This window comes from Mesoplodon mirus, assembly GCF_964341445.2.
Source record: "Mesoplodon mirus genome assembly, chromosome: 3".
In the NCBI taxonomy this organism is placed as follows: domain Eukaryota; kingdom Metazoa; phylum Chordata; class Mammalia; order Artiodactyla; family Ziphiidae; genus Mesoplodon; species Mesoplodon mirus.
The window spans coordinates 29,684,107-30,837,539 of record NC_138978.1 but is presented as its reverse complement, the minus strand read 5'-3'; the positions used below and the strand labels follow the sequence as shown (position 1 = coordinate 30,837,539).

Sequence of the window (1,153,433 nt, the reverse complement as noted above, 5' to 3'; positions counted from 1 at the left end):
AGCAGGATACAAAATTAATGCACAGAAATCTCTTGCATACCTATACACTAATGATGAAAAATCTGAAATAGAAATTAAGGGAACACTCCCATTTACCATTGCAACAAAAAGCATAAAATACCTAGGAATAAACCTACCTAAGGAGACAAAAGACCTGTATGCAGGAAATTAAAGACACTGATGAAAGTAATTAAAGGTGATACAAATAGATGGAGAGATATACCATGTTCTAGGATTGGAAGAATCAACATTGTGGAAATGACTCTACCTCCCAAAGTAATCTACAGATTCAATGCAATCCCTATCAAACTACCACTGGCATTTTTCACAGAAGTAAAACAAAAAATTTCACAATCTGTATGGAAACAAAAAAGACCCCGAATAGCCAAAGCAATCTTGAGAAAGAAAAACGGAGCTGGAGAAATCAGGCTCCTGGACTTCAGACTATACTACAAAGCTACAGAAATCAAGACAGTATGGTACTGGCACAAAAACAGAAATATAGATCAAGGGAACAGGATAGAAAGCCCAGAGGTAAACCCATGCACATATGGTCACCTTATCTTTGATAAAGGAGGCAAGAATATACAATGGAGAAAAGACAGCCTCTTCAATAAGTGGTGCTGGGAAAACTGGATGGCTACGTGTAAAAGAATGAAATTAGAACACTCCCTAACACCATACACAAAAATAAACTCAAAAGGATTGAAGACTTATATGTAAGGCCAGACACTATCAAACTCTTAGAGGAAAACTTAGGAAGAACACTCTTTGACATAAATCACAGCAAGATCCTTTTTGACCCACCTCCTAGAGAAATAGAAAGAAAAAGAAAAACAAACAAATGGGACCTAATGAAACTTAAAAGCTTTTGCACAGCAAAGGAAATCATAAATAAGATGAAAAGACAACCCTCAGAATGGGAGAAAATATTTGCAAATGAAGCAACTGACAAAGGATTAATCTCCAAAATGTACAAGCAGCTCACGCAGCTCAATATCAAAAAAACAAACAACCCAATCCAAAAATGGGCAGAAGACCTAAATAGACATTTTTACAGAAAAGATATACAGATTTCCAACAAACAAATGAAAGAATGGTCAACATCAATCATTAGAGAAATGCAAATCCAAACTACAATGAGATATCATCTCACACTGGTCAGAATGGCCATCATCAAAAAAATCTACAAACAATAAATGCTGGAGAGGGTGTGGAGAAAAGGAAACCCTCTTGCACTGTTGGTGGGAATGTAAATTGATACAGCCACTATGGAGAATAGTATTGAGGTTCCTTAAAAATCTAAAAATAGAACTACCATAGGACCCAGCAATCCCACTACCGGGCATATACCCTGAGAAAACCATAATTCAAAAGGAGTCATGTACCACAATGTTCATTGCAGCTCCATTTACAATAGCCAGGACATGGAAGCAACCTAAGTGTCCATCAACAGACAAATGGATAAAGAAGATGTGGCACGTATATACAATCGAATATTACTCAGCCATAAAAAGAAACGAAATTGAATTATTTGTAGTGAGGTGGATGGACCTAGAGTCTGTCATACAGAGTGAAGTAAGTCAGAAAGAGAAAAACAAATACCATATACTAACACACATATATGGAATCTAAAAAAAAAAAATGGTCATGAAGAACCTAGGGGCAAGACGGGAATAAAGACACAAACCTACTAGAGAATGGACTTGAGGACACGAGCATGTGGAAGGGTAAGCTGTGACAAAGTGAGAGAGTGGCATGGACATATATACACTACAAAATGTAAAATAGATAGCTATGGGAAGCAGCCACATAGTACAGGGAGATTAGCTCGGTGTGCTGTGACCACCTAGAGGGGTGGGATAGGGAGGGTGGGAGGGAGGGAGATGCAAAAGGGAAGAGATATAGGGATATATGTATATATGTAACTGATTCACTTTGTTATAAAGCAGAAACTAACACACCATTGTAAAGCAATTATACTCCAATAAAGATGTTAAAAAAAGATATAAAAGGATTACAAATTGGAAAAGAATTAAAACTGTCACTGTTTGCAGATGATATGACACTATACATAGAGAATACTAAAGATGCCACCAGAAAACTACTAGAGCTAATCAATGAATTTGGTAAAGTTGAAGGATACAAAAGTAATGCACAGAAATCTCTTGCATTCCTATACACTAATGATGAAAAATCTCAAAGAGAAATTAAGGACACACTCCCATTTACCATTGCAACAAAAAGAATAAAATACCCAGGAATAAACCTACCTAGGTAGACAAAAGACCTGTACGCAGAAAACTATAAAACACTGATGAAAGGAATTAAAGATGATACAGACAGATGGAGAGATATACCATGTTCTTGCATTGGAAGAATCAATACTGTGAAAATGTCTATACTAACCAAAGCAATCTACAGATTCAATGCAATCCCTATCAAATTACCCCTGGCATTTTTTACAGAACTAGAACAAAAAAACCTTAAAATTTGTATGGAGACACAAAAGACCCCAAATAGGCAAAGCGGTCTTGAGGGAAAAAAACGGAGCTGGAGGAATCAGGTTCCCGGACTTCAGACTATACTACAAAGCTACAATAATCAAGACAATATGGTACTGGCACAAAGACAGAAATATAGATCAGTGGAACAGGATAGAAAGCCCAGAGATAAACCCACACACCTATGGTCAACTAATCTATGACAAAGGAGGCAAGGATATACAATGGAGAAAAAACAGTCTCTTCAATAAGTGGTGCTGGGAAAACTGGACAGCTACGTGTAAAAGAATGAAATTAGAACACTCCCTAACACCATACACAAAAATAAACTCAAAATGGATTAGAGACCTAAATGTAAGACCAGACACTATAAAACTTTTAGAGGAAAACATAGGAAGAACACTCTTTGACATAAATCACAGCAAGATCTTTTTTGACCCACCTCCTAGAGTAATGGAAAGAAGAACAAAAATAAACAAATGGGACTTAATGAAACCTAAAGCCTTTTGCACAGCAAAGGAAACTATAAATGAGAAAAAGACAACCCTCAGAATGTGAGAAAATATTTGCAAACAAATCAATGGACAAATGATCAATCTCCAAAATATATAAACAGCTCATGCAGCTCAATATCAAAAAAAAACAACCCAATCAAAAAATGAGCAGAAGACATAAATAGCCACTTCTCCAAAGAAGACATACAGATGGCCGATAGGCACATGAAAAGCTGCTCAGCATTACTAATTATTAGAGAAGTGAAAATCAAAACTTCTATGAGGTATCACCTCACACCAGTTAGAATGGGCATCATCAGAAAATCTACAAACAACAAATGCTGGAGAGGGTGTGGAGAAAATGGAACCCTCTTGCACTGTTCGTGGAAATGTAAACTGATATAACCACTATGGAGAACAGTATGGATGTTCCTTAAAAAACTAAAAATAGAATTACCAAAGGACCCAGCAATCCTACTACTGGGCATATACCAAGAGAAAACCATAATTCAAAAAGACACATGCACCCCAATGTACATTGAAGCACTATTTATAATAGCCAGGTCAAGGAAGCAACCTAAATGCCCATTGACAGACGAATGGATAAAGAAGATGTGATACATATATACCATGGAATATTACTCAGCCATAAAAAGGAACGAAATGGGTCATTTGTAGAACATGGATGGACCTAGAGAGTGTCATACAGAGTGAAGTAAGTCAGAAAGAGAAAAACAAATATCGTATATTAACAAATATACGTGGAATCTAGAAAAATGGTACAGATGAACCAGTTTGCAAGGCAGAAATAGAGACACAGATGTAGAGAACAAATGTATGGACACCAAGGGGGGAAAGTGTGCATGGTGGTGGTGGTGGTATGAATTGGGATTGACATATATACACTAATATGTATAAAATAGATAACTAATAAGAACCTGCTATATAAAAAAAATAAATTTCAAAATAAATAAATAAATAAATTGGCCTTAAAGATGGGACAAACATCTCACAGTTAATATTTAAAACAGAGCTTTGTTAGACTGTACCCTGAAATGTGAAAGCAAAAATTATTAAAAGTAAGTTTATTTTATTGTAAACTTAACAAAATTGGATTTGCACATGATACTATCAGTCTGCTCTTTGAATGAACAGAGGAAACCAAGGGCTGACTTTTTTGGTGGAATTTTCCCCACAAAAGTATATGGTAGAATGAAATAACATTCTCAAATTCATGTTTGACTTTTGCAGCATGATCATAAAAGTGTTATTTTTTGCAAAAACTCTTTGAGCGCTTTATAAATTTTCTCCAGAGCCTCTCTTATTCCTTTGATATTCAAACCAATCCCTTTCAAAGTCTTCATGGTATCATCGTCCTTGCTGTTCTCCTCTCTTCAGCTGTTAACTGCTTTAACGCTCCCAAATACGCATTCGTCAAAGCCTTTGCACACGATGCCAGCAGTTCCTCAACTTCACCCTCATAGACTTTATGAAATCCTGCCGCTTTCCTCTGCAATATTTGAAGTTATACTTTGCAATCAGTTTGCATTGTATTCCCAGGGTATTGATCCTCGGTCAACCAGGGAAAGGTTGAGCATCAAAGATGTTGATAGGAGAGGAAGGCATAGACCCTAGTGTGCATGTGGGAGGAATATTAAGGAGAGAGGACTAATATTATATGTGGAGACCTTTGCTTCCCTAGGTAAACATGTAACTGTAGGAGTTCAGATAATGAATACCTGAATAAAGGCAAACCCTGTTCTAAACTCTTAAAGTGTTTCTCATATGGCCCTTTACAAAGAGAACCACGAAGTTAATGAAGCAGTAAACAATACGCGTTGTCACAGGTGTGCGGCAGAATTGGTGGCACATTCTATGTGGCTGTTTCTTGTAACCACCTCTCATAAAATTTGGGGCAGAACATCCAAACTCAGCTCAGTGGAGGTGATTCTGTGAGGGGCTGAGTTGATCTGACTCCACATGTGGTTTGCTTGTATTCATTATCTGTTGCTGTGTAACAAGTGACCCCAAACTTATCAGCTTAAAACAATAAACATTTATTATCTCATAATTTCTGTAGGTCAGAAATCCAGGAGCAGCTTATCTGTGAGTCAGCCAGGGCTGCAGTCATCTGAAGATTGTCTGTGTTTGGGGGATCTGTCTGAGCTCACTCATGTGTCTGTTGGCAGGAAGCTCCTATTCCTTGCTAGGTGGATCTTACCAAATGGTTTCTTATGACATGGCTTCCTCCAGAGCAAAAGGTTCAAGAGAGCAAGAGAGAGAAACTGATCAAGATAGAAGCCACATTGTTTTTATAACCTGATCTTGAAAGTGACATGCCATCATTTCTGCAGTATTCTATCAATCACCCTGGTACAATTTGGGGGTATAAATTCCAGGAGGTGGTGGTAACTGGGGGCAGCCTGGGAGACTGGATACAATGCTGTCCGTTGGTTGATTGGTTGTAAGGAAGAAGCAGTTTTACCGTAACAAAAGACTGGGAAGGGGCAAGAAATTGAGAGGAGGGGAAAAGGAGGGAACAGATAGAAACAACTTATGGGGTAACGGGTGTTGATACTGTGGCAGGGCTGCCCCATACAGTTATGCTGGTTGTGCACTGCACCACTTTAGGAGGTTCCATTTACATAGATCATCCAAAGCCCTGAGCGGAAGTGAGCACAGCCTCTTCCCTGCAGACGTTTGACATGGAAGGGGCTTCACCGTGGTGACCTCTTCATCATGCAGAAATGACACAAATGTCTCTGGAAGCTGGGTTTGTGGAAACCCATTCTCTGTGTAGACCAGGTGGGATGTGGCTGCTCAGGGGAGGGTGTCTAACAGGCACCTGTGAGCTCTTGGCTCTGGAATGACATTCCCTTCCTCTGCTGAAGGAACCAGTGGAGGTGGGTATTATGTGGGTGTCACAGGAGATCCTGGCTCCATTTAGGGATGGCAACATGACTTGCTAAGCAGGAACAGCAGTGAGGCAGACTGCTTTTTTTCTTCTTCTTAGTGTCTGCAATTCCATTTACACCTCTGTCAAAAACAAAGGTTGACTGGGACACGACGATTTTGGAATAAGCCCCAGAGTTTCATAGATAAGAAGTCAGAAAATATTAAGTTCTATTTCTGGAATCATTAATGACTTTCTGTGTTGCCCTGTGTTATGGGCTGAATTGTGCCCTCCCCCACCTCCAAAACCCATATATTGAAGTCCTAACTCCCCAGTACCTGAGAATGTGACTATATTTGGAGATAGGGTCTTTAAAGAGGTGATTAAGCTAAAACGAGGTCATTAGGGTGGGCCCAAATACAATACGGCTGGTGTCCTTATAAGAAGAGGAGATGAAGACACAGACACATATAGAAGGAAGACCATATGAAGACACAGGGAGAAGACGGTCATATATAAGCCGGTGAGAGAACCTCAGAAGGAACTAATCCTGCTGACACCTTGATCTTGGACTTCTAGCCTCCAGAACTGTGAGACAATAAATTTCTGTTGTTGAAGCCACCCTGTCTGTGGCACTTTGTTATGGCAGCCCCAGCAAACGAATATACCCTGGACAAGTCTTTTTCCTCTCTGTGTCCTGGTCTTGTAATGCTTAAATTGATAACTCCTTGTCTTTGGTGCTTGTATATAATGCATGTTACACATATGAATGCTGTTGACCCACATGGTGCTTTTGTGCAAATTAATAAAAGATACCTCTTCTTCTTGGCAGTTGCAATCCTGCATCAAGGTGCTTGGCTTGGTGACGGGAGTGTGGGCAAGATTTCAGTGCTCCATCATCCCTAGACTGGGTGTGCTTGTGCTGGGTACAGTCTGCATCTTTACATGGCAAGCCTGCCATGCAAGAAGCTCTGGATCCTCAGGATGCAGGGAGGGATGCCGGTTCTGGCTGGGGAAGCCAACCATGCAGCTCTTCTTAAGGGGAAAGGTTGAGATGACATCTCTTTCTCCTCATTGACCTTTCTTAGAGCAAACTCGGTGGAAAACTTCTGCAAATGATGCATTAAACTCTTAAATTTACAAGATACTTTGCAAGTCTACTGTACCTTAATAACGTAACACACCAAAAGATTGGAAAGAGCTTCTTTAAAACTTTATGAATTCACGGCTCTGTACTCACTCTCATTCTCATTCTCAACCACAGATACTTACAAACCCAGAAATTTACATATTCATATATAGAGAAATGCCACTTAGCTCTCTATATAAATACATTTTAATATCATTTTGAGGAAATTTGTAGGTCTGGCTACCTTGTCACAGTTTACTGAATATTTGGTTAGATGAAACTGGCTCTTCCTTGACAAATCTTCTCCTCCTAAGCCAAAAGCTCAGGAGATGTCATAATTCTCTTCCCATTACATAGTCTTCTCAAGGAAGCTCAGGAGAACTGGAGAAGCTGAGGAAATGGAGACAAGCAGACTGAACTTGGGCCTGGCTTGGCCACTGGTGTCTGGGGCAAGCTAAGGCCCATCTACAGTATCTGTAACACTGGTCCTGGGGCTTTCCCCAGAACCACAGGAGGCCACTCTGCATGTGCTGGGGAAGCAACAACCCTGGGAGCAGCCTTCAACCAATGGTGAATGTGGGTTTGTATGTAAAATCCCCTAGCTACTTTGCTGGGTGTGTGTGGATAATTTGAGGCATGTGCTTTATAGCATTTCCTGGAGTTTCCTTATGGGATTATGTTGCAGTCTCTCACTGGGGAAGTTGGCTTATTAATGCACACATTTTGGCTGCCTTCCTCTCTCTGGATGATTTCCTGTTTCCATATAGTGTTCCTGGTGCCCCCCAAACAAATTATTAGCACTTGAACCCTGTCTCAGGGTCTGCTTCTAGGGGAGCCTGAACTATATCCCCCTCCAGATTATAAAAGACTCTGCTTCAAACTTTGGATAGAGTCAGCTAATTGCTCAAAGAGCTTGGCCAGAATGGTTCCTGCCACTAGTTGGCTGCAATAGGGCACATCCTGAAACACATCCAGTATGTTTTACAACAATCCTATGGGGCCACTTATAAATTCTTGAGGTAGAGCAGTCAAGTTCAGGAAGTGGAGGGATGGAAAGGGAATCTGAAGCTATTGCATGCCTATTACATTCTAGATTCTTTATATACTTTAAAAAAACCTTTAATTTTGAGTGAACAGAAAAGTTGCAAAGATAAAACATTCTCTTAAGTTTCCTACCTCATTTACTTCTTGCAAAACCACAATATAGATAGATGAAGAAATATCGATATGCATATATGCATGGGTTGGTGCACATACCTATATTTCTTAGCACTGTCTCATGAGAGGGCCTAGAATCAATGACACCTCAGTAACCATGAGCACATGTAAGGCTCAGATCTTGGTCTCTAAACACCATTTTCCATTAAAAGGAACCGGGGGTCCTAGAAGAAGTGGTTGATTCCAGGAGTGAAGAATGGAAAATACAAGATGAGCTTAGAATATCTGGAGGCTTGTTGAAAGAAGATAGGAGCCAACTTGATGGAGCTCCCAATGGCTAAAGCTTGAGCAGCAAAAAAATAATGCTGGTATTTTAATTAAAAAAATAACAACCCTATGATATGGATATAATTATTCCCAGTTTATAAATCCCTGAGGTCCTGGAGAAGTCACGATTCAGATTCAGGTTCATATAATACCAAAGCTCCACTATACACACCTTCCCCATTGTAGCAAGGCAAATAGAATCTCTCAATGCATTAAAGCACTCACTTCTGCTTTGAGTTGAGCAACACTAACCTTCACCCAAATGAGAGTAGGTTCCATTTTCTTTCTCCACCTTTCCACCTTTCCAGCAAAACTTTAAGTCCTACAGGCCTCACACCAAATTTTCTCATTGAGTCAGTTTTGCTTACTCTGCTGGCTTAAATCAGAGGTCACTTGGCATGAGCATTACAATAAACTCCTTTTTCAAAATCTACTGATGCTCCAGGTGTTTTAGAGCAACTCTTCCATTCTGGTCCACAACTCAGATAAATTCTCTGGGGAATTCCGGCACATGGGAGGGAGTTAAAATAAGAACTAGAGACGGCGGGGCGGTGGGAATTTGACATCCCATTCTTAATCACCCTCTGTGCTTTGATGCCTTCCTTGATAGCATGGGTTCCAGATTCCTCATTTGTTCACATTTCCTGGGGGGCAGCGGTGAGGGCTGAGCACTCCACACTGCTACAAAAATAACGAAAGTGATAAATGGCCTCTAACAGCAAGGAAGGGAAGAAACGGCATCTTTTTTCCCTCTTTGCCTTGGCTGTAGATAAATTGCATCTGTCATGGCTGGGGCCATGGAGCTTTAACTGTGATGTAGTTGGGGTGGCTATCTGCCAGACCCTCCCTCCCCCTACAGCAAGGAAGCTGACCTGGCTGGCTAATTTTAAAAGAAATAAAAGGAAGCAGGGGCCCAGTCTGCCTAATAGTTAAAAACTCTGACTCTCCAGGTTCTCAAGACCTTTACCTCCATGTAGGAGCAGCTTCCTTCTTGAGAGCAGAGCCAACCTGTGTGTTCATGGAGCATCTGTCCTTTACTGCACCCGTGGCTGACCATTTAGATGGGTTGAATGCAGATGGGTCCTGAGGCAGAGGGATGTATAAAATGGCCTCTGACAGGCTCCTTACTACCTCAGGTTATTTAAAAAAACAGCTTTATTGAGGTATAATCAATGTACCCCAAACTGCACATATTTAATATATTCAATTTAAGTTTGGACATATGCCTACACCTGTGATACAATAACCACAATCAAGGTAATAACCACACCCATCACCTCCAAAAGTTTCCTTGTGTCCCTTTGCTTTTTTGTGTGATAAGAACAATTAACATGAGACCTACCCTTTTTATTTTTTAAGTGCACAATACCGTATTGTTAACTATGGGTACTATGTTATACAGCAAACCTCTAGAACTTCTTCATCTTGTATAACTGAAATGTTATACTCATTGAGCAACAAGTTCCCGTTTCTCCCTCCTCCCCCCCACCATCTAGCAACCATCAATCTATTTTCTGCTTTTGTAAGTTTGACTACTTTAGATTTCCCGTGCAAGTGGAATCATGTAATATTTGTCCTTCTGTGATTGATTTATTCCACTTAGCATAATGTCTTCAAGGTCCATTTATGTTATCACAAGTGATATGATTTCTTTCTTTTTTAAGCTTAAGTAATACTCCACTGGATGTGTATTTTCTTTAGCCATTTGTCTGGTGATGGACTTTTGGGTTGTTTCCATATCTTGGCTATTGCGTATAATGTGTCATTGAACATGGGAGTGCAAAGAAGCCATACAGATGACCAATAGGCACATGAAAAGGTGCTGAACATCACTATTCACCAGAGAAATGTAAATCAAAACCACAGTGAGATATCATTCACACTTGTTAGGATGGCTCTTTTAAAAAAATCAAAATATAATAAGCGTTGGCAAGGTTGTGGAGAAACTGGAACACTTGTGCACTGTTGGTGGGAATGCAAAATGCTACAGCAGCTATGAAAACAGTATGAAGGTTCCTCCCCATTAAAAATAGAAATGCCTTATGATCCAGCAATCCCAATTCTGAGTATATGTCCAAAAGAATTGATATCAGGATCTTGAAGAGATGTCTGCATGATGGTTTTTGAGTTCTGGCCCCAAATCAGTCTGTGATAAAGCTCTGTTGTGTCAGAACTGTAAAGGCAATTGGTGATGTCAATTGATTCTGCTTGTCATGATTTTAGTTAGGTCAAAACCTGGGAGTCACTCTAGCCTCCTCCCTCTTTACCATTCCATATATCCAACAGGATTCCGTATCTGGATGCTTCTATCTCCTTAACATCTGCCTGTGCCTCTTCTCTCCTCCCAGGGTCCCCGCCTTAGGGCAGCCACCTCCTCCCTGCCCTAATCTATGCAAGGGCTTCCTGGTGGTCCCCATGCCTCTACCCTTGTCTGCTCTAATCCATCCTCTAGACCGCAGCAACAGTGAGCACACATCTAGGTACAAATCTCCTCCAGTTAAAACACTTCCATAGCCCCCAGTGTCATGAAGATAAAATCCACATTCTGCTGCATAGCACACATAGTCTCGCATGATCTGGCCCCTGCTTATCTCTCCAGCCTGGTCTCTCCCTGGTTGATTCGCAGCAAATCCTGGGAATACCAAGTCTCCTTGTGAGGCCTTAAAAAAGACTTACTTTTTCTTGCCTTTAATGAGATGCACAAACGTGCTTCCGTCTTCTTCTCCTGAGTGACTCCTACTTATTGTCAGTGCCTCAGGTCCAAGGGCACCTCCTCTGGGAAGCCCTCCTAAGGTTAGATTAAGAGGCCTTCCTCTGCCATCACATGAAAAGCCTCCTTCTATTACCCATCTCGCAGTCTCACCAGACTCCTTGATAATAAGGCTCTTACTATCTTCCAGATACTGTTTTAGCACATGAGCTGAATAATCAAGTCCTTACACACACCCACTGTTTAGCATCTTCATTTTACAGATGATGAAGTTGAGGCACAGAACTGGTAAGTAACTTTTCTAAGGTTACGGAGCTTGTAAGTGACAAAACCAGGCTTGAACCTAGCCTATGGTTCTGACCACTAGGCTGTACCATGTGTACTTGCTTTCTCACAATTTTGCAGTTTTCCTTTGAGCAACTGGGCTGAGCGCCTGTGGCTATAATCAGTTTTGTGAGTTGCACCTGAACTGGGAGGATGATGGGAGGGAGGGGCCAATTATGCCCTGAGGGCAGGCTGCCTGTTTTTGTAAATAAAGTTTTATTAGAACACAGCCATGCCCATTCAATTACATATTGTGTATGGTGGCTGTGGTTCTACAATGGCAGAGCTTAGTTGTGAGAGACTTCTTGGCTTGCAACCCCTAAAATACGTACCATCTGGGCCCTTAAGAAGAGGCTGGCAGACCCCAGCCTCTTCTTAAAGCCTTTCAGACTCCAAAGCCTGTGCAACAATTTCCCAGACATGTCCCCTGCAGCCAGGTGCTGGGATAGATAATGCACAGTGGCAATGTACACATGGAAGGAGGTGGTCAGGGCCCCAGGAGGAGCTCTGTCAGCAGTATTGCAGTTTCTGTGTTTTCTCCTCCCCACTTGGTGTCTGGTGTCTTAGCTGAGGATGTTGGTCTACAGAGCTCACGGCCATGGCATCAGTCTCCATCCCTTCCTTAAGTTCCTCCTGGAACAACTGGTCAGCCTCCACTTGCCCCGTACCAGCTCACTTCCTCTAGGCAGGTGCCAAGAATTAAAGTTTGCATTTCCTCCAGCCGGCTTCCTGGCCTCCTCTCCCAGGGCCCCATCACTCCAGACTGGTCTCAGTGCCACAGATGGAGTTGATTATAAAAGTGCATCAATAGGGCTTCCCTGGTGGCGCAGTGGTTGAGAGTCTGCCTGCTGATGCAGGGGACACGGGTTCATGCCCCGGTCCGGGAAGATCCCACATGCCACAGAGCAGCTGGGCCTGTGAGCCATGGCCGCTGAGCCTGCGCATCCGGAGCCTGTGCTCCGCAACGGGAGAGGCCATAACAGTGAGAGGCCCGCGTACCGCAAAAAAAAAAAAAAAAAAAAAAAAAAGTGCGCATCAATAAATGGAGTTGGGGAAAAATAAACTTCCCAGCATGAAGAAGAGCTGTGTGTGTGTGTGTGTGTGTGTGTGTGTGTGTGTGTGTGTGTGTGTGTGTGTGTAGAGGGGATGCTGGAGGATGGACTGAGAGGAGGGCTTTTCAGAGAGGGAGAGAGGGCAAAGGCCCCAGGAAGGGAGGGTTTCATGGGGGCTGTCAGCAATAAGAGGGGTGATTTAAAATCAATTTCATGGCCAAGAAGAATCATTCTTGCCAGGGTGAAATATAATGTGAAATAGGAAAGAAAGGCGAGCTCGGGCCCTGCCATGATGTGCCTTGGGCCCTCCTGCTTATGAAGCAAATAACCTTCTCCATAGGCAGCCAGGCTGGCTCTGTTTCCATAGCAGGGGCAGTTGCTAGGCATAACCATCTCTAGTTGTCAGACTGGGGACATCAGGCTCAAGAGGGACAAGTGGCCCATGAGGGCTACCCTGGCTCTATACATGAATGATTTTAGCATCAAGCATCTTGGGTACCAAACACTGTGAACCTGCCCTTTGGTCTACAGTCATGATATGAAAATTTTTTTGGTAGAAAGTGACAGAAACTCAGTTTGATTTAGTCTAAGATCCAACTGGCTCTATTGACTCAAATGACCATATCTCAGGCCAAGCAGACAGGGGCAGAGTTGAGTGTCAGGCACTCACACGCTCCAGGACAAGACTTCTGTTTCTCTAAATGTCAACTGAATTCTCCCACATGGACTTTCTCCACCGGGCTGGGCTACCACAGGGACCATTGGCTACTCTTGGACTCACAAACCCAGGTTTCAACACTAGAGAGGAAAAGCCTCTATTCCCTTGGTTCTAATTTGAGAAATCCCAGGGAAGGGCTTTGATTGGCTGAGCAGAGACTCAAGGCCCAGGTCCCACTAAAACGAAATGGTTGAGGTTGGGGAGGATATGACCCCAAAAGAAGAGGGCATATGGTTCCCAGAAGAAAGAAGAGTCTGGACACACAAACAGTGATGTGTACCACAGTGTCTGAGCTCTTGCCTAAGTCCCTGGCCCACCCCAGCTCCCAGCAACCAAGTCCTCCCTTTGGATCTTGAAGGTGTTGTCTATACCTCCTGCCTCTGCTTCTCCACTTCTCATTTTCTCCTCTGCACCTTGCAGTCCAATTTCTGGTCCTTCCATGTCATGGAAAATCTCCCTTGAAGGTTATGATGAGCTGAATCATTAGACGAAGCCCTCTATCTCATCCCATTCTCTTGGCCTCCCTGCAGGATCTGTATGGTTATTTACCGCCTGTTCTCCCATCCTTCTTGTATCTGGGAAAGTGTGCTCTCCTGCTTCCACCTACCCTCTGACTACTCCTTCTCAGTTCCTTCTCTGGTCCTTCATAAGGCCATCCCATAATGAAGGGGTTTTCTCCAAGGGTGGAGAAACTTTTCTTCATCTCAGCATTCTCTTTTGGTAATTTCAATTAGTCTCAGAGCTACGTTAACAGAAGCCTAGTGAATAGAGAAAAGGAGGTGATATTCCTGTAGACAGACCCCACCTATGGTAATATCCTTGGTTCTAGGCAGCATAGTTTTTTTTTTACAACTTTATTGGAGTATAATTGCTTCACAATGGTGTGTTAGTTTCTACTTTATAACAAAGTGAATCAGTTATACATATACATATGTTCCCATATCCCTTCCCTCTTGTGTCTCCCTCCCTCCCACCCTCCCTATCCCTCCCCTCCAGTCGGTCACAAAGTACCGAGCTGATCTCCCTGTGCTATGTGGCTGCTTCCCACTATCTATCTACCTTACGTTTGGTAGTGTATATATGTTCATGCCTCTCTCTCACTTTTTCACAGCTTACCCTTCCCCCTCCCCATATCCTCAAGTCCATTCTCTAGTAGGTCTGTGTCTTTATTCCTGTTTTACCCCTAGGTTCTTCATGACAGTTTTTTTTTCTTTAATTCCATATATATGTGTTAGCATACTGTATTTGTCTTTCTCTTTCTGACTTACTTCACTCTGTATGACAGACTCTAGGTCTATCCACCTCATTACAAATAGCTCAATTTCGTTTCTTTTTATGGCTGAGTAATATTCCATTGTATATATGTGCCGCATAGTTTTAAAGGAACAGTGAAAAATTAGTACATGTTCAAGGGTCATAACCAAGGAGACTTGGTTATATGGGGTCATATGGGGAAAAATCACAGGGACTGGAAACATTTAACCTGGACAGAAGAGGCATGTTAGGGCTCAAGAGGGCTCTTCTAGAGAGCTGTCCATTTCATCATTCCAGTGGTGGGATGGGGGTAGGTCTCAGAGCAAGGCCAGAAAGGACAGGGTGGCCGATTTCCTCTCTGTGCCCCCAGGGCTAGCCCAGGCTTCAGCATGGGAATTAGGGCCTTGAATAGATGACTGGGCTATTCTGTGTGAGGGGGAACTCCCCCTCCTGGAAACATGCAAGTGGAGACTGGGCAGCCATGATTCGGGACATACGGGTGGGTGGGTGGGAGGCTTGACTCCCTGATACTTACAGGTCCTTCCAATTTCTAAATCACTGTGGCTCTCGGGCTCAGGAATGAGATTTTAAAAGAGGCTTGGGTCCTCTAAGTGAGCCACTCTTCCTCCTCTAGGTCACCTGGTTTCATCCTGTGGCCCTGGAGAGATGACGGTGCTCAACCCCATCCTCCAGCGAACCTCAGGGGGCCTTCCTTCTCTGTTTATTCAGTTGTTCAAGTAGTACTTATTCAGGACCTGCTATAGGCCAGGCAGTGCTCTAGGTGTAGAGACAGGTGGATATATTACTGTTACTACTATGACTACCAAGAACAGCAACACTTAATAGTGCCTATTACATGCCTAGAACATCAAGGCTACGTAAGTCAAACAAGGTCTCTGCCCTTATGGAGCTTATACTCTAGCAGAGGAGACAGGCAGTAGCAAGTCAAGATACTGTTATGGTGCTAAAGGTTACAATGAGAATAATATTGGGTTATAGGAGGAGCTGGAGCGTGGATTAGGGGGTGCAGAGGGGGGATCACTAGGAAGGGTGTTCAGGGAAGGCACCCCTGCCTGGAGGAGGTCTCTGTCTCTTCAGCCCACACCCCGGCCTGACAACTGCCCCTCTCACCCCCAGCTACTGGAAGAGCTCAGCCTGCTTTAGGAATGGACCAGACTCCCCACTGAGGACAATAAATAAGAAATTAGTTGAAAATGTCTATACATGCAGAAAACACACACAGGCATAATATCCAGAGAGCAAGATGGTTTTTATTTGACTTTTTCTTTGGTACCAGAAGGAGGTCTACGTAGGCCTGTGTATATTGGTTGGGGGAGGGGCTGTGCAAACCCCTGCAACTCACCCTAATTCTTTCCAATTTTTCACCCTCTCACTCACCTATTGGAGGGCACTTCTGAGCTCAGAGGGACTCTCTCTGGAGGATAGCCGTGCACAGTGCAATGGGTACAGAGGGGATGTGGGAGGTGGCACCCAGAGAACTACTGGCATCATCTTTCCACCTTTAAAATTCGAATTTATGGGCTTTGTCTCTTGAGCCCATGGTTTTCTCGTTGTGGAGCTTCCATTTTATTTGTGGCAATAAAAGTCAGCGGCAGTTGATGTGGCCCTCTGGAGTTGCAGGCAATAACCATTGTGGGCAATGCAGCCTGGAAGATAATCATAATAATAAGCAGCAAAAGAGGAGACAGCTCTTTGAAAGTGGTTGATGAATGGCTATAGACTCAATAACCCCTCTCCACACTTCCCACCACCATCACCAAACACACACACCTAGCTTCCCTGCAGCCCTGCAAGAATCCTAATAAAAAATGCAGCACACAGAGAGACTGGTACAAAGGAAGGAAGCTGAGGAAGTTTCCAGGGGTCCCACAACTGGAAGGCTAAAGTGGCCGCTGGGATGAGCCAGTGTCCCTGGAACAGGGAGAGAAGGAAGATGAGGTTTGCTGAGCCTCAGAAACATCTGAAACATCCCTGCTTCATAGTTGTGTGAGTGGCTTACGTGAGATAGCACATGTAAAGCATCTAGCATAGAGCCTGGCACGTAGTAGACTGTTAATAAATGATAGCTCCATAACCTCCCATCCCAAGGCTGAAGAGGGAACCAATGATGCTTTTTCAAGAGATGAAGAGGAGAAACCCAAGGGGAAGCACTTGGGTTAGATCTGGCCCCTTGAATGTGCCAGTTGAAAAGAATTGAAGGTGCCACCAAAGGCTAAGGGGATTGCTCCCATTCAAATGCCATCTCCTCCACTTCTGACCACTCCCTGCCCAGCTCAGTGCTCTCTGCTTCCTAGATCTTGGGCTTTCACTGTCTGTGTGCCTTCTGTCAGCCTTGCTCTATGCTTTCTCCTATGTTCTACACCCCCTGCCCTGCTATATGTGGAGTCTTGCTCACTATGATGTGACCAGACAGTCCATTTCTTTCTTTCAAGGAGAGAGGACCTAACATTTTTTAAGGCTTGTACCGTGTGCCGGATACTGTGTAAGTCGTATCAACATCATTATTTTTTCTAATCCATAAAACAACCCGACGAAGCAGGCATGGAGGTTTTCATGTTACAGAGGAGAAAACTTGGATTCTGGAAGGTTGACTGATTTTGTTGTGAGTGAGGGAGCGAGGGGTCTGGAACACAGTCTGCTCAGACCCCAGAGCCCATGGTACCGGGGATCCAGACAGTTTATGGTACCAGGTTGCCTTCAAAGGAGTCAGAGAGACCCGAGCTCAAATGGGCATTCAATTAACAGGCTGAGCTGAACCCACCTGTCCCCAGGAGATCCTGGGCACCCTTCCCACTGAGGACCCAGACTCTGGGAGCCTCTCGCTGGGAAAGCTCTGTAAAGAGCGTTTGGTGGACTCTGCCCATCTACCACCTCTGTTACCTCTGCTTGAATGTTTGCAAAGATGGGGAACTCACTCCTCCCAGCAGACTGCATACTATATAGTGCAGCGGTTCTCAAAGTATGGTGCATGCAACTTTGTATGGCAGCTTCAGCGTCACCTGGGGACCTCTTAGAAATATAAATTCTCAGGTACCACCCCAGAATCAGAATCAGAAACTTTAGGGGTGGGCCCAGCAACCATGCCTTCTGGGTGATTCTGATGTTCCTCAAGTTTGAAGCCCATTGGCTTAGTGGAAAGGAAAACGGCTTTGGGATCAGGGAGATTGGGGCTCCCAGCCCTGGTACCTCCCATTTGTGTGACTTTGGGCAAGTTAGCTGGGAGGACTTTGTCATAATTACTCACGTTTAGTGAGCCCTGTGGTAGACTGAATGACGCTCCCTTCACCATCAAAGACGTCCATGTGCCAATCCTCAGAACCCGTGAATATGCTACCTTATACAGCAAAAGGGACTTGGTGGATGTGATTAATTTAAGGATATTTAGTGGGGAGATTATCTGGGTGGGCACAATTTAATCACCTAAGTTCTCATAAGAAGAAGAGAGAAACATCTGAGAGAGGGGAAGGTAATATAATAACAGAAATGGAGACTGGAGTGATGGGGCATGAGGCAAGAAATAAAAACAGCCTCTAGGAGCTGGTGAGGAAGGCATGGATTCTCCCCTGGAGCCTCCAGGATGAAGCAGCCCTGCTGACACCTTGGTCTTAGCCTTGTAAGATTCATTTCATACTTCAGACCTCCGGAACAGCAAGAGAATAACTTTCTGTTGTTTTAATCCATGAAGAGTGATCAATTTTTTTTTTTTTTTTACAGAAGCAATGGGAAACTAATACAAGCACTTGCTAGGTGCCAGGCTCTGTTCAAAGTGCCTTAACTATAGAAACTTATCCATTATTTCTGTTCACTCATTTAATCCTCACAACAACCCTGTTCTGTGAGCACTGTTATTAAGCCCTTTTTGCAAATGAGAACACGCAGGCACAGAGAGGTTAAGTCACTTGCCCAAGATCATACAGCTAGTGAGCGGCAGAGCCTGGATTTGGTGCCTGTCTCTAAGTTTTATGTCACATGGTTGGATTCACCCTTTATCCTAGGAGGATTGCCTTTGCACATTTCACCTGTCTGCCCCTTCTCTATTCTCAGCAAAGCTTCAATGCTTCCTTGTGGCTGTTTTATTCTATCAGCAAAGCTCTGCCTGTTGCTGGGGCCAAATTGCCCAAGTCAAAGCCTTGATCTTCTTGAACTCTATTCTAATCATCTTCTCTCTGACCTGGAAGAAGCTTAGCTTTGGGGCCTTTCCCAGAGGCAGGGGCTCAGGCTGCAGAGCCCCCAGCTGAGTCCTTCCTGCATGTAGTAAAAAGAACTCCAGTTCTGCTAGGATGCTGAGCCTCCTAGCAGGCAAAACACAGAGGGCAGCCTCGGGAGAGCTGCCTGGAAGCTATGCCCAACCAGAATACCCTTCCTGGCCAGGTACCAGGGCTCTCTCTCAGGCTCCCATCCATCCCACAGCGAGAACTACATTCTGGCTCTTGTTGCAATGGATACACGTGTGTGAGCTGCATTTCTGCCAGAATTTGACACATGGGCAGAATTTTTGTAGCAAGCATATGGCTGGGAACCCTCAGATAACATGCTCAGTGGGGACCCATTTTGAACCAAGATTTCAAGTGAAAACATAAGTCTGCAAAGAAGTGAAGGCTGGGATAGGCACAGAAGAGCCCTTAGCCTCCAAATGTAGAACCTCCAGTGTGTGTGTGTCTAAGTGTGTGCAATGCATGCTTGACCATGTGTGTTGGAATATGTCTGTGTGACCACAGGTGAATTGCACAACTACCTGTGTATTGTGAGGTGTGTAAAATCTGAGGATTATGTGAACCTCTGAGTGGGTGAATGAATGGTTTTGGAGTGTGAGTGTGTGCATAGGTGTGTTTGAGTGTGTGCTGAGTATGCTTTCATGAGTGCAGGTGAGTGTGCGTCATGCATGAATAGTGGGGTAGAGTAAAAATACATGTTTCTGGGAGTGAGAACACATGTGTGCGCAGTGAGAGGATTTATGTGACTGTGCTTGCCCAGGTGTGAGCTTACGTGTGTGTGCAATGGTGGGAGTGAGCAGGGGCGTATTCCGCATCTCTGTGCTCTGTATCTCAGTGAATGGTCCTGATTAAACAGACTCAATGTTGTCTCTCCGGCTCCTGTTTGCAGAGTCTGGTGTTTTATGACCAAGCCTCCCGGGCACAATTTCAGTGATGCCCAAACAACAAGGCTTTTCAATAAAAGATCCTGATAGATGAGCCACAAGTTTCTTATATCCCACCTCCATGGTCGTGCAGCTGAATTTAGACCCTTAACTTGGCCAGAGTGCTCTCAGCAGCCCTCCCCCAGAGCTTTCCGGCCTGGGAAGCCACTGTGCACACCAGATCCAGGAAGGTTGCATATCTCAGCTGGTGCCTCCTGGCGAGCAAGGGAACATGGTCTATGTAGATTCCTTCTGGATTTGGTCACCAGGGACTGAGCCTGGGATCCTGCCCCTCCATCACCACTGTCTTGCTCTGCAACTTTTTGAAACACACTAAACCATTTTAGTGTGTTGCAAATAGGGTGGGCACAGCAAACAGGCCACATGTTCTCCAAAGGGGAGCATTTTCTCCATGCTGTAGATCTGATGGAGAGTTGGAGATTGAAGCTGAGGTGACTTTGAGAAATCCCAGGTGGAGAGTGTGAAGTAGAAGAAAGTGATGGAATGGAACAAGTGGTATGTGCCCACAGGAGCAGCTGGACGGCGATTGTTCCTCAAGCTGTGGTTGTAGCTTATAAAGTGCTTTCACATACATCATCAAATTTTATTCTCACAACAATCCTGGGAAGCAGCACTGTTCATGTTTTATAGGTGACAAATCCAAGACTCAGAGAGGTTAATTGTCTTGTCCAAGGCCACACAGCTTTGAACTGCTGGAGCAGGCTGGCAATTTGGAGGAATGACTCTGATTTGCATTGAACAGGTGAAGTCTGAGTAAGGTCTCAGCCTGAGGTAGCTTGTAAAAAGTCATTAGTAACTTGAGTTGCCATGTTCTTCCTCCGCAGACACATCCACAGTCAAGCCCTGGTCTTTTCCTTCTAGCATATGTTTTACCTGGTAATCTCTCCTTAGCCATGGTACTTTTGACTCCAATCAAGGGCAAACAAATCCAGACAAAAAGTCAAGTCAGGAGTTACTGATGGAATCGCTGCTGTGGGCCTGCTCTGTGCCAGGTATTGTGGTGTGATATAAAAGAAACAAAAATGTAGCCTTTGTTTATGATTTGCTACAGGTGGCAAGCCTCAAACACCTGTCACTTTCTTGCTGGGTGACAGTGGGTAAGTCATTTGCTCATTCACTCACTCTCTGACAGGGCCATCTGTTACTTTGGCTCTCCAGTGGCTACCTTTCCTTCATAACTACACCCCAGATTTCTTTGGGGAACTCACTCCTCCCTCCCCATATGGCACTCTCTGTGGTGCTTTATCCCCTGATACTCTGGATAGAGCGTTTGACTCAGACCTGGATAATCACAGCACTGTGTTTACAGGCCAGAGTGACTGGCCCGAGGATAGTCATGTGCCCCAGACAGAACCAATGAGATGTAAGGAGACTTGGATGGAACTGTCAGAAGTGGATACTCAATTTATGACTGGTGAAACATGAAAGAGTGGGAATCTGGGGCTGCATGAGCAGTTTGCCTCCAGATGGAGCCTGAGAAAGGAGCCAGTACATGGGGAGGGCCAGAGTCAGGCTGGAGACAGAGCTCAAGTCCTGGCATTGTTGAGCCTCTGAAACCAGCTATGCTGAACCTGAGCTGGCATATTCATTAGTGTGCAGACTAAGCTGCTGTAATAAAGAGGCTGACATATGCAATGGTGTCAACAAAATACATTCCCCTCTCAGGTCATAGCTGAGAGATAAGTGATCCAGGGATCCATCCTCAATTCATGGTTTCTCTCCCTAGGTCCAAGGCAGCTACTCCAGTATTTTGTCTTCTTACTCATTGGAGAGAGAAAGTGAGCAGGGGAACTTTAAAAAATGTTTAATTAGCTTTATTGAGGTATAAGTTACATCCAATAAAATTAACCTATTTTAAGCGTACAAATCTAAGACTTGACAAATGTATACTGTCATGTAACCACCACTACAATCAAGATATAGAACATTTCCACCCTGTACAGTCAATCCCATTCCCCAACCCCGGCCCCAAGTAATACCAACCTATTCTCTGTAACTATAGCTTTGTATTTTCCAGGATTTCATATCAGTGGAATCACACAATATGTATTATTTTTATCTGGCTTCTCTGATTTAACATAATACTTTTGAGACTCAGCCATATTATTGCATGTATCATTCATTGTTTGTCTCTTTTTATTTCTGAGTAATAGTCCATTATAAACATCTACCATAAGTTATTTTTCCTTTCACCAGTTGATAATCATTTGGGCCATTTCCAGTTTCTGACCGTTATGAATAAAGCTGCTATGAACACTTGAGTAGAAGTCTTTGTGTGGATATTTGCTTTCATTTTTCTTGGGTAAATACCTTGGAATGAATTTACTCTGTCATAAGTGTATGTTTAAGTTTGTAAGATACTGCCTTACTGTTTTCCAAAATGGCTGTACAATTTTGCATTTCCACCATCAATATATGAGTGTTCCAGTTGCCCCACGTTTTTGCCAGCACTTGATATTTTCAGTTTTTAAAAATTGTTATGATTTTTTTTAGCCAATCTAATAGGTATGTTGTGGGGTCTCATTGTGGTTTTAATTTTGATTTCCCTAGTAATTATATTGAGCATCTTTTCATGTTTTTGTTTGCTCTCTATATATCTTTGGTGTTCAAATCTTTTGCCATATACAAAAAATAAAGCTTCATCCATACTTCATATAATATATAAAAATTAACTCAAAAACGGGTCATATGGATTTTCAGTTTTTCTAGCACCATCTTTTGAAAAGACTATCCTGTCTCCATTGGATTTCCTTGGCACTTTTTTTGAGAATAAATTGATCGTATATTCAAGGTTTATTTCTGGATTCTCTTGTGTTCCATTGATCTACATGCCTATCTATTTACACACCATAGTTCTTGGTTAATGTAACTTTATAGTAAGTCTTGAAATCAGGTTGTATGAATCCTCCAACTCTGCTCTTCCTTTTTATTATTGCTTTGGCTATTCTGTTTCCTTTGCTTTTTCATGTAAATTTCAGAAAAAACTTGTAGATTTCTACAAAACTATGCTGGAATTGTAATTGAAATTGTGTTGGCTATGTTGATTAATTTGGGAGAATTAAAATTTTAATAATTGAAACTTCTAATCTATGAACATGGTATATCTCTCTATTTATTTGTCTTGTTTTTCTTCCATCAATATTTTGTAGTTTGCAGCATGCAGATTTTGCACATATTTTGTTAGATTTGTATTTAAATATTTTAGATTTTATGGTGCTATTATAAATGGTACTTTAAAAATAAATTTCCATTGTTGGTTACTACTATGTATTATAGAAATAAGATTGATTTTTGGTGTATTTTTCTTATATCTTTTAACCTTGCTATACTTGCTTATTAGTTCTAGTAGCTTTTTCTGGTAATTTTTTGGGAATTTTCTACATAAATAATCTGTGTAGAAACAGTTTTGTTTCTTCCTCTCTATTCTTTTTTTAAAAAAATTTATATCTATTTTTTTTTTTTTTGCTGTGTTGGGTCTTTGTTGCTGTGCATGAGCTATCTCTAGTAGCAAGCAGGGGCTACTCTTCATTGCAGTGTATGGGCTTCTCATTGTGGTGGCTCCTCTTGTTGTGGAGCACAGGCTCTAGGCACACGGGCTTCAGTAGTTGTGGCACGTGGGCTCAGTAGTTGTGGCTTGTGGGCTCTAGAGTGCAGGTTCAGTAGTTGTGGTGCATGGGCTTAGTTGCTCTGCAGCATGTGGGATCTTCCTGGACCAGGGATGAAACCCATGTCCCTGCATTGGCAAGTGGATTCTTAACTGCTGCACCACCAGGGAAGCCCCTTCCTCTCCTTTCCTTTATTTGTTTTCTTGTTTGTTGATTTTGCCTAATTGCACTAGCTAAATCTCCTGTACGAGGTTGAATAGAAATTGTGAGAATGACCATCCTTGCCCTGTCTCTAATCTGAGAGGAAAAGCATTTAATCTTTCAGTATTAAGTATAATGTTAGTTTTTGGTTTTTAATAGGTGCCCTTTCTCAGGTTGAGGTAGTTCTCTTTAATTCCTAGTTTGCTGAACATAAAAAAAAACAGGATGTGAAGTTAAATTTTGTTGAATGATTTTCTGAATCTACTGAAATAATCATAATGTTTCTTCCTTTGTCTGTTATATGATGAATTATATTGATTGACTATTAAACAAATCTTGCATTTCTGGGATAAACTTCACTTGGTCATGATGCTAAATGGATGATGATCCTTTTAAATATTGTTGAATTAGATTTGTTAATATATAAAGGATTTTTACATTTATAATTATAAGGGATATTCTATATTTCCTTTCTTGTAATATCTTTCTCAGATTTTGTTGTTAGGATAATGTTGGTCTCATAGAATAAGTTAGGAAGTGTTTCCCATTTTGTATTTTCCAAAGGAGCTAGTGTAGAATTAGTATTATTTCTTTATTAAATGTTTTGTAGAATCACCAGTAAAGGCATTTTGTCCTGGAGTTTTCTTTGTGGTGAAGTTTGTAATTACAAATTCAAATTATTAGATATAAGGCTTTTCAGGACACACATTTTCTCTTGAGTGTGCATTTGCAGTTTGTGTTATTCAAAGAATTTTTCCATTTCATCAAAGTTGTTGATCTATTGGCATAAAGTTGTTTGTAATGTTCTCTTATGCTTTAAATGTCTCTAATGTTTGTAGTAATACCTCTCTTTCATCTTTGATATTGGTATTTTTTGTATTCACTCCTTTTTCTTGATCATTATAGCCAAAGTTTATTAACTGTATTCTCTTTTAACCAAACAAATTTTAGTTTCATTGATTTTTCTCTATTTTTTTCTGTTTTATTTTTGTTTTTGGCTCTTCTCTTTTTTGTTCTTTTTCCTGATATCTTGAGGTAATGGCTTAGATTGTTGCTTTTAGACCTTTCTTATTTTCTAATATAAACATTTTTTAATATGAAAATTTCTCTATGCACTACTTTATCTGTATCCCACACTTTTTGATATATTATGTTTTTAAGTTCAAAATAATTTCTATTATCCTTTGTGATTTATTCTTTGACTGTGTGTTATTCAGATGTGTTGTTTAATTTCCAAGTAGTTGAGTTTTTACAGATATCTTTCTGTTATTGATTTTTAGTTTAATTTCAGTATGGTCAGATTCTGACCATTTTAAATTTATTATGAATTGCTTTGTGGCACAGAATGTGGTCTATATTTTGAATATTCGTTGTTCACTTGAAAAGAAAGTGCATGCAGCTGTTGAATGGAGTTTTCAATAAATGTCAACTAAATAAAAATTTTGATGGTGAGGTTAAAATCTTTATGCTTTTTATATGTGGTCTACTTATTCTTTCAATGACTCAAATTGGTGTGTTGACATCTCTGACTATAACTATGGATTTGTCTTTTTCTCCTTTCAGTTATATCTGTTTTGCATCATGTATATTGAAGCACCACCAATAGGTGCATGAACATTCAATATTATTATATTATCTTAATGACTTTGTCCCTTTATTACTATGAATTGTCACATTTTGTCCCTGGACTATTCATTGATCTATTTTTATCTTCTATTAATATAGCCACCCAAGCTTTATATTGATTAAAGTTTTCAGGGTCTAATTTTTTCCATCTTTAATTTCCAACCTATCTGTGTCTTTACAATTAAAGTGAGTTTGTCTCAGGCTGCATATCATTGGGTCTTACTTTTTTCCTTAAGCTGACAATTTCTGCTTTTAATTGGAGTGTTTAGGCCATTTAAGTTTAATATAATTGTCAGTATGGCTGGATTTAAACCTGCCATTTTACTGTTTGTTTTCTATACATCCCATCTATTTTTTGATCTCCTTTTCCCACCTGTTTTTAGATCAAATATTTTTTTATAATTCTATTTTATTTCCAATTTTGACTTATTAGTATATGCCTATGTTTTATTTCATTTTACCAATTGCTTTAAGAGTGTACATATTTACCTATCACAAGCTAACTTAAGGTATTATATCATTTCACATATAATGTAAGAACTCTTGGTTTTTGTGCACAGTTGTTATATATTCTATATGTGATATAAACCAGAAATTCATTTTTATTGTTTTTGCTTTAAACAGTCAATTATCTTGTAAAGTGATTAAAAAATAAAAATAATAAATGTTAAATAATAAAATAAGTATTTTATATTTAACTATATATTTACCATTTCTGGGCTCTCCATTCTTTTGTGTAGATCCAGATTTACTTCTTTTACTTTCCTTTTGTCTGAAGGGTTTTCTTTAGTATTTCTTGTAGTGCTCATAAGTTGATGAATTTTTATGCTGTGTATGTCTAAAAAAGTATTTGTTTTACCTTCATTTTTGGAAGCTATTTTCACTGAGTATAGTGACATATTCTTCAGCATGTTAAAGATGTTTTTCCACTATCCTGTAGCTTGCATTTTTCTGTTGAGAAGTCTGCTGTTATTCTTATCTTTGGTCCTACACACATAATGTCTTTTTTTCTCCCTGTAGCTGATTCTAAGATTTTCTCTTTCTCACTGGTTGTAAGCAATTTGATTATTCTGTACTTCAGTATTGTTTTCTTCATATTCCTTGGTGTTCATTGATCTTCTTTATCTATAGATTTTTGGTCAAATTTAGAAAAAAAGGCTATTATTTCCTCATATATCTTTTGCCCCCACCATTTTATTTTTTTTTACTGAGTCTAGAATGTTAGACGTTTGCTGTTATCTCAGATTACTAAGCTATTTTTTTCAGTCTTTTTTTTTTCTTTCTTTGCCTCATTTGAGACAGTTTTTACTGGTATATCTTCAAGTTCACTGATTTTTTTCTTCTGCCATCTAATTTGCTCTTAATCCTATTTATTTTATTTTTTATTTCAAATACTATATTTTTTATCTGTGGAAGTTCTGTTTGAGTCTTTTTATATCTTATATTTCTCTTTTTATGTGTATTTTTCCTTTACATCTCTGAGCACATGCTATTATAAGATTTATAATTTATAATAACCATTATGAGTTATAGTTACTTGTTATTTACATGCCTGGTAATTTTTGACTGGATTCTGGATGTTGGCTATACTGTACTCTTTTTTTTTTTTTCTTTTTTTTTTGCGGTATGCGGGCCTCTCACTGTTGTGGCCTCCCCCGTTGCGGAGCACAGGCTCCGGATGCGCAGGCCCAGCGGCCATGGCTCACGGGCCCAGCCGCTCCGCGGCATATGGGATCCTCCCAGACCGGGGCACGAACCCGTATCCCCTGCATCGGCAGGCGGACTCTCGACCACTGCGCCACCAGGGAGGCCCTATACTGTACTCTTGAGTGCTAGATTTTGTTATTTTCCTTTAAAGAATTTTAGATTTTTTCTGATGCAAATTTAAGTTATTGAGGATCTGTTAGATCTTTTTGTGGTTTGCTTTTAAGCTTTATTATTGAAAGTCCAGGATAGCTTTACTTGAGGACTAATTTAACCTCATAATGAAGGCCTGAAACTTCTGAGGATTCTACCCATGATTTCTCCATTCTGGCTTTGGGAATGTGAACTATTCCCAGGCCTGTGTGAGTTCTGGCCGTTCGTTGGCCTGTTGATTACTAGTGGTTCTTTCCTGGCCTTGAGGAATCTTATCCCATGGATTCCTAGGTTAGTATTCAGCCCCAAACTTAAAAGGACCCTTTGGCTGACGTCTGGAGCTCTCTCTGAGTGCAGCTTCCTCCTTTCTGGTACTCTGCCTTAAAAAGTTTGGCTGCTTCAGCTTCCCCAATCTTTGTTCTGTCTTCTCAACTCAGCAGGACCACTGATCTCATTCTGATTGCCCCTCACTGTGCTATATCCTGGAAAATGCTTCTAGACAGTAAGTAAATGCCACTATTATGCTAAGCTTGCTTATTTCCCTTCTCTCAGGGATCAGAATCCTGTGGTGTCTGTTGTCCAATGTCTTATAAAAGTTGTCTTATATATTTTGTCTGTTTTTCTAGTTGTCTATGGTGATAAAGTAATCTCTACACAAAAGAAGCATAAGTCCTCCAGGGAAAAAACGTTTAAGGGCCAGACTCAGAAGTAGCCCTTCTCACAAGACTCAGAATTTTCCCTTCTCCCTTTTATTATCATTTGATTGTCAGAACTTAGTCACACAGTAACACCTAGTTATAAGGAGAGCTGAGTAATGAAGTCTAGCTGGGTTGCCATGTGCCAAGCTGAAATTACATCACTATGGAGGAAGGGAGAACTGTATGTTGTTATTACTTTTGGCCTTTTCAGTTATGTGCATTAGTCTGGGTTTGAGTTTTCTTCCCTTGTAATTTAGAGTTCTGGCTGATTTGTTTAGTCAATAGACAAAGGGAAACATACGTTCAAAAATAAGGAGATAGTTGATTTTTACTTAACCTCTTCGAAACTTAGCTTTCCTGTCTGTAAAACTGAGCTATGCTCTTATTCATCTCTTCATTCTTTACCCTTAGGTTTAATAATTTCATGAATGATCAAGCCCTTTGTAAGCTGTTTAATACTACACAGCCATATATTATATTAAACAATTTTTTTCAAACAAAAGTTTAGTTTGTTTTTTCACCTATTATATACTTTTAAAACATCTGGTTCTTATTCCTATAGTTTATCTCAATTGTAATAAATATTTACTTGCACAATTATTTGTTTCCAGGTTGTATTCCCCAATAGAATGAAAGATGCACAGGACGCTCAGAGTTGCTATTTTTCTTTTTTCTTTCTTTTTTTTTTTTTTTGCGGTACGTGGGCCTCTCACTGTTGTGGCCTCTCCCGTTGCGGAGCACAGGCTCCGGACACGCAGGCTCAGGGACCATGGCTCATGGGCCCAGCCGCTCCGCGGCATGTGGGATCTTCCCGGACCGGGGCACGAACCAGTGTCCCATGCATTGGCAGGCGGACTCCCAACCACTGCGCCACCAGGGAAGCCCGCTATTTTTCTTGCTTATAGCTATATTCCCCAGCCCTTTGCACAGTGACTGGCATTTATTGAGTTCCTAAGAGTATTTTATTTTTTTAATTTTTTTAATTTTTTTAATTTTTTAATTTTTATTTTTTATTTTTTGCTTTATAACAAATTTAATCAGTTATACATATACATATGTTCCCATATCCCCTCCCTTTTGCGTCTCCCTCCCACCCTCCCTATCCCACCCCTCCAGGCGGTCACAAAGCACCGAGCTGATCTCCCTGTGCTATGCGGCTGCTTCCCACTAGCTATATACCTTACGTTTGGTAGTGTACATATGTCCATGCCACTCTCTCACTTTGTCACAGCTTACCCTTCCGCCTCCCCATATCCTCAAGTCCATTCTCTAGTAGGTCTGTGTCTTTATTCCTGTCTCACCCCTAGGTTCTTCATGACATTTTTTTTTCTTAAATTCCATATATATGTGTCAGCATACAGTATTTGTCTTTCTCTTTCTGACTTACTTCACTCTGTATGACAGACTCTAGGTCTATCCACCTCATTACAAATAACTCAATTTCATTTCTTTTTATGGCTGAGTAATATTCCATTGTATATATGTGCCACATCTTCTTTACCCATTCATCTGATGATGGACACTTAGGTTGTTTCCATCTCCGGGCTATTGTAAATAAGGCTGCTATGAACATTTTGGTACATGTCTCTTTTTGAATTATGGTTTTCTCAGGGTATATGCCCAGTAGTGGGATTGCTGGGTCCTATGGTAGTTCTATTTGTAGTTTTTTAAGGAACCTCCATACCATTCTCCATAGTGGCTGTACCAATTCACATTCCCACCAGCAGTGTAGGAGTGTTCCCTTTTTCCCACACCCTCTCCAGCATTTATTGTTTCTAGATTTTTTGATGATGGCCATTCTGACTGGTGTGAGATGATATCTCATTGTAGTTTTAATTTGCATTTCTCTAATGAGCAAAGATGTTGAGCATCCTTTCATGTGTTTGTTGGCAGTCTGTATATCTTCTGTGGAGAAATGTCTATTTAGGTCTTCTGCCCATTTTTGGATTGGGTTGTTTGTTTTTTTGTTATTGAGCTGCATGAGCTGCTTATAAATTTTGGAGATTAATCCTTTGTCAGTTGCTTCATTTACAAATATTTTCTCCCATTCTGAGGGTTGTCTTTTGGTCTTGTTTATGGTTTCCTTTGCTGTGCAAAAGCTTTTAAGTTTCATTAGGTCCCATGTGTTTATTTTTGTCTTTATTTCCATTTCTCTAGGAGGTGGGTCCAAAAGGATCTTGCTGTGATTTATGTCATAGAGTGTTCTGCCTATGTTTTCCTCTAAGAGTTTGATAGTGTCTGGCCTTACATTTAGGTCTTTAATCCATTTTGAGCTTATTTTTGTGTATGGTGTTAGGGAGTGATCTAATCTCATACTTTTACATGTCCCTATCCAGTTTTCCCAGCACCACTTATTGAAGAGACTGTCCTTTCTCCACTGTACATTCCTGCCTCCTTTATCAAAGATAAGGTGACCATATGTGAGTGGGTTTATCTCTGGGCTTTCTATCCTGTTCCCTTGATCTATATTTCTGTTTTTGTGCCAGTACCATACTGTCTTGATTACTGTAGCTTTGTAGTATAGTCTGAAGTCAGGGAGCCTGATTCCTCCAGCTCCATTTTTCGTTCTCAAGATTGCTTTGGCTATTCGGGGTCTTTTGTGTTTCCATACAAATTGTGAAATTTTTTGTTCTAGTTCTGTGAAAAATGCCAGTGGTAGTTTGATAGGGATTGCATTGAATCTGTAGATTGCTTTGGGTAGTAGAGTCATTTTCACAATGTTGATTCTTCCAATCCAAGAACATGGTACATCTCTCCATCTATTTGTATCATCTTTAATTTCTTTCATCAGTGTGTTATAATTTTCTGCATACAGGTCTTTTGTCTCCTTAGATATTTTATTCTTTTTGTTGCAATGGTAAATGGGAGTGTTTCCTTGATTTCACTTTCAGATTTTTCATCATCAGTATATAGGAATGCCAGAGATTTCTGTGCATTAATTTTGTATCCTGCAACTTTACCAAATTCATTGATTAGCTCTATTAGTTTTCTGGTAGCATCTTTAGGATTCTCTATGTATAGTATCATGTCATCTGCAAACAGTGACAGCTTTACTTCTTCTTTTCCGATTTGGATTCTTTTTATTTCCTTTTCTTCTCTGATTGCTGTGGATAAAACTTCCAAAACTATGTTGAATAAGAGTGGTGAGAGTGGGCAACCTTGTCTTGTTCCTGATCTTAGTGGAAATGGTTTCAGTTTTTCACCATTGAGGACGATGCTGGCTGTGGGTTTGTCATATATGGCCTTTATTATGTTGAGGAAATTTCCCTCTATGCCTACTTTCTGCAGGGTTTTTATCATAAATCGGTGTTGAATTTTGTCGAAAGCTTTCTCTGCATCTATTGAGATGATCATATGGTTTTTCTCCTTCAATTTGTTAATATGGTGTATCATGTTGATTGATTTGCGTATATTGAAGAATCCTTGCATTCCTGGAATAAACCCCACTTGATCATGGTGTATGATCCTTTTAATGTGCTGTTGGATTCTGTTTGCTAGTATTTTGTTGAGGATTTTTGCATCTATGTTCATCAGTGATATTGGCCTGTAGTTTTCTTTCTTTGTGACATCCTTGTCTGGTTTTGGTATCAAGGTGATGGTGGCCTCATAGAATGAGTTTGGGAGTGTTCCTCCCTCTGCTATATTTTGGAAGAGTTTCAGAAGGATAGGTGTTAGCTCTTCTCTAAATGCTTGATAGAATTGGCCTGTGAAGCCATCTGGTCCTGGGCTTTTGTTTGTTGGAAGATTTTTTATCACAGTTTCAATTTCAGTGCTTGTGATTGGTCTGTTCATATTTTCTATTTCTTCCTGATTCAGTCTTGGCAGGTTGTGCATTTCTAAGAATTTGTCCATTTCTTCCAGGTTGTCCATTTTATTGGCATAGAGTTGCTTGTAGTAATCTCTCATGATCTTTTGTATTTCTGCAGTGTCAGTTGTTACTTCTCCTTTTTCATTTCTAATTCTATTGATTTGAGTCTTCTCCCTTTTTTTCTTGATGAGTCTGGCTAATGGTTTATCAATTTTGTTTATCTTCTCAAAGAACCAGCTTTTAGTTTTATTGATCTTTGCTATCGTTTCCTTCATTTCTTTTTCATTTATTTGTGATCTGATTTTTATGATTTCTTTCCTTCTGCTAACTTTGGGATGTTTTTGTTCTTCTTTCTCTAATTGCTTTAGGTGCAAGGTTAGGTTGTTTATTCGAGATGTTTCCTGTTTCTTAAGGTGGGATTGTATTGCTATAAACTTCCCTCTTAGAACTGATTTTGCTGCATCCCATAGGTTTTGGATCGTCGTGTCTCCATTGTCATTTGTTTCTAGGTATTTTTTAATTTCCCCTTTGATTTCTTCAGTGATCACTTTGTTATTAAGTAGTGTATTGTTTAGCCTCCATGTGTTTGTATTTTTTATAGCTCTTTTCCTGTAATTGATATCTAGTCTCATAGCATTGTGGTCGGAAAAGATACTTGATACAATTTCAATTTTCTTAAATTTACCAAGGCTTGATTTGTGACCCAAGATATGATCTATCCTGGAGAATGTTCCATGAGCACTTGAGAAAAATGTGTATTCTGTTGTTTTTGGATGGAATGTCCTATAAATATCAATTAAGTCCATCTTGTTTAATGTATCATTTAAAGCTTGTGTTTCCTTATTTATTTTCATTTTGGATGATCTGTCCATTGGTGAAAGTGGGGTGTTAAAGTCCCCTACTATGATTGTGTTACTGTCGATTTCTCCTTTTATGGCTGTTAGTATTTGCCTTATGTATTGAGGTGCTCCTATGTTGGGTGCATAAATATTTAAAATTGTTATATCTTCTTCTTGGATCGATCCCTTGATCATTATGTAGTGTCCTTCTTTGTCTCTTCTAGTAGTCTTTATTTTAAAGTCTATTTTGTCTGATATGAGAATTGCTACTCCAGCTTTCTTTTGGTTTCCATTTGCATGGAATATCTTTTTCCATTCCCTTACTTTCAGTCTGTATGTGTCTCTAGGTCTGAAGTGGGTCTCTTGTAGACAGCATATAGATGGGTCTTGTTTTTGTATCCATTCAGCCACTCTGTGTCTTTTGGTGGGAGCATTTAGTCCATTTACATTTAAGGTAATTATTGATATGTATGTTCCTATTCCCATTTCCTTAATTGCTTTGGGTTCGTTATTGTAGGTATATTCCTTCTGTTGTGTTTCTTGCCTAGAGAAGTTCCTTTAGCATTTGTTGTAAAGCTGGTTTGGTGGTGCTGAACTCTCTCAGCTTTTGCTTGTCTGTAAAGGTTTTAATTTCTCCATCAAATCTGAATGAGATCCTTGCTGGGTAGAGTAATCTTGGTTGCAGTTTTCTCTCCTTCATCACTTTAATTATGTCCTGCCACTCCCTTCTGGCTTGTAGAGTTTCTGCTGAGAGATCAGCTGTTAACCTGATGGGGATTCCCTTGTGTGTTATTTGTTGTTTTTCCCTTGCTGCTTTTAATATGATTTCTTTGTGTTTAATTTTTGACAGTTTGATTAATATGTGTCTTGGCGTATTTCTCCTTGGATTTATTCTGTATGGGACTCTCTGTGCCTCCTGGACTTGATTAACTATTTCCTTTCCCATATTAGGGAAGTTTTCAACTCTAATCTCTTCAAATATTTTCTCAGTCCCTTTCTTTTTCTCTTCTTCTTCTGGAACCCCTATAATTCGAATGTTGGTGCGTTTAATGTTGTCCCAGAGGTCTCTGAGACTGTCCTCTGTTCTTTTCATTCTTTTTTCTTTATTTTGCTCTGCAGCAGTTATTTCCACTATTTTATCTTCCACCTCACTTATCCGTTCTTCTGCCTCAGTTATTCTGCTATTGATCCCATCTAGAGTATTTTTTATTTCATTGATTGTGTTTTTAATCGATGCTTGATTCATCTTTAGTTCTTCTAGGTCCTTGTTAACTGTTTCTTGCATTTTGTCTATTCTATTTCCAAGATTTTGGATCTGGGAAATAGAATCTTGGATCATCTTTACCATCATTATTCTGAATTCTTTTTCAGGTAGACTGCCTATTACCTCTTCATTTGTTAGGTCTGGTGGGTTTTTATCTTGCTCCTTCTCCTGCTGTGTGTTTTTCTGTCTTCTCATTTTGCTTATGTTACTGTGTTTGGGGTCTCCTTTTTGCAGGCTGCAGGTTCGTAGTTCCTGTTGTTTTTGGTGTCTGTCCCCAGTGGCTAAGGTTGGTTTAGTGGGTTGTGTAGGCTTCCTGGTGGAGGGGAATAGTGCCTGTGTTCTGGTGGGTGAGGCTGGATCTTGTCTTTCTGGTGGGCAGGTCCACGTCTGGTGGTGTGTTTTGGGGTGTCTGTGGACTTTTTATGATTTTAGGCAGCCTCTCTGCTAATGGGTGGCGTTGTGTTCCTGTCTTGCTAGTTGTTTGGCATAGGATGTCCAGCACTGTAGCTTGCTGGTCGTTGAGTGAAGCTGGGTGCTGGTGTTGAGATGGAGATCTCTGGAAGATTTTCGCCGTTTGATATTATGTGGAGCTGGGAGGTCTCTTGTGGACCAGTGTCCTGAAGTTGGCTCTCCCACCTCAGAGGCACAGCACTGACTCCTGGCTCCTCAATTTGGGATGATTTGTTGTCTATTCATGTATTCCACAGATGCAGGGTACATCAAGTTGATTGTGGAGCTTTAATCCGCTGCTTCTGAGGCTGCTGGGAGAGGTTTCCCTTTCTCTTCTTTGTTCTCACAGCTCCTGGGTCTCAGCTTTGGATTTGGCCCCGCCTCTGCATGTAGGTCGCCGGAGGGTGTCTGTTCTTCGCTCAGACAGGACAGGGTTAAAGGAGCAGCCTCTTCGGGGACTCTGGCTCACTCAGGCCGGGCGGGAGGGAGGGGCACGGAGTGCGGGGCGAGCCTGCAGCGGCAGAGGTCGGCGTGACGTTGCACCAGCCCGAGGCGCGCCGTGCGTTCTCCCAGGGAAGCCGCCCCTAGATCCCGGGACCCCGGCAGTGGCGGGCTGCACAGGCTCCCGGAAGGGCGGTGTGGACAGTGACCTGCGCTCGCACACAGGCTTCTTGGCGGCGGCAGCAGCAGCCCCAGCGTCCCACGCCCGTCACTGGGCTCCGCGCTTTCAGTCGTGACTCGCGCCCGTCTGTGGAGCCCCTTTAAGCAGCGCTCTTAATCCCCTCTCCTCGCGCACCAGGAAACCAAGAGGGAAGAAAAAGTCTCTTGCCTCTTCGGCAGCTCCAGAGTTTTCCCGGACTCCCTGCCGGCTAGCTGTGGCACATTAGCCCCTTCAGGCTGAGTTCTCGCCGCCAGCCCCAGTCCTCTCCCTGCGCTCTGACCGAAGCCCGAGCCTCAGCTTCCAGCGCTGCCTGCCCTGGCGGGCGAGCAGACAAGCCCCTCGGGCTGGTGAGTGCCGCTCGGCACCGATCCTCTGTGCGGGAATCTCTCCGCTTTGCCCTACCCAGGTATGTGGGGAGTTTCTTGCCTTTTGGGAGGTCTGGGGTCTTCTGCCAGCGTTCAGTAGGTGTTCTGTAGGAGTTGTTCCACGTGTAGCTGTATTTCTGGTGTATCCGTGGGGAGGACGGTGATCTCCGTGTCTTACTCTTCCGCTATCTTACCCGGAAGTCCTCCTAAGAGTATTTAAGTGAATGAGTGGCTACTATATAAGATGACACATCATTCTCTGACCTCTAGGGAGAACTCAGGCTCCTCTATTTTCCCTGCACCTCACCCAAAGAAAAGCCAGGATATTTAGTGGAAGAGGATGCTTGAGAGCCTGGGGTAGGGGGGCATATGGGCAGCTTTCCATGAAGGTACATAAAGATTAAGAGTAATTGCAAACATAGGGCATACATTATGGGTATATGACCTCCCTTTGGTTTGCTCTTTGAGTATTTATCTCCTGTGGATATGCTGCACTAAGATGGACCTGGAGCTGTGTCCTGATTAAAAATATGTGTCCATCCTGGGAAAGACTCCTTTTCCAGGACTTTGGAAGAAAGCTTTCTTTTCCGTGGGTCCACCTAAGTGATTAGACTGTGAGGACCACAGTCAAGATTAGGTTTCAAATATAGGATGTGAGGTGAATTTCAGAGTATGTCCTCTCTTTGAATTACCACTTTCTCCCTCTCTATCTCATATCTCCTATTTACAAAACCATCATTTGATCCCAATCTCCCCCAATTATACTCCATTTATCTGCTTCCTTTTACAGAAGGCTTCTTGAAGGAGTTGATTCTGACCACTGCCTCCATTCATCATTTTCCTTTCCTTTCAACCTACACTTCTCAGCATTCTGTCCCCACCACTCAACTGCAATGGCTCTTGTCAAGGCCATTAATAAAATTCACTGGTCACTATTTGTTCTTTCTATCTTGTCCTCTAAGCAACATTTAACACAGTTGATCCCTCTCATCTTTGAATCACTTTCTTCTGCTACCTTCCATGATACCATGATCTCCTTGATTGGTTCTTCATTTTTTATTTTGCTTTTAAATGTTGGAACATCATAGAGATATGCTTCTTCATTTCTCTATTTACATACTGTCTCTAGGTGGGCCCATCTAGTTCCAAGGTTTAAGTTTTATCTATATGCTGATGACCTATAAATCTTTACTTGTAGTACTGTACTTTCGCTGGAACTCCAAACTCCTATATCCAACAGCGTATATATCCAAATGGATGTCTAATAAAGGCATTTCAAACTAAAAGTTGCCCAAATAAAACTCATGTTTTTTACTAAAACTCTTCCTCTTCTTCCTTATCTTGAAAAATGGCAGTATATCCCTCAGTTGTTCATATCCCAAATTGAAGTGTTATCCTTAACTCTTTTCTTTTACCCCCCAATCCAACTAATAAGCAAGTTCTGCAGACTTTACCATTCATCTATTTCTCTCCATCTCCAGTATCTCCCATTGTTCAAGCCTCTTTCATTTCTTGCCTGGATCCTGCAAGCATCTCATAACTGGTCTCCTTGGTAGTCAGAATTAGATTTTTAAAACACACATTTGATCATGTCTGTCCCTCTTTTAAAAATCCTTTTACATCTTCCCATGGCATGAAAACAACATTTGACATTTTATCTTCTTTTCAAAATTTCATGTGATTTGAACTTTTCTTATCTTTCTGATAAGGAAGTCATCCTCACATGACTTGCCTCTCTCCTTTTCCACTGTGCTTTCACTGTACTGGTCTGATTTCTGTTCCTCAAACTTGACAAACTTGTTCCCAATCTGGGGCATTTGTATTATCTGTCCCCTCTGCCTGGAATGATTTCACCCCAATCTTATCATGACAGGTTTCCATCTTCCTTTCTTACTTTAGTCTAAATATCAACAACTTAGAGAGATCCATCAGCTATAAATTAGGCATCTGGTTTCTATCTCATCACTCTATTTTACCTCTCTACATAACATCTTTTTACTATCTGGTATAGATGTTGCTATTTTTTTTTTTCCTGGATGTTATCTTCTTCCCACTAGATTGTAAGTTTGAGAGTGGGGACATTATCTCTCATTTTCACTGCTATGTCTTCAGTACTTGGAATCACTCATGGCTGATAAGTGCCTGCTGAGTCTATTAGTGAAATCAGACCACTCATTTGTTTTAATACAGGTATCCGAAGTCTGATCTTATATAAGAAAAATGGCTTCTTATAGCAACCTTGGTCCAGCTGAACTTATTGGAAGGTCATAATGAGGTCCAGAGCCATTAATAAAGACCATTATTTTGGTGATTTCTGACTTTTGTTTGCCTCATTCACCAACCTATGGAAGCACTAGGTCTCTGATGGAAGATTTGGAACCTCATCTTAATAAACATCTGGCAGAGTCAGGAAGGTTTAGAGATCCTGGTTCCTTGTCATCACACTCCAACCCCTGAGAGTACTCACCTCTGTCAGAATTGACTACATTAATAGTGTTGGAAGTATGGTGGATAATCAGAGGAAGGAAATACTAGCTTAGCTTGTAGTTTTCATGGACTTTAGCTGGGCCATGGTAGGATTAGGATAGATAGATGCAAGAGGGAAGAGTGTTGACAAAGGTGTGGGAACGGGAAAAGTGGAGCATTTCTGTGGGAGAGTGACGAAACTTCTGAAATCCCTGAAAATACTGAATCAATTTTTTAAAGTTTTGGGTGCAGGATTTAGGAATGTGTGGTAAATTATTGAGCTATGTGCAACACTTGATTTCTTTTAACAGCCTCTAAAAATCAAAAACAACTCCTCCTCCTCCTCCTCCTCCTCCTGCTCCTCCTCCTCCTCCTCCTCCTCCTCCACATAAGGCATCCGTGGAACTGAAAGTTGCCTTCTAAAGTACTAAATGATAGAGAACTCACTCTCACACAAGGAAGGCCATTCTAATTTTAAAAGTCTTATTACTAGAAATATATTCCTTATACAGAGCACAAATTACGCTGAATTGGCTGTTTAATGGCCCTTGTTTTTCTCTCTAGAGCATCACAGAGTGAGCCTAAAATTCTCTCCCACCTGACAGTCAGTCAATAATGAACTGAATAATGTCCCTTCTCCAAATTCATATGTTGAAACCCTAACCCCAATATGAGTAGACTTGGAGATAGGGTATTTAAGGACATTCTTAACATTAAATAAGATCATAAAGGTAGGGTCCTAATCAGATAGGATTGGTCTTCTTATAAGAAGAGGAAGAGAAAAAGGCCTTTTGAGGACACAGCAAGAAGACGGCCATCTGCAAACCAAGGATAGGAGAAACCAAACCTGCTGGTACCGTTGTCTTGGACCTCTAGACTCCAGAACTGTGAGAAAATAAATTTCTGTTGTTTAAGCCACCCAGAATGTGGTATTTTGTTATGGCAGCTGAGCTGACTAAGACACAGTCTTTGTACACCTCAGGTAACAGTGAGATCTCTTTGTAGGCTTCTCTTATTCAAGCCAAGTGGCTCTAGTTTCTTCAGCTGCTCCTCACTGGAGAAGAAATGCCCTTTAGATGAAGGGCGCTGGCTAGAACAAAACATAATACCATGGTGGGCCCTGGCCACAGCAGTGGAACAATTGCCTCACTTGTTATACTGATATTATTTTCATAATAATACAGCTGAAGACTAATCTTTGGCAGCTCTTGACTCAGATTAACTTCCAAGATAACCCACTTTCTCATAAGTTTGGATGCTATTCTGTTGGCTTTGTGCGTTAAGTGCCTGACTTAACCTTGATCTGGTTAGATTTCATCAAGTTAGGTGATGTACCTAATTTTTCAAGTCACCCAAATACACTCATTGTCTGCCCCAACTGCTTATTGTCAGAAAATCAATGTCCTTCTTCAGACATTTCATAAAGGCGTTGAGTGGGAAGAGGTCAAGAACTGAAACTGTTATTGTGAATGATAATAATAACAACTTATATCTATATAGGATTTACATGTTATGGAGTTTTGGCCAGTTTAGGGATCCTGGAAAAATAGGAAATGAGTTTCATCTTTCATGACCTCTTCTTTATGAGTGGCTTAGTATGATGAAAAGGGACGGGAATCAGGAGCACTAATCTTAGCTTTGAAGTCATGTTACCTCTCTCAAATTTGATGTCTACCTATGAGTGAAGGAAAAAACTTGGTGGTCTCCAAGGTCACTATAGCTTCAATACTTTCTGGCCTGGATAGCCACACCACATAAAGTTTTTCTTCGTACAACAGATCTACAGAAATATAAAGACCTGCTTTATATAAAGTCCCTTTCAAGGCAAACATCACTGGTTCCTGTGTTTGGTAAATCCACAATGATTCCCAGGCTTTTCGCTGTATCTCCAAAGTATTCATAAAACTTCTCACTAGTTGGTCATTTGAAGAATTCATCTGTTCCCTCTTTTCTAAATCAACTACCTTTCTCCATCTGCAGCCATAAGCATCTCGCCTATTCTCCTTGATACCTCATAGAAAATGAATAGTGGTTTTGTGACTGCAACTGCTAGTCTTCCCAGGACTGTGGGGAGCAATTCCTCCAGCTGAATCTTTTTTGGCTTCGCAAGAGCAGCCAGGTGCTCTCTTGCTCCCTGTTCACCCATTGTGAGTGCTTTCTTCAGCTTTTTCATCTGCACACTTGATATTCATGTCTGCCATATCTTTATTCAAGGTGCCAATAAAAATGCATTATGTATGACTTGATCTGCTCAGAAAATGATCATGTTTTGTATATTTAGGGATGTAAGAGCTTATAAAGAAGTAAAAAAAATTGGGGGAAAATGTGTTATTTCTTGACAAATGAAACATCTTCAGAAAAATAATATTTTGCTTTCACTTCTCTCTACCAACCCCTCCTCACCCAAATCTCCACTTCTCAATCTAGAGTACTTAGTGCCTGAGGGGAAGGAGAAAGTGTTAAAGCTAGATAGGTGGTATACGGACAGGCAAAGTTGCCTGGAAAACCATACCAAAACATTCAGGTTAAATACAGTGGGACATAGCTAACCATGTGAGGTTTTTAAGCAGAAACATAAGGCAATGGTAGCATGATTTCTATTTGTCTTTAGATGGCTCTGATCAGACCAGGGGACTGCTTTCCTGAACTCCTGCAGACAAAGCATATGTACGAACTGGCACTTGTCATTTGTTTATTGAACAGCAGAAGTTTTAAAAGCAGGTTTTTCAAACCTGTGTGTGTATGTGTGTGTGTGATCTGTTAAAATACAGATTAATGGGACCCACCCCCAGAGTTTTTGTTTCAGTAGGTCTGAGGTAAGGCCTGGAAATTTGCATAGTTAACAAATTTCCAGGTGATGCTGATGCTGCTGGTCCAGGGACACTTGAAGAACTACTGCTTTAAAGAATCACAAATGGGTCTTCCCTTGAAATTTCTTTATTACTGAGATGCAGGCAGCAGCACTGGGTTCATGAAAGGTCACTGAGAATAACCACATCTTCTTTGCCCATGGTGGGACTCAGGGCTTCACCTTGACCTACAGCCAGACATTTCTTTTTCCTGGGGAGGGCTGCTTTCAATGAATGAGTTTTTATAGCCAAAACTAGTGGAATTTAATATTTTGATCAATCTACAGTAGACTGAGATTTCCCTTCTCAATTGAATTGACCAGTTCATAGATATAATTCTCATCATATCATTTCCATCTTCTTAAGATGTTGAAATTATCCTGGGAAGGATTTAGATTAGGTACCAAGAAGAATCTACTGGATAATAAAAACTGCAGAATGTGCTCAGAGGACACAAGAGAAGTTATGACATCTGGGCAAAAATTGGAAACAAATTAGATTTTCCTCAGTGTAGACTAAGTTAGGGTTTGGAATCAGAGAAAACATGGTTTGAATAATTTTTAGGTCTCTCTTTTTAGATAATTTGCCTTGGATAAGTCACTCAACCTGTCTGAGCTTTTTCAACTATATACATAAATAGAGATTATCAGGGCTTTGGTAAAGTTTAAGCACAATGAAGTGTATAACTTGTTTAGCACCTTGCCTTGCTCAGAGTAGATACTCAACTAATATTAAGAATCTCCCTTCTAATGTCTTCTCCTCCTTGTAATAGAGTCAGTTTTCATCGTTGGACACTATGATTATTTTGAAATATATTAGGAAGAAAAATGAACCAGGTTGGGAGGGGAGAGACATTTTCAGAGTCAGCATCATTTCTGCCGGTTTAGAGATTAAACTTTCTTAGTGGCTTGAGAAGGAATATCAGCGTGGTAAAGGATTTACTTACAGGCTGCAGAGAGAAATTGACTCTTCAGGGGGGCAGCTGGTTCAGTGCTGTGTGCTCCCACGAATCTGCTTCCTGCAGACAGAGAGGGGGCCAGCAGTAAGCATGGTGGGCTTCAGCACCTTGGACAGGGCACCAGAGGAACAGGTTTGTCAGCTGGGCACTCACTAGGCCTGGGTAATGATCCATAGCAGACTTGCTAATGGCCTTAGGGCTTCACATATTTCTGTAATTATTCCATCATTTGGAAGTTTTGAGTTTCTAATTATTAGGCATGAATTAAAATATTCTATGTAATTCAGTTCCCTCTAGGCTGAGAGCTAGTGGTGTCGGGTTCCTGTCGGGTTATCCTTCCTGTGAATGGTGGATGGTAGTAGTTACAGTCACCTTTCTCATCCTGTTTCTATGTATTTTACCTCCAGGACTTCCTCTTTGCCATCAGGTGCCTAAATCCTCACACCCATGTGCCCAGTGATAAATACCAGATGCTCCTCGTTCTAAGCTTAACCCCTTAGTCCAGGGTAAGAGTCTCAGCCCTGGCTGCATGCTAATATTATCTCAGGAACCCTTAAAATGCCAATGCAAAGCCCCACCCCAGAGAACATGATTTAATTGGTATTGAGTGAGGCATGAGCATCAGTATCTCTTTTTAAAAAATTTTCCATTATGGTTTATTACAGGATACTGAATATAGTTCCCTGTGCTATACAGTAGGACCTTATTGTTTGTCTATTTTATATATAGTAGTTTGTATCTGCTAATCCCAAACTCCGAATTTATCCCTTCCCCACTGCTTTTCCCCTTTGGTAACCATAAGTTTGTTTTCTATGTCTGTGAGTCTCTTTCTGTTTAGTAAATAAGTTCATTTGTAGCATATTTTAGATTCCACATATAAGTGATATCATATGGTATTTGTCTTTTTCTTTCTGATTTACTTCACTTAGTATGATGATCTCTAGGTCCATCCATGTTGCTGCAAATGACATTATTTCATCATTCTTTTTTATGGCTGAGTAATATTCCATTATATATATATGCCATATCTTCTTTATCCATTCATCTGTGGACGGACATTTAGGCTGCTTCCATGTCTTCGCCATTGTAAATAGTGTAAGCATCAGTATTTCTTAAATACTCCTTAGGTAATTCTAATGTACAACCAAGGGTTGAGAATCACTGGTCTGGAGATGGACCTTTCTATCTCCTAATGCCCCAACTCCTGCCCCTGGAGTTGATCTCAATTTCCTATGCATGCTTATGTTGGGACATAGACTGACTGAATCTCTAGCTTATTGATTTCTGGTATAGACATTGCTAAGCCCAGCATTGCAACCTCATTTCCCCCAAATTCAGTTGCCCTGGTTATCTCAAAAAGTATATCACAAAATTTAAACAAAATAATGTAAATATTGAGAATTGCATATGAAGATACTTAACATTAATATATGATTGGAAGACAAACAAAAGAAAAGATCTCAATTCTGGTGCAGCTGCCCTAGAGTTCGTTTAATGATGTTAAATGTGCACATGGCCCATGACCTGCCAATCTCAGTCTTGTGTATATACCCAGAAAACTTTAGGTACAGATTCACCTTGGAACATGGACAAAGATGTTCATAACAACATTGTTGGGGTGGCAGAGAGTTTTAGGCAACCAAGATACTTGTCACTAAAAAATTGATAAGCAAAATGTAGAGGATGCATTTTTGTAATATAGCATAGAAGTTAGAACAACAAAATGGGTATATACACAGCAACATGAGTTGAACTATAAACCAGAATGATGAAAGTAAAAAGAAACAGCATGAAATATGTAGCACACTGCTTCTTATATACATTTAAAACAAACTCATTCATGAAGCACTATTACAGATTTTTCATGGATACATTTATATCCAAGGGCATTTACCAAACACCATATAGTAAGTGCCTATGGGAAATGGGACTGGGGAGTGAGGGTGAAGGGGAAAAATAATGAAACAAAATTTAACAACAGCAGAACCCTAAACAAGCATATGCTGATGGTATGTGTTGTGAACTGAGGAGTATGATTAGCTTAGCCCTCTGCTCTTTCCAAAGGCAAAACAAGAGAGCAAAAGAGAGGGGGTGGCAGGGAGTGAGCCCTGACTGGTTTACAGTAGGAGCAGGAGAAGCTAGAGAGAAAAATGAGAACTTGGGAACCAGGAAAGGGAGCCAGGAACCTTCCCTGGGCTGGAAAGAAAAATCTGGCTTTATTGCTCCCTATAATGGATTTCAGGAGGAAATAAAAAGGCTTTCTAGGTTTGAAATAAAGGCATTTCAAATCGCTGAAGTAGAGGGGGAGCAATTTTAAGAGTCATGCTGAGAAATTGCACTTCTAGACCTGGAAGGGAGCTTTATGCTGCAGACTCATGGATGTTGCTGCTTCCCCCGGTGAGGGATGGGTTGTTCCTTCTAACACTGAGTTTCAGAACAAAGGAGTTTCCAGAAAAGGAATGATGTTCCCCCATTAATGACTGACCCTGTTTCATTTTCAGATGTCTCCAGATAGTGATCTAATCATTGAATCATCCAACGAAGATCCATACAATGAGCCTCTACCATGTACTGGGAAATGAGTGTGCAGAGAAGAGTGAGACCAATCCCTGGCTTAAGATGGAGCCCCTGTAGATGCTGAAAACATCCTTTACTTTGCTCTGAACACTGAGCTGGGGCTGTGCAGAATTTTTCTCCCTGAGAGTAGGGGATTATCTGCGTATAGAATTAGAAACCACAGTGATTCATTCACTGTCAATGCAAGGAACACATGCCTTAACAGGAAGCCTCTCCATCTGTGCCACTGATAAAGAATAATGAATATATTAATTAATACATTAAGGAATCATGTTTGAGCTTTTCTACTGGGAGCCTAAGAAGAACAATACAAATACCATCAACTTACAGTTGGGAACAACTTGTACATCTGATCAGACTTGTGTGACAGTGAGATCAGGTTCAGATGTAGGTGTGTTGGATTTTACAGTGGTGGGAATCATGGAGCTGTGACATCACATTTGAACCCCAAAGGTAGTGCAGAAAGCTGGTACCCTGCCTGGCCCCCGAAAGTCACACTGGAGTGGCTTTGAGAGCAATTATCCTGGTAGGGCAGCTCTTACTTTGCATTTAAGATTGTCCTCCTGAAAAGGTCATGTGTAAATCAAATTTAATAAATCAAATTCTACACTTCATACCTTGGGGAGGCTCTCTCTTCAAAAGAAGCTGTGAGTGAATCATCCCTTTTTAATAGAAGTAATCAGCTCTTCATTTATCCGATTTGTAAGGTAAGATTTTTATACATCAGATTTTCTTAAAGTGATCAGCAGAGTTTTTCTTTTGTCAGTGATAGAAAACTTAACACAGTATGGTAAGTGAAAAACAAGAGCAGACAAATGAATTATAAGCATACATAAGGAAAAGTTTAGGGGTGTAGTGGCTTTAGATAAGGCTGAATTCAGAACCCAAACAATGACAATAGGGTTTTGTTTTTTTTCCATCTCTTACATCTGTTTTCTCTTTGCTTTATTCTCAGGCTCTACCTGGGTGAAGCAGCTGCAGCATCTTATCTGCCAGGTTCAAGGCCAACAAGGAAGATTACTTGCTTCTTTTCCCAGTAGTCACAGAATTGGCTCTGATTGGGTCACCTGCCTATCCCTGAATGAGTAAGGAGTGAGGAACAGGTTAGCTTAGGCCTGGTCACACAAGGCACTACACAAACCACATGGACAGAGAATGGGGAAATGGCACTTCCCCGAAGAAAATCAGACAGTTGTCAGGAGAAGTGGGGAGCAATGTCAGGAAAGGGTGACATAAACTCAACTCTTCCCTCTCCCTCACCCTCATACCCAATCCATCACTAATCTTGTCTAGAAGTAGATCACAAGGGGTTATCTACACACACCTGCATCAGAATCTCCTAGGGTTCTTGTTAAAATGCAGGTTTTAGGGTCCTACTCCAGATGTAGGGAATTCTATTATCTTGGGGTGGATCTCAGAACCTGCAATTTTAGATCATTTCCCAGGCAATTAAAAAAAATGTACACTGACATTTAAGTACCACTTCCCAAAGCTGTTCCATCCTTCCGTCTCCACGGTAGCTGCCTTACTGCCTTAGCTCAGGACTTAACCGTTTCTCACCTGGACTATCCCACTTGCCTCCTTACGGGTCCTCCCTCTTTGATCTCTCCTTTGAAAGCCACAGTCCCCTTCCCCACTATGTCTGCTTGTGCTAAACTGCCACGATTTCCAAATTCTTACTCTGTTTAGCTCTCCAGCTTCCTGGCTTATGAGACCTCCTCACTTACCTTGGATCTCAGCCATTCTCATGCCCCCCTCATCCCTTCTCCAAACATTCCAGGTCCTTTCCCCACATTCAGCTTGACTGCACACGATCTTCCCTCTGCCTCTAACGCCATTCCCTTTTTCTTCACCTGGTGAACTCAAACCCCAGCATTAAGTACAGCTCAACTGATAACCTCCTATGTGAAGCCCCTCCATCCCTTCTCTCCACCCCCCCATCCTCCCTTAGAACCCTGTTTATATCTCTTCTACAGCTGAGATACAACACACTATGTGGGGCATAGGAATTTACATGTCTGTTGTTCCCTCTGGCCCTACAAAGCGGCTCAATAATATTTAGCAAGTGTTAAAAGCAAGTCTTTGGAGAAAGACAAACTGGGTTCTCATCCAGCTTGAGATATTTACAAGATGTGTGACTATGGGCAAGTCACCTCACTTTCCTGAGCCTTAGTTTCCTAATTTGTAAATGGGGATATTCATACCTCCTGCATAGGTATGTTGATGGGCTCAGTTGAGATAATGAACAGTAATCTCTTAGCATAGTGCCTGGCAACGTAATTAATGCCAATGAGTGCTAAATTTAAAAACTTAACCTTCAAGTCAAGGAAGCAAAAGTCCTCAATAGTACACTTAAATTCATATTTATATAATGCTAAGCAACTCTTTCTTAAAACCACATTACTTGAACTAATCCTGTGGTGTTGTGTGGGTCAAATCTGGAATGGTGCAGGTGGACTCAGGCCTTATAGACCATTTTCCTATGTCCCCTAGACCTTCACAAGCCTCTTTATCTTCTCCTGGACATTGGGCAGCTTTAAGTCCATCCCTCTGAAATAATCACTTTCATTCTGTGGAATGCTGACATGAGAGTAATGCAGCTCTCCACAGTGTGATTTCTCTGGACCATGGAAATATTTTGGCTCCTTGAGAATGAGGAAGGCTAAGGGTGTCTGGTGGTGGACAGCCAGTTCAGAAGTGACAGGCTTGAGCTTGCATAAATGAAAGCCATTTAAGCCTCCTGAAGTGACAAGATTGGTCCAGGAATCTGAATGAACTGATGGTAAGTGTGGAAGAGATAAGCATTTCATTTAAGTGAGCAGTGGGATGAATTTAAAAAAACTTAACCCCTTTTCTAGTGACTACTTCCTGCTTGTTTTATAATCTGCCTGAAATTGTCTTGCACTTGGCATGCAAGAGGATATGTAAAAGGGATCACAAACAGAAATTGGGAAAGCATAGACAGTTCAAGAAAAAATACTTGAAAATCCCTAATTATCTGCCATGCCCACTGCATGAGGAATATTTACATGCTGTATATTTGATGTATAGAAAGTACCCAGCACAGTGGCTGGATAGCTGTACTTTGTAGCTACTCACCAATGTTGATTTTCTCCTTTCCTTCCATCCATGGAGGTTAGTGGACAGGGAATGTGTGTGTGTGTGTGTGTGTGTGTGTGTGTGTGTTATGTGCACTTGCAAGAGGATGCAAGAAAATGACTTCTATGTCTTTGTGGGTTGCTCAAAATTTAGAGTATATATCACAGCACGAACCTGATTGTGTTTGTCTAGTTAACATGTTAGATACTATTCTAAATGCAGCCCTGCTCTAGGTTCAGGGAATATAAAGTTTAACAAGAAAACAGAGGACAAATCCTTGCCTTCAGGGAACTCATGATTAGAACATAAAAATAGACAAGTAAACAAACAAAACATTAGATTAGGTTCCCTTGAAGCCAGAGATTAAGTTTTATGCATCTTTGTTTCCTAGCACCTCTAGGTTGTTTCATGACCTTCATAGGCTTATGATACTGTTAGTTTTAGAGGCCTGCCTTATTTAAAATCAAATATATTATAATGTCACTGCCACATTAAATATAATTTTTATAGCCATGTAGGAGATGTGTTGAAAGGCAGTTAACAGGTTGACGTGAGGTTAGACTTTGTAGACTTTCAAGTACATGTTTGTTGATTTAATTTTGCAGTCTTTGTATTATGGAGATGATATTAATTATTTTCAGGTCTCAAATATTTCCATGAACACTTGAAAATCTCATGGGTCCTGGAAACTGCTCTGATAGTGTCTAATAGATTACACAGCCCTAGAAACTCCACACCATGTCTGGCACACAATGGGTTCTTTGTGAATATTTAATGAATGAATAAATAAATTAAGGAAATCAAATAATGAATAAATATCATGTGTTACAGAGTCCAGTTCCATGAAGCAAGGAACCTGTCTGGTAGCTGTGGGTTCCATTCTGGATCCTAGTTCTGTTCTCTTTGAAAGTGGAGGTCTTTGGTTGCTAAGGGATTATGATTGGGGCCAAATATCTCCTGCCAATCAGAAAATTAAAAAAGCCTGGTCCTAATAGGCTTTTAGCAAAAGGCATGGAATGGTCCACTATGCAGAGAGTGAAGTTAAGCATTGTAGAAGTAAGCAGATACTTTTGTCTTAGTTCAAAAATGACAGGGGCAGTAGCGTGGTGCAAAGTCAGAGAACCTGAAGCACACAGAGATAACAGTTAAGAGCATGAGCTTGGAGTTAGATTCCCTGGATTTGGATCCTGGCTCCAGTACTCCTGGTTGTGTGCCCTTGAAAATGACTTAACTTCTCTGGAGTTATTATTATCAACATCAGCTAAAAAAAGAAATAATATAGAACCTATTTCACAGGGTGGTGGTAAGAATTAAATGAATTGTGTGAAACACTGATCACAGTGCCTGACGTGGTAGGCATCCCTCAATTTTAACCATTGTTTTTATTTGTTCCAGGGTTGTCAAATGTTAGCAGGATGACCTTGGACAAATCTCTTAACTACTTAGAGCCTCTGGTTTCCTTTCTTTGGTACAGGCTGAGAAAAACCTTTCCTAATGAATCAAGGTCAGGTAGTTAAGACTGGATGAAGTCACGAGAAGTGGTACAGAGTTAGTGGTAGCACAGGGTGTTATAAGCTAAGAACTGGGAGTGACTTTTCTGCTTATATGTGTATAGATGTTGTGGTTGATGGGACATAACAGGAAGAAGAAGTTCTGGAGAATTCAGGGGAGGGCAGGTGTGTAAGTCAGAGCTCTTAGTTGCAAATGACAAAAACCAATCCTGGCTAGTTAAGCATAGAAGGAATCCAAGAGGGGATATTAGAAAGCTTGGAGAACTTCCAGGGGGGGGCCTAGAGACTGTGTATTCAGGAGAAACACCCAAAATCATACTGCAGAACTAGTTCAGTAGACATACCATGGCTGCCTAACTGGGCGTGGACATGGCAGCCCAAGACCAACTCTACTGATGCAGGACATTAGACATTACCATTAGACCCCCTGCTGTTGACATCTTTGGAAACTCGATGTTACTGCTGCTACTAGATTCCACATAGTACTCTATTCAACAAGTCACAAGTTTCTTACTCAATGCTCAGTGCAGATGTGTCTGATTGGTGAAGCCAAGGTCATATCCCTGTGTCCCAGCTGCAAGGAAGTTTGCAAAAATATGGCTTCTATTAGGGGATTTGGAAGATGAAGAGCTCTCCAAAGATAAGAAAAGTGTTCAAAGATCTAGTCAACCCAAATAAAGACACATGTCTATTATAGTATGACCCTTTGGCTGAGTTTCGCAGGAAGTTTAGAAGTGTCAGACTTAAAAGGTTTTGATAGGGTATGGTAAATACAGTGGGCAATATATTCAAAGGCCTGGTGAACTGGGGAAGCTGGCACAGATAGGTGATTTTAAATATTTAAGTCTGGCTAAGTGGAAGTCCTGTGGGTGCATGCATGAGTGTAAGTGTATGTATGGGTCTTTTCTCTGGCTGCTTTAAAATTTTTCTTTTTGGTTTTCACTATGATGTAATTAGGTATGTATATGTATTTTTAAAAATATTCATTCTATTTGGAGTTTGTTGAGATTTTTGGATCATCAGGTTGATTTCTTTAAATGAAATTTGAAAAAAAATTTTGTCATTACATATTTATATCTCTCTCTCCTCTCCTTCTAGGACTCCACTTACGTGCATGTTGCATCATTTTATATTAGCCCATGGATGACTGATGTTCTGTTCATCCTTTTTCTCTCTGTGTTTCCAGTTGGGTAATTTCTACTGATTGATTTTATATCTCTAAAATTTTTTTTAAAAAATTGAAGTATAGTTGATATACAATATTATATGTTACAGATGTACAGTACAGTGATTCACAATTTTTAAAGGTTATACTCTATTTGTAGTTATTATAAAATATTGGCTATATTCTCCGTGTTGTACAATATATCCTTGTAGCTTATTTTACACATAACTGTTTATACCTCTTAATCCACTACCCCTATATTGCCCTTCCTCCCTTCCCTCTCCCCACTGGTAACCATTATTTTGTTCTTTATGTCCATGAGTCTGCTTCTCTTTTGCTGTGTTCACTAGTTTGTTGTATTTTTTCTACTAGATTGATTTTAAGTTTACTGTTTCTTCTTTTGTACCCAATCTGTTGTTAAACTCATAATATTAACTTTTAATTTCAAATAAATATGCTTTCTACTGGATTATTTCAATTTTGGGGGATTTCAATTTCTTTCTGATTTTCTACTTCTCTTCATGCATTCTATTCATTTTTTTCCCTGAAAATTTCCTAATATATTTATAAAAGTTATTTAAAGTCCTTGATTTTTAATTTCAACATATTGGTCTTCTGTTAGTCTGCTCCTATTCGCGGTTTTCCTCTTGATTATTTATCACATTTTCCTGCTTTTTTTTTCACCTCTTGTCAAATTTAAAATTGTGTGCCAGATATTGCACAGAAAAACAGGGATACTGAAGTGTAAATTTTGTATGTATATGTACATATATATGCAAGTATGTATATATTTATTGCAGAGTACACAAATTTTTTCTCTGTCAGGTAAAATTCATATTTCACTAAGAATTGAATTGAGCTAGGGCTGGGATGCAAAATTAATTAGACTGAGTCCACTTCTTGTTTCAAATGGGACCATGGATATATATATTTTGCCTTTCATCTGGCTCCTTGACCTTCCAAGGGGTGGATCTATTTGATATTTCAGAATTTCACTGGAGATAGGGAGTGTTCTAATCTCATACTTTTACATGTACCTGTCCTTTTTCCCAGCACCACTTATTGAAGAGGCTGTCTTTTCTCCACTGTATATTCTTGCCTCCTTTATCAAAGATAAGGTGACCATATGTGTGTGGGTTTATCTCTGGGCTTTCTATCCTGTTCCCTTGATCTATATTTCTGTTTTTGTGCCAGTACCATACTGTCTTGATTACTGTAGCTTTGTAGTATACTCTGAAGTCAGGGAGCCTGATTCCTCCAGCTCCATTTTTCGTTCTCAAGATTGCTTTGGCTATTCGGGGTCTTTTGTGTTTCCATACAAATTGTGAAATTTTTTGTTCTAGTTCTGTGAAAAATGCCAGTGGTAGTTTGATAGGGATTGCATTGAATCTGTAGATTGCTTTGGGTAGTAGAGTCATTTTCACAATGTTGATTCTTCCAATCCAAGAACATGGTATGTCTCTCCATCTATTTGTATCATCTTTAATTTCTTTCATCAGTGTCTTATAATTTTCTGCATACAGGTCTTTTGTCTCTTTAGGTAGGTTTATGCCTAGATATTTTATTCTTTTTGTTGCAATGGTAAATGGGAGTGTTTTCTTGATTTCACTTTCAGATTTTTCATCATTTGTTTATAGGAATGCTAGAGATTTCTGTGTATTAATTTTGTATCCTGCTACTTTACCAAATTCATTGATTAGCTTTAGAAGTTTTCTGGTAGCATCTTTAGGATTCTCTATGTGTAGTATCATGTCATCTGCAAACAGTGACAGCTTTACTTCTTCTTTTCCGATTTGGATTCCTTTTATTTCTTTTTCTTCCCTGATTGCTGTGGATAAAACTTCCAAAACTATGTTGAATAATAGTGGTGAGAGTGGGCAACCTTGTCTTGTTCCTGATCTTAGTGGAAATGGTTTCACATTTTCACCATTGAGAACGACGTTGGCTGTGGGTTTGTCATATATGGCCTTTATTATGTTGAGGAAAGTTCCCTCTATGCTTACTTTCTGCGGGGTTTTTATCATAAGTGGGTGTTGAATTTTGTCGAAAGCTTTCTCTGCATCTATTGAGATGATCATATGGCTTTTCTCCTTAGAACACTCCCTGACACCATATAAAAAATAAGCTCAAAATGGATTAAAGACCTAAATGTAAGGCCAGACACTATCAAATTCTTAGAGGAAAACATAAGCAGAACACTCTATGACATAAATCACAGCAAGATCCTTTTTGACCCACCTCCTAGAGAAATGGAAATAAAAACAAAAATAAACAAATGGGACCTAATGAAACTTAAAAGCTTTTGCACAGCAAAGGAAATCATAAACAAGACCAAAAGACAACCCTCAGAATGGGAGAAAATATTTGCAAATGAAGCAACTGACAAAGGATGAATCTCCAAAATTTACAAGCAACTCATGCAGCTCAATAACAAAAAAACAAAAAACCCAATCCAAAAATGGGCAGAAGACCTAAATAGACATTTCTCCAAAGAAGATATACAGATTGCCAACAAACACATGAAAGAATGCTCAGCATCATTAATCATTAGAGAAATGCAAATCAAAACTACAATGAGATATCATCTCACACCGGTCAGAATGGCCATCATCAAAAAATCTACAAACAATAAATGCTGGAGAGGGTGTGGGGAAAAGGGAGCCCTCTTGCACTGTTGGTGGGAATGTAAATTGATACAGCCACTATGGAGAACACTATGGAGTTTCCTTAAAAATCTACAAATAGAACTACCATACGACCCAGCAATCCCACTACTGGGCATATACCCTGAGAAAACCATAATTCAAAAAGAGTCATGTACCAAAATGTTCATTGCAGCTCTATTTACAATAGCCAGGACATGGAAGCAACTTAAGTGTCCATCAACAGATGAATGGATAAAGAAGATGTGGCACATATATACAATGGAATATTACTCAGCCATAAGAAGAAACGAAATTGAGATATTTGTAGTGAGGTGGATGGACCTAGAGTCTGTCATACAGAGTGAAGTAATTCATAAAGAGAAAAACAAATACCGTATGCTAACACATATATATGGAATCTAAGAAAAAATAGTCATGAAGAACCTAGGGGTGAGACAGGAATAAAGACACAGACCTACTAGAGAATGGACTTGAGGATATGGGGAGGGGGAAGGGTAAGCTGTGACAAAGTGAGAGAGTGGCATGGACATATATACACTACCAAACCTAAGGTAGTTACTAGTGGGAAGCAGCCGCATAGCACAGGGAGATCAGCTCAGTGCTTTGTGACCACCTAGAGTGGTGGAATAGGGAGGGTGGGAGGGAGGGAGACGCAAGAGGGAAGAGATATGGGAACATATGTATATGTATAACTGATTCACTTTGTTATAAAGCAGAAACTAACACACCATTGTAAAGCAATTATACTCCAATAAAGATGTTAAATGAAGAAAAAAAAAAGAAAAAGAATTTCACTGGAGAGGGAGTTGAGCTGCAACTTCAAATAAATTTGGATCACATTTGGATTAAACTCCATCAGGTCCCCAAAGTTTAAGAACCACAAGGCTACAAAGGCTTCTACTTTCCAGCTGTGTTTCTTCAGCTGGATACTCAGCAAAATTCCCAAGTGGGACCAAGTAATTTATTTTTATGTTTGGGGCTCTTCCCAGATTCCAGTATTTTCTACGTTATCACACTTGGTTGATTTTTACTCATCCCTGAAAATTCTGTCTCTGGAAGACTTGATTCTCCATCCACTTACATTAAGACAAGGTCCATGCCTTCAGGTATGGAAACCACCATTACTTTCTGCTCACCTATAAAGGACTCATTCCTCCCTTGGAATTCAGTTCATCAAGGCTTTTTTGCAACTACTGCTCTTTGATAGTTTCATAGTCTATTTTTTGTTCATTTTTTTTCTTGTTGTTACCATGGAGTTCTAGATCTTTTACATACATTTACATACTAACCAGAAATAAAAATGACCTCCCCCTTTCCAGAGTGCCATTTTTCCTTGGTAGTACACTCTTTGGGTTTCTGCTTTGAGATGGAAGGGAGGCCTATGACTCTGGACACTTAGAGATCACTCCCTTCCCATCTATCAGTCACTGAGGAAAACCCTTCTCCTCTCCCAGGTGTTCCTGAAAAGGCTGTTGCTACCTTGGTGATAGATGCTGTGGATTAGGCTTGGAAGATGCCTAATCTCTCATTGATTTCAGAACATCCACTTTGTACACTTTCAGACACTTCCCCTTTATACCCAACAGATACATTTATATAAATTTATAATTCCTTCTTTTGTTATTGAGTTAATTATTAAATGCCCTATAGGAGTTTTCTATTTAAAGGAAGCTTGTAGTTAATCCTTTCATAAAATGAATAATGAGAGTAAGAGGTCACCTCCCACTCCTACACACCCATCTCCATTCCCACTGTTGACTATAACACTGGAGTCAGATAGGTCTGAAATCAAACCCTCTGCCAACCACCTCATACGTGTGTGGCCTCAACCTCTGTTTGCCTCAGTTTCATCATTCATTCAGGTTGTTCTTATTGCTCTAAATATTTTTCCTTTCCATCTTCCATGGTTAGAGTCTGCTACTCCACCTGATCTCAACTGAAATGTCACTTCCACAGGGAAAACTTCCTTGACCTCCTTGACTAGGTCAAATCTGCCTATTTTATATTCTTAGAGCCCAGGTACTTCTCACTTGTAGCACTTGCCACAACAATAACTTTATATTTATTTATGTGCTTATTTGTTTAGCATTTTCTCTCAGTCTAGAATACAAGTTCCATGAGGGCAGGGACCATGTATTCCCAGTGCCTAGTACAGTTCTTGGCAAAGAGTAGGTATTTGGGGAATGGATTCTAATATTAGGAGTAATGATGCTTTCCTCTACAAGGTTGTTGTGAGGGCTAAATTAGCCAATGCAAGTGTGTTTTAGTTTGGACCTCCCCCAAACAAGGACTTAGACACAAGAAATTTATTTGATCGTAGATCCCAACTAGGATGGTGAAGGAGTGAGAGAGTGAGACAATGGAGGGAGTAAAACCAGTGAAGGGTGAGTTTATGAGTGGGTTACCACTGTGGGTAATGTGAGCTCAGTAGAACATACCTTGGAATTTTCCAACCAAGGACAGATGAACCTGGGTTATTTATTCACCAACTCCTATGCCTCATTGTTTGAGGGTCACTCCTGGAACTTCACCTCCCAAGCACTCACTCTCCAGTCTCCAGAGAACATCCTTAGGCAGAAAAGTGTAGGAAGCCAGAAACTGTGTGTAAAGGAACTGTCTGCAGGTGACCTCCAGGGTGGGTGGGACAACTCCAGTGACCACTACTAAGGGAAAGCTCTCTGTGCAGTGCCAATGCAGAGTAAAGTTACTTCTACAAATTCTACCCCTCTCCCCATCTCCCATGGTTTCATTGGCCCTGGAAGAACTAGGCACAATTTCAGAGCTTATGCCAGGGCTTCAGAGTATGCCTGTTTTACTGTTGACCAAAGTAATCAAGACAGATGGACAAGTATAAAGCTCCCCTGAGTCCAAGCTCTACCCTACTATGGGGAAGCTCACCTCTCATGCTGACCTTGGGGACAGTTGGGGAACACAAGCAAAGTCACCTTGGTGTGAATTATCTGGAAGCACTGGGGTATTGATCCAACTCTTGCCTGCGATACAATTACATAGCTTGTAGCCAAGGCAAGACCTACTATTTACCCATGGCATCAGTTCTGCACCTAGTAGGTGTATAATTAATGCCTATTGAACAAACACTGAATCCACCCCAACTGAGGCCCAACCAGAAGCAGGACTATCACGGTAAAAATACACCAATATTTTAAAGGGTTAGTGGCAATAGGGATGATTTGTGACAATAAAAAACCTATTTCTTTGAGAGATGAGATGGGATGATCCTAATTCCCAGAATATGAAATTAAGGTTTCTTTATTTTCACAATGAGATGAGGAGTTCTAGAACATTCGTGCTGCCAAATTTTAGCTCTGATTTAAAACACGTTTATCACAAATTCTGGCTGAGCATAGCCTTTTTAGAATGTGGAGAGCTGATTCAGCCCTCCCTCCCAAAGAGGAGCAGATAAGTGAGAGAGGAGAGAGACAGAGGTAGAGGGACACAGAGACACAGAGAGAGAGAGAGAGAGCGAGAGGGAGGGATGGAGAGAGGGAGGGAGAGAGGTTTCTTTTCCTTAGCTTTGCAAGCACCAGTGTATCTTCATAACTACATGTATGTCTTCATTCATGGAGCACATGTGCTCCTCTTTTGACAAGAAAGAAAGGCAGGTTTCTTCTCTGGCTTGCTCTCTTTCTTTTGGTGTCACTTTTTTACCTCTGTGTGTCTCTGGTCCCTGCTTATCTCTTTTGGGTGCTTTTTTGGTCACAGTCTGTTTATCTGCCTGTCACCCTTTTTTCTGCTTCTCTTTCTCTGGCATTGTTTTTCTCTCCTCGCATGTCTTGACATCTGTCTTTCTGTCTCTTTCTGTAGTTTATTCGTCTCTCTACTTCCGTTCATCCTCTTCTTTCCTTTCCTTTCCTCCCCCCCCCCACTTCTTCTCTCTCTAATCACACACACATAGACAAACACACACACAATTCCTTAAAACAAAAATATATTAAATTTTATCAGAATGGAAGTGAAATATCCTTAATATGGCTCCCTCTTAAGAAAAATAAAACAAGGGGAGAAGAAAACTAAATTTTTCCTTTAGCCTTGCTTCCTCCTTCTGTGGCCCTGGGTGGAGCCCTATGAGGACCAGTAGACCTCTTGTCTGACCTTGACTGGCGATTTCTGTGCCTGAGTTTTTAGGGAGTCTCGCTCCATTCCTGGCTCTGGACCAAGCTGTCGGTGGTCCCAAAGGAGCCTCCCTGTGACCGGGTTCTGCTGGGTATGTCCTAGGAGTTTTCTCATGTGGATGAGACAGCCTAAGTCTCAGATCTAAGACTTATTGCCTCCACTCTGTTCTGCAGAGCCACAGCACAGATCAGAAGTTGGTTTGGGGCAAAAATACTGAGCTAACTAAGGTGTTTCTAATTAGTTGTGTTACCTCCACCTGCCATCCATTCTGCATTTAAGTCCAAGTTCTAACAGCAACTAGCAAGTGGTGGGCAAATTCCTTTACCCCTTGGTGCCTTGGTTTTCTCAACTGTAAAATGAGGATGATACTTCTGTTGAAGTGCTGTTTTTAGAATTTAATGAGGTGATGGAGGTAAGGCGCTTGGCAGAGTGCTTACAGTGAAACAACAGGTTCAATAAGGGACATAATACTGCACTGTCTACTGCACACATTCGTTTCAAGTGTTAAATGAAGGGACAATGGAGAAGGTGCTTTGAAAAAAGGACCAGGCATTACATAATGTTTACTCTTGTTATTAAGAAGATAATTTTAGTAGCTAGCATTTATTGAGCATTTACAATAACTCATTTGAATAGCCCTCTGAGGTAGGCATTATCTCTATTTTATGGATGAGGAAATGGAAGTACAGAGAGGTTAAATGACAACCAAGAAACACATAAAATATTAAAACTTATTTATTAAATGCCTACCATGTGCCAGGCACTGTACCAAGGCTCATATTTAATTTTCACAATTTCATGAGGTAGATTTATCTCCATTTTTTTTTTAAAGATGTGAATACTGAAGTTTAGAGAAGCTAAGTAATTTGCCCTAACTCATGTGGCCAGAGGCAGGGTCTATTAGACTGAAACTTGTTCTTGAAACTTCTCACCGTCCCATCTCAAAACTCCTGGAGGGTAAAGCTGGGCTCAAGTCCAAGTCTTTGGGACCGTGTTCTGTCCTTTGACACCATTTCCTATGGGACGAGCAGGGTGCATGTGAGGGAGGGGTTCATGGTGTCCAAGGCTGCAGGCAGCCTCGCCTCCAGGGCCTGAAGGAGGAAATACTGTACAAGCAGTTCTTGGTCTTTCTTTCATGCATTCTACCTCCTCTTCCTCTTGTTCCTTCTTTCTCTTCCTCTCCAGGTACCTCCCCTTATTCCTCCCCCATTCCTTTTTCTCCTCCCTTACACTTCTTCGCCTCCTCTGACTTCTTCCCTTCCTCTGACTTGTCCTTTCCCTTTCCTCTTGTATTCTCTCTCCCTTCCATCTCCCCTCCTGATCTCTCTCTACGCCCTTCCTTCTCCTTCATCACCTCTTTCATCTCCCCCACCCCTTCCCCACCTCCTCCTCCACCAACTAGATGCCTAAAGAGCAAAGCTGCCTGCTGTTGCCATGGGAACGCCTCAGCCTTGTTTCAGCCTTTTCCTGGCTCTCAGCTGGCCTAGGACCAATAAGAGAGACCTGATGGAGTGGCCCTAGGATTTCCTTCCTCTCCTCCTCACAGAGACCCCAGAACCCCCCTGAACTCCCCAAAGACCTGAGCCAGCTGTCCCTGGAAAGGCCAGGGGCAGAAACGCAAAGTGTTATCAAGAGCTCAAGGGCAGGGCTTCCCTGGTGGCGCAGTGGTTGAGAATCTGCCTGCCGATGCAGGGAACACGGGTTCGTGCCCCGGTCCGGGAGGATCCCACATGCCGCGGAGCGGCTGGGCCCGTGAGCCATGGCCGCTGAGCCTGCGCATCCGGAGCTCCGCAACAGGAGAGGCCACAACAGTGAGAGGCCCAAGTACTGCAAAAAAAAAAAAAAAAAAAAAAAAGAGCTCAAGGGCAGGCTTGAGAGTGAGATTGGGCAGAGGTCACCTTCACTAACACCACAAACCCCACCTTCCAAAGAGTCTGCTGAACACCTTCAGACACAATACATCAAAGCAAAGAGTTACTCCCAGCACCCAACTGTGCACAGGGATCTCCATAAACCTGACTTGGACTAGCCCCCAGCTAAGTATCAAGTTGTGATCAAAAACTTTATTTGCCGGGCATTTTGTCTTGGTGAAAGATGTCCTAGCCAGAATTTAGCGGATCTATGCTTGTGGCCACTCTTGCTGGGTATCTGGGAGCTTCACTCCTTACCTGTCACATGGAGAGTCCCATTCACCCTACGGGCCTCCAGGACAGTGTGGAAGCCCATCTACAGGTCTGTGTGGGCTTTCCTGGCTCCTCCCTCCAACCTCCCTGCAGGAAAGCCCTTTCTGTGGACTCACTCTTCTCCAGGGCTTGTTCTCCGCATCCGCTGGAGCGATCACTGCCTTTTCTCACGGGAAATTCAGAGGACCTTGGCCACTTTCTACTTCTTCCCTCATGCCCCTGAGTCCTCTGTGGCTTCATTATTTTTATCTTAATTTAGAGAACTTATTTATTTATTTATTTATTTATTTATTTACTGCGGTACGTGGGCCTCTCACTGCTGTGGCCTCTCCCGTTGCGGAGCACAGGCTCCGGACGCACAGGCTCAGCGGCCATGGCTCACGGGCCCAGCTGCTCCGCAGCATGTGGGATCTTCCTGGACCGGGGCACGAACCCGTGTCCCCTGCATCGGCAGGCAGACTCTCAACCACTGCGCCACCAGGGAAGCCCTAGAGAACATATTTAAATCACCAGTTATGTGCAAAAATGCAGCCGGCTGGTATAAAGCCCATCTTTACAACTAAATGGGTTAGTATTTAGTAAAACAGGGAGCTTGGAATCTCCCCTCCTTTGCCTATTCCATCAGAGTGGAGCTTGCCCAGTCTATCCCCCTACCCCGGGGACCATGTCTGAGTTAGCCGGTTCCTGCTATGACAACAAACTTCACTCTCTCTTGCCAAATCTCAATGGCGTATACGAGCAAACATTTATTTCCTGCTCACATTATATGAGGGCTGCTGGTCGCTGGTAGTTATGCTGGATTCTTCTGGGCTCTGCTGGGCTTGACTCAGCTGCCTGGTCCTCTTATTCTGGGATCCTGGCTGAAGGGGAAGCCCCCCATCTGTAGCATGCTGCTCTCATGGCCCAGGGCAGAAGCTCAAGGGAGGAAGAGGTAAACCAGCTAGCCCACAGAAAGGTTCTGCTCAGATGTGGGGTAAGTCAGATCTGCTGGCACATTAGTGGGCAAAGCAAGTCGTGTGGCTTAGCCTAAAGTCAAAGAGGAGGTAGGGCTGCCTACAGGGAAGCACCACAAGGACAGGGAGGAAACAGACAATTATGAACAAAGAATAGCAGCTACTACAATGTTTCAACAATCCCAGACTAGAGTTAGCCTGTTGCTTGGACCCTTCTCATATTATATTGAACTATTACCTGAAAGAAGAAGAGTATGTGCAAGTTCAGTGTCAGCCAGACGTGGGTTGAAACCTGAATTCCTCTGCTTACTGCTGTGTGACCTCAGGCCAGTTGGTTAACCTCTCTGAGCCTCAGTTTCTGCATCTGTCAAGTGAGGATAATAACATGGATTTCACATGGTTGTTATGGGGATTAAATGGGGTTATACAACACTTGGTACATGGTAGGCACTCAGCAGATCACAGCTGTTACCATTATTAGTACACAAAAGTGAATAAATTATTTTTCTTCAAAATAGATAACTGAGATATACCTAGATGTCTCTTGCTTTTTCCTAGTTACCCAGTCTGGATCATAGTCCTTGGCCAGGTGATGTTAGGGAACTATAGTAATGCTAATGCTAACTGTTGTGTGACATTTACTGAGGTACTGTCTAAAAGACGACAGAATTTAAGGGGCTTCCCTGGTGGCACAGTGGTTGAGAGTCCGCCTGCCGATGCAGGGGACGTGGATTCGTGCCCCGGTCCGGGAAGATCCCACATGCCGCGGAGCGGCTGGGCCAGTGAGCCATGGCCGCTGAGCCTGCGTGTCTGGAGCCTGTGCTCTGCAATGGGAGAGGCCACAACAGTGAGAGGCCCGCGTACTGCAAAAAAAAACCAAAAACACAAAAACCGACAGAATTTAAGCAAAAGGAAGCACAGGGAAGGAAGCTAGACAGGTGGATTGTCCATAGCCACATATGTGGCAGAGCCAGGATTTGAACCCAGGCAGCTCAACTGAAAAATCCATTCTCTTAACCATTGTGCTATTCTGTCTTTCAGCTTAGTTGGTAGCCAGTGATTAGACAGGGTAGTGGTGGGGTTAAAAGCTATGTGACTGTGGATGTGAAGCTAAGTCTAGTTTATTGGGCTGAAAGAAAATTTGTGGAATTATCTGGATTCAATATCTATTTGGATATAAAATAAAGAAACTGGGGGAGTGTTGGATGTTGGTGGGCAAGAGTAAGATACAGAATCTGTGGCACAGCCTCTAGTCAATTCAAGTGGAGTGTGATCCCAGGCAGGAGGTAAGGTGGATTTCCTGGAGTGGAGGGTATATCTCCATTTCTTTTCCATTCAGAAGCCCCAGGCCTTTCTCTCAAGCTAGACCAGCTGCCTTTTGGAAGGAAGGTCTTTGAGACTCCAGTGTCCGGCAGTACTGTGGTTATTTGGTCCAGTTCTGCACACCAAGGTAGTAAGATGAAAACTTCCCTGGGAAGTATCTCACTGCCCTTTCCAGGACAGGTGAGAACATTGTCATCCCAGTGGACCCATAGTGGCTTTGACATCTGCAACAAAAGGGGAGAGCTGGTAACACTGCCAGAGATACTCCAGCCAATGAAGTCATTCAGGACCTTCTCCTGTAATACCAAGAGCTGACCATCAACGTGCAGCCCTGGTAACTGATGATAAGCAGGACAGCAAACTTCTGCCTGAGTCTGGGCCTTTAATTTAGGTCAGTCCACACTCCCATGACCCACGGGACCTTTTAGAGGGTGCTCATCCCGGTCTTGCTGAAAGCGAATGTTCTTAATCCACTGGTGACAACTGCTTCTTGCTTCTTGCTCTGCATCTTTGTTTGCTCAGCTCCTGACCTTTTGATTTCAATTCCCAACCCTCACATTCACTTCTTAGATATAAGAAATGCTTGGACTTCGTTTGATTTGATTCATGGACATGGTTTTGGGATCACCTTCTGGACCCAGCACGAAGCATCACCTGCTTGGCCAGAGCCACTGGGCTGACTTGGCTCCTGCAGGCCAAACATAGCTCCACTCCGAGTCAGGTACCCTCATGGATTTCACCAAGGTTTTCTCTGGTCATTGATAACGTGGGGAACAGGGCCTGCACTTCATGCCAATCCATGTGGGAATAGCATTAGCTCAAATTCGTTCCTTTCAGAACCTGGACTCCTCATCTTTGATGTGTGCAAAGAGCACTGCTGTGACCACCCTCTCTTCCCACCTCCAGACTGGAGGAGGACTTGATTGGGAGGAATCACCTGCATATTTTCTGGGGAGGGTTATCTTTTTGCTCCTTGCTTGGTAAATCCAGTTGTCAAGAGTACAGTCCAGACCTGCTTCTCCTCTACCACCTGCTTAGCCCTTGAGTCAATGAGGACTCAGCCTGGAAAACCATCAGGAAACCTTTGTCCACTAGTCAGTAGGGCTTCAAATCGTCAGCTGCCCTTACATCTGGTGTACCCAGTGCACAGAGTTATTTAGCTCCCTGGGTGCCCGGGGGAACATCAGACTGCGGCTTCACTAGCCTGCCCCTTGAGTCTAACTGTCCTCTGTCCAGCTCCCTGATTCCTGATTTTACCTTGGGGCTGGTTGTTCAATCCCCTATGTCTGTATCTTACATACTCTATATCTTCCATCTCTCTGACCTGTATGTTACTTCTGCTAGCCTTCATACTTACTCGGATGGCCGTTTCAGATCTAAGACTTTGATTCTAGTCAGATGTCAGAAAATGTTGCCATCTAAGAAACCCATCCAGACCCCTTGGGCATGATATTACATGAGCCAGACTACCTCTGACTATATCTCCTGGATTTAATGGTTTGGGCTGCTAGCCTCTTCTTTAAGGGAGCCAACTATCTTGTCCTGGGTGGTTTCTCCAAGAAAAGTCTCAGCAAGCTTTCCTCTCCTCCCCATGGGCTTTTGGAACTCCTCATGGCCCTGCCAAGCTGTATAGTGACCTCATCTCCTTAGATGGGGCCTTTCTTGGACTATTAAATTGACAAACTTAACAAGAATGAGACATCAAGTTTTACTCATCAGATTGGCAAAAACGAACATGACTGACAATGCTTAGAAAGGATGAAGGGAAACAGATACTCTCGGACAGCATTTGTGGGAGGGAACCTTAGCATAACTCTTTACTTTTTTGGAGGGCAGCTTGAAAATATGTATCAAAATTTTGACCTCAACAATTTTCCCTCTACGAATTTATCAGGGAGCTAATTGGGCAAATTTTCAAAAACATATATGTGAGAGAGTGTTCCTTGCAATGATGTTACTGGTAGCAGAAAAAGATATGAGATTTGTTAAACATTTTATGTGACATCCGTATAAAGGAATACATTGCAGCTGCTAAACAGCTTGTTATAGAGCAACATGCATTGATATGGAAAGATGCCCACACCATATTGCTGAGTCAAGAAGTAATTTACACAATAGCTTGTCTAAGATAATCCCGGTAATGGATTTCAGGTATATATACACTTACTTCAGGAAGCTCCCAGTCTAGTGGGGATGGTGGACAGAAATACAAGAAAAGACAAGTAGGGGATTGCATGGTGTATATGTCATGAGAGAAATGCAAGAAGGAACATCTAAGGGGCCCAGAGAAGCCTTGCCAAACAGTGACAGCTAAGCTGGGAACTGAAGGATGGAGTGGAGGATGCAGAGACCCAAGTGGAGGTGTCCAGTAAATGGTTGGGTCTATGGGTCTCAAAACATAGCCATGACCTAGACTTTCTGCTCTAACCACAAGGTCACAGGTCACGAACCACAGAGGATGCAGAAAACATCATTGAATGAGTCCCATAGATGGGCCATTGGACGACAGGTAGACTAGGATAGGAGCATTGAACTTTGGTCCAACACCTGTTGTCTGAGGCAGAGGGAAGTTCTGCCTTCTCTAAATGACTTTTTAACTTCTCCTTCTCTCGCCTGCCCTGCTGTGCCCTACAGCAAAATGACACTTGGTCACACAATCTATTCCATAGTTAAACTTGCACTTTATTAAAATTGCTCTGAATAACTCTGGGGGGAAAATTGTATCTGTCTCCATTCATCTTCAATGGCTTTTACACCTCACTCGACACAACTGTCTCCTTTGATTAAATCTCCATTAGAGCTCTGTTCCATATTCAGCAGTTCTATAAGCCAATTAACCCACCTTTCCACAGGTTAGGACAAAGAGCGGTGCTTCTTCAGAGAGAGAGAGAGAGAAGAGCGAGGAAGGGAGGGAGGAAGAGTGAGATAGGAAAGAGAAACATATCTCCTTGCTAGAGCTACAGTTAATCAGTGTTTATCATCATGCTCTCTTTTCTCCACATTTAATCTAAAGGAAATGGCAGGGATGTTGCCAGCAAGTTGCAATGTCAGGGCTGGGAAGTTCAAGTTTGGCTGATCCATTACACCAGGCTCCGTAGAGGGGATGCCTATGTCCTGAACTGAGTGATGCTTGGGCGTGTTCATGTACCTCTCAGTCCCTTCCTCTCCTTGCTCTGTCAGAATTCCCAGGAGTGCTCACCCCTGACTCTGCCCAGATCTGCATGTTAAATGCCCAGTCTCCACTAGCGTGAGTCTAATCTAGTCTCATGGCCCTAGGCCTTGGGTCTGGAGGTGGCAGTGGGGGCTAGTTATCCACAGATCACCAAGTTGACTGCCTGCCCATGAACTGCCCCACCCTCATCCTTACCTTACTGGAGCAAAGTATAGGACTGGCTTCCATCTGGAGACTTGGCTAGTGCCCTAAGCCTCTTGAAGGACTGGAACTCCTACAAACTCTGATTTCCAGATTGGGTGTCAGGGATCCTATACCCTACCTGGTTCTACTAATTCCTTCCCCTGGAGGATAGACCTAGTTCTCTGCTCCTGGCCATGGGATACAGTTCTGCCCTGAAAAGACAACATCTGCCCACATTTTGGTATTGTCTGAAACTGGAGAATCCAGCTGACTCTCAGTGTCCCATTGACTGTATAAACACCACTTATTTGGGAGCTTAAATGCCTCAACAGACTGGATCCATGGCTAGGCTGAATGAAGTGGCTTTGAACAAGAATTCATGTCAGGTCTTGCACTGAGGCCAAATGCTCATGATTAAGGTGAGGAGACTCAGAGTCAAAAGACAAAGGTAGGATTGGAGGTCAATCCAAGCCTAGGATGAGAGAACAGTTGATTCAGACCTGAGTCTGTCCAGCTGCTTGGAATGGATCCACCAGCTCCAGGCTCTACCTACCTCACATCAGGGAAAATAGGAGAAGGATTCACCTAGCAGGCTGTCCAAAGCTCTCTGTCCTCTAGCAAGTGGCCTTCAGAAAACGCTTTCAGCTGTTTTGGTATAGAAACGAGGTTTTAAGGAAGCCAAGGACCTGAAGGGCGAATGGTAGCATCTGTTGCATCTCCCTGAGCCTTCCCAAAGGGATTGTGTAGAGGAGGCTGGCATGAGCATCTGGAGTCCTTCAGCCTAGTCCTGTGACCCCATGGTGAAAGCCTAACTATTGTTCTGGTCCTAGCCCAGCAGGGTCTGTCTGTTCTTCCAGGGCTGCCCAGCCTTTTCCCAGCCCTCCCTTAACTCATACAGACTTGCTGCGGAGGCGGGGGTCTGCTTTTCATCTGCTTGTCACCTCTGCTCTGTCCCCCAGGTTCTGTTCCCCTGCATCAGTGCTCTTAGACACTGAACTTGTCTGCAGTTGAGGACTTGTGCATGGTCCTTTCCTTGAGGCTTGGCATTTTTGTCCCTTCACTGGGATAGAACAGAGGAACCCCTTTTTCATTTCAGCTTTAGCTATTTCCTCCCTTGCAGACCTGATGGATTCTAAATATCACATGCCAGACCCCTATGGCTCAAGTCAATATCCTTCTGGGACAGTTCTGTCTGCTGAGGCTGCCCTTGAAACCAATGTGTTGAGAGGCAGCATTAGTATAAGTACAGCTTCTGGAATGAAGGAGGTGCCTTTCTCCATGCTGAACCTTCCTGTTGATTGGCTTTGCTGTCACATGTACCTAACTTTCTGCCTCAGCTCGATATAAACTTCTTATATATAACCATACCAGTAAAAATGTATATACAGCAAATATTACAGAATAAAAAAGGAGAAGAATAATAGATGAATATTTTTTATTATGTTGATGTAGCTTTTGAGAAAGGGAAAACAAATATCTACAGCATGCTGCAGTAATAAATAATAACATTACAGTTTTATTTTCCTGATTAATTTCTTAGTTCAAAGACAATTGACAATGAAAAGAAAAAGATGAATTTCAATTTTAAAGATATTATTCAAATGCAATACAGATGATGTAAAAATTGCACTCACCAAGCAAAAATTATTGCACCTTGCAGTTTTCACTCTGTTTCACTGTCCTAAATTTTAAATGCAAATAAAACTTCAAGTAGTCATATAGAATGTCAGAACTGAAGTAACTCTGTTTTTCGTCTTTACCATTTCTGTGCTTGTTTCTAAAAATTTACCATTTAAACACAGGGATATGTGGTACCTCAGGGCTTGAAGACAGGAACTGTGCTTGAAGAAAAACCTGGGATGAGTTCAAACCCTAAGAATTTACTCTTGAAATGAACACATGTAGCCAAATTTGTGTGTGTTGGAGGCCATTTGTATTACTGGGACTTCTCCAAATTAGTGCCCATGCAGAACACAAAGTTTATTAAAAGGTACGTAATAAAAATGTGCTAAATGGAATCTTATTACATATATATCATTATTATTAAAACTCAACAGTAACATAACAACTGTTTAGAACTTGACCAATAAAGACTTTGTCAAAGACGCATATTTGACCTCTTATGTTGTTTGGAATTGCTGGTGAATGGTGACAATAAAATGCAGACGGTTTAGTCAGTTTTATTACTTTTTTTTTTTTACTGTTTATGACTGGATTTTGCTGTTTTTTCTCACTGTAAGCAATGTTCCCTCTTACTGTCTGCACTTGGGGTGAACTGCCCACCAATACCACCCTCCATGTGCTCTGATTAGAGGGGGGGCCCCAATGGAGAGAAGAGTTCACTTCGGGCTCAGTGTAAGGAAGAGATTCCAACTGTCACAGCTCACCAAGATGGAGTGGGTGGCCTCAGGAGGCAGGAAATCTCCTGTCATGAAAGGTGCTCAGGCATAAGATGACCTGTAAGGTCTTTCCAACTTGGGGACTAAGTGACACCATGAGTCAGGAATGACAGAGTCTCCTTCAGTCCGTGGGAGTGTTGGGGACTTATCTGTGTCTGAGGCATGAGTAGCAACCATGTCTCGAATAGATACAACCCCAAATTCTAGAGTCACTCCACACCCACCCCCATGCACAAGCTTTGCTACTGTCAGTAACTGGCCACATTGCCCATGGGCAGAGACAGACAATTACTGACTCCTAGTCAGAGCAAAGTGGGACAGGCCAGAGCCCCTGCAGGACTGTCCTAAGGAAGATGGTGAGTGGAATGGCCTGGATGAGGCTTTCTTGCTGACTTAAGTCCTTCCCTCAGTCTGGAGCTCCTCCTCCCAGCCTCAGCCTTGGGAGGGCTGGTGAGAACCCTGCTATTTGTACCTCGGGGAATAAAGCAATTTTGGAGAAGGAGTGTCGACCCTAAATTCCTGTCACTGTTTAATCCCCCAGTGGGAGACTCCCATTATCTCTCTAGTACAAGGTACATTATTAATGGATTATGCTTTCAGCAGGTAAAGTTCATTTTTTAATGCTTTTAATGATTCCAACCTGGATTGTCTTTTCAGAGATAGTATTTTCAAGACTCTGGCTGTGAAATCAGCAGGCAGGCAATGGGTCACAACCAGGGGAGGCACCTGAATCTCTCTGCCTCATCCTGGGGAAACACACCCATCTATGTATTCACTGGGCAAGTATTTGCTGACCCTGCTCTGGGTCTCATGCAGCACTGGGCACTGGAAGTCCAGAGATGCGGGAGCTGCCTGTACACTCAAGGCATCAACAGCCTGCCCAGGGCAGTCAGACCTGCAGATAAACAAAGACCACAGTGTAGGCTGATAAATGAATGCACTGATGGAGATGTGGGAAAATGCTACAGGAGCTCAGTGGATTGGTTAAGTTGGCTTTATTCACTGAAGGAAATGAAAACAGATTCTGGATAGAGTCAGTGAAGGACACTGGGATATCTTTTGGAAATCAAGGAAGATCTCCATCACCAAGCTTATAGGACAGAGTCGCTCTGGAGAACTCAGCAAAGGGAGTTTAAGATCTCCTCTTTAGAGAGCTGAAAGGTATGGATTCTTTTCCAATGACCCCTCCCTCTTCCAATCCCCTGTCACTCAGTTAAAATTTCAAATCCCAAGAGAAGGAATCTGATTAGTCTAGCTTAACTCAGGGTTTATCCCTTTTATATTGGAGCAGTTCCCAGAGAAACTGCCAGCATTGTGAGTAAGGCAGCTGTCACAAGTAAAGAGAGAGTAACTAATGCTCTCTGCAGGATCAGAGAAGGCCACTGGAGATTCTGCCGTTAGCATTAAACCTTGCTGGACTGTTCCAGGAGAAAGAAATAGTATGTGCAAACTCCTGGAAGAATTAAACATCGTGGCAGATGTGTAGAATTTTGCATACCTCTATATTACAGGCGCTACCACAGCTCAGTGCTTAAGAGTATAGACTCTGAATCAAACTGCCTGGGTTTGCATCCTGTCTCAGCTAAGTACTAACTTTGAAACTTGGGTGAGTTGCTCAATCCTTTATGCCTCAGTTTCCTTAACTGTGATAGGATTTATCCCAGAGAATGGTGGTGGAGATTGAATGAATTAATCCATGTAAAAGATATGGATCAGGGTGTGGCCCACAGCAAGGGTTCACTAAATGTTAGTTATTATTCTCATGGATGGAACATTGAGTAGGAGAGGAGGGGGAAGTGAGGAAGGTCACTAATAGTTAGGACTTGATCCCTGTAGGCTAGTGGTCTCCAAAGCACCAGATGTTCCCTGGAGTGTGGGAAGAAAACAGCAGAACCTTGTTTTGTTTTGTTTTATTTCTCATGTTGAAAATGACAAAGAAACTAAGCTTTGCTAGTATTTAATAAATGGAATGACATTATTAATCTCCCTTATCGACTCATCAGACAGTTGTTTGGCTCCTGGGGTGCATGAGGTCTCCTGAGGAAGGAGTGGGAGTTCCCCCACGCTGAAGACTGTGAGGGCAGTGCCCTCACTCACGTTTCAGCTTGATGAACCATATAGCAGTTGACATGGACTGGCAGAGTATAATATCTTAAGTGGTAGAATCTTTCAATATTTTGTAGGGAGAAGGAGAGTGATCTTGTGCCACCCAGAGGGTCTCTTGCTGGCTCACTGAATTTAACAATGAGAGATATAATTTTCTTTTACAAAAAAACAAGTTTTCCAAATTTGCTGGCCTTTCCAGGGATGACAGGTAGCTGTTGCTACTAGATATTTTCAAAAAGTAAACATCTGTAAGCTGCCCTTTCAAGACAAAGGCAACATTTTTAACAATGAGTGAGAAAGGAACTGTTTTTGGAAAGAGGTTTCCACAAAAGAAAGAACATTTAAAAGTGGATGTTTGAAGTGTTTCCAGCATTACGTGATCTTATTGCCTAAAATATTGTCAGTGTGTCATTTACAAAAACTGTCATATCTGCGCTTTATAAAAACTTAGAAACAGAATTTTCTAAAGTGTTAAAAAATCTTCCAAATAAAGAATTCTAGAGGATTTTGAACACACTTGTTCAAAATATAAAAATGCCACGCCTTCTGATTTGTTTGCAGAAACAACTGATTGTCATGTGGAATATGGAAATCTGCCAGCCAAACGCCTACAGCATCCTCTGTATAATTGGTAGGTGAAATTGGAAAATGAGTCTGTTATATAGAAAGTGCAGCCAATAATGCACTTCTTCTGTTTTGATTGCCATGTCTTTGGGATGCCTGTCTTTCAGTTTGTCAAGTCACTAAACCCAAGTACAAAATAAACATACTTTCAACTTAAATGATTATATCAAAAAGTGCTAAAACTAAGATTTTGAAAAGCAACAAAGCACTTACAATGAACAAGTACATTGCTCTCATTATTCTATTTAGTGGTCCAAGATTTTTATTTATAAAGTATATTTTATAATTTAAAACTTTACATATTTTATCCTTGAAAATTTTCTTCTTGTGCAAAATTTCCACAATACATTAGCACACCATAGGTACATAACTTGTAAATAAATGAATAAATATATTTATGGTGCAGTTGCAGCTCAGTAACTCTTTACTGATGGGGTGTTGATCATGAAATTTGGAAACTCCTATAAACAATGGGACATCTTGAGGAAATTAACATATGAGGGTGACATGAACACATTTGTGTTTTAGAGAGGTGAGTTTGGCAGCGTGGTGAAGGATGATTAGAATCAGAGAGACTAAGGAGAAGGCTGCTTTGATAATTCTAGTGCAAGATGATGAAGGTCTGAACTAAGGATGAGAAAGTGGCAAGGGAGAAGGACCAAGATTTGGAATGGCCCTTCCCCATCAGCTTTGCCCGCCTAAGTCAAACATATTCCATTCATCAAATCTCATTTCCCATCAACTACCCCAGGAAGCCTTCCCTGACTTCCCCAAACTGGCTTGGGTACCTCTCCTCTGCGCTGCCATAATACCTGCCCTTTTTACAGTATAGCTCTAATCACACTGTTTTGCAACGGTCTCTTTACTTGTCTGTGTGCTACTCTGTCCACTATAGAAGGCAGAGAACTGGTGTTTGACTTTTACTTCTGACTCATAGCAGGCACTCTATCAATACTTTTTTTTTTTTTTTTTTTTTTTGCGGTATGCGGGCCTCTCACTGTTGTGGCCTCTCCCGTTGCGGAGCACAGGCTCCGGATGCGCAGGCCCAGCGGCCATGGCTCACGGGCCCAGCCGCTCCGCGGCATATGGGATCCTCCCAGACCGGGGCACGAACCCGTATCCCCTGCATCGGCAGGCGGACTCTCAACCACTGCGCCACCAGGGAGGCCCTATCAATACTTTTGAATAAACAATGTAGAATTTGACAGGGGTGATTGGAAAGAGAGTTTGGAAATATCTGAGATCAAATCCTTCAAAACAGAGAGGTTACCCTGGGCCCATGGATACTTTTTCTTTGCCTTCATAATGTTTTCAAAATTTTTTAATTAGCTGCTAACTTCATACATTAGGAGCTCCATGTTAATATCTGGATTTTAAATTTCTTTTGAAAAGTGAGAAGAGCAAGCAACTGGATCCATATTCCTCTATGGCAGCATCAGCTGGAGTTGGCAAGATGCTGCTTCCTGTAGCTCTGGCATGCATGCTCCAGTTCAAGCCAGCGCTCTTTTCAGTTACTTGCCTGGACCCATCAGGCATTTTTTTTTTTTTTTCGGTACGCGGGCCTCTCACTGTTGTGGCCTCTCCCGTTGCGGGGCACAGGCTCTGAACGCGCAGGCTCAGCGGCCCAGCCGCTCCGCGGCATGTGGGATCTTCCCGGACCGGGGCACGAACCCGGGTCCCCTGCATTGGCAGGCAGACTCTCAACCACTGCGCCACCAGGAAAGCCCCCACCAGGCATTTTAGTTGTTGATGTCTGCTTTAAAGAAGTGTGCATTTTAAAAGTGGCAATGCTTGATCCAAGAAAGAAAATTATTATATGGGGCATTTCAGGCACCAGTAGAAAAAGGGAACTTCTGGTCCCTAAAATTGCACTGTATAGATGATCACTTGTGGATCAGACAAATCCACTGATGTATACTCCTTGTTATTTGTAACTATCCCTACTTCTCATGAAACCTCTAAAGTATAAATTGCTTTCTCATAAAAAAAAGTACTTTTATCTAAATTCCTGGGAGGGGGAAGGGTAAGCTGTGACAAAGCGAAAGAGAGGAATGGACATATATTCAGTACCAAACGTAAGGTAGACAGATAGTGGGAAGCAGCCGCATAGCACAAGGAGATCAGCTCGGTGCTTTGTGACCGCCTGGAGGGGTGGGATGGGGAGGGGGGGAGGGAGGGAGACGCAGGAGGGAAGGGATGTGGGAACAGATGTATATGTATGACTGATTCACATTGTTATAAAGCAGAAACTAATAAAAAAATAAATAAATAAATTCCTTCTCTCTGTTAGAGTGAGCTGGTTACGCTTTGAATCCTCTAGTGGTGTTGGATCTCCCAACTCCAGGATTCCCTTGTTTCCACCTTAAAATCAAAGAAACAAGGTCAGAGAACAGAAGAATGTCTTCTTCATCATTCTCTGTCCCAGGGAAGTTGGTGATCCAGTCTGGGTTTTCCAGAGTAGATAGGTAGGTTTTTGTATATGAGATATAGGTTTATGTGTATGAGTACTTTCTTGAGGAATGTGATCCCAGAGAGCAGAAGTGAAGGACAGGGGAAGGGAAGCAAGGAAGGAGAGTGAGTCAATATAAGAATGCATTATTGGGGCTTCCCTGGTGGCGCAGTGGTTGAGAGTCCGCCTGTCGATGCAGGGGACACGGGTTCATGCCCCAGTCTGGGAAGTGTACTGCAAAAAAAAAAAAAAAAAAAAAAGAATGCATTATTAAGTTGACCATCATCATGGTTGATTGGTGGTTGATTCCGCAAGATCATCTACAAGCCTTTTTAGGACCATGTGTCCAGGGATAGAAAGAGGTAAGTACATCATTTTCTTGTCCCCCATTGATTGAAAGTTGGCCCTACAAGGAATTAACCCTGCTACACTTTTGGGTTGCACATGCATAAATGCTGAACACATTCCCATGATATCCCATAGTGCAGCATCAGCAGAGAACCCCTGGATGGGAGGCAAAAAGTACATGGTGTGGGCCTGAGGTAAGGCACTTTTTAGTTGCCCTGTGTAAAGCTGGTTAGGGTTCTGTGGGACAAATAGGATCTCTTATATGAATGACCCTATGGCAGACAGCAAGAGGGTCAATATAGTCCTAGCACAAGTGAATGTGTACTGTTGTCCTTCCCATGTAAAAGAAAATGGCATTTGATCATCCTTACTGATAAATATCCATAATAATTAATAGGACAAGTCAGTAATCATATACAAATACTAAGTAATGTGTTGATCTGCTCAGTAAAGATATCACAAGACAGCTGTGATTGGGGCAACCACCTGGTTAAGTTTACGGTAGTTCACTTTCATCTGCCCTGATCCATTTGATTTCTGTATGAGTCACAAATTAGAATTGCAGAGGGAAACACCTTTAAGTCTCTTATGGTGGCACTGATCTCTGTGATTCCTCTAAGAATGCAGGATGGCATCTGGTTTACTACTGTAGTTGGAAGCATGGGATAGCAGTTTTAGGGACTTCTGCTTAGCCCTTCTTACCATAATGCAGTTTTGTAGGCCAGAGGACCAATATGAGGGCTATTTCTACTGCGAAGTATATCTATTCCAATTATATACTTGGGGACTGTGGAAATAACAAAAAAGAAGGCTGGGTCCAGAATCCAGGACCCATTGGATGAGACAGACTCGAACTCCACTGATCACCTGCCTTCTATTGTCCCCCACTTTAACTGGAGGGCCAGATTGTGTTTCAGATCATGCATCAGTATCATCTCAATCTCCATATCCAAATAGTCATCTGAAGGTCTATTTTTCTCCTTTTTCTCAGGGCAGGTTCACTCTAACAAATAGCCATAAGTCTTTTGGGAAAGGATCAGGGGTATATTTCCTGTATATATGTGCAAAAGCATTGCATCATCCTCTTTTAAAGGGACCAAGCCTCTTCTTCAACTAATAGGTCCTGGATCCATGAACTAACTTAGATCTAGAAACTGAGCTAAGATGCTTGATTTTTCTGTGATAGTGTCTCATAGGAGACTTCTGTTCTCAAAGCTTTGGGTTTAAAAAATATTGTACAGGGCTTCCCTGGTGGCGCAGTGGTTGAGAGTCCGCCTGCCAATGCAGGGGACACGGGTTCGTGCCCGGGTCCAGGAAGGTCCCACATGCCGCGGAGCGGCTGGGCCCGTGAGCCATGGCCACTGAGCCTGTGTGTCCGAAGCCTGTGCTCTGCAACGGGAGAGGCCACAACAGTGAGAAGCCCACATACCGCAAAAAATATATATATATATTGTACAGATGAAGGCATATGTTGTTTGTCTGTTCATATATCTTGGCCCTAAAATACCTTGATTTATTAGGCATCAGCATAGATCCCTGTGGACATATTAGACATATTAATTGCCATTCTGGTCTTGCTGCTCATAATGGAATTACATTCATTTTGCTCTGATGGTTAAGTGTTGACCTTGGCCTCTGGTATGCTGGGATCTCATTATCCCTATTGATCCTAGGGGTCCAAGTTCCATGGCATTCTCTCTCACCATCCACCGGCTTAAGGAGGAAAACCACAGTATCTCCAAGATGATGACTCTATCCTTGCCCCATGCATTCCTTATTGCTTTACTGGAAAAAGTACCCTCTGGCACCCCCTGGAGAACCAGTGGTAGGTTCTCATTTGGCACATCATTCTAATATTCCTAAATCCCTGAACTTTCTGACTCCTTCCTTGATATGATACCAAGGGAAATCCACAATCTCCATCTCATTAACTGTAAGCTATGGTCGTGTCTAAGCTTCAAGTAGTCACCCCAGGAGACTCCTAGGACTGGCTCCATGCTTCCTTCCAGAATATTGAATCCCAAGTCACAGGTGACTTCCTCCAAGGTCAATAAATTCTCCCCTGTTCCACCCTGTATTCCAAATCCTCCTCCAGTCTAACATTTTTGAGATCCCCACATGTCCCCAAATTCCTGCTTATACATATAACCTGGACCCTGATATTTCCTCCAGGAGCAAGGTTTGCACTCACAGAAGCTGTGCTAAGATCTGACCCTAATTATTAGTCTGGAGGCAATGAGAGGTGGAAGGGGAAGATCTTGAGAAGGATAAGTTTATTTTGTAAGCACTTACCTTAGGCGAAGTTATTGGAAGTTACTGAAGTTTCTCCAGACTGGGAAGGCTGTTCTCCTGAGACAGAGGAAGGGGGATACTTCTGCCATCCTAGAGAGCGCAAGGGAATATGGGGGTTTAAGATATTCTCAGGTCTGTCCACTCAGGTGTCCCCATTTAACATCTCAAGTTTCCATTGCTTTTCCATCAGGGTTTCAGTTTCAACACAGGAGACATGTGCATTCAGTTTCCTTTGCAATGCTGTCACTCTTTCAACTAGATCTTGGACAGACTTTTGGCCCATGGTTATAGGCAATGAAAATCTCCTCAAAGCTTCTGGTTTTCACAGCATTGCTTGAATCTAAGTTTGATATCTTAAACTTTTAATTCTCTTATTTCAAGGTGTTCAATGCAGTTAACAAAAGGCCACCACTCTATAATCTGTGTAATTATTATTATCTTTATATAGTCAAGTGCTGCAGCCACCATAATCCAATCTCAGCTTCTAACTGGATTCTCATATCCATCAGCCTCAGGTGGAAGTCTTGGTCACTGTGATGCTACTAAACGTCAGAGGTCATCACCTGCCACTTACCACAAGCATGAGAGTCCTTATTGCAATGTGACTGGTGAGTGATCCAGCCCTAACACCCCATCCTGAAGGTCTGCATTCCAGGCCCCAGGGGAGACAACCATCTAAGCCTGGGACCCTTGAAAGCAGAGCCTGAGACAAAGACTTATGTACAAGTACTTTGTGGGGAACTGATCCCAGGGAACAGAAGTGGAGGACAGTGGAGCTTAAGGGAGTGGAGCAGGGTAGGAAAGGAGTCATTGTCTCGGCTACATCCATGAGCAACTGGATGCTTAATCCCACAAGACCATCTGAAAAACCCTCTGAAATGTGGCTCGAACAGTGTTCTGAGGAGTGGGAGGGAGACATTTATCTATGATTTCTGTCACCCATTGGTCAAAGTTTCCTCAAGGGGTGTTAACATCCCTGCACCTCCAGGTTGTGCACGTGAAGGGTGCTGAGCAAGTTCCCCACAGTATCCCACACCAAGGTGTCATAGAGAAGCTCAAAGGAGGCAGGTGAGAGGTGCACGGTGTGGCCTGATCAAGGCACTGCCATTTTGTATCTGCATAAAGCTGGCAGAAGCCTGTACCTCCTGATTGCAGGAGCAGGAGCTGGAATCAGAGACAAGGGAGGCCAGGAGGACCTGAAGTGGTGCATGAGGGTGTCTATTACAGTCAGCTTGGTAGAGACTTGCATAACTGAGCACCATCTAGGAATGATGGTGGTACATCAGGCAAGTAAGGGTTGTCTATCATCTTGAAAGGAAAGAGAAACATGCAGGAAACCTGTGGGCTACATGTGTGTGTGTGTACATGTGTGTGTGTGTACACATGTACCTGTGGCTGAGAGGTGACGGCAGATGCAGAAGGCTTTAAAAGTGCATTTGCCATGTGTCTGGAAACCCAATCAGAAAGATACCTACAGAGGGATGATCATTTTGAGAGTCCCATCTCCTAGAAGCAGGATCACCCGATTGAATTCCTTTAACCAGCACAGGGAGAACCAGTTCTTGTCTGCTGTTGTTTCAGCAGTTTTCCTCCTGCCCAAAGCAATTAATGATAGTTGAGAACAGAACCTGGCTGAGGAGGATGGACAGAAGGTGGTCAGATGTTGATGCTGAATTGTTGGAAATGCATTTCCTGGAAGGGTCTTTGTGAGTCATGAGATCTGTCTCCTTTTCTCCAATGTACAGATGTTCTGGAAGGGTAGTGGACCTCTGTTACATGCCAGATACAATGCTGGGCTCATGGTGGGGAGAATAGGGGTGAAGGTGATCAGACACAGCCTGATGGGGTGTGTAAGCCCTGGACTAAACATCAGAAGCATGTCTTGAGCTGGAATATACTCTTATTCTGGCTCAACCACCCATCCTTCATGGGGACTTAAGTACATCGTTCTCTAACTTGTGTTGGAGTTTTCTCATCTATAAAAGGAGGGCATTGGGCTGTGTTGATGTCTTTCTATTCTTTCTTCCAAGTGGCACCATGTGTCACAAATCCTCAATACTCACATAATAATAATAGTCAGAGGTCTACCCATTGTTGAGTGCTTCCTTTGTTTGAAGCAACATTAATAACACAGCGTTGCTCATTTAATAACACAGCAACCTTCAGAGAGGGAGAGTCTGTCATCTCTACTTTAACATGAGAAGCCTGAGACTTTGGTAAATTAAATAGCCCAAGATCAGTGTCTTACTCAGTTCGGGCTGCTATGACGATAGACTGGGTGGCTTAAACAATATACATTTATTTTTCTCAGTTCTGGAAGCTAGAAGTCCAAGATCAAGGTGCCAGCAAATCCACTGTCTGGTGAGGACTCTTGCTGGTGTTCAGGCTGCCTGTCTTCTCACTGTATCCTCACATGGTGGAGAGGGATCATCTCTCTTGGGTCTCTCACATAAGGACACAAATCCCATTCATGAGGGCTCCACCCTCACGACCTAATCACCTCCCAAAGCCCCCACCTCCGAATACCATCACACTGGGGATTAGGCTTCAACATACAAATTTTGGGGGGATTCAAACATTCAGTTCATAGCAGTCAGGAAGCTGGTAAGTAATACAAATAGAATTCTCCACCCTCAAGTTTGTTCTCAGAGGCTCAAACACTTTGACACTATGCCAGACTTCTGGGTCTGATCTTTGGAAGGTTACTCATGATGTAATAGGGCAGTTTCCCAGTCTTTAAAAATCCACTATCCCTTTTTGTTAGATGTGCAAATCACACACTGCCCCCCAGGGATTCTTATATATCCTAAAATGGAGTGCTGACTTGGTGAGAATCTCTGGGCCAAATCATCTCTACAGTCCATTTTAAAGCTAATAATCCAGTGAGAGAGTTCACATAAAACACACAGTCCGTGGCACATGGTAGGTACTTAATATCCGGCCTTTGCAGCTGCCTCACCAGCATCTATTTCTTCCCTCCTTCTTCTTAAAAGGACCCCACATCTCCCATTTGTCCATTTGGGATGGATTTAATGTACTCCCAGCTGAGGAGTGGGCCCTCGTTGGTTGAACCTAATACCATGATCTCATTCACATCTGCTCATCACATTCAAGACACAGTCATTCAAAAATGGATATGTGACCCAAATTGGTCTAATCAGAGAAAATCCCAGAATTTTGTTCAAAATCTTATATTTGCAATAGTAATGAATATTATGTATTACCAGGTATATTATAAAAGCTCTGAAGGAATGACCTGGAAAACATTGGTGGCACCATTTTACTCAGATGGAAGGCAATAAACCCACGAGGAAATAATATGAGTCTTGTAGACCAAATAGGAAAGATTGATTTCAGAGGGGAGAGGTCTTTCTCCTCCTCCCTCTGTATGTCTGCCTCTGCCTTCTGGCACTCCTGACAGCTGAGCCCCCTGGTCCCCTCACCTAAAGCTGCAGTCCCCATCTCTCCCAAAGGTCCCAGACCAGTCTGAGTTGAAGCAGGAAATATTTAAGAAACCTCAGCTCCTCCTCACTCCTGGGGGTGAGGGGTTGGGGTGGGGGGATAATGATCACTCTTATCACTCTTAAGCCACTTTCTAGTTTGACTCACAGCATTCATCCAAAGCCCCTGAAATGCTCTAGAGTCACAGATCACTTGCTCTGGAGATCCCAAGTTCTCTGCAATAGTTAACATGGCCCTCTATTGCTATGATGTCTAATTAGGCTTCAGTTTGGTGCCCCCTTGAAATAAGTTTCCAGGGGTTTTCCCAGTTCTCCAGGCCCTGAGAGAACAGAGACCTGACCTTGCCTGAGGCCCTGATCCTGAACTGTGTCCCGTGATTGCTACACAGGGACTAAGCCCTCTGAAGGGGGCTGCCCGAGTGGATGTCACCAAACCCTGCCCAATGTCCCTGGACACAGTGAACCATGACTGGACATTGCTGTTCCATGGAATGTTGTGTTTTCTCTCCTTTTCCATCTCTGTACCCCCAACACCTGTGGTTCCAGACTCCCCCACCCCACCCCAGGCCCTGCAGGATCTTACTGTGGACAAACACACATGCTTCCTTGTGGTGCTGAGTGATGGTGACAGGTATAACCTGCCTAGGATGCTGAGATGGGTGTGGGGTCCAGGCATTGAGGCCAGCACAGGGGGCTGGCACTGGAAGGATGAAGGCTTTTGAAAAGAAGTGATAAATGCTGGTTTGAGGAGCCGGGGTGGGTGGGTGGGAGTCGGTCTGAGCTGACAGCAATTTTTCTTGTTCCCCTGGCTTCCACATGACATTCTTGAAACATGGCCTGACACAGTGGCTGGTTGGCTCGAGTGCTTTATTATTTTTTTTATTCCCAATCAACAATTGTACTGCTTTTATTAGCAATCAGTACTCCGACAGGAGTGCTCACGGCAAGAAGCCTGGCGGTGAGTTGCAGGGGTGGGCTTTCAGACAGCGAGTGGGCTGAGATAGGGAGGAGGATAAGAAGCATCTTTCCATCTCAGGAGGCTGAAGAGAGCTGAGGCAGCCAAGGCTGCTATGTCAGGAAGCTGGCCAGGGACCTGGAGAGTGAGGTGGGGTTGGAGGGGCAGGCTCAGAATCAACCCCCTTCCCAGGTCGCAGAGTCTCAGGCCATCATGGCCTCAGTTCCCCCAATTTTCTGCAGCTGGGTGATGTTTCTAGAATGACTCCTATTCTCTTTCCTAGGAAGGATGAAGGAAAATGGACACATTCTGATCAGAGGCAACAAAATCCTGTTCATGTATTTGAAATGGACAAGCTAGAGGATGAACGGGACATACCCCCCCTTCCAGAGCTTGGGGCCCAGATTGTGGCCTAAATCCTCCATAGGTCTGTGAACTTTATTTTGTGGTTATAAACTGATCCTTAACTTGTTACAGCTGAGAACTGGAGTCTGAGCAGAAATTTAAATTCCTATTTTGCTACAGAGCAGTTAAAAGAATGAAATTGGGGTCAGGCCCACTTGTTCTGAATCCTGGCTTTGCCCCTCAGTAACTGGGTGGCCTTGCCCAAATAACTTAACTTCTCTGACCCTAAGCTTCTTTATTAGAAAAACGCGAGATAAAATGAGGCCTAGGAGGCAAGCTGCCAGAAGGGGCCTGTGTGTCTGTGCTTCAAAGATGGGCAGAGCTCAAGCCCCCCGCCCCACCACTTATTGGTGGTGTGACCTTGGGCAAGTCACCAAGTCACTTACTCTCTAGGCCTCAGTTTCCTCCTCTGTAAGATGGGGTTGAAAATAGTAGTACCTCCCTCCTAGGGTCCTTGTGGGGTTAAATGTCTGTGAAGCACTTAGTACAGAGGCTGATGCCTAGTAAACTCTGGGTTTAGCCAAGTTAGTCATCTCCTAACATTGTGCCTGGTGCACCGGGATATATGGCGGGTATAACAGCAGCCATGAATCATTGTCTCAGATGCTATTATCTAGGCTTGGCATCAGGAAGGGAGAGGCCAGATGTCCTCATTATAATGTTCTAGTGGCAAAAAAAAAGAAAAAAGAAAAGTTTGCCGCCCTTGCATAGAGCCTTATGTAAGTGACTGTTAGAAATGGGGTTCTTTTAGAAATGCAGATTCTCAGGCTCCACTCCAGACTTATGGAATCAGAATCTGCATTTTAGCGAGATACCCAGGTGACTGAGTGGACATTAACTCTTGCAAAACACTGAACTGGACACACTCAGAAGGAAGGATCAGACATGCCATTTTCCAGCACGTGCTATGAGATGGGGCCCTCTGTGAACTCCCACAGCACCTTCCATGCAGCATTTATCCCCCCTGTTAGACAGCCTGTTTACTTGACTGTCCCCGCTGTGAGCGGGCAATCTGGGGGCAAAATCTGTCTCAGTCACACTGAGAGATGGTAGAGGGCCGTGGGCTAAGTGCACCAGCTTTGGGGCCAGACTGCAGGGCTCCCATCCCGGCTCTGCCACTAACTAGCTGGGTGAGCTTGGGTAAGTAATTTGACTTCTCTGTGCCTCTGTTTCTTTATGCATAAAAAGTGGGAAAGTGTCTCACAGGGCGGTTGTGAAGATGAAAGGATTAATGAGTACCGGGTACGTGGTAAACCTTCACAAGGGTTAGCTCCTCTGCTGCTGTTGTCATTGTGTCCCTGGGACCAAGCCCAGGGCCAGGCACACAGTAGACGCTCAATAAACATTTATTGAATGAACGAATGAGCTCAGCTGGGTGCAGCTTAATGTGTTTCACACCCTTGACATTGGCAAGACTCTTTCAGATATCAGACATTGAACTCTGCTTCTGCTGTGTGACTTGAATTCCCTTGGAAAGATGAGCAATTGGGATCAGACTCTCAGTGTCCTCTAAAAAATAACCTGCTGAATGTGCAAGACCATGTTGGCTTCTGTCTTCAGGGCAGGTCAAGGGAAGAATAGCACTTTAAAAAATATGGTAGTTTTGGTGTAAGGAGGCAGCCCTTTAGAGCCAAGCAAGTATGATCCAGGAAAAACAAAGGCTGCTCATTTATATTTAAGGAGAAAGCAGAGGGCAAAGTTTTTTTTTTTTTTTTTTGCGGTACGCGGGCCTCCCACTGCTGCGGCCTCTCCCGCTGCGGAGCACAGGCTCCGGACGCGCAGGCTCAGCGGCCATGGCTCACGGGCCCAGCCGCTCCGCGGCATGCAGGATCCTCCCAGACCGGGGCACGAACCCGCATCCCCTGCATCGGCAGGCGGACTCCCAACCACTGCGCCACCAGGGAGGCCCGAGGGCAAAGTTTTGACCCAGCTTGAAAGTGTCCTCTTGCTCTTGAACAAGATATTGTGCTTTCAAAATTTTCTTTATCACCCAGGATCAATGGCTGGAGGCGGGAAATGAGAGGATCTCCATACTGAGTCCTTAGCTTCTGTTTCCACTTCCCCTTCTCCAAGTGATTGGAAACACAGATTCCCGTGCCCTCCCAGAAGCTCAGTCTCCAGGGACATAGCACACAGTGTGTCAGAAATGCTGGTGGTTGTTTGAGGCACCTCCTTTCCAGACAAAACACCGGCTGCAGAGGGATAGTGAAAGCATCTCAGTGCATGCACGTCTATGCTCTTGAATTGTCCTTGCAAGCTTGGACCCCTCTGTTCCTCCAAACCTGAGACAGTGGCGACCCTGGGCCCGGTTTTCTCAAGAACTTTGAGCTGAGGTTTCCTTGCTGTGTCCTCTACCTGGCTGGGAGAGCTTTGAGGGTAATTATCCCATCTCATTCAACACTGTGTTCCCAGAGCCCTGGATGGGGCTTGACACATAGTAGGTGTCAGTAAATGTTGATGTGAATTGAATTTAGCAAGGATCTGAGAGGAAGGGACACTTCTTGGAAAACATGTGGGAGACACTGAGGGGCAGGGATGGGAAGACAGGCTTCCAGAGTAACAGCAATAATAGTTACTGCTTCATGAGCATCTCCACATGCTAGCCTCTGAGCCAGGCCCATAACATGTATCACCCCTCATCCCCACTTTACAGATGAAGAAACTGAGGCCTCAGAGAAGTTAAGTAACTTGCTGGAGATCAAATAATTCAATACATGATGGAGTCAAAGAAATGTGTGGGTTTTTTTTCCATTTCCATCATTTACTGTGCTAAAATAATAATACTTAAACTGTAGACTAGAAATTAAAATCGAGGCAATCTGAGTTGAGAGGCAGAATCCCTGCATTTGAATGCCTGAGAGTCAGCTGTGCGTAGAAGGAACAGTCTTTTTGTTTGTTTGTTTGGGTTTTTTTTTTGCAGATCTCTAGTAAATGGGAGAAGCCGTGAGCAGGTGAACGTTAACTCATTGTGAGAACTTTCCAATAATGAAAGCAGGTCCACAATGGAATCAATGGATGTTATTAATAAACTTTAAAAAAACTGTGTTCCGGGCTTCCCTGGTGGCGCAGTGGTTGAGAGTCCGCCTGCCGATGCAGGGTACATGGGTTCGTGCCCCGGTCTGGGAGGATCCCACATGCCGCGGAGCGGCTGGGCCCGTGAGCCACGGCCACTGAGCCTGCGCGTCCGGAGCCTGTGCTCCACAACGGGAGAGGCCACAACAGTGAGAGGCCCGCGTACCGCAAAAAAAACAAAAAAACAAAAAAAAACAACTGTGTTCCAGGGAACTCTAGACTTATCATATCTCTGACAAATAAGTATGCAGGGTGGGGTGGAGAATTTTGCTATCAAATAGTTTGCAAAGCTGCAAACACCATTCCCTCTTGAAGATTCACGCATTAGCTTGATAAGTACTCAGAGCTATGTTCTGCAGAAGAAATGAGTGTTTGACTTTCTTGAATCCAGTGTTTCCAGCGTTTATTTGACAAGTGAGCGTTTTTTTTCAAGTAACGTTTTTAAACATTTCATGGAAATTACTGTTCCACTGAACACATGGGGGAAACTGCTGTAGAAGGTTGGCCTGGAATTTGACCTCTGTGTTCTTTCTTGCCCTGCTGTTGAGCAGCTATACTGTCGAGCTCAGTGACAGAAAAGCCCCACTTGGCTGATTTGTAATGATTTCCTAAATTGGGCAAATAGCCTCATTTGAATGGCCGAGGTGATAAGCTCGCTGGAGGAGAGGACGCCACAGGAAGTGCTGTGTGCCAGGTGGCACATGGGCACTTCATCCCCTTCCAGCAAGATGGTGCTGATAGCAATGTTTTCCTTGAGTGTTTGAATTTTTCATCCCACAATTATGTCTCAAGCTGCAGATAAAAGTCACATCCATGTTTCACTCAAGATAAACCAAACATAATAATAATAGAAAAGATTAATTCCTTGGGAAAAAATGGCCTTGGCTTAAAAAGAACTCAACACTTAAGCCTCGCAGAAGGGGATTTCTTCTAGACCACACTCCACGCTGTCATGAGGATATGTGTGCATTCTCTTTAGCACATACGTGTCCATGTGTGTGCTACAACATGCTCCTACTGACATACCCACACGTGTGACTGACAGAAGTCCACTTTTAAAGTTCCTAACCTTTAAGTACATGCCATCATTTGGGATTCACTGCAGTCTTTTCTCTCTGAAGTCTTCCATGACCACTCAGGCATCACTAACTTTTCTATGATCATCTTGGGGAGTGTATCAGTTAGCTATTAGCACATTCATGATGCATAACAACTCTCTCCCCACCCCAGGAAAAAACCCTCAATGGCAAATAACGATAAACATTTATGACCTGCAGCATCTCATGTCTACAGATCAGCTGGGGTTTGGCTGATGTAGGCTGAACTTTGCTGTTGGTTCAGATTTGCTTCACGTGTCTCTCATTCTTCTGGTGCCAGGAGGCTACATCTGGCACGTTCTTCAGGATAGGATTCCTCTTAAGGCCTAGACTTTGACTGATACACTGTTACATCCACCCATGTTCCATTGAGCAAAGCAAATTTCATGACCAAGCCCAAGATCTGTGGGGAGGAGAAGTGCATTTTTCCCATGGAGGTCAAGGGGAAGGGAGCCAATGTTTGAGGAACAACATGTGATATACCAGAGAGGGCTTTTAGCCATGTCCCTGATTTAAGTGCTGGGTCAGTTACTTCCATAGTCTTGGGAATTGTGTCTCTGTGTCTGCTAGAGGTGGTAGGTAACATTGGAGCTAAGTCTTGAAGAAGTAAAGTTTCCTCTGACAACTCTGGGTGCCCTATGTTCCTCAGAACAATACTGAAGGAAGGATGTAATAAGATGAAAAGTACATGGACAGCTTGGTAGACATAGCCATGCGTCCTGGCTCTGCTGCATGCAAGAAAGATGACCTAGAAAGTCCTTTATTGTCTCAGTGTTGGAGTTTATGAGTCATAATTAATCATACCTCTCTCTCCTGAAAGTTTTGGACCAACTTGGAATTATACATGGGAGTTTGGTGGGGATGAAAATATTGACTTTTTAACAGGCAAAGCTGAATTTGAGAACAGCTTGGACCTGAAACTGAAGTGGTTTACTCGATACCTGCCTCTACATTTGGACTCTGGAGCCCACCTGAGGGCAGTTCTGGGTCTTCATAGCAGACATTTAGCTAGTTGCATGGGGAATTATGGCCAGGAGAGAGACCACACCTGGGAGGGATGTTTACATATTAGGGAAACATGGACCAATGGGTATAGCCTTCTTGTCATATTAAAAATCATGCCATAAAGTAGGACTGATATTACATAGAAGGGGCTGTCACTGAGTCAGAAGGCACAGGCCACTCTATGCCACTTGCTACAGATGTACCATCAGGCCATTTCTATCATGCCTGGAACAGTTCTCTCTTGCTGCTAAGTCCAGATGGGGAACATCCTACCTCCATCCCAAATGCTAACCCCAGTTCACCCATTTCCAACAGAACAAAGTTACTTCTGTTTGGGTGAGTTCATCTGCATGTGCTCACCACCTCTTGAGATGGAGCCAATACAGGTCAGGAGACTTGACCTGCTGCTCTCTTACACTTCCCTCTCTCATCTTGGATGCTAGTTTGTTCTGCAATCAACCAGAAGTTAGAAATACAGCATGATGACCAATCAGAAATGAGAGAACATGTGGCTAGTCTGAGAGTAAACTCCCTTAGCTTATGAAAAACTGCACTTGCCTGGGAGCTTACACTAATTCCTCCAGGCCAAAACACTGAGTGAGGTGGAGCTTGAGGGAGATACTGGGGAAAGGAGTTTGTATTCATAAGGGCCATGGTGTCATTATTTACAGCAACATATTTGATCCTCCCAACCACCTCAGGTTTAGTTGTTAAGAACACAGACCCTGGAGGGAGCTTCCAGGCTTCTTCATATGCCAGTTGTATGGCCTTGGGAAAGTCTCTGTGTCCCAGTTTTCTCATCTGTAGAATGGTGATAAAGGAGGATATTAATGATACAACCACATAGTGTTGCTGTGAGGATAAAGTGACAGTACATGTGGTGAGCAGCCTCTGGTGTAATCCCCTCCTCTTAGATGTGGGCTGGACCTTGTGACTTGCTTCTAATGAGAGAATGTGGCAAAACTGATAGGCTGTCACTTCGAGATTAGGATAAAGAGACTATGACTTCCATCTTGCTTACCTTCTCTCACCTCTTGCTTGTTCTGATGGAAGCCAATTGTACACGGGAGCTGCCCAATAGAGAAGCTCACTTGTAAGGAATAGCCAGCTAGGAACAAGGTCCTCAGTCCAACAGGCCTTGAGAAGCTGAATCCTGCCAACAGACACCTGAGTGAGCTTGGAAGCAGATCCTTCTCCAATTGAGACTTGACATCTCTGCAAACCCATCTGACTACTGCAGCCCTGCCTGACACTTTAACTGTGGCCTGTGTGATATCTTAAATGGAAGACCCAGCTAACTCATGCTCCTATTCCTGACCCACAGAGACTATGAGATAATAAATATTGTGGTTTTAAGCCTCTAAGTTTTAGGGTAATTTGTTAGACAGCAATAGGTAACTAATATAATAATACAGGTACAATTCTTAGAACAGTACCTACTGCATAGTAAACCCTCAATAGATATTAACTATCTTTATTATTAATACCTCCATTTCACAGATAAGAATGAGGCTCAGAGAGTGGTGAATTGCCCAGAATTACACAATTAATATGTAGTAGAGTGGGGTCTCTAGCATTGTTCTGACGCAGGGGTCAATGCTCTGAAAGCATCACTATTTGGAAGACCTAGCTCCTGGGGGTCCCTAGCAGGAAAGATTGAAGAAGAGAAGGCAGGTTTCCATGGGAAAACTTGGAGAGAAGAAAACCCCCCTAAAGATGCAGAGGGTCTAGCCCAAGACTGGGAGAGCTAGGGCCAGCCCTTCAGGGGACTCTACATGGGGGAGAAGGACTAACTCCTGCACCCAGACTTAGCTAGGGGCTAGGCACATGGGAGACCCAACACATGGCTGACTCTATCCCAAGGGTTTGTAAGACCCTCTGGACGGAGGGCATGGGGATGATGAATCATCTTAGCCAGTTAGAAGATTGTCATTACCACTTGGGACAGCATGTTCTCTGACCACAGTGACTGCTGGGAACATCTGTGAGATCGCTCAGGATACACGAGAAGCAAACATGGGGAACCCATAGGGAGGCAGGCGGTGCAGCTGAGATTTGCGGGGATGAGTGACAGGAAGGGTGCAGGTTCAAGCTTTGCCACACAAAGAATCAGATACATGGAGGCACACAGACTGTATTAATACAAATATACTCCCACAGACAGAGCCACACTCACAGACATATCACAGATATTCACAAAGACGAAAATGTTAAGATAAATGCCCAGATGTTAGGGAGGAATATTTATATCCCACCACTCATGTTTCCATGGAGGGGAGGACATTTCTATTGCACCATCCAGAAGGGGAAAGTATGGAAGGAACTCTTCTAGCTTTTGTCCATCCCGTCACCTATTTCTCCCCAGAGGAGAAGTGACTTATCTGATTGGTGAGCTTGGGAGAAGAGCTGAACACGCTCAGCGTGGCCCCTCCTAGGGCTTCCCTGTCTTCTTCCCTGCCCACCTGCAGAAGGGAAACATTCTCACCAGTTCTCTGGGACTGGGTAACCTCCTAGGGTTGGCTTTGCCCCTCTGGGGAGTTGTCTGGTATGACCACTGCCGAATGGATAAGTCTGTCTAATGCAACGGTGAAGGAATGCAAACCCATTTGTTTACAGATCTAAAGCCACATTCTCCACTTGAGTTTACCTTGTAGACTTGACATTCTGATCTCCATCTTCTGTCTCCTGGGTCTTATTTCTCAGCTGGTTTCAAAATCAGCTTTCCCCAGTCCCAATACCAGACATTCCCAACGATAGAAAAAAAAAAAGAGACATGTTCCAAGATACAAACATGGGGACATAGATGAGAGGGTACATTTGCCCTCCTAAGTGAAGGGGCAATGTTAAGAAGAGCATTTCTTGACCCTGGCTGGGCATTAGAATCACCTGGGAAGATTTATAAACACTGCTGCCTGGGTCCCAACCCAGACAAACTGAATCAGAATCCCCCAGGGTAGGGTCATGGCAAAGGTAATTTTTAAAGCTCTCCAGTGATTTACGGTCAGTTGTCCCACCTCCCAACACTCAAAGGCTCACACATACTTTTGCCTCCATGGGGATCCTTAGTGTTTTCCATGTCGTAATCTGCCACAGACCCCTCTCTGACATCGTTTGCTCCAAGGTGCAGCTCCAAATTTCCCTCCCGTAGACATTCTGGAGATTCCGGGAGCAGCTAAGGGCTGTTTATCAAGCAGGTGGCTGCAATTGCCTGTGGCTGCTGCTATTCCAACCCTTGTTACTCCTCTGCTGGACCATGAGGGTTTTCTCACCACCTTCAAACAAAGGACTCCCCACCCCTGCCCCGGGGTTCCCAACCCACGAATGCTCAGGAAAACTTGGTCCTGTGATATTCTGACTCTTGCTTCTGCTCTGCTTCTCACTGTACCTCTGCCTTGCTGGCCTTCGGCAGTGCAGGTGCTCGGGATGCTGAGCAGAGAGTAGCCCCAGTGGCAGTGTTTCAGCAAACGCTGCTCTTCCTGCAGCCAATGGCACTTTTCTTGCAATGGATGGAGACCAGACTTCTCCTCCAGCAACAGAGAGGGCAAGGCCAGGCTGGTGGCTGCAAGATGGGGAGCTTTGCTGGTACTGGGCCTAGAGCTGCCCAGATTCCTTTTCTGCCTTTCTCTATGCATCAAAGCAAGCCATTGGCATTCCAACTGGGAGTCTGGCCTTCTCCATCTGCCCCTTGCTCTAGGCACAGACTTCTCAAATTTGTGTGCAGCAGAATCACCTTGAAGGCTCGTTAAAATACAGATTTCTGGATCCTACCTCCAGAGTTTCTGATTCAGTAGTTTGGGGGTAGGTCTGGGAATGTGCATTTCTGACAACTTCCCAGGTGAGGCTGAAGCTGCTGGTCCAGGGCCCTGTGCTAGGCTGCTTCTTCTCCCACTCTTGTGCCAGCTTGATGATTTTTTTTCCCCTGTCACCTGAGGAGCCAGGGCCCAGGAGGGAAGCACTTAGTAACTTCAACAGCAATGATGCTCATAATCAAGCTCCTCTTACTGACCTCTTATTATAAGCCAGACACTATGCTGAGTGCTTTATAGGCATTATCTTACCAAATCCTCCCAACCACACTATACAGAAGGCACTATTACTTCCCCCATTTTACATGCAGGGAAACTGAGTTTAGGTAACTGACCCAAGGTAACACAACATAGCATTATTAAGTAGTTGGGCTGGGACTGGAACCTAAGCCAATCACATTCTTAAAATATTCATTTATTGATTCATTCATTGATTCACTGATTCATTCATTCATTGATTCCTTCATTAATTCATATATAACAGATATGTTTAACAAAAATATAGTAAAGAGCTTCTGTGTTACTGGCACTGTTCTAAGTCCTAATGACATAGCAATGAACAAGGCAGAGCAGAGGGCTGCTCTCAAGGAGCTTAAGTTCGAGAGGGAGAGAGAGACAATAGCTAGTAAATTAAAAAATGCACACGAATTTTGGCCGGCTCTTCCTCTGTGGTCCACAAGGAGGGAGGAACTGACTCTGAGTGCAGTATGGGTTTGGGGAGGGGCTTCTGGTGGGGAAGCAGGCAGCGGGGGCTTCAATTCCCCCTTGATGCTCCCAGCTGAGGTTAGTGGGCAGGAGCCCCTGGTTCCCGGAAGCAGGGCAGAGCCTGGGGCAAGGCCAGCTTTGGGATTAGCATTTATCACCCTCACACCAACCCAAGTCCACCCTGCTCAGAGAGCACTCAGTTCCCTCCAGACTAAGGGATACTTTGTCCTTTGGTCAGCTGCAGCCCCAGTCATGGCAGTCTGGCTGGGTCTGGGTAAAGATCCTCTGATCCTCCCTGGGTATAGAGAAATGGCTATTGAGCCGCGTCACTGAGCTCGTTCACAGGTGGAGCAGGTGAGGGGGCCTGACTTGTAGCTTATTTTGGAAAGCAGCCATCAGCCTAATCTTTATACAACTTGTATCGAATACCCTTGCAGATGGCTTGCTGTACTGTCTCCTATTGGTTGCCCACACCATCATCACAGCCACCCTCTGACTCTCCCCATTACTCAATGATACGTGCCCTCAAGCTTACTGCACACTGTCAATTTAACTTAGCGTCAGGAGTCTGCTGCTCGGGGGCTCCCTGAAAGCACTGAATGGATCTTAAAAATCTTAATTTCTGCAGTACCCAGCGGAGCGCCTGACACTTAGATTTCAGTAACTGATGGATGGATGGATGGCAAGAGAGTGGGTCAGTGAATGCATGAGCTACTACTTACTCCCTGCCCCTCTGCCCCAGCTGTGCTGGCCCAGGCCTGCTCAGCTGCAGAAACACACAGGTTCAGCCTCCTGACTCAGCCAGGCTGCATGCGAGGAGTCCCGTCACACCAGCAGCGGGATCTGGGGCAAGCTCTGCTGCTCCCAGGGCAGTTGTCTGGAGGGGAAAGCAGTGGCTGGTCCTGAGTCCCCATGGACCCTGAGCCGCTGCTCCCCTCATTCATTGGGCTCCCTGCCCCCAGACAAGCCCTTTCTGTATGCTTGCATGCCTGCCTCAGTTTTCCAGTTGCCTGCCAGTCCCCTGCATGAACTGGAGCTTGCCTTGAATCCCTACCTGTGCTTTTAGGGTCCTCACCCTGCCTGGCTCCTTGCAGCTCCCCCACTCAGGGGCTGAACCTGCCCCCTGTCATTCCAGCTGCTGGCTGGACCCTCTGGAACCACAGTGTCCCTGCCCTCTATGCACCACATTGGATCCATCAGACATTAACAACTCCAGCCCAAGTCCGCCATACTCCTTGAGGTCCCAGCATTGGGACTGACCATCACCCTCTGCCTGCCAAGTCAGGCGCCTGAAATACCAGCCCCCCATGGTCCAGCTTCTCCCCTTTTGTCCGTGACTCACTGAGGCATCAGTCCGCCTGGGTATGGAGCCTACACTGGTCAGGATGTCCTGTTTCTCATCTTTAGTCTCATTCCTGAGTCACCCTCTGGGCCTGGGAGGGTCTGATGAGCATCTCCTTCCCTCTTCTGCTCAGTCTGGGTCAAGCCTGCTGCCCACTCCCTTGGCCCTCTAGCATCCTGGGGTCGTAAACCATCTTCTGCATCCCTTCCCTCTCCTCCTCACGGCAGCTTCTTTTTTGGCCGCACCGCGCAGCATGTAGGATCTTAGTTCCCCGACCAGGGATTGAACCCGTGCCCCCTGCAGTGGAAACGTGGAGTCTTAACCACTGAACCACCGGGGAATTCCCTTCAAGTCAGCTTCTGACCAGACCACCATGACCTCCCCACACTATTAGCCTTTTCAGACAAGAATATAATCTGCCAACATCTAATGCATTCTACTAATCTGCTCACAGGTGCCTTTGGCAATCCCAGTGAGAAAACTTGCTTTCAATATTTTAAGGAGCAACTAATGTGTTAGTTAACAGTTCAACTTCTGGTGTCAGACTGCTAGGGTTCAAATCCTGGCTCTGCCATTACTTTTCTAAGGCAAGGTAATAAACCTCTCTGGGGATTGGTTTCGGCACGTATAAAATAGGGATATAATGCTCTTAGGGCTTTTGTGAGAATAAAGTGAGTCAATATATCTAAAATGCTTCAAAGACGATCTAGTGCATAATAAGCCCTCCATAAATGTTAACTAGTATATTACGTACACTGATTGTGGCCAAGAACCGTTTATTCATTCACTCATTCAAGATACTGTTTTTAAGAACCTACTATGTATCAGGTCCTACAAAGCAGTCGAAGATGAATAAGAAATGTCTGGAGCTCCCAGTACAAAGGGAAGCAGGCTCAGAATGTTCAAAGGGTGAGTGTGGATGTGTGTAAGCAGGGTGAATTGGGGGCAGGCATACCAGCCACTCCCTGCCAAGGGCTCCACTCCCTGCCAAGGTTTTCTTCTAAGGGACACAAATGGTGATTTTCCCTCCCTGCTCTCACCCCTTCCAGCCCCAAACCTGAAAAGGGCTTTCTTTTATCTGCTTCTCGTCACCTTTGTTGAAGTTTCAGGTCTTAGAGGGTTTTTTGGTGTTTTTTCTCAGAACTTACTGGGAAAACTATGACCACCGTTTGTGTCTCTCTTCTGTTCCTGATTTAAGGCCAATCCCTTTGCAGCTTTGCCTTTCCCTGGCCATTTTTTCTGCTTCCTCAAGTCAGCTCACTTCTGTTTCCCTCTCATGGCACCCCGACCCCTGGATCCCTTCAATGGGCTGGTTCATCTCCAGGAGGGTTCCCAAAAGAGCTTTGGAAAGTTAGTCCAACCTTAGGGTTGATTCCAGTCACCCAGCAAAGCAGTCTAACTACCAATGATAAATTGCTACCTCCACTTATGGGGAAGATATGGGATGTTCTGCCACGCAAATAAGCAGACAGAAAGAAGATGTCTCCACAGAGAGCCCACCAACACTCAGGGACTTCATCATCCTGAGATGTCCCCGAGAGATACGACATCTGGTGGGAAATGGTGAAAGCCTGCAATCACCACACTTTCAGCAAATGAAGCCTGTGGTCAAGGGTAGACCACCCGTTTTAGAAGTTCCCTAGTGGGAAGAGGAGGAGAGTAAGGTGGGTTTTTTTTGTTTTGTTTTGTTTTTTTGGTTTTTTTTTCTGCGGTATGTGGGCCTCTCACTGTTGTGGCCTCTCCCGTTGCGGAGCACAGGCTCCGGATGTGCAGGCTCAGCGGCCATGGCTCACGGGCCTATCCGCTCCGCGGCATGTGGGACCTTCCCGGACCGGGGCACGAACCCGTGTCCCCTGCATCGGCAGGCGGACTCTCAACCACTGTGCCGCCAGGGAAGCCCGAAGGTGGTGTTTTAAAAAACAGATTGAATATGATTTTCTTTGTTTGGAGAGCTTGAGCCTGTCTGGAGACTGAGGGGCAGCGTCCAGAGGAGAGGAAGATGCTGAAGTTACATGAATGGGGTTGGGGGTGATCAAGGGATGAGCTTCCTCAGGACCCAGGGGGCACGTGCTCGAGGCCAGCTCTGGAGAGGGGAAGGGGGGGCAGGCCATCCCCCTAATAAGAAACCCTATTTATGGAGAACTCATCAGGCCCCAGACACCATGCTGAGAAGTTCACATAGATTGTGCCCTTTCATGCCTCCCACAGGCACTGTCATGTCCTCATTTTCCAAGTGAAAAAATCCAGTGTCAAGGAGGTTAAGTGACTCTCCTCAAGGACCCAAGGCTAAAACATGACACAGTTAGGACTTCAGAGTTTGTGTCCCCAGCACTGCTTTATACTTGTTTACACAATGTGCTTCTTACGTAAAAACAATAATCACTGCTTACATTATTCAGTACATACACTGTGCTAGACACTGTTTTTTTAAAAAAATTTTATTTATTTTTGGCTGTGTTGGGTCTTTGTTGCTGCGTGCGGGCTTTCTCTAAAAATAGAGAGCGGAGGGCTTCCCTAGTGGCACAGTGGTTGAGAGTCCGCCTGCCAATGCAGGGGACACGGGTTCGTGCCCCGGTCCGGGAAGATCCCACATGCCGCGGAGCGGCTAGGCCCGTGAGCCATGGCCGCTGAGCCTGCGTGTCCGGAGCCTGTGCTCCACAACGGGAGAGGCCACAACAGTGAGAGGCCTGCGTACCACAAAAAAAAAATAGAGAGCGGGGGGCTACTCTTCATTGCAGTGCGCGGACTTCTCATTGTGGTGGTTTCTCTTGTTGCGGAGCACCGGCTCTCGGTGTGCGGTCTTCAGTAGTTGTGGCGCGCGGTCTTCAGTAGTTGTGGCACGTGGGCTCAGTAGTTGTGGCTTGTGGGCTCTAGAGTGCAGGCTCAGTAGTTGTGGCACACAGGCTTAGTTAGCACCAGGGCTCAAACCGTGTTTCCTGCATTGGCAGGCGGATTCTTAACCACTGCGCCACCAGGGAAGTCCCTAGACACTGTTTTATATATGCTAACTCCTCAGATACTCCTTAGTAGCTCTATAAGGTAGAGGATACTACTGCTATCCCATTTTGCATACGAAGTGAATTACCTAAGGTCACACAGCTAGTAACAGGCAGAACCCATTCTTGATCCTGATGGACTGACCCCAGAGCCCAACACTGACCCATGCTTCACTCACTGCTCTTTTCTTTCAAAAAGAGAGACTAGTGTGATGATGGGAGCAGAGGTGGGGAGTTACCATCTAGTGGCCTCGGTGTTGCCTTGTAGATGGAGGTGAGAGAATCTGCTGGAGATGTGGGGTTGGGGATGTAGGCTAAGGGGGAATGGAGGTGGTAAGACTTCAACAGAGTGAAAGAGATATGGAGAACCCACCCTAGGAAATAAGAGCAGGGCTAAGGGACAAAACAAAGGGAGACCCAGTTGAAATTGCTCTGACAACTCTTACACCTTGAAGTTCCCTTCAAGCTCAGCCAAGATGATGCCCTGGACCTGAGCTGGAACTCATGTGGTCCTGAGTCTCAGACACTGAGAGCTGGTGAGCCTCCTGGAGGTCCCATGTTAACTTTGAGAGCATCTGATGGATAAAAGGGGCTCCACACCAAGAAGAGACATTCAGCTATGGACTGAATGTTTGCTCCCCCTCATTCATGTGCTGAAGTCCTAATTCCCAATGTGATGGTATTTGGAGGCAGGGCTTTTGGGGAGGTAATTAGGTCATGAGGATGGAGCCCACATGAATGGGATTAGTGCCCTTATGAGAAGATGACTCAAGAGGGATGATCTTTCCCACAATGAGAAGTCAGTAGTCTTCAAATAAGAAGAGGGCGGGCACTCACCAGAACCCCACCATCCTGACACCTTGATTTTGGACTTCCAGCCTTCAGAACTGTAAGAAATAAGTAATTATCATTTAAGCCACTCAGTCTGTGGTATTTGTTATAGCAGCCCAAGCTGACTAAGACAAGAACCCATGGAATACAGGAGGCTATTAGTTCAGGAGGGAAACCCCAAGAATGTGCCTTTGGTGGCATTAACAGTAGAGTGACTGAGGGGATGTTTATCTTGGCACCACTGACCACTGGTTACTTCCAGCCTCCGGGAACCACCTGTTAGAGCCTTCCTAAGGAGAAGAGTCCCAGGAGGGCTCCCTCATTTTTGAAACTGAATGCTTGCGGTGCTCAGTGTGAAACATTCATGATCTTTAAACTCTTAGGAGCAAGAACTGACCCCTCAGAAAAGGCCCAGAATTAGTCAGAGGACCATGGACCCACCTCCTATGTCCCACCCCAGTCTCTATCTTGGCTTTTTCTCCAGGGGCTGACCCCTGGCTCCTGGCCTTCACTGGTGTACCTCTTGGTCAGTCTCTCTCTCTCTCTCTTTTTCTCTCTGGTGATTTTCTCTCATTGGCCTTGGTGGCTCCATGACCCTGTTTCTGTTATCATGAACTGAACCTAGTTCAGGATGGGACACTTCTCACATGGGCCTGGTCCACCCATGCTGTGGCTCTGTACATGCTTTGCACTGGTCATTGCACTTGAAACTCACTCCCATCAGTGTTCAGTGTCCAAAGAGACCACAAGGCTGTGGGGCTCCAAGAGTGCCTTGGGCAAAGTTCGATCCAATAAGACACAGCCCGTGGACATGCTCTGTGGACAGACGTGGACAGATGCAAGGGCAGCGACCTTTCATTCATAGCTGTCCCTTCAGGTAAGAGCCTTGGGGGTCTTGCTGAGCTCTTGCCAGCTGCGAGGAGAGCAGAGCTCAGCTATATCCTTGAAAGGAATCTCAGATGTAATAGCCAGCGGAAGCCATGCTCAGGGATGCATCCGGAGAGCTCCGGGGAACTCATTAGAACATCATCTTGCTCTGATAAGTTGCTAGTTAAAAGTTCACCTGGAGGGGCTTGTATTGCACCCCACTAAGTATTCCTACCTCCTGCTAGGAGTGCACCTGGGGAAGGAAGGGTTGTCTAGAAGGTGTACATGGCTGAACCTTCTGAGTGTTAATTCAAGCCTCACGTAATTGTGCTCTTTGGACCTATGGAAACCCAACCCTATACTGACTGAGTGGCGATCAAGGGAATCACGTTTGGGCAGAATTAGAGGGCACACACTGTAACGAATAATCACAGTAATAAGAATAGTAACAGTAACAGTGGCATCTGTGCACCAGGTTCTGCACTGAGCACCGGCAGCAGGCTGAATAACAATTCCAAAGTATCCAGGTCCTAATCCCTGGAACCTATGAATGTCACCTCATATGGCAAAAGGTACTTTGCAGATGTGACTAAATTACGGATCATAAAATGAGCGTATCCTGGATTGTCTGGGTGAGGCTTATGTGTAATCACAAGCATAGGAAGACAGAGAGAGGTTTGGCACAGAAGAGAAGGAAATGTGACAACAGAAGCGGAGATTGGAGTGATGTGGCCACAAGCCAAGGAATGCTAATAGCCACCAGAAGCTGCAAGAGGTAAGGATTGGATTCTTCTCTGGAGCCTCCAGAAAGAACCAACCTTGCTGACCTCTTGATTTCAGCCCTGGAAGACTTGTTTCAGGCTTCTGGCCTCCAGGACTATAAGAGAATACATTTGTGTTGTTTTAAGACACTATGTTTGGGGTAATTAGTTACAGTAGCAATAGGAAACAAATGCAGCACCTTAGGTCATTTAATCCTCATCCATCTTATGAAGTAGGTGCTATTATGATCTCTATTTATGGATGAGGAGACTGTGGCTCAGAGGGGATGAGGGGCTCACTCAAGGGCACGGAGCTAGCAAGTAGCAGGAAATCAAACTCAAGTCTATCTCTTGAGCTCATGTTCTTCACCACAGGTCTCTATGACTTGTAGCTACAACTCAACATCAGCCACAGCAAATGTGGCAAGGAATCAGGCAGACTCTACAAGGCTGGGCTAAGAAATCATGTAGTCATGACTGAGGCTACTTAGTGGAGGGTCCTTGGGCATGCCACTGTCACAGGAGAAGTCCCCAGAAGGGAAGGAGGAGGAGGAGTTATGGGTGTCATAATCAAGATGTTGCAAGGGGTGGGGGAGAAGTGGGTGGGAGTTAGGTTCTGGGATAAACATGGTGCGAGCTTGGCCATGGGGAAGCAGAGGAAGTTGGGGGGCCAGGCAGAGTGAGGCGAGGGGTAGACATGCTGATCTGGAGTTTGCTACCCCTTAAAAGAGGTGCCAAACATAACAATCTCAGTGGCATCTCAGTTACAATTGAGCCAATGTTAAAGACATTATTCCCGGGTAGAGCCCACCACGGGTTGGGGTGGGCCTGTGTGTGACTGCAGCCCTCCAAGTCAGACAGGCACAGTGTTCCTCATCCAGAGGGGGCATTGCCTGGCCCCTGCCTGTGGAGCAAAGGAGGCAAGATGACAGGTCCAAGCACTTGGTAAGGGGAGGAATGGAGAATGGCTAGGTGAGGTGTCAGGACCTCAGCCATGTGTTATGGGGCTGGGAACAGGGCTCCAGTGGCAAGGGAACTGGTGCTGAGTTAACAAACCAAGGTTGAACCCAGGTGCTTGGGCTGAACAACCCCTGCAGGGGCTGGGGAAACTGTGACGCACTGGACAGGCAGATGCACGGGATTTTTCTCAGGCCACCGGACTCCGCCAGTGCCCAGCCAAGTTCAGCAGCAAGCTCAGCCTGCAAGGATGGGGCTGGAGCTGAGGTTCCTCGTGGGTTTCCAGCTGTGCTCAGGACCAGCTCAGAGGAGGCTGCTGAAAATGAGTAGGCAGGTGGAGGGCGGGGAGGAGACAGGCTGGCAGCAGGGTCCCTTCAGGGTGAACTCCTGGGTGTGACCATTCAGGAAGGTCCAGGGCACGGCTTCTCAGTGTGTGGTCCCCAGACCGGCAGCCTCAGCATCACTTGGGAATTTGATAACAAATGTAAATTCTCAGGCCCCACCCACATCCACTGAATCAGAAACTCTGGAGCTGCTGCCCCGCAACCTGTGTTTTAAAAAGCCCTCCAGGTGATTCTGGTACATGTTGAAGTTTAAGGACAATTGGCCTAGACCACCAACTAGGATATCATTGGTCCTCCTAGGAGGATTGGAGTCATAGCCCAATCCTTTGCATTTTCTTCTCTTCCCACCCCCATCTCCTACTGCACAAGTGGCAGATTTTCCAAGATGTTCACAGCTGTATCCAAAACAATCCTCTGTGTGAAAGGAGCCCTTTTTTTCTCCTTTCAGGGATGTGAATTCCTATCAGCAGATAAGTATCTCCTTTCACAGGGACTTTTGAATTATACAGACTGTGGGAGGAATTCAGAGGATCAGATATTAACTAGACCTTGAAATATATTTTTCCAAGTGGATGCATAGCCTTTATTTAAATAGAAAGCATTTCTGGCTAAATTTGGTGGCTCATTTGTAGGAAAACCAGCAAAAATCTGACTTCTGGGAGTCTTGATGATTTAAGCCATGTTAATATTAGCAGCTGGTTGAATCACAGGGAGAAAACTGACAGATTCATTCTCTTGGGGGCAGGGAGGAGAGGGAGCTCCCAGCTGAGCCAAGAATCCGCAAGTGCACGTCTGGGTGATTAATGGCCTCAGACCTTGGTGCCCTCTTTAGCAGTCCAGCCAGTGGCCTCAGGGAGGCCTGCAGCATTGGGCTTGTTTGTGTGAAGCAGCTCCAGAGGGTTGGGGACAGGAGGTAGTGGGGTGGGACTGTCAGAGAGGAAGCGTGGTGAAGGAAACCATCTCCATGTTCCCTCCCCAGCCCAGCCGCCAGCCTGCAGCCTTGTGCCATGAAAAAATGATGACTTGACTTCATTAAAGAAAGCCTTGTCATCTTTCCCCTACTGACGGCTTGAAAAGAGTGCTCTTGCCTGAGCAGAATGGGATTCCAGAGGCCACTGGGGGCATGGAAATCACAGACTGAACTTTCAGAAAGAAAAATCCTTCTGCTCATGTTAAGCAAATGCTGATTATGAAAATGAAGGGGGTAGGTGAAAATTTCCTCTGAATTTAGGCAGTTCTGGGGTATGTATAATAGCTAAATGAGCTTAAGTATGTCCAACCCAAGGGAATACCATGCTATCAGGTCCCTCCTCTGTTCTGGCCACTTAGTGGAGGTTCCTTGGGCATGGTCACTGTCACAAGAGAGACCCCCAGAAGAGAAGGAGGAAGAGCAGTTACAGGTGTCATAACCAGCAAATACTTGACTTCTGGCTGTCCTGGCATCTCAGCTTTCTGAAACCTGACCCTATCTAACCTGTTTTTGTCTGATTTTCCTCCAGCCCACATGGTTCAAGTCACTGATATCCATTGAGCATCTAAAAGGCCCTAGGGTGGGCACACTCCACATGTGATCCTTTGATGTCCTCTTTGAAGGTGGTATCATTACCTCCATTTTGCAGAAGCTGGGAGAGGAAGAAGAGAGGTCATTTATTCAAGGTGATCCAGTGATGGGGCCAGGTGTGGAGTCCAGTCCTGTGGGCCTGTAGGTCATTGAGACAAAAGGAAGCTTAGAGAGTTTCTGCCTTGCCCTGAACCCCAGAGAGATTCAGTGCCTTGCTGATGACCACTCAGCTGATTAGTGGGGGAGACCAAAACAGAACCCAGATCTCTGATGCATGTAGCCTGGTGATCTTCCCATTCATTCATTCATTCATTCATCAACTCAAAAATACTTTCTTATCTTAACTTTTAAAAAAATATTAATATATGTATATGGTTAAAAACAAATCAAATAATAACAAAAGGCTTATAATGAATAAGAGCAGTCCCTGACCTACCCTACAGTCTCCCCAGAGGAGATCATTTTAAACTCTTTTTGGTTTTTTTTGTATTGACTTTAATTTTGTATCTCTACATTTATGTCTATATTCTAGTTCTTGATTTGTGGAATGGGAGAATGTAGCTTTCTTAAAACAGCTCCCTCCCACCTCATCATCCCATTTAGACCTATTCTCATTTTTACTTCAATATGGGATCAGAGTCTACTGTAATTATATTTCCTTTCTTGAACAGATTTTGTTTTTCCTTGGAGTTAATAAGTGCCTAGTTATTTCACTTGCATAAATTTCTACATATGTGTCTTTAAAGTTTTCTTTTAAATCAATCAGACTGATCATCCTCCTAACATTAGTTTCACAAAAATTCCATTTTATGCTGTATTTTATCATTTCCCCCATTTTTATTCCTGGAGAAATCCATTGTAAAGAATTCTTTCCTCACTTCCGATTGTTCTGCTTAATCTGTAAACTTCTTGAACCACTCTCCCCAGGGAATTCTTTTGCCCCTGTCTTGGGTTGGAGCCACTCTTTCTTGATCCTTTGTCATCCTCTCTCTTGGATTACTCCTTAATTTTGCTGGAGCACACCTTCTAGTAGCTTTTTTTTTTTTTTTTGGCAGTATGCGGGCCTCTCACTGTTGTGGCCTCTCCCGTTGCGGAGCACAGGCTCCGGACGAGCAGGCTCAGTGGCCATGGCTCACGGGCCCAGCCGCTCCACGGCATGTGGGATCTTCCCGGACCGGGGCACGAATCCGTGTCCCCTGCATCGGCAGGCAGACTCTCAACCACTGCGCCACCAGGAAAGCCCTCTAGTAGCTTTTGAAAGAAAAATACATGAAAAGTAATTTTTTCTGAGTCCTTATGTCTGAAAATATTTTAATTTTATCCCCATACAATTTCTGTTTTGGCTGAATATAAATTTCAAGGCTAATAATATTTTATTTCAAAATGTCTCAGCATTCATTGCTTTGTTGTCTTCTAGCTTCCAGTTCTGTTCTTGGGAAGTTAAATGCCAATCCAATTATCTGTCTGTTGCACATAATATTATTTTTCTCCTCGGAATCTTTAGGATCTGTTCTTTATCCCTGGTGTTCTGAAAATTTATACAAGCCCTGAAGTAGAAGATGAAGTCTAGTCCCAGAAAATATTCTTAAATTCGTTCTCTGACAATTTCTTCCCCTCTCTTTTGCTCTGTTATTTATTTTCCTATTTGTCAGATGTTGGATTTCTTAGTTGGTTATCTAAGATTCTGGGATTTTCTTCCATATTTTCTACCTCTATCTTTTTGTTCTGCTTTCTAGTAGATTTCATTATCTTTATCCTCCAAATCTTTTATTACATTGTTTTATTTTTTCTCTCCTTATTTTCTAATAGTCCTTTCTTGTTCTCTTATTTTTCTTATTTTTTAATGAAACTTATTCTTCCTTAATGGAAGCATTATCTTCTCTTCCAGCTCTGAGTGGACTCATTCAATGTTATTTTCAAGTTTTCTCCTTAGTCCTGCGTTATCTCTATTTTCTTTTGTTCTTTTTCTTTTTCCTGTTTTGATATTGGTGTTTTATGTTGTTTATTTTATTCTTTCTGTGTTATGTTGGAGTCTTTTCTCAAGTGTCTAGTGACTCTTTGTTGCCCATTCATGAAATAGGCACTAAATAGATGATTGAAATCCCTGTATGGGGGCTAGGGCAGTAGGTTTCACTTTAGGGTGATCAGACACCAAACTGTTTCATTTGGAGAGTTTCAAATAGCAATGTGTGACATCTTCTCTTTGGGCCCATCCCACTGACCCAGAAAAGAACCTTTCAATCTCTTGCCTGACTGGCATAGTCCTGGCTTCTAAAAAGTTGAACATAAGGCAAGAGAGGGAGCCAGGGGCTATGACCTTTCCATGTGCAACTTAAAAAAATATTTTCTATGGAGGTATAATTTATGTATAGTAAAATGTAAAACTCAATTTTATGTTAAGTGAATTTTTATATATCTACCACCGTGAAAACTTCTTCCTGCCTCATTAATGTGCAGACTGTTAATACCTATTTTTGGTCTTATACTTGGGTCCCAGCTTCTCTTATACCTGATGTTCCTGAATCCTGATCCTGTACCATTTTCCTTCGCCAGAGGATAATCCTTGTCTACTGCAGGGTATAGCTGTAATTGACGGAGCCTTGAATTTTAGTGGCTTAAGCAACAATATTAACCCATATAACTGGAAGCTCCAAGGTAGGGGGAGCTCCAAGTGTGGTATGGATCAGTGGCTCAATGATGCCATCTCGGATACAGGGTTTTTCACGTTCTTCGCTTTTCTCTTTTCAACATCTGATTCAAATAAATTGGTTCCCTTCATCACCGTAATATTGTGCCAATAGGAATTAAGCTATGGCTTTACTACTCTAAGTGTGGTCCTTGGGCCAGCAGCATTAGTATCACCCAAAAGCTTGTCATAAATGCAGAATCCCAAGCCTTGTCCCAGACCTACTGATCAGAATCTGCATTGTAATAAGACCCCCCCAAGAGATTCATATGCACATGAAAATTTGAGAAGCACTGGGCTATATACACTTCCAGATTCATATTCAACTGAAGAAAGAGGGAGAAAACCTCTCTTCCTGTACTTTTCTTCTATCTGATTGGGTCAGTTGGGCCACGAGCCCCTGTCCTAGAGCCCATCCGAACTGTCATATGCTGACTGACTTGAACTGATCAAGTTTCATCCGCTTGATCTGGGGATCGTCAGGTCTTCCCCTAAGCACACACTCTATAGAAGAGGTGTTCATATTCTAACAAGGCATGGTTCTGCTGGGAAGGAGGGAGATGAGTGGAACTGAAGTGTGGGTGAACGGTCTACACAATCCACTAGAGAGTTTAGTCACGCCGTTTACTGACTTGCATCTCTGTTCGCAGCCCTGAGCTGCACTCCTGCGTGCCATAGTATCTAGTGCTTCCAGGTCCTGAACCCTTAAGTGTCTCTGGAGCTTAGAAAATCCGCTTTTTTTCTCCCTGATCTTGTCAGTATCCACCTCTGGAATGTGTAGCTTTCTCCCTGATAAAATAGTTACCACACCTCCCTTTCTGCTTTGCATCTTCTAAAAACGATTGAAAATCTGTTACTGTTTCTCTCCCTATTTTCTTTGTCCTTGAAAAAAATCTCCTTACTCTCATTTTAGTGGAGTCTGGGGAAGTAGAGGAGATGGACTTGGTGGTCAATTCACCATCTTCAACTGAAAGAATTCAACATGCATGTTGTTGATAGAGACACCATGACACAGCATCTCTTCCTGATTAAAATAAAAAAGGGAGAAAGTGTGTGTATTGGAAGGGGGTGGGATGTGAGGGTGGGGTGGAGAAAGCATAGAGAGAGACATAGAGAGAAAGAGAGAGAGAGAACCAGGAGAACAGGAGAAGGTCTGAAGCTTGCCTTGCAGGAAGTATGGGGTATTCCATGAGCAGAAGAGATAATATCCTTAAAATTGAAAGTCTAACTGTCTGGAGGGTTTGCCAAGCAATCAGGGCTGTCAGGTGCAGCTGGCCTGTGTGCTGATCTCTTCCCTATAAGAAGAAACCAGGCAGAGATTGGCATATTACCTAACCATAAACCAGCAGGGTCAGAATCAGAGTGAGGAAGGGGCATGGCTGAGAGTGGTGACCTGAGTACCTGGGCATGAGTCTGAGATGAAGCCAAATGGGCACTGCCCCAGGAGCCCCAAAATCACTGCCATTCAAGGCCAATGCTCACCTTTCTCCACATCCCTACCCTGCTTATCTCAAAACCACTACGCTCACAAGTTGCTTCACCAAAAAGGAATGTATAAATAAATTATCGTTATGCCATGTAAAGAGGAATATGTTTCATCTATTAAAGTGACAATGTCCATCTCTACTGATACAGAAAGTGACACACGATATATCATTGAGGTGGTGATGGGGAAGCAGACTTCAAAATGGCAGATCGAGCACATTTCTACTTTTGTCATGTGTCTATTTGTAACCAGGATGTCTCAGATGTCACCAGCCTGTGAGAACATATTTCAATAAATACCATAAAGTACAAAGGCTCCAAATCTTGGTGCTGCTTGAGTGTAGGAACAGAGCCTCCCTCAGAGGGTCGTCTGGTCATTTCTAAGAGTCCTCCAGGGCACTGTCTGCTCCCATTGTCCTGCTTCCACTCCTGAGCAAACGTCAGGATACAGGCTCTGTGTCCCATGATGTTCCAGAACTGGTGACCTTCTGCCAGCTGGAGCGGGCACCTCCAGGCTGGCTTTAAGAGGGTACCACAGCTCCCCTCTTCACCATCCTAACTCAAGCACCAAAGAGGCTCTTCCCTTGGGTACTTGGTTACTAGTACTGCCTTGTCACTAGATTTGGAGAGAACCAAAGGAAAGAACCACCTAGAGCAAAACTGACAAGTCCCATCCAAAAGAACTGCTTTTGGAGTTTCCAATCCCAGGTCCACTGCTGGGGCTCCCCTGGGGACCCCCACTGCCTTGCTGCCATCTCTATCAGTCTGGAGGCCAACACCTTCACCAGAAATCTTTTAGGATGTCTGGGTCTCTGAGGTCTGGTCCAATTGCCACAGGACCTGGTGAGAGACAGGTATTTCTCTTCTCGCCCTGAGGCTCACCTGCCCCAGCCTTGCTTGCTTTTCTGGGATCATCCTTTTCCTGGTCATGGCTGACGGCACACATGCTCATTTCTCCTTCAGTGAACTGAGGGGCCCTTTCTGATGGCCTCCAAGTGGACAAAGGCATCTAGTACAATAGTTCAATATCACTTCATTCCCCCAAAGCTGCAGGAGGGAGGTATTTGCTTAATGGTTTGTAACAAAAAGCCCATTCAAAGGGTTTTCCCAAAATAAACATTCTATTCCTAAGGTCGATATTAGTTTCTTTCACTTTCAGGACAAAACCTGTTTACATCAGAGCTTTAACCATCCACGTTAAAAACAAAAAACAAAAACCCCTTATGTCCAGAATTTTGGCTAGACATTTATTTATATCTGTGCATCTAGGTGTGGAAAATTTGCACAAAAATGTTAAAAACACTATTCTGTCACTTCAGAATAGTGGGATGAAGAGTAATTTTTCTTAATTTTCCCTTGATTTGTCTGCTTTTTCTATAATAAACATGTATTATTTGTGAAATATTTTAAGTTAAAAAAAAAGTTTATGAACCTCACTGTTCATGTTCCTTCAACCAGGTCCTTAATCAAGATGCTAAGTGCAGCTGGCATGGGCACTGCCTCTCATTGGCCACGTGCCCCTAAGAGAATCCATCACCCTTTACATTCCCCCAACAGACAACTTCACAGATAATTTCAGTCCATTATCATGTCCCAGCAAATGTGAATGCATTTGCAAAGAAGACTAGCATCAGCAGACACGTATTCTAAAATCTGAAGAGGAAAAGGACCTCTGGGATGGAAGCAGTACTCTGTGACAGTGCCCCAAGCTTGTCTCCCTGTCTCCCTGCCACCACGGTCCCGGGAAGAGCCACTATGGGTGTCCACCAAGCCCTAAGGAGAGGACCAACCCCAGGGAAGCCCAACTCAGGTAGGCTCAGGGCTATTATGACTTGGGAATCAAAGCAGAGGTGGCTCATATGCCGGGAACAGAGCTGGGCCTTGTCAGGTGTGACTCACAGGAAGCTGGAGGAAGTGTCCAGGACCGCAGAGCGACTCACAGGACCTGGGGCATCAGAAATAGAGCCCAGGTGGCCTCTGTGTAGTTGGGGGCTTCAGTCATGGGGTCAGAGGAAGAGGCTGGTGCTCAGAGGCTCATGCTGGGTCTCCCTCTCCCAGTCCCTTAGGGTGGGTGGCTCAGGAAGGTGTATCCTTGTGCTGTCACTGGTGCCTCAGGACCTTGACCCCTTGGGGTCTCACACCTGCAAAGAGGGCAGCTTCCCAAAGCCCAGTGCTGGTATCCAGAGAGGTGTGGATGGTCCCTGCCTGCCAGGCTGCCCCTGCTCCCCTGGGCTCTGTGAGGTGGGCAGAGTTGGTTGACATGGGATCAGCTCGGGACTGGGTCAGCCAGTATCCTCACCCTGGGCTTTCCATGCTGTCCAGCCCTGCCTTTGCCAAGTCATAGGTCATTGCTGGTCTCTCTCTCATCCTGCTTGTGTGCTTTTGGTTTGGGGCTCAAGTGTAAAAACTTTTGTGAATCCTTGTTAATCATCCTTGCACTAAATTCACTTCATCTATTGCTCATCTATTCCTTTTGGGTCCCCTGCAAGAGGGACCAGGGTGGGGTGATATGAACAAATGGGATAGCTACTACCATATGATACTAAAGGTAGATGGGTGCTGTCTCCTTGGAACAGGACCCCAGCACAGCCTGGGAGTGGATTCAATGTTCAGCCCCCAGAGGAGGGGCTGGAAGAGCTCAGGGTCCTGCCCATCAGGCTGGGGGCAGGGGTACAGGGCAAGGCTCCAGCCTCAGGAGAGAGGTGTAAACACTGGGCAGGACAGCAAAGGAGAAGCTGGTCCTAGAGATGCTCACGGGAGTGGTAGTTAAGGGAGGGGACATGACCAGGAGGTGTCTACGAGGTGAGGCCCATGCAAGAGCTTGAGGTCTGTCCAGCTTAGCGAGGCAGGAGTCCCCAGGGATTCTTGTGCCCAAGCATCAAGGTGTTAAGAGTGATTCCAGTCTCTACATCATGGGTGGGGATGGGGCTTCCAATATATTCTCAACCGTGGACCAGGCGGAGCTGAATTTGTTGAGCACTTACTATGTGCCAGACACTGTTCTAAGTGCTTCACATATACTAACTCATGTAAGCCCCCATCAGCCTCATGGGATAGGGAATGTTCTTACTCTCATTTAACAAATGAGGAAACAGGTGCAGAGATGGTGGACTTCCTGCCCCAAAGGACAGATGGTCCCATCTTGGTCCTCATAGTATCTCTCTCTCTCTCCTCACTTCCCTAGACCTGGAACTAATGCGGCTGGAATGGAACACCTTGGGGTGGCAGACACAGCTGATGCCCCACCCCAACCCCTGGCAGTCATCATTCTCTTCCCCGGGAACAGTTTTCCACTGCAAGCCCCTGCTCCCTCTAGCCAAAAACATTCTCTAGTCAGAGGATGCTTGGCCAGAGGGCAGGACTGCCCAGGAGTTAACACCCCTGGGAGCAGCCCTCAACCAGCCCCTGGAAAGGATTAGCAGATACATACCCAGCTCTTGGTCCTCAGGTGTGACAACTCTGAGGCATGTTCTACACAGTCACCAGAGGTTCCCCGCAGGGTGGAGGCCCAGTTGGCCACAAGGGAAATGCACTGGCTTCCTTCCCAGAGTGGGAAGTGTGACTTCCCACTCTTTTTATCTGTAATCACCTCCTGTGTAAACTCCTTGCTCTTACATCCTTGTCTCAGGGTGGAGTTCTGGGAGAACCCAGCGCCATCCATCTGCTGTTATTCAGCCTGCCCGTCAGGACTTCTCAGGTCACACCCATTGGAGTTGGCCTCTTTCTCTCCAGGTGAATTCTCTGGGGTGTGGAAGGATGGAGGAGGCACAGCTCCTGGGGACCTGTCTGCTCAGTTCCTGGGTTGAAAGGAACCATGGAACCTTCTGTCTCTCTCTGTCGGAGAGAGCTGCTGCTTTACTCCTCAAAGGACAGATGCAGAAGTATCCCCTGCTTCCCTTGTTTCTTAGAAATTCCAGTTCACGTCTGATGGAGGCTGTCTGTGAAAGATGTGGAAAGATGAGGGTGCAAAAGTTCTGCTCTGCTGTTAGGCAATTTGGGAACTGTGTGCCGCCCCTCTACTGTACGTAGCTCAGGGCTCAGAATGACGCAGCCCATGGGAACTGGGGTCAGTCCTCCTCTTCTGATTTTAATAGGAGCTGTGGAATCATAAAGCAGGAATTGCAGTGGGAATCAGATTTGCTCAGTTACTCCAAGCCTCAGGTTTCTCACCTTAAACGTGGGACTAATGACCCACCGTAGAGCTTTCTTTGGTGTAAGCGTGTGAACTTATCTGGCACACAGTGTGTGTGTTTGTTCCTGAGGTGATTAAACAAGGTGGTCAGTTTATTTCTGAGGTCATCACAGGAGCTCAGGGCCAGCTGGAGTTGGATGGGTTTGAAGCGTGTGAGAGGAGGGCTGTGAGACTGAGACAAATGCTGTTGAGAAGCTCCGTGGCTGCAGGCAGATCTCCCGCAAGTTAGTGATGGCAGTGCCCAGTGGAGTCACTCGCAGGGTTCTCACACTTTGCTGTGATTGTTATTTGCAAGGTCAAACCAACAGGGTAGCATCAGTGCATGTGTGTGTGTGTGTGTGTACCTGTGTGTGGGGGAGTGGGGTAGCGTGAGCCTGGCTGTGAGCTCCCACCCATGGATTGTCTGCTTCCTTAAACTCCCCTATCCCTCCTCTCCCCCAGAGAGTCCCTGGTGGCTCATACTTTCTCCTCAATGGCCATGGAGTTTTTCCCACTGCATCCTTTGAGTTTACGTGATACTTGACCCATCATGACCTTGAGCTGGTCCTCAGGCTTCTCTGCTCATCCCCTCTGACTGCCCATCTTGTGCTCAGTAGTGGGAGTGCCCCTTATGTTCCAACATTTCTACTGGATTTGAACTCATAGGTCCAGATCAGCCCTTTTCTTCAGGAACTTGGGGACATTCTGTTCAATTGGGGCTTGTCTGAGGACAGTCTGTGTAGTACCACACCAGATTCCAAATACTCTCTCCAAGTTTAGCCAGAAATAGCTAAATTTTATTTCATTTTATTTATTTTTAAAAACTTAAGTATAGTTGATTTACAATGTTGTGTTAATTTCTGGTGTATAGCAAAGTGATTCAGTTACACACAGACACAGACACACACACACACACACACATATTCTTTTTCATATTCTTTTCCATTATGGTTTATTACAGGATACTGAATAGAGTTTCCTGTGCTATACAATAAGACCTTGTTGTTTATGCATTTTATATATAATAGTTTGCATTTGCTAGTCCAAACTCCCAATCCAACCCTCCCCCACCCCCTCCCTCCTGGCAACCACAAGTCTGTTCTCTATGTCTGTGAGTCTCTTTCTGTTTTATAGATAAGTTCATTTTTGTCCTAGTTTATATTCCACATATAAGTGATATCATATGGAATTTTTCTTTCTCTTTCTGACTTGCTTTGCTTGGTGTAACAATCTCTAGGTCCATCCATGTTGTTGCAAATGGCATTATTTCATTCTTTTCTATGGCTGAGTAATATTCCATTGTATATATATACCCCATCTTCTTTATCCATTCATCTGTCAATGGACATTCAGGCTGTTTCCATGTCTTGCCTATTGTAAATGGCACTGCTGTGAACATAGGGGTGCATTAACTTTTTGAATTAGAGTTTCCTCCAGATACATGCCCAGGAGTGGGATTGCTAGATTATATGGCAACTCTATTTTCAGTTTTTTGAGGAACCTCCATACTGTTCTCCATAGTGAATGCACCAGTTTACATTCGGATCAACAGTATGAGAAGGTTCCTTTTTCTCCACACCCTCTCCAGCACTTGTTATTTGTAGACTTTTTAATCATGGCCATTCTGGCTGGTGTGAGGTGGTACCTCACTGTAGTTTTGATTTGCAAGAAATAACTAAATTTTAAATAGCTTCCTATTAAAATAAAAAGTACATATCCATTTGCAGATATACATTTCTAGGTCTGGTTAGTATTTGACCCTTGAAGTCTTATAGAAATCAAAGCCCCTATGAATGAAAATACTCTGTCCTGAGATTCCCAGCTCTGTACCTGGGAGGGTGACCTGTATGGACCACGAGGGTTTTTGCCTTCTAACTTCCACTTGGATCTGGTCAATGGGGAATGCCAGTAGGAGAGCCCAGGGGAGGAGAGAGGGAGTGGGTATTTTCCTCTGCTTCCCCCCTCATGGGGTCCTCATGACCTAGGTGACACCATGGAAGAAAACCACAGCTATTTTTGTCCCCAGATTCCTGCAAGTGTTCCCTCCCCTCATTCTTTCAGGCACAGGGTCCTGCACCATCCTTTATGGTGTCTTTACACCCTGCCCACCCCTTTATAAACTCTGCTCACTTGCCCAAGCTCGGTGTGGCACCTATTTCCTCCTGGGACCCCAACTGGTATGCGGAGCCCAGGTATTTTGACTGATGAACAATCTTAGTCACAGGACAAAACCTTGAGTCCCAGTGAGGACACTGTTTCTTCCAGAAGATTCTTTATAAAAAGATCACACCTCCTCTGCCCCCAGTGGCTGAGATGGTAAGAAAATTAGACCGTGGCTGCAATGTTAATGGGATTGTATCTTTGCCATTTCATGATCATTCAGTTCATGATCAATGTTCATCAATTTTTTCTTTATTTGTATTTTCTTCCTTATAGCTGCCAGTTTTCCGAGAAGGAATGTCCTAAGCCCTAGAACCCAGGAATAAGGGTGCACTTTTGGGCATTTTTATAACACTTAACAAAATGAATGGCTCTCTGTCAGTATTTTCAATTGATTTTATTTACTTTCTTGTATGTCTGTATGATAAACTCCTTCTTTCAAGATTTCTTTTCTTCTTTTTCTTTTTTTTTTAAACCAGAATTGCTGTGAGCTATCCCAAGGGCCCAGAATCTGGCAGGAGGTTTCTTGTGACATTGATATTTTTCTTTTTAAAATGTACCATTTCTTTTTAAAAATCAATAAACCCATTGTGATACCTTTACTAGAGATTAGATCCACTTTTCTCTCATAAATATTAGCTTTTATCTCAGGATACCTCAGAGGATATTTCAATGTTGTGAGGGACTTGGGTCTTGACGTACCCTGGTCTGCAGGTCTTGAAGAGTGCTGTTGGGTTTCCTGCTTTGAGATGGATGGTGATTTAGAACAGTGGGTCCTAGGCACCCTCTGTAGATTCTTGTGGGGCTGGGATGAAGTCTCACCTGACAGCAGCATCCTTTCCTGATACACTCCTGACTGTTCTGGGTTGGCTGATCCAGGCTCCAGGAGGTACTGCCCTCAGTGTAAACTGGGAGGGCCCCTTCCTAGAGCCCTCATGAGGCCACATACGGCAGCCTCCATCAAGGAGGAGGTAGGAGTCTCAGTTTCCCCATCTCCATATTGGGGCTAATGTTTCTACTTCATAGGTTGTACCTTAAAGAGGTAAGACTTGAAAATTGCTGAACACGTGGTCTGAGTTAATACTCATTGAATGTTTTCTATCGTTACTCTTGTCCCTGTGTTTTGAATGTAGAGCCTCAAGCTGACAAATTTCTATCAAGAAAAGAATTTGCCATGTGACATCGTAAAACAAAATTCTACATTGTCATTTTTCTGAATTCAAAAAATTTGAAAGCCCAACTTCTGGGGGGAATATGTTAATCTAAGTTGGCCAGCTGTTTTTCCTTAGAAAGGACTGTATTTACTCTGGTAATATGCCCTCCTGATTTTGTTGTTCAAACGTCCTTTCTTTCATGAAATGATAGCAATAGTAGATTTTAATTTAATTGCCAAAGTAAAATTTGCAAAGTCACCCTATTCTTTTTTTTTTTTTTTTTTTTGCGGTATGCGGACCTCTCACTGCTGTGGCCTCTCCCGTTGCGGAGCACAGGCTCTGGACGCGCAGGCTCAGCGGCCATGGCTCACGGGCCCAGCCGCTCCGCGGCATGTAGGATCTTCCCAGACCAGGGCACGAACCCGTGTCTCTTGCATCGGCAGGCGGACTCTCAGCCACTGCGCCACCAGGGAAGTCTGTCACCCTATTCTTAAACTCTTGTTTGGAAGGTGGAGGACTCTGGGCCTCAGTAGTTTTGCATGGAGGGTGGCAGTGAGGGAAAAGAAATGAGGAAACGCACAGGCTGCTGGATGTGGGTGGCTGTTCTCAGCGATAAGTATAAAAATCCCACAAAGCATTGAGCCAAGCCTCCTGCAACCTGGGCATAAGGGACATCCCAAACTGTTGTAGAATGTGCCTAACCACAGTGGGGAGGAGAACAGAAAGGAACCAGCATTACTGCATTCACTCATGCCACATGTATTTATTGAGCACTTACTACGTGCCAGCACTGTCCTAGGGCTACAGCAGTGAACATAACAGGCAAAGTCTCTGCCCTCATGAAGCTCACATTGTAGTGGGCCTGTCTGCCTGAAAGCTTTACAGTTTTATCCTCCAACAACCCCGGTGAGATGGGTTTGAGGCCTCCATTCTCAATGTGGGAAAACTGACATTGAGAGAAATTGAGTCACCCAGAACAACAGGAGCTCTGGTTTAGTGCCCTGGTCTGTCTCCAAAGCTGTGATCTTCCCAAGGAGCCAGGTTCCTCGCAGTGGTCACCGCTAGGGGCGCAGTCTGCCATCTGGACACATTCCTCTGTTGAGTATGGAGCTGAGCTGCATTAGGTACTATTTATTCCAGAGCTGCTGCGTCAGCAGAAGACATGGGCCCTAATAAGCGTATACTCCGTCCTTTAAACCAGTCTTGGGTAGCAGCAGAATGATGAAAAAATCCTGGCTCCACCCACAGATCTGTCATGGATAGCTGGGTGACCTTGAGGATGTCACTTACCCTCCTCATCTTTACTCTGGCCACCATAATATTACTCCCTGGCAGAGCTGTTCATAAAATAGCATATGTGGAAGCACTGAGCTCACTCTCTGACAAATATAGTTGCTCAATAAATATTAGTTGAATTGCAATCTGAAATATTGAGGCAGAGGCAGTGAACCTAATTCCTGAGCCTAGAGAACTCATCTGGCTCATCGATTTGCCTTTAAGAGGTTGATTTTATATGCCAGGGCACACATCAGGATGGTGCAGGGAACCCAATTTAGCAAGCTGGTTTTAGCTGATGTGGATGTGATCTGTGACTGAAATTAGGAGCGTCTGCACATGGGCTATTCAAAAGCTCTGTGAATGGGCAACTCAGAGTTCACACCTGTGGACTGTATGTATCTCAGTGCCGACCTCAGTGGCACTTCAGTGCCAGGTGGGCCTCTCCCACCCCTCCTTGAGGAATCGAGCACCTTCTTGTTTCTGTTGCCTCTGCCATACTTCGATGACAGCTTGATGCCCTCGCTGAACAGGGAGCTCAGTACCTTTAAAGACATTCCTATTTGGATCAAGGAGCAGGAGAAGCCCCCTCTGGCAATTTTCTCCAATGTCAGTGCGGATGGTGGTGGTCGAGCTGTGGGACTCCCAGCCAAGACAGTGGACATCATTGTCTTGATGCAAAAAATAGGTGGGGTTACCACTGGCTCAACCAGGTGTGGGCTAACGGATACTTTCTTTGGAAAGAAGGCTGAGCCCTCTTTCCCAACAGTGAAGCAGAGAGAAAACAGGCCCAGCCCTTCAGTTCTTCAGGCTGAGGAGAGAAGTGCCTCTTACGCAGAGCTTTGGAGCCGGGGAGCAGTGCCAGCATGGTGTCCCTGGAAGGAAGGGCTAAGGCTAGAGACAGGTGTCCAGATGAGTCAGCAAGCAAGCGTGTTGGAGGTGGGCGTCAGGAGCCGAGGGAAGGAGCTGAAATAAGAGAGTGGGCGAGGGTGCCCGAGGCGGCTCTACACCTGAACGTGGGCTGCATGGGAGGTGCCCATTCCCAGCTCCTGTCAGCCCCGGGTACCAGGTGGGGCAAAGGTCTGACCACTGACCTAGATGTGGGTCAGAGTGGGCATGGTGGTGACCCAGGCTGGAGGCGAGGCCCCTGAGCTCCTGCACTGAGGCCCCTAGATTCCTCCTGATGGAAATCAGGATGCAGTGTGGGAGTCAGTCTTCTCACGGGGGCTTGGCCAAGGGGACCCCAGGGAGGTGAAGACCTGACAGGTCAACAAGCACAGCGTAGGCTGAGGTCCTGTGAGTCGTGGGCCTGGTGCAGATGGGGTAATGTAAGACAGCTCAGAGCCCACTCTCTGGGCCTGGCTGGCAGCCACTGGCTCTGGCTCCTGGGCGGTCTCACCCTCAACACACCTCTTGTCTTCCAGTCTCAACTCGTGAACCCAAATGACTGAGTCTCATGCCGCCGGGCAGTGTGTCTTGATAGACTCTGACACACACACACAGCTGGTGGTTTGGGGAAAGTCTATGGCAAGAGAAGCAGAAGGGGGTGGCTGTCGGTAGACTCATCATTTGTCTCCTGATTGCAGCCGTGACAAAATCAGATCCCCTACCCTGGAGGACCCAGCAGGATCCTCACCCAGCCTGAAGCAATTACCCAGATTATTCAGGCAAAAGTCCCACAGTGCAGCTACTAAGATGGAGAAATTGCAAGTGGCAGCTTCCCATGAAAAATCCTACCTTCTCTATTTCAGTTGCTTATACAAAAAGACTCAAACCTGTCGTGTTAAAGCTACTTACGAAGTTGACCCAGCTGGGATCTCACTGTGCTCCCCTCAGGATTCTAGCCTTCCTGCCACTCCCAGGATGATTGCAGCATTGAGTGAAAACTGAACAGATTAGTAAATAGATTCCCATCTTTGTGCTATACAATAAGCAGCATTGAAGAGAACGCAGGAAAGGATTACTGGATAAAAAACCTAATCAATCCTACCAGAGGGGAAGGAGTCTCCACTATGATAGCAAAGGAGTGTCAGCAACCACCTGAGGAAGAGGAGTGGCTGGAACCACTGAAGTCCCCACTGGGAACTACTGGTCACCCCTCCATGAGCAGAGGTTTTTTTGGTTCCTGCTCCTCACTTTTCTGCAGAGCAGCAGACTCTGATGACCTGTTCCCAGCAGACAATGTCCTCGCTGACCTTGAGCCCACACTGACCCATTCTGGTTCCTGGGTGAGTCACATGGAAGCCCAGCAGGACCCAGTGGGGTTCCTGGGCACGGAAACCTTTCTGTGTCTTCGGTTTCTTTTTTTTCTTTTTTTTTTTTTGCGGTACGCGGGCCTCTCACTGTTGTGGCCTCTCCCGTTGCGGAGCACAGGCTCTGGACGCGCAGGCTCAGCGGCCACAGCTCACGGGCCCAGCCGCTCCGCGGCATGTGGGATCCTCCCGGACCAGGGCATGAACCCATGTCTCCTGCATCGGCAGGTAGACCCCCAACCACTGCGCCACCAGGGAAGCCCCTTTCCGTTTCTTGTTTGTAGGGAACAAACTCCAGCCTCCATGACCTTCCCTGAGTTCCAAAGGGCAGATTCTAACAGTTGCTGATCAGGGAAGGGAGGGGATGCAGAGACAAGGGAGGAGAAGCCAAGAAACAATGGTGCAGCCTTGGGGCAGGGTCCTGGTTCCGCCTCAAGGGATACACATGACAATATCTTTGAGCTCTTTACAGAACTAAAACCCCCAACAAATGGAAGATGTCAGCATCCTTCATTCCAGAGAAGACCACCTGAGGCCAGATTAAAGGAACCAGAGAAGTTTATCAAGAGATTACTTGAGACCAGATTAAAGGAGTGCAGGCCCTACACATACCCTAATCTTATCAGCAATCCCACGCTTGAGCCATTGCTATCAAACTCCTCACCCAATCCTCCCAGGTTGGGACACACACACAGGTTTTGAGGCAGGAGCCTGCTGTATCCCTCTTTGCCTGGCAATGCAATAAAGCTATTCTTTTTTACTTCACCCAAAACTCTGTCTCCAAGATCCAATTCAGCACCAGTGTACAGATCCCAAGTTTTCAGCATCACCACTAGCTAGAGAGGCCTGAATCAGGCTGTGTTTCTGGGCCTTGTATGCAGCACTTGCCCATGTGCCCACGTGCCCATGGAGCCACACTTTCTCCTGACCCTCAACCCAGCCTGTGTGCCTGGCTTGCACAACTGGCTTCTGCTTTGGGTTGCAGTAGATCACCCAGCACAGGTTAATTTTCTGTTTTGGATGAGGGAGGGGTATGCATTATTAGGGGACTTCTCTGGGTCCCTATCAAGCCCTAGCACAGTGGTATCATTACATTCCAAGCAGGTAGGAGGGGTGTTGGGCTTAAAAATCCATCCTAGGCACACAGAATCCTGGGCTATTGATAGTGTGACTAACTCTGGATCCACCTGCTTGTGGGGTTCTTACCCAGGCTGGGTTGGGTCAGGATGGGCTCTGCTCAGGGCCTGAGTGGTCAAAGCCTTCAGGGTTATCTGAGTCAAAGATAAAGTGGTGGGCAGGAAGAGCCAGACAAGAAGGGCTGCAGACCTGCCTGCTGATTATTCCAGGGTGACCCTGTGGGTTTAGCCAGCGTCAGCAACCCTTCCCGTCCCAGCCTGTGCCAACACTTACTTCATGTCATATCCTCATGACACGAAGGAGTCCTCCCAGACTCCTTCCTGCTTAGAACTCGACAGACTGCATTGGTTGAATTTATTTCCAGCCATCTTTTTGTTTGCTAATTCTGGAGGTATCCATTTTCTGGTACAAAAATCAAATCCTTTTATTAGTGTGATCAAATTTAACTCAATATGACAATCAGCAGCCCAGTGTAAGCGTTTCATCTCTCTAAGCCACGAGGTCTCATAAGACATTGATTTGGAAGCATGCCGTGTCTTTGGAGTCAGATGCTCAGCTGGAGCACGTGCACTGGACTCCCAGGAGACCTCCCCATGGGCGTGGTGGGCAGTGGACAAACAGGGAGGAGGATGCAGTGTCAGCAGCAATGAGGGGACACTGGGCTGGCGGGAACCGCTCCCCTGGTGCTCTCAGCAATGTGATCGCAGATCCTGGTCCCTGGCCACCAGCACTCACACCTGTTCGAGCCCTGAAGTTGGTGTCTCCGCCCATCTCTCTCTTTGTGTTTCAGAATTCAGCTTTTGCTTTGTTCTAGGCTTTGCACAGTCTTTCGGTTTTGATATTCTTTGGGGTTTCAGGTAAGAAATTCCATTTTCCTCTTGCATTCACCACAAGGTAAGAACTGCTCAGACACTTGTCACAGAGTTGCCAATAGCCCTCATGCTTATGTCTGTACATGGCGCTTCTGGGCCGTTAGAGTAGCAGAAAGTGCCCACACCTGGGAGTTGAATGAGCCTGACTCTGAAGCAAGGCTATGCCTCCTTATTGCCTTGGCAACTGGGCACACTCCCTGCTTCCTGTGGGCACTTGAGAAATGTCGTGCCTAAATGATGACCCCACTGTTTGGCTGTCCAGCATTCACTCTGGTGGGCAATGGGGCTAGGGAGGAAGGATCCTTGGTTTTCTTTATCTGACATAATGGACATCTTTTTTTTTTTTTAACATCTTCATTGGAGTATAACTGTTTTATAATTGTGTGTTAGTTTCTGCTTTATAACAAAGTGAATCAGTTATATATATACATATGTTCCCATATCTCTTTCCTGTTGCATCTCCCTCCCTCCCACCCTCCCTATCCCACCCCTCTAGGTGGTCAAAAAGCACTGAGCTGATCTCCCTGTGCTATGCGGCTGCTTCCCACTAGCTATTTATTTTACGTTTGGTAGTGTATATATGTCCATGCCACTCTCTCACTTTGTCACAGCTTACCCTTCCCCCTCCCCATATCCTCAAGTCCATTCCCTAGTAGGTCTGTGTCTTTATTCCTGTCTTACCCCTAGGTTCTTCATGACCTTTTTGACCCACCTCCTAGAGAAATGGAAATAAAAACAAGAATAAACAAATGGGACCTAATGAAACTTAAAAGCTTTTGCACAGCAAAGGAAACCATAAACAAGACCAAAAGACAACCCTCAGAATGGGAGAAAATATTTGCAAATGAAGCAACTGACAAAGGATTAATCTCCAAAATTTACAAGCAGCTCATGCAGCTCAATAACAAAAAATCAAAAAACCCAATCCAAAAATGGGCAGAAGACCTAAATAGACATTTCTCCAAAGAAGATATACAGACTGCCAACAAACACATGAAAGAATGCTCAACATTATTAATCATTAGAGAAATGCAAATCAAAACTACAATGAGATATCATCTCACACCGGTCAGAATGGCCATCATCAAAAAATCTAGAAACAATAAATGCTGGAGAGGGTGTGGAGAAAAGGGAACCCTCTTGCACTGTTGGTGGGAATGTAAATTGATACAGCCACTATGGAGAATAGTATGGAGGTTCCTTAAATAACTAAAAATAGAATTACCATATGACCCAGCAATCCCACTACTGGGCATATACCCTGAGAAAACCATAATTCAAAAAGAGTCATGTACCACAGTGTTCATTGCAGCTCTATTTACAATAGCCAGGACATGGAAGCAACCTAAGTGTCCATCAACAGATAAATGGATAAAGAAGATGTGACACATATATACAATGGAATATTACTCAGCCATAAAAAGAAACGAAATTGAGATATTTGTAGTGAGGTGGATGGACCTAGAGTCTGTCATACAGAGTGAAGTAAGTCAGAGGGAGAAAAACAAATACCGTATGCTAACACATATATATGGAATCTAAGAAAAAAAAAAGGACATCTTTTTTTTTTGTCTACTTATTTTTCCTTTTCCTCAACTGCTTCTTTTCACTTATCAATTACTATATAACAGATCCTCCCCAAACTTAGTGGCTTAAAATAACCATTTTGTATTATCACTCATGATTCTATGGGTTGACTGGGTTCTGCTCTGCGGTTCTTCTATTCATCTTGGTATTAGCTGGGCTGCGGTCATCTGGGGCTTGACTGGGCTGGGATGCCCAAGTGCTCACTCATATGGTGGTTGGTTGTGGCCAGAAGTTGGGGCTCATGGGGGCTGTTGAGCCAAGCCCCTCTGTTCTCCTCCACAGGCCTCTCTGTGTGGCTTAGGCTTCTCCTGGCATGGTGGCTGGGTTCTAGGAGGGAGCATTCCACGTGCACGAAAGCAGAAGTTGCAGATTTCTTAAGCCCAGCCTTGGTAGTAAAATAGCACCACATCTGCTATATTCTATTAGTCAAAATAGGTCACAAAGCAGCCCAGATTCAAGGGGAGGAGAAATAGCCTCCACCTCTCCATGGGAGGCATGCCAAAGGAGTTTTGACCCTTTGAGTCTGCAATACTTTCCTTTCAAAAACTGCCTGGTGGGGCTGCCAGTCGGAGCTCTAGCCCCGTGGCCAAAGAGACGGACAGCCGGCCCAGGCATGGACAATCAAATTTCCTTGTTAATACTCCCATACCCACATGCCCTGCCATGGCAGCTGGCCCAAGAATGGGAGTCACCTAGACTCCTTTCTTGGGATCTAATATATGGGCAATGGAAGAGACAAGTTTCCCCCTTTACTGTGGGGTTGGGTAGGTGGGATGGTGTAAGCCACTCTGTTTACAGCTAGAGTGCAGCTGCAAGCCACCATCATGAAAGCTCATCTGCCTAAGACAATAATGAAGCAAATGTTCAGAAAGTAGTAGTAGGAGAGAGAGAGGGAGAGGGAGAGAGAGAGAACGGGGATGATAAAGGGGAGAATGGCACTGATGATGACAGTGTAATTTGTTGAGACCTGGAAGTACCAGACTTCCAGTTACATAAAGCCAACAAATTCTCTATTTTGTTAAAGCTAGTTTGAATTAGTTTCTATCACCTGTGATCAAACAGAAGGACTCTGGCTAGAAGGAAGTTGCTCATTAAGGTTTGGTTTCTCATCTAGAACACAGTAGCAATTGCAGCTAGAATACATTGAGCTCCTATTGCAAACCAGGCACTGTGCTAGGATTGTATACTTTTCTTCATTTAACTCTCACAGGAACCCTGGAGGGTTCCTTCAAAATGAGTATTACTGTACCCATTTTATAGATAAGGATATGAAGCTTAGAGAGATTCAGGCCCCACTCAGCCAGGAAATGGTGTAGCCATGCTTCTAACTCTTTAGAACAACCAAGCCTCTGTCCCGTCCGCTACCGTGCATTGCCCCAGGTGAGGTATGCAGATCAGCCAGAGAAGGCCTGGTTAAAGTGAGGGTCAGCATGACTTTTGGACGAGCGTGCTAACAATACAAGGCGCTTATGACAAAAGGGGGTCCCTGGGTCCCTTCACATACTCCTTCTTCAGGGCATCTTCCTGGAATCACCAACTCACGGTCAACAGCAAGCAAAATCAGGCCATAGGTAATTCTAACATTTGAGGAGTGTCTTTCCCAAAGACATTTCAGATGGAGCTTCCGGTCCTAACAAACTCCAATTCTGAGGAAGGGGAGAGGGAATCAGTGGCGTGAGAGGCCTCCTGCCCTGGCTCCGGGGGGCGTGGGGAGCATTCCCAAGGTTCTGTACAAACCCCTGGGTCTCCTGCTCTGCATTCTCAGCCCTCCTGTGGGAGTTAGCTCCCATCTGTTGTTTGCAAGTCACTTTAACAATTGTCAACCAGATGGGAGTCTAACAAGGGAGCAAGCATAGCAGAGCAGATTAGGGCAGTTTGGGGACTGGACTGTTTGCCAAACGTAAAAACAACTCTTCCACCCCAATCCTAAACATTTGTTTCAATACCCATTACCCAGGGGCTCAGCTCAAGGCCAAGATGCTGCAGCTGGCAGATGTCTGGGTGAAAAGGAGAGGCATGCACTTGGCTCATATTTACTGAGCACCTACAATGCACCAAACCTGACCAACAGTGAACCCTTGATGCCACTTCCTGTATGAGGGGCTTATCCAAAAATCTCATCCCTAGGCTGCCTGACCTCTGGCCCTAGGCAGCAGTTCTGCAGAATTCTGTTGGCTTCCTGATGGAAACAGACTTGAGGCCCTAGTGAAATAAAGAACTCAGCACACACCAAGGCATGCAACCCACTTTCTCTTGTCCCTCTGCTCTGCCTGGGCCTCTCGCAGGCTGCATAGTTCGAGGTGGTTTTTAAAATGACACATGCCCATCCTGAGACCCCTAACACCTCACTGGTAGGGGAAGCTTCGGGCACTGGGAGTGATAGTCTTGTGGTAACTGTATATATAGCCTGGGTCTGCCTCCAGATTCTCTCGCTGCCCTTCAGAGTAACCTTCAGGGATGCATCCTCTGGAACCTGTGAAAACTCTTACTTGCCAAGAGATGTTAAAGTCTTTCTCACAGGACCCATCAGCAGTAACTGACCATGTGTCCTTTCCCCATGTGGGCAATGGGAGTAGGGACTGGTCTTCTCTTAAGATCAGCCTAGGCAGAGGAAAGGGCCCTTGACAGGCAGTTTGGGAAAGGAACTCTCAGACCTACTCTGCCCGTACAACTGGGTGGCTGGGGTGTTCCATACCTGCTGCCCAGCCCCTGCTGCCTGCCATAACCAGACACAGTTTTATCCAGCCCACCCAAGAGGATAGCTGAGAAGAACTCCTTTAGTAAGCAGGTTCTGGAATATCCAAGTGTCTGTGGTCAAGCCCATTCACTATTAAGCCGCAGCCTCCTAGACCAGGTGTGGCCGGGCTGCCCGTCAGGCCTTCTGGTAAGATCCCCGTGTGCTGCCTCCTATAGGAATGGGTCCCGGCACTTACCCAATGCAGACTGGGATGCCGGCCGCCTTCTGGATTCTGGTGGCCTCTCTGCTGGAGTTGGAGTCTGCTTTCAGGCCTTTCCTGTTACTCCCGGTACATGCTTAGCAAAATGGAGATGGTCTCTTAACCTACAGTAAGCCCAAACATTGCTCAGAACTCTGGAAGCCATCCATCATCTCTCTTCATCCCATTCTCTTTAAGCCAGAATCCTTAAAGCCAAGGCTGAACTTCACCTTCCCCCTGTCCCTGAACATGTGATCAGGAGGATCTCAGCCATCTCCACCCTCCTGACTCAGGTTCCCCTGCATCCTGAGCAGCTGTGCAGGAGCCCCCTCAATTCCTCAGCCACTTCACACACACCCCCGCCCAGCCCACACCTGCTCCAGCCTAGGGCTGGGTCATGTGTGCCAGTCAGGAAGGTGCATCAAACCTCAGGAGAATTGTTTTCTATTGGCCAAATCGTCTCTGGCACTTCCACTCGGGAGTCCCTGCACCACTGGGGTGGGGAGAGGGGCAGGCCAGGAAAGGAGGCCACGCAGGTAAGAGGGGGAGAGCCTGGGGCAGCGGGAGGGGAATAAGCCAAATGACCTCTCAGTGTGGGTTCGTTGAGCCCGGGAGGAAAGAAGGTCAAGCGGAGGTTGAGAGCAGCCGTGGTAGGGCTCCCCGGGGAGCTGGAGCGGCTTCATGTGGGGAGAGCAGCCGCCGTGGCAGAGAGATGCAGCGGGCAGCTAGGCAGGCTGGCTTTGCCCACGTAGAGAGGGGCTCACTCTCATCTGGGTGTTGGGGAACTTTCTCAAGCCAGCAGCCGTGCTAGGCTGCAGGGCCTCAGGGAGTGTTACTGCTGAAACACAAGCCTGCTTCAACTCCTTTGGCCTAAGCTCTCACAGGTACCAGAGGGAGACACGCCTGCAGGCCCCGTGGGAGTGGCTTTTTCTCCTGCATCTAGGACCATACAATCTGCCTAGTATGTAGCTGCCCCTGAGTTGCCCCCTCTGCAGCCCTGCCCTCCTGCTGGCCTCCTGCAGCCCTGTAGGGGTCCAGAGTTCCCTGGAGAGCCATGAGGCCTTCCTGATCTTTCTGCCGCCTCCCACCCCATCCCCGTTTTGTTGCCGCAGCCTTCTCTCCTTCCTGCTGGTTCATTCATCCTTCATTCACTCAACAAACGCAGCACATACATTCTAACTATGTGCTGAGGCTACAACATCGAACAGGTCGAATAAGGTCCCTGCCCTCATGTAGCTTGTTGACTGATTCGTAGCAGACAAGTAAACCAGTAGAAACATAAAGGGTATATACTCTGATAAGGAAAGCAAAGGGTGCTCTGGGAATGCCTAGCTGGGGCCTGCGTTAATTTCCTAGGACTGCTGTAACACACTGACACAATTTGGTGGTTTAAAACAACAGAAATTTATTCTCTTGTAGTTTTGGAGGCCAGAAGTCCAAAATCAAGGTGTTGGCTGGGCCATGCTCCCTGGCAAGGCTCTAAGGGAGGATCCTTCCTTGTGTCTTAGTTTCTGGTGGTTGCTGGTGATCCCCAGTGTTCCTTGGCTCTCAGCTACATCTCTGCGTCCGTGGTCACATGGCGTCCTCCCTGGGTGTCTGTATCCAAATTTCCTCTTTCTGATAAAGATACCCTGCTTTGGATCAGGACCTATCCTACTCTAGTATGCATTCTTTTTAACTTGATAACATCTACAAAGACTGTATTTCCAAATAAGATCATATTCGTAGGTACTGGGGATTTTTAAATTTTTATTTATTATTTATTTATTTATTTATTTATTTAATTTTTTTTTTGCGGTACACTGGCCTCTCACTGTTGTGGCCTCTCCCATTGCGGAGCACAGGCTCCGGACGCGCAGGCCCAGCAGCCATGGCTCACGGGCCCAGCCGCTCCGCAGCATGTGGGATCCTCCTGGACCGGGTCACGAACCCGTGTCCCCTGCATCGGCAGGTGGACTCTCAACCACTGCGCCACCAGGGAAGCCCAGTACTGGGGATTTTGGTACATTATCTTTTGGGGGGACACAGTTCAACTCAACAGCACCCTTAATATGCACTTGGATCATCAGGGCAGGCTTCCTAGAGGAAGTGAAATTAACCTTTGAAAGCAAGTAGGAATTAGCCAGGGAAAGAAGGAGGAGGGACAAATATGTGTGAGGTCTGGGCACAGGAGAGAGCTAAGAGCATCTGAGGCAATAAAGGGCATGCAGCCTTGCTGGCACATTGATTGGCAGTAGGATTAACATGGGATGGAACTAGACAGGGGCCAGATGGTGCCGGGCCCTGCATTGTCTGTTAAGGGGTTTGGATTCTATCCTCAGGTTAATGGGAAGACACTGAAAACTTTTATGGAAGAGACTGACATGGCCATATTTATATTATAGAAACATCATTCTTGCTCCACGGAGAAGTGATGGGAGAGCGGCAGCCTGGGGACCAGGAGACAAGTAAGGAAGCCTTTGTCATGGTTCAAGGTAAAGATGTTGGCTTAGGAAATGGAGTGAAGTGGGTGGAACGGGGAGATATTTATAAAGTGGAATCAAATGACTGTATGATAGAAGGGGGATGAAGGAGAGGGACAAACAAGGATTTCAGTAAGGCCTCTGACCCATCAGATTCCCAGATCACACCTCCCAGGGGAGCTTATGCAGAGAAGAAAGGGGTCCCCCACATAAGGAATGCACAAAGATGTTTCAGGCTTTGATGTAAAATGCACAGAGCATTTACACAGTATGGAGTGAAATGCCCAAAGGGCAAGGGTTCTGTCTTTCTTCAGAGAAAACTGTAGTCAGATTTCCACCGACTGGGAAACAAACAAACAAACACAAATCGTGACATTATTTGAAGGAAGCAAGATTAGAAAGGAGATGGCCCAGGGCAAGGGCCTTTACCACTGCGGCTGGGGGCGGGGAACCCTGCAGGGGCAGGTAGGGGTGAAGCAGGTTGTGGCAAAGGTTAAGAAGAAGGGGCTCTGGGCCTCCCTCTCAACTCATCTCTCTCAGATCTCTTGAGCTTACGACGTCTTCCCATCCCCCAACCCTGACCCCTCCCCGCCAATGCTCTGGGTGGATGATCTCCACGTTCCCTGCCCCCAGCTGGCCTGACCTGTCTGTTTCTGGACTGTAGCTTCCAGGTCTGCCCCGCTCCTGGGAAGGCTTCCACCAGGCCTCCCAACCTGGTTACGGGCGTTCCCTCCTGTCCCACGAGTGGCCCTGGCAGCTGCTGGTGTAGCCTCTCCCAACTGAAAGCAGCTGAGCAAGAAACATGGGACTGAAGTTACATTTTAGATTCTGAGAATTAGTGGGATTTGGGGACATTGGGTGAAAAACCCAAGAGAATAAGAGTTGCTATTTATAAAGCCAGGCACTGCGCTAAGTAATTCGTAAGCATCAACTCATTTGATCTCCATGACCTGGGTAGGATTATCTCCGTTTTACAGATGAGGTGGTTTGGAGAGTCAAGTGACTTGTCCACCGTCACACAACTTGCCCAAGGTTGCACGATTAGTGTGTGGCAAAGTCAAGATTGAGATCCAGGTCTGTCTGATTTTTTTTTTTTTTTTTTTTTTTTTTGCGGTACACGGGCCTCTCACTGCTGTGGCCTCTCCCGTTGGGGAGCACAGGCTCCAGATGCGCAGGCTCAGCGGCCATGGCTCACGGGCCCAGCCGCTCCGCGGCATCCTCCCAGACAGGGGCATGAACCCGTGTCCCCTGCATCGGCAGGTGGACTCTCAACCACTGCGCCACCAGGGAAGCCCAGGTCTGTCTGATTTTAAAGCCTGTGCCGATGACCCCCCCATTCCCTGCCTCCCGCACCTGAGTGTGACTGTCTCTCCCGGGGATCTTTATGGCACCTTGCCCTCCACAATCCCAACAGCCACAAGTGTGATGGTCCTACCCCCATTGGCAGGCTCACATGAAATTTAAAAAACCCCAGATCTCAGAAACAGAAATTATGTTAATCAGTGACTTCACATCATACTCATTATCTGTCTGTGCAAGGCCTTCCCTTGTTTTATGGGCTTTTTCCCACTTCATCCTCAGTCTTCACTTCTGCTCCTTTCCTCCCCTAGGTATTCACTTCAGTGTGTTTGATATATGGCCTCACATACTCATGCAGCCTTGTTAAAATCTAATGTTGTTTTGTGGTGTGTATGTGCTTTTAATTTACACTAATGGTATTGTGTTATAAATCTTGTTGTGTTTCTTACTTTTTTTCTCCCACCCTGTACTCTGTTTGTAAGATCTATTCCTGTTGCTCTTTACATAGCTAGTCCATTGCTTCAGATGCATCCACTGCCTTTTTCCTATCCTTTCTGCGAGGCTTCAGCTAACCAGACACGGCGCCAGGATGATCATCCTGGTACATGTGCCTCGTGAATCTGTTCAGGAATGTTTCAGGCTCTACACCCAGGAAAGGTTTGTGGATTGCTAGGTTATAGACTTTAAACAAACTGAGTTTCATTAAATATTTCCATAACACTTTCCAGAAAGCCTCTACCAAATAGCAAGGGTTCCCAGCTCTCTATTTTTTCTCCAGCACTTGGTTTCATACACTTTTCTAATGGTGTAACTCTCTTGAGATTGGTTGGCATCCAACAGAGGAAATTACATGGCCCTGGGGCTGAGCCAGTCCCCTACTTCAGGACGGCAGCTCCTCCTTGGCTCCTGGCTTTAAGACGTATCCACGCTCTGGCCCTGCCCCTCCCTACCCTGTGGCATCTGTGAATTCTCCCCATTCTCTGGCTGCCCCAACTTATCTGGCCTTGTTTAAGCAGAGTCACCCATCAGCACTGAGTAGAACTCAGAGGTAGGTGTACTGTTCTTGTGTCTGGGGATGTTCCCCGCCATATCACTTTTCATCTCAACCCTCCCTAAGTGGGCTACAAATGTAGCTCCTTCTTTATCTACAGTGTGTCCATCAGGGCCAGACCTACAGAGCCCTCAGCTTTCCTAGTTCCCTCAATTTCAGCTACTATCCCTTCCCACCTCCGCACCAGCCTACCGAGGTAGAAATCCCAGCATGCTCCCCTCCCTAAGACAGACAATTATTTACATGAGTGTCAGAGTAACCCGCTGAGAGCTTGTTTCGGGTTTTCACTGCTGTAGCAAGACATTTCCCTAAATTTCCCCAGGGGTGGGGAGGACTCATAGGAAGAAACAGTGCTCCCTCCCCGCCCCACACCATGCCCTGGCAAGCCTGGAACACTCTTCTGTGTTTCTCAGTTTGGCTTTTTCCCTGATTGGCCATCAAGCTCTGGTGTGGAGTAGAGAGGGAGGGTTAAGTCCTCTGTGTCTCAGAATTTGAAAAGGAGATGGTCTGATGTTGATAGTGCATTCTTTAGAACCAACTCAGACATCTATGAGGGAATCATGTATAAGAGGAAGAGAAAGCGAAAAAGCTGATCTTTAGGAAAAGAATAGATGAAGCAGAAGAACAGAGGAAAGCAGAGGTGAGAGCCTGAGGAATCTGAAAGCAGAATCAGAAATGGGTAGAGTCACTGCTTGACCCCTATATTGGTTGACGATTGTCCCAAATCGCTGCAGAATCTCAGTGTCAGATGACAAGTGTTCATTTCGCCCATGCATCTTTTGATCCATTGGGATTGGCGGATCTAGGCTGGGCTGGGGTGGTGGTGGCTCAGTCCCACATGGCTCGCATTTTCCTCCCAGAACTAATGGGCAGCCCAGCCATGCTGTCCTCGTGGCAATGGAAAAGCACGAGGCAAGCCCAATTCAAAGCTTTGGGTACAGGACGCTTGTTGTGATTTCATTGGCCAAAGCAAGTCACCTGGCAAAGGGCACAGAAATAAGGGAGAGGTGAGGATTTGGGGCCACTGATGCACTCTACCATCGACAATTTCCATTCCTCTAAGAGCCAGCTGTGCTCCCTTTTTTTAGTTTATTTGAATAGTTTTTTTTTTTTTCCTTACCATCAAATAATTCCCAGTCAAGATGAGACTTTAAGATATAGGTTAGGTGACCAGCTTGACTTCTCCTTTGCATCTTCTTTCTTATGGCGGAGGGCCTGAGGCCAGAAGACATACATCTTGATAAGGAGAAAGTGATGAATTTGAGCAGCCTGAGAGAAATGACCAAGGAAGGGTGGTTGCCCCTGGCAACTTGACCAAATCACCACATCCGAGGGGGTCTGCAGACTCTGCTCCTCCTGGCTAGAGCTGCTTTCAGTGAGATTGTCTGCAGAGCTAGAGGGCAGTGGGCACAGCAGTGGGGCTTCTGGGTGTGGTGGTTCTCAACATCAGTTATAGTGTCAGACAGGGAGTCTATATGGGCCAACGTGAACTAAAAGGAAACTTGTCTCAAGGAAGGTGGAGGGACTGGTGTGAAGTAGACCATGAGTTAGAAGCCAGCTGATCAAACTGGGAGTCAGCTTCAGGCCCCAGTCCAACAGACAGCTAGAGTGGGAGCCAGGCACCAGGCCCAGGCACAAGGGCAGTCACAGCAAAGGGAGGAGCATCAAGAAAGGATCTAGCTCTGAGCCCCCATAAGTACCAGATGCTTTGCCTACCCAGCCTTAAGAAATGAGACAGTATATGATTCCCAGTCATGGAGCAGCCCCTGATCTCCTTCCAGACCTGGCTCCCACTCTCCCAGGACCATGGGGTGGAGCCTTCATGTGTGTGTATGTATTTTGATCATGGTGCTTCAGTGAGCCTGGGACAGGTGGGTACTACTGAAGCAAGCATCCAGAGGCCTGGATATCCAGGAGAGAGCTTCCTCTCCCTTCTTCCCTTTCTCCCACCTTCTAGGAGGATGGAAGCAGTCTGGGCTGCCCCTGCTGCCTGGTAATGCTGCTGCAGAGTTACTGGTGATCCCAGGGATCCTATCCCTCACTTACAACAACAGCTCAGAAGCCAGATCCTTGGGACTTTTATGGGTGATGAGGATGTATGAACCAGAACAAGTTTGACTCCCTGACCCCCTATTGAACTGGCAACAGGAGAAGTGAAATCAATTCTGGTAACCTAAGCAGCAGGAGAAGGCAAGCAAGAGTAACAGGAAACTGTCAAGGTCATTTTCTCACCTGCACAACAGGGAAGAGGAGAAAAAATGAACCAATAACAACACAATGATTGTGTATTGATGCCTGCTATGTGGCAGGCCCTGGGCTGAATAATGGGATGCAAAAGCGCATGAGATATGGTTTCTGAACTAGTTCTGGTCTAGTTGACGTTGAAGGGACACACATGAAAACATGTGAACAAAACATGCAATGATGGGAGAAAAGACTGAGTGCTGTTGGAGTCTTGAGAAGGTAAGACCAGCCAGCTTGGACAGGGAGTACATGTCTGCCAGCACAAGCTGGGTTATGCTGCAACAACAAACAACCCCTATATCTTTTTTAAAAGAAAATTTTATTGAAGTTTAGTTGATTTACAATGTTGTGTTAATTTCTGCTCTACAACAAAATGATTCAGTTATGCATCTATAGATTCTTTTTCATATTCTTCTTCATTATGGTTTAGTCACAGGATATTGAATATAGTTCCCTGTGCTATACAGTAGGATCTTGGTGCTTATCCATCCTATATATAATAATTTGCATCTTCTAATCCCAAACTTCCAGTCCTTCCCTCCCCCACCCCCACCCCCTTGGCAACCACAAGTCTGTTCTCTATGTCTATGAGTCTGTTTCTGTTTTGTAGATAAGTTCATTTGTGTCATATTTTAGAGTCCTCATATAAGTGATATCATATGGTATTTGTCTTTCTCTTTCTGACTTACTTCACTTAGTATGATAATCTCTAGGTCCATCCATGTTGCTGCAAATGGCACTATTTCATTCTTTTTATGGCTGAGTAATACTCCATTGTATGTATATACCACATCTTCTTTATCCAGTCATCTGTCAAATGGACATTTAGGTTGTTTCCATGTCTTGGCTATTGTAAACAGTGCTGCTATGAACATAGTGGTGCATGAATTTTTTTCAAATTATAGTTTTTGTCTGGATATATGCCCAGGAGTGGGATTGCTGGATTATATGGCAGCTCTATTTTTAGTTTTTTTGAGGAACCTCCATACTGTTCTCTATAGTGACTGCACCAATTTACATTCCCACCAACAGTGTAGGAGGGTTCCCTTTTCTCCACACCTCCTCTAGCATTTATTATTTGTAGACTTTTTAATAATGGCCATTCTGACCAGTGTGAGGTGGTACCTCATTGTGGTTTTGATTTACATTTCTCTAATAATTAGTGATGATGAGCATCTTTTTGTTTGCCTATTGGCCATCTGTATGTCTTCTTTGGAAAAATGTCTATTTAGGTCTTCTGCCCATTTTTCCATTGGGTAAACAACCCCTATATCTTAGTGGTTTAAAACAAAGTTTTCCTTCTCCACTTTAGGTTAGCAGGGTTGTCATTACCATTCTTACTCTGGGATCCATGTTAACAGAGCAGCTGCTATCTGGAATGATGCTGGTTGCCATGCCACAGGGAGAGGAAGATGCTGGAGGGCTTCACACAGCAGGCAGATGCTCAGGTCCAGAATGCACATGTGTTATTCTTGCTTATGACCCATTGGCCAGAATTCATGACATGACCTCAAACACAAGAGGTCCGGAAATGCAATCCTATAATGTGACTGGTGTGTGGAAAAATGAAATATCTGATGAACGGCATTCATGACTGCCACAGAATGTTGGAAATACGTCACAGAGGAGGAGAACCTTGAGATGGGACTTGAAGAAAAAGGAGGCAATGAGGCAGAGAACAGAGAAGGATGTTCCAGGTTCACAGGCTTCCTGGAGACCTACAGATGTCAGGCACGCTCCAGGAAACCTGAGGACCTGGCAGAGTCAGAGCCCAGGGTGGTGGGCACTGGAGGCAGCTGAGGGTGAGGTGGCCTCCCTAGGAAGCTTCTTGTGAGGCTTGCTTGGAAGTTAGGAATTTATCCTGCAGCAACATGCCGGCAGCAGGCCCCTTTCAGCAGCACAGTGCTGGGGATGCTCAAAACGGAAATCTTCCGGAGGGTTTGGGCAGAGCTATATTGGGCACTCAGCTTCCCAGGCAAAGGCCTGCAGTCAGCTGGCCTCAGCCTTCATTGTCTTTGTTTCCCTGGATAATGTTTTTTATAACTCTGAAATATCCAGCACTTGCTTTTATTTTAAAGATTTAAAAAATCCGCTGTAGTGACTGGGGTGCAGTTAGACTGCCTGAGCTGGGATTCTTAGGATGAGTGAAATCATGATTTTGTTGGACTTTGGAGACCACATATATGAATGATATCATTGATGCCAAGAGTTTGGGGGCTCCCAGATGTATTGGAGGTTGTTCCCAGGGCCCCAGATAGGGCTGTACATCACAAGTCACCACAAGACAAGAGGGGGCGACGTGCCTTGATGAAAAGACTTCTGAGGACAAATGTCTCTGTAAAGTATGTACAGCTGTGTTTTCAAGTTGCCATCTCCCAACCCTCTAGATAATTCCCATCAACATAAAGGGAGGACGCTGGACGGGAGGGACCTGTGAAAGACATTGCAAAGTTGGAAGGGCTCAGCCTACAATACCTCTGTCAATGTGGCGTCCTTGGAGCCCTATTTGAAGCTTTGTGCTGAGACAAATGTGTGTTCACGGATGGCGCCCTCTGTTGGGGGAACCCTAATCATCCTCCCTGTCTCCTGCTCCCACAGAGAAGAGAGGACTTCATTCCTAGATCCCAGGAGGGGTAAGTATTGGAGAAAGCACTCACTCTTGGTTTCTCTCTGCGCTACATCGGCATGCTCCCTCTGGGAACTGTATCCTTTCTGTTGGTGAGCTTGACTCCCCCTGGCCATGCTGACTAGGGAACAGAGCTTCTGCATCACACAGCAGTGCCCATCTCTCTCTCCTCCCATGATCTGTCACACAGACACAGCCTGCCTCAAAGATAAGCAAGGAAAGCTAGGGTCCCCTCTCTTCTGCCTCCATGCCGTCAGCTCAGCACAGCAGGTCTACCCCTCAAGGAATGCCATCTTTCCTTCTGGAACCAGATGGAGAAGTCAGAGGGGTCCTATGATGGGGACCTGGCTATTTTCAATTCACAGGATAGGGAGATGGACGTTTCATGTTGACCTCAGGTCCAAGCCATCTTCTCCAATGCAGTTGCGACAAGAAAGCCCCAGATAAAGCTGACAACTGGCTCTCCATTTGGCAATTTGTGTCCCTTTTCTAGAATTCAGAGGGAGGAAGGTGGGCTGTCGGCACTTTTAATCACCAATATGCAGTTTAACAAGTTTCCTGAGGCCTGCGAGCCACAGGAGTCAGTCTTTTCTACATGGACCCTGGTGACACTGACCATGATTATGGTAAGAGGGTCTCAGGACTGAAGACAAGAAACATCAGATTTGTGCTTTAGAGTGGACCCTCTGTCAGGGTGTGAAGGATGGGTTGGAGGATGAGGGTTGGAGGCGGGAGCCTGGTTAGAAGACTATGGCAGTAATCGAAGTCAGAAGTGATGCCTGGAAAAAGTGTGTATCCATCAGCATTCAACAAGAAACAAAGAACCAGTAGGAGATATGTATGAAGAGATGCATTGTGAGGAACTTGCCTGTGTGATTGTGGAGGCTTCCTAGGCAAGTCCAGAACCCACAGAGCAGAGCATTGGGAAGGACTGGCTGAGCTCTCAGGCACGGGGTGAAGCTGCTGCCCACAGGTAGACTTTCTTCTTCCTCAGGGAAGCCTTGACTGCTCTTAAGGGCTTTCAACTGATTAAGCCAGGACCACCCAGATTATCCAGGCTAGTCTCTTACTTCTAGACAACTGATTATGGACTCGAATCACATCTACAAAATACCTTCAAACAACACCTCAATTAGTGTTTGATGGACTAACTGGGGACTGTAGTCTAGTCAAATTGACACATAAAACTGGCCATCCCCTAAGGGCTTTGTGTATTTTCCTTATACCAGAGACTGATGTTTTAGAAGACTCGCCAGAGAAGCTTGCACAGGCCTTTGGCTTGCCTTGTTTGTGGCCACAATACATAACAAGCTCTAGAACTGGCTTTTTATCAATTTCCACCTGAGGTAAGGAAGAGCCTGGCTGAGGGAGCATAAATGGCTGTTACGAATTTCCCCAGAAGTTCCAGTAGAAGGATTTATGTAGCCTCCAGGCAGAAGCCCCAAAGAACTGAGCTCAATGTTACTTCCAGTGTAACATGGGGATCCTGATACTTACTTCAGAGGGTGTTTTTGAGGATTAGATGAGTTGGCAATGACCTGTAAGCTGTAATGTTTTGTACAGATATATTGGAGTTTCTTTCTCATACAGACTATGAAACAGTTTATAAGTACCAGCCTCCAGTTCTAAATGTCTTCACTGATAAAACTGGTCTCCTCACCTATTACCAATCATCTGTAGCCGTGTTAAGATGCCAGATTCCAACAACATAACAGCAAAGTTCAACTTTGAAAGGCACAATGTTGTATTCTAGAAAGTTAAGTGAAACTACTTTAAGAAATGTGGGAGAAATGACATTGTGTGACTTGTTTTGTACATAATTTTGGAAAATGCTTACTTATCTTCTTACATCTAAATGAAATGTCGCTTCCTGGGTGAGGGCTGCCCTGAAGTCCCAGGCCTGGTTATGTGCTTCATCTGAGGATGACCCCGGTGATGGGCGTCCAAACATGGATGTGGTCGCTTGCTGCCTGCCTCTGCCACCCACCACCTACCCTTCACCTCCAGGCTTCACACTCATCCGACATCCATATTCCTGCCTGTTTGGAGCCCCACACCCTTTGGTGAAGGGTGTCTGGGAACCTGTTCCCATCATGCCTCATGTCTGTTGTCCCTGAGGAACTGAGCCCCTGGTACCCAGGGTGACATCGAACTGCGTCTCCTTCCCTCCTATGCGTGGTCTTTCATGTTTTAGGTACTGTGCAGAATGATTAACATAGATTATTTCAGTTATTCTTTAATACAGTACTGATAGCAACTGATGTGCTATTTATCTATGGCCTTCTATGTTTCAGGCACTTTTCTAAAAATTTGGCATATATTAATTTATGTAATCCTCATGATAACTCTACGAATAGGTACTAGTATCTCCATTGTACAGATGGTAAAACTGAGTTTAAAGGACTTGCTCAAAGTCATACAAATTGGTAAGTCACAGTCAAGTTCATCTGACATCACAGCTGGTGTTCTTTTTTTTTTTTTTTTTTTTTTTTTTTGCCGTACGCGGGCCTCTCACTGTTGTGGCCTCTCCCGTTGCGGAGCACAGGCTCCGGACGCGCAGGCTCAGCGGCCATGGCTCACGGGCCCAGCCGCTCCGCGGCACGTGGGACCCGGACCGGGGCATGAACCCGTGTCCCCTGCATTGGCAGGCAGACTCTCAACCACTGCGCCACCAGGGAAGCCCCACAGCTGGTGTTCTTAACCACTACTCTGTATTAATTCCATGAAAACAGCCTAGAAGTTCCTGTTTCTATTTCTGTTTCCTCTTTCTATTTTTGCCACCTTCAGCTCCCCAAACACATGCGTGTGCACGTGCACACACACACGCGCACACACACACACACCTCCAGACAAATACTCAGGCCCCTAAGATATAGATATTATTGTTAGTTTGGCTTCAGGGTAACTTAGACTTTGCAGTCTGGGCTCCTGAACCTCCTTATCTCCTGTTACCATCTTAGCCCCACTCTCCACTCCATCAGCCCTTCAGGAGCCACAGAATGTCAGTAACTCCTACAGCCAAGTCCACATGCCCTGTGATGGCCAGCCCAGGCTTCTTTCCCTCCTTTATACCACTGCTCTGTTTTTATCTGTCTCTGTCTCTTCCCTGGTCTGTGAACTCCTCTAGGGCAGAGATTGCATCTTATTCACCTTCTTTCTTCTCTTCAGATCCTGCCTCAAAGGAAGTAATGGAAAAGTGAGTAGATCTGTAGCTTTCATTGGAAAACCCCGTCTTTGGAGCAGGGTGGAAATAGGATTAGAGGGGGCTGGATGAACCGCCACAGCTTCTGGCTGAGTGGAGAGCAGCAGTCGCGTTTCCACTGAGAGCCAGAGGGGCTTAAGGGGCTGAAGAGTCACATTAGGACTCTGGCTCTGCCCAGAGCCAGGGAAGCGATGAAATGTTTCTGCCAGGGCACACCCCCTGCTTCTGTCCAAGTATCACTGTCCAGATTTCTCTGCCATTTGCATTTATTGAAATTCACTGTTCTTTCCAAGGAAAGAATGACAAAAATACAGACAGCACCACGTTACATAGGTTGGAGGAAGAAAACGAGGGAAGGAGAACCAAAAGGAGAAGGGAGAGGGGGCAAGAGGAAAGGAAAGAGGGGAGAGAGAAGATGGGGAAGCAGCAAACACAGGGAGGAGAGAATATTTCAGGACAGACTGAAGCTCCATGGCGTGGCTGTTCAAACCAACAATCACAGGTTAGTGGGTTCTAATCACATCTCCACCATCTGCCTCCAGAGCCTCAGTTTTGCCTCCTGTAAAATGGGCAGTAAGAAACTCCTCCTCCACCCCCACTCTATACTCTGCCATGAAGAAGGACTTAGGTATGATCTCAAGAATGTGATGATTCCCTCAGACCTCCCTCCTTTCCCAAGAATGTCACGGATCTTGTCAAGTTGCCAGATTCAAGAGCTTTGAACTGAGATGGAGGATACCCCCACCAGACTCCCAGGGAGCTGTGGAAGGCAGATCAGCTTCATGCTGCTCTTGGTTTGAGAAAGAATTGGAGCATAGCTCTTTGGAACTCACTTCCAAGGGGTCTGCATGAAAGGGTGAAGGTCTCCTGGCGGGAACAGCAGCTTTGAAAGAAAGCAGGGCTTGAGGGGATGCAACAGAGCATTTTGGTCTCTTAAAAATTATTGAGGAGCCCAAAGAAATTTTGTTTGCGTGTGTCGGGTGTATTGATATTTACCATGTTAGAAATTCAAACTGAGAATATTTTAAGACATGAGAACACACGAGTACACACTCCATCAGCCCTCAGAAGGGTGACATCATCAGACATTATGTGGACACTGGAGAACTCCACTGTACACTTCAGAGGGAGTGCCAGTGGGAAGGCAATTGACATCTTAGTGTGGTTAGGAAAAAAGTTTTGATCTCCCAGATACCCTGAAAAGGTCTCAGAACCCCCATCGGTCCCTGGACCACACTTGGAGAACCTTTGAACGGGGGCACGGAATGTTGTACATGATGGAATTCCTGCAGTAACTCCTCAAGCCCTCAGATAAGACGCTGAATGATGGAATCACAACCGCGGTTGGATTTCTTGAGGTACATCTACCAGTTAATGTGCAGACAAGTCAGAATGGTTCACCCGGCCAAAGGAGCAAAATCAGAGGAAGCCAGGAGGAAGCATAGTCGAGAAATTGTAGAAATCACGGGGAGGGCCCTGAGTCCACATGAGCTATGAAATTTGAAGGTTTGGATCCAATTTGCGTAAATCTGCCAGAAGCAGAAACGCCCCATGTATCATCTGGGTTCAAGCTTGTTGTGAGGTCAAAAATGTAACTTGGCTTGAAGACCTTGAACCCTAAGGCAGCACCTGTGCCCCCTGCCGTGAGGTCAGCGTCTGCCCTCAATCTTCTACCCGCTTCGCTTCCCCAGTGCTTGAGGAAACAGGAAGCTGCTGCAACCAAAATGAAACATCCAGGTTTTTTTTTTTTTAAACCTGAGGAATAGCTGCAATTTGCAAGGAGAGAGAATGCAACGAGCATACACTTGTCAGAATGGGAGAAGGTTCTCTGCGCCCCGTGTTGCTTCAGTTTTAAGACTGGACTGATTCCTGCAATTCCGTTGGCTTTTTGCCTCATCGAGAGCCAAGCCAGTACCATAAACGGGAAGTCAGTGAAGAGCATTTGTGGGTAGCATGGCCTGGCCCTTGAGCATCTGTCTCCAGGGAGGAGAGAGAGGACGTGAATGCCTGCTGTGCCTTTTTGCTCAGCACAAGGGAACTGAGGGTCCCAGCCCAGGGTCTCTCAGTCCCCTGGCCTAGCAGCACTTGATGTAATCTTTGTTTTCCCGGGTCACAGTGCTTCCTGAAAGACGGCAAGAAAATCAAGGCAGGTGGTAAATAATAACAGTGTTAGCTTGGTCATCTAGATGAGGCCCTGCGGGGAGAAGGGAGGTTACCCTTCCTTGGCAGGTTCCAGGATGGCCTGTAAAGTGTTTCTGCTGGGACCACTGTTCTCTGTGATGTGACATTTATCTGACCCTGCCCGGCCTTGGGGTTGCAACTTGGGGCTGCCCCCAAACCCACTGCTTCTCTGGTCACTGCTGCAGCCTCTTCCCAGGGGCTCTGCAGATCCTCGAGTCAGGCCAGATTCTCTGGCAGGGGCTGGGGGCAAGGATTGCCTGCCTTTCGGGCCCTAGTTTGTGTCCACAGTCCTGCTGGATCTCTTCCCTGGGCTCCATTAAAAGACGGAATCTGTGTGTTGAGCAAGCATGACCCGTGGATACGACTGAAGTATAATTTTATTTTTGCTCCCATTCGCCCTTTAAATTTATTCACTGCGGTCCATTTCTCCCTTGCCTGAGGATGAACTCTCTGTCTCAGGCAAGCCCCATAACTTTCTCCTGGCTTTTTGGTAATAAAATGATCTCTGAGGGCTTCCCTGGTGGCGCAGTGGTTGAGAGTCCACCTGCTGATGCAGGGGACACGGGTTCGTGCCCCGGTCCAGGAGGATCCCACATGCTGTGGAGCGGCTGGGCCCGTGAGCCATGGCCACTGAGCCTGCGCGTCCGGAGCCTGTGCTCCGCAACGGGAGAGGCCACAACAGTGAGAGGCCCGCGTACAGGAAAAAAAAAAAAAAAAAAAAAAAAAGACCTCTGGTCACTTTACACCACAAATACAGTCGCAATTCAGTAATTAAAATGGTCTAGTCCTAGATAATAAAAATTCTGAACTGGTTTCAATGCCAGCTTCCCCTCCCTGTCCCAGCCTGGCCCATGAAAGAGGTCTTCTGCCTCTGGAGAAGGGCAGGGTCTTTGTCCAGCTTCTGACCCAGAATTTCTCCTTCTCTTCCAGCTGAGCTGGGAATTTCTGAGGTTTCTAATCCTTGAGAGTTTGGCTCCAGGGGGAGGTGAGATTAGGGGAAGGGAATGGTTTTGGGGGGTGGGGGGAGCAGTCCAGCCTCATGTAGACCCCCTCAGTAGTCTCTGCCACACAGTATCAACTCACTGGGGCCCCTTTGCCTGGGTTTACATGGTCCCTTGGCAAAATTTGGACAGCTCCAGGCCAGCATACTTTGCTTAAGGGATGGGGCCCAGACATTTTGGGGAAGCCACCCTACCTCTCTCTTTAGACATGTGCCTTGGTGGCTTGACTTCATCCCAGCTCCACAGCGGGTCCTCTGGGCTTAGGTCAGTCAGCTTATTCTGTCCTTCTTGTCACAGGGACTGGCTATGGGCACATAGCCGATCCAAGCAGGGAGGGGAGAGGAGACACAGGCTGGGGATTCTGTTCTGGAAGACACAGTCTTGGTTCTGTGGGAATGGCCAAAGAGACCACCTCTCTCCTCCTGGACAGTAGCGTATGAGGCTGAAAGGGCTGGAGCTGTGATAACCATTTTGCTACCATAAGGTGAGAATGTGGTGCTGCCGGGGACCACAACAAGGGCCCTGAGGATGAAGCCGAGACTAGAGAAGGCATGTGCTTTGATCGTGAGAAACCAGGTGCTGGTGATGAGGTCAGCTTTCCCTAAAGCAGTAGTTCTCAATGAGGGGGTGAGTGTGGCCATCCCCTCCCCGCCCTCTTGGGCACATTTGGCAATGTCTGGAGGCATTTCTCATTCTCACAACTTGGAGTTTACTACTGGCATCTAGGGGTAGAGGCCAGGGATGCTGCTAAACATCCTGCCATGCACAGGACAGTGACCCACAACAAAGAATTATTTGGCCCAAAATGTCAGCAGTGCTTGTTGGTAATCAGCTGAGAAACCAAAGCCAAAGTCTGACGCCAAAACTGTATCTGGACTTTACAATTATATGAGCCAATGTGTTTCCTTTATTTTTTGAATCAGTTTGAGTTGGTTTTCTTGTGATTTGAAATGGAAAGAATCTTAACTGATAGTTTTCAAAACAATGCCACCTCTTCTTCCCTCCCCCGAGTGCCCTCCTGCATGCCTGTCCTCAGCCTTGCATCTTTCCTCCTAGGTGTATTGACAGACCTACTCCTCTGTCTCCTTGTTAGCACTTTTTAGAAATAGTGTCCTGCCCATTCCTGTGCCCCTGTCAAGAATCCCATCTCCTTCAGTCTTAAAGATACTTGGGTGAAAGCATTTACGATTTTGCTTAAAATTTTCAAGGTCACTCTTTAAAATTTTTATTATGAAATATTTCAGACCTACAAAATGAGTGAAATAATGAGTGCCCTCTTGTACTCAACTTCCACTTAATAAATAGGTCCCCTTCCCCAGAACCTTCCTCTCTTCCCCAAGAGAAACAACTATCCTCAATTTGGTGTTTACCTTCTCGTGCAGTGTTTTTGTATTGTGTCACCCAAACTATATATTCCTAAACAATATGTGTTTTTTTTTTGTTTGTTTGTTTTTTGCAGTACGCGGGCCTCTCACTGTTGTGGCCTCTCCCGTTGCGGAGCACAGGCTCCAGACACGCAGGCTCAGCGGCCATGGCTCACGGGCCCAGCTGCTCCGCGGCATGTGGGATCTTCCCGGACCGGGGCACGAACCCGAGTCCCCCACATTGGCAGGTGGACTCTCAACCACTGCGCCACCAGGGAAGCCCCTTTTTTAGTTTTTTATATGCACTTGTATAAATGATATTTTATGTATTCTCTTGTGACTTGTTTTCTTTGTTATGTGTCTCAGAATCCTCTAGGTTGTTTTAGGTAGCTTTGGGTCTTCCAGTTCTGTGTGATGTTCCATTGTGGGAATTTCTAAATCCATTTTCATGGAAAAACACTAATTTTTCACAAGTAGAATGGATGCTGCTCTGAAGATTCATGAGCCTGTGTCCTAGAGCACAGAGCCTCTAGTGGATTCCCCTAGGAGTGGAATTGCTGAGTTGTAGGGTATGTGCACTCTCAACTCTACTAGCTGTTGGTGTCAAAGGTCATTCGGATTTTACTTATGCTGAATACATTGTATAAATGTGTTGGAGGACACAAACATTTTTCTTGGCCTCCATCTCTCTTGATTACTCCCAAGATTCACAGAGTTTCTGTGTACAAAGTCTACATGAATAACTGTGGCAGAAAGATTAATGGCCCCCCAAAGACATCCACATTCTAATCTCTGCAACCTGTGAATATGTTACCTTATGTGACAAAAGGGACTTTGCAGATGTGATTAATGATTTTGAGATGATTACATTATCCTGGATTATCTGGATGGGCCTAATATAATCACAAGGGTCCTTATAAGAGAGAGGCAGGAGGGTCAGAGTCAGAGAATGGGGGTAGAGTGATGTGAGGGAGGGGCCATTAGCCAAGGAATGCAGGAGGCCCGTAGAAGCTGAAGAAGACAAAGAAACATTCCCCCATAGAGCCTTCAGAAGGAACACAGCCCTGCTGTTTTAGACTTCTGATCTCCAGAACTGTAAGATAATAATTAATGTTGTTTTAAGTCATCAAGTTTGTGGTAATTTGTTACAGCAGCAAATAGGAGACTAATACACAATACAAACTCAGAACAAAACTGAGACGGCAAAGCTGGTCTCCAGCGACCCCACATACCCACAACAGTGCCTGACTTATAATAGACATTTAACAAATGTCCTTCCCTCACTTTTCCCCTTCTCCCCACTTTCAGTCCATCCCTTGCTCAGTCTTAACATTAGGTTCTATCAAAAGGGAAACCTCCTAATACAGGTTCTAGTGTGAGAAAGTCTAAGAGATCCCTTAGGTGTTCTAACCACAGAAAATCGCATTTATGACATGTCAGGAACTGCCCACGGTGCTTTCACGTGGTAACTCATTTAAGCCTCCCAACAACCCAGGGAAGTAATGATAATAATAATAAACAATGACTTATCATTATTGAGACCTTATTGTTGGTTCTAGGCTGCATTCAAAGAATCAGTTTAACCATATACCTAGGCATGGTTGTCTCCTTTTTTGCTGAGGAGGAAACTGAGAAAGGCTAAGTGACTTGTCATGGAGCAGAGGTTTGTAACCCAGAACCATGTGACCTCAAAGTCTCTGATTCTTTTATGATGAATTCCTGAGAACATTGCTGTAAGACTTTCCCTTCAGAACACTAAGCTCTAATCCTTCTCCCCACTCCAGTCAATGCGACATGGCCCCTCATGAATCCTGTCCCCTCAAATCCCAGAGAAACGTGTGTTCTGTTTATCTATTATATTTGCTGAAAGAGGAACATGAACCTGCTATTACTAGCGTATGTCAATAGGATATCCCCAGACAAACACAGGTGTGACTGTAGAAGATCGAAGACCTCTTCTGCACTTCCATTCCCCTGCAAACCTTTCCTCTTCCATCTGCTGCTGCTGATTTTCTGGCTTGCCCCCTCTCCTATCAGGGGCAACTATCAGAGGGTACCTATAAGCAAACTCTGATGGGTTGCAATCAACATGTTCCTAAATACATGTGTGTGGCGTGTGTATGGTGTGAGTGTGCTTGTGCATGCACACATATAACTGCTTGATTCCTGTGTGAGCCCACGTCCGGTCTCTGGGTTTGACCCAAAGTGTCAAGCATGGAGATCACTGTAGTCTTCGGTCTACTGATGAAGCCTGGGGATAGGAATAGGGCTGTGCATGAATGAAGAAGCTTCAGTGGCCATTAAATTTTCCTGGCAGTGGCAGTTATGAGGGCCAGGAAAATATCCCATCTCTGATCAGGAAGTAAGTGGTCTTAAATGGCAACTTAGTTTCCCCCAAAGATATTAGTTGTATCCCCCAAATCCATTGTCCTCTCCCTGCAAACTTCATTGCCCCCTCCCACACATTCATTCTCTTCTTCTTCCTGAGCACATATGCCCTCAGAGACTATCTACCCACCCTCTCCTGCAGGTAAGTGTGATCACATGACTAAGTACAGGGTAATGGCATGTGAGCAGAAGTGATATGTGTAGGTTCTGGGTAACCTCCAGCGGAAGGCAAGTTACCTTTCCTGACTGTGGCTCTGTGTTTCCCTTCCTGAAATCGAGAATGCTGATGTGCCAGGGAACCTGGCCTCAGCAATACAAACCAGGGGAAAATCCCAGGGAATAGAAGAACAACAAGGTGGAAGGGGTCTGGGCTCCTGACTGACTTCATGGAGCAGAGCTGCCCATCAGGCTAGACTGTCTGGACTGTTATACGAGTGGGAAATAAACTTCTACTTTATTTCAGCCACTCTGTCTTGGGGTGTTTTTGTTAAAGAAGCTGAGTAGTTTTACCTTAATTAATATAACTACACTGTACACAACACCAAGAGAGTGATTACTCAGGCTTTACACTTGTAGAAAGATTAACGTTATTTAGGAGAATAAGCCTTGGTTTTTGACTGCATGGATTACAAACCGGATCATTCTCCCATCTCTACTGCTCTCTTGACTATAGAGTGAAATTGCATCTTAAGTTGGGGTTACTTTCTGAAGTTAGGGTATAAGGTAAAAAAATGATTAATATTTAAAATATGCTTTAATATTCTCAATAAGTCCAATGCAGTAGTTTTTTCTTCCAGCATTGAACCATGGCTGTGTCTTTGGTTGAGCTCTTGATGAGGACTGACGTTTAAGGACCTTATTTTGAAAAACATGTTTTGATATATGCTTAATTTTTCCTCTCCCATCCCAACTTTTTCTTTCTGGTGGCCAGTAGATAGAATTGAATTTACCCAAGTTTAACATGTATATGAAGCCATTTAGTATAAACACTGGTGGCCAGTAGCTTGGCTGTCAGGAAAGAAGTGGATTCTGAATGCCGGTGCCCAGTGAGCTCCCAATCCATCTGATCTGCTTCAGGTGCAGTCTTGCCTTGGGTTACGGAGCAGTGATTTAATGAGATTGCTTTGAGCAAAGACAGGCAGCCCCCAGAGTGACAGAGGAAGCAATTGCTTGCATAGGTAATTTTTTCTGTCTCCTTTCTCATCCTCTCCAACATCTATTCTAAGTATATACTAACCTACACTTAAAATTCCACAATGAAAAATCTCCTTTTTCTGACTTATTGCTTTAATAGATGCTTCAACACAAATCCTCAAAGTATTTTTCACTTTCATCATTTACATATCATTTTTGCAACCTCAGATTATTTATTAAATGTTCACTGTGGACATTTGGTAAAGAAAAAGTATTACCCATATTCCCATCACCTTGCCATAACAACTGTCTTCATTTTAGTGTAGTCCCTTTTAGTTTTTATCCAAATGGATACATTTTTCCTTATTTGTAATTATATCAAGAATACTATTTGATATCTGGTTTTTTAATTTAAAATTTATTATCAGAATCTTTCTATATAGTTACAGCTTTGTAATTATAATTTTAAGAATTTCACAAAAGCCTATTGAATTTATAAACTATATTTTACTTCACAGCTGCCACAACCTATAATGAAGATAATATCCACTTCTCAGAGTTGTTGAGAAAATTACATGGACATGTGGTGCTTAGCCCAATGTCTGGCATATCACAGGATTGGTGGAGAGCATTATTTTTGGACTCAGACTTCTTGCCTTGGAATCCCACCTTCACCTCTACCTAAGCAGTTTAACCCTTGAGAAGTTACTTACCCTCTCTGTGCCAGTTTCCTGAGCTATGAAAAGGAGATGATAGTAATCTTAGCTCATAGGTTTGTCATGAGAATTAAATAAGTAGGTACTACGTGTGTCAATTGTTGTTGTCATTGTTATTATTACGATTTTAATTCCTCTCCAGTACACTTGGTCTTGGCCAAAGTCTGAGAACCAATGTTTTCATGTAATTCAATTTCATGTCTTATTGCTTTATCTAAAACTCCCACCATAATGATAAATGATTATAAGGTTATCTGACATAATTTTTCTGTTGCTTATTTTAAAGTTGTGTTTTTAGAATTATCATTAAGTATTCAGTAGGGTTTTTGTATACAATGAATATTAATTTTTATATAAAAGTGGATATTTCTGTCCCTTTCTTTAAAATTCTTAACATAAGGTATAGCTGTTAGATTGTATCAAATGCTTTGTTTCACCCATTGAAATGATTGTGTTGTTTCTTGCTTAACTACTGAAGTGTTGAGCATTTGTTCTTACTAAGATCTGCTAGGTCAGGTTTCTTTCTCTTACAATTTAATTATTATCCTCTTCTTTTTTTTTTTTTTTTTTTTTTTGCGGTACGCGGGCTTCTCACCGCTGTGGCCTCTCCCTTTGCGGAGCACAGGCTCCGCGGCCACGGCTCTCGGGCCTAGCCGCTTCGCGGCATGTGGGATCTTCCCGGACCGGGGCACGAACCCATGTCCCCTGCATCGGCAGGTGGACTCTCAACCACTGCGCCACCAGGGAAGCCCTTATCCTCTTCTTTTTGATGTTCTTTGGGTTTTTGTTCTTGTTGTCATTTCCTACCTCTCTGCCCATAGCCTCCATACACACATTAAAGAGTAGGAAAGTTTTTTATTTTTTTAATTATTATTTTCTGGTTGTGCTGTGAGGCTTGTGGGATCTTAGTTCCCTAACCAGGGATCAAACCTGTACCCCCTGCAGTGAAAGCACAGAGTCCTAACCACTAGACTGCTAGGGAATTCCTGGGTAGAAAAGTTTAGATGAAGTTCCTCTGGGCACTGCAGCCAGTGAATGAAGAAGGGCCAAGTGGTGATTGAAAAGCACTCATTAATTTTTAAACATTGACATTGATAGACTAGCAACAGGTGAATATTTAAAAGAATGTAATGCATTTTGAGTGCTTATTTACTTAACATTTGAAAATTAAACTTAACACTTCAGTAATGTGTAATGTTAACTATTTCACTTATTTTAAACTTAAAAGGATTTCTTGTATGTGGTTCTGTGCTTGTTACAAGGGCAGATGTTTGACAGAATCACCTTATAGTCTTGGAAATCTGTGTTTAGTCACAGGCAACTCTGCATGACTCTCTCAAGAATTTTTTCCAGGATTCATGAAGTGTTGTATCTACTAGCAATATGATTGTTAATTGTGTTTACAATAAAATATGTGCATAAATAATAAAATAGACAATATTAATAACTATTCAGATCTTCTAGACCAGCATACATTATGCCAAGTATGGTTGATATAAATACATTTCCTTATTTTGCTGGAATAAATCATATATGCTTCTGCTATATTATTCTTTTAATGTAGGACTGATTTTACTCACTGATATTTTATTTCAATACTTCATATCTGTGTTCAAATATGATGTTGGCATAGATCTTGCTTTGTTGTCCCATTTTTAACAGACTTCAGGCTTTGTATCATACTGACCTCATAGACCTATATGGGCACCCTGAAATTCTTTTCTTTGTTTTAGAACAATTTATAGCACACAGAAATCATTTGTATTAGGAATAATTAGCAGCACATCTTTAAGGTCCTTGTAAATAATCTCTTATGTAAGCCTAATACTGTTTTCCACTTTTCTTTGCATGAAGTTTGGAATGCCATGTTTTTAAAGACATTTTCCCCTATTTTACTGAGCCTTCAAATTATCTGATAGTTTGGCATAATGTACCTTCATAATTTAAGAAATTATTTTATATTGGTTGTTATGTCAGATTCCTGATTTTAACATTGTTACTTTGAAGTTGTTTTGATTAGATTTACTAGTTTAGGTTTCTTTATTTTGTCATTTGCTTGTTTTCTCCTTTCTTTCTTCCTTTGGATTTCTGTTGCTATTACCCTTGGTGACAGTCTGGCTTGCCTGTATGACCCCACTTCCTTTCCTTAGTCATAGATATTTGGTTGATACAAGCATAGGTCTTCCAAAAGGTAGGGTTAACCATTAGATTCTTATTCACTATAAAATGCAATTAAGAGACCAAAAAACTGTGATTGGTAACTGTAGGGAGTGAAGCTGCAACATCAGAGTATGTATGAACCAATACTTTCACCAGCAAAGCCACATGCAAACTGAAATTAAGGGAAAGAAGAATACCAGTCTGAGCTATGGAGGCTGGTAGGGAAAAGAGATAAATATGCAGAGAGAAGCAGAGTCCAGGGACCATGTAACCCCAGGGAGAGGAAGATGGAGAATCTAGCTGCCTTTTGTCCTTCTAGTTCCCATGAGGTCTGACTATATTTCCTCACCATGAATTTCCATGAGGATCCTCCTCTATTTTCACATAAGTCCATTTTATCCTTAAGCTAAAGTTTGTTTCATGCAACCAAACAAGTCTTAAGATATTTCCTTTTCTTTTTAAGCTTAATGCTTATTTGACTTATTTGGCTTTTGTAAATAATAGAAGAATTTAAAATAATTTAAAGGCTAAAGTGAGGCAAATTCATTATTTCTCTCACTAATTATTATGAAATATTCAGGCCACCTGATTCTTTGATAATCTTTGCTTTGCCCATTTTCCCATATGCCTAGCAGCCAATACCATCCTGTATCCTACAGTTTATTCTCATAACAGTTGCCTTAAGTTTCTCCCAAGTAGATAAGGTACCAGATTCTCATTTCACTCTCCCTCCCAACACCCCACCCGAATTAAAAATCCAAATTAGTCAAAAATAAAATCCATGTCTCTGTGAATATATCTCTTACCTACAAGGGGGAAAAATTTTTATCAGTGGTTATCTGCAGTTTTCTTTTTCTTGTTTGTTCCTTCCTGTTTTCTTCAAACAATGAGAGTGCATTATTTTATAATCAGATAAATGCAATTATATGATACTAAAAAATGAACAATTGATTTTCTGAGTCTGACTTTGTGGTACTACAGAGGTTTTTATATATAGTGTTTTTATTTTTATTGATTTCCATATTTGTTATTAGTTGACCTAAATGCAATTTTGCAAAGGATTTTTTCACTTACAAGCTTTAAAAATGCTTTGAGTGTTTTAACTTATATTGCTAATAGAGCATTATTTACCTGACCACAAGCTTTGGAGGTAATAAGGTCACAACACTTTTTACCATCAACTCTGCATCTGCTCTCTTGACTGGTTCTGACTTGTCTTTCCCAGGCACTGGTAGAATATGTGGTTGATGTGGGTACATTTGCTCATTCATTGTTTTCAACAGTTATTTATGTGGGGTTTACAGGGTGCCTGGCACTGTTGTAGGGTCTGAGGATTCAAAAATGAGTAAAATGGGGCTTCCCTGGTGGTGCAGTGGTTGAGAGTCCACCTGCCGATTCAGGGGACACGGGTTCGTGCCCCGGTCCAGGAGGATCCCACATGCCGTGGAGCGGCTGGGCCCATGAACCATGGCCACTGAACCTGCGCATCCGAAGCCTGTGCTCCGCAACGGGAGAGGACACAACAGTGAGAGGCCCGCATACCACACACACAAAAAAAAGAGTAAAACACATAAAACCCATTTTCATGGAGTTTATTCTAATAGGGGAGACAAGAACATAAATCAGAGTATAACATGTAGAAATAAGAGCTACCCAGAAAAAACTTGCTTAACTGGGATATGATAAAAACTGGGTTTTTAGGAATGTATCTTTTCAGTGGCCATATTTACAAAGAGATCTGAAAATATGGGGAAATCACTCCAGGCAGCAGGGGCACAGGTGTGAATGTTCTAATGCAGAATGAGCTCAGATATTTGAGAAAGACAAAGAAGGTCAGTTTGGCTTCTTGCCTACTTCACTTGGGTAAGAAGTGTGGTAAAAGATGAGTCCAGAGAGGTGGGCATAAGACAGTTCATGAAGGTGCAGACCAGTGGAAGGAGTGTGGATTTTGGTTTAGGTTGGTTATGAAACCACTAGAGCATTTTAAGCAGGGAAGTGACATGATTTGTTTTATGTATTAAAAAGAGCTCCAGGACTTCTGCTATGGGCAGGTGGAATACATGCATTTTTTCCTATTCTTTCTACCAAGTACTACTAAAAACTCTGGACATTACATATTAAACAAATCTAAGAAAACTCTAAAAGGTGGAGAGAAATGAGGCTGGCTGGTGGGGCTCAGGACCTGAGGAATGACAATGGTGAGTTCCTTGTTTTAATTTTTTTAAATTTTGACTCATATATCCCTGATTTGAAGCTGAAGAAGCCAAGCAACTCATAAATGGGTCTGACAAAGATCAGGAAAGGGTCATGCTAGCAAGGCAGAAGACTTTTAGACAATAACCTCTCTATTCTAGCCAAACACTACAGAAAAAGTGTGGCCTCAACCAACACACACCAGCAAAGACCACGTGAAGAACTTAGACTTCCACCTTTTCCTGTCTGTAACAGGCACACCTACCCTTCTGCTCAGGAAGGTATTATTGAAGGCCACGTGGGGAGCAAGAACTCCCAACCCCTCCTGGCAATAATGAGGGACACACCCCTCTGGTGTTAATAGAGGTCAAGCTGGGAACCTGGACTTTTATCCCTACCTGACAGTAATGAGTTGGCCCCATCCCCCTTCCCCTGGAAAAGCTGTGTCAGAGGAAGCCAGCTAAAAGAAAAGATTTAAATAAGATCCATAACGTAATACCCATGTATTACGTAATACCCAATGTACAGGTTTCAATAGCAAATTATGTGTCATACCAAGAACTGAGAAAAGCTCAAACTAAATGAAAAAAAACAATCAATAGATGCTCACACTGACAGAGGTTAGAATCTGACAAAAATTTCAAAGCCACTATCATAAAAAAACACTTCAATGTGTGATTATGAACACACTTCAAACAAGTGAAAAACAAAGTTTCAGCAAAGAAATAGGAGATATAAAGTAAAACCAAGTGGAAATTTTAGAACCATAAAATACAATAACCAAAATTAAAAATTCATGATGGGCTCAAGAGAAGAATGGAAGGGACTAAGGAAAGAATCAGTGAAATGAAAGATACAACAATAGAAATTACCCGATCTGAACAACAGAGAGAAAATAGATGAAAACTAAATGAGCAGAGCCTCAAGGACCTGTGGGATTGTAGTATTCATGTCATCAAAATCCTGGAAGGAGTAGAGAAAGAGGGCAGGACTGAAAAGGTACTCAAAGAAACAATGGCTGAAATCTTCCCAAATTTGACAAAAGACATAAACATAAGAACTTGAACAAATCCCAAACAAGATAAATCCAAAACATCATAGTTAAAGTTCTAGAAACTAAGAAAAAAATTGAGAGCATTGAGAAAGAAATAACCTCTTATTTATAAGGAAAAAAATTAAATTATCCTGGATTTCTCAGCAGAAAACAGGGAGGCCAGAAAGAAGTGGCATAGCATTTTTTTCAGGTGCTGAAGAAAACAACCATCAACCCAGAATATCCAGTGAAACTACTCTGCAGGAATGAATGAGAAATTAAGACATATTCAAATGAAGGAAAACTATGAGAATTTGTCACGAGCAGACATACCTTTAAAAATGTCTAAAGGAGGTTTTGTAAATAGAAAAAAATAATAAAAGAAGGAACTTTGAAACATCTAGAAGGAAGAAAAAATATCATGGGCAAAAATATGGGTAAATACAATAGACTTATTTCCTCTTGAATGTCCAAAGTAATGTTTGACAGTTGAAGGAAAAAATTATAACACTGTCTGATTTATTAGAGGAAATATTTATATAGAGGAAATTTTTAAGAGGAAATATTATATAGAGGAAATTTAAAATTTATATAGAGGAAAATGTAAGATACTTTGTATACATTAGAGAAGGTAAAGAGATATAAAGGGAGGTAAGACTATACTTCATTTGAACTGGTAAAATGACACCAGTAGAATATATTATATAAATATAACACCTATAGCAACAACTAAAAAATCTTTTCAAAGAGATACACTTGAAAACAACATAAATAAATCAAAATAGAATTCTAGAAAAATGTTCAAATAATCAACAGGAAGATAGAAAAAAAGAATAATAGAAAAACAAAAAAGAAATAGAGAGCCAAGCACAAAATAACCAAAAATAATAATAATAAAATGGAAGACCTAAGCCCTAGTAGATCAACAATTATATTAAATGTAAATGGCTAAATATACCAATTAAAAAGGACAGATTGGCATGGTGTGTTAAAAAGTATCACCCAATTATATGCATCTACAAGAAACTAACTTCAGATATAATAATATAGGTAAGTTAGAAGTAAAAGACTGTAAAAGTATATATCATGCAAATTAATCAAAGGAAAGCAGGAGTAGCTATATTTATATCAGATAAAGTAGATTTAGAAAAAAGACAATTACCTAAGACAGAGAGGGACCTTATATAATGATAAAACAAGTCTTCATCCACTAAGAAAGCATAACAAATTCTAAATGTACATGCACAAAACAAGAGAACTGCAAGATATGTGAAGAAAAATTAATATAACTGGGAGGAGAAATAGACAAATCCACAGTTATAGCTGGCTTTTAACATTTCTCTCTCAATAATTGATAAAACAGCTAGACAACAGGAATATAGAAGAATTCAAAAATACTATCAAATACTAATTTGGGGCTTCCCTAGTGGCGCAGTGGTTGAGAGTCTGCCTGCCGATGCGGGGGACATGTGTTCGTGCCCCGGTCCTGGAAGATCCCACGTGCCGTGGAGCGGCTGGGCCTGTGAGCCATAGCTGCTGAGCCTGTGTGTCCGGAGCCTGTGCTCCGCAATGGGAGAGGCCAAAACAGTGAGAGGCAAAAAAAAAAAAAAGAAAAAACTTTCCCCCCAAGAAATCTTCAGGCCCAGATAATTTCATCAGAGACTCCTACCAATCATTTAAAGAATAATTAACACCAATTCTAAACAATCTCTTCCAGAAAATAGAAGAGGGAAGGAATACTTCTCAATTCATTTTATGAAGCTACTTGATAACTAGAGAAAAACAGCATAAAAAAGAAAATGTAGGCCAATATCCCTTATGAACATAGACACAAAAATCTTTAACAAAATAGTAGAAAAGTGCTTCCTTGGTGGCGTAGTGGTTGAGAGTCTACCTGCCGATGCAGGGGACACGGGTTCGAGCCCTGGTCCGGGAAGATCCCACATGCCACGGAGCAGCTGGGCCTGTGAGCCATGGCCACTGGGCCTGCTCATCCAGAGCCTGTGCTCCGCAACGGGAGAGGCCACAACAGTGAGAGGTCCACGTACCACAAAAAAAAAAAAAAAAAAAAAAAAAAATAGGAAATAGAATTTAGCAGTGCATAAAAAGAATTATACATTATGATTAGGTGGAGTTTATGATACAAAGCTAAACTAACACAGTATTGTGAAGCAATTATACTCCAATAAAGATCTATTAAAAATAAAAAAAACATCAAAAAAATAAATCAAAGTGATCTACCCATGCAATAGCATCAAGCATACAACATATCTGTAATGGTGGTTCCAAAAGGAGAGGAGAGAGAGAAAAGGGCATTATTTGAAGAAATGATGGTTAAAAAAAATTCCCATATGTAACAACAACAACAAAACACATTAATTAACATATTTAGGAGTTCTGCAAATCCCAAGTAGAATACAAATACAGAGAGGTAATATAATATACAAAATATGTCCAAATTAAGTACAAAGAGACCCACAGAGTACATTGTAGTCAAACTGTTTAAATCCAAACACAAGAGAAAAACTTGAAAGCAGCAAGAAAAAAATGACTCTTCACATGCAGGGGAACAACAGTAAGATTAACAACTGCCTTCTCATCTGAAACAATGAAGGCCAGAAAGTAGTGGAATGGCATATTCAAAGTGCTGAAAGAAAAAAAAATCGTTGATCAAGAATTCTATATCCCACAAAACTATTCTTCCAAAATGAAGGTGAAATAAAAATACTCTTATATATGCAAAGAATGAGAGCAGTATTATAAAATATAGTAAAGGAAAACCTTCAGACTGAAAGAAAATGACAGCAGACAGAAAAACACAAAGATATGGAGAGCACCAGAAATGGTAAATATGTGAGTTAATATAATAAAGTCTATAAATATTTTCTCATTTCTATTAATTTCTTTAAAAGAAATAAGATTGTATAAGGAAATAATTATAACACTGAATTGTTGGGTTGGAACATATATGGATGCAATATGTGTGACAGTAATGACACATAGAAATGGGCAGAGAATGGAGCCATATTGGAGCAAAATTTCTATATTTTACCAGAATCAGGCTAGTATTAATCTGAAGTAAACTGTGATAGATTAAAATGCATATTGTTGAGTTTTAAGAGTTCTTTGTATATTCTGGATAACAGTCCTTTATCAGGTATATGTTTTGTAAGTGTTTTCTCCCAGTCTGTGGCTTACCTTTTCATTCTTTTTATGTTATCTTCTGCAGAGCAGAAGTTTTTAATTTTAATGAAGTCCAATTTATCAATTTTTTTCTTTTGTGGGTTGTGCTTTTGGTGTTGTATATAAAAACCCATTTCCAATCCCAAGGTCGCCTAGATTTTCTCCTGTGTTATCCTATAAAAGTTTTATAGTTTCGCGTTTTACATTCAGGTCTATGATCCATCTTAAGTTAACTTTTATGAAAAGTATAAGGTCTGTGTCTAGATTCTTTCTTTTTTTCATGTGGATGACCAGTTTTTCCAGCACCATATTTTGAAAAGATTATCCTTCCTCTATTGAATTGCCTTTGCTACCGTGTCAAAGATCAGCTGGATATATTTGTGTGAGTCTACTTGTGGGCTCTCTACTCTGTTACATTGATATGTTTTGTCTATTCTATTGCCAGTATCACACTGTGTTAACTACTGTACTTTTTTAAAAATTGGAGTATAATTGTTTTACAATGTTGAGTTAGTTTCTGCCACACAGCAAAGTGAATCAGCCATATGCAAACACACATCTCCTCCCTGTTTTACCTCCCTCTCCACCTCCCCCATCCCAGCCAACTAGGCCATCACAAAGCACCGAGCTGAGCTCCCTGTGCTATACAGCAGGTTCCCACTAGTTATCTATTTTACACATGGTAGTGTATTTATGTCAAACCTAATCTCCCAATTCACTCCACCCTCCCCTTCCCCCTCTCTGTCTACACATCTGTTCTCTACATCTGCTTTTCTATTCCTGCCCTGCAAATAGGTTCATCTGTACCATTTTTCTAGATTCCACATATATGTGTTAATATACGATATTTGTTTTTCTCTTTCTGATTACTTCAATCTCTATGACATACTCTAGGTCCATCCACATCTCTACAAATGACCCAATTTCATGTCTTTTTATGGCTAATATTCCATTATATATTTGTATCACATCTTCTTTATCCATTCATCTGTCAATGACATTTAGGTGTCTTCATGTCCTGGCTATTGTAAATAGTGCTGCAATGAACATTGGGGTACATGTGTCTTTTTTTTTTTTTTTTTTTTTTTTTTTTTTTGCGGTATGCAGGCCTCTCACTGTTGTGGCCTCTCCCGTTGTGGAGCACTGGCTCCAGACGTGCAGGCTCAGTGGCCATGGCTCACGGGCCTAGCTGCTCCACGGCATGTGGGATCTTCCCAGACCAGGGCATGAACCCGTGTCCCCTGCATCGGCGGGCAGACTCTCAACCACTGCAACACCGGGGAAGCCCTACATGTGTCTTTTTGAATTACGGTTCTCTCTGGGTATATGCCCAGCAGTGGTATTGCTGGGTCATATGGTAGTTCTATTTTTAGTTTCTTAAGGAACCTCCATACTGTTCTCCACGGTGGCTGTATCAATTTACATTCCCACCAACAGTGCAAGAGGGTTCTCTTTTCTCTGCATCTTCTCCAGCATTTATTGTTTGTGGATTTTCTGATGATGGCCATTCTGACTGGTGTGAAGTGATACATCATTGTAGTTTTGATTTGCATTTCTCTAATAATTAGTGATGTTGAGCATCTTTTCATGTGCCTCTTGGCCATCTGTATGTATTCTTTGCTGAAATTTCTATTTAGGTCTTCTGCCCATTTTATGATTGGGTTGTTTGTTTTTTTGGTATTGAGCTGCATGAGCTGTTTGTATATTTTGGAGATTAATCCTCTGTTGAAAATATTTTCTCCCATTCTGAGGGTTGTCTTTTTGTCTTGTTTATGGTTTCCTTTGCTGTGCAAAAGCTTTTAAGTTTAATTAGGTCTCATTTGCTTATTTTTGTTTTTATTTTCATTACTCTAGGAGGTGGGTCATAAAAGATATTGTTATGATTTATGTCAAAGAGTGTTTTTTCCTATGTTTTCCTCTAAGAGTTTTATAGTGTCAGGTCTTACATTTAGGTCTTTAATCCATTTTGAGTTTATTTTTGTGAATGGTGTTAGGTAGTGTTCTACTCTCATTCTTTTACATGTAGTTGTCCAGTTTTCCAGCACCATTTATTGAAGAGGCTGTCTTGTCTCATTGTATATTTTTGCCTCCTTTGTCATAGATTAGGTGACCATAGCTGCATGGGTTTACCTCTGGGCTTTCTATCCTGTACCATTGATCTAGATTTCTGTTTTTGTGCCAGTACCATGCTGCGTTGATTACTGTAGCTTTGTAGTGTAGTCTGAATACAGAGAGCCTGATTCCTTGAGCTCTGTTTTTCTTTCTCAAGATTGCTTTGGCTATTCAGGGTCTTTTGTGTTTCCATACAAATTGTATAATTTTTTGTTCTAATTCTGTGAAAAATACCAGTGGTAATTTGATAGGGATTGCACTGAACTTGTAGATTGCTTTGTGTAGTATAGCCATTTTCGCAATATTGATTCTTCCAATCCAGTAACATGGTATTTCTCTCCATCTGTTTGTGTCATCTTTGATTTCTTTACTCAGTGTTTTATAGTTTTCTGAATACAGGTCTTTTGCCTCCTTAGGTAGGTTTATTCCTAGTTATTTTATTCTTTTTGTTGTGATGGTAAATGGGATTGTTTCCTTAATTTCTCTTTCTGATCTTTTTTGTTAGTGTATAGGAATGCAAGAGATTTCTGTGCATTAATTTTGTATTCTGCAACCTTACCAAATTCATTGATTAGTTCTAGTAGTTTTCTGGTGGCATCTTTAAGATTTTCTATGTATAGTATCATGTCATCTGCAAACAGTGACAGTTTTATTTCTTCTTTTCCAATTTTTATTCTTTTTATTTCTTTTTCTTCTCTGATTGCCATGGCTAGGACTTCCAAAACTATGTTGAATAAGAGTGGTGAGAGTGGACATTCTTGTCTTGTTCCTGGTCCTAGAGGAATTGCTTTCAGTTTTTCACCATTGAAAATGATGTTTGCTGTGGGTTTTTCATATATGGCCTTTATTATGTTGAGGTAGGTTCCCTATGTGCCTACTTTCTGGAGAGTTTTTGTCATGAATGGGTGTTGAATTTTGTGAAAAGCTTTTTCTGCATCTATTGAGATGATCATATGGTCATTATTCTTCAATTTGTTAATATGGTGTATCACAATGATTGTTTTGTGTATATTGAAGAATCCTTGCATTCCTGGGATAAATCCCACTTGATCAATCATGGAGTATGATCTTTTTAATGTATTGTTGGTTTCTGTTTGCTAGTATTTTGTTGAAAATTTTTGTGTCTATATTCATCGTGATATTAGTCTGTAGTTTTCTTTTTTTTGTAATATCTTTGTGTGGTTTTGGTATCAGGGGGATGGTGGATTTGTAGAATGAATTTGGTAGTGTTCTTCCCTCTGCAATTTTTTGGAAGAGTTTGAGAAGGATAGGTGTTAACTATTCTCTAAGTGTTTGATAGAATTCACCTGTGAAGCCATCAGGTCCTAGACTATTGTTTGTTGGAAGATTTTTAATTACAGTTTCAATTTCATTACCTGTGATTGGTCTGTTTATATTTTTAAATTCTTCCTTGTTCAGGCTTGGGAAATTGTACCTTTCCATGAATTTGTCCATTTCTTCCAGGTTGTCCATTTTATTGGCATATAGTTGCTTGTAGTAGTCTCTTATGATCCTTTGTATTTCTGCAGTGTCATTTGTAATCTCTCCTTCTTCATTTCGAATTTTATTGATTTGAGTCCTCCCTTTTTTTCTTGGTGAGTCTGGCTAAAGGTCTATCAACTTTGTTTATCTTCTCAAAGAACCAACTTTTAGTTTTATTGATCTTTGCTATTGTTTTCTTTGTTTCTATTTCATTTATTTCTGCTCTGATCTTTATGATTTCTTTCTTTCTACTAGCTTTGGGTTTCTTTGTTCTTCTCCTTCTAGTTGCTTTAGGTGTAAGGTTAGATTGTTTATTTGAGATTTTTCTTGTTTCTTAAGGTGAGTTTGACTTACTGTAAATGTCCCTCTTAGAACTGCTTTTGCTGTGTCCCATAGGTTTTGGATCATCTTGTTTTCAGTGTCATTTGTTTCTAGGTATTTTAAATTTTTTCTTCTTTGATTTCTTCAGTGATCTCTTGGTTATAAAGCAGAAACTAAAAAAAAAAAAAAAAAGAGACCAATGGACAGAAAAATCTCATTAAATAGAAAATTCTCACCTTCTTGTAAAAAAAAAAAAAAGAAAAAGAAAAAGAGGGAGAGGACTCAAATCAATAAAATTAGAAATGAAAAAGGAGAAGGTACAGTGGACACCACAGAAATACAAAGCATCATGAGAGATTACTCCAAGCAACTATATGCCAATAAAATGGACAATCTGGAAGAAATGGAAAAAAATAATAATAATAATAAAAAAAATAAACCACTCTTTTCACAATAAAAAAAAAAATCTCTTGGTTACTTAGCAACGCACTGTTTAGCCTCCACGTGTTTGTGTTTTTTACAGGTTTTTTCCGTAATTGATTTCTAGTCTCATAGTGTTGTGGTTGGAAAAGATGCTTGATACAATTTCAATTTTCTTAAATTTTCCAGTGCTTGATTTGGGACCCAAGATGTGACCTATTCTGGAGAACGTTCCATGTGCACTTGAGAAGAAAGTGTATTCTTCTTCATGTGGATGGAATGTCCTAGAAATATCAATTAAGTCTATCTTGTCTATTGTGTCATTTAAAGCTTGTGTTTCCTTATTTATTTTCTGCCTGAATGATCTGTCTATTGGTGTACGTGGGGTTTTAAAGTCCCCTACTGTTATTGTGTTACTGTCAATTTCCCCTTTTATGGCTGTTAGCAGTTGCCTTGTGTATTGAGGTGCTCCTATGTTGGGTGCATAAATATTAACAATTGTTACTGTACTTTTATAGTAAGTTTTGAATTTGGGTAGTTTAAGTCCTCTAACTTTGTTCTTCAGTACTGTGTTGATTATTCTGAGTCTTTTGCTTTTTCATATAAACTGTAGAATTAATTTGTTGATATTCAAAAGATAATATGCTGGGATTTTGAATGGGTTGGCAATGAATCTCTAGGTCAAGTTGGGAAGAACTGACATCTTCCTATCCATGAACATGGAGCATCTCTCCATTTATTTAACTCTTCATTGATTTCTTTTAGCAGAGTTTTGTAGTTTTCCTAATATAGTTCTTATACATGTTTTGTTGATTCATTTCCAAGCATTTCATTTTGGAAAGGTGCTAATGTTAGTGGTATTATATTTTAAATTTCAAATTCCAGTTGTGCATTGCTTACATTTATGAAAGCAATTGACTTAGGTATGTTAGCCTTGTATTCTTGCAACCTTTCTATTATTACTTGTTAGTTCCAGTTTTTGTTGAGTCTTTGGGATTTTCTACATAAATCTTTGGGATTTTTTCTATGAACAATGAAAGTTTTATTTCTTCTTTCCCAATCTGTATACATTTTACTTCCTTTTATTTCTTTATTTTATCAGCTAGGACTTCCAGTATAATGTTGGATAGGAGTGGTGAAAGAGAGGGAAATATTTGTCTTCTTTCTGATCTTAGGGGGATAATTTATTTTCTTACCATTAAATATGATATTAGCTGTAAAATTTTTATAGATGTTCTTTATCAAATTGAGGAAATTCCACTTTATTTCTAGCTTTTTGAGGGTTTTAATCATGAGTTATCATTGAATTTTGTTAAATGCCTTTTCTGCATCTATCTCTACGATCAAACAAATTTTCTCTAAGCCTGTCAGATTACTTTAATTTATTTTCATATGCAGAACCAGCCTTACATACCTGAAATAAGTCCCAGTTGGTTGTGTTGTGTAATTCTTTTTATACTTTTGAATTTGATTTCCTGGTGTTTTGTTGGGGATTTTGCCTCTATGTTCAAGAGATAAATGTCTTTGGTTCTTTAGCTGGTTTGTAGTTTTCTTTATCTGGTTTTAGTTTTAGGGTAATGCTGGTTTCATAGAATTAGTTGGGAAATGTATTCTCTGCCTGTGTTTTCTGGAGGAGTTTATAGAAGAATGGTATCATTTCTTCTTTAAATGTTTTGTAGAATTTACCAGCAAAACTATCTGGGCCTGATGCTTTCTATTTTGAAGGTTTTAATTAATCATTTAATTTCCTTAATAGATGTGGGTGTATTAAGGGCTTCTATTTCTTCTTGTGTGAATTTTGGTAGTTGATGTCTTTCAAAGAATTGGTCCATTTCATCTGAGTTATCAAATTTGTGGACATAGAGTTTTTATAATACTCATTTATTATTCTTTTAATGTTCAAGAGATCAGTACTGATGGCCCCTCTTTCATTTCTGATATGAGTAATTTGTATCTTCTCTCTTTTTTTCATGGTTAGCCTGGTTAGAGGTTTATCAATGTTATTAATCTTGTGAAAGAATCAGCTATTTTTTTGCCCATTGCTTTCCTGTTTTCACTTTTATTGATTTCTGCTCTAATTTTTATTATTATTTTTTCCTGCTTGCTTAAGGTTTATATTACTCTTCTTCCTCTAGTTTCCTGGAGTGGAAGCTTAGATGAAACTTAGATATTTATCCTTATGTAATATGCATATAATGCTGTAAATTTCCCTCTAAGCATGGATTTTGCTGCACTCTACAAATTTTGCTGTTATATTTTCAATTTAATTAGTTTATATTTTAAAATTTTCTCCTTTTTTTATAAACAACACCATGACTTATGAATTCTCCAGGTTTTCATCTGATCTGTCACAGTTAAGTGAATAACTTTGATGATGTCATTTACAAGAAGTGAAAGGAACAATAAATAAAGAAAAGTTGTCTTAATGTTCCTCTCCAATTAGGTAGGAAGAAATAAAATGTATTATCTAAACAAAATCAACTCAATATGCTCACTGGGGAATTACTCCCATCTTCAAATCAATTTCTCAACACCATTAAATATAATGAAAACTATTCTTAAAATCCCCGAGCAGGTCATAAAAGCAATAATTCATGAATGTTGGACAAATATCACATAAACTAGATTTTTCATGATTAACAGGCATTTGCATGGAGAGCAAAATTTTTCTCTTGAGTTTTCTATTTTGATCCATATGTTACTTAGTGTGCTGCTTAGTATCCAGATATTTTGAGATTTTCCAGCTCTCTTTCTGGTATTGATTTCTAGTTTAATTCCATTGTGATTTTGGAGCATACTATGTACGGTTTGTATTATTTTAAATTTGTTGAGGTATGGCCCAGAATGTTGTCTATGTTGGTGAGTGTTCCATGTGAGTTTGAGAAGAATATGTGTTCTGCTGTTGTTTGATTAAATATTCTATACATATCAATTAGAGTCAGTTGATGGTTCTGTTCAGTTCAACTATTTTTAACTGATTTTTCTGTCTATAAGATCTGTCAATTGCTGATAGAAGTGTGTTGAAGTCTTCAACTGTAATAGTGTCTTTGCCTATTTCTTCTTACACTTATATCAATTTTTGCCTTGTATACACTTTGTTGTTAGGCCATACACATTAAATATTGTTGTATCTTCTTGAAGATTGACCTCTTTATCACTAAGTAATGTCCTCCTCTTTATCCCTGGTAATTTTCCTTGTTCTGAAATCTGCTTGCCTGAAATTAATGTAGTTACTTCAGCTTTCTTTTGTTAACATCGCATATCTTTCTCTATCACTTTACATTTTTCCCCTGGCTTCTTTCAAGATTTTCTCTTTGCCTCTGATTTTTTTTTTTTTTTTTGCAGTTCTAATATGATATGAGACTCTGTGTGTGTGTGTGTGTGTGCGCGCGCGCATGTGTGCATTTGGTATTTATCCTATGTGTCATTCCCTGAGCTTCCTAGATCTGTGGTTTTCTGTCTGTTATTAATTTTGGAAGATTCTCAGTTATTACTTCAAACATTTCTTCTGTTCCTTTCACTTTTTCTTCTCCTTCTTAGATTCCCACTACCTATATGTTTCATGTTTTTTAATTGTCCCACAGTTCTTGGTATTCTGTTAAGTCTATTTCATTCTTTTTCTTCTTTCCATTTCAGTTTTGGAAGTTTCTATTGACCTCTCTTCAATTTCACTGATTCTTTCCTCAGCTATGTCCTGTCTATCAATAAGACTATCAAAGGCATTTTTTATTTCTGTTACAGAGTTTTTAATTTTTGGTATTTCCTTTTGATCTTAGAATTTCCATTTAACTGCTCATATTATCCATCTGTTCTTGCATGATATCCATTTTTTCCTTGAGAACCTTTAGCATATTAATCTTTTTTTAACATCTTTATTGGACTATAATTGCTCTACAATGGTGTGTTAGTTTCTGCTTTATAACAAAGTGAATCAGCCATACATATACATATATCCCCATATATCCTCCCTCTTGCATCTCCCTCCCACCCTCCCTATCCTACCCCTCTAGGTGGTCACAAAGCACCAAGCTGATCTCCCTGTGCTATGTGGCTGCTTCCCACTAGCTATCGATTTTACATTTGGTAGTGTATATATGTCCATGCCTCTCTCTCACTTCATCCCAGCTTACCCTTCCCCCTCTTCATGTCCTTAGCATATTAATCTTAGTTAAAATTTAAAATTCCTTGTCTGATGATTCAGAAGTCTCTATTATATCTGAGTCTAATTTTGATGCTTGCTTTATGTCTTCAGACTGATTTTTTTTTCTTGCTTTTTAGCATACTTTATAACTCTTTGTTGAGAGCTGGCCATTACATGTGGGTAATAGGAAATGAGGTAAATAAACCTTTAGTGTTGTCACTAAAGATTTATTTTATCTGGCTAGGAGTTTTACTCCTACTCTGTTTACTATTTGCTGTAGTTGTGGGTGATAATGCTTCAATTTTTCTAGTGTCCTTGTTTTTGTTTCCACAGTTCTCTTTGTGCTTCCCTAGAAACTTATTCTTAAATAGGGTTTGAAGCTGGCAGTTTTCTGCTATAGTCCTCTGTTTTTATGCAGGAGCTCTATCATGGTGGTGAGGTATGGGGGGAAGGGGAAGTATCTTATAATCCTGTGATTAAGTCACAGTCTCTTAGTGGCCTGTGTTCCAAGGCTGTGTCCTTCACAAGTGCTTCTCAGTACCCTCTCCACTCTTAGGCAAGACAAGAAGTGTAGAAGTACTGAAGTTGGGTATTTTCCTTCCTCCAGGTAGCTGAGGCTGTTAAAGTAGTTTCCCTTGAGGGAAGGTGAAAAATAAAAAGCTCTGGGCATATTTTAAAATGGTTACTTTCCACTCCACCTCCTAGAAGTGAGGCAGAGGATAAATGGGCCCCTGGCTGAGCAGCTGGAGTTTGTCCCCTGTAGACAGATACTCCAAGATGAAGATAATATCAGGAGCAAGGAGGAACTGAGCCCTGCCCAAATAAAAGGTAAATAGACTACACATTTCTCACTCTCAAGGTCAAGGAGACCTTCCCGACTACACATGTGCAGAAAGGCTCCTCGGGGGTCAAAAAGGGAGGGGGCACCACCCCATAGTTACTGATGTCAACCTACCCATAGGCCTCTTTACCAGAATCCATTTTGGCTAAGAGATGCGCATGCACACAGGGGAGGACCCTGAGATAAACCAAATACAGACTCAGAACCAGGCAAAGCAAGATGATTGGCCAAAGAAAACCCAGAAGAAATGCCCCTTATAAGTGATTTAAACTACCATGAGCACACGACTCTCTCTGAGCTCACCTGTGTGTGTCTATTCACACATGCTCTTTTCCTCCTCATGAACACTTCAGTTGTTTCACTACTTTCCGTCTCTTTGTGGAAATTCATTTCTACAAAACTGACGGGCCAGGGGCCTTGTCACTGGCCACTGTCCCCTCTGGTCTAGTGGCTGTGATTCAGTGCTCTCACTTCCATGGCTTGACTTCAATCTCTGGCTGGGGAACTGAGATCCTACTTTAAGACTCTGCAGGCCAAGGCCACCCGAAGTCAGAAGCAGAAGGGGATGTTTCTATGATCTTCACAGTGAGAACCTGGTGGGGCTCCTGGATTTAAAACACACAGATGTGTGGGAGCTCCCTAAGACTGGCCCCCAAGAGTATAAACTCTCAAACTAGATCCCACTAAGCCTCTAGGAGTGTATAAATCACATTTTTTCTACCCTTCCTTTGCTCCCACAATTTCCACTTCCAGTAAGTTGTGTTTTTCTTTATTTTCCTGTCTCTCCAGTTTTGAGGGGAGTCAGTTTGTCCTGTGATCTTAATTCTTTGATGGATTTAAGAGGAGTTGTTGATTTTCAGTTTTGTTAGCTTTCTTCTTGTTGTGAGAACATGAGTGGCAACCTCCAAACTCTTTACATGTTGGAGCGGAAAACAACATCCCTGGGTTGTTTTTTAAAGTTAAGTTTAAATGATTAAAAATAATATGTATATAGCCCATGAAAATCAAAAGGAAAATTTTAAAAAAATAGATAAAATTAGTTCTGATTCATTTAGTCAACAAGTGTTTATTGAGTGTCTACTAGGTTCCAGACTGTTCTAGGCACTGAGGAAACAATGGTTAATTAAAGATCACATTTATCCTCAAGGAACTAACATTTAAATGGGAGAGGTGCTGTGATGAATCAAATTACATTTATTTAAATTATAATTCCAGGTATTGCTAAGTGCTCTAAAGCAGAATTAGAGGATATAGAGAGAGGGTGGGTGGGTAGGGCCATGCTATTTGCAATTCATTGATCAAGAAAGGCCTTTTTGAAGGAGTAGTTTAAGCAGAGGTGTAGGGAAGTTTAGGCTATGAGTTTAAGCTCTTGAATTTTATTTTATTAACATCTTTATTGGAGTATAATTGCTTTACAATGTTGTGTTAGTTTCTGCCTTATAACAAAGTGAATCAGCTATATGTATACATATATCCCCACATCCCCTTCTTCTTGTGCCTCCCTCCCACCTTCCCTATCCCACCCCTCTCTGATGAACCTAGGAGCAGGACAGGAATAAAGACACAGATGTAGAGAATAGACTTGAGGACACGGGGAGGGGGAAGGGTAAGTTGGGACAAAGTGAGAGGGTAACATGGACATATATACACTACCAAATGTAAAATAGCAAGTGGGAAGCAGCTGCATAGCACAGGGAGATCAGCTCGGTGCTTTGAATTTTATTGATATTATAAGTATGATGGAAAGTCACTGAGGGTTTGTAGCAGACAGGATACATGACTTCACAAACATATTGAAAGAATCACCCCAGCTGCTGTGTGGAGAGCAGACTGAACGGGAGCACCAGTTAAAAGTTACTGCAGTCATCCACTCCAGAGCTGATGTTAATTTGGACCAGGCTGGTAGCCACAGGCGTGGTGAGTGTGGTCAAATATGGGATATATTTGGAAAGCTGAGCCAGTTGGAAAAATACAAAAGAAGAAAAAATTTTAAATACTTCTAATCTCTTCCTCCAGAATATCTATCTTGTTTTTTTTACATATATTTAATATTTTATTTGCTACTTTATCATATATTACAAATATTTTCTACATAAATAAATTCTATTCTAAAACATAATTTTAATAAATACATAGTTTTGATTGTGGAATGTACCAGAATTACTTCACCCATCCTCTACTTTAGGTTATTTTCAATTTTTCACTGTTTTAGAAACATCTATTATATATGTTTATTCTATTAGTTAAATGCACACATTCTTATTTCTTTAGGATACTTTCCTAGATGCAGGTGAAGGGTTTGCATGTTCTAAAGGACTTTAATATGCATTTATTAATCATTCTCCAAATTATTCTCTGCCCAGCAGTTTATTAATATCCTTTCCACAGCACTCTTATTAAGCATCATCTATCTACTCACCACAGAGCATTATCTTTGCATTTAATCTTTGCCAGGTTTCTAGGCAAACAATGTTATCTCATTGTTTTAATTGGCTATTCTTTGATGATAAGTGAGGTTGAACATTTTCTTGACTACATGGTTTGACTCTTCCCACGTCATTACTACGGTCACAGTTCACCTGTGCTGCCATGAAGGAGATACTAGTCCAGGGGGGCGGGGCATGTCTACTGCAAGTGAAGAACAATCTGTCTCACAAAATTGAAAAGTCCAGGGGTAGAAAAGTCATATCCAGGCCTAACTGGATTCAGGGCCCAGAGGATGTTGTCTGGGCTTTGTGTCTCACTGTCATCCTTAATTCTTCTTTCTACTGGGTTGTGTTTTTGATCTTAAGCTCCTAATGGTACCTCCATGGTGGCAGTCACTCCAGACCTTACTCCTATCAGTGTCAAATACACCTGGCAAATGCACCTGCCGTTGCCCAGAAATACAGCTGCCGATGCCCAGAAATCACACCCAAAGCCTCAGGCACCCCATTGGTTCTGAGGGCTGAGCTGCAGATCCCAAGCCAAGCCTGGGGAGTGTGGGGCTCTTGTTGGCTTGGGTTTGGGTCACACATTCTGTCCCTGGGACTAGGGGTAGGGTCAGCCTCTTTCAAAATGGACTGAGGAGGAGGAAAGCAGGGAGCTTCAACTGAACATTGAGACACCATTATCACTTTGGGGCAAAAATGGGAAACTTTCACCACCAATTTCCACCACAAAAGAAGTAAATAACCCTTCTCTCTCTCCACCCTCTCTGGTTCACTGAATTCATCAAGGACTCTTTTTCTAATATCTATGGCCCTTGGCTGGGCAGAGCTGAGAGTGGCTAGCCATTTCATCTTCAATGGAATGCCACATGGTACATATTTATTGATTACATACAATAGGCAAGAAATAGTAATAGTGCTGGAGAGGAATGGTGCCTCTTTCACTGAAAGAGGCAGAAACAAAGAACCATAATTCAAAGTAAAACTGAAGTGAAGGCTAAATGCAGATGAAATGACCCGAGGAGACTAGATAAATGGGTGGAGGAGTGCATCATCCTGGGAGGGCTCTTTGGATGCAGCACTTGAGCTGAGCCCTCAAGACTGAGCCGGTTTTCCATAGGTAGAGAGAATAATGGGGACACCCCAGAGCCCACAGCATACAATATATGGTTTCCAAACCCTTTCTTGCAGAGCTCTGTGCAAATGATGACTTGTAAATTACAGCGATTTAATTGCATCATTTATATTCCCTACAGATCCGAGGCAGATCTGATCTCAGCCTCTTTAAAGCAAACAGTACGGCCACATTTCTCCCTTATGGCAGATGCTAGTTCCTTCAATTATTTAAGCTCATTTGGACCCAATGCTATGGTTCAGCTGCCCAGACAGGTACTCAGGCCCATGCCTCAGGTCACCAGGGATGACAGGAAGGCAGGTCAGGCAGCACCGGGCTGGCCCCAGCTGTGTTCAGTCTGATTCTGATTGGGAAAGACTTGTTAGTACACAAACTTCCTAAGAGTTACCATTTTTAATTTCTCCTGAAATACTGGCAGGAGAAGGCCCTGTGGAAGAAAAATGAACCTTGAGAGATTATTCACTGACACAAGGTGCAGTCATGCTCACCACCAAGCCAGGTTGCCTGATCAAGGGCTGCTCTATCCAGTCTCTCTTCCAAATTCCCATCAATAACCCACTAACAATAATACATTGCTACATGACACCCTCACCATGCTATTGGGACTAAGCACCTGATGAGGTGTTTGCAATAAATTCCCCTCCTTTCCTTTCCTGTTCATATTTCGGAGTCCACAGATATTTATGGAGTTCCCACCTGGTGCCAGGTTCATGGTGAAAAAGACTGGGAGGGGTCCTCTCTATAGGGTACTCATATTCTATGGAGGGAAACAGACAAACAAAGGAAAATAAACTCACCATTTCAGACAGTGGGAACACTATGAAGGAAACAAAACGGGCTAATGTGATAGAAGGTGATGGGGGAAGGGGACTACCTCTTATTGAGTGGCCAAGGATGGCCTCTCTGGGGAGGTGACTTTTTTTTGTTTTTTTGCGGTACGCGGGCCTCTCACTATTGTGGCCTCTCCCGTTGCGGAGCACAGGCTCCAGACGCGCAGGCTCAGCGGCCATGGCTCACAGGCCCAGCCGCTCCCGGGCAAGTGGGATCCTCCCGGACCGGGGCACGAACCTGCGTCCCCTGCATCGGCAGGCGGACTCTCAGCCACTGCGCCACCAGGGAAGAAGCCCTGGGGAGGTGACTTTTGAGTCATAACTTGATGATTCTTCAGCTATGTGAAGAATCAGGGGAAGAACATTCCATAAAGAAGAGACAAGCCAAGACTGTGAGGGATGAAAGGAGGCCTGTGGGGTCAGGTTGTCATGAGCTGGGGGAAGGGTGGAGGCATCTAAATACATGCTGTCTCCTTCTCTGCTCTGTCCTTCTCCTTACCACCCCCCTTCTCCCTGTCCCCATCCCTTGCCCAAGCCTACAGGATTTCTCTCCGTCAGCTTCTCAGTCTGCACCTTCTAAACTCACAGACCTCTGGGAGTCCAGGATATTGTGTTTTTTGGAAAGTTTGGCTCTTGGCAAAGAGCCAGTTCTATTTCCATCTTGTGTGGAAAATATAGAATTACCGTGAATTATATTGAAAAATTAGATTCATTCACTGCTGTGATAATTTATCTCCCAATCTGTCTCAGAGAGTTAGCAGCTGGTGAGAAAATAAAATGTAATTTAGGCAAAAAAATAAAATCACTTTTAATCTATGTCTGTCGGGGGAGAGCCTATTAAGTGAGTTTACTCTTTGCCAATCAGGTGATTTTCTTTAGCACACCCTCAGATGAAACGTTGTGATGGAGACTAATGGGTAGCTTGCCCTCCTTGGATGGGCCCTGCTAACTGTGGATGAGAAGTCAGACCCCACTTAGAATTCAAAGCTTCCTAAGCTGGGCCTCCTCCCAGGTCTCATCTCCCTGAGAGCCCCATGGACTTGCTCCTGCTAACAGGACAGGCTTTACAGCATGGGTTTTCCATGACAGTTTCTGCCTTGAGAAAGGAGAAGAAACAGCCTCCAATTTTAAGCCTTATCAATTTAAGGTGTTTGAAATATTCCTCCCCGATTGGTAATCATGGCCATTTTTCTTCTACGGAGTGTTTGATTATGTGCCCTGGAATTGTCCTGACATCATTGCATGAGTCAGAACACTGAGCTAATCGTGCTCTGCCCAGAGTTGAGTCCAAAGTTCCCTGCCCCTGTGAGTCAGCCCCTCACATCAGCAGGTCCAGGCGAAGCCACTTGGGAACAGCAGGCTTTAGGCTGCACCTGCTTAGATGCTGACCAATGCCCCTCCCCGCTGCTTCCTGCAGTGTCCCAGCAGCATTCTCCCCCTCCTTGCCAGGGGTCCTGGCCTCCCTGAGCAGAGGTGCAGCCCGCCTGCTTCCTGGGAAATGGATTCCCTGGGTGGCAAGGCTGGAGGCGGGGGCGGGGGGAAGGGGAAGTGTGGCAGGCACTTGCTGCTTTCCATTCTCCCTAGATTAGAATCCTGCATCCTTGGGGAAACTGAGGCACAGGGGAGTGAGAATGTTCTGGACTGGAATCAGGAGACTAGGGATGACGTGGGGGTCTGCCAATTGCTTGTCATATGAGCTTGGGAGGAAATCTCTTCCTTTCTCTCGGCTGGAGCTGCCTCATCTATAAAGTGAGGATCCTGGGTGAGATGGGTATGTTTCCTCCAGCTTAGAGTTTATTAATCTATAAACTTGGAACGCAGGCTCCACCGAGGCCTGCCCAGCTCCACTCTGTGCATGCTGGGCAGAGCAGGGACCTCGCATCTGTGCTCAACCCTCCCTGGAGTCCTTGCTCAAAAGAGGATGTGTCAGGTGGCTTCAGGGAATGGACGGGGGCTCTCATTTAGGGAGTAGAGGGGAGCATCAATTTCTCACACGTGTACATCTGATGGGATGACCTGCTGTGTGTTGACAGTTGATATCCTCAAAGCGACCTGGAGACTGCTCTGCAGCTGCTGATGGGACCCTCCTGGGTGGGAACAGTGAGAGGGAGCCGGGGTATGGCGGCCCCTCCTAGTGTTCACCAGGTGTCACTCCAGGCAGAACTGTGCTTCATGAAGTTCCCCAAAGGTCTTGCTGACTTCTTGAACATGACCTCTGAGGTCAGGCAAAGAGAGAAAGTATTTGCTTTAGATTCAGTTTGAACTTGCAGGAAAGCCAGAGCTCTCATTAGAGATTCCACCTGCCCCACCTCCCTTCCTCCACCTCTGGTCAGGTTAAAATTACCAGGAGAATATAAACACAGGGAGGGCGTGCTCTGGTGCTCTAAAGTAAGCAAAGGTGATGGAAACGTATGTGGATGTTTGAAAGATAGAAGGCAGGCTGGCCCAGATGGAAGGAGGGTGGCCTCTCCCTGCAAAGGAATGGGCTACATCCATTCACACATTTAACAAATACCTACTATGTGCCAAGCATCGCTCTAGGTGTTGGGGACATGGAGGAGAGGACAGGAAAGACACATTCTCTGCTCTCATGAAGATTACATTCCAGTCTGGGGAGATAGGAACAAGATATTTCAGAGTAAGAACCGTTGTGGGACTCCATGGAGGGCGTGCATGTGTGGATGGGGGCAACAGGTTATCTCTACAGGGCGTCAGGAAAGCCTTTCAGGGGAGGGGAGCTTTGAGCTAAGACCTGAATGATAAGAAGGAGCCAGTTGTGAGAGAGCTCATGAGCAGATTCCCACCTGGTTCTGGCCTGGGAGCAGCCTGGCATGCTGGAGGAACAGGAAGAAGGGCAGAGTGGCTGCAGCGTGCACAGGGAGGGCTGGAATAGTGCAAAAGGAGGCCAGGAAGGCAAAAGGCGCAGATCATGGAGGGCCCTGCAGGCCATGGGGAGGAGTCTGGATTTCATGTGAAGAGTGCTGGGGACACATTGAAGGGTTCATGCAAAATAACATGAGCTGGTTTCTATTTTTAACAAAGCACGCAGTCTATGAAGAATGGACTTCGGTGCCCTCCTAAGTTAAAGAAAGAGATCCCGGCAGAACTCCACTCTTATCAGACCCTTCCCTTCGTCTCAAAGGGAAGGCCTGGAGGTGGGGGGTGGGCTTTGGGCATGTCAGGGACATGTATGGATTCAACCAGGGCTTGGAGAAGCATGCCAGGGGCACAGGGTCTCATGAGTGACATCAGTTCCTGATTGGGCCAGGGAAACAAGAGCCACTGCCCCAGTGCTTTGGGGCACCTCACCAGAAACAGCCAGGTCACCTCCTGGTGCTTAGGTCAAGAGTCCTAAAGCCCTTGCCTCCCTCCCTCTCTGCCTCCCTCTCTCCCTGCCCCAAACTGCTTGGTCTCTGATCGTCCATAACATTTACAATAAATCTGTTCTTTCTTCTTCTCCTTTTTGCCTGAACCCAACAGATAAAAAGAGGGGCCCATCCTGACCATCTCAGCCAGAACTAATTTCAACTTTCAATACCGAGTGAACTAACTTTGGCCCTGGGAGGGTGAAGGAACAGAAATAACCAGACACCGGGTAAAAAGTTAAAGTTCAAAAGACGGGGTCCATCTGCGACATCAGAGAACACATCTTCTTAAATAGTAAAATTATGGGAAGGAGCAGGAGATAATTTTAGACAACTTTTAATATTCCTCTCAACAAGATTCAGAATGTCATTGCATCTATGAATTTAAAGCAGAAAGTCAGCCATGAAAATATGAGGAGACGGCAAATTAGGACACACTAGGCTAGAAGACTGCAGGGTGAGGGTGAGGGGCCTTAGCTAAATACTGGCTTCGCACTTGCTGCTTCTGTGCTCACGGGCAAGTTCTAGAGCTCGTCAATTTCCTACAAAAAGGGGATTTAAAAGAGTTCTTCTTCCAGGAGGGTAGCATGGCTTAACCAAGATACCAGTGTATGATCAGTACTTAGTACAATGCCAGGCACTCAAGAAGCACCCAATATACATTATGCTTCTTGAGAACGTGCATGAAAATGAAATGTGGAAATCAAGTTTGGGAAATTCTCCCTGATTTCAAAAGAAAAAAAATAAAAAGTGAAAATAACAAGGCTTTAAAAAAAAGAGAGGCATAGGGCTTCCCTGGTGGCACAGTGGTTGAGAGTCCGCCTGCCGATGCAGGGGACACGGGTTTGTGCCCCGGTCTGGGAGGATCCCACATGCCGCGGAGTGGCTGGGTCTGTGAGCCATGGCTGCTGAGCCTGCGCGTCTGGAGCCTGTGCTCTGCAATGGGAGAGGCCACAACAGTGAGAGGCCCGCGTACTGCAAAAAAAAAAAAAGATGTTTCAGGGGTAAAAAAAAGGATATAAAGTTCAAATTCATCAGACAAGAAGAACAGAGAAAATTCATTTCCCGACACAACAACAACAAAAGCAGAACAAAGAAAATAATAAGTAAGCATAAAGACAAAAGCTTAAAATAACAGAAATAAAACTGCCTAGTGTTCATTGTGAAAACAGATGCGAATGAGCTAAGCTTCCTTGTCAAAATTAAGTCTCAATTAAATGACGAATTGAAATCCAACAAGTTTATATAACAGGAAAGTTAAAACCCTACTCTAGAACATAAAAGAAAGTGAATTAATGTCAAAATACACCATGTTCCTTGATAAGAAGTTTCAACATTTTAAAGATTTAATTTATTTCTAATTTACTCATAAATACAATTCTAGTAAATGTTCAAAGAGAATTTTTAAAACTTAGCAAAATGGTTTTTAAATCTGGAAGAATAAACATAGGAGAAATCAAAACAAAAATTGAAGCAGTGGAATAAAGAAGGCCCTTACTTTTAGACATTAAAATATATATTAAAGGTACATTAATAGAGGGAATATGGTATGGGTATAAAATGAAGGTATCACTGCAATATACTAGAATTCCCCAGAAAAGACCTGCATAAATAAGGCAGCATTTCATGCTATTGGGTAAAGAATAGATTATTCAGAACTTTGTGGTGAGGTAACTTGTTAATTATTGGAAATTAATAAAATTGTATCACTACGTTATAGCACATACCTAAATGAATACCAAATTGATTAAAATGTTAAATGTAAAAGATAAAACCATAAAACAACTAAAATAAAATAAAGATAAAACAAGGCTAAATATTTGCTTGATCTCTGGACAGAGAGGGATTTCTAGACCAAAAGGCACAAGAAGAAAAAAACACAACTGAAAAAAAGGTAGGGCTTGACTACATAAATATTAAATAATAATAATAACTTCTCTTTTTCAAACAATCCATAAATCAAGTTTAAAGGAGAATAAACAAAACTGGAAACTGATCTCTCTCTCTCTCTCTCTCTCTCTCTCTCTCTCTCTCACACACACACACACACACACACACACACACACACAAGGTTAAGGTCCTGACTATATAGAAATTAATAGCAATTAGAAAAAAAAAAAAGCACCTAACTGGAAAAACTGGGCAAAATGCACAAACTGATAAATTACCAATGAAGAAACACAAGTGGCCAATCAACATATGAAAAAATGTTCAACCTTATTAGTTAACAAAGATATTCAACATGACTGTTAAATTGCAATAGATTAAAACATACACAATTACCGAGTGCTGGAAAGGGTCCAAGAAACAGGCACTCTTATGCACCTATGGGTGGAGATGTTAGCAATATACATCAAAATCCTTAAAAATGTTCATAATCTTAGGTATATATATATCCCATTCCTAGGAATTTATTCTAGGGAAACTTTCAAGGATTTATACTAAGATTTACCTGCAAGGATGATCCTTACAGCATTTTAAAAGCTGGTCAAAATTGATGATAATACATCTAATATTTATACATTATTTCAGTTTATCCTCAAACAGCCATGTGAGGTCTATCCTGTTATTATCTCTATTTTAACAGATAAGGAGATAGAAGATCAAAACAACTCGAATGCCCAACAAAAGAGGATGGCTACACATGTCATGGAAAAAAAATAATGTGAATGTAGTAAAGTCATGCAAAATCATGTTTCTCAGAGGATATAAAGGGACATCACTAAGTGCTCACAGTACGTTTATAAACATGTGTGTGAACAGGGTACCAAATATGTGGCCACATGACTTTGGGAAAAAACATATAGAACATATGTATCTCCCTAGGAAAACAAGGATAGATGGTGAAAGAAAGAAACAGAGTGGGGGTGGGGAGGGTGGGGATGGGCAAGAGAGAGAGAGAAGGCTTGTAAACAGTGGTTTCACTATGTAGGTTATAGAATGATGATAATCTTAATTTTCTTTTTCTTATCATCCTTTGCTTCAAATTTTCTTCAACAAACACGCACTTCTGGAATAAAATAGAATGTTATTTAAGGGAAGGGGACAACAATCAATGTCATTTCAAAGGTCTTCTTTTGATTGTTTTCAGATTTAGAGCTGAACCCTAATGGTTTATCCAAGGTTGTTGGGGTCACTAAAGTTCACAAAGCTACCTGATCCTGTAAGAATAGGACTGATTTATTTACTTTGGAATAATTCCACCCTTTGGTCCACGGAGTCTCTGGCTTAAAAGACACTCCTTAGATCACTAAGTCCTCCTTCTGGCTAAGGGTTTTGTTCTAAGCCTGAAGTCCCTGTGTATTTTCCAGTAAATATATATGTACTGATGTTTGTGCTTGCATACTGACGTGTCTGCATGCTTTCAGCTCCATGCTGGCCCGGATGGAGTGACAAATTCTACTGCCCTGTTGCCTGAATTTCAACAAACTAAGCTCTCCACTTAATCAGAGGTCCCGATTAAGTCACTGCAGCAAGGTGATGAGGGCTGCAGAGTGAGGTCGTCAATGTAGAAGGGGGTGTTAGGGTGTCTGTCAAGTCTGGCTGGTTTCAGGAATGCAGCCACTATGGTGACCACAGGTAGATGGGTCACAGTTCTACCCAAGGCCAAGGCCTACAGGTGGGAGGTTTCCTTCCAGAAGGGCAGAGCTTATAAGAGGTGGGTTTTCACATCAGCGAAATAAGAAGCGGCCTTGGATGACAAGCTACTATATATAGAAAACCTTAAAGTCACCACCAAAAAACTATTAGAACTAATAAATGAATTCAGTAAAGTTGCAGGATACAAGATTAATATACAGAAATCTGTTGCTTTTCTATACACTAATAATAAACTATTAGAAAGAGGAAGCAAAAAACTATCCCATTTAAAATCTCATCGAAAAGAATAAAATACCTAGGAATGAATTAACCAAGGAAGTGAAAGACCTATACTCTGAAAACTATAAAACACTGATGAAGGAAACTGAAGATGATACGAAGAAATGGAAAGATATCTTGTGCTCTTGGATTGGAAGAACTAATATTGAAATGGCCATCACTGTAGAATGAGTAGAACTTTGAGTGAGCAAGAAGGGAAACTCATCCTAGGCACAGATAGGGAACAGTACAAGCAAAAGCAAAGAGGCACAAGAGAGCTCTGGAGCTAGAGTGCCAAGGCTGGATCCTGACTCTGCCGTTTACTAGCTGTGTGACCCCAGGTATGTTACTTAACCTCTCTGTGCCTCAGTCCCTTCATCTATAAAGGAGACAATAATACTAGTACTGACTTCATAGGATTGGAGTGGAGATTTAAAAAGTTAATATACATAACGTGCTTAGAAGAGGATCTGGCACAGAGTAAAGCTCTATAGATGTGCTAGCTGTTGTTACTATTATTGCTGCTACAGTTCTTGTTGTTATTGCTATCAACTCTGGATGGTTGTCCTGTGTGGACTCCATGAGGCTGCAGGTGGACGAGTTGTCAGATACGAGATTGCAAAGGGGAACTGGAGCCAGATTGGGAATGGCAGGCCCAGTTGGGATTTCAACCCTTTTCTTCTGTGGGTGAATTTTCGCAAGCAGAAGGCCTGCAGCTCAGTTAAGGGGATGCTTACACATGCCCATGCCCAGGACCCATGGAATGGAAGCTCTCTCAGAGCCTGAGTCCCAGGTTCAGCCCCTGCTCTGGCCATCTAGCAGGCTCAGCCTGTCCTCCAGAGATGAGGAGTCAACCTCACACGCCCCTATCTTGGTCACTAGGGCCTGAAGGAAAAGGCACAGATGGCTTCAAGACGGGAATGGGAGTGGTCACCCAGCAGGAGGAATTCTAGGCTATGGATGTGAAACCTAAAGGGAGGCATTGGTAAGAAGTGGCCTGGACGCCAGGGCCCCAGCCAGGTGGAGTTTAACATGGGCTCGGTCAGTGGGGGAGTGAATCACTTAAGGTGACGCCACCGAACGAGCAAGATGCCACTGAAAGCAGAAAACAACTGCTTCTCACACCTGCCCTTTCATTTATTTTTATTTATTTTTATTTTTTTATTTTTAACATCTTTATTGGAGTATAATTGTTTTACAATGGTGTGTTAGTTTCTGCTTTATAACAAAGTGAATCAGACAGTATGGTACTGGCACAAAAACAGAAAGATAGATCAATGGAACAGGATAGAAAGCCCAGAGATAAACCCACGCCCATATGGTCACCTTATCTTTGATAAAGGAGGCAAGAATATACAGTGGAGAAAAGGCAGCCTCTTCAATATGTGGTGCTGGGAAAACTGGACAGTTACATGTAAAAGAAGGAAATTAGAACACTCCCTAACACCATACACAAAAATAAGCTCAAAATGGATTAGAGACCTAAATGTAAGGCCAGAAGCTATCAAACTCTTAGAGGAAAACATAGGCAGAATGCTCTATGACATAAATCACAGCAAGATCCTTTTTGATCCACCTCCAAGAGAAATGGAAATAAAAACAAAAATAAACAAATGGGACCTTTTGCACGGTAAAGGAAACCATAAACAAGACCAAAAGAAAATCCTCAGAATGGGAGAAAATATTTGCAAATGAAGCAACTGACAAAGGATTAATCTCCAAAATTTACAAGCAGCTCATGCAGCTCAATAACACCTGCCTTTTTAATCTCCACTTTCCTACCTCTGCGGTGATCTCATAATCTGGGCTGGTCACACCTTTATAATAGATTCCTCTGGTCACTTTCAGGCACCCCAATTATCTCCATTTAGTCATTAAAGCACCCAGTCCAGTACAATAGTTAAAGCTCAAAGCTTCATTTAAAGTAAACACTCTTCCCTTTCCCCAGCTTGGGCTTCAGCAAAGTAGGGGAAAAAGCAAGAGGTTGTCTTCTCTTTTCCTCTCTTTGCACAACTCCTCTGCCTCATCCATCTCACCAGGCTGCCTTTGACTCCTCTGGGGATAAAGCAGGAAGAGGGAGAGAGAGTTGGGGCAGGCAAGGCCTTACTGGACTTGCTGTGATTGTTATGGATTCTCTTTGGGCTTGATTGATGTTCAGTGTAACTCAGGGACCCTTCTTGGCGACACTCTTCCTGGGTCCACTTGGCTCACAGGGACCCTGGCCTCCACCTCACTCTGCTCGGTTGGTGGATGTGTAGCAAGACCCAGTACAGCCTGGCCTGTCCCTGTCTCCTTCACCCAGTCAGCCAAGCCTTGACATCTTGCTTTATATTTCTCAGATGAGTGTCAGGCACCAGCTCTTGTCTTCCTCTATTTCCAAGGGGCACATATCAAACTCTCCAAGAGGTTCCCTCAAAGCCCCCTTCTCCACTTGGCTTAAGGTGGGGGGGACGTCCCTCTCCTCCTTGCCGGGTGTGGTGGATGCACAGTGCACTGACTGCCCTCTCCAATAAATTGCTCAAGCTCTCACCCTGCAATATTGCAAATTGGACCCTTTATACCTTTGACATGGATGATGAACTAACGTTCTCAAAGCTGGTTTCGGCCACTCCTTCCCATTTGTAAATCCCATATGGGTGGTCAAGTATGTCATCTGCCTCTTTTCCAGCCTGAGAGCTCAGGAAGGCCAGGGTTGTATCTATTCACAACTATTCACAACTCAGCTCCTCAAACTGCATTTACCATTTAATTGGTGTAGCAGGCAGAATAACAGACCGCCCCCACAAATGTCCATGTCTTAATTCTTGGAACCCATGAATATGTTAGGTTCCATGACAAAGAGGAATTAAAAGTCTCAGATGCAATTAAGATTGCTAATTCCTTATCAGCTGACCTTGAGAAGGGGAGATTACTGGACATTGTAATCCATGTATAATTACAAGAGTCCTTATAAGTGGAAGAGGGAGACAGAAGATCAGAATCAGAGAGAGATTTGGAGATGCAGCTGGCTTTGAAGATGGAAAGAGACCATAAGCCAAGGAATAAGGGTGGCCTCTAGAAGCTAGAAAAGGCAAGAAAATGGATTCTCCCCTAGAGCCTCCAGAAAGAAACACAGCCCTGCTGACTCTTGATTTTAGCCCAGTGAGACCCATTTAGGACTTCTGATCTCTTCTGAACATCTGTAAGATAATAAACTTCCATTGTTTTAAGCCACTAACTTTGTGGTGATTTGTTACAGCAGCAACAGGAAACTAATACAATCAGCACTCAATACAAACTGGTTGAATTGTAAGAGTACATTGAATTGGAAGGTTGCTTTACAGATGTGGGAGGAAGGACAAAAATCTGGCGGATTATTTCTTTCAGGCCCTGGTGAGTCTGTTGAACCATTCCTGGATGCTCCCTCTGCCCACCTCTGTAGGGACGGGTATTCAGGTCTGCCATGCTCTGAGGTACCCCCCATGGACAGTGCGAGGTTAACAATGCCAATTCCTGGTGTGCAAATTTCTCCCTTTCCAGTCTGCTTGCAGACCAATCTCTTCTGAAATTTTGTTGTTGTTTTTCAAAATTATAAATTAATATATGCACTTACTAAATGTTTTTCTTGAAATTCAGATGAGTATTATAACATGAAAATAGAAGTCCCCCCCGCCAACTCCCAACCCATCATTTCTGATCTTCAGAGATAAACTACTGTTATGTCTGTGGATCTTTTCAGACTTTTCCACACATAACCCAGCAGGCATTTACATATTCATTTGTGTACACACACATACATGAAGTATTTTAACACCAAATGAATCATACTGTAGACATTGTTCTACAGTTTGCTTTGTTCATGTAACAATATATATCTCGGTTCTCTTCTCCTATTGGTACATACAGATATACTTTGTTCTTTTTGAATGTTTGCATAGTGGTCCATTGTTTACCATAATTTCTATAACCACTGCCATCGTGATATTTATGTCTAGCTTGGTACAAAATATAACAGATTCTTTAATAGTTAATCAAGAAATCCACAAACAGTAAAATGCTAGAGAGGGTGTGGAGAGAAGGGAACCTTCCTACACTGTTGGTGGGGATGTAAGTTGGTACAGTCACTATGGAGAACCATATGGATGTTCCTTCAAAAACTAAAAATAGAGCTACCATACGACCCTGCAATCCCACTCCTGGGCATATATCCAGAGAAAAACATGATCTGAAAGGATCCAGGCACCCCAATATTCATTGCAACACGGTTTACAATAGCCAAGTCAAGGAAGCAACATAGATGTCCATCGACAGAGGAGTGGATAAAGAAAATGTGGTACATATATACAATGGAATATTATGCAGCCATTAAAAACAGAAAGAATGCCATTTGCAGCAACATGGATGGACCTAGAGATTGTCATATGAATGAAGTAAGTCAGACAGAGAAAGAGAAATATTGTTTATGTGAGGAATCTAAAAAGAAATGATACAAATGAACTTATTTACAAAACAGAAACAGACTGACAGACTTAGAGAATGAATTTATGGTTACGGGGTATGGAGGGGGGAAGGGGGGTGGAGGGATAGTTAGGGAGTTTGGGATTGACATGTATACACTGCTATATTTTAAATGGATAATCAACAAGGACCTACTGAATAGCACAGGGAACTCTGCTCAATGTTATGTGGTAGGCTGGATGGGAGGGGAGTTTGTGGTAGAACAGATACATGTATATGCATGCTTTGCTGTGCAACTGAAACAATCACAACATTGTTAATTGGCTATACTCCAATATAAAACAAAAAGTTAAAAAAATAGTTAATCATTTCTTCCAAGGCCACATACTCACAGGCATTTTATGACGTTCATAGGCCCTGAGCCTATGAAACTCATTTTTGGAATTTCTACCTCACATCACACCAAACATGTGTAAGTATGCCCACATTATATATCATATACTTTTTGTTGTAAAAAATTAAGAGGGGGGCTTCCCTGGTGGCGCAGTGGTTGAGAGTCCGCCTGCCGATGCAGGGGACACGGGTTCGTGCCCCGGTCCGGGAAGATCCCACATGCCGCGGAGCGGCTGGGCCCGTGAGCCATGGCCGCTAAGCCTGCGCGTCCGGAGCCTGCGCGTCCGGAGCCTGAGTGTCTGGAGCCTGTGCTCCACAACGGGAGAGGCCACAACAGTGACAGGCCCGCGTACTGCAAAAAAAAAAAAAAAAAAAAAAAAAAAAAAAAATTAAGAGGATTTTTTATGATTTTGCTTTTGAAATAATTTGGGTCTAACATTTAATTTATGGTTGACTACAATTTCTCAGCAATCATCATGCATAGTCAGGAATTCTTGTAAAGTGGGACGATTTAACCTGCAAATAGTTTGTAAATGTAATGACATTTTTATGAATATGAAATCTGACGATTAATGAATGTGAACTAATGCTGCACTTCACAAACATTTAAGCAAATGCCTATTAATTTTGATTATGCTGCTTTCTTTTTGTGTATTGAGGCCAGGAGTCGTCTTTTTCGGACCTCATATTTTTCTTAGGGCTTTGAGGAGATCGCAATTCCTAGAGACGGTGAATAGAGCACCCAAGGGGTAAAATAGCCCTGTACCCAGTGCCCCCTGGTCGATGCCTGCACTCACTCTTGAGGTGAGTGGGTGAGAGAGTTGGGTGTGCCTGGACACCAAGTTCACCAGGGTGCCCAAGATGGGTGTTTCACAAGGTGGTCTGAGGCAGCAGAGTGGGGCTTGGAACTGGAATGGGTCATAAGGAGGGACCAGAGTCACAGCTAAGGAGACAAGGGTCATAGCCCAGGGCTGGCCTTTTATAAAGGCAACAAGACTGGTCAGGAATTGGGTGCCCCCAAATTCCTTATCCACGTGTTCCAACACTGTCTATCTCTCAGGGGCTTGATTTTATTGTGGGGAACGTTTCCCTTATTTCTCTTCCAAAGGGTAGCCGAACCTTCAAGGTCTGGTGATCTTTAACTCTGCCTCTATGCTCTACCTACAGTAAAACCAGAGCAGACGATGGCTGCTTAAACAGAGCTGATGAATGGGTAAATGAGGGGTCTCCAACAGGAGGTAAATTTCCCCATCTGCCTTGCTACATGTGAAAACGTCATACTGATCAGAGCAGTAAGTGCTCAGGAGGGAAAGGCAACATAATGACAGAGATAATTTGGCATCTCATTTGATTTCCTCACACACAAAAAAAACATTAACAATTTTGAAAAGATTGACTTTCTCCATGGAAATTCCTCTCCAATGTAAGCACTTGCTCGATGATGGGCTATTATAAATGCTTATGATCATGAGGATGAAATTTCTATAGTGTCAGATGCTGTTATTACTTTGAATGAAATCACTGTGAGGACAATTTCAGGTCCCACAAACAGCTCTTAGCTTTAAGAAGTCCCTGTGGATCAGAATACAATTTCCATAGCTCAGTAACATAGGCAGCCAAGAAGCAGGGGCAGAGCCACATGGCAAGGAGGGAGGCCAAGGGCATGGGATGCCATGTGACCAAGAAACCCATCAACAGGACAAGGAGAAGGCTTGTAACCTTTGTCTCTTTGGTTATCCCACTGGGATAGGGAAAAGCTCACAGTTTCAGGCACACATGGTATTTCTGTAGTTTGGTCTTAACAGACTCTGTGGGATTTCCTGGAGGTCTCCTGCGAGGTCCATGTGTGCCCTAGATATTCTTTTTTTGGCCACCATCAATGTTCATCATCTTCCTCTCACCTGCTGTAGGTCACTGTGGAAATTACTTCTGCCACCAAGAGTAGCAAACATGTCCACACTTGCAGGGATGCTGAGGACATCAATATTGCAAGAGCTGCCAGGATGGCTGCCAATTCAAGATCATGGTTGATGCTGCCCTGTATCAAGGGTATCTACACTGATGTTTTCTCCTTGTGGAAGCGGATGCCTATTATACCTATTATATTTTTTTCTAAGTAAAAGAAATCTGACTTTTAGCTAGATGTATTCCCATTCGGCAGAAAGACTATATCTCCCAGCCTTCTTGCAGCTACATGTAACTGTGAAAGTAAGTTCTGACCAATAAGATTTAAGCAGAAATGCTGTGGGAGACTTCAGAGACTTCTCATTACAATGACGAAGGTATGAAGGTACTTCCCTTCCCCTTCTTCCTTATTTGGCCCAGAATGCAGCTGATGTGATTGTTGGAGCTCTAGCAGCCATGTTAAATCACGAGATGGCCTTAGAATGGAAACCACAGTCTGAAGATGATGGAGTCTTGCTTCCTAAAGGCCCCAGGAGCCACCACACCAGCTTGTTTATGCCAATTTCATTTTGGGTCTTTATGTTTTTGTTTTTTAAATAAAAGCCAAGCTAATTTTCTTCATATTTATTAAATAAGTTCTTAGAAAATGCAAATAGCTATTATCTACTATAATGTATTACATCATCTTCATTGAGTTTTTTTAAATTGAGATATAACTGACATGTAACATTGTGCTAGTTTGAAATGTACAACATAATGATTTGATATATGTGTATATTGTGAAACAATAAGTTTAGTTAAAATTCATCGCCACACATAGTTACAATTTTTTTCTTGGGATAGGAGCTTTTAAGATCTACTCTTTTAGCAACTATACAATACAGTATTGTTAGAGTTATCATGCTGTACATTACATCTCCAGGACTTATTTGTCTTGTAACTGGAAGTTTGTACCTTAAGAGGCCCTTTTCCCACCCCCGACCCCTGCCTCTGGCAACCACCAATTTGTTCTCTGTATCTATGAGTTCTTGGGTTTTTAATTTTTTTTTTTTTAGATTCCAAATATAAGTGAGGGCATACAGTATTTGTTTTTCTCTGTCTGACTTATTTCACTGGGTCTTTATGTTATATGCAGTCAAACCTTATGCTGATACATACCAGTTGCTGTAGAAACCCTGGTTCCAAAGCTTCTGGAAACCATATAGCAATAGTTCTCTGAGAGTTTTCTCACTGTCCATGGAAATCCTCTTACCCTGAACCCAGACTGGAGCTCATGGCAGCTGAGGGACATTGACTAATAGATGAAGCACTCTGCTAAGGTCTCCCTCTCCTGATATCTCCCCCTGACAACCCATCACAACATGTACCTCCACCCAATCTTTCCTGGGGTGACTCACTTCTCTATAGGCTCCTCTGCCTCCCATCAAAATAGACTCCTGGTCGACCAGCCCCAGGCAATGCCTCAATCCCAGGATGAATACCATTCATGATAAAGTCATGACTTCTACTATACTCTTTCCCCTGTAAAATGCATGTGCTCTCTGCCTCATTCCTGACCTTCCTTTGAGATGGCCTCCTTGAAAAGACTGAGAGATGGTTAGACTTCTTGTAGGCATGCTGGTCTTCTCCAGCTGGCACAGTGAAGAGTACGACTGTGTGTGGTATTTTTCTCTGTTGTCACCAGGCAGGTTTGTCCTTGGGTCAGACTTGTGCTTCTTGGTAGTAACTGTGAGAGTTAGATATTTGTTCCACAGGTAATTTCTCCCTGCTACCCCGACCTTCATGAGAGGTGTATAGTCCTCCACCCCACTGATGTTAAGCTTGGCCATGTGACTTGCTTTGACCAATGGAATATGGGCAGAAGTGACATTATATGAGGTCGAAGTCTTAAGACAAAATGTCTTAGGAAGTATCCCACACTCTGCTCACCCCTCAGAGAACATCCAACTTACAGTAAGAACATTCTGGGCTCCAGAATGAGACACATGGAAGAAGAATTCTCCAGCCAAACCATAGTCCGAATCAGAGACACCCCCCACCCCGGGCTATAGACCTGTGGGTTTGAAAATAAGTGAGTCCCATTTTAAGTTACTAGATTTTTGGGGTGGTTTTAATGTAGCATTATTTCAGTTAAAGCTAATACCTAAGAAGCCCCTCTTGTGCCTTACAGCATCTCTCAAGTCCTTGGTGGAAAAATCAATCTACTGGGCATGAACTCAGACCTATGAATATGGACAGACAGGGCCCCAGCCTCTCCTCTAGGAGGCTTTAACTCTTGATGTCTCTTTTTCCTGAAAACTAAAAGGGGTGGACTCAGACACCTGCCTGGAAGGGCCTCCTCCATCTGATCTGTGGCCAGCTCATTCCAAGCCCACTGCCCCCATGTTCTCTCACCAGCAGTAGATTCTTTTCAAACCACCTTCTAAAAGGGAGCCAGAGCTGTTGTCCTAGCTGTTCTTTAGAACATCTTAACTGACCATGTCTGCCCCATGTTTACAAGCCCTCAGCGGCTCTTTATAAGTATTTAGTGCAAGTTCCCATTTCGTAGCTGAAAGGACAAGGCCTTTCTTGATGTGGCTCCTGCCACGTCTGCCAGCTTCCCCTCCCCATCCCTCTGCCCCTGACTCTAGAGAGCACCAGGAGTTCCCTAAGGCATCTTGCTGCCCACACCAATGCGCATGCTTTCCACTGCTTGCATGACCTCCCCCACTCCCTGGGGTGTGACTGTCCAGGTGACAGTGATGTGATTGATGGGAAGAAGCCAACAGTCACAGGAAAAGGAAATGAGTTCCTTTAATTTAAAGTGAAGGATACAACTTACTACACAGAGCAGAAGATACAGCAGCAAGCGCAGTCCAAAGGGGCATTATTTAGGATCTAGTTTAACGGCAGTTACAGAGAGACCCAAATTCCTGATGCATCCTTCAAAACCCAGCTCAAGCCTCACCTCCTCAAGCCTTCCTTGGTCTTATTTTCCACCTGCTGCTCAAAACCTGGGTTCCTAAGGGACTTACCACACTATGGCACCATTGGTCTGTCCAGGTCCAAGAGCCAGTTTGGGAGCTTGGGGAGGGCAGGTAACCTGTCATGAGCTTTTTTATTCCCCAGACAGCACCTGGCACATTGTAGGTGCTCAATGCCTACTTGGTGGGCAACTGGGCTGCTTGGGTTGGAGTTGGGAAAGGTAGCAGCACACCTGGTTGATACATGCTACCTGGGTGATAGGGCCTTGCCATGGACTTGGAAGTGTGTCCTCGAAGCTGCCTTCCTGCCTCTGGGCTTGTGTCCAACACAATTCTCTACAGCACAGAGCTGGCGGTGTCACTCCACTTTTTAACACCTTCCAAGAGCCCCCATTGCTCTGAGGTTGAAGTCTAAGCCTTTCCAAATGGCCTCCAAAGGAAGAAGGTTGCCATATTTAGCAAATGAAAATACAGGACTCCCAGTAAAATTTGAATTTCAGGTAAACAACAAACACTTTGTTAGTGTAGGTATGTCCTGTGCAATATTTGAGACATACTTACGCTAACACCAAACTTCTTATTTATCTGAAATTCACACCGGGTGTCCTGAATTGTATCTGGCTGCCCTGTTTACAAAGCCCTCTACCGCTGGCCCTGTCTTCTTCTGCAGCCTCTGCTCTCAGTAAGCCTCTGCCCCAGGCCCCTGCAGTCCCTCCCTTCCTTCTTCTGTACTTGCTCCTGTGAAGATTAAATGAATTGATACACAAAAGGTGCTTCGAACAGTCTCTGTTCTAAGGGACTGATGTGGTCCATGGAAGGACACGTTGAATTTTCAATGTTATTACCCACCCTGTCAGGCATACCAGCCCCACGGCACCCTCACTGTCCCACTTTGCTAGGCTAATTCTTACCCATCCTAGAGCAAGGTGGTGACCTTGAGAAGTCTTTTCCAACCACCCCTCAGATGAGATGTTTGGGATATATGCTCCCAAGCACCCTGCACTTACCGTATTATAGCTCTTATCACCCTTTGTCATGATCTCTTAGTTGTCTGTTTCCCTACCAGACTGTAACATCTAGAGAGAAAGGGGTCATGTCTGCCTTATTCACCTCTTTTCCCTCTGTGCCCAGCACAGTGCCTGGAATCGGAGGTGGCACTCAGTACATCCTGAATGAATAAACAGCACCCTGAGACCCCTATATTACTCAGGAGCTGGTTTCCTAGATACTTTGATCTCTTTGTGGTCAAGGTGAAGAGAGTTTTTTTTTTTAATAAATTTTTATTTATTTATTTATTTATTTATTTATGGCTGCATTGGGTCTTCGTTGCTGCACACGGGCTTTTCTCTAGTTGCAGTGAGCTGGAGCTACTCTTCATTGTGGTGCGCGGGCTTCTCATTGTGGTGGCTTCTCTTGCTGCAGAGCACACGCTCTAGGTGCGTGGGCTTCAGTAGTTGTGGCTCGCGGGCTCAGTAGCTGTGGCTCGCGGGCTCTAGAGTGCAGGCTGGGTAGTTGTAGCACACAATCTCTGCTGCTGCGCGGCATGCGGGATCTTCCCAGACCAGGGCTCAAAGCAGTGTCCCCTGCGCTGGCAGGCGGATTCCTAAACACTGCGCCACCAGGGAAGTCCCAAGAGAGGTTGTCACGCTGTCTAGTTGCAGGTTCCCATTCCACTTGGGGTGCTCACTGCCAGTCCTGGTAGAGAGGAGGCAGAATAACAGAGTTCCCACTTCAGTTCTTCGTTCCTGCCTGCGAACCATATTTTCAAGTTACTTCTCTGCCCTGAATCCAGTGTGCTCATCTGAGATGTGAGGCCAGTAAAATCTGCCTGGATGGGACTGGGAGCAGAATTAACTCTGGTGATGTAGTGAGAGGCCCCAGAGCACAGCGGGCACTCAGGAAATGTTGGTTTTCTCTCCTTCCCTCCTCGAAGGCTCCCAGGGCTTCTTTCCTTCAGAACAAATAAAAAGTTTGGTAGCATGGGACCAATACCTTGTCAGTAGGCATAAAGCAATGTATTTTGGTTTCAGATCAGAACCAGGACACCCCACACTTTAAAGATGAGAGGGAAATATATGGAAGTAAGAGAGAGGTCACGTCCACGGACTTGAGAGAGAGAAAAAAGGGGCTGGAAGCAGCGGATCAATCATCCAGGTGAAAACTTAAAAGACGATTGATTTTCCTCCTTGATGTCCACGTTTCAAGGGCCTTGTTGGATTCCTCCTGGGAAATCAACTTTGAGGCTTGTCTGCCGCAGAAAGGCATTTCTTCTGAGCTCTTGTTTCCAGTGGCTCCCTGGGCTCCGGGCAGGGAGCAAACACCATAGTCCTTGGAGATGAGCAGCCTGACCTTGGGGCCAGCCCTTGCTCTTTCCGCATAGCTGAGAGGGTGTCCAGACTGCTGAGCCTGGACTGCCTGCATCTGGACTCATCCAGATGCCCTGGCTGTGCGGCCTTGGGTGAGCTCACTCACCTGTCTGACAATTGCCAGACATCATCCAGGAGACATGAGAGGGGGGTTCTTGAAGATCAGGGGTAAATGGACAGGATGAGAGTGAGCCTGATGATAGGAGTACATGTCCTTGGAACACGGAGTCAGAATGGGAGAGCCAGTGTTTCCAAGGGCAGAGTTCAAGGAGCAAGCAGGGTAAGAGGGGTGGAGGCAGGTATAGAGTGAGAAAGGCGTGGAGCCAGGTGAAGACATCCATGTTTGCTGGGAGCCTGGGTGGGCACGTGGAAGAGGGTCTGGAATGCCCAAGACCCAAATGTATCTGCGCCTGATCAAACTGGGCAAATCTGGTTTAAAAGACCGGGGTCAAAGTTGACTGCTGTGACTCTAATCCCGCAAGGATGGCATGAGGATTACACAGGGTAATGGATGAAAAGCTCTGTCACGGAGGGCTTGATAAATGGGCTGAGTCAGAAGAATATGAATCAGACAAAGGATAAAAAAATCAAATTGAAATGTCCCTCCCCTGCCTCAATGACCTGGGCCCTCAGCTGGACTCCTGGCCACCTCAGGGCTCCCACGACAAGTGTCGCCAAAGTTGATCTGCCCCAGGCAGCAACACAAGCAAAAGCCTTACCCATCCACAGCCCATTCAGCAGATGCTCTTTCTCTGGTTTCCTAAGGGAGCTAAGGCCCATGGACCAAATCTGGTCCAATGTTTATTTTTGTCAATAAAGTTTTATTGGGGCAGAGCCATGCTCGTTCATTGACGTACGGTCTGTGGCTGCTTTCATGACAAAACAGCAGAGCTGAGTCATTGCAGCAAACACCGTATGGCCCACAAAGCCAAAAGTATTTACTATTTGGCCCTTCACAGAAAATGTTTACCAGTCCCTGGATTAGATGCGTAAATGTTTATGGGTGAAACCAGACTTGAGTCTTCCTTTATGGCTCAGGTAACACCATCTTTTCCCAGAAGACTTCAGGAGACTGTAGCCTGGACTTTGTTGTTCAAATCAGAGGAATAAGGCAACAAGGAGAATTTCAGGGCCTGAAAGAGGGAACTATAGAGGAGGTGGAAGGATGGATGCTGGTCTGACAGAGACTTTCTAGCCTGCTCCCCAAGCGAGGAGCATCTGGGAAAATAAGCAAATGGAACATACAGGTTAAGAGCAGGCTGACCCAAGTTCAGTTCAGTTCTGCCTCTTCCTTGCTGTGTGACCCTGGGCAAGTTACTTAACCTCTTGGAGCCTCCATTTCATTTCCCATAAAAGAGTAAAGAGCAAGAATAATAACTCTCACAGGGAAAAATCTAGAGAGGTCGCACTCGTAAAGTATTTATCATGGAGCCTGGTATATGGGAAGGATTTATAAAATATCATTATTCTCATTACTATAAACAAGACTTAGGATGGACCTATGTCCCCTTCATTCCCAAGTTCCCAGAAGGAAACAATTTTTACGTGTTGGAAACATAATACAAATTTTCCTGGGTACAGGAAAACTGCTGCAGAAATTACAAAGCAGAGATCATCATTCTATAGATTCTGCAATAGTGTAAATATTAAAAACTGTCCACCATATGCCAAAATAAAAGTTACTTCCACTTCTTTGGTATCACTTCCCCCACCCCATTAAAAAACTGACCTATGAAAATTATTCAACCAAGTTCTCCCATCTTTCTGATGAGCACCAAGAGAGCTCCTTCAACTTCTCCTCCAGCCTCCATTCCAGCTCCAAGTGGAAGGCAAAGTTTTGTCCAGCCCACCCCGTTTGTACCAGAGTCTGACTGCTATTGAGAGTTCTTCCCAGGCCTGTTTCCTTTCCCGTGACACAGCCTTCATTCTCTGGGGTGGAGGCAGTTTCCAGGGCCTCTGAGTATGAGTGGAGGATACTGGGTCTCTGGGAAGACTAGTCTGGGGTCATCCTCTCTCTCTTACTCCCCAGTGGTATGTTGGCTAAACAACTCTCTGGGGAAAAGAAGAACTCTGATTAGTAGCATTTGCCGATTTCTGTGGTGTAAATACTCCCGCCATAGCCAATTTCAAGCTCCCAATGGCTTGCAAAATCCCTGAGCCAGTATGAACCAGCTCCAGTTTACCAGTGCCTCCATCCTACATGCCATACCTATCCTACCTATCCTTGTTCCCCAGCTCCAGATACCCTTTTGGAGGGCAACCCTTAGCTCTGCCTCTGGGGGACTCCCTCCTGGGCCTAGAGCCCCCAGTGAGTTCTCCCAAAGGGTCTGAGCCATTAGAGAGTATGAGTTCATCCAGGCTCTGCCCCTTACAGCACCTCTGCCTCGGAATGTGCAGGTTCATACTCCTCCTTACACCAGAACTAGCCTTCTCTGTGACCCACTAGGTGACATACCAGGTCACAAGCCAATCCCTTTCTTAAAGGTTCACCTGCCCCTCCCCATCTTTGACCCCACTCCATCATGACCTTCATTCAGACTTTACCATTTACCCCTAGACTTGGCTGCAGCCTTATCACTGGTCTCCACAGCCCCAGACATTCTCTCTCCAGTCCATTCTCCACAGAGCCACCGGAGCAATTTTTCTAAAACATAAATAAAATTTTATTTCCCTCCTGCTTAAAAAAAACAAAAAGAACAAAAAATTTTCCCTATCACCTATAGGGTAAAGCACGAATGCTTTTTGTTGTTAGTGTGGGATTTTTGATTTGTTTTGTTTGGGGATCATATTTGGATCTCAGGTACAAAGGGTCAAGTTTTCACACACCTTGTTCCACAGGACGCTAATGTCATGATCTTTACAAGACCCCTCTGATTTCATTTATTTTATGTGTATTCTCCTTTCTCACTACTCCTTTTATTATAGGCAACCACGCAAATGTATCTTATGTATATTCTTCGATTTGTATGTATCTTTGGAAAGTAAGGATTGTTTTAATCTCCATTAAACAGATCTCTGCTCAAGATCTGCCATGTTCCTTATCGCTTTACTCAGCACTGTGTTAACTCTTGTCCACTCTGTTGTGTGTGTGTCTGGTTCCATTGCTTCCACTGCTTTGCAAGAACAGCTGGATTACCTCTGACTCCCTCCCCACACATCATTCCACTATGAGTATTCCTGGCATATCCACTGTGGACTGGTGTGAGAATTGCTCTGCAGAATTGTGGAGTCATGGGACATGTGTTTCCTCAGTTGACTAAGTCCTGCCACGTTGCTCTCCAGTATAGCTGCACAATCCATATTCTAGCATCATCACCTCTCCAACCCCATCTCCTGCCGCCCCCCTCTCATCCTAAATTCTCGCCACCTGATGTACTCATTAATGCACTGAAAGTGAATGTTTTTGGCAACCAACCCCCTAGTTTTACAGATTAGGACACTTGGATCCAGATAGGAGACGTTAATGACTAAAGTTCACATAGCATAGAATGGCTTAACTAGGAGAGCCTGAGTCTCTTGATGATTCAAGACAATTTCACTTCACTCCACGGTCAAAATTTTCACCCATTTTTCAGGAGGGGAAAAGGGAGTTCCAGAATTATGAAGTCACAAACTCAAGGTTACATGGAAACTTAGAAGAAGAGGGAAAAATCATGGTGGTTTTGTTTGTGAAATCCTACTTACAAAATAAGCAAGAGCTCCACGGGGTTGTACTGGGCTCACTCCAAATCATGCAAAGCAGTGACAGCAGGGGCTCAGATGGCCCACCCCATTGTGTTCACCTGTCATCTGGCACCAGCCTCTGATGCCTGGATGATCGAATGGGTCTTTTATCAGTCTGATCTTCCTGAGGCTTCAGCTAGGGACAGTGCATTTAGAGTGAAGTTTGTTTCCATGTAATTGTCAATTATTCCAATGGATCAAAGCTGGTTTATATATATACACTGCCAAACATAAGGTAGATAGATAGTGGGAAGCAGCCGCAGAGCACAGGGAGATCAGCTCGGTGCTTTGTGACCGCCCGGAGGGGTGGGATGGGGAGGGTGGGAGGGAGGGAGATGAATGAGGGAAGGGATGTGGGAACAGATGTATATGTATGACTGATTCACTTTGTTATAAAGCAGAAACTAATAAAAAAAAAAGTCAGTTTAAGCTTATGAAATTGTTTGGGGGAAATAATAATGTAAAGAAGCAGGCTCTTTAATACATTTTAAATGAATTCATTTCATTTTTCATGGGGTTTTAATCTGCTGTCCCCCCTCCACCTTCAGGGCATCATTCCTAAACTGAGAAAAGGTTTGGGAGGGAGAGGATGGAGTGGAGAACAAAGCAATGCTGCGTCTGGCTTCCCCAGGGTTCTTCTTCAGTCAGACCAGTCCACAGGTGTCCCTAGAGAGTGGTTCCCACACTGAGTGTGGAAGGGAACTCCCCATTGGGACTCGGGATCACTGAGTGCCCATGGTCCGCAAGTCCAGACTGTATCACTTTCCAGCTTCTGCAGCAAGAACCAGGAATTTCCAGCTTCTGCAGCAAGAACCAGGAAAACAGTCTCCTCCAGTGCCTGTTCTTTATGCAAGAACAGTTCCCTCCTGCCTCCACTCTCTGCCTCCCCTTGGTTCCCCAAATCCACCCACAAGTTACAGGCAATTTAACAGGTAGATCTAATCTCACCAAGATTTCAAAGCCACCCAGTCAATGCATCCTAACTCTGCTTTTCTCTCCTGTCCTCGCCCTCTTCTTCCTCATCCTCCTCTTCCTCGTCCTCCTCCCAAGCTTCTCCACAGCAGAGACCTGCCAGAGGGATCAGAGGCTCTCTTCCATTTGGCTTTGGCGCCTTCCAATGGAACTCAGGATGGAAGAATGCAAAGTCTTCAGCATTTCTGATACAATGTAGAGAATGGCTAAGAGCATGGGCTCTGGAGGCAGGCAGCCTGGATTTTATGCTAACTGTGTGGACTTGAAAGTTACTTAACCTCTCTGTGCCTAGGCTCCTTGGGATAGCAAAATGGGAGTACTGATGTCAACCTACCTATTACAGGACCTACTTCATTGGCTTGTTTGTGAGATTTAAATGTTTTAATACCTTGTTAATATGCTAAGAACAATGCCTGGCTTACAGTAAGTGCAGTGTAAGTGTTTGCTAGAATGAGGATGATTGATGATAGTGACGTGAGCAGCTTCAGGAAGGGAAGAGAGATGGAAATTGGTTGAATTGATTATTTCTGGGTCATCTTTCCTTCATTGTCCTTGGAGCTGAGATTCTACGTATATGCAAAGGAGCCTCCAGGAGAACAGGACTAAGCTGACTGGAATGAAATCATTCCCCGGATCGAGGTCAGTGATAGGAGAAAGTTCTCGACATTCAGGAGGGTGGGACTCACCAGCAGATGACTACTGATACAACGTTGTTGCCAAGATGACTGGGCTTTTATCTTCTTAGGAAGGAGAATGAGCATCCTGCCACATGAGGTGTTCTAGCTTCTTGCTATTCAAAGTGTGGTCCAAGGATAAACAGCATGAGCTTCCCCCTGATATTTATCAATATGCAGAATCCCAGGTTTGTCCCAAATCTACTCAGTCAGAATCTGCATTTTAATAAGATCCCCAGGTGATTTCTATGCATATTACATCTTGAAAAGCACTCTTGCTGTCCAAATGCCAGGGAGTAGATTCAGTGGCCCTCCTCTGAGGTCCCACTGGACTGTACATGCCATGCAGGCAGGGACTGTGTCTGTTTTATTCTCCACTGTATCCTTAGCATTTGGCATCGTGCCTACCACATAGGGAGCATTTGTAAATATTTGACAGAGAGATGCATGAATGAATAACTGAATACGTGAACGAGGGAATGGATGACTGCTGGGTTCAGAAGCTCTGTTGCCTTGTTTGGGGTCCTCAGTGAATAGGGCTGGGATATCCCAGCAGGAAACAAATGGGTGAACCAGACAGATGCTTCCGCTGCCCAGATTGAGCGAGATTGGCTTGAGGGACTTAAAGACTTTCCGTTTCATGTAGCTGGGTAGAGCTGGGGCCTGCAGGGCCTGACCTTGTGTCTATCACACGTCCCTGCTCTCAGCCTCGAGTGTCCCTGACAAAGAAAGAAATCAGGTCAGTCTGACATGAATTGTTCTAAGTGTGCTTGTGCAGCCCGACAGTGCGCCTGAGTCCTCATCTGGGCACTCATCATCCAGCCCCTACAGACCCTGGAGGTGCTTTCCTGGGTGCAGACAATGACTTAAGAAACACACCCTCTCCAAGGCTTTGAAACTATAAATGACATTTGCCTGTTTCCAGACTTGCAGCCACTACCAGACTAGCACGATTCCTCAAAGATCAACAAATCATCGTTGGGCAATTGCCTTTGCAAGTATTTTTAAATACCCTAGCACATTATTCGTCCGGGCCAAGAGGCAAGGGACAAACATAGTAACTCGGTGTTTGATTGCAGTGACCTCTTCCTCCTCTTTTGGATGTCTTTTATCCCTACTAATATTTGCTCTAACCTTTACAAGTCTAAAGATTATGCTAAAGATCTGTCCAAAGGACTGGGGGCCGTGTGTGATAGCCCCAAGGCTTTTGAAGATCTGTGAGCAGCTCAGTGAGAACCCCGCTGTTGAGGGCTCTCTTTATCTCATTTCCTGCCAGCCCCTTCTCCTGTGATTACTCAACTATAGGAGAATCTTTAAGAACAGCGGCAGAGGGGAATGTGCTCAAGGTTTGATGTCAAAGAGACCAGGGTGTGGATCCCAGCCAGTGAGGGGGATGGGGAGAGCTCTGGAAACAGGGGATAGCAGCTTCCTGGGCACAAGGACATCCAGGTCCCCGCACACCCCTCCTCATACCTGTCCACCCTTCCCTTTTCCTCTCCCCTTCACTGCCTCGAAGCAAAACATTCCTGCTCCCCCTTTGCCTTGTGAGCTGGTAAGTGTGGTAGGCATGGCGGTTGCCTACTCCCAATATCCAGTCCCACCTCAGGCCTCCCCCCTTCCCAGTGGAGCCCTATTTTGTTGGATATCCACTTTTCTCATCTTGCCCTGAGCCTTGGGAGGAGCGGACACAGCCTTGGTGGTGCTTCCTGGTGAGTCTAAACCATTCTTGGTTATTCCTATTTGCACCACTGGTGACTAGACATCAATTCTGGACAGTAAATTGTGAGGAAAGCCTGCAGAGGAGCTTCTGGGAGGGATTTACTTGCTCTTGCAAGTAGACCCTCGGGAAAGAAAGTATTACCTTTTTCTCAACGTCAGCAGGTCTAGACGTTGAGACCTGGAAATGGCTACAGCTATGGGAAGAACGAGACTTAAGACAAAGCCAAGATATTTTTGGTGGCAGAGAGAAAATATAAAACAAGCCTTGGTCCTTAATGACATCTATGGGTCACTGAATTAATCAACCCGGGAGCTGCCCTACCTCTGGACTGGTTGTAACATGAGCTAATAAATCTTCCCATTGTCTGGAGTTGTTGAGTTGAGTTTGCTGCAGCCAAAAGTGAAAAAGCAAAATGCGTGATTAGATGTAGCCATCTCAGGAGGAGCTGTGGTGCTCCTGTCTCCTTTGTGGTGATTGATCTGAAGAGAAATCTGGACCTCAGTGTCCAGCTTTATGCCTCCTGTAAACATACACACCCACATGCTTCATGACACTCACACAGATATACGTTCCAACATCAGCCAAGAAATGGAAGCAATTATGTGAATATTCTTAAGAGAAGAACCTAGTTATGCTTAAAGCCTAGAGAACAAGGGCCTAGATTTGTTCAGATCAGGGAAATGCAGCACGACCAGGTGGGATTGGGTGAGAACAAGCCAATTAAATTGTGGCATTTATTAGTATCTTGTCCTTGAGCTTAGGGCCTAATTGGTGCAAGTTTTCTAGGAGAGGGCTTTGGCAACCATAATTCTGCTGTTAAAACTGAAACTCATAACTTTGATGCTAAATGGTCCCTCTCCTGTTCAGAGCTCATTATGTAATTCAAGAGATACACAATATCTGATGTATAAAGTTCTTCTAAGGAAGACAATGCCAAGCCTGTTCAGTTGAGCCCTGCCCATGCCAGCTTGCTGTGGTCCCAGGAGTCACCCTTGTGCCCACCCATTGTCTTCAACCAAGCAGAAGCTTGGGTCTTGCACCTGTCTCAAGAGATAGAGATTTGCATACAAGAAGTTCATCGTCCCGGAGTGGGGCATGAGGGTGTGGGGAGGTGGCTCTCAGGAGCACCCAGAAAGGGACGAATGAGAGAGACAGGGTTGGGCAGAGGGAGAGGTTGAGCTGAGATGTAGTAGTTTTGACAGCTCTTAGCAGATCCCACAGGGAGCTCTGGAACTCGGGTGGCCCTTCAGAGCTGCCCTGAATTAAGGTAAGGGGGCTGGGCCTTTGACCCTATTCATAGACTAAGGATGTGTGCTGTATATAACCTTGGGCAAGGCAGCACCCTTTGAAGGAAGGAGGGTAACTTCCAGGGAGGTAACTGGGGGGGCTGTCAACAGCCAACATTCTTGACCACTTCAGGAGTAAGGGCCTTAGTCCTGCAGGAGGGCTCTAGGTGGCACACTACAGCATCCACTACACACCTGATGTGGATATTGGAAAGTGCTGAGCAGAAATGCTCTCTTACTCTCTCTCTATTTCCAATACCGCCCCGAATGCACATTGTAGGCATTTTGTAAATATTGCTGGATAAATGATGATGGACATGCAGGACCAACTGAAGCAAAGATGAAAGCATCATGCTTCATTATCTCTTTTAAACTACTTCCCCATTCACAGAAATCACTGCTACCTCCAAATTGTCAGATATGGTTTAAATTGCATAGATCTGTTTCAAATAAGGGAAGAAAGGATGCCATGGGGCTGGGAGGGTTTGTTAACTACTTGGGAAAAAAAAAGTTAAAGCATTACTGCATAGCATACAACAAAATAAAATTCAGGTGGTTAAAGAGTTAAATCTAAAGGCATTATAAAAGAGTTAGAGGAACATTCTAGAGGAATGTTTATATAAACTTGGGGCTGGTTAGGCCTTTCTAGGTATCACTAAGCATTCAAGCATTTCTAAGCAAAAATGATAAAGGAAAAGATTGATGAATTCGATTACTTAAAAAGAAAATCTTCACTGTGTCCAAAAAAACCCACCATAAGCAAAATTAAAAGGCAAATGACACACTGAGGGAAATATAATAAATATATATTACAGACAAAAGGCTGATGTATATGAAGAGCTTTCAGAGTCAGAAAGGAAAAGATAAACACCCCCATAAAAATGGGCAATTGACATAAGTAGGCAATTCACTAAAGAAAAATTACAAATAAACATATGAGAAAACGTTCAGCCTCACTGGAAACAAAAGATATGCAAATTAAATCAACAATGAGTGTGGGAATTGGGCATTCTTGTACCCTGCCGGAGGGAGTGCAAGTTGGTGTAACCTTTTTAGAGGGCAATTTGGCAATATTTATCAAAAGTCTTAAAAACGTGCCTACAGATCTTTGACTCAACAGTTTTATTTCTAGGAATTTATCTAAATGATCGAAGCAAATACACCTGCAACTATTTATATATGGATAAATATATTCTATAAAGAATTATTTATATTGATGAAACCAGGAAATAATCTGCATATCCATAGGCAGTTGGTTAAATGATGGAATATCCATACTATGGGATGCTATGGAACCATTAAAACAACGTGATAGAAGAATATTTGCTGACATGTTTGTAATGTGTCACTAAGCGAAAAAAGCAGCCTACAGAACACTATAGATAACACCATAAATGTGTGTGTGTGTGTGTGTGTGTGTGTACCTAGAAACATTTATTTTCCAAATATTTACTTTTCATTTGACGGTAGATTACTGGTCTTTATTTGCCTTGTGTTTTTCTGTGTGCTGTCCAAATTTTCTGAATTAGCAAAGAACTACTTTTGCATTTAGAAAATAAAATGTCACAAACAAAATAATTGAATTTGGTAGAATTAGCAAGAATAATGTAATTGATAATATTAGGAGTATCAGGAATGGACCCCTAACTCCAATCTGGGTCAGACTCAGACCTGTCTCACTTCTGAAGTTGAGGACTGACAGCCAGAACGAAGCTCACCTGAGTTCCACAGAAGACACCCCGTGTGAAGGGATTGGTGGTATAAGACCATCTGCGGTTTGATTGCAGGGGTGATTCCTAAGCATCCCTGTGACCAGAACAGGCCTGGTGATGAGCTGAGTGAAGATATCAGTGAATCCATAATTAGTAAACCTGCCTTCTACCTCTTCCCTCTCATGAGAAGTTCACTGCACGTGAAAAGGAGAGCCCCATTCCTTGCTCCTGCAGGAGCCAGCAGGACGCTCTTGTCAAGATACCCTGATTCTGAGCAGAGGTTGTGGTCCTATGGAGGCCACCTTCCACCTTGGTTCTCTTCCCCATGCCTGTCCCCTCCATCCCACTCTTGCCTGATTCTCTCTCCAGGGACTTTCTGTCTGTCTCACTGTAGAGACAGTGGGCTGCTCTACACAAAGACATTGTGTGTTAACCTTGGACCCCAGGTACAGCTGTTTGAAACTCCCAAGGGCCCCCAGTACAGATTGTACCGACTCAGCTTTACTACTGGAATAGACGGTGAAACTGGAGCTAAGCTTGGGTGCGTGGGTGGCGGGGGGGAGGGGGTGGATGGGTGGATGGATGGATGAGTAGATGGATGGATGGATATTAGGTCTGTCTTAGATAAAAACAGGAAGTAGAAAAGGTAGAAATTGAGAAGTAGGATAAGCTGGGAGTGACTAGAAACACTGACAAGTGAGAACAGAGGGGTTCTCCATTCATTCTCACCTCCCCCGATGTGCATGCGTCAGCCCTCCCCTTTCTTCAGGAGTGAGTGACCCCACACCCTCAACACACAGCCCTGGGAGCTCTCACGGCCCTCATTTGTATCCACGAAGAAGCTGCCACTGTGTCATAACTGTCGACTTTCTTGTCTGCCTCCCCTTCTAGACAATGAATCCTCTGAAGGCAGTGACTTTGCTTCAGTCAGTTCTCTTTCAGCTGCAGGTTAGAGAAAGCCCAATCCAAACTGGATTGAGCACAGGGGAATTTGTCTCTTATAACTGTTAAGAATAAGGGCATAGGACTGGTTTCAGGTATAGTTTGGTTCTGGGGTTCAGGCGATTTCACCATAGAAGACCTGATTTCTCTCTCCATCTCTGTGCTTTTTTCTTCCAGGTTGGTTCCGTTCTCAAATAGACATTTCCCTTGTGGTCGCCAGAGGGCTGCAGCAGCTCCAGCAATCACATTCTCTCTGCTTCAAGCTCAGATGAGAAAATATCCTAGAAACCTCCCAAAAGTCTTATTTCACCCTCAGGTTCTGATGGGGACTTGGGCTCTTCCCTGATCCAATCACCATGGCCAAGCGAAGGCAGAGCATTCTCACTGGCTTAAGTTTAGACTAAGAAAGGGGTGGCTGCCCAGAGAGAAGCTGGGTATCTTACAAGAAGGGTGAGGATGCTGATTTGCACAGTGCTGATTGGCACTGCTCATGGAAGTGCCAGGTCCCACCACCTGACATGTAGTCACTATCAATACATGCTACTTCCATGACCCCATCCCAACAGAGAACACAATGTGAGTTTGTCACGGAAGCCCCCCAAAACTTCACTAGCCCAGCAGGGGCTCTGTGTCCATGAGTCCCATCCATCAGCCACTCCCCTGCATTTCCTGTGCCTCCTTCCTGAAGCCCTCAGCTTGTTATGCCTAAGCCACAGGCAGCTGTCAGCAGGTCAGCCCACCTCTCCTCATTCCAGACCACTGGGCCGGAAGTGTTTGGAATTGATGCAAACCTAGAAAAATGCAATTTGGGTTTTTCCCTCTTCTTCCCAGCATGGATTTTGCTCAGCCAGAAATAGTGGCCACTGACACTACTGCCCAGATCTGCGCAATAATAACGATCCCACTAGCAACGATAATAGTCACTGTTATTACCACTTCCACTTTAAGGGTCTACAGTGCACCAAGCCCTTTAAACATATCACTGCCTGTCTATACCGTAGCTTTGCAAGAATGTGCAATTGAGACCACCACAGTCTTTGCCCATCTCTAGGTACAAATGGGATCACTTTGCTAATAACTACTCAAATTTCAGACTTGTTGCCTCCATGTGCTGGGGCATAATCTCCCGCCCCCTTCAAATATTTCGGTGGGTTCCCATCTAATATGGGCTCATAGGCTCTGCCAAGCTCCATGGTCTCTGTGCTGCTGCTTACCTGTACCCAGGTCCTTGTCACTGAGCCACCAGGCACTGTCTTTCCTGCCACTGCATGGTGGCAAATTTGGGGAAGATGCCTCTCTCCTCCCCTCCACTCTATGCCACGTGCCGTTAGTGGGGCCCTAGAGCAGATCTGTTTGTGCCCTGATACACAATACAATTACTGAAATGGCTCCATCGGCACCCCACTCCCCATCACACAACCTTGACCACTGGACGCTGGTGTGAGACCGGTGGGGACTAAGCAGCGAGACAAGTACAAGTGATAGAAACCATGCTGAGCTCAAGAATCACACCTCCCAGCCCTGCCATCCTTTTCCTCTTTCTCCTTCTTCCCCTCTCTACCTCACGAACTCAACCTAAGACTGTTTTATTGGGTCGAATCCTGTATGTCTGATTCTCCTTTCTCAGGAGGGTTTCTCCTAACTGGCTGAGAGTACGCATTCAGTAACTGTATGTTGAATGGTTGGTTGGTTGAATGGATGAACTACTGCATCAGTTCTCATGCCAAATAGTTTCTGGTGAGCTCACTGCACATATATCTGGATTTCATTTAGACTCAATCTGCCATCCTTGTTAGTTAGACTGGTATGATTCTCCTCCATTTTACAAAAAACTGAGGCCCAGAGAAGTTAAATCACTGTTCTGAGTCACACAGCTAACAAATGGCAGAGCTGGGATTCAAACCCAGGCCTAACTGCTGCTCAAGTCCTTTCCTCTTTCCACTCCACTCTCAACACAGAAAGACATTGGATCTCTGGTTAAAGAGGTGCATGGCTCTACCTTGTGCAGGAACTACATCCCTGGGTGCCGCCTGTGGGGTAGGGCTTCCCAGACAATGCTGGCACTGCCTGGTTCTCCATCACGCCTCTAGATGTAACCAATCCAGGCTAAAGGTCCCCATGGACAGCCCACCCCAGCCGCTGGTTTGCCTGCCTGTCCTGGGGAAAAGGATGGCAGCTCCATCAGCTGAGCCTGATTCTTCCTGCTCATCAGCTACTCACACAGTTGCATCTCAGAGGCCAACTCTGTTCTGTGAGTCCTCCTGACCCCACTGGCTACCACATCTTTTCCCAACTCCCTCTGGCTCAGAGGAGCAGCAGTCCTGAGCAATGTCTCCAGAGCTTCCGGAGAAGATGGGTCAGCCCTTTGGGGTCAGTTCCACTAGTGGACCAGGAAACCTTTGGGGTCAGAGGTTCCCATCCCACTAGCAAAACAGAGTCATGCCTGTCACATGGGCTGAGATAGGTTTCATAAATCTCAAGCCACAGTCCCCTTGTCCTGGGCGTGTTCTCTGCCCCACTGACAGGCTTCTGACCCAGCCCCTGGTTTTCCCTTCCAACTCTTAACTCTCTCATCAAAGCAGCTTTGTTGGCTGGGGCCTTGTCTCCCATCCACTAAGATGCCTCCATGCCTCTCTCCAGATGGGCCTTGATCCCTGTGCTTTTAGCCTGTGATTTTAGCCTACAGGCTCCTATAGTGTATTCTCAGCCTGAGATGACCAGTGCCTTTTTCCTGCTTCTGGGGCCAACACTTTGGATATTGATTTTCACCCAGATCAGACAAAGTTCACTGGTTGAACTTTGGAGTTTGGACTGCTGGTCCCTCTCTCAAGCCTGAGTAGTCTTGGCCTTAAATCACTGCCTGGCAGAGTCCTCATCTGGACTTTTAAGTGGAGAGAGCTGAAAACCATGGAATTGATTTCCAGTGGGCTAGTTTGGAGATGTCCTGTTACAGTGGCATAGGTGGGGCTTCTGTAAACCTACAGATGCAGTTCTGTAGACTGGTGCCAGAAAATGCACAGTAGTAATACCAGACTAGCATCTGGACTCTGCCCTGCAAGAATCAATAAACGAGAATTGGAGATTAGTTTCACGAGATTGTACACATATGTGTGTGCCTGTGTGCATTTTAATAGAGGCATTTCTATCACTTTTGTTAATTATAACAAACATTTACTCAAATTTATTGTGTGCCAGGCACTGTGGTAAGCACTGATGCATTTGCATGAATTAACTGTTTTAATCCTTATCACTATAGGTGATAACCCTACAAGACAAGCACTATTGTTATCTTCATTTTATTTATGAAGAAACTAAAGCACAGAGAGATTGAGTAATATGCTCAAGATCACACAGCTGGTAAGAGGTGCAACTGGTATCTGAACCCAGTCTTTGTGAATCCCATTTACATTTGATTATTAAAGTCTCAAAGATACTTGTGACCCAACAAGGCTAAGGGACTTCACCCAAGGAAAAGAAGCCCAAAAAGTGGAAAAGAAGCTTGATTGGGTCAAAGTACAGGGCAAGGGAGCATTAGGGAAATTGGCCTCTACTACTGGCCAGCAGCACTCGCTCTCAGGACTCTGTATATGTTTTCATTTCCTCCTCATGAGAACCGTGTGGAGCAGCCTCACAATCCCCATTTTACAGATGAGTAAAGTGTGGCTCAATGAGACTCCATCATCTGCCCATGGACACTTACATACTAGCACATGGTGGTCCGAGTTTCAAACCCAAGCCCTTTTGAATCTCATCTGTGAGGGATGAATCTTCCTATCACGGACTTGCCCACCATGGACAGCGGCGGTGGTGTGAAAAGAGACCCTGTGCTTCTCTTCCATCTCATCCTGCCTGTCTGCTCTCCTCCCCCCGCCCTCCACCCCACCCCATCCACCACAACTATCCCTCTTCACTTGCTGAGGATTAAGTTAGGAAAACAAAAATGAAATGAACACCGTTCTGCTGTCCCATCCCTGGAGACGCCGACTTACAGAGGTCTGACGCTGTTGATGATGTTCTATCGATTTCCCCTCTAATTGCTGCAGCTAGATCTATATTCATTTTCTGTCTCAAACTTCCCTTTTGTTGGCTCAATCAGCTAAATGAAGGGTCCATTTCTCACTGCTCCTGTCCTGAAAAGCCAAAGAAGTTTCAGATGAAGATCTCTCTTCAGTGAGATAAGTCAGTGAGGTCAGCAGACCAGGGACAAAGAAATTGGTCGGAATTGGATGACCCCTTTTGAAGACTTGGCAAAGAACAAGACTGGAAACAGAAGGCTCAAGAGACAGACCCAGTTGGCAAGAAGCAGAAATGTTCCACATTGAATTCACAGATCAGGAATCCATTCATTCATTCAACACTTTTATTGAGACCCCATGGTAGGATCTAGAAATATTCAGGACACAGGCCCTGGCCTTATGAAGTTAAATGTGATTTGAGTGGACAGATATTAACCAATGGTCTCATAGATAAATAATTTTTACTGTGAAAAATGTCTAAGTCAACCTCAAGTCCAAGGAATGAATCTCAGGGAAGAAATCAGAATTGGTTCAAGGTAGACTCACCTTTCCCTTTGTTAACTCGGCAACCTTTTCTGATCCACTCAACTCAAGACATCCAATGAAGAGAGCAAAGTACTGAGGAGGATCTCCAATCTGGGCATGACTTGGTGCCTTTCTCCCAGAAGCTCACCACATAATGGAAAAGCCAGATACTGCAGCAATTGCACCTGCTTGCCTAGGACCTAGGGTGGGGAGTGGGATGCATGCAAAATCAACTCTCTTCCTTGATGATCTGCTTCTGGCTTTGGCCTTTTGGGTAAACCTGGCACTCCCCTTTGGTGTTTACTCCTGAATATTCTTTCCTTTCTCAAGAGCCATTTGAGACTGCTTAGTCCCCATTCTTGGAATCTGACTACACCTTATCTTTCCAGCTCAGCCCATTGTCATTTGCTGACTTACACCAGACCATTCTTTCCCCAACCCTTTAATAATCAGACCAGGTGAGTGTACAAGGTACTCTAGGGCATTAGTCAGGATAGACTAGGTTATGCTGCAATAACAAATAATGCCCAAATGTCAGTGGCTTAACACAACAAAAATTTGTTTCCTATTCATGCAAAGTCTGAAGCAGGTTCAGTGGCTCTCCAGAGCAATTCCCTTCTAAGCAGTGATTTGGGGATTTGGTGGGCTTCCACCTTTTGACTCTAGCATCTTAACACATGTTTGCTGAGGCAGGAGAGAGGGCTGGAGAGCCATTTGGGGTTTTTTCACTGCATGTTCCCTAAAGTGCCATACATTATTTCTGCTCACAGTCTTGACCAGAATTAGTCACATGGCACCACCTCATTTCAAAAATTCCCAGGAAGAAGAAAAGAACCTGATATTTATAAGTTCTAGTAATGTCTACCACAATGGTTCAGCCTCTGAAAAGAGGGTTTATTTACAGACATTCTTATCTGGGGCCCCAAATTTTCAACCCATCATAGCCCATCTTCTTATATCTTATCTTTATTCCTTTGATGCAAGCTTAATTCACAATCCATCTCTGTCTTCACTAGATATACTTCTCAGCCAGTAACTGGTAAGCTATGATTCAAGCTCATGACTGTCTCCAAAAGGAAAACTCACATCTTTTCCTGTACATTAGACTACCGCCATGGGAAATGTCCATGTCCTCAGTGCATTTCTGCTATTGTTGGGACAGAATATTGAGGCATACATTAAAGTTAGAATGGCTCAACAGCAGTAGTGAAGAGCTTAGTTTATGAAGTGAGGCACACATAGTTCAACGGTTGACTCTGCCGTTTGTTATTTGGGTGACCTTAATTAAATGGCTTAACCTCTAACTTGCACATCTGTAAAATGGGAATTGTAATAGTAACAATTCAGAGTAGTTTTGGTGCCAAATGCACTAATGTAGTTAGTAAAGGCTCAATAAACAGCAACTTCTATTAGTATTACTATAGATGTCTAGAAGTCAATATCTAATCAAGAGTTTGATAATGTGTTTCAGACTCAATGCGAGAGATGCTAGGAGAGGAGGAAGGGGGAAGCAGAAGCATTTGGAGATCTTAATTTTCTGCAAGCTCCAAATAAATTGCTGGGCAATTAAGCTGTCAAGAAAGCCATCCTTATCTCCAGGATAGCGAGAATATTTAAGCATGCACCTCAAGAGTAATGGGGCCTGGAGGCAGGGGTAGATAGATCTCTGAGTACAAGGAAAGGGTTAGGGGTATGCAGAGATAGCCTCTTTGTTCGGAAACCTTGAACTTGAACTGGCTCCTGTGTTGCTTGAATTAAATATTCGCCATGCTTGTAAAATGCACAGCATAGTCCCAGGCCTATAGTTGATGCTCAATAAATAATAATAATTATGTTGATTATAATTATGATTATTATGCTACCCCCAAAATTTGACACATTGATGTGGGAGACCATAAGAAGGCAGTTATCTCTGAAGAGACTTATTCTATGAATTGTTGTTTTCCACCTGCATCTTGTTAGAGCACTCTATTCAGAAGCAAAATCTCCCTTAAATAGTGTGAGTTTAAAACTAAAAAATGCACTGCTCCAGATCTTGAGGAGCTTATAGCCTAGAAAAGGAGTTGGATATGGTGCAATGGCAAGGTGTGTAGAACACCTTATCCTAGACTGTGCACATCACTAGCAGTATCTCCAGACCTCACAGTAGCCACTCAAGGTAGGTCTTATTCTCTTCAGATGAAGAGAGTTGAGCCTCCCTTTCTTAAGCCTTAAAATGGGTACAAGAAACTTCACTGATTGCTATGAAGATTAGACACAGCAACTATACAAAGCATGGGATAATTCCGGGCACAACGATGTTATGGAAGGTGATAGGTGAGTCTGCAGAGAATGACCAGAATGTGTCTATTTATTTGCTACCTGTACTAGGAAGGTATGTGGGAGGGGTGGGTGGTGACCCAGAAGTCTGATAGCTGGAGTACTGTATAGAAGCGGTGTGTCCAGTGAACTCATAGGCACTGGAGGAGGATGGGGAAATGAAGGAGAGAATGAGTGAGTAAATGGGTGGGAGGGAGGCAATATGAAATGTGCCAGTTCATCCCCAGGGAGATGAACCTCAGACCCTTCAGGGGTGTGAGTTGAAGCTGCTGCAGGGCTAGGGCCTGGTAGGGTATGGGACACCTTTCCCTGTTTCATACCTCCACAACCCCCAACCATGACCAAGATAATCCAAAATTTACATCCAGTTCCTAGCCTGAGATATAAGGACTGTCTGCAACTTTGGTTTCCTATGATTCCCTTAAGTCTCCTTCGTAACCAACCAGATCCAGAAGTCAGTGTGCCAGATATAAGCCTTAGGTGGGACAACTCCAAGTCTCCCCACAACCTACAACTTCCTCCTTCTGTATCATTTAAGGCTGTAAGACTAGGATCCTGCCTATCATTCCCGTGAGCAGAACTCTGGGACACAACACACTGAGTGTGAGCCAGTACCATCAGCTTCTCTGCACACGTTCTGCTACATGTGCACATCTCCTTCCTCTCTGCTCCCAAATATTTGACTCAAGGTGACATATTTATAGGATCACAGGAAGACCTTTGAAGGAATAACAGGAACATATGCTTCTCAGGGTTAGCTGGAGATAGCTACCTGTAGGATGGACTTTTTGGAAGCCCCTTCTTCCAAAATACTTCCTTTTGTCTGTTAAAGGTCTATAAATTCCACCATTGAGGATATTTTAATTTGAATTAAGAATCCTTTAAAGTGAAAATATTTCTAATAAGGGTAACACATTATCAAAGTTGAGGCAACCCTTAAAAGGGGGAGCTGCTTGATGAGGTGCCTATGGCAAAACCGAGTCAGAACGCGGGAGGGTGGAGAGAGAAAAGTCAGTTTAGCTTTCATAAGTCCAGAACCATGGAGAGTTCCTTCCCAGCTAGTAGCAATTTCAGGGAGATTTTTTCAGATCTGCTCCATCTCCTGCAGGCACCATTGCCTTCAGGCCATTGGACTCTCTGGAGAAGAGTTCTCTAACAGAGATATTAGACATTGAGGTCTTCATTCCTGAGAAAATGCAAAGGTCTCTCCTCTGGATAGAGTTAGAGATTGGCTTGGAGTTTGTGCTTGAGAGATCAGATTGGGACATGAGGACACAGAACCCCTCCCTTGATTTATCCTGATGATGATGTTGATGATGCTAGTGACGGTGGTGATGGAGATGGTAATAATATTGAGAGCTAACATTTATTGCATATTTACGATGTGCCAGGTACAGTTTTATGCACTTCACATGGATTAATTGACAAAACACTCAGAATAAGTCTAAGAGGTGGGGACTGTTATTATCCTTATTTTACAGATGAGGAAGCTGAAAACACAGGTTCAGGGCTTCCCTGTGCCACCGCATCACACAACTCCAAGGATGCCTCTCATTCTCACTTGGTCTATGCGAATGGTGCCCCCTGGAGGTATATCGGGCACAAACTGTACAGTCAGTCTGCAGAGAGGTTAATTAACTTACCCAAGTTTGCAAAGCTTAGAACCGAGGAAAAGTAGTTCTAGAGTTCCAGTTCTTAAGCACTGTACTTGATGAGACCCTCTTTATCAGAGACTTCAGGTAACTGTATGGTAGCTTGATGGATCAGTGGTATGTTAAAATTTTATTTTTAATCTTCATTTGTTACTAAAAGATGAGACATACTCTATTAGCAATTCAAAGCAATTCAAAGTCAAATTTTCCTCCCAACCCACTCCATCTTTATATTCTCCCTTGTGGGTGTCTCTGCTCCACACACTTCCATCAGTGCCCTACTGACAAGAGATAGGAAGGGAGAAGACAACGCTAGACTGACTTGATTATTATTTGGGGGGGGGCAGGTGTTGATACAGGAAGAGAAGACAATAAAGCTTGAATTTCAGAACAACTTTTTGGCACTCAGAATAGTTATCCCCCTGGATCTCTCCCATCTGGAGGGAGGAGATGCGGACTCCATTGTATACACAACTTCAGAATATATTTAAAAGAGTTTAAGAATGGGGCTTTCAGAGTCATTAAATATCACCATGACCTGGTCGACCCCTGCCAGGAGGACAAAGCAAGCATCAACATATTATATCAAGAGCATGATGGTTTCTGGTCTCATTTTATGGACTTTGAAGATTGTGTGGCACTTCTGAGAACTTCCATAACCATAACCATAGCAGCAACTGCAAAGACATTGCTAACCAAGGATCATTCAGCTTAGAACATTCCTCCTAATCTTATAAACATATGCATATTTTTCTTTCTTTCTTTATCAAAATGAGATCGTGTTATATTTTGTCCACAGTTTTTCTGCTCAACACAGTTACATATCATGTGTATATCCCACGTGTCAGCACAAAAAACCTACCACTTCTTTCTAATAAGGGTGTGGTTGTCCATTGTGCAGCTGCACTACAATTTTCTGTCAGACTCCTGTTGATGGATATTTAGATTATTTCCAATTTCTTTTATTTTATTGTTGCAAGCAATACTATTACAAGTGTTTTTACATACATCTTTTCACCTTGCACTAGTATTTTTCTATAAAGAGAAGTTGCTGTGTCAAAGGACATGCATTGGTTGGGTTTAATGATATAGTCAGATGGCATGAGAAACAAAAGAGATGTATTTTAATATGAGGGTGGAGGCATAGTGGCTTGAGAAATGGTCATGAGGAGCAAGGAGAATGCTGACCTGAGCTTTCATACCTTAGCAGAATGAGCAGCCTGGACTTGGGAAGATCTCAGAGGCAGCAGTGTCTTCTGGGGAGCGGCGGGCGGGGGGGGTGGGGGGGCGGGAATCTCATTCTCACTTAAGGCAGGAGGTGCAAAGAGTGTTCTGGGAAAAGTCTGAGCATATAGATAAATCTGTTTAGGAACCTGGCTGGGAAGGACTGGGAGAGTGGGAGTTATGAGGTTGGATCAGGCTTAAGGGAGAAGAAAGCAGTTTGGGAATGAGAGGGCAGAAGAAAACAGAGATAGGAGGTGAGAGAGGGTCTTTCATCTGTAAGGTGGACAGTCACAAATGACAAGGCTACAAGGAAGAGGAATCGTCTGTCTACAAGATTCAATGGATGTCAGGCAATAGTCCCTGAATGGTACCTAAGGTTTAATGACATTTGCAAAATTTGGATTTAACACAGGGTTTGTCTTAGGTCTGATGCCCTGGAAACAGAGCCTGAGCAATTTGGATGCATATGATTTGTTGAGGGAGGGCTCTTGAGGAAAACCTGTAAAGGAAGGAGGGATGCAGGATAGGACCACAAGGAGGCAGTGGGGACAGGGGAACAGAATTCTCTCATTCCCATGAACCTTGCCCCACAGTGGAACGGCAAGAATGACAGTGTGTGGAAAGACTCAGGTTTCTTCAGGTGAACAGCTTGCCAAGGCCTGGCTTGGGCACACATTAGAGAAGCACTTGTTTTGTGGAGGAGTGGTTGTTCTAAGAACCGAAGGGCTGATGCTGATGTGGAGCATCTAGACAGGCTATCATTGGGACAGGTCACTGCTTCAGGGCTGTGGAAGCAGATCCAAGAGCCCTATGGAGCCTAGAGAGTGTGCAGTGAACTGCAGACAAGGTACAGTTGGGCATTCCCTTTCCTGCCCTGCCCATGTTTTATATCACTGGAGTATCTCACACCTACTGATGCCCTTGCTCCATGGAGGTTAAATCCATGAGCACTGGAGTCAGACAGGCTGGTCATGCATTCAGACTCTGCCTCTTTCTAATTAAGTGAACTTAGGTGAATGCTCTTACCTCTCTGAGCCCCATTACTCTCATCTGAAACATGGATGAAATAGTAATCACATCATTGAGTACTTGTGCAAATAAGCTGATGACTACGAAGCACCAAGCACATAGTGGATGCTCAATAAATGCCAGTTGCATTTACAGTTGTATTTTAAAATCAGTATTATTGTCATGCCTAGAAGTGTCTATGCTGGCTCTCTTTTTGCCTATGGGCTTAAAAACAAACACCCCATAAAAGGGTTTCTCTCCCTCTATTCCTCTGGGAATCTTCCCAAGTTCTGCTTCCTGATTCTGCTGGTCCAACTTGCCTGTTCCTTATTTATGACTTATCACAAAAGATTTGCATTTTTATGATCCACCCGGAGTTGGAAGCAGATAGGACCAGATGGGACGGGGACTGAGCAGGTGGCTCTACTCTGGAGCTGACCTCCCAGAGAGGTTGCCATCCATCCTGTACGTAGTGTTCATAGGGGCATGGAGAGGTCAGGCTGGACTCCTACTGGCTCCTGTATAGCTTAGAAATGTGTACAGCTTCAATTAACAGAAAAATTGAATAAAGTTGTTTAAGCAAATAGGGAGATTTTTTTCTCACACCACAAGGAGCCTAGAGGTAGGAGGCTTCTGGAAATGGCTCGGCAGCTGAATGATGTCAGAGGCAGCATCTCTGAGATGCTCTTGGTCTTTGACATGCTCTTGGACTTTATTTTTGCATTTTGCTTCATGGTCACAAGATGGTTGCTACAGCTCTGGACATGGCACCCATGCTCAAGGCAGGAAGAAGAAGGAAGGGGGAAGAGGCAGAGACTGCTCTGATCCTGTCTTTCTCCCCTTTTAATCAGGGTAATAGAAGCCAGAAGCATTCCAAAGACTTCCATGCAGGCTCAATTGGCCAGTGTGTATGAAAAATGCACTCCTGTGTTTCTTCTTTAGTCTCGCCTACTGCCACACTTCACCTCTGGTCACCAAATATACTGTTATTTTTTTTTTCCATACATCAAGCAATTCTCCAACACCAGTTGGGTATCCTACAATTTAACTCAGTTCTGACACTATCCACCTGGAGATAGCATTAGATCCCACATGTTAATTGCTCAGCCCAAGACGGTCCTTCCCCACTTCAGATGTCAATCGCGAGTCCCAGGTTGTCGTCTGTACTTCTAACCAGCTAACTATGAATCAGGCTCCCCATGACCCCCTCCTTAGGTTTGGTAATTTGCTAGAATGGATCACAGAACTGAGGGAAACAGTTATTCACATTTACTGATTTATTATATAATAAAGGATATGATAAAGGATACAGATGAACAGGAAGATGAACAGATACATAGGGCAAGGCCTGGAAGTGTCCTGAGTGCAGGAGCTTCTGTCTCCTTGGAGTTGGGGTGCATTAACCTCCTAGCACATGGATGTGTTTGCCAACCTGGAAGCTCTCCAAACCCCAACACATTTGGAGTTTTTATGAAGGCTTCATCATATAGACATGATCAGTCATCAGCTTAATCTCTAGCCCTTCTCCCCATCCTAGAGGATGAGAGTCAACCATGACCTGGTCTTTCTGGTGACCAGCCCCCATCCTGAAGCTATCCAGGAGTCCATCAAGAGTCACCTCATTAGAACAAAAGACACTCTTATCACCCAGGAAATTCCAAGGGATTTAGGGACTCTGTCACAGGAAATGGGGGCAGAGGCCTATGTACATGTAATTTTGCAGCCCCAAAATGTCAAAAGTCTAGCTCTAATTGACAGGAAATCAAGGATTAATATTGTCATGTTTGGGTTAGAGACTAATCATGGCTCATCTCCAAAGACTAGACACATTGCTGATCTGAACAAAATAAGGAGTCAGTGGGCAAGGAAGAAAGAGGGAATGGATATTTAGTAGGCAATAAACAGAGTCTGCCCACCTTCACACCCAAGAAGGTCAACCACTGGGAGTATGGATGGCAGCAGAGGATCTATGGCCAACAAAGGGCTGCACCAAAAGTCCAGTGAGCAAGACAAATTCCATCACAGCTCTGCTTCAACAACCTTGAGCCATTTTGTACACCCAGCTCCCAGCATGCCTTCACTCCCTCCCCAGCTCCTGTGTCTCTTTGTTGGAGGGTGGCAGTGGGCTACAGGAGCTCACTTTGCCTATGCATACAGAGAGCCATGAGACTCCTTTGCCTCTGATAGGGACAACTCTGAAGTGTGACTTGGGTTGTCTTTGGAGCTCCCTTATGGAATTAAGGCCAAGTTACCCTATGTGGGATTTTGCTTGAGAGCACACATTGCCTGGCTTCTTCTTTCACTTGTCTCACTTCCCCATTCCCTAACTGGAAACCACTCAAAACAAATCGTTTTCACATGAATCTTTGGGGTCTTCTTATGGGGGACCAACCTTACATCCTACAGTGTGATTCAAGTAGTCTGTTTAGAGGAGTACTTGAGAAAAGACTGGGTCCTGGGAAGTTGCTGAGCAGTGCCTTGGGGCCACACTGAGCAGTGGCTGGGATTTAGGACAAGGCTCCAGCTCAGTGGTACCTATGGAGGAAAGAAGGAAATGGAGGCAAAAGCTTGAGTAGAGGGATAGGGACAGCATCGCAGGTACTAGGGTACTGTTGGGCTGCCCTGGGAGGACCAGGTTCTCATGGGCTCTCCAGCTCTCCAGAAAGAAGACTAATTCCAGGCCACACCTCCTGGTGGCTGAGGTGCCCAGTGCCCCTTTAGCCTGGGTCAGGAGATGCAGGGCTGGAGAGTGCTAAGTCTGTGGAACCAGATACCTGTCCCAGAGCTCTTGCTGGACAGTATGTACAAGAGGAGTGATGACACATGCCATCTCAGACTTCCCCTCATTTCAGAGGGCATCCCAGCCAGGAGGATCTCAACTGTCTTTTGGACAAGAGTTTTTCACACTGTGATCCTGAGCCCTTCTTCAGCCAGAGCAACTTTGTTTTCAGCACTGAGCTTCCTTATGAGATCATGTTTGGACAAAGGGTCCTGCAGATTAAGAATAAAGGTTGACTCTTGCACTGTTGGTGGGAATGTAAATTGATACAGCCACTATGGAGAACAGTATAGAGGTTCCTTGAAAAACTAAAAATAGAACTACCATACGACCCAGCAATCCCACTACTGGGCATATACCCTGAGAAAACCATAATTCAAAAAGAGTCATGTACCACAGTGTTCATTGCAGCTCTATTTATAATAGGGAGGACATGGAAGTGACCTAAGTGTCCATCCACAGATGAATGGATAAAGAAGATGTGGCACATATATACAATGGAATATTACTCAGCCATAAAAAGAAACAAAATTGAGTTATTTGTAATAAGGTGGATGGACTTGGAGTCTGTCATACAGAGTGAAATAAGTCAGAAAGAGAAAAACAAATGCCGTATGCTAATACATATATATGGAATCTAAAAAAAAAAAAAAAGTTGTTCTGAAGAACCTAGGGGCAGGACAGGAATACAGACATAGACGTAGAGAATGGACTTGAAGACACGGGGCGGGGGAAGGGTAAGCTGTGACAAAGTGAGAGAGTGGCATGGACATACATACACTACCAAACATAAAATAGATAGCTAGTGGGAAGCAGCCACATAGCACAGGGAGATCAGCTTGGTGCTTTGTGTCCACCTAGAGGGGTGGGATAGGGAGGGTGGGAGGGAGAGAGATGCAAGAGTGAAGAGATATGGGAGCATATGTATATGTATAACTGATTCACTTTGTTATAAAGCAGAAAGTAACACACCATTGTACAGCAATTATACTCCAATAAAGATGTTTTTTAAAAAAAGGTAATGATTAGGTTAAGAGGGTAGCAAAAAAAAAAGAAAAAAAGAATAAAGGTTAAAAATCTCCAGACAAGTCCATTTTGTCTTAATACTCTCAAATTTCCCCTGCACATGTGTTCCCAGCATTTGCCAACCTGATATGTGAAAGTCAAGATAACAATATTACTTTGAACCATGGCTCAAAGAGCTATAAATTCAGAGTGGGGACTGTTCTACAGAAGTGAGTAATCTTAGGTAACTGAGGTGGGATAACTGAGCAGTGAAGAGTGTGGGCTCTGGGTTCAAATCCTGAGTCCACTACCCACTAGCTGTTCTACTAAGGGACAAGGAACCAACCTCTCTGAACCTCTGTCTCCTCATCTATGAAGTGGTAATACATAAAACTCGTAAAATAAGACCCATACCTAATAGATATTTGTTTAATGAAATCTGTAAAGATTAGATGAGATGATGTCTGTAAAGCACTAGGCAGAGCGCCTTACACATAGTAAATACCGATGAGATCCAAAATATTTACCAGCTGATATGGCACTAGTGCCAATCAATCAGCATGTTGCACTGGCCAATCAGAGTAGATGCACTGACCCATCAGTGCAGATCCACTGTCCAAGAACGGATGACTGCCTGAACAGACTTACAAAACAACACCCTTGGGTTCTTCAGTGCAGATCCACTGTCCAAGAAGAATGGATGACTGCCTGAACAGACTTACAAAACAACACCCTTGGGTTCTTCAGAGCAGATCCACTGTCCAAGAAGAATGGATGACTGCCTGAACAGACTTACAAAACAACACCCTTGGGTTCTTCCTATAACTCTTACAGTGGTTTTATAAATTGTGACCAGCTAGCATGAACTCCTAAACAATATTACTTTGCCTCTTACTCTGGAAACTCTAAAATGCTCCAGTTAATATCTTTACTGTAGTCACTAAGGACAGACACCTGCTCTGCCGAGTGAGGGTGATTTTCTGCCTCCCCTTTTCCCTAATATAGGCTCCTAATGAAGATGGAGAGGAGGGATCTGAATCACGGAGTCTCAGTCTCAGGCATGCCCTTGGCTGAACCAGGGCAGAGAGAGGAAGATTGGCCATAGTCACATTCCCCCAGGGACCCTGTCAGTTCTCTGCTGGGAAACCGACATCTGGATTCAACATCTCACCAAGAACAGTGTGTTCTATCTTGTGGCTTTGCTCATGATTCAGAGTTCAGGGAGACAGAGTCTGAAGAAATGGGTTTTATTCATGGGTTTACTTTTGACTATACCAAAGCCCTGAGGGGGCAGATCCACCAGAAGGAGATAATTCTCAAAAAAAAAATAAATTGAGAAGGTGTTAGAAAAGGGTGATGAATGAGAGAGAGAGAGAGAGAGAGATTGTCAACTAAAGAAAGAGACATATGATTCACCCTTTAATGTTCATCTTCTAAGTCACGACAAAGCCTCAATTTGCCAACTCACTAGAAGCCTTATTAAATATACTGTACACAGTTCAACTTCATTTATTCCAGCAGTGGTGATCAGAAGAAGGTGGGGGAGGTGTCTGCCACCAAGATTTCCTAGTGGTGTCCAGATACTGCCAGTTCCAAGTGTGATTTTTTTTTTCACCTCCCTTTCCATTTGCGGCACTTTCACCCCTCATAGGTTTCTAATAGATGCCCTTTTGGTTTAAGTTAGCCCACAGACCTAAACTAAAAGGATTGTAAATAGCAGGTTACCTTTGTGCATATAAAATGTGACAAGATTAATGGATAGTCAGTGTACGTGTCACAGAGATGGCACAAAAAAGTAACAACAAAGTCGCTGTTTTGCCACAATCACACCATGTACCTTTTTACCTCTGTGCCTCAGTGAGTCTGCCAACACGGCTCTCTCCAAGCAAACATCCTCTCTCCTTGCAATAGCCATCTCCTGGGGTGGACATTAAGCCCATATGATGACCCCTCTTTAGGAAATGCCCTAGATTCAGTGTCTGGTTCTGAACTATCAGAGCTCAGTTTTCAGGTCCAGCTAAATAAACCAGGAATGGACCTGTGACTCAAGCTGGGCCAATCAGATTCTTCGAAGAATCTGAAATTTTGGACTAAGACACCCAGAGGCTAGGAGCTGGTGAAGGAGAGTTATATTCAGATCTGCTCTCTAGAAAGAAGGATCATAGATTCTTGCTGCCATGGTCTCCCAAACTTCTGGGTTCTTGCCACTTTTGAGATTTACTTGCTCATCTCTCCCTTGGATTCTTTGAAACGATCAGGACTCTTCCAATAACCCTCTTTTATTTTAACTAGCCAGTTCATTTTTGTTACTTGCAACCAAAATAACCTTATTCAACACACTCCTGATTCTCTCTCTGTTTCTTCAAGTCTACTGTGTCCCTTTTTCCATGAAGATGTGTCTGACTCGCCCTCCCCTGGCAGGAAAAATGTGTCCCCTTCCTCATCCGTGTTCCCATAATACTTGATGCTCACCCCTGCTGCAGCATTTTGTACACTATTATGTAATCTGCTGTGTATTTAGACCATGGGTTCCTCAAGGAAAGAAGCAGCCTTATTAATACTAGTGTCCTTAATGCTGATCTTAGTGCTTGCAACGTAATACGTGTTTATTAAACTCTTCTTGATGAACGGATTAAATGAAGAATTAGAGCTAAATTGGAGACAGGCTCCATGAAGGGTTATTGCTTTTTTTTGTGTGTAGGTGAATGTTGCAGACGAAGTTGGTGGCAAACCAGCTCTGTTCAACTTGCAGCTTCACCACAATGAACTCCACAAGCTGTCAAAATCCCTTTGTCCTGTTGGGATATCTGTTGCATGCTGATTGGAATGAAAGGCCATTAGATAGGGGGCTAATGTTTCCCTTGGTTGTACAGAGATTTCTTGTTTCCAGAGCACCTGACCTAGCAGACTTTCTGGCAATCCTATCGACCCCTGTCTGTCTGGAGTAAGTCCCCGAGGAGCAGGGAAGGATGCCTGGGAGGAGGGCCAACAGAGAGCATCAGAGAGCCTGGCCACGCTCTTCTCCTCATTCATGAGGGTTTGAATCTGACAGGCTTCAGAGAGACTCATGGCTCAGACTCTGAGCTGAAATTTCAAGACAACTGAAGCATGGATGAACATGAAACTCCTGGCAAAGTCAGGATTTCCAGAACAACTGATCCAATGAATGTAACTCTGACCCAAGCTGCACAAAGCAGGGCAAGAGTGGACAGATGAATCTTATGCTGATCGAAGTTCAAGCACTCAGGACACATGCCATCTGAAAAGTAAGGCCACAAGGCCAAAGCGTAGATTTCAATTGAACGGCAGCATCTGTAAGAAAAATGCAATCTGCCCCAAGGGGCTGTAGTTGTGCCATTTGGGCACTGGATTAGAAAGGTGGAAACTGCCTGGAAGGAAGAGTTCTCTAAACCAAGGACCCAGGCAAAGGAAGGTTGTTAATTATGATAAAATACTGGTGATATACAACAATAATAACAGCTAAGAAACCAGACACTGTCCTAAGTACTCTGTATGTGTTATTTCATTCAATCCTCATAATATACGTATGAGATCAATGCCTCTATTGTCCTAGTTTACAGAAATGAAAACAGCCCTGGACATTACATAACTTGTCTAAGCTCACACAGCTAACTGGCCAGAGGTGGGCTCAAGGGCTGATTCAGACAGCCTGATATGGGTGCCCTCACACAGAGCCTCCAGGCCAAAAATGCTCTTCAGACACCCTGGGCTCTTTCCTGCCTCAAGGACTTTGCATATGTTGTTGCTTCTGCCTGGGACACTCTCAATAACTGATAATAATAGTGTCACAAGATGGACATTTGTTCCAAGCCTCCATGTAGCAGATCTCAGATATCAGGTTGAATTGTGAGATAGGCCAGTCAGTAGAACCTTAAAAAGTGAAAAACAGCCGAGTAGTAGTCAAATAAATATTAAACTCTTCACCCTCGAGGAGGTCATAATAGCATTTGGAGAAAAGGGAATGGGGAAGAGGATATTCTGGAGAGAGAAAACTAAGGCATTGTGATTTTAATTTAGCCAAGGTTATCCAAGAAACAGAATTTGTTGTTATGTGGCCTGGGGCAAGCTAACGTTGACTTTCATTTTCCTTTTGTGGCAGTGACTAAACTACTGTTCATCAAAACCATTTCCTTTTTCTCCAGCCCACTTGGCTAGAGGCTCTCTCCCAGCATCCCTTGCAGCTAGGTGTGATATAAGTTGTGGCCAGTGGAATGAGAGTGGGCACATTTGCACTTCCCCTTTTTAAAAATCAATGTTTGGATGCTTATAAGAATGGTCCAAAAGAAAAAAGGAAATTGATACGAGGAAAATAGAGGCGATATTTTCAGGTTGACGGACATCCTTCAGAGGAAGGAGGGGATGAGATCCAGTGGCACAAGTGGTGGGAAGGTGGCCTAAGACACATGCGTGTGCAGGTCAACAGGAGGGCAGGTAGCACTTACGGGCAGACACAGGTATCAATCAGGCTGTTAGCTGAGGAGCTGGAAACCTGTGAAAGTTATCCTCTGAGAGTTTCCATTTTCTGAAGGAACTAGGAAGCAAGATTATAGCTAAAATTGAGGAGGAGGAGGAGGAGGAGGAAGGAAGTGTGAAACAGTTTCCTAGGATAGGGGGAAGCAACCCAAACCAGAAGCATGCAGGGTAATTACCAGGTTGCACTAAAGGCTTTTCTGAGGTTGGGAGACATAAGCTGAGAGAGAAAGAGCAATCAGCACGATGTGGGGTTTTCCTCCAGCCACATCCAGCCAGCTGTAAGGGTGCAGGCATGAAGCTGGGCAGGAAACTGGGTTTAACCCAAGCTGGTTAGGATGGATGCTTGTCACAGGGCAGCCACTTGTCTGAGAGAGAGCTCACCGATGCCACATTTGCCTTGTGTTGTTCCAAAAGCTTTCTTGTACTAGGATGCCTCTGTACTCTTGGAATTTTATGAACTTTAATTGTAGTAATAGAGCTTGTTAATGTTTACGAAGTTCTTCTCTGCCAGATGGCATCCTAAGCACTTTACATGGATGATCTTATTAAACTTCGTGACAACTTTATGAAGCAGGTGCTCTTATTATTCCCATTTTGCTGATAAAAATACTGAGACACACAGAGAGATTTAAAATATTTGCCCAAGGCCATGTAGGTAATAAATGGCAGAGTTGGAAGAGGCATCTCGGCAGTTACTACAAAGCCCAGAGTTTCCACCACTACTCTATACCACCCAAGCACCCGTAAACACCACAAAACCCTGGGCTTTGATGTAGATCTCAGTGCCTCACACGAAATCACAGATTTCATAAGGCTGGATACCAGATGGGGAAACGTATTCTAATATATTGCCTAATTTATAAAGGGCTCTGACTTCGCTCAAGTTCTGGAGGCATGCTTGTTTCACAGAGGCTTTCTAACCCAATTACGGGAGTTGGAAAAGGAAAAAATGATGGCTGGTAATTCGAAGCCAGCCTGCCTTAATTGTCAGCAAATGGAGGTGGGAGAAAGTTTGCCTCAATTCCTAAACTTCCTTGTAACTAACAATATTGTGACAACATCACATCCACACACGCCCACAAACGTTTGCATTTTGGCATTCCAAGGGCGGATGCCATATCCACCATGCTTCCTGGTGAGTAACCAGGGAAATGGACGTCTTGATCTACCCGGAGACTTTTGGGAAATGCCTCCGCTAAATGTTCTAAAAATCAGTATATTCTTCCCCTAAACTCTGTTCTCTTTGATTATCTTAATCCCCTGGTTCCCATGCCCCTTGAGCCCCCAGTCATTTTGCCATTTCAGCAGCTGTTCCCAGTCTTTCTCAGCTGCCAGAATCCAGCCACAGCTGCTTCACCAAGGTAATCCACCTTTACCGGTGCATGTTTGTTCCTGATGTGACAAATACCTTTTTGGTAAAAAGCATCCAGTCTTCTCTTGTGGTGGTGGTTGGAATTGTTAACTTTGCTTTCAGTAAATGCTTAAGAGGATAAACTGACTCACAAGCCTTCTCCAGGAGAAACTAGGTCAGTTAGTAAGAGAGAGACCTACTGGGGATGGTTCAGGGCCCAGGAAAGTACACAGAACCTGGGAGCAAAGTCAGCAGGGGATTTAGGTGAAATGGGGAGAGACAGTGCTGCCCAGAGTGGACCATTCATTTCCTGAGGGCCTGAGGGCTCTTCTGGTGAAATGATGGCTAATGGACATTCTTTTTTTTTTTTTTTTTTTTTTTTGTGGTACGCGGGCCTCTCCCTGTTGTGGCCTCTCCCGTTGCTGAGCACAGGCTCCGGATGCGCAGGCTCAGCAGCCATGGCTCATGGGCCCAGCCGCTCCGCGGCCTGCGGGATCTTCCCGATCCGGGGCACAATCCCGTGTCCCCTGCATTGGCAGGCAGACTATCCACCACTGCGCCACCAGGGAAGCCCTGGACATTCTTGATTTTTAAATAGCTCAGTCCCTCTACATAGGGTGGCAAGTGCCATCTCTGTTCCTTTCAGGTCTGTAGGGTTGGTAGTGCTGCTCTTGATTTGCAGTGAAGGCAGGGCAGGAAGCTGGAGCCCTCCTCCCCATATGTTCCAAGCCCTCCAGCCTCCATCCACTGCCATGGCCTGGGCTGCAAGCTTGGGCACCTGGGTGGGTCCAGTCCTTCTCCTTCCATTGCCAGGCTGTTTGGATGGGGAAGGGGCAGCCCCTGAGGACAGCCACCCCATCTCTCCCCCAGCACTAACTTCACGGGGACTGTTGGGACATTGCAAGGAGCAGGAAGAAGAAGAAGCAGCTATAGGTGCCCTCAAAAAGAAGCCCCACAGTGAGGGTCAGGCGTGGACTGCTGTAGCCCCTGAGGAGCTTCTGGGGAACACAACTTAGAGCCTCATGGAGGCACCAGCTTCATCATACCGGGTGCCCAGCAAAGGACCTGACATCAGGCTCAGAAACTCCCAGTGTCAAGTTCAAAGCCTGGCACATGGCAGTGGTTCTGCAGCCTGCCTTCATGGTGACCCAGAGCGGCTCTCCTGTTGCAGTTTTTTTAAAGTTTAGTTAAGTAACACATTGCATTGTAGAGCAATTAGAAAAACTAAAGTAAAAGGGGAAAAAAGTCTATATTCCCGCTACCTGAAGATAGACATATTAACACTTTTACCTTTCCACCAAGACTTCCATGTGTTTATCTACACATAAATATATTTCACTCAGATGGGTTTGTACTATATGTACTATTTTGTAACCTTCTTTTCCACTTGACAATACTTCATGTTCAGCTTTCAATGTCAGCACACCCAGTTCTATATCATTTTTAATGACTACACTGCAATCCTTTGGGTTAATATTCTAAAATTCATTTTACCAAGCCCCTGTTGTTGGCTATTTATGCTGCTTTCAATTTTTTTCCTGTTATAAACAAAGTTGCAGTGAATATTTTTGTACGTACAGCCTGCTCCCTTGAGGAACTCGCAGTATAAGAATTTGGGACAGGGATTGCATCTCTTCCGCATATGGCAGGGCAAAAATTGATTACTGTTGTTTTTAACCATAATACCGATAATAAAAGCTACTTCCGTTAAGCATTTGCTTCGTGCCAGGCATTGTGCTAAGGGCTTTACACCCCAGCTCTGCTAGGTTGGAATTATTAATACACTTATTTTTCAGAAAAGGAAATGGAAGTTCAAAAAGAGCACATGACTTGCCCAACGTCACACAGTAGGTGTGTGGCAGAGACAGAATTCAAACCTCAGTCTGAAGATTCCCAAGAACAAGCTCTAGGCTAAACACTAGATTTTCTCTTGACAGTTACTCAGAGCCCATGTTCCTGGATTTCAGCCTCATACCTCTTCCTTATCAGGTTCAAGCTGAGATAATGAAACAGCAATAACAGACCACTTAAGGCAGATTTTGTTTTCCTCCCTATATGCACACCTCTTTGTGATGTCCATTTGAAACGCCACCCTTTGAGAGTGGAACGTGTTTCCCTGACCCTGCAATCAGCACTGACCTCTGTGGTTTGCTTTAACCAATAGAACGGGGCAGGTGGGACATTGTACCAGTTCCAACCTTAGGTCTCAAGAGGCCCCTCATCTGGGAACCTGCCTCAGTCATGTGAACAAGCTCAGGCTAGCCTGTTGGAAGATGAGAGATATTTGACTCAGTGGCCCCACGTCCCCAGCCCACAGAACCTAGCAGTCTGGCAGGTGATCAGAGATGTAGCAGTCCAGCATAACCACCCACCACTCACAGCACTTAACGTTTTTTGTTTTTTGTTTGTTTATTTATTTTTGGCTGCGTTGGGTCTTCGTTGCTGTGTGCGGGATTTCTCTAGCTGCAGCGAGCCGGGGCTACTCTTTGTTGTGGTGCACGGGCTTCTCATTGCGGTGGCTTCTCTTATTGCAGAGCACGGGCTCTAGGCATGCAGGCTTCAGTAGTTGTGGCACATGGGCTCAGTAGTTGTGGCATGTGGGCTCTAGAGTGCAGGCTCAGTAGTTGTGGCTTGCGGGTTTAGTTGCTCTGAGGCATGTGGGATCTTCCTAGACCAGGAAACGAACCCATGTCCCCTGCATTGGCAGTTGGATTCTTAACCACTGCGCCACCAGGGAAGTCCCACTTAATGGTTTTTTTTTGTTTTGTTTTTGTTTTTTTTGCGGTATGCGGGCCTCTCACTGTTGTGGCCTCTCCCGTTGCGGAGCACAGGCTCCGGACGCGCAGGCTCCGGACGCACAGGCTCAGCGGCCATGGCCCACAGGCCCAGCCGCTCCGCGGCATGTGGGATCCTCCCGGACCGGGGCACGAACCCGTGTCCCCTGCATCGGCAGGCGGACTCCCAACCACTGCGCCACCAGGGAAGCCCTCCACTTAATGTTTTAAACCCACAGGTTTTGGGGTGGTTGTTACGTAACAAAAGCTAGTGGGTGCCTGGTTGGGTTCCGTGTGGTGGATGCAGTCTGGGAGACAGGGGCTCCAGTGGGGCTGTGAGCCAGGTGGCTGGGAAGGCTTCACAGAAGAGGTGACAGCTCACACATTGTGGGATGTACAATAAACAGCAAGGCCTCCTGAAACCGAACAGGGAGGTGGGCCTGCATGTACAATTAGATAAACCTCACCGCTGGGGCTGCGGGTTGCTGGAGACGTCTTCCCAGAGCCTGAACTAAGTAGAAACCTCGCTCTGGCCAAAAAGGCAGCTAGATGTCATTTACACACCGATGAGAAACAAAAGACACCTGGCAGATTCCCTGGCAGCCTCTCGTAGGTTTACCCTGAGGGCTGGAGTGGAGCAAAGTTGAATGTTGTTCTCCCTTTCAAATGGAGAATTGGAGTCCCAGTCTGGGGCCACAGGAAAATGTTGCTCTTTCTCCAGCTTCTCCTCCCCACCACCCCCCAACCCCGACTGGGGTGGCCCTGAGGTGTCCTGTGCCCTGGGAAGTCTTGAAGGAACAATTTGCCTGCATAGAGTGCAAAGTACTTTACAGTAACCCTCACGCACGGAATCCAGCAGGGCTGCTCTTAGCAGTGTCTTGATGAAAGCATTGAGCCAAATAATCTGCCCAGGTGAGCAATTCAGCAAGTCATTCATTCATTCATTCCATAAACTTTCCCAGTTGTTCTAAGATGCCCTGGAGAAGCTCACAGCCTAATATGGTGGGCAGACACCAGCAGAAGCCTGGGGTCCACAAAACCCTACCTTTTCTAGCCACCTCTTTCTTCTTTGCTTTCCCTTCTTGCTCAGTAAAGGCATCTATTTTTTCCTCTTTATTAAGGAAATGGTGATAATGGAATAAGATAGTATAAAATTATTAATATATTTTAAAATAGATATAAGGAGTGTTTGAGATTGAGTGACTTCCTTATATTTCTTCTCCCAAACCTTACTTATGATTTAATCAGGGTGGTGATACTCCAGCACCCTTTTGACCCAGGATGTCTCATTAGTTTTAAATGCAGCTCTTGAAGATTCTGATTCCTGTTTTAACTAAAACTAGGTGAGAAATCAGGAGGTCCTAAAGGTGGACCAGGTGGGGACCCAACCTGTGCTGGTTTGGTGATGGAAGCAGTGAACTCTGTTTTCCAGGATGGGAAGGAGCCTGGGGGGCTGGGATAGTGATAAGAGAAAGACAGATGAAGTGATGAAGTGGGGGTGTGTCTGGATGCTGAAACCCATGCACCTAGGTAGAGCTGAGGAACACAAGCAGAGTTGCCAGAGGCTGTGTTCTTGTAGGAAGCCAAGGTGTTAGGTTGGAGTCCTGAGGTCCTTGTTACCTGTATTGTGCCAGCATAATAACAGTAACAGTTTTTCATACCTAAAAGTACTTTTTAGCACTTATTTGTTAATGCCCTATTGTACTGGCTTTGTGGGAGGTGTTGGGGAGCTGAAGAGGATTCTGTCTCCAGGAATTCATGGGCTGTTGGGAGAGATAGGTCAGCAGACAAATTGTTGCATTCCAAGGTGATGACACTAATGGGGAGAAGCCTAGGATGTGCAGAGAGCAGAGGCAAAGGGCCTGGGTGGGAGGGCTTCATATATGAGTTGGATGAGCAGGAGTTTTCTGTTGATGATGAGGCATTTCAGAAGGAATAAGGAATGAATACACCAGAGTGTTGCAGGATGAAAAAGCAGAGAACACTCCAATGTCCCTGATTGTAGGATGAACAGAGTTCAGTGCGAAGCAGGCTGAAGTGAGGCAGGCAGAAGACAGACCGTGCAGGGATTTATGGGTCAGCTGGAGGAGCCTGGACTCCTTCCAGTGGAAAAATGGGGAGTCCTTGAAAGGCTCTGGCCAGAGAGTGATGTGATCAGAACTGTCTTTTGGAAAGAGTTCTTTGGTAGCTATGTGGGGGATGGTTTATAGATGGGGAAGACCAGGGCAGTTACACCGGCTAAGAGATGCTGCAGGAATCTTGGCAAAAGACGATGGTGGCAGTTGTGGTTGGAGAACATTAGTGCAGTGCTTATGTGCAAAAGCTCTGGAGTCAATCTCTGGGATTCAAAGCCTGCCTGGAATCCTTACCAGCTGTGTGATCCTGGACAAGTTACTTAACTTCTCTGCACATGATTTTCCTCATCCGTAAACTAAGGATAATAAAAGCAACTACCTCATAGTAGTTGTTCTATGAATGAAATGAGTTCATCCATATACAGCACTTGAACCACCCCTGGTACATTGCAAATGCTATAATTACTGATTATTCTCATGTAATCCGTTAGACCTGTGATGATTGCAGGTAGACAGTGAGCTAGAGGGTGAGCCTCAACTTGCTTCTACAGAGCTGGCTATGATGCTGCCATTCCCAGGGGCAAGAAATATGGGAATATTACAAAGTCTACTCCCCTACAGGAAGATGGAAGTGGTACCCAGTGCACAGAGTGAAGCTTCTCTCTGAGAACTACCGCGGATGCTGTCCCAGTTTTGTATAAGTAGACTAGATTCTTGCCCAAGACTAACAGCAATAATGGGAATCAGCAGAGACTGTTATACCTGCTTCTTTTTTCTAAGTCTCACAATAAGCTTGTAATACCGACAAGACAGGTATACTATTGTTTCCATTTTTACAGATGAAGAAACTGAAGTTCAGTGCCATTGCCAAGGAGAGATGGATAAAAAGGGAAAGACTCTCAAAGCCAGTACTCTTCCCATGACCCCAAGTGGCTCCCTTTTCCTTCCTCATAGGCTTCCCAAAGTCCATGTGATAGCACAGAGACGCACTGAAACTCCAAATGCTGATCTTCCTGTCTCCCAGGGGAAGGGGGATTTCTGAGTACCCCAGAAAGGGTGGAGCAGGAGGGTGCCCCCAGCTTAGTTTGAGTTTCCATAGAAGGAATTCAGCCCCTTGAAGCCCTTGCTACAAGCCTGCAGATCTCTGGTAACAGTGAGAGGAGAGAGGGAGAGATGTCATACTTAGCTGTGCTTCAGAGAGTGGCCCAAAGAAGAGCAGAGGGGGAGAGGGAGAATTATTCTTCTTCTCTAAGCTCTGTGTTCTAGATGCCAGACATTCATCATCTCATTGACTGCTCACATCCACTGTGAGGTCGTCAGTATCATTTCCATTTTTTATCTGAGGAGACTGAGAGCCAGAGAAGTGAGGTATCCAAATTCTTAATCATTCTGTTAAGGCAATCCTGTCTTTAGGTGAAGAAATAAGGAGGTGGGACCTTGTGTCAGGATAGTGTCCCCTCATTTTGGGTGTGTTTTCTTACCACCTGGGGAAGGTGATCTACCTTTTTTTTTTTTTTTTTTTTTTTTTTTGCGGTATGCGGGCCTCTCACTGTTGTGGCCTCCCCCGTTGCGGAGCACAGGCTCCGGATGCGCAGGCCCAGCGGCCACGGCTCACGGGCCCAGCCGCTCCGCGGCATATGGGATCCTCCCAGACCGGGGCACGAACCCGTATCCCCTGCATCGGCAGGCGGACTCTCAACCACTGCGCCACCAGGGAGGCCCTACCTTTTTAATTATTTCATTTATTTATTGTTTTTGCGGTGCGTGGGCCTCTCACTGTTGTGGCTTCTCCCATTGCGGAGCACAGGCTCCAGACGCAAAGGCTCAGCGGCCATGGCTCACGGGCCCAGCCGCTCCGTGGCATGTGGGATCTTCCCGGACCGGGGCACAAACCCGTGTCCCCTGCATCGGCAGGTGGATTCTCAACCACTGCGCCACCAGGGAAGCCCGGTGATCTACCTTTAATCACTGCTTTTGTGAGGACAACCAGGTGAATTAAGTACTGTTAGAGAAGCTAACAGTATGGAGTAGTAGGAGTGGGGAGAGGGGCTTGTTTTTTCCATCAGACTCAATGTGTATCTGTCTCTAGCCTGGAGGAACGTTTATATGAAACATATCAACAGCCAGGAAATGTGGTAAGTATTTTATATACATTATTTCATTGAACGCTTCAAGCACCCTTGTGAATTAGGTTCTATTATCATCCCATTTTCTTTTTTTTCTTTAATTGAAGTATAGTTAATTTACAATGTTTTGTTAGTTTCAACTATACAGCAAAGTGATTCAGTTATATATATGTACTTTTTCAGATTCTTTTCCATTATAGGCTATTACAAGATACTGAGTATCATTCCCTGTGCTATACAGTAAGTAGGTCCTTACTGTTTGCCTATCTTTTAAAAAAATTTTATTTATTTATTTATTTTTATACAGCAGGTTCTTATTAGTTATCTATTTTATACATATTAGTGTATACATGTCAATCCCAATCTCCCAATTCATCCCACCACCACTACCACCACCCCCAGCTTTCCCCCCTTGGTGTCCATATGTTTGTTCTCTACATCTGTGACTCTATTTCTGCCTTGCAAACCAGTTCATCTGTTTACCTATCTTATATATAGTAGTATGTATCTGTTCATCCCAAACTCCTAATGTATCTCTCCCTCCCACCCCCTTTGCAATCCCCTTTGGTAACCAAAAGTTTGTTTTCTATGCCTGTGAGTCTATTTCTGTTTTGTAAATAAGTTCATTTGTATCATTTTTTAAGATTCCACAAATAAGTGATATCATATGACATTTGTCTTTCTCTGACTTATGATAATGATAATCTCTAGGTCCATTCATGTTGCTGCAAAAAGCATTATTTCCTTCTTTTTCATGGCTGAGTAGTATTCCATTATATATATATACATGTCACGTCTTCTTTATCCATTCCTCTGTCAATGGACACTTAGGTTGCTTCCATATCTTGGCTATTGTAAATAGTGCTGCTATGAACATTGGGGTGCGTGTATCTTTTTGAATTAGAATTTTCTCTGGATATATGCCCAGAAATGGGATTGCTGAATCATATGGTAACTCTATTTTTAGTTTTTTAAGGACTTCCATACTGTTCTCCATAGTGGCTACACCAATTCCCACCAACAGTGTAAGAAGGTTCCCTTTTCTCCACACTCTCTCCAGCATTTGTTATTTGTAGACTTTTTTTTTTAATATGATTTTTTCTTTTTGGTCACTCGGCTTCTGGGATCTTAGTTCCCTGGCCAGGGATGGAACCCAGGGCACCAGCAGTGACAGCATTGAGTCCTAACGACTGGACTGCCAGGAAATTCCCTACAGACTTTTTAATGATGGCCATTCTGACTGGTGTGAGGTGATGCCTCGTTGTAATTTTGATCTGCATTCCTCAAATAATTAACAATATAATCATCTCTTTTTCTAGCTGAGAAACCTGAGGCCCAGAGAGGGGGAGTAACCCCTTGTTCTAGGATCATACAGCCATTAGTGGCAGAGCCCAGTCCATGTTCTTAACCATCGGTTTATGCTGTCTTCTGAAAGGAGAAGAGAATACCCCTGCTAGTTACAGGACAGGGTGGGCATGGCGCATAGACAATCTATGGCATGTGAGTCCACCTTGGAGGCTAGAGGGCAATCCCCGAAGTTAATCCCCTATATGACCTTAGAACAGGAGCTCTTAGCCTTAGGATCCATCCCTGAATGGGGTCCATAAGCTAAGAGCCTTGTATCATCCCCATAACCAGGCTGCACAGACAATTGCTTAATAGCTGGACAGTGACGGCGCACAGGCTAAGTGGTGTGAAAGACCTAAGATTCCGTCCTTACCTCCTATTAGCTCTTTGATACTTTGGTCCCAGATTCCTCAACTGTAAATCAGGGCCATACCAATATCTATTGTTTTGGTTACTATTGCTTTGTAACAAACTATCCCAAATGTATCAGTTTAAAACAATTGCCCATGAATTTGTGGGAAGGCAAGGTTGGGCAGATCTGTCTGGAGGCTCTCATATGATCAGTCAGATGTCATCTGGGGCTGCTGCTTTCTGAAGACTCAACAAAGCTGGACATCCAAGTTGCTCACTCCATGGCTGGCAATCAGTGCTGGCTGTCGGCTGCGAGCACAGCTGGGCCACTCCTTGGAGTGCTTACAAGTCCTCTCCAGCTTAACAGTTTTATGGTTGGACTCCTTACACTGCAATTCAGAACTCCAAAAGAGTCTCAGCTAACAGGGGAAACTGAACATCTTTCTAGGATAGAAGCTCAGAAATCATTCAGTCACTTCCACTGTATTCTATTGATTACAAGTGAGTCACAGGACTGCCACGTTCAAGGGCAGAGAATTAAACTCTGCCTCTGAATGCGGGAGTGGAAAGGGTCTAGAAGAACATATAAAACAGGAGATATTGTGGTAACCTTTGGAAAACCCAATCTGCCAGCCTTGTATTATGGTATTACACACTGATTAAATAAGGCATTTTGTGGAAAGCATTTAAGACAATGCTTGGCATAAAGTGTTCATAAAGGTTAGCTATTGTTATTAGATACAACACATTTGGGAGATGTCTCTCAACATATCAGGATGGTGGAAAGGGTTGAGGCAAGAATAAAAGGGGTTACTGGTGGTAAGATATTGGCAGCCATTAATTTGAAAGAATGACAGAAACAAGATTTCCTCAAGAGACAGAGTCACTTGACCATTTAGCAAAGGAATGGGGAGAGAAAAGGGAAGGATCTCTGGGAGAGTAAAGGAGTATCAGATTTGCACTGGCTGAAAGGCCTAAAGTCTTGGTCAGGGGAGGAGCAATCCAGGAGCCATGCAGGAAGGGGTGACAACATGCACAAGACTAACCAAGGCTGAGGGGAGTGGGAACAGCACATACTAGGCTATACGTGCTCGAGAAGAAGAGAAGTTTTAGGAGAAAAACAAAGCCTGGCATGGAGAACAACATGCAGTTCAAGGTAGTAGAGCTTGGTCCATGAAGGCTAGATCCTTTGGACCTGTGTCTGGGCTGGTCCAGAGGATGAGGAATTTAGCCTGCAAAGCTGTTCATTTCGGGGACAAGGGAGGGACTGGAGGTGTTTCCCCCTTTGCTTCCTACAACATTTCTCAACCTAGGCATTCCCAACAGGAGATGAAGTTGGCCATATCTGAATTTCCTGAGAAAATCTGAGAAAACACTTAATTATTTTACTATTGTTCTTACAATAAAATCCAAACTCCATAACTTAGCCTACCAAACCATGCATAGTTTGGCCTCTGCTGTTTCTACACTCATCTCGAACTTCTCTCTTCTACTCACTAGACTTCAGTTCCATTAAGCTTTCTTCAGGTGCTTAAGCACTACGATTTTTCTTGCCCAAGGGCCTTTGCACCTGCAGTTTCCTCTGCTTAGAATGGTCCCCCTCCTCCCTTTACATTACTGGCTCCTTTTCATTTTCTAGCTCTCAGCTGGAACATCACCTCTTCAAAGAGGGTTTTCCCAATCACCCGATCTAAACTGACTGCTCTTTTTTCTCCCTGTTGGTTCCCTTCATATCACTTATTGCAATTTTTGGATATTTATGTATTGGACCATTTCCTTATTTATTGTCTCCTTCCTACTATACTGTGAGCTATATAAGGACACATATAGCTGTTAATTTCACTCTATATACCCAGCACTTAGACAGATACCTGGTACTCAGTGTCTATTCGGTAAATATTAGTTGTGGGAAAGTCTGTAACCTCAGTGTGATTGAGTTAAGGGATATGGACTTTGTCTACCCTAAGGCCACAAAGCCAGGATAGGTTAGAACTTACTGGAATGTTGGGAGTGGTGGTAGCCATGACCCCTTAGGTAAGAACCTGTGGGATTGGGGGGCTGAAGAGGTTTTGTTCCTGAGGGTCAAGACCCGTTGAAGGTGGTTGTGTACAAAGTGATCTCCCTTCCTTAATGTGTTCCATTTGAGATGGTTTTCTAGGAAACATGTTTGTGTGTGTGTGCTGCCAATATTTTACCACCAGTAACCTCTGTTATTCTTGCTCCAACCCTTTCCACCATCCTGAATCTCAGTGTTTTCTGGTGTCAGAAGATGAAAACTGTATCACCCAATGTGCTGTTGCTACCAGAAACAAAGTCTAATTTATGGTCTGACACTTGAGATGGGCTCTGCTGGGGGCCTGCCGTCATCTGCACACTGTTTAGGCTGCTCTCCTTGGTCCTGAAACGAATTGTCTTTGCAACGTGTCCTTGCAGAAACCTGCATCTCAAAAGCCCTAAAAGAACACAAATTCACATGTACGTGCACATACACAGCCCTACAGACACTCATACATCATAAACTCATCCACACGTACTCTCATGATTAATGAGATGGCAAAACTCACTTGGTATGTATGCATTCAACTCCTGCTATATTTATTCCAAAAAACTAGGATGGTTTAGGTCTTTTTTTGGAAAGAAGAGGCAAGCATAGCTCCTGGGGTAGGCTGTTTGCAAATCCACAATTATTTCCCTTCTTGTGTCCATGCCTCTTGAAATGTGAATTTGCCCTTTTCTTTTCTAGAAGTAGAGTCTATTTCCTCATCCCAGGGATCCAGGCTGGCCTTATGAATTGCTTTAGCCAACAGAAAGGGATGGAAGTGAGATAACACCACTTCCATACATCTCAAGAAGCCTTGAATGCTCCCATTCTTTCTCTTGGAAACTTGCCCAGCTGCTTTGTGAACAAGCCCAGGCTTTCCTGCTGGAGAATAAAAGACTACACAGGGTAGAGATGAGCCATCCTAGCTGAGCCTTTTCTAGACAAGTCAGTCCCCATCAGACAGCAGATACGTGAGTGAACATTGCAGCAAGTGACCTGACCCAGCCCAGATCAGAAGAGTTGTCTAGCCCACTAATGGACTTATGAGTAGTAAATGATTGTTGTTTAAAGTCACTAAATTTGAGGTAGTTTGTTACCTTAAAATAGCTAACAGATGTACTTCCTTACATGAAGGACTAAATCTGAACTTTTCCTGTAATAATATGTCCTTAGAAGTCAGATGCCCATGTCAGATCCTGAAGCAATTCTACTGCTAATTCTAAAGCCTCAGAGGGATATGATCAAAAGAGCTTTGGAAGCAAGGAGACCAAAATCTTCATCCTGACTCTGCCACCAACTGACTGTGTGACCATGGGCAAGTCACTTGACATCTCTGGACCTTGATTCCTTTATCTATATATTAAAAAAAAGCAAGTTTAGCTATTTTTAGACCCTTCAGGCTCTGACACATTCTGTGCTCCCATGATTCTCAGCCTCTGTTACTTTCATCTATAAAGAAAGAAAATATAATTCACGGTTCTTTCTGTCTTGCAGGATAATCCAAAATGATGAAGTACTATTTCCTTGGTGGCACTTCTGCTTTCAGACACTTTCAAGAATTTGAATGTCTATGCAGCAGGAACAGACACTCTGAGATGCTGGCTTTGTGATAATTCATTGTGTTTTATCAACATATGTGAACACACAGATTTTTCAGCTAATATTAGAAGTTGAGATGGAACTGATGAATGTCCAGGCAATCTCCATCACATCTCCTAAAAGAAGTACAAGCATCCTACTAGAACACGCACCCTGGTCCTCTCTTCTTTTCTCTCAGGTTCCTTCTGGAGAAAGTTGCTTGGAGTTGTTTGCCTAGTTCTGACCACCCAGATATCAGTATAAATGTTGAGTGGGGTAAAATTATTCCTGTGCATAGTTCTGAATGAATTCTAATAATCTTAATAAAATTTGTTCCAGAAAAGGAATGTAGGCAGTGTCAGGTTAGAAACCAAAATCTGGAATCTGGCTTAAGATAGTGTCAGTGACTCAGGAAATAGCATCGTGGGTGGACTGCGGGATTGTGGAATCAGGATCAGGCATTTGCATGAGAGGACACCAAAATCAAGTCCATCAAAGAGCTATAAATCTAAAGTCCATGGGAAAATCAGAGTTAAGGACCATGCACCCACGATCAGCATCAATGCCAGCACACAGCAAAGGATAAAGCAAGCAGGGAATGTTCTGTGGCAAGTGTTTAAAGACAACATGAATAGTGTGTTGTTCAGGAATTGGGAGCTGCAAATCACAGAAAATCCCATCTAACATGAGTTAATCTGAATGGAAATTTAGTGGATCACAAAACTGAAAAGTTCATGTGTAGGATTGTTTTAAGGCATGGCTTTATGCAGTGACAGTGTCACCAGGACTCAATTTTCTCTGTCTCTTTGTTCAGCCCTGCTCTCCCCCATTGTTGTCTTTGACAGGTTCCTCCTTTACAGGCATAAGAAAGCTGCAGCTGCACTAGATCTTTCATCTACTGCAATCTAAATCCAGCAGGAAGAGAGAGCCTCTCTTTCAATAGTGTATACAAAGCCCTGGTTCTGACTGTCTTTGGTCCAGCTAGGCCATTTGATCATACTTGACCAATCCCAGGGCCTAAAGCCATACCATACACTAATTGGCTTAAGCTGATTAGAGCTTACCCTGAGAGCTGGCAGGGCTCAGCCCTTTCCAAACACTTAGAGAGGAGAAAGAGTAATTCCCCAAAGGAAATTCAAGATTCCTTTTTTTAAAAATCTGAAGATGGGTCAATAGATATGGGGGAACACCCCCAGGTGTTCACTATAAGCAGCTATGGGTAGAAATATGGAACAAGAATCAGAAGCCTTCCAGCCTGAAAGTTGAAAATTTCCTGAAAACGAAGAGTAAAAGCTGTTGCAAGCAGGCAAGGGACTAGATGATAAATATTAGTAAAATCAGTCAAATTATGGGTAGAGATGAAGGAAACAGGCTTTTGGGAGAACCTGTGGATTGGAAGGGCTCTGGTGTTATAGGAGTTCACGCCTTCTGGACATGGGATCCCGAAAAGGGATCTTCCAGCCAATTGGGTACTGTTGGATGATACATCTGAAACTTGGAAACCAGTCAAATGGAACTAAGGTTTCTGGGGACCATAGGACTCAGAAAGATAAGCTTCTCTGAAGAGAAACAGGTTAAATTTTTTTAAAAATCTAGACATATTTTAAGGCATATCAAGCAGAGCTCTGATTCTTTTGTACATTGTATATACCTCAAATGCAGGCTGCAGATGCAAAGGACGTCACTTTTTTTTTTTTTTTTTTTTTTTTTTTGCGGTACGCGGGCCTCTCACTGTTGTGGCCTCTCCCGTTGTGGAGCACAGGCTCCGGACGCGCAGGCTCAGCGGCCATGGCTCACGGGCCTAGCCGCTCCGCGGCATGTGGGATCTTCCCGGACCGGGGCACGAACCCGCATCCCCTGCATCGGCAGGTGGACTCTCAACCACTGCGCCACCAGGGAAGCCCTAGGAGGTCACTTTTAATGCTCAAATTCATAGCTCCAAGTTCCCACTTGCTGGATTACAACGTTTATAAAACATGATCATAGTCTTCTTTACAACTCTGTCATACTCTGTCTCCTGGGCTCAAAGCAGTTCTGCTTGTTCCTCGAGTCCATGATATGTCTCAACAAAACAATTCAATCAGCTGTTGGCTTTAGCCCTTCAACCAGTGAGGCTTAAACTTAGCATCTGGAACTAAGAGGAGTGGATATCATGGCATCTCTCCCCTCAGTTTTTTTCCATCTCTATCCTGCACATGGAGTCCAATAAACTGCCATCCTCCTCCCCTAGCTTCTCCATAGATACAAATAAATATAAGTGGGTGGTAATTCATTCACTCAACTAATACATATTGAATATATAATATGCTAGGGGCTCAAGTTTACAGTTTACTGGAGATGATAAAGAATAAAGAAATAAACACAAGTGTGTGTGTGTGTGTGCAACTAGTGATAAGTGCTATTAAAAACTAGATGAAAATTAATTGATGTCATTATCACATCAACAGGCTAAAGAAAAAAGTCATATCATATCAATAGATGCAGAAGAAACATTTGACAAAATCCAAAACCCGTTCATGATAAATACTCTTAGAAAACTATAGAGGGAAACTTCCTCAACTTGATAAAGAACATTTACAAAAAACCTACAGCTAACATCGTACTTAATGGTGAGAAACTAGATACTTTTCCACTAACATCAGGAACAAGCCAGAATGCCCCCTCTTACTGCTCATTTTCAGTATCATACTGGAAGTCCTATCTAATGCAGTTAGACAAAAGACAAAAATAAATTGTATACAGTTTGGAAAGGAAGATAAAAAAATTTGTTCACAGATGATATGATTTTCTATATAGAAAATACCAGAAAATCAACAACAACAAAAAACTCCTGTAACTAATAAGTAATTACAGCAAAGTTTCAGGCTACAAGGTTAACATACAAAAGTCAATTGCTTTTATATAGACAAGCAATGAAAAATTGGAATTTGAAATTAAAAACAGCATCATTTACATTATCACCAAAAAATGAAATACCTTGATATAAATCTAACAAAGTATGTACAAGATCTACATGAGGAATACTATAAAACTCTGGTAAAAGAAATAAAGGAAGATCTAAGTAAATGGAGAGATATTTACATACATGGAAAGGAAGACTCAATATTGTCAAGATGTCAGTTCTTCTCAACTTGATGTATAGATTCAACACAATGCCAATCAAAATCCCAGCAAATTATTTCATGTATATAGACAAACTGATTCCTAAGCTTATGTGGAGAGGCAAAAGACCTAAAATAGCTAACACAACATTGAAAGAGAAAAGTTGGAAGACTGACACTACCCTACTTCAAGTCTTAGTATAAAGCTATGATAAACGAGATGGTGTTGGTACTGGTGGAAGAATAGAAAACAGACCAATGGAACATAACAGAGAAACCAGAAATGAACCCATACAAATATAGCCTGGGGTGAAGGAGCAAAGGCAATACAATGGAGAAAAGATAGTTTCTTCAGCAGACAGTGCTGGATCAACAGGATACCCACATGCAAAAATATGAATCTAGGCACAGACCTTACACCTTTCACAAAAATTAACTCTAAATGGATTATAGATGTAAATGTAAAATGCAAATCTATAAAACTCCTAGAAGATAACATAGGAGGTTGTGACAAGTAAAAGGTGTATATTATAACTTCCAGGACAACCACTAAAAAATGTTGCAAGAAGACATAGATAAAAGCGAAGAGAGTAATCAAAATGGAATACTAAAAATATTTAATTAACCCAGAAGAAGACAGGAAATAGTATCAGGGGAACAAAAAAATGATGCTGGAAACATTGTATATGCTTAGACAAGAAAATGAACTTAAACCTAAGTCTCACACCTTAAACAAAAATTAACTCAAGCTGGATCATATACTTAAATGAATTCTGTAAAACTACAAAACTTTTAAAAAAAACATATGAGAAAATCCTTAGGAACTAGTGGCTAGGCAAAGAATTCTTAACACTTGACACTAAATGCATGATCTCTTAAAGGAAAAAACTGATGAATTGAATCTTATCAAAATTTAAAACTTTTGTTCTGTGAGAGGTCAGGTGAAAAATATGAAAATACAAAACTGGGAGAAAATATTTGAAAAACACATATCAAGCAAAGGACTAGTATTGGGAATACATAAAGAACTCTCAAAACTCAGCAGTCAGTAAAAAATTTCCAATTAGAAAATGAATGAAAGACATGAACAGATATTTCATCATAGAGGAAATACAGATGTAAAAGAAACAGGTGAAAAGATGTTGAACATCACTAGCTACCAAACAAATGCAAATTAAAACCACATGAGATATCACTGTATACCTATCAGAATTGCTAAAATTAAAAAAGAAATAATGGCAATGTCAAATGCTGGCAAGGAAGCAAAGATCGCTCATACATTGCTAAGAGGAATATAAAATAGTGCAGTCACTCTAGAAGACTGTATGGCAATTTATTTAATAACTAAACATGCAATTGCCATAAGACCCAGCAATTGTACTCTTTGGCATTTATACCAGAGAAATGACATTTTATGTTCACATAGAAAGCTATACATGGATGTTCATAGCAACTTTATTTGTAATAACCATAGACTGGAATTAGCCCAGATGTTCTTCAACAGGTGAATGGTTAAACTGTGCTACAAGCGTATCATGCAATACTACTCAGCAATAAAAAGGAACAAACTATTAATACATGCAACAGGTTGGTTGAATCTCCAGGGAATTATGCTGAGTGAAGAAAGCCAGTCACAAAAGTTTGCATACTATGATTCCATTTATATAACCCATTTGAAATGACTAAATTTTAGAAATGGAGGACAAATTTGTGGTGGCAAGGGCCTAGGAAGGGGAGGTGAGTAAAGTGGGAGGGAGGGAGGTGTGGTTATAAAAGGGCAACATGAGAAATCTTGTGGTGTTGGAGTTGTTCGATATCTTGACAGTGGTGTTGGATATAGAAACCTATACAGATGATAAAATTATATGGTGCTTAATAAACACACACACACACACAAGTAAAACTAGGGAAATCTGAATGAGATCGATGGATTGTGTCCAGGTCACTATCCTGTTTGTGATGTCACATTATAGTTTTGCAAAATACTACCACTGGGGAAAACTGAGCAAAAAGTGCAAGGAATATCTCTGTATTATTTCTTACAGCTGCATGTGAATCTATAATTATCTCAGTAAAAATTTCTATTAGAAAATCACATAGCAAATGGTAGACCTAAATCTAGCTTTATCGATAATTATGTTAAATATACATGAATTAAACATTTCAGTTAAAAGACAGAAACTTTTAGAATGGATTAAACAAAATCATGACCTAGCTATATGCTGTCTACAAGATACAAACTTCAAGTACAAAGACACAAATAGTTTTAAAGTTTTTTTTTAAAGAAAACAATTTCCTGTGCATAAACATATTTTTAAAAGGTGAAATGATGTTATAAAATATCAGACAAAATAGATTTTAAGACAAGGAGTATTACCAAAGATAAATAAAAACATTCTGTAGGATTAAAGTGTCACTCTTTTAGGAAAACATAACAAGCACGAACATACATGAATATAATAATAGAACTTCAAAATACAGGAAACAAAAATTCATAGAATTAAGGATAGAAATAGCAAAATACATAATCATAGAGCAAATACACACACATACACATACACACACACACACACACATATATAAAATCTGTAAAATTTTAAAGAAACTAGATGATACTGCCAAACATTTTGTCCTAATGTGACGGAAAACACATGATCTTGGGAGGCACATACAGTGTTCACCAAAATAGTTAATATGTTGGGCTATAAAACAAGTCTCCATAAAATTTTGAAATATTGAAATCTTACCAAGATTATTCTCAAACTCAAATTAGAAATAACTAATAATAAGATATCTAGAAAAGCCATACATACTTCCAAATTAATTAATACACTTCAAAATTACCCATAAGTCCAAGAAGAAATCATAAGAATAATTAGAAACTATTTCACAATGAATGATAATAAAAACCACATATGAAAATCTGTAGCATGCAGTTAAAGCAGTACTTAGAGGGAAACCCATAGCTTTAAGTGCTTATATTAAAAAGGTCAAAAATCAATTATATAAACTTACACCTTAAAAAGCTATAAAAGGGGTACCAGTTTGGGATAAGATTAAAATAGATTTAGCACCTCCACCATGCATTTCCCATGGAATGCAGTTATAAAACCTGGAGTAGCTATTTGAGTATTCTGAAAAGAAATTAGTAATGAGCAGATCGGTGAAGGGACAAGAATGCAAGGTACCACTGAACTGGTGGTGAGTTTACCTGACTTTTCACTCTTCCCAGTATCCCTTGACCTAATCTCAATGCAGTTCCCAAACCCAGAAATGAGCGGTGAGGTGCAGAAAAGAGAGCTCCAAGAGAATACCTCTAGTTCTGGCTCAAAGAGTGGGAAAGGGAACTTCTAATGCTCAGAATAGTGCAGAGAGCCCTGGTGTAGTCTCAGAGGATGAGCAAAATCCCATTGTTTTCTCTCCTTCACTCTCTCTCTCTCTCTCTCCTCACGTAGCTTGGCCTTGGATGCTGATGCAGTTACAGAGCATATGGTAGAGTAGGGTAACTAAAACTCCAACTTGCTGGACAGAGAACCAAAACGTAGTGCCCCAAATCATAGCGAGGGGGGAAATAAAGAAAGCAATTCCATAAAGTTGTTTTGAACTCCTGGGTTCACCCTCAAGCTGCACATGTATGATTCCAATCCTAATCAGCATATCAAAGAATTTGAGAATTAAACTAACAGACGGCCCAACATCCAGACCCAAGACTAGTGTCTAGGTGGCACACATGGGGGAAACATTAAAATAGCATGGTGAGTCTTTTGAAAGTTGAACTGTCATTGGAACAACAATCCACAGAAGGCCTGAACTTGAAGCCTCTTGCTAACCTGCTTGATTGCATGCTAAAACAACAATATCAACATCTGCATAGTATTTAAATAAGACTCAGAGTATCATAACATAATATTCAGAATGTCCAGAATACAGTCCAAAAATTACTTACCATACAATGAAACAGGAAAATCTTAACTTCCATGGTAAAAGACAATGAACAGGTCCCAACAACAAGATGGCAAGATGTTGGGATTATGACAAGGCTGTAAGTAGCTCTTACCAAAATGCTCCAACAGGCAATGTAAACAAATGGAAAAATAAAAAGTCTCAGCAAAAAAAAAAAAATTTGAACTGTGTTGAAAAACACAGTAACGGAAATGAATAACTCAATGGATGGACTCAATAGTAGAATGGAGAGGGCAGAGGAAAGAAGGAATTTGAGGATAGAGCAATAGAAATGACTTAATCCAAACAATAGGAGGAAAGAGCCTCAGGGACCTGTAGGACAATAACAAAGTGTCTAACATCTGATAATGCAACAACATACTCATCAGAACAGCACGAATTCAAAAGATTGACAACAAAATATCACTAAGGATGTGGAGCAACCAGAACTATCATATATTGCTAATGGGGATATAAAATAGTACATTTACTTTTATTTTTTATTTTTTTTTGCTTTATAACAAATTTAATCAGTTATACATATACATACGTTCCCATATCCCCTCCCTTTTGCGTCTCCCTCCCACCCTCCCTATCCCACCCCTCCAGGCGGTCACAAAGCACCGAGCTGATCTCCCTGTGCTATGCGGCTGCTTCCCACTAGCTATCTACCTTACGTTTCGTAGTGTATATATGTCCATGCCGCTCTTTCACTTTGTCACAGCTTACCCTTCCCCCTCCCCATATCCTCAAGTCCATTCTCTAGTAGGTCTGTGTCTTTATTCCTGTCTTACCCCTATGTTCTTCATGACATTTACATTTACTTTTGAAGAAGTTCCATCAGTTTTTTATAAAGTTAAGCCTAGAACTACCCTGTGACCTACTAATTCCAGTTCTAGGTATTTACCCAAAAGAAATAAAAGCAAATGTCCAATCAAAAAATTGTTCATGGCAATTTTATTCCTAATAACCAAAACCGGAAACAACTCAAATGTGTATCAGTATGAGAATGGGCTTTTAAAATTGTGATATATTCATACAATGCAATACTAATCAACAATAGAAAAGTATGTCATTGATACATACCACATGGTTAAATGTCACAGGTATTATGTTGAGCAAAAGAAGCCAGACACAACATTTTTCATATTTTATCACCTTATGTAAATGAAGTTCTAAAACACACAAAACCAATGGTGAAAAAATTCAGAACAGAGGTCTGCCTTTGGGCTGGGGGTGTGAATTGACTGGGAGAAGACACAAAGGAATTTTTTGATAGAGATGTGGATAGCAAAGATGTATCCATTTGTCAAAACTATACAGCTTATATTTGTGTCTTTTAATGTGTATATACATTTTATTTTTAAAGTAAGAACTATTTTTAAAAATATAGATAAAACATAAAATAAGAAGGAGCTGGCCACACATAGTGAGGGGGAGAATGTCCTTGACAGATAGAACAGCATCTGTAAAGCTTGATAGTAACAAAATGCTTGTTCTGTTTGAGAGGGTAGAAGGTCAGCAGGACTGGAAGTGTTGATGAGATAAGCATGGAATGAGAAAACCATTGAGCTAGATATGGTCCAGATCACTCAGGCCCAGTTAAGCCAGAATAAGCAGTGTACATTTTATTTAAAGTGTAATGGAAAGCTATTGGGGTTTTAAGCAGGGAAACATCATGGTCCAATGTTTACTTTTGCCATCGTGTGGGGAATAAATTGGAGCAGCCAAGAGCCAAACCAGTGAAACTAGGAGAGGCCAGTGCAGTTGTCTTGGCAAGAAGTGAAAGTGACTGGAACTAGGTGGTAGCAGCAGTAGAGGGAGTAAAGTATCTTGTTTCAAGCTATATTTAAGAGATGGAAATAATTGAACTTGATAATGGATTGGATAGGAAGGAAGAGATTAAGGGAGAGAGAGAAGCGAGGATGGCATCCAGATTTCTGACTTGAGAAATTGAGTAGAAGGTGGTGCCATTCGCAAAGGTGGGAAAGATTAGAAGTTCATGTGTGAGGAGAGACAGGAGCTTGAGGACATTTGGATACGTTAAATCTGAGAATCAAGTGGAGAGGTCATTGAGGTAGTTGGATACGCATGTGTGGAAGTCAGAGGTGAGTTTCATCTGGGGGTATGGATTAGGGAGTCATCAGCCTATGATGCCACTCAAAGCTCTGGAAATGGATGAGAGCGTAAGAGAGTGAAGAGAGAGCAAAGGTCCCAAGGAGTCCTGGGGAACACAGAGAAGTCCATATAGAAGTCCAACACACAGCAATTGGGCAGAGAAGGGGACACCTGTGAGAAGACTGAGAAGTGGCCAGAGGAATGAGAGAAAACCAGGAGACAGTGATGTCATGGAGAGTGTTTTGAGGAGAGGGGAGCAATCAACTGCGTCCAAAGAAGCTGAGAGGACTTTCCTGGTGATGCAGTGGTTGGGACTCTGCCTGCCAATGCAGGGGACACGGCTTCCATTCCCGGTCCAGGAAGATCCCACATGCCGCGGAGCAGCTAAGCCCGTGCGCCACAACTACTGAGCCTGCGCTCTAGAGCCCGCGAGCCACAGCTACTGAGTCCGAGTGCCACAACTACTGAAACCTGAGCGCCTAGAGCCCGTGCTCCGCAACAAGAGAAGCCACTGCAGTGAGAAGCCCGTGCATCGCAACGAAGAGTAGCCCCCGCTTGCTGCAACTAGAGAGAGCCCACGTGCAACAACGAAGACCTAACGCCGCTGAAAAAAAAATAAAATAAAAAAGTGTCTGCAGGATTTAGTAACAAGGAGGTTTCTGGTAACCTTGAGAAAATCAGTTACAGTTTGAGCAGGGGAAGCTAAATCCAGACTGCACTGAGTAAAATGAAACCTGGAAGATGAGTAAGTATAGTGTAGATGTGGTCCTCTCCTTCTAGAACTTTTGCCATGGAGGGAGCCAAGAGACTTGGGGTGTAGAAGGTTTTCGAGAGTGAAAGCATGATGTAGACTTTTTAGAGAGTGGTATTGCTGGCCACTGATGAGGGTGCTCCTACAGACAGGCTAATTTTCATGTACTTTCAGTATGATATTTCTTAGTGTAGGCCTCAGTGAAGAAAGGGGTCAAATTAAAAAATGATACAAAAAGAAGCTGATCAGCTTGGATGTGTGATGTATTTAACTTGCTTGGATGCAGGCATGGAGAAGACAAATGGTTGAGTTTATCCATAGGTGGAGTTTTTCAAAAGAGTATATGCAAAATGAAGAGAGGAGCAAGGGAGTTGAGGCTCTTTGCAAGGGCGTGGCTATAGCAAATAGACCCCAGAATCTCAGTGATAATAGAAGGCAAGTGATGACAAAGGAGAGCTGATGAGGGAGGGAAATTATGTGCATTAGGGGAGATGGGAATCAATGTGTATTTCAGAATGATTAGTGGGGGCACTTGAAAAAGTGAATATAAGGATAAGTTGTAGTCAGAGGGCAGGGTGCTGGAATTATAATTTTGGAGATATCAGTCCCATTTGGGGTGATATTTTGGAGTCCAGAGGAAAGCCTTGGACATCATTTTTGGAGTGGAAGAAAGTATCCTTGGAGATGAGGAGGTACAAAAACCCAAAAGATGGATGTATTACAGCAAGAAAAAGATAAACACATTCAGTCATTCTGACAATATTTGAAATTAAAGTCCTCGGTTTTTAGTTCTCTAAGTCTGTTATATTGTTTTAAGTAGAATGGTTTTAAATGTGTGTAATGAACAAAATCAAATGACTCCCATTTGTTTTTGAATTGCTAATGAGAATAAATTGTATATAAAATGTGAAAAAAAAAGATGGGCCTATTAGTTTTCTAGGACTGCCATAACAAAATACCATAAATTGTGTTACTTAGCAGAAATTTATTTTCTCAGCATTCTGGAGGCCAGAAGTCCAACATAATGGTTTGGTTTCTTCTAAGACCTCTCTTCTTGGCTTGTAGATGGCTGTCCTCTCAGTGTACTCAGAGAATGGTCCCTCAGTCTTATGTGTACCTAATCTCCTCTTCTTGTAAGGACACCAGTCATATTGGATTAGGACCTACCCACATATTCTCATTTTACCTTAATTACCTTGTTAAAGGCCCTATCTTGACAAAGATCCTCTCTTTGACTAAACTCTAGTCAGGATCTCTGAATTCTCTTCTCAAATATGTCCTGACTTTTGGATTTTCTTGTATTACCCAATTTTAGCAAGAATCCTGATAAGTCACTTTAACCAAAATCCCCTCAATATCTAATCAGACTTCCTCATCCTTCACCACACCCCTGCTGAGTCTGATCATCCTGGCCTGCCTTCAGTAAGAATTTTGTTAGGTCAGTTTGGCTAGAATCCCCCTTTACTCCGATGCTTCATCTTAGTATTATTCTATCTACTGACCCCCCTACCTGGCTCCTTGGCTATAAAATCCCCACTTTTCCTTATTGTATCCGGAGTTGAGCCCAGTCTCTCCTCTACTGCAGAACCCCAGTGGGGGAGTCCCTATACCTATTGCAATAGTCTCCTGAATAGTCTGCCTTGGTGTTCTTTAGCAAGGGTTGTGAATAAGTTTTTAACAGTCTTCAAATACAGCTGTATTCCAAGGTACTGGGGGTTAGGACTTCAACATGTGAACTTGAGGGGCACAATTCAACAATGGCAACAGGGTATTAGATGGGTTATTTATGTGGACCTTAGGGTACTCAGCAACTGAGACCTAAAGGAAACTAAAGAACCGCAGACTAAGTGTTCAGTGAATGGGGAATGACCAGGCCAGTGGTGGCAGCAATGGAGGTGTGTGTATGAGGGGAGCTGAGTCTCAAAGGAACAGCGGCTTTTGAAAAGAGAGAGGTGGTCGGGAAGCAGCCACAAGGAGTAAGGAGAATAACCAGGCCTCCCTCCCTGGTCCCGAGGCATTTGGAAATACAAACCTGAAGATGTTGTTTCCGTCTGAGAGGCTGTCTGAGCAGTGATATCGTCAGGGGACAGCCATGTTTTCACAAGGGCAAGAGGTGGCTAGGATACTGGGAGAGGAGGCTGAGGATCCAGGGGAGTTTGCCAACCAGAGCAGGAGTCTACATGAGTAGTGTCTGGGGCCCAGCCCTACAGCATCTGTGTGTGTGTGTGTGTGTGTGTGTGTGTGTGTGTGCAGTTCCATTTATTTCAAGACCACCATTCAGGCTTTCCCATCTCCAAAGCAATACTTCTCATTGTCTACTACCCTTGTGGGACATTTTCACCACTTTATATTTGTGACTGGAAGAACCACACTTACTCAATGGTAAGATTGGGCCACCTGTGAAATGGCAGGTGACTCTTCAATTGAACTTTCAAATTCATTTGTCAATTTGTTCCTGGTGAGTAGTACCCCCAAGAGTTCACACAGCCAGCTTTCTCTCCATTATTCCAAGGACAGCCTGAAGCTGAAGAATCATATCCTGGGATTTGGTGTCTCTGTTGGCCTTTCTCGTCAAAAGGATCCAATTAAAGTGCTAAGGGCTGAAATGCCTCTTTATTTCATTCACGTAAAACCAGGTGATTCCTCGCTTCAGATTTGTACATTAATGTTCAAAATACAAAGTCAGCTTGTGCGGTGGCTTAAACTAATCCAGCAAGATACATTTGGCCAAATAAGCTTGTGCAAATGCAGAAATTTGAGTTTTGAGCTGGAACATCTAAAGGACAGGATGTGCCTGCACATTTAATACGTTTTACTCAGTGGAATGAGCTGGCACTTTACTAAGATGATGCATTGCTGAAGGCTGTCTAGAAACAGAAAAATGAACCTGAGCCAGGGCAGGCTCCCTCGGCTTAAATAGACAGGAATCCAAAAACGAGGACCTAAAGGAAACGGGTTGAATTTGAATGATCTTAATCGCTAGGAGGAAAGAAAGCAGGACTTTTTTTAAAAAAAGAATTAGAATATGTGAGAATATCTGGGCATCTCATTTTAAATAACAATAAAATCATCATGTAAATAATTCTATGTTCATTCATTTAACTGTAATTTTCAAAAACCTATTTTGTCTCATGTCTAATGCTAGATGCTGGGGATATAAAAAAGGCAGGACTCCTCTCCCTAAGGATCTCCCAGTCTAGGGGGGAAGACAGACAGTCACAGATGGTATCAATGCCATTAAAAGATGGTCTAGACTAGATCCTGATTCCCAACCTGTAGACTCAGGAGCCTGGGGCAGAAGGCATTCAGATTTGCAAAGTTTTATTGCACTAGGCATTCTCTAGAAAAAAAAAAATCATTTCACATATGTACATGCTATTTTAAAGGAGAGTGGATAAAATTGTGATTAACAGAAAGAAAACTCATTTAAAAGATTTTCTGAACTCATGTTGCTTCTTGCCATTATGTATTTTCTCAATCAACGGATATTAAAATATAGCTACATTCAGGAATTCAGGAAATATTTTGAAGTTCAAAAACAGCTTAAAATAAGGAAGAACTGGTAACCACAGGTCTAGTCACCAGCATGGCATCACTGTCTCCCAGTGTAATCCCAGCCCACTGAGAGTGCAGGACTAGATGTTTCCTCTGATCCAAGGTTGACCCTCTGCCTGGGTTCCAGATTCTATGCCCCTCTCCTGCTTGGGAACCTCCCTCCACCAATTACCTCTCCTCTTTGATATTTTTACTCTCTCCCTCTCTACCAGATTTTTTCCTTTAGTCCATATAATGCTCAGTTCTATTCCGTCTTTACAAGAATATTCTCTCTATCATGTCAGCTCCACAGACACTTATTGGGTTTCGGTATCACCTTGCCTGGAATGTCAGGGAAAGACTCTCTGAGGATGTGGAAGTTGACCTCAGAATAATGAGGAGGCACTAGCCAGCAAATAGAGGAGCAGGGGCGTAGGGTGGGTGTTCTAAGCCTTTCACTTTATCTCCTAAACTATCTCTCAAAGCCATTTGCTTTTCTCCATCTCCAACTCCAGCTGGTCCAAGCTGTCATCACCTCCTGCCTGAATATTATAATGTCCTCATAACTGGTCTCACTGCAGTCCTTCTTGTCTCTTCTCTGTCTGGTCTCCACCCTGCAGACAGAATGGTCTTTTCAAACTGTGACTTCCCCAACTTCTTGCCGCCACCACCTCCAAGACCCCGGTGGTCCAGCCTCTGCCTAACTCTCCAGCCTCACGGAACGTCCCTCATTCCCTGACACCTTCCTCTCTAACCCACCTTGGCCTCGCAGCACCCCGTATTACTCTGTTCCCTCTCATCACCGGAACTTTTCACTGATTCCTTGGCCTGAACTCACTGGTAAGGAATTTCATTTCATTTTAAGAGCGATGAGAAATCTTTGAAGAGTTTTTAGGCAGAAAAGTGACTACATATGATCTGACATATTCCTAAAAGAGCACCCTGGCTATTGTGTGAACAAGGAATTTGTGGGGGCAATGGGTGAAGCAAAGAGACCAGTGGGAGGCTATTTCCGAGGTGCCGGTAAGAAATAATGGTGGCTTGGACCCAGGTGACAGCGGTATAGATGGCGAGAAATAGACACAGAGATAGATTGGGAATTGGAACCAGTGGAATTTGGTGATAGATTCAGTGGCAGAGAGTGAGAGAGATGAAGGACTGAAGACTGACTCCTAAGATTTTGACTTGAGCAATTGAGTAGGTGCTGGTTTCATTTACTGAAAGCCTGTGGAAGGGTCAGATATGGAGGCTTACCGTCCTATCTTTATTGATCACCTGCCCTTTCCAGCTCTTTATGGGATGTGAGTCATTAAAGTAATTGGGGTGTAGAGTGCTTGATGAGGAGCAAACTGAAAGATGTCAAAGTATGGAGAAGACTGAGGAGCATGGCCTATACAAAGCATTGTGAAATTCACTCCTTAGAGATGAACTTGAAGTGTTACCTTGCTGGGCCATAACACCAGCATTCATTCCTCTCTGTATACCAGCCCCTCCTATCTTTACTTCCTTCCCTATCCAGCATAGATACTATTTCTTATCACTTCAACCTCTCTTTTACCAATACTCTTGCCCCAGTGTTCCCCCAACTCAACTTCTGGCAAAACACTACCTTTGGATGAATCCAATTATCACTCATCTCTGGTTGCTAAGCACTGCTGGAAATCCATACAGACTGGTGGCACTCTAAACCCTTGGTGCCACTCCAAATTTATGGTCTCCGACTTCAGATGGACCCTCAGTGCTGCCTGGCAATCCTCTACTTCTCTTGCCAGTTCTCTCTTATTCTCCACAGTGGCCATTGCAGAGTTTAACCCTTTCTTAGACCCCACTTCCCCTTCTCTCTGAGCAGATGAATCCACTCCTACTTCACAGAGAATATACAAGCTATCAGAAAGTAGAACTACCTCAGTCTTCTTCTGTCAACTTTACTTCAGTCTAAAACTATTCTTTCTTATCTCTCTCTGGTTACAAAGCTCTCCTTCTGTATAAAAGTAATATTTCTGCTTGGATCTCATTCCCTTTTACTTTTCAGGAATCTTCTTTATTTATCCCTTCTATTCCCTATATTGTTCACCCACTCCCTTACCAGCTCCTTCCTAACTGCATTGAAACTTCTCAGGTTGCCCCCAACTTTAAAAATTTTTTAAAGAACCTAGCCTTCTCTCTTCCCCTATCTAGTTACTGCCAGATCCCTCTCCTATTTTCTTATTAAAACTTTCTGAAAATTTTGTCAACACTGTTTGTGTCTCCAATTCTTACTGAACAGTCTCCACAAACCATCATAGTCTTGCTTTCATCGTGAACCTGCCCTCATCATTGTCCTCTGTTTAAATGACCTCCGTTTGAAATCCTAGTGGTCATCTTTCAGTCATCATGCGCCTTGGATTCTTGGCAGTCTGATGCTGTTAACCACTTCTCCCTCCTAGAAACTCTCTCCTCCCCTTGGCACACTCTCCTGGTCTTCCCATGAACACTGAAGTTATCATTTAGTCTTCCTCTTCTTGACCTTGAATGACAGAGTTCTGTGCTGGGTTTCTTCTCTTTTTCTTGCTATACCTTAATATTGGATGCATTCTGTGGTAGATTATTTGCAAAGATGATCCCAATTTTCTACCTTTCCTTGTATTCTATGCTCTTTATAACTTTGCAACTCCTCCTATCAAGAAGTAGAGTTTATTTCTCTACCTCTTGAATTTGGACTGGCCTTGACTTACTTTGGCCCAGAGAATATGGCAAAGCAGTGGTGTACCAGATCCAAGCCTGGGCTAGCTACCTGGATGATAAGAGTCTATGGCTTAGTCACCTCAGCCAATAACCAACCAAGCAGCTGGTGAGTGAATTCCCCTGAGACCAACCAGACTCAGCCAACCTGCCAGCTGACTATGGACACATGAGCAAGCTCATTTGAGATCAGCCAAGCCTGTCCAAGATGACAGAATTTACAAACTCATGAACAATAATTCATCGTTGTTTCAAGCCACTAAGTTTGGGGATAATTTACTATGCAGCAAAAACTAACTTATATAGTTTCACTCCCTCTCATGCCTCAATGGTCATCTCTGTGTTGATCATTTTCTAGACTATGTCCCTAGCATAGATCTATCATCTTAAGGCCAGACTCACATCTATACTTGCCTACTAGATAATAGCATTTATCTAGGTTTTCGTATGGTCCAGCTGCAATGCTACACACATCTTTCTCTTTATCCTCTCAACCACCCTATGTGGTAGATTTTTCCATTACCCCATCTTACAAGTGAGAAAACCAAGGCAAGGAGAAGTTAGTGATGTGCCCATAATCACACAGCAGCAATTGGTGGATTTAGGATTTGAATCCATGTCTGTCAGACTCCAGAAGCCTATGACAGTCACCACTCTAGTGCCTTTCCTCACTACTTGTGGTTCCAAGTACGTGTCATATTCTCACATCTCTAACTTTACTGATGTTGACTCTTCTTCCTTACACATTCCCTCCTTCTGCTCTCCTTGGCTAACTCCTACTTATCCTTTACAACCCTGTTTGTATATTACCTCCTTAGAAAGTTTCTCTGACTTTCCCTTCTTCCTCCAGAATGGATTAGATGACCCTCCTCTCTGCCACCATAGCATCCCCTGCAAACTTCTACCTACTCACACTGCATTATATTGATGCTATGTCTCTCCATAGACTGTAAACTCCTTGAGGACTGGGATTCTAACCTCAGGAATGGGGTCAGTGGGTGCGAGTATCACCTCACCCAGTCAGGCACCATAAGCCAACATACACCAAAAGAATGTTGCTTAGATACTGCTATGACATTATGCAAAGTGAGATAAGTAGAACTGGAATACCTAAAACCGATAGAAATGCCAGCTACTCATACAGAAATGGAAATTTCAGTCCACTTGGCAATTTTTAAGGCAGTGTGTCTTAAAATGAACTTTTCACAGACAGGGAATTTGCAAGGCCACTCACCCTAAACTCTAATATGTGGGCTTGAAGAGAAAATGCCAGATTATAGGGTAATTGCTCTTTTTTAATTTCACTGCTCAACACTTTCTCATGAAAACAGACTCTAAAAGGTGCTGGAAATGAGAGATTTAAGGAATGGAACCCATCTCTCTGGCCATATCTCAGGCAATGCAAAATTCAAATGGCCCCAAAAGGACATTTCTCTTTTGACAGTGAAAGCAAACCCTCTCTAGATGGGCGGGGCTTCCCCATAGCCCCATCTCAGCAGTTGTTATCATCCAGCTGGGGAAGGGAAGGTGTCATATGGTACAGGGCCATCAACTCCACTTCAGCCATCTTTGATGTGATGAGACAGTGATGAAAAAAGCTGCCTTCAGGAGAGGAGAGTCTTTAGAGCACAAAATCCTGGGTCCTAAGAAGCGACCCGAGCAATTAAAAAAGCCATTACGAAGTGTGCAGGGTGTGAACAGTGATATGGTGATATAACAGGTCTAGAATACATTTTGCAAAGCTTCTCAAAGAAACGCCAAGTAATCTTTTGCCACCTACATTTTTACAGCCTTCTGTTAAAAGCCCTTGATTCTAAAACTAAGTGCATACCAGTGAGGGCTGTGGAGCCAGAGTGATCACGTGGGGCTATGGGCTAGTTTATCCCTGAGTTGGTAGTGTTTGCACTGTAATAATGGCGTGGTACTATTTTGGAATGTAAATACTGTTGTACATAAGTATGTATTGTTTTTCACCCAAAATCCATGGCTTCCTCTTCTCTTGGATACACAGGTAGACTACACTTTCCAGTCTCCCTTGCTACACTCTCCACCTCCACTCTCATAGGTGTGGCTATGAGACCAAGTTCTAGCCCTTGAAATATGAGAGGAGATGATGTATACCACTTCTAGTCTTGGCCCTTAGAAATTCCTATCCATCAGTTTTGTAAGATGAAACAGCTCTACAGATGAATGGTGGTGATGACGGGTACACAAAAATGTGAATGTACTGAATGCCACTGAACTATGTATTAAAAATGGTTAAAATAGTAGATTTTTAAATTTAATTTTTATTTTTTATTGGAATATAGTTGATTTACTATGTTGTCTTAGTTTCAGGTATACAGCAAAGTGATTCAGTTATATATATATACACATTTCCATTCTTCTTCAGATTCTTTTCCCATATAGGTTATTACAGAATATTGAGTAGAGTTCCCTGTGCTAAACAGTAGGTCTTTGTTGATTATCTATTTTATATAAAGTAGTGTGTATTTGTTAATCCCAAACTCCTAATTTATCCCCCCCCCCGACGTTTCCCCTTTGGTAACCATAAGTTTCTTTTAGAAGGCTGTGAATCTGTTTCTGTTATGTAAGTAAGTTCATTTGTATCTTTTTTTTTTTAGATTTCACATATAAGTGATATCATATGATATTTGTCTTTCTCTGTCTGACTTATTTCACTTAGTATGATAATCTCTATGTCTATCCATGTTGCTGTGAATGGCATTGTTTCATTCTTTTTTACAGCTGAGCAATATTCCATTGTATATATATACTACATCTTCTTCATCCATTCATCTGTTGATAGACATTTAAGTTGCTTCCATGTCTTGGCTATTGTAAATGGTGCTGCTACAGTAGATTTTACGTTATGCATATTTTATCATAATTTTAAATTTTTAAAAAAATTCTCATACATGCTCCATCACACTCTTGTTCCTTTCCTGGGAACTGGCTGAAATGGAGACAACTTCAGGGCATTCTTGGAAGCCATTGAAAATGTGGGAAATGACAGTCTCTTTAAGCACAGTTACAAGTACTAGACATAAATTTCTATTGTATTTGAGCCATTATTCACATTGGGGTCTGTATTAATTATCTATTACTGCATAACAAATTACCCCAAATTTAGTGTCTCAAAACAATGACATTGGGCTTCTCTGGTGGCGCAGTGGTTGAGAGTCTGCCTGCCGATGCAGGGGACACGGGTTCGTGCCCTGGTCTGGGAAGATCCCACATGCCACGGAGCGGCTGGGCCCATGAGCCATGGCCGCTGAGCCTGCGCGTCTGGAGCCTGTGCTCCGCAATGGGAGAGGCCACAACAGTGAGAGGCCTGCATACCGCAAAACAAACAAACAAACATACAAACAAACAATGACATTTATTATCTTACAAGTTCTGTGGGTCAGGAATCTATGTATAGCTTAACTGGATCTTCTACTTCAAAGTCACTTTCAGGCTGAGATCAAGGTGTCAGCCAGGGCTACAGTCAGCTTAAGCCTCAACTGGGGAAGGAAGTATCTGCTTCGAAGTTCACTCATGTGATTGTTGGCAGGATTTAGTTCCTCGAGGGCTATTGGCCAGAGGCAGCCCTCAGCTCCTGGCTATGTGGACCTCTCCATGGGGCAGCTCACAACATGGCGGCTTGCTTCATCAGAGCCAGCAAGCAAGAAGAGCCAGAGGGAGAGCGGGCAAGACAGAAATCACAATTCCTTGTAACCTAATCTCCAAAGTGACATCCCATCTTTTTGCTGCATTCTATTCATTAGAAGCAAGTCACTAGGTCCAGCCCACGCTCAGTCAGAGGGAATTACACAAGAATATGAAAGCCAGGAGATAGGGATCATTGGAAGCCATTTCAGAAGCTTCCTATCCCAGGGTCTCTTTGTTACAGCAGATAGCCTACCCTATTACCATAAGTCTAATGGAGCAATTTACATCTTTGGTGTTGCTGAGAATTTTGAACAATTCCGTTTGAACATTTTACCCCATACTTCCTGCCTATTCCTTGGAGTAGATGCAGAAGTGCCCAATATCACGTTTTTCATAACTGAATAGATGAGTGATGACATTTCAAAGAGGACTGAGTTCTCCTGGCATGATTCACATCAACTTCATGATGACAGCTGACCAAATCCAAGGCCAAATGGAGAATTAGTTTCTCCTGGTTGTCAGACGCTCTCTTTTTCCTTCCCCCAGTGACTAAAAACCATGACAGCAGAACCTTCCTCACAGTGGTAGCTGTGCCGCCATGTTCTCTGAAGGGTCTGACTAGTTCCTGATACTTTAGAAGGTGGAGAACAGCACCCTGGTCTGGCTTTCACAAACCCTGTATTGAGGAAGCGCTGGTCCGACAGCTGTCAGATGCAAAGATCCTCGCTATGTGTATAGCTCAACTTAATTGCTCTTCTGGCTAGGCCCCATTCTGCTCCAGAAGTTGTATCACAGCCCTGCTGGATTTGCTGCTTTCAGCCTCCTCTCATCACCTTAATTAAGCCAAAATAATAAGGCAGCATGTTAGACATGATGATCAAGTTTTAATTAGACTTTGATAAACCAATGTGAATTTGATCTCGTCAGGTGCAACATTTCTGACAAGCAGTGAGGCCAGTGAATCATGAGATGGTTTGGGTATAAATAGCAACGATAGTCTCAATCTCATCTGTGTGGAGGAAGGTCAGGGGTTGGGTGTGTATGTAGCCATCATAACCCTTTACATTTGAGGAAGACTTTATAGTGTGCGAAGTCCTTTCAGCTCATTGTTATGTGATTGTGTGAGCTGGGACTCATTTGGCAACAAGACATCCAGGCCCAGATGGGGAGAAGAAGGCAGAAGCTCACATTTAATCAATTTATAAGACATGCCAGAGACAGTGCTAGGAGCAGCATATATGGAGTAGAAGTCAGTGTCTCACCCGAAGTCTCAGGACTTAAGAAGTGTCAGAGCAGAACTCCCATCCAGGTCTGTTCATTTCCTTTATAGAACCCTCTTCAGCACTTCATGCAAATAATCTTCCAAAGCCATCCTGAAAGGCAACTAAACTAGAGCTGAAAATGCCCTTAGAGATAGATCCAAATCCCTTCATTGTACAGATGTGGAACTGGGGTTCAGGAAACAGAAGACATTCCCCCCTGTTAGACAATAATTTGGTGGCAGAACCAGATAAGAACTTAAGTCTGACACAGCCACTCTCTCTAATTCACTTAATTCAGTTTGATTCAACAAATATTTGTTGACCATCTACTCTATTCTGAGCACTGTTTTAGGGATGTATCAGTGAATTAAAAGAGATAAAGATCCATGCTCTAGTAGCTTTCCATTCTGAGAAGAGGGGAACAGAGAATGAACAATAGTTAAGTATATAGTATGTTAAGAGTGAATAAGTGCTATGGATAAAAACAAACAAACAAAAAGATAAAGCAGGATAAGCAGGATAGAGAGCTGTATAGATGGCTGAGCTTAATTTTAAAACATGACGGTTAGGGTAGGTCTTACTGAGACCGAGAAATCTTCCTAAAGGCAAAGGTTTCCATTCATTCATTCATCCATTGAGAAATTACTGAACACTCACTGTGTCCAGCCTTTTGATAGAGGTGGGCAGCCAGCCATCTCTCTTAGGGATCCCAAGAGCACCACTGTGGTCTGAGCTATTTTTTTTCTAACAAATGGCATTCCCCACGCTCATGACCAGCTAAGTGGCTGCAGTGCTACTGACCACTTCCATGTGGCACAGACCATCTAGATACAACATGAAAAGTATGATAGCCAGGCAGTGGTCAGGCATGGAAGTGATAAGGCATTCCCTGGTCATGCTTGGGGGCAGGCAACTTATCTGCAGGAGTCTTTCTCCCCTCCCACTACCTCACCACACATGGCAACCCTACAAATCTCCCTCTCTGGAAAATGTCCCACCTAATTTTTACCAACCTTCAGAATTTCCCCAGAGTAGCGCTATTCCCATGATCAAAGCCTTGTGTGAAACTCCCAGGGGTCAGTTAGTCACCCATGTAAGCTAAATGAATCTATGGACTCCTATGTCTATTCCAGTCTGCTAATTAGAGTCTACTGACCCCAGACCATTCATTTTCTCCCTCCTTCTAATTTGTTGAAACAGCATTCTAGAGATGAGTGGTCTCTGTCAGAGGCCTTCATATTACATTATGTGGGAGCAGTAATGCTGTGCGTTTGGATAGAATTTTAGGATTGACAAGGGCACTCTCACATCCATCATGTCATTTGAGCCCCATAAAAGTGCTGGGTCATTGCTCCCACTTTTTTTCAGATTAGGAAGCTCTTAGGAGTGAAAGATCTGTCCAACATCACACAGCCATTGAAACACAACTAAATGCCCAGGGCTCTTTCTAGAACTCCAAGCTGGCTGGCCTTGTGGATAACATCTGGTAACAGAACAGATGGATGAAGTAAGGTGATCCAGCCTCAAGTTAAGTATAAAAATAATAAAGATAGCAGCCTGAAACCCAGGAGCAGTACAGTATTCCCCAAACTTCAGTGCATACAAAAATCAGCTGAGGAACTTGCAAAAAGCAGATTCTGAATCTGTAGGTCTGGGGCAGAGCCTGAAATTCTGCATTTCTTTAAAACTCCCAGGTGATGCCAATACAGCTGGTCCTTGAGCTGAGCTTTGAATAGCAAGAGGATGATGCAAGTCGATATACCGAGTCATCTGATTGGAAGGCTCCCAGATCTCAGTTCTGCCCTTTACCAGCTGTGTGACTTTGGGTAAGTCTTCACCAAGCTCAAATTCAGGGTGGTTGTTGCTTTTTCTTTCCAAACTCAGCAACAGAGAAATGCCATGGTGGACACTCACATTTGTCCCTAACAAGACCTCAACTGACCAACTTCCTGAAACAATCAGGTAGGGTGAAACAAGATGCACCCTGCACAGAGGCACTGACACATGGTGGTGGGTGTCAATTGAAATCCAGCCCATCCTGAACTCACCATGCAGAGCCCCCTGCACAAGGCTACATCCTCCTAGACTTAGGGACATTATTTCTCTCATTTACACAAGGGCACCACATGGGCCAGTGGAGGTCTTGACCTTTCCACCATCCTGGACAACTGCTCTTAGTCTAATCGATCTGCCTTTTCAGGGTTCGATCTAGTGGCCAAGCTTCTCCTCTACACTTTTTCTTTTCATTCAGGTAATGACCTCTTTGACTCCTCTTCCAGGCCACTACTGATTCCCACCCCCATCCCTAGGTTTGTGGAGAGGCCATGTTCACTCATAACCATTTGTTCACTCAACAGCAAGTATTTATGTGATGTTCACTGTTTGCTAGGCATGGTCCCAAACACTAAGAATACAGTAGTGAACAAAATAAAGCTCTTATGGAGCTACCATTCTCAAAGGGAAGAGGCAATCCATAAATAATGTATAAGATAATGGCAGGCAGTAATGCGTGTAATGAGGAAACTAAGGCAGGAGGTGACATTTGAGCAGAAACCTGAAGGAGGTGAGGGAGTGAGCCTTGTGGAGTGATGGAGAAGTGCAATTTGGGTAGAGGGACGACCTCTGCAACAGGTCCTGGAGCAGCAGTGTGCTCAGTGTGGTCAAGGGAGATGCAAGAAGACCAGTGTGGCTGGAGCGGCATGTGTCAAAGGGAGCATCTAGACCACCTGGAGACCTTTGGGTTTTATTTCAAATGTGACAGGATAATGCTGGAGAGCTTTGTGTCATGGCCATTGTTGCTGTTACAGTTGTCCCCCCACCCTTTTGTTTCCCATTCAAGTATTTTAAGGGAGTTGGGGAACAGAATAATTCATTCAACAAACTCAACATATATATCTTGAGTCCCTACCATGTGCCAGGCACTGTTCTAGGCTTCAATCTAGGTCCTGGGAATATTAGCAGTGAGCACAATAGGCAAACTCCCCATCCTTGTGGGGCTTACATCGCTGTCAATGGGAAGATGAATCTCAGCTCTCTTCTTGCTGAGATCCACGTGGAGATGAGAGAGTGATTGCACTGCCTATCTCTCTTTGGATTTGCAAGTTGGGCTGGAGATGGAACAAGCCAGAAAGTTCTGAGGGACCCACTGCTATCTTCACACAGATGCTTTGTGTTGGTGACTCTTGTGGAAATCAAGAGCAAGAGGTTGATGTCATGTTGAGGGAGGTCAATGTGAAGCAGAGGGGAAGTGGAGCCCCAGGTAGGAAAAGCCTGTGGGGCTGAGCTTTGTGAGGGAGCTGGAATTGACCTTGGGAATGAATATAAACTTTGAGAATGCACATAAATTCTGGGGAAGAAAGGAAATGAGCTGGGAGGCTTGACCTTGCTCATATTTTACAGGCATGGACATAAGCATTCTGCCCGAATTGTACTTGCCCTTCAAAATCCAGCTTAAACAGCATCTCTTTTACAGGACCATCCTTAAAACCTTCATCACTTCTGCCTTTTAACAGATGCTTTGCCTTGCACCTAGCTCAGTACTTCCAGTGCCTGTCACAGAACCTGGCTCATAGCAGGCACTTAATAAATACTTGCCGGGTGAGTAAATAGATGGAAGGGTGGATGGATGGATGGATAGATGGATGGGTGGATGGATATACAGATGGATGGTATGATACCCTAACTTGTTGGCAGGTATACGCATGTGGCAGTGAGAGAGCCTCCAGGAAAGATCTGAAACTGATTAATTAATCTCCTTTTCTCCTATACCACCTAGACTGTGGCCTTGTACATAATAAGAGTCCGACAAATGTGTACTGAATGAAGGAAGATAAGCTTTGACCAGAAATATGAGTCCAAGGGTTCAGTTTTTCCCATGAAACTTTAATGCCAAAAAGGATTTCTGCATATAAATTCACCCTTCTCTGCTCACCTTTACATAATTCAAGGAGCATGTGTCTCCTTGGGGACTTCTTTGGACATTAACTTCTCTCCCAACAGTCCGAGGATTGAACAGTTGCACTGAAGCAATTACCATCGATTTGTCATTACGAGGGGAGTATGGGAGGAAGGGCATGGAGCCGAGAGACGGAGGTGCGGAAGAACCTGGGACAGAGGGACCCAGGGACCAAGAAACACAGGGCCTGCCTCTGTGGAGGCAGGCAGCTTGGAGAAGTCAGTGTCTGTGGAAGAACGGGAATGCCAGGCAAGGCCATTAACACATCCCAGAGGCATGGAAGCCTTTAAGCTGCTTCCTGGCACGTTTGTTTCTTTCCCCCTGAATGGTATCTAGCTCATGCCCCTCAACATCAGCTTGACAATCACACCTCAACTCGGCAAGTCAGAAAAGGGAAGAGGTCAGAGAGGTTGTCTTTGTTTTGCAGTGAAGACCCAGGAGATGATGAGGAAAAGCCTTGAGTTACTCTTTGAAGATGGGAGTCTCCTGGGAGCTGTCAGAGAAGTGAGAAATGGCTCAGGCAGGGTCTGCCGGCTCACCCACCCTCGGGTCCTGGAAACATCTGCACTGATGACTTGATAAGGAGAGGTGTCCTGATAAGGAGAGGTGTCTTGATAAGGATAGATCCAGATTGGAGATGACCAGGACTGCAGAGGAGCAGCTGGTAAGGACCCTCTGGGAGGAAAGGTAATAAAGGTCTCCTGCAGGGGCTCCGAATTCAGAAAAAGGAAGCTCTGAGAGAAAGAGGAGGAGTAATTCCCCTTCCCTGACTCTTCACTTAAAAGGAAATTCCCTCCAGTGGAGGTGGGATGGGAGAAGAAACCCGTTGGTCCCTTCTGCTTCACTGTGAATTAGTCATGCTCAACCCTCTCGAGAACAGAGACACCTGGAGAGGGAGAAGCAGGGAGCAAACGAACATTTAGCATCCATGCCACTCTGAGGCAGGCAACTGCACATACATTGCCTTGTCAAACCCTGACAACAGTTCTCTAAAACGAGTTCTCTGATTCCCATCTCTGGTGAGTTAAACTGTGGCCCCCAACCAGATATGTCCTGGAAACTGACATTGCGATCTTATTTGGAAAAAAATTCTTTGCAGGTGTAATTGAGTTGAGGATCTTGAGATGAGATCATGCTGGATTTTCAGATGGGCCCTAAATCCAATGCCAAGTGTCCTTATAAGAGACAGGGGAGAAGACACTGACTTAGTGGAGAAGGCCACATGATGATGAAGGCAGAGGTTGGAGTGATGTTGCCACAAGCCAAGGAATTCCTGGAGGCACTGGAAGCTGGAAGAGACAGTGAAGGATCCTTCCCTAGAACCTTCAGAGGGAGCGCAGCTATGCTGACACTTTGATTTCATGCTCCAGTCCCACCGAACTATGAGAGAATAAATTTTTGCTGTTTTCGGCCACTGAGTTTGTAGTAATTTGTACAGCGGCCATATTACACCATTTTATAGATGAGAAAAATGAGGCTCAGAGAGGGTGAGCAACTTCTCTAAGGACACCTGGCTCAGATGAGACAGATCTGGGTTATAGAACTCAGAGTGGAGCAAAAGGTTAGCATTTTCCAAAGAGCACCTGCCGAGATGCACCCAGAAAGGCCAGCTGAATAGAATTCCATAATCAAAAAGCTGGGAAACGCCCTGCTTTGGAGGTCCTCTCTGCTAGCGTGTGTGGTGAAACTCCACAAAACCTGCTTAACCTTCACTTCCTCAGCAAGACCTGTCCTCATGCTCTCAGCCCAGCAGTTTCTTCTCATAGCCCCTTCCCTGGGCTTCCTTCCTTTGCACTTACAATCACAGCCCGAGAAAATGTGTATTTGGAGTTATTTTTTAATTTTTATTTTATATTGGAATACAGTTGATTTACAATATTGTGGTAGTTTCAGGTGTATGGAAAAGTGATTCAGTTATACATATATCTATTCTTTTTCAGATTCTTTTCCCATATACATTATTACAGAGTATTGAGTAGAGTTCCCTGTGCTATTCAGTAGGTCCTTGTTGGTTATCTATTTTACATATAGTAAAGTGCATCTGTTAATCCCAGACTCCTAATTTATCCCTCCCCCACCCCGATATTTCCCCTTTGGTAACCATAAGTTTGTTTTCTAAGTCTGTGAATCTGTTTCTGTTTTGAAATACTTTCATTTGTATCATTTTTTTTAAGATTCCACATATAAGCGATATCATATGATATTTGCTTTTCTCTTTCTGACTTACTTTGCTTAGTATGATAACCTCTAGGTCCATCCACGTTGCTGCAAAGGGCATTATTTCATTATTTTCTATGGCTGAGTAATATTCCATTGTATATATGTACCACATCTTCTCTATCCATTCATCTGTCAATGGACATTTACATTGCTTCCGTGTCTTGGCTATTGTAAACAGTGCTGCAATGAACATTGGAGTTTGTCTTTTGTTTAATGTCTTTCTCCCCAGCTAGACCATAGCTCCATGAAAGGCAGAATGTGTCCAACTTCTTCTCCACAGCATTCCTGGCTCTGGGCCCAGCACTTGGTACATGGGAGGAACCCATTAATATCTGCTGAATGGATGATCAAGAAAAAATTATTTAACTTTATTTAATCCAAGGTTTTCCAAACTTATTTAACTGTTTTTTAATAGGTTTTAAAATTTTTTATTGGAGTATAGTTGATTTACAATTTTGTGTTAGCTTCAGGTGTACAGCAAAGTGTACAGCAAAAATTTAAAAATTTTTATTGGAGTATAGTTGATTTATAATTTTGTGTTAGCTTCAGGTGTACAGCAAAGTGAATCAGTTATATGTATACATATATCCACTCTTTTTTTTTTAGATTCTTTTCCCATATACACCATTACAGAGTATTGAGTAGAGTTCCCTGTGCTATACAGCAGGTTCTTATTATTATCTTTTACATATAGTAATGTGTATATGTCAATCCCAATCTGCCAATTTATCCCTCCCCCACCCCCTTATCCCCTGGTCAAAAACTTATTTAACCATAAAACCCTTCCCCCTATAGCACCTGAGAAAGTCAGGTTTGGAGAAAGGTGGGGGTTTCTGCCAACAAGTTGGGCTGATGACATTGTTTTCCCCTGAGGCCAGTTTGACTACAGACCTCCCTCTCCTCCTGGGCCAAAGGAGTCTGCTTCTCCTTGGGAAAAGGAGACAATCATGGGCCAATGTAAACCCAATGAACATACCTATGGGATTTGAAGAGTGAGGAGGAGCAGATGAACTGATTTAAAGTCTACCTGGAGAGGACACAGACCAGCCATGAGCAGGCCACACCAGCCCTCCGCTCTAAGCCTCCTCCAGTACCTCCACAGGGCTTACCGCAGGACGTGGGGCCAATCAGCTGGGGACACCATTCCCAGTCATCGAGATGCTGCACTTGAGCCACGTGGAAGTTGCTCCAACTCCATCTGAGGCCCTGAGGCAGAGCTGAGGCTCCAAGCCCACTGAGCCTCACTGACGCTCACACCATCATGGGTGGGCACTGACAGCAGGCTCCCAGGAAGGAACCCCGGGAAGCTGGACAAGCTGGTTGGGATTTGATGACTCAGAATCACAGAAATTTCTCTCTTTCTTTCTATGGAGCAGCAAGAGCAGAAAATTCTAAGAACTGTATGATGAGAGCAGTAGGCAGAATGAATGAGATTTCCTGGGAAAATAACATTAAAAAAATACTTTATCGAAAGTTCTCCAAACAATTAAGTGGACAAGTCATTACTGTCAACGATGCTTTATGAAGAAACATGATTGCAGAAATATAGACTTTTAAAACCACAATATTTAATTTATCAGAAGGAAACCTGAGGCTCGTGACAGATCAACACCCAGAATATCCATGGCCGTGTGGCTGACAGGGTCTTGGTGCTCCGGCCAGGTGTCAGGCCTGAGCCTTGGAGATGGGAGAGCCAAGTTCAGGACATTGAACCACAAGAGACCTCTCAGCCCAATGTAATATCAATTGGCAAGAGCTCTCCCAGAGATCTCTGTCTCAACGTTAAGACTCAGCTCCACTCAATGACCAGCAAGTGCCAGTGCTGGACACTCCATGCCAAACAACTAGCAAGAAAGGAATACAACCCCATCCATTAGCAGAGAGGCTGCTTAAAATCATACTAAGTTCACAGAAACCCCAAAACACACCACAGAATGCAGTCCTGCCAACCAGAAGGAAAAGATCCAGCCTCATCCACCAGTACACAGGCACGAGTCCCCTCCACCAGGAAGCCTACACAACCCAGTGAACCAACCTTACCCACTGGGGGCAGACACCAAAAACAACAGGAACTATGAACTTGTAGCCTGCAAAAAGGAGATCCCAAACACAGTAAATTAAGCAAAATGAGAAGACAGAGAAATATGCAGCAGATGAAGGAGCAAGGTAAAAACCCACCAGAACAAACAAATGAACAGGAAATAGGCAGTCTACCTGAAAAGGAATTCAGAGTAATGATAGTAAAGATGACCCAAAATCTTGGAAATAGAATGAAGAAAATACAAGAAACGTTTAACAAGGACCTAGAAGAACTAAAGAGCAAACAAACAATGATGAACACACAGTAAATGAAATTAAAAATTCTCTAGAAGGAGTCAATGGCAGAATAACTGAGGCAGAAGAATGGATAAGTGACCTGGAAGATAAAATAGTGGAAATAACTACCACAGAGCAGATAAAGAAAAAAAATGAAAAGAAATGAGGACAGTCTCAGACACTTCTGGGACAACATTAAACACACCAACATTCAAATTAAAGGGATCCAAGAAGAAGAAGAGGAAAAAAAGGGACTGAGAAAATATTTGAAGAGATTATAGTTGAAAACTTCCCTAATATGGGAAAAGAAATAGTCAGTCAAGTCCAGGAAGCACAGAGAATTCCATACAGGATAAATCCAAGGAGAAACACGCTAGGACACATATTAATCAAACTATCAAAACTAAATAAAAGAAAAAATATTGAGGGCCTCCCTGGTGGCGCAGTGGTTGAGAGTCCGCCTGCCGATGCAGGGGATACGGGTTCGTGCCCCGGTCTGGGAGGATCCCATATGCCGCGGAGCGGCTGGGCCCGTGAGCCATGGCCGCTGGGCCTGCGCATCCGGAGCCTGTGCTCCGCAACGGGGGAGGCCACAACAGTGAGAGGCCCGCATACCGCAAAAAAAAAAAAAAAAAAAAGAAAATTGAAATTGTATCAAGTATCTTTTCTGACCACAATGCTCTGAGAGTAGATATCAATTACAGGAAAAAATCTGTAAAAAATACAAACACATGGAGGCTAAACAATATGCTACTAAATAACGAAGAGATCACTGAAGAAATCAAAGAGGAAATAAAAAAATACCTATAAAAATGACAATGAAAACACGATGACCCAAAAACTATGGGATGCAGCAAAAACAGTTCTAAGAGGGAAGTTTATAGCAATACAATCCTACCTCAAGAAACAAGAAAAATCTCAAATAACCAACCTAACCTTACACCTAAAGAAATTAGAGAAAGAAGAATGAACAAACCCCCAAAGATAGCAGAAGGAAAGAAATCATAGAAATCAGATCGGAAATAAATGAAAAATAAATGAAGGACACAATGGCAAAGATCAATAAAACTAAAGCTGATTCTATGCGAAGATAAACAAAACTGATAAACATTAGCCAGACTCATCAAGAAAAAAAGGGAAAAGATTCAAATAAACAGAATTTGAAATGAAAAAGGAGAAGTAACAACTGACACTGCAGAAATACAAAGGATCATGAGAGATTACTATAAGCAATGATATGCCAATAAAATGGACAATCTGGAAGAAATGGACAAATTCTTAGAGGAGCACAACCTTCTGACACTGAACCAGGAAGAAATAGAAAATATAAACAGAACAATCACAAGTACTGAAATTGAAACTGTGATAAAAAATCTTCCAACAAACAAAATCCAGGACCAGATGGCTTCACAGGTAAATTCTATCAAACATTTAGAGAAGAGCTAACACCTATCCTTCTCAAACTCTTCCAAAATATAGCAGAGAGAGGAACACTCCCAAATTCATTCTACGCTGCCACAATCACCCTATAACAAAACCAGACAAAGATGTCACAAGAAAAGAAAACTACAGGCCAATGTCACTGATGAACATAGATACAAAGATCCTCAACAAAATACTAGCAAACAGAATCCAACAGCACATTAAAAGGATCATACACCATGATCAAGTGGGGTTTATTCCAGGAATGCAAGGATTCTTCAATATTCGCAAATCAATCAATGTGATACACCATATTAACAAATTGAAGGAGAAAAACCATATGATCATCTCAATAGATGACGGAAAAGCTTTTGACAAAATTCAGCACCATTTATGATAAAAACCCTCCTGAAATTATGCATAGAGGGAACAACATAATAAAAGCCATATATATGACAAACTCAAAGCCAACATCCTCAATGGTGAAAAACTGAAACCATTTCCACTAAGATCATGAACAAGACAAGGTTGCCCACTCTCACCACTGTTATTCAACATAGTTTTGGAAGTTTTAGCCACAACAATCAGAGAAGAAAAAGAAATAAAAGGAATCGAAATTGGAAAAGAAGAAAAACTGTCACTGTTGCAAACACACACACACACACACACACACACACATGCAAAGCTTTGGAATAATTTTAGAAAAAAAAGAAAAAAAACTGTCACTGTTTGCAGATGTCGTGATACTATACATAGAGAATCCTAAAGATGCTACCAGAAAACTACTAGAGCTAACCAATGAATTTGGTAAGTAGCAGGATACAAAATTAATGTACAGAAATCTCTGGCATTCCTATACACTAATGATGAAAAATCTGAAAGGGAAATTAAGGAAACACTCCCATTTACCACTGCAGAAAAAAGAATAAAATATCTAGGGATAAACCTACCTAAGGAGACAAAAGACCTCTATGAAGAAAACTATAAGACAGTGATGAAAGAAATTAAAGATGATACAAACAGATGGAGAGATATACCATGTTCTTGGATTGGAAGAATCAACATTGTGAAAATGACTACCCAAAGCAATCTACAGATTCAACGCAATCTCTATCAAACTACTAATGGCATTTTTCAGAGAACTAGAACAAAAAATTTCACATTTTGTATGGAAACACAAAAGACCCCAAAGAGCCAAAGCAATCTTGAGAAAGAAAAACAGAGCTGGAGGAATCAGGCTCCTGGACTTCAGACTATACTACAAAGCTACAGTAATCAAGACAGTATGGTGTTGGCACAAAAACAGAAATACAGATCAATGGAACAGGATAGAGAGCCCAGAGATAAACCCATGCACATATGTTCTTATCTTTGATAAAGGAGGCAAGAATATACAATGGAGAAAAGACAGCCTCTTCAATAAGTGGTGCTGGGAAAACTGGACAGCTACATGTAAAAGAATGAAATTAGAACACTCCCTAACACCATACACAAAAATAAACTCAGAATGGATTAAAGACCTAAATGTAAGGCCAGACACTATAAAACTCTTAGAGGAAAACATAGGAAGAACACTCTTTGACATAAATCACAGCAAGATCCTTTTTGACCCACCTCCTAGAGAAATGGAAATAAAAACAAAAATAAACAAATGGGACCTAGTGAAAACTTAAAAGCTTTTGCACAGCAAAGCTAACCATAAACAAGATGAAAAGACAACCCTGAGAATGGGAGAAAATATTTGCAAACGAAGCAACTGACAAAGGATTCATCTCCCAAATATACAAGCTGTTCATGCAGCTCAATATGGAAAAAACAAAAAAAACAATCCAAAAGTGGGCAGAAGACCTAAATAGACATTTCTCCAAAGAAGATATACAGATTCCCAATGAACACATGAAAGGATGCTCAGCATCAGTAATCATTAGAGAAATGCCAATCAAAACTACAGTGAGGCATCACCTCACACCAGTCAGAATGGCCATCATAAAAACTCTACAAACAACAAATGCTGGAGAGGATGTAGAGAAAAGGGAACCCTCTTGCTCTGTTGGTGGGAATGTAAATTGATACAACCACTATGGAGAACAGTATGGAGGTTCCTTAAAAAACTAAAAATAGAACTACCATACGACTCAGCAATCTCAGTCCTGGGCATATACCCTGAGAAACCATAATTCAAAAATTGTCATCTACCACAATGTTCATTGCAGCACTATTTACAATAACCAGGACGTGGAAGCAACCTAAGTGTCCATCCATAAATGAATGGATAAAGAAGATGTGGCACATATATGTAATAGAATATTACTCAGCCATAAGAAGAAACGAAATTAAGTTATTTGTAGTGAGGTGGATGGACCTAGAGTCTGTCATACAGAGTGAAGTCAGTCAGAAAGACAAAAACAAATACCATATATTAACGCATGTATGTGGAACCTAGAAAAATGGTACAGATGAACCGGTTTGCAGGGCAGAAGTTGAGACACAGATGTAGAGAACAAATGTATGGACACCAAGGAGGGAAAGCCGCGGGGGGGTGGGGATGGTTGTGTGATGAATTGGGCGATTGGGATTGACATGTATATATTGATGTGTATAAAATTGATGACTAATAAGAACATGCTCTTTAAAAAAAATAAATAAAATAAAATTCAAAAATTAAAAAAAAAAAAAAGGAGAAGAACAAATACCGTACGCTAACACATATATATGGATTCTAAAAAAAAAAAGAAAGAAAAATTTCTGAAGAACCTAGGGGCAGGACAGGAATAAAGACACAGACGTAGAGAATGGACTTGAGGACACAGGGAGGGGGAAGGGTAAGCTGGGACTAAGTGAGAGAGTGGCATTGACATATATACACTACCAAATGTAAAATAGGTAGCTAGTGGGAAGCAGCCGCATAGCACAGGGAGGTCAGCTCCGTTCTTTGTGACCACCTAGAGGGGTAGGATAGGGAGGGTGGGAGGGAGACGCAAGAGGGAGGGGATATGGGGATATATGTATACGTATAGCTGATTCACTTTGTTATACAGCAGAAACTAACACACTATTGTAAAGCAATTATACTCCAATAAAGATGTTAAAAAAATAAAAGGAAATTAAAAAAATAAAGTCTACATGGAGAAACAAACATGTGATACTAGGCAGAAAAATTCTGAAATTAAAAAAAAAAGAATAAATGAAAATGACAAGACTTAACCAGATGTTAAAAAAATAATAAAAATCGATAATACTTAAAAGCATTTGGGAGTAAGACAAGGCAGTCAAGTAAAGGAAAATAAAATCCAGATAAAAATCCAAGAAGACACAGGCATTTTGTATATAATGAATATGGTATTTCAAATCAGTTAGGCAAAAGGGATTATTCAACAAGGGGTGTTGAGAAAACCAGCTTGCCATCTGGAAAAAAAGTAAAATTGGATCTTGTCTTCACTTATCACATCCAAAAAATTCCAGATGGAGCAAGGATTTCTACATAAAAAAATAAACTCATAAAAATACTAGAAAGGAATGTGGAAGACTTTTTATGACTATGGAGTGGAGACAGCCTTTCTCAGTAAGACACAAACTCTGAACAGAAAAAGTAAAGAATGGATTCATTTGAATAGAAAAATAAAACTTTCAGAACTTCAAAAAATACTGTAAGTTAACTCAAAAATCAGCGAACAAACTGGGGAAAATATCTGCAACTCATATGACACACAAAGGCCGAATGACTTAATATATCAAAAGCTCTTGCAGATCAATAAGAAAATGGCAAATAACCCACCAGCAAAAAAATGGGCAAACCCAAACCAAAATAAAAACCAGAAACAGGCAACTCAGAGAAAAAAGGCCTGCAGGGGGTTAATGATATGTTTTAAATATGTTTGTAGCATTTTTCATAATGAAAGAAATGCAAATTTAAATGATAAATTATGTTTCATCTTTCAGATGGGCAAGATTCAGAAATCTGATAAGACACAATGGTAGCAGGAGGTGGGGAAACAGGTACTCTCATGCCTGTTGGTAGAAACTAAATTAGTGCAGGCTTTTGCTGGGGAATTTGGTGACATCTATCAAAATGAAAAGAGTGGGTCAGACGCTCAGTGGATGCAGATTCCTGATTCAGCAGTGGTTGGGCCGAACCTTGACCAGTTCCTCAGGGTCCCCAAGGCCACCTCTTCTCAGCTGCCTGCCAGGACCTCACATCCCCCTGAACCACCACAAGCACTGGGAGACCTCCCTCAACCCCAGACCAACCTGGAGCTCTGTGCCTCCTGAATCTACTGTCCATGGCTTACCACATTGACCAGTATGAAGTGGCTTTGGAGAACTCTGCCAAAGGTTTTCTTCTCAAATCCCATTAAGGGAGGAACATGCTTAGAAACCAAAAGCACTGCAGAAGCAACAAGGTGGCCATCCTCCTTCAGAACCAAGAAAGCAGCCCGTGGCAAATAAGAGTGGGACTTAATGCAGGGAAGTGTGCATTACACTTGAACAAGAGTGTGAATTTGTTGTTAAAAGGAATTGCACAGACCGGCTGTTGACCCAAATGATCCTCACTTTGTGAATTCTGAGGTCCATTACCTGATGTGTACTTGTTATCCATCAAAGAACGGGGTGAATATGGAACCAACTTCTCCACCATGTATAAGCTGTACCAAAACATCCTCCATGTTTTCTTTGAATATTTCCACTATTCCTTACAAAGGGAATCTTGTAGCTCTCCCCAAAGAAATACACATTTTAACCCAGCAACCTACCTTTTAGGAATTTATCTTTCAAGTATGCTGATACATGTATTATTATAGGCTTGGTAGTAATAGCAAAAGACAGAAATAATTTAAACATCAATCAATAGAGAACTAGTCAGATTATAGGCCATCATGCAATGGAAAATCAGGCAGTAATGAAAAAGGGTGAGACAGCCGATATAGATGAATCCACGATATATTAATTTTTTTAGAGCATGGTACTGAATGTTCCGTCATCAATGGGAATAGGAACATACATATCAATAATTACCTTAAATGTAAATGGACTAAATGCTCCCACCAAAAGACACAGATTGGCTGAATGGATACAAAAACAAGACCCATATATATGCTGTCTACAAGAGACCCACTTCAGACCTAGAGACACATACAGACTGAAAGTAAAGGGATGGAAAAAGCTATTCCATGCAAATGGAAACCAAAAGAAAGTTGGAGTAGGAATTCTCATAACAGACAAAATAGACTTTAAAATAAAGACTATTAGAAGAGACAAAGAAGGACACTACATAACGATCAAGGGATCAACCCAAGAAGAAGATATAACAATTGTAAATATTTATGCACCCAACATAGGAGCACCTCAATACATAAGGAAAATACTAACAGCCATAAAAGGGGAAATCGACAGTAACACATTCATAGTAGGGGACTTTTAACACCCCACTTTCACCAATGGACAGATCATCCAAAATGAAAATAAATAAGGAAACACAAGTTTTAAATGATACATTAAACAAGATGGACTTAATTGATATTCATAGGATATTCCATCCAAAAACAACAGAATACACATTTTTCTCAAGTGCTCATGGAACATTCTCCAGGATAGATCATATCTTGGGTCACAAATCAAGCTTTGGTAAATTTAAGAAAATTGAAATTGTATCAAGTATCTTTTCTGATCACAATGCTATGAGACTAGATATCAATTACAGGAAAAGATCTGTAAAAAATACAAACACATGGAGGCTAAACAACACTACTTAATAACGAATGGATCACTGAAGAAATCAAAGAGGAAATAAAAAAATACCTAGAAACAAATGACAATGGAGACACGACGACCCAAAACCTATGGGATGCAGCAAAAGCAGTTCTAAGAGGGAAGTTTATCAATACAATCCTACCTTAAGAAACAGTAAACATCTCGAATAAACAACCTAGTCTTGCACCTAAAGCAATTAGAGAAAGAAGAACAAAAAGACCCCAAAGTTAGCAGAAGGAAAGAAATCATAAAAATCAGGTCAGAAATAAATGAAAAAGAAATGGAGATGATAGCAAAGATCAATAAAACTAAAAGCTGGTTCTTTCAGAAGATAAACAAAATTGATAAACCATTAGCCACACTCATCAAGAAAAAAAGGGAGAAGACTCAAATCAATAGAATTAGAAATGAAAAAGGAGAAGTAACAACTGACACTGCAGAAATACAAAAGATCATGAGAGATTACTACCAGCAACTCTATGCCAATAAAATGGACAACCTGGAAGAAATGGACAAATTCTTAGAAATGCACAACCTGCCAAGACTGAATCAGGAAGAAATAGAAAATATGAACAGACCAATCACAAGCACTGAAATTGAAACTGTGATTAAAAATCTTCCAACAAACAAAATCCAGGACCAGATGGCTTCACAGGCGAATTCTATCAAACATTTAGAGAAGAACTAACACCTATCCTTCTCAAACTCTTCCAAAATATAGCAGAGGGAGGAACACTCCCAAACACATTCTATGAGGCCACCATCACCTTGATGTAAAAAAAATCTATATATGCATAGAATATATCTAGAAGAAAAATTGCCAGTACAAAAAGTATACAGTAAAATGGATCATTCTGTTCCACTGCAGACCAACCTCATCCTAACTCTAAAGAAGGAAAGAGCTATTCATCATCCAAAATCTGCTTGATCACCAGCCCCCGAGCAAGGATGGAGTGGGTCTGCATGCGGCCGGTGCAGTGGCCAGACCCCTAACTCAGAGCCTTGAGGCAGAAACCCATTCCCAGGATACGTGTCTTCATTACCAATTGCCCCTGACGTGTGGAGTACAGTCTGAACAGAATACCAAGCACAGCTCCTAGAGTCCTGAGTCGTACCTCCTGCATGAATGCTGACTCCTGGAGTATTTACGACTGCATCTGGAGTACCAGGCACTGCTTCCTGAAATGCTGGACTCTCCCCTCAGGTAAACTAGGTACCACACCCCACCTTGAGTCATCAGCCCCAACAGATGCTCACAGTGCTCAGTGTTGCCTCCCAGGGTCCTGAGTTCTCTGCCTGGACTGCTGATGGCTTGTCTTTTTTTTTTTTTTTTTTTTTTAACTTTTATTTATTTATTTATGGCTGTGTTGGGTCTTTGTTTCTGTGCGAGGGCTTTCTCTAGTTGCGGCAAGTGGAGGTCACTCCTCATCACGGTGTGCGGGCCTCTCACTATCACGGCCTCTCTCGTTGCAGAGCGCAGGCTCAGTAATTGTGGCTCACGGGGCTAGTTGCTCCGCGGCATGTGGGATCTTCCCAGACCAGGGCTCGAACCCGTGTCCCCTGCATTGACAGGCAGACTCTCAACCACTGCACCACCAGGGAAGCCCTGATGGCTTGTCTTGAATACAGAGCACTGCTTTCCTGGAGTTCAGAATGCTCCAGTCCTGATCACTTGCTGCTAGGGACCTGAGCAGGGCCTCCGAGGGCTGAGTACTACATGCATGGACCTCGGGGTTGAGTATGCTGAGAGTTTTGGGCACTGTCTCTTAGAGATGTGATGGTTGTGTCTGGCAGACTGGGAGGGATCCCTGCCCCCACCCCTACTACCTCATCATGAACCACTACTGTTTCAGACCAGGTTATGTTTCTTCCTGCCATCTGGCCTCCTGTTCAGCATCTTCCCCAGGGTAGCTCTACCCTGCAAATGCAGTAACATATTTATTGAACACCAACCATGTGCTGGGCGCAGCAATGCCTTGATACCGACTGTGTGCTGGGTACAGTGGAAGTCTTATAGGATTGGTAGTAGTAGCAATGGACAGGACCTGCTTTCTTGACCAGATCTCACTTAGATGCATGCAAGGTGGTCTGACAGTTTTCTAGGCTGCTCAGAGTGAGTTTAGCAACAAGGATATAGATCTTGGTTGGCCAAGCTCCCAGAAAGCTGAGGGCTAGCAAGATGGATTGACTTCATTTCAGGAGAGGTCAGAAGATCTGAGATTGGTTGTGAATACTGATAGATTGGAGCGGAAGATGTGCCGAGTTAGTCCAAGTGTGGGTCAGGGAAACCCATGCGTGTCCTATGGGTCAGAGGCTGGGGAGCCCAGGGTATGTCATAATACCCAAGACCCTTTCTCCTGTCTTGGTCCCTGCACAGCCCACCCCTTCCTCCAACAGTTTAGGCCACAGTTGTAATTAAACCGTTCCCAATCATGATAGCAGATTTTGCCAGGGGCAGCCTAGGAGATGGCATCAGCAGCTGGTTTGCCCCTGGGCTGCCAACCTAGGCACATGGTCAATGGTTAGTGCATGGCAAATTTAGTAGTCATTCTCTGCCAGGGGTCATTTTCTCTCCCACTCCTTTCCCATGCTAATGTGTATTCACAATGCTGACTCAGGCTTTTTGGAGAAAGATGGTTCCAGAAAGACTCATACCTGTTTGAGATACTTCACAAATTATAACACCAATCGGGAAGTTCTGCAGCCACAGCTATCATGTGTGGTACCCCCTATGTGTCCAGGGGTAACTCAGTGGATGAGCACTGAAGCAAGAGCACCTGGCTGCAAATCTCACTCACAAGCAAGTTGCTTTATTTCTCCGTGACTTAGTTTTTTTCACTGGCAAAATAGGATAAAACTCGTATTATTTCATACAGTTGTTGTGAAGATTAGATGAATTAATCTAAGAGCGCTTAAAACAATGCCGGGCACACATTGAATGCTCAATAAATATTAGCGAATATCACTACTAACAATGATCTAGTGAACAGCAGACATCATCCTTCACATGTGTTATCTTATTTAATTCTCACACAGTGCTCAGAGGCAGGTATTATCACCCGCCTTTGCAGATAAAATAACTGAGTCAAAGAGAACCAAAGTAACCTGCCCAGGGTCTGATGTCTAGAAACTGGTAGGGTGAAACGTGAACCCAGGCAGCTGGGTTCAGAGCCCTTTTTTTTTTTTTTTTTTTCGGTACACGGACCTCTCACTGCTGTGGCCTCTCCCATTGCGGAGCACAGGCTCTGGACGCGCAGGCTCAACTGCCATGGCTCACGGGCCCAGCCACACCGCGGCTTGTGGGATCCTCCCGGACCGGGGCACGAACCCGTGTCCCCTGCATCGGCAGGCGGACTCTCAACCACTGCGCCACCAGGGAAGCCCCAGAGCCCATTTTTTACTCTAAACCCTGTACTCCACTGCCCAGCAATGCAGCCTCTTCAAATGGGTTTTTAGAAGCAACATTGCACACCAGGTTTCTTTGGAGACAGACAGAGCTCCACTTCAGGTATGCTCAGGACCATTCTTTGTGGCACAGAAGGTTACTTTCCTGAGGTCGCTGTAAGGTCAGTCCTTGGTATCGGTGAGCTGGCTCCAGCGAGCGCAGGGAAATCAGGACAGGAATCAGCGCTCATAAGAGCTGATAACACTTACCCAGCACTGTGTCAAACCCTTCTTCCCCATTTAAGTGTCAAATGGCCCTATTAATTAGGTACTATTTTACCCCATTTTATAGATGATGAAGGTGAGGCATAGCCAAGTCAAATAACTCGCCCAAGATCACACAGCTAGGAAGAGACAGAACCAGGACTGAACCCCAGAAAGTCTGGTTCCAGAGGCTATACCTTAAACACCACCCTAAACTGTGTCTGAAGTTGGCAGCCCAGAGTACATCCACAGAGGGCAAAGGATGGACCCCCAGGGCCTTCTTCACTTCCACAAAGCAAGAATGTGCCCAGACCCTGGGAGACCCAGGAAAATTCGGCAGTCCATCAGGAGCATATACTTGGAACCGGTCAGGAGGTGCAAGACTCTGGTCACGCCTATGTGTTGCAGGAAGGAGGCTGAAGAGCACAGAAGGAGGAGCATGGCTCTGGGGGCCAGGGGAACTGGGCTCTGGTTCCAGATGTGTGAGCCACGGAACATCATTTCCTCTCTGGAGATATCAGTTTTCTTGTCCATAAATTAAGGTGATCCGTTGAAATGAGCTCTAAAGCTCTCTTTTGTGCTGACACTTTTTGTTGTATCAAGAGAATTATGGTCCATCTGGGGACGGCGACTTGTCACGGATTGTCATCTGAGGCTGACATCTCCCAGAGGGTGGAGACTACCCCTCTAATTATCTTTGGATGGGCCTCGCTGGGTACAGCAAACATCATTAACATTGGCAAAGGCTGAGAAGGTGATGGCTGCACCTCTGATGTGATGGTCCTTCAAAGGGCCCAAGAGGTGGAATGAATCCTGGGCAGCCTCCCAGGCCTAAGTATGAGTCGAGAGGAAATGTCAGAGAAGGACAGAACCCAGCTCTGTGCAGGAAAAGCAGTAGAATGAGTTATCTTAGGAAGGAAGGAACTCCCCATAGCTGAAAGTGTCTCTGAAGAGATGAATGTTCATCTACAGGGGCCTTGGAGAGGAATTTCCTTCCTTCCCCAATGGATTCAAAGTGTACCACATCTTAGTCCATTCATTCATTGACCATTTGTTCACCCAATGAGCACCTGCTATGTGTCAGACACTGGGCTAGGAACAATTGATGCAAAGGTGAACAAGACACAGCCCTTCCTTTGACCGCAAAGGTATATTGTGGTATCAGGGGTATTCAGAGGACTCTCATTCACTGAGTTGTAACTTTTTAGTGAGTCAAAGAAAGCTTTGGACATGCACACCTACACAATATTTTATATCCAAAATTGAAGTCCACAGGAGAATGAGAGATGGAGTCCTAGAGTCTGTGCTTCCAACCTCTTAGCTCCCAAGCTCACACAGCTGAGCAGGGACTGGCTGGCTGCTGGCCATGCTGGGAAGATGGCAGACACATCCGCAGACAAGGATACAGAGCTAGCAAGGATGCAGAGCAAGTGCAGACTGAACTAGTGTCCAGGGAAGCCAGCCATGGTGACAAAATCCAAACTCTAAGAAGGCATCAGCAGACCTGCTCCAGCAGATCAAGATCCAAGAGGAATGAATGTTTCTGGCAGGACGAGCAGGCAAAGATGTTTCTGAAGTGCAGTGTAGGGACTAGGGGAGAGGGAGACTCAGAGCCAGGGCTTTCCTGGAATTCCAGGAGTAAGACCAAACTAGGCTCATTCTGGCAGAGGGGAAAGGTGAAGACCCAGGCAGAAAACAGAGCACCCTCAGTCCTCTACCAGTGCTTTGAAGGATTAGATGAAGGGAAGAGAAAAATCCAAGAGATACTGTCAAAGAAGAGCCAGGCAGTGACACCGGTCTCCCACAGGGATTTCTGGTTTTGCTCTGCAAAGAGCAGTCAAGACTATTTCTAACTCACTGTTGTTTCCAGGAAAAAATCTCTTGCTGTTGGGCTCTATGGGAGGTCAGCGCTGGCCACAGCTCCAGAGGGGGGCGGGAACTAGAATGGGTGAATGCTGCCCAGAGCCCTCAGAAACGCCACCAGGATCCAAGCCCCAGGATCAGTCCAGGTCATGTGGGGAAAAGAGGGCTGGGGCCACTCTCAGGGTCAGTCCTGGAGAACAAAGGGGCTGGGACCTCCCCTGGAGAGGCCTTGGAGGAAGCAGAAAACCAGATGAGAAGTTGAGATTAGAGGGCCTGCCTCCGAGATGAAGCTGGCCATCGATTCATCTCCCATCAAGAAGGGGTTCAAAGAGCATCTCCCTGGGTGACCTTTTTCTGACACCAGTCTTTCATCATGAAAGTCTGGGGTGGCTGTTCTCATTGGCAGAAAGGTCCATAGGATGGAGACAACGTGTCTCCATCCACCCCTCTATCAACTTCAAAAAGACAGAGTCCACAGTCTCCCTCCTGCTCAGTGCCAGATGCTTCTGGCCACTTTGCACATGCCTCTCCCATAATCCTCGACAACCATCATTGTCTTTACAAGCCAAGTGAAGGGTCACTGGCCAAGATCACAAGTTAGTCATGGTAGAGCTGGGATTCAGACCCAGTCAGTCTGGGAGCTGTAGCACTGGGCAACCCTGCCCCCTTGTTACTTGTTCTGGCCTGGCTCCTCCAGTGATGCCCCCGGGTCATCTTTTTGCATGGCCTTTCATACTTTGGCATTTCAATAACCACAACAACCACACTCCTCCTTGGTGAGGATCTGGACTCTGCTTCTGGATGGTCAGGTCTCTGGCTTTCTTCCTCAGGGGGCAGCAGTAGCTCCAGGTGCCTGGCACCCCCGCATTTCCACCCTCACTCTGGCTTCCGCCACCTGGCAACTGGCACCTCCATGCTACTGACCCTTAATGCCAATGTTACTCCTTTAGTAATGTTTTTTCCAAACTTCACAACAGCACTATTGCTCTGTCTAATCCTCACTTGAGTATCAACCCACCCACAGCCCTGCCAGCTGAGGCACGAGGGGCAGGCCAGCTGGAACTGATCCCATTCGCTTTGTGTCCCCCTCAATGTGATCCCTCCCGAAATATCTTCTGATGATGTCAGAGGCTTTAAGCCTGAGCCTCACCCACATTTAGTCCAGTTTTCCCCAGCCAGAGAAAAGCATCTTTCTCCAAAACTCGTTCTGCCAGCTGAGATTTTCTATCCTCAAATGGTCTAGGCCAGGATGTCCAAAAAAATCTGTCTCTGAGTTAACTGAGGTCTGCTCTGTTGCATCTCAGCCCAGGATAGATCTGGACATTCAGTGGATTGGCCACAGTGATCAACAGGAGAGGCTGGACCAGCTGCTCCATCTGGTACATCTTTGAACAAGCCTGAGCATTCGGCCCTTAAACTAATGCCATCATGAGTCATGACTTCACTGCTTATCTTCTCTTCCCGACTAGATTGTAGTGTCTTAACATTAGTCTCAGACCATGTGCTCAAAATAACGAATTGAATCAATGATTGGAGGAGGAGGAGAGGGAAACTCTCATTTACTGGACACCTACTTTGAGAAAATCACTAAGGGACTGCCACGGACTCAGTAGTGTCCCCTCCCAAATTCATATGTTGAAGTCCTAAACTCCAATGTGATAGTATTTGGAGATGGGACCTTGGAGAAGTAACTAGGGTTAGGTGAGGTCATGAGGGAGGGGCTCTCATGATGGCATTAGTGCCCTTATATGAAGAAACATCAGAGTGTGCTCTCTCTTTCTGTCTCTCCACATACACACAAAAAGAGAGATCATGTGAACACACAACAAGATGGTAGCTGCCTACCACTCAAGAGAAGAAACCTACCTTGCTGGCACTTTGATCTTGGACTTCCCAGCCTCCAGAACCATGAGAAATAAATGTCTCTTTTTTTAGCCACCCAGTCTATGGTATTTTGTTACGGCAGCCTGAGCAGACTAAGACAGGGGCATTCTGCCTTTTAACTCTGTAACAACCCTATGAGGTAGAGCCAAGCCATTCCCCCTTCTTCCTTAGTTTATAGAGCCCTAATTTGGCCTCTGTATTCGGCAAGTCTAACATGTTCAGGAAGGTAGGTCCCTTCTCCAGTTTCAGCATCTCAGATTTCACCAGTCAGAGTGGAAGGTTGAACAAATGGACATGACCTTCATTCAACTCCAGTTACAGAGCCTGAGCTCTATAGACAAACTCCCTGGGTTCAAATGTAACCTCTGACAATTATCTGCTGAATAGCTTTGGGCAAATTTTTTAAACCTCTCTGAACGTTAGAAATAGCACCTATTTCTTGGGATTGTTTTCTTAAGTAAGTTAACCCATGTAAGTATTTAGAAGGTGCCTGTCATGTCCTAAGTGCTCCATAAATGTTACAATTGTTGTGGTGGTTATTATTATTGTTGTTTCTGCCATGAGCTACAACATGCAAGTCCCCTGGGAGTTTCTATGCAAGACTATGCTCCTTGATGAAAAGGGAGGTGACAAGGAAGGCAGCCCCCTTTTTCCTGTTTTGAATTTGATTGTGATAAGATTTGATACCTGGAACTGTCATGTTGGGATTTTGAAACAGTAACCTAAGGATGAAAAAGCAAACATGCTGGTGTGGCGAGATAGAAACTTAGAAAGCCTAGTTTCAAACTTCTCTTTCTGTGAGATGACGATTAACCTTTCTAGGTTATTATTAACCCATTGTGCCAGTGAGGAAACTGAGGCTGGGGGAAGGGTGGAGATTGGTTAAGTCATTTGCTCAGGATCACACAGCTAAAGGTCAGATCTAGGATTCAAACCCAAAGCCCAGGCTCTTCCCTGGGAACCTACAGGCCTGGAGGCTTGGAGAGAAGAGTACGTGCCTTGGAGAGGAGGTAAGGGAGGGTGTGCCTTGCCTGACTCCTCGCATCCTCTGGAAGAGGTGTATCAGAGCAGGTGCCTGCCTGCCTCCAGTGCCTTGCCTGTCAATAAAACCCCCAGCCTGGCTGTGGCAAGCTGCAGATTCATGCAAATTCAGGGCCTATATTTAGCAGTAATTTAGCTGTCATCAGTCAGAGGGAGAAGAAAAAGCCCTCCCCGATGTAATGGTTATTCATATCGACTACCTACTCCTCCGGTGCCTTATAAATCCAAAGGAATCTGACTCAGAGCAGTGGTGGCACAGAGGGGGCTGGCTGGCTTGGATTCTTCGACCCCCTACTCCCAGCCCTGGGCAGAGATGATGGGGCAGTAGCCTGAGCACAAAGGGAAGGAAGGTTCATTTTTCATGGAAGGTGATGATAAGGGAGAGATATGGAGAAAGATGAGTCAGTTGGAGAAATCTAATAAAAAACCCGAAACGAGAAGGATGCCGGTGAGTCAGAGGATGTCGGAGCTGGGACGGCCCTGGGAAGTCAAGCAGTCCAACCCTGAGGAAAGTGAGGCCAGGGAGGAGAGTAATCATATTAACAGATCTCATAATTACCGTGAATTGAAGGCTCGCTCTCTGTGCCAGTCACTGTTGTCAGCACTCCACGGTGTGTAGTCATTTGTTCCTCCCAATAACCCACAAGATCAGAGTTATTGGCCCCACCATACAGACCAGGGACCAGAGATAAGGAGAGATTCAGTCACTCGCCCCAGGTCCCAAAACAACAGAGCCAGAATTTGAACCCAGGTCTGTCTAATGCCATAGTCATTGCTTGTAACCACTAACAACACTGCCTGATTTGTCATCAGTTTCATGGTTGATAAATGTCAGAGCTGGACCAGACCTTGGCTTGAACAGCTATCCATTTTTTTTCTCCTGTATCTTCCAAGTAGAAAAGAGCAATGACAAAAGGATGGAAGAATGAAAAAAGGAACATGAGAGATAAAAGGCAGAGTGGGTTTGCGCTTGAGGTGGTTGGAATTTGGGAAGAAAATGAATTACTGTTTTCTCCGTCTAGTGATACACCCCTTGGATTTATTTGAGGGTGTTATGAGGTGCCTGGGAGATGGGAAGGAGAGGCTGATTTGGGAAGGGGTGCAGGAGGCATGTCTGGGGAGGCATGGTGATAGGGGCTTGGGGCATCCTGAGGGCACCCAGAGGATGGAGAGATGGGACACGGAAAGAGAAGGCAAAGAGGTAAACTCTGCCTGCTCGCACCAAAGATCTGCTCTCTTGCCTAAGCCACACCAGGCACCACTTTGTGCAAGGAAACTTCACGAAAAGAAACAACTCTGGAAAGGAGTGAGATTCGGGTTACACACTTGATTTCATAAGGGTTGGGCCAGAAAGGAGCCAGGTCCCTGCTCTCAGTCCACAGAACCTGACCACAGATTTCAAATGGATTCACAATGTACATCTCTACCTGGTGATGGAATCCCTCATATGTAGCCCCTCCAAAGAACATGGACTCTGGGACCAAGTTCGTATTAGCTGTGTGACCTTGAGCAAGTCAGTTAACCTCCTTGTGCTTCAATTTCCTCATCTATACAACAGGAATCATAATAGTCCCTACCTCCTAGGGTTGATGTGAGGATGAAATGAGTTAATATATAGAAGGTGTGCAGCATAGCGCCTGGCACAGAGGCAGTACTGGGTAAGCGTTAGCTTTTACTATTGCTTTTGTTATTGTTCATTCTGAGATGCTTTTGTCTGCCAAAGTAGAAAGTCTGTAGGACTGAACATTTTCCCTCTATAAACTCAGGATGATTAAATTATCCCTTAGCCATGCCACAGAATGTAAACACCAGTCACTCAGATGATATGCAAAGATATTATATCTCTAACCCTATCCTTTCTCCACTATTTCCCCCCATTTTCCCCCCCATCCCACACCCCAACATGCATGCAAACCACCTCCTCATAACTACCTTTATCTGGATAATAATAGAGAAATAAATCCTGCTTTGTCCTCAAATCGCCCAGGTATCTTAAGGCCAGCTCATTTGGGAATATTTTGACCCAGAGTGACTCTGGCCAGGCTCCTCTTCTGCCTGAGCATCCCCTCCCCCACCCCCAGGAAGCAGGGGCTGCTACTACATCATGTCCCCCCACCTCTGCCTCATGCCATTCTGGTCCCCTGGGTCAGAGACCATCCTATCCCCCCTTTCCATCCTGGAAGCTTCAAACAGCAAGTGTGACTTCACAGTCAGTATTTTATATCCTGAGCAGCCAGGAAGAGGAATTGCCACAAATAACCGTGCTAATGGAGGTAATGGAAGTGGGGAGATTGATGTCTCTGGTTCACAGGAGGGCTGGTGGCACGGGCTTGCTGAGCACTTCAGCCAGCTGCTAGCTCCTCAAAGAAAGAAGCGGTGAACCAGGCTGCCTGTAGTGACCGCATCTCAGGAAAGAGTCCCACAGTCCTCGGGTCTGGGAAGGGTGCAGAGAGGACATTCTGCCCATTTTTCCTGCCTGCAAAAGGCCTGTCCCATTTTCCCCTTTCAAAGCCCTTCACAGGAGGGAAATGCACAGAAAGCAAATGGTAGCATCCATCAATGCCTGTCAGTGAGCGGACCCTGGACCAGTGGCATCAGCATCACCTGGGAACTTGTTAGAAATCAAATTCCCAGGCTCTACCCCACATCTACGAAAACACTGAATCCGAAATTCTGAAGGTGGGTCCCTGCAATCTAGGTTTTAATAAGCCCTCTAGGGAATTCTGCAGCATGTGCAAGTTTGAGAACCACTGGTCCAGTCAACAGCTCTCAAACTTTGTTGAATATTAGAATCACCTGGGGAATTTTAAAATCCCAATGACCTGGCCACACTCCAGCCCTATTAAATCAGAATGCCTCAGGGTGGGACCCAGACATCAGTGTTTTTAATGGTGATTCTATCAGGTGATTCTGATATAGATGTTGAAAGCTGTGAACCACTGACCTAAACATTTAATAGCCAAATCCACAAACATCCTCTTTCCAATACGAATGTGCTTAGCAAAAGTGGTAAAGATAGTTTGTCTGTGCAAGAGAGGGAAATCAAGTTCACTGCACCTATTAGATGCCTAGATATTACTGTGTCTGTTTTACCAAGGAATAAATGAAGGCACATATTTGTTAAGTAGCTTGTCCAAAGTCAGAAGCAAATCCACCCACCATGAGGCAGATTCTATACAAATCATAACCTGGGGGTTCAGGCTAGACCCTGTGTCTGGGGCTAGACCTTGACACCACATGCCATATAAAATGTGCACACCACTCTTGTTTCCACAAAGAAGTTCTTTAAACTCAGGTCTTGTGAATGACATCACCAGGTGGCAGACCTCAAGTACATTCAATCAATAAGAATTCAGCAAGACCAAGATCACCCACCAGTCAGATACACAGAGTAGTTTGTATATATTAGCATCATGAGATGGAAATTAAACTATAGTTGTAGAGAGTGTGGCATACTATACAAAACATAAAAAATTCATTAACTCTATCTAGTACCTAAGAATATAAATTAGAAATTTTTAACCCCCACAAGTGGAAGATATTATGCTAAGAGTAAAAAATTGTAAATCAGATTATTGTAAATCAGATTAGCAATGAAACCAAAGCAGTGATTTAGTTCTCACTGATTTCACATACCTTCTGGCATTGGTTCCCCATTTGGTAAGTTTCAGAGCCAGAATTTGAATCCTTCTCTGCCTGATCCCAAAGCTTAGGCATTTAATACTACTTTGGATGATTAATTCTTAGGTAACTATTCAGCAGAAGCAAAGAACTTCTGCATAAGGCTATTCACCAAAGCACTACCTATCATTGCCAAAAAAAAATTGAAAAACACAATAACAATAATAATAATAACATTAATGATAGTGTCTACCCTTTAATGAGTGCTCCCTATGTTCCTGGGACACGGTGCTAAGAACCTCACATGTATGGTTCCATTTTAATTATATGTTGTGGAAATAAGCATAATAACATAGAATTCCACAATCATGTGTTGTGGAAATTATCAAATGCTTCTAGTTCTCCCTGTCTAACAAGGTAAGATTATACTTCTGGTCCCCTTCATTGGTGGGTGGTGCCATATAATTCTGTCAAGAGAGTTGTAAACAGGTGACACATGGTTTCTTTGTCGTTCTGAGTCCCTAAATAACTGCAATGAGCAGAACCACACCATCAAAAACCCCTCCCACCACCAAATAACCCATGATATGCATGTAACAGGAAGAAGAAAGAAACCTTTGTGTCTTAAACCACTGAGACTTGGGGTTGTTGGTTATGCAACATACAACCTACCTACACTGACTGATACATACATATTATCTCATTTTAACCCTGATAATGTCCCTCAGTATTAGTGTGGACTCCACTTTATAGATGTAGAAACTGAGGCTCAGGGAACTTAAATTGCTAACTTTCCCAAGGTCACAGAACAAGGTTTTGAATGAGGCAGGCTAACGCAAAGACCATTAATCATTACAGTAAGGAAATGTTATATCCACTCCAAAGGACTATTCTGAAATCAAGATCAATAATTTCAAAGATAATGTGGAAACAGAGGGGGAATATATATGATGAAATAATAAATGAAAGAAGCAGATTACCAAATGGTGGGAACATTGTGTTTGCAATTTTACCTATATGCATCTGAGATGAACCAAACCAGGAAGGAAATATGCAAGAGCAGAAACGTTGGTTGTATTAGAACAGTAGGATTATGTGTGACTTGTCAAAACTTTCTCCAGTGTTAGTTCATCACATTTTCATTAATAAAACAAATTGATCTTCCTTCTCAAATGCCTACATCTGCACGATGTCGAACACGTGGGTGGAAGGTAAAAAAGTGCCATCTGTCAGCAGCACACATCTCTTGCCCAACATCAGACATCTGGAAATTCTGAATGAGCCAAATGACTGAATTTTTCATGCCTCACTGAAGACTTTGAGGAATGGGGAGGGCAGATCTCTCTGAATAGCTTGGGAGCTTCATGGAGAAGCTGACTTGTGTAGAAATTCTGTGGAAGGCAATGTCCTTATTGAGGAAAAGTATGAGAGGGATGGATACAGGCTCCCAAGAAAATTGGATGAAAGATATTGCTCTGGTCAGTCACCTCTACCTCAGGTCCTGGTGAGAAACATGGTTCTTGGGGAGCGAACCATTTAGCTGGTGACAGATATTGAGTTTATAGGGCAGGAATTCTGTCTTGCCAGGCCCTGTGGACCCCCACCTCTGAATATGAGAAGCTCTGAGGATTGTTCCAACCCACCTGAAGGAAACAATGCCCAGGTCGGTATTCATCAAAATACAGAGTAGATGGAGTCTCCAAACAGGCATGCCCATTAGCCCATCACTCTGGAGTCCTTCTACAAAAATTGCCATGCTGATTGACCCAACCACTCTTACCCAGACCCCACAGATACCACACAGGAGAGCACTAGGCCAAGGGGTGGATGAGCTACAGGCTTGTGAGTAACCTCTGACTCAGTCTAGCCAGAAAGCTCTCCTCAAAGGAAAACTTCATCTTAAAAGTCGAATCCAACTCTCCATAGTGGGGGTAAGTGGGTAGCAAGGAGGTAACTCTCCTTAGTGGGGGTAATCTCTGCCTTAACACAAGGCAGAGGTTAGACAGTGGGTAGCAAGAATGGAAGCAGGAGGACACACGGGGAGAGCTGAGATGAGAGCGTATCTCAGTCATGGTCATGGTGGAGCACTGGACACACTCTTGCTTCTGAGGGTGGATGGGTGGGACTAAAATGACTGATGGTTAAGTGGTTTTGGATCCTAGAGGATCTTCCAAGTTATTGTCCAGTCTCGAGATCGTGAGGCTGTGTGGCTGGTCCTAGGGTACCTTGTCCAGAGGTGTTTCTTAGGGTCATTCCTACAACCTGGGGTCTGCTGGAAGGACAAGCAGCTTTGCCGAGGGAGCTGCTCTAGGACAGGGATGCCAAAGCAACAATGGAGGGAAGTGACCACCAAGTTCTACAAATATACTTTCCAGTCTAATTGGTTGGGCCAGGAGTCAGCGGATTTCCTCTGTGAAGGGCCATATAATAAATATTTGCAGCTTTGAGGGCCAAATAGTCTGTCACAATGATTCAGCTCTGCTGTTGTGGCTTGAATCAGTCATAGACAATGTGTGAATGAATGGATATGGCTGTGAGCAAATAAAACTTCACTTACAGAAACAGGTGCAGGCTGGATTGAGCCTATGGGCTATAGTTTGCCGACCCCTGGGTTGGGCTATCAGTTTTCTCAACCTGATGGTGACATGTCCAGGGGCATCTCAAGGATAGTGTGCTTGCAGCTCACTGAATGCGTTTCCTACACACAAGTAGCTGGTGATGGCAGTGGAGGAATTAGCTGGCGAGAACAAGGGCATTAGTCTCCAGCTAATGTCACTTTCTTCTGCTTCATGGCCTCTAAGTCTTTTGCAGCTCCTGGATCCCAGAGACAGCCTGGTAATGAGGAGATATAGGGATGACAGAGGGCCTGGCTCCAAAGCCTTGTCTTTCTTAACAACTCCTCTGCCTTTTGGGGAAAAACAGCTTCCTAAGGTGAGGGGAGATGGTGACTGTTCAAGAAAAGAAAACATCATCTGTGAAAATAATAAACCTACTTCTGACTCCACCCATCCTGAAATAAATTATCTTGCTCACGGAAAAGTAGATTTCTAACAATACCCAACCACTTCTATACTGATCATCTCTCCCAGACATTCCACACGGTCTGGTTAAAGCCACTGGCCTCAGCTCCAGGTACACATAGACGATTGTCTCCAGGTGGGTGTTCAGTCAACATCTCTTGATTTCCACTCGCCATGGGTCCAAGATCTGTTCTTCCCCCAGTTTTCCACAGCATTAAAATTTCACCTTCAATTACTCCATGGCTCGGACTTAAATCTGAGGAATCCTTGTTCTCCCTTACCTTGTACATCCAATCCACTGGCATGTCTGAATCAGTTCCACCTCCAAAATTTATCTCAGGTCTTTTCTCCTGCCTTCTTCCCCAATTCCACTTCCACATCAAGCCTGATCATCCTCCCTTTCAATAGCTTCCAAAGTACTCTTTTTACTTCTCTTCCTACCCCTCATAGCTCACTCTCCATTCATCAGCTGGAGTGAATTTTTTTTTAAAGAGAAAGATGGGGCTCATGTTTTATCCTGAAATTCCCTGCTCAAAATCCTCCCTTAGCTTCCTATGGCTCCTAGAATAAAGCTCAGAGTGCTGATGTAGCATACAGGCCTGGAATAACCTGACTGCTGCCCACTTCTCCAGCCCCATCCTGCAACACTCTCGTTGTTCACTATGCTCCTTCCACACTGGGGTCCTTTCTATTCTTTGAATACAATGGGCCTCGCCAACCTCCAGACTCCACATTTGCTGTTCCCTCTGCCTGGAATGCCTTGGTCCCGGTTCTTTGCACCATTGACTTATTCTCACCCCTCAGGTCTCAGTTCAAATGCATCTGCTCACAGAGGCCACCATATCTACAAGCCAGCCCCCAGTTACAGCCCTACCACAACATCTGTTTCCTTCCGCGCCCTTCTCTTAGTCCCAAACCATCTTTTTGGATGTTTGTTTACTTGTTAATTGTTGCCTCTCTCACTAGAATCTAATCTCCAGGAAACCAGGAATCTTGTCTCTTTGCTCTGCTGTTGCCCCTGTGAGAACCTGGCACAGAGTCTGTGTTCAATAAATACTTGTAGACTGATTGAATAAGTAACCTCACCCCACAACATATGGGGGGAAAAACCAGTGGTCCTCCTCTCCTTTGCCTTCTCCCCACTCATCAGGACTCTGGGTCTTAATTACCTGGCCCACATTTCCAGCTCCTGAGAGAATAGAAGGTACTCTTCTGTGTCTGTGTGTGTGTGTTAAGAACAGATAACAGGAGATCTACCTTCTTAACAAATCTTAAGTGTACAGTACAGTACTGTTAACTATAAGTTAACAATGTTGTACAACAGCTCTCTAGAATTTATTCATCCTGCATGACCAAGACTTTATACCCTCTGAACAGCAATTCCCCATCTCCCCTCCCCTTAGCCCTTGGCAACCACCATTCCACTTTCTTCATCCTGAGTTTGACTACTATAGATACCTCATATAAGTGGAATCATGCAGTATTTGTCATTCTGTGACTGGTTTATTTCACTTAGCATAATGTTCTCAAGGTTCATCCATATTGTCACATATGGCAGGATTTAAGAAGGGACCTTTTGAGGTGTGCAGGGGGGCCCACACAGACTTTATTTCACAGCCAAGAGCAGCAAGAATTAGAAAAGTAACAATTCTAGCAATCCCACTACTGGGCATATATGTAGAGAAAATTCTAATTTGAAAAGATACATGCACCCTAATGTTTAGAAAGGCACTATTTACAATAGCCAAGACATGGAAGCAACCTAAGTGTCAATCAACAGATGAATGGATAAAGAAGATGTGGTACATATATACAATGGAATATTACTCAGCCATAAAAAAGAATGAAATGATGTTTGCAGCAACATGGATGGACCTAGAGATTATCATACTGTGTGAAGTAGGTCAGTCAGAGAAAGAAATATCATATGATATCACCTATATGTTGGAATCTAAAATGTGACACAAATGAACCTATTTACAAAACAGAAACAGACTCACAGACAAAGAAAACAAACTTATGCTTACCAAAGGGGAAAGGGAGGAGGGAAAAATTAGGAGTTTCAGATTAGCTGAGACACATTATTATATATAAAATAGATAAACAACAAGGTCCTACTATATAACATAGAGAACTATATTCAATATCTTGTAATAATCTATAATGGAAAAGAAAAAAAAAAGAACAGTAAGGATGTGTCAGGCCCAAGGGCTCAGAGCAGCAGGGGTCCCCATCAGGCTTTTATATCCTTTACTCCAAGGAAATCCCTTGACCGTGAGTTTTGGTGTCCTTGCTCTGAGATGGGATCGGTAACAGCTACCTCAAAGGGGTAGCTATTTATCTCAGGATAAAATGAGAGAACATTCTTGAAGCTAACTTTGTACTGAGATCCTTTAGAATCTTGGAGCAGGGACAGAGTTTTCAGGTGCTGCCTTGTTGGGCATGTTTATCAGCGTCACTTAAAAGGAGAACATTCAGGGGCTTCCCTGGTGGTGCAGTGGTTGGGAGTCCGCCTGCTGGTGCAGGGGACACGGGTTCGTGCCCTGGTCCGGGAAGATCCCACATGCCGCGGAGCGGCTGGGCCCGTGAGCCATGGCCACTGAGCCTGCACGTCCGGAGCCTGTGCTCCGCAGCGGGAGAGGCCACAACAGTGAGAGGCCTGTGTACCGCAAAAAAAAAAAAAAAGGGAGAACATTCAAAGGCTTTCTAGAAGAATGCAAGCTCCATGGAGCAGAAACTTTGTTTTATCCTTGCTGTGTGTCCACTGCCTAGAACAGTGACTGGTAAAGAGCAGGCACTCTAGACCCAAGGGAAGTAGTCAGTGAAAGCCAAATGTTGTTACTTGTTATTAGTTAAGAATGAGAGAGACAGAAATCAAATGAGTCTGTGTTAATACTGCTGAAATCCTTTGCTCTCAGTTATAACAAAAGGAAAAAAAGGAAAGAAAAAGAAAAAAAGTGTTACTGAGTACAGTCAAGACTGTAATGAAATAGTTTGAACTTGTTTGGAGCTAATACAGGTTTCAGCACTTAGGAACCTTGTTCTTCTGAACTGTTATTTTGCCCCTTTCTCATCTCTCTGCTGTTTGGACTCAATATATTTCCCAGCAGCAAGCCTTCCATATTACTTTTCTACCATGCTTCACTTCCCTCAGACAGACTGGGATTAACTTGGGCAATCCATTCTGTTCAGATGAGGGAACTCTTCATTTGGGCTGATGAATGTGGAAACACAGGTAAATTATTCACTCAGAATCAGTCACTCTTTGTGACCGTGGTGAGAATGCAGCAGCCCAGGCTCCAGCTTCTCCCCCTCCTGCCCTGGTTCCTGGTGCCTGGTCGTGGGGCTTCTCCAAAACTGTTCGGTCCTGAGAGCTACCACTTTCCTCCTCTGTCAGTTCCCGAAGTGAAGCAATTCATGATTCATGGTAGTCATTGGGGTGTCTGGACGTAACCCCAGACACAAACCAGGAACGACTACGGACTTGGGATGTGAGTCTGAGCTTCCTCAACGAGGTGCAGGGATGGATGAAATTGAGGAGGGAGGGAGAAGGGTCTCAGAGGCCATCTGGGTGCAGGCCCATCCTAAGCAGCCCTCAGTGTGAAAATGTCATGAGCCTCTGCTGCGATGTTTCTTTGCAAAAAAAACTTCCCCCACCCTCACTCCTTTTTCGAGGCTTATTTCTTTCTCAAGATTTAGCATGAGTACTTCCAGGAAGTCTTCCATGATCTCACTGAGTCAGAGGTCCTCCTGACTCATGTGCTGGCCCCTCACACAGCCCTTAGCTCACTATCTCCCCCTCTACACTGAGAGCTCCCCCATGGTGGGGACTTGTCTTATTCCTCTTTGATCTCTTGTGTCAAAAATAGGGCCTATGGGCTTCCCTGGTGGCGCAGTGGTTGAGAGTCCGCCTGCCGATGCAGGGGACATGGGTTCGTGCCCTGGTCCGGGAGGATCCAACATGCCACCGAGTGGCTGGGCCCGTGAGCCATGGCGGCTGAGCCTGCGCGTCCAGAGCCTGTGCTCCGCAACGGGAGAAGCCACAGCAGTGAGAGGCCTGCGTACCGCACACACACACACACACACACACACACACAAAATAGGGCCTATCACATAAGCATCAGTGAATTTTGGGGTTGAATAAAGGAAGCAACTTTCTGATAATCACACACCTGAGAAGTGGCAAAGCCAGGTATATGAGTTAACTTGGAATTATAACAAACAATTCCCTATCTCAAGGCAAAAACAACATACATTTACTTTACACTCACATTGCATGTCATTAGCTGCAGGACAGCTGTGTAGCTGCTCTATGTATCTTCTCATTCTGGGACCCAGGTGAAAGAAGCATCCCCTGTGTGGGATACACCCATTCTCAGGGCAGAGGGGAAGAGCAAGAAGCTGACACAAAGCACACACTTAGAGCTTTTGCTCAGACATATTGTATGTCAAGTTTGCTTACATTACATTGGCCAAAGCCATGGCAAAGCCCTAAGTAGGTGGGCAGAGGAGACAAACAGCCGTCCTTCAGGGAACAGTTAAGTAGAATGAAACAGTCTACCACACCAGGACTATGTGACTGCAAATTGGCCTGTCTTTGCTTTGCACCTGCCTTCTAGCTTAGAAGCCCCTTCCAAGGCTTGACCCTTAGGAAATAAGGAAAAGGGAGGGATCCAGATGTAGAGAGGCAGGCTGGTCGTAAAGAATCATCATGACACCTTTCTGAAAAAGCTGTGTTTGTCTTCCATCTTTTTTTTTTTTTATGCGGTATGTGGGCCTCTCACTGCTGTGGCCTCTCCCATTGCGGAGCACAGGCTCCGGATGCACAGGCCCAGCGGCCATGGCTCACGGGCCCAGCCGCTCCGCGGCATGTGGGATCTTCCCGGACCGGGGCACGAATCCGTTTCCCCTGCATCGGCAGGCGGACTCTCAACCACTGCGCCACCAGGGAAGCCCTGTCTTCCATCTTGATGAAAATTGGCAACATTTACACCATCGTAGCACAAGTAGAACCAAGACTTAAGTGTGACAACTTCCATAACTGATTTCATGCATTTTTGGCAATCCTAGCACGTTTCATGAAATCATACATTTTCTTTCCCCTCTGGGAACCATGTCCTTAAAACACAATGCTTATAGAAATAATAGGAAACACACACAACATAAGCTCAATTCTCTTCCCAAGTCTACATTTATGAGCAACAAAATATAAAGTGATATAAAGAGCTGTACAGAGTTGATGCCTACAACTCAAGCCAAGATTATGACAATAACACCCAACTGAGAGGTGACCTGTCTCCTCAGGGATATAGCCCTCACTTTCCTTCTTCCCTCAATGGTCTGCCTTTTTGAGGTTCATGTGGTATCTGGGAGCCATTTTGACTCCCTAAGGAGTTGGGAAAAAGAAGAAAGTCAGAGAGGGACTAATGTCTGCAAACTAGACTCAGACTAGTGAAAGGCAATATGAAAAATATCTGGAGATATCACTCAAAAAATCCATAATTCTGGACCCTAGAAAAACTGGAAGGTGAAGCAAGGTTAGCCTGCCTTCCCACACGGCAATGGTTGGCTAGTGCTGAGCAATGGTGCAGCTGAGCAATGACTGCCCCTGTTAACTGGGACATAAGATCTGGTCTCCAGATGGACAGAACCACACCCCAATGTCTGAATGTGTAGTTACCTACACATTCTAGCTCGCTTCACTCATTTACAGTACCCGTGTGATCCTGTGGATACCTGTCATTTTCAACTCCTTATTTATTAAGTGCCTACTGTGAATGAAGGACTGTTCTAAATGCTATTTATTCTCCTTGTTCATTGACCTTCTCCACAAACAATGCAAAAGACTCACCCTTCTTTCCAAACTTCCCACTCAATTCAGTGCTGAGAGGGTCACATAATGACTTTGGGGCCAGGGTGACTGGTATCCCAAAGGTCCAGTGAATGGCCTTGTTTAGGCCGTTGATATCATTTACCTTTGGAGCATTCCTTATTAACTCATCCATGTTAACCCTCATTGTTCACATTTAGGATGATGTTAAACTTGCAAGAATACAGATTTTGAGTCAAATTAACCTGGACTCAAATTCTAGCTCCAAGTCATAAAATTCTCTGAGCCTGTTTCCTCATTTCTACAATGGGCATATTAATTTGATCTTGATGGGTTGCTATGAGGATGGAATAAGTGAGATCATGTATGTAAAAAGCGGACCACGCATTATAAAATATTCAGTAAGTTTTAGCTCCCTTTCAAAGTCCCATCCACTTTAAAGCCTCACAAAATATGAATACCAGGTACATGCAATAATTATACAGGGAGAACCTTAGCTAACATATATGAGTGGCAGTAGTCTCTCAAAGAGATAATGGAAAACTAGGTAGGTCCCTCCGTTTTAGGGAAGGAACATGCTGTTGCCCATGGACACCATGCCCTATGACATGGCTTCCTGTGGACAGGCCAGTTCTGTTTGCACGGTGAAGGTGTTTTCTTATTTATTGTTTGTGTTTTTATTTCTTACCATTGCACTTTGTTTTATGAAGTTGATTGGGCAGATGTTGTCCCATCTTACAGATACAGAAAGGTAAGTCTCAGGTGTTCTGGTTCTAGGTGTTATAGTTCTAGTTCTAGGATTCTTGGTTGCAGAAGCCAGAAGCCACTCAAGCTAGGTCTGGTTGAACAATCTAATGAACATGAGAGGCCTGGGTCTAGAGTACAGCTGAGTCTTGCAGGGACAGAAACTGGCCAATCAAGGACCCAGGCTGTTCTTTCTCTCAGCAGCCTCACAGTCCCTCTCATCTCTTTTTCTCTCTGAGTACTCAGCTTGCAGTCAGCCCAATATGACCATCAGCCTGACTCTACCCCTTATCCTCTGGACTTATCAGCTTCCCACAGGCCAAAGTTGAGCTTCTCTCCTGGAGTCTGAGGTTCTTTCCCTTCTCTGGGAATAGGATGCCAGATAAAAGACCCTACAATGTATATGGCACCTGTTTTATGGGTTTTTCTGCCCTCTGGCCATTTTTCATAGTAGAATGGAGGAGTGGAAATACTCAAAGTAATAGTAACTTGGGATTTTCCAGAATTGATAAAGGAACATATTAACATGTGGATAAACCCAAATAAATATTGACTATACAAATAATTATAATAATGTCTAATTTGGGATGTTAAAAAATACTGAACAACAGTAGCCTTTAGTCAGGAGGAGAATAATTGTAGTAAAGTGAAATGTAGTTAAAATTCTTTGAATTATTTTGGTGGAAAGCATATATTTAACTTATTCGGTTAAATATGCGTAATATAATTTCTAACATAACACTACAAGAACAAAAATAAAATGTGTAACTTCTATACTATTTGAGGAATGATGAGTAAGTTTAGGGAGAATCAATCTAAAAAAAGGCAAAAAAGTAGAACAAAGTGGGAGAAGATAAAAGGACAAGACCAATGGAAAGCATAAAATAAAATGGAAAAATAAACTCCAACTCTACTGGTGATCCCAATAAATATAAAATGACTAAATTTTCCAGTTAAAATTAAAAGGTTACCAGAATTTTTAAAGTGTTACCAGAATAATAAAAAGTTACCAGAGAAAATAATGTCTTATATACTATAATTAAGACAGAAAGTACACAGAAGTAAACAGAAAGATTAATGCATAAAAATGTGGAAAGATACATCATTTAAATACTAAACAAAAGAAAGCTCGTGGCTCTATTAGTATTATCTAATTTAAAAGACTTTAAAGTAAAAAGCTTTACTAGAGAGAGTTCCCTGGCAGTCCAGTGGTTAGGACTCTGCGCTCTCACTGCTGAGAGCCCAGGTTCAATCCTTGGTCAGGAACTAAGATCCCATAAGCTGTGTGGCACAGCCAAAAAAGCCCAAAAAACAAAAAACAAACAAACAAAAAGCATTGGTAGAAATAATAGGAGTCACTACATATTGATAAAAATTCAATTCACTAGGAAGACTTAAAAATTCTAAACTTGCATGTAATGTAGTGATATTACTTTGAAATAAATGAAACAAGAACTGATAGAACCACAAGGAGAGCTGATAAATCTGCCTCCATAATGGGAGAGTTTAAAATATTCTCATAGTACAATGGGAGACATTAAAATATTCTCATAGCACAGTAACAAATAGACAAAGAAAGCAAAAATCAGTAGAGATATAGAAGATGTAAATGCAAAATTTAAAAGTTAGATCTAATTGAAATCTATAGCAACTGTTGGAGAATAATAATCTTCCCTCATAAATAAGGAACATTAAACAAAATCTGAATGAATTTCAAACAATTTGTATTGCATAGACTGTGTTTAATGACCATAATGCAATTAAGTTAGATAACAAATGAATAACTAGGAAAATCCATTTGAATATCAAAAATCACATGTCTAAATAACACATATGTCAAAAAGTAGAACACAATGGTAATTAGAAAGTACTTAGAACTAAATAATATTGAAAACACGAAATATAAAAACTTGTGGGATGCAGCTAAAATAGTACTTATAGGAAAATCTGTGTAGCAAAATGCTTATATTCATAAAGATTGAAAATTAATGAACTAAGCTTTTTCCAACTTAGTTACTTAGAAACAGAAAACAGTAGAATAAACACAAAGACAGTGAAAGGGAGGAAATAATGAGAAAAGCAACGTTACTAAAATTAGAAATATATGCAATAGTGATAATCAGCAAAGTCAAAAGTAAATGCTTCAAAAAGACTAAAATGATTATCAAATACCTGCCAGGGTTCTTAGAGGAATTAAAATTATGAGGTATAAAAGATGGCACACAATGCAGATATAACAGAGAATAAAAAGGTAATAAGAAATTATTATGAACAACTTTATTGTAAACTAGAAAACATAGATAAAATAAGTACCTGGGAAAAATGCCTAAAGTTATTAAAAACAAAGAGATAATATGAAGAGTTCTATAACAATTGAAGAAACGATCACTAGTTTAAAATTGTTCTATTGCTATATAGAAATACAGGGCCCAGAAAGTTGCACCCATGAGTTCTACCAAACATTAAAAAAGAGGTGATTCCAATATCACAGAAATTCTTTCAGAGACTATGAAAAGAGGGAACACTTCCCAACTCATTTTATAAGACTGGTATACTTTGATACCTAAATCTAAAATCTCAGGAGATGAAGAAAAGCATACAGTAAAATTTAACATCCATTGAGTTTTTAAAAAAATACACTATTGCAAGCTACAAATAGAATGAAACTTCCTTAAGCTGACATAAAGTATTTACAACAACATTACAGCAAAGAGTATACTGAACAGTTTAAATTTTTAAAAATTCTCTTCAAAATTAAGAACAAGCAGGGTGCTTGCTGTCACTACTTGAATTCTATATTCTAGTTCTAAGCAGTTCGGAATACAAGAAAAAAATGGAAGTCATAAAGATTGGAAAGGAGTAAAGAAAGCTATCATTATTCATAAGTGTTATGATTATTGATGACAAATACACAAAAGAATATGCACATTACTCAAATTAAGATAATTTAATAAAGTTGATGGGTAGAAAATCAATATATATAGATGGTGAAATTTTTGTTTCTATACACAAGATTAAATTGCAAAAAAAAAGTAAAATAAATCTAAAAGAGCATACAAGACATGAGAGAAATGTACACAATGTTATTAAAATATATTAAAGATATCTAAATTAATGGATATAAATAATCTCTAATAAATGGAGAAATATATCTTATTCATGAATAGAAGGAATCAAAATTATAAGAAGATCAATGCAGTACTATTCCTATTGGAATTCCAATAGGGTTACTTTTCTTTTTTTTCTTTTTTTTTTTTTTTTGCGGTATGTGGGCCTCTCACTGTTGTGGCCTCTCCCATTGTGGAGCACAGGCTCCGGACACCCAGGCTCAATGGCCATGGCTCATGGGCCAAGCCGCTCCGCGGCATGTGGGATCTTCCCAGACCGGGGCACGAACCCGTGTCCCCTGCATCGGCAGGCGGACCCTCAACCAATGCGCCACCAGGGAAGCCCCTAGGGTTACTTTTTTTTAACATCTTTATTGGAGTATAATTGTTTTACAATGTTGTGTTAGTTGCTGCTGTATAACAAAGTGGATCAGTTATACATATACATATATCCCCATATATCTTCCCTCTTGCATCACCCTCCCTCCCACCCTCCCTATCCCATCCCTCTAGGCAGTCAAAAGCACCGAGCTGATCTCCCTGTGCTATGCGACTGCTTCCCACTAGCTATCTATTTTACATTTGGCAGTGTATGTATGTCCATGCCACTCTCTCACTTTGTCCCAGCTTACCCTTCCCCCTCCCCATATCCTCAAGTTCATTCTCTAATAGGTCTGCATCTTTATTCCCGTCTTGCCCCTAAGTTCTTCATGACCTTTTTTTTTTTTTTAGATTCCATTTATATGTGTTAGCATACGGTATTTGTTTTTCTCTTTCTGACTTACTTCACTTTGTATGACACACTCAAGGTCCATCCACCTCACTACAAATAACTCAATTTCGTTTCTTTTTATGGCTGAGTAATATTCTGTTGTATATATGTGCTACATCTTCTTTATCCATTCATCTGTTGATGGACACTTAAGTTGCTTCCATGTCCTGGCTATCGTAAATAGAGCTGCAATGAACATTGTGGTACATGACTCTTTCTGAATTATGGTTTTCTCAGGGTATATGCCCAGTAGTGGGATTGCTGGGTCATATGGTAGTTCTATTTTTAGTTTTTTAAGGAACCTCCATACTATTCTCCATAGTGGCTGTATCAATTTACATTCCCACCAACAGTGCAAGAGGGTTCCCTTTTCTCCACACCCTCTCCAGCATGTATTGTTTCTAGATTTTTTGATGATGGCCATTCTGACCCGTGTGAGGTGATACCTCATTGTAGTTTTGCTTTGCATTTCTCTAATGATTACTGATGTTAAACATCCTTTCATGTGTTTGTTGGAAATCTGTATATCTTCTTTGGAGAAATGTCTATTTAGGTCTTCTGCCCATTTTTGGAATGGATTGTTTGTTTTTTTGATATTGAGCTACATGAGCTGCTTGTATAGTTTGGAGATTAATCCTTGTCAGTTGCTTCATTTGCAAATATTTTCTCCCATTCTGTGGGTTGTCTTTTGGTCTTGTTAATGGTTTCCTTTGCTGTGAAAAAGCTTTTAAGTTTCATTAGGTCCCATTTGTTTATTTTTATTTCCATTTCTCTAGGAGGTGGGTCAGAAGAAATCTTGCTGTGATTTATGTCATAGAGCATTCTGCCTATGTTTCCCTCTAAGAGTTTGATAGTGTCTGGCGTTACATTTACGTCTCTAATCCATTTTGAGTTTATTTTGTGTATGGTGTTAGTGAGTTTTACATGTAGCTGTCCAGTTTTCCCAGCACCACTTATTGAAGAAGCTGTCTTTTCTCCATTGTATATTCTTGCCTCCTTTGTCAAATATAAGGTGACCATATGTACGTAGGGGTATCTCTGGGCTTTTTATCCTGTTCCACTGATCTATATTTCTGTTTTTGTGCCAGTACCATACTGTCTTGACTACTGTAGCTTTGTAGTATAGTCTGAAGTCTGGGAGCCTGATTCCTCCAGCTCTGTTCTTCTTTCTCAGGATTGCTTTGGCTATTTGGGGTCTTTTGTGTTTCTATACAAATTGTGAAATTTTTTGTTCTAGTTCTGTGAAAAATGCCATTGGTAGTTTGATTGGGATTGCATTGAATCTGTAGATTGCTTTCGGTAGTATAGTCATTTTCACAATATTGATTCCTCAAATCCAAGAACATGGTATATCTCTCCATCTTTTTGTATCATCTTTAATTTATTTCATCAGTGTCTTATAGTTTTCTGCATACAGGTCTTTTGTCTCCTTGGGTAGGTTTATTCCTAGGTATTTTCTTCTTTTTGTTGCAATGGTAAATGGGAGTGTTTCTTTAATTTCTCTTTCAGAATTTTCATCTTTAGTATATAAGAATACAAGAGATTTCTGTGCATTAATTTTGTATCCTGCTACTTTACCAAATTCATTGATTAGCTCTAGTAGTTTTCTGGTAGCAACTTTAGGATTCTCTATGTGTAGTATCACGTCATCTGCAAACAGTGATAGTTTTACATCTTCTTTTCAGATTTGGATTCCTTTCATTTCTTTTTCTTCTCTGACTGTTTTCACTAAAACTTCCAAGACTGTGTTGAATAATAGGGGTGAGATTGGGCAACCTTGTCTTGTTACTGATATTAGTTGAAATGGTCTCAGTTTTTCACCATTGAGGACGATGTTGGCTGTGGGTTTGTCATATATGGCCTTTATTATGTTGTTCCCTCTATGCCTACTTTCTGGAGGGTTTTTATCATAAATGGGTGTTGAATTTTGTCAAAAGCTTTTTCTGCATCTATTGAGATGACCATATGGTTTTTCTCCTTCAACTTGTTAGTATGGTTTATCACATTGATTGATTTGCGTATACTGAAGAATCCTTGCATTCCTGGGATAAAACCCACTTGATCATGCTGTATGATCCTTTTAATGTGCTGTTGGTTTCTGTTTGCTAGTATTTTGTTGAGGATCTCTGCATCTATGTTCATCAGTGATATTGGCCTTTACTTTTTTTGTGACATCTTTTTCTGGTTTTGGTATAGGGTGATGGTGGCCTCATAGAATGAGTTTGGGAGTGTTCCTCTGTCTGCTATATTTTGGAAGGGTTTGCGAAGGACAGGGTTTAGCTCTTCTCTAAATGTTTGATAGAATTCACCTGTGAAGCCATCTGGTGCTGGACTCTTGTTTGTTGGAAGATTTTTAATCACAGTTTCAATTTCAGTGCTTGTGATTGTTCTGTTTATATTTTCTATTTCTTCCTGGTTCAGTGTCAGAAGGTTATGCTCTTCTAAGAATTTGTCCATTTCTTCCAGGTTGTCCATTTTATTGGCATAGAGTTGCTTACACTAGTCTCTTAGGATCCTTTGTATTTCTGCGGTGTCTGTTGTAACTTCTCCTTTTTCATTTCTAATTTTAATGATTTGAGCCCTCTCCCTCTTTTTCTTGATGAGTCTGGCTAATGGTTTATCAATTTTGTTTATCTTCTGAAAGAACCAGCGTCTAGTTTTATTGATCTTTGCTATTGTTTCCTTCATTTATTTTTCATTTATTTCTGATTTGATCTTTATGATTTTTTTCCTTCTGCTAACTTTTGAGCTTTTTTGTTCTTCTTTCTCTAATTTCTTTACGTAAGGTTAAGTTGGTTATTTGAGATTTTTCTTATTTCTTGAGGTAGGATTGTATTGCTATAAACTTCCCTCTTAGAACTGCTTTTACTGCATCCCATAGTTTTTGGGTCATTGTGTTTTCATTGTCATTTGTTTCTAGGTAATTTTTGATTTCCTCTTTGATTTCTTCAGTGATCTCTTGGTTATTTAGTAGCGTATTGTTTAGCCTCCATGTGTTTGTATTTTTTACCGAATTTTTTCCTGTAAATGATATCTAGTCTCATAGCATTGTGATCAGAAAAGATACTTGATACAATTTCAATTTTCTTAAATTTACCATGGCTTGATTTGTGACCCAAGATATGGTCTATCCTGGAGAATATTCCATGAGCACTTGAGAAGAAAGTGTATTCTGTTGTTTTTGGATGGAATGTCCTATAAATATCAATTAAGTCCATCTTGTTTAATGTATCATTTAAAGCTTGTGTTACCTTATTTATTTTCATTTTGGATGATCTGTCCATTAGTGAAAGTGGGCTGTTAAAGTCCCCTGCTATGATTGTGTTACTGTTGATTTCCCCTTTATGGCTTTTAGCATTTGCCTTATGTATTGAGCTGCTCCCATGTTGGGTGCATAAATATTTACCATTGTTATATTTTCTTCTTGGATTGATCCCTTGATCATTATGTAGTGTCCTTCTTTGTCTCTTGTAATAGTCTTTGTTTTAAAATCTATTTTTTCTTATATGAGAATTGCTACTCCAGCTTTCTTTTGGTTTCTATTTGCATGGAATATCTTTTTCCATCCCCTCACTTTCAGTCTGTAAGTGTCCCTAGGTCTGAAATGGGTCTGTTGTAGACAGCATATATACAGGTCTTGTTTTTGTATCCATTCAGCCAATTTATGTCTTTTGGTAGGAGCATTTAATCCATTTACATTTAAGGTAGTTATCGATATGTATGTTCCTATTACCATTTTTTCATTGTTTTGGGTTTGTTGTTGTAGGTCTTTTCCTTCTCTTGTGTGTCCTGCCTAGACAAGTTCCTTTAGCATTTCTTGTAAAGGTAGTTTGATGGTGTTGATTTCTCTTAGCTTTTGCTTGTCTGTAAAGGTTTTAATTTCTCCGTTGAATCTGAATGAGATCCTTGCTGGGTAAAGTAATCTTCATCGTAGGTTTTTCCCTTTGATCACTTTAAATATGTCCTGCCACTTACTTCTGGCTTGCAGAGTTTCTGCTGAAAGATCAGCTGTTAACTTTATGGGAGTTCCCTTGTATGTTATTTGTTGCTTTTCCCTTACTGCTTTCAATATTTTTTCTTTGTATTTAATCTTTGATAGTTTGATTAATATGTGTCTTGGCATGTTTCTCCTTGGATTTATCCTGTATGGGATTCTGTGTGCTTCCTGGACTTGATTGACTATTTCCTTTCCCATATTAGGGAAATTTTCAACTACAATCTCTTCAAATATTTTCTCAATCCCCCTTTTTTTTCCTTCTTCTGGGACCCCTTTAATTTGAATGTTGGTGTGTTTGATGTTGTCCCAGAGGTCTCTGAGACTGTTCTCAATTCTTTTTATCTTTTATTCTTTATTCTGCTCTGTGGTAGTTATTTCCACTATTTTATCTTCCAGGTCACTTATCCGTTCTTCTGCCTCAGTTATTCTGCTATTGATTCCTTCTAGAGAATTTTCAATTTCATTTATTGTGTTGTTCATCATTGTTTGTTTGCTCTTTAGTTCTTCTAGGCCCTTGTTAAACATTTCTTGTATTTTTTCTATTCTATTTCCAAGATTTTGGATATCTTTACTATCATTACTCTGAATTCCTTTTCAGGTAGACTGCCTATTTTCTCTTCATTTGTTTGGTCTGGTAGGTTTTTACATTGTTTCTTCATCTGCTGTGTATTTCTTTGTCTTCTCATTTTGTTTAACTTACTCAGTTTGGGGTCTCCTTTTCACAGACTGAAGGTTCATAATTCCCATTGTTTTTGGTGTCTGCCCCCAGTGGGTAAGGTTGGTTCAGTGGGTTGTGTAGGCTTCCTGGTGGAGTGGACTGGTGCCTGTGTTCTGGTGGATGAGGCTGGATCTTGTCTTTCTGGTGGGCAGTACCATGTCCAGTGGTGTGTTTTGGGGTGTCTGTGAACTTAGTATGATTTTGAGCAGCCTCTGTGCTAATGGGTGAGGTTGTGTTCCTGTCTTGCTAGTTGTTTGGCAGAGAGTGTCCAGCACTGTAGCTTGCTTGTCATTGAGTGGAGCTGGGTCTTAGCATTGAGATGGAGATCTCTGGAAGAGCTTTCACCATTTGATATTACATGGGTCTGAGGGCTCTCTGGTGGACCAGTGTCCTGAACTCGGCTCTGCCACCTCAGAGGCTCAGGCCTGGCACCCAGCCGGAGCACCAAGACCCTGTCTGCCACACAGCCAGGTACGTGGGGTGTTTCTTGCCTTCTGCGAAGTCTGAGGTCTTCTGCCAGTGTTGACTAGTTGTTCTGTAGGAGTTGTTCTGCATGTAGATGTATTTTTGATGTATTTGTGGAGGAAGGTGATGATCTCCATGTCTTACTCCCCTGCCATCTTGAAGGTGCCCCTGAGAAGTGTTTTTAAATGTCCTATTTCTCACAAGTTTTTGTGCAAGCTTTGTGATTCTTTGCGTTCAGGTTCTCCTCCTGCAGCCTGGGGGTCTGGCTCTGTGAATGCCTCCAATGGGGTTTTTCATGGAACTTGACAAGTTGATTCTAAAATTCATGTGAAAAACCAGAAGATAATCCTGAAAAGGAAAATTAGTGTGGCAGGTTTATTGCAACAGATAAAAAATGTGTTGTGAAGTTATCATAATTATGTCCTTTTATTACAGGGACAAATAAATTGAACAGGACAATGGAACAAATTGGAGAGCCCAGTAACAGACCCACAAATATTTGGAAGCTTGATATGTAAGAACTGGAATTGCAGATGAGTAGAGAAAGGAAGGTCTTTTCCTTAAATCTTTTTGGGAGAATTATAGTCTTGCAGAAAAATTGTATGCTGAAATCTTGTCTCAAATAACATGCAAAAATCAATTCTAGATATATTACATATTTCGTATAAAGGAGAAACTATAAAACTTTTAGAAAAATAATAGAAAATAATATCTATAAGACCTCAGAGTTGCAAAATATTTCTAAGACTCCAAAAGCACAAATCATAGAGGAAAATATAGATAAATTCAACTCGTTGAAATTAAGTCTTTTGTTTATTATAAGAGCCCATAAAAAAGAAAAAATCACCAATTAGGAAAGCCTCAAAGGATTAGTATTCAGCATATATAAAGTAATTCCACAAATCAATAAGGAAAATTTAAAAACAGAGAAACCTCATAGAAAAATAGGCAAAGGCATGAGGAGTTAGTCACTTGACAGATGTGGAAACAAAAATGAACAACATGAAAAAGCAGATGCTCAGTTTCATAAGGCATTAGAAAAAAATTCTAATCTTACACCCTTAAGACTTTCAAAAAGTGAAGTTAACTTCTTTAAAAGGTAGTTGACTCTTTAAATTAAAATTAATAACAACATATTATGGGATTTTTAATCCCATAAAAATGAAATGTATGTCATAAGTAACACAAAGAAAGGGAAAGGAAAAATAAAAACATACTGTTTATATTTGTTTGCTGGGGCTGCTATGTGGCTTAAACAATAAAAATGTATTGTCTCACAGTTCTGGAGGCTAGAAGTCCAAGACAAGGTGTCAGAAGGATTGGTTCTTTCTGAAGCCTGTGAGAAAGACTCCATTCCATGCTTCCCTCTTGGATTCTGGTGGTTTGCTGGCAATCTTAGGCATTCTTGGCTTGTAGAATCATTACTTTAATCTATGCCTTCATCTTCACATGTTGTCCTCCCTGTGTTCATAATGACTGTGTCCAAATTTTCCCCACTGGTCATACATACTAGATCAGGGACCCACTCTACTCCAGTATGACCTCCCCTTAACTAATTATACCTGAAACAACCTTATTTCCAAATAAGGTCACATACTGAGGTCGTGGGAGTTAGGAATTCAAGCTATGAATATGGGAGGAGGGCACAATTCAATTCATAACTGCTGCCCTCTGGAGCTCCCCAATTCGTATCTTATGCAAAATACATTCACCCCATCCCAACATCTCCAAATGTCTTAACCAATTCCAGCATCTAAGTCTAAAATCTCATTTAAATATCATCTAAATCAGTTATGGGTGAAATGGGATATGATTCATCCTGGGACAAAATTCTTCTCCATCTGTGAACCTATCATCTGTTTCCAAACTACAATGGAGGCACAGGCACAGGATAGACATTTCCATTCCAAAAGGATGAAATTGGAAGGAAAAAAAATATAAGGTCATGGGTCCCAATGAAGTCCAAACCCTAGCAGGGAAAATTCCATTAAATTGTATGACTTCAGACTAGTCAACAGTCCTTTCTGGCCTGATGCTTTGCCCTTCAGACCCACCCTCTATCCTGGGTGGCAACTCTGCCCTGCTGTTTGGGCCTTTGGTGGTGGCAGTGGCAGCCTCACTGGCCTCAGCATTTGTGGCTCTGTCCTTGAAGTAATTCTTCCTTCAGTTCATCCTATCACTGTCTCTTTCAGTCCAGGTCTGCAGTGTTTCTGTTGATAAAAAATTGTTAAAACTCATGTTAGCCTAACATGAAATCTGTGAAAGATCAAGTCATTAGACAAGACAGTCTTCCCATATCCTTCCTGAATAACTACATCTCTATTCCTGGATTCTGCTGAGACGGTTGTTTGGATCCATGAGTCCCATGCCTAGTCTCTTTAGTCAACTGTTGTCCAGTCACACCCTTAGCTCCATTTCCAGAGCATCATATCTGAATAGGCTGAGATTCTTCCCAATTGTCAAGTGCTGGTTTGTTGTTGCCTATTAGTTCCTTCAATTTATTTCTCTCCACTCATAGCAAGGAGACAGCCTGCTTCACCTTCAACACTTTGCTTAGAGATTTCCTCAGCTAAATATCCAAGTTTATTACTTACAAGTGCTTCTCCAATTTTCAATAACATGACCTTCTTTTCTGTATGAGACCTCACCAAAAGCATCTTTAACATTCATATTTCTAGCAAAATTCTGTTCATGATGCTATATGTACTCTCTAAGACAATAGAATCTTTCTCTTCAGCTCTCCTCTTTTCTTTCTGACCTCTCAGAATCTCCTTTAATATCCATATATATACTAACAGTCTCCTTAAGGCAATCAACCCACAATGTGGAAAGGTCATGTGTTATATATTACTTGAATCAAGTGTAGTAAGTTAAAGAAGTATATTGTAAATCCCAGGGCATCCACTAAAAAACTTGTAAAAACATGGAAACATAGTTAATAAGCCAAAGTGGAAATTAAATAGAACATTTTTTTAAAAACTCAATATAAAAGAAGTTAGGAAAAGGAGAAAAAGAAATAAAGAACATATGGGACAAATACAAAACAAATTGCAAATGGTAAATTTAAACCCAGCCATATTGTTAATTACATTAAGTGTGAATATTCTAGGCTCTCCAATTATAAGATAGAAATTGTCAGACTGGATTTAAAAAACAAAGCCTGGAGTGACATCAGCAATACGGAGGAATAGGAGGTTCCAGTCCTTTTCTCTCCACAAAAATGTCAATTTAATAGCCATCCACAGGTTAAAATACTTTATGAGAGCTCTGGAATCCAGGTGAGAGATTACAGCACCCCAGTGAAGTACAGAATGAGAAAAGATGCATTGAAAAGGGTAAGAACAATTTCACTGCACCCACATCACCCCTCCCCCAACTTGGTACAGAGCAGCACCAAGAGAGATCCCTTTGGCTCAAGAATTCTCCCATGAAATAGATAGCAAGTCCACGTGTGGAGCCCTGTGTCAGTCCTGCCCACCTCTAGACCCCATTTACGGTTCTACCTTGCCCTTGGGCTCTGTCACCTGGCCCACCCAGAATCTCTGGCTACATTGACTGGTGAAGGGCTTTCCCTGCTGAAGCCATTCTGTAAAGACTGAAAGAAGTTACTCCCTCTTCAAATGTGCAGATACCAACAAAAGTCACCAAAGGGCAAAAATAAAGCATCAGGAATTTACCCTAAAGAAATGGACATCTATCACTGACTGAGAATGAATTCAAAATAATCATCTTAAAGAAGCTCAATGAGCTACATAGAACACAGACAACTAAATGAAACCAGGAAAATAATACATGAACAAAACGAGAAGTTCAAAAAGGAGATAGAAACCATTAAAGGAATCAAACAGAAATTTTGGAGCTAAAGAATATAATAACTGAATTGAAGCTCAATCAAGAGCTTCAACAACAGACTTAATCAAGTAGAAGAAAGAATCAGTGAATTCAAAGACAAGTCATTTGAAATTATCCAGTCAGAAGAACAAGACGAAATGAAAAAGAGTGAAGAAAGCCTGTAAGAGTTATAGAATACCATCAAGATAACCAATATATGCATTATGGAAGTCCCAGAAGGAGAAGTGGAAAAGAAAGGGGTAGAAAGCTTATTTAGAGAAACAATGGCTGAAACCTCCCCAAATCTAAGGAGGGAAATGGGCACCCAGGCCCATGAAACCTAAATGACTCCAAATATGTTGAACCTAAAGAAGTCTACACTAAGATGCATTATACTTAAATTGTCAACAGTCGAAAATAAAGAGAGAAGTTTGAATGTGGCAAGGGAAAAGCAACTCATCACATACAGAGGACTCCCCTCCATAAGACGATCAGCATATTTCTCAGAAGAAACGTTACAGGTCAGGAAAAAATGGGATACTATATTGTGCTAAAAGAAAAACCTGCAAAACAAGAATGCTAGACCCAGCAAAACTGTCTTTTTAAAACGTAGGAGATATAAAGACTTACCGAGACCAATAAAGACAGGAATTTTGTCACCACTACACCAGTCTTAGAAGAGGTGGTAAGAATTCTTCAAGTTGAAATGAAAGGATACTAAACAGTAACATGAAAGTATAAATCTCATCAGTAAAGACAAATATATAGACGAATACAGAATAATGTAATACTGTATTGGTGGTGCACAAACCACTTTGAACTCAAGTATAAAAGATAAAAGACAAAGGTATTAAGAATAACTATAGCCACAACATTTATTAAAGGATACACAATATAAAAATCATAGATTCTGACATAAATAACATATAATGTCAGGGGGAGTAGAAGTGTAGAGAGTTTTGCATGAATTGCTACAAATTGTTACAACTGAAGAGTTTTGGTATGTAATTGTTATCAGTTTAAAATAGACTGTTATAAGAAGTTTCATGAAAACCTCATGGTAATCACAAAGAAAAAAACCTATAGTACATTTAAAAATAATAATAAAGATGAAAGAACCAAGTATATCACTACAAAAAAAAATCATATCACAAAGGAAGACAGCAAGAGAAGAACAAAAGAACTACAAAACAGACAGAAAACAACCAACAAAATGGCAATAGTAAGGTCTAAATTATCAACAATTACTTTAAAAGAAAATGGATTAAACTCAATAATCAAGAAATATAGAGTGGCTGAACTGATTTTTAAAAAAAGCAATATCCAACTATGTGCTGTCTACAGCAGACTCACTTTAGATTTCAGGACACATGTAACTAAAAGTGAAGGGATGGAAAGAGATATTCCATATAAATGACATCCAAAGAGAACAGAAGTGGCTATGTTTATATCAAAGAAAATAGTATTTAAGTCAAAAACTATCATGAGAGACAAAGAAGGTAATTATCGATACATAGTGATGAAAGAGACAATTCAGCAGGCAAGTATAACAATTATAAATATTTTTACACCCAACTTCAGAGTGTCTAAATAAATAAAACAAACATTGACAGATCTGAAAGAAGAAAAAAAGTAGCAACACAGTAATAGTAAGAGACTTCAATGTCTCACATTCAATAATGGATAGATCACCCAGATCAAAAAGCAATAAGGAGAGGCTTCCCTGGTGGCGCGGTGGTTGGGGGTCCACCTGCTGATGCAGGGGACATGGGTTCATGCCCTGGTCCAGGAGGATCCCACATGCCACGGAGCGGCTGGGCCTGTGGGATATGGTCGCTGAGCCTGCGCATCTGGAGCCTGTGCTCCGCAGCGGGAGAGGCCACAGCAGTGAGAGGCCCGTGTACCACAAAAAAAAAAAAAAAAAAAAAAAAGCAAGAAGGAAACAGCAGACTTGTACAACATTATAGACCAAATAGGTCTAACAGACATAAACAGAGCACTCAATCCAACAGCAGCAGAGTACAAATTCTTCTCAAGTGCACGCAGAACATTCTACAGGATAGATCACATGCTAAAGAACTCTTAACAAATTTAAGGAGATTGAGAACATTCAAATATCTTTCACAACCACAATGGTATAAAACTGGAAATCAATAAAAAAGGAAAATGGAAAAACTCACAAATACATGAAAAGTAAACAACACATTCTTGAGCAACCATTGTGTCAAAGAGAAATCAGAAAGAAAATTAGAAGATATCTTGAGACAAACAAAAATGAAAACACAACATATCATATTTTTTGGGACAAAAAAAGCAGTGCTAAGAAGATTTATAGCAATAAAAATCTATATTCACAAAGAAGAAAGATCTCAAGTCAACAATCTAACTTTACACTGCAAGGAACTAGAAAAATAAAAACAAACTAAGCCCAAAGTTACCACAAGGAAGGAGATAATTAAGATTAGAGCAGAAATAAATGAATAGAAAAACAATAGAAAAATTGACAAAACTAAGTGTTGTTTTTTTTGAAAAGATAAAATCAACAAACCTTAGCCATACTAAGAAAGAGAGAGTACTCAAATAAATAAAATCAGAAATAAAAGGAGAACTTAAACTGACACTATGAAATATAAAGGTCTAAGGAGGTAAAGACCTGTACTTGTAAAAGTATAAGACACTGATGAAAGAAATTGAACATGACACAAACATATGGAAAGGTATACTGTGCTCATTGATTAACATGATTAATATTGTTAAAATGACGATACTACCCAAGACAATCTACAGATTCAATTCAACCCCTGTCAAAATACCAATGGCATTTGTCACAGAACTAGAACAATACTTCTAGAATTTGTATGGAAACACAGAAGACCCCAATAGTCAAAACAACCTTGAGAAAGAAGAACAAAGCTGGAGATATCATGCTCTGTGATTTCAAACTATACTGCAAAGCTACAGTAATCAAAACAGTATGGGACTGGCACAAAAACAGACACACAGATCAATGGGACAGAATAGACAGCCCAGAAGAGAACCCACACTTAGATGGGCAATTAATCTACAACAAAAGAGGCAAGAATATATAATGGGGAAAAAGCAACATCTTCAATAAATGATGTTGAGAGAACTGGATAGCTACAGGCAGTAAAACTGGACTACTCTCTCACACCATGAACAAAAATAAATTCAAAATGGATTAAAGACTTAAATGTTGTAATGCCTGAAACCATAAAACTACTATAAGAAAAGAGAGGCAGTAAGCTCTTGACATCAGTCTTAGTATTTTTTTAAAAAATATGTCTCCTCAGGCAAGGGAAACAAAAGCAAAAATTAACAAATAAGACTACATCTAACTAAAAACTATTTGCACAGTGAAGGAAACTATCAACAAAACTACTGAATGGAAGAAGATATTTGCAAATGATATATCAGGTAAGGGGTTAATATCCAAAATATTAAAAGAGCTCATGCAACTCAATATTTTAAAAAATGCAACCCAATTAAAAAATAGGCAGAGGATCCGAATAGACATTTTTCCAAAGAAGACTTATAGGTGGTCAATAAGCATATGAAAAGATGCTCTGCATCACTAATCATCAGGGAAAGTCAAGTCAAGACTGCAATGAGATATCAGCTCTCACCTATCAGAATGGCTATTATCAAAAAGACAGCAAATAATGTGTTGGTGAGGATGTGGAAAAAAAGGGAACCCCCCCTGCAGTGTTGGTGGGAATGTAAATTGGTGCCACCACTATGAAAAATAGTATGGAGATGCCTCAAAAAATTAAAAATCAAACTACCATATGATCCAGGAATTCCATCCCGGGTATTTACCCAAAGAAAATAAAAACATTAATTACAAAATATACTTGCATCCCTATGTTCACTGCAGCATATTTATAGTAAGATATGGAAGCAACCTAAATGCCCATCAATAGATGAATGGATAAAGACAATGGAATATTACTCAGCCATAAAAGAGAATGAAATATTGCCATTTGTGACAACATGGAAAGACCTGGAAGGTATTAAGCTTAGTGAAATAATTCAGACAGAGAAAGACAAATACAGCATGATTTCACTTATGTGTGATATTAAAAAAATGAAACAAATGAATAAACATAACAAAACAGAAACAGAATTATAGACACAGAGGACAAAACATGTCATTGCCAGTAGGGAGGTATGTGGGGAGAGGAAGGAAATAGATGAGGGAGATTAAGAGGTACCAACTTCCAGTTGCATAATAAATGAGCCACGGGTGTGAAGTATACAGTGTGGGGAATATAGTCAGTAACTATGTAATATCTTTTTATGGTGACCTGTGGTAACTAGACTTATTGTGGTGATCATTTTGAAATGTATAGAAATATCAAATCACTATGTTGTGCACCAGTAACTAACATATTGTTGTAGGTCAATTATACTTCAAAAGCAAACAGACTCATAGAAAATGGATCAGATTTTTGGTTACTGGAGATGGGGGTTAAGGGAGGGAGAATTGGATAAGGCAGTCAAAAGGTACAAACTTCCAGTTATAAGATAAATAAGTACTAGGGATATAATGTACAACATGATAAATATAGTTAACACTGCTGTATGTTATATATGAAAATTGCAAAGAGAGTAAATCCTAACAGTTCTCATCACAAGGAAAGTTTTTTCTTCTATTTCTTTAATTTTGGATCTACGTGAGATGATGGATGTTCACTAAACTTATTGTAATGATCATTTCATGATGTATGTAAGTCAAATCATTATGCTATACACCTTAAATTTACACAGTGCTGTATGTCAATTATATCTCAATAAAACTGGAAGGAAATAAATCTTTAAAACACTGATGAAAGAAAATAAAGCAGACACAAATGAATGGAAAGATGTTCCACTATGTTCATGAATTGGGAGAATTAGTACTGTTAAAATATTTGTACTATCTGAAGTTATCAACAGATTCATTGTAATCTCTATCAAAATCCTAATGGCATTTTTTACAGCAATAGAAAAAAACAATTCTAAAATTCGTATGGAATCACAAAAGACCCTGAGTAGCCAAAGCAATTTTGAGCAAGAAGAACAAAGTTGGAAGCATCACATTTCTTGATTTTAAAATATATTGCAAACCCACAGTAATCAAAACACTATGGTACTGACAGTAAAAACAGACATGTAGATGAACAAACACAATAGTGAACCCAGAAATAAACCCATACATGTACAAGGGTGCCAAGAATACACAATGGGGAAAGAACAGTCTTTCCAAGAAATAGTGTTGGGAAAACTGGATAGCCACATGCAGAAGAATAAAATTTGAACCTCATCTTACACCAAACACAAAAATCAATTCAAAATGGATTAAAAACTTAAATGTAAACCTGAAACCATAAGACTTGTAGAAGAAAACATAGCAAAAATTCTTCTTGACATTGGTCTTGCCAATGATTTCTTGGATATTACACCAACCATGTAGGCAATAAAAGCAAAAATAGACAAGTGGGACTATATCAAACTAAAAAACTTCTGTACAGCAATGGAAACAATTGACAAAATGAAAAGGCAAACTGCAGCATGGAGAAAATATTTGCAAACCATATATCTGATAAAGAATTAACATTCAAAATATATAAGGAACTGCTACAACTAAATAGAAAAAAACCAAATAACCCAATTTGAAAATCAGCAAAGGAACTAAAGAGACATTTCTCTAAAGAAGACAGGTACATGTAAAAATGTGCTCAAAATTGCTAATCATCAGAAGAATGCAAATGAAAACTACAATGATATATCATCTTACACCTGTTACTGTTAGGATGGCTATTATCAAAAATAATAATAATAAGTGTTGATGAGAATGTAGAGTAAAGGGAATGCTTGGACGTGGCTGATGGAAACATAAATTGGTGCAGCCACTATGGAAAACAGTATGGAGGCTTCTCAAAAAATTAAAAATAGTAGTACCATATGATCTAGCAAGCCCACATCTGGGTATATATCCAAAGGAATATATATAAAATGGAATATTACAGCCATTAAAAAAAATGAAATAATGCCATTTGCAGCAACATGGATGGACCTAGAGATTATCATACTAAGTGAAGTAAGTCAGACAAAGAAAGACAAATATCATATGATATAACTTACATTTGGAATCTAATAAAAATGATACAAAAGAACTTATTTACAAAATAGACTCACTGACAGAGAACAAACTTATGGTTACTGAGGGAGAAGGGTTGGGGAGGAGGGAAAGACTGGGAGTTTGGGATTGACACGTACACACTACTATATTTAAATTAGATAACCAATAAGGACCTACTGTACAGCACAGAGAACTCTGCTCAATACTCTGTAATAACCTAATGGGAAAAGAATTTGAAAAAAGATAGAAACATGTATATGTATAACTGAATCATTTTGCTGTATGCCTGAAACTAACACAACATTGTTAATCAACTTTGCTTCAATATAAAATAAAAATAAAAATTAAAATAAAAGGAATTGGAATCAGGATTTCAAAGAGCTATCTCTGCGTTCCCATGTTCCTTGCAGCATTATTCACAATAATCAAGATTTGGAAGCAATCTAAATGTTTCCTGACAAACAAATGGATTAAAAAAATAATATATACATACAATGGAATGTTATTCAGCCTTTAAAAAAGAAGAAAATCCTGCCATTTTCCAGCATGTATGGAGGGCATTATGCCGAGTGAAATAAGCCAGATACAGAAGGACAAGTACTACATGATGCCACTTATATGAGAACTCTAAAATAGTCAAACTCATAGAAGCCAAAAGTGGAATGGTGGATGGCTTGGCTGGAGAGAAGGGAAACAGGGAGGTACTAGTCAGAGGGTACAGTTTCAGTTATGCAAGATTAATAAGTCCTAGAAATCTACTGTACAACATAGTGCCTATAGTTAACAATAATTATTAATTAATACTTGAAATTTTGCTAAGAGGGTAGACATGTTCTTATCACAAAAAGAAAATAATAATAAATAGAGAGGAAACTTTTGGAGGTGATGGATATGTTTATGGCATAGATTGTAGTGATGGTTTCACAAATATATACTTATCTCTAAACTCATCAAGCTGTATATATTAAATATGTATGGCTTCTTAAAAATTTATTTACTTATTCATTTTTGGCTGTGTTGGGTCTTCATTTCTGTGTGAGGGCTTTCTCTAGTTGCGGTGAGCGGGGGCCACTCTTCATCACGGTGTGCGGGCCTCTCACTGTCGCGGCCTCTCTTGTTGCGGAGCACAGGCTCCAGACGCGCAGGCTCGGTAGTTGTGGCTCACAGGCCTAGTTGCTCCGTGGCATGTGGGATCTTCCCAGACCAGGGCTCGAACCAGTGTCCCCTGCATTGGCAGGAAAATTCTCAACCACTGCACCACCAGGGAAGCCCAATGTATGGCATTTTTAATGTCAAGCATACATCAACAAATTGGTGTTTAGAAACAAAAAAATTTTTTAAATAAAAAACAAGGCCCTATTATCTACTGTCTATAAGAAACACAATTTAAATATAAAAACACAAGTAGGTTAAACATAAAATGACAGAAAAAGATATACCATGTAAATACTAAACATGAAACTTGAAGTAACTATACTGATATCAAAGTATCAAAAATTATGACAAAATAAAAAGGATCATTTCTCAAAGATAAAGGGAACATTAAACAAGGAGCCATAGCAATTTTAAATGTGCATGCACACAGTAACAGAGCTTCAAAATACATGAAACAAAAACTGACAAAACAGAAAGGAGAAATAGACAAATCCACAATTACATTTGCTGATTGAGAAAGTATCAATTGTTTTCTCAATAACTGATATAACAAATAGAAAAGCAGAAGGATATAGAATACTTGAACAATACTATCAAAAAGCTGGAGATAATTGGGGCTTCCCTGGTGGTGCAGTGGTTGAGAGTCCACCTGCCAATGCAGGGGACACGGGTTCTTGCCCTGGTCCAGGAAGATCCCACATGCCGTGGAGTGGCTGGGCCCGTGATCCATGGCCACTAAGCCTGTGTGTCCAGAGCTCATGCTCCGCAACGGGAGAAGCCACAGCAGTGAGAGGCCCGTGTACTGCAAAAAAAAAACAAAAAAAAAACTGAAGATAATTGACATTTATAGAACATTCTTTCCAACAACAGCAGACCACACATTCTTTCAAGTGTACATGGATTTTTCACCAAGTTTTAACCATGTGCTAGACCATAAAACAAATCCTAACAAATTTAAAAGAATTGAAATCAGATAGAGGATGTTCTCTGAATACAGGGAATTAAATGGCAAGTTAGTAGTAAAAATATACCTGGAAAATCTGTAGATATTTGAAAATTGAAGCAACATTTCTAAATAATTCATATCAAAGAGGAAATCACAAGAGAAATTAGAAAGTATTTTGAGTTGAATGAAAACAAAAACAAAACATATCAAAATTTGTGAAATGAAGCTAAAAGTGTGCTTCAAGAAAAATGTATAATTTATATGCTTACATTAGAAAAGAAGAAAAGTCTAAAATCAGTTTTCTAAGCTTTCATCTTCAGAAAATAAAAAAGCATAACATATTAAGAACAAAGTAAATAGAAGGAAAGAAATAATTAAGATAAGAACAGAAATTAATAAAATAGGAAGCAGACTGAAAATTGAGAAAATAGTAAAATCAACAATATAATTGTTGATAAAACCATAGTGACATTGATCAAGAACTAAAGAAGAAGGTACAAATTACCAATATCAGGGATGAAAGAGGGACCACCACTACATACCATGTAGGGAATACTGTTATCAACTTTATGCTATCAAATTCAATACTTTAGGTAAAATAGGCTAATTCCTTGAAAGACAAAATATACTATAGCTCCCTTAAAAAGAAGCAAGGAATCTGAATAGTCTTATACCTATTAGTGAAATTGAATCCTTAAAGTCTTCCCCCAAAGAAAACACATGGTCCAGATGACTTTGAGTGCTATAAAATATTTAAGGGAAAAATAATACTAGTTATACACAAGACCTTTCAGAAAATAGAATAGAAGGAAACACTTTCCAAATAATGTTATGAGTCTGGAATTATCATGAACCAAATCTAGACAAAGATATTACAAGAAAAGCAAACTACAAGCTAATATCCTTTGTGAACATAGACACAAAATCCTTAACAAAACATTAGTAAATTTAATCCTGCAATATATAAAAAGATAATACATCTTGACTAATTGGGGTTCATTCCAGGAAGGCAGTATTGGTTAACATTAAAAAATTCAATCAGTGTAATTCAGCACATTAACAGAATAAAAGAAAAACTGTACTGTCACCTCAATAGATAGAAAAAAGCATTTGAAATCTTCAAGACCTACTCATGATACACTCTCTCAGCAAACTAGGAATAAAAAGGAATTTTCTCAACCTGAAAAAGGACATCTGCAAAAAATACCCTACAGAAAAAAAAAAAAAGCCTAAATCAAACTTAGTAGTGAGACTAAACGCTTTACCACCTAAATTGGGAAAAAGACAAAGAAGTCTATTATCACCATTTTTGTTCAACGTTGTACCGGCAGTCCTAGGCAGTAGAAAATGACAAGAAGAGGATTTTAAAAGGTTCTAAGTAGAAAATTCTAAGCAACGTACCCAAAAATGTCACCAGTACTAATAAGCAAGTTTAACAAGGTTAATATACAAAATATATTGTACTTATATATACTACCAGCTTTCAATTGGAAATTGGAATAAGCAAACCATGCCATTTACAGTCATATCACAAAACATGAAATACTTAGGGATAAATTTAATAAAATATATTCAGACCTATGCACTAAAAACTACAAAACAAAGACAGAAAGTGTAAAAGACTAAACAATGAAAAGATATATCATGTTCATGGATCAGGTTTTAATATTGTTATGATGTTGTCAGTTTTCCCCAAACTGATCTATAAATTCAATGCAATCCCAATCAAATCCCTTGTAGGCTTTTATACAGAAATTGAAAAGGGGATTCTAAAATTTATATGAAAATGCAAAGGAACTGGAATAACAAAGACTATTTTTAAAAAGAAGAACAAATGGAGGACTTTTATACTGTCTGATTTCAAGATTTGATATAAAGCTGAATATAAAGGTACAGTAAGCAAGACAGGGAAATGTACTGACCAGTGGAATAGTATGGCAATAGATCCACATATATATGGTCAATTGATAGCACTGTATTAATTTTTCATTGCTGCTGTAACAAATTACCACCAACTTAGTGGCTTAAAACAATATGAATTTATTTATTTATTTATTTATTTATTTATTTATTGCATTACATGGGCCTCTCACTGTTGTGGCCTCTCCTGTTGCAGAGCACAGGCTCCGGACGCGCAGGCTCAGCAGCCATGGCTCATGGGCCCAGCCGCTCCCCAGCATGTGGGATCTTCCCGGACTGGGGCACGAACCTGTGTCCCCTGCATTGGCAGGCAGACTCTCAACCACTGTGCCACCAGGGAAGCCCAATAAGAATTTATTATTTTATAGTTCTGTAAATTAGCAATCCAGCACAGGTCCCACTGGGCAAAAGTCACCGTGTCAGCAAGGCTCTGTTCCTTCTAGAAGATCTAGAGGAGAATGTTTCCTTACCTTTTCCAGCTACTAGAGGCTGCCGTCAATCCTTGGGTTGTGGCCCCTTCCTCCATCTTCAAATTTAACAATGGTGGGTCAAGTACTTTTCACATTTCATGTCTCTAACTTCTATTCTGCTTCCTTCTTCCATTTTTAAGGACCTCTGTGATTACATTGAGTCAACCCAAGCAATCTGGGATAATCTCCCTATTTTAAGGTCACTCTATTAGCAACATATTCACCTAACATATTCTTATGTTAGGTTAGGACATGAACTCCTTTTGCGGGGTAGGGGCATTATTCTTTCATAGACGCCAAGGTAATTCCATGGTGAAAGGGTAGTCTTTTCAACATATGGTGCTGGTACAATTGGATAGACATACAGAAAAAAATGAACCTTGACCATTACCTTACCCACCCACAAATATTTTCTTGAAAAAGATCATATATCTAAACATAAAAACTAAAACTATAAAAATTTTAGAGGAAATCCTTATGATCTAAAGGATGGCAAACATTTTTTTAGGACACAAAAGATTCAAACTATAAAAACAAAATTGGCAAGTGGGTCTGCATAAACATTAAAAATCTCTGATCTTCCAAGAATGTTATTAAAAAGTTAAAAGCAAGTGTCAGACTAAAAGAAAATATTCACTTGTATGTATCTGACAAAGGGTTTGTATACAGAGTATATAAAGAATTCTTACACCTCAGTAATAGAAAGACAAACAATAAAAAATGGGCAAATTATTTGAACAGACACTTCTCCAAAGAAGATGTATGAATGAAAAATAAGTACATAAAAAATACTGAATGTCATTCATCATCAGGAAAATAAAAATGAAAATCACAATGAGATATCTCTAGACATCCATTAGAATGGCTAAAACTAACAAGACTGATAATGCTAAGTGCTGACAAGGAAATGCAACAACAGAACTCTCATAGATTCCTGGTGGGAATGTAAAATGGTACAACCATTTTGGAAAACAGTTCAGAAGATTCTTATAATGTTAAACCTATATTTTCCATAAACATAGCAATTCCACTTCTACATATTTATCTAAGAGACCTGAATACATTTTCCTGTACAAAGACTGATACTTAAATGTTCATAGTAGCTTTATTCATAATAGCTATTAATTAGGAACATCCCAAAGACCCAACTTCAGGAAAATTGTAGTATATTCATACATCAGTACGAATGAATAACTATTAAAAGCATCAACATGAATTAATAACATCGATTTAAAAAAGAAGAACAGATTGGAGTCCATATTTAAAGTGCATAAACATATATATCATCTACATGCTTATGTATGTGGGAGAACTATAAGGAAAAGCAAGAGAATGACAAACATAAAATGCAATAAACTGGTTACTTCTGGGAAGGTTAGGAAGAAATATGGGTTTGCAGTGAGGCATGAAGAAAAAGTTAGAGGTGTTGGCAATATTCTACTTATGCTGAATGATGGTAACATCGATTTTTATTCTTCTTCTTTGGAAACATACATTATAATTATTCTTTTGTATGAATATAATATTTGTGAATATAAAATTTTAAAATCACATAGCATTTCAATGGCAGAACTGGAACTTGAACCCAAACCTCTTGACCCTTGAGACCCCTGAATCTATGGACCCTGAGCAGAATAGATCTTACCATCCTGCTTCCAGGTTGGAGTTGAATTTTGGGGTGGCAGGCAGTGCTGTAGCTGGCTGGGGAAACAGCCTTCACCCTGCCATTTCCATCATCCATGGATATTGTTAATCTCATCTGCCTCTTCTCTCCATCAAATATCTCCTCTGAATAGTAGGATGTTAGACAATAGATTAGATCCTACACAGGTTAGATCCCTGTCACATGGGGACTTTTCTAGTGGAAGTAATGGACAGTGAAGGTTCTGGCTACCAGCACGTGTTCATTTTATCTTGAGGCAGCTGGGATCTCAGGGGCAAATCCTCCATAAGATGAGGAGCAGTCCACTAGGTTCCTTTCTAAAGCCACAATCAGAAAATCACCTCTGATACAAAGGTGCCATGTGCCACCCATCCTCCTGGATGGCATGAGAGACCCAACATCTATTACTCCTCCAGGGCTGTATCAAAATGCACATCCTTTACCTTGGACAGCCTGTTGGCTCTCTCCCATTAGCACATCTGCACCAATGAGATCAATCTCTTTAGAGACTGTTCCTTCCTCCATTCATTAGTCCATCATTTATCAAGCACCTACCAATTGTAGGAGCTGTGTCAGTGAGTGAGGTGCAAATATGATGAAGCAGGCAAGGTATCTTCCCATAAAAAGTTTATAAAGGGAGAAAAAGATATATTAACATATAATTCCAACACACTAAGCTTGGTGCTAATGGAGTTTTGTATAGAGGGAAAAGTAGCAAAATGTCAGAGGAGATGACATTTGAGATGGGGTTAAAAGGGGTAGGGATTTGCCAGAGAGAAGGTTGGAGGCAGAGATCAAAATAACTGATAATGCTTGGGGGCCAGAAATGTTCTGTGATCTGGGACTCACTGATGCAGGAAGGGGAATTTACCATGGATCTTCATACCAAGATCACCTGCGGAGCCTGCACCTTCAATATCACTGTCACCCTGACTACCAAGACGCTAGTCCTGCTGATGGGCAAAGAAGGTATCCACGGTGGTACGATCAACAAGAAATGTCATGAAATGGCCTGCCACCTGCGGCGTTCCCAGTACTGACCTCGTCTGTCACTCCCCACTGCTTTTGCACCCCTCTCATTCCCACACACACATACACCATTTTTATTTTGGGGGCCATTACCCCACCCCACTCCCTTATTGCTGTCAAAACCACATGGGCTGGGGGCCTGGGCTGGATGGACAGAGACCCTTCCCCCAACCCATACCCCTCCTGTGTGTGGTTGGAAAACTTTTTTTGTTTGTTTTTTCCTGAATAAAAAAGATTATACTGACAAAAAGAAGGTAGCTGATCAAAATAACCCTTGTAAAAACATATGCTGGGGGACACAAAGTAAGCCTCTTTATGAAACAATCGAAGATAATAATGTGAAAGGTTTTAATGATGATGTTTTACTTCAGATAGTTCACTTCCTACTGAATGGACCAAAAGAAGACAAATCACAGCTGTTGGTAAACTAAGAAAAAACATTTGATTTGAGACTCTGGGAATACTTAAATTTCACTGAAGGAACAATAAAAAGGAATTTTGATTAAAAAAAAAAGGTTCTGGGGTGTTCTGAAGAAACAAAGAGATTCCCACAACTGGAGCTTGGCTGTACATGGGAAGGCAGTGTGCACAAAAGCCTTTTAGGAGAGCTAGAGGGAACAAGAGCTTAGAGTTTAAGTTCTAGGCCAACTATTTTTATCCTGTGAGCCCCAGAGAACTTTTGGGAGAATCACAAAGTGATGTGGAAGGAGTTCTCAAATTCTTATGTGCACCAAATATTGCCTGTGGAATGAATAAAGACTATAAATACATATGCTACTATTTTTAAATGTAAATAAATATTGCCATTATTTTTATAATTCAGATGCACTTAATGGTCCTAGTATGTTTGGGCATTTTGCATTTTCCCTTTTGACAGTGACTAAAAGTACAATCTCTGTCATGGGCTGAGGTGCAGGGTGGTGTTTAGAGACATTTTCAATGTGAAAGGTGGGGAGTGATGGTCCTCCTCATTGAAGTCTGGGCATTCTCTGAGGCAATGAGGAGACATGAGGCAGTTTTAAGTAGGGGAAGGACAGAGTCAGGATTCTGTTTTGGAAAGGTCACATGGGCCACCACAGAGGCAGGATGGATTGCAGAAGGGAAGCCCCATTGGAGACAAAGCCATCAGTCTCTGGGGACTTTTGCAGTGATGGGATGAGAGATACAGGTGGTCTGAGCTAGACAGATGGTGGTGAAGATGGCAGAGAGAAGCATATTCAGGAGGCATTCAGAAGTCAGACTTGGGTTGGGGGAGGGATGAATAGGTGCAGCACCAAGGATTTTTAGGGCAGTAAAACTTCTCTGAATGATAGTGATGGATACATGTCATTCGACATCTGTCCAAGTGCATAGAATGTACAACATCAAGAGTGAACTTTAGGTGATTACAATGTGTCAATGTAGGTGCATCAGTTGTAACAAATGTACCACTCTGGTGGGAGAAATTAATAATGAAGCGTGGGTAGAGGGGAAATGAGAACTCTTGGTGCTTTCCTGGCAATTTTGCTGCTCTTAAAAATTGTCTTAAAAAATTATAAATGTTTAAAAGTCCACATTGATGGAACTTAGTGACCAGCTGGATGTCAGAGGTGAAGGAAAGGGAGTCCAGGATGGCTCCCTGTTTGCAGCTATGATAGTTGCCGAGGCCATTCATCCAGGCTGCCTGCAATATCTCCTGTAATCCTATGATCAACCCCATTCGTGAGGTGGCCTGGGCTTTGCATTTGGAAATCACAAAACTCTGCATTCAGAAAAAAAAAACAAAAAACAGGCATGAAATCTTGACCAAAAGTTTGAGACAGACGGAGGCAAAAGGAATGAAGTATAAAAGTGTAGCTCCTGACAAATCCTTCAGGGAGAAAAGAGACTGAATGACACAAGTTACTAAATACAGGTGAGTAGTCATTATCTGAGTCATGGCCCAACCAATAGAAAACATTCTGAGCCTAGAGGACAAGGCTTGTCTGTTAACCACTCCTGTTTGCTCATGGGAATGAATGCGCGGCTGCAGGGGAACAAGGAAGTAAGTGTTGAAGCTGGAACTTAGACTAAATCACGTGCACGAGGTTTCACAGCTGGCACCTGGTAGGGAGAGGATTCAAATAATAGTATCTAACGTACACGGAATGCTTAATAGGTGTCCAAAACTGTTCTCAGTTCTTAACACGTATGAATTCATTTCATAAGCCCCTCAGCTCCCAGAGGTAGGTAACATTTTTATCCCCATTTTACAGATGAGAAAACTGAGGCTCACAGTTGTGAGATAACCTATCCGAGATATCACACTGATTTTATTTTTATGGTGGTAAGTGGGGGAAGCTAGGAATTAGACCCCGACAACCTGGCACCAAAGCTTGCCCTCTTGGCCACTACTCAAAACGCTAGGTCTGTCTGTCCAACGCCAGATACTGGTTGAGACGCTATGCTTAGCTATTGAGCCGCACTGCCCTGACACGGGAGAGAGTCCAGGTGTCAGAGGAGATGGTGATGCCAGTCCAAGTTCCAGGCAGTCAGAGACCAGGAGGGGTGGGTTGGCACACGGGAGATGCCTTTACTCAGTGAGGTGGGTCTGGTGGACCTCTGGCCCCAGAGGGCCTGGGATGGGGAGGAGGCAGCAGCAGGACTGATGGCCCCAGGCCACCCTGGACAAAGGCAGGTGAGGGATGGAGAGACTGCAAATTTCCACGGAGGCTGGAGCAAAGGCATGGTGGTGGGAGGGGTTAGGAGACTGGAGATGCCTAAGCTTGTTGAGATTCTATGAGGGCACTTCACAAGAATCAGGCTTTCTGGGTCCTGTGAAATTGATTTTATTTTTATGTCTTAAGTTTGTGCCAGGATGTTATTTCTCAGTTGAATTCCTTTGACTACTTCTATCTCCAAATTACACTCTCATCTTCCTCCTGTAGCTGTGCATTCATTTCCACGTGCAGACAGGGATGGCAAGCCGACAAGCCTTGCTTCCTGTAGGTGAAGCATGTTGTCTGCCTTTTGGCCATGACCCAGAGAAGGGGTGCTCCTGAGTCTAGTAACCTGTGTTAAGTCAGACTTCCTCCCTTAACCATCGGTCACCGGTTTTGCTTTTTCTTTCTTTCCTTTTTTTTTAAATTCCTATTTGCCTCATTAACTCTTCACTCCACAGTCCCTCTATTCTTTTTTTTTTTTCACGGTACACGGGCCTCTCACTGTTGTGGCCTCTCCAGCTGCGGAGCACAGGCTCCGGACGCGCAGGCTCAGCGGCCATGGCTCACGGGCCCACCCGCTCCGCGGCATGTGGGATCTTCCCGGATGGGGACCATGTGGGATCTTCCCGGACGGGGATACGAACCCGTGACCCCTGCATCGGCAGGCAGACTCTCAACCACTGCGCCACCAGGGAAGCCCAAAGGTCCCTCTTTTTTTTAACTGTCGAAGTTCAGTGACTATGAAAGTTTCAAAGTACACAGAGCACACGCCTTGCTTCCTGCCTTTGGCCTCAGCTAACAGGCTCCATCTAAACTTCAGTGCCCTTGGGCAAGGCTACATCCTACTTAAGACTCCACTTTCCCTGGAGGCTCCTTCTGATAGAAGCAGCCTCAGGAACAAGCAGAGGGCAAAGCGGGTGGAGATGCACACTTACTGAGCCCCAGTTTTGTACCTGCTACACATACTGGGCATTCTCCAATTTAATACTCACATTTACCAGGTGCTGGACTCCATGCTAAGTGCTATGCAAAAACCACAGTGGTCTTTAAAAACACAAATCTAGGCCTGCCACCCTCCTCCTCAAAATCAGTCAAGGATTTCCCATTGCCCTTCGGATGGAGTTCAAAATGGGGTTCTTACCAAAGTCTACAAGGCATCTGCAGTCTGGTCCCTGAGGACATCTGTAGCCTCATCACATTGTCCCTTCCTCCCTCATCTGCTATCTTTAACTCTGCTATTCATCGTTCAGCTCTCAGCTCAAAAGCCACAGTATATGGGAGAGAGGGGAGTACAGTGGTTTGGGGCATGACCTCTGCAGCCAAACTGCCTGTTTTCAAATCCCAGCTCTGGGCCTGACTGGCCTGGTTTGGATCAGGTGTCTATCTATAAGCCAGTCACTGGCCAAGGTGATGGAACACCCAGTGCTGTTCCCTGGGACCCAGGAATGAAATCAATTTTACTGAAAGCATGGTGGTCTGAGAGTAGGGGAGAGATGATTCACCAAAGCAAATCAAGAACTGTTCCCCTAAGAAGGGAAAGCAGATGCAGGAATAAAAATTGTCACTCCATTGTCATGCTATGTTTTCCAGAATTTGATCACTGTGCTCCTCCCTGACACTTGCCATATTCCTGTATCACTTGCGCTATTATTTAATGTGCATTATCACCACTCCCTTTTTGTACTCTCAGCCTTATTTTAAAATAAATTTATTTATATCCCTGCTGTAAATGAAAAATGAGTATTACTTACCATAAATAGGAGGTAATCTTAAACGTTTTTTTACAGTGAAAATAAAACAATATTATTAAATTCCAACGAGAGACTGTGGCCTGCAAAAATGCTTTGAGATTGTGGCCTTGTTCTCTTTGTTAAAAAGAGAGATTATCAAGTCTTAGAGAGGTGTAAAGACATGCTAACGCCAAACTGAGCCTTTCTCCCTGATGTAATCAAAAAGTCTAAGAAAGCATTGAAAAGGAAATTACTTTCTCACTCTGTGATTCAATGTGATGTGATGCCATATCCATATAGCATTGAAAAGTCATTTTCCGTGCTACTTGCAACCATCCGGTAAACACCTAATGCTCCCTGCCTGACGCTTTAAGCAGCACTGTCTTGGAGTGCTTGAACTTGGTCAAAATTGTTGAATGAATGGCCAAAGAGAGTGAGATTGAGGACTAGCTGGCTAGTGGAGGGATTGGGAGGCAAAACAGCACATTTTATTAACAGAAAATTACCTCTTGGTCTGCTTGGTCCTTTCCAATGAGATATGAAAGGAATTAGTCCAAGTCATCTTGTTTCTCTCCTTGCTTCCTGCAGAGCTGCCTCTCCTCTGTGTCAGACGCTGTCCTTCTAGGCTGGTGCCTACACCGTCTTTTCAATGAACAACCCCTCTTTCTGCCAGCCTCCATCCTGTACACCTCCTGTTCACTCATCCCCTTCACCACGACAGTTTCCCCCACATATTCAGTCATTTCCACCTCCTAAATATTTCCTCAAATCTGTCCATTTCCGTTCTTCCCCACTGGCATCACCACAGTTCACACCACCATTACCTCCATTCTGGACGAATACCGTCGCCTCCTAACTCTCATTCCGCTTCTCCTTTTGCCCTAATTCCCCAATCCATTTTCCTATCATCCAGAGGGCTCTTTTTAGAAAGTGAATTGGAATGCTCATTCTCCTGCCTTAAGACTTCAACAGCCTATTGAGGTTCGAATAAAAGCTGCAGCAAGGCTTACCTGAGCCCACCTCACAGCTAACCTCATTCTCCTCACCTCCTCCATCCCTGCTTTGGAGATTTCTCATTTTTCCTAAGGTCCTGAATAAGAGGTTCCCTCTCCCTGGAGCCCTCTTCCCCGCACTCTGCTGCTACTTCTCTTGCTGTTTCCTTTTCATGCTTCAGGAATGCCTTCTCTAGCCCCCAGTACAAACTATATCCCCTCATCACAGGGCTCCACGCTTTGCCCTTAAAGCACTCTTCACCGTTTTAACTCTACATATTTGTGTGTGTGTTTGCTTAATGTCATTCTCCTCCATCAGACTAAAAGCTCCATAAGAGGAGGAAGCAGGTCTGTATTTCTTATTCACTGATACAACCCCAACCATTAGCCCAGAGCCTGGCACTCACTCAAGCTTGTTAAAAAGCATAAATAAATACTTTCCATAAAGCAAATAATGTCCTTAATGTCTAAAATTGGCTAAGAGGGAAATGCATTGCATTAGAAGAAGAGAATTTGTAGGTTAAGCATTAAGTGTACTGAATACATTTAGTAAGAGGTTTGGTAGGGGATAAGGTATAATTATGTGACTAAATACGTTTAGGGATGATTTATGTTTTGTGTTTAGCTGGTGGAAACTTTTAAAATCTGTTAAGACAGGGAATTCAAGAAAACATGAAGAGTTCACTAAGGCATTGGACAAAACAGGTAGGATAGTTCAGAGGATGCTGTGTTTACCTCCTTGAGACCACAGGAGTGAAGTGAGCCACAGACATGGCTGGATTCCAAATAGGTAGAAAAGAGGACCTCAAAGCAGAGGCTCAACAATGTGGCCACCACTCCACTTGCTCTGCCCCTCCTGCTAATTACAACAGAAATGGAAAATCCTCCTTCAAATGGGCCCGCTACAACAAGAAGTCAAGCTAGCTCCACCCTGAAGAGGAATTGGGTGGAAATAGGAGGGGTTTAGGGAGAGGATGAAACATGAGAGCATATGGGGATGACACTGAGGGGTGATTAATAAAAGAATATACTAAGCCTTGAAATTGTCTTGAGGAGGTAATTTCTTGCATGTTTCTCCTGCAAGAATGTGGCAGCTGGTGTTAATATATTAAGGATTTGGGAAGCCACATTTCCTCCTCTGTCCTGCTCACCACTACTGCTGCCTGGAAGGGAACCCCACAGGGAGATGGGCAAGGAAAAGCCAAGAGTCTCCACCAGTTTAAAACAAAAGTCAGCTATCTTCTTCTTATTATGCTGATAAGGCCAACAGGACCGGCAGACATGAAATGGTGACAGGATGGGCTCCTATGTGGTCACTACATTCACGCTGTGTGTGTATAGTCAGTGTATGATCCCCAGAACTCAGACATAAGATAACTTTTCATGAGTGCATCTGTTTAAAGTGTTAATTAGAGAGTAAGCTTTACTATCAGCACAGGGCCCTAACTAGGTAATAAAGCAGAGATGTGCTAGAACCAGCCCATACCAGCTTCCAAAAGTCAACTGTTAAATTTTCTGGAATTTTGTGAACCGGTTGTTAAGCACAGACATTGTTAAAAATTCAATTCTCTAAACCTACAATTAAATACATTTTTATTAAAAACAAAGATAAATACTCAGGACTCATATACTTCCCAATTATTTTGCATTTTACTACCATCTATTCTTTTAAAGTTACTTACTTCTATTATACCTGTATGGTGGAAATACCATATAAAGGTGTGTGATTACGATCTCTTCCCAATTCGGTGACATCACGTTGATGGCTTGACATCGGCCAAGGTGAGAGTCTTTACACCCATGTAAATCAGAAAATGCTACAAATCAGGACTTGGTTTATTGTTCTGTTGATTGTCTGGACTTAAGAAAGTGATGAAGAAAATGTCAATAATGCAGATTAAACTTAAAAGCCTGTCATGTCTGTAAATGTTGCATTGTGAATGGCATAAAAATTGAGGAAATATTCTTCCAGTATTTGAAAATAATTATCTGGTTCAGCAAAGCAGTCGTTCACATCGTTGATGAACGAATGGCGTTCCGGCATGCCTTTGTGGTTTCACTTTCATCTCACTCATGAATGTAAAAGAAAATATCAGCCAGTATTCATGTCAGAACTACACCCATTCACCAAAGCTTCCTTAGGTTGGCTATAGACACAAGTGTTCAGCAAAAACGATGAAAGCATTCTATGAGAATCAATTGGCCCTATGGAATTTATGATAACTAGTGTTGTATATTAAATTATTTGCAAATTGTGTGAAACACATCCTTTATATCAGTAGAATTTTAATAAAGGTATGTACATATGTACAGTATATGTGTATCTTTTTGAGAGCTGGTTGTCAAATATTGACAAGTATACAACTTGGTACCTCCCAAATCAAAGCTGGGGACTGAGCATAACAGCACAAGAGGTCCACTGGATTCTAATCAATGACATTGATAGTATTGCCAAGAAATGCCAGTGGAAGGAAGCTGAACTTCACAAAGCCCTGAGAGGATCCAGCAAAGGGGAATTTCACTGTTGATCCTATCCTGTCCAAGTGAGAGGATAAAGGCATTAGAATAACAAGCATTAGAGAATTGTTTTCTGCTGGGAAGAGCAAAGGTTTCATCAGCTCTCACCATTGTTTAGATCATGGTTTCTCAGCCTTGGCACTGTTTTGGACCAGGTAATTCTTAGTTGTGGAGGGCTGTCCTGTGCATTACAGGATGTTTAACAGCATCCCTGACCTCTTCCCACTAGGTGCCAGTAACACCTCCCTAGTTGTGGCAACGAAAAATGTCTACAGACATTGGTCCCTGATTGAAAATCACCTGCTGAGGTGAAATATCATTTTAATTCCATTCAACTCAACAAAGAGTTATTATCACCGGCTAAGCACAAGGCACTCTTCTAGGCACTGAGTTACCTGAGTGAACAAAATCTCCGTGAGAGATGCCAATCACCATGCCTTTGATGACCCACTGAGTTGATTTCTCCACCAGACTGCGAGCTCCTTGAGAGCATCATTGTGTGTTATTTATCTCTGGGTCTCCAATCTGTCTCAGCACAAGACCTGGCACCAAGGTCCTCAGTAAATGTGGAACTAGAGTGATGTGAACACCTGGGCTGCTTGAACAGACTGCCTACCTCTATAGCTCCATTCCTTTTTCCAGCACTGTGTTTTGGCTGAGCTGAGCTATTTTCTTTCCTCAGGGTTCTCATGCCCTCTTTCTCTTCAAGATCTTCCTTAACCTTGTTCCCTAAGTGTGTTGGTGTCCTATTGATGCATCACAAATGAATACACACGTAGCAACTTAAGATGGCACTTATTTATCATCTCATGATTTACGTAGGTCAGAAGTCCAGGCTCTCTGCTCAGGTTCTCGTGAGTGTGAAATCCAAGTGTCAGATGGCTGCATTCTCATCAGACCTCACGGGTCTTCTTCCAAGCTCATTCAGGTGGTTATCAGAGCTCAGTTCCTTGTTGGCTATGCACTCAGGGTGTCACACTCAGCTCCAAGAGGCCACTCTCCTGTCCCTGTCACATGGGCAATTCCATCTTCAAAGCCAGCAATGGAGAACTTCTCACACGTCAAACACCTCACGTGCTTCGAATCTCTCTGACTTTGATCTCTTTCTTCAAGAAGAGCATTGTCCCTTTGAAGGGCTCATGTGATGAGGTCAGGCTCACTGAGGATAAACTTCCTTTCTCAGTCAACTGTGCCACGTAACGTAACCTAATCATGGAAGCAATATCCCATCCTATACACAGGTTCCTCCCACCTCGAGATAGAAGGGATTATACAAGGATGGGGTTCTTTGGGAATCATCTTAGAATTCTGTCCACTGCAGTTGGACTCCCCCAGCTCCCCTTCAACTTTACTACCCTGGCCCTCTTCCCTTTTGGATCTCTTAGCTTAGATGTCACTATTTGATAACAATAGTAATTTCTTTTTATGGAATTATTTCTAAAATCTGTGCACCACCCTTTACATATAGTTTTGTATTGACTTTTCACAACAGCCACATGAAGTACATATTATTTTTATTCTCTGCATTTAGAGTTTCCTCTGCCTCACACTCTTCCAGATAATCTTTTTTTTTTTTTTTTTTTTTTTTTTTTGCGGTATGCGGGCCTCTCACTGTTGTGGCCTCTCCCGTTGCGGAGCACAGGCTCCGGATGCTCAGGCTCAGCGGCCATGGCTCACGGGCCCAGCCGCTCCGTGGCATGTGAGATCCTCCCGGACCGGGGCACGAACCCATGTCCCCTGCATCGGCAGGCGGACTCTCAACCACTGCACCACCAGGGAAGCCACCAGATAATCTTCATGTTCATTCCTTTACTCCTTTCTAGTTTCCATTCAAATGTCACCTCCTCAGAGATGCCTTCCCTGATGGCTCTACCTAAACATAGTTCATCGAAGAGGACCAACTAATAAATGCAGAAGGAATGACGGAATGAGAACATCACCATTTGGCAACCATCGTATTAGTTATTGATTCAGGCAAGAATCATCAGTGGAGCTAAAATTAGTGGATAAAATTTTGTTGAGGAACAGGATAGCTATATAGGCTCAAAGTATCTCCACACAAAATACTTATTAATTATAAAGGAAAAATTAGAGCCGTTATGATGGAGAAAGTTGGGAAACACCACCTTATCTAAATGATCAGAGTTAATATCACCAGCAGTGGAATAATGCTACCGCACATGCCTCCTAACATGATGCACTGAGAAGGATATGTTACTTCCGTGGTTTTCCTGTCTTACCAGATAGGCCCCAATGGAGGGATCACTAGCCTGGACTCTTCAAAAATGTCAAGACAAAGAAAAGCTGAGCAGCTCTTCCCAATTAAAGGAGGTTAAAGAGACATGACAACTAAATGGAACATGTGATCCTGGATTTGGATCCGGGACCAGAAAAAGCAGCTTTTTTTTTTTTTTTAAAGTATAAAGGACATGATTGGTACAACTGTTAAAAATGTAATAAGGTCTGCAAAAAAGATAATAGTATTAATTTCATGATTTCAATAATTGTCTTGTGTGGCTATGTAAAGAAAATGTGCTTGCTCTTAGAATATATACATTGAAGTATTTAGGGGTAAAAGGGCTCCATATCTGCAACTTATTGTCAAATGGTTCTGAAAATAAATAATAAAATAAAATAAAATAGTAAAAGTTTAACAGTTAGGAGTCCTGAGGGAAAGGTATACTGGAGCTTCTTGTCAACTATTCTTGCAACTTCTATATATTTGAAATAATTTAAAAATAAAGCTTACCAAAAGAAAAGAAAATAGGATAAGAATAACTCACTTCCCCACTCTTCAACCCTTACTCTGTTTTACTTTTCTGCATGGCCCTTATTACCCCTGGTTATAACATGTATTTTATTTAATTTGACAACAACCATATGAAATATGTACTATTACTGTTCCTTGCCTTTATAATTCCTTCTGCCTGGAAAGCTCTGTTCTCCAGGTCTCTGCACCTTACTCCCTTGCTGCCCTCCACTCAGATGCCTCTGATAAGAGTAGTAAGGTTCATTCCTTCCCTCACTATGTTGCAAATCCCATCAGAGCAGGGACCTGGTTTTGTTCATTGCTGATCCTCATATCTCTCAACAGGTCTTGGCACATGGTAGGTATTCAATAAACGTATGTTGAATAAAACATGTCCGTTTTAGAGAAGAGACTTAGGAAGAGACTGTGAGTTTTGAATCCAGGCTTTGAATTCAAGTCAAATGATTCTAGAACTGCTACTAATGACTCTGTTTTCTGGCTTCATTGTTCCAGGAAGCTCCCTAGCCTTCGTGTGCTCCCTTCCTCTTGAGTGTGGGCTGGACCTTGTAACTCACTTCTAATGAATAAAATATGGCAAAATTACAGGCTGCCACTTCCATGATTAGGTTAGTGGACCCTTGCTGGCACTCTTTCTTGCCTTCTTGCTTGCTTTCTGTCTTTGTGGTATGCTCTATGGAAAGGTCCCTGTGGCAAGAAACCAAGGAAACCCCTGCAAGGAATTGAATCTTGCCAACAAATTCATGAATGCTCACTTTGGGGGTGGATCCTCCCCAGATGAGCCTTCTGGTGAGATTGCAGCCCCAGCAGACACTTGGATTGTAGCCTATAAGAGACGCTAAAACAGAGGACTCAGCTAAGCCATGCCCACGTTCCTGACCCACAGAAACTGAGATAAGTGTTGTTGTTTTAAGCCACTACATTTTGGAGTAATTTGTTGCATAGCAATACGAAATGAATACTTTGATCCTCTGTATCTCCACAACTATGTTCTACTCTTATAAAAAACATTTTGTGTTATATTTATTTATATCTTCCACCCTCCCCATCACCCACACCATAAGCTCTTTCTTCTTGGGCAGGGACTGTAATTAGTTTACCATTTTATCTAGGATTCATAGCATGGTGCCTGTCTCATATCTGGAGCTCAGTAAGTGATTGTCAAAAATTACTGAGGGGTTTCTCATTAGAAATAAATTTTAGTTGGGTTTATACATCAACCTAGGAATTTGGTCAGATCTAAGGGCCCTGATAATGTTCTTGAATTTGCAAAGCTCAGAAGCAGAGTCTGAACTGTGGGCTCTTCACCATAGCTGTGTCCCCCACTAGGCCCCATCTGGGTGACCAGCTGGTCCCCTAGATGGCAATTCCACCTCAGCTTCTTTTTTTTTTTTTTTTTTTTGCGGTACATGGGTCTCTCGCTGTTGTAGCTTCTCCTATTGCGGAGCACAGGCTCCGGACGCGCGGGCTCAGCAGCCATGGCTCACGGGCCCAGCCGCTCCGCGGCACATGGGATCTTCCCGGACCGGGGCATGAACCCGTATCCCCTGCATCAGCAGGCAGATTCTCAACCACTGCGCCACCAGGGAAGCCCGCACCTCAGCTTCTTTAACATCATAATTCTTGAAACCAATGTTTGTAACACTAAACCACACTAGAGGACAAAGCGAACTGCCCATCCACCTGTTCTAATGAATATACTTTTAAACCTCTCAAGGAAAACCATTTCTCCTCCTTCTTTTACACCAAACAAAGATTTAGCTCTAAAATTTCGGCTAAGAGTAATCACATCCTGAATCAATGGCTTATTTTTTGAGTTAAAAAAAAATCCCTCTAACATGCTCATTTTAATTTTAAAAATGCTCTTTTAAATGGTAGGGAGCCTTTTTATTCTGCACTCTGGCTTATAAAATATAATACATAGAAATGTGTTATTAAAGCTATTTTTCTTGGCGTTCTGGTAATTTAATAAACTGCTGAAGCTAAGCCTTGAGACTTTATGAAGCAGAAAGAAGACGATTGTTGATTAATAGTTCCTGATCATCCCCCAACCAACCCCCCTGCTTCCTGGGGTGATTCCTGAAGGACAATGGGTGATTTCTGAAGAATGAAGATTTGGAGAAACATTGTGCAAAAATGTCTTGTCCAAGAAAGCTTAATCTCTGGGATGACCCTCACATTCTTCTCTAAGACTTGGGGTGCTGGAGAACTGGTTGAGGTGAGTCTCAGAAGATAACTCTTGATGTGGTCACTTCCATATTTGACAACTTCAGAGCATTTCACCAACCTTGAAAAGTTTCCATGTCAAGGTCACTGCAGAATGTCTTAGTCTGCTTGGGCTGCCATAACAAATAATCATAAACTAGGTGGCTTGAACAACAGAAATTTATTTCTCATGGTTCTAGAGTCAGGGACCTCCAAGGTCAAGGTGCCAGCCAAGTAGGTTTCATTCTGAGGCCTCTTCTCCTGGCTTGTAGGGGGCCACCATCTGGCCATATGACCACGTGACCTCTTCTTTGTGTGCATGTGGAGAGGAAGAGCCAGCTCTCTGATGTCTCTTCTTTTAAGGGCACTAATCCCATCATGAGGGCCCCACCCTCTTGATTGCATCTAACCCTAATTACCTCCCAAAGGCCTCCTCTCCAAATACCTTCACATTGAGGACTAGGTATTCAACATATGGATTTGGTAGTTACACAAACATTCCATCCATAATAGGAGGTGTGTACCAGTTATTAGGCCTTCATTACCTGGCTTCAAATCCACTCCTAATAATCCTTAAACTCTGCAAACCACATTTCTGCTTTGCCTGCTGGATCACTGTTTGACTCTGTCAAGAAGGGGCACTAGAGGGAGACCCAAGGCTGGAGGAGGAAGAAGGGACTTGTTCATTCCTGTTTGGCTCCTATTCTGATCAGCATCACTGTAGCAATGACAATTTTGTTCAATAGCAGCAATTGCAGTCAGTTTACTATTTTTCCAATACTTGCAGAACCAGTCTCACTGTGCCTTCTTAGAATATCAACACCAGTAGTCTGATGCTTCCTTCTTAAAGGTCTGGGCTCCTACCCCCATGGAGCACCTTTTCTGGGCCCAGAGACACCAACACCAATAAAACAGTTCCTGTTCCCCAGATCCTTGTGTCTGAGTTTCACCTCCTCAAGGCTCCTCCTCCAGGCCTCTACATTTTAATAATTCCACCCTCTTCTCTTTGGATGGTAGCTGCTTTTTGTAGTTGCTACTTCTGTGTTACCCTTGGAATTATTTTTTCCCCCTTTCAGTTTTTCAATATAGATTTAACAATGATTTATTTATATTAAATTATTTCTATTAAAGTAAGTAATGTGGTTCTGTCTCCTCCTGACTGAGAATGGGAACTTGGCCCCTTTCATTTGACAGAAAGATGCAATCCCCCAAAAGTAGATAGGCCACTCTTGCACTCTCTAGGCCTATTTCTCTCCCTGTAAAGTGAAGCAAGTGGTAAATATGTTTCATGGGTGAGACTGACTCCATTAAGCCAATTTTTTCCTTTTCTTTAAGTAGCAGCTGGGCACTATGGTTATGGAAGGAAAACCTTCCTTGTTGAAAGCTTTTCTTTATAGGCAGCTCTGTGAGGGCAGAGAATAAAATTGTCCAACTATGTTACTCAGGACTTAATCCAATGCCTGGTGCAAGAGAGGCATTCAATAAGTGTCTACTAAGTGATGAATAAATGGAAAGATGGATGGGTGGATGGATGAGGAATGATGAATGGATGGATGGATAAATGGATTGGTAGATGGAAGGATGATGTTAGCGAATCTTGAGAACGTCTAGTAGTAGAAAGAAGAAGGTCTTCTTGAAGGAATGGTGTTATTTCATTTTTGAGCATGTCACATAGGATTAGGTTTGGTTATGTGTGAAAGAAACCCAAAATAACAGTAGCTTTTCAAAGGCGTTTGCTTTCCTCTCAGGTCAACAAAGTCCAGGGACAGGAACTCCAGGGCTGGCCTGGCACCACCATGGTCACCAGAGGCTCAGCTTTCTCCCTTGTTGCTCCACCAACTTCATAATGTAGCTCCGATCTCCAGAAATCACACATAACACTTCTGCCTACATCCCATCTGGCCAGAACTAGGTAGCCTATTCTGGGTGGTCACGTGCCAATCTGAAAAGGGGAGTTCTATTACAAGGGGGGAAAGGGAGAAATGTATATTTGATGCCAATTGGAAATCCCTGTCATAGTGAGGAATGAACGACACAGAACTGAAGGAGGGAGCCTTGGAGGAGAACTTGAAGTCCGGGAGGAGTTGCTCCAGATGACACCCCTTTTCTGTAGGGCTACTCCCCTCCCACTTCTTCCACCATGGCTTAATGCTGGAAAATGACCTAGAGGTCTTAGTTGCCTGAAAACTTAATAGTCATTAACCATGTGACGTGTGTTTCAACAAAGTTCATTCACTCTGGGCTGTGTTACTAGAAACAGGGAAGTGGGAGGAAAAAGGGGTAAGAATATTGATTTTGAGTCACTTACCACCTGACCTTAAATAAGTTACTTAATCACTCTGAACCTTAGTTTCTGCACGTGTAATAAATATATATATATATCACAGGGTTATTATGAATATTATTATTTTTTTTAACATCTTTATTGGAGTATAATTGCTTTACAATGGTGTGTTAGTATCTGCTTTATAGCAAAGTGAATCAGCTACACATATACCTATATCCCCACAACTCCTCCTTCTTGCATCTCCCTATCCCATCTCTCTAGGTGGTCACAAAGTCCTGAGCTGATCTCCCTGTGCTAGGCGGCTGCTTCCCACTAGGTATCTATTTTACATTTGGTAGTGTGTGTGTGTGTATATATATATATATATATATATATATATATATATATAGTCCATGCCACTCCCTCACTTCGTCCCAGCTTACCCTTCCCCTTCCCTGTGTCCTCAAGTCCATTCTCTACGTTTGCATCTTTATTCCTGTCCTGCCCCTACATTAGATAATAAAGGTGATGTTTACAGCACGGTGCCTGTTCCAGCATAAGTGCTCAATGACTAATAGCTGCTTTTATTTTATTAAGTATTTCTGGGACCCAAAATTTTGCTACTCCTCAGTTTTGTCGCTTAAACCATGCATAGACTATCATTAGTTTTAAGATTTGCAAATAAAGTATGTTCTGAGGAAAGAGACTGGGGGTGGGGGATGGGACTTGAAAACATATCAGATGAGAATTAGCTTCAGAGTCCAGGGAAGTTAAAAGAGCAGACATCATTCATCTGACAGTCTGAACTGGGGCGGCTGTCCTGCTCTCACATATCCCCTTAATAAACTCACCTTTCGTAGTAACTATGAGTTAATGTCTCAGCATAAAATGCAGGCACTATGTCTGCCTTGCTCATTACTGTATCTCTAAGAATAAGTTCCAATGCGAGTGTGCTGAATGGAGGGGAGAGTTGGTTGGAAGAAACACAGAGAAGAGATGGGGATTTTCAATCCCTTCCCAGACTTCAAGATCCCAGTTCTGAGTTCCAGTGCCCACCACTCTCTATCTGTTTCTGGAATTCTCTGAGAGGTGAACAGAGTCAGGAAGTGCAACATGTTAAAAAGATTTTGGGCTTTAGCTCCAGCCCTCCCTTAAGTTTCCTCCTAAGGAATTTCTTAGGGAAAAAAATCCATAGAGGCTTCTGAGAGTCTGATTCTTAGACATCCCAGGACAGGGGCTTGGGCAGTGAGCTCCAGCTGTGTCCGAATACAGCTCAGTACAGTTCAACAAACATTTTTGACACCCACTATGTGCCAGGCACCATACTAGATGGTGTTCTGCATGCCCTTTCTCATTTTTAAAATGAATGCTTATTTTTATTAAAGTAATACACACACATTTTAAAAGCCAAATAGTGCTATTCACAATAGCCAAAACATGGAAACAACCTAAATGTCCATCCACAGGTGAATGGATAAAGAAGATGTGGTACATATATACAATGGAATACTACTCAGCCATAAAAAAGAATGAACTAAAGCCATTTTCAGCAACATGGATGTAACTAGAGATTATCATACTAAGTGCGGTAAGTCAGAAAGAGAAAGACAAATACCATATGATATCACTCGTGGGAATCTAAAGTATGGCACAAGTGAACCTGTCTGCAAAACAGAAACAGACTCACAGACACAGAGATCAGGCTTGTGGTTGCCAAGGGGGAGGCAGGGGGGGGAGGGAAGGGCTGGGAGTTTGGGATTAGCAGATGGAAATTATTATATATCAGATGGATAAACAGCAAGGTCCTACTGTATAGCACAGGGAACTATATTCAATATCCTGTGATAAACCATAATGAAAAAGAATGTTAAAAAAAAGAATGTCTATATGTGTATAACTGAGTCACTTTGCTGTACAGCAGAGATTGGCACTACATTGTAAATCAACTATACTTCAAAAAAAAAAAAAGCCAAATAGTGCTAAGAGTCATAAACAAGGCAGCGAACCCCACACTTCCATCCCTCACAAACCAATCTTGCTTCTCATAGATAACTCTTCCAACTTTCTTGGCCCTTTAACTCTGGGATTAACCTCCAGAATTCCAGATAATTATGGGAATTCTGCTATCTCTCAAATCATCCATTTGGGATATCACCTACTGATTTTCTATTATGATAGAAGGATTTTAGCTCTATTCATACCCTTTTCTTCACCTCCATCCTCCCACTATAGTTATCACACTAATTTTGGTTAAATCCATATTTGGGCTTTTTACTATTATGATCACGTAAATATTGTTCACTGCCAAGTTAATAACAATTGTTTCATTTCTTATTTGAATTTATAGCTAAATCTTCCCTCCCCCACCAACCACTGTAAAACAATTCTCAACACAGTTTTCCACACAGTCAACTCTGTCAGAATAATCTGTCATTTTCTTTTTCTTTAGCCACTCCCCACCCCCCACCCCCAGACACTTCCTATCTGAGGTCTCCAACTTCCTGCTCTATTCTGGACTGGTGGTGGTAGTGGCTTTTCAGGCTTTGCTTCATGGTTCTTGAGCTAAGATCTTTCTTCATCACCCCAAGAGTTTCCTCGGCCTCCCCCCAACTGATGATACCTATTTTCTATATTCCACATCTTCTGTCTTGGTTTACCCTCTTGTCTTCGTGGGGCACAGAGCTTCTTGACAAAGGTGCAAAGAGGCAAATTTTTTGAGACTCTGCACATCTGAAAACATCTTCAGTCTACCTTCACAGATAAGAGTTTAGTTTTCGAATTTTCCATTAAAAGCCATTTCCACTCAAAGCTCTGACAGCTTTGTCCCAGTATCTTTTAGGTTCCAATGTTACTGTTGAGAAATTTAATGCCATTCTCATTCATGAACACTTGTATGTGAGTGGGATTTTCTGAAAACCTTAGAGTCTTGCCTTTATCCCTGATACGCTGTAATTTCATAATGATATGCCTTGATGGAGATCTTTTTCATTCATTTCTCTGAGCATGGGTCTGGACCACTCAATCTGGAGAATTTTCTTATGTTTTTCTACTGATACTTCCCTCCCCTCTCTTTTCATTGTTCTGCTTAGAACCCCTATTAGCCAGATATTTTGTCTCCTGGACTGAGCTTCTCATTTTCTTACCTTTTATCTCCTATAATCCATCCCTGTGTCTTTTAAAAATTCTCCTTTCCAGAAGATCTTTGATGTTAGCGTCCAACCCTTTCCACTGATAAAATTAAATCAGCTATCACTGTTTTAATTTCAAAAGCACTTTTCTGTTCTGATTTTTAAAAATAATCATAAGGCATATTGTCTTATTTTTAAAATAGAGTGGCTTCTCTTAGCTCCCTGAAAATGTTATGCTCTCTCTTTTTAGTTCTTTTTTTACCTTTGTTTTCTGTTTTTGTTTTTTTTGGCCACGCTGCGGGACTTGCAGGATCTCAGTTCCCTGGCCAGGGACTGAACCTAGGCCACAGCAGTGAAAGCCCAGAATCCTAACCATTAGGCCACCAGCGAACTCCCTTACCTTTGTTTTGATCTGTGTCTTTCTTGTTGGAGATTGTCCATTTCCATTAAACATTAAGTCTTAAAAGTTGATTGGAAGCTCTTTGTGAAAGGGCATAATCGTAGGGTAATTTTCATTGGTACCTCCAAGTGCCTTTGGGGCATTTCATTTTCTTCAGAGAACCCTCCAAATTCCTGCCTCTTGTGTAGAGTCTAGCTGCTGGCCTTGGGTGTGGATGTGTATTTCACTTAATGCCCATTTTCCATCAGTACCCTCATCTCCACAATCCTTATGCACGGTCTGTATGTTTCTCCAGAGAAAGTACCTCCTATCTCCTATAGAACTGTCTGTGGCCCCTGGCTTTGTGGGGCCAGGATAGGAGCTACTTCTCATAACAGCCCCTTGCTTTCATCTCTCTTCAGCCCCATCTTCCATCCTCAGCATCTGGCACCCCCTGAGAACTTCAGGCTCTGCAGGGGGAAATGGTTTGCTTCTTGTTGATTGGCAGACATTTCAACGTGATCTTCCCCTCCTCTGCTAAGGCATTACCATTCCTCCACCACACTTCTGCCCTTTTATATAGCAGATGAAATTGCTGGCTTCTCCTGATTTCATTGAGAATGGAGTTCGTATAGATGTTTTTACTCTCCTTCTTACTTGGGGGTAAATTTCAAGAGAAAAAGGGCAGAAACGTCTTCACCATCTTGAAACCACAAGTGTACATGAAGTATACATTAAGCCTCTATTAAGACTACATTTTCCTTTAATCCTCAGAACTATTAACATTACCATTAGTAGAACTGAGGTTCAGAGTGGTTAAATTCTCTGCCCAACATCAGAGTTGGAAAGTGGCTAAGAACACTTGTCTGGCCAAGGGCAACTCCCTTATTCTCTCCTGCCCCCAAGCACTCTGAGATCCAGAGAGGGTGGTAAACTATGGCCCAGCCTGGGTTAATACCTAGAGGTACAACATGAGGAAGCCCTTTGGGGAACAAAAGAGGTCCTGCATTGGTGAGAACTTCTAACCAGTGTCTCTCAGTCATTGGAGAGTCTAGACTGTTAACCAAGGATATCAACAAGAAACACGATGTGCTAGAAGTGGGGTGAGCCTTGGGGAAAGGGGCTGAAGAATTCAGGGGGAAATCTTAGACTTAGACCATGGAGAAAGGAGAAGGCATAAGTCCTAAGAGAACTTGGGAGAGAAATTGGTTTCCAGGGACCCAGGAAGAAAGGCCAATTGTGTCACACTGTGAAGGCAAGAGAAATGCTCTTGTGAGCCCTGGACTTAAGCTCATCCCAAGACACTGGTGGCTTACAGAGTCCTAGCCTCTTGCTGCAATCAGGATTGGGCTGCTAACATTCCCCAGACCTAGCCCTCACTGGCCTCAGCCAGGGTGGGCCCGAGCTTTCATGAGAGGAACAGGACTGGTAATACAGCAACTTAGAACTGACAATGTTGGTCCATCTGTACGTGCATGGCTCATTTTTTAGACCCAAGAGGAGGTCTTTACATTAAACCTCTGTTTAATTTCATCTTATGATGGTTTGCCTAAGGATAGCACATGAGTTTCATTTCATAGACTGTCCCTGATCAGTGATGGCTGCCGGGACCACCATAGGGAGAATGATTCTGTGACTTTGCCCAGGCTCAGGGGATCAGCTGCTTAATGATGCCTGCCATGGGTGTTGAATAGGAGAATTACGGTATATGTGCATCACTGACTCAGGCCACCTCCTCTTCCCAGATTTGTGTCCTCCATTAATGTGATCAAGATGCTCTCAATGTCCTCATTAAAGTCACTGATAAAAGCTGATTGAGAATGATCCAGGGACAGTGCCATTGGGAGCAGTTTTGAGACCGACCTCTAGCTTGGCATCGATCTACAATGACTGGCTATAGTCTATCACATTCAGGATTATTTTTAGAATTGATTTTCAGGTCACTTTTTCCCATCTCATGTCCAAGAGAGACTTTTTCTGTAATCGCCACCTGGATAGGGCAGAGCAGGATGCACTTCTTTTACATCAATTCCAGAGATGCATAAACTGGGCTCTTGAGAAGTGAGTGGATCACAGAAGAGAAGAGATAAGCCCTCTAGTGTATAATCCCTGGGATCCCTTATTTACAGAGCAGCACTTGAAGGACTGTAGCCCGTGGTGTCTCTTCATGTCCTCAGTAAACTTTGAGCCTCATGGGGGGAAAAGGAGCAGTGAAGATCACGCAGAACATTACAGAAAGTAACAGGCACACTCCATTTCAAGCAGCTCATACTTTTATCAGAAAATACAGACTTTCTAAATTAAGTGTCTTATGTCTATTTTACCAACAACAACAAAACCAAAAATCTCTCATGTTAGCTAAATACAGATGCATATGTGGATGAGCAAGTGAGTATGAATCCGAGGGGTGTGTGTGCAGACTGTGCTGTGTGTGAGGGCTGGCTGTGTGTGTGTGTGTGTGTGTGTGTGTGTGTGTGTGAGTGTTGGTCCATGGATGCGTCTGGCCTTGCTGTTTTCTGTCTGTGACCTGGTTGGAACCTTGGCTCTCCAAACTTCATACCAAGCTGTTGCAGAATCCAGAATTCCAGAGCCCTTAGCCCTGTTCCAAGGGCTAAGGTAGGAGGAGGGAGATGAGAAGGAGATCTAAAAATGTGTGTCATTCCCACTAGAGGAAAAATAGGGGCTGTTCATCAGGGGCCCATCGGATGTCGAGCCGAACCTGGAGGAGAAAGAAAATGACGTTGTGATAGAATTCCTGATGTCGGCAGAGATATTAGGGAAAGTAGTATATTAATTTTGGGGCTGTCAAAAACTGGGAAGATCATGACAGGCTTGGAAGCTGAAAGCTTTAGCAATAATGTAAAAAGTTTTGGCTCTGGGAAAATAAAATATTGAAATGATAAAATTGGAGGATAATAAAGAGTTTCTTCCTTAGGTCAGGAAAGCCCTGGCAGCCTGTAGGGGCTATTTCCACCCAGCCTATGCTCTCTCCATATCCAAGACCAAAGACTAAGGAGCCTCTCTGGATCTAAGCACCTTACCTATGGGTCTGTAGCCCCTCTACCTGTCTTAGAGGACCCTGTGTGTCCCTAAGGAAATTCCACAACATCAGAGAACTCATAGCCACGTCCTAGGGTGAGATCTCAGAGTCCGGACAATCCCAGGGTTCCTGATTCCCTTCTCAGCACCAAGCTAGATCAGACCCTCCATTTCACACCAATCTGGCAAGTAAGCCCTGAGGCATCCCTGACTGCCTGGAGCTCTGCTAGACCCTCAGGGAAGGAAGTGCCGGGAAGATTTGAGCCTCACCCTCCGAGAGCAGGAAAACACACCCTTCTGCTTTTTCTCCCTGGCACACTGCGAATTCATACTTCAAAAAAGAGTTCAAAAGCCATCTCCTCTGTGAAGCCTTCCCCAACCTCTCCAGATGGAATCATTTACTCACACTTGGGATCCTACTGCAATTTCTTTCCCCATCTGCTAGGATACTTTGAATGAATGGAACAGAGCTCAAGACAAATTGCTGCAGAGCAAATAGCTAGATATAGTCTAATCCAGGGATTCTCCGTCACTTTTCAGCTGGGCGGAAGCATATTACAGAAGATGCTCACATTCGTGGCGCCCTCCCATGAACTAATGAAACAAAAAAAGGGGAGGAGGGGAAGAAGTGATGGGAACAAACCAGTGCATTAATTTGTAATGCCTCAGCTGGTATGTGTATCTGTTGCTCGCTGTGAGCAGCCATGGACAAGTGAGGCTTTGGGTTGTTTGAGTCCTTTCTCACAAAAATAAATTTCATGAGAGCAGGGACACTGTCTGGACTGTTCACCATTTGACACTCAGCACTCAGGCCAGGACCTGGCACCAGGTAGGTGCCCAATAAGCAATTAATGTCAGTGGTAACCCCACCTCTTTTTCTTTTTTTCAAAAATCATATTGGAAAAGAAACGATTAAAAGTGATGTTATTATAAGGACACTCTGAATTCTACTCTGATTTATAAAATAAAGGCTGTAACCCATATTTGAGTATTTAATAATTACCGGTAACCAATTACTCATGACACACCTTGTATTTGATTGCCACACCCCACACATCTGAGCCCTTCATGATGAGAAATTCTGATCAGATCTACTGCCAAGGGTATGGTCTAGACAGGATGTAAACTAGAGGGCCAGGAAGAGAGGTAATCCATGTGGACTATAGTTATCCAGGAAGGCTTCCTGGAGGAAGAAGAGGGGCTTAACCTGCCTCACGAGCATGGTGAACGGTCCTGGTTTGCCTGGGACAGTTTCTACACTGTCCAGTAATAATTCCAGTGTAATTATCATTTGTGCTCTTTTTAACGCTCAGACTTATTGTTCTTTGGAAGATATATGGTATTGTTATCCTGCCCTGATGGATATATGCAAATGGACTTGGCAGAGGGCAGGAAGGACTCCCCTCCTCCTTTCCTGAGAACACGGAGGCCACCTACTCCTTCCTCTCCCACCTCATACAGTTTAGTCTCTTGGTTCCTGACCCAGAGGAAGCACTGAGGCCCCTGGTCTCCCAGACTAAACTCTCCACCTACGCCCTTCTACCCCTCCCCGACCCAGGCAGCCTCTCCCGGACCTTGTTCCATCCAGCACAGCTGGTAAACCTCAACTCCACTCCTGTGCCCCCTACATTCCATCCTACAGTGCCCAGGTTTTCTTGCCATACTGTCATCCCTCCCTCTCTTCTCCTGGCTCCCACACTCCACACTCTCCTGCTTTTCCTCCCACCCTTTAGATCCTTTGTTGGTGCCTCCCCATCTCCCCAACCCCTCTACATGTGGGAGACCCAGGGCTCAGTCCTTGGGCCTCCTCTCTTCTCCATGTACATGTGCTCCTGGGCGATCTCATCCCATGCCATGCCTTTAAGTATCATCTATATGCTAATGACTCCCAAATTTATATTATCAGCCACCACTTCTCCCCTGAGCCCCAGACTCAGATATCTACCTGCCTATCAACTGCTCCACGCAAGTGTCTAACGGGCATCTCAAATTTCACATATGCAAAACCAAACTCCTGATCAACAGATCCTTGCCATCATCATCTGGACCCTAGAATGTTGGCATTGCCAGTCATCTGGACACTCAAGTCAGAAACCTAGGAATCACGCCTGACTCCCCTCTTTTCCTCATTCCACATCCAACCATCATCAATTCCCATCAATGCTACCAAGAAAATAAATGCTCCACATCTTTTCTCTTACCTCCTTCCCATGGTCACTGCCCTAGTCTACACCACCAGCACCTCTTGCTTGGATAGCTAAAAAGGCGCCCATCCTGGTCCCCTCCATCAGCTCTTACCAGTCAGCCCACTCTTCGTAGGTCGATCAACACCATCTTCCTTACACGGATAATTAGAACATTCATGGCCTCCCGCTGCTCTTCCTTCCCTCGCCTCCCAGGCCCTGCCACCTCTCCGATGTCAATTCTCTCTCCTCCACTCTCTCTCCTCCACTCACTGTGCTCCAGCTACATTTCCCACCTCGGGGCCACTGCACTTTCGATTCTTTCTGCCCAGAGTGCTCATCACCCATATATACACATGGTTCATTCTCTCGTTTTATTCAGATCTCGGCTCCAGAGAGGTCCCTTATTCCCTCCCCGCTTATCCCTTGTACCTGACAGGTATGATGCTTATTTACTTCCATATTGTCTAGTTCTCCTCCTGGAATGATGGAAGTAAACACTTTGTCTTGTTCACTCCAGTAACCAGTGCCTAGAGCAGTGCCGGGCCCACAGAAGAGGCAACGAACGTTTTGTGAATGAACGAATCATCCCTTTGGGGGACACGGGCCTGCACTCCTCGCCTCGCTTTTCCGACCTCACTTACCTGGTCTTTCCACCCTCTTAGGCCGCCATTCCACCCTGCTGACTGCTGCTACTCCCCATCACTCTCCTCCTTTGCCCACCGTGTCCCCAGCTGCCCGCAGGCTCTCTCCCACTTCTAAGGCTGCTCCTTCCTCAGTCTCCTGCTCACTCCTTTTCCTCTCCTGCTCCTCGGAAGACAGCCAGAGACCAGGTCCCAACCCTCAGCTCTTATGGCTCCCAATCAGTGCTTCCCCGACCGCTGACTGGTGAGAACTTGGAACCACGCTGCCTCCCAAGGACATCAGGTCCTGGCTTCTGCAGTAACTCTCTCTTCCCTCGAGCCCAGAGTCACAGCGTGGAAGGGGCATGTCTGCTGGCCTGCAGGTAGGCTGTCTTCCCTCTGCCCTCTCATCTACTCTCACCTCCGGGGAGGTGAGAACCTCTCTTACAGACCCTGCAGTCACCTCCAGACTATGCCCTCTCTTCCCTCCTGTTTCTCTCCCCTCCAGCCTATCAATTCACTCCAACGTTCACAAATCTGCATTGGATCCCCAGGCCTACCAGTCAGAGCCTTTAATAATCCAAGCCCAGACTCCCTTTTCCTATTTTCCACCTTGTTCAGGGATAAATCTAATACCTCAACCAGACACCTTTATTCCACAGGCCTCAAGCCCACCACGCACCTTCCCACCTGAGGGCCTCATTCCCCTAGTCACTGCTCACTGGACCCTCCCCATCCTGCAGCTCTCATTGTCCACCCAGCAGGGATCCTCCCCCTGTCCTCGGGACACTCGGATGGTCTTCACTTTGTCACGGCATTAACATCGTTGTGTCCCCTCTCATCCACTCTCATCTCTGAAGGGAGGAACCATGTCCTATTCATGGACGGTGCCCCACAGGCTAAATTCACCATAACTATGTGAACTGATGCAGCGCTTTCCAGGCTGCATTGGCGGAACACACCATGATATGCTCTACAAGAAAAGGGGAAAAAGGAGAGGAAGGAGGGAGGGAGGGAGGAAGGGAGGAAAGAAGGGAGGGAGGGAGGGATGGAGGAAGGGAAAGAAAAAGAGAACTAAAGAAATAAGGGGTCATGGGTTTTATATTCAAATGACACTATTGACCAGCTTCTTGAATGTTCTCCATGAGCCCTAGTAAATTAAATAATCTGCAAATTCCAACAGTTAAGAAATCTGTTTATCTTTGTTTCTACCTTTCTTTTCCCAAACAGATCTGACTATGGAAACCTCTTTCCAGCATTTATCCCTCTATCAAGACATTCATGGGAAACACTGATTGAAAGGGTCCCAGTCCAGGACACCCGGCTGACACTACAGTGAGGGGCTGTGATGGGAAGGAAGGGAATCTATGTCAGGTTGGGGAGTTTGGTCCTAATCCTGTAAAGGGAGGTTCTCAAACTGGAGCACACGTTCCCCGGGATGTGCCTGGGACACTTGGATTCTCAGGACTGACACAGCACCACCCGCCTTGCAGGGCATCAGCCATGAAGGTTTGGTGGGTGGGAATGAGCAGCTGCGTGGTGTTACATTAAAACAACAAACACCAATTCTTACTGACCGGCATGAAAAGTTTGTATGGAGCCGTCAGCTAAAATGTTGAGTTTGTGTTGGCTGCTGGCTGCTAAGCTCCTCTCCTCTGCTGTTTGGGGTATTTTGGGGGAAAAGTGTGAGCAGCCTGATAAGCAGTGAGAGGCCCTTCAGCAGGGCCGGGTGCGAACTCACTGGGCTGTTGGAAGGATTAGCCCGGCAAAGAGCTCAGGAGGCAGTAAGTGGGGGAAAGAGCTGTAAGAAGATTACCTGGCCGTGGCCTGCTGGAAACCAGGCAAATGCGGAAAGGCATATGCGTCCCACTCCACTACCTGCCACCTGCTATGGGTGGTGCGCTCATCCACTACTGACCATGCAGCTGCATTTCTGCACCATGCTGAGGACCCCAGCCCTGACTGGGCCTGCCAAAGGGCCCCCCCAGGCCCAGATCAGGCTCACCTCCACATCAGCTCCACCGGGACCCACAAGGCACAGGGTCTGCCCTCCCCACAGCCAAGGAATATATGTACCAAGAGAGCAGCAGTGAGGCCCAGTGCGCCCACCTCTCCTCTCCAGCAGCTTTCGGGATACGAGGTGAATTTCCAGTGTGGGCTGAGGACTCACCCATTCGCCTCGGGGAAGAGGTACTGCAGCCCATCTCCTGCCATGGGGCAAGGGTCTCGGGGATTTCTGGCCAGCTTCTGAGGTGTCCTCTGAGGGTACGGATAGTTGGACTGGACGAAGGGGATGTAGCTCAGCAGGGGGGTGGAGGAAGAGCAGAAAATCTGCTGTCCCATCTGCTGTGGGTTGTATGGCATCACCTGCATGGCAGAGAGGAGACAGGGGCTAGAGGAGAGGACAGAGGTCCAGCAGAGCCCGCTGCCACTAAACTTCACAGTCCCCCAACCCTGACCCTAACCTGAGGCCCCACCCCTCAGCCCCTGTGCCCCTCAGTCACTGTGGGGTGCATAGGAGGAAATGTGTTGGACGGGGATGAAGCACGGGGCTCAGCTTCTATATGTGAGACTGGTAAGTTATTTAATTTATCTGTGTCTCAGTTTCCTTATCCATAAAATGGGCAAATGCCATCTCCATTGAATGGGGACTGAGTCAGCTGAAATAAGTAGAGAGACTGGCACATAATAAATAGCAAAGGAATATTATTTGCGTTATTTCCATTCTCTTCTCTGTCCCCTGCCTCACCCTCAGTCAATAACCATCTCAAAAGCCCCTGGTTCATTTTTAAGTCTTTTACAATCTCAGTAAAGGTTGCTGGGATTTATACATCCCTGGCTTCTAGCTCAGGATCTCAACAGACCCCAAGTCCAAGACAGCTCTTCCCAGTGGAAATTCCTGTGACGGATGATGGAAATCTTCTGGGTCTGTACCACCCAATATGGTAGCCACCAGACACAAGTGTGCCTACTGAGCACTTGAAGTGTGGCTAGTGGGACTGAATTTCAAATTTTACTCAGTTTTGATTTCAATGTAAACAGCCAAATGTGGCTGGTGGTTATGGTACTGGGCAGTGTGAGTGAGGAGAAAGGCCAAATGGGGGCACTGGGATTGAGCTCAAACCCTAAGAAAAGTAGGAACTCATTGGGTTTGAGACCACCTGGATCAGACTCCCACCAAGAAGCAGGGCTCATACTATCTTGCCCCTGATGAGGCAGGAACTCCACCTGTCTTATTTACTGATTTATCCTTGGCCCTGAGACGGGTGCCTGTCACACAGTAGCTGCTCGATAAATATATGTTAAATGAATAAGTGCAAGAAAGAGAGAGAGAGGAGGAAGGAGGAGGGAGGAAAGAAGAGACTACTAAGTGTCGGCTTGAATATCTAAAATGACAGGGAGCTCATTACATCATGAGCACTGCATTCCACTACTGACAGCTCCAAATGTCTTGTGTGGAGCTGACATCCACCCTCCTGTGTTTTTTTGTCAAAACTCGGGAAATTTCTGGATTTCCACTTTAATAGCATGTCTATAGTCCAAGCTGCTCAGGGGTTGGACGTACTCACCCTGCACACCCTGCACACCCTTATCTAATTTAAAAAGATGACAAAGGTTAGTGCTTATTAAGTGATTACAAGGGTGTGCCAGGCCCTTCATGTGGATTCTCTCATTTAAACTCCAAACAGCCCTGTGAGGTAGGACCATTAGAATCCCCATTCTAGAGATGAGGAAACAGGTTCAGAGAAGTTAAGCAACTTGCTCAGTAAGTGTTTCAAGCGTCTGAGTTTTGTTGGAATCCCCAGTGTGGCAAGCCCAGAGCCCATGGCCCTGGACCGCACTGCTATGCTTGCTCCCCCTGGAAGCCTGAGCCCCTCCCTCCTGGTCCTCCCCATCTTTCCCCCAGTGGACAGATAGGATCTGGTGACACTGGACATGGGCACCAAATCCCCAAGAGGGTGAGCTGAAGGTCAGAAAGTGCCAAGAGCTCACAGAGAGACCCCAGGAAGGCACCTCCCAAGACAGACACCAGAGGGTCAGCGTGGCAGAAAAAAAAAACCCAAGTTTTCACAGTGAGGGGACAGTCCTGGACCTTGGAGGAAACTGACATGAAAGAGAAGATATGGGTCCTAGAGCTTATACAAGCTTTATGCAAAACTGTATCTTAACTACATGTCACTGATAAAATGCATAAAACAAAGCTGGGTATAGGGCTCTGGAACCATCTCCAAGGTATCCTCTTTGCTGACAAAAGCAATGATAGAGCAGTGTGCCCAGAATGCCACATCTGTATAAAAATGCTTGTATAAATAGATATGACTGGAAGGATATCTAAGAAACCAATCACAGTGATTGCCTCTAAGATTTTTAAAATTTTGTACCAGGTTTTTATATTACTGTTTCAAATATACGCATTTACATAACTTTGTCTAAAAGCATTCACTTTGGAGCTAGGTGGATGGAATCACTGCTCGTGGGGTGGAGGGGATGAGACTGAGATTCTGTGAGCCTGACTCTCTCATCTCAACTTCATCGCAGGATGCAAAAGCTCCTACTGCTGAAAGAGCAGTCCCGGCCCACGTAAGAAAGTAACCTACACTTATGGGCCCTTCTCTACCTTCTGGAACATTCTATCATCCTTCAGAGGTCAGAGGTACAGTTTGCAGAGAAAGGGTAGGGCTCCCCGGGGAGAGAGGAGAGGCAGAGGAGTCTGTGGGTTTGAGTGTGGGTTTGATCTGTCCACCTGATTGTGGGGTTGCAAGGCCAGCCTGAGAATGTAGCCGGTCCTCAGCTCCTTTCCTCACACCCCCATCCCTGCCCCTAGATACTCAAAACCTCTGGAAGTGTTGTTTTGTGTTTTGTGTGTGTGTGTGTGGGCCCACACGCATGCAGTTTGGCATGCATGTCTATAACTGTATCTTTATTTGTGTCTGGGTGTGTGTTTGTATTTTTGTCTCTGCTGCTTTCTTTTGATACTGTATTTTTGTGTGTCTGTATACAAGAGGCAGTAAGGCACGGTTTTTGGGAACATGGACCCTGAAGCCAGGCGGCTCAAGGTCAAACCCCAATCTGCCATTGTGTTACTGTCAAGTAGATATTGACCCCCGACCTATCCGTGGGAGTAGAGGGTGCAGATTCAGCTAACAAAAATATGTAACATGCAGTTAAATTTGAATTTCAGATAAACAGCAAGGTTTTTTGTTTTTTGTTTTTTTTTAGTATAAATATGGTCCATGTAGTATTTGGGACATAGCTCTGCTAAAACATTATTCACCATTTATCTGAAATTTAAATTTAGCTAGGTGTCTGGTATTTTAACTGACAAACTGACATGGAAGGGATATGACTCCCAGCCCCACTGATGCTGGGCAGGCCATGTGATTTGCTTTGGCCCGTGGAAGGCAGGTGTGCATTACCACGCCCCAGCTCTGAGCTGAGCCCCTCAGAGACATTGGGTGTTTCTGCTCAGCCCTTCCGCCATCCAACATGGCAGGAGCAAAAGTGACTATATCTTCAGCACAGGCCCAAAAGGGGGACATGTGAAACAGGCTTGAACCCAATCCCAGTCCTGTTCAGCCAACCTGTAGATCCGTGGGTAAAAAAATAAATATTTTATTGCTGAAAGCCTCTGAGACATTGAGGCCATTTGTTGCCACAGTAAAAGCTAACTTATGTGTTAACTTTATAACTTTGGACAAATTATTTAATCTCTCTCCATTTCCTCATCTCTAATCCATAAGGTAGATTATAGGGTAGCTCTGAAGGTTAAATTAATGTGGGTAAGGCCCTTAGAGAAGGGCCTGGCACACAGTAAGGGCTCTGTAAGTGCCAGCTGGTATTATCACCTGGGGACACTAGTTTGTGTCCACATGCATGTTGGTGTTTCTGTCTGTACTGTGGGGTCAAGCACGGGCCGGAAAGTGTAGCTGGCGACCAGCTAGACAAAGACAGGGGAACAGACAACCTTCTGACCTGAAGGCCTTTGCGGAGCTGAGACAGAGGCGAGGAGGTCAGCTACTCACCTGTTGGGAGTAACACCCCAGCTGGGGGTACAGGGTCTGCTGGTAGGGCATCATGGCTGCCTGCTGCGGATACAGGCCCTGGGGAGAGAAGGGGGATGCTCAGTGCTGTGGGGCGGTGGGCTCCCAGCCAGAGAACAGCAGTCACTCAACTCAGCTTCCAGCTCCCTTGCCTGGACCTCCAGACACGTTCGAGTCCGTCCCTCCACACTACTGGCCAGACCCACCAGCTGCCTAGTCCAGCTGGAGTCAGGTCGAGCCAGCACGCCTCACACCACACAGGAAGCCCCTGGTTAGCAGGATTCATGGCCTTTTTGGTGAATATTTAAGGCAAGAGCTTTAGGAACCCACCTGCCTCTTGAATTCCAGATCTGCCCTCTTAGTGTCTGTGTGACCTTGAGCAAGTCACTTCACCTCTCGGAGCCCCTTTTCCCTTGTCTCTAAAATTATGTGTGTTCAAGCCTGCAAAGCCTGTGAAGGTAGCCAGATTATCTTTGTTGCTGTCTATACCCCTTTCCTAAGTGCCTTTCCCCAAACCCCATTCCTGCCCCAAGACGTGAAGTACCCATGTACGTCTGTGTGCATGTGTGTGCTAGTTTGCCTCCATGTTTATTTAAGCACATCTGCACGTGTGCTTCCATTTGTGTCTGCAGCTGTGTGTTTCTATGTACAAATGTGCAACTATGAACCTAGATGTATTAGTTTTGGTCTCTGCTGCTGTGCATCTATCTGCTCACACATACACCTGTGTCTGTACCTGATGATGAAGACTGACGTGAAGATACATGAATGAATCCATCTAAAGGGCTTAAAACAGTGCAGCACGTAGTAAGGATTCTGCCACCATCTCTCACTGCCACCCCCTGCCCCTGCTACTCCCACCAATTGAAGAGGCTGCCTGGCAGCTCAGCCCAACGGGAAGTAGAAACTTTATTCACAGCTCTGTCCGGGGTGGCCTTAAGTGTCCATGTGTACACACACACACACAGCAGAACTGCCACTGTGGATGGGGTGAGCCCATGACCCCTCCAGTCCCAGGCTGCCTCTATCTGCCAATCCAGAGTTACCCCCTAAGATGCAGTTCAAAACCCAACGTTCCCCTCAGACTGTATGTCTTTCCAGAAGATTCCATGCCCCAAGATGCTACCTCCATCCTGGGCTCAGCTTGTGCCAATCGTCTAAGTGTTGATGGCAGATGCTGCCCTTGACGACTTCCTCAGAGCCCATGGGCTCCTCCTAAAAGGCTCCGAATCCCTGATGTGGGGCCCTGGGGAAGCCCCCCACCTCTCTCAGCGCCCATCCCCCATGTCCCCGAGAGAGCACATCCTTTCAGGGCCCTCCTTGCTTTCTGCTCCCATGCACCTGCACTTGACCGTGGCCGGGCCTTTCCCACATCCACCAACCCCTTCACCTGAAACCAGTGCACCTGCTCGCCGTTTCTCCAAGCCCTGCTGCCAGGGCAGCCCCACTCACCACCACGACCAGCCTGTGACCCCAGGCGTGGCCTGAACTGGGACAGAGGTGTCAGCCGGATGGAGCCGCCCTGCCTGTTCCCAGCCCCCAGTGGGCTCCAAGGCCGCGTTCTAAGTGTCCCTCCTCTGCTTCACTCCCTCCCCATCAGCGCTCAGCTCTGTTTTCCACAGCCAACTCCCCCAGGGCGCCGTCCTCCCCACGCCCGCCTAGGTGAGGCTACCCCTAGGATCCGTGACCCGCCTGTCCCTGCTCTGTCTTGGGGTGGATTTTCAGGAGATGATGCCATATTCATCAGTATGAGCCACACTGTATGACTTGAAGGAGACTTCTAGTTGTTCAAATTGCAATTCTGTAAAATCACAAGCAAGGGTAAACACACATTCATTCCTCTTTGCTTGAGGCCACGGCCTCTTCCTACGTGCCCTCCCTCCCTAATTGGGAGCAGAGTTCCTTTGTGTCAAGCAGCCCAGGAGCCCCCAGAGTTCCCGTGCGCTGGAGACTTAGTCTTCCACGGCTCTGCGTCCGTCCACAGTGGAGCTCGGAGTAAATTGGATTTGGGCTTCATTTTTATTCTTAACACCGAGCAGGAAAAGAGGCTAGGATAGACTGTTCCCCATTTCTCCTCTGTGCCTTCTCAAGGTCTGCTGAGCTCCCTGACACTGTTTCCTAGGAAGATCAGGGCTGAAAAGTAATCATAACCAATATCTATATCATACTTGAGATTTTACAAAGCCCTTTCCCATGCATGGACTCCATTAACCTGACAACTGACTCAAGTGTTTGCTGCAGCAGCTGTAATTATTAGGAGACCATTTCATAGGTGAGGAGACCAGGGCTCAGAGCATTTGACTAACTTGCCCAAGACCACACAGCTTGGAAGCAGGGCAATTCCCTTAAACCCAAGTCTGACGATTCTAAAACCTGCTTTCTTTTTATCGTATCAGGCCCCTTGATCAGCCGACTTGAAGCCTGATGGCATTATGAGATCATGAGGACCTGGGAGAAGGTAAATTACCCTGTCCCTTGTGACCACCTGGGAGTGTCCGTGCGTGCAGCCAACTTCAGCTGGGCCTATTCAGTGTCTAAACTGCTGCATAGGACCCAGGGGCCCTACCAGCCAGGGCCCTTCTGCCCAGAGGCCCAGGAAGCTCAGAGTCAGCCCTGTGATGCACACATCAGCATCTCTAAAGACAAAGGACTTCATGCTGGAAAAATACGTCCAAATCTCACCCACTCCAAAAGTCATGTCAGAAGAAGTTAACATAGCAGAGAGAAACTAGCCCCTCTCTACAAAACAGACCATTGCAAATTAGCTTTACATGGTGAGCCCTGTGAGTGCATTTCAGAGTGAATCGGTTTACACGAAATAAAATTATGCAATTGTTTCTCTCTCAGGGGTGGGGGGCACACCATGCTGGCTTTTGATTTGTCCCTGACTTGTACTGGACTCCGAGCTTCCTAGTCATCTTGGAATCACCTCACCTGAGTCAAGGCCTATACTCAGTGTGAAGCAAGGGTTTTTTGTTGTTGTTCTAATTACTTAAATGAATGAGAAAATAAATAAATACAAATGAGTGCATCAGGGATTAGGTGATAAACGACTGCACAGTGAGTGAGTAAGGGTGGAGGGACATCAGTGAAGGAGTTGGTGAATCAATGAGGACGTGAACAGAGCATTTCTCTCGAGACCTCTGCCAGGACAACATATCATAGACATGGGGGGGATGCACTTGGATTTTCCCGTGGATCATGCTTCCTTAGGACGTCTCACCTCAGTGGTGGGGTATGAGGAGAGTGTGGCCACTTGCTCTGTTTAGCAAACAAGAAAAGGCTTGAAAACAAAACTTTGCAGAAGAAAAGAGAGTCCATGCTAAACTCCTTTACTTTAGTTCCTGTTTAAGAATCAGGGGCTTGGGGCTTCCCTGGTGGCGCAGTGGTTGGGAGTCCGCCTGCCGATGCAGGGGACACGGGTTCGTGCCCCGGTCTGGGAAGATCCCACATGCCGCGGAGCAGCTGGGCCCGTGAGCCATGGCTGCCGGGCCTGCGTGTCCGGAGCCTGTGCTCCGCAACGGGAGAGGCCGCAGCGATGAGAGGCCCGCGTACCGCAAAAAAAAAAAAAAAAAAAAAAAAAGAATCAGGGGCTAAGCCTGGTGGGCCAGCTTAGAGGGGCTTTACGTGGAACAGAGAAGATCCACCTTCTGCACAGGATGTCTAAGCTGTGAGGCTTGCCACTCTGTTGTAAAGGAGGAGATGACACGTGGGACCGGAGGGTCAGGGGGAGGGGGAGGGGCACAGAGACAGGACGAGTCGATTTTCAGGTGGATTTTCTTCTCTCTGCCCTCTCCGGGCTTGGCCAGGCCAGGCTGGGTTAGCAGGTTCCCAGGAACCTGGCCCTTTCATACACCTGCACACCATTCTGGAAAGGAGCCACGGAGGAGACAGAACACTGAGAAATATTAGACACTGAGCACCTTTCCTGGAGGAAATGAGCGTATCTAAAGGGACTATTTAAGCTCTTGGTTTAGACTATGGTTTAAACCAGAGTGAACATTTATTTGATTTTCTTCTTCTATCTACCCAGTGGGTGGCAGCTCTTAAGGAGATTAAATTAAATAGACAAACTAAAGAAACTACACTTTCCCCGCATAAATAAGTCTGTGAGTAAAATTTCCCACCCTGCAAGTGTTTCTCCATCCCATTGTGTCTGGCCCCTCTTAGCTGTGAGCCCAAGACCAAGAATGTGTGTCAAGCCATCTTAGCTGGTAGAAGCTAAGATTGCTGGGTTGTAGTTGAAATAAAATGGCCACATAATTTGTCATCGGCACCAGGACACTTGAGAGTGAAAGGGGGTGCAATTAATAATTATGCTAGGACAAAAGACCTAAACTGGGACTGTCCCAAGTAACCTAGGACACATGTCATCCAACTGTAAAGGAGGTGGTGGGAAACACGGACTATGCTATCACTCTCTCCCGGGAGCCCAAGTACTTCACAGGCCAAAACTAGCCAAGCTCTGGAAGACACGGCACGAGTGAACTGAAATTCAGACAAAGGAAAATGACAAATATACACGCACATGCACGTGCATGTGCGCACACGTGTACTGGGTGGTTGGTCTGATGTGGCCCCGATGAAAAAATTAACTAATGAGTCTGTGGCTCTTTGTGAATTAGGCTTCCTGCAAGCCAAGGCTCCTCCGTGGACGGTCACCGGAGAGCCAGGCCCAGGATCCGCTCACTCACCTGGTACTGGGGGAAGGTGGAAGGATTCGTGAACACGGGCAGAAGTGGATAGTTCAGGTTGAGCCAGAGCGGCTGGTTCAGGGTCGCTGAGGTCACGGTGGTGGCAAAGCGTGGGGTGAACACATTCCCTGTGTTCTTTAGGTTGTTCTTGTCGGTCCCCGTCACAGGCGGGTTAACTGTAAGTCACAGGAGAGGTAGAGCGTTTCCGTGATTGAGGAAGGGAGAGGCCAGGACCCCCTCCACCCCATGACTGCCTGAGGGGTAAACGTTCTCAGAGGTTAGGTCTTTTAAAAGCTCCCAGAGGGTTCTTCAACTTTTGGATGAATTTCCAACTCTAGGAAAACATTGTTAGTTCACACCTTGCCAATTTGGAAGGGGTGAAAATCCCAGCATGGTCTGGCAGGGAGCATCTGTCTCCGTCATTCACTAGCAAGGAGGCAGTTTAGCAAGAGTACGCAACAAACCAGATTGCTGGGGCTGTATCTCACCGACTTACAAAACTATGTTCTTTCGAGTGCTTTAGAAAAATCCAGTTTGGTATAAACAATTGCTATGCCACTGGAAGTCATTCTTATCAAATTATTAAAGCAACCCCCTGAGGACATGTACTTGGCAACAGCGAGGACCTGGTGCAGGTTGTTGTATATATGTTGGAATCATTTTTTAAAAAATACTTTAAAATATTACATAATTCAGTATGATGGGACCCAAAATTAGTCTGAATGAATGAGATGTGATTGAGTTGTTTTAGGATATGGATCCTGGATTCTTTCCTTGTACAATATGCTCTGTGGGCTTATACAGTCTGAGCTGGGGTGTCAGTTTCCCCTTATTGGCACATTTTTTGGGGAAAGACAGTTAGACTAAAACAGTTGTAGAAGTACAAGGGAGAGAAAGCCGGCACATGAATAATTTCAATGTAGAAATAATCTCAAAGAATGGATTTTTCTTTGGTTTGGGCCACTTGAGGGGATATAAGACATGCTGAGTGAAGGCTATATTCAAACTGACCACCAATAATGCCCATGTGACCCCTGAAAGTCAACTGCATTTCTCTAGCAATAGTATTCCCTGTAGGGGACACGGAAGTCATTTCCCCCATTTTATGGGACTAGGGAAAGACAGTAACTTGCCCATGGATGAGACAGCCCTTTGATGGCAAAGCCACTCCAAGGACATTTGAGGGTTTCTGAAATCCCTTCCTCTACAGATTTCCTCTGAGCAGGGTCAGCTTACGTTTCAGCTCCAGCTCGTCCACCTCCACCTTGCTGCGACGCTTCAGCTGCCTGCTTGGGTTCTTGGTGGCCCCAAGGAGCTCACAGAGCAGGTTCTTCTTGGCCGGCCAGGCAGGCTTCTTGGCTGGCAGGGCCATGGACATAGAACCCATGGGGTCACTGCCACCCTCCTTACCACAGGTATCCTTCCGTCTCTGGGACCACCGACTGAGAAAGAGGCTCTCTTGACCCTTGGTCAGCTCCTTGGCGCCAGGGTTCCATTCTACAGCAGAAGGGAAACTGAGTCAATGACTCTGGAAGGCCAAGTGCTGGATGCGGGGAGCACTGTCTTGTGGACTAAGTGATGGGTCCTCCAGAGCACATCTGAGGCCCCAACCACTCTGGGCTCTATCTCCCAGCCAAGTTCAATCCAAGTTCAATCCCTGAAGGCTTCACGGACCAATGCCCATTATGGTCTCCCCATCCCACGCACACATGCATGCACTCATCCATTCTTATCTTCTTGCCTTCCATCCACCCACTCATCCTCCCTTCCATCCACCCATTCTTCCTTCCTTCCATAATTCCTTTCTTCCTTCCTTCCTTTCAGACCTCCTTCCTTCCAGTTACCTCTCTTTTCTTATCTTCTTTTCTTTCTTTTCTTCCTTCCTCCCTCCTTCCCTAATTTCCTCCCTTCGTCCTTCATTTCTACCTTTTTTCTTTCCTTTCTTCTTTTTTTTCCCCTCCCTTCCTTCCAACCCTCCATAGGTTGGAATACAAAGGTCCCAGATACAAAGCTGACTTGGACACAGTTCCTGCCTTCAGGGAGCACCTGGCTTATTGGGGGAACACATACTCCTACAGAACACACGTCTGGTCCCTCATCATGGACTCTCCTCTTGCTAAATCGTCATGGCAATTTAGCACTCTCGTCAGCGCCAGGCTCTGACCTGAGTCCTGGGGACACTGCGATGAGTCAGAGCCAGACTTGGCCCTGCAGGAGCTCAAAACAAGGAGGAAGAGAAAGACAGACCCAGAAATAGCTCTGGGACAAGGCAGATGGGAATCATGAGGTAACAGAGGGACACTGTGGGAGAAGAAGGTGGCTAAGACAGCTTCTGTCTGAGAGGACCAGAGGGCTTCCAGAAGGAAGAGGGTCTTCAGCAAGGCCTTACACCAGTGGCTATGGGTGACTGTGGGCAAAGGCACAGAAGCATCGGAGAGACACAGTGAGGCAATGGATGTGGTCAGTGCCAGGCTCAGATCTTTCTCCAAACAGACCGAATGTCCCCCTAGTGCTAGGACACTGTCTGGACCACCATGGGATCCTCTACAGCAGTGGTTTTCATCCATATTTCTTTTTGAGCAATGGAACTCTTTCTTCCAACAAAATTAAGTATGATGGGGGGAAAATACATATATATATATGTATATGTGTGTGTGTGTGTATATATAAATGCACATATATAATCTATATACATATATAAATTTTTTAAGGCATTGCTTGGTTGAAGCAGGGAAGAGGGCCTTATCCTCAACATCTTCACACCTTCCCCAACCAGGAGGTCCTGGTCTCCATGGAGCTTGGCTGGGAAATGGCGCTGGACACACAGCAGGCACCTCAGATCTTTCTGGTAGTGTCAGGACCAGAGGACCTGTGCCCAGTATTACCTGTTAGGAGTGGATGTCATCCCACCCACTCTTGGCCCCATTAGCCCACTGGCCTTGGGGCTGAGTCTGGACAGGACAGGGCCTGACCTCCTAGTGCCATCCCAGCAAAGGAAACAGCTGCTCTAGCCTGAGCCAATTTAGGAGAAAATGACATTTTTATCAAACATGTCCCTAGAGTCTCTTCCAAGAGTTTGTCTGATTGTGAGTGTAGCCCCCAGCCCCCTCCCCAGAGGCCCCGCACCTGCCATCACACACATACACACCCAGCTGCCTGAAACAGGCTTGCTGCTCACTCATCTCCAAAGCTCCCACTTCCAACGTCTGTGTACACAGACCCACACACATTCCTGCCTGTTGTTCCTTTGGCTCACTCACACGCACACACAGCTACACACAGAGAATGGACACACACAAACACATACACACGGTCACAATCAGATGCACCCACCCTGCATTTTCTCTAACAAATACACTCATACCTGCAAAGCTCCCCTTGGCACACCTTTGCCCACACACTTGTACACACATACACACACAAATGGTGGGAGGGTGGAGGGGACAGGATGGCCTCCAGCCCAGCTGCCTCATCCGACAGAGAGACATCCATGCCTCTCTCCTGCAGAAGGAGGTGGGAGGAACGTCCCCTCCCCCAGGGAGGCCTCCATCCTCTCGCATGTACAGCCCATTTTCCCCAGAGTCCTCGGGCTTCTAGAGGCCTGCCCAAGACCCAGAGAACAGCGTGCTGTCTACAGCCCAGAGTCCTTGGCCTTCCTCCAATGCTCCAGAGCACAGAATGTTCTTTAGGGTGACCGTGTTCCCATTTTCTTAGGAAGATGGATCTGGGCCCTCCCAACACAGACATCTCTCCATTACCCGTCCATGCTCACAGCCTGGAGGGAGTTTTTCTTTTGGTTTTCTCCTAGTGACCGTTGACAGCAGGCAAATGACACTGCCATCAGTCTGCCTTCTTGGACCCATCCAGTCTGAATGGCTGGATCGGAACATGCACAAAATGCAGAATCCTGGGAGTGGGGTGGGGGAATCTTGGGAGGTGGGTGGATTTCCTGGGGAGGATGTGAACTCCTCAATTCAGGAGTGGGAATGCACTTTTCTAAAGCCCTGCAGTACCTGGGAACAAATCCCAGGGCCAGCAGTCTGCACTGCACCTGGAGAGTTTACACATTCACCCTCCTGCCCCACAGAGAGGGGACCAAGCCTCATGGTTGGAACAGGAGCCTCCATGAGAAGCCAATCAAATTTCCCTACTATCCAGCTTAAAGTCCTCACACTGTACTTTCACCCTGGACCCAGCGAGAATAAACGTTTCCTTCAGTGTACTCTGGGTGCCTGTGGATTTAAAAACCCAGTCAGGGGGTTTCCCTGGTGGCGCAGTGGTTGAGAATCCGCCTGCCAATGCAGGAGACACGGGTTCGAGTCCTGGTCCGGGAAGATCCCACGTGCCACAGAGCAACTAAGCCCGTGAGCCAAAACTACTGAGCCTGTGCTCTAGAGCAACAAGAGAAGCCATTGCAATGAGAGGCCTACGCACGGCAACGAAGAGTGGACCCCTCTCTCCGCAACTAGAGAAAGCCCGTGCACAGCAACAAAGACCCAATGCAGCCAAAAATAAATAAATAAAATAAAATTTTAAAACAAACAAACAAACAAACAAAAAACCCAGTCAGTTACCAAATGGGCCTCTCCCTCTTCCCAAACCACATTGGATTCAGAGCCACTGTATCTGCTTACAAAAGCTGTGCCCTGTATACAGGCATCCAGCAGAGGAGGCCTGTGGGGACTGAAAACAGCCTGTACCGGGGGACTGTGCTCGCCAGTGAGGCCACGCCGTCCTACTTTGCGCAAAGACGTTGCATGTGCCTGATGCAGCCCGGTGAGTTGTTTCTTCCCCTGCGGGCCCATTCCCTAGCCCTGCCCCCAGCCCCACTCACCCATCAATTTGTGCCCCTCCATGGCAGGGTCAGCCTCAGGCTTGGAGCAGATCTTGGAAAACACTGGGAGCTGCTTCCTCTGAGTAGGGAGTTTGGGGGGCTTGTCGAGCTTGTCGGGAGGCACTGGAGGAGGCAGGGAAGGCGGCAGCAGGAATGGGCCCAGCTCTGCGGGCTCCCTGGGTCCAGGGCCACTGAACATGCTGTTCTGCAGGAAGTCCTTGATGACCCTGGTGTCCTCCAACACCATCTTGTTGTCGGGGGCCTTGGACGTTTCCGTGGACTTCAGTGGGAACTGAGCCAGGAACTTGCTGATCTCCGAGTTGGAGGCCCCCAGGCTGTTGCCCCTGTCCTCTGTCCACTTGGCACTCTTGACCTTGGCAGTACGCAGGGTGCCTGTGACCGTAGACATGGCAGAATGGCAGTCCTGCCGGCTGCCGATAACGGACACTGCCACCTTTGGCTCCAGAAGCTTGTTACCGGCAATGATGGAGGCTTCTGGGCATTCACTGCTGCCCACCACCAGCGAAGGCACAAGAAGGCAGGGAGCCAGCTGCCCGGGCCCCTCGAGGGAGCTGCCGGGTGCCTCCAGCTCCCCGGAGCTCTCTGGGACCGGGATGAGGTACTCTTTGGTGAGGCTCAAGAACTCCTGTTCCACCAGCAAGGAGATCTCATCTCTGCCACTGGTGAGTTCCAGAGGCCTGCAAACAGGTCAGAAAGACAGATGGCTTGAGTGCCAGCTCCCTGAGGGTGGCTGTGCAGCAGGGCACAGGCCCCAAGGAAAGGAGATGGAGGAAACATGTCTCCAGCTGTAAGAAACCTATTGCTTTTTAAGAGAGAAAATGGATCATCAGTGGACTCCAAGGGGTTTCTACACCACACCAGTGGGATAGTACCGAGAGCTTGGTTCTGGGAATTGGGATGCCTGGGTCCTCTCCCAATACTACATCTTGCTGAGTGAGCTGAGCCTTAATTTCTGTCCATCTCTCCCTGTTCAGTCATGCTCAGGACCCGAAGCAATAAAAGACCAGCAGCAAAGGGGACAGGACTGAGCCGACAGCTCTGAGCGTGGCATCCAGAGTGCTGGGGCTGAGTCTTAGGAGGCCCCCAGATGCACTGTAGGATGGTTGAGTGAGAGAGGGGGACCTCAGGGCCTCACAGCCCGGCTCTGTCACTTCCCAGCTATGTGATCCTTGGCCCCTTGCTCAGCATCTTGGTCTCCTCTCTTGGTGAACAGGAATATCATAGAGACACTTCAGACCATGTCTGGCACAGTAAGGGCAATACAAGTGTCAACTAGTATGTTGACACTTCTGTCAGCCTGGCTGGGTCCCTGGTCCTGAAATCTGCACAGTGGCTCCATGGATGCCCATGTCCACCTTGGCTGGCATGGCCCTCTGACCAGAGCACAGACTGGGCCCCACTTCCTGGGAGCACCAACAATTTCTTGATCCCTGAACAGATTCACCAGCATCTCCCTGTATCTAAACACAGGCCTCTACCTGCACCTCAGACCCCGGGGGTTCCAGCCTGGACCCTTGACGGCCAGCACCAGCTTGATGGGGCCTGACGGTCCCATGGACTCTAGACTCCTGGTTGCTGGCTCTCTCCAGGTGTGGGAGAGGGTAGCAATCCTGCTGGCCCGGCTTGTGGCCCAGCCTGCCATGCCAGCATCCTTGGCAAGGGGGATGCTTCCTCCCTGGCACCCCCAGGAAGACCATGGTCACCCAGCTTAGAACCATCTGCTATCCCTCCTGGATGGGTCCCCATGAAGGGTGGATGAGGTGGTCTACACAGAGCATTCTGGAAACTGCTCAATGCTCTACCGCTGGTAGAAGGTGGTGAAAATGGCAAAAAAGAGGCAGAGGGAAAAACTAAAGCTCCCTGTGAGAGGAGCTTTGGGGAGGCCCTGCGCACATTCCTGCTCTGACGACCCATTCTGTGGGTGGAGTCAGCCCCTAAAATAATGACTAGGGAATGCGCCCAGCAGGGACGGGCCTTTCTGGTAATGCTCTGTGTATGGGCACACGCACGTGGACACACACACACACACACACACATGCAGTGCAGGCACAAAATGACTCAGTCATCACACGTAGAACCAGGGGACAGTCTCCACATCTGACGACCAGCCACTGCCTACTGTGCCGGGCATGAGCCCCTTAGTTGCTGGGTCCTGATGAAGTCCAGAGGGTCCTGGAAAAGGTTTTGGGTAGCCAGGGCACTTGGGAAGCACAGGGAAGAGTTTAAAACTTGGAAGTTTGTCACTACTCTAACAACCAAGGCAACCAATGCCTCCTGACCACCAGCCCCCCATGTGGTCTCCCCAGGCCTGGAGGCTGAGAGAGGTGCCAGGAAAAGCAGACTCCAGCCAAACAGACCGAGGTCAGAATCGGGCACCTCTGAGTATTTCACGTCAAATCCTGGAAACTCAGGGACTCCCCTGTGATGAGGGTATGACACCTGTGACATGGGTATGACACTACAAGTGCCCAGACGCTGGGTGGGATGAGAACTTGGTGCAGTAACCCCTGTGCGGGCTCAGCATGGACACGCACCAAGGAAGCCCTGGGCACACGGTGGCTGTGAGCGGGAGAGTGGGAGCAGGCTGGCCCTGGAAGCTCCCGGAGGCCATCAAAGCCGTGTATGAGGCAAGGCAGTCCACTCCGTTCTCGCCCTCTTTCCCTGCCCTCTCTCCTATTCCCAGCCTTTCCTCCTTCTCACTCTAGACTCGGTGTATAAACTAGCCCCCCTCTCCTGCCGTGTCCCTGGGAACACCTGGAATAAAGAGGCTGCCAATCAATCCATGGCCCCGAGTTATTGATCCCCTGTCTTCCTCTTCATCATCACCCTCAAAGGGAACAGGGGAGTCTCGAGTCACAGAAACCAGATAATTGAGGGACCAGTTTTTGTCTCTCCCGTGCCTGCCCCAAAACTTGCAAAGCAAGTTATGGACCAACAGATCTTCTAAATTGGAAAGACTCACCACAATTACGTTATTTATTTTTTGGTTTTTTTTGGCCATGCTGTGCCAGGCTTGCGGGATCTTAGTTCCCTGACCAGGGATCGAACCCGGCTGCTCGGCAGTGAAAGTGCACAGTCCTAACCGCTGGACAGCCAGGTAATTCCTCAACTATGTTAATTTTTAAAAATTGGGATAATGGTATTGTACTTATACTTAACAACAAAAAGGGTCCTTATCTCTTATAGATACATACTAAAGTATTTACAGATAACATTATGTCTGGGATTGGCTTTAAACTTAATCTAGCAAGGGGAGGGAAAAGATGGGGGCGGAGGGGAATAGATAAAATAAGACTGGCCCTATGTTGATCATGGCTAAGGCTGGGTGAGGGGTACCTGGGTTCATCACATACTAGTTGTTCTATTTTTGTCTGTGTTTGGTTTCTCATATTTTTTTCTAAAATAAAATTGTTCTATAATAGACGTACACACAAAAGTCTCACCACTGAATCCTTTAAAGTATCAGCTCCAAGGAGAAGTCAAAGCAGCTTCTAAAAGACCCACAGAGCCCGAGGTCCCGGTACCAAAATCCGTCCCACAGGCAGTCCCTTCTCTGCACCTGAGAGGATACTCCTACCCCTCCCCCACCCAGGAGCCAGGCTGGCGGAGAGGACCCAGCAGGGGCTGAGTGTGAACCCCTGTTCATATTCCCCAGTCATTCTCCTGTGGACACATCATGGGGGTCAATGGGCCTCTTAGGAAGCTGGCATTCCCAGAAGGGGCAGGGCAGTGCCAAGAACAGAGGGGCCCACCCTGGCTGTGGGTCCCCCATGTGTCCCTGAAAGGCTGGCCCAGAGCACCCGGCCCTCCCTGAGACAGCCCCTACAAACTCCTATTTCCTTTGCATCTGCCATGAATCCACTACAGGCCAGACTGGAAGCCAGGCATCCATATATATGCTTGCATTTAACCCTCTCCACGTCCCTGGGCAATATTTATTTATTTATTTATTTATTTTATTTTTTGCTTTATAACAAATTTAATCAGTTATACATATACATATGTTCCCATATCCCCTCCCTTTTGCGTCTCCCTCCCACCCTCCCTATCCCACCCCTCCAGGCGGTCACAAAGCACCGAGCTGATCTCCCTGTGCTATGCGGCTGCTTCCCACTAGCTATCTACCTTACGTTTGGTAGTGTATATATGTCCATGCCGCTCTTTCACTTTGTCACAGCTTACCCTTCCCCCTCCCCATATCCTCAAGTCCATTCTCTAGTAGGTCTGTGTGCTGACACATATATATGGAATTTAAGAAAAAAAAAATGTCATGAAGAACATAGGGGTAAGACAGGAATAAAGACACAGTTCCTGGGCAATAGACAATATCATTCTCACTTTACAGATGGGAAAAGTGAGCCTGAAAGAGGCGAAGGACCTTGTCGTTGAGAAAGTGAAGAGACTGGTGTGAGGATGCTGCCGGGTCCGGCTGACTTCCTGACCTCCTCCTACCCCAACCTGGCTTCTTTTCCAGGTATAGTTCTCCAGCGACGTCCACCGGCCCCTCCTCCGTGGCTGGGCTTTGTTCCCCAATCTGAATGCAATCAGGGATATTGCTAGGATCATCCCATCACTCCAGCCTGTGGAGGGTCATCACGGTGAATACTGAGCCTGTCATCTGTGGCATTAGCTTTCCCTGACAGCTCTGTGTCAGCTGCATGTCTCATGAGCACGCCTTCTGGGTCCCCCACCAATTTATGGATAGAAATGTTGAAGGGGAAAGAGTCCAGGTCTGAGCCTTAGGGACATTGCTGGAAACCCTCCCCCCCAGTCTGACAGTAATCCTGGATCAACACTTTGGGGGAATAAATCAATCCAGTCACTATCATCCCATCTCCACTTCTCCAAGACAGCCTTTATCAAATACCTTGCTGCAATCAAGATTCAGCACACAATTACAAGTCTCTGAGCAAGGGTCTCCCCTACCTGCCCTCTCCACCCCCAAGAAAACAAGATTCGTTTGCTCTTTTCTGTTCTAGAAAACTGCATGCCTGCAGAGCTAAGACATTCTTAGAATTTAGATCAAACCATTCCCCCACTTAAATCCTTATGTGAATTCTCACTACACATAGACTAAAAATCCAAACTCCTTTCTGACCCCCCAGGGCACCCCACAAAGTGGCCCTGTTACCCCCTCCTGCTTTGACTCCTCTTCTTCCAGCCACTCTGGTCTTATAAATATGCCTTGGCATGTCAAGTTCATTCCAACCCCAGGGCCTTTGCACCTCCTTTGGATGCTAGATCATCCCTTGACTGACTCTTACTAGGCACTCTACGCTCCATCAATCTGTTTATTTTCTTCCTAGTGTTTATCACCATCATATAGTACGTTTTTATGTCTTTACTTGCTACAACAACTCATCGTCCCTGAGGGCAGGGACTGTATCTTGTTCACCATGGAGGCCTCAGGACCTCGAGCAGTGCCGGGCACATACCTCCAGCTCAGTAAGGATTTGTTGAATAAATGAATAAACTGGCTCACGAACTTGTCTTTACCCTTGTCCATTTCTTTTTTTTTTTTTTTGCGGTAGCGGGCCTCTCACTGTTGTGGCCTCTCCCGTTGCGGAGCACAGGCTCTGGACGCGCAGACTCAGCGGCTGTGGCTCATGGGCCCAGCTGCCCCACGGCATGTGGGATCTTCCCGGACCGGGCCACGAACCCGTGTCCATCAGCAGGTGGACTCTCAACCACTGCACCACCAGGGAAGCCCCCTTGTCCATTTCTTGAAACTCTTGAAATCAGGCGTTGTGCTGCCAAAGACTGCCCAACTCCTTCAATGGTTGCAACCTGCCTGCATTTAATTCTATTTATGGCCTTCCATCTCATGTCCCACCTTGGGCCTGGCACCCCTGTGAGCTGACCGGATGACACTGACTAGCCTGCTTGGCAAGGTCCTAAGAACTCTCCACCCCTGTAAGTCAGTCCCACGGCAGAACCCACACAGACCCTGCCCAACTCTTAGCGGCCACTTTGGGGCTCACAGATTTTTCCCTCTCCCAACAACTTTGCAGGGTTCCACATCGAGCCTGCCCGCCTGCATTTCCTGGTATCTATCTTTTTTCCTCTCTTCTTAAGAAGTTTTGCCGATGCTGGCACCTCTCCCGTGCTATTTGCTTTCTGCTTTGAGTTGGTAAAAAGCATAAAATCTGCCACAGACTCTATCACAGTGAATCATTCAGGGCCGTTAACGCAACTCCCGGGTGCTGACAAAGGAAGCTAGTCAGAATTGGTGCTGGGGCTCCAGCTGCTGCCACTACCTCTGCTTTGCTCACCTCCAGAAATGATAGGTGTCTGATGGCGACTCTGTACACGGGCACCACACATCATTTCTGCATTTGCAGTGTATAGAGTCGTATAAAAATAAAGGCTATTGACTGGCTGGCACCCCTTCCCAGAATAATGACTAAGCAAGCATGTTGTTAGCTCCCCGACAGCAGTTCTGTGTTCACGATAACACAGAGCAAAGATGAAAACTGCTATTCATCTGAGCCAAACAACAGAAAAACGCAAGCAGAGAATTGTTAGTGCTGGAAGAGGACACCAAAACAACTATTTTCTTCCCACTACGGCATTTCAGATTGATGACAAACACGGTACCCAGGCCCGGTGCCCAGGCAACATGGTTGCTTGAAGATCGAAGCAAGGGAAGGGCTCTGGCTCCATCGGGAGACTGGCCTCGTGGCTGGGGCTGAGGCTGACTTCAAGTGTCTGTGTGGGTGGGGCAGCACAGCAGAGCGGCTAAAAAGCTCAGCGCCTGGAAGGAGGCAGAAACTGGATTCAAATTCCCACTGCTTAAAGGAGGCCAGCCCTCAAGCAAGCTGTCTAATATGTCTAAACCTCAGGTTCTAGTTCACAAAATCAGAAGGATGAGCATCTACAGAGAATGAACTAACCAGCCAGGCACTGTGCAAAATGCTCCCCACGCAAAACTCTCATTTTAATTCCCACAGCAGCCCCAGTGGGGTGGTGTGAGGACCAATTACAGTTTTGACCCTATGGTAGTTCCCAACCACCTTGGTTCAGTAACAAAGCAGAGATTTGGAAAGTGCTTGGGCATTAGGGCTTAACCTCTTGTTTCCTTGGGACTCAGCAACCTCCACATGGACGAACCCAGGAAAGTCTGCTGGAGGATAACACATCCTGTGGAGAAAAACCTCGAGGTCCTCAGCTGACTAGCCAGACCTGGGTTACGACAGACACTGCAGATGTGTGGGTGGGCACGAGGCACGTCCCGCCAAGCCCACCCAAGCCTTTCCCAGAAGAACCACCCAGCAGAACCCAGCCCAGACTGCTCAACTACGGAAATGGGAGCTACGTAGGAAGCTGTGGTGCTGAGCTGCTAAACTTTGATGTGGTTTGTTACACAGTTGGCCCTTCTTATTCACAGGTTCGACACTGGTGGCTTCAACCGACCATGGATGGAAAATACTCGGAAAAAAATTCCGGAAAGCTCCAGAAAGCAAAACTTGAATTTGCTGCACACTGGCAACTACTTACATAGCATTTACATTGTATTGTACAACTCTTTACATAGCATTTACATTGTATGAACTATTATAAGTAATCAGGAGATGATTTAAAGTATACGGGAGGATGTGTGTAGGTTATATGCAAATACGATGCCATTTTATGTAAGGGACTTGAGCATCCGCAGATTTTGATATCCATGGACATTCTGAAGCCAATCCCCTGTAGATACCAAGGGACTACTGTTTATCAAAAGCTAACGGGCACAGAGAGATACAGTTATCGCAGTTTTTAAATGAAGAAGCTAAAGTCACCATCTCCTGATTGGCCCCCATCTTCACTTGACCAAGGCTGGTGGACATTTCTGGGTCTTCCTGTCTGCTTGGGGAACAGGGACACATCTTCAATGCCCCTGGAGCATATGTCTCAGCACCCAGGATTGTCCCTGCCCAATGTGGAGGGAAGGGACACAGCCACCTCTGTCAAAGACCTCTGTCTTCATCTTTCCTCTCCTCCAGAGCTAGGATTCACTGAACTGCCCTGGGTACACACACCATACCATGCACACACATACACACCAACTTATGTGTGCACACACAGCAGTCACGTACATGCACATGCACATATGCCAATCCATATGTGCACACACACACCCATACCACAGCTGTGCACACATACACACTAACACATATGCATACACACACAAAGCACAGCCATGTACACACACACCAATGCACATACACACAGCCAGGCACACAGCTGTGCTACAACCACACACACCTGTGTGCACACACACAACCATGCACACACCACAGCCATGCACACACACACATGCTACAACCATGCCCACACACATACCACAGACGTGCACACACCCACACACACAAACACACCACAGCCATGCCCACACACCTCACAACCGTGCACATACACCCAGGCACACATGCACACACCACCGCCATAGCTTTGTAGAAACCCAGCAGGAAGAAAGAAAGGGGGAAGGAGGGCGGATCCCCCTATCTCACAGCCTGAGGGGACTGGGCCGACTGTTTTCAGTCTGGGGGGCGGCGGGGGAGGAAGGGGGCAGTTGAGAGAAACTGCAGATTCAGTCGCCATCCCAGGGCCTGTGCACCTGTGTCCCAAAGGTACCTGGAAAGCCACTGAGTTCCACCTGCCGGCCCTTCTCTGGTGGGGGTGTGGTGGGCAGCGGGCCGTCAGAAAACTGTGATTCCCACCCCGTCCCTCCGCTCCCCAGGCTTCGTGAGGATTAAGTGAGATGATGAATGTGAAAGCGCTCGGTAAACTGTAACGGGCGCTATGCAAATGTTAGCAGCTCTGACGGAGAGATGTGCGGTGCCCAGAGGCCCGCTGACCCTTCACAGCCCAGGGCTTGGCCGGCTGGGGGTGGGAAGCCGGGAAGTGGCTGAAACTGCAGTCACCTGCACCGTGGGGATGCTGACATCGCCCGGGGTTAAGGGAGACGACACTGTGAAATCCCTCAGCTGCCCAAATGCCACGCCTGGGCTAGACGTTCATCTCATTTCTTAGCAAAGGCCTTCACACAGAGTAGAGTCCATTTTTACAATGTCCCTGGCATCCTCTTAGAGCACAAAAACAGTCAATCTCCTTCCTTCATGCTTTTTTTGGGACACCTCTTTCACAAAGCGGTGTCCCTTTGAAGCCTAAGGTTCCATCATCTTTCACCCCCTAAGTATCAGAGAACTTCCTACAAATATGCACAGGAATCCCCTGTGGTGCTTGTTTCAAATGCAGATTCCCTGGGCACTCCTGGGGAAATGGCAGTTCAGTTGGTCAAAAAGGGGGCCCAGGCATCTGCATTCTGAGCCAGGATCCCTCCTCCACCCTCTGCCCCAAGGCCTGCAGTTCTGGTACAAATGACGCACTTGAGGACACACATCCAGGTGTGAATTTCCCTTCAGACACTTCAGCTCCCCTCCCCACCCCCGCCTGTCCCTCAGGGCAGGTGGGACAGTCTTCTAAGACAGATTGGCAGGTGGAAGTGAGACCTTCCACTCTGCTCCCTCCCTGACCCTCCATCTGTCTGGAGGGGAGAGAAGGGAGTACACAGAGGCGGGCAGGCGTTGAGCCTCGGACTGGAAGGGCTGGGGGATGAAGGATTCAGTGAGCTGGGGAATGAGACAAGAAATACTGGGGAATAAATACAGCAATAAAGGAGCTTCGGCTGGGAGCTACAGAGTGATTCTTATTGTTCAAATTATCTTTAAAACTTTTCATTTGAATCTGTTTAATAAGAGGAGGCTTACCCTAAGGAAGAGGTATTTTTTAAATGTGACTTGGGAGCTGAATTGGAAAGAACGTTGCAACAAAGATATTAAAAAGGGGATTAAACCAAACCACCGGTGGCCCGTCTCTGCAGGCTCCCACAACCTGCGACACGACTCCCAAAACCATAAAATTAAATTAAAAAGGGGGACACGGGACATGGGATGTTAATCATGATTCATCTTCCCTTCACTGCTCATGGCTCCCGGTATTAGCGAAAGGAGGAAGGGCTATTCTGAATGGCTCCTGGGGTAGGGAAAGAGCTCTGGTCTTAAAGCTTCACCAGGTCCCTATCCTTGTTCAGCCCCCTCCAAGCTGGATGACTCTGGGCAAGTTGCCTAACTTCTCTGAGCCCCAGCTTTCTCATCTGTAAAGTGGGAATAATATTGACCATCAACTGGGAAGGGTTGTTAAGACAATGTGATACACAGAAAATTGAAATACAGAGCCTGGCACATATTAGGTGCTCAAGAAAATGTCAGTTCCCTTCTTAAGCTTAAGGCAGAAGGAGGAAAAGACCTTGCAATGTCTTGGCTTCCTGATATCCTGTCCCTACGTCACTCAATGCCTCCTCTGATGATTGTGACCTCTGGTTTGGATCCTGGCAACCTCTGGGCCTCACTCTCCTTGTAGTGACATTTTTATGGTTAATCCATCATTCACTTACTCATTCATTCATACACATTGCATTGCCACTGAGTGCCAGGCACTCGGCTGGGCACCGGGGTGACAATGATGAGTAAGACATGGTCCTTGCCCTTGAGAAGCCGTGGTCAGGTGGGGGAAGAAAGACTGTTGCTACCGGCAGCGTACAATACATGCCAGATGACCACCTCATCAGAAACTCTATGCCAGAATGGCGTTGACGCATCCCACTGGAACTTTGTGTCCTCCACTCTGGCCAACGGTCAACAAAAGAGCTGGTTATAAACTGACTCTTCCATTCTATTACCCGCTTATAAAGACCCCTACTATTGGGTCCTCAGAGCTAAGGAAGGATTTCTCTCTCCTGATGACCTCTCCTGCTTTCTCTTCTTAGATGATATGAGTTATAGAAACTAACTGGTATATTCCCACTTTTTGCCCCAGCTGCCAAGAGTCTCAAAGCAACATGCTGGCCTCCACTGAATACTTTTCCTTAGCTTAGCTTTTCTGGTATATAAGTCTCCTCTCCCCATACCACTCTTGATTACTTAACCCTTGTCATTTTGTCCTTGAGAGTAATGATAATAGGGGGATGATGAAGATGATGAACTTGAAGTCCTTATTTTCTGCCAGGTGCTGTATGAACTTTGCACACATTCTTTCATTAACCTCCACAATAGTCCTTCAGGGTGGTCACTATGACTTTTTCCATCTTTCAGATGAGGAGAATGGGGAACAGAAAGTTTGAGCAACTTGGTGACAGGAAGTATACTGGGATACTCCTTATTTTATTGTTATCTGAGCCACCTTTAAACTCTTAGGAAAGAGAGGGGATATAATTGTTTATTTAAATTTTAAAAAAGGAACGTGGAAGAGGGAGGAAGGAGAAATGTTAAATGGGGTGAGCAGTGAAAAATTTACAGATTGATACACTAATTCCAGGTCTTTAAGGGTGGGTAAGGTTTCAGTAGACAGAGAGAGATGGAAGAAAGGCATTCCTGGTAGTGAAATAACCTGAGCAAAGGTAAGGGAATGTGCACCTGCTTGTGGCAGAGACTCTGGAGAAAAGCAGCCAGGTGTGCACCTAGAGATGTAGGTAGGGCCAACTGCAGAGACTCTTTCAAGACCAGGTCAGGGGGTTCAGAAGACAATGAGGAAGCCATGGAAGATGCCTGAGCAGTACTGTTGATGTGCTTCAGGAAGATGAAGCTGGTAAAGGGCGAAGGACATCCAAGAGGGAAAGGAACCAGGCACAGCAAGATGAGACGATCTGAAAATGGCAGAAGAGAGAACTGCAGGGAAGCAAGGAAACAAAAACCATCATGAAGGCAATTGACAGACGTGTAAGGAGACTGGAGGAGAGAAGGGTCAAGGGCCTTGAACCTCTATCTGCAGCACTATTTATGCACTAATTCACTTGACAACCGGGATGGACGATGCATTGATGTCAATGTGATTGGGGTCGTAGTAGTTGCTGAGACCCAGCCCTGGGAAGCTTAAGGGAAGGGGACCCTTAAGTGTCCATGAGAGAAGGATTCCAACCTGGGGCCTGGGGTTTTCTGACATTCTAAAATGTCAAGGGATGTGAGGATGTGTTTCAGGCAAAAGGGTGTATGGCAGCTTCCCTCAGATTCTCAAAGAGGGGTTTGACCCCTCCAAGGGGAGAAAATGCTAGCCTGGAGTGAGCATTAGACTCCAAGGGTCTCCAGAACTGGCTTCTGCTCTAGGGCATCAGTCCGAGTTTCCACGTGTGAGTCTTGCCTCATCACTCCCATCACTCGGTTTCAAGTTTTTTAAAAAATAAATTTTTTAATAAATAAAAGTGGGGATGTAGTCCAAGCAACTTTTCCAGAAAAGCAGGATTCATCCCATTTTTCCTGAGCTGGGTCTTGAGAAGAAAGCCTCCAGAAAGAGTCCTGTAAGCAAAGGGAAGAACGGGAAGCTCCCTGGGATGATGGGAAATCGCGTGGGGGTGGATGAGAGCGGAAAGGTGGCTCTCTTACTGTTTTAATAACTGTAGCAACAAAGGACTGGTTTGTTGGGAGAACCGTTCAAACAAGGCAGCACGTTGGGTTCCAAGTCCCAGTGGCTCTCCTGTCTGGAGGACTGGCCGATGGGTGCAAACAGTGAAAATTTACTGGAGCAAGTGCAAAACAGCCTTCTTCCTTCATGCGACAGATAATACCTCAGAAGGCTGCCAGTCAGGAAATCATTTCTGTTTTTTAAATGCTTAAATAGATTTCCTTTCTTTCTGTAGACTTATCCTCCTACTTGGGTCTGGCTCAGGATGACCTTCCAGCTCGCCTCCCCCAGCCTCCTCCAGAAAGCCTTCCCTGAGCTCCAAGCCCAGGCCATATGTCCCCTCGGTGTGCTCCCACAGCAGTGGCACTTCATCCTGACCTTTATCCTGATATGTGTGATCTGCTCTCCTCAAGACACTGAAGGTCCAGGTAGGAGCTCAGAGACTGTCCCCATCTTTTTCACCACTGTATTGCTTTCACACTTTGTCAGGCATGCACAATAAATATTTGTTGAACATCATTGCTGTCACATGGACCTGTGTCTATCCCACCCACTAGACTGGTAGCTCTCAGAGAGATGGGCTTCTGTCCTACTTAACTCTGTATCCCTGGGACCCAGCACAGGGCCTGCCACCCAGAAGGCAACTGTGAATGTTTGTTGAATGAATCCATAAATGAGGGAATGAACAAATGCCATTTCACAGTCAGGGCAATGGAGTCAACAGCAAATCCAAAACCCCCATTCTAAGGCTGTGAAGTTTTAGCAACAGGGGGATTGAATGAATAGGTAACCCTAGAATATGAGTCAGTAAGTGGCTTTCCACAATTCTCTCAGCCCCAATTTAAGACTAATTAAAAGATAACTGAACAAGAGTCTGGAGTTTAATTGACACTAGACAGAACTACTGATTTCTCTCCCATAGCCCATTTCTCCCCATTTCTTCCCCACCTCAACAAATGCACCACCGTCCAACCAGTGCTCAAGCCAAAAACCTCAATTCAGCTGTGATGTCACTATCTGTGTGCCCCAAACCATCTGCAGGTTCTTTTGACTCTTCTCAAAATACACGCCGAATCCCCCACTTTTTCCATTTTCACTGCAATTACTCTGGTCTAGCCACCATCACCATCATGCTCATCTGGACTATTATAGCATCTTCCCAGAGGTCTCCCAACTTGGTCTCTCACCTGTCTAACAAACCATCTCCACACAGCAGCTGGAGACATCTTTAAAAACCAGTGAATGTTGGGCTTCCCTGGTGGTGCAGTGGTTGAGAGTCCACCTGCCGATGCAGGGGACATGGGTTTGTGCCCCGGTCCGGGAGGATCCCACATGCCGCGGAGCGGCTGGGCCCGTGAGCCATGGCCGCTGAGCCTGTGCATCTGGAGCCTGTGCTCCGCAACGGGAGAGGCCACAACAGTGAGAGGTCTGCGTACCGCAAAAGAAACAAACAAACAAACAAAAACTAGTGAATGTGATCGTGTTACACACCCTTCCTAAAAACCTCCAAAGGTCTCCCATAACATGGAGAATCAAATGTGAACTGCCTACTGTGGTCCTCCAGGCCTTCTGAGACCTTGCCTGACTGTCTCTGGTATCATCCTGTGCCACGTCGCATCACTCACCACACCCCAGCCGCGTTGTCCCTCTCCAAGCCCACTCACATCTCAGAGTCACTGTGGTTTCTCTCCTTTCTGCCTGGACATCCTTCCTTAGATCTTCACCTGACTGGCTCTTTCTTGGTGTCCAGGTCTCAGCTCAAATGACCGCCTCTACTCAGAGAGTCCTTCCCTGACCACCCAGTCTAAAGGAGGTCCCCCTAGTACTTTAGTCAGTTTTATTTCCATCAGAGCACTCTCTGCTAGCTGAAATTATTTGGTTTATTTTTATGTGTTTATTATTGGTTTCTTCCAACTAGAATACCAGTTCTTTTCCCATTCTAAAGTGATCATACTCTTTTATTTACTTATTTTCTGTTTCTCTCCCCTACTTGAATGTAAGCTCTAGGAAGGCAGGATCTCATCTGGTTTACAGCTCTATTCCACTAGCTCTTAGCACAGAGCCAGGCACATAGTAGATGCTTAATAAATACCTGTTGAATGAATAACTGAATGAATGAATGAATGAATGAACTCAAAATGTGTCTATAGGCTGAAGTTGGCTTGTGGAGAAAAGTGAATGCGGTGTTAATTGCCATTAACAGGAATACAGAATATAGATCGGGAGAATCCAGTCTGCTTGGATTGGATCATACCTGGATTACTGTACTTGGTTCTGGTTGCTGCACTGCCCCAGGGACCAGCAGTGTGGGCAAGATACTGACCAAGTTGGTACATGAAGGGAAACTTAGAAAAACAGAGGTACTCAGCTTGTGAAAACAAGAAATCCTAGGAGGAGTGTTGTTGCCATCTTTTAATATCTAAAGGGTTATTGAGAGGAAAGTGGGGATAGATTTGGTTTGGAGCCCTAAGGGCAGAATCCAGATCAATGGGTATTAGTTTGATAGAGACAGATTTCAGCAAGGAAGAAAATGTTTTTTTGACAGTCAGCGTTCATAGCAAAGGAAGGAGCTACCTTAGGAAGTAGCGAGCTCTGCATCTAAGAAAGTGTACAAGTGGATAACCACTTGGCAAGGATGTCGAGGAAGGGATTCAAGCAACAGAAGATAGCCTTCAAGATCCCTTTCAAACTTGAAATGTCTGGGTTTCTATGATATATGGGGACAAAGTAAAAAAAAAAAATCTGGCTAACAAGAGTTCTAGAGCTTACTTATCTACCTTCCCTGATAGCAGTCAGCATCTCCAAAACCCAAACTGGGTTTACAAAATTAAACAGTAGGCAGGTTAGCTGAGAGGTTATCTTGTGGGCCTGAAGCCATCCCACAAATATGCTGGACAGCTCCCTGGATTTGAAATCTGTTATCTATGTGTGATCACTCAGAACATGGGACTGCCGAATATTCTGACTCTCCAAAAAGATGCCTTAATTTCTAGGAGAAGGCAGCTAACTCTATCACGTAGTGGCTAAGATGGTCCTGGGTTTCTTTCCTGAAACTCCACCACTTCTTAACTGTAGGACCTCGGACAAAGAAATGAACCCCACCAAACCTGTTACCTCATCTGTAAAAAGGATCTGACTGAAAAATAGGGGAGGGAGGAATCGAAACAAGAATGGCCCAAAGTTAATAATTAATGAAACTGATTGACAGACATTCATTATACTATTTTATGTGTTTGAACATTTGCATAACAAGCAGTAAAAAGAGGGGGAGTTTAAAATAGTACCCACTTCATGTAATAATTGTAGGGCTTAAGGAAATCATCATCATCTTTATTACAAGGAATTTTTACAAATCCTAGTTATTACCGGGAATGTTTAAATATCCCATTTAATCGTCCCAACAACCCAATGAAATGTATAGTAATCATCTCCACTTGGCAGATGAGGAAACTAAAGCTCACATAAATTAAACAAATCCCACAGCTGGCACAGGGCTGAAATGCGATCTGCAACCAGAGTTATGATTCCACCATTGCAGCTGCCTTTATTTCAAGAACAGCTCACTGTGCTCTACTTGGTTGATATCTGCACGATTATGATATCATTTATTCATCTAAGGCAATGGTTTCCTACCTCTTTTCTCATAGCAGAACCCTGTTTTCAAATGCAGCCTTTACTCAGAACTTCAGTAAGTAAAAACCCATAAAAGCCGAACAGCTCTGGCTGATGTGGGGATCGGTACCCAGCAACCAGGACACTTGACTCCAGGTTGCCCCTGAAGCACCCTAAGGTCTATGAGCATAATGTGAAAACCCCAGATTGAAGGCAACAAAAACAGCAACCAAAACCCCTGAACCCTGAGAATTGCATTTAGGGACAGCCTCACTGGAATAATGTAGCTTTCAGTTTCCTGTCCCCATTATATTTGATCCTCATTATCAACTCTGAGATGGACAAGGCAGGGCATATCATCCTCCATTTGCAGATGAGAAAATTAAGGCCAAATGGAGTTAAGCGACTGGCCAAAGGTGTGCCAGTTCAGTTTTCGGCCAAGTGCAGACTGGAAATAGAGTCTGTTTCCATTAACTCCGTGTGACCTGGCAGAGAGGGTGCAATCTACTGGAAATTGCCACTGACCCTTGGTCCACAAAGTGGCCAATCAGCTCCTTGGCCACTGAGAGCTGAGCAGAGCCCCACAGGCCCCCTCTAAGGCCCTGTCCCAGAGCAGATGGCAGTGGGCAGGGGAGAGGGTCTCAGTGCCGCTGGAGGGCAGGACAGCAGGATTTTGGCTGTAGACAGGCCATTCCCATCCCAGCTGTGCACTGCTGAGCAGGGGGCAGGGGAGGCAATAACAGCCAAAGTGCCTTTCGCCTTCATGTGTAGCAAGTAAATAAGCCCAAAAAGGGTCAGCATGGAGTGCAGAACTGGGGAGCGGTTACGCTTTGCCTTTCTTAGCTCTTGTGTAGAAATCCCTGAAACCAGACTCAGCCCATAATTGCCTGCAGGGTTCCCCCACTCCAGAGCATCTCTGAGCTGAGCTGGAGCATGCGTTGGAAGAGGTAACACTTAATTATCACTTAGTCTTTTATTAGCGCTTAATTATTAACACTTAATCCATCTGTAAAATGGGGATGCGAATACCTGCCTCATAGGGACTCTGGGAGGATTAATTAATGTTTGCAGCCCACTTTGAAGACGCAAAGCAGTAAACAAGTGCTCAATGGTGGCATTAATAACTCGCCGGATTTACTTGCTTTTTCTAACAAGGTCCTTTCTTCTTCTCTGTTCCTCCCTCTCCTTTCTAATATCCGTCCCCCAAAACATCTACCCAACTTTGCCCTGGTGGAGAAACTTTTAGCTCTGTGTTTCCCAGACACAGGATTTCCCATCCAGGAAATGGGCTATTTACAGCCATCTTCCTGTGCTTTAATTTTCTGTTATGTCCTCTGAATATGTCAGTGCCTTCCCAGTAAATATTTTGATGTGCGCTCTCGCAGCGGCTTCTATGGAGGCTGAATGGGACAGCTGCTCCCTGTATTAGGGAATTCCAGATGTGGTTTAAAATCATCAGACTCATCTGTGCCAATGCCTAGCCTTTGAGGGCGGCAGGGGAGAAGGATCTTCTAGTTGCCTCTGGGGAAAGCCACGGACTTCTAGCCTTCAGCCCCGGCTAGGGTGGTTTTTCAAGGTCCTCAGATCTACCTTGGAGTTGCCAATGCCTTTAGACAAGAAATGTCCCCTGAGTGGGCTGGTACAGAGGCAGCAGAAATACAGCCCTGGTCTGGCCCTTCACTCAGGTAACTTCAGCATCCCAATCAACGCTCCTATTGGACAGAGGACCATGGTGGGTGGAGGAAAAGTACACAGCCTTCAGGGTTTAACCAGACTGAACAACAGGTCAAAACACTCCCCCAGAGGGTTAGACCTCATCTTCTCCCTCCTCCCTTGGGTCACGTAAGGGGACACTCACTTTTCTTGGAAGCTGAGGCCATTGTCTCTTGGGGTGCCAGCCATGGGGGCAGAGAGCTGCTCCTTGGAGGTCCTGGGCTGCAAGGCCTCGGGCAGGCCCTGAACTCTCTTCCAGATTTCATGGCAAGTCTTGTCTAAGCTGTCTTGGGGTGTGTCCTGGTGGATCCAGATGTACCTGGGGAACGGGCCCAGGGCGGAGGGGCACTTGGCCACCAGGGCTGAGGACAAAGCCTGCCCATTCCCACTGGCCATCCTCTTCCTCTCTTTTCGGAAGCCCCTTTGTCCACCCAGGGCTCGAAGACAGGGGGACCGTCCACCACCTCCCCTCCTTCAACAGAAAGGGAGGTGAGGATGGGGCAGGAGGTCAGTTCTGTCCAGCTGTTGGTCCAGCAGGTGACTATGTCCAGAGGCCTTCGATTTGTGTGTAAGTGATGGATGGAGGACAGCTTTCTTTTGGGGAGGGGGTACTTATTTTGATTTGTTTTTATTTGTTCTTTCTTGACTTCTGCCCCCCACCCCCTTCTCCCTTAGAAGAAAATATTTAAAAGTCAACAAAATACAGTAGTTTAGTTACCGTGGAATCCCCCTGAGCTCAGGAACCAGGCCCCTGGGCGGGCAGAATGACATGTGGGAACAGCTGGAAGGGGAGGGCTGGCTCTCCCCACAGTCCCTGGCACTCTCCCGTTGCCACCGGCCCCTGACTCCTGGCAGCGCCCGGGGCTCAGCCCATTATCGCTGGCTAAGCCTGGGGGATGACCTGGTGAGGGCCTGGCACACTGCTAGGCACCGGGCTCCGGGATCCCACCATCGGTTTCTCACTGGGCCTTCCCAGGGACCCTGCGCCCACCAAGGGCCGAGGGCCAAGTGCCCCCGCCCGGCCGAGCCCCGCCTTGCTCGCCCCAACGCCCCCTCCGGTCCCCCTCTCCTGGCCGCTCAACCACCCACAGGAATAGTCCCGAGTGCCCGCCCCAGCGCCCCCAGCAGACACCTGGCACGGTCCCCTCCCTGGACTGCGGGGTGGACCGGGAAAGGGTCCCAAGGCCTTAAAAGGCGCTGTCTCCGCGGGGGGGCTGGGGCCGATTTGCAGCGCCGGTGGCTCCCACCCTCTTCCCGTCCAGCGCTGGAATTCCTCTCAACGGCTCCGGCTCGGTGCGCGGGGCGCTCTGCATCCGGTCTGTGCCCCAGGCCCCCCGGTGGGGTGGGGGCGGGGGCCAGAGGACCCAAGAGCGCTTTCCCCCATTAGAGGTCAAGGGCACCTTGCCCCGGCTCGCCCCGCCGCGGGCTCCTCAGTACCCACCTGGACGCCAGCCGGTCCCTGCCGGGGGATCACTGATTTCACCCCTAACTGCCCTTTGACCAGGCGCTTACCATGTGCCAAGCGCTCGGCTTTGAAGTTAGTACCGTTATGTATTATTGTTCTACATTTGAGGAAACCGAGTCTCAAAGTCCTAAAGGGGTGTGTCCAAGGCCCACTAGGAAGCGGGGAGCTGGGGTTCAAACCCAGGCACCCCAGGCTACTGATACAGACTGGTTTCTCCAGCGCTGGGCTCAGCGGTCCCCAAGGTGGGTGGAGGTGCAGAGAGGAGGTCTAAGCTAACTGTTTGCTGCTCAGTGGGCTCCGCCCCACACTGGAGGGGCTTCCTTAAACTCGGAACCAACATGGGACCTCCGTCTGCCCGGGCCTCTCTGGCCCCAGGAGTCAATGGTTGTTCCTCCAGTGTTTCCCCAGTAAAGGATGAGCAAGAGGATGGACGGGAAAGAAGAAAGAAGCCTGGACGCGAACAGATGAGATGGCAGTCTGTACATGTAGGGTTGAATCCTGACACTGCCCCTTACTTGCTGTGTGACCCTAACAACTGTCTTCACTTCTCCCATCCTTCATTCATTCCCCAGATCCTGATGAGTATCTGTGCTGGTGAGTAGTGGGACAGTGAGAAAGCATGAAGGTGAAGGAAACTGCCATGGTCCCTGCTCTCATGGACCCTATATTCTCCCGTGGAGGGAGATAGATCGCCAACTAGCAGAGCAAGTAAATAAGTACTAATTACAGATGAAATAAGGGCTCTGATGGAAACTAACCAACAAAGTGAGGCAATGGGGAGAGAAGAGGTGGCAGAGGGCCTGAGTTCCTGGAAATGTTGACTCTAAATTTTAAAATCCGAGCTTGATTCCCCTTTGATTTTCATTATAAAATTGAAGATGTGTTCCTTTGGGGAAAATTCTGAGGACCTAGACTGAATAAAATTATAGTTAAGAATGTAGAAACCTTTTAAGATAGTGCATTTAAAGGAAAAGTGATCACTTCTGATGAAATATTAATAGTTCTGAAAATGTCACTCAGTGTTTGTGCTGCTTGGCATTTGGTTGGCTAACACCCATGCTTAGAGCAGAACACCGACGACCCTGTAATGCCCAGGCCACAGGATTCTGGAAAGTTAGCCAGCTCACTCATTCCTTCTGTTCTTTCTCCCCTTCAGCAGGAGACTAGGCAACAGGGGCCAAGGATTGCAAAACAGAACAAAACAAAACACGAAATACACCAGGAATAGAGAGCAAAGACAGGGGTGTGTTTCTTGGAACACAGAGCTGAGGTATCTAGAAGAGTCTGCAAAAAACTTAAGTGGCAAACAGTATAGAGGTGTTTCAGAAAACTAAAAATAGAACTACCATATGACCCAGCAATTCCACTCCTGGATATATATCCAAAAAAACAAAAACACTAATTCAAAAAGATACATGCACCCTAATGTTCATAGCAGTATTATTTACAATTGCCAAGATATGGAAGCATCCTAGGTGTCCATCAACAGATGAGTGGATAAAGAAGATATCTATCTATCTATCTATCTATCTATCTATCTATATATAGTGGAATACTACTCAGCCATAAAAAAGAATGAAAATTTGCCATTTACAGTAACATGGATGGACTTGGAAGGCATCTTGCTAAGTGAAATAAGTCAGACAGAGAAAGAAAAATACTTTATGATATCTCTTATATGTGGAATCTAAAAAGCACATATACAATGAACTAGTGAATATAACAAAAAAGAAGCAAACTCAAAGATATAGAGGACAAACTAGTGGTTACCAGTGGGGAGATGGAAGGGGGGAGGGGTATTATAGGGGTAGAGGATTAAGAGATACAAACTATTAGATATAAAATAAACTATAATGGTCTATTATATGGCACAGTGAATATAGCAAATACTTTATAACAATAAATGGAGTATAACTTTTAAAAATTATGAATCACTATATTGTACACCTGTAACTTATATAATATTATACATCTACTATGCTTTAATGAAAAAATACTTAAGTGGAGTACTTAGAGCTAGTATAAGCAAACCACATCTAATCTGGTAGCCACTAGCCACATGTGGCTATTTTAATTTTAATGTAAGTAATATTAACATTTCAGTTCCTTAGTTACATTAGCCACATTTCAAGAACCATGTGTGGCTTGTGGCTACCATTTTGGACAGCACAGAGAACACTTTCATTATTGAAAAACACATAGACTCTAGAACCAGACTACCTGGGTTCAAATTCTGAGTTCATGTTTCCTGGCAATGTATCCTTAGGCAAGTTACTCTATGCCTTGGTGTATTCGCTTTCTAGAGCTGCCATAACCAAGTACCACAGACTGGGTGGCTTACTCAACAGAAATTTATTTCCTCACAGTTCTGGAGGCTAGAAGTCCAAGATCAAGGTGTTGGCAGGATTGGTTCCTCCTGAGGTTCTCTCGTTGACTTATATACGGCTATCTTCTCCCTGTGTCTTCATATGGTCTCTGCTCTGTGCATGTCTATGTCCTGATCTCCTCTTCTTATAAGAACACCAGTCATGTTGGGTTAGGACTCACCCTAAAGACCCGATTTTTACCTTAATCACTCTTTAAATGTCCTATCTCCAAATAGTACCTCAGAGTCTGAGGCACTAGGGGTTAAGACTTCAACATCTGAATTTGGAGGGACACCATGAGCTCATAACACTTGGTCTCCTCATCTGTAAAATGGGATGACAATAAAGAATATCTATTTTGTAGAATTATTGTAAATGTCCTATTACTACTTAATTATTTAACAAACGAAAGCCCCTAAAACAACACCTGGCACACAAGAGACACCTAAAAGTGCTGTATATTAGTTTCCTTGTTGATTACATCGAAGTGCATGCCACTGGAGTTTCTCAATAACAGCTTCTGTGCTATGAGTAGGGAGGGAGAACTTTAGCTGTAGTGGGAAAATTTGCTTTGTGATGGAGGAATGGACTCGAATCATCAACTAAGCCTTTCTAGGCTTTGTCCGTTTTTTAGCACCAACCATGGCCAAAATTGTGCAAGGCACAGGGCTAGGAGATGAATAACACCTCTAGCCTACACATTGTCACAGGAAGGGAGCAAAGCATTCCAGAAGTGCCTGCTACACAGCAGGTGTGGGGAAAACTGATATACTCTGTGCCCAGCACGTGAAATGGTGTCCAGGACCATTGACTGCTTCGCTTCAAGCTCTAAAATAGGCAGGCACCAGGTTTCACTATTCTACCTTCAGCACCTTGAACAGTGGGTTCAATTTGTGAACCCCTATTACCCTGAGCAGGTTGTTTCACCTCTTTATGCCTCAGTTTGCTCATCTGTGAAATAGGGATAATAAAACACTGACCTCATAGAGTTGTTTTGTGGCAACTGAGATAATACACGAGCTGTGCTTAGAATAGTGAGTCTGGCACATGCATTGTACCCAGTGAATGTTAGCTATCATTATTTATGATTCTGGGATTCTTGCTTTTCTATTTGAAACCAGGAAAGACTCAGGAGGAGACAACTCTCCCTACCTATTCTCTAGCCGAAGCCTCTCCTTCCATCATGGACACAAACACGGCTAGGATGGAGAACTCAGAAAGGTGGGCACGGCCTACGTTCTTTGGTGATTCACAGCTTACTCGTGGAGGCCCTGTCCGTTCTCTAACATAGTTTCAACACCCAGCTCTCACCATAAATATCTCTTTTTGGATGTAAAAGAAAATTGAAAGTTTTTTTTTGCCATTTTGCTTTTGCAAATTTTTGGCCATGAATAATTTATTTAATTTATGGTCAGCTATGATTTCTCACCAATCTTGGTGCCTACCTGGGAGATCTTGTGTGGTGAGAAAACTCCAACTTATCAATTGTTATCAGATGTAATGAAATTTTTATGACTACTAAATTCAACAGTTAATGAAGTTGACATAATGGTACATTTAGCATTTAATTAAATATTTACTGATTTCAATGTTGCAGTTTTCTTCTTTGTATTGTGGAGCTACTAATAATAACACTTTCAGGCCTCAGACTTTTTGCAGGACCCTGAAAAATACAGTGACATGATGCCTAAAGCAACATGTTGCCTAGAGTGGATTATGCCTAAAGGGTCAAACCGCCCAGAGGGGGCCCCATGCATAGGGAGACTGCAGGCAGGCTTCTTAAGGGACAAACCCCAGAACAGGAGGAAGAGAGGAGGGTGTAGCCATCTGTCACGTGAATGGGCCTCCCCTGGACATTGTCCCAGGAACTGAACCTGACTTCAGAGCAGCCAGCCCTGGGAATTCCCTGGTGGTCCAGTGGTTAGGATTCTGGGCTTTCAGTGCTGGGGGCCTGGGTTCGATACCTGGTTGGGGAACTAAGATCCTGGAAGCCAAGCATCGAGGCCAAAAAAGGAAAAACAAAACAAAAACTAGAGTAGCCAGCCCTTTCCAGGACTTTGGAAAGGACACCAGAGGAGGCTAGAAGCAAAGCTGTGGCTCTGGATTCCTCTTTCCTGGCAGCGTCATCAGCGATCCCTACCATTTCCACAGGGGATTTCATCTCTTATTATTGCCTCCAATCCTTGCCCATTTGTGAGGAGACTGTTAAGAGCTTGGGCGGTGGCGGCAGACACGTTTGAATTTGAATTCCTGCTCTGCTACTTACTGAAGGGTGGCTTTGCACATGCTCAACTTCTCTGGCATTTCATCATCTGCAAAGGGATGGAAACACTAGACAGGTGTGGAGGGGGAGAGTTTCAAAGAGGGACATCTATGAACGTTCCCAGCACAGTGCCTGGTGCACGGTGTGCCCTCCATAAAAGATATCGATTATTGTTCTTGTTATTAGCTATTAATGTAAAAATGGGGGCTGATGAGATCTCCATGTAAAGTCAGGGGAAAGGAAAGCCATAGTTGGAGGAGGAAAAGGATATGACTTGTCAGCAGTGGCCCAGTTAGGTGGCACCAGAGTTGGAATGCAATTGGTCTTCCGCTTCTGCTTTGGCCTTCCTGCCAGACCCCTGTCATGAGAGGAGCCCCAAGAATCCCTGGAGAGGCTCTGTATGGGGTCCCACTCAACTAGAAGCTTGGTGTTCTGTCCTTCCATCCCTAACTTCCAGGCCTGGACGTTGGTCACCAGTATGCATTCATTTAAGATTTAGACTAGAGATGATTTGAGGCAGCTTTCAGATTAAAAAGTAAAAATTACAGCATCGAAGGATAAAGCAAGAACTGACTCCATCTAAAGAAAGCAGAAAGAGTTGCTGCTCTCAGGTCCCTGAATTGGTCAGGAGGCATGGAGGTAATAAGGTAATAAAACTGGGTATCCCTATTTGTCAGCTAAAGCAAAAACGGAAACACGTCGGAAGGCAGGGTTTTTATTTTCTGACAGCAGAGAATACCCATCTTCATCTGCAGAGACAAAATGTTTCCTGGAAATAACCCCAAGCGTGAATTTATCATGAGTCCTTGTATAAAGGACACTGAGTGACATAGTGGGCCATATATTCAATTCTGTTTTCATAAAGACAGAAATGCCATTAAGTTGGTCAGTTTCTCACATCAGGGTTCTCTGAAGACAACATAACATTAAATCATAACCCAGAGAAGGCATTTCTTTAAGGAATTCAGATAATGGAGTCTAGGAGAGACACCTTTGGGTCCATTCCACAAACATTACCAAGCACCTACTCAACCATCCATCCATCCATCCATCCATCCATCCAGCAACCATCTACTGAAGGCCCACCATGACCAGGTACTCTGAATGGCACTGGTGAAGATTGCTTGTAAGAGCTGATGTCTGGGCTGGGTTTTGAAGGACAAATAGGAGAACGCCAGACACAGAAGGAGGGGAGAGCATTCCAGGCTGAGGGAGCCGCGTGCACAAAGGCCCAGAGTGAAGGGAGAGAGAAAGTACGGCTCATTTCAGGAGTGCAGGGGCCTCAGAATGGCTGGAGCGAGCATGGTGGGTGGACAGTAGGGAGACAGGAGGCACAGGAGAGAGGGGAAGCCAGGGGCAGGAAGGGAGGGTCTAGCAGAGAACTTGGATTTCACCCTGTAGGCCGTGGAGAAACATCCGGGGAAAGGCAGGGAAGCTGTGAAATCAGGTTAGTGTTTTAAAAGAAAAGCGGCACAACGGAAGACATGTTGGATGGGACAAGAGCGGAGTTGGGGGCCCCTGTTATGCGGCTGCTGTCAGAAACCCAGAAGAGAGATGTGGGGACCTGGCTAGGACCTGGGAGATGCTAAGGAGGCAGAATTTAGAGGACTTGGGAGCTGCCTGGATGTGGGGGCTGAGTGAGAGGGGAGGCCAGAATGACCCCCCAGGTTTCTGGCTCAGGAACTGGGTGGAGTGGAACCTGGTTCCTGAGATGGGGGACGGAGCAGAGGGGCAGGTTGTGGTGCAGGGTCAGAAGTAGGTGAGCTCAGTTGTGAGCAGGCTGGGGCAGAGCATCCTGCAGGACATCCAAGAGCAGAGGATGCCAGACACCACACAGGCACTAGGGACTCAGGCGACCTCTAGAAGATTTCTGCTGTAGGGAACTCCCAGTCCACTGCGGGGGCAGCCAAAGAGAAAGCTGTCAATTACAGAGAGACTGGGGAGTCGCAGAGCAGAGGTACGGTGCCCCTGCTGCCTGCCCTCCAGCACCCTGGACCGCTGTGAGAACTGCAGATTCTTCTTGCTGGGTCTACCTCCCTGCATTTGTCCACTCTGCTTTCTTCCTGGAAGGTGCCACTTCTTACCTGCCCCTCTCCCCAGGCTGAGCTAGAAGCCCTTCTCATTTCCATAACATCCTGTAATTCTCCCAGAGTCATTATGCTTTGCTGTTTAACTCTTTTCCCAATAAACTATCCATAGCCTGAAGGCGAGGACCAATGGTCATGACTTATTCTTCCTTATATTTGTTTCCTCAGCACCTAGCACAGAGCTTGGTGTGCAGATTAATGTTTGTGGCTACACAAATAAAAGAATGAGTGAGGAGTAAGCAAATGATACTGAAGAAAAAACATGGAGGGGTGTACGAGGGTGTTGCTAGCTGCTGTAACACACCTCAATATTTTGGTGTCTTTTTGCTGTTAAAGATCATTTCTCACCTAACAGTCCAATTCAGGTGTCCCAAACTGGTGGGTGACTTTTCTCTACAGGGTGATTTGGGATCCAGGCTTCTTCCATCTCATGGCCCTGCCATCCCCTAGGGACCCCAAACGCTCTGTATCCAGCCAGCAAATGGACGAATAAGGGTGGGAGGATTTTATGGGGTAAGCCTTGAAGTGACACACACACCACTTCTGCTTACATTCCTTGGGCTAGAACCCTTGTCTTATGACTGCACCCGACTGCAAAGGGGGCTGGAAAGTGTAGTCCTGGCTAGGCAGCCACTTCTCAGTGATAAATCGGCACTATTGACATTTTTGACCAAATAAACCTTTGGGGTGAAGGGGGCTTCCCTGGGCATGTAAGGTGCCCCCTAGATGCCAGTAGCACCCTACAGTGGTGACAACCAAAAATGTCTGTGGACACTGCCCAATGGCCCCTGGGGGCCAAATCACCCCTGGTGGAGAACGATTGTTCGATACAATGGAAGGGGAGGCATACCGTTCTGACGTCCAGCTAGCTGGCCATGCTGCAAAGGGCATCTAACTAAGCAGAGGGTGTGTGTTGCAGGTGCTGGTTAGGAGAAGCTACCTGAAGGAGGTGACACTTGAGCTGGGTGATTAGGAATCATCTCCTCTGCACAGTGAGAGAAGGAATGGTATTGCACTCAGAGGAAGCAGCGTGAGTGAAGGCGTTGGGGCTACAATAGCAGAGCTGATTGGAGGAACTTCAAATAGAGATGAGAGCCTAGCATAGCCCCTCTCCTGTGGATCATGGCCTCTGACAAGCGGAGGAAACATTCGACCTCTTTTGCCACTGACTCGAGTTCTGTCCCTTTGTTTCACAAACACAGGATTTTCTGCAGGAAATGCTAGAATTCGATGGTCCCAGCATTTGGTAGCACTGGAGGAATGGTCCAGACTGTGGGCCCTTCTCACATCCCCCTCCTGATTGTGGGGCTCTCACAGCCTCCCCCAAGTTTGTCCTGGGCTTTTTCTTCCTGAACCGTTTCTGTCACCTTTCCTTGGGAAGCAGATCACTGTCAACTCTACGGTGACAGCCTTGCTCTTGGGAAATACTAGTTTCTGTCCCATCGCGTTCGTCATTTTAAAATCCCCACCCTCCACTCAGACCCCAGGCTTTTCCGCTGAGCCCTCGCCTTTGCTCTGTAGCCCTTCTCTGCCATCCTACCCAGCCCTCAGCCTCCATTTCTGCCCTCGTTTCTAGAGCATCCATTTGCCGGCTCATTTTCTCTCTCAGCTTCAGCAGGTTCTTTTATTTTCTTCTTAGGTCAGAATGAAACTTTCAGGGCATCAAGAGTGCAGCCCCTACTTGAATTAGGCCAGGTTCTCCAGAGCACCAGGCCTTGTTTTCTTTCTAAAACCAACTCTGATCTTATCTGGATATTAGGCTTATCTTGGCGAGTCACCACACCACATTGGGCTTTTTGCAATGTGATATTGTGGAGAGGCCTTGACCCATGGCTGCCTCTTGCTCCTGGGGAGACAGGAGTGGGTAGGCAGGGAGCCAGCCCTGGGGGCTGGGCTGAGTCACACTCTCCTAGGCTAGACAGGGGAGGTCTATTATTATCTCTTGGACCCCTGCCTTTCTCTTGGCCTGCAAATGTTCAGGGTTCCCACCTTTAGTCTTCAGAGCCGTGCACCTTTTCAGACTACTTTTTTTTTTTTTTTTGCGGTACACGGGCCTCTCACTGTTGCGGCCTCTCCCGTTGTGGAGCACAGGCTCCAGACGCGCAGGCTCAGCGGCCATGGCTCACAGGCCCAGCCGAGCCGCGGCATGTGGGATCTTCCCGGACCGGGGCACGAACCCGTGTCCCCTGCATCGGCAGGCGGACTCTCAACCACTGAGCCACCAGGGAAGCACTCAGAGTACCTCTTGATAAAGCAGTCACACTCCACGCAGCCTGATGGGCATCTCTTTAAATCTATTTTCTGACTGTCATGCTTTTCTTCTCTCTCTTCCCTCCATCTGTAAAGACCTCTCCTCCTGTTATGTGCTAAATTCTGTCCCTCCCTATGTCGAAGTCCTAACCTCTAGGACCTCAGAATGTGACTATATTTGGAGACAGGGCTTTAAAGAGGTGATTAAGTTAAAACTAAATCTGTGAGGTGAGGCCTAACCCACTATGACTGGTGTCCTTATAAGAAGAGGAAATTTGGGCACAGACACGTACAGGCGGAAGACAATGTAAAGATGTAGGGAAAAGACATGCCATCTACAAGTCAAGGAGAGCAAACTCAGAAGGAGCCAACCTTGTAGACACCCTGATCTCGGACTTCTAGCCTCCAGAACCTTGAGACAATACATGTCTGTTGTTTCAGCCACTCAGTATGTGGTCCTTTGTTATTTGTTATGGCAGCAGCCCTAGCAAATGAATACACCTTGTACTTTCCCCTTTTTAAGACTAAAATCCAATCTCCTCATCATTCCCTAAAAGACCCTGCATGATCTGGCTCTGGTCCCATCCCCTCCCTCCTCTCTTAGGTGTCCCCTCTTATTCACCTTGACCCAGACCCAGCTGCCTTTCCCAGTCCCCCTCCCTTTTCAGGGCCTTGCCCTTCCTTTTCCCAACTCTTTGCATGGCTGTTTATCTTAATTTTCAATCCCACCTTCAAGGTCACCACCTCAGAGAGGCCTTCCCAGACCACCTATTTAAGGTATGCCCCGTGTAGTCCTTGTCACAGCAACTATGGACTTTTTCTTTATAGCATCTTTAATTAGTCACCTTATATATAATTGTTTATTTATCATCTGCCTTCATCAAGCCAGGGACAGTCCACTCAGGTGTATATATCTAGCGCAGTGTCTGCCATGTAGTGATGCTCAATTACTATTTGTTGAGTAAATCAATCTTCACCTCGTCAATGTATCCAGGCTTCAGGGTCCAGCCCAAATTCTACTTCCCTCCTTAAATCGGCCTTATGATCCCCCAAGTCCAAGAAAAGCTTACTGTCTTGATATGCCTTTGTTACTGTCTGTAACATGCCTTTTCTGTCCTGGCGATTAGCATTGCTGGGTTGTGGTGGCGGGGGGGGGGGGTGGGTTTCCATCTGGGCCCCGCATCCTCCCATGCAGGACCGCACGCTGTGCATCTCTGCACTGCCCACAGCACAGGCTGGCACAGGGCCCAGAACTCAGGAGGCCTCAGTAAGTATATGTGGACACAGATAGATCAGAGAGAGGGAGGAATGGTGGAGGAAGTGGGCCAGTGTCAGGAATTAAAAGGGTGTCCCTGCCCTCCACAGCCCCCAGGGAGAAGGATGACAAATGCCCCATTGCCAGGGAGGGTTCTGGGGTAAACATCAGCTGTGAGTTGCAGCCACAGAGCAAAGTTCTGGGGCTGAGGAGGGAGTGGGGGAAGCCCACTGGCCTGGAGCCCCAGAACTATAGAGCAGCCCAGACTCTCTCCTGCCCAGCTGTGGGCTGCAGGGGAGGGCTCTGCCCGCTGGAGCTTGAGGACCCCTCTGGCAGGAGAGGGGAGAGGCCCAAGCTTAGGAGCCAGGGCTTTCCCCCCAGGGAAGATCCCACCAAGAGCACCCCCAAGGCTGCCACCCACCTACTGGCCCAGCCAGTCCCTCCCTTCTCTCCAGCGCTGGCGGGAAGGCCAAGGCTTGGCTGGCTGAGCCCTCTCTTTTGGGGGCTGGGCCTGGACAATGGGAAGCAACAAGCCCCCTCCTCGCTGCTCCGGGGACATAAAGCAGGCCTTTCACTGTGGAGTTCTGGCTGTTTCAGTCGGTTCTTGGCAGCCAGCGAGGTGGCGTCGGGAGGGGCGAGAAAGCCAGTCTGTTGGCGGTGGGGAAGGGGCCCAGCGATTCTGAGGCCGCTCACCGGCCCGGGGCTACCGGGCTGGCTCCCCAGCTGCGGGATGAGCTCATACTGGGAAACCGGAACAACTTGAGGTGGAGGAGGGAGCCGGGCATCAAGGGAGCTGGGAGATGGGGAAATCGCGGCTCCGCACAGCAAGTTTTTCTTGGGGGGCAAGGACAAGCATCCACTCCTCCGGCCCTGTCCGCCGCCGACTTCCCCACTCCGGTCGTCAGCCCCATAGCCCTTTCCACGCTCTTTCCCGGAAATTCCCACCGACCGCGGGCCATTGCCCCCTGGGCTCGCAGATACTAGAGCTCCCGCTTGCCAACCCCCCTAAGCCCCTAGCGCAGCCTCTCCCGGGTGCCTCGGGCAAAGGGGGAGGGTGTTCCCCCGCTAGTGCCTTTCCACCCCGCGCGCCGGGGGGACCTCCTCCCCAGGCCCTGCCCCTCCTGCTTCCCCCCGTAGCGTCTGTTCCCTCTCGCGGAGAGTTTGGCGTAGACAGCTAAGGAGCCATCGTGACTGACGGAGGAGCCTAGGAGAGACGAGACAGAGACGGCGACCGAGTGGGGGTGGGGGATCGGGTGGGGACAGGCGCTGAGCCCTTGGGGCCTGGCGGCAGCGGCGGCGGGAAAGAAGTGGGGAGGGGCTCGCGCCATTGGGAGAAACTCGTCTGGTTTGGGGCCAGGGCTGGGAGGAGGAGGGTAAGGATGAGAAGAAGCCGGGTCCGGTTATTTAATTTTGAGGATAAATTGCACAAGTAACTCCTGCACCGTTCCTCTACCAACCTCACTTCCCCTCCCCCACCGCAACGGACACAAGCACGCCTCCCTCCATCCCGAGATTTTGCCTTAGGGTAGGGGAAGGACGGAACGGAGCCAAACCCGCGGGTTCCCCCACCCCCGCCCCTCCTTCCCTCCAGTTCTTAATCCTGGGTCTACGCACACACACCCTTCTCCTGGGATGGGGTAGGAGGCTGCTGCCACTGGGGCTGGTAAGCATCGCCCCACGCCCCAGATTGCAAGTTCAAAGCCACCACCCAAGATCAGCGCGTAAGAGCCGTGACTTGGGGAACCGCGTCCTTCTTTGGTTACCTTTTCCCAGACAGTATTCTAATTTCCAACCGTGGAAGAGGCGTGTGTGTACGTGTGTGTGTGTGTGTGTGTGCGCGCGCGCCTGTGAGTGCCTGTGTGTCAGTATCACTGTGTGTGTGCGCGCGTGTGTGTGTGTATGGGGGGGTGTATTACGGGTGATCTTATAAATGGAAACGAGAGAACTGAACTTAAAAGAAACTGGTCAATTGTAAAACAAACAGGAATAAACAACCCTTTAGATGTAATCTGTGGTTTCTCTGGAGGTGGAGGTGGCGCTGAAGAGGAACACCCGCCCCCTCCCAATATTTTCTCCTTTGCTGCGCCTCCACCCCCAGCATTTGGAGCGGCGGAGAAGCGGCTCCGGAGTGATTAATCCGGGGATAATTCACCCCCCCGCCCCCCGGCGCGAACCCCCCGAAGCGGGATTGGAGCGAGTCATTTCCGAGAGCGCAGCGCGCCTCTCCCCGGCCGGGCGGACACTTGGTTCATTCCAGCCGCAGAAGCTCAGAGCTCCCGCGTACCGGGATTTTTTCCGAGCAGAAAAAAGCTCCAGAGCTCTCCTGACCTCCTTTCTCCTCCACTGAGAGGGGAGCCTCTCCCTCGGCGCTGCCGGCCGCGCCATGCCGCGCTCGTGGGGATGGAAGCAGGGGCGCTGCGGCTGCCCCGCGGGGAGGTCTCGCGCCGAAGCCGGGATTTCGGCGCTTGTGCCGGGCGCCGGGAGCCGCTGGGGCCGTCAGCCGCCACCGCCGCCGCCACCGCCGCCGCCGCCGCTGTTGCTGCTGCTGGGCTGGGGGCTGCTCAGCGCCTCGGCCGCCGCGGGTAAGTCCGGCCGCGCCGGGGAGCCGGCGGCCGCCGCGCGCCCCACCCGAGCCCCGAGCCCACCCATCCACGACCCGGTCCCTGTCCCTTCCCCCCGCCCTCCGCCTTAACCTCCCGCCCTCCCAAACGCCGACCCTCCTGCTCAGCCTCGCCTCTGCCCTCCCTCTTTTCCCCCCACCCTCACCCGTCCTCCCCGCCACCCTCACCCTCACTGCTACCCACACCCCCAGCCGCAACTTGGCCGGATCCGGCCAGGGGGCCTGGGAGACAGACCATGCCCGCCCGGGGTTGCGGGGCTCCCGGACCGTGGCTTCAGTTTCTTAAGCCTCCCAGCCCCCAAGGTGCTAGGCTTTTCCCAGATAAACTTTCCTGGAGCCCTCCCCGTCTCCCGATCCTCGTTGGCACGCCCGTCCTGGGGGCTGGAGCGGAACGGCGCGCCCCCTCCCCATTTGCGCGTCTGCAGGGTCTGCCTTTCCCTGCCCCCGCCCATTTTCCTCGCAACTGAAGCCCGCGCCCCCGCCGGAGCCGCCCGGAGACTGCGGCCGCCACCCCCCTCCCCAAGTGTCCCCCTCCCTGGGCGCTCTGGGCTGGGAGGGGGGTCAGCTGGGCGAGGGCCCAGAGCACGCCGAGCTGGAGGACTCAGGTGGGGGCTGGAGGGTGCTGAGCGTCGGGCTGGCGGGGGCGGGGGTTGCGCCCGGGGGCAGGGGAGGGAGTGTTGCCGCCAGGCTCCGCGCCGCCACATTGCCTTCGGTTTTCACTCCGCGCCAAAGTGCCCTTTCCCGCGCCCTGCTGCAGCCGAGCGCCGGGTCTGCGGCAGCGGCGGCGCGGGCGGCGGGACCTGCTCCCGGCGACCGAGTCGGGGAGGGGACAGACCTGGCGGGTGTGGCGAGTCCCGGAACTTCGCCGATGCGTGGCTGCAGCTTGCGGACCGGGAAGGCACGCGGACCTAGGAGAGAACCCAGTCCCCACTGGGAACCACTGGCCTCGACTGCTGCCCTTCCGCTTTACCCCCTGCACCTCTCCGAGGCTCAGCTCTAGCCACAGCCTAGAAAGTTCTGTGTCCCCGTGTGGGGACGGGTCCTACGGGCGATGCCTGGGGCCGCATTTTTATTTAGCCTGGAAGCTGACACCCACGGGGGGAGAAAACCTGTAACACCTGCTGCCCACGCTTTGACTGAGAGCACCTCCGGCCTGGAGCTGTGTTGGGTTTTTTATTTAATTAATTAATTAATTATTTTTTTAAACCACCAATTGAACCTTTGAAGGCTTGGCCTCAGCCATCCGAGCCTCTAGGTGGTCCCTTTTTGGAAACTGCGACACTTCCCTGGCGAGCTCTTCTGTCCACTCTGGGCTCCAGCATCTTGTGAGCCGGTGCCCGCAGACCGTGTCGCCAGCTCCTTAGCCGGGAATGTTAGGGCTGCTGGTCGGGAAGGGCGCCCCGAGCCAGCCCTAGCTCTCCCTTGCCTACTTGACCGGACTTTCTGAGGTTCCCCTAAGAGTCATAGCGGCCGACACCCAGAGAGGGGCGCCCGCGGTGCGCGCGCCTAGGAGCTCAGGCCTCGCGCACACCCACACCCACTGGGTGGCTGCACAGTTCACAACGACGCCGCTGGTCACCAGACTTGCCACATGAGAGGTGGGGGTACCGCTGGTACCGGCTGTCAGGCCTCTCAGACGTGTGTCCAGGTGCGGCCCCTGCTCTGGCTTAGCAGACCTGAGATTACCCCTAATATGATCCAGCTGGTTTTCTGGCTCGATTTGTCCCTGCCCCTTGGGCATGTCATGCCCCCAGGGAAAGAAGAAGGCCGACTACGGGAGCTTGCACACTGCTGGGCTGTGTTGGAATCCTGCCTTGGAGAGATCGGTTGGCTTGCGGCTCCTTGGTTGGCAGAGAAGTTGGGGGTGGGAGTGCTGAACGGCTTGGGGGAGGGGGCGCTTGCTCTCTGGTGGGCGTGCTCTGGCTTCCCGTCCCGCATTTACATGTGGTGTTTGACCTTGCCAGCAGCAGAGATTTGGAAGTGGACTTGGTGACAGATGATGGCAGCATTTGACACATTAGAGGGGGAAGCACATTTATTTTGTGTTCTCTTCATGCCGTTGACTTTAAAAGGTGCTCAGGACTGCGCTGTCTCCCTTCCTTGGCCCAGTGATGACTGGATAAAATGAATATAGGATTTGAACCTGCCTTCGACTTGGACACTCACCCCTTCCATCTGTGCCCTCACACTTCCCCTACCCCCAGCCTCCCTAGAGACCTTCCAGCAATTACCTCCTCCCCCTAGATGATAGCTCAATCACTCTCCTGTCTTTTGTTTTCCCTAAACAACTTAATCTCTAACATAAAACAAGCCAACCAGACTTCTTGGCCCTATTGACCTTTTAGCTCCCATCCCATCTTTCTTTCTCGTTTACAAGTTAACTCTCTTCAGATGAGTCTTGAACTCACTTTCTCTGCGACCATTCACTTCCCTGCTGACTGGCTTCTGTCCCCAGGACTGGAACTCTCTAGGAAAGATCACTAATGACCACCTTAATCGCCAAACCCATCTGCTTTCTCTTTCTTTACCTCTCTGAACTGTGAACACTTTGGATTACTTCTTTTAAAATTTCTCTTTCTTGGGCTTCCGGCACACTGTGCTTGGCTGATTTTTCTCCTACCTCTTGGCTGTTCCTTCCCAGTTTCTAATAGTAGCACTTATTCCCCTCTTGAAAGTCTGGCTTCCTGCAGTGTTCCATTCCTTATGCTTTTCCTCATTTCCTTTCACTCCTCCCTGGGTGAGCTCATCCAGGCCCATTTCTTCCACTACCACACTCTGAAGCTTCCAGACAGATCTCTCCTGCCAAGATGCTTCTCCCGATATGTCTATTGGCTTCCTAGCCCACGGAAGCTCTGGATCTAGACAGCCCGTATAACCGGCTGACTCTTGGACATCTTCACACAGATGTTTCCCTTCCAAAGCAAACTCATTAGCTCTGCACCTAACCTCCAGTATCCTCCATGCAGGCTGGTGGTACTGGCAGCTTCCCAGTTACCTAGCCGGGAACCTTAGGATCATCCTCAACTCCTTCCTTATCAGGTGGCCGTCGAGTTCTGTCTCAAACCTGGCTACTTTTCTCTGAATTAAGCAGCTCTGAGCATTGAAAAGACTGTTATGCTTCCCATTTCCTTAATAAGTAATTTAAAATAAAGGCAATATTAAACCGTAAGTATAAGGATTTTTATACTTACAGTTTAAAGTTCTGATTTTTCCCATGCTAACCACTTCATTGCTTTAAAAGAAATCAAATATCAAATTATTTTAAAAAAATTTCTCTCTTCTTTGCTTGTTTTCAGAGCCCTCTTAAAAACTGGAGCACTGACCATACCCAGTGTTTGATGACAGTACTAACTGAATTGTATTCAAAGTAGTTATTTATCTGCCTCACGTATTGAACTGTGAGCTTCCTGAGGGCAGGGACAGTGCTTTATTTCTCTTGGCATCCCCAGCACCCAGCTCAGGACCTGGCATAGAATTGGTGGCTGATAGATGGTTGTTAATTCAGCAGATGATTTTTTAAAATATTTTTTTCTTGGACAGTTTTCTAGGGGCTGATAAGCCTAAAACAAGAGTTTTAGGGATCAAAGAAGCCAGTTGGTTTGCAGAGGTAATGCGACAACAAAGCCACCTGATCCCCAGTTGCTTTCCCTCCAGAATCAAATGTCACAGATTGGTAAGATAGCTCCTTAAGTTCTAGAACGAATGCAAGAACAAGCCGTAAGCATTACCCACCCCCCCACCCCCCCCAGGAAAGGCACCAGTGTATGGATTTGAACTTCCATTTGCAATTGAGCTGTGCGTTTATGGTTTTAAAAAAGAAACTGACCACAGCAGAGAGTGTTGACCATATCCTGGACTGGTGACAGTGTAGCTTTGTTGAAGGTGAGGCTAGAATGATGTGGAAAGGCACTGGAGAACCAGATTGCCAGGGCTCGGGCACTGCAAGGTTTGGGTGTGTCCAGAAGAGTCCAGCAGGTGGCTTCAGCGACACCAACTTGCCTCATGTGTCTCATCTGCCTCTGTTTCATCATCATTGTCATGCCAGCAGGATTTAGGGACTCTGATGGCTCAGCAGAGCCAGATGTTCCTTGTTGGAGAACTAGCTGATCTTCAGACCTCCCCAAGGCTCAGGCTGCCTGCCTGCAAAAGGGACAAGGCATCCCTGTGTTTTGGAAGGGATTAGAAATCAGAGATGCAACAGGCCCAGCACATACATATTGATTGTGCCCATTGAATGGAAGTTGGGGTTGGAACAGGAACAGTGAGGACAGAGGACTTGGCCAGGAAGTCTGTGCACCCTCCCATTATCCTCCTCCACCGCTCAGAAAGCTGTCTGTGTACCCAGGGGAGTGACACTAACAGCTGATGTCTGTTGAGTCCTCACCACGTGCTGACGGCAAGCCAAGCACTTGCATGTATTAACTCGACCCTCACAGCAACCCAGTGAGGCCAGTAATATTATTCTCCCCATTTTATCCACAAAGAAATAGGTTCAGAGAGGACACATACCTTAACCACACCACTAGTCAGCCAGAGATTGAACCCAGGCCCGCCTGACTCCAAATCCTTTATGGTACCCACCCTGTTGTCTGATGTCTAAGGAGACCCAGCTGGAATCCTTCCACACAGGCTGCCTTTCTCTGTCCTGCTTTTCCCACTGGGCTGTGCCCATCAGTTATGCTGTGATGCTTTTAGCACTTGAGCCTGGATCTCAACCTTCCAACTCCTCAAGCAGTCATGGTCCATCCATCTCCACCACAGCTCCTGGAGGGTGACTACAAAGCAAGCCGTCCTTGATTTGCTTCTAGTCCCAGGCACCAGTCTCGACTGAACTCTGCTGTGAACTCTCACAACCCAGGCTGTAAAACTCCTCGTATTGTAAAACTCATCAGGACATATCGGGATTTCTTGTTTAATGAGACAATGTCTACCGTTATTCCCTAAGGCTCTATGAACTCAGGTGAGCAGTGTAGCCCAGATCACAGCACATAGCAGACACTCAATAAATACCTGTTGAAGGGATCAGAGGCAGGTTCTCTGGAGCCCAGGGTTCCCTTTCTCTATGACTGTTCTTTTGGACATTCCCAAGGCAAGGGGCTTGGAGGAGTGGGATGCGATGGAGGGGCATCCCCAGGTGGGAGGCGGCCCTATGTCCTTCTACATATTACCAACGATAGCTCTCCTTTACCGAGTGCTGGCTTAGTGCTTTATAGACATTCATATTCAATTCTCACAACAATTCAGGTACTATAGTATCACATTTGAAGAGACTGAGACTCAGAAATTAAACAATTTGGCCAAGATTATAGAGCAGATAGGAGAGGAGACAGGATTGAACCTCAGGGCTTCCTGACTCTAGGGCCCATCCTTTTAATTCATGGAAAGCAACTGTCACAGTGCCGGACCTGTCGTTAGCATTCAGTGTATGTTAAATGTCCCACTACCTCTACTTCTACTACTGTTGTCCACTTGCTTTCTGCACCAGCCTCTTAGAATTATAAGAGAAACAGTTCTCACCCTATGCCACTCTAAGATGCCACCAGATGCATCAGCAAGAGTCTTTCCTCTGCTCCTCCCACTGAAAGCACACTCCTTAGAACATGGCAGACTCACCCACCTATCAGGCCATGGTAGTACACCTCTTCCTAGAGGGGTGAAGAGGGCGGACCCTCTAGCTCCCCCTGGAGGTTGGAGAATGTCACTGACACTGCCTTCCTTGGGTTTCACTCTTGAGTGGGATATGGCCTCCCAATCCCTCCTCTCTGTCTGCTACAGAGATTTTCCACGATAACGGGAACATCTGGGTGAACCTGAAAATGGAGGGTTACCTCAGAGTTTTCCACCTCACAGAGACACTGTCTCAGGATTCAGCGGCTTTGAATAGAATTCGGCTTCCCGTTGGGCCCACAGAAAGCAAAAGGTAGGCTATGCAATGTGGGTTTCTCAACTTGAAAATAGTGGTGTGGTTCTTAGAGCTCTTTCCTGGTTCTTGTAAGTTAAGAGAAACATGAAACTCCTATTTAGTTTCTTTCTGGATGTGGGAGCTCAAACCCCTGGGCTATCTTTTCATACCCCACCTTTAAAGATGAGATTCTTTTTTGGGGGGCCTGTACAAATTCAAGACATAATAAGAATTACATACTCTTTTTAGAGCATGCTTTTGATTCCCTATCAATAGATTAAGCATTTTGGAAGTTGTTTGAAAAAAAATAAAGATGAGATTCTGTATCTTTTTTCCCCTCATCTTCCACCCCAATACACACTTAACTCTTAGATCTCTGGGGTCCTTTGGCCTTCTCACATAGTTTCACATGACATGAAGAATGGTCATGCCCTGTATACATTAAAAAATGAGAACTTTGGCCAAGCAGGAGATGGGATGGGAGTGGATGGAATGGAATATGATGGGGTGGGATTGGAGACACAGGATAATTTTGGATGGACTGAGGTGAAGTAGGAAGGAGTGAGTTGGGGTAGGATCAAGCATGGGTTGGGATGTATATTGGGATGGAACAGATAGAATGAACTGGGATGGACTGAGATGGGTGGTGGAATGAAATGGAATAGGATTGAGTAAAATATGATGGTTTGAGGTGGAATTGGGAGATATAGAGTGTTCAGGGGATTGACTGGGATAGGACGGAGTGAAGTGGGATAGGATTGGGTCAGAATGGATTGGGACGGGATGGGTGGAGTTGGGTTGGGGTAGAGTGGACAATCGGGATATGGTAGAGTGGAGTGAATGAGTTGTGGTGGGATGGGGTGAGATGGGGGTGAGTTAGGATGTATTGGGGTGGCTTAGGTTGGGTGAATTGGGAGGGGATACTGGGAGATGTAGTGGGATTATATAACCAATTGAGTGGGCACTGTGAGGAAATGGGAGATTAAGGAGGGTACCAGAAACAACCTAACCTGCTTCACCTTATTGTAGCATCTTCATCTTCCTCCCCAGAACTCCTCAGTTCCTCATTTGCCTGAACTGTGAAATTTCTAGCAAATAGAAAGTCCCCGTCAGCCCTTGGTTCCACACTGGTGTAGATTCTAAAATGCCGGTGGCTCCACTCTCTGCTATTAGGGGTCATTCTTCAGGGAGAAATTGGAAGTCCTGTGTGGCCACCACCATGAACCCTAGCAGAGAAATATGCCAGGCACAAGGCAGGAGCCCCAGTGCAGCCCTTGTCAAGCCCAACATCAGAGAAGGGCCCTGTGCCCACCCTGGAGCTAGCGGGGTGGCTGTACCCACAGAAAGCAAAGTTCTGGGTAGTGTAGGGGTTCACCTCTGTGGTCCCCTCTTTTGAGGAGTTTCCCCACTGGAAACTGCCTTTCACTTTCTACCTATTTGTTTCTTACTGTTGGAAAATTTTAAACTGAATTGAGCTCGAAAGACATGTCAATTCTGCCCTTGAAAAATCATCGTTATAAGGAACTCTTGTGATGCTAAAAATAATGTCTGTGTAGTTAAATTACTGGCAGCACCAAGATAACTCTTAGAAACTTATTTGAGAATCTCCCATGTGGTCTGGAGCAGAAAATAGGGGCTCATATTGCGGCACAAATAGCCTTCCTCCCTGCCTATGTCTCATTTATACTCAAGTGCAGTTATAATCCAGAAACCTCAAAAAATTATGTGTCCATCTTCTTGGTTTTCAAATAGGCAATAGAATAAGGTCCACTCTTAAGTAGCTACATGTATTTATTGATTGAAAGTAAGCAGGTGTGACAGTTGTAACTTGAAAGGGAGAAAGCAGAAACTTGGAAATAGACCATTTGAGATACAAGCGAATTATCAGAGAATGTGTAGGCACTTTGTGCAGTGTGATTGATAACCCTTTCTGAGATGAGCAAGTGTGCTAGAGTCGGCTCAGGCCCCGTGAGGTTCGTCTGCTGGTTACTGCCTCACTCCCCACCCCAGCCTGAGTCTTACCACCTCCTGCCCCCATCACTCCTCCATCACCCTGTCAGGGGTAGGAGTCAAAGGTGGAGAGAGGCTCAGAGACTGGGTGAGGCTTGGTGATGGTGCATGGGACGTCTGGCACGTTACTTGGCAACAAAAAGGAGGTGAAAGTTTAATGATTTATTTTCAATCCATGATCAACAAGGACCTACTGGATAGCACAAGGAACTGTGCTCAATATTCTATAATAACCTAAATGGGAAAAGAACTTGAAAAAGAATAGATACATGTATATGTGTAGCTGAATCACTTTGCTGTACACCTGAAACTAATGCAACATTGTTAATCAACTATGCTCCAATATAAAATAAAAATTAAAAAATAAAATAAAATGTTCCTAGCATGAAAACTGCCCCTTCAAGGATGGCATCCCTCCCCCCAGGGACCTGTGTTGCCCTGCTCTCCTGGCCTTTGTCATTTGTGCAGTCCTAGAAGGGCTGAGCCATGGCAGATTCATAGCTGAAAGGAACACATTCTGATATGTTTGATATGTTTCTTGAACTTTGGCCTGAGAGTCAGGAAACTAGTCTTCCAGCCTCGGTCATTCCTCTACATCTCATTTCTTCTTCCTGGGCCTGACTTCCTTGCCTGTAAAGTGGAGATAATAATACCCACCTTGTCTATGTAATGCTGAACTTGGCATTATTTAATCAACAAAACAAAAAGCATCCAGAGATTTTAGAGTAGGTCACCAGTGTAAGCCCCATCCAATGGGAGATCCTGCCCAGTGGCCAGGCTGGCTTGGCATGCCAGGGATGCGAATCTCACTACCTTTGCAGACAGCCTGCCTAGCTATGCTTCAGGGCGCAGGGGTAGTGGATGAAGGAGGGTGAACTCACTCAGCTTCCTGGCCCTTATCCATTCTTACCCTCCAAGTGGCTGATCCTGAGAAATTGAAAGGGAGGACACCGCCCATCAGACATCTGCTGCAGCCTCTTCCCTTCCCACCCACCCACCTACCCCGGGCAGCATCACTGAGCTCAGGCTGGGAGAGGTGATTGCTAGGGCTTCATATTCACTAAGACATCCATCCAGGGGACAAGATTTGCCCCGAGGCCTTTTAACTCTAGCAAGATGGAAATTCCCTGTGTTTGAGGACCCCTGGGACTCACATCTCCTGTGGCATTTTGTTCCAAGAAACATGGAAAGAGGAAAATGTAACAAGGATAGTTTTCTGGTCATGTGGAAGGCACTGCTGGGTGTTTTTTGGTTTCTGCTTTTTTTTTTTTTCTTTGAGCATGACATGGAATTAACCTACCCTCACATCATGACACTTTATGATCATCTATCTATGAAAGGCTCCTTTCTTGTTTTACTTTAAAAAAGTTCCTTCCTTTATCCCCAATCTCAAGGCAATTGTTGCCTTCTCCCATCAGTACCCACTCTAATTAATCTTTTATGTATATCTTGAAATATGCATGGATCCTTATAAAATATGTAAGGTTGTTTTGTGTGCATATGTACATTTACATAAATGATAGTGAACTATAAATTTCATCAAGTGTCTTGCTTTATTGACTTAGCACTATATTTTATAGATCTAGCCCTGCTCCTTGTATGTGTCTAGTCCCTCACTGCATTATGAGTTGTGCATCCATCACATTGTATACATCCACTCCCCCTGGGGATAAACCCCTGGCTTGTCTGTAACTCCTCCTGACTACACATGGAGTTCTGAAGAACATCCTTGTACGTTCTCTCTTGGGACCCCGTGTAAGAATAACTCTGGACTATACAGAGTGGAAGATTGGGATCCCTGAGTTAACATGTTGATATTCTATGACATGCCATAATATTTTTAAGAACAGCTGAGCTAGGGCTCATTTCCACCAAGAGTGCACTAGAGTTTCTGTCTCCCCATGTCGTTACCAATACCTAATATTGTCCACCTCTCTAATTTTTGCCATTCTGATGAGTTTAAAGCACCATCTCGTTGTTTTATTTTGCATTTCTCTGATGACTAGTAAGTTTGAATATCTCTTATATGCTTGTTAGCTATTTGAGCTTCTCTTTTTGTGAATTGCCTAGTCATATTCTTTTCCTTTTTTTTTTTTTTTTTTTTTTTTGCGGTACGCAGGCCTCTCACTGTTGTGGCCTCTCCCGTTGTGGAGCACAGGCTCCGGACGCGCAGGCCCAGCGGCCATGGCTCACGGGCCCAGCCGCTCCACGGCATGTGGGATCTTCCCGGACCGGGGCACAAACCTGTGTCCCCTGCATCGGCAGGCGGACTCTCAACCACTGCGCCACCAGGGAAGCCCTCTTTTCCTATTTTTAAATGGGATTTCCTGTCTTAATTTAGAAAAATCTGGGTTTGATTTTCAGGAGTTCCTTTTATATTTCAGATATTGCCCTCTGTCAATTTTAGAGATTACAGATAACTTCTCCCAATCTTTCATCTGTCTATTTTGTTTATGATGTCTTTCTTTGGACAGAGATGCTTCATTTTGAGGTAGTCAGATTCATCAGTGTTTTGTGGAAGGCAGAAGTTGGGATATACGGCTGCACTGATGAGCTAAGGGGCAGGGTGGGCTCCCAGGCCCACCTGAGTCCATCCTTCTACAGGGCTGGCTCTCTGTATGGAGAGCTTTGAGCAGTCCCAGAGCCTTCCTGTCCATACTGGGACCCCAATTCCTATAGGAGGTCTTTATTCTGGCTCAAGGCACTGTGTTTTAGAAGGCGCCAGTTAAACTACAAATAAATTACTGGATGGGTGCCACACTTAGAGAATATGAGGGATTACTTAGCCCTTCAGCAGGCATTCATAGAGGGCCTGTGCTGGGCCTGAGCTCTCAGATGCATTGGGGATCATAGACAAGTTTCAAAGATAAGGGTACATAAGAGAGACAACTGCCCACATATTCATAGCAGCATTAGTCATGATATCCAAAAGGTGGAAATAACCCAAGTGTCTATTGATGGATAAATGGATAAACAAAATGCGGCATCTACATACAGTGTAATGTCATTCACCTTTAAAAAGGAAGGAGATTCTATATTCTACAACTTGGATAAGCCTTGAAGACATTATGTTAAGTGAAGTAAGCCAGTCACAAAAGAACAAATACTGTATGGTTCCAGTTATATGAAGTACCCAGAGTAGTCAGATCCACGGAGGCAGAAAGTAGAATGGTGGTCGCTGGGGCTGGGGGTTGGGGGATTGAAGGGAATGGGGTTTTTTTTGTTTTTTTTTTTTTTGCGGTACGCGGGCCTCTCACTGTTGTGGCCTCTCCCGTTGCAGAGCACAGGCTCCGGACGCGCAGGCTCAGCGGCCATGGCTCACGGGCCTAGCCGCTCCGTGGCATGTGGGATCTTCCCGGACCGGGGCACGAACCCGTGTCCCCTGCATCGGCAGGCGGACTCTCAACCACTGCGCCACCAGGGAAGCCCCAAAGGGGGGGGGTTGTTTTTTTAATGAATAGAGTTTCAGTTTTGCAAGCTGGAAAGAGTTCTAGAGATGGATGGTGGTGATGGTTGCACAACAATGTGAAGCACCTTAACGCCACTGAACTGTACACTTAAAAATGGTCAACGTGGTCACTTTTAGGTTACGTATATCTTGCCACAGTTAGAAAAAAAAGAGGGGTAACTATCCAGACTCCAGGGGTCAGGAAAGTCTCCTAGAGCAAGTGATGTTTAGGCTGAGACTCGCAGGATAGATAGCAGAGAGCAGCTGAAGAGAGGCAGCAGAGGGAAGGATTCCAACAATGGAAACATACCCGTACAGGCTCATGGCTGGGTGGAAGTGAGGCCTGTTCAAGGTCTGGAAGCAGCTCAGTGTGACGAGTAAGGGCAATGAAGAGTCTAGAGGGTTTGGAGCAGGGGTGTGGCCCCATCAGCTTGGTTGGCTGGTGCAGGTCTTCAAGGAATGCGGTGATGATGAGGGCAGGGTGTGGACCAGGGCACTGCTGGGGAAGGCAGGTCTTGGTGCCCCTCGGGGAGAGGTCAGCAAGGAGGATATGAGGGCATCCTCTTCCTTCCTCATTTTTTCCCCACCTTCCCAGAGAGGGTAAAACATCCACAGAGCTGTCAAAAGTCCATGAAACCCACGTAATAACTTGTGGATTGTAAATCACAGTTTTGTTAATCCTGCCTCAGTGAGAACGTCCCACAACTTTCTGCAAGAAAGAAAGTTAAAATTGTTCATCTACCTGCTCGGGGATGACTCCACAGGCCGTTTCAACATCCCACCTCCTGTGGAGACCTGCTGTACTCTATCTTGTCCAGGTCGTGTGTGCCCCTCCACATTTTGGTCATTCTGCGCCCCCTGGTCCACCTCCTCTCCTCTTCTGACCTCTCCAGTTATCTCCTGCCCCTTTCCTTTCCTGCTCCCTCCTTTTCCCAGTCCTGTTATTTTCCTGACACCAAAACTCTTCATTCTCATTGTAGAGTCATCCTTCTCCCACCCCCAGCCTCACCATCGATTTGAGCCTCCTCCTGACCTTTGACCTTGTTGCCTCCACCCCCTCCTCACCTAGGACCTGCCCTCTCCATGGCCTTTCCTTTAGCCAGGCTTCAGCCCACCAGCTCTGTCAGCAAGGAGGATTTTCAAGGCTTTTAGCTGCTCCCATCTGCTTAGGACCAGTGGGGCTGGGTCCTTTGAACATTCACTGAGCTCCCAGTGCAGTGGCCCTGGCCTGGGGGTCAGGGATACAAATACCATTTAAAACCAGTGCCTTCCTCAAGGACAGTTACAGGCTCCTAGAGGCCCAGGGAACTCTGAGAATAGAGGAGGGAGAGGTGCAGCAGGGCAAACTTCACCTAGGGGTGTAAGCAGGCTCTCCAAGAGTGAGCAGGTGTCCTTCGGAGGAGGATAATATGGGGGTAGGAGGTCCTAGGTAGAGGGAGTGGCCTGGACAAAGGCTTGAGGCAGGAAGCTGTGTCGGGGGATGTCAAGTTTGCATGCCCCTCCATCAGCATCATTATCATGGAAGCTGGAATCGGTTCTTTAGGGAGCACTCGGGAGATGCTGAGAGCTGTAGTTTCCCCTCCCTAAACCTTGTGGCACTCCTAAGAAGGTGATGATTTTGCAGTTGAGGAAACTGAGATTTAAGGAGATTAAGTTACTCACCCAAGACTAGACAACAGGGAGGGAGAGAGCCTGGATTTAAACCTGGTCTGATTCTGGCACCCATAGGCTTAACAACCACTGTTGTACCCAGGTTTCTCAGTTACAAATGTAGATTCCCAGGCCCTCCCTGGATCTTCTGAATCAGAGTATCTCTGAGCAGGGTGTGGAAGCTACATCCCTAATAAATTCCTGTTATTATTATGCACATTAAGTCTGTCTAGGAATCTCTTAGGCAAACAGCTCCGGACACCTGAAGGTGGAGCCCAGAGGAGATGGGCCTTCAGCCATCCACTCCTCTGCAATGACTGTGGCCTTGACCTCACCCAGGAGTCAACAGAGGAAGGGCTTCCTGCTTCCCCTCCCCACTCCTCTCCTCTCAGCTCTGCCCTAGTGGAGCTGGGACTCCGGAGGTGAGCAGATTAGTGCTGCTGAGATTCGGTGGCCCCCAAGAAGAGGCTGGGGAAGCATACTAGCCCCACAGGCCTGCATCCCATACCTGAACTGCTTAGCACACCTAACAAAAGGCCTGTTGGTCAGGGTGGGCCTGACAGCTCTGAGCTCCTGATTTACCACGTCCTTCCACCAGCCCCTGATTTGTTAGATGAGAAAGCAGGACACTCAGGGGAGTCTTATCCTCAACTTCCTTGTGTACTAACTCCTATTATTCCAGATTTAATACTTGAAGAGCAGACACAAAGCACTGAAGTGCCATTTTCCTGGGGCCTCTTGCTGGGAGCCAGCTGTATTTTAGGACAGGCGAAACAGGCAGGCTAAGGCGGGGTGGCCAGTCATGGTCAGGGTCAGGGCAGACAGGGAGGGCTCCCAAGGGTGAGGCCAAGGCGTCCAGGTTTGTTCCTGGCTGGAGCAGGACTCAGCTGCCAGGGGAGGGGCTCTAGCCCAGTGGATGGACATTTAGGGAGTCTGTTGTCCCTGTGAGGAGCCAGGGACTCTGCAGAGAAACCTAGGCAAAGGGCCAGTTATGCAAATAGGGATGCTAAGACAGGAAGTACAGAAGTACAGAGACTCTGGGAGGTCGGGGGGGAAGGGGGGTGGAGGGGGTCATTCATTCATTCATTCATTCGGCTAAGTGTTTCTTGGGTTTCAGGAAGTCGGGTAGGAACTATTAAATGAGTGCCCTGAGAGAGAAAGATTTCATGATCAGATGAATTTGGGAATCACTAGACCTCTGGTTTCCAATGTGTGGTCCAAGGCTTTGCCAGGAAGCTTCATAGAATTGCAGCTTCACTGTCCTGCCTGTAAAGGTCTGTGTTTGCCTGACTCTCAGCATGCAGCTTTCCTACCCCTTGTCCATATAAATCTGTGCCCCACTGACAAACGTTTGGGTTCTTTTATTCACCGCTGTGTCCCTAGCACCTAGGACCTTCCTGGAGCATGGTAGACGCTCAGTCAATATTGATTGAATGAAGGAATGCTCACCAGGTGATTGTCAGGTCCAACTGAACACCCTGGAAGCTGCTTTCTGAGCAGCAGAGACACAGTGCAGATTTCCTTTCTGTTTTCTGTTGCTGTATCAGATACAGCTGATGTCCTAAGGTGAAGAATTGCTGAGAGGCTTGGGCAAGGGGGTGGTGGAAATTTTTAATGCAGAGCAATGGGATAGCTGCTTTGTGCCAGCCTGTGTTTCAGGAGGATCCTGATGTTGCTGGAATCTTTGAGTTGGAAGCCATTGTTAAAAGTCAATTTTTTGAGAAGTGTTAGCTATTAACACCTTAGTAAAAAAAATGAACTGATCAGTCTGGAGCGATTAGGGTCAGATAAGGTGGTAAAGGGTAACTTTGTGTGTATCGGGACCCACCCCATGTCCCCAGGCCTCAGATTTTGAACCTAGAAGTTAATCTGACCCAACCTTGTTCCTCTCTTTTCTCTTGATCCGGCTCTTGCTGGCCTCTCCCACTCAGCTCAGTCCTGGTGTGTCCTTCCTTTGGCTCTGTGCCAGCCTGAACCACAGGCTCCATCTGGGACTGTTCTCACCTCTGGGGCAGCCTCACCCACTCATCCTCCTGAACAACCTTGTTTCCTACATCACAGAAAAATTGACACTAAAGGAAACAACTGCATGAACCTTGCTGCTGAACTTGGGTAGGAAAGCTCCAAGGATGCTGTGCCCTGCGCTACCCAGGAACGTTGCTGTTGTAATTGGCTAATTGGTGTCCCTGCTTCCCATTTCTCTAACCCCTCCCTCCTCTGTTTCCTTTCCATTAGCCCAGAAACACACTTTGTTTTCATCTTAAAAACACACTAGGGCTTCCCTGGTGGCGCAGTGGTTGAGAGTCCGCCTGCCAACGCAGGGGACATGGGTTCGTGCCCCGGTCCGGGAAGATCCCACATGCCGTGGAGCGGCTGGGCCTGTGAGCCATGGCCACTGAGCCTGCGCTCCGCAACGGGAGAGGCCACAGCAGTGAGAGGCCCGCGTACTGCAAGAAAAAAAAAAAAAAAAAAAAAAAAAACCACACTAAACACCACCCCTTCCTTGACTCTGCACCTGCTTTTGACTGTCACCCCGTCTCTCTCCTTCCTTTCCTGGTCTGGCTTCCTGAGAGAGTGTCTGCCAAGGTACTTCTCAACCCCTGTCATCTGGCTTCCACACGCCCCACTCCAGCGGAAGTGCTCCAGCCCAGGGCACCACATGACTTCCTATTTTCCAAATCCAAGCCTCTCTCTCCACTTCTAGACCTTTCTCAGTCTTTCCACAGCCTGCCTCTTGCCCTTCCATCTGCCTTCTCCCCTCTTCAGCATCAGACACTGCTCATCATTTCCTCCCATTTAAAATTGACTGTCATATTGGTGTTCCCAGGCCTTAGCTGACCTCTCTTTTTATTCTACGTTCATTTCTTCCCGTGGCTTTATGCCACTGTCCAAATGCTGATAATCTCCACATCCACATTTAGGTGAAGACCTTGCCTCTGAACTCCAGAGCCACATACCACCCGGCCAATCCATGGCCCCGCAGTCAGCATGCCATCTACTGAATTCTTCCTTTCTGTTGTCACCTGTGTCACGCCCCTTACCCCCAGCAGTCTCACCACCCCATATTCTTTTGTGTCTCACCTCCATGCATCTTCCTAAGCCAGAAGCCTGGGCATCATCCTTGAATTCCACCCCTACCCATTCCCTTTCACTCATCCAGTCTTGTGGATTCTACCTCCCCAATAGCTCTCCAGCTTCCCCACGGTCTCACTATTGCTGCTGAGGCACAGGCCTCAATCTTTGCTCCTGGACACTTGGGACCCAGCATTCTGGCCTTGACAGTGGCAACAATTTGGTCTCCCACAGCCATTCTTGTCTTCCTCCAGTCGATGGTGCACGGTTTGGTAAGAGAGACACAGGAGAGCGGCTTTACTCTCTGGATGGAAGGGGAAGGACAAGACAAAGATCAGTGAGAAGTTGGCGCTTCTTGAAGAAGTAGCAAAGACTCTGAAGCTCTTGGGATAAGAGTGGGTCTTGGGAGGAATTTAAGCTGATATGCCATGGACAGCTGTTTCGATCACCCCGTCCCTTCCAGGGTTCTGGCTGATGGGGTGTAAGGAAAAAGAGTGTCAGTTGAGAGGAAGGGAAAGTGCTGATTCATTTATTAATAGCTGGGCATGTGCCTGACACCCCTCGAGGCACTGGCCTTTGGTCCATCATGTTGGAGAGCATGGCTCAGGCCTGAGCCCAGTGGTGCTTTTCACGTCCCACTGTAAGGATAAGTCTTGGGAACTGAGCACTCAGGATCCTTGGCAGAATCAGGACTGAGAAAGGGTCTACAGCGTACACTCAGCGCCCCCTTTCCCAGCCAGCTCTCAGCATGAGAATGACGGGCTTGCTCTACGCAGGGGTTTTAGGTAGGACGGGGGGCATCTGGTGGACAGGCCTTGCCTTTTAGTCCAGTGCCCCTGCCCCCTGGGGGAAAGGGAGATCCCCCCTCCTCTGCGGGCTGAGGCTGCGTGGTGAGAGGCAGGGGACCAGGCTCCTAAACGCCTCCCTCTCCCAACACAGCCCAACTTTCTTACTGGGGACGCGCTCCTGTTCTCCGAATTCCTCCCAAGAAACTTGTATATCAAGGCACTGTTTCCACCAGTCTGCATTTATCGAAAGGGACATGGATTCTTTTCCTCATTTTTATTCCTAAAAGAAATATGTAACTGCCAGTTGTTTCGGGTCCGTTGGCCCTGATTGGCTCTCTCTCCACATCCCACCCACCCCGAAACAGTTACAGGGAAACTGTGCCATGGGGTCAGAACAAGTGCAGGAGGCCCAGGCTTCCCTTCCGTTCTGCCCGCACACAGAGTGGGGCAAAGCCACATCTAACCTGTGGAAAGCCCCTCCTTCCTACCTTTCAGCTCTCTGTTCCAGAGCCCCAGGCTCCTTCCCACCTTCTCGTGGCCTCAGCCTTCCTTCATTTCTCACACGTTGTCTGAGTTGACGCCCTGATTTCTAACATGGGTGGTTCTGATCTTCCGCCCTGGGAAAAGGCATCTTCTTGGGAACTCACTCTTACTCCCTTTATCTATGGTTGAGACACTCCCATTCATTCCCAAATGCACCTCATTGCATTTCTCCTTTCAAAGCAGCAGACAGCCCTGCCAAGGGGCTAAGGTTTCTCAGGAGGCCCTAGGCAGAGAGGCTGGGGAAAAACAACATCCCTTAATTGTCAAGCCTGTGGGCTCCATCCCACCAATCAGAATGGACAAAGGGCAGCGTGACCTCACTGACTGGGACGAGTTCCAGCCTGAAGCAGACACTTGGCATTTATTTGCCTGTGCATTTTGATGGTGGATATGGATAAATGCAGTTTCTGTTAGGCTCTTTGAAGTATTGAAAGTAGCTCACAAACTCTCATTACTGCCTTTGAAGACCCGTAGGGGTCTGGGAACCCCGGGCAGGGCCCTGATCTTGTCCAGTGCCTCCTCTGCATCCTCCCTGCCACGCCTTTCTTCCCCTCTCAAATTTGGAACCAGACAGAGTGAAAAACGACAAGAGGAGTCAAATGGAGAGATCAAAATGTCAGCTCATTACTGACGAAGCTGGTTGGAGAATGTGGCTTTGGATATGCAGCCAAAGTGGCTTCTTAATACATCACTCTGGTTTTTTTTTTTCAGTACGCGGGCCTCTCACTGTTGTGGCCTTTCCCGTTGTGGAGCACAGGCTCCGTATGCACAGGCTCAGCGGCCATGGCTCACGGGCCCAGCCACTCCGCGGCATGTGGGATCTTCCCGGACCGGGGCACGAACTCGCGTCCCCTGCATCGGCAGGCGGACTCTCAACCACTGAGCCACCAGGGAAGCCCTATACATCACTCTTGAATGGGAGAAATTTACCCACCCATTCAGGGGCAAAAGGGGACAACCTAGGACCTCCTTCACAGGGGCCAAGCCTGCTGGACTAAGTTTAGGGAGGTGCGAGGTGGGTGGGGCTGAGCTGAGCTCGCCAAATTCTCCCCCGCAACTCACTATTTAGACAAGTCCCTCCCCTCCTGCAGGGGGCGAGAGTGAGGGGTCAGGGAGACCAGAGAAATATACGTGTGCGGTACTTTGTCCTCTGGGGCATGGAGTGGGAACGTTCTCCCCTCTATGGAGTTGGGGCTTGGGCGAGCACGTGCTCTCCTACCTGGCCGTGTTGGATCTGGGCCAGAGCAGGTCAGCATCGCCTGCAGCTGAGGGGGGGGGGCAAGCATGCCTGTCCCTCCCACCCTGGAGGGATGGTTGGAGCCCCTTCCACTTTGGGCGCAGCTATGGATGCCAGCCAGCCTTGGAGTTTTCTCAAAGCCCTTACCCAGACCTAGAGCAGATGTTGACTAAGACATCGATCGTCTGGCCCGCTTATCTCTGTGACATATTTAAATAAGAAAATAAATTGTTCATTTTTCTTTTCCTTTCATCGTCTCCTGGCAGAGTAGATGGAGAATGTGCTTCATCCAGGTGAATTTTAGGGAATGGGACTGCTGTTTAAAATGCCTCTGCTCTGGAGTCAGACCTGATTCTCCTTGGTTAACTCCTTGATAGAAACTGATGTCAGATGAGGGCCAGGCACCATACATTTGCTTTGCAGATGAAGGACCAAAACTGAGTGGAATAATAGGTCCAAGGCGAGAGGAGCAGTTGGGGTAGGACGGGGAAAGTTACTAGCCTAACAGTAGAAATACCAAGACTTCTTCCTTGTCTCATCCTCCCTTCCCCTCCCCTCTCCTTCCCTCCCCTTCCCTTCCGTCTTTTTTCCTTCCTTCCACGCATCCAGCCATCTGTGCATCCATTCAATCATGCTGTGTTGAGCTCCCACACTGTTCTGGACTCTCTGGGGTTCTGGTACCTAGAGGTGATGACATGTATAGTTTCTGTCCCCCCAGCCCCACCCCCTAAGCTTTCATTCTTTCTAATGTATCACCACTGGGGTGGACAGATAACTAAGCATAACTTAAATGCGGTGTGATGAGTACCACAATAGAGTTTAGCATGGGACTGGGATGGGGGTAATGGCAGGAATCCAACCAGGGACCACTAGGGATAACTTCCTGGATAGATTTTGAAGGTAGAGCCGACAGGGTCCAGTGGGAGTTGGTCTAGGGAAGACAGAGGAGAGTAACCTGTGGCTTCTTGACCTGGTAGCGATGGTGGTAATGGGCCGGAGGCTACTTCTTGGGGGTGATAGTGTGTTGCCTGGGTGGGACGTCTGTGTGATTCTGATTCTGTGTTGGGCACATCGCTGTACACAGTCACTGGGCAGCAAGACCCCACTGAGCTAGGTCGTATAGTTATTCCCATTTTATAGAAATAGAAACTGAGGTTTGGAGGAATGAAATTACTTGTGCAAAGATCACATAGCGGGTAGAGGCTGGAGCTGCGACCATTGCTACCACATAGCGCCACCCATGCGGAGTCTCTTGACAGTGTTTCTACAGCAGTTTCCACCACAGCACACAACCCGGGATCCCTGGAGAGAGTCCTGCACTGGCACGAATCACAAACTGTTTTTATAATAGTAGTGGTGATAACATTATCTTCATGTCTGCAGTTTCTACTATGAGCCACTGTGCCAAGCATTTTATTTACACCATCTAATATACATCTAACAACAGGCTTGTAAGATAAAATGACATTATTACCCCCATTTTGCAGATGGGCAAACCGAGGCTCGGTGATGTTACTAATGGCTCAAGGTGATACACGGTTGGTAAATGTTAGAGCTAAATGAGAACCCAGAACTGCAGGACCCCAGAGCTCATGGTGTCGAGCAGCACATTATTCACTTCCCCCTCTGCAATTTCACACAAGAATGGAGGGAAGGGGCCGTTCTTGTCTTATTTCACTCCCTGCACATGTTCCTGCCACTTTCCAAGCCTCAGTTTCCTCATCTGTATTAAGGGGACAGTCATTCCTGCCTGCCTTGAACAGAGACGGTGGCAGGCTCACCAGGGCCTTGTAAAGGCCTATTTTATTGGACCTGTAAGACGCTTGTAGCTGAAGCTCAGGGCTCTCATCTCCCGAGGGCTGGATGTCTGTCTGGGGAGAGACTGGGGGTGGTGGTGGAGAGGAGCCACCTGTGGGCCCCGGCTCCAGGGATGAGTTCTCTGATCTGATCTGTCTGATCTGATCGTTCAGACCCATCGTTTCTTGGACGTGGACACCAGATGTGGAAGGTTAAGAACATCTTTGGAGGCAGATGGGGCAGGTGGGACAGGATGACCCCTGTCTCTTCCCCAAAGGCCACGGCAGCACAAGGAAGGTGCAGAGAGGCTGCTCGGGGCCACTTCAGGGCTCACACTAATGGGCCTGGCTCTGTGCAGTGTTGCCAAGGTGTTCGGATGCCGTTCCTGCCTTGAGGAGCTCACATCGCTGTGGGGAGGCACACGTGGAGCACACAGTGCAGCGTGATGCCCGGAAACCCGGCAGGCATCCTCCACGCCTCCCTTTCTTGTTGCCTTCCCCCCCACAGTCAAGCCATGGGCCACCAACCCTGCTGGCTGCACCTTCAAAATACACCCAGGATCCACCCCCTCCTACCATTTCCATCACAGCCCGGAGTCCGAGCTGGCATCTCCTTTGCCTGAACTCCTGCAGGCGCCCCCTCTGCGGGTTCCCTCCGTCCACTCTTGCCAGCCCAGCAGCTGGAACGCTTTGAACAGTGTCATCGGATCATTCATTCCTCTGTGCTGAACCCTCCAGTGGCTCCCATCACGGTCAGAAATAAGTCAAAGTCCTTCCCACATTCTTGCCCCGGCTTCCTCCCTGACCTCATCTCCCCTGACACTTGCCCAGCTTACTCTGCTCTGGCCAGTGGCTCCCCTGCTGTTTGTTAGACAAACTGGCTGTGGTTCAGTGGTCTTGGGCTCAACGTCCCCAGATAGCCACAGGGCTCAGTCCCTCGCTTTCATCAACTCCTGCTCAGATGTCACCTCCTTGGAGAAGCCTCCCTGATTCCCTTATCCTTTACTTACGCTGCCTTAGTATTCTTCATAGTCCTTTTAATTGCCTGACATATTGTATATGCATTTCCCCCCCATTTAGTGTCTGTCTCCACAAGTAAGTTCCATGAGATCAAGGAGCTTGTCGGCTTTGTCCAACTCTAGAATAGTGTCTTAAACATAGTCGGGGCTCAGTGACTATTGGGTATTGAATGAATGAATATATATAGAGAGAATCAAGGCTGACAGAAGCCCAGAAGATGGAGCAAACAACCCCATGTGTGGGTGGGTTGGTAGGGGCGTCACTGGGTGAGTGGATGGGGGTCACTGGGTGAGGTGACATGGGAGGTGGGACGTATAGGAGGAGCAGGCAATCTTCAGGGGAAGAAAGAGGGGATGCGACCCCAGGAAAAACCCCCAGACCTCAAGGGACTGGCTGTTGACAGGAGCGGAGGAGAAGTTCCTGTGGAGGGAGGACGCTTTGTGCTGTGGCTGAGGCCACGCATCCAGCTGGGAGCCGGGAGCGGGGCAGGTGGCAGAGGAGGGGAGAGTGGAGCCGAGCCCGGCCTCTGGAGCCAGTCTGGCTGGGTTCACATCCCAGCCCTGCAGGGAAATCTCTTAAGTCACCGTCTGAGGTGCTATTAAATCATCTCGCAGGATCTCAGAGCACAGTGCTGGCGTGTTCTCAGAAGCACAAGTTGGAGCTTCAGAGAGACCTAGGCTTCAATCCTGGCCCTGCCTGGTCCTAGCCTGCATAAGAGACTGAATAATCTCTTTCGGCCTCAGTTCCCATCTCTAAAATGAGAACAATAGCCCCTAATTCACAAAACCTTTGTAACGATGCGGTGAGATGATGTACGTGAAGCACTTACTTAGGCCTGGCCTGGTACTTGGTCATGGTTGCCAAGGCAACGAGCCTGCTGAACCCAGTGGGATCAGGAGCGTTGGGAGGAAACTTGCTCTTTAAGCTCTTGGTGGGCCTCAGGTGTTCTCCAGATACTTGCTCGCCTGCGAGGGCCCACGCCTCTGCTCAGAGACCCTGTCCTCCAGCCCGCTCCTCCCTTCAGGTCCTTAGAGGACCATGCCCCCTCCTGCCTTTGGGCCTTTGCACATACTGACTCCTCTGTCTGGACTACTCCTGCCCCCTTTCACCTCATTAACCGAGGCTCATCTTTGTTGTTTTTAAAGAAGATGTTGGGGGTAGGAGTTTATTAAATCATTTATTTATTTTTGCTGTGTTGGGTCTTCGTTTCTGTGCGAGGGCTTTTCTAGTTGTGGCAAGCGGGGGCCACTTTTCATCGCGGTGCGCGGGCCTCTAACTATCGCGGCCTCTCTTGTTGTGGAGCACAGGCTCCAGACGCGCAGGCTCAGTAGTTGTGGCGCACGGGCTTAGTTGCTCTGCGGCATGTGGGATCCTCCCAGACCAGGGCTCGAACCCGTGTCCCCTGCATTAGCAGGCAGATTCTCAAACCACTGCGTCACCGGGGAAGCCCTAACCGAGGCTCATCTTGGCTCAAGGTTCACTTCCTCCTCCTGGACCCTCCCTCTAGCTCATTTTCATAGAAGTGTGTTCCTTGCCCTTGGATAGCTTATCTTAGGTAATGATTATACATTGATCATAGTCATTCATTTACTATTAGCGCTCTCCTCATAGACCGTAGGCTTCAGGGGGGCAGGGACTGTGTCTGGCTTATCTCTGGGCTATAGACAGTCCCTAGCAAATAGTAGGTTCTCAGTTCAGATGAGGAATGACTCAGGGAAGGTGGAAGGGACATGCACAACTGTAGCGACCTTGTCTTATTCTTATCCTGTTCTTCCCCACACAAGACTGGGAAGACTGAGGGAGGCACCTGAGCCGTGAACCTCGCAGCATTAGGAGGAATCCCAGCTCTTTTAAAATTTACAACAACAACAAGAATAAACACATACTCAGCGCTCTAGCCGCTAGGCTAAGTACTCTGTAGACATTACTTCATTTAATTGAAACGTCATTATTATTGAGTGAGAAAAGCAAGATGCTGAGAAGTGTGTAGAATGTGATCCAATTTAAAAAAGATAAACAATGTCAGTCCCCCACTCTATGTGTAAATGTGTACATGGGAGTATGTAATTTTCTGTTTGCATATGGTTTTATGAGCAAGAGTAAAAATATGGAAACATGCAAACTGGATTGTTAATATGGGTTACCTAGGGGTGTGTTTTGGCTAGTGGGTAGTTTGAGTGGGTGAGGTGGGGGCGTGAGGGAGAAAAAGCCAAGTGAAAAAAGGGAAAGTAAAAAGTAAAATTGCACTTAAAAACTCAGTATGCATAATAAGATCATACTTAGGTATTCAGGCAAGATTGTATGTGAATGTGTATGTAAAAAGAAATAGAAAAATTGTTCCAGAAAGAAACGAGTACTAGATGCCGGCAAGGGTGCAGTATGGTGGGCACTTTCATAAACTGCTGATGGGAGTGTAAATTGTTACAAACTTTCTGGAAAGCAACTGGGCAACAAATTACCAACAGCCTTAAAAATATTTATATGTTTGGACTCAGTATTTGACTTCAAAGAATTTAGCCTGAAGAAATAATCAGAGTTGCAGTCAACCATTTATGTGTAAAATGCATAGCATTCTTGGTAAGAGAGGGAAAAATGGGAATGAACTAAATAGCCAACAATAAGAGAAAGGTGAAACAAAATGTTATGTCAAAAACTAAATTACAGTCTTACGACAGTCCTGTAGACAGGACGACTCTTACAGATGGAGGAAACAGAGGCTCAAGAAGGGGAAGCAAGTTGGCCTTAGTCACCGGCCAGTAGGTGGTGCAGCAGGATTCGAACCCCTATGCGTTTGCAAAAACGTGAGAATTCCTGCCTTATGGGTAGGCTTGCCAACAAGGTGCATATCTGCTGTTCAAGTCCTTCCCCTGGAGGAAATTGTACAGTTCATTGCTCCAAACACTTGAGCTGGGACCTGTTTAACCATGACGTGTAGAGGGACCCCCAGAAGGATCATCAAAGTGACTTCACTTTCTTTTTTTTAAATTTATTTATTATTTATTTTTGGCCGCGTTGGGTCTTTGTTGCTGCGAGCAGGTTTCTCTATTTGCGGTGAGCAGGGGCTACTCTTTCATGCGATGCATGGGCTTCTCATTGTGGTGGCTTCTCTTTGTTGCAGAGCATGGGCTCTAGGTGCACAGGCTTTTTGGTAGTTGTGGCATGCGGGCTCAGTAGTTTTTGCGCACCGGCTTAGTCGCTCCACGGTATGCGGGATCTTCCCAGACCAGGGCTCGAACCCGTGTCCCCTGTATTGGCAGGTGGATTCTTAACCACTGCACCACCAGGAAAGTCCTTCACTTTCTTTTTGATGAGATAATATACAGAAAGCCTTTAGTCAGCACCTGACGCAGAGTTAGCACTCATTATAAACTGTAACTTGTAATTCACGTCATCATTTTTCCTTGGTTAGAGAGGCAGTTAGGAGACTAGGTCTTTTTCTTCCTTGTCATTCTAATTTCTTCTCTCTGGGTTAGCTTGGAAATTGTCCTCTTAGTGGCAGCCCATGGGAGCGTAAATAGTCAAAGCTTTGGAGTCAGATCTGGGTCTGAATTCTGGTATTGCCTCTCAGCAGCTATGTGATTCCAGACAAATTATTTAACCTCTCTGAGCCTCAGTTTCTCCTCTGATCCTCTTTGCCTGACTCCGAGAATTGCAGTGACGATGAAATTAGATGTCAAATAGCAAGTGCCTAACACGGTTCCTGCCTTGTAGAGCATGTTTATTAAATGTTAGGATGCTTGCCTTTCCAATTGGAAGGTATGTTCTTCAGCTGAAGCCTTGCTGAGTGGCACTGCTTTGTGAATGGTTTTAGGCCAGGTTGGACCAGGCCAGAGCAAGATGTAAGCTGGGCCAGGGGTACAAACATTATGGCTGCAGCTTTAGAACCCCAGGCTAGAGTTGAAAGCGATGTGCAGGGTAGCAGGGAAAGGAATATGTGTTTACCTGGGCTCAGGATGGGCACTGGAGGTTGCAGGCAGGTTTTGAGTCTGACATTTTTGCTTTTGTTGGTACCTAGAGGTCACAGCTGATAAAAGACCAGTGAGAGAGTCTAGCATGAAAGAAAGAGGAGGGATGTGACATTTGGATAAAGACTTGCTGTTGAGAGTGCTCGGATATGTCCTGGGTGAAAAGAACTTATCAGGCCTTGAGGAAAGTAGCATGGTTTCAATCACTTTTTTTTCTTGTAAAGTCATTTGACTTTGGTTGACCCATTCTCTACACCTCCAGAGGCATAACCAGGTCCAGGCTATGGAGTGGAATGAAGAGATGCAGTTGATGAATGGATGAGTGGATGGATGAATGGATGGATGAATAAGATAGTAGGTGATGGTAGGTGGATGGGTGGATGAGACGGATAGCTAGATGGGATGGATGGGCATTTGGGATGGATGAATAGGGAGATGGGCTATCATATGGGGGTGGTGGATGAATGCATAGATGGCTAGGATGGAAAGATGAGGATTGACTGGTAGGCTGGTAAAGTGGAAGGTGGAAGGATAGATGGGCTGGTGAATGGATTGGATGAATAAATGGAAAGATGAATGACTAAATGGAAGGATTGACTTGATAGATTATACAGATGAAATGTGATGGTTGAATGAAAAGATTGAGGGAATGGATGATGAGTAGATTCATGGGATGGGTAGATTTAAGAGTGTTTGGATAGATGAATGGATAAAAGAAAGGACCCAAGGATGTGTGGATGGAAGGATGATTGGATAATGGTTGAATCAGGGTTTTTGTAATTTATTGTTCAAGCAAACCTGTTTGGGGACTGTCTGGTTGAAGGTGGAGATAAAGGCTGATGGGAGAATAAAATACCTTGGCTTCTTAGAGGGACTGCCTGGGGATAGGAATCTGGACTCCTCTGCATCATTCTCTTATCAATTCGCACGATGTCCTTAGTGAAGACTGTATCAGGCCTAGAACACCAACACAGACTATGTTCACATACCTCTGTGTCTCTTCTAATGCACACACACTGTTTTATTGACTCTGACATGCAAATACGAGATATGTCCACACTGGCGTTTACACTCATATATAATTTGTAATGGAGATGGTCTGTTTGTTCTCTGCTGGAAACCAAATGAGATTCAATGGCTAACAGTCCACAGCACACCCAGTTGGGTGGGATGGGCCAAGAAGAAGAAAAATCAAGTGGCCCCGGGGCCCTTGCCTTGTTCAATGGATGTGGGGTTTTATTCTTTGTTAAACAAGTAATTTATTTTGAAGGCCACCAGTTCAGCACAACAGAGTTTTTAGTTGTTCTTTATCAAAGCAAGCTGGGTGGCTAAAGATAAAACACATAAGAGATCTCCCAGGTTCTCAGTTGGGGGTCTGAATAGTCTCTAGGGTACAGTTACCCAAATAATCTACTTTTCCTCTTCTCCCAGCCATGCTGCTTACTTGCTCTTTCTCTTTGTTGTAATTTAATTACTTATAACTACTTTTCAATCACTATTAAAGTAGTGTATCCTCAGGGCAAAAATTCAAACAGCATAGAAGAAGGGCATTTGGTGAAAAAGGTCTTCTCCCCACCATAGGTCCCCTAGTCCCACTTATTCTAGAGATTTTCAAATTCATAAGTAGAAATATGACACAAACTCTTTGTATCACACACAAATGGGATCATTCTAGGTATATCAAATATACTATCCTGTACCATGCTTTTTCTCTTGACAATATCTCTCATACATCTTTCTGGGTAGGCATATATTAATTCATCTCATTCTTATTAATGATTACACAGTATTTCACAAATTACCATAAATGACTCAATCAGTCCCTTATTATTTAGGCTTTTTCTAGTTTTTGGCTCCCCCAAATAACACCACAATAAAATAGTTGTGTGTGTGTGTGTGAGAGAGAGAGAGTGATTTCAACATGAATGAACTAGTCTATAGAATGGATTTAGTGCCTCAATAGATATATGAATTTATTCTGATAAAACTGCTAAATGACATTAATTTAAATACTACAAATAGTATTGGAGAGTTCTTGGTTTCTCTACATCTTAGAGTGCATCAGAATCAGCTAGAGAGCTTGTAAAAGTACAGATTTCTGGGCCCAAGAGTTTTCTGATTCAGTAGATCTGAGATGGAGTATATCGGGTACAGTACTGAGAATTTGCATTTCCAACAAGTTCCCAGGTGATGCTAATGTGCTGGTCCAGGAACTACTGCTCTGTACCTTTCGAACAACTTTAAAAAACTTGCCAATCTGATATATATCAGGTATCTGATTATTATATTTCTTTAATTATAAATGGAATTGATCATCTTTTCATGTTTCTAAGTTACTTTATCTCTTTTCGTGCAAATTGCCTGTTCATGGACTTTGCTCCTCTTGCTAGTTTTCTATGGCATTGTTCATATTTTTTCTTATTGATTTATAAGAACTTCTTGCATATGAAGGACATTGGCTCTTTATCTGTAACAGTGTGGCAAGTCTTTTCCCCAGTTTGGAGTTTGTTTTTAGGTTCTGTGATTCATTCCTTCCTTCCTTCCTTCCTTCCTTCCTTCCTTCCTTCCTTCCTTCCCTCCCTCCTTCCTTTCTTCCTTCCTCTCTTTCTCTTTTTTCTTTCTTTCCTTGTACATATAGAGGTTCTACATTTTTATGCAATCAGATTTGTCAATGTTCTGGCTTTCTACGTTTGTGTTATACTTAGAGAAAGGTCTTTCTCACTTAAAAATTATATAAAAGTTAACAATGAATATGTGTTAATGCTTGTTTTCTTACTTCTAATCTAAAATAGGGCAGCAAGTGTTACTATGGCAGTGTAGTAATTACTTAATTAAAAATGAAAATGTGAAGTCTTCACATTTCTGAATTAACCTGAAGGGATCTTTTCAGCCTCTTCATCCCTTGGGTTTGTAAGAGAGAAAAGGAACTCCCATTTGATGATTTCCTCCTCTTTTGGCTATTGCTGTGATGAGATGAGATTAAAAAAAAAAGAGTTTGAAGTTTGAGGGCAAAGTGTGTAGGCTGTTTTCAGACAAACAGATGTTTCTAAAGTGATGGAGGCACAGAGAAAACCATGGAGGCCACAAGCATGAGGTAGTAGAGCAAACAAAATCTCCCTCCCCTTCTGACAGTCTGGCTGCTTTCCTGTGAAACACTCCTGTCCCCGGGCATGCCTGCTTCCACTGAGCTGCAAGGCTTTCCATTGGAAAAGAGGATCAGGAATGAGGGATTGTGAAACAGCCTTTTATACAACCTGTAATAACGTATGCCACGATAATCGTGGGCTGACCGAGTTCATGGAACCATCATGATTCGGAAAGGATTGCCTTTTCTATTTTTCACACAACTTCACATGCAGGGTTTTAGAACAAGGTCCTGGATGCTGAGACAACATCCTTAGCCAGCCACTGTACCAGCTTCAGAGGAACTGGCAGCCTAGTGGGCAGCTAGACATGGTCACAAGTGATACTTACAAAAAGGGAGAGAGGTGCTAATGGAAGGTGCTAGCTTGTACAAAGGCAGGAACCACATCTTATCTATCCTTCTGTCCCAGGACCTAGCACAGCACCTGACACGTAGGGGCTCAACCAATGTTTGATGACTGAATGAATAAGTTTGGGGGCAGAGAGGAGTGAGCAAAGAACTGCCCGGGGAGGTAACAAAGGAGGAGGTATTTGAGTCTTAACAGGAGGAAGTGTTACAGAAAGAAGTGGGTAATAAGCAAGGTGGGTCTCTGTGGGTGCCACCCCCTGCTCAGCAGGGCTCAGGGTGAATTCTATAATGTCACGTGGCAGGGGTGAAGGTATAGACTTTATTGGGGAAAGGGAATGTTGACAGAGTCAGGGTCAGCAAGAGGGGCCACTGTGCTGTGCCTGACATCAGTGGGGGCCTGTGTTCCAGAGGAGGGGGCCACCCTTGTCTGTTGCTCTTCCTCCTTACGGGCCAAGCACGTGAGCCACCTTATCAGTGAAGGGACAGGCTGCTTGTGAGTGGGCTGTTTATACGATTTGTCTAGGAAGGCCTCTGTCCTGCACCTGGGGAATTTGCGACCTGTAGGAAGTTGGAGTCCCCCTTGTCCCTTGGGAAGCCGAGCTTGGATGCTCCTGGTCCCAGCTAGCTCAGGGTTCAGGGGACCCCGAGTGAGCACCCAGAGATGTTGTCAGAAAATCCTGATGCTTGCGTCACATTGGGGAAGGGTATTCTGGGCTGAGAGATGAGCTTGTGCAAAGACGGAGAGACGCACCCTGGCCCATCTGAAAATCAGAAGGACGGTTTAGGCCTGAAAGGGAATGAGCAGCTTGGTGATGGTGGGCTTCCTGGACCCACTTTTCCCTGGGCTGTGCTCGCTCACAGGGAGGCCTGGGCCGGGCAGCTAGGGGTGGGGGCACAGTGAGTCTGTGATTTCACCTGCTCTTCACTTTCTGCTGTTCCTGGTGGTGGGCAGGCCGCTCCAAGCTGGGTGCTGGAGGTGGAGTGGAGGGAGAAAGTTCAGGATGCTGAGGCCAAACCTAGTCTAGGCGCAGTCCTGGAGAGGGCAGGATGGAGACATCCCCAGGCCAGGCTGACCTGTGTAAATAACTTGCAAGATATAGTCACTCATTTGTTTATTTAAAAAAATTTAAGACATGACCTCCCCCATCCCCCATCCCCCACCACTGCCCCAATGGAGCAGGCAGAACTTTGATTCTGGGTCAAGTACTGCCACTACCACACAGCTGGCAGTGTCACCCAGGGCAAGTTATTTACTCTTTCTGCACCTCAGTTTCCTCATCTGTAAAATGGGGTTATAAGAGCCCCTGTCTCATAGGACGGTTGGGAAGGTGAAATGAGAACGTGAGCTTGGAAAGACTCAGCACATGCAAGTGCTTACAGTGTTTGTTAACAAAAGCGGAGCATCCACTGGTGAGGTCAGAGGTAGGGGGACACTGGGGGAGGGGTGCAAAACTCTGGGCAGAAAAGGACAGGTGCCATATTGCAGATATGCATCCATTGAGCACCTACTATGTGCTGTATCTAGTGGGTAGGTACATAACGAAGAATCAAACCGCGCCTGTTCTTGAGTCTGAGGTAGGATGACATTTGTTTGTCTTTTACACCAGGAACCAAGCGCTGTGGATATGCAGAGCGGGGGCCCAGGGTGGGTCTCCTGGGGAGGTGGCCTTTGCAAACATTGCTCACTAAGAGTTGGAATGTGGCCTCTGTAGTCTGGCATCATCAGAGAAGGCCTCTTGAGAGAGGATCCTGTGAATGGGTGGGAGGGTAGGAGATAGTCCAGAGGCAGGGAGGGCTTTGGGGGTAGAAGTGGGGCAGCGTGAGTCCTTAAAACCCTTTTTGTCTCTCCCCAGGGAAAATAGCTCCCTGCCTGCTCTGCCTGCTTCCCCACTGTGCGCACCTGTGTTCATTCTTCACACAGCAGCCAGGGACAGAACCCAAAACATGCAGATCAGACTAGGTCACCCCTCCCGCCACGTGCACACAGTTAAACCCATCCTGAGTTGGTCTGGCCTTGATCTACCCCATCTCATCTCCCAGCACTCCTGCTGCCTTCTCTCCACCCAGGAGTGCTGTTACGTTGAAAACAACAAGCTTGTTCCTGTCTTCAGGCATTTCTGCCTGCTCTTCCCTCTGCCTGGAATGCTCTCCCCCCAAATCTGCCATGGCTCACTCGTACTCCGCCTTCGGGTCTCTGCTCCCGGAGTGATGCCCTCAGAGGTGGACCACTGCAGATGAAGCTCCGCCCACCGCCGTCTTCATAGCCCTGATCACGCTCGCTCTATCATTTGCTCACTGTTGACTTGCGTCCATCCGTCCGTCTCCGCACTAGAAAACAAGCTGTGTGAGGATGCGCATGGGGAATGTGCACCGCCGGCGCCTACAGCGGGCTTGACACACAGCGCTCAATAAATACTTATCAGTTGCATGAATGAAAGGCACAAAGGTGGGTGGAAGGGAAAAAGTGAGTGGTAATTAATGTCTATTGAGCTCCCTGTGCCTGGTGTTTCACATCCATAATCTCATTTAATCTTCCCAGCAGGCCTGTGAGGGAGCTATTATTATCCTCCCCTTACAGATGAGGGAGCTGAGGCTCAGAGAGGTTGAGCAGGGTGCCCAGTGTCACACAGCCAGTGTGGGAGAGTGGGGCTGTGAATTCAGGTCTGTCTGACCCCATAGGCTGAGCTCATCCTCACCGCTGTGCTGCGGGATGCTTGGTGTGTGCGTGCTGGGAGCAGGGAGTGGGCTCGAGTGGCCTTGGAAAGTGTGTGTGTCTGCGATAGTGGGGGGGCAGTGCAGATTAAATTGTAACTGTCATGGGCTCTTTTAAATTCCCCCATCCATGTATTCTCATCTATGTGTGTAAACCCAATTTCACCAGACACACACAGCCCTCTGCCACTCACAAACAGGGCACCAGGTGGAAGAGATGCACAGATTCTTCCAGAAGGCTGCGGGGGTTCTGGTGGAGGGAGGGGGCCCCCTGAGCCCTCCATCTGAGATGGTGGATAGACAGCCTGAGGGTGTGAGGTGTGCACCTGTATACTGAAGAGCTGTGTGCACATGGTAGAAACATGTGAGCTCCGAGTCCAAAGACAGTGTGGGAGAAAGGATGTCCACGCCCTGGCGTGGAGCAGAAGTGAGGCCAGGGAGCGGCTGAGGTCGGCTGCTGAGAAGGTGGTAAAACATGCCGCTTCCCCAGAGGGACGAACCAAGAACCGCAGCCAAGGGCAAACTGAGGTAACGGCCGGCCAGCCGGGGCTGGGCAGAGGAGAGCCTGGGAACCAGAAGGCACAGGAGGTGGGTGGAACAGTGGCAACGCTCAGCCATGCGAGGCCTCTTTAGAAGCTGGAGACCTCCCGCCCTGCAGCAGCCCCTTTCATTCCATGTCCAGCCCTTGAACGACGCTCCCCCGAGACCCTCAACCTTTAGTCCTCTCCCGCCTCGCCTGCACGTGCTCGGCCCGGGCTGAGTTGCACACTTCAGTTCTCGGACTGTAAATCCTGCTGCTACTGCGTCCAAGCCCTGAGCCCAGCCCGGCTTAGCCCTCCTTCCTCTGGCTGCCCTATCAGCTCCTGACTTAGTCCTGAGAGTGGATGTTCTAAGACACAAATTCCCGGGTCCAACACAAGATGCCCCGGCCAGTACCCTGCTGAGAACATACAGACCATCAAGGATGGGCTTCTCCCAAGTCCTGCCACCCTTCCTGCCTGTCCCCTGCCCCTGCGGCCACTCCCCCCCTCCCCCCACTCCCTGGGGAAGAGGGGCGTCGCTCCTGCTGTCTCCAGTTCCCAGACCTGTGATCCCACCCTTCTCTCTCTCTCACCTCTGGGAGTCCGCTCTTCTCTCCCCTTCACGGCTCCCATTTTATATTTCTTCTCCACTGACTTTACTCTTGAAAATATGTTCAAGATGAAAAGGGGGCTGTCTCTGGGCCCTGAACTCCTCTGGCTACTGCCCTCTCCTTCTCCCATTTAAGGCCAAGCTGCTCCCAACGGCCACACTCAGTCTCCAGTTCTCCCCAATTACCTCGCGCGGGGCCTGTGTGTTCGGTGACGCTGACAGCCTCTGTCATGAGGCTGGGGACCCGTGGCTCCTCTTGCTTCCCAGTCCACATCCCTCTCTTTATTGTTGTCTTTTCTGCCCCTGATTTGGTCTCCCTGTGCATTGTCTGTCTCTGTCACTTCCATCCTTTCTTGTCTTTTTCTCTCCTCTTCTGTCTCCCTCTTTCTCGCGCTCCCTCGCTGGGTCCGCCTTTGAGTCTTTTTTTCCATCTGCCCGTCTCTCTTCTACCCGTTTTCCCTTTGAGTCTCTGGTTTTCTCTGTCATTGTCTTTCTACCTTTCACTGGGGTGTCAGGCCATAGATGGTGTCGGGCCATAGATGAAGGGGGTCCCAGTGGGTCCTGAGATGCCCCCTCAAGAGACTCTCCTGGGGCCTGGACAGGAGCAACATAGGTCTGGCTGTTCTGGGGCCTGACACGGTGACCCTCCTGGAGGCAGTGCCCTCCAGGCAGCAATGGGGCCAGGAGAGAGTCCATCTCTGTGTGGCTCTGTGGAGGTGTGCAAACGGCGGGGGCCTGGAGCACTTCCATTTAGCGTAATTACATTCTTCCTGCTGACAGTTCCCACCGTGGTCTCAACTGGACGTGACATTCTTATTAAATAACTTCACCAGTAACTAGTAATAATAACACAGTCCTTGCTTGCTGACCTAAATTGCTCAATGCTATTTTGGTAAGCAGCAACGGTGCTGCAGGGCTTCTGCAGAATGGCCTGCCAGATCGCCACCAGCACCTACACACACATGCCCACACGTGTGCATGACTGGGACTGATGGGAAGTGTGCGTGCACCGCCTGGGCACAGCCTACATGCATGTGCCTGGGGGTGCCTGGGAAGGCTGCACGCCCTCTCCAAACCAGGGAGTCCTGGATGCCTGATGGCCCAACATCCCTGGCAAGGATGACTCTTCCTGCCTGGTTGCCACAGAGTAGAGATTCAGCTTCCAAAGGATCTCCTGATTCTCTGTCCCTTTCCCTACCCTGCTCCAGCCTCTGTGCATTCATATCTTTCCTCCCCTGCCTCTGGAGTCTTCTTCCCTCCCTTTTCCTCCAGGTGAAATTGTATTCATCCCTTAAGGCCCAGTGCTGATGTTACCTCTTCCGAGAAGCCGTCTCTGATTCCACCATAGTGGCATTAATCACCCCCCTGAGCTGTTCTCCTGCTTTACTGTGTCTGGTCTGGCACTATATTCAAGTTTGTTAGCTGAAGATAGAATTGTCCTTTGAGCAATAGACCATAATTTAGTTAAAGGCAGGGGTTGGGTCATAACCATTTCTGATGATGTACCCACCCACTCCCGTAGCAAGACTCCCTGAGTACTGAATGGAAGTGAATTCAGGTTTATGGGGAGAGGGGTACGGCTGGTAACTGAGAGGTAGTAGTGGTGGGTTTTTCCACAAAGATGAAACACTTGCAAGGCTCCTAGTCTTTGTTTTTATTTTCCATCCTGACAAAAAAAAAAAAAAAAAAAGAAAAGGTGTTCACTCTCGCAGAACAAATAGAACTGTGACTTCGGTTTCACAATTTACGGGGCTGATTTTGTCTGCTTTTGACAGTTCTGTCATGTTCCTGACAGTTACAATTTGGTTTCTCTCTGGGACCTCAGGATGATAAGTTGGGATGCCAAGCCTGCATTGATCCATTGAGGGAGCATATAGCCCCTTTGGGTTTCTCCCCATTCTGTGCTTTTGAATTTGGAGCTCTGAGCAAGCCAGGGGAGGATGGATGGGGAGGACATAAGGCCATGTGAATGTGTGTGGGTGACTGTGTGCTGGGGGAGGGGTGTCACACAGATCGTCTGACGCAGGTTGCATCGGAGGACATGAGCAGTGCCCACCTGGACTTCCCCAGACCTCCTCCCCACAGCTGCTTAGTATCCCAGAGGACTCCCCTGCCCTGCCCTCCTGTGCCCTCTTCTTCCTCCCCAATCCACCCACGAGTCTGCAGTGTGTCTTCCAAACTTGACATGAGCTTTCAAACAGAGCGCTCATGGCTGATTTTTCTCTGGATCCTTGACATGCAACATGTGACCACAAAAAGCATCAATACATGTGTACTGAGTGCATGATGAATGGATGGATGGGTGAATGGATGGATGGTTGAATGGGTGAAAGAATGAATGAGTGGTTCTGCCTTCTATAGCATGTTGTTTCCTTCCCTGACCTGAGCACGGAATGTTGTCTGTCTTAGATTTGAATCCTAGGTCCCCTGCACACTAGCTGAGTGATTTCGGAAGGTTCTTTTGCCTTTGAGAAGCTGGTTTCCATCTATAATATCAAGAACAGAATCCAAGCTTGCCTGGGTTGTTGTTGAGGTGAAATGCACGAGGGGCCATATAGTGTGTAGTGGTTAAACTCATAGGCTCTGGACTCAAACTGCCTGGGTTCACATCCTCACTCAGCTACTTCCTAGCTGTGTGACCTTGGGCAGCTTAGTTTGTGTGCCTCAGCCTGCTCATCTGTGTACATGGGGTAACAGTGGTACCTACTTCTCAGGGACGTTGGGAAGATTATATGAGGCAAAGCATTTAAAGCAGGGCCTGGCATATAGCAAGTGCCCAGGACATGTGTGACAGAGCATCTAGGCTGAGTCACAGCTGAGATTCAGATATAAAAGCATTTAGGAATCAGGCTATACCCTTTCTAGTGGGACTCTCTGTCCCCTGCTCAGATGTCTCCTTACATCTCATGGAGCTTTTCGGGTGACTGGCCACACTCTGGTTTGTGTGGGGTTTAGTAATTTCATGAGGAAGAACTTGAATCCTGAGCACAGATGGGGTTTAGAGATATGTAGCCCCCAGTCCAGTGGGAAGTGGGGAGCTCCATGAATATTGAAGTGCTGGGTTAGATAAAGTGGTACCAGAGAGAAAACTCACTGTGAATGAGTAAGGGAGCAGACAGGGACCCATAGCTTGAGGGTCAAGAGAAGGCAGGGGTTCTGGATCAAGGCCAATCAAATATGTCTCCAGACATTGCGAAATGTCCCCTGGGAGGCAAAATCACAAGCATCTGAGAACCACTGTTTTACTAGACCTTTAGAGGATGACAGCTCCCTCCCAGCTGGAAAGAGAAGTGAGAAGGGGAAGTCAGGAGGTGGGAAAAATAGAAAGGTTCCTTCCAGCTGCTTATGAGTGTTCACGCTCTTACACATCCCAGAGCAGGGTGGGCCAGTGTCAACACATGGCTCTCAGCAGACCCTCAGCAGCAGTAGTGAAGTTTCAGTGGCCCCCAAGGCAGTCAAGGGAGGGCACAGCAGCTAGGTGAGGACTGCAGGGTCCAGAGCAGTGGCTCTGCTTCCATGTGAGTTAGTGCCCTTGGAGAGTCCTTGAGCTCTGGTTCTCAGCCTTGGCTGCACATTGCTGGGGTCCCACTTGCAGATGTTCTAATTTACATGGTCTGGGTGGGGGGCCTGGGCATTAATTAGGAGTCTACAAAGCTTCTCAAGTGCCACAAGGTTGAGAACCAGCCACTGTAAGCTAGGCTTTGCATCAGAATCACCTGGAAGCTTGTTAGAAACGCAGATCCTCAGGCCCCACCCAGCCCTATTGATTGCCCGAGTGGTTCGTACATACATGAAAATTTGAGAAGCACTGACCTGGGGTATGAAAAGCAGGAAAACTGAGGACATTTCAGCCTGGCAGGTGGAGTCTGTTGATTCAGCACCTTTAAGGAAAAAACAGTTACGTCAAACTGGCAAGAGCTAGTGGGCGTAGTCTTTTTTCTTTTGCTGAACCAGAAGGGACCAGGGGCAGCAGACCCTTTAGTGGATGGGTCTTCCCCATCTCTCATACACTGGAAGCTGGTCTGGCTGCCTCCATAAGCCCAACCAGATAAGTAAACAGATAAGTAAGTAAATATATAACATTAGGTTAAGTGGGGATAAGCTCTCTGAAGAAAAATAAAGCAGGGGAAGGGTGGTTGGAAAGGCCGCTCTGAGCATATGGAAGGAGGAGGGCATTGCCTTTTTTTCTCTAGTTGGAAGGGGTGAAATTAGTCACTGATTGATGGCCGTCCTGCCTTCCTCACTGTCCGTATAAATCTTACCCAAACTCCCAAGCCCCCCACCTTTTCTATATTATGGTAAAAAACGTATAGCATAAAATTTACCATCTTAACCATTTGGAAAATGTTCAGTACAGTAGTGTTAACCACCTTGTTATGCAGCAGATCTCTGAACTTTTTCATCTTCCAAAGCTGAAGGTCTGTACGCATTGACCAGCAACTCCCTTTTCCCCCCTTCCCCCAGCCCCTGGCAGCCACCATTTTTAAGAGTTTGACTAATTTACATACCTCATATAAGTGAAGTCTTGCAATATTTGCCTTTTTGCGACTGGCTTATTTCACTTAGTATAATGTTCTCAAGATTCATTCATATTGTAGCATATTACAGGAATTTCTTTTTAAGGCTGCATATTTCATTATATGTATATACCACATTTTATTTATCCATTCATCTCTTGCTGGACATTTAGGTTGATTACATTTCTTGGCTCTTGTGAATAATGCTCCAATGAATATAGGTGTGCAAATATCTCTTTGAGATTCTGATTTCAGTTCTTACCCAAAAGTAGGATTGCTGGATCATATGGTAATTCTATTTTTAATTTTTTGAGGAACCTCCCTACTGTTTTCCATAGCAGCCGCACCACTTTGTGTTCTTACCAACACTGCACAAGAGTTCCAGTTTCTCCATACCATCACCAACACTTATTATCCTTTTTTTTTTTTCCCCCTAGTGGCCATGCTGATGGTGTGAGGTGCTATCTTACTGTGGTTTTGGTTTGTACTTCCCTGATGATAAGTGATGTTGAGCATCTTTTCATATGTTTATTGGTTATTTGTATATCTTTGGAGAAATGGCTATTCCAGTCTTCTGCTCATTTTTTTAATGAGATTATTTGGTTTTAGGTTGCTGAGTTTTAGGAGTTCTTTATATATTGTGGATATTCATCCCTTGTCAAATACATGGTTTGCAGGTATTTTCTCCCATTCTGTAGGTTGCCATTTCACTCTGTTGATTGTTTCCCTTGGTGTTCAGAAGTTTTAACATTTGTTGTCCCATTTGTCTATTTTTGCTTTTGTTATGTCCAGTAAATCACAGCCAAATCCAGTGTCATAAAGCTTTTCCCCTGCATTTTCTTCTGGGAGTTTTATAGTTTCAGGTCTTACATTATATCTTTAATTCATATTGAGTTAATTTTTGTATATGGTGTAAGGTTAGGGTCCAAAATCATCTTTTACATGAGGATATCCAGTTTTCCCAGCACCCTTTTGTCAAAGAGACTATTCTTTCCCCATTGTGTATCCTTGGCACCCCTGTTGAAAATCACTTGACTGTATATGTGAGGGTTGATTTTTGGGCTCCCTATTCTATTCCATTGGTCTATATGTCTGCCTTTATGCTAGTACCATACTGATTTGAGTACTGTAACTTTGAAATAGGTTTGAAATCAGGAGATGTGAAACTTCCAGTTTTATTTTTACTTCTCACAATTTTGGGGGCGGGTATTTGGAGTCCTTTGAGATACTATATGTTTAAGGATTTTCCCCCCTATTTTTGGCAAAAAAAAAAAACACTGGGATTTTGATAGACATTGAATTGAATCTGTGGATTGCTTTGAGTAGTGTGGTCATTTTGACAATATTAAGTCTTCTAATTCATGAACATAGGATGTCTTTCTGTTTATTGTGTTTTCTTTAATTTCTTTCAGCAATGTTTTATAGTTTTCAACACGTAAGTCTTTTGCCTCTTTGGTTAAGTGTATTCCTAAGTATTTTATTTTTTGGAGTTATTGTAAATGAAATTATTTTCTTAATTTCCTTTTTGAATTGTTATTTTATTTTATTTTATTTTATTTTTCGGTACGTGGGCCTCTCACTGTTGTGGCCTCTCCTGTTGCGGAGCACAGGCTCCGGATGCACAGGCTCAGTGGCAATGGCTCATGGGCCCAGCCGCTCTGTGGCATGTGGGATCCTCCCAGACCGGGGCACGAACCCATATTCCCTGCATCGGCAGGCGGACTCTCAACCACTGTGCCACCAGGGAAGCCCTGAATTGTTATTTTTAATGTATAGAAACACAATTAATTTTTGTGTGTTGATTTTGTATCCTGCAAATTTGCTAAATTTGTTTATTAGTTCTAACTTGTGTGTGTGTGTGTGTGTTTCAGGTCTTTAGGCTTTAGGCTTTGGTACATATAAGATTATGTCATCTGTGAACAGAGATAATTTTACTTCTTCCTTTCCAATTTGGATGCCTTTTATTTCATTTTCTTGCCTAATTGCTCTGGCTAGGATTTCCAGTACTACGTTGAATAGAAATGGTAAGAGAGGGTGCCTTGCCTTGTTCCTGATCTTGGAGGGAAAGCTTTCAGTTTTTCTCCATTGAGTATGATGTTAGCTGTGGGTTTTCCATATATGCCTTTTATTGTGTTGATGTAGTCCTAGTTATGTGTGTGTTTTTATTATGAAATATTGAATTTTGTCAGTGCTTTTTCTGCATTAATTGAGATGATCAGGTTTTTTTTAACCTTTGTTCTCTTAATGTGGTGTATTACCTTGATCAATTTTTGCATGTTCAACCACCCTTGTTTTCCAGAAATAAATCCCACTTAGTCATGATATATAAACCTTTTAATGTGTTGTTGAATTCAGCTTGCTAGTATTTTGTTGGGCATTTTTGCATCAATATTTAGCAAGAATATAGGTCTGTAGTTTTCCTGTAGTATATTTGTCTGATTTTTATATCGGATCAAAATCATAATAGGGCCTCATAAAATGAGTTTGGAAGTATTCCCTCTTCTTTTTGGAAGAATTTGAGGAGGATTGGTGTTAATTCTTATTTGGTAGATAAGAGTGTTTGGTAGAATGCTGCAGTGAAGCCACTGGGTCTGGCCTTTTCTTTGTTGAGAGGTTTGTTGATTACTGATCCAATCTCCTTACTAGTTATAGGTCTGTTTAGACTTTTTACTTCTTTATGATTCAGTCTTGGTGGCTGTATGTTTCTAGAAATTTATTCCTTTTTTTTCTAGGTTACCCAATTTGCTGACATATAATTGTTAAGTTTCTTATGATCCTTTTATTTCTGTGGCATCAGTTGTAATGTCTACTCTTTATTTTCTGATTTTTATTATTTGAGTCTTCTCCCTTTTTTCTTAGTCTAGCTAAAGGTTTGACAATTTTGTTGACTTTTTAAAAAAAAAAACCTCTTAGTTTTGTCAATATTTTCTATTGTTTTTCTATTCCCTATTTTGTTTTAATCTTTATTATTTCCCCCTTCTGCTAACCTTGGGTTTAACTTGTTATTCTTTTTCTATTGCCTTGGGATATAAGTTATTTTGTTGATTTGACATTTTCTTTTTTAATGTAGTCATTTACTCCTAAAAACTTCCCTCTCGTCTTAATACTGCTTTTGCTGCATCCCATAGTTTTGGTGTGTTGTATTTTCATTCTCATTTGTTTCAAGATGCTTTCTAATTTCCCTTGTGATTCTTCTTTGACCCATTGGTTGTTCAGTGGTGTGTTGTTTAATTTCCATACATTTGTGAATTTTCCCATTTTCCTCTTGCTGTTGATCTCTAGTTTCATTTCACTGTGGCCAGAAAAGGTACTCAATATGATTTCAATTTTCTTAAATTTGTTAAGACTTGTTTTGTGCCTCACATGTGATCTATCCTGGAGAATGTTCTGTGTGTGCTTGCAAAGAATATTTACTCTGCTGTTGTTGGGTGTGGTGTTCAGTATATGTTTGTTAGGCTTAATTGGTCTATAGTGTTGTAATTAAACACTTTCCTTATTGAACTTCTTTCTGGTTGATGTATCCTTTATTGAAAGTGAGGTATTGAAATCTCCTACTATTATTGTATTATTGTCTATTTCTCCCTTCAGTTCTTTCAATGTTTGTTTCATGTATTTGGGTGCTCTGCTGGTAGGTGCATATATATTTATAATTATTATATCTTCTTGGTGAATTGACCCTTTTATCATTATATAATATCCTTTTTTGTGTGTCTTGTGACAGTCTTTCACTTAAAGGTTATTTTGTCTGATATAAGTATGGTCACGTCTGCTCTTTTTGGTTACCATTTGCATAGAATATCTTTTTCCATAGTTTCATTTTCAGCATATGTGTATCCTTACATCTGAACTGAGTCTCCTAGACAGCATATAGTTGGATCTTGTTGTTTTCTTCTCAGCCACTCTATATCTTTTGACTGGGGAGTTTAATCCATTTACATTTAAAGTAATTGCTGATAGAGAAGGACTTACTATTACCATTTTGTTAATTGTTTTCTGTATGTCCTGCAGTTATTTTGTCCCTCTTTTCCTCTCTCACTGCCTTCCTTGTGTTTCATTAATTCATTTGTAGTGATATGCTTTCATTCCTTTCTCATTTTCTTTTATAGGTAGTTACCATGGGGATAACATAAACTATCTTATAGTTAATACAATTTATTTTAAACTGATAACAACTTAACTTCAGTCACATACAAAAACTCTACTGCTTTACATCTCTCTTCAACTTTATGTTATCAATGTCACAAGTTATATTTATTTACATTTTGTATCCATTAACTTAGTTTTTTTATGTTTATCTTTTAAATTCTATACCAGAATTTAAAGTGATTTTTTGTACCACCACTACAGTATTACAGGATTCTTTACTTTCTATATATTTACCTTTGCCTGGAGCTTTGTAATTTTGCACTGCTGTGTAGTGTTGCTTTGTAGTGTCCTTTTTGTGTGTGTATTTACTGTGTAGTGTCCTTTCATTTCAACCTGAAGTACTCCCTTTAGCAATTCTTGTGAGGCAGTGGTGATGATCTACTTCAGATTTTTTTTTTTTTTAATCTGGCAACGTTCTTATTTCTTCTTCATTTTTGAAAGACAGTTCTGTCAGATATAGTATTCTTAGTTGGCAGGTTTTTTTCTTTTCTTTCAGCACTTTGATTATACCTTCCCACTCCTTTCTGGGCTGCAAATTTTCTGCTGAGAAATCCACTGATAATCTTATGAGCACTGATAATCTTATGAGCGCCATTGTAGGTGACAAGTTGATTTTTGTCTTGTTGCTTTCAAGATTTTCTCTTTCTTTGTCTTTGACTTTTGACAGTTGATTATAATCTATCTCAGTGTGGGCCTTTTTGGGTTCATTCTAGTTGGAGTCTTTTGAGCTTCTTTTTTTTTTTTCTTGTGGTACGCAGGCCTCTCACTGCTGTGGCCTCTTCCGTTGCGGAGCACAGGCTCCGGACGCGCAGGCTCAGCGGCCATGGTTCACAGGCCCAGACACTCTGCGGCATGTGGGATCTTCCTGGACCAGGGCACGAACCCATGTCCCCTGCGTCGGCAGGCGGACTCTCAACCACTGCACCACCAGGGAAGCCCCTTGAGCTTCTTGAATTTGGATGTCCATCTCCTTCCTCAGAGTTGGGAATTTGTAGCCAGTATTTCTTCAAATAAACTGCCTGCCCCCTTTCTCTCTTCTCCTTCTAGGACTCCTATAATGCATATATTGGTCCAGTTGATGATGTCCCCTAAGTCCCTTCAGCCTTCTTCACTTTATTTTTTTTTTTGTTCCTCTGACTTGATAATTTCAAATGACCTGTCTTTGAGTTCACTGATTATTTCTTCTGCTTGACCAAGTCTGTTGTTGAAACCCTCTAGTAAATTTTTCAATTCAGTTATTGTATTCTTTAGCTTCTCACTACAGAAATTTTGGTTCTTTTCTTAAAAAATACTTTCTGTCTCTTTGCTGATATTATTTTATTCATGCATAATTTTCCTGAGTTCGTTTAGTTGCCTATCTGTGTCCTCTTTTAGTGCATTGGACTTCTTTAAGAAGATTCTTTTGAGTTCTTTGTCAGTAGTACATGGATCTCCATTTCTTCAAGTTCAGTTTCTGGAGATTTATTTTGTTCCTTTGACTGAGCCATGTTTCCCTGTTTCTCCATGTGCCTGTTTATTTTTTGCTGTGATTTGTGCATTTGAAAAAATAGTCACCTATCCTCATCTTTATGGACTGGCTTCATACAGGGGAAGACCTCCAACTAGCCTGGCTAGAGCCTCTGTAGGCAACTCAAACCTTCTCCAGGGATGTGTCTTCTCTGGGCTTGTGCCTGTAGCTTCTCAGAGAAGCTTGCCATTTTCTTTTGCAAGAGCTTGTAATTTCTTGCTCCCTCTGGTGTCTGTCTGTGTCTCTGCAGTTTCCCTGGTGCTGCACCAAGCACCAAGCTCTCTTGTTCTCTGTGGCTCCCAGGCATCTAAATTATGCTGATTCCCTGTTTGCACTCCAGGTCAGACAAGACAGAAACCAGTTCCTCGGGCAGTTCCCTGAAAGTCTGAAGCATTGGACTTATGTTCCCTTCTTCTCTTTCCTCCCAAGGGAAAAGCTGCTGGTCGGGCTATTCTTCTTAGTCTTGCTGAGCTATGCTAGCTTGGGGCTGTTGGGGTTGGTGTGAAATGGCTTTTCTCACCTGGTTCAATGTGACTGTTCTTGAGTTTGATCTTGCCTGGGGTACTGTGACTTCTTAACAGGTTCCTGGAATTCTCATAAAGAGTTTTTGGGTCACATGCTGTTAAGTTGGCATCTCTGTGGGGAAGTGAAGTCCAGAGCTTCTTATTTTGCCATCTGGCTGATGTCATTCCTTAAGCCTCTTTTTAATGGCACCTCTTCCATGCACCCTTCCCCACTGCCCCCAGCAAAGGCCACTGGACTGTAAGGGGTGTGGGGGCACCAGGACCTTTCTCCTGTAAAGGCCACACTGTGCCACAGTAAATGCTCTCCCACCCAGCAGTTGATCACGGGGCATGTGATGGTTGAACACACGTGTGTTTCTGCTTTTCCTGACCAAGTGCAGCGTGCATGGTCTTCATACTGCAGGTGAACATGTGCTCTTAGCTTTTTCAGGGACAGATGTGTCTTGAGAGGATGTTGTATCAGTGGGATCTGTCAGGAGTCAGAGATCCTGGGTCTCAGATCCGCCACCCCCAATCAATGTGACACTTCTGGTTTCTTTCTAGTCATGCATGATCAGAGTCACACATCCCTCTTGGGAGGCACAAGGAGATGGGTACCTCTAGATCCTAAGAATCCACAAGGAAAGTGTCACCAGGAGGGTACAGGAAACAGGGGCAGAACAGGTTCTCCAGCTAAGAGACTGGAGCTAAGGGGTGGCCCTGCCAGAGCAGAGCTTAGCTCACAGCAGTAAGGATAAAGCTGGCTTCCACCTCTACCTCCAGGTCCCTCTCTTTCTCCTTTCTATAAATGCTCTGTCCTTCCCTGTTACACATCTGCTTTCCAGCTGCCACTCAACCAACAGCACTGTCAGGGAAGGGTCAGGCTGTCTTGCAGAAGGTGCTAGTAAATATCCATTGAATTGGCTTGACTTCTGTTCTTCGCATAGGCCCATGCTACTCCTCAAGCCAGTGTGTTTCCTGCCACAAATCCCCAGCACTGGGACCAAGTAGATTCTAGAGGCCCCTACCTACAGATAGGGGCCTCTAGAATCTCCTAGGGGCCTTACAGATTCTCCTATTAGAAGGCCGATCCATTCATTCAACATATACTTTTGATTTTTATCAAGGCCACCCAGCTGATGGCCCTGGAAATTCCTGATACCATTTTAGTGTGTCCACAGGAGAAGGGATACAGCACTGGCAGGATTTCTGGAGGCCCTAAACTGTCTCCAGGGCTCTCATCCACAGAACTCTGCAGAGCAGTCCTCCGGGACACCCTTTGAGTGACCTCAGGTGCTGAGTGTCTGTGGATGGGGCTTTCACTGGAGCATGGATGCGACTGGGACAGCAGGCAAGTATATAGGCCGGGGCTGTGGCTGACAAGGTTGGAGGAGGCCCCGGGTGAATGAAGACCTCTAAGGCCAGCACTGGGCATCTGGGGAAACAGCCATAGCGATGTCTTCTAAGCAGAAGTCTGAGGTCACTGGGGTGGGTTCTGAATCAGATGCTTCCACATGACCAGCCTCGTCATCCTGTTCACCGTGGTTTGCATGTGTGTGTGTTATGGAGCAACAGTGGAGCTGTGATTTCCTTTTATAGAGATTTTAAGAGGAAGTACATTTCTCTATTACTCCCTGCCACAATTTTTACATTATCTGTCTCCCACTCAGATATATTTTTCCCTCAGTTCATTCAAGCTCAGAGAAACAGAGAGAAGATATAAAAGAATTAATTAAAATAACGTCTCTTCTAGGACAAGGTGTGTCATCTCTGTACTTCCTCTGGGGTGGGGGCGGGGTACAGGGCTGTAATGGAGTCGTGTCCAGCCAAGAGGGAAACTCGTTAGCCCTGGTCAGCTCTTTTAGACTTCCATGCTACCTATGGCATATGGCCTGCCCCCCCATCTTTCCCTCTTCTTTCCTTCCTCCTTCCATCCCTCTCTCCCTTTCTCATTCTCTCTCTCTCTCCCTCTCTTTCATCCCAGTGCAGTGGTAGAGCATATACTTTCAGATCTCAACCTCAGGCATCAGACAAACCTGCGTTTGTAAACCCGCTTAGTCATCTATTACTGTATATGTGAACCTGGGTGAGTTACTTAACCTAAACCTCATTTGCTAAATAAACAAGGTGAAAAATCATACCCACCTCTCTGGTATGTGGTGAGGATTGAAAGAAATAATGTGAGTACGGAGCTCAGCATTGTGTGGGGCACAGAGTCAGTGCTTGATAAATGATGGTTGAAATTCCTTCAACCTTGTGCTTACTGACCTTTGCTTCCTTTGGCAGCCCTGGGCTGGGCCCTCAAGAATGTGTTGGTGAAAAAGGCAGACTATGCTCTCTGCCCTCAAGGAGCTCAGTCTGGTGGGGAGGTGACCATGGCAGCAGTGGGCAGTGGCCCCTGGGAGGCCAATGGCATCCCATCCCCAGCTCTAATTCCACTGTGGGCTGGATCTGTGGGCTCTTCCACCCCAAACTGCTTTCAGACAGAGCCATACCAGCTGGTTTGGCTTCCTGAGCCTTTAGGGAGTTGGGTTTATATGAGCTGTACATTTGTGAGTGCACTGGATTGTAGTTCATTCATTCATTGAACATTCATTGCCTTACTCTGTACCAGGCACTGTTCTAGTCACTTAGGATGCATCAGTGAATTAAACAGGGACTTTGCTCTTGTGAAGTAAATGTTCTAGCAAGAGGAAATAGACAATAAACAATAAACAATAAACACAGTATATAAGTAAACTAGTAGGATGCTACAGAGTGATACATGCTGTGGGAGAAAGATTATATGCACAGGTGAGGGAGCTTGGAGGTGCTAGGGATGGAGGTGGGGAAGTGGGATATGATTTTCTAAAGAGTAGTCAGGGTAGACTCATTGAGAAGGGAATGTTGAGCAAAGACTTAAAGGAAGAGAAGGGGTTTGCCCTATCTGGGGTAAAGAACTTTGCAAGAAGAAGGTAAAGCAAATGCATGGCAGCTTGTGGGAAGAACAGGAGGGAAGCAAGCATGGTTGGGGACGGGTGAATAAGACAGGGAATCTCTATGAGAACAGAGATTGTTCCACCCTGTGCCTGGCAGATGGTAGACGTACAGTGAGTACTGGTTGAATGAATGAATTTTTACCGGCATCCAGGCTGGTCCAAGCTGCGCCAGGCCAGAACTAACCCATCACTAATTTTCTTGAACAGAGAGCTCTTGGATAGGAACTCTTGGATAGGAACAATTTTCAAATCACCAAACAGAGCTCATATAAAATTCAAATGTGCAGTTGCGGGCATCAAAACACAAAGACCTTTCCTTAGCATGTACAAAGAACAGCACATCTGCTGAAGAGTGGGAAAAAACAAAATGAAATTACAGATGACCTTTGAATGCCTAATTTAAAGGAAAGTCTGCTGCGAAAGTCTCCATGAGTGAGCCTTTTGGATTCCCAGCAGATGTCCAGTCTGAAGCTGCTGGAGGAATGAGGGGGCTAGGCCATCTACAGAGGAAGAAGAGGCTGTACCCAACTGCTGGTGACCACATGTCACATCTTCCCTTACTCTGGCTTTTAGGATGTCTGATTTTGTTTATTACTCTGTAGCTCAAGTCTCTCCACCCCTCATCTCCAGAGAGGTAGTCTCCCACCTGTCCTACTTATTGGTTGCTGAGGATTAAGTGTTAGGAACATCTCAGGAATACACTCCTAAGGGACCACCCCCCTTTCCATCACCCCAGGCCTCCTGTGGGAGACCATCTCTAGTGTGGCCTCTGCTCTGCCTGGCCTAAGGCTGGAGGACGTTGTGTCAGGCATTCAGGACCTGAGTGGAGCTCCAGTGCTCTCTGCCCTCACCTCTGCCTTGTCAGCCCCTTACCCCAGCTCTCCCTCTCTCCCTCTGCTTCTTCATCTCACCAACTCCTTTCTTCCTTTCTCATCTTGGGCAGAAATCCTGGGAGAGATTGGACAGGCATCCTGACCCTGGCCCAGGGCCAGGAGAAACAACAGTCCCTGAGGACATTAATGGTTCAGGACCATGGATAGGGCTCTTCTGCTCCAGGCAGCACCAACCTTTCACTTGGGTCACCTGACTCAGGGCATCTATGTGAAGGTGACCTTGAGACCCCCTTTATAAGATGGAGGGGTGGGAGCCTTAGTGACTAAGGGACTTGACCATATTCCTTGCTATGAAGTGGCAAAGCAGAATTAAGAACCCAGGTTTTCAGATTCTTCCCATTTCACCATGTTAGGTTCCCCCCGCAACCCACACACACATTTTAAAATTAATTTTCACATCTGGGTCACATGAGACCAAAGGGCTTGAAGTTACCTCTGTCTCTTAGAGATGAGGCCAGTTCCACCATGGGTGTGTGCATTAGAAAAAATAGCACCCATGAGCTTTTGATGGATAAAGAAACAAATGAAAAGCAAACCAAAACAAAAGAAGCACAGATGACAACTGGACAAGCTAATCTATTTACTCAACAAATATTAACTGAGTGTCTATGAAATGCCAAATTCTGTGCTGGAGATTTAATAGTGAATCAGATGTGGTCCTTGCCATCATGAGGTGCTCTGGTGGTAGAGACAGAGACATAAGCTTGGTTTCTCAATTCCACAACGCAGGCTTGGTTTTGACAATTCACTCCCATTTCCCAAGTTATTTTTTTTTCCTTCTGGGAAGTCCAATGTGTACAGAATTTCCCATGTGTCCTCTCTTCTGATGCCACACTGAGCCTCACCATAGTGGGCTCAACCCCCAAAAGGCAGGCAATAGGGCAGAAGCCTAGGAGTGTGAGCTGAGATGATTGATACTTAAGAAAAGGGCTCCCCAAGGTAACATTCTTTGTCTATCAGAGTGGTCTAGAAAGAGAAATGGCTTATCACATTGGCCAAAGTAGGCATCTAGCCACTCCCCTCATCCCCCCAAATCAATCCACCCATCCATGAAGTAGTGGTTAAGAAGACAGGATATGACACAAGATTGCCTGGGGTTGAATCCCATTTCCACCATTTATCAGCTGTCTGACCTTGGGCAGGTTACTTAACCTTCCTGGGCCTCAGTTTTCTTGCCTGTGATATGGGAATCATAATAGTACCTATCTAATACAATTGTGGGGATGGAATGACTTATTAGATGTAAAGTACATAAGACAGCCCTTGGCAGAGGAAAAAATGTTTAATGATCTATTATTATTAGACTAAGTCCATAAGGGCAGGGATAGTGCCTGGGACGTAGTGAGTGCTCAGTACTTTTTTTTAAATGAATAAATGAATGAATTTGCTAAGACCTGAACTTCTGTGTGTCATTCCCTGTACTCAGCCCCGTCCCTTGAACCAAAGCCACAGCTCAAGTGTCTTCTCAGCTGAGGAGAACTCAGTGATATCTCCCTATGTTTGCTCTGAAAGACCCAGCCAGGAGCACGACCAGCCCAGCAGAGGCACCTGTTCCCAGACATACCTGGCCTCTTCTCTTGGTGCTGATCCAGGGATGTAGCACAACCCAAAGAGTGAGAAGCTCTGCCGTCAGCAATGCAGAGATACCTCTGCTGGTCCAGGATTCCCTGTCAACATGATAAACAACCCCTGGCTGGTATTGGCTCAAAATGATGACAAAAGAGCTGCATCTGTATCACTAGGCAGGGAAAATCATATTTGGTCCACTGTGGTGGTTTCTGTGTTCAGCATGTCCTGGAGAATCAGAGAGCCTGGAGTTAGAATTAGGAAGCTGAACAGCACGGGATTATTCCCACAGAGTAATTGGACGTGGCACAGGGACAGGTTTGCTGCCTTACCCCGTCTGCCATGCATTGTTTTGTGCCTTTGCTGCATGCATCCCCAGCTTGAGAGGAAGAAGGAGACCCTGCTTTGTTTCCTTGTCCCTGCGGCACAGCAACTGTGCTAAGCTCTTTTCAATAAATCCCAGGCTTTGCCGCTAGAGCTGGGTGCAGAGTGGAAACAGCACCGTAGCTTTGGAAGTGTGTCCCCAGGTGGTGTGTGAATCTTGTAGCCTGGCAGAGGGAGGGGCCTGAGCTTTGCTTTCACACAGATCTGTGTTTGAATCCCAGCTCTTCCACTGCTACCTGTTTGACCTTGAGCACGTTCTCAAGCCTTGAGGAGCTTTGCTTCACCTATAAAGTGGTGGAGGTGGGGGCATGACAGCCATTTCAAAGGGTCATTGCTAAATTCAGGGAGGTGATGTTAGGGAAGCACGTGGATAAATGTTGGTCCCCTTCTTAGACCTGCCCCAAAGCACCCGTCTTTCTGGGTGTGTTTGTATGTGCTCTCCGCTGTGCCCCTGGGATCCAACAGTGAGGTGTCCTCAAACCACTCAGCAAGTGGAGACACGGTTAGGAAGATGGGCCATGTCTGTCTGTCTCCTATACTCCACTGTGAACTCCTTGAGGGCATGGATCGTATTATACACAATCCACCCCTCCCATTTCCCAACCCCCAATCCCACCCCCTGAGATCCACACACACCCATGCCCACATACGTAGAGCCTGGAACTAAACAGCCCTCCCCAGACTTGCTGAATGAAAGCTTGAATTTGGCTTGGACCTCTGAGGTTCTGGGTAGAATCCAGGGCATCTCTAACTTGGATGGAGAAAGTTGCATCTTTATTTTCACTAATCTTCTACTGAAACCTAGCATTTCTGTTCATCATGAATGTAAGCAACGAAGTACAGCAGTCCTGGCAGTACCTGTGAATTTGTCACTGATAAGATCACAGGTATTTTCATAGAGCATCACAGGAGTTGCAGCTACCTAGAAAGAACATTTGTGCTTTGAACTACAGTAGTTTTCAGGCCCACTGCTAGATCTTGTTCATAATGCATTAATAAAGGAACACCTATAATACTCTATGACAAACTTTTGAAATATTTTGAAAACTATATTCCAATATAATTGGTTTCCCTTGTAATTCTATGTATTTTGTTGTATGCATTTCAAAAGATCATTTGAGACGGCTTCACCAGGCTGCCAAAGGGGGCCACGGCACAACAAAGGTGAAGAACCCCTGGTCTAGGAGGTCCATGGGTGGGCTTCTTTGGCCTGCAGGTTCCCTAAAATGAATGAAAAAAGATGGGAGGCTAGGTTCTTCTGGATATGTGACTTTCCTTTTTAGTGAACATTTGGCAATGTCTGAAGACATTTTTGGTTGTCACAACGGAGAGGTGCTACTTGGCACCCAGGGGTGTTTAGCAGCCAGGGGTGTTTAGCAGCCTGGGATGCTGCTAAACATCCTGATGCACAGGACAGCCCTCCCAACAAAGGATTTTCCTGCCCCAAATGTCAATAGTGCTGAGTTGAGAAACCCTGGGCACATTAATGGAAATTTCTTGGATTGTTAAGACTTCTAGGGAAAAAAAAAAATCAATGCACGTCTTCATTAGAAATACCTGTGATAATTCTCTCATCTAACACTGAATGCACATCTACAACATATACCAGGCACTGGGCACCAAGGTTACAGGGAGGAGTACGACCCTGGAGGAGCTCTGGGTCTGCAGTTCAGTTGGATGTGTGACCCAGTAGAGTTGTGTGCAAGGTGCAGCCATTATGCAGATCTCTACGGGGCACCTGTTGTCCAAGCAACATGCTGGGTGCTGCGGATCAGTGTGAATGTGACAGAATCTGCATCTCCCAGGGAACACAGACAATAAGTGATGCCATGATGTGTGCTGACAGAGTGATGACAGAGGTGCAGGGCTCTGTGGGGACACAGTGAGGTGTGTGCTTGGGTGTATGTTGGGGTGAGGGGAGTACACCTTAGTGCAGTGGTCAGTAAGGTCTCCTGGGGGTGCTGAAGTTTCAGTTGAGACTTAAGAGATGAATAGGAGTTAGCAAGATCAGAGGATATGAAGAAAGGATGCTTCCATCAGAGGGAAGAGCAAGTTTGAAGACAGAGGGAGCAAAAGAGCACAGAGCATCAAAGGAACCAAACAGAGAGAGCCTGGCTTGGGCTGGAGTGTCACTTAAGGGAAAGAGTGGCAAGAAGCAAAGCCTGGGAGAGGAGCAGTGGGTGGCTCAAGGGGGTGTCTTGGATGCCATGTTTAGAACTGTGGGCTTTTCCCAGAGGAGCCATTGAAGGATTTTTAAGCAAGAATGGCAGGCCAATTTTTGTTTGTATGTTTGTTTGTTTGTTTGTTGCGGTACGCAGGCCTCTCACTGTTGTGGCCTCTCCCGTTGCGGAGCACAGGCTCCGGACGTGCTGGCTCAGCGGCCATGGCTCACGGGCCCAGCCGCTCTGCGGCATGTGGGATCTTCCCGGACTGGGGCACAAGCCCGTGTCCCCTGTGTCGGCAGGCGGACACTCAACCACTGCGCCACCAGGGAAGCCCTGTTTGTTTTTTTGAAAGGGATAGATTGGGAGGGAAGAGGCATGGAATTTGGTGGATGGCTGTTGCAGTGACAGAGAGAGAGAGGGAGAAAGAGAGAGAGAAAACTTAGTAACTGCCCAGGAAACGAGGGGAGGCTTCTCAGAGGAGGTGCTGTATGAACTGAATCTGGAACAGTGAGTAAGGTTTCCTAGGTCGAGAAGGTAAGGGAAAGGCATTCCAGGCAATGGGCCAAGCATTGTACGGCCTGCAGGATTGTGGGGTGTTTGTAGGTTTGTAGATGATGAGCTATTTGGTGTGACCAACATAATGTGCAGGGGAGAGGGGCTAAGATGAGGCCCAGGGCCGGCATCTCTATGACCCTGGCTTCTGGTTCACAACTAAAGGGTGACTGCAGAGGCCAAAGATACTGTTTGACCCCTGCTTCTCCCACCTGTCCAGACAAGGTGCCCCTGCAGAAGGCAGGCACAGAGATAAGCCGGAGTCCCATTGTAGAAGTGAGATGTACAGTGGGCTCCCTGTGTGCAGGTGAGATGTCTTTAGTGGGCATGGCTTACCTGGCATCTACCACACTCCTCTGTGTTTCCTCTTAGGGCAGTCTCATTAATTGCATGGTTTCCACAAATCCATCTCTCCAACCCAGATTGCACTCCCACATTCCAGTCTACAGCCCTCATTGCTTTCTGGCCATCTCTGTCTGGATGTCCCAGTGGCTTCTCCAACTAAATTTGTCCCAAACTGACCTTATCAGTCAACAAGTATTTGCAGAATTGAATTGAATTTTCCTGCCAAACCTCTCAAAAGAGTTATCTCCTCAAAATTATCATTATTTGTAGACAACATGATTGTATACCTGAAACACCCAAGGGAATCAAGTGAGAAATCTTTAGAATTCATAAGAGTTCAGAGACCCAGTTGGATGCCAGATGAATATATAAAAATCAATAGGTTTTCTGTATATCAGTAATAACCAGCTAGAAAAAAAATAATGGGAAAAATGTCATTCACTAGAGCAAGAAAAAGGGCATAAAATGTCTAGGAATAACCTTAACAAGATGTGACTGAGACCTATATAAAGAAAAGTACAAACCTTTACTGAAAGATTAGCTGGTATTTACTGATTACTTATAGTGTGTCAGGTACTGTACTGAGTATTTAGCAATTTAGCAGATATCATCACATTAACCTGTACAACCATCCTAGAAGCGGTTGTTAATTTTAAAGATGTTGAAATGAGAGTTTAAAGAGTTTACATAAATTGCCCACAAAGTATTAAGTGGCAAAACTGAAATTTGAACCGAAGGCTTTTTGTTTCCAAAACCCAAGCTTTTAACCTTTTCACGAAGCCACCTTCAGAATACGCCGTACATACACAAATGGTAGGTTGGTAGGTGTCTTCCGGGTATTATAAAAAGATTAATTCATTTCACTCATCCATTCATTCCAAAAATGTCTATGGAGTGACTACTATGGGCAAGTATTGAGCTAGGTGCTAGAGATAAAACTATGAATGAAATCTCAAGGAGTCTATGGCTAGAGAAGCCACATAAACATATCATTATGTCACCATTGGAGAAAGCAGTGATATTCACTGGTTCACTAATTCATTCGCTAAGGGTGAGCAAACGAAGGAAGAATACTTGCCATTATCTCCAGGGTTCCAAGAGGGCTCCCTGCAGGAGGTAATGAGTCTTAGTGTGCCTGGAGTCAGCTGGGTGAGGGAGCTAGAGAGAGAGCATTCCAAACACAGACAGCTGGGTAGGCAGTGAATATGCATGAATCATTCATTCAACCAACAACTCTTCTGGGAGCGTCTGCTGTGTGCCAGGTACAGGTCTGCGAGCTGGAGAGAGAGTAGAAACAAAATAGCTCCCCTGCTCTTATGGAGATGGCATTCTATCGGGGTAGGGGGGCACTGAAAATAAACAAGAAAATAGATGTCAGAGGATGCTCAAGTGCTGTGGAAAAAATAAAGCAGGAACCTGGAGGGCTGGCGTGAGGGGAGGGAGGCTTGGATTTCATTTAGGGTGGGCTGTGAGCTGATGTTACTTGACTCAGGCTGAAGGAAGTGAGGGATCGGGTCACACAGCTCTTGGGGAAGAGCTTTCTGGGCTGGAGGTCGAGCAAGTGCAGGGTCCCAAGGTGGGCATGGGATGGGCTTAGGTATCACGGCCCATCACAGCGAAGGGATGAGCGACAGGAGAGAAGGTCGGGGCAGCGAGGTGTCCGTTCAAGTAGGGCTTCTGGGGTGTGGCAAGGACTTCGGCTGCTGTGTTGGGTAGGATGAGAAGCCAGAGAGAAATCTTTCTAGACGTCAATAAAGGAAAAAAAATTATTACCAAGAAAAAGACAGGTAAAGGTGGCTGCCTGTAAAAACCAAACATTTCATTCTACATGAAAAATCTAAATGAAACAAAAAGCACACAACAGGTGAAAAACAACCTTTTCAGCAAATATGACAAAAGAGTGAAATCCCGATTCTCTAAAGAGTTAGCACAAATTAATAAGAAAAATAGTAAGAACTCATGGAATGTTTAAGAACATAAAATTTAGATACCTTTGTATGTCATCATAAAATTAAAAGGCCAAAACGACTACAAATGTATATGTAGCACATGTGATGCATAGAAGATATAAACATGTAACTCAGTGAGAAAAAATAAACACCACAGTGGAAAATGAGCCCAAAATTTCATCAGATAGTTCCTCAAGGGAGGGATTAAAATTATTGAGGGCATCTTCTTTATCCATTCATCTGTCGATGGGCATTTAGGTTGCTTGCAAGTCCTGGCTATTGTAAATAGTGCTGCAGTGAACATTGGGGTGCATGTGTCTTTTTGAATTATGGTGTTCTCTGGGTATATGCCCAGTAGTGGGATTGCTGGGTCGTATGGTAGTAATATTTTTAGTTTTTTAAGGAACCTCCATACTGGGTTATCACTTTCTCAACTCACTAACCAACGTTTGATTCCCAGGAGACTTCCAAATGAGTCGGGGTTCCAGGCCTGTCTAACCATCTCCAACTGGACAGCACACCCCCCAGAAACCAAAGCTGGATGCAGTTACCGCTTAAGTGAACACTCGGTCTGGGACTCTGGCCATGGAAAAGCATTTTCCACCACACTGACCAGCATGCTGTCACCAGACCTTACTAAGAGGCCAGGTCTTACTTATAACAGAAAAAAATATCCAGAGACAAATGCTTGACAGAAGGAGGATGGTTGAGTAAATTCTAGTAAAACCATATACTAGAATGTGGCACGTCCATTTAAAATGCTGTTTATGAATTCAGTATCTTGGGGCGGGAGAGCTTATGTTGTCACGTTTACTGAATTATTGCAAAAGAAAACCGAGAAATGACCTGAACGGCCATCAGCAGGCGAGTGGTTGAATACATTGAGATACATTCAGGCTGTGGAATATTACACATTTATATAAAAAATCAGTTAGATATAGCTCCACTGACCTGGAAGGTGTCCCCGATGTAGTGTTAAATGAGAAAGCAGGTTGCAGAGAAATGAGTGCAACTACGATTTCATTTTTTAAAAAAAATAATAAAAATTCTCCCGGAATGTGTCTTTGTTTGCATGAGAGATGAGAAGGTTGGAGAGGAGAGAGTTACCTGCCGGTTAACTTTCGTAGCTTTGGAGTGGGTAGAAGGGATAGAGATAGGGGACCCGTTTGTCCTTATACATCTTTGTGTTGCATGTATGCATAGCCATGTATATTACAAATAACATTGCCCTTTACAACTTAAAACTGAAGAATAGTTTACTGAAAAAAGAGCCCACAAAATTATATATATAATATCTCAACTATGTGAAATATGCATGGAAAAATCTAGAAAAAAAAGAAAATATTAACATCGGTTGCCTCTGAGAGGAAGGCGAGATTGTAGCGTTTCCTCTTTTTTTAATTCTTGCCTATATTTTCCAAATTTTCTTCAAGGAGGAAGATATATACATTATTGTTTAAAATATAATGGCCTCTACCTTCTCACCAGCCAATCTTGCCTTTACTTATTTACAATCTGGCCTCTGTCCACCGTGTCAGCTGCCACCTGTCTTTGCTGAAGTTCATGCATCCATTCTGCAAATACTTATTGAGTTCTCGGCACTGGGGTTGCTACAGGAACCAGGACAGAGCTCCCGCTCTCAGCATCCTTACTTCCCAAGGGACCATTTAGACATCAACCCGAGTGACCTCATCCCAGACCCTCACCTTAGCCTCCCTGTGGTGCTCAGTGCCCTGAGTCACCTTCTCCTGTATGAACTGCACTCTGGTTCTCCTCCCACCGTATGCCTGCCTTCCTGCCTCCTACTCTGTCACCTTTCTTGTCCCTGTACACGGAAAGTGTTCCCAGGGTCTCTGTTTAGAGCCGCCCTGATTTCTTTCTCCACAGCACCAGATGCTGTTCATACCCAGGTTCTGAATCACAAACTGCAGACCCACACAGCAGTTGGGATGCTGGGGATGGTGGTGAATGTTGGTATCAGTGGTTGACCAGGACACGAATGAGGGTGGTCCTCAAGGCGTGACCCCTGTTGGGTCTATACTCCAGGATCATTCTGTGCAGCCCTGTAGCACAGTATTGCCATGTGGAAGTATTTGCTTATGTCTGGGTCTATGATCCAGGCCCCAAGGCCGCCCATCACAGGGTCTAACCTAGAGGAATGAATGAATGAGTGAGTGAATGACATGGTGCAATGACATCACCAGACAGATTTCAGAGACATGAGCTGAGTAGATCTGGTGCCAGTGCCAGTGAGGTGAAGTTCAGGAACATGAACCAGGGGGCTCCTTTAAAAGTTGTGGAGGGCTTCCCTGGTGGCGCAGTGGTTGAGAGTCCGCCTGCCGATGCGGGGAACACGGGTTCGTGCCCTGGTCTGGGAAGATCCCACATGCCGCAGAGCGGTTGGGCCCATGAGCCATGGCCGCTGAGCCTGCGCGTCCGGAGCCTGTGCTCCGCAACGGGAGAGGCCACAACAGTGAGAGGCCCGCGTACCGCAAAAAAAAAAAAAAAAAAAAAAAAATATATATATATATATATATATATATAGTTGTGGAGATAGGAGCTTTATTTCATTATTACTGTAGTTGAATATTTTTTCTGGGTTCTGAGCCATTTATGTCTTCCTTTATGAACTAGCTCATTCAAGATCCTGTCCAGCTTTTTAATTACAGTGCTTGTTGTTTTCCTACTGGTTAGTAATAGTTCTTTCTGTATTAACTGTTTTATTGATACTTTTCTACCTAACCTTTTTGTGTGCCTTTTGATTTTGTTTCTATTTTTGACCTACACATACTACATACTTTCTGTATAAACTATCAGTCTTGTAGTATCTTCCACAGCTTTTTTTTTTTTTTTACGGTACATGGGCCTCTCACTGTTGCGTCCTCTCTCGTTGCGGAGCACAGGCTCCGGACACGCAGGCTCAGCGGTCATGGCTCACAGGCCCAGCCACTCTGAGGCATGTGGGATCTTCCCAGACCAGGGCACGAACCCGTGTCCCCCGCATCGGCAGGCAGACTCTCAACCACTGCGCCACCAGGGAAGTCCTTCCACAGCTTTTACATTCAGAAAATCACAGTCAGATAATTATTTGTGTACATGTTCTTCTAATTATTTTTTGACTTTTTAAAAAACTTAGTTTAGTATATGGTGTGAATTGACAAGATAACTTAATTCTTTTCTCAAACAGTTAATTAGTTGACCTTGCAAAATGTTTTTCTTTTCTCACTGATTTTTAATGCTTATATATATTTTAATTTTTATGTCTATTTAAAGCTATTGCTGTAATACTGTGTCATGTTCTGCCTGTCCACCCTTGGGCCACCTCCACACTATTTTCAAAGCATCATTCGGTGATTTTGTTTAGTATCTGTAGAAAGAGAATACTACAAAAAATATCATTGTCTGCAACTGTCTATTTCTTCCAGTTAAACTTAGGTACCCTTTTACTAAATTCAAAACAGGTTATTGGGCTTTTGATCAGAATTGCATTAAGCTTATAAATTAACTTTTCAAAAGGTTAATATTCCAAATTAACCTTTCAGAAGTTAGTCTTCCACTCAGGATAACATATGTCTCTCCAATTATTCAAATTTTTTATTCTTCTCTAAATGTTATTTTTATACAGTGACTGCCTGTTTCTTATTAAGTTTATTTCCATTTATTATACGCATTTTGTAGTTATCATAAATAAGACCTTTTTTCTTTATATTTTTATCTGTCACTTGCATATGGAAATGTCACTGATTTTGTATACTTATTTTGTGTTTGGCTACTTTACTGAAATTTCTTATTCTAATAGCTTCCTAATTGATTCTCCTGGGTTTTCTGGGTATATTAATATATCATCTGCAAACCATAATTCTGCTTGCTCCTTTCTCATTTCTTTTTCTTGCATCACATGGATTAGCTCTTCCAATAAAGCGTGAAATCTCAGAGGTGATAGTAGCATTTCTATCCCATTCCTGATCTTAATCAGGCATTTCACCCTAAGTAGGATGTAAGTTATTGTTTTAAAATGGATGCTCTGTCATGCTAAGGAAATATTCTTTCTCCTACTTCCAAATGCTTATTTTAATCAGGGTTACATGTCTAATTTTATTAAATGCCCATTTAGCATTTATTCATAAGACCTTAGCTTTTTTTTCCTCTTTAAATGGGATACTTTGTGTTATCCCTCTTTTCTGTTAAAAGAGATTTTTCAATATTAAGGTCATTTTAGAGATTAACTGTCCTTTGTCAGTTAATCCCTAAAGTGGGCTTTAAAAAAATTAGTGTTGAGTCAATTTATGAGCATCGTAGTTAAGGTGGATCTGAAGTGGACTGCTTACTTTTGAATCCCATCTCTGAGTAACGGGGTGGCTTGGACCCCTTCCTTAATTTCTCTTTGCCTTAGTTCTTCATCTGTAAAATGGAGGTGATATGAATAGTATCCACCTTCTAGGGCTGTTGTGAGGATTAAACAAGTTAATATATGTGAAGTTCTCAGAGGAGTGTCTAGCCAAACACTCACTAAATACAAGCACTATCTTAAATTAATGAGAACTTACCATGTGTCTGGTACTGAGCTTGGGCTATGGATTCAAAGACGGGAAAACTCAAGTATGGTCTGTCTTCTCATGGAGCTTACAGCCTGGCAAGAAAACAGGTACTTATGAATTAATCACATGGAAGCATGGACATTTCCTTCTGTGATAAGTGCTACCAAGCAGAGGTGATGGTATCATGAGAGCATATAATAGGGGGTTTGAACTAGTCAAGGAGAGACAGTTGACTAGACATCTGAAAGAAAAATATGCCAAGAAGGGAGGGAAGTGTATTCTAGGAAGAGAGAACAGCATACCCAAAGGCCCTGTGGCTGTGCAGTGAGAGTGTAGCCAGTACAAAGGACTGAGAAGGGCGGGGTGTTTTTTTTCTGACAGATACACATCTGTGACACATATCACTGTGTAAATTTAAGACATACAGCGTGATGGTTTGATTTATGTATATTGTGAAATGATTACCACAATAGGCTTAGCTAACAACCATTATCTTATATAAAAACAATAAAAAGGAAAGAAGAAAGAAAAAAATGTTCTCTTTGTGATGAGAACTCTCAGGATCTACTCTCCGAACAACTTACCTGGGTATCACACAGCAATGTTAGCGATAGTCATCATGCTGTGCGTTACATCACTAGTACTTATTTATTTTACAAGTGGAACTTTGTACCTTTTGACCACCTTCCTCCAATTCCACTTCCCCACCCCCCGCCTCTGATAACCACAAGTCTGATCTGTTTTTCTATGAGTTTTGGGGTTTTTTTGTTTGTTTGTTTGTTCAGGTTCCACGTATAAGTGATATCATACAGTATTTATCTTTTTTTTCTCTGACTTATTTCACTTAGCATAATGCCTTCGAGGTCCATTCATGGTGTTGCAAATGGTAGGATTTCCTTTTTTTTTTTTATGGCTGAATAATATTTGTGTGTGTATGTGTGTGTGTGTGTATCTCACAACTAATTTATCCATTCATCTATCGATGGACACTTAGGTTGTTTCCATGTCTTGTTTATTGTAAATAATGCTTCTATGAATGTGGAGGTGCAGATATCTTTTCGAGTTAGTGTTTTTGTTACATTTGGATATATTCCCAGAAGTGGAATTGCTGGATCATGTGATAGTTCTATTCTTAATTTTTTGAGGATCCTCCATACTGTTTTCAACAGTGGCTGCACCAATTTACAATCCCACCAACAGTGCACAAGAGTTCCATTTTCTCTGCATCCCTGCCAGCATTTGTTATCTCTTGTCTTTTTGATGATGGCCATTCTAACAGGCATGAGGTTATATCTCATTGTGTTTTTAATTTGCATTTCCGTAATGACTAGCGATGTTGAGCATCTTTTCATGTACCTGTTGGCCTTTTATATATGTTCTTTGGAAAAAATGTCTGTTCAAGTCCTTTAGAAGGGTGGGGTTTGGCTGGAAAGCTAGCGGACACAAGGGTAAGAGGTCACTAAGGGCCAAACCATGCAGAGACCCTCATAGGTCTACAAGTGATTTTTCCTTACTGGAGAGCAATGGTGAGCTATGGGAGGTTTGATGTCGGTGGAGGAAAGGGGAGGTGACCTGATCAGATTTCTGTTTTGAAAAGACACCCCCAGCTGTAGTGTTGGCAGGGACCAGGGTAAACGCAGTTGACCAGTTAGGAGGTAGTTTTTATGGCAGTCTGGGGGAGAGATGCTGTGGGGTCAAGGGAAGTAGAGACAGAGACAGGGTGATCGGTTGTCCATGGGGTTGTGAAGGAGAGGAAAGTGTCAGGAAAGGGTAGGTGGAGGACATCACGAGCCTGAACATCCCAAAGGAGGTGTCAGGTCTGGAGCTCAGAGAGAGGTCTGGCCTGGACTGTGAAGTTGTGAGTCATCAGTGCACAAGTGGAGGTCCTCTAGACCAGACAGAGAGGAGAAGAGGCCCCAACACTGAGCCTGGAAAGGAGCCAGAGAAAGATCCATGGGAGGAAAGATGGAGAGTGAGCGGTATGGGAGGAAGCCGGGGACCAGGCTACTCAAAGCATCATTGCATCTGCAGGGCACCAGGTAAACAAGCAGGCTCTCTGGCCCCTCCCAGGTGCTGTACATCAGAATCTAAATGTCAGCCAGGTCCCCAGGCGCTGCTCATGTGCAGTGTAGTCTGAGATGCTCTGGCCTGGGAGGGGTGATTCCAGAAAGGAGGCAACAGTGTTAGAGGCAGCTGAGAGAGAGGTCTGTTAAAATGAGGACTGAACAATATCCACTGGACCCATCGGTGACCTTAGACCTGTTTGGGTGGATTGACAGGACCAGAAGACAGAACTGACGGGCTGGGAGTAAGGAAATAGAGACAGAAAGGACAGACAGATTGTGTTTTCTAAAACTTTGGCTGAGAAGGGGAAGAGAGAGACAAGGCTGGAGGGAGAAGAGAAGTGGAATGGGGAGTTGGTTTTTTAAGGAGAGTCTTGAGCACATTTAAAATGGGAAAGTTCCAGTGGAGAGGAAATGATTGAACACTTGGAACATACATAAGAGAGAAACGTGTATAAGGTTCTTGAAGATGAGGGAAGGATGGGATCCAAAGGGCACATGGAAGGGATATGTTTAGATTGCAGGAGGGCTAGTTGATCTGCAGGAGGAAGGAAGACCATGGTGGGGTAGGCTAGACGGATTTGGAATTGGGAAGACAACGGAATCCCCACTGATGGCTTTTATTCTCTGTGGAGATGGGAAGAGGGGGCTGGGGCTGAGAAGAGGAGCCTGGAGGGTCAGGAGGCCGTGGAAAATGGAGAAAATTTGAAATCGTCAGTCTGGCATTTAATGTTGTAAAGAGGAAGTTCCACCTGGTCTGCTGGCCTTTTAGTTCAAACTCTGAGCATTGTTTCCTACCTCACAGCGTTGTTCTAAGGCTTGAGTACAATGATGCCCATTTTATCACCTGGACAGCTCATGGCACAAGCAAGCTGGCACTTAGGGTGTCAGTCACCCACCTTCCTTCCCTCTGCACTGAGCATGGGCTGGTCCAGAGGAAACACTTGGATAAGGGGGTTCATGATCCTCTAAGACACTGCTCCCATCTCTCTGGGAGATTCTCAGAGTTCTTCTGGCCGTACTGAACAGCCCCCTTTCTCTCTCCCAGGCCAGAACTGCACGTTCCAACTGCAGGGTCCCAATGGCACCGTTGAGAGCCCAGGGTTCCCGTATGGCTACCCCAATTACGCCAACTGCACGTGGACCATCACCGCGGAGGACCAGCACCGGATCCAGCTTGTGTTCCAGTCCTTCGCCCTGGAGGAGGACTTTGACGTCCTGTCGGTGTTTGATGGGCCACCCCAGCCAGAGAACCTGCGAATCAGGTATCACCCCCTCCTCCCTGTGGCCAACAGCTGGGCCTGAGCCAAGCTTGCTGAGAGGAAGAACCAGGCAGGGTGAATTGTCATCAACAAAGGCCTCTGTTTTTATGAGGCCTGCCCTGAACTCCTCTGCTTTCTTTACGTTTCCCAATTCCTTTCTCCTGCTTAGAAATTCCCAGTAGGCAGGAGTTTTTGTAGGACATTTGGGAAGACTAGATAGACAACATACAGAGCAATTCAAGTCTTTCTATTACAACTGATTTCGCATGCATATGTGTGTTTGTGTGCATATCTGTTGGTGTATATTCTTTGCACACACAGAAATATATCCCTTGGACCCAGCAGATATGAACTGAAGGCTAGTAGCAACTATGTCTTACATCCCCGACTTGAAAACCATCAATACTTTGTTGGATTTTGCCTTGCATTTGCATGACTTTGGCTGTGGGTACAGAATTGAGAATTTAGGGAAGTTTCTCCTTTTTTTTTTTTTTTTTTTTTTTTTTTTGCGGTACGCGGGCCTCTCACTGTTGTGGCCTCTCCCGCTGCGGAGCACAGGCTCCGGACGCGCAGGCCCTGCGGCCATGGCTCACGGGCCCAGCCGCTCCGCGGCATGTGGGATTTTCCTGGACCGGGGCACGAACCCGCGTCCCCTGCATCGGCAGGCGGACTCTCAACCACTTCGCCACCAGGGAAGCCCGGAAGTTTCTCCTTTTTAAACCGCAGCGTGCTTGACAGAAGAGGAAACAATGGGGAGGACGAGACTGCTTTCCCGTGCTCCTGAGCTACCTCCCAGTGGGAGAGTTCACATCAAGGCGGGAGACAGGGAGGAAGACTCCCACCTCTGCAGGAAGAGCAGACTTTGGGTGGGGGGCAAAGATCAAGGCCCCAGGGTCATAGCTTTCCAGGTTTTGTTGACCTGGTGGCCTGCCGTGCCTCCATTGCAAGACTTGTTCTGGTCCTGCAAGATACGCTTTGGGCTCCCAGGGAGACAAAGGGTTAATGGCTTACCAGCCAAGCCCTGGGGACCCCGGGGTCCTCAAGGCTTTGTTTAAGATGCTCTTGGATCAGAGTCACAGATAACATTCCCAGGACTGAGCCAGCCCTCTTCTTGCTTGCTCCCTGCCCTCTCAGGGCAGTGCAGAGGTGAGCTGCCATGTCTGCAGCTGGGATGGGCATCTGGGGCTCCCCTGACTAGTGGTTCCTCTTAGACAAGACCAGGCTTGTCCATCTGCCCTTGACATTCCACAGGGATCGGCACACAGTAGGTGTTCAGTGAAACTTGCGTGGAGGGACTGGAGTGCTCTTCACTTACTCATTCCGCAAATATTTCATGAGCACCTACTATGTTCCAGACACTGGCCTGGGTGCTGGGGACGCAGCAGTGAGCAAAACAAAGCTGCTGTCTTCAAGGACGTGACATGCTAATTGGGAAGGGGGCAGGCCTGGACTTAAATATGTGAGTTTAGAGTTCAAGGACATCGGGGCTAGAGATATAAAGTTGGGAGACTAGGACTGGTTAGTGCTTAAAACCAGGAGACTGGACGAGGTCACCATCAGATGTAGAGCTCCAATGACCCCATCGGTGGGGCACCGGCACAGACCCTTGAGGGATGTTGAAAGACAGAAAGTCAGATCAGCCCAGTGGGGTGGCTAGTTGGGGTGCAGATGACTGGAGGCCTATTCTGTGTCCTGAAGTTCTTCCAGCTCTTCTTTCTCTTTAGGCAGGGTCCACGCACGTGTGGTCAAAGCTCTATCTTCTGCCATTTGAGTTCTCTGGCTCTGAGAGTGAAGTGTGGAAGACCCCCAGAGGTGGGATGGCTCTGGCCGGGCAGGGTGGGGGTTCTGGGACCTAAGGAGGTGGTCCTGGCAGGGGGTCCCTGGATGTATTCCCAGCCAGGGCACAGCCCACTCTGGCCAACCAGCCATGTTTGAGCAGAAGCCTCCTGGGATTTGTACTTCCACAAGGTCATCCCTGCTCGGGCTCCTCATCCCTGTCATCTGCCTGATGTGCTCATTTTGGTTCATTTCAGAATTATATAGTTTTGCCATACAGCATTTCTACCTCCATGCTACCTGGGATCACGTCCGCTTTCTTGTATCTGCTCCCGCGCATTTGCATTTTCTTTCTTTTTACTTATTTAGTCTTGCCAGAAGTTTGCCTATTTTATTGGTCTTTTAAAAGTCCCAACTCTAGGGCTATCAGTTTTATCCCTTTCCTATTACCTGACTTACCTTGGGCTGGTGTTGCTCTTTTGCTGTTTTCATGAACTGAATTAGTTTCATTACCTCTTGTTTGATATTAAAATCATTGAGGTATTTTTCCCTAAGTACAACTTTGACCATATTCCATAAATTTTGATGGATAGTTGTTATTTTTAGAATAAATAATTCTAACTGCAGGCTCTAACTGCAGTTTTGTTCCTTCCTTGACTCTAGGGTTTTTTCCCTCAAAATTTCCAAGTAATATTTTTTTATACTTAAGAAGTTATTATCTAGTTGTACTGCATTATGTTCAGATTATGATTTTTGTTTTGGAGAATTTGTTGCCTTTTTTTCTCAGTATAACATCATTTTTGGTAAACGTCTGAGTATTTGAAAGAACATGTATTCTGTGGTGGAAGAGTGAACAAATCATGTTATTAGTATTGTTTAACTTTTCTAATTTCTTATTTATTGTCTAAGTGATTTTTGTCAAGGATAAGCAACTTATTGTTTTCACATTTTCACTATTATTTTTATCATTTTCTCCCTTTATTTCTAAGTTTTTACTTTATATATGTTGATGTTATTCTCTTCAGTATGTCAGTATTTGTAAACATCAGATCTTCAGAGTGAATCATAATTCTTCCAATATAAAAGTTATATTTATCCCCCTTTTTTGCCTTAAATTCTACTTTGATACTAGTTTTACCACTTTTATTATCTTTTAGGTTTGCATTTATCACCCATCTTTGCTAATTTCTCTATTTTTAATATTTCTGTGTCATTGTTTTATATGTGTCTTTTAGAGTTTTGTTTTTAAATCTTTCATGAGAGTTTTTATTCTTTAACAGAAAGGTTTAATTCACTCACAATTTTTGGTGATAACTGATGTATTTGTTCTTGGATAATATTTAATACTTTCTGTTTTTAAGCTTCCTTACTATGATTTCCGTTTCTCCATCTTTAAGCACAAGTGTTCTTTGCCTCGTCTCTGATTTTTATTCTGCTAGTGGTTGAAGTTACTTCTTGAGAACACACTTTAAGCTGTATTTCCCTGTCAGCATCCTGTCTAGTGAGCCTTTTTCTTAGTCAGGTCTCACCACACTGTATCTTGTAGAAATTCCTTAGTGTTTGTAGCATGTAGGTGTCTGTCTCTTTTTCCTAGTTTCCCGCATGGATATATATAGTCTCTCTTTTTATATACCTCAGACTATTTCCATGACAACTTAGGAGGTCAGGTTGAAGGAGAGTATAACATGTTGCCTTGGCTCTCCATCTTGAACTGGGAATCTCTCTTAAGATTTTTATTCTTTTCTGATTTGCTGTCATGAATAGAATTATTTTTCATTATATTTTATTTTTGGATGATTCACTGCTAATATGTAGAAATACAATTGATATCTGTATATTGATCTTGTATCCCATGACCTGGCTGAGCTTCTTATTAATAGTTCTGATAGTTGTTAAAAAATATCTGTGAATAAAAACAGTTTTTGTTCTTTTTCAATCTTGATGCCATTTATTTATTTATACTTAATTGCAGCAGATAGAATATTGACTATACTCAATATTCAATAATATTGAATAGAAGTGGTGAGGGTGGACATCCTTACTTTGTTCTTGATCTTAAAATACTCAGTCTTTCACCATTAAGCGTGATGTTGGCTGTAGGTGTTTGGTAGATGTCCTTCTAATGAATGTGTTTAAGCAGAGGATTTTGGCGTGGTCTGGCTGCAGTGTGGAAAATGTGTTAGGGTAGGGGCCAGACTGGTGACTGCCAGGCCAGGCAAGAGAAGGAGGTAACCTGAGCTAGAATAATGAAGAGAGGAGATGGCGGGGGTTTGTATGATGTTCTGGGACAGTGCGGTACTTGGAATTAAGGGTGGGTTTCTAGGGATTGTAGAGTGGGAGTATGAAAAAGAAAGGGGTGGAGGATGACTCCACATTGTCTGGCTTGGAATCAGAAAACAAGCTAGGTCAGCCTGACGTGAATTCCAGTCTCCAGGAAAATGTGTTCTCAAGGCATCCCAGGGTATTTTGTACACTGATGTTTTTCTTCATTCGTCTAACAGAACAGGTAGGTCACCTCCTCTCACAGTGTTTTCCCGTGAGACAGGAGGGTACGGTGATGACAGGCCAAGATTTATACCCAGCTGGCTTCTACATTTATTTATGCCATGACCTGTGCAAGGTTTGGCTTCTCTGAGACTCATCTATAAAATAGAGGTGACACTGACCCACCTCACAGGGTTGTGTATATGAGCCACCTCCTAGGATCCCCTGCTGCTCCATAAACATTATTTGCATCTTTCCTGGCCTTCTGCTCTTAGGAACTCAGACCGCTCTGGAGCGCTTTTATGCCTGTCTTGACGCTTGCTCTGTGGCCTGCCCATTAGACTTTTTAGATTTGGGAGCTGCAGATGTGGAGGACAGACATCCAAGAAGAGACTGGGCTCAGGGGAAGTCATTCGTTGTGGGTGGCATTGCTCGTCCCACGGTAGCCCAGCAGTGGGGCCGGACTGACAAGAAGCCTGCAGTGGGGTTCTCTCTGCATCACTTGGGGCTTTCGTCTCAGACTTGACAGGCGTAAGTTTTGTAATTCTGCTCTTTGAGCATTTTAATGCATTTCTCTTTTCTCCCTTTACCTTCAGTCCTTTTCAATTTACTTATGGATGCATTCCAGCAAAAGGCTGGAGTCACCTCCCCACCCCAATCCTCAGCCCTCTTTACACTCGTCTTTCTCCAGCTGCTAGCTCATGGGTGGTGGTGTGAGCAACAAGCTTCCCTCCTAGTTAGATTCTAAGCTCCTTGAGGCTGGGAGTCAAGCCTTCTACCACGTTTGGCTGTGGCTGAGCCATGCAGTGAAATATACATCTTGCACCTGCAAGACACGAGTTCCAGCTCCTCGCTGGCTGCTTGGCATAGACAGGCCACTTTGACTCTTATCCTCAGTATCTTCATCCATGAAGTGGACGTATCAGTATCTACTCCATAGGTTGGTTGGTAAGGATTACATTAAATAGTGTGTGTAAACTGCTTTGAACTGTAATGAGATATAAACAAAAGAAATACTTGTATGTTGGTAGAAAAAAAATTAGAAAACACAATTAAGCAAAAAGAGACACACACACACACACACACAAACCCAATACATTTATATGACATGAGGTAGAACAGTGGTTTTCAACTGAAGGTGATTTTGACCCCAAGGGGACATTTGACAATGTCTGGAGACAGTTTTGGTTGTCACAACTGGAGAGGGGCCCTGGCATCTAGTGGATCGAGGCCAGGGATGCTGCCAGGTGTCCTACCACGCACAAGACAGCTGCAACAAATACCAGTGGTGCTGAGGTTGAGAAATCCCGGGGTAGGTGATTAAGGAGAAGTTAAGGCCTTTAGCATCAGACATACCTGTGTGCTGATCCTATTTCTGTGTCAGTGACCTTGGACAAGTGAGTCAACCCATCTGAGCTTCAGTTTCCTCCTCTGCAAAATGGGGGGCTCTCAGTGATGCTAGGTACTGACAGCTGCACCTGGCATCGTTAAAGAAGAGGTACCAGTAGGCACACTGCACACAGCTTGTTCTATATGCAGATGCCATTCATCTCCCAACAACTCCCTTTCTCCACCAGGAGTTCACAGCCACCTTCTTGAGAGCATCTCACATTTCATCTAGAGCTATTCATAAGCAGCAACATCCCAGGGTGCCGGAAGGCAGCGTCTGGCTGCTTGAAATTAAATTTACAATAGAAGCTGATCAGATTCTTCCCATAGTGGATCCGGGTGGGAAATGGGAGTAGGAGCTGGTCCTGAAGGCTGGGGAGCCTGGAGGAGTTTGGAAATTAGCAAGAAAAGAACAAAGAGCCTCCCAGATAATGCAGGGTCAGCCCTGCCTGGATGAATTACTGAAACAATCCCCACATCTCTGCTTTTGCACAATTAAGTGGCCTTTCCGTGCTGGCAAACATCCTATTGCATTGCAGTTTAATGTGGGATGAAGTTTTCTAATGGAACACGAGCAAACATAATCTATGGCGATGCTGCTAATAAACGACATCACTGTGTATTGGAGGGTTTATAGGGCACTGGTGATAACTGCACCAGTTAAGCACAGCTAAGCATCCCTTAATTGAGACATTTGGGCTCAAGTTATGGGAAACACTGCAGCTGGTTCCCTCCATTGCTGGCAATACACATTCTGTCATCAGCCTAAGGTGGAATGCAGTTTTAGTCATTTGGGGCTGGTTGCAGATTTCACTCAACTGGCATTAGACACCTGTTTGGAAGTTGTAAAAAATCTACAAATTTGTCAGATTTACTGTCTTCTTATGACTGTATTGCAGCAGAGGCCCCTAAAGGACCTGCTTGTTGGATTCCTTAAAAAGTGTGCCTTACACATCAATAGGATTGTCCTTGGAGGATCCTTTCCCCAGAGCACCTTGAGAATGTGCTGTTGTGGTCAGGAGGTGGCTGGAGGGACCCACGGGGATGAGGGAGCATTCCTGTTTAGGACTGAAACAGAGGGAGGATAGTGGAAAGGAAAAAGAAGTGATGACACCAAGCACCTCTTGTGGGCCAGCCACCGTACTAGACATATTCATTCATTCATTCACTCATTGTCATGTATTCAACGTTTATTGAATGCCTAGTGTTGGGGATACCACAATTAACAAGACAGCCTCTGCTTTCAAGGAACTTACAGTCTTTTTCGGGAAACATAAATAAGCAGGTGAAGGTAGTCCAGGAGGCATGACTGAGGAACCTGACCTGTTCTTGGGGAGATATTTGTAGATGTGGATCTACGGGCCTGGGATGCTGTCCCTCCATCTGCCCCCTTGCTTGGTTACCGCTCCCTCATTTTTTATATGTCAACTCACTTGCACTTTCTCCCCCGGGGAATCCTGTGAGACACCCCTACTTCTCAACCTGGTCACACCCTCCTGTGATACCCCTGAGATTACTCTGCATCTGTCCTTCGTGGCTTTACGCGTGCGTGTGTGTGATTCTTGGATTTCTGCCCATCTCCCTCACAAGACTCTAGGCTCCTTGACTGTTTTATTCTCCACTGCATCTCCAGGGCCTGGCCCATAGGAGGCGCTCAACAAAATATTTATGGAATGAATGAATGAATGCTCTCTGGAGGAAGGGATCCCTGATAGGGCGCGGAAGGAGGGGCTAGGAGAGTGTTTCAAGCCAGGAGAATAGTGTGTGCGCAGGTCAGGGCAAAAGAGAGAGAAAGGCGTGGTGCAGAGGGCTTGCTGGGGGTGGAAGTGCTGTGGGGAGATGGGGGCGTCCGGGCCGGATCACCAGGGCCCCTGTATGCCATGCTGGGGAGCTCACACGTACCTTAAGGGAAGTGGGGACACACCAAAAGGTCCTAAACAGGCATTAACATGTGTTATGTAATAATTCAACAACAGCCCCATGAGATGGGTAGGATTAATTTTCTTTGCAGAGGTTGAGTAAGCGGCTGAGGTCTCTTAGTTACTAAATGACTAGTGGAGGAGAAGACCATGGGTCTCCTAGAGCCAGAAACCAGGCTTCCTTCTCCACTCCAAAATGCCTTCTGACTGCTTGGGACTCATCTGCATTCACTCCATTTCCCTTTAAAAAATTCATGCCATTTTCCTTTTCAAGCTGTTTCTTTAAAATGGTAAAAGTAATGGGAACTCTGTATCTTTTTAAAAAAGTCAAGCAGTGCAGCAATGTATAGAGTGAAAAAACACAAGCGCCTCCTTCCCAGGCCCTTGTTCCAATTTCGCTCCCTGGAGGTAACCACTGTTAACAGTTTGGTGTGTGTCCAATTTCTTTTTAAATAAAGATTCATTAAACTGCCCATGAGGCTTATTGGGACATCCATCAGCCCTTTAAAAATTGTTCTAATGAATTAAGTGTAAACTAATTAGAAACATGGATTCAATTACCCTCGAAACACACAAGGGTTTAATAATTAATAGGAAGAGGGCTTGAGGCCAAAGGCATTATGGATTTTATTAAACCCCTAACAACTGAAAAGTAAATACGTTTGATTCATCCTAAATGCAGGCAAATTTGCCATCTGGAGGCAAACCTGTTGGTAGGAGCTTCATATGTAATCGGGAAATTTATCTCTGATTAATAAGGAGTCAGCTGAAGTGTGCAGAAGCCAAGGCCTGCAGATGTAGCTGGACGGGGCTGCGGGGACAGGGCAGCAGCCTGTCTTTCTGGGTTGCCGTAGTCGGCTTTGTTCCTGACCTTTCCCCAGGCAAGCTTTGGGAGACCTGCACAGGTCCCCAGTGAGATCACTGACCCCTGCTGTGGGCCCAGAGCATCTGGGGACAATACTGGGCCCGGAAACACTGTAGGACATTTGGGGGAACCATTCTGTTTATCCCCTGAACGATGAGTTCTGATGACTTAAATGGACATAGAGGAGGGTCAGGGGGTTGGAATAAAAATATTTACCTGTTGTGTGCCAAGAGTTTGATGTCCCACATCTCATTCAGTCTTCACGGTTTTCCCAGATATAAGAATTATCACCTCCATCTTTATCGCGAGAAAATACTGAGTCTCCAAGAGGCTGCGCGCCTTGGGCGAGCTGTATTCAAACGCCCATTTTCACACAGGTCGGCCCAACCACACTAGGTCTGAAGGGGGCTGCAGAAGGGAGGGAGCAGGGTCTGCCCAGCTTGGGGCTCAGGAAGCCAACTGCAGTGACCCACAGGCGGCCATGTGCTCCATCATCTAATGCCAAAGGGTGGGTTTGGGCGGACGTGGTGGGGCAGGGGTTGGCAGCCGGTGATATACAAAGCCAGGTGGGCAGCAGTGTCGGGGTCCTGAGCAATCTCTCCCTTCACAGTAGGACCCTGTGATTCAAGGTCAAAGTGAATTTTTGTGGCAAAGCCTCATGTTGCTCATTCGCCAAGTCTGCCATTTAATAGCGGCCAAAATGTAAGGCCCCACGGAGCCTGAGTCTTGTGCCAAAAGGCTGTGTTGCCTACATCCCTCCCCATGATCGGTCCTGCCCACCGTGTCACCAGGTGTTGTCAAAGATGCGACATTACCCCAGAATGGAGTTGGCTTCCCCTTGACTCTCATCTGCCCCTTTCTTGCAAGTGGTGGCCGACAGGTGTGTTGCTGAGATAGGAGTATATCCCCTTCTTTATCCTCAACTCAGTCCCTGAACCTTTGGGGCAGCAGAAATCAAGGTGCAAGGGACCCTGGTAACCCAGGGATGTTGTCCTCAGGGTAGAGGCAGGTTTTGAACCTGTAATTTTAGCATTTACTCCATTTGTCAGCAGAAATGGTACCCGAATAAACACCTCCCAAGTACTGAACTCCTCGTTCCCTTAGAGTTTAAGTCAATATAAAAGAAAACCAATCCTCAGCTTTTAAGTGAACAGAGAGCCAAGTCACTGCTTCCTTGGGTGGGTCTGAGCTGCTACCAGATGTGGTGCCAGGAAACAGGACTGGGGCAAGGAGATCTGGGTTCTGGCCCAGTGTGGCCACTGGTGTACTTGTGACTGTCACCAAGTCCCACCCCTTCTCAGGGCCAGCTGAATTTTCCTGATTTATAAGTTGAGGACTTACATCTAGGAGAACTCCAAAGCTTCTTACAGCTCTGAAATTGTGTGATTAAGTGTTGCTGGAGGTGTGTGTAGAAGGGCTATAAAATACTCCTGATCTTCTTGGACTATTTCTGCCATATTCAGGAACCGCTCTTGGCGTTTTCAACTATTTCCCCATTTGTCTCTGGCCTAAGGGTTTATTTCCCAGTGGCCTGTTAAGCAGTGTGTCAGAGAAGGCTCACTGTCCACGATCATTCTTGCTTCTCTTCCGCAGGGCAGCGTTGTCTGTGGGAAGCAGCTGCCCAGCCTGGGTCAGTATTTCTCAGCCTCCTTTGCATCGAGGTGGAGCTGTGTGACTTAGTGGTCAGTATAAAGTGAATGAAGTAATGTGCACCCCTCCCAGGCATGGCCCAGAAAAGCTCCCTTGCAACCTGCTCCATCTCTTTCCCTGGAAACAGGAGATATAAGAAGCCTGGATGCCTGGTTGGCCATATGAAGTAGAAGCCACCCCCTCCCCCGACTGCTGCAGATTGACTGGATTTTACATAAGTGAGACATGAACTTGTATACACACTTGGACCTCTGAGAGTCCAGGGTTTGTCTATCACTGTAGCTAGTGCTTCCTTGGTTCTTGCAAACTCCGAGTCTCGGCATTTAGCACCTAGATGTAGGTGAGGATTCTAGATAGCAGAGCCCATTAGCTTTCCAGACTTGACGCTTGTTTTTATTTGCTCTTGGGGAGGTGAAGCTCCTGGACAGTCTGGCCCTGGTGCCTAAAAATTAGGCCATTGACCCATAAAGTACAATATTTTTTAAAGCAACGTTTGTGTGTGTGTGTGTGTGTGCTCCTGACTTTTGGAGGATTCTTCTTGGCAACAAAATGTGGTTCTGGTTATAATCCTTCTCTGTCTCACATCTCCTGCTGCCCCGGCTGAGCGCACATGTGGGGTGGTGGTTAAGAGAGGGGCTTTGGAGCCAGCCTGCCTCTGCTCCTTACTTGCTGTGTGATGCTGAGGAAGTCACTTGTCTCTGAGTCTCAGTTTCTATGTCAACAAACTTGGGATTAGAGTAGTACCTACCCTGTAGGGAAGTTGTGAAGATTCAACTACCCTACAAGGCATAAAGTGTGTAGAAGATGTTGGACACACAGTAAGCACCAGGTAAACGTCAGTCATCTTGTCATTGCTTCCTCTCCAAAGCTCATCCCTTCCCACTCCCTCCACTGCCACCACTGTGGTCCAGGCTACCATCATCTTTTGCCTTGATTATCACAGCAGCCTCCTTCTTGGTTTCCCTGCTCTTGCCTTTGTCACCTTCAGTCTGTCCTTCATACCAGAGCTAGAGGGATCTTGTCTTTTTTTGTTTTTTAAAGAATAATCTTTTAGGGCTTCCCTGGTGGCGCAGTGGTTGAGAGTCCGCCTGCCGATGCAGAGGACATGGGTTCGTGCCCCGGTCCGGGAAGATCCCACATGCCGCGGAGCGGCTGGGCCCGTGAGCCATGGCTGCTGAGCCTGCGCGTCCGGAGCCTGTGCTCCGCAACGGGAGAGGCCACAACAGTGGGAGGCCCGCGTACCGCAAAAAAAAAAAAGAATAATCTTTTAAAATAAATAGAACTAGTTTGAGACTTATAGAAAAGTTATGAAGATGTGCAGAGAATTCCTATATAATACCCCTCACCGAGATTCCCCTGTTCTTAACATCTTACATTTGTATGGTACTTTTGGCACAATTAATGAACGAATATTGATTTATTATTATTAACTAAAGTCCATATTTTATTCAGATTTCCTCATGAGTTAGTTATTAGTTTTTACCTAACATTCTTGTTCTGTTCTAGGATCGCATCCAGGAAACCACGTCATGTTTAGTCCTTCTGCCTCCTTAGGCTCTTTTGGCCGTGACAGTTTTGCAGGCTTCCCTTGTTTTTGATGACTGACAGTTTTGAGGAGTAGTGGTCAGGTGTTGTGTTGAATGTCCTTCAGTTGGGATTTGTCTGATGTTCGTCTCATGATTAGACTGGAGTAATGTGTTTTTGAAGGAAGGTCACATTTTCATCACATCATCTCAAGGTTACATACCATCCACATGATTTGTCTCTGCTGATGTTGGCTTTGATCACCTGATTGAGTTCACGTATGTCAGGCTTCTCCACTGTAAAGTTACTGCCCACTCCGTACTGTCCTCTTTGGAAGGAAGTCCCTATGTGTAGCTCACACCTACAGAGTAGAGAGTCATGCTTCATCTTGAGGGCAGAGTAGCTACATAAATTATTTGGAATTCTTCTGTAGGAGACATCTATTTTCCTCTGCTTATTAATGTATTTATATCAGTGGATTCATGGACATTTATTTTATACTTTGGGTTAAAATTCAATACTAGTTTGTTTATTTCGTTGCTTAAATTGGAAACCTTTGGCCACTGGGGACTCTTTTAGTTGGCTTCCCCTGTTTTCTTTAACAGTTCCCCATCATTATGAGCTTTTGTCATTGATGTTATTGTTGTGACTGTTATTGTTTCACCAAAGCTCTTTGGAGCAATGAGCTTTGCATCCTTTAATTGGGAAATGGTGTTAGAAACCAAGATCTGGCCCCGAGTGTGCTCATTACTATTGAGGTATCATTGCTTCTAGGCCCTCTCAGCTGACAGAGCAAGGAAATATGTGTGTGTACACTAACTCATGTGTATACACATATCTATAAATATTTTTATATGTATCATGTGTATCTGTGTTCAGCTAAACACGAGTTCATATTGAAGTCTCCAACTCTAATCCAGTACCACATGGATCATTCTAGCCTCCTCCCCTTACTTAGCTGGAAACTTCCACTCCAACAGTGAGACACCTGGCTCCCACCATCTGCCATCCATTGACTGAATTGTTCATTTCCAGGATGTAGAGTGGTATCAGAATTGTTAACCCGTACCCCTTGGAAAAATATCTTTTCAACTAGAGCACAGTGATCATGTGCAGTTCTTTTTGCCTTTAGCCTTACAGTTTCCACTCATCTGAAAAGTTACTTAGATAAGCACTATGAAGAAAATACACATCAGGGAAAGAATGAAGTGCAAGGGGTGAGATTTCAATAGGATGGCCAAGGAAACTGTCACTAAGAAGGTGACTTTGGAGTAAAAAACCTGAAACAAGGTGAGTTTGGTGTCTCCACCTGTCTTCAGCTGGCTTTATGACACCTGTCGTATTGAGTTGTGTGCCTTACATGTGTTTCCTTTCTCAGGGCCCAGCAGGCTTTATTATGGAGATTTAAGGGAGTGGAAACATATATTCATTGGTAGCTTCAGAGAACATGATAGACACCCAGGCACACATTATGGTATCTGTCTCCCAGAGCTGCACTGACTCAGGCTCCCAGGGTAGTGTGATGAAGGCAATGAAGACAGTGTAGACTGGTCTGGCTGGTGATGTCATAGCACCTCACATTGCCCTTGAGCATCATGGAGGCTGGCAGGGCAGTGTCTTCAATCCCACCCAAAGGTTTATATCAGCAGGCTCCTTTGCGCCTTGGAAGGTCTTCCCTGTCCCCTCCTGATTTGGTCTTCCCCATGACCATGGCCACTCATCCCTAAAGCAGTGGTGGTCTTATCAAGCAGCCTTATCAAGGAAGGAAGTGTATACCTTTGGCTCCACCTTTCCAATTTGATTATTTCATCCCAAAGGGCTCTCAATGAGTGATCCGGGGGCTTTGTGATCCCCTGGCTGATCGGTAGAGGCACATTCAACTTCTCTCTTCTTCAAAGTCCTGCAGCCACACATCATAGACAAGGTGGATCTTAGGCTTATGTAACCCCTACACAGCAAAGGGGAAAGGTGACAGATTCTGGCTCCAAGAGTCCAACTGTATTTCAATCATAACAGGAATACATCCCTGTCCACAGATAAATGCAGAAAGCCAGAAGGCTGTCAAGGCCCTTAGTAGGTAGAGGAATGAAGACCAGAGGAGTTCTTGCAAACCAAGGCAGGTTTGGAATCATCCACCTTTGAGTGCCTAGTATTGCTTCTCCCAGCTCTGGTTGTTTAAGCTTCCCAGACACATTGTGTTATTTACTTCTCTCAACAATCACCAAAGTGTCTTTTTTGGCCCCATTTTGCAGAGGAGAAAGCTGAGGTTCCGAATGGCAAATAAGTGCCATGTTAACAAGAAGTGGCCGAGTTCTCAGCTTTTTATCCCTGCTCTTTGTGAGTGTCCTCCAGCCATCTAGACCGCGATGCAGTGGGGAATGGGAGAAAGGCAGCCTGAACACAGAGCCATCCATCCTCAAGGGCCTCGATGGAAGAGAGGGAAACTACCAGAGATGTGATTCCTCTTCCACAGCTCCCTGCCCCCCACCGATATTAGAATTTACCTGAACTGGGGTAAAAAAGACAGAAGAATGGAATGACTGTCTTCTCTCTGCTGTACTTCTCTCTCCAACATAAGCTAGGTGAAGACCTCGACATGACGAATTATTTGTAGAACCCCAAAGGAGCGGGTTCCTTCTATTTTGGAGTATGTAGAAGTGTAAAGATTTTCTTTAATTAGATAGTGCCAGATAGATTTAATTAAAGCTTCAAACCTGCAATTTTCTTTGTTTGATTGATCAGTTGGTGCTGATTGCCTGGAGTAATTATGAAGGGGGAAGTGGAGTTTTCAGTCTGGTGGCAATAAGAAGCAGACTGAGTCGACCCCTGGATACTTGGTTGTCAGAGTGGATTCTGAAAAGGTTTAAATTGCACAAATGTTTGTTAGCCAGTCGGTTAAAAAATAAGGTCTCTAAATTACATTTTTGTCTAAATCGTGCTCCTGGCTGATGTGCTCCTGTAGAAAAGTTCCCTTTCCCCTCCTTTCTCCAAACGTAATCACGCCCCTGAGATCAGGCAATATTCTGTTATTTTTGTCTTTCTTTTGTGAAATAATTGAAGCACACATTTGGGAGTGGCTCATAATGGCCTTTTGAGATTGTGGGAGCCCATGGAGGGTTGGGAGAGAAAGACAGTCTCTCATAATCTCAGTGTGAATTTAGGGAACCCAAAAGGGGTTTTGAAGTCAGACAGTCCCTGGGTTTGAATCTAGCCTGTGACCTTGGGTAAGTACCTTTTCTTTTTCCTCACCTGCAAAACGGGAGAGTTGTTGAGAAGAACAGATGAGCTGATGCATGCATATCTAGGCCCTGGCCTGTAATGGGCTCTCACTGAATGTCAGACCCTTCCCCTTCCTGTGCTCTGTCGCCCCTTTGAAGTATCACCAAGGAAGCTCCATGAGCTCAGGAGACCAGAGCCATCTTGCTCACCATTGCAAAATAGCCCCTGGTGCATTGTTTGTATATGGAGGGTCTCAACAAATATCTGTCCAGTGGACAAATGAATGAATGAATACCCTGTGTATTTGTCCCCCCCCAAATAGGTGACACCAGTACAGGGTAGAAGAGGGGGCACCATTCATGAAACCCTGAGGAGACTTGGTCCCCATTGGACACAGTATGAAGAGTGAGGTGGGAGCTGCCTTTGGAGAGTGTCAGTGAGAGAAACTGTCCCTTTTCTTCTGAACTGGCCAAACCAGGCTGGGAGACTGAGTTTACTTCTCCTTTACACACTGGGAGGGGATGCTAAGGATGACTGTCACGACTGTTGCAGCATAAAAAAAAGTTGGAGTTCAAAAAGCGAAGCATGGGCTTCCCTGGTGGCGCAGTGCTTGAGAGTCCGCCTGCCGATGCAGGGGACACGGGTTCGTGCCCGGGTCTGGGAAGGTCCCGCATGCTGTGGAGCGGCTGGGCCCGTGAGCCATGGCCGCTGAGCCTGCACGTCCAGAGCCTGTGCTCCACAATGGGAGAGGCCTCAACAGTGAGAGGCCCGCGTACCGCAAAAAAAAAAAAAAAAAAAAAGCGAAGCACGCTCTAGACTTGCTTGTGCATTATATATATCACTGTGTAAGAACATATACACAGGTGAAAACGATTGGAGGGAAACACAACAGCATGCTAATAATATAGGTATTAGGATGCTTGATTATAGATTATTTTGTAATCTTTATTTAATTTTTTGTTAACATGGTGGTGTTATTTTTATAGTAAGGATGCATTTTCAATTAATACAAAGTTCAGTGTAGAAGAAAAGGAAGCAATTCGATTACGCTCCATGCATAGCCACAGGGGGATAGTGACAAACCAAAGTAGGTCCAAAGGAGAATGACCAAAGATGAAGAGGGATGTCATTTCTATTGCAAGATGGAAGCTGAAGGACTCCAAGGTGTTTACTTGGAGGAAGAAGCTCTTAGGGAAATGATGGCTGTTGTCAAAGGCCTGGGGAAAGGAATCAAAAGCTGACACCAGGTGGTGGCACTCAGGCTGTGACATGCATGGGACTGGGGGAGCAAACTTCAGGTCACTTGGAACGGTGGTATCTATCTAGAAGTGGGGTTCCCTGCCTCAAGGGGCACTGAACTTCCAGCTTCTGCAAGAATCAGTGCAGAAGCTGAGGCTTCTAGGGCTGCTTCTCTCTGGGCCACAGATGCCTCACCTGTACAGTGGGGGCCATTGGTCTGTAGATCAGTGATGCTCCATCTAGGGACATGCCTCTCCCCAACCCAGACCCTTAGAGTGGGGGCAATGGTGTTGCATCTGATATTCTAGAAAGGAGACGGAGTGGAGGCATACATGCATCTTCAGAATAACCATTCCTTTGATTTGTTTGTATTCACTTTATTTTGAAATTTTAAAGCACATTAAAGAAGGAAGTGATCATTTTATGTGGAACACAAGGGGCCCCAAGGTTTTCAAAGACTGACACACAGTGGTTTAGATGGGTGCTTCACAAACTTTAATGTGCATGCAAGTCGCCTGGGGTTTGGGGGAAAGTGCCAGTTCAGATTCTGCAGCTCTGGGGGGTGGGGAAGGGCAAGATTCTGCACCTCCCAGTGAGGGTCCTGATGATGCCAATGCTCCTGGCTCATGGCCTGTTCAAGAGGGTCTCTGAGCCCTTCCCAGCAGCTCCTGGGGCCCTGGCTCCCTGGGACGACAGAATACTGGTTGCTTACATACAAGTCCTTGGCCCATCCCTTACAGAGTCTGTTAAATGGAGAGGAACCAAATAAGAATGAAGACCCAGGCATGAATGAATCCAGGCAGGACGTAAGAACTGTGTTTTAATAGCAGTAGAACTAGGCATTCATTGCTCAGATTTACATCTTCGGCACATGTTTATGTCTGTGCCGATGGCTGCTGATTGTTTGCAAATAATGCTCTGTTGTCTTAATCCCGCCTTTATGGCTAAGGATGTGTGTTTCATTCTGATCAAGTGTAGAATTTGAGTAAACATATATTTCTCAATATTTTCCCCTCTAATCGCAGCATTGTTTCCGGAGCCCATCCCCTCACGCCAGCCTTCCCTGGCTGCCCACCATGGGCCCAGTGGGGGTGAGCCTGTTCATCCTCCAAAGTGCCTTCGTTGCTGGCAGACGGAGCCAGCGTGACTTCTTCCATGAATCTCCCTGGGCTTGATGGGCCTGCCAGTACCACTGATCACTGGTCCCTCAGAGCACAGTCGTTTCACTTTGTTTCCAGGAATTTGTGACTTCTGTAACGTGATCATTCAGTATCATTATCCACTGCCCCATGCCTGCTCAGCTGCAGGTGATGCTGTTCCCCACACCCCAACCCATCCTGCCCCAACCTGACTGTGGAGAGACCCCATCCTTACCAGAGGGTGACTCAGGGCTGAGCAGCCTGGGCCCAGGATCTGGGGACCCAGACACTCTGGTACCTGCTGTGCTGCGGTGCACCAGGCCCCCTGGCTAGTCCATGCCTGCTGGGCCCCAGCCTGCTTGAGCCCTGGCTCCCTAGGCTGGGGCTGGACTCCACTTGACTCTCACTAGCCCACTTGTCCCAGTAGCTGGACTCTGCTCCGGACTCCTGACTCCACGTCAGACAGCGTCCCCAGGGCCCTACCAGCCCCCAGGTCTTGAGCCTCCAGCCTCACTGCGCTTCCACCTCTACCAGGCTGGTTGCTGAACCCCAAGCTTTGATTCTCCCCCGCTCCCTGCCATCCTCTGTCCCTACCCTCTACTGATTTAGGGCGTATTTTTTATTTTTATTTTTTTTGCGGTACACGGGCCTCTCACTGTCGTGGCCTCTCCCGTTGCGGAGCACAGGCTCCGGACGCAAAGGCTCAGCAGCCATGGCTCACGGGCTTAGCCACTCCGCAGCATGTGGGATCTTCTCGAACCGGGGCACGAACCCGCGTCCCCTGCGTCGGCAGGCGGACTCTCAACCACTGCGCCACCAGGGAAGCCCTAGGGCGTATTTTATGATGCCAACAAGAAGGGAATGTGGAGGGAGAGGCAATTCCAAGGCAGAGAGTGGGAAGCAGGAGGGAACAAGCAAGGAAGAGAGTAGGAAAATCAGAAGCAGGCTTTGGGACAGTGGTTCCTGAGAGTAAAAAATAACAGTAAAATTATATCTGTATAATTTTGTATAAAACACACACAGATCTTGGACATAATGTGCCTGGCATTCTTCTAAGCCTGTCAAGCAGCATGTCATTTCGTGCTCTCAACAGCCCTGTGAGGGAGGTATTATTATTATCCCTGTATTATGGATGGAGATCGGAGTGAGGACTAGTGGAGTAGGTCACGTAGCTAGTAAGCGACAGAGCTAGGATTTGGACCCAGGTGGTCAGACTTCAGAGCTCATAGTCTTAACCACTATGCAATATTGTCCCAAGTTCCTACTTTGGCAGGGTGGGGGTCATGGACCCCTCTGAACTCCTGGTGATAGCAATGGATTCTCCTCTCCCCCCAGGTACATACACACTCATTTAACAATGTGCATTTAATTTCATGGATGGACACATAAACCCCTTGGGGCCCACCTTTGAGCCCCAGGTTCAGAACTCCTGCTTTAGAGGCTGTGCACATGAATGTCAATAATAATAACAGAAATTGATACTTTGTGAGCATTTACTGTGTTTTGGGCACAGTGCTAAAGGCTTTCTGGGAATTATCTCCTTTACTCTCCATAATAATTCCAGGAAGAATTTTCACCCCCATTATGCAGTAAAGAAAACTGAGGTAGAGAGGCTGAGTCACCATCCCAAGCTTCAGCAGCTGGTAAGCCCCAGAGATGGACTTATACCCAAGTCTGCTGACTCCAAAGCCAGTGCCCTGTACACCCTGCAGCCACCCTGCAGAGGGCTGGGCAGTGCCCTTGTACCCAGGCTGACCTAGACCTGCAGGAGAGAAATGGAGATTTTGGGGGATGGTGTCTAACAGGGGCTTCTTGGAGATTTTGACCCCAGCACAGACCTGATGGGTTCTGTGCACATCCTGCAGAGTGCCCCCATCTTTGAGCGCAGAAAGACGGTGGGAGAAAAAGAAGGAAAGAGTTGGGGGACCCCATGGCAGAACTGGGCACGGGAGAGAGGGGGTCATGGGAAAGGGGAGGGTTTCGGGGAACGTCATCTCGCAGAGCAGGGCTGGGGAATTGGTTTCCGCAGCCAGTTTTTTGCTTTGCTTTTCCACTGGCTGTCAGTTGTGGAGTCAGAGAAGGGTCTTAAAAACCAGCAGAAGCAAGGGTAGGACTGGAGGCCATCAAGCAGGACAGGCTGCAGGTTCAAAAGCAGAGATTTAGAGGTTGCCCGTGGCTGTCCTCCTGTGCCCACTGCCCCACCCTCTGGGATGGGCCCTGATTCTCTGTTCTCACGCTCATGGTCATGCCGCCACCGTCCCTCCCTCTGCCCTCTCCTCCACCTTCCCTGTGCTCTGTGTCCCCTGTCTTCCGCATGGCCAGCTCAGGCCAGCTCAAACATATATCCTGAAACGTGGCCCCAGCAGGACCTCCTGGCTTAGACATTTTAAAGCATCCACATTAAGGTGACAGTGTCAGATGTACAGGCCACTCTTTTGTTACCAGGCATGTGTGCCACAGACACCCTTGGTAGATGCCAATGACAGGCATTACTTGGTAATAAAAATAGCTGAAGGGTTTAGGGTGTATTTTTAGGCTGGGTCCAAATGTCACTGGCTGAAAATGCCATTACAGAACCTCGGAGGGCCTGGTGGGTGCTTTCTGGGCCAAGTATTGAGCTACGACCAACTCCTGGGTCCCAGTGAGGTCAAAGGGCATGCTAGAAGGTGTTCTGGTTGATTTCAGATTCATCAAGGTCAGGAGTCGAGGGTCCTAAGAGGTACATCTGTCCTGCTTGAGTCCACACTGGAAGGGAGGCCAGCAAATTCTCCAGAAGGGGGTTTTGTCTGATCCTGGCCCCTGCTGTGGGGATCCTACACCCAGATATGGAGAGGCTTAGAGCAAGTCCCCTCACCCAGCTGAGCCAACAATCTCCTATTGGGAAAATGGGGGTAATACTTGGGCTATGCATATGCATGGCAATCATAGTAACAGTTTATAAGGCCTCCAAGAAGTCTGCGGGAACCAGAGCCGGAGTGTGTGTTCCTGTGTGTGTGAGGGGGACGCTCTGTGGCTATGGTGAGTTATGGTGCCCGGGGATCAGTTTCACTCACCTGAGTTACACCCAGGGCTGCTCTTTACTGAGCACTTGCTGGGTGCCAGGCACTGCTGTAAGCACGCTGCTTGTATTAACTCTACGTCTTATAATAACCCAATGAAGCAGGTGTCCCCATTTTATAGATGAGGAAGCTGGGGCACAGGGACATTAAGTGACTCCTAAATGCTGGTGCTGGGAGTTGAACTCAGGCGGCCCCTGAGCCCCACTCTTAACAGTGAGATGGCACAGAATCTGTGAGTGGTGGCCCTCAGGGCCCAGGAGAGCCCAGGGCCTTGTCTTCCTCTGTGAGAGCCTTGATGTGTGTCTGGATAACCCAAGGATGGGGCAGAGATGGAGGCCACCCTGCTGCCAGGATGAGAAGGTACACAAGAAAGGGCCTTCACGGAGCCTTTCTTCACGGTGTCACCACTGATGTTTGGGGCTGGGTAACTCTTCATTGCGGGGGGTTGTCCTCCACGTGTTAGGGTATTCAGCAGCATCCCTCTCCTGCTAGGAGCCCCCCTCCCCCATTCGAGAAGCCCAAAAATGTCTTCAGACATTGCCAGATGTCCCTGGAGGGGACAAAATTGCCCCTGGCTGAGGCCCACTGCTCTAGGGGTCGGAGAAAGTGAGCTCTCTCTCTGTCCCAAGGTCTCTTCCATACCTGTAGGTTATGGTCTCTCGTGCAATTAGCTGCCTGCAGTCGTGGCCAAAAGCCGCTTTTCGCCCCCCTGGGGATGCAGGTGGGTGGGGCCTCCGTGCATCTCAGCTTCCAGGCGGAAGCCGGGGACACAAAGGTGAGGCCTGGGTGAGATGCGGGCCGGACAGTGACTGCTTCCCAAGCCTTCCTGGCCTTCTTTTCCTGTCCCCTTAGCCAGATGCATGGCACTTCTGTTACTCCATTTCTGCAAAGAATCAATTGAAAAGATAAAAAATATGGCATCTGGAGAGTTTAAAATTAGCTTCTTACAAAATACAGAGTGGAAGAGAGAGGAACAAAATAGAAACAGGGAGCCTGTGACTTGCACAAATCCTACATTTGTTGCCTGGGAGCTGAACAGCGTGTCTTCCCATGAGAAGGAATTCTGGGGCACCCAGGGGCGGGGTGCGCCCACCGGGGAGCAGGGGTCAGGAGCCACCCATCAGAGCTCCCTCCAGGCCTCCCATCCTCCGCCTCCCAGCCCTTCTCCTTCCCTTCCTTTGATACATAGGCTTTCATTATATAAACATATTCTAATTATAGAAAACTTGGAAAATGCAGACTATTATGAAGGAGAATTTTTAAAAAATCAGCTGTCACGTTGCCACCCCAAAAAGAACCACTGATAACACCCCCATACACTTAGACGTTGAGTTCACCAAAATTAGATCATACTGTATATCCTATTTTATAACTTCTTTCTTTTTTCCCCATTTAATGTGTCCTAGACCAATGGGAGGAATCCAGCCTCTCTGGGGTCCCCCTGCTCTCATCCTATCAGCGATGAACTCCATGGCGCTCAGTGCTGCAGGGACAGATGGGGATGAGAACGCCCCAGACACCCCCGGCCTCATCCCAACTCCCCTGAGCCCTCCCAGGCTGGAAAGGGACACAGGACCACTGATGGCCTGAGCATTGTCACAAGGCAGTGTCTTATCTTTGAAGACTTCCTGGAGGGACCCAAGCTGGGCTTCAAAGAATCAATCCGATTTGGCTGGAAGGACGGGACAAGGCAGGGCATGCCAGGGAGAGGCTACAGTGTGAGCAGTGGCTGGGGGGAGGGACCAGCCCAGTCAGGTTTGCACGGATCTTGAGAAGTGAGGTTCAGACCTTACATGAAATAAGCACTCTATCCTGCCAAGCGCGTTGAGGATGAACAGTTCCTGGATAACGCCCACCATCTGCCTCAGGGGTCCTTGGCGCATCAGTGTCTGGTCCCCTCCATTTCAGTTTGCAGTGGCTACCTGGGTCCTCCCTATGGTCTAGACGGCCTCGGTTATCTCCATCCTGCATCCGGGATCACATGTCTTTGCTGGTCTCTCCAAACCTCCTCTGGTCTCTTGACATCCTCCACCCTTCTCATCTTGGTGCATAGCCAGTGCCCACTTCTTGGTGTGTGACCTGGGCTTGGAAAGGACCCACAATTGGTTTAACCTTCTGTTGTCACGATTTTGAAACTCCTAATCATTTTTGAACCAGGGCCTGCATTTCTTCTTCCTTTTCTTTTTTCAGTATTTTTATTTAATTTTGTAGCAGACAATTTACATACGTCCCCCACCCCTTCCTTTAAGTTAGTGTGACAATTTTCCATAATAAGCTACTTAAAGAGAAGCTTTGGTCAAGAATGGAATGAAAAAGCAAAACAAAAAACCAAAAAACAAAACCCAAATCACTGCTGCTTTTAAAAAACCAACACTTTCACCAATTATCCTCGAACAAAACACACAACAAGGTTTGCGCCATATGTGTCTTCAGTGTTTCCTGGCGGCCGGCTCTCCTGCCCATCATGCGAATGGCAGAGCTGCCCGGCGCAGCCTGTCCGTCCTCATGCTGGATCTGGGCGGCTTGCTCACAGGGCCTGCATTTTTATTTTGCTTGGGGCCCCACGTGTTACGTGACTGGTCCTGCACTCGGTAGAAGGCGTCACTTCTCATTTTACTGAGGTCCTCTTAGAGGCCCCTCTGCCTCAGAGACCTGCCAGGTTCCCATCGGTCCCTCTTGCTCTGAGGCCACCCTTCTCCCTGGCTCTCAGGGCCAGTCCCACTTGGACTGTTCCCCACTGATTGTCTCTCTGCACTCTCATTCGCCCCTTTCCCGCTCCTTCACTTCAGCCTGCACAGAGGCTTGGTTATTACCATTCTTCAAAAGCAAATTAAAAAATCCATCTTTTGCACACCTACCTGCCCCTTCCTTCCCAAATGTCCTCATTCTCTCCTCCTTCCACTTCTAAACGGCCCCCTAGGAAATCTCTGTTCTCTTTGTCTGTGTCTGTGTCATCTCCTGAAGTCGTGTCTCTGAGCCCTGCACCCCGTCACCTGCACAGCCTCTTTGCAGATATTCAAGCACCTGACCCAGGGGTCTTAGCTCACACTCCCTGCCCTCTGAGGTATCACGTCTGTCGGGCCTGCCTGTCTGGTCCTCACCCTCAGCTCCTGGCACTCTGTGCTCTCCTACCTTTCTTCTTTCCCTCTCTTGTCCATCTCACAGAGGTGGTGAAGCCCAAGGGGTCCATTCCAGCCATGCCTGTAGCTTCTGGCAGCCCAGAGGTGAAGATGTGAAGATGCCCAATGGTGCAGCACGGTGGAGGGCTGGAAGGGTGGGCGTGTGAACGAACACAGTTAAGAGACACCCCTCAGACCTGGGTGTGCTGTGGTAACCACGGTAGTGGCTTCCACTGCTCCCACTGCCTGCCTTCATTCATTCATTCCCCAGATAGTCACTGAGCATCTATTGGGGCCAGGCACCGAGGGGGCCGAGTCATGTGTTAATTATAATGGGCCACGTGGTTACCCCGCAGGGGTGAACAAGGCATTGGGAAAACAGTGAGGGAACAAAGCACACAGATTCCCATCTTGCCCAAATTTAGCCTGTAGGAGGAGAGAGTATTAAGTAAACAAAGAAACAAACAGGGATTACAGCTTTCAGTAAGCTTTCTGATAGAAATAAATAGGATGCTAGCAGAGAGAGAGTGTGCCTGGGTGGGGGAGGGGCAGCACTGGTGTGACTTTTCACAGAAGGACCCTCAGGGATCTGAAGGGTAGGGTGGGCAGAGCAGAGGGGAGAGGGTGCCAGGCAGAGGCACACATGGCAAAAGGCCCTGAAAGGCCCACTTGCCCATCCCAGCCACTGGGGCATAGCCACCGCTGGTCGTTGGAAGCACCTTGACCCCTGGTGATATTGACAGCTTCGTCCTTTTTCACGTGTAGCAGCGACCTGATGGCCACAATGTCACCAAGTACTTGAGCCCTCATGACTCAAGCAGGGCCCAGTCAGGCACATTACTCTGGTTGTCGCTCATCTCTTCGTGTCATGCCTGACCTTCATGCTTCTGTTCCATGGGACAAAGCCAAGAGCCCAGTCTCCAGATCTGCAGGAACCTCAAATATGGGATGGGGTGGCAGTGGGGGTGGGGAGCTGGGTTTCATTGCTTGGGATGTTCACTGACCAGTGCCCAAGAGGCAGAAGGTCCTAAAGCTGGTCCACGCTGGAGTTCCCCTGCCAAGGTTCAGAACAAGTCAAGATCTAAGGATGTAGCATGCAGTTTGTAACACGCTTCCCGTCTGTCAGGGGGTGAAGTAAGAATGCAATTCAGGGCTGGGGTGTGGGGAGCAGGGTCCTGCCTTCCGGGGGAGGGGGCTGACCAGAGCTTAGTAAGGCGGGATGAGCAGGGCTGAAGGCCAGTTGTGTGCCTTGGGAACCAGGGCGGAGTGGCCCTGCGGGCATATGTGGCCCCTCAGGGCTGACACCCACCCCCCGATGCCTGCCGGCCTTCAGTTATAGCCCTAAACCCGGCCTCTCCCTGCCCCCTCGGTGGCCTCGGTGGGTATGGAGTCCCTCTGCTGCTGCGGGCCCTTTACATCTTTCCATCCTGATCCAGACTGTGACCTGACAGCTAAATCCTTCTCTTTCCTGAGAGTATATCTTGGTTTATTTTTCTTCATAAATTCTGTCTGATGGCTGTAGGAATGTAGAGGATTTGTTTGTATGTCATTATCATCATCATATTGACCCCTTCCTCTCTGCCAGCATCCTGCTAAGCGCCTTCCCTATATTAACTCACTGAGTCATCGCAAAGATCTGAGGGAGGTGCCATATTCTCTCCATTTCGCAGGTGAGGAAATGAGGCTTAGAGAAGGGGTGTGACCTGCCTAGGGTCACACAGTGAGTAGATGACAGAGCCAGCGTCTGATTCAAGTGTGCAGGTGCTCTGCTTGGACCAGCTCCTATGTGATGGAGGACCCTGGGGAGGGGGCCTTTCTGCCCTCAGCACAAAGGCCATCCTTTGCCAAGGGGCACCTTGGAGTTCTCCCTTCCCACTACAGCTGTGCCCACCTCTGCCCCTGACCAGGTGGCTATGCCTGGCTTCCCCCTCTCCTCCTCCTCCCACCCCTACACTGGGTCCCCCTCTGCTTTCAGGCCAGGAGAAGCCAAGCCTGCTGGACAGTCTGGGTTAAAGGAGGAAGTCAGAGGCCTCTCTGGCCAATGTCACTGCCAATCTAGAGCACGGCTCACCTCCTTGCCCAGCTCCCAGCTTGCCTGCCAGTGCTCAGATGTGTGGTGCTATATAAAAAGCCAAGTAGTAATACGCAAATTGCCCTGATTATTTATGGCAAAGTTACTAAATAAGCCTGAGAGACAAGGTGGGTTGTTGTTTTTACGATCTCTGCAGTCCTAGCAGGGAAATCTACGGTAAGCAGAGCTTGCGTGAGCAGAGCCAGAGCCCATGGTTTAATAAACACAGCCTAATTACCAGGCACCAGGGACAAACAAGCGAGGGGGTTATGGAAGGGAGTAATGGGAAGCTGGCAGCCAGGGAGGAGGAGGTGGAGGGGGCGGAGGGCAGGAGTGGGCAGCTGGATCCTCTCTCAGCCCACCTCTCTCAGGCCCAGCCTCTGAGCCACCTGCTGGGAGAGGGCGGGGACCTGGCCACAAATCACCATAATGGGCTGTACGTGTTGCTATGGGTCCTGCCACAATGCCAGGAGCTGCTACTAAAGCTGCAGAAAAAATTGTCAGAATGGGACTGATGTGGGAGGCCCAGGGATGAGGGGTCCATGAGAGGGAGAAGGGCTGCTTTCTGCGAGTCATCAGCCTGGTGCTGAGGATGGCACGGCTCGATGGCCCATTACCCTGATCAGTTTTCAGTGCTGTTGCCTGTCTGTGGTGCCAGCCCTTGGGAAGCTGTGATCAGGATGGAGTCAGGGGGAGAGACGGGGCAGGGGGCCAGCAGCACTCAACAGACCTGAGCAGAGCAGGAAGGCAGGCAGCCAGGGACACAATCAGAAGTCCTTTTTGAGCATTTGCCCCCCACCCTCCCCATAGATCATGTGCTTAAGTATCCAATGGGCATGGAGGGAGACGCAGCAGAGCCAGTAGAGACCCCGACCATAGCTCAGTGGTTGGAGCTAAAGTCTCCAGGAGCAACCAGCAAAGGAAGGCAGTTGGTAGATCAATACCCCAGCTTCCTCTCCCTTCAGGTATGACTACTGAGTTGCCTGTTCTACACCTACTCCCAGCATCCCCCAGTGGGACTCACAATGACACCTTGTGTGACTAGCACCCCTTTATGGGACGCATTTCCTTTCCAACTCATTTCCTCTCTCCTTCACTGTGCTTCCTGGAATCAACTCACAAATAAGCTCACATGCACACGAATACTTAAGCTAGGTCTTGCTTTTGTGGAAACCCGATCCAGGTGACTATAGCTACCAGGTGCTAAAAACTTTGATAGAAATAATTATAATAATAGCTATTGAGCACTTACAGTGTGCCAAGCACTATTCTAAACATTTTACCTATCTTAACTCATACAATCATCTCAACACTCTGTGTGAGAGATACCATGATTAATCCCCATTTGGCAAAGGGGAAAATGAGGCACAGAGATGTGAAGGCACCTGACCATGATCACACAGCTAGTTAGTAGCAGAGCCAGAATGCTAACCCAAGCACAGCTAGCTTTAGAGATTATTTCCTTAATTATCACACTAAACTGCAAGCCTCTCAAATATTCCCCAAGCACCTCTTTATCCCAGGCCTTAGGCTTGGATGTTGGGATCTAGAGACGAACCGGACATGGGTCCGGACTTTGGAGAGCTCAAAGCAGAAACATAAAGGAAATAGACAAGTCAGTGCAGTTTGGAGAGATGTGTCCAGAGCAAGGAGAGTTCAGAGGCAGAGCACCTGGACGGATCAGGAAGGCACGACTGAGGAGGTGCCACTTGAGCCAAGTCTTAAAGAAGAAATTGGAATTGGGAAATGGCAGGGGATGAACGTGCAGGAAGAGTCCAGGCAGAGAGGATAGCGGGCATAAAGGGGCCAGCGTGTATACACCATGGCTGTATTTGGGGAATCGCTCGACCTTCTGTATGGCTGGAGTGCTGGGGGTGAGTTGGTCCTTTGCATATTTATTTATTGTTGTTGTTGTTTGTTGTTTGTGGTGGGGGCCGATGACTGATGGGAAAAGAGGCAAAAGCCAGATTATGGAGGGTCGCCATGCCAGGGGGAGGGAGAGCTCCCCAGGGCTACGACTGTGTTTACAATGCTTCTTTTCCTTAGTGGGTGTTGAACACAAAGGTGCTTATTATATTCTTCTCTGGACTTCCTTGTGTTTCTGAAAGATTCTTACTTTTAAATACAGTTGAGAAAAATAAAAGCAGTTAGGAGGTAAACAAACCCACATGGATAGACCAGAATCAGTGCCCTCTCCCTTCCGACACTCTAGCCCTGGGAAGGTATCCCAAGGTCTCATAAGCTTTCTTAGCACCAGAGCACACACTCAGAGTCAGCTTCGAGCTCCAGGAATGTTTGACAACTACTTTTACAGTATGGGTCTGGGGGTCAAGGACAAAAATTTACCCTTATCTGTCTTCAATGCAAGTTCTCTATATTAAGCCTCAGGGGACCTTTTGGATTTGGGTCTCCATCATACCAGTCATAAGTTGACCAGGGTGCCAACTGTGTTCCCGTACAAGACGTTAAAAGTGATGGTGCTAAATGCAGTGTAGTACCCTGGATTGGATCTTGGAACAGAAGAAGTGGAAACACTAGTGAAATCCAAATAAAGGCTGTAGTTCATTCCTAGTAAAATGTCATTGTTCATCTCTTCATTTTGGCCAATTCCATGGTTACGGAGAAAGTGGATAAAAGGTATACGGGAACTCTCTGTACTATCTTTGCAACTTTTCTATAAACCTCAAATCACTCCAATATAAGGACTTTATTTAAAAATTGTGGTGAACAGGGCAGGACCAAGGGCTGGACTCCATTACAGAGCCCTATTCCCAGCTGACGTCTGGGCATGGTGGTTGAGCAGGTAAAGAATCTGTATTAATGTGGTGATGTCTAGCCCACCTTTCCTTTTCTTGTGCGTTGATGCCTTATTGAAAGGCAGGTACTCCATACCTGTCACATTTTCCTGAGTTTCCCACCTGGTAATTCTTTTCCAAAGGGAATGAAAGTGATGAGGATGCACTTGGAGAGAGCATGCCACTTGATCAAAAGGTTTATCCAAGGCTGCCTTGAAATGGCATGCTTTCTTGCCACGCTTGAAGAAGTTCATCTACTAAAGCTATATTTTCATTGGCCTTTTCAGAAATCTCTAGAGCAAGGCAGACCTTTCTTCCCCAAGGAAGAAAGATAAGAAGAGGGCTTCAAGGGTGGCAGGGCCCAGCAATGAAAATGGGCCCACTGTGACCCTACGTGTACCACTACATTTTAACCTTCCTTGGAGATTTCTTGTCTCTGCTTTGCTCAAAGGGACCCAGGAAGGTGGACTAATGAGGAGTTAGTCACCCATGGAAGTATCCCATTCTGACCTAGGGATAGCGGGGACCTTTCCGTCTTTCCTAGACAGGCGACATGGCAAATCATCCTCCCCTTATATCGTTCTAATTGTCCCTGCTGATTAGTGAGATCACTTAAGGTATCAATTATTATCCTGCCAAGAGAATGACTATTAGACTGAAACAGAGGCCCATGAACTTGCTTATTCTATTAAAAAATAAAGTAATGAAAGATGATGAATGGTGTGTGCCCAGAGAGGAGCCACAGGAAGGGGTGGGCAGGAGAGGAAGGTGGAAATGAGCATTTTCTGATTAGGGGGCAAAAAAGGCTTTTGTTTAAAACTAGCTTCTGATTGACCCTCTTCCTTTCAACCCCACTGCTTGAGAGAGCCATCTAGACTCAGTGTCCCCACTTCCTCCCTTCGTAGGGGCGGCTTCCCCACAGTAACCCAGTTGCAGTCTGACTGCTCCACCATACTGCTCTGGGAAAACTCACCGCCGCCCTAATTGCCACATCCATCGACCCCTCTGATCCTCCCTCATCAGACCCCTCAAAAGTGTTCGCTGCCTGTTGACCTTGTTCTTCTTGGAACACTTTCTTTTTCTAGCTTCTCTGACACCACCAACTCCTCACCCATTCATTCCATTTCACATGGATTTACTGAGCATCTCCTCTGAGCCAGGCACTGTGCTGGGCCCTGAACACATAAAGTTAACCAAGATGGACAAAGTCCTTGCTCTAAATGAAACTTACCTTCAAGCCGAAGAAGATAGGCAATTAACAAATAAATACATATCAAGAAGCCGTTCAGGGTTATGAGGAAATAGATGGAGTGACTGATGGAGGATGATGATCACATGGGAGGCGAGGCCAGTGGGAACCTCTCTGTGGATGAGGTACCTCCATCACTTTCGCACATCAGTCCCTTAAATCCTGCCGCTGTCTCCAGGCTCCCATGCCTTCTTTATTTTTATTTTATTTTTTTAACATCTTTATTGGAGTATAATTGCTTTACAATGGTGTGTTAGTTTCTGCTTTATAACAAAGTGAATCATTTATACATTTACATATGTTACCATATCTCTTCCCTCTTGGGTCTCCCTCCCTCCCACCCTCCCTATCCCACCCATGCCTTCTTGTGTATCATCTCACTCTCCATAGACTTGGGCAGAATCTTGGGGATTAAGGGATTGCTCTGGATCAGTCTCTGCTTTGCAAAGTGTGACACCAAAGATGACCAAAATGATGGCATCCAGGGCGTAAAACCCATTTCCAAATTTAAGCTGCCAGTTGACTAAGTCTGAGCCTCCAGGCAAAGAGACAAAATTCAGGGATAAGGCAACAGTTCCAAATCCAGGGCCATAGACCGTGATATGAATGGCACCCCTTGGAGTTGTGCTCCATGGTGGCCCTGGAAGCCACATGGAGTTAGAGAACCATACAGACACTGGTAGATAGAGCCTGAGAGATTCCCCGAACCCCCTGCAAAAAAATCCCAGGTAACCAAGCTGTCTCACTGCCCCTGTGGCTTCTTCCTCTCAGGTCTCCGGGTAAGGGCACAGGGAAGGGCTCTTTACTATCAACTACACACCTCTCTTGTTCGGATATGATAAGTCAGGTTGACCCCCCGCTGTTCATCACCACCATCACCCATCACCTATGACCTGGCCTTCGGCGCTGTGCTTCATGCTGCACAGCTGTGGGTCCTGCTTGCCCTGTTGCCACATTCTAGCCTGGCCTAGGAACCCAGCCTGAGCAGAACCCCAGTCAGTCCTCTTGCTTGGAAGGGAATCTGCACAGTGCCTCCTGAAGGCCATGGTTCTGGAAGCTTCTGTGCATCCTGGTTCCCCGGAGCATGGGAAAACAGTGGACATGGTACCCTGTGTGGCCTGGGCCTGGCCCTCCTGGCCCTGCCCTCAACCATGTCCAAGGGGCATTACTGCCCAGGTCACAGGGATGGTGCCTGAGCTCTCGGCTTCCTATCCAGCAGCTGCTGGAGGAGGGCTTGCCGCAGCTGGGGACGATGAGAGTTGTCATTCCTGGGCACGGATGCTGCACACTGGAAGTTCGGTCTCTAATATGGAGACCCTGACGCTTCATACCAGGTACCGTGCTCAGAACAGGCTCTGGTGGCTGAGAGGAAGGGCATAGTGGTGCAGGGGCAGGTCAGGTGGGCCACCCAGTTCTCTCAGTACAGCCTCCCTGCCCTCTTGCAGGTATTTTCAGCATCTTGAGCCACCCAGAGCTCACAGAGACCCCACCTGCTGTCTTCCCAGAGTGGCCTCAGCAGCTGCTAGAGGCTAGGTGGGCACAAGTCCTTAGGATGGAGAATCTCCAGGGAGAGACACTGCTGACCACTCACTTATATTTGGACAACCATTGTTTGTGTCTCCCTGGTATGTGAGGAACAGGAAATGCAAAGCTGTTCCGGGTAATGCCAACCCTAGGGTGGCACCATCTAAGGGCCTAGGTAGGTCCCAGCTGTTCCATGGAGCCTCTTGAGGTGGTTCAGACTTTAAGGGCAGCCTGGACGGAGAGAGAACAGCCTCCTTCCCAAATGGGGGATGTCACTGGCCCGATTTTGGGGGGGGGTAGCTACAGAAGCAGCAGTCTTCTGGAACACGGTGGCCCCTCTTCCTCAAAGGCCCCCTTCCCCATTGCCATCCCACCACGCCCTCCTGACCCATGGTGCGGGGCGCTTCAGCCTCTGTCATGGAAGACCAAGCTGGGTTAGGGTTTTCCAGGATCCTGTAGGAGCAAGTAAAGTCTGCACCTGAGCAGCCTCCAGAAAAATCCCCTCTCTCAGGGAGACTGGTAATTAAGCAGTCATGGCAAACATGTGAAGGAGGAACAGCTGGTGGTCTCCATGTGTTCTGGCACTGGTTGGAGAACAATTTCATAAATTACACGTAAAGTTGGGTGTTGTCTCTCCTCTGCTCATGCCATCCCCTTTGCTTCAAATGGCCTTCCTGTCCTCCCACTACCCTCTGTATCCTTTGGATGATTGACTAATAATTTATCTTTTCCATCAGCTCAGGCTGGTGATGTTGAAATCCCTGGGCACATCTCTATCACTGCACTTACTGTGTTGCATTATCATTGCGTCTTCAGCGATAATAAAATTAGTTATTAACTCCTATTGTGTAGCTGGCACTGTTCTCTAATGCTGAGCACAGTCCAGGGAATCAAATGAATGAAATTCCCTGCTCTCATGGAATTCACATGCTGGTGTGGAAAGGTGGACTTAATAAATAAGGCTTCATTAAATATATAATACGTCAGATGGTGATTCGTGTTATGGAGAAAATGCTGGACAAAGATCAGAAGCCATGAAATGGTGGTGGGGAGGGTTGCAATTTTAGATGGAGTGTTCAGGGAAAGCCTCAGTGTAAAAGTGCACAAAAACCTGAAGAAGATGAGGGAACCAACCATGGACATGTCGGGGAAGAGATGGGGTAGTTGGGGAAAGCTGAGGGAACAGCAAGCGCAAAGGCCCTGAGGCAGAAACTTGCCAGATGTGTTCAAGGAACAGCAAGAGGCCATGATGGCTGGAGCGAGTGAGCAGGGGGAGACAAGTTGGTAATACAGAAAGAGGCGATGGAGTGGGAGTGGGTAGTGGTGTCAGAGGATTGCCCAAGGCCTTTAACTTGTTACGAAATCAACTAGGGCACTTTTAGAAGAGTTCTAAGCAGAGAAGTGACATGATGGGACTTAATATAATCATGCTGCTGCCTTGTTGAGAATGATCTGTAGGAGGACAAGGGGGAAATGGGGAGACCAGTTGGAAGGTTATTGCAATAACTGGGGCAAGAGATGGATGTGCCCTTAACAAGGATGGATGGCAGTAATGAAGGTGATGAGAAGTGGCTGAATTTTCAGATAAATTAATGTGAATGCCTCCTTTTGAGGGTGAACTCCTTGAAGGCCAGGTCCGTGTCTTATAAATTGTTATCCTTAGAGCCAAGCATAGTACATGATGTATCATAGGGCACACAATTAATATTTCTTAAGTGGATGATTGAGGAGAAATAATTTTTAAATGTTAATTGTGGGAATAAGTAAGACTCTGGTCTCTTTTTTGAACCTGTCAGGTCATAAAGCAAATCCTGGGTAACATCCACCTAGATTTCCTGAGATGATGTTGTAAAGAAGGCTGTTGTTCATGCGTGTGCTGAACCGAGAAGTGTAAGGCTCAAACTCTGTCTATCTTTCTTGCTGAAGGACTTCTCAGAGCCTTTAATACAGTAATACTCAGGATCCCAACATTTCTTAGTTTGAGGTACCATTAAGTGCTTCAGTAATATTTCCACCGTGCTCCATGGATAAAAGAACTACCTATCCGCTCCATTTATTAAGTAGTAAGGGCTGACTAGCTGAATAAGTACTTATATCCTAACAACTTTGTAGCTCTTTGAAAAAATAATATAAATTGAAAGAAAAAAAATCATATTTTTATTTCATCCTTAACTAATCACAAATACTTACTAATGGAATATGTGTACTTGTTGGGCTCTGCACAGCTTCTCAAACCTTGGAATCCGATTGGACACTGCTACCCTCACATCCTGTCCTGTGCTGATTGTCACACAGCACCTACTTTATTTCACACCAACCAGCAAACACCCAGGTCTGAAAAGAAATGATGTCATTTAATGGAATGTAGCTTCAAGTTGAAACTGGAACTACTTCTAGCTAATACTTTGTGTGTCCAGTAGATATTGAATATCAAAGTTTCCCTTGAACATTTAAAATATCCCTCAGTGCTCTTGTACATTCCCTGCAGCACCCCAGGGAACCTCAGCACACAGTTTGGGAACTATGGTGCTACTTTGACTGTAGCATTTCCCAAAATTACTTATGCATGTTCTTAGGCAAACCTATTAACATAACACTGGATAATATTCCATGGATTGTGTTTTGGGAACTGTTGGCAGAGAGCAAAAAGAGGGAATACCCAGAACTCCCTGCTGCAGAACCAGAAGCTACAGTCCTATGGGAAATACTCCTAGGTGTTGACAGAGTGTGTTGAGAGGATTTGCATTTTGAACATACAGTGCTGCTTCTCTATTTTTATTTATTTATTTTTTTAATTTTTAATGTTTTTGGCAGTACGCGGGCCTCTCACTGTTGTGGCCTCTCCCGTCGCAGAGCACAGGCTCTGGACGCGCAGGCTCAGCGGCCATGGCTCACGGGCCCAGCCGCTCCGTGGCATGTGGGATCTTCCCGGACTGGGGCACGAACCTGTGTCCCCTGCATCATCAGGCAGACTCCCAACCACTGCGCCACCAGGGAAGCCCCCTTTTTTTTTTTGCTCCCCTACTTTTAGACCTCAGCAGGTGGGCCTGCTATGACACCAGACCTTGCTTCTAAAGCCTGCATGCATTCTAGAAAGTATATATGGTGATTTGGAGGCCTAGCATTGCTCCCATCCAACCAGATACTTAAGAAAGATATCCTGGCCTCCGAAAAATAAATGGACATGGGCAGCTGAAAGGAGAGGTTTGTACAGCCAGTGAATGTTCTCTGGATAGACTGGAATATTTGAGAGAAGATCCTTTGGACTTAAGCTGGGGTTTTTCAGCAGATATCTGGCTAATGCCAGGTCGCTCTCAGAAATGGGGGTTTATTACAAAGATCCCCAGATCCTGGGGCAGCACAAGAACCATCTCTACAGATTTTTGGTTACTGTGGGTTTCAGGGCTTCTGAGACCAGGAGTGTCAGTGCTCTTATATCCAGTGTAGCAGCAGCATGATCTCCATGAGCTGCCTGCCATGGGCATTTCATTTCCCAGAGTATTTCATGGAACCCCAGCCCACAGGATGCTCTGAGGAAAAAAGGGTTTATGATATATATATACTTAAAAGCACAAAAGGCCTGATTTTTCCAAGTTTCCCAGTTTTAGAAGCTCTTGATTAAATGCAAATGGGAATTACCAGAGAGAACATGTGTCTGTAAGGGTGCCTCTGTGTGTCTGTGTATTGTGTGTGATTATGACTAATGTCCATCAATTACCTGAAAATTACTAGACGATGCCTGTAATGATAGTTCTGTTTTTAGCTTAATGGTTTATGTGTCTAACTAGTGGCTGCTGTCTGGAGTAGGGCTGCTGGCAAATCAACACCATTTGCCAAGCCTGTCAGTGTGACAAATGTTGCTTACATTTACTCTTTTATTCCCAAGGTCAATTGACATGTCTTCTTTAAATATCACTGTTTGAAGTGCTAAGAGCCTTAAATGAGAGCCACTCAATAAAGGCCCAATTTGCTATATTACTGTTTATTCCTGGATAATTCTATATTTGTTGGGCTTTTTAAGATCGCAAGCAAGAGACATGCATGCATCACCCTCAGAAATGGGGATTTCTTTTTTTTTTTTTGCGGTACATGGGCCTCTCACTTGCGGAGCACAGGCTCCAGACGCGCAGGCTCAGTGGCCATGGCTCACAGGCCCAGCCGCTCGGCGGCATGTGGGATCTTCCCAGACCGGGGCACGAACCCGTGTCCGCTGCATCGGCAGGCGGACTCTGAACCACTGTGCCACCAGGGAAGCCCAGAAGTGGGGATTTCTTACAAGGATCTCTAGATCTTGGGGCACTCTTCAGCCTTTTGGTGTCACTATGGGTTTCAGGGCTCCTGACACCCAGATCATCAGCAGCCTCCTGGCCAACGTAGCAATAGCCCAAGCTGTGACCTGCCTTCTCTGGGCATATCATTTCCTAGAGAGGGTTCCACACAACCCTGGCCCATATGCTGCTTTAAAAATAAAAGTGTTTATGATCAAATGTGTTGGGGAACTATTACATAATCTATCCCTGCCTTGGAAGTTTGCTGTTAGCTTACTAAAAGCTCCCATAAGCACCCTGTTTTTTGTTTATTTTCGAAAAATCCTTGCTTCACTTTGTTTAACCCAGCATTTCCCATTTCTGTTTAACCACTGAACACCTAGAATATCCTTCGGAGAATAATCTAGTATTTGTACTTTGCAGAAGAATCTGGTTGTGTTTATTTGTCACCCTCTGTGTTGGATGTCCCCATGATCACTCTTAGCTTAGGTTCAATGACTGACTGGAAGGCTCACAGGATTCAGCATATAGTTGCATTCCTGGCTATGATTTATTAAAATGAAAGGATACAAAGCAAAACAACAAAGGAAAATTGCACATGGGATGAAGTCCGGGGGGAGAAACCAGTCACAAGCTTCCAAGAGTCCTCTCCCAGTAGAGTCACACAGAATGCGTTTACTCCCCCCCGGCAGTGAACTGTGACAAGTGAAATGTTACCACCCAAGGAAGCTCATTGGAGACTCAGTGCCCAGAGTTTTTCTTGGTGGCAGATTGCATGGGCACCCTCTGCCTGGCCTGTACTAAAGTTCCAGATTCAGAGGGAAAGCAGGTGTTCAGTATAAACTATAGTGTTTATACAAATATTTTAGAACACTCTTATCAGTTCTGGGAATGGTGGGGACCCTCCTGAAATCCATGATCCCAGATTCCAGCCAAGGGCCAACCTGGTAAATTGGCCTTTCAAAGGACAACAGTCAACGCTTTTTCTGTCTTTTGGAAGCTTGTGACTGCTTTCTCCCCCTGGACTTCATCCCATGCACAAGTTTTCTGTCGACTCTCTAATGGTTGAATATTCATTCATTCATTCCCTACATATTTGTCTTAATCAGCTTGGGCTGCTATAACAAAAATTCCATAGACTGGGTGGCTTATAAACAACAGAGATTTATTTCCCATGTTTGGGTGCTGAAAGCCTAAGATCAGGGTGCCAGCACGGTGAGGATCTGGTGAGAGCTGTCTTCCGGGTCGCACGCAGACTGCTACCTTCTCATTGTATCCTCATATGGTGGATGGAGAGCAGAGAGAGGAAGCAAGCTTTCTCATGACTCTCATAAGGGCACTAATCCCATTCAAGAAGGGCCCACCCTCCTGACCTCTTTGATTCCTAATTACCTCCCAAAGGCCCCACTTCCTAGTACCATTAACTCTGGGGAGAGTTGGATTTCAACATATGAATTTTGGGGGGACATATGCAGTCCGTAACAATATTCCATCTTATATGTGCTAGTGATGCAGAGAAGAAGTTAAACGTCCTTACCTTTGAGGGACTTACCATCAAGAAGGAAAGACAGATACATCACAAGTAATTCAATAAGAAAATCAATTCATTATGATTGGAATGCATATTATAAAGGAGAAATACTCTGTTATTGGAGGAGGTTTATCAGGGATTTCCAAACTCTTTCCCAGAGGAAGTAACATTCAAACTGAGACCCCAGAAGCTAGTGGGAGATGGATAGGTGAGGTGGTGGCAGCCTGGGTGGCTAAGGGAGAGAGCAGTGCACACAGCCCTGGGGGCAGCATATGAAAAGGCCCTGGGGTGGGAAGAAATACAGCACATTCAAGGGAAGTGTAAAGGCCCATGTGGGTGCAGGGGAGAGAGCAAAGGGGAGAGAGATGTGAGCGGAGGCTGAAAGGCAGGCCAAGTACTGCAAAGGCAAAGCCTTGAGCCACATCACCCAAGGGGTGGTCGGTCTCTGTCATTCCCAGTCATCATGCCCTTAGAGCTGGCTAGATCTCTGGTTTCACTTGAGGCCTAGAGCACCAGCCACAGCAGTACTCACGCGGGGACGACTCATTGTTCTGTCCCTATCTCAGAAGGCCGCCACGTGCCTGGGAGACGCTCGACTAAAGCCTTACTCTTCCGTCTGTCCTATCCTCCTGTTTCTCTAGACATCAGGAATCAGGATTTACACACACTCCAGTAATGGAGTCACTTCACTGTACTAATGGACTCCAAGGCTCCAGATCAGAGTTCGTGGAGATAAGAGTTTCATTCTGGTCTTTCCCATGGGTCCTCTGACTAGTGGAAACAAAGCCATGTCCCGGTGAGCTCGGCCCACGGCTCTGACCTGTCTCTGAGGTTCAGCATCTGACACCCATTGGCCCTCAATAAGTAACTGAGGAATTAAAATTGGATTGACCTTGAGAGGCAGCCTATTGCCTCCCCAGGCAGGTGTGACTGCTCATGTTCTTCTGTATGTTGATGGACCCAAGTAGCTTCCCCGGAACCTCCGTCCTTGCGGTCCTGGTTCTCGCTCATCATTTCATGAGGACATTGGTGTGTCAGGCATGGACTTTCAGGGAATTGAAGACAGTTCTCTCCTGACCAATTCTCTTTTACTTTCCATGCCCACTTCCTTCAACTGTTCCTCACCTGACAGGGTCCCTTCAAGGTCTCACCCCAACCCTTGTGCCTCAGAGCCCAGAGGCCCCAGCTTGGGAAGATGGTAGTCAGTCAACTGAGAGCCTTGGAATTCTCAGACATGGGTACTATCTCCTGGAGTCAGAAGACTACCTTTTATTTTTACAGATAGGAATATGCAAATGCTTCTCTTGGGTGGAAAAAGTGTCATATCATTGCATTTAAAAAGAATTTTGACCTAGAGCCTCCACTCATGAAGGTGAGAAATCTCATTTCAGCCGTTGTTGTGGTTCCCCCAAGCAAGTCTTTCACAGACTTCGACATTTCAGGAGGGTCCCCCCCGGTCTTCAGGCCACACTGGCCACTGCTGATATGCTCAAGGCCTCAGTGCTTCTTGCAGGTGGGCAGCACCAACTCAGCTGCATCTGGGCCAAACTTGGGTGGGGACGTACCAGCCCTTTTGTGGACAGTCCAACCTTGCCGGCTGCTCCGTGGAGCAATTCCCCTCTAAGGGTCTCTCCCTTCCTCAGTCTCCACAAAGCAGGGAGGGTGCAGTTCTGAGCCTGGGGCAGTCTCACCTTCCCACCTGGGCTCACTGCTTCCTCTCCACCCTCCCTCCACTTCCCTCTGTCTCTTCTTCCTGACAGCCCCCTTAAAAGCCCCTCCTCTTCCTGGAGATGTCCAGAACAGGCTGCTTTTTCCTTGTATCTCACCCTGTTTCGTGGGTGTAGGTAGATGGCCAGAGTCAGTAAGTGTTCCTTATACCATGTCCGGCTGTCTCCCCCTCCTGTTGTCTATCCTGGCAGCATCGTGATGAACTGTGACACTGTGTGGCTGCCCCTGGAAATGACAGATAACCCTCCATTCATTCATTCAAAAATAAATACAAGTCCCCTACATACGAACATTCAAGTTGTGAACTTTCAAAGATGCGAATGTGCATTCGCGTGTCCAGTAACAAGCTAGTTCATGTGTCTGGTATACATTGTCACGTGCGTGCATCCTCTACAAGTGGTTGCGCTTTTGTATACTCTGTACAGTACTGTATAGAGTACAGTAGTAAAGTGTCTTTATTTCAAGCCCAGGGTGTCTGGAAGCAAGCATAAAAGCAGTGGTGATGTAGCTGGTACTGCTAAGAAGTGCCAGGAATTGGAGGCCCAGAGAAAAGACGAAGACAGACAAGAGGAAGAACTAACTGAAGAACCAAAGAGATTCACGATGCAGGAAATGGCAAGGGGATTTTCTTTATTTGAGGAGGCGCTGTTAGTTTTTGAGGCACAGCACCTAAACGTAGAACAGTACACGAAGATTGCAGCAGCCGTTCAGAATGCAATCCAGCGGTACTGTGCCATCTATGATGAGAAAAAAAGAGCTACTACCCAGACATCACTGGATCGTTTTTCAAGAGGGTAGATAGAGTTGAATCCAGCAAGGAACCAGAACCTGTGCCATCGACGTCAGGCGTGAGTGAAATTTCAGCTTGCCTTCCATCTCTTATTGCTGATGATCCTTCAGCTCTACCATCTCCCACCTCCTCTCCCTCCTCCAGTCAGTAACTTCTTGCCTGTTCACTCAATGCCAGCCCCTGGATGCCAGCTGTTGTACTGTACTACTGTACTTTTCAAGGTACTGTACTGTAAGATTAAAAATGTTTGCTTTATTTTTTTGTGTTTGTTTGTTTTTTATGTATTATTTGTGTGAAAAGTATTATGGACGTATTACAGTACAATACTATATATAGCCGATTGTGTTAGTTGGGTACCTAGGCTAACCTTGTTGGACTTACGTACATATTGGACTTACGAAACCGCTCCCCAAACGGAACTTGTTCATATGTAGGAAACTTACTGTATGCAATGAACTGGACAAGGATGGGGAAAGCAAACATATCCACTGCTTTCATGGAGACCTGAACAAAATAATCACAAAAATAATAAAAATATTTACCCCCAAATACATCTTATTAGGAAATGTGGTAAATGCTAGCAATGAAAAAAAAAAGTGTAATTGTCAGGATGGGCCGTGTATGGCTGTATGTGTTAATCACACAAATAATACAAATATTTTCTGATGCTTTGACATCTTGGGACTTTGCTGACCCAGGAGAGGCAGCCCCTCTCAGGGTTAGCAATTCTAAGACACAGCAAACTACTCTTCTGGGAGTGAGCCTTTTATATGCAAACCAACCAATTCAGAGCCCACCTACCTCCTTTACTGAGCTCTTACCTGTTAAGCCACCATCCCCCTGCCCTAAGCCCCCCAGGGTCAGATGTCAGACAACTAAGGGCAGTCGCCTGCTTACCCTGCCTCACCCATTCCTTCCCCTCCTGCAACCCCAATTAAGGCTCTTGCTCACATTTTCCTCCTATCCCTTCTACATCCTGACCAACCCTGGTGCTTCCCCGTGTGGCCCTGTGTGGCATGGCATGCTCCCTCCCCCACCTTTGGGAGCTGTAACAAACTATCTTTTCAATGGCAATTGCCTCCTCATCTGTTGCCCTCACCATACCTGAATAGTAATAAAAATCTACACTTTGAAACATTATGGTAACAAACAACCCTCAAATCTCCAAGGCTTAACTCACTAAATGTTTCTTTCTTGCCATACTACATGTTCAGAGGTGGTGTGCAGGGGTTGTCTGCTTAGTGAAATCACTCAGACACCCCCGCTGACAGAGACCCAGGGTCACTGCAGCAGGGAAAAGGGAAGAGGGGAATTTCGTGAAAGGAACCCAGGGTCCTCGAGGCTCCCTCCTTGAAACAGCACACTTCGCTGCTACCATTCAGCCTTGGCAAAGCCAGTGCCATGGCCAGGCATGAGCTCAGCAAAGGTGCGGAGGGACGGTTCCACCAGTGTCTGGAAGGAAAGCTGGAGATACATGAAGAGTAGCAGTGACCTCCACAGGGACCTTCGAGAATGCAAAATAGACAGACTAGTCTGGAAGGTCAGGAATGTACCTTTCTGAAAATAATGTTAACTTTTGTGAGGAGAGTTGAATGATGAGAAGGAGTTAATCAGAGAGGTGGAGGGGATGTGAGAAAATGTTCTGAAGAGGAAACAGCATGTGCAAAGGCCCTGAGGATGAGGGATTGGCCAATTGAAGGAACTGAAACCAGCAGTGTATCAAGGAGGAGGGTGGGAGAGAGGCGGGGAAGAGGATTTTATCACTAACACTGGGGTGCAGACTCATGGTGATAATAAGTAGACTTTTCAAGTCTGCTTTATTATTGTTTTCAAGTTCTCCACAGGAAATACACCCCGTATTGCCTGCACTCTGGGCTGACTGCTGTCCCCACCCTTGACCAAAGAAGACTGGAGGGGCTTGAGCCAGGCAGGCTTTGTGGGCCTCCTTAGGGATTTTGGTTTTAATCGTAAGGACAGTTGGAAGCCATTGATGGATTCTGAACTGGGACAGTGAGAAATTTGGGGTCATGAGCATCACCAGTTTCCAAGACTCTGGGCTCCTCTGGGCAGGGAGACAAGCCAAAAAACGGCTCGTGAGGAAGTGCAAAATCCAAGAAGCCTTGATAAAGCGAAAGAAGAGTATTGGCTTACATCTATGGCCATGCCATCTGTTTGCAAAAGCTGTTCTCAGGCTTCCCTGGTGGCGCAGTGGTTGAGAGTCCGCCTGCCGATGCAGGGGACACGGGTTCGTGCCCCGGTCCGGGAAGATCCCACATGCCGCGGAGCGGCTGGGCCCGTGAGCCATGGCCGCTGAGCCTGCGCGTCCGGAGCCTGTGCTCTGCGACGGGAGAGGCCACAACAGTGAGAGGCCCGCGTACCACAAAAACAAACAAACAAAAACAAACAACAATAAAAGCTGTTCTCCGCACATTTTAGAGTCAACAAGAAGATAGCCAACAGCGATAGGGGCCTCTTGCCTTTCCTGCCATCATTTTACCCCTTTTCTCTAATAAGTCTGGACTGCACTATTGAACAATACCTCACTCCTTTCAATATAGTATTTAGACTTGTCAGATAAAAGATGTGAAAATCTGAAAGTTTTATTTGCTTATTCCGACATGCAATGTGATATCTCCTCCTGGCTTGTGGGGTCATCAACTCGTCTGAAATCAATTCAACAGTAAGGAGTGGGTGAGGGAAGAGCAGGCTGCAGGGCAGAGGAATGATTCAAGTATCCAAATGGGGAGACTCAAGCTTGCCCACCCCCTCGAGCTTTAGCACCTTTGAGGAACCCTCCATGTTAGAATTTATCTCCCAAGCCTGGTAAAGAGCAGAGCAGTGGTAAGTATCTGATTAGAGAAAATGCCTAGTAAGCTGCAATTCCATATATTGCAAGTGATAAAAGTGTAATTGTTTGTTGACAGTGTACATTAGCTCTTTGCAGCTTGTGTCAATATAGTACCAAAAAACTAGGGTCTAGGAAGCTTTAATGGCAGCTCAAAAATATCGTGGAACCAGCTAGGGGAATAAAATCAACAAATTTTACTCGTTGGGAAGAATGTCATTTCCAGAGACAACTTCAGGGGAGAAGTGGTCATGCCTTGGTGAGGTGTGAAACTTCTGCATGAAGCTGTATGTTGTTGGGTGTCTGGGAAGGGCACCAAGGCATGACGCTGGTGCACATGGGTGAGAGGCAAGTTGCAGCTGCTGTGAACTGGGCCCGCTTAGGGGTAGAGATAAAAAGGGGGTGGGACCTGGGCTTCCCTGGTGGCGCAGTGGTTGGGAGTCCACCTGCTGATGCAGGGGACGTGGGTTCGTGCCCCGGTCTGGGAAGATCCCACATGCCGCGGAGCGGCTGGGCCCGTGAGCCATGGCCGCTGAGCCCGCACGTCCGGAGCCTGTGCTCCGCAACGGGAGAGGCCACAACAGTGAGAGGCCCACGTACCGCAAAAAAACCCACAAAAAAACGGGGGGATGGGGCCTGAAGTTCAGATCCAGATAGAGGTCTGAGCCCTTTGGGGATAATTTGGTATTTTGATATCAGGGTCCACTGGGATCCACAGTCTGGCATTATCATACATGACTGTCTGAGGGTGGAGAAGGATGTCTGGTGCACGGGCAAGTTGGTGGGAAACCAGTGAACAAGAGAGTGGTGGGCTGGGGGCCAGGGTTGTGGTTCTGGTGGTCAGCCATTTCCAGCAAGGACCCAGCCAGAGATGCACGTGTGTGTGTTTGGTGGTGGGTGGGGACATTGTTGGGGGTTGAAATGAACAGGAGGCAGCTGAACAGAGGGACCCACCAAGAACCAAGTAGCAGCTCAAGGCTCAATCTAGGTAGACTGAGTTTATGTCACATTTAATGGAGGACCGAGGTGCTGTCCAGTAAAAATATAATGTGAGCCACATATATGATTTCTCAAAACTTTTAATTTTGAAATAATTATAGACCCACAGGAAGCTGTAAAGATCGTACAGAGACGTTCCATGTACCCTTCTCCCAGATTCCCCCAATGGGTACGTCTAATGTAAGTACAGTACAACATCAAAACTAGGAAATAGACGTTGGTGCAGTGTGTGTGCGTACGTCTATGTCACTTTATCACGTGTGGATTCATGTCACCACCAGTGCAATCAAGATGTGGAATTGTTCCATCACCACAAAGTTCTCCCTTGTGCTACTCCTTTATAATCACCCCACTCCCCTTCCTCTCACCAAAGCTAACCCCTGGCAACCGCTCATCTGTTTTCCATCTCTTTAATGTTGTCATTTCCAGAATGTTATATAAATGGAATCATCTACGTTATCTTTTGAGATAAGCTTTTTTTTTCATTAAGCATAATAACCTAGAGATCCATCCCAGTTGTTATATGTATCAATAGTCCGTTCTTTTTTTTTTTTTTTTTTTGGTACGCGGGCCTCTCACTGTTGTGGCCTCTCCCGTTGCGGAGCACAGGCTCCCGACGTGCAGGCTCAGCGGCCATGGCTCACGGGCCCAGCCGCTCCGCGGCATGTGGGATCTTCCCGGGGACCGGGGCACAAACCCGTGTCCCCTGCATCGGCAGGCGGACCCTCAACCACTGCGCCACCAGGGAAGCCCCGATCTATTCGTTTTTATTAGTGAGTAGTATTCCATGGCATGGATGTACTGCAGTTGGTTTAATTATTCACCTATTTTAGGACATTTTTGTTGTTTTCAATTTGGGGCTATTCCACAAACAAACAAACAAGCAAAGCTGCTCTGAACAATCATGTGCAGATTTTTGTGTGGACACCAGTTTTCATTTCTCTGGGACAAATGCCCAGGTGTGTGATTGCTGAGTTGTATGACTAGTGTATGTGTAGTATTTTTTAAAAAGAAATTGTCCATTTTCCAGAATGTCTGTACCATTTTGCATTCTACCAGCAACGTATGAAAGATCCAGTTGCTCTGCATCGTTGTCCGTCTTCGGTGTTGTCACTATTTTTATTTTTATCTGTTCTAATGGTGTGTAGTAATATCTCATAATGGTCTTAATTTCCCTTTCCCTAATGGCTAATGATGTTGAACATTTTTCTTGTGCTCATCTGCCATCCACGTATCCCCTTAGTGAAATGTCTTTTCATGTCTTTTGCCTATTTTCAATTGGATTGTTAGATCCTTGCCTTGTTCTCAGTCTTAGGAGAAAAGCATTCAGTCTTGCGCCATTAGGTGTGAGGTTAGCTATAGGATTTTTGTAGATGCTCTTCATCAAGTCAGGAAGTTTCCTTCTATTCTTAGTTTTATGAAAGTTTTATTTTTATTTTTTATTTTATATTGGAGTATGGTTGATTCACAATGTTGTGTTAGTTTCAGGTGTACAGAAAGGGAATTAGTTATACATATTCATATATCCACTCTTTTTCAGATTATTTTCCCATATAGGTTATTACAGTGTTGAGTACAGTTCCCTGTGCTATACAGTAGGTCCTTGTTAATTACCTATTTTACATGTAGTAGTGTGTATATGCCCATCCCAACCTCCCAATTCATCCGTCCCCCTCACCTTTCCCCCTTGGCAACCACAAGCCCACCCTCTAAGTCTGTGAGTCTGTGAAAGGTTTTTGTTTAAATCAGGGATGAGTGTTGAATTTTGTCACGTGCTTTTTCTGCATCAATTGATATGGTCATGTGATTTTTCTACTTTTGGTCTATCAGGATAGTGAATTACCTTGATGGATTTTCAAATATTGAACCAGCCTTGCATCCTTTGAATTAGACCCCACTTGGTTATGGTGTATAATTATTTTTGTGGTGTATGTATTTTTGTGGTGTATATGGTGTATAATTATTCAGCAAAATTATTATTTTGCTGAATTCTCTTTGCTAATATTTTGTTAAGGCATCTTGTATTTATATTCTGTGGGATATTGGTCTTTAGTCTTCTTTATTTGTACTACCTTTGGTTTTGGTATCAGGGTAATACCTCATAAAGTGAGTTTGGAAGTGCTCCTTCTTCCTCTGTTTTCTGGAAGAGGTTGTAAAGAATTGGTGTAGATTCTTTGTACATTTGGTAGAATTCTCTATTGAAACCTTCTGGGCCTGGGTATTTCTTTTGGGGGAGTTTTTAAATTACGAATTCAATTTCCTTAATAGCTATATGGCTCTTCAAATGATTTATTTCATATTGAGAAATTTATGGTAGTTTGTGTTTTTCAGGGAACTGGTCCATTTTATCTAATTTGTCAAATGTATGTGTGTAATTTGTGGCATTTCCTTATCATTTTGATAACTACAGGCTTCGTTTTCCCTAACCTTTGCCAGCTCTGGATATTTGCCAATCTGAAAGATGAAAAATGAGTCTCGTGGGTTGAGTTTTCATATTTTTTATATTAATTAGGTGAAGCATCTTTCTGTTTCTGTTCATATGTATCCTTTGCTCTTTTCCTCCTTCCCTGTTTACCTTTTTCATATTGATTTGTAAGTGTTCTTTATAGATTATGAATACTAACCCTCTTCCTGTCATATATATTATACATAATTTTCCCAGTTTTCCCTTTATCTTTTTTACAGTTTTTTTTTTGCTCCACATACATGCTTTTAATTTTCATGTAATTAAATCAATCAATATTTTCCTTTAAGGCATGTGGGGTTTCATGCTGCATCTGTCAGTACTCAATCAATTTCAAGAGATAGAACCCAAATCAAACTAGCTTAAGCAAAAGAAAAGAAAAGAAAAGAAAAAGAAAAGAAAGAAGGAAGGAAGGAAGGAAGGAAGTGAAGAATGTTGGCTCATGTAACTGGATGCTACAGAGGTAGCTCTTTCTGCATGACTGGATGAGGATCTCCACAATATATCATCAGGGCTCTGTCTCTCTTCTCACTGTTCAGCTTTGTCTATATCTATATGAGATATCATTTTCTCTAAAGCAGATAATCTCTGTGTAATGATAAAAAGAACTGCTGGCAGTTCTGAGCTTACATTCTAATGATTTAGAATCCCCAAATAAAAGACTCTCGAAGTCTGTATATCATATCCCATGGAAGGACTCAGAATGACTCTGCTGGGGTTATATGTCCTCCTCCCCCTTCTCCCTGCCTTGAACCAGTCCATAGAGATGAGAGATGTGCCATGATTGGTCATTTGCTCAGTTCTGTGGCTAGCGAGCAGGTGGGGTATCTGTCACAACCCCATACAGTGATGGGCAGGTAGAAGCCAAAGGGGTTCTTTAAACACGTCACACTTAGAAAGACCTTCACCAGCGTAAGAGGATTAAAAACAGTTTGTTTCCTTCTAATATGTATGGTTTCAATATTTGACATATAAATTTTTTGCTCGTGTGAGAAAGTGAGGGAGATAGAGACAAAAAGACAGGGACAGGGGTGGGAAGAGAAGATGGAGTGATGTAGGGATCCTTTGCTGGGTGTTCTGATACCTGAAGAGAAGATGACCTTGAAACTTATTTGTTCCCCCCTTCTACAGTTGGATTACTTTTCCTTCAGTTTATTCTGAGTTAACATAAATCCTATAAGATTAGGATGATGGGAAGGGCAAGGGCTTCACCTAGCATAGGGATTTTCATGGCGGGCATTAGCAAATATCTGATTTAATTTGTTCGAACCCAGTACTCATGCCCTCCAGGGGATATCTGGGCATCCAGATATTATATAGCAATGGGAGGTACACAGATGGATCCAGGAACACCACAGATATCCCAAACTACTTAAAAATGGAGGTAAATATGTCCATGCCTCTCTTTCGCTTTGTCACAGCTTATCCTTCCCCCTCCCCATATCCTCAAGTCCATTCTCAGTAGGTCTGTGTCTTTATTCCTGTTTTACCCCTAGGTTCTTCATGACATTTTTTTTTTCTTAAATTCCATATATATGTGTTAGCATACGGTATTTGTCTTTCTCTTTCTGACTTACTTCACTCTGTATGACAGACTCTAGGTCCATCCACCTCATTACAAATAGCTCAGTTTCGTTTCTTTTTATGGCTGAGTAATATTCCATTGTATATATGTGCCACATCTTCTTTATCCATTCATCAAAGCGAAAGAGAGGCATGGGCATATATACACTACCAAACGTAAGGTAGATAGATAGTGGGAAGCAGCCGCATAGCACAGGGAGATCAGCTCGGTGCTTTGTGACCGCCTGGAGGGGTGGGATAGGGAGGGTGGGAGGGAGGGAGACGCAAGAGGGAAGGGATGTGGGAACAGATGTATATGTGTGACTGATTCACTTTGTTATAAAGAAGAAACTAATAAAAAAAAAAAGAACACCAAAAAAAAAAGAGTGGTGATAAAAAATTAACATTCCTGAAAAAAACAGAAAATTAAATTGATTTTTAAAAACATTTTTTCCTACAGTATAATGAAACAATTTCAAAACCACAAGGCATTTGAAGAAAACAAAATAAATGGACAAAGAAAAAGAACATTTTAAATAAAATTTTTGAGAATTATAATTTGGTATCTGTCTCCCCCTCTCAAGGGAAAATTACTCTAAGATGCCACCAACAGATACATAGTTGCCAAAGTCAATAATATTTACCTTCCAATGCTGCTGTGAGGTATTTGCTATTGTTGGCCTTCCCTTGTTCCTTCAAAATCTGACCACAGTAATCATTTCATTATGTATACACATATCACATTACCATGTTGTACACCTTAAGTAATTTTAAAAATTAAAAAATTACAAAATTCAAAAAAAAAAATGGAGGTAAAGTACACTTTGAATTCCTCCCTGAGCCCTGCTGGGACAGGGCCGGGATAGGCGACAAACGACAAAGGTGGACAGGAGCCTGGCCACCCCACCACCACCTTTGTGCACAATCACGTCACCTGTGGGGGCCACCATGTGTGGACACCCAGCAGAGGACAACTCCTTTCCTAAAATATGTTCCCAAGTGTTCAGTGAAAGCTTCATTATTTTATCCTTTTAAAATTAGAAGAATCTTTTAAAAATGACTCTCTTGTGCTAAAAACATTATTTCAGTTTCAACAATTCCTTTTGTTTCACCCCTGTTTCTTTTTCTTTACCTAACTCGCAGGAAAAAAATGTAAGCATTTTAATTTTAAAAGCACATACAATATGATCCCATTTGTATGAAATTATTTCACTGAATATGATCTGAACTACTCCTTCTTCCATCTCTTTGTATGTCAGCTGTCAAGAACAATCATTTCTAGATTGTATTGGGTTTTTATTTTTCTGGTTTCATCTTTTAAAAATAATAAGCACTTATCATTTCTATAAACGCAGTGGACCTATTCCTTTTAAAGAATAAAGTCTATGATAAGAAGCATCCACATTCTGCTACTTAGAGTTGGATATATTTTCCTCTGTATGTGAATAAATATTGTCTATTGGTGATTATTCATTATAAATTTGTGGCAAAGTCTACCCAGAGCCTCAAAGGACCTTAGCCAGAAAGGGAAGAGTCAGTGTTACTGAACGAAACGTGGGTCCGCTTGTCCACACACAATAAAGGCAATCTACTGACACCAGATTGTGGTTTATTGCAGGGTGCCAAGCAAGGAGTCCAGGTAGCTAGTGCTTAGAATGCCAAACTCCCTGAAGGCTTTCAGGGAAAGGTTTGTAAAGACAGGGTGAGGGAGGGGGGTTGTGGGGTAAGTGATCAGCTTGTGGACATTCTTCTGATTGTTTGGTGGTGAGGTAATCGGAAGTCAACATCATCAACCTTCTGGTTCCAACTGGTCTGGGGATCTACGTGCTGTGGGCAGCATCCAGTTAACTTCTTTCACCTGATGGGATTTTCAGCATCTGCAAAACAGCTCAAAGGACGTGGCTCAGAATATTATCTGTAGCCCCTGAGGAGGAACTAAAGGTCCTTGACTTTGTTTAATGGCTAAGCTATTATTATTTTGTCTAGCTCGACTGTTTTCCTTTCTTTCTTCATTTTCTCACTTCTCTGATTAAATTTACTCTTTGGAACTCAGAGAAGGCCTAGGAGGCTACAGTTTTCTATGGACAAGAGGCAGGTGGAGGACATGGGGTGGGGTGAGTCTGTTCAGGGAAGGCCCCATAGGGTCCTGCTTGGATACATCAGGAGAAGAAACTGGAGGAGGAGAAAGAGAAGAGCCATAAATGAGCAAGCATCTAGGTCGGGTAGCCCATGGCTTCGGGGGAGTAGCCCCCCACATTTCTGTGATTGGTCTCCATCACCTTTGCTGGAAATTACTTTAACTTTGAACACCTTGCATATGCCTGGCGTTCGACTTCTTTCATATCCTTCCCTGTGCCTAGATCAGCACCATGCATCCAGCAGGTGCTCAATAAATGCTTAAGGCATGTTCAGTTCCCAAGGGGGTCATCCTCCCTCCATCTCACCTCTTTGTCTTTCAGGCTCACAGGCTTTCAGCTGCCGGCCACCGTCGTCAGCGCGGCCACCACCCTCTCTCTGCGCCTCATCAGTGACTACGCAGTCAGCGCACAGGGCTTCCATGCCAGCTATGAAGGTAGGTGCCTCCGCCTGGCCTCAGGAGCCTTATGTGTGAGGTTGTAATAGCCGCAGGCAGGGCTGCTCTGCTCTTAGCTGCCGGGAAGGGCTTCTTCAGATTCAGAGCTTGTGCCTGTCCTAACAAGGCTGGTTACTAACCAGTAACTCAGTTACTTAAATTACCCCTGCTGTGTTGTTTCCAGGAAACTGAGACTTGAAATCAGAGCTGAGCTGCAGTCGTTTATCTTGAGGGCCTGGTAACATCTCTCTCCTTAACTGGATTTTGTTGTGTTTTTATTTTTTAAATTCTGTTTTCTCTTGGGCTTCATGGTATTATAAGGTACCTTGGCTTGTTTTTGGAAATAAGGCAGATATAAACCCTAAGTAAAAGACATAAAATAAGTAGCTGAAAAAAATTTTTGCTCACTATAGTGACTGCAAAGTGTCAGCTTTATATCATTCAGAGAAGAACAATCAGTTTTTCCTTGATAGCACAGATTAGGGTTTCTTGGTTTGAGTTATGCAAATAATTTCCACTTCTCTCAGCCTGTTTAAATATGGTGTTAACATTCAAATTAACACTAATATCTTCAGATTATACACTATTATTATTATTAACTTTATTATGTTAGTTCAGAAGGTGGTACGTCTAGATCACTGTCATTTTCCTGGGAAATTTACATCTCATTAATAGGTAATTATGCTGCTCTTGGCTAAGACCCACACTGCTATTTTGTGTTGAGATCATTCATAGGCATATTTTAAGACTGTTAATTATAATTAATAACAATAATGACATAACACCCTAATAAAGCATGCCAGTTATTTGAAAGCTTTCTTCCTCTTGCCTCTAAGAACTTAAAGAATAAGTGATGCTTTCTTGAATGGAGCTATAGCAATATACAAATAGATACCACTTTTGTCTTGGCTAGGAGTATACCACAGAAAGAGGGCAAATCCTGACTCCCTCGGCAAAATTCACGCCTGTTGGTAAGGGGTGTTTGGTGCTTTAACCTAAGCGATTGAGAGTTCCTGAGAAGGTCTTAGTTATTTTTAATTAAAGGTACTAAAAAGGCTCCAGAGAAGGTTTCACATGCCTTTAACCAGGGGCTTCTGACATAACTCCAGATTGCTTTAACTGAGGGCTTCTGAAAAGACCTATTTGTCTTTAAAGTGAAGTCTCCTGGGATAACCCAATTTCTTTGGAAAAAAACAATCAGTTCCTCCCAAAAGCAAGCCTGTGATCTTGGTCATCCTGGTTCTGTCCTCAGCCTGGACCTTTGACTCTGAACCCAGACTAAGTCTCTTTGAGTCTGAGCTACAACCTCTTGATTAAGTAAGAGAGGCCTCTTCAGAAGCTTCTTCCACAATATGTGGGCCTTGGGGGGACTGGCTGTGTTTGGGGATGGTGGGGGGGATGAGTCATTGACACTAGAGTTGGTGGCTGCAGAGATCCCAGGAGGGGCTGACACACAGCAGGACCCAGCTGGGCCCTAATGGTGTCCTCATTTAGCAATCTTTGTGGATATTTGTCTGAGGCCTGGACTTTTATGAGGTTTTAGGAAAAAAGTGTCCTGTTGATCCCTGACCGCGTTGCCTGCTCTGGGGAACAATGCCAAGTGCTTCTCCATCAGGCAGAGCAGAGCTGAAGGTACATTCATAGAGCCTTGTAAAATCAGAGGTTCTAGCCTGGAATTCATGGGGAGGTCTACAGTAGGGCATCAAAGGTCTGCAAACCCCTTATAATTAGGAACCACATTCTGAGTGTATAAGGGTATATGTATTTTTTTCTTGAAAGGGTCTAGATCAGGGATCAATAAACTATGGCCCACCTGGCCAAATCCAGTTCCTGGCTTGTTTTTATAAATAAAGTTTTATTAGAATACAGCCAAGCCCTGTTTCTGACATTGTCTATGACTGTTTACATGCACTACAAATTCAGAGTTGAGTTATTGCCCCAGAGACCACGTGGCCTGCAAAATCGAAAATATTTACTATCTGGCCTTTTACAGAAAAAGTTTGATGACCCCTGGTCTAGAGCTGTGCTATCCAATAACAGTAGCCTTTACCCACATGCCACTATTTATATTTACATTTAAAAAAACTCAGTCACATTTAAAATTTCATTTCTCACTTGCACCAGCCTCTATCAAGTGTTCGGTAGCCACCTGTGGCTTGTGGCTACCATATTGGGCAGCACAGACAGAGAACATTTCGTCATTGCAGAAAATCCTTCTAGACAGGGCTGAGCTCGGGCTTCTATCAGATTCACGAAGGGTCTGCGATTCCCATGAGGTCACGAGTCATTAAGATAAAGTGGAGGCCAGTGGGTCCCTCCTCCCCGCTGCCTGGCCCGGGGGTGGCAGCCCCGACAGGAGAAGGACCAACGGGACAGAAGGAAGGGCCCGCCCTCCGTCAGCCACTTCATGGTGTCAGGTCTCTAAGTCATCAGCACTAAGAAGGGAAAGGCTCCAGGCGAGGCCCAGGCAAGCGCTGCATGGTGCAAACAGGTTGCTGTAGCTGAGTGACTCTCTCTGGAGTCACGTGGGCAGGGTTTCTGCCAGCTCCGTGGTCTTCGTGTCTTTTTGTGCTGCCTGGCTGAATGGCTCACAGGAGAGGCAGGTGCGGGAAGCCAAGGCTGGGGCTATCACCAAACCCTGACGATCTGGCTCAGGACTGGACCACGGGGCAATGTGTGCATCTGGAAAAGTGTGAGTCGCACTGACTTTTGGGATGCCCACAGTGGAGGGGCAAGGAGGGCAGGTGGGAGGAGTCAGCAGGGGCGGCCACTGCTGCGGATGAACCATGTGATAGACTACATCCACAGCGGTCCTGGGCCCTCTCTCTCACTCGATTTCCCAACAAGACACAGGATGATCCCACATTTAGGGATTTACTGATACATACTAGCTTCTTGGGCCTATAACTGAGTAGCTGGGTGACCTTGGGCAGAGTTTTTCAAACTCTCTGGGCCCTCTGTTGGGGGGAAGGGGCGATCCAGTGGTCAAAAAGACGATAAAGATTTGGCTCTCAGGGAAAGAAGTCAGCCCCTCCCTCCTTTGCAGAGCCCCCCTTAGTCACTAGGGCTGGACAGCAAGCAGACAGACAGGCTCTAGAGAACTCCCCTCCCCCCAGCCCCGCATCAGCCCGGGCTGACCCCAGTCAGGACAGCCTCCTCGCATCCAGTCTTCTGGGTGTCACAGGACCTGTTTCTAAATGCCATCAGGGCCCCGCTCTTGGTAGCTCCCCTTGGCTGACGGCCCTGAAAGTCTGCTATCAAAGGGAGGCTCATCCTCCTCCACCCTCCTTGGGAGAGTGAAGAGTGCAGATAAGGAACTGAACTGCTGCTAGGGATTTTGGAGAAAGGTGAAGGCAGATGGAGGGTGTCAGTTCAGAGCTGCTGCCGCTTCAAGGAAGAGATCAAAAAGGCCAATCGTCAAAGCCCGAGATGACAGGAGATGCGTGATTTGTAATCCCCGGGGGCAAGAGTGTGGGCTGCGGCCGTGGACAGGAGAGAAGGGGATCAACTTGTATTAAGCACTGACTGTATGCCAGGCACTTTACATACATTATCTCATTTAATCCCCGAGACAGCCTGGTGGAGGTGGACAGACGTTGCTATCTCCATCTGACAGATGCTGGAGCTGGAACTCAGGAGTTTTGTGTTTAGCTTTAAGGCTACTTGATGGCCAGGAGTTTTGTTTGTTTGTTTGTTTGTTTTGCGGTACGCGGGCCTCTCACTGTTGTAGCCTCTCTCCCGTTGCGGAGCACAGGCTCCGGACGCGCAGGCTCAGCGGCCATGGCTCACGGGCCCAGCCGCTCCAGGGCATGTGGGATCCTCCCAGACGGGGGCACGAACCTGTGTCCCCTGCATCGGCAGGCGGACTCTCAACCACTGCGCCACCAGGGAAGCCCTGGCCAGGGGTTTTAACGTGACCTTTCTAGCTCTAAAGATTGTACTCTTCTCCTGCAATGCACACCCTGCAAAACTCCTGGAGGAAGGCAGAGACTGGTGACTCCCTCTCATGGGCAGGTAGATTGGAACTAAGTCAGAGGCAGGGTGGACACAGGAAGCCTGCCTTGGCTTCAGTGCCCCTCCCGGATGACTTGGGTCATCTCAGGGAATCAATAAGAGATATGTCCAGAGCCTCTCAGCTAGGGTTGCCAGATAAAATCTAGGATGCCCAGTTAATTTGATTTTTAAATTATTCCAATTTTTTAAAATTTGAAAAAAACTTTAGTGTAAGTATATCCCAAATATTTCATGGGACATACTTTTACTAAAAAAAAATTACCTGTTGTTTGTCTGAAATTCAAATTTAATGGAGCATCCTGTATTTTTATTTGCTACATCTGACATCCTCATTCCCAGCACTGAATCCCCAGGAGCTCTGACCCCACTCATCTCATCCTCCTCCTCTTCCTGACGCCCAGATCCGCCCCTGTCCTGCTCTGCCCAGCTCGGGCTGCCCACGCACTACAGAGGATCTAGGCTCACCTCTGCCCTTCCAGTGAGTATCCATTTGACAGCTCTCTGAACGCCCACACACATGCAGAGAGACGCAGATCCATGTGCACTTGGGGTTACAGTGTGTGTGTAGTTCTGTAGTCTGGTTGACGAGGCTGACGTTTTTCTGTGTTAATAAAAGCAGCCCTTCTTTGTTCTTCCTAATGAATATCAGTGAGGGAGCCACTGTGGTTTGCCTATACCACAATTATTTAACCAGTCATGGGGACATTTAAGTGAAGGACATCCCTGTACATACAACTTTAACCCTCATCTAATTATCTTAGAATAAATTCTTGGAAGTGCAATTGCTGGGTCAAAGAGTGTGTCGATTTTTCATTTTATTACATAATTCCACGGTGTCTTTAGGAAGATTCTACTGGGGCACACCTCTACCAGCAGGGTGTAAGAGGGCCCATTCACCCCCTTTACCTACATTGCGCATTGGGGAGTCTTAAGTCAGTTTCATTGATTAAAATGGTGAGATGAAATCTCCTCTGTGGTTATAATTTGCATCTCTCTGATGATCAGGAAGGTTGAGGACCTGTCACCACTTTCTAGCCTTTAGTAGATCATTTTGTAAGTTGCCTGTCCCTGTCTCTGTCTACTTTTCTTTTGGGGTGTTAGTATTTTTTTCTTATCCCTTTTGTAAGTGATTTTGCATATTAAGGCTATGAATATTAGGAGTTTCCTTTTGATGTGCAGTCATTTTAATTTTTATGTCACACATTTTTTAATATTAATTTTTCTTTGATAATCTACCTTTGGTGTTATGCTTAGAAAGGGCTTTTCCATGCCTAGATCAGCTGGTCATTTAGATATTCCTGTCATTCTTTTAGCATTTTATTTTTCCATTTCACTTTTAAATCCTCCTGGAATTCAGCTATGTTTGTCTTTGTTTCAGTGACCCTGTCTCTGATTCTCCAACATTCGCTGTGTGCTTCTGTCTGTCTTTCAATGTGTGGAAGCCTGTTACTTCCCCGGCCCCTGCACTGTGTCTCTCCCTGATGTTTCTAGTCTTGCTGTGTTTAGACTTTGTTTCTCCCACCCGAGCCCTTGGGCTTCACACCTTCTCCATACACGACTCTCAGAGATTGTATGGGGTTGTTTCTGTCTCTGACAGGCTGATCAGCAGGTAAACAAGAGTTGTAAGCAGATCAGAAATGTCAATTAGAGAAGAGTCTCTGCAGGTTTTAATGCCTAATCCTGGTTGCACCTTTTGCATTTTAGCCGCATCAATCCTGAGCAGTCACTCTGACACTTTCGTGCAAGAGAGCCCGTCTCTGACTGCTGGGTCTCAGTCTATTAGATCTATTTAATCATCTACATCTAAAAACTGGTATTTCTGTTTAGTTAACTCTAACTATCACCTTGAGTTCTCACTCTCAAAATTATAAGAGGCTTCCTTAAAAATCAAAATCACTTATTATCCCCACGTGGAATTTAGAAGCATGAGGAACGCTTATTTTTGTAAACTCCCTCATCACCACAAGGGGAGAGGCTGCACAGTACAATGATTAAGACCTCAGGTTCTGGGTTCCATCGGATCTGGAATCAAATCCCATCTTTGCCACTCACTTGCTGTGTGACCTTGGGCAAGTTACTTCATTTCTCTGAGCTCTGGCCTTTGCATCTGTAAAATCAGGGTAAGAATAATACTTCATAGAGTTGTGAAGATTAAGGAGAGAACACACAAGTCACATGATGTGCTCAGCACAGGGACTAGCAGATTGCCAGTGCTTGATAAATGTCAGCTAATGAATGAAGTCACCCTCCTCCTAACCTCACCAGACTGGGATTATTTCAGGAGATGGAAGAATAGATATGTCTACTCCATAGGTCACAATCCCAGCCCCACCCCAGCCCGCTGGCTCCTGAGTTTGCTTAAAATTCTCAACCCAATTGTTCGTGGTATGTCTGGGCTTACAAACAGACCATAACATCTGTGGGGAAGGAGCAGAAGTGTCTCCATATTCGTGAGCTCCAGCACTGCCGGAGCGACTGCCCACCACATGGGGATGAGGCTGTGGGCCGTGTCCCCTGGTGGGTTGGAGCTGATGAGGCCAATGCCGGGAATTCAGTCTTTTCATGTCTTCTTCTCTTTGTGTCAGAGATGTTGGCTTTAGGGCTAATGGTGCTAGTGACACGTCCAGCAGACCTTAGACTTTGGGGGTCATGGACTTGAAAGCTGTGACTATCTCCAGACATACACACACACACACACACACACACACACAAACACTTTTCCATGTTATTTTTCATATAATTCAGATGCCCTGAAGCCCACCCATGAACCACTAGTCCACCTGAAAAACTGAGCCCAGAGAGGCAGGGATCACACATTAAGTGGGTGGTAGAGATTCTTTCATTCATTGAGCTGATATAAGTGACAGCCTACTGGGTGCACTGCCTGGTGTTTCAACCAAGTCCCATCCTCACCATCATGATTTCTTCCTCTACCCCTACCCACCTGCCCTCCCAAAGGGAACAGAACGGGGGAGGAAGAGCTCAATTCAGTGCCACATCTTGGTGAGTTTTTGCTCCCAGTGCAAGGTCAGTAATGTCACCTCTGCCTCTGGACCAGAGCATGGTGGAACAGCGTCAGACAGACACATCTGCGAGGGACAGATGGACAGAGATGGAGCTCCCTGTTGTCATTCTATCAGGAGAGGCAGGCTTGGGACAGAGTGTGCTTTCCTGGCTTTTGGAGGGGGAAGTAGGGTAGAGGTGATCGTGTCTCGCAGGGAAATGGAGGTCCAGAAATGGACCCCTCCTGGCTTTATTCCCTCCTGTAATTAGACCTGCTGATTTCCCTCTCCCGGCCTCTCAGATAATTTCCTCAATTTGAAAGAGTTCCCCAATTCAGGGACATTCTGCAGACATCTCAAAATTGGGCTAATGGAAGCAATTTGACCATATACATATATACACTGAATATGCAATTTGCACCATTCAGGCCACTCAGGCCAGCATGGCAGGGCTGGCGAGGCCTCCTTCGGGGGACGGGGGAGGTGATAAATGTCCATTTCCTCTACCTGGGAAGGGATGCTGTGTGCTTCCTGAATCAACCTGCTCCATTTCCGAGGGCTCTGCCTTGGGAGTTGGAGAACATTCCTTTTAATCAGTACAGTGGAGTAGCAAATTAATACACAGAGATGTGACATTTGAGACAAATTGGGCAGCACTTCTCCATAAGTGGGGCATCAGGATGAATTTCATATCACGTCCTCAATAATCCCACAAACAGTTCATCATGCATAGTGATATTTTCCTCCTTTGGGGAAGAATATTAACATAGCTTGAAGATGATATCATAGCAAATTCTAGTGCCCTGACCCTCCTCACCTCAGGGTGTCAGAAGACAGGGTGATGAAGGCAAAGGAGCATTTTCAGGTAGCTGGATGACCTGTGGGTAAGGGGTGCATCTACTGTTCATTCATTCACTCATTCATTAACTCAACAAATATTTACTGCACACCTACTCTACTCCAGGTCCCTAGGTAGACTGTGAGGAATATGAATGAAAAAGAAGTGGCCTCCAGCTTCAAGGAGCTCTTAGACCTAAAATTGTTGGAGAGGAGTGCGTAGGAGCAGGGGAATGGGGTCCAGGAAGAGGTAGGTTCAACCCTGGCTAGCTGTGACACCTTTCACATCTCCCGACCTCCCCGAACTGATTTTGTGCAAAAGAGGAACTGCAGCACCCACCTCAGTGGTTTGTAATGAGGGCTAAAGAGTTAATGGTTGGGAAGTGCCTGGTACAGAGTCTCTATTCAAGAAACACCCATTCCTCGACCACGTGGAGAAAATTACTCTCATGCCTGGTTGGGTGTCTGGAGATCAGGTTTGAGCCCTGCCATGTCCCCACTGTGTGACCTTGGACAAGGCACTGAGCCTCTCAGCTCCCTCCTATGGGACATGGGATAATCATCTCTTCCTTTCAAGGGGGGAGTGAGCATTAGTGGTAAGGTGCAGAAAGCACCTAGCATGACATTTGACACATAGTAGGCACTCAGTCAAAGGAAGCTCTTATACTAGGTGTGTTTTGTAGGAATGAAAAAAGAAATTCTTTCCTATGACAAAATCTTTGGTCAAGTCTTGTGGGTCTCCGAGAGCAAGGAATGTCACCTATTTTTTGTTTCTTCTGTCACTGTGGTACCTTAGTCCAGGGCTTGGTACACAGTAGGGACACTGCAATACTAGCCACTGCTTGCCTCTCCTGACTTGGATCTTTGTTAGTCCATATAGGGCTTTTGTACAAATTAGCACAAGTGGCCACCCTGAGGGGACACAGCCCTGTGAGCGTTCGGCCTAGTGCATGGAGTAGAGGCTGGGTTTTAACCACAGTCACCCACTGTGAGTCATTAGAGGCAGGGTGCAAGGATCTTGGGGTGCTTTCACTTAAGACCCTCTAACTGGGGCTTCCCTGGTGGCACAGTGGTTAAGAGTCGCCTGCCAATGCAGGAGACATGGGTTCAAGCCCTGGTCTGGGAAGATCCCACATGCCACGGAGCAACTAAGCCTGTGCGCTACAACTACTGAGCCTGGGTTCTAGAGCCTGCGAGCCACAACTACTGAGCCCACGTGCCTAGAGCCCGAACTCTGCAACAAGAGAAGCCATCACAATGAGAAGCCCACTCACTGCAACGAAGAGCAGCCCCCGCTAGCTGCAACTAGAGAAAGCCCGCATGCAGCAACGAAGACCCAACGCAGCCAAAAATAAATACATAAATAAATTTATTTAAAAAAACCCCTCTAATTACTTCCCAGATGGAGTACAAACTCCTTACCTGGCCATCAAAACTGGGCATCAGCCTCACCTCCACCCACTTCCTCCTCCAGCCACACTGGCCTTTGTCTGGTCTTCAGATACGCCACACTCTTGTCTCCCCCACCCATCCTTCAGACACGCTGCTGAGTCCCTTCTTCTGAACCTTCCTCCCCCACCAGGCCGCTCTTCTCTGCCTCTTTGTTTCCTTCCAATCTCTGCTTAAACCAAATCCAGAGGCTGCCCCTGGTGCTCAGTACTCCCTTTACTTTCCCTCTTAGGTCCCCGGGCATCTCCTCCAATTACATGCGTCCCTCGTGTATTTCCTGTTTCTTGTTTGCCTTCTCTCCTCCGGTATGTGCTCCCAGACAGTGGAGAGAACCAAGAGGAAAGCTCAGGGTCTGGAGGAAAAATCGACTCTCAGCTCAGCCAGTTAGTAGCCAGTGTGGGACTTTGAGCAGGTCACTTAACCTCCTCTGACCTCCGCTGTCACAGGGACAATAATAATAATAATCCCTATTCTGTGGGATTATCACCGGGAACAAATGAGGTAACACGTGTCGAGGGTTCCTAACGGTGCCTAGTGTGGAATAAACACTCAGAAAGCAGACGCATGGGCTATTATGATCACTGTTCACAGCTGCGCCTAGCCCAGGATCTGACGCATGGTAGATGCTCAGTAAATAATGATTGAATAAGTGCGTGGATAAGGGATCATTTCACCCAGTGTAATGGAAAGAGATTTGCTCAAGGTACCTGGGACCGTATTCCATTGAATCCAAGATGTCCTCAGTTAAAAGATGCAGCTTTATTGGATGTACCACTAAGAAAAAAAAAAATGCTGCCGATTAAAGTAGGACATGCCATCGATTTTAAGATACATCCCAATTTCAAAGGTATTAAAATATGGAAAAACGTGCTCCCTAGAATGACGAAGTGTGGTAACTGCCTAATTGCTTCTGACCACCCCTCACCTTGTTTGGGGTGGGCTCATCGCTCTGACCTCTTCTCCAACCCAGGGCTCTCTGACCGTCAGGGCTCCTCCTTTTCATCATTCAGGTCGTGGCTCTCGCTGGACGTGTGATCACCTCTTAATTCGTTCTCTCGGCTCCAAGTCTCATTACTTTTCAATTTTCTGCATTGAACTCTATTTAACACCTATTAGCACAGGTCTTCAACTGATAAAGGACCTTGTCGGGGGAGGCAGCAAGATGCCCCAGTTTTGATTCTGTCTCTCGTATCTGTGCCCCAGGCAGGGGAGCCCATAGAACGCAAATAGGGGTCCCTCAGGACCCCTGCCATCCTAATGCCAGCCCCTCCTATAATAGCTCCCAAGGCACCAGGAATACCACTGGGTGGGGACCTGAATGTGATTTCTCCCACTTGGATGGGAGATGGGAGAGTCAGCCTTCGGCCACTGCTCTGGTCATGACTGTAGCTGGACACACTCACCTGTCTCCTTCCTGTGGACCTGGGTCAGGTGACCCCATCAGAGCTTCGTCCACTGACCCCCACCCTGGAGGTTCAGGGGACACACATCCTTCTACCGTCTCTTCCTTGGGGGAAGTTATCTCCCAACCCATGAGCCGAGCATCAGCGGGGAGAGAAAGCTTCCAAGTAGAATATCAGATTGAATATTCCCATCCCACATCTTCCCATTAATTGATAATTTGGGTGTGATTAGCCACTGTTTTGGATTATTCTTTCCAGCCCTTTCCTTCATTAGTGTGGATAATTGAGGGTTGAACCCATTGCCATTTCATTGGAACAGCAGGAGAGAAAAGCATTTAGGACGTTGGTGGGTTCTGATTTGGAGATTTGGTGGTGGACAGGTCACCTCTAGCCTTCCCCTTTCCACTGTTGAATGATGGGCACTGTTTCCCAGTTCTGTATCCTCATTCACACCCTGGATCCCTGAGCCCAGGGCCTCAGAGATGAAGGAAACAAAGGGACCAGCTCACTGCATGACATGTCCAACAATGCAGTGGGAGCTTTGCAGACACTGACACACCGCCTGGTGAGCAAGGCCTCAAGAATCCCCGCTGTACAGAGAAGGAAGTGGAGGCCCAGAGAGGTTAGTTACCTTGCCTGAGGTTACACAGCACCTAAGGGTCGTGCACAGTTTGAAAATCGGTTTGGTTCCAAAGCCCACGTCTTTCCACTAGGTGCTGCCTCCCCACATAAGTTACATATAGTTCTCCAAGCCCACAGAAAGGAGGGGCCGTGGAGAGGCGGGGGGCTAGCCCTTGACGCTGGAGCACCTCCCAGGTCTGGCCATCCCCAGCCTGGCCTTGCTGAGGACCTTGTTGCTGCCCAAGACCCTGTCTTGTGGGTGATGGCTTTCCTTCCCTGCTTTTCAACCTTTCTTCCAGCTCTTCCTGTCCTGCCCCTCCCTCAAGACCTTTATCCAGCCACAGTTTAGGAGTAATGCAGACTGGCCTTGGTAATGCATTAAATTACCAGGAGTTAGTCTTGTGAAGTGGAGGGGGGCAGAGGAATGGGCAAGCCAAGCACGTTCCAGCCTCAGGGCCTCCGTACATTCTGTTCCCTTTGCCTGTACTGCTCCACCCTGGTGGCCGCGTAGCTCTCCCCGTCATGTTGTTCAGTTCTCTGCTTAAACGTTCCATATCAAAGAGGCCTTTCCTGATGACACTGTATGACACAGCCGCCCCACCCGTCACTCCCTGTCACCCCCACCCCGACATATAATACAATTATTTGTCTATTTGCTTATTATCTGTCTCCGCTATCAGAATGTGAGTTTCCTGGGATCAGGGCCTTTGTCTCTTTTGCATTGTTACTGTTGTTCTCTGCTGAATCTTCAGTTCCTAGAACAGGTTCTGACCCATATTAGGTGCTTGATAAATATTTGGTGAACAAATGAATGAATGAAATCAAAGGCCAGAAGAAAGAAAGAATGTATGTATTTGAGCACCTTCAAGAAATCCCAAGGGATGGAAATGTAAAGTACGAGAAGTGGGGGCAGCTGGAACAGCTGGAGCTGAGCTGGATGTGGATCGCGGGTCAGCTCATGCGGGGCCTGGGAGACCCCGGAAGGCATCTGGGCTTTATTCACAGAGCCCGCCCATCACCAAAGGGTCTTAGGCAGGGAGGTGATGCAGTGAGATTTCTGCTTTAGAGATGGTGAGGAGGGCAGCGGGGGGGAGACTGGAAACAAGGGAGCCAGTCACAGGCGGGGACCGCTGTCCAGCACAGAACGTGCTTGGACCTTTGTCAGCACCGGGGAGGGTGCCAGGACAACGGGAGAGCTAGCCCAGGCTCACACCACACTGCCCACATTCTGGGTATCTAAGCTGCTGGGACAGAAGGAATGCCCCACACGTGGAGCAGCTTGGCTTGCCCAGTGGCTTAAACAAAAATATTTATGATATTCTTTTCTGTTCTACGGACATTTGTGATGTGACTGTAACCCACTGAACAAGCTCACCTTAAGAGTCCCAATGAATGGATGAATGTTTGAGTGCTGGGGTCTCTGATGATAAGTGATGTGGATGAAGCCCTTGAGATCACACTTGGAAACTTTGCAGAGGATTCAGATCAGGGAGGAAGGGCAAATGCATTGCACAATGAGGACTGCAAGGATGACAGTGAAAGCTAACATCACTTCAGCTCTTACCAGGTGCCACGTACTCTTATAAGTGCCTTGTGTTTTTTAAAAAAAAATTATTTATTTTATTATTTTTGGCTGTGTTGGGTCTTCGTTGCTGCGCTCAGGCTTTCTCTAGTGGCGGCGAGCGGGGGCTACTCTTTGTTGTGGTGCGCGGGCTTCTCATTGCGGTGGCTTCTCTTGTTGCGGAGCACGGGCTCTAGGCGCACGGGCTTCAGTAGTTGTGGCTCGCGGGCTCTAGAGCTCAGGCTCAGTAGTTATGGCACACGGGCTTAGTTGCTCTGTGGCATGTGGGATCTTCCCGGACCAGGGCTCAAACCTGTGTCCCCTGCATTGGCAGGCGGATTCTTAACCACTGTGCCACCAGGGCAGTCCCAAGTGCCTTCCATTTTAACATTTAATCCTTACAACAGTCCTATGAGGTAGACACTATTATTATCCCCATTTTGCTGATGAGGCACAGAGAGGTTAAGTAACTTGCTTGAGGTCACACAGCTAGTTAAGAGGTAGAATGTGGGTTTGAAACCAGGCATTTCAATTTCAGCCTGAAAAAAAGAATAAAATAGTTTCACACAGCTGGGACTACTGGATCAAAATAAAATATTCCACTACAGTAGAGAGCAATGCCAAGGTTTGTACTTTAAAGGATCTAACAAAGGGAAACGATGCGCTAATCGGGCTATATTCAAATGTAAAAGTTCTGTACAATAAAAAACATCTAAAAATGGAAAGAAACACAATTGACTGTTGTATAATTTTATGCCAAATATGGCAGGAAGGGGTTAATCTCGATATTATGTAACCAGCCCATCTGAAGTGGTAAGAAAGCTATCTGGGGTTCACATCAAAGGAAGTAGAGTCAGCAAGTAAATACATAGGAAAGCTATCCGGTCTTGCTAGTAATGAAAGTAACGCCAATTAAAGCAATGAAACTATACTTCATCCCTAGTCAATTAGCTCTAAAAGCCTTGTGAGGACACAATACAGTGCTGGGGTGTTTGCAGAGAAACGGGCGTGCTCACATGTTGCTGGTGGCAATGGAAATTAGTCCTTTGGGAATCCAATTTGACAACACGTGTCAAGAGTCATAAAGTACTCATGTCATTTGACCCAGTGATTCCCCTCCTGGGATTATATCCTATGGAAATAATTCAACAGAAGAGGAAAGTTATATGCATGAAAGTGTTGATTTCAGCATTATTTATAATGATGAAAAATTGGAAACTGTAAAAATGTCCAACAATAGGGGAATGACTAGGAAAATTATGGTGTATCTACCTAATGGATTTATGCAGCCATTTACAATTATAATAGCATTATTTAGCAATTTAGAAAGATGTTTATGATATTACTTTTCAGTGAAAAAAGCAGAATGCAAAATTGTTTCCCCATATGTATTACAACCATGGAAACTAGGTCTTATGTGGACAGGGACTAGATGGAAATAAAAAAGGAAACAATTGATATGGGAGGGCAGTGAGATTGTGGGTGATTTTTTTTTTAAAGTTCCTCCTTATGGCTGCTCTAGTGTTGATTGTGTGGTAAAGAGCAAAAAGGAGAAAATCCAAAATCAAAGAGTAAACCAAAATCAACAGCAGTGAAGTCCTGGCTTATATGAAAACTACATAGGCTGGCTGTGAGTGAGGTGAGCCCAATACCACATGGCTGGATGAAGAGAAATATGGATTCCCCGCATAATAAGGCAACGATCAGGTGTTTTTTGAGGAACAGGGCCTATATCTCCCATAAGACCCAGCACAGAGTAGGTGTTTGGGAGGAATGAATGAGAGAAGTAGTGATGATCCCACAAAGAAAAATTAAAGAGAAGACCTGGATGTGACTTGAGAATTTGCCACAGAAAAGACAAATAAATGTTTTTTTCTGGATTGCTCCAAAGAGCCGAGCAATGTCCAATGCATAGATGTTAGGGATAGGTGAATTTCAGCCAATAATCAAGAAGAAATTTTATGTAGCCTTAATTATCATAAGTTGGAGTAGGCTGCCTTGTGAGGGAATGAGTTCCCCATCTCTGGAGGTGATCAAGCAAGGGTTTGATTGATCAAGATCTGCCAGAGATGCTGTTAGCATACTTCTCAAACTAGTGTATGTACTGGATTTCATCAATTTAATAGTCCATCAATGGTAAGATGCACAGGAAACTTCAGAGACAGGTCCTGATGGTAGCCTGCACACTAGCTTGAGTCTCTAGTCCCCAGGTGCATGCACACATGTTCTTTTCCTGATGAGGATTTTTTTGGTGTGAGCAGCCTAGCTGAATTGGATAGGCTGTTTTCCTAGATGCCTTCTAAAATTCTTGACAAATCTTAAGAGTCGCTAATTCAGTGGCTCCGTGATTCTGTAACTCACTACTTGAAATCAACAACTCCCCATCCATTAATTCGATTGACTTTGATTCCAAAGCATTTTCTAATCTCTAGTATTGTTCTTGGCCCTGCCAATCAAGTCCCATTGACGCTGAGACTGCAGTGATACAGGCGCTTGGCCGGTACCCCCATCCCACAACCCTCTCCTGACCCACATTCCAGCACCTGTGGAACTGCGGCAGCCCTGTTTGATCCCAGAGCTGTGGGGGGCTTGAGAGGGCATGAAACTTCCTGAGGCACAGGTAAGCCTAGACCCAGTGCCCATGGTGTCCGCTCCATGCCTTTCACCTAGCTAGTCCACCTGGTTCTGGAGCCAGTGGGGAAAGCAGGAAGCAGCCAGGACAGTAGAATGAGCTTGCATCTTGGAACCAAATAATTCTTGGGTTAATCTGCCATTCACTGTGTTACCTGGGGAATGCTTTACAATATCTCAGAGCCTCAGTTTCCTCATCTGTAAAATGGAATGCATACGTGAGCACAGTGAGATAACAGCCACGCTCATCCATAGCCAAGTCTGAAGGGGGTAGAGTTTGCTTCCACCTCTAAGGCCCTTTCTTGTTCTGGGACCACATGTGACTCTTCTAAGGGAACTGTCCATCTCAAATGGAGGGTGAGATGTGGGGAGATTTCTTTCCTGTCTTGGGAAATATGTCTGGGAGGCTGTGGTTTCAGTGACTCCACCCTTCACGAGCCGGGGAGGGTATTCTTTTTTCTGTGCTGCACACTCCGCTGTCTTGGACAACAGCACGGACTCTGCTGCGAGGCCGCATGTGGACTGGTTGGCTTCTGCCTGAGGCTTCTTGGGACACAGTATATTTCTTGGTTTCTCACTGTGTAATCAATCACAAACAGGAGAAAATGTACCAAACAGTGTAAAGGGAGAAAATGTCCCCAATAGTGTAAAGGTTATGGAAAACCTAGCTTTTTGGTTCATCTATGTATCCATCCGTCCATCTATCCATAGATGGATGGAGTAGGTATCCATGCCTTGAATACATACTCTGAATGGGGCTGGGGAAAACACAGATGGGCAAGACCCAGTCCTTGACCTTGGACAATCATGATCTAGTTGGGGGAGACAGATAAGAAATCAAACAGCTGTGATGCAGTGTGATCACTGCCTGAGATGAGGGCCCGGGGCACGGTGGTTGCTTGCCTAGGCTCAAGGTGGGTTGCATACCACCACCTGCTGGCAAATCTCCAGGCTGAGTCAGCAGCACCCTCCATCCCTGCACCCCAAGGTGAGAGTTTGCCTGGTGCATCTGAAGAACAGAGATGAGGCCATGTGGCCAGAGTAGAGCGAGTGGTGGGGAGAGGTAAAAGTTACTAAAGTCAGAGAGAAGAAGGGACTGGGCCAGGCACAGCTTCTACATGACGGGAAGGACTCAGCTTTTACCCTGAGCATGATGGGGCTCACGGGCAGGCTCTGAGCAGAGGCTGGTCTGATCTGACCTACAAAGGAGGGCAAGGGTGGGGGCAGGGAAACTGGCAGGAGTCGGCTGCAGCGACGCAGGTGACAAACGAGGGGCCCTAGACAAGCGCAGTGTCAGTGGAGGGCATGAGAAGTGGGCCAGTTCCAGGTAGATTTTGCAGGTGGAGGTAACAGAGTCAGTTGACGGATTGGGTGTGGGGTGTCAGGGAGAAATCAACGTGGCTCTAGGGTTTTGGCCGGAGCCGCTGGCAGCGTGGAGCTGCCCTTAACCGAGACAGAGAAGCCCATGGGTGGGCAGGCTTGGAGGGGCAGAGGTGGGGAGCTCTGCTGGGACTGTTAGGTGGGAGATGCCTGCCTGGCACCTGGAGGACCTGGTGGGTAGGCAGTTGGATGGAGAGAGCCTGTCTGCAGGTGTAACTTGGAGCCTCCCCAGCATGTAGACAGTATTTAAAGCCATGAGGTTAGATGAGATGACTTTGAGAAGGAGTGGAGAAAGAAAAGGGAGATTCTTTTTACTCCCCAAAACTGTATTTGCCTGTGATATTCAGAGAAGGCCCGTCACCCCTTTTTCCCAGGTGTGCCTCTGAGAACCAGTTACGTCTGTTTCCCGGTTCTTGCAGCGGCTGTAGCTTCAGTTCCTTCCAGAGGTCTAGGAGAGGGCAGGCCAGCTTGCAGAGCGCCAAGGACCGAGGACAGTATTGGCCTTGGCAAAGGACAGCTAGTCCCCGCCCTGAGGGATTTACTGGCACGTTCTGTATCTTCCAGAAGCAGGTGCCCAGCACCCAGCAGGAGCTCAGGAAATGTTGGCTGAGCAGAGAACGCAGGGTCTCAGGACAGTGGGAGAGCTCGTGGGCTCTATCTACCCTGAGGTCCAGGGAGAAACAAGAGGAGACCTGTGGTGCTGAGGAGACACCCCTCTGAGCATCAAGGCAGGCTGTGTGTGCACCTGGGTGCTGGGGGGCTGGGGACAAAACAGTGGATCGCCTACAACACGGGGAGCAGAAGCTCATCTCTGCCTGGCGGACACCTGCTGCCTGGGGAACTTTGGATTGAAAAATCTATAACGGGCATGACAGTGAATGATAATACTTGAAAGGAAGTCTGTGACGTCTGCTTTCGAAGCCACGTTCCCCGGAATGCTGATCTGAGCTAGGCTCCTGGAGCTGTGCCTTTGGAAATGTCCCTGAATGCTCAGCCAGCTTGCTGGTGTGAGCCCGCCGAGAATAATTAATGAAGCTGTGGCTTGGGCTTGGTGTTGGGCTTTTTTCTAAAGGCTAAACATTGGTTTACAGAAGTGAGGCACTGGGGACACATCATAGGTCGGGGCCCCAGGAAAGCAATGGCCAGTCCTGGCTACAATGAAATGCACACAAGCTTAAGAGCGGCAGATGTGTCACCTTTATTCCCAAGCCCTGACAGCTATAATGAAAGAGCTGTTTGGGATTTGGCAATGGTTCACTGGCTTCGTTGATGGGGATTGTGCATTTTTGATGGAGAATCATGTATTCATTCAACAAATTTGTATTGAGCACTGACTACGTGCTAGACACAATTTGAAATTTTGGGCTTAAAGCAGTGAACAAAAGAAGTGCCCTTATGGAGCTTACATTCTAGAATATGGAGCAGATAATGGAGAAATTAAATGAGTAAAATATATAGTATATAGATATTAATGAGTGCAAAGCAAACTAAAAAGAGAAAGGAGATAGGACAGGTCCAGGGTGGGGAGGTTATAATTTTAGACTGGGTAACCCAGGAAGCCTCCTTGAGAAGGTGATAATTGTGTGAAAATCTGAAAGAGGGGAAGGAGTGAGCCAGGGGGATGTCTGGGGAGAGTGTTCCAGGCAGCAGGAATACCAAGTGCAAAGGCCCTGGTGTAGGCCTGACATGTTCAGGGAACAGCAAGGAGTCAAGGGTGGCTGGAGGGGATGAGTGGGCATGAGATGAATAGGAGACAGAATCAGAGAGGCCACAGATGCCATAGTCCCTGATAAACTGTTTTACAACTAGAAGAAAATTTTGAGCCTTGCCGCCTAAATTCCCAATTTTTCAGATGAGGAAACTGACCCCAGCCAGGCAAAGTGGTTTGTCCATTGTCTTTTTGTCAGGAGTTGACCTGATTCTCACACTCAGGTCCCCTGACATCCAGATTATTCCTTTTCATTCAACTCATTTCATCATTCAGAAAACGTTTATAGACATTTCATTCACAAGTAGAAATGAACAATACACAAAACTGGTGGAGTGGCCCAGAGGACTAGGATGGGGGAAGGATGGACTCTCATGAGAAGATGCTCATCAACTCTGTTTATATTTTCCATCTTGAAAGCATCCAAAAACATCACCCCAGAGCAGACGCCCAGTTTCCCAGGCTAATCTCTGGACTTCTGGAGTTTTGACTTTAGTTCACCTCTACCCACCTTTACATCTCAAAGTTATTAGATGGAGTTATTAGACTAGGGCTCAGCCTCCAGTGGGAAAAGAAGTAAAACCTGTAGTAATTTGATCAGGAATTACTGGCATAGTGCAAGGCGGTGGGAATTCACTGGTGATCCAAAGCAGCCTTCACCTGAGCCTCATGGAGCTCCCAGCTCAGTTGGGGGACAGGCCAGTAGTCATGCACGGTGACCAGGGCTGTGATGGGGTTGATAGGGAGCTGTGGGGTTGTAGAGGATGGGTGTTGAGCTGGATTTAAGGTGGGTGGGTTAGAGAATGTCTCCTAGAGAAAGAAGAAACCCAAAGGATGAGGAGATGCCAGGCCTTCCCAGGGCAGAGGGAGACTTGTAAACAAATCAACGAGAGTCATGTGGCAGGCTCTGGCAGTTATCAGCCTGGATTCAGGTCCAGCTCCATTGCTCATGACCTTTGTGACCTTGGGGAAGTCATTGAACCTCTCTAAGCCTCACTTTCCTTATTTATAGAATGAGAATAACAATAGAACTTACCTTATGGACTTATTATGAGGCTATAATAGGAGAACGCAGGAAAATGCTTACGTTACATTACAAATGCTCAGTAGATGGTATATATCATCAATATAATCCAGTATGGTAGGGTGGACCATAACTCCCTGCCTGGCCTCTGCTTCCTGGAGGTGGTGTCATCGTAGCTGAGCCTTAAGAGAGAGAGCCAGTGAGTTGGGGAGGGGTGAAGGCATGGAGAGGAAGGCATTCCAGGCAGAAGGGGCAGCCTGAGCCAAGACTTGGAGGCCAAGGCCAGCATGGTGAGTGTGAAAAAGTCCATGTGGTAAAATAATGAATTAATAATAATTAGAAGGGAAGGAAGGAGGTAAGATGATGCTGTAAAAAAGAGGCAGGGTGGGGAGCATAGAGGCCTGTCTGAATGCTAAGGATCTGAATGTTGTCCTGTAGACAATGGCGAGCCATTGAAGAGCCCTTAGAAGGGAGGAAAAGGCATGATCAGATGTTTTGAAAGATCACACGGGGTGGGTTGCAAGGGTTCAAAACAGGAAGTGGGGGTCCATCTAGGAAAACAATGCGTTGGTCCAGGTGCGAGATGATGTGACCCGAGCTGGGATAACGGCAGGGAGGAGAGGGATGGAGAGGAGGGGTGGGAGATGAGTCACAGAGGAGTGAAATCAGTGGGATTTAATGTTTATTAAGTTTGGTGGCAGGGGGCAGGCGGGGAGACAATGAAAGGAAAGGAAGATCCAGAATATTCCAGGAGGCCGAGTAGTTTTAGGAAAGACACTCCAGATGGATTTAGGAGTTAATGAGTTTATATGTGTGTATTAGTCAGGGTTTTCCAGAGATACCAAACCAATAGGAGATATATTTACAATATATAAACATATTTTTAATATAAATATATATTTACAATATATAAATATACAATAGCTGTATATTTCTTATGAGAGACTGGCTCACATGATTACGGAAGCTGAGGAGTCCCAGGATCTGCCATCTGCAAGCTGGAGACCCAGGAAAGATGGTGTTGTGATTCAGTTTGAGTCTTAAAGCCCTCAAACCAGGGGAGCCGTTGGTATAAATCCCAGTCTGAGATGTGATGTTGCAGCTCAAACAGTGAGGCAGGAAAAAAAGCTCATTCCTCCTTCCTCCACCTTTTTGGTGTATTCAGGCCCTCAGTGACTGGATGATGCCTACACACAGTGGGAGGGCAATCTACCTTACTGAGTCCACTAATTCAAATGCTAATCCAGAAACACCCTCACAGACAAACCCAGAAATAATGTTTAACCTGGGCACCCCCATGACCAGTCAAGTTGACCCATAAAGTTAACTATCACAGTGTGGTAGTCAGCACCGTGAAAGAGCATGAGGTCACCTGGGGGAGGCAGTCACAGTGGGGAGAGCAGGGGGCAGAGCTGGGAGCCCTGGGAGATACCCAGGGTAGGCAGAGGAAGAGGCTTCCATGGAGGGACCATCGCTGAGGCCCTGGGAGAGCTGGGAGTCAGATGCATGGATCCCAAGGGGTCAGGGCATTCAGGAGAAGGGGGAACAGTAGTGGTCAATGCAGCCGAGTGTCCAGGAAGATCACGGTTGCACAATGTCTGCTGGACGTGCCTCTCGGGACATGGCTCCAGGGTGAGCGGGGTTAGCCAGGCAGGGCTCCCCCACCCCCAATGCAGGGAGCTGAAGCATGAAGGGGAGGTGAGGAAGGAGAGACCAGAGTGTCTTGGCACCTCTTTAGAGACGTTTGAATGATCAGGGGAGATGTCAAGCCAAGCGAGGTTCTGAGTCTGTTTGTGTCTGTTTTTACTATAAGAGAGACAAGAGTGGGCTCGAAAACTGAGGAGCTTGCTGGAAGGGAGAGAAAGAGATGATGAATGAAATCCTCTGTGGTTAGTTGAGAAAGATTTTTTTTTGGTACCTAAACCTGTTGTTCTGCTTAGTTCTCCTGTTGAACAGGCCAGGGTGATGATAGAGTCCTGTGGCAGACCACTAGAGACTGCCTTCAGATGGATAAAAGTCACCTGACTAAATCTAGGTCATTTTCCTAGTACTGGCATTTCTCCGTCTTTTTTTTTTTTTTTTTTTACATCTTTATTGGAGTATAATTGCTTTACAATGGTGTGTTAGTTTCTGCTTTACAACAAAGTGAATCAGTTATACATATACATATGTTCCCATATCTCTTCCCTCTTGCGTTTCCCTCCCTCCCACCCTCCCTATCCCACCCCTCTAGGTGGTCACAAAGCACTGAGCTGATCTCCCTGTGCTATGCGGCTGCTTCCCACTAGCTATCTACCTTACGTTTGGTAGTGTATATATGTCCATGCCTCTCTCTCGCTTTGTCACAGCTTACCCTTCCCCCTCCCCATATCCTCAAGTCCATTCTCTAGTAGGTCTGTGTCTTTATTCCTGTCTTACCCCTAGGTTCTTCATGACATTTTTTTTCTTAAATTCCATATATATGTGTTAGCATACTGTATTTGTCTTTCTCGTTCTGACTTACTTCACTCTGTATGACAGACTCTAGGTCTATCCACCTCATTACAAATAGCTCAATTTCATTTCTTTTTATGGCTGAGTAATATTCCATTGTATATATGTGCCACATCTTCTTTATCCATTCATCCGATGATGGACACTTAGGTTGTTTCCATCTCTGGGCTATTGTAAATAGGGCTGCTATGAACATTTTGGTACATGTCTCTTTTTGAATTATGGTTTTCTCAGGGTATATGCCTAGTAGTGGGATTGCTGGGTCATATGGTAGTTCTATTTGTAGTTTTTTAAGGAACCTCCATACTGTTCTCCATAGTGGCTGTACCAACTCACAGAAACTTCTGCCCATCCACCGTGCTCCAGGTGACAAAGGGCAGCACGAGTATAGGAGCTGGAGTCGTCAGGAAACCTGGATTAAAGCCCCAGCCTGGCTCCTCCCTAGAGCGACACGTTTGAATGAAACAGTGAACCTTTCAGGACCTGCATTCCCTCCTGTATGACCATGGGGTTAGTACTAATACCTGCTGTGCCTTTTTCACACGGTGCTTGGGAAGGTTAAACAGGGATCCTGTGGGCAGACGGCTGGTAAAACGTCAAGGGCTGAGCACAGCTGTGGTTTTTATTTCTCACCTGTGCCCACTTGGAGTCTGAGCCACTGACTGGTAAGAGCAGAGACATGGCAGCACAATTCAGAACGCTGATTTGGTTCTGCATGCTTTATAAAGCATAATCATTTGTTAGTTTAAGTGAAATCTCTAGGCTTTTTTAGAGTCAAACAATTTATATTCAAACTGCAGCTTGACAGCCAGACTTGGAGATGCTAGTCTTTTTATCAAGAGCACGTGTCTTGCTTTTACAGATTATAAACGTATCACATGTTCATGGGAGAAAATGGGGGAATGCACAAAAGCACAAAGAAAATTACAAGTAACTATGATCTGACCCTCTAGATAGGACCACAATAAATATGCTGGTATTTATTCTTCCAGGCTTTGTGTGTATATGTGAGCATAAAATTAGAATTTTTAATATATATAATATAGCTATATTGGTATAATTATTTAACCAATCCCTTGTGTTTAAATTGTTTCCACTTTTCCCCTCTGATAGATAATGCCGCAGTGAAAAATTTTTATACATAAATCATTGGGTGAATCCGATTATCTCCTTAGAATAAATCCATAAGGGCATGGCCATTTCAGAGACTTTTGGTAGAGGCAGCTTCAAATTGCTTTCGGGAAAGATTTATGTTCTTGCCAGCAGTGTATACCCAAGTCCTCACACCCTCCCCGACACTGAGTATTAACATGTTTAAACAGTGGTTCACCAATTTGACACGTAAAAGATGGTTCACCAACAGGGGTTAGAGGAGGCCAGTCCTGAGGGGTCGCCTGTATCCCAACAGCTGGAGGAATCGCAGCAGAGCTCCTGTTTTTCAGGAGCTTGTTGTTTCATGGCCACTGCCTGGGCCTCTGGGTCTGCCACCCATTCACTGAGGACCGAGCCAGTGCATCTGTGCATTTGCCCCAGAGTGGGGCACTCCCAGAAGGCTGAGGTCAGACCTGATGGGGTAGTAATGCTCAGGGGCATCTGAGTCCTGGAGAGAGAAAGCATTTCAGGTGGGGGACGGCCAGTCCCTTGCATATCATCTTGGATGTACTTCTGCATGGGCTCAGATAGTAGGATGCTCTTTGGGGCTCCACCCATACTCCAGAATGCTCTGTTGTTCACGAAGCCTGGCTTTTTCCGGACTAGAAGCAGACCTTCTGGAGGCAGTGGGCTTGCAGAGTGTTCTGAGTGCCCATGCAGGAGGGAGACTGGCCAGCTGGTTCCCTGGAGGATGCTCACCCTCCTCCTCAGTGCTTTCTTGTTATTCCTCCTCAGTGCTTTCTTGTTATTCCTTGGGGGCTTCCACTCTCCCACAGCTGGGGCGGTGCCCTGCTCCACTTATGAATGGTCATGTGTCCACCCTGGATGTGACCGGAGGCCCAGGGGAGAAGAGGAGGCAAAGAGTAGAAACTTCCCGAGTTGGTACCCAAGAATGAACTGGGGCGCATTCATCTATCCATTCCTCGAGCTGGTAGTAGGAGAAAAATGAAAATGAACAGGACTGGGTCCTTTGGTGCCTCTAGGAGCTCACAACCAAGCAAGACAGACAAGCTCGTAACAAGCACTCACAAACATGGGCATGAATGGTGAGCCCAGAGGAGCTGGTCCTGAGGCTCTGGAGGCTCAGGCTGCTCACCAATCTTCTTCATCCATTATTTGCCATTTAGAAAACGATTCCTCCGGAAGCCAGTGTGGGATGGTGAACCAGAGTCAGGTAATGAGGACTGGGGTGGGATGGGTGGGATATGAGCTGCTGACCTATTGGCAGCCCTTGGCTGAAGCTCCTGGAATAATAAGATCAGGTGTGAGTAGGGTCTGGCAGCCACAGAATTCCCCAGGTGCAGTGTAAAGGGTTTCCCTCCTAGGAGCAGGATATTAGGGAATCAGGTGCAGGTGGCCTGGAAGGACTGCCCCAAAGTTGTCTGCTTTGGCTGGGAATCAGGATGGGCTCAGCAAAGGACCAAGATGGTTTGGAGCCTAAAAGACAAAGAGCCACATATGGGCTGACAGAAGGGTCTGGCAGAGAGGGCAGATGGGTTTCACCTTGAATGCCAGTATCAGTCAATTCATGGTAGCTGCCAAGGACCATGTATCGAGGCCACATCTGGATTCACAGAGAAGAGTGTGGAGATCAGTTAGTGATGTCTGCATGGGAGTGGATGAGAGGAATGGTGACGTGTATACTATTTTCATCATCCCTGATTTCAGGCATCACAGAAGATATTTCTGGATGCCAGAGAGGACAGTGTCATGATTTATGTTTGTCCCTGGGAAGGGGGCTGCATAGGCCCCACAGAAATACAAATTCCAGGTGGCAGAGGAGCAGGAGCCATCCATGGAAGAAAGATTGTCTGAGCTTAGCAGAGCATCAAGGTCCCAGCCTTGGTGACCAGATTCAAATAAGATTCCAGTCTTAGGGGAGCTGAAGCACCAGTCAGGGAAACTGAGACAGGAACCCAGTCATAACCAGGCCAGCGCGCTGAGGGCAAGGAAAGCTCCAGCTCAGTGGGCTCCCCTCGACTTATGATATTGGGCCTGTGACCATATATGTAATTTGGACTGTACCTTCTAATGACCTCCCTGCTCCATTTTGGACTAAATCAGGACGTGGGCAAGACTGAGCCTGCAGGGGCTGCATGGGTTACATCTGATCACAAACCTGTCATGAATCAGCCATATAGAGGGGAATTAGGAGGAGTCCTGGCAAGTGAGGTTTTAGGAACATTGAAAAGCCTCCTTTTCTTCCCCAATGAAATCCTCTCCTGTGTCCTAAGCACTGTCTACATTTTCACCATCAGAGGTGGTCCCATAAAATGTCCACTCTGGAAATGAGCACATGACTCATCACTGTCCAGGAAGTGGATCCCTTACCCTCCCTCTGCCTCTTGACCAAGGCAGAGAGGGCACCCCTAGCCTAAAGTGCTTCTGTATGGAAATGTTGTATTTTTCTGGGAAGATTTCTCCATCTCAGCTCTGATTAGTTTCCGTATTGTGAGATCGTTTTTCCCTAAATGGGGACTCGGCTCATGTGTTGCCCATGTCAGTGGGAAAAGCCATTGATGGAAAGTCGTAGGAGATTGTGCTCCCTCGGCAGCCTCACCATGTGCCCTGTCTTCAGTGGTAATTGGCGAATGACCAATAGCAGCAGGACCTGGGCTGCCCAGCCCAGCCCAGAAAGGATGGAGGCAGAAGTGTTTGCTGTAGAAGAGGGAGGGAGAGTGAGGATTGGCGAGTGGAGTCCAGAGCCAGACAGGAAACCCCACCTCAGAAAAACACCATGCTCCCAGGTGCAGGAGAGAGTTGGAAATAATAGAATCGAATGGAATTAAGATGGTATTTGCCTAGGCCACAGGACTACCTGGAACCTACCTTAGACCATCCCTTCCTGAAAAATCCTCTAGGGAAGCTCCATCCTTGATTCTAAGATGTTGCCTTTCTACATTCCACCCAAAAGTTTAACCCTTCTGAAATCAAAACAAACCTTAAAACAATCATCACATGCAATTCATGCTGTATTTTTCTTTTTTCTTTTTCCAAAAAAAAGCTCTAATTAAATTGACAGCTCATGTCATTACTGATGGCATGCTTGAATCAAGGAATTATGGTATATATACAAAGAATGAAGCTGGCAAAGGAACCCTTGATTATTAGATAAAATTGTGGTTCCAAATGCTCTTGTAAACTGGCTGGATTCCAATGAAACTGTCTTTGACTAGCTTAACTGCATGATTCTTTCAGTGGTCTATGAGAGAAAGCCAAGTCAAAGAAACTTGAGCACGAAAGGGAATCTATTGGCTTAGGTTCTAAGGAAGTCCAATAGATGGATGGCTTCAGGAATAGCTGGATCCAGTGATACTGGGACCCTCTTCATCTTTCAGCTCTGCTTTATGTCTTTTATGTGGTGACAAAATGACCCCGGTAGCTTTGGGCTTACACGGTCCTGGAGAAAGAGAGAGATCCTATTTCTCCCAACATCCATATGGAATCTATATGGAAAAACTGGTGTTGGCCATGCATGGGTCATGTACCAACTCCAAGAGAAATCACAGTGGGCTGGGGTTGAGATGCCATACTGGTGAGCCGTATGTGGCTAGAAGACAGGCAGGGTGTTGTGATTTGATTGACAGTCTGCACAGAGCCACCTGGTATGGAAGCAGGGCAGTTCCTCAGTGGGAAGAGAGAAATGCTGGTCAGGTAAAAGCTGTAGCTGTCTACTCTTGGGTCAGCCTGAGTGCCTAGCACCAGACCTCTTCTACCCACGTTTCATCTGAGACTTGACTCTTACCACCTCTATTTGAGAAAAGGCCAGTCTGGAATAGCCCATCAGAGGGACAGAGGACATGAAGAGGAAAAGGCAGAGGGTGGCATTGCTTCAGTGTCCTCCCAGGTCAGGGCTGCCACTGGGCGCATCCCCATAGAGGGGACATGAGTGTCCATATAGAAACAAAATAGCTGAAGAGGGTTAGGGCAGCCTAAGCCGAGCCAACAGGAAGGAGGAGGTAGAGGGGAGATTGCATCTTCCGTGAAGATAATGCATGAGAATGCTTAGCCAGGTGCCTGGCACCCAGCACTCAATCAATAAATGGTAGCTATTATTATTACCCATTAGAGATCATCCCTCAGCGCCTGCAGTCTGGGCGTGATGGATGCAGGCTGTGTTTGTGTAATGGGCATTATTTATTAGTCACCTTGTAAAAAGCAATGACAGAAAGGCACAAAACTGTGTTACCAGAGAGGGATCTTATCTCATGGAAATCAAAAGCTTCTGTTTTTTCCACCAGGAAACAAGAGCACTTGTTCTCAGAGATTAAATCCAATTCTTCTGTTGAGATGTCCAGGAGGAGGGCATGTAATTCCCATAGATCTCAGCATTGCTTGTAGGATAATTCTCCTCCAGCCCCTAAGTACCTGGGAGGCTGTGTGTGTGTCTGGGGGGTTGGGGGCTGTGGGTTGGAGGGAATGGGAGTTGGAGAAGGGCGGGGGCGTTGATGTGCAGAGGCAGCAGTGTCCCTTGGAGACCACAAGCCTTGGCTCCAGTTTTTCTGCCTTTACAGGCTCAGGGCAAAGACCAGAGATGATGTTTATGGGAATCCGTTTCCTTTGGTTGGGGAGGCTGTACCACCCTGCCCACTCCCCTTCCCTTTCACCCCCTCCCCAGCCACACCTGCCTTCAGCTGCCTCACTTTGCCCACTGCTAAGCCTGGACCCATTTGACAAAATTGTGGCCCATTACCCATTGCCATCTAGTGACATAGACAGTTTTAGAACTACTTAAAACAATTTTTTAAATGGTTATATTTTCAGTTAACAGAGCTAAAAAGAACATATTTATGTGGCAATACCCATATAGCAATTCAGACTGGCTAGGAAGTCCCCATGCGCGAGATTAGGTCCTTTGCTAATTATTTGTTTAATAACAGCTCTGCCTAACAACAGTTGAAGACCTAAAGACAGCCACTGTTCCCCAAAGAACATGGGGACATTTTAAATTTATGTGGACAATAGAAGGAAGCATACAAATCACCTCTTATTAGCATGCAGGGAGACTCTGAGGCTGCTCTGAATAGAACATTTATTAAGCACTTACATTGCCTGGCACTTTATGATCATTAGCTTACTTCCCTCTCCAAACTATCCTCTGTGGTATGTGCTATAGACTATTGTTATCCCATTTTACTGATGAAGAAATTGAGGCACCAAGAGATTAATAGACTGGCAGAGTGTTGAAACCAGACACTCTGACTTCAGAGTTGGTGCCCGCCACTGCCCTAAGACAGGGCCAGGTATGGAGGCACCTCATGGTTCATGTCTATTATCAACATCAAAGAGATACAGCAACATTATGAATACATATCAGCTGTGCATTTTGTAATGGCACAAAGTTCCAACAATCTGAAACTAAAGCATTGTTAACATTTTGAGAGCATCATCCTGGACATCCAGCTACCTGGGGAGAAAACCAGCTAATGAGATGGCTGGAAAGAAAGAATTTTAGAAAAAAAAAAAATGAAATTGCCGCAGTCTCTCCATTATATTTTTATTTTTTGAAAATTTTACTTGAATTCAACAGATGGGAAAAATTAAAGAAAAATGGAAGGAATTGTTAAATTTCAAATAAATAGACATTAGTTCCTAAAATATACCTCTAAAGTGAAGAACAGAGATTAAAGAACACGTTGAGATGTGGCAGTCATTTTTACTTTTTTTTTTTTTTTTGCGGTATGCGGGCCTCTCACTGTTGTGGCCTCTCCCATTGCGGAGCACAGGCTCCGGACGCACAGGCTCCGGACGCTCAGGCTCAGCGGCCATGGCTCACAGGCCCAGCCGCTCCGTGGCATGTGTGATCTTCCTGGACCGGGGCACGAACCTGTGTCCCCTGCATCGGCAGGCGGACTCTCAACCACTGCGCCACCAGGGAAGCCCTTTACTATTATTTTTATTATTATACTTTTTGCAATATTTGTTAACCCCCTGCCTTGAAAAATGAGGAGGTTAGCGCATTTATACTTGTTCTCGTTTCTTTAACCTCCTGGGTCAGTTTTCTTAAAACACTATTTTACCTGGCAAAGTCTATAACATTTATATTCTGTTCTGTACAATCACTCTCACAAGTGTGTGATTTTACACAAAACCTTTATAAAAACTCCATATTTATAAAAGGGTTTAACACTCATCACCCACCTTCTGACCACCTATTTTATATTCCAGAGTTCTGTATTCTGATTGGTCTCTTGGTTTGCTGAAGTTCACTGTCAAGTACCTTTTCCAAGAAGGGCTCATGGGTGGCTCTAGTCTCTGAGTTCCTACATGCTCAAGAATGTCTGCTTGTTGTCTAAATACTTAGGTGATAAGTTCACTGGGTATATAATTCCTAAGCCATCATTCTCCTCAGAGCTCAATTAGATTGCTCTAAGGTTAACCAGACTTACTCCTCTATTGTTTGGCTTGGTTTTTGTGCCTGGATGCTTGTATGATTCATCATTTTTCCTTGAAATTGAGTAAGTTCACCAGGTGATTACTATATATAAAAGTTGTGGACACATCATGTGCCCTTTTGATCTTCAAATTCAGCTCTTTCTATTTCAGGATGTTTTTACTGATTATATCTTTGGGTATTCTCATCAATGGATATGTTGGATCACTTTTGCCATTATTTCATATCTATGATATTCTCTATAATCATGTTAATATATTTGATGTTTTCCATTTATTTATTTATGTTTTTAATTGAAGTATAGTTGAATTACAGTGTTGTGTTAATTTCTGCTGTACAACAAAGTGATGCAGTTATACATATATATACACATTCTTTTTTATATTCTTTCCCATTGCGGTTTATCTCAGGATATTGAATATAGTTCCCTGTGCTATACAGTAGGGCCTTGTTGTTTATCCACTCTATATGTAATAGTTTGCATCTGCTAATCCCAAACTCCCAGGCCACCCCTCCACCACTTCCCTCTTGGGAACCACAAGTCTATTCTCTGAGTCTGTGAATCGATGTTTCTGTTTCATAGATAGGTTCACTTGTGTCATATTTTAGATTTCATATATAAGTGATATCATATGGTATTTGTCTTTCTCTTTCTGGCTTACTTCACTTAGTATGATAATCTCTAGTTCCGTCCATGTTGCTGCAAATGGCATTATTTTGTTCTTTTTTATGGCTGAGTAGTATTGCATTGTATATATGTACCACATATTCTTTATCCATTTATCTGTTGATGGACATTTAGGTTGTTTCCATGTATTGGCTATTGTGAATAGTGTTGCTATGAACATAGGGATGCATGTATCTTTTCAAATTAGAGTTTTCTCCAGATATATGCCCAAGAGTGGGATTGCAGGATCATATGGCAACTCTATTTTTAGTTTTTTGAGGAACCTCCATACTATTTTCCGTAGTGGCGGCTCCCATGTACATCCCCACCAACAGTGTAGGAGGGTTCCCTTTTCTCCACACCCTCTCCAGCATTTGTTATTTGTAGACTTTTTAATGACGACCATTCTGACTGGTGTAAGGTGATACCTCATCGAAGCTTTGATTTGCATTTCTTTAATAATTAGTGATGGGCTTCCCTGCTGGCACAGTGGTTGAGAGTCCGCCTGCCGATGCAGGGGACACGGGTTCATGCCCCGGTCCGGGAAGATCACACATGCCGCGGAGCGGCTAGGCCCGTAAGCCGTGGCCGCTGAGCCTGTGCGTCCGGAGCCTGTGCTCCGCAACAGGAGAGGCCACAACAGCGAGAGGCCTGTGTACCGCAAAAAAAAAAAAAATAATAATAATAATAATTAGTGATGTTGAGCATCTTTTCATGTGCCTGTAGGCCCTCTATATGTCTTCTTTGGAGAAATGTCTATTTAGGTCTTCTGCCCATTTTTAGATTGGGTTGTTTGTTTGTTTTTTTGTTGTTGAGTTGTATGAGCTGTTTGTATATTTTGGAAATTAATCCCTTGTTGGTCACATCATTTGCAAAAGTTTTCTCCCATTCCATAGCTTATCTTTTTGTTTTGTGTATGGTTTCCTGTGCTGCCATTTATTTATTTAATTTTCTCAAACTTGCCTGCCAAGTTCCTGATTTGGGTTTTCAAACATGCTTGATTGATTCTTCCCCCTCCCCTTCCCCCTCTTTCCTCCCTTCCTCCCCTCCCCCTCCCCCTCCTTCCCCCTCCTCCCCTCCCCCTCCCCCCTCCTTCCCCCTCCCACTCCTTCATCTTCAATTACTTTCATTGCAATCTTTCTTTTTCTTTACCCTGCTCTGCATGCTCACTTTCCATGCCTTTTGCTCATCTTACAGTTTCCCTTTTAGATACTTGAAACTCTTCATTGAATTCCTTTTTTTAAAAAATCTATAATTATTAAGACTAGAGAACCCTGTTTTTCTGAACTAATATTGTTTCTTTTGATAATTCCTTCTGAGGTATATGTTCTCCATAGCCTTTCACTTCATTAACTCCTTCCCTTCTTGTTTATTTGGTGATTTCTACTTGTACTTCTCTGGATGGTTCCCTACTAATTATCTCTGTTTTTTGAATAGGACCAAATATTTGCTGAAGAATAGTGTGCAGAACTCTGGGGCCTGGGAAGTGAGGGGTTATGAACTGATCAGTTCTGCACTGCAGGTCAGGTTTTGTGGCTCAGATATCCTCTCAGTAAAGCCAGTATTTCTACTGACTCTGGGCCAAAAGTTCTCTGTGTGGTGGTCTGGTCTGGGGATGGATTCCTCGCTCATTCTCTGCCTTGTTCTGCAGTCTTCTTAGGACAGGGGTGGGGATATAGGTCATTAAGCAGAAAGGCAACAGAGTCTCTTCCTCAGCTCCCTCACCTCCTTTCCTGCCTCTAGTGCTGACGGGGTTCTCTGCAGGACACTCCCAATTCTCTCCTGGCTGGTCCACATTCAGACATCTTGCCACGCTCATCAAAAGTTCATTGAAAAAGACTATTACAAGAGACAAAGAAGGACACTACATAATGATCAAGGGATTGATCCAAGATATAACAATTGTAAATATTTATGCACCCAACATAGGAGCACCTCAATACATAAGGCAAATACTAACAGCCATAAAAGGGGAAATTGACAGTAACACAATCATAGTAGGGGACTTTAACACCCCACTTTCACCAATGGACAGATCAGCCAAAATGAAAATAAATAAGGAAACACAAGCTTTAAATGATACATTAAACAAGATGGACTTAATTGTTATTTATAGGGCATTCCATCCAAAAACAACAGAATACACATTCTTCTCAAGTGCTCATGGAACATTCTCCAGGATAGATCATATCTTGGGTCACAAATCAAGCCTTGGTAAATTTAAGAAAATTGAAATTGTATAAGTATCTGTTCCAACCACAATGCTATGAGACTAGATATCAATTACAGGAAAAAATCTGTAAATAATATAAACATATTGAGGCTAAACAATACACTACTTAATAACCAAGAGATCACTGAAGAAATCAAAGAGGAAATCAAAAAATACCTAGAAACAAATGACAATGAAAACAGGATGACCCAAAACATATGGGATGCAGCAAAAGCAGTTCTAAGAGGGAAGTTTATAGCAATACAATCCTACCTTAAGAAACAAGGAACATCTCACATAAACAACCTAACCTTACACCTAAAGCAATTAGAGAAAGAAGAACAAACAAACAAAAAAACCCAAAGTTAGCAGAAGGAAAGAAATCGTAAAGATCAGATCAGAAATAAACAAAAAAGAAATGAAGGAAACGATACCAAAGATCAATAAAACTAAAAGCTGGTTCTTTGAGAAGATAAACAAAATTAATAAACCATTAGCCAGACTCATCATGAAAAAAAGGGAGAAAACTCACATCAATAGAATTAGAAATGAAAAAGGAGAAGTAACAACTGACACTGCAGAAATACAAAGGATCATGAGAGATTAGTACAAACAACTCTATGCCAATAAAATGGACAACCTGGAAGAAATGGACAAATACTTAGAAATGCACAACCTTCCGAGACTGAACCAGGAAAAAATAGAAAATATGAACAGACCAATCACAAGCACTGAAATTGAAACTGTGATTAAAAATCTTCCAACAAACAAAAGCCCAGGACCAGATGGCTTCACAGGCGAATTCTATCAAATATTTAGAGAAAAGCTAACACCCATCCTTCTCAAACTCTTCCAAAATACAGCAGAGGGAGGAACACTCCCAAACTCATTCTACGAGGCCACCATAACCCTGATACCAAAACCAGACAAAGATGTCACAAAGAAAGAAAACTACAGGCCAATATCACTGATGAACACAGATGCAAAAATGCTCAACAAAATACTAGTGAACAGAATCCAACAGCACATTAAAAGGATCATACACCATGATCAAGTGGGGTTTATCCCAGGAATGCAAGGATTCTTCAATATACTCAAATCAATCAATGTGATGCATCATATTAACAAACTGAAGGAGAAAAAACATATGATCATCTCAGTAGATGCAGAGAAAACTTTCAAGAAAATTCAACACCCATTTATGATAAAAACACTCCAGAAAGTAGGCATAGAGGGAACTTTCCTCAACATAATAAAGGCCATATATGACAAACCCGGAGCCAACATCATCCTCAATGGTGAAAAATTGAAACCATTTCCACTAAGATCAGGAAGAAGACAAGGTTGCCTACTCTCACCACTGTTATTCAGCATAGTTTTGGAAAGTTTTAGCCACAGCAACCAGAGAAGAAAAAGAAATAAAAGGAATCCAAATCAGAAAAGAAGAAGTAAAGCTGTCACTGTTTGCAGATGACATGATACTATACATAGAGAATCCTAAAGATGCTACCAGAAAACTGCTAGAGCTAATCAATGAATTTGGTAAAGGAGCGGGATACAAAATTAATGCATAGAAATCTCTAGCATTCCTATACACTAAAGATGAAAAATCTGAAAGTGAAATTAAAGAAACACTCCCATTTACCATTGCAACAAAAAGAATAAAATATCTAGGAATAAACCTACCTAAGGAGACAAAAGACCTGTATGCAGAAAATTATAAGACACTGATGAAAGAAATTAAAGATGATACAAATAGATGGAGAGATAGACCATGTTCTTGGATTGGAAGAATCAACATTGTGAAAATGACTTTACTACCAAAGCAATCTACAGATTCAATGCAATCCCAATCAAACTACCACTGGCATTTTTCACAGAACTAGAACAAAAAATTTCACAGTTTGTATGGAAACACAAAAGACCCCGAATAGCCAAAGCAATCTTGAGAACGAAAAACGGAGCTGGAGGAATCAGTCTCCCTGACTTCATACTATACTACAAAGCTACAGTAATCAAGACAGTGTGGTATTGGCACAGAAACAGAAATATAGATCAATGCAACAGGATAGAAAGCCCAGAGATAAACCCACACACATATGGTCACCTTATCTTTGATAAAGGAGGCAAGAATATACAGTGGAGAAAAGGCAGCCTCTTCAATAAGTGGTGCTGGGAAAACTGGACAGGTACATGTAAAAGAATGAAATTAGAACACTCCCTAACACCATACACATAAATAAACTCAAAATGGATTAAAGACCTAAATATAAGGCCAGACACCATCAAACTCTTAGTGGAAAACATAGGCAGAACACTCAATGACATAAATCACAGCAAGATCCTTTTTGACCCACCTCCTAGAGAAATGGAAATAAAACCAAAAATAAACAAATGGGACCTAATGAAACTTCAAAGCTTTTGCACAGCAAAGGAAACCATAAACAAGACCAAAAGACAACCCTCAGAATGAGAGAAAATATTTGCAAATGAAGCAACTGACAAAGGATTAATCTCCAAAATTTATAAGCAGCTCATGCAGCTCAATATCAAAAAAACAAACAATCCAGTCCAAAAGTTGGCAGAAGACCTAAATAGACATTTCTCCAAAGAAGATATACAGATTGCCAACAAACACATGAAAGAATGCTGAACATCATTAATCATTAGAGAAGTGCAAATCAAAACTACAATGAGATATCATCTCACACCGGTCAGAATGGCCATCATCAAAAAATCTACAAACAATAAATGCTGGAGAGGGTGTGGAGAAAAGGGAACCCTCTTGCACTGTTGGCGGGAATGTAAATTGATACAGCCACTGTGGAGAACAGTATAGAGTTTCCTTAAAAAACTAAAACTAGAACTACCATATGACCCAGCAATCCCACTACTGGGCATATACCCTGAGAAAACCATAATTCAAAAAGAGCCATGTACCACAATGTTCATTGCAGCTCTATTTACAATAGCCAGGACATGGAAGCAACCTAAGTGTCTATCAACAGATGAATGGATAAAGAAGATGTGGCACATATATACAATGGAATATTTCTCAGCCATAAAAAGAAACGAAATTGAGTATTTGTAGTGAGGTGGATGGACCTAGAGTCTGTCATACAGAGTGAAGTAAGTCAGAAAGAAAAAAACAAGTACCGTATGCTAACACATATATATGGAATCTAAGAAAAAAAAATGGTCATGAAGAACCTAGGGGCAAGATGGGAATAAAGACACAGCCCTACTAGAGAATGGACTTGAGGATATGGGGAGGGGGAAGGGTAAGCTGGGACAAAGTGAGAGAGAGGCATGGACATATATACACTACCAAATGTAAGGTAGATAGCTAGTGGGAAGCAGCCGCATAGCACAGGGAGATCAGCTTGGTGCTTTGTGACCACCTAGAGGGGTGGGATAGGGAGCGTGGGAGGGAGGGAGACAAGACGCAAGAGGGAAGACATATGAGAACATATGTATATGTATAACTGATTCACTTTGTTGTAAAGCAGAAACTAACACACCATTGTAAAGCAATTATACTGCAATAAAGATGTTAAAAAAAGAAAAAAAGTTCATTGAAGCCTTTCGGGGGCTAAGGCATGTGATTTTAGGGAAATCTGCATTTGGTTGAAGGTCTGCGGATGCTGTCAGCATCCCCCCTCATTTAGGTCAAAATTCTGCAGTATTTGGCCAATATGCTTAATGGCTTGTGCTGGTGACCATTTCATTGCCAAAGATGCAGCTTTTACTCCCCTATATTTTCGTCCTTTATGTTGTCGTTGTCAGTGGATTTCAGGAGAAATAAATGGCTTTACTTGACATCTTCAAAAAGAAATCTTCTGTGGCATGATCGTTGAATGGTTGCACAGAATTCTACTCTGCCAATTAGCAACATTAAATTTACTACAGTTCTCTGTTGAAGGACATTTATGTTTCCTTTTCTTCTTTATTTTTTCTTTGAATATGAACAGTGCCGTGATGCCTGTCCTTGGATATCTGTTTGCCCTCATCCCACTGTAAAGAACTGGGAGAAAGCCTCAGAGAGGGTAAGGGGTTTGTCCAAGAGCAAAAATCTAGTTAGTAGTGGACCTGTGAATGTAAGCCTACCTGGGAGACCCCCACTGGAAGCTGTCCACCGGCCACAAGTCCGTGTCTCCTTTCATCCAGGAAGGACCCTTCCCACCGCCTGCCCTCTCATGTTTCACTGTCTCCTGCAGCTCCACATTCTTTTAGATTTAACCCCTGTTCTCATAGGGATTAACTGTAAGAGGATTTCTGTGCAGCTTTTCTCCTGGATTCACACAAAAGGAATTAGATAAGTCTTGGCTTATGGGGCCCTAATGGGCCATTAGGGGAGACTGGAGCATCTGCGGCCAGCTCTAACCAGAGGAAGAATCAGGGAGGCTGGGGCATGCCTGGGGAGGGCCTTCCAAAGCCTCTTCTTCAGTGTGCTCTTTAACGGCAGATTCTGGGAGTCTGGGCTGTTTATGTGATCCTGATATTTGGACTTTCTTAAATTGAGGATCGACTCTTTGGAGGCATTCACATGCAAATGACAAATAGTTGAGTACCTAACAGGTACCCAGGGCCAGCTTCATAGGCATGCCACCTGTCCATTGCAGGGGGCACAGCCCTTAGAAGGGTCCGAGTCTGGTTGAATACTCTGCTGTTGCCCTCCTGAAATTCTTAATCATGTTTGAACAAGGGACCCTCCATTTTCACTTTGCACTGGACACTGGTTATGTAGCTGGTCCTTCATGTGCCAGATACAGTACCAAGCTCTTGCATCTGGGTAGGCTGTCCTGGGAAGCAGCAGAGACCTGGATCTGAGAGCTGTTAGGCTGAGAGTCTTCAAATCCTGCAGGCGACCTGGCGTTGAGAGCAGTAACGAGGCTAATGCAGCTGTGCAGATGGAGGAACACTTGGGCAAGGTGACCGTTCTCGAGCCCTGTAGCTGCAACTGGTCATATCGCAAAGAGCACCACTGGGTGGGTCTCAGGGCTGCGCCAGCAGGGCAGATGAGCTGCCTCTTCTGCCTTCCGGGACCACAGCCTGCTGAAGGAGGCTGCTAGCACACAAGTTGTTCTTTAGGTTTTCACTCCATTTTTCTCCCATCACCAGTAGCAGCACCAAAGTGAAGGAGCCAGTTTTAATAATCGTGCAGACAAATCCCATTATTCCTACCTCACAGTGGCTGGAAGACAGCCTCCCTCTCGCTCCCCATCCAAGTCTCTCCCTTTCTCTCTTTTCTTTCTTCTGTTTTATTAGCTGCACAAACAAACAAGAAAAGATTTTTATTACTCAAATGAGCTCTCGGCATGTCTGCTAATACACTCCTAATGGGTTTTAAGACTTAAAAGCAACAGCATGGATCACCATTTGCCTGCTCAGCAAGAATTTGCCTGGTGGGAGGGCAGGATGAGGGAGGGGAGGAAGGCAGGGAACAGGAGATACCTCTGCTGGCCAGACCCACCATGCAAATGAGCTGGGATGCGGTCCCACATATTAAATGGATCAGAGCAGTTTCTCGTTCACATGTGCAAATTAGATTAATCAGACTGGACTCCAAAAGAGGAGAATAATAATGCCGTTACTAAGGACACATGGGCACCCGCAGGGATGCATGGGAACTGGACTTGGACTGGAAGTCATCTTTGGGTGATGGGTCATGACCCAGCCATTCAGCTGCATCCAAATCCATCAACTGATCCCTGCCTTGCCTTCCCATTGGGTCTGGTCTGCTCAGGCAGCTTCCAAGCCACCGATGAGCAGGAAATCCAACTCCAATTTCTTCACTGCCCTCTTGACGCCTAGGGCTGAGTGCTGCACACAGGCCAGGCTTCAGAGATGCAGTGTGGTCTGAGGGTTCAGAGCACAAGACCCAGAGTCTGATGAGCTGGCACTGTCACTGGCCCACTGCATGACCTTGGGAGAGTGACTTGATCGCTCTGACTTCAGTTTCTGCAGGTGTTAAGGATAACTTCTTCCAAGGGTTGTTCTGCGAATTAAATGAGATTATATATGCAAAGCACAGTGTCACGTGCACTAAATATTAGCTATGCTTTCCTTCCTCCCTCCCTCCCTCTCTCACTTCCTTTTTCTTTTCTGATTCATGGAATCGGTTCCAGTTTTCTAAGTTGATTCATAAAACCGACTCCACGATTTCTCTCATTCGATCGCCCAGGGGAGGTGCACAAACCCTCCCACTCAGAGAGGGCACCTTTTGGAAACTGCCTGCCTGGAGCAGCCCCTAGGGCAGGTACCCCCTTTTCTAACAGTCTTTGCAAGCTTCTCTGTCCCCCTTCTCAGGGAGGGGAGGTGTGATGGGCTCAGCCTTCTTGTCTGCCCAGCTCTCAGTTGCTACGGGACGATTAGGAGCCACTGCCAGTACATTCTGTTTGCTCCCCACCTGTTGTGCACCGCCGACAGCTGATATGCACAGAATCCTCACATCTGTGCCAGGATCTGTGGACAAAGAGATTTTTGTGGAAAAGCCACCAGCTAGGAGAGAGGAACTCAAAGCTTGACAGAATGTGGCTTCTTATCATCCGTCGACATTTTTTCATCCCTCTGTGCTGCATTTCATTTTGGTGGGCAGAGTGTCTGGATGGGGGTGGGAAGGAAGAGTGGCCACCTAGCCGGAGGGTGTGGTCCTTACACACTGCTCTGATGATCCCTGGGCCTGAGCCTCTGTCTGTGTTTATGGGCCATTTGTAATACCTTTCCTGTGAATTTTCTGTGTGTTTCCTTTGCCTGTTTCCTTGGGTCATTTGGATTTCTTTTCCTTTTGCAGTAATTTGCAGGAGCTCTTAATAATATTCAGGCATTCATTCTTTGTTTGTTATGTACATCGTGCATATCTTCTTCCAGTTGACTCTGCATATCTTCTTCCAGTTGACTGCTCGTCCTAACTTGGCCAATTGTGTTTTTCACCATACACATCACTCCGATGACCTCAGCGAGGCGTGCACCGGCCCCAGGGTGGGCACAGTTGCAAATGGTTGGGGTCACACATGGGAATAAGAACCGTCGGGTGTACATCAACAGAAGAATCTAGATGGAGTGCTGCTCCAGGTGACTGGATAGTAACACAATTGGACTTTGAAAGTTTTAAAGCACTGCTTTTCCTATTTGGAAAAAAGTCAGTTTCTTTCCCAGGTGACAAGGGAGCAGAGACAGAGTGAACTCTCACTGTCCTGCTGTACCTGGGAACCAAGTGAGGACAAAATGATGAGCGAATAATCCAGGAGATGGTACTGGTGAGACAGCGGCCACACTTTCCTGTTTCCTGAGAGCTAAGCTTCCCCTCAGGGTTCTTGGGGACACAAAAGTTCTACATGGGCCTGAGATCAGGAGGCCAATTACAGAAGCAAAATCCTACAACGTGAGGTGGGCAGTGGCTCTTGGTCCTAGATTGCCAGGCTAGTAAGAAGTGACATCCAAGAGGACCAGGGCTCGTGTCCTGGAGCCCAGTCCTGAAGCCACCCACTCTGCCTGAATCAGCCACTTGGCAGCTCTGATGGTGACCACCTAGCAGTCCTGCAGATGTGGGTTTAAAATGGACGATTCCAGCCTTGGTAATGCCAAAGCCACCCCCCACCCCCCGCCATATGTGTACAGCTTGGGGTGCTTATTCTGTGAGAAGCCAGGACAGCACAGAGGAGTCTGAGTATGAATTTTGAAGAAGTCCACCTGGGTCCACGATGAGAACTTGCCCTATTAGAGAATTTTTTTTCTCTTTCTCTTCATCATCGGGAAACACATTTACCAGTCACCTATCGCGTGCAGGACTGATGGGAGCTCTTGGAAGTATCTCTTAAGTGCGTAAACCAGCCAGTTGATGTATCCAGTCCATGAGGTGAGATTCCTGGGTGCATCAGTGTGTGAGAAGTGGAAGTGGCTTTGGGGAAGAGGTTCCAGGGTGAAGGGAGTTTGAATGAACAATGAACTAAATTCCTTTCTTCTGGTGACTATTGATGGAATATCTACCATGTGTTGGTTACTGGGTTGGGCTCTGGAGATATAATAAAAGAGAAAAACAGGTGCAGTCCTTCTCTGGGTAGATCTGAAAGCAGACATTAATCAAAGAACTCATAAATACAGGTACACGACAAGTGTGGGAAGGACCACCGAGGCACAACCCCGGTGCTGCGAGCAGGAGGCCAGGAGAACTGGCCCGGCGGGAGGTGGAGATGGCTGAGCCCGGAGCTGGAGGGAGATGGGCTTCAGCCGGGGCAGGGCAGGCGTTCCCAGCTCCATGAGGACACCCTCCCATCCCTCATCCTCCCCTTCCTCCTGCTCACCTGCCCGCTTCCTTAACCCGAAGCACACCTACTGTATCCAGTTGGTCACACGTCCTGTTTATTCTGCCTCCCAGAGGTCCCTCGAATCTAACCCCCTTTTCATCTGCTCCCACACTTTATATTCATCTTTATATCTCTTCCCCGATTTCCTCTAAGGATCTGCTTCCTCATGTACTGTTCTCCAGCATCTCCCTTCAGTTATTCACACATCCTGGAGGCAGGGATTTGCCTCCATCCATTGGCAAAAGCCTTCTTCACAGACCATGTTTGTTATTCTGTTAATCATTGAAAGTTGGTTATGCGTTAGACACTGAGAAGGCCACGGGACTTACTAGGAAGAAGGGGGTGGGTTTCCTGATATAAGGGGCTGGGGGAGGAGGCCATTGCAAAGAGCGATGTTAAACGTTTCTGGGGGCGGGTAGTGGTGGTCCAGGGGCATGAGGGTCGAGAGAAGGCAACTTAGGGGAACGTCCAGGGCAGTGTTGCCTTATTTGTCAGGAATAAGAGCTAGATAACATGGGATTGTGAGTCAAGGGGAGGGAGTCCTCTTTCAAGAGGTTTGCTCTCTAAGAGGGGCAAGTGAGATGGCAGCTGGAGGAAGCAGAAGTAGTGAAGGAAAGAAGTGGTGGTGGGGATGCTGGGGATGCAAGAGTGTCCGGCTGGTAGGGAAGGGCCCAGAAGAAGCAGGATGGACAGAGGTGGCCGAGATGGGGTGGAGGCCCCAGGTCCAGTGGTTCAGCATGGACAGGGACAGGGAGGCTTTTTTCCAAGACAGGAGGCTAGCAGAAGTCAGCCATGTATGGGACACTGTGATGGACAGAAGCAGAGTGAGGGAGGGAGAATCCCCCCACCCAATTCTGCAAACCAAGTTCTTAAAGGATAAAAGTAAATAGGTGGATATAATATTTTGCTGCAAATTTTTCAAACAGTGCAGAAGTCTCCGAGGGAGAAAGAGTACCCCCCTTCACTAGCCCTCTCCCCCATTTGCCTCTCAGCGATTTTGCAGTTTGGCCTGTAATCTTCTAGATCTTTTCTAAACACTTATGCCGTTGTACATATATCTAGCGATCTATACATCTACATAGGCACAGATGCACAGACACAGATATAGTTGTACTTTTTTATATAAATGGGACAGTACAAAATGTACTCTGCTGAAACTTTGCTCTTTTTTTCAGAAGACATATGTCTTTAGAGCTCTTTCTACATTCATATTCATTTTTCTTGGCGGCTGTCAGGATTTCTGTGCCATGAGTTATCTATTTAATTGATGGACATTGAAGTTGCTGCAGTGACCTCTGTGAAAAGCAGTGTTGCAGGGAGGGCTATTGTCCACACGTGTTTTTGTGCATATGTCAGAATATCTATCGGATACAAATCTAGAAGTGGAATTGCCCGGTCAAAGAGTCAGCAGGCTCTCATTTTTATATCTTTCATTGTCTTCCCCAAAGCCATACTAATTTACATTCCCACCAGCGACCTAGGTTGATTTCCCTACCTTCTCCCCACACTAGATTTTATCAGTCTTTTTCATTCTGCCCATCGGATTGTCAAATAGTGCTGTCTCATTGTGGTTTTGATTTGCATTTTCCTGGTTATTAATCAGGTGCCTCTTTTCATATGCTATCCTCCATTTGTATTTTTTTCCCCCGATGAATTACCTGCTTGTATCTCCTGCCCATTTTTTTTTTTCACATTGGGACTTTTGCCTTTTTCTTATTTTGTGGAGATTGTGATATATTCTGGGCAAAACTCTTTTGTCCATTATACACGTTGTGACTTTTTTCTATTTTTCTGTAACTTGTATTTTGACTTTTTTTGAGGCCCATTTTAGAGATGAAGAAACTGAATCAGAGAGAGAGATTTTTTTTTTTTTTTTTTTTTTTTTGCCGTACGCGGGCCTCTCACTGTTGTGGCCTCTCCCGTTGCAGAGCACAGGCTCCAGACACGCAGGCTCGGCTCAGCGGCCATGGCTCACGGGCCCAGCCGCTCCGTGGCATGTGGGATCTTCCCGGACCGGGGCACAAACCCGTGTCCCCTGCATTGGCAGGCGGACTCTCAACCACTGCGCCACCAGGGAAGCCCTAATATACCACATCTTTATCCATTCATCTGTCGATGGACATTTAGGTTGCTTCTGTGTCTTGACTATTGTAAATAGTGCTGCTGCTATGAACATGGGGTGCATGTATCTTTTCGAATTCTAGTTTTCTCCAGATATATGTCTACGAGTGGGATGGCTGGATCATATGGCAACTCTGTTTTTAGTTTTTTAAGGAACTTCCATACTATTCTCCATAGTGGCTGCACCAATTTACATTCCCACCAACAGTGTGGGAGGGTTCCCTCTTCTCCACACCCTCTCCAGCACTTGTTATTTGTAAACTTTTTAACGATGACCATTCTGACCAGTGTGAGGTGGTACCTCATTGTAGTTCTAATTTGCATTTCTCTAATAAGAAACGATGTGGAGCATATTTTCATGTGCCTGTTGGCTATCTGTATGACTTCTTTGGAGAAATGTCTATTTAGGCCTTCTGCCCATTTTTTTTTTATTGCATTGTTTGTTTTTTGTTATTGAATTGTATGAACTGTTTGTATATTTTGGAAATTAATCCCTTGTTGGCCACATCATTTGTAAATATTTTCTCCCATTCTGTACGTCGTCTTGTCATTTCGTTTATGGTTTCCTTTGCTGTGCAAAAGCTTACAAGTTTGATTAGGTCCCACTTGTTTATTTTTGCTTCTATTTCTATTGCCTTTGAAGACTGACCTAAGAAAACATTGGTACAATTTATGTCAGAGAATGTTTTGCAAAAGGCAACACTTTAAATGTCTTTGACTTTTAGATTTAGAAATTTAAAGTACAAAGGGATCAAGTGACTTGGCAGAGCTGGGATTTGGATCAGACATTTCTGAGAGAAGAGCCCAGGACTTTTCCCACATGCCCTGAATTTGGGGAGGCCAAGCCTCCTCTTTGTGGCCTGTGACCATGAAGGGCAACAGAAGGTCCAGGAGCAGCAAAAGGTATGAAGAGACAGACCAATTATAATATGGAGGGAACTGATAGAGAGAGAGTAATGTGTGTTTTCTGCAAGACTCTCATTACCTTAAATGGAGTGAATCCACATTCATTCAAATTAAATAAGTATTTAATTGGCTCTGACTCCATTTCCAGAAGTGAGTTCACGGCCCATGTATGCATTTCTGGGCCTCTGATTTTTACATATTTTACACTTTTTTTTATATAGTTTTTCTAAATTTTTTTTAAAAATTACCTTTATTGAGATATAATTAACCTACAGTGAAATGCACTAATTTTAAGTGTACAATTGGATGAGTTTTGACAAGTTTGTGCATCTGCCTCACTAACCACCACAATCAGGACACAGATGTTTCCATCACCAGGAAAACTTCCTCTGTGTCTCTTCTTTAGTCATTCTCCTCCCTCCCCCAACCCCAGCTAACTGGTCTGCTTTCTGCCACTTCAGATTAGATGTGTCTTTCCCGGAGTTTCATGTAAGAGAATGAGACAGTATAATCACACAACATACATAGTCTTTTTTGTCTGGCTTCTTTCAGTGTAATGATTTTGAGATTAACCTGTGTTGTTACCTGTATCGGTAGTTCATTCATTTTTACTGTTGAATAATAAACAGTTGTATTATTATACTGTAATTTGTTTATCCATTCACCTGTTGATGGCAATTTGGTTTGAGTTTTGAGCCATTATAAATAACTATGAATTAATATTTGTATAGAAAACTTTGCATGTTTTCATTTCTCTTGGGTAAATACCTAGGAATGAAATTGCTAGGTCACTTGGAAGGAGTATGTTTAGCTTCATAAAGAATTGCTCAATGATTTCCCAAAGTAGTTGTACTGTTTTACATTCTCATCAGCCACATGTGATGGACATGACCTTGCTAAAAGTTGTTATTCTCAGTTTTTGAATTTTAACCATTCTAATAAGTGTGTAGTAGTATCTCATTGAAGCTTTAATTTACACTTCCTCAATGGCCAGTGATGATAAACATCTTCTCTTGTGTTTATTGGCCATTTGGATATTGTCTGTTCAAGTCTTCTGCTCATGTTTTAATTGAGTTGTTGAGCTGTTCATCTTATGAGTGAGTCATAAGACTTTATGTACATATTCATAACACATATACATACATATTCATAACACATATACATACATATAAAACACATATACATACATATACACATTCATAACACATATACATACATATTCATAACACATATACATACATATAAAAATATACATATGTGTCTACATATAAATATATAATAAATATACAGAATGTATAATAAATATATCTAGAGAGCTGTCCAGCACCATTGGTTGAAAAGACGATTGGATCTTTTTTTTTTTTTTTTTGCGATACGCAGTCCTCTCACTGTTGTGGCCTCTCCCGTTGTGGAGCACAGGCTCCGGACGCGCAGGCTCAGCGGCCATGGCTCACGGGCCCAGCCACTCCACGGCATGTGGGATCCTTCCAGACCGGGACACGAACCCATGTCCCCTGCATCGGCAGGCAGACTCTCAACCACTGTGCCACAAGGGAAGCCCCAAGATCATTTTTTAATTAAGATGCAACATGATTAATTCCATACCAGCCCTTTAACTTTTTTACCTTTTTTTTCAATCAACAAACATCTGTTGAGTTTCTTGCATTGTTTTAAGTGCTGAGCATCAGCAGTGAACAAGGTGGAATAAGACCCTGCTCTCATGGAGGTCCTAGTCAGGCGGAAGGAGACAGTCAACAATTTAACCAAAAATAATAATAGCGAACCAGGTACTAGAAAGAAAAAGAAAATAGGGTTTGGAAACAGAGAGCAGCAGGACGTGCTGGAGTGAGACAGAGGCCCAAAGGATGGAGGGAGCAGGGACCAGGAACTCTGCAGACGGGCATTTAAGAGAAAAGCCTCATTTCAAACACCCCTCCCCTCCATTGCCCACTCAGCTTCTCAGAAGCCCTCTTAGGTCCCTCTGCAGAGTCCTGTGTCCCGTCAGAAGCTACATCAGGCCTCTTCCATGCCCCAGCTGCTCCAGCCACCACTCACAAAGCTGCATCTTAAAGAAGTGATTTTGCTGCCCAATCTGCTGGGATTGACCTTAGCAGATTTCACTCCTTCATCCATTTCTGTAACCGAAGGCCATGTATGAAGTACACTAAGTGAGCTTGGCACTGTGCTTAACCCTGGGGAGACAGAGATGAACGAATAAAGAGGAGAAGGTTGGAGAGTGGGCCCAAGTCACAGCTTCAGCAGGAGCCAGTTGAAGAAGAGTCTTAAATGTGCGGAGAGCACTAGGTCCTCTGGAGCCAGGCGAGCTCCGTGAAACGTCTGAGCCAATGACCGCTCTTGCTGCTGTGCAGGTACCAGATTTGGGAGTTTGGAGGTTGAGGGAAATGGAGGACTAGTAGGCTTGAGCCTGGGAGGTGTTGCAATAGGCCAGGCAGGCCGTGCTGTGGGTATGAGTTAAAGCAGTGGAGATGGGGATGGGGAGAAAGACTCTAGGGTGACTCCGGGTCTCTGACTTGAACAAAGGGGGCTGGTGATGCCATTGATTGTCTGAGGGGACACAGGAGGAAGATCGGGTTTGGAATAGGTGGCTGGGGTGATGAGGAGCCCATGCAGTGCCTGTTGAGAGTGAGGCACACCTGGTAGAAATGTCTGGAACTTCATTGCACTTGAAGGTCTAAAGCTCAAGAAGGAGGTCTAGGATGGAGGTCAAGCCTTGGGAGTCATCCACACGGAGATCGTGGTTGATGCCAGAGGTGGATGAGATATTCCCAGGAGGTATCTAAATAATTACTTGTTCTGTGGCAGCCTTTGCACCCAGCACATTGCTAAATGCACAGTACAGAGGTTAAAACATTGGGTTCTGACACTCAACTCTTTTCATTCAAACCTCATTCCCACTTACCACCAACTCACTTCCTATCTCTATACCTCCACTTCCTTGTCTACAAAAGGGTGGTAATAATAAATTCACCCTGGGCTTCCCTGGTGGTGCAGTGGTTGAGAGTCCGCCTGCCGATGCAGGGGACACGGGTTCGTGCCCCGGTCCGGGAAGATGCCATGTGCCGCGGAGCGGCTGGGCCCGTGAGCCATGGCTGCTGAGCCTGCACGTCCGGAGCCTGTGCTCCGCACGGGAGAGGCTACAACAGTGAGAGGCCCGCGTACCCAAAAAAAAAAAAAAAAAAAAAATCACCCTCTGTGGGTATTACATGGATGGAATTATTTAGAATGTGTATAGCACTGAGAATAGTGGTTTACTTTGTGATCGATAAATGTTAGTTAATTATAATGCCCTTTAATTCTCACAGGACACCTATAAAATAGGGATTATCATTCCCTATTTTACAGATAGGGGAATCCAGGGTGTGACCGGTTCATGCCCAAGGTCATGGAATCAGGAGGTGGAAGAACCAGGATTTGAACCAGGTCTGCATGGTCCCAGAGTCTACCTTGCAAGCCTGTCTCCCATGGTGGACAAAGACCTGGGCATTCTTTGGCTTCTTGACTAACTCAGCTCCTCTGGGCAGAGAAGTTCCGACACTTGCCTGAGTGCGCATCACTGCTGTGCCATCAGCCATTGCCAGCTTCTTCTCAACCCCAGCCTGGGGCCGACAACCCAGCAGACCAGCCTGCAGGCCTTATGCACGCATGAGTAGGGCACTGCCTTTCTTACCACCTCCAGTTGCCCTTACTCTTTAGAATCCAGATCCCTCCCTCCTCTCCCAGGAAGCCTTCCCTGACCACTCCAGTTCCCAGGAGCCCTCCTCCTCTGAGCACCCTTAGCTCTGACAGCCCTGCCCATTCACATGGGATGTGCACACACATGGTGCTGGACAACCTTTGGCATTTTGTGGCATGATGTTCCTCTTGTACCTATGATGCTATGTCTGAGTCAGGTGCTGTGTGTCCCCTACCTCAGCCTCAGAACAGAGGGAGAGAGGCGCCTTTGAGTTCGTGCTGCCGGAAGTCTGTTCTCCATGCCCAGTGGCCTGCGTTATGCTCCGGGTGCCCATTTGGAGAAGAGAGCTCGTCAGGGGCCCTGGCTGAGAGAGCCTGGTGGCCTCGGGTTGCAGCCAAGAGAGCAGACTTGGAAGGACTTGAGGCTGTTAGCAAATAAAGCACAGATAGAGTCCAGGAGTTCTGACAGGCGCCACAGGGTTAAGAAGCCGCCTGAGTCATGGTCCAGTGGGGAAGCAGGAAGGCAGCCAGCCCCGGGGGAGGACCCTGAGAGCCAGCAGACCTGGGCTGGAAGCCTGGCTCTACTTACGTGCTCTATCACAAGACGCCCGACCTCCCTGAGCCTCAGTTTCCTCAACTGTAGAATGGGTATGACATTGATACAGCCCTTCCAGGGTTGCTGTGAGAACTCTGTGCAGTGCCATGGGGGTTACCTGTAGGTTTCCCTTCCCTTGCCCTGCCTCCCCAGGGAGGGAAGACGTCCTACAGAAGACAAACCTTTAGCAGTATTTGGGAAACAAGGAAGGAGGTGGATTGGGAGAGCAGAGGGAGGAGGGTATCGCTCAAGGGTATGAACCTTGCAGCCCTGGAATTAGCTGTGTGGAGGGCGCTATGATTGGAGGGGTTAATAGGCATCCATACATAAAGAGGGAAGGAACTGGCTACTGTCAGTCTATAAATCCTCACTGGTGCCAGCTCTGGACTTGCCCTTGGGCTGGACTTGGGTGGTGCCAGGGTGAATGGGGTGCCACCTCTGCCCTCAAGGAGCTCCCTGGTGATGGGACAGTCAAGCTAAGTAATGGGGCCTCTCCATTCAAGGTGTTAGGTGATGATCAAGGGGTGGGCCAAGACCACAGAGCTCAGGTGAAAGAGCGATTGCTTCTGCCTGGGCTTCTATCAGCATTGATTGCTATGGCCTGGCAGCCTGTGGGTGGACTGAAACCCCAGTGTTCCCCTAAGGGTGCGGTGTGGTCAGAGAGACTGTATAAACTGGATGCTGAAAAGGCAGCATGGGTTTGTACCAGCAGGACTGAGCTGGGCAGTGTCCTGAGAACCTTGACCTCCAGCTGGGGAAACACAGGAGCACATGGTCTACGGGGAGCAGAGACTTTCACAAACATTATCCCACTTTATCACCCCTTAATGTACAGAGGATCCCTAATGTATCCCTCTTTTATCTGACGCCCAAAGAGGTCAAACAACTTACCTAGAGCTACACAGGGAACAAGTGGCACCACCAGGGTTCCCACTGGGGTCCTTACGGCTCCACCAGCCTGATCTTTCCCACATGCCCCCTCCTGCCAGCCTCGTGCCTTCTCAACAGATGAGCCACTCCCACGCTTCTGCGAAGTCCTGCAGACGCAGCCACATCCTGCCTTCTTCCAGAAGAGCCGGGGCAGCCGCGGGGCGTGGCCCATCCCAGCCCTTCCTGTCCTCCCCAGCTGCCAAATTCGTGGGCCTGACATCGTGGACTCCAGTGCGCACTAGCGATTGCTTTCGCAGCTTCCCTCCAATCACACCTCCCCTAGAAAACCTGGCCACCTCAGGCTATATTTAGCAGCAGCTGTTTGGCAGGGAGGGACGGGGGGGATAGAGAGGGGAAGGAAAGCGAAATCCACAGCCCTGATCCCCACACTGAGAAGGGGGTGTCGGGCCAGCCTCTCCTCCATCACCTGCAGGTGCAGCCTCAATGCTGTAGCACTGGGGCTGCTGCACATATTTGGCTCGAATATGATGGATGATGAGGTCCATGTAAAATAGCAGTTGAAATCTTCAACATTAGACTTCTGTCTTCATCAAAACTGCCTTGTTTCATTGACAGGTTTTGTAATAAGTGAGCATCACACATTTGTATGTGTACGATAGTTTTATATTAATGTCATCTGTTTCATACACTGAGACACTGTGCAAGGCTTCTTTTGAGAGGGGTTTGTTCCCTGAAAAAAAAGTTGGGGAATCAGAAGCTTCATCCTTTAGTGCCTTGCTGCTCAGGGTGTGGTCCGTGGACCAGGAGCATGGACCTCACTTGGGAGCTTGTTAAAATGCAGAATCTCGGGCCCCATCCCAGACCAAGTGGATTAGAACCTGGGCTTTAGAGGATCCACAGGCAAGTCCTCTGCTGTTTGAGAAGCACTGCCTTAGCATAAATCAGACTCACTGGGGGAGTCTGTGAAATGCAGACTCCCTGGCCTGGCTTCATGAGATTCTGATTCAGAACCAGGGCAGGGCCCAAGTAGTCTACATGTTTCAAAGCATCCTGACCATGGTGCAAGCCCTTGATCTGCCCCCAGAGATGTTGTGCTCTGCTAACAGCATCAGGAAGGCAGGCTGGCGAGCAAAAACACAGAAACAAGCTTTCCTGTGAAACTCCTTTCTTTCCTCCCAGGGACACTCTCCCTTGAGGTCCCTGACCCCAGGGGCAGTGGGATGGGTGACAGCCTCTACAAGCTCAGCCTGGGGGAAGACACACCTGTGACCCACAACTTCACTCATTCTCACTTTGGCCTTGACCATGGAGACATTCTTCAGCTGCAGGGAGAGAAGGACTGAGACAGTGGACACTCTGGGAACCAGGCCTGTCCCCAAAAGGAGCAGCCATGGTCTCAGACCAGATCTGCAGACTCTACCTAATTATGGTCTCCAGAACCACTCACCAAGGTGTTGATGCTGGTTCTTTCCTGCCCTTCCTGCTCTGGCCTGACCTTCCTACAGGGAAAAGTGTTCCCTGGGAGAGAGATAATGTCCCAAGGTGGGTGGAAGGGAGGGGAGAGACAGGTGATCAGACAAACTGGATTATCCATATCCTGGAGGATGAAGCCCTAACAACTGCTTGGTACCTGCTAAGTGCACAAAAACACTGAATTAAAAAAAAAAAAAAAAAGACCATCGCTCACCTGGATTGCTGTAGAAGGCTTCTAATGAGCCCTCAGCCCCCAGTCTCCCCTGCTTTAATTCATCCTTCTTAGGGCTCCCACGCCCTGCCATTCCTTGCTCTGAGACCTCTGTGGTTCCCTGGGACTCTCAGGGTCTGGTCCAAATGCCTCTGCAGGACTTACAGGGTCTTGTGACCTAGGCCTTGCCTGCTTCCCCAGCCTGAGCCTTTGCCTGACCCTCCACGTGTCCTATGCTCCACTTAGAATACTTTATGTCTGGTGTCCTGAGTGCACCATGCCCTTCCGCGTCTCTCTGCCTGTGTACCGGCTCTTCCCTCTGCCAGGGACACCCTTTCCCCACCCACTAGCAAGTCTCCTACAACTCACCCCAGGACCCACCTCATTGGTCCATCATTCATTCAGTTATTCAACAACAATTCAGTGAGTTCCTACCACGTGCCATGCACCAAGCTACGGTCTGGGGTATAAATGACAACAACTAATTTAAAGTACTCACAGACCCATAGGCTTCGGGATAATCTCTCCCCACCCCCTACATGTTACTGATGAGGAAGTCAAGCCACAGACTGGTTCAAGAACCTGCTCAGGAGAAACAACTAGGAGGAAGGCTAGGGTTTGAACACAGAGTCTGTCTCAGAGCCTGAGGCTTGGGCGCCCGCCGTTGGGCAGCCCTGTTGCAAAGGCCTCTTGCCAGTGTCATCCACCTCCTCATCCCTCGTCCTCGTGCTCCCCCTTCCTCTGCCCTGGTTCTTCTCCCTGCTCCCAGCTCAGAGGATAGAACCACTGGTCATCCAGTAGCCCAGATCAGAAACCTGGAAGCCATCTTGGCCTCTGCCCTCCCCATCACCCGGTCCTGTCTGTCTGCCTCCTAAAATCTCTCTCTAGTGCCTGCCACCTCCCAGTCCAAGGTTCCCTCGTCTCTCACCTGGATGGTTGGTGCTTTCACTCTTGTACCCCTACAAGTCATTCTTTACATAGAGCAACAGTTTCACAGCCAATCTGACCAGGTTACTCAACGTGGATCCCCATCTGCCTGGAGGCTCTTCTCATCCCTCACCCCACCCCCACCCCAGCCATGTCTAATCGCGCTCATTCTCCAGCTCCCAACTCAAGATTCATCGCCCCAGGGGGACCTCTTCTGATCACCTGTTCAGCTCCAGTACCTCTGCTTTCTGCATGGAACTGCCTCGCTTTATGATGACACACTTAATGGGTGTCATTACTTTATTCACACCTGTCTCCTTCATGAGACCAAAAGCTCCAGGAGGACAGTGACCATGCTAGTTCTGGTCTTCACTCTATACACAGCACCTGGCAGAGCCTGATGTTTAGTAGACATGCCAGAAATAGTTCATGAACAAATGACGGGGTTGCTGTAAGATCAGACCAGAGAGTGCACGTAAAAGCACGTGGGGGCTTCCCTGGTGGCGCAGTGGTTGAGAGTCCGCCTGCCGATGCAGGGGACACGGGTTCGTGCCCCGGTCCGGGAAGATCCCACATGCCGCGGAGCGGCTGGGCCCGTGAGCCATGGCCGCTGAGCCTGCGCGTCCGGAGCCTGTGCTCCGCAACGGGAGAGGCCAAAACAGTGAGAGGCCCGCGTACAGCAAAAAAAAAAAAAAAAAAAAAAAAAAAAGCACGTGGTAGTCCCTCGCATGAAACGGGCACTCGGTTATCAGCTCATACTAACTGCTGTTGTTGTCAGAACTAATCTTGAGCAAGCCTTACCTGATGCCCAAAGCAGGTGCAAATTGCAAATCACAGGGGCGGTGGCTGCAAACAGCTGGAGAGGTGGCTGCGAACAGCTGGAGAGGTGGCTGCGAACAGCTGGAGAGGTGGCTGCGAACAGCTGGAGAAGTGACTGCACACTCCCGAGGATAAGGCCTGCAAATAAGCGGGGAGCGACTGCAAAGAGCTGGAGTGTTGAACTGCAAATGCCTGGGAGGAAGAGCTGCAAACAGCTGGAGGGGAGGCTACAAATAACTGGCAAGCAGAACAGCATGGGGACAGGCACGCATGCGTGTGGGTGCGGCCCGTTCTCCCACACCTGCCATCTGCCAATAGTACCCCAGTTCCTACACACTCACATCCTCCTCTCTCCTAAGAGAGGGGGCCGAGCCTCCACGGGGGTCTCTTGTGAGCCTACAAACAACCCCGGTGCGCCGTCTGTGTCTGATCACCTGGGTGACTTCTTTCTTTCCACTCCTGTGCCCCAGGCATGCCGCCCTCTCACATACGTTGCGGGTGCCTGTTCCTCCCCTGAGCGGCCCTCACCCTTTCCTTCAGATCCGACTTCCAACGTCACTTGATCGGAAGGACTGGATTGGGCTCTCCTTCTGCACCTTCCTCATTTCTTCTTCCTCAGTGAGAACAGTGATTACTCTTCCTTCGTTTGCATATACCTGTGGGGTGCTCTGATGAAAGCCCATCTCCCCTACTAGGCCATAAGCTTCTAGAGAGCAGACGCCATGACTGTACTCACCACCTAGCCCCAAGCCTGGCACACAGTAGGTGCTCTTAACTCTGAGATGGGTGCAAGGATGGATGGAGGGACTGAAGTGGTGGCTGAGAGGCACCGGAGAGATCCTTGAAGGCAGGGCCAAAAAAAAAAGCTATTTATTGAGTGCCTACAGTATACTTAGTCCTGGGATAAGTTGTCCCCTTCTCGCTACGGCTGGGGATGCTTGTGTGTTTCTCCAGGGTGGCAGAAGCCCTCAATTCCCACCTCGTCTTGGCTACTGCTTCACTGAGGACCTGGCCTGATAGGAAATCTGTTGGGAAAGAACAAAATAGGCCCATGACTCTCTGCACTGACAGCCACCCTCCCTGCTTGAGACACAGCAAGGAAGGAAGCAAGGACCCTAGGCCTCAGTTTCCCCATCTTCTTTTTTTTTTTTTGCGGTACGCGGGCCTCTCACTGTTGTGGCCTCTCCCGTTGCGGAGCACAGGCTCTGGATGCGCAGGCTCAGCGGCCATGGCTCACGGACCCAGCCACTCCGCGGCATGTGGGATCTTCCTGGACCGGGGCACGAACCCATGTCTCCTGCATCGGCAGGCGGACTCTCAACCACTGCGCCACCAGGGAAGCCCAGTTTTCCCATCTTTAAGAGAGGGATTTGGGGGCTTCCCTGGTGGCGCAGTGGTTGAGAGTCCGCCTGCCAATGCAGGGCACACGGGTTCGAGTCCTGGTCTGGGAAGATCCCGCATGCCACGGAGCGGCTGGCCCCGTGAGCCACAATTACTGAGCCTGCGCGTCTGGAGCCTGTGCTCCGCAACAGGAGAGGCCGCGATAGTGAGAGGCCCGCGCACCGCGATGAGGAGTGGCCCCCACTTGCCGCAACTAGAGAAAGCCCTCACACAGAAACGAAGACTCAACACAGCCATAAATAAATAAATAAATAATAATTAAAAAAAAAAAAAAAAAGAGAGGGATTTGGGCTCCTAGGTGATCCCTGAGGACTGTGCCAGGTGTGACAGTGTGAGTCGGGGACTGATTTCTCTGGGACCTCCCTATATGTTCATCCTAGAACGAGCCAGGCCTTCCCAAGAGTCTCAGCCCCTAGACTCCAGACATGAAAGAGTCTGGCTACCAATGTCCACGGCCTTGGCCAGGAAAGGATCCACAGTGAAAGCTCTCCTGGCTCCAGGCCACATGTTCTATCCACTGAGTTGGCTACAAGAACCCCACAGATCCATAAAGCAGGCACAGAGCCCAGACTCAAGCAGGCACATAAACCCACTAAGAGACCCTAAGTAATAACAATACTCAACCATTAAAGCACTAGCTAGATGCCCTAAGCTGAAGCTCAGAGAGGCTAAGGAACTTGCCCAATGTCACACAGATAGTAAGTAACAGGGCTGGGCTTTGGAATGAGGCAGGTAAGCTCCAGAGCCCCTGCTCTTGACACCTGCATCATAGTCTGAGACACCTAGACACACCCACTGCCAGACACACCAGCTCACAAAAGTACACACACATGTGAAACACACACAGGCTTTTTCAGAGAAGCCAACAAAATGGCTCCTGCCTTCTTCGTCTTTCCTCTCCTGAAGCACACTGGGGCTCCGCTGGCTAGAAGCTCTGCACAAAGCCGGAAAGGGGCTCTCGTTACCGGTAGGTTCCTCTCTCAGATGGTTTGGCTTCCCCGGTCTCTCTGCCAGCCAGGCTGCAAATGAGGCTCGGGAAGCACTGAACCTGCAGTTCCCTTGGTTACAGGTACCCACAGTAGAGGGGAAGGGGTAGGGCTATTTCTCAGCGGGTCCCTGGCCTGGCTTGACAGCTGCTTTGGATAGTAGCCGAAATGCCTCCTTTATCTCTGCACCATTAATTCAGAGATGCCTAGGAAACCTGTTAGGAAAAAACCAAAATTGGTCTGCTGACCCTCTGCACTGCCCTCCGCCCTTTCCTCCACCCTGCACCAGACACAGCGAGGGAGGGAACCCAGCGGCTGTGAGATGCCCGGGCCCTGCCGGGCACAGAATCTGACCTGCAGGGATGGGGGGGGACTGGTGGGCAGGGGAAACCTGACCAGGACTTAGAGGGGGCAGAGCAAACCAGCGGGAGGGATGGGAGCGCGGCAGACAGGTGCACAGAGCAATGGGAATGTGGGGACAAGGGCTGGGAGCTTCTAAAACAGGTACGTACATGTCACGAGGGTGCAGCCAGGGAAGACGGGAGGGTGGGAACAGCTGCTGTGGATCCTGCCTCCACTACTGACGGGCCGCGTGGCTTTGGGCGAGTTACTCACCTCCGTGCTTTAGTTCGCTCTCCTGTAAAATAGAGATGGCAATAGTCCTCACCCCTAAGGATTGTGGAGAGGATTTAACGAGATAATCTTGCGAAGAGCTTAGTATGGCATGTCCTAAGCATGCAATGGATGTTAGCTCTTATTATGGTAATAAGGAGGGTGATGAGGATGCAGCTGGGAAAGGAGCGATAGAAGGGATGGTGCGAGGGCCAAGGCTGGCTCTGAGCATCCTTGTATTACTCCAGCCACCCTGAGTTTCTTTAGTTCCTTAGATGATGTGCTGCCCTCTCTTGGCCTTTGAATATGCTGTTCCCTCCACCTGAGCACTCTTCCCCGGTTCTTCTCTGGATTCATTCGTACAGTGAGTGCTAAATAAGTATGTTGGAAATGAATGAAAGAACCACTCGTGTCAGATCTTGTCCTATCAAACCTGAGTGACTCTTGAAGACCAAGTTGGCACATCTCTTAGCAGCTTGAAGACATACTGAGACGCTGAGCGTGCTGTGGTCAAGAGCAGAGGCTGTGGACTCTGAATTCTCCTTCCTTAGTAGCTGCGTGACCTTGGGAAAGTCACTTAACCTTTCTCTTCCTGAAGTTCCTTATCCACAAACCGTTAATAATAGAGTCATTGGGAAGATGAACAAGCTAATACACTAAAATTGCTTGGAACAGGGCTGGCCTAGAATGAGCTCTGAGTAAGCTTTAGTCATCTTGGACCAGACGTTCCACCCAACACCCCCTGCCCACATGGGGAATTGTGTCTGCCCCTGCGGGTCCCTTTCCCTCTTCTGTTGACTGTTTTAGTAGGTTGTGGAAGCTGCTGTGATTTTCCTAATTTAATGTTGATATCCTTCCATGTCCAAACCAAAAGCAAACAAAAAATGTATAAGGTTCAAAAAAGAGAAATGAAAGCCATGTTGGTTAGGACGGGGCAGGGTGTCTAATTTAAGCCCTGGTCAGTGGGACAAGGCTTGCCGGGCCCCATCTGGGTGGCTGGGCTTCTGATGTGGCCCAGTCCTCAGCCCCACCTGGGCCCAGGACAGCCCTGTTCAGGCATCTCAGGCTGGCTGAGAAGGCTGAAAGCCACCAGATCGCGCGGACTGGCTGGGTTGTCCTCAGCTGGATGCCCTGTGAATAAATGCCGATGGGGGAGGGGGTGATGGGGGAGGGCCACGCCATTCTCTCCTCGCTTCACGGCCCTCCGTCTGGCCTCAGTCTTTGTCTCTGGACTTCCTGATTCATCTGGTTTCTGGCTGAGGCTAACTGTGTCCTTCAGCTTGCTTGTCTGGGTCCCAATGTCCTATAGCTCTCACCAGCCCCTTCCCCAGGGCTGGATTCGTTCTCTAGTCCTTCAGCAGCTAGCTCAGCCTCCTTCACATCTGGCAACTTCTCCACCCCAAATCACCCAAAAATCTAGCATGAATGCCTCCCCAGTTCAGATCTGGAAGCAGCACCAGTTCCCATGAAGGCAGGCATGCCTCAAAGCCACGCCTACAAAAGTTAGGACTCAGAATCAAGACCAAAAGCCAGGCATGGCCGACAAGGTCTGGAAGACAGGGTTGGTGCTTAGCTCTCAGCCCCCACTCTCACGATTCTCCCTCTGCTTTGTGCATCCTGGTCACACTGGCCTTCCCTAAGTTTCTGGAATGCCCCCTGCCTCCTAGGGCCTTGGTAATGCTGCTTCCTCCACCTGGAGTGCTGTGCCTCTGCCACGCCCTCCTCTGTAGTCTCCTCTCATCCTGCTCTGAGCTCAAAGGTCACACCTCAGAGACACCCTCAAGACCACCACGACAGTCCCCCTGCTGCCCATTCCCATGGTTCCCATAATCTGTTCTCCATCAGCTTTATCACTGCTTGTAATTATTCATTAATTAGCATTTTTATTAGATTAGTGTCTATCTTCCCACTAGACTTCGTGGGAAGCCCCCTGAGGGCAAGGCCTGATCTACTTACTCACCCTGGAGCTTATCCAGTGCTCATCATCAACACACTTTCCTTGAGCCCCTGCTGTGCACCACTAGGCGTTGAGCTAGTTGCAGCTGGTACCATGGTGAGCGAGACGTGGGATAAACAGCAGGTGATCGGGGTGCTGAGGAAGCACAGCAGAGGAAACTCAGCAGAGAGGAAGGCCATGGGGAGGAGGGGATGTCTGCACTGAGACTTCCGGTCCATAATAATAGGTTCTGTTTCTTGAGCTCTTCTTCCATAGGGTCAGCCATGTTGGAGGGTTGGGGTGGGGAAGGGTGTTTCAGTCAGAAGAGCCAGCAGGAGCAAAGGCCTGGAGGCCGGGAAGCATGTAAATATGATCCACAGCTCAGTGGTCCTGTTGCTGCCAGGGGAGCAGGGGAAGGGGCTGAGAGGTGGATGGGGACCTGATTGGGGGGATTATGGTGGGTCATAGTGAGGGGTCATGGTGAGGGTAGGAAATCCAGCAGGAAGAAAGCAGCATGCCACTGAATTCACCCTAATGGAGGGGAGCCATAGAGGAGAGTTTGCTGGGTGAGGATGGGGGTGTCTTTGAACAACCCGGCTGAGTCTCCTGCTTCCCCAGTCATCACTCACCACCCCGTACCAACTGGGCCTGTTTGCTACTCTGCCCCACTCCCTACCCAGCCCTACTACCAGACGGGTACTTCTAAGGGCAGGTCATTCCTGCCTCTTTACCCTCAGCACCCTGGACAGGGCCTGGCCTAGGGTAAGTAGAGGTGTTTTCTTTCTTCTTCCTTTCTTTCTTTCTTACTAACTTCCTAACTCCTTTCCTCCTAACTCACTTCCTTACCTTCCTTCCTCCCTCTTTACGTCTTTCCTTGATAATGGCTTGAGCTGTGAACTGATTTCTCTCCTGTTTCCCCTCCCCACCCTCCCCTCATCCCATGATCTGCCACCTCTTTGTTGGAAAAGTTCTGAACTCAGACACACTTGAAGAAGGTAAAGGGAGGGGCTAAAAGAACCAATGTCAATTGCACACCTTTTCTATGCCAAGAACCACACTAGGAACTTTACATGGATTACTTCATTTAATTGTTAAATCAACCCAAGGAGGTAGATATTAGTGTCTCCATCTTATAAATAAGAGTCAAGGCAGTTCAACACTGCCCAGTGTCTCCTTATGGCAGAGCCAGAGGTTTCATCCAAAGAGAGGGTCTATGGTGGTGGAACTTCAGGCTTTATGGTGGGACAGTGGGAGAGAGCTTTTGGAGCAGGGAGACCTTCCCAGATCACTCACATCACGCCCCCGCTGTGATGCCTCTCCCTCTGCCTTGGGTCAGAGCAGGCCTGGTCTGAGCCTGGAGTAGACCATCAGCTCCCCTGGGTCAGAGGGTGCCCCAGACAGGATGAGCATCTAACTCAGGCAGAGCTGCAAAGATGGTGTTGGAGCCAGAGTGGCAATGAGGCCAGAGGCCAGGACCCCAGAGATGCAGCACAGGGCTAAGGCTACACCTTATGCCAGGGATGCTCTGATGGGCCTCGAGACCCCCTTTTAGCATCCCCTCCATTTGGATCCATGTCACCATGTCCTCAGGCATCTCCAGCCCCTGCCCCTATGCATGTCTCCATGCCCCAGTCACAGCCCTTGGCCAGGATAGATACGCTTTTGTTCTGGGCCTCACCACGGCTGGTGGAAACCCTGAGCCATCCACAGCCTGAGCTTCCTCTGAAAATTAAATTAATACATTCTACTCAGGTGAGAAAGCGACCCTGGCCCCTTGGCTCGGCATCAAAGGGCCCGGAATTATCAGCAAGCTGCTTTTGAAAGAGTAGAGGAACGAAACATGGGAGGATATAACTTTTAATTTAAAATACCATGACCTCTGCATTTGGATGTCAGGAGGGATCTTGGGTGACATTTGCGGAGCTGCTGGGGTGAGCCTGTGAGGTCAAGCGTACTCATTAGCCATGCTTAGAGGCAGCGGCAGAGGGAATAGAGAGTAAATCGGTTCCACCAGCCAGGTTTCTCCCTATTAGGAGGGAAACAAAGCTGAGACTCACTTCAGCATCCCCTAGGCAGGGCCATGGCTAGGCACACAGAGAGCATCTCCGGGGGCCATGGTGGAGCATCGGAAGGAGATCCAAATGGCTTCACAATCTCCTTGTCCCACTGGGAGGGGAGACCCCCAGATTGATCCCTTAAAGATGGCATCTGTGTGGCATTGTTTCTGCTTAGAGCAAATCAGATTTTGGCTGCCAGGAATTTTACCAGGGGAGGAACCTGGATGACCAGACATTGTGGGGAATTCCCTAACCCATGACCTTCAGATATTTATGTAGCTGTGTGTGTGTGTGTGTGTGTACGTGTGTGTAGTGTTGGGAGAGGCAGGATCCATAGATCTATTGAATTTCTTCAGATTCTCAAAGGGGTCCATTCATTTTTTTTTCATAAATATTCTTTCTTTTTTAATTGAAGTATAATTTTTACAATAAAATGAACAAATCTTAAGTGTTCAATTCAATGAGTTTTTGACAATTCTATACACCCCTTTAACTACCACCCCAAACAAGAATTGAACATTTTTATCACCCCCAAAATTATCCTCATGCCCCTTCTAGTCAATTCTCTTATGGCAGAATTTTTTATGTGAAAGCCCCCAAACGTTCTTAAGAATGTCTTCTATTTTCTTTAATTGAAGTATAGTTGATTTACAATGTTGTGTTAGTTTCTGGTGCACAGCAAAGTAATTCAGTTGTATATACATACATATATATATATTTCATATTCTTTTCCTTTATGGTTTATTATAGGATATTGAATATAGTTCCCTGTGCTATAAAGTAGGACTTTATTATCTATCTATTTTATGTATAGTAGTTTGTATCTGCTAATCCCAAACTCCTAATTTATCCCTCTCCCACCCCCTTTCCCCTTCGGTAACCATAAGTTTGTTTTCTATGTCTGTGAGTCTATTTCTCTTTTATAAATAAGTTCATTTATATCATTAAAAATTTTTTTTCAACTGATAATACTACTTTATTTCTTAATTTATATTGGAATATAGTTGATTAACAATGTTGTGTTAGTTTAGGTGTACAGCAAAGTGATTCAGTTATACATATACATTTATCTATTTTTTTCAAATTCTTTTCCCATTTAGGTTATTACAGAATATTGAGCAGTGTTTCCTGTGCTATACAGTAGGTCCTTGTTGTTAAATATAGCAGTGTGTACCTGTCAACCTCAAATTCCCAATCTATCCCTCCCCCCAACCTTACCCTCTGGTAACCATAAATTCATTCTCTAAGTCTATGAGTCTGTTTCTGTTATGTAAATAAATTCATTTGTATCATTTTTTTAGATTCCACATATAATCATGTGATATTTGTCTTTCTCTGTCTGACTTATTTCTTTTTAATGGCTGAGTAATATTCCATTGTATACAGGTACCACATCTTCTTTATGCATTCATCTGTCAGTGGACATTTAGGTTGCTTCCATGTCTTGGCTATTGTAAACAATGCTGCAATGAACATTGTGGTGCATATTCTTTCAAACAATGTTTTTCTCCAGATATATGCCCAGGAGCCGAATTGTCAGAATGGCCATCATCAAAAAATCTACAAACAACAAATGCTAGAGAGGGTGTGGAGGAAAGGGAACACTCCCAAACTGTTGGTGGGAACGTAAATTGGTATAGTCACTGTGGACAACAGTATGGCGGTTCCTTAAGAAACTAAAAATAGAGCTACTATATCATTTTTTTTAGATTCTACATATAAGTGATATCATATGATATTTGTTTTACCTGAGTTACTTCATTTAGTATGATCATTTCTAGGTCCATCCATGTTGCTGCAAATGGCATTATTTTATTTTTTTATGACTGAGTCGTATTCCATTGAATATATATACGACATCTTCTTTATCCATTAATTTGTCGATGGACATTTAGGTTGCTTCCATGTCTTGGCTATTGTAAATAATGCTGCAATGAATGTTGAGGCGCATGTATCTTTTCCAAACAGAGTTTTCTCTGGATATATGCCCAGGAGTGGGATTGCGGGATCATATGGCAACCCTAGTTTTAGTTTTTTGGGAAACCTCCATACTGTTTTCCATAGTGGCTGCACCAATTTACATTCCCAACACTATAGGAGGGTTCCCTCTTCTCCACACCCTCTCCAGCATTTCCAGCATTTATTATTTGTAGACTTCTTAATGATGGCCATTCTGACTGGTGTGAGGTGATACCTCATTGTAGTTTTGATTTGCATTTCCCTAATAGTAAGCAGTGTTGAGCATCTTTTCATGTGCCTGTTGGTGCTCTGTATGTCTTCTATGGAGAAATGTCTACTTAGATCTTCTACCCATTTTTTGACTGGGTTTTTTTTGTTGTTGTTGTTATTGAGTTGTGTGAGCTATTTGTATATTTTGGAAATTAATTCCTTGTTGGTCACATTATTTACAAATATTTTCTCCCATTCCATAAGTTGTCTTTTCATTTTGTTTATGGTTTCCTTTGCTGTGCAAAAGCTTATAAGTTTGCTTAGGTCCCATTTGTTTATTTTATTTTATTTTTTTAAACATCCTTATTGGAGTATAATTGCTTTACAATGGTGTGTTAGTTTCTGCCTTATAACAAAGTGAATCAGTTATACATATACATATGTCCCCATATCTCTTCCCTCTTGCGTCTCCCTCCCTCCCACCCTCCCTATCCCACCCTTCTAGGTGGTCACAAAGCACCGAGCTGATCTCCCTGTGCTATGCGGCTGCTTCCCACTAGCTCTCTATTTTACATTTGGTAGTATATATATGTCCATGCCACTCTCTCACTTTGTCCCAGTTTCCCCTTCCCCTTCCCCATATACTCAAGTCCATCCTCTGGTAGTTCTGCATCTTTATTCCCGTCTTGCCCCTATGTTCTTCATGACTTTTTTTTTTTTTTTTTTTTTTTTAGATTCCATATATATGGGTTAGCATATGGTATTTGTTTTTCTCTTTCTGACTTACTTCACTCTGTATGACAGACTCCAGGTCCATCCACCTCAATACAAGTAACTCAATTTTGTTTCTTTTTACAGCTGAGTAATATTCCATTGTGTATATGTGCCACATCTTCTTTATCCATTCATCTGTTGATGGACACTTAGGTTGCTTCCATGTCCTGGCTATTGTAAATAGAGCTGCAATGAACATTGTGGTACATGACTCTTTTTGAATTATGGTTTTCTCAGGGTATATGCCCAGTAGTGGGATTGCTGGGTTATATGGTAGTTCTATTTTTAGTTTTTTTGAGGAACCTCCATACTGTTCTCCATAGTGGCTGTATCAATTTACATTCCCACCAACAGTGAAAGAGGGTTCCCTCTTCTCCACACCCTCTCCAGCATTTATTGTTTGTAGATTTTTTGATGATGGCTATTCTGACCGGTGTGAGATGATATCTCATTGTAGTTTTGATTTGCATTTCTCTAATGATTAATGATGTTGAGCATTCTTTCATGTGTTTGTTGGCAATCTGTATATCTTCTTTGGAGAAATGCCTATTTAGCTCTTCTGCCCACTTTTGGATTGAGTTGTTTGTTTTTTTGATATTGAGCTGCATGAGCTGCTTGTAAATTTTGGAGATTAATCCTTTGTCAGTTGCTTCATTTGCAAATATTTTCTCTCATTCTGAGGGTTGTATTTTCATCTTGTTTATGGTTTCCTTTGCTGTGCAAAAGCTTTGAAGTTTCATTAGGTCCCATTTGTTTATTTTTGTTTTTATTTCCATTTCTCTAGGAGGTGGGTCAAAAAGGATCTTGCTGTGATTTATGTCATTGAGTGTTCTGCCTGTGTTTTCCTCTAAGAGCTTGCTGATGTCTGGCCTTACATTTAGGTCTTTAATCCATTTGGAGTTTATTTTTGTGTATGGTGTTAGGGAGTGTTCTAATTTCATTCTTTTACATGTACCTGTCCAGTTTTCCCAGCACCAATTATAGAAGAGGCTGCCTTTTCTCCACCGTATATTCTTGCCTCCTTTTTCTAAGATAAGGTGACCATATGTATGTGGGTTTATCTGTGGGCTTTCTATCCTGTTCCATTGATTGATATTTCTGTTTCTGTGCTAGTACCATACTGTCTTGCTTACTGTAGCTTTGTAGTTTAGTCTGAAGTCAGGGAGCCTGATTCCTCCAGCTCCGTTTTTCTTTCTCAAGATTGCTGTGGCTATTCAGGGTCTTCTGTGTTTCCATACAAATTGTGAAATTTTTTGTTCTAGTTCTGTGACAAATGCCAGTGGTAGTTTGATAGGGATTGCATTGAATCTGTAGATTGCTTTGGGTAGTAAAGTCATTTTCACAATGTTGATTCTTCCAATCCAAGAACACGGTATATCTCTCCATCTATTTGTATCATCTTTAATTTCTTTCATCAGTGTCTTATAATTTTCTGCATACAGGTCTTTTGTCTCCTAAGGTGGTTTATTCCTAGATATTTTATTCTTTTTGTTGCAGTGGTAAATGGGAGTGTTTTCTTTCTTTCTTTCTTTCTTTTTTTTTTTTTTTTGCAGTACACGGGCCTTTCACTGCTGCAGCCTCTCCCGTTGCGGAGCACAGGCTCCGGACATGCAAGCCCAGTGGCCACGGCTCACAGGCCCAGCCACTCCACGGCACGCAGGATCCTCCCAGACCAGGCCACAAACCCACGTCCCCTGCATTGGCAGGCGGACTCCCAACCACTGTGCCACCAAGAAAGCCCTGTTTTCTTAATTTCACTTTCACACTTTTCATCATTAATGTATAGGAATGCAAGAGATTTCTGTGCATTAATTTTGTATCCTGCTAATTTACCAAATTCATTGATTAGCTCTAGTAGTTTTCTGGTAGCTTCTTTAGGATTCTCTATGTATAGTATCATGTCATCTGCAAACAGTGACAGCTTTACTTCTTCTTTTCCGATTTGGATTCCTTTTATTTCTTTTTCTTCTCTGATTGCTGTGGCTAAAACTTCCAAAACTATGTTGAATAGTAGTGGTGAGAGTGGGCAACCTTGTGTTGTTCCTGATCTTAGTGGAAATGGTTTCAGTTTTTCACCATTGAGGACGATGTTGGCTGTGGTTTTGTCATATATGGCCTTTATTATGTTGAGGAAAGTTCCCTCTATGCCTACTTTCTGGAGTGTTTTTATCATAAATGGGTGTTGAATTTTGTCAAAAGCTTTCTCTGCATGTCTTTTGTTTTTTTTTGTTTTTTTCTATTGCCTTCAGAGACTGACCTAAGAAAACATTACAATGATTTATATCTGAGAATGTTTTGCCTGTGTTCTCTTCCAGGAGTTTTATGGTGTCATGTCTTCTATTTAAGTCTTTAAGCCATTTTGAGTTTATTTTTGTGTATGATGTGAAGGCATGTTCTAACTTCATTGATTTACATGTGGTTGTCCAGTTTTCCCAACACCACTTACTGAAGAGACTTTTTCCCCATTGTATATAATTGCCTCCTTTGTCAAAGATTAATTGACCATAAATGTATGGGTTTATTTCTGGGCTCTCACTTCTGTTCCATTGATCCATATGTTTGATTTTGTGCCATTAGCATGCTGTTTTGATTACTGTAGCTTTGTAGTATTGTCTGAAGTGTGGGAGGGTTATGCCTCCAGCTTTGTTCTTTTTCCTCAGGATTGCTTTGGCAATTCTGGATCTTTTATGTTTCCATATAAATTTTAGGATTATTTGTTCTAGTTCTGTGAAAAGTGTCATAGGTAATTTGATAGGGATCACATTAAATCTGTAGCTTGCTTTAGGTAATATGGCCATTTTAACAATATTAATTCTTCCAATCCAAGAGCATGAGATATCTTTCCATTCCTTGGAATCACCTTCAATTTGCTTTATCAATGTTTTATAGTTCTCAGTATATAAGTCTTTCACCTCTTTTGTTAGGTTTATTCCTAATCATTTTATTTTTTTGATGTGATTTTAAAAGGGATTTTTTTTTTTTACTTTCCCTTTCTGATATATCATTGTTAGTGTAAAGAAATGCAACAGGTTTCTGTATGTTAATCTTGTATCATGCTACCTTGCTGAATTCATTTATCAGTTATAGTAATTTTGGTGCAGTCTTTAGGGTTTTCTATATATAGTATTATGTCATCTGAATTTAATGACAATTTTACCTCTTCCCTTCCAACTTGGATATATTTTCCTTCTTTTTCTCATCTGATTGCTGTGGCTAGGACTTCCAATACTATGTTGAATGGAAGTGGTAAGAGTGGGAATCCTTGTCTTGTTCCAGATTTTAGCGGGAAGGCTTAGCTTTTCACTGTTGAGTATTATGTTGACTGTGGGTTTGTCATAAATAGCTTTTATTATGTTGAGATGTGTTCCCTCTATACCCACTTTGGTAACATTTTTATGATGAGTGGATGTTGAATTTTATCTATTGCTTTTTCTGCATCTATTGAGATGATCATGTGGTTTTTGCTTTTGTTGATGTCTTATGTTTTCTTTTGTTGTCATTTATTTATTTTAAAAACGTTTTATTAAGCAATTAATATGTACCTGGCATTGTTCTAGGCACTTGGGGTATAGCAGTGAACAGTTTGTTGATGTTCTAATCCAGGAGTATAAAATATAAATTACTATAAAATATAAATAAATCCAATAGTATAGAACAAATACATGACAGTACTTTGTTTGATGGGTCTTTGTGTCATGAAGAATAGAGCTTGGTGAGGAAAACGGAGAGGGATAGACAATAGTGTATGGACAAAAGCATGACCCTGAAACTCTCAGGAGCCCTTGGTGGAGATAGTAGTAAATTCCAGTCCATGTGAACTGTGTCCCTAGATCCACTGCACCTTACAGAACAGGTCTGGGTGTGAGCTGGTTGCCTTTGGAAGCCAGGTCCTCTGGTCATGAGGATGGACCCCAGAGAGTCAGAGACCTCTCCTGAGCCTCCTTCCTGCACCTAGCCCCGTGCCAGGCCCCTGAAGGGAGGGATAGAGCCTGCCCAGCGAGGGGCAGGCTGAGTGGAGCTCCATTCAGTGGAAAGTACCCAGCTCCAGAGTCCCCCAAGCAGGGTCGATCCCCACTCCTCACTTGAGAGGTGAGCTGGGTGGACATATCAAGCACCTGATGTCGTGTCTGGCTCACGGTGGCTGCTTCATCCATAGAATGTCTTCCTCCCTTTGCTTATTAGAGATACTCACAGATAAAAAGTGTGCAAACATCCAAGTGCACTGGTGTGGAAGGGGCCAGAAAACTCTGGTCCTAAGAAGGTCACTCCTTAGAGAAGCTCCCTCTGCTCTCTGGGGTTCGGTGGCTTCACGTGCAATATAGGAGTTAGGTTCTAAGACGGGCCTGTGCTCCCTTCTGGCTCTCATGTTCATGCTCATACATTTGCCAGCATTTTCCTGAGAACTCCTTTGCGCTGAGCCCGGTGCCAAGATGAACAACACTCAGCCCTGACCTTGGGATGTTCACAGTCCAGTAGATGAAACATGCAAGCAAAGCAGCTCTGCCACTGACCAGCCCTGTAACCTTGGGCAAGTTACTTCAACTGCCCTGGGGCTCAGTTTCCCCATCTGTAAAATGGGGAGTGTCAGAGTACCTTCTGGGGCTTTTGCAAGGATTAAACAAGTTACAACATACAAAGCACTTAGAACAGCATGCGGCAAAACCAGGTCCTCGGGGACAAGCAGACTGACGTGGTGATGTCTGTGTCCCTTGTGCCTGGCCCAGTGCCTGGCCTGGGGAAGCGTTTCCAGAAGAAAGGCAGAATGAACACACGTGGGAGGAATCTCTTCTGTGGGCCGGTTGTCCATTCCCAGAGCCACGTGAGATTTGTATGAGCCCATGTGACGCTCAGACAGCTCCAGCAGGCTGCTGTAAAGCTCTCACCAGCACCTGTCCCTGCGAGTTTTCACACTGTGTATTTGAGCCTTTGATATATGGGGCATGCTTGCCAGGGGAGAGAAATGTTATTGGACTTTTTTTGTGGTCGTAAAGATTACTTCTTGATGAAAACACACACAGAGAAAGACTTACAGGCCTCCCTCAAGGTAGGCAAATGAATGACGTGTGTTTACAGCATCCCAGCCATTGCTCAGGGCTGTCAGCTTCGCAGGGGCAGGGGCGGAGGAAGGGGACCAGAGGCCACGTGCAGGCAGGGGCAGTTCCCACTAAAACTGCAGCAGCACCTTTTGCTGAGCCATCCCTTGTCTCCTTGCTCCTCTCAGGTGGTCTAAGTTTTTCCTGTGGAAGATCCAGCCTTTTCCTTGAGGTCTGTCCGTGTCACTCCCCCTCCCTGAGCTAGAGAGGACCTTGCACTGTGTGCCTCTGTCTGGAACATCCGCCCTGGGCTCTGGCATCCTGGGGGCTCAGACCCTCCTGCTGCGGGAGTCCTGTCTCCGGCGCCAGGTCCTAAGTCCGCGAGGGCAGTGTGCAGGGCCGTTCCTCTAAGGCTTCCTCAGACTCCATGGAGCACAGTTCACCACCTGCATCAGGCTGGCTGAGGGCAGAGGGGAATTGCCTTCAGGCAGCCAAGGCTTTCCTCACCTCACTGCACTTCTCCCAGCTGCCTCCTCTTTTGGCTGACCTGGGAGACGCTGTGGGCAGGAAGCTTGTCTCATTCAACTCCCGCTCAGGGCCTGGGGCAGTCGGTGGAGTGCAGGAATGCCTGAATGAATGCCTGAATAATGAAGCTCTTCTTCAGCCTCCTTGCTGACCGGCAAACCATTCCAGACCCCATCTCCCCCTTGGCCGGCCCCCCAGTGGGAAGGAATGTTCCCCCTCCTGGTTGGCTTCTCTGCTCCCTTCTCTGGGTCTGCTTCCTGCCTGGCTTGAGAGAACTTCGTGCAGCAAACACAGTGGTGCCCTTGCCTATGAAGATTGGGGCCTTGCAAGGGAGCGCGGCAGGAGGCCCGGAGAATCTGGAGGCAGTCAGTGTGGCTAGAGTGGGGCCCGGCGGGGCTGGATTCTGGCTGGGCCTGGCCTGGAGTCTGGTTGAGGAGGGAGTTAGAGGTGGACGGGGCCTGGGTCAGGATGGGTGCCTGGGAGCTGAGACTGGGGATCAGAGGCCAAGATTGACTTAGAGCTGTGTACCCCTGGATGGATGGCTTACCCTCTCTGTGCTGTGAGACGTATAATGGGGGAACAGTGAGGGCTGGGCCACATTTCCCCACCTTTTCTCAAGGTGGGTCAGTTCTCACCGCACAGTTTAGCATGCAGAAGTCCCCAGGGAGTGCATTTCTGCCGCCACCCTCCGTCCATCCGCATCCCCTCCACCTTCCCTCCCCACTCCCACCCCCTACCCCCATCCCTGTCCCTGGCTGGGGAAATCATAAGTGTTGCCAAACCATAAAAGTAGCCCTCAGAAACTTTAAAATGTTTTTACCTCCTAAACGGCATGTTATTCTATACAGATCAGCTTCCCTAGGGAATATCAGTGATATAAACATAAATAGCATAAATATTTGTCTCCTGGGCTGATGGCAGTATCAAGCTCTGATTTATTTTGTGAACTCCAACCCACCTGAATCCTCTGAAAAAAAGTCCTTGGCATCTCTGTGAACAGTAGACTGCCTCTTTGGAAGTCCTCCAGGAGCCGGTCTTAGCACTAGCCCTCAAAGGCTCTCCGGGGCCCAGGAGGAGCCAGGCAGGAAGGTGAGGGGGGTCAGAGTTGGTCTCCTGGCGACACTCTCCCTCACTCATCCCCCAGAGTAGAGCCCAGCCGTCCTGCTGAAGGCACTTGCACATCCCACTTGGCCTTCCCAAAGCTTCCGGAAAAGGCAAAGGAGCAATCAGCCTCCCTGCCACGGGGGTTCCACTGGGAAACCTCAGCTCTGTTCACATGTCACACGATATATCTCCCAGAGCTGCTGGCAGTTGGTGGCCCCGCTCTCACTCACGCACATGATAGAAAGGACATCGGAATATGTCTGGCGTCACCCAAAAGCTGAAGTGATGGGGTCAGGCAAATGACCCAAGACAGGCACGCTGCTTCCAGGGGGCTGCAGACGTTCCTGTCCAGGAGCTGCCCCATGAGGGCTGGCTGGGCGGCTGCTGTCTCCACGGGGCTGAAGGAAGGTCAGTCGTGAGTGTCCATGAGGCTGCTGACGCTAGCTCACCCATGCACTCGGGGCCTTGGGAACTCGGGAAGTCACCACGGATGTGGCCCAGGCAGGGCCTCCAGGGAGGACAAACACTGTGCTTATCCACCGCCTGTTAATCTTGAGTCATGCTGTCCAGGAAGGCATCCTTGGGCCACTCCAGAAGCCTTGAAGAGATGCTCTTAACTGCCAGCCACTTCCCCAAAGTCCCTGCAGACACCCCAGGGGCCACCATAATGATAATGGCCATCCTGATGATGATAACTGCACTCATTTCCAGAGTGTCTATGCTGTGCCCAGCCCGATGCTAAGCTCCTCACATGCATTATCCCAATGAATCCTCCCAGCAGCGCAATTATTACCATCCCAATTTTACTGATGAGGCAACTGAGGCTTAGTAAACCATGAATGATGCAGATGGAAAGTTTAGGAGGGAGGCAGCATGGTTTATGGAAAAAGGAACAAACCTTTTAGAGTTAAACACATATGGATTAGAATCCAGAGTTTGCCACTTACCAGTTAAGGGGCCTGGCAAGTCAATTCCCGACTCTGGGTTTCAGGGAGGCAGAAGAAAGCGGGTGGGCACATATGGGTCCACCTCCCCACGGTCTCAGCCCTGTACCCACACATGTGAGCTCCATCCCTAAAGGCAGGGAAGAGCTTCACGGGAAGCCACCTCCCTCCTGGGAAGGTCCGGGCTGTCAGGAAGGGCTGCTCTGTCCAGTGGGCACCTGCTCTTCCCTGCCAGGCAGGGCAGGAACTGGGATTCTGCCAGGGGGCTTCTATAGAACTGCCCACTCCCAAGTGCCAGGCCTGAGCTCAGTCTCGGATGCCATCAGATGTCACCTTGCGATTCTGCAAAGCTGTGTTCGCTTTCTGAGAGCAGAGACCAGGGGGAGATCTGGAATGATGGTCAGACGAATGACTGCAGATACAGGGATTCCCAAGGGAGGCTGTGTGGCAGCCTCACACAGGGGAGGTAGGAGGGAGGGAGTCCGGGGCGCCATCTCTGCAACAAGGCTTGCCTTTGGCTAGAGAGCCTAGTGGCAAGAGCCAATCATTCCACCTTGCATCACCATCAGAAACATACACACGTGCTCATTCATTCACTCCTTCACTCATTCATTCATCTAAGGAGTCAGCAGAGCATAGTGGTTACCAGCAAAGAATTCTGAGTCGACGAGACCTGGCTTTGAATTTCTGCCTCTTCATGCAATCATGCATGAATTCTTCATGCAATCTTGGGAAAGTCACTTAAGTTCTCAGAACCTCAACTTTCTCATTTGTAAAACAGAAATGATACAGTATTACATGAGGATCAGATGACATAGTGTCATAAATCATTAACACAGTGCCTGGCACCAGAAAATAATTCCAAATAATTCCAAAATATCTATCAATCGATCGATCTAATAGAAATATAATGTAAACCTCAAATGTGAGCCATATATGTAATTTTAAGTTCCTAGTACCTATCTTAAAACAATAAAAATAAACAGGTGAATTAAATCTAATAACATATTATACTTAAGCTAACATATCCAAAATATTATTCTTTAAACATGTAATCATTGTAAAACATACTAATGATATATTTTACATTTTCCCTTTCATACTAAGTCTCTGAGATTGGGCATGTATTTTATACTTATAGCACATCTCGACTTGGACCAGCTGCCTCGAAATGTGCACATTCCCCAGGGTGTGGTCCTGTTCTGCTCTTTCCTCTCCATGTTCCTTCTCACATGACCTCACTGACTCCCACAGTTTCAATTATCACCTCTAAGTGAATGATGATGGGAGAATCTGACAGGGAACAGACAGGATGTGCACAGAACATGCCAAGAGGGGCATGCGACCAACAAGGGTGAGTGTTAGCAGAGGCCTAAGAAAGTAGCCTTGGCATGGTAAAGTCCTAACGGAAAACGAGTGAAATAGTTGTCATCACAAATATCAATGATCACAAGTATAGATTATCCTAATTACAAAATTGTCATAAACTTAGCAGCCTAAAACAACTCACATCCACTAACTCACAATTAATAATACTAACACAGTTATCATATAGGTCAGGAGGCTGGGCATGGGCTAACTGGATCCTCTTGCTCAGGGTCTTACAGGCTGCCCTCAAATATTAGCTGGGCTACATTCTCATCTGGAGGCTCGACTGAGGAGGAATCCCCCTCCAAGCTCATTCAGGTTGCTGGAAGATTTTGTTTCCTAGCAGCTCAATTACTGAGGACCCTCAGCTTTCTGCTGGATGCCAACCTCAGGTTCTGGAGGAAGCCCTGGGTCCTAGAGGCCACCTCCATTCCTTGTCACATGGGCTTCTCCAGCGTAGCCTTTTAGTTCATGAAGCTTCAAGGGGAGTCTCTATCTCCAGTCTGCTAATATGGCATAATCATGAGAGTGACATCCTGTCACCTTTTCCATGTTCTATTGTTAGAAGCAAGTCACAGGCTCTACCCACACTTAAGGCGATGGTATTACACAAAGATGTGAACATCAGAAGGCAGGGATTTTGGGGGGATCACCTTGGGGTCCATCCGCCTCATGGGATTTGTGAAAAACTGTAAAGAGTAACAAGAGTTCAGGGGGCTTAAGACACTCCTCTTCCCATTTAAATTTTAAGTCAAAGAAAGAAGAGATGCAAAGATAACTTGCCAAATAGGAGTCAAAGAACCAGCTTTATTAATTTCTGGACAAGTTCCCCAAAGTGGGGGACTTGAGAGGGCTAGACTGGAGAATAAGGTGGAGTTGCCCATCTTTCTCTCAAAGAAAAGATAGGCAGGCTCAAGGGGCAAGGCTGGCCAGATTTACCCTCCCAGCCACACACAGGAAAGGTGGACCAGAAGAAGAGAATGGTGTGCTTTCCTTTAGAAGGCAGATTAAATCAGAGCAAACACAAGAGTCAGCCCTTTTGCTCTTGAAAATATGGCCTGATAAATATTGGGCTCTCAATAATCAGTTGTGCTCCTCCTCTTTTCTTGAGGAGGAAGAAATAAGGGAGTAGGGAAAGAAGCCAGAAATGGCCTCTCCTTTATAGAAGAGAGGTAAGGACCTGCCCTCAATAAACATAAAAGGAATTTACAATTATGTTGAAGCAGGAAGAAGTGCCAGGCCCACAGCTAGGTAATAACTCCTAACATGTGCAGTGGAATTTGTAGTCCTGAACACTTTCATTCTCACTGACCCACTGAATCTTGATAACAACAGTCAAGGCAGGGATTATCATGCCCATTTTAGAAATGAGGAAGCTGAAAGTCTGAGTGATCACATGACCTTGCTGACCAGTTGCATGGCCAGTCCTTGAAACCAAATTTTCTGGTTCTCCATCTAGTCCCCTTTCCACTGTCTATTATGCTGGCCACAGGTTGAAGACAATGCAGAGCAACTCAACCTCTCTCTAACTTACATCTGCTGTTATTCTTTATATCCACCTAAGAGAAAGTTTAGCAAAGACTTAATTTCATAGCGAGAACAGCTAGGTGCCGAACCAGCGTGGGTGCCCTCAGAATATGTCCCATCACGTTTACCTTGCTTGTTAGAGTTGGCCAGGGGTTGAGAAAATAACAGGTGTGCACGGTTCCCGTGCTTTAGCATCTAAGAGTGCTCCAACGGGGTGGTCCTTCACCTGTGGTTTTCTGACCTCCTTGCAAAAAACCATCCAAGGAAGACTTGGTATCCTCCTGAGTTTCTGTTATCCTAGAGGATGGAGCCCTTCAAACCATCCCTCCTTCCTCTATCTCGAGTGTTTGTCCTGCTGCAAGGCTATTGTTCACAGACTGGAGGTCTGAAAGTACAACAGGAATGAAGCAGAGTGTGACTTGGGATCTTCTCAGAGACCCATTGCCCCAAATGAGGTATTTTTAGCAGGTTGCTCTAAGCCAGTTGGCCCCAATATCCCTGGGCAGGCCCTATGGGATGTTTCTTCCAACTTGGAAGCCCTGACTTTCAGGTTAGTACCTGTGGTGGGGTGGCGGTTGAGGGTGATCACAAAGAGCTCATGTGTTTTCCTCGGGATACCTCTAGAACACCTGTTGAGTGACGTTTATGGACCTTTGGCTAGGATCTGACCTGAGGAGTAGAAAGAGGAGGAAGTGGCATCACCATAGAAAGAGAAAGAAGTCTGTAGAGATATCTACATGATGTAGGGAAAGGGGTGTGTGCACACTTGAACTTGTGAGTGCAGGTGTGCTGCCTGTTTAAGCAAGAGTATACCTGGGTATGTTCCCACTAGGGTGAGTGAGCATCCTTTTGTGTGTAGATCCTTGAAATTCAAGCAGGGTATATTCTCAGAACTTGACATTCCCAAATCCTCAAGTATCTTTAGAGCATATTTCCCCCCTTAAATTAGTAGAGTGTGTACTTGAAAAAAAAGTATTTTGATGACCTCTTCAGATCTTTAATAATTCCATAACTAAAGACCAGAGCCATTTATAAAATATTAAAATTAATTCTCCACTAAAATAAACTCCCCTCTCCATTGCCTCCTATCATTACTCAACCAGCATTCATGCAGAGTTTAAGCAAAGCTTCTAAGCTGAAAGGAGGTCATGATGAATGATAATGCCATGCCCCTATTAACTTTTGTGGCAAAGGGAAAATACTTTGCAGAACTTTTAAACCTTTCCTGTGCTTAGTTAGAGTCAGCCCATAGCCACATGACTGCCTCTGCCACCCAGTGCTTTATGGAAATGTTAATGGGGCTCCCAGCTGTATTCCAAGGGCATTTCCATGGAGAATCCTGGGTTCCCTGGGCAAATTCTCACAATACTCAGCTGCCTTTTGAGCAGTCACCAAAGTATTCATTACCACTCAATGAGCAATTTTTGCCCTGGCTGAAGCACTTGCTGAAATGATTTCATAAATCTTTTCCTTGTTTTCAAACACTCACAAATCGGAGCCACCATCAAATTCAACATCCACTCCTTAATTCACCCATGGCTTCTATTTTCTAGCTAAAACCCATTACTTCCTTAGACTCCTCACTTACTTTTCACTTCCATTACCACCTTGGGCGGTTGGCCTTATTTGGGGAAATGATTTTTCACAATAAAATAAAGATTTTCATCACTTCACAGGAATAGCTGCATAAACCCAAGAAGAGAACCCCAGAGAACCGGAGATGTCCCCTAGTCAGCAGGTCTGCCCACTATGTGATTCAAATCTAAGCCTCAGTATCATTAGGAATGGTGTCCTGGGTCAAAGTTCTCTTTATGGAGACAGAGCCTTCAAGGATTTTCAGCCCTAAGGGCAGAAAACTTCTATGGCTGTGGTTTAGATGTGCAGGTGGGACCAAGGTTGGCCTGGAGGTGAGGTCTTGAAGGTTTCATGGCTAGTGGGCTAGCTGGAGTCTGGGGTCAAGATGAGAGATCCAAGGTCCAATTCAATGGACCAGGGACTCCCTGGGAGTTCAGGGACCCTTGTAGGTTTCCTGTCCTATAAAATCCAGATCTTGAATCATTTCTTCCTGGAAGCCATCCCTGACCTCCCCCTGGCCTCTGCACAGCAGGATAGCTGCTTTCCTGAAGTTCATGCCACTACTGCCATGCCTCGGCCATTGGGCCTGTGGCTCTGTGCTGGGCTTACCTGCTGGCTTCTCTCTGCGTCCCCCATGAGACTGTGAACCCCTGAAGGCCAGAATTCTCTTCCATCCTCCTCAGCCCAACCTTCATTTCGCTGCTTCTCGGCCCATGGAGAGGATGTGCCCTTTTCATAGCTCCCTGCATTCAGGACCAGCTTCAAGGGTGTAAGGCCTGTGTGGTCACACAGGGTACCAGGTCCCCTTGCGTGGTTTCATGCTCCGCTGCTGCTATCTTGCAATTCATTTTTCTTTTGAATTTTATTTTATTTATTTTTTATACAGTAGGTTCTGTTAGTTATCTATTTTATACATATTAGTGTATATATGTCAATCCCAATCTCCTAATTCATCCCCCCCCACTTTCCCCACTTGGTGTCCACGCGTTTGTTCTCTACATCTGGATCTCTATTTCTGCCTTGCAAACTGGTTAATCTGTACCATTTTTCTAGGTTCCACATATATGCGTTAATATATGATATTTGTTTTTCTCTTTCTGACTTACTTCACTCTGTATGACAGTCTCTAGGTCCATCCATGTCTCCATAAATGACCCAATTTCATTCCTTTTTATACCTGTGTAATAGTCCATTGTATATATGTACCACATCTTCTTTATCCATTCGTCTGTCTATGGGCATTTAAGTTGCTTCCATGACCTGGCTATTGTAAATAGTGCTGCAATGAACATTGGGGTGCATGTGTCTTTTTTTTTTATTAAATACTTCTCTTTCCACTGTTTATTATTAAAGTACAAAATATACAAACCCAAAAGAAAAAAGAAAATACTCATCCTCAAATCCACTGTGGCTCTAACCCAAGACCCTGCACAAAACCCAACCAATCCACTGTTTTCATAGGAAATAACTGATGCTGAGACAGATGAAGGAGAGGGCTGGGAGAGGGCAGGTCATCTTATCGAATCCACCCAGGAAGGCACCTGGTGGGGATTCAGAGGTGGCTGACAGGGCAAGGGAGCTGGAGGCCTCACACCCACAAGGTTCCAGGTGGGGGCCAGGAGCGCGCTAACTCCCAGAGGCAGTGCGTGTAGTGTGACTGGCATGCCCAGCACGCCGGGCTTCTGTTGATGACAAGCTGGTCTCACTGAAGTGTTTTAATTTCCAGAATGATCTGCAGGCAAGGGAGGACCACCCCCAATGACCTCACCTATGCCAGCTAAAACTTTTCACCAGATGCCAATGTGAATTTGCCATCATTGAACCTAGCAGACCCATGATGCAAACTTGGGTGTTCACGGAAGATTGCAACGTCTTACTTGAGAAAGGACTCAATGTAAAACCTGTGTCAGGGGAGGAGTGGGGCTGATGTGTTCCAGAACTCAAATCCAGCCTGACTGAGTCCTCTCAGCGCAGTGGGATACACAATACCCCTTTTACCATCTCCCCACCCCACGAGGAAGCATGAATTTGGCTGGGATGATTTCATAAGTGCAGCTGATCCCGTGTCAGAGTTCTGTGTGCATGTGGAGGACCCACAAGAGGAGAGTAGATGTGTTCTCCAGGATAACCAGCTTTAGGTTCTCAGGCATAAAGGGGTAATACCGGAGAGGCGCTTGGCATAAAGGGCAAATCTCCTCAAAAAGTGAAGCCAACTGGGTCTCCTCTTCAGCAGTCCAGGGTACAGAATGTGTCCAGTCTCTCTCCTCCCCAGACTGGAGGAAAATATGTACATCAATGAGCACCAGTGATCAGAAAACCCCCAGGAACCCAGGCAGGTGGGCCCTGAGGGGGCCGGCTCCTCATCAGCTGGGTAAAGGGGAAAATGGGCCTCACAGAAGCCATAAAAGAGTGGAAGGAGCAAGGCTACAGTCCACAGGGGTGTGGGCGGGGCAGGCAGGTGGTCCCTAGGGCAGGGGGGTGCCCATTGACACCCGGGTGGTAGAAGGCACAGTTGTTCTCATAGCGGCAGTTACCCTTCATCATGAAATGTCGACAAACAGGGCGATTTGACATGTCTCCTCCATGGCTGTGGCCTCCATCATGCCCTCGGTGGCCCCCTCCGCCATGTCCAGGGCCATCATGGCCACGGTGCTCATGAGGGGGTGGCCCTCGATGGTCGCCTAGGTGACCAGGGCCATCATGAGGCCGGTGGCCATCGGGCCCCCCATGTCCAGGGCCTTCATGGGACTGATGTCCGCCACCAGCACCCATTCCTCCACCAGGGCCTTCATGAGGATGATGGCCACTACCACCACCCATGCCGCCGTCAGGGCCTTCGTGGGGGCGATGCCCACCGCCCATGCCACTGCCAGGGCCTTCATGGGGATGATGTCTGCTGCCACTGCTCATGCCCCGACCAGGGCCTTCATGGGGACGATGCCCACCACCTCCAACCATGCCCCCACCAGGGCCCCCTCGTTCATTTGGAGGTCCTCCTCCAGAGCGACCTCCTGTGGCCCCTCGGAATGGAGGAGGAGGAGGAGGTGGTTCACTCCTGCCTCGGCCACCACGGCCTCTATGGTATGGCCCCAGACCTGGTCCCCCACGCATCGGGCCACCCCACATGGGGTCACCTGGGCCATCCCAGAAGGGATCACCCCCCTGGGGAGGGGGTGGGGGACCCAGGAGATGTGGACCCACTGGCCCACCAGGGCCCCCAAGGGCCTCCATGGGGACCTGGCATAGGTCCGCCAGGCCCAGGCAGGAAGTGCTGCATGCCCTTGGGGCCCCCAGGGCCTCCCGGTGGGAAACCATTGGCGATGGCACCAGGGCCTAAGAGTCCATGAGTCACCAGCATCTGCTTGATCTTCTCTGAATAGTCTGGTTGCTTCAGCAGTTCCTCTGAGGGATGACTAGGGCTACCCATGATGGAGGTGAGGATCTCCTGCACATTGATGCCTCCTCCTCCAGGACCCTGGGGGCTCTTCCTGGCACCCATGCTTCCCATAAGATTGGCCAGAACAGGAGGCAACTTGGAACTGCCTGCCCCATCAGGTGAGCCACCGGTCCCCCCAGGCTCCAGGGTCTCAACATATGGGGTCTCATCCATGGAACATTCCTCATCTAGGGGGATGAGTTTTGGGGGGATAGGCTCATAGGGCTCAGGATCAGGCTCGTGAGGACTTTCCTTGTTCAGAAAGAGCTCCTGAAGCATCCCCTTCTCCCGCTCAGCCTGGATGTACCGCTCCTGGCTGTTGCTTCCAGGGTTGACAAGAGGCGAGGGCAGCACCAGGGGCCGGGGGCACACCCAGGGCACCTTCTCCTCCATGTTGTCGTGGCTCAGACGCCGGGCCGTCTCAAACGCGTGTCAGTCTGACAGTATCTCTCGCTTAGCTGCCTCGCCGAAGTCTTTGATCTTATTCACGTTCACTCGTTCAGTTTCATCCAGTTCAAAATAGAAATACTCTCTCAGTTTGTCCTCCTCAGGCCAGGTCACAGTTTTCCTCTTCCTGCCTTTCCAGGTCAGCTGGTTAGGATCTCCGGGACTCTCCACTGACTTTGCATCCAGAGCTCCTGGCTCCAAAGAGTCAGTATCCATGAGCTCTGGGACTTCAACAGGGGGATCTGGGGTCCCTGGACGTTCTGTGTCCATAGCCTCAGACGGACGTGCTGGCTCTGGGGAAGAAGGTTTGACTGTGCTCGGTTCTGTGCTCATTTTCCCTTCAAATGGGCTGGGCTTGGCAGCTGTGGCTGACAGCACCTTCTTATTCTTAATTTTGATGCCTGGGACAGGGGCTGAATTGAGCACATCCAGAAAGCCCAGGCCCTCCATAGGCTGTGGCGGGATGATCTTCACTTTGAGCTCTTTGGTGGCATTGGGTGTTGTGTTGAGTGGCTTGTATTGCTTCTCTGCAAGGGCGCAGCATCTCCTGGGGCAGCTGTGGAACTCTGACGCTGGAGGGGGACGGGTTTAAGGTTGTACTTGTCAGAAACCACCACTGCACTGGCATTCTTCACAGGCACCAAAGACGGGGTCTCCCACTCTAGTCCGGTAGAGCGGAACTTGGCGTGACTGGGCGCCGTGGTTCGGAGGGACTTGGGCTTCTCCCTCTTCTTCCCTGGGGCCTCCTCAGCCCGAGTCGCAGCCTTCACCTCAGTCAACGGTCGCTCAGGAGGGGTGGTTCGACTCTTTCCCTCCTCTTTCCGTTTCTTCTTATCTTTCTCAGCAGGCTGGGTACTGCTCTGGGAGCGGATCACAGCCATCCAGTCGCTGACAAGGACTGAGGCCAATTTCCGGAGCTCTGCTTGAGATGGTCAGCAGCGAGTGGTAGGTGCTGCAGGGTCAGTAGAATTTGCTGCAAGAGGGGAATGTTGTTGGTTGTCTTTGAATATGTCAGCCAATTGTTAAGAAGCTTGTAACCACCAACATCAATAAACTTGACCAATATTTCTGGTGAATGGGTCTGCAGGAGAATGTTCAAGTAAGTGCATCAACTCACCATCTTTCGTGCTTCCTTCATCAGACTGAAGATCTTCGAAATCCCATCCACACTCTTGACTTCCCCATCTCGGTTAAGGAAGCTTTCCAGGCCCTTGAGAAGCTCTTTGGGGTCTATGGGACCCGAACCCATGATTGAGGTTTCTATCCAATTTTTTTGCGACGTCAGCACCTCGGGCTCAGAAGGGGAGAGGGTTAAAATTTTGGAGAAAAAAAAAATAAAACAACCAACCAGGACCCAAAACTCAATTATCTGGGGGGCCTCATTGGATCAAAAAGTCTCCTTAAAAAAAATAAAGGCCAACTCACTATTCATTTCCCCCCCCCACCCTCCATGTAGGGAGGGGGGTCGTAGAAAAAAACTTCTGAGTGGATTAAAAAAGTAAACTCTGGATGAGTGAGTTTGGGTGGCTTTGGGAAGGGAGGGTGGTTGATTATTTTTGAAGTTATGTGGTGACGGTCCTTCGGCCACAGATTTCAAGTCCCAGGCAGCGTGGGCTGGTGGGCTGGGCAAGATAGGTGGGAAGGGGTAGAAGACACAAGTGGTTGGGCTGGTGGCTGCTGTTTCCCCTTTCCGCCCTCTCTCAGGATCCTTTCAAGGGCTTAGATGTTGCTGCGGCTTGTTTCTTTTCTCCTCGTGGCCGGCCCATCTTTCTCCGAGAAAATTCAAACCTCTAAACGAACCCCAGAATCTGCATGTGTCTTTTTAAATTATGGTTTTCTCTGGGTATATGCCCAGTAGTGGGATTACTAGATCATATGGTAGTTCTATTTTTAGGTGTTTTTTTTTTTTTTTTTCGGTACGCGGGCCTCTCACTGTTGTGGCCTCTCCCGTTGCAGAGCACAGGCTCCGGACGCGCAGGCTCAGCGGCCATGACTCACGGGCCCAGCTGCTCCGCGGCATGTGGGATCCTCCCGGACCGGGGCACGAACCCGTGTCCCCTGCGTCGGCAGGCGGACTCTCAACCACTGCGCCACCAGGGAAGCCGTATTTTTAGGTTTTTAAGGAACCGCCATACTGTTCTCCATAGTGGCTGTATCAATTTACATTCCCAGCAACAGTGCAAAGGTTCCCTTTTCTCCACACCCTCTCCAGCATTTGTTGTTTGTAGATTTTCTGATGATGCCCATTCTAACCGGTGTGAAGTGATACCAGTTAGAAACTACACCTCATTGTAGTTTTTTTTTTTTTAATTCATGCTCATGCCTAATTCGAAATTTTCTGCTATTTCTTTTTTTTTTCTTTCTTTTTTTGAAGATGTTGGGGGTAGGAGTTTATTAATTTATTTTATTTATTTTTGCTCTGTTGGGTCTTCATTTCTGTGCGAGGGCTTTCTCTAGTTGTGGCAAGCAGGGGCCACTCTTCGTCGCGATGCGCGGGCCTCTCACTATCGCAACCTCTCTTGTTGTGGAGCACAGGCTCCAGACGCTCAGGCTCAGTAGCTGTGGCTCACGGGCCTAGTTGCTCTGCGGCATGTGGGATCCTTCCAGACCAAGGCTCGAACCCGTGTCCCCTGCATTAGCAGGCAGATTCTCAACCACTGCGCCACCAGGGAAGCCCTCATTGTAGTTTTGATTTGTATTTCTTTAATAATTAGTGATGATGAGCATCTTTTCATGTGCCTCTTGGCCATCTGTATGTCTTCTTTAGAGAGATGTCTATTTAGGTCTTCTGCCCATTTTTTGATTGGATTGTTTGTTTTTTTAATATTGAGCTGCATGAGCTGTTTGTATATTTTGGAGATTAATCCTTTGTCCATTGATTTGTTTGCAAATATTTTCTCCCATTCTGATGGTTGTCTTTTTGTCTTGTTTATGGTTTCCTTTACTGTGCAGAAGCTTTTGAGTTTCATTAGGTCCCATTTGTTTACTTTTGTTTTTATTTCCATTACTCTAGGAGGTGGGCCAAAAAAGATTTTGCTGTGATTTATGTCATAGAGTGTTCTTCCTATGTTTTCCTCTAAGAGTTTTATAGTGTCTGGTCTTACATTTAGGTCTTTAATCCACTTTGAGTTTATTTTTGTGTATGGTGTTAGAAAGTGTTCTAATTTCATTCTTTTATATGTAGCTGTCCAGTTTTCCCAGCACCACTTATTGAAGAGACTGTCTTTTCTCCATTGTATATCCTTGCCTCCTTTGTCACACATTGGTTTACCATAGGTGCATGGGTTTATCTCTGGGCTTTCTATCCTGTTCCATTGATCTATATTTCTGTTTTTGTGCCAGTACCATATTGTGTTGATTACTGTAGTTTGTAGTATAGTCTGAAGTCAAGGAGTCTGATTCCTCCAGCTTCTTTTTTTTCCCTCAAGATTGCTTTGGCTGTCTCAAAAAATTTTAAGATTTTTTGTTCTAGTTCTGTAAAAAAATGCCATTGGTAACCTGATAGGGATTGCACTGAATCTGTAGGTTGCTTTGGGTAGTATAGTTGTTTTCACAATATTGATTCTTCCAATCCAAGAACATGGTATATCTCTTCATCTGTTTGTGTCATCTTTGGTTTTTTTCATCAGTGTCTTATAGTTTTCTGAGTACAGGTCTTTTACCTCCTTAGGTAGGTTTATTCCTACGTATATTATTCTTTTTGCTGCAATGGTGAATGGGATTGTTACCTTAATTTCTCTTTCTGATCTTGCATTCTTAGTGTATAGGAATGCAAGAGAATTCTGTGCATTACTTTTGTATTCTGCAATTTTAACAAATTCATTGATTAGCTCTAGTAGTTTTCTGCTGGCATCTTTAGGATTCTCTATGTATAGTTTCATGTCATCTGCAAACAATGACAGTTTTATTTCTTCTTTTCTAATTTGTATTCCTTTTATTTCTTTTTCTTCTCTGATTGCTGTGGCTAGGACTTCCAAAACTATGTTGAATAATAGTGGCGATAGTGGACATGCTTGTCTTTTTCCTATTCTTAGAGGAAATGCTTTCAGTTTTTCACCATTGACAATGATGTTGGCTGTGGGTTTGTCATATATGGCCTTTATTATGTTGAGGTAGTTTCCCTCTATGCCTACTTTCTGAAGAGTTTTTTATTTTACTTTATTATTTATTTATTTATTTATTTATTTAACATCTTTATTGGAGTATAATTGCTTTACAGTGGTGTGTTAGTTTCTTCTTTATAACAAAGTGAATCAGTTATACATATACATATGTTCCCATATCTCTTCCCTGTTGTGTCTCCCTCCCTCCTACCCTCCCTATCCCACCCCTCTAGGTGGTCACAAAGCACTGAGCTGATCTCCCTGTGCTATGTGGCTGCTTCCCACTAGCTATCTATTTTACGTTTGGTAGTGTATATATGTCCATGCCACTCTCTCACTTTGTCACAGCTTACCCTTCCCCCTCCCCATATCCTCAAGTCCATTCTCTAGTAGGTCTGTGTCTTTATTCCCGTCTTGCCCCTAGGTACTTCATGACCATTTTTTTTTTCTTTTTTCTGGAGAGTTTTTATCATAAATGGGTGTTGAATTTTGTCAGAAGATTTTTCTGCATCTATTGAGATGATCATATGGTTTTTATTCTTCTTTATTAATATGGTGTATCACATTGATTGATTTCTGTATATTGAAGAATCCTTGCATCCCTGGGGTAAATCCCACTTGATCATGGTGTATGATCCTTTTAACGTGTTGTTGGATTCCGTTTGCTAGTATTTTGTTGAGGATTTTTGCATCTATGTTCATCAGTGCTATTGGTCTGTAATTTTCTTTTTTTGTAGTACCTTTGTCTGGTTTTGGTATCAGGGTGATGGTGGCCTCATAGAATGAGTTTGGGAGTGTTCCTTCCTCTGCAGTTTTTTGGAAGAGTTTGAGAAGGATGGGTGTTAGCTCTTCTCTAAATGTTTGATAGAATTCACCTGTGAAGCCATCTGGTCTTGGGCTTTTGTTTGTTGGAAGATTTTTAATCACAGTTTCAATTTCATTACTTGTGATTGGTCTGTTCATCTTTTCTATTTCTTCCTCCTTCAGTCTTGGAAGGTTATACCTTTCTAAGAATTTGTCCATTTCTTCCAGGTTGTCCGTTTTATTGGCCTAGAGCTGCTTGTAGTAGTGTCTTAGGATGCTTTGTATTTCTGTGGTGTCTGCTGTAACTTCTGTTTTTTCATTTTTATTTTATTGATTTGAGTCCTCTCCCTCTTTTTCTTGATGAGTCTCGCTAAAGGTTTATCAGTTTTGTTTATCTTCTCAAATAACCAGCTTTTAGTTTTATTGATCTTTGCTATTGTTTTCTTTGTTTCTATTTCATTTATTTCTTCTCTGATCTTCATGATTTCTTTCCTTCCACTAAGTTTAGATCGTTTATTTTAGAGTTTTCTTGTTTCTTGAAGTAGGATTATTTTGCTATAAACTTCCCTCTCAGAACTGCTTTTGCTGCATCCTATAGGCTTTGGATCATCTTTTTTTCATTGTCATTTGTCTTTAGGTACTTTTTGATTTTCTCTTTGATTTCTTCAGTGATCTCTTTGTTATTTAGTGAGGTATTGTTTAGTCTCCATGTGTTTGTGTTTTTTACATATTTTTCCCTGTAATTGATTTCCAGTCTCATAATGTTGTGGTTAGAAAAGATACTTGATATGATTTCAATTTTCTTAAATTTACCAAGGCTTGATTTGTGACCCAAGATGTGATCTATCCTGGAGAATTTTCCATGTGCACTTGAGAAGAAAGTGTAATCTGCTGTTTTTGGATGGAACAAAAATATAACTTTTAAATATCAATTAAATCTATCTGGTCCATTGTGTCATTTAAAGCTTGTGTTTCTTTATTAATTTTCTGTCTGGATGGTCTGTCCATTGGTGTAAGTGAGGTGTTAAAGTCCCCCACTATTATTGTGTTACAGTCGTTTTCCTCTTTTAGAGCTGTTAGCATTTGCCTTATGTACTGAGGTGCTCCTATGTTGGGTGCATAAATATTTATAATTGTTATATCTTCTTCTTGGATTGATTCCTTGATCATTATGTAGTGTCCTTCCTTGTCTTTTGTAACATTCTTTATTTTAAAGTCTATTTTATCTGATATGAGTATTGCTACTTCAGCTCTCTTTTGATTTCCATTTGCATGGAATATCTTTTTCCATTCCCTCACTTTCAGTCTGTATGTGTCCCTAGGCCTGAAGTGAGTTTCTTGTAGACAACATATATATGAGTCTTGTTTTTGTATCCATTAAGCAAGCCTGTGTCTTTTGGTTGGAGCATTTAATCCATTCAAGTTTAAGGTAATTATCAATATGAATGTTCCTATTACCATGTTCTTAACTGTTATGGGTTTGTTTTTGTAGGTGCTTTTCTTCTCTTGTATTTCCCAGTTAGACAAGTTCCTTTAGCACTTTTTTAGAGCTGGTTTGGTAGTGCTTAATTCTCTTAGCTTTTGCTTGTCTGTAAAGCTTTTGATTTCTCCATCGAATCTGAATGAGATCCTTGCTGGCTAGAGTAATCTTGGTTGTAGGTTCTTCCCTTTCATCACTTTAAGTATGTCATGCCACTCCCTTCTGGCTTGTAGAGTTTCTGCTGAGAAATCAGCTGTTAACCTTATGGGAGTTCCTCTGTATGTTGTCATTTTTCCCTTGTTGCTTTTAATAATTTTTCTTTGTCTTTATTTTTTGCCAATTTGATTACTAGGTATCTTGGTGTGTTTCTCCTTGGGTTTATCCTGCCTGGGACTTTCTGTGCTTCCTGGACTTTGGTGGCTATTTCCTTTCCCATGTTAGGGAAGTTTTCAACTATAATCTCTTCAAATATTTTCTGGGGTCCTTTCTCTCTCTCTTCTTCTGGGACCCCTATAATGTGAATGTTTGTGTGTCTTATGTTGTCCCAGAGGTCTCTTAGGGTGTTTGCATTTCTTTTCATTCTTTTTTCTTTATTCTGTTCTGTGGCAGTGAATTCCACCATTCTGCCTTCCAGGTCACTTATCCGTTCTTCTGACTCAGTTATTCTGCTATTGATTCCTTCTAGTGTATTCTTCATTTCAGTTATTGTATTGTTCATCTCTGTTTGTTTGTTCTTTAATTCTTCTAGGTGTTTGTTAAACATTTCTTGCATCTTCTTGATCTTTGCCTTCATTCTTTTTCCAAGGTCCTGGATCATCTTCACTATCATTATTCTGAATTCTTTTTTTGGAAGGTTGCCTATCTCCACTTCATTTAGTTGTTTTTCTGGGGTTTTATCTTGTTCCTTCATCTGGTACATAGTCCTCTGCCTTTTCATTTTGTCTGTCTTTCTGTGAATGTGGTTTTCGTTCCACAGTCTACAGGATTGTAGTTTTTCTTGCTTCTGCTGTCTGCCCTCTGGTGGATGAGGCTATCTAAGAGGCTTTTGCAAGCTTCCTGATGGGAATGACTGGTGGTGGTAGAGCTGGCTGTTGCTCTGGTGGGCAGAGCTCCGTAAAACTTTAATCTGTTTGCCTGCTGATGGGTGGGGCTGGGTTCCCTCCCTGTTGGTTGTTTGGCCTGCGCAACCCAGCACTGGAGCCTACCCCACTCTTTGGTGGGGCTAATGGCAGACTCTGGGAGGGCTCACTCCAAGGAGTACTTCCCAGAACTTCTGCTGCCAGTGCCCTTGTCCCCATGGTGAGCCACAGCCAACCCCCACCTCTGCAGGAGACCCTCCAACACTAGCAGGTAGGTCTGGTTCAGTCTTCTATGGGGTCACTGCTCTTTCCCCTGGATCCTGATGTGCACAGTACTCTGTGTATGCCCTCCAAGAGTGGAATCTCTGTTTCCCCCAGTCCTGTCAAAGTCCTGCAATCAAATCCCACTAGGCTTCAAAGTCTGATTCTCTAGGAATTCGTCCTTCCGTTGCCAGACCCCCAGGTTGGGAAGCCTGACATGGGGCTCAGAACCTTCAGTCCAGTGGGTGGACTTCTGTGGTATAAGTGTTCTTCAGTTTGTGAGTCACCCACCCAGTGGTTATGGGATTTGATTTTATTGTGATTGCGCCCCTCCTACCTTCTCCTTATAGCTTCTCCTTTGTCTTTGGATATGGGGTATCTTTTTTGGTGAGTTCCAGTGTCTTCCTGTTGATGATTGTTCAGCAGTTAGTTGTGACTCTGGTGCTCTCGCAAGAGGGAATGAGCACACGTCCTTCTACTCTGCCATCTTGAACCAGTCTTCTATCTTGCAATTCTTAACCATGCTTTGAACAAGGGGCTCTGTATTTTGCACTGGGCTTTGCACATTATGTAGCTGTTTGTGCATGTGTAATATACCGGTGACCAGGCAGTGGTTTTGGAGGGTTGGTATGCCTAGACCTTAGATGAGAATCCCTAAGGGCAGGGACCACAGTTATCCAGCACTTTCTGACAGCACCCAGCATCGGCCTAGGCACAGGGGCATCCATCCAATGTCCTTTACCCACTGACCTTGGCTGGAGCAAGTTGAAAATGAGGAGAGGGTTCCCTGCACCCAAGGAGCCTCTTTAATATGAAACCTGGACCTACTCCTGAAGATCATGTGTTTAGGGCGCTAAGCATGGAAGGCATTTGTCCTCTGGCATTATTTCAAAGCCAAATGGCAGTAAAGCCAGGGATGCTGGGCTCTGATGAGGCCTCACAAATCAGGTAGGGTGCAAAACCATAGGCCTTTTTATCAGGCCTCATCCCAAGAGGACTTGTAGGGGAAGTGGGGAGCATGGGGGCCTGAGCTTCATGGTCAAGCGGAAGAGGATGAGTGGGGAGAAGAATTCTAATTCCATCCTAGGTGACTTTGATTCAAGCCTATGAGATTTACCAAGCAGTTGCTTGCTAAATAGAGGTGACCAAGGGGGACAGAGGCAGCGCAGGTGCCGAGACAAGCAGCCCTCTGCCTCTACCTCTTAGAGGTTAAAGAATAATAGTTTCCTAAGCACTTTCCACGTGCCACTTGTGAAACTGCTGAATGCTTATGTGAAAAAGTACAAGTTCTCATTCAACCCTCCACAGTCCTATGAGGGAAGTGTTAGGAGTGTCACTGTTTTCTAAGTGAGGAAACGGGTCCCAGAGAGATCTGATATCCTGTTCGTGGTCATCCAACTTGTTAGGGGCAAAGCACGGTTGTAACCCAGACCTATCTTGTGCCGCAGCTCACTGCCTCTCCCCCACAAGGGACTGGGAAGCCCCTGCTCTACATCAGTGGCCTCTGGGGTCCAGAGGAGGGGCTTTCATATGAGGGGAAAGGGTCGGACATCAGTCCCCCTAGACAGGGCCAGAGGAGAGAGGAGGCTTGGGTCCCCATCCTCAGGAATAGAAACACAAAAGCAGAAGTCTCGTTGGGAGTGGGAGGTGGGAGTCCCAGAATTATCTCAAAAAGCCTCAGCACCTTGAGGATTCTAGAACCTTTGTCATTGCACCACCCCAGTTGCTTTATTTTCCATCCAGCAGACGTTTCCAGAGAGCCCGACATGTGCCAGGCAAGTTTTACTAGCCACCAGAAGTGTAGATATTAAAAGATAAATTGCAAATATTTATGAGGTGCCAAGCTGCAGATGTGCCACGCAGTGGGAAAACACGCAGCAGTGGACGGTAGGTGTTCCGAGGAGGTGTGCTCAGAGCAGGGCTGCCAGACCCAGCCTGGGCGCAGTCAGGGGAAATGTCTCAGCCAGGAGACAGCTGATCACACACAAGGCAATGGCATTTAGAAGCCTAACAGGAGTTTTCCAGGGTAAGGAGGATGGAGGATGCCAGGAAAAGTGGTCCAGGCAAAATGGGCAGCTCCAAGGTCAAAGACACAGAGGATGGAGAGACCAGCGTCTGAACGGGAACATCTTGGTGGTCCATTGCCTACAGCTTGGGGTTGTAAAGCAAAGAACGCAGGAGAGGCCACAGAGGCAGGACACAGGCCCTGCGGAGGAGTTTGGCCTTTATCTTGAAGGTCTCATTGGGGATAAGGGAAAAGTTCATCAAATGATGACACTACCCTTTCCCAAACGTGGCTCTCCCTCTCCCGGGAAGGCTTGGGTGCAGCACAGATTATTGGGCGAGGGACTCGATAAAGGGCGTTAAGGAAGAGAGTGATGTGGTCAGGGATGCCTTTGAGAGATCACTCTGGGAGCCACAGTGAGGAAGGCAGGAGGGCAGGATCTGGACTCTCACCCTGTGACAGCAGGATCTGGGCTCTCGGGTGGTGCCTGCCCTTTCTTCCTTCCTTCACTTATTCATTCATTCAGCGGATATTTACTGAGGGCCAGCTATGTGCCAGGCACTGCTCTAGTGCTAAGAATAGGAAGGAACGAATCAGAAACCTCTTCCCCAGGGAGCTTACATTCTAGAGAATATAAACCATCAAGTTAAATGACTACAGAATATGTTAGATGGGGAGAGGTGGGGCGAGGTGTGGGGCTTGCGATTTTAAGTAGGATGGTCAGGAAAGATCTCACAGAAAAGCTGACATTTGAGGAAACAGCTGTTGGAGGTGAGAGAGTGAACCTTCTGACCTTTGGGAGGAAGATGGTTCCAGGCAGAGGGAACTGCAAGTGCAAAGGCCCTGAGGCAGGAGTAGAGCAGTAGAGAGGAGGGCAGACGAGGAAGAGTGTGTGGGACCTTGCAGGCCTTCCCAAGGACTTCGGCATTTACTCTGAGAGGGGAAGCTCTTGGAGCATTCGAGCAGAGGAGCGGTAATAAATTGATTACTGCAGGGTTGTTTGTCAATCAGATGTTTGTCAAGTGAATCCAGCTTAAAATCCCCTACGAGAACCCAGGCTGACCTAACAGTCCTTGCTTGGAGGTGGCTGGTTCCCACAGAGCAGGTGCATTTTCAGAGTCCTGCTTTTACCAAATTAAATCTTTATGTCCCCGCCCCCCCACCAACCCTTCTGGGAGAGAGAACCAGACCCTCAAATAGCAACACTGCCCACTTATAGCACTCGCTCTTCCCCGCCCCGGGGACTGCTTCTAGGCAGATCCGCTCACCCTCATTAAAAGTGGATGAAGCCTGCAAGGAGGGGAGGAAATATGCAAAGAAGATGGGAATCATGAGAGTGAGGCTGCTGGGCCCTGCAGTCAGAGTTCCTGAACGAAAGAGCCTGAACATTCTCTCTCTCTCTGAGCCCGCATGCACTTGCTGAATGCTCTCCATCCCAGCCTAAACAGCTACGGACCATTTATTGGGCACTTACTATGTGCCAGGATCTGTGATAAGTACTTTACATGATCTATCTCATTTAATTCTTTCAACACCCCTGAGTTTTAATAACTCTCACTTCACACATGAGGCACCTGAGGATGAGAGAGGTGCAGTAGATTTCTCAAAGTCACACAGCTCAACTGGAGCCTGGGTCTGTCTGACTCCAGAAGCCTGCTTAGAGCCACTTGTCCCACCTGTCCCTGAAACATTGGCGGCCACTGCTTTCCAAACAGGAGAGGGCACACCAGGCCAGGAGACCCGATTCCCAGTGAACACAGCTGTCCAGCCCTCGGCAGCATAATGGGACATCGGTGGCGGGCTGTGGGGAAGGGGCGGGGTTGGGGGCCAGGATGGGCTTGAACTGGGCGAAGGGGCCAAGCTGCTGATCGTAATGAGGGTGCGCAGCAACATAACTGCAGAGCCCCAAACGTCCCCTGACCTATCTGCAGGGGTCTGATCCAGTGGGGGAGACCAGGCAGAGGGGCGCTCCAAGCCAGAGAGTTCTGGGTACTCTGTCTTTTGAAAGTAGGACTCTAGCTGGCCAGCAAGGGGTTGGCAGACAGTGATGCTCTCTGTCACATTGATGGGCTGGATTTAGTTCAAGGTCCAGTGCTAGCTGGGAATGGGAGAGAAGGACAGGAGATGGAGACAGAAACCCTGACCCAGGCTTGTCTGAGCCAACACAGAGATCAGAGAAAGGATGGGCGACATGGCCCACTCCAGACCCTGTCCCCCATGGGCATGCGCCCTGGAGCACTGCCCCCCAATATCTTACTAATTCCAGAGTCACCTTCAAACCAGATTTGTCCCCAATCTGGGAGCGACTTCTAAACACCTATGCATAGATTATGCAAAACACCAAGAAAGAACTGCAAAAGTCTCATTCTCCGGAAAGATTGTTAGCTGGGAGAGGAAGCATCTGATTCTCGAGCTCAGAATGGTTGGCAAATGAGTTTCCATTTCCACGCGAAGTGATTGTGGCCCCCCGGCTCCCCCAGCACCCGGTGCAGGCTTCTGCTCCAGCACCCCCTCATCTTCCTGTAATTATTTGCTTATACATTTGTCTCCCTAACAAGGCCACGAGCCCCTGGAAGGCGGGGTCTGAGTCTGATCCATCGCCCTGCCCCTGATGCCTGGCACAGGCTGCTCCATAGAGTTCTAAAATAAATTAATGAATAATTAGGAAGAAACGGCTGCGGGAGAGCTCCAAGCTTCCGAACCACTGGTCTGATAACGTCTGTGCAAGTGCAACGGGCTCCTGTGCATTTTGTGTGTTGAATAATTGAGTGAGGGATGCCAGAGGCAGAGGAGATGTGAGATTTCTCGGACCTGACAGATGAAAGACAGTTTCAGTACACAGGAGGCCGGGGTGAGGTCGAGACCCCTCCTGGGGCTTCATCAGGAGGAAAGGGTAGGGTGAGGGGCACAGCTTCAGATGGAGGAAGTGGACAGGTGATCCTGGTGCTGGGAGCACCAGGGACCACAGAAGGGGGCAGGGGCAGGGGCAGGGTAGGTGGACCCTGAGACCCAGAGGGCTGCCGTCTTATGGTGACCAGTATTTGGAGAGGGGCTGGAAGTCCAGGTAGAAGATAAGACTTCATTAATTCATTCAACTTGTGTCCTCGGCGCTAGGACCCAGCAGTGAAAAGATGGTCGCTGCCCTTGTGGAGGTTGACTTCTAGTGTGGGTTCAGGTCAACAGGTAAATAATCGAATTTCAGAGTGGGATAAGCAGTGCACAGAAACAGGGCCAGGGAAAGAGAGCGGTGAGTTGAATTATTGTGGATAGACCCGTCCAAGAGGGCTTCTTCGAGGAGCTGACACTTGAGCAGACACCTGAGTGATGCCAATGCACCTGCTTTGGTGGCTCTGAGTTTGGCACATTTGAGGAGCTGCCAGAAGGCCTCAGTGGCAGGAGACGGGCTCGGTGGGGAGGGAGGGGGCACGTGACCAACTGTGCTGCTGTGTCCTGACCCAGGCTTTCCCGGGACATGGGGCTTTCTGTACTAAACCTGGTCCCAGGCAAACTGGGACTGAGCTGGTCACCTAGAGGCAGGACAGGAAAACAGAGAGGAGGGCGGGGGCCGGAACACACAAGGCTGCTGCCTCTGAGCCCGCGCTGAGGGGTTTGGGTTTTATTCTGCGTTTGAGGGGAATGAAAGACAGCAACTTCTTTTTGATGTGACAGGTACCCCTGAGTGCCTCCTCTGTGCCCAGGGCTGCTCTGAACAGTGAGCGGGGGTGGGGTGCACACAGTCCTGCCTTCACGGATTTGGGGCTTTTGTGGTCTCTCACACTGGCAGTGAAGTCACTGTCGCCATACGTTTTCTCTTTGGCATTTTCCAACTAAGCTTGAGATAAACAAAGGAAAACGTCTGTAGTGATCAGAGCAGGTGCTTTCCTTTCCCATCCAGATCACCGGGACACTATTTCCAGACATCATTTCATTGTTACAGAGAAGGAAGAGCGTGTTATCTGATCTCACGCTGCAGCCCAGGCCACCTGAAAATCAAATCCAGGCTCACTTTTTTTTTTTTTTTTTTTTGCGGTATGTGGGCCTCTCACTGTTGTGGCCTCTCCCGTTGCGGAGCACAGGCTCCGGACGCGCAGGCCCAGCGGCCATGGCTCACGGGCCCAGCCACTCCGCGGCATGTGGGATCCTCCCAGATCGGGGCACGAACCCGTGTCCCCTGCATCGGCAGGCGGACTCTCAACCACTGCGCCACCAGGGAAGCCCAAATCCAGGCTCACTTTGCACACCTGAGTTGGAAGGGCACAGGGCAGCTGGGAGGTGGAGATAAGGGGACAGTTTCAGCGCAGCCTGGTGAGGGCCGTGGTGGCTGTGTGAGTGGGGAGCTGTCACACCAGCAACAGCGAACGTCTACTAAACACCGACTCTGTCTGCTTCCCATTGCCATGTCACAAATTGCCACACACAGAGCCACTTAGAACACATTTATCATCTCACAGTTTCCTGGGTCAGAAGTTTGGGCATGGCTCCACTGGATTCTCTATTCAGGGTCTCACAAAGCTGGAAGCTGGGTGTCTGCTGAGGCTGGGGTCTTATCAGAGGCTTGGGGTCCTTGCTCCAGCTCACGTGACCGCGGGAAGATTTCATTTCCCTGCAGCTGTAGAGCCATGGCTGCTGGCTTCTTTAAGATCAGCAGAAGAATTTCTGCTGCTTCAAGTCTCTGACCACCAAAGCCTCAGGCTCACCTGATTTGGTCAGGCCCACCCAGAAGATTTGTTTTTTTTTTTAACTCAAAGTCAGCTGTTTTGGGTTTTAATTATATCTGCAAAAAAATCTTCCTTCGCCTTTGCCAAATAACTCTGTCTAATCATGGGCATGACATCCCATCATATTCATGGGTCACACCCACACCAAGGGGAGGGCATTATGGAGGTGGGACTCAGAACTCTGCTTACCATACGAGCCACGTAAGAAGTGCTGTACACACATCAGTTCGTTTACTTCTCAGAACGATCCTATGAGATGGATACTGCTATTGGCCCCATTTTACAAATTAGCAATGTGAGGCAGAGAGAGGGTAAGTAAGAAGCCTGAGGTCCACAGCTAGGACCTCAGGAGCAGCTCGTGCTTTGGCAAAGCACAGTGTCCTGGAGCCAGGATCCCTGGGGCAGGCAGGGAAGGAGGAGGGGAGGGGAGCCCGCCAAAGTTCCCATTGCTGTTTCTAAAACGTTGCCAGGGAAACCCTGCATGAAGCATCACTTAAAGTGCTGTTTGATTATTTTTTCAGGGTGGCATCTGCAAGCACATAGCAGCAGCACCAACACACACACACACACACACACACACACACACACACCGTGGTTGAGTTCATGGGCCGAGTGGCAGGCGCATGGCAGGAGGTCCGGAAGGTCCACTGATAATGGAATATGCTCATTGGCATGATCAGGGCCTGCTGAACGTCCCTGTTGCGGGGACCCAGATCTGGGGAACCATTCAGGTCCTGTTAGTTTTCACTGACGGTGCGCCCAGAGGGAGCCATCTCCCAGTTGCTCCCTTCTCTCCTCCCACCAGGCCTACATTCCTGGCCCCATCCTGGCCACATCCTTCCTGGGCCTTCTCATAGCAGCAGTCTTTTTTTTTTTTTTTTTTTTAACATCTTTATGGGAGTATAATTGCTTTACAATGGTGTGTTAGTTTCTGCTTTATAACAAGGTGAATCCGTTATACATATACATATGTCCCCATATCTCTTCCCTCTTGCGTCTCCCTCCCTCCCCCCACCTCCCACCCCTCTAGGTGGTCACAAAGCACCGAGCTGATCTTCCTGTGCCATGCGGCTCATAGCAGCAGTCTTGGTGCCTTGGCCCAACCAGGGAGAGGGTGAGGCCACTGTAGAACTCATGGAAGTCAAGCCCAGACAAGGGACTCAGGAAGGCTCCAAAGCTGCTCACTAAGCCCCTTTGAGGAGTTCAGCTCCCATCATGACACAGCAAGGCCTGGACACTAACTGATCTTGTCCCAAATCTTGAAGTGAGGGCTGGCCCAGCAGACCAAGGAGGCAGGAGGTCCAGGGTAATGATTATATCGACAACTATGATCCTAGTGACTGCCAGCTAGTGTGACTTCTGCCAGGCCCCACACAAAGTGCTTTGTAGCCATTGTGTCTGATTGCTCATTTGTCAGTTCACCCAACAAATATTTATCGCACAATGGCTGTGCCAGGCTCTGGGTCTACACGTGTGAAACGGTGAGACTTGGACCTTATGTTCTCGTTTGGGGAGACAGACAATAAACAAAAGGGGAAAAATGACCCATTGCAGTAAGTGACACAAAAAGGATTAAAACAGAACAGTGTTGGGGGCTTCCCTGGCCGTCAAGTGGTTAGGACTCCGTGCTTCCACTGCAAGGGGCACAGGTTCAATCCCTGGTCAGGGAACTAAGATCCTGCAGGCCGTGAGGCATGGCCAAAAAAATAATAATAATAAAATAAATAAAATGTTAAAATAAATAAATAAATAGAATAGAATAGTTGGAGGAAGGGCCCGGGGGCTTCTTTGATTTGTGTGGTGAGAGGAAGCCTCTCTGAGGAGGTGAAAGTTAAGCAGACATCAGAATAAAAGGCTGTGCCAGGGAGAAGGTACAGCTGATGCAAAGGCCCTGAGGCAGGAACTGGCTTGGTGAGCCTGAGGAACAGAAGGAAGGGCCGGTGTGTGTGGAACACAGAGAGTAAGGAATAGAGGGCAGGAGCGGAGGTTGGCCAAGGAGACTTTGTAGGTTCAGGTGAGGCGTATGGGTTTTATGTGAAGGGAGATGAAGTGCCTTTGAGGTATTTTCAGCAAGGCAGGTGCATGCTCTAACTTGTGTTTTAAGAGATCACTCTGGCTGCTCCTCAAAGAATGGCTGTGTGGGCACGAGAGAGCAGTCAAAGGTCCAGTTAGTAGACGTCTGTGGGGACCGGGGAAAGGATGCTGATGACTTGGACCATGGAGGCCGCACTGCAGCGGGAGAGAAGGACATGCATTCCGGTGTGGTCAGCAGTGCTAGCTGATGATTTGGATATGGGGGTGGAGAAAGGTTTCTGGACTACTGCTAGGCTTTGGGGGTGAGCAGCAGGGTAGATTCCATCGTCGTGAGAACTCTAAGGTACACTGTTATCTGCATTTCGTAAGTTAACAAAGCAGGCCCACAATCACCTGACATCTGCCATAACATGGATGACCCTTGAGGACATTACGCTAAACGATAAGAAGTAGTCAAATTGGGGCTTCCCTGGTGGTGCAGTGGTTAAGAATCCGCCTGCCAACGCAGGGGACACGGGTTCGAGCCCTGGTCCGGGAAGATCCCACATGCCGCGGAGCAACTAAGCCCGTGCGCCACAAATACTGAGCCTGCGCTCTAGAGCCCATGAGCCACAACTACTGAGCCCGCGTGCCACAACTACTGAGCCCACGCGCCTAGAGCCCGTGCTCCGCAACGAGAGAAGCCACTGCAATGAGAAGCCCACGCACCACAACCAAGAGTAGCCCCCACTCACCGCAACTAGAGAAAGCCTGCACGCAGCAACAAAGCCCCAATGTAGCCAAAAATTAAAAAAAAAAAAAAAAAAAAGTAGTCAAATTCATAGAGGGAGAGAGTGGCAGTTGCCAGGGGCCAGGGGAAGAGGGGGTAGGGTTAGTGTTTAATGGTTATGGAGTTTTCTTTTCACAAGATGGAGAGTGCTGTGGTTGGATGCTGGTGAGGGCAGCGCAACAAGGTGAATGTACTGAATACCGCTGAACTGTGCCTTAGAAAGGGTCAAGATGGTAAATTTTATATTATGCGTATTTTCCACAATTTCAAAAAAAGGGAAAACAGGCCCAGGATCACACTGTTAGTAGGAGGTCAAGCCAGGTTTTGAACTGGGCCCAGCAAACTCCACATCTGGTGTGTTGAACTGCCCCCAGGGAGCACAGGGCCCCAGCCTGTGTGTGAGCTCACCTACCTCCCCAGCGCCAAGGTGAGGCTCACCCCACCTTGTGTGGGCACCAGGCGAGGATGCCAACCCTACACGTGGCTGATTGGGTGCCTACTTGTGGATGTTTGAAAGGCGAGGGGAACAACAGAAAGCAGACCAGTCTCAACACTTCATTTTGTCTAATAATCGTGTGTGTGTGTGTGTGTGTGTGTGTGTGTGTTTTCCAAAGCAGCCCTTTAGAAACGGTGATGCTGATGCTGGCGGTGATGAAGATGACGATGACAATAACAAAATGATGAAAATGTCAGCTCCCACACATGAACATATGTGTGCCATGCGCTTTCCATATAACATTTTATCGATCCTCTCCATGACCTATGTGCGCACTTTCATTATCCCATTCTACAGATGAGAAGACTGAGGCTAAACAAGATTAAGAGACTCACCCAAAGCTGCCTGCCAGTCAGTGGGAGTGAAAATTCAAAGCTTGGCCTGTCTCCAGATGCCTTTCTAGTAAGGGCCCAGGTTAAATGAGGAGGCTAATTAAGAAGGTATAACTGTGCTGCTTCTCAGCGTTCTATTTTTGGGGCCAACTTGAAGGGACACAGATAATTATTTCCTGGAATGAGCATCTTCTGCACAGGTCCCAGGATCCTCCATACTCAGCCTCCTGCGTGGAAGCTGACACCGCCTTTGCTTGGCGACAAGTCACAACAAGGCTGGGCCCACACCCGCCCCGCCCCACTCAGACAGCACCTCACGGGGAAACAAGATAAAACAAAATTAAGCTGAGCTCCTAATTCACATTCCATCTCTGGCAGCTCCTTGATGATAAATAGTCTGGAATTGGAAATGAGGCAGGAGGGAGGCGGATGGCGATCTGGGCAGAGCCGCTCTGCAGACCGTTTCCACTTGGGATCACGCTCTCTGCTTCCCGGGGCAGCTAGGCAGGCAGGGTCTACGGCGGGGGTGAGCAGCCACCTTCTCCTCTTCCTTTAAAAAAATTATTATTTTTAATCATGATAAAATAGACATAACGAAGTCCACCATTTTCAAGTGTACATATCAGTGGCATCAAGTATATTCATGTTGTTCTACAGCCACCACCAGATTCCATCCCTAGAATATGTTCATTTCCCCAGCTGAAACTGTACCCATAAAATACTAATCCCCATTCCTCCCTCCCCCAGCCCCTGGCAACCACCCTTCCATCTCTTTCTCTGTGAATTTGACTACTCTAGGGACCTCATATCAGTAGAATGTGTGCCATTTGTCTTTTTGTGACTGGCTTGTTTCACTTAGCATGGTGCCCTCAAGGTTCATCCATGTTATAGCATGCTACAGAATTTCCTTCCTTTTTAAGGCTGAGAAGTATTCCATTGCATGGATAGACCACATTTGGTTTACCCATTCATCCATCGATAGACACCTGAGTTATTTCCACCTTTTGGCCAGTATGGATAATTCTGCTGTGAACATGCCTCCTCCTCTCCCACCCTAGGCTTGACTATAACTGTATAATCTGGGTGTAGAGGTGGCCAGGTTAAGTCAGTGTCCCCCACAGGACTGCCACCCTGCACAGTGCCCCCATGTACCCCTCACCTCGCCTCACCAGATCTCACCCCAGGTCTTGCAGGTTTCCATAGCAACCCTATGTCAATCAGCTGTGAAAGGCAGTCAAGTGTAGTGGTTTGAGTCCTAGCTGTGTTACTTACCAGGTTGGTGACGTCGGGCAAGTTCTCTTATTGTCTATGGCCTCAGTTTCTTCACCTGTAGAGCTGGAATCATAGTAGGACCTGCTTCACAGCTAAGAGGAGGGGTTGCAGAAAATGGTACTAGTGCTTGTTCTGTGCCAGGCATCGTGCTAGTGCTCTGCATGGATTATCTGACCCCACAACTACCCTACATGGCAGTTATCCCCTTAATTAAAGGTAGTGTAACTTTATCTATAAAGTTATCTGCTTTCTAGATGCGGAAACTGAGTCTCGGGGAGGTGAAGCCCTTGCCAGTAAGTGGTGATGCTGGGATTCTGAGCACTGGGCTTGCACTCTTGTGTAATACCTTATCCTGCCTCCTGTGCCTGGAAGGCATCTAGCACAGGGTCTAGTCCACAGGAAGTGGCCAGCAAATGAGGACCAGTGTGATAAATTTTGGACATGGCCATAGCTGGCTCCTGGGTTGATGAAATCAACCTGTATCCTCCAGGGAGCAGAGTTGGCTTTATCAGGCAAGGCCATTATTTGGCTTGGACATTTTGAACTTGGGGCTGGGCTGACAGGTCTGCTTTGCTGGGCAAAAGCACTAGAGATCTATACCTAACCTCAGGGACCTGTGACTCCTATGATCCTGGGAAGAGGAGGATCCATGTGTTCCATCATTTCTCGAAAGGTTCCTGACCTCAGAGTGGTAAAGACGCACTTGGGTTCTAAGCCCATGGATCCCAGAAGGGGCCACAGGCTCTAAGGTTTTTATGAGCAGCAGAGATGATGTTATGCTGAAAGCTCAGAGGAGGCAAGCTCCTGGGTCAGCCAGGCTGCAGTCATCATGGGAACCTGGCAAGGCAGCGCAGACCACGGCTACAGGACAGACAGAACCAGCCAGGACCCAGGTCATGTGGGAGAAGCTGGTCCTGACTTTAAGGATGACCAGGTCAGAGAACTGAGAATGGTCAGCCAGGCCATGGTAACTAAGAGACACTCAGATTTCCATGGCCAGCAAATAGAAGCCCGTTTCCTACTCCTGTATCAGTCCTGGGCAGGTGTTCAGTTTGGTGGGGTGCCCTCCTCCACATGGTAACTCAGGGATGAAGCCTTCGTCCATCTTGGAGCCTCAGCATCCCCTGTGGTCTGGATACCCACATCCAGCCAACGTGGAAGGGCCTGGAGGAGGCTGCCAAGCCTGGAAATATCATACATCACCTTTGCCCACATTCTACTGGAGAGAACCCAACTGCAAGGAAGTCTGGGAAGTGTCACCTAGCTGTGCGACCAGAGAAGGGACAATGAATTTGGGTGGACAGCTAGCTTTTTTCAGTCACATGCAGTCAATTTGATAAACATTTTCTGCTACCTGCTGCCTCAGGAAGTCTTGCAGGAACAGAAGCCCACTGAAGAGGGGTTCATGATAAGGGTACAGCAGACAGTCTCACAGAAAACCAGGTACGTGGAGGTTGCCATCCATCCACTCATTTAGTCCTCCATTCATTCTGAGAGTCATTCATTCAATGCAGAGTTTCTGAGTGTCTGCTCTGTGCTGGTCATTGTGCTATATGCTGGGATATAGAGATGGAAAATGTCAGATAAGGTCCCTGTTCTCATGGAGCTTCCATAGGAAGTGGGGAGAAAAAAACAATTAAGAACACATAGAAAGATTGCACATTGCAGCCAGTGCTCTGAAGGTCACATAAAGGATGGTGAGACAGAAGATAATTGAGGCTGGGTTAGGGATCAGGACCTCTCCAAGGAGGCGGCATTTGAGCTGAGTTCTGATCGATGAACATGAATGAGCCATGCAAAGAGCAGAGGTCAGAGCACCTCTGGGCCAGGGAAAGCTGTGCAAAGGCCCTGGGGCAGAAAAGAGCTTGATCTGCTTGAGGATCATCCACCACCACTCGATCATGCTTATTCAGACCTCTAACTCTGTGTTCCACTGCTGTTCCTCTGTTTAATGCTTCTGTAACTGGACCACCAAATTCAATGACTCAGTTTGTTCTCCTTTTGCCTCGAGCTCTCAGTGGCACTTCATGCTTTACTGGCCATGTTGTCCTCTCAAGATCCTCCTGGGCACCATGGCTCCCTTGGCCCACCCATTCCTGTTCATCCAAGTTTCTTGTTCTCTCTGCCTTTGCTCCCATGGCCTCCCTACCAGCTGCTTGTGCTGCGTGTCTTCACAGAGGCCAGTGCCGAGCATGCAGGACTGTTTGCCTCCATGGAGGAGAAAGGGACATTTGGGAAGAAGTGACATTTGAAGTGAGTCTTTTTTGTGTGTGTGTGGTACGCGGGCCTCTCACTGTTGTGGCCTCTCCCGTCATGGAGCACAGGCTCCGGACGCACAGGCTCAGCGGCCATGGCTCACGGGCCCAGCCGCTCCGCGGCATGTGGGATCTTCCCAGACCAGGGCACGAACCCGTGTCCCCTGCATCGGCAGGCAGACTCTCAACCACTGTGCCACCAGGGAAGCCCTGAACTGAGTCTTAATAAGTGGAGTAGGATGAGATCGGAAGGACAGAAGACACTTCAGAGGAGGGGACAGCAAATGCAAAGGCCCTGGAGCATGAAGGGCCCTAAGGGAGAGGTCAGGGGAGGAGAGATGACAATTCCAAAGGGGTTGGGGTGTGCATGGCTGAGGGGGGTGAGGGATGGAAATTGTGGGAGCAAAGCCTGGACAGATTGCTGAGTCCTGACTAGGAAGGGCCCTGAATGCCTTGCTGAGAAGTTGCCAGTTTGCTCCTCCAGGAGCCACAGGAAGCTTAAGGATGGTGACCGGATTTGTCTTCTAGGCAGGTGACAGTGGGAGCAGTGTGGGGGACTGGAGAGGGAGTGGGGGTAGCAGGGGACCTTCAGGGGAGGCTGGGTGGGTCAGCACAGAAGGCCTGGAATGAGATCCGTTCTTCCTGGCTGCCGGGCATGTGAAGTAGGGCATAACGCGCTGGCACAGAGCAGGCCCTCAAATGCCGTTGCCTCACCTCCTGATGGGGGCTGCGGTCTGGGGTGGGCTCTGGTAGTTTCTTAAATAAAAGAGCACCACCTCCAGAGTGTCAGCAAAATGAGGGCTGGGAAGGTGCTCCTTGTGGGACCGCCAGCAGCCACCCGTGTGTGGTGGCTGAATACCTGAACGAATGAACTAATGAGCAGCTCTTACTGTAAGCCAGTGGCCCTTCTGGGCAGAGGACAGTGTGGAGGGACAGCGGCCCTAGCGTTTAGAGATTCTTGTCACTTTGCTCGAGGCTGGGCAGAGAGGACGAGGCCTGCTTCCGGAGCCTCCTCCAGCCCTAACCAATTGGCCGAAGGAAAAGAGGGTGGGAAGGTCAGAGACAGGCTGGAGCAGCTGTGGGGTTAGTTCAGACAGAGGACAAAGGAGAAGGAGAGGTTGGAGTCCTCAGGTGTCTAGAAAAACACGAGGCTCTGGGTGAAGCGGTGACTCCAGGCTCTAAGCAGTTGGAGCCAGAATTTAGAGCTTGTCTTTCTTTGGGGAGCAGTCCCAGCAGCAGAGCCGTCGGGTCCACAGCAGCTCGTGGGAGACAGAGCGTGGTTCAGGCGCTCGGGGCCTCTTGCCTCCATCCTTGCCAGAGTGGTGCAAAGGGACCGGGGCATGGCTCCATCTCCACACACATGCCCTGCGCCCCAGCCCGGTCTGGAGTGGGTGCGGCTCTCTTGATGCCACGTGGAGAGGGGTGGGGGCCGGTAGCACCTGACTCCCAGGCCCTGGTTCCCTGGGGCCGTCTTGCCCAGCTGTGCCAACCACTGGGCCCCATCCCCAACAGGGTCTTCCACAGAAATACACATGACATATAAATACATGTAGATACATGTATATATACACACATGTACACACACACAGGTACACAGGCATGCACATGTAACACCAACACAAAAGCTCGGCTATAGAAACCCGTGCCTTGGTGACACACACACACACACACACACACACACACACACACACACACACACCCGTGCTGGAGGAAATGGAAGGAGTTCAGTGTTGCAGGAACAGCGGGTGTGAGGGGAAACGGTGGAGATAGAGGCAGGGGCCGGGCCAGCTTGTGGAGGACCTTGAGTGACGTTCCAGGGATTTGAAGTGACCTGGAAGAGATGGGGAGCCACCACAGGGCTTCCAGTGGGAAACGCTGTGGTCCCAGGGGCTGTTTAGAGAATGCATTGGACTGGGGCGAGTCTAGAGCGGGAGCAGTGAGGACGAGGGGACTGTCTCCAAGTCCCCAAGAAGAAGGGGAGATGGGGGAGTGGCCCTGGGCATTAGCAGCAGGACTGGGGGTGGGGGGTCAGATAGGAGGGACAAAAGGAAGCCGACTCGAGAGACTGAGTGGGCTGGGCAGACTCCAGGTCAGTGCCAGGCTCTGGGAGCCCAGGGGACAGGTGGCTGGTGGCGAGGCCAGGGGTTGCGGTGGGCCGTGTGCAGCTGGAGGCACGTGTCAGGCTTCCATGGGGAGCCACCCAGAGGTGCTGGGACTTGGGTCTGTGGTCAGGAGGAGGGTCTGGGCTGGGACTCTGAATCAGTCACACAAGGGACAAGAGCCTGAAACACACACGGCGGCTGGGCACTCCTGCGTCTGTGCCCGCCCCTCTCCCTTCTGTGCCAAGACTACCCCGAACGCCTCTTCCAGGAAATGGCTCTGAGTTAGTCCTTCCCATCATCCCTGAGGCTGGGTGCCGAGGGCAGGTAGGGTGGCATAGGGTGGTGAGTAGAGGGGCAGAGAAGGGACAGGGTCTTGGGCTGGTATCCGTCACCTCCTGGGCCTCTGTGTCGCCTGCCTTTCTCATGTTGCTTTGGGGCTTAGTAGGACCATTTGCAAATTATTCTTATTAGGATCTAGGGGAGGCCTTTCAGACAGGAAGCAGCAGGCCCCTGCCTGGCTCGGTAAAAGCCATGTGGGTCCAAGCGATGCCCCCTGCCTGGGTGGCTTCCCGCGTTCCAGCTCCAGGGGCCCATCTGCTCTCTCCAGCTGCTACCCCGAGCTGCTTCTCTTTCTTACTCCTCTAGCATCTTCTCCCAGGGAGCTCTAGGGACTTATATACAATCATATCCCAAATTTATCGAGCATGTACTATGTGCCAGACACTGAGATAAGCCCTTTGCCTGGTTTATCTTACTTCATCCTCTCAACAGCCCTCTGAGCTGGGTGCAGTTATGACCCCCATTTTACTGGTGAGGAAACTGAGGTGCAGGAGGTGAAGGTAACTTGCTCATGAGGTAACAGAGTTGGGATTTGAACCCGGGCCATCTGTCTCCAGAGCCCCCTTTGCCAGCCAGTGCACTCTGCTGCCCCTTATGTCACAACTGCTAACCCCCGCCTAGGAGGGGCACGGGCGAATTCAAACCCACGTCTGTGGGATGCCAGAGCCCTTCTCTGACCTGTGACGCTCTGTGCCTCCCGGACCCAGATACGCCTTTTGCCGCCCACCTCATAGACCACGGCTTGAGCCAACAGCTGAGTGGAGCCCCTCCAGGGTCAGATCTGCATCCCCACCCCCGCATTTCATACTGTGCCTGGAATGACAAGAACTTAAATGCAGGTGCCAGGCAGTCCCCTGAGTGTAGGGGAGAGTGACACTGGCTTCCAAGAGGTGCTCTGGGTGTAGAAGTGGACTCCGGTGAGAGAGGGTCATCAGCCCACCAGAGGCTCTCCAGAAGGGAATCGTCATTTGGCTACATAAACTTGGGTTGTTTACTGGTACATGTGGGCGTAGGTGTCGTGTCTGTTGTCATATGTGTGAAGGCAGGAGCTCGCACAGATGCATTCTGGAGGTCTGGTTTTACACGTGCATGTTTGTGTATGAGGATGTAAGTGCATGTGTGCACATGTGGGCGTGTGTATGGGAAGGTGAGTATCAGAGTGGATGGATTGGTGCATATTGGCTGTGAAAGTATGTTGTTGTGTCTGTTTCCATGGAGAGAGTGTGAGGACCCCCAAGTAAGGAAACTCCCTGGGCAGACCCGGTCCTCCCTCCTGCCTCCTGCCCCTGGAGGACCTGGACCAATGGTCCCCACCTGCACCAGTGCCTCCACAAAGGCTTTGGAGAGGTTGTTGGGCTCAGACAGGACTAAAAATAAACGGCCAAGCAAGAAGCCAGGCCATTCTGTCTCCCCCCATTCCTGATTCTCAAGCTGCAAAATGTACACCGGGCACCATCTTTTGGGGGACCTGCAGGAAATGGAGCCTCGAAGCCAACTTCTCAGCCTCACCAACCCTTCCTCTGCCTCTTTGCTGGAATGCAGCAGCTAAGAAAGAAGGTGCAAGAGTCCGTCCCACTGGGCGTACCTCCCAGCTCCTCCAGCTCTAGTCATGTGAATGGAGAAGCTCACCGTCTCTGAACCTCAGTTTCGTTGTCTGTAAAATGGGGATAGTACCCACTTCACAGTGTTGTTATGGGGATTAAATGAGATAGGGTTCAACGAGAAGTTAGTCCATACACGTGGTCAGTAAGTGATGGGGCTGATGCAGAAGAAGGAAGTGAGGACAAGAGGATTTACGGAGATCCCATGGGGACTCAGATGCACCTTTTACTTAGGGTTTTTTGTAGTCACAGAATCCCCCATCCTTTGCATAAGGTACGAGAAATAGGTGGATGATGGTGGCTGGAAGCCTCACTTCTCAGCTCCTCTGTAGGCCCCTCTGTCTAGTTTTTCTTAGAGAGCGGGAAGCCGAGGGGTCCGGAGCCTTTGGAATATTGTGCTTCTTCCCATGGGATGAGAGTTAAACTGTCTCTTGCCTTAAGAAGAGAGACGGGTGTGAGGTATGCTGGGGCTTCCTGGTCCTGGACAGGGGGCCACACGGAGGAAACAGGGGCTCTGGGGTTCCATGTCCACAGGGCTGGAGTTGGCGGGTGGGGTATTGCCAAGGGCATCGCAAATGGCGCACAGAGACAGCACTTCCCAGCTGGCCAGCAGGATATAGGGGGGCTAACACCCGGCCTTGGGGAGGGGGCTGCAGAGTCTGAGGGAAGCTAAGGGGAAAGCAAGCCAGTTATGCAGCAGTGGGGTAGCCCTAGCAAGAGATAGGATGACCTTTCTTATGGGCAGCCTCACCCAGGGTTAGGAGTCCCAGCCTCACGACAGGACCCCCAGCTGACCCAGGTCACTGCCTCCTCTTTGAGCCCCTTTGCTAGGATTGGTTCAGGATTCATGACTTCCTGTCTGCAGCTGGACAGGGCTGAGGACCAAACCTGGCTGGTGCCCTGGCCACAAGCCTTTGGAAGTCCAGGTGCAGCAGGTCAGGGATCGTTCTGCTCCAACCAAGCAGAAACTGTGCCGTGCTATAAAAGTTGGCAGATGAAAAGGAAGAACCTACACCTTTGCCCTTCTGTAACATAGGCTGCTCTCAACTGGAAGTGATATTGGCCTCTTTGGTAAGAACTGATCCCAATCCCCAAAGCTACTGACCATCCCAGCCCACAGAAAAACAGATGTGCCAAAGGGACACATTGTTTGTAAACACAACGCGTGTTAACCCGGAAAGGTCTGCATAAATGTCAACTGTCATTGCTGTTGTTCTTTTATGATAATGATTAATAAGGAAAACAAAGCAAATCAGGCTTATCGTATCTAGAATCTAGCAATTCCCAAAGTGTGTTCCACAGAACAGTTCCGAAGCTAATAGGTGTTTCTGAGGAAAAAATTTTAAAAGGGGTGAGGAGAGATTCTATAGTCAATTTTGTGGAGATTCTGGTTGAAGCAAGGTTTAATGGGTTTCTCTCCTGCAGAACCTCTGAGATAAATTTGTAAGCATTTGTTTCTTCCAGAGGAGAGAATTTCTGCAGCATTTGCCAAAGTTCCTTGACCCACTGAATGCTTTTCTCGTGGAACTTATTTCTCAGCCTGTGTTTTATGGAATGTACTTCGGGAAACATTTCTAGGCGTCATTCTGCAATTAATCAGATTTAGCCCCAAACTGCATGGTTAGCTATTCTAAGCCTAACATTGACAGTATTTTTCTGTGTTGACCCATAGGGTACCACTGACGCTCCATGCATTGGCCTGTCTCGACAAGGAAAATCCCAGTGCTAGTGTGTGATGGGGGCAGGGAGGGCTGAACAGGGAACAGCGGGGCTCAGGGCTGCAGAGGTCACCAGAGGCTGCATCACAGGGGACCTTGTGCCAGCCTAAAGCTGTTCATCAGAGGGGCTAAGGCATACCACAGTCTCCTGAAACAGGAGAGGGACAAGTGGGTGCAGTCTAACACACGGAGCTTCCCTTAGAGAGTTGACTGGGAGAAGGAGGAGGCCGCCCAGCTCATTGCTCCCCTGTAATCCTGCTGGACCCTAAACTTCCACAGGCCCCTCCCTGGGGGCTCTGAACTTTCCTCTCTGCAGCCTCTCTTCTGGTTCAATGTTGAGTTCCTTAAAGCTGGGCTGTCTCTCTCCTTGTCCTCTTCCCCTTTTCCCCAGAGAAACCCCCATTTTCTTAAGAAGCTGAAGTTACTGATGTAGAGAATACTGCCCTCTGGAGCAGAGTTGATAAAATTAGCAACTGAAGATCCAGGATGCCCAGTAAATTTGAATTTCAAATAACAAATGCTTTTTAGTATAGGTATATCCCAAATGTTGCATGGGATATACTTATACTAAAAAAGAATTTGTGTTTCTCTGAAATTCAAATTTAACTGGGTGTCCTGGATTTTAACTGGCAACTCTATTCTGGGGCCTAGGATGTAACCTTTTGGGTTTTGCTTCTAAAGAATCTCAGGTGAGGGCTTCCCTGGTGGCGCAGTGGTTGAGAGTCTGCCTGCCGATGCAGGGGACACGGGTTCGTGCCCCGGTCCGGGAAGATCCCACATGCCGCGGAGCGGCTGGGCCCGTGAGCCATGGCCACTGGACCTGCGCGTCTGGAGCCTGTGCCCCACAACGGGAGAGGCCACAGCAGTGAGAGGCCCGCGTACCGCAAAAAAATAAATAAATAAAAATAAAAGAATCTCAGGTGAGAGAGAGGAGGCCATGGGGCCCTATGGTTATGAAGCATCAAGGAGAACTCCCACGGAAAGCCCCTCTGTGGCCCCTGCTGGTGGGATGATGGATGTCTGTGCAGCCCCAGGTTGTCCAGGTGGGGGGATGGGGCCAACGAGGGGTCTGATTGGGTGTAGGTCAGGCGTGCTCTAGGCCTGGCAAGGAGAGGGACTGTGTGCAAGCCCAGAGCACTGCCTCCATGCTGGGAAACACAGGCCTTGAAGGTCAAGGTTACAGCCTGATAAGGACACAGGCGCTGAAGTCAAACAGCTCAAGTTTCGACCCTGGCCCTGGTCCCGACCAGCCCTGTGACCCTGGGTCAGAGTAGCCTCATTGTTTTTCATTCCCCTGCCCCCGAAAGGGCACAGTCAGAGTACCTCTCGTGGCAGGGTAAGATGAAATGGAAGAGTCCAGATAAAGTACTGAGCAGAGTGCCAAGCTCATATTAAACACCCAAAAGGTAACTATTATTATTATTGCAACTAGCTGCGTGACCCTTCAGCTCTTTAAATTCAGCTCTTTGGGGTAAAATGGGGCTCATAAATACCAACCTAAAGAGTATCTCTGAGCACTAGCATAAATTCTATTTTAATGGGAAAGATTGTGGACCGAACATACGCACACAAGCCCTTCCCTGCAGCCAGCCAGCACAATGCCCCCTGTCTCCAGGGCCACATTGAAGGGGAAAGGAAATTTAAGTTTGGTCTCAGTGCTCAGGTGCCAGCTGCCTGTCTCCTTCCTGCCAGTCATCTGTCCAGGACTCTCACCTGTGCAGCCCACTCCCCTCACAGCCCCTTCCCTTCCTTGGCTCCCAGCAAAACTGGTCTTTTCTTAGTTCTCTTTCTCTACTGTGGGAGATGGGGGGCGGTTCCTGAGATTGTACACCTGGGATAAGTACGTAACTGAATAAACACGAATTCAGGGGTACCACACTGTGGCCCGTGGGCTGGGGACCTGTTTTATAAGTAAAGCTTGGTTGGAACATGTATTGTCTAAGGCTGCTTTTGTAGCACAGCGGAAAAGCTGAATCATTGGGACAGAGACCATTAGGCAAGGCCAGAAGTATTTACTCTCTGGTTCTTTACAGAAAAATTTGCCAACCCTGCTTTACTCTGTTGCTCCCTATATATGATGCATATCTTTATATGCACATAGTATAAACTATATGTGTGTGTGTGTGTGTGTATATATATATATATATATATATGTATATAAAACACATTCCATCAGAGTACTCCCTCCCTGCCAGGCATTAAAGCAAACACTAGATTAAAAAAAAAAGAATATGTCATTTCTGCCCCTCAGGGAAGTCCTGAGAAGAAAATAGACACCTAAACAAACAATTACAGGCAGGCTTAGCTCCCGCTTGGAAGCTGGGGTTTTGTAAATTAATGAATGATTGAATTGTAATGTTGTATGACAAATGCAGGAATTGAAGTGCAAGTAAAATCCTGACTTAAATCTGCAAGTGGGGTCCAAAAAATCCTGTCATGTAAAATGTGGGCCTGTGAGATTGCAAAATTAACCAAATGACCAGAGCAAGCCTGTGTAGTTGATGGGCTGGAAGTTCGAGGATTCTGGGAGCTGGTTGCCAATGACATTATACCTGAATTTACATTCTATCAGGATGTCTTCTCCTGGGGTTTTCCAGTTTATACAAGACGCTAAGGGTATCAAGGAGGACTTCACAGAGGAAGTGGTGCGGGGGAAAGATTGGAGGAGCAGGAGGTGAGGCAGAAAATGTCAGCAGGGGTCAGATCATAGAAAGATGGGGCTGCATGAACCTAAGACTGGATTAATCCTGACAGCAATAGGAGCGTTCTCATGGTTTTCTTTTTCTTCCCTTTTATTTATTGTGGTTGATCTTTCAAATCATTATTTAGTCTTACATTCATCATGCAAAAGACCAGAGGTCTTTTGCCCACGCACCTTGGTTGTAGGGAACCTGCTTTGGCACGTGTGCTCCAGAGGGTGGAACAGGGCAGGACCGTGGTGAATTTGCCATTGTAGAAGGCTCAGTCCAGCGTCAGTGCAGACAATGCACTGGAGGGCGCAGGGCCAGCGGCAGGGAGATCAGAGTTGGGTGCAGAGGTCCAGGAGAGAGATGATGAGGATCCTCAAATGAGAAGGAAGGCGAGGGCAAGAGTGATTTACGGAGGGCAGCAACATCCCGGGGAGAAGCCAGGCTTGCTGCTCCCAGAAGTCAAGCCCAGTAACAGGAAAGGCACTGGAAATTGAACAGTTCACAGCTCAGAGAGATAACCCAACCAAGCTAATGGAATAACCTACATGAATAGGTTACTGTGAGTGGTTCTCAGTTTCAGCTCTGCCTACAGTCACCCAGAGGAGCTTAGGCTCTCCCTCTGAAATTCTGATTCAGTAGGTTTGGGGACAGGTCTAGGCATTGGTGTTTTTATAAAACTCCCCACGTGACCCTGATGCTGAAGGTTGCAAAATTGCAAACGTGAGCCAAGAGAACAGGCTCACAGTGGAGAGCTTATGCCAGATGCTGGGCAGGAGGAGGCTTCCCTGGTGGCACAGTGGTTGAGAGTCTGCCTGCCGATGCAGGGGACGTGGGTTCGTGCCCAGGTCCGGGAGGATCCCACATGCCGCGGAGCGGCTGGGCCCGTGAGCCATGGCCGCTGAGCCTGCGCATCCGGAGCCTGTGCTCCGCAACGGGAGAGGCCACAACAGTGAGAGGCCCGCGTACCGCAAAAAAAAAAAAAAAAAAAAAAAAATGGACAGGGCCCTGTGGACTCGTGGGTGGCATACCCCATCTGAGGTCCTGGCACCCCTGCTTTGTTTGATTGACAGATAGCGGGAAATGTAGAGCCCCAGGCTAAGGGTTGACTTGTCTGGTTGTCAACCCAAGTCATCCCCACAAGGAGAATGAGTGTGAGTCCCCTGTGAGGGTGTTTCAAGGTACACTAGTCACCGTGGACTCTATATGGGACGGTCAGTGCAAGCATGGCCTAATGCAGGTGGAAAGTACGTGGGCTCGGTAGCCAGGCAGTGCTGTGGACACCCAACTCTACCCCCAGTGAGCTATGGGGCCTTGGGTAATGCTCCAACCCCTCTGGCAATCACACTCATCTCAATGAGAGATAATAGCCTCTCTCTCAATGGGTTATTGGGAGGATTAAGGAAAATCATTAAGTCACACAATAAACTCTTATCAAGGTATTATTATACATCAGGCACTGTTCTAGGCACTGTTCTAGAAACTGGGACACAGAAGGGAACAAAATAGATTAAAAAAAATGTCTGCCTTCATGGAGCTTATATTGTAGCAGAGTGGGACAAACAATAAACAAATGAATGCATCAGCTATATACTACGTCAGATGTAGATGTGAGAGGAAGTGGAGACAAGTATAGACAATTCTTTGGGGTGGAAATATATGCAAAGCACTTGACAATGGGGATGACACATAGTAAGTGTGCAATAAATTATGTTTACAAGGCCAAACAGCTAAAAGCAAGGGAGTTTTAAGGGTTAACTAAGATAATGTGTGATGCAGAAGTGCCTAGCACAGCGTAGGTACTCAAAAGATAATGGATCTTATTCTCCCCTTCCCTGTCCATGCCCACTACCCCTCAAGTCACACACACACACATACACACACACGCCATCTCCCCTTTCCATGTTGAGGGCTGTGGAAGAAGAAATCCTTCTTCCTGCATCCTTTCTCCCAGCCACCCTGCCACTTTGTATCAACCGTATGGCCATGAACATGAAACAAGTTACTTGATGGAAGATTAGAAATCAAAACATATGGAGGGTGCTTGTCCAGAGAGCATAAACGACTCTTCATTATAATATGGGAACTAAAGTCTCACATTAAAAATAAAAGAAGGTATCATGTAGCTTTTGCTGCACTCCAACCACAAAGGAGATTCATTGTCATACAGTCACTGAGAATATGTTGTTGATTGGCAAGAGCCGGGCTTTGTAAAAGGGACAGAATTCCCCACAGCTAATCTACAATGGAATTGTTCAATGTCAGGCACAGCTTTAATAATATTGTTCTGGGCTGCCTTGGCTGTAAATATCCCACTCTTCATTTTGTAAGCAATCAAAGGGAAGTTTTCTAGACGGGAGAGCACGAACGATTATAATGTCTGTGCCAAAAAAACACATGGGCAGAATCCAGAAATCAAAGAACGCTGTGCCTTAGAAAGTCTGGCTTTTGTGGCTTATCTCTGATCTCTGTCTGTCCAGCAAGTTGTGCCTCAGACACATTACAAAAGACCAAACTTTAAATGTTGCCCTTGACACTATTAAAAAGTACAAGGTTGGCAAATCAGACTGGAGAAGAAAAGACAGACAATTAAATCTGGACAATCAGGTAATCACCCTTCATTTTGTCTCAGTGTCTAGAATAATGAAGGGAGGAAGGGAACTCTTGGTCATTAAGCACCCACTATGTCCTGGGCACTGTCTCTGTCAGAAGCAGTATTGTATTCCAAAATTAAGAGTGCTGAACGATGGAGCCAGAAAGACCTAGATTCAGAACGTAGCTCTGCCATTTTCTAGCTCTGGGGTCTTAGGGAAGTTGCTTAAGCTCTCTGTGCCTCCATTTTTTTCATCTGTAAAATGAGGATAATAGGTGTCGCACATGATTGTTTTGAGGATTAAGTAAAATAAATTTGTAGCCCAGTCCCCAAAACATACGAGGAACTCAATGGTGGGTATTATAAGTCTAGCTTTATTTAATCTGTACAACAGTCCTGTTACGAGTTGAATTCTGGCCCAAAAAGATATGTTGAAGACCTAACCCCAGTACTTGCGGATATGACCTTATTTGGAGAGAGAGCCTTTGCAGATGATGAAGTTAAGATGAGGCCATTAGAGTGTGTCCTAATCCAATATGATTGGTGTCCTTATAAAAAGATGAAATTTGGACATAGAGACACAGAGGGAGAATGCCAGGTGAAGGTGAAGGATTGGACGGATGCATAGACAAGTCAAGGAACGTCAAAGATTGCTTAAAAAAAAAAAAAAACTACCAGAGGCTCGGAAGGGACAAGGAAGGTTTCCCCTACAAGTTTCAGTGGGATCACAACCCTGCTGACACCTTGATTTTAGACTTCTAGCCTCCACAACTGTGAGACAATAAATATCTGCTGTTTTAAGCCACCCTGTTTGTGGTACTTTGTTATAGCAGCCCTAGGAAACTAATACAATTCACCCTCTAGCCCCATAGGAAGAAAAAGAAAGTATCCTCATTTTTAGATGAAGAACTGAAGTCCAGAGAGGTAAAGTTTATGGCTCAAGATTATTCAGCCAGAGGTGGATGAGCTGAGATTTGAATCCAGTCCTCTCTGAGCCCAACGTCTGCCCTCTCTTCATTCCCTGTGTGACCTTTCGGGAGCAAAGATAAAAAAGGAGGTGGGGTTGGAACTGAGACTCATCACACCCAAGTCCCAGTGGAGGTGCCAGGTCAGAGTGATCTGACTATAAGCGCTCATTAAGTAAAAAGCAGTGAGCGTTTGACAGTGACTTTTTAAAAAGAATCGGGCTTTATTTATAGTGACGTTCCAATCATTAATTTCAAAGGAAGAAAGCCCAAAGCAGAAACAGGTTCATTAAAAATATGACATTAGTAATTTAATTAAACTGGGTCTTTGCGTCTCATTGCAGAAAATGAAACGTTAGTTCTACACCAGTTCTCAGCCCATTTCCCCGGTTGGCTCCCTCCCCTCACCTTAGCTTGCTGTCTTCTCCAAATGTTTACCTGACCTGCCCCTCCCACCCCCAACACTCACAAACGTACTCACATCGCAGTTTCTGCCTCCACTGTGGCCAGTAGTGCGGGATCGTGGGGAATGCCAAGGAAGCCAGCACTGTGGGATCATGGGGAATGCCAAGGAAGCCAACAGAGCGGGATCGTGGGGAATGCCAAGGAAGCCAGTAGCATTGGATCGTGGGAAATGCCAAGGAAGCCAGCACTGTGGGATCATGGGAAATGCCAAGGTAGCCAGCAGCCCAAGGACTATTCTAAGCTAGGCTAATAGGGTGACGGAAGTCAATCCTTTCATCTGGGTTATCTCACTTGTCAGAGGTAGAGAATGGGCCTGGAAGAGCTCTTCATCCCTTAAGATAGTTCTCCCACAAAAACATAAGGGCAGGGGCCCTTTTTGTCTAGTTCATTTCTGTATTACCAGCACAGAGTGCAGGAGGCCCACAATATATTTTCGTTGTATGAAGGAATTAATGCATCAATGGGTAACCCTTCCAAATGACTAATTGACGAGCACTCAAATATGTCCCTACAAGCGTCACACTGCAGTGTCAGGCTCCCAGGATACACCCAAGGACTGCATGGCCCTACAGTACAGTGGAAGGATAACATCTGCCATTTTTCAGCACCTACTCTGTGCTGGGCACTGTGCCAGCCATGCATCAGTTATTACTAGTAACCTCATCCACCACTAGATATTGCTGTCCTCCTTTCTCAGTTGAGGAAACTAAGGCTCAGAGAGCTCACATGACTCAAGGCCACAGAGTAAGACAGTGACAGCACCTGGCTTCAGACCAGATCAAGCTAGTACCAAAGTCTGCCCTTTCCCTCTACAACAAGCTGTCTCCTGGGAGGAGAAGAGAAGTGGGAGAGAAAGCCTTCTTTCTGAGGGCTCTGAGATCAGCAAGGCTGGCAAAGAGAGTCCTGGAAGACAGCAATATGGGCTGGAAGAGGGTACTGCCAGGGCCTGGGAAGCTCTCTAGAATCCAGGCTGGCCGTCTCCACTTCTTCATCTTTATTCCTCATCACTGCCACCCCTACCCTCTTATTCCAGGCTCTCTGATCTCTTAGGTTATCTCTGGCCTCAGGGCCTTTGCACATGATATTTCCTCTGCCTGGAACACACTTTGACCTAGCTAATTCTTACTGATCTCTCAAGGTTTAGCATAGACATCACCTCTTCCAAGAAGCCGGCTCTGACTACCCCCTGACTGGGTTTGTTCCCCTGCCTGGTCCCTATCTCATCATAACACTTAACATACCTTTAATCGTATGCATCTCCCAATGGACTGGGAACTTAGATTCACTTGTGTGGTACTCACTGTATCCAGGCTTTACATACCTCCACTCACACAATGCTCACAGTGACCCCAGAGGAAGGTACTATTGCGAACCGCCTCTTACAAAGGAGGAAACTGAGGCACAGAGAGGTTAAGAGACTAGCTCAAGGTCCCACAGGTAGTTAGCCATCGGGTTGGGATGCGAACCCAAGCACTGAGGCTCTCGGGTCTGTACTTTCCACCACCCTGCTCTGTGGCCTCTCAGGATTGGCCTCAATAAACCATCGCCAGATAAATTAATGGAGAGGTACTTGGATGGCAATCTGGACACGGCTGTGACCACTTGTCCTTGCCTTATGGGGAGGTGTGAAATGGTAGGAGGTGGGACCTTCTGGGCACAGGCAGTTCCAACTCTAGGAAGAAAGGCAGAGGGTAGGGGGAGCTGAATCAGGCTGAACAAGTGACTCGGGCACAGAGGAGCTGCACCCTCCCTTTCTCCCTCCTGATTGGCGGGTCATGATGCTTATGCACCCTCACCAAGACCATTTCCTCTGGATAATGAGTACACGCTGGCAGCTGGCATTATTGCTCTGGCTCAGGTGGCACACTGTATATCTTATTCTCTGGCTCCCCATTTTCCCCTTGAAACGGGTCAGTCTGATCAGAACTCAGGTTCTTGTCTCCCTACCTCACTGCCTACTCCAGCACTAATGACCCCTTCAACTCCCCCAAACCTGCTGGGCCAAAGTACAGCTCTGGCTGCTGGGGCAGATACGCATGAAAGAAAGGACATCGGGTTTAATGAGCACCTACTCCGTGCCACTGTCTGTCTCTTCCATGGCGTTCATTGGGAAGGACTGTGGAGTCTGAGATCAGAGCAACCAAGCCCAAGAGATTAAAGTGATTTCCCTGGGGCATCTCGAGTGATGGGATGGACGTGTTACTGAACCAGGTTCGTTTTAGCCAAAGCGCTGAGACGCCGGGGTTTGCGGCAAAGAGAGTGTTTATTCACAAAGCAGCCAAGCGAGGAGATGGGAGAACAAGTCCCAAATCGGCCTTCCCAAAGGCAAGGGGCTTAGGGTATTTGTGGGATAGAGACTAAAGAAGCAGTGTGGTCTGAGGTGTGGGGAGCTTGGGAAACATGGGGAAAGGTGATTGGAAAAAGGTGCAGTAATCATCAGTCTGCTCAGGCGTAACTAAGCTGCAGGCCTCCATTTTGGGGGTGCTTAACACCATCTGAGGGTGGAGTTTTGGGCCCTCTGACATCAAAAGTCAACAAGCAGACACTTGCGCATGTCCAGTTAGAGCTAGTCTTAACTGGCTTAATTCGAACTAGACACAAGTTCCTGGAAAACAATTCAGGCAAACATCTTATTGTTCAGGTTCCGTGCCACTTGGAGGACATGCAAGTCTTTTGTAGCAACAGTTAAAACGACCTTGAGGGCTTCCCTGGTGGCGCGGTGGTTGGGGGTCCGCCTGCCGATGCAGGGGACGCGGGTTCGTGCTCCGGTCCGGGAAGATCCCACATGCCGCGGAGCGGCTGGCCCCGTGAGCATGGCCACTGGGCCTGCGCGTCCGGAGCCTGTGCTCCGCAACGGGAGAGGCCACAGCAGTGAGAGGCCCGTGTACCGCAAAAAAAAAAAAAAAAAAAAAAAAAAAAAAAAAGACCTTGATTGGTGAAGGCAGGATACAGGTGAAATGGATTTAACTGATGCTTACCCACAGTTCAGACATACTTCACATCCAGGGCTGCACATGAGAAAAGGCAGGAAACCTGGAAGTCCAGGTATAAGTGGCGTGTGTGGCTCCTCCTGAACGTGTGAGCCCTGCGAGTACTCGGGGGCCAGGCAGCCTTCAGGGGCAGCCCTGTCCTACGGAGGAAAGGAGGTCCAGGGAGGAGGGTCACCCAGGGAGGTGCTGCTCAGAGGCCAGGTGTCAGGGCTGGCGACCTGCTCACGGGCTGCGTGTCTCTCCTTGTGCTCACAGCTCTCCCCAGCCACACGTGTGGGAACCCTGGGCGGCTGCCCAACGGCGTCCAGCAGGGCTCAACCTTCAACCTCGGCGACAAGGTCCGCTATAGCTGCAACCCCGGCTTCTTCCTGGAGGGCCACGCCGTGCTTACTTGCCACGCTGGCTCTGAGAACAGTGCCACGTGGGACTTCCCGCTGCCCTCCTGCAGAGGTAGGTGGCCAGGGAGGGCCTGAGGGGTGGGCAGCACCTCGGAGGGATGCTGCAGCTTCCAATGGGACCCAGTCTCCATCCACTCCAGCAGGAGGTGGGGTACGCATTATGGGGAGCCCATGTCTGGGGGCCACCAAGGGTCCTCAGGGTCCCCAGGTATTCTAGGGGCTTTTAGGCCTCCCTGGACCTCCTAGTCCTCAGGTGTGCACTCCCTCAACCTGCTTCCCCTGCATCGACTAATTTAGTTTTAGTCGGTCTACCCTTCCCTTCTGCCCTCCTATCTCCGAAGATACATCATTTCTCTTCCTGTTACCGATGTGTCTCCTGTGCACAGCTCTCTCACAGCTGTTTTCCTATTGATCTCACCCTGGCAGTTCTTCTCTCTTTTCTATAAATTCAGCCTCTCTCCCTATATAATGGTGTCCTCCTCCCAGTCTTCAAATATGCTCAAAACCTCTTTACCCCAGCACTGCCCCCCAGAAAAACCCAACTTCCTTCAGTGCTACATGGGTCTCAGCCTCCCAGCTAGGGTAACCAACTTGTCCTGGTTTCCCTGGCGCTTTGCCATTTCTTAGCTCCAAAAGTCCCACATCCTGGAAACCCCCTCAGTCCCAGGCAAACCGAGACAGTTGGTCACCCCCTTCCCAGCCTATTTCTTATTGCCCCCGCATAATAATCAAGCTTATTTCAAAAATAATTTCCCATGCTTCTTATCTGATGATAAAAAATATCACATGATCATTTTAAGTGAGCTTAGAAAATACAGAAGAGAATAAAGAAGAAACAAAATTTACCCATTTTAACCACGATTTTCATATATTCCCTTCCCATCTTCTTCCTCTTTTTTTAAAATTGAAGTATAGTTGATTTACAATGCTGTGTTAGTTTCAGGTGTATAGCAACGTGATATGGATATACATATATATATATTCTTTTTCAGATTATTTTCCATTATAGGTTATTACAAGATATTGAATATAGTTCTCTGTGCTATACAGTAGGACCTTGTTATTTATTTTATATACAATAGTATATAAAATATACTATTGTATATAAAATAGTATATTTTAAAAGATATTATTTTATTTATAATAGTATATATATCTGTTAATCCCAAGCTCCTAATTTATCCTCCCCCTGCCCCTGGCTTCCCCTTTGGTAACCATAAATTTGTTTTCTTTGTCTGTGAATCTGTTTCTGTTTTGTAAATAAGTTCATTTATATCATTTTTTTTAAGATTCTACATGTAAATGATGTATGGTATTTGTCTCCTCTGACTTACTTCACTTAGTGTGATAATCTTTAGGTCCATTCATGTTGCTGCAAATGGCATTATTTCATTCTTTTTGATGGCTCAGTAATATTCCTGTGTGTGTGTGTGTGTGTGTGTGTGTGTGTGTAATATCTTCTTTATCCATTCTTTGTTGATGCACATTTAGGTTGCTTCCATGTCTTGCCTATGGTAAACACTGCTGTTATGAACATTGGGTGCATGTATCTTTTCAAGTTAGAGTTTTCCTCTTTTCTGGATATATGCCCAGGAGCAGGATGGCTGGATCATATGGCAACTCTATTTTTAGTTTTTTAAGGAACCTCCATACTGTTCTCCATAGTGGCTGCACCAATGTACATTTCCACCAACAGTGCAGGAGGGTTCCCTTATCTCCACATTTCCCTCCTCTCCAGCATTTATTATTTGTAGACTTTTTGCTAATGGCCACTCTGATTGGTGTGAGGTGGTACCTCATTGTAGTTTTGATTTGCAATTCTCTAATAATTAGTGATGTTGAGCATCTTTTCATGTGCCTGCTGGCCATCTGTATGTCTTCTTTGGAAAATGCCTATTTAGGTCTTCTGTTGGTCGCATTGTTTGCAAATATTTTCTCCCATTCTGTAGGTTGTCTTTTCATTTTGTTGATGGTTTCCTATAAGTTTGATTAGGTCCCATTTGTTTACTTTTTCTTTTATTTCTTTTGTCTTGGTAGACTGAGTGAAGAAAACATTGGTACAATTTATATCTGAGAATGTTTGCCTGTGTTCTCTTCTAGGAGTTTTACAGTGTCATGTCTTCTATTTAAGTCTTTAAGCCATTTTGAGTTTATTTTTGTGTGTGGTGTGAAGGAGTGTTCTAACTTCATTGATTTACATGCGGCTGTTCAGCTTTCCCAGCACCATTTGCTGAAGAGACTGTTCTCCATTGTATGTTCCTGCCTCCTTTGTTGAAGATTAATTGACTGTAGGCATGTGGGTTTATTTCTGGGGTCTCTATTCTGTTCCATTGATCCATACGTCTGTTTTTGTGTGCAATACCATACTGTTTTGATTACTATAGCTTTATAGTATTGTCTGAAGTCTGGGAGGGTTATGCCTCCAAGCTTTGTCTAATACATATTGCATACATGCATATATTGTGAATATATATATAATTGAGATTATAATACATGTAGATATTTTTAACCACCTTATACAAACTGTGACATCATGAGAAGGGTTTTCTCTTGACACCAACAATGCCCAGCATCTTGAAAGCTCCACCCAGCCTTGTCTATCCTCATCTCCCACTTACTCCCCTGCAAACTGGCCTTTGCCGCAAATATTTTGCATCACGTTGCCAAGTCAAATGGGAATTGTTTTGGCCCTTATATTCCTTGATGTCTCAACAGGCTTTTGCATTCTTGACCACTCTTTCCTTCTTGAAACCCTCATCTTGAAATCCCATGGATCTCCAAACACCCAGGTATAAGTCTAGGAGGATTGTTTCAAGGAGTTGAGAAGTGATTGGAACAAGTAGCTCTCCTTGGGTTCAAGTTTAGAGGAAGGTTTTCTGTAATTACTATCAGAAGACTAGCTCGAGGAGAAGCAGCTCCCTCCTTCCACCATGTGCTCGCGCCCATTTTACTGTCTGCACGAGCGATGGAAAATACTTGGCACATAGATCCCTTTCTCTTCTACCATTCCCATGGGAGGCATAATTAATTGGTCATAGCTCGCTTCCTGCTTGAGTCCGGAGGTAGCTGTGAATTCCTTTTAAACAGGCAAGCCACAAGCAATCAATCTGAGTTGCTGCTTGACTCCGTGTTTGTTTAGCCCTCCTCAGCCAGTAGAATTGGCCTCAGCCTTGTTGGTCCTTTTTGATGGAACCTGGGGAAACTAGTCTCCTTTCTCGCCTTCCTAAGTCCCCTCCTCTCAGGCCCCCTTTCTAACATGGGATAACTTGGGACATGTCTTTCTTCATGTGATTGATACCGGGAATGTCCAAACCAATCACGTGAGACCTTGGCCCCTACACACAAGTGTGTGGCCCTGAGTGGCCTAACTGTGGTCTGAATCTGCTGTTTCCACTCTTCCTGATAGCACCTCTACCCACTCCGTACCCAGAGGATGTCACGGTTTAACACACTGATCTTCCAAGGAGAGGCCTCAGAGTTGTGACATGGTAATAGAATGTGAAACATGATAGTAAATGAAATTAAGTACTTAAGCTGTGAAACGGAAAACACAGTTCTCATTCTTTTTACAGAACTATAAATATCATACTTTTTAAATCAATATGGAAAGTAAAGACAAATGTAGCCCATATATCAGAGGCAGAGGGACTATCACCCTGTCCTCTGAAGTACAATTCACCTCCGTATCCCATCTTAATGAGGTGGAAATCTACAATCCCTCAAAGTATTTTCAGGAATCTTTGTCAGCTCTAGCTTCCTTTGAACCTTGAACTCACTGCCATGCCTCACCCCTCTTGGTTCTGCTCTGCCAACCTAGGTTGAAAACTTGGCCCATTTTTCCTGACCCCCGCCCCCAAACAAAAACAAAACCATTAACAAAGGTGTTTGCATGCGGCACAGCCTTTACTGGAGGTTTGTGGCAATGCAGGGATGCCACATCTCAACAATGCAAGTGGCTTGAAATGAAAATTGGAGCAGTCAGGAACCCCAGAGCCTTTCGGCCCCTCCCCCTGGAAGCTTCTCCCTGGCTTCTGTCTTGGCAAGCCCCGGCTTCCCTGTGATGTGCATTGCCCCCTCTCATCTCACTCCAGCCTCCTCCACTTTGCTGCCTCTCGACCTCGGCCCCGTCTCAGGACTTCTGTCAACTTCTTAGGCACAAGAGCCCGGTTGCCCTTGGCTTTGCCATCTCCTTACAGGCTGATGTCTCCCTCCACGACCCAAGCTCTTTAGGTATAGGGTGATATTGTCTCTAACACAGAGAGCTTTCACTTGGAAGAAACCCTGGGGCTGGCTGTTAAAATATCTTTTTTGTTAACCTGCTAGTCAAAGATAAGATGAGGGCTGCCTCATGGAGGGCTTCCTTTGCCAGGTCAGACCATGGCCCCGCAGTGCAGGGTCTGCACGTCCTGGCATGCGGTCAGTGAGGGCTGGCCTTTCAGTGGGCAGAGTGGGCTGGGGTGACAGTGCTCCCCCAGTGTTCACATCACAGCAGTAATTCATGGACGTGCAGAGCCTTTGGGGGCCACAGCTCTCTCCCAAGTCGCTCCTGATTCTCTCTCAACCTCTCAGATGACGATGATTCTTTCCCCACTTCTTCTCCACTGACTTTTCTCCTCCTCTTTCCCCTTAAAGCCAGAGAGTCCAGCATGGCCTCTTCTCTGGGAACTTCTTGCCTCTCTTGGAATTTCTCATCCACTCCGAGGCTTCTACTGTTGCTTGGGGACGACTCTTCAGTCTCTACCTCCAACCCTCCCTCTGTCCTGAGCTTCAGGCCCACAGTGATATCAAACTCACCTGAAGCCCTCCCTGGAGGGTGCTTCACATGCAGCACGCCCAGGACCTAACTCTTTCTATTTTCCCAAACCTGCTCTTTTTGTTGCCTTCCCCAGCTCGGTGAAGGGTGTCACCATCCAAGGTGGCCAAGCCAGACACCACAGTGGCATCTTTACACTCCTCACCGTTCCCTGTACCCTTAGTCACCGCGACCTGGCAAATCCATCTCTGCACTGACACTGCCCTCCACGCCTTTGCCGCTCTTCAGGGGTGATGGTCCCAGGCCCTCTCAGCTCTCACCTGTCCCACTGCAAAGCATCTCCAGTCACCCCACCACACACATCCCAATTCATTCTCCACTGCAGGAGTGAACTTCCTAAGACACAGATCTGAGAGCATCACACGTTGCTCAGACTCCCGCCAGTGACCCTTTATCACTGACAGGGTCAAGTTCAGATTCCTTAGCATGGAGCACAAGGCCCTTCCGGAAGGAGGCCGAGGCCGACTTTTCTAAGTCCTCTCTAAGTAGCTTGCAATTAGCCACACCAAAAGTGTTCCCTTCCAGAATGCACACACCAAGGAAGCCAGCCGAGCATGTGAAATCTTGCTTTCAGAAGGGCTTTGAGCCCCGGAGACTCCCCGGGGCCTGAGGGCCTGAGACAAAGCTCTGCTCAAAACTGGGAGGGAACAAAATGCTGTCCCACTCTCTGAGCCCCCAGGGCCCTCCACTCCCTGCGATTTGGGTCCATTTTTCTGTTCTGATTCACCACATGCTGCAAGAACAGCATGAGGAGCATCCTCAGTAATGTCTGTGATTTTCTGAAAGTGATTTTCCAAACTGCCCTTCCTTAGTAGGCTGAGCTGAAAGGAACAGAGAAGGGTCCTCCTCGCATGCCTCATGGTACCAGGGGCTGTGGTCATGCCAGGGTTAATGAGTTCAGACTCAGGAGGATTAAAGCCTCTTGGCCTTTCTTTCTCTCGTGTAGAACTCGCAAGGGCTGGCATCTGTAAGTGGATAAACCTCATCCGCTGGGCAGTGGTCCGTAAATACTGTCCGTAAATACTTGCTGAGTGAACCGATGGCTGGATGGGTCTAATTCACCACCAGGATTATGTAGGCATACGAGCCCGAAAGGGAAATTACTGGCCTGGCTTTGCCAACCTGCCTGGCAGCTCGGAGTGACACAACCTCTTTGAGTCCCAGGCTTCACAGAGCAGTTTGGAGGGTGGTGCCTCTGCCTCTAACAGCAAACGCCACCCGCCTGGCTGAAAGGTGAGCTCAGTCTGGAGACACAGCCCAGACCAAGAGGGAATGGGGGCCATCTAGGGTCTGGGGGCAGAGCAGGTGCAAGTCTCACCTCGAAGGAGGCCCAGCCCAAGGCTACTAGTCCGTCAAGGCTTGGCCCAGGTGGCAGAGGGAAGGAGGAAAGGTGGGGTGTAGTGAGGTGGGGTGACTGGAGACGCTTTGCAGTGAGACAGGTGACAGGTGGCAGAGACCACATGGTCTCCCTTCACTTTGTGTCACTTTCGGCACCTTTTCAAAGGCAGAAGTCCCTGGGAGCCCTGAACCTTGAGGAACCTCTTTGATCCATAAGAAGGGAGACCATGTGGATTTCAGCAACAGGCCCCTGACTTGTGAGGGACATTGGCCCTAGATCAAAGAGGACCGCATGGGGAAGGAATCGGGTTCAGATGCTCTGAGGGCTGAGAGGCAGGTGGTAGAGAGAAAGCATCCTGAACAAGAAAGACTTGACCCCTGAGGTCCAAGCCCAACACTGCAGGCTGCCCCCAAACCCAGGGAGACAGGGATTTGGCCTGCAGCAGCTTGGGCGGCCAGTGCCCAGGTGCATTCCAAATTTTTTGGCCCCAGGGAGAGGAACCTGTGAAATCTGAGACAGAAGCAGTGTCAGGCATGGAAAGAGCATGGATTCAAACAGGGCTCCATTCAACCCTAGCCATGCCAGCTCAGAGCTGTGGGTCACCAGCTAAACCCTGTTGAGTTTTAAAGTGGGGACATGAGTAGTGGCCTTAAAGGGTGATTGCTTACTTGTTCATTCACTCAGGATTTAACACCTTTTGGTTGAGTACCTACTATGTGCCAGCCAGTCACTGACTCAGTCCTTATTTATTAACTGCCTTATTTGTTAAGTGCCAGACATTGTTCTAGATGCAGAGAATTGCAGCGATGAATAAGTCAGACCAAGTTCCATGATCTCAGGGCGTTTACGTTTTAGCATCCTCAGGCAGAAAACAGGCAAAAAATCAAATAAACAAATTTCAGCTCATAATAGAAACTATGAGGGAAATCAAGTAACTAGTAACAAGGAAGGCTGCTTTAGAGGGAGCCGTCAGGAGGGGACTCTCTGAGGAGGTGGCATTTGAACTGAGTCCTGAATGACAAGAAGGAGCGTGTTATGTGATGACCTGGGCATTCCCAACAAAAGGAACAGCAGCCGTAAAGGCCCTGAGGTGGGAGAGGGCTTGTTAGAGGAACAGAAAACAGACCCACAGCGGGCAACGTAGAGTTGGGGGGGGAGGCGAGGGGAGTGGGTGAGGCTGTGGCGGAGCAGGACCGGAAGTGTGGGTTTGGTTCTAAATTCAGGAGGGAGCCAGGAAAAGCTTTTCAGCATTTTCTAAAATGATCACCCTGGGTGCTAGAAGGGAGAGTGATTGTAGCTGGCAAGAGTCACAACTGGGAGGCCAGTTAGGAGGCAGCTATTGCAGGTGTGCAGGCTGGAGACGATGCATCACGGTCAAGGGTGGCCATGGTAGAGGTGGAGGGAAGGGGGTAAGTTGGGGCCTTGGTTTAGGGACACAGCCAACAGCCTTGCTGATGGAAGGCATGTAGGTGCTGATGGAACAAAGGGTCAGGGTTGATTCCTAGGCTCTTTCTGGAGTGCTGGCAGGGTGGGGATGCCAGGGACCAAGATGGGGACAACTGGGACAGGGAGTAGGAAGTGTGTGCCCTAAATACAGTCAAGAGAGCTCATTTTGTCCGAGTCAAGTTTGAGATGCCTGTGAGATCTCCAAGTAGGGGGTATCAGTTCTGTGGCTGGGGGCAGTTCCAAGCTAGAAAGAGATCAGGAGAGGGATGAGAGACCCTACGTGGCAATGGAGATAGCCAGGAGGGTCTGGGGACCGCATGCTGGGCCCCCTTGTGCTGTTCAAATTATACAACATACAGAAAGCACCAAATACCATGCCAGACAGTGTGGACCTTGAGTGATTCTAAGCACAGGGACTTGGCATGGACCATGGCTCCCAGAGGGCATTCCTAACTACGGGGTCCCTCTACTACCACCGGGGTCACTAGTCCTTCTCCTGTCGCCTTTGCCATCACTACCGTTACTACTACAGAACCACGCAGAACATGGGCTCTGGAGTCCGATCACCTGGATTCCAATCCTGGCCTTGCCGCTCACACCCACTAGCTGAGTGATTGTGGGTGTGAGTGCCCTTCTCTGTGCCCTGGTTTTCTCACCTGTGAATTATAATAACAGTAGTACTTGACTCAGAAGGTGAAGTGAGGCTCAAGTTGATCAGTGCTCCACTCACAGCATAGGGCCTTGTTCACAGTAACGACTCACTGACAGTTAGCTGTCGTGATTCTCACAGCCACGGCCATCACTGGCCAGCATTTATCAAGCACTAACTATATGCCAGACCTTGTGTTATCTAATTTAATCCTTACAAAAACCCCAGGAGGTTAAGATCTTACAGTGAGGGAACTGAGACCTGGTGAGGTGAGGTACTTTGCCTGTGGTCGCACAGCTAGAGGGTGATTCTGCCCAAGTCCCTGTGCCTACCAGCCACGATCTTGGCCACCCCCGTCCACTGTAGACAAGGACAATGGCCTGTGACCCATGGCAAGAAACTCATGATGGCACCGTTACTTCCAGAGCTCCTGCAGTTTGGTCCGGGACCCAACAACTTGGTGCCCTCATAGGTACATCCCCTGCACGGGTCCACCAGGCCAGGGACTGCCCGTCTGCTGTGGTTTCCCTTTGACCTTCCTCTTTAACTTGTACCAGGAGCTCATTAGGAGAGAAGCCCCAGGGAAAGGGCCTGAGGCGATTCTGCTGGGCAGATGCCACTTTGGGGTGGGGGCCAGGGTCTGCGGGACCAGGGTCTCTTATGAAGAAACCTGACCCAAGACTCACCCACCTCTACCTGAGCGTGGGTGGTGGGGTCCTAGCTGTGGAGACTGCACAAAGCCTCTGCCTCAGGCCCCTCAGGCAGAGAAGAGGGGGAGTGGGAAGAGGCTTCTCCCACCTGGAAAACCCCCCTCCAGGATCTGGGGCTTCCGGAAGCCCATGTCAAGACTGGCATTGCAGTGACCAAGGCCCGAGAGGCAGAGAAATAGGTGGATAATGGCGTGGGTCTGGAGTCAGCGAGTTATGGATTTGAATCCTGGCTCCAACATTTAGTAGCCAGGTGACCGTGGGCAAGTTTTAAAAACTCTCTGAGCTTCAGTTTCCTCATCTGTAAAATGTGGGTGACATAACACCTATCTCTTCGAGCAGTTTGAGGATTAAATGAGAAAATGCAGGTACAGCATTTAGCCGGATGCCTGGCCTGTAATGAAAGTGCAACAGAGAAGAGGTACATAGCCGAATACCATGTCCTGTTTACATTCATCCTCTCAGAAGGTCACCTCGGGGGAAGTATCTACGAAGAATTCTGGGGATGGCGGAAATAACAGTGCTCTCGGGCAATTGGCAATTTCTTAATTTTAAGAAGGGGTGTCCTTGATAAAACCAAGGATAAAGGGGCAGAATCCTGAGGCCCCAGAAGAGGGGACTGATGAGGTTGAGCAGGGACACTGAGCTGCACAGTACAAGGAAGGGGGGAACACTGCTGGTGGGTTTGGGGCAGTGATGCCCTGGCTCTCTCAGCCTTGCACTTGAGTTGTAAGATGGTAGCTTCTCCCCAGTAGGGGGCCTATTGGAATTTTCCTTTCCTCAGAGGCTGAGTAGCCCTGGGGAGGGAGGATATGGGTAGAACCCCAATGCCAAGGGCCCCAAAGCTTCTAGGCATCCAAGATTGTGCCCTGGAATTGGCCTGAAATGGTGGGGGGTGGGGAGGAATACAATGTAGGTTCCTCCATTCCTACCTGAAATTTGAGTCACTGGAGAGTTAACAGACATCAAAGGGAGCTGAGGGATAGTTCTCTAGAATAATAGTTAATTGAGGAAATTTCAGTGGAACTTAAAGACAATCATAAATAAAGTCATAAACTTGGAAAGGCAACTATCAGCATAACACACCTGCACCCTAGAATATACATGACTTAATAAAAATGGAGAATGCCCGTCGCCACAGAAGGAGAAAGTGTAAATTAATATTTTAGGAGTGTGGTGTCAGCTGAAGGTTATATTTTATGACTCTGAAGTTGTAACCATGAAATATGATACCTTGTTTAAAATGTGAGAAAACCTCCAAACAACTTTTACAGCATCTTCAATCAAAACAGAATGGTGGGCTTCCCTGGTGGCACAGTGGTTGAGAGTCCACCTGCCGATGCAGGGGAGGCGGGCTTGTGCCCCGGTCCAGGAGGATCCCACATGCGGAGCTGCTGGGCCCGTGAGCCATGGCCGCTGAGCCTGCGCATCCAGAGCCTGTGCTCCGCAACGGGAGAGGCCACAGCAGTGAGGGGCCCACGTACCAAAAAAAATAAATAAATAAAGTAAAACAGAACGGTGCAGGAACAAGGGTGTCAAAGGAACCTAAGAGGCAGGGAAGACTCCCAACGGCAAAGGTGCCATATTCAGAGTAGACAGGTGCCTCTGGCTAGAGGGTCTTAAGCTCCGAGTGCTCAGTTCCAGCACAGTCTGGAAGTCATTGACTAAAATTGGTAAGTATGACTGTCTCAGGATGGCTTACCAAACTGCTATCAAGCAGGGAGTGTTACTGAGCCAAACCTGGGTCTGCTCACCTGACGCACAGCAGAGCCAAACTACTGACACAGGATTGTGGTGAAGGAAAATACAGCATTTATTGCAAGGCCAAGCAAAGAGAATGGGCAGCTCATGTTTAAAAGACCTGAACTCCCTGATGGCTTTCACGGAAGGGTTTTTAAAAGCAAGGTGAGGGAGAGGGTCACAGGGTGCCTGATCAGCTCGCGGACGTTTCTTCTGATTGGTTGGTGGTGAGGTAATTGGGAGTCAACATCATCAACCTTCTGGTTCCAACAGATATGGGTTCTACATGCTGGTGGTCAGCATGCAGTTAACTTCTTTCACCTGGTGAGGGTTTTAGTCTCTGCAAAACAACACAAGGATATGGCTCAGGATATTTTCTATAGCCCTTGAGGAGGAACTAAAGGCCCTTGACTTTGCTTTATGGCCTAAATATTGTTATTTTGTCTTGCTTGACTCTTTTCCTTTGTTTCTGCATTTTTTCACTTTTCTAATTAAATGTACTCTTTGGAATTCAGGGAAGGCCTACAACACTAAATCTTTTTATTTTTTTTAACATCTTTATTGGAGTATAATTGCTTTACAATGGTGTGTTAGTTTCTGCTTTATAACAAAGTGAACCAGCTATACATATACATATATCCCCATATCTCCTCCCTCTTGCATCTCCCTCCCACACTCCATATCCCACCCCTCTAGACGGTCACAAAGCACCGAGCTGATCTCCCTGTGCTATGTGGCTGCTTCCCACTAGCTATCTGTTTTACATTTGGTAGTGTATATATGTCCATGCCACTCTCTCACTTAGTCCCACCTTACCCTTCCCCCTCCTCGTGTCTTCAAGTCCATTTGCTACATCTGCGTCTTTATTCTTGTCCTGCCCCTAGGTTCTTCAGAACCTTTTTTTTTTTTTTAGATTCCATATATATGTGTTAGCATACGGTATTTGTTTTTCTCTTTCTGACTTAATTCACTCTGTATGACAGACTCTAGGTCCATCCACCTCACTACAAAAACTCAGTTTCATTTCTTTTTATGGCTGAGTAATATTCCATTGTATATATGTGCCACATCTTCTTTATCCATTCATCTGTCGATGGACACTTAGGTTGCTTCCATGTCCTGGATATTGTAAACAGAGGTGCAATGAACATTGTGGTACATGACTCTTTTTGAATTATGGTTTTCTCAGGGTATATGCCCAGTAGTGGGATTGCTGGGTCATATGGTGGTTCTATTTTTAGTTTTTTGAGGAACCTCCATACTGTTCTCCATAGTGGCTGTATCAATTTACATTCCCACCAACAGTGCAACAGGGTTCTCTTTCCTCCACACCCTCTCCAGCATTTATTGTTTGTAGATTTTTTGATGATGGCCATTCAGACCAGTGTGAGCTGATACCTCACAGTAGTTTTGATTTGCATTTCTATAATGATTAGTGATGTTGAGCATCCTTTCATGTGTTTCTTGACAATCCTATATCTTCTTTGGAGAAATATCTATTTAGGTCTTCTGCCCATTTTTGGATTGGGTTGTTTGTTTTTTTGATATTGAGCTGCATGAGCTGCTTGTAAATTTTGGAGATTAATCCTTTGTCAGTTGCTTCATTTGCAAATATTTTCTCCCATTCTGAGGGTGGTCTTTTTGTCGTCTTTGTGGTTTTCTTTGCTGTGCAGAAGCTTTTGTTTCATTAGGTCCCATTTTTAATTTTTGTTTTTATTTCCATTTCTCTAGGAGGTGGGTCAAAAAGGATCTTTCTCTGATTTATGTCATGGAGTGTTCTGCCTATGTTTTCCTCTAAGAGTTTTATAGTGTCTGGTCTTACATTTAGGTCTTTAATCCATTTTGAGTTTATTTTTGTGTATGGTATTAGGGAGTGTACTAATTTCATTCTTTTACATGTAGCTGTCCAGTTTTCCCAGCACCACCTATTGAAGAGGCTGTCTTTTCTCCATTGTATATTCTTGCCTCCTTTATCAAAGATAAGGTGACCATATATGTGTGGGTTTATCTCTGGGCTTTCTGTCCTGTTCCATAGATTTAATTTCTGTTTTTGTGCCAGTACCATACTGTCTTGATTACTGTAGCTTTGTGGTATAGTCCGAAGTGAGGAAGCCTGATTCCTCCAGTTCCGTTTTTCTTTCTCCAGATTGCTTTGGCTATTTGGGATCTTTTGTGTTTCCATACAAACTGTGAAATTTTTTGTTCTAGTTCTGTGAAAAATGCCATTGGTAGTTTGATAGGGATTGAGTTGAATCTGTAGATTGCTTTGGGTAGTAGAGTCATTTTCACAATGTTGATTCTTCCAATCCAAGAACATGGTCTATGTCCCCATATGTTTGTATCATCTTTAATTTATTTCATCAGTGTCTTATAGTTTTCTTCATACAGGTCTTTTGTCTCCTTTGGTAGGTTTATTCCTAGGTATTTTATTCTTTTTGTTGAAGTGGTAAATGGGAGTGTTTCCTTAATTTCTCTTTCAGATTTTTCATCATTAGTGTATTGGAATGCAAGAGATTTCTGTGCATTAATTTTGTATCCTACTACTTTGCCAAATTCATTGATTAGCTCTACTAATTTTCTGGTAGCCTCTTTAGGATTCTCTATGTATAGTATCATGTCGTCTGCAAAAAATGACAGTATTACTTCCTTTTTTTTTTTTTTTTTTGTGTGTGTGTGGTACGCAGGCCTTTCACTGTTGTGGCCTCTCCCATTGTGGAGCACAGGCTCCAGACGCACAGGCTCAGCGGCCATGGCTCACGGGCCCAGCCGCTCTGCGGCATGTGGGATCTCCCCAGACCGGGGCACGAACCCGTATCCCCTGCATCGGCAGGTGGACTCTCAACCACTGCGCCACCAGGGAAGCCCAGTATTACTTCTCCTTTTCCAATTTGGATTCCTTTTTATTTCTTTTTCTTCTCTGATTGCTGTGGCTAAAACTTCCAACACTATGTTGAATAATGGTGGTGAGAGTGGACAACGTTTTCTTGTTCCTGATCTTAGAGGAAATGGATTCAGTTTTTCACCATTGAGGTTGATGTTGGCTGTGGGTTTGTCATATATGGCCTTTACTATGTTGAGGTAAGTTCCCTCTATGCCTACTTTCTGGAAGGTTTTTATCATAAATGGGTGTTGAATTTTGTCAAAAGCTTTTTCTGCATCTATTGAGATGATCATATGGTTTTTCTCCATCAATTTGTTAGTATGGTTTATCACATTGATTGATTTGCATATATTGAACAATCCTTGCATTCCTGGGCTAAACCCCACTTGATCATGGTGTATGATCCTTTTAATGTGCTGTTGGATTCTGTTTGCTAGTATTTTGTTGAGGATTTTTGCATCTGTGTTCATCAGTGATATTGGCCTGTAGTTTTCTTTCTTTGTGACATCTTTGTCTGGTTTTGGTATCATGGTGGAGGCTGATACCAAAGCAGGCTGATGGTGGAGACTAAAAATATTTTAGAAGCAAGAGGTGGGGGATACTGGGGGTGGGAAAGGAAGGGTCTGTCCCTGGGAATATCCAACAGGATCCTGCTTGGTTTCAAGAAGTGTGATGTAATGGAGGAGACCACAGTCCTGGTCCAGAGAGACTCAGCTGGAATCCTGAGTTGGCCACGTACTGCATCACCTTCTGAAAGTTACCTTCTGAACCTTTCTGAGCTTCAGTTTCCTATATCATTTATTTGTTCAACTGATATTTATTGGGTGCCTGCTATACACTAGGAAATGTGGTGGCTGCTGGGGACAGAACAGACATGGCCCCTGCCCTCATGGACTTTACTGTCTAGACATTAAATAAATTACTAAGTTGATCAATTGATTATGGGAAAGTATGTGGTGCTCTAAAAGTATATGATGGGGAGAAGGGGTATTCTGTTTCTGGAACGATCCTTGAGAAGTGACACTTAGACTGGGACCTAAAGGCTAAGGAGGGGCCAGCCAGACCCAAGGAGGTAGGGAAGAAGTTTTCAGAAAGAGAAAGTAGCACTTTCAAAGGTCCTTGGGCAGAGAGATACTTGGTGCAACAGAAGAGCTGGGAGGAGGCTGGTGTGGTTACAGAAAGTGGGCAGGTAGAGGCTGGTATGAGGCGAGGCCCTATGAGGTCCTTGTCAGCCCCTGGATAGGATATTCTGAGTGACAGTGGAGTTGTCAAAGGTCCCTGCAGAAGGGCGTGGCGTCATCTGGTCTGTTTGGGATCACTCAGGCTTCTGTATGAGGAACGGGTGTGCTGTGGCAGGAGGGATGCTTAGACACAGGAGGGAGACTTCATGGCTAGGCTTGGACCACGATGTGGCTTAGGGTAGAGCAGATGCAGTGAAGACAGGAGACCGAATCAAGAGCCGCTTAGAAGGACAGACAGGCTTTGGTCACTGTTGGGTGTGGGGTGCAGGAGGGGTTGAGGATGTCCCCCAGCTCTGGCATGAGGCATGGGGTGAATAGTGCTGACACCCTCCCTCCAAGACAGGAAACTGGAAGAAGGCTGAGTGTCGTGGGAGGAGAGGATGAGGATGGTCTTGGTCAGGGTGTGTTGGGAACGACATAAGATGGATACCTAGAAGGGTTTCTACGAACAGGAACCAGGCAGGAGGCTGAGGAGTCGTTCTCTCTCCCCGAAGACCTGCTTCCCCTCCAGCCTCCCTTGCTGCTGCGTCATCATCTAGACGCACAGACCGTGTGGACCACGGGCCTGTTGGAGACCCCTGCACACATCGTGGCAGCTGGGGCTGGCTCAGGAGCCCTGTGTTCCTGACACCGCTCCCTTGCCTTTCCCCTGAGGGCTTCCCCTCTGCCCTCCACCGGGGTGCTCCTTCTCAGCCTCCTTTCAGGAGCCTCTGCTTCTGCCTGCTGCACATTAAATGTCTTCTGTCCCTGGCCTTCTTTGCTCCCTCTTCATCCTGCCCACTCCTGGCCTCTTGGTTTCTAGGCTCCAGATCCTCTCTGCTGTGCTCCAGGCCCACCTGCCTATCCCTCTTGCACTCACATTCAGCGTGGGGGCGGGGAAGGGGTCATCACTGTCCCGCATCACTGTCACCATCCGCACTGTTACCCTGTTAAGAGACCTCAGCATGCTCCTTCCCTCCTCCCCTTCTTCACAGCCCACTCCTGGGTGGTGGAGGCCACATCCTCTTGCTTCTCTGCCAGCCTCGTTCTTGAATCTCTTCTGTTCCTTCTCTTCCCTCCCACGGCCACGGGTGCAGGCTCTAACGTCGGGTACGGCCTCTTCACCGTTCTCCTCACTGCTGTCTCCCCACTGGGCACACTCGCCACCCCCAAACCACAGCATCCATCCATCACATGGGGACCAGAGTCATCTTTCTAAAGCAGGCCTGGGCTTCCACTCCCTGCTGACAAACTGGCAAGTCTACCCGACAGCTGCAGGGTAGAATCCATCCCTTTAGCAAGACCACCAAGGCCTTTCTGAGCTGACCGCTACCTTCCTTTCCATGTCCACCCCACCGCACACCTCTGCATCCTGCACCTTCATCTGGAGGAAAGCCGACCACTCCCCAAGCACACCACACCCATTCGGACCCCCTTACCTCCAGATGCCCTGTTTCCTCTGCCGGGAGCCCCTTATTTTTCTCTCCCTCCAGCACACTCCTACTCCTTTTTCAAGGTCCAGGTTAAGTGTGTCTTCTTTGACCATGATTTTCCTAACCTTCAGTGCAGCCAAGATGAAGCCACTGTGGCTAGGGGTGTAGACACTTCTACCTGCTATAGACAAGGCCAACGTGGGACTACTGGGGCCAGCAGGCCCAGTGCTTGCTGGGAGCGACATTGACAAATCTCCCGCTTGCTGGCTGGCTCCTGTAGCTTATCTCCCTGGTAATGGTCACGGTGAAGTTATTTATATCAGAAGGAGACAAACGCTGCCTTGAATGTCAAACTTCATAGGCTCCTGCCAGAGAGATAACCAGGGTGGAAATACCGTGTGATTTGATACAACAAACAAATAGCACCAGCAAACTAGATTTAAAGCTAGGCAAGGCAATCTGCCTACCTTCCCTCCCTCCCTCCTTCCTTCACGGGGCCCGGGCACCTGGATTGGAGGTAGTGAAAGAGAAAGGGAGGAGGAGGAGAATAGACCCACAGCTCCTTTCCTTGGCATCCTAGGCCCTTCACAGCACAGCCCTTGCCTTCCCTCCCAGCACAGCTCCACCATTTCTGCCTTGCTCTTTGAGTTCCCACAATCCTGACCAAGTCCCTAAATGACGCTCTCATCCCTGCAGCTGCCTTGCTCTTGCCTTTCCTCTGCCCAGGACACCCTTTCACCTGACCCTACCAGGCAGTCAGCCCTCAGTTGAAGTGGATCCTGCCAGCTCAGCATTCAAAATGCAGTCAGTCACTGACTCCCTCTCACTGGTACCACCTGGTCCAGGCCACCATCGTCTCTCTCCTGAATCATCACCATAGCCTCTACAAGCTCCTTGCTTCTGCTGTCTTCCTCTTTGGTCTGTTGTCTGCATAGCACGTCAAGGGATCCTGTTAATACACCAGTCAGATCATGTCATCTGCTCAGAACCATCCGCTGGCTTCTCATCTCACTCAAGTTAAAGCCCAAGCCCTAACAGTAGCCTCAAAGGTCCTCCATGGGGTCTTGTCCCTGCCACTCTCCTCCTCACTCCAGTGCTCCAGACCCTCGGGCCTCTTGATGCTCTTCAACAGTGCCAGGCCTCTGCACACCATGGCCTTTGCATTCGCTGTTCCATCTGGAATGCTCTTCCCCCAGGTAACCATCTGGCTTTCCCTCTCCCTCCTTCAGGTCTTGGCTCAGATGTCAGCTTCTCAGCGAGGCCTTCCCTGACCACCTTTCTGCAATGTCCATACCCCACTTCCAGTGCAGAATACTCCCCATCCTCGTTCTGCGTTTATCACCACCTCACTTACCATAGGGTTTACTTATTTATCTTGGGTATTGTCTGTTTCCCTCTGACTGGAATGTAAGCTCCATGAGGGTAGGGATTTTCTTTTGTTTTATTTGCCGACGAATCCCTAGCACCTAGAAAAGTGCCTGGCACATAATAGGCACTCAGTAAACATTTGTTGAATGAATGAATGTTTCAACACAAATGTGGCCTCCTGTGTGAAGCCTTCCCTAAGTCCCATCTGCTATCACTGTGCCTCGACACCTCGGTTATAACAATTCTGGGGAGCCACTGCGTGTGAGAAACACTTGGGGCAGGGAAGAAGTCAAGCTTTTCGTGATGTAGTGCTGGTCCTGGCCCAGTGTCTGGCACACAGTAGGTGCTCACTTAATGAGTGTGGGAGGGAAACATTCATGAGTACCTACTGAGTGAGGCGCCTTCATTTCTGTGCTCGTACATACCAAGGAGCTGGCATTTAGAACTGGGCTCATTCTCTTGAAATAGACCGTGACCCTGTAGTACGACATCCGTAAGAATAGTTCAGGGCCACTGAATAAACTCACTTTTATCTCCATCCCACACTGCTTCTGTTTATCCAGCTGTCAGCTCCATCTCTCCACTGGTTCATCCCCTGCACACACTCAGCCCTGGTGTCCAAAACTGAACCCTGGTTGCCTTCCGCACCACAAGGTGCCCCCCTCCTGGGTTCCCTCCTGCAGGAAGCGGCACCTTTCATCCATCCAGATGCTCGTAGCTGAAGCCTGGAATTCATCCCTCCGGACCACTAGTCCTGTAGATTCTACTTCCTAACTATCTCTCAATCAGGTCCTCCCCCCACCCTCCCAGGGCCTTAGCTCAGATCACATCTGGCCTCACCTTGACTTTGGTGACTCTGCAGTATCAAGGGCATCCTGCCCGCTCCCCCAGCTCAGACCTCGTCTATGCCACAGCCACAGTGGTCTTTCTAAGACACAAATTGAATCCTGTTTCCTCACTGCCTTTGATCCTCAAGATGAAGTGGAAAGAAAAGGAGAACTTGGCATCGGTTGGGCATCTAACACATGCTAGTCTCTGGCTAATGCTCAGTACTGTCACATTAATTATGCCATTCAGTTGTCATAAGAAACCATTCTACAGAGAAGCAGAATGAAGCTCAGAGAAATAAATCACCCAAGGTCCCATGGTTGGCAAACTGTGGAACCTGAATTCAAATCTACACCTCTCTGATCCTAAGATCCATTTTCTTTCCAATATCGTCCGCTGCTTCCAATCTTTTGGGGCCCAGCACTCTCTGTCATGAGGCTCCTTCTACATGTCCCGTACCATCACCCATCATTCCTCTCTGTTCACTCTGTGTTAGGCCATCTAGAACTACTTATCTTAGATATGCCTTGTGCTTTGGGGCGTCCATGCTTATGACCTTTGGTTCTCTTTTCTTGTAAATGCCTTTCCATTTCTTCTCTAATGATCTCCTAGTCATCCTTCAAAACCCAGCTCAGGGCTCCCCTGGTGGCACAGTGGTTGAGGGTCTGCCTGCCGATGCAGGGGACACGGGTTCGTGCCCCAGTCCAGGAAGATCCCACATGCCGCGGAGCGGCTGGGCCCGTGAGCCATGGCTGCTGAGCCAGCGCGTCCGGAGCCTGGGCTCCGCGACAGGAGAGGCCACAGCAGTGAGAGGCCCGCGTATAGCAAAAAAACCCCAAAAAACCCCCCCCAAAAAACAAAAACAAACAAAAAAACCCCAGCTCAAATGGCACCTCCTCCATTAAGCTTTCCCAAATTGACTCACCCAAGCAAAGTAATGTACTGCTTTATCTCTGTCCTCTAAGTGTGAATTGTACTCCTGGGAGACAAGAATGTGTTGGTTAAGAGCATAGGCCCTGAAAACAGACTGCTGGGCTTAAAAATCCCAGTTCCTTTAATCACTATAAGCTGTGCCTTTGGCAAATAACTGAAACTCTTTCTGCCTTGGTTTCTTTACCTGTAAAATGGGAATAATACTTCATAGGGTCATGAAATACGTAGAGTAGTTAGAACAGCACCTGGCACAGTGGAAGTGCTTAACAAGCAGTAGCTTTGATTGTTGTTACTCTACCGCCTCTAATACACATTTGAACCCTGATATTGCATTTTTCCTTTCTTTACAACTTAGTCCATATCTCTAATACAGCATATGCTAAGTGGATTACGATCACTTACTTGCATACAAGCTCCAGGAGGGCAGGCTTAGGAAATTTGGATAACTTCCACTAAGTCATCCAGCTGGAAGCCATAGAGGAGGAATCCACATTGAGTCTGCAATAATTGAAAAGCCAGTGCTCTTAACTATTTTATGTCAGAGCATGTTCCTTGGATCATTGTTTCTGAATATCAAGTCTCAGCTGGGATTTAGGCTGGAGCAGTGACACTCCACCAGGATGTGCTGCAGGGATGAGTAAGACGTGGTCCCAGCCCTTGGGGATTCCCAGCAAGTTCAGAACCTAGAGTGGCAGACAGACATGTGACAGGTCATTCAAACAGTGCCAGGTACCGTGTCTGAAGTTGGACACTTTGCTCCAGGAGCACAGAGGAGAGAGCCGTTACTAAAAGCTTGGGGAAACGAGGCTTTACCGAGACGTGGCTTTGGAGTTGGGTCTCAAAGCATCAGAAGACTTGCTGTGGACAAGGGGCATCCCGGGCAGAGGGAGCGATGTGAGCAGAGCCCAGGAGGTCTGACCACACACAGCACTAGAACAGAGCTGGCCTGGGCCCAAGGGGCAGGAGGGAAGATTGCAGAGGTCCGGCCAATCTATGACGGGCCTGGAACGCCCTTTGAGTTTTGCCCAAGGGAGCTGTGCTGAGTTTTTGTTTTGTTCCCTCAGATCTGAGGTGTACCAAGATCTGGTGGGAAAAAACATCCTGGTCATCACAGTCGTGACCATGGAAATAAATGTGACAACTGATTTCTCCTTCCTTCCTGGTCGTTGCAGAACAGTGTGGTATAGTAGTTAAAAATGTGCTCCAAAGGGCACAGTTCACCCAACTCGTTAGCCTAGCTTGTTGGCTGTGTGACCTCAGGCAGGTTACATCACTTCCCTGTGCCTTGGTTTCCTCATCTGTTCATTGAGAACAGTAATAACTAAAATTCTCAGAACAGGGTCTGGCACGTGACAAGAGCTTTGGAAGTGCTTAGTATCATTGTTATGAGGCCAACTCAGACTAGGGTCTTGGGGCACCCTCTCTGCACGTTGTGTCCCAGGACCCTCCCTGCTTCTCGTGGGTGAAGCGCAGGACGAGTACCAGGGCCTGGGAACCGACCGACTCACAGTGAGCCTCCTGTCTCTGTCCACAGCGGACGACGCATGCGGCGGAACCCTGCGGGGCCAGAGCGGCATCATCTCCAGCCCGCACTTCCCCTCGGAGTACCACAACAATGCCGACTGCACCTGGACCATCCTGGCCGAGCTGGGGGACACCATCGCCCTGGTCTTTATTGACTTCCAGCTGGAGGACGGTTACGACTTTCTGGAAGTCACGGGGACTGAAGGCTCCTCCCTCTGGTAAGCGTGCCTGTCCGCCCCCTCCCCTGTCCCCTGCAACTATGGCTTACTGGGATGTGGTCCCCTCAGCGCCTGGACCTGCAGCTGAAGGCCCCTTTGCCACTTCCTCCACCCACTGCTGAAGAGCCTTCCTCTCATCCTAATGAGAAGTCACTACGTATTTTTAGAGCTGGGGTAAATTTTTACAGTGATTTTGGTATCTGATTTGAAGCATGTCCTTGCTGAAGAATTACAGGAAGGGCCTTGGTCGAGTAACTTACAGTAAGGCTAACAGTGTTCTGGTCTCAGGACATGGACAGGGTCTCAGTGAAGTGATTTGAAATATTGTTCCATTTCTGGAAGCACCCAACAAAGGGAATAGAACCCTGAGTGGCAGTTGCTTTTCCCATCCCCAGGGCTCTGAGATGGGACAGGCATTGTGTGTCGATTTCTGCAGGAAGGACTAGCCTGCTCCTATCATTCTGGCTTTACCACAAAGCGGGGCTTTTGTGAGGTGTACTCCGCTGCCATGGAGACCCAGTGTTGGCAGGTTCGGGAAGAGAGGGGTGATGAGGGCTCACCAGCCTTAGTTGCCTGTGGTCTCCCAGAGACGTGCCCGAACTGAGGTCGGCTTTGGGAGTGTTCACCTTCCTGTTTGGGTGACAAGCTGTGAGGGTGGTGGTGTGGCATTCAGAACACGTTCTCGTATTCTCCTGGTGGCTCTGTTATCAGGATAAGGGCACCACTGGGACCTGGGTCAGCACATCGGGAGCCAAGGGAAGGATGCACTTAGGTGTGCTTCTTTGTAGCCTTTGTTGCCGCACGGTGCTGGGGGAAGCAGGGCTCGGTGCCTGGGACGGAGGCAAAGGAGGTGTCACCGAGGGCCCTGAGAGAAGCAGAGAATGGTAGCTGCAAAAGTCAGGGGCAGATAGTGCCTCGGAAAGACAGACACAGTGGTCACTGGGCTGGGGACGCAGGCGGAGTTGGGGAGGAAGGGTGGGAGAGGAAGAAAACAGGTGTCCGCAGATATTGAACACCTCTTTTGTACCAGGTTTCGTGCTATGTTGTAGAAACGCCAGTTGAGAAGGACATGGCCCTTTGAGGGTGAGAAAATCAGACAAACCCACAATAGGAGCCAAGTATGACTCTTTGAGAGGGATAAAGTGGTAACAGACTCCTCCCAAATATGGACTTAGAGCTTTGGGAACCGGGAAACTCAAATCTCCTGGTGTAGTGGAAGGCTCACTGACCTGGGAGTCAGAAGACCTTGGTGTCATCAGCTCGTCGCGTGAACTTGGCCACATCAGGTCATTTGCTACCCCGGATGGGGTGTTGAGAGGGACATCAGTGAGCTGATGACTAATTGCTGTGTGGAGGCTGGTCCAGGGCCAGTGGCTAGACGTTTGGTGCTCAGAGTTGGGGTGGAACTCTAGATGACTCTTCACTGAACTGCACTCCCAGGGACCTGCCCAGCCTAAAGACCTCCTGTCCCCCTGCCTCTTTTTGTAAAATACCTATTTTTCTGATCATAAATGTAATACATATGCTCCTTATAGAAAACACAGAAAATATTAAAAGGTATAAGGAAATGAATAACAAGTATTAACATTTTGATATATTCCCCTTTGGCCTTTTTGCTTTGCCTAGATCGAGCTAGCTGGCCATTTATATATATTTTAATATTATAAAATTAGGAACTTAAAAATAGATCAGTAGTTATGTACTTTTAACTTAACATTATATCAAGAAAATTTTTTCCCTGTGTCATTACGGATGTCTCCAAAGTATAATAGGTGTGATAATAGTATTTATTTAGTAAATAAACTGTATTAATCAAGCTTTTGTTATCAATATTTGGCAGGCTAATTCTAAGCTCTTACAGCTATAATTTCATTTCGTCTTCTATGAAGTAGGTAGCATAATCTTCCTCCTTTTACAGATGAGGAAAACGAGGCCCAGAGAGGTTATGTCACTTGCTTGAAGTCACACAGGTAGTAAGGAGCAGGGCTGAGATTCAAGCCCAGGTTAGTTGGACTTGAAAGCCCATCTTCTTAGCCAGCCAGCACAGTAGTCATGCTACGTTTGTGAAGGATTGTCGGCTGTGTGGCATTCCCTTGTGACACTGACACAATTTACTCAGTCAGATCTCTTGATAGATTGTTTCCAAGTTTTCACTTCTATAAACAGATACGAAGATGAATATCCTTGCGGGTTCCCTCTCTTCCAGCCCCAAGGCCTCTTCCACTCATTTGTTTGTCTGTGGGCCAAATGGTCTCCCACAACTTCTGCCCCTCAGGTGAGGGTCTACACGGTTGTCCAAACTTCTGGAGTGAAGCAAATCTGAAAGATGATTCCTTTTCCTATTAAGTCACTCAGTGGGGAAGGAATTAAGCAGATGAAATCGTTAAGGGAGTCATTCAGAACTCTTTGCTATAAGATTAAATTATAATTATTTACAGGGTTGATGCATTGCCAGGCAGGATGCATTTGTTGTCCTAATTTATACCTGCATAGCAACTACGGATAAGCAAACTTGGAGGCTCAGGACGTATGTGCAAAGAACCTGCTCTTTCCCCAGCCCCTCTCCTTTATGTATCCCTGGATTCCTGTGAAAATGTGATGTTCCTGGTTTATAAGTATACTGCTTTTATCAGCATACGTTACGATTTTAGGCTGTTCTCTTGAGTTCTGTACCAAGCATAGAAAGACAGCAGATCTTAGAAAAGATGAATTTGAACAACTGGGAATCCCTTTATCTATTGAGAAAACAGAGACACTTTTGAGAGAAAAAAATCCACTATCTCCCTTATCGGGTAGCAGATTCGTGCTGATTCAGAAGAGGGTGGTGGCATAGACTGTCCCTGACTCAGTTTCCACACTCTCCTCCTACCCCAAGGGGGAATATAAACAGGAGAGTTTAAATTAGGGGTTCCTCTGGTTTGGATTTCATGGACTAGTAAAATTTCCAAACAATCGGGGAAGAATAGGATTGATAATTTTTTATTTTGCCAAGTAAGGATATTAGAGAAAAAGAAAAAAAACCTGCCAACTCCTCAGAACATTATTCCATAAAACAAAGGACAATTCAAAGCCAAAAAAACAGCAGGATATAATCAATTGCACTGACATAATGAAAGACAGGGGTGGGAGGAGTGTACATAATAGCGGCGTTTGCCCTTAACTATGAAGTCCTGTGATGTATATACATCAGTCAGTGGATCGCTGCTTCCTGTTGTGCTTGTCCATCACTGGCCTCTGGGAATCCAACCATACATGTTTTGAGCAGGAAAAGGTTGTTACTATGGTGAGCACTGAACCCTGTAACTCTGACATGCTGAGAGGGTCTCAAGCATCTTAGACTTACTCTCCCTAAAGTTAATTGCCTTTTTGTGTGTGCGATTGACCAGGAGCAAAAGCTGGGTTTGAATTGACTGAGAGTTACAATCCACATAGTAGATTTGGTATTACTCCCCCACTACACACACACATACACACACACACACACACAGCCAAAGGACACACACCCCTCCAAGTCATCACCATATACACATCACCAGGTCAAACCCCCTGACACATACATTACTTCTAGTTCTAGTTCACCGAACTCAATTTAGGGGCCAGATTTTCTGTCACTGATCTTCCTCAGGGGTAGGTTGTGGTCTTTGTTCTGCTCTGACCCAGTCTTGGCAATGACCTTCACGGAGCCCCATTCCTTCCCCTCCAATTCTAGATAAATACTCTCTCCACTGCTTCAGTTCCTCGTGAGGTCCCTGGATTTTCAGAGGGCTGGGGCTGCAGAAGACTCTTAAAACCTGGGGTTCTGGGTCCCTGGAGGGAATCAGGATCGTGTTATCGTAACGAGGAGAAATAATTGCCAGCCCATTACAGAGCCGGCCTCTCCATCAAGGAGAAAATCAGTGAGTTAAAGTCCACCCAGAATCTGTCCCCTTCTCCGTCTGCCTCATGCTGGACTCTCTCCATTGGAGTCTCACCAGACGCTTCCTCTAGGCTACAGGGAAGGAGAGGAAGCCAGACACTCCTCCAAGAACAGGAGTGAGGTCTGTACAGTGTCTCCAAGATTAGGTGTCAAGCCTGCACCTTGGCATCTAACTGGGGAGATAGCAAGCTCGAGAGTCAGATGGACTTGGGCTCAAAACCCAGATCCACTTCTTAACAGTTGTGTAATCTCAGGATATTTACTAACCTCAGTTTCCACATCTGAAAAATGGGGCTCATTTTACCAACCTACAAAGCATATGGAAAGGGACAAACATGCAAACTGCTGCCTGGTTTATAGTAGGAATAATAGTCCTGGGATGGGGACAAGAGGCAGGGGCTCACTCTTTGAGGGGAAAAGGGTAAGAAGAGGCATCTCCAGCCACTCGCAGCCTCCCATGAGGCCATCTCCCAGCCTGCCAGCCTAGTGGCATCTTACCAGGCAGAAAGGCACACACAGGCTGGTCACTCTGCCTGATCCAGCTCCCAGGGAAATTGCCTGGAAACCAGGTAAGGTAGACTGTCAGAGAACCCCTGGGTCAGACTAGAGGATGCCCTTGCAAAGGTCAGAAGGTGGAGGGTGATTTTGTTGAAACCGTATCCCCAGAGCTGCACTTTGTGAGCACACTGCGGGCAGCATCACCTCTTCTCTGCCTGGACCCAGCCCCAGGCTGGCCAATTAGCTGCTTTTTAGAAAAGCAGAGGAAGGTTCAACTCATTCAGCTACCAATGGCTACTCTGTGCAGGACTGGAAGCAGGGGCGCTCCCCCGGAGCCTGGCACAGCCCCTGCCCTCAGTGGCCTGCAGATTTGGAGAGCAGGGGCAGAGAGTATGGAAAGGATATCCAGGAGAGCACTGCAGAGAGAGGGGAGGAACATCTCTGCCTGGGACCCGCTCGCTGTCTCTGATTGATGAGGATGCAGAGTTTGTAGGGCCTTCCTCCCTCCTTTGCTCTTTCCCTTCCGCTGTCTGCCCCCACCCCTTTGGCAATTTCCTCCTACAGCAGGGAGGGCAGGCAGGGCATGACCTGCACTCAGAATTGAAGCCACCCTTTTCCTGGGGGCCAGCAGAAGTGCCAGCCACCGGCATGTGTTTGTTGGGGTGTGTATGGCTCCTTCCCACATCTGGGATTTCCATGTAGACCCCAGGACCACTCTCCCATCTTCTGTGGGTCAGTCTCTGCTGTGATTTCCAGCCTCTCTTCCTTGCTTCCTACAATATACTTCAATTTTCATTCTTTGTTTCACTCTAGTCATTTGGGATCTGCTGCCCATTCTCTATGTGCCCACACCCCCAAGCCAAGCCCCCCACAGATCTCTATGTGACAGACTTGCCTCCACCAAACATGTAAAGTAGGAAAAGGAAGGAGAACACACTGCAGGGCTTCAGAGGAGCACACTGTCCTGGGGCAGGAGACCAGGGCCTCCAGGCGGGACCTGCAGTTGAGTTGGGCCTTGAAGGGTGGGTACCATTTTGATATGGGAGATGGAGATGAGGGGGCGGATGGGCATCATTCTAGGAGTGCTGCCTGGGCCTCCTGGCCAATGTAAGAGCTCCCTTCCCTGATCTAGGAAGTGGTCCCAGGGATTCTCTAGTGAAGATTTTCTCTACCGTGCACCCACCCTGGGGCTCTGACATCTACCTCTGAGCCTTGGTGGCCCCTTCCACCTGGAGAAGAATAGAAGAAAGTTGACTCCACTGTCTGGAGTTCCCAGGTCCTGCCCCCAGGGCCACCCAGTAGACTTCAGCTGTTTTTGAAAACAGAACTTCCCTGGAAAGCAGGTTCAACCTACTCTTTGAATTCAACTTTGAAGAGTTTTCTTTACCTTGTTTCCCTTCACTTGTTTGCTTTTGTTTTTATAGGTGGGGATACAAAAACTCCCATCTACTTTAGAGACATTCAGTTTGAAAATTTTGCTAGTAACATTTTATCCTCTTGAAAGACCGAGTTTTAATTGTTAAGCATTTTACACATGGAATTTGAGCCAACTAGAACCATTTGATCTCAATGACTTTTAACTAGATATTTCATTCAGGAGTCATGAGATTCAGATATAATTAGAATGAGAACAGCATACCAATGGGGATTTGTTAATAATAACTATTCACTTATTTATTCATTCACATATACTTTGTCAAACCATTGGTTTAGATCATTTTTGTTCTTTGTTACTTTTCCCCTGTTTATTTTTGGTAATCATTTACTGCCAGCCTTCTCTGAACTAGGCTCTGCTAGGTGCTAGGGAGACAAAGACACAGTCCCATCCCCAAGGAGTTATTTATTTACTCCACAAATGTTTATGTAATAGCCATGTACTGTACAGGACCCTGGAGCTCACCGTCAGGGCGAAGAGGCAGCGTATAATTAAGTGCTTTACAATCTCATGTGTTCGGTACTTTTCTGAGAGGTATACAGAAGTTCCCATAGGGGCTAAAAAAATAAATGTAATAGCTAGGATTCTTTTGGTTCAAGACATAGAAACCCACCTCCAACTGACTCAAGCTAGAAAGGGAATATGTTGTCTTCTGTAACTGAAAAGTCCAGGGACTGGCTACAAGCACTGCTGGATCAAGGCGTGCAGATGTCCACAACTGCAGATGTCCACAGTTGCTTCTCCCCCTCCCACAGCTTTGTTCTCCCATGCATTGGCTTCAGTCTCAGGCAAGCTTTACCCATGAAGTAGCAGAGGTGACTGCCATCAGCTTCCTCCATCCTACTGGTTTAGCAATCCTAGCAGAAAGGAAGTGTGTCTTTCCTGATGGTTCCACAAAAGCCCTCAGATGATTCTTGATTGGACCAGATTGGTCCAATGTGCTCCACCCTCAATATCAGTATAGCTAGAGAATGTTCTCATTGGCCACTCCCAGGTCACATGACTATCTGTCCTGCCCACACCTCTGACTGGGAATGGAGAAGAGGTGGGTCACCAAAGGAATACAGGGTCACTGGGAAGACGGAAACAAAGGACGTCCTCTAAAAAAAGGTCTCAGTCTTCCATCACGATGGAGGGGCTGCTGGGATGACTTTTGAGTTGAACTGAGGGGTGAGTAAAAGCTTGCCACCGGCATGGAGCAGGAAAGCCTTGGTGTGTTTGGAGCTTTGCAAGTGGGGGGTACAGGGTGCAAGAAAGCAAGGACAGGATCTGAGGCCTGAGATGAGCACAGGAAGAGCATGGGTCATGAAGAACCTTGTCCCCATGTTCATAAGCTGGGAGAGGATTCCACAGACTGCAGAAAGCTATGGAAGTATTTTAAGCAGAGAAGTCACATAATCACACTGAATCTTAATTGGGTTCAACTAGAAGCCTCAGAAACCAGCTATAAAACTCTGTGACCCCTCAGGCAAGAGATCATCCAGCCTTGACTTATGGCCATTGTAAAGGGACGGAGCAGAGGAGGTGACGTCAGAGAGCACCTCAGATATAGAATCAACTGCTTGGGAGCTTCATTGGAAAGGAGGAATGAAGGCAGGGGAGGAGTCTGGAGTGAATCCCAAGTTTCTGGCTAGATGACTGTGGTAGGATCATTTACCAGCGGAACACAGTGGAAGGAGCAGTACTGAGGGATGGTGATGCTCGTTGGCTTCCCCAGCATGAAATGGGCACAGAGAGAGAACTTAAGGCCATAGCAAGGAAGGACATACAGGGGCACAGGTGCCCTTGGTTACTGATACACAGTCTTTGGAATAAGACTAGTGGAGATGGTCATGGGACAATCAATAGCTATGGCTGAAAAGTTCGGTATTTAAATAAATACTCTGGCAGGGCCTTGAGAAATCATCTTCAGGATCAGCACCGGCATCATCTTCATCAAGGGTGTCTCCTTCAACATCTCAGTCAGCCTTACCATCTCCATCTTTACTGCCATCATTTTTCCATCATCATTCATTCAAACAAACTACTTAAGCCCTTCTATTGTCTGACATTGAGCTTGGCACTGGGAATACAATGGTGGAGGAGACAGATAAAGCCCCTGTCTTTGTGGGACTTCTGGTCTACTTGGGGGAAACTGACATTAATAAAAGAATCACAAAATAAATGTAAAATACACTTGTGATAAGCACCATGAAGGAAATGAACAGGATGGGGAATAATAGCAATGGAGACCTTATTAAGATAAAGGGGGCAGGGGAGGCCTCTCTGAGGGGGTAGGATCTAAAATTAAGACCTGACTACTGAGAAGGAGCCACCATGGGAGGAACTCAGGATCAGCATTTCAGGCAGAGGGAATTGCACATGTAAAGGCCCATCATCACAATGCCCTATTTTCCTTTGAACTTCATACAGGGAAGTGGCGTAGGCCTATGCCTGTCCTCTGGGGTTTCAGACTGTTTGAATGCCAGGAGCAAGGCAGGGTCAAGGTCTCGGGCTGGCAGAGATGCTCAGGAAGCAGCTGAGCTGGCAAGGGGATGGGCCTATTCCAGCCAAGACTCAGAACCTCCTGCCTTCCTGTGGGTCTGTGACACCCTTGCTTCCCTCTCCTTTCCTGCCACATCACAATGCTTTAAGCCAGCCCAAGAAGCGGTTCTCTTCTCATGGAGCCCATGAAATTACATCTGTTGTCTCCATCAGGAGCCAGGCCATAAATAACCAGCCCTTTAAAATCTCATCTCCCGTATCAGAGATGGAAGTAGCATTACTGGCTCCGCAGCCAAGCAGTGGGAGAGGATTAGTGCCCCAGCGTGCTGCTGGCAGAACAGGCCTGGAGAGCTGGGGAGTGAGGCTGGGGCTCCTGCACATGCCACAGGGTATCAATGTGACTTCCTTGTTTGCATCACTGAGAACTTGTTCTCAGGAAGAGAACACAAGCCGCAGCTGGAAGGGGCAGGAAGTGAGCCAGGGTTGTTCGCTGTTGGCACAGTGGCTCCTCTAGAGCTGGCGATTTAGCCAAGTTCTCTGTGTGTGGGAAGCTGAGGTCGGGCAGCTGGCCTGTACCCCGTGGGTCTGACTGCATGCAACAGGTTGGTAATAAGTACGGCGTCTGCGTGGCGGCCCGTGCCAGGACCATGAAGGGCACCAGACAGCAAGATGCTCTTGCCGCCCTCTCTTGAGGAGCTGCCAGATGCCTGATGGTGCCGCTAAGTCAGAAGGAGGGAGCTGTCCCCTTCCAGAGGCCCATCATTCTGGCATGATCTGCCTTCCAGAATGATGTGAGTTCGTTCACAGTGTTCAAGGCCCCAGTCCTGGTCTCCTTCTTCGCACTTGGCCACAAATGTTTGTTCTACTCACTTTTGGCATCACCTAGCCCGTGTTTCACGCTGGCTTTTGCCTGTCCCTTGCTCTTACAATCTCTTCTGGCTTCCTAAGACTGCCCTACTTCCCTGGTTGTAACCCTGAGCTTATATTTCTTTTAATCCCAGCTTCTCCTCATCCAGTGGCTGGTGTGTGACACCCACAGCCTCACCAGGGAAGCAATATTCACAGAGAAAACTAGCATTTGACAGTCTGATAAAATGACAGATGGTCACTGTTGAGCTCAACAGATTCCGTCATTTGGGAAAGGAGAGGGCAGGCTTGGTTTGAAAAAAACGGTGAGGCTTCACGGAACAGTAGAACTCCAGTGTCCCTGAGAACTTCTCATCTACGTTCTTGGAACGTAGAGTGTTCAATCTTGGCTGCCTCTAATTCTTCTGTCGCCAATAATTCCCACCTACTTCACCATGCCTTCTACCCCCAGCCTTGCCCTGAAACCATTCCTATTAAGATCATCATGAGAGAACCAACCCCCACTCCAAACAATACCACTTCCAATGCCAAAGCCAAAAGATCGTCTTTAGGTCTCATCTTACTGGATACTTCGACATTCCTTTACGTTGTTGGTTATTTCTCCCTTTGGAACTTTCCTTTCTCTTTTTTTTCTTTCTCAAGCTACTGTCTGTGATTCTTCTTGACCTCTCTGACCATTCCTTCTCTGTCTTCTTTGATGCCTCCAAGACTCTGCTCTTGCCTTACTGCTCTGTCCATTCCACACATTCTTCCTGGGTAAACTTATCTGTTCCTGTGGCTTCAGATAAACCACCTGTCTCTTTACAACTCTCAAATCTGGCTCCCTAGCCTGGCCTCCCCACTGAGCATCAGACTGTGGAGCCAACTCTTGTTGGACAGCTCCACCTTGATGTCCCCCCAGTGTCTGCAACTCAACAGGTCCCAACTTCACTCATAATCGATGACTAAAATGGTCAGGGTTTGTTTCCTTTCTTAGTTTATGGCACCACCCTCTACCAAGTCATCCAAAACTCTGAGAATCATCCCTGTTTAATCCCTCTCTCTCACCAGCCACATTCAATTAATTGCTAAATTCTCCCAATGTACCTCCTATAGCATATCTTGCCGTCTTTACTACCACTCCCCCAGTTCAGCCCATCATCTTTTCTTCTTTGTGGGTTGTAATAGCCTCCTTGCTGATTGCTCAGCTTCTTGGCGCTCTCTAATTCATCTTCCCCGCTGCTACCAGAATGGTTTAATTAAAATGCAGATCTGACGTGCTAAGCCCCAGGCAAAAGCTTTCAATCATCTTCCATTGTCTACAGAATAAAATTCCAGCCCTTGATAGGCCCTTCTTGATCCAGCCCTTGCCTCCCACCCCAGTCTTGTCTCTTGCCACTTCCTTCTTTGAACTTCATTAACCCTAACACTCATTGGTATAACACCACAAAGTTTTATTTCTCGCTCATTCTACACATTTATCATGGGAGTGGCTCTAAACCACATAGTCATGCGGGGGCGGGCGGCGGTGGGGGAGCGCTGGTATCCAGGCTGTAGGATCTTATAGCTCCACCATCAAAGAGAGTAGAGAATCTAGCATGGGCTTTTCACTGCCCCAGCCCAGATATGATACATATCACTCCCACTCATGTTTCATTGGCCAAAAGTAGTCACATGGTCCAGCCTAGCCATAAGGGAGCCTGGAAACATGATAGCAGATGAAATGGTTAGTGAGCCAATATCTCCGCCACACCTCACATTTCAGTAGACAAATGCCCTGGCTCCTGTCCCTCCCTTTATGCTCCAGTTCTCATCTTCTCCAAGGACTCCCTGCTAGAGACATCTCCTCTTTCTTGCACTCATCATTTTTCTCTTCCCTCTTAAACATTGCTTAATATTAAAGAACATAGAGACATGTTCTGATATCTACCATCTGAAGTCAAAACAAAAACAGCACGCACCAAACTCCCCCATCGCTCAGCCCCATTCAGCTACAGCCTTGGGAAGATTGCTGGTGACCAGTGTCACTCCTCCATCTTCATCTGACTTGGTTTCTTGGGAACATAACACTGGCCATGTGTCCTTAAACTAGTTCTTTCTCCTAGCTGACTTAAACCACGTAGCTAGCTGTCTATGGCCATTCCTCCTCTGTCTCGTTTGCTGTCTCCTCCACTGTTCAACCCCTGTCTACCCTTTACATGTGGACTGCCCAGGGGGCCCTGGGACCCTCCTCTTCTCCATTTACCCTCCCTCCCAGGTAAGCTCAATGAATCACAGGTTGGTTTTCAAAATCATCTATACGCCAATGGCTCTGAATTTCAATGTCCAGCCCTAAGGGACCTTTTGGGCTCCATATATATGAACAGGAATCTCAAAATCTCAACAGGATCTCAAAATGAACACTTCGAAACAGACTTTTTTTTTTAATTGTGATAAAATAGGCGTAATGTAAAACTGACCATTTAAATCATGTTTAAGTGTACAATTCAGTGTCATTAAGTACATTCACATTGTCGTGCAACCAACACCACTATCCATCTATAGAACTTTTTTCGCCTTCCCAAAGCGAACCTCAGTACTCATTAAACAATAAATCCCCGTCCTCCCCCATCCTCTGGTAACCACCATTCTACTTTCTATCTCTGTGAATTTGACTACAAGTCATACAATACTTGTTCTTTTTGTGGTAGCATAATGTTTTCAAGGTTCATCCATACTATAGCATGTATCAGAATTTCATTCCCTTTTAGGGCTGAATAATATTCCACGGTCTGTATATACCACATTTTGTTTATTCATTCATCTGTCCATGGACATAGGACATGCCCTTCTCCCCCAATCTCTCCTCTCCCAGGCTTCTCCACCTCTGTCTACTCCCCAAAAGAAGCTGCTCTGCCCATTCTATGCCACCAGCATCTGGCTGCTCAAGGGCCTTGTCTCCCAGCTTCTACCCCTGCTGTAGTCCATTCTCCACACAGCAACTGGAGTGACTGACATTTACACATCCTATCATGTCTCCCCTGTTTAAGGCTTGCCAATGCCTTCCCATCACACTTAGAATAAAATCCTACAAGACTATGGCGTTACTGCCCACCTCTTTGACTTCCATCCTATCACCCACACCACTCACTGCACCCCAGCTCCACTTGCCTCCCTCCTGCCCCTTGGATGGGCTAAGCAGAGTCCCTCCTGGGGCCTGCACTAGCTGTTCCCAGGGTTTAAGATCCTCTTCCTTCATAGTTCAAAAACAAACAAACAACAACAACAATAAACCACAAGAAAACACACAAAAAAGACCTGGCTGTTTTGAAATGCAGAGTTCCATTTAAATTTCCCCTCCTTAAAAAGGCTTACCCTGTGCATGCAACCTAAAGGAATCCCTCACTATCAAAACATCTTGTTTTATTTTAGGTATTTGTCCCTGATATTTTCTGGCTTACTTATGGACTTGTCTGCTTTCTGTTCCCTCCCTTACCCCCACCACTGCCTGCAGAACCCTGAAAAGCTGCAAAGGCAGGGCTTGGCACTTAGTAGGTGTCCAAGACTGTGTTGTTTGGAGGAGAAACTTGCTTCTGCCTCACCCGTAACGGTGTCCTGGGGCTAATTGCAAAGGTTAACATGGAGCCTCTCCACCAAGTATTTTAAGTAATAACCTTCCTGGGGGACATTTGCAAATTAGCCCTGACTCTGGCTGATTACTCATCCTAAACTCAGTCTGATTAATAATTAATCAGCAAACTGCTTGGCCAGAGCAGGCTGATCAGTGCTAGAAAGGATCTTAAATTATGCAAGTCACTTGGCCAGTCTTAAAAAAATAAAAAGCTCAGCAGTCGGCAGAACTGGAGAGGTTTGATTGCAACGTGAGTGAGGTTAAGTTTTCTCAGTTGTTTTCCCTTTTTGTCTTTTTTTTTTTTTTCCTTTTGACTAAGAAATCAATTAGGCTCAAACTTGCCACCTCAGAGAGAGACTGTGTAGCACAGAAATAGAAATGTGTTAAATATCACTCTTTTTTGTTCCTTCCCTTCAAAAGAGTTTGGGTCTGGGAGAGAGAGGTTAAAATTAGCCAGTTTGTTAAGCAGATGCCTGTCTGGCGCCTGATGTCAATTTCTGCAGCCACGTCAGTTTCAGCTATCCTTCACTTCCTCTGACCAGGCAGCACACTGGGCCTGGTAGGAAGGAGGAGAGAGGTTTGATGAGCGCTACTCACTCCGCCTGCCCCTCGGTTGGGGCAGAATCGATTTGCTGGCAACCTGTCGCACCAGGAGTCCTTCTAGTGTTCTTTGCCTCCTGCCTACAAACCCCAGGGAGACAGGAAAAAAGGCAATCAGGCTGATGAACAGGCTCCCCACTGCAGGAGTGAACCCGGTGACCGCCGGGGACCCCTTTTATCCTCAGTCTGCAGCCTCCATCCTCCAAGGCTGGTCCTGCATGTCTTGCGTGTGGCTACATCTTTCTCCTCCAGATTTCTCTTCTGGTCACTGGTGCCATGGCCCAGGGGGAGATTCAGAGAAAGCAGAGCGATCCGTTGACGTTGCTCTCTGGGCCAGAGGAAAGCCAGGGATATAGGATTCAGAGCAGTTAGTGCAACCCCGATGCCCGTTAGCACCAACACCCAGATCAACTAAGTCAGAATGCCCAGGGGGTGGGGGCTTCCCTGGTGGCGCAGTGGTTGAGAGTCCGCCTGCTGATGCAGGGGACACGGGTTCGTGCCCCGGTCCAGGAAGATCCCACATGCCGCGGAGCGGCTGGGCCCGTGAGCCATGGCCGCTGAGCCTGTGCGTCCGGAGCCTGTGGTCCGCGACGGGAGAGGCCACAGCAGTGCGGGGCAAAAAAAAAGAAGGCCCAGGGGTGGGAGTTGGGCATCAGTATTTGTAAAGCTCCCATGGGATCCCCATGTGCACTAAAGTGGGGGACCACGAGCGGGTGGAGGGTAGGAAGCTTTGGGGAAAGAGGTTATGAAGGACATCAAAGAATGAAGTAGGAAATGGGCTGATCAGGAGTTGACTGTCTTCCCCAGAAATAGAGGGACATCTCTCTGTCTTGTGATGGGCAGGGTGAGGGGAGAAGAGGTGGAAAGACACAGGAGCTTCCAGGAGCCCCAGAGCTCCTGATCTCTCTCAGTTCTACCCCCGATTAAAAAAAAATACCCTCTAGAATGCACACCTCGTTTCCCAAATTGTGATGCACCAACCAACTCCCTGAATCAAAAAACTTGCCTAGAAGGCATTTGGGAATGCAGATTCCTAAGTCCTACCCCCCAGACTACTAACTGCAAAATTTCTGAGGATTGGGCCCAAATTCAGTATTTGTAACCATTCTCTCAGGTGTTCTGAAGTAGATGAAAGTTTGAGGGCCACACTGGGCCTAAACAGGACTCTTGCCAGGGCAATAACAGGGTGTGGGTGGATTTTTTTCCCATTAAGAAACGCTCCGTCTTATGAATGGCTCCGTTATTGAATTTCTTGCCATGGAAATTCCCAGATATATATATATACACACACCCGAGAATTTCCTTATATATACATTTTTTTTAATAAATTTATTTATTTTATTTGTTTATTTTTGGCTGTGTTGGGTCTTCATTGCTGCACGCGGGCTTTCTCTAGTTGCAGTGAGTGGGGGCTACTCTTCGTTGTGGTGTGAGGGCTTCTCATTGCGGTGGCTTCTCTTGTTGCGGAGCACGGGCTCTAGGCATGCGGGCTTCAGTAGTTATGGCACACGTGCTTGGTAGTTGTGGCTCGTGGGCTCTAGAGCGCAGGCTCAGTAGTTGTGGCACACGGGCTTAGTTGCCCCGCGGCATGTGGGATCTTCCCAGACCAGGGCTTGAGCCCATGTCCCCTGCATTGGCAGGCGGATTCTTAACTACTGCGCCACCAGGGAAGCCCCTCCTGGATTATGTTTGACTTATATGTTTGGTTATGGTTTATGCACAAGGCCAGGCGAGCACATCTATTACCTAAAACAAAGCACACTGACTCCTAACTGACTTTATGAATTTATTTAACAAATGTTTTTGCCTGTCTGCTCTGTGCCGGGTTCTGTGATAAGCCCTGTGTTTACAGTGCTGAACTAGAACGTCTCAGCTCTCTGGCTTTGAAGTCTAGCCTCATCTTCTTATCTACCTGGTGGAGGCCCACACAAAGACTGTCTCCTTTGTGTGTGAAATCCTGAGATGTGATAGCATCTCTGCCTTCCCTCCCCACCCACCCACCCTGGACTCCTGCTGTACTGGCACCAGCCACTTCTTCTCTAGCGTCCTTCTCTCAACATGAACTATTGAAGAGCATGAACTTGCCCCAGCATCCCTGAATCCTCAGTGCTCAGCCAAAGTCCCGGCAACAGGCAGGCATCAAGGTTTGCTGACAGTTTGTTGAATAAATAGAGCCTTTGACATCTTAGAATCTCAGCACCCTCCTCAAAGCCCCATCTCACCCCACCAGAAAGAAAGGCAGGTAGCACTTTGTCCCACCTACCTGGTCTCAGAGTCTTTGGCAATGGGACAGATATCACGATAAATCAGCAGGCAAATATCTCTTGTTCGCCTCAATGAGCCAGTAGGTTCCTGTGCTGAATGACATTACATATATTGTCTCCTTGAATCTTCATCAGCATCTACAAGTTAGGTATCACATCTTGCAGAAGAAGACATTGAGCCTCAGAGGCTCAGCATCCTCTCCCCACACACTCTCCTCTCCATCTGGGTTCTTCCCTTTCCATTCTCTGTGCACACCACTCTTGGGATAATTCCTTGCCCTTAGAGCGGGCTCAGGTGCTCTCTATCTGGCCCTTTCGAGTCTCTGATTATCTGCTCCCTCCTGCCTTAATATACCTTCAGGGGTGTAATGATCTTTAAGGGCTACAGGGTGTCAGGCAGTGTACCAAGGGTTTCACATGCATTGTCTCATTCAATCCCTATGAAACTCTTGTAAAGAATGTAGCATCATCCCTATTTTTCAGGTGGAAAAACTAAGACTCCAAGAGGTTAAGACACCTGTCAAAAGTCATACAGCTAGTAAGCACCTTAGCCAGGAGTTGGACGCTGCCTGTGCCAGACTCTAAGTTCTGCTCTACTGCCCGTCTCTTCTGCTCCTTGAACTCATTCATTTTCTGCTCTGATCCCATCATTCAAGTGGCTTTTGGGGTCTCTCTTTTTGAGTCTGGGGTCCTCTCTTTCCTCCCTCTACAGGCCTGTAGAGTCAGTCCTGGGTCCCAGCCAGCAGAGGGCGGCCCCTACCCACTGTGCACTGCTGATGCCTCCAGAATTGCATCTCCCACTCAGTTCTCCTCCTGTCCCAAGATAGTCCCAGTTGCAGCAAGCCCCTGGCTCTTGAGCTAAGCATTGAGTTTTCCCTAGAATTACACTGGAGTCTTGCTCTGTTCCTATGACAGGCCATTGAGACTTACAGGCTGCTTCCCATGGAGAAGGTAAGGGTAATGCGACTTCTGCCCAATGCTTCTCCCCTCTCCCAGTTTTCCCTCCTGCATTCTATACTGCCAGCTCCATGAAGGAGATGTGAAACCTCCTTGGAGGATGTTTGTGGCAGGTTGCATGGAGAATGCTTGTCCAAAGGGCGTGTGGGCTGCTAACTCCCAAGCTGGGTGCTGAGTACCCGCAGCCCCATGCTGGGTCCCCAATTAGGCTTGATCCTCCTACTTGGATACCTGTTGCCCTTCCCCCATGATGCCACAACTCCAGGTGTCCGTGGCCCAAGTTGGGAGGTAGCAAGGGCTCTCAGCCTGTTCTACCTCCAGTTCTGGTCCCCAAGCCCAGATCTGCAGACCTGGCTGAGAGAGGGACCATGTATCAGGGTCTCCCCTTCAGCATCCCGGGAAAGATCCTCAGGACTCCCTGCTCACCCCTGAACCTCAAGAAAGGCAGAGTTGAGCAAGAGAAAGATCTGGGATTTAGGAGTCAGTGTTGGGTTCAAATACCAGCTCTGCTGCCAATAAACCACGTGACCTCAGTAACTTACCCTCTGGGGGCCTTGCATAGAGTTACAAGAAACATTTGGCAAGACAGACTGAACAGGCCCAGCTTCCCAGCCTTTAAACCCTGCTTTTGTCTTTCCTCTGACCTTGCATGGCTGAAGTACCTGGAAGGGCCTCCCTCCCTCTCCCCCACTCCTGGATCCTCCCAGCAGGTGCTCCAAGCAGACAGCTGCACAGGCTCCCTTCAAAGATTCCAAGGTGCTTTGGGTCTCAGCCGCTGCAGCTGATTGGTCAGGGTGGCAGCTGCAGGCTGGCCCCCAGCGGGAGGCCACAGCAAGAGGTTTTCATGACCCTCTGGGCTAGACAGCTCTGAGGTCCCAGGGCCATTTGGCAGGACCCTCAAGGGCACGCAGAGACAGGCAGGAATGAACAATATGGCTTTGGCTCTCCCTCTGAGCGGGGTGCTCAGCTTTGTGAACTTCAGCGGCCCCAGTTCTATAAGGCAGGTGGCGGGTCCCCCTTCTCCCCCCCAGCCACTCCCCCTTCTCCCCCCTAGCCCGCTGGGAACCTGTGGCTTGTGTACAGAGACTTTCTAACTTTTCATAAACGCAGCACCACAGACTCCCCTCCAGCAGGAGCCGCCCCCTACAGTGATTTTTCTGGAACTGGGAGGGTTTGAAGAAAAGACAAGTGTTCTTGGTAGAGCGTCAACTACGTTCCACGCATCTACACTCATTATTTCCTTCGCATTTTCAAGTAACTATGAGAAACTGAGACTGAGCAAGGTCATGTGGCCAAGGTCACAGAGCTGGCAAGTCGCAGACTGAAGCCAGGGCCCTTTGCCTTCCAGCCTCTTGGTCTTTGTGCCCCTCTGGATTGGGGTGGGAATTCCAGCCGGGAAGATACTTTGGGTGTCCTGGAAGGATGCCCCCAGGCCTACAGCCTCAGCTCCCTCTCCTTCCCCTGGTGTGGTCCTTGTCTTTTTTTTTTGCGGTACGCGGGCCTCTCACTGTTGCGGCCTCTCCCGTTGCAGAGCACAGGCTCCGAATGCGCCGGCTCAGCGGCCATGGCTCACGGGCCCAGCCTTTCCGCGGCATGTGGGATCTTCCCAGACCGGGGCACGAACCCATGTCCCCTGCATCGGCAGGTGGACTCTCAACCACTGCTCCACCAGGGAAGCCCGGTCCTTGTCTTTTGAGCTGTACTTGGTAGGAGCTTTGGGCAGGCTTCCCTGCTCACCAAGGCCTCAACTGCCGCGTGTGGCCAGCTCCCTAGCGGACACCCCATGAGCACAGGACAGACTGCCGGCAGCCTTCCCCTGCAGGACAGCCCTGTCACTGCAGACAAATGGCCCGTGTCATCCAGCCAGGTCCTCCCCATTGCTGGTCTGTGGCCTGAGTTGTCCAGATAACTCTTTTCATTTGATGTTATCTTTACGGATGCCACAAAGGTCCCCGGGCAATGACAGCCTAGCCATTGCCCCAACCAAGAGGAGACGCAGGCAGGCCTGCTTCCTGACTTCTGTGTGCTGCCTGTTAGGCTCTCATAATTATCTGAATCTGACAAGCTCCATCAAGTGACATTTTTCACATAAAGGCAAATGTCCCCTGGGCCACGCTCTGAGCTGGGGATGGCATCCGGATGCTGATGTGGCCTCCATCCTTCCACCAGCGATTTCCTTCATTGTTGCCCATCTTCTCCCAACCCTTGCCCCACGATGCCCTTCTAAGCTCCCCTAAATCCCCCCAATCCCTCTGCTTGTAATTATCCTCCCCCAGCCCCTCCCCCAGCTCCCCTCTACCCGCAACCCCATGCCAGTGCCTTGGCAAGTAATTGCTTTCACAGGGAAGTTGACAAGTCTCTGGCGACTCCTAGCCCGGCTGGGAAAGATTCATTATTCTGTATCTGGAAATAACCAGTCCCATCAGCCCAGGGCTGAGATAACACCAGTGTAAAAGTTCTCTGTTCAGGGGAATTAATTAGGATTCCTTATTAAAGATCCAATTAGGCAAAAGGGCATTTTTATCTGTGATAGTCAGCTGCTGCTATTTTTCTAAAGCCATAACTCCAAGTTTAAAAAAAAAAAAAGGAGAAAACCAGGGACTGTGTTTTCCTCTAAAACAATTCACTCTTTCAGTGTCAGTTATGTCTTCATCAGGATGTGAAAATAGATTTTCTCATTCAATTTACAATGCTTTATCTCCTCAGAGTCTAGTAATGACCCCACTATATCCCTTTAGCAAGAACCACGGCCCCGGATGGGTATTTGGGGAGTGGGACATTTGGTTAGGATGGCTGCAAGAGAAACAGCGTTTATTTAGCAACCCAATTCACGGGCTGGCAGGAAATGCCGGCTCTGCCGCATTCTGTCCCTGCGACCTTGGGCCAGGCATTTAACCTCTCTGAGCTTCAGTCTCCTCTCTGAATCTATCTCCCAGGGCCAGGGAGAGGATTAGGAGTAAATTGGTGCAATATAATAAAGTGACTAAGAACCAGCTCTTGACTGGGATGACCTTTCATTACATTTACAAGCCAGGAGTCCTTGGACCAGTTTACCTCTCTGAGCCTTGGTTTCCTCATCTGCAAAATGGGAGAGAAATCCCTCCTCCAAGGCTCTGGGTGGATTAAATGAGAATAGGTGAAGGCACCCTGCCTATGGAGGGTGCTTAATACATGTTTCTCAAATGTGAATCAACCCATTCTGTATTTCCCTCAAAGAAGCCCAGTGGGCTTCCCTGGTGGCTCAGTGGCTGAGAGTCCACCTGCCGATGCAGGGGACACGGGTTCAGGCCCCGGTCCGGGAGGATCCCACATGCCGCGGAGCGGCTGGGCCTGTGAGCCATGGCCGCTGAGCCTGCGTGTCTGGAGCCTGTGCTTCGCAACGGGAGAGGCCACAACAGTGAGAGGCCCGCGTACCGCAAAAAAAAAAAAAAAAAAAAAAAAAAGCCCAGTGAGGATCCCTCGGAAGAGCTGTTCCCATTCCCCACCCGGAAGAAATGGAGCTCTTTTTGTCCTGGGTGGGGCTTGGGTGTTAAGTTCCCCAGGTGGTTCTAAAGTACACCGGGGCTGATACTTCCTGGGTCCCAAAGAAAGCAGTTCAGACAGGAGAGGGGGTCACCTGTTGACCTCAGTGGTCACCCTGCTTTACTCCCAGCCTGGGACCCAATGCCCAAAGTCTACCTGACCATATGATGTGGACACGCTCCATGTAAACCCCACAGATATTTTATTTGCATTGTTGAAGAGAGCAGCCACAGCCTGTTTTTCCATGGAAGAGAAGACTAGGAGGAATAACAGAATCTGAGGCTTCCAGAAAGTTCTGTAGAAAGCATGCTGTTGCCCTCCTGCTTCATTCCATGGATAAGGACACTGAGTCCCAGCATCACTCAGCAAGCACATACCAGAGCCAGGGTGGAATCCAGGCTCTCCAAGTCTGATCCAGCCCTATTTCTACCACTTTTGGTATTTACAGGCTCCCTACCACTGGACCAGCGTTTGCCAGACTTCACACCATGTTCCTCTCCCGTCTGCCTGTCCTGACTCATTGCTGTGCCCCACCCAGTGCCTCAGTTTACCACATAGAGGAGCCACTTTGTCTTCTGTGTCCTCTTCTCACCTTTCCTTAATATTCTTTTGATCTCAACGCCCCCTTTTAAAGTCCCTGCACCCTCTGACCCCACTCCTTCCACCATGACCCCTCTGCCCTTACCTCTTCCTACTCTCTCTTGTCCACTCCGGTAGCCACAATGGCTTCCTTGCTGTTCCCTAGACACCAGACATGCTCTTCCTATCTCAGGGCCTTTGCACATACTGTCCTTTCCACCTGGAATGCTCTTCCTCCCAGACATCACCTCACTTCCTCACCTCTTTCAGGTGTCACCTCTAAGGTCACATTCTCAGTGAGGCCTTCCTGACCACCTATTTAAAAATTACAAGTGCCTCTTTCTATTCTTCAGTGTCTGTTTTTTTCTCAGCTGGATCTCCACACCTTAAAGAGGGCTGGCATTTGGGGGTTCCAGCCCTTGGTTCCATCCCTGGAACCTCTGATCCTTAATAGGCATCATCCTCATTCTCCAGGTGAGGAAACTGAGGCACAGAGAGATGACAGGTGGCTTACTCCAGGTCACCGAGGGAGTAAGTGTCACAGGAGTGACTTGCTGGTTGATCTTGAAGCAACTGTAAAGGTAGTTGTGCTCTCAGGGTTATTTGCGTCTGTCTACGTGCTTTGCCTGGGTCCTCAGGGTCTGACTTCACTAAGTGATGCCCTTGAGCCTCACTGAGGCCTCCAAGAGGCAGCCCTGTTCAGGACACACATCCTGGAAACAAACCATCCTGCTGCAGAAATGCGTTGCTAGAAGAGAACACAGTCTGGGCTGAGAATCAAGAAATCCTCTCCCCCTTGGCACTCCCCTCCTCGTTCCCCTATCCCCCCCTGCCAATTCCCCCATCAAATAATTCCTGATAATGAAGTTAAGATGATTCATTGGTTTTCTGATGAGCATGAATTCATCATCAAAATCTACATATTTCAATCCCCTGATATGTGCTCTCAGATTCCTAACCTGATTAATATGTAAAGTGCTTTATCCTGTGACTTAACAAGAGAAAATCCAGCTTGGTTTTAGGGGCCCGCATGGCTCCCAGCCTGTGGGGTTCTGGGGAGTGCCGGAGATGCTGCTGACTTCACCCTGGAGATGGTGCAAGGAGCTTATCGGGGACTGGGTCAAGGTGTCCGCAGGCACCTCAGCTGAGAGGGTGCTGGTTGCCCAGGGTCAGGCCCCGGAATGCATAACACTGCAGCCTCAGGCCCAAGGTCTCATCACCCAGAGAGCCCTGGCTGCAAAGTTGTTCAACATTCACGGGCCCACAGATTTGTAGGGGCTGGGAATAACCCACACCCCATGTCTGGGAACCTGGGGGAGATGCAGCAGCCCCCTTCTGAGCCTTTCTGGAGGGACAGCCAGTGTGCCCAGCCAACTTTCATCCAAGGCCATCTAAGCCTGATCCCGGTACCATGTCCCCAAGCCTCTCCGGAGGGCAGGCTCAGGCTCAACCAGCAGCCTTGAGCCTCCCTTCCACAGCCACAGCCCCTGGAGCAGGCCCTGCTGCCGCTCAGTCTTACCATATCTGAGATGCCTTCCATTTAAGATCTCCATCCCAGCCTCTTTCGCCTTGCCCGCCATGCATCCCCGCCTCTCCCCTACCAGATTCTGCTGGGGGCCCAGACTGTACCAATTTTGCTCCTGCTTCCTTGACTCAGACTGTGCCTCATACCCCCAGGTAGGGCCAACCTGCCTGTCTCCACCATCCTCATCCCTGACCCACAAACCCATAGGCCCACCCCCACCCCACAGGGTCTCCTGCCAGGTGCTGTGGCCACCCATTTCATAAGATGCTGTTTGCCTAGAGTCAGACATGGATTCATACCTCAGCTCCAGGATTTGGGAAAAGGAGTTCACCTCTCTGAGCCTCTATTTCTTTAATTTTAAAATAGGGCTGTCAGCAATAATAATTGATGCTGCTTAGGGCTGTTGTGAATTTCATATTAGCACTAAGCAGCATGTCTGGCATGTAGCTAGCACTCGATTGAGTAGTAGCTGTTATTGTTATTGATTTTTATAGCTGCTGACTGAGGTGGACAGGTACGCCCACTTTTCTGATGTGGAAATGGAAGCTCAAAGGTGTTGAGGTCAGGATATGGTTGAGGGGAGCAAGGCAGTACCTTTTCTCCACAGAAGTACCTGGAGCCTTTGGGAGAAAAGGATTTGGGACCCTGCAGAAGATGGGAGTTCCCAAGAGGAGACGTGCCCTGTAAGAGATGGGGACGCAGTCAATGACCTGGACACCCCAACAAGATGGTGGTCCCAGTAGTGAAAGGCCACTGCTTGGCACATCTGTGTCTGATGCTGGTATTCTTTTGCCCCTAGAATCAGGGTATTGACCTAGTTTGGTTTTTCCCAAAAGCAGACCTGAGACAAAGGCTCAAGGGCAATAGTTTATTGAGAGGTGCAGATAACACCAGTCAAGGAGGTGGACATGATAGGGGAAGGGACAGTAGCCTATAAGGGGTACGTGATCACACCAGCTATCACAGTAGGGGCCTGGGGCATAATCCCACGGGGATACTCTGGGAAACCCAGATCTGCAGAACCCAGGTCTTAGAATTATCCCACCCAAGGAGCAAGGGAGCTGGGGTATTTATACACCAATTCCCAAAAGTCATTGAATGAGGGCTGCTCCTGGGGGTTTAGTAGTGCCTGGTCCTTCCAGCCTACTGTGCACATGAACAAAGTGGCCTTACATGGGGAAAAATGCCCTTGGGCGCAGGGGTACCTGTGCTGGCAGTTGGCAGTCAGCTGGCCCACTCTGAAAGACCCAGGATTATTGGCCAGACACTAACAGCACCTGCTATTATTGGCGAGACACTACCAAAGGGCAGGGTAGAGGTGAACTGAAAGAGCTGAAACACTTGGTGCTTAGGCAGCTTTGTGGTGGGACCCAGCTCACTGGGCATGACCTTGGGGAAGGAGCATCTTCCCTTAAGCCTTGAGAAACCACTGAGACTTGGGCAAATCCACAGAAATCTGCAGAGCGGACAGAGGCTCTGGAGAGCAGGTACAGGGGACAGCAGGACCCCATTATCCAAGTAGCCCCACTGCTGTGACACTAACCCCCCACCACTGTCAGACAACAGCGCTGGAGATCTCCCAGGACAGGAGGAGGGGGAGACCCCATATCAGGGTGTGTTTGGATCTCCTGCCCTTCCAGCAGGCTGCAGCCAGCAAGTAAGAGGACCCTTTCAGGGACCAGTATCAACCACCCGAGGGTCCTGGGAAAGGCTAGGCTGCCTGCTGGCTTGGCACTTAGCCATTGAGATTTGGAAAATCAGGCACATGAAACCTATTTTGGGGTCACAGAATTGTAAGTTCTGTGAATTTAGGTCACATACACATACACATTTATACAAACCAGTTATTCACTGGGATGCAAGAATCTGCTGTCAACATTCACATATTTTTGGAAAGTTTTGCTTTTTCCTGGCTGCACTTTTTTTTTTTTTTTTGAGTGAAGTTGTGCTTATTCTACAAGTTGGAGGCACCAGGGGTGAAGTCACAAAGAGCTCATGCATAGTTGAGCAGGGACGCCCACATGGGGGTTTTATTTAGACACTCCCCCAGCATTCACTTCATCATTTCTGGAAGTACCATGAGAAGTTTCAGAACTCAGCCTGGAGAGCAGGAAAAGGGCTCAGAGTTCAAACACATCCGTGACCCATTTAGTCTTCTAAAGTATGTGGGAGAGATCTCCTTCTTGCTTTACTTCCCCACCCTTCCTCCCCTCCCACCCTCTGGCTGGGAGGTTGCTGGACAGAGCCCAGGACTTGGAGTCAGATAAATGGAGTTCTACTGGGCAACCTTGGGCAGGGACTAATCTCTCAATGTTCCCTCCTGCCAAGTGGGTATAATACTGTCAAAAATGGTGCTCAAGAGACAAGTGGAACATAGTAGATGCTCAGTAGGTGCTACTTTCCACCCCACTTCCTTCCTTATAAGTAATTTTAGTTCTCTCTTTGCTTTAATTCCTGTTCTTCCTGGCTCGGTCATCCAGGTTGTACCAAGCAGAGATGTGACCCCGGTGTTTCTATTGATGTGGGGAGCGGCTGGATGGTTAGTGTGATGATCCACTCAAGTCATAATAAAGCATCACCAACTTATTGCACACCTACTGCTATACTAGGAACATTCCATTAATCATTTTTAAGAGATTGACATAAGCCTTCTCACCATCCCATTTTCTCTGATTCCTGTCTGCATTTGGTCATTCACCTCCTACAAATGCTCTGAAGTCTGTGCTTGGGGCCCAGAGATCCCAAATTCCCACTTTCTGCTTCAAAATCACCCAGCCAGTCTCAGCGGAAAAGAGTAAAAGCACAATTATTTTGCTGGTTTCCAGCAAAAGGAAAACAGCTTTAAAAGAATACAGACCATTAGTTTTTTTGTTTCCATTATAAACATAACACATGGTCATTAAAGAAAATTTAGAAAACAGAGAAAATTTGATAAAGAAACTCATGCATGAACATTTTTAAATTTTTATTTATTTATTTATTTATTTACTTTTTGGCTGCGTTGGGTCTTCATTGCTGTGCGCAGGCTTTCTCTAGTTGTGGCGAGTGGGGCTACTCTTTGTTGTGGTGTGCGGGCTTCTCATTGCGGTGGCTTCTCTTGTTGCCAAGCACGGGCTGTAGGCGCACAGGCTTCAGTAGTTGTGGCTCGCGGGCTCTAGAGCACAGGCTCAGTAGCTGTGGCACATGAGCTCAATTGCTCCGCAGAATGTGAGATCTTCCCGGACCAGGGCTCGAACCCGTGTTCCCTGCATTGGCAGGCAGATTCTTAACCACTATGCCACCAGGGAAGTCCCTGCATGAACATTTTGATGTATTTCCTTCTATTTTTTTTTTCTAGGCATGGCTTTGTTTTGTTTTTCATTTAAAGATCTGTGTTCTGGGAGTTTATATATCTATCCTTTTTTGTTATTTACCAAAGCAATTCATGCTCATTGTGGAAAATGCAAAACATACCCAAGGGTACAGAATAAAATATTCGAGTCTTGTTTGTCAACCCCCTACCAGAAGTCTCCTCTCCTCCCCAGAGGCAAACACTATTAATAAATTTGGTATGTAGCTATGTAGACCTGTCTCTATGCATTTACACACACACACGGGATAGGGAGTTAAACATGTTATCCTACAACTTGTTTCTATTCTCTTAAGTGTACATATTAGATATTTTTCTATGTCAGTACCTATATCTACCTCATTATTTTTTAAACAATTGGCTAATAATTACCATTTTTCATCATTTCAAACAATGCTACAGTTAACACCTTCATGCATATATCTCAGTGCACATCTTGGAGCATTTATAGGAAACTTCCTTAAAGTGGAATTTCTGAGTCAAAGTGTGTGTCTTTTTAATTTAGTTTCTGCCTAAGTATACTCCCCCAAAGCTGTGCCAACTTAATATTTCCATCAACCATGTATGAGACTGGCTATTTCCCTACATCCTTCCCAAATTAAAATTTTGTTATTTTTATCCTTCTTGATGGGTGAAAAATAACACTTCATTCTTATGATTTCCATTCCTTTAATTATTAGTAATTGATCACGTTTTCATTTGTTTATGGTAATTTCTATTTTATTTTCTGAACTACCTATTTATATTCTTTATCCATTTTTCTATTGGGTTGTATGTGTTTTTCCTATTGATTTTTAGGAGCTCTTTGTATATTTTGAATATTAAAACTGTCTATATCTTAGTCTGTTCAGGCTGCTGCTATAATAAAAATGCCACAGACTGGTGGCGTATAAACAGAAATTTATTTCTTACAGTTCTGGAGGCTGAGAAGTCCAAGATCAAAGTGCCAGCAGACTTTGTGTCTGGTAAACGCTTGCTTCCTGGTTCATAGTTGGCCATCTCCTTGCCGTGTCCTCACATGGTGGAAGGGGCAAGGGAACTCTCTGCGGCCTCTTTTATAAGAGCACTGATCCCAGTTGTGAGGGCTCCACCCTCATGACCTTATGAACTATCAAGGACCCCACCTCCAAATAACATGACATTGGGGGTTAGGTTTCAACATATGAATTTGGGGTGGGGGGGACACAGACATTCAGTCTATACCAGTTTGTCCTATATGTTGTAAAATTTTCCTCAGTAAATAACTTGTCTTTCAGCTTTATTTTATTCTTCCTCATAGCAGACATTTTCTCTATTTCTTCTAGAACTCTCAGACTTTTATATTTTGCAGTCAGCTCTTTAATCTGCCTGAATTATATTTTGTGCCAGGTGTGAGATATAGATCTAACTTTTAGTTCCAAATGAATAATGAATTGTTCCAAACCTGTCCTTTCTGAGTTGAAACGGCCCTTTTATCATAAACTAAGTTCATGTCTATCCATGGTTCTATGTCTGGATTTTTTCTTCTATTTCATTTATCTGTTTTTCTACTTATGTGCCAGAATCACGTAGTTTCAATTACCATAGTTATATAGTAATTTTTGTTTTCTAGTAGGAAAAGTTCTCCCTCACTATTCGTTTTAAAACATTTTATTGGCAATTTTTGTGCGTTTACTTTTCCAGGTAAATTTTAGAATAAGATTTTCAGATTTCTCGCAAGAAATTCCATTGTGATTTTGGTTAGAATTTCACTGAATTTGCAGGTTAATTTGGAAAGAACTGACATTTTTACGATAGTGAATATTCCTGTACAGGACCATGGTATGTCTCCCATTTTTCAGATCTTTGTTTATTTAATAAAATTTTATAGTTTTCATCATTTAGGCCTAGTAAATTTCTTGTTAGGTTTATTCCTAGGTAGTTTTATAGCTTTTATTATTATTGTGAAGAGTATCATTTTGCCATTGCATTTTCTAATTGTTTATTGCTTGTAACTAAGAGAACCATTGATTTTTGTACATTTCTTTTGTAATCAACCATCTTATTGAACTCTCACATTAGCTCTAATAGTTTTAAAGTTGATTATTTCAGATTTTCTAGGTTAGAAAATCATATTAGCTTCAAGTAATGTGATTTTGCTTCTTCCTTTCCAATATGTATGCTTTTTGTTCCCCTGGCTTCTTACATGGCTAATGCCTCCAGACTGTATTCAAGAAGAATGGTAGGTTTGGCAGCCCCATTATTTCTGCATAGGAGACCCTTAAAGGCAATCATAATTCTTCTAAATTCTTTATTACAGATCAACAAAAATAGCAAAATTTCTAAAGATGATTATACTCCCACTTTGTATAAGGTTGATCAGTCATGCATTATTCCATATTAAGTAATGTTATTAATTTTTTAAATCTAGAGTGATTTAGAAGGGGCTGATGGAGATTGGAGGGGAAGTGCCAAAAAATGGAACCCCGTGTGGCTCTCTAGCACCATCGCTAGATGATGCTATGTGTAATTTTGCATCCTGATGATGTTCCACTTGTAATGTTGGTATTTTCCTTATTATTATAAACCCTCGGCCCCCAAATATTCCATTAAACGGATATTCACAACCATTCCTTCTGAGAACATTTAGATCGTCTCCAATTGTTCATGTTATAAATATTGCTGTGAAGAATGTTGTAGTGTATAAAGCTTTTTTTTCCTGAATTTATGATGATTTCTTTAGGAGCGATTCCCAGAACGAATATTTTTTTAAGACTCTTGATTCTTATTGCCAAATTGCTTTCTAAAAGCATTCGATCATTTTGCGCTGCCAACAGCCTTATGTGAATGTCTGAAGAAATGGGACTTTTAAAATTAAAATTTATGAAATATGTCGCAGAGGAAAGAGAACATGCCGTGGAGTCAGAGAGCTGGGTTTGAATCCGGTTCCACCATTGACAAACTGGGTTAGATTTTTTTTATATTTGCTATCGTTTTTTTGTTTTGTTTTGATTTGATTTATTTACATTTTTATTGAAGTATAGTTCATGTACAATATTATGTAAGTTACAAGTATACACTATAGGAAAAGCTTTGTGAGCCTCAGTTTCCCTATCTGTAAAATAGACAGCTAATCCTTTCTGCAGCCGTGCTGAAGGTTGAATGAGAAGAAATAGGTGATGGTGCTTGGCTCAAAGTAGCTATAAACATGTGAGAGTCCTTTTCCCTTTCTCTGGACTACTTTGAGAGGTTTTTCTTCTCTAACCAGCTTTGGAGGCTTCCCCTGCAAAACAGGCTGCAAATAGAGTGACTTCAGTCCCTTTCCATCTGTCAAGAGGGCAGTCCTTTCCTGCTGCAGGCCACTGGCCCCCGCTGTAAGCCCCACCACCTCTTTTGTAAAAGAACTTCCTATGGGCTGCCCACTGTGCCCCACTCTGTGGATGGACCATTCACGAGCCTCATGAACCTGGGGATGAGAAAGAGCAGCAAGGCCAGCATTCCCAACGGAAACAGTGGCCAGGGGCTTCTGGGGAGGGCATCGCTTCTCCCCTGAGTCCCTAACTGGATCCTCTCTTTCATGGGCATTGAGTCTGCTCGGCAGCAGGGCAGCTGTCATCTGCTGACATCTCTTGGTTGCCAGGTCCTGCCAGTTCTACCTCCTAAATGTCTTTCCAATTTGTCCCTTTTATTGCAACACCAAGATCCCAACCTCACTCAGGTGCTCTTGCACCTGGAACACTGAGGCAGCCTCCCACTAGTCTCCAGTATCTCCGCTTCCCATCTGTCCTCTCTTCTGGCCGGTGTGGTCCTATCTGGCCTTGCCATTTCCTTGCTGCAAACCTTCAGTGGTTGCTGTTACCCCACAGAGTATAGTTCAAACTCTGAGCTCTTCATCCAGGGCTCTTCCAGCTGGCCAGCACTCCTGAGATGTGCATTCCACTCATGCGTTTGTTTATTGAATGGCTAACACTTTTCACACTCCTTACAGGCACTTGGTGCTGTGCTAATGAGCACTTTATATGCATAATCTCTTTTAACCCTTTCCGTAACCCTATGAGACAGGATTACTTTCATTCCCCTTTTACAGATGAGGAAACTGAGGCTCAGAAAGTTAACATAGGCTGCCCAAGGTGCCTCCGCTAGTAAGTAGTAGAGCTAAGTTCTCTGTCACTGGAGCCCCCGCCCTCATATGAAAGAAAGAAAATCCCAGTTTCTTTCATATGTTTTATACCTGAGACTTCCTATTAGACTAAACTGGTGGTATCTTCTCTATACTCATATTTTATAAGAAATAATTAGCAAAATTACAAAACTTCCCACTGACCAGGGGCTAGCATAAGAACCTGGAAAATTCTCGACCTCCTGAGTGCTCCAGGACTGACCACAAGATGCCTGCCTGGTTCCAACACCCCACTTCCTGCCTCCTCATGTGGTGTCCCATGCCCTGGCTAGTTATGACTTCCCAAGAGGGATCTCTGCCTTTCTCTCTGGACCTTCCGTAGCCAGCCCTTACAGGGTGAATAGTGGGCACTCAATAACTGCACTGAATTAAATTGGATTGAATTGAACCAAATTGAATTCAGAAGCAGATATTCTCTAGCAGTGGCTGGGATTTAAGTTCATGGCTGTCCTAATCATCCTGTGGTAGAGTAACACTGCCTCTTCCATAAGCCAGGCTAAGCACTTGGGTGTTTGAGGATAGTATATCTTAAGGGGTCTCTGTTTGGGCAGGGTAGATTTTTCTGCATAGACCATTGGAAATAGATCTGAGTTGTGTTCTTTGATGTTGTTTTCTGATACGTCTCAGAAGTCAGACAACCTGGGCTGAAGAATCATCTGCACCACTTGTACCGCTGCATGACCTTGGGCAAGTTACTTAACCTCTCTGAGCCTCTGGTTCCTCATCTGTCTCTGTCCCGTGGGAATATTGTGAGGCTTAAAATGAGAAATTGAATGTAAAGCACTTACTATGCACAGTGCTGCATAAGAAGGGCTCACAGGTTTTTTTTTTTTTTTTTTTTTTTTTTCTTTTTGCGGTATGCGGGCCTCTCACTGTTGTGGCCTCTCCCGTTGCGGAGCACAGGCTCCGGACGCGCAGTCCCAGCGGCCATGGCTCACGGGCCCTGCCGCTCCGCGGCATATGGGATCCTCCCAGACCGGGGCACGAACCCGTATCCCCTGCATCGGCAGGCGGACTCTCAACCACTGCGCCACCAGGGAGGCCCGGGCTCACAGGTTTTGATGATAATTATAATAACTGTTCTTTTCTCCCCATTTCTCCTGTCTGTGCTGAGTTGGATAGTGACGTGGATGGGGGCAGCGACAGTAGGGGAAAGGCAGAGGCAGGTAGTCAGAAGCCTGGTCTTCAGGGAGACTGGTCAGCCCAGCGGCCCTGGAAGGAGGAGTTCTTCTCAGGTTCCGTGCCTGGAAATGTAGCTGAAGGATGTGGGAAAACGGAGAGGGGATGAGCCTAAAGAGGGAGAGGGAGGACGGATTATTTGCATTTTATTCTGGGGACAATAGGGAGGCACTGAAAGGTTTATAGCAGGCGAATGACGTGATCAGCTTTGCCTTTTTGAAAGACCACTCTGGCTGCTGCTGGAGAACAGGATGGAGGGACGGATGCAGGGACAGATCCAGGCTCAGACACAAGCTGCCCATTGTTGCAGTAGCCCAGGTGAGAAATGATGAGGCCTGAATAAGCACAGGTGGTAACAGTGGAGACTGTATGGAGGGGTGGATTTAAGAGACTGGAAGACCATACACAGAGCATCACTTGGTTAGTGATCCATGGAAGACCATACACTCAGCATCACTTGGTTAGTGATCCATGGAAGACCATACACACAGCATCACTTGGTTAGTGATCCATGGAAGACCATACACACAGCATCACTTGGTTAGTGATCCATGGAAGACCATACACAGAGCATCACTTGGTTAGTGATCCATGGAAGACCATACACACAGCATCACTTGGTTAGTGATCCATGGAAGACCATACACACAGCATCACTTGGTTAGTGATCCATGGAAGACCATACACACAGCATCACTTGGTTAGTGATCCAGCAAACCCGGGGGACTAATTAGGAGGAGGAATAGAGGGGGCTCCCACTCTTGGTTTGCGTGGCAGGTGGGTGGCAAGAGGTGGTGAAGGGGGTGCTGGCATGTTAAGCACTGGATGCCTACGGGCCATCTAAGGTAGATGGATGTAAGGATCTGAAACTTGGGGGAGGGGCGGGGGTTGTAAATAGACTTTTGGGAGCCATCCGCACAAAATTGGGTACAAGGAGAGAACTCACACCTGGGAGAACTCACAGCAGGGAAAGAGAGTGGAGCCGAGATGACGAGGGGGCCCATGAGGGTAAGTATGTAAACTGTTCCAAGTGTGAGGACTCACTGGGGGCCCCACTCCACCAGAGGGCAGGTCTGGAGTTGGTTGCACAGATATGCAGCGTGTCCAGGAAAGGCCAGGGCGTTCTGTCATCCACTGCTTGACTGTGTTGGCCCTCCAGCTCCCGGCCTGGCCTGGAGTGTGCCCTCAATATCAATCCGCTCGGCTGACCCCTGGGCCCCTGCCCTGCTTCTCCCCCTCTGAAGGTCTGACCCTCTCCCTTGGGCAACATGAAGATTATCAAAATAGCTTAAGCCCTGATCTACATGGCAGCACCTTTCCCAATCCCCCCCACTTCCACATTCCAGATCCCAGAATACAGAGGGAAGGCCTCTGAGTGAGAAAAGAGCGAGACTCCCTGAAAACAAGGCCTTGCTTCCCAGTTCAGAGGCACATGTCCTCTGTGGGGTCTCACTCAGGGATCAGACAGACCGGCCCTTGAGTATGGATCCCTGAGCAGCTTTGGAGACTTCCCAAAGGTCTTAAGGCCTTCCAACTTCTCAGCACATGGATACTGCCCGAACTAAACAAATAGAAGTTCCCAGATCCCACGCCCACTGAATGTGACTCAGTGGATTAGGGCTATGACCCAGAAATCTACATTTTAAATACCCACCCTAGGCCATCTCGATGCAACAAGTCAGAGAGCACCTTTGAGAAATACTGACTTAGAAAGAGACAATTGTGAGGGGACCCAGCATCTATCAACCACCCACCACTTGCCGCACTATTGACATTTCACTCAGTCCTCACTACTCTCCAGTGAGGTAAATGCATCATTATTTTTGGTCCAGGAAATAACTGGAGACTTGGAGATGTTTAGCAACGTGCTCTAAGAAGCACAGCTGTTTACTAGAGTCAGAAGCAGAACCCCAGGTCTGTATGACTCCAAAGCCTTCGACGCTTATGCTCCAGCACCTCCAGCGTACTGAGAGGAAAATGGCTCCTATTTTCAGGCAGTTAAGTGTCCATTATAGGGAAGAAAGTTTAGCTAATTGGCAGAAACTGAAACGATGGGTAGTTGCAAGAGTTAAACCTCGACTTGGTGCAAGATCTAATAGTTAGAAGAGAACAGCTTTCTGCGGGAGGACTGTTGGAGTTAAGTATGTGCTGGACAAGCACTAGTTGGAGGTGTCATAGTGGGCATTTATGGAGCCAGCTGCAGTGCAACTCTGAATCCCTTTCAAGCCTGTAGTGTCTAAGATACGGTACTTTGATGAGATGACTCCCTGAGTTTGGTCCTCATGTTCTGCCTAGACTTATATTACTGAATTTATGGCTGTGAAGGGAAGGAGTGGGAGGGAGGGGAGAAAGACGTCAGCTGGTAGATCAAGGTATGAGGATTGAAAGAGCTCGGATCCTGAATCTTTTATCCCTCATCAAGTCATTTCTTAGTTATGAGACAACTGAGAAAACATGCTGTATCCCCAGAGAGATGGGTGCCTGATTTCCTTATGGCTTAAGGAAGGGGATGCCTAGTGTAGACTTGTTCAGACATGAAGGAGGAATCCTCCTTGAATCATACTTCAGATGACCAGGCAAGTTTTCACACGTGCCATGTGCACTAATGCCAGCCCAAGGCCTGGGTCTACAAAGGAGTAACAGTCAAGAGAAAGGGAGATGTGTTTTATTCCTCTTTGGTCTGAACACTCTCAAGTGGGAAGAGTCGTGACATAGGCAGCTTTATAGAGAGTATGAAATTGCAAGTGTTGTCCGTTGAACAGCCTGTCTTTTGAAGCTGTCTCATTAGACCATCTATCTTCACCCAAGTCAGTTTCAGTGCTACAGACTCAATTACCTCTGGCCACCCCATCCTCCGTCTCCCCACCAAAGCTTTGCCATAGCCCTGTGGATACCGGTGCCCACATTTGATTTCCAGCCCTCCACTCCCCAGCTGTTTAATCTTAGGCGAGTCATTTAACCTCTTTGAGCTTCATGCCCTGTTGGTGGTATTATAAATTGGCAGAACGTTTTCTGGGAAGGTAGTTTGACCGTACATAATGATTAAAATGTAAAAAATGCATGCCAGTATTAGGACTTTATCTTGAGGAAATGGTGAGAGATCTTTGTAAAATGGATACACAAGGATGTTCCTTGCAGTGATGTTTATTATAGTGGGGAAAAGGAAACAGTATATTTCCAGCATTAATGGTTCCATAAACTGTGGTACATGTGGCTGATAAAACGTGTAGCAATTAATTTCAAAGAATGTTCAAAGAAATTGGAAAATGCTTAATATGATATTATGTGAAAAAAATCAACATACGAAACAATGTATATAGTATGAACTAACATTTTTACACACATACATATATAATAGTCACTAAAAAAAGGAGACAAGAAAAGTAGTAACACCATGAGCTCAGAATGGGGTGCTAATGTATTTTTTATGTTCTTTTGTGTTCTCTTAAAGTTTTACAACAAGCATATGTTACTTTCTGGGTGCAGAAAAATCAGTAAAAGTTAAAATACATTTTGATAGTTTCTACCACCTGCAGGATGAGGAACAAACTTCTTAGCAGAGGATTTTCATAACCTGACCCCATCCTAAAACAGCAGCTTCATCTTCTGCCACTTCTCCCCATTATCACCAGCTCCGCCCACCATTCCCCTGCCTTGCTTCAGCCACCGTAGCTACTTGCCATTCTGTAAATACATCATGACCGTGCATCCTGTCATGCCTTTATCCTTCCTGCATTCTCCATCTGGAGTGACCTTCTCCACAAATTTCTAGAATCAATTCAAGTATCTCCACCTCTTCCTTGACAGTTAATTATTTCCTGCTCTTTACCCCTGCAGAAGTGTGTGTGTGTGTGTGTGTGTGTGTGTGTGTGTGTGTACAGATATAGATATAGACATAGATATTTTTAATAGTTACTTATTTAGTGTCTGTCACCCCCACTTTCCCTTTATTCAAGATTTTGTGGGAACCCCAAGGAGGGAAGGCCAATTCTGTCTTGGACATTAAGGAAAGCATTCAGAGGAGAAGATGTTTGATTTGGGTTCTTTTTTTTTTTTTTTTTTTTTTTTTTTTGCGGTACGCGGGCCTCTCACTGTTGTGGCCTCTCCCTGATTTGGGTTCTTAAAGAACGAATAGGAGTTTGTCAGCTAGACAAAGGATGATGGACATCTCACACAATTCTAGAACCAGCTCCCAGCTGACAAGTTCTTGTACCTATTTCTAGCATAACCCTTATCTCACTACAAAGTGTGCTGCATAAGGATATGTGTATCTCCCCAACCAGACAGTAGGTCCTTGAAGGTAGAAAATGTGCCTTGTTTTCCTTGCAGTGTTCAGCAGAGTGCCTGACATATACTGGGCGTCGTAAAGACATTTTTTGTCCCAGAGTATGAAGGTCTGAAAGTACCAAACCCGTAATTACCTTTCTCCTTGTGTGAGTGCACATGGGCAAAGATCGTATTCTTGTCTCTTATCACTGGTTTCAAGTATGGGCCCAGAGATGCTGAAAATACATACTCTATAAATTGTCTGCTGATTGGAACCAAATTGAAGAAGTTGCTCACTTGGTAGACATTAAGAGGATCTTATGCAACATTTGGACTTCATTTGAGTATAAAAATTTCACCAATATGAGCTTTGATTCCCTTTTAGACAACATGCCATGGTTTCAGAATGATGCCTTTGAATAAATCCTGTTTGAGTAATGCTTCTCTTGGACTCATAAAATCTTTATGGCAATCTTTTCTCATCTGATAGACTATGAAAAGGAAGAGAGAGCCAGAACCACTGAGTGGGGAATGCAGTATTTTCTCATATGTGGGTCACACACTTATTGGAAATAGTTTTTAAATGCAAATACAATACCAACAGCCATTAGCTAAAAAATCCTAGCTCTGTCCAAAGTGCTGAATCTGTGGGTACTCTCTAATTAAGAGTAGGTGGTATAGAAATTATGTTTCCATTCAGATAGAAGGTTTGAATGCATTAAAAATCCAATAATAGCCATACTAAGGATAAGAACACAAATACTGGCAGAAATAAAACACAAATGAACAGCTTAGTGTCCCCAGTTGCAAAAAAAAAAAAAAAAAAAAGAGACAGAGAGAGAAAAAATAAGTTGATAAAGCTGAGCTCTCAACCCAGTTATGCAAAGGAGCACTGACTTGGGAGCCATGCATTAATTCAACACACATTTTTCAAGTGCCTACTATATATTAGGCATTGTACTAAGACACTGAATGAGATAAATCATAATCTTTGGTCTCCACGAGGTCACAATTGGTGCTTGCTCAACCACGACCCAACTGTTGACCTTGGGCAATTTACTTAACCTTTCAAGGCTCAAAGCTCTCATTTAAAATTTTGGGAAAATAGGATCTCACAAGATTACTGTGCAAATTAACTAACGTAACGTTTGCAAAGCACTTTGCCCAGAATTTAACATATCAAAGCTCTCAGCGAATGTTACATGTTAGTATTATGTGTTACATTATGCTATGTTCTTTCTATCCATTATTTCATGTATGCTCTCATTTACTCTGTACCAGTCATGTGGGCTAGGTTTTAACAACCACTTTACACAGGTGAGGAAAATGAGGCTCAGAAGAATGGAGTTAGAAGAATTAGTCGCCCAAGTTCGTACCATTGGTCAGTAGTGTGGACAGGATTCAGGGCCAACTCTTTTCACTCTAAAGCCAATGCTTATAACTATGATGATGCTGATGAGAGCAGGACTTGAAAACAGACCAACTGTCCATATTAACAACCAAGGAAAAAGGCAAATTCTACCCTCATGTGGGCCTGAATTTTTGAAAAGGAAAATTCTGAGAGAGTGGGTGGCCACATGGCCTAGGTGCTTGTGTGAATTTTAGGTCAGGGACACTTGTGGGCTGATGGAGAAGGGAAGGATAAATCCTAGCACTCAGGAGAATGGGGCCAAACCCCAGAAATGCCAGAGGGTTTCACCAGGCTCCTAGCCCATGAGGAAGCAGGAGTGGAGACCAGAGACTACAGCAGGCCAGTTAGGCAGACAGGCCACAAGTCAGTGGTATGGTTAACTACAGAGTCTGCAGGGGCTCTGGGGGCTGAACCCCACAGAACCCATGGCATCTTGGATTGGGGTGGGGATTATGCAGGAGGAGAACAGACTATTTCCAGAATCCACTTGACTCGAGGACAAGGGCCTCATGATGAATTTTCTGCTAGAGATTCACTGGCACTGGGACAGGGCAGGTTGAAACAGAATATGTGGCTAAGCAAAGGCGGGCCTCACAGAAGCCACTGTCTCACATACTCTATTTGAACCTCTGGCTGAGATAAATCTGTGATTTGCTGCTCTGTGTCCCATGGAGCAGGGTGGTGGGGTGGGGGGAGGGGCCAGGGGATGGGGGAGAATGGGACCTCTGAATTAGTGACAACACATTGCTTACCTTGGTGGTAACTGTGTGCTTTTTTTTTTAGGCCAAGTACTTATGATTCAGTCCTACAGACTCCACGTAAATATATATTCTCTTGGCTTTTCTCCCTGTGGGAGGGCAACATAGGGCTACAAAGCACAACAATACCCGCCCCCTTTTCCCACAAAACTGCCCAATAAACAGCGAATGCTATTTGAACTCCTTTGATTGAAATGGAAAGGTCACATCTCAGTAGTGTCTTTGGGGCTTGCTTTTCCCATTTGTGACAACGCTGGGCTGTCCTGGGGCCTCCCTAGGGTGCCCTTCCAGCCCTGACCTTCCGTGAGTGTCTTTTAAACACAGAGAGTCTGGCCAGTCCTCAGGCAGGTACATGGATCAATGAGGGCTTTGCATTGGATTGTGCTCCCAGGGCCTCCGTGTCTGCTGCCTTCCACCCGTGCTGCCGCTGTCAGATCAATGTGGGGACCAGATGGCTGTGCTGTGTCATAACAATGGCTTCTTTGCAGGGACTTTTCTCAGTCCTTTTCCTTCAAGCTGTGGAGTCCAAGGGCAGCCGTGCCTCACACCCCAGCACTCTGGGGAGGCCCATGTTGGCTTCTGATAAAGGTCAGCAGGGGTCTCTGGAATGGTCCATGGGCGGCTCCCACTCACCTGTGGTACCGGCTATGGTGTCTCCATTAGAGAGGAAGTGTGGCTGCTCCCATCTCATGTACCAACGGGACCTGGCCTCGTCTTCCACTGAAGCTGAAGGGAAGGCATGGAGTGTCAGAAGACAATGCAGGAGTTTCAGGTTGTTTCCAATGCCTCACCTTCATGCAGTCATGGCCTCATGGGGATGGCTCCTGGCTTAGGAATCCAAAGGGTTTATTGACTAAATACATGGGACAGAAAGTGCTGCAGAGCAACTCTCTCAGGTGTCCTAGTCTACTCCCCTTCTCTCTGATTGTTAAGCAGTACACACAGTCCCCGATGGTCACTCCCATCCCTGAGTCTGCCTGACCTTCTAGCTTTAGGGACCAACTGACTGACTCCCAGTTTCCACATCTCTTGCCTTGAATTAGCAAGAGAGAGGATCTGGTTGGCTCAGCCCATTAGTCGAGTGTCAACTTCATGTCTAATCAGCTGATACCAAGAAGGAGGGTGCTCAACTGGAACATACACAGCTGCAGGAAGGAGCCCACCCCTTCCGCGGTGAGCTGAGGAGGGGCAGCACGGCAGTCCTGAGCAGAGGGCTCAGGCTGGGCACACAACCCAAGGCCTATCTTCGACGTGGGTTTCACCGTTGCAGCTTCTCTTCGGTCTCCCTCAGGAGGTAATGGAGAAAACTACTTTTCTCATCTCCCTCCTTGAGCAAAACAAAATCAGACCAGCTGAGGGTCTGGCACTCTGCGAAGAAAACTTGAGAGCAATTTCATGGGGCCCTCACCACTACAATGTTGTCTATCTGGCTTTCACAGTCTACAAAGGGAAGCTCTGTAAATACCAGAGATTACTGTGATTACTGTGAATCCTCTAAGCAGCTAAATTCCCGCAATTCGCACAGTTGTAATGCCTCGGGATTTAGAGACATAATTAAGAACAGATGAGCCTCAAGAAGGTTGATGACAATGATGTGGGGTTGCATGAAACAGCAGAGGGAATGTTGATGGGAGTTCCAGGACTTCATCTCCCTCAAGTGGTGGTGGAACGCGGCCTGGAGGGGGTCGGAGGCAGGAAGGACCCCGGTGCCTGGTGTCCCTGGGCCCAGGAGTCCTTGCCTCCCCGTCTTCCAGAACTGGGGACACAAACTACTAACCTACTCAACCGCTTAGGACTAACCAGAGCTGATTCAGCCTTGGACTGTGGCGCTGAGGCCACTCTGAACAGCTGCCTGCTGCTGTGGGATGGGAGGGGCCCGACTGGCCCCTTCTGACCCCTTTCCTCTCGGGCAGCCTTCTTCCCACACATCAGCCTTGGCACAGGAGGGCTTTGGCTGCAGCACTGAGTCTTTTCCCCTGACCCCACCCCGGGCCCCTTTTAGTTTTTACCCATTTCTCAGTGTTTTTCTCTCTGGCTTTACTACTTACTGAAAGGCACAGGAATACCAATAAGGCAGTACTGTTTTATTTGATCCGCTGCGGTGAGCTGAATCTACAGTATTTGTCATGCCGAGAGTGTTTTGACCTTCCAAAAGGAAACAAGTGCTCTCTGAACCAGAGCCAAGCGAGCAGCTTAGACCCTTCCGTGAGCAAAAGTCTGGGACCAGGGGAGTTCCAGAGCACGCAATCACCATCAAAATGTGACTAGACTCGTTGAGGATAAGGGAAGGGAAGGGGCTGTGATCCAACAGCTACCGTGAGGGTGCTGGAGCCAGCATGCCTGAGTTCTGCTCCTTGATAGCTGTGTGACCTCAGAGAAGTTGCTTAACCTCTCTGTACCTCCATCTTCTCTCCTGCAAACCAGGGACTCTAATAGAACCTGCCTCACGGGGCGGCTGTGTTAGATGAGTCTGTACATATGAGATACTGAGAACAGTGGCTGGCACACAGGAAGTGCTCGGAGGGGACTCTTCTGTCCCCCAGTGTTGCATAGGTGCCTTCTACTGTCTCTTCCATTTCTTTTCTCACAATAACTGTGGGAAACAGACTTTTATATTCCCATCATGCAAAAGAAGAAATTGGATCTAAGATGTCCAGAAAATTGCCCAGGGCCGGGTAGCTAGTAAGTGGCAGGGAAAGATTTCGAAGATGGAGATCTCCGGCTCCAAATCCTATGTTCTCTCTATTTCACCATCGTAGCCAGTCCCCTTCATGGTCAGCCTGGCTTCCTGTAGTCATACCCCTTCCCCTCCTGTCCCCTGAGTCCCTCAGCACCCACTGAAGTTCCAGTGATGCTGGAATCACAGCACCACTTCTTAGCTTTGGCAACTCTCTGAGCCTCTATTTCTTTATTTCTGTAAGCTGGCACAATAACAGGGCCTGTTGGGAAAGGGAACAGCAGCCCCTGAGGACCAGAGGCTGGCCTGGTGCTGGGAGCTGGCCTGTACCCCACACCTAGACTTTGGCATGTGAGCGCTTCACGACTGTGATGGATTAAGACAAAAACAAGACTACTTCGTAACCACACCTGAACTCAAGACACAAACAAGGACATTACCGAAAACAAAAGTGACCGACTATCCCCCTCCCTCTTGGCTAACATGAGTGACAGCTGCTTCTTTACCAATTCCAACTTTAGTCTTGCTTCATTCCTCCCACCTTCTAGATAAAATTTATTAAGTACCCAATGGTAGAAGTATATTGACTTCCTGACAGCATCCAATCCAGAGCAAAGCTCCACTTCTGTATTACCAAAAATATCTTCCTCCTTCGGACAGAGCTGGTGTGCACACGTACCTCTCACCAACCAGCACCTTCTTCTCTGAAATCCATGCGGACACCCCCTTACGTTTGCCCCGGGCACGGCAGCGCGCCCCTTTGCATTTTCTCACAGACCTTTACTCCACACTGCAGACCCCAAGCCCGTAAAAACCTTTATCACCCGTGATATCCAGGTGGAGGACATCCTCTCAGGGTGTTTAGACAGCATGGTGGGGGGGATGGCAGGAGGGCCAGGTCGGCAGTGGAGTGACCATCAGGTGTCGGCAGGCCCCCTTCTGCTTCCTGGCAGAGCAGACGCTGTGCGAATGGACACTCCCTCACCTACTCGCCAGAGCCGCGTGGGCCAGAGGAGCCGGGCTGGATTCTTCAGCGCAAATGTACTCTCAGCTGCATCCACCAGGGGCAGCCCCAGGGACCGCAGAGTTCTTTCATGCCCATTGCTGCTAATTGCAGATAATGCATTAAAAATACAGAGCCGCATCTGTTCATTTCAACATGAGTATCGAGGAACTTACATGGTTTGTAATGACAGGGTGTGAGGGCGGGGAAACGCTTATCCTGCCTGCGGGCCAGAGGCACAGCTGTGAGCAGAGAGCTGGAGGTGTGATTTCTGGTGCCCAACAAATTCTCTGGGTGACAGCCAAGCCCTTCCTTGGAGGCACCAAGGGAAAGATCCAGGTATTTCTCCGGAAATGCCAAACACAGAGTGTGTGTCTGGGTGCTCAGGAGGCCTCCTGGCCCAACTCTGCCTGTGTAGAGTTCCCGAGAGAGAGGAGGGAACTGACACTGCCAAGCCCGGGATGGGAGGAGCCTCTCCGGGTTCCATTGCTCATTTTCCAGCACCAAGCACCTTGCCTAGAGTCTCAGTTCCTCATCTGCAAAATGCGGGTGTTTAAAGTTTCTGCCTCATTCAGTTTATTAGTAAATAAGATCGGTACATGTAAATTGCCTCAAACACTACCAGGCATGGCATAGGTACATAAATAAGATTTCTATTATTATTTTACTTCATGTCAAGCATTGTGTTAGATTTTAAGGGTACCAAGATGAATAAGGCAAGGCACCTGCCCTCCTTCACTAGTCAAGACAAACACTAGTTAAGATGTGATATGAACGAGATGGTGATGTGATATGGGAGCACAGAAGAGGGTGGGAGGGTCCAAGAGGGCTTCCTGGAGGAAGGGACACTTGACCTGAGTCTTGTCTGAAGGTGGAAGTTTATCAGACCTAAAAGGTAGGATGAGTTCACCCTGGAGTAGCATGTGCAAAGGCCCTGAGGAGAGTATAGTGTTTCTGGGAGAAATACTATAGGGCAGGACCTTAGGGTGGGTGTATTAAGTATCTACTCCTGTTTAACAAATCATTCCAAAACTTATGGTTTGAAGCAATATTTATTATCTCACCTTGTCTGCATGTTAGGAATCTGGGTGTGGCTCAGCTGGGTTCTCCAGGCTTAGAGTTTCTCACAGGGCTGCCATCAAGGAGTATTCCAGGGCTGTGATCATCTCAAAGCTCAGCTGGGGAAAAGGATTTGCTCCAAGCTTATTCCCAGGGTGCTTTGAAGGATTTTGAGTTCCTCAGTGCTGTTGACCAGAGGCTACCTCCGTTCCTTTCTATAGGGTAGAACATGGCTGCTGGCTTCGTCAGAGCGACTCCGAGAGAGAGGAAGACAGGAGTCACAGTCTTTTATAACCTAATCTCAGAAGCGGCAGACCGTCACTTTTGCTGTATTCCCTGTGTTGGAAGTCACTAGGTCCAGCCCACACACCAGGGGAGGGGGCTGTACAAGGGTGTGAATGCCAAGAGACAAAGACTGTTTAGTCACTTTTGAAGCTGCCTACCGCCAGCTGCCCTCGGCCCCCAATGATTCATGTCCTTGCCACATGAGACACACAGTTACCCCTTCCCAAGGCCCCCAAAAGCCTCATCCCGTGGAAGCATCAGCTCAAAGTCCAGAATCTCACCATCTAAATCAAGTTCAAGTGTGGTTGAGGCTCTTGGGTATAGTTCCTTGAGTACAGGTCCTAGAGTACTGTTACTCTGGATCAGTAGCTCTGCAAAACTAGACAGACAAGTTCTCTGTCCCCACACACCTGACATACAGTGGTGGGATAGGTACAGGGTAATGGCTCTAGACATTCTTACTCAAAAGGGGTGGACAATGTGAGGCAGAAAATAGTCCCTGGTCCATAACAATTCTGAAATCCATCCAGGAATATCTTGGAAGTTTCTTGATTAGTTTTAAAATCTGGGAATATTTAACTCCACCTTCTGAGTTCTTGGTTTCTCCTTCTGAGTCTTCCTTTTTTTTTTTTTTTTTTTTCCTCCATGAAAGGAAGTGCATGTTTGAAGCTGACTTTTCCTCAGCCTGCTTCCTGCTGAGAATTTTGGGAGTCCAGTGACCTCTTTTTGTTTTGTACTGTCTCTGTCCTTTTTAGTCCAAGCTGACAGTGTTTCTTCTGATAAAAGTTTTCTCCAAAACTTTGTGGGTCTTCTGTAAATTTCATTGAGAGTCGCTCTCTTACACAAAAGCCACAACCACAGATTTCTTTGAACTAAACTTCTCTACTTTGGGCTTCCGCTAAGAAGGCCAAGGGACGCTGCTCATATGCTTCCCAGAGGCCCTGTTGTTTGATCTTGAGGATCTGTAAGGCCCACCCTAATCTCTTTAAAGGGCCTTTATGTGGCTGAATAACACTACAGTCCTTTGATTTTTCCTAGGTCTTAGCCAAAGGCTGCACAGTCACACCCTCAGCTTTATCTCCAGACCACCTTTTCTCGACACTGCTCAAAGCCACCTCTTAATTTTAGCATCTTTTGCTGTCTTGGGAGGCTGAGAACTTTCCAAACTATGAAGTCTGGCTCCTTTCAACCACCTTTCCCTCAATTTACCTCTCTTCTCACATAAGCAGCAAGAAGAAACCAGCCAGTACCTTCAACCCTTTGCTTGGACACCTCCTTAGCTAGATCACAAAGTTGATTCAGTGCATGTCCTGCCTTCCATATCCCTGCAGATGACATTGTCGCTAAACTTTCTTCCACTGCATAACAAGGATCCCTTTCTTCCAGTTTCCAGTAACGTGTTCTCACTTCCTTCTGAGCCTTCACCAGCAACATCCTCCAAGTCCAGGTTTCTCTAACAAGGTCTTCAGAATACTCCCAGCCTCTACCCACTGCCTGGTTCCAAAGACATCTCACTTTTTTAGATATTTTTCATGGCACTATCCCCCTCTTGATACCAAAATCTGTATTCATTATCTATTTCAGTCTGTAACAAATTATCCCAAACCTCAGTGCCATGAAACCACATCTATCACCTTAGTTGCTACGGGTCAGGAATCAGGTACGGCTCAGCCGGGCCTGTCATAAAGTTGCAATAAAGGTGTCTACTTCCAAGCTTACTCACGGTTGCTGGCAGGATTCAGGTCCTTGCCAGCTGTTTGAGGGCCTCAGTTCCTTGCTGGGCATTGGCCAGAAGCCACCCTCAATTCCTTGCCATGTGGGCCTCTCTACAGGGTGGCTTTCAACATGTCAGTTTGTTTTGAGCAAGCAAGAAAGAGAGAGAGCCAGAGAGAGTCTTTCATAGCCTAGTCCATTCCGAAGCAGTGACATCCTATCACTTCGGCCCTATCCTGTGCATTAGAAGGAAGTCATTAGGTCCAGCCCACACTCAAAGGGAGGAATCACACAAGGGTGTGAATCCCAGAAGGCCTGGTTCACTGGGAGCCATTTCAGAAGCTGAGCGTGGGCGACAGTGCAACTCGTGAGGCAGCCATGGCCTGATTATCCTGTGTCAGACTCCCGTAGTGAGGGGCAACCACTGAAATATTTCACTGCTGACAGGAGGAGTCTTCAAATATCGCTCAGCCAGCTGGAGCAGAGAAAGGACTGGAAAGGGAGCAACAATAGGGGGAGCTGTTGCAAGGCAGCTGTTACAAGGGGATGGCCAGGCGGGAACGCTCAGTGCGTCACTGCCGATCCACCCAGAGGTCAAGGCCAGTCTTCAGAGTCACATGACCCCCTTTTGGGCTTTAGCCAAGCTCTTTCTCCTGCTTGAACTGCCTTTGTGTGTGTTGTTCTCTCCTTCTTTGAACCATCCCTTAGAGACCAGGGCAGGCACCCCCATCCGCTGGGCACTTCTTACACATCAGACTTCATTTACAAGGATGTCCCAAACATTTCGTTTATCCTCCAGCACACCTGGAGGGCAGGTATTGTTTGTGGGCGTGTGATTAGAGGTGCATGACAAGACACAAAGGGGCCAGGGCTTTGTGACTTCACCCTGATGACCTCACCCTGGCCAGGGGCCTGATCCTCAGTCTTATAGGCCCAGAAACTGGACCTTTTTGTCCCCAAACATGCTTTAGTGGAGGCTGAAATCAACTCTAAGATCCCAGAGAGACTGTGTGGCCCAGATGCTCATTGATTGTTTGCAACTGGGATCGACTTCTCAGTTGGGATTTGAGGGAAGCCCCCAAAATGAATAAACAAACAAACAAATACTTACTCCTTTGTCAAGTGCAGAATCAGTTGGCAGATGAAAGAGAAAGACAGATGAGGATCAGCCTTTCACCTTGATTACTGATGAACTGGTTGGAGAGCAGACCTGAACACACCTTGCAGCTGGCATTGGCCGGGGGAGGAGGGAAGAGCAGGTCAGCCCTTCCTCTCTCTCAACATCACTAGGCAGATCAGTGATGCCTCCTCTTCAGAGTAAATGCCAGGGCTGCGCGAGGAGAAAGAACTCCTCCGTGGTCCTGGGACCAGCAGCATCAGTACCACCTGGGAACTTTCAGAAATGCAAATTACAGGCCCAAGTCCCAGAAGAATTGAATCAAACTCTAGGGGTGGGGCCCAGCATTCTGTATCTTAATAAGGTCTGAGGTGATTCTAATGCAGCCTCAAAGTTGAGAACCACCGGTCTAGTGGGAGCTGCTCCACATGGAAATCTGAGGCCTGGGAAGCAGTGTGCTCCTGGAATATTTTGCCACCCATGCCTGTCCTTCTCCTCATCTCTGGGAAAACAAATCACAGGGAGAGACGTTTCACAGCTTCCACATTTGATGTTTAGCTTACAGCTGCTCCCAGGAGGACCAAGTGGAGGTTCCTGATTATCACCCCTCCAAAAGGGAAGAAGGTCATGGATTTGGTATTCGCCAGCCTTGCCTCTTTCTCTTGCAGACCTGGGAGGCGTTAGCATCCCCTTATTGGCCTTGGTAGTCTTTGAAGACGCTAGAATGACCATTAACCGGAAGTGGAAATGGAAGCACATGGATCCCCCTGCAGAAAAGCCTCTTTGGCTCCCATAGCCCTTAGGTTTCAAAATAAACTCCTTGCCAAGGCCTGTCCCTCTCCAACTGCATCTCAGCCACTCACTCGCCCCTCCAGTCACTCTAACCTCCCTCTGTCTAATATGCCAAGCTCACTCCTGCCTCAGGATCTTTGCACTTGCTGTCCTTCTACTTGAACAACTCTTCCCTAAGGCCTTGGCAGGCCTGGCTCCTTCCTGTCCTTTAAATCAGAACCCAAATGTCATCTTCTCTGACCACCCATTTAAAGTGCCCTCAACCCCACTTGTCATTGTTTATCTCATTAGCCCGGTTTATTTTCTTCAGAGCACTTGACACTATCAAAAAATGACCTGGTGTGTTTATTTGTTGACTTGTTTATTTATAAGAGATCAGGGGCCTCACTGCCTCCCTGGTACTAGAACAGTTCCTGGTACGTTGCAGGTTTAAGATTGACATGAATATTTGCTGAATAAATGAACACAGGAAAAGGCTCTGGGAGAGAAGGGTCAGAGTGGAGTGATTCAGGCATTAAGACAGCCATGGGCCCAAAGGCTCAGCCTCCTTCTTCCCGAGGGCAGGGGCCCCTGAGCCCAGCCGAGTGGGTCTGTGTAGAATGCTGGTACCACACCAGGTTTTCTACCTGCTTTTCCTCTCACCCTTTATCTTAGACCCAGGCTCCCCCTACTTCTCCTCCTCCCCTCCTTCCCCCTTCACTGTCATTACATTACAGTCATTAGAAGCCAGCAGATTCACAACCTCCTGTCGGCTTCTTCATAAAGGACTGTTAATAGAGTTAGTTTTCAGCGGGGGCGCTGCAAACTGTTGTCAAAACTCTGACTTAGCCACCCACATCCACATAATTAATCACAGAGGAAACCAGAAAAGAGTGGCATGAGGGCTGGGGTCCAGCTGTGTGTGGGCCCTCTTCCCAGAGGGGACTGTCATGTAACACACAGCCGCTGCCCACCAAGAGCAAGGCTGGAAATAAGACAGCCTCACTAGAACCACTGCAGAGTACAAGTCAGGATCTAATTAGCACTGGGGGGCGTCCGCCACCTTCCAGAGGTTGGTAGCAAAGGAAAAGAAATTAAACAGGTGGGGTCGAGGCTGGAGGGAGAAAGAAAGTTAAAGATGGTTTATTTTAAGATGACAAGGAAGCTGGCATTTACTGAGTACTGTATTAGTTATCTATTGCTGTGTAGCCAATTACCACAAACTTGTTGGCTTAAAACAACACATGTTCAGGCTTCCCTGATGGCACAGTGGTTGAGAGTCTGCCTGCCGATGCAGGGGACATGGGTTCGTGCACTGGTTTGGGAAGATCCCACATGCCGCGGAGCAGCTGGGCCCGTGAGCTGTGGCCACTGAGCCTGCGCGTCCGGAGCCTGTGCTCCACAATGGGAGAGGCCACAACAGCGAGAGACCCGCGTACTGCAAAAAAAAAAACAAAAAAAAACACACATGTTCATTATCTCCTCATTTCTCTGGGTCAGAATCCGGTAACAGCTTAGCTGGGTCCACCACTTGAGGTCTCACAAGGCTGCAGTCAAGGTGTTAACCAGGGCTGAGTTCTCATGTGGAGGCTCACCTGGGGAAGGATACACTTCCCTGCTCATGTGGTTGCTGAAGCACTTAGTTTCTTGTGTTTGTAGGACTGAGAGCTTTGGGGTTTTTTTCCTGGCTGTTGGTCCGAGGCACCTTCAACTCCTAGAGATTCCCCACAGTTCCTTGCCACGTGGGCTTCCCCAGCTTGGCCACTTAATTCATCAAGCCAGCAGGAAGAATCTCTATAGAACAAATCCACTAGCAAGATAGAGTTGTATATACCATGGCGTAATCACAGAGGAAATCATGTCCCATCTCCCCTGCCCTATTCTGTTGATTAAAGGCAAGCCACAGGGGGACTTCTCTGGTGGTCCAGTGGTTGACTCCATCCTTCCACTACAGGGGGCGCAGGTTCAACCCCTGGTCGGGGAACTGAGATCCCGCATGCCGTGTGGCGCGGCCAAAAAAGGAAAAAAAAAAAGGGAAGTCACAGGTTCTGCCCACATTTAATGGGAGGGGGTGTCGTACCAGGGTGTGAACACCAGGAGGGGGAAATCATAGGACAGCTGCCCTAGAGGGTCAACCACAGTACCTTTTATGTGCTGAGGACTGTGCCACATGCTTTTGCATGCGTTACATCATTTAATCACTAAAACAACCTGAGGGGCAGGCATCATCCCCTTTGCACAGATGAGAAACCTGAGACAGAGGAACGAGAACTTACTTGCCCAAGATCCTGCCAGTGATCAGAACCACTTGTGTCAGGACGGCAAGCTTACAGGCTGGAGAGTCAGCATCTTTACAGGAGGAGCAAGGGCCCGAGGTTGGTGGGGAAAAGGAGAGTGAGAGGGTTCTGGCTATGAGGCGTGAGACCAGGAGGGAAGATGGCTATGGATTTCACGTTGAGAAAGAAGAAGACCAACAGTGCTTTGTTTGATGATCTCTATATTGTCAGTGAAGCAGGATATGAGGGTGTCTCCTGAGAGATTGGAGGTTGGGCTGTAGGGGAAGCAGAGCCAAGTTGGAACAGCACCTGTGGGGAATGGGAGAGGGGGAGCAGGTATCTGGCCAGCATATGTACAAGGTTGCCGAGGAGCATAAAGCTGCTTCCTCCATGAAGACTTTAGCAGTTGCCTTGGTAGGTGGTACTCGCTCCCACCCCCAGCTCTTTGTGTGGTCTACACTCTCCTCAGGCCTTGTAGGGCTGTGGTTTATGCCCGTGTCCATCCCTCTCGTCAGGGCAGGAACCTAACAGTAGACCGCGTTGGGCCTCCTGGTACCCAGCACAGAGTCTGGCGCATGGGATCCCTTTGTAAATGGCCTGATTCCAGACCCTGAATTTCTAAATCACTCCACTCTATTACCTCTCACCCCCTAAAGGCTGACCCCATTCTAAAAGGCTATTCAAAAATATGTATTTTTATTTTTGTTCCAAAAGTAAAATTTGAAACAACAGCAGGCTACAGAGATGCAGATCCCTCATGGAATAGGGGTTTAGAGCTGGAACTGGGGAAGTCTTTTGCATGCAGAACCTGGTGACAAAAAAATTTTGCATTTTGGCCCAGTCTCTTTGATATCAGAAGTCAAGAGCCATTTCAAAATATTCCATATCAGTCTAGATTGGTATGAAACGTTGCCCACAGTGTATTATTGCCTGAAAAATACAGTTATAGTAGATGGAACAATCCCATTTGTATCAAATGACAAGTTTTGACTCATTTTAAGTGACAGAAAACCGAACTCAAACTATCTTAGACAAAATCCAAAACGTGTGGGCTTATCTTCAATGAAAGGTCCAGGATGCCAAAGGGACTAATATTTTGGCCTGAGAATGAGGCAAATGGCTGCCAACAGCCCCCGGGGCTGCATCCTCCCCTAGGATTCCTTATACAATTCCTGAGATCTACTCTGATTGGACCAACTTGGGTCACATGACCGTCACTGAGCCAATCACTGTAGCCAGGGGGATTCCATCTGATCCAGCCTTGGTCAGGACGGAGTTGGTGTGCTGTGAGCAGGAGAAAAGGAATGGATGCCGCGGTGGTCATACAGGCAACAAATGTCCACTCTGTGTGTTGTGCTTACGTCCACAGAAAAATGACTGGGGAGATGCTCACCAAAATGTGGAGAAAAGGGTTCTCTCCAAGTTATAGTACTTAGGGCAGCGTCAGACGCCTCTTTTTGTAAAATCAGCCCCATGCTTCATCCTAGTGACTAGACTAGGGACCACCACTGGAGCCTCATCCTGACCCACTAATAGTATCTAAACCTTGCTGGAGGACCAGTTCTGGAATCCCTGGAGACACTGAGTCCCTTAAGGCCCACCTCAACTCCAGTTTCCCAGCCTCTGCTGGGGCCTGAATTGGGAGCCTGACCTGGACTCCAGGCCTTTTGCCCTCGTGGCGAGGAAGGTGGCAGGGCTGGCGTTTGCTCACTTCACTCTGAGTAGGGTCCTCCACCCTGGAGAACCACTTAGGACCAGGCTGCTCCCACCCCCAGGACTCCTAGCTTCTTTACACCTGGAAATTCCCACCCCACCCTGCCTGCCCAAGCCAAGCCCGGTAAGTACGGACCACACACTCTTCAGACTCTTGTCCCAAAGCCAGCCCCTCCTGGGATCAGTTCCCAAACCCTGATCTCAGCTCCACCATGCCACTCACTTGTTGCCCAAAGTGGCAGCGATGGACCCTCTAACGCTACACACGAGACCAGGGACAGGCAGTACGGTAGAATGGCATTTTATTTCCAATTGGATCCGTCAGCTGTGTCTGACAGTTTTTTTGAACCCTCTGCGCTGGTTCTTAGCCGACCCTTGGAGGTTCTTCTTCCTGGCATTATGGTAGATGCCCAGTTCCTCTTGGTACTTAGCTCTCAGTAGAGCTGCCCTTTGTTCATAAGGCTGCTGGTCGTTGTCAGTCACAGCTGACCACATCTTCCTCGAGGCCTTTGCCACCTGCACTACTGACCAGTTTGGATTCTCCCACTTGAGCTGGGCATAGTGGTCTTGGCAGAAGAGTAGGACGATGGAGGTCGTCTGGGTGCGTGGGGGTCCCGCTTTCTCTTCTTCTTCTTCCTGCCAGGGTAATTCATCATCTCTTCCTGGTATCAGGCTTGGTAGAGCTTAGCCACGTCTTCATATGTGGCCTTTTCGTGCTTTGAGATAGACCTCCATTTTTGCGAACACTTTCTAGAGAACTCTTTAAAGCCAAGGTAGGTATTTGGCTGCTGCTCCTTGAACTTGTTTCTGTAATTCATCAAAAAGCGGATGTAAGAAGAGACATTGGCCTTGGGCTTTAGCTGGACTTCTCTTCCCATGTTCATAAGGTCATTTTATTTTCTGGATCTAGTAACTCAGAGACTTTTGTCCGCCACACTCCAGGAGCAGTTAGAAGGTGCTCTGCTGGCGGTGAATGTTTCTCTCTGTAAGAGCTGCAGGCAGGGGTCGCCTTTTCAGTGGTGGTGGCATTGTTGGGTCAGAGGGGATTGTGACATCACTCACAAGCTGGCCACTCCAGGCCAGTGCTGGTGGCATTTGCATACAGGTGCTCTTATTGGTTGGCTACTTGGCGGTCAAATTTTGCTTCTCGTGAAAGATAATGGTTCATCCAGAGAAGGCTCTGGAGCAGTACCCGCCCCCCCCCCGGAATGTTTCTCCTTGGTTTCCTGGAGGCAGTGGGCTTTGCTCAGTTGGGGAGCTTTCCATCCCTCAGATGTAGTAACAAGCCACGGGGTCTGCCTTCCCCGCCGTACGATTGTCAAGATGCCGCCTCATCCCTTCCAAAGACAGGTTGGAAATAATGAACACGAGGAGGTGGATGGCTCCAGAGCTGTCATGATAAAATGTGAAGTCTTTCTGTTTGCCTTGAACGGTGGCAGCTCATCCTGTACAAAGAGTTTAGCAGTAACTCTAAAAATAATCAGGTATGACCGCTGTGACTCGGTTCCTGTCAGGACAAAGCTGTCTAATTTAAAACCCAAGCCCTTGGCCTATACGCCTGAGCTCTTCGTTTCTCTGAGGAAACTGGGGGTGGGGTGGAGGTTAGGGAAGAAGGGAGGAGAACCTTAAGATTTTACTAATTACGCCTGAGCCCATGAAAATGAGGCAGAATCCTTGGCCTATCAGGAGGCCCCCCTGCCTTTATCCCAGGGGTCCCCGTTTCCTGGGGCTAGAGCACAAAGCTCTATAGCAGCTACACTCAAGTTAGTCGGCCTCTGGCTTTTCTGAGAAAAAAGTTGCAAATATTCCGTCAGTCTTCCAACTGGAGGGAAAAGAAAAGAAAAGTGTCATTTATTGACCTTTGGACATTGCGAAGTACTTGCTTACCTGGTCATGGAGTTGACACCACTCAGTGGTTGTCAACAGACCCAAGTTTACAGGACTGGAACACTGAGCCTCATTAACATAAAATTAACCTGTTTAAGGTAAAACAGCCACTAACAGGTTGGATCTGGATTTGAACCGATTTGCCTGACTGGAGCCTCTGCTTCATCCCACCTGCACAGAGCTGCTGCCTGGGGGGCCTAGGGTCCGGGTGCATGGCCTCAGCAGCTGAACTGAGTCTGACACTGAAACTTGCCTGAGGCTAGACCACATTTTGAATTTTGGTCAAGGCCATTTCCAGGGCTCCACAACCGATTTCACCTTCCATCTTACATAAAAGAAAGATGGATATTGACTAGAGTCTCCAATCCTGAATTCTAGTCCCAGCTCGCCACGAGGCGTCTGGGCTACCCAAGCCAGTCCCTTCCTTCCTGTAAGCCTATATCATGTTTCATCTATGAAATCAGTGATGTGCAATCAGTGTTCCACTGGCCAGGAAAGACCCTCCCAGTGACATGCTTTAGTTCTGTGGCCGGACTGGGGAGCCCGTGAGATACCAGATACCAGCTCAGGGAGTCTGGGCTAGTGGTGGGGGCAGAGAGGTCTGGCCAGTGGGAACAGTTTAATCTGGGGACAATTCTCAGCCTAGGGAGCTTTTTGCCACTCAGGTTCTTTGTCCCACGGTGGCCAGAGGTTGGCTCGTCTTGTCTGTTGGAGTTGAGCTGGGCTGCCAAGATGAATGAGACACAGCTTCTTCCTGAGGTAGAAGGCTGGGTTGTGAGGAAGAACTTGCCTAACATCCAGACATGATAATCAGCTTCAGCTCAGACGCACAAAACACCCAGCAGCTCATCTGTGCCTCTGTTCACAACCTTGTACCCCCTCTCAGGATGATAAGATCCAGGAATAGCCATCCGGAGCCTAGCAGATCTAGGAAGAGAAGACAGTTAAGGTGAAACCTATGACAGTCCTTTGGTGTTGGGGCCACATTCTCGACTTGGCGGGGTGAAGCAGGGCACCCCTTTGTCTAGTGGAGCTGCGGGAGAAGTAAATATACCAGACTTTCTAAATCGATGCTGTGTGCGCTGGCATCTGAGGTTTGCTCCTTTCTATCCTTCCCCAGCCTGCTCCCTGTCTTGGGAAGCTGACCCATATGGACCACATCAGTGGCTCCTATGCCTTCTGGCTTCCACTTCAGTTTGACCAATGGGGACCCTAACAGGAGATCAGGGAGGGAGGGAGGTGAGGTCAAGGCAGTTACTCTTCTGGCTCCCTCCCCGCGGGATTGCCTGGAGCTGGCTCCCCATCCCCAGACTGAAAGCCCCATCTCCTCTTAAGGCATCCTCTCAAAATGACTCTCCTTCCAGGTTCCCTCTCCTTGTCCCCCCTGCTGAGGGTAGTAAGAGCTCCACCTTTACTAGCCTCTGAGGATTCAGCTCTCCCTTGTGGCTTTCCAACACCTTGCCCATCCCTTTGTAAATAGCGTCTTTGTTAAACACTCCTCAAATTATTCTAATTTGAGTGGCCATCTGTTTCCTGCTGGGACCCTGACCAGTGTGCTGTGTTTCTAACCTTCCACCGTGAACAGCGAACAGCAGAGGTGGATAAATAAAGCAAGTGTGGGCATCCATCCAAAGTAGAAGGGTATTGAGCTTCTGGAGGCCTGAGTGCTGGGCAGTCACACAGCCCAGAGGGGCCTGCAGGGGCCAGTGTGCCTGCCGGGTGGTGGCAGGACAAGGCCACGTGGCTTAGGAAGAAGTGTCTAATGTCCTTTGTACCATGAGATGACCTCCAGGCAGGGGTGGTGCTCTGGAGGTCCAGGTAGTAAATAGTGCAGGCTTTGTGGGCCGTGCATTTTCTGTTGCAAGTTCTCAGCTCTGCCATCGTAGCTCAAAGGACAACACGTAAACGAACGAGTGGCTGTGCACCAGTAAAACTTCACAAACACAGACGTTGAGTTGGGGCTCATAAGCCTGCCCACCCCAGTCTAGAGATGTGAGTTCAGTATTTGCAAACTTGTGGATTGCAGTCTACAAAGAAATGTATTTTACACCATGACCCATTTATGCACGTGCACACTTCATAATAATAATTGATACAATGCCTAATGTGTGCCTCTGTTCTAAGCACTTCACCCGTATCAGCTCATCTAATCCTTGTGACAACCCTGTGTGCGGGATGCAAGTCGGGGCGTGCTACTTTTATCCCCATTGTAAAGATAAGGTCTCTGAGCACATAAAGTTTTCAGAAACAGAAGTTTTATGAAACTATACCTACTATGTGTGTGACGTACTCTTTTCTTCTCCATTCTATGCTGTTATAGTCTCCTCTACTTTATTTTTTTCTTTAAAATGCACCCCACAGTCTGATCTTGTGACCTGCAAATGGGCCACAATCCATGGGTGGATTTGGAAAACACTGTTTAGGCAGGCTGGGATGGACTCCCCCACCTCGGAGGTGGTGAGAGCCTCTCTCGGCAGCGATAACACCAACTGGACAAGCGACATCCTTATAGTGGAGGAAGGGGGCAGATACCACTGTAACCAAGGGATCAAAGCAAAGACTATCAGTAATAGGCCATGCTGATATCACACACCCACTTCGATGATGCGATAATAAGAGCATCTCACCCAGTGGTGTTCTTCCCCCAAATCCATAACCCTGGTCTAATCGTGAGAAAATATTAGACCAACCCAAATTAAAGGTCAGTCTACAAAATACTTGACCAGGACAAAAGTCTCAAGGTCTTGAGAAAACAAGGAAAGCCTGAGAAGCCGACAGACTGGAGGAGACTCTGTAGACATGATGCCCCCATGCAAGAGAAATGCTGGACTGGATCCTGGAGCAAAAAGGGGCCCTAGTGGAAAACCCGGGGAGATGCGATAAAGTCTTCCATTGAGCCAATATTAATGTACCAGTGTGGTTTCTTAGTTTTGCTACATGGATCATGGTTATGTAAGATGCTAATATTAAGGGAAGCTAGGGGAGGGGTATACAGGAAATTTCTATACTGTCTTTGCAATTCCATGCTCATTTCAAAATAAGTTTTTTTTAATCTCCCCAGCTGATGGGAATGTGCACCCAGGGTTGAGGCACCCCACTCTTAATCCTTCTCCAGGAATCCTAGGGCAAATTTTACCCTCAATTGTAGCAGCATATGCTCCTGGCATATCATCTGTCACAGTGTTTCTCAAGTTTGGGCACAAGCATCAAATTTGGGGAAATTTTTAAAATCCCAGGCCATAACGACAACAACATGAAGAGAAGTACGTGGCAGGGGCACATGATAGATGCCGTGATGCTCTCTCCATCCCCCTGCTGCCCTTTCTCCTTTAGGGTGGGAATCAGTGCTGCACTTGCCCTCTGAGCAAGGCATCTGTGGCAGGTAGAATGGCTCCACGAAGATGTCCACATCCTAGGCCCCAAAGCCCATGAATATGTTACCTTACGTGGCAAAAGGAACTTCGCAGATATGCTTATGTTAAGGATTGGGGGATGGGAAGATTATCCTGGACTATCCGAGCAGGGCTGATGTCATCACATGGGTCCATATCAGAGAAAGGCAGGAGTTTCAGAGTTAGAGACGGAGATGTGATGACAGATGCAGAGGGTCAGAGTCAGAGAGAGATTTGAAGATGCTACGCGGTTGGCTTTGAAGATACAGAAAGAGACCACAGGCCGAGAAATGAAGGTAACCACTAGAAGCCAGGAAAAGCAAGCCAATGGATTCACCCCTAGAGCCTCCGGAGAGAGTGCAGCCCCATAGACACCTTGACCTTGGCGCAGTGATACCCATTTTGGACTTCTGACCTCCAGAACTGTCAGATAATTAATCTGTGTTGTTTTAAGCCACTAAATTTGCAGTAATTTGTGAAAGCAGCAATAAGAAATGAACACAGTATCCTTCTCATCCAACTGGTGGTCTGTAACTATTCCTGTACTGTTCTTAACCCCTGCTTGTGTTAACAAAGATGCGAAATATATGCCCCCCCTTAATGGATTAGTTGAGGGAGTAGGGAGCGTGACCTAGTCAATTTTACACACTTCACTCTCTCGCTGACTCATTAAGTCACTAATCCGCTCACCGGCTTACCAGTTAATTGACTCTTTTATTCTTTAAGTTCATTCACTCACTCACTCCACACTCATGTGCACACATGTGGGCTCGCGCACACGCACACACATTTCAGCCAGTAGCTGAGTTGCTGGAGCATTGCGGCTGCTGCTTTCATGGCCATCGATAAGCAGTGTTTGAGGGATGGATATGTCTCAGGATTGGTGGTGGTAGGAGGCATCTGAAATTTCCTGGAAGCCAGACCGGTGGGGAAGACATGGTCATAAGCAGGGCTAGGCTCTTTGGCATGGACCTTATGCCAAGAAATGTTACTCAATCAGATGTGACCATGATAGTTTAATAAAAATGATAATGCTTTAGGTAGATCACCTCCAGAAGCCTAGAGAGAGAGAGATTAATTTGTGCAGGGCAAATGAGAAACGCTGGATTGGATCCTGGAACAAACACTGGGGAACGTTAGCAGAAAAACTGGGGAACTGTGAATAAAGTCTTCCATTGAGCTAATCGTACAGTACCAATGTTGGTTTCTTAGTTTTGATACGTGGACCATGGTCATGTAAGATGCTAATATCAGGGGAAGCTGGGGGAGGGGTATACAGCAAATACCGTTACTGTCTTTGCAACTCTGTTCTCATTTCACAGCAAAGAGTGGCAGAGCCAGGCCTCAAACTCAGGTTGGTTTGACTCCAAAGTCTATGTGTTTAAGCTCTACTGAGCGTCTCGGAACTCCCTGGGGGCCAAGGAGAAGGGGAAGCTGGCAAGGAACAAGGCCAAATACTGCAGGAGGAGAGCAAGTGGAAAGAGAGAAGGTGTCTAAATCTCAACACTTACGGGGTTCTGGGGAGACTTTTCCCATCTGGGTTGATCCTGATTCCAGATGCATCTGGTGAAGTTATCCCCAGGTCATAAGATGCCCCGAGTTCAGCATGTAGACTGACTTGGATGGCCCACTGAACCCCTCGGCAGGTACACACGGAGCCTGGGTCCACTCTCATGGGCAGAGGCTAGCCAAAGCCAAGTACGGGGTCAGCACCTAGCCCAGTGGGCTAGTGAACAGGTGGACAGGAAACGGGACAGATGATCAGGTGTAAGAATAGGGTCAGCGCGCGGGGGACCAGGCATACGTGTTTACCTTTGGCAGGTTGTGGCAAAGGGGGAGAGGATGAGAGCTAGAACAAGACCACCTCTGAGGAGATAACCCCCACAGCCAGCTGTGGGTACCCCTCACGGGCCTTGACAAAGCCCCTCCCTGACACCACAGAGTAGGAAGAGTGGCCCCTGATCTTTCTGTCCAAACCCCTGCCTCTTTCAACCACAGTGGGCATCTTTTATCTGCCTGGCACCCCTCCCTTCTTTCGAGCCCATTCCTTCTTTGGGAGAACTGTCCCCAAGTCCAGTCATGGAGCTCTAGTAGGCGCCCATGCCCTCGGCCCCAGGAGTGGACACAACCCCAGCTAGACTAATCAGAGGCTCCCAGGGAGCTTTTCCTAACTGAACCCAAGGGAAGAGATCTTCGTTTTCTCTCTGGAGGTGAAGCTGGGAGAATGAATCAGGGAGCTGCTAAGTATGGCCACAGTCCCAGCCTCTAGCAGCACCATCTGCAGGAGCGAGGATGAAGCCAGAGCACAGCACAGACGGACCCAGAGACAGGAGCCTGTGGCATCTGAGTCCCTGGGTCTAGTCATCCCTGGGGCCAGCTACATTGTGACTATGGCAGCAGATAATTTCTTCTCTACTCCACGCCCATTTAATCAGGATTTCCGCCACTTGAAACCACGAATATAAGACGTTAACTTAGATGTGCTGGGGGTGAGTGATATAAGACAGGACCTCTCCCCTCCCCCATTTCCAAGTCTTCCTTCCTGTCTCTTTCCTCTCCCCTCTGCTGTGTTTGCTCCACCATGCTAATGGCTGGGTCTCTGGTGTGCTGTTCAGGTAGCGTACAGACAGCACTGGCACACGGTGGGCCCTCCGTAACAGCGGATGCTTCTTGAGCACTTGCTATGTGCCGAGCCCTGTACTCAGAGCTTGTAAACCCATTATCTCACGTAAACCTCCTAGAGTTCTATGAGGTGCATGCCGTTGTTATCCATATTGAATACATGGGGACACCGAGGTGCACAGCAGGTCAGTTACCGGCCCCAAGTTAGACAGCTGGGAAGTGTAGAGCTGAGACTTGAACCCAGGCAGGTGCCTTCCAGGGCCCAGGTGCTTAATCTCTGCCCCAAACTGCTTTGGATTCAGTAAATGTTAGATCCTTTGCCCATGAGTTTCCCTTGCTGCATGGAGCTATGACATGACCAAGAATGAGGGCTGCTGTGTCTTAAAGCCTCAGCAGGAGTTTATGAGCATCACTGCATCACCTTGAATCATCATAGTCACACTATGAGATGCACACTGGGGAAAGAGAGGCTCAGAGAGGGAAAGCAGCCTCCCCAGGTCACAGAGCCCATGGTTGTGGAGGCAGGATGGGAATCAGGTTCCATCTGACTCTAGGATAGCTTCTTCACTGACCTTATCAACCCCGATCCCCAAGATGGTTTAACCTATCCATTCTCCAGCCACCTGGGAGGTTCACTTCCTCAGCCAGGGCTTCAGAGCTGCTGAACCGTCAGGCGGGGCTGGCCAGCTGCCTCCTGGAGGGGGAGAAGGAACGTTGAGGATGCTCAAACTCCGAATGGCAGTCGAGTGGCAGGCAAAGGCTGGCGTGGGAGGCTCCTCGATAAGCCATCTGCAAACATTTCCTCTGGATGAGAAGTATTATCCGAATTTAATCCCCAGAGGCCTCTGCAAGACATACATTGCCACCCTCCCTGGAATGGGGGCAGGTCCCTTCTCCAATTCCTGTTACAGTGAAAGGCGGAAGCTGGGCAAGGCTGAGTAAGCACGAGCCAGTGGAGGCCAGGCTGGGGCTGCCTGAGGATGGGAAGGAAGGTGACTGCCAAGTGTACTGGCTATGCTGGGTGCCACAGAGCGCCCTGCCCTTTCACCCCTGCACTGTGCTCTCACCAGAGTGGATGCAGGCATCCGTATTTCCCCAGGGAAATGAGGCCACACTATTCTGGGATCTCCTTAATCCCTGTGTTCTCTGGAGGCTAGTGTTCAAAGCACTAATAAGATCCCATCTCCTCTCTTCTCAGACCTAAGCAAGGGAGTAAAATAGTTCACATTTGTGAGATACCTACTGTGTCAGGCACAGTCCTGGATACGTTATATGCAACAGCACAGAATCCCATTGCACAGATGAAGAAACCGAGGCTCAGAGAATTCATAGCACATGCCCACATTTCACAGCTAGATAACAGTCAAGCCCAGATTCAAATACAGGGTTGTCTGATTTTAGAGACCTGGCCTTTAACCCTGACCTTCTTAAACCTATTGCCTCGGTAGGGGAGAAAGACAGATGATGAACCAGACAGGTGGTGTCTCCACCTAGACAGAGACCTGAACCAGTAAGGGAAGAGGGTCCAGGTAGCGTGTGAGCACACCTTGGTCACGAGACTCCTAAGGCCAGCACCCTGTTCCTGGGTGAAGCCTGGTGGGGGTAGGCTTTGACATCTTCCGGCATGGGGACCATCAGGTCTGCAGGCTGGATCTCAGGTCTAATCTATGGCAACAGAGACTCGGGCTGGGGGCAGGGATGGCCAGCCGAGGGCCCAGCAACTGGTCAGGACCCGGACTGCTCTTAGATTCTGTCCCAGTCAGACTGGAGCGGGACCTGGAGCAGGACGGATCTTATAAGAGTGATGGGGTGGGAGGCAGGAACAGAAGTGGGAGAGATGATGCTGGGACACCCTTTTCCCAAGTCTCCTCTGGGAGAGCTAGGCCTGTGAGGCCATCTGTCAGTCACTGTGCGTGCACGGTCCCGCTAGCTGATTGGCCCAGCTTGGGTCACATGGCCACCCCACTCCATTCAGTTGTGGCCTAGTGTCACGAGGCTGCCCCTTCCCAGAGCTGTGTGTCGAGGGAGGGAGACTGATCTTCAGAGGCTTCTAGCACTCAGAAAAGAGTAGAACTGCCTGATAGTTAGACCTGGAGACAGAAAAGGAGAGAGTTGGGCATCCCCTGGGAGGCTGGGAAACCACCACAAGCCCCCTTGCCCAGAGCTTGGCCCCCAGCGCCAGTGCCCATCTCCAGACCCAACCCCATTCACTTTAGCATCATGGGCACGGTCTCTCCACAGAGGCAGGACACCCCTCACCCAGCAGCCCTGCCCAGTGAGTAGCTGAGCTGGGAATGGAAGGAACCAACACCCCAAGCCACTCCCCAGACCTTCCCACTGTGTTTCCCCCAACTCACAGCCCCAGGACATCGTGATAACACTCTCGTCCCGACAGCAAACACAGCCAGGAGCTCTGTCCCTCAGCCCTCCCGGGCTCAGACACGCGCCCTCCAGGGAGCAGTGCGTCTGGAGGACAAGCATGTACCTGATGTAGTTTGTGTGGGTTCCCTGGAGCTCACAATTAGCCGAGCAGGGAAGAACGATGATAATTTGTTGAGTTTATTGAGTTGCTTCTGGGACAGAGGGAACATTTGCCCACGTTGATTATCAGACTCCACTGTTGCTGCACTGGGGCCACATCACCACAAGAAGAGTTTCCCCAGAAGGTGCCAGCAGCTGCCCAGAACATGGGGAGCACAGTGAGGGCTGAGGGCCCAAGGGGCTGGGGCAGCACGTCTTCACGGGAGACCAAGATGGAACCCCGCGTGGCCTCCGAGCCCCTCCCCGCTGTCCCCAGGCTTCCCTGCTCACCTGCCTTTTCCTCTGTGCTCCCCACGTATGCCCTCTGCTTCCTCCCTCAGGACCTCATTCAACCGTTCATTTATTTGTGTTCCTTCTTCCCGTGAGCACTATTTCTCGAGCCTTTCCCATGTGTCAGGCACTCACAAGGTACTGAGGGAAGAACCGAACAAGAAAGGAAGAGCTCCTGTCTTCAGGGAGCTTGCGGTTTGGTGGGGAAGCACATCCCTGAGCGATGCATGATGAGACAAGCACTGGGATGGACCAAGCGTAAGGACTCTTTGCAAGAGAAAAGGAGGTACCAGGGAGAAGCCCACCTGGCTTCCTGGAGCCAGTGGCTGTGAGACGACACAGGATGGATGAAAAGGAAGTCGCTAGAAGAAGGGTGGGGTGGGTCAAAGTGGACAGGGAGAGTTTGGCTGGGAGGTGAGTTCTTGATCTTTAGAAACATTCAGAGCACACCTTGACTGACCATGTGTCCAGAATGCTGGAGCTGGGATTCGTGCATAGCCAGGCAGCAGACCTGGAAAGCCTCTGAAATTCTCAACTATGATGTTAAGACTGGCTGTTTCCCACTTTTCTGATCTCAGAGGGGATAGCATTAGAAAAGATGCCCCACTGTTGAAAGCAAGAGACTGTCATTTGCATGTTCGCTCATTCATTCATTCATTCACAAAGCATGTGTCATAAAAGTGCTTTAACCATCTCCCCCCATGCAGCTCCCTGGAGTAGCTGGCACTCCCAGGCTTGATGGATCTTCCTGCTCGAGGCCCTGTGGCACTCAGCGCTGGCTGCCTGCGGGCTGTCTCCCTCCCCCACCCCCAATGCCTGTGCACTCCGTGCTCCCACCAGCTGAGCCTTGCACTTTCTGAGAATCGGACGGGTTCATTGCCAACTCTCTCGATGCCAGTCATACTTGTTATTATAATTATGTGACTTATTAAACATCACATAAACTGATGAAATAGGAGTGTGAAAGGAAGTATAGCTGCATCTCTGGAAACTAATTTGAATGCTTTGGCATGGTTCCATGAAGGAGATGCTCTAAAAAGAATTGTTTCCTAAATATTAGGTGTGAGTGAGTGAGAGAATGGCACGCCACTGAGCTGTTTCCCTCTGGGCGGGGGCCAGGTCTGTCTTGCCCACTGCTGCATCCCCAGTGCCTAGCACAATGCTTGGCACATCGCAGGTGCTCCATAATCATCTGTTGACTGGAGGAGCTGTGGCAGAATTGGAAATGGTGAGCGATGCATCCTCGGTGGAGTTTATGCAAGATAGACAATGCAGAGAAGAAACCCACGGTCAAAGGAAAGACCTTGCTCCTGAGTTACATGGACTGGCAAAAAAAAAAAACATGTCCCTCCAAGTGTTTTTACATTATAATGAAGTGTTTAAGCTATGAGTATATTCTTTTATCATTCCCCACTTAGAAATTATTTTTTACCAACCAACTGCATCATGGGCAAGGCTTCTACGTTTGGCGTCAGTAAACTGTAAAGGGGAAGGTGACGATTTTCAGCTTTGCAGGTTATACTTACTGTCACAACTACTCAGCTCTGCCTTTGTAACCTGAAAGCAGACGATATGTAAATGAATGAGCACGGTGGTGACCCAGTGAAACTTTACTGGCAAAAGAGACAGCACACTGTGGTTTGCCAAGCCCGGTTCTATGGAACTGATTTGTTCTGTGTGCCAGGCACTGTGCTGTGTTGCTGGACACACAGAGACAAAGAAAATGCTGTCCCTGCGTGTATGGAGCTCGCCTTCGAGTCAGGGAGGTGGTCTTCAAGTCAAAAGATGATTACAGTGTACTGTGCTCAGGACAGCAGTGGGGCATGTCCAAGGTGCAAAGTGGACACATGGAGGGCACTGCTCCTCCCACAGGGGCAGAGAGAGGGAGAGGTGGAGGAAAGGAGGCCTTTTGTTAGGTTCATGGGATCCGTGATATTTTCCCAGGTAGCCAGGTCGGGCAGCAGGAAAAGGCATTCCAGGCAGAGGGAATAGCATATGCAAAGGCATGGAGACATGAAAGTGCCTGGAGCTCAAAGTGGGTGTCACGGGAGAGGGAAGACATGAAAAAGCTTAGACTTTATCCTGGAGCCAGTGGACCTTTGCTGCTGAGTTTCCAGCAAGGCAATGACTTGAGCAAATGCCCGCACAGAGTATGGAAGAAGGATGGAGGCCGAGGGCAGATCAGAAGGCTGTCTCTGTGGCGCGGGTGAGGAACGATGCGGTCGTGAGGTAAAGACCATGTGGCCACAGTTGGCCACGGGAGTGAAGGAATGGAAGGAGTTAAGGATGATGCCTTGGTGTGGTGGCTGGGAGGAGGGCGCACATCGTGGGGAGGGCGCACATCGTGGGGAGAGAGAACACTAATGAGCAGGAATGACGGGGGAGGGGAAGCTTTTTTTTTTCTCTTAAATGAGTTTTATTATTTTTTTTTACATCTTTATTGGAGTATAATTGCTTTACAATGGTGTGTTAGTTTCTGCTTTATAACACAGTGAATCAGTTATACATATACATATGTTCCCATATGTCTTCCCTCTTGCGTCTCCGTCCCTCCCACCCTCCCTATCCCACCTCTCTAGGTGGTCACAAAGCACCGAGCTGATCTCCCTGTGCTATGCGGCTGCTTCCCACTAGCTATCTATTTTACGTTTGGTAGTGTATATATGTCCATGCCACTCTCTCGCTTTGTCACAGCTTACCCTTCCCCCTCCCCATATCCTCAAGTCCATTCTCTAGTAGGTCTGTGTCTTTATTCCTGTCTTACCCTTAGGTTCTTCATGACATTTTTTTTTCCTAAATTCCATATATATGTGTTAGCATACGGTATTTGTCTTTCTCCTTCTGACTTACTTCACTCTGTATGACAGACTCTAGGTCCATCCACCTCATTACAAATAGCTCAATTTCGTTTTTTTTATGGCTGAGTAATATTCCATTGTATATATGTGCCATTCTACCTTACTTTATTTTATTTTCTTTTATCCTCTTTCTTTCTTTCTTTCTACTTTTTCTCCCTTTTATTCTGAGCCACGTGGATGAAAGGCTCTTGGTGCTGCAGCCAGGAGTCAGTGCTGTGCCTCTGAGGTGGGAGAGCCAACTTCAGGACACTGGTCCACAAGAGACCTCCCAGCTGCACGTAATATCAAACGGTGAAAATCTCGCAGAGATCTCCATCTCAACACCATCACCCAGCTTCACTCAACGACCAGCAAGCTACAGTGCTGGACACCCTATGCCAAACCACTAGCAAGACAGGAACACAACCCCACCCATTAACAGAGAGGCTGCCTAAAATCATAATAAGTCCACAGACACCCCAAAACACACCACCAGACATGGACCTGCCCACCAGAAAGATAAGATCCAGCCTCATCCACCACAACACAGGCACTAGTCCCCTCCACCAGGAAGCCTACACAACACACTGAACCAACCTTAGCCACTGGTGACAGACACCAAAAACAACAGGAACTACGAACCTGCAGCCTGCGAAAACGAGACCCCAAGCACAGTAAGATAAGCAAAATGAGAAGACAGAAAAAGACACAGCAGATGAAGGATTAAGATAAAAACCCACCAGACCTAACAAATGAAGAGGAAATAGGCAGTCTACCTGAAAAAGAATTCAGAATAATGATAGTAAACATGATCCAAAATCTTGGAAATAGAATAGAGGAAATGCAAGAAACATTTCACAAGGACCTAGAAGAACTAAAGATGAAACAAGCAACGATGAACAGCACAATAAATTAAATTAAAAATACTCTAGAAGGGATCAGTAGCAGAATATCTCTGAGGCAGAAGAACGGATAAGTGACCTGGAAGATAAAATAGTGGAAATAACTACTGCAGAGCAGAATAAAGAAAAAAGAATGAAAAGAACTGAGGACAGTCTCAGAGACCTCTGGGACAACATTAAACGCATCAACATTCGAATTATAGGGGTTCCAGAAGAAGAAAAGAAACTTTGGTTTGTTCAGAGCATAGAAAACAACCCCCAGAACATACAGTTAGGTAGCCATGAGTTGAATCTTTGTAGGGTAGCTCAGGCCCCTCAGAACTGCCTCAGTACCTGGGGTGGGCAGGCACTGCTGGGAACAAGAACCTCGGGAAGCCAAAGGGCCTCTTTCCAAAGATAATTCTAGAGGCCAGGGGGCTCCAGCAGCCCACAGCCAAAAGGGACTTGCACTCACCCCAGACGTTCACCCAGTTCCTGGAAAATATGTAACATCACAGGTTTGTCTTGGGAAAAGGGTTTTCCTCAATATAACAAGAGTCGTAGGTGTTTGGCTAAAGAAAAACTGATATGGAAATCATTTGTGATGAGACTGGGCGTCAGGGCTGAGTCAATAAAGGCTCACTTCAGGGGTGAGAGGAAGCTTGGGCAGGGGAACAGGAGTCAGCCTCCAGCAAGGGCCTTGGTGTCCTTTGCTGCCACCAGCAAGACATTTCCAGAAGGCTTCCCCTGGTTGCAGCATGGTGTTCTCTCCATTCCCCAGCGGGGAGAGCAGACAGCAGGTGGGAGGGGCAGAGGGCTTGGGAGGGGGCGGCAAGCACCTCCTGTATGTCACTTTCTCCCCGGCCGGGTGGGTCGGGGGTGGAGTGGTGGTTCATGCTTGGCCCTGGAAGATTCTTCAAGCCTGGATCAGATCCAGGCTGTGCACATACCTTGGTTAAGAGATAAAGCCCACAGAAGGTGTGCTGGGAGCATAGAAGCCAGAGGCTATCGACCGAGGAGCTGCACAGAGAAGGAGACGGTGAAGCCGAACCTTGTAGATGACAGGCTTTGCAGGAACTGTTGTATCTAGGGAACCACAGTGGGAGTGATACCCACCGGCAGGCAGTGTACAGTATCTTGTACACAGTATGTGCTTGGTGAGTGAATGAATGAAAGTTCCCCTGAGGATGTCCATTTTCAGGGATGCTGAGATTTAAACCAAGATCTCCTAATATTCCTCCCTCTCAATTTAAAATTAGGCAGCAATTCCTTGCAGATCACTATTGTCATCTTGTGGGGCGTGTCTCTCAGCACCCAAACATCCTGACTGTACGAGAAGCTTCTTAAGAAGAAATGCTATCCACGCAGTCTGCTCTGAGCTCTCCTATTACTGAAAGCAGAGCTTAGAGCTTTCTGCAGAGGAACTCCAAGCCACTTTTTCCATAATCAACTACATGCATTAAAGGGAGTGATTTTTTTTTTATTCTCCCCAAGCCAGATTCCATTAAGGAAGCCCCATTTAACGGAAGTCAATTTACCAAAAAGAAAAAAAATTGAGCATAATTGCTTAAATACATTTTATGTTGTACTACGGCAGCAATTTCCTGGGCAAACTTGGAATTCCCCAGGCCCCCCATAGTGAAGTTAATATGGACAGAAAGGTTTGAAGGGGAGAATCTCTCTTTGTGTTTCTCTTCTTTAATTATGATTCTAACAGGGAGCAAAACTAAAGAGGATCCTGGGAGGAGGAGGAGGGAGGGAAAGTAAAGGAACAGGATAGAATTCAGCCTGAACTGTTCCACTGCCTTCCCCGAGTACAGAGGCTCTATCTAGCATGAGTGGGATGGTTTGGGTTTGAATCCCACTTCTGCCACTTAATAGCTGTGTGACCTTGTGCAAGTTTCTTAACCTCTCTGTGCAGCCAGGTGGTGCAAGGGGAAAAGGCATTATAAGCATGCAAAGGCAGAGAAACACTAAAAAGCAGTGTGTGTTCCAGTTCACGTAGGTCTTCTGTTTGACTAGAGAATGGGGGGGGCGGGGTGTCTGTCTGTCTGCAAGTCTGTGTGACGTGCTCAGAGAGGGAAAGCAGGCAAAAGTCAGACCAGGAAGGCTTCACTGGGAAGGTGGCATTTGACCAGAGGCTTTGAGGAAGTGAGAGGGTGAGTCAGGTGGCAGTCTGGGAGAAGACCCAGCCAGGAGGCAGAGAAACTGTCAAGTGCAAAGGCCCCGAGGCAGGAGCGGTCCTGCCCTGTTTTGGGGTGTTTTTTTTTGCGGTACGCAGGCCTCTCACTGCTGTGGCCTCTCCCGTTGTGGAGCACAGGCTCCAGACGTGCAGGCTCAGCGGCCATGGCTCACGGGCCCAGCCGCTCCGTGGCATGTGGGATCCCCCCAGACTGGGGCACGAACCCGTGTCCCCTGCATCGGCAGGTGGACTCTCAACCACTGCGCCACCAGGGAAGCCCGGTCCTGGCCAGTTTTGAACAGCATGGAGACCCATGTGGCTGGAGCGTAAAGCATAAGTAGAGGAGGAGACAGGAGAGGTGAAGACACACTGGCTTTTTTAATGCCTGTAGACCCTGGTATGGTCTTTGACTCTAAGGATTAGAGCCACTGAATATTTGTTTTTAATTAACTTTATTAAGGTATAATTTACATAAAATAAAATTACCCATTTTATTTTATTTTATTTTATTTATTTATTTTTCTGCATTGGGTCTTGGCTGCTGTGCACGGGCGAGCGGGGGCTACTCTTTGTTGCGGTGCGCGGGCTTATCATTGCGGTGGCTTCTGTTGTTGCAGAGCACGGGCTCTAGGCGTGCAGGGTTCAGTAGTTGTGGCGCACGGGCTTAGTTGCTCCACGGCATGTGGGATCTTCCCAGAGCAGGGCTCGAACCTGTGTCCCCTGCATTGGCAGGTGGATTCCTAACCATTGCACCACCAGGGAAGTCCCTAAAATTACCCATTTTAAATGTACAGTTCTGGGGGCTTTGACAAATGTGTATATGCCATATCACCTCCATCTCATTCAAGTTATAGAACATTTTCATCACCCCAGAAGGTTCCCCTGTACTCCTTCCCAGGCAATCCCCACCTGTACCTCTCACCCCCAGCTTTGGCAACCACTGATGTGCTTTCTCTCACTGTAGATTAGTCTTTTCCAGAGTTTCATATAAAGGGATTCACACAATATATACTCTTTTATCACTCAGCATAATGCTTTTGAGAATCATTCCTGTTGTTGTGTGCATCAGTAGTTTGTTCTTTTTATTGGAGAGTTTTGAGTGAGGCATGATACCATCGCGATGGCAGAGTTTAATGTGATGATTCCAACATTTAAGCCTCCCATTCTCTGATAGATGCCAAGAAAACTCTCAAATGCGCATTCATGTCCAAGGAGGCAGTAGTGCAGAGTACAGATGCACAGCGCCCTGAGTTTAAGCCTTGGGAACGAACAGCCATCATCAGGATTCCTGGGAGCAGGCGACGGTGTGGGAGAAATGGGAGGCAGGGCATGTCCCTTCGGGCTCCTGCAGCCTGTACCATTGGGGGTTAAGGCAGATCCCAGGGCTGGAGGATACCAACTTTCTGACTTCCGGTTACGAGCTTGATCATTACTCTCTTCCTGCTCTTGGGACCCCAGCATCCTCCCCTCATTCCATTTTGCAGTGAACAGCCTTTGGTTCTGAATTATTCAGGTAAATTCTCCCTAGTTCTACTTCCCTTATGTAAATAGCCTCCAGGCTTTGTCACTGAGATAGAATTGAATTTGGCCTGGGGAAGAAAAAACCCACAATACTGTTTGTGGCTCCTTAGAAAACTTAAATGACTCTGCCTGTAATAAAGTATTTTAAATGGGGGCTGGTGAAATACAGTAATTGGTTTCTGTAATAGCTCTTACCATAGCAATATGGGTGATATTCCTGGAGGTTGGTGTATGTCAGCATTTTCATTATAGTAAAAACTCAGTTTTGCAGGATGAGAAGCTCCTTGGTTAGTTCCTTTGTCTAATACGTGTTTATGGAGACCCACCATGCTGGATCTCTTCCTTTCACCCCTCCAGATCATCTCCCCTCCCTTGTCTACCCTGCTCCATACTTAGGAAGACTTAGTTGTGAGACTACATCAGTATGCTCCCTTGCCCTCTGGCTTCCAATTGGGCTAGATCAACAGAAGCTTCAGCAGTAGATTGGAGGAGGGGAGGGGAGGGAGGAGAGTGCGTCTTGCTCCCTCCTTGTGGGATTTTCACAAACTGGCTGTCGTCTCCACTGACTGAGATCTGGGTCCTGCATGGTGGCCCTTTCTATGCAACCCTCTCCTTCAGGGATAACCGTGTCCTCTCCAGGCCTGTGAGTGGAAACCAGACCCCTGTTAACAGCCTCAGGATACTGCCCCATCCCTGGTGGTGAAGAGGCCATTCGTTCAACTGGAATTATTCCCATATGACCGAGCCACCTGTTTGCTGCTGGAATCCTGACACACCTGCTTTGTATCAAGCATTGTGTTAGGTGCTTAGTACGAAGATGAAGAATAAAGATGATGGAGAATAACATAACATAGCAGCTGCCATTTACCAAGAGTTTTCTATTTTCCAGAGACCGTGCTAAAGTCTTTTTTGTGGATTATCTCATTCAATCCGGGCAGCCCTTTGGGAGAGGGATTATTATCTTCATTTTACAGATGAAGTTACAGAGAATTTAAGTAATCTTCATAAGATAACACAGCCGATCCCTCTAGAGTCCCAGCTTCTCCCCTCCCCCACCCACCCACCAGTCTGCACTGCCCTCTTTGAGGCATTATCCTAGGGAGACACACACCTAGATAAATGAATTATAATTTTAATAACATGCTGTGTGGCATCACAGAGGAGGGGGAAGGAAAATTATGTTTATTGAGCTAATATGTGTCAGATACTGGGCTAGGTTCTTTGCCCTTAAGGCATCTCACATATTCCCACAGACTCTCTGGGCCAGTGTTTTTCCTCCATTTTCAGAAATATCAACTAACTGGTCCCAGGTCACACTGGTAGGAAGTGGTGAAGCCTGAATCTGAACCCAAGTCCGTGTGGCTTCAGAGCCAAGGAGAATAGGAAAGGCCTTCCTGGGGACATGGTATCTGAGGGCATCCCGAAGTCGTCTCAAGTGATACGGCTGGTGCAGGAGAGAGGGTTACGCGTGGGTACATTCCAGGCAGAAAAGGCAAAGGCATAGAAAAGGAGAAAGCTTGGAATGCTTCGATGTAAGCAGGGTGTCCAGGCGGGGTAGAAGCGATGGTGCCAAAGGGGATACATCAGGAGATTTGGTCCCTGATTCAGACGCAGGGAGGAGGAGCGGAGAGACACTGGGCATTGGCCCGCTGGAGGCTGTGGGGTTGAGGAGAGAAGGGTGAGGGGCTCCTGGGGTGCAGGACAGCGAGCAGAGCGACGAGGGGCATCCAGGGCTTAGCCTGGGTGTGGCGGAGGGGCCAGCACTGAGCGGAGACCCGTTCAAGCAGGGGACAGTGCGGAAAGTTTGGGAAGCCAGTCTTGCATGGGCACTGGGGAGCCATGGAAGGTTCTTGAGCTCTGAGCAACTCTAGGAGGAAAGATCTGATTGACCTGAAAGCTGGCTCAGGACACAGCTGGTCGAGAGGCTGGGGCAGTGCCTGGCGACGGTTGGGGATATCCTGGTTTCCCACCCACTGAGCCGGACTGGCTGAAAGCAGACAAGGCTAATCTGAGGGCAGAGAGGTGGCCCAGCAGTGGGGGCTGGCATCTTGTGGAGGAGCAGAGACAGGGGCAGGAGCCAGAGGAGACCCAGCGCCTAGTTAGTGACCCCAAAACAGGCTCTCACACCTGGGAAGGGCCGTGCTGCCTGTAGTGGCTGCCTGAGCCCTTTCTCCTGACTCCTTCGCGTCCCTGAGGGGCTGGCTCGGGGTAGCTGAACCTCTGCCCGGGAGTGGGGAGCTGAACCTCTGCTGGAGAGCTGGGCTGGTCCTCTGCTTGGGCCTGCACCTTTGCGGGGAATCTGGATCTCTGCTGGGGGTGGGTATGTGAACATCTGCTGGGGTGACAGGCCTCTGCTAGGAGGGCTGGACCTCTCTCCTGGGCAGCTAGGCCTCTGCTGAAGGTGGAGAAATAGGCCTCTGTTCCAGGCCTGAAGGATCGCCCCCTCCTCTCAGCAACTCAGCAGTGGGAAGAGCCCCTGGGGGAACCAGCTCCAGCGGCCCAGGCTGCAGGCTACTGGTGGGCGGCCGGGCCAGCACGGCCTTCCCTTCTGCCAGGCCTAGAAGGAGGCCCCAGCACACATGGGCAGTGGGGAGACTCCCGGGTGCCCGGTCTCAGGCAGCTGTGGTCCCTGACCCCGTCTTCTTGTCCCCACAGGTTCACCGGAGCCAGCCTCCCAGCCCCCGTCATCAGCAGCAAAAACTGGCTGCGGCTGCACTTCACGTCGGACGGCAACCACCGGCAGCGCGGCTTCAGCGCCCAGTACCAAGGTAGGTGGGGCCGGGCTGCCCTGCTTCCTCGGGGGGCGGCAGAGATGATGCGTGGGGCCATCTTGTCCCTGGACTGGGTCCAGTGTGTCTTCAGGGTACACTTGCCTCTGCTGTCCTGCTCTTATTTGCAGACTCAGAGGTCTGCATATCTGCGTCTCTACATCTGCCATTGTGGTCTGTTGTCCAAGGGAGGACACTTCTCAAATTGTGTAGAATGGTGTACCCTGAGCTGCCCGTCTTCAGGCCAGGAGAATCATACTAGTTTATACCAAGGGCCTCCTGAGAGCCAGGCACTGTGCTAGGCTCTTGGTCGGCGTCATCTCACTTAATCTTCATCATTACCCTGTGAAGTAAATACCATCACCATCCCCATTTGATGGACGAGAGACCTGAGGCCCAGAGAAATTAAGGCAGTTTCCCAAGACCATCTGAACTCCTGCCTTTTGAATCCAGAGCCCACCCTCTTAACCGGCAGAGTTTAGCCTACCCTGGTGTGAAGTGGGAGAGCTGCCCACATTTCATCTCTCGTTCATTTCACGTAGAACACAGACGTTTGACAAACGATAGGCAAAAAAGCTCTAGGGAGCTCCCTAGCTTAGGTGCTCAGATCTGTGAAGAGCTGTCTGGTGGCACGAGATCAGACCAAGAATGGCAGGTGGAAACCACAGGTAAGCAGATTTCTGCTCCAATCGTGAAGAATTTCCTAACCCCGAGAGCCGCCCCTAAAAATGAGGGGGTTGGGGCTTCCCTGGTGGCGCAGTGGTTGAGGGTCCGCCTGCCGATGCAGGGGACACGGGTTCGTGCCCCGGTCCGGGAAGATCCCACATGCCACAGAGCAGCTGGGCCCATGAGCCATGGCCGCTGAGCCTGCGCGTCCGGAGCCTGTGCTCCGCAGCGGGAGAGGCCACAATGGTGAGAGGCCCGCGTACCACAAAAAAAAAAAAAAAGAGTGGGTTGACCCCGAGGCAGGGAGCTCCCCACGCCTAGAGGAGATCCCAAAATCCAATGGATGGCTGGGAGTAGATGACAACATTCCTTTTCAACCTTGAGTTTGTTCAAAGTACACAAAATTTATCCACAGAGATAAACACCAAGGGTTGGCTTCAGAGTTGCTCATTAAGCCATTACTGTCACCAATTACAAACTGAGGTTGGTTCTAATGGATTCAATGTGAACTTGTATTGCACACCTGTTAAGCAGAAGGCCCTATATAAGACCCTGGGGAATAGAGTGGGCTGTGCTGTGAGTGAGAGAGTGTGGTATATTGGTGTGCGTAGGACACAGGCCTGATGGAAGAGTGAGCTGCGATCACCACCTCACCGCCGAGGGTCAGGAGGGAGCACTGACTCCAGTGGAGGAGGTCCTGGCAGCTTGTCCCTCCAAGCCTCACCTCGGAGGCTCTGAGCACACTGCCCGCCCGGGAGGTGGCACCGGCAGAGAGGGGCCCCCCCAAGACCAGGCTTTCAGGCTGGACACTGGGATAAAAGCAGCACTGGGAGTAGAAGCATTACCTTGAAAATCTGAATCTTTTATGAATAGCCTCATTTCCTTAGCCTTGGGTAGCAGGAGTCCCTTGAAATATTTTTTAAAATAAACAGGAGGGGCTTCCCTGGTGGTGCAGTGGTTGAGAGTCCGCCTGCCGATGCAGGGGACACGGGTTCGTGCCCCAGTCCAGAAGGATTCCACATGCCGCAGAGCGGTTGGGCCCGTGAGCCATGGCCGCTGAGCCTGCGCGTCCAGAGCCTGTGCTCCGCAACGGGAGAGGCCACAACAGCGAGAGGCCCGCGTACCGCAAAAAATAAATAAATAAATAAACAGGAAACCAACCTGGTCTGACAAGCCTGGCTCTGAGAACTTTCCTGGATACATTTTTTCTGCCACTGAGGTTGAGCCTTTGTGGGAATGAAGCACCTCTCTGGATCTTTCTGTTGTGTTTTCCAAAATAGGAAAGACGCGATGAATGTTATTGTTTCATCTGATTAAATAGGTGCCAAGTGTTTCTAATATTTCAAGTTTCTGAGGGCCCGTTTGTCATGGTCATAGATGAGGGTTTTCTGCCAGACAACAGACAATGAGGACCCAGGCCAGGCAGTCTCTAGGTCAGGAGCACACATCCATTGCACACCTACTGTGCACCAGGCCCTGTACTAGGCAGTGTATGAGTGTTGCCGCATTCGATCCTCCCCACAGTGCAGTGGCAAATATGTTTTTAATTTCCGTATTTCAGTGGAGGAAGCTGCGGTTCAGAGAGGTTGTGTTACTTGCCCAACACGCACAGATCACACAGCCTATACATGGTGAAGCTCGAATTCATTCGCAGGCCTATGTGAGTTTTTCTGCAAAATCACAAGGCCTTCTCATGGTGCTTTGGGTGCCTCACTTTTCCTATTTGACTGGTATCTTTTAAACTGTGTTTTGTTAATCTCACCCCACCATAAAAAAATACATTTTCCATCCCAACCCAGGACACACATATATATCTGCAGAACTAAAAGGAAAATGTCACCAAGTGGTATCTACCCTTAGTAGGGGTGAGGCACCCTGAAAATTTCTTTTTCAATTTTTAATGTTAGTTGCAACCTCGAAATCAATTTCACAAGTCTGTAGCAGGGAACAACCCACAATCTGAAAAGCTGTTTTAGTTATGAACTTCTCAGAAACAGGCCCTTTCTTATTCTCTCTCTGACTCCCCCCAAGACAGCCCAGAACAGGATTTGCACATTGGTGTGTGCCAGTGTTTCTCTCTGGGTTTCAAGAACTTGGCATTTATTACTTCTTTCAGACCTAACAGCAACTGTGTAAAGCAGGTACTACTATTAGCCCCATTTTACAGATGACGAATGAGAGTTGCAGAGAGGGTAGGTATCTGGCTCAAGGTCTCCTCGATAGAATGTCGGAGTCTGAGTTTGAACCCCAGCCGTGTTCATCTGGATCTGGCATCCTAATATACTGTGGTGTATACTGATTGTGTTAATACATGATTCTCCCCTGTGAACTTTCTCTCGTGTTTTCCAGACTGAGGGTATATAGTGAAAGGGTCTACAATAATCATTTGAAAACTCAATTGGTAACTTTATAATGCAGGGTTTCTCAGCTTCTGCAAAATTGACATCATGGCCTGGATGATCCTCTGTTGTGGGAACCTGCCCCATGCACTGCAGGATGTTTAGCGGCATCCCTGGCCTCTACCCACTAGATGCTAGATGCCAGCAACACACACACACACACACACACACACACACACACACGACAACCAAAAAGTCTCCAGACTTTGCCAAATGTCCCCTGAGTGCAAAATCACCCTCGAATGAGAACCATTGCTCTAAAGGAGTGAAAACTTTGGAACCACTAAAGATCATTCTAAGTTTTGCTACTTGCAAGTTCAGTCCCAAAGAGTAGCAGAGAGAGGTTTCAGTCAGGGGTCTAGTAGGAGACAGGAGCATACTTATTGCATGGCTTTAACTGAAGAAGGTTTAGTGAAGGGTCCAATTACAGAGGTAAAGGTGAGATTAAACGAAACCCCAGAGGGTTTCTTTTTAATGAGATTACCCAGAGAATGAACGACAGAGAGGCCTTTACCACAGTAGAGAAAGGGCCAGGGGAGAGAGGAGCAAGAGCTGGAGCCATTGAAGAGGGGCTGCCTGGCACAACTGAGGAGCCTGACCACTGCCACCCTACAGTGCAGAAGGGGGGCCCAGGAATCTGTCACCAGTGCAGGAAGAGGGACCTGGAAATATCACTGGTGCCGAAGGAGGGGGCCTGGGAATCAGTAACCAGTGCAAGAGGGGGGCCCAGGAGTCAGTAACCAGTGCAGGAGAAGGGGGCCCGGGAATCTGTCACCAGTGCAAGAGGAGGGCGCCTGGGAATCAGTAACCAGTGAGGGAGGGGGGCCCAAGAGTCAGTAACCAGTGCAGGAGGAGGGGGCCCAGGAATCTGTCACCAGTGCAAGAGGAGGGGGCCTGGGAATCAGTAACCAGTGCAGGAGGAGGGGCCCCAGGAATCCGTAACCAGATCTTGCCCTTCTCCCTCCCTCACATCTGCTGTGCCTCCCATCTGCCAACCCAATAGGAAACCAGCAACAAGAGAACAGTCTGCTCTATGCCCTGGAGACTGACCAGTTTGACCAGTGGGCCCCCTTGTTCTGTAGCCGTCCACAGGGGTCCGGCTCTGGGGGCACAGAGCAGCGGGGAGAAGTTTAAAGAATGGTCCTGGGGAGTCATCAGCACGGGATCAGCTTGACCTGCGCTCAGCTTTATGGCATTAGAGTCTCAAGGGATGTAGGGTGCTTCAGAGCCAACAATTACCAACTCCTGATTATATCAATGGATGTTTTGTCCCAGAGAAACAAAAAATAAAATTAAAATAAATAAAATAAAATAAATCTAACTAACCTACAACACAGCACATTCCATTCCTGTCTCAATCCAATCAGAATTTAGGGCTGTTCATAGCCAGACACAATTTTAACCAATACCACATGGTATCAGAGGATCTGAGTTCTAGGCTTGCTTTGCCTGGAGCTGGCTGTCGGAAGGTGGGCAATTGTATTTCATTTAACAAGCGTGTCCCATGTGACACTACCACGTGACAGCACAGAAAGATGAACACAACGAGGCCAGTCTCTGCTCTCAAGGAGAGCAGGTTCGAGAGCGGAACAGACATGAATCTACAACTTCTGTGCCACATGAGAAGAGCTATAGTTGAGGCCTGATGAAGGGTTCTAGGACTGGAGATAAAGAAGCACTTCGTTTTGCTGGACACACTTAAGGAGAGCCAAAAAAGGGCAGTGACTTCAGTGTGAGTCTCAAAAAAGATGCCAGACAGACAGTGGAAAGAAGCATTCCAGGTAGAGCTGAAGCAAGGTAGCGTGAAAGTGCTAAGTCTAAGGAACCACAAATATCTGTGTGTGTCTGGAGCACAGGTCAGCAAACTATAGCCTGCAGGCCAGACCTAGCGCTCTGTCTGTTTTCATATGGTTCTTGAGCTAAAAATGGGTTTTACATGTTTAAATAGTTGGAGGAAAAAAATCAGAAGAAGAATAATATTTCATAGCACATAAAAGTTACATGAAATTCAAATTTCAGTGTCCATAAATAAAGGTTTCTTGGAACTCAGTTACACTCATTCATAGACAGATTGTCTACAACTGCTTCAGTGCTACCAGAGTTGGGTAGTTTGCAATTGAGATGATGGGCCACAGCCTAGTTTATTTACTCACAGACCTTTTACAGAAAACATTTGCCGACCTAGAGCGAAGTCTGCAGTCCACAGCAGTGAGGGGTAGCGGGTCATGAGGCCGGAAAGAGAGGTGGGGGTCTCGTCGTAAAAAGCTGCAGTAAAGCTGGGCTTGGTTCCGTGGTGATGAGAGGTGATCAGAAGTTTTAACAAGAGGGGAGGTGTGATCATGTTTTCATTCTAGAAAAATCTTTGCTCTAGAATGAAACTAGTGGGAGACAGTTAAGAGTTTTGGAGAATGAGAGGATGATGAGGATCCAGAGTTTAGGATAAGGCAGTGGAGAGGGAGAGGGGGAGACAGACCAGAAGAGACCTTTCCATGGCAAACCACCCTGGACTCAGGACTCGTCAGATTTGGGAGTGAGGGGGGAGGGGGAAAGGAGATGAATGAGTCAGGGGTGAACCTTAGGTTTCTAGCTTGAGTAAGTGAGTAAAAAAAAAAAAAAAAAAAAGTACTATTCACCAAGGTAGTCTCTGGCACAGGGAGATGGGGGATGGATTTTGCTTGAGACATTGATTCTGGGATAACAGGGGTTGAGAGACTATCTAATAAGTACTTGGCTATTCTGTCCATCTGTAGCTCAGAGAAGAAAGGTCTAGTCTAGAGATAAAGACGTAAACGGTTCAAGGCAAAGAAAGTAGAGGCTGAGGCCGCCAATCCCCTCTTAGGGCACGAGTCCTCCCCATGTGTGTAATATGGGCCCAAGAGAGTGTGCTTTTAAAGTGGGTTCCTTGGAGGCCAAGGGGTTCTTCCAGCAGCTGTTTTGCTAGGGGCTGAGCAGGTGTGATTTCCACCCCAGCTTCAACCAGAGAATTCTCTCTTTGACCTATCTGCAGCAGGCATTTACCCTAAGCAGATTAAAATAGGTTCCTGTACCTGGCAACCCCAGGACTTGAGGTTCTATAAGGTTCCTTCCGGTTTGGAAGGCCACTGAGGTTGTATAATCAATCCCTCTGTCTCCAGGTGAGGAATATTTCCAGTCCTTCTCAGAGTGTTAATTGCTTTCTTGGTTGTTTTGTTTTTATTTTTTTTAAGCCTAAAGGGAATGACAGTGAGAAGAGCCTTTTTTTAAATGCCCACAGTGGCCAATGATCACAAAGGGTGAGGGGCTTCCCTGGCAGGGAGGATAGCACCCCTCACTATTGCTTTCCTCATCTGTAGAGGGAATAATATTAACCCCACAGGGCTACTGGAAATTAAAGGAGCTCCTGGTAGAACATCGGACATGTGGCAGTCACTCAAAAATGGAAACTTGAAGCTTCCTACCCCATCAGTCACCTTGACCCCCTGTTTGTTATCTGGGAAACCCTTGTGCAGTGACAGCGAGCTGCCCGCTCTGGCTCCTTCTCACACGTGCTCCCTTTGCTGCCACTCTGACCTGATGATCATCCTCTAGTGTCCATCCCTCCCTTCAGCCAGATCCCAGCCTGGCCCCACTGTCCCTTCTCACTGCCTCTCTTGTCAAGTCAACCCTGGTGACCAGGAGACTGGAAGATATTCTGCTTTCTAGAAGTCCTGTGCTGAGTCTCAGTTGTCTGCCAAATAAACTTTCCATTTGAGAACGATTTGCATTTACTGAGATGCTTGAGGCTTTTTACGGTAACAAGCTGAAGCTTCTGTTTTTCACATGAACATGTTGCGTTCTTACTTGTGACTGATCCACAGTCCTGGGCCAGAGCAAAAATGCCTCAGGCATCCCATGGCCCAAGCTCTGACTCATCTGTCCTATTCTTGTTGGCCCTCTGAGCTGCCAGACCCTTACCAGCCTCATTTCCAGGTTTGGGCCTCTGGGGGCCTCAGCACAAGTCTCAGGAGCCCAGGGCCGGCTACCTACAAAGCCAAGCTCCTGAATTCAATCAAGAGGGAGCCTGGACTTCCCTGGCAGTCCAGTGGTTAAGACTTCGCCTTCCAATGCAGGGGGTGTGGGTTCGATCCCTGGTCAGGGAGCTAAGATCCCACATGCCTCATGGCCAAAAAACCAAAACGTAAAACAGAAGCAATATTGTAACAAATTCAATAAAAACTTTTTAAAAAATGGTACACATCAAAAAAAAAAAAAAACTCTTAAAAAAAAAAAAAAGAGTGGGCCTGAACTGAAAAGTGGGCGTGAACACATATGTGATGCCCCTCACCTCACCAGGCTTCACGTGTAACCCCTTCCTTTGGTCAGAAATTAATTCAAAGTACATATTCTGTAACACTGGGTCATTTATCCACTCAGTCATCAAACCCTTATTGGGAACCTTCTATGTGCCTGACTCTGTGTCAGTCCCTGGATGCAGACATAGGAGCTCATGAGGCAAATGGCTAGAAGCAGACCTGCTGTTCCCGTGTAATGAGGGCTTCAGCAGAGGTCCGAATGAAGCCTGGAGAGGGCACTGACTACTCCCTGAGACGTAGACAGAGAGGCAGAGAGGAAGTAACCTCTGAGTGAGGCCTTCCAACAAGAGGTGGCCAAGCAGAAAACAGGAGAAAGGATGTTCCAGGGAGAGAGGAAAGTGTTGCAAAGGCAACTGAAACCAATAACTGATGGCCATAGTGATCCCTTAAACATCCTTCTTCCGGTCGTTTCCTCCAGCTGACTTCTGGGAAGTTGTTCGTGAAGACCGCTGCACAGCCCATTATTAATAGCAAAGCATGTCTCTATTCTTTCTCAAGTTCTTTTCCCATTTAGGTTATTACAGAGTGTTGAGCAGAGTTCCCTGTGCTATACAGTAGGGTTAGGGTTAGGGTTATAACTGAATCAGTGTGCTGTATACCTGAAACTAACACAACATTGTTAATCAACTATATTCCAATATAAAATAAAAGATTTTTTTAATAGCAAAGCACGGTCCTAGGAATTAGAACATGGACCACCCCCTACGCTGCCCCCCATCTACCACGCCAGGGTCCTCCTCTCCTTTAGCAATTCCAGCGGCACAGCGAGTTTTGCTGTGGTTAACCGAAAAACTGCACCAGCATCTCCCAGCAGAGCACTACTTACCACCTGAGTTGGGTTGATGATTCCTTTTGCCACCATATTTTAAAAATTGCGCAGCATGGAGGCTTCCCTGGTGGTGCAGTGGTTGAGAGTCCGCCTGCCGATGCAGGGGACACGGGTTCGTGCCCCGGTCCGGGAAGATCCCACATGCCGCGGAGCGGCTGAGCCCATGAGCCATGGCCGCTGAGCCTGCGCATCCGGAGCCTGTGCTCTGCAATGAGAGAGGCCACAACAGTGAGAGGCCCGCATACCGCAAAAAAAAAAAAAAAAATTGCGCAGCATGGTGCATAAGCAGCCTCAGAGGAAGTCTGCAAAAATTTCTCAACTATCCGTTATCCTTCAACACCTGCATTCTTAGCAATGGTCATTGCCAGAGTTTTGAGTGTTCTTTTAATGATTTCTGTACCAATTTTTTGCTCTTCATTTAGCTGGATCAGTGAGTCCAAGCCTGGAATGCACTGAAGCAAAGCATCCAGGTGACGCTTTTGTCAACAGCAGCTCTTGTGGCATTCAGAGCATCTGGGACTCATCCTCTTCCACGTCGCTTGTCCTAGCAATCTTCAGCAGAGTTACTCCATCTGAAGTTTTGCTAGATGTTCATTTAGTTTTTCTTTTTCATGGTCGCTAACAGTAACATTCTAACTGCTCAGTGATTTCTTAACTATGTTTCTCCATTTCAATATTGTCACCTTTTCCTTGCAAGAATGTGACATCACCTTTGGTCCCAATAACCTCTCCAGTTTTTCCTAGGTCATGAAGCAAAACCTCTTAAAGACTGAGGGTCCAACTCACTTTTCCAAATACCACACCATCAGTAGCATCAGCCTTGTTGGGTTCATTCTGTGACACCAAAACCTGGAGCTTGGGCTCTTATAACCCAAAAGCCAATTTTCATCCTATTCCATTTGAGTGTACTGAGGGCATTTTCAACAATTATAACCAAAGACTTTCACTGGACATTGGCAAGTTCCAGAGTGGATACCAGAAACCATCATTATCCTGGAATCCCCATTTCTGAACTTTTGATGTATTATTCAAGCAGAGAGATATGTAATCTTAGTCAACTTTTGTGCCTTCAGTTCCTAATTCATCATACAGTGTTTTCCTGTCCTCTGTTGTACGCACACTCTTTGAACCTTTGTGGTTACATCAGAAATGATGTTGCTGATTTCTGTCTCCATTTTTAGACATTGTGGCAAATTGAGCAGTCTCTTCGGGGTTTAGCACAGGTTTGGGCTGCTTCCTTAGTTCAGCAGTTATAGCGTCAACACGCAGCCTCGCACCATTCCTGGTTTCCACCAGATTAGCACCTTAGCTAACCGTCTTGAAGCCTTCCATGGCAATCAAGAGTGCCAGTGCAGGAGCAGTGGTGGTACCACTCCAGCCTCTTCATCTGTGTTGGCAGCATCCCGATCAAGTCTGGTGCGATAGTTTTATATTTATCCTTTCAGTCAGTCGACCTGGCAACAGATACCTCATCTTTTGTTACTCTGAGGCATCTTCAGCTCTGTTCTGTAATCACTGTGCTTCCCACTGTTCTTCTCCGTAGTAAAGGCTTCCCCATCTGCTAGAAGGTCTACAGCTTGAAGCATTAGGTCTTAGGCATCTGCACCGAATTTTATGTCTTTGGCATGAATCTCAGTGAGATGAGGAGCCAGTGCGCCAGAACCTGGCTTTGTCCAGCAAAAGACAGTGAGTAATAAAAGCCTTTCTGCAGGGCTGGTGACCAGGCAGCGAGGCAGGTCCTCAATGACAACGGAAGGGCAGAGTGCAGGATGCACACCCAAGTTTGCGAAGTGGCAATCAGATTGCCATTTTTAAAAGATCACTGTCTGCAACATTTTTTAAGATGGGCCAGAGACAGTGAATCGGTGAACCAAAACCAAGCAAAAAGAAGGATGAGTTTAGGGCAGGAATGGCTTAGAACATTGAAAGAAGGATACACACTGGAGAAATTTTCTGAGGCTGAATGAACTGGATTTGGTGTGGATGTGGATGTGGGAGGACATGAAGGGATGGTCCAGCCAGCAGGACAGCCAGGTGGTGGGGAAAGGCGAGTGATCAGGCTGAGAGCAGGGGCTCACTGTTGTGGAGGGAAGTCTGAATCCACTGGGATGAGAAGAAGCCATAGGTTCCGGTTCCATGCACTTCTTGGTTCCCAGAGCCATGGAGGCAGGTTAGGCCTCCCTCTCCTGTCTCCTCCACTAACAGGTCCTTGTCTCCCACTAGCTCCACCCAATAACTGATGCTGCAGATTAGAGAGGCATTTGTATCACCAGATTCTTCCAGCTAAATGTGTACCATGTGTTCCGCTCACCTTTACAACAGTGGGGAAATGTCTTATAATTAACCAGAATATAAAGGATGAATGGAGCAGCCTGGCAGTCTCCTGTAGTCATTATCATTCAGAGGAGATGAGTGTATCTACTAAGATTTCACATGTCAACCAGTTAAAGCCAGCACTTTTCTCTTGGGAGTCCTGACTTTGTTCACATACAGTACAAACACATGTATAAGTATGAATTATATTTGTATGTAAGGGTTTGTAGCCATACATACACAGGGGCGTAAATGTGTTCTTGTGGGTGCACTGGTTGTAGACACAGATGTGCATGCGTGCCTGGATGTGTGGCGTGCATACATGCGCCGGGGGTTTGCATTCAAGTGTAGCCAGGACCCAGGAGCCAGCCCCAGGCTCCACTTTTTGTCCACTGCGCCAGTAGTTACAGAATCTTCTTTAGAGACCAGCGCTTCAGTGTAATACCATAGGTGCTACGCGAGTGGGCGCTCCGTGAATGAATGTTCCAACAAGAACAAATACACCTCAGAAATTCTCCGGGTCCTTGCTGTTTTGCCCTTGCTTTCTGCTTAGGTCTGTTAGCAGTGCGCTGTGGAGACCTAGAGAGAGAAGTGCCCTTGTTCTCTGACCCTTCACACCAGGTCTGCCCTGGTCTGTCCAGCTAGTTCTTCTACGAGCTCATTTCAAGGCTGATTTCCCATGGTGCTCCATCTTCCATGGTCACCCACCACACACTTGGTCAGTCTAAGACAAATTAGCTGTCTGTAATTCCGTGTGCCAGTGCTTCCCTGGGATAGCCAAACTACTGCGACCCCGGTATATGGAGGTGGTTTCTGGACACTAAGATCCTTGGCCATGTGGATGTTGCCAGGTGGGTACCCCCCCAGCCAGGTCGCTTTCTGACCCATTCATCAGTTCTGGGGATAGCATAGGCCAGCTGGGCCTGGACATATGTTTTCTGAGAGGTTGTGTTATTAGTGTGAGTTACCCCTGCCCACAGAGCTGTGGCCCCCGCATTTCCCAAGCTAATGTGGGGACCCACCAACAGCGTGGGTGACACAGCCTCTCAGACCTGGCTCAGAGGGGTAAACGGTCCCAAAGTTTGCATATAAGTTAAGGAGCCCCCTCTAGCTTTTCAGGTTCCTTCTCAACCAGTTCTTCTCATCACCTTAACAAACTCCATCCCGTGGTGAGTAGCAGGGTGCAAAAGAGGAAGAACGGAATTAGTTCCTGCTGGGAGGCATCATGATGTCATCCAGCGACTATTAAGCACTGATGAGTCAGGTTAGACAGTCCTTCGTGGAGAGGACCGAGTAGACAGGATGGACGTAGACATTGGAAGGATTCCCTCTGGGGCCTGGAGATAGGGGAGGGGCAGGAGCCTCTTTCTCGATGCAACCTTGAGAAGAGAGGAAGAGGGCTTCCTCTTAACCACCCCCTCATATCCACCTGCATCTCACAGTCCCCCTTCAGCAGCTACAAGGAAAACCCAAGCAGTGTTTGCCCCTGGGAATGGCATCCACGGGGCACTGACCCCCTTCCCCACCCCCTCCTCCAGTGGACACTAGAACCTGAACAAGGGACTTGGGAAGACTCTGACTCACCTCCTCCTCCTTCGCTGGATGCCCTGAGCCATCTTCCCAGAGCTGCCCTCAGATGGGCTGCCCTGGGTCCTAGAGACCCCTCTCCTGATCCCTGCCCATTGGTGGAGCATCCGGGAGAAGAGCTGGAATTGTTTCGCAGTGCTGGGACCATTCCTGTTCTCTTAGGGATGCTGAATCAGAGGACGTTTTTTCCCCTGCCTCACCGTTATCAGCTAGGCTTGAATAATGCATGTTTCCCTGTGAATACCGTCTGTTTGATAATGGGCCCACGTTAGTGTTCCTTGGAAATTTTCCTGCTGGATACACATGGAGAGTAATGCACATTTATAAAAGGGATTTGAATGCACGTTGGGAAGTGGTGACTCCATGGAAGTAACTGAATTTTGTCAGGCATTCAGCTTAGACAGCAGCTTGCTGGGGGACCAACCTTTGGGGAGCTTTTTGATATAGGCAGAGCAGGGATCAACAGGGGGTGGGGGAATACTCGGAGTTGGTCCCCTTTGCACACCTGATCGCTGTGGGCTTTAGTTCTGGGGTTGACATGTTATCTCAAGTACAGAGTGAATATCTGAGTCTCCAGGGGCTGAGCTGGGGAGGGGGCAGATGCTGAAGAAGGTTGACCATGCCCTTGGGATGACGTTGGGGACAGGTCACAAGAGAAGATGCTGAGGTCCCACCAAGAGCACAGCTGCCTCCTGGCTGTGTGACCTACAATAAATCACTTAAACCATTGTGAATCCCAATTTTATTATCGATCAAGTAGGTATAATAACTACCAATCAAGGTTGTTGAACATATATAAGGACCAAATGAAATGATTATTGAGGACCTGCTATGAACCAGGCGCTATTCTAGGCATTGAGGCCACAGCAATGAACAAAACAGACAAAAATCTCTGTCTTCGTGGAGCTTACGTTGCAATGTAGGATGACAAAAATCACTAAGAAAATTATATATGTGCTAGAAAGTTAGGGATAAAGTGGGTAGGGGTTAGGGAGAGCTGGGGTTGGAGGTGTAGTTTTAAGTGGAGTGGTCAGAGAAGGCCTGCCGTAGGAAGTGGCGTTCTCACAAAGGCTTCAAGGAGAGAAGGGAGTAAGTCATGAAGATATCTGGGAAAGAGCCTTCTAGGGAACTGGCAGGCTGAAGCGGGCATGCCTGGTGTATTGTTGGAATATCAGGGGGGCCCATGTGGCTGCAGAAGAGTGACCGAGGTCGAAGATGGGGTCAGAGAGATTACGGAGAGGGCCAGTTGGTCTGGGCAGGCCCTTTTAAAGACGTTGGCTTTTCCTATAGGAGAGTTGGGTTGCCCCTGAAGAGTTTTGAGGAGAGATGTAATTTGGTCTGACTTGTGTTTTAACAAGATCCTTCTGGATCTCGTGTTGAGAACAGATTAGATGGGGGCAAGTGTGGAAGATGGAAGGCCATGGCAACAAGGGGAGAGGTGTTGGAGATTTGGACCAGAGATGCAGATGTAGAAACTGCATTGGGGATAAATTTGGAAGGGTTTACTGATAGATCGTGTGTGAGTGTGAGAGAAAGAAAGGGGTCAGTGATGCTGATTTAAGTAAAGAACTTGTAAGGCCCTCAGCCTGGGGCTTGACACGTAGGAAGTGCTGGTCACAGTTGTTACCGCTGCTGGTTCTAGTAAGAGTGGGGCTGAGCCACCCGGCAGGGGGTTCTGGGGTTGGACAGATAAACCAAACCATATAACCAGAGACAGGGTGAAGCCCTTGGCCACCAGCAGAATGCTTTGGAGCATAGGGGTGCTCAGACCCAAAGGAGGTTGATGGATTCAGTGGAATAGCCTTTGGAATTGTGGAGTTCTGGCTCTGGGGCCCTTTGTATGCTATTCGGCCAAGTCCTGATGAGCTACGGACTGGACTTAGTGTTGGGATCAAAACCCAGTTCAATCCATCAGACCATCCCCCAGGGACCTCCCGGACTCGGCTGCGCCTGCTCACAATAGGTCAGCTGGTGTGGGCTGGGCTCGGCTAGGATGGTGAGCTCTGCTTCTCATGTTCTCATCCTCCCAGGACCAGCCATGTCTTCTCCCAATGATGGCAGAGATTCAAGTGGGCAAGCCTAATCTGGCAGGCACTTTTCAAGTCTTTGGACATGTCAAGGCCTCCATAATGACCAAACCCAAAGTCAAGGGGTGAGGAAATATACTCCACCTCTTGAACAGGAAGGACTACAGTCACATTTCATTGCAACAGCTGTGGTTACAGCGAGGGTGACAACTTGGGGCCCTAATGCAATGTAACACACCTGGCCAGGGCTGGTTCAGAAATTGGCCAGGACTGGATCGGGAAGGGAGCTGAGCTGCAGAGGGCGGGCTGCGGGGCTTCGCATGTGGACACTCACTACCAGTTTGCAGGGAGATCACCCCAGAGAGCCAGCCTTGATAGCAGCTCTTTCTCCGTGTTTGAGACCCTGTCGCACTTGAACGCTACCCTTAGTATATCCCTGCCCGGAGGGGCTTCTGGCTTTGACCCACCACGGAATGTCCCAAGCTAAAAGAGGGATCATTCTAGAGGGACCCATCCCCAGTCCCATATGACAACTAAGCCTGATTTTCCTTTCACCTCTTCTCTAGTCAAGAAGCAAATTGAGTTGAAGTCTCGCGGCGTGAAGCTGATGCCCAGCAAAGATAACAGCCAGAAGACGTCTGTGTGTAAGTGTCCGCCCGGCCAGGCCTCTCGCTCGAGGCCAGAACTGCTGGCGCTGTGACCGCGGGGAAGCCAGATGATGCTGCGCTGATGTCCCTTCAGCCCGGCTTCCCTCCGCCCGGGTCTGCGTGTGCACACACTAACCTGGTGCCCAGTCAGCAGCCCCGGGGCCTGCCCTTTGTCTTCTCGTGTTCCTCCTCCCATTCCCCTCCTGCCTCTCCTTTCTCCCTCACTTCCCATTCTAACTGCAGTCCAGGGAGTCATTACTGCTACATTTCTTTCTTTATTTTTCCTTTTGAATCACTTCCACCTGCTAAGACAATCCTTTTTCTGGCTCGTCTAGGAGTCAGTAAACTCCAGCTGGGATTTTTGAGGCTTCAAGTCCCTGATTCCAGCTTCCAAGGCAGGATTGGGGGAAGGGGAGAGAGGGGAATGCCTAGAACCTTCCACCAGGGTCCATGGACCTGGCTGGGCAAAAGGTGGACTAGAAGTGGGGGGTGGTCCTGCTTCTTGAGCTGATGGGGCAGTGCCGGGGGCTCCCTGCTTAGACATGGGGCAGATTCTGTCCATGGAAACGTGTTCCTGCCATTGATGTTTGAAAGATCAAAAGGAGAATGTCCAATGCTGGACAATTGTCTGGAATGTCACTCCAGAAGCACCTGATCAGAGCCTGTGCTAAGGGGCTTTTGAGCTAGAGCATAGGAAGGATTTCCCAAAGGCTCTGGGCCACTCCAGGAGGCTGGACTTGAAAGCAGAGCAGATTTTTCCAAGAAATGCTCCGTTTTCATTCTGGAGGTGGTGGCAGGGAGCCTCCCTTGGTCCCCCAAACACCTGGCCTTCTGGTCTACCTTCTGCCTCCCGTTGCCCTCTGCTTCTCACGCCCATCTCTCTCTCCTTCCACTCGTCCTCCCTCTTTCCACTTTCCTCTCCTTCCTCCTCCCTCACCCTATCTGCTTCCCTCTCTTTTTCTCTGTCTCTGCTCCCCGCTGACCCTCTCCTTTCCTCTTTCACCTCCATGTGCTCCCTTCCCCTGAGGTGCTGGAAGTAATTGCTGGAGAGAGGCAGAGAGAGGCCATGGGTGGGTTCAGAGCTCCGTGCTTGGGTAGCAGGGAGCAGCAGGGGGAGAGGCAGTTTGGTCCCAAGGCCGTGACGAAACTGAGCCTGGCTGTGGGTTTTCTCTGGTCTTTCAAGTCCTCCAATTGGAGACAGGTACCACTCCTTGCCTCTGGGGACCATTGTCTGGTCACCCTGCCACAGGGGCCTGGATGGCAGAGGGCAGCCAGAAGGCCCTGCTTCTGTGCTTGACTAGGGAGCCAAAGGAAGGAACAGAGCATTAGGTCAGGAGTCTGCAGGGAAGGCTCAAGACATGGCCCAGGCCCTCCCCGGCTCTTTCTTTCTGTAGCCACAGGAAACCAGAGGAGCCGAGGCAGGCACGATTCAACTTCAGAGTTTGCCCTGGGGCCACAGGCAAACTTTAAGGAAACTGCTCTGACTTGGGAGAGCACATTTTTATCCCAGTTGTATCCTTAGGTAACTGTGATACCCCAGGCCCTAACACCTCGGTTTCCCCATGTGTAGAATGGGGATGCAAAACCTTATCCTCCCTTTCTCCTTTGGATCTGAGATGGGCTTTCTTGACCTAGGACTTCAGGAGGTCCATGAACTCGCTAGAAAATCACATGTGATGTTGTGGGTGCGTTTTGGGGTAGAAGGGAAGGGTCTGTGGTTTTCATTAGTTCTCAGAGGTACCAAAAGCTCCCTCAGAAAGATGAAGAAACCCTATTTAAAAAAAAAAAATCAAAACCTCTTTGAATAAATATACATTTCTCTACAACAAGGTACTGGTCTCCTTTCTGAGATTCCCTCAGGGAGGAATGGGTTTGTGACTCAAGCTGCCTCGGAGGCAGGTCACCAAATGTCTGCAGGGGTCTGGCCCATTGTGTTCTGCCCAGATTCCCTGTGGACAGATGTCCTGAACTTCAGGGGAGGAGTGGGCCACACTTACATCTCCTGGATCCTACTTACTGCCTTTACCAGTCTGTGGGCACCATGGGTCCCTGGCCATTGGTTCTGACCACCCATGTGTCTGTGGCTCCCTTCACTTTGAGTAGAAGGCATTGTCTTTCTGAGTGTGTTGTGGCTTCTTCCTCACCATAGAGACCGGGGCAAGGGTCCCCTTCCAGTCTCTTCCCTCTGCAGCCAAGAGCAAATTCATGCTACAAGCACAAGCGGCTGGTCTTGAATAGGCAGGGGAGGCTGGAACTCAGGAAAGAAAGGGGAAAAGCCTTTTGTCTCTGTAACTCTGACAGTAAACTGTTCACTGGGATTTGAGTTTGCTTGTTTCCGGGGAGCCTTGAAGGCTCACACAGGGATGCCGTCACCTGTTCGGTCCTCCCAGGAAGAGAGGGTACTGGGGGTGTATGAGCTACTCACTGCTGGTCTTGCAATTTCCTGGATGGCGCCTGAGCCTCATTTCGGGCTGGCTGATTAAAGGGGACACAGCAAGGTTTGCCATACATGTCAGGGGCTGCGGTTCGGTGGGTGGGCTTCGCCATGGCCTTGGCTCTCCCGTCCAGCCACATCCTCATCGGTCAGCCTTCCTCTATGCTATGCTGAGCAGTGTCAGCTCTGAACGAGAGGGCGAGAGAAGGAGGCAAGAATCTGCTGTGCATTCTTAACACGTGGCAAGGTGGCGTGTGGTCCCCATGTGGTGGTCAGCAGGGCCTTTGGATGGGGGTGGTCGGTGCACAGGGTTGAGTAGGCAGGGCCTAAAGAAGGTGGGCGCTTAGCTCAGAAACCCGCAGTAGGGATGGATCACGGTGAGGCTGGCTTGTCAACAGATGGACCCGCAGGTACAGCTCAGGGGTCCTCTCTCCCTCCTGCCCCTGGGGATCCTGGAAGCCCCAGTTTTCTCTTTCCTCCCCGCTGCTCGCAAAACACCGAGGCCCCAGGAGGCAGGGGCTCGCTCTGCTTTTGGAGATGGCGCTTCTGTCTTATTAGCCGAGCCTGAAGGGTCCTGGACTGGGGGAATGTTGACGTAGCTTAGTTGAGGATGTGAAAGTTTCAGAAGTAGAGGTTTGGCAAGGAAGGGGATGGGAGTAGGGGACGAGCGTCCAGTAGGAGCGACTGGCTTGAGCCTGGCACTGTGGAATGTTGGAGAAAAGGAGGCTGCCCAAGAGGCCTTGTACTCGTCAGCACACAACCAAGAGGGTAACTGGTCTCTGGCTTGAGCACTGTCCAAACTCAACTGGCTTGAGTCTGTCCAAATGCCCAGGTTCCCTTGGCCAGCCACACCCGGGGCTCCCTGGAGATTTGGGCAGGTTTCTAACAGTAGCAATGAGCTTCAAACTCAGGTCTGAAATGAGACTAAATGAGTCAAAAATGGGATTCCCCACTGCTGCACTTCCATCAACTCACTTGCATCCTCACAGGTCCCTGGGCCAGGAAGTCCCCTGCCCCCTCTCCCCATGCCCTGCTCTTCCACAAGCCCTGATGACTCTTTCTTTGCCACGTCTATTCCCGTCACTTCATGTCTGTCCCCACTACCAGGCTCTTGTTGTCCTTTACCTGAATGAACACAAAACTTTCTAACTCCTTTCACAGTAACTGGCCTCCCTCTGAGCAATCCAGATCTTACAGTGCCCTTCCCCACTCAGGACTCTTCCCATCGTCTTTAGGATCAGACTCGAGCCCCTTCAAAGTCTGACCTTTGAAACCTCACCTTCACTCCTCCATGTCACTCATACCCTCCCTCCTGTTCTGGCACACCGAACAACTTACAGTTCGGTTTCCGTGTCTCCACCTTGCTCCCCGGGCCCATCTGTCTGCCTGAAATGCCATTTCTCTGTTATCATGTATCTAAATCCCACTATCTCAGTAGATCCATGTCAAATGCTGCCTCCTCCAGGCAGCCTTCCATGCTTCTCTCAGCAATATTAGATGGGTCCTCTCTCTGAACCTCCCTGTAGCTGTATTTTTCATCACCTCCCATTGTGGTTCTGTAGTTTCTTTCCATAGTTCATGTAACTCCTTGAGGACAGTGGGGTGGTCATATCTTATACCTGACATTGTCATTTCCCACCGTATCCAAATAGGGTCTTGTATACAGTAGGTGTTCAATTAATGCTTGTTGTGTACCATGTGCAGGAATGAGTGGGTGAGTGAGTGAGTGATGGAGCACGTTGCTCATATTGTGGGACATTGACTGGGTGAGAGGGAAATGGGCCAACTCAGGGAACGTTGCTCCAGACTCCCCGTCATCCCTCGTCTAGAGGTGGTTGTCGGGATTGTGGGGTTGGTGAGGGCTTGACTGGAACTCTGGCTCCTGGTCAGTGCCAAGGCCAGGACTCCAGAGGTGCGAGGGAGTTCTAGCCTCACAGCATCTCAGGAGCAATGAACTGCAGGGGCCGGAGGGTTTCCACCTTCTCCACTGGAGACGGGAGAAAACTGACTTTGTGTGTATCCGCCGCCCTTTGACCAAGCTTCTCCTTTAACCTAGAGGACCGTGCACGTGGCTTTTAAAAACAGGACCCTGGTGTTGGCGAATGTGAGGGCATCACAGCACCTGCCAGAACTGCCGCAGGTGCTACCTCGGTGCCCTCGGCCAGCGGCATAGGCGGGGGATGCCCTGGTTACCGCTTACTCTGCATTGAGAACTGTCCGGTGGGAAGAGGTTTCTCAGCAGAAATATCCGTGTTTGAGCTCAAGTCCCTGCTTTGAACTTCAGACTGCAGCTTTCTCTTACATTCTTTACCGTTTCTGACCACACATCCACCTTTTATTTAACTTTCTTTGAGTCATTTCTCCACTGGGGGCTGAGGTTGGGGGGCTCATCTCATCTAGAGCCGCCATCAGCAGATTGGAAGGGTGGGGAGGTCACCGGGGGCTGTGGACTGTCCACCTCTGGCCGCTGGTGCGGGATAAGGGAACGAACGGGATGGCTGTGGGTTTGGGGTGCCTCTGAGCCCACACACTCTTGATGAATTTCACTTGGACTTTGCTCCCAAAGGAATTTGTCAAAAGCAGCTCCCCATCTGCACACTCGGGAAACCCGAGCCCAGTAGACCCCAGCAACCCCACAGGCCCCAGCAGAGCAGGGCCTCTTTCTGTCTCTGCGTCCACCTCCCACCCTGCGACACTGCCCCGACTGGTTTCTTCCTGTGATTATCCATCTCTGTATGTGCTGTTTTTTGCCTTGTAGTAACTCAGGTTGGTGTGTCCCAAGGGCATAATATGTGTCCAGACCCTGGCATACCTGAAAGGGGCAAAAGACTAGGCTCAGATTTCAGGTAAGATCTGTTTGGGAATGTTCTTATTGCAAGAAGGGTGTGATGGCCTGGTTGGGGGGAAGACAGGGACTGGCCTTCCTGGAGGTAGAGTGGAGAGGACCATGTGGGTGCAGGATCACTTCCTGGAGAAGAGCTTTGGCCTTTAACATTCTCTCTTGGTCCAGTCCTGGAACTAGTACCCACACCTTAAGGGTGAAGAGAGGGCTGTAGACTGCCAGTGTCACCCAGCAGACCTATACCCAGGATACAAAGGGCTGCCATCATCAGGAATGATGTGCCAGCAGGCAGCTCACACCTCCGATAGTCTAGGACACCCTAGGGCCCCAAGACAGTGCATTCTGTAAAGTTTCTAACTATCGAGGCATCTTCTCATAATCCTCCACTTTCATGAAAGTTTATGGGTATCATCCACCCACTCTTAGCTGTCCCAATTGTCCTAATACTTATCTCAGGGGATTGCTGTTTCGCTCACAAAGTCACCTTTTAACTCAGTCCTAAAACCATTAAATGGTCCAAAAAAGAAGATGAAGAGCAGGTGTTCCTTCCAATGGAGGTTTTAAGTGATAAATGGTGGAGTGGAGATTAAGGGCCAGAGGAGAAATAAAGTTCGGCATGGTGCTTCTTTGTGGACCTAGGAAGGACTCAGGGGGTACCTGGCAGGCCCAGGGGTGGAGCTCACAGATACGCCTTGTCTCCCAGGTTAGGATCCAGCGTCCAGTTCACCTGCAACGAGGGCTATGACCTGCAAGGGTCCAAGCGGATCACCTGTATGAAAGTCAGCGACATGTTTGCAGCCTGGAGTGACCACAGGCCGGTCTGCCGAGGTGAGGGTGCCCCTGGAAAGGGAGGCTGGCCAGCAAGCTGGGCTGGGCGTGGAGGTCAGAGCCCAGCTCCTGTTGCCTGAGTCCAGGCTCTCATCCAGACTGGCTCACCTCATTCTCGCTGTTCCCCACACCTCAGATCCTGCACCCGTTTACTAACAAACCCAACACATTTATTTAGCACCTCCTCTGTATCCAGGCCTATAGCGGAGCAGGAGATAACAGAGATAACAGATAACAGAGATGGGGAAGAGAGGCACGGTCCCTGCCCTGCCTGCACCTGACAGTCTGGTCAGGGAGTCACACATGAGCAGGTTTCTGGCCCGCTACACCAAGATATTACAGCTGCACCTAGATGGGAAGGGAAGCCACTTTGTATCATGTCACCTTGAATCCTTCTGTTATAGCACACAGACATCCCAAACCCTCCATCTCAATGCCCTTGTGTCTTTCCACATACTCAGCAATAAACAGACCTGTCACTTCTGAAAGAATGCTCTGAGCTATGCAGGAGTAACAGGGCCCATGACCACAAAAGGCCTCTCTGTGGGATTCCTCTAACCTCACACCTGGACATCTTATTCTCAGGGGCCCTGCCATCCCAGGCTTCACAAGAACCAAGGCTGGGCTGGCCAAGTCCCCATCCCCCAAATAATCTTAAAATATGAGACCTGAATGTATTTTTTCTTTGGGACAGGACAGCTTCTATGGTAGAGAAGCCCCTGGCCTCATCTCGCAGGGCACCACTAGACGGCTTTTCATGTCCTACACTGCATTCATCTCTCTTTTTCCATTGTTTGCACACATGACCAGGACTCAAGAGTTCTTGGTACAAGAGTAAGGAGTCACTCTAGAGTTTGTAAACAAAGACAGCAGTTGTCCTTTTGAGTGACCCTTTGGAAGAGAAAGTGTGCTGCCCACTAAAGTTACATTCCAGATCCTTCCAGTTTAAGAAGGAGATTCTTTGCCTCTCTTCAGGCACATGCATCAAGATGAAATTCATGCAGAGTAAGATGGGTCCAGGGTAAAGAACTTAGATCACTGCTGCACTGAGGAAGGGGCAAGTTGGAGCTGAGACCCACTCCCTTTTTCTACTGTGTTGATAAGCACTCTGGAAGAGGGTCATGAAAATCTCTCTCAAATAAGCCTTAGATTAATTCATTCTCACTCAACTTTGAGGTGGCCACGATCCACAATTAATGTGCTTTGCATCCCCACTGATTTTAGTTATATTATTTCAAAGATTCCACTTAGCTAATATTTTTCTAAAAAATCAAACAAAAGAAGAATTCTTGGGTATTACTCTCAGCTTTGCCACCAGCTGGCCATGGGTAATTTGGCAAAGCCCCTATCTTCCCTGGGCTTATTTTCTTACTGGTGAATGTAGATCATGGCTCCTACCCTACCCATCTGTGTTAATGTGAGGGTCAAATGGAGTTGTAGATATGGAAACACTTTATGAATTGGGAAGTGCTGGACAAGAAAGCAAACATCCTTGTGCTAGAATATAAGCTCTATAGGGCAAGGATGTCTGTTTTGTTCACTGCCTTGAATAGGGCCAGGCACATAGTAGGTGCTCAATAGCATGTGTTGAATGGATGATTTAATAAATGAATAATTGAATAGCACAACACTCCATTTCCGGGGAACCAAGGCACCAGCTGAGTAGACAGGCATAGAATTACCAAGTCTGAGGACCAAGGCACCCTTTGCCTGTCTGTCATTTCAAAATTCCTTTTGAGGAGCCAGAACAAGGATGCCTTCAGGAGGTGGTGGGATCTGATCTCTCCCCAAGACCTTTTCATTGGAGGCAGGTAGTTCTCTTAGTAATGGTGGTTGTTTACGTGAATAAGTCCAGGGTGGGGAAGGGCTGGTGTTTCAGAAGAAAGTTCACAGTCAAATAATGTGCTCGTCTTTTTTTCCGGACATGTGTGCCCCAGTCAAGTCCATCCAATGATTTTGATCCACTGGACTCTGCATTCTCTGCCACACTATTGACTAAGCATCGGGCCAAGCTTTTTCACATCCATTTTCATCCCATCCTCTGCCCCTGGGTAGTGGGGGGGTGGGGAATCACAGAAAACAGAGCCAGACAGAATTGGGTACAAATCCAACAATTACCACTTTTTAGCCGGGTGTCCTTAGGCCTGTCTTTTCACCTCTGTGAATCTCTTTTCTTTTGATAAAAGGCAGTGATTATAGAATATTGCTTTATGACATTACTGCGAGAACTAGAGGAGACAGTGGACACGAAAGGCCTCATTTAGAAGTGACCCCAGCGTATCTGTGAGTCTCGTGTGCAGCGTGTTTAGGTTAAACTAAACAACTAAGGCCTGTCGGGATATAGCTTCCCCACACCTCAGAGCGCACCCTCAGCCTCTAGTGGCCCCAGATCTTTTAGAAGCCTGTTTTCTCACTGTCCTGTCCAATCCTGTTGCAATCACACACCTTGGGAGGCCCACAGACTTTGATCTAGAGACCAACTCTACCTCCTGCTGGCTTGCTGGCCCTGGGCAGCTTCCTTCCTCTTTTTTAGCCACAAGTCCCTCATTTGTGAACTGGGAAAACAAAACCTCCAGTGCCTAGTGATTGCCAAATTGAAACAAGCCATTTTATAGAAAGTGACCAGCACTAGCTGTGGTTGAGAGGGGCCTCTAGGGCAGGTTCACCTTCCTGCCACTCTCTCCCTCTTTTTCCCTCTCCCAAGGTCATTGTGAAGGAGGAAGAGAAAAGCAAAGGTTGCTGGGTTTGGACTTGGATGATCTGTCCTGGACTTCCCCAAAGGTCAAGGGCTGAGTTAGATATTAAATTCAAGGGGGCGGCTTCCCTGGTGGCGCAGTGGTTGAGAGTCCACCTGCCGATGCAGGGGACACGGGTTCGTGCCCCAGTCCGGGAAGATCCCACATGCCACAGAGCGGCTGGGCCCGTAAGCCATGGCCGTTGAGCCTGCACGTCCGGAGCCTGTGCTCCGCAACAGGAGAGGCCACAACAGTGAGAGGCCCACGTACTGCAAAAAAAAAAAATTCAAGGGGGGGTTCTTTAATTTTGGCAGTTTTGAAAGTTTTCCTTTTAAAATCTCTTATTTTTAATTAGTCAGAATTACTATTCTAATTGTGATTTTTTAACAGAGAGTTTAAATGAAGCCCACTTTAAAAACGGAAAGGGACAAAACTCTTTGAATTCTACAATAGCTCCACTAATAAGCAGGTTACCAAAAGATCACAGTCTGAAAAGGATTCACCACCACACACAGTGGTATTATTTTTCCTCTAATGCATTTAAAATATGATTTGATTTTAAACATTCATTTTCCACACAATTAATTCTACCAAAACATGGGACCCGGCAAATGATAGGTTTTCAACAAATGTTTGAGGACAACCTGAATGAATCAGTGATTGAAATGAATGAACAATTGGGGACCGTGCCCTCATTTTGGAATTTGAAATTAGATATTCACAGGCCTTTTTTTTCTTCCCTTCCCACCAGAAGAAATAAGCTTCTCATTTAACTACTAGAAAATTTTGATCATCCAAAGGAATTGAGGACAACATGAAACATTGTTATGCTGATAAACTCTATTCAGGCCCAGAAACAGGCAGTATAGTATAGGGCTTGTCAAACTTATTTCACATAGGCAGCCCAATATTTTTTAAAAAGCTTTTGCAGGGGCTTCCTTGGTGGTGCAGTGGTTGAGAGTCCGCCTGCCGATGCAGGGGACGCGGGTTCGTGCCCCGGTCCGGGAAGATCCCACGTGCCGCGGAGCTGCTGGGCCCGTGAGCCATGGCCACTGAGCCTGCGCGTCCGGAGCCTGTGCTCCGCAACGGGAGAGGCCACAACAGTGAGAGGCCCGCGTACCGCAAAAAAAAAAAAAAAAAAAAAAGCTTTTGCAGAGGTCCCATAAATAAAATAGATGCCGTGGAGCTTCTCTCAATGAAGTAGGGGTGGGGGATTTGGAGTTACCCCCTTCTCACCACTTCCAGCAGCCACAAAGCCACCTCCAGGGAACCCCTGAGGTTCTGGGGGACACGGTTTGTAAACCACTGATGGAGTGAAGTGGACCAAATTGACAACCAGGAGATCTGGTTTCTTGTGACCACAAATTGGTGTTGACAGAGGATAGGGATGGAGTACCAGCCCCAGGTGAAATACAGTCACTGAGTCACAGAGTAGATCATCAACAGAAAGTCGTACATTATTTTTCTTCCTAGAATAAGAGCTTTTTTGGTAAATAGAACACCAGACTCAGGACTCAGAGACCTAAGTTCAAGTTCCAACCTTGCTAGTAACATACCATATGGCACAGGGCAAATTACTGAAATGCTCTGAATCTTCTCGCTCATTCTCCTAAGGTGGGAGTGAAATGCGGGAAATATTGCACAAAAAAGTTTAATTTAATGCTGTGAAAATTACAGGTGGCTGTCTTCCATCTTGGGTCAGCTTCCTGGGCCTCCCCCTTAAACACTAATGTTGTTCAGAGTTTTGTCTTCATCTCCCTCCCCTCCTCTTTTCTCCACCCCCTCACCCCTACCCTTGTCCCTCCCCCATGCTACCCCTGCCTTCCTCTCCTCTCCTCTGTAGTTATTCTCCCCTGGGTGATGTACTGACTTCACTAGAATACATGCCCCATTGCTCCCTGAGCCCCTTACCTATACATATGTACTAATGATAAAGCTCCCATTCATTAAGCTATTTATACTTGTATAAAGCAGTACAGTAAACATTTTTCATAATTTCTTTACAAGGAAAGAGGCAACATCCATGTTTTATGTTTAGCTAAAGCTTGGAGTGGTCCGCCAACTTGCCCAAAGGCCCAAAGCTAATCTTTGGAACTGAGATTCCACCGCAGTCCAAAGGCTCTATCCTACTTCTACTTGAAAATTGCACCTGGACACCAATTTGGAGTAAATACACTAGATGGAACCACGTAGAACAACCTCTCCTCCCCCTTGCCCCCACTTTTTGGTAACATTTATTTTGATCTAATTGTGAACTCACAGAAAATTGGCAGGAACTGTGCAAAGTATTATATGTTCTTTGCCCAGATTTAAACAACTACTTTTAGGGAGTTAATGGATAAGATGGATCAGTCACAGAGGTAGGAGAAGAGCCAGAGGCATCATGGAAGCCAATGAATGTGAGTTTCACAGAGAGAGAAGGGTCAGCAGGGTCAGACACTTTAGAGAGGTCGAGTACAACAAAGACTGGAAAGCAGCCCCTGGGGTTAAGTGGCTCAACTAAGTGGTGGATGTTTGAAATTGCCCCTGTAAGGAACTGTCAAGGAAACGGAACAAAGACAAGAGAGAGGACTGACTTGGGCCAAAGCTTCCATTACAATGGCAAACCACAAGTCCGTGGTGGTGCCATGGTTCTCCTGGCAGCCCCCGGGCACCCAGGATTAGGAATAGAGATGGTTAATCAAAGGCAGATAGGAGAGTGTTACAGGAGCTGCTGGTGAGGGTCTTGAGGTCCAGACTAGGTAGTGAGAGAAGAAGGGTCAGGAGGGGATGGAGAGATGGGGAGAAATGAGGGAGCCCGGGGCCTGGAGAGACCTAGGGTTTAGGACAGCAGGTGGTGCATCGAGACCAAAGTCACTCTGCTGGATGCATAGGCAGCAGGGAAAGGAACGGGGTGATGGAGTTTAAGATCTCACAGATGGACTCTCCTGGGTCCCAGAACAACAGGCCCTGGGTGTGGCCATGGACGTGGTTGACCTTGGGCAGGGACACCTGATCTCAGGAGGAGGCGCTGACCTCTGAAAGGCGAAGGAGCCATCCCTCTGTTGGAAACGAAAGGAAGACGATGAGCACATAAGCAGACGGGATTGCAGACTTGGGGGGTGAGAGAGAGGGCACGCCTGCCACATGTCCTCTGTTCCACCCACGAAGACTGAAGCAAGGTCATCACCTGAGAGTAAGGGGAGGCAAGGGGAAAGGTGAGAGGTCCGAGGGACATGGAGGAAGCATGAAAGGGTCTTTGAGCAGAGTGGGAGAGTGAGCTTAATAGGGCTAAATGGCAGAGTTGCTGGACAATATCCAGGACTTTCTGAGGTGGGTGATCATGAATTTATGGTGACACCAATCTTCCTACTCATGTGATTTTTCTCCAGCAAGGCTCTACTGCATGGGGGCAGGGCTAGAGAATGTAGGTGGAGAAGTTCATCCACAATTGACGTCTTTTGGGCAATCATTTAAAGGAAAAAGGAGCAAGGGACTTAGGTGAATTTGCAAGAAAATTATCATAATGGTGGACCATGGGATCTAAGTTGGGTAAGGATGGAGGAGAAGACAGGGAGCTGATGGTAGAGAGAAACTTGGTGTCAGTGGAGTGAGATACAGATGAAGGTCAGAGAAGACTTCCTCCAGGGGTTTAGCAATTGTTTGTGGAACAAAACACTGGCGGGGAGGAGAAAGCTCTCCACTGCGGAGTGCTGCGGACCCAGGAGGGGGAGAAGGGCTTCACTCACGGCAGAAGTTGGAGCAGGCAGTTCTGAAAGACATTGCAGCTACAAGTCAGAGTTTCTTTGCATTAGAATTGGTGGCCAGGAGGTGGTTCTAGAGAGAGAACTGTGGAAAGGAAAGGATGAGGAGGGAGGTCAGTAGTAGGAGAAGTGAGGGAAGCCAGCATGGAGCAGGGTGGGAATAAGACTTGGGGAGAAGATAGAAGACCAGAGGCACTTGCACCAGTTCTGTGATGCCAGAACTGGCTGTGGGTCTAAATGATATCTCCCTAAAGTCCCCTGGAATACTGCCCCTGTTATATGGTGTAGTGATGTTCAGAGGAAGAATGGGACTTTGCAGCAGAGCTTGGGCATGGAAGGTCCTGGAAAGTCTCCTGAAAACTATCCAGCAAGGCATTTGATGGGAAAAGGCAAATAGAGAAACATAAATATGTGTTTATTCATTTATTCAGTCACTGTCTGAGCATCAGCCATCTCGCCAGCCCTTGTGGGTCACAGCGATGAGCTATCCATCTGCTGGTGGGATCCCAGCGGCTGGCTGCTCAGGGAGAGGTCTGTCTGTCTGCAGACCCCCTGACCTTACCCAGACAGCAGAGGAAAAAAGAAGCTGATGCTCCATTGTGAACCTATTTTTAGGTGCTCCATGCTAACTAGCTGCAGATTGTAATGTTTTAATTAAAACCCCTCTAAGCCCTTAAAGTGGTAAATGCCTTTTTGACCTGTTCTCTCTAATTTATCTTCAGCACATTTCAACAAACTGAAAATACCATCTAATTTTTGGAAACAAGTGCAGGATAAATTAAGTCTGAAGCTGAGGGCTTTTGGCAGCAAAACCTGAGTCTCCAGAATAGGTGTAAGGTAGTGCTGGTAGAGATTTGTCAGGATTCCCTGCAGGCCTAGCATTCTGAATCCACAGGTCCTCTTTGCAAAGGTGGGCTGGGATCAGGGTTTGGGTTTTGATTATCGTATTCTAATTTGTTTAGTGATGTTGTCAGCCTCCAGTGTGGTCAGGGGAAAAAAATCCTATAAAGAAACTTCAGGAAGGGTAGAATTAAGATCCCTGGCCTTGAGAAATCTTGGGGATAATGAGATGGAATGAACATAATATCAGAGTCTGACAGTCCCAGCCCCCCTTTGTTAAATATTGACGATGTCCCGGATCCTTGGTGAGCCTTCATATCCAAAATCTCTAATATTAAATTAGATTGTTAAATATTGTTAAATATTGACGATGTCCCGGATCCTTGGTGAGCCTTCATATCCAAAATCTCATAGAATTTCATCCTCACCATGCCTCAGTGGGGCAATATCACTAGTCCCATTTTACAGATGAAGTAGAATCAGAGAGGTTTTCTAACTTACCAGACTTAAACAAACAGCAAGTGGACTTAAAACCCAGAATGCCAAGCTGGTAAACCCCACAGCCTGCTCTCTCCTCCCCATGCGGTGCTGCCTTCAGGCCCAGTTGTATCAAGTGGAATCAGTGATTGTCAGTGTTTCTCAGCACAGAATTACAGGAGCAATCTGATGCACGGGAGGGGAGTGCGGGAGAGGGTTCCCCTAGGGCTTTGTTCAAACTTGATTCAACATTTGAGGTCAGGATGAGAAGATCCTTCAGGTGCAGGACTTGGGAGGGCCAGCAATTCTGACCCCGGGTCTCTTGCACGTAACCCCTGACAACACTCGCTCCACTCAGTTGTAACTCTTTTTCACATCTGTTCCCTCCACTTGCTGGTGGCCCTTCAGAGAAGAGGGATTGTGTCTTAGACACTTTTCTCTCCCCACACTCTGCCTGGCCTGTTAATAGGCTCTCAGTATATGTGGGAATGAATGAGCACAGGAATAAGTGTGTGAAATGAGAAGAGATTAATTATGTCCAGAGCTGGGGAGCCTGCTTCCCCAGGCCCTCCTAGGAAGGGTTTCCTGGGAAAGGTTTATCACAGCCCTGTCCACACACGTAGAGGAGCTCTAGGATATTTTGCCCCACCAGAGGAAACCAGGTTTGACACCACTTTCATTTTATATACTTAGGCTTGTTGAGTTTGCTCACTATTTCTTTACCGTTAGGCACTTTGCCTACAATTAAGATAAATTGCCATGTGGGCAGCAACAGAACAGGCTCATAGAACTCTTTATTAAAATAGCTGAGCGCTAACATTGAAGAATGAAGTGGTTGGAACTAAAGAACACGTTTTTAAAGAAGGCACACACCTAGATACAATGTAGTACCTTAACTGGTATCAATCACTACTTAATCTAATTAGTTTAGAAGCTATTTTAAAGAGCTTAATTAGATTAAGTTGTGATTGATAACACTTTATATCTACTTGAGGAGAGCACTTCTAATTCACCTTGAATCTTTATGCTTCCAGTCAAAAGCCTATTTCAGGCACTTGCTAAGTGTGGGGAAGTCACTGAAAATCACTCTAGGTGCCTGGCACTGGGCTGAGCCAGAGGCCCCAGCAGAGTCCTTGGGCTCAGACATTCTGATACCTAGTGGAGTGGCCTTGACAAGGACACCCTGAGATTCTACTTCAGGAGGCCTGAGAGCAAATGGGGGAATGCAGAAAAGTCAGCAGAGCAGGAGGAGAGCAGTTTAGCAGGCCCATAGGTGCATGGGGTCCACCTAGCTTGAGGTCAAGGTGTGTAGTAGCCCACACCCTCTTGGTAGAGATGTGCTGCTCGGTAACAGTGGAGTCAGGGCAGGGGGCTTGCTTAGCCTGACGGTGGAAGTTCATCATTGCCTAGAGAGCAGCGGGTCAAGGCGTATGGAGCCTACTCCTCTCCCAGTGCTTGTGGAACTGTGACTTCCTTTGAGCCCACTAAGAACCATGGGGGAAGGAAACAGGAAGTAGGAAGTTATATCTGGGGTGGGATGTACAAACTTCAGTCTCTTCTGGGCTGGGAGTGGGAGGTGGGATGGGAACTCATCCTAACCTAAACTAAAATGCTTGTCTTCCATCTCCTCTCTGCAGCCCGTATGTGTGATGCCCACCTTCGAGGCCCCTCGGGCATCATCACCTCCCCTAATTTCCCCATTCAATATGACAACAACGCACACTGTGTGTGGATCATCACAGCACTCAACCCCGCCAAGGTAAGGCTCTTGGGGAGGATGGGCAGTGTCCTATGGGCAGGACTGGATTTGGGACAGTTGTTCTACCAGGGATTTCAAACCCAGAACTTGGTTGTGGTAGATTCTCTGCAGACAATTATTAAAAATTGTTTTTACTAAATACCAAGTAGATAAAAAGCATACTTGTAAAATGTAAGATATAAAGAACATCAATACAACAAACACCTGTGTAGCCATCTCCCCACTCAAGAAAAAACAAAACAAAACCAGATATCTTAGTGATGTGTGTCCCTCACTAACCTCATTCCATTCCCTATCCCTCAGGTCACCATTACCTCGATTGTGTGCTTTATTATTCCTCTGCTTTTCTTTATAGTTAGCACATAAGTGTGTATCCATAAAAATATTTAGTTTGCCAACATTTGAACTTCATATAAATGTAATCATGATGTATATAGTGTTAATCAAGTTCACTCAAAATTATGTCCTTAAGATTTATCTGTGTTATCTTGTATCATTTTGCACTGCTATATACATCTTTTCACATCTTTATTTCCCAGTTAGTACTTTTTTTCCTGTGAAGTGCCCTTTGTTCTCTAATAAATTTTATAAGTATCTTGCCAAGATCCACAAAATGACCTGTTGCAATCTTTATTTTAATTATACCAAAACTACAGATAAATTGGAGAACTGATATCTTTATGAGACCAAGTCTTCCAGTCCATTAATATGCTATATCTTTATTTACTTAGGGCTTCTTTAATGGCTTTCAGTACACTTGTGTAATTTTTCCATTGTAAATCTTGTACAATTCTTAATATATTTATTCCTAGATATATTTGTTGTTGCTTTTATAAATCATATTTTAAAGATTTTATTTTCTACCTTTTTCTTGCATGGTGGTTAGAAATGCAATTAATTTTTATACTTTGATTTTTGTATATAGCAACTATTCCATAATAATTTATCTGTGAATTCTTTGGAGTTTTCTACATAAGACAGTTATCATCTGCAAAGAATTATGGTTTTATTTCTTCCTTTTCAATCTTATACCTTTTCTTCAACCTTTTTCTTGCCCCAGTGTTCTGCCTAGAATCTCCAGTGTAATGTCAAACCATTGTGATGATGGTAGGCACTTTTACCATTGTTCAGTGTTAAACACAATGTTTTACTTCCTCACCATTAAGTATGATGTTTGCTGAAGTCTTTTTCTTAAATTTATAGTTCCTTTCTAATCCTAGTTTGCTAAGAGCTTTTATTGTGAATGGATGTTGACTTTTATTAAGCATCTTTCTATATCTATTGATATAATCGTATGATTTTCTCCTTTATTCTCCTGTGTGGTGAATTCCACTGGTTGATTTTTCTGATGTTAAACCAACCTTGCATTCCTGAGATAAACCCAACCTGGTCATCTAGTATTATCATTTTTAAACATGCCTATATTTGATTTACTAATATTTTGCATAGTGATTTTGCTTCTATTTTGTTATGTATTATATATATAACAAAATAGAATATATTATATATACACACACATGCACACACACACACACACACATACATACATACACATGCATACACACACACCCCTGCCAGATCTCTGTGTCAAAATATTGTTAACCCATAAAATGATTTGGAGTTTTTCCTCTTTCTATCCTACCTTTGTTTTTGGTGTTCTGCAGTTTCACTGTCATATATCTAGTTGTGGATATTTTTGTATTCATCCTATTTGATATCATTAAGCTTCTTGAATCTATGGATTGCATCTTTCATCAGTTTGGGAAAATTTTTAGCCATTGTCATTTCGACTGTTGTCTCTCCTGTATTCTCTCTCTTTTCTGCTTCTGGAAGTCTGACAAGGCATGTTAATGTTTCTCACTCTATCTTCTTTGATTCTTAACTTCTATCATTTTCTCTCATTCTGTTCGATAATTATCTGTTCAGTTATGTCTAACCTCCATTAAGTCATTCACTGGAGATTTATTTTAATTTCAAATATCATTATTTTTAGTTTATAAAGTCCCATTTAGCTTTTTTCAGGTGCTTTTTGAGGTAATTTTATAATCTCTTGCTCCTTACATATATTTAAGTTATTTAAATATGTTAAACACATTTATTTTATATTCTGTGTCTGTGAATCTCAGTATATGAAATCTTCGCAAGTTTCACTCTGTTGTCTGTTGTTTCTCACCTCTTGCCCCAAGAACCATGTTTCTTTCTTTGTTTTGTAATTTTTGACTATGTGGTTAGAATCATAAACTTTGTCTGTGGGAATTCCTTGAGACCTGGGTAGAAGCTGGTGTGTTTGCTTCTGCTCAGTGCCTGGGGGCATTACCAGCCAGAAACCTCTTCAGACTAAATTCTCAGTATGAAGGTTTCAAACCACCCAAGTAATCTGAAGGCTTAAAACCCATGTGAAGACAGATTTAGCATGATGGAGTCTCAGGGGAAGTTTTCTGTTTGCTGTTCACTCAGTGTCAAGGTCTGAGATAAACAATCAGCCTCGAGATCTACCCAGAGGGTAGCAGTGCTATATGAGAAGGATGGTAGGCTTATTTCTAGTTCATCCTCACACTAAGGGTGCAGCCTTAACTAGCTCAGCTTTGTTCAGGGGTGTCATCGAGAGACCCTAACTTTGGTGGACCCTGACCTTTGTCTCCTTCTCCCTCTTCTCCACAAGGCCCTGAAAACCAAAGCTCTACTTCACCAGTTTTTAAAAATGCACTCAAGGCCAAAGCCAGCTTCATGCTCTGAATCACATTTTGTATCTCTACATTGCCTGGGTTTTAGACTCTGAGAATTCTTACTATACTAGTCTTCTCAGGCTTCCATAACAAAATATAATAGACTGGGTGGCTTTAACAAGGGACAGTTATTTTCTCACAGTTATAGAGGCTAGAAGTCTATGATCAAGATGCCAGCAAATTTGGTTTCTGGTGAGGACTCTTCCCAGCTCATAGACAGCCTCCTTCTCACTGTGTCCTCACATGGCCTTTCCTCTGTGCACATTCAGAGAGAAACTTTCTGGTATCTCCTCCCCTCTTTTGAGGACACCAAACCCATTGGATTAAAGCTCCACCCTTATTACTTCATTTAACCCTAATCACCTTCCTAAAGGCCCCATCTCCAAATACCATCACATTGAGGGTTTGGATTTCAACATATGAATTTTAGGGGGATATAATCAAGTTCATAACACTTACTAACTTGTAAAAAGCTTTTTTTTTCTTTTTAAATTTTACTCAACATTCTAAAATTGTTTGCTCAGGAGTGCCTAGGACCATAATACTTGGAACACTGGAAACAGATTAGCTCTGCAAGGCATTTTACAAAGAAAGATTCATATTTTATCAAACCACTTGATGATGAACCTAGTCAATGGAGAAGGATGTTTCAGCCACATGAGGGTGGAAATGGAGGCTAAACCAGAAGAAGGACCTACTACCATGAAGTTATTAAGTTGCTGACTGGAGGACTCTTTCTTGGGCATTGTTAAAAATGCTTATCTCTGTTTGCTTTTGAATCTAAAGGTGGGGTACAGGAGGAAGTGTAGGTAAGGTGTGAGAAGTTTCTGAGAAACAATTTGATTTGCCCTCAGAAGGCCTAGCCTTGGCTCGTGTGTGGAAGTCAATGGCCCCATATTGGTCACTACCCCACATGCCCTGCAGGAGGTCACTCCAACCTGGGTTCCTGAAGCCAGCCCCTCTGAAGGACACTCCCTCAGAGTCAAGTTGTTCAGAAGGGTGTTCTTAGAAGCTTCATGGGTTCTTACTGGGTTTCAGGTAGTGCTAGGGGAGCCCAGAAAGGCTGAAGGGAGTTCCTTACTGACACCACCCAGGAAGACAGCCAGGGAGCATACAGTGCCGAAAGGAGGGTGTAAGAGTAGAAACTCAAGATCTTAGACTGAAGACTCGGAGCTGCCTTCCTGCAAATAGCAGGGAAAATGCATAGTGTGTTCCTACCCCTGTTCACTGGCCCACAGGAGAGATTCAAGTGTGCCCAAGGACTGCTTGTCTGGTCACTTTGGGAACATCTCCTTCAGCAAAAATCACAGCCTCTCCAAGTTCACAGTATTTTTTATGAGATGAGCATTTATTCGTTCATTGACCATGATATGATCTCTGTCCTGCACAGAAGCATGCACATAGGAGAGAAGTCATGTAAGTAAATGTAAAGCTAGAGTTTGGATAAGTGCTAATGGAGATGAGTCTAGAGTGCGATGGGAAAATCTAGGAAGGAGCCGCCACCTGGAAGGTCAGGGAACTTTTCACAGAGGAGATGACATTTGAACAGGGTCTTGAAGGATAAGTAGGCTTAGAAATGAATATTTCAGAGTGGATACATGTGCAGAGGCACCAAGGTTTGGAACAGTCTCTTAGAACTGAAAATAATTCAACATGCCTATATCAAGATACGGCTGGAAAGGTCAGCAAGATTTAGATCATGGTGAACACACATGCTTGGTAGAAAGGCTTGAGTTTTATCCTGAAACAGATTTTTAAGGGTAGAAGTGTTAGGCTGTTGGTAATAACAATAATAGCTATCTCTCATTGTATGCCTGTCATGTGCCAAGAACTGAGCTAGGCCTTCTGTGTAAATGACTTTCTTTCATTCTCTTCATAGCACAATTAATTAGGTTTTAAAAAGACCCATTTGATGGATGAAAAAACTGAATCGTGGACAGGTTGAAGGTTAAGAAACTTACTCATAGCACATAACCAGGAAATAAGTGGCAGCACTGAGATTTAAACCCAGTCTTCCTGGGTCTATTGCCCATGAACTTCAGTAGCTATGCTGTGCTACTGGATGGAACAAGGTGTCAGAATAGATGGGAGGGGCTGGGACTGGTAGCACTGGGATCAGCCTTGGGAAGGATGAGGGCCATTCTCTCTTCTGAACCAGAGCAATAGGAGGAAGGTCTGAATTTTTGAAAGATTACTCTGGCATCAGTAGAGCTATTAGAGAGGGATACTGGGGAGAGTGAGACCCGTTAGGAAGCTGAAGCAGTTACCCAAGTAAGAAATCTGGGGTCATCAACCAAGGCTTTGGAAACATGAAGGGGGAGACAGATTTAAGAGGAATTTAGGGAATGGGATGGGACTTGATGGCTGATTGGGCGTGACATGGAGGAAGAAGGAGAGGTCTCATTCAACATTGTGTCCCTAGTGACCACCATAATGCCTGGTATATAGTAGGCACTCAGTAAACATTTATTCAATGAACAAATAGATGATGACTCAGTGTTTTCTGACGTGGACCAATCTGTGACTTTAAAAGGAAATACAAGAAGAGGAACAAGCTTGGCAGCAGTCAAGAGGGAAGCATGTGCATTTGAAGTGCCTGCATTTCATCCAATGACATTTGGATACACTGGTTGGAAACTGGATAAATCTGGGTTCAAGAGAGAGATTTGGGGGTCATTTCATCAACACACAGTTGGGAACAGAAGTGTAAGGAATGGATAACCCTTCTTGGAGAGAGCAAAGAGAATGAAAAGACTTAGAATGGATCTGGGAACACAATCCTTACAGATGAAGGAGATCCAGTGAAAGAAACAGAGAAGGAGCAGTCAACGTGGTAGGAGGGAAATCAAGCTGCAAAAGCAGGAAGAGTTTCCAACCAGGATATGTCTAATAATGGCAACGCTGAGAATCGTCTTGTTGGAAAAGGACTGGAAAGAGACTGTTGGCTTTGGTCTTGGAAGAAGACCTTTCAGTGGAGCTTTGGGGGGCAGAAACAGCAGTGGGATGGGAGTGAATGGATGGGGAGGGGGGGATGCTCAAGAGGCCAGACGTAGACAGCCTTTTTGACTTCATTGTGAAGTGAGGGAAGGAGAAAGGGCACATGAGGGAGGTCAGGTGGACAGAAAGCTTTGGGCTACTTAGGGTGTTTGTTTAGGATATTGGGATTTTGAGCCCTTTTGTAGGCTGTGGGCAAAAGAAGCACAGAGAAAGAGAACGAAGATGTAGGAGAAAGAGGATGGTGAGTGAAGGATCTGGAGTGAGTGAGAGGCATATTAGACTGAGAATGCAGGGCCTCCTTTCACAATGAGCAGGTGAAGAAAAATGCTGTCATGAGAAGGAGCTGAGAGGTTTGCCCGCAGGAGTGTAGAGCAGGTCTCCTTATAATCATGGAATGATTACACATCCCTAGTACCCGTATGTGTGTGGGCATAAGGACCCTTCCTGCCATTTCATCCCCCTTGTAGGACCTCTCCTGGTTGAGCTTGAGAGGGAGCTGGGAATGTTTCAGTGACTAGGGCCTCCAAGGGCAATTGGAAGGTCCAAACAAGACCCAAAAATGGTCTGACATGGGAATGGCCGAGAGCCTACGTCAAGATGCCAGCCTTGATTGAGCACCATGGGCTGTGCTGCTCTGCACTGTGGGAACAAGAACTGACAGTCTCATTGCAGAGGCAGGTGAAGGGTATGTCTCTCCTCGATAAACAAAGAATAAAACAATTAAAACCACCTTGGTCCATCCTCCCGGAAGCATCCTCCCGGAAGCTGGGCAGATTCAGGGAAAAGAGAGAAGGCGGCTCAGAGCAAGTGATGCTGGCCTACTAGGTACACAGCTCTGCATTCTCCCTTTGATTGGGATGGTCTGGAGAAATGCGAGCCCCGTCTTGGCCAGATGGGCTATCTTAGTTTTTGTAGTCATTCTGCCCACAATCACATTTCCCAAATTTGGTCAATCATCAGAAATACCTGGAGAATGTTTAAAGACACAAATCCCAAAGCTCTTTCCTCAAAGGTCTGATTCAGTGGGTCTGAGATGGGAACCTGGAACCTACATTTTTTTTTTCTTTGTGGTACGCGGGCCTCTCACTGTTGTGGCCCCTCCCGTTGCGGAGCACAGGCTCCAGACTCGCAGGCTCAGCGGCCATGGCTCACAGGCCCAGCCGCTCCGCGGCATGTGGGATCTTCCCGGACCGGGGCACGAACCCGTGTCCCCTGCATCGGCAGGCAGACTCTCAACCACTGCGCCACCAGGGAAGCCCGGAACCTACATTTTTAAAGAGCATCCTGGTGGTTCTGACCAACCTGGCGTATGTGATAAATAACAACCCCCTTCTCTCCCAGCAAAGCACACAAGGCCCTCCTGCCCACCCCCCCTCAGGCAGCCCTGGCTTCAGCCACACTGAACTCCTGGTTCAGACACAGCTGGCCCTTTAAGAGCTCTGTCCAGCACATCCTATCCCAGTGTGCCTTCCCTTCTCCTCCAGGCAAATCCCTACCCATCTTTGAGACACAGTTCAGATCCCTGCTCTTCAGACAAGACTTCCTAACTCCACCAGGTCTTAGTCCTGCCTCTGTTCCTCCAGCACTTCATCAGCCCCTTCCGTTTGCATGCAAGTTACATTGCACTGTGTTGGGAATCTCTTTCCTCCATAGCTCATGCGAGCCCCCAAAGCAGGAGTGGCATTTTGTTTATCTCTCCTGCAGTTAGCACAGTGCCCGGCACAGAGGAGGAGCTCAGCAGATGTTTGACTACTTAACAACTGACGGAAGAGACCTATCTCTGGGTCAGGTAGCTCCTCAGGTAGGGCCCCGCCCATGCTGGGCCCCAGAGCCTCCTCCTATTAGGACCTCTCAGCTCAGCCTCAGGAAAGATGTAGCTGATGAAATTTCCGTAGTCAGGACTGAAACCCAGACCTGAGTCGGTGCCCCCTACCGGCGCACATCTGCCTTTCCTTTACAGCTTCTCCGTATGAACTCAAGACATAGGAGTCAATTTGCATATGATCCTTGCTGGATTTGATCAGGACAGTTAATCCACCTGTGCTAGAAAAGAAGTAAAAGGCAGGCAGGAGAGAAAGAGAGATATGGGAGGGAGAGGGATGAGGATGCAAAGGAGAAGGAGGGGGCCTGGAAGGGGGAGGGAGAGGAAAGCAGATTTTATGAACTTCAAAGCCAAAGGTAACAGCGTTTTGATTACTCACTCCCTGGGGATTATCAGTGTCACTCTTCCCTTTGTAGATCTGAAGAACAGAGAAATACCTCTCCAGCCAGCAATGACTCTCTCGTGCAAATGTCAGGCAGCCATGTGTTGGCCCTTTCGTTCACTCACTTATTCACTGAGCAAACATTCACTCTTGCACTCTCTGTGCTGCGCCCCATGCAAGATGCTGGCTGGTGATGAGAGAGGTTTTCCCTAAATTCCCCCACAGCTCATTCCTCACACCTGGGCGGCTCTAGAGGGACTCTTCCATGGCCTCTTCCAAGTCCTGACCCTGATCCCTTTCCTTTTTACAGTTGTTTTCAGTTCCCGGTGTATTTTGGCATTCCTCTTCCCCTAGAGCTGGCCGTGGCCTGTTCCCACACACCCCCCTCTATTCGTGAAGACAAGGCCTGCTCCCTCCTCTAGCCGGGATTTTGTGCCCCTCGCATTTGCCCCATCCCCGTGTTCCTCTGATTTCAGCACTCGTCACACTGCGCTGTGTTTCGCATATACCCGTGTGTCTCCCCTTCTAGACTGTGAGGTCTCAGGGCAATGGCCATGTTTGTCTTCCTCTGTTGCCTCTCCAAAGCCCAGCACCTGGCAAAAGGACGTATTAACTGTTGAGTGAATAATTGAATGAATGAATCCATCAACCAATGAGTGAATGAATGGATGAAGGGCTTACTACTCTCAGAGCCGGCAAAATTAAACCTGAGGTAGTGACCAAAGTTCCAGAACCTCTGAAAGTTCTCAATCTCTGCCCCTGGGCTTTCTTTCCCAACCTCCTCCAAAACCTTCCTTAAAGGTGCTGGAGGCCTCTCTGCTTGAACTCCTGAGGGTTCAGAGCAGCCCTTCCACCACACTCCCCTCAGCCCCACCCCAAGAGCCAGTTCTCCAGCCCTGCCCTGGGCCCTCAGCAAGACCCAGGCAGGAGTCACCATGCAGGCTGTGCCCAGGGAAAGGGTGTTCCCTTCCTTTCATGGAGCTAATAGTCAGGCTGTTCGCAGCATTAGTATCCCGAGGCGGGGGGTTGGGGGAAGCCAAAGTCAGCCCTCAGGAGCTCAGAGAAGTGCTCTGAGGAGGAATAGGGAAGCAGGCCTGGAGCTGAGGGCTGTGGAGGGAGCTCTGACTCACTGGGAAGGGGCAGGGGCAGGCCATGGAAAGCCTAGGGTTTCCATGCCAAGAAGCGGAACTTTCTCCTGAGGCTCAAGAGTTGATAAACTTTTCTGTGGTGATGAAAGCCTTTCTTCAGAACCCATAGTCATTAGGTTCTGATCGGCTGTGAGTTGCAGAAAACTCCTCCACAGAAGCTTAAACAAAACACTGATTATTTTCTCCATAACCCAAAGGTCCAGAAGTGAAGACTCCAGGGCTGGTTTAGTAGTTTTCTCAGTGTCTTGAGCACCTCCTATTTTTCCCTCTGCCATGCTTTGCATGTGGCTCTTGTCCTCATGATCACAAGAAGGCTGCTTCACCTCTATCCTCACATTTGTATTCCAGGAAAGCAAGGAGAAAGGTGGGAAAATGCCCTGAGGACTCCTCAGCTCATGTCTCATTGCCCAGAATCCTGTCACTTCACTATCCTTAGCTCTGAGGTTAGCCAGGTATATTGCCACACTCCAAACAAAGCCAGCGTTCTATTAAGTATGGGTAAATGGTGGGAGGAACATTGAGTGAACCACTATGTCTGTCACAGAGTCCCAATCATGAACTAGATCAAAAGGAACTGCTTTGGTTGGAGCAAGGCCCTGCCCACTCTGGCTCTTTTCCCACCTTTGTTTGTGCCCCCTTAGTACCTTTGTAGAACCCCGGGGTGCCTGGGAACTCAATTTGAAAACCATTGCTCTAGGCCACAGGTCAGCAAACCTTCTGTAAAGAGCCAGATCATAAATAATTTATGCTTTGAGGACCATGTAAGGTTTTTATTGCACATTCTTCTTTGTAGTGGTTTATGTATTTTTTAACCCTTTAAAAAAGTAAGAACACTTCTTAACTCAAGGGGCCAAACAAAAATGGGCCACAGGCCTGATTTGGCCCAAGGACCATAGTTATCCAACCCCAGCTCTAAGGGGTCGTGGGGCACAGAGTGAAGGATGGGCAGCAGAGGCCAGAGCCCAGCTAGGAGGCAGTTATAGACATGCAGTCACTGGACAAAACAATCTCAGTCTAGATCTCTTGGGACTCCAGCTTCCCAAAATATGCCTGAGAGCTGTCAGATCCTCTGGAGCCTCACTGAGACCTTGGGCACAGGCTGGCAGGACTGGGATCCCTGTCCTTCGGCTGGTCCTGGATGGTGCTCAGGAAACAAGGAATGTCCTCTGGGCCCAGGGTGGGCACCCTCCATGGTCCCACTCCCATTGCCCACAATTCTCCAGAAAGGCGGCTGTGTGCTGAGGGGTACAGTCTCCAGGATTCCCTCCCCCACCCGCTCTCTGCAATGAACACAGACTCAGGCTCCCCTAAGCCCTCGTCCCGCTCCTGGGCCCTGGACCAACCTCCTGGCAGGTCTCTCTGCCTCCAGCCCTCCCTCCATGCTGAGTTATAGCTTTCCCCCCATCTTCACCCTCAAATCCAGACTGCTTGCTCTGGCCTGCCAGGCAAAATGCAGACTCAGCCATGCTGCTCACCCCTCCCCGCTGACCCCTCGGCTGCCCTCCTTGCTCCTTGTTCCCCTGTTCACTGCTCAGAGCATCTCCGGGACGGAGCCCACACCCTTCTCCATCCTGCGGGTCCCTGCACACCCACCTCCTCCATGCGGCCGCCTTTCATCTCTCCCTCCTTTGCCATCCTCCAATACTCACCATCTGCACTGTGCACTGGGCATTTAGATTCTGCTGTAGATTGTAGGACAAGTGAGATAACTTATGGGAAGCAGCTAGCTCGGTGCTTGGCACAAGGCAGGTGCTCAGTAGTCATGTCCTAGTTCGGGGTTTGTTTATTCATTTACCTAATGGGTGCAACTGGGTGTCTGAGCTGTATATACACGTGCCTCTTTAATCATGTCTATTTCATGTGCTGCCACCCTCCTGCCTTAGAAAGACACTTTGCCAGCTTGATTTATCTGCATGTTAGTTAATGAATCATTATAGGATCCTGTCTTTAAAGAAAGGCCAAAGAGAAGAGCGATAAAAACATGAAAGCACCAGTACACTGTGCACTGGGGGCCCACCCCATAGCTTCAACATTGTGTATGTTGTGCTGTCTGCTTGGTGTAATTAATTAGCTCCCATGTTAGGGTCAGACACTCTAAAATGCAGCTCACATCAATGGTTCTCTAATCAGTGATGTGAATCATTTTATGGCTCTGGGTTCTGGCCTTCAAAGCAATGTTTTCCCATCGTAGACATAGTAATCCCATGCTCTGTCTTTTGGCGGTGGCTTCGTGAGTGGGGGCTGGCTGGAAGGGGTGACAGTGGTGAGAATGTACAGGCAGGACCCTGACTCCCTGCAGAGGCCAGGCCCCTGGGTCTGCAGAAGGCACAACTGGCCTTGGAGTATTTTATGAGCAAGTGTTAACTGAGCTGCTGGGATACAGAAAATGAGCTTAGGGAAGACTGAGAGGATAAGTCGTGGTCCCTACCTTGTGGACCGGAGACCTCCCTGGGATGCTATGAGGCAGTCGAGCACAGTGGTAAGGGCCTGGCCTCTGGCTGCCTGATGAGTCCCAGTTCTACCACTTAGCTGTGTGATCTTAGGCGAGTCGCCTAATGTCTCTGTGCCTGGGCTTTCCCATTTGTAAAATGGAGGTATTCATAGTGGCTGTTGTGAGTCTTACATGAGTTGATATATGTAAAGTGCTCAGAACAGAGTCGAGTACATTATAGGTGTCAGCTCTTGTAGTGACAAAATCTCTCAAGAGAAGATCAAAGGGAAGATCAAAACCTGTGATTAAGTGTCTCAAAGAATCTTCTAGACCAGAGGTCGGCAAACTACCACCTTTGGGCCAAATCCAGTTCATTGTTTGTTTTCGTAAACTACGTTTTATTGGAACACAGCCATGGCCATTCGTACACATATCAATGTACACGGATTATGGCTACATGGATGTATGAAGCTGTGGCTGCATTCATGCTACAACAGCAAAGGTGGGTCATTGCAACAGACATCATATGGGATGCACAGGGGCAAATATTTACTACCTGACCCTTTACAGGAATAGTCTGCCGACCTTTGTTCTCGATGATAGCTCCTGTGAGGGGTCCAAGAGCCTGGAGATAAGTCCAGGAAACGTTTGGACTTATTCAGCATTGTCTATTCAGCATTGTCTGAGCCCGTGGCATGTGCCTGGCACACTGACAAGCGACAGGCGCTGGTGGTTCAGAGGCCATGAGACCTGGCCCCTGCCCTCCAGGAAGTTCATGGTGTAGTGGAAGACCAGATAAACAGATCAGTCGCAGTACAGCAGGTAAGTCCTGACACGGAGAGGAGAGGAAGGGCAATCAGGGAGCACTTGGACAAGAGCTCAAGGATGCGGAGACGTTGCTAGGGAAACTGCGGGCGAGGGAGGGGACTGTGCAAACCGGGGTCGTGAATGGGCCGATGTGAGGGGAGACCACACAGGTCCTGCGGTGGGAGGGCAGAGGGGAGCAGGTGCCGAGGGCCCCTCCTTGCGTACTGGGCTAGGAAATGGCGACATCATTATGTAGGGCAGGACTGGGGAGGGTAAGAGATGGGAAGGCGATTCCAGCCTAAGCAGATGGTGATGATGGGTCATCAGGGAACATGGAGGCGAGTTTGCCTGCTCGGTGGGAAAACAAGAGGGGGCTAAGGCTTCCCCACTCACTGTAGGTTGCTCACTGTAATATGTGTCTATGTAGCCAACAAGGATTTTTATCAGTAGGGTCTAGTATTTTTGTCGAAACTATCTGAGAGCCCCAAGCAGGAATGCTTTCCTCACTCTACTTGCATACCACCGGTGACGGGCTGCTCACTACCTCTGAATGCAGTCCCTTTCATTGTGGGACAGTTCTGACAGTCACAGAGTTGGGTCTCAGTGCCTCGTCATCTCCACGTTTGCCCTTGGAGCCAGCCAGGGTTACCGCTGCTCCTGCCTCTGCCCCTGAGTCTCTCTTCTCCAAGGTCAGTACCCCCAGTTCCTCCATCCCGTTTTCTAACAGGCCCCAACTGCTGCCTGCTAAGGGCCCACATCTTCCCTCACCCACACTGTTGTACAGCCCCGACATCGGTCTGTTTTCCACCAGCCCTCAATGCTATTGCTCCTAAAACAAAAGTCTCATGCCGTACATTTTCTTACAACTCTTCCGTGATTCCCCCTTGTCTTTAGGACAAAGCCTAAATCCTTAGCATGACAGACAGCCCTTCCTAACCTGGCTCCTCCCACTTCTCTGGCGTCACCACCCTCTGCTTCCCTCTCAGTCATACAACTCCATATCTACTCGCCCCAGCACCTGCTTCTCCCTCTGCCTGGATCACTTTCCTTTCCTTCTCCATTTAGCAGACCCCAGTCCATCTCCCAAACTCAGCCTGGGCTTCATTTCCTCCAGGAAGCCTCCTCCAGCCTCCTTCCAGCCAATGGCACCCGTCCTCCCTGTCCTGTCTGTCCACGCTCACGGCTTCTCGCCGTGAGTCCCGTGCCCAGGCAGAGGGCACTGCACAGGCGGTACCGGGCTCAGGCACAAGTGCAGCAGCCGTTTCCTTCTGAGGCACCTGAAGGCACGCTGGGGTGAGGCTCTGCTGGGCTGTTTGGTTTGGACAGAGGAAGCCTGCACCACTAGGAAAAACTATCCATGGGAATTCTCTACTCCTTGAGTGACAGAATAGAAAACAAAGAAGCACTTGCAGCCTCCCTACTGGGAGACTGAAGATCTTTATTGGATTGAAACCAGCCTGAAACAGGCAAAAAGTGGCCCAGACAAGATGTTAGGGGAGGGGACTCTGTGTGTTCTGTCTTCACGAACGGCACTGTCACCCACCACCCAATTGCCCAAGCCGGGAAGCTGCAGGTCTTCCCAGACTCCCTCTCTCCCTCAGTCCCCACATCCATCCAGTCACAAAGCCCTAAAGACTGCAGGACCATCTCTCTCTTGCGTCTCCACTGTGTGGCCCTCCTGCATCGCTCACCTAACTGCCACTGAAGCCTCGAATCAGCCCCACCGGCTCTGGCCTCTCTCCTGCCATGTCAGTTTCCACACGAGCAGCCAGACCCATGTTCTTCTCCAACACCTGATTGTCCCCGTCACCCACTGTTTAAAACTCTCCTGCCTCTCCTCCCTCAGGATAAAGCCCAGCTCTTCGGGGCAGGGGAGGCTATGAGGCCCTTTGGACCTCGCTCCAGGCAGATGTCTCAAGTTCTGGACCTTCTGGAGCCACCTCCTTGCACAGAAGGCCCAACCATGTTGTCCCCCAGAATGAGGCAGCTGACGGCTATGCTCAGTTTGTGGACCTCCATTGATAGACACTGACCACTCCGGAATGTTCCATCTCTGCCACAGCTCAGGCCTTGTGCACTAGACCCCTGCCTCTCCCGTCATCCCCTTCTGACCCTGACAGTCTTCCAGAGCCTTCAGAACTCTCAGACCACCGCCCCCCCACGCCAATCACAAGCAGCCTCCCCGCCTCCCCCCACCATAGGCTAGCATCTGTCACCTGGGGTTCTGGTTATCAGTTTACTGTTCTGTCTCCCCGCTCACCCAGGGCAGGGACCGTGTGATGCTCACCACTGAAACCCTACCTCCTAGGCTGGCATGTGGTGTGAGTGCTTAGTAAATATTTGCAGCAGGCAGGACTAAAACAAGATAAAAGAATCTTGTCGAAAGCCCTTTCTTGGAACACTCATTTATTCGACAAATAAACAAACAAAGTGGATGGAGAAAAGCAGGCAGAGGAGAGGCCGAGGGAAATGTCTGCAGGTCCCTGAGGACCACATAGCTCAGAGTCCACATGTGGCCTGAAAATCTGCCTCCAGTTCCGTGAAGATTTCTGTGCATTTAAGCATGAAGGAAGAGTCTCATCCTCTCACAGCTGGCCAGATGTGCCTGGTGTTGCCATGACAGCCTCCAGAATTAGCCAGATGTACCATGATCATCTTTAGAAAACGTCAGGGGACCCCAGAGACTGTATGGCCCCAGAGAGAAAAAGTTCACACTCAAAAAGGTGGCATGGAAACGCTCAGTTTAGATTGAGGGTTGTGTGGGGTGGTGTCGCGGGCGCTCTGGGCATGGTGACGTGAAGATCCTTGCTGTCTTCAAGGCCATGGGAGTCTCTCCCGGCAGCCCCTGCCCTCTCCCTAACCCCTGCTCCCTCCCTAGGTGATCAAGCTGGCCTTCGAGGAGTTTGACCTGGAGAGGGGTTACGACACCCTGACGGTCGGGGACGGTGGTCAGGACGGGGACCAGAAGACCGTTCTCTACATGTGAGTGAAGTGGAGCACGTGGTGGGCAGGGCAGGAGCACGGGCACCTTGGCTGGGGGCGGGGGATGGGCTTGTCGAGTCCTGCTTGGTCCCCCTGACCCTACCCCCCTCCACCACGCTATGACAAGGAAAGGTGTCCTGCAGCACTGTCTCGGCAACAATCCTTCCGTCTCCCTCTGCTCCTACCAAGGAAAACAGAGACCTGGGCCAGAGTCTCGCTAGGAAGTCACAGGGCAAGTATACAGAAGGAACGGCCTCTCAGGGAGCAGGGGAAGTAGAGGTTTGCTGCGTGCGCCTGGAGCATTCCACTGGATGGTCTGCGTCTATGCAGACCCTGCTTCTGCCCCCAGGAGTTTTTCCTCAAGGCCACGTACATGTGTGGTGGTCTAACTTCAGACAGAGACAGTGGAAGTGTTTTGCTAATTTCCCTCCATGCTCATAACTGTCTGGGAAAAGGATGGTTTCAGAGAATTGGGACCACATTTTCTGAGGCCAGAAAGGCTGGTTTGACATGATCTAGTCACGGGAGAGGATGATGTCAGGCTCTCCTGGGTTCCATTACACTGGGTCTCAGCTCTTGGGGGCCATTTGGCTCCTCCTTCACCCACCATGATTAGCCTGACATGAAAGCAGGAGAATGCTCCTGTTCAGGGTGTGTGGCCCAGCGTTAGAGAGATAGACAGGCCTGACCTCATCCACCTCCCCTGCCAAGAAGGAGGGGAGATTTCACATATGTTGGGCACCTAGTATGTGCCCAGACACTGTGATGGGAACTTTCACATCAGTTATCTCATTTAATTCCCACAGCAGCCCTGTGAGGAAGGTGCTATTATACCCATTTAACAGGTGGAGAAACTGAGGCCCAAAGGGTGCAAAGATGGTTGGTGGCAGAACCAGCACTTGAATTCATGTCTTTTGATTTCCATCAAGGACAGCATCCCATGCCACACCCCCTCCCAACCACACTAACACCCTCTGATCTTAATGCTGAATAAAAAATGGCCATTCTGTAATAGCTGGCTTGTCCAGGAGCTGTTCTGTTCTGGGTGCTTCTCATACCTTCCTCACATCTACCTGGAATATCCTATTAGGGCAGTTGAATAACATTACCTACCATGTCGGGTGACATGGCTGGGACTTGGGATCTCTCAAGAGAAAGGAGTGGAATGTCAGCCTGAAGGGTATCCTCCTTGCTGCCTACTCTCCACTGTATTAATCAGAGTTCTCCGAAGAAACAACTAATAGGATGTGTATATAAAAAAAGAGATTTATTATAAGGAATCATTTTGTGTGATAATGGGGACCGACAAGTCCCAAGATCCGCAGGCTGAGTCAACAAGCTGGGGACCCAGGAGAGCTGATGATGTAGTTCTAGAGCAAAGGCAAGCAGGCTCAAGACCCAGGAAGAGCTGATGTTCAGTTCAAGTTCAGGGTGGGAAAAAAGCACTGTCCTAGCTGGAAGTCAGGCAGGCAGGAAGAATTCTCTTTTACTTGGTAGAGAGTCAGCCTTTTTGTTCTATTCAGTTCTTCAACTGATTGGATGAGGCCCACCTTCATTGGGGAGGGCAATCTGTTTTACTCAGTCTTCCAATTTAAATGTTAATCTCATCCAGAAACACCCTCACAGAAACACCCAGAATTATGCTCGGTCAGATATCTGGGCACTTTGTGGCCCAATCAGGTTGACACATGAATTACCCATCATACTCAACCCCTCCCCTCCTCTCTGTGCATCCCCATCACTCACCTGCCCTGGCATGCTGACCTGTGTGGTACATCAGTTCGATGTGTCCAAGAGGCCAGGATCCCACTCTGTCTCCCCCATGACTCCATTGTGCTCTGTCATAGAGAGAACCATAGAACAGCAGAGCTGAAAAGACTCTGGGGGATCATACATTTCAACCCCTCATTTATATGGAGTGAAAAAGCTCAGAGAGGCTCGACCATTTGCTCAAGGTCCCACAGCAAATGAATGGCAGATCCAGGGCTTGTACCCAGGTCTCTGGACCAGTCTAGTTTGAGTGAGATCCCAACAAGTTCTGCAGCAGCCCAGGGGCTCTCCCTCCACCCTCAGATCTCTTTAGGCCAACATCAATTTCAAAACTTCAGGGAAACACATGCAGAATCCTTGGGTTCCTTAGTTGTCATAATTGGGTCACACAGAGGAAGAGCAGAGGCCTTGGTCTTCACCCTTGCTCACCACCACCCTGGAGTCCATCCTTACTCTTTACAGAATGTCAGAGCCCCCAGCCCAGGGATGTCACACACACCAGGCTGGTGTATCCCAGGTGGTCTCTCCCCGCTCCACAGGCATGGTGCTCACAGAGAACTGATCACCTCTCTGCAGCCAATTCAACTGCCCTCCTCAAGCTTTGAGACCCCAGGGTAGAGCAGAGAGTAGGGTCCATTAATCCAACCACCCCCTCACAACCCCCTACACCCCATCTGCGCTGGCAGTTTGTCTGGTCTCAGAGAAAAAGGAAGCCAGGTTTCTTCTAGGAGCCCCAGGCTGTGCCGTGGACTCTGACTCTGACACTCCAGCAAGCTGACCTCAGGAAAGCCACTGTCTATTTTGCACCTCTGTCTTCTCATCTGTACAGTGGGGATAACACAACCTCTACCTCACTGGGCTACTGGGGACATTAAATAAGATAATGAAAGGGACATGGTCTGACTTGGGTAGGTGCCTGGTAAGTGTGAGTTGAATCAGAATCCTCTCCATGTCTAAACTCTCTTCTTCAGAAAGAGCGTTGCCCGGGGTGGTGGCTGTGCTTTAAGCCTCACTTCTCATGCTGGAGTGGAAAGAGGTGCCTCATTAAAAGGACTGGCTGGGTTCCGACTGGGGAAATGGGTTTCTGTCTGTGTCTTTTCTGCAATACAGTTCACATGAAAGACGGGAGGTTGCAGGGATGTAGACACCCCCTTGATTAGATCTGGCTCCAGCCATCCCTCCCCTGTGCAAGTGAGGACACAGATCTCTCTTCCAAGCCCTGGAGTCTGGGCAGGGGAGTCGTGGCTGAGATGCAAGCTCTGCCTGTGGCCGGAGGGGAGTGGTCCTGAGTCTCCCAGCACATGAGCACGTGCTGCCGGGCTCAGTGCCAGAAACACTGTGGGGCTCAGTACCTGCCCTGGTGGGCCTGGCACCTAGATGTTCCTTTAGATGTCATCAGTCACACCGTCATTCTCTTGGGGTGCCACAGTGGGGTGCACGCCTCTGAATCTTTCTCTCCTGACAGCCTGACAGGTACATCGGTCCCAGATCTCATTGTCAGCACCAACCATCAAATGTGGCTCCTCTTCCAGACCGACAGCAGTGGCAGCTCCCTGGGCTTCAAGGCTTCTTACGAAGGTAACTGCTGTTGGGGAGCCAATGAGTCAGATGCTTGGGGTCTGGTTTGGAGTCAACAAGCCCTGGGTTCGAATCCCGGCTCCGCCCTGCACTAGCTTCCTCTCCTTAGGCGTGTGATTCAACTTCTCTGAGTCCCAGCCTCCTTCTTTGTCCAGTGGGTCTCCTGGGCTGTTTTGAGGATTATCTGGGATCAATCACACACATCAGTTCCATCCTGGGTTCATACCTGGCTTGTGTAGACCTTTGAAAAGCCCCATAAACTTTCTGAGGCTTGCTTATTTTATAAAATCTTTAGACTGGAGACAGTAGCTTCCCAAGCTACCCTATTTGGGTGTCATAGTGATTAGTGACTATGTGCACAGGGCTAGGGACAGACACACACCGTTGGTGACCTGAGGAGGATGCAGACGCGGGTGACCTGCATCTCTTGGTGGGAACAGGCATTAAGGGAACGGCAAAGTCTGGGGTCCAAGAGATACCTTTACCATCACCCCTCCATGCACTGCCAAGCCTCCTGATGACTTCTAGTGCAGATCCTCACAGAAGGTGGAGCAGAGACCATCCCCTGAGCATTTGTGAAGACCCTGTTAGGTATCTGACCCTAGACCAACACTGGGGGAACAGATGCATCAGATCTAGTCCCTTGCTGCAAGGGGCCTGCGCTATCATGGTAAGACAGAGGAGAAAACAAATGAGCTGTTATTAAAGCAACATAATTGCAGCAAACAGAACCAATGGGAGCACAGAGAAGGGGCAGCCATCCTTTCTGGGGCATCGGGAAAAGCTTTATCGAGAAAGTGAGCTTTAAGTCTTTCAAATGACTAGAGAGACAGGAGGCAGTGGAGGGGGAGAGAAAGCATCCTTCCCCACCCCATTCGGAGACGTGATCTTTCTACACGGGACTATTTAGGGTCCAAAGGACTCTCACTCTGCTCAGTGTGACTCACACCCCCAGTGGACCAAGGGCTCTTCCTGTACCAGGACCTGGATTCTGTCACCAAACTGGGTACACAGGACATGTATTAGTGTCCTAGGGCTGCCCTAACGAAGCACCACAAACTGGATGGCTTCAACAACAGAAGTTTATTCTCTCACAGTTATGGAGGCTAGAAGTCTGAACTCAAGGTGTCAGGAGGGCCACACTCCCTCTGAGACTCTGGGTAGACTCCTTCCTTGCTTCTTTCTAGCCCCTGCTGGTGGCCAGCAGTCCTTAGCTTATAGCTGCATCATTCTCATCTCTGCCTCTGTGGTCACACGTCCCCGTGTGTCTCTCTCCTCTTCTCATAGGACACCAGTCATGTTGGATTAAGGGCTCACCATCTTAACTTGATTTTGTCTGCAAAGACCCTATTTCCAAATAAGGTCACATGCCCAGGGACCAGGGGTGAGGATTCAGCACATCTTTTTGGAGAATACGATTCAACTCATAATGGGAGGCTAGCCCTTATTTCCTGCAGGAACACTGTCAAACCATGATATGCCCACTGGGGTAAGGATGATGGATGTACTGTTCGAAGAGTAGGAAACATGCATCTAAGTGAGACAGGACAGCAGACAGAGAACACCTATTGGGTGACAACGTGCTAAGCTCAAATCCTGGTTCTGTCACTTTCCAGCTCCATGGTGAGTCAGGGAGCCTGTCTGGGGCTCTGTTTCTTCATCTGTGAAATGGAGATAATAATACACCTTCGGGCACAGGGCTTCTGTGAAGATTAAGTTTAGATAAAGAATGTGAACATTAAAATGTTGCAAATTACAAGGTAATTAGTGAGTAGTGAGTGAGTACTTAGGTAGTTAAGTGAATGGGCTCTTCTGGCACATAGTTATACATACGCATCTGTGAGGCAATGGAAAAAGCCCCAGACGAGAAATCAGGAGACCTTGATTCAGGCCCAAGCCCTGGCCCTCACTACTCTGGAAATGGGAATGGGTTTAGACTCAAAAGTTTCTAAGGTTTCCCCATTTCAGAACTTCTACCGATATTCAGCAGTGAATGTTTCCAGAAGTGGGGAGGAATGATTCTGTGCCATCCACATTCCCTAATCTTTCCATATCTTATTCATGGCTTGGATAAGACAAAAGTCACATGAGCTTGAGAGGGATGATGATACAGCAGTCAGCAAACAGCGTGCAGAAAGATCTGGATGGAGTGGAGTAATTGGCTAAATTACCAGAATAAGATGAAGTGGAAATAAATATGAAGTCCTGTTTGAAGTTTCAAAAATATTAGCTACTAGAATTTAGCCCAGGGAGTGAGTGTTGCTTTATTCTATTCTGATCAGGCATCAGAAAACTGGGCATAGACGTGGGGACCTCAGCTTGAGATGGATAAGGAGAGGACTTAAAGTCAAGCCTAGTGAGCAAGGTTAACAGCCCCCTGAATGTTTATTCAGGGGAAAGTGGACTCAGGGGAGACTTGAGAGCTGTGTCCAAATATTTGAAGGGCTGTTCTGTGGGAAAGAGGAATTAGGCTTGTTTGGTGTGATTTCATTGGAAAAGAAAGGGACACATCACTTGTTGAGAGCCTATTATGTGCCAGAAGCTGCGTGTTCATTGTCTCAGGGTTTTCAAACAGTGTCACACAAAGACCTGGGGTACCCTCGGTGACCACCAAGGTGGTGGGATAGGGGATGCCCAGCAGGGAGGCCTCTGACCCTGCCTCCATCTCCTCCTCTCCTCCTGGAAACCTTCTAAGAGGGGATTTGTAGCTAAGCACGAGTTTGAATAGTACCGCTTCATCTCACGCAGTGCTCACAGCTATGTGATGATGGCTGCTCTTCTGTAGAAGAGGAATCAGAGCCTCAGAGGATAAGTGACCTGCCCAGGGCCACACAGAAATGTGGGACCTGGCAGAGTCAAGATTCGACGCTGGGTCTCTGTAGCTTGAAAGCCCATGATTTTCTCTTATACTGGGAGCCTCCCGAAGTTACAGAATTTCAATTCCTTATAAAATCTTTATAGAAGCCGAAGCTTTGCCCCAGTCAAATGGGCCATGAGCCCAGTCAAATAAGTCATGAGCCTGGGTTCCTTGTTACTAGAGATTGGGATTAGGTCATTTGGCCATTTCACTCAGCCAGTATTGATTAAGCTCCTGTTATGTGACCAGAACGAGGCTAGGTACTGTGGCGACAATAGAAGACAACATAGACTTGGCCTAAAAGCATGCGCTGTGTGACTGCTGGTCACAGACTAGGTGTGGGCCGGACTTCTCCTCGGAACCATGACAAAATAGGAAGAGAGAAGAGAGTCTGGACGTTTCGACCCCTCACTAACCCACAGGGGCTACACGGGTTCTGTGCACAGAGGCAGCAGCTTCTGTGAAGATAGAACAGACTCTGGAATTGGACCAGAGCTGGTGAATCCCAGCTTGGCCCCAGCTGTGTGACCTCAGGCAAATTATACGGTCTCTCTGAACCTGAATTTCCCCACTCATAAAATGGAGGTAATAATGCCAACTATATGGCATTGCTGTGCAGTGTTATGAAATGAGATCACGAAGGCCCCTTGCACAGTGCCTGGCACAGAGGTGTTGTCCTCTGGGGGCTGAGAAAGTTCCGTGATGACCACTGCCCTCCACTCCGGGCTGTGCCCTCCTCTGCGGGCCACGTGGCTCCCTGCCTGTCCCCCAGGTGGCCCGTGGTTGCTCTGATAGCCCCGGTCCTTGGCCCCTGCCTCACCCTCACTCCCCAGACTGGCTGGGAAAGGAGGTGTTTCATGATAGCCACTGTGTAAAGTGTGAAGGCAGACATGGCAGAAGACAGACCCTGGTCACCAAGGGCCTCAAGGCCTCGTAAGGAGTTCGCACTTTGTTCAGCGGGAAGAAGAGCCTGGGAAGGGTTAAATGTCAGGATGGGCCTGCCTTTCCCTTCTTGTCCTTCCACCTTTGACCTTTGTTTGAGGGTGACACCCGTGGGTCTCACACCTTCATGGCGAGATGCCCTCTTCTGTGGAAGACGTGGGTGGTCAAGTTCCCTGAGGCCCCGATATGACTGTGCCCTTTTCCATCTGCTCTGGGCTTCTCTACCTGCAGCCTCTAGGTCCCCTCCACCCTCATAGCTACTCTCCCTAAGCTCTTGCATGGCTCCCCACTGCCCCCTCAGGGCACGCACTTCTCAGGCTCTCAGCTTTCATCCTCTTTTTCTAGAACCTTCCACCGTTGATCACATCTACTCCTATGACTTCAACCTCAGCCTGAGCCCTGGTGACTTTCAGATCTACTCCCCACTTGCATGTCAGTCTACCTGTGACACATCTTACATAGCTTACCCCTCAGACATCTCAAGCCCACCCCACCTGTCTTAGGCCTATTCTGGCTGCCATAACAAAATACCGTAGACTGGGATGCCTGAATAACAGGAATTTATTTTCTCACGATTCTGAAGGTTAGAAGTTCAAGATCAGGGCTCTGGCTGATTCGGTTTCTGGTCCGGGCTGTCTTCAGATGGCTGCCAGATGTCTTTCTGGCTTGCAGATGGCTGTCCTCTCACTGTATCCTCACGTGACCTTTTCTCGTTGTGTGCACATGGAGGGAGAAGAAGAGTGCAAGTGCGTTGTCTGTTCTTATAAGGACACTAATCCTATCAGATCAGGGCCCCACCCTAGGACTTTGTTTAACCTTTATTACTTCCTTAGAGGCCCCATCTCCAAATACAGCCACACTGGGGGTTAGGACTTCAACATCTGAATCTGGGGGAGACACAAATGTTCAGTGCATTAACACCATCCCAAACCAAGCTGTCCATCTCCGCCCCCACACCCCCTGCTCCCATGTCCCCATCCCAGTGAACAGCACCACCATCCACACCATCACTCAGCCTCATCTCCACCTCCTCCTTCTCCCTCTCCCACCTCTGACTCAGTCCCCAGATTCTGCCAGTTCTCCCTCTGCGGTGCCCCAGCTCCTCTGTCATTGACGTGGCTAGGCCCTCGTCACCTATCACCTGATGACCACACAGTACTCCTACCCAGCATCCCTGACTCCAGGCCCCTCCCCCAGCCCCACCCATCTGCCTCTTGCAGCTCAGTGATCTTCCTAGAATCCAAATCTGGCACAGTTCCCTGCTACTTAAAAAAAAACAAAAAAAAAACCAAAAAACTTTAATGACAACTTCTCACTGCTTTCAGGATAAAGCACAGTCATTCATGTGGCATCCAAGGCCCTCGATGATAATTCCAAGCCAAATTCTGGCTCCTATGAACCCATTCTAGGCAGATTACAGTTTATTAATCTATCTGGTCCTACAGGGCCTAGCCCAGTGCCTGGCACAATCAGGCACCCTTCCTCTACATCCTCTCAATCCCCTTTTGTCCCGCTTTACCACCTCCCAGCACTCAGGTGCCAAGAGCCCACATTCTTCACTGTCCCCATAGACTCTGGGGTCAGACAAACCCACTTTATAATCGAGTTCTGTCATTGGCTCTGTGTGTGATCTTCAGCCAATCCCTCCACATCCCTGAGCCTGAGTTTTCTCATCTGTGAAGAAGGGCTGATAAACATTCATCTCACAGGGGTCTTGCGAGGCTTCCGTGCAGTGAAGCCTCCAGCATGGGGCATGGCACACTCAGTTTAAAAGCCTGATCCCCTCCCCTGCTTCCCTAGTCCTGCAGCTCTTCTAACCTGCACTCATGGCCCAAAGCTTCAGAATTATCTCCACCCCCATCTTAGCCCTTCTTTTATCCCAGCTCCTGGGGAATTCCATGCAGGACAGACATCTTGGCTCAGGGATGGGAGGGTGGCCGGGATGCATGTGTTCCACAGGTGGCATGAGGCATTTGAAGGCAGAAACTCCCAGGCATACCTGGCCCCATCAGCATCAATACCTCATCTGCCCCTGTTCAGGTAGAGAAAAGCTTCCTTAGGGCAGGCAGATGACACTGCAGCATCATCACTGCCCCCCCACCACCACGCCCATTAAAAGTGTGAGGTCCTGGGTGGGAAAAGTTGAGGGATTTATTTCCCAGAAATACTTCTCATTATGCTTGTCACAATCCCAGGTCAGGGTGGGGGAGGGGCCTCCATCTCTGTCAGTATCTGAGTCTTTGGCACCTAGAAACTCAGGCCCCCTCCATGAGGGCAGCCAGCTGTAGGAAAGCATTCATATTTGCAATTGCTGTGCTTCCCAGCAGAATAAGAAATATTTAAGGAACAGGCAATTAGCACTTACCAGAAACATTATAAAATTACATACAACTTGCTAACAAGTTTTAGCGTCAATCTCGGAGTCTCTTCACTTCCTGACTTGGAGCCTGGAATCTGGCAGCCTAATGCTAAATCTCGGAGGCCGGCCTAAGGGAGGAAGGAGCTGGGACCCTCACCCTGGAGATATGGAGAAGCAGGGCGGTAGAGATCATGCAGAAAGGATGCCCAAGAGTCCAGGGGACTTGTGTTGGAAATAAGGTCACCTGTGTATTCAACATCATCTAGGCCCCTATTTTGTGTTACAGACACTGTTCAGACCACAAGGGGATACAAGGATAACAAGACATTCTGTGCCTTCACCCAAGTCTTAGTCTGTCTTCATTAGAGTCCAGGAAGTATGAGAAAATGGAGAAATATCAAGGAGGGGCAGCTAACCTTACTTGAGGGCATCAGGGAAGGCTCCCTGGAGGAGCTGGTGTCTGAAGCTAAGGCTCGTTTATAAGATGGAGAGGAGTTGGTCAACATCCCAGAGAGAACAGGTTGACCTAGAAAGCCTGATCCCCTGGTTGCCTAGGGTTGAAGCTAAAACTTCCACAGAATAAAGTTGGAGAGCAAGTAGGGGGAAGATGGCCAAGTCTAGCCTTCTGCAGGCGGTGCCTGCATCCCCTTCTCCAGAACTGAACTCTGGTGGTGGCACCAGGAGGCCTCCTGAAACAGATGGTGTTGGAGCTGAGCTTGAAAGGAGACCGAGGGCAGCAGCCCAGCATCCTGACTCTGCTCTTTTTTGGACCCTGCCTTTCCTCCAATCAGAGCGTTAAGCACGTGGCCATTTTCAGCCTCCAGTCTGCAATTTTCAGGACCTCTGTCTCTTCTTACTTTATCCCCATAAGCTCAGAGGCCCAAACTTTCCAACTTCAACCAGGAATGACACCAGGCATGTTCCTAAGATGCTCACTGAGGTTCCATGATACCCTTAAAGCTTCCTCAGGCACTGGGACCTAGAGGTTTGCTAGATACAGGCAGCAGCTACCCCTCTCAGGAAGGCCCAGTGGGACCCACGCTACACACGAGTCTTTCTTGGCCCCCGGGAGGCAGGGGTGCTAAGCAACAAAGGATACTGCACCTTTAAAATTTGGCAGGAAGTAATCTGTCAATGAGATATACTCTTTAAATACATGGGCTTTTGCAAATGGCAAGCTCCAGTTTGGAGCTGATACAGACAGCTTGGGGGCAACCTGGATGTTCTACATGTTTGTCTTCACCCCATATTCACCATATTCATCCCTGTTTCCCAACCTCCTTCGGTCTGTGACACACCCATGACAGTGTGGTGGAGGAAAGGGATGGGAGGGAGGAAAGAGGTGGGAGGGACGAATGTCACCCACTTCATCCACCCACATCTCCATCCCATTCGTGAAAACTGTGTGCAGAGATCGATGCACAGATTCCCAGAGATACACGTACAGCCGCCCTCTGTCGCTTGCCTGCTTGTGCCCTTCCCATCATCAGTAGAAATGTAGAGTGGGATGTGGTTACCAGGAAATCCATGAGATCCAGGCATACCCAGAGGTCGTCTTAATGCACCAAAGATGTCCTGGTCACTCATTAGGAGTCTGTGCTGGTTGAACAATTGGTCTGGAGGGCTCAGGATGCATAAGGCACTGCGCTTGGTTCTGGAGGTACAAAGAGCAGAAGGGGTGGGACCCCCGTGTATAAGGAGCTGATCCCGGCTCTTCACGGTCTCCCAGACCATCTCTCCAGCCTCATCTCCTTTCATCATCACATCCTGCCACATTGAACTTCTAACTATTCTCCAGAATTAAATAAATAAATAAATAAATAATTGTCCAAGGGGGCTGGGAGTGAGAGAGAGAGAGAGAGAGAGAGAGAGAGAGCTCCTAAGGCTGCCTGGGTGATTCAAGGGTACAGCCCCAAGGAAGCACTTGAGCTGACACTGAGAGATGATTCTTTGTCTAGTTGACAAGTGGGGGGTGTTCATTAGGAAGAGAGCACAGCAGGTACCAAGTTGGAGCTGCGTGAGAGCTGGCTGGGCTCTGCCAACAATGGGCCAATAATGACCTTGAGGAAACACCTCCTGGTTACTGGTTATGTGCCATGTGCTGGACATTTTTTTTTTTTTTTTTTTTTTTTGCAGTACGCGGGCCTCTCACTGTTGTGGCCTCTCCCGTTGCGGAGCACAGGCTCCAGACTTGTAGGCCCAGCGGCCATGGCTCACGGGCCTAGCTGCTCCGCAGTATGTGGGATCTTCCCGGACCGGGGCACGAACCCGTGTACCCTCCATCGGCAGGCAGACTCTCAACCACTGCGCCACCAAGGAAGCCCGTGCTGGACATTTTGACAGTTGTCTTGTATACATAAGCTCATTTAATCCTCCAAACAACCCTGCAAGGTAGCTGTTCTTATTACCATTTCTGTATTACAAGTGACAAAACTAAGACTCAGAGAGGATAGGAAAGGTACCCAAGGTCTACTACTCAGTGTCAGAGCCAGGATACAGATCCGGGACTTTCTCAGAGTCCTCACCTTCGCACTCTTTTGCCCCCTGCAGGTGGCCCCGTTTTGTGGTGAATCTCAAGGTCGGAGATGGACAAAGAGGAGGCTGGGGTGGGAGGGGGCAGGCAAAGGTCCTGCCATGCCAAGGAGTTGGGGTTTTCATCTGTGGATTTTTGGGAAGCCATGGAAGAATCAATGAGCAGGGCACACCAATGATCCGATGTTTGTTCCTGAGCGATCTCGTGCTGCTTTGCAGAATATGACAGAGTAGAGGGAAGGGGCAGGGGAACGGCTCTTGCCTAACACCGTGCCCAGGTGAGGAATTAAAAGGGGTGGACTTGGGCGGTGAGGGGAAGAATGGAGAGCAGAGGGTGCAGGGATGTCCAGGAGGAGAAACCGCCAGGAGGTGGTTAGCGGGGGCTGCGACGGGGAGGGGAGGGCAGAACCCAGGCTGATCCCTGTGTCGTCTGCCTGGGCAACCTCCATGAAGCCTCTTGCCTCCCCCAGCCCCAGCCCGAGACCGGAGCTGCCTCCCCTTCGCCCCCAGAGGTTGTGTGGTCAGGTACACACCCCGTCCCGGCCCCCATCATTTACTCTGTAACTATCTCTGGAGCCACCTGACTGTGAGTTGTCCAAGGGCAGGGGCCCTGGGTCAGGCAGCTCTGTATCATTAGCACTGGGCGTGGCATTTGACACACTCCCCGTGCAACATATATCAGCTGTGCTCACACACTGAGCAGCGTGCTGTCTGTGCTTCAGACGCTGTGCTAAGTGATCAACAACACATAACTGACGCCTGCCTCCATAGGGCTTCCCTTCCAGTGGGTGGGGAGATGAGAAACGAGGAAGCCACCTGGCAGCCTGCGGGGCACCAGTGGGGGCTGAGATGGTGAACCAAGTTGTCCCTGATGCCCCAACAGACAGTAGGCTCCAGGAGAGCGGAGATTTTTGCCCTTTTTTCCACCGCTCTACGTGCAATGTCTAGAACAGGAACTAATGAAATGAATAGAGGAATACTTACAATCGGTGCTACAAAGAAAAAGACCAGGGTGCCAGGAGAGCAAAGGAAAAGGGAAACATCTAAGAAGAGAGGTCAGGGAAAGCACCTTGAGGAGGTGACGTCTTAAGCTAAAGTCTGTGGCGTGAGCAGTTGGCCATGTGACATTGGGGAGGAGAGGAAGCTGCAGCCCGGGCTGAGGGAACAGGGAATCAGTGAAGGAACAAATGAAGTCCCACCCGGTTGGAAAGGCAGCGAATCGTAGCCCAGGGTCAGACTCTCCTCTCCCTCTACACGGCACTGCTCTTCTTGGAGCACATCCAACGGTGAATTTATCCAGACATGAGAAGCAGTTCCTTCTCTACAGACATTGTCATAAAAAGGATTCCAATTTGGTATCACAAATTGAAAAACCTGGGGAGAAGACAGTAAGGTTGATCACAGATGATAGGAATAAAACAGCAGAGAACGGGGAAAGCACATATGCAGAGCCCAGTCGTGATGGAATTTTGAGGGTCTTTGAAGCACGCATCTCGTGTTCGCCAGCTTGCTTCTGGTCGAAGGAGAGAGAGGGAAAGATAAACACTTATAGAGGGGAATTCTGTTAGGCCAGATAACAGGAAGCTGCATGCGTGATTTCCTCCAAGTCAGAATTTGGCTTATGGATTTGCAGTTCTGGGCCCTGATGTCAGATTTGGTCGGCACCTGGTCAGGAGGGTCAAGGTCACATGCCTTTTCAGGCAGGGCTGTGGAGCCCAGGGAGTCCCCTTGCAGGAGGGCAAGGGGACTTGGTTCCCTTGTGTCCCCAGCAGGGGCTGGCGCTGGGCTTGGAGGGAAGATCCAGACCAGGACAAGGGTGTCTGAGGGCCAGCCCCCAGCCCCACGGCCTTCCTGAAAGGAGATCTCAAACTCTTGAACCATCCTGCTCTGTTCATTTTTTTTTTTTTTTGCGGTACGCAGGCCTCTCACTGTTGTGGCCTCTCCCGTTGTGGAGCACAGGCTCCGGACGCGCAGGTTCAGCAGCCATGGCTCACGGGCCCAGCCACTCCACGGCATGTGGGAACTTCCCGGACTGGGGCACAAACCCACGTCCCCTGCATCGCAGGCGGACTCTCAACCACTGTGCCACCAGGGAAGCCCAATCCTGCTCTGTTCTTCCTCTCCCCCGACCTGGTCCTGATTCCATGGTCTGCACATGCCCCTCTCCAACGCCTTGGACCTCGTTGCCAAGTGCGCCCTTAAACCTGACTTCCCCGAGGTCACCCCTACCCAGGAGTCCTCTCCAGCACTAGCAGCTCGTGTCCACAGGCCCCGTGAACTTCACATTTGAGCGGTGGGCTCGTGCGCTCGCTCTCCAGTGCTGTTCCACCTACGTGCAAACCCTTCTCCTTTGACCTAAGCTGTCTCCACCTCTGCCACTCGCTACCCTCCTCATGGATGTCACCAGCCTCTTCCTCTCCACTCTGGGTCTCGCCATCACCTTGCCTCTCGTTTCTCAGCCTTCTCCCATCCTGTCAGTGCGGACCTTGCTCTCTGGCACCTCTGAAGCCTTCGCTCCACCCACCTGCTCTGGGGCCCCTCGTCCCTTCCGCTCCCCCACCCGTGCCTCCCTCTACTCCATTCACCATCCTTCTCTTGGCCTCTCCATCCCCGTCCCCTCCCCCTCCTCTGTTCACTTCCTTCCTCCTTCAGCCTGAGACCGTTGCATCACACATCAGCCATTCCTTGAACAGTATCCTTGACTCCCTGCCCACCGCCCTGCCATTTCTCCACGTGCACGTGAACCAGGTTCTGAGGGATCTGGGACAAGCCACACAGCCCTGCTCGGTGGCAGCGCCCCTGTAAATGAGCTGTCTCCACCCTCCGTGGAACCCAGGGTGCATGGCGGCCCTTCCAGCCATGATTCCTCTTCTCCAGGTGACTGTTGCAGACGTTCTCGTCAACGTCGCATCCTTTTCCCCACACCTCGTCCCTCACCTTCAGCAAACATCATGACACGGCCTCCTCCTCCACTAGGAAAGTAGAGCCTGTGTCATCACAAGATCTTCAACCTCCCGCTCTCCTACCTGAAAGCTCGCTGTGATCACCTCTTCCCTCTTCCCCCCATCACGAGGGAAGGGGAGCTTCCCGGTCTCTAAGCTGAGCCCCACAGTGTGCGCTGGGCCCCGGCCTCCTGCTTCTCCATAGCCTCGTGCTGCCACTGCCCATTTCAGCTAACCAGTGTCTCTCATTCAGTTATATCCATTCACATTCTCTCTCTCTCTCTCTCTCTGCCCTCCCCTAGCATTTAATTATGGTCAAGTGTCTTCGACCTTAAAAAGCCTCTTCAGCTGCCCCCTCAAGGCCATATTCCTCATAGTTGCCACCTGAATTCTCCCTATTGCTTCACTTCTTAGAAGTGCCTTCTTTATGAGTCACCTACTCTCCCATCAGTGCCGGGCCGGCCCCATCATCACGCTCAGTCTCCCGCCAGTATCCACTGAGCTCCTTCCACTGACCTGCCTTCCAGTCCTTTCTAAACTTCCCTGCCACATTCGATGCTGTTGGTCTCCTTCCTGAAACTCATTCTCCTCTAAGCTTCTGGGGCTCCGCTCCCTGCAGGATCTTAGACTCGCCTTCTGCTGGTCCCTGCAGTGTCCCTAGCTGTTCTGTCCGGACTGATGTCTCCCCTTGGGTGGTCTCATTCTTCTCATGACCCTCTATGAGCTGAATCCAAATTCTGTATTTCTAGACCAGATTCTCCTCGTGGGCGTAAGACCCACGTAGTCCCTTTCTACTAGGTATGTCCCCGTGGAGGTGCCGAGTGACCCTCCAGCCCTGCTCCTCCCGCATCTCGTGAAGATGGAAGCACACCCAGTACCCAGGCCAAGCCCTGCAGTCATCGTAGCCCCTGCCTCCCCTTTATCCCCTGTCTGCTCACTCTCAGTGTGGCCTGTGGCTTCTTCCTGCTTTAGACCTCCCAAGTTCTTCTGCCTCTCCCCATCCCCTCTGCCTGTGCCCAGTCCAGGATGCTGTCAAAACAGCTCCCATAGGCTTCCCTGGTGGCTCAGTGGTTGAGAGTCCACCTGCCGATGCAGGGGACGCAGGTTCGTGACCCGGTCCAGGAGGATCCCACATGCCACGGAGCGGCTGGGCCCGTGAGCCATGGCCTCTGAGCCTGCGCGTCCGGAGCCTGTGCTCCGCAACGGGAGAGGCCGCAGCAGTGACAGGCCCGCGTACCGCAAAAAAAAAAAAGCTCCCAGATCACTGGGAGCCTCCCTCTAGAACGGAACCTCCATGGTGGCAGGGCCTGTGTCTGCCTTGTTCTCTGTCGCACCCACAGTGCCCAGCACAGTGGCTCATGCTAAGGAGACACTCAAATGTTTGTTGAATGAATGAATGATCTCCCTGCCTCCAGAACTGCTGCCCCTATACCGTTCTCCAGGCAGCAGTCAGGGTGACCTTTTAAAATCCACACTATGAAATGCCAAGTGGAATGAAACCCTTTCCTGAGCCCCCATTGCCTACACTCTGAAGTCCAGTCTCATTAGCAGGTCGAACAGGCCCTTTTTTGTGGGTTTGCCCTGCCTGCCTCTTCCAGCCTCATCTCTCATCACCTGGCAGAAAGTACTCATGCTTGTGGAAAGACAATGTGACATGGTGGTGAAGAGCCCTGGAACCATACAACCTGGGTTTGGACCTCAGATTCACCATTTCCTGGCTCTGTGACCTTGGATAATTACATCACCTCTCTGTGCCTCAGTTTCTTCACCTTTCAAATGGAGATAATAGCACCTAGGTCACCGTGTACCGTAAGGATGGAATGATTCACTCTATGTAAAGTTCTCAGAGTGGCTGCCAGCACATAGTCAGCGCTAGAGTGATCAGTTCTATAACTAAAAGTTCGTTATGATCGTAACGATTAGTTATCATCACTGCTGTCACTGCAGTCCTGCAAACAGCCTCTGAGGCTCTGCATGGGCTCCTCCCCCACCTGAAGGGTCCTTCCTCTCCTCTCCCACCCACTAACGCCTTTCTCTTCTTCCCAGCTTTATTGAGATGTAATTAACATATAACATTGTGTAAATTTAAGGTGTACAACGCGTTGATTTGATATATGTACATATTGTGAAATGATTACCACAATAAGGTTACTTAACACACCCATCACCTCACCTTACAGTTTGTGTGTGTGTATATGTTGAGAACTTTTAAGACCTACCCTCTTAGCAACTTCCAAATATACAATACACTGTCGTTAACCAGAATCACCATGCTGTACATCATGTCCCCCTGACTTATTCATCTTATAACTGGAACTTTGTATCCTTTTACCACCTGCACCTATTTCCCCCACCCCGCTCTTGTCAACCACCATTCTACTCTGTTTCTATGAGTTCATTTTTTTTAGATTCCACATATAAGTGAGATCATACGGTATTTGTCTTTCTCTGTACAACTTATTTCACTTAGCATAATGCCCTCAAGTTTCACCCATGTCACAAATGGCAGGATTTCCTTCTTGTTTGTGGCTGAAAAATATTCCATTGTATGTGTGTGCCACATTTTCTTTACCTGTCCATCCATCAGTGGACAGGTAAGTTGTTTCCATGGCTTGGCTGTTAGTAAATAATACTGCAATGAATCCTACATACCCCTTTCACCTGCTGGCTCCTACACAGACTTCAGACCTCAGCTTAAAAATCCTCCAAGAAGGCCTCCTCCAAGAAGCCTTCCCTGATGCCAGGGTTGGGATTGGGCTGAGATGAGAGAGACACTCACCTTGGGCATAATTTTAAGGGAGGCACCAAAGAACTCAGTAATTAAATAATATTTTAATGTAGTATTTTTTAAAAACCAAGATTAATGCAAAATATCTATGATAAAAAAAAAACATTTCAATAATGACAGACTCTGATGGCCAGGACTAGGGTGAGACAAGTGAGGTGAGCTGTGCAAGTGCTGGGTCGGATCTGGTCTTTTTATTAAGTTCTGGTGCTTTTCTTCATGTTGGATTTGATTTATATGCATCAATTTTGATTGTCTAAAAACATAATATTGCACTAAGATCGTATTTGTCTAGATGGCTGAGTTTTTGTGCTCCCTACAATTTTGTGTGCAAGGTTAGTGCATCGCTTCCCGCACCCTGTTTCCAGCCCCACCCTCCAAGTTTGAGTTGTGTTGCTCCTCCTGGGCACATCCATGGCACAAATCACCCTGTGTCATAAACACTTGCTTCCTTGTCAGGATTGTTCGGTCCTTGAGACCAGAGCCCACGTCTAGGTCTCAAGTGTCTGGCACAGCCACTGGCACACAGTAGGTGCTCATTAAATGCTTCTGATCGCACTGACGGCAGGAGAAATTGGATGGGTGTGGAAACAGCCAGGCCTGCACAGTGGAGAGGGCTGGGCAGCTTCTTCCTCCCGCTCAGGATGCTTGTTCTCTGGAGCTGATCACACCTTCAGAGTAGCTGCTGTGGTCTAAGATGCAGGCAGGTGGACCCCACATTTACATCTTCTACAGCATGCTGGAGCCTCACCAGGACCCCTTAAACCTGGGTCCTGTCCCAGGCAGTGAGCGCCAGCTCTGTCTTCAAACACTGGGTACCTTCTTCCAGGTCTCAGGGTGCCCACAGTGACAGTCCTCGCCAGGGCCTCACGCCCCAGAGAGAACGTGTTTGGGGACACTGGAAGAAAGAGGGCCTCGCTGCTCACTTTTGCAGGCTGACTTGTCCCGGGGCCCATCTTCCGTTCCTTCTGATCCCCTGGGGCTCTGGGACCTGGAGCCAAGGGGCCACCTTCCTGGGAATGCCTCAGTGGCTGCCTTCCCCCAGCCCTGGCCGGAGAAGAGCCAACTTCAGAGGAGGGTTGAGGTGTGCTTTCAGGCTGTGTGTAGAGGGACAGGCCAGGGGCACGTGTGAGATGAGAGGCGGGTGAGCTGACCTGCCCTTGCGTCCTCAGGCCTGGTGTCTGCTCACACAGACACCTCTTCTCCCCCCGAACCCAAGGACTCTTGCTGTTTGACTCAGATCTCTTGCTCTCTTTCACACACACACACACACACACACACACACACTCCCACAATCCCAGCCAAAGAATGCCTTGTTCTGCCAGTAGTAGGGAACCATGAATGTGACAGTCAACAGCCCATCCATGTAAGGTGGCAGTACTCGGGGCTCACCTGACCAGCCCACAGGGCCCAACAGCTGTGGTAAGAAAGCTTTTGCAGAATCACCCGTGTCAGGGACATGCACAGCAACTTCGGGGACTATGGCTCCTGGCAGCCCTTAATGGTGCCTACGGAAAACGCAGGGTTCCTTTGGCCTGACAGTCCTGGGAAGGTGTCCAAAAACTTCCTCTTACTCCAGCCGCCTCTCTCCCGAATCATAGGACTCCTGCCGTCCTCACCTCACCATCTGTCACAGCAGCCATGACTCGCGTCCTTCCTGCAGGGTGCCCTCCTCTCTGGGAGCAGAGCTTCTCCTCCTTGCCCGCCCTCTCTCCTGCTTCTTCCTCCCTGCCTCCCTGGCCTTCATCTCTCACAGCACCAAGCACGGGGCTGGTGGAGGCAGGGGCAACTCAGGGGGAAACTCCAGGGACTTGGCCAGGACAGACTCCTTTCCTGGAACGTCGGGGTCCTGATTGTCTCTACCACGAGGCAGCCAGCCCATCATGTCCCCAGATCCCAGACCCTCAGAGCTGTCTCAGGGAACCCACTCCCTGTCTGATTCACCACTACTGAATCAAATGAACTTTAAAGGCATACTTAATGAGTCATGTGTTCCATTTTACCTGCTCCCGTCTTAAATTGAATTAAAAATGTATCTTCATGAAAGTGCTTCCATATCAGAAGGCAGTGAATACTGATTCTCACTTAATCTCTGGTTGGGGGAAAGGCAAGCAGCAAAGCGTCAGCCACCTTCTCATCTTGCGCTTGCCTTTCCTGCTCAGGAAGGGACTGAGCTTAAAATCTATCAAGTGACGTAAGTAATCTGAATGCAAGTCAAGTCAGTAAAGATCTCTCCGAACTGTGAGCTTGTGAATTCCTAGGACAGGTGTCTCACACAGAATGTAGACCCACCTTCCCTGAATGAAAATATCCAAGCACTTGGAACACTCTATGTGGACATAGAGTCCAGGCATTTGAGAGCAGGAGGGCCTGATCCTCCCAAGAGGCTGTTTTAAACACGACCTTGCAGGGCTTCTCATCAAAAGCCCACCTGGGTCCCTCCGAGCCCAGCCTCGTGGCGGAGGTGCAGCATGGCCTTCCAGCTCCGAGAGGCATGGAGTCACCACGTGTCTCTGTTTTCTCTTTTCCTGTCTTGCAGAGATCGAGCAGGGCAGTTGTGGAGATCCTGGCATACCTGCCTACGGCTGGAGGGAAGGCTCCTGGTTTCGCCACGGTGATACACTCCAGTTTGAGTGCCAGCCGGCCTTTGAGCTGGTGGGGCAGAAGGCAATCACGTGCCAAAAGAATAACCAGTGGTCGGCTAAGAAGCCAGGCTGCGTGTGTAAGTGAGCGGGGAGGGGGCCGCTTCGGGGTCTCCACCGAGAGGCCGGGGGCCCATTTCCTAGCTAATCCGGACCCCATCCTTGGGAACCGCGTAGGTCGTAACCGTAGCTTCACTCTGGTTGGTTTCTTCTCCTTCTCAAAACGTTGCTGGCTGAGTCCTCATTTCTGGCAGTGACGTGGGTCATAGCACTGAGAATGATTGCTCTTGACATTGGGGGGCCTTCTTCAACGCCATCTTACTCTCCCTGGTGACCCTTGAGGGCAACGTCAGACCCCGACATTTCCTCCTCACCCTTCTTGCTGTCATTGACGCCATATAGTCGAGCCAGGGCAGAAGGTGCTGGCGATTTCATTAGACTGTAGACTCTGTGCCAGCCTTGGGGTACCACGAGACACTGTGGCCTTGCGGGGATATATACAAAGCGTCATCAGATTGCTTCCTCCTGCATTGGATTTAGGGAGGGATGGGGATCAAGCTGTCTTTGAATTGTTGATCTTTCAGAGAAAGGGTTGGAGTTGCGTGCTCTGTGCTCCGGAGATAACAAGGAATCCTTTCTTCCTTTCTCTGGGATGGTCTGACCTCACTTTCCGGCGCAAAGAATACTTTAAGTCCTGGCTCCCAGGGAAATTGGCAAGTGTGAGGGGAGTGTGTATAGAGGAGCAGGCTTGGTCTTTGTTGAGAAATCAAAGGTTCCACCTCTCGGGGCTGTCACCTCTTCTTCTCCCGGCCCGTGCCACTGCTCCTCTCCATCTCTTACAATCTGCTTCCCTCTGGGAAGGGCAGACAGACTGACCCTCTGATCTTTCTTGCCATCTCAGTGGGCTTCTCAGAGCCTTGGAGTGCTGCTTCATAGAGAGTGGCTGCCCCTTGGGGCCGGGGAGAGGAATGACATGGGAGACTATAAGGGAGTATCTGTGGTGACAGAGAGTTTGGCAGGTGAGTTGGTGAGTTGGGTCATACCACGGTGATTCTACTTTTCAAACAAAAAATCACTTTGTGTAGTTGACAAAGCATTTTTGATGACTTGCGAGCTTATGTAAAAATTCTTGCGGAGGTTTAAAGATCAAATCGTTCTTAGATACACATTAAGCATTACACATTCCCTTATTGAAAAAAATAAAATTGCATGAAATTGGCTGCCCATCTCTGGCCCAGTGTGGTTAGATATGTGTACCCTGAAAGCCAAGGGGACCAGAGGGGCAGGGGAGGTTAGCAGGGGGCAGCTCCGGGCAGGCAGGAACAAAGGGCCTGACAGTCTAGAAACGAGCCCAGGGCAGAGTGGGTGGGTGGAATGGAGTTCCACAGGGTGGGTCAGAGGCAGGACCTCAGAAGGCAAAGGTCCAGACTGTGGGAGTCCCAGGCAGTATGGGTGTTCCATCTCTGAAATCCATCTAGGTGAGACAAGGCAGGGAGAACTGGAAAGGGTCAGGTCTCTGGGGCAGAGAGCTGGCAGGAGTGAAGTGTGTAGCAGAGCCAGCCAGCCACTTGGAACCAGGATAAAGTTCCCTGCCCCACAAGCTGAGAGATGCTGGGAGCAGAACGCTACCGGGGTTGTGGGGGGGGTCTGTCACTCAAGCCCTCCAGGAATTTACTTGACCCTTTGGCTCTTAGAAGTAGTTTCAGGAAATCTTTCTAGAACCTTCTGTAAGTGCTGCTCAGCAGGCCCCTCGTTTCCAGGAGGAAAGCTGACAGGATGCTGGGTACTGCTTACAATCACCTGAGAAGAGGTGAGGGCAGAGAAGTCCTGGAAAATATGGGACGGTGCTCTCTGTGGTTTAAAATAAGGAAGAGGGGCTTCCCTGGTGGCGCAGTGGTTGAGAGTCCGCCTGCCGATGCAGGGGATACGGGTTTGTGCCCCGGTCCGGGAAGATCCCACATGCCGCGAAGCGGCTGGGCCCATGAGCCATGGCCGCTGAGCCTGCGCGTCTGGAGCCTGTGCTCTGCAACGGGAGAGGCCACAACAGTGAGAGGCCCGCGTACCGCAAAAAAATAATAATAATAATAAAATAATAATAATAATAAAATAAGGAAGAGGAGCCCCAGGCTTACTGATGAGAACTGTGAAGCAGGCACTCTGGGGGGCTAGGATGGCATTTCTTCTTCTGAATGATTCTGGGAGATGGGGGATGGTATCCCCAAGGTACACCCATTACTAGGGCTGTTCTGGTCATTTGGGCTTAAGAGACACAGCTTGAGTCTCAGGGATGCTGGCCTCAGTGGAGGAGGCCAGGGAGAGCCAGCTGGCCCCAGGCCTTTGTACCACAAGCAAGGTCACGAGTGAGTACCATCTGTCCGCTCTCTACTAAGTACCCAGCCCCTAAGCTGACGCATCCCTAGGTCCTGGGCTTTGCCCTCAGGTGGTGAAAGATGGTACTAAGAAAATCCGGGTTCTCTGAGAGAACTTTGGATTCAACATCTGGAGACCTGTGTCTTAGTCCCGGCTCAGTTTTGTGACTATGGCCAGGGCAACTTCTCTCTGGAGTTTGGTTTACTAATCTATCCGATGGGGTGGCACTCCCCAAATTCTAAGCCTCTATGATCGTATTTATAGAAAAAGACAACTATGACATGGACAGTCCTCACATGTTCCATCGTGAATACTTGGAAACCACTTTCTAAACTGGGTCATTTACAGAGCAGCTCCTGCTTCGAGGGATAAAGTTAAAATTTGGCGTTCTGCCTGATCCCAGATCAAATATATCATAGTGTGTGATCTGCAGAAAAGGGACAACATCTGTAAGCATTTATAAAAATATAAAATAGTACAGTCAGCCTCTGTGTTTTATAACGTGATCATAAATGTACATAGAAAAGCACCTCTAGCAAACGTTAGCTTAAGTGTCCTACATGTTAGCACACATTATTCACAATAAATATTAACACAGTATTTAGCAAACAGCACTGTTCTTTCCTTCTGAGGGTTTAGAAGAGGATTGGGGGGAGGTTTTGATGGCTCAAGTTTCTTTGAACAGTTGTCCAAAAAGTGCACAGCAGTGCATTGTTCTTCTCTTGAAACATTTTCTTCAAAACAGTTCCTTACTCGGGAATTGCCTGCCTGCCGAGACTACACAAGTACACTGTTGCCTTCATGTTCCAAAGCATTTTCTGTAGCAAGCAGAGACTTCAGAATCATTTCGTTGGCTTTCGATCTGTCCTCACAGCAGTAGATGCTCGATACATGGTCTTTTTTTCACTCGGTTTTAAAGAAGATGATGTTTCTTGCAGTGAAAAGCATTTTGGAAGAAAAGGTAGAGCCAGCTTCTCTCCTCTTGCTCTCTCTTCTTCCTTGGCTAATTCACATCTCCAGGGATCACTGCTCCAAATCAGGTGGCACCAGTGCCACTTTCCATCCATTCAACAGTATTTACTGTGTGTCTACCCCGTGCCAAGCGCCAGGCATTGGAGTCAGAGCTCTTTGGGCTCTGCCTGGGAAACATGCTCAGCCTGGGGTCCTGGTGAGAAAGCTCCCCACAGGTTACACACACTCTTCACCTTCCTCACAGGAACATCGAGAGCCTGTCCACTTATTCCTCCACAACAAGAGATACAAGGGAAGGAAGGTACAAATAAGTCTGATGGTGGTTTGCACAACACTTGATGCTTTGTTGACAGGCTAGCAGAATTCTTCACACTTCATAAGGAAGCCAGGAAACCAATTATCAGTCCATTAACAGCCACTTGCTGGAGAAGTTTCAAAACAGCCTTCACCAGAGAAACGCCAAGACTGCAAAAGTGCCAGCTTCCCCTCACCCTTTTGTAAACCACCACGAGAAGGTGTGAATCCTAACTGCTCAAGTGCCTAATGTATATGGCATAGGTGTGAAATGGGAATATACTGAGATGTATACAGTGTGAGTTACAAACCAGCAGCCAAAACTTGAGAGACCAAGGGAGGGAGAAGTGGGTCCTCTGGGGCTCAAAGATAATGTCACAGATGATACAGGGCTGGAGCTGGGCCTTGAAGGGTTGGGAGGTAAAGGAGGGTGCTCCACACAGGGATGCTACAGGAAATGGTCCTCTCCTAGCACCCTCCTGTCCCTTGCTCCCCATGTTCCTCCCCCTAACCGCCCCTATGCTCTGGACACACACACACACACACACACACACACACACACGTTGCTGGACAGAGAAATAGATTGAGTCCTAGGGTCATCAGGATCCTCAGCCTCAGCACTACTGACATTTGGGGCCAGATGATTCTTTTGTGTCGGGGGCAGTCTTGTGCATTGCAGGATGTTTTAGCAGCAGTCTTATTCTCTACCCGCTAGAAGCCAGTAGCACACACACCCACCTCCCGCTGCCAGTTGTGACAGCCAAAACTGTCTCCAGACATCACCATACATCCTCTGGGGGAAAAGCCACCCAGGATGGAGAACCACCAGTCTAGGATAACCTAGTCTTGTCAAATTCTAAATACAATGAAATCTGTATATTTGCATTTTGTGTTAGATCATGATTAAAATCTATAGAATAGTGACAGTGAGGAAGCATGGGATAAGGGAAGATGCCAGCATTTATTACATGTTTCTTTTTTGTTTTTTTTTTTAGATGCTGGGTGTAGGAGTTAATTAATTAATTAATTAATTAATTATTGCTGTGTTGGGTCTTCGTTTCCGTGCGAGGGCTTTCTCTAGTTGTGGCAAGCGGGGGCCACTCTTCATCGCAGTGCACGGGCCTCTCACTGCCGCGGCCTCTCTTGTTGCGGAGCACGGGCTCCAGATGCGCAGGCTCAGTAGTTGTGGCTCACGGGCCTAGTTGCTCCGCGGCATGTGGGATCCTCCCAGCCCAGGGCTCGAACCCATATCCCCTGCATTAGCAGGCAGATTCTCAACCACTGCGCCACCAGGGAAGCCCCTATTACATGTTTTATGTCATTGGGAAGATAGGCATCCTCCCTACAACGTTATGGAATATTTATTCTCTCATTTTTACAGAGGAAAACAAAGCTCAGGGAGACAAGGTACATAGGCTCAGAGGTTATAGAACCATTAAATGATGGGCTGGAATTTAAACCATTAATTGACAGAGCAGGCTTCTACTCCATATCCTGTAGTCTCTCTATGGCACCAGACATCCAGAATCCAAGGGGTCATCTGCAGCAGGAGAAACAAGGAAGTCCTAGGACAACAAAATTCGTCCAGACTACAGAAACAAACTGTTGTCTGTGTTACCCCCATGAAGAGACAGAGATTGACAAGAGTGAAACAAGTTCATGAAGGCTAGACCCATGACCCTTGTTGGGACTACATCAGTATTTGCACACCAGTATGCAACATACTGGTGTCAAAGGCATTTCCTCATCTTTACTTTTTCTCATTCCTTCTACCCATCCATTTATCCATCCATTTTGATTTATTGAGCACCTGCTATGTACAGAGTCAGCTGCATAAGAGGGTATGGCTTTTCCTGGTAAAATTCTAAACTGGAGGGCCTCTGGGGATGGCCCTGCTCAGCTTGTAGTGCCATGTCCTATGTAATGTGCTGTTAACCCTTTCGATAAGCATCTGGGGCTTAAGGGCCGCTACTCAACACAGGCTTTTGGTATATTCTAGTATTTTAAAAGTTTAAATGAATAAGATACTCTTAATTCATTTCCTTAATCATTTTCAAATTTGGCCATTCCTTTTTGATTCTTATGCGTGTATACACATATTTTGTATGGTTTTAATCAAAGTGAACGTACCGTCTCGCATTCTGTCTCTTCAAGTTCGCATTATATTGCATACCTTGCCGTGCTACTACATGTCTTTTGTAGTTATCATTCTTCATACCTATGGAATATTCTGTCTAGTGAGTGGACCATAACTTAGGCTACCAATGATGTTCAATTATTTTTATACAAGGCTATAATGAACATCCTCAAGTGTATGGCCTTTTTTTTTTTTTCTTCTCTTGAATTGTTTTCTTAAGATAAGTTTCCAGGAGTGACATTGTTGGGCCAGAGTAGAACATTTAAAAATAGCTCTTGATGTATACTCCTATGTTTCTCCCCCAAAATGTTGTGCCAGGTCATAATGTCAACAGCAAAAGCTTTAAGGTTAAAACTAAGATTCGTATAATACATGTCCTTCCCATCCAGAAATATGGCATAGATTTCTCTTGCGTTCATCTACTTCCCCTTTTCTAAATATAACAACTTTGTGGTTTCCTTCATATAGGTCACATATATCTCTCGTAACCTCTACCAGCATCGCCAAACCTCAAGTATTTGTGCGGCCTTTTAAAAGTTGCTAATTTAATAGGTATAAGTTGAACACATCCCTCCAGCACACCCTTGTCAACTTCCGCAAAGTGCCAAATATTATGATAAGTGCTGCGAATGTAGAGACGAACTGTGCACAGCCCTTGACTTCAAAGAGCTCGCTCTAACATGAAGATAGACATAATTATGTAAATTAAAGTGGGCTCTTGTGGTTCAAAATTTAGCTTTTCAAATAGAAAGCATTGGTGAATCAGATGCATTTAGAACCTGCCCCATGAAGATTCATTCTTTTATTTAACACATATTCATTGGGGGCCAGCGATGGGGCAGGCATCGTAGTGGGTGTGGAACAGGGAAGCAACAGCCCCTCTGCTCTTACAGCATAGACTTAGGTCATCGCTATTAGAAGAGTTGGGGCTCAAAGAGGGGAGGACAGATTTGAAGCCCTGCTGGGAAGGGAGCTACCCTAGTGACAGTACTGGGTTCTGAGAAAGGCCAGGGGGTCTGGACCTCTGCAAAAGGAGGATGTTCATTGGATACATTGACACACATACACACACGCGTGCACACACGTATGCACAGTCTGTGTACTTGATTTGCAGTGGTTCCTAAAGGACTTGGACCGCGGTCGGACTGCTGCCGACCGTGGGTGAGTGAAAGAAGAGAGGTGGGGTCCATGGGAGTAGGGTCTGGAGAGACTGGTTGGTACCCATGGCTGGAAGCATGCCCCTGTTGGAACAAAAGGTATGAAAGTGATGTCAGGATGTCCATTACAGGACCCTGGACAGAGACTCCAGTCCTGGCCTTTCTCCAGCTGGCCTGGGTCCAGTCCTGCCCAGCAAGGACATGGGGCATTTGCTATTTGTAACCCCCGTGTAACAATTGTCTGTCCTGACGTGTGGCTACGAGAGTATCATGTTGGTATTTTCCTTTCCAGTTTGAAGGATCTTTCTATTTGATACACATATCTTCCCAATCTCTAGCTTTCTTTTTTCTTTCTTTTTGTTTTGCTATTTTACATTGTACAGTTCTTTTACATTTTTATATAGACAAGTCTCTTGATATTTGTGATTTCTTTTCAAAGCTGACAAACTTATCATTCTGCCACAGATCTAAGAAACAGCTTGTTGTATTTTTAGTTATTTGTCAGTAATTTGTTTTTTTTTTTAAATATAATTTGTTATTCCATCTGGAGTTTATTTAGATGAATGCATGATATTGTCCAAACTATTACACAGTTTTCCAACATGATTTATTAAGTAATTCATTTCCCTTTTGATTTGAGAGAAATGAATTGTTCTATCACATTCTGAATCCTCAAATGTAGTTGTCTATTTCTTGACTCACCACTTCGTTCTGCTGCTCATTTCTATCTTAGCACCAGTGTTGAGTAATTTTAATTGTTGTTTTATAATATGTTCTAATATCTGGCAGAGCTGGAAACTACTCCTTCCTCCCTTAATTATTTTCTCTTTCAGAATATTCATTGTTATTCTCATCTGTTTGCTGTTCAAGATTAATTTTAGAATCATTTTGTCATAGTAAAAAAAAATCCTATTGGGATTTTGTGTGTGTGCTCCTATTAAACTATAAATTAACTTGAGGAAAATAGGCATTTTTATACTACACAGCCTTCCCATCCAGAAACATGGTGTGTCACTCTCTTTGTTCATCTACTTTCATTTTTCTAAATATAACAGCTTTGTGGTTTTCTTCACATAGGTCACATACGTCGCTTGCTAGCTGTATTTTTAAACAGGCAGGTGCTTTTTCACTCCCCTCCCACCTCGACCGCAGTGCCCTGTGCACACATGAAGCATGTCCCGTTTTCCCTCCTCTCTGTGGCTGAATCCTGGCGTTCCCCCTAAATATATAATCCCAGGTTTTCCAGGACAAGTGCGATTTCAAGCATCCTTTCCTTTGTCCCAGAAAATATGATCACAATAGCTAGAGTCCTTGGAAATTGCCTCTTTCAAATGTTCAGAGCCAGAACCGGGATCAGCTGAGGTTTGAAAACGTCAGCCTTGGTGTGAGGGGTAATATTCCTGGGAACTGCTTGTGATTGGGGCAGGGGCTGTGATCACAAGGGCGGTGTGAACTTCCTCCACTGGTGTAATGCTCTCCTCATTTCTCTGGGCTGCCTTAGAGGTCCTGTGAACACACACGTGGCCCCGGGAGAGAAGCAGGGAACCTGGGGATTGCTTTGGTCCAAGTTTGTCCATTTCAGGTCCATTCCTGGAAATTGAAAACCAGCGTGTGTAGTTCTGGGCCCCCTTCCTCTGTTACCCAGGTCCCCAGCACCTGGACACTGAAGACGTGTGGTCTCACTGTGCTAGTGATGAGCAGAGGTTGGGGCGCCTGCTCTGTAGAAGGACCCCAGTAATCCAAAAGGGTCAGTTCCTTGAGCAGAAAGTCCTGATGATGGTAAGAGCTGGGAAGCATCTCTATCTGCTCCTGCAGTGGGGAGTGGGCACTGCAGTCATGGCTGCGAAGCCTACCAGGACCACAGGGGCGGCCTGGGAAAGGTAACCCAGAGTCGAGGGAGGCTGAGGCTCGGAGAACTAACCCTGAATGAAGGGATGGCTCACAAAGGGGCCTGCCAGCACTTCCAGTCAGAATATCCAAGGAAGTAGAGTCAACACTTGTCCTACCAGGCCAGTGTGGGTCATACATCGCTTGTTACCCTTATTCTTTTTTTTTTTTTTTTTTTTTTTGGCGGTACGTGTGTCTCTCACTGTTGTGGCCTCTCCTGTTGCGGAGCACAGGCTCCGGACGCGCAGGCTCAGCGACCATGGCTCACGGGCCCAGCCGCTCCACAACATGTGGGATCTTCCTGGACCGGGGCACAAACCCGTGTCCCCTGCATCGGCAGGCGGACTCTCAACCACTGCGCCACAGGAAAGCCCACCCTTATTCTTAAATAGGCAGATACTTGATGGGTGAAGGTGGCTTCTGGGTTGAATCAGGTCCTCACCCAGGGGAACAGGGTCTACCTGTGCAGGGTATCCCAGCCCCAGCAAGAGGCTGCAGTTTCATTAAGAGCTTTACTCACAGCAGGGACTGGAGAGGAAACCAAGAACCAGAACAGAAGCTCAGTCCCTGAGCTGGGGCACACCTGGTGGGGCAGGGGTGGTAGGTGGGGAGGGTCCTGAAACTCTGTGGGTGTGCTGGGTTCCTCGCAAGCCCACCAAATGCTGACTGTAGGAAACCAGACTCACATGTTAGCCCACTGGTTTGAGGGGACAGGACTTCCGCATGACTGTCAGGCGTGGCTGGGCTGGGCTCAGGATCTGGCTGTAAGAAGTGAGTCTGTGGAATAAAAGTGTTCAGTGTACCTGGGTAGGGTCTCATCAGGCAAAGACTGGATGTGAAGGGATGGCTCACAAAAGAGGCTACCAGCACATCCAAGGAAGCAGAGTCAGCACTTTTCCTACCACACCAGTGTGGGTCACAAACAGCACTTGTTACCTTTGTTTTTAAATTGATACATTATGGGGGAAGGAGGTATCTTTGATGGCCCTGCCCAATACAAAATAGACCCAACCCAGCTAATCGTGAGAATCACTCATAGGCTTTTTAAAATACAGAATCGTGGTCTCATCCCCAGAAATTCTGATTCAGCAGGTCTGGGATGGGGCCCAGGAATGATTGTTCTAAAGCCTTCCTAAGTGATCTAGATCAGATTAGTGAACCCCACTAATAGGGGTACCGTCTGTGTGCCCGTTGCTTGCAGGGGTGTTTGGGATCATTCCTGAGGGGCTTGGTCCCCTGACAAGATGGCAGCCTCTTGAGGCATGGGGCTAGGATGTACATGGTCGTATGTTGTGATCATATGTTGTTGCTATGAGGCTGGCCAGGCTGAGGCTGCCATAACTCGGGTGGTTATGATGGTGGTGTCTTTCTGGGGTCCAAGGAATGTTGACCTCAGTATTGATATCCTAGTGAGGCATGGGATGCAAAGTTCAGTACTGTGACATTACAACTCGATGTTGCAATTGCCTGCCTTTCACTTCTCTGAATGCAGCAAAATGTGGAGGGGAGGGGCTGCTATACACCCGACAGTCGGAAAAGGGAACTGGGAAAGGGATGGGCATAATTCTAACATGGTTCTTGTCTGCCAAGAGCTCATGGTCTAGTGAGTGTGGCAAGCACATACTTTTATTATAAAGCAATCTTTGAATTACTGAGATTTATAGATGTGGCCACAAAGTGCTACCAGTATGTAAGGAAGAAAAATTTATTCCAGTTGGAAGATTCTCAGAAGATTTCTTGGAGGATCATGGGCAAAATTTCAGCCCAGCTCAACCCGGAGATATATCCAGAACCAAACTGCAGAAACAGTCTGAAGGCCATATTCCTACAGCTAAGAGTCCTGGTCCAAGGTATCTGGGGACCACAGCCACCTGGGTGGGCTGGGGGCTGAAAAAACTGACCAAGCTTTAGGGGTCTTATCCTGGACTATGACCTCTGCTTGAGGGCCGGTGGGGAATGGGTATACCAACCATTCTCATTTCAGCTTTCAGCTTTGGAATCAGAGCAAACAGGTTCTTTTCCCTTTATAAAATTTTCAAAGTTATGTGTATGCCAAGTGCATTCCCCATGCAGCAGCACAGACCGTGCCTTCTCCATGGTGCTTGCTCTGCAATGTCTGCTAAGAGAGCTATGGGAGAGACACAGCCTCTCTAGTCAGGGTCTGTTTTCACAGCTGCTGGCTCAGGGGCTGGGACTCAAAGCTCTCCCTCCCCCGTCCTGTGAGCCTCTGGATGAACCTGTCATTTCACGTGGCCAGAAGTACATCCCCATCAGTATCGGGTGTTGTGGGTGTCCTCAGGCTCTGTGGTTCCTGGGGAAGGCACTGCTCGCCTTTTCTAGGGGTTGGCTTTCAAGGAGAGCCTTGGGCTACCTCTCTTGGGGGAACAAAGACCCTTCCTCCAGTCCTATGTACAAAGGCAATCTGGGGGTCTCAGGAGATGGGCTGAGTACAGGACTGCTCCCCTTGGCTACCTGGTTAACTCCCATCTTGCTCAGGGAGTCAGGTCAAGCTCCTGGTCTTGAAGGTAGCTCTCTCAGGCTAACTGTAAACTCCCCTGGATCATCGTGGATTCCCCTGGAAGGAAATCCAAACATACTCCCTTACGATCCAGGGGAACAACCACTAAGTGTTCTTGTCCAGTCTGCAGTGACTGGTGGTCTGCGGTTATGACTGGGCTTAGGGTGGCCAGGACCATGGATAGCACTAGAATGCCTGAGTGAAGATGCTCTGCTGAGACAGCCTCAGAGGAGATGGTGGGGCTCTCTGAGGGGTCCCAGAAGCACCTTCTGAGCTTTGGGGGATGTAGTCTACACCCTTTCTTGAATTCCCCTGGCTCATAGGAAGTCTTGGGTTCTTGGGCTACATCGTGCCTGCATACTTTTCTCGCCAGCTAATACCTGTGTCTAGCTGATGAAGTTAATTCTTGGGTTCTTGGGCTACATCGTGCCTGCATACTTTTCTCGCCAGCTAATACCTGTGTCTAGCTGATGAAGTTAATTAAGAACAGTTGAAGCTAACCCCAGCAGAGGGCACAGAGGCCCACTGAGGTCTGCCCTGTGGCGAGGAGGGTCCCCACGAGTATCACTCAGAGATCCTGGGGGCTGGGCCGAGGCAGCTGTAGGACCTCACAGCAGTGAGAAGTGCTTTTGAGAAGCCTTTGCTTGGCACATGGAAAGACCGGTCATCAGGGCACCCATTCCTCACCCCACAGGGCACAGCTCCTCGGAATCCCAGACAGAACTCAAGTCTGACAGAATAGCCAACACTCAAGTGTCAGGCTGTTCAGCTCCAGGCACCTCCGTGCAGCTGACAGAATACATCTCCTTTCCTAAGTCGGTCTTCCCAGAGAAGGTGACACACGGAGTCTTAGCAGCCAAGCATTCATTCCCACAAAGGAGGAGTTTTGTCAGAATCCTCTGGGTTTGGAGTTATCTGCTCATCCACTGAGAAGAGGGACTGAGGACCAGAGTGCAAACCTTTCGATCTGAAGTCTTGCTTGGTTGAGGAATGGGCTATGCTGGAGAGGGGTGAGGAGACCCCACTCTGGCTGCCTCCTCAGGCTGGTTGAGACTTGGAGACATGCTGAGCAGAGGCCTGTGTGGAGACGTGGCCTCCAGCAGCAGCACTGAGACATGCCTTTCATTGCAAATTCAACAAAGATTGAATGTATAACGCCCGCGTGCCCAGGCACGGGGCTACACCCCATGCCTTCAGAAGCTTCAGCACAATAAATTGTCACAAAAAAGGTGTGATTTAGAAGTTGTCAATCTAATTTTTCTGCCTGTGGAAGTAGAAAGCAAGGTACAGAATGCTTCCCCCCACCTCCCTGCTCAGAACAACAGGCAAACCCAAATTTTTCAGGATTCACATTTGCTCTAGCTTTGGGGTGGTGGCTTGGTTTGGCTACATATACTTTCCAAAGAATTCATAGCCTGTTTTCAAGGTAAAAGCTGAGCCCCAGGAGTGTAGACTCAGTTCCTTCCCAGGAGTGGAGAGCAGAGATTTTTCTTCATGCTTTGCTCCATAAGGGACCAAAACTGTCCTTTGAGCCGGTGGCAGGAGATCCTCAGCCAGCAGCTAAGGAGTACATAAGACCCCAGCTCAGAGCCTGGCCTGGGCAAGGACCTCTAAGCAGGTCTGAAGAGGGTCTAAAGCCTAGGGTAAGTGCCAGGAGTGGTTTGGGTGGGCATTATTCCAGAGGTGTGGCAAAAGTCAATCACGACCGCAGGGTAATTCCAGGCAGCGGGTAATTCCCCGAGGTTGGTCTTTGCTGATAAGCAGTCAGTTTATACAAAGAACCTAGCAAGCCTCTAAGGGGGTACAGGGATCAGGGTCCAATCACAGGAGACAAGAATTTAGCAATTGTTAGGCCCCTCCCAGTGAGCTTTGATTTAAGATTCCATTCCAGAAGGGGATTGGATTGTGAATGAGGAACTTGAGGCAGAAGCTACTTTCTCAGGATAAAGGATACTTTTGTGGAAGGGAAATAAAAAGACCACGTGTGGAGTGACCATACATCCATACTTGCTTGGGGCTCTCCCTGTTTACATCTTTTGTCCTAAGGTAATTATTAGTGGTACCATCTTTCATTCTCAAAAGTGTCCCAATTTGGGCATTATATTATGTGGCCTCCCCAACCATGACCCAACAAACGTTATGCCAAGAAAGGCATTGAGCCACAGTTGAGGGCTTTGGATGCTGAGGGTGATCTCAGAGCCAAAGATCTAAGAGGTGCTGTTCCTCCCTCTACCCTCATCCCGTGCTCCTCTCCACTTGCTTACTTTTCCCAGACACGCTGGCCCTCTTTCAGACCTTCAGATACGCTAAACTCTCCTACCTCAATGCCTTTGACTTGAGGTTCACCATGTCGGAATGTTCCTCAGGAGGCTGGATCCTTCTCATCACCCCTAAGGCCTCCCCAGAGAGGCCTTCTCTAACTACCCTATCTGAAAGAGCTATCCTTCACTTTCTGACTTCTCCATATCCCATGTCATAAACATATTAGTCAACTTTTGCTGTGGCATCAACAGTGCAAAAATCTCAATGAATTGCAACAACAAATATTTATTTCTTACTTGCATCGCATGAGGGCTGTAGGTCAGTTGCAGCTCTGCAGGGCTCAGGGAGCTCTACGTAGCCTCTTACTCTAGATGTGCCTGCTTGGACATGCCTATGCCGTGTCCACTCACCTTCCATGGGGTAAAGCAAGTCACAAGGCCAAGCGCAAAGTCAGTGGGGTGGTCAGGAGGGCTCTGCCTAAAAGGAAGCAAGGCGAGGGCAGGGCGGGAAGGAATGGTTGTGAATAAATAATACACTCTAGCACAATAAGTTATGCTTATGTTATTTGTTGATTGTCTGGTGCCCTCCTAGACTGTAAATTTCCTGAGGGCAAAACAGTATATGTCTTGTTCACTATTGTATCTATGGTGCCAATCAGATAACAAATTTTTAGTAAGTACTGGTTTCCTAGTTTTGTTATAGTTATTACTAATCATATTAGTGTTGGAATTATTAGGTAGACAAAGCCAACATGGTAGGGATAGGAGAGCCTCTGGTTTGGAAGACACTTGGCAACCCAGAGCCTACTAATGCAGGATTTCATTCTTCAGCTCTCAGGCTGGTGGGGTTATAGCCAAGGGTGGCTTGCATACTGCCTTAGTCCATTCGGGCTACTATAATAAAATGCCACAGACTGGGTAGCTTATAAACCACAGAAATGTATTGTTCACAGTCCTGGAGGCTAGAAGTCTGAGTTCAGGGTGCCAGCCTTGTTGGTAAAGGTCCTCTTCCAGGTCGCAGTCTTCTCCTTGTATCCTCACATGGCAGGAGGGGAGCAGCTCTCTCTGGAGCCTCTTTTATAAAGCACTGATTCCATTCATGAAGGCTCCACCCTCATTATTTAAGTAGCTCCCAAAGGCCCCACCTACTAATACCATCACCTTTGGGCATTAGGATTTCAACATATGAATTTGGGGGAACACAAACATTCAGACCTCAGCAGGCACTGAGTGGGATGAGCCTGGTGTACAGACTCTATGGCTGCAGCTAGGAAGGATAAATGGGTGGGGGGGGGACACACAGCACTCTACAGAAATGATGCATAACAGAGTTTTCCAGGTGGAAAGGAGAGAACATTCTAGAAAGAGAAAATAGCCAGAGCAAGACCTGGCGTTAGCCTTGCACATTTGTAGGGCTGCAGTTATCTAATATAGCTGGAATGTCAGGGAGAGTTGGGGGTGGAAAAATAAAGATAAAAGAGCTTGGCAAGGCCCTTCAGTCTTTGAGGGTCCTTTTGTGCCCTTTTGAGAAGTTTAGCCTTTATCTTCTGTGCAACAGGGGGTCTTTATTTAAAGAGTTCTAAGCAAAGATGAAATATCATGAGAATTAGTGATTTACAAAATTCATTCTGGAGCCAATAGGTAGGATGGATTCAAAAGGAATGAGATTTAAAGACAGAAAACCAGATAGGGTATTGCAGTAGGAAGAGGGCCTTCACTTAACAGGGTGTGATGGGGCTGTGACAAATACAAGAGACACTGAAGAGATAGAATCAGCAGAAGTTAGTTACAGGCTGGATTTGGGAGCAAGGGAAAGGAAGTTGATATATTTGCTTAGGCAACTGGTTATTGTCATTCATGGAGATAAGGAATGAAGGAGACTTAGGAAAATAGATAAAGAGATCAATTTTGGACATGCATTCAGGGTGCTGGTGGGATCTCCAGTAGAGATGTACATCAGACAGTTACATACCAAGTATGTATGGGAGTATGTGTGGGAGGGTCTGGGCTACCAGTATCATTTAGGAGGCAAGGGCATAAGGCAGAGTGGTGGGAAGCGGGAAGGGGCCAAGGGAAAGCCCATAACTGGGTGACGACAGAGCTGAATCATTCCCTGATGCCAGGGAATGTTCCAGATGCAAGATTCTAGGAGAACCAGTTTTGGGAAAAAAAGACTAGGAGTTCAGTTTTGGCCACATTTCATTTAATTTGCTCTGATAAAATCCAGACTCCTCCTGAGTCTAAAAGATCTTTGCCATCCTCTCCTACTCATGTCAGGTTCCTAGCTCCATGGTTCCCCTTGCTCCTGCTCTAGTGGCCTCCCTTCTGTCCCTCACATACACCAAGCTCGCTCCCACCTCAGGGCCTTTGCACTTGCAGTTCCCTCCACCTGGAGTGATCTTCCCTTAGGACAGCTGGCCACGTCCCAGAAGACGCCTCCTCAGACGGGCCATCACTGGAAAGCAAGCACCCCCCCATTCACTCTTTTCCCTTCACTCTGTCTTATGTTCTTTGCCACCTATTAGAATGTAAACTTCATGCCAGCTGAGGACTTGCTGATCTGTCTGGTTGGTTGCCTCCCATATCTAGATTAGTGTTTGTCGCACAGCAGATGCTCCGTTAGTACTCCAGCTAGGTGGAGACATTCCAAGGCCATGCAAAGGGGCCTGCACAGGAAACAGAAAGGAAGCATTTCAGGAATGGGGGAGGGCTCAGCTCTGTTGAATGCCCTGCTCACCTAACGCAGGGGGCCTGCGCTTTTGCCTGCCTGCGAGGTGGGAATGGAACAAAACAAAGAAACACAAAAACTTGACACAATTCATGGCTTTTCAATCAAATTACATCAAATATGAATTGAAGAGGACATGTTCCTTGGTCAGGAAATATGTGGACAGTGTCATCCGTTTATGCCTGATGCTCCTTTTGGAATGTGTATGAGTTTCTAGAAGGCATCCTCAGTTCTCCTCAAAGAGAACCCAGCATTAACTTAATCTTGTTTATGATAAGGATGAGCCCGGCTGGGCAACCAGTTTCAGCCACATGCATGTGACTTTGAAAACCTCGCCCAGCTTCCTCAGGCCCAAGGAAGTTAAATAATAACTCTCACCAGCTCCAGTGCCAGAGATGTTGAAAAACCTCAGATGAAAACTACTGTACTCTGAGCTTCTGAGCAGAAAGAGGTGAAAGGAATTCATTAGTGGCTTTGTAAAGCCTCTGGCTCCAGCTCAGTTCTAGCATTCATCAGCAGAGCTACCTCAGTTTACTGGTTCAGAGATGTACAGTGAAGCAAGAACAATCTGATTGGGCCTCTCCTGCTTGGGTGAGCACTGCTGGAGAAAATCGCCCAACCAGGCAAATTGGTGCTGCTACAAATTCAAGGTCACCAGTCTCAATCAAGCCTGCCACAGTGCCCAGTACCCATCTGTGTTTCTTAAGTCAGTCTGTTCTCCTCTTCCCCATGGAAGCTATGCCAAGCATTCTCCACTCCCCCCGCCCATCCTGGGAACAGCGCCCCTCCTCACCTTACCCTGGAGAATGACCTTGTCTCCCACCTGGCAGATGACATCCTCAACTTCCAAATTCCAAAGACACCAAGCCTACAGATCATCACCATCCCCATCCTTCCTCTCACCTTCCCACCTTTAATACCAGAGATGCTCACTCCTCTCTCCCATCAAAAACCAATCCCCCTGTAGCTTATGCATCCCATTTTGGCTTTAGATCAGGTACCTTCAAACACCTTTAAACTAACAGTAAGAAATGCAGTGCAGCACACACTCACACATGATTGAAACAGATTCACAAACAGTACTTACCTTTATCCCTATAATACACTTAGTTATTTCCCATTCTCTTCCTTTTGTTTTTGTTTTTTTCTTTTATTTTAGCATGCAGCCCATGACCCACCACACTGCTTTTACAAAGAGTCACTGTTTCAGAAATTTTCCTATAGATTCCCCCTCGCCTCCCACCTTCTCAGGAATCTATGCCTCGTGTAATTCATCCTTTCTTCTGTCTCAGTCTCTCCCTTCTGCCACGTCCTTCCCATCACCATTTAAATTTCCCCAGGTCCCTCTTCTCTTAAAAGTAAAACTCTTTCTTCACACCTCCCACATCCTGCCCGTTCTGGAATACTCTCCTTCACGTCCAGACTCCTTTGACGGGATGTCTTTCCTTGCTGTGAACACTCCTCACTTCCCAGTCCCTTCTCACCCCGTCCGTTCCGACCTCTGTGTCCACCACACCTGGAAACTGCTCTCACCGAGGTCACCAATGAGCCTCCTGTGGCTAAAACCCAATGGGTTTTACCCAGATGCTCCACTCTATTTCTGGACAGGTAGCCCTTCCCTCCTTCTGGAAACCACTCTCTTGTTTTTCCTCCTACCTTCATCTGCTTTGTCTCCATCTACCCTGCCAGCTTCCCTCCATCCTCTTGCAAAGTTCCATGCTGTCTGTTTTTTCTTTGCCAACTTGATAGCCCTATTGTTTGAAGTTTTTGTTTTCTTATAATATTGTACATTTCCCCAATCTTTATTGACCAACTTTATTCACTTGTTAGTTGCCTCTTAATTACCTTAGCCCATACTTCTATTTTGAGTGTTTTTCTTTTTGTGGAATTGTAGTTCTTCATATGTTAAACATAGTAAATATTTAATTGTAATATCTTGCAAATATTTCATTTGGTCCTTACTATTTACCTTTTATGGTGATATTTGAACTCCAAAAGTTTTTCATTTCTGTAACTTAAAATATTGTTTCCTTTATGATTCTAACCTTAGTATAATGCTAAGTCCTTCCCCACCTCTGAGATTATACAAATATTCCTTATATTTTCTTCTAGTACTTCTATGGTATATTGAGTGAAATGTGGATCTAATTTCTCCATTCCAGATCCAAATGGTAGCCATTTGTCCAAGCATCCCTTATTGATCAATCAACCTTTACCCTGCTAATTTAAAAAGCCCCCTTCATCATATACTACATTTTTGGATGTCTATATCCTTTTGTGAACTTTCTTTTTTGGTTCCATTGATCTTTCCTTTGAAGTTGATACCTTACAGATTTTATTATTGCAGCTTTATAATATGTTTTAATATATGAGTTGATAAGCCTCCCTGCCACTAGAGAAAATCAGTATTGTGGTTGAGAGCTTGGGCTTTGGAACCAGCATGACTGGGTTCACATCCCAGCCCCATCACTTACATGTCTTGTGACTGTGGGCATGTTACTTGAACACCCAGATGCATCTGCATCTGTAAAATGGGGATAATAATAGTATCCACCTCAAAGGGCTGCTGTGAGGGTTGATGGGTTAAGATATATGATGTCTTGCAATGCCAGCTAGCACCTCATATGCTGTTTTTCCTTGTCTTTCTCAACAGATTGATCTTATAGTTGTTTTAAGCTCCAGAAAAAGAAACTCAGTGTGGGCCTTGTCTGGAATTACAATAAATTTTGCCTTGAATTACGTTAAATTTATACAATGATTTGAAGATAATTGTTATCTTAACAATATGAGCTCATCATCCAAGAAAAAGATTTGTCTCTCATTTTTCAATTTTCTGCCTATCAATAAAGTTTTGTTGATTTTATTATATAGGTCATGTTTGCTTATTGTTTTAGGGCTGAATTTGATTTGGTAGCACTTTACAAATAAGATTTTTTTACCCTGTGGGTGTATTGATGTGTGAGTAGATGAGCATGAATATGTGTATCATACATACTATCTTATGGGAATATTTGTATCAAGACTAATTAAATAGCATAGCTACTATAGCTTGCTTAAAATGTAAAAGCTCTGGCCCTAAAAATACCTATTCCCTAGATGTTTTCCAGTCTCCTCAGGTTTTTCTCTTCACACAATTTTTGTAATTTAAAATTTCCTGGGAAATTCTCCATTTTGTGCATATTTCAATTTTATTAGTATGTTATACATACTATTCTTTTATAATTGGCTTATCTCCTTAATTTTATTATCCTGTCTCTATGTATATATCTTCCCTCTTTACTTCTGAGTAGACCAATAAGAAGTTTCTCTTTTGCTGGTCTCTTCAGTTAACTTTTTTCTGCTTTTATCTTTATTAAGTTTATTCTCCCTTTTCTCCTTAATTTTCTTTAGTTATTCTCTTCGTCACTTTCTTAGTATAAATGCTCATTTCACTTATTTCTTTTTTATTTAATAATGAATAAGGCTATTAATTTTCCCTCAAATACAGCTTTGGCCTACTATCATCAGCATTATCATAAGTAGTCTGTACTGACAGCCTTTCTTTCCTCTTTGAACTCAAGAACTTATTTAGGAAAGGGTTTTATAACTTTTTGGGTGATTAGGGGTTTTCTTCATTCTTTTATTATTTCTGTAACATCTTTATTGGAGTAAAATCGCTTTACAATGTTGTGTTGGTTTCTGCTGTATAACAAAGTGAATCAGCTGTATGTATACATATATCCCCATATCCCCTCCCTCTTGCACCTCCCTCCCACCCTCCCTATCCCGCCCCTCTAGGTGGTCACAAAGCTCCGAGCTGATCTCCCTGTGCTGTGCAGCTGCTTCCCACTAGCTATCTATTTTACATTTGGTAGTGTATATATGTCAATGCTCCTCTCTCACTTCGTCCCAGCTTGCCATTTCCTGTCCCTGTGTCCTCAGGTACATTCTCTACATCTGCATCTTTATTCCTGTCCTGCCCCTACATTCATCAGAACCAATTTTTTTTAGATTCCACATATGTGTGTTAGCATATGGTATTTGTTTTCTTCTTTCTGACTTACTTCACTCTGTATGACAGAATCTAGGTCCATCCACCTCACTACAAATAACTCAATTTCATTGCTTTTTATGGCTGAGTAATATTCCATTGTATATATGTGCCACATCTTCTTTACCCATTCATCTGTCGATGGACACTTAGGTTGCTTCCATGTCCTGGCCATTGTAAATAGTGCTGCAATGAACATTGTGGTACATGTCTCTTTTTGAATTATGGTTTTCTCAGGGTATATGCCCAGTAGTGGGATTGCTGGGTCATATGGTAGTTCTATTTTTAGTTTTTTAAGGAACCTCCATACTGTTCTCCATAGTGATTGTATTAACTTACATTCCCACCAATAGTACAAGAGGGTTCCCGTTTCTCCACACCCTCTCCAGCATTTATTGTTTGTAGATTTTTTGATGATGGCCATTCTGACTGGTATGAGGTGATACCTCATTGTAGTTCTGATTTGCATTTCTCTAATGATTAGTGATGTTGAGCATCCTTTCATGTGTTTGTTGGCAATTTGTATATCTTCTTTGGAAAAATGTCTATCTAGTCTTCTGCCCATTTTTGGATTGGATTGTTTCTTATTTTCTTACTGAGCTGCATGAACTGCTTGTATATTTTGGAGACTAATCCTTTGTCAGTTGCTTCATTTGCAAATATTTTCTCCCATTCTGAGGGTTGTCTTTTTGTCTTGTTTATGGTTTCCTTTGTTGTGCAAAAGGTTTTAAGTTTCATTAGGTCCCATTTGTTTATTTTTGTTTTTATTTCCATTTCTCTAGGAGGTGGATCAAAAAGGATCTTGCTGTGATTTATGTCATAGAGTGTTCTGCCTATGTTTTCCCCTAAGAGTTTTATAGTGTCTAAACTTACATTTAGGTCTTTAATCCATTTTGAGGTTTTTTTTTTAATTAATTTATTTTTAGCTGTGTTGGGCCTTCGTTTCTGTGCGAGGGCTTTCTCTAGTTGTGGCAAGTGGGGACCACTCTTCATCGCGGTGCACAGGCCTCTCACTGTCACGGCCTCTCTTGTTGCGGAGGACAGGCTCCAGACGTGCAGGCTCAGCAGTTGTGGCTTACGGGCCCAGCTGCTCCACGGCATGTGGGATCTTCCCAGACCAGGGCTCGAACCCGTGTCCCCTGCATTGGCAGGCAGATTCTCAACCACTGCGCCACCAGGGAAGCCCGAGTTTATTTTTATGTATGGTGTTAGGGAGTGTTCCTAATTTCATTCTTTTACATGTAGCTGTCCAGTTTTCCCAGCACCACTTATTGGAGAGGCTGTCTTTTCTTCACTGTATATTCTTGCCTCCTTTATCAAACATAAGGTGACCATATGTGCGTGGGTTTATCTCTGGGCTTTCTATCCTGTTCCATTGCTCTATACTTCTGTTTTTGTGCCACTACCATATTGTCTTGATTACTGTAGTTTGTAGTATAGTCTGAAGTCAGGGAGGCTGATTCCTCCAGCTCCATTTTTCTCTCTCAAGATTGCTTTGGCTATTCGGGGTCTTTTGTGTTTCCATACAAATTGTGAATTTTTTTGTTCTAGTTTTCTGTGAAAAATGCCAGTGGTAGTTTGATAGGAATTGCTTTGAATCTGTAGATTGCTTTGGGTAGTATAGTCATTTTCACAATGTTGATTCTTCCTATCCAAGAACACGGTATATCTCTCCATCTGTTTGTATCATCTTTAATTTCTTTCATCAGTGCCTTATAGTTTTCTGCATATAGGACAAAAGACCTGTACTAACAAGTCTTAGGTAGGTTTACTCCTGGGTATTTTATTCTTTTTGTTGCAATGGTAAATGGGGTGTTTCCTTAATTTCACTTTCAGATTTTTCATCATTAGTGTATAGGAATGGAAGAGGTTTCTGTGCATTAATTTTGTATCCTGCTACTTTACCAAATTCACTGATTAGCTCTAGTAGCTTTCTGGTAGCCTCTTTAGGATTCTCTATGTAGAGTATCATGTCATCTGCAAACACTGACAATTTTACTTTTTCTTTTCTGATTTGGATTCCTTTTATTTCTTTTTCTTCTCTGATTGCTGTGGCTAGAACTTCCAAAACTATGTTGAATAATAGTGGTGAGAGTGGGCAACCTTGTCTTGTTCCTGATCTTAGTGGAAATGCTTTCAGTTTTTCACCATTGAGAACGATGTTGGCTGTGGGTTTGTCATATATGGCCTTTATTCTGTTGATGTAAGTTCCCTGTATGCCTACTTTCTTGAGAGTTTTTATCATAAATGGGTGTTCAATTTTGTTGAAAGCTTTTTCTTCATCTATTGAGATTATCATTTGGTTTTTCCCCTTCAGTTTGTTAGTATGGTGTATCACATTGATTGATTTGCGTATATTGAAGAATCCTTGCATTCCTGTGATAAATCCCACTTGATCATGGTGTATGATCCATTTAATGTGCTGTTGGATTCTGTTTGCTAGTATTTTGTTGAGGATTTTTGCATCTATATTCATCAGTGATATTGGTCTGTAGTTTTCTTTTTTTGTGACATCTTTGTCTGGTTTTTGTATCAGGGTGATGGTGGCCTCATAGAATGAGTTTGGCAGTGTTCCTCCCTCTGTTGTATTTTGGAAGAGTTTGAGAAGGATAGGTGTTAGCTCTTCTCTAAATGTTTGATAGAGTTCATCTGTGAAGCCATCTGGTCCTGGGCGTTTGTTTGTTGGATGATTTTTAATCACAGTTTCAATTTCAGTGCTTGTGATTTGTCTGTTCATATTTTCTATTTCTTCCTGGTTCAGTCTCGGGATGTTGTGCTTTTCTAAGAATTTGTTCATTTCTTCCAGGTTGTCCATTTTATTGGCATAGAGTTGCTTGTAGTAATCTCTCATGATCCTTTGTATTTCTGCAGTGTCATTTGTTACTTCTCCGTTTTCACTTCTAATTTTATGCATTTGAATCCTCTCCCGCTTTTTCTTTATGAGTCTGGCTAATGGTTTATTAAGTTTGTTTATCTTCTCAAAGAACCAGCTTTTAGTTCTTGATCTTTGCTATTTTTTCCTTCATTTCTTTTTGATTTATTTCTGATCTGATCTCTATGATTTCTTTTCTTCTGCTAACTTTGGGGTGTTTTTGTTCTTTCTCTAATTGCTTTAGGTGTAAGGTTAGGTTGTTTATTTGAGATGTTTCTTTTTCTTGAGGTAGGATTGTATTGCTATAAACTTCCCTCTTGGAACTGCTTTTGCTGCATCCCATAGGTTTTGGGTCATTGTGTTTTCATTGTCATTTGTTTCTAGGTATTTTTTAATTTTCTCTTTGATTTCTTCAGTGATCTCTTGGTTATTTAGTAGTGTATTCTTTAGCCTCCATGTGTTTGTATTTCTTACAATTTTTTTCCTGTAATTGATATCTAGTCTCATAGCATGTGTTCAGAAAAGATACTTGCTATGATTTCAATTTTCTTAAATTTACCAAGGCTTGGTTTGTGACCCAAGATTTGATCTATCCTGGAGAATGTTCCATGAGCACTTGAGAAAAAATTGTATTCTGTTGTTTTTGGATGGAATGTCCTATAAATATCAATTAAGTCCATCTTGTTTAATGTGTCATTTAAAGCTTGTGTTTCCTTATTTATTTTCATTTTGGTTGATCTGTCCATTGGTGAAAGTGGGCTGTTCAAGTCCCCTACTATGATTGTGTTACTGTTGATTTCCCCTTTTATGGCTGTTAGCATTTGCCTTATGTATTGAGGTACTCCTGTTTTGAGGACATAAATATTTACAATTGCTATATTTTCTTCTTTGATTGATCTCTTGATCATTATGTAGTGTCCTTTGTCTCTTGTAATAGTCTTTATTTTAAAGACTTTAAAATAGACTATTTTCTCTGATATGAGAATTGTTACTCAAGCTTTCTTTTGATTTCCATTTGTATGGAATATCTTTCTCCATCCCCTCATTTTCAGTCTGTATGTGTCCCTAGTTCTGAAGTGGGTCTCTTATAGACAGCATATATACAGGTCTTGCTTTTGTATCCATTCAGCCAGTCTATGTCTTTTGGTGGGAGCATTTAATCCATTTACATTTAAGATAATTATCGATATGTATGTTCCTATTACCATTTTCTTAATTGTTTTGGGTTTGTTATTTTAGGTCTTTTCCTTCTCTTGTGTTTCCTGCCTGGGGAAGTTCCTTTAGCATTTGTTGCAAAGCTGGTTTGTTGGTGCTGAATTCTCTTAGCTTTTGCTTGTCTGTAAAGGTTTTAATTTCTCTGTCAAATCTAAATGAGATCCTTGCTAGGTAGAGTAATCTTGGTTGTAGGTTTTTCCCTTTCATCACTTTAAATATGTCCTGCCACTCCCTTCTGGCTTGCAGAGTTTCTGCTGAAAGGTCAGCTGTTAACCTTATGGGGATTCCCTTGTATGTTATTTGTTTCTTTTCCCTTACTGCTTTTAATATGTTTTCTTTGTATTTAATTTTTGATAGTTTGATTAATATGTGTCTTGGCATGTTTCTCCTTGGATTTATCGTGTATGGGACTCTCTGCACTTCCTGGACTTGATTGTCTATTTCCTTTCCCATATTAGGGAAGTTTTCTACTATAATCTCTTCAAATGTGTTCTCAGTCCCTTTTTTTTTTTCTCTTCTTCTTCTGCGTTCACTATAATTTGAATGTTGGTGCATTTAATGTTGTCCCAGAGGTCTCTGAGACTGTCCTCAGTTCTTTTCATTCTTTTTTCTTTATTGTGCTCTGTGGTAGTTATTTCCACTATTTTATCTTCCAGGTCACTTATCCGTTCTTCTGCCTTAGTTATTCTGCTATTGATTCCTTCTAGAGAATTTTTAATTCATTTATTGTGTTGTTCATCATTGTTTGTTTGCTCTTTAGTTCTTCTAGTTCCTTGTTAAACATTTCTTGTATTTTCTCCATTCTGTTTCCAAGATTTTGGGTCATCTTTACTATCATTACTCTGAAATCTTTTTCAGGTAGACTGGCTATTTCCTCTTCATTTGTTTGATCTGGTGGGTTTTTACCTTGCTCCTTCATCTGCTGCATAGTTCTCTGTCTTCTCATTTTGTTTAACTTACTGTGTTTGGGGTCTCCTTTTCACAGGCTGCAGGTTCGTAGTCATTCTTTTATTATTGATTTGTAGTTTATTTGCACTGTGAATAGAAGATGTGTCTCAACAGTTTTTGCTTTGTGGAGGAGTTTATGGAGAATTCGTTGTAGCCAAATAGAGGGTCCATTTCTGTAATATTCCAAGGGCACTTGTGAAGAAGGTGGTGTTCCTTGTTTGAAGGTTACAGAGTTTCATATAACATATACACACTCACAGTATTTTACAGATCCACTTTATTTACTTTTGACTTCAGATTAGTATATTTTTCTCCAACTCTTATGTTTTTGGGGGTTTTTTAAAGTGTATTTATTTTTGGCTGCATTGGGTCTTCGTTGTTGCATGTGGGCTTTCTCTAGTTGCAGCGAGCTGGGGCTACTCTTTGTTGCAGTGCACGGACTTCTCATTTTGGTGGCTTCTCTTGTTGTGGAGCACGGGCTCTAGATGCACGGGCTTCAGTAGTTGTGGCTCATGGGCTCTAGAGCACAAGCTTAGTAGTTGTGGTGCATGGGCTTAGTTGCTCCACGGCATGTGGGATCTTCCCGGACCAGGGCTCAAACCCATGTCCCCTGCATTGGCAGGCGAATTCTTAACCACTGTGCTAAAATTAGTTTATTTTGTCTGTTTCAGTTCTTTGGGGCAAAATGTATCATAACTGTCATATCTTCATTTTGGAATGTGCACATCATCCATTTTTTAAATGTCATCTTTGGATTTGAGATTTTGTTTTGTCTCATTGGGTCCCTAGTAACTGAATTATCATTTTGAAGGCACTGAAACTAGCAGTGACAACACCTAAGGAAAAGGTAGTAAAAGAGGGTTTTTCAACAAAACTTTTATTTCTTACTCAAGGTCCTATTGAATAATAATCAAATATTATACACAGTAATGATACAACCATTTGGTACTGAGGTTTCCACCTTTATTATTTTTCAAAAGTCTGAACCATTTAAAGGCTTATCCAAGGTCAAGATCCATGAGCACAACGTGCTTCGAAAGGGAGAGGGTGCCTCATCTTTCTCTTTTACCTGGGTCATTGGTAGTGATGAGATCCAGTCACAGTACGTTTTGTTATCCTCATTTGGGACACTGAGAAGCAAATTCTATTCTCCAACAGAAACATTCTACTGTAATATATAAACCTAATTTTCCAGAGTAAGAGAGATTAGACCTTTGTTGGACAATGCACGCTCCCTTTTCCTGCCCTCATTTTAACAAGTCTGAATTATACCTTGGGCTAGAAAACTGAGCTTTACAGGGCCACATTTCTGTTCTATTAGTGTCAGTTTATCAGCTCCATCTCTTTCCAGGTGCAAGAGGAAATGTCTCTTGGTAGCAGTCCAGAGGACTCTTGTACTGAAAAAAAAAGAATCATCAAGAGTCTGGTGTGATATTATAACATCCAAGGGTCTGGTATTAGTATTAAAACTCCTTTTTTTGTGGTTTGCATTTGCCTTCACCAGTAGTTCTCAAACCCTGGCTGCACACTAAGATCACCCGGAAGCTTTTAGAACCTCTGATGCCCTGGGTGTACTCCACCAAATAAACAGGAATCTTTGGGGCCTGGGCATTGGTAAATTGTAACACTCTTCTAATCTGAAGTCTGAGCTACCTTGGCCCATTTCCTTATTCTTGACTATTCTGAGTCACTTTAAGTTGTGTGTCTTTTCCCAAAATGAGGGTTATATTTTTCTAAGACAGATAAACCTTTATACATTTACTATCATAAATGAAGTTTTGTCTTTTTCCCCCTTTTTTAGCATCTTACTTTACATTTCCCCTCTTTATGATTCCTTGTTGTTTCCTTTGAATTCCATTTTGTTTTTCTAAATTGACTGCTTTGCTTTTTTCCCTTTGGTAATTTTGAAGATAAGCTACTTTATAGTCTACTACTAATTACACTTAACATCTTTAAAGACACACTCTAACCTATATTTCTCTAATTAACCACAGAAACTATATAACAGAGTTTCTTACAAAATGAGGAAATTAGCGTATCTCCTTGCTTCAACTTTATACTTTACATCAGAATAATCTGAAATATTTTACCCCGGGATTTAGGCAGGAGTGATATCTTTTATCTTCTCTTCCAACAAATATTTGTAACACTTTCAGTCTGTTTTCTAACTATGTTTATAGCAATTATTTAATTCTTTACTATATTGTTTATTTGCTTATCACCAATCTTTTTTCATTTTTTATTAAGCATAACTTTCTCATACTTGAGTTCTGCATTTTGATTCATCTCTTGGTTGGGTTGATAACATCTTCAAGTATTTCTTTAGTGTTGTGTGGATAATATACTTTTTGAGGTCTTTGATACTGGAAGCAGTTTCTGTTGTCTTTGCTCTTTAACAATTTGGCTGGGTCATACTCTTTTCTACTCTAAATTATTTAGGGACAGATCTGTACTGTGTCTAAGAGACATACATTGAGGATCACAGCATAGTATTTTTTCCATGTTTCCAGAGCTAACACAGGTATCCACCTATTCTTACAGACTTTGGTCAGTTCTTTTGGTTGGGGCTTGGAACGGGATGGGGATGTGAGGCATGCGTATCCATGTCACCATCTCTTCGGATGGTATCAACCATTAAATGCTCATTGATTCAATCAGCAAATATTCATTGAGCACCAACAATGTACCAGGCATTGTGGGAGCTATAGGGATTCAGAGAAATCAAACAGACAAGATTTCTGCCCTCGTGGAGTACATGTGTGTGTGCTGGGGAGAGGGAGGGACAGACCATAAACAAGCCAGTGAACAAGGTAATTTTAAAGAGTGATAGGTAGATCTGCCATGTATAGCTGCTCAAAATGGTGCCCCTGGAGCTTTACAACATGGCAACTCTGCATAAAGCGTATAAAGAAAAAAATGTGACAGAGTGATGGAGTCGGGGTGGGGACTCAGGTGATGTTAATTAAATTCTCTGCAGCAAATCCATTTGTTCTCATGCTTTCAGTGCCTTTGAAATCGTAGAGCTTTTCTTTGTCTTTGGTCCGCCTTGGTGTTGTTCTGCTGGTAGACAGGCCATGTGGTTTTTCCCCTTCTGTCTTCAAGGTAGTGGTCTTAGTTGGTTTCAGATTCCTCATTATTTGTATTATGCTCCCAGCTGGACTACCACAAAGCCATAGATGGGATAGCTGTGTGGGGGCATCTGTGTCCAGCCTAGAACCTCCAGTTCAGGGCTGTTATAATGCTTGGGGTTAACAGATGAATCTTTAACAGATTCTAAGAACACCCCCAAGGACTCCACTATTAGACTTAGTGAGCTGTACTGTTCTCATACTGGGACACGGTGTTGCTGGGTGGCTAAGGGCTTGGCCCGTGGAGTCAGGTGGATTTGAATTTGCACGGATTTGCGTGGATTTGAACTTGCTGCTAACATCTACTGGCCGCGCAGCCCTGGCAAGCTACTTAATCTCTGTGTGCTGCAGTGTCTTCGTTTTTAAATGGGGTTAATAACAGTACCTACCTCATGCCGTTTTTGTGACAATTAAATTGAGTAATTGATGAAAGTGCTTAGAACAGTGCCTGTACTTAGTAAACGCCCAATAATATACAATGGTAATTACTATTAACTATACCTTGTGTTGCCTAAAAGCTTTTTCATGTCCTTCTTTCCCCTTGACTCAAACTTTCAATACTTATGAAATGCAGAGATTATAGGGATGAGACTGATTGTGTCCTCGGGACCAGGTTCACTTTGCTGAATTTGATGGGAGGGCTTTGAGTATCAGGTTGAAAAAGTAATACTTAATGCAGAAAAGGGGAAGGTGGGTAGAGTCAGGCAGAGGAAAGAGACACTCAACCGAAGGAATCACCAATCCCTTTGTTTTGTGTTTTTATTTTTTTCTTTTGCAAACATGATTTTATTATTATTTTTCACCTTAGCTTCATTATAATTAAGTCAAATATTATACTTACTTTAATTTCAATATAATTAGCACCAAACATCACTGTAAATGTTGTAAAGGCACTTAAATGTTTGTCCATATTCATTTCTACCTTCTTTACACTTTTATATATTAAAAAATGTTTCAATAAGCCTATATCATTTTTGCAGTCAGAAAAATTAAATATTGCTTTCATTTTGAAAAATAATACCCCCAAAACTTTTACTCTAATACAATTTTTATTTGGAGGCTCATGTCCAGTCTTTACCCATATATAAGCAAATATTTAATAGCTATAATCCAAAGCATGCATATAATTTTATGATGTACTGTTTTACTTTAAAATGTTTAACATTCTTCTTTCTACAGGGTCATATTTATCACTTTAATGATTGTGTTCAAACTGCACCACATTAAAGGCTATAATTTACCTCGCATTATTGGGCTGACATGTAGGCTGTTCACATTTTTTCCTCTGTAATAAAATTACGTCACTGTAAACATCTTTGTCCATGTGGCTCTTTTTCTTTTGAATTAATTCCTAGAGATTACTGAGTCTGAATATTTGTATAGTGTTGTGGCTGCTGATGAGAATGCATACACTCCCTTCCAAAAGGGTTATATCAACTTTACTGTGCAACTGGCAATAAATACATATGAGTTTTCATGAAGCCTCAACAGTATGGGTTGTTTATTTTTATTCTTTTTCTAGTGAAATGGACTGTGTTTTCATATTAATCCTATTTTCTCTCATATGAATCCTCTGAGCATACTGTTTGGTCATCTTGGTGATGTTCTTACACAATTATAAAAGCTCTAATTCAATATTGATAGCTGTCCTTTGGCATATTTGTTGCAATTTTTTTTCATTCTGTTATTTTTCTTTTTAATTGTGGTTTAGTGTTTGTTTGTTTGTTTGTCCATTTATAGCACTTTGCTTTGCCTCAGCCTTGTTCCAGGGTCTGTTAGTTACTGGCATGGAAAGGGTTTAAAATAAAGATTTTCAGAAGAGTCGATCCTTGGAATGCGTGCAGGGCCTCAAGATAAGGCGCTGTCACCTCTCTCCCCCAGTTTCTTCCAAAGCTTTGGGCTCTGAAAGATGGTGCCTACCTAGCGCCTCCTTAGCATAGTTTTGTAGCTTCGAGGCTGGCAGAATCCCCAGGGGCACACCTATCATTTCCCCGCTAAAAATGTTTAAAAGATAGAAATGGACTTGGAATATCTCCACCCTGGTTACCACCCAGGGGATCACCACCAGCTAAAAGGAGCCAGGCCCTGGGACTACATTTAAGCTTGAATGGTGGGTTTTTCCCCCAACTCAAGGGACCGAGAAGCATGCAGACCCTGCCTGGGGTGGGCTCACCGAAACGGAGAGAGGGCCAGGAGTAAACTAGCTCCACCTTGTCTGTGGTTTGCCAGAGGGACCCTTCCCAACACCAGGTGTGGCATGGAACCCAGCATGTCTCCCACCTAGAGCTCAGAGCCCAGCCAGTCTAGCCCAACCCTCATGTCACCCTTTCTCTCTATTGCTCTTAGACTAAGAAATGCTCCCCCGCCAGCCCTCAGTGGCCCAGACACAATACCAGGGATGCTCACTGACCTCCACGGCTCTTCTCTTGCAGTTTCCTGCTTCTTCAACTTCACCAGCCCCTCTGGGGTCGTCCTGTCACCTAACTACCCGGAAGACTACGGCAACCACCTCCACTGCGTCTGGCTTATCCTCGCGCGTCCCGAGAGCCGCATCCACCTGGCCTTCAATGACATTGATGTGGAGCCTCAGTTTGACTTCCTGGTCATCAAGGACGGGGCCACGGCTGAGGCCCCAGTCCTGGGCACCTTCTCAGGAAACCAACTCCCCTCCTCCATCACAAGCAGTGGGCACGTGGCCCGTCTTGAGTTCCAGACCGACCACTCCACGGGGAAGAGGGGCTTCAACATCACCTTTACTAGTGAGTCCACCCTGTGTCCTCAGCTGACCGTCCCTCTGGGGATGTCCAGTGGAGGGGGCTCTAGCAGAGGAGTGTTGCTGTGGGTGGACCAGTTCCAAAAGCCTTGCGAGGCTGCAGAGCCAGGCATGGGGCTCCAGCATGAAGGGAAAAGCGGAAAGCGTTCTTTTCTGTGGCGTCACTCGCTTTTGAGCATTTATTTCCTATGGATGTGCCATATAACGTGAAAGGACCTGCGGCCTCATTTCTCCCTCCCACCCTCCCCCTCCTAGAAGGCCCAGCTAGAACCAGGAAGGGCCCAAGGGAGAGCAAGCCTTCCCCATCCTCTTCTAGCTACTGACGCCTCTCTGATGTGCTCCCCCAAGTCCTTGGACGCCTACTCACTGCCAACTTCGTGTATTCCCTGTGGGGCTGCTCACACTTTGCTTTGCCAGTTCCCATTCCCCTAGGCAAATCAGAAACAGAAGTCTAGAGCAGTGTTTCTGTTTGACTCTGAGACTCATTAGAGCCAACTCTTGGAGCATTTCCTCATGGCCCCTCTCAGGGCCACAGTCCCAAAGTTGTCACCTCCAGTTTTAGCCCTTGGCCCCTTCTCTAGAAGCAAGCTGAAGCTCAGCAGTGATTATTGTTGTTTCTGTGTCTCGGGGGTTGGGCGGGGCAGAAGCTTGGAGAGTAGAAACAGCAAGCTGCAAAGGTAGCAAGAGGTGCTGTTCAGGGCAGAGCCAGCTACAGACCCGGTGAACTTGGCCAATGGCAAATCTTCAGAGCGGGCTGAGGCTGGGTCCGTCTGAGCAGATTAACCAGATCGTTTCCCAGAGGCTGCTTGTGAAATGCAAGTCCCCAGTTCAAGCTCCGCTCCATGCACACAGCACACACGCAGTGCTTGTCCCTCTGGCACTTTCTGATAAAACTGATCTCCGCCCAGCCCCCCTCCCACCCTTGGCAGAGAGGTCTTGCTTCCTTGTCCCATCTGCCCCCAGGGTCTAGTGGAGCTGAAGACAATAAGTGCCAAACAGGGGTCATTGGGGACCCCAGATTCCAAGCTAAAGCCCTTCCCTGATATTTCCCATAACACCTTCTTCAAGATGCCGGACTTGATAGAAACAATCCCTCTTCCCAGGGATGCCTCCTCCAGGACACTCCTCTTCCCGTCATCTGTGGGCAGGAGGAAGCAGAGCCCAGTTCTGTCTTCCCTAATCTTCCCAGTCTAGCACTGCAGCACTGGCTTTTAGTTTATCTGTCCTCATCCCTACTTTCCCATGAGGTCATGAGCTCTGGAAAGATGGGCGTATGTATTACTTATCTTTCTATGCCCTCTGCCCAGTTCAGGGTTGGGTACATGGTGAAGATCAGTAAATATTTATTGATTGGAAAGATCCATGAATGGCTAAATGCTCTTTCTTCCTTCAGTGGGAGTGGGAAAAAGAAGGGTGAGAGCTGTCCCAGGGAAGCCCACTTATCCAGGATGGGGAGGGCCGAGGACTCTACAGGTTCAAAGCAGGTGTGGATACACCGATGGAGGACCTGGGTCAGAAACAAATACTCATAGTCTCCGAGGAAAACCATATCCTAGTAGGTCCCCACTTTCCAGGAGAGGAGCAAATGCCAAATCCTCAGGAGGAGGAGGCAGAAAGCAGCAAACCCGACCTGCTGATCAAGCTCTTACCCAGCATTCCTCTCGAAGGTTCCTCCGCCATTGTAAAAGTGATACACATCCAATACGTCAGTAATCAAAAAACAGGGGCAGGTCAAGGAAGAAGTGCTGACTACCACCCTAGATCCCCCCACCCAGAGATGATTCTTGCCAATATTTGGTGAACACTATTACAGACATTACAGATAATTTTCTGTGCATTTATACAGATAGAGTGGGATGGATAGGTAGCAATAACTTTGAAAAATCTGAGCCCCATCCTAGACCTGATGAATCAAAATCTCTAAGGAGTGAGGCCCTAAAATCTACATTTTTTACAGGCTTCTGGGGTGATTCTGATGTAGCTAGTGAAACCACAGTCCATGGGCAAGTGTTTGGGAACTAGTGTAGTCTCCCCCGCAGGACATGCATCTCCTCAGTCACGTCCCAACTGACGATCCTCTGGGAAGAGCTGGAATTTGCCCAACGTCAGGGAACTCACATCCCCCCCAAGACAGCTCTCTCCACAGTTAGAGAGCACTCGGGGCTTCCCCTCATGATGACCTGAAATCTGTGTCCCTGTAACAAGGCTCAGGGATCCCGTTTCCACCTCCAGAGCTCCTTAGAGGAAACCTAATCCTTCTTCCATGTGAGTATTTTGGACAAAGATGAGAGTAGCTGCTGTTTACTGAGCACCTACTGTGGGAGCATCCTGCAGGCATTACTGCCAACCCCACAACAGAAACTTCCTAAGCTAAGATCTGCCCCTTTCACCTGCCAGGAAACAGATTGAAAAGGTACATGGGTAGAACTGGGCAGTATTTAAATCCTTGACTTAGAGCATTTGCTTCAAGGTATTGGAAATAGCTCCATATCCCTGCTCAATGTGTACACATGTGTGTGTCTGTGTGACTGATAGGGTTTGTGTGTGTGTGTGCGCATCTCCTGTCACTGCTGAGACAGTCCCACAGATTCAGTGGCTTTTTTTTTTTTTACAACTTCATTGGAGTATAATTGCTTTACAATGGTGTGTTAGTTTCTGCTTTATAACAAAGTGAATCAGTTATACATATACATCTGTTCCCATATCCCTTCCCCCTTGCGTCTCCCTCCCTCCCACCCTCCCTATCCCACCCCTCCAGGTGGTCACAAAATTCCCTGATAGGGTTTTGAATAGACAAACGCCTGGACTTCTGGGACCCAAGTGCCACTTTTCTTCCCACCCCATGTTTCTAAATGTGAGGGCAAGCTCATGGTCATAAGTTCCTAATGAGGAAAGGTTGGGAGACTGATGTCTGGGCTGACTTAAGATTGCATTTCAGAGGGAAGGGGGTCAGGGCTCAGCTGGGATCATCCAGATTATCTCTGTGTCAGATGCTCCCTCAGCCCAGCTTCAGTAGGAAGGATCGCCAGGTTTGCTCCCAGCAAGATGATCTGACAGCCTCCAAGGCTGCTTCTGTTTCTGACTGTGCAAGTGTTTCAGTCACTAGGGAATCTCAGAGGCCTCTAAAGTGGCCCATGCCCTTGCAGCCGTGGAGCCTGGTCTCCACTGGGAAGCCACCGTCCTTAAAACAGCAGGGATGCAAATAGGGCGTGGCCTCAGACAGTGTGAGAACTGGGCACCCCTGTTGGAGGAAGGTTGGGAACAGGAAGAAGGAAGGGAACACAGACTTAAGGGGTACTGAGCACCCGTCAGGTGCTTACCAAGCATTCGCCACTTGCAAATTCAAATCAACTTTCATGTTATTCCTGTCTCATCTCATGAGAATGGCTCATTTTATAGGTTAGGAAACAGAGGCTCAGCAAGATTACATAAGTTGCCCAGAACCATGTAACTAATAAGAGGCAGAGCTTGATTAAACCCACAAGTGTTCTGGCTCTTTCCTCCCGCCGCGCCCCGCCCACACCATGGTATTATGAATTGCCCGGGCAGAGTGAGAGGCAGCCTGACAAGGGGCGAGGAAATGAAGGGAATGGCTTCAGACAGGGTTAATTCCAGGGCACCTACTTTATGATGCTTGGTATCTATTAGTGTCACAGGATTTAGAGCCCGGTTTTCCTGCAACATAAATGATCCCATAGCTGTCTGAAGGTAGGGACGCATGGAGTGGATTTGACATTGAGAACACAGATCTGCTTCTTAACCATGTTGAGCGTCAGTTTCCTCATTTGTAAACTGGGGTAATAATACCTACGTCACAGAATCACTATTTGGTGTAAATGAGCCAACAAGAGAAACAGCCCGCTGCCTGACCTATAAATGTGCTTTAGAATGAAGTTGGATTAGGTGCTCAGGAAGGCAGGAGATAAGTTTAACAAGCACCTGCTTTGTACCCAGTGTGGTTCTAGGGTATGTAGCGCTCCCCCCAGCATGCCAGGCTCTTGGGGAAGTGGGAGAGGTCTAGGATTGACCATGATAATGAAGCTTATTTTCTTTGGGGGTCCATCTGCACGTCAGCTCTGTCTAATCCCATCCTTGACCTGTATCCACACAGCTTTTCGACACAATGAGTGTCCAGATCCGGGCGTTCCAGTCAACGGCAAACGGTTTGGTGACAGCCTCCAGCTGGGAAGCTCCATCTCCTTCCTCTGCGATGAAGGCTTCCTCGGGACTCAGGGTTCAGAGACCATCACCTGCATCCTGAAGGAGGGCAGCGTGGTCTGGAACAGTGCCGTGCTGCGGTGTGAAGGTGCGTGCCTGCCGGGCCGGGGGCCGGGGCTGTCAGCCAGAGAGGCTGAGGAGGGGGACCGAGTGGCCCAAACCCCAGTCGTCCTCTTCTCCCAGGACATGGGACCACCCTCTCGCCCTCACGCCGGAATGGCCGGGGCTTTATAGAACCACAGTGCACAGAAATTTGAATTATAACCAGAGATTAAACAGGAGAGACGCTGGTTCTAGACTGTCAGGCATCAAAAATACCTCTTCTTTCAACTGGGAATGCTCTCAATATCACAGCCCTTCGGAGCCCTGCTCCCAGCTCCTGCACAGGGGAGCTCCATCAGCCTGAAGCAGTGTTGGCAGAGCCGTGAGTCTGCGTGTCTTTCAAGCTGCCTGCCACGCTTTCCTTCTCCACGTGCTAATTTCCCCCAGTTCCCTGGGACGTCTCCCAGGCTTGGCCTTGGTGTCCCTGTTAAATGATGCCTTGATAGCCTTGCAGTGAATCTCCAGGAGACTAGGGGCAGACCAGCCAGAAAAAAGACACAGCTTGAAGCAAGCACAGGGGTTGTTATGGTGTCTCCTCGGTCCTGCCTTGCCATGCAGACAGGTTTTGACTCCGTTTCAGAGGCTAGCCATCTGGTCCCCCCAACTGCAGGCACGGAAAACACAAATTAAGCTTCTTAAGGGCAGAAATTATGTAAAACTTGTGCACCAAGCACAATGCCTGGCACAGAATAGGCCCTCGATAAATACTTGTGAATAATGGGTGGAAAATGAGTCTCCCACAGACCCCTTGAAGGCAGTGACAGTGGAGGCAAGGGCTGCAGTTCCCTGCTTCTGGGACCCAGAAAGCGCCTTCCTCTTACCTTGCGTGATGGACAGAGGGTAGCGACCTAAGGGACCTCTCCATATGCAGTCCCCAAACCCAAATCCAAGCACCCCGGCCAGCAAGGGGGAAGGACAGGAGAGCGAGGGGGCGTGCCTCAGGGCAACCGCTGCCCCAGAGCTGACAGGCAGGGGAAGCGGGGAGGAGAGACCACCAGGGGCACAGGGTCCGAGGCAGAGAGGGTGGCGTCGAGTCAGAGGGACCTGGGCTGGAATCCTGGCGAGTTGCCTTTTTCCCTCTGAGCCTCTGGTTTGTTTGTTTTTCTTCAGCTAAAAGACAAGTGGGGAGATGATAATAAGATGCACATGTAAAGGGCACTTCCTGGCAGAGAGTGAGTTCCTAGCATAAGTGTTAGCCACGCGCTTGCTGGTGTGTAAGCTCCGTGAGGTTAGGGGACCTTCCTTGGGCTTGTATCCCCACAGCTGGCAGATTGTTTGACGCCTACTGGATGCTCAGTCAATACTGGTTGATCAATCACTGAATGAATGAATGAATGAATGAGTGACTTTTTAACTAGGTTAGAGCCTCCCTCATGGCCTCCAGAGCCCTGACTCTCACCAGACTGCCTTTTGTCTCCTCCCTGAAACTTACCCGCTGAGTCACCGGGGCCAAGTGACTTGACTCCTCTGTGCCTCAGCTGCCCCATCTGTAAAGTGCAGCTCATAATGGGAGCCCCCTCACAGGGTGGTCGTGAGCAAACACCACTCCTGGAGCCGTGCCTGGCAGAGAGGCAGCGCTCAGTCAGTGTTGGCTGTGAGCATGATATTCACCCAATTTTAACCATTCCTGACACCATCAGATGCATATTGGTCCACTTCGGGGGATCATGTGGTGGGTTCATCCTTCCAGGTGCCTGCTCCAGTCGTGACACAAACAGGCATCTTCCTGCCCTCCACGGTCACACAACCACGTCCACACAACCTCCTCTGCTATTTTTACCCAGCAGAGCTAGCACTTTTGGAAACAGCATAAGCTTTGGTGTCAGGGAACCGTGAAACTCCTATCTTTGCCCCCTCCCAGTTGGGGACCCGATGGGCTGGGTAGCTCCCTCGTCGGCAGCAGGGGCGTAACCACTTGTGTCTGATGGGGTTGTTTGGGGGTGAGGCAGAGCCCAGGGTCTGGGGGCTTGTCGGTCAGTGGTCTCGCCTTTCCTTCAGGCTGGGCCCCCCATTCTCCCTCATGCTCGTCAACCTCCTCTGACTTCTTTGGTTTTCCTCGTGGTCCGTCTCATCCAGGACATCTTCCCTGCTGTCTCCCACTCACCTGATCTCTCCTTCCTCCTGGATCCCTTGCTCTGTGGGCCACCGCCGGACCACTCTATCCGATATTTGGTCTCACCGTGACTGCATTTTTCTTTACCAGTTCCACGAGTCTTGGCCCTATCTCCCAACCAAGACTACAGGACTTCCCGGGCAGAAGCCCAGGCCACAGTGCCCCTGAGCCTGCGGGGCTCAGCCCCAGTGGAGTTGACCCCCCTGAGAGGGATCAGGACTTGGTAACTACAGAATCCTCCTCCCCACCATCCACTTTCCTGAATCAGGTGCTCCTAGACCATAGTTCTGCCGGTGCAGTGAACCACTCCAGACCATGAGTGAATGTGCCAGAGAACTCGACCTTCGTTAAAGGACCTTAAAGCGGTTCACTGCTTCATAGGCTGAGTCTTAACTTTGAAATTAGAGCTGTCTCATTCATTCTGTCCCTGGAGGGGAAAATGCTTAGGTTGGGGGACAGTGGACAACCAGAAATAAGGGGGCAGCCTGTTGGAGAGGTGCTGAGTTGGCACAAGGGGAGTCTGCTCAGTCTTCCTAGAATGATGGACGTTTGATACCAATCTGGTTTCCGGAGACCTGGGGAGCAGCAGATTAGAGGGCCAGAGTGAGAGCCAGACACCACCTAGGGTGGCCAATTCTGGACTTGAAACTGTAGAGCAGACAGGGTAAGAAGCTCCTGGAATCTGGCCCCTCCTTGGCCCCTTTCCCTCCTGTGTTGAGCCTTGGAAGAACCCTGCTTTGTAATCAGCATCTTTGTCTTTCCATTTTTTCTAGTTTTGTTTTTGATTAAGTATCCCCACCTTGTGGACAAATAAATGTGGAAGCTAATGGTCTTTTAAAAAATCTTTTAATATATGCTAAGAGCCTCTTAGCTTTGGAGAGGCTATAAAAGGACAGGGAGAAAATGGCTTCTTCTCCTAAATTTAGAAAGAAGGATGATCATCTGGCTGATCTAAAGCAGAAGTCGGCAAACTTTTTCTTAAAGGGCTAGCTAGGAAGTGTTTTCAGCTTTGAGGGCCCTAAGATCTCCCCTCAACTCTGCCATCGTTATGCAAAAACAGCTTTGACAAAAGAGAAATGAATGGGTTGCATTTGGCCCCTGGGCTGTAGTTTGCTGACCCCTGATCTACAGAACAGAGGACATAATAAGAGATCCATATATTTAAAATCAGAAATTTCCTAAGAAAGACTTCCAAGTAGTGAAACAGCTAGAAAGGAATGCATGGTTCTCAGCCCCGCATTCATCTCTTCCTTGTCTCTTTTAAGGAAGAACGAACTAATTACACATCACTATGGTAGGTGGTTTACAGGTGTCACCTCATTTCAGCCAGGTACCAGTCTAGGTAGCAGGTATTGTTATCGTCCTATTAAAGGACAGAGAAGCTAAGTCACTTGCCCAGGGTCCTCCCAGCTTGTAAGTAACAGAACCAGAATCCAAACCCAGGCTCTTGGCTACCCTGTTACTGTATTTTTCTTGAATTATATCGCTAGAGAGAATATAATTTCAAACATATTTGTAAAAGACTTAAAAGCATCCACAGATAGGATGAAAAGCAGGTTTTCTACTTTCTATATCCCAGTGGAAAATTAAAACGAAAGGAAACATATTGCCTATCACAAAAGACAAAGGAGACAGGACACCACGTGGAAGCATCAGAAATGGACAACATAAAACAAACTGACAGCAGTAAAACAAACATATCAGTTACGATAATAAAGGTAATGAAATTCCCTATTAGACGACCAAGACTCTCCAACTGGGTTTAAAAAAATATGCTGTTTAAAAGAAATACATGGGAAAAAAGGAGATAAATTATCTACAGTGAGTATGTATTTTCATTTTTAAAGTAATACTTGGTAGTTGTAAACAATGTAAACAATACACAAGTGCAATAAAGTGAAAGTGGAAATATTCATTTCCTAATCCCACTCCCCAGAGAAAAATAGCGTAACACTTTGGTGTAGACACGTCCACATGTTTTTCTCTCTGTATGTAAAATAAATGTGTTATTTTTATAAGTTTTAAAACAAATCTTCTAAAAAAGAAAAGTCAGTTCTCCCCACTCCCACAAGAGGAGTCTAAGTGATGGTGGTAGTTCATTTAGGCCTCTGAGGAAAAAGGGTAGTTACTGAGTTTCTAACATTATTTCGTTTAATCTTCTTGTCACTCTTGTGAGAAAGATTATTATGCTTTATGCATGAGAAATCTGCAAACCAGCAAGGTGAATTGGCTCGCCTGTGATTACCCAGCTAGTAATAATTGAGCACTTACTATGTGCTAAATACTACACCAACTGCTTTACACACACTCTTGTGTTACATCTTCTACACACACTGTTGTATTACATCTTCATGATGACCCTACAGGGGAGGTACTGTTATGATCTTCATTTCACAGATAAGGAAACTGAAGCACAGAGTGGTTAAGTAACTTGACCAAGATCACACAGCTAAGTGAATGGGAGAGTCAGATCCAGATATTTTGATACCAAACAATCACTTTGAACCACCAAATGCGGTCTGACTCCAAAGTTCATTCTCCTTTTGTTCTACCACAAAATGGTGGAGGATAGGTGGTGAGGGGTATGGGGGGGGCGGGGGGCGGTAGTGGGGAGGCAGCGCTGGAGGGAGTCAAGGAAAAAGCTTCCACTGCTTCTAGATATTCACACTGAGACCCTTTTGAGGGCAGTAGTATGTGGGGGGTGTGCATTCCCACGTCCACCCGTAGAGGTTAGAAATGGAGGCTCTGGAGCCAGACTGCCTGGGTTTAAATCCTGGCCCTGCTGCTTCCCTGCTGTGTGTTTCTGGACCAGTTACCTAAGCCCTCTGTACCCGTTTCAACTAGGAAATGAGGCTAACGCCAGTACCCACCGTAAAGTTTGCTGTGAGGGTGAACTTACAGGAAAAGCAGAAGCATGCATCAATTAGCATGCGGCCTGTGAGGGCTCAGGAAGCATGAGTTCCCAGCATCACTCTATCCCATCACCACCCCCAACTGCCCTTTGCCTCGTACAACTATAGCATCCAAGGTCAGGAGAGGTGGATCCTCCCTCACAGGGGACACCAGCCCCTCACCAGAAGCCCAGCGCATTAGCCATCTCGTGCTGCCATAACAACATACCACAAACTGGGTGACATAAACAACAGAAATGTGTTTTCTCATGGTTCTGGATGCTGGAGGTCCAAGATCAAGGAGCCAGCAGGGTTGCTTTCTCCCGACATCTCTCCCCTTAGCTAGCAGATGGCCATCTTCTTGCTGTGTCCTCACATGGCCTTTTTCTCTGTGTACGTGCACTCCTGATGTTTCTTCTTCTTGTAAGGACACCGGTTCTTTTGGATTAGGTCCCACCCTTATGCCCTCATTTCACCGTCGTTATGGCCTTAAAGGCCCATCTCCAAAGCCAGTCACATGGGAGTTAAGGTTTCATCCTATGAATTTGAGGGGGCACAAAATGCAGTATTTCATTCCTTCCACAAACTATTTATTGAGCACCTACTCTGTGCCAGGCACTGGGATAAGGCACTGGGTACCTCTTTTGTCTTATTGCTGAATTCTTCTCTCAGTTCAAGGCAGGACCCTCTCCTCTTTTTTTGTCTTTTCTGTGTGTGTGTGTGTGTGTGTGTTTGTGTGTGTGTGTGTATCTATGTGTATATCCTTCTTTTCACCCTAACAATTTTAATGGAAAATTTCAAACAGAGAGAATAGTATAGCGAACCCCATGTACCCATCACCTGGCTTCAACAATTATAAACTCATGGTCTATTTCATTTCATTCATACCCTCTGCCTTACCAGCATCTCCCACCATTACCCTGCTCTGGATTATTGTGAAGCAAATTTCAGGCATGATATTTCATGCACAACATTTTAGTGTGTATTTCTAATGGATGAAAAGAACTCCTTACAACAGAACCACCATGCTATTATCTTAAAATTATGAAAATAATTACTTAATACAATCAAGTTTCCATGATTATCTATCTAACCCTTTCTTTCATAGTATTTTTTAAGAAGTCAGAGCCCTAGTGAGGCTGATATGTTTCAAGTCCTTTTTCATCTGTAGGTGTCTTCCCACCCTCTTGCGATATTTTTGTTGAGGAAGCCAGGCTGTTTATCCTGAGGAGTCTCCTGCAGTCTGAATTTTGGCGATTACGTCCCTAGGAGGTTGTTTAACATGATCCTCTCTCTCTTATATTTCCTTTAATTGGCAGTAAGTTCTAGAAGCCTAATCAGATTCAGGTTCTGGTGTTTGGCCAGAATATTTTATAGGCAGGGCTCTGTGCCTCTATCAGATGCATGTAATGTCTAGTTGTTTCTCTTTGGGTGATGTTAGGAGCCATCAGTGATCATAGCCTAGAGATTACTAAATGGTAACATTCTATCTCTTCTTTTATAAGCTGGAATACTTAACGGAAAACTTGCCCTGATCAACTATTTGGTTACCCTGTGGTATAGTTCATACAGGAAAGACAGGACAAATACTTCATTATTTTCCTTTATTTACCAGTTTTCATATTAATGGGTTGACTCTAACGTCTTCCAAAGTTGAACATTTTTTTAATATCATTACAATCCAAAGGATTGAAACATATTTTATGCATTTAACTCCATTGCAGTTATTACTGTAGTCAACGCTCAAATCGTCCCATTGGCCGGCGGGAGCTTTTTGAAATTGGCCCAACCTCATCTTGTACATTTTCTGTCCCTGACCTAAAATCAGCTGTTTCTCCAAGGAGTCCTGGTTCCTTTTAGTGCGAAATGATATTCAGAATCTGGGCACTGGCTCTGCTTATTACTATTGAGTAGGTCCTCATTTCTAAGCCTTTACAATGAAAGGAGCTAAGAAATATTTTTTGAAAGATAAAATGCATCATGGGTTCATTTCATTTCAAATATAGGAACATTTTTTCTTTTGCACTGAACTTCCTTGATGTCGTATCTATATCTTCTTTCACTCTTGCTGGTAATCCCAGTTCTCAACACCAACATAATTTCCCATATTCCTTAATATACACCCAGGAGTCTCAAATTGTAATACCAATACTACCAACAGCAATATGATTACTGAAAATCGTTTACGTGTTTTTCCTTTCAATTCTTCTTGTCTGTACATCCTACTAGGGATGGACTATCAAATTGCTGTGTTTTAAAATCTCTTTAACTAGTTTCTTCATGTGTGATTATGCTACCAATTGATACAGCATTATATTCATTTATTTTACACTGCTTTTAAGTTTTGAGAAATTGCTTATCAAATTTAAATCTTTTTTCATTATGTAAAATATTTACATAGTTCCAAAGCTAAATCTCTAAAAGAAGGTATATTCTGAGAAAGTCTAACTTCTATCTCTATCCTCTCTACCCTGGACCCTCCCCCCAACCATAGGTAATCTTTTGCATTTTGAGTTTGCCCTTTCATTGATTGTTAATATGAGAAAATATGTGTGTGTCTCCCACCCTTTTCTTAGATAAATGGAATCATTACCCTTGCTTTTGCTGCTGTATCTTGCTTTTATTCACTTGATAAAATATTCTGGGGACCACTGCATGACATTATATAGAACATTCCTTATTCTTGTTTTATAGCTGCAGAAATAGTCCATGTTGTTGATTACCCCAATTCATTTAGTCAGCTCCCTATTGCTGAGCATTCTGGCTGTTTCCATTCTTTGGCTGTTATAAATAGTACTGCGTTATGTAGCCTGCTACATATATATGTCTTTGCATATTTTTGCCAGTGTATCTTTGGAATAGAGTTCTAGAAGTAGAGTTGCTGGGTGAGAGAATAAATGCCTATGAATTTTGCTGGATGCTACCAAATTTCCCTGCGTAGGGTTTGTGCTCTTTTGCATGTCCAGCAGGAAAATACTAGAATTCCTGCTTTCCCTCGGCTTCACGAGTCATCAGACTTTTTGCATTTTCCGCACCTGATGGATGAGAAATAATTTCTCAGTATAGTTTTGATTTGTATTTATTTTCTCAGTAAGAAGGAGGTTGAGCATCATCTCAAATGTTAAAGAGACACTGCACTTAGGAATCCTCCCCTCCTTCTCCCTGCCTGGCAACCACCACCCTGGGATATGAAGATTAACTAGAGAGAGTGAAGGATTGAATGAATGGAGAGGTTGTTTGCCAATCACCTGAGCAGAGAAGAGAGGAACTAACCAAAGTGATAAAATGATACAGCAGAGAAAGAAAACAAAATGGTGGACACCAAAGGAAAGATTTGAGTTTCCTTCTCTGGAAAGTTTAGGTAGGGCTTTGTTGATGTATATGACTGAATAGAGAGTAGCCTTGTCAGGCAACAGTGACTCTGTGATCTATGGCTTCCTGCAAAGTGAGTGACAACATCACAGTCCAGCAACCAAAGAGGCTGGGCCTGTGCTGAATGGGAGCCAAGAGAGAGTCCCCACTCTCTTCTGAGGCTCTGTGCCTGCCTGGGGACCCAGGTGCATCGCAGCAGGCATGCCCCTCCCCACTTCCAAGGTCTCACAAGTCCATTGGAAGAGTAGAGCAAAGTATTAGTAGTTTCAGTGCCATGGATGGATAGGTTTTGAAAACAGGTTACTCAGGAAATAACAATACCTATAGACAATTTATGCTTTTCAATGTTTGATAGCAGTGCTATGTAATTTCTCCATTTCTCTAAGCCTCAACTTAATGAAAATGGGATAATAATCCCTGCCTATAAAATCAGGATAATAATGGTTATATACCTTTTAATGTTGCAATTGTCACAAGGATAATCCACGTTAAGCCTAACACATAGTAAACTCAATAGCAGTGAGTTCATAACTCTCAGCTGTGGTTGTCGTGCTATTATGTGCTGCAGGGGGATTTGGAGACAGAGGTCTTGAGGTTCAATCTCTGCTCTAACTTTATTAGCTCTTGATCTAGTCTATCAGCCTACTTAGCCTCAGTTTTCTCCTCTGTAAAATGGGGATAACTTCATAAATGCTGTGCACATTTAAATGAGATAACACGTGGGATGGATTGGGTGGGATGGACTGGAAGACTGGGATTGACGTATGTACACTACTATGTGTGAAGTAGATGGCTGGTGAGGGCCTACTGTATAGCACAGGGGGAAAAAAAGAAAGTACAGTCTGTTTGCAGGACATATATTAAGTCAACCTTAAAAATGCATTCCAACATACATTAGGTGCAGACAAATACTGTTTGATTCCACTTATATGAAGTACCTAGAATAGTCAAAGTCATAGAGACAGAAAATACCTTGGTAGATGCCAGGGGCAAGAGGGTGGGGGGTGTGGGGAGGACGAATGGGGAGTTAGTGTTTAATGGGGACAGAGTTTCAGTTTAGGAAGGTGAAAAATTCAGGAGATGGAGGATGATGAGAGTTGCACAACAGTGTGAATGTACTTAGTGCCACTGAACTGAACAGTTAAATATGGTTAAAATGGTATGGTTTATATTGTGTGACTTTTACCACAATAAAAAAATTTTTTTTTAATGAGATAACACGTGTAAAGCAGGGAGCATCGTAAGTCATCAGTACGAGTTGTCTACTATTAACATCATTATTAGTCTTTTTGTCTTCTTTGTTAGTTAAACTTTCTAATATAATTTACTATTAAGAATGCTTGGGCTTCCCTGGTGGCGCAGTGGTTGAGAGTCCGCCTGCCGATGCAGGGGACGCGGGTTCTTGCCCCGGGCCGGGAAGATCCCACATGCCGCGGAGCGGCTGGGCCTGTGAGCCATGGCCGCTGAGCCTGCGCGTCCGGAGCCTGCGCTCCGCAACGGGAGAGGCCACAACAGTGAAGAATGCTTGACAATTATTTTAGATATTTTCAGGAAGATTACAGAATTGAGAGAGGAAAGGTGTGGTACATTTAGCTATGTTTTATGAGACTCATTACTTGGGGAAATTTGCAAAAATTTGCAGAGATAGGAGTGCTGGGAGCTCCTTATCCCCTTTCCTTTCCAGTCTTGTTCAGCGCATTTTGGGTACCTGGTAGCACCGCAGTAAGGGGATCCCAAGGAAGCAGGGTTTCTTTTAAAACTGGGATGCTGCTTAGGGTATGATCTCTGGTTTTATGCTATCTTCCTAGGTCTGAATCCAAGTTCTACCACTTGCTAACCCTGGTTAACAAGGGCTAGTTACTTAATCTCCATAAGGCTCCACTTTCTTAGCTGTAAAATGGAGTAAATAATAGCACCCTCCTCACAGGGGTTGTGTTTTGTGAAGATCAAACATGATAGACACGTGAAGCTCAGCGTGTGACGGGAGCGGGCTCTCAGTCGTGGCCGTGGTGGTGACAGTGGCAGCGGCTTTGGTGCTGGTGCTGGTCAATGTCCTCGTTCTCAGTCTCGGGGAGGGAGGTGCCTTATCAGGGTGGGCGAGGTTAGACTGTACTAACAAACAACCCCAGAATCTCAGTGGCTTAAAAACAGGAGTCTCACTCTCACACAGACTACTCACGCTACATGTGTAACCTGGGTCACGGGGCTCTTCTCCTCAGGGTCACTTAGAGGCCCAGGCTGATGGTACTTCCTTCTAGACTTTCACAGTCACAAGCTGCAGATCACACGCTGGCTCTTCACATTCCCATGTGGACGTGACACGCATCACTTCCACCCTCGATTGATTGGTCAAGGCAGTCACATGGCCTTGCCTACATGGACACAAAAAGGTGGACAATGAAATCCAACCACGTGGCCTGATGGCGGAGCACTGGAGCAGCTCTAATGACCCCCTCAGGGCCAAGGGTCTGGTTGCAGGAAGAGACAGGAGTGATGGGAAAGATGGGAGAGAATGAAATGGGAAACTGAGGGGTGGGAACATGGGCAGAGAGAGACCAAAGGACTGAGATAACAGGGTTTGCAAGCTCAGAGCCAGCGTGAGGGGTGCCTGAACCCTGGGGGTCTTCTGGCTTTACCTGCCGTGACTACGCTCATCCTTCCATCCACTCATTTATTCATTCAAGCAATGGTCACTGAGGGACACCCGTGTGCCAAGCACTAGGCTAAGGGCTGGGGGTTCCGAGTTGCATAAGTCAAATTATATGGCCCCTGCCCTCAGGGAGCTCACAGTGGAGCGGGCTGTGTGCTCCTGGGCCAGAGCACCGGGTGCCAGCTGTGCCAGGGTGGGCCGGGCTTATGCCTCTACCAGAGGCCTGATGATTGAGTCAGGAACAAAGAGAGAACCAGTGTGACCCAAATATTAGTTGTACTTCAACACTTCTAGAATGGCAAAGGACTTTGTTTAAAGGATTCTTTTCATTCCTCCCCTCTGGACCTTCATAAAACTCCAAGTGACATAACTGGACATATCCGTAAAGGACCCAAAAGACAGAGCTCACAGTTTATACAGTTTATGTAATTCTCCATAAAAACAAAAACAATACTTGCTGGCAGACACGTTTTATAGAGAGATTTTTTTGTTTATTTATTTGTCCCCCCAAGAAACCTGCTTCTCTCCCTTCTGTCCCCCCAGCTCCCTGCGGTGGTCATCTGACTTCGCCCAGTGGCACCATCCTGTCTCCGGGCTGGCCTGGCTTCTACAAGGATGCCCTGAGCTGTGCCTGGGTGATTGAAGCCCAGCCAGGCTACCCCATCAAAATCACCTTCGACAGGTGCTTGTAACCACAACCTGGGGGTGGGGATGAGGAGTGATATCTCTGCAGTGGTGTGGGAGGGAAGCTGGGGTGGGTGACGACGGACCAGCACCGATGCTGGCATGTCAACAAGGTCAGAGAACACTCGAGTGGCTGCCCTGGGTGGGGTGGGAGCAGGCTGCACTGGCTTTGCCCTTGGCCTTGGTTTCTTCTCAGTAGTGGGGTCTGTGATGTTTAGGGGACTATTAGTATCTGAGGAACATAACCCTGACATTTCCAGTGTGGGAAGGCGGTCTTCCTCACCTCTGACCCGAATCGTGCTCATGTGCCCCACTTCTAACTCCCACCCTTGCTGTGCCCCTCGGGTGGGGGAAGTAGCCACCCAAGTATGAACACAAACTTCTTCTAGACAAAGCGTTCATGGCCTAGAATAGCCGTTGCGAACTTTTCTGTGAAGGGCCAGGTAGTAAATACTTTAGGTTTCATGGGACACTTGCTGATATCTGTTGCATAGTCTTTGCTTTAAAAAAAAAATACTGCTTTATAAATGTAAAAACCATTCTTAGCCCTTAGGCCATCCAAGAACAGACTCTAGACCAGAATTGGCCCTGGGGCTGTAGTTTACTGACCCCTGGCCTAGAACATTCTGACTCCCATGAGGCTAGTCACTGTTCCTGTAGGTCTGAAGATGGGTCACAGCCCAGGCCACAGAGAGGACTGGGAGATCCGCATCCAACCACAGGAGGAGGAGGAGGAGGGTTCAATACAGGAGGGAAGGTCCTCCCACATCTCCAGTAAATGTGTGCAGATTATACTAAAATATCCCAGCCTGCCAAAATCCAGTTGTTCTGAAGCCCAGGTCAGGCAGGGCCTTTTGTCATTTGCAAATTAATGAAGTTTCTCAAGACGTCTTCATTTCCATCTTCGGCAGATTTAAAACTGAGGTCAACTATGACACTCTGGAAGTGCGAGATGGACGGACGTACTCGGCGCCCTTGATCGGAGTTTACCACGGGACGCAGGTCCCCCAGTTCCTCATCAGCACCAGCAACTACCTCTACCTCCTCTTCTCTACCGACAAGAGTCACTCGGACATCGGCTTCCAGCTCCGCTATGAGAGTGAGTGTCGGGGCGTCAGTGACAGGGTCGGCCATGTGGGGAAAGGACCAAGGGCTGAGCTCCACCAAGAGGCCCCGCTCGGCCGCGTCGCCGTGGCATTCTCAGTTAGGCTGTGCTCCTCGGGAGGTGCTGCTTGTTCTTAGCATCTCTCAGAGCTCAACTTTAGAAAGAATGGAAGGTCCCCCTCTGTGTGCAGGTGACTGGGCGCCACCATGCTGGGCGCTCTGGGGACAGATGGTGACATTGGAGTGAGATGTCATCTCCCGCTCCCTCACCCTCTCTCATCACCTGCATTCATCGCTGGTGCCTCGGTTGAAAGAGCCTGTTGATTCAATTCTTTGCAGACCACTCTAGTGACTTAGGGCCGAGAGCACCATGAGGAGAGGGTCGTTTTCTTACCCGTGTTCGTATCCGTAACCCTTAGCATGGCGTCTAAGCCATAGGGGACACTTCACTGATGGTTACTGAACAAATGATGAACGAACAAGTGATGAAGACAGCTTGTTCTCCCTGACAGATGGGTCTTCAGATACCCTCAGCAGATACTGACAGCCACATTTGAGGAGGGGGCGGATGACAACTCCAGCCTTCTCTCAATCAGGGCTCTCTCCCGCCTCCCTTTGTGAGTCAGCTGGGGTCCCTCTCTGCTCACAGTGAGCTGTTCCAGCTGTGGGCTCTCTATTCCAGCTATCACACTGCAATCAGACCACTGTCTGGATCCAGGCATCCCCGTCAATGGGCAGCGTCATGGGAATGACTTCTACGTGGGCGCCCTGGTGACCTTCAGCTGTGACTCGGGCTACACACTAAGCGACGGGGAGCCCCTGGAGTGTGAGCCCAACTTCCAGTGGAGCCGGGCCCTGCCCAGCTGTGAAGGTGAGACATACCAGCAGGGGGCGCTAGAGTAGAGGACTCCTTTCCTGCCCTGAAAACACAGGCACTGACCCCCTGACCCTGTCAGTGAGGGTTGGAGGTTTGGACGAGATGGGGGCTGGGATCCCAGGGGGACTGTGGGGGAAGCTCCCTGGGCCGCTCCAGTCTTTCAGTGCCCCCTTCCCTCCTCTCCAGCTCTCTGTGGTGGCTTCATTCAAGGCTCCAGTGGGACCATCTTGTCACCGGGGTTCCCTGATTTCTACCCCAACAACTTGAACTGCACCTGGATTATCGAAACATCACATGGCAAGGGTAAGTGTTTAGGCCCATGGCAGGTATTGGGATGCAACATGGTCAGGGCCCCAAGGTCCCCAGGTCAAGATGACCTCAATGGGGATCTCCCTCTCTAGTGACCTCTGGGCTTAGTCTGAATTTTTCTCACCAACCAGAAAACTCCCAGAACCTTCCTATCTCTTTGAATCACAGAACTCATTCAACAAATGGTTTTCAAACCTAAAATCTCCATTCTGGAAGAGATCTTAGAGATTACCAGCTCTCAAACCTACTTAATTCGGTTGGGAATCTTCTCCAAATCACTCCGCACAAGATGGCAACACACCTTCTGTCCAAACACCCCCCGTGGTGGAGAGGTGACCAACCCACTCAACAAAGGGGCACCTATTCTCATTTTCTGCCAGATCTGACCCCTCCTGATAACCTGAGACTGAGTTCCTTGTACTGAGTTCTGGAGGAACATAGGCTGCCTCTGCTCCCTGTTCCTCACGACTGGCCTTCAGATATTGTACGTGGCAATCCTCTTCTCACAGAACTCACACTGTTCCTCAGAGGAGTGTTTTCATATTCCTCACCAGGCTGGACTCTTGCCCTACCTTCCCTGGCATAAATGACCTTTGGGAGTCCCAAGTTCAAAGTAAGGGTGCTGACTACAAATAAACATTAACTAATATACTCTTTCACTCCACAAATATTGATTGAACTCCACCTATGCGGCAGACCCTGGGGCTGGGAATACACAGTAACCAGGCAGAGATGGCTTCTACCCTCAGAAGCTTGCTCCGAAGTTCATCTAGAGTCAAGGTTCTTAATGCAGTTTGGCAAATACTCTAATGTTAGACCCCTACACAAGAGGTTTAGATTTCCTACGTTGGTGGTGGAAACCAGGCAACTATGTTTTTAGAACACTTCACTAGTAACTGTGATGCATGCCTTTAAATAAGAACCTCTGATCTTGAAGAATTAACATGTAGAAAAGCCAAGAAAAACTTTAAAGGGAAGAGTAACCCTTCCAGATATTAAAATGTTATTATGGGATAAAATAATTTTAATGATGTGGTATGAGTATAGGAGTGGACACACAAATCAGTGGGGGAAAATAAAGATCCAGAAATAGATTCCCCTGTGTGTGTGTGTGTGGCTGTGTGTGAGAGAGAGAGAGTGTGTGTGTATATGTGTCTGCGAGAGAGAGACAGTCTTTAGTATATGATTAAAGTGTCATTTCCAATCCATTAAAGAGAGGATGGATTATTTAATAAATGGTTTTAAAACAGTGGGCTTAACCATTTGGGAAAAAGAAAAAAACAAATCATACCTCACACATTTATCCACAAATTCTAGTACTAGAAAGATATGAAAGCCTAACCTCAGGTGGGACTTACTTAAAGAGTAACACCAAAAGTAGAATCCATAAAGGCAAAGACTATTAGATTTGATTAAATAATACTTTGAATGGATTTATGGTTTTTTTAAATAAAGATATAAATATTCAAAATATTCATGTAAAATATTCAAATAGTTAATGGACAAAAATATTTGCAACCTATGTAATCATCTAAGGACCATGAACCTGATGCATAAAGAGCTCTTAAAATTTTTTTAGAAAAATATGCCTGGTCTACAGGGCTATAAAATAAGCAAAGCTATAAACACTTTGTAATAGAGGAAATACAAATGAAAAGACCTCGACCGCCCCTAACAATTTTAAAAATGCATGTTCACCCAGTAAATGAAATGCCATTTCCCTTTTCAAGTCAGCAGAGAACATCGCAACAGTGTAACAGTGTGGGGGACAGTGTAGAGACACGAATACTATTCTTCCGTGCTGCCATTGTGTGAAACTGCTCAGACTTTCCAGAGGATGATTCAGCAATGAATCAAAAGCCTTAAGAATATGCGTGCCTCCGGTACTTCCCTGTGGCACAGTGGTTAAGAATCCGCCTGCCAATGCTTGATCCCTGGTCCAGGAATATCCCACATGCTGTGGGGCAACTAAGCCCATGCGCCACAACTACTGAGCTTGTGTTCTAGAACCCGCGCTCCACAACTACTGAAGCCCGTGTGCCTAGAGCCCGTGCTCCACAACAAGAGAAACCACCACAATGAGAAGTCCACGCACCACAACGAAGAGTAGCCCCCGCTCGCCGCAACTAGAGAAAGCCTGCGCACAGCAACAAAGACCCAACATAGCCAAAAATAAATTAATTAATTAAAAAAAAAAAAGAATATACGTGCCTCTGGACCCAGCAGTTCTACTTCTTGGAATTTATCTGAAGAAAATAAATAAACTGTACATCAAGATTTAGCTACAAGGTTGTCCCCTAAAACACTTTATTAATTGAAAAACTAGTAACTATTCCAATGTCCATCAATCAGGAAATGTTATTGTCCCCTAAAACACTTTATTAATTGAAAAACTAGTAACTATTCCAATGTCCATCAATCAGGAAATGTTAACTAAATGTATGGTATAGCCAAATAATGAAATATTCAGTATTACCATACAGCTACTGAAAGGAGTAATGTGAAAGAATATTTAAAGCCCTACACAGATGGTTGCAATACACTGTTGACTAAAAAAGAAGTTTGCCAAAGTAATATATTCAGTTTATAAAAATTAAGCAAGGAGGGCTTCCCTGGTGGCACAGTGGTTAAGAATCCACCTGCCAGTGCAGGGGACACAGGTTCAACCCCTGGTCCAGGAAGATCCCACATACGAAGGAGCAACTAAGCCCGTGCACTACAACTACTGAGCCTGTGCTCTAGATCCCACAAGCCACAACTACTGAGCCTGTGTGCCACAACTACTGAAGCCCATGCACCTAGAGCCCATGCTCAGCAACAAGAGAAGCCACCGCAATGAGAACCCCGCACACAGCAATGAAGAATAGCACCCACTCGCCACAACTAGAGAAAGCCCGTGCACAGCAACGAAGACCCAACACAGCCATAAATAAATAAATAAATAAATAAATAAATAAATAAATAAAATTAATTTATTAAAAAATAAAAAATTAAGCAAGGATATGTGCATAGAAAACAGTCTGAAGAGCTATGCCCCCAAAGGTTAATACTAGTTGTCTCTTATTTTCATCTTTTGGCTTTTTCCTAATTTTGAGCACTAAATATGTATTCCATGTAAAGTATACTATTTGTATAAAAAAGGAAAATTTGAAAGAAAAGTCACTTATAATCCCACCTCATGTATTTAAGCACCGTCACTGTTGCCTTTAATAGGCCTGGTATTTAGCCGGGATTAAGACAGCCTTGGGCAAGACAGGACTCTCCGGCAGTCAGCGCAATGTGGGGCTGGCCCCTTTTTCCCACAGTATTGTTCCCGAGGAGAGGAAGGATGGAGGCAGTGTCCTTGTTCATCCTGCAGAGCTGTTTCCACCAAGCCTGGTCCAGAGTTGGCCATTGCCAGAGCCAGAAGCTACTCTGTGGCATCAAGAGGAAAAGAAAGGCAGCCCCCTGTGACCCCTAGAGTAACGACTCCCCATAGTCATGATTCTCTCTGCATCTGACGTCTGTAATTATAGGGGTGTATGTTCCTCTTTGCCTTTCTACCTGTGTCTTTCCTTAGAAGTCAATGCAGTTCAACAAATATTTAACAAATGCTTATTTGATGCTCGCGCTTGCTGTAGGTGCTAGGCAAACACAGGGGAACAGACCCTCTGGCGCTGCCTGCCTTGTAGTCTAGTGGTAGAGATCCAGCCTAAAGAGACCTCTCAATGTACCATGGTCAGTTCTGGGATAGAGCAGACACAGGTGGGGAGTTGAGACTTAGGCCAGTCTTCAAGGATGAACAGGAATTAGCCAGGATGAGAAGTGTTCCAGGCAGAGAATCAACAAGAGGTCACTGATGTATAACCAGGACACTTCTTCCTTCGAACCACTGAAAGGCTTCACCAGACCCTAAGCATTGAGCCCCAAATGGTAAACTAGCTAGCATGGCCTTATAGCCCTGTCTTACCTTTCTCAGCCTCCTTCTGAGCCCTCTAAGCACTAAGTTCTAGCTACACGGAACTTCTTTCAGTTCCCAGAACTTCTTAGGCTTTCGTTGTCCTCTAGAGCTTTGCACAATGGGACAATTTTCTTCTCCTGGAACACCGTCTGTCCCCGCATCGTCTCCACCATTCCCCTTGCCTGGCCAGCTGCTCATCCTTCTGAATTCACTTCCTCTACCGAACCTTCCCGTCCCCCTGCCCCCAGCGCTGGGTCTGGGTGGGGCCCCCCTCCACAGGCTCCTGTGTGACCCTGTACCTTCCCAATCCCAGACTTCTCCCCGCTGTACGGAACTTGGCATCCTCGTCATCTGTCCCCCGGACCAACTCCAAGCTCTTTCAGAGAAATGTCTGCCTTGCTTCCTGCAGTTTTCTCAGCTGCTGGCTTCATGCCTGGCACATAAGAAACTCCAGAAATATCTATATGAATGGAGTTAAAGTGAACCCACACCCTTCTCCAGAGGGCACCCCTCAGGCTCTGCTTGTAACAGTATCTCGGGTTAACAGACCTATGGAGGCTGCTGACTCCGATTGCTCCCTACCAGGTAGAAGTCCAGCTGGGAAAACTGAAAAAACTGTGAAATTCAGAATTGTTCAACTTACCACATGCCCAGCCCAAGGGAACAGCCATTTCAGGAGTCCAGATCACGTGCCCTTGCTAAGACCCCGGGCCTGACATCTTTTAACCCACAAGGCTGTCTGGGAGTTAGATGAACTGAGTACTAAGAATGCCTACTGTGTGCCAGGCACTGTGCCGTGGGCTTTGCATGTGCTACCCCAGGTGTTCCTCTCCCCAAAGATTAAATGTCACCTAAAGACGCAGAGCAACTTTGGCCCAGATACTTTGGCTGGTAGACGGGCTTTTGACCCAGGTCGGCCTCCCTCCAAATCCCCTCCTTTCCCATGGCCCTGCTCTTTCTGCTCCAGTGTGGTGTTAATGCCCTTTGCACGATTCTGCATGTTTCACTACAGTGGAGTCTTCGTTTGTGTGTCCATCTGTCATGCCAAATCTGGATTCAAACTCCAACACAGGGCCTCTCTATTTCTGTGACAATGTCTTCATTTTCACACAATGGCCAAAAGAGCCCCAAGCAATCAGCATAGCTGGGAAACTCAGGAGTTTCACCTCAGTTGTTTACTCATCCTTAGAATCCCTGCCAAATGTTTACTCCTTTGGAGGGGCTGTATTTGCGTGCTGGAAAAACAGAGTAAAGGCACAGTGCTTCATTCACCTTTGTTTCTGCCCGTTACTGTGTCTGACTCATCCTCCACCCAACCCTGTGTTCCAGCGAGGAGGGAAAGACATCTATTCCACCAAGCCTCTTCCCAAGCTCTGCAGACTGAGAACAGTTTACTCAGTTGCATACGCGTTTATGTATCGGCAGTACAGGATATGTACGGGCATACATACCCGTGGGGTTCCAAGCATGCTTACACCCCTCGTGTCCCAGACTGTGATCCCTGTGAAGCCTTCCCAACCCCGGAGGCATAGTTGCCCACTCTCCCTCTGTGTCCCCACTCTGTATTCTCGCTGCTGATGTGCCTGTCTCGTCCTCTAGACTGGGAGATCTTTCTTGGTGCTTAGCACAGGCCTGGCACTTAGTAGGCGCTCAGAGTCTATGTCTTTGAGTAAACAGGTAAATGGATGCATGTCAGCTGCCCGGGCACAGGGCATTCACAAGCTGCTTCCCTGGTCCCACCTCTACTGGGTTCTGTCCCCACAACCCCCACCTCTAGAATCCCAAATACTCCAGATCACCAGTTTCTATCAACAGAGAGGCAAAAAAAAATGAAAACATCTAAAATGCTTAAGCATTAAGACCTTGGATCTAACCATCGTTTATCAAAAACGTGTCAGTAATTAGAGAAGTATTCCTCACACTTTTATGTGCCTACAGATCTCTTGGGGGATCTTGTTAGCATGCAGGTTCTGATTCAGGATGTCTGTGGCGGAAGCCAAGATGTTGCATTTCCAACAAGCTTCCAGACAATGCCCCAGATGCTAAAGTCTGTGGACTTTGAATAGCACTGGGGTGCAGCATTCCTCGCCTACCCAAGTTCCTGCCCTGGTACATCCATGGCATGTATTCCCATGGGCACACTCACCCATGGGTGGTCATGCATTACACATCTGCCCACCCAAGCACAACTGCCATCTGGACAAGTTCAAGAGTTGCTCTGGGTGTTAAGATTCTGCTGCTCCATAACCTTGCTCAACCCTGACCCCTGCGGCCACCTGGACCCTCCTACCGTGGGCTCTCTTTCCATAGCAGGAGAAGCTGCCTCGTGGGGTGGTTTACTGCACAGCCTCTGCCACCAGGTTGTCTCAGTTCAGATCTCAGCTCTCCCACCTACTAGCTGGGCGACCTTGGACAAATGACTTCATCGCTTTGTGCCTTGGTTTCCTCAGGTGTAACATGGAATGAGAATAATCATACCCATGCTGGAGGGTTCTTAGCAGGGTGAAATATTTCTGTATCTTCCCTTCTGATTGATAGGGGCCAACTAAAGAGCGACTCAGGACAGTGACACACATACTTAGTGCTGAATGTTATTGTCTTTATTGAGTGCTCTTAGCCCCTCCCCCTCAGTGGAGGTCCCCTCCCTTTTTCTCATCTCAGATGAGATGGCTGCCTGTCCCCTCCCCCACCAATCCACCTCCTCCCTGTCTTCTGTTTGATGCCCCTCCTCCCCCAGGTTTCCAATCTGCCCCTCCTCTGATGGCCGCCCTTCCCTGCCCTGGTCCTCTTCATGCTTGTGGATTCAGGTAGCAGGTATCCCAGATCTACTGCTGTAGTCTGACCTTAGTCCTGAACTCTAAGTCTGTACTTCCAGTTCCCACTAGCTCACGCTGCTTGAATGCCAAACATTCAGGGTGTTCAAAGCCAAGGCCATTACCCTTCTACCACCTGCTCCTCTTCTCCCTATGTGTCCGACCCCGGGTCACAAAAGACATCACTGTCCTTCAGGTCAAGATCTTCCCCATCACCTGGGGAGACCTTCAAGATGACAGAGGAGTAAGACTTGGAGATCACCTTCCTCCCCACAAATACATCAGAAATACATCTACATGTGGAACAACTCCTACAGAACACCTACTGAACGCTGGCAAGAGACCTCAGACTTCCCAAAAGGCAAGAAACTGCCCACGTACCTGGCCGTGTGGCTGACAGGGTCTTGGTGCTCCGGCCAGGTGTCAGACCTGTGCCTCTGAGATGGGAGAGCTGAGTTTAGGACATTGGTCCACCAGAGACCTCCTGGCTCCAAGTAATATCAAACAGCAAAAGCTCTCCCAGAGATCTCCATTTCAATGCTAAGACCCAGCTCCATTCAACAACCAGCAAGCTACAGTGCTGGACACCCTATGCCAAACAACTAGCAAGACAGGAACACAACCCCACTCATTAGCGGAGAGGCTACCTAAAATCATAATAAGGTCACAGACACCCCAGAACACACCACCGGATGCGGTCCTGCCCACCAGAAAGACAATATCCAGCCTCATCCACCAGAACAGAGGCACTAGCCTCCTCCACCAGGAAGCCTACAGAACCCACTGAACCAACCTTAACCACTGGGGACAGACACCAAAAAAAACAGGAACTACGAACCTGCAGCCTGCAAAATGGAGACCCCAAACACAGTAAGATAAGCAAAATGAGAAGACACAGAAACACACAGCAGATGAAGGAGCAACGTAAAAACCCAACAGACCAAACAAATGAAGAGAAAATAGGCAGTCTACCTGAAAAAGAATTCAGAGTAATGATAGTACAGATGATCCAAATTCTTAGAAATAGAATGGAGAAAATATGAGAAACATTTAACAAGGACCTGGAAGAACTAAAGAGAAAACAAACAATGATGAACAACACAATAAATGAACTTAAAAATGCTCTAGAATGAATCAATAGCGGGATAACTGCGGCAGAAGTTCAGATAAGTAACCTGCAAGATAAAATAGTGGAAATAGCTACTGCAGAGCAGAATAAAGAAAAAAGAATGAAAAGAATTGAGGACAGTCTTGGAGACCTCTGGAACAACATTAAATGCCCCATTCTAATGATAGGGGTCTCAGAAGAAGAAGAGAAAAAGGAAGGGACTGAGAAAATATTTGAAGAGATTATAGTTGAAAACTTCCCTAATGTGGGAAAGGAAATAGTCAATCAAGTCTAAGAAGCACAGAGAGTCCCATACAGGATAAATCCAAGGAGAAATGTGCCAAGACACATATTAAGCAAACTATCAAAAATTAAATACAAAGAAAAAATATTAAAAACAGTAAGGGAGGGCTTCCCTGGTGGCGCAGTGGTTGGGAGTCTGCCTGCCGATGGAGGGGACACGGGTTCATTCCCCGGTCTGGGAAGATCCCACATGCCATGGAGCAGCTGGGCCCGTGAGCCATGGCCGCTGACCCTGTGCATCCAGAGCCTGTGCTCCGCAACGGGAGAGGCCACAACAGTGAGAGGCCCGTGTGCCTCCCCCAAAAAAAAGCAGTAAGGGAAAAGAAACAAAAACATACAAGGGAATCCCCATAAGGTTAACAGCTGATATTTCAGCAGAAACTCTGCAAGCCAGAAGGGAGTGACAGGCATATTTAAAGTGACGAAAGGGAAAAAACTACAACCAAGATTACTCTAGCCAGCAAGAATCTCATTCAGATTTGACAGAGAAATTAAAACCTTTACAGACAAGCAAAAGCTAAGAAAATTCAGCACCACAAAACCAGCTTTACAACAAATGCTAAAGGAACTTCTCTAGGCAGGAAACACAAGAGAAGGAAAAGATTTAAAATAACAAACCCAAAACAATTAAGAAAATGATAATAGGAATATACATATCGATAATTATCTTAAATGTAAATGGATTAAATGCTCCCACCAAAAGACACAGACTGGCTGAGTGGATAAAAAAAACAAGACCTGAGTATATGCTGTCTACAAGAGACCCACTTTAGACCTAGGGACACATATAGACTGAAAGTGAGGGGATGGAAAAAGATTCCATGCAAAGGGAAATCAAAAGAAAGCTAGAGTGGCAATTCTCATATCAGACAAAATAGACTTTAAAATAAAGACTCTTACAAGAGACAAAGAAGGACACAACATAATGATCAAAGGATCAATCCAAGAAGAAGATATAACAATTGTAAATATTTATACACCCAACATAGGATCACCTCAATACATAAGGCAAATGCTAACGGCCATAAAAGGGAAAATTGACAGTAACACAATCATAGTAGGGGACTTTAACACCCCACTTTCACCAATGGGCAGATCATCCAAAATGAAAATAAATAAGGAAACACAAGCTTTAAATGATACATTAAACAAGATGGACTTAATTGATATTTATAAGACATTCCATCCAAAAACAACAGAATACACTTTCTTCTCAAGTGCTCATGGAACATTCTCCAGGATAGATAATACCTTGGGTCACAAATCAAGCCTTGGTAAATGTAAGAAAATTGAAATCGTATCAAGTATCTTTTCCAACCACAATGCTATGAGACTAGATATCAATGACAGGAAAAAATCTGTAAAAAATACAAACACATGCAGGCTAAAAAATACACTACATAATAACCAAGAGATCACTGAAGAAATCAAAGAGGAAATCAAAAAAATACCTAGAAACAAATGACAATGAAAACATGATGACCCAAAACATATGGGAAGTGGCAAAAGAAGTTGCAAGAGGGAAGTTTATAGCAATACAATCCTACCTCAAGAAAAAAGAAACATCTCAAATAAACAAGCTAACCTTACACCTAAAGCAATTAGAGAAAGAAGAACAAAAAGACCCCAAAGTTAACAGAAGAAAAGAAATCACAGAGATCAGATCAGAAATAAATGAAAAATAAATTAAGGAAACGATAGCAAAGATCAATAAAACTAAAAGCTGCTTCTTTGAGAAGATAAACAAAATTGATAAACCATTAGCCAGAATCATCAAGGAAAAAAGGGAGAAGACTCAAATCAATAGAATTAGAAATGAAAAAGTTGAAGTAACAACTGACGCTGCAGATATACAAAAGACCATGTGAGTTTACTACAAGCAACTCTATGCCAATAAAATGGACAACCTGGAAAAAATGGACAACTTCTTAGAAATGCACAACCATCCGAGACTGAACCAGGAAGAAATGGAAAATATGAACAGACCAATCACAAGCACTGAAATTTAAACTGTGATTAAAAATTTTCTAACAGGGGGCTTCCCTGTTGGCACAGTGGTTGAGAGTCCGCCTGCCAATGCAGGGGATGCGGGTTCATGCCCCGGTACGGGACAATCCCACATGCTGCGGAGCGGCTGGGCCTGTGAGCCATGGCCACAGAGCCTGCACGTCCAGAGCCTGTGCTCCACAGTGCAAGAGGCCACAACAGTGAGAGGCCCGCATACCGCAAAAAAAAAAAAAAAAAAGAAAAAGAAAAAAAGAAAAAATCTTCCAAGAAACAAAAGCCTAGGACCAGTTGGCTTCACAGGTGAATTCTATCAAACATTTAGAGAAGAGCTAACATCTATCCTTCTCAAACTCTTCCAAAATATAGCAGAGTGAGGAACACTCCCAAACTCATTCTACAAGGCCACCATCGCCCTGATACCAAAACTAGACAAAGATGTCACAAAGGAAGAAAACTGCAGGCCAACGTCACTGATGAACATAGATGCAAAAATCCTCAACAAAATACTAGCAAACAGAATCCAACAGCACATTAAAAGGATCATACACTATGATCAAGTAGGGTTTATTCCAGGAATGCAAGGATTCTTCAATATATGCAAATCAATCAATGTGATACATCATATTAACAAGTTGAAGGAGAAAAACCATATGATCATCTCAATAGATGCAGAGAAAGCTTTCAACAAAATTCAACACTGATTTATGATAAAAACGCTCCAGAAAGTAGGCATAGAGGGAACTTTCCTCAACATAATAAAGGCCATACATGACAAACCCACAGCCAACATCATCCTCAATGGTGAAAAACTGAAACCGTTTCCACTAAGATCAGGAACAACACAAGGTTGCCCACTCTCACCACTCTTATTCAACATAGTTTTGGAAGTTTTAGCCACAGCAACCAGAGAAGAAAAAGAAATAAAAGGAATCCACATCAGAAAAGAAGAAGTAAAGCTGTCACTGTTTGCAGATGACATGATACTCTACATAGAGAATGGTAAAGAAGCTACCAGAAAACTACTAGAGCTAATCAATGAATTTGGTAAAGTAGCAGGATACAAAATTAATGCACAGAAATCTCTGGCATTCCTATACACTAATGATGAAAAATCTGAAAGAGAAATTAAGGAAACACTCTCATTTACCACTACAACAAAAAGAATAAAATACCTGAGAGTAAACCTACCTAAGGAGACAAAAGACCTGTATGCAGAAAACTATAAGACACTGATGAAAGAAATTAAAGATGATACAAACAAATGGAGAGATATACTATGTTCTTGGATTGGAAGAATCAACATTGTGAAAATGACTATACTACCCAAAACAATCTACAGATTCAATGCAATCCCTATCAAACTACCAATGGCATTTGTCACAGAACTAGAACAAAAAATTTCACAATTTGTGTGGAAACACAAAACACCCCAAATAGCCAAAGCAATCTTGAGAAAGAAAAACGGAGCTGGAGGAATCAGGCTTCCTGACTTCAGACTATACTACAAAGCTACAGTAATCAAGACAGTATGGTAGTGGCACAAAAACAGAAATGTAGATCAATGGAACAGGATACAAAGCCCAGAGGTAAACCCATGCACATATGGTCACCTTATCTTTGATAAAGGAGGCAAGAATATACAATGGAGAACTACAATGAGGTATCACCTCACACCAGTCAGAATGGCCATCATCAAAAAATCTGCAAACAATAAATGCTGGAGAGGGTGTGGAGAAAGGGGAACCCTCCTGCACTGTTGGTGGGAATGTAAGTTGATACAGCCACTATGGAGAACAGTGTGGAGGTTCCTTAAAAAACTAAAACTAGAACTACCATATGACCCAGCAATCCAACTACTGGGCATATACCCTGAGAAAACCATAATTCAAAAAGAGTCATGTACCACAATGCTTATCGCAGCTCTATTTACAATAGCCAGGACATGGAAGCAACCTAAGTGTCCATCAAGACATGAATGGATAAAGAAGACGTGGCACATATATACAATGGAATATTACTCAGCCATAAAAGGAAACGAAATTCAGTTATTTGTAGTGAGGTGGATGGACCTAGACTCTCTCATACAGAGTGAAATAAGTCAGAAAGAGAAAAATAAATACCATAGACTAACACATATATATGGAATCTAAAAAAAAAAAAAAAGGTTCTGAAGACCCTAGAGGCAGGACAGGAATAAAGATGCAGATGTAGAGAATGAACTTGAGGACATGGGGAAGGGGAAGGGTAAGCTGGGATGAAGTGAGAGAGTGACCTGGACTTATATATACTACCAAATGTAAAATAGATAGCTAGTGAGAAGCAGCTGCATACCACAGGGAGATCAGCTCGGTGCTTTGTGACCACCCAGAGGTGTGGAATAGGGTGGGTGGGAGGGAGACACAAGAGGGAAGAGATATGGGGATATATGTATATGTATAGCTGATTCACTTTGTTATAAAGCAGAAACTAACACACTATTGTAAAGTAATTATTCTCCAGTAAAGATTTTTTTAATGTTAAAATAAAAAAAAAACCTTCCCCATCATCCCTTATCTCCTCCTTTGCATCTGTTGCCTCTGATCCCTGTCCACTTCACCTCCTGAGTCTCATGCCCCTTTCCTGCTCTCACCCCCTCTGCCAGCCCCCATCCACTTTCCCCCAGTGCATGGCTGACATCCTTCTAACTGTTCTCTCTCCCTCCACTTCGTCCTCCTCACAGCAACCAACATCTTGCTAATCTGAAATCGGATACACTCTGGATAGGATGGCTTCTCAATGCCTCCAGAAAATATCCAGTCCAGCCCCAGCCTACATTTCCAGCCCCTCTTCCAGATGTTTCCTGCTTAGTGTGTCCAACCGCACCGTGCAGCTCACAGAGCCCTGGAATCCACAGCGGCTCTGTCTCCGGTGCCCTGCCTGGGGTGTCCTTTCCCCTCTTACCCAGTTAATTCCTAAGCCTCCTTTTAAGACCCCAATCAAATGCTCACTCTTTAGTGAGGGCATCCTACCCTCCCCTCTTTCCCTTCTGCCCCCCAGCGCAGTCTGACCTGCATTGGTTCCAGCATTTGTCACTCTGTACTATAGCTATATCCCCTTGCACCCACCTAGCCCTGGATCCTGGCCCATAGGAAGTACCCAATAAATGTACAAGTACTTGTTGACTGAATGAATGACCTAGCCATAAATCTCCCTTTCAAATTGGGACAACCAGAAAGCAGCATCCTTCTCCCTGACTGGACCTCAGGGCAGGGGCGTGTGCTGTTCACCTGGGTTCCTTCATTCAGGTTGGCTGGTGTGTGTTGATCATACTCAAGCTTGAGGTTCTGCACACCGACAGATGTTTGCAAACGGGAAATCATCGTGCAGCTGAGCCCCTTCAGGCCTCTCACTGTCATCACCCTGACCCTCTGGTCTCCTGGCAGGTGTGTTCTTCACTTTCCACACCTTCCACCTGGAGAGCAGCCACGACTACCTCCTCATCACGGAGAACGGCAGTTTCACCCAGCCCCTGAGGCAGCTGACCGGTTCCCGGTTGCCAGCCCCCATCAGCGCTGGACTCTACGGCAACTTCACTGCCCAGGTCCGCTTCATTTCCGATTTCTCCATGTCCTACGAAGGCTTCAACATCACCTTCTCAGGTAAAGCATGTGAGGGTCCCTCGGGGTAAGTGATGGCTGAGCACTCTGTCTCTCCCACGCCCCCCCACCCTGCTGCCAGCCTCTGGTCTTCCCAGCAGATGGCTATTGGTCCCCTCCCCAGCCTCCGGGAGAGGGACCTCACTGCAGCAGCAGAAGATAGTTAGGTTAGACACAAGGACGAACTTCCTTATAGTGGGTTTGGAAGGAATTAGCAGGTCTGTTGGGGAATCTCCTTCTGTGAAGGTATTTAGGCTTCACTCTGAACATGACCAACCCAACTGATTGAACTAGAGGACCTCAGGAGTCCCATCCTGCCCTAGTAATTCCAGATTCTTCTTCTGATTCCACTTCCACTACTTCACAACTACAGCAATTTCTAAAAAAAAAAAAAAAAAAAGAAAAAGAAGGGAGACTGAAATTCACATTTTGGAGTGTTTTGGTCTCATTTGGGGGCTGCTTCACCAATGCTAATTTAGTAGCGATGGATATTATCTTTGTGTTTAGGAATCCTGAAAAGAAAGCTCTTTAATGTGCATTCAGGGACAAAAGAGGACCCCTCACTCCTCTAGTACCAAGTCCTCCTGCTGCTCTCATACTATTGCTCCCAGACCACCCCCTCCCACCACCAGCCAGGAGCAGAGACAGCAGATGGATTCCCCCGGGATGGCTGAGAGATATCTGACCTCTAGGAAATGGGACATGGCCGAGCTCAGCCTCACAGTGTCCCTCCAGCAGATGCCACCTGCCATGTCCTGGCTGATGGGACATATCCAACCAGTCTGCCTCATCCAGCCTCTTTCTCCCCACCACACAGAGCCCCGGGGTACTGTGTCCCAGAAGGGAGATGCCCTTGGGGATGAGGGAAAAGGTACTTCTATATCATCACTAGAGGTATAAAAGTCACTAGAGTCAGGTCCCTGGTGCATAAATGCCACTCCGTCACACATGCCATCTGCCTCAAGTGCCAGCGTTACCAAGACACAGCTTCAGCTGAAGCACTTGGATTCTTTTTCCCAATGTAAGTTGCCCTAGGCTGGGTCATGCATTCTGAACCTCTAGAACCAGGCTGATTGAATTGATCTGGCTTGGTGCCCAGGGAGAAAGAGGCAGGAGAGTCCACAAGCCTGAGGCTGGGGTTCATGTGGAGATGAAGGGACAGGAGGGAAGGGTCAGCCTCAGAAACACTCCCGGGAAGCATGTTTCCAGAAAGGCGGTGCTCTCTCCCACTGCTTATGGTCTGGAGGCACTCAGACCACCCAGAACACACCTGCCTGTTCTCGCCTGTCTCTGTCCCTCTCAGGCTCTCTCTCCTTCTCTCCTTACTTTTCGTGCATCGGTGTGTATCCTGTACCTCTGTCTTCCTCTCTCGTCCTCTTCTCCGTGGTGTCTTTGTCTGTGCGTTCCCATCCTCTGTGTCTGACCCCAGCTCTCCTGCTGCCTTTCCAGAGTATGACTTGGAGCCCTGTGAGGAGCCTGAGGTCCCAGCCTACAGCATCCGGAAGGGCTTGCAGTTTGGTGTAGGCGACACCTTGACCTTCTCCTGCTTCCCCGGGTACCGTCTGGAGGGCACGGCCCGCATCACGTGCCTGGGGGGCAGACGGCGCCTGTGGAGCTCGCCTCTGCCAAGGTGTGTTGGTAGGTGGTCACGTGCTTTCATTTTGCTTCACTAATGGGGTTGGCCGGACTTTAGTCAATTGCTGGGAGGTGGTGGAACGCACCTGGGCCAAGAGGCCGACAGGACTGGGTTTAAGGACTGTCTTAGCACACGGTTACCTTGGGTGGGTGGCCTACCCTCCTTCCACGCCAACCTCCTTATCGGTACAGGAGAGATGGCAATGCCTGCTTCATGAGCTGTTCTGTAGCCTCAACGGACCTTTACAAAGCGGGTCCACAGTAGGCACTCGGATGAAATCAATTTCTATGCTGTTACCTCCCACCCTTAACACACATTCCCATGGCTAATTGATGCCTCTTGCGGAGAAATCTGGGTGGGGTGTGTGGGTGCCCCTATAGGAAGGAGGTATGACCTTTGCCCATGGAGAATCCCCATTTGGTGGAGGAGAGGGCTGATTTTACTTGTCCAATGAGGGTGCTAGCTTTTAAGAATCTCTAGAAAGGCTTCCTCCATTCTGCTGGGGAAGACAGAGAGAAGCAGGAGTTGGGTTCATTTATAGAGCACCCATTGCAGGTCAGGCCTGCTTCTGGATGCTGAGAATACAAAGGTGAACAATACAGAGAAGGTCTCTGCACTCCTGGTCTCACATTGTGGTGGGGGGAGATAAGCTGTAAACGCATGGATGTGTAGTGTGTCGGGCAGTGTTGAGGGTTACAGAGAAAGATGGTCAGCTTAGAAAGTGCTGGAGGTTTTTATAACAAGTCGTCAGGAAAGACTTCTCTGATGAGCTGACATTTTAGTAGAGATCTGAAGGGATCCAAGGAGCTAATTCGTGGGAGAACAGGGACCAGAGTACTAAGGCCCCAAGCCACGAGGATGCTCGGTGTTTGAGGAATAGCTTGGAGGCCAGTCTGGAGCGAGCGAGGGGGAGAGCAGTGGATGGTGAGTTAAAGAGGCAGCTGATGGAGTTGGGACCAGGAGCTCTGTGACCCAAGGTCCTGCCGGCCTCCTTGCCAGCGTGCTGGAGCAGGCTATTCAGAGCTCCAGGCCCAGAGGGTGGAGAGAAGTGGGGTGATATCCCAGGGACTGGGGACAGTTGCTGGCTGTCCCTCATTTACAAGGTTCATGGCTCTGCTTGCTCGATGCTCACACCATGGGGCTAGATGGAACACAGGCTGGATCAGTGGAGTACCTTCCATGCTCACTGCTATCCGCTAGTGCTAAATATTACAGAAAACCCCAATCTACCAAACAGATCAAAGCAGCACTGCACTGACTGAAACAGGTGCCGGCGTCTTGAGAGCCCTTGAGGTCAGCCTTGCCCAAGACGACCGCACGGAGCCCTGGGGCTCTGCAGAGGACAGTCGTAAATAGGATGGCAAGCTGGGCTGGGCTCAGGCTGTGGGGTCACCTGGGCCCAAGGGTGAGTCTCTGCTCTGCCACTCACCAGCTGTTAGATCTTGGGCAAGCCACCAGACCCCAGCCGCTCCAGCCTCCTCGCTTATAAAACAGAGATAACAATATCCAATTCACAGGCTTTATTCCAGATTACGTGATGTAATTTACATAAACCAACGGGGTGCCGTATAATTATCATCATTTTGCCAATAACCTTTTTATCATTATTTATCGATGACATGACCAACAATCAATAACCCTTTACGATCTCAGAGGGGAAACATTAAGACAAATAGATGCAGAATTTCATTTTTGATCAATTAACTAATCTCAAAGTTTATCCTTTTTCCTGCAACCATCCCCCAGAGCATCCACCCACCCTGACCTGGACACACATTCAGACACACATGTAACTCCCACCGTGTAGGTTCAGTTTCGATGTGGCTGCTAGCAGCTCTTCTCTGCTCTGGAGAAATGTCTTCAGCTAAGTGGCTCTGAGGGGAATTTTTCCTGAATGGGATTATCCAGGACCACAGATACGCACACGCCCTAAGCTCTCGCCTCATTGATCTCATTACATAAACTCATTCTTTAACTTACTGTTCCAATTACTGTTTGGTCATGGCGCCTCACAATATTTTCATTATTACATTTGTCTTCTGTTTTGTATGTATTCATAACGCATAGCAATTACAATCGCCTCTAATTACCACCAGCCCGCAACAGAACCTCAGGCTGGAGGTATCACGGGAATGCCCACCCGGGAGATGCTCCCAGTCGCCATACGCACTGGAGGTATAAACTGAATAACTTACCAGGAACATTCCCTGCTGAGAAGGAGATGAACAGTCCTGGGCTCTAATTCATTGTGTGACAGGGCGACACAGCCCCTGACCTCAGGGTCCCCTGAGCTGGATGTGGAAGAGACAGCCCTGATCCCAGAGGACCCCATTCTGCACCAAGAGTCATGGCCCTGCCCTTGAGAGCCCCTCATGGTGGAGCAGACCTACCTCTCTGCCTCGGGAGCCCCAGACACAGCCCCTGCCCTTAACGAGACCTCTTCTGATGGGGATGACAGAAGTCGTAGATGCCCGAATTAGCCTCAGCACCTTCCGGTGAAGATGACTGTTTGTTTCTCTGGAACATTTATTTGTTTCCATTTATGCTTGTGTTTGGCTTTTCAGTGCATCTGCTCACCTCCCTTGATACTTTGGAAACTCTCCCAAAAGCAAGTGCCAGGTCCCGCTACCTCCTGTACACTCCCCGGTGCCCTGGAAAAAGGCCTCAGTAGGGGCCAAGGACTGGCCCCATCTGAAGCTGTCAGCCCCCTTCCCCTCCCCATAAAGGTGTCGGGCATGTGGGAAAGAGGATAGGGTCATGCTGGGGCAGAGATGGCATATAGCTATTGTGCAGCAAGCTGGGGTAGGAAGGAGGTGCAAAAATATGTCAAAGCCCACGTTCAAGGACAACCACCTTTTAGGAACTAGGCAGAGAGCAAGAGGTACCAGGAACAGTGAGGGTGCTGTGAATGTCAGGCAGCTAACACATGCTTCCCAAGAAGCTTCTTGGGCTTTCTGCCATTCCCGGAACCTGGGCAGTTAGGGCTCCAAATAGAAGCAGATAAGCTGCGTAGATTCATCGGGTTAGATGGGGAGAGAAAGGAATAATGCTTGTTGAGGGCCTACTCGGTGCTAGCCACCTCCTATATATTCACCTCTTTCACCATAAAATTTCATATATGTATTCTCTCTAGTCTTATGTGGATACTGTTATTGTCCAGATGGAGGCAGATGAAGATACCGAGGTTCAGAGAGTTGATATAACTGGTCTGTCTGAGTCTAAAATCCATGCTTATCCCACTGCACCACATGTCATTCCCTAGACAGAAGAGAATACTGTGTGATGCCCAGAGATGATGGAGAGCTGCTTCAGAGGGCTGCCCACGTGATGTGACTGAGTAATAAATGTCTAAATATGCACAACCCTCAGCACCCCCTCCCCAAATGGCCACCTTCAGCAGAGGGCACCCAGAATACTTACACACTTTAGAAACATATCTACCTAAATTATCAGCAGCCACCAGGGTACCTGTCCACCACCCACCCGTTAGTTTTATGCCCCAGCTCTGCACATTCATTACGCACGTTCGGACACTCTGCAAACAGGCTGAGTTTAAAGTACTGCAAAGCAAGATTTCTCCTCCAAGACAAATGATGGCTGTCCTGTTCAGTTTGAGCTGCTATAAGAAAATACCATAAAGAGGGTGGCATCAACAACAAGCATTTATTTCTCACAGTTCCGGAGGCTGGCAAGTCCAAGATCAAGGTGCCAGTGGATTCAGTGTCTGGTAAAGGCCCTCTCCCTGGTTTCCAGATGGCAGCCTTCTTGCTGTACCATCACACAGCAGACAGATTGCAGGCTCTGGTCAATTCCTCTGCTGATAAGGGCACTAATCCCATCATGGGGGCTCTCCCCTCATGACCTCATCTAGACCTAATTACCTCCCAAAGGCCCCACCTCCAAATAGCATCACACTGGGGAATCAGGGCTTCAGCATAAGAATTTGTCAGAGGGACACAAACATGCTGTCCATAGTAATGACTTATGTGACGTCTTAGGAACCTGAAGCTGGTCCTGAACTGGAAAGGGCCCAGGGAGGAGGGCTTGTCCTCTGATTGGTGGGACATGGTCACTATCTTCAAAGTTCTAAGGAGCAGCCTTGGGGACAAGAGAACACACAGAGGTACAACTAAGCCCACTAGAGGCTCAGCTCTGAATGTTCCTGTATCACATGCTCCCTCCACACTGCTGTGGCCTAGGACACTCCAGGTTCAGGGCAATTAAAGTTGAATATGTGGTGACCTCAGGGTCCTTCCGGCCAATGACTATGCCTAGAATAGGGACACTGGGGAATGGTTCGGGGAAAGCAGACGTGCTACCACCAACCTCAGAGATTCAACATATGCTCCAAACTCCCCATATGTCCAGACAAATAATGGGCCTACCATCTGGACATGTATTTATAACCTTCCAGAACCTAATCATTTTTAGAGCTGTCCATCCTCTGAGGTCAGTGTCCTCCATATTTATTCATTCATTCATTTGACAAATATTTATTTTACAGACAATCTGGGCTAAGCCTTGGAAATTCATGGATTCATTAAGCATGACCTTTACCTTCAAGTAACACACAGTTTGGTTAGGGGGTGCAGACAAGAAACAAGCCATCAGGGTGCGATCTGGTAGACGCTCTGCTACAGGGAAGCCCAGGAAGAGGCTTCACAATTATCAAAGACCCTAGAGAGCCAACTACAGGGTCCTTCAGCACATGCCCTGCACTGAGCTACCCCTTTCATTACTGCTGCTGTCCTGCCCAGGCATGGAGCAGAGTGAGTGGGTGCTGGAGATACAGAAATATGACCAAGCCCTAAAGCACCCACAGGGCAGTGGAGGAGATAGAAATGTTAACAAATAAGTCAAGTAAAATGTGATAACCACTATAAATAGAGGTATAGGAACAATGGGGAAAGAATGACTAATTCTGGAGGAGCAGAAACAGATTTTGAGAGGAAGGTGTGAATTCATTAGCTGTTGAATTAAACAGGGTTTCCATGGGTCTGTGCCAAAACTTTCTTCAGAGCCTCAGAGGCCCTAAATTCCAGGACCAAGAGGGCTGAGTTGTCAGCCCGCTCCTCTTCTTGAATTGAGACTTGATCTAAATTGCTAAGTACCACGGTCTTTATCTTGAAAACAGGGATGGTAATTGTGCCTGCCTATGGGGATCGGTTGCTGTGACTAATGGCTGAAATGATCCTTGTAAAGCTTGGAAGATGCTAGCAATTATTATGCAATCTTGTCCCCTCTTCGTTTGTATCCTCTGATACTGAAAGGCTTCATCCCTCCTCACTTGGCTGCCCCCATCGTCCCCTGATGCCCTCCTTGGTCATTTCTGTTGCTATGATACTATATGAACAGGTGGAAGGGAGAATGGCTGCTTCATAACACTGTGAAAGTAAAGGGTGCCTGGTGGGTTTATTTCTATTTCTGCGGAAGAAAAACAGACAAACCGAAGGAGAGAAATAAAGGAACGTAGCAGAACTACAGGTGGGCAGATGTTAAAAAAAAAAAAAAAACTTTGATAAGCATTCCTATAGTCAGACAGACAAATGGACAGATAAACAGGCACTCTGGCAGGTAGAGAGGCAAGCAACTTGTCATCTTTGTAAGGTACTCCAGCGCTGTGAGTTGTTTTCCGGATGTAGCTGATGGGCGTTAATCTGTGATTATTGTGATTCTCTTTCCAGCTGAGTGTGGGAATTCAGTCACGGGCACTCAGGGCACTCTGCTGTCCCCCAACTTTCCTGTGAACTACAATAACAACCACGAATGCATCTACTCCATCCAGACCCAGCCGGGGAAGGGGATTCAGCTCAAAGCCAGGGCATTTGAACTCTCTGAAGGAGATGTCCTCAAGGTAACACTGATAGATTTTATAGAGTATGTATGTTACGGGATGCAAAAGTATGGTCACCACACTCATTTATCTCTGTGTGAATGACCCAACCTTTCTTCTTCCCTCCTGAGTCCCAAGATGTTGTCCTCACTCATCTGGGAGAAGTGAGAATCTAAGAGAGAAGGGTAGGCGAGTGTATTCTAAAGAATGTGGCTTTAGGGTTTGCTTAGGAGCTGACTGCTCTCAAATATGTATGTGATTGAGTAAGGGTTGTCTGGATAGTAAATCACCATAATAAACTCAGTTGGAGTGGCCAGTGGATCAGGTTTTCCATTGTGAACTGTGACCATCAACCTAGATAAGGAAGAGTTCATAGAATATGTGCATTTGTGTAGATATGTGTGGCTATAAATATGTTTATATGTACGTTTCCACATGTGTGTGCATCTGTGTCTGGGTCTGTATTTGGTTTGGGTGATCTGTGTCTGTACATACTTGTGTTCTGTGTGTGTGCATGTGTGTATGTTTTGAGTTTATGTTTCAGTGACCGGTGGGCTATTTCAGTAGCTTCAGTGTGCCATGGTGATGGCCTGTATGTAGCAGTGGGGTTGAAGAAAGTGGATTCAAGATCTACATAAGAGAAAGAAGTGAAAGGACTTGGACTAAAGAAAGGGTTATAGAGAGGGACTTGTTGAGACACTGAACACACTTATGACTGTGTTTCTTTGTGTGTGTGATTTGTACCTCCCATAACACATCGTGTGTGTGTAATCAAAGAGTTGACTCTGGAGAACTTATCAAAGAGCTGCCTTATTTAAAAGGATTATAAGGAAAATCTCATACTGAGTAGGTCCATTTTCATCCTAGGCCAAGAAACTTTTTTATCTTATTCTAATATAGTTTTATTCCCTGTAGCCAGAGAAATCTAGACATTAGAAACAACCAAAGGTCACCACTCTAGAAAATCCAAAGAGAAACCATTAAATAATCCCCATCTGTTAGGACTCTGTAGATATGATGAGTACACTGTGCTTTTTATGCAAAGATGATACTCTTGACCCACCCTCTGGGGCGTGTGTGTGTGTATGTGTGTGTGTGTGTGTGTGTGTGTTTGGAAGGCACTTCTCACTCTTACCTAATTACTCTTGAACCCAAGAGGAAGTACCATGAGATGACCAGTTGGGACCGGATATGCCTGAAACAGAACAGAATATGGCAAAGTGGCCCAGGAGGGAGTGGGTTCCTATCATTGGCTCCTTAAGCTCTACTTTTCAACCTCTAAGCTCCACAGACAGAGAAATGCAGTGTGCATCTCCCTATAAGTGAACGATAGGCAGGACTTTATACTTTCCAAGGGCCATGTCTTCAGGCGTCTCCCTTGACCTCAGTTCTCTCCATCCATTTGTTCATCATCAACAACAGAGCCTCAGAGGACACACCCAGGGCCAACAAGGCCAGAGGGACTTCCGTGCTCTAGTGCTGCAGGTGGAATTGAGGAAAGCTGGACGATGCAGAGACCTTCTTGGAGGAAGGATGCTGTTAACCCTGCAGAAAAAGGCATTTTGGAGGCTTACAATTTTCGGGTTTTGAAGGGAGTATGAGAAGCAGTTCTGTGAATGTGGCCTGACGGGACCAGCAGAAGGCCTTCTGCCTTGGTTGCTAGAGGCCACATGGAGCATGGCTGGTGCCCAAGCATCCTCTCTAGGGTGGTCTGGACTCAGAGTAGCACCTAAGACATAGTCAGCAGGTGTGCATACCCCACTGCACTATCAAGGTTCTGCCTCAGGGTTGAGTGAGCAGCTTAACAGACAGAAGAGAGACTTTTGGAGGTACTCAGGGTAAGAAGGGAGGAACCTGGGGCATCATCCCCAGGTCAGAGGTCAGGGAGGGCTCAGGCAGGGGTCAGGACCTCAGCTGGCCCTGCAGGGCCGTGGGGAGAGGGAGATGATTTCCTGTGTTTCTTAGAGGGATCTTCCCAGACTTCAGACTTGGTCTCTGCAGCCACCTGCCCGGCTGGCCCTGCCACCAGCCTTCTAACACTGGGCTCCACCTTCTTGCCGAAAAGCCTCTTCCTCCCTTTCTAGGCCTCTGTAGTGTCCTCCTCAGAAGGTTGGGCTGTGGTGCTGACCTGGCCGAAAGGCCATCCACACGATCCTGTAACCACCAGAGCTGGGGGTCTGGGGAAGGGAGGGCAAGGCATCCAGGGAGATCATGTAGTTTCCTCTTCTAACTCTTCCCCTCAGGACCCTTGCCCTCCCGAGGGAGAACCTGGGACACGAATTATTTTGGAATGAAAAGAAATGCACAGTTATAGTTTCCACCCTGCAACCACTGTCAGCTGCAGTGGCAATGCTCTTTACACCTGTCGCTCCGATCTACCTCGACACAAAGAAGGTGGCACCCAGAGTCACCTCCGGGAGCACCCTGCCCTTGCCCTGGTGTAACTGACCCATCTGCCAGAACACTGGTGTATTTCCAATCCTGAGGATGTACCTGTCCCTCCCAAGAACCCCAGTGCATACCTGGATTCCTTCCCGCCCAGCGAGACCTGCCACTTCCTCCACACTTGCGTCTGACCAACCCTCCAAACCTTCCATACACGCTTGGATTTCTGACCCATGAAATGACTGTTTTCTTGCATTTATGACTCTCAATCTTTTCCTTACCTTTAATAACTGAACATTTCTTAGACCTCACCCCTACACATACTCCAGCTTGTCTCCTAGAACTACCTGATTTCTTCTGTTTTGGCCTCCACCAAAATTTTGACCTCTGTCATCTGCAAGACAGAAGGTCCTCTAAATGCAATAGTGTGGAAAGACAACAGCTCCCAGCTCAAGATGGCACACGAAGCCCATGTATATAACTGCATCCTCTATGGTTCCCACGGAAATGACTAAAGGGACATGAAAACGGGAAATTAGGCAAGGGTGCCTTTCACATACAACTTAAAGGAATTTTTGCCAAATGGAATACCCCCCAAAAGGGGTCCATTTTGAGAAAGAGCCTGATCAAAGTGTAATTCACATAAGTGAATTGAAAGCCTGCCAGTGGATTAAGTGCTAGAAACCTCAAGGAAAGAATGCATCTGAGACCACCTAGCTCAGAGCCGCAGAGTCTGGAGCCAAGGACACACCATGGGGCTGTTGGCAGGGGCCAGATCTCAATCCAGCTAGCTCTTCTGGAAGCGTACAGGGTCTGAGAAACCACACAGAGCCACAGTTCCCTCTCAACATGACTTTCTGGATTCTGTTTGGCTGTTGTTGGCAAGCTGGATAAAGCAGAGCAATGCCATGGCTGGCGCCTAACAAGAGTGGGCAAGCTCATTTGAGAAGAGGCTGCCACAATCATACACACACACACATGCACATGTACACACACATACACGTATACGCACGCTCCCTCACACACACAGGCTTTAGTACCATGAGCAGGAGAAGCTCCTACTATGGCCTCTTCTGGCTTAACTCTTCTGCTCCCCCTTAGGGGAGCTACTGGCTCTTTCCATTATCCATTTTTATTTTCCCTCTGTCATGGTGTGCCAACTGGAAAATGAACTGGATATGTGTGAATATTCAGTAGATCAGAAGAAGGGGACCTGTCTGAGGCGTCAGAGTTAATTGCCCCTCTGCAAGCAACAAAGAAAAAAAAATACTTTAAAAACATCTAATTTGTATTCTTAACAGGATTTGAGAGAATATTTATGACACAAAAATAGGCAATAATGAAAACAGAGCAATCTGAGATGAGGAAAGATTGAATAGAGATGAAAAACATGATCACCCAATTAAAAAATGGAATGGAGGCAATGAACAGAAGATGGTAAACCACAGAAAACTGAAATCACTTTATTATAGGATAAATTTGAGAACTTCTCTCACATAATGAAATGAAAAAGAGAATTCTTTTATATTAATAAAATGCACAATCAATTCACAGTAAAACTTTATGTGCCAAATAACATAGCATGAATAAATTAAATAAAAATTGTTAGATATGTAAAAAATTTTAATAAAGTCACAGTCATTGTGGAAGATTTAATATACCTCTGTTAGTCTCTGATGTATCACCTAGGTTAAAAATAAATAAGGATTTAGGTAGCTTGAATAATATAACAGAATAAATCCAAAGAAAGTAGAAGAAATACTTTTACAGATAAAAGCAAAAGTGACTGAAAAAAGAAAAAATTTTTAAATAGCAATTATCAACAAAACCAACTGGTTCTTTGAAAAATAGTAAAGTAGACAAAATTTACAGGACTGATCAAGGAATAAAGAAGCCAAAATATATAATTTTAAGAATGAAAAAGCAACATAGTCATAGACAAGGTAGAGATTATGAAAACAATAAGAAAATGTTTAGGAAAAAGCATAAGACAAAAAATCTGAAAGCTTAAATGAAAAGGAAATTTTTATAGATAATAGGTACTAATATCAAGAAAAAATACAAATCTGAATAAACCAATAACTATTTAAAACATTGGAATTGGGCTTCCCTGGTGGCGCAGTGGTTGAGAGTCCACCTGCCGATGCAGGGGACGCGGGTTCGTGCCCCGGTCCGGGAAGATCCCACATGCCGCGGAGTGGCTGGGCCCGTGAGCCATGGCCGCTGAGCCTGCGCGTCCTGAGCCTGTGCTCTGCAACTGGAGAGGCCACAACAGTGAGAGGCATGCATACCGCAAAAAAAAAAAAAAAAAAAAAAAATTGGAATTCTCCCGTATTCTCTCTCAAAGTTCCCAGACCTAGTCTATTTTACAGGTAAACTCACAAAACTTAAAGGAACAATTAATCCCTGCAATAATCAAACTGTGTCAGAAAAGAGAAAAATTAGTATCCATCTCCCCACTCACTTTATTTAAATGGAACAAGTAGAAATATTGATATCAAACTGAATAAGGGCAGCATAAAGTATTAGGCCAGTTTCACTTATGATCATAGATCTAAAAATCCTAAATACAGTATCATGTTGAATCTAGCTGTGCATTAAAACAGAAATGACCAATGGGATGGATTCCAGGAAAGTAAGGATGTGTCAACATTACAAAAGCTCCTAATTTTCTTTATTGGGCAACCCATATGAAATTGCCATTTTTGTAGGTCAAGAGCAGTCAAATATCAGCAGTTTCATCCTATAAACAGATTAGGAGAGAAAAATACATGATCCTGCCAATGTATCCCAAAACATCATGTGATGAAATTCAGTACTGATTCATGATTTTTAAAAATATCTCATAGGGCCTCCCTGGTGGCGCAGTGGTTGAGAGTCCGCCTGCCGATGCAGGGGATACGGGTTCGTGCCCCGGTCTGGGAGGATCCCATATGCCGCGGAGCGGCTGGGCCCGTGAGCCATGGCCGCTGAGCCTGCGCGTCCGGAGCCTGTGCTCCGCAACGGGAGAGGCCACAACAGTGAGAGGCCCGCGTACGGAAAAAAAATAATAAAAAAAAAAATAAAAATATCTCATAAAGCTATGGACAGAACTTTCTTAATCTAATAAAAATTTTCTGACAACACGTGTAGCAAACATTATACTTAATGACCAAACTTCCTAAGGACTCGTAATAAAGTCAGGAAAAACACCAGTTCTGCTACCACCAATAGTATTCAGATCCAAGCCACTGCAGTCATACAAAGAAAAGAACAAAGAAACTATAACAAGAAGAAGGGAATATCCAGATTGTCTCTTACTTGGAAAATATAAAACAACCAGCTGATAACCTATCAGACCAATAAGACAATTTAGCAGAGCTGCTGGTGTTTCTACAACAAATTCGAACATGTAATCAGAGGTGGGGAGAAGGTCTCATAATAGAAACAAAAACTATAAGACATCTAGGAATAAGCCTAACAAAAATCTTTACTGAGAAAATTATAAAACTTTATACTGAAGGACATAAAACTAAAATAAATGCAGGGAGGTTTCATATTCAGGGCTGAACAAGGGCTATGAACAGGTAATTCACAGAAGAGGAAAGTAGAATTGATAAACATACAAAAAGATATTCCACTTCGGTGATAATCAGGAACATACAAATTAAAATGGGATACCATTTCACACCCATCATATTGGAAAATTTTAAAGTGCCTGAAAATATCAAGTGTTGGTGAAGATATACAGCAATGAAAGCTGTCATACGTTGCTAGTGAGAGATTAAATTGGTATTACTCTTTGGAGAGCAGTCTGACAACATCTAACAAAGTTGAAGATGTGCCTTCCATGTGCAACCCGCTTCTCTTCTCTGTTTTAGTTCTAGATATATGCCCTAGAGAAACTTGAGCACCTGTGTGTAAGCAGACATGCATGTAGCATTGTTCATAGGAATGTTACATTGAAACTGTGTGTTAAAAGCTATCCATTTAGCATATTCATTTTGAAGGCAGCCATCTTGCTGAACTGTCTTATTAGATGTAGTGGTATGTGCATATCAAAAATCAAGTTGTATGGGACTTCCCTGGTGGCACAGTGGTTAAGAATCCGCCTGCCAATGCAGGGGACACAGGTTCAATCCCTGGTCCGGGAGGATCCCACATGCCGCAGAGCAACTAAGCCCGTGCACCTCAACTACTGAGCCTGTGCTCTAGAGCCCATGAGCCACAACTACCGAGCCTGTGTGCCACAACTACTGAAGCCTGTGTGCCTGGAGCCTGTGCTCCACAACAGGAGAGGCCACCGCAGTGAGAAGCCCGCGCAATGCAACGAAGAGTAGGCCCTGCGTGCCACAACTACAGAAAGCCCGTGTGCAGCAATGAAGACCCAACTCAACCGAAAATAAATAAATAAATAAATAAAATTGATTTGTACACCTTAAATATATGCAATTTTTATTCGTCTGTTACACTTCAATAAAGCTGAAAAAAGTGGAAACATATAATAGATAAAAAGAAAGAAAGAAGGTTAGATGTAATGGGTGTGTATAGTTCTCTTGGAGTTGTCAGGGGTAAATCCATCACCTGTATATAATGATGAACTGGACCATCAAAGCAATTTTCTTATGGACAAGCAATATTCTGTTAGGAAATAAATGTATACAAGGACCCAATTCCCAATATCAATAAAAAATATAAAAATGCCCAGGAATACGTACAGAATTTTACTGAGAGATATAAAAGACAACTTGATTAAATGGAGCCAGATGTCATGTATATGGATAGGAAGATTTAATATCATATAGATATGTTTTCTCTCTTATCAATCCAGGCATTTAATATTAATCAGTCAGAATTATACACGTTGTTTTGGGTCTTTTGGAGAGATTGGGGGGAGTTGTTTCTCTTAATTTGAGAAAATTCTTCTTGAGTTTATCTAAAAGAATAAACATGGGAAGACAGTTTTTTAAATTAAAAGAAGACATATGTGAGGGGACTCGCCCTACCAAATATTTAAATATATTACAAAGCTACAATAACTAAAACAGTTTAGGTCATGCACAGGAATAGGCAAATAGATAACTGCAGTAGAATAGAAAGTTGAGCAAAAAAAATTTATATAACTATATATGTGATAAAGTTGGATTTAAAGTTGGTGATGGGTGGAATATTTACAAACAGGGTTTTGTTAAAAATGGCTAATCAACCAGGAAGAAAATGTATCTTATACCATATGCCAAAATTCCAGGTGGATTTATGAACAAAATTACTGAAAGAAAATATTGGTTTATTTATTTATCATACATTTGTTGAGTGCATCTTATGTGCCAGGGCACATATTCCACATATTCTGGACAATGACATGCAAATGATTATATTGTGGGTTGGGTTAATTTTATGATGGTAATTTCTACAGCTGTTTAAGTGCTGTTGTGGAAAAAATATTTAATGATTTGAAAAATATACACATTAAGTGAAAAAGCAGGTTTCCATATAGTGTCTATAGTTTGATCTTGCTTTTATAAAAAAATAAATTTAAAAACTATATAAGGAAAGATATGCATAGAACGAAGCCTAGAAAGAGAGTCACCAAAATGTTATGAGTGCTGAAAGTTGCTTTCAGTTTCTTCATGCTTTTCTGTGTTATAAGTTTCCTGCAATGAATATTTTATCATAGTGACATATTGAGAACAAAAATATTCTTAATGAATTAAGATAAATTATGCTTTGAAATTAAGGAAAAAATCCTATTCCCATTATACTTTTATTAATTAACAACAATTTCTTAATACCATAATATATCCAGTGAGTGTTCAAATTTCCAATTATCTCATAAATGTAATATTTTTTAAATTTACAGTTTATTTAAATCAGGATCCAAAAAACTTGTACATATTGGATTAGTTGCCTCAAGTATTTTTTTAGCCTTTAGGTTTTACCTCCATCTCTTCTTTTTTACTCCCTTATAATTTATTTGTAATTTGTTTATTTGTAATGTATTCATTTCATATTTTCCTCTGTCCTCCATATTTCTTATAAGTTGGAAATTGGATACAATGGCTTGATCTGATTCAGGTGTGATGTTTTTTTGGCAAAATGACACCATAGGTATTGGTGTGTCTTCCATTAACAAGCACATGATGTCTGGTTGTCTCTCTTATTGTGATGTTAGCAAGTGTTGATGATTAATGCCTTGATCAGTTAATTAGAAAATATATGTTTTAATGGGTAAAACTATTTTTATAACAATCTGGATGCAGCGGTGAGCTGAACTCTTTGAACTGGTGTCATGTCTATGTCTGCTGGCACTCTGGAATTCTCCCAGTCTATCAGTGATATAAAACAATTGCACATAGGATCTGGAAACAGACTTTTGAAGCTCCCAGGGGCCTAAACAAATCTCTAATATAAAGCACTGTTAGCTTGAAGGATGGCTTCTTTTAGAAAGCTTTGCTTCATAAATAGTAGAATGGAAATATTGTTCCAATTTGCTGGCAGCTGGCACCACATCCTGTGCCATGCACAAATATTCATCACCCACCCATAGATCCCATCTTTGATATTTACCAAAGCAACAGGGCGTCCTTCACTCAATCACAAATTCTGTTGTTATTTGCACAATTATCTGGAAAGGAGCAGCAACCTCGGAACCTGGGGAGCCAGTTCATTATTCTGATGCTTCTTGTCTTTGCTGGTGCTCAGTAGTTCAGGGGACAGATGGGAGTCAGGGAAGCCAGATGCCTGCACGATTCCACCTGGCAAGCCTGCAGGCCCTCGCTGGAGCCCTCATTTTAGGAGGGAAGGGGCAGAGACTGAGCTTGGGGAAGGGGAAGATACCATGACACCTGACACGCTGGAGATTTTAACTCCATCCTGCTGGATCCTAGGGGTCATGTCCAGCAGAGTGTGAGACTGAGGCCACTGCCACAGTGGGGTGGGATTAGGGAGGAGGACGATTGTCTCATCTGGAAGGGCAGGATGGAGTGTTTAGCAATGCAGAAAAGTCGAATGCTTTCAGCTTGCCTGTCTGCAGAAACAGATGGTTTGGGCACTCAGGCAGCCCCAACCTGGTCTCCCCCAAGCTGCTGAAGAGTAAGCTGGTGCCATCTGTAGGTTGGGGAACTAAGACCAGATCTCCTCTGGAAAGGTTAGAACAGCAACCAGTTCCTAGAGATATGATTCACACCGAGATGAGCTGGGCACAGAAGTGGTACCAAGTAGGCTAGTGGGGCTGATAACTCACCCGGTGGCAACTCCACTCTGCCGTCTTCCTTGCATCTGATGACTGACTGTCCCTCTAGCAGTTGTTATCAATGCTAAACTCTGGGAATGTGGGCTGTTGGGTGGGAAGCCCTTGTTCAAGATAAGGCCATGCTGACGATGTGGGGTTGGGGTCTCTCCCGTGTCCAGGTCTACGATGGCAACAACAACTCCGCCCGTTTGCTGGGGGTGTTCAGCCGCTCTGAGATGCTGGGGGTGACATTGAACAGCACATCCAGCAGTCTGTGGCTTGATTTCATTTCTGATGCTGAGAACACCAGCAAGGGCTTTGAGCTGCAGTTTTCCAGTAAGTCTTTTTCTCATCAGAGTGGACAGTGAAACCGGGCTTTCCCCGGTTCCACACACAGGGAGGCTGGGCTCTGGGACATCACCCATCAGTTAGTGGGTTTGATTTTTCTCTAACTGGTGTGAGCTTAGCTGACTGTTTCCCCTAAGACATTGTGCCCGTGATTTGGATAAGCTGCCACTTGGCATACAGCTCCATGGTTACACCTGTGAGTAACTTAGCTGAGAGTCACAGCACACCTTTGACTCACTAATCACCTTTTACTCACTAAAAATAATAAGCGCTGAGCCTTTGAATTAAAGCAACCAAAGACAGCCTTTCCTAATGGTGACATTTATAAACTAATGTTCAGCTACAGTCAGATGTAAAAAATGCAAGCACTAATGTATAATTATGTTCTTTTTTACTACTCCCTAAAGAGTCGAGGCTTGATTCTTTCTCTTTTTTCCTGATTTTAACTTTCTCCTTTACTCCTGAGATTTCAAAAACAGAAAGCACCGAGGTTCGTACACAGCCCCAGAGTACTTGGGATGACATCTCCATACTTCAGCTTCACAGCTATTTTATTCATTTATTTGAGCTTCTACTTGCCCAGTAGCTACAAAGCAATGTGCTTTTGTAGACTACTTTAAAAGCCAGTGAATATCCATCAACTGATAAATGGATAAGTAAAATGGGATATGTCCCTCCATACAATGGGATATTATTTGGCCATAGAGAAGGATCCAGTTCTGATCCATGCTACAGTGTGGGTGACCCTTGGACACATGATATGAAGTGAAAGAAGCCTGTCACAGTACATGTAGACACATGTATTGCATGAACCATTTATATGAACTGTCCAGAATAGGCAAATCCATAGAGCCAGAAGGAAAATTGTTAGTTGCCTGGGGATGAGGGAGTTGAAGGGAAATCATCTTCTCTTTGAGGTGATGAAAATGTCCTAAAGTCCTTGGCAATGTTAGTTGCACAACTCTGTGAATAAACTAAAAGACACTGAATTATACACTTTAGTTGGGGGAGTGTTTAGTATGTAAGTTATGTCTCAATAAAGCTGTTAAAATAAAAAAAAAAACAATGAGTCTACTCAAGATTCCTCTTGCCTGGTTGTGTAGGGTCTGTGCCTGTTACAGCAGGCACATAAGTGGAAGAGGATTCAACAGAGTCATATTCAAATTCCGTTTCTATCATCTGAGATTGTGTGACTTTGGAACAATTTGTGTGATCTTCCCGAGTCAATACTCTCAGCTGTGCAATGCACACTTACCCCTCCCGGTAAGACTCCTGCTAGTTAACACAGGTGGCCACCGTGCCCTAGGAGCTCTGTGTAAGCTCACAGAGGTCTCCTTCTCCAGGCTCGTTCAATAGAGTGTATTTAAGCAGAACAAAATTGAGCTTTGAAACATACATTTAAAGTGACTTTTCCATATTACACTCTCCCATCAGACTGTCTCAGTTAACAAAATGGGAAGAGCAGCTCCCGCTACCAAAATGCTATGGGGTCAAACCAACAAAAAAAAAAAATAGGAACTCCGGACCCTATACCTGAAAACTATTAAAAGCTGTCCTGGGAGAAATAACTGAAGTCACTTACATATAGCAACAGGGAGAACGAACACTCTGTAACAGACCCTTACCTGAGCACAGCCATGTGACACCCCGAGGGGCGCCTCCATCAGGACCCAGGGGCATGTGCCGGGTGGCTTCCTTAAGGATGTGTGCTCTTGGTGGGGGGGTGGGGAGGGCGGGGTGTGGTTTGTGCCATGACACATCTTGATCACCCTTATCTCTTCTCTCGTCCCCAGGTTTTGAACTCATCAAATGTGAAGACCCAGGAACCCCCCAGTTTGGCTACAAGGTTCGCGATGGAGGCCATTTCGCAGGGAGCTCTGTGTCCTTCGGCTGTGACCCTGGATACAGCCTGCGGGGCAGCGAGGTGCTGCTGTGTCTGAGCGGGGAGCGCAGGACCTGGGACCGGCCACTCCCCACTTGTGTCGGTAGGAGGCCTCTTGCTCTTCAGGTGACCCTCCTCGGATGTCCCCTAATCCCGAGTTCCCAGCTCTGGTCTCATTAAGGGTCTCCCGTTGGCCCTCACACTCCAGGGCCTTGGGGCCGTCTGAACCGTCCTGTTCACCGGAGTCATGGCTGGCCCTGCCCACCCTTCCCCATGTCCTCACTCTCACACCTTATTACACCCGCACGACAGCGAGGCCAGGCGGTGGCTTGCCACTGTCATACATTTAGTGAGCGGGACCAGAGCCAGGTCATGCCCTCAGAATCATAATCCTCTCCTGGCGGAGAGGTGGGAGGGTCAGTTAGAAGGAAGAGGTGGACTTTTTGCCTGGTTCCAGGGGTTCCTGCAACACCAAGTCTCAGATGAGTCTCCAGCTCACTCTGGCCTCAGTTTCCCCATAGGCAAAATGGGGCTCATGCTCCCTTTTCCGGAATGTTGAAAGAAAGAGTCAGGTCATGAACTAACATCTATCTTGTTCTTGAGAAAGAGTCAGATCATGAGCTAGCATCTATCTCACACTTAGGAAAGAAGAAGATAATGAACTAGCACCTTCTTAAGCCTGTGGTGCTTCCAGAATGTCAGCACAGGCTCTCTGGAAGCTTCATCCATGTGTCACAGGACAAGAGAAGCCTGGTCCAAGGCAGAAGTGGGAAATAGGCAACACCCGTCCTTCTGTCTGTGTGGCCTTTCCACCTCTCACCCCCCGCCTCACTGCGCGTGTGACCCTCCCTGCTGCCCAGGATTCCACCACGCTGCTTCGTCCTGTATCCCCAGCCCCGAACACCAGACCTTTCCCTCTCTCCATCTTCTGCCCCATGGCTCACAACCTCAGCATGGCTGTGCAGCTCTGGTTAATCTTATAAGGACAAAACATCCACCGGGAGAACGTTTAAGTGCCTACTAAGCACCACCTGCCAGAATCCTCGCAGGTGCATGTTTGGGTATGTGCAGAGGCAGAGAAATAAAAAAGGAAAGAATAAAGCATTCTTCCTGCCCTTGGGGAGTCCATACCCTGGCAAGGAGAAGAGACACATAAACAGGTCATTATAATACAAGATAAGCACTGTAAAAAGAGTAAGTGCCAAAGTGTTGAGGGAATACGAGAAAGTTGTGCCTAGGAGGTGATATTTCAATTGAGACTTGAAAGGATGGGTAAACATCACACACAGTAGGGGAGGTAAGGGCGATATTCTTTTCCCCCAGGTGACTGCATGTTAACAGGACCTTCGACACTGTTACCCAACAGAGGGTCTAAAGGTGAGGATTTCAAACCTGACTGTGGATAGATAGATCAGGACAGTGGCCTCTAGAATTTTCCTCTGTCTGCTCAAGTAGACCTCATCCACAGGCATGCCCCGTCCCTTTCTCCCTGCTTCCCTGTTTTTGTCCCCTTGTTTCATTCATGTGCCAGGCCCTCTGCCAGGCACTGGGAATACAAGGAAAAGCAGATCCCAGGCCAGTGAGGGAGACCCAGGCATAAACAGACAACAGCATGATGCCATAGGCAAGCCAAAGCAAACGAAATGTGAAGGAGGTGATGATTCACACTGCAAGACAATTATTTGCTTTGCAAAAAAGCTCCATCCTAACTAAGGTCCTTCTGAGTATCTAATCTGCCAGTTGGACCAAACTTAGAGAATCCACTCAAGCAGTGCTAGTGAGAGTACTTATACTTTGAACCTCGGAGGGCTTCCCCACCGAGACTCCCTCAGGCCCTACGCAGGGGAGGGAGGCTGTGTAGTTGGGATTATGTGTGTGTAGTTTTACACATGTCGTGTTGTGATGGACTTGATCGTGGTCTACCAGAAATGACTACTACAGCTGAAACCTCCAGCTGTTTTCTTTGTGGATGAGTGGATGCTACAGCCCAAACGAAGCAGCCAGGGCTGTAGGGTGGAGATAAGGGAGAAGACCAGAAAGACGAGAGTCTTAGGGTCTTGTTGGTAAATCTGCTGCATGCCAGCCACCTGGCTCCCCCTGTCCCCTCTCCGTCGCCAGAGAAAGTGACCCCTGAGGAAAGAGCAGTCGTGTCCCCGAGGAAGTGCTGCTGGTGCCCCTGCCTCCAAACACTTGCCTCTGGGAAGCAGGAGGAGCTGTTCCATCAGGAATACAGAAGGAAGCTCCAGCCCAGGGCAGGGATAATGTCCTGCCCCGTTTCTAGCTGCCTCTGCTATTTGTGGAGCCAGAAAGGCTTCCTCCCCACAACTTACAGCTCATCCTCCCACCCACACCCTGCTCCCTGCCACCGGCCCGTCCAGCCCGACATCTCTCATTCAGGTTGGCATCTCCCACCCCAACGTCAACACGGGGGGTAGTTACGCAGGAAGAAAGGGCCCGGTCTCGTGCGCAGGCTTACTGCAGAGGACCCCTCCCCCACCCTGCCTTAGTGGGCCCGGGTCAAGCCATGGGGCCCAAGAGATGCTTGATGGGTCCTTTGTAGCAACAGATGAAGGTCAGTCTCCCGTGTGTGACTTTGATCCCCTCATCTCCTACTTCTAAGGTCTTGCTTAATCAGATCTTTCCTAAAAAGCTTTGCAGCAAATCTCTTCATTTTCTTTCATGCTCCCTTGATTCAGACCCTTCATAATAATTCGCCTGGGAAGCAGTAAGCTTCTCTCGTTCATTTGATCATCCACCCACCTGTTCATTCAATAAACACTTGTTAAAGCATCTGTGATGTGCCAGACACCATGCTAGGCACTTGATGTACAAATATAAGTAAGACAAGTTTCCTGCTGCTGAGGAGTGAAGGAGATAGATTTTAATAACCTGTTACACGTCTGTGATAAAAACCGGTTCATGTTATAATGGAGATACAAAAGAGGATAGTGTCAGCTCGATGTGAGGAGGGGAGGGAGTCACAAAGGTTTCATGGGGAAGATGCTGGCCGACTTGTCAGTCCAAGGAGAGGCCTGAAGAGGCCCAGTGTGCCTGGGCTTGTGGAGTTTATCACACTTGGCTGGACCAAGGGGTGCCAGAACGGGGCCAGAAAAGGCCAAAGGGAGCCTCTCTGGGGGACTTGATGGGCTCTCCTAAGGAGCTTGGACTTCACTCTGGGAAAGAGGGTTTAAAGCAAGCAGTGATGTGGCCAGTTTGTATTTTAGAAAGATCCTTCTGGTGGCACTGCTGAGGGGGACGCAACTCTGCCACCCTAGAGATGGTAAGGGCCTGAGCCACGACTCTAACAGTGGGGGCAGAGTGGGGGCAGGTGTGAAAAGCATCCCAGAGGTTCAGGCCCTGGGGCTCAGAGGCAGATTAGACAAGGGGAGGAAGAAGGCCAGGAGGATCACCGGCTTCTGTACCGGGAGGGCTGCTCTGACGGGGAGATGGACCTCTTCACCGGTGCCCTGCCTCTAGGTCCGCCCCTCTGCGCCCCTTCACACTGCTACAGGAGCATTCTCTCTAATGTGTAAAGGGCACTAGTGTGTAAAGTGATCCATTTACTCTCGTGCATAAACACGGCGGTTCTGTGCAGTGCCCTTCGATGAACGATGCTCGCCCAGCTTTCCAGCCTGCCTCCCTCCAGGCACCATCTCATACCCCGTCCCCCAAGCTGCCGTGCTGTTTCCCACCCCCAAGGAAGTTCGCAGTACTCTTCCCTGTCGGCCTCCCCAGCCTACGCCTCCCACCAGCCCGCCCGCCTCTCCCTGCCCTGCGCTGGAGGAAACTGATCACCTCCTCCTCTGTGCTGCCACTTGCCGTGAAGGTGCATCTGTCAGGGCACAGGGCACACACTGTGGCCGCCTCTTCCTCCAGGTCTCCAGAGGAAGGATGCCATGCCTTGTGCTCCTGGCACATGACACAGGCCCAGTTCCTGTCAGTGACCAGGTTCAAATGTCTGCACCTTCTCAGGAGACCTCAAAGAGTCTGGTCACAGAGTGGGCCATCAGCCCTACCCCTGGGGACCTTTTTTTTAATAGCTTTAATGAAATAGACTTCACATACCATACAGTTGGCCCATTTAAAGTGTACCACTCGGTGCTTTTTAGTGTATTCACAGGGTTGTACACCCATCACCACAATCTAAGTTTTGAACATCTTGTCTCCCCAGAAGGAACCCTATACCCGTTAGCACTCCCTCCCACTGCCACTCCTCTTCAGGCCTTGGCAACTACAAATGTACTTTCTGTCTTTGTAGATTTATCTGTTCTAGATATTTTATATAAATAGAAACACACAATATGTGGCTTTTTGCGCCTGGCTTCTCTAACACAGCATAATGTTTTCAACATTATGTTCATCCACGTTGTATCGTGTGTCAGTACCTCACTCTTTTTTATGATCAAGTAATATTCCATTGTACGGGTATACCACATTTGTTACATCTGTTCAACAGTTGATGGACATTTGGGTCATTTCCCTTTTTTGGATATTATGAATAATGCTGCAGTGGTCATTCGTGTACAAGTTTTCATCTGAACATACGTTTTCGTTTCTCTTGAGCATATATCCAAGAGCAAAATTGCTGGGGTCATAGGGCAACATTTTGAGGACCTCTATAGGAAACTGCTTTCCAAAGCAGCTGCGCCATTTTTCACTCCCACCAGCAATGTCTGAGGGTTCCAGTTTCTCCACATCCTCACCTACACGTTAGTTAGTCTGTCTTTTTTTTTTTTTTTTTTGCGATACGTGGGCCTCTCACTATTGTGGCCTCTCCCATTGCGGAGCGCAGGCTCCGGACGCGCAGGCTCAGCGGCCATGGCTCACGGGCCCAGCCGCTCCGCGGCACGTGGGATCCTCCTGGTCCGGGGCACAAACCCGTGTCCCCTGCCTCGGCAGGCGGACTCTCAACCACTGCGCCACCAGGGAAGCCCAGTCTGTCTTTTTGATTATAACCATCCTAGAGGTTATGAAGTGGGATCTCACTGTGGTTTTGATTTACTTTTCCCTAGTGACTAATGATGTCACACATCTTTTCCTGTGTTTATTGGCCATTTGTATACTTTCTTTGCAGAAATGTCTATTCAAAGGCTTTGCCAATTTTTTAACTGAACTCTGTCTTTTCATTGTTGAGTTGTAGGGGCTTTTGTAGATCCTGGATACAGGTCTCGTCCAAGGGCCTTTCTCTATGCTGCGCTCAGCCACCTGAAATGAATGAGAGGGACCCTGGCACACAGGCTGGAGGAGCCAGTGGGTGGCTGCTGTGAGCACAGGTCACCCCCCTGAAGCTCACTCTTCTGGGATTTCTTTCAGCCGAGTGCGGCGGGACGGTGAAAGGAGAGGAGTCGGGGCAGGTGCTGTCACCCGGGTATCCCGCGCCCTACGAACACAACCTCAACTGCATCTGGACCATCGAGGCCAATGCCGGCTGCACCATCGGGTAAGTGCCAGGGCCAGCAGAGGAGCCATTGCCAGCCATTCAGGGGAGTCATCATCAGTCCACCAGCCAGTGGCTGGCCCTGCCCACCTCACCTGGAGGCCCTGGTGAGCAACAGTGGTTGCTATGACCCCAGGCTCAGGCCGGGGCCCGTGGAAAACCTGAAAAGGCCAGCCTCGGCATCACAGGGCTGCAATCCAAGTTCAGACAATTCACTGGCCTAGGCAGTACGGTGTCCACACAGTAGCTGAGGGCATAGGCATGAATCCCAGCCCAGCCATTTGCCATTTGTAGGACTTTGGGTAAGTTTCTTCTCCTCTCCTTCTGTGGCGTATGAGTTATATTGGCTTCTCGGGGTAAAGCATCTAACAGAGACACTGCAGGTAATGTACTCAGCACAGTGCTTGAAACATACTAACTATTTATTCATGGTTCGGTGGTTATTTCTCTGATGGTAGTAAAGGTCAGTTTAGAGCTGTATGACCCTAGATTGCTTCCCTTTCTCAATCTGAGTTTCTACATCTGTAAAATGGGAACAAAAAATGCTTGTGATTTAGAGTTGTGGAAGGAATAGTCAGAAAAGCCCAGCATACTGTCAGGTACTGTGTACATATTCCCTCAAAATGTAACTTCCTTTCCATGTACATGCTTGACTAACAGCAATTACTTTTTGGAGTTCCAAAGAGTCAGAGAAGAAAGGAGCTTTACCATTTATTGAGCACAGGGCCTGGGACACGTAATGTCTTATTAACTCTTCACAGTAGCCCTGGTAATACGAATAGTAAGCCCTAAAAATAAATAGACATTCTCATTACTCCCATTTTATAGATGAGAGAACTGAGATTCCAGGAGAATGCATAGTGTGTCTAAGCTCACACAGTGAATCAGAAAGCTGGGGCGTGGATCCAGGTCTTTCTGAATCTTCGCACCAGATGCTGCTGCTGGCAAACTGGGTTCAAAGGAGCTGTGAGGAAAAGAGGAGGTTGGCGTGGCAGGATGGATGAGGTATGGAAAGAGAACTGAACCAGGCAGTTGGAGCGGGAATGGTCTGGCTGGAGTGGGGAATGCATGTGGAAAGGAATGGGAGACAGACTGGGTTAGGAAGCAGCCTGCTTATGGAGGATTCTAAATGCCAGGAAACAAGAGGGAGCCGTGGAAGTTTCCTAAGCAGGGTTATTTACAGTGGGGAGAGCTCATGGGAAGAAAACCAGTCAAAAGTCTGTCACAATAATCCAGGGATGAACTGTTGAGACTTTGGAAGAGTGGGGAGTCAAGACAAGGGGCAGAAGTGTGGCTAGGAGAGGTTCCCTGCCCTGGCGAGGTCTCCGTGAAGGGGAACTGGCTGAACGGGTGTGTTGCTGCCAGAGATACAGCTGTTTGCACATTCGCTGATGTACACATGGTCTTAGACCCAGTCCAATTAAAGAAATGTATGAAGTGTTTGCCACGTGCAAGTTTTTGAGCTCGGCCCTGTACAAAATGAGGTCAGCAGAGCTCTTGGGGATTTTGTGTTAAATACAAAAATTCATCCCACACTGATGCTGGAATCAGTTTCTGGAAGCGCGCCCGATCAACTCACACTCTAACTAGAACCCTTGCGTGGCACCCATGCTTACAGGAGCTGAACATCTTATCCTGGTTTTCAAGGCTGTCAGGACTTCAACCCACCTCCCAACCTTATTTCCCACCACTTCTCTTCAATGACAAAGCTGCATTGCTAGTGGCCCCTGTACGTGTATTCATGGCCGTGCTCGGTGCCTTGGTTTCCACTCTGCCCTCCCCGGAATGCCCCCCTCCCTCCAAAGGCTTATGTCTTCAACTCTCGCTCCCTCAAAGTCAAGTGCACATGTCAGCTCACCCAGGAAGTCTCCCCCAGTCCACTCACAGGAGACTCCTAGGAGTCCCTTCTCCGCTTCTGCGTTCCCATTGCCCATGGCCTATAGTTCCCTTATGACACTGACCACTCTTCTCCTCCATTTATGCTCCTGCTTTAGCTCCCCAGCCAGAGCCACGCTCTCTGCCCGATTCATCTTCACAAGTCTCCTGGCTCTCAGCACAGTGGCAGAGGCTTAACAAGTGGCAAGCGTTGAATGAATGAATGAATGAAGGAAACAAGCAGGACCCAGATATAAAGGTCGTTTTATGACTAGCAGATCCGTGAAGGTCCCTCAGTAAATAGTAAATGAACAATGAATTCATCACAGGTGTCTCCATATGCACATCAGGAGGTTTTCCCACGTTCCCACCTTGCACGTTACTCATTCATTCATTCGTTCCTCCATGTAATAGCTGTCTGTTGAATACATGGCAGTGCCTGTGGGAGACACTGGCGTTGCCCAGATGAATAAGACCATGGCCGCTGTTGGCAAAGAGGAGATGTGCGTGTACACAGAGCGAGGTGGTGGAAGGAGGGGGCAGGGGACTGAGCAGCAGGACAGGAGACCAGAGAGGCTATCCTGGAAATGAAAACACCAGAGGAAGCCGTGTAGGATGGAGAGGAGTTGCTGGGTAGCCAAGGAAGAGGCTTGGCAGCACAGAAGGGCCTACTAGGCAGAAGAGGTGACGCAGGGTGTGCGGGCTCAAGGAGCTGGTCCCCATGGCTGGAGCATCACCTGAGATTTGGTGGAGGGGTGGGCCATGGTGAGGGATGAAACTGGTGGAGCGGGCTGCATGCGGCCAGAGCGCAGAGGACCGTGGCGGCCATGATGCTGGGTTTGACCCTGTCCTGGCAGCCTTGTGGAGAAGGGGACAGATGGGGTCTGGGACCCCAGTGAGGAGGAGGCCGTCTCCAGAGTGTCGTCGGGATGAGGAGACCTGAACCCTGCCAGTGGCGATGGGATGGAGAAGAAGGGACGAGTTCAGGAGACATTTAAGGAGTCACACCAGCCGGTCTCACTCCCTTCAAGAAATGTGGAAACTGAGATTTCTTCTGTTTCCCTATTTTTTGTTGTGCAACATACAATATGTAAAATAGAAAAGTCGAACAGTACGCCGAGCACCTGCTTACCTCCCACCTAGGCTCAACTACTGTGAATATTTGCCCTCTTTCTTTTTTTTTCTCTCTGTCCCTTTTTTTTTCTTTTTTGGCTGAATCACACAAAGGTAACTGTAGACATCCTGTTACTTCTTGCCTAAGTACTTGGGTGTGCATATCCTCCATGACATAGTAACCTTAGCACACCCATGACATGCGACATCAGTCCCCGGGAATTCAGGTTTATTCAGGTTTAGGAGAAGGGTGAGAGGAGAGCTGAGAGATCTCAGAGCGGCTGACAGGGAGAGCACAAGAATTCAGTGATGGCATTTCTGGGCAGACGTGAGGACTGTTATCACTTACAGGAATGATGGGTGTGGGGTGGGCTGGAGGGGACAGCAGAGCATCCCTTCCTAGCCCTCAGGAAGAGAGGATCGAGACAAATAGAGGAAATATTCTCTCCAGGGATAGAAAGAACTATAGAGGGGGCCTGCTGGGTGTGTGTGTGAGGACCCCGAGGTGGGGAATGGTGGGGAGAGGATGAAAGTAACCTCAGCCCTCGATTGGGAAGGATTCTTGGAGCCACACAACCTCAAAGGAGCTGATGCCACATGAGCAGAGGCTGCACGGAGAGTGGCCAAAAGATGGGCATGGAGTGATGGGACACTTTTGCCTTCCTCCTGCGATACCTCCACCCCAGGCTGCTGTGCCAGCCAGCGTCTGCCCCGTCCACACGCACATCTGCGCTCTAGTGTGTTCTCTCCCTCTCTTCCTCTCTCTCCCTCACCGCCCCCCATACCCCGCCACCCCTCCCTGGAATCACCAGCCACAAAGTTAAGGAAATTTGTAATCAGATAGGATTCAGACAAACACAAAAAAGCCCCTTTTGTGTTTGTGCCCTTATTCAGAGTAAGACTTAGTTATTATTTTTTAAGTAAGAATTTCTTTATGGAATTTTTCTTGATAAAAAAGGGACACTCATTTTAAAAAATTCAAAGTACAAACCAGAAAGAAGTTTATAAAGTAGAAATCATCGTCTTACTCTTGTCCTCTGCACACCCTACATAAGATAGCCATTGATATCCATTTGTTCAACTTCCTCTTTTAGGTATTTTGTATGCCAGCGAATACAGAAAGCAAATGCAATAAGCATGCTTGCTAAAACAAGATCACCTCTTTGAGTGGCTCAGTAACTTGCTTTTTGTCTTACCCTTTACTCATATATCATCATCTTATCCTCTCAGTCTATATAGATCAGCCTCATCCTAGTTGATGGTTACAGGGAATTCTGTTGTCTGTACAACCATAATTTATTTAGCTACTTCCCTATTGATAAAGTGAATATTTTCAGTTTTTCGCCCCAGTAAACATCCTTACACATGAATCTTTGAACAGCTGTCCAATTAGTTCCTTAGGATATGTTCTTAGAAGGCAAATTTTGATGCATGACCTCAAATTTTCCTCTAGCTATTGCAGCAATTTACACATCTACCAAAAGCCTGCTTCCCTACCCAGCATCACTTTATGTTGTCAATCCTGGCAGTGTTAACCAGTTTGAAGGGCAAGATGGTATTTAATTGCCTTTGCTGCTTCAAGCTCTTTGTATATTTTTCTATGGGGGAGTTTATTTTTTCTCATATAGACTGTTCAGCTGGGTTTATTTGTAGTCTATAATTTTAGGTTAGATTTCTTTTCAACCTGAGTATTTAAGAATGTCTTAAAAGTTACTAAGTTATATATTTTGTATGATTTTTAAATCAGTTCCACTTTTACTGCATTGTGCCCTTGTTACTTTTTGAAGTTTTTCTTACTTATGTTCTATGTATATTTGAAGAAAGGGAAAAGAGTTCAGGGATTTATACATTTCTTTTACATCCAATGTATTATGCTTTCTTTCAAACAAAGTATATTATGCTTTTTATTGCTTTTTTTATTTTTAACTCTTCCTTTTTTTAGTTGATTTGATTTAATTTGCTCCGTTTCTCCTCTGGTGATTTGAAAGATCTATATCCCATTTGCATTCCGCCAGTGGTCTTGTGTTTTCATTAATTTTGCTTTCAACAGTATTTATTCTGTTATTCCTCCCTCTTTATTTTGGAAATCTTGTTTTGGTTTTCGTTTTTATTTCAAGGAAACTGCACTTTTTGTCTTCAGATTGCTCTTGACAGCTTACTTTTGTTTTTATCAATGCATTACCATCTTGCATCTCTCTGAGGACAGTACTTATGTTTTGTTTTACAACAGCTCCTGTTTTTCCCCGCATCGACTGCGTCCTGCAGTTGGGCCATTTGGGCTAATCATTCAGCTGGATTCCTTTGAAGAGCTGACTATCTTTATGTCCCAGTTGTCCTCCCAGTTGTCATTCATTCAGTATCAAGTCGCAGCTGAGAGCCAGACTCGGCCACCGCACTACCTACCACTCTTATTCTCTCTGTAGCTTGGGAAGCTCTTCGAGCAGGCACCCTGTGCCTCAGTTCTCTTCTCTGTAACACGGTGATTAAAATAGTACCTACCACTTGAGGCTGCCGTGAGGATGAAGTGAGCTAACATACCTGAACAGTTAGAACAGTGCCTGGGATGTAATTCCCAAATGTGGAGAACCCCCTCCACGAGCTGTAGGTGGTTGTTCATTTGACCCAGATGGGCATCCCGGAGCGCAGCAGGTGATAGGTCACCCCTTAGATCACAGATGGTGGGTGCTGTGCTGTTGGTGGGGGCAGGTGTCAAGCAGGTCTTTCCCTTGGGTGTGCCAGCTGGGAGGGGTCGTGTGACAGCCCACAGGCCAGTCCATGAGACTGTCCCCGGGGGCGCAGTCAGAAGGCTTGCAGATGCCTCCCAGCACCCTGCTCAGCCTTGACCAAGCATTGGAGGCAACGGGAGGGATCCGTGGTTGCCTCACCCCAGCAAGCTGGGCAAAGAGAGTCCCTTTCCAGGAGTGCCCAGGGGGACAGTGGGTGGCTGCAGGGATTCATGTTCAGGCTGACCCCTGGGTGGGGTCAAAGCAGGAAAGCAGGGCCTTCCTGGGTGTGCACAAGGCTGGGCTGGCTGTGAGACTGTGCCCTTGAATGTGGGCGGGGGGGTGGGGGTGGGGCGGCCTACAGCATTTGGCAAGTGTTTCTCCCTGAGGGCCAAGAATGGGACAGGCTGACTAATGAACTCTGTCCAGGCCTGGCAGCTAACTGCAGGAGAACAGACCAGGGAACTGCGCCCTTCATGTCGCCCCTAACTATGTTGTCAGTTCATAGAACATGGAAGTTTCAGCCCACATGGGTGGGACCTCTTCTCAGTTTCCAATGTTGGGTCTGAGTTTTCCTTTTGATAGTCAGTGAACCAGCTCAGATGACATCTGGGGAAGAGCGGGAGGCAAAGCCTTTTGTTCTTGGGCCTCCCCTCTACTTAGTGTTTATTCAGTCTCTGCAGCATACCAGGTTCTATATCAGTAATTATTGTCCCCATTTTATAGATGGGATCATTGAGGCCCAGAAAGGGTGAATGTCTCACAATTACCCAGTGATACAGATTTCAAGCCCATTCTGTCTGGCCCCAGTCTACTCTTCTGACCCTGGTGTAGTTCCATTTAACAAACCAGGACATTGAACACCTTCTCTGTGCCAGAGACTGTGTGATGCTGTGTGGTGGGAAACACAAAGATCAGACCACAGCCAGTCCTTGTCTGCCAGGGGCTCATATTCTAGTGGGAAATAGGCAAATAAACAGGTACCCCCAAGACAGTAAGTGCAAGCCAAGTTCAGTAGTGGGGAAGAGAAAGACAAGTTCTACCTGGAGGTGTAGAGGGGAAGCATGCCAATTGAGGGGAAGGAGAGTGAAGGCATGAACCTAGGGGAAAGTATAGGGTCTGTCCACAAAGGAGGAACAAGCAGTCACTTTATGTGGCTGGATGTGGGGGGACAAGGTTGCCTGGGTAGAGACGGGTCTCTGCGGGACCCTGAATACCAAAATGAGAACTCTACATGGATTCCTCAGGATAACGAGCAGCCACTGGAATAATTTGAAGACAGTAACGACATTCAGTTCATTTAAAAACTTGGAGCACTTAGTGCCAGGCATTCTGCCAGTCACTGAGGGTATAAATATAAATAAGAAACAGTCTTTTCCCTTGAAGGTCTCAGTCTTACAGGTAGAAATTTTATCCATTAGGAATGAAAATTTAAAAAACTGACTAAAGCTGGCTTCAGCAGATGGGGGTTCACTTTTTCTCCTGGAAAAAGAACCTGAAGATCCCATCCAGACCTGGTGCAGCTGCTCAGGATGCCATTACTTTTCTTCTTGTTCTGCTGTCCTTAGGCTTTCGTCCTCATAGTTACCTAGTCAGCTGCTGCAGCTCCAGGCATCATGTCTGTGTTCCAGTCTCAAAGAAGAGGGAAGAGGAAAGGGAGCAGAGCTTTCTTCTAGTGAGGGTTTACATATGTATTGAGGAAGAACCACCATCCTCACAGACATCTTCCTACATTCCATTAGTCTGAACTTGCCATGACTGGCTGAGGGAAAGTGAGAGATCAGTTTTGTTTTGCTTTTACAGTTTCAATAGTAGAGACAGATGAGAGGTTTGGAAATGGAGTACAGATAAGCCTACCTATAGTGCCTACTTAGATTCTTATATAACGAAATAAATGCTATAGTAGAAGTATGTACAAAACACAATAGAAAGCATTTGCAAGGCCAGTTCATAATTTTAGGTGGCAGCTGAGGGGCAGGGTGTTACAGACAGGAAGTGCTATTCTAGCTACACTTTACCGAACAATAGTAGTTCACCATGCAGAGTGGAGGTAAAGACCTTCCAGGAATGTAAAAGAGAGGAAGGGGTGGGTAGCTGCTTCTGAAAGAGCTCATTATCTGGTATGTCGTGATGATATATCCACTTCAGGAAGTTCAGTGGCAGCAGTGCAGAGGATAAATTGACTGGGAAACCAAGGAGGAATTGAGTATAACTGTTTGAGGCGTCCTGGTTACACTCAGAAGAACTGAGTACAAAGTAGGTTGAGGTTGAGAGCTCTATGTGGCTGGCTATAAAGAAGGGAAGGGGGAAAGGGATAAGACACAGTGCTTTGCTGGTAGGCTTTCCATGAAGAGATCTGGGGCACTTGGAGAATGGGGAACTTATTGTTCCTGGAAGCTCTGATTTCTGCTCCTAATGCCCATTTAGTTATAAAGTTCATGTTTGGCTAATAGTCCTAGTTTGTTGATTTTTAACTGTGGAGATGCTTCTTAATGATTAACACGAGGGCAACCTGGGAACTCTGTTCTTGGCTGTTGGTTAAGAGGCAGTAGGATTGCTGAGAGAGGGGGCCATGGTTTTGATTAACCAGAACCCCTGCCCAGTGGAACTTGTCTCCCTGGGAGGATGCCGGACTAGACAAAACATCTGGCTGTGCCTGAAGCCCAGATGGCCCCGCTGCAGTTTCATGTCAATCAGAGGGCAGTAATTCCCCACTGAGGTCAGTGAGGCTTCCCTTTACCCAGCAAGCAGGCAGCTGGCCCAGAGGAGGCACCAGAAGTGAAGCTTCTGTTCATAGCTCTTGCCAGGAATTGTGGCTGCAGGTTTAGCAGCTTCCAGAAGGTTGATTTTCTTGCAGTGACAGCAAGTCAGACCTTAAACAGAGGAGGTCCATGTACTCATACCACAAGAACTGACCTCCTGAAGGAACTGAACAGATAAGCACAAACACGATGGGGTATGGCTTTGTCAGATTTACAGTTTCAACAAACCAACAAAAAGGAGCTCAAAAGTGTTTGAAGGAGAGGATGGAGGTAACCTGGTAGGTATAAATGTAGCCTTAAGAGTGGTGGTGCTCTCTGGCACGTTAGCTTTTCATAGGTTACCTCTAGAAAAAGAAACACAAAACTACTTCAAATTATCCAAGAATAATAATCTTGCTGAGCTACACTGGATAGTTGAATTGGCCAGAATACATCCATTTGACTGCCAGTTTACAATCCCAGAAATGAATTCCAACATCTCTTAGGAAGAAAATAAACAGTTCAGCCAAAGAAATGCAAACCTTGTTGGTTGGCCACATTGGACCAGTGTAAATCTCTCCCTTTCAAAAAATAAGTAAACAAATAAGCAAAAATTAAACTAAATTAAATGAAAAACTTGTGATGCTACTTAAAACATACCATTCTTAAAAAGAGAGAACCATTTTCCTAAAGAAATAGAAACAATTTCCTGAAAAGATTTTACCATAGTAGGCAGAGGAAATTTGAAATTGGTATATAGATAATATTCTCATTTAAATATAAGAAATAGGGATGAGAAATAGCAGAAAATGGATGGTGAAATGGATGAAGAGAGATCCTGAGCTAGAAACACAGTGACAGAGACAAGTGAAGAATGAAAAGAAACTAAATACAGAATGAAAATTACAATCACAGTAATTGTCTTGTAAGAAATAAAAACATTGAAATAGGAGACAGGCTGGAGAATCTCTCTGAGACTGAAGAGAAAAGGTGTGAAGGTGGGGTGGTAATGAAAGAAAAATTGCCAAATGTGGAAGACAGAGCACCAATCCAGGTGGCATAAATGAAGAAGAACAATTAACAACTGGAACAATGAACAAAAGGTGCAATAAAACACATGATGGCAAACTCTTCTTATCCTTGGTGAATTGAAAGGACTCACTGAGTTCCAGGCAAAATGAATAAGATACAACTTGATGAAAAATGAAACAGTTCCATGGAGAACAAAAAAATCCCTACAAGCATTTGACAAAACACACACAGGTAAGCACACAATCAGCCCTCAGCAAATAAAACAGCCATTTACGATAAACAATCACAACTAATCCAATCCTCCTGAAGTTTCTTCTCTGTAACATCAAAGACCAGAGACTTTGGAGAATCATTGATTCAACCAGGATATAATATGCACAAGAGCCACAGAAAATTGCCCACCCGGGCTTGTTGAAGAACTTGCAGAGACAGGGCAGCAGGCCCCCAAAGTTATCAGGTCCTAAAGCCTGGAACCTGTAAACATTACCTCATTTGGTAAAAGGATCTTTGCAGATGTGGTCAAACCAAGGATTTTGAGATGAGGAGATTATCGTGGATTACCTGTATGGGCTCTAAATGCAATCATATATATCCTTATAAGAAGGAAGCAGAGGGAGATTTTATATACACAGAGGAAAAGGTGATGTGAAGACAGACACCGAGATTGGAATGATGAGGCCTCAAGCCAAGGAATGCCAACAGTTGCCAGAAACTGGAAGAGGCAAAGAACAGATTCTCCCCTAGGGGCTCTGGAGGGAGTGCAGCCCTGCTGACACCTTGATTTCATAGCAATACTGATTTCAGACTTCCGGCCTCCAGAACTTCAAAAGAATAAAGTTCTGTTGTTTTAAGTCACCACATTTGTGGTACTTTGTCACAGCAGCCACAGGAAACTAAAATAGACATAATTTTTAGCCTACTGAGATGTTTAGGAAAAAACTATACAAACAATTGATGACCATGAAAAACGATATTTAATTTGAGTCTATAGTCCCTGCTTGTATTGTCAGTGTTTTGTTTTGTTTTGTTTTTTGGTTTTTTTTTTGCGGTACGCGGACCTCTCACCGCTGCAGCCTCTCCCGCTGCGGAGCACAGGCTCCAGACGCACAGGCTCAGCAGCCATGGCTCACGGGCCCAGCCGCTCCACGGCACGTGGGATCCTCCCGGACCGGGGCACGAACCCGCGTCCCCTGCATCGGCAGGCGGACTCTCAACCACTGCACCACCTGGGGAGCCCTGTCAGTGTTTTGATAGTTGGCGGAAGGCAGAAGGGAAAGTAAAATCTTTTTAGCTTTTCTGTCTTCCATAAAGGAGAGTGAAATGGTATATTATTTTTCTTTTTCTTTTATTTTTAACATCATTATTGGAGTATAATTGCTTTACAATGGTGCATTAGTTTCTGCTTTATAACAAAGTGAACCAGCTATACATATACATATATCCCCATATCCCCTCCCTCTTGCATCTCCCTGCCACCCTCCATATCCCACCCCTGTATGTGGTCACAAAGCACTGAGCTGATCTCCCTGTACTTATTATTTTTCTTAAAATTGATAATTAGAGAAAATACCCCTTTAGGAATATTTTTGAAAATGTTTAAAAATGCCTAAAGTAGAATTAAAAACAAAATGTATACTTTGCAAATCACTGAAGGAAATGTGAAAACTAAGACATGTTACAAAGAAATAGGAAATAACAAGAAAACATAATAAAAAGCATAAAACAGGTTGATGGAGATAAGCTTCTATTAGTCTCCCTATATTAGGCTCCTTTCACGTGAGACCCTCACAGTCCTCCAGTGTGTCCTCACATTTGGCCAGCTGAGGAGGGAAAGAGAAGGCATCAGAGAGTAGAACAAAACTGGTTTTAAGAGTCAGGTCTTCCTCCTCATCCCACTGACCAGAACACATTTCCCAGCTCACCTAATTATAAGGGAGGTTGTGCCTAGGTGGAAGAAGAAACAAGAGTTTGTGAATACATAACATCATCGCTGCTTCAAGAACAAACGTATCAATTCTGAAATAAGTATAAATTCACTTTTGTCTGGCCACTCCACAGTGCGAGGTAGAAGAAAATAAGAGGAGAAGAGGTGGTCCCTGGAGCAGGCCAGGGTTGCAGGAGCCCAGGATGGCTGGGGGAGGATTGAAGGATCAGCCAAGAACTAAGGTCAAGTGGGAGAGCAGAGTGCAAGACTAAAATGCTGAGCTAAGAGTCTGCAAAAGGAGTGGGCAGAACCATGTGTGAGCATCCCAGAGGGAGGCCCTGAGACGAGGGCACACAGGAAACGGAAGCCTCTACTGTTACGTGTGGAGCTTTCACTGACCAACCTGTGGGCAGGGAGGGAGCTGTAGGGAGCCTTGAGCTGGTGCCCACAAGTTAAATTTCCATATTTCAAGGAAAAGAGTCTCAAGTTAGGTAAAGGAAAAAAAAAATGCTGCTAAACAGAAGAACAATAAAATATTAAAAAGTTGAGGCAAAGGAATAGCATGAGAACATACATAAATAAAAACAGGGGTCGCAATATTGCTTTTCTAAATAAAGGTGAAATTCAAGGTTAAAAAAATATATATACATATTAAAAGGGACAGAGGGAATTATTTCACGTGATAAAATGCTTAGTCCACAAGTGTGTCAACAGTCATGAATCTTTATGCACCAAATAACCTAACAAGAAAACTTAAAGCAAAATCTGTCAGAAAAACAAGAAGAAGTTGACAGCCATAGGAGACTTTAACATATCTCTCTTAATGGAGTAAAACAAATACAGTAAGTCTTCTACACGTAAACAAATTCCATTCTCAGAGTGCATTGTTAAGTCCCACTGTTCGTAAGTCCAGCAAAGTTAGCCTAGGTACCCAACTAACACAATCGGCTATAGAGTACTGTACTGTAGTAGGTTTATAATACTTTTCACACAAATAATACATAAAAAACGAACACAGAAAATAAAGAAAACATTTTTAATCTTACAGTACAGTGCCTTGAAAAGTACAGTAGTACAGTACAACAGCTGGCATACAGGGGCGGTCATCAAGTAAACAGGCAAGAAGAGTTACTGACCGGAGGAGGGAGAGGAGGCGGGAGATGGTACTGTACTACTGTACTCTATACAGTACTGTACAGTAAAGTACACAAAGGCACAACCACTTGTAGAGGATGCACGCACGTGACAATGTACACCAGACACCTGAACTAACTTATGTGATTGGACATGCAAACGCACATTCACATCTTTGAAAGTTCACAACTTGAAGATGCATATGTAGGGGACTTACTGTAAAAAAAATAGAACTAAACTGGAAGTTGTTTTAGGTGATTTTACCATCTTTTGATGTGATATTATGTATCAGGCTCAGTGCTAGGTACTTTGTATGTGATTTCGTTTACAATAATCCTCTTGGCAACACTGCTGGATAGATGACGTTACTGCCATTCTACAGAGGAATAAACTGAGGCTCTGTCAGGTCACTCAGTTATCTATCAAGAACGAGTATTTGAACCCAAGTCTTTGACCCCGGAGCCATTTTGTTAAATAGCCTCTTCGGAAGGCAGAGCTTCATTTCATGGAAAACATTTCTTCCAAAGAGGATAAAGACACCTCTGCCCCTCACAGAGTTCCTGACACCTCCAGGGCAGGTTCTGGTGAACAATAGGCAGTCACAGAGCCTTCATTTACAGGGCGATGATAATGAGAAAAAAAGTGGTGCAAGGTTACTCAGCAAGGAAGGGTGAAACACAGGGCCGTAGCTTCAGCGCTGCATCTGTACACTGCCCAGCCTCCCAGAACATCAGTCACTGCAGCTTCTTCAGTGACGGAAGCCCAGGTTTATTCTTTCACTTAGGAAAATAACAAAAGAAGACGTATCTTTCTGTCTTCCCAATACCAGCTGGCACCAGGAAAGGCCAACCTCTATTTTTGCTCTAGACACCAATGCTTGCTTTGAGCTTTGGTCTGTCTTCTCAGTTTTTGCTCTTTGGATGGCACAATGCTTTAATTATTATTGTCTGCTATTATAATCATGGTTTAATTGTTGGTTTGCTGCACCGTGGCTCAGAGGGGGGCATTTTCTGAAACAAATATTATTTTCTTATTATCATTTCCAAAGTCACTGAGGATAATTTAAGCTGCGTTCTCATTTGGGGACAGGAGTGATTTCTGACCCCTCCCCCTGCTGCAGCAGCTGTTTGTTCACAGGCCATTTTCCCCTGGTGTAAAGATCCACTGTTACGACTCTTCCTGGTGCAATATCCATTGTGTTCACGCAGTGGTGACAGTTGCTTCGAAGCACCCAAAGCCTTTTCATATTCTGGGACCCAGTCAGAAGGCAAGTGAAATCAACATATAAAGATGCTGTGATTTTTTTCCTTTCTAGTTTTGGCATTTTTCTAATGTGTGACGGATACAGATGAACCACTTCTAAGTGTGGAGGTGGGCAGTACCCGAGAAATGCCCAACGTGTTAAAGTTTCCTTCAGACTGAGAACTGAAAACCATAATCCCAGATTCGAGTTTGTCTGTGGACAGCACTTAAGGGGTGCAGCCCCCTACAATGACAGTTTGATGCTCTCCTAGCTTTTTAGATGAGAGTTCTAGCAGGAAATCTCTTCCTGTGGTTGAAGCTGAGCGTCATGAACCTTACCTGCAAAGCCTGGGGGGACTCTTAGTGGTGGGCTGGTGGGCAGAGGTACGGGAGTGAGGGCCAGGTGAGGGCTCCCTCACCTTGGGAGCTGCTGTTGGGACATTGTGGTGGAAAGTGGGACTCTGCGGAAACACCATGATGAAAAGGTGTACAGAGATCCCAGAACAGGGATGGCCCCACGGTCGGGGTGTCCTGCAGTTAAAGGGAGTGGCAGCCAATCTGACATGAAGACCCAGCTCCAGAGAGAGCAAGCAGAGGTTCCGGGCAGCCCCTTTCCCATTCCGGGGAATGGGAAAGAGGACCAGAGACCAGCGGGGCTCATTAGCTGAGCTGGCATACTTGTCAGTAGTGAAAGCCCAGGCTGTACCCCAGACAGATTTAGGACACTGAGGCCAACTCAAGGCCCCTCCTTTTTGGAAAAGGGGCTCCCCCCTCTCTGCCCTGACCCAGCACCATGGAAAGGACCCAAGAGGCCATACCTGCCTTGTCTTCTTCCACAGTTGGACACCATTGCCCTGCCCTGAGTCTCTCTTCTCTCTCTTTTTTATTTATTTATTTATTTTTGACTGCGTTGGGTCTTTGTCGCGGCACGAGGGCTTTCTCTAGTTGCGGCGAAGGGGGGCTGCTCTTCGTTGCAGTGCACGGGCTTCTCTTTGCGGTGGCTTCTCTTGTTGTGGAGCATGGGCTCTAGGTGTGTGGGCTTCAGTAGTTGTGGCACGCAGGCTCAGTGGTTGTGGTGCACGGGATTAGCTGCTCCGTGGCATGTGGGGTCTTCCCAGACCAGGGCTCGAACCCGTCTCCCCTGCATTGGCAGGCAGACTCTTAACAACTGCGCCACCAGGGAGGCCCCTCTCCTCTCTTGACTCCTTGGACTGCACCTTTTTCTTGTTTACCTTCTACCTCCTCCACTCCTCATTCTTAGTCTCCTTCCCCTGCTCATCCTTACTGCCATGGATCTCCAGGACACCCTTCTCTGTGTGCCGCCCACACTGATACTCGTTGGATGGGCTTGTCCAAACCCATGGCTTCAGGTCTCACCCACCTGCACCCATGCTCTCGTCCTCCTGAAGAACCTGTACTGTCCTGGGGGTGCCCGTCTCTCCATCCCATCCGTGTCTTTGTACAACCTCTTTTCTCTGCCTGGCATTTCCCTTCCTTCTCACACTCCTCGCCACCCCCTTCATCTGGAAAATCCTGTGCATCTCTCAAGACTCAGCTTAGTTGTTCCCTCCTCCGGGGACCTGGCCTCACCCCTTGGCCTGAGGTGGGACCTTCTCTGTGCGTATCTGTACCATAGTACTTATCACACCACAGCTAGGGGCAGAAACAAGCCATGTTCTTGTCTGTATCACCAGTGCCTGGTGTGGTATCTGCACCCACTGCCTACTATTCATTGATTGGATGTGTGAATATTGGTCAGAAGACTTGTAGAGCTGTATTTGGAGAGTGTGAGACCATGGCTGCAGCATCCTCCTGTCTTCTGGCTTTAAACTAGGCAGCCATCTCTGGCCCAGGGTCCGTGCAGCTAGTACCTATCTCTATGGTGGCGATAGGATGCCAAAGACATAGATTCAAGGGGCAGGATGTGGGCAGTAAAGGGAGATGTCAGAACCTCCAGTGAAATAGGAAGTATCTTCCTTAGCACATAGGATTTAAGTTGCCCGTCACCAAGTGGCACACACAGCACGGACAGTGGGTGAGTTTGGCTGAACTATGGGCGTCCCCGAAAGCTGATGAGCCATTTACTTATTCATCAACTCAACCAAAGCGGGAGCTTAGTGTGGGTCAGGCCTGGTGCTAGGTACCAAAGATACAAACACAAAGGAGACACAAACACAACAGTTAAGGAACTCAGTGAGACAGGTTATTCAGTGGATGACTCTGATACACAGAGCACACAGAAGGAGCCTCTCATGAGATTGGGGCCATGGGGAGGGCATGGAAAAGCCCATGGAAAATCTTACCAACTGGAGGTGGGGATCTACTGGGACATGGTATTCAGGTGGTATATTAGTTTACTAGGGCTGCTGTAACAAGCCAAATGACTTAACAAAAATTTATTTTCTCACACTTCTAGAGCCTAGAAGTCCAAAATCAAGGAGCAAGTAGGGTCACGCTCCCTCTGAAGCCTCTAGGGAAGAATCAGTTTCATTTCCCAGCTTCTGGGAGTTGCCAGCACTCCTTGGCCTTCCTTGGCTTGTGGATGCATCACTCCAGTCTCTGCCTCCATCTTCACCTGGTCCTCTTCCCTGCGTCTCCTCGGTGCCTCTGTGTCCAAATCTCCCTTTCCTTTCTCTTAGAAAGACATCAGTCATTGGACTCAGGACCCACCCTACTCCAGTATGACCTCATCTTAACTTGATGACATCTACAAAGACCCTATTTCCAAGTAAGGTTACGTTCACAGGGACCGAGTGTTAGGACTTGAACCTATCTCTTGGAGGGAGATCATTCAAGCCACTACAGGTGGTGTTAGGGCACGTGTCGGGGTTGGAAACATCCAGGCAGAGGTAAGTCTCCGAAGCCAGAGGAGGAGAAGAAAATGGGTAAAGAGTGAGAGGAAGAGGAGGAGGCAGTTGGGGCTATTCATGGAGGGCTTGGAGCATCCCCTAGGAAGCCTGACTTTATTCTGTAGGGAAAGGGGAATGACTGGTCAGATACGTGGTTCAGAAAGGTCAGCTGGCCCTGGTGGGAAAGGTGGATTGAAAGGGCGAGGGGGAGTTTGGGTGCACACTCTGTGTGCCTCTGTAATGCTGTTCTCTCTCTTGCAGTCATCTTCCTCTCTCACTTGCCTTGTGCTTCGCTTTTATTTCTCCAAAACTGCTTCAAAGACATCTCCTCCTTGAAGTTTTCCTTGCCTCTCTCAATTAGAAGAAGATGACGATGTAAAAAAAAGGCCTTTGGTCCCAGACAGACGTGGTTTGAATACACCCTCTGACCCTTACAAGCTGTTTGACGCCCCCCCCTCACCCTCAGCAAGTCTCCCCAATTAACCCCAGGAACTTCAGTTCCCACGTCAGCAAGATGGCAAAAATAGGCTCCAACTTACAGGCTTGTTATGAGGATATTAGACAATATACATAAAGTACTTGGCACGTAGATTTCCAACAAATGATTAGTTCTCTTCTTCGTCCAGTTATTTCGATAGCACTTTATTTATCCCACGCTTTCAGCACCTCCTGCACGTATTATTGTGTTGTGTGTGTGTCTCTTTCAATAAACAGCAGCAGCCTCCAGGGCAAAGACACAGCCTTCCATGTTTCGGCAGCTCTCAGCACAGAGCGTGATGCACATCAGGCCCCCTCCCTCTTCCGTGGCTGTTGTTGTGTCTATGGCCCAAAGAAACAAGAGCGCAAATGGGTGGGGCGTCAAGATGAAGGATCACCTTCTCACAGCATGGTGGGCGCGGGATCCTCAAATGGTTTTCCATATTTCAAAAGCCAGAAGAAGACCGGATGGTCACCTGCAGGGGAGCTGCTCAGGCAAACCCAAATGTCTGCTTGGGCCCAGGATTAGCCCTATCAATGCGAACCTCTAATTAGCATTTTATAGACTCTGATTTCTATGGGATGAAAAGCGTCTTCAATTAAGAGTCTTAATCCTTGTGGTCGGATTGGCAAAGCTTCACTGGTTAGCATCAAGGATTTATCATGAAAGAGGTCACTAGCACCTGTAGTAACCCCCTAGCTAATTTCCCTGCATCTGACGTTGCCCTTTGCCAGGCTGTTCTCATCCGGGCAGCAGGAGTGATCTTCAAATGAAAATGGGATCTTATAAGGCCTCCGCTTAAAATCCTTCAGTGACATCCCTTGACCCATAGAATAAAATCCAAAATCTTCCCCGACCCCCCGGGCCCCACGAGACCTGGCCTCTGCCTACCTACCTCTCTTGGCCCAGGGACAGCCTCAGTGGCCTTTCTGTTGCTCTGATGCCCCGAGCTGCTTCCCTTTCGGGGCCTTTGCTCATGCTGCCCTTTATCCACAGAAAACGTCCTCCCACCTCTTGCCCTGCCCTGCTCTTCACGTGACTGGCTCCCTTTAAGCCTCTCCTCTTCCTTAGATGTCACCTCCATGGAGAGGTCTTCCTGGCCAGTCTGTCTAACCCGGTGGCTCCATCTCAGCACTCTACTGTTTCCTTCATCGCATTTGCCCACAGCTGATAGTCTTCTGACGGGGTTGTGTGTGCAGGAGTATTGCCCATCTCCAGAAACAGCTGGAAAATGACACCCTATCTGTCATCTTCGCCATTATCTCCCAGCACCTAGCACACAGAAGGCATTTACATAAACGAAGGCAGTAAGAGGTCGGAAACTTCACCTTCTCTCCTTTCCACTGCCAAGCTGCATGGCTTCTGCATGCAAAGGACCTCAGGCTCCCTCCTCTGGCCCCTGGCCTCGTCCTCCCACCTCTGCTGACCTCATCAATGCCAAGCCTTTGACTTTGTCTGATTAACAGATCAGTTAAGCTGAATGCACTTTTAATTAAGGGTCTTAAATCTCAGCCCTTTAACCTCATGTATGATTGACATGTAAACTATTGATTACTGATGGGGCCTCTCTGGAGCAGGCCTGGCTCTCGGCCTCAGCCTCTTCCTTCTGCAGGTGCAGGCAGCATTGTCAGGGGAGAGAGAGGAAGCGCCAAAGTCTGACCTGGGCTGGAATTATATCATGTAATTCTGTGTCGCTCTCTGACCGGCCCTTGACCTTGAGCAAGTTATTTAACCTCTCTGAGCCTCAGTATTCTCATTTTTAAAGAGGGGAATGGTGCTACCTACAAAATAAAGATGCTTGTGAGGACTAAATGGGATAAGGTGAAATTGCCTTGTACACAGGGTTGTATAAATATGTTTTCTTTCATTTCTACCTAGTGTACGTATTCTCTTTTCACACTTCCCATCGGTCTGGTCCTTCTGGGATTTCATTTGTTCATTCTTCAATTCACTCACTCATCCATTCCATTATTCACCCTCAGGGACCTCAGTCGGTCTCTAACCAGAAGAGGATAAAACCCCAACTCTGCTAGCTAATACCGATGTCCCTCTCTCACTCCAGCTCTCTCCCCATGACATCCTCACGCCATCCAAACTCCAGTGTGGGCGTCTCCTGTCTTCCCAGGTACCTTAACCTCCCCCCTGCCTCTGGGTCTTGTCTTGTGTTATCACATCCAAAGAAAACCCCCTCTGGGCTTCCCTGGTGGTGCAGCGGTTGAGAGTCCGCCTGCCGATGCAGGGGACACGGGTTCGTGCCCCGGTCCGGGAGGATCCCACATGCCGCAGAGCGGCTGGGCCCGTGATCCATGGCCGCTGAGCCTGCACGTCCGGAGCCTGTGCTCCGCAACGGGAGAGGCCACAGCAGTGAGAAGCCTGCATACCGCAAAAAAAAAGAAAAGAAAACACCCTCCCTTTCACGCCGCCCAAACTTCTAGCCTTGTCTCCTCCTGCCTTCCCTGACAAGCCTGGCCCACGAGGACCTCTCTTCCCTGAGAGCACGTCCGGCAGCACCACACAGCTACGGCTTGGTCTGCACCTGCAGGCGGCTGCCGATTTCCCAGTACATCACTAGAGGCCTGCCAGGGGGATGAGAATACAGCCACTGAGGAAACCCACACAGCTCTGGTACTGAGGAAGCTCCACCTGTATCTATAAAAAGGTCTACCTAGGAAATCCAAGAGCTTAACTTGAAGCCTGTTAGAACTTAACTAGTGACTGAAAATAAGAAATACATACACACACACACACATATACATATATATATATCCAACAATAAATATGTAACTAATAATTAAATCCCACTCACAATGGAGCTGAAAGCCAAAAATTGAATTTAAGAGGAAGAATGCAAAGAGGAAAACCATAAAACTTTACCAAACCACCTAAACTAACCCCTAAATAAGTTACAACATCTACAGTGTTCCTGGCTGGGGAAAATAAGTAACGTAAAGATACCAAGTTGCCCGAATCAATCAGTAAGTGTGTGCAGGGCTTCCCTGGTGGTGCAGTGGTTAAGAATCTGCCTGCCAATGTAGGGGACACGGGTTCGAGCCCTGGTCTGGGAAGATCCCACATGCCGCAGAGCAACTAAGCCTGTGTGCCACAACTACTGAGCCCGCACGACTAGAGCCCGTGCTCTGCAATAAGAGAAGCCACCGCAATGAAAAGCCCGCGCACCACAACAAAGAGTAGCCCCTGCTCACCACAACTAGAGAAAGCCCACACAAAGCAGCAAAGACCCAATGCAGCCAAAAATAAATAAATAATTTTTTAAAAAATAAATAAATAAGTATGCAATTTCAATCATAGTATCCACGGGATTTGGAGGAATTTGAAAGGATAAATTTGGGAAATTAGCTAAGAAATTTTGGGGAAGAATATGAAGGGGAGCTTGCCCTGTAAGAATATCAGAATATGAGACTGAAAACTGAAATCAGCCGTGTAGCTGAGCTCCTGGTACCTCAAGTATTTAGAATCCCATCAGGGCAAAGGAGGGAGCCCTGGAACAGAGGAGAGTCTAGACTCAGACCCATGGCCAAGGTTTCAAACCCGTTGAGAGAGAGAGCCTGGATTATCCAGGCACAGGCATCTTCATTCAGGTACTCGTGAGCACTATCAGAAGGGTCAGGCATAGTCCAGGCAGTGGGGCTACCAGAGTGAAGAGGACCTGCCCCCATGCTCGTGAAAGTCATGTTCTAGTTGGGGAGAGGAGTAGTAAACAAATAAAGTATAGACTGTAATCAATGCTAAGGAGGAAAGAAGCAGGGCATTTTGATAGAACATGGAAGAGGCTACTTTAGGTAGGTGGCCAGATAATTGAGGGTCCATTTGGAAAAAATAATGAACCAATAAACCTCAACAAATGAAATTACACAACTGCTGAGAAAGTATTAAAGTTTTGCTTTTTAATCATATAGGGAAGAAGAGGGTTTGCCCAAATGTATCATGACATCCAATATCCTTACAGGAAAATATTAACATTTGATTACATAGAATGAGTAACTTCTATACCAGAAAAGACACCATAAACAAAATTTCTAGGAAAAAGAGATACCAGCTGCTGGGAGAAAATGTCAGCAACAAATATGTAAAAGAGAAATAAAAATATATAAAGATAATAAATAAAAATGATAATGTGTGAACAGAATTTAAAAAGACAAATAACTCAAGCTGGGTAAAGGATGTGAAGATATACAAATGACCAATAAATATATGCAGAGATACACAACCTTACTGAATTATCTAAATTTAAAACACTAGTGAGATTCCATTTCGGTTTAGCAGATGGGCAAGTATTTTAATAGAGAATATATTTACATTGTAATATTTGTTGTTGGTAAGGTGGAGTTTAAAGAGAACAGTCATATGAATACTGTTCAGGGGCAATGTAAATTGATACAATCACTTAAGAGAATAACTGAGCAGGATTTACCAACAACTTTAAATATATTGTATACCCGTCCCCCCGACCAAAGTATTCCTACAAGCCAACTGAAACATTAACATAAATGTGAAACACTACATAAAGATGGGACTGTTCCTTGCAGTCTTATATGAAATATAGCAATGTACATTTCTACAGGAAAAAAATGAAGTAGATGTATATCTCCATTATATAGTATTAAGTGAAGAAAATTACATAAAACTATGTAAAATATAGTCCCATGGTTGGGGGGGGGAATGTATGTGTGCACATTGAAAAAAATCTGGAAGTATTTGCACCAAACATAATATCAAGTGGAAAGTTCTAGAGAACAGATTGGTTTGTGTGAGAGAGACTTCTTAAAAATTCAGAATATCTGTATATTCTTAGCCTTTTTCTGCCTTGAGCATATCTTATTTTTATAATTTTAAAAGACATTTTTAAAAGGATATAGTGATAAATGGATTGGATCCTGGAACAGAAAAAGGCATCAGTGGAAACTGATGAAATCCAAATCAAGTCAGGAGTTGAGTTCATAGTAATGTACCATGTTGGTTTCTTAGTTGTGACAAATGTACCAGGGAAATGGAAGGCGTTGACAATGGCAGAAGTGGTAAGGGGTCTATAAGAATTCTCTGTATTATCTTTGCAACGTTTCTGTAAGCCTAAAATTAATCTGAAATAAAAAATTGATTAGGAGAGATAGAGACAGAGAGACAGGCTGGTATCCAAGTTCTGCTCTGGGAAGCGGAGGTGTAGGCTCACCCTTGCCCCCACTGCAGCTGGACCAGCTTCCCGAAGATCCTGCCATAACCCCTGACCTTTATTTCCCACACACACACTTTTTAAGACTTAAATTTTTAGAACAGGCTTACGTTCACAGCAAAGCTGAAAGTACAGAGATTTCCCATTCACCCCCTGCCCCGCACCTGCACAGCTTCCCCCATTATCAGCATCCCCCATCAGAGTGGTACATTTGTTAGACCTGATGAATCTACATTCATTGACACATCATTATCACCAAAAATCCATAGTTTATATTAGGGTTTGCTCTTCGTGCCCATATTCTATAGGTTTGAACAAATGTGTAATGACATGTATCCACTATTACAGTATCATAAGAGTATTTCCACTCCCCTAAAAATCCTCTGTGCTCTACCAGTTTATCCCCTCTCCCTGACCTAGCCTCTGGCAATCACTGACCTTTTTACTATTTCCATAGTTTTGCCTTTTTCAGAATGTTATCTGCTTGGAATCATACAGTATGTAGCCTTTTCAGAATGGCTTCTTTCACGTAGTAATATGGATTTAAGGTTCCTCTATGTCTTTTCAAGGCTTGATAGTTCATATCTTCTTAGCACTGAATAATATTCCATTGTCTGGATACACCAGAGTTTATTTATCCATTCATCTACTGAAGGACATCCTGGTTGCTTCCAAGTTTTGGCAATTATGGATAAAGCTGCTATAAACATCTGTGTGCAGGGTTTTGCATGGAAATCAGTTTTCAACTCCTTTGGGTAAATACCGACGAGCACAATTTCTGGATCGTATGGTAAGAGTGTGTTTAGTTTTGTAAGAAACTGCCAAACTGTCTTCGCAAGTGGCTGTACCATTTTGCACTCCCACCAGCAGTGATGAGAGTCCCTGTTGCTCCACATCCTCATCAGCGTTTGGTGCTGTCAGTGTTCTGAAGTCTAGCCATTCTAATGGGTGTATAGTGGTATCTCATTGCTTTTTTCATTTGCATTTCCTCGATGACATACGATGTGGAACATCTTTTCACATGCTTATGTGTCATTTGTATATCTTCTTTAGTGAGGTATCTGGTAAACTTTAGCCCATTTTTTTAATCATGTTATTTGTTTTCTTACTGTTGAGTTTTAAGAATTCTTTGTATAGAATTGGCTTTCCATATCTGCATGTTCAGGATCCACAGATTCAACCTACCTCAGATGGAAAGTATTTGAAAAAAATCCACAAAGTTCCAAAAAGCAAACTTGAATTGGCCATGCAAGGCAACTACTTACATAGCATTTACATTATATTTACAACTATTTACATAGCATTAACATTGTATTAAGTATTATAAGTAATCTAAAAATTATTTAAAGTATACAGGAGGATGTTCTATGCAAATACTATGCCATTCTGTATGAGGAATTTGAGCACCATCAGATTCTGGTATCTTGTTATCTTTTGCAGAGCAGCAATGTTTAATTTTAATGAAGTCCAGCTTATCACTTGTTTTCTTCATGGATTGTGCCTTTGGTATTGTATCTAATAAGTTATCATTATACCCAAGGGCATCTGAGTTTTCCCTTATGTGATCTTCTAGGAGTTTTATAGTTTTACGTTTACATTTAGGTCTGTGATCTGTTTCGAGTTAATTTTTGTGAAGGGTATAAAGTCTGTGTCTAGATTCATTTTTGCATGTGGATGTCCAGTAGTTTCAGCACCATTTGTTGAAAAGACTATCTTTGCTCCATTGTATTGCCTTTGCTCCTTTGTTAAAGATCAATTGACTATATTAATATGAGTCCATTTCTGGACTTTTGATTTATTTGTCTGTTATTTCACTGACATCACACTATCTTGATTACTGTAGCTTTATAGTAAGTCTTGACATTAGGTAGTGTCAGTTCTCCAAACGTGTTCTTCTTCAGTGTTGTGCTGGCTCTTCTGGATCTTTTGCCTCTCCACATAAACTTTATAAACTTTTATAAATATCTTATAAAATATAAATAAACTTTTGTCAATATCCACAAAAATAACTTGCTGGGCTTTTGACTGAGTATTTGTGTTTTTACCTCTATCCTTTATCCCCAGATCCTGCCTTCTCAGCATCCCCTTCCAATTAGAATGATATGGATGGGGGCTCAGGAGTGAGGCCTGGCGACTGCCGTGTAGAGTTGACGAGATGAGTGGGGTTTTACAGTGGCAACAGGAAGCTCCATAATAATACACAGGATGCACAAAATCTATCCTCCCTCACCCTTGTTCCCATTTGCTAGTGACTTCCAATGGGTGGAGCAGGCTGGATGGAAATTGAGAGGATAATTCCCTCTAATCCTCTTCCTTCCTGCAAGTCTTTCTTAGGTGTATGACTTTGCCTGACCGGAAGCCCCTGGAAAGAAGGGGCTGAGCCCCGAGTGACCACCTGCTTCTTTCTCTCCGTTCAGACTCCATTTCCTGGTCTTCGACACGGAGGAGCTCCACGACGTGTTGCGCATCTGGGATGGGCCTGTGGAGAGTGGGGTGCTGCTGAAGGAGCTCAGTGGCCCGGCCCTGCCCAAGGACCTGCACAGCACCTTCAGCTTGGTCGTTCTGCAGTTCAGCACCGACTTCTTCACCAGCAAGCAGGGTTTTGCCATTCAGTTCTCAGGTCTGTGCCCACCTTTCACCAGCCTCCATCCATCAGTCCTGATGTAACCCCCCTTCCTCCTCCCGCAAGTCCCTCATTTCCTCCATCTCTCCACTCGGGTAAAGATATTTATTGAGCATTTGCTCTGTGCCTGGTCCATGGGTAGTGCTTGTTCTGATATCTGTGCCGAGCTTACTCTGAGGGGAGGGGAGACAGGTAGGTGAATAAACACTGACATACAAATCAACAAGTATCTGGAGGGAGAAGTGTGAGCTATAATGGTCACCTTGGAGCATCAAGGAAGATGTTCCAGAAAAGGTGATGCCCAAGCTCCAACCGGAAGGATGAGTAGAAGTTACAGAAGAAAAGACAGTATTTCAAGGAGGGCATAGTCAACTGTGACATGGATTTAGAGTTGCCATGGAGTTGGACTTGGAGGATTCGTGGGTCCTTATTAGATGAGAAAGAGAGAAAAGTGCATCTGGACGCAAAGAGCATGTGAATGTGTGAGAGGCAGGATAACGGGCTCTGGAAGTGGAGGGTTGTCCACTGTGGCTGAAACGTGGAGAGTGGGGAGGGAGGCAGGGGAGGGACAGCTGACACTGGTTTGGAGCACAGTCACAGAAGAGCTGAGCTGACATGTCACACACTCTTGTTCTTAGTTTGGTGCACGTCTCAGTAAGGACTGGAAGCCAAATATGAGTAATCTAAATTCAATTAATTATGTACTGAGGTAGCCAGTTATGGAGGAGCATGACAGAGAGCTACCAAATATGGGCAATGCTCAAACATCCAAGTCCCAATACTGGCTCGTTTCAATGATTGGTCCTGCCTCTCCCTGCGTGCATCATCTCATCTCCTCTGAAGTGCCTCTTCCATCACTCAGCTCCCTGCACGAGTGACTCTGCCTGGGTCTATGCTTATGTTTATTATACAGCAGCTGTCTTCATTACCATCTCCTTACTCCACTGTGTGTATGTGAGGGGGTTTCCATGGTGATGCCAGAGCGAGGCTGTGTGGCACCTGGGCCATGGCTTTGCCTCCACACTCTCACCTGGTAGGTGTATCAGCTAAGGGTGGTTGGGTATAGCTCTAACACCAGTAAGGCTGTAATGGCATTACAGAGCCTACTTCTAGCTCTTTCCTGCCTCTGTCTTCCCCATGGAGACGAGCATTTAGCAGCATGTGTGGCAAATGAGGGTCTCCAGGATCATGTTCCTGTGTACTCATTAACTTGCCCACTTAACACTCATACAGGCTGCCAGCCTCTCGAGGAATAGCTCCCTGTGGAGTTCATTGGGAGTCTTCTGACTGGAAATCCCCGTACCCATTCACCCATGGAGAGGGTCCCTGGGAACCAATGAGTAACATTGAACTCATCTAAGGTTAGGGTCCCACTGTGGGGCGACAAGAGAGTCATTTTAGATAAGCATTTCCCAACATCTGTTCCCAGGTGTTCCATGGACAATTAACTGGTATTTAAAGGAAAAGAGAGTCTGTGTGATCAAGTCATGTCAGGAAGGTGCTTAGGTTGAGGCAGACCTAAAGAGGTTATCTGTAATTCGGAGCCTCCGAGAACATTTGTTCTGCTAATGCAGATGCATTAGGAAGGTGTCTGGTAGGTCACAATTCTCAAACATAGTTCATCATGGATGACTTTTCTCTAGGCCATCTCAAGAGACTAGCATTTCATGGAACCAACTTTGGAGGCTGCTGGGATAAGCAATAGAAGGATCTCCCAGCAGTAAGGAGAGTAGAATGCTAAAGAGACAGCTCAGTCCACTTGCTGGGGGGAGGAGAATTGGGAGTAATTAAGCCAGACATGTATCTTCTCTGTGCTCAAGCTGATGGGTATGGCTTTAAAAAAGGAAAAAAAAAAAAAAAAAAAAAAAAGAGCCCATCATCCTACCGGCAAATTCCCCCGTGGATTTGCATTATCTGACCTCCAATGTGTCCTTGCAGTTGCCACGTGGGACAGAGTGCCTGGGCACTCTGGTGAGCCGGGCCTTCGCCCAGCAGCTTCAGCTGCTTTCTCCTGCATTGCCCAACTCGTAGAAGCCCTATCATCCTTCAGGGTTCATCTCAGATGCCACTTCTTCCTAAGCTCCCCATTCAGGACAAATTGCTGTCGCCGATGGCACCCCCAGCACTCAACTTCTATTTCTTCGGCACGTTGCCAGTTCCAGGCACCTGGCCTTGCCTGGGAGCTGGCCACCTATTTGCCAGCTCACAGAAAGCTCTTAGAGGGTAGGGACCACCTCATGCCCATCAGACTCCTGCACAGCGTGTGTATGCAGCAGGAGCTCCCTCACCACTTACTGGACCATTGGGCACAGGAAGACTTGAACAAATGAAAGGATGTTTTTCTCTAACACAAGAGTTGCTTTGGGCAAGCCACCCTGAACATCACTCAGGCCCACAGAGAGGAGAGTGGGCAAAACTACCTGGCCTGGTGTGCTGGTGTACCCGAGGTTTGGAAAAGGTCACCTTCCCTGTTGCTGTCATCGCTTAGCAAATACCAGCACTGCTCTAGGGAAGAGAGAACAGCTCACCCCATGTTAACATTATAGTGTGTGTTTGACGGGGGATTGTACAGAAATGCCAGGGACGGTTAGTGCAGGCTTGGCTTTATTGAGTAAACATGACTGTGTAACATCTAACATCCTGTGTGTACTACGTGGATCCAGCCTCTCCCTGGAGGCTTTGCCAAGCAGCTCATATTCAGGAGCATTAAAGGGAGAAAGTGAGAACGAAAAAAGGTGAACGGGCGCAAAGAAGGAGAGGAAAGCCTAACCACTGCCATCTATAGAGCCGGCGCCACCCTAAACTCTCTACGACATTATCTCTCATAAAGTTGGTAAGGCATTATGTCTCATAAAGTACAGGCATCATCATTAATCCATGTTGCAGATGTGGGCTCTGAGGCCCAGAGAGGTTTCTCATTCAAGGTCATCTAGTTAGTAGCAGAGCCTGGGTCAAAACGCCTGTGTCTGATTCCCAAACCTAGGCCCTTAATCATCACACCCCATGGCCTCCCCTATAAATAATCTTTCTGCGTATGGTCATAACAGTGAGCTATTTTTCTTCCAGGGACTCATTTACATATGTACGCTGTAAAGCTAGAGATGAAAGCTAAGTCTGTTTTTAATTGGGTAGTAAGAAGATGGGTTCTTGTTTGACTTTATAAATTCAGTAAGTATCTGATGGTGATACTTTGTTCATTTATTTATTCAGCCAAGAAATATTTACTGAACACCACTGTGTGCCAGGTACCACTCTAGGCCCTGGAGATACAGTTGAGATCAAAACAGCCAAGGTCTCTGTTCCTGTAGAGATGCACAAGTGATCTACAATAAAGAGGCAAACACATGAACTAGCAAGATGATTGCAGATGGTGTTATAAAGAGAACAAAACAGAATAATGTGACAAATTTGATGGAAGGGGGTTAAGGGATGAGCCCAGAAGGTGATCAAAGAGGCCTGTCTGAGAAGAGGATATTGGAGCTGAAAACTGAATGACAGGATGGAGCTGGCATGGGAAGATGTATGGCAAGAACATTCCAGGCAGAAGGGCCAGCAGGTGCAAAGGCCCCTGGGGGCAGGGATAGGGGGAAGATGGAGGGGGCTAAGCTGGCTGTATTGGAAGGAGATTTTACCAGTGTGCCTGGAGCATAGTGATAGCAGATCATTGAGGGTGTTGATGGTTTAAAGCTGGATCAAAGCAAAGGGTAGGTTTAAAATGGGATCTCAAAAGAGGAGAGTGTTAAGAGACCATACACCAGGGGTCGGTAAGCTTTTTCCGTGAAAGTACAGGTGGTAAATCTTTCTCTGTGAAAGTCCAGGCTTTGTGAACCACAGGATCTCTGTCATAAGAACTCCACTCTGCTGTCGGAGCCTGAAAGCAGCTGTAGACAATATGTAAACAAGTGAGCATGCCTGTGTTCCAATAAAACTTTATTTGTAAGAACAGGCATAGAGCCAGATTTGGCTGTGGGCCTCAGTTTGTTGCATACTGTCTTAGCCATTACTGGGTGTAAGGTATTAGATACTCCAACTCCAGACGCGTCCATGCAATCCTAGATGGTATAATTAGTGCTGTTGGCATATACAGTTGCCCTGGGCTTTTCCACCGAAGTCATCCTAACAGCAGAGGAGAGCGAATGTATATCCCCAGGAGATCTGAGGGATGTAGGAAGCATAAAATCTCTTTGAGGCTTCCTGGTTTGCTTAAGAACTAATGTGAATCTTACATTCTACTCCATAATAAATTCACTTGTCTTAGTGTAAAAGTTATTTTTCCCAGAATTTCTGAGAAAAACTGACCCTCCAAGCCAGTGAACATTATGGATCCTGTGTCCTCCAGAACCTCCTGTCCCTGGGACCTGCCGACCACAGTCTGTGAATGATGACACAGGCGGGGACCGCGGAGGCAGCCAGGGTTGATACAGCTGCCTCAGCATCTTTTCTCTGGAGTTCCTGTTGTACCATTTCCTTTGGTGTGTTTTCTCATGCTGCATTTTGTCCATTTGCTCCCTCAGTTGTGCTTTTATTATTTATTCCTCCCTCCCATCATTCATTTGATGTTTGCTTTTAAAACACCTTCTCTGTATTATGCTGTCTAGTATTAGACTACAAACATCTCCCAAATCCCTGAGCTTTTAGAATTTTTAATACATCCCAACTACTTATACTTATTTTGAACTCTACTTTGCCACTTGCTACAAACACCAGAATTCTCTCGGGTTTCAGTCTGATGAGTTGTTGGTTGTTTGCCATACGAGGGAGAACATGACCTTCACCCGACCTTAGTAACTCCAAGCATCTTCTCAACGACTGCTCAGCATTCAGGCAGGCCAACTCCCAAACTCCTTTGCAGACCTCTCTGGTTGAATATTGGAGTTTATGCTTAATTACCTTGTCACTCCCTCATGCGGATCATGTTAGCTACATTTTGCAAAATTGCAAAGCTAATCTATGTAATAAGGCTTGTGTCGTTAAACCAAATTGAACTCAGTCCTACAGTCATAGCGGTGCAGTCATGCTTAACTCATAGTATAGTATCCCAGGACAGGTGGATGATGGTAATGGTGAGGGTACCAGTAGAATAAGTGATGGTCACAAGTAGTGGTGGAGGTGGAGACAGTAATGGGCGTGAGAACGGAGGTGGTGGCGCTGTTGCTCCCGCTGTTACACCAGCAGGAGGTGATGGAGATTCCAGCAGTGGCCCTGGTGATGGACGTGGTGATGTCAGTGAAGGTGGTGAGCCAGGAGCCTCACTGTCTGGCAGACACCTAGGCAACCCCACTTCCTCCTCTGTTTTCTTATCCCAGTGTCCACAGCAACATCCTGCAATGACCCTGGGGTCCCCCAGAATGGGAGCCGGAGTGGCGACAGTTGGGAAGCCGGTGACTCCACGGTGTTCCAGTGTGACCCTGGCTATGCACTGCAGGGAAGTGCAGAGATCAGCTGTGTGAAGATCGAGAACAGATTCTTCTGGCAGCCCAGCCCACCAACGTGCATCGGTACAAAGCAGCTGCAGTGTGAACCCTCCCCTCTGGTCCCACCACTTGTGTGCTCCAGACCTCCTACCCCCTTAAGTGGCAGCTGCCTCTTGAGCCTGGCCAGGAGAGTCAGAAGAGCTGAAAGTTGCAGAAAACTCAAAGTCCACTCTGCTTCGCGTGTCTGTGTATACACACACTCACTCGCATTCACACACCCACACTCTACACACTATGAATTCTTCACTCTCCAAAATGGTCCCGAAGATTTTTAAGCCAGGTGTGCCTGTCCCTCTTCTCCTGACCCAGACCATATAGACTGGAAGGAGGACTATGGGTCACCTTGGGTAGCAAGGGTCTTCAGGTTCTGAAATGACCCTTCTATTACCTGGAGCGCTAGAAGGGCACCCACAGACCTGGAGGGAAAGGAAAGACCTTTGCTCTTCCTCTTGGCAAGGAAATTATTGGTTGCCTGGCTTTTGGTTCTCCAGATCTGTCCTTAGTCCTTAAGTCTCCCCATTTGCCAGATGAAGCAGTGGAGGCTCTGTGATGTGTCCAAGGTCATGTAGCTCATAAGGGTTGGTGCCTGAGGAATCGATCCTGCTCCCCAGTTCCTTAAGGCTGGGAGGAGGAAGGAACTTGAAGGGAGAGGAGGACAGGAAAGAAAGAGGAATTGATGGAAACCAACGTTCCAGGGGCTCACGTCCACATGGCTCTTTTCCTCAGGCAAAATACTGAGTGCAGTTCTTTGCTGTATCAGCGATGGCTGTTAGAAGAGACCAGTAGTCGTGGAGTCCTTACTGTGTGCAACTGGACATTTACTTACACAACCTCACTTATCTTTCCCTGCAGCTCTCTGTAATGAGTACCGTTCCCTCATTTTACAGTAGAGGAGACTGAAGCTTAGGCGACTTTGAGTATCTTGCCTCAAATCACAGAGCCGGTACCGGCAGAGCCAAGAGTCACACCATCAGTCTGAATGCAAAGCTTTTCGCTTTCCTAACTCCCACACTGATTCCCACCCAGGAGATGGGCTCAGGGGACTTCCTGAGATGCACCCCAGCGTTGCCCACCCCGGCGACTCCCTGCACCTCTTTGCACACAGACTCAGGGGAGGCGCTGTCCAGGCATCTGAGGATTGGCCTTTGCTGGGCATGCTCTGAGGCCTGGTGTTGACACTAAGTCCTGTCCCTCGTGGCAATGAGGAGTCACATGGGTATGTGTGGTTGGATCTCCGTGAATGTACTGCAGACAGGAAGGCAAGACCTGGGTTCCAGAGCAAGCTCAGTTCTCAACTATGTGTTGTGATACATTGAGAGAGTATAGGATATTGAAGAAGACAGATCCAGGTTTAGTTCCTGGCTCTGCCATTTACTAGTTCAGTAGCCTTGGGGAAATTGCTTCAACTCTCTGACCCAGTAAATGGGCAGCCAGCAGAGCAGAGAGGCTAATTCAGCTTTCGTTACCCGCTCTTCTGCGCTCGGCGCGGGGAAATGTTCCTCGCAGCTAAGTGAACCCCTGCCTGTCCTCTCTAACAGCCTGGAAATCCCAGTGACAAGCCCCTAATTTCCAGCTCCCTTGGCAGTCTGCCAGGATGGGTCTGGCTAGTCGTCCTCCCCCTTCATTATAGGGCGGAAGCAAAGGGAAATAACAAATGTTCATTGAGCATCATCCCCAGGATAGGTGCTGGGCTAGACGTTGTACCTACGTATTCACAAATGAAATCACCGTGTGGTAAGTTTAGAGCTTGGGTTCTGGATTCCAACTGCCTGGATTCGAGTCCCGCTTCACCATGACAGACTGTGTAGCCTTAGACAAATCACTTCATCTCCCTGTGCCTCATTTTCCTGCCCTGTAAAACAGAGAAGATAATAGTACCTATCTCGGGCCTCCCTGGTGGTGCAGTGGTTGGGAGTCCGCCTGCTGATGCAGGGGACAAGGGTTCGTGCCCTGGTCTGGGAGGATCCCGCATGCCGCGGAGCGGCTGGGCCCGTGAGCCATGGCCACTGGGCCTGTGCGTCCGGAGCCTGTGCTCCGCAACGAGAGAGGCCGCAACGGTGAGAGGCCCGTGTACAGCAAAAAAAATAATAATAATACCTATCTCATGGGGTTGTTTTGAGAATTGAATAAGATAATGCTGTAAAGCACTTAGAACCATGCCTGGCTCATAGTAAACACTGTGTATGTTAGAGGCCATTATCGTCATTATTCTTTCTCTTTTTTTTATTTTATAGATTAGATAACAGAGGCTCAGAGAGGTGGGATAGTCTTGCACAAACTCACAGCTAGGAGGTAGCCGGATCAAAATTGGAACCCAGGACTGTGTAACGTCGCAATCAATGGTCTTTTTCACAACTCTCACCTGTCGGCACAGCCTGCCCACTTTTTAGCCGCCTGGAATGATCACCTGTTCCCATTCCAACCTGGGCAGCGTGGTTTGTAAGGTCAAGCCTGGGCCTGAGGTTGGAGCCTGCCTTCTCCTAATTCAGTGGGGAGCAGACCGGGCCTGACAGTGGGGCTAGGGGGCGCCAATGCCCAGGATTGGAAGGGAGGCCTGGCTTCTGGTCCAGCTTGGTTGACTAGCCGCTGAAAGGATGGGGTGCCACTGGGATGTCACCAAGGCCTCATTTAGTCTCCTACAGCTCAGCTGTCCTGCTGGCCAGTGCCTGGGCCTAGAAGGGGAAGGGAGACTTTGTGCCCCTCTCCCAGCCCCGCCCAAGCAGCGGGACCTGTCTGTCCTGTGGGTGAAGCAGCCCAGGAGTCCAGCCAGGGCCTTGAGGACAACTGGCGGAGGGCGGTGAGGCCCACGCCGGGGTCCTGAGTGGGAAGCAGATGCCTGACTGTCTGCTACTGAGGAGCCATCTGCCAGGGAGCTGGGCCAGGGCAGGGGCCACGAACCCAAACACACTGAGGGCACTTTGGGGGTTGGCGGAAGAATAACGGGAACAGTTTTGGAACACCCAGATTCACCCCACCTGTGGCAGCTTAAGGGAAGGAACCCCTGGGCTGTAAAGGTAGGTCGTGCTTAGCAGCCCTTGCCCGAATGGAGGCATCATTAGGAAGATGCCCCGGTAGCTGGGACTGCTGTATCCCTGGCCACCTCCCCATTCCCTGCCCCTGGAAAGGCCCGTTATTTCAGGGGAGGGGGACCACTGTGGACTAATTGGGGTTTTGTAGGGCTTCCTACTCTCACTGGCTGCATCACTGTGTTTCTAGCCCAGACTGGGTAGGGCCACTCTCTGTGGACTGCACTGTGTGGTCTTGCTTTGTTAAGTCCAAGGTTTTATCCTTATCAGGCAGGCCTCCAGTCTGTCCCATCCATCTAACCATCTTGTCTAGAGAGAGTTCAGTGGAGAAGAAGTGAATGAGATACAAGGCAGACCAGGCTCGAGGGACCATCCTCGCTCCTAGAATCTCTTCGCCTGGGGCCCCTCCCCTGCCAGCTTGCAGGGAGGGACAACCCTCTCCACTCCCACTGCGGCCAACGATTCCAAGGCAGTGCAGAAGAATGGGGAAGTGATGGACTTTGGGACCCGGCAGATGTGGGTCTGAGTCTCAGAATGACTCTGGGCAAGTTCCTTAACCTCTCTGAGCCTCAGTTTCCTCCTTTCTGAGTCAGGAAGAATAATCCATAGCTCAGCAAGTTGTTATGAGACAGAAATGAGGTAATGAATCTAAAATGCTGTACGTTGTGTCTGACATTTAATAGGTGTCCACTTGAGTGTTTCTGGTACTCAAGTTGGTACTTGATATATATTCTCCACAGAAAAAAACCCACACTACTCATGACGCCTCAGGTTTTATGTTCAGCCACATTAGGGCTTTAATGGCCTGGTCTGAAGACCTACCATTTTGTAAAGAGACCCTGCTGGGGATTGATCCAGCCCTTTAACCTCACCCTGAGTAAAAGCTACACTGAGGCAATAAAGCTCAGCTCTGGGACAAGCAAATGGCCCCTCTGAAGTTCAGTCCTGATGTACCCTTGGCTCCCACCTCCACGTCCGTTCCTGTGGGCTCACTATTTGCCTAAAGTACCGCCAACCTCCAGTGCTGCCCTGAGGTTTTCAGACCAAGCCATGTTTAGAGTCTCAGCCATCTTTTCCTGTTAGCAGCCCCATACACCCCCAGCCTCTACTTTATCAGACCCTCATGCTATGGTGCAATAACCCAGCCATTTGGGGGAGACCCTGATTCAGGATCTGGGAAGTGCCCCCAGAGGGCTCTGGATGAATCGCTTGATGTATCCCTGGCCACCTCCCCATTCCCTGCCCCTGGAAAGGCCCGTTATTTCAGGGGAGGGGGACCACTGTGGACTAATTGGGGTTTTGTAACATCTCCATACAATGGAGGAACACATGATCTCTTGGACAAAGGCTTTGAGAAAATTGGAAGGTATCTGCAGCCCTAAGAGCACTGGCAGGGTAGGAGGCCAGGCACACTTGGCAGGTACACATGATTGCTTTCCGCTCCTCCTGACATTAAGTGCGCTGGGACTCATGGTAAATACCCACAAAGCTCGCCCAGAGACAGGATGTGAGGCCCTGGAAGGAGACTGTGTATTTCATATCTAAAAGCCTAGTGATGGCTCTATATATTGACTACGTACGGTATGCCAAGTGCTTTAACAGACATCTCTAAAATCTTTACAACTACCCCATGAAAGAGGTATTATCTGTGCAATAGCGGAAGGACACTGGGGTCCAGGGAGGTTAGGTAAATTCCCTAAAGTCACACAGCCAGGAAGTGGCAGAGCCAGGTATTTTGGTTTTACTTTTTAATAACTGCGTGGTGAGGTTCCCGTATCATAACATTAACCACTGGGCTTCCCTGGTGGCGCAGTGGTTGAGAGCCCGCCTGCCGATGCAGCGGTCACGGGTTCGTGCCCTGGTCTGGGAAGATCCCACATGCCACGGAGCAGCTGGGCCCGTGAGCCATGGCCGCTGAGCCTGCGTGTCCGGAGCCTGTGCTCCGCAACGGGAGAGGCCACAACAGTGAGAGGCCCGCGTACCGCAAAAAAAAAAAAAAAAAAAAATTAACCATTGAAAAATGAACAGTTCAGTGACACTTAGTACATTGACAATGTTGTACAAGCACCTCCTCTATCCTGTTCCAAACACCTCCATCACTTGAAGGTGAAACCTCATGCCCATTGCAGTCCACCCTCCCCTGGGCCCCTGGAGCCAAGTTCTAATTTAGGTGTATCAGACTCGGCCCCTCCTCTACCAATACCCACTGAAAGGTGACCAAGTGAAGGGGACAGTCTCACCCTCATCTTCCTCTCTCCTCAGCTCCCTGCGGGGGAGACCTGACGGGACCATCGGGAGTCATCCTGTCACCAAATTACCCAGAACCCTACCCGCCAGGCAAGGAGTGCGACTGGAAGGTGACCGTCTCTCCGGACTACGTCATCGCCCTGGTATTTAACATGTATGTACCTTTCCCCCTGGTGGGAGATGGAGGGTTCAGAGCAGTGAGGGGTGCAAACCTGGGTCTCTGGGTGAGTATACATAGGTCTGCTGTGAGCGGGATTTCATCCCAGGGGGGTGAAGGGGTCCAGAAAAGGAGAGAAACCAACATGTATTGAACAGCTCCTGTGGGCCCAGCACTGTGCTCCATGGCTTCACACATATTATTGTCTTATTTAATCCTTAGGGTAATTTATGAAGTAGCTATTATTATTTCTTTCTTTCTTTCTTTCTTTCTTTCTTTTTAACCTCTGATGATGCTAAGATGCTAAGATGCAGAAAGTAGGGCACTGCCGGGTCCTTTCCCCCCTGCCCTTCTGATTTCTCCTCCTCTGCTGTCACCGGCTCCTCCCATCTGCCTCCCCAGTGTAGGAACAGCCCAGGTGTCTCTCAGCTGCTCCCCCTTCAAGATCCGGCGCGAGCTCCTTGGTTTCTCTTAAAAGCGAACTCTTCAAAAGAATTGGCTCTGCCTTTCTCTCCTTCCTCGCCTCTTGTTCACTTTCCCATCACTGACATCTGGTTTCTTCCTCCACGGTTCCACTGGAAACGCCTCTGAAACTCCCACGCACTCCTGGCTGCCAAACCAACTAGCACTTTCCATGCTTTATCCCTTCCATCACTCCGTCCATCCTTCCCCGGCTTCTCCGCTTGGTTTCGTGGACTTACTCCCCCACTGGCCCTCCAGCTCCTTCTGGGACTTTGTGGCTTCTTTTTCATTCCCTTTGCCCTCTGCCAGGCTCTGTCACAGCTTCCTTGTCTTCTCGCCACACCTCCTTCCTGGACAAGCTCATCCACTCGGATGCTTCACTCTCCTCTTGTAAACTGGAGACTCCCCTCTACCACCTGCCCACACTCTCCTGTGGGCTGCAGGCCCCATAGCCAACTGTTGGATGGTCTCTGTCTGATGCCTGCAGGCTCCTCAATTACAACACATACAAAACTAAGCCTCCTGCTTCTCCCCACAGATGAGCTCTATTCTGAAAATGGGGGAGCGGCCCCATCATCCACCTTCCCTGCTCCTTCTGTTAGTGGCCAAGGCATGGAGCCTCTGCTGCCTTAACCTCCGATTTTCCTTTCTTCTCCATTCTCCCAGCTGCTGGCTTGGTTGAAGCCCTTATTGTTTTCTGTCTGAATTACTGCCATAGGCTCCTAACTGATTCCTCCCCATCTTTGCCTTCTGTGCCAGTCTCGTCTTTAGCTAGCTGTCAGTGTGATGTTGACACTGGAAAACGCTGAAATATGCGCCTCATTTTCCATTTTAACATACAGTAATATACTACTCAGCAATAAAAAGAAATGAACTACTGACACATGCAACAACATGGATGAGTCTCAAAATCTCCCGCTGACTGAAAGAAGACACACAACAGTACATAATGTATGATTCCACTAATATGAAATTTTAGGATCAGCAAAACTAATCAAGGTGATAAAAATCAGTTCAGTGATATCTTCTGGGGGCGGGGAAGATTGATTGGGAAGGGGCACCTGGGAAATTTGGGGGATGGTGGAAACCTTCTGGGTCTTGATATACATGTGTCAAAACTGGGAGTGATTTACTTTAGATCTGATTATTTCATGGTGTATAAATTATACCTCCATTCAAAAACAAAGAAACAAAGGTATTCTTTATTTCTGAATCCTATAATGGCTCCTTCTTCTCTATAAATTAAGGTTCCAAACCTTTTGTTTGTTTTGTTTTGGGATATTTTTTTGGTCCAGTCTTTTGAGTTTCATTCCAAGCCATCTGGCCCCAGCCTACCTCTCCCCTCAGTTCCCCCACCCAGTCCTAACTCCACCCCGTCTAACCCCTGAGCTTCAGCCAGACTGAACCACTCACAGTCTCCAAAACTATTTCATGCCTTCGTGACTTTGCTTCTGCTTCTCCCTTCTTAGCGACTTCCTTTTCCCTCCTTGTCCAATCACTGAGGGTCTTTTAATGCCAAGACAAACTTCATTCCCATCCTCCCCCACAAACTTGGTGCTGTGTTCCCACATGCTGTACAGACTTTAGACTTTGTTGCCTTCACGTCTGTCATTTCCTTCAGATCCGTCACCGTCTTGAAGACAGGGTGATGTCCGCTACATCCCTGCATCCTGGGCACCTTGCACAGTGCCCAGCATACTGAGGGTGCTCAGATAAAACCTGATGATTGATGGAAAGCAAGGGCAGATGGAAGGCATTTTGGAAGTGATGGAGCCATAATTTGTGACCCAAATTGACCCACTCCCAAACCCTTCCCTGGTGCCCTTTGAAAGAGTCAATGAAGAAGCTGAACTATGGGAGCAAGAAGACCATACCACCCAGCAATGGTGGGGTGACCCTGCAGCTGACACCAGTGTGAGAGGGTGCTGTGTAGGAGGGAGGCCAGTGCACACCTGGCTCCACCTCCAATCTTCCCAGATCCCCGTCCTGTCTCTCTGCAGCCCTACCCCTTTTGTCCTAGATATTTCATGGCCTCATCTCTCTGCCATGTCTTAGCTAAAGGTTAGAACCGCCATTTTGTTCTCAGTCCTGCCAAGCGGAGTGTCTGAGTATCCTAGCCCTTGGTTGGGCTATGAACCAGTTTGCATCAGAACTCTATTCTCTGCAAACTCATTTTCTTCTGTTGTTTCCATCTTTACACCTTTGATTGGCACCAATTGCCTTTGTTGGATGTACACCCAAGAGTGGCACCGCTGCATCATAGGGCACGCATATGTTCAGGTCTAGTAGATACTGCAAAACAGTTTTCCCAAGTGGTTGAACCAATTTACACTCCCACCAGTAGGATATGAGCGTTCCAGTAGCTCCACGTTCTTGACAGTCCTTGGTATTTTCCATCACTTTCATGCTAACCATTCCAATAGGGTAAATTACACTCAAAAACTCTAATATTCAATTTGCTGAGCTAAGACAGTTTGTAAAATGAGTTTTTTCCTAGACTAGGGTCAGGATTGCTGAGAAAGAGGCACACCTATGAGAGCCAGGAGTGGGATGGGAGCAGATCCTGAGGAGAGCTGAGAACCAGCCCCAGGGTAAAGGAATAAAGTGAGGGTCCTTCATCAGAATAGGCCCCTTCCTGCCTGGGAATGGCTCGTGGCGTGGCTTTTTCCCCTCAGAAAAGGGGGTGCAGCATGGAGAGTATAAAGACATTAGAGGCAGGTAAGAGACCTGGGTCTGACCACTCTGTGTAGAGCTGGTAACTGATTTTCCCTTCTGTGCACAGTGTAGTAAATATAGACAACAATATTGTGTTATCATCATCAAACTTGCTAATAGGCTAGATCTTAATCATTCCAACCACTAAAAAGAAACGATAATTATGTGATGTGTCAGAGGTGCTAATTATTGCTACAATGCCAATCATATAACAATGGACAAATGTATCCAATCAACATGCTGTATGCCTCAAATTTACATGCCATGTCAAATATATTTCAATTTTTAAAAATATTTTAGCTCCAGCTAAAATAGGTTTTCAACTCCAGCTTTCTGGACACCCGATGCTAGAATCTGGTTCCTCCGCCCGAGGCTGCCTTATCCATCTTCTCTCCCTACTGGGAGGTCACGGGGGCTTCATCCTCCCCCTCCCCACCAGTAGGTCTTGGGTTGGGCGCTGGTGGGATGGAGGCCCTGTCCTTCAGTCGAACCCGAGGCCAGTACCGTCTTTATTTGACCTTAGTGGGATGGGGGCGGGATGTTTTTGTTCCCCAGCTTTAACTTGGAGCCTGGCTATGACTTCCTCCATATCTACGATGGACGGGACTCTCTCAGCCCCCTCATAGGAAGCTTCTATGGCTCCCAACTCCCAGGCCGCATCGAGAGCAGCAGCAACAGCCTCTTCCTCGCCTTCCGCAGCGATGCGTCAGTGAGCAACGCCGGCTTCGTCATCGACTACACAGGTGAGGGCCCCGGGAGCAGAGATGACGAGGGCCCAGGGAGCAGAGATGACTGAGAGCAGGGCCAGCCAGACCTGGCCAGGGATGGGGAAGGTGTAATGTGGCAAGGAGAGCGCTGGACGGGATCACAGGGAGCCCGCTGCCACCTGCAGAGCCCCTGCCTCTCTGGCCCTCTGGGTGGCTTAGTCCCTCACACCCAGGTGCCCCAGGCCTGGGAGAAAAGGGGCCTCACGTTCTTCTTGCACCTCATTTCTGCTGCCACGTCACTACTCCCCTTCGCTCCTTGTTCTGTGAGGATCATGCCTAGGTCTTCTTGAGTCTCATAGCCTCAGCTCATGCCATCCGCTGACATCTTCATTGCCACGTCCCTGCATTTGCTGAGGGTTCTGATATGAGGCTCAGTCCTCCTCTCTACCCCAAAGCGTCCCACCCTCCTGGATAACTTCAGCACCCGTGTGGACAGCCCATCCAGCTCCTGGGGTCACAGTGCCTGGACCTTTGTCGCAAGGCCTTTCCTCGGCTATCCTCTAGCTCCTTGTCATAGACTGGACGCTTTCTGATACTTCCTGATCACATCTTCTCATCCCTCTAGCTATCCCATCCTTTTATTCTCATTCCACTTTTAGATTAATGAAGGCAAGCTGAAGAGTGTGAGGGTCGAGAGCCGGGCTGGCAAATTTTTTCTTAAAGGGCCAGACGGTAAATAGTTCAGGCTTGTGAGCCACGCAGTCTATCTGGGTTACTCAGCACTGCCCTTGTAGCATGAAAGCAGCCAAAGACTGAACAGAAAGCAATGGGCATGGCTGTGTTCTAATAAAAATTTGCTTACAAAAACAGGTCTTGGTCCCTGCCCAGTCAAGAGCATTGACAGATCAAGTGGGTGCATGGCTTATGTTTGTTGTGTGGCCTTGAGCAAGTTATTTAACCTCTCCGAAACTTCATCTGTAAAATAATGGTCAAATAATTCCTACAGCACAGAAACATAATTGATGAGTCTATGCATTAAAGCCCTTGGTCTGGGCTCTGGCATCTTCCAAACATTTTGTAATGTTCACATGGTAGCAGCAGCAGGAGTATCCCAGGCTCTCGAGCACTCCACTTTCTTCTACTCTGCTATTCTCTTTTTGACCTTTTCTTCTTCTCTAACGAACCCAGGCCCCATTATCCAAATCCTAGCTCCATTTTTTTCTTGATTTGTGAGCTTGGCAAATTATTGTCTCTTGGAACCCATTTCTCCATCTATAAAATGGTGGTAATAATAGTTATATTGCAGAAGATATTTTATACGTATAACTGAAATGTGTGAGGATAATGCCCGATATGGACTAAACACTCTGTAGATCCTGTTGAGATGATCGATTTTATTATTGCTACTGTAAACCAAGTTCACCCAGGCCTCATCAGCCTGTGTGTACAAATGGGGTCACAGTACCAGTTAAAATTAAAAAGCTCCCAGCTCATTTCCCCCACTTGCATAATGTGAGACCTCAGCAACCTTTTAAAGTGTCCCTTAATTAAATATTTGTGGCAACTCCTGGGAATATCTCACACGAGCTCACAAACAATCCCAGTCATAATGGCAGTTAACTTAGCGCCTGCCAACTGCCAGCACTGTCCTGAGCAGTTCACATCCATCAACTCACCTAAATCCTCGTAACTCTCCATCACTTGCTGTGTGTCAGATACAGTTCTAGAAGATGCTTGGTGTGCAAGTTAGAGAATGTTTTGCCTGTGGTCATCTTTTCTCATGGGGCTGCCCTGGGAAGTGGATACTTTGCCATCTTCTCTTCCTCCAGACACCTGCCATTGGATAAACCTCCTGTACTCAATCTCCACACGCTGATATCAGAACAAACACAGTCACAAGTTGTGGAATTCTATCCGAAGGCATGACTTAGACTCAGCCTGGGAACCCCATTGCTCCACCCACCACCATCCCCACTGCCGTATCATCATCATCATTTCATTATTATTCATCTCTTTAATCACACTGTCATCAGTCCCCACAATTTTCCTGCCCCCAGGTCCTTCCAATGCCTAAACCTTGCACAACTGCGTCTTTTATTAAATGCACACTCAAGTGGCTGAGCACAGCCAGAAGTCACACAAACATGGCACTTGGAGCCACCACAAGTGATATCCTTTAACCCCAGCCAGGCCTTAGCAATGACCAGAGCCACACCTGACTCGTTCCACCTGGGTCTTCTACATCACAGAGATTCTAAACTTTTACCCCAGATGTCACCACTTCCAGCCTCTTACAAGATGACTGCATTTCATCATCCCTGGTTACAGTGGCCACTGGGAAGAAACTCCCTCAGCTTCCTCCCTGGTCACCTTGTTCCTGGAAAACTGGCTGTGGCCACCTCTCCCCCAAGTCTTCTCCATGAATCCATGTGCTAGAGCTACACTTCTAGGTCCTCTTTCCCAAAGAAGCCCCTTCCACGTTCAGCTGTTGGCCCAAGACCATATCTAGAGGGGTCCTCAGATCCAACACACAGCTCCAGAGAATAAAGCCTTCCGGGATGCCATCTGAACCAGGCAAGCAGCTGAAGGAGGCCAGTTACTGGGGAGAGGGGAGGGGGGAGGGACAACCCACCCACGCACCCTCTACCACCTTATGAGGATCTGTGGTACAAGTGCCAAATAAATGTGTCTGCTTGGGGTGGGAGGTACCTGGTGAGAACTGGAGCTGCCCTCCTTCCTTCCTTCTCAGATTACACACCTCCTAACATGGGTGATCCCTCTACTATGTCCCTAGCCTCTGGTCAGGTAGCCCATCTGATGGAGCCCAGGGACACCCTGTCTTACCCCATGGTCTCCTTCTCCATATCCCAGGATCCTTGGATTCCTGGAATGGGTCTACTCTGCTGCTGGATCCCAAGGACTATACGACATTCTCCCATGTTCAATATCTGTATAGGGGAAACTGCCATCACTTATCACCTATATGGCTTTAAACAAGTTACTTAACTTCTCTGACATCACTTCCTTGTCTGTCAAAGAGGGACAGTGACACCATATGAAGGGGTTGTTGTGAAGGCTGGTCAATAGGCACAGCACCTAGCAGCGTGCCCCTTACCAGTAGGTAGTTGTCACATACTTTGATCCAACTTCTTCCATTCCATTGCCTTTTTTTCCTGGGTGATGGATATTTCATTCATTCTGCCCTTGTTTGGAAGGGAAAACCTCTCTTCATGGGGCTAGCCCAGTAGAATGAAGTAGATTTTCTTTTCTGTTTATTGAAGATATAAAGTATGAATTTGATGTTTTGTACACACATATATATATGGTAGTGTGGGATTTATATATATACATATATATATATATATATATATATATATATATATGAGTGTGGGAAATATATGAATATTCCTGATGTATGTGTATGTGTGTCCTGTATACTTCTCCAATCCATGGCAAAGAATTTAGACACTCTACTCCCTGCGAGTCCATAGAACACCCTGGATAGAGATGGTAGCCCATGGAGGACTTGCACACTGAGGCAGGTGTGGATTCTTAGGAAAAGAAGAATTGACCTCCTCTATCTAGAAGCCATCTTCTGTCCAAAGGCAGAGAGATCCAGGGCTCCACTAACGCTGAGGATCTGGGTCTCCTAGGAGCTGTGGCTTCAAGGGTTCTGCTCTGGGAGGTGTTTGAGGACTGACTTGGAGAGGTGTTGCCAGACTCAGCTGGGCTTAGCCCAGTGAAAACCACTCTCTGACCCAGGTCAACTCCTCCTTTGACCCAAGGTGAGCAGACCAGGAGCCTTTCCCCATTTCCCACCAGCTTCCCAAGGGGGAAGCAGAAACAGTTTCATCCCATCTTAGTGAGGGATCATTTAGTTCATATCAAGAAACTCACTCAGACCAACTTAAGCAGAAAAAAGAGCAATTTATTATTAAAAAATGTGAAAAACAAACACTTAAACCAACTTGAGGCAAAAAGAAGACTTTATTATAAGAAAACAACTAACAGCCAAACTGATTTAAGCTAAAGAGCATTCTGTATTTTAACAATACAGATGATAAACACTCACTCTCACTTAACACCGAAAGGGAATACATTTTTAGAATACAAGAGCCCAAGGACAGGAAGCATGACCTCCCAAGGGGATTACAATCAGGATGGGAAAATCGGAGGTTGAAATCACCCTCCGCCATCTCCAGGGCCACTCCGTCTGCTCCCTGCTCCTTTCTGAGTACATGCTACATTCACCTTTCTCTGCAGGTCAATTTTCATTGCTTCTCCATTCTCCTAGGACAGTAGGGCTTCCTCACTCTTGGCTTTGAATCACTTCCCAGTTTGTAGCCCAACTCCAAATCCCAAAGGACCATCAGATTGACAAGCTTAAGTCAGGTATCCACTGAGTGGTGTCATTAGGTGGATTAGGTGGTGGATTAGGCTTTTGCATAAGGGGCAAAGGCAGATCAGGCATTTTGATTCATTTGTTCAGTCAATAATATTTATTGGGCACCTACTATGTGCCAGACACTGCTATAGGGGCTAAGAACAGAGCAGGGAACAAAACAAAGTCCCAGCCTCCATGGAGTTCACATCCTAGGCTGACAGGCATTTCTACTACAAATGGGATGTTGGAAGCCACCTGATTACAAGGCAAAGATGGGTGGGTGGGGTGGATTTGTAGATGTCTCTGTTCCGTTGCTCCTGGAAGGTGGCTGTGCTGTGTTGGTCATCTCTGGGCAGGCCTTCTGAGAGATGATTCTGAATGCAGTCATGTCAACTGTGGATTTCTATTACACCATGCTCTGGCACACTTCTCATCTGAATGCAGCCTCCTGGGTAGTCTTACCCTCTGCTAGAAGGATGCAAGAGGAAGGAGGAGGATCCTGTCTTTTGAACACAGTTATTAAAAATGAGTCCCAGGGAGGTTTAGTGTCTTTTTTCAGGCCAGAGAAACCAATAGGATGGGTGGGAGGGACCTTTATTCTTATCTTGCAGCAGGGGTGGTAGCCTCCTCTTGGGGAGGGAGGGACAGGCTCGGACATCCATACACGTGTCTAGTAAATGTTCATTCATTCAACAAATGCTTATTAAGCTCCTCCTTCATGCCATGCCCTGTGCTGGATGCAGAGGACACAGCGGTGAACAAAAGTGTCAGGGTCCCCACCCGAGGGGAATGTAAAGGTGAGTGAGGGAAACAGACAGTAAATAAGGAGACGAACAAGAAGCAAGAAGCATAAGTTAGGAAAGAACAAACTATCCTAAGAAAGAGAAATGGGGATCCCACTTCAGAATGGTGAAGGCCTCGCCAAGCAGGTAACACGTGAACAGAGACCTAAAGGTTGAGAAGAAACCCCCTGTGTAAGAGCAAGAGTGGGGAGGGTTTCAGACAGAGGGATGAAGAGTTCAAATCAAGTGTTAGAGAATCGGAAATAACTCAGGAAAGGCCAAGATGAGTCAACTTTTACTGAAAGGTACTAAAAAGTACCTATTTTCTCTTTCAAGCCCTTGGAAGTAACACTGTAGGCCAAGGAATTACCACCGACTTTCCACATCTGCTCCTGCCATGACTACTCCCCCCACCCAGGTCTCCCATGGTCTGTCTTTCTAAATTCAAGATCTCTTCATTTATGCTTATTTTAAAGTAACACGTTTGTTGGAAAAATTCAAATAATACAGAAGCATATAAGATATGCTCTAAAAACTTAACATCTCCCAATACTACCATCCCCTGAAGTACCAATATTAATGGTTACCTCATTCCAGATGTTTTATATACATATAAATAATGTACATGCTATACCAGAGGTTGGCAAACTTTTTCTGTAAAGGACCAGAGAGTAAATATTTTTGGCTTAGCAGACCAGATGGTCTGTGTTGCTATCAATTCTGCTGTTGTAGCACTAAAACAGCCATAGACGATATGTTAAACAAACGGGTATGGTTGTGTTCCAGTAACACTTTACTTACAAAAACAGGCAGCGAGTCAGTGGACTGCAGTTTGCAGATCCCTGTTCTATATGAATAGGGATCACACCATATATACTAATCTGTAACATGGCTTGGCTTTTTTTTTTTTGCTTTGTTTTGGGTTTTGCCCAGCAATAGATCTTGGGCATCTTTCCATGTTAGTAGTCAAAGACGTTTGCTATTCTTTTCAAAGGTGCTTATATTTCAGTGGATGGCTCTAATCCAACCTTTTTAACAAGTTCCTTCCTGTTTGGGTTGTTATTTTCAGTATTTTGCTGTTACGGTGTTTGGAAATGGGCCTTATCTATTAGGACAAAAAGAATCTAGTTCTTTTTATGTTCCCATTTTGGAGGGCTTGGGGTTTATTTATTATCATCATCATGCTGTTTTAGTCATTTAGTTTTATCATTCACAGCTGAGCTCTGGTTTGGCAGCCTGAAGACCTCATTTTGGTTTTAATTCTACCTCTTAATAGTTGAATGGCTTGGAAAACTCATTTAGCCTCTCTGATCACCACGTTCCTCATCTATAACCGGAACAGAGGCATACCTGGCCCTGCCTGCTTCAAGGGCTACTGTGAGACACAAATAAGATAACAGATAGGAAAGTGCTTTGAAAATTATGAAGTGATATTCCTGTGTAAGGGGCTATCATCATTATCGTTAGCCTTGTCGTTATTATTAATGTGATGATGCTTGGAATGATGAGCTCTCCTTGCTCTGACATGTGAGCAATGGTAGAATAGAATCTGTAGTTGGATCATTGATGTGGTTGTTGATTTTCTAAGCCCGGAGTTGTTCAGCCAATCAACTCAGCATCCATTTATTAAGCCCTTATTATGTGCCAGATAGAGCCCTAGTGCCAAGTTCTGTGCTAGTTGCCAGGGTCATGAGAAGAATAGATGATTGATTTCTGTCCTCTAGGAGTTCAGAACCCACTAGAAAGAAATACCCTTAGACAACCTACCAAGATAATCAAAGAAAGAGAAATGGAATTCTTCCAGAGAGAAGGCAACGTTCAGGACACTTGCTCAGGAGAGGGTGGTGCTGAAAAGTGTAGGAGTTTGCCACACAGAGAAGGGAGGAAAGGACTTTCTGACACAGTGTAAAGTTTGGGGCAGTCATACCCAGCTGGGTACACTAGTGTGCCAGGTACCCAAAAGCACAGTTGTTTATATGCGGTAGAAGTCTATTCTTCTTCCTGTAAAAGAAATCTGGGTATTGTCATCCAGGGCTGTTGAAGTGGCTCCCCCTAGGCTCCTCTTGTCTTTCTGCTCTACCCTGCTGTGTGGTTCCCATCCCCAGGGTTATCTCAGCATCCAAGGTGGTGACTGGAGGTCCAGCCATCATGTCTGAGTTCCAAACTGTGGGAAGGAGGAAGGGAGGAAAGAAGGAAGGGTCACTGAGCATTCTCTCACCTGAGTCACCTTCCCTTAAGCAGCCTTTCTAGAAGTCCCACACGTATCCATTTAAGAAATATTTATTGAGTGCCAATCATATGCCAGGCACTGGACCACAGCAATGAACAAAACTGGAAAACTGCCTTTGTGGAACCTACATTCTAGTGGAGGGAGATAGAGAAAATAAGGTAACTATATGGCGCATGAGATAATATTGACCTCAGTGCAGAGAAATAAAACAGAGAAGGGTGATGGGGAGTGTTGGGGAGAGGAACATCACAGTTTTAAAGAGCTGATCAGGGAAGTGTCATTGAGCTAAGTCCTAAAAGAGGTAACAGGGGAGCCGTGCGGATGGGGGAATGTTCTGTACACAGAGGTCAATGTGATTGGAGCAAAGTTAGCAAAGGGACAATAGGAATCAAGGTCATAGAGGGGAGGACTGGGGCAGAAGGTACAGGGCCTTGGAGACTTGTAAGGATTTTGGCTTTTACTCTAAGTGAGACGAAAGGCAGTCACCTGACCTGACTGTGTTTACTTCTCTTTGGCCAGATCTAGCTGCCTGGGAGGCTGGAAGGTACATATCTTAGCTGGGGCTTTGATAATCTAGATAAAACCTGGGTTCCATTATAAGGATGAAGTGGGGGGTTGGATATTGAGTGCCACAGCTTGTTCTGCCTCTTATGAGCTATGTGAACTTGGTTCCACGTTACTTAATTTTTCTGAACTTCAAATAAGATTTGACCCAATCTGAATTTATAAAAAAGCCAGATGAAATAGAAGACCTGGTGACAGTTCCCTGTATCTCTGCAATTCACAAATGGGCCACCCAATGGTCATTTGCATTCTGGCCAGAGGCACTAAGCTTTGGGGGAGGACAGCTTTGAAGTGGTGGACAAGGTGATCCATCACAGGGCACACGAGGAAACCATTGAGGGGTCCTCTGTTAGGTGAGGAGCCATTTTCTGGGTCCCACTTGAGTTTAAATTTAGTAATGTATCCAGGACTGCTCCATCCTAAATAAGCTCTAGGCAAAAACAACGAGCAGGGCCATCCCACCATCAGGGCACAAATGCAGGTGTCATAGACTTGACTGAATTACGGACTCTGAGTCCCATCCCATCAGTCAATGGGCTGATTGGCAGCTGAGCAACACCCTCAAGGCTATGACTGCCTCTTATACACGCAGCTTAAAGGTACCCAGGTGACAAGGACAGACCTCAGCAAAATTCCTCCTGACCTATTCACCTCTGAACTCTGATCCCTTCTGTTCTGGGTCTTTCCTCCTTAAATCTGCTCTTTGAATTTCTGGTTCCTTCTGCAAGGGCTGTCGGCACCTCTTTGTGAATCCCCATCTCTAGACCCTTCTGCAGTATAGCCTCCAGGGTTTCGATGGTATCCTGATACTCTGTTGCATTCTCCTGACACTGCCCAGCCCTGACGACAGACCTCTTGACCATCAGTGGTTTGGGAACAAGGAGGATGAGGAAAGGCAGCAGTGGCTGGATGTGAACATTGGCTCCCAAGAGCTGTTTGGGATTTCCAGCTGCTGGGGAGGGAGACTGTGCAGTGAGTGTCCTTCTCCAGAGACTTGGAGCCCCAGCTAATACTCTCAGTGGCTCAGGCAGCATCAAGTTCACTGTTGTCCAGTGCCAGGGACAGAGTGGATGCAGTGTAGGTGCAGCCATGGTATGCCTGATTGGGAAGACATATAAGCATCAGTAGTCAAATGGAAAAATACTGCTGTTTTAATAAGCTGGCAAACACTCAGTACCCCAATGCAAAGCCCTGGAAAACTGCATTGGAGGTCTGGACTCATCCCAGGGGCTAAAATGGGGTTTCCTACTTTCTTCCTAAATCTAAATATCAGTACCCATACACTCAGAAGTGCCTGCAAGGCATGGATATAACAGCCTGCAAAACTGGTATCAGCTCCACCTACCTACCCAGCCAGCAACACAGCTGTCAGCAAAAGAAAGAGAAGAGAAAACATCTCCAAAAGCGTCCCTGCTTCCCACACAGACAGAAAACCAGGAGGCCGCCATGTTGAGTGTGCAGGATCAAAGCTGAGCAAAGGTGGACTGTGCCTAACCACTGACCTTCACCACAGGGACCCGGTCACTACTGAGACACAATCCTAGGACTGTCATCTCCCACCAGTCAGAGCAGCACGTGCCTCCCCGGCGGGAGGAGTGAATCAGGGCTGAGGGACAGCCTCAAAGGTGTAGCCGCAACTCCCTCCTTTGTGCGTCAGGGCAAGAATGTGGGGAGAAGAAGGGAGATTTCACTCTCCAAAATGACTTCCAGCCCTAGTTTCTTTCTTTTTTTTAATTTTTAATTTAATTTTTATTTTGTATTAGAGTAGAGTTGATCTACAATGTTGTGTTACCTTCAGGTGTACAGCAAAGTGATTCAATTACACATATACATATATCCATTCTTTTTCAGATTCTTTTCCCATACAGATTATTACAGAGTATTGAGTAGAGTTCCCTGTGCTGTACAGTAGGTCCTTGTAGATGATCTATTTTACATGTAATAGTGTGTATCTGTTAATCCCAAACTCCTAATTTATCCCCACCCCCAAACCTTTCCCATTTGGTAACCATAAGTTTGTTTTCAAAGTCTGTGCATCTGTTTCTGTTTTGTAAATAAGTTCATTTGTATCATTTTTAAGATCCCACATGTAAGTAATATCATACGATATTTGTCTTTCTTTGTCTGACTTACTTCACTTAGTATGAAAATCCCTAAGTCCACCCATGGTGCTGCAAATGGCATTATTTCATTCTCCAGCCCTAGTCTGTAACCAAATTTAGAGAGGTTTCCAGACCTGAAAAGAATACACCCATCGGCCCCAAATCCCCATGTGTTCTGTGGGTAATCAGAGTCGGGGTCTCCCCATAGGTGCTGTGCCCTGGGATTAGGCCACTTATGAGCTCTCTGTGTATATGTGTCTGTCTGTGTATATACGTGTTTTTTTTTTTTCCAGAAAACCCACGGGAGTCATGTTTCGATCCTGGTCCCATCAAGAACGGCACGCGAGTGGGGTCCGACCTGAAGCTGGGCTCCTCCATCACCTACTACTGCCAGGGGGGCTATGAGGTGGAGGGTTCCTCCACCCTGAGCTGCATCCTGGGGCCTGATGGGAAGCCTGTGTGGAATCATCCCCAGCCAGTGTGCACAGGTGCTGGAGCCCAGGGCTGGGATGGAGGGAACTAGGGCATGCCAGAGGCAGAAGGGGCTGGAGGCTAGGGGAAGGGGCAGGCAGGACATGGGCCTCACAGGAGGGCTCCTTGGGTTCGCCATGAATGAGAAGGGCTGGAAATTCCCCAGGTGTACCAGTCCCCGTCAATGGGTCATCTCTCTCAGAGCACATAGTGTCCTCATCCCCACTCCAATAGATGTCCTCAGCGGTGGCCCGAGACATGCCAGCAGCCCACACCACAGAGAGGGGAATCTAAAAGTGACCCTGAGATTGTTCCCAGTCCTAGGGGAAACCACTGAGAGTTCTGATGTGTAAAACTAAGACCAGCAGGGTGGGCTAACTCCAAGGGCAGCTGGGTTAGCCATGGGGTCTTGACAAAAGGGATCGGATGGAGTGCCGGAACTTCAGGAGCATGGCGGCCACCTAAGTTGAAAAGTAAGGAGGCCCCTTTGTCCAGGTGGGAGAGGCTGGCTCTGAGGTCCACCCCTCGTGGGACTGGGACCATGGCTGGGTCATGTGAGCTGTTTGCTCCCAGCGGGCTATTCTGAGCAAACCTCTGCTCCTTAGTCGTGCAAACACTAAGTGCCCAGGTACAGACATCAGCCGTGGGGTGGCAGACCATCTCCGGGTCCCACCTGTAGGCAGAAGAGGTTCCTAAAGTGCTCCCCAGGGCTGGGCCTCCAGGGACCAATGCCAGTGTCACTAGTTAGAGGGCAAGGACTGGCCAGCACCCAGGAGGGCCCTTGATAGCATTGGGGGTGGGGGTGGGGAGTTCAGGCCACATGCCAGGCCAGGGATGGATGTCTTTGGGCAGGGCGGGCAGGGCAGGGCATGTCCCCAGAATTCCCCTCCTCCACATTAGTGGCTTCAGACCTCAGAGCAGCCCCACCAGGGCCAGAAGGTCAGGCTGAGAGTGAGCAGAGACGGAGGGTGGACAGCTGATGAGAGACCCATGAGGTCACCTGACCCTCTGCCTGATTTCTTTTTCAGCCCCCTGTGGGGGACAGTATGTGGGTTCAGATGGAGTGGTCTTGTCCCCTAACTACCCCCAGAACTACACCAGTGGACAGATCTGCCTGTATTTTGTCACCGTTCCCAAGGACTACGGTATGGATTTTGTGTTTATTTGTTTATGTTTTCCAGCACCTCCCAATTCCACTCCAAATTGTTTCCACTCCTGTTGTGCCAATGGGCCAAGCAGTCTCCCTCAGAGGACAGCTGTGTGCTGTTGCTCTGCAGTGGGCTGTAGAGCACACTCCTGATACACACAGGAGGAAGGGACCAGTGAGACCTGCTGGAACCAAGGGTAGGGTGGTTAGGAAGGGACCAGCCAGGACAGAGGGAAGGCAGGGTGCACCGGGGACTCCCTAGCCCAGCCCGGGTCTGCATAGAGGTGCTGCAGACCCAGGCCAACTGGGAACCCAGGGGAGGGTGGTGGAGGGCCAGGAAGAAGGGAAGGAGTGGGACTGAGTTGGACTTGAACATACAGGTGAGGGAGCTGGGCACCCCATCATTCCACTGTTCCGTCTGTGAGCGGAAGCCTGGTCCAGCAGCAATTGGTAGGATGAGCAAGAAAAAAAGAGAGGAGCAGGTCAGGGCCCTGGAAAGGCAGAGAAACCTCCAGATTCCAAGAGGCCCCGGCAAAATAAGCCAGCCTTGTCACCTGGTTAGCAGTGGGACAGTTAAGAGTCCTGGCAGCTCTGGAGGATTCAGGAAGTTCCTGAGGGGCACAGGCTGGTTGTACCCGGGCAATCAGTGACTGGCCGGGCTGCTTTCTCCCTGGATCTCCTCTTTGTAGGAAGAGGAACAACTATTTCTAAACAGAGTTGGCATTAGTGGGGTAAAGGTCATCTATATATCCTGACCATCTGAGATGAGGCAGCCTGCAGAGAACTGGCTGCTTTTTCCCAAGAGATAGGATGGACTGAACCTGGGGCAAGGCCTGATCATTCACCAAACATTTATTAAGCACCTCCTAGGGACCTCGCACTCTGCTGGGAACCAGAGCTGCAGAGATGAGAGAGACGTGTTTTCTGCTCTCTGTAAATTCCCAGCCTCATCTTTACCCACAGCTCTTGCCATTGGGCACCACTCCCACACCAGCACCTGCATACTCGTGTGCGTGGACACACACGCTCCCCAGCACATTCATGTGGCAGGAGCTTTTGACCTGTAGAATCACAGGTAGAAAAGTACTGAAAGGTTGTCCAATCCCACCTGCCACCCGGAGCCGAATCCTTGATAGCTGGGCTGCATACTGTACTTAATTCCTCCAGTAATAAAGAGCTCACGCCTTTGCAGGCAGCCAGCCCCAAGGCTGGGCAGTTTCACTGGGCTGGAACCTGTATGTGGAGAGCTGATTCTAGGAGGGGTCGTGATCTGTCCCAAGCATGTTCTCTTTTTTACTGATGCTAAGCCCAGGGATCTAGGTGCAGATTTTTGCCTCAGGTTGGAAATACTTGTCCCCAGCCTGTGTCTCAGCCTTAACACCCTCTCCTCATAGATCTTTCTTTGATCCCCTACCTGAAGTGGACTGCCTTGCTTTATCACTTTTCTCCCACTCCCTCTAAAATGTAACACTATCTGAAATTATTTTGTTTATCTATTTGCTTAAGTGTTTTGTTTTGTTTTTTCACTTTTGACTGTCTCTTCCCACTAGAATGCACACTGTGTGAAATCAGGAACCTTGCCCATCCTGTTCACCTCTGTAGGGGAGAGTGTGGAAATATCCCTGCCACCACCCCTCACTCAGTGCCCATTTTCAGGGCACCAAAACAGGCTCTCCCTCCTTCTCCTCTGCCCGTGAGTTGAGAGCTAAAAATCTCTCACTCCACTCACTACTATACTCATCATTGCAAATGCTTTCTTTCCGCAGGCAGTCAACTCCATGGCCTAAGTCCCTCCCAGCCTCAACACACACACACACATGCACGTGTGCGCGTGCACACACACGCACATGCATGCACATCTGACTTCCTACGTGCTCAAGGCTTAAGCCAAAATAGAGAAGGGCTTACCCTGGTACTTGCTTTCAGATGCACCCAGCCAAATGGGAGACCAGTGCAGGCAGAATGTACCAGGGTCTGAAATGGAGCTGTGCCCCCCCATGGCCCCACAGGGTCAGTAACCCACCCCCTCCAGCAGTGACTGGCAGAGATGGGACAGTTGAGGAAAGACCCTGTGATAGCCATCCAATGGCAGGGCCCTTAGGTCTTGTCTGAAAGGGGACTCCTCAAGGTCATGGTCCACCAGTTTTTCGGCCCCCTCCCATGAGCTAGTTGAGTGGCCTTGGGGAACTCAACCTCTGAGCTTCAGTTTCTTTGTCTATAAAATCAGATATCTGGAAGAGTCAGGGTTGAAGAAGATGACGTGCATGGCAAGCATGGTACCCAGCACAGAGTAGGTGCTCAATACATGTCATTTTGCCTCTTTCCTTGGATTTGCCAGAGGGAAATGAGGTAGAGATGTTTGCCTCTTCCAGGGACAGTCGCTCCTTCCTTAGGAGAAGGCTGCTACTCAGCACCCTCATTCCTCTTAAATGTGTGGGATCTTGTATCCAGGGGATGCCCTCATTGGCTGGATCTTTGAAGAAAAAGTGAAGGAAAATACAGGGTCCTGAGATCAACATGAAACATGGGGGAAGTTACAGGAAGCTATTCCTTTTCCTAGAGTAGCTGCTGCCACTGCAACTTGAGAAAGGACTAGGGTTAGCCTGGCTGCTCGTGCAGTCCACAATGTCATCTTGACCTGTGTGGAGAATGCCAGCCCGACCCTTCCCAGGTCCCCGCATCCCTGTGCCCAGTGTCTAATCAGCCAGTGGAAAGGCTCAGCAAGCAGTTAGCCCCATGAACCGACAACCTCCTCTGAGGTCGCCCTGCTCCTCCAGCTGTCCAGGGCTCCCCCGCAGCACGGCCGCCCAGCCTTGCCCCTGAGCTCTCTGCACCGTGTCTCCTCCGCAGTGGTGTTTGGACAGTTTGCCTTCTTCTACACGGCCCTCAACGACGTGGTGGAGGTGCATGATGGCCACAACCCGCACTCTCAGCTCCTCGGCTCCCTCTCGGGCTCCCACACAGGTACCCAGGGCTGGGCCAGCACGGTGAGGGTGGTGGGCAGGGGCGTCGAGGGGAAGGAGGAAGGAGGCCCTGTGAGCAGGGCGTGGCCACAGGTGGAGCCACACCTTTGTGTTTGTCGTACGCTGCTGCTGTCAGCTCCTGATGACACCACATAGAAGGAAGCTTCAGAGGCTACCCTCACCCCAAGCTGTGTCTACACCCCTCCCAAGTGGCATAGCATTCCCCTGTAGGTTGATATTGAGACCCAACCTGTTTTTCTAATGGTAAACATGTTGCACTTCCATTGTAGAAAACTTAGAGGCAAGACAAATTAATTGTATAGAGAATTAAAATAAAAACCACCCCGAAAGAACCACTGAAAAGGTGGAGTGTATTTCCTTCCAGTCTTTATATCTACTTGGACCTAATCTTTTACATTTTTTATTGAACACAACAATATACATTTTTATTAAAATGTTCATTGTGAGCATTTCTCTTTTTATTTTCCTCTGTAATAGGATTTTTAAATGCTGCATAAAAGTCTATCATATAGTTATTTAAAATTTATGTAATGAATTCTCTATTATTGAACATTTAGATTGTTTTCTTATTTTTCACTCTCATGAATAGTAATTCAATATAGTATACATATATCTTTGTATACATCTCTATTACCTTAGAATATCTAGAAGTAGAATTGCTAAGTTAAAGGAAATGTGTGATCTTTAAGGCTTTTTATAAAGATTGTCAAATATCGCTCCAGAAAGTTCTTGCCACTTTGTTCACCAACAAATAAGAGGGCATGGTTTTGCAGCTCAATAACAAAAGAACAAAAAACCCAATCCAAAAATGGGCAGAAGACCTAAACAGACATTTCTCCAAAGTAGACATACAGATTGCCAGCAAACACATGAAAAGATGCTCAACATCACTAATCATTAGAAAAATGCAAATCAAAACTACAGTGAGGTATCACCTCACACTGGTCAGAATGGCCATCATCAAAAAATCTAGAAACAATAAATGCTGGAGAGGGTTTGGAGAAAAGGGAACCCTCTTGCACTGTTGGTGGGAATGTAAATTGATACAGCCACTATGGAGAACAGTATGGAACTAAAAATAGAATTACCATATGACCCAGCAATCCCACTACTGGGCATGTACCCTAAGAAAACCATAATTCAAAAAGAGTCATGTACCACAGTGTTCATTGCAGCACTATTTACAATAGCCAGGACATGGAAGCAACCTAAATGTCCATCGACAGATGAATGGATAAAGAAGATGTGGCACATATATACAATGGAATATTACTCAGCCATAAAAAGGAACGAAACTGAGTTACTTGTAATGAGATGGATGGACCTAGAGTCTGTCATACACAGTGAAGTAAGTCAGAAAGAGAAAAACAAGTACCTTATGCTAACACACATATATGGAATCTAAAAAACCCGTACTGATGAACCTAGTGGCAGGGCAGGAATAAAGACGCAGACACAGAGAACAGACTTGAGGACACAGTGGGGGAAGGGGAAGCTGGGACAAAGTGAGAGAGTGGCACTGACATATATACACTACCAAATATAAAATGGATGTCTAGTGGGAAGCTGCTGTATAGCACAGGGAGATCAGCTCGATGCTTTGTGAACACCTAGAGGGGTGGGATAGGGAGGGTGGGAGGGAGGCTCAAGAGGGAGGGGATATGGGGGTATATGTATACGTATAGCTGATTCACTTTGTTGTACAGCAGAAACCAACATAATATTGTAAAGCAATTATACTCCAATAAAGGTATTTTTTTAAAAAAGGGCATGTTTTATTCTCACAAAAACTAGGTAGTTAAGAAAACAAAAACATCATCAGTTTGAAAAGTGAAAATGGTATCTCATTTTTTAATTTGCCTTTTTTTATTACTACTTAGGTTAACGTTGTATAATGTAATTATTGGCCCATGAATTTTTTATTTGTGAATTTACTTGTAAATTAGTGTTGATTTTCTATTAGCATTTATTTTTGTATGTATTTAGTAGAGCTCCACATTATTAGAAGCTATATATATTACATGCCATAAAAACCTCTTATGTATAGTATATGCTATGAAAAACCTTCCCCTATAGTTCATCATTTGCCATTTACTTTTCTTCAGGTTACGTTTTAATGTCAGAAAATCTAAATTTCCCATGATATTAAATCTGTCAATGTTTTCTGTTATAGTTTTCTCCTCTACTTTTCTGCTGACTAAATATTCCTCTGGGTTTTCCTTTACTTTTTTAGTTTCATTTTTTCTTTTAATACCTTTGGAATTTATTTTGATTTATTATTTGAACTAGGGAACACCTAACCAACATCTTGCAAATTTAGTTAATCAGTTGTTCTAATGGAATTTTCAAAATACCAGATTCACATATATTAAGTTTTTATAAAGTTAAAGGTATGTTTCTAGACTCCTCTGTTTATTCTTGTATCAGTATCAAAAAGCTTTAATTAGTGTAACATTATAATAATGTTTAACACTATAATAATTTTAAACATATGGTACTGTAAGTCCCCATTGTCATTCTTGATTTTGAATTTTTTATTGATTATTCTTGCTTAATTTTGCTTCCAAATAACTTTTAGAAATATTATATCAAGTTAAAAAAATTACATTGGAATTTTCATTGGAATGCCATTAAACTTATAAATTAATTGGGGGAGAACTCACATGTTTATAATAGTAACTCTATTTCCCATTAGGAATATGGTATGTCTCTCTATTATCTTTTGAAAGAAACAAACAAAAAAAAACCTTTGGAAAGGTGCTATAATTTTCATTTAGGCAGTATCCATTTTCTGTTGACTTTATTTCTAGATATTTGGTGGAATTTTTGTTGCTGCTACTGTAAATGAGTCTCCCCCCAGCATCACCTGCCGGCCCCACCATTATATTTTCTAAGTGGTCTTTGCTAGTATATTAGAAGACTGATATTTGGGGTATATTCATCTTGTAAAGTCATTGAACCCTCCATAATAATGCTAACACTGCCAACTGATTCTCCTGGGTCCTCTAGGCAAGAAGTGATATCGTCTGAAAATAAATCTGTCTCATTATTTTATCTCTTTTCAGTAGTTTTTCTTTTATTTTCTTCCATGGTTATTGGTCTAGTCAGGTATATTACCTTAACATCAATGTTAATGTTTTATATGTCAGTAAAAAAATCTATTTTGTGGGGCTTCCCTGGTGGCACACTGGTTGAGAGTCCGCCTGCTGATGCGGGGGACACGGGTTCGTGCCCTGGTCCGGGAGGATCCCACATGCCGCGGAGCAGCTGGGCCCGTGAGCCATGGCCGCTGGGCCTACGCGTCCGGAGCCTGTGCTGCACGGCGGGAGAGGCCACAGCAGTGAGAGGCCTGCGTAGCAAAAAAAAAAAATCTATTTTGTGATTATTTTAAATGGAACAAAATCACTTACATAATATCCTATGGTGATGTTTAATCTCTTTTGTATTAGTGGTTATACACAAGAAGAACAAAATAATCTGAAGAAAAATAGGAGGAGAGATGTCATGAAACAAAAGCAGAGGTTAATTAATTAGAAAATAATAACAAGCTCCACAGACTGAATGGTATATTCATAGTTGCCCTTTTTTCTCAGCTGGACCAGAAGTTTTATATTGTTTAGTTTGTTTCATTTTGTTGGCTTCATTCTGTTTCATATTCAACTTATCAATTCTTCTGTAGACTTTGTTATTGTTTTCTAATTAATTGAACCCCGCTTGTGTTTCATAACGTCTCCCCTTTTTTTCAGATTATTTTATTCTTCTTGTTGTAACTTTTTGAATTGAGAGTTTTATTTATTTTTTCTGTGTAATAAAGAAGCATGTTTACAGCATATATATATTCACCTCTAAGCATAGTTTTGGCTTCATGCCATAAATTTTGATATGTACTGTTTTCATCATCATTACTTTCTAAATAATCCATGATCATGATTTACTCTTTCTGCCCAAGAGTTGTTTAAGGATGTCTCTTCTTTTTCCCCAAGAACCTGGATTTTGTTCCCATTACATTTAAACATTTGTGTTAATTTCTATTTTTATTGCCAGGTAGTTAGAGAATGCGGCCTGTACCATTTCTACTCTGGGGATTCAATGAGGTCCTCTCAGTAGCCAAGGACATTTTTTTTAATTCCTTAATTTTCTGAGAAGAATGTGTGTTCTCTGTTGCGTAGAGAGTCCACGTAGAGAGAAGGGGTGAGCTCAGGCCCTGTGGTCACACTGCCTGGTCTCTAATCTCAGCTCTCCAACTTGCATGCTAGGTGCTTGCCATCACAATCCTTGGCCACTCTGAGCTTCAGTTTCCTCATGTGCAAAGTGCAAAAAGTAAAACTTCTACTTCCTAGATTTACTGTTAGGATTCAGTAAGCTTTGTAATAGCCATTAGATAAGTCTTACTCATTTTTATTATTCAAACCCATTATATCAGGGGTTCTCAATGAAATGGAACACCCCACACATACACACTCATCCAAGAGTGTAAATCAGGATTTTGGAGGGTAAGATGCTTTTTCAAAATCTCTTGATAGATAGATAGATATAAGTATATCCATAGATATAGAAGTATAAGCATAGGTACAGGTAGAGAGATAGGTATACACTTAGGACCTGTAGATATAAATATAGATATAGGGATAGGGATAAATAGAAATGTAGATGACCAATAGAAATAGAAAGAAATAAGGATAGAGATAGATGACTGATAGGTGGATGGATGGATGGATAGATAGATGGATAGATAGATAGATAGATAAATAGATAGAGAAATAGAAGTATAGGATCTATATACATTAATATCAATATCCTCAGATCATCTCTTATTCCTCATATAGAGAAACACTGATGATGAGCCTTTGGTGCTGATGGGAGTGAACTGTGTCCCTGTCCCTGAGGCTGGGCTGGGGGAGAAAAAGAAAAGCTTGAAGACCACAACTCAACAGTCTTCATTTTTTTTTTCTATTTATATATCAGTGAGAATGTTGTGTGAAAGTATCTGCCAGCACAATTGTGATATTTTGTTGTCTTCCTGTGTTTCTAACAATTTTTTATCTGTCTTTGCCTGATTTATCTTTTCTCATTTTCTTTGAGAGTCTTTTTCTTTTAAGAGGAAGTTTACTTATAATTGAAACATGTGGCCTGCTATCTGTCACCTTGTTTTGTTCGTTCTGGGGTTTTGTTTGTTTTGTTTTGTTTTGCTTTTGCTTCTTCACGTTTCCATTCATACCTGACCCATCTCTAATTTCCAAGCTTTGCTGATACATTTGGACTTTATCAATGTTATTAGTAATTATTTTATAATTATGGACTTCTTCCCCAAGAACAAGTTTTTCCATTTGCATTTAGTTTTGTTACCTCTTTAACAATAATTAATTGGGTTTAACTATACTTTCCTAGCTGTCTTTATCCCTGATAGTTTTTGATTTCCCTACTTTTGTTCATTTTTTTAAAGTAGGGCTCCTCACTGCAGTACTTTCTGTCACCTTGCATGTATGAGAATGCCTTTCCTTTGATGTATCCTATAAATGACAACCTGATTATAAATCAAATTATGGGTCACAAATATTTCAAAGCTGCAGAGGTTACTTCATTGCAATAGTTAATATTATAGATGAGTTGAAATTCAACCTGATTCTTTGTCCTTGTAGGCAACCCATGCTTTTCTCATTTAAAAACCTTTCACATTTTTTTCTTTATTTTTAAAATTGAAAAGCCCACTAGGATGTGTTGTGGTGGAAATCTCTTTTCATTAATTAGATCTGGCACTTTGTGAACAATCTCATTCAAAAACCTCAAGTCTTTCTCAAGCTTAGAAAGTTGTCTTCCTTCTTAAATTATTTTTTCTCATTCAATTTCTCTTGTCTTCTCTCTCTAGAATTCTTTTTTTTTGTTGTTGTTGCTTTATAACAAATTTAATCAGTTATACATATACATATGTTTCCATATCCCCTCCCTTTTGCGTCTCCCTCCCACCCTCCCTATCTCACCCCTCCAGGCGGTCACAAAGTACCGAGCTGATCTCCCTGTGCTATGCGGCTGCTTCCCACTAGCTATCTACCTCACGTTTGGTAGTGTATATATGTCCATGCCGCTCTTTCACTTTGTCACAGCTTACCCTTCCCCCTCCCCATATCCTCAAGTCCATTCTCTAGTAGGTCTGTGTCTTTATTCCTGTCTTACCCCTATGTTCTTCATGACATTTTTTTTTCTTAAATTCCATATATACGTGTTAGCATACAGTATTTGTCTTTCTCTTTCTGACTTACTTCACTCTGTATGACAAACTCTAGGTCTATCCACCTCATTACAAATAGCTCAATTTCATTTCTTTTTATGGCTGAGTAATATTCCATTGTATATATGTGCCACATCTTCTTTATCCATTCATCCGATGATGGACACTTAGGTTGTTTCCATCTCCGGGCTATTGTAAATAGGGCTGCTATGAACATTTTGGTACATGTCTCTTTTTGATAGAATTCTTGATATATGCATATTAGATTTTTTTTCTGCCTGTCTTCCACGTCTCTTGTCATTTCTCTCATTAGTTTAATCTCTTGATCCTTTTTCTGTGGATTCTGGAAGAATTTCCCAAATTTAATGTCCACTTTGCTGTTCAATTTCTGCAGAATCCAGCACCATGTGCTAGAGTTTCTCATCTCTTTGTAGCTTTTATTGATCTCAGATCTGTTCTTTGACACATCTTCCTCCTCTAATTTCAGAGACGCAATGCTAAATTTAATCTTGTGACAACCGCTATTAAAAATCTTCTGAGATTTTTATCTGTTCTTTGTTGTAGTTCACATAAAGATACTTGCTTTGACTTCTGAGAGGTCTCCTACCTTAAAACTTTGGAATCTTTTCTTATGTCCAGTGATTTTACTGTGTGTTTATTCCTGGAGAGGGAGCGCTGCATACGTCCAGCACTGGAAGTTGAAATGGGTCCTGTGAGAGATTACAGGGGGTCCTACTCCACATATATCCGGCCAGATGATGGGAAAATGGAAAAGTTGAGTTTGTTCTGCTCACATGTATTGAGAGGAGGAACTAGAGATGGTGGTGAAAATCAAGAAAAGCTTTTCTTCATGAGTTTCTTTTTGCTTTGGCAGCCAGAATTTAGCTGGGCAGTGACTCCTAGGCTCAGCCACCTGGGATCTATGTAAATCTAAGTGTGTTGTGAAAAAAGTTCTCTAACCCCCATGACCAGTAGCATCACATGGGCTTTCTGGAAGCACTGGTGGACCCCAGATGTGCCTCCCAATGGCTTCTTGGGTGGTTCCAACTCCAAGCCTCCCTGAAGTGGAGATGTAGCCTGGCTTTCTGTAACACCTACTTCCCTTCTGACAGTGGGGTCGGCAGACATTCCCAGGGGTCCCTAAGGCTATGGAGGGGCAGCATGCCGAGTGGTCATGCCACTGCCCATCACCCCACATTCTCCCTCAGCTTCCACAGGAAGGCGATGGTGAGCAGGACTCCACCTCATGGCTGCAGGTCCGTCTGCACCACATCAAGCAGAATATATATCTTTATCTTCTGACATAGAAGCTATTGGGCTTCCTTAGCTTCCTGTCCCTGTGCGGACTTTCCCCACTTTATTGTGTTATTGGTTGGGTGACAGTACACTCTGCTTTGCCTGGGATAGTCCCAGCTTTCACTTGGTTGTCCCAGCATAACTATTAATAGCATGCCCTTTGACTCTCGGAAGTGTCCTAGTATGAGCAATAAATTATATGATCACTCTGGTTGTCAGTCATTTCACAGGGCACCTGGGAAAAGCCAGTTACTCTCTAGTGATTACGTCACCCTCCTTTCCAGAACTTGGTGCCTTTTTTGTTTGTTTGTTTTTATCAGATTGATATCAGTTTTCCAAGTAAACCACCAGTCAGTTTGGTAATGGCCATTCTCCCCCATCCATGTGGGTCAACACATCTTCAGAAGCTTTCTCCTTTCCAAGCAGGTCATTTGATCTGAACCTATCTTTCTTGATCTATAAACTGCAGGTACTGAATGCCAACCTCACATTGACATGGGTCAATGTTAAGACCACGGATGTGAAAGCTTTCTGTAAACTTTAAACTGTAACTTACAGTAAAAATGTGAGGTTTCGGGCTTCCCTGGTGGCGCAGTGGTTGAGAGTCCGCCTGCTGATGCAGGGGACACGGGTTCGTGCCCCGGTCTGGGAGGACCCCACATGCCGCAGAGCGGCTGGGCCCGTGAGCCATGGCCGCTGAGCCTGCGCGTCCGGAGCCTGTGCTCCGCAACGGGAGAGGCCACAGCAGTGAGAGGCCGGCGTATCGCAAAAAAAAAAAAAAAAAGTGAGGTTTCATTTTAGGAAGACCTGGGAGGTGGAAGGGGCTGCTGTGTGGGGTGTGGGCAGCCCCTCCATCCTGGCCAGGATTTTACCTGCCAGGTCCGACTGCTGGACTCACAGTCTTCCTCTCCTCCTTGCCCCTTATCTCTGCAGGAGAATCGCTGCCCTTGGCCACCTCCAATCAAGTCCTCATTAAGTTCAGTGCCAAAGGCCAAGTTCCAGCCAGAGGCTTCCACTTTGTCTACCAAGGTATGCAGGACGTGGACGTGGGAGGTGTGAAGGCAGTCTCAGTTCTTCAGAGAAAACAGGGACCTTTGACCCCCTAGTCTGAGCCTCATTCTTAGGGTGTTTGGGGGCAGTTACTGGTTTATGGTGCAGTTCCCTGAAATTCAGTTGAATTTTATACATTCATGTACCCAACAGACAATTCTTGGACCAAACTCCACGCTGGATAAGGGAAGAAATCATAGAAGGGAAGCTAATTTGCACACATACCCCCACTGCCCATTGTCTGGCACAGTCCTGATGGCATTGGGAAGACCAGCCCAGGCCTCTTACCCAGACCCTCTCCCGTGGAGCTTGGTTTTGTCTGCAAGACCCAGTAAAGGTGCGGGGAAAACACAGGCTTTGGAGTGAGTTGGACATGGATTTGGATCCCAGCTCTGTCGATTTCTAACTGGGCACCAGCTACTCCTCCTCTTGGAGCCACAGTTTGTTCACCTGTAAAATGAGGGTGATCATATTACCTCACCAATGGCATTAAAAGAGTTCACAGGGGCTTCCCTGGTGGCGCAGTGGTTGAGAGCCCGCCTGCCGATGCAGCGGTCACGGGTTCGTGCCCTGGTCTGGGAAGATCCCACATGCCACGGAGCAGCTGGGCCCGTGAGCCATGGCCGCTGAGCCTGCGCGTCCAGAGCCTGTGCTCCGCAACGGGAGAGGCCACAACAGTGAGAGGCCCGCGTACCGCAAAAAAAAAAAAAAAAAAAAAAAAAAGAGTTCACAGAGTAGCTGGCATGAGGCAGGTAATCAGTGTCTGTTCCCTTCCATACGAGCCCGGAAAGGCCAAGTCTTGGAGCACCCTGGCCTCCACCTGGAGGCCCCAGCCTCCCTCTGTCCAGCAGAACGTCCACTCTTCTAGGGCTCAGGTTCCAAGAATGGTCCTGTTCATTCCACCGCCCAGGATGAGCTGTATTGCCCTGTGCAGGGGTAATCCTGCCCCTGGGACACCCCCCCTGGGGCCTGGGTTCAAAGGTCCTATTAGCCCCTGTAGGTAGGAGGAAGGGAGATTCAGGTCATGAGAGCAGGGCCCTGGGTAGGGTCTTCAGGCACAGGGGGTGAAGAGGGCAAAGGCAGGGTCAGGGGAGAAGGAAGGGCCATTCCCCCTGTTAGGGGACATGGGACCCTACTGGACAAGGGCCTTCACTGGGAAGGCAGAGAGCACGACTGGGCCTAAAGTCTGGGCCCAGGGGGCTCACAGTGCGTCCCGTGGTTTCCAGAAGCTGTGCTACAACATTGTGTGTCCAGCTATGTTTTAGTAAGATGGGCCTTATCCTAGAAAGCCCCCTACCCTTGCTCGGAGGGAAAGTGCCCAGAGCCTCTCAGGGTCCCACCCAGTTCCAGCCCCCCGGTGTGCCCATCCCCAGACCAGTTTCTAGAGGGGTGTGGCCTGCCCCTCAGCGCCCTTGTCCCCTGCAGCGGTGCCCCGGACCAGCGCCACGCAGTGCAGCTCGGTGCCGGAACCCCGCTATGGCAGGAGGCTGGGCAGTGACTTCTCGGTGGGCGCCACCGTCCGCTTCGAATGCAACTCCGGCTACGCCCTGCAGGGCTCCCCAGAAATCGAGTGCCTCCCTGTTCCCGGGGCCTTGGCCCAGTGGAATGTCTCAGCACCAACGTGTGTGGGTGAGTCCTGGACAACCAGGACTTAGGGGCAAGGGTGACCGGCCAACACCCAGCAAGACGCACAGCAGCCCCGCCGGCCAGAGTGACTTCAGAGCGGGACCCCTTCCAGCCAAGCCCTCGTCCTGTGGGTCGGCGTGAAGACAGCGAGGAGGAGCAGCGGGGGCTGCTGGGGGAGGGACATGGGGGCGGGGCAGCGGGAACCAGGTCCCTCAGGAGGGTCGTATGGGGAGGAGCCACGGGAGGGGGCGGGGATGGGGCCCAGGGTGGGGAAGCCAGCCTGGGGTGGAGTCACAGCGAGGCTGGGGGCCCTGGGAGGGTTCTGCCGGGGAGGCTCCCCTGGGGACCCACAGAGACCAGAGCGGCCTTTTTCCCAGTGCCCTGTGGCGGCAACCTCACGGAGCGCAGGGGCACCATCCTGTCCCCCGGCTTCCCCGAGCCGTACCTCAACAGCCTCAACTGCGTGTGGAAGATCATGGTCCCCGAAGGCGCTGGCATCCAGGTGAGGGCCAAGGGGGTGCCGGGGGCAGACACAGCATCCTGTCCCTGCCCCTCAGGCCAGGTGTGCGGGGGAGGCCCACAGACAGAAAAACACAACAGCTCCCGGATCAGGAAGGACAAGGGGTGGGCGCTGGCTCGGCCATTAGGGAAGCCAGAAGAAGGAGGTGGGCCTGGAGCTGGAGTGTGAAGGCTGGGGAGGAATCGTAGATGTTTCTCAAACGACTTGAAGGGTTCTGTTCTTCAGAGTGTGGGGGGATGGAAGAGGAGGCATTGCAGGTGAGGGGGAGGGAGCAAACCGGCAAGCCCAGACGAAGCAGGGACAGCGCCCGGTGCACACCTGGGGCGTCGCCCCTGCAGCCTGAGGCCGCAGTGGAATCGGGACCATACTGGTGCCCGGGGGTGACAGCCAGCTGGAGGAGGCCCAGGACAGCTGCAGCGGCCGGGAGGAGGGCCCGGGGCGGGCAAGGCCAACAGAGGGGAGCCGCAGGGACTCAAGGTGGACAGGTCCAGCCAGGCGCAGGTTATACTGGCTCACAGCTGCAGGATGTCTGGTGCAGTCGAGACAGGAAAGTGAGGAAACCCAAGGAGTGTTGGAGAAGTGAGGAGGAGGCCAGCTGGCCCGAAGTGGCCTGGACTTTCCTTTCCCCGTTCTCTACCTGACAGAGTACCCCACTGCCGTGCAGTCATCTCACACCTCTCTCCGCCACTGGACAATGAGCTGCTGGAGGACAGGGACTGCATCTGACTTTTATCAGAGTCCCTAGCACGGTGTCGGGTCCAGACTAGGTGCTCCTCCCTTCACGTAGATGGGAAGGGAGGCAAAGAGGGAGGGCTGCCTAACCCATGATTCAATCCCCCTGCCTTTCCAGATTCAAGTCGTCAGTTTTGTCACAGAGCAGAACTGGGACTCCCTGGAAGTGTTTGATGGTGCAGACAACACTGTAACCATGCTGGGGAGTTTCTCAGGTGAGGCGGGGCTTCTAGGGACCTGGACTCTGAGGGCAGTAGTGGACTTTCATTATTAGTATTGAAATGTAATTCACATGCCATAAAATTTACCATTTTAAAGTGTACAATTTAGTGGGGTTTAGTATATTCACAAGCTTCTACAACCATCACCGCTATCCAATCCCAGATCATTTTCATCACCCCAAAAAGAAACCAGGTACCCATTTGTACACACTCCCCATTGTCCTGCACCCCCGCACCCCCTGGCAACCACTAAGCTACTTTCCATCTCTATGGATTTGCTCGTTCCAGACATTTCATATAAATGGAGTCATACAATATATGACCTTCTGGGTCTGGTTTCTTTCACTCAGTGTAACGTTTTCAAGGGTCACCATGTACAGCACACATCAGCACTTCACCGTGTGGACAGACCACATTTCATTCATCCATTCATCAGTTGATGGACATTTGGTTGTTCCCAACTTGTTGGCTAATTATGAATAATGTTGCTATGGACGTTCACATACAAGTTTCCTTGGGAACATGTTTTCAAGTCTCTTGGGTATACACCTAGGAGTGGAATTCCTGGGTCCTATGTGATTCTATATTTAACTTTTTTGAGGGACTGTCAGCAGAGTGGCCACACCACTTTCCATTCCAGCAGTGGACTTCTAATTGTGGTGTATGATTTTGCCCAAAGGTCAGGGCAATTATCTGGGTCTTGTAGACCCCAGAACTTCATGCTGCCAAGACCTAAGAGGTGTCATGTGCCCCAGATAAACTGTCTACACTACCTGAATGGCCTAGAGAATTATCCACGTCAGAGTCACTTTGAAGACGCCTGGAAGGGGACCAAACTCATAGGCCACTTGAGGGAAGTCACCCTGCTGCTGGCATGTGGCTCTGCCACTGCTATTTTGCAGGAAGTTGTTTGGAGTCTCTCCTCCCTCAGCCGCTGGAGACCCAGCACACTAAGGCAAGCTAATTTGTCATTCAGTGAGTTTGATAACTGGGGACATCTGGGGGCCTTGGGAGCAGAACGTCAGCAGGTAGCAACAGCCGGCGAAATGGGGAGGTGCCCAGGGGTGAGGAGAGACTAAGTCTGATTGGTCTCCATTTCCTCGCCAGGTACAACCGTGCCTGCCCTGCTGAACAGCACCTCCAACCAGCTCTACCTGCATTTCTACTCAGACATCAGCGTGTCTGCAGCCGGCTTCCACTTGGAGTACAAAAGTGAGAATCCAGAGTGTCAGCTGCTTGCAGGGTTCAGGGTGGGAACTGACAGGGCCCAAGTTCCCACAAGGAGCAGGGGTTATCCTGGGGCTATATATTCTCCACCCCACTGAAGCCTTACACCAAACTAGATGAGGATGCTCAAGCTCAGAGAAGGTCTGAAGCCTCCTCAAGACACACAGCCAGGAAGTGGTGGAGCCAGGGTTCTCACCCAAGGGCCCGTTCCTCAAAAACCTGTGTGCTTCCTCTGTGTCCACACAGGAGTGGGAGGAAGGGCCTGGTCACCGGCTTGGGCCCAGTAAATTATTTGGGGTGTGAGACAATGGAGGTTCTCTCCTCCTCCAGTCCTAAAAACTAGCTTCTCCAACCCCTGGTCAATGATGCAACTGTCCTTGAAGTTCTCCTCATTGCAAACTTCACTCCTCTCCCACTCTCAAAACCTTACATCCTGGCTTCCAGCATCCCTAAGTGGTCACAACTAAAAACTCTTAAAGAAAAAGGGTGGCAGGGGGAGGGAGAGGTACAAACTACTGGGCATAAGATAGGCTCAAGGATGTATTGTACAACACGGGGAATATAGCCAACATTTTATAATAACTGTAAGTGGAAAGTAACCTTTAAAAATTGTATTAATTTTTTTTTTAATTTTTAAAAAAAGAAAAGGAAAAGGGCTGTGCCTTGTGGGGTGACAAAGACAGAGGTTGCTGGGGTAGCTGCTTTCATCCTGAGACGGCCTGCCCATTCCCATCCCCACTGGGTAGAGGAAAAAATATGTTGGCAGCAGTGTTTGCCATGCATTCATTCAGCAATTACTTATAGGGTATTTACAATGTTCCAGGTGCGATGCTGGGATTGGGTAAGATCAAGAGGGGTGAGTCCCCTCTGAGTCCACGGGAGAGAGGCAGACACGTAGACAGAGCAGGACATGACAGCATTCCAGGTGCTCACAGGGGTGTCGCCAGGAGGTACAGCGGTGGTTCAAAGGATAGAACAGTCACTTCTCCCAGAGGCTGGTGGAGAAGTGAATGTGATGAAGAAACCCTGGACACCTGCAAGTGCCCTGTGCTAAGTGCCCATGGAACAAAGATGAATAAGGCACAAGGCACAAAGTCTAGGGGGAGAGATGGACATGGAAACAGTAATTGTAGTTCAACCTGATATGCTAAGGGTGTACAGAAGAGGGGAGCTAACCCTGGCCACGTGAGACTTTACAGAAGGGGTACCTGAGTTAGATTTGGAATGAGAAGTAAGAAATGGGGGAAGGTGTGGTTGGCTGGACCATCTTGGACAGGATGGGCAGATGGAAGCCCCACTTGCTGCTAGAGGCCTGATAGGGTCAGCATTGCCCAGCTGGTCTCAAAATGAATGAGCTTTGTCCAGGTAGTTGGAAGAGGATTAGCTGGATCCCAGAATGTTCATCACCTGGAAGAACTGAAATGTGCAGCTGGTCAGAAGGCCCTGGGGCAGCTGGAAGCCAAGACCCTGCAGGGTGGAGGATAGGACAGGGACCTCCAAGACCTTCCTCCCACAGACCTCTCAGGCCTCACTCACCCAGCAGGGTGAAGTATCCTGGGCTCTTGAATAATTCATACGTTTCCTTTCACCCTCTCGTCTCTGTTCTCTCCAGTTTTGTTTCCTTATCCAGTATTTAAATTTGAGTTCTTAAATGTTCCCTAGAATCTTCTCTTTTCTTACATGTTCCAACGATAGAACTTTCCTGAATCTCTTTGCCATTCTACTGCCTCATTCCCAGGAAAAATTCACCTTTCTGAATTTTTGTTGCTGTTGCTGTTGTTCAAAAGAATGGGTAGTTTTCTCAGTAGCTGGTGTTTATCATGCGCTGTCCTCTCACAGTGGAAAGAACTAGGGGAAAACAGAGGTCTCCATTAGTATTTGGAGACTGAAATTCCTAGGAGCCAGTACCCTGTAGTTGTGTTTGTTTTGTAGATAATCTACAAAGAGGGTACAGAAGGGGAGAATTAACTGCTATTGTAGAGGCAAATGGTTTTGAAGGGTACTGAAAAGTCTTGTCTACTGCTGTGACTCATATTTAATATTTATTTAATTGAAATGGAAATGAAACAATATGCTTTCAGAAGTAATAAATTGCATATGATTTTTTAAGTCTTCCTTTGTTGTAAGCATGGCTTAAATAAAATCAAGCTATGCAATGTAAAGAAATTAGAATGGACTTTTCTCTGTGTCCTATATCTTCCTCTCTCGGTCCTCACCTCTCTCCCCATTGCGTTCTTCTCCCACCACACGCTTTGGCTCTTGCTTTCTCTTTCTCTCTGCCCCTCCTCCTCCTTCTGTCTACCACTGCCATTCCAGTAAGCAGGTGTCAGGTTACTAAGTTGTGATCACCCCCACTAAATACTGAGTTGTCTTCTACTTGGACTGCAGGGAAGAGTGGGGCAAAAAGAGACAAGATAACAGTTGAGATGAAGTACTTTCAATTCAGTTTGATGATTGTTTTAATATTGTCCTTGGAGTCTTTTGGCCCAGATGCTGGGATTTGCGGATTTAGGCCCAAACAGCTTCCATTTCCAAGCACCACATTCACTTCTTAAAAGCACATGTAGGACAAAAGTTGCTTGGGAAGAGCATGATGGAACTTCTTGAGGTGATAGCAATGTTGTATAGTTTTGAGCCCGAGGGCCTCTGGACAGCCAGAGTCCCCAGATGATACCCGCCTGCCCCAGGAGGCTTTGGTCTGTTGAGCCTCTGTGCCGTATGAACATTCTGATTTTCTCATGTGCTGGGAGGTGAAAGGCTTAGGAAACCCTGGCCTAGAGGCTGGGAGGAGAGAAAGCAGAGAAGACACAGCTTGGAGGCAGCTTCTCCTCCCTGCTGCCAGCCATGCCCTCGGCCTGCTCTTACGTCCACCTGATGGGCTTGTCCATTCTCCCGTTGTCTGTCTCTGTCTGGTCTAGCGGTGGGCCTGAGCAGTTGTCCAGAACCTGCTGTGCCCAGTAACGGGGTGAAGACTGGCGAGCGCTACTTGGTGAACGATGTGGTCTCTTTCCAGTGTGAACCGGGATATGCCCTCCAGGTACCTCCCATTGACCCCCAGGGCCGGAAAGGTGTCCCCTGAGCTGGGGTCAGCCGGCCTTCCCCAGGCAGAGCTGCAGTCGCCAAAGAACAGAGAGAAGCCCCCCAGATCCCTCAGGCACCGTTATCCCCTCTTGGAGCTGTTCATGAAAAAGACAAAGTGCTGACTTTAGCCATTTGACACAAGCCAGCCTTGAATGTGTTCCTGCAAAGTTTCGGTTTGATTAGACTTTAGGAAAATTTAATTTTCCTTCGAAGGCAGTGAGGGACTCTGGAAATTAAAGGAGTCTCACAAGAAACCTTTAGTAATGAGAATTCTTTAGCAATAGCCGCTAATAAGCATCCTTCCCCAGATCTCTCTCCCTCTGACTCACTCTCCATTCCACAGTGGATCCATGTGTCTTGTTCCTTGACCCAAGGTCCCAGAACAAGCCCCCTGCTCCAGGTTGTACACGCAATTGTGCCCGTGGGGGCAGCTAGCCCACCCTGTTCTTGACTCCTCCAGGGCCACGCCCACATCTCCTGCATGCCCGGGACCGTGCGGCGCTGGAACTACCCTCCTCCGCTCTGTATTGGTAAGAGAGTCCCCACTTTTCCAGTTCATTCAAATCCATTTCTACCAGGGCTTTGAGTTCAGTGACATATCACTGGGATCAAGTTTGACTCCAAAGGAAGTTTGATATTCCGGGTCTGCTCACAGGCAGTATTTTAGACTGATGTTTTTGTAAGCTTTAACTCTCAAGATTTTCCTGACTTTTGGATACCTTCACCCACCAAATGAAACATGATAGGAGGCTTGCCCATTCGAAAACCTGATGATGGCCATTCTGATTCCAGATAATCGACCAAACCCCAAATGGAACCTCTGGGCACTTTGGGCTTTCCCCTGTGACTTCTCGTGGGACAGACAGATGGAGTCCACTGATAGAGGAAGGCTGAGGGTTCCCTGTGAAACGAGGACTTGGTTTGGTTTCTGTGCCGAGTAGTGATGAAGAGATCATTGGATAGAAGAAAAGACAGGATCTCCACCCTCAGAAGCTTGTAGTCAGCTTGGGGTAGGGGGAACATCCCTTTATTGAAGGTCTGCCACCTGCCGGGCACCAAGCTACGTGTCTCCTCACCACAGCTCTTCAGGGCAGCTGTCATCACCCTCATTTTTGCAAATAGGAAAACTAAGGCTTTTAGGATTCAGAAGAAAGTGGCAAAGTTGGGAATGGAAACCTAGGTTTCCCTGATGCCCCGCCAACTGTCAAGTGCAAGTCTAGGCTAACCTTCGGGTAGGAAACAAGGTGAACCAAGGGCGTGGCAGTGGAGTATATGACATTTCCCTTCAGTGATCTCATCAGGATACAGACCTGATCATCTGCATAACAGTCAGAAATGGGACTGGTCAGCCCAGGGCCCTTTCCCCATCCTGTATCACAAAGGCCTTGCCCAGGGAACTGCTCATAGAACAGCAGCTGCCGAGGCTGAGGGTGTACTGTGTGTGCCAGCCGCTGTTCCAAGTCAAGCGAAGCCCTTTCTGTTGTAACCTCATAACCACCCTGTGACACAAGTGCTGGGTGGGGGAAACTGAGGTTTGGGGGTTTGGGGTGGAGGGAGTTAGAGCTGGCCCAAAGTCACTCAGGAAGTGGGAGCATTGGGATTGTGACCCCAGGGGTCAATGCCCAAGTCCCCACTTTGCACCCGGGCACTGATCCCTTCGGGTCTGTGTGCTCGAGTAGTCCTCTCCCCAGAAGGCATTTGTGTAGGCACGGCATATGGCCTCCCCTCCGCTCCTTTCTGTGGCCTCCCATGACAAGCTAACCCCTTTCTGCTCACACAGCCTTTTCCTAATAAGATGTAAAAGGAAAGAATCAACGTCAACTGACCAGGCTGCAGTCGTGCCCCAGCCCTGCGTCTTCAGGTGACTGTGACAGAAGTCACCTCGATTGGAGATTCAGATGCCCCAACCCCTCCTGGGCTGAAATAATCACAGTCACTTTGGCTCAGGGCGTGTGTCCACGCTCTGAGGGTGGGCTCATGGTGGGGCTCTTCTGTTGACCACCCAGTCCCATGGAATATGTATTTGTAAAGAGCCTGGTGGCGTGCCAGTGCATCCCCGTCCCCTTCTTTCCTATTTTTCAGTCCTGGAAGAGTTGACTGGACAGTGAGGAGCGGGAGATTTGGGGGATAGTGTAGGAAATGGTCACACTTCTCTTGGGGCAGACCACTTTTGCTGCATGACCTCACTAAGGAAACTGACTTTGAAGGGCATGCTCAAGGTCAAGCATCCGTAACTTGGGTTTGTGGATGGCTGGGCAGACCTAGGATATGCTTCCGTTCCTGGATTTGGCCCTTGTCTGCAGTTTTTTAGGGAGATGACTTATAGGTTCCTTTGGGTTCTCAAAGGGAAATTGACTTGGGAAAGTCCAAATGCTGCATGGCCCCGTACCCACCTCACTGCAGTCCTAATGCTCTGTCTGGTCTCACGGTCACAGCACAGTGTGGAGGAGCAGTGGAAGACATGGACGGGGTGATCCTGAGCCCCGGCTTCCCGGGCAGCTACCCCAGCAACACGGACTGCTCCTGGCAAATAGCACTGCCCGTGGGCTTTGGTAAGTCTTCACACCCAGGCCTCTGGCTTAAAGCAGCTATCTGCGGCTGTCAGCAAAACCTCTGCTGAATCCATTTAGCTCTCTGCCTCTCTGCTTCCTCAGCGGTCGACCTCTTGTGCAAGCGTGAGGATCAATTAGGAATGGTAGAGATTAACGGGCCTTGGGGACATAAAATAGGGGAAAAAATTCAGGGACTGCCATTATTATTTTTATCATTTGAACAGTGGGCTAAAATGTGGAATGAGAAATTACTCAGGGCTGGTTAAAAAAGAAAAAAACAATCTTATTTTACTGAGACTGGACTTCAGCCTGTTCTTTTAATTCCAGTATCTAATTTCTCAGCCTAATTAAATTGAGCCAAGGTCAACGTGAAATTGAGTTTGCGTTCTTTATACTCACCTTCTAGCTGGCCTTAGAGGTTGGGAGGTGTCTTTGTGTGTGTGTGTGTGTGTGTGTGTGTGTGTAGACACAGGGGTTGGCGTGGTGTAGAGGACACTGATCTGGGTACAAAATTAAATTAGTGGAGATTCATGTGTTGTGCACTGGGAATGTAATCTAACCCCCAGTATTTCTGTTGAAGAGATAAAGGATTTATGTTGAATGGAATTTATAGGCTGTACCCATAGGTCATCTTGCCCAAGTCATTTCTCTGCTCCTACAAATGAAATGTCCCGAGGAGATCACTGCTGCACAGGCCTGTGAACCCCCAGTCTGTGACCTGAGGAGTGAAGACCACCTCTTTTGTCCTTTATTTTTCATCCTAGAGTGGGTCTTCTGATGGAGAAGAGGCTTTTAAGAGAAAGTGATCTAACTAAAGATCTAAGTCTTACCTGAGGGGAGGAGAGAGGTTGTGACCCTCAGAAAATGGAGTCATATTAAGTACCATCTCCTGAAGGAAATTGGGGATGGATGATCAGGGTACAAAATGATGATGACTTTGGCAGCCTTGGGAAACTCCAGATTTTGAGACACTGAGGAAAGAGGAGCTGGGAGACCCTATAGCTCTGCCTCCAGGCATGAGTCAGAAAAAGCTCAGATGATAAAGGGCTGGAGGGAGGGCTACATCCAGAGGAAAACAGAAGTTTAAGTGGGAGGTGCATCACTTTCTTTGTATGTCTTGATGTTCAGCCACCAGAGACCTCTATCTTTAAGTCCTCCAGGAAGTCATCCTCTTACAGGGACCAGTCACACAAGACCAGATCCTTTGCTTTCAAGTTAGTGTTGGACTCCAAACAGGCCCTAATGACACCTGCTTTGTGTTTAAAAGCCGCTGCATTTACAAATTTCTGCCACTAGATGGCGGCAGTCAGGCAGCTCAATTCAGAAATTCTGCAATCCTTGAAGAGCCCCTTTCATGGACGTGCAGCCTCGGTGTTGAGATGACGCATGGGCGGTGGGCTGGAAAGCATAGGTTCCGCAGATAAGTACAAAGGTGCTCAATGTAAAATTATCTGTAATTTGGAGACAATATACATGTTAAATAATAGGAGAGTGAATAGTGTGGCTGGATAATTCATTAAATGGAATTAATTAATATGTAGTTAAAAATCAATAAACTGTATCTTTACATATCAACAAGGACAGACCTTGAAAAACACATGCTAAATTTAAAAGTTTACAGAACTCTATATACAGTATAATAAGATTCATGCAAATGTTTAAAACAAACCAGATATGTATTTAAGAATCTAAAAACATGAACTGGAAGGCTATCTTCCAAATTCATGGGAGCAACTGCCTCTGCGGAGAGAAGGATAATGGGAGAGGGCAGGAGACATGAAGGGTCTTCAACAGTATATGCCAAGTCTTTATTTTATTTAAATAATCAGACGCAAAAGGTTCACGCCTATGTGCTCATTCTAAGCAAATTATAAAGTACAGATGAGCAAATTATAAAAATTCCAATTTATCTGTAATCCCACCATGCAGAAATAATCACTCACAGCTTAGTCCTCACCATCAAAATGTGACCTTCATGAAGACAAGGGCCTTGTAGATCTTGTTCCTCCCCGTGCAGTGCCCACCTGGCACAGCCTTGATGCATGGCAAGAGCTCAATAAATGTTGTTAGTGAACCAATGAATAGTCCTCCAGTTTTTTAATACAAAAATTAGAACTGTATGCTACATACTACTTTGCAGTCAGATTTTCATAATTAACATTGCAGACTTCTTTCTATGCTTAGAAATGTATTTCTTCAATAATAGTAATCTAATTTTGAGAGATTTTATCAATAAATAAATATCAGTAGTCCCACCTTTATTCTTCAAAGAATATATTAATATGTAAGTTAAGATGTTAATGAGATCCATTTAACCTGTTGGGTTGCTAGGAGGTCTTGATTAATCCAATAAGATCCCAAAGTATAAACTTCACTTGGCATCTTAATAGAACCAATAGGACGATGTATTCTTCTAATTTCTGAATCATCCTAAGTGCTCTGGAAAATACCAGTATTGAAGTTCATGTCTTTTGATTGGGTGTAGTTATGTTTAAGTGGTGGTATTTTTAAGTAAAAAGTTTATTTTAACAAGGCTATCTTTATACTGATACTACACATATGAATCCTAAATTTAATCAGGTGTTAATCCTGAACTTCGTTTCCCATAAAATAAAACAGACTCAAGACGGCACTCTGAAATGACTGATGCCTTTCGTTTTGAATGAATAATATAAATACTTTTAAGTTCAGTCTGGGCTGGACTAGTGACTCCCCACATGTGGTCTGGGAACCCTAACTGGGTGGGCAGTCTGTAGAGGGGACCCGTGGGCTCTGGCTGGTGATGCTTTCATGAGGTGGCACATGGGATGCGGGACTGTATTGCTCTGGGCACTGTCTGCCTCTGTCTTGCTCCCAGGAGCTCACATCCAGTTCCTGAACTTCTCCACCGAGCCCAACCATGACTTCATAGAAATCCGGAATGGCCCCTATGAGACCAGCCGCATCATGGGCAGATTCAGTGGAAGTGAGCTTCCCAGCGCCCTGCTCTCCACATCCCACGAGACCACCGTGTATTTCCACAGCGACCACTCACAGAACCGGCCGGGATTCAAGCTGGAGTATCAGGGTGAGGACAGGGAGGGCCCGTCCATCCCCACCTCTTACAACCACCCGTCTTCCCAGCCTTCTGCGTAGGGGAGGAGGGAACCCAGGAAGGGCGGGGAGGTGGGGGGCCGGCCCGACCACCGTGACATATCTCTCTGGCCCACGGAGGCTGTTGAATCCCTTCGACAAGCCCTTCCCAGGCTGGCAGCCCCAAAGCGCCTTCTCAGGCTCCATCCCCATCCCCGCCCAACAGCCAGCAGCTTCCCCTGAGCAAGTGACCCATCAGTCCCCCTCAGGCATCCCCGAGTGTCCAACCAGCCACTGCCCCTTGGCCTTGAGAGGCTCGCTTCCTCCTCTGGGTCCTCCCCTGTGTGTCAGTTATGCTCGGCAAAGCTCCTCCTCTGACATGATGGAGGATTCCAGTAACAATTCTTGTAACAAGCCCAGAAGGGCCCACTGAGCCTTAACAATGAGACAAGTGCGTTTACTCCCGCTGAGGGTTTCCCTGTGTGAGGCCGGACCACACTCACCGCAGCTCCCCCATTCTGAGCTGGAGTCCTGTGACTGGCCCTCTCCTCCTGGAAAAGCTCCATCCACTCCAGCTCAGGCTTCCCCTGTGGAGGGGCTGTTACCTGTGCCCGTGCAGCTGTGCCCACCTGTGCAGCGGTACACGGGCCCTGATCGGACCCGACGTCTCCCTCGGGGGCTTTCCTAGTGTGACTGACTGAACCATTTGTGCTAACCTCTTTGCCCAGGTTCTTCCACTGAATTTTTTTTCATGTGTTTAGACTTTTTTCCAAGGCTAGTACATGCTTGTCAAAAAATTAAAACATCACAGAAGTTTTTGTGAGCACGTCACAGAAAGTCAAAATTCTCCCATAACCCTGGCTTATGCAGAGATATCAACTTGTAACAGTTTGCTTTTCCCATTTTTTCTGTACATATACTGATGTAACTATATTTTTAACCACAATTGGATCACTATAGATACTGTTTTGCAATCTGCTTTTTTTAAGTTAGTTTTTAATTACACAGTCTACAAACACACCTACTGTGTTAAAAAAGAAAGGGGGAGGGAGAAAGAGGAAAGGAAAGAAGGAGGGAGGGAAGGAGGGAAGGGAGGGGAGGGAGGGAGGGAGGAATTAAGAAATTAAAACATTACAAACATTAAAACAGGTAAGGCCAAGCTTTCTTTGTCTACAGCCTCCAAACCCAGAATTATTCCCCAGAAATAACCACTATTGTTTTGATGTGATCTTTCCAGATCTTTTCCCACACGTTGCCACACCTAGTTAGATGTTTCTTGTGAAGAATACGTAATACGTCATGATTTTTTTGGTTGTGTTTTCTATGGTAATATAGAATTTCTATATACATGCCATTCTGACATTTGGCTTTTTTATCCCTTGTCAGAGATGAATACTGACCAAGGATTTGGGCTTGTCACTGAGGGAAAGCCTTAAAGGGTACCCCACCATTGGGCCAGTTATACGGGCGCTGCCCCCTCTGGGGACCATCCCTGAGTATGGTCAGGGTTGTTACCACCTGGGAAGCCTCAGGAGGAGGAGCTGGGACCCTCACACCAAGGCAGCAGCAGCGAGAAGCAGAGCCTCTTTCCCAGAAAGTGCCACTTCGTTGGTGGTAACACAGCTGCCCACCCAGAGGGGCTGTATGTGGGCGCATCGCAGAGGCCAACCTTAACTAAAGGAGCCTGTGCCTGTGAAGTGTACACAGCCTCGGTGGGCAGTGAGACCTGCCCAATGGGTCACGATGCATCCCGCAGCCACAGTCTGTCCCAGGAGAGACTCAGGCCCAAATACAAGGTCAGGGTGCCTCTCTGGGACAGACGCGTGCCTCTCTCAGGCTTCCTAGGTATTAGTCTCCTAGGGCTGCTCTGTCAAAGTACCGCAGACTGGGTGGCTTAAACAACAGAGTTCATCTCTCACAGTCTTGGAGCCTGGAAGTCCCAAGATCAAGGTGTGGACAGGGCTGGTTCCTTCCGGGAGCTGTGAGGAGGAATATACTCCCTGCCTCTCTCCTGGTTTCTAGTGGGTTGCTGGCCATCTGGCATTCCTTGGCTTGTGGAAGCATCACCCCCATCTCTGGCTTCATCTTCACATGTTGTTTTCCTTGTCTGTCTGCCTCCAAATTTCCCCTTTTTATAAGGACACCAGTCATATTGGAATAGAGTCCACCCTAACAGGCTCATTTTAATTTAGGTAAAGGCAGGCGAAGACGCTGTTTCCAAATCAGGTCACGTTCTGAGATACAGGGGTGGGTTAGGACTTCAACATGTGAATCTGAGGAGGACACAATTCAACTTGTAACATCCTCCTTCAGGCCCAAGGGCTCTCCCTGAGGCTCCTCCTCTTGGATAAATGCAAGGTCTGATTACGCCACTATTGTGACAGGGACAGCCGCTCTGGGGCCCACCCGTGCCCTGTGCCTTCACCCCTGTGACGGGCACAGCCCTGCCCGCCCAGCTGGTGTGGTGGGACTAGACCCTCCCGCTGCATTCCCCACGTGTTAAGTCCGCTTTGTCCTTGTCAAGGCTGCCCTCTGAGTCCTGCAGACTCCATGGACTCCCTCCCTGTAGAAGAGACCTAACTACCCCCACGGAGCCCTGGTCTCAGCCCCTCCCATGCTCACCAAGCCCGCACCTCTGAGGAGCTTCATCTGAGGCTCCTCTGCACACGGGCCCTGCACTAAGGCTTCCAGACACAGGCCAGCACTCTGGGTTAGCGCCACACACACCGAGGCTCCCCATGTTGAGAGGAAGCCGGTTTCTTAAGGATGCTCGCTGTGTGTGTGGCGGGGGGCAGGGGTGGAAGCAGGGAGGAGGGGTGGTAAGTTTGCCTTCAGAGGACCAGCGCCTTCACTTGAGTTGGCCCAACTGTGTGAGAGGCCCAGCGACGTCCCCTGGGGTTTCCAGCTCCCAGCTCCCCTCACTCACACTTTACCCCAGCACTTGCCTGGATGTTCCCCTTGAGGCTTCCCTTGGGTCACAGGCCCAGCTCTTTCCTCAGCGCCTACCCACTGCCCCAGTCCTGACGGCCCCTGCGTAGCCACTCTTGGTGTCAGGGCAGCTGCCCCCCTCAGACTTGACCTCAGCTTCCGTTAAGCCTTCTCGTTTATGATGACCCCAACCTCCCGACTGGGTTGTCTCTAGTGCCAGAGGCCCAGGCGCTCCCACCAAGGCCTTCCAATGTGTCAGGCCCAAATAATCCTCCCTGCTCCATAGACCCACATTCTTTTTTTTTTTTTTTTAATCTTCATGGTAAGTTTAATTTTTCATTGCAAAGAAGGTCATTTCCAGAACGTTGTACATATTGTTAACATTTTTTTTTGATATTGGGGGTAGGAGTTTATTAATTAATTTTTTTTTGCTGTGTTGGGTCTTCGTTTCTGTGCGAGGGCTTTCTCTAGTTGTGGCAAGCGGAGGCCATTCTTCATCACAGTGCGCGGGCCTCTCACTATCGCGGCCTTTCTTGTTGCGGAGCACAGGCTCCGGATGCGCAGGCTCCGTAGTTGTGGCTCACGGGCCTAGCCGCTCTGCGGCATGTGGGATCCTCCCAGACCAGGGCTCGAACCCATGTCCCCTGCATCAGCAGGCAGATTCTCAACCACTGCGCCACCAGGGAAGCCCGACCCACATTCTTTAGCCTGACCACTCACCCCAGGTTTCTCCTTTATGAAAAGACCTGCTTCATGAAAGAGCCACCTGTCACCACTGCCGCCATTTCTATACAGCAGGCCTAGCTCTCTGTGGTCCCTTGACTTTCTTTGGAAGAAATCCAAATCCTTACTTTTCCTCAAAATCCCTCCTGTTAGACACTCTGAACTTCCTCGGCTGGGGTTCTTTCCCTTCTTCACGTAAATATTCCCATCAAGTTTTCAGTAGCAGCATAAGCTACTCCTACCCAGGTCTCCTAGTCCGACAGGCTTAACTTATTCCACTAAAATTTCTCAGGAGATTGTAAGAACACAAGAACTTAGCAAAATGATGGCATTGTTCCAAAATGTTAGACATCATTATTATTAGTATTTTTAATATGGCGTTTTGTTTGAAATTGTATCTGTTCCTACTGGAGCATCTACTACTAGTCTCCCTAAGGAGCCCACCTCTTAGGGGTCATGTCTGCCCTCTAGGCCCAACCTCTCCCTTTTTTTTTTTCATTTTTTAATTAATTTTTATTGGAGTATAGTTGCTTTACAGTGTGTTGTGTTAGTTTCTACTGTACAGCAAAGTGAATCAGCTATACGTATATATATATATATATATCCCCTCTTTTTTGAATTTCCTTCCCATTTAGGTCACCACAGAACATTGAGTAGAGTTCCCTGTGCTATACAGTAGGTTCTCATTAGTTATCTATTTTATACATAGTAGTGTGTCTATGTCAATACCAATCTCCCAATTCATCCCACTCCCCCTTTCCCCCCTTGATATCAATACATTTGTTCTCTACATGTGTGTCTCTATTTCTGCTTTGCAAATAAGTTCATGTGTATCACTTTTCTAGATTTCATATACAAGCGATATTATACGCTATGTGTTTTTCTCTTTCTGACTTACTTCACTCTGTATGACAGTCTCTAGTTCATCAACCTCTCCCTTTGAAGCTTCCTCTGGTGGAACGGGCTCTGAGATTTCTCTCCATGTGAAAGCAGTCCTGGTACCCTCACTTCAGGGTCTCTCTTTGTGAAAAGCCCAGCTCCTTCCGCTGGAGACAATTCCTGTAAGAAAGACCCAGCTTCTCTCCTCCAGGCTGCTTCTGGCTTCTCACGAGGCCTCAGTCTTCAGGCTCCTCCCCATCGTTGGGTCCCCTTGTTCCCACTGAGGCTTCTCTTTAAAAGCCCAGCTCGGGGGGCCTCCCTGGTGGCGCAGTGGTTGAGAGTCCGCCTGCCGATGCAGGGGATACGGGTTCGTGCCCCGGTCTGGGAGGATCCCATATGCCGCGGAGCAGCTGGGCCCGTGAGCCATGGCCGCTGGGCCTGCGCATCCGGAGCCTGTGCTCCGCAACGGGAGAGGCCACAACAGTGAGAGGCCCGCATACCGCAAAAAGAAAAAAAAAAAAAAAAAAAAAAGCCCAGCTCGGACTTCCCTGGTGGCGCAGTGGTTAAGAATCCACCTGCCAATGCAGGGGACATGGGTTTGAGCCCTGGTCCAGGAAGATCCCACATGCCGCGGAGCAAGTAAGCTGGTGCACCACAACTACTGAGCCTGCGCTCTAGAGCCCGTGAGCCACAACTTCTGAGCCCACGTGCCGCAACTACTGAAGCCCATGTGCCTAGAACCCCATGCTCCGCAACAAGAGAAGCCACCGCAATGAGAAGCCTGCTCACTGCAACAAAGAGTAGCCCCCACTCACCTCAGCTAGAGAAAGCCTGCATACAGCAATGAAGACCCAATGCAGCCATAAATAAATAAATAAATAAATAAATAAATAAAATATTTTACAAAAAAAAAAAAAAAAGCCCAATTCATCCATTCAGTCACCTCCCTGAGCTACAGGCTCCCTGCTTCTACTAAGACTTTATTTGCCAGGTCGACCAAACCCTCTGCTGCTAACAGAGCCATGTTCCCTTTGGCTGACCAGCCCACCCACTCTCTCTAGAACTGCTCGATTTTTCAGCACAGCCAACTACTTGATGATGTCCAGTGAAACCTGCCCATTTCTTCCCACAGAGGCCTCCCTGCACGATACTGAAAGGAAATACATAATAGCCCCCATCACAGAGGGAGCACTTTGGTAACGGCACTCTCACGATGACTGTTACCTGTGTTGTCATTGCACGTGACGAGTGCACCGGCTTGCATGGAGCATTCACTGGGTCTCAGCTACTCCCCCTGAGAATTTCCACTTTTGGAATGCTCTCTCTACTCCCATGGCTGACTTTCTGTCTGGTGGGCCTAGTTACTGTCCAATTAAGTGAAGGCTCTGCTCTGTGACATGCTCAGCAAATCCCTCAGTGACTTCTCCCGGTGGGCCAGGACTCAGCCACTCCCATTAAGGAGCGTGAGGCAGGCACACTCATACTCAGGGAAGCAACTTCCTTGTTCTTTAGAGGGAATTTTACCCCAGCTATTCTGTCCTTTGCCGCAGGTTTGGCTTCCTCCCACCTCATTTCTTCCTTCCTGATGGGCTCTCATTTCTCAAGAGTTAGAAGGGCCCCACTCATGTCCTCACCTGACCACTTCCCGTGTTTGTGACCTTGGTGGTTGAATGAGATCAGCAACAGGAAAGAGCAGAGGTCAATGCTGAGCCCCAGTGAGGTGCTCAAAGAAGAATTGTTCACAAACGTGTCATAGATAGCTAGTAGGAAGCAGCTGCATCACACGGGGAGATCAACTTGGTGCTTTGTGACCACCTAGAGGGGTGGGATAGGGAGGGTGGGAGGGAGACGCAAGAGGGAGGGGATATATGTATACAAATAGCTGATTCACTTTGTTATACTGCAGAAACTAACAAAACGTTGTAAAGCAGTTATACTCCAGTAAAGATGTTAAAAAAAAAAAAAAGAAGAAGAAGAAGAATGGTTCAATCTAGCCTTGTCTTCCTTGGGTCCCCTATTCCCATGGAAACAATAATAACAGATAGCATTGATTATGTTCTCACCATGTGCCAGGACTGTGCAAAGAGCTGTGTATATTTGATCCTACTGGATTCTCACAATAACCATTTTCTAAATAAGAAAACAAAGGCATAGAGAACGTAATTCATTTGCCCAAAGCCAATAGCTAGAAAATGAGGAAGGGCCCATCTGAGTCCATGTCTTGGTTCTCCACCACTATGCTAACTCCCTGGTACGCCTGTATTCTGGTCAGGGAGAAAATGCCCAGAGAGGAGAAAGTAACCTTCTCTCATGATCTTTTCCAGCCTATGAACTTCAAGAGTGCCCAGACCCAGAGCCCTTTGCAAATGGCATTGTGCGGGGAGCTGGCTACAATGTTGGGCAGTCGGTGACCTTCGAGTGCCTCCCAGGGTATCAACTGATGGGCCACCCTGTCCTCACATGTCAACACGGCACCAACCGGAACTGGGACCACCCCCTGCCCAGGTGTGAAGGTATGTCCCTTCCTCATCCCTGGTGATTCTTTTTAGGGACACTGATCCAGAGCAGTCCCAGCCTCCACGTGCCCGCTCCATGGGATCACCCATGCTGGGAGGTCCTGGCAAACTTTGTCCATCCTGATTCCATAGAGATGAGACCAAGCCTATCCAGGAAGAGGGTCCTGGGACAGAGTTCTGGGCCAGCACTAGGGACGACCTGGAAGAGATGTGGGTCGCAGCCAAAGGAATACATACTCAGCCCTTGGGAATAGCCAACCTCATGGGTTAGATGTCCCCAGTCAGAAGGGAAGACACTGATGTGCTGAGGGGTAGAGAGAGATAATCATGGCACTTTCCTAAAGGGAGAAGAGAATAAAGCATCTTTCTAGGAAATTCTTGTTCCTCTCTCCACACCTCCCAGCTTATTCTCCCTCTCCTACACGAGCCTAGAGAAATCTGAGTTGATGATATCGGGGAGATAGAGGTGGCACTTTCCTGGGTCTTCATTAACCAGAACCAGGATGGAGGAGGACCAAGAGGTTGTGCTGTCCCTACCCCTGTCTGCACACCTCAGTTCCATTTTCCTTCCTTTTCCTGGAGGAGAAGCTGGGATTTGTCTTGAAAGGGGAAAATATGTCAGGAGGACAGTATAGTCCAGGAGAAAGCACTCCAGTTCCAGAATCAGACCGCCCTGGGCTTCATCTCTCAACCACTTCACCTCTCTGACCTCCAGTTTCTTCCTTAGTACAATGGATTCTCACCTCTGCTTTGTAAGAGCTGCGAGGGTTGCAAGATGGCTCATGTAAAGCGCCCAGCGCAGTAACTGGCCCAAAAACTTACAGTTAAAACTGGAAGTATTAACTCCATAGATAAAGAGACCTTGTTTGCACAACTGAGCTGTTCTGGTGTTGGAATATAAGATCATAATCTCTAAAACTATTCAACTCCAGTTCGTTTTTCAGATTTTCAAAACCATCCTCGTGTATAACCGGCCCATCATTCTGGAATTGTTGGCTGGTCACCTGCTATATGACAAGCTTCATTGTGGACTTTTGTTCCCTTTTTACTCCTTTTTATGGCATCACAGGCGAGAGGAACGAGCAGTGCTTCCTCCATCAGACATCCTGAGCCACAATCCCTTCTTCCTCCTAAGAAAGTTCTTCCCTTAGCTTCTTTTATTTATTTGTTTGTTTGTTTGTTCGTTTGTTTATTTATTTATTTTTGGCTGCATTGGGTCTTCGTTGCTGCGCACGGTCTTTCTCTAGTTGCAGTGAGCAGGGGCTACTCTCTGTTGCAGTGCTTGGGCTTCTCATTAGGGTGGCTTCTCTTGTTGTGGAGCATGAGCTCTAGGTGCGTGGGCTTCAGTAGTTGTGTCATGCGGGCTCTAGAGCACAGGCTCAGCAGTTGTAGCGCACGGGCTTAGTTGCTCCGCGGCATGTGGGATCTTCCCGGACCAGGGCTCAAACCTGTGTCCCCTGCGTTGGCAGTTGGATTCTTAATCACTACACCACCAAGGAAGCCCTCTTCCCTTAGCTTCTTAGACGCCATCTTCTCTTGCTTTTCCAATTACCTTTCTGCCTGTGCCAACTTTTTGGTCATCTATTTCTTTGTCCCTTAAGTGTTGCTGTCCTTTGAATTTTTTTCCCAGACTGTCTTCTTTCCGTCACATCTCCAAATGCCATCTGTATCTGCAACCTTTATCTCTTTCCTGAGTTCTTCACCTGTACATCCAATTCCTTACTGAATATCTTCTCCTATCCAGAGGCATCTAAGTCCCAGCGTATTCAAAATGGAAGTCATCATCTTTCTGCCTTTACATTGAGATCCTCATCTAGTGAAGCGTGCCTCTAGTCCCCTGGTTATTCAGCCTTCAATTTGGGCAGCGGCCCTCTCCCTTATCCAACCTAGTCACCAAGTCTTGCTAATTCTACATCCTAATTGCCCTTCAAATGCATCCACTTCTCTCTGTGTGCTGCCTCCACCTTCATCCAGGCCACTTAGATGAGGCTCGTCACTGGGCTTCCAGCCTTCAGTCTGTGTTCCTCAATCCACTTTTCACAGTGTAGTGAGGGTGAGCCTTTGAAACCATTCATGTACTCCAGACGCTGCCCTGCTCAGAAGCTAGCAAGGTGTCCCCATCTCCCTTGGGGTAACGTCCAATCCCCTTGGGGTAGCACATGATGTGCCCCAGGGCCTGGTCACCACTTACCTCCCCCTGTTCTCCACTCTCTCAGACTTTACGCTCCAGCTCAGCTGAAATACTTTCCATTTTCACCGTGTGCTGTCCTCTCTTAACCCCTGGTTCTGAGTGCATGCTGGTCCCTTCTTATAGAACATTGCTCTTCTCTCCTGCCTTACCTGTTTGGCCCTTGTCATTCCTCAGGTCTGAGTCTAAATGTGAATTCTGCCAGGACTCCCTCACCCCCTCACAGGACCAGATGAGGTCCCCCCACAAATGTTCTGTGGCATTCCATGTTGATGGCGTGCTCCACCCTGGGCTGGAGATGCTGGTACACCTAGCTGTGTCCCAGGGCACTCACAGTCCCCTGGGACACACTCACAGATCAGGATCACATGCCATGGTATCCTTGCTGTCCTTTGCCTCCCCTGGCCATGGCTGGCACCGAATGGAGGTTCAGTACATGGAGGAGGGATGGCATGCCCATGTGCACCAGCTTTAGGGTGCGTTCACATTCTCGGGAACCCTGGCCGCCGCTTGGAGGCATTGGGACTCTTTCTTCTCAGCCTGGTCCGGCTCCATCCACATCTCTGCATGATGACCCATGCCAACCAATACACTCATTATTCTGGACCAGAGGGTTTTTTTGTTTTTTTCTGCCCAGAACCTCTTTTTATTCTCCTCCATGGTGATTAAATCCAAATACCATGGAGACTTCCAGGACTCTTTATACCCCTGCCTAAAGCCTAGATCAGAGTGAGTCTAAGTGTAAGTTTGCTCTGGGGAGACAGAAAGATAGGGAGAGAGGATCATGTCTATGTAGCAGATGCCTCCTCCGTGAGCTAGCACTGGCTGAGCATTTTACACGGAGCAGTTCATCTGATTGCCACCTCAATCCTATGAGGAGGGAAGTCTTAGTCCCATTTTCTAGGTGAAGAAAGAGAGGCTACACTTATCTAGTCAATTATCTAGCCAATTAATGGTTTAGCCATAATTTGAACCCAACCATAGCCTCACCACAAGAATCCGCAACTCTTAAGACCAAAAGTACCACTCCAAGAATCTCAGAATAAAAAGAGAAAGAAAGAGATACTATCATAATTTCTTACCTCTTCCCAGCAACAGTACTGAAGCCCTGACTCTAGTATTCCTAGGAAAGGAGAGGGGGTAGCTTTGATGTGTCCTTCCTTCTGGACAGGTCTCTTCCACAAGAAAGAGAAAGAGGGGGGCCAGGGGCTGAGGCAGGCCCACAGAGGACCTGCACTGAAGGTGAAGGGCCACTCGGGCTGTGGTGTGTTGGGAACAGCAGGGAAAGCCAGGCCTGGCCCTCCCTCAGCCCCATCTCCTCTCCCCATCCCGCCCAGCCTCCTGGAGCAGGATGATTTGTGCTGGGGGCTGGGACTGCATCAGGAAGTCATCTGAATTCTCAGGGGGGAGGTGATCTCCAGCACTCATCTGTGTTTGTGTCCTCTCCCTGGCAGTGCCCTGTGGCGGGAACGTCACCTCTTTCAATGGCACCGTGTACTCCCCGGGCTTTCCCAGTCCCTACTCCATCTCCCAGGACTGTGTCTGGCTGATCACCGTACCCATTGGTCACGGCATCCGCCTCAACATCAGCCTGCTACAGACGGAGACCTCTGGAGACTTCATCACCATCTGGTAGGACCAGCTGCCATGTCAACAGCCAATGAGAAAGGGACACTAACTGGGCTCTAAACTGGGTCACCCATCTATTTGTCCAGAATACCACGAGCAGAATGGTTTTAAATGACTGTCAGCCTCTTGGGTCTCAAAAAAACATAGTGGAATGAGGACTCAGCTTCAATTAGCCTTTTTGACTCCTTGGAGGGAAAGGAATGGCAAGACAGTGGTTCCCAACCTGGAGTCCTGCTGGGGGTCAGTCAAAGTACCAACGGGTATGGGAATGGGAAAGGGCGTAGATGAACAGACTTTTCTCAGTATTTCCAGAGTCCAAACCAAAATTCTACATTTACCTAAGATAAGCTACCTGAACTAATGAAAGAGCTTTGGAGTGGAATTTTGTGAAATCCCACTGGTCATCTCATGCTGAGCCAGTGCTGACCACAGAACTGTCTGCAGTGAGAGAAATATTCCGTATCTGTGAGGTCCAATATGGCAGCCACTCTACATGTGGCCATTGAGCACTTGAATGTGACGAGAGTGACTGAGGAGCTGATTTTTAAACTTTATTAAAGTTTAAATAACTTAAATGTAAATAGTCCCATGTAGCCTAGTGGTTACCAAACTGGACAGCTCAGCTCTGAGTTATATAGTTAGCGTATCTTGAGTTAATTTTAAAATGGGAATGTGAATTATTAGTTGATAAGTGCAGTTTCCTAGGCAGCTTTTTTTCCAAACCACTGAATCTTTGGATAAAGATATAATTTAAAAATTTCTTTGTTTGGAGGTTCTGGGAATCAGCAGAAGATAGTGAGATTTCTTCTCAAAATTTCCAGGGCTGGATAACTGTCACCTGACTGCCCTGGATTGATTTCTCACTTAGTTTCCAGACAATGGCTAAGAACAAATGGGAGGGACTGGATAAGGTTCCAGGGAAGGCAACACAGGGATGTCTCTTTGCTCACTGAAGGCCGCTGACACACCAGGTGGAACAGGTAGGCGTGGTGACCCGTGACATGCAGGACCTTCTTTCCTGTTGCAGGGATGGGCCGCAGCAGACAGCCCCACAGCTCGGAGCCTTCAGCCACAGCTTGGCCAAGAAGACAATGCACAGCTCATCCAACCAGGTCCTGCTCAAGTTCCACCGTGATGCGGCTGCGGGTGGGATCTTCGCCATAGCTTTCTCCGGTCAGTATGGAAGCCGGGTGGGTGGGGGGCGGGGTGGGTGGGCAGACTCTCAAGTGCTGGGCTTGACTCCTGGCTCCCGCGTTTGCCAGCTGTGGGACTTGGAAGAGTAACATAGCTTCTCTGCCTTGGTCTCCTCAGGGTTATGAGAGTTCGTTGTGTAGGGTATGTGAGAGCTGCCAGCACAGGGCTCCATAAATGTGAGTCTTCCTTCCCCTCCACACTAGTAGGGCGAGAGGCCCATGACGCTGATTCTTGGCACCAAGTTCAAGTTCAGAGGCAGCAGAGTGAGGCTTCTTTCTTATCCATCATTCACACCAGCTCCCTGGCTGGGTTATCCCTTTACCTGTGCCCCACCCTGTCCCTCAGCACATTCTAGAGGCTTGTCCCACTCCAAGGGAATCCAGGGCCTCTGTCGACCCCACAGGAACTACTGTGCATAGACAAAATCAGGGAGAATTCAAGTAGAGGAGCATGAACAATTCAGGGTGCATCTGTCCTTATCGACAGCCTACTTTCTTCTAAAAGTCCAAGGTTATGGACCAAGGTGCTTCCTCATTTTTGTTATAGTGGACACAGCATAGAAAAACTTATAAAAAGTTCTCCGTGGGCTTGTGCCCAGCCATGAAATAACCCCCCTTGTTTACAATTTGCAGAACATTGCATCTATTTGGACTGGAAATCAGGAAGGCTTGACTTTATTCCTGGCTCCACCTCAAGTCAATGTCTGACCTTGTGTAGGTCTCTCCCCAGCTTGAGAGCTCAGTTTCTTCACCTGCGAATGAGGGGCTTGGAGTTTGTGACCTCTAAGAATCCTGTGAGGCAGTTAAGCAGCTATTATTACCCCCAATTTACAAATGAGGAAATGAGGGCCAAGGAAAGCAGGAGAGCCTGCCCCAAATTGCATGGCTGTAATTGGGAGGAGGACCCAGTCCTTGTAGCTCTGCACTGACTGCTCCAGTGGGACCGCACGGTGTTACTGCCTCACACGTGCATTTATAGAAACATGAAAGCATTCAGCCCTAAGTCCTTGGGAGAGTTAGTGATATCAAGACAGAAAGACAGAAACAACATTGTTGAGAGCGTCGGCAGCTCCAGCCGCTGTCCCCAAGGAGCTTGGGCCCAGGTGGGCATGATATGGAGATGAGAAACCCACCATCTCAATCTGCCTTGGTACCCACACCCCTCTTGTTGGGCACACTTCTCACCCCATTAATGGGACCCAGGTCTTGAAGGCTATGTCATTCTGACTCCATGTGACTTGCTCATAGAGTGGTAGAGTGTGGACTCCAGAGTCACACAGACTTGGGTTCAAATCTCTGCCACACATTAGCTATGTGACTGTGGGTCTGTCATTTACCTTTCTGAGCCTGGATTTCATTATCCACAAAATGGGAATCATATCAGTACCTAACCTCACAGAGTTAAATGAAATCATGCATGGGAATGCCTAGCTCTAGGCACAGAGTATAAAAGGTACTCAATAAATGGCAGTGTTAATAATCATCATCATCATTATCATGATCATCATTATTATTATATTTAGAGATTAACAGGATCCATATTGAAATCACCTCAGTCCTAGGCCAAATCTCTGGTCCCTGCTCTTGAGCATTCACCTACGCCAGGACCAGCTGAAGGAGGCCCAGCCCGGCCCTGGGGCGTCCTTGTTCCCAAGTTCTCCTGAGTAAGTCTGCCCAGGAGAGCATTTGCTTCTGTGTGTGTCCTGGCCACTGTGCCCCTGATGCCCTCAGATGAGACATGAGACCCTTAGGTGCTTGCTCAGACCATGGTCCAAGGCCTCATTGACTAGAGAGCAGACAAGGGCCTGGGTGAGAGGATCTACTGCTAGGCCCAGGCCAACGGGCTTGGGTGGGACAAGCTCTTTGCAAGGGGCCGAGTGAGCAAGAAGGCACCTTCCACCCACTCATAGGGCTTTTGATAATTGTGGAATATAGCAATGTGTAAAAATTGTGTGTAACATACATGTGCCGTTTAAAGAAGAATAAGATGAACACCCATGGCTGAGCCTAAGAAAAAGAACACCAGTGCCTTTGAAGCCCCTGTGTACCGCCCCCAACACATTCCCCCTGCCCGACCCCCAGAGTTAACCACGATCCTGAATTTTCTGTTAACCATTCATTGCTTTACATTATAATTTTACTCCATAGGTGTATGTCTCCAAAAATATATACTGTTTCATTTCACATGTTATTTCTGTTATGTAAATAGAATTGTTCAATAAGTGTTCTTCTGTGACCTGCTTTTTTCACTCAGAATTAAGCTTTTGAAATTCATGCAGATGCATGTGACTAGATTTAGTTCACTTTTCAATGCCATCTAATATTCCATTGCGTGAAAATAGTGATTTATCTAGTCTACTGTTAATAGGCATTCAAGTTATTTTATTTCAAACAATATGAGCATTGTTGTACATTCCTTCTTGTGGACAAGAGTTTCTCTAGGGTACATGCCTGTGTGGAATTGTGAGGTTGTAAGTATTCACATATTCAGTTTTACTAGGTAATGCCAAATTGATCGCACAAAGTAGTTATAACAGTTTACACTCTTCCTAGCAACAGGGGTAGAGCTTCTGTTGCACTACATCCATGCAAACGCTGGGCTTTATTGGACTTTAAAATTTTTGCCAACCTGGTGGATAGCATTTCACTTTTATGTTGAAGATGAGGATGAGCATCCTTTCATATCTTCATTATCTATTCATGCTTCCTGCTCTGTGAAATGCCTGCTCCCCATACAGCTTTCTTCCCCCAAGAAGAGATAACAAACAAGTAAGTAGACAAATAAAATCTTTGCAACTTGTAATATGTGCTATGAAAGAAACAAGTAAGATAGCAAATGAAAAGGTAGAGGATCTACTTCATGTAGAATAATTGGGGAAAATGTGTCCTAAGAGTTGGTATTTGAGACTAGAACTGAAGAAAAAGAAGGAGGCCGACTTGCAAAGAGCAGGGATTGGGAATGGGATGAGGGAAAGAATGTTTACCTTTTTATAGCCAAACATTAGCCCTAAATAAATTTCCTTTCATATGAGAACCAAAAAGAAGAAAAATACCTTAAGGAGACTTATGGCAATATTCTACAGTATTTTTTTTAATGACAAAATAGGATTAGAATTGCAGAGAAAAATGCCCTTGGAAACATATAGTTTAGGAAATAGAAGGAAATTTTGGAAAGCATCTGCTTCCAGCATAAGAGTCTAGGTAACATGGACTCCAAATAAGAGCTATCTGGCTGAGAGACTAATAAAAGGGAAAATCATACCCCACCTGATAGGATGCAGTGAGAAGGACCCAGCACCACTTCTGTAATCGTCCCATCAAAGATGTACAACCTGAATCTAATCATGAGGAATCAGACAAACCTAAGTTGAAGGTAATGTATGTAATACAGTGTTACATACTAGAAATTAACTGGCATATAATTTTCAGAAGTGTAGAAGTCAGGAAGGTCAAGGAAAGACTTTAGAACTGTTGCAGACTAAAGGAGACTAAGAAACATGACAACGAAATGCAACATATCGTTCTGAACTGGATGCATTTGCTATTAAAGACTTTATTGAGACAAGTGGTAAAACTTGGATGACATAAGCAAATGAGCCCTGCCCACTAGTTAGCATGTTAACACATAATGGAGTCAAAGCTGTATCAGTGGGCCTCCCTGGTGGCGCAAGTGGTTGAGAGTCCGCCTGCCGATGCAGGGGATACGGGTTCGTGCCCCGGTCTGGGAGGATCCCATATGCCGCGGAGCGGCTGGGCCCGTGAGCCATGGCCGCTGGGCCTGCGCATCCGGAGCCTGTGCTCCGCAACGGGGGAGGCCACAACAGTGAGAGGCCCGCATACCGCAAAAAGAAAAAAAAAAAAAAAAAAAAAAAAGCTGTATCAGTGCCTCACCTCCCCCCCCAGGGGAACAAGGGAGATGGAGACAAAAGGAAACAGGAGTCCTGAATGGCCCCCTGCCCTAGAGTTCTGCAGCAGTAACATGGTAGATGCAGTGTGTTTTGGGGGGTGGGGAGGGGAGAGGAGTTATCTGTAAAATATCAAAAGTCATACACCAAAATGCTAGCAATGGCTATGCCCAGGTGGTGGGACTTGGGGAAATTTTGTTTTATTGCTTTTCAGTATTCCACCAGCTTTCTGCATTGAGCAGAAATTTGTAATTTTTTAAAAGTTAATTTTAAAAATGTAATGGGAAATCACCCGATCAAACTAATAACCACAAACTATAAAATATCCTCACGGTGTTTAGGTGGAGATTTCTTTTATTGATTTTTTTTCTGGGAAAGTTAAGTGTGTCCTAGAAGGTTTTAGAAGGTATGTTTTAAAGGTAAGCACGAGGCTGAGAATGGAAGGAATCAAATTTTTTTAAGCTCTATAAAGGAAAACGTTGAGAATTGGCTAAATAAACATTTAATGCTTGTACAAGTCAAAAGAGTGCCATAAATAGATGGGAGCAAATGATAAATTGGGAAATAATAGGCAAAGATCAATCTTAAATATATTGTACATAGAGTTTTTCGAATTTATAGGAAAAATAGAGGCAAAGGACATGAATAGAGAGTTAAAAAGAAAAATGTGGGAGGGAGGGAGATGCAAGAGGGAAGAGATATGGGAACATATATATATGTTTAACTGATTCACTTTGTTATAAAGCAGAAACTAACACACCATCGTAAAGCAATTATACTCCAATAAAGATGTTAAAAAAAAAAGAAAAGAAAACTGCAAAGAGTCTATTAACATATGAAAACAATATTTAGCCTAACTGGTTGTCAAATGCCAATAAAAGAAAAGAAGTGGTACTCTGTTTGCTGTCTATCAAGTGGACAAAGATTAAAACTGATGACTATTTCCCCCGATGGCTCTAAGTTCTGTGAGGCAAGGACTGTGTCTCTTTACTCTTGCATCATCCCCACCTAACACAGTGCCTGACCCAGGGCAAACCCCCAATAGATAATCATTAAAAGGATCAGATGAAAGAAGAATGAAAGCACCCAGGGTTGGAGAAACTGTCATTCTGTGGACAGTATCTGTTAGAGCAATTTTCCTGGAAAGAAAAATGGAAGTATGTATCACACACAGGCCTGGTCCTCCCTGATTTATGTTAAATCAAGATTAAACCTGTCTGATTACCCCAAGAGGGCTTCATAAAGCGATGTGTCACTCAATATGACATGTTTCAGTGGACACATCTGTAGAAAAAATTAAAGTTAAATCCTCAAAACATAATACAACATTTTAAATAAAACTACATGCAGGAGAAGTCTTAAGTTACATTCTGGATACGATTGGTAAAATGTCAGAATGCCACATGAACATCTGGAACAGGTGTTTCAGGTGCCACTGGCTCTGAGGTTTTCCCAGAGTGATGTTCACTGTGAAAGGTCCACCACCCAGCGCTGTCCCAAACACGTTCTCGCCGTGCCTTTCGTATTTAGCCTTTGTTTCTGCCTAAGGTTTCTGTCTCAAGCTGAAAAGTCTACAATGTTCATGGTGCAATATGCAATGCATAGAACTGCTGTTTTGTTACAAATGTACTAATCATTGGGTGATCATGAAGTGATGCTTTAAGAATTTACCTTCTAGCATAGTGGTTTGTTGCATATATATAGGTATTTTGTAGTTTTCAGTACTTTTGGGGTCTTGGGTTATGCATTATAATTTTTTCCAATTTAAAGTAATGGGAAGTAGGCTCCTAGTAGCATCTTGACACAGAATGTCTGATTTCCAGGAATGGATTATTGATGTCCAGTGGGAGACGCCTGTACTTTTAAAAAGTCATACACTCTAATCATTCCTCGTTTTATAAAAAGAAAAAACTTTATAAAAGATGCATATATAGAAGGATGTTCATCACAGTTTCATGTTAAATTGCAAAACTTCGGAAATCTAAATGGTTAACAATAGAGTATCTGTTAAATAAATTTTAGTAGATTATATGATTAAATCCCATGAAGTCATTTCAATCATACTTTTGAAGGAATGTGATGACATGGGAAAATTCTTGCAGTATAATAGTAAGTGCAGGGCCTCCCTGGTGGCGCAGTGGTTGAGAGTCCGCCTGCCGATGCAGGGGATACGGGTTCGTGCCCCGGTCTGGGAGGATCCCATATGCCGCGGAGCGGCTGGGCCCGTGAGCCATGGCCGCTGAGCCTGCGCATCCGGAGCCTGTGCTCCGCAACGGGAGAGGCCACAACAGTGAGAGGCCCGCGTACGGAAAAGAAAAAAAAAAAAAAAAAAAAATAGTAAGTGCACAAGGACCAACACAAAGTATGTAACATGGTGCAAATTTTGTAAGAGAAAAATCTATGTGCAGAAAATATATACCCTAAGAATTTACAGTAAAGGGTTAACAGTGGTTATCTCTGAGAAGGCAATGGATAAGTTTAATTTTCCTCTTCTCATAGAAAATCTCAGGTTTTCTTTAATGATAATGTGTTACATTTGTAATTTTTTTTAAATGCTGTTTCAGAAAACATAGCAAGGGTTGAAGTGACTTTGGAAATGATAACAGCAACAGCAGTGGCAACGGCAGCTAACACAGCCAGCACTCAGCCACGTACCAGTCATGAAAGAAAGCCAAGTTATGAGCCCACCCTGAACTTTACCTCGGCAGCACCCTCCCCACACAGGCCAGTCTCTGCCCAGAGGGATGGCTTCTGGTTTAGAAAACCCGCTGAAGCCAGAGTGTTTAGCCAAAGGTCAGAAGAGAAGCAAGCTGTCTTTGCTGGTCCCCCACGTAAGCCACACACAGCATTTAGATGCTGAGTAGTGGAAAGAATACGGGATTTGAGAGCAGCCAGACCTGGATTCGAATCCTGTCTGTGCCACTTACTTCCTGTGTGACCTTAGAGAAGTAAGTGAAGCTTTCTGAATCTTAGCTTCCTCATAAGTAGAGTGAGAACATCTCGCAGGGGGATCAGCTATTGTGAGAATTCAAGGTGACAGCGTTTGAAAATGCTTGACATATAGTAGGTGTTCAGTAAATGCTTCTCTCCCCTCCCTTCAGCGTTTGGCACCATCACTGCCTTCTTAGATCCTCTCCTTTATTGTTAGTCTTGATTTATGGTTCCTGGTTTTTGCATCAAAAGCAAATAAAAACAGATGGCAGCAGATAAGCAAAATAGTGCTTGGCTAATCTTGCCCTGGGTACAGATAAGTGCTCGTTAATATCTGCTGTGTGGGTAGATGAGGAGTGAGTACGTGAAGCACTGAACAAATGAATGACCATGTGCCCCAAGAATGATGCTCTTACACCGACTTGTCTGCTTTTGTCTTTTCAGCTTATCCGCTCACCAAATGCCCTCCTCCCACCATCCTCCCCAATGCTGAAGTCGTCACAGAGAATGAAGAATTCAACATAGGTTAGACCTCCCAAACCAGCAAGGATGGGGCTGGCGAGGAGGGGCCGGAGATGGGTGGGGCCTGGCCAGTGGGGCTTATCTCCACCTCCTGTCCATGGAGAGAAATAGGCCCAGTGCAAGAGGGTTGATATTCTGTCAACTGAGTTTCACCCAAAATACAATCACTTTTCTTTTTAGCCATATGTAGCCAGAGGAGCTGGGAAAGCAGTTTTCTTCCATGATTCAAGTCAGAATGTTTGGAGAAATAAGTCCTTGCAAGACACGATAAAAAGTTCCTAGAATGTGGAACACTGTTAGGCTCAGCAGGGCTGAGCTGTGAGAGGGGAGCCACAGTCATCTGGGTCATTTGACTGGAGCTGAGCTAGTAATTTAGTCTGAACAGAACACACCCCGCCACTGATCGTCTTGCCTGGAATTGGGTTCCAGCTAAGGGGTGCCAATCAGCCCTGCCCAGACTTCTCCAGGGAATCTCCATATTGGTCTCTCCTTGACAGGTGACATCGTACGCTACAGGTGCCTCCCTGGCTTTACCTTAGTGGGGAATGAAATCCTGACCTGCAAACTTGGAACTTACCTGCAGTTTGAAGGGCCACCCCCAATATGTGAAGGTAATCACACTGAGCCATGCCTTGGAGTTCCTCCAAAACCTCTCCCCTGTTTTCCTTCTCTCTATATTCCCAGTCCCTGCCCATGAAGCAAGAGGTCACTTGGTAAATGTTTGAATGAGTGAGTGAGCAAGTGCTCTAGATAGGTTCTCTGCTCTGCCCCTAGGTCCGGGGCTGTGATTTGGCCGCAGTGGCCACATTTATTTCTGTCTCCCTTTTTTCTAACTGACATTCCCTGGAAATGGTAGGAGGTTGTGGGACCTTGGTGGGAGTTGGGACTCACACACCAACCTTGCCTTACGGGAGTGCAGGTGCGTCCAAAACCCTATGTGCTGAACTAGGCAACCGAGAAACCACAGTTGTCTTCAATCCAGTGTGATGCCTTGATGAAAATGAATGTGCTTCGCCAAGTTATCCCAACTAAGACCAAAAACAATTCTTTCCACTCATGAGGCATCTGACCTGGGGCAAGATACCTAACTGTGCTATGCCTCAGTTTTCTCATCTGTAAAATAAGGATAATGATATTACTGATGCCATGGGCTTGTTATGAGGAGTTAAATGGGTCAGTAATGTAAAGCACTCTGGAAAACTATGCCTGGCACATAGTAACTGTTCAATGTGGGCTATTATTATTGTTATTAGTTTTACTACTGCTTCTGCTGCTGTTGCTGCCAACAGATATTTAGTAGCCTATGGAGAAACAGGTCAGCTTCTCCTCCATCTCTAGGAGATCAAGAGTAGGGAGAATCTGCAATATGGATTATTAACGAGGAAGAGAGGGGCTACAAGCCCCAGAATTAGGCTGCTGATACACTGAGAAATACAGTATTTATTTCAGTTGAGCTGACCCACCCACATACCAAATGACCAGTCCCCAATAAAAGTGAACTTTCACCTTCATCTGCTCCAGAATCTCCTTAATTTGCTCCAGCCCAAGTTTCTCATCATCTCTGGCTCCGTTTCTATGTCTACATGGCTCCAGTCTTCCTGGCTTCACTCCCCATTCTCAGCCTTGTGCTTTCTTCTGGGACTTGGTGTCATACTTGGGCTTCCCAAGGTGTGACCCTTCATAGTCTTTTTTATAATAGCAGCTTGATCGGGATATAATTCATATACCATGCAACTCATCCGCTTGAAGTGTATACTTCAATGGTTTTTAGTATATTCAGAGTTTTGCAACCATTATCACAATCAATTTTAAAACATTTTAATCACCCGCAAAAGAAATCCTGTATCCTTTAGCAGTCAGTTCCCATTTCTTTCCAGCCCCCTCAGTTCTAGGCAACCACCAAACTACTTTCTGTCTCTATGAATTTGCCTATCCTGGGTATTTCATATAAATAGAATCCTATGATGTGTGGTTTTTTGTGACTTCTTTCACATAGCATAACGTTTTATAGGTTCATTCATGTTGTAACATGTATCAGCACTTCATTCCTTTTTGTTGAAAATAATATTCCATTGTACCTATACCACGTTTTGTTTATCTACTTATCATTGATGGACACTTGAGTTGTTTCTACTTCTAGCTATTATGAATAATGCTGCTATGAGCATTCATGTACAAGTTATTGGGTGAAACATATGTTTTCATTTCTCTTAGGTATATATCTAAGAGTGGAATTGCTGGGTCATATGGTAAATCTATATTTAAACTTCTGAGGAACTGCCAGAGTATTCTCCACAGCAGCTGAACCATTTTCTATTCCCACCAGCAGTGTATGAGCATTTCAATTTTTCCACATCCTCTCTGTTATTATTAACTGTCTTTTTAATTATAGCCATCCTAGTGTGTATAATGGGTATCTCATTGTTGTTTTGATTTGTATCTTCCTGATGGCTAAGATGTTGAGCATGTTTTCATGTGCTTATTGTTCATTTGCATGAAGAAATGTCTCTTTGGATCCTTTGCCCATCTTTAAGTTATTTATATGTTTAATTATTGAGTTGTAGGAGTTTTTTTTATATATTCTAGATACAAGTCCTTTATCAGATGTGTGATTTTCAAAAAATTTTCTCATTTTATGGGTGGTTTTTTCACTTTCTTGATGGTGTTCTCAGAAGCACAGAAGTTTTTTATTTTGATGATGTCCAATTTATATATATATATATTTTTCGGTGCTTGTGCTTTTGGTGTCATATCTGAGAAACTATTGCCTAATCCAAGGTCAAGAAGATTCACATCTATGTTTTCCTCTAAGAGTTTATAATTTTAGCTCTTACATTTAGGACTGTATCTATTTTGAGTTAATTTTTATGTATAGTGTGAGGTAGGGGTCTAGCTTCATTATTTTGCATATGGATATCCAGTGGTCCTGGCATCACTTACTGGAAAGACTATTCTCTCCCAATTGAATTGTTTTGGTACCCTGTTGAAATCTATTGACTATAAATTTGCGGTTTTATTTCTTGATACTCAATTCTATTTTCTTGATCTATAAGTCTATCCTTAGCCAGTACCACACTATCTTGATTACTGTAGCTTGGTCATATGTTTTGAAATCAGGAAGTGTGAGTCCTCTAGTTTTGTTCTTCTTTTTCAAGATTATTTTGGATATGCTGGATCTGCTGAATTTCCATATGAATTTTAGGATCAACTTACCAACATCTACAAAGAAACCAGCTGGGATTTTTGTAGAGATTGAGCTGAATCCATAGACCAGTCTGGGTCTCACTGCCATCTTAACAACATTAGGTTTTCCAATCCATGAATATAGGATGTTTTTCCATTCATAACCTCTTCAGTGTACAACTTTCTTTTACATTTTGGCTTTTTCTTCTCTTTTCTGCCTCAGCTAATGCCTTGTCCAATGATGTCCTAGTCTTCTATGACAAAGATCAGACATTTTTCTATCAGCTCAGAAGCTTGCTATAGCAACTTAGAAAATTTGGTGAAATTCAAACCTAAAAACATCACAGTGCAATTATAGAACATCAAGGATAAAGATAAAATGTTAAAACCATCATGGAGACAAGATAAATCAGACTCATAGCATTATTGCATCAACAGAAATACCTACCAAAAGATAAAATGCAGCAGGAAAAGTAATTGTAAACTGAACTTCTAAACCCAGCCAAATTATCAATTAAGAGTGAGAATGAATTAATGAAATCTTCAGACACACAAGGACTAAGTTACTACCTTACTAAAAGCATAATTAAAGGATACACTTCAGTGCATTAGTCAGGATAGGATAGACATATGCTGCAATAACAAGCAATCCCCACATTCAGTGGCTTAACACAACAAAGGTTTATATCTTCTTCAGGCAAAATTTTCTGTAGTCCAGGTAACTCTATAGAGCTGATAACTCAGTGATCCAGGCTGCTTCAATCTTGTGCTGCCATCTGAAAACTAGGCCCCTGCCTCCATCCTCCATTGCAGCAGAGGAAGAAAGAGAGTGGACATTCACATAAGGGCTTTTCACTTCCTCAGCCCCAAAGTGACACACATTATTCTACTCACATCTAACTGGCCAGAAATAGGCACATGGATGGAAAGTGAAGTTTTTTATATGCTCAGGAAATAAAAGAAAGTCTGATACTGGTAAACACCAGAAATATCTACCACATTCAGCAAGAAAAAGATGAATACAGGTAGAATGATTCAGATGCAAAACTTAACAATAAGCTAAGAAATCAGTAAAATATGGTAGTAAATCTAAAATATACTGACTATAGAAAATAAAAACTCTGAAGACAATTGGAGAAATAAATGACATTGGAGAACCTATTTCAAAGAAAGAAAAATAGCTGAGGACCCTTTCCTGCTGAGGAAAGCCATAGATATTGATTAACCATGTACATTATTAAAAATATATACATTTAAATACAATGTTTAAATTTATGCATAGTTTTCTTAAATTATGTATGTCCATAGTATGTGTAAGTTCTAAATTCATAACTAAAAATAAAGAGAATAAAGTAAATTTGATTAATCAAATAGGAAACATTGAAGGAGAAAAAAATTTTTTAAATCATGGTAAACAGAAAATACAAAATGAGGTAGCAAAACTAAGTGCAAGGGCTTCCCTGGTGGCACAATGATTAAGAATCTGCCCATCAATGCTGGGGACATGGGTTTGAGCCCTAGGTCCAGGAAGATCCCACATGCCACGGAGCAACTAAGCCCGTGCACCACAACTACTGAGCCTGTGCTCTAGAGCCTATGAGCCACAACTACTGAAGCCACGTGCCACAACTACTGAAACCCGTGTGCCTAAAGCCCATGCTCCGCAACAAGAGAAGCCACTGCAATGAGAAGCCCACGCACCACAACAAAGAGTAGCCCCTGCTCGCCACAACTAGAGAAAGCCCACGCACAGCAACGATGACAATGTTTGATAAATTTATTTATTTTAAAAAAAACGTGCAAATATATGTGCAACCGTGATAAATATAATTGAATCAAACTGCTAATTAAAGGTCAGAGATTTTCAGATTGGTTAAATTTTAAAAGTCTAATTATAAGCTTTCCATGAACTTAGAATTGAATATATTCATTTGCCTCTCTAAGGTCATAGCTAGAAAGGTGTCAGTCATCCCTGGTATGAAGCAAAATGTTAAAAAAAAAATAGATAGCAAGTACTAACCTCTAAAATCTGGTGTAGCAAAGCTAATAACAGACAAAATAGAATTTAAGGCAGAAAGCATTAAAAGACATAAAGAGGGATATTTCATGCTGGTAAATATAACCTAGCAAGAATATATAATAGTCATAAACTTCTGTGCACCTAAGAATAGTATTGAAATATATAAAGGGAAAATTCATAGAATTGCAGGGAGAAAGGGACAAATTCACAATTACAGTGGTAGACTTCAACACATCTCTTTCAATCACAGACCAAGAATAAGTAGTTAACATAAAATATTTGCAAAATATAGTTATATTAATGAACTTTTGTTGCAAAAAAAACATGCCAAAATTCAGAGGCTATAAACAGTAATTATTTATTTTCTACAAAAGTTGTACTTTAAATATAAGTACCAGATAGATTTCAAGGCAAAGAAGATAAAAAGATATGCCATACAAATGGTAAACATAAGAAACATAAAGAAATTTCAAATAATACTGCAATCAAGGAGTATTACCAAAAATAGATATATTTAGAAATGACAAATAGGCTAACTACATTAAAAAAGATATACAAGTGTATATGCAGATGATAAAAGAGATTCAAAACACATGGAGGAAAAATCAACAGAACTGAATGTAAAAAGTAGACAAACTACAGAATAAGAGAAGATATTCAGAGTATGTGTATTTTTTAAAAGGCCCGGTACCTAGACTATGTAAAGAGCTTTTACAACTCATAATAAAATAATCCAATGAAAATATGTACAAGAGACTTGAACAGACGCTTTGTAAAATAAGGTATGAATGGCCAATAAGTATATGAAAACATGCTCAACATGATTAGTCATAAGGCAAATGCAAATTAAGCCATAATGAAATATTACTATGCACCCCCTAGAATAGTTTAAATTTAAGACTGACAATACAAAATGTTAAAAAGGATGTGTAACAATTAGAATTTTCATATATTGCTGGTTGGGATGTAAAATCATACAATCACTTTGGAAAACCGATTGGAAGTTTCTTTTAAAGATAAATTCACCTACACTGTCACCTGGCAATTCTACTCCTAGTTATTTATCAAAGAGAAATGAAAACCCATATCCATAAAAAGACTGGTATATGAATTTCTAATAATCCAAAACTGGAAACAACCCAAATGTTCATCAGTAGGAGAATAAATAAGCAAATTGTCCTATGATTGCTACAGAACAATAAAAACAAAGGAAATAGTGATATATAAAACAGCATGAGTTGACTCTTACAAAAATTATGTTTAGCAAAAGAAACCAGACACAAAAATAATGCATAATAGGTATGACTGATTCACTTTGTTATAAAGCAGAAACTAATTTAAAAAATGCATATATGATTCCAACTACATGAAGCTCTGGTACGCAAAACTAATGCTTATAGAAATAGCATCATTGATTTCCTGGAGCATTGGGGCAGGTCATACTGATTGCAAAGAGGCATAAGAGAACTTTCTGGGGCAATGGAAATAATCTATATCCTGACTGTGGTAGTGGTCACACAGATATATACATTAGCCAAAACTCATTAAATTGTGTACCTAAAATATATGTGCATTTTATTGTGCATAAATTATATCTCTAAGTTTTTGAATTTTAAAAAGAAATTCATGAGTTATAAGCAGAAAAACAGGCTTACTGGTAAAGTAAAAAGAAGTACCTGAAATAAAGAGTAGCAAAATAATCAAACCATTAGGTAAGTTAAACAAAGGGAAAAAGCAGGAGTTTACAAAAATAAAAAAAAGAAGAGTGGAATATAACCGTTGAACCAAGGAAATTTTTAAATTATGAGACTATTTTGTACATATCTATGCCAAAAAATTAGTGATATGAATGAATTTCTAGGAAGCTATAATTTAATAAAATTGACCCCAGTAGAGAGAGAAAATTTATACTTTCAATATTCTCTTTAAAAAGGTGGGGAGAATGTTTTCAGAGGAAGCCCCACCAAAAACATCAAGACTAGATGGTTTCACGGAAGAATACTACTAAATCTTCAAAGGCCAGATACCTCAAGCATAGGAAAAACAAAAAACAAAAAAACTTGTAAACACTAATGCCTAAATCTGATAATGTTGCACACAAAAAGGCAAACCTATGGACCCATCTCATTTGAGAGAGCATGCCTGTTTCCCTCTGATGGAGGCAGATTCAAGTAAAAGGTAAAAAGCTTGAAGAGATCTGCTACTGGAAGGAGCAGACCATAAGGCCTGGGGAACTTAATTATCACCACACCTCAGTGACCTGTGCTGGCTGTCAGGTTAGTGAAATCTGGAACATTTCAAAAGCCAGGCTGGTTTCCTCCTTAGAAGCCATTCTTATATAATTCCAATGTTGCTTCTCCATTTCTTCTAAGTCCCACACTGACCATCTTCCTTAGGGTGATATGTTTATCTTTAGGTATCTTTTCTTTTAGTCAAATTATAATTGACTTACAATATTACATTAGTTTCAGGTACACAGCATAGTGGTTTGATCTTTTTATAGATTATGCACCATACTGTTATTATAATATTATTGACTGTATTCCCCATGCTGTATATCACATCCCTGTGCCTTCTCTATTTCCTAACTGGCAGTTTGTAACTCTTAATCACCTTCAGCTGTTTTCCCAACTCCCCATCCCTCTGTTCTCTGGCAACCACCACTTTGTTCTCTGTATTTGTAAGTCTGTTTCTGTTTTGTTATATTTGTTAGTTTGTTTTGCTTTTCAGATTTCATATGTAAGTGAAATCATACAGTATTTTTCTTTAACTGATTTATTTCACTTAGCATAATACCCTCCAGGTCCATCCATGTTGTTGCAATTGGCAAGATTTCATTCTTTTTTATGGCCGAGTAATATTCCATTGTGTATATATACCACATCTTCTTTATCCATTCACCTATCGATGGACACTAAGGTTGCTTCTATATCTTGGTTATTGTAAATAATGCTGCAATGAACATTGGGATGCATATGTCTTTTCGAATTAGTGTTTTCATTTTCTTCAGATAAATACCCAGGAGTGGAATTGCTGGATCATATGGTAGTTCTATTTTTAATTTTCTGAGGGAACTCCAGGCTGTTTTCCATAGTGGCTGCACCAATTTACATTCTCACCAACACTGCACAAGGGTTCCCCTTTCTTCACATCCTCACCAACACTTGTTATTTCTTGTCTTTTTGATGATTGCCATCCTGACAAGTGTGAGGTGATATCTCACTGTGGTTTTGATTTGCATTTCTCTAATAATTAGTGATGTTGAGCATCTTTTCATGTGCCTATTGGCCATCTGTATGTCTTCTTTGGAAAAATGTCTGTTCAGGTCCTCTGCCCATTTTTAATCAGATTGTTTGTTTTTTCTGATATTAAGTTGTATGAGTACTTTACATATTTTGGATATTAACCCTTATCAGGTATACCATTTGTAAATATCTTCACCCATTCAGTAGGTTGCCGTTTCATTATTTTTTAACATCTTTATTGGATTATAATTGCTTTACAATGTTGTGTTAGTTTATGCTGTACAACAAACTGAATCAGCTATATGTATACATGTATCCCCATATCCCATCCCTCTTGCATCTCCCTCCCACACTCCCTATCCCACCCCTCTAAGTGGTCACAAAGCAACAAGCTGATCTCCCTGTGCGATGCAGCTGCTTCCCACTAGTTATCTATTTTACATTTGGTAGTGTATATATGTCAATACTATTCTCTCAGTTCATCCCAGCTTACCATCCCCCTTCCACTTGTCCACAAGTCCATTCTCTATGTCTGTGTCTTTATTCCTGTCCTACTTCTAGGTTTGTCAGAACCATTATTTTTTTAGATTCCATATATATGTGTTAGCATATGGTATTTGTTTTCTCTTTCTGACTTACTTCACTCTGTAAGACAGACTCTAGGTCCATCCACCTCACTACAAATAACTCAATTTCATTTCTTTTTATGGCTGAGTAACATTCCATTGTATATATGTGCCACATCTTCTTTATCCATTCATCTGTCGATGGACACATAGGTTGCTTCCATGTTCTGGCTATTTTAAACAGTGCTGCAATGAACATAGGGGTACGTAACTCTTTTTGAATTATGGTTTACTCAGGGTATATGCCCAATAGTGGGATTGCTGGGTCATATGGTACTTCTATTTTTAGTTTTTTAAGGAACCTCCATACTGTTCTGCATAGTGGCTGTATCAATTTACATTCCCACCAACAGTGCAAGAGGGTTCCCGTTTCTCCACACCCTCTCCAGCATTTATTGTTTGTAGATTTTTAAATGATGGCCATTCTGACTGGTGTGAGGTGATACCTCACTGTAGTTTTGATTTACATTTCTCTGATGATTAGTGATGTTGAGCATCCTTTCATGTGTTTGTTTGAAATCTGTATATCATCTTTGGAGAAATGTCTGTTTAGGGCTTCTGCCCATTTTTTGGACTGGGGTATTTTTTTTTGATATTGAGCTGCATGAGCTGCTTGTATATTCTGGAGGTTAATCCTTTGTCGGTTGCTTCATTTGCAAATATTTTCTCCCATTCTGAGGGTTGTCTTTTCGTCTTCTTTATGGGTTCCTTTGCTGTGCAAAATCTTTTAAGTTTCATTAGGTTCCATTTGTTTATTTTTGTTTTTATCTCCATTTATTTAGGAGGTAGGTCAAAAAGGATCTTGCTGTGATTTATGTCATAGAGTGTTCTGCCTATGTTTTCCTTTAAGAGTTTTATAGTGTCTGAACTTACATTTAGGTCTTTAATCCATTTTGAGTTTATTTTTGTGTATGATGTTAGCGAGTGTTCTAATTTCATTCTTTTACAAGTAGCTGTCCAGTTTTCCCAGCACCACTTATTGAAGAGGCTGTCTTTTCTCCATTGTATATTCTTGCCTCCTTTATCAAACATAAGGTGACCATATGTGTGTGGGTTTATCTCTGGGCTTTCTATTCTGTTCCATTGATCTATATTTCTGTTTTTGTGCCAGTACCATACTGTGTTGATTACTGTAGCTTTGTAGTATAGTCTGAAGTCAGGGATCCTGATTCCTCCAGCTCCATTTTTCGTTCTCAAGATTACTTTGCTATTCGGGGTCTTTTGTGTTTCCATACAAATTGTGAACTTTTTTGTTCTAGTTCTGTGAAAAATGCCATTGGTAGTTTGACAGGGATTGCATTGAATCTGTAGATTGCTTTGGGTAGTATAGTCATTTTCACAATGTTGATTTTTCCAATCCAAGAATATGGTATATCTCTCCATCTGTTTGTATCATCTTTAATTTCTTTTGTCAGTGTCTTATAGTTTTCTGCCTACAGGTCTTTTGTCTCCATAGGTAGGTTTATTCCTAGGTATCTTATTCTTTTTGTTGCAGTGGTAAATGGGAGTGTTTCTTTAATTTCTCTTTCAGATTTTTCATCGTTAGTGTATAGGAATGCAAGAGATTTCTGTGCATTAATTTTGTATCCTGCTATTTTACCAAATTTATTGATTAGCTCTAGTAGTTTTCTGGTAGCATCTTTAGGATTCTCTATGTATAGTATCATGTCATCTGCAAACGCTGACAGTTTTATGTCTTCTTTTCTGATTTTGATTCCTTTTATTTCTTTTTCCTTGCTAACTGCTGTAGCTAAAAAACTTCCAAAACTATATTGAATAATAGCGGTGACAGTGGGCAACATTGTCTTGTTCCTGATCTTAGAAAAAATGGTTTCAGTTTTTCACTGAAAACTGTGGGTTTGTCATATATGGCCTTTATTATGTTGAGGTAGGTTCTCTCTATGCCCACTGTCTGGAGAGTTTTTATCATAAATGGGTGTTGAATTTTGTCAAAAGCTTTTTCTGCGTCTATTGAGATGACCATATGGTTTTTAACCTTCAATTTGTTAATATGGTGTATCACGTTGATTGATTTGCATATATTGAAGAATGCTTGCATTCCTGGGGTAAACCCCACTTGATCATGGTGTATGTTCCTCTTAATGTGCTGTTGGATTCTGTTTGCTAGTATTTTGTTGAGGATTTTTGCATCTATGTTCATCAGTGATATTGGCCTGTAGTTTCCTTTTTTTGTGACATCTTTGTCTGGTTTTGGAGTTAGGGTGATGGTGGCCTCATAGAATGAGTTTGGGAGTGTTCCTCCCTCTGCTATATTTTGGAAGACTTTGAAAAGATAGGTGTTAGCTCTTCTCTAAATATTTGATAGAATTCGCCTGTGAACCCATCTGGTTCTGGGCTTTTTTTCGTTGCAAGATTTTTAATCACAGTCTCAATTTCAGTGCTTGTGACTGGTCTGTTTATATTTTCTATTTCTTCCTGGTTCATTCTAGGATGGTTGTGCTTTTCTAAGACTTTGTCCATTTCTTCCAGGTGGTCCATTTTATTGGCATAGAGTTGCTTGTAGTAATCTCTCATGATCCTTTGTATTTCTGCAGTGTCAGTTGTTACTTCTCCTTTTTCGTTTCTAATTCTATTGATTTGAGTCTTCTCCCTTTTTTTCTTGATGAGTCTGGCTAATGGTTTATCAATTTTGTTTATCTTCTCAAAGAACCAGCTTTTAGTTTTATTGATCTTTGCTATCATTTCCTTCATTTCTTTTTCATTTATTTCTGATCTGATGTTTATGATTTCTTTCCTTCTGATAACTTTGGGGGATTTTTGTTCTTTCTCTAATTGCTTTAGGTGTAAGTTTAGGTTGTTTATTTGAGATGTTTCTTGTTTCTTTTGATAGGATTGTATTGCTGAAAACTTTCCTCTTAGAACTGCTTTTGCTGCATCCCATAGGTTTTGGATCATCGTGTTTTCATTGTCATTTGTTTCTAGGTATTTTTTGATTTCCTCTTTGATTTCTTCAGTGATCTCTTGGTTATTTAGTAGCATATTGTTTAGTCTCCATATGTTTGTATTTTTTACAGTTTTTTCCTGTAATTGATATCTAATCTCATAGATTTGTGGTTGGAAAAGATACTTGATACAATTTCAGTTTTCTTAAATTTGCCAAGGTTTGATTTGTGACTCAAGATATGATCTATCCTGGAGAATATTCCATGAGCACTTGAGAAGAAAGTGTATTCTGTTGTTTTTGGATGGAATGTCCTATAAATATCAATTAAGTCCATCTTGTTTAACGGGTCATTTAAAGCTGGTGTTTCCTTATTTATTTTCATTTTGGATGATCTGTCCATTGGTGAAAGTGGGGTGTTAAAGTCCGCTACTATTACTGTGTTACTGTCGATTTCCCCTTTTATGGCTGTTAACATTTAAATGCCTTATGTATTGAGGTGCTCCTACGTTGGGTGCATAAATATTTACAATCGTTATACTTCTTCTTGGATTGATCCCTTGATCATTATGTTATGTCCTTCTTTGTCTCTTGTATGTCCTTCTTTGTCTCTTGTAATGAGAATTGCTCCTCCAACTTTCTTTTGATTTCCGTATGTGGAGTATCTTTTTCCATCCCCTCACTTTCAGTCTATATGTGTCCCTAGGTCTGAAGTGGGTTTCTTGTAGACAACATATATATGGGTCTTGTTTTTGTATCCATTCAGCCAGTCTATGTCTTTTGGTTGGATCATTTAATACATTTACATTTAAGATACTTATCGATATGTATGTTCCTATTACCATTTTCATAATTGTTTTGGGTTTCTTTTTGTAGGTCTTTTCTTCTCTTGTGTTTCCTGCCTAGAGAAATTCCTTTAGCATTTGTTGTAAAGCTGGTTTTGTGGTGCTGAATTCTCTTAACTGTTGCTTGTCTGTAAGGGTTTTAATTTCTCCATCAAATCTGAATGAGATCCTTGCTGGGTGGAGTAATCTAGGTTGTAGGTTTTTCCCTTTCATCACTTTAAATATATCCTGCCACTCCCTTCTGGCTTGCAGAGTTTCTGCTGGAAGATCAGCTGTTAACCTTATGGGGATTCCCTTGTGTGTTATTTGTTGCTTTTCCCTTGCTGCTTTTAATATTTTTTCCTTGTATTTAATTTTTGTTAGTTTGATTAATATGTGTCTTGGCATGTTTCTCCTTGGATTTATCCTGTATGGGACTCTCTGCACTTCCTGGACTTGATTGACTATTTCCTTTCCCATATTAGGGAAGTTTTCAACTATAATCTCTTCAAATATTTTCTCAGACCCTTTCTCTTTCTCTTCTTCTTCTACAACCCCTATAATTCGAATGTTGGTGCATTTAATGTTGTCCCAGAGGTCTCTGAGACTGTCCTCAATTCTTTTCATTCTTTTTTCTTTATTCTGCTCTGCAGTAGTTATTTCCACTATTTTATCTTCCAGGTCACTTATCCTTTCTTCTGCCTCAGTTATTCTGCTATTGATCCCTTCTAGAGAACTTTTAAGTTCATTTATTGTGTTGTTCATCATTGTTTGTTTGCTCTTTAGTTCTTCTAGGTCCTTGTTCAACGTTTCTTGTATTTTCTCCATTCTATTTCCAAGATTTTGGATCACCTTTACTATCATTATTCTGAATTCTTTCTCAGGCAGAATGCCCATTTCCTCTTCATTTGTTTCGTCTGGTGGGTTTTTACCTTGCTCCTTCATCTGCTGCATATTTATCTGTCTTCTCATTTTGTTTAACTTACTATGTTTGGGGTCTCCTTTTTGCAGGCTGCAGGTTCATAGTTCCTGTTGTTTTTGGTGTCTGCCCCCAGTGGGTGAGTTTGGTTCAGTGGCTTGTGTAGGCTTCCTGGTGGAGGGGACTGCTGCCTGTCTTCTGGTGGGTGGGGTTGGATCTTTTCTTTCTCATGGGCAGGGCCACATCTGGTGGTGTGTTTTGGCGTGTCTGTGAACTTAGTATGACTTTAGGCAGCCTGTGTGCTAATGGGTGGGTTTGTGTTCCTGTCTTGTTAGTTGTTTGGCATGGGGCATCCAACACTGGCGCTTGCTGGCTGTTGGGGGGATCTACATCTTAGCATTGAGATGGAGATCTCTGGGAGAGCTCTCGCTGATTGATATTACGTGGGGCCACGAGGTCTCTGGTGGTCCAGTGTCCTGAACTCGGCTCTCCCACCTCAGAGGATCAGGCCTGACACTGGGCCAGAGCACCAAGTCCCTGTCAGCCACACAGCTCTGGGAACCTAGGCAAAGTCACCAGGAATCATATCTAAATGTTAAAGACTTTCAGCTTACTAACCAAGAGAAAATGCCTGCCCTTTCTTTTTTGTTGATGGTTTCCTTTGCTGTGCCAAAACTTTTTAGTTTGATATGGTCCCATTTGCTTATTTTTGCTTTTGTTGCCCTTGCCTGAGGAGACAGATCCAAAAAAATATTACTAAGACTGATTTCAAAGAGTATACTACCTATGTTTTCTTCTAGTTTTATGGTTTCAGGTCTTAGATTTAAGTCTTTAATCCAGTTTGAGTTTATTTTTGTATATGATGTGAGAAAATGGTCTAGTTTTATTCTTTTACATGTAGCTGTCCAGTTTTCCCAACACCACTTCTTGAAGAGACTGTCTTTTCCCCATTGTATATTCTTGCCTCTTTTATGATAGATTAATTGCCCATATGTATGTGGACTTATTTCTCTCTATTCTGTTCCATTGATCTATGTGTCACTTTTGGTGCCAGTACTATACTGTTTTGATTACTGTAGCTTTGTAGTATAGTTTGAAGTCAGGAAGCATGGTAACTCCAGCTTTGTTGTTCTTTCTCAAGATTGCTTTGGCTATTCAGGGTCTTTTGTGCTTCCATACAAAGTTTGAAGTTATTTGTTCTAGTTCTGTGAAAAATGCCATGGGTATTTTGATAAGGATTGCATTGAATCTGTAGATTGCTTTAGGTAGTATGGACATTTTAATAATAGTAATTCTTCCAACCCATGAACACAGAATATCTTTCCATTTATTTGTCTTACCTTCAATTTCTTTCTGGATATCTTAGTACTACTAATCAGGTCACAGTCACGCTCTGCTGTTTCCTTCTGTTCCTGGTGTAATTATCATCATCATCTCTATAATTTATGGAAGGATGCCATACATATATTATTTAGTATAATGTGGTAATATATTATATTTTAATATATAATCTTAATATATAATTATGTAAAATAATATATAATTATATAACATTTTGTGTAATACAACAGCCCTGTAAGGTAGGTGTTATCTTTTTGGGTTGGAGATGGTGAAGCTATTGCACAGAAAGGAAATAATTTGTTCAAGACCACACAGGTAGTAAGTGACAGAGGTGGACTATAAATCCAGGTGTGTTTGACTCAAAATCCCATGGGCTTACCTCTGCCCTATACTCTCCTTGTACAAATCAAACTCATTTAACTCTTGGATTTGAGGATGACTTACAGTTATCTGTATGTACGTATCATCCCCACCTGCTCCAAAGCCCATATCTGAGCTAAGAAGTGATTCCAACCAAGTGACCAAGCCTGAGTCTCAGCAATATAGTAACATTGACACAGAATCTGAGACCAACTCATGCCATGGAGCAGTAAAATGATGGGTATTGGAGTCTTGCTTGAATGTGCTCAAATACCATCTGGTTTTCCAATGGTTGTCTTCTTCACCAGGGAAAAGCCAACGTTCCATCTCCATCCCATGTACCTGGTATTTCTCTTTCTTTCTCCAAGTGCACTGCCCAACGAATGAGCTTCTGACAGACTCCACAGGTGTGATCCTGAGTCAGAGCTACCCGGGAAGCTATCCCCAGTTCCAGACCTGCTCTTGGCTGGTGAGAGTGGAGCCCGAATATAACATCACCCTCACAGTGGAGTACTTTCTCAGTGAGAAGCAGTATGATGAGTTTGAGATCTTTGATGGTAAGTAAATCAAATTGTGCCCTGCTACAGATAGCACAGACTGGCTTCAAAACCCCAGGAGTCTATGATGCAACCTCCCAATTAGGACTTTCCAGATGCTCCACACAAGGTCTTTCCCTACCACAAAAACTCCAGTACCATGGAAGCTGTTGAATTGTATGAGCAGGGCTGCTCATGTTACAGCCTAGACCTGCTACAGCACCCTTTCTTTAATCTAGCCACCACTCAAAGCTAGCCCCTTGAATGCCAACCAATAAACGGGTCATAGCAGTACTCCCAAGTGAAGAGTATGCTGCTTCCAAAACCCAAAGAGGTCTACCAAACACTGTGCTTCTTTCTTGGTGGTAGGAGGGGAAAGGTGCAATAACCTGCTCTTTAATTTGGAGGATATGTCTCAGCATGCCCCAGACCACAGGACCCTAAAAAATTCACCTGACTCTTTGTAGAGTTCCTCTCTTACCCTTTGGAGCATGTGTCTTGCAAAGGCATCTACACTAATTGTCCCTTCTGGCACATCAGATCCAATTAATACAATGTCATCGATATAGTAAATCAATACACTGTATTCTGCAGGATGTCCAGATGGTCCACATCTCTTCATACTACATTATGACAGAGCAGGAGAATTAACATAGCTCTGGAGCAAGACCATGGATGTATACTGTTGTCCCTCTCATGTAAATGCAAATTGCTTACAATCCTCCTTTCTGGTGGGTATAGAAAAGAATGCATTACTAGATCAATAACTACATTTCATATAACCAAAGCTATGATAATCTGCTTTAATGAATATACTACATCTGGCATAGCTACTGCAGTTGAGGCTACTACTGGGTTAAGTTTTGGGGACAAGACTCCATTTATTACCAATCCCATACCTCATATAACCCTGTTGTAACAAAGGAGCCATGATAGTGCTTTGGGTCCCAGGTATCAGCATCAATTCACACACTCTGTATACAAAAGTCTTCCAAATATCCAGACATTCCCTTTTCCCCACTATTCAGTTACCTGAATTAATAGTGGTGGATCTTCTGGGATAAAGCCTCAGGAATCACTACCATATCCAACTGGTGTTACTCTGCACGGTCCTTTTTCATAAGGACCCAGCCCCTCCTTCAGCCAAAGTATTCTGGAGTAAGAAACGAAACCTGGCTCAAGTCTCCAAATTACTCCAGGGATTGGAACTTTCTACACCCTTTTGGTTATATATTCATGATCTGTTTTGTTCATATGTTCATTTTTTTGGCTGCCCATCTATCTTGCCCTTAGGAATATCATGTTGTGTCAGCCATCTCCATAGATCCTGCAGGTCAGGCCCTCCTGGCTGCCATCCCAACCTTGCTGCCCATTTTAGTAATTATGCCAACCAGTGCTCTGCCTGGCCTCTGTATTTAGGCTCCTTTCCTCCCCATCAATACTAGGAAGCCCAGCTTGGTGACAGCCTCTCCTCCCATCAGTTTCCGCCTACAGAGGACAGCCAATACTCAGGTTGTTGATGATGTTCATCCTCACCCCCTCAGCAGTGCATTCCTTATTGCTTTAGGAACTGGTGTGTCCCCCAGATCCTCCTGAAGGTCACGGTCAGCTGGTGGGTGCTCTGGTCTAATACAGCAGACCTATCCCGGCATGCCATTCCTCTGAGCCATTTGACCCCTTCCTTCATAGTTTGTCACAGCAGTTCTGATGGCTCTCCTTTGTTTAATGTGGTCTATTACTTTTGCCAAGCTCCCAAGAGCTGTCTCGGCAGCATATGAGAACCATCACTTAGGGCTCTTTCCAGGATAATAAATCCTGTGTTTTTGGATTATCTAGCTTTGTACTCTGCCTCCCTTGAGTCAGCACCCTTGGGATGCACTTCCAGGCATCTAAGGAGGAGAGAAAGAACAGGGAGACCTTTCTGGAAGAGCCTTGGAAGGGACCATTGGGGAGCTATGTTATTTATGACATTGAGACATGATGATGTTTTCCTCTAGCTTTATTACTATCTATTCATTAATAAATATTTTTTCTATGTGGCAGGGACTGAACTGTTTTTAGTATGCACAGGTAGGATGGTGAGATAGAAAATGTTCCCAGGTTGAAAACCAGCTCTTCTTTTAACCCGCTGCTTGACTGTGGGCAAGTCCCAAGATGGCAAATAGATGTCGTCTCACCTGCCAACTGCTATGTGTTGTCAGGGACTTCTTGGATCCCTGCTTTAGGGCTCAGGAGGGGAGAGCACCTAGAGCAAAGCCTATGGATACTGAGAGAGGAGCAGATGGACCAGTGATGGTGCTGAGTTACCATCCCAAATCTTCACGTCTTCACTTGAGGAGGGGAAAATCAGAGGTGGTTACATTAAAGGTATCACATCTAGTATCTCTGATAGCTGTGAGAGTCTGTAATCCTGTGTCCACACTCTCCTCCCAGGTCCCTCAGGACAAAGTCCTCTGCTGAAAGCCCTCAGTGGGAATTACTCAGCTCCCCTGATTTTCACCAGCTCAAGCAACTCTGTGTTCCTGCGCTGGTCGTCTGACCATGCCTACAATCGGAAGGGCTTTAAGATTCGGTATTCAGGTGAGTAAAACATAAAGACTCATGAGAAGGGCCACAACCCCTGAGCCCCTTACGTTTCTCACCCAGAAGAATAAGCCATGGGCCATATCCTCGTGCCTGGCCGAGCTCCTCCACAGGGCTGGGGACTGGCAGCCTTGGTCCTCCTCGTAGGCACTCTCACCTCTAGCTGCACAGTGTCCTTGACATTTTCCCACCTCCCTTTTTTCTATACCTCTCCCCACTTTTAAGCTCTTCCCTCTTTCTGCTCATACTGCTAGCCTGTGTCTTTTGGATAAGTTTATTGTATATGACCTGATAAGGCCTATAGGTGGTCCTGTCCCTAACACTGTTGAAATGCTAATAAAAGGTCCTTTAAACCAAAAAACCCTAAGATGTGGGTCCCCAACTGGCAAATATTAGACAAGCAGCAAATGATGGGTTATATTCCAAGTCCAGGAGCTTCTCTTCTGCTCTGCAAGCCGTATCTCATAGGCAGAGTCAGATTGAGGGCCAGTCCAACCAGATAGCTGAACAGCCAGCCATCTACAAGGAGCACAAAAATATCCTTGGAAATAAAATGAGATGGAGAAAATCAAAGTTATCTGAACTCCCATCACGGGGATTACTGTCTATCGCTGGAAAGAAAATTTAAAAAGCTGCTTGCTGCCCATTTTGCAGGGCAGTGGGTCCATTGAACTGCTGGCTGGCTCTGTGAGCTTGGGAGCAGAAATGAATTACTTAAGACCATGGCAAGTTCCACCAGTCCCCCTGCAGCACTCTTTCCCCTGGCTGCATTTAGCTTGAGTTCCAAACAAACGTTGGACAAATTTTCAAAGAATATTGGTTAGAAGGGATGTCAGATATACATATTATAGCCTGAGTTGCCCCTTGTCTCAGTCCATCTCTTCTCATGGGCTGCCGACTTGGAAGACCAACCCAAACTTAGCGGGCTATCAAAGTCTTAAGAAACTCTTAGGTATGGCTTTGGGGGTGGCGGGGACCAACCAGATGAAGCTGAGGGGAGCCTGGGAGGAGAAGGAGCTTTACTATCTCAGCGTCCATTTCCTCTGCAAAGTGGACCCCAAATTCCTTTCCCACACACACACAAGAAGGAGGGTACCTTCACGCCCTCCGGGGTTGGCAGTTGGCTCTGTCACTCAGCCTCTTCAGGCCTCGGTTTCCTCATGATGGAAAAGAAACCTTAAGCCATCTGTCAGGGAGGTTCAGGCTGAGTTCCTAGAAGCTACTAACACAAAAGAGAAATAAAGCAATTTAGCAGCATTTCACTATGCTAGTTGCTAAACTCTGAACTAAAAGCCATTAAGGAGTTGTGCTTCCCTTGATGTTTTTAAAGATTAATCACCTGTTTGTGGGTAATGAGTCAGTTATAATTACAATGCATACGCCACATAGAAAGTGAATTAATTACATGGTGAAACAATGAGTCCTTAATGAAAATACAGTAGAGTCGTGTACTTTGCACATGCCTCTATCACTGTGACTAAGTATATTTTATAACTGAGATTCTTGTTCTTGACCGAGGTAGACTTGTAGATACCACATAAACAGGACACAGGTGGCAAAGCAGAAGTAAGGAAGCGTTTCTGGCTTGGAAAGGGGGTATTTAAAACATCAATTTCACCAGCAGAGGGATGTGATCACGTAAGAGGCCAGAGGACCATACTATGGGGAGGATGCCGGAAGGGTCCTGTCATCTTCATCCTACCTTGATCCCATGCCAGGGACTCTTAGAGCAGATGAACGGGCTTGCTCTCTGTGCTCCTTTGGTCATCCCTCTTTCCCAGCCTCACAGAACTTCCCCCGGGCATCCCTGGCAGAGGATTTTATTGCCAAGTTCTCTGAGGCTGGGGTTTTTGTCTGTTCTCTTCACTGTTATATTCCCAGCACTTAGAACAGCACCTGGCATATAATAGACACTCACTATCTGTCTGTGGAATAAATGAATGAAATAAGTTGAAGCCAGATGTCGAGGGGGAATTAGGACTGTGGATTTGATGCCCTGGGTTGCCACAGCTCTCTCTCCCCATCCTCCACACACAGAAGAAAGCAGGACAGGGACCATTTACTGAGCACTGAGTGCCCTGCACTGGGCTGGAGGTTTTACAGACACGATCCCATTTAAATTGTCCCAAAACCTATGAGGGAGGCATTGCCAATCGCAACACACAGGTGAGGAAAGTGGAGCTGAAAGCGCCTCAGTGATTTGTCCCAAGTCACAGAACTGTGGAAAGGTGGGAAATGGGACTTGAGCACAGCCCTGACTCCAGAGGCCTCGCCCCTGCGGTCACACCCTTCTGGAACCAACCCCACTGGGTTCTATTTTCTGTGTCCCTTTGGGACATGGTGGGATTCGAGAGCCTGAACTCAGCTGCACAACTGCTGCTGCCTCCAGGCAGAGGGGACCCAGTGCTTCATGGAGCTGTTTTTTCCTTCTGTTTTCTTCTCTCTTTTCCTTTCCTTTCCTTTCTTTTCCTTTCTTCTCTTCTCTTTTCTTTGGCTTTCCTAAACTGGCTGCTTTTCAGTATCAACTTCCTCACTAGCAGTGGACCTGGCAGTGGTGAAGATAGGGAAAGAGAGGGAGAAGCAAGGGGGCGGGGCCTGCATGAAGGACCACCTCTGTCTTCCCGCTGTGTGTGGTCCCCTGACCCTCATCTTGTTGTCCAGCTCCCTACTGCAGCCTGCCCAGGGCTCCACTCCATGGCTTCCTTCTGGGCCAGACCAGCACCCAGCCTGGAGGCTCCATCCACTTTGGCTGCAACGCCGGCTACCGGTTGGTGGGACACAGCATGGCCATTTGCACCCGGCACCCCCAGGGCTACCACCTGTGGAGCGAGGCCATTCCTCTCTGTCAAGGTGAGAAGCAGGTGGGAAAGAGGTGACAGGTGGCTTGGGTCCTACCCGCAACTTGGGCTTGTCCCAGGACCCATCACTTCCAAATGTGGGCTTCCAAATAGATAATTAATTCATTCTTTCAGCAAACATATACTGAGGATCCATAATATCTGAAGCCCTGGGGATATACAGATGTGTAAAACACAGCGTCAGTGTTTTCAGAGCAGGGAGGGAGATGGATATGTAGCCACAAAAATGCCAAATGACAGAGGAAGGAAGTGCTATATCAGGAGCGCAAACAGTACTGTGGGAGCCCAAGGTTAAGAGGGGACCTACCTGCTCCTGTACAGCTAGGGGACTTCCAGAAGAGGGGATGCTTGGGCTCATAGAACAAGGAAAGTTGAGGGCCAGGCATTGGCAAGGAAAGCATTCTAGGCAACACCAAAAGCGTTTGCAAAACCACAGACTCTGAGAGAGATCACAACATATGCAAAGCAGTTGGGGCTGGCTGAAGTGCCAGGTCAGGTGGGAGGAGACGAGGGGCAGAGGGAAGCAGGGTGAACAGTGACGATCACCTACTCAGTCATCAGCGATCAAGCACGTGATATATACCAGGAAGTTTGCATGCATTGCTTTTTGATCATTTATGGGATTTTGTTTTCCTTAAAGTAATATACATTCAGACTAGAAATCTGAAGAAGAAAAAAGAAACTATAGATAATGCCAAAGAAAAAGTGAAAATGACCTATAACCCCATCAACTGAAATCACTGCTGTTAACATTTCCTTGGTCGTTCATATATTGTTTATAAAAATGGCATTATTGGTGTACAAAGCTGTTCATATTTTGTTAGCATCTATCACATGATTAAATTCACTTCGTCATCAATATTTGCAATGGTTGTGTAGCATTATAGAAAAACGGTCATTTATTCAAGTATCATCCTATTGTTGGTCATTTGACTTTCTGTATTTTTTGCTACTATAAACAATGCTGCTGTTAAAATCCTTATAATTCCGTCTTTGGGACCATCCATATTTATTTCCTTAAAATAAATTCCCAGAAATGAGATTATTGAATCATACCTATACAAAGTCTACAGCTTTTGGTACTCGTTGCCATCCAGAAAGTTTGTCTTCACGTATACCTCCACCAGCAGCTTGTTGTCTTTCCTCCCAGATTCTCAACATTATATACTGCATTTTTAAAAAGAAAGAAAAAATTTATCAATTATATAGAGAAAAACAAGAAATCACTTAAGGTTGAGGCTCTTGTGTTTTGGTTCCCAGCACAGTGACGTACTTTTTTAATGACATCTGTCATCTCTGACCCTCACAACCTTCTCGGGCCTGTGCCTGAGCTTTCTCAAAGACCAGAAGCAGTGCATCATTGATATTCTCTTTGATGCTTTAAGCAAAGTTCACAGAGAACTGATTGTCCGCAAACGGCAAACGTCTTTTGGCTTCAGTTTCCATTTTTCTAACTGTGTCCACACAGACACGTCTTTTCCCCAAAGTTCTAGTTGGAAGCAACCAGGCCTCTCACCTCTGTCTTTTGTCACTTCCCAAAACCAAGCTCTGTCCACTCATCCCCACGCTGCTCTGTGCTGCTTCTCCCCAGCCCCAGCCCCAGCCCAAGTTCCTCTCCGATGCCCTCCCTCTCTGCCATTCCCTCCGTGCTCTCTGGAATCCTGGTTCCATGGCCAACAAGTGTACACCCTCAGTCACCGCCCAGAAGGCTCTCTTCACTTCCTTCCTCCACGGAGACTGTGGCTCTCATCTGAGAACACAGATGCTGTGGCCCTTTCAGGGGAGGGTGCTCATCCCCTATTTCCCACAGAACTCAGGGTGAAAGGCCTGGCATGCTTCCCTTTCCCTGCTGCTGCTTTCCAAACCATGACTTCTCCACTAACAAACGCAGCACATTGGAGAGTCTATGCATCCTAATGCTTTCTCTCTCCTTCCCCTGCCCGTTCTCTCACTACGCATTCTCTCCCTCAGAGACCTCATTCCACCACAAGCTTTCAGGTACTTTGTGATTCTCCCCGCTCCTCTCCTACCCACAGGAGGTGTCCCTCTGGGTTTGGGGGACTGTGATGTGTGATGGAGATCCCTAGACAGCCTGGTAGTCTCTCAGGCTAAGAGGTTACCGTCTGTCCTCTCAGTTATCCAAGAGAGAAGGGCCAGGGAGGGGCAGTGAGATGAGCTGCCTTTGGCACCTTTCAATCTGAACACTGTCTCTCTCCAGCTCTGGGAAACTTCCATCTATGATCATTCCATCCCCTCCACTTTCTCTGTTCTCTTTTCCTGCACCCCAGACCTGCTGGACCTCCTGGGCTGACTCCCTGTATTTCCAGTCCTTTTCTCTCTCATTTTCAGTCTCTGTCTTTGTGGTCTATATTCTGGGAAATTTCATTTACTTTTCATTTTGTCGACTGAAAAAAAATGCACAGCCTAAAAGTTGAGAATTATGTTTTATTTGGCGGAATTAAGCCCGCAAGATAGCCTCTCAGTTATTCTAATGTTTTTATTAGCATCTGTTAGACCCATTGAGGGGAATCAGAGACCAGAAATAAGGCTTCCCAGACCAGTTTTTGTTTGTCTGTTTTAAATTAAAGGAGTTCTTAGGTTAACCATTATGTATCTTTTTCCACCTTCTAATTTGTTTCCCCCACCCCCAAAGGTACGAATAAAACAGCGCTTTATAATGAAAGTTCTCTAAAAACTGATCAATTTAGAAGTTCCTCCAATTTAAGGATCCATAATCTGGCCATTAATGAGATATATGTAAATAGTGGACTCAAACCAATAAGACGCAAGAGGAATCTCCATAAGAAAGTGTGAAGGATGTAGCCTTCACAAGATCTAGAAAGTTTACTTCCCAAAACAGTCTAAGAAAGTAAAGGTCTTCACTGTACAGGCTGATGCAACAAAGGTTAAGACGGCAAAAGCCGCTGAGAGTCGGCCCAGTGAGACAGAAGATGGCGCAGAATCCCAGTCTACTTGATTGCCAGATGTGTATCATATGTGCACCTTCCAGATGGCAGAGACCAATTTTTGAAAACACACACACACACACACACACACACACACACACACACACACACAAAACACCTAAGAAGATGAGGTAGAAGATTTACACCTCAAAGACACAGGAAGAGAAATACAAGTTCCCCCTAGAAGAGCTTTTGTTTGTTTGTTTGTTTGTTTTTGGTTTTTGTTTGTTTTTTGTTTTGTTTTTTTTGCGGTACGCGGGCCTCTCACTGTTGTGGCCTCTCCCGTTGCGGAGCACAGGCCTGGACACGCAGGCTCAGCGGCCATGGCTCACGGGCCCAGCCGCTCCGCGGCATGTGGGATCTTCCCAGACCAGGGCACGAACCCGTGTCCCCTGCATCGGCAGGCGGACTCTCAACCACTGCACCACCAGGGAAGCCCCAAGCTTTTGTTTTTTTAAGGTCAGAATTCTGAAGAGATGTTTTATCAAGCCGGCTTTTTTTTAACTTAACTGCGTACGCAATAAAAGAGCCCCATATTGGCCATTTTAGGTTGAGATCTCCTTTAATATAATTTTCCCAATTAATTAGGTACTTGCAAGTATAAGACATGAATCTGGCTGGGGTGTTAGCTGGAGTTTGGCTTTCTGATGCCCCTCGTTTTTCTGTTTGAGAGACTCTATTTCCCACTTTAAAGCTGAATTTGTTGAGGATAAAAGTTACTAGTGAAATTGTGTGGTGGGCCAATGTGCTGCTTATGAGCTTCATGCCTCTAGGTTTCTCCCCTAGAGTTATTTCAGCTCCTCTTCATGTCTCGGGTTCTCCCTCCCAAGCACTGTGGGCGCTCAGATCACAGAATGGCCGGTTCTTATTCGTGCAGAGAAAGTTGTTTAATTAAAATGAGTTGGTTTCCCTGTTAGCAAGTCCAAGCTCGCTCTGCTCACCACACGACAGACCAATAAATCAGGAGACGAGGTGCTGAGGCAACAACAGGACTTTATTCGGAAGTTTGGCAGCCCGAGAAGACGTTGGACCAGGGTCTCCAAAAAACCATCTTATGGGGTCTGGATGCCAGTTCCTTTTATAGCATCAGAGAGGGAAGTAAAGTAAAAAGGGCCATCAGTCTTGCAAAACATCTCCTGGAATGGCCAGCCTCGGGGAGGGGATGTGTTGTTAATTTCTTCTTTCTTGCAGCCATTTACAGGTGGGCAGGTTTCCCTGAGGCAGGCCATGATGTACGATTATAATAACAAAAGCAACAAAGAGCAAAGTCTGAAGTCAAAGAAACAGATCCAACAAGGAGTCAAAGTTGGCTCTTCCCTGTTACAGTTCCCCACTGTGAATGTGCATTCCACAATCTTGTGGAAAAAGGGGTGACAACCATTCTAACTGCTCTGTCAGATGGATCTTTCTGGGAGTGTCCACCATGGGTGCCCGTGTTCCAAATGATGAGATTTGTCTTCTTTTGTTCCTCTTTGGAAGTGTCTGCTTTACACCTGTAGACTTAAAAAATATTCACAACCTAGAAAGTTGAGAGTTATCGGGAATTTTGAGGTCCTCAAGCCTGGGAGGCCACATCTCTAGTTTAAAAATTTAGCGTTTTTCGATGTATGAGAAGATGCAAGTGTCTGGGCTCGCTGAAATCATTCCTTTGATATGTACCACAGCTATCTGGGGTCTGTATCCTGTATTTTCACATTCTGAGTTTCTTCATGGCTCACCATAGGAAATGGCTGCAATCTGATGCCTGCTAGATGGCAGGTATTCTCCTTCCTGAGTTTCCTCAGGGTTCACCGGCTGACATTGGAGGGCTACAGTCTCTGGTGACTGATCCTTTCCTCTTGGTCAGGAATTTGACCAATATTTGGGAGTCATGTCTTGATCAGATTTTGTCCCACGGCGCTGGGAGGCTCATCCCAGGTCAGGCAAAAATTGTTGAGATGCCACTCCAGGTGCTAATTTTTGGATTAGGCCCTATTGATAATTAAAGATTCTCTGGATCCTCTGTCTAATTATGACCAGGAGACATTTTCCCTTGTTGCTTCTTCCCATACGTAGAATCACACTATTACAACTATTTTATGTTATAAATGTGAGAAGTTTTGCTGGGGGCCTGGTTACACACTAGGCGCTGTAAGAGACAACAATCTTATGAAATAGACAGGATATAAGTAATGCAGCTAGTAACATTGACAAAGACACAGTGCAGCAGGGACACACAAAGCACAAACAATTTGGAAACAAAGAACAAATTTAAACGATTAGTATAACTAGTTGTAATTCCAGTTCCAATAACGAGTGACCAAAGGAACCATAACTGATTCAATGAGCCATCCACAGTTTCACTGTACTGGCCATGTATACTTAGACATGCATGGCTTAATCTTCGAGATAAGCGTATGCTACTGGCAGGATCAACCAGGTAGAGAGAAAAAGATAAATGTTTCATCTTTGTTTACAAAGGCGTACTTCATCAACTTGTTGTAGGTCATAGCATAAGAGAAAACGTTTTTTTCTGAAAAACAAAGATTAAAGCCAGTATATTTCCCAAAGTCATAAAGTTATAAATCATATTTACCAGTTCATTCAGTCCCATATTTACTAGTTCATTGATTAATTCCTGTTGATCCGGTTGAAGTTATCAGGTTTTCCATTAGTTTTGTCATTTGTCACCCAATCCAGTGATATTATATGAAGGCTATCAGAAACTTATGTTTGTCAAAAAGTTCCTTTTTATGAGTCTTCTTGAAAAATCTTCATTTTGTTAAAGCATCAGGACAAAACTTAAAATAGCATGGTTCAAGATTTGAGTACAATGCAAATAGCAGGAAACGGATATTTCTGTGACATATAACATTTTAGAATAACTAGAATTATGATTGATAACATATCAGGACATCATATCAGCTGTTAGGGATTCCATATAAATTTTGGAATATCTATATTAAATATTCTATAACCTAAGGTTCATCTCCAATCACTTGACAATGTTTTTGAAGTAATTTAACCTACCAACTAAACTTAGTTTGACATTCCTCTCTAAGATGTCTCAGAGATGCTGTTTCAAAGTATCCCAAAGTCAGCTGGAGGCTAAAAGGCTTTAGTCAGATTTTGATATTTGGGAAGTTTGTTAAAAATATCAAAAATGTTTTAAAACACAACAGGATCATAGGTCACTGTGAAACAATACTTATTCATTTAACCAAAGTCACAAAACAATTAAAAGAAAACAAATACGGATCACCTAAGGGCACAGAGACTCATACAGTCTGTTATCAAAAAGGAGCACTTCTAACAGAGAAAGAGAGATCAAATTTGTCTTGTATTAGCTTACTTAGCAATCCATTTACTTAGTTAACTTCCATCTAAATTTAGTTAATCCTGACCTTGTATAAAACTTTCTCAGTCAAATGTAATTCCATTCCTCATACCTTCTTAACTGAAAGCACACATTCTACCATACTGAAATGTTTTATTATTTTCAATAGCTTTAATTATATATTTAAATTAGAATCCCCGACTCTTAAAAACCTCAATTTCTAGTGAAAACCAAGAGATAAGTAATAGTTACCAAAATCCGGAGAAACTATTTTAGATGATTTTTAGAACATAATTATTCTTATAGAGTTTACCTAAAAGCTCTTATCTCGTCTCCATTTACTTTAAAGTTTCATCGTATCAAGTTATTTCTCTTGCTGACAAATTTGCAACAGGTATAACGAGATTTTATTTAACTTCTATTAAACCTAGGTGCAGTGAAAGTATTATACTTAATGTTGATGGCTCTAAAGACATGTCTATATTAATTAGATCAACAAACAAATATTAATACCAGGCATTAATTTAATACTAAATATTTCCCAGTTCACGTGAACCTGAAAACTCATTTATCTTAATTTCTCTTCATTTAGAATTGTTTGATTTGTAAGCACTTACTTTTCTTTAAGCTAATTAAATAGAGATCATTTACAGATTAACCTCAGCAATGTTATCCAAAGACAAAGACACATACAAACACACAAACAAACAGAGAGACATCATAGCTCTCATTTCAAAATTTCAGCCCTGAGTCGGGTACAGCAATGTAAAGCCCATCAATTTACAAAAGAGGTTGGATTAAAATTGGGTTTCTGGCAGATGGAACAAATCAAGCTCACTTGTCTAGATGGCTAAACCCTTTTTACTAATATTTATGGAAAACAGGTTCTAAATTACTTTACCCTCTTTTTCAAAATTTGCATTTTAAAAAGATGGCAGAGTGTAGGGTTCCTGAGAAGACCAGATAGGACATTTGCATCTCAAAGATACAGGCAAGTTTCTCCTAGGCTGACTTTGTTTCCCCTTTGTTGGTCTCTGAGCAGACAAAGCCATTACAATCTTTCGGGCCTTTTTCATATTTCTCTGGGTACGTTCAGCCTTTTCAGCCGTATCCCTATTATTGAAAACCGAATAAGCCAATTGGAACAAATCGCTCATTGGAGTCTGAGGACCAGCAGTTGCTTTCTGAATTTTGCTCCTGATGTCTGGGGCAGACTGGGCCATGAAATGCATAGCCAAAAGGTCCTGTACCTTGGGGGAAGAGGGATCCACATATGTTCGGGATCCATGGCCCTGTAGGGTGAGGCCCCCTAGTTGGCATTCTGAGGTTGTAAGAACGAACGGTTTTGTACTTCTTCAGAAACTCCCTTGACCGGGATAGGCTGAGAAGTTTTCTGTGCCACCTTGGTGTTTACCACAGAATATGTGGCACCCATATCTATTAGAAAGTCAATCAACTTGTTCCCCACTGTCAAAGTTACCCGGGGCTCCTGAGGGGGAATTAGAATTGGACGCCTCAAGTCTAAGGGAGTCCCCTGGCCTCTTACAGGATATCGGCGCAAGGGAAATTGCCCTGCTGCAGAAGTGGCTCCCGGTCCAAATTGGGTGCTCTATCGGGTCTTAGATGGTGATACTAAACCAGGTTCCTGTGCTCCAGGGGTTACTATAGAAACTGCTATTTGATCCCCATGGGTAGGGGAACCAGGAGGCGGTGAATATGTTGGCAGCATGGGGGTGGGGGGGTGCAGGTGGAACACCTGCTGGTGCAGCCTGCTCAGCCACTGGGGGAGCTGGATAGGCTGGGGTGGGGTTAAGTTTTGAAATAACATGTCCCCAGTCTCATTTTCTCCCTCTTCCCCCTGTAGAATAGGTTCCTTCTTAGGTTTTATTTCAGATCGCTGCCCCGTAAGGTGGCAGCCCTCTGACTCCTTTTCCTCCTGATGCAATAACATAAATGCTTCTACATATGGAATCCCATCTCTTTTCCCTGCTCTTTTGCAAAACACTTCTAACTGCGAGATCGTATAATTGAGTGAGCCATTCAGGGGCCACCGTTCTTCCGATCCTAACATATATTGGGTCCATACCCTATTACAAGAGTATACTATGTCTTTCTTAGTCATAGGTTCACGGCTATGTTTTGCCCATTTATCTAATATACGCCTCAAAGGGCTCTCTCTCGGGATAGATGGAGTATTTCCCATTTTTATAAGTTTGATAACACCAAAAGACGCAGACAAATTCCAACACAAAAGGCACAAACAAATTCTAGCATCGATGCACACAAAACCAAAACAAAACCAAGACCAATACCAACGAACTAGTTCCCAAATCAGGTAGACTTACCCTACAAAACCAATGAACTAGTTCACAACGGACCAGTTCCCCAAATCAGGTAGAGTCCAACAACAATTCCCCTCTCCAACAGGGTACCCCAACCAAATTGGCTTGTCCCAAAAAGGAAAAGCCCAAACAGAGGGGGGAATATGTTCCCTGTGTGCACACCAGAGCAACTTACCCTCCAAAATCGAGTCCGTCGACTCGTAGACGTTTGTCGGTTCCTTGCTTCCACTGCCAAGTGCTGGGGTAGCTGGTGCTGCTTCAGGGAACTTTGAAGGGAAGATCCTCAGGACATATGATCCTGGCAGCTGCTAGGGCCTCTCCCCGATATTCCCCAACGGGGATCTGCTAGCCACGAGCAGCAAGGCTCCCAGCTGGCTCAGCCAAATTTGTTACCGAGTCCAAGCTCACTCTGCTCACCGCACAACTGGCCAATAAGTCGGGAGACGAGGTGCTGAGGCAAGGAATACGATTTTATTCAGCAGACCAAGAAGATGGCGGACTAGGGTCCCCCAAAAACCATCTTATCAGAGTCGGGATGCCAATTTCTTTTATAGAATCAGAGAGGGAAGTAAAGTAAAAAGGCAGAATAGAGAGGGAGAGGCGGGGAGGAAATAAAGTAAGAAGGGCCATCAGTCTTGCAAAACATCTCCTGAAATGGCCAGCCTTGGGGAGGGGAAGTGTTCATTTCTTCTTTCTTGCAGCCGTTCATAGGTGGGCAGGGTTCCCTGAGAGAGGCCATGACGTATGATTATAAGAACGAAAGCAACGAAAAGCAGAGGCTAAAGTCAAAGAAACAGATCCAGCATGGAGTCAAAATTGGCTCTTCCCTGTTGCACCCCCTTGGGACCACTGCACAGTGTGAGGACTTGCCTCCACCACTCCCGCAAGTTTCTCAGTTGCCTGAGAAAGCCCTTCTCGGCCAGGAGATGTCCCTTCTTCGGAGCTAAAAGCTCTCATGTAATATTTTCACTTTTATCCCAACACGTTCTCGTATAGGCAGCTGATTTGAGAGAAAATGTCAGGTCAGCCTCCTCCCTGACCACTCAGCCCAGACTGCTTAGCATCTTTCGACTGAGCAAATCCCAGTGTCTTTCAACTGGGTTCTCCTAGTTTCTTGCAAATGCGGAGCCAGGTACCTGTTAGACACCACCTAATAAAACTCAGGATCTTCAACCAATAATCAGGAGCTCCAAGAACCAGGAGAGATTCACCGGAATTTGTCTGGATTCTCCGAGGAGGCGGATGGGCACCAGAGGCCTCTGCTGGTCCAGATTCCAGATCCTCGTAGAGTTCAGGTGAAGGAGAGAAGTCTGCTCTAGGCCCCTTCGTCAGTCACCAAAACTGTCGACTGAAAAAAAATGCACAACCTTGTCAACAAAAATTAATCAATAGTCAATCTATGAAAGAAGTGGAAAATTTTATTCGAGCCAAATTTGAGGATAATAACCCAGAAACAGCATCTCAGAAAGCTCTGAGAACTGTTCCACCCGTTAGACGTCAGAGTTATATAAGAGTTATATAAGTCAGAGTTATATAAGTTTTTTGAAGCAGGGGGCTCTACGTTAAATGACGTATTATTGACAGTCCAGACCTAAATGTCATCGTGGCCCCTTACAAGATCAAGAGGAATGTTATCTTTTAAGGGGTTGCCTTGTTGATGGTAGGAGAATGTTGCTTTTTATGGTTGAGCAGGTATGTCTGACAATGGGGGAGGTTTGGTCGAGACATAAGGCAGATACACGATGCACTCTAGGCAGGGAGAGGAGGCCAAAAGGCAGAGAAAATTTTTTGTTTAAGTTTTTCTTGTCTTGCATAAAATATGAATTTTATTTCACAGCCTAAAAGTTGAGAATTATGTTTTTATTCAACAGACTTAAGCCCAGAAGACAGCCTCTCAGATAGCCCTGAGGGACTGCTCTGAAGTGGCAAGGGAAGAGCCAGGATGTATAGGAGTTTTTGCAACAGAAACTAGGTGGTCAGGACATCAAAAGATTACTGTTAATTAAAGAAAACCAGACCTCTCAGGTTAATGAGTTTAGCGCTTTTCTCTGTACAAGATGCCAGAGTCAGGGCTCATTGAAATCATTCCTTTGAAATGCACCTTAGCTATCTAGGGCCAGCATCCTGTTCTTCCATTCCTGAATCCCCTCAGGGTGCACTGTCGTGGGCCGCTGCTGTGGCTGAGGGGGCAGCCTATCTGTCTCCATCCTGAGCTCCCTTAGCACTCACCAGTTGGGGGTGGCTGTAGGGCTGAGATGACTGCAATATCCTTTGTTTGCTGAAATGGCAGGCAGCCATATCTTTGTCTACAATTTCCACCCCTTCTATTTAATGCTTATTTTGGTGATCCTATTTTTAACTTAACAGAGCCCTTCCTTGTTCACTTTTTGTTGTTCTCTTTTCAAAGCCCTCTCTTCTCATTTTATTATACGTCACATTGACTTTCTCAAGATCAGAAGTTTAAAGTTATGTGTCTTCTGTTACCTGAGTTAGTTCTGTTTCCTGAAGGAGACTTTTCTTTCTATTTTTAATCTTATCTTTGTTTATCACTTTCATGCTGCTGGTTTTCTTCATTTGTATAGTGATCTTTAATTGTTCATATTTTAAAGTAAAGGCTAGGTTGATTTTTCCAGGTAACAGATGTGGGTTACCTTTGCTGTTATTATATGCAACTATCATTGCCCACTAGGTCTCTCCCATGAATAAGAAGTTGAGTTGAGTATGTGGCAGAGATAAGCAGACAGAGGGGCAGGCTTTAGGCTGAAAGTCTTTATATTTAAGGATTAAAAGAGCTTTATTCAAGGATGCCTACTTCTACCATAGCATCCCTAATTCTCTCAAGGGAGTTCTTTCCTTTTGTTTATTTTTTTCTTTTTTTTCCTTCAGTGGGTAAAGCTGTTTAGTTTGGAGAATGGCTGCCTGAATGTCTCTACACTGTGTTTGTGGGAAGGGATGGAGAACTGGTCTCACCCCATAGCTCCCTCCTGTATATTTTGTGCTGCAGCTTCTCAACTCCATTTAATCCATCAACACACTTCTATCTGCATTTCATCTTCCAAAGCTTTATTATTTTCATCTCCTCTACTGATCTTCCCATTTTCTTTTTTGTTATGAGGCTTTTCCCTCTTGTTAGTCTTTACTGTCATTTTATTAGGGCCTCAAGGGAAAGGAAAAGATAAAAATATGTTCTCAGAACACCATCCTTGAAGCAGACATGCTCATGACATTCTTTTCCTCCACTAGCTCTTTCCTGTGGGCTTCCTGAGGCCCCCAAGAACGGAATGGTGTTTGGCAAAGAGTACACGGTGGGGACCAAGGCTGTGTACAGCTGCAGCGAAGGCTACCACCTCCAGGCGGGTGCCGAGGCCACAGCAGAATGTCTGGAGACAGGCCTATGGAGCAACCGCAATGTCCCCGCACAGTGTGTCCGTGAGTCCTTGGGTAGGGGAGGCGGGGGTGTCAAAGGGCTGGGTAAGCAGCTGAAAAGATTCCTGCAAGGAGCGAGCTAAACATCCAGTAATGGGAAAAGACATGCCCATGGAAGCTGGGGACTCAGAGAGCTGAGACAAGTGGGTACTGCCATCTACCAACTTGGGTTCCCATTTGAAACTGCTTCAAAGCATTGATAGACCATTGCTCCCTGAGATGTTTCCATAAACCATCACAGAATGTAGGAATGACTGGTCCACTTCCTTTTAGATGGAAAAACTGTCAGAAAGTTGGCATGAATGTCCTTTGATCACAAAACTCTAAAATAACAGAGATATACTTCAGTTTTAAGGCCAAAGTCACACACTGGCAGCCTAATGGGCTATATCTAGTCTGAAGATACAAGGTTTTGTGTTTTTGTTTTTGTTTTGTTTTGGTTCTTTGGCCTATGCAGTGCTTTATTAAAATTTTTTGAATTTCTTCCCAACATTTTAAAATCAGAAAATTTTAGATAAAAATTCGTATTTCTAGCTTCTCTTGAAAAAGGCAGATCTGACCAATTGGAATTTGCAGTCTCACATCCACAGTCAACACTGACTGAGTGCCACCTCCCTTTCTTCTTTTTTTTTTTCTTTGCGGTATGCGGGCCTCTCACTGTTGTGGCCTCTCCCGTTGTGGAGCACAGGCTCCGGATGCGCAGGCTCAGCGGCCATGGCTCACGGGCCCAGCCGCTCCGCAGCATGTGGGACCTATCCCGGACCGGGACACAAACCCGCGTCCCCTGCATCGGCAGGCGGACTCTCAACCACTGCGCCACCAGGGAAGCCTTCCCTTTTTTTTTTAATTTGGCAGATCTGCCCACCCCAGGTTGCTAATTCCCCACCCAGCTCACTTCACTCATTGACCACACCTGCCTGGGGACTAACGGCTCTTGGATTCATCATTACTGCGTTACGGTCTCCCAGTCCCCAGCTCTGGGTTGTCAGTGTCTTCCATAATTAATTTATTAATCCTCCTCTCTGCTTTTTACCTCCCCAGCTGTGACCTGTCCCGACATCAGCAGCGTCAGTGTGGAACACGGCCGATGGAGGCTCATCTTTGAGACGCAGTACCAGTTCCAGGCCCAGCTGATGCTCATCTGTGACCCTGGCTACTACTACACTGGCCAGAGGGTCATCCGCTGTCAGGCCAATGGCAAGTGGAGCCTTGGCAACTCTACGCCCACCTGCCAAAGTAAGCCCAGGAGGGCAGGGTGGGCAAGTTTTTCACAATGCCTACACCCTGAGCCGTCTCATACCTGGGCTGAATTGGGGGGGTGGGTGGAGAAGAGGAGTGTAGCCAGGGACTGCAGTGAACCTCCTCTGATCACTCACCTAGAACCAGGAGCTGGGGAGAGACCTATTCCTTTAAGGAAGCACTTCTCAGCATCTTGTCATCTTATTAAAAAGCTGCCTCTGGGCTTCCCTGGTGGCGCAGTGGTTTAGAGTCCGCCTGCTGATGCAGGGGACACGAGCTCGCGCCCCGGTCCGGGAGGGTCCCACATGCCGCTGAGTGGCTGGGCCCATGACCCATGGCCGCTGAGCCTGCACGTCCGGAGCCTGTGCTCCGCAACAGGAGAGGCCACAGCAGTGAGAGGCCCGCGTACCGCAAAAAAAAAAAAAAAAAAAAAAGAATCACGGGCCCAGTGTAACAGCACAGCAGTCACGGTGGTGACCTGTATTCTGGTCGTGAGTCCCATTAGAGTAGGTTAAACAGATCTTATTTTTGTCATTATTCTTGCTAATCAGAAGCAGCATGTGTCCCGTCTCTCGGGGCTGGCTTCCTGAGCATTTTGTGGTCTTTGTAGTCATCTCCTGTGGAGAGCTCCCCATCCCACCCAATGGGCACCGCATCGGAACCCTGTCCGTCTACGGGGCAACGGCCATCTTCTCCTGCAACTCCGGGTACACGCTGGTGGGCTCCAGGGTGCGAGAGTGCATGGCCAACGGGCTCTGGAGTGGCTCCGAAGTCCGCTGCCTCGGTAAGTGACCTCCCTGGACCTCTCCTGTCCCTTTTCCCCTCCTCAGGACAGGTTAGATCTTTCCAAAGCTGCATTCCAATCTTTGAACAGTACTGTTTTACCTACTGTCATAAAATGCTTAATCCAAACAGCTATTGGCATCTACCATAAGCAAAATCCTGAACTAGCTTCCCTTGGAGCACCCAAAAGAATGCGAAGAACTTCAAGTCTGAGGAGACAAACCTTCGAGGGGCTCTCATTCTGATCAAAAAGACACCCCCTTCTTATTGGCCCTTGTATGATGGGTGAAGCCCCCATCTCCGCCTCCAGGGACACTTTACAGAGACACATTCCTGCAGCACACCTAAAATTCCATTTATATTATTGGTTTTTCCGTAAGATCTTAGGGGAAATCCCAGACGAACTTTTTGACCAACCCAATATGTATTAGCAAATTTTACATAAATATGTATACAAAAATACAATATTATATATACTATATTATATAATAAATAAATATTTTTGTCATTAGCTTGTTTTATGACAAAAATATGTCCATGTATGACAAAAGCATAAAAACCAACCTGGCTTACAGAGGGCAGAGTTATCATTTCCCCCATGGTTAATCCAGTCCCTGCCTAAACATTAGATACTAAAGTTCTCTCTTCTCTCACACCTTTCTTGGGCCCCTCAACTCCAAAGGAGGGTCCCAGCTACACAGACCCAACAACATAGATTGGACGGTCTGTTCCAGAGTGTACAGTGCTGCCCTCCCCCTGTCTCAGGCCTCTGTCAGAGACACAGTCATGAGTTATTTCCACACAGAGCCAAAAAATGCTAGTGGAAACACTAGAAATACACTCTACCTAAACCCCATTTTAAAAAAATAACTCACCTAGGTTTATATTATCTGTGTTCCTTGCCACTCAAGAAAGAAGGATGAATTTAGCTGAGCCACCTGGTCTTACGTAGTTATTTTCAACACGACCAGACATTTTTTTATTCTTTTTCAAATTATTTTCCCATTTAGGTTGTTACATAATATTGAGCAGAGTTCCCTGTGCTATACAGTAGGTCCTTGTTGGTTATCCATTTAGAATATAGCAGTGTGTACACATCAATCCCAAACTCCCTAACTATCCCCCCCCAACACCCCGTTTCCCCCTCCCCTCCCTCCCCCCCCTGCTGGTAACCATAAGTTCATTCTGTCAGTCTGTAAGTCTGTTTCTGTTTTGTAAATAAGCTCATTCACAACTAGGCTTTGACTGCCTTAATGAGACCACGGTGCCCTCCATGCAGTCGATGCTCTGGAAATGCTGGCTGATGAGAAAAAGAGGGGGACGATCCCAGAGGCAGGGCAGTAACAGTGATCATTTCTCACCCATGTACAGACACAGAAACTAAAGCTCAGAGATGGGTAGCCATTTGGAATGCAACCTTGGGATTTGGGGTTGCCAAGTCTTCAACACCACTTCTATCACGTCTAGGATTCCTGAAGTCAGTCCTGGATGCTGCAGTCAGGGGGAGGTGGGAAAAACGATGGGTGGTCCTTTTCCCCACCGTCCATGTCTCCCCCTCCCCTCATTTGACCAAGTCCCACCTTATTTTCCCACCTCTTTTCCCACATCCCACCAAAGCTGGACACTGCGGGACCCCTGAGCCCATCGTCAACGGGCAAATCAATGGGGAGAACTACAACTACCGGGGCAGCGTGGTGTACCAGTGCAACGCCGGCTTCCGCCTGATCGGCATGTCTGTGCGCATCTGCCAGCAGGATCATCACTGGTCAGGCAAGACCCCTTTCTGTGTGCGTAAGTATGGTACCCACTCTCCCTAGTCACGGGCTCAGGTGCAACATGGACTTTCTCTTGTGTTGTCTTGATTAGGTTAGCTAGAGGTTTTTGTATGTTTTGTTAATGTTTTTCAGAGACAATAATTACATCTGTTTTTTTCAGTTTTCTGCATCATTAATTATTGCTTTCACCTTTATTATTTTCTTCCTTGTGATTAACTTCTTTGTTCATTTTCTTGCTTTTGAATTAGGAATTTAGTTCATTTATTTTCAGTCTTTCGTTTTTATTGATTATTATGGATGTAAGTGTTTAAGGCTATAAAATTTCTTCTGATCACTGCTCTAATTATATCCCACAGATTATAAAAATCAGGGTTTTATTATTTCTCAGAAATTCTGTAATTTTGATATTAATTCCCCCTTTCACCTAAAAGTTCTTTTTAATAAAAGAGTGTGTGGTTTTTATTTCCAGATGGAAGGACCTTTTTGATTTTTACATTGATATTCATTTCTAATTTATTGCACTGTATATAATATTTCTACTTCATGGAATTTACTGAGGCTTCCTTTGTGGCCTAATATTTGATCAGTTGTTATGAATGTTCCATGTGCATTTGAGAAGAAAGCGTATTAGTGTGTTAAGTTCTATATATAACCATAAGACATGCCTTATTGATTTTGTTGTTTAGGTCTTCTGTATGCTTACTTATTTTTTTGTCCACCTGACCTGTTTTGTTCTGAAATTTGTGTTTCAAAGTTTTCTTTTATTAGTGTTCTTCTATTTTTTCTTACATTTCCTATAGTTTCTGTTATGTAACAATAATTGCTTTATTTGGTACATAGATATTCATAACTATTATATCTACATTGCAAATTGTGGTTTTAGCCTTTAAAAATATCTTCATTATCGGGCTTCCCTGGTGGCACAGTGGTTGAGAGTCCACCTGCTGATGCAGGGGACATGGGTTCGTGCCCCGGTCCGGGAGGATCCCACATGCCGTGGAGCGGCTGGGCCCATGAGCCATGGCCGCTGAGCCTGCACGTCCAGAGCCTGTGCTCCACGACGGAAGAGGCCACAACAGTGAGGGGCCTGCATACCACAAAAAAGAAAAAAAAAAGGGCTTCATTATCACTTTTAGTATTTTCTAGTTTGAATGGTACTGTGTCTAATACTATTAGGTTTATGGCCCCTACTCTCATCCTTTGCCCATTTGCCTGGTATACCTTTAACCACCCTTCATTTTAGACTTTCTGAATCACTTAAACTAGATGTGTCTGTTATATACATCATAGAGTTGGGCCTTGCCTTCTGAGCCAGTTTGAAAATCTTTTTCTCTTAATAGGTTAGTCAAATTCATTCACATATATTGTTATAACTTATATGTTTGGTTTTAATTGTCATGTTTAATTATTATGTGTAAAATATAATACACATATTTATTTCTTTCTCTGTATGATGTGTTCTCTTTGCTTTTTTTGCTTTGCTTTTTTTTTTTTTCATTTGATATTTAGGAAAGGTTGTTAACTTGTATGTCCCTTTCCTGTAATCAGTGCATTGACATACCCGGATCCTTTTTCAATATGTTCACATTTAAGATAGACTTTCTCTTTCTAGCAGTGACTTTAGATCAACATTCCCCTGCTCCTCTCCTCTCCTGTCCTCTCCATACAGCCTTGCTCTCTACAAAGGCTTGTGACAGAAGCATGAGAAATAATTCTGCCTGGGTTTAGTGTTTATTTTTCTACTTACACGTAACTTAAAGTTTACAGCATTGTCTGTCTTCTAGTTATGCTGCAGGCCTGGGCTTTCTACAGTTTTATTTCTTCTTTTTGTTAGTCTGCATTTTTGGGATTTAGATGGCCACTGTTTATTCTCAGTTGCCTAGAAGTAATTTGGAAAATTTTTTACTTTCTAAAGTTCCATAAAGTGGGCCTTTATATAAAGTGCAGGTTTTGTTCTTAATTTTTGTAAGGCAGGTTTTTGTTTTTAATTCTTTTTCATTTGGTTTTTCATATATGAGATGGAACAATGAAATAATGAGCCTTTCTCAACAAGCAATGCGTGAAAATTAGTCTTAATAGTTTCTTAAGTGTTAGGTTTACAGAAAGGAAGACCTATCTATATTCAGTCAGCCTTCTAGATGTGTCTAAACAAAACATGTTTGGTTTAATCCAGGAAATGCAAATTCAAATGCCTTTAAGAAATTGACACAGAATATGTGTGAAAAGATTTGGGTTACAAATAATAGGGAATGTTGGAGTCTGAAAAAATGGAGGATGTCTGCCGAACCTAAGATACTTAATTTTGCACCTGGTCCTTACTGAAAGGCAGTATAGTAAAGCATTTGGACACTTGGACCCTGGACCTAGGTTCAAGTTCAAGTTACCTGGGTTCAAGTTCCAGATCTACCACTACGTAGCATGTGGCTTTAGGCAAGCTAGCTTATCTCACTAGGTCTCTTTCCTCATCTATGAAAGGCAGGTACCTCAGAGACTATTGTGAGGATTAATCAATACATGTGAAATGGTCAGATGCTCCTGTTGCTGTTGTGATGATAGTGTGGTGGTGGTGGTGATGCCACCGCTCTGTCACATCACAGAATCCAGGATCTCTTGTACCAAGCTCCTTTCTCTCCTGGAGCACAGAGTTTTAGGAAGTATCTGGAGTAGGTCGGCAAGAGTAATAGAACAAGTATTTAAAAGTGATTGCTCTGTGGCATGTACTGTGTTAGCTGCCATCACCTATGGACTCAAAATGTATGATATCAACCAGACTCTCAGAACTTTCCAGCTGCCCATCTACATTTCCTCAGTCAGCTCCCTTGTCCATTCCGCACAATTTCACAGCTAGTTCACAATTTCACCTCCTTTCTGAACACCCATATTCTATTTGTCAGCAAATAGCAAATAGTGAAGATGTCCTGAAAGCAGAGAAGCTAGGTTGAGAGCTCAAACGAGCCACTTAGAAACTGTGCCCCTTGAACAAGTCCCCAGACTCCTCTGAAACTCTCTTTTCCTATGAAGATAACGATGGTGCCTACCTCACGGGGTTGTGAGGATTAAATGAAATAATGCATATAGACCCCGATAATTATTAGCTAATCATATAATCTCACTTTCTACTGTGCAGAGACAATAGAAGCCATCAGATAATAACCCCTTCCACTTCCTGCTTCCCTGGCTCACCCGTCTGTCCTTGTCTGCCTTCATCCTTGTCCCTTCCCTCCCATCTGGAAGGAGGCCCAAGGCTAATCCCTCCATGGGTCTCTGGACCTCCTCCCCTTCTGCCTTCCTAGTAAGCTTAGACTGTTTTCACTTCTCTCCTCTGAACTGTGGACCTTCCATTTCTATTAATTTCCCTCAGCCTGTAAGACCGAATTCAAGAAACCTTTCCTTAGTACCTACTCTGTGCCAGGTGCTGTGTTAGGTGTTGTGGGTAAAGATGAATTGAATGTGTCGTAGTCTCGGCCCTCAGGAAATCTGAGTCCAGTAGTGCATGTGCTCGAGGTCCAGTTAAGAGCCCCAGTCCAACAGAACTCCTCTTTTCCTTCCCAGTGGTGTGTTCTACTTCTCCCTTTGCGCCTGTATTCATCAGGGCTCTCCAGAGAAACAGAGCCCTCTGGGCCATCTGATGAGTCTTGAACTCTCTCCATGGGTCTGTGACACTCCCACCTCCTGTGAGCTTGATTTACTGCTTTGCTGACCATCCCTCCGTGTCCTTTGCGGGCATTTCGGTCAATCTGCAGCTCAAAAGCTGGTGCTCCTCCCAAAGGTTATACTCCTCAGCCCTCTTCTCTCACTCTATACAAGTGGTTATTTTAGCCTTTGGGCTCATGACCCTTTGTGAGTCTGGTGAGAAAATGGATCCTCTCCCAAGCTGATCGCAAACACCCAATATTTTGCATATAATTTCAGAGGATTCACAGACCCTATGAAGCTTACCTCCATTCTCCCACCACTTCACTAACCTGGCAAAGTCCTGCTCAGCCTTGAGACCCAGCTCAGAGGGCATGCCATGCCCTCTGTGGACCCTCCTTAACCACTCCCTCCCTAGCAGAGGGTAGGTGCCCCCCCTGGGCACCCGCCTGTCTCGGCACCAGCCATGGTGTTGTGAGAACCTGCATCCCTGCCTACTCTCCTACTAGGCTGAGAAGTGAGCCCCCTGAGCTCCTTGCATATCATCAGTATGTAGCAGAGTGTCTCACACTTAGTGCTCGGTAAACATTTAATGAAGAGCAAATGTATGAATCTGTTTTTAAAGCAACCCTGTTAATGCATATTGAAATCCTTACTTTAGAGATATAGGAGCTGAGGTGTAGAGTGAGTTGTCCAAAGGAAGGAAAGGACAGAGCTGAACTATAAACCCTGGTCTGCTGGCCTCCTAGTCCATTCTCGCCCCACCACACCGGGCAGTCTTGAACCCCTGTAGTCCATTATAACAGCACGCCTCTGCCCAGCTCTCTCTGCTAGAGTCAGGGATGCTACTGTTGGGATTTACATAAGAGAACGGGCCCAGAAAGACAGCAGATGTGGCCACAGCCAAACGTGGGTCCTACTTGGCCTTGTTCCCCGACCTCCGTCCATACCATTTGGGTCTGGGGTGGGGTCCTCATAAATCCAAGTATTGGGATAAGAAAGCATTCCTCATGGCTCCTCAACCCCTCACAGCTAAAAATCCAGAACCATGGGAGAGGCCTCAAATCCATCAAGTGGGAGTTCAACCCAAAGAGACTAGGTACCAGGCAGGTACTGAACAGAACTAGGGACGAGGGATCAGAGCAGAAGCCAGGCATCCATCCATTCATGGCTCACTCATTTGTTCGTTCACGCAGCAAATATTTATCAAGCTCTTCCTGTATGTCAGGCACTGGTACATACACGAAAGATAGAGCAAGGAGCGAAACAGAGTCCCTGTCCCAGGGAGCTTCCATTCAGGTAGAGGGAGACAGGCAATGAACACATGAAGAAGTACATGCAGAGTGGAGAAAAGCAGGGCAGGACAAGGGGGCTGGGCAGTACTGGGGAGGTTGTTTATCTGGTCGTAAGGGAAGGCCTCTCTGCTAGTGACATTGGAGGGGGCACCTGAGGCTATGAGTGCAGGAGCCAAGGGATGTTCCAGCCAAGAGGAAAGCAAGTACAAAGTCTCTGGGGCAGGAACTTGCTTGTTCAAGAAAACTCGAAGAGGCCAGTGCCACAGGGTGGAGTGAACTCCACTACTGGGAGGAAGGGGGGAATGCCTGAGCCCTACAAGCACCAGGGCACTCTTCCTTCCCTGCCCAGGGTTGAACAAATTACAAAATGAAACAGAGTCATGGGTGGAAGCCAAAATATCACTTTTATTCCTGATAAAGATTAAGTTGGAACCCATAGCTTAATGTCAGAGCCAAGTAGAATCTGCTAAATAAACCCCAGAACGGGGTGGATTCACACACAGTCAGAGGCAGTACTGCACTGGGGCGGGCATCGCTCCATTGCTGGGGAGAGCCTGTCTCTGGAGGAGTCGGGCAGAGGAGCATCGCTGCCCACAGGCCGCCGGGTCCCAAGAGGAGGAAGGCAGGGCTGAGCCTTTATTCTTCCCAAATTGCACAGATGGGCCGCTCCCCGTTACCCGGGGCAGAGTAAGGAAAAGAGCACAGAGCAAGGCCAGGAATTACATGAATTGAACTCCCTTCACGTGGAAGGAGTGGGGGAAGGGTTGTGCCCCCACTGAGTGCTCTGGTTCCCACTGGTCTGTCAGAGTGACCGGTCCATCCACGCAGGTGTGGTTAGTATTGACTCTGGCTCCGTCCACATTGGCCCAGGAACTAGGCTGGGTCTTCATCACATGAGAGGTAGTCACCAATGTATCTGGCGAAGAAGAGTGGAGTTGGGGAGCCAGGGGATAAGGGAGAGGAAACAAGGCGGGAGGGACAGAGAATGGCACTGTGAACCTAACACCCTGTGGAAGTCCAAGAATGACTTCTCTCGTGTTGTCCAAGCGGTGGACATGCCTTCAAAGAAAAGGGAATGTCCACATGCTGATTTCAGGGAAGCAGAATTTTCCAGCAAAAGAGACTAAAGTTAGACCTAAGGCTGAACTTCACTGATGGGTATGATTAACGCCAGGTGAGGAGAGGATGGACTTTGGGGGATATGGAATAACAGGAGGGCTTACCTCTCCTCTGTTCTGATTACAGCAATTACCTGTGGACACCCAGGCAACCCAATGAACGGCCTCACCCAGGGCAACCAGTTCAACCTCAACGATGTGGTGAAGTTTGTTTGCAACCCTGGGTATGTGGCTGAGGGGGCTGTTCGGTCCCAGTGCCTGGCCAGCGGGCAGTGGAGCGACGTGCTGCCCACCTGCCGAAGTGAGTCACCCTTTTTCTCCCCTCCCCCACCCCCAGTACCTCTGCCATCTGTGGTCTGTGACCCACAAGCGGAAGCCAGTGGATTCCATTTTGGTGCTACTTTGACCAAATGGGGAGGACTTGGGACAGAAAAGAACCATAAATGGGGGCTTTCTCAACCTCTAGATACAGCCACGTCAAATTTCTTCACTGGTTATATAAAGAAAGCAAAGGACGTTCATCTTTCAAAATAGAAATGGAAAACCATCTTCTGTTTACATTTCGTAGACCCAATAATTCACCATTATCATATAGAGCCCCATTCTTGATGAAAGAAAAAAAACCACAAGGGTTCAAATGAAAAATAAAAAGCAAACAGTCTAGGGGTTGGGATGAAGAGGGAGGGAAGAAAAGAAACCACGGACTCAAGAGGCAGACTCTGAGTAGAGAATATTCCAGCCCCATTCGGTCTATTTAGGAAATAGCTTCTAAAGCTTTTAAAGGCTGCTCACAGCAATGAAGGGCAATGGAGCTGTCTGCCTCCACCCAAGAGTGGGCTGGCAGGCTAGCTGACGTTTGAATGGAGAGTCAGACAGAGTGAACAGTGAGCGAGGCCAGCGCTGGTCTAGAGGTTGATCAAGTCTTCACAGCTGTAAGGTGTGAGGGCTGAGACTCCCTTGGATGACGGCTCCTCCTCACAGTGTTTGGGGGTGCATGGCGATTGGCTGAGCAGTGTGTCACAAGTCATTTGTAACTGATATTAAAGAACCAAATTTTTCAAATGATGTTTTAAAATCATTAAAGATACATTCACAGCTAACCTTAAAATAACATTCCTCTCAACATTTCAAGGTGCCATTTTGAGTGAGACAAGGTTCTAGAGAACACGGGAAATTGTCGTGACCTTGAATTGACCTTCCTTCCATCACCTATCCAGGCAGGAAGAAGCTGAGAACTGATGCTTTGGGGTGTTGTTATCCCATGCCCCCTTCTCCTGTCTCCCCAACACAAGGTCCTGCCTGTAACTTCAGCTCCCCCGTCCCAGCCCCTTCCTGGGGTGCTGTACTCAAGAGCCGATCTTAGAAACAGACGGCTGGGGTAAAATCCTTAGAAATCATGGCCTCTGGTCCTTCTCCCCACCAGCCTATTCTCTACTGTGACAGAGTGACCTGCCTAAAATGCAAATCTGATCAAGTCACTCCATGTTTAAAACACCTCCCAAGACTTCCCACTGCCCTTAAGATAATAATAGTCTCCTCTGCTGGTTTACGGGGCCCACAGACCTGGCCCAGCCTCCTGTCCAGCCCACTCTTCTCCACTTCATCCACCCCCAGCCTCAGCTCTCCATTGGGTCCCAGCCACACTGACCCTCTTCCGGAGTCCTCACACAGTGCCCTGTGCCCATAAACCCCCCAGGGCACCAGACACAGTTTCCTCCAATGCATTCTTCTCTGTCCCCTCCCACCCTCTCTTTGTCTGGGTGATTTCTACCCAGTCATCAAGAGCCAGCTTAAATGTTGCTCCTTCTGGGAAGTCTTTCCTGCTCCACCCCCTGCACTGGGCTAGATGCTCTGCTTTGTGCTTCCAGAACATTCTCTGCTGTCCCTATCAGAGCACTTATCAAAGAGGATAATTGTTCATTTGTCCCTTTCTCTCTAGACCAGTAGTTCTCAACTGGGGATGATTTTACCTGCTCCCCTGTCCCAATAGGGGACAGATGTCGAAGGACATTTTTGGTTGTCACAACTGGAGGGTTTCTATTGGCATCTAGTGGACAGAGGCCAGGGATGCTGTTAAACATCCTACAATGCACAGGACTGCCCCCACAATAAATAATTATCAGCCCAAAATATCCTTCATACCAAGGTAGAGAAACCCTACTCCAGACTGTAAATTCTGTCATATCCTTACTGCCCAGCACAATGCTTGGCACTCAGTATATCACGATAAACAACATGAATGAATAAAGGCTACTTAACCTGTTTTATGACTCCAACCTCTCTGAGCCTCAGAGAGGCTCATCAGAAGTTAAAACTGCTCACACCTGAAAACCTTATCAAAGATTTTAAGTACTGGCCCTGCCCCCCCTTATGATGCATATGAGGTTCAGGTAAAATAATGGATGTGAAAGTGTTTTGAAAGCAAAAGTACAGATCATCGGGCTTCCCTGGTGGCACAGTGGTTAAGAGTCTGCCTGCCAATGCAGGAGACACGGGTTCGAGCCCTGATCCGGGAGGATCCCACATGCCGCAGAGCAGCGGGACCCGTGCACCACAACTACCGAGCCTGCACTCTAGAGCTCACGAGCCACAACTACTGAAGCCCGCGTGCCTGGAGCCCGTGCTCCGCAGCAAGAGAAGCCACCGCAACGAGAAGCCTGCGCACCGCAACGAAGAGTAGCCCCCACTCGCCGCAACTAGAGAAAGCCTGCGCGCAGCAACGAAGACCCAATGCAGCCAAAAATAAATAAATTAAATTAATGTATTTTTTTAAGTACACATCATGGGTTATGAATAATATGGTTATTACTCTCAAATCTCACTCGATTTTGAGTTAAGCTGCTTTGGAAACACTTCAGGATTTAAAAGTCAAATTTATCCCCCGGGATTAATCTCCCCCTGAAATACTCGTAAAAGTGGTTAAAACAGTTTCCAGAAGAGCCCACCCCCCTTCCACAGCTTTGCTGAGGGAGACATTGTATCAGGGATCTGCTCACAGAGAGGAGGCATCCCTGCCCTCAAGGGATTCGTGTATTCAAACAAATCACAATGAGCAATCCAGGCTTGTACCTGGAGCGCTGAGGAGGGAGAGGTTAACCAGTCTGGGAGGAGGTGGGAAGGCTTCTGCAGGGAGGTGATGTCTAGCTGGACATGGAAGAATGAATCCCTTAACCAGGTGATCAAGGTGAGGGGAGAAGTACAGCAGCCTCAGGACAAGCTCACCTTCCCAGGCAGGATCTCCTTTGTGTAGCCTGTCTTGGTCCGGAAATTTTGCTGTACTGGAAATACGTGCCTGTTTGGAATTCTGAATTCTCATTTAAAAGCGTAGGAGGGCTTCCCTGGTGGCGCAGTGGTTGAGAGTCCGCCTGCCGATGCAGGGGACACGGGTTCGTGCCCCGGTCTGGGAAGATCCCACATGCCGCGGAGCGGCTGGGCCCGTGAGCCATGGCCGCTGAGCCTGCGCGTCCAGAGCCTGTGCTCCACAACGGGAGAGGCCACAACAGTGAGAGGCCCGCGTACCGCCAAAAAAATAAATAAATAAATAAAAGCGTAAGATAATCCTCACGTCCAGGTCTCTACATCTAATCATCCCATTCCATTGCAGTCATCAACTGTACAGATCCTGGGCACCAAGAAAACAGCGTTCGTCAAATCCATGCCAGTGGCCCGCACAGGTTCAGCTACGGCACCACTGTGTCTTACCAGTGCAACCACGGCTTCTACCTCCTGGGCACCCCGGTGCTCAGCTGCCAGGGAGATGGCACATGGGACCGTCCCCGCCCCCAGTGTCTCTGTAAGTTGATGTTATCTACTCACAATGATCACCCGTGCCTTCTGACAGGATGGTCCACATCAAAAACAGCCCTTCTCTGTGTGTGTGTGTGTGTTCACGATGACAGTCACTCTGGCTGCTCCACGGATGTCAGAGAGCATCTTGGGCCCTGTTGGGTTGATTGCCACACCAATTCTCACTCTTCCTTTGTTCCTGGCTACAGGCTTATCCTCTTGCCTCTCTAGTGCTGCCACCAACCTCTTCAGCCTCCAGGGTTCCCTTCCTTCAGGGGTCCTGGCTGCCTAGCGGGACACTGTCTCCCATTTTACCCCCTCCTTGCTTTTCCAGAAAGACAACACATGAACCCCTTTCTCTTGAAAGACTGAAGCAGAAATGCCACCGACCCTGGAGGCAGACCGACCTGGATTTGAATTCTGGCTCTGCCACTAAACATGCTGTGTGGTTTGAAAGAAGTCCATTAACCTCTCAGATCCTCCATTTCTTCATCTGTAACAATGATGCTAATGCCTCTTCCATAGGGTTATTAGAGGATTAAATGAGAACATCCATTAAAAGTGCCTAGTACAATATGTCTGGTATATAGTAGCTACTCAATAAACAATAACTGCTTTAACTGTAATTAGGAAAAAACATGGGGACACCATGTGGGGAAGAAAAGGATGGGGGAGGCACTCAGAATCCTGACATCTGTTTGCTAGCCTCACACATCCTGAAGAGAAAATCAGTTCCCTGGGCTCCTGATCTCTTCTCTTGTTGCTAATGATGAACCCTGTGGGTTACTCTCTCCCCCCTCTTTCCAGTAGTAGAGGTGAAGATGCAGTCCCGAGGGACTGATGGGCATTGAGCTGGTGCCATTCAGTAGTCCTCTTATCTGTGGTCGGTCATACATATTTTGTAGGCCCCCCAGTCTGGATGACTCCATCTCATTATGCCCTTGTGCCTCTAGGTATGATAGGAGTCTGGTACAGCTACTCACCTGCCCATATTTCGCTTGCTTGAGGACCCCAACCTGGCCATCCAGCCCCATTTACAACTGACAAATCATCTGGGGTTGGAAATGGACAGCCACCTGAGTACAGTGGTGACAGCTGAGATTCAGAGTGCATGGTGGTTTCAAATTGCTGTATCTTCTGGTAAAATGAGGATTTATCATAATAAAATGACCCTATCTATGTTAATTTTTTGCCCCAAAGCTTACTTTATCTGATGTTAATATTGATATTGATATAATTAATATATCATTATATCAATATTATCTATAATCATTTCCTTAGGAGGATTTAATCCACTTCCATTTTTCTTCCTTTTTTTTTGTAGAGAAATATAATTCACATACCAGAAAATTCACTTTTAGAGTATGTAATTCGGTGATTTTAATATATTCACAAAATTGTGCAACCATCACCACTATCTAATTCCAGAGCATTTTCATCACCCCAGGAGGATACCCTTTAGCAGTCACTTCCCATTGCCCACCACCACTCTACCCCCCAGTAACCATACTTTCCATCTGTGAATTTGCCTATTCTGGACGTTTCATATAAATGAAATTATGTGTGTGGCCTTTTGTGTCTGGCTTCTTCCACTTAGTATAAGGTTTTCAAAGTTCATCCATGTTGTAGTATGTATTGTTTACTTCATTCCTTTTTATGGCCAAATATTATTCCATTGTATGGATATACCACATTTTGTTCATCCATTCATCAGTTGATGGACATCTGGGTTGTTTCCACTTTTTGGATATTATGAGCAATGCTGCTGTGAACACTTATGTACAAGTTTTTGTGTGACCATATGTTGTCCGTTCTCTTGAATATATACCTAGGATGAAATTGCTGGGTCATATGGTAACTCTGTGTTTAATTTTTTAAGGTTCACTATTTTCTAAAGTGGCTGCACCATTTTACATTCCCATGGGCACTGTATGAAGGTTCCAGTTTCTCCATATCCTCATGTACACTTGTTATTGTCCATCTTTTTTATTACAGACATTCTAGCAGGTGTCAAGTGGTATCTCATTGTGGTTTTGATTTGCATGTCCCTAATGACTAATGATGTTGAACATCTTTTTATGTGCTTATTGGTCATTTGCATCTCTTCTTTAGAGAAATGTCTATTCAAGTTCTTTGCCCAATTTTTAATTGGGTTGTTTGTCTTAATATCATTTGTTTTAACTGTCTTTATATATTCTGAATACTACACCTCTATCAGACATATAATTTGCAAACTTTTCTCCCAAAGATAATTCTGGATGATGTCCTTTGATGCATGAAAGTATTGAATTTTTTTTTTTTTTTTTGTGGTACGTGGGCCTCTCACTGTTGTGGCCTCTCCTGTTGTGGAGCACAGGCTCTGGATGCACAGGCTCAGCAGCCATGGCTCACGGGCCCAGCCGCTCCGTGGCATGTGGGATCTTCCCGGACTGGGGCACGAACCCGTGTCCCCTGCATCGGCAGGTGGACACTCAACCACTGCGCCACCAGGGAAGCCCGAAAGTATTGAATTTTAATGAAGTCTGAGTTATCTATTTTCTCTTCTGTTGCTTGTGATTTTGAAGGAATATTTAAGAAACCACTGCCTGATCCAATGTCATATCATAATCCAATATCACGTCATCTGTGAAAAAACATAATTTTAGGGCTTCCCTGGTGGCGCAGTGGTTGAGAGTCTGCCTGCCGATGCAGGGGACACGGGTTCATGCCCCGGTCTGGGAGGATCCCACATGCTGCGGAGCGGCTGGGCCCGTGAGCCATGGCCGCTGAGCCTGTGCGTCCGGAGCCTGTGCTCCGCAACGGGAGAGGCCACAACAGTAAGAGGCCCGCGTACCGCAAAAAAAAAAAAAAAAAAAAAAAAAAAAACATAATTTTACTTCTTTCTTTCCAACCTGATGCCTTTTATTTCTTTTTCTTACATAATTGCCTAGCTAGAACCTTCAGTACAATGTTGAATAGAAGTGGCAAAACAGACATTCTTGTCTTGTTTCTAGTCTTTGGAGTAAAGTCTTCACTCTTTCACCATTAAGTATGAAGTTAGCTGTGGGATTTTTGCAAATTCCCTTTATCAGATTGAGGAAGTTCTCTTCTACTCCTAGTTTGTTGAACATTTTTACCACGAAAGGGTATTGGATTTTTTCAAATGATTTTTCTGCGTCTATTGAGATGATCGCGTGGGGCTTTTTTTCCTCATTCTATTAATATGGTGTATTACATTGATTGATTTTCATATGTTGAACAACTCTTGTGTTCTTGGAACTAATCATTCTTGGTCACGGTAAAATTCATTTTAATATGCTACTGGATTTGGTTTGCTAGTATTTTGTTGAGGAATTTTGCAACTGCATTCATAAGGAATATTGGTCTGTAGTTTTCTTTCCTTATGATATCTTTTGCTTTGGTATCAGGACAATGCTGGCCTCATAGAATGAGTTGGCAATTGTCCCTCTTCTTCTATTTTTAGGAATAGTTTAAGACTGGTATTATTTCTTCTTTAAAATTTTGGTAGAATTCATCTGGTCCTGGGCTTTTCTTTGTTAAAATATTTTGATTATTGATTGTTTCTACTTATTTGTTATAATTCTCTTCAGATATTTCATTTCTTCTTGAGTCATTTTTGGTAGTTTGTGTGTTTCTAGTAATTTTTCTCTTTCATCTAGGTTATCTAATTTATTGGTATACAACTGTTCATGTTCATATTATTCTATAATCCTTTTTACTTCTGTAAACTCAGCTGTTAGTAATGTCTCCACTTTCATTCCTGATTTTAGAATTTGAATCCTCTCTCTCCCCCTGTATCTATCTCTCTCTCCCTCCCTCTCTCTCTCTGGCTCTCTCTCTCTCATCAGACTAGAACATTTGTCAATTTTCTGACCTTTTCAAAGGACCAACTTTTGATTTTGTTTATTTTCTCTATTGTTTTTCTATTTCACTTATCTCTGCTCTAACCTTTTTTATTTCTTTTCTTCCATTTGCTTTGCTCTTCTTTTTCCTAGTTTACTAGAGGGGAAGGTTATGTTGTTGGTTTGAGACCTTTCCTCTTTTTAATGTAGGCAATTACAGTTATAAATTTCCCTCTGAGCACTGCTTTCACTGTATCTCATAAGTTTTGGTATGCTATGTTTTCATTTTTGTTCATCTCAAGTATTTTCTAATCACTCCCCTGATTTCTTCTTTGACCTACTGATTATTTGGGAGAGTGTTGTTTTATTTCCATATATTTGTGGATTTTCCAAATTTCCTTCTGTTATTGGTTTCTAGTTTCATTGCATTTTGGTTGGAGAACATACTTTGTATGATTTCAGTCTTTTAAAATTTATGGAGATTTATTTTTTTTAGCTAGATAATTATTGAATGTTTTACCATTCAATAATTATCTTTTTAGTTAAGCTGAGGTTTAACTGTTCCTATTTCCAATTATTTATTTTGCATTTGAGAAATGAATGCAATATTTGTTTTTCAAATTTGCTTAATTATTTCCATAGTGTATTGTTCCTATGTAAACGTGTTCTTTTTTATATTTAACATAGTAAATATACTTATTATGTATTCTATATCTGATACTTCCAATATCAGTGTCTTTTCAAGTCTAGTTCTGCTACTGTCATTTCTGCTGCTTCTCACTCTTGGTGACTTGTTTTTCATTGTTTTATTATGTTTACATTATGATCTTTTGTTTGACTGATCTTAATCTGTGGGAATCAGGAACCAAGCTCTCAGTCTGGTAGAGGCCAATGCCTAAAAACAGGCTAGGCATTCTCTCTCAAAAAAAAAAAAGTGGCTAATGCTCAACAATTGCTGATATATTTTACTACAGAAAGCCAGTGGTCACTTCTTTTTCTTTTTCTCATTGGGATTTACAAGACGCCAAACTCTTCTTACAGTAATTACTGACACCACCACATTATGTTTTATTAGAGACACAGAAACCAAAGGACCGACCAGTTCTTTTTGGAGTAGATTTTCCCAAAGCAGATCCCATTCAAAGACAGCAATGTTTATTACTTCCTCTAAATATGAACTTCAGCAAGATTCCCATAAAAGGGATATGCTAGCATCAGAATCCAATTAGCCTATTCACTTGTTGAAGGGGGAAAACAGAGAAGTTTTCCCTGAGATTTGGTGAGACTATTTCAAAAACACCAGCCCTGAGGAACTTCCACTGGCTGTAAGGCTCTAGATCCCAGGTGACTCCCAGTAAAATAATTTTCACTGATGTTTCATGGTTATCATGACATTATTTTAGTGGACTAATTGCATTTCTACTCCTAGAAGATCCAATTACCTGTGAATAGGGTTGTGACAAATTGTAGATGACTATACATATCCCCTAGTCAACCGTGTCAATCAGCTGTTCCTTCCAGGTGAAGGCAAACTGCTTTAATTAGCGTGGACATGCAGGGACCAAGGAAAATGCATGATCCGTATCTATGTTATATGCCGTTTCCCTGCTAAAGTGCTTTAAAAAACAGTGGAAGCTCTGGAGGTGGCTGGCCATTAGTCCAACTCTCATACTTATGGTTTAGGAACCAGGGTGGGGGGCCTTTTCATTTTGCCATCGGACTCAGCATAGTCCACACCCAGTCATGAATTGCTGATTTATATTATTGTTTTTTGCTTAATTACAAGTTTATACTTTCTCAATCCCCTGTTATATGTGTATCCTGTGTAATGCAAGAAAATCTGCTACTATTAGGAGTGCTAAATATCTATCTTGCTGATTTTTATGTACACGTTTAAGCTTAATACATAGTTAGCAGCTAGAGAGCCACTGCAGAAACTGGAATGATCCAAAGAGATCCCATTTGGACATGGGCATGACATTAAAAACATTAATCTCTTATATCGACAAATTGAGAAATGCAGCAACAGCTATTCACCTTGTCTTTGTTCTTTGCCTTCTAGATTTTTATGCAAATATGCAATGAATGCAAGTTGTTTCTCTTTATTGTTATCATATGTCCTTTTCTTGTTTCTCCTTATCCATAGCAGGCAAATTGTATTGTCATTAATTTTTCTTTTGTCACAAGCATTATTATTATTGACTTTTTCCTCCTTTAAAAGAACAGACCACAGGAAGGGAATAAAACAATAGAATATACTGTAGTTGCTAATTTTAGAGACACCCAAGTAGCCTAGATCAAGCCAGTAATGAAAAAATAATTTCTGGCATTGCATATACATTTTTAGAGATTATTAGATATTACCATAATTGAACACTATCCTCAAATTCCCCAAAGAAACATTTTAAAGCCAAATAAGAACATCAGAAAAGACAACCAGCTGCTGTCACAGGAATCATTATGGGTAACCAACATAAATGTGTACATATGTACACTAATAGACATGAACAGAAATGTTCTTATCAGCATTATTCATGAGTCCAAAACCAGAAACAACCCAAACATCCATTAATAGGAAATGGATGATAAATGTGGTATATTCCCACAGTGGTGTGACAGTCAACCTATTCATACCTTTATGTAGCATACTCCTACATTGTACCAGGGTTGGTCTGTGTAAAGTGATGTGACTTGCAAAGCTAGGTTATAAAAGATATCCCACCTCCACCTGGCTTTCTTGGATCAGTCACTGTAGGGGAAGCCAGTCAAGGCTTCAGATGAATGCAGCCACAGTCAACATCCTGGCTTCAACTTATGAGGGATTCTGAGTCAGAACCACCTGCCAAGCCACTCCCAAATTCCTGACCCACAGAAACCATGATCAGTAATGCATTTATTGTTGTCTAAGCTTTGGGGCAATTTGTTACACAGGAAGAGATAACTAACACAAATGGTAAACTATATAGCAGAAGTCAGCAAACTTTGGCTCCTGGGTTAAACCTAGCCTATGGCCTATTTCTGTATGGCCCTTGAGCTTAGAAGAGGTTTTTTTGTTTGTTTGTTTTATTTTTTGAGGTACGCAGGCCTCTCACTGTTGTGGCCTCTCCCGTTGCGGAGCACAGGCTCCGGACGCGCAGGTTCAGCGGCCATGGCTTACAGGCCCAGCCACTCTGCGGCATGTGGGATCTTCCCGGACCGGGGCACGAACCCGTGTCCCCTGCATTGGCAGGCGGAGAAGAGTTTTTATTTTTAATACTTTTAAAATATTGTACAAAAAAAGAAACAGAAGAATATGCAACACAGACTGTATGTAGCCTCAAAACTTAAAATAATTACTGTCTGGACAGTAATTAAAGAAAATGTTTGCTGACCCTGGTATACAGCAATGACAATGACCTACTGTTATATACAGCATAGATGAATGTCACAGACATAATGTTGAGTGAAAGAAGCCAACACAAAAGAATATATACTATATGGTTCCATTTAAATAAAATTCAAGAACAGGCAAACTAATTAATGGTGTATGAAGTCAAGATAGTAGTTTAATTTGAGCAGGGAAGAAGAGAGATAGTGATAGAGAGAGGGCATGAAGGGGCTTCTGAGGCACTGGTGATATCTTTTCTTGATCTAGGTAGTGTATTCACTTTGTGACAATTCATTAAGCTCTGTTTTCATGGTTATTGTGTTTTTCTATATGTATGTTGCATTTCCATTAAAAAAGAATTTTTTTGAAAAATCATTTCAGAGTTAAAATTGGACAATTTCTGGAAGTCCAGAAATTTCTAGTAAACAGTCATAGAATCATTTAAATTATAATTGGGGGCTCCATTCCTTCCAGAAGGAGAGAATTCATCAGCAGTATTAAGGCAGTACTGCAGAAGGGAGTCAGTGACAGTGCTTGAGAGTGTGCCCTCTGGAGTCAATCTGCCAGGTTTCAAGAACTAATTCTACGGCTGAACAGGCCTGTGACCTTGCGGAAGTTACTCTGCCTCACCATGCCTCGTTTTCTCCATCAGGAAGGTGGAGATAAAAACAGTGCCTACCTCATAGGGTTGTCTTAAGGAATAGATAGTGTAATCCTTGGAACTCACTGTATCAGTTACCTATTGCTGCGTAGTAAGCCATCTCAAAACTTAAAATAGCATCTATTTTTGTTTTCTCACAATTCTAAAGGTCAGGAATTTAGGTGAAGCTTAGCAGATATATTAATCTGGGTTCTTCAGAGAAACAGAATCAAAAACCAATAGGTTATATATTTTTTACATATATTTTATAGATAGATAGAATATATAGTATATATAGGTATGTAATAAGATCTATATCTGTATAGATTTAGATATATGATTTATACCTATATATCTGTACCTATAGAAACCATGAGCCATCTATATATCTGCTTCTAAATATAATATATAATATATATTAAAATCATGTGAGCCAATTCCTTATAGATATAGATAGAGATACAAATATAGATATATAGATAGATAATAAGGAATTGGCTCATACAGTTTTGGAGGCCGAAAAGTCCCCAGATCTGTAGTGCACACGCTGGAGACCCAGGAGAGCAGATGGCATAGTTCCAGTCTGAGTCTGAAGGCCTGAGAACTAGGTAGAGCCAACGGTGTAAATTCCAGTCCAAGTCTGAGTCCAAAGGCAGGAGCTCAAAGACAGGCAGAGAGAATTCTCTCTTACCCCACCCTTTTGTTCTATTCAGGCCTTCAAGAGATTAGATGAGGCCCACCCACACTGGGGAGGGCAATCTGCTTTATTCAGTCTAGTCTGCCAATTTGAATGTTAATGTCATTCAGAAACCCTCACAGATACATACAGAATAATGTTGGACCAAATATCTGGGCATCCTGTGGCCTAGTCAAGTTGATACATAAAATGAACCATCCCAGCAGGGCTGGCTCATCTGCACCCAACGTGGTTCAGTTAGGACTGGAGGATCCAAAACAGATCCAAAATGACCCCATCTCCATGTTTGAGGACTTGCGGCTGGCTGTTCTCCACGTGGCCACTCTCTCCAGCAGGATGACATGGTCTTCTTTACTTGGAGGCTGGGTTCCTAGAGCAGAAGAGGAAGTTAAAGGATCTCTTAAGCCAGACATTCTGTTGATCAAAGCAAGTCCCAGGCCAACCCAGGTTCAAGGAGGGAGGAAATAAGAGACTCTACATCTGGGAGTGGGAAGAGTGGTAGGCCTGTGCCGGGATGGGGAGAGTTGTGGTGGCCGTCTTCGCAGACAGCCAGCCCTTTGGCCACCAGAGTACCTATCCTTCCCAGTTGCATGCCAGACCCCAAGGTTTAGTCCAAATCACTATCATCTCTTCTTGAACTACTGCATCAGCCCCCTCTTTTCTTGCCCCGCCCTAGAATGTTCTCCACACAGTAGCCAGAATGATCTTGTTAAAATGTAAATCAGATCATATCACTCCAGTGGGGTCCCGTCATACTTGTAATAAAGTCCAAATTCTATGCCATAATCTGGCTCCCAGTAACCTCTCCACCCATGTCTCCTTCAGTTCTTTCCTTGTTCGTTCTATTCCAGCAACCCTGGCTTTCTTGCTGTTTCGCGAACACCCCAGCCTCATTCCGGCCTCTGGGCTTTTCCACTTGATGTCCCTTCCCTCAGAATGCTCTTCCCCCAGATCTCACATGGCTGGCCTTTTCACATCACTCAGATCACTGCTCAAATGTTGCCTCAGAGAGATCTTCCCTGACCATCACCATCCTACTCAAAAACAGCTGCTCATCCCACCCTGAGCACCCTTTTCCTGATGCAGCGTTATTTCCCTTCATAGCAACCCCTAGAATTACCTGTTTTCTTATTCATGGTCTCTCATCCTCACTAGAACATAACCTCCACGAGAGCATGGACTTTGTTCTCCCAAACACATATAACAGTGCCTCGCACTCAATACATATGTGTTGAGTAAATGAAAGAGCCTGGGATCAACCGTGGCAAGAACAACGCGAGGCAAACCCAGCGACGTCGACAGCACTGTCCTGCCCTGGCCCATACACCTCAGCTCTGCACTCTAACCCCATCACTGGTTTCCACAGTTACACTTTGGTGTCTCAGGAAAGGGAACTTGGAACAGAAGAGGACAAGTTGGAGACAACTGATGTGGGCAGCTGTGAGATGCATTTGGAGAGGACTCTAACTGGCCCTCATTCTGGATCCTGTGGCCAATGCTGACAGTCTCAGGATGACAGATCACCCATTTGTCCCTTTTTAAATTAATTTTTTGTTGGAGTATAGTTGATTTATGATGTTGTGTTTCAGGTGTACAGCAAAGTGAATCAGTTATACATATACATATATCCACTCTCTTCTAGACTCCATCCCACGTAGGTCATTACAGAGCACCAAATAGAGTTCCCTGTGCTATACAGTAGGTTCTTATTAGTTATCGATTTTATATAGAGTACTGTGTATATATCAATCCCAGTCTCCCAGTTTATCCCCTCCTTTCCCCCTTGGTAACCATAAGTTTGTTTTCTACATCTGTGACCCAATTTCTGTTTTGTAAATAGGTTCATTTATACCATTTTTTAAGATTCCACATATAAGCGGTATCATATGACATTTGTCTTTCTCTGTCTGACTTATATGTAGTTATACGTATACTATATGTACCACCTTTCTGCCAGAGACCTCTTGGTATGTCCTACAGCAGTGAGGAAATAGGGAGAGGTGAGCACAAGAGGCAAGAAAGAGAAGAAATGGATATTACTGTGTCCCTACTATGTGCTGAGCAGTTTCACATGTATTATCTCATTCAGCTCTTAAAACAACAGGTATCGCTCTGCAGTTCACAGATACAGAAACTGGACAGCAAGGTGGGTAGGCATTGTCTGCTGATGCTGAGTGGGTGTGCCAACAGGAAGTTTGCTTCAGTAGATAACCCAGGTTCTCTTCTGCTCTGCCTGTCGCCGTGAAAAGCCTAGCATGTGTCCTGTGATGATGATCCATCCTGGTGCAGAGTTGCTGACATGTTTGCCCTTCCCCACAGTGGTGTCCTGTGGCCATCCAGGCTCCCCGCCCCATTCCCAGATGTCCGGGGACAACTATACTGCGGGGGCGGTTGTGCATTACAGCTGCACCAGCAAGCGGACTCTAGTGGGAAATGCCACTCGAATGTGTGGGCTGGATGGACACTGGACTGGCTCCCTCCCCCACTGCTCAGGTATGGGCTCTGGTGTGGGAGAAGGGGGTCCAAAGGAACACCTGGCTGGGAGGCGAGCGAGCTCCCGAGGGTGTGAGTGTGACAGATGGACGGGAGGGAAGCAGACCTTCTGAACCCTCATCGCATCCCTCCCAGGCAGAGAGCACGGCTATCAGAGGTCCCAACTGGACTTCAGCCCTTGGTGGTCTGAGCCCAGCTTCATGCCCTTAGTCAGCACTGGCCAAGCCCATACAGCCAAGAGATTGCAAAACTAGTGAAGACGCAGTTTGTGAGGTCACCCTATGGCCAGAGTCCTGTCCAGACCTTATTACCATGAAGTCCCAGGAATAGTCCAAGCCTTCCTGTTGTTCAGCCCAGGTCCAAACCCCCTCCTGTGTTCTCTTCTTCCCTGTTTGGGACTCCTGGGCCTCAGCCTGCTTCCCTTTCTGTATCACCACCTCTCCCGTTTGTCCTGTGTCCTGACTGCCCAGTGAATACAGTTCTTCCCTTTAGCACTAACACACCAGCCCCCAGACGTTTCCTATGAATGAGTTTGTTTTCCTGTTAATCTCTATGGGGACACAGAGAGATGTTATCAACACAGCACATGCAGGGAACTGCCAAAGCTCCCGTGTCCATATTTCCAGATATTCATCTGTAATGTCATAAAAGAACAAAATATTTGAAATTGAATTGTCCCACCAATGAAGAAACCACTTAGCACCCCACAGCTTTCTTTTCTTTGGGGTGAGCCTGCCTGGCCCCAAGAAGGGATGCCACTTGGGATGTTGTCCACAAGAGGGCAGCTATTCATGTAGCTTGGCGTTCCTCAGGGGACCTACCATGGCACTGAAATTAACCCCTATGACTTCCCATGCCAGATGCCCTCTAGAGGTAAGGATCCTGACCTCCTCCTAATACAGAAGCCTTCTCCTCAAAGTGGGACTTCACCCACAAGATGTGCAGCTGCTCTTGCAGTTTGAAGTTCCCAGATGAGCCTGTCTTCCAAAATTTAGGGAACTGCCAGAATACCCACCAGATATTAGTTAGGGCTCCTAAGAAAGAAATTTCCAAAGCACTGGCCACTGTTTCAAAGGGTTGTGGGCTGCCCGGGACAAGCCCAGACACGTCACTCTGTTAACACCCAAGACTTTGGCCTCTCACCCTCATTAATCTCATTAATCACCCAGTTCATGAACTGGCAGGACTGTGCATGAGCCACTGGGACTCCTTTAGCCTATCAGCTGGGCCCCAGGCTCCTGTCTGTTTGGACTTGTATTGGAAGTGTCCTGGGGAGGCTGGCATGGGGACAAGGATCATGTATATTGAGGCCTCCAGAGTTGCCCACAGAGCAAGTTCCAGGAGGAAGAAGTATTCCACAGAAGAAAAGCATGCATTTCGCATCCAAATGCCCATCCAAGCATGCATTTGCCCCAGTCTCTTTGGTGAACAGTCCCTTTTGCATAAAGTCCTCCCTCTAGACATTTCTCTAGGACATGGGACTAATGGTGTTCTTAAGGTCTGTTTTATGTATTTGGGGATCTTTGTTCTCCATGGGAAAAGGAAGTACAACGTAGGGGAGGAAAAAATCAGAAAGAAAGGCTTCAGCATCTCCAACCCATTAGCATATGTAACCCAACCACACAGTGTGTCTCCTGGCCCAAAAGCACAGAATCCAAAGTCTTTTCTCCCAAACTGTAATTGTCCTTCTCTGAAGTTGTTTTTGCAAAGGCTGTGAAATGACATACTGGAAATATTACAGAAACAATTCTTATAGATAACTAAGCTAGAAAACCTCTAAAACCTTTTCAACCCTGAGATTTCATAATTTTGTGACTACCTAAGTTCTGGTTCTGCATGTGGAAGAAGGGACTCTTCCTTGGCCACATCAAAGGTCAAGGGGAGACTAGAAACAAGCTGACACCTTGGGAACATGAAAAAGTAAGAAGCAGAAAAGAACCTTCAGAAGACATGGACCTCACTCATTAGGGGATATGTTGCTTTAAGCTGTTTGATCCCCAATCCTGAATATTCTGAAGAATAGTTTGCAATCTTACTTCTCCTGTTGACTTCCTCAAGGATGACAGACACTTAGGAGAAGAGTATCATGGGCAGAGCTTTCCTGGAGACCTCTGAGGACAGGAGTAGAAGGGATTCCATAAATACTAAGGCTGAGGAATGAATGAATCTTAAATACCTTAGATAAGAAAGTGAAGGTGGAAAAATAGGTGATTAGGAAGTAACGCTAGATCTGTACTAGTGAGTGGGATATAATTCCACCAGTGATACAGATATCATCTTTTGCAACATCATCTCCTGTCAGTCTTAAAAGATACACATTCAGGAGTTCCAGGGTCAGATTTTCAAACCTCATTCTGTACAGTCAGTGCACCCAGATGGTGCATAATAGAAGTCATAAGTCCCTGGGCCATAAAGGACATGCAGAGATTTCTGGCATTTGAGACACACTTCAGGAAGTTCATTGCCTACCTCTGCAGTGTCATCATCTTGCTGATGTACCTCTTCAGTAAAGAGTCAACAGTTGCCACCTGCCCCCATGGTACAGTATTCTGTCCCAGACTTCCTTATATCGTTGAAACAGAGGCCAAACACTGCAGTGGGGACTGTTCTGTCCGATAATGCCCAGGATCTGGGAGTCCACCCTTAGGCCTGTTGTTTAATAGTGCTGGCTTCAGCTGAGGCCAGCTAGCCAGTGAGGGAGAGAGAGCAACTCACCATCAGGGCTGCCTTCAAGGGGACCCTGTACTGCCTGTTGCATGAGCCACATCCTGGAAAACGTCAAAAGATAAGAAAACCTGGCCAAGTGTGATAGGCTTTCTTTTTTCAAGTGTTTGAGTTGAAGGCTGAATGAATCCCTCTTCCATGGTAAGGAGCAGAATGGGGAACATGGGGTTATATAGTATTCTCATATTCTGAGACTAGACTGGAAAAGGAAATAATCCCAAAACTGAGAGGAAGATACATTAACAGTGAATGGTGGGGTACACATGGCTTAAGCCCCTTGTGGTCAAGATGTTACTATCGATGCCTACACATGTGGATTCACGAGGAGGTGCATTCCACATCACTAAGGCAGGAGCCTGTCCTGGTGACTGCACTAAGGCAGGAGCCTGTCCTGGTGACTCAGGCTAGACACACGGTCAGTTTCACTGCCCTTATTCTCAGGGCCCACTGCCCTTCCTTAGCATCAGCCCAGCATCTTTCTCTCTCCAAGTTCTCCACTCCCTTTCCTGCCATGCTAAAAACAACGGGGTTTTTGGTTCTGGTCCATAGGAACCAGCATGGGAATCTGTGGTGACCCTGGCATCCCAGCCCATGGCATCCGTTTGGGAGATAGCTTTGCCCCAGGCAGCCTGATGCGCTTCAGCTGTGAAGCTGGCCACGTACTCCGGGGATCATCAGAGCGAACTTGTCAAGCCAACGGCTCGTGGAGCGGCACGCAGCCTGAGTGTGGAGGTAATGTATGTGACCATTCTGCTTCTCCCCTCTGCCGGCCCCAGGATCTTCCCCCATTTTCCTACTCCCTAGTGCCTGCCCTCACATACACAGATAAAATCCAGGGCCCCATTTGAACCCTTGGCATGGTGAATAGCGGGCATCAACAGAGAGTTCATGTTCATGTCATTAGTAATCCAAAGGCAAACATATTCCCCACTTACCTAAGAAGGGAAGACACCAGGATAAACTAAGTTAAGCACATTTGTGCATTTATTTCCATACAGTTTCATTCAACAACTGTGTGCCAAATACTGTAGTATAGGCTAGAGACACAATGGTGATGGAGACAGACCCACTTTGCCCTCTTGGAGCTTACAGTTTAAGGGAAAACACTGTGTTTAAATAGCATCCAAAGTGCCAAACGAAATACAGATCCAGCTTTTAAAAATCCTTTAAAAGTAATATAAGCTCTGAATGATGGTTCCTGAGGTATGCCCGGTAGGGAAAATATATTTCTCCACGCACTCCTAAATTTCTGGAAAAAAAAACCAAAACTCTTTTTTAAAACCTCTCTCCCTAAAGTCCAACTTTTTGTACCTGCTCCCCAAATTTCTCCCTCCCTCTCTCCCTCTCTCTCTCTCTCTCTCCCTCTCTCTCTCTCTCTGTCTCTCCTCCCCCCTCTCTAAAATACAACCTGCATAGCACTCTCCTAGTTAGGAAGCAGTTTAACAGTAAGAGGGAGATTGGCTGAGGTGTTGGAAGAGGAAGGACGCAATATGAAATCATCATCTAGCAAGGGAGGAGTGGGAATGGAATAGGGAAATGTATAATCGCCAGGCAGCACCGAGGGCTCATTAAGGTAAGAGCCATTAACATAACGTGACAGTAGTCAGCATCGGTCTGGGTTTTTGTTCAAACACATTTAGCTACATAGTTTCAGGCACAGGGTAGGTGAAGCATTAGGTGTAGGGTTGGGGTTTTATTAGGCAACTAAGACATTGAAAGAAAGTGGCAAGGAAGATGAGGATATACACAAAGCAGTGATTATGATAAATCTTAGCATCTAAGCTGGGTAAGGAGGGGACGGGCTTATGAGTGGAGTAAGAGGCTGTGTAAAGGTGGTAGGATCCGTGCATTATAGGTCCCAATCACCAGAGAACGAATTCCAGAGGGAGCGAGCTAAAGAAATAAAAGGCAGTGGTTAGAGAATGGGCTGCATGAAATTAAGATTGTGGCATAGTCCTGAAGAGCAAGGGGAGATGCTCTGGCCCATGATCAGGGGACATCAGTGATAGAAATGGAGTCAGTGCCTCCGCCCACTTGTCTCTCCAAAGTCCTGCCTTTCTGGGGGTGCAAAGTTAGTTTTTATAGGATTTCCTAGGCATAGTAAGAGAGGTCTGTGGTACTGAGAGAGTGTTTTGGCAGGGGGAGACTTTAGTATATTCTCAAATATCCACTGTGACCCAGGTTCCCTTTCTTGCCACTCAGGTCCCAGGATGGAGTCAGCCATCAATGTCAGGAGTGTTCAGGGAACAGAAAGTGGGCAGCTGAGAGTTTGGACCTGGAAGCAAATATTTGTTGAGTGAGTGTATGTGTAACATGTACACAGCTCTTTGTGACTTCCCTTGACAAGCTCCCACTTATCTTTTAAGGCTCTACTCAAATTCTTATCTCCAGCTCCAATAAACTGCTCGCTTTTTAGTGCTTTTTTTCCTTCAAGTATAGCACTTATTACATCATATTTTAATTCATCTGTTTATAGGTAGGTTCTTAAGATAGACTGGGCTCCTCAAGGGCAGGGGACATGGCTTGGTCACCACTGCATATCCAGCACCTAGGCAGCACAAATACTTGTTGAGTGGATGGATGATAGGGCCTGTCTGTAGTGCTCATTACATAGGAATCATTTTGTAGATCTGACTCGGAGACTATGTAAATGTTGTACATACTTACAAAATAAAATTAAATGAAAGATTAGAAACAAGTACTCTCCGAATATCAAATCAAAATGGAAACAAATGAACTTAACTATGTATCAAGTTGGTGATATAATAACCCAGAGAATTATTTCAATTGGCTTGGAAAAATGAAATCTGACTATGGTACATATATCCTAAGGACAAAGAACTACAATGAAATCTTAAACTGTTTTTTGCAATCATATTGCTAGTAATAAAACTGGTATTACTATTCTGAAACTATTATGTATATAATACCATAATATATATGGATAACACAAGTTAAAATTATTTATTGTCATTAAGAACCAAGATTTTCAACATAAAAGGGGTATCACATAAAAATCAGAAATTTAAGGAAAAACTCAATTCTAAACTTGGCTTGGTAATATCAGCATAAAGTCATAATGTATTTTCAATTTGAAAAGTTATTTTCCCAGTCTAAAAGTCTAGAATCAATGACCAGCTCAGTAGCAATGAGTACCCTTAATGCCCAGATTGTGGTTTTTAAATCCATTGCCCATTCAAATGAACCAGAGCTCTTTAGAGAAATGGCTGATTCCAGGACTGGGGCAGGATATATGCAAGATGAACATGGAAAATCTTGTCATTACAACAAGGAATCTAACAAACACAAGTGGGTCATGTCAAAGGAACTCAGGAGCCAACTTGAAGGGGCTCCCACTAGTCAAAGATGGGATAATTTGAGCGTTAATAAGAATAAAAGTGACAACAGATGGAAACATAGCAAATAAATTCAAATCTGTGAATTCAAATATTGTCCTTTGGAGCTTGCTAGGGAACCAACTCATTGTTCTCACGTCTGATTTAAAAAAAAAAAAGAAATCAAGCATTAATCCAGCCGTCCTATATGAACTCTATTTCTGGGTAAGCAAATATTTGATGATGGACAAGTTCTTAAACACCAGCTAAAGCAGAAAGAATTATAGAATTAGAATATCACCATTTCTATCCCCTAATGAAATAACGAATCTGGTCAACAATATTTAATTTCTGGTAAAACCATTAAGTGACAACTAATAGGAACTTTATAATGCCAGATGAGGCAGGCAGACCCGACCCACTGGTCAGCCTCAACATCACTAACAAGGAAACAACCAGACATTCTGTGCCTCCTGATGTGATAAGAAAAACACAAAACCTTTGAAAAGTACCTTTGCCAAAAAGTAGAACTTGACTACAGTAACTACAGGGGACAGAGGAAGATGCTGAACAATGCCTCATTGGTGCAGTTAGTAAAATCCAGAAAGCGGGAGATTCTACCGGATAAATGCCCTGATTCGTGTAACAGATAAATTGTAGGAGAGGGTAATCCAGTAATCTCTGGATTCAGAGTCTTAGAGACATGCCAACCAAATGTCATGTGTGGACTTTATTTGGATCGTGATTCAAACAAATCAACTGTAAAAAAGAGATAGACAGAAACACTAAGCACCGATTGGATATTTGGTGATATTAAGGAATTGTTTAAAATGTTAGGTGTGATAATAAAACAGATACAGTCTTTAATTTTTAGAAATCATAAAAAATCCCTACAGGTCTCTCCTCCCCTTCTAAGGGGGAGATGATCCGACATGAAAGCATCCCAAGAGGCATTTCAATCCACAGGGTCCTTACATAGCACGAGGTCTTCACTCTGGGCAGGGCCCAGCCCCCCAGAGGATGCCTGCTCTTGTTCTGATGAATAATGTGTCCTTTCGGCTTCCTAGTGATCTCTTGTGGGAACCCCGGGACTCCAAGCAATGCCCGAGTCATGTTCAGCGATGGCCTGGTTTTCTCCAGCTCCATCGTCTATGAGTGTCGGGAAGGCTACTACGCCACAGGCCTGCTCAGCCGGCACTGCTCGGTCAATGGCACCTGGACAGGCAGCGACCCGGAGTGCATAGGTGAGAACCTCTGGGCTCCATGGCAAGTGGTGGCCAAGGCAATCGGGCTTCTCCGTGCCAAAGAAGAAGGTTGTCTGGAGGAGACTGGGAAGGCTGGCTGACATGGTGGGACTTGACCCTGAATGAGAATCATACAAATAGCCTCCACTTACTGGGCACATAGTATGTGACAGCCACTGAGCTAAGTGCTTTGTTTCACATGCATCACATCTTTTGATTCTCACCACAACCCCATGAAGTAGATACTATTAGCTCTACTTTATGTATGAGACAACTGAAGCTCAAAGAGGTTGAGAATAGATAATTATTTGCTATCTCTCAGACTCTAGCCAGTTCCTTGGGCTTTCTTTTTCTCTTTTAGGGAAAACCCCCAGTGCTCAGCCTGATTCTCTTTCCACCTTAAAGCTGCTGCCATCTACCATCTTTGTTAGTTCCTTCTCTCCCTTGGACCCATCCCCACCCCAGCCTGGCTCCCCTTTCTTGCTTCTCTTAAGGGCAGCTCCAGACCCTTTTCCTTGAAAAGCAAATCACTGTGGGGCCCAGATGGAAGGAAGTGATAAGATAAGGGAATCTGACAACATTCTCCCTTTCAAAGTCCTAGCTGTGATTTCAGGCTGCATTTGAAATCCCCTGTCAAGTTCACTTTTGTTCTGAGGCCAGAGCTCACCAAACCCACCCTCACTTGATACCGTAACATCGGTATGACCACTGCATCGGTCACAAGACCCTCCTCCTAGGCCACTGGACCCACAGAGGTCTCCTGGGCAGAAGAGCAGGCAGTAAGATGCCCTTTCCAGCGACAAATCGTCTTATGTGGTCCGTCAACACATCTTAAGCTCTTCAACCTGGAAACGTCCCTCTCCTTGGACCCCAGCCTCATTTATGAAGCGAGCCCTCTGGATACTTCCTCTTAGAGGTGTGGGCTTTAAATGAAAAAGATGGGTTTCCCAGCCCAAGTTGCTGGGGTGTGTAAGGATGGTGCGGGCAAGGATGGGGGATGTAGGACAGTCTTTGCAAGCAGACTTGGCTGCGGGGACTTAGAATGGATGGTGCCCAACTAGGAACCGGGGAGGGGACAGGACATCCCTACCCTGACAGCTTTCCTTCCCAGACACGTGCAGGGAGTGATAGGGATGGCACTGGGGTGCTGGGGAGAGGGTGGGGTCTGTGCTCAGAGTGAGCAATGCTCTATCTCCTCATCCCAGTCATAAACTGTGGCGACCCTGGGATTCCAGCCAATGGCCTCCGGCTGGGCAGTGACTTCAGGTACAACAAAACTGTGACCTACCAGTGCATCCCTGGCTACATGATGGAGTCACATAGGGTGTCCGTGCTGAGCTGCACCAAGGACCGGACGTGGAACGGCACCAAGCCGGTCTGCAAAGGTGTGTCTGGGGACTTCAGATGTGGACACAGGGACAAAGAAGGTACAAAAGTCTTGAACATCTAGAAGGGAGGGTGTGATGAGGCACAGCCCTGACATCTTATCGGGGGGTGTGCAAGGTGAGGAGTGGTCCCTGAACATCTGCAGGGAGGGAGTGGGAAGGTCCTGGGCCTTGAACATTGAGGGCAGGGCCGTGCAGAGAGGAGTGGGTTGTCGTAAGGTGCAAAAAGCCCAAGCTCCCAAAGGAAGAGGGGGCGTTCCTGCTTCCTGACACTTAGCCCAGACTCCCGGCGGGCACAGGGAGCCAGTGACATCCGTGCCGGCGGCCACCAGGGCCTGGTTTCCCCCGGCAGCCCCAGCACTCAACCTGCTTTGGTCTCCCCCAGCTATCATGTGCAAACCGCCTCAGCTCATCCCCAACGGGAAAGTGGTGGGGTCCGACTTCATGTGGGGCTCAAGCGTGACATATGCCTGCCTGGAGGGGTACCAACTCTCCCTGCCTGCGGTGCTCACCTGCGAGGGAAATGGGTCCTGGACTGGAGACCTGCCTCAGTGTTTCCGTAAGTCGCTCATGGGGGCCTCCGAGGCGTCCCATCTGCTGGCTCCATCCTCTTCCCTCCTCTGCTAGTCTGCTTCTAGAGCTCTGCTGCTAGGAGGCCTAGAATGGAGGTCCCCGGCCCAAAATCAGGGAGGAGCTTTGTCAAAGACACTATTAAAGGGCTTCCCTGGTGGCGCAGTGGTTGAGAGTCCGCCTGCTGATGCAGGGGACACAGGTTCGTGCCCCGGTCCAGGAGGATCCCACATGCCGTGGAGCGGCTAGGCCCGTGAGCCATGGCCGCTGAGCCTGCGCGTCCGGAGCCTGTGCTCCGCAACGGGAGATGCCACAGCAGTGAGAGGCCTGCGTACCGAAAAGAAAAAAAAAAAAAAGACACTATTAAAGAAGAAAGGGACTTTAAAGGAAGGATATGAGACTATCTTAATTGAGCCCTGGCTCCTCTCACTGTGTGGAGTCACAGTGGAAGGAAATTAAGCCAGAGATAAGGGAGGTGTTTCTTAACTTGAAAGGTCGTTAACTGGATGCGCTAGAGCCCAAAGCTGGGGTGATAGACAGGCAAGCGGGGCAGTGCTAGAAACATGCCTGTCTTCAAGGAAAATACCCTGCACAGAAGAGACGCTGGGGGCCTTGTGATTTTCTGGTGAGAGAGTTATTTCTGATCTACCTGGCCCGATTGTGTCTCAAAGAGCCTCAAGTCCATGCCAGGGCTCATTTCTTACCGAGTCCCCCAGAGAAGCAGGTTCCAGGTCACTTATTCTTGCCTTACCCCATAATCTGGCTCTGGAACTTGGACAAACAGTAGGACCTGTTTTTCCTTCCTACTTGGCATTTGTCTAATGCTGCAGAAAACTATCAGCTACACATGACACTGTTTGGAGACCTCTGAAAATTTACTTCAGTTTGGGAAATTTCAGCAGAGACAAGGGCCAGTAAAAGTGGACACAGGAAAGGCAGCATGTGGTGTGTGGTTAACCCCTTAGACTTTCGTATTCCTCCAGGGAAACATTAGGAAGGGAGCAAGACTCCAGGTTGAGTCTGGACTCAGAAACCTTGCTTTTTGTCTTGAGAAATAGCTGAATTGCTTTTTAACAATGAATTATGGTTATTGTTTAAAAAAAAACCCAAAACTGTACTATATCCAAAAATACAAAGAAGAATGAACTCTCACTGAACCCTCCTTCCCAAAGATAGCCATAGTTAGACTTGTCATACTTCCACACAATCACTATGCGTTTTTGCATGTATAGCAGTATGTATGCAATTTTCTATATAAATGGTATTGAACCATGCTCTTCACAACTTGTATTCATTCACAGGCCATCAGACCCTTGCTCTATCAATACATACTAATCTATACATCATCCTTTTTAATGGCTTTAAAGAATTCCCTTGTTATATATGCCACAACTGGTTTAATCTTCTCCTACTGGTGATGAAGTTGGGTTTCTCCAATCTAATCATGTTAGAAGCAGTTCTGCAATATATAGCCTCGAAAGCAGCATTTCTTTATGCTTGTGTTGAAGTCCTAGGAGTGAGGATGCTGGGCCAACTGGTGTGCACGCTATACGTTTTGACGCATGTTGCCAAACTGTCTTCTAGAAATGGTGTCCCAGTTTACACTCCCACCAGCAGTTGGTGAGAAGATTTCTGGACTCACACCCTCACTAACAGTTGATTTTGCCAATATTCTTAACATTTACCAGCCTGAGGAGTTTAAACAAATAGCTCATTGTTTTCATTGCCATCACATTGCTTCTTAGCCAAACTGAGCTGCTCTTTGTCATCCACTCGTATTTCTTATTCTTTGAGTTGCCTCTTCCTGGGTGTGGTGACTTCCAATTGGCTCGGCCTTTAACTGACTTCTGATTGCTCCGTCCAGACTCCGCAGCTTCCAGGGCCAGGCTTCCATTTGATTTCACATCTGACTGTGAACCTCATGACTCTATGTAAAGACACACACACACACCATAGCATAAAGAAGGTTCCTCACGCTTGAAGTGATGTCTTGGGGAACTTGGCCTTCCACAGTCAATTTTTTTTTTTTTTTTTTTTTTTTTGTGGTTCACGGGCCTCTCACTGTTGTGGCCTCTCCCATTGCGGAGCACAGGCTCCGGACGCGCAGGCTCAGCGGCCATGGCTCACGGGCCCAGCCGCTCCACAGCATGTGGGATCCTCCCGGACCGGGGCATGAACCCGTGTCCCCTGCATCGGCAGGCGGACTCTCAACCACTGCGCCACCAGGGAAGCCCCCACAGTCAATTTTTAAAGATGCTCTCTGCTGATCCAAATGAAACGGGCACACTCAGATGCTGCTCACTGCAGGGTAAATACACAGTCCATGGAAAGGCATTTGGCAATAGGCATCAAGAGCTGCGAACACACTCAAACCCTTAAGGATAGTAAGTTCACTCCTAGAGAATTCCCCTAAGAAAATAATACAAGTTAAAGAAAAGCCATAAGTAACTTTATAATAATAGAAAATGCCTAATGTGAGGGTTAGGATAATCATGTTACACCATCTCATTGCGAATTTACATAGCCAATAAGTGATAATGATGTCATAAACACGGGAAATGTGTACAGAATATCAAGTGAACAAAGCAAGGCTGACAGCACCTGGACATCAGGTTTGCAGCCACGCACAAGTTTCCATACAACTGAGCAAACACTAGAAGGGAATGAGCACAAAAATGAACAAAATGTTTTGGGTAGTACGATGATAGTTTATTTTTTCTCCATGTTCTAGACTTCCTGTAATGTTACTCTATTACATGGATATGGTTATTAATAAGCATTTGAATGTGGAAAGGAGAGGAAACACACAGCAGCGCTGAGGCAGGTGTAATCATTGACCCAGGGCTGCCCCACAGCCAGAGTTCAAGTGGAACCAAGAGGAAAGCAGTACAAGGACCAAAGGCTGGGTGGGGGTTAAGGGGGGCGAGCAGACTGAGTTCTAGAAAGCAACTTGGACCTGCCCTTCTCCCTCGTCTTCCCAGCTGTGTTCTGCGGAGATCCTGGCATCCCGGCCCATGGCAGGAGAGAGGACCGAGGCTTCTCCTACAGGTCTTCTGTCTTCTTCTCCTGCCAGCCCCCTCTGGTGCTGGTGGGCTCTCCACGGAGGTTCTGCCAGTCAGATGGGACGTGGAGTGGCACCCAGCCCAGCTGCATAGGTGAGAGGTGACCGGGAGCAGAGTGTCCCAGCTGGTGGGCATCCTTCTTTGGGTCCCGAGATGATGAATTTTCTTCCCGGTCTTCATCGGTCTCATCTGCAAAAAGGGGTGAGCACTCCTCTAAGCTACTTAGAACAGAAGGTGAAGTAGCCAGAGCTCATGTGCTGCCGGGAATCATCGTCAGCCAGGGCATGACTCCGGGGGGAGATTTCCAAGGGCAGGGAAGTCAGGGCGTGACTCCATCCTCTGTCCTGCATCTGTTTCTCAGAGTGAGCAGGGGCGATGAAAGCTTCCGTGACCATGGTCTGTTTCTTTGTTCTGCAATCCAGACCCCACGCTGACCACGTGTGCGGACCCTGGCGTGCCACAGTTTGGGATCCAGAACAATTCCCAGGGCTACCAGGTAACGAGGTCAACCGAGATCCGGCCTTTCTGCCTTCTGTCCCTTCTTGTCACTGTCCTCAGTCTCAGAGGACTCAGGACAGCACTAGGGGGCATGAGACCTTGGAAGCTGGAGAGAGAAAGCAGCCTGCTTCTTCAAGCCAGGCTGCACAGCACGCCCCCTCAGAAACAGGCAGGCGTTTACACCAACCCGAGAAGCTGATGTGGAAGAACAGACTCACGTGTAGCTCCACAGGCACTTCCCAGCAGCCCCTTGTGACTGGGGCAGGGACGGAAATGAGACAGATGGATCTTCTGTCCCCAGGGCACCCATACCCTACGGGGCTCAGACAGGGTGGTGGGAGCCAGCAAGTGCCACATGGGAGACAGTCTCCTGCCCAGTGGGCCCGTCCCAGCAGGATACAGGCTCCAGGGACACATCTCAGAATGTGCTTCAAAAGGAAAGGATGTGGACAGCCTGGATGGGACCCTCTGAGCAGAAGGAAGCAGGAAAGTATGGGTGTGTTCAAGGCAGGACAATGAACTGGAGCCCCCAATGTGCCCAGGGGATATCGGGGACTAAGCCAGCAATGGCGGGTTGGGATCTTCCCTAGTAATGGGACTTATCAGATATTTACTGCCGTGAACTATTCTAGGTGCTAGGAATACAGTGGGAACAAGACAGGCCAAGCGCCTGCTCTATGGGAGTTCCCTGGCTGGTGACAATAAATAAACAAGATCACTTCTGTGAGCGATAGGCGTTACACATGGCACAATATAAAAGGGTGTGACGGGGGTGGGGAGGGTTGCTGTTTTAGGAAGCAGAGTGAGGGAAGAGGCCTCCTAAACTTGAACTGTGGCGCCCATGGTGGGAAGCGCCAGCTCTGTGCAGAGCTGGGTGGGCGTTCCCAGCAGAGGCAACGGCCAGGGCAGAGGAGCGCTCAGGCAGGGAACTTGGCAGGTGGCAGGACTAGAAAGCTGGCCAGCCAGCGGGTCGGGAGCATAAAGAGAGAGGAGAAGGACATGAAGCCGAAGAGCTAGGCTGGGTTTGAAAACCACCTGGCACTGCCTTGTGAAATTAAATATTCACACATCCTATGACCCAGAGTAAGCAACCCCAGAGACGCTCTCATACGTGTTACCAAGAAATGAGAAAAATCCTGGTGTAGTCTCAGGAGGGTTCATCACACAGCAGTGACAATTAAGGAACTATAGCTCCACACACATGGATGACTTAGAAACATAGTATTGAACGTCAAAAGTGGTAGGATACTATTTCTAGAAAGATTAAAACCAAGAAAAATTTATATTGTTTAGAGATATATGTAGGCATATGTGATAGAATTATTTTTTAACTAAGCAAGAAAATAAAAACACAAAATTCAAGAGACTGGTTTTCACCGAGGGGAGCTGAGGAACAGGGCAGGAAAGGAGCAGGCAGATGACAAACCTGTCAATGATGTTCTAACCCTTAGGTTGAGTGCTGGGCTCCACTTAAGGTGTCCATTTTATTATGATGATTCACGTCTGTATATGTGCCATATATTCTTTTCTATGCACCAAATATCACATAATAAATTTTGAAAAGAGAAGGGCATGGACCAGGTCATATAGGGCCTTGAGACCATGATAAGCATTTTGGATTTTATTCTAAATGTCATAGGAAACCATTTGAAGGTGACTTCATCTGATCCATCATTTGAACTATCACTCAGGACCCTGAGGAGAGGATGAACGATAGGGGTTAAGAATGGAAGCGCTTAGACAAATAGGACATTATTGCAGCATCTTGAGAGAAAGATGAGGGTGGGACTGAGCCGGGGTAGCGAAAGTGGACATAGAGAGATGTGAAGGGGTCGGGAGGTATTTTGTCGGTAGAACCAAAAAGACTTCTTGAAGGATTGAATGGAGGGATTGAAGGAAAGGGAGAAATCAAGGACGACTTGAAGTTTTTGACTTGCACAACTGGGTGGATAGGGGTACCATTTGCTGAACGAGGTGATGGGCGTGGAGGAAGGGAGTAGAAATTAGGTTTCACCTTGCGTTTCAATTTGCTCCCAGAGGTAACAGAGACACGTGAGTATTTTGAGCTGGGAAATAGTGTGATCCGAGTTGCAGTTTAGGAAGCTGATCTGGCAGCATGGTGCCGCACGGATTAGAGATGGAGAGATGGAGCTGGTGGCTGCAGGGAATGTCAAGTCAGACAGTGAGGGGCTAGTGGAGCAGAGGGAGGGATGCAGGGAGGGTAGCAATTCTGCTCAAGAGATTTTTCACAAAGCATAGCTCCAGATTCTATAGGGGACATGTCCTAAAAGAATTTATAGATTCATGGAGGGAAGAGACACACACAGTAATATTCTACTTTGCACAGTTCTTCACATTTCATAAAATGCTTTCAAATCTACCCTCACATTTGAGTGTCACGACATTCCAGTGTAGTGTGGCAGGGCTGCTCATCCCAACTCTACACAGGAAGGCTAAGGTGTAGAGAGTTTCGTGCAGCCTGGCATCCAGTGAGTAAATATAGATACCAGAACTCAAACCCAGGGTCTTCTGATTCTGGGTCAGGCACTCAGCCCCCCGCAGCAGAATATGATATATCCCATGAGAGTGTTGATCTGGCCCAGGGAATTGGGTGAGGCCTTGTGGAAGAGGCATAACGTAAGCTGCCTCAAGGGATAGATAAGATTTAATCAGGCAGAGAAACAGAAGGGTGGGTAGGAGTAATGTCGTGGGAAAGTAAGCAGTCAGGTGACAGGTATGAAGCGTCGCTGGATGGAAGGTGATTGTGGGAACTTCGTCCTGGCCACAGGTTGGAAGCACCGTGCTCTTCCGTTGTCAGAAAGGTTACCTGCTCCAGGGCTCCACCACCAGGACCTGTCTCCCCAACCTGACCTGGAGCGGAACCCCGCCCGACTGTGTCTGTGAGTTCAAACTTCACCTACAGCCCAGACAACTCCTCCTGGCAACTCATAATCTCCCCCAGCTGGGCATCTAGGCAATGCTTGAGTGCTCTGAATGACAGAGCTCACAACTCCTCACTGGGCCCAGTACTAGTTTCTTTGTACTCCTTACCCCTTGGAGCCCCACAGAAGATATTTACACACAGAAGCCTTTCTGATATTTGAAGGCAATTCCTATGCCTTCGCAAAGAAAAAGAAAGAACTTTCCCATGGCAGCAAATACTAACAACTACAAGGCCTGCCCTCAGGATGGAAGATTTCAGGCTTTTGACCATAATTACTCCTTTTCCCTCAGGAAAATTGCTGCAGGTTTAGGTTCTCCCAGGGTTGACTGAGCCAATATCCACAGGATCTCCATCTTGGCCTCTCGTATAGACATCAAGGCTGAGGTGGGGCTGGGGCTGGGGAGGGGATGCTGGACCTGAAAGGGACCCATAAGGGAAAGGAAGGGGGTGGTCCATCAAGGAACAGGGGAGTGGTGGAGAGACCTCCTGGAGACCCTCGTCTCCCAGCAGCGTCTTCCCTGTCATCCAGCCCACCACTGCAAGCAGCCGGAGATGCCGACCCATGCCAACGTTGGGGCCCTGGACTTGCCCTCCATGGGCTACACACTCATCTATTCCTGCCAGGAGGGCTTCTCCCTCAAGGGTGGCTCCGAGCACCGCACATGCAAAGCAGATGGCAGCTGGACAGGCAAACCACCCGTCTGCCTGGGTGAGTGTGCCCCCTTGGTGAGCTTCTCCAGGGTGGGGGGGTCCAAAGGGGTCAGCTGAGCTTGAGTGAAAGAGGGCCAAAGAGAAGAAAGAAATGTGATTTCCGGAAGCTGGAGCCTGCTTCTGATTTTCTGAGGTGTTGAGTCTAGGAGATGAAACCAGAGTAGTCTAAAGAGGCACAGAGTGAAGCCATCCCAAGTTTTACCTTGCTACCTTCTGCTTGAGCTTAAACACTCTGCCCAGTGTTAAGTATACAGTAGTCTAAGGATTATACTTAATCATCAGACAGAGAAAAGCTCTGTGTTCCACTAAACTGGAATAACACATTATGCATATATGCCTATCATAACCTTGATAAAACTACCCACTCACAGATCCCTCAGGATTACCGTGATGTCTCAGACCTCCCTCCCCCTCTTCTTCATTTATTTGTTCTCTATTTATTGAGTATTATCACTGTGCGTGGCTGTGCCGGGCATGGGGGATGGGGAGGTGAAAGACACAAACCCTGCCCTAAAGGAGCTCACATTCAGCTGTGGAAGACACACACATTATCAGATATAACAGTACCTTCAGGAACATAGAGATGCACTGAATGCTGTGGGGATGATGGGAAGGGCACTAATTCAGCCTAAGGGGGAGGGGAGAATCAGAGAAGGCTTCCTGGAGAAGGTAATCTGAGTCCAGTCTTAAGTAAAGAATCCAGCAAGGATAAAGGATGGGTTTGGTGCTAGGATGGCATTCAGTAAGATGCCTGTTACAGGTGCTGACCTCACCTCACCACATTCCAGGTATTGTTCTAAGTACTTCGTGTACTAACTCAATCCTTGCAGTCATCCTATGAGGCAGGTGTTACTCATATCTTCATTTAATATATGAGGAAACTGAGGCACAGAGAGGTTAAGTAACATGCCCCAAGGTCACCAGCTGGTAAAGGGAGAGAGCTGAGACTCAGACCCTGCAGGTCTAACTTCAGAATCCAAGCTCTTAAGTACTCTGCTGTCCTGCCCCTCAGAGAGAGAAGGCTTCAGGTTCAGAGCTAGAATTTAATAATGTATGTTCATTGTATGAATTGTTGTAAATTTCTTTTATTTAGGGAAAGTAATATTTGTGCTCCACAAATGGTAGTGGTATAATTTTTCTTTTTTAGAGTACATTTAACGTTTAATTGTGGTAAAATATACAAAACATAATATTTACCATTTTAACCATTTTAAAGTGTACAATTCAATGGCATTAGATACATTCACAATATTGTGCAACCATCACCACTATCCATTTTCAGAATCTTTTCATCGTCCCAAACAAGAACTTTGTACCCATTAAACAATAACTTTCCATTCCCCTTACTCTGCAGCCCCTAATAACCTCTATTGTATTTCCTATATCTATGAATTTGCTGATTCTAGGTACCTCATGTTAGTGGAATCATATGATATCTGTCCTTTTGTGTCTGGATTATTTCACTTCGCATAATTTTTTCAAGGTTCATCCATGTTGTAACGTGTTATTACTTCATTCTTTTTTATGCCTGAATAATATTCTATTGATGGATATACCACCTTTTGTTTATCCATTTGTCCATTGATGAACATTTCAGTTGTTTCCACTTTGGGACCATTATGAATAATGCTACTTTGAACGTAAATGTACATGTTCTGTTTGGATATATGTTTTCAGTTCTCTTAGGTATATATCCAGGAATAGAATAACTCAGTGTTTAACAGTGTAAGGAACCGTTCTGCAAAGTGCCTTTACATTTACTTTACATTCCCACCAGCAGTGCACCAGGGGTCACCAGGGGTCTAATTTCTCTACATCTTCCTTGCCAGTACTTGTTATTGTCCAGCTTTTTGAGTATAGCCATCCTAAGTGGGTATAAAGTAGTATTACATTGTGGTTTTCATTTACATTTCCCTAATGACTAATAATGTGGAGCATCTTTTCATTTGTTTATTGGCCATTTGTGTATCTTCCTTGGAGAAAAGTCTATTCAAATCCTTTGCGCATTTTTTAATTGGGCTATTTGCCTTTTTATTGTTGAGTTGTAAGAACTCCTTTATGTCCTGTTGATTTCTTTTTTCCAGCTTTATTGAGGTATAATTGACAAAACAAATTGAAATATATTTAAAGTATACAACATGATAATTTGATATACATTGTGAAAGGATTCCCACTATCAAGTTAACACATCCATCACCTCACACATTTATCTTTTTTTTTTTTGGTGAGAGCACACGAGTTCTACTCTCTTAGCAAGTTTCAATTATACAATGCAGTATTATCTACTATAGTTACCATGTTATACATATACATCTTATCTTATAACTGAGAGCTTGTATCCTTTTACCAGCCTCTCCCTATTTCCCCCTCCCCCCAGCCCCTGACAACCACTATTCTACTCTCTTTTTATAAATTTGACTTTTTAGATTCCACATGTTAAGTAGTAGCATGCAATATTTGTCTTTCTCTGTCTGGCTTATTTCACTTGGCATAATGTCCTCCAAATTCATCCATGTTATCACAAATGGCAGGATTTCCTTCTTTTTAAGGCTGAATAATATTCCATTGTATGTATACACCACATTTTCTTTATCCATTCATCCATCAATGGACACTTAGTTTGTTTCCATAGTTTGGCTATTGTGAATAATGCTGCAGTGAGCATCTCTTCAAGACAAAAATTTCATTTCCTTTGGATATATAGAAATGGAATTGCTGGATCATATGGTATTTCTATTTTTAATTCTTTTTTTATAGAAAAAAATCTCTATCCTTGTACTGGTTTACATTATTATTTTCTTCATTACAGAGAATATCTATTATTCATGTCTGCTCCTATAACAGCAGTCCAGCTTTTAAAAATTTCATATTATTCCTTTACATAATTATCCATTAGATTTGACTATTGATCCTTTACATTTATTTTTGTTTGTTTGTTTGTTTATTAGTTTCTGCTTTATAACAAAGTGAATCAGTTATACATATATATCTGTTCCCATATCCCTTCCCTCTTGCGTCTCCCTCCCTCCCACCCTCCCTATCCCACCCCTCCAGGCTGTCACAAAGCACCGAGCTGATCTCCCTGTGCTATGCGGCTGCTTCCCACTAGATCCTTTACATTTATGATTACACATTATCTATTTTTAATTCTTGAAGGAACCTCCACACTGTTACATTCCTACCAACAGTGCACAAGTATCACATTTATCGGTTTGTGTATATTGAACCATCCTTTCATCCCAGGAATAAATCCCACTTGATCATGGTGTATGATCCTCCTAATGTACCATTCATTTGGTTTGCTAATATTTTCTTGAGGATGTTTGTGTGTATGTTCATCAGGGATACAGGCTTGGAATTTCCTTTTCTTGAAATGTCCTTGTCTGGCTTTGGTACAAGGGCAATGTTTTGAGTCCTTACACTTTATATTTTGTATATCTACTGTAGGTTATGCTTTGTGTTTTTCACGAAGCTTACATAACACATATTTACAACAGTCTTTTTTTTTTTTTTTTTTTTTTTTTTTTTTTTTTTTTGCGGTACGCAGGCCTCTCACTGTTGTGGCCTCTCCCACTGTGGAGCACAGGCTCTGGACGCGCAGGCTCAGCGGCCATGGCTCACAGGCCTAGCCGCTCCGTGGCATGTGGGATCTTCCTGGACGGGGGCACGAACCCGTGTCCCCTGCATCGGCAGGCGGACTCTCAACCACTGCGCCACCAGGGGAGCCCCCACAACAGTCTTTTTTTAAGCTGATAGCAACCTAACTTGGAATGCATACAAAAGCTCCACGTTTTTACAGTCCCCCACATTTTATGTTTTTGCTGTCACAATTTACATCTTTTATATTGTATATCCATTAAAAATTATTGTAGTTATAGTTATTGTTACCATTTTTGTCTTTTAACCTTTATACTAGAGTTACAAGTGATTTACCCACTAACATTACAATATTAGAGTATTCTGAATTTAATCATGTATTTATCTTTACCAGTGAGTTTTATACTTTCATGTGTTTTTATGTTAGATTTTCACTTCCACTTAAACCCCTGCTGTTTAACCCCTCTATTGAATTTTTCAGGTCAATTATTACATTTTCAGCTCTATGGTTTCTGTCTGGTACTTTTAAAATATTTTCTCTTTGTTGAAATTCTTGCTTTGTGCATTGCTTTCCTGACCTCAGTGACCATCTTTATGACCATTATTTTGAACTCTCTATTGGGTAAATCACTTATCACTGTTTCATTAGGATCCGTTTCTGGAGATTTATCTTATTATTTGGTTTGGAACATTTTCCCTTGTTGATTCACTTTCCCTGATTCTCTGTGTTGGTTTCTACTCATTAGATAAAACAGGCAGCTCTCCCACCCAGTCTTCTGTCATTTAGGCAATGAACCTCACCAGTCAGTGCAGCCCAATCACCTGGTGCCTCCCAAACCTTTGTGATTGTCCAAGCTGTCGTCTTTATTCCTAGTGGCTCCCAGTAGTTGAGGGTGTACCAAGACCCATCAGTGTCCCACAGAGGTCAGCACCTAGATGCAGGCTTATTAGAAGCAGACTCTCAGGCAACAGTTGGAAAAGTATGCAGTCAGACCCCTTCCAGGGAGAACCTGGGAGATGTGCATTTTTACCTGCTCCCTCAGTGTGAGACCAGGTATATAGCCACAGGGGTTTCTACTGTGTCCATTTAAAAACTGCTTCCTTGTTTGCTGTAGTCCTGTGGGACTCATGAACACAAGCCCCAAGCCCCATTGGCCTTCAGAGCTAGGTGATTTGGGCACCCATCCCTCAGGTGGCAGCCTTAAAAGTCAGGGTGCTAGATGTGTAGTACAAACTCAACACTCTCAGGGAAAAGCTGGGAGTTGGGGGTCCCTCCTGATTGTATGGTGCCGTGCCAGGTGTGGGGTTTATTTCAAGAATGTGTCTCAGCCTTTCCTACCTGTTTTGATGTGGATATTTTCTCAGTCACCCAATGTGTAGGTATCACTCAGCTAGCTTCTGGATTTCTCTCGGAGAGAATTGATCTGTTTTCTCCTGCACATTCAGTGTATCCATGGGAGGAGGGGAATTCAGGAGCCTCCTATGTTGCCATCTTGGTCCAGAGTCCCTTCAGCTGTTCTTTATATATCTAGAATATAAGACCCGTATCAGATGCATGATTTTCAAATATTTCCCCATTTTGTGGGTTTTCTTTTCACTGCCTTTTTTTTTTAATTTACAGTACTTTCTTTTTTATTTCGTTCATCACCTAAAATTTAAGCTCCATTTTATCCTGTGTTAATTTTTTTCTTTTTTTTTTTCAGGTGTGGATTTTTTTACAGCCTTATTGAGATATAATTGATATACAAAAACTGCACATATTTAATGTATGCGATTTGATGAGTTTGGATCTTTTCACTTTCCTGTTGGTGTCCTTTTAAACACAGAAGCTTTTAATTTTGATGAACCTCAATTTATCTATATTTTATAGGTTTACTTGTGCTTTTACTATCATATTTAAGAAACCATTGCCTAATCCAAGGTCACAAAGATTTGTACCTGTGTTTTCTTCTAAGAGTTTTGGGGTCCAAATTCATGCTATTGCATGCAGATATCCAATTGTCCCAGCACCATTTGTTGAAAAGACTATTCTTCCCTCATTGGATTGTCTTGGCACCCTTTTCAAAGGCCATTTGACCACAAATGTGTGAGCTTACATTATGATCCTCAGTTTTATTCCACTGATCTGTATAACTGTCCTTATACCATTACCGCCCAGTCCTGATTACTATAGCTTTGCAGCAAGTTTTGAAGTTGGGAAGTGTAAGTCCTCCTTTTTGCTCTTCTTTTTCAAGATTGTTTTGGCTATTCTGGGCCCCTTTTATTTCTATATGAATTTTAGGAATGGACTGTCAATTTCTGCAAACAGACAGCTGGGATTTTGATAAGGGTGGTGTTGAATCTGTAGATCAATTTGGGGAGTATTGCCATTTGAACAATATTAAGTCTTCCAAGCCATGAGCATGGGATATCTTTCCATTTATTTAGATCTTTAATTTCTTTCAATGATGGCTTGTAATTTTCAATGTACAAGTCTTGCACTTCCTTGTTTACATTTATACTTAAGTATTTTTTAAGCTATAATAGGTACTTACATTTAAAAATACAAAATGCTTTAGATGCAGTTGAATCGCAACTCAACCCCTTACTATAAGACCCTGGGTAAGTCCCTTCACCTCTCTGCCTCTAACAAGTTTCTCTTCTATTAAATGAAGACAATAATGTCTACTTCACAGTTCTAAGAGAAGGAGTAAATGAAATAATAACATGAATAAAGTGCCTAGCACAGTGTCTGGCACATAAAATGCTTTCTCCCTCTTTGCTCCCTTCATCTTATAAAACCTAAAACAGGGCTTTCCTGCTGGCGCAGTGGTTGAGAGTCCGCCTGCCGATGCAGGGGACACGGGTTCGTGCCCCAGTCCGGGAAGATCCCACATGCCGCGGAGCGGCTGGGCCCGTGAGCCATGGCCACTGAGCCTGCGCGTCCAGAGCCTGTGCTCCGCAACGGGAGAGGCCACAACAGTGAGAGGCCCGCGTACCGCAAAAAAAAAAAAAAAAACCTAAGACAATAAAGGCATTTTGTTCAGAGGTGTGCCTTCATGGAGTCACTGTGGAAAATATGTCCACAGCCTTCTGTACACCCGAACATAAGCTGACTTCAGAGTTGGAGACAGTAGGGGGAGTCCCCCCCCCTTTACTTGACAACAAGACAGATATTTCTGTTGTTTCTCTGCAAAAGAAGAAAAGACATTAATATTTATTGACTGTGGCTTTCACATTCATAACCACATTTATTCAGCGTAGACCTGGGAGATATGTTTCAGTATTTTCCCATGTTTCAGATGAGGAGACAAGACTCTGAGTGGTGACGTGACTAGATGAGGTCACACAATCGCTAAGTAGCACTGCTGGGACCGGAACCTAGGCTGTCGGGCTCAGGCCCAAAGCCTTCTCCTTTGCCTTTGCCTGTGAGGGCTTCTCTGTCTTAATATCGTGACTCCAAGGGACGGAAGCCCTCCACTGAAACCCTTACCGGGACTTAGGCGCTTCACTCTTGATTGGCGGAAGGCCGTTCTTTGTGCCAGGCCTCTGGGAGGAAAGCAGAGGCCCTTCAACCAAGGGTCCTCCGTGGTGGCATTCAGCAGACCTGTGTGCTGGGGTGGGAAATAGACATCTTTATTGTCCTTTACCTCTTACTGAAATGTAGCATTTCTTTAATTTAGGATATAGACAAAAACTTGTAGTAGTGTTAACAATACCTATACATGTGTCACCAGTAGAAACTGCAGAGATTTCCACATTGCACTACAATAGTTATGGATATCACGAAATGTTGCTGGGAATTCCCTGGCGGTACAGTAGTTAGGACTCTGTGCTTCCACTACAGGGGACACAGGTTCAATCCCTGATCAGGGAACTAAGATCCTGCATGCCGTGTGGCATGGCAAAAAAAAGAAAGAAATGTTGTTTATGTTCCTGACTACTTCAAGATTAGAATGGTTACTGGACCTACTACTAGATCCTGTTATTTAATGCAGTAATAAAAAAATCACATATATAGCTATATTCTAATTTTTTGCTTAATATTTCAATGACTATAATTGGTAAATGGATTTCCTTTAAACTCTTTACATCTCACCAGACAAAGTAGCCCACCTCCTGGTCTAAGAGGATAAGTCCAAAGCAAGATCTCAACCCACTGACTTAATGTCAGAGAGCTGGCCATTATTTTTCTAATAGAACATAAACCAGAGAGTGAACCTGTTTTCTTCCATTCTCTTTCCCCAGCAGAGGTCCGGCCCAGTGGGAGACCCATCAACACTGCCCGGGAGCCTCCGCTCACTCAAGCTTCAGGTAGGTACGCTCTAGATCTTTGGCTCAAGAAACTGGTATTTCTTCCTTCACCTACTTACCCAGAAACATGCACATGAGTTTCTGTGTACCCAATAGGAGGGTGTGAAAACAGTCTATAGAGCTGAACAGATTTCCCCACCTACCTCCCAACCCCAGGCAGACCTCAGGAGGAAGTGAGCTTGAAGGAAGCAGGAATTGCATCCAGAATTGAGAGCCAAAGGCTTCTAGAAACATGTCCAGAGTTTCAAGCTCTGGAGCCAACCCTTTCTGGCACAGGGCTGGCCAGTGTGTGGTCAGACACATACACCCAGGTCCTGCCTAGGGAGCTTGCTGGAATTGGTTACATTTTTAAAACAGGTATTGTGTCTTTCAAAGTGTGATGTGCAGAACTGGGCACAGAACTGCAGGTATGGCCTGACCAATGCAAAATTATTCTAGACTATCATATCCTTTTTTGAACCTTATACTTTTATTTACCATATTAGCACGTGTGTTATACAAGAAAGAAAACTAGATTTGGCATCAAACTCAATTAAAGTTCCATTTTGGTCACTGACCAGCTGTGTCCTTGGACAAAGAAACTTCACCTCTTGAGCCTCCGTTTACCTTTTGTTAAAATAAGGCTCATAATACTCTCCCTAGAAAATTATTATAAGGATAAATAACAATTTTGGTTGCTATCATTCATAATATGCTTTTATGTGCCCAACATCATGTGACATACAATCATTTAGCCCCTGACGAGATAATCAGGACAGCCCCATTTACAGAAGTACAGATGTGGCCTACACAGGTGAGAAAGTGGAGACTCTTGTATGTAATCAAACAACTGATAATTGACAGCCAAAATGAGACTCCAGATCTGCCTGACTCCATTAGTCCATGTTCCTATTTTATGACATTGGTTTTCTCTCCTCTCTTTTTCTCTTCCTCCATCTTTTCAACCCCTTCCCTCCTTTTATTTTCTCCTTTCTTCTAGTTCATTCCCCCATCCCCTCATGTTCTCTTTTTTCTTTATCCACTTTCTCTCTCTCTCTCTTTCCCTCCACCCATCCACTCTGAGACACAGAGCATAACAAGGAGGCCAGAACACTCCACCACCTCCTGCGTGTTAGATGTTGGGGAAAACAATCTCAGGGAGTGAACTGGGGTCAACCATCAGGTTGACCTCAATTCCACCAGCACACGTGAAAGCCCCTCTCACATCTGTTTCTCAATTCCTCTAGTTCCTGGGGATGTTTTTGCAAAGAATTCCCTATGGAAAGGTACCTATGAGTACCAGGGGAAGAAGCAGCCAGCCATGCTCAGAGTGACTGGTTTCCAGGTCATCAACAGCAAGGTCAACGCCACCATGATTGACCACAGTGGAGTGGAGCTGCACTTGGCTGGTAAGGGGCAGGCCACCTCTGGGAAAGCCTGCAGATGGTATGGGTGACGGGCACATGCTCTTCACAGGAACGAGTCTACTGTCACTTCCTTGTACTATTTTGCAGGGCTCGTCTGGTAGGCAGGGGAAGAGGAAGTGTCTATTCATCTTTGTTTACATGATAAAAGCACCATAGACTAAAGGGAAATGGTTAGATGACAAACATTAATAAATTGAACGTACAAAGAACTCTTACAAATAAAGAAAAAAGAGACGTATATCCCTAAAAACTGAACCAAAAATAGGGGCAGAGAACTCCCAGAAGCCAAAGTACAGACAGTTAATAAACAAATGGAAAAACGTTTTTCGCAATAATCAAAAAAAAGTAAACATAAAATGTCACTTTCCACTTAATCCCACTAAGATTTTATTAACAATAAACTCTGGTGCTAGTCCAGTGAAGGTACTAATGCAATGCTGGTCAAAGTATAAAATAGTATAGTTCTAGAAAATAATTTGTCAACTTGTATCAAGAGCCATGAAAATGACTGGCCCCATCAATTACACTTCTACGAATTTTGATCATAAGAAATAGTTTTAGAGGGAATCAAACATTTACCAATAAAGAATGTTCACATTACAGGGCTATTTCCATAACATAAAACCTGGGAATAGAAAATTGTCTCAAAAGAAATGGATATATTAATTATAGTATGTCTGCCGGATAAAATATTATGCCACTTTGGGAGAAAATACACCTACTACAATGCATTTAAAATGGGACTCCAGTTTTTGAAGGAAAAAATTATATTCATAAGAAAGAAAATTGGAAGTAACTACACCAAAATATTAACAGTGGTTATTTCTCAGAAGTGAGATCGGGAGTGAATTTTCTTTCTTCATGCATCTCTGCATTTTCCAAAATTTCCCCAATTTTCAAATTTTCTATAATCAGAAAAACTGACTATCTTAGAAAGCAAGTGTGTATTCGAATAGATGGGTAGAACGATGGATGCATGAGTGAATGACTGTACACGTGAATACACCCCACGTGCAGTCACAGCCACTCACTCATGCACACACACACAAACACAGCTAACGTTCATATTCACTCAGTTGCTCTAAGCCATAGTCCTAAACACATTCACACACTCCCATATACGTGCCCTCATGCATTCCTGTACCCACTGAATTGTAAGCACACCCATGCATTAACTGACCCTGTAACATATACAAAATCCAATTCCCTTTATTCTTACACATGCATGTGTAAACAGGAGCCCAACCACAGGTCAGTAATCCAGTTGATTATTAACACACATATGCACATTCTTCTGTATCCTCACATTCAGCCTGCACAAACTCACAGGACACACTACACTTACCTAACTCCAGTTATACATGGGATGTACACACCAACATCTACTTGTGAAATCCCACTCAGACACTCACACCCACATACCCACAGACTTGGGTTTTGAAATTTTCCTGGATCTTTCAAGTGTGCCCTCTGAACTTTCTTTTCCCAGGAATTTACAAGAAAGAAGATTCCCATCTCCTCCTCCAAGTTTACCAGGTTACAGGGCCTGTGGAGGTCTTTGTGAATAAGTTCAAAGATGATCACTGGGCCTTAGATGGGCATGTAAGTTCAGTAAAGCCTCACTCAGTCCTTGACCTCCCTGTGCCCTTGCCCCATCCCTCATTCCCAGATCACTGGTAGGGAGGAGGAGGGGAGAAGTTGGTGGAAACTCTTCGGATCAACATGGAAACTTGGGAGGAGGGTTTCTTTGGGGCCAGGACTGGGAGCAAGGGAGTCCTCACCTGCTAGTAAAGTGAGCACAGGAAAACATAGCAAGGACCAGGAGGCTGAGAGTCTAAAGGTCAGTGCATCTGAGCGAGGTGAAGTAGGTTCTGATGTGTGAGCAGAAAGCAAGAGATTGGAGGTTGGCAGTACATGAGTAAATTCAAGCAAGTCGAAGGTCACGATGTGGTGGTGGGAGCTGGGAGAAGTTGGTGAGTCCCAGATGCACACTGAGCATCTTCTCACGTTCGAGGATGCCTGTTGTGGGTGATTTAGCACAGCTTGAGACACCAGGAGCTGGGGGAAAGGAAACAACTCTCCTGCATTCTCTTGTGGGAAAGACTTGTTCCGTGCAAGGGCATTCTTCAGGTGGGAGTTCTGCAGTGATACTCCTCTGCCCATACCTTCCAATCTCACAGGCAGGGGAGTGGAGCAGTCATCTGTCACATCCTCAGCTTCCCTGTCTTGGATTATTGAAGCTAGAAGCGGAGGGGTGGGAAGGAGGAAGAGGTCATGGGGCCAGAGGAGCAGAGAGCTGAGGGGTCAAGGTGGATCCTCACGGACAAGACTAGCTGGTAGAGGGCTGTGGGTTGAGTGACTTTGATGATAATCACATGAGAAGCAAGTGGTTTCTCCAGGGGCTGGTACATGGGGTTAGTTCCTCAGGATTCTTGAGAGTATTCTATGGATCCCCTTGGGTATCCTGGTCCTGGCTGGCATCAATAGTAGTAGTCCAAAAGCTGTGCCAGGACACCAGACTCCATTGTGCTGGGAGGATGGCCAGAGGGGAGAGAACAAGGGTAAAGTTGGGAGCTTGGAGTGCAGGCCAAGGGCTACATGTAAATGGCGCTCTGGAGGGCCAGGAACAGCTGAAAGGGCTGCCTGGGACTACAGCCAACAGTCGGGCCCACTTCTCTGTCACCTGGGGTGTGTTTGGGGGGACAGGAGGTGGGGGTCAGCCTAGAGCACAACAGACAGAGGGCTGCACCTGGGGATGGAGCATGAGTCAGAAGGAACCCCGGTAGCAGAAGCATCCTCAAAGCAACCACGCCCTCGGCCGAGCAGTCCCCAGCCCACAAGTTTGCATGTCTGTGTCTGGTACACGAACATCACAGAGGCAAGTACAGAGAGAGCCAGGAGGAGTTATGTCCCCAACTACCCGCCCCCAAATTAATAGCTATTGGAACCGGGACAAACTTTCCAAAGTACGTTCAATCTGCTAGATACATTTTTTTTTTTTTTTTTTTTTTTTTTTTGCGGTACACGGGCCTCTCACTGCCATGGCCCCTCCCGTTGCGGAGCACAGGCTCCGGACGCGCAGGCTCAGCGGCCATGGCTCACGGGCCCAGCCGCTCTGTGGCATGTGGGATCTTCCCGGACTGGGGCACGAACCCGTGTCCCCTGCATCGGCAGGCGTACTCTCAACCACTGCGCCACCAGGGAAGCCCATGCTAGATACATTTTAATCATGGTTTGGTTTGCTCCACGGTGCTCTAAAACTCAGTTTTTCATCACAATAATAATAGCTAACATTTACTCAGGGCCTATTAGGTGTTCTAAGTGCTTTACCTATATTAGCTCATATAAATCTTCAGAGCAGCCCTATGACATAAGTACTGTTTTTGTTCCCATTTTAAAATGAGGAACTGAGGCACCAACAGATTAAGTGATTCGACCAGTAGAAATAAAAATGTCTCCCTCCCTCCCGCGAGCAGTTGGAGCCCCTGCCCTATCCCCAGCACCTCGCCATTGCCTGAGGGTGGGCAGAGAGCCGATGTCAGTGGAGGTGATAGGCAGGCGGGTGAGCCCAGCTGTGGGCACCCTGTGCCTGTGGGCGTGTCTCCGGCCTGGCTGGCCGGACCTCTCGCTCCTTCCAGCATGCCTCTCATCTCACTCTGTCTGCTCCCGCCCTCACAGGTCTCCCCAGAGTTCTCCGGAGGCACCTTCATTTACCAAGGCGCTGTCAAGGGCCAAGGCTTTGGGCAGTTCGGCTTTCAAAGACTTGGTAACTAGCGTTTGTCCCTGGAGTGTATGCTTGAGCGGGTGGCGGAGAAACTTGTATGTTGGCATGGAGGGCAGGGGGTTGGTAAAGTTCAACAGTCCAAGAGGGGCTCTTAGCCTCTTTTGGATCAGGGACACCTTTGAGGTTTTGATAAAAGCTGTGTAATATCTCCCCAGAAAGAAGCGCAATGCATAATACCCTCAACTTTTGCCAAACAGTTTCATGCTCAGCCCTGGATTTGAAAGCCCCCAGCTTAAGGGACATTGGGTCTCAGATGCATCCCACAACACTATCTAGCCAGCCCTCGGGCATCCCCGGGACCCCCCGAGCATTACGACGTGGGGCTCTCAGGGCAGTCTCAGTCCCGGAAGGGTGGTATTGCTGTCCTCATTTTACAGATGGGAAACCAAGCGTCAAGGAGGCTTCCTTCCCTACTTCCTCCCCGGCATCTTTACCCTGGACCAAGCATCCTCAGTGTCGGGCATCCTCACTCCAGAGACTGGCCTTGACTCAGAGCCTCTAATGTGGGGAGGGGTCCTGGCTTCTGGGAAGCAGCTCAGGGGGAGACAGGCAGGCCCAGGTGCTTGATGGGCAGCTCGATACACCCCGGGTGCTGACTGCCCTGTCCCCCAGGACCCCCTGTCTACCGAGGCAGTGCACTGTGTTTTCTCCCAGCTCTGACCTTCAGAAAGCTCCTCCTTGGCGTAAGCGGAAACCTGCTTCCCTGTGCTTCCCACTCCACCCTGCTCCTGCCCTGGAGTTATTCCTAGCTCTATCCTCTTAGCTGCCTGCAGTAAAAGCACTCCCTCTTCCACACAGCAGCCCTTCAAAGACTTGAAAGCAGTTCCCTGGCCCCTAACACACCAGAGAGACCTCAGGAAACCGAGTTCGTCTTCTGGCTTCACGGCTGACTGCCGGTGTGCCGGGCAGAGCCGTCCCCTCTTGGACGGAGCCTCACCCCCTCGGTTCGCTGACAGGGGCAGAGGCTCTCACCGTGGTCTTCTGAGCGCTCCCAGTCTGGGGCGAGGGGCGGCGGGGAGGAGGGGAGACCCTAGGAGGCCGGAGCTTCAGCACCGCTGCCACGCCCTCCAGAGCAGGTCCACCTTCATGTGCTTTATATTTTGGCTTCCTTGTAAGGTCTCATGGGATAAAATTTCTATGGCCGAAAGAAGTTTGGAAGCTTCTAAAGGGCTGCTCTCTTTTAAGGCTTTATTCTGGGACATGGTTTCAGGTTCTCCCGCAGACTGGCTTCCCCAGGCTTGACCAGCTCGTGTGGACTGACCATCCTTCTCCAGGGAGGATGGCCCAGTGCATGGGGGAGGCAGGTGGGGGGCCCCGGCCAGCATCCCAAGCCCCACCACAGTGGCCCCTGTGTCTGTGACCTGAGGTTTCTGCTCTGGGACTTTGCAGACCTCAGGCTGCTGGAATCAGACCCCGAGTCCATCGGCCGCCACTTTGCTTCCAACAGCAGCTCGGTGGCGGCCGCGATCCTGGTGCCGTTCATCGCGCTCATCATCGCGGGCTTTGTGCTCTATCTCTACAAGCACAGGTATGGGGAAGGGACAGGAGGGTCACACGATGGGTGCCAGGACCTCTCCCTTTCCCTGAGCCACCCAGAGCCCTCCTGGCTCAGGCGAGCTGTGACCTTCTGAAGGGGACACAGAGCCTCCCTCTCCTCTTAGGGCCCCGAGTCTCCTCTCTTGACGTCTTGGTCACTCTCTCTCTCATTCCCAGGAGAAGACCCAAAGTTCCGTTCAATGGCTACGCTGGCCACGAGAACACGAATGTGCGGGCCACGTTTGAGAACCCGATGTACGACCGCAACATCCAGCCCACAGACATCATGGCCACCGAGGCGGAGCTCACAGTCAGCACGGTGTGTACAGCGGTATAGCCTCCAGGCCAGGCTGCCTTCGTCACCGCCACTGAGAGCCCCACCTCCGGCAGCTGGTGAGACACACACCCCTACAGACACATCCAGTGTGAGAGGGACTGAGTGCCCAGTGCTGCCCTGTGCTGGCCACTGAGGCAGACACCTCCGTACACCTGGGTCGGAGACTGTTGTCACCCTTTTTACAGATGGGAAAACTGAGGCACAGAGAAAGGAATTAACTTGGCCAAGATCACACAGCTAATAAGCAGGATCAGAATCCAATCCCAGGCAGGCAGCTCCAGAGGCTGTGCTCTTAGCCACTAGGCTCAGCAAAATATCCAAGTAGGTGTATTAGTCAGAACTCTCCAGAGAGAGAGAGATACATATATATACACAATATATGCATACATATATATATGTACATATATATATAAACTCTCTAGAGAGAGATATATGTACATATTATGTGTATGTTTGTATTGTATATATAGATATAGAGAAAGAGAGATTTATTTTAAGGAATTAGCTCACAGGATTGTGAGGCTGGCAAGTCTGGAGTCCACAGGGCAGGCCTGCAGGCTGGAAATTCCATCAGGAGCTGAGGTTGTAATCTTGAGCCCAAAGGCTGTCTGGAGGTGAATTCCTTCCTCTCAAGGGGGACCTCAGTCCTTTCTCTTAAGGCCTTCAACTAATTGGTGAGGCCCACCTACATTATGGAGGGTAATCTGCTTTATTCAGAGTCTACTGATTTAAATGTTAATCACATCTAAAAAATACCTTCACTGCAACATTTAGACTGGTGTTTGACCAAACAACTGGGCACCAGAGCCTAGGCAGTTGACATATAAAACTATCCATCACCTAGAGTGTAATAGATGGGCAGTTGCCATCCCTGGCGTTGGGCAAGACAGGAGGGCCCCCCATTACCCAGACAGAGGGGCAGACGCACACGGTGGCTCCCATGGGTCCACTGGACACCCTCTCTCTCTCTCTCTCTCTCTCACACACACACACACACACACACACACACACAGTCCTGCCAGGAGGAGCTGACAAGTCTAGAAGGCACGGCTACTCCCCGCTGTGTCCTTCCTCACCGATAGCCCTCCTTCTGGGGCCTGGGAACCTGCAGGAACTGTCCCCACAAGGTGTGCAAGCCACACCCTTCTGAGAACCGTGTCATCTCCCGCAGACCCCACTTTCTGGGGAAGGCAGGTGCCCTCTCTCAGGTGCCTCCTGGACCTTAGTAAGCCCAGCTCTGGGGAGAAGCACCCCAGTGCCCAGAGAGCTGAGGTTCCAACAGGGCAAGGGAGTCATCAGCCAGACCCTAAGCAGGGACAGCTCTCCTTCCATGCTCCTGTCTGTGGCAGTGCATGCGATAGGCAGTCCCGGCCCGACACGCATGCAGCTCCTGGAGGGAGCAGGCTGTGTGAGGGGTTGGCTGGCGGGAAATGAGGGACCGGTAAATGCTGGGAGAGAGAAAGGGATTGTAAAACCACTAACCAGCACTGACTTCCCGGTCTCTGGCATGCGTTGCTTCCTTTCATCCTCACAACAACTCCAGGAGCATTTTCACCACTTCAGCCTGAGTCTCAGACCATACGCCCAGTCAGTGCTGCAGCCCTCAAACATCCCAGCTTTAAGCGCTCTGCCAGGCTGCACCCCATCCTCCCCTCCCCTCCCCTCTTTGGGTCCACTTTTTTTCTCTAGATCATCTCTCTTGCATAAGTCTAAGCTTAAAATGGTAGGTACTAAGATAATTTATACATAAAGAAATAAAAATTATCTTCAGAATATATAAAGTCAACTATTGAATACAAATAAGTAATTGATTGAGTGTTTCTGCACCAAAACAAATATTTAAAGAAGGAGGAGAAATTCTTCCAGTGGGATCATTTTAATATGTCCAAATTAGTTCTGAGGTTTCACCTTTCTGCTCCATCTTTACTTTTTCCTACTCATACAAATAGAAAGCAAAAATGAAAAAAGAAGAATCCCCTCTGATGACATAAATCAGGCCTTACAGGTGATCTGTAGTGACTCTAAACTTGGAGTTGCAAAATTATTGAACAGTAGAGGAAAGAAACAAGAATGTCCCAAGACCTGCACACACACCCTCACTGCCACTCCACATCTGGGGCTCCGCTGGGTCCCAGGTGCCTGTGTGCACGAAGTTTCACCTCTGGGTCACCTGGGGTTGGTTGCTCCAGGTCTAGGCAGCCCTCGCACTGCCCCTCGCCAGCATCCAAGGCCTCGGAGCATCCCGCCCAGCACACAGCTCTCCGCGAAGGCCCCTGCTCGCTTCCGGCCCTTCCAGAGCTGGAGCAGAGAAGGTGTTGCTTGGCTTAGGAAGGTGATGCATGAAAAACCACCCTGAATAGACGCACATACATTTAAAATGAGTCACAAGGTGATAAATTCAAATGATGCCTCACAAGAATGGCTGAAATTAAAATAAACCCCACACAGGGAAGTCATCGAGGCCTGCGGGGTCAGCAAGTAGAGGGCAAGGGACAGGGCTGTGTTATGACTTTCATGGACCCTTTCCTCTGTTTAAAATTAAAAATGGTACTTTACAACTATGTTGTTATACAGATGAATATAATCCAGGCTGGATTCATTATTACACGGCCATTATTATTATTTTCACTTTTTCCTTCTGATTTTGAAAGAAACTAAAAACACTTTCCTGGACCCCTAAAAGTGTAGCAGCCCCTAGGCGCTGGGGCTCCTTTGGCTGACAGGTAAGTTGGCCCTGCCCGGGGGAAGAAAATGACATGAGGAAAATATATATTCTTCTGTGTGTATTTCCTACCTACACCTCCACCCTTAGTTCGGGAGGATTAAAACTCAAAGGTAAAGATCAAGGCAACTGATTTTCTTTCATTCTTTCCCCTTACTCCTTCCTTGCTTTGCCTCTTTCCTCTTGCTTTCTTCTGCTCCCACCCCTCACCCACTGCCCCTATTGTTTTACAAACTCTGGTGTGATCCGTTTGTTCCCAGTTCTCCAGGGGACAGGAAGTAAGCTCCCCTGGCACAGTGCCCAGTGCCCATCTTCGTCTGTCTCTCTGCCCGTGTCTGCTACTACTGGGACTTTGGCCCTTGCCCTGCCACCATCCACCCCCATCACCCCGGAGAGGACACCCACCCCGCCCCGACTCGGGGCCCTAAAGGAAGAGGGATGGCTGCCATCAGAGGAAGGACATTATGGATTGAAAACAGCAAAGGATTTTGTGGGTGTGCACGTGTATATAGGGGCCTGAACACACACAAACACACACCTCTCCTTCAGTGGAGTCCTACAGAAGAGACCACAGAAGCTTGAAAAAGCGAAATGTGTGTGAAAGATGCCCCATGCCCTGCTCCCCACAAACACAGAGAAGAGGTAAAGAAGACGCAATGGATGTGTTAGCAGACACATCCCATGGCGGTCGGTACGCAGAGACCAGCCATCTGCAAGTGGACGGTCCCAGCCGCAGAACGACAGCAAGGATAACCCCAAGGGCCGAAAACAATCTTAAGAAATCGTTTGGAAATCAGTTTCTATTTTTTCTAACATAATTTTACTGAGCTCTAAACGCAGTGAATTTAAAAAGTCCTCCTAGGTTGAAAGCAACACTGAAGAAGTAGGGCACGTCAGGGGAGGTAAGGGCAGGAAGCCGGCCATGAGCCCAAGGTCAAGTCTGCCTGTTAACTGACAAAGAGAAACAGGTGTGTGGCCCAGACAGGGACACCAAGTCTGCAGGCATCGGAGAGGTGCTGGAAGGGACAGGACAGCAAGACAGCCCCAGGGTCCAAAAATAATGGCTACCGTGGACTGAGTTCCTCCTCTGTGCCTGACACTTTATAGGTGGTTCATTTCTAGACTTTACAGCAACCCCAGAATGTAGGAAATAGTATTCCAGATGGATGAGAAGGCAGAAAGGTGAAGAGATGCAAGCCACACAGTAAGTGTGGGTCTGAATCCAAAGTCCACTACACCAGCTTCAGAAATCTGGGTCTAGAAGGGGGAGGAGTAGGTGAATCTCTAAGTAGGACTGTGGCCAAGGCTGGTGGGCCAGGCAGGGGACCCATGTATCCTATCTGGGTCCTGTTCTCTCCACCCTGGCAGCATCAGGGCAAGGACCCATTACCCCAGGCTTCCTGGAGCTGGTGCTGGTCCCTCGGCTCCCAGCAGCCCCTCGCCATAGCAGACAGAGGCCCTAGGAACTTTTTTTTTTTTTTTCTGTGGTACACAGGCCTCTCACTGTTGTGGCCTCTCCCGTTGTGGAGCACAGGCTCCAGACGCGCAGGCCCAGCGGCCGTGGCTCACGGGCCTAGCCGCTCCGCGGCATGTGGGATCTTCCCGGACCGGGGCATGAACCTGTGTCCCCTGCATCAGCAGGTGGACTCTCAACCACTGCGCCACCAGGGAAGCCCTCTAGGAACTTCTGAATCAATAGAATGGAGTGAATGAGGCATATTCTCTCCAGCTCCTTGCAAGTAGGTTTGATTAATTTTGAGTTTCATCGTGCTTGGGTCATTGATGAATTCCATTTAAGTATTGTTGAGAAGCTAATGAGTTTGGGAATCAAACTGTGGCATTTAGAGCCCTTTCTCTGTCCTCGGGAAGGTCCCCGTGGGCTTAAACCCCTGTGCATGTGTGACATGCTGGCCTCAGATGTTCAGATCACGTATTGGAATGACAGATAGAAACATACAGGGGTGGAGTGGCAGGGACACCTGGTTTGTAAGCAGATTCTGAGTTGAAACCATGAGATCTGACTCGTGAAGATGGACTGAAGTGAGAGTGTCAGTTTCCAGCAGATGCAACTGGCGATGGCAGGAGCCCAGCTGCCCACACCTGCTCTGGGTCACAGCATCCTTGGGCTTGGCAGGAGAGGACCAGTCCAGACAAACACACTCACATGCTCATCTCTCTCTTTCTCTGGAAGCAAATGCAGGAGACTCTTTGGCTGTTCCCTTCCCCCCTTCTTACACTCCTCTGGGACCAACCAGTGGACTCCTCCTCCAACCCTGCCTCCACCCCTCCCCTTGTGAAGTCCCAGGAGATGCCCAAGGAGCACATGCTGGTGCGGCGCCCAGCACTCTGCTGTGCATTACCCTTTCCCACCTCTGGCATTTTCTCTCCACCTCCAGAGGCTTGGAAGCAACCAGGGCAAACTAGGCCCTTCACCCACCATTCACACCATATACCCGCTGCCATCCCATGAGGCTAAAAAAAAAAAAAAAAAAAAAAAAGTAAAACAAAAACAAAAAAATCTTTTGTACAGAGATATATTTTTATTATACAAAGTTTGTACAGTACCAAAAAAGAAAGAAAAAAGGTGTAAATTTTTTTTCATTATTGTAGGTAAATGGTAGTGGAAGCCTTTTTGTAAATGTAATAAAATGTATAAATATGGTTTTCAGAAATCATCAAGTGCTGTAAATATGTAATCTACACACCTTCTTGGCTTGTCTGCAGTATATACATTTAATTTATCTGTCTCTGTATATGAGGCTTCCCCCTGGGGTCCTGCATTATGGTACTTTCCTGAATTTGAAAGCAATTTTAAAATTTTTGAATTCAAATAAAATATAAATTTTGCATTGGTTTTCTTACCTTTTTTATGGCCTTTTTCATGGCTAGGGGCAAGTGTTTGTTGGGGAAGGGGAGGAAAGATATTTGGGACTAAAAGTCAAGTGGAAATGTGGAAATCTCTTTCTTAAATGGCTTTGTGTTGCCTCCAGTACATGTTGGGAACTCTCAGCCAAAGTGATAGTGGAGGCACCATATGCAAAAATTAACTCAAAATGGATCAAATACCTAAACAAAAGACCTAAAACTATAAAATGTTTACAAGAAAACATGGGAAAGCTTTGTAACTTTAGACTTGGCAATGATTTCGTAAAATAGATGAATTGGGCTTCATAAAAATTTAAAACTTCTGTACATTAAAGGACACAACAGAGTGAAAAGGTAACCTATGGAGCAGGAGAAAATATTTGCAAATCATATATCTGATAAGGGATTAATATCCAGAATATATAAAGAGTTCCTACTACTCAACAATGAAAACAAACAAACAAATAACCTGATTTAAAAACGGGCAAGTGACTTGAACAGACATTTCTCCAAAGAAGATATAAAATGGCCAACAAGCACCTGAGAAGATGCTCAACATCACTAATCATTAGGGAAATGCAAATCAAAACCTCAGTGAGAGCCACCTAACATCCATTAGGATAACTACTATAAAAAACATGAAAAAAACAAAACAAAAAACAGAAAATAACAGGTGTTGGTAAGGATGTAGGGAAATTGGAATCCTTGTGCACTGTTGCTGGGAATGTAAAATGATGCAGCCACTATGGAAAACAGTGTGGAGGTTCCTCAAAAAATTGAAAATAGAACCACCATATGATCCAGCAATTCCACTTCTGTATATCCAAAGAAAATGAAATCACTATCTCGAAGAGATATCTGTTCTCCCATGTTCGTTGCAGCATTATTCACAATAACCAAGGTATGGAAATAACTTGTGTCTGTCAGTGGATGAATGGATAAAGAAAATGTGTATGTGTATATATACATGGTTATATAATGTATGTGTGTGTGTATATATACACACAATGGCATAAATAATAATAAATAACTTTTTAATTATAGTGATGCCCAGGTCAGCTCAGGACAGAATCCTGGGGACAAAGAAGCTGCTCCCCTTCAGGATGGGGTCTGGCCTGAACTGAGGAGGTCAGGGTCTAAGGACTGCAGTCTAAAGGGCAGGTGGCTTAAGCAGAAGGAATCTATAGCAGAGAAAGGCCAAATCAGGAGGGTCATCCAGGAGCAAAGGCCGCTAAAGGAGAGGTGAAGAAGGAAAGGAAAGACTGGCAAGAACTAGGAGTCTCCTTCTCTAAATGCATATATATATTAGAAGTCATCATTTTCATGGAAATTTCATCCAGACTGCCTTCAGGTTCCCAACTCCTACTATCCTTCACTTTTGCACTGCATCCTGGATCCCATTGTCCCACAGTCACCTCAGTAACCTGATTTATATGAACTTTCCCAGTTTTAAAAATCGCATTTCATCTGGGACATAATGTCTTGTATTTATCTCCTGGCCATAGAGAACCAGATGTGTAGACCCAGCCCTCCCATCAGGGATGTCAGTACCTTGGCTGGGATTCAAGGTCAGGAATTGGACTGTTGTAAAACACAGGCAACTGGTGGATTAGGAGCTGGGAGCGCAAAGTAGCAAGTATTAAATCTAAGTTCCAAATATAAATTCACCCAACATAGAAACACTTTATAATAAATTGCATACAATTTCTAGACACCCCTTAAAGTGAGGAACACTCCCAAACATTCTGCTAGGACAGGCTTTCATAAGCCTAAGGACATAGAGGGACAGTGCCTGTGAGACAGTGCCTGTAAGGTCACCCAACACCAAAAGAAGAGCATGCCTTTGAACTAAGAAATCAAATAAGAACCCAAATTACTCCATCCCTCACTCCAATAGGATCACCTGTTATTCCTGGTCTAGGAAAATCCTATACATTTATTTTATCATGGACAGAAAAGGGGCACTCAACATACCTACACTGTTTCTATAAGAACAAAACAGAAAATAATTAGTAAAACGTTTTAGCTAATGAAAATTCTCCCTTAAGAAATAAAGGACAAGAATCATTTTTAAAAGCATTCCAACATTAATTAACTATAATTAAACAGGCAATTGCAAATATTACAGTGCAACACAAATAACACAAATAAAAACTCGAAATACAAATGGACATATAACAGACAGAAGTAAACTGAGAGCTTACCAAAAAAAGCAATAGCTTAGAAATTAAGACCAACCTGCAAAGTGTCCTAGAGATAATAGACACAGAAAGAAAGTATAATAAAGACATATAGAAAGAAAATTAAAGCACTTAAGAAAATAAAAATCAAAGAAGTAAAAAGGATGAGGGATAAATTAGGAGTTTGGGATTCACATATACACACCACTATATATAAAATAGATAATCAACAAGGACCTACTGTATAGCACAGGGAACTCTACTCAATATTCTGTAATAACCTATATAGGAAAAGAATCTGAAAAGGAATGGATATATGTATATGCATAACTGAATCACTTTGCTGTACACTTGAAACTAACACAACGTTGGAAATCAACTATACTCCAGTATAAAATAAAAATTAGATTTAAAAAAATAAAAATAAAATAAAAAGATAAGCATAGAAGACAAACAAATATAAACTAATTTATGTGAAATAGGAGTCCCTGAAGAAGGAAATATAAATAAATGGAACAGAATTGATATTTATAGCACTCTAAGAAAAACTTCTAGAACTAAAAATATTTAACCTATATATTGAAAGTCCCACCATGTTCCAGGGGAAATTATCCTGGAATAGCCAACTCTGAGACATATCCCAGTAAAACTCTATTTTAAAGAAAAAGAAAACATTCTCTGGGCCTCCAGGTTAAAAATTAAGTCAGTTGCAAGGAAAGAAGATCAAGTTGTCATCAGATTTCTTAATAGCAACACAAAAAGTGAAATGAGTAAAGCAACATTTTCAACAAACTGAAGGAAAGAAAGTATAAGCCAAGGGTTGTATATACAGCGATTGTTAAGCATCAAGACTATGAAAACACAGTATTAAAAATTCAAGAACTCAGGAATATTTTACTCAAGAGCCCTTCTCAAAAATCTAATGGGAGGACGAGTTGCATCCAGCCAAGTGATAATTGGGAAACTTCAGCAAAAGGACTGGTATGACTGGGACTGAGAATTGTTTATATCAAAATCTAAAATGAAGATGGAGATAAAGAATAGTATGTAAATGCCATATTTCTGACAAAGTGGAAATAACATACTTTGTTAACGTGAAGAGAAGGGAGAGAAAGGGGGAAAGTAAAATGACTCATTGATTGTGACATAAGTAATAGGTGGGTGTCAAATAACGGTATCAAGAGGGATCTCTCAAACTTGGAAATGTTGAAACTTTGGGCCGAATGCTTTTTTGTTGCTGGTCTCAGCTGTCCTCTGCATTATAGGACATGTAGTAGCATCCCTGGTCTCTACCCACTAGATGCTTGTACCTCTCCTCCTCAAGCTGTGAAACAACCTAAAATGTTTCCAGACATTGCCAGATACCTTCTGGGGAGCAAAACTGACACTCACACAGACACACACACACACACACACACACGCACACGCACACACATGCACACACCCTCCCTCCATTGAGAACCACTGATACAAAGCTAATAAAATAGCAAGGACATAAGTAGAGAAAAAGAGGACTAAGGGCACTACATAAGTATATTAGTATAAACGAAATTGCTAAAATAAAAATATTTATATTGTTAAATATTAATACATGTTTGTTTGTTTGTTTGTTTGTTTGCGGTACGCGGGCCTCTCGCTGTTGTGGCCTCTCCAGGTGCGGAGCACAGGCTCCGGATGCGCAGGCTCAGCGGCCATGGCTCACGGGCCCAGCCGCTCTGCGGCATGTGGGATCTTCCCAGACCGGGGCACGAACCCGTGTCCCCTGCATCGGCAGGCGGACTCTCAACCACTGCGCCACCAGTGAAGCCCAATACATGTATTTTTAATGTACCCAAAATATCACATTGTGAAAGGACCAGTAAATATGACAAATACACAAAGTAAATACAACATAAAATAATATGACAGATCTGAAAACAAACATAGTCCTTATATCATGAAATGTAATTAGGTTTAATTCACCTAATAAAATTTCAGATTAACTCACAAAGTAAAGCTCAACTCTATGCTGTCACAAGAGGCAGACCTAAAATAAAGTGACTCAAAATAGCTAAAAACAAATGAAGAGGCACACCTTCTGCATGTTCCAAGACATTTACACATTCTGGAAACCTAAACCTCTAGTGGGGGAGGGGTGGGGAGGGAGGAGCTCTCACATCCACACTTTGGGGCCAGATATGGGCACCCTGAGAACTAGAGCCAAGTGGACACATCCTTACCTGAGGCATGGCTTGGTGCTAAAGTAAGGAAACTTAGCTGCTACAGTTATTACTGTTAGTCTTTCAAAGGGGAGAATCATCATCATCAACAACAGCAAAGCAATGGGCAAAGGGACAGCAAGCATGTGCAAACAAGAAACCAGGGATCACCATCTTGGTATCAGAAAAGTGAATTCAGGCCCAAAGGCATTAAACAAGACAAAGAATGACACTAAAGGACACAATTCACAATGAAGACATAACTACTCACCAAATAAGCAGCCACTGTGTTTTTTTCCCACAAAGCAGAATCTAGGAAATGCAAAGAGAAATAGAAACACACCAATAAAAGGAGCTTTAACTCATCACTCTGAACACAATAGATCAAGGTAACAACAAAAAAGAGTAATGTTGAAGACAGGAACAAAATAATCATAAGGAAGTTTTTGTGAATATGAAATAGGCTGGGACCTGGGACCCTTTACTGGAGGGCTTGCCCCTAGACAAAGTCCCCTCGAGCAACAGAATACAAAGAAACTACAAGAGATTAAAAACAACTGCACGCATGCTAGGTTGGGGCAATTATGAACAATAAGATAGAAAAAGGCCACAAACCAACTGCCACATCTGAGTGCTGGGAGCAAAAGCAGAGTACTGTGCATGATCCCTGCACACAGCACCACCAAGGGGATGGGAAGACCACCTAAGCTCCACTCTGGTCTGACCCACTGATCTGCCCCTACCCTCACCCCATTTAAGGAACCAGCTGGCCCTCCTCAGAGAGCAAACAAGGGAACCTATTACTTGTTTTCACTCCCTCCTGCTGCATCAGGAGTCCCAGTAAAGCCTTGCCTGAATTCCTAGTCTCGCCTCTTATCAAGTTCTATTGATTAAAGTGTCCAAGGACTCGAGTTTGTAACAAATGGGTGTCCAACTCTGCAACCCCATATTAGAGAATATATTTCTTTTTAAAGTAGGTGTGACACATTCATGCAAATAGCCCTCATAATTGAGAAAAAAAAAAGACTAAAGTTACTACCATGGGCAAATAGTCAAAAACAATGAAAAGAAACATAAGCAAAGACCCTTAAATATATGAAAAGATGCTCAGTTTCACTTCTCAGAGGTACTGTTTCTCACTTATTAGATCAGTAAAGATCCAAAAGCTGGACAACAGGCTCTGCTGGCAGAGATGTGGGAGAAAACACACTCTCAGGCTCTGCTGGTCCAACTCTCAAGAAGGAGAATTTGACAATGTATATCAAAATTCATAATTATTTACCCTTTGACCCAGCAATCCCACTTGTAGGAATTTTTCTGAAGATATACCTCCTCAAATATGAAATAACATATATACAAGGTTACTCACAGCAGCATTATTTATAAAAGCAAAAGACTAGAAACAACCTCAATGTATATTAGTAGGAGATCTGTGCATAAACCAGGGTACATCCATGTAATAAAGTATTACACAAGTGTTAAAAACAATGAGGAAGTTGGTCAAGAACTAATATGGAATGATTCTCAATATATAATATTACATTAAAAAGACTAAGGGCAGAAGAGTATATTTTGGTACTCTTGTATGATAAAGAAGGGGACTAAATTTACAAATTGAAAGCAAAATGAAACAAACACATGTTCTTATGGAGTTGGAATGATCACAAGAAAGGCACTATTTCAAATGATTTTATAAATACAGTAAATTAACTGTACATCCTTAGCAGGATAGAACTAAAGACAAAATGAACTGCAAAAAATTAACTGTTTTCACCATTTCATCTAAAATCAGGAACAAGACAAGGATACCCACTCTCACCACTATTATTCAACATAGTTTTGGAAGTTTTAGCCACAGCAATCAGAGAAGAAAAAGAAATAAAAGGAATCCAAATCGGAAAAGAAGTAAAGCTGTCACTGTTTGCAGATGACATGATACTATACATAGAGAATCCTAAAGGTGCTACCAGAAAACTACTAGAGCTAATCAATAAATTTGGTAAAGTAGCAGGATACAAAATTAATGCACAGAAATCTCTGGCATTCCTATATACTAATGATGAAAAATCTGAAAGTGAAATTAAGAAAACACTCCCATTTACCACTGCAACAAAAAGAATAAAATATCTAGGCATAAACCTATCTAAGGAGACAAAAGACTTGTATGCAGAAAATTATAAGACACTGATGAAAGAAATTAAAGATGATACAAATAGATGGAGAGACATACCATGTTCTTGGATTGGAAGAATCAACATTGTGAAAATGACTCTACTACCCAAAGCAACCTACAGATTCAAGGTAATCCCTATCAAACTACCACTGGCATTTTTCACAGAACTAGAACAAAAAATTTCACAATTTTTATGGAAACACAAAAGACCCCAAATAGCCAAAGCAATCTTGAGAACGAAAAATGGAGCTGGAGTAATCAGGCTCTTGGACTTCAGACTATACTACAAAGCTACAGCAATCAAGACAGTATGGTACTGGCACAAAAACAGAAATATAGATCAATGGAACAGGATAGAAAGCCCAGAGATAAACCCATGCACATATGGTCACCTTATCTTTGATAAAGGAGGCAAGAATATACAGTGGAGAAAAGACAGCCTCTTCAATAAGTGGCGTTGGGAAAACTGGACAGGTACATGTAAAAGTATGAAATTAGAACACTCCCTAACACCATACACAAAAATAAACTCAAAATGGATTAAAGACCTAAATGTAAGGCCAGACACTATAAAACTCTTAGAGGAAAACATAGGCAGAACGCTCTATGACATAAATCACAGCAAGATCCTTTTTGACCCACCTCCTAGAAAAATGGAAATAAAAACAAAAATAAACAAATGGGACCTAATGAAACTTAAAAGCTTTTGCACAGCAAAGGAAACCATAAACAAGACCAAAAGACAACCCTCAGAATGGGAGAAAATATTTGCAAATGAAGCAACTGACAAAGGATGAATCTCCAAAATTTACAAGCAGCTCATGCAGCTCAATAACAAAAAAACAAACAACCCAATCCAAAAATGGGCAAAAGACCTAAATAGACATTTCTCCAAAGAAGATATACAGATTGCCAACAAACACATGAAAGAATGCTCAACATCAGTAATCATTAGAGAAATGCAAATCAAAACTACAATGAGATATCATCTCACACTGGTCAGAATGGCCATCATCAAAAAATCTAGAAACAATAAATGCTGGAGAGGGTGTGGAGAAAAGGAAACACTCTTGCACTGTTGGTGAGAATGTAAATTGATGCAGCCAGTATGGAGAACAGTATGGAGGTTCCTTAAAAAACTAAAAATAGAATTACCATACGACCCAGCAATCCCACTACTGAGCATATACCCTGAGAAAACCATAATTCAAAAAGAGTCATGTACCAAAATGTTCATTGCAGCTCTATTTACAATAGCCAGGACATGGAAGCAACCTAAGTGTCCATCATCGGATGAATGGATAAAGAAGATGTGGCACATATATACAATGGAATATTACTCAGCCATATAAAGAAACGAAGTTGAGTTATTTGTAGTGAGGTGGATGGACCTAGAGTCTGTCATACAGAGTGAAGTAAGTCAGAAAGAGAAAGACAAATACCGTATGCTAACACATATATATGGAATCTTAAGAAAAAAAAAGTTCACGAAGAACCTAGGGGTAAGACGGGAATAAAGACACAGACCTACTAGAGAATGGACTTGAGGATATGGTGAGGGGGAAGGAGAATGTGTGACAAAGTGAGAGAGTGGCATGGACATATGTACACAACCAAACGTAAAATAGATAGCTAGTGAGAAGCAGACGCATAGCACAGGGAGATCAGCTTGGTGGTTTGTGACCACCTAGAGGGGTGGGATAGGGAGGGTGGGAGGGAGGGAGACGCAAGAGAGAAGAGATATGGGAACACATGTATATGTATAACTGATTGACTTTGTTATAAAGCAGAAACTAACACACCATTGTAAAGCAATTATACCCCAATAAAGATGTAAAAAAAAAAAAAGAGCAGAAGTAGGAGTGCAGGTTAGAAGACAGCAGGTTAGCAGTCAACCAGGTGGGGGTGATGGTAGCCAGGACGAAGGCAGTAGCAATGGGAGTGGAGAGAAATGGGTGAATTCAAGATATCTTTTGGAGATTTATTCACATGACTCAATGATTGGTTATAGAGGCAAAGGAGAGAGAAGATTCAAGGGTGACTTTCAGATGTCTGGCCTGAGCAGCTGGATGAATGATGATACTCTTTCCTGGGATGAAAAAGAAAGGGATGGAGGCTGGGGAGCAAGCTTGGGGGAATCAGCCCAGAGCAGAGGCCAAGCAATGAGGTGTGCACACCTGGAGCTCAGGAGAGAGCTTAGTGTCCCGATAAGTCGGATTGATGACATCAGAGGTGGTGGGTTCAAGGACAAATGTGGCTGAGCTGGCGTGGCAGAGGCGGCCGTGAAGTCAAAGCCTGCGTGGCCCTCCTGGGGATGTTTGAGTCACCCAGGGCTATGGCAAGAGTTGGAGTGCAGAGGAAGACGCCAGGCAGAGGAGGGAGTCTACAGTGAGGGCGGGAGCATGTCCAGGGGCTGGGGCTGGCACAGGCAGGGAGAGGTTACCAGGTGATCCAGGCGAATGGGATTCACATCAAAGGACCTCAAGGTTAAGAGTGCAGGCCTGGGAGCCAAACTACTGGATTTGGACTCTGGACTTTCCCATTTAACTAGTTGTGTGTGTGACCCAAGGCAAGTTGTGAATTTGCCTCTGGCCCCCAAACAGGCATGATGACATGATCTCCTGGAGTTGTGATGAAGCTGAAATTACATCACCCACAGTCCTTAGCTGAGTGCCTGGCTCTTGGGTACTGGACAAATGTGAGCCTTTAGAGCTATTCGTTCTCAGTGATTGGTCACATGCATAAGGGAGAAACAGAAGTGATGATCTGGAGGCAGCAGAAAGGAATGAGGAGGACAGCAGCCCTACCTCCCCAGCAAGAGGAACTCCGTGAGCAGGCGAGCAGCCTGCCTGAGAGGGCTGAGGGGGCAGCGTCCTCTGAGAACGGTGGGCTTGCACAAGGCGGGTGGTACAGCAAGGGCTAGGTGAAGAGGGGGTGGACGCTCTAGGGGTTGGTCAGTGCAGACCAGGATTTCTAAAGGGCTGGATGGACAGTTTGGGGGAGAGCAAATGTCTGAAGATTTGGCTCAAGGAAGCAGCAGCCGCCTAGGGCGTAGAGAGGTTGATCAGTAAAATCAGCGATGTGAGAAGGGGCCTGGCAGAGGTGGCCCTGACCCTGGGCACTTTAGCCTCAGAGAATTCAGCTACGGTTATTTCTATTCTATGGGCAGCGAGAGGAGGTCCAGGAGAGGCTGTGGAGCAGCAGCCACCTGAGAAGCGCACACAGCAGAGGGCAAGGAACAAGAGGACTGAGTCGGGTCAGTCGGCACTCTAGGATGGGCAGCACTGGGTGGGCTTTGGCCCTGTGTATGTGGAGCAGCCAACGAAATCCTCCTCCCACATCCCAGAATCCCACAGAGACCAAGAGTAAATCATCATTGGAAAGTGTCTGCTGGAAATGCACAAGAGTCTTTATCTTCACTGGGGCCAAGGGAGTGGGAAAGGCACTCACCAGTGGCCAGTGGCCTTCCTTTTAATGCCCTGTATCCTAGCCACCTGCCTTTGGCTATTAAGTAGAGAGAGCACTGAAGCAACATGAGGAAGCCTGCTTAAAAGGCATCTGCTATTCTACCTCTTTGTTCATTGGATCGGAGACTTCTGGACAAGTTTCTCTTCTGAGCCTTAGGTTCCTTACCTGAAAAATGAGCACAACATCTTCTCCTGAAATCTTCACATGAGTAGATTTCAATGGGATAAACTCTGAAAAGATTTTGAAACCTGAGTTGTGACATATAGGCTGAAACTGTGACTTTGACTTCTCTCCTTCAACCTATTCCAGCTTCAGAAGCTTCTTCCCGGTTCCCAGCATCCAGACTCAGCTTTGCTCAGTTACGGCCCACTAAGGAGCTCAGGTGTGCTACTGCTTTCACCTGGAGCACACGGCCCCTCATTCAGTGGCCTTCCTGACAAGAGCAATAATGGGGCCATTTACGGCCCTGGGCTTGCAAAAGAGGTAGATAGAGGGGCAACAGGTATGCCTTTCATGCTTCTCATGCAATACCTGGGGGGTGACCTCATGCCTGTGCACAAGTCTGGCTGTGCCTAACCAGCTTGACCTTATGGAGAAGACCCCGCACTGACGGGGATCAACAAACCTGGATCCTAGTCCAAGTGCTGCTACATTTGCCTGGTGACCATGTACAAGCCTCTGGGATCTGATTTCCTCACCTATAAAATGAGGCTTTCAGGGGTCTTTTCTAGTTCAAATACCCTAGAACCATGCTGTGTAATAGAAATACAGCGCAAGCCAGAAATGCAAGCTGCATGAGCACTTTACATTTTTCTAGTAGCCATATATAAAAGCAAAAAGAAACAGGTGAAATTAATTTTAATAATATATTTTATTTAACCCAATATATCCTAAATATCATTTCAAGATATAACCAAAATAAAAAATATTGAGAGAGTTTGCATTTTTTCACATAAGCACTCAAAATTTGGTGTATATATTACACATCTCAATACATCTCAGTTCAGACTAGCCACATTTGAAGGGCTCAACAGCATGTGTAGCTGGTGGCTACCATACAGGACAGCGCAGCCGAGACCGCTCGATCTCGGTTACTATGGAGTCTGGATCACAGGAGGATGGAACAGGGGAAGGATAGAGCTTATTGACCCAAGCAGCCCAGCCCTCCATGTCTAACTTGGGAACCATGAAGAAGCTGCCTTCCGTTTCCCTGCTTCCCTCCCCCTCACCTGCTGCAATTCCGGCTCCTCCCTGTTCAGTTCTGCCTGCCCATCCCCCACCTCACTCACTGGACACCCAGGATAGCCCACCCCCATTTCTACCTCTTACCCTTCCTCTCTCCCAGTCTTGGTTGCCTCCTCCCCTGCCTGCCCCTTGGCTCCTCTTCCCTTTCTGTTTCTCTGCCCTCCCCATACACCCACCATCCTTTCCGACTTGCTCCCTCCACCCTCAGTCCTTCCTTTGACCTTGACCTGGCTCCTTCCTCAAGCTGCTTGAGCCTTGTAACCATCGGATCCCACACGCCTCCTCTTCAGACCTCAACCGCAAGGATGCCCGGACCTCACCTGGTGATTCCCACTGCTTAGCTGGGGACCAGGTGCCCTGCCAGTCAGATTCCTGGTTCAGCCCAGAACTTCTGGCAACAGGAGCACCCAGCAGCCTGTGGACATGAGGCCAACAGAGAGCCGGCCCAGCCCACAGGCATCCCCTCAGGCAGGGTTTCTCTCCTAGTAGTACATTCTCAGTCATGCCAGCCCTGGCCAGCTCTCTGTCAAGATCGATAAAAGAGTTCCTGTCCCCGCCCCGGTGGGCTGGTCAGCCTTAGTGGACCCCAACGTTTGTAACTGACCTCTGGGCCCTGCTAACGGCAAGAGAATGACAATGAGTTATCTATGGCCTCTGACCTGTCTCCAGGAAGGCGAGCTCTGTGGCTCTGGTCACTGTTGGAGCAACTGCTGAAAAGAAGTTCCATGAAAACCTGTAAACAAGAGCTAGAACTTCTCCAGGGAGACCATGACTCATTTTCTCCCAGGTCTCATCTTTGTCCCAAGATGTACAGAACATCAATGCATTCCAACCACTACTAAACCTACGCTTGACATTCTGACTCCTACAGGAAGAAACAGTTTCCTGTGGATTCTGGTCAGAGTCACATCAAACTGAAATATCACTCTCTCTAATTCACGACGAGAATTCAAGGATAACAGAGTCTAAAACGCAAAGGGTTGCCTATACCCCGTTCAGGATGAAAGAGTAAAAGGTTACAAAGGAAACCTCAACCTTAAACTACAATGTCTTCTGGACGTTACCAGAAGTGGAATGGGTGGAGGAAGGAGGGGAAAGAACCCCCCTAAAGACCCTCCAGCTCTTCCCTCTTTCTCACGTATGAAGTGTTTCAGCTCTGGTCCTGAACAAGGAAGCAAATTGGGAATCAGGTAAGATTCAGCCCTCTGGGAACGCCTTCCTTTCTTTTCATCCATCATCACCCTTATGTTATTTAGGTCCCAGACACCTCAGATTCCCCAGCACAGAGACCCTGGGGCACACAGCAAAGTAGATGTGTGGATAAGGCCATCAGACCAAGGAGCAATGTGTTATGGACAAAAGGCAGACTCCTGCGTTGCATACATCCACTCATGGCTGAAGAGCCACAGAAAAGTGAAAGATGGCAGTCCACCACAGGGGCGTGAGATCTTGGGCCCCAATCCTCCCTGACGGTCTCATTGTGGCCCCCTGATTTCCCACCTCCTCCTTTGCTCCATGCTTTTCGTGTAACCAGCAAGATGCCAGAAGAACCCAAGACACGTTCTTTTTTATGGTTTGCAGTTCAATTAATATAATTTATTAATTTATCAGCTCATTTCATCCCAAAATAGGATTTGACTCGTTTTAAGACATGTACATAATATCACAGGAAGAAGAAAATAATAAAGGATCAGGAAGTGAAAACAAAGCCAAACATAATGAAGGCAGGGGTTGATGCACAAATGGAAAATCAAAAGAGCCTGTTCTGGTTTTAGACTTGGACCTTAAATCTCTGCGCCTCCTAGTGGCCAAAATTTAATCCATTTTAACGCCATAGTCACTAACAGGGAACGAAAATCAATCACAAATGTCTAAGAAATTAGTTGCTCAAGAAAGGTCCCTGAGATAACACCGGTGTTTTCTCTTCCCCCCACCAGGACACGCCGGATGGGTTTAGCGTGACCTTCAGCCCAGGTAGCCTCACCTCCTCCGTCTATTTCTGGGCAACTTCAAGGAGTCGGGTTGGGTTAGGGACTTCGTATGTGATCCTGAACAAGCCCTTACTGGGTGCTGTCCGTAGAGGGTGCTCCTGGCCTGGCACACTGGGTGCAGTCTGCATGCAGAGCTCCTCACAGCCGCCTCCAGAGCAGCCCCCTTGACCCACCTCCTGCTGGTCTCTACCGCCTCTAACTACACAGAAGCGACTCTGTGGTCTATGAATTCCCCAAAACACTAAAGCCAAGCTGTGTTCTGTGCAGAAGGAGGGAGAAGACCCCTTTCCCCTCTGTGTCACACTGGTGGTCTGGCACGAAAGTAGGGCTCCCTGACCCCCAGTGACTCTCAAGAGAGTCCAGTGACCACAGCTCCGTCAACCCCTGCCCACGGCTCCTCTCCTGCTTGAGCTCAGATGGACCCATAAAGCTGCTCCAGAAGCAGCCTTAGCAGTAGACCTGTTTTCTTCATCTTCCCTCCCATGGCCCTCACCCTCTGGATGGCAAGATTATAGGGTATTTTCCTACAGTGAAAATGTGAAAAATAAACGTGACTATAGAAAGAAGCACAATGTAACGGCAGACCAGATCAGAATCACCTTCACATGCAAAGAGAATCACTAGCCATGCCCTGACTAGGAAATAGATCCCTAGTGAGTTTCGGCAAAATGGTCTCATTGGATTCTGGCCTTGACTTAACCTAGCGGCTCCCAGGACAAAGCAGCTTTCTGCCTTGAGAAGTGGGAGAACTGACTGCACGCTGAGAAGAAGAGGGGCTCTTGAGCTCTCTGCCTTCCCTCCCAGCAGCATAGGCTGGGGTCACTGGGGTTCATGACAAGGACCAGGGAAGCGAGGCCCCAGAGGGACATGAGGTTATCTTTCTGCCACAGGGTTAGCTGGGGGAAGTCACAGTGAGGTGAGAAACTCGACACCCCAAACAACTGCATTTGGAAGTAATTCCAGATTTGCCTAAAACCAGAGTGAGGGGGGAAGTGGTGCTAAAGATAAGGTGGTGGTAATACTGATGTTGGGAGTGTGCAGAGAGAACCAGCCATGGGCGGGGGGAGAAGACAAACGTCTGTCACCCTCGACCCCAAAGCCCAGCCTGAACCCCACCTTGCTGGCAAAGCCTTCCTGACCTCCCACTACAGGCAGAACTAACCTCTTGTAGGCAGTGACAGGGGCTTAAGATGGGCGTTTGCTGCTAAGAGGCGGAGGCTAAGGGACATCCAAAGGAAGGGTAGGATCAAAATTGAGGTCAGGGGCTTCTCTGGTGGCGCAGTGGTTGAGAGTCCGCCTGCCGATGCAGGGGATGCGGGTTCGTGTCCCGGTCCGGGAGGATCCCACGTGCTGCTGAGCGGCTGGGCCCGTGGGCCATGGCCGCTGGCCCTGTGCGTCCGGAGCCTGTGCTCCGCAAAGGGAGAGGCCGCAGCAGTGAGAGGCCCGCGTACCGCAAAAAATAAAAAATAAAAATTGAGGTCAGGTGATGTTTCACTTGATTCTGAGTCTGTTCAGAAAAAGACTTCCTAGGCCGCTGGGCAACCAAAGCCCAACTGGAAAATGCCCTTAGAAGGGACAGCGTGTGTCTGGGGGGCCACGTCTGGATGTGCACGTCTTGCTGGACAGAGGTGGCTTTCTGTGAGCCCAAGTGTGCACGTGAACGCCCGTGCTGAGCGGTGGACCAAGAGGCCGGAGACAGCAGCGGGTAGACGCGGGGCTGGAGGGCCCAGGAGGGACCTGAGTAGGGCTGGCTGCCAGGCCACATGGAAGTTATCAGCATCTACACAGCGGTAAACCTGCAAATGGAATGGAGTGGACGGAGCGAATGGAGAAGCAGGCCTGGGCCCCAAGGCTGGGCTACAGAGACCCAGGGTGGCCTGGGGGACGAGAACGCTCGCCACCCACACGCACCCCAGATGTCACTGCATTCATACTTCAAAGCCTCCGCACCCACGGCCCCAAAGGGTGTCACTCTTCTCCACAGACTAAAGGGAGTCTTTTCTGCAGCCCAAAGGTGGAAAGCCATCCCCATTGTGGGCCCCAGACAGGATGAGGCAGGGAGAACCCAGGGGACCCGCTGCTACATTTTCCAGCACGGGAGGACCGAGTTGCCTGACACTCCTTCAGGCTGGGGGCTGGGGGACACGTTAAAGCGGAGACAGCCAGGACCGTGCCTTCAGCTGCTGGGGCCAAGGCCCAAGAACAGAAACGGGTATCTAAAGCAGCCTGGTCCCACCTTTCCCTGCCGCTACTTTAGGGCCTGCTGCCCGCTGAGGAGTCTGTGGAATGAGAGTCTTGGTGGTGCCCTTTAGTCACCTCCAAGGAGCCAATGCCCTTCCTTGGGTGGAGGGTACAGAAATCAAGGAAGGAGATGCAGCTCACACAAAACACCTTCCCAGGAAGGCAGATGACGCTTCTGTCTCCCATGACCAGGGTCTCACCTGTGGCCACTCAGGCTGAGAAACCGCCCATTCTGCTGCGTGAATCTACTTCCCAAGAGCAGACTGACGGTAACAAGGCTCGGGGTGTGTCAAACCAGATGTCGGTTTCTTTGAGCAGCAAAGACCTGTTGGAGGATGTCTGGGTGCCCTGGCAGAGTGATGGGTCGGGCCCCAAACATGGAAGCCACCTGAAAGGGAACTTCCCAAAGGAAGAGTCAGGTACACAAGGAGAGAAGGTCCTCCTGGGCCACTTTCTCTCCTGGCCCACAATGCCCTCCATTTCATGGCTGAACCTAAGTTATGAGAAAGGACCAATAGGTACTAAACATCAAAACTGTTCACTTGAGAACATGAGACACCAACGCACTTCCAAGAGCAGGGGGACGGGTGATGCTTGGGAGGGGAGAGGGCCATTATCTCACTTCTACACAGAGCTCAGCTTGGCTTCTACAGGGAAGGTTCCAGGAAATCCAGAACTACATTGAGAATTCCGGTGTCAGCAGAGACTGAAGCAGTGTCCGAAAGTTGGCTGGAGTGCGCAGGAGGTGGTGGCACTGGGGGGTAGTCTAGATCTCCTCTGGGGGGCATCTTCCTCTACACGTGGTGCTTCTCCAGTTCTGTCCCAGGCCCAGCCTTTCTATGACTTGAACATGAAGGTAACTCCCAAGCATACAGATAACTGTCTAGTCCTAACCTCCCTCCAGCTTCAGGCCCAGATATCCAAATGCCTGCTGCGTAGCGTATCGCCTCTTGGATGTCCCTAACCAAAATGGCCCAAATTAAACTTCTGATCTTCCGCCCTCCTGCCCTATCTGCGTGCCCTCCTGCCCTATCTGCGCCTCCTCCTGGGATCCCAGTTCTGAATGACAGCAGGCTCCACCAGCCACCCAGGCATCCTGGCTTTCCTCTGCTGTCCTCAGTTCTGCCTGTGGAACCTCTCAAATCATCCCCTCCCCTTCAATGTTAGCCCTGCTCTAGTTCGGACCCTCACGTTTAACTGGAATATTGCAACAGTGTCCCAACAGGCTGTCCTGACTGCAACATAGCCAGGTTCCGTTCAGCTATTAGGTTTCAACACCACGCATCTGACCATGTCCCCCTCAGCAGCCACGGGTCCTCCATGACCCGCCCCCACACCCTTCCAATCTGAGCTAAGACTCCTCACCTCCCATTTACACCCCAATAGAGCTAAGAAGTTATGGCCCCAGCCCCACCCTGAAGCCATGCTATTTCACACCACTTGGTCTTTCCCTGGACCTCCCCTCCCTTCCTCCAGGATCCTTCCTCATGGCTCAGGTGGTTCCCTACCCACCATCCTGCTGTTGCAGTTACTGACACCTGGTGGTTCAAAGCCAGGGCTCATTCACGGGCCCTGCTCCTCAGAGGTAAGGTGAGCCAGGAGAGGTAAACCGGGAAGGGGGTGACAGGCAGTGATCCGAGGTAAGCAGGTGCTTGGGAAGCCGAGGAAGGGACTAAGGAGTGATCAGCGTCAGTGGGAGTGCCAATCTCCCCACGGACTGCTTCACATGCAGAGAGTTCCAGTCTTCAAGGTTCCCTCACATCTACTATCTAATAGTACTTCCCAAGTTGATGAACGAGCCAGGGTATGAATGGCATTCCCAGTATCATTGGCGGATGTCAGGAGAAGGATGCTCCTTTAAAATCCTTTTGGAAACCATAGTCCTTGGCCAACATTGTTTAACCCTCCTGAGGAGAAGTCCTGGAGGCCAAAGTGCTGTGAATCAGGAAATCATCCTGTGTGAACCTTTCTGATTGAGCCTGTTGGAGCTGGAGGCAGGTCTTTACGGCCAACATTTAGACAGCACTGGGTAGGTCTGGGCCGAGATGGCTTAGAGTAAGAGTGCACCATGAACCTGGACTAAGCAATAGCCTTCAAAGCCCCCTCCACAGCACGCCACACACACCGCTCCTTCCACCCCCCCTTCTGCCTCAGCCTTGGTGCAAAGCTTCTGCTGTGCCTGGAGGGAAAGGGCCAGGGGGCCAACACACCAGGGTGAGTGAGCACTGGCCAGAGAGCCCAGGTTTCTTAAGGTTCAACCTACGATCCAGCCAAGTCTAACAAGAAGCAGGGCTGACCCCCTGAGAAAAAGGGAAATTCTTAAAAACCCCATTTCCTTAGCCAAAACTGTATCTCATTGGAAGAAACATCACTTTGGCTACATATTGTTCCCAATCTCAACTCACCTCTGTCTCTCACCCATATCATTGTGAAGATGGGAATTCACATCAAGTGCTCTGATGAGAGCTCAGCCTTGCTCAAAGCACACTGCCAACTGTGAACACCCCCAGTCCTTCAATCTTTTGGGATTCTCAATGTCCATATTTGTTAAAAACAGAATTCATAGGGAATTTTAACAGAAAATGTGGTCTACAAAGTGCTTTGGCACCTGAGTTACCTGCCCCAATGTGAAAGGAGATTCAGTGAAGCGGTGAGAGCACCTCAGGCCCTAGACAGAGCTGGTTGAATCCTGCCTCTGCCATTTTCAGATGTGTGACCCAAGCAAGTCACTTCTCTCTTCTGGGAAATGGGGAAAATATTAGTACCTCCTGGGGCTGCTGTGAGGAGTAAATGAGATGATGTATACAAAGTGCTTAGCACAGAGCCTGCTGAAGAGCTCGATAGATGTTGGCTACTTTTGCTATTATTAATAATGATGTAATAATGATGTCACTGTTGTTTCTACCCTTTGATAAGCTCATGGTGGCCTGCTCTAGGCCACTGATTCTCAATTATGCCCCCATCACTGGAGAGTCTCAAAGTTCTCCCAGGAGGTTACGCCCCAACGGAAAATGGCCACATATGAGAATTTGCCAACGTACACCAATGGGGCGTGTGCACATGTGGATGGTGTGAAGGCACAGCAAGGTCTAGAATCACTGTTCAGGATCACTGATTTACCTCTAATCCCCTCATTTACCAGTCTGGCTCAAACACTGATAAAGCTCTTACAAGACAGCAAATATAGGAGCAGCCTGAGGATTGTGTGGGGTTTTTTGCAGGAGAAAAAACACATTACACTTAAGAAAAGTGCCTTCATGTACCAAGGTAAGTTCCCCAGGTACACGCTAATCTTAAAAATTGGGACAGTTTCTTTCTAGCATACGTCTTAGGATCTTGGGAGATTTAAATATATGTTTTTCTCTTTTGTCTCCTATGATGACTTCCCTCCTGCATGGGTTCTCCTGTGGGCACTGAAGTGGGAGCTGTTGTTGAAATCTTTGCCGCACTCCGTACACTTGTAGGGTTTCTCCCCAGTGTGGATTCTCTGGTGAATAATAAGACTGGAGCTCTGGTTAAAGCATTTCCCACACTCTCTGCACTTATAAGGCTTCTCTCCTGTGTGGATTCTCTGGTGGGTAATGAGGTTGGAACGGTCACGGAAGAACTTCCCACACTCGAGGCATCTGTAGGGCTTCTCTCCTGTGTGCACCCTCTGGTGTGTGATGAGCTTGGAACGCTCCCCGAAGCATTTCCCACAGTCCGCACACTCATACGGCTTCTCCCCAGTGTGGGTTCGCTGGTGGTTGGCCAGCGTGGAGCTCTTACTGAAGCTTTTCCCACATTCGGCACATCCATATGGTTTCTCTCCCGTGTGGATTCTTTGGTGACTGATGAGGGCAGAACTCTTGGAGAAGCTTCTTCCACATTCGGAACACTGATAAAGTTTATCCCCTGAGTTGGTGCTTTGCACTCCAGGAGAATTCAAGTTCTTACTGGCACTTTGAGTTTGTTCCGGAGATGTCTCCTCTGTTGAGTTCCTCCAGTGAGCACTAAAGGATGGGCTGTGGCCAGAGTTTTTCCCAGGCTCACCACAGTGATCAGGATTTCCTCCCAAGTGGATTCTCTGATGTTTCAGAAGGTTTGAGCTCTGGGCGAAGCTTTCCCAACATTCCCCACATTTATAGGGCTTTACCCTCGTGTGCATTCTCTGGTGGGTGATGAGATTGGAGTGGTCACTAAAGCTTTTCCCACATTCAAGGCATTTGTAGGGCTTCTCTCCAGTGTGAATTCTCTGATGGGTATTGAAGTTGGAGCGGTCACTAAAGCTTTTCCCACATTCAAGGCATTTGTAGGGCCTCTCACCTGTGTGTATCCGCTGGTGGGCGATTAACTGCGAATTCCGGCTGAACCTTTTCACGCACGTGTCACACTTGAAGGGTTTCTCTGCAAGGTACAGGCCTTGATGATCGATGAGTTTCCCTAAGTCCTCTTCAGAAGAACATTCCTCCCACTGATCCTGGGATGGATTTCCCCACTGCCCTTTACCTTCGTTTTCATTTTCACTGTCTTCCCCCCAATCATGAGGGTAGCAATCATCCTCTGCAGTACACTTTGATAAGGCTCCAGGCAAATCTTCAAAAATGTCCTGCTCTGAAATCTGGTCTTCATCCTCATGCCTCATCTCAAAACCTGAAAGAATGGACAGAAATGCATTCATTAGTTAGTGTCTATTTATACATCTGGATCTTGTGTCTTGTGAATTTGGCTAACATGAATTTGTACTTATATTTTATATCTCACAGCTTATAAATGTGACTAACATGAAATTGATCAAGTTTCAGCACACACATGCATTTCTGACCTGTAAAGCTTAGGAACAGAGTTTAGGACATGCTAACTCCACCAAGGGAGCCATAAGCCCCAGCCCAAGCAGCCAGCTGTCAGTCTCCCTGGCCAGCCACCCTATCCCACTACTGAACAATGAACACTTTCTTCTCCTGGTACATTCAGTACAGCCTATGTCATATGAGATTGAATAAACTCTATAACTGCCCAGATGAATCCAAGTAAAATCTAGACTGACTGCTTTTCTTATTTAGGGGATTACACTAAGCTAGAGACTGGATAATCTCAGCAAAGCACAAATCCTTAACTTATTCAATTTCATTCTCACTTTTAGTTCAGAGAAGAGAAACGAGTCTGGCTTCCACACTCTCTCTGCATGCTTGCAGATTTTGTGGACATCTAATTACTCCAAGCTTACCAGTGTCTGGGGTTTTAGGACCTGGGGTTGGAGATCTGATGGCATCTTCACCTGCCATTTCATCCCAGGCCTCCTGGTTGACAATCTGGGTACCACTCTCCCCAGAAGTAGGAAGACCCACTGCCTCTTTGCTGGTCCCCATGTCTCGAACCGCAGTCCGAGCCCTCATCAGCGAGTCCAGCTCCTCATAGAAGGGGCAGGTCCCAGGTGGGTGGCTGCTCTTGGCTTTTCGGTAGCTTCGAAGGAGGTTTTTGAATCTGTAGCGACACTGCTCCAGGGTCCGCAGGAAGCCCTGTGCACACAGCCGCTCTGCAATGGCCCGGTACACCTGGCTGTTCTGGTGACAAGTACGAAGCTTCTCAGAGAATGGGGACTCACTGAGAATGGTCAGGAAGGCCTTGGTCTCCTCGTAGCCCCAGTGCACACCTGCTGTCAGGAGTGAAGAGTTCAGAATTGAGAGATTTGATGAGATTTGCCTAGGTCATCAGGGATTGGGTTCACCTGCCCTGCTAAACACCTAGGCACTTTGGAAATCGTCCAGGTGCCTGGCACACCAGCAAAGAATATACCCTTGTTTCTCAAGGCTGTGCCAGGGCTTCCCATCCCCACCCCCTTCTAAGAGACTCTATTAACATTTAAGAGTCTTGGCTAAAGGGGAGGATTTAAGTGGCCATATTATACCAGTTGACCCACGTTCCTGGCTTCAGCTGATTGGTTCAAGGAAAGGCCTGTAACTGAGATACAAGACACTGTCTCTATACCCATTCAATACATGTGCTCTACTTTATTTATTTATTTATTTGTTTATTTATTTATTGGGGGGGTTGGTTTTTAAAACTTTTATTTATTATTTTATACACCAGGTTCTTATTAGTTATCCATTTTATACATATTAGTGTATACATGTCAATCCCAATCTCCCAATTCATCCCACCACCACCCCCAACACCACCACTTTCCCCCCTTTGTGTCCATACGTTTGTTCTCTGCATCTGTGTCTCAACTTCTGCCCTGCAAACCAGTTCATCTGTACCATTTTTCTAGGTTCCACATATATGTATTAATATACCATATTTGTTTTTCTCTTTCTGACTTACTTCACTCTGTATGACAGTCTCTAGATCCATCCACATCTCTACAAATGACCCAATTTCATTCCTTTTTATGGCTGAGTAATATTCCATTGTATATATGTACCACATCTTCTTTATCCCTTCATCTGTAGATGGACATTTAGGTTGCTTCCATGTCCTGGCTATTGTAAATAGTGTTGCAATGAACATTGGGGTGCATGTGTCTTTTTGAATTATGGTTTTCTCTGGGTATATGCCCAGTAGTGGGATTGCTGGGTCATATGGTAATTCCATTTTTAGTTTTTTAAGGAACCTCCATACTGTTCTCCATACTGGCTGTATCAATTTATATTCCCACCAACAGGGCAAGAGGGTTCCCTTTTCTCCACACCCTTTCCAGCATTTGTTGTTTGTAGATTTTCTGATGATGCCCATTCTAAATGGTGTGAGGTGATACCTCATTGTAGTTTTGATTTGCATTTCCCTAATAAGCAATGATGTTGAGCAGCTTTTCATGTGCTTCTTGGCCATCTGTATGTCTTCTTTGGAGAAATGTCTATTTAGGTCTTCTGCCCATTTTTGGATTGGGTTATTTGTTTTTTTAATATTGAGCTGCATGAGCTGTTTACGTATCTTGGAGATTAATCCTTTGTCCATTGATTCATTTGCAAATATTTTCTCCCATTCTGAGGGTTGTCTTTTCATCTTATTTGTAGTATCCTTTGCTATGTAAAAACTTTTAACTTTCATTAGGTCCCATTTATTTATTTTTGTTTTTATTTCCATTACTCTAGGAGGTGGATCAAAAAAGACCTTGCTGTGATTTATGTCAAAGAGTGTTCTTACTATGTTTTCCTCTAAGAGTTTTATAGTGTCCGGTCTTACATTTAGGTCTCTAATCCATTTTGAGTTTATTTTTGTGTATGGTGTTAGGGAGTGCTCTAATTTCATTCTTTTACATGTAGCTGTACAGTTTTCCCAGCACCACTTATTGAAGAGACTGTCTTTTCGCCATTGTATATCCTTGCCTACTTTGTCATATTTTAGTTGACCATAGGTGTGTGGGTTTATCTCTGGGCTTTCTATCCAGTTCTATTGATCTATATTTCTGTTTTTGTGCCAGTACCATATTGTCTTGATTACTGTAGCTTTGTAGTATAGTCTGAAGTCCAAGAGCCTGATTCCTCCAGTTCCATTTTTTTCCTTCAAGACCGCTTTGGCTATTCAGGGTCTTTTGTGTCTCCATACAAATTTTAAGATTTTTTTGTTCTGGTTCTGTAAAAGATGCTCTTGGTAATTTGATAGGGATTGCATTGAATCTGTAGATTGATTTGAGTAGTATAGTCATTTTCACAATATTGATTCTTCCAATCCAAGAACATGGTATATCTGTCCATCTGTTGGTATCACCTTTAATTTCTTTCAACAGTGTCTTATAGTTTTCTGCAGACAGGTCTTTTGTCTCCCTAGGTAGGTTTATTCCTAGGTATTTTATTATTTTTGTTGCAATTGTAAATGGAAGTGCTTCCTTAATTTCTCTTTCACATTTTTCATCATTAGTGTACAGGAATGCAAGAGATTTTTCTGCATTAATTTTGTATACTGTGACTTTACCAAATTCATTGATTAGCTCTAGTAGTTTGCTGGTGGCATATTTAAGATTCTTTATGTATAGTATCATGTCATCTGCAAACAGTGAAAGTTTTACTTCTTCTTTTCCAATTTGTATTCCTTTTATTTCTTTATCTTCTCTGATTGCCATGGCTAGGACTTCAAAACTATGTTGAATAATAGTGGTGAGAGTGGACATCCTTGTCTTGCTCCTGATCTTAGAGGAAATGCTTTCAGTTTTTCACCATTGAGAATGATGTTTGCTGTGGGTTTGTTGTATATGGCCTTTATTATGTTGAGGTAGGTTCCCTCTATGCCCACTTTCTGGAGAATTTTTATCATAAATCGGTGTTGAATTTTGTCAAAAGCTTTTTCTGCATCTATTAAGATGAGCATACGGCTTTTCTTTTTCAATTTGTTAATGTGGTGTATCACATTGATTGATTTGCATATACTGAAGAATCCATGCATCCCTGGGATAAATCCCACTTGATCATGGTGGATGATCCTTTTAACGTGTTGTTGGATTCTGTTTGCTAGTATTTTGTTGAGAATTTTTCCATCTATATTCATCAGTGATATTGGTCTGTAATTTTCTTTATTTGTGATATCTTTCTCTGGTTTCGGTATCAGGGTGATGGTGGCCTCATAGAATGAGTTGGGGAGTGTTCCTTCCTCTGCAATTTTTTGGAAGAGTTTGAGAAGGATGTTTGACAGAACATCTAAATGTTTGACAGAATTCACCTGTGAAGCCATCTGGTCCTGGACTTTTGTTTGTTGGAAGATTTTTAATAACAGCTTCAATTTCATTACTTGTGATTGGTCTGTTCATATTTTCTATTTCTTCCTGGTTCAGTCTTGGAAGGTTACACCTTTCTAAGAATTTTGTCCATTTCTTCCAGGTTGTCCATTTTATTGGCATAGAGTTGCTTGTAGTAATCTCTTAGGATGCTTTGTATTTCTGCGGTGTCTGTTGTAACTCCTCCTTTTTCATTTCTAATTTTAATGATTTGAGTCCTCTACCTCTTTTTCTTGATGAGTCTAATGGTTTATCAATTTTGTTTTTCTTCTCAAAGAACAAGATTTTAGTTTTAGTGATCTTTGCTATTTTCTTGGTTTCTATTTCATTTATTTCTGCTCTGATCTTTATGATTTCTTTCCTTCCTTCCTTCTTCTTTTCCTTCCTTCTTTCCTTCTGCTAACTTTGGGTTTTGTTTGTTCTTCTTTCTCTAGTTCTTTTAGTTGGAAGGTTAGATTGTTTATTTGAGATGTTTGCTGACTCTTGAGGTAGGATTGTATTGCTATAAACTTCCCTCTTAGAACTGCTTTTGCTGCATCCCATAGGTTTTGGATTGTCGTATTTTCATTGTCATTTGTTTCTAGGTATTTTTTGACTTCCTCTTTGATTTCTTCAGTGATCTCTTGGTTATTTAGTAACGTATTGTTTAGCCTCCATCTGTTTGTGTTTTTTATGTTTTTTTCCCTTAATTGATTTCTAATCTCATAGCATTGTGGTCAGAAAAGATGCTTGATATGATTTCAATTTTCTTACATTTACTGAGGCTTGATTTGTGACCCAAGATGTGATCAATCCTGGAGAATATTCCATATGCACTTGAGAAGAAAGTGTAATCTGCTGTTTTTGGATGCAATGTCCTATAAATATCAATTAAATCTATCTGGTCTATTGTGTCATTTAAAGCTTGTGTTTCCTTATTAATTTTCTGTTTGGATGATCTGTCCATTGGTGTAAGTGAGGTGTTAAAGTCCCCCACTATTATTGTGTTATTGTCGATTTCCTCTTTGATAGCTGATAGCAGTTGCCTAATGTATTGAGGTGCTCCTATGTTGGGTGCATATATATTTATAATTGTGATATCTTCTTCTTGGATTGATCCCTTGATCATTATGTAGCGTCCTTCCTTGTCTCTTGTAACATTCTTTATTTTAAAGTCTATATTGTCTGATACGAGTATTGCCACTCCAGCTTTCTTTTGATTTCCATTTGCATCGAATATCTTTTTCCATTCCCTCACTTTCAGTCTGTATGTGTCCCTAGGTCTGAAGTGGGTCGATGGTAGACAGCATGTATATGGGTCTTGTTTTTGTATCCATTCAGTGAGCCTGTGTCTTTTGGTGGGAGTATTTAATCCATTCACGTTTAAGGTAATTATTGATATGTATGTTCCTATTACCATTTTCATAATTGTTTTGGGTTTGTGTTTATAGGCCCTTTTCTTCTCTTGTGTTTCCCACTTAGAGAAGTTCATTTTGCATTTGTTGTAGAGCTGGTTTGGTGGTGCTGAATTCTCTTAGCTTTCACTTGTCTGTAAAGCTTTTGATTCCTAGCCTTTGCTTGTCTGTAAAGCTTTTGATTTCTCCATCGAATCTGAATGAGATCCATGCCACATAGAGTAATCTTGGTTCTAGGTTCTTCCCTTTCATCACTTTAAGTATGTCATGCCACTTCCTTCTGGCTTGTACAGTCTCTGCTGAGAAATCAGTTGTTAACTTTATGGGAGTTCCCTTGTACGTTATTTGTCATTTTTCCCTTGCTGCTTTCAATAATTTTTCTTTGTCTTTAATTTTTGCCAATTTGATTACTATGTGTCTTGGCGTGTTTCTCCTTGGGTTTATCCTGTATGGGACTCTCTGCGCTTCCTCGACTTGGGTGGCTGTTTCCTTTCCCATGTTAGGGAAGTTTTTGACTATCATCTCTTCAAATATTTTCTCGGGTCCTTTCTCTCTCTCTTCTCCTTCTGGGACCCCTATAATGCGAATGTTGTTGCATTTAATGTTGTCCCAGAGGTCTCTTAGGCTGTCTTCGTTTCTTTTCATTCTTTTTTCTTTATTCTGTTCCACAGCAGTGAATCCCACCACTTTGTCTTCCAGGTCACTTATCCGTTCCTCTGCCTCAGTTATTCTGCTACTGGTTCCTTCTAGTGTATTTTTCATTTCAGTTTTTGTATTGTTCATCTCTGTTTGTTTGTTCTTTAATTATTCTAGGTCTTTGTTAAACATTTCTTGCATCTTCTCGATCTTTGCCTCCATTCTTTTTCTGAGGTCCTGGATCACCTTCACTATCATTATTCTGAATTCTTTTTCTGGAAGGTTGCCTATCTCCACTTCACTTAGTTGTTTTTCTGGGGTTTTATCTGGTTCCTTCATCTGGTACATAACCCTCTGCCTTTTCATCTTGTCTATCTTTCTGTGAATGTGGTCTTTGTTCCACAGGCTGAAGGACTGTAGTTCTTCTTGCTTCTGTTGTCTGTCTGCTGGTGGATTAGGCTATTTAAGAGGCTTGTACAAGTTTCCTCTCTACTTACTTTATGAATTGCCTTTTTAATGAACATGGGAACTGAGAATCCCTAAAGACATGAGTGGACTCCAGATAATCTTGCAATAGAGTCTAACTGAGGATCCCTTTCCTCTTTTGTGGAAGAAAGAAAAGGAGGTGGTCTATTTTCATTTCCTCTGCATCTAAATGATGCAGCCAGGGAGGCAGCATGGTGGAGGGAAAAGCAAATAAAATTGGAGGTGGGATCCCTGGGCTCTGGTCTCGACACTTCACAGCTTGGGCTTCTGTATTTCCACTTTTACAGGGACTGGGTGTTTCCCTAGCATCAGTTGTTCAAGTATATACTGTCATGATTTCTGCTATATCTATTAAATATTTCACTCAACATCTTTCTTTACCTAAATTTACTATTTGTGAAATCACCTGTTGATGTGCTCATACACATTAAAATTAAAAGTTCACTCAGGTAACACTTATGATCATCTCCATACTACTGGTAACACACTCTGGGAAATACTGAATTAGCTCTTTAAGGTCACTTAAGGTTTTAAAAGTGTTTGCTTCTTTTTGCACAGCAAAGGAAACCACCAACAAAAAGAAAAGACAAACTACTGAATGCGAGAAAATATTTGCAAATGATATGACCAATAAGGGATTAATATCCAACATATATAAAAAAGCATAGGTCAAAATAGCAAATAATTTTAAAAATGCATAGAAAAACTGAATAGACATTTTTCCAAAGAAGAAATGCAGGTGGCCAACATGCACATGAAAAGATGCTCAATATCGCTAATCATCAGGGAAATGCAAATCAAAGCTATAATGAGATATCACCTCACACCTGTCAGAATGGTTAGTATCAAATAGTCTACAAATAACAAATGTTGGCGAGGATGTGGAAAAAAGGGAACTCTAGTGTACACTGTTGGTGGGAATGTAAATTGGTGCAGCCACTGTGGAACAGTATGGAGGTGTCTCAAAAAACTAAAAACAGAATTACCATGTGACCCAGCAATTCCATTCCTGGGTATATATCCAAAAAAACAAAGAAACTAATTTGAAAAGATACATGCACCCCAATACTCACAGCAGAACTATTTATAATTGCAAAGACATGGAAATGACCTAAGTGTCTGTCAACAGATGAATGGGTAAAGAAGATGTGGAATATATATATACAATGGAATACTACTCAGCCATAAATATGAACAAAATTTTGCCATTTGCAGCAACATGAATGGACTTGGAGAGCATTATGCTAAGTGAAATAAGTTCAGACAGAGAAAGATAAATACTGCATGTTATCACTTATACGTGGAATCTAAAAAATACAACTAGTGAATATAACAAAAAAAAGAAGCAGACTCACAGATACAAGAGAGCAAACTAGTAGTTACCAGTGGGGAGGGGCAAATATAGGGGTGGGGAATGGGAGGTACAAACTATTAGGCATAAGATAAGCTCAAGGATGTATTGCACAACATGGGGAATATAGCCAATAATTTTGTAATAACTGTAAATGGAAAGTAACCTTTAAAAATTGTACAGGGGCCTCCCTGGTGGCGCAGTGGTTGAGAGTCCGCCTGCCGATGCAGGGGATACGGGTTCGTGCCCCGGTCTGGGAGGATCCCATGTGCCGCGGAGCGGCTGGGCCCGTGAGCTATGGCCGCTGGGCCTGCGCATCCGGAGCCTGTGCTCCGCAACGGGAGAGGCCACAACAGTGAGAGGCCCGCATACCGCAAAAAGAAAATAAATAAATAAATAAATAAAAATAAAAATAAAAATTGTACAAAAATTTTTAAAAAATTAAGTGTTTGCTTCTATAACTAAGAAAACTCAAACAAGCAGAACTGATCATAGGAGAGAGAAGAGGAGCTTGAGGATGACCTACTCTAGCAGCATCACTCCAGACTGTGCCCTGAACTAGAGAGCAGAGGTTTGGTTGGTAAGAGGGTTGGAATCTGGATCCGATTAAGCCCCAATGTTCTTACCAATACGACTCTGGAGCAGAGCTGGGCCCCCTGGAATCCTGGGTCCGTGGACGAACTCTTCAGTGGCCAGGTGACTGTCATCACCATTACAGTCGTCAGTTGTTTCCTCAGGCTCCCAGCCCCCTTCCTCCTGCTCATCCACCTCCACATCACTGTCCCCCAGCCTGGGGAGAGCCACAGCCTCTCCTGGGCCATCTGAGGCTCTGATGGCCGTCCGAGCCCTCACCAGGGCCTCCAGCTCCTCATAGAAGGGGCAGGTCCCCGGCGGGTGGCTGCTCTTGGCTTTCCGGTAATTCCGTAGGAGGTTTTTGACTCTGTAGCGACACTGCTCCAGGGTCCGCAGGAAGCCCTGTGCCCTCAGCCGCTCTGCAATGGCCCGGTACACCTGGCGGTTCTGGTGACAAGTCCGGAGTTTTTCAGAAAAAGGAGACTCACTCAAAATTGCCAGGAAAGTCTTAGTCTCCTCATAGCTCCAGTGCACACCTGATACTTTCACATCCTCCATGTCCCACTGATATCGTTCTTCCCAGGCCTTGGAATCCCTCCAGGCCAATGCCTGAGCTGGTTTTGTTTGCTCAGTATCCCAGCTGTAATCTGAAGGGTTCTTTTGTCCAGAATTTACAAGTCTTGGACCCCAAAATTCTGGTCCTTGCTCTTGCTGGGAGATGATGGTTGGTTTTGGAACTCCTATACAAAAGGAAGAAGAGACATGATTAAGTAGAAATTATCTGTTGAGCAAAGCGTTTGTCTAAGAAGTCCTTGAAACATTTGCCTGCAAGAAACTAAAGAGAAATTCCCAAGCTAATCCCTTAAGAGGTCTGGAAAGAAAGGGAGAGGTAACTAGAGGTAACCTCATCAGAAATATATTGACCTGTATGCTTTGTTCATCTGCTTTTTTGTTGGTGTTATGAAATACATCATGCAAAAGAGTGACTGTTACTGGTTCACAGATGGGCACATGCCCTAAATTAGCCAAATCAGAATAAATTTCACAGTTGGAGGAAAGGTTGTGTGTGGTGTGAGTCTCTCTTGCTAGGAACTCGAGGTCTCAAATGCCACTGGCATCTACCTTTTGCCTATGACAAAAAATAGCTTTAATATGAAGCTAACACAAAGAATGGCAAAGCAGACAGAAAGAAAGAACCCAGGTCCGCTGTGAAGTTGCTGAGCCAATTTGTACTGTGGTTGGAGCACACCCTCCTCTGGACTTCCAATACTGTGAGAAAATAAATTTCCATATTTCTCAAAACACTTAGCTGTGTTTAAAGGACAGATGTCCCAATAGCTCCCAACCCCAGCAAATAGGAAGGCTTTAATTAAAATAAATATTTGAAGAAAACTAGATAAAGAGTTTAGAGCTAAAAGAGGCTTAAGGATCCTCTAGTTCAGCATTTCCCAAAGGTTGTTCCATTGAACACTATTTTCCCCAGATATCATGTGTAAAAAGGGCACACTTTTCATTGTGTGTAAAAAGGATACACTGCCCAGCAAGTAGCCAACAGCTCCTAGTGTCTTACTTTACTGCCGTGAGTCAGACCCGCCACTGTCTCTCTACCTTATCCCACTCTCACGTCTAACTCTCCTCTTACTGATCCCAGGCTCCATGGGGAAATGTTCATTATTGTTTGACTTCCTGTGAAAATGTGCCTAAAGAGAAAGGGGTCTGTGCTGGTCATATGGGCTTCAAGTATTTTGAGCCCTGTGATATTTATTTCTCATTGTGGTTTAAACACGTCAGTCTCCTGAGCTTAGTTCACTTGACTCTGCCCCGAGAGATGGACCTTGTTTGATGCTGAAAAGACTGGGTTTCTTGGCCAGCAGGCTGGGCGCAGCCCTGGGACGGTAGTGAATGTACTGAGGAAATAAAAGATAATGAGCGCTGAGAGGGCAGGCTCTTGGCAGCCAGCCTGCCGGCCCAGAAATCCACTCCCCACACCCCCTGCCTGCTGCCACAGTGCTGGCCACAAAGAGCACATCTTCTCCCTAGGTCTGAAATTCCAGAGACTTCACAGAGCCATGAGTCTTAGGGAGTGACGAAACACTCCTTGGGAACTGAGTGTATCGGAAACCCGACCGTATCTTATCCAGAGGGCACTGTTTCCTTACCCAGGGGCAGGCCGTTCCCACAGCTGTCTCCTGGGGGGTCCTTGCAGAACTCCCTCTCAGCGTGTCTGCCGGGACCCAGGGCTTCCTGCGGGATGTACAACAGAAGGACCTCAAATGTCACTGACCCTTCAAAACAGCCTGGGAGTCCCACCAGGCCCCAGGAAATATAATGGACACAGCGATACCATGTGTGAGGCTAGCATCCTAAGGAGCAGCTTGACCCAGGAGAGGCCCAGTGGACAGGGGATGAGGGGCAGGGGCTCGCACCCTGCACCCGACAGCAGGGCAGAGAGAGAAGAGAGGAGCAGGGCAAGGGCACAGGAGAAGTAATGACAGGAAAGGAGGAACAAACAGTAGATTACCTGGGACTCCACTGTCACCTCCCAATCTCCAATGCTCCCCATCTTTGGTAGAGTAGGGACTCGGGGAGTGAGGACAGCTGAGGAGGAGAAAATATCTCTGAAACCCAAGCTCTGGTTCCCAAAAAACCACCTCCCTCTCAGGTCCAGCTTTGCTAAAGCCTTGCTTGGATCAAACTGAGACTATTCCTGTAGCCAGTGCAGACTTCCACTTTCTTTCCTTCTAGAGTATCTAGCTCCTAAGTTGCCATGTGTGAGGTGTCAGCCCTGAACTCCTACGATCACCAGCCTGCCCCAGGCCCAGCCTGAACCTGCTACATGATTCAGCTACAGTGGGGTATGCTAACACCATTGGGAGCTTCATCTTCTTACTTCTCAGGGTGTCCATCAGACACTATTGTAGCCCTTGCCTTGAATTCTGCATATACCTCCTCAGGCCCACTTCCTCACCCCCCACCCCTTACCCCTCTTCCCTGATGGTTCCTGACTCTTGGTACTCACCACTCTCTTTCAAGGGCTGTGCTGCCATCTTGGTGTCAAGATGCTTGGGAAGGTCAGGACATGGATTCTTCACACACTGCTTCTGGGACTGTCCCTCGGACCAGTGATCTGCTGGCCACAGCTGGAAGCTCTGAGATTCCTTCATTGTCTTTAAGGACCTGGTCTCTTCTGCACACAGTTCCAGTTCCTACACACAGACAGCCAAAATTCCCAACCGTAAGTTCAATAACTGGTAGGGCAGGGCATGCTCTTTTGAGTACAGCTGTGGTTCAGAGGTTAACAGGCTCTTTTTAAAAACTAAAGATGGCTTAACGTTTGACGACAAAGCCATCAGACTAACTTCAGTAAACATACCAGCATTTAAACCACCAAATGAGTACTTTCTATTCCACACAGAAAGGCTATACAAGTGTCTAAATGAGGCCACTATTACTCAAAACATTTTTGAATCATAACAAGATAAATTATGTAAAATTCTTGTGACATTAAAAAGATAAAAGTTAACCAGGTATATGTTAAAAGTCAAAAGGAAGCATAAAAGCAGATACAACTATAACTCTAAATGTAATTGCTCTAAATATTCCTGCTGAAAGGCAAAGAAAATTCAAAGAATTGTAGATGGAATTTTAAAATGAAATGAAAGAATGTGTTGTTTCAGAAAGGCACATCTGATCTCAAAACAGAAAGATACGCAGAGATAAGGCACTGTAACGCAAAAAGAAAACAGAATTTCAATGTAGAAGTTTAGGCAAAAAAGCACTCAGAGATATGGAGAATATACATATAATAAAAGGAAATAATCAATTAAGAGATAACATTACCAAATTCAGCTCTATCAATCATAAAGCTAATTTCTTATCTCTCTCTCAATTGGTTCCAAATTCAGAGGTAGTGGTTGAGATGTTATTTCTTGGCCCTAAAAGCCCAACAATAGAACAATCTCATTGTGTCACAGAAACACCTAACTTTAAAATAAAGTATTACAATTTTTTCAATAGGCATTTTCAATACTCACATGGTTCAAAAACAGAAAATATACACAAGGATATAATCAGTGAAAATACCCATCCCCACCTGTCTCCATTCCACCTGCCCAGTATCTTCCTGGACTCCTCATCACAGGTAAACACGGTTCTTCTGCATCCTTTCAAGTTTCTTTATATACACGCAGCTGTAAATATATATTCTTATTTTTCCCCATTTTTACACAAAAGATAGCAACTATATATATACATTGCCCTGAACCTTTTTTTTTTTTTTTTGCGGTACGCGGGCCTCTCACTGTTGTGGCCTCTCCCGTTGCAGAGCAAGGCTCCGGACGCGCAGGCTCAGCGGCCATGGCTCACGGGCCCAGCCACTCCGTGGAATGTGGAATCCTCCCGGACCGGGGCACGAACCCGTGTCCCCTGCATCTGCAGGCGGACTCTCAACCACTGCGCCACCAGGGAAGCCCACCCTAAACCTTATTTTTTTTACCCAAAATAATATCCATATTCATCAAACTTTATTATTGAGTTTGCCAAACTTCACTCCAAAAATCTTTTGGCCATTCTGAAAACTCAAATCCGCTCTCACAGAGAGGAATTTTATGTTTGAGAAGATATGTAAGAATGGGCCATGACCATCAAAAGCCATTCCCAGTGAGGGGACCCACCAATGTCCTGTGTGGTTCACAGAAACACCTGTTTATCAACATTTTAAGAAAATAATAACTTTGTGTTCAAGATAAAAATAACCTTGTTATAGTTACAATCTTATAACCCACAGAAGTACTGTGGACTAGACCCAACAATAATCCTCACTCCCAGCCCTAGCTCCTCCAACTATTGCTACACCTAAGCAAAGATTCTTATTCTATGGATGGTCATTGTAGACACAGAAAGAAGTAGATTCAAGTGACAATCAGGAGGCAAAAATTCAGTAGGATATTGGTTGGGGTAAGGTGAATTAAGAATCCATCAAATGTGGTACATATATACACTGGAATACTACTCAGCCATAAAAAAGAATGAAATAATGCCATCTGCAGCAACATGGATGCAACTAGAGATTATCATACTAAGTGAAGTAAGTTAGAAAGAGAAAGACAAATACCATACAATATTACTTATATGTGGAATCTAAAATATGACATAAATGAACCTATCTACGAAACAGAAACAGACTCACAGACATAAAGAACAGACTTGTGGTTGCCAAAGGGAGGGGGCTTGGGGGAGAGATGGATTGGGAGTTTGGGGTCAGCAGATGCAAACTATTATATATAGAATGGATAAACAACAAGGTCCTATGGTATAGCACAGGGAACTATATTCAGTATCCCGTGATAAACCATAATGGAAAATAATATTAAAAAGAACGTATATATATATGTATAACTGAGTCACTTTGCTGTAGAGCAGAGATTAACACATTGTAAATCAACTGTACTTCAATTAAAAAAAAGAATCCATCAAAAATGCCTGTGCACCACACTAAAACCTGCACATGGATGTGTATAGCCACTTTATTCATAATTGCCAAAACTTGGAAGCAACCAAGAGGTCCTTGAGTAGGTGAATAGACAAATAAACCATGGTACATCCAGACAATGGAATATTATTCAGCACTGAGAAGAAATGAGCTATCAAGCCATGAAAAGGCATGGAGGAACCTTAACGCACATTACAAATTGAAAAAAGCCAATCTGAAAAGGCTAGACACTGTATGATTCCAACTATATGACATTCTGGAAAAGGCAAAACTATGAAGATAGTAAAAAGATCTGTGGCTTTGTGGTTGCCAGAAATTAGGGGCAAAGGAGGGATGAATAGGTAGAGCACAGATGATTTTTAGGGCAGTGAAACTATTCTGTACCATACTATAATGGTGGACACATACCGTATGTATAATGTATATACAATGTATATATAATGTATATACAAATGTTTATACAAATGTATAAACATTTGTCCACATCCATAGAATGCACAGCACCCAGAGTGAACCCTAACATAAACATGGGCTGTGGGTGATGACAACGTTCAGGGATTGTAACAAACGTACCACTGTGGTAGGGGACGCTGACAGTGGGAGAGGCTGTGCATGTGTGGGTCAGGGGGTGAATAAGAACTCTGTACTTTTTTTTAAATATAAATTTATTTATTTATTTGTTTGTTTGCTTTTGGCTGCGTTGGGTCTTTGTTGCTGCCTGCAGGCTTTCTCTAGTTGCGGAGAGCAGGGGCTACTCTTCGTTGCGGTGCCTGTGCTTCTCATTGCGGTGGCTTCTCTTGTTGCGGAGCACGGGCTCTAGGCACACGGGCTTCAGTAGTTGTGGCACGCGGGCTCAGTAGTTGTGGCACACGGGCTTAGTTGCTCCGCGGCACGTGGGATCTTCCCAGGCCAGGGCTCGAACCTGTGTCCCTTGCACTGACAGGCGGATTCTTAACAACTGTGCCACCAGGGAAACCCAGAACTCTGTACTTTCTGTTCAATTTTGCCACAGAACTAAAATTGCTCTAAAAATTAGCTTTTTCTTTTTTTCTTTTTTTTTAACCTGATGGGGAGAGGGGCTGTGCAAGAGGGTGATGACAGAATAAACAAGCTCAAAATCACAAAATAGCAAAGCTGAAAGATTTTTTTAAGGAAAATATTTTAGAGGCCATTTAGGCAGCAACCCTTTTCAGGTGATGGTTCTCTTTGAGGAACATAGTTAATGTATTTTATTCCATTACTAAGACCTGGAAAAATTTTACCTGCAGAGACTGTAACCAACCTTGCAATGTAAGATCACAAGCTACAACATATGTGCCTAGGGGGAAAAAACAAGCTTCTCTGCTACTTATCCATTTGTTTTGACACTTGTGAGTACTCAGGAGCAGGTAGAAAAGTTAAAAAATGAAAATAAAAGTCACAGGAGAAAAAAACACATTATAGAGAAGATTCTGTTACCCTTTTTTTTTTTTTTTCAATTTTAGATGCAGTTCAACCTTTGCTCAGTTCACAGGGGTATAATTTGAGAACTTCTGGTCTAGTCCAAACCTCTCATTGTACAGATGAAGAATTATAAAGACCTTGATTTAAGACAATTCTCATCTCCGGGTTTCAAGTTCTTCATCTTCTAGCTCTGAAGCCCTAAGACGTCCATATGTTTCTTCACTGTCACTTAAAACAAATAGCTGGTTTCTTTAAAAGAAATAATCTGGGAGGGTGCGGTAATATATTAAAAGAAGGTATACTCTCTCATATTTAAGTCTCTAACTTTAAATATTATGCTTTCTGTATCTTCAATCAGTTTGTAAAGGAATCCAAAAAGCGAAGCCACAGACCTTAAATCTTTCTGGCCCCTAGTCTCACATCTCTATAGAGCTTTACTTTTTACAATGTACAGAAAACCCCTACTGTGCACAGAGATATGTCCTCAAACCTATGATTTCCCCCAAAGAAATGTGATTAAGTATAATACCACAAGAATTACTGGCTATGTAAGAAGTGGAAGCACCAAGGGTATGTTGAGATGAAGGTTCTACGTGGCTGGCTCAGCCCACAGCCGGCTGAAGGGCTTGTTCTACAAGTATCAGCTTCAAAGCAGGGTTCAAAATTTGTGTTGTAGCAAAATTATAAATTATTATCATGGGCTTTCAGGATCCCTTGCAAATTGTATAAACTGTGAATGTTAAATCCATAATACTTTCCCTTATCTCAGCTCTACAACTTCTATAAATTTGGACAGGCTACTTACCTGGGTCTGTTGAACCATTTGAAAAACTGGCCATGATAACAGCACCTACCTTATTGGGTTGCTGGGTTGATTAGATAGATGAGCAATACATACAGAAAGCTTAGAACAGTGCCTGATGCACAGTGAGTGCTCAATAAATGTCAGTTAATATCTCGTTTGAGCCTCATGACTCAGAGATATTTCAATTCCCATGGTTTGCAGATAAGGTATCTCTCATGTAGTAAAAAGAACAATGAACTTGGAACCTAAGGATCTGGGTTTATGCTCTGGTTCATACTGATGGAGCCTTGTGAGCCACCTGACTTTGGGGGCCTTAGTTTAATCTATAAGATGAGGACAATAATGCTATTTCTGTCTACCTACATTACTGCTGTAGGCATCCAAAGAGATCACATATGTAAAAAGATTCTGTTAAGTATAAAACACAATACAAATGAAATGTACTGTGAATATGGTACTGAGAGGCAGCTTAGAGCAGTGGTTACAAATCCTGGCTTCAGAATCAGACTGCCTGAATTCAAATCCTGCCTCTAACATCTAGTAGCCAGTGACCTTGAGCCAACTACCTTTCTCTCCCTTGCTTCAGTTTCCTCATGGGTAAAATTAGGCTAACAGTATCTATCTCTGTTTAACTGGTGACAGGATTAAATGAGTTAATACATGGAAAGCACTTAGAACAGTGCCTGGTACATGGCAGTGTTCAATAAATCTCAGATGCTTGATAATATTATTATTGTGGTTTTGGCAATTATCAGCCTAGCTGCAGCCCCACTACCTTGCCTGACCTGTTCCTTGGAGAACAGACTATTTGCCTCACCCGCTGTCCTGCGGCCCGCGCCTCTCGGTGCCAATCCTCCACCAGGGCCACCGCCTCCTCGCCGCTCTCAGGGTGGCGTGCCTGTACCCAGGCCTGGACCTCCCTGGGTAAGATAGTCAGGAACTGCTCCAGCACCAGCAACTCCAGTATCTGCTCTTTGAGGCGGATCTCCGGCCTCAGCCAGTGACAGCAGAGTGCCCAGAGCTGGCTGAAGGCCTCGTGGGGTCCTGCCGCATCCCTGTACCGGAACTGCCTGAAGCGCTGGCGGGAGGCCTCGGGGCCAGGGACAGGGTCATGGTCCTTCTCCCGGGGTTGGGAGTCTGGTCTCCCTGAGTCCTCCTCCAGCTTGACAATCAAGAGTTCTTCAGGCTCTGGTAGTGGGGAGGCCTGGGCCCGGGCTTCCAGGGCTACAGCCATGGTCTCTCCTGGACGCCTCCTTTCAGCTGGCCGTCCTTGTCCAGCGTCTTCCTGCATCTGTAGTGTGTCCTCAAGGGGCTCCTGAGAGAGGAAATGCTCCCCCAGGCTCTGAAGGCAGAAAGACAAGGGACAGTGTGAGCAAGAGGACCAGGAGCCTCACCTTCCCCACTCCCCACACACCTTCCACTGCTTTGCATGGGGTGGGACTGCTAAGAAACACCCTTTCCCGTAAGCAGGAAGTTAGTCCACAATCTGCCACCAAACCAGCAGCCAGCACACCTTGGAGGAAGACAGCACAGTATTAAATCCTCTGGGACACCCTAAATGTCTCAGCTGGGCATCAAGGCTGCCATGATTGGTCCCAGCCCAGCCCTCCTCCCTCTACATGTGTCCCAAGTCTGACCTTCCCTCAAGTTGCGTTCCAAATGTCGCCCCCTCCATAAGGTCTTTCTTCCTGGGCCTTAAGCTTTCCTCTAAGAGTGCTCTCCTTGCAAAATCCCTCACTCTACACTCTCCCTTGGTCATCCCACCCATTTGCCATTTTTCACCATCTCTAAACTGATGACTCCCAAAACTCCAGCCGAGACCTGTCTCCAGACTCCAAAGTCCAACCACCTACAAGGCATTTCCACTTGACTCTTTCTTAGGCACCTCCAACTCAATGGGTCAAAAACTGAATTCATCATTTTCTCTTGAAAACCTTTCCCTCTTCTGGAGCTCTCCTTCCAGTGAAGGCACCACCTTCCATCAAGGTACCCATGCCAGAAACGTGGTCATCATATTTTTCCAAATTCCCCACATCCATTCATCACCAAGCTGGGTCTTCTTGGCCTTCTCAGCATCTCCATCCCCAGCCAGTGTCACCTCCTTGTCCAAAAAAACATGCTTTCACTTGATCAGCCCCCTAACTCATGTCCCTGCCGTCACTCCCCTCACCCCAACCCCTGATTCATTCTTCACACAACCAGATGAGATCAAAATCTGACCATGTCACTTCCTGGCTAAACACCCTCCACTGACCTCCCATTGCCCTCAGGATAAAGGGCAAGCCTTGCCCAAGTCTCCACCTCATCTCTTGACCACGCTCCCACTTGGCAGGGTGTTTCAGGCATGGCTCGTAGCTCCTGCAACGGGGTGCCCTCTGAACCCTCCCACATGCCACCGTCTTCTTTGGGAACAGTCTCGTCCCTTTCTCCATGTAGCTGTCAGCTGAAATTGTACTTTTTCCAAGCAGCCCTCCCTGTGCCCTGAAACAAGATTTAATCCTCAGCCACATGCTCCCATGCCACCTTAGGTGTTCTCTACCATTACCCTCATCATATACTTTATTGTAATTATCTTACCCACTAGATCATACGCTTCCTAAGGGACCTAGCACAGCACTCCACACACAGAGGAAGCACTCAATAAACAGTGAAATAATGGTCACCTGGTAACGGTGATGGGTCATGAAGCAAGGATTATAATTAATCAATTTCTAGATTAAAAAACAGAGAATGACCTTGCTGATGTCAAAAGGAATTCTTTTCTCTTTATTTCCATCTCTGTGACACTTTCCACGTTCTACATTGTACTAGAGGGCTGTGTGTACACATGTGTGTCCCCAGAAAGATCACAGCCTCACTGAGGGCAAGGAATATAGCTCACTCTTTTTTTTCACACCCCTCCCCTCCGCCACCCCACAATAAGCAAGGTGCACTAAACACAGGAGGCTCTCAGTAAATGCTTGTTGAGTGAACGCCTGGGGATTGCTTCTTTTACACGATGAAGACTCTGAGGACACTCATGCTGGGTTATCTGGAAAAATGAGCTCTCTGCGTCACTCCCAACAGATATAGATAACATTAGAAACGCCTACTCACAGGAGGCTACTAGCTGCTTCCAAGTGGGAATGACACAGCTGAATTGAGAATGGAGGAAGGGTGATACTTTGATTTTAGGCCATCTGACTGGACTGTCTGCAAACAGGCAAGGGTGATGAAAAATAAAGGCTTGTCCCAAGGACCTCCACACACATAGGGAGAGGCTAGGAACACAACTCAGGACCACCTGGCAACTTCCTGCTTGTCCTTCAGCTACCAGCTCAATGTCACCTCACCTGTTAAGGGTTTCTTGACATGCCCTTGTCATGCCCAGCTCCCATCCCCACTCTCCAAAAATCACCACCCCTCATCCTGTGTGCCCAAAGCACTTGGCACGTACCTCTAACATAGGTGTTACCTGACACTATTGTAGTTACCTGTTCTTACTTCTGACAGTCCCATTAGATTGTATTGTTAGAGCCACTACTGTATCTTACCCATTTCTGTATCCACAGTGCCCAACCCAGTGTCCAATAAATAGCAGGGCCATTGGAAATTTTGCCTTTTATTAAAATGGTAAATCAGGTACATCAAAAGCCTAATGGGCTATGGAAAGTCCATAACTTACATTGAGCTAAAGAATTAACCTTTCAGGAAATTTCTTTTTTAACCACACCTTAATCATGCACTAGTCCAAACACATTTGCATCACTGTCTCACATGAAGACTAATTCGCCAGTCATCTGCAGAGTCCCACTATGGACCCTGCCCTGTACTGGGAGCTAAAGCGCCAACAGTGAGTAAGACAAACAGTCTCCACCTTCATCAAAGTTACAGTCTAACGAGAGAGACAGTCAATAAAGCAAGCAAAGAGGTGTATGCGCCTGCACAGAGTGGACACTAACAAAAACAGGCAATTAGTAGCCCCACCAGGCCCAAAGAGTCTCAGATAATAGGTATTTTCTACTGGGAATACTTGAAAGTTGCAAAGGTTAGTTTCAAATACAATCTGAAAGATTTTTCTGCTACTCTCTTAGACAAATATGAATAGCAGTCTAGCCACAGAGGGACGTCAACATAGTCAGCAAAGCAGACTTCACACAGAGCTGACAGAGGAAAAATGGACAGCGGCATTCCTCAGTCCTGAGACTACCAGAAATACGGGGGCTCACTAGGATCAGCAACCTCCAAGAGTATCCATTTATTGAGTGCCCATGGGGTTCCAGGCTTGGTGCTAAGTGTTCTACATTCATGATCTCACTGAATCTTCCAGGCAAGCAGCTGAAGAGTCATTAGCGTTGAGTTCACTTACACTGATCTGTAACTTACACACACTAAATTACATACAAACACCAGAAAGAGAAGGAAAGGACATAATTTAAATAGTGCAGCCAGTTCCATTCACTATGTGTCTATTCCAGAGCATGTGGTGATGAAACCCATGACCCTGCTGGTCCCCAGATTGATTCAGCTCCCCCCAGCCCCTTTCCACCGAGAGTGAGCAGAGTGTCTTTCATACATTGTGGTCACTAAACACAAGCCAACTCTTTCATCTAACGTTCAACCAATAAACCCCAGCTGTGCTATTAGCTTATTAAAAGACAGCATGTTGGTTTCTAAATGGCTCCTAGCCAAAGGATTTTCAAGCTGACTGTGATTTTTGGCTAAATGTGATTTTCACCTTCTGTGCTGACGTTAGAATATGATCAGCCCGTAAGGTATGACTTCACTATGTCCCCAATTCACATATAGGGAACTGAGCTTCTATGAAGAAGATTCATGTGAGGTTCCACAACCAGCAAGTGGTAGAGTTGGGATCTAAGCCCAGTTTTCTCCAGTCATTTTTCTTAACCATCACACAGAGCCTCCTCTAGGTTGACCAGTATTCCAAACCCGAGAAGATGGTATGGAGAGTGCAAAGAACATGAAGGCAGGAGTGAGCAGATCAGGGTTCCAGTTCCACTCCTGCCTTTTACCAGCTGTGTGACTTTGTACAGGTCATGTGACCTCAGCAGCTGCCTATCTAGACTGCAGCTTACAGCCAGACTCTACTCAGCAGCTGCCCCAGGCTCCCCAATTAGTAAGATGGGAACACAGCAAAGACACAGGGAGACTAGAATCAAAGGTTACAAATTTAAATGGCTATGAGTCAGGCAATGTAAATGAGTACACGAGTCGAGTGGGGACTGCGGCCAACCACAGAGCACCAGGACACACACTGGCCCAGTGTTCCCAGGCCTTCCAACTTTTCCCAGAGAAGCTAGAACTCTGCAATTCTAAATGTTGGCAACGAACTCAAAATTGTTTCAAACACCATAAGGATTAAATAGAGGATGATGATAGGCTTCATTCAGCATAGGCTGTCACTTTGCCACCTTTCAGCTAAATGATCTCAAAGGTCTCTTCCAATAGCCAGGAAGACCCAGAAAGGGTACAGATTCCTCTCAGCAATGAGGGATCTGCCATCAAAGCCAGGATCCCTTCATAAACCCAGAGAAGCTGAAGGGCATCCTGGCTCCTGTGGATGTGGACATGGTTAGTGGGGTGCCAGCGAACAGTGGGCTGGAAGAGAAGCTCTGCCCCAGTCCCATGGGAAAGGTCAAGACTAGTCTGTGACCTCCAAAAAGAAAGAAACTGGGAGTTCCCGAAGGCTATCAAACTCACTTGGCTGACGGTCCAGGCTACTGCTTAAAGCAGCCTGACCTTACACTTACGGGCTTAAACCAGGGAGAGCAAATAGGTTTCATTTAAGGCACCAACTTCAGTCAACTGTGCTAAGGATTCTGAATCCCATGTGAGTATGTGTTGTGACCAATGAGTTGTGACTTCCAGACACAGGAGGCGGAGTAGCAGCACACAGTCCGTGTATTTGCCACCACTGGCTTAAACTCCCATAGGCACTGAATCAGCTTCCAGCAAAGACGGCCCTGACAGGCAGGAGAAGACTAAAGCTCACACCCATGGAAATCCACTGGACGAAGCAGTTTTCAAGCCTGGTATAGCAAAGCTCACCCTGGATGGTCTTTATTCACATATTCATCAAGCATTTACTGACTTACTTGATTTACATCAAGTACTTACTACTCTGGGCTGGGCAGTGGGGAAATGGAGGTGATGCAGAAACTGTTCCTGTCCTGGAGATGCATACAGTACAGTGGAAGAGACAAAAAAAGAAAAAAAAAAAACACAGATAATTATGATCAAATGTGGTAAATGCAATAAAAGAGGTCTGTGGGAGCTGGGGTGGGGGATGACTTGCACAAAGTAACCTTTGAGTTGGTTCTAGAACAAAGAATGGTTCTCTTAGCACAGAATGGGGGGTGGGGGAGTGTATTCTCAGCAGACAGAACAGCATGTATAATGGTGGAAAACCAAACAGCCTCCCCGAGATATGAGGATAACCTTGACAACACGAAGATCAGGCTGGAAAGGGAGTTCATTAGGGTCTTGAATGTCAGGCTAAGGTGTTCAGACTTAATTCCATAGGTGATGGGAGTTAATGAAGCTTTTTAAGTAGAAGGCCAAATCTGATTTGGGTCCAATAGATCACGGTAGCTACAATGTGTCTGTCCAAACTGGGGAGGTGAAAAGGTGTAGGCTTCAGCAAAAACCCTGACAAAGAAATGTCTCAAGATACATTAAAAGAAAGATTTGAACATTCCTGGATGTGGAAGAATGCAAGAGGAATCAGAGGGCGCCTGGTAAAGTGGATGTTGGTACCATTCACTTCCATCAGGCAGAAGGAAAGAGGTGCAGGTTTGGGGAGGAACACAACAGCCAGTCCCACCCACAGGGTTCCAGAGGTCAAGACCATTAAAGAAAGTGTACGGGGGTATCAACTCAGATGTTTGTTTTAGATGAGCAGGTAGAGGCTGGAACACTATTTTTAAGGTCCGGCTTCATGCTCAGGCCCACTCACCTTCACTTCTTGTAGGTCCCCAGAATCCTCTATACTTCCCTATAAGGTCTCCAGACCCTTCCACCTTCAGAACCTCTCCCGGTCCCCTCACCTACACACCTTTCTAAGAACCTCCACTCCCAGGGCCTTCTATCTCCCTCCTCATCCCCGACCCCTCTATGACCCTTTCCATCTCCGGACGCTTCATCCTCTGACCGCCCCTCACCCCCACCCCACATAAAGCTTATTTCTCCCCTCTCACCTTCCCCGGCCCCCCGTGACACCACCACCTCCTAAGTCTCCAGCCTAGAGCCTTGAGTCTCAGCTGCCCCCGCCCCGCCACCCGGACTCACCCACCGAGACACCCACTTCACAACAGGGCGGAAGTGTTCCAGGGCTCGCGCAGGGAATGCTGGGACGCGGAGTCCGAGCGGCGCCACCCCGGGAATGGAGCGTCTGGGACTACAACTCCCAGAAGGAATCGCGGGAGCGCCGGTGGGCGGCACCCACCGCTTGCCGCCTTTCAGATGCCGTCAGCCAATAGATGCGTCATCTCCTCCGGGTCCCCGGCACCGGAGCAAATCGGAACAGAGTCTAAGCGTGAGGGCGGGCCTGTTGTGATCCCGGTCCTTTCCACAAGCTCCGGGGTAACGTCACCGCCCAGTGGGCGGGCATTCAAGAAGAAGGGGCGGGGTGTATTGAAGGGGCGAAGCGAGAGCCCGAGGCGCTGGAGAGATCAAAGCAGAAACAGTAAGAAATAAGGGAGAGAGGGTGACTAGAGGTGACCAGACTGGTGGGCGGGAGAGAGTTGAACAATTGTAGGTTCAATTTCCAGCTCACAGTTAAGCTGCGTAACTTTGGATCAATTGAGAACCTCGCTTTCTTCACCTGTGAAGTGAGGATAATAATAGCATCCATGTCGCTGGGTTTTTGTGAGGCTTACAGGGATAATACACCTAAAACATTAGCTCAGAATTTGGGTCCTAATAGCGAATATTAGCTATTATTATGTAAATCAGTTAGTATGGAACTTGGCACTTCCTGGGTGTTGGAAGAATGTTAATCGTTATTAGAATAATAATAATCACAACAATTTTAATATAAATGCAGTTGCTTTGTTCCGTTGTGAATACTTTGGAGTATGAGCAATCTAATAATGGGTTTGAGAATGTGGGTTTTGTAGTCAGAAACGGATTCAAATCCCAGCCCAACGACTTGATAGCTGTGTGTCCTTGAACGAATTATTGCGTCTCTTTTGTCTTCAGTTTTTTCCTCAGTAAAATGCAGGTGATAGAACCTACATTGCAGGGTATTGTGAAGATTAGATAAGATAATGCAGGTAAAGCATGGTCTCTGAAGTCAAGGTGCTTGTGTTTGAAACGTCTTACTTTCAAATGCAGGATGTAGGCCTTGCCACTCACTAGTTGTGAAACCTTGGGCAAATTACTTAACCTCTTTATGCCTCAGTTTTCTTATCTATAAAATGGGAATTATAATAATGGCACCTACCTGCTAGGGTTTGTGAGAGGAATAAATGGGGAAAAATAGGTAAAGAGCTTGGTATGTGTCTGGCAGAAGGAGTTTAATAATCATTAGCTATTATTATTTTTACTAATAGTTATGAGATTTGGGGAAAATTGACAGTACCTAGCATATGGCAAGTGCTCAACACATGTTAGTTATTGTTAAAATTAAGGGAATTCTATATTTTAATTTTAAAGACCCAATTCAAAGCGCTTGTCCCCTGTGAAATATGTTCCAACTCATTGGTAGTAATAACTCATGTGATTTTACTCAGTGAATGTAACAGCAACCTACAAACACTCATTGTTGTTGAAACCTCACAACAACCCTATGAGGTGGGTATTATTATCCCCAATTTAAAAGGGGGAAATGAGGACTTAGACAGGTGAAGTGACCTTCTTGAGATCAAATAGCTAATATGAGCCAGGGCTGGGATTTGAACTTCGGGGCATATAACTCGAAAGATTTCTTCTTGGCCCCATACCTGCATAAGGAAAAGATCACAGGTGGAGCGGGGTGCTGAGTGGGGAGAGAGATGGTGCAGCGGTGTGAGGTGCTAGGAGAACTGGAGACATTTAAGACTCAGAGCGTCAGGCTCTGAAGCTGGAAAGGCAGCTTTGCAGGGTCAGGTAAGAATGTCCTCTTCAGGTTCACCTGCCCTGAAGAGGAGGAATGGAGGTGAAGATGCACAGGGAGAGGACACCATTAGGACACAAGAGGGCGCCCCTCACCCTAAATCCAGCCTGGATTTTTTTCCAAGCTCTCCCTTAGCCTCTGTCTAATTAATGCCTGGCATTTTACAGGAGAGGAAAACTAAGGCCCCAAGAGGCCAAGTGCCCTGCCCAGTGTCATATAGAAATAAACAACAGAGCCTGAACTAGATCCCAGTTCTCTGCTCCAGCATCCAGCAACATTTTTTTCTGTCCACAGTTGTCTACCAAGACCCTCTCTGCACTGGGCTAGCATTAGGCTCTAAGGATGCAGAGATGAATCAGACCTGGTCCCTATCATCAGAGCCTGATCTCTAAACTTGCCCAGTCGAGTTTCTTGTTAGTAAATTAGTAATGTTCCCTATTAGCAAAAACATTTTTGAGCACTCACGCCCAATATATGTGTATTTATCTACTTATAAATTATATACATGTAGTATATAATTACATGAAAAGCTAACTTTTATTGAACATTTACAATGCAGTATTAGGTCCTACTCTCTGTACTTTATACGTATTAAGTCATTTAGCCTCTCAAAGTCCTTTGAGAGAGGGTCTAATACTATTCCACATTACTAAAGCCATATGGCTAAAAAGCAGGCATTCTAGCTTCAGAATAAAGTGAGATTAGAAACAAAATAGAAATAGAAGTTTTAACACTTTCTTCCTAAACTCCAGTGGCTCATCTTGTGCACCGCTCTTTGAAAACCACTGCTCAGGAGTCTCCCAGGGGCTTTCCTGGTAGCACAGTGGTTTAAAGTCCGCCTGCCAGTGCAGGGGACACAGGTTCATGCCCTGGTCTGGGAAGATCCCACATACTGCGGAGCAACTAAGCCCATGCACCACAACTACTGAGCCTGCACTCTAGAGCCTGCAAGCCACAACTACTGAGCCCACGTGCCACAACTACCGAAGCCCATGTGCCTAGAGCCTGTGCTCCACAACAAGAGAAGCCACCACAATGAGAAGCCTGCACACCGCAACGAAGAGTAGCCCCTGCTCGCCGCAACTAGACAAAGCCCGCGCACAGCAACGAAGACCCAACACAGCCAAAAATAAAAGCAAATAAATAAATAAATTTATTTAAAAAAAAAAAAAAGAGTCTCCCAGACCTGTGAAGGCCAGTACAGTGTGATCAGTACTTTGAGAAAGGGAGGTGCAGGAAATTGTGGGAACCCAGAGGCAGCAGCTTACCCAGGTTGGGAGATCAAGATGGCTTCCGGTCATGGCTGAGCTGAATCTTAAAGGATATTTAAAGGATACTTTTCTCCCCAGAGGAAAGAAATTGGGGGAAAGGGTGTTCTTGGGTGAAGGAGCAGCACGTGCAAAGGCCCAGAGGCAAGAGCGCATGGTGTCCTGGGAGTACAAGTAGTTTAGCACAGCTAGAGCGCAGAGTGTCAAGGGGGCGGGTTCCCCTCCCAGTGCTGCTGTGAGGCTCAAACAAGATGATAGAAATGACCTTGCCTTTGTGTTCTTATTGAGGGAACAGGCAATCAATCTGTTGCCTCCTGGACAGTATCCCAGCTTTTTGGTCCTCAGCTGCCAATTCCTCTATAAGCCAAGGGGCCCCTTTGCCCCTTGAAGATCTAGTTGAACTTGGCCTGGACCCCATTCCACAGCTTAAGAGTGCTCAGAGCCCTCCTTCCGTCCCTATACTCTCCATCAATTCCCAACTTTATTTCCTCTGGGCTACAGTTTCCATGACCCCAACCCCCTTGCCCTCTGCCTCATGTGGATTTCCATCAAAAACAAAAAGTCCAATTAAGCCAAGAACTTCATGGATTTAGTAGGTTTACTGAAGATTTGGAGATTTTGAGATCACATCACATACTGCACTGTCACTTGCCATCTCCCAAATTTTCTCATTCATTTGGAAAGCCTCCAGAGCCTTTCCAAGAGCGTGGGGTGTGCAGGGCCTGGCGACTCAGCACACAGAGCGTGACCCAGCTCCCTGCCATGCCATCTGCCACCTTCTCATCCACGTCCTTGCCTGGCTCAAAATCCCACTCAAGGAGACGGAAGCGCAGCCCCCGGCCCATCGGAGGGCGGCCCTCCAGAGTAGGCAGCAGCTCCTCAGTCACCCAGCTCTGGTCTTGCCTTCAGTGGGACACAAACACATCATAAAAAGGAACCTCCTGCCCTCACCCCTCTGACTCCTCAGACCCTGAAGCCAAGCCCTGAACAAGGCCTGGAGATGGAGGATCCAGGAGTTCCTGGCTTCCTGTAGGAAGGGCAAGGAGATCAACGGAAGCAGCTGTGCAACACGAGGAGCTTACTAATGCAGCCGTGATGGAATTGGAGGCCCAGAGAAAGGACGAAGTGACACAAGAGGAAGAAGAAGTAACTGAAGAACCGAAGAGATTCATGATGCAGGAAATGGCAAGGGGATTTTCTTTATTTGAGGAGGCACTGTTAGTTTTTGAGGCACAGCACCTGAACGTAGGACGGTACACGAAGGTTGCAGCAGCCGTTCAGAATGCAATCCAGCAGTACTGTGCCATCTATGACGAAAAAAAAAAGCTACTACCCAGACTGGATATTTTTATATCACTGGATATCAGTGGATATCACTGGATCATTTTTTCAAGAGAGTAGATAGAATTGAATCTACCAAGGAACCAGAACCTGTGCCATCGACGTCAGGCATGAGTGAAATTGCAGCTTGCCCTCCGTCTCTTATTGCTGACGCTCCTTCAACTCTACCATCTCCCACCTCCTCTCCCTTCTCCAGTCAGTAACTCTTCTTGCCTGTTCACCCGATGCCCCTGTACGTCAGCTGTTGTACTGTACCACTGTACTTTTCAAGGTACTGTACTGGAAGATTAAAAATGTTTTCTTTATTTTTTGTGTTTGTTTTTTATGTATTACTTGTGTGAAAAGCATTATAAACCTATTACAGTACAGTACTATGTAGCCAGTTGTGTTAGTTGGGTATCTAGGCTAACTTTGTTGGACTTAGGAACAAATTGGACTTACAAACACGCTCTCGGGACAGAACTTGTTTGTATGTAGGGGACTTACTGTATTGGGGCATCTGGGGACTTTGCTCCTGGAGGCTGCCATCTCGTGTGAGGCCTGTCTCCCAGTCTAGCAGTAGGACCTGGAGACTTCCCAAGCCCTGGAAAGCAGCAGCAGACAATGTCTCTACCCCATTTTGACCAGGTGCAGCACCTGCCCTGGGCAGCTCACCCAGCAGCTCCTCAAGCAGCACTGAGCAGGGCTGGGCATGGGACTGAAGTGCCTGCGGCTTCCGCTCCCATAGGCTGGACAGCCCTGTGATGCAGCAGGGCTTGGGGCTGTGCCCGTCCCCCCTTACCCTCTGATACCAGAGCCTGGAGAGCTGCCAGAGGAAAAGGTTGGAGGTGTCCTGGGAGCAGAGGGCCTGCAAGCAAGCTATCACCAAGCAGGGAGAGTTGACAAAGGGCAGGGAAGATCTTGGTGACATTCCAGGTCCCCAGCTGCAATCCCCAGCCTTTTAGAGTCAAGGTCTGCAAGACTGGAAAGACATTAGAAGCCAGCATCCCAGGTTTCCTGCCTGAGACCGCATGAAACTCCAAGCTGGTCAAGCTCATGGGCAGGGATAACACTACCCCGGAAGGGCCAGAGGGGAGCTGCAGGTTCAAGGTATGCAGATGCCCTGGAAGCCCAAGGCTGAGCTCAGCACCATGCTGCTATCCAGCAGGCTTAGGGCAGTTACTGCAGGCAGCAGAGCCAACCAGCCCTTGCCCAGGTCTACCAGTGGATTCTTGGCCAAGTCCAACTTCCCCAGCCTCCTTAAGCCCTAGAATGCCTGGCCCTGCAGACAAATCAGCTGGTTTCCCTGAAGTAGCAGCTCCCGCAGCTGGGGCAGCATGAGAAGGTGACTGGGGACAGGGTGTGCAGCCCATTGTTGGACAGATCCAGGGCCCGCAGTCTTGACACAGCCCCTGTCTCGTTCGTGCCCAGCATGGCACTTGCAGTTGGTTCCTACTCAAGTTCAGTTTCTGAAGGCTGGGCATGGCCTCCAGGAAACCTGGTGGCAGGTTAGCCATCAGGCCACTGCTCTTAAGACCCAAGCTCTTCAGGCTGTGGCAGGAAGCCAGGGCCTCCAGAGCTATGTGCCCTACAAGAGTGGATGCCAAATTCAGCTCCTGCAGCTCGAAGTGTGCAACTGCCCCAGCAGGCAGCTTGGCCGTGTCGGCATTGATCACAGACAGGGTGTCCAGGCTCTGCAGCCCCAGTCCCACCACTGAAGCTGCCTTCATCTTTGTGTGGTCCAGACACAGAGTCCCCAGCTTGAGCCCCTGGAGGGCCCCGGGACTGGCCATCTTCAGCTGATTGTTGAATGACAGGTCCAGATCTCCAGAAGCCAGGCATCGCCAAAGGAGGGGCCATGCACCGGGTCTGGGAAGATGTCCGCCAGCTCCCCCACATTCTGAAGGCAACTATACTTGACACTCAGCCGCCGTAGACTGGGAGAAAACTGGACACCCGTGTTCCCATCCAGGCAGGGGCCCAAGAAAGCGAGGCCTGGAGGGAGCTTAGGTTGCCATCAGGGGTAGGAAGAGGTAAACTGTGTAGGGGCCCTTGCAGAAGAGCTGCTGCAGCTGTCCCAAGCTGCCAAGAGCTCCTGGCAGGAGCTGGGTGAGATGCAGACTCAGCCCCAGGACCTTGAGCCCAGGGAAGTGGGAGAAGGCATCCAGGCACAGAATGGAAGTGGAACCAGAGAGACAGAGCCCCTCCTCACTCTGGGGCACAGCCTCCAGGGTCTGTGTCAGGTTGGCCACTGAGGAGCATGACACAGGGAGGGGCAGGCTGGTGTCCAAAGGGCATATCAGGAAGAAGAGGGAGACCAGAGGCAGCCGGGAGCCTTCAGTCACCAGGCAGTTGGAAGCTGTCCAGCCTGCGGTCACAGAAGGGACAGGAGCAGACCAGGCAACAGCAAGTGCCCGTCCCATCTCAGCACTAAGCCTGGTCCACAAAGAAAACAGAATCAGAACCCTGTTCTCTGCTCCCATCCCTTTTCCAGAGAGGAACCCAGACCCTATCCTCCCCCTGCACACATACATACACAATACTCATAACACTGACAGGATACACAGACCCCCAGGAGGGTCTGGAAGCAGGGTCGGAGGGCCACAATGCTTCCAAACTGAAGAGCTGCTGGGAGGATGGGGCTAGACTCAGAGATGCTTAGAGCTGAGGATCCAAGGGTCAGGGAAAGACAGAAGCACACTTGTGGGAGGTGAGACCTACTTCTCACTTCCCTGTTGTGAGGAAGCAAGCAGTGTTTGTGAGCACAAGATATGGCATCAGAGGTCCAGGATCTCACTCTGCCATTGTCCTGAGCAGTGCATGTCCCCTCTCTGGGCTTCAGTTTCCTCACCTGTAAGCCAAGCATACAGATACCTACTTCATAAGATTGCTGCAATATACATATGGGTTTCTCTCCTCAACACTCTCTTTACTAATTCCTCTCCTAACTCCAACAGAAAGGAGGTCTTGAATAAATCAGGATTTTTTTAAAGCAGTTGTTTTGTAAGCAAAATAATACATCAAAATGATGCCTTCATGGGCATCTTGTAATGCTCCACACGGAAGACTCCAAGAAGCCCAAAATTTACCCAAGAGGACCCATAAGGCTCCATTCCTGCCCTTCCAGGCTGGAGCTAGGAAGAACAGTCTCTGAGTCCTTGACCTTGATTTGCCACTACCAGAATGGAGGCAACACCCCAAGGGAGAGAAGAACAAGGAAAAGAAAGGAGATTTACGATTATTTCAAACAATGCCGTAAACCATTCAATACAATTCAATACCTGATCATGACTTTTTAAAATAATAAATTCAAAGAGAAGAAAAATTCCTTGACTTATAAAAAGGTATCTACCCCAGATCTATAATAAGTATAATTATTAATGGTGAACCATCACCTGCATCACATTACAGGAATGAGACAACTATAGTTACTTCTGTTTAACATGATAATGGAGGTTTTAGCCAGGAAAATAAGAAAGAAAAAGAGCAGAAAATAAAATTATAAAATCATAAGTATTTTAAAAACAAAAGGGTCACCAATTATAAGATGCTATGTTTGTCTACATAGGAAATTCAAGAATTTCTAGAAACAAACTATTAAATCTAAAGTATGTTTAGCAAAGATACTGGAAACTAGATACTTTAAAAACTTTCTAACACACCAGTGCATTAGTCAGGGTCTCAACAGGAAACAGCACCTTAAATGAGGATTCTTCTAAGAGGTTTGTATGCAAAGAGGCTAACCACAAGGTGTTAGCAGTGCTTAGGAATACTACAAGGGGTAGTGTAGGAACCCAGGGCTAGCAACCATAGAAGCTATCAACACTGCTAGAACTGAAGGGATAAGGACTGGGAGAAGTTACCAGAACCTGGAAGGAGAGAGAGTGTTATAGGGTCAGCTGCCTTGAGAGAAACAATGACATTCAGTCGAGTCACAAATCCAACATGAGAGGACCTCACAGGAAGGAAGGAAGGTCTGGAACTGAAAAATTCAAAATCTGTAATGAAAAGTCCATGAGATAGGATTAATAGCATATTCCACACCAAGAAGAAAATAGTCAGTGAACTTGAAGACCTAGAAATAGAAACTATCCTAAGTGAAATACAGAAAGATAAAGTCAGGAGAAAAGGAACAAAACCTCAGTGACCTGTAGGAAAATACCAAACAGTCTAACATATGTGTAATTGGAGTCCCAAGGGGGAAAAGGAGAGGGGGAATGTGAAGAAATAACCAAAATTTTTCCAAATTTAATGAAAACTATTAACCCATTATGCCATGAATTTCAAGAAAACCTAAAGATAATGAACACAAAGAAAACCACAATAAGAATGTCAGAATGTTGAAAATAATTGATAAAGAGAAAATCTTATGGGTAGCTAAAGGAAAATTACATAAAGTGACCCATTACAAAAGCAGGAAAAAAGACAAGAATTGCCATTACAGTAACCCTATGTTGGTAGAGCCACCAATGACTCAAAATCCTCAAGAATGAAGATTTTGGTTACCCTACTGGATAAAACAAACAAGCAGACAAGCAAACAACAACAGTTGAGGTGCTGGATTAAGCTAAATAGAACATGAAAGGGTTAATGGAGAACAGAAGTAAAATATACCACCAGAAAAGAAAGAACTATAACTACAGATCTGTATTTTCTTCCTTGTAGTGTCATGTGTGTTTTACATTAACTATTGTAGTTCATCAATTCTAAGATGCTCATTTTTTTCACGTTTTCAACACCTTTGAAATAAGGCTGCATCCTAAAATTGATTACCTCACTATTGCTGGTAACCAGGCAACATTCATGGTATAGTTACTATATGCACATATGCTTACTTGGTCATAGCAGTTCACATTATTATAACTGCATTTGAGTTATGGATATTGTTGATAATACTCATTTTAGTTTAACTGTCCTTTAAAATGCCTTCTAAAATATTACAGTACAATTCCACATTGAAATGAAAAGTTATTCTATGTTCAGAAAAAAGCATGGAAAGAAAGCAGTAGGGCAAATAATCTTTGTTGGAGAAATAATGTGGGAGGAATTCAGGGTAGGACTATAAATATGAAGAAGTCTGAGGAATACCATAATCAATATATTCTTCTTATATTTTAATTTTTTATATGCATGAAGTTATATAAGATAAAATCTATATCTACATTAAATAATTATAAAATAGCTCTAAATGATAAGTGATGAGAAAGTATTGTGTCATCATTTAATGGATCATTCTCCTTAATGGTACATAAAATAAGGGTTTATTTTACAACTGATTCTTAGATTCAATAAAATGCAGCAATTTATCTATTTTAAAATAATTTTTCTCTTCTTTCCTTCATTATTAATAGTGTGTTGGTGGTGGTTAATTTTATAATTTATTGCTCAGATTATAGAATTTTTAGACAAAATAGCGGTTATCAGAGGGGTGACCATCACCCACAGACTGTAGACATTCAGTTACTGGTGAGATTTAGATTGAATCTTTTGAAGATAATTGGAATACATTACCGGGTTTTGTTTTGTTTTTTAATGGTTGGTTGTGTTATAGTTGGTGGAAGCTTTATTTTGAAGTGTAAGTATTAGGAAAAGGAGTTATGTCAATGGACAGGCAAAGAGGTAGATAGTAGAGGGCATTTATTATTCATCTAGCATCTGAATTTCTTTCTTGTGCCTATTTGGTAACCATGTCCACCTTGCCTTTAGTGCTACTGCTTGGAGTCTGCCACCCTAGGGTCCTGGTAGCCCTACTGAAATCAGGGAGCCCATTTCAACTGCAGCATCCTATGACAATCCTCGGCCTAAACAGAGAATAGCCATGATAGTATTTTTCAAAGATGACAGTGTTTCCCTCACCAATGTATTTCTCAACACTTTCAATAAAGGATTGTCTTCTGGAACCATTCTAGAAATTCAGTTAGTGGGTGGAGAAAACATTGAACATGGAAATGTCCTCAATATTCCAATCTCCCCTCTCTATCCCTTCTCCAAACTCTGTTTTATACCAAGGAATTTATGACACTTTAACTTTGTTTAGTAGACCACTGTTTAGTCCAAGATTCAGCCAACCAAACAAACAAATAATTGGAACTCTTCTGGCTACTCAAGCTAGCCTATTGAAGGATCTCTGGTAAAGGATCCATACAAATAAATTCAGTATAATCTAAAATTATTTTGCTCCCTCCTTTGTGTAGCAAGCACTCTCAGGGTCTATTTCCACATGTATGCTTTAGATTTTGCCAATACAAATCAAAAAAAGTTCACCCTTATTTGCCTCTCCTATTGGGTTTGACTTTGTAATTGCCTTCTAGGTACACTGGAAACTGACAGTAGTTATATATCTCTAGACTGTGGAAAAGATGACCTTCCATTTGTATCATGTCTGAATCTGTTTTTCAGGTCCATTCCTCTCCTTCCCCTCCTCTGTTCCATATCACAGGTAAACTGATATAAGTAAGTTATGTTTTCTGACTTCTGTGTGAGTTAAGAGGTTGGAGGGCAGGAGAAAGGGAGAAGCTGGGATATTTTTCCCCCTCCTTCCCTGCTTTGGTATAACCACCACCACCAGCTACAACACTTCCATGATTCCAACTCCAGTAGAGCAGACCTGCTATAGTTCTGGCTTCCCACTGATTGACCTGTTTGGCCCCAGTAATACACCTCTTCCCCCTGTTCCTGCCTCTGCAAGAAATGTGAGATTCTTCCATCACAGTCATAAAAAGTCCTTAGTTTTTAGGTGGACACTTGAGCTGAGTAATTAGTATATGAGCTTGAAGTCTATGTGCCCCTCATTGTTCTATATTATAGCCACTCAGCCTCTTAGAGCCTTGCTTTCAACAGGCACTTCATTTTATCTGACTGGAAGTTTTCATTTAACTGACTCTTTCACCATTGTATGTCTGATCTGTCAGAGTCCCATTGTTTAAAGCTGGATTTTCACTGCCCTTGATCCCAACAGGCCCAATAACCAATCTTCAGGTTCTCCTTCTTTTCCTGAGGGTCTGTTGTTTACACCCACTCCCTGTATAGACCTCTGCATCAGTCAGGGTTTATTTATATGCAACAGAAACTGACTTTAGTTGATCAAAGCAGAAAAGAAGCTTATGGAAAGGATTTGGGGTAGCTCATGGATTCTTTAGGGGGTGGGGGGTTGAGAACCAAACTTATGGCCACCCCATTATCAAAAAGGGATTCTGTTCGGTCCCTACATTTTTTTTGGAATTTTATTTTATTTGTTTTTTTATAGAGCAGGTTCTTATTAGTCATCCATTTTATACACATCAGTGTATACATGTCAATCCCAATCTCCAAATTCATCACACCACCACTCCCACCTGCCACTGCTTTCCCCCCTTGGTGTCCATACATTTGTTCTCTACATGTGTGTCTCAATTTCTGCCCTGCAAACCGGTTCATCTGTACCATTTTCCTAGGTTCCACATATATGCGTTAATATGCGGTATTTGCTTTTCTCTTTCTAACTTACTTCACTCTGTATGACATTCTCTACATTCATCCTCGTCTCAACAAATGACCCAATTTCTTTCTTTTTTATGGCTGAGTAATATTCCATTGTATATAGGTACCACATCTTCTTTATCCATTCATCTGTCGATGGACATTTAGGTTGCTTCCATGACCTGGTTATTGTAAATATTGTTTCAATGAACATTGGGGTGCATGTGTCTTTTTGAATTACAGTTTTCTCTGGGTATATGCCCAGTAGTGGGATTGCTGGGTCATAGGTAATTCCATTCTTAGTTTTTTAAGGAACCTCCATACTGTTCTCCACAGTAGCTGCATCAATTTACATTCCCACCAACAGTGCAAGAGGGTTCCCTTTTCTCCACACCCTCTCCAGCATTTGTTGTTTGTAGATTTTCTGATGATGCCCATTCTAACTGGTGATACCTCATTGTAGTTTTGAATTGCATTTCCCTAATAATTAGTGATGTTGAGCAGCTTTTCATGTGCTTCTTGGCCAACTATATTTCTTCTTTGGAGAAGTGTCTACTTAGGTCTTCTGCCCATTTTTAGATTGGGTTGTTTGTTTCTTTAATATTGAGCTGCATGAGCTGTTTATATATTTTGGAGATTAATCCTTTGCCCGTTGATTCATTAGCAAATATTTTCTCCCATTCTGAGGGTTGTCATTTTGTCTTGTTTGTAGTTTCCTTTGCTTTGCAAAAACTTTTAAGTTTCATTAGGTCCCATTTGTTTATTTCTGTTTTTATTTCCGTTACTCTAGGAGGTGGATCTAAAAAGATCTTGCTGTGGTTTATGTCAAAGAGTGTTCTTCCTATGTTTTCCTCTAAGAGTTTTATAGTGTCCGGTCTTATATTTAGGTCTCTAATCCATTTTGAGTTTATTTTTGTGTATGGTGTTAGGGAGTGTTCTAATTTCATTCTTTTACATGTAGCTGTACAGTTTTCCCAGCACCACTTATTGAAGAGACTGTCTTTTTGCCATTGTATATCCTTGCCTCCTTTGTCATAGATTAGTTGACCATAGGTGCGTGGGTTTATCTCTGGGCCTTCTATCCTGTTCTATTGATCTATATTTCTGTTTTTGTGCTAGTACCATGTTGTCTTGCTTACTGTAGCTTTGTAGTATAATCTGAAGTCCAACAGCCTGATTCCTCCAGCTCCGTTTTTTTCCCTCAAGACTGCTTTGGCTGTTCGGGGTCTTTTGTGTCTCCCTACAAATTTTAAGACTTTTTCTTCTAGTTCTGTAAAAAATGCCATTGCTAATTTGATAAGGATTGCATTCAATCTGTAGATTGCTTTGGGTAGTATAGTCATTTTCACAATATTGATTCTTCCAATCCAAGAACATGGTATATCTCTCCTTCTGTTGGTATCATCTTTAATTTTTTTCAAGAGTGTCTTATAGTTTTCTGCATACAGGTCTTTTGTCTCCCTAGGTAGGTTTATTCCTAGGTATTTTATTCTTTTTGTTGCAATGGTAAATGGGAGTGTTTCCTTAATTTCTCTTTCAGATTTTTCATCATTAGTGTATAGGAATGTAAGAGATTTCTGTGCATTAATTTTGTATCCTGCAACTTTACCAAGTTCATTGATTATCTCTAGTAGTTTTCTGGTGGCATCTTTAGGATTCTCTAGGTATAGTATCATGTCATCTGCAAACAGTGACAGTTTTACTTCTTCTTTTCCAATTTGCATTCCTTTTATTTCTTCTTCTTCTCTGATTGCCATGGCTAAGACTTCCAAAACTATGTTGAATAATAGTGGCAAGAGTGGACATCCTTGTCTTGTTCCTGATCTTAGCGGAAATGCTTTCAGTGTTTCACCATTGAGAATGACATTTGCTGTGGGTTTGTCATATATGGCCTTTATTATGTTGTGGTAGGTTTCCTCTATGCCCACTTTCTGGAGAGTTTTTATCATAGATGGGTGTTGAATTTTGTCAAAAGCTTTTTCTGCATCTATTAAGATGATCATATGGTTTTTATTCTTCAATTTGTTAATGTGGTGTATCACATTGATTGATTTGCATATACTGAAGAATCCTTGCATCCCTGGGATAAATTCCACTTGATCCTGGTGTATGATCCTTTTAATGTGTTGTTGGATTCTGTTTGCTAGTATTTTGTTGAGGATTTTTGCATCTATACTAATAAGTGACACTGGTCTGTAATTTATTTGTGATATCTTTTTCTGGTTTCGGTATCAGGGTGATGGTGGCCTCATAGAGTGAGTTTGGGAGTGTTCCTTCCTCTGCAATTTTTTGGAAGAGTTTGAGAAGGATGGGTGTTAGCTCTTCTCTAAATGTTTGATAGAATTCACCTGTGAAGCCATCTGGTCCTGGACTTTTGTTTGTTGGAAGAGTTTTAATCACAGGTTCAATTGCATTACTTGTGATTGGTCTGTTCATATTTTCTATTTCTTCCTGGTTCAGCCTTGGAAGGTTATACCTTTCTAAGAATGTGTCCATTTCTTCCAGGTTGTCCATTTTATTGGCCTAGAGCTGCTTGTAGTAGTGTCTTAGGATGCTTTGTATTTCTGCGGTGTCTGTTGTAACTTCTCCTTTATCATTTCTAATTTTATTGATTTGAGTCCTTTCCCTCTTTTTCTTGATGAGTCTGGCTAATGGTTTATCAATTTTGTTTATCTTCTCAAAGAACCAGCTTTTAGTTGTATTGATCTTTGCTATTGTTTTCTTTGTTTCTATTTCATTTATTGCTGCTCTGATCTTTATGATTTCTTTCCTTCTGCTAACTCTGGGTTTTGTTTGTTCTTCTTTCTCTAGTTCCTTTAGGTGTAAGGTTACATTATGTGAGATTTTTCTTGTTTCTTCAGGTAGGCTTGTATAGCTATAAACTTCCCCCTTAGAACTGCTTTTGCTGCATCCCCTAGGTTTTGGATCGTCGTGTTTTCATTGTCATTTGTCTCTAGGTATTTTTTTATTTCCTCTTTGATTTCTTCAGTGATCTCTTGGTTATTTAGTAATGTATTGTTTAGCCTCCATGTGTTTGTGTTTTTTGTTTCCCTGTAATTCATTTCTAATCTCATAACATTGTGGTCAGAAAAGATGCTTGATATGATTTCAGTTTTCTTACATTTACTGAGGCTGGATTTGTGACCCAAGATGTGATCAATCCTGGAGAATGTTCTGTGCGCACTTGAGAAGAAAGCGTAATCTGCTGTTTGGGGATGGAATGTCCTATAAATATCAGTTAAATCTATCTGGTCTATTGTGTCATTTAAAGCTTGTGTTTCCTTATTAATTTTCTGTTTGGATGATCTGATCATTGGTGTAAGTGAGGTGTTAAAGTTCCCCACTATTATTGTGTTACTGTCAATTTCCTCTTTTATAGCTGTTAGCAGTTGCCTTATGTATTGAGGTGCTCCTATGTTGGGTGCATATATATTTATAATTGTTATATCTTCTTCTTGGATTGATCCCTTGATCATTATGTAGTGTCCTTATTTGTCTCTTGTAATGTTCTTTATTTTACAGTCTATTTTATCTGATATGAGTATTGCTACTTCAGCTTTATTTTGATTTCCATTTTCATGGACTATCTTTTTCCATCCCCTCACTTTCAGTCTGAATGTGTCCCTAGGTCTGAAATGGGTCTCTTATAGACAGCATGTATATGGGTCTTGTGTTTGTATCCATTCAGCAAGCCTGTGTCTTTTGGTTGGAGCATTTAATCCATTCACGTTTAAGGGAATTATCAATATGTACGTTCCTGTTACCATTTTCTTAATTGTTTGGGGTTTGTTTTTGTAGGTCCTTTTCTTCTCTTGTGTTACCCACTTAGAGAAGTTCCTTTAGCATTTGTTGCAGAGCTGGTTTGGCAGTGCTGAATTCTCTTAGCTTTTGCTTGTCTGTAAAGCTTTAGATTTCTCCATCGAATCTGAATGAGATCCTTGCCAGGTAGAGTAATCTTTGTTCTAGGTTCTTCCCTTTCATCACTTTAAGTATGTCATGCCACTCCCTTCTGGCTTGTAGAGTTTCTGCTGAGAAATCAGCTGTTAACCTTATGGGAGTTCCCTTGTATGTTATTTGTCATTTTTCCCTTGCTGCTTTCAATAATTTTTCTTTGTCTTTAATTTTTGCCAATTTGATTACTATGTGTCTCGGCGTGTTTCTCCTTGGGTTTATCCTACCTGGGACCCTCTGTGCTTCCTGGACTTGGGTGGCTATTTCCTTTCCTGTGTTAGGGAAGTTTTTGACTATAATCTATTCAAATATTTTCTCAGGTCTTTTCTCTCTCTCTTCTCCTTCTTGGACTCCTATAATGCAAATGTTGTTGTGTTTAATGTTATCCCAGAGGTCTCTTAGGCTGTCTTCATTTCTTTTCATTCTTTTTTCTTTATTGTGTTCCACAGCAGTGAATTCCAGCATTTTGTCTTCCAGGTCACTTATCTGTTCTTCTGCCTCAGTCATTCTTCTATGGATGCCTTCTAGTGTATTTTTCATTTCAGTTTTTGTATTGTTCATCTCTGTTTGTTCTTTATTTATTTACTTATTTTTTTCCGGTACGTGGGCCTCTCACTGTTGTGGCCTCTCCCGTTCTGGAGCACAGGCTCCGGACACGCAGGCTCAGCAGCCATGGCTCACGGGCCCAGCCGCTCCGTGGCATGTGGGATCCTCCCGGACCAGGGCACGAACCCTCGTCCCCTGCATCGGCAGGCGGACTCTCAACCACTGCGCCACCAGAGAAGCCCTCTGTTTGTTCTTTAATTCTTCTAGGTCTTTGTTAAACATTTCTTGCATCTTCTCAATCTTTGCCTCCATTCTTTTTCCGAGGTGCTGGATCATCTTCACTATCATTATTCTGAATTCTTTTTCTGGAAGGTTGCCTATATCCACTTCAGTTGGTTGTTTTTCTGTGGTTTTATCTTGTTCCTTCATCTGGTACATAGCCCTCTGCCTTTTCATCTCATCTATCTTTCTGTGAATATGGTTTTTGTTCTACAGGCTGCAGGATTGTTGTTCTTCTTGCTTCTGCTATCTGCCCTCTGGTGGATGAGGCTATCTAAGAGGCTTGTGCAAGTTTCCTGATGGGAGAGACTGGTGGTGGGTGAGCTGGCTATTGCTTTGGTGGGCACAGCTCAATAAAATTTTAATCCACTTGTCTGCTGATGGGTGGGGCTGGGTTCCCTCTCTGTTGGTTGTTTGGCCTGAGGCAACCCAACACTGGAGCCTACCTGGTCTCTTTGGTGGGGCTAATGGCAGACTCTGGTAGGGCTCAAGCCAAGGAGTACTTCTCAGAACTTCTGCTGCCAGTGTCCTTGTTCTCATGGTAAGACACAGCCAGCCCCCGCCTCTGCAGGAGACCCTCCAACACTGGCAGGTAGGTCTGGTTCAGTCTCCTATGGGGTCACTGCTCCTTCCCCTGGGTCCTGATGCTCACACTACTTTGTGTGTGCCCTCCAAGAGTGTAGTCTCTGTTTCCCCCAGTCTTGTCAAAGTCCTGCAATCAAATTCCACTATCCTTCAAAGTCTGATTTTCTAGGAATTCCTCCTCTGTTGCCAGACCCCCAGCATCAGAAGCCTGATGTGGGGCTCAGAACCTTCACTCCAGTGGGTGGGCTTCTGTGGTATAAGTGTTCTCCAGTTTGTGAGTCACACACCCAGCAGTTATGGGATTTAATTTTATTGTGATTGCCGCCCCTCCTACCATCTCATTGAGGCTTCTCCTTTGTCTTTGGATGTGGGGTATCTTTTTTGGTGAGTTCCAGTGTCTTCCTGTCGATGATTGTTCAGCAGTTAGTTGTGATTCTGGTTTTCTTGCAAGAGAGAGTGAGAGCACATCCTTCTACTCTGCCATCTTGAGCCAATCTCTTGGTCCCTACTTTTTAATGTCACTTATCTTATGATTTAAACTCAGTTTTATCAGATCAGTAAATAATAGTCCATGAGTCTACACTACAGTTCAAGGGAGGTTGAGATGCAAGCCTCTGGTATTTTTTATCTTCTATAGTGAGAAGCAGGCTCTACCTATCTGTGGTTGGATGAACTTTCTCCCCTAAAAAGAAACATAGAAAGAGGCTTGGATACTGGACAGCCAAAAAGATGATAAACATCCACTGCCCTATGTGAACACACTGAGTTCATGATACATGCCTAGAACGGAGTGCTTAGGGAAGAATGCTTCTTACCCACTCCTTCTTCCTTGTAGAGAAACCCATTAGTATAACCCTCCTGGGTCTTCCCCTCTTCACACCTCCTGGAGGAAGAAATACGACTTACATTATTGATGAGTTTGAGAGAGAACATGAGTGTGTGGAGCTCTGTGCCTTCCTCTTTCCTTTTCCTTTGGGAGTACACGTTCACATCTGCTTTGTGCACCAAGTTTTATAAGAACAGACGTCATATGGGGAGATGTGTATATTCCTTGCAATGTCTATAAATGGATGGATAAAACTAGTGTTCACTATTATGTCTGCAGCTCTAAGACATAGTCTCCAATAACAGCTCTACAGTAGGAAAGATGAAAATTTATTCTGTAGCATACTTCTCAACTGGTTCATGAGTCAGGGATGAAAAGGAGGCCCCTCAACCCACTAATATTTTTTACTGTTCTGCAGCTAAATGTGACCTAGCCTCTGACCCTGGAGGGCTCTCACTCTAGTGGGAGAGGGATACATAGCAGATCTTTATAATATACCGTGACCCCTGTCAACGTTTGACTGTGTCACTCCTTAGGACAGTCATACTCCAGAGCCTTTAGAATGCAAAACTATAGACTGCACCCTTTAGGTGATTGTCCACCTGGCTTTTTCCTATTTAAAAGTGAGATGAGTAAAATTTGCAGTCAGGTAAAAAGGAACTATTAGAATGGGACTGCTTCAGTTTCCCTTTGTTACAGTAAACAGATTAACTTGCTTTACCCTAATTCCCCAAGTGGGGGTTGGAGGGCCAGCATCTGATCAGAAGCTCTGAGATTCCTGCCCCTGTCTCTTTCCTTTCCCTAGTCATTCAAGCATCTCAGAGATTTACAGACTGAGGTGGAGAGGCCCTCTGACTTCATTCAGTCCAACACCTCCCTTTTCAGATGGGGAAACTGAGACCCAGAAAGAAGAAGGGGATTTTCCAGGGCCAAACAGAGGGCAGATGGCAGAGCTGGGATCAGCACCCAGGGTCATGGTCGAGCCAGGTGGGGATGGAGTGTTAGTGACAACAAGCAGCCTTCACTCCCGACCATGGGAAGTGAAGTGAAGCTCTTGGAGTCTAGAAGACCCCTCCTGCCATCCTCCTGACCCACTGTACCACACACACATTTAGGGCAGGGATCTCAGCTTCCCTTCCCTGGGCTGGGATGTGAGGAGTTTATGGAAGGAACCTGAAGTCAGACCTCAGTTCTCATGCTGTGGTCTGGCTAGTACTGCCCAGAGAAGTGCTCTGGGAATAAAGAGAGCTGAGAAACCAGCGTTGCAAATAAATAAATGAAATGAAATAATGTGACGTGGCGTAAAATAAAATAGATGCCTTCGCCCTCAACAGGGGGCCACTTTCTGGAGAGACTTTCTCCTTTCTCTCTCCATTCACCCATCTCTCCTGCCTCCAAGCTCAGCAGACCCTTACTCTCCATACTTTCCCTTGATCGCATCTCCACCACCTCCTTTTCCTCCCCACCACTGCCTAGGCACTCCTGTTCTCCTGCAGGATGGACTTCTGACAAACCCAGGTGACTGCCTTCTCTGTGGGTTGTTAACTGGTCAGCAAATATAATCTTTAATCAAACAAATTTTCAGCGATTTTATCGCATAACCACATTCAGGTAACATCACTAGAATTCTAAACAGAAAGAAGAAAGAGTTGACCCCCAGCTCCACCACCACCAAATCAAACGGCTTTGACCCGCCTGAGTTTGCTTCGGTTCTTGTCCTGACATTAAACAGATAGCTACCATTTTTTACACCTTCCTATATGCCAGGCATACTGAGAAGCACTTCAAGCAATATAAACCTGGAAGTATTTTATTTCCCAGAATCCCCTTTTTTTTGCCTATCCAGAATCCCTTTTAATAATAAGAAGAATTAACATTTATTGAGAACATACTATGTGCCAGACACTATGCTCTCTTTTCATCCTCATGACCCAGTTTGTGTGTGCTTTCCCAACCCCACCAACGTTCTCCAAATGGAGAACTGTGACCCAAGGAAGTTCAGTGGCCCGTCCAAGGTCCCTAGGGTAGTTAGTTTATTCCTCTGTCAAAGGTGAGGATGTCTTAGTTATTACTTCCCCATTTGGGTTTCCAGGGGACAGTTGGGGTTTGGCTGTGAGTTCCTTTGTTGTAATTGCCTTTGTGGCTTTGGTGTTTTCAGGTGTAATTCCCAGACAGCCTTGAGTGAAGGATGCTCTTGTTTCCTGTTATTCCAAACATCACAAGGACAGACAGTGGAGTCTAAACAAGGGTTACAGGGTGAGGAGATATTTTCACTGATACACAGAACAAATGGGAATCCAGCCAGGGGCAGCTGGACAGAACTTTTGGAGAAGAGCTCCCTGTAGTACTGCCGTAGCACCAGCCCTTCTGGGAAAGTGAAAGAGGCCAGGCCAAGAGTGGCCTGGGCTACTCTGTTGTTTTGGTAGAGGTTCTGTTTGTGTTCAGGAACAAAAATCATCTCAGACTACCCCAGGCACAATTTGTTGGGAGGATGTAGGGATATCTCATTGAACCCTAAATCAGCTGGGCCTGGGGAAAGCCTGAAGTCAGGAAGTAGTGCCATCAGAGAACTTCCAGAAGTTTCTCTCTCATCTCTACTTCAACTTTCCTCTTCCTCCTAAACAGATATCTCTGCTTCTATGCTCTCATGGCTGATGAGGCCACCTCATCCCAAGGGAACTCCCGGCTGAACTAAACCAAAGGTCAGCTTTGGAGGCGGCAGAAGCTCCACCCTCCCTGCTCTAGTTTACCCCATCCCACCACTCCCACCACCAACCACATCTGCTCAAGGTCCCTTCCCAGTACTGGTTTTTTTTTTTTTATGAGAAGACATTTTATTATTTTACTATATAACATATTAGTGAATATACCCAATTGTATTTTCTCAAATGGCAAATGAGACACAGGATAACATTTCTCTTTGATTCCTGAAAACCTCAATATCATCTGTCTTTTGGAGGATTCAGTTTCCTACGACGTCTATGATACTGTCCACAAGGATACCAACGGTGCTTAGTAGTAAAGAACATTTTGCTAAGTTGTTCTGTCATGGGTCCTTGCTCTAAGTGTTCACCTTTTCCTTCTAATCTGGTTTTCAGCACTAGATCATGTGTTTCTTCATTATTCTGCACAGGATCTGGCCGAGGGATAGGTTTTGTGTGTTCATACAGAATGTCCACAGAAGGGTGATAGCATACTTTTGTCCTGCCATCAGATGTCAAAGCAAGCTCTACTTTGCAATTATAGTCATCTGGAAGAGAAGAATATGTAGTTTTATGACAAGCACAATATAAGGCTCCATTTTGAATTGGAAATAAATGTTTCAAGATAGTTCTGCTTGATATAGCCCATTTTACTGCTGCCAATGCCATGGTGAATCAAGATGCTTATCAGGTGGTATGAAAGGTGATTTGAAGAGAAACTGCTTTTAAAATCTGCTTCTCAACCCAGGTCCCCCCACTACTGGTTTTGATGCTCCCCCTGCCCATCCACCAGGATCCACTGAGGGAGCTCAGAGGGAGGAGAAACCACCATCTTCCTTCCTTGGGGACTTCTGAGAAATCCTGCTCCATATGTTCCCTGTCTATGTTGTGAGCCTGCAGGATGCTCTGCTTGGGGATGGATGGGTTTCTCCACCATTCTGGAGAGGGAAGCAAATATTCTCTCGCTCAGGAGGCGAAGCAGAGTGCCACTGTTCCATGGCTGAAGAGGGCTTGCAGGCTGGGCTGTAAGGAACCAAGGATCCTGGTTTCTCAGTGTCCCCTTTCCTGTTGGCTTGCAGATCTCATTATTTAGATGGTCTCCTTTTTAGACAATTTGTACAAGGCCTGTTAGACATCATTCTATTCCCTCATTCAAGCCACAGCTATTCTGAGCAGGGCACAGGGTACAGAGGCAAAGGAGTCAGGGCACCTGCCCTTGGGAGGCTCATGGTAGGTGGGAGTGACCAGCCCATGAAAAGAGGAGTGATCCAGACGTCCTCTTGTTTCTCCTGCTAGCAGGTCACACTTCCTTTTAATGCATAAGCAGAAATAAACTGAACCCTCAGTCTGCAAGACTTCAGGAAATTCGGTCTCTTACAGAGCTCCCTTTCCCAAGGATGTCTGAGAATTCTTACATATTCCACCAATTCATATGGTTGTCACTTATCACCTTTGTCTGCTCCACTGGACCCCCGATCTGGAGCCCCAGCCCTGGGAGACCTGCTCTCCCCAGGCTCCTGTTTGTCTAACGAGGGCTTGTTCCCAGGGACTCCCAAGCTCCCTTCTCTCCTCTGTACTCTCTCCCTACATGATTTCATCCAGTCTCACGGTTTTTAAATATCATCTATTTGCCGATGAGTTTACAAATCTCTATCACCACCACTGACTTCTCTCCCCAGCTCCAGACTCTTGTATCCAATTGCTTATTTGTCATCTTCACTTGAAGGTCAAACTGGCAATTGAAACAACTTAGCCGAAATAAACTCCTGATTTCCTGCCCTGCTCTGCCTGCCCCAAAACCAGCTCCCCTCCAAGTATCTCCATTTCAGGCAATGTTTCAGTACATAGCAGGACACCATCCACTTAGTTGCTCAATCTACAAACCTGAAAATCGTTCCTGATTCTTCTCTTTGCTCCCCCCCACCGCCCCCCACAGCTAGCCCTGTGGAAGCCACATCAGAACCCATCCTGAATCTGCCCGCTTCTCTCCATCTCTATCTCTAGGCTCCTAGATCACGTGGCCATTGTCTCTCACCTAGATGATGGCAATGGCATCCCGACTTGCTTCTCTGCTTTCACGTCTGCCCCCTGCAATCCAGTTTCCACACAGAATCCAGAGTGAGCTTTTAAAAACACAAACTCGTCACATCACTCTCCTGCTTAAGCCTTTCCATGGCTTCCCATCACATTTAGAATAAAAATTTAATGTTTAACTCTGACCTACAATGTCCTTCCTGAGCTGCCTGCCTGCCTCACCACCATCCTCAGGTGTCACACACACAACTGTCTTTCTTCCTCTTTCTCTCTCTCTCCCTTTCAGCCACACTTGGCCTTCTCTCTGTTCATCAGAAGGGCCAGGCCCACCTCTACCCAAGGGCTTTTGCAATAACTGTTCCCTTTACCTAGTAAGCTCTACCCCATCTTGGAAGGGGTGTGTGTGTGTGTGTGTGTGTGTGTGTGTGTGTATTTTTACTAATCATAAGTTAATGCTAGAATACTAATCACTTTACATATGAGTCACCACCATAGGAACTTTTTACCTGAGACAAAACAATTTTCCTAGGCCACCTAGAAGCTCTGTTCTCCCATTCTATTTTCTTAGCAGATAATATGACTTGGAACTTAAAACAAAAAGAAACACTTTGAAGTCTTTCCAACAATGGCGGGGGGAAAGGACAATAACTTTGTAAGAAGAAGAACAAAAAGGAGGTAGAAGAGGAAGAGAAAACAAAATAGAATTTAAGACCAAATTATTAAGTGAGATTAAACAAATCATGTTGAAACAATAAAAGTTATATTACTAGAGCAACAAAACACACCAAACATAGCTTTTACAAAGATAAAGAGAAGTTGCCAGAAGCACAATGGTAGTTTTCATTTATTCATCCAACAAGTGATAGCCTACTATGCGCTCAACTGTTAGGGAATAAGTGTTAGGGAATAAGAATAAGGCTGTTAGGGAAGAAGAATAATCATTCTAAGTGTTAGGGAATAAGCAGTAAACAAAATATAAAACCCCTGAGCTGTGGAGAGAAAAGACACTTTTTAAAGTAAATATATAGTATGTATTATAATAATGAGTTCTAGGGAGAAAAATAAAGCAATAAAGGGGATTAGAGAGAAGCAGGGGTGGGGAAGGAGCTGCAATTTTAAATAGGGTGGACCAGGAAGACCTCTCCAAGGAGGTGATATTTGTGCACATTTGCATATGAAGCTCCCTGGAGAAGGGCACTCTAGGCAGAAGGAAGAGCAAGTGCAAAGGCCCTGGAGTGGGGCTTCCCTGGTGGCGCAGTGGTTGAGAGTCCATCTGCCGATGCAGGGGACACGGGTTCGTGCCCCAGTCCGGGAAGATCCCACATGCCGCGGAGCGGCTGGGCCCGTGAGCCATGGCCGCTGAGCCTGCGCGTCCGGAGCCTGTGCTCTGCAACGGGAGAGGCCACAACAGTGAGAGGCCCGCATACCCCCCCCCCAAAAAAAAAGCCCTGGAGTGGGAGCTTGCCTGGCCTGTTAGAAGAAAAGCAGGAAGCCAAGGAGACTGAGGGGGGATAATCCAGGAGAATTTGTAGAAGATGAGGTCAGAGAGGAGGTCGTTGTAAGGACTTTGGCTACTCTGAGTGAGATGCAGGGTCATTACAGGGTTTTCATAAGAAGAGTGACATAATCTGACTTATACTATTAAAGAATCATTGAGGCTGCTATGTTGAGACCAGAATGGCTAGCACTCTCAGTGGGTGAGACCAGAGCATAAAAACAAGCAAGGAGATATTGTAGTAACTCAGGTGAGTGGTCATGTTGGCTTGGACCACCATGGAGAAAAACATGGATAGATTCTGGATGTGTTTTGAAGACAGAACTTAAAACATTAACTGATGGGTTTCATGTGGGATGTGGGAGAAAGAGAAATCAAGGATGATACCAAGACTGTGGGAGAATGGGTTTAGGAAAATTAGGAATTTGACTTTGGAAATGTTAAGTTTAAAATGACTATTAGAGGGGGCAGAGTCAAGATGGTGGTGTGGGAAGACGCAAAGTTCATGTCTCCCCACAACTAGGGCACCCTTGGGACACTGGTGGGGGACTTCAACGCCCAACGTGATGAGAGGAACTCCCAAGTGAACTGGTAGGACGTGGGGGGACTGAGGGGGAGAAGAAGTAGAGGCCAGAGAGGACTGACGCCCCTGAGGGGCAGCTGAGAGGTAGGAGGTGTTCCCACACCTGGATGGACCCTTGGGGGCTCAGATCGGGGAGGAGCATGCCCAGCGTATCCCCTAACCAATCAGCAGAGAAGTCTGCCCAGCTCTCGGGCCAGGTCCTATGCCTTCAGAGGCCCCCTCTGGGCCACGTGGGTCCTGGGGCCATAGGAGGGAGGCGGGGTGGGGAGAATAGAAGGGCCCTCCAGGACCAGAGGAGCAGGCAGGAAAGTAGCAGAGGGCATTGGCCCTGCCTACTTGAGCCCAGGAAACCTACTGAGCTCCCAGGTGGGGTCCCCTGCCCTCTGAGACCAGAGGTGGGAGGCATGCCTGGGCCCCTTCTGTTCCATTGAACCTAAGCCCCACCCTCCACACCCCCCAGGGCCTTTTCCAGCCCTGTGGGTCCTAAACATAGGCCCCACCCACCACCTAACCCCCACCCCTGCTTAGGTCCCACCCTCCATAGCCAAAGCCTTTTCCACCTTTTTTTTTTCTCCTCCTCTTTTTTACTATTGTGGTTCTGTTTCACCTTCTGGTTGTTGTTTCATCTATATTTTAATTTTTATATTCTTTCTAACATATCTGTTAGTTTCCTAGTCTAATTTTATTTTTTACTTTGTTATTGTTCTCCCCCTTTTTCCTTTCTGCTACTCCATGCAGCTTGCAGGATCTTGGTTCATGAGCTGGGGGTCAGGCCGAAGCTCCTGCAGTGGGAGCTCCGAGTCTGAACCACTGGACTAAGAGAGAACCTCAGACCCCACTGAATATTCATCGGAATGAGGTTTCCCGGAGGCCTCATCCCAGCACCAAGACCCAGCTCTACCCAACAGCCTACGAACTCCAGTGTTGGAAGGCCAAACAACCAGTAAGACAGGAACACAATCCCACTCATAAAAAAAAAAAAAAGAGAGAGAGAGAGAGAGACAGCAAAAGAATATGTGACAGATGAAGGATCAAGGTAAAAACCTACAAGACCAAATAAATGAGGAAGAAATAGGCAATCTACCTGAAAAAGAATTCATAATAATGACACTAAAGATGATCCAGAATCTCAGAAATAGAATGTAGGCACAGATTGAGAAAATACAAGAAATGTTTAGCAAAGATCTAGAAGAACTAAAGAACAAACAGAGATGAACGACACAGTAACTGAAATGAAAAATACACTAGAAGGAATCAAAAGCAGAATAACTGAGGCAGAAGAACGAATAAGTGAGCTGGAAGACAGAATGGTGGAAATAACTGCTGAGAAGCAGAATAAAGAAAAAAAGAATGAAAAGAATTGAAGATGATCTCAGAGACCTCTGGGACAACACTAAACGCACCAACATTCAAATTATAGTGGTCCCAGAGAAGAGGAAAAGAAAGGGTCTGAGAAAATATTTGAAGAGATTATAGTGGAAAACTTCCCTAACATAGGAAAGAAAATAGTACCCAAGTCCAGGAAGCATAGAGAGTCCCATCCAGGATAAACACCAGGAGGAACACACCAAGACATGCATTAATCAAACTAACCAAAATTAAATTCAAAGAAAAAACATTAAAAACAAGGGAAAAACAAAAAATAACATACAAAGGAAACCCCAAAGGGTTATCAGCTGACTTTTCAGCAGAAACTCTGCAGGCCATAAGGGAGTGGCAGAATATACTTAAAGTGATGAAAGAGAAAAACCTACAACCAACATTACTCTACCCAGCAAGGATCTCATTCAGATTTGACAGAGAAATCAAAAGCTTTTCAGACGAGCAAAAGCTAAGAGAATTCAACACCACCAAACCAGCTTTACAACAAATGCTAAAGAAACTTCTTTAGATCGGAAACATAAGAAAAGAAAAACACCCACAAAAACAAACCCAAAACAATTAAGAAAATAGTAATAGGAACATACACATCTATAATAACCTTGAACGTAAATGGATTAAATGCCCCAACCAAAAGACACAGACTGGCTAAATGGATACAAAAACAAGACCCATATATATGCTGTCTACAAGAGACCCACTTCAGATCTAGGGCACATACAGACTGAAAGTGGAGTGGAAAAAGATATTCTGTGCAAATCGAAATCAAAAGAAAGCTGGAGTAGCAATACTCGTATCAGATAAAATAGACTTTAAAACAAAGACTGTTACAAGAGATAAGGAAGGACACTACATGATGATCAAGGGATCAATCCAAGAAGAAGATATAACAATTATATATGTTTATGCACCCAACATAGGAGCACCTCAGTACATAAGGCAAATGCTAACAACCATGAAAGGGGAAATCGACAGGACCACAATAATAGTAGGGGACTTTGACACCTCACTTACACCAATGGACAGATCATCTAAACAGAAAATAAATAAGGAAGCACAAGCTTTAAATGACACAGTAGACCAGATAGATTTAATTGATATTTATAGAGCATTCTACCCAGAAGTGGCAGAATACACTTTCTTCTCAAGGGCATATGGAACATTCACCAGGATAGATCACACCTTGGGTCACAAATCAAGCCTCAGAAAATTTAAGAAAACTGAAATCGTATCAAGCATCTTTTCTGACCACAACACTATGAGACTGGAAATCAATTACAGGAAAAAAAGCTGTAAAAAACATAAATACATGGAGGCTAAACAGTGCACTACTAAATAACCAAGAGATCACTGAAGAAATCAAAGAAGAAAATTAAAAACTACATAGAGGGGCTTCCCTGGTGGCGCAGTGGTTGAGAGTCCGCCTGCTGATGCAGGGGACGCGGGTTCGTGCCCCGGTCCGGGAGGATCCCACGTGCCGCGGAGCGGCTGGGCCCGTGAGCCATGGCCGCTGAGCCTGCGCGTCCGGAGCCTGTGCTCCGCAATGGGAGAGGCCGCAACAGTGAGAGGCCCGCCTACCGCAAAAAAAAAAAAAAAAAAAAAAAACTACATAGAAACAAAAGACAATGAAAACACGACAACCCAAAACCTATGGGATGCAGCAAAAGCAGTTCTGAGAGGGAAGTTTATAGCAATTCAATCTCACCTCAAGAAAATAGAAAAACTCAAATAAACAATCTAACCCTCCATCTAAAGCAACTAGAGAAAGAACAAAGAAAACCCAAAGTCAGTAGAAGGAAAGAAATCATAAAGATCAGAGCAGAAATAAATGAAATAGAAATGAAGAAAACAGTAGCAAAGATCAATAAAACTAAAAGCTGTTCTTTAAGAAGATAAACAAAATTGATAAACCCTTAGCCAGACTCATCAAGAAAAAAAGGGAGAGGACTCAAATCAATAAAATTAGAAATGAAAAAGGAGAAATCACAACTGACATCACAGAAATATAAAGGATTATAAGAGATTACTACAAACAACCATATGCCAAAAAAATGGACAACCACAAAGAAGTGGACAAATTCTTGGAAACGTACAATTTTCCAAGACTGAACCAGGAAGAATTAGAAAATATAAACAGACCTATTACAGTAATGAAATTGAAACTGTAATTAAAAATCTTCCACCAAACAAAAGTCCAGGACCAGATGCCTTCACACACGAATTCTATCAAATATTTAGAGAAGAGGTAACACCCATCCTTCTCAAACTCTTCTGAAAAATTGCAGAGGGAGGTACACTTCCAAATTCATTCTACGAAGCCACCATCACCCTGATACCAAAACCAGAAAAAGATATCACACACAAAAAAGAAAATTATAGACCAATATCACTGATGAACTTACGCAAAAATCCTGAACAAAATACAAGCAAACAGAATCCAACAATATATTAAAAGGATCATACACCATGATGAAGTGGGATTTATCCTAGGGATGCAAGAATTCTTCAACATATGTAAATCAATCAATGTGATACACCATATTAACAAATTAAGGGGAAAAAACCATATGATCATCTCAAGAGATGCAGAAAAAGCTTTTGACAAAATTCAACACCCATTTATGATAAAAACTCTCCAGAAAGTGGGCATAGAGGGAACCTACCTCAACATAATAAAGGCCACATGTGACAAACCCAGAGCAAACATCATTCTCAATGGTGGAAAACTGAAAACATTTCCACTAAGATCCAGAACAACACAAGGATGTCCACTCTTGCCATTCTTATTCAACATAGTTTGGGAAATCCTAGCCACAGCAATCAGAGAAGAAAAAGAAATAAAGGAATACAAATTGGAAAAGAAGAAGTAAAACTGTCATTGTTTGCAGATGACATGATACTATACATAGAAAATCCTAAAGATGCCTCCAGAAAACTACTAGAACTAATCAATGAATTTGGTAAGGTTGCAGGACACAAAATTAATGCACAGGAATCTCTGGCATTCCTATACAGTAACAATGAAAAATCAGAAAGAGAAATTAAGGAAACAATCCCATTTACCATCACAACAAAAAGAATAAAATACCTAGGAATAATCCTACCTAAGGAGGAGAAAGAAATGTGCTCAGAAAACTATAAAACACTGATGAAAGAAATCAAAGATGATATAAACAGAGGCAGAAATATACCATGTTCTTGGATTGGAAGAGTCAATATTGTGAAAATGACTATACCACCCAAAGCAATCTACAGATTCAGTGCAATCCCTATCAAATTACCAATGGCATTCTTCACAGAATTAGAACAAAAAAAATTTACAATTCGTGTGGAAACACAAAAGACCGCAAATAGCCAAAGCAATCTTGAGAAACAAAAACAGAGCTGGAGGAATCAGGCTCCCCAACTTCAAACTATACTACCAAGCTACAGTAATCAAGACAGTATGGTACTGGCACAAAAACAGAAATATAGATCAATGGAACAGGATAAAAAGCCCAGAGATAAACCCACACACATATGGGCACCTAATTTACAACAAAGGAGGCAAGAACATACAATGGAGAAAAGACAGCCTCTTCAATAAGTGGTGCTAGGAAAACTGTACAGCTACAAGTAAAAGAATGGAATTAGAACACTCCCTAACACCATACACAAAAATAAACTCCAAATGGATTAAAGACCTAAATGTAAGACCAGACACTATAAAACTCTTAGAGGAAAACATAGTAAGAACACTCTTTGACATAAACCACAGCAAGATCTTTTTTGACCCACCTCCTAGAGTAATGAAAATAAAAACAAAAATAAACAAATGGGACCTAATGAAACTTAAAAGCTTTTGCACAGCAAAGAAAACCATAAACAAGACGAAAAGACAACCCTCAGAATGGGAGAAAATATTTGCAAATGAAACAACAGACAAAGGATTAATCTCCAAAATATACAAACAGCTCATGGAGCTCAATATCGAAAAAACGAACAATCCAATTAAAAAGGGGTCAGAAGACCTAAATAGACATTTCACCAAAGAAGACATACAGATGGCCATGAGGCACATGAAAAGATGCTCAATATCACTAATTATTAGAGAAATGCAAATCAAAACTACAATGAGGTGTCACCTCACACCAGTCAGAATGGCCATCTAGAAAAAATCTAGAAACAGTAAATGCTGGAAAGGGTGTGGTGAAAAGGGAACCCTCCTGCACTGTTGGTGGGAATGTAAATTGATACAACCACTATGGAAAACAGTATGGAGGTTCCTTAAAAAACTAAAAAACTAAAAAATGACCTAACAATCCCACTACTGGGCATATACCCTGAGAAAACCATAATTCAAAAAGAGTCATGTACCACAATGCTCACTGCAGCTCTATTTACAATAGCCAGGACGTGGAAGCAACCTAAGTGTCCATGGACAGATGAATGGATAAAGAAGATGTGGCACATATATACAATGGAATATTACTCAGCCATAAAAAGAAATGAAATTGAGTTATCTGCAGTGAGGTGGATGGACCTAGAGTCTGTCACACAGAGTGAAGTAAGTCAGAAAGAGAAAAATACCATATGCATGTATATGGAATCTAAAGAAAAAAAAATGGTACTGATGAACCTGGTGGCAGGGCAGGAGCAAAGACGTAGACATAGAGAATGGGCTTGAGGACACATGGGTTGGGGGAGGGAGAAGCTGGGGTAAAGTAAGAGTGGCATCGACATATATATACTACCAAATGTAATATAGATAGCTAGTGGGAAGCAGCAGCTTAGCACAGGGAGATCAGGTCGGTGCTTTGCGATAACCTAGAGGGGTGGGATAGGGAGGGTAGGAGGGAGGTTCAAGAGGGAGGGGACATGGGGAAGTATGTATGCATATGGCTGATTCATTTTGTTGTGCGACAGAGGCTAATGCAGTATTGTGAAGCAGTTATACTCCAATAAATATCTATTTTTAAAAATGACTATTACATATCCTAGTGACGATGTCAAATGATGTAAAGTGCTAGGTGTAGAAGGCACTCGATTTACGTGTGCAAGTATGACACGGTTAAACCTGTTTCTGTCTCTTGGTGGCTGTGTGGTCTTGGCAAGTCACCCAGAGTTTCAGGAATGTAGACCTAATCAGACCTACTTCCAAGGTGTGGTATTGGGTTGGCCGAAATGTTCGTCTGAGTTTTTCCGTAAGATATTATGGGAAAACCCGAACGAACTCTTTGGCCAAACCAATATTTTTAAAACATGTTCACAATTTTTTGACACTCCTCCTAACCAAAGGTGGAGTCTCATTCCTCTCCCTTTGCACTTGGGCAGACCTTGTACCCAGTTGCTAACAAGTAGAGTGCAGAAGAAGTACTGAAATCTGACTCCCAAGATGAATTTAGCAAAGTTTCTGCTCGACTCTGAGGACACTCACCCCTGGAACCCAGACACAATGTTGTGAAAACTCCCAGGCCACAAGGCAAGGTCACAGAGAGGTTCCAACTCACAGTCTCCACTGAAGTCCCAGCATCCACTGCCAGAGCTGTGAGTGACAGAGCCTTCAGAGGATCCCAGGTGACCCAGCTGATGCCAAGTGGAGCAGAGAGAGCTGGTCCTGCCGAGCCCTGCCCAAACTGCACGTCTGTGAACAAAACTAATGTTGCTATTTGGGGTTGGTGTGTTTTGCAGCAGTAGATAGTGACAACACTAGGAAATCGTGCAAGCATTGTGTATGCTGGAAAGCCATCTACAGAAGTGGATCATTAGCAGACATCCCAAGCTTCTACGCGTCTCATGACTCCAGTGACAAGTCCTTCTGAGTTGGGTGTCATCTCAGGCCAGGCTCTGACTCCCTCCAGCAGCAGCTAGCCCCACACGTGACATCTTGCAGCATAATCTGGTCCCTGGCCTCCTCTCCAGCCCCATCCTCCACCAGGTGCCTCTTTTGCTACCACCCCATGGAACTCCTTCAACGTGCTATCTCCAACCATGCCTCTGTGCTCTTTCTCACACTGTTCCTCTGTCTGAACTACCTTTTTCTCTCTGGATCCCAGGAACCTTGACTCCCAGAGGCCTCCTTCCCTCTTTAAGGGGCTTACTTCACCCGATCTTATCCAAGGCAGGATCCAAAACCTTCCTGCGGGGAAGAGCTTCTTCCCACTTCCCTGTTGAGATGTGGAGGTCACTTCCTAGAAATATGTAGGACCCACTCCCTTGGGCAATGAAGTCCCAGAAGATGGAAGAGTGAAGTGGAAGGATGCCTCTACCGGCTGCTGGAACCCAGCTGCCGACGGAGGGGAAGAGAGGCGAGGGTCTGTGTGCATTTGTGCAAGTGGTTTTGAGTGATCAGAATACCTCCAGATCCCTGCAAAGCATCCCCACCAAGTTCTACTGGTTCCCAGGACACCCCTCACTTATGTTCAGGAATGAGTATTCTCATGGCAGCCCTGAAATCTTGCTGACTTTGGCCCTTGCCCCACTCCTCTGCCAAGCTGACCTATCCTTCCGATCCAGATTTACACAGCTGTACCTGCCAAATCCAGCTGTTGTCTGTGATGCCTGCAGCCATGCTGCCCAGGGCCTGAGAAATGCCACTGCCCCCTGCTTGATTGCTGGGCACAGCATGCACAGCAGGCTGTCATTTGCTGGGTGAATAAATGAAAGCAGTTGGGCTTTTGTCTACTTCTTACATTTTGATCTGGTGCCTGGACCTTCCTGTGACCTCTCAAACTCAGCAGTTCCCTGAGCTCCCTAGGTAATATGTAGTGGTGGGAAGCAGAACAGGGGAGAATGGTCTTTTCCCTTTGTGTTATAAGCATAACCTGGACACCCAAGGGCCTCACCAGCTTGCAAGGACGAAAGAGGACACAGTGTCATTTGGACACATGTTTTGCTAGCTCAGTACTGCGCCATCCCTAACCTGGATGACTGCCAGGCTCAGAATCATCACAAGATTACTTTGCCCTTGGCATCACTGAGAGTCCCAACATTGTCTCAGGCATGCCTCTGCATCGGTCAAGGCCGCCACTCAGGCTGCCTCCTCTGCTCTGCCCTGGACATAGCTTGGGCAGATGCTCGCATTGCAGGGCCTGCCTCTGACCACCGTTTAATGATCTGCTGGACTGCTGGTCAATGCCTGGGCCTCTCACACTGAGCTTTGCCTTTTCACTCTTAAAAGGAGAGAGACACTGATCCCCCTCCATGGTGCTCTTGCTCCCTTAGAGGGGAAATCACAGCAGGACTTCTGGAGTCCTGAGGTGGCCCAGTAGAGAGAGTGTTGTTTTGTTTCCAACACCTCCTCTGCCCCAGGAACACCTTCCCCTTGGTTTACTGAGGAAATGGAGCCAGGGGGGCAGGAGCTGTGGACTCTACCCCCGCCCCATATCCCCCAGTATAACCACTTCACCATTTATCCTCACCGCCTTCTGCTCAGCTCAGAAAAAATGTTTTTCTTTCTGCTCAAGGCTCATCTCAGCATCTTTGCTCTCGGTCCCAGCCCCTGCTGTCTGCTCTGAGAGCTGCCTCTTACCTAATACAGGGTGCTAACTCTTCTTTCCCACATCTTCAAACTCTCCTCTACTATTTAAAATATTTTCTGCTTGTAAATATTATCAAAGTTCTCCCAACTTAAAAACAAACAAACAAGCAAAGTTCTTTGTTTTAGATTTGGCTACAGTCATCCTTTGATATCCAAAGGGGATTGGTTTCAGGACCCTCCCCCAACCCGCAGATACCAAACTGCTGGGATGCTCAAGTTCTTTATGTAAAATGGTGTGATTCCGTTGTTCCTCTGTATCTGCGGATGCAGAACTAGGGGATACGGAGGGCCGATGTGTTTCTGCCTCTCTTTTCTTTCCTTCTCCTCCAAGTTATTCAGAAGGGTTGTCTTATACTTCTAACTCCATAACCTCACTTCTCATCCTCAACCCTGCCCTTCTGGAACCATACAAAGTTCTCAAATGCCAAATCCAGTGTGTATCTTCTGTCCTCATCTTACTGGCCTTCCCTACTGCGTTTAACTATTTAGTACCATTTGAGGCCTCCATTTCCTCCCTCAAGGGCAGGGTACCTGAAGCAGAGACTCTGAGTTGCCCCAGTGAGCTCCTTTCCTTCTTTCTTTTTTTTTTAACATCCCCCAGATTTGTAACAGAGAGCAAGGCTGCCCCGCTGGACTCTCCATTCCCCAGCAGCCCCCTCACCCCACGGCTAGGGGTCTCATTATGAGTTCTTGTCACCAGGATGTGAGCAGAAGTGATGCAACAACTTCTTGGTCTTACCCTTGGCACCGTGGACCCAGAAATGGGAGCCTCATTTTAAAGATAGTAGCATCCACACACCAACCTCGGTCCCAGATGACTCCTTGGGACAGATCTGGTCCTACCAGCCGTGGACTACTCAGATCTGGGCTTTTCATGGAAGTAAAAGTAAACTTACATCTCATTTAAGCTGCTGTATTTTGGAAGTTTTTGTTATAGCAGCTTAGCCTGTACTCGAAGTAATATAGCATTGACTCAAAAGCAGGCAATCCACGGACCTCCTAAAACCTACCTCACCCCCAATCTAATTTAAGTCTCTCTTATAGCACCCTGTCCTTCTCCTTCAAAACACTTATCATGACTTGTGGTTAAATCATCGTTTGTGTAATGTGGGGGTCATTATTGACTACCTTTCCAGCAACTATCTCCCTTCCCTTCTTTTTATCTCATAGAATGCTGATTTTATTCAGGTATTCACACTTCCCTCATTCAGACTCATGCTGCATGAAAAGATGAGCTTAGACCAATCAGATTCTCTCTCTTAGCTTTTGAACTAAGAAACAAATCATGAGCCACTTATTAAAAGGATCTAAGATGGAAAGTTCACAGTGTAGAGGGAGCCAGTGAGGCTACAATGGACCATGTGCCAAAACTCAGAATGAGAGACGCCAGCAGATAGGAAAGAAGCAGGTATGTGAGGTGCAGGCAGATCGCACCGGTGAGGACTTCTTCTTCCTGTCTGCTGAGGACACACAGCCACTTGGATCCAGGATTACCTTCCCATTCCAGTCTCTGCTCTTGGCTTTCCATAGACAGCAACTACAATTATCCCTCAAATACATCATCTTTCCCAGGGCTAGCAAGAGTGTACACCTCTTTCTCGTATTCAGGAAGGCCTGGATAAAATAGTAACTTTGAGTAAACTTATCCAACAAATTTTTTAAATTTATTTCATTGAAGTATAGTTGATTTACAACCTTGTGTTAGTTTCTGGTATACAGCAAAGTGATTCACTTATACATATATATAATAGTTTGCATCTGCTAATCCCAAACTCCCAATCCATCCCTCCCTGACCCCACTTTCCCCTTGGCAACCACAAGTCGGCTCTCTATTCAACAAATATTTTTGAATACCTACTATGTCCTAGGCACTGTTGTAGGCACTGGGGTACTAGGGAGAATAAAGTATCTCCCTTGGGCTTCCCTGGTGGCGCAGTGGTTGAGAGTCCGCCTGCCGATGCAGGGGACACGGGTTCGTGCCCCGGTCCGGGAAGATCCCACATGCCGTGGAGCGGCTGGGCCCGTGAGCCATGGCCGCTGAGCCTGCGCATCCGGAGCCTGTGCTCCGCAACGGGAGAGGCCCCAACAGTGAGAGGCCCGTGTACTGAAAAAAAAAAAAAAAAAAAAGTATCTCCCTAAAGACAGCCTAAAGCATCTCTCTGAGAAACAAAATCATCTATGTCACTCCTCTACCTGCATATAATTCTTCAGTGGTTCCTAACTGACCTCAGAATAAAGCTCTAAATTCTTATTATGGTTTCAAAGGCAACTTTGCATGATCCAGCCTCTAGCTACTTTTTGAACCTCAATTATCAGTTCCTTCACTCCTCCGTTCACTTTCAGCCACATCAGATCACTTTCAGGTCTCTAAGGGTGCTGCTTGCCTCATGCCTGCAGGCCTCTGCGCACACTCTTCCATCTACCTGAATGTGGTGAGCAAAGATAAAAGGCAAGGATGAGGATGAGGATGAGGATGAGAACAACACTACCGCTTATAAAACTTTTGTATATACTTTACCTATGTAATTCTCAATCTCCATAACAATGTCACAAGGTAGGTTCTATTTCCCTGTTTTACAGATGAGGAAACCCAGGCTACAGAAGTTTAGTAACTTGCTTCATATCACACAGTTAAGACACGGCAGAGCCCAAATTTGAATCCAACCCTATTTGACGTCAAAGGACAGGCTGCCTAGACCTGCTGTCTCTGCCATTCCTTAGAACTCATACTCTGGAGGCAGACAGACTTGGGTTGAAAGTTGGGGCTCCACCACCTCCTAAGTGGAAGCCAAGCCTTCAATCTTACTGATCAAGTCATTCAATCACTGGGCCTCAGTTTCCTCATCTGTAAAATAACGTCAGCAACAGAACCTACCTCAGAAGGTTATTGTGAGGTTAAAACGACAGATTGCATATAAAATGCTTGGCATAGTGCATGGCATTCACTGAAGCTGGAGATTGTGGTTCTGTTCTCATCACTGTTACCTTCTTCACTTAGGCAAATAGCTCTCTGTCCTGTGCCCTGTCCAGGTCAGAGCTCTGTGTCTTATCACGGACACAACCTACGAGCTGTGTCCCGCAGGGCCTCCTTGGCCAGGCCTGCACGGGTCTGTGGACGTGAGCTCGGGCAGGCAGAGGAATGGCCTGTAATTGATCCCAGTTAGAGATCGGCAGGCCCCGTCTTCAGGCTGGGGCCTCAGGAAGCAGGGTGCTGCCTGATTTATGTCCCTGCTGCACCGAGGATGACCTGGTGCCCCCTCTACGTGTTCCGGCATCAGACAAGGCCATAAAACGGAATTGGCGCTGCACGTTTGTTGCTATCAGGGCCGACTTGTACAGTTGCATGCAGCTTAGGTCAACCCCCTGCAGGACCCTCCCCAGGAAATGTTGGTGTGTGCGGCCACCCTGTGAGGTCAGGCCACCGGGAGTTCAGGGACTGTGTACAAAAGGAAAATCACGATCTCATATGGCTTCAGTGACCAGCTACTCGTGAATGAGCCGCCCCTATCCTCATCCTGACCCTACAGCTCCTCCAGCCTCAGACTCAGCTATCCGATGGCCTGCTGGACGCCCCTTCCCACGTGTCCCACAGGCCCCCATCTGAACGCATCACGTTCACCTCTCTGCTGCTCTTCTCCGCCCATGTGGGCACCACACCTAGGCTGAGGAAGCCCCTTCCTCCGTGGCCTGGTGCAGAGGCTTTGTACACCTCCTTTACACCTCTGACCACGCTGTTTTGCAATGAGGACCACTTGCTGCAGGTTTTACCCTTATCTGTATCTCCATCTGTCTCCTCTAATAGACTGTGAACTCCCAGAGACAAAAGACTAAATCTGATTCGTCTTTGCACCTTCACAGCATAGAGCAGAGCCTGGCACAGAGGATATGCCCTAAACCTTTGATGAATGAATGAGTGAATGAATGGATGGATGGATGAATAAATGAATGAACATAGATGAGAATCTTCCAAGGTAGTTTCTAAATAAAGATCAGGGCTTCTTAAGAGGGACCACTGAAGTTCTACTGGGAATAGTGGAATTAGATATTAGCGTCTGAGAGTTAGATTAACCTTATTAATTGCACACTCTGAGCTCTTCCGTGTACAGATGACTGAGACCCAGAGAGGTTAAATAACTTTCTGGAGTTGAACAGTGATTTAGTAGCAGAGCCCTGGACTAGCCCCCAAATCTCCTAACTTTATAATCCACAGCCTTTTCTTCCCTTTCTACATGTTGAGCTTGAGAGAGCTCTTCACAGACTCCTAAGCTTGGCTCCCCAAAATAGACTATAGAAGGCAGAGGATATGCTAGACTGTCTACCAGGTTTTATTAACAACAATGTGACCCATAGAAGAAAAACTGAGATGAGCTTCTCAGAAATTTCTAGTTCTAAGAGCAAGTATAAGACTATATGACTGTGGGGCCCCTAGCCTCTCTAAGCCTCGGTTTTCTCATCTGCAAAATGGGAGCAATGACAGCGCCTGCCCTGACATAAATGCATGTTTTTCACTTTAGGCTCTTGTGATAAGTTGTATTACTATTCCCAGTTATTTGCTGGACTCTCAGTAAGAGGATTATCCGTGTCTGCCCATTGCAATGAGACTTGCAATGCCTCTCTGGGAGGGGGGTGGGGGGAGGATAGCTCACTGTCCCCTTGGTGTCAGCCTGGGTCATTGGCTTTCTTTGGCCAATGGAACATGAGTAGAAGTGATGTATGCCACATCCAAGCAGAAGCTTTAAGAGCCATTGCAAGGTTCAACTGTAGCATTTTTTCCTTCTGTCTCTAGACTACTATAGGACCTGCTCCTTCAGTCTGAGACACAGAATGCGAAGACACATAGAACAGAACCTAACTGCCCTGCAGCTGTCATGTAACATGAGAAATCAAGCTTTGCTCTTCTCAGACATTGAGATTACGGGGTGGTTTCTGCTGCATAGCCCAGCCAATGCCAACTAATAATCTTTTGCTTAAAATATAGACAGACTCATTGGGACATCTTTTTTTAATTAACTAATTTATTTTTTATTGAAGTATAACATTTACAATGTTGTGTTAGTTTCAGATATACAGCACAGAGATTCAGATATAGATATGTGTGTGTGTGTGTATGTGTGTGTGTATTCTTTTTCAGATTCTTTTCCCAAATAGATTACTACAAAATGTTGAGTGTAGTTTCTTGTGCTATGCAGTAGGTCCTTGTTGTTTATCTATTTTATATATAGTAATGTGTCTATGTTACTCCCAAATTCCTAATTTATCCCTCCTTTCCCCTTTGGTAACCATAAGTTTGTTTTCTGTGTCTGTGAGTCTGTTTCTGTTTTGTAAATAAGTTCATTTGTATCACTTTTTTTTAGATTCCACATATTAGCGATATCATATGATATTTATCTTTGTCTGACGTACTTCATTTAGTATGATAATCTCTAGGTCCATCCATATTGCTGCAAATGGCATTATTTTATTCTTTTTATGGCTGAGTAGTATTCCATTATATTCCATTATATATATATATACATATATCTCATAGCTTCTTTATCCATCCATCTGTTGATAGACATTTAGGTTGTCCCCACGTCTTGGCTATTGTAAATAGTGTCACTGGGGACATCTTAAAAGGGAGGATGTGGTAAAGATAACTGCAAAATGAATCAGGTCCCAAGTAGTCCTAGGGCTAAGTATTAATTCGTGATCAGGGTAAGCTGCCATAATAAAGAGACTCCAAAATACAAGTCTTGAATCAGATACACATTGACACTGACCTCTCTCATAAAACAGTGCGGAGGTAAGTGGCTGACCCAGGGTTGTTAGGCAGTTCTGCTCCATGAACTTGCCCAGAGGTCCAGGTTCCTTCCAACTCACTGCTTCTGCTATGTTTATTGTGTTATCCTCATCTGCCCCATGACCACATTCCAGCCTGCAGGAAGGAGGAAAGAGAGAGCAAGGATGATCTGTGTTCGTTCATAGGATGTACTGCTCACAGCCTGTTGATCAGATCTTACTTACCTGGCCATAGCCAGTATAAGGAGGCTGCGAAAGTAGTTTCTAACCACGTGGCCTTATGCTCTGATGAAATGCAAGTGGGGTTTCCTATTAGGAAAGGGAAGAAGGGGGTAGTCCGGTGGTATTCTGGAGCTGGCTCACAGAGGCTCACAAGAGCCACTTGCGTGTAATTTTCTCCCAATCCCGTATTCATTGACATGATTTGAAACCGGACCTAGTGGGAGTACTGACACCACAGAAACTGGCAAACACCACAAATCTGTATACCCGCCCCCCACCCTGCCATCCCAATCTGCCAGAAGAGCCCGTTATGAAACATTTGCCAACAGTGGGAGTAATGGATACTGGGAGGCAATCAGCAGACTCTGCCACAGCCGGGTCATAGTTTCTTGGTGTCTCTGCTGCCTTTTCCTCTCACTCCTCAGCATTTTCCTCACCTTCAGCTCTATAAGAAGTCCTCCTTGGTTCAAATTCATGAGGGCAGCTCACGTGTTCTTGCCCCTTCCTTACTCGAGGTTGCCTGCCCTGGGGCCAGGTGCCCACACTTGGGTTACTCAGCTCTGCCCAGGGGTAGAGGGGCTGGATGGGGATCAGGCACAGAGCTGCCTTCAGAGGTACCAGAGGCAGACACCGCGTGCAGCTGAGTGAAAGCCTTTCCCCACCCCTATCACTGAGTTTAGCCTGTAGGAGTCTCCCCTTATGCCGTTTTTCTAATGTTCCTTTTTTAAAAAATATTCTTATTGTGGTAAAATACACATAACAGAAAAGGTATCATCTTAACCATTTTTAAGTGTGCTGTGCAATGGCATTAAGTACATTCCTAACGCTGTGCCACCATCACCACCGTCCATGTCTACATCTCTGATGCTCCTGTACCTCTTGTGATGAGATGACCTAGTTTGGTGAAAGATACACTTACTGGGGGACCAGAGGTCCCTGGCTGAGGCTGTGCCCTGTATGACAAGGGCATCATTTTGTGCGATAGACATCAGTGGTTTACGGGAGACCCAAGGTTCACACCTAAGGACCTAGGAAATGTGGCTGGAGGAACAGGGGCAAGACAGTCCAGGAGAAGAGAAAGAACATAGGCTTCAGAGTCTGACAGAAGCCAGAACCCAGTTCTGTCCCTTCTCAGCTGAGTGACCTTGACCTGATGCCAAGTTCACCTAATGCCAAATTCTTCATTCACACTGTGCCTTCTGTGCCCGAACAGTTCCCTCTTTTGTTTAATGCTTGAAATCCTTCAGAGGCCTCCCAGATAAAAGTGGGTCTCTCTATGATTCTCTCCCACAGCACCCTAATCTTTCATTTTTTTTTTTTTTTCTTTTTTGCGGTATGCGGGCCTCTCACTGCCGTGGCCTCTCCCGTTGCGGAGCACAGGCTCCGGACGCGCAGGCTCAGCGGCCATGGCTCACGGGCCCAGCCGCTCCGCGGCATGTGGGATCCTCCCAGACCGGGGCACGAACCCGTATCCCCTGCATCGGCAGGCGGACTCTCAACCACTGCGCCACCAGGGAGGCCCCTAATCTTTCTTTTTACAGCACTAGTCAGGCTTTTATTATATGCTTATCCACTTCCCTCCTAATTTTTCATCTGTCTCTGCACTAACCTGGACACTCCATGTTAGTTTTGTTCAGCACTGTATCTTCAGCACTGAACCCAGGCCTGGCATAAAGCTACCATTCAATAAACATGTGTTCAGTGAATGGATAAATGAGTAAAAGAATGAGTTACTTAGTTAATGTCTCTAAACTTCACTATGAACAAGGAGGATATTTAGAATATCTAACGAGTAAGGTGGGGGGCAGGAACATATAAGAAAGTATGCCAAACAACAAAGTCCTACTGTATAGCACAGGGAACTATATTCAGTATCCTGTGATAAACCATAATGGAAAAGAATATGAAAAATTATATATATATATATATATATATATATATATATATATATAACAATCACTTTGTTGTACGGAAGAAATTAACACAACATTGTAAATCAACTATACTTCAATAAAATAAAATTTTAAAAAATAAAATAAAAATACAGATATATTTTGAAACAGAAAAAAAAAAAAGCATGCCAAGTGTTTAAGCCGAAGTTCTAGAACAGTGAGTATGTCAGAGGTCCCTGCTGTGTCAGGTATTAACCTTTCAGTTGCTGGATGGTACAGATGTCTGGGGGATCCCAGGGGAGAAAGTGGGGTGATGGGAAGCTGGAGGGGCACTTAGAGGTCTTGGAGCAGCAATCGATAAAAACATTTCACTAAATTAGCAAGCATTTGAGGCTGCACTGGTACAAGCCAGCTAAATGTTACCCCTGTCTGTGAAATGGAAGAACTGATACCCAGCTGATCAAAGGGGTGCCGGGAGAGGTAACACCCATCAGCTCTGTGACGTGCTAGGAGAGGCAGGCCTGAGGCAAAGAGAACACCAGAGGCTTAGGAAACACTAGGACAGAAACGGCTGCCTTCACCTTCCTGCTCCCCACCCCAACCTCCAGCCCCAAGAGACAGACAAATCCTAATAACCAATGCCAAGTGTTGGGGGGAATCCAGCTCCATCTGCAAATGGTGCCAGTGTCTGAGGAATAGCAAATATGAAAGAACAGAACAGGACTAGGTGGCAGGAGAGACTGTGGCTCTCCAGGAGTTTCCTCCTTAACTAAGGAAAGTTAGAAATTAGGGTCCCTCCATGAAAGGCCTGGCCAGGTCCCCACTAGTGTTCTGGACCCTAGGCCCTTTCCTCCTCTCTGTGCTTCTAAAGTTCTCTGACCCAAAAGCTCATTCAAAGTAGAGGCAGAGGCTCCAGAGCTGAGCTAGGAGGTCTTTGGTCTCATCCAGGCCAGGACCCTTGAACTTGCTTCTCTCTTTTGAGCAGCCCTTGGGAAACGGACTTCTTGAGCATGGGAAACCAGCTGTTGGGGATAGAGCCTGCCTTCCAGGTGAAAACAAGAGACGCCCTACATCTGACCTCAACATAAAGAGGAATTTTCAGGATAGAGGTTGTGTTGCAGAATCCAAAGCTGAGGACTGCGGTAGGAATGCAATCAGGAACTTCAGCGCTCTGAGAAATCCAAACATTGGCTTTGCTTTTCTTTCCAACGGCAGACTGACTGCCCCTTTTTCCTGGTATGCATGGTGAAAAATGCCCACGGCCAACAGCTCCTTTGTTTACAGCACCTTCATTCATGAGAGCAGCCAGCTTCAGGCAAGGCAGCACGGCTTCGGTGCCATTCCAGGGTTCTGGAGATGGGATGTGATTGGCTCAGTTTGGGTCAGGTGCCTGCCCTGACCAATCATTGGTGGCTTGGGTGAGGGGCAGAATCACAGGTATGTTTGGCTGTTCTCCCCACCCTGTGGACACAGAAGGGGCGGGGCCATTGCTAGAACCGGGATACTGGGCAGAGAGTAGACAGAAGGTACCCTCTACATATGATTTAGCCAATGTCACTTAGCTAGAAAACGGCACACCGGGTTCAAAGACTCCTGTGTTCCTTCCATTCTGCTCCATTTTAGGGTTATGAAATGAAGGTCATTGTGCCCCAGGGTGGGGGAACACCAGAGGTGAAGCCCAGAGCCTCAGACTCCAAGAAGGGTTCAGAGAGCTGAAGTCAGTGAGTAGAACAGTGCTTCCCAATCCTGGACTCCCTTCTAGACTATAAACTGGGGAGGACTGTGTGTGTCTAGCATGGGTCCTGGCAGGTAGGAGTCCTTGGTAATTATTTACGGAAAGAAGGAACGAAGGAAGGGAGGGAGGGAGGAAGGGACTGTGCTTCTAAATCACCTCTAGAGCTTGCGTCAAAGAAAGATAACAATCATAAGTATTATGTATTGAGCACTTAGTATTCTAAGACTTTGCTTGTATTAAATCATTAATCTTCACATCCAATCAAGTAGCTGAATATTTTTATTCTCTTTTATTCTACTCCCTCTTATAGGTAAGATACTGAAGCTCAGAAAGGTGAAGACGTTCATCCATATTCACTGGGTTAGTGGCAGAACCATTGCAAATCTAAGCAGGCAGGCTCCAGAGCCTCCGCGCTCGACCACAGCACCACACAGCCTATCAAGGTGTCAGCAGCCCACCCAGACTTAGAGAATCAGAATCTCTGGGGGTGGGACCTGGGGATCTGTATTTGAACAGGTTTTACAGCTGATTCTGATGCACAGCCAGAATTAGACCTAAAACTGTAAATCTGAAAATTAGCAGTAAGCCGGGGGCCATGTGACTGAAACAAATAAGGCTGCCACCAGGCTTTTTAAGTTTATCTGATCATACGGACCTGAGGCTTGCCAAATAATGTTGACTGATAGTATCCCCTTTGTGAGGAGGGGACCCAAACCCAGATCAATTACAAAGAACCCTCCAGGGACCTGAGAGCAGAAGGCCAGCTCAGGGGACCTGCTTATGAGACATTTTCCAAAGGGGGTCCAGCCACAGGCCACCATCCTCGGGAGAGCTGGGATTGACTGTGTACCTGCCTAGTTCCTGGACTTTGATCTCCCATCTGACCTCCCTCTCACCCCTGCTCTGATCTGACAACTCCTGCTGGGTTGACCCCATCTCTGACCCTAGCCTGCCCCAGTTTTCAGCCTCACTGCTCCAGACTGCGAGCTCACGTGACGACAGCTCGAGGCAGGACAATATTCATATCAGCCATCAGTAATGGGAGCAAGCTACCATCTCTTCTAATAATGTAGTGACAAATGGAATATTCAGGTCAAAAGAACTGTGACTTTCAGAGTGGGATTCAGGTATCTCAAACCAAATCTGCAACTGTCACTGAGCATGAGATGTAGAAAAAATAAGAAATAAACAGCCCTCGGTACTAACTGTCACAATGTTTTTTCATTCATTAAACAAATGGTTATTGAAAGCCAATTCCATGGTGTTTTCTGTGTTAACACTGGGGGCAAAAAGGAAGAGCAAGACATTGTGTCTGCCCACAGGGAGTTCCCTTATGCTCAGTTCTGCTGTGGGATTCAGAGAAGATGATGCTTCCATGATTAGCCAATGAACAGGGCTGAAGAAAAGAAAGGCTGCAGGATGGCAGTTCAGAGAGGGGATGATTCTAGATTTTGTCTAAGGTTCCAAAATACCTCAAATACTGGACCAGCCTATGGAAGCTTGGAGGAGCTGGTCATGAGCCTCAGAACACAGACACCTTTTTAAAACCTAGGGTCTTTGTAGATATAATCAAGTTAAGATGAGGTCATACTGGATTCGAGTGGCCCCTACTCGGAAAGAATTGGTGTCCTTTTAAGAAGAGGGAAATATGGACACAGACACACAGGGAGAATGCCATGTGATGACGGAGGCAGAGACTGGAGTGATGCACTCCCAAGCCAAGGATTGCTGGCAACCGCCAGAAGCTGGGAAAGAGGCACTGAGTAGATTTTCCCTCTGAGCCCACAGGAAGGAACACATCCTGCTGACACCTCGGTTTTAGACTTCTGGCTTCCTGAATTGTGAGAGTAAATTTGTGTTGTTTTAAGCCACCTGGTTTGTGATGTTTTGTTACAGCAGCCCTTGGAAACTAATATGGCCATTATTTGGAAATCATCCCACAGATGGATGTTAACAGAGCCCTAAAAGGCACCATGGGCCCTGACATCTCTCCAAATGTTCACTAAAGATGAGTCATCATTGTGTCTCTTGTGGATCTCTGAAAAAACAAAAACAAAAACAAAAAAACAGCATCAGCCTGACTCCCCCATGGGGGAAGAAAGAAGGCTTTCCACATGATTATTTAGCAGGAAGAGGATGCTAGGGTGTGGGGAGGAGGGCTGACAGCTGCTTTTCTTCCCCACTGGGGACAGCCCAAGAAAAAAGGGGGCTTTCATCACTATAAGCGGATGTCAAACCACTTACTTTCACTCATTCAGTAAACACATGTGGAGCATTTACTGTGCTGGGCACTGCTGGGTACCAGTGGAGAGTATGTGTGTATGGATGGGGGAGGAATGCTAAAGAATTAGAACACTCATTCCCTGAGTTCTCTGAGCCAAGCTGGAGTGGGAGGCCTGGGGCATAGTGGGTAATTAGCACGGACTTGGGAATCAGACGGTCCAGGCTTGAATCCTGGTTCCACCACTGACTTCCATTGTGATCTTGGACAAGCTACTTAATCCCTCTGGGTCTTCATTTTACTGTATTAAGCTAGATGATGTATATATAGCACAGGGCCAGAGTAAGTGCTCAATACATATTAGTTCCTTTCATTGTTGGAGTGTAAAGATGTTCACCAGAAATAGCTCAGTAAAAGGAAAAGTGTTTATGATCAAGCAGGACCTCTGTCCAGTTCAGGCCCTCATCACCTCTTACCAGGTACTATCTGATTGAATGCTCAGAACAACTCCAGGAGGAAGTTAGTCTCATTTTACAAATAATGTAACTCTGGTTTGGGAATGTAAAATAACTTGGCAAAGTTCACAGAACAGGGAATGTGGTGGAGTCCACATTCAAACTAGAGCTCCCAAGTACTTATTCTTCCTATTGCAAGTCAGAGGGGATAAGGGGCAGCATATAGTTGGGAGAGGGCCCAAAGCACTTCACTTAAGGCTATGGTTGCCTCTACAGAAAGTATGTTGTTTGTATTAGGCTTATATGTTTATTTTGTTTAATTAGCGTATATATCTCTAGGGCTTCCTATTGGGTGTTCTAAGCACCTTATGTTAGTAACTCATTTATCTTCACAAGAGCCTATAAGGTGGGCACTGTATTATTCCCATTTTACAGATGTGGAAATTGAGACACAGAGAGGTTAAGTAAGCTTCCCAAAGTCACACAGATAGAGAATAGTGGAAGCAGGGTTCACACTTGCTTCTTCGGCTCCAGAGACAATGCTTTTAACCACTGTCTACGCTGCCCTTTCAGGGTGGTGGTAGAATGGTTGTTGAAGTGTGTGGGTGGGAGAAAGGGGAGAGGATTAACACCCGCCCTCACATGCCACCCTTTGGTGCTATTGCTGCAATAAGCCCTGAGTAATTTGACAATATAAGGTGAATGGCAGGATGGTGCTGTTTAGCCCTGGGATTCTCTGAGTCAACAGCTTCTCAGCTCTGGCCCACTTCCTGAAAACTCTTTGCGTCTCAGCTTTGGAAACCCTTTGAGCACAAAGAGCTCATTTCCTGTGGCCAGGAAGGACGGGACGAGTTCCTGATGACACTCATCTCCCTCATTAAGGCGCTCATAAAAGTGTTTCAAGAAGCCTGACTTATGGCTCCGCTGTTTGTCAAGATCCCCTTCTGCAAGGAGCCACTCCGGTAATTTGGTGCTAGGAGATGTGCAGGAGAAACCAGCTCCTTTGAGTCAAGGAATTATTTATGATCCCAAGAAGAGAGGATGTCATTTGGAGAGATAACAAGACTTCACCAGCACAACAGGCTGTTTAATATGCCACAGGGGATGAGAGACAGCTCCAGAATTCCAATGCCAGCTAGGAAACCTTGAGAAATTCTGTACATGGGTTGTCTATTCCTATGAAAGCTCCTGTGTCAATAACAGCTAACAATTATGGAAGTTTTACCTCTGAGCCAGGGCTGGTGCTAAGTAATTTTTACATACTAATCCATTTAATTCTCACACCATTCCTATCCTATTTTACAAATGAGGACATTGAGACACAGAGATGTAACCTGCCCAAGTTCACACAGTTAGTTAGTAGCCAAGTCAGGTTTTTAACCTATTTAGGTCTGCCTCCAAGTTTGGGCTCTTGAACACCCAACAACACAACTCAGGAGGAAATTGGGTTTTAAGTCAGCCCAGTAAGGTGAAAGGTACATGTATGCAAAAATTACATTTGTTAATCCCTTAAAATGCCTATGAAGTTTAGTATATTTGGTTTGAGGCATTATTATTTTGTCCAATAATTAGCGAACCACTGAGCTAAACTGAAGGAAGGAGCAGAAGGAAAGTCTCAATGCAGATGCCTATGCTTTGAAACAATTCAGTCTTAGGCGAACTATCAAATCCCTAGGGGTAAAATGAAGAGCTGAGAACTATAGTGTCCTTAACCCACTTGCGGAGGTGACTCTATTTTCTTTAAATATTTAGCCTCTGTGACCTTAACACATATCACCTGTCATGTGATCTTTTACAGGTTTAAGAGAGAATATGGTCACATCTTAAGAGAAGAGGAGAGAAAGTTCTGTTAGAGAAGGGGTTCTAAAGTCCAAGTCTAAATTAAATGAACCTGGTACAATGAGACTCGACTAGACTAGCTTTGGAGCCAGATAAACCTGGATTTGAACCCTCATCTTCTACTTCCTAGCTGTGTAACCCTGGGCAATTTGCTTAACTTCCCAAAGCCTCAGTTTCTCAAAGTGTAAAATGGTCATAGCAATACCATCATGTTGAGAAGATTGAATTTAAAAGTTTATAAAGTAGCAAGCTTGAGTGTAAATCATAGTAATTAAGCACTAGTTCTTAATAGCTGTTTGACCAAAGACAGGTCACCATCACCTCTCTGGGCCACATTTCTCCTCATCTGCTATTTAGCCGTAATTGTTCTGCCTACTAACCTCAAAGGTCATTGTAAGGAAACACTAAAACACTGTACAAAGTTTCTATAAGGATTTTCTCAGCTACTTGGTACACCTGGAATTGTGAGGAGGTGCTGGGAGACCCCTGCTGGAGAAAATAACTCAGGAGAGTCTGGGGGCCTGAAGTCAGAAATGGGCTCAGATCTCCAGTTCTGTCATTCAGTGTGGCTGTGTGACTTTGGGTGAGTGACCTACCGTCCCTGAGCCTCCTCTTTCCCTTCTATCAAGTGGAGTTAATAGTACCGGCATCACAGGGTTATCCCGAGAATCATATTCTGCAGAAAAGTGTTAGTTTAGGCACGTGGTAAATGCACGATAAATGTCTGCTGAATCTGAATCCTTCTGAGAGGAGCCAAATTCAGCCCCTCTCCTTCCGCGGGGTGGGAAACGTGCGGATGCCTCCACAAGGAGCTCAGGTAGGGAAGATGCTCTGTGCCTCCCCACTCCCCCGCCCTCCCAGCCGTTGCCGTGGCCACCGGTTCAGGCCCGGAGCAGCACCTGGGCGTGTTCAGCCCAATCCCCGCCTTTCCAGAGTGACCATTGGCTGGAGACGCCACGTGATGCACGCTGGTATGCTAATATATGGTAATCGCCCCCACGCCCCTCCTCCCCGGGCCTTGGCCGAGTAGCCAGCAGGGTGCGCGGCGCCGAGCCGAGGGGGCGGGCTGAGGGGCGGCCCCCGGGAGAGAGCGGCCAGGTGGAGGAGGAGCGCGAACGCGACCGCAGGTAACGGGCGGGCGCGTGCGCGCTGGGGCCGGCTCGCGGCGGACTTGCAGCGCGCGGGGCACTTGGGCCGCAGCTCTGCCGGCTTAACCCTTTGGGCACCCAGCTGTCACGGCCGGGCCGGGCCGCGAGGGGCGGGGCATTGCCGTGGGCACCGGCCGGCAGGCGGCGGCGGCCCGACCCGGGATCCGCGGTGGAGGCCGAGCAGCCCAGACCGGCGGATCGACCGGCCGCAGCGCGCCGGGGGCCGGGACGCAGCCGAGGCTAGGGCTGCGGGGCAGCTCCGAGGCCAGGGCTTGCGGGAGGCTGCGGGGTAGCTGCTGAAGTACCGGCACTCGCGCTGTTTCTCGGGTCGCCGAGCCCCTCCCGCGCAGAGGCCCGAGCCTCAGCAGCCCGTGGCCTTGCGCGGCCTGTGTCTCCTCCGCGCATCCCGCAGAGTGCGAGGAGACCCAGGGGTCGGGCCTGACCTCGGCGCCCCCTCCCCAGCCGCGACCTGACAGTCCAGCCGCCGGCACTTTTGACCCGGAGTCAAGCTGGGGCCCCGGTGGGACGAAGGCAAGAGTGGTGCTTGGGGGCCACCAGCCAAGGGACCTGGGGATTGTCGGTGCAGGGCGGAGCGGACAATCCCCTAAAGGAAAGGCAGGCCCCAAGATTTGCCAGGTTTCAGAAGGAAGGATGCCCAAGAAAGGCACTGGCCCCTTGTTTTCTGTGCTGGGTGATGACCTGACACTCATGGGAAAAGGTCACTGCTGGACACCTGGATCGGGTCTGTCATGTTCAGAGGAAGCGGCTGTTTTGCGTGAGTTTCTAACAAATTTTTTATAAGGCCAGGATTAAATTCATCTTTCTCCCTCATCCTCCTCCGAGGTCTGCTACAGAAGTGTGTTCTTTTAATTACCCACCCTCCTCACCACCAATTCACTAAGATTGGTGGCAGCTTTAGGCTTACAGTGTAATTTAGCTTTCACTACAATAGAAATGGTAGGATGGGCCATGTGCCACTAATATTAAGCTTTCCCTGGGAGCTTCTCGGAAGTGTGTGTGTGTGGGAGGGGGGATGTTTCTATCACCAGTGCAGAGGAAAAACTGGCTAATGTGCCACTGATATCAGTAGAATTTCCTTTATGAGTCTAAAGTCCTTTCATCTAAATCAAGGAAGAATGTGGTTACACATGCAAAGTACCAGGAACCAATTTGATTTTTGCAAGTGAAGTGCAAATTGCACTTTCATGTTGCTCTTGATGTCTTTTATCACACAACAACAAACTCTTGCTGTTTGCCAGGCACTCTGCTATGTCTTGGGGATGCAAAGATGAATAAGATAATTAGTCCTTGTCCTCAAAAAAGTAGTGGGAGAGACAAATAAAATTGCCAGTAAAAGTGATAACAGCATAATAGATGTGTACATAAAGAAGCACAGAGGAGGGAACAATTAGCTGTCTGAGAGGATCCAGGAAGGCTTTCCAGAGAAAAATGTGTTTAAGGTCTTGAAGGATAAATAGGAGTTTGCCTTGCAGAGAATATTGGGAAGAACAGGAAGGGCAGCCAAAGCAGAGGAAACCGTGAATATAGACACTTAAGGAGCATGGCATCTCTAGGCAATGGCTTTATAGTGCAGCCATGGCCTTTTTCCTTTCTCGATAAAGTAACCTAGAATTTCTAATTCCCACTACATCTTCCAGTGAAAATGCGGCTGTAGCTCCAAGGTAGAGGGGTGGAAAACTGGGCATAGGTGTGGCGCTAGAGGCATCATCCCAGGAGGGCAAGTCTAAACCATACAGTAAGGGAGTAATATGGGTCATACCCAGGGAAGCCATGCTGAATGTCAAATCTGTGAGGTCAGATTTGTGAGACCTTGGGAAATGAGTAATCAGATCAGAAGCTGGAAGGATCTGGACTGTGATATGGGTCAGGACAAGCAGTTTGGGACTGAGACCGTGAATCATGCAGAGATGATAGAACTTGCTGTTAGTGGTGCCAGCCCTGGTGAACGGGATTGGATCTGACAGCTTAAAGCAACTGCAGAAAAGGACAGCACCGTCTCTTCAATAGAATATTTCCAGTACTTCCTTCCTTCTGTTCTCTTTCCCTCCTTACTATTATCGTCTTTTGATCCAGTTTCCACTCATGATTCACTTTTACTAGGCTTCTTTTACTGAGGTCTTAGCTACCAGAGCAAAGAAAATCCTGTTCTGCTGCCTTAGCCTCCACTTCTAGAACTATAAATAGTCCATTTTACCTCATAAGCCATCAATTTAGCCAGCCTATTTTTACTTCCTGACCATTTGGAAACAGAGCAAGGATGGGCCCAGAGGTGGTAAAGTAGACCTCATCCCCAAAACTCACCTAATGTTTGATTCACATAACAGCCTTCTGGCTTTGCTTAAACCAAAATTTATTTTTAGAATGTATCATGGTGAATTTTTGGCAAATACCCCATCTTGAACTCAATTACAGATCAAGCGTCATAAAGAACGTGACACTGGGGGGATATGCCTAATGTGGTCTGCTGAGATCGACAATTCCTAAGTGCTGGAGAATCACGGGTGCTATTTAAGCAGTCTTCTCAATCAGCATGTTTACTGAGCACCTGCTTGTGTGTAAATACTGTGCTGTATTTGTGCTTTGGAAGACATAGGAAAATGAGAGAGGTAGTGTAGTCCGGAGATTATTCTCAGCTAAACAAGGATTCAGATCCCAGTTCTATCAGTTACTTGCTGTGTGACTTGGACATGTTATTTGACTTTGTTTCTTCATCTGTAATAATGCCACCTACTTCATATACTTGTGAGGATTCAATGTAAAGCAACTCTTCTGTAAATTTTCAAAGTGCTAAACATATGATATTATAGGAGTTGAAAAAACAGAAAGGTCATTGTGGACTATGATTATCAAGGAAGGCTTTTTTCAGAGACATGGTGGATTTTTATATAGAGAAGGAAAGTGGGAGGGGTTTCTAGATGGGAAAAAAAATGTTCATAAAACACAGGACCGGAATATGGAAGAACGTTTTCAGGGGTCAGTTGATAAAACTGACCAATGTGGCAAGATCAGAAGGTTTCACTAAAGAAGTTGTAAGATTGGAAGTGTTGCTTGAAGCCAGATTTTAACAGGCATTAATGCTGAACTAAGGAGTTAGGACTTTATCCCGTATGATGGAAAGTCTGAAGATGTTTGGTTAGGGAAGTGTGTGCTTATAAAAGTATTTTATGAAGAGTCTCAACAACAATGTGGAGAATAAACTTTAGTAGGGATAGAAAGAGAACTGTACAACCAATTAGGAGGTTATTTGAATAGTTTAGATATGAGGGGGATAAGGGGTTGAATTCGGGTGATGGCAGTGAAAATAGAGATAGGTTCAACGAGTATTTTATTTTATTTTATTTATTATTATTATTATTTTTTTGCGGTACGCGGGCCTCTCACTGCTGTGGCCTCTCCCGTTGCCGAGCGCAGGCCCAGCGGCCATGGCTCACGGACCCAGACGCTCTGCGGCATGTGGGATCTTCCCGGACCGGGGCACAAACCCGTGTCCCCTGCATTGGCAGGAGGACTCTCAACCACTGCGCCACCAGGGAAGCCCTCAATGAGTATTTTAAAGAAACATGAAAGGACTCTGACTGATAGATATGGAGGACAAGAAATAAGGAAGAATCAAATATAGCCTTGAACATAGGTGACAAGATCAACAGAAATAGGACAGACAGAAAGAAAAGCCAGTTCGGGAGAGAAGAGGAAAAGCCAAGTGCTAGATCTCTTGAGGTGATACTGGAATTTATAAGTGGATGGATCCCCAAAATATTTGGAACTGGTGGGGGGGCCTAGTGTTCAAAAGAGAGAAGTCAGGGAGTCTTATACGTAGGTGTTAATTGAAGCCATGAGATTAGCTTAGCTCCCACTTGGTTGTTAGCGGTATAACAGCATAGAAATAGAGGTGTAGAGGACCAAGGCTGGAAAGTGGAGATTGCCCACATGCAGGGAGGTAGGAAGAAGAAATGGGGTCAGTATGGTGGAAAATAAGGAATATCAGAGAAGCGGAAGAACCATCTAATTTATTCACCCAATGAATGCATTCTCTTCACGATCATTTATTTATGTACCTGATAGATGCAAGGCCTATTAGACATGCTCTTAGCCATGAGCGTATAGTATCGCAGAAGTGAAGCAAAGAGAGGGTTTCGAGCTGGAGGGATTGGTCCGCAGTATGAAATGTTACAGAAAAAATTGGGAAATGTCCATTATATCCCAACAGGGATCATTGGTGACTTTTTGAAAATAATAGCTTCAATTCCATGGGGGATGGCCATTAAATGCCAGATTAAAGAGGATGGGGGCATGAGATGTGGGTAAGAAATGGAGACTGCATGTAGATTACCCTTTGTATGTTTGGCAGTAAAAGAAAAAGAGAGAAATAAGAAAGAGTTTAGAGAAGGCGGAAGAGTCAAGCAAAAGATTTGCTGTTCCCTATCTGCTTCATTAATTTAGTTGCCCTAAAATATCATTCTCATTCTTTCATATCCTTGATAGCAGTTCAGCAATTCATTTCTTAAACTTACTGCTTTGAGATTTACCTGCACATTTCATTTAACAATAATAAGATAGCTACCATTTATGGAGTGCTTACTGGGTGTTAAGCACTTTGTATACATTCTATACATGATCCCATTTAATCCTCACAGTACTGGATTACAGCCATACAACCTCTTGGAAGCATGAAATGGCTAAATAAACTGCCTATGATAATCTTTTTAATAAATTTTATTTATTTATTTATTTTTGGCTGCATTGGGCCTTCGTTGCTGCACACGGGCTTCCTCTAGTTGCAGCGAGCAGGGACTACTCTTCATTGTGGTGCGGGGGCTACTCTTCGTTGTGGTGCGCGGGCTTCCCATTGCGGTGGCTTCTCTTGTTGCAGAGCTTGAGCTCTAGGTGCATGGGCTTCAGTAGTTGTGGCACCCGGGCTTCAGTAGTTGTGGCTCGCGGGCTCTAGGGCGCAGGCTCAGTAGTTGTGGCACGTGGGCTTAGTTGCTCCACGTCATGTGGGATCTTCCCAGACTAGGGATCAAACCTTTGTCCCCTGCATTGACAGGCAGATTCTTAACCACTGCACCACCAGGGAAGTCCCTGCTCACATAATTAATGAGGGGCAAAGATGGAATTTGGACCCAGCTCTGACTCTCAAGCTCAACGAAAGGACCATACTATACTGTCCCTGAAGGCAGGGCTAACTTCATGGGTATGTGACCTGTGTAGTCTCCCAGGGCCCTGCATTTATAAGGGCTCCACACTCAGTTTAATGCTCTGTTGTTGCTCTCTTTAAATTCTTAATAATTTTTTAACAAGGGGACCTGCTGTTTCATTTTGCACTGGGCCCCACAAATTATGGAACCAGTTCTACCCGAAGGTATCAATATTCCCTCCTAAAGCTGGGAAAACATTTTGTGCTGTGTAATTCCTTTTGGTTGCATAGCCTAAAGTCCTTGCTGTGTCATAGTACATGATCACATTTTCCTGTCTTCTCATTTTGGACTCCTGGTATAAAGGGCAAAAGGGGGATATTTGGAATTTCAAGTATAGAGCCAGTGTGAAAAGAACAGAGAATAAATAGGCAAGGAATTATTTACCCAGAATGGCTTCTGGAAACTCACCCATCATATCATGAGAGAATTAATGGATAGAGTTACTGTCCTGATTGTGTTGTTACCCCAATTTAAATAAGAAATGATTAATTTCTATTTCTTGGGTAGTCAGATGTTCCCAATTGGTAGGAAGGCCATTTCTCAACCTACTGAAACAGAAATTGGGGTTGAACAGGTATAATACAAATTGCCCTGATCTGATGCCTTTTTAGCCAGACTGGTGCCCATACCAGGGACTGTCCAGCAGGTTTGAACCATGTGGCCCTGTTCACCACATTTGCCTTGAATGTTCATGTCCCACTCTTCCCTTTTTTGCCCATTCTATTCCTTCATCTACCTGTATGGATCATGAAAACGAGAAGCACTTAATTCTCGATATTGTCTCTCACTTTTGCTTTATAATCACTACTTGGAACTGACAACAAACTAAGTTTTTCTGGTTTTCACGGTTATTGCTCTCTCAAAAATAGCATTTACTCATCCCCAGGCTGCTCCCACTCTGGGTCTCTCTGAGAAATCATTTGACCAGGTGCTGACCAAGTCCTGACACCACTTGATACTAGCTGACCACATGACCAAGTCCTAACACCAGCCAACCTAGATTCCTTTGCAAAGGTTATCAGGAAAGACTGAGTTTGTGTTGCCATCACCAGCGTCATTCGCATCCCAGAATAAGAGTGCTTACTCTCACTTTCTGCCCCCATCATGGATCAGGTGAGCCTAAGAATATGTGAGATTAAAAATATGAAGAGGGCTTCCCTGGTGGCACAGTGGTTGAGAGTCTGCCTGCCGATGCAGGGGACACGGGTTCGTGCCCCGGTCCGGGAAGATCCCACATGCCGCGGAGCGGCTGGGCCCGTGAGCCACAGCCGCTGAGCCTGCACGTCCGGAGCCTGTGCTCCGCAACGGGAGAGGCCACAGCAGTGAGAGGCCTGCGTACCGCAAAAAATAAATAAAAATAAAATAAAATAAAAATATGAAGAGATTTAGAGTATGCCCTATGGTGTACATCATGAAAGCATCTAAACAGCCAGGTGTTCTCTGTGGTCTCCTATTTGTGCTGCTGGCAGAGCCTCCATAAGGCACTGTAGTAGTTATTGCCATGGAACAAATTATCAAATTTATCAGCTTAAAACAACAAACTTCTGTGTCTTTCAAGATTCAAGTATTACGGGGCTTCCCTGGTGGCCCAGTTGTTGAGAGTCCGCCTGTCAATGCAGGGGACACGGGTTTGAGCTCTGGTCCGGGAAGATCCCACATGCCGCGGAGCAACTAAGCCCGTGCGCCACAACTACTGAGCCTGTGCTCTAGAGCCTGTGAGCCACAACTACTGAGCCCAAGTGCCACAACTACTGAAGCCCACACGCCTAGAGCCTCTGCTCTGCAACAAGAGAAGCCACCGCGATGAGAAGCCCGTGCACCGCAACAAAGACCCAATGCAGCCAAAAATAAAATAAAAACATAAATAAATTTAAAAAGAAAAGATTCAAGTGTTACATCTCAGAAGCATTTCCCAGCTCACTTTTAATGAATTAGTATCCTTCCTTTCTGATCTTCCGCTACACTTAAACATCTCATTATAGCACTTACCACATTGTTGTAATTGCTAAGGACTCTGTCTTTTCCTATCCATAGCTTCAATTCCTAAAACTGTTCCTTGAACATATCAGGTACTCAATAAATAGTTGTTGAATATACTTAAGAATGGCTTGTACCTTTATATACTTTTTACTCTTGCTTTCTTTAGAAAATATATGTATACTGTGAAGTAACTGGCTTTGTGCCCTACGATAAATACAACCTTCATCTTCCTATCTAGAAGCTTATGTATCACGGTTGTTGAAGGTGTAAAGAAAACATCGTAGAAGTCAAAGACTTCTTGACTTGCCAGCTTACCTTCTCCAAGGAGGACTTCTTGAGCTTGTTTCTGTCTGTAAGTCCCTGCTCCATCCATACTCTGAAACGAATTCTGGCCCTTGTAGGACATTATATAATAAGCCCCTAGCCCAAAGATACTTGATTCAATAACAAAGCCAACATTGGTTCACTAGCTAAATATCTTCATGTAAGCAGGATCTGGGTCTGACTTATCCACTGCTATATTCCCAGCACCAAGCACTGTTAGATGCTTAATAAATACTTGGCGAATGAATTAATGATGCTCCATTCTCGATATTCATATCCCATTCCTTTACCCAGGTCCTGTGCTCTGATCACCCAGAATCTTAGGCCTGAGTTCGTCATTTCACAGGGCCCAGACTTTCTGTTTTGGCCCTTGACTCATCTCTTCCTGCATCTTATCACAGCTGATCTTGCTTAACTCAGAACTAAGTAAGGTACCTCTTCCTCTCTTGATCTTCCTAACTAATAATATTGGCCAGATGCCCTTTAGGAGAATCTTCTTTTTCTTACCTATAGCCAGAAATATCCAGCATACATATTTGATGGGTTTTAAAATTTTTGAACTGAAGAGAATTACATTCAGTTTTGGCCAAAAGCCAAGTTCCAAGATTTTGTAAGTCTGTTCAAATGATTAACTTGTAAGCTTCAGCAATTCAATGCAAATTAGTTTTTATACCAACCGGCGAATCAAGGGAGGGGAGGGAATTAAGTGAGTGTGTAAATATGGTTACCAGGGAAACTTTTCCTGACAGAAGAGGGAACCTCACAGGAATTTGTACAGGCCCAAGAAACCAATGTAACCTGACCTTTCTGTGTTCTCTTTCTGATGGGGGAAGAGAAGGACATAGAAACCATGGGTATAGATAAAGGTGGCTTTAGGCTTTTCTAGAGACTTGAGGAGTTAAGTTCTCCCTCTTGAAGCGGGACTGAATATTTTCTCTAGGGGAAAGATGACTATTACAAGGCACCCGTTCCTTCTGAGGAAACATCTGGAAATGTGGAGCTTCTCTGAAGCTGTCTGTGAAATAGTTTTCATTCATTCAACAAATATTTATCCAGTAGGGAATATGCTTATAAGAGTTGGAGAACAATATGAAGATATTGTACTGCACCTAGTGGATGTTCCTTAAATTTTGTCTAAATTAATTTTTTGAGTGGAGGGTGATATGGACTTAAATATTTAATGCTTTTTTAAAGAATAAATTTCTGTAGAAAAAGCATAAACACAATTGTATCTTCTGCCGCATCTCTATTCCCATATGATCACTCCTGAGAAAAACCTAACTCGTTGATCCATAAAGCCACACCCCAAGGTGGATGTCATCTAGTGACAGTGTCCTCTAAATTGTAGGTGTCGTACAGTGAAGGACAGATCCATCTCCACAAATCCATCTCCTTGATGGCCCAGATCACAAGAGAACCTTCTGATTTTAGCTAAAAATGGTGGGTGGTTTAGGGTCTATTCTCGGCCGTAAAATGAGTTTGGATTGAAATGTGCAACACTGTCCCATACCCGATGCCTACTGTTCAGTGTCTCTTTTTATACTTGAATGTAGTGGAGTTTTGTACTGTACACGGTGCCCTTCACTGGGCTGCAGAGAAGCAGTAGAGGGTCATGGTTAACAGCACAGACAGGAGAGCCCGCCCTGCCTCTACCCCTCATTAGCTGTGATCTTCACGGCCCTCTTCAAATCTTCACCCTCTTTGTGCTCCATCTTCTTGTGTATATGGAGATAATAATAGTACCTGCCTGGAAGGATTGTAGAATTAAACAGGTTAATACGTGTGAGGTGCATAGTAAGTACCTTTTACTATTTCCTGTGACCTCCTGGATACAGGGTCGGTTGCATTTCAAGGAGGAGACTGTTGAGATATAGAGAGGTATGATAACTTCCCTAAAGTGGTACACTAAATTTGGGCTCAGGTTATTTTCATCCTTAATTTAGCACTGAAAATTCCCATTCTACTTAGTAAGAGACAGAGAAAATGAGAATTAGAGTATGAGAGAGGAACTTGGCTTTTGGAGCATTTTGAAATAGGGGTTACTTCACAGAAGATGGTGACACTAAAGTGTATGAAGATGAAATTGCTTTCTCAAAGGCACAATGAGTGTGAGAAATGGTTGGGAATAATATAAGTTAGGGAATATCATACTGGGTCAGGCCTGTAGTATATCCAGCCTCAAAATCTGTCTCTGATCATGGTAACAAGGGACAGTTAGAGGGGAGTATTGTAGCTGCCATCAAGATAAAACCTTCTAGGGCATCCCTGGTGGCGCAGTGGTTGAGAGTCCGCCTGCCGATGCAGGGGACACGGGTTTGTGCCCCGGTCCGGGAAGATCCCGCATGCCGCGGAGCGGCTGGGCCTGTGAGCCATGGCCGCTGAGCCTGCGCGTCCGGAGCCTGTGCTCCGCAACGGGAGAGGCCACAGCAGTGAGAGGCCCGCGTACCGCAAAAAAAAAAAAAAAAAAAAAGATAAAACCTTCTAATTATAGGGATGGACCTACCCATCCCTAAGTGTCTTTTAGTATCCTGCCATGTCTTGTTCACCCAAGTATTTAAGCTTTATTTCTACTTTTGGTCTTCAAAATCTGTTCATTTTTTCCACACACATTTTTAAAGCTTCTGTACCCACATACTAATAGCTAGGGATATGAAGAAGACTCGAACCCAATCCTGGCAGCCCAGAGGTTTATGAGGGAAGACAGACATGGAAATATCGATTATGGTATTATACTTAGTGCCATAACGGAAGTATAGACAAGGTGTTTTGAAAGCTTAGAGGGGGGATCACTTAGCTCTGCTTAGAAGTGTCACCTTCTGGAGAAAGATACATTTGAGATGAGGAGTCCCTCAGGCAGACAGAGCACCTCAGAGAGGAGGGGCGGCATGTGCAAAGGTGGGGCGTGTGTGTGAGAGCACAGGACACATGGGGGATTCCAGTAACCCCACATGACGGGAGCATGACGTATGACTCGGGCAGGGGCAGAAACAGGCTGAAAAGTAGGTCAGCATCAAACACAGAAGGCTGGTTTCCAGGCTAAGGAATTTGGACTTCGTGTCAGAGGCCATGGGGAGCTGTTGAAGCATTTCAGGAGAAACGTGATCAGATTCTTTTCAGAGGCTCACATCCCCAGTATGGAGGCTGGTTTGGACAGGAGTGAGACAGGAGACAGAACCCTGGGATGAGAAGGGAACCTCTAGCTCAGCTTCTGCTCTACTGCCAGTACCTTTACTATTGCATATGTACATTTACATTTGTTCCTTCAACCCAGATTTATTGATGACATGCAGGGTACTGGGCTAACTGCTAGGGACGTAAGATCAACAACCATCCGTATCTTGGAATTGCTTGCAGTGTTTTCTTTGTCCTGAACCAAAGCTTTCTTGAGTTTTGAGCTTTCCTGGTCTATCTTCTACTTCATCTCAGTCCCAGTGCTGGTGTCTGGGGTGTAAAAAGGAGTTGGTGTGTGTTTATCTTGTCTGTACTCTTCATCATTTACTGTCCCCATCATACCTCCTTCCTCTCAATCCTCTCATCTCTCCAGAGCGCAAAATTCCAATCATTTAATGAATTCCTGTAGAAAATGAATCTATTACATCCCTTTTTTAGACTTTGCTATTTAAATTCTTAACTTTCTCGTGTTTCCCCCAAACCTCAAGTGCTGTATGTTAGCACTCTTGGTCACACATTAAACTCTTTGGGCCCTACTTCCTGTCCTTTACTGGCTTATAAAATCCTTACTTTCTTCATTCTTCTTTTCTTGTTTCCTCAAAGATGTACATACCAGAATTGCAGATTGCATTATTGACTTTGCTTTTTCTTTGTGGTGTTAGGGCCTTTCACCCATGAGATCACAGTCCCAAAAGGGAAAACTCCTCTACCCCTGAAAATTAATAAATTGAAGATGAGACGATATTTCTATTTGTAATAAAATAGAAGATAGAGTTTTATGAGAAATAGTAGTATTTATTACATAATAATAAATTATGATTATAATTTACTGAGTACTTATTACATATGCTAATTTCCATGCTAGGACATTATGTAAGTTCTTATTTAATCCTCACAGCAACTGTAGGAGGCATGTACTCTTATTACTCCCATTTTACAGGTGAAGAAACTGGCTCCAAGGGGTGAAATGATTCCTCCACCGTCATATCACTAATACAGAATAGAGGCAGGTCTCGAACTCAGGCCTGTCTGATTCCAGAAGTGAAGTTCTTCACTACTGTGTAGTGCAGGGTAAACATGCAGGGTCTGAGAGGGGGTACCCACGGTCATTAAGAGTGAGCCAATTATTTCCAACCTGCCTTTAGTCATAACTGTCATCATCAAATCTAGTTTCTCCCAATTTTCTTGATTTTTAATAGTCATTTTAATAAGCTATTTTCTTTGAATCACAAAACGGCACAATAAGTTTCTAGTAACACCCCCCCCCGCAAAAAGTCTGTAATGTTTATCATAATTTTAAAGGTTTGAGTTTGCATGTTATGTTATAGAGGTGTTATAGTTCACT

General features: G+C 45.6%; 4 protein-coding genes and 3 pseudogenes across 7 annotated transcripts; 1 reads left to right on the top strand and 6 right to left on the bottom strand.

Moving 5' to 3' along the window:
* Positions 1 to 333,300: 333,300 nt before the first annotated feature.
* Positions 333,301 to 382,452, bottom strand: LOC309799105 (uncharacterized protein C1orf94; the record flags this gene model as incomplete). Its single annotated transcript, XM_082612122.1, has 11 exons — positions 333,301 to 333,376; positions 338,673 to 338,869; positions 342,526 to 342,603; positions 347,238 to 347,413; positions 348,474 to 348,734; positions 352,072 to 352,769; positions 370,001 to 370,327; positions 370,819 to 371,009; positions 371,103 to 371,173; positions 382,117 to 382,282; positions 382,402 to 382,452. The coding sequence occupies 11 exons, from the start codon at positions 382,450 to 382,452 to the stop codon at positions 333,301 to 333,303; spliced, it is 2,292 nt and encodes a 763-aa protein (XP_082468248.1).
* Positions 382,453 to 383,809: 1,357 nt separating this feature from the next.
* CSMD2 (CUB and Sushi multiple domains 2) lies at positions 383,810 to 1,043,141 on the top strand. The gene is made up of 70 exons (XM_082615655.1): positions 383,810 to 384,123; positions 446,083 to 446,299; positions 495,965 to 496,077; positions 611,785 to 611,979; positions 632,819 to 633,026; positions 703,766 to 703,878; positions 718,597 to 718,674; positions 723,870 to 723,957; positions 724,657 to 724,781; positions 734,214 to 734,335; positions 749,527 to 749,630; positions 752,866 to 752,978; positions 769,935 to 770,117; positions 800,987 to 801,313; positions 805,439 to 805,633; positions 817,217 to 817,355; positions 818,269 to 818,456; positions 819,144 to 819,332; positions 819,525 to 819,641; positions 833,241 to 833,456; positions 834,903 to 835,091; positions 840,774 to 840,943; positions 850,697 to 850,853; positions 852,659 to 852,850; positions 858,061 to 858,187; positions 882,901 to 883,103; positions 888,413 to 888,604; positions 893,869 to 894,007; positions 897,743 to 897,930; positions 908,250 to 908,444; positions 909,456 to 909,572; positions 912,425 to 912,538; positions 921,014 to 921,109; positions 922,556 to 922,759; positions 923,134 to 923,258; positions 924,127 to 924,223; positions 925,337 to 925,441; positions 928,375 to 928,493; positions 928,998 to 929,067; positions 930,973 to 931,089; positions 933,947 to 934,156; positions 941,016 to 941,204; positions 944,850 to 945,027; positions 946,052 to 946,197; positions 953,498 to 953,578; positions 954,073 to 954,186; positions 969,364 to 969,552; positions 971,965 to 972,111; positions 974,776 to 974,964; positions 986,840 to 987,025; positions 988,064 to 988,258; positions 988,872 to 989,045; positions 990,662 to 990,835; positions 996,993 to 997,166; positions 1,000,470 to 1,000,658; positions 1,011,517 to 1,011,690; positions 1,014,964 to 1,015,146; positions 1,018,817 to 1,018,993; positions 1,020,199 to 1,020,378; positions 1,020,764 to 1,020,937; positions 1,023,930 to 1,024,103; positions 1,024,433 to 1,024,506; positions 1,027,297 to 1,027,408; positions 1,027,982 to 1,028,161; positions 1,035,991 to 1,036,053; positions 1,037,280 to 1,037,441; positions 1,038,949 to 1,039,061; positions 1,041,138 to 1,041,225; positions 1,042,633 to 1,042,771; positions 1,042,957 to 1,043,141. Exons 1-70 carry the CDS (start codon positions 383,925 to 383,927, stop codon positions 1,043,114 to 1,043,116), a joined length of 10,833 nt encoding a protein of 3,610 aa, XP_082471781.1. The 5' UTR covers positions 383,810 to 383,924; the 3' UTR covers positions 1,043,117 to 1,043,141.
* On the bottom strand, positions 572,884 to 576,252 carry LOC309801169 (serine/threonine-protein phosphatase 1 regulatory subunit 10-like; annotated as a pseudogene). Its single transcript has one exon. The product of its transcript is annotated as a serine/threonine-protein phosphatase 1 regulatory subunit 10-like (transcript).
* HMGB4 (high mobility group box 4) lies at positions 683,299 to 683,861 on the bottom strand (the record flags this gene model as incomplete). The annotated part of the gene is given in 3 exon segments (XM_082615060.1): positions 683,299 to 683,561; positions 683,564 to 683,645; positions 683,649 to 683,861. Coding segments are annotated over 3 exon segments (558 nt in total).
* Positions 1,043,142 to 1,065,629: 22,488 nt separating the features above from the next.
* Positions 1,065,630 to 1,092,397, bottom strand: ZSCAN20 (zinc finger and SCAN domain containing 20). The gene is made up of 8 exons (XM_082616377.1): positions 1,092,355 to 1,092,397; positions 1,085,885 to 1,086,409; positions 1,080,348 to 1,080,534; positions 1,079,850 to 1,079,926; positions 1,079,488 to 1,079,572; positions 1,077,382 to 1,078,068; positions 1,069,406 to 1,069,834; positions 1,065,630 to 1,068,831 (listed from the first exon to the last, which is right to left on the bottom strand). Exons 2-8 carry the CDS (start codon positions 1,086,356 to 1,086,358, stop codon positions 1,067,573 to 1,067,575), a joined length of 3,198 nt encoding a protein of 1,065 aa, XP_082472503.1. The 5' UTR covers positions 1,086,359 to 1,086,409; positions 1,092,355 to 1,092,397; the 3' UTR covers positions 1,065,630 to 1,067,572.
* A 3,457-nt stretch (positions 1,092,398 to 1,095,854) lies between these two features.
* LOC309799104 (toll-like receptor 12) lies at positions 1,095,855 to 1,099,571 on the bottom strand (annotated as a pseudogene). The gene is made up of 3 exons: positions 1,099,547 to 1,099,571; positions 1,097,257 to 1,099,185; positions 1,095,855 to 1,096,506 (listed from the first exon to the last, which is right to left on the bottom strand). The product of its transcript is annotated as a toll-like receptor 12 (transcript).
* A 13,335-nt stretch (positions 1,099,572 to 1,112,906) lies between these two features.
* LOC309800015 (large ribosomal subunit protein mL42-like) lies at positions 1,112,907 to 1,113,894 on the bottom strand (annotated as a pseudogene). The gene has a single exon. The product of its transcript is annotated as a large ribosomal subunit protein mL42-like (transcript).
* Positions 1,113,895 to 1,153,433: the final 39,539 nt, after the last annotated feature.

What these genes read in the sequence shown, in the direction of transcription:
- CSMD2 (XM_082615655.1), top strand. Translation starts at nt 383,925, where the DNA reads ATGCCGCGCTCGTGGGGATGGAAGCAGGGGCGCTGCGGCTGCCCCGCG. An exon ending in CTGAAGGAGATGTCCTCAAG is followed by an intron (nt 840,944 to 850,696) that starts GTAACACTGATA and finishes TCCCGTGTCCAG; the next exon opens with GTCTACGATGGCAACAACAA. An exon ending in CCGAAGGCGCTGGCATCCAG is followed by an intron (nt 923,259 to 924,126) that starts GTGAGGGCCAAG and finishes CTGCCTTTCCAG; the next exon opens with ATTCAAGTCGTCAGTTTTGT.
- ZSCAN20 (XM_082616377.1), bottom strand. Translation starts at nt 1,086,358, where the DNA reads ATGCAGGAAGACGCTGGACAAGGACGGCCAGCTGAAAGGAGGCGTCCA. An exon ending in CGCGGGCCGCAGGACAGCGG is followed by an intron (nt 1,080,535 to 1,085,884) that starts GTGAGGCAAATA and finishes GTCTGTGTGTAG; the next exon opens with GAACTGGAACTGTGTGCAGA. An exon ending in TCTGCTCCAGAGTCGTATTG is followed by an intron (nt 1,069,835 to 1,077,381) that starts GTAAGAACATTG and finishes CACTCCTGACAG; the next exon opens with CAGGTGTGCACTGGGGCTAC.